General features: G+C 45.1%; 1 protein-coding gene across 1 annotated transcript; it reads left to right on the top strand.

The window, feature by feature from the left end:
• Positions 1–219,504: 219,504 nt before the first annotated feature.
• Positions 219,505–896,377, top strand: LOC144762633 (uncharacterized). The gene is made up of 7 exons (XM_078647868.1): positions 219,505–220,792; positions 277,500–277,667; positions 644,329–644,459; positions 699,564–699,700; positions 798,081–798,244; positions 887,749–887,861; positions 896,078–896,377. Exons 1-7 carry the CDS (start codon positions 219,850–219,852, stop codon positions 896,375–896,377), a joined length of 1,956 nt encoding a protein of 651 aa, XP_078503994.1. The 5' UTR covers positions 219,505–219,849.
• Positions 896,378–1,153,433: the final 257,056 nt, after the last annotated feature.

Here is a 1,153,433-nt window from a genome sequence, read left to right as displayed (position 1 = left end):
CTAGCACCGTTTTCGTAGGCACCGCCAAGTATGCGCTTGGAGACCGCCCCGCCCTAGGTTTCCACGCCAGGTCCCATATGGTGCGCCCAGTCACAGCTCTGTCCATGTGGAGCCATCCCTTCTCGCTCTCCGTCACACCCCATTCCACTACATACCTAAGGTGTGCCGCCCAATAGTAGTCTACCAGGTTGGGACAGCCCAGGCCCCCCCGATCCCGAGGCGCCATCAGGAGAGCCTGAGAGAAGCGGGGCCGCTTCCTCCCCCATATGAAGTTGGTGAGGTCGCGCTGTAGGCCACGTATGTTGTGCAGCGGTATAGAGGTAGGGAGGCACTGAAACAAGTACAGGATCTTAGGCAGGATGGACATCTTGACGGCATTGATTCTGCCCAACCAGGATGGCACAAGTGGTCTCCACCGCCGCAAGTCCTCGAGGACTGATCGCCGACACTCCCTCCAGTTGGCTTGTGTCCAACCATCTAACGAGGGGGTCAGTTGCAGGCCCAGGTAACGGATGTGTTGGGTCGACCATTTATAGGGGGCGAGCCGCTCCAGGTTGGGGATTTCAGTACGCGGGATAGTGAGGTTGAGTGCCCAGGACTTGTTGTGATTAATTTTCAGGCCAGAAGCACGCTCGAAAAGGCATAATGCTTTATGCACTGCCGGTAAGGACTCCTGGGGTTTTGCAAGCGCAAGGATGAGATCGTCTGCAAAGAGCGCTACTTTGTTGTCCTGGCCGCCTAGAATGATGCCATGAATATTGGGGTCCCTCCGTATCATATCCGCTAGGGGCTCCACTGCCAGCGCAAATAAAAGGGGCGAAAGCGGGCAGCCCTGCCTGGTTCCCCTCCCGATGGGAATCAGTTCCGTAAGCTGTCCATTGATACGTATCCTGGCTCGCGGCGCAAGGTACGGGGCCATGATCCTAGTGACCATCAGCGGGCCGAGTCCCACCCTGTGTAGCACCGCCCGCAGGAAGGACCAGTCCACCCGATCGAACGCCTTCTCTGCATCCAGCGAGAGAAGGCAGGCAGGGATCTTCCAGTGGTGGGCTTTCCCCACCAGGTGAGCAATCCTGCGGACGTGGATGAAACCCACCTGATCGGGGTCTATCAGACCCGGCATGTGAGGACCCGGTCGTTTCGCTAGCAGCTTGGTGTAGATTTTAAAATCTGTATTCAGAAGGGCGATCGGGCGATATGACGCGCACCGTGTCAGGTCCTTCCCGGGTTTCGGAATTAAGGCAATTTCGGCCAGCCCCATGTCAGGGGACGGTCCCACCTCCTCTGTAAAGGAGTTGAACAGGCGCAAGAGGTAAGGGCCGAGCTGCGTCTGAAACATGCGATAGAAGGATAGAGGGAGCCCGTCCGGCCCTGGCGTTTTCCCCAGGGGAAGTTCTCGGATCGCCGACGCTATCTCCTCCTGCACTATCGGTTCCTCCAGTTCCTTCACATAGTGAGGGTGCAATGTCGCTCCCCCGTAACGCCCCAGCACCTCCTCCACCAGCTCTGGAGTGGGTTTCTCCTCCGTGTACAGAGCCGTATAATAGTCCCGAAAGGCCCAACACTTATCCTTAGACGCCATGACCCTGGACCCATCCGGCAGTTGAACATTCGCTATATGTGCTTTCGCAGCACGGGCTCTCAGTCTCCTCGCCAGCATCTTTCCAACCTTGTCTCCCCCTTCAAAATACCGTTGCTTCAGAGCCAGGAGGGATTTCTCCGCCCTATTTGCGCGCAGCAGCCTGAGCTGTCCTCCAAGGTTCGCAAGTTGTCGCCGCGATCGTCGAGTAGAGCAACCCTGATCTTGCCTTTCTGCCGTCTTTAGGTCTTCCATAAGCCTGTCCTCCAGTGCTCGCGCCTCACGTGCCCGTGCAATTGAGAGGGAGGTGATATGCCTCCGTATGGTGGCTTTGAAGGCGTCCCAGACCACCGAAAAGGGTTTCAGGAAGATCATTATTCTCAAAATAAGAGACAATTACCCCCCTAATGTTCTCGACATCCGCCGCATCCCGAAGGATACTCGGCGGGAGGCACCATCTCCGTTCCCGGGCAGGGCATGCAGCCGGGTCCTGCAGCAGCAGCTCAACGTGGGCGTGGTCAGAGAGAGAGATGTCAGATAACCCCTAATGTGTCGCGAAGAAGGTCATGGGAGGCAAACAAATAATCTATGCGAGAGTAGGACCGGTGAACATGCGAGTAGTACGAATACTTCCTCTTGTCCGGAGAGAAGTACCTCCAGGCATCGAACAACCCAAGGTCAGCCAATTGCTTGCGTAAGGCCGCCGACATTGCCCCCGCACCGCTGGAGGAGTTCACACTTCGGTCCATCACCGGATCCCATACCAGATTAAAGTCCCCCCCCCCACGATGCGCGACGAGCCATCCTGCGGCACCCGCCCCCCTAGGAGGTCTCGAAGGTAGCGATCCTGCGCTTGGTTAGGGGCATAGACATTGCTCAGCGTGATACGACGACACCCAGATCTCCACACCCACTCGAAGGAAGCGTCCGTCACCGCTCCGAAAGGGCCTGTCGCTCCCCCGCCTGATGCCAGCTCTGCACAAGATCGCCACTCCTGCTGTCTTGGTGTCTGCTGCAGACCAAAATTGAAGCGGGTAGCTAGGATGTGCCATGCGCGCAGTGTCAGCCTGTAAGAGGTGTGTTTCTTGGAGAAATATGATGTCGGGGTGCTGCCGAAGAAGGTAGTGCCATACCTGCTTGCGTTTGTTGGGCGAATTAAGGCCCTTCACGTTAAGCGTCAGGATCTTCAAGGGACTAGGTGTGTTTACTGCCATATCAAGACCTTATCACTGACCAGCCATACTCTCGCCATACATACCTCGTACATCCCATGCGCACCCCATTCACTCAGTTCCTCAGTCGCACCCCAAGCCCCCAACCGGTGCCCCCGCCCCACACCCTCCGGGAAAGGGAGAAGAAGGAAAGCAGGGAGTAGCAAGAAACAAGAAAAGTAGGAAAAGGGAAAAAAAGGAGGAGCAGCCAGTGGGGCCACTCATCGGTAAACAACTGCGGCCAACAGGGCCTCGGTACACTGTCCCCGGTACAGAGCATCCTACACCCACATGTTTGGACGCGCTCTGGGATGTAACTCCCTGAGGGACAGACTAAGAGGGGTTGTGACGGTCTTAGGAAGTCAATACCCAAGGAGCTCCCGCAGCCACTCTACCCTGCGCATCAGGAGCCAGGGTAATGTGAAAGGAGCCGCTGGTCCTAGGTGTGGGGCTCCATATTGCATGAGGAGAAGGGGGAACAGGTAATGCCCCGTAGTTCAGGGTGTCGGGGAGCGTCCGTCGTGACCTTCTTTGTCTCCCTCGAGGGAGCGAATATGGGCAATGATGTCCTGTTTAGCCTGCGAGGGTGAACGTTCAGCATCGGACGATGCGCGGTGTTGCCGGCGCACTGTAGTCCAGGACGGCGCGGCTGCCTTCCTTTCCCCCTAATCGACGGGGTTGGACTCGCCGGCGGGGTCGTCTGCAGTCGGATGAGTTGCACCGCTTCCGTGTGCGTCCGTATGACTCTACGCTTGGATTCCCACTGGAATATGAGTGCAAACGGGTGACCCCATTGGTATGTGATTCCCATACTGCGCAGTTTTTCGGTTACCGGCCGGAACGCCCCTCTCCTCTTCAGGGTGTTTGCCGCTAAGTCTTGAAAGATCTGGATGCTGTGACCTTTGTAGCGGAGGTCCGGCTTGTCCCGCGCGGCTTTCCAGATTGCCTCCTTCTCGGTAAAGAAATGGACCCTCGTCAGGATGTCTGGCAGGAGTCCTGTGCGGCCCGTCGGGCCAGGCACGCGGTGCGCCCTATCCAAAGCCGGAGGCAAAGCGTTCTCGTCCCCCCAGACTTCATGGAGAAGCTTCGTCACATATCCATGTCTTCCCCCTCTTCTCCAAGAGGAATTTCCCGAATTCTGAGGTTGTTGCGACGACTTCTGTTCTCCAAATCTTCTTGCTTCACCTGGAGGTCAATGTTCTGTTCCTCCAGAGCCGCCAGGCGTTGCCATAGGTGTTCCTGGTCTTCCGTGTGCACATCCATCGTTTTCTCTAGCCCATCAACACGGTCCCCGAGCTCCGTGACCTCCCTCCGTAATTCCTTCACGCACCTGCGCACTTCAGTCCGTAGCGAACCGATCTCCGTTTTCAATTCGGACATGAAGGTGGACATGAATGCCTGAGTGACCGGCGGGGATTCCTCAGCAGTCCGCGAGGAGCCTTCCCCGTCAGCCGATGCCCCCATCTTCCCCCACATTGCCACGACAGTGTTATCCTTGGGGGCCGCAGACGACTCGGCTTTGTTCCCCTTGTTGGAGCGTGTCATTGCAAGATAAAGCTGCTCTCAGCGAAGAGACACAGGTGGTTCCCACTGCGTCACGGAGGTCAGGTGGGAGCACAGAAGGCCGTGGGGAGGTTGAAGCAAGGGTCCGCACCCGCTCCTGCTCCCTCTACTGTACACCAGTCCGCTAGATCCTCCCCACCATCCACAAGGCACAAACCCGCAACACACAGACACCAGTGCCGCACTCCGGGGTCTAGGGGGAACAGAGTCAAAGAAGGGTCCCGGTCAATCACCACCCCAGCAGGGAATGTCACGAGCAATACCCCCTATAAGGGCGTCCTGGCAGTGGTTATCGCCCGCCTTTGTCTGCCCCGGAGGCCCTGCCGCTACGCCTCCAGGCGCTCCAGTGTCCAACGCCCAGGCTCCCCACTGGCCAGCCACCCACCTATAGGGCCAGAATCCTGCGAGCAGAGGGCGAGGGACAGTCAAGCGCTGAGCACCTCCACTCACCCCCCGGGTCCACACTGCTCACCTCGCTGATCGGTGTCATCCAGGCCGTGCCCAGAGGCAATGACCAGGCCCCTCCGCAGTCGGCGCTCGCTGCTGCAGGCCTCACCACCGCCGTTTAGGGCCCCACGGAGCCGCACACTCTGCAGGCCCCACAGGAGTCCATTGGCTTGCTGAGCAACTGCCACTCCAGAGTCACCAGGCCCCACCAGCAGAGGCCCACCTCGCAGGGTATCGAAACTGCGCCCTCAACAGCTCCGCTGCGGCCAGCTCTCCATATCACGCATCAGAATCGCCTCCGGACTTCGCCACAGTACAGGGGGGAGCGCTTTGGGCACCACAAAGCCCCAGGTGTGCAGGCTCGCACCACACGGGTGCAGGGTCGCGAAATGGCGGGCCGCAACACCCGCTCCCGTTCATGCACCACAGCAAGAGCCACAGCAAGAGGCTCCAGACCTCAGATCCAGGATCGGGCCACCGCCAGCAAGGAGGTTCCGCAGGCAGTCCAGAGCCTCCGCTCCACTCCGCCGCTCAGAGGGAGAGCTCCACTCCCCTCAGGCTTCCACCAGTTCACAAAATGGCAGGTCGCGGCCCCGTCGTCCACCTCACCAGCCAGCCTCTCAGCTCCGGTCCGGAGGAACCGCCGCGCAGTCCCGCCACTCAGGGCTACCTCACAGTCACCACCTCCGCATCTCCACGACCTGCAGGACGGGGGGGGGGAGCCGGACGGGCAGGCTCTCCACTCCGGACCGACAGGGAAGGGTCTCAGGCCAGAGCTCCAGGTGCCGCTCCACTCCGTCTCACGGGGCAATCGTCAGCAGAGATCCCAGAGGCTCTTCAGCAGGAGTCACGCCTCTGCAAGGCGAGCGGCCCCTCGAGTCGTCTCCACAGACAGGGGCCGGCAGGGTCTGGAGGCGGGAGAAATGGCAGGCTCCGCTCCGAGCCACAGGACAGCCCCAGCCGAGCAGCTACCGCACCACGGGGGGGCCAGGTCCTCTCGCCTCTCCGCCGCAGTGCCTTCACTCCGGGCCCGCACCTCCGGGTCGCACACCAGTGTCCGGCGGGTTAGTCACTCGTCTCCTCAGCACTGGACAAGGCTCCGGGACATAGGGCTCAAAATGGCGGCCGCGTCGTCCGGATCTCCGTACCGTCTCCGCTCAGCGATAACAGGCGCTGCACAGGAGCCCGGCCACTCCGCCGATCACAGCCCAGGCATCCGCAAGACACCGTCACCTTCTGGATGACAGGTAAGAGCCCTGGCTCTGCTTTAATGGCCTATGTAAGCGGTGGGGCAGCGGGAGCTACTCCGGAGCACGCCTCACCACATCGCTGCTCAAGCCACGCCTCCAAGAATACTTATTTTTAATATACAACTGTGTGGTTTCCATCTGTAGTGTTGTCACTAAGTTACTGTATGTGGTCACAAATGCTTTACACACTGCCTCTGAGATAAGCCGGTCTCCTCGTGCCAAGCTAAGAAGGGGGTGAACAGGGGTTAATTTAGGAGTGTACCCCCTTACCCTGACTTGAGTCAAGGGTCCCTATTTGTCACAAGTACCTACTTGTGCCAACTAGAGACCCCAAATCTAACATGGACCATCTTTGGTGGCAGTCACATGCAACATACACTGTTTTTACTCTGACCATACACCAGTCCATATCCGCTTTCCAAGCCTCAAGTTTTTGCGACACAGCTGCCCCCCACAACTGCACTATATTTCTGTTGGCCACCATTAGACCCAGAGTGACCCATAATTTGTCTTTACTGTTGAGGTCCATGGGTTCCAACACATTTAAGAGGCATCTTTTTGCTTCGGGCCTAATTATGGTTTCTAACACCTCACCCATACAGTCATGTATCTTCTTCCAGTATTTCTGAACACACCCACATTCCCTTTTGCGCTAGTCTGGGTCCAGAGACGTATACTCTATGTGAAATTTTGATTTGGACGAAACATAACCTAGACAAGATCGCAACTTCCTGTGGGGAGGCCACCACCTCCTGCCACTCCTCATCATCCAGCTCCAGTCCATATCCCTTCCAGTGCTCTCGTATCGGTCCTAGGGGATCTGCAGTGTTATTATTTAACTTTTTGTAAGTCAGGGCTATTGCTTTTTCTGGAAGGTAGCCATCTAATAATCTGTCCTCCAATGGAGAGGATTACGGGGGGAGGTCACCTCTGGAAGATTTGACTGGAGGGCATGCCAGACCTGTAGGTATCTAAAATACTTGGTGTCGGCTAGCTCATGATCGTGCTGAGTGATGCGAATTACACCACCTCACCCTCATCCCTTAGGTCCCCAACCTTGGAAATCCCAATGATGTTCCATTTGTCAAACCCACTTGAGGTCCCCAGGGTGCCCAGCTGTTCTGAGTCCCATAGGGGAGTTGCTAGCGTGAGTTTCTGGTCCCACCACAGGCTTCAGTTCGCTGCATGCCAGACCTGAACTGAGTGCTTTGTTGGTCCTGTTAGGGGATACCGACGGGGTCTAGAATAAATCGCCCTGTAGTGGTTTCCGCCAGGGAGTAGCCATTTATCCATTCTGTGGGTCATCCCTGAGGCGATAGGTACAATGATTGATGGCGGCCAGGTGGGCGGCCCAATAGTACTTTTTGATGTCCAGGAGCCCAAGTCCCCCATCATACGACCCAAGTACAAGTTTGTGTTAAGCTATTGGGGGTCTACCGTCCCACATCAGTTCTCTCTGCTGGCTCTCTATCTCCTTGAAATATTTCGCTGGGACCAGATCTGGGGAGTTCTGCAAGACATAGAGGAAGCACGGTTAGAAACATCATTTAAAAAAGTGCTGCTCTTCCCAGCAATAAAAGTGGCAGTGCCTTCCAGTTCATGACATCTCGCTTCAGTCTCTGCAATGGGGCAAGTAGATTGCGCTCATATCGAAGTTTGGGGTCTGAGGTAATGAAGACTCCCAGATACTTGAAGCCCACTTTTGTTATTTGAATAGGACAACCCCTGGGTGGCGAGGGAGATTCCACATGAAGAACATACAGCAGGGACTTGCTCCAGTTAATCGTGTACCATAAGTTTTACCTAAGGTTTGTGAAGATATGGAGCAATATATGAAGCAATTTTTCTAGGGAGGCGAGGTACAGAAGAATGTTGTATAATGAGATGCGGTCTTCCCATCCCTCCGTCCACCTGAGTCCCCTAATCATTGGATCCCTACAGATCCATGCCGCTAAGGGCTCTAGGGAGGGAGTGAAGAGTAAGGGCGAAAGCAGACAGTCCTGGCGGGTCCCACGGCCCAGAGCAAATACCCTTGATTTCCTATTGTTGACCACAACCTGCTGCATATCATCTTTGAGGCTTTGTTGCACACCACACTATGCTCCCCTGATATACATAGCTTTTGCCCCTTGCTCTTGTGTGCACTCATGTTCTTCCATATCATTATGTGAGAAATTGCACCAGTCGGATCATTCTTGGATTTCTGGTGCTTGTTGCAGGGTCATTTTAAGGCATGGGCAAATTGGCTGATTGCACAAGACCTCTAGCATCCAGAGGGCCTTTGGTAAAGTGATCAAGATAGCCAGAAGGACAGATTTGTGTTTGTCTGATGGGCATGCACGCTTCAGAGAATCTTAAACCACATACCTAACTACCCAATCTAACCCTCATGCTCCCAGGTAATTTGTGGTAATTAAGTTACAGAATAAACTTTCTGTCCTATGTCTCTCTTTCGATCATCATATCACCTCTTCTATCTCATCACTCTCTCTTTACTCCTCTACCAAACCCTAAATTATGTACCTCTGTACAAAGTCACTGTCTCACTGAATCAAAGAGCACCCTTTGAAGTGTATAGGTTGGGCCTAGCTCTCCTCTCCCAAATGTGTCCCACCCAGCTCACATAAATGCAGCAATCCACAAATCTGTCTGTGAAGATTCCTCTACCACCTCATGTCTTTACCATACATGCCTGGGTCTTCCAAAAGGGAACCTAAGGTCCTCAATTACAGACAAACCTGTACTCACTGTCCAGCACTGTTACCTATATGTATCATTCCTCCACAGGGACCCATACACCCTGCACACACATTCACCATGTATACACTGCACAACACTATTTCCTTCATGTACTGTACTTCTTGTGGGTACACATACACCCAGTACATGCATTCACCATGCATGCACTGCACAGCACTCCATCCTCATGTACTGTTCTCCTCACAGGTACACACACACCCAGCACATACACTCACCATGCATGCATTTCTCAGGGCTGCCCAATCCCTGTATTGTACCCTTCCCAGGCACACATACACCCATAGCCGAGTGACAACTCTAGCTGTGTAGCACTTCCACATCTACCTGATATAGTGTAAGGGTGAGTTAAGCTCACAGCTGCTGAACTTTTAAAAAGGTGAGTGAACATGTAGGCCTCACTCCAGTGGCAGGGTAAAAGGTGCCTGTTCACTACTGCTGATCACTACACAGTATACCGCCACCATTGCATTGGGCTGCTTAACTCCTGGTGAAGGTGGTACCTTCCACCACTATGAGGGTAGCGCTGCGGGATGCCCAAGTCCAACAAGACCACCATCCGTGAGACAGGCTTATGTCATGGCATGCACGTGTGATCCGTGTTTGCCTATGACAGCAAACATCAGCAGATGGGATTCAGACAACAGTGCAGTTGGGCACTCAGAGTAAGGGTACAAGTCGATTACCATGCAGAGGACTTTTCTGTCCCAACCATTTGCTTTTCAGAAATGATGCAAAATGCTGATCCGGCATTTTGTGTTATTTTTAGCATGAAATGCTTCCTTACATTAATTTTTAGGGCCCATTTGACACTAAAAAAGGTAATAATTTCATGTCACATGAACAGCCACTGATGTTATATTATTTCTCATTGTTACCATGCTCCCACAATCACATTTTTGAATAAATGAAAACTGAATATGCAACATGGTGCAATACTGTCATCATGGCATTTTGTGCATAATAAATGCAGGAAAGTTTGTGAGATTATGCCACTGCAAACTAAATTTTACCCATGCCTACCTTTTACCCAAAATGATAAAATGAGGACCCCTTAGTTACTTAACAGCACACATTGCCATCAGTATCAAGAGATCACTCTGGGAGTCGTTGTGCACTTTACAAAGCATATATTTCCATACTGACCTTGTTGAGATACTCTAGCCACAAGCTCTGAAATAGAGATGGCTCACATCATAGGGGTTCATGAAGTGAATCATTTAGACGTGCTCCAATTTTACTATAATAGTACAAAGTTGTGCAGAACTGCTTTAGCACCACAGTACCAGATACACATAGTGACATGAAAAAAACAAACTGCCTGTTTGAATGATCGGCAGACTATGCTCAGCCTATCACACATGCACTATTTGTGTTGTATAGATTGCTGACACACTTGCAATCTGTTAGTGATCTATGGTCTGAAAACATAGCCTGCAGCTTTCTGTATGCCAGTGATTGAAAGCAAATTACAGGCCCTGCATCACACTTACAATGTGATTATACAATCAAGTACCATGCAGCTCAAGCCACAAGGTGGTTTAGTGTTTTATACACCTTGGCACTGTCAATCACTTTGCAAGGGATATAGGACCTCCCACATGGTGGCAAGAGAAACCCAGGGGCCTATTTACAACGGGATCATCACCAGAATGTCCCTATAAGCGACGTTCTATTGGCGATATGTCCTTCTCCATATTTATAACTCAGCGTTAAGCCACTTTTTTGTGACCTACAGATGATTTGATAATAAGGTCTGTTATAAATGGGGGTCTCTAGTTGGCAGAGATTTGCACCTTTGTCCAAGTAAACACCCTTCTTCCTAGTCAGGGTAAGGGGGATACACTTCTAAAATAACCCCTGTTCACGCCTTTGGTAGCTAGGCAGGAACAGACAGGCTTATCTCAGAGGCAGTGTGTAAAGCATGTGTCCATGCATACAGTAACAAAGTGAAAACACTAGAAATGGACACCACAACAGTTTGGAAAAATAAGCAAACTTTATCTAAACCAACAACACCAAAACTGACAAAAATACAATATACAATACTTTAAAAAAATAGTTACTGTGTAAAATAACCTTTAAATTGCAGGAAAAACGTGAAAATACAGTTCCTCTGACTCAGTAGCTCCGTCCGGGGCTACCACGTTACGGAATATAACAGAGTCTAACAATTCTGGCCAACGGCGTCGATACAGGTTACCTAAAGCGTTGACAGACTCGGGGATAGTACCTTTTGTTGTTGCAGCTGACACAATGGTACAAGCCGGTCTGGGGCAACTGTTGCGGGTGCGAGGTGAGATGGAAGCGTTGCAGTGTGCAGTGTCCTCACGGCTCGGTACAGGCAGCGGCTAGTTGACGGAGTCGGTGAGACCAAGGCTTGCGTTTCAGCATGAGATGGTGCTCGATGCGGTCCTGGCAGGTCATGATGCTGCGACGGAGCCGGTCGATGTTCGAGTAGGGCAGTGACAGAGTCGATGACATCAGTGCATCATGTAGCAAGGCGGTGTGAAGTGCGATGCCCACAGTACATGATGCAAGCAGTGTCTCATTGACGGAGTCGATGAGACCAGCGTTGCATTGCAAAACAAGGCGGTGCTCTCTACGGTGCCTTCAGGACACGGAATCCTGAGACGGACTCAATGACAGAGTTGGTTACCCTTTTCTTCTCCAGGCAACTGAAACCAGCGGTTCCAGAGACTGTGCCTAGAAGCTTGGTGAGATCTATGATATTCCTGAGACCTCATGAACAGGGGGCAAGCTCAACTTCAAGCCCTAGAAGATCTTCCTCAAACAGGGGACACAGCACACAGCAAAGTCCATCTCCTTTCCTTTGCAGAAGCAGCCACTGCAGGCCAATCCCAGACAGTACACATGAAATGGGCATTACTCCTCCTCTAGTTTCTCCAGCTCTTCTCCTTGGCAAAGGTTCTTCTTGATTTCCCAGAAGTGATCTAAATGCCTGGGATCTCGACCCCTCTTTTTATAAAGTAAAATCCTTTCTTCTCTGGTGGCAGAGAATCCCTGTGCTCAGTCAGAACCAGTTCTATCCTCCCTAGTGCAGCTTCCTGGCAGGAGATTGAGACAGCAGTGTGTCAGGCAGGCCAGGCCCATTCAGGTGAAAGAAAATCTCCTCCCCCTACTCTAAATGCAGCCCAGGTCTATTCAGCCCAGCCCTGACCCATCAGACTCTCTGGAGCCACAGCTCATCCCCAGCCTCTGTCACTCCAAAGCCAGCCAGTCAATACACATTCTAGGAGAGGCACACTGGATGGCTAAGCAAGAAAATACCTTCTTTCTAAAAGTGGTATTTTCAAACACGAATGTAAAAACCACCTTCACTAAAAGATGCATTTTAACATTCTGAGTTCAGGCATACTAAACTTAATTTTCCGACATTGTTCACAGCGGTAGTTATGTTTATTATATGTTATAAGCAAACTCCCAAATTCTATCCTATGGGAACAGGTAGCCTTGCAATAGTGAGAACGAAATTGTCAGTACTTCACTATCAGGACATGCCACACACACCAGGGCATGGCCTACCTTTTACATACACTGCACCCTGCCCACAGGGGTACTTTGAGCCTAACTAAGGGGTGACTGACAGGTAAGAAAAGGGAAGGATAGGGCCTGGCAAGTGAGCGTACTTGCCAAGTCGACATGGTAGCACTAGACTGCACACAGGCTCTGCAATGGCAGGCCTGAGTTACATTTACAGGCTGCTTCTCTGGCTGGCACAATCAGTGCTGAAGGTCCACTAGAAGCATTTGATTGACAGGCCCTGGGCACACATGGTGGACTGTACTAGCGACTGACTAGTAAATCAAATATGCCAAACAGGGAATCACTAATCCATAACAATACTTTACAAAGGGAGCACTTGGACTTTGGCACTGAAAAGCAGTGGCAAAGTGCCCAAATATCTAGACCAGCAAAAAACAAATTCCAACACAAAGCAAAAACACAGAAAGCAAAGGCAAAAATACAGGGGAAACCCACGCTAATGGTGCCAGGTCTAACAAAGCCCCTTTACACTCATCACTTAGTGTGAAAGTGGTGTGCAATGGGAGTTGCTGTGGGCGATCAACCGCAACACCCATTGCTTTCAAAGCTGTCCCAGATTTACAAGGAGATGTACATCTGAGGCAGCGGCAAAAACCAATGCCATCCAAGAGCAGGCATTTGAACGGCAATACAAGGAGACATACTTTTATTCCTTGCTTTTTTCTTTCTATGTGTGCTGCATTCTGTAGCACATGTACAGACGCGTACATCGGCTCCCATAGCAAAAAGGGGCGGGCGGGGAAAAGCCTACACCCTGTGGCGGGCACCATGGCCACTGTGCATGCCTGGATCAGGAGGGACCCATGGGCACATTCCCGTGACAGATTCGGAGGACCCAGGGTGAAGGGGGGCCTGCTACAGCTCCTGAAGTACGATTCCGACAGCCTTTTCATCTTGCTGAGACTGAGGCCAAGCAGCTGTCTGAATCGTGTATCGTGCTCACTCGGTCGGAATTCGTCTACATAGCGCTGCATGATTGGTCTTTCAGACCTGCGTATGATTCGGTCATAAACAAGGGCTACAAATCGGATATGGGAAAGCCAAATCAGACTCGGAAGCCTTCCAAATGACATAGGAATCGGGCCCTATATTTTGTACATCGATATTCTGTCAGTGAACCTTAAATATTATAGCCTGTATGGGCCATTGTTTTTGGTATCCCCGAAGGAACCTTATGTGAATGTTTGTGGAAGGAAATCAAACATTCGGAAAGATACAGTAATTGGCTATTAATTACAAGGCAATTTCAGTTGGTCAATAGCTAAAGGGTAACCCATTAAAAGTAGAGGATACAAGATATTATAGCCTTGCATAATCCGTAATATTTGGTATCCTCATAGTAAGAGATGTTAGAAAACTCAAGGAAGGATGCCAGTTGGCAGAAAAATACTGTGCTCACCCAGCCAAAATAAGAACATGTCAAATTGAATCCTGATAAGCTCTTTCCAGAGAAACATAGATGATACCAAATAATATAGGCGGTAGAGTCCATTATATATGGTATCCCCCAAAGTAAACAGATCTGAAGTATTGGGGAATTACATGAAAAATGTGAAAAGATACTGTAGTCTGCTATCAAATACATGGCAACTTCAACTGGGAAATAGCTAATGGGTAACTCAAGAAATGTAAGGTATACGAGATATTACAGCAATGCGTGAGCCATATTATTTGGTATCCCAAAGTAAACAATGTTGGAAAGCAAAAGGGAGGGTGCTATTTGGCACAAAAATACTGTGCTCACCCATCCGACATAAGGCCATGTCAAATTGAATCCTGGCCAGTTCTAACTTGAGAAAAATAGGGGATACCAAATATTACTGACGGTATAGGCCATTATGTTTGGTATCCATATGGGAACCGGATGTAAAATCTTGTGGAATGATATACAAAGTATGAAAAAATACTGTAGTTTGCAATCAAATAAAAGACAACTTCTAGTGGTCAATGGCTAAAGGGTAACCATGGAACGTAGGGGATACAAGATATTACAGAAGTGTGTGAGCCATAATATTGGTAACCCCATACTAAATGATGTAGGAAAGGAAAAGGAAGGGTGCTTTTTGGCATAGGAATACAGTGCTCACCCATCCAACATTATACCATGTCAAATTGAATCCTGGTAAATTCTTACCCAAGAAACACTGAGGATACCAAATATTATAGGCGGTAGAGTCCGTTATATATGGTATCCCCTAAGGGAAGCAGCTGTGAAATCTTGGAGAATTATATAAAAAATGTGAAAAGATACTGTAGTCTGCTATCAAATACATGGCAACTTCAACTGTTGAATGGTTAAAGTGTAACTCGAGAAACGTAAGGGATACGAGATATTAAAGCAATGCATGAGCCATAATATTTGGTATCCCCATAGTAAACGATTTGGAAAGCAAAAGGAAGGGTGCTATTTTGCATATCCAACATAAGCCGATGTAAAATTGAACCCCGGTAACTTCTAACCTGAGAAACGCTGAGGATATCAAATATTATAGGCTGTATCGGCTATTATATTTGGTATCCCCTCAGGGTACCGCAGGCAAAATCTTGTGGAACGATGTACAAAATGTAAAAAGATACTACAGTTTGCTATCAAATTATGGTCAATGGCTAAAGGGTGACCCATGAAACATAGGGAATACAACATATTACGACAATGCGTGAGCCACAATATTTGGTATCCCCAATGTAAATAACGTTGGAGAGCAAAAGGAATGGTGCTATTAGGGAATGAAATACTGTGCTCCCGCATCCATCATAAGGCAAAGTCAAATTGAATCCTGGTAACTTCCAACCGGAGAAACACTGGTGATACCGAATATTATAGGCCGTATACGCTATTATGGTTGATGATTTCTCCTAAGAGTACGGATGCAAACTCTTGTGGAATAATGTACAAAATATGAAAATATACTGTAGTCTGCTATCAAACAAAAGGCAATTTCAACTGCTCAATAGGTAAAGGGTAACAAATGAAACATAGGGGATACGAGATATTACAGCAATACATGAGCCATAATATTTGGTATCCCCATAGTAAATGATGTTGGAAAGCAAAAGGAAGTGTGCTAATTTGTAACTAAATACTGTGCTACTGCATATAACATAAGGCAAAGTCAAATTGAATCCTGGTAACTTCTAACCCGAGAATCACTGGGAATACAAAATATTATAGGCCGTATATGCTATTATAGTTGGTATCCCCTAGGGTACGGAAGCTAAATCTGGTGGAATGATGTACAAAATGTGAAAAGATACTGTAGTCTGCTATCAAACACAAGGCAATTTTATCTATTCAATGGCTCAAGGGTAACCCATGAAACATAGGGGATACGAGATCTTACAGCAATGTGTGAGCCATAATATTTGGTATCCCCGTAGTAAATGATATTGGAAAGAAAAAGGAACGGTGCTCATTGGTATAGGAATACTGTGCTCCCCCATCCAACAGAAGGTGAAGTAAAATTGATTCCTGATAACTTCTAAACCGAGAAACACTGGGGATACCAAATATTATAGGTTGTATAGGCTATTATAGTTGGTGTCCCCTAAGGGTATGGATGCAAAATCTTGTGGAATGCTGTACAAAAATGTGAAAATATATTGTAGTCTGCTATCAAACAAAAAGCAAGTTCAGCTAGTCAATAACTAACGGGTAACCCATGAAACATAGGGAAAGATATTACAGCAATGCGTGCGCCATAATATTTGATATTCCCATGGTAAATGATGTTGGAAAGCAAAAGGAAGGGTTCTATTTGGTATACAAATACTGTGCTTCTCCATCATACATAATGCGATGTCAAATTGAATCCTGGTAACTTCTAACCCGAGAAACACCGGGGATACCAAATATTACAGGCCATATATGGTATTATATTTGGTATCCCCTAAGGGTACCGGGTGCAAAAAGTTTGTAGAATGATGTACAAAATGTGAAAAGATACTGTAGTCTGCTATCAAATAAAAGGCTAATTCAATTGGTCAATGGCTTAAGAGTAACTCATGAAACATAGCCGTGTTCGAATGGCGTAAGAACTATTTGGAGCAGAGGCGGCAGGTTGTCATGCTAGGCAATTTCCTTTCTGAGGAAAAGTTCCTGACATCTGGGGTACCGCAGGGCTCAAGCCTGAGCCCAACCCTCTTCAACCTTTATATGGTACCCCTGCTGGAACTTATTTCCATCTTTGACATCAGTACAATTGCCTATGCCGATGACACCCAACTTGTGCTGACCCTTGACAAAAACCAAACTAATGCTGAACAAACTCTGAAAGAGTGTTTATCAGCAACATTTGAGTGGATGACCCAAAATCATCTAAAATGTAACTCAGCAAAAACAGAGATTGTCCCTTTCGGCCTTAATAACTGTTTTTCACCACAGGACTGGTGGCCGGAAATGGTGGAAGCCCCTCCCAAGACAATTAACGCTGTTCGTAACTTGGGTATCAAATTCAACAACACTTTGTCTTTCAATTTACAAGCCAAAGAAGTAGCAGGGTCCTGTTTTAGAACTATTAAAAGCCTCAGGAAATTCTTCGATTTTCTCCCTCTGAGCGCCAGGCGGACAGTGGCCGTAGCGCTCATAATTTCCAGACTGGACTATTGTAACAGTCTGTATGCAGGGCTGAATAAATCGGCCCTGCACAAACTGCAAATGGTCCAGCATGCAGCAGCCAGGCTTGTTCTGAAACTGCCCAGAAAGTCCTCGGCATCGGCAGCACTGGATGCACTGCATTGGCTTCCGGTGCATAAGCGCATTCTTTTTAAGGTACTTACCATCACCTACAGAGCCTACCACCAACTAGGCCCGCTGTACTTGAGGAAGTACTTTAAATCCTACCACCCGAAACGAACCCTTAGGTCATCCACTACTAATCTACTTCACGTCCCTAGATTTAGGCTAATGACCAAGGGAGGGAAATCTCTTGTAGTTATAGGGGCGAAGGCTTGGAACAACCTCCCTTTGTCTCTGCGTCAGAGTACAACTGAACTCAGCTTTAAGAAAGCCCTAAAAACCTGTATCTACCCTCTGTCGGAATCAGGTTATAAAGCGCTGCTATGACCCTCTCTATGTCTGATTACTCACCATCATTATCTCTCAGCACATATTTGACAACTAGGAGTCGAAGCGCCAAGATACTCCTTGGAGTGGTAGCGCGCTTTATAAGAACCCAATCACAATCACAATCACAATCACTTAGGGGAAACAAGATATTATGGCAATGCATGGGCCATAATATTTGGAATCCCCACAGAAAATGATATTGGAAAGCAAAATTAAGGGTTCTATTTGGTATAGAAATACCTTGTTCCTACATCCAACATAAGGCGAAGTCAAATTGAATACTGGTAACTTCTAACCCAAAAAACACTGGGGATAACAAATATTATAGGCCATATAAGCTATTATAGTTGGTATCCCCGAAGGGTACGGATGCAAAATCTTGTGAACTGGTGTACAAAATGTGAAAAGATACTGTAGTCTGCTATCAAACAAAAGGCACTTTCAAATTTTCAATGGCTCAAGGGTAACCCATGAAACATAGGGTATACAAGATTATACAGCAATGCATGAGCCATAATGTTTGGTATCCCCATAGTGTATGATGTTGGAAAGCAAAAGGAAGGGTGTTATTTTGTATAGAAATACTGTGCTCCTCCATCCAACATAAGGTGATGTCAAATTGAATCCTGGTAACTTCTAACCCAAGAAACGCTGGGGATACCAAATACTATTGGCCGTAAAGGCTGTTATAACTGCCATTCCCTTAGGGTACTGGAAGCAAAGTCTTGTGGAATGATGTACAAAATGTCAAAAGATACTGTAGTCTGCTATCAAATAAAAGGCAAACTCAATTAGTCAATGGCTAAAGGGTAACCCATGAGACAGAGGGGATACGAGATATTACGGCAATGCGTGAGCCATAATATTTGGTATCCCCATAGTAAATGATGTTGGAAAGTAAAAGGAAGGGTGCTATTTGGTATCGAAATACTTTGCTCCCGCATCCAACATAAGGCAAAGTCAAATTGATTCCTGGTAACTTCTAACCTGAGAAACACTGGGGATACCAACTATTATAGGCCTTATAAAACTATTATAGTTAGTATTCCCTAAGGGTACGGATGCAAAATCTTGTGGAATTATGTAAAAAATGTGAAAAGATACTGTAGTTTGCTATCAAACAAAAGGTCATTTCAACTAGTCAATGGCTAAAGGGTAACCCATGAAACATAGCTGGAAAAGGTGCCGCATTACCGCGCCGCGGTTTGTATGCGCTTAGTTTTAACTATACTTGCTTTTGAACTACTGGCTATTATTTTTCGTTTTGTTCAGTTTTAATTGTGAACTGGTTGGGCTCTCTCCCCCCCCCTCATACCTGCATATAATTGTGGAAATTACACCACCGTTTTGGTGGACCCGGGTTCTGTGGGTGGTCTGGGGATCGACGATCGGCGCCATTTTGGCTTGGGACGCTGGTCTTTCGGCGGGCGCCATCTTGGAGCGTCCCTGCGCTCCTCCCTCCATTTCTCCGCCTATTTAAGGCGATTTTAGGCAGCGGGCATCCTGGAAAAGGTGCCGCATTACCGCGCTGCGGTTTGTATGCGCTTAGTTTTAACTATACTTGCTTTTGAACTACTGCTATTATTTTTCGTTTTGTTCAGTTTTAATTGTGAACTGGTTGGGCTCTCTCCCCCCCCCCCTCATACCTGCATATAATTGTGGAAATTACACCACCGTTTTGGTGGACCCGGGTTCTGTGGGTGGTCTGGGGATCGACGATCGGCGCCATTTTGGCTTGGGACGCTGGTCTTTCGGCGGGCGCCATCTTGGAGCGTCCCTGCACTCCTCCCTCCATTTCTCCGCCTATTTAAGGCGATTTTAGGCAGCGGGCAGCATGGAAAAGGTGCCGCATTACCGCGCCGCGGTTTGTATGCGCTTAGTTTTAACTATACTTGCTTTTGAACTACTGGCTATTATTTTTCGTTTTGTTCAGTTTTAATTGTGAACTGGTTGGGCTCTCTCCCCCCCCTCATACCTGCATATAATTGTGGAAATTACACCACCGTTTTGGTGGACCCCGGTTCTGTGGGTGGTCTGGGGATCGACGATCGGCGCCATTTTGGCTTGGGACGCTGGTCTTTCGGCGGGCGCCATCTTGGAGCGTCCCTGCACTCCTCCCTCCATTTCTCCGCCTATTTAAAGTCGCTTTCTCCCGCGCAGCGGGAACGCGCAGTTGGACGCCGTCGCTTGCCGGAGTCTTGCCAGAGTCCTGCCTGTCTGCGCCCATCCGCGCTAAGAACGCGCTGGGCGCAGCGGGCCCCTCCCATTTAGCACCTTCTGGGAGGTAGAATGATTGTCTACACCAGTGCATTGCTTCGGGCGATTGGGCAGTCCATCCCACGATGCGTTTCTGCACCGAACCATCCCTTGTGTGGCCCCTATCAATGTGCCTGCAAAGGATGGTCGCTCGACCAGCCAGCGGGTATCCGGGACTATGACAACTCGGCAGCTCTATCGGAAGGCATAAGTGTGCCTCAGCTGAGCAAGTGTCGTGTTCATGGTCTGCGTATATTAAATCTTAATACCAGATCTCTGGTCAAACATCATCTGTCTATCATGGACCTTATCACCGACGAGGAGCCAGATCTGTTTATCATCACTGAGACCTGGCTCCAGGACACAGACGCAGCCATAATTAATCTGGCTTGCCCTCCAGGATATTCACTTTTTACGTGGAACCGCCTGTCAAGAGGTGGAGGTATTGCTTTAGCTATAAAATCCACCTTTGTGTGCACTTGGACGGGTCTACATATTGCTGGGTGCGAAAGCGCCCTGTTTAAGATCACCATCAGTCCTCAGTTCACGCTGTCTGGGATGGTCGTGTATCGCCCCCCAGGCAGTGATGTAGCATTCAGGGGAGCTTTCCCTGAGGCGGTTAGTACGCTAGCTAGTGACTGCGCCAATTTTTGCATCCTAGGTGACCTCAACCTCCATTTTGACAATCAACAGACCCCGGCTATCAGTGGTTTTCTGGCGGATCTGGAGGCCCTTCAGCTGACCCAACTTGTCACTCAATCTACACATGTGGCTGGTCACATTTTGGACCCGTTTTTTACTAACTTACCGGATGTCCAAGTTTTGGCTATTTCTCCATTGGGTTGGACTGATCATTTTTTGGTGTCCGTCTGGCTACCTCTCCCCGAAACCCCTATTATTCCATCTCCTAAGTGGATCCCTCGGCGGCACTGGAATAAGCTCAGGCTAGAGGACCTACATTACATCATGGCTGAAGAGCCACTAGGCCCCCTGCTTAATGTCACCTCGGGCTACGACCAATTCTGCAGCTGGATTACCAAGGCGCTTGACAAACTGGTGCCTATCATCTCAAGTAAATCCAGCTCCAGGCAGTCGAGTCCTTGGTATGACAGTGCCCTCCGTGCCCTGAAGGGTTCATGTAGAAGGGCAGAAAGGGAGTGGCGGAAGACGTATGATGTCGTAAAAAAAAACGTGTATTTGGCTTCCGTCAAGCTCTACCATCGAGCTATTTGTAGAGCCCGTGCGGCGTTCTATGCGACGGATTTCCGTAACAGCCACAATCCATCGAAGGCCATCTTCAAAGCCCTCAAAAATCTGATGGCTAAGAGAGCGGCTCCGCAAGTGGATGGTTCTATCTCCCATTGCGAGACCTTGGCCGCTTTCTTCTTGGAGAAAGTTAAGACCATTTATCAGTCGTTCCCCAGCACGACGCTGCCACTCATCCCTCTGAATGGCCCTCGCAGCTGCCCGGCATTATACTCTCTCCCTACTCTGTCCTGGGATGGGTTTGTCAAGTTGGCACAACGAGTCAAGTCTGGCTCTCCTGCGGACCCGCTTAGACCTGCCCTCTTTAGAGATTCCTCTTTTCAGGGGCGTACTGCGGTGTGTTCGCTGATCAACCTTTCCTTGACTTCAGGTACGGTTCCTGCCAAGTGGAAGCAGGCGGTGGTTTCCCCGATCCTGAAAAAACCATCATTGGATCCTTTAAAACCGGAAAACTACCGCCCGATTTCATTGCTTCCCTGGCCGGCCAAAGTCATGGAGGCTCACGTCAACCTGGCTCTAACTGAGCATATGGCCCAGGCCAATGTCCTCGATCCTACGCAGAATGGGTTCCGTGCTGGTCACAGCACGGAGACTGCCCTTCTGGCAATGGTAGAACATCTGCGGAGTGTGTTGGATGCAGGTCAAACGGCAGCGCTTATTCTATTAGACCTTAGCGTTGCCTTTGACACGGTGTCTCATCGCATCCTTCTGCACCGCCTGGAGGACATTGGCATCTGTGGCTCTGCTCTGCAATGGTTCCGCTCCTTCCATAGCGATCGCTCCTTCTGCGTTGCCACCCCTCCTTTTCAGTCCAAATTCCATCAGTTGGACCTGGGGGTCCCTCAGGGCTCCTCGCTGAGTCCCACGCTTTTTAACTTATACGTGCGGCCGCTGGCTGATGTCGCCAGGCAATGGGGCCTAACCATGGTCTCGTATGCCGACGACACGCAGCTAGCGGTCACGATCAGCGGGGATGCCGAACAGGATGCCCCCAGGTTTCGAGATGGGCTGAGAGAGGTGGCCAGCTGGATGAATAACAACTGTCTCCAGCTGAACGCGAAAAAAACTGAGGTGATGATCGTTGGGAGGGGAGCGGACCGCTGGGGAGGCGTCTGGTGGCCTCCGGAGTTAGGGCCGGCCCCTACACCAGTGATGGAACTTAGGAACCTGGGAGTGTGGCTAGATCACACCCTTTGCTTCACTACCCATACTAAGAGAGTGGCGGCATGCTGTTTCGGTGTCCTGCGTGGCCTAAGGCCGGTGCTCAAATTTTTTGATGCCCCGACGAGACAGCTGGTTATCCAAGCGACGATTATCTCCCGGCTGGACTATGCCAGCTCACTCCTGCTGGGAGTTAATCAATCTGAGATCGTTCGCTTGCAGCGAGTACAGAATGCTGCTGCGAGACCAGTGGTGGGTCTGCCGAGGTCCTGTCCCACTTCCAATACCCTGCGATCCCTACACTGGTTACCGATTAAAAGTCGAATCCACTTTAAGGCCCTTAGCCTTGCTTTTAAAATCTTAAAAGGATCGGCACCTGAGATCCTCAATAATTTTTTATCCGCCTATGTCCCAACTCGCTCTCTTAGATCTTTTGGGCAATCTCTTGCGGTTATCCCGCGTTTCAGGCTTAGCCGGATGGGCGGTCGTTCTTTTCGTGTGAGAGCTGCGGCTCTCTGGAACTCCCTCCCTTTGGAAATCCGCCTGCTAGAGGATCTATTAGCATTCCGTAGGGCCGTGAAAACTCACTTGTTTTAATTTCTTCACACGGAGTTCTGTATTTCTCTGTTTCCTTTTGCGTTGTGTTATGTTCACCTTTTCCCTGCGCCAGGACGCTCCTTAGCTGGAGCATCTGTGCGCAAAATAAATGATAATAACATAACATAACATAACATACGAGATATTACAGCAATGTGTGAGCCATAATATTTGGTATCCTCATTGTAAACGATGTTGGAAAGCAAAAGGAAGGGTGCCATTTGGTATAGAAATACTGTGCTCCTCCATCCAACATAAGGCGATGTCAAATTGAATCCTGGTAACTTCTAACCCAAGAAACGCTGGGGATACCAAATATTATAGGCTGTTTAGGCTATTATAATTGGTATCCCCTAAGGGCACCGGAGGAAAAATCTTGTGGAATGATATACAAAATGTGAAAAGATACTTTAGTCTGCTATCAAATAAAGGGCACAATCAATTGGTCAATGGCTAAAGGGTAACCCATGAAACATAGGGTGTACAAGATATTATGACAATGCATGAGCCATAATATTTGTTATCCCCTTAATAAATGATGTTGGAAAGCAAAAGGAAGGATGTAATTTGGTATAGAAATGCTGTGCTCTCCCAGCCAACATAAGGCGATGTCAAACGGAATCCTGGTAACTTCTAACCCGAGAAACACGGGGATACCAAATATTATAGGCCGTATAGACTAATATATTTGATATCCCCTAAGCGTACTGGATGTAAATTCCTATGGAATGATGTACAAAATGGGAAAAGATTCTGTAATCTGCTATCAAATAAAAGGCAACTTCAAGTGGTCAATGGCTAAAGGGTAACCCATGGAACGTAGGGGATGCGAGATATTACAGCATGGCTTGAGCCCAAATATTTGGTATCCCCATAGTAAATGATGTTGTAAAGAAAAAGGAAGGGTGCTTATTGGCAAACGAATACTGTGCTAAGCCAGCCAACATTAGACCATGTCAAATTGAATCTTTGTAAGTTCTTACCCGAGAAACACAAGGAATACCAAATTTTATAGGCGGTAGAGTCCATTATATATGGTACCAGATATTACAGCCATGCCAAAGCTGTAATATGTGGCATCCCCATAGTACAATTGTATGGAAAACTGAGGGAAGGATGCCATTTGGCAGGAAAATACTTTGTTCACCCAGACAACAGCATGTCATGTCCAATTGAATGCTGGTATCCTGAGAAAACATAGGGGATACCAAATATTAAAGCCCTTATGAGACATTATATTTGGTATCCTCCAAAGGAACCAGATGTGAAAGCTTGCACAATGAAATCAAAAATGTGAAAAGATATAGCAGTCTGCTAGCAAATAAAGTGCAACTTAAGTCAATATGTGGCTAAAAGGTAATGCTTGAAAAGTTGGGGATTCTAGATATTACAGCACTGCAGAAGGGTTATTTGTGGTATCCCCACAGTAAAATATTATGGAAAACACAGGGAAGAATGCTATTTGGCAGGAAAATACTTTGTCCACAGAATGCCATGTCAAATTGAATCCTGGTAAGCTCTACCCAAGAAATATAAGGGATACCAAATATTATAGCCCAAACAAGGCCTTACATTTGGTATTCCCGAAAGGAACCAAATGTGAAAGCTTGTAAATGTAAATGTAAATGTAAATGTCATGGTACTTATAGAGCGCACTGTCACCAGACGGTCACCTTGCGGTGTCGCCTATTCGGCTTCCTGGCGCTGATACTCATGCCGCTGTGGAACCCCTCCTGGCTTTCCCTGTGAAGTGTCCACTCCTGGGCACCCCCAGGGTGAAGCCAGGCATCCTTAGCGCTGTTGGGGCCGGTGTGGAGGCTAAGCAAGCTATTGCCCAGAGTTGCAGCGTGGGGCCCGTGATTAGAATAGGCACTGAGGCGAGAATTAACAGGTCCGAGGAAATTGAGCGCGAGACCCCGCCGAGGCGGGAATCAAACCCTGGTCCCTGGCCAGAACTCTGCATCAGGGTCTGCCACTCTAACCATTGAGCCGCACTCCTCCTCCAGCTTGTGGAATCAAATGAAAAATGCAAAAAATTAGTGTAATCTACTATCATATAAAAGGTAACTTGAATTGGTCAGTGGCTAAAAGCTAACCCGTTGAAAAAGTAGGGGATATCAGAAATTACAGTAATGCAGGAGCAGTAATATGTGATATCCACACAGTAAAAGATGTTGGAAAACACAGTAAAGGGTGCTATTTGGCAGGAATATACTGTGTTCTTCTAGCCCAAAGTATGCCATGTCAAATTGAGTCCTGGTAAGCTCTAACCCGAGAAACAGAGGGAACACCAAATATTACAGCCCTTGTAAAGCATTATATTTAATATCCCCAGAAGGACCCTGATGTGAAAGCTTGCAGAATGAAATCACAAATATGAAAAGGTACTACAGTCTGCTATCAAATAAAAGGCAACTTGAGTTGAAAAGTAGGGGAAATCAGATTTTACAGGAATGCATGAGCTGTAATATGTGGTATCACTTTCGGAAAAGATATTGGAAAACTCAAGCAAGGATTCTATCTGGTAGAAAAAGTAATGTGCTCGTGGAGCCAACATAAGGCCATGTCAAATTGTATACTGGCAAGTTAAATCTTCAAAAGAATCGGGGCTACCAAATATTTTAGGCTGTACAGGCCATTATATTTAGTATACTCCAAAGGAACCAGATGTGAAAGCTGTGAAATTATATCAAGACTGTAGGCATCTAACAAATAAAAGGTCACTGGTCAGTGGCTAAAAGGAAACCTTTGAAAAGTGGGGACAAAGATATACTAATGCATGAGCAATTTTGTTTGCTACCCCCATACAAAACGATATTAGAAAACACAAAGATTGGTACACATTGTTAGAAAAAAATATTGTGTTCACTTAACCAATATGGAAATGTCTAGTTACTTACCCATTTAAAATGTTTTCTAAAAGTGAAATACAAAATGCTATAGTGCAAACAGAGGACAACAACGTGCCCTTTTCTTACAGTGTGAGAAGGCACGATCACTCAACAAGCTGTACAGTGTGCATGGCATTTAAGTATTGTGTAGTGTGCATGGTATGGCATGTGTAAAAGTGGTTACCTGGTACACATATGTCTGATACCTCGCTAAGTATTTAACACAAGGTACTTACCGCCAGTACTGGCGATATTTATGGAATGTACGTTATGAGCACCATATATCAACCACCAGTACTAGCAATATCTGTGGAATGCTTTACCTAACTGTCACATTTTGTTATGCACCTTAGCATGAGTGTTAAAAATGCTTTTCACATGGTAAATCTTTTACCACTCACATTTTTCACATCCCCCACCTTAATTAGAGAGGTCCTGAAGAAAGCCTGAATATTTTTTGAAAAGGGCTGAAACATGTTGACCACCTGAGGATAATGAGGATAATAAACAGCTACACATAGTACTTGTAGTCCCTTTATCCACTCTCTTGTCTTTTTAACCATACCCCAGATCACCACAAATAAAGTATCGGGTAGAAATCTGGAGGTATTTTTAGATATTTCACTCACTTCATCACACTCACTTACACCTCAAACCTGCTCCACTGTAAACAGGTGTTGTAGCACAGCTGGGTAGCATTTGGCTACCCTGCTGGGACCCAATGATAAAGCATGACACCAACCAGGTTGGTGTGTGAGGGTTTGTTTTCTTAACATACCTTTGAGGTGCCAGACACTCTAATGTTAGACAGTCCTTTTTCTTGGCCGTCTTCTTTGGTTACATTATAAATTAGAGGGACAAGGACGGCCGTCCTAGTGTCTCCATTTTTGGTTTTGAACTATTCATCGCCACACAGCACTTTTAGTGTTCCCAAGCCAGTCAGTCTTCTCTTTTAAACTATAAGAGCGCTTTGCATGCTGCATTTTTCAGCCATACTGTCCATCTTTTTTTTAAATATTTCTTTTTATTAAACAGTTCGACCAAGACACATCAAGTAGTTACAAGCAGGTGTCTCCATCGTTCCTCAATAACATTTTACACATTTCAAGATAATCCACAGTTATTGTATTAGGTTGATCAAGGGGACTCAAGTGCTTCAACATCCCTCAAGCGGTCTGGTGGGGTACGTCTACATGAGCCCCCTCGCGGCCATCGCACGCCAACACAACCTCAACATCATCCCCTACGCCGACGACACCCAGCTGATTCTCTCCCTCACCAACGACCCCGCCACCGCCAGAGCCAACCTTCACGAAGGGATGAAAGACGTAGCCGAGTGGATGACAACCAGCCGCCTGAAACTGAACTCAGACAAGACGGAAGTCCTCATCCTGGGCTCCTCGCCCTCCGCCTGGGACGACTCCTGGTGGCCCCCCGCCCTGGGCACCGCACCCAAACCGACAGACCACGCACGCAACCTGGGCTTCATCCTGGACTCCTCCCTCTCCATGACCAGACAAGTCAACGCCGTCTCCTCGTCCTGTTTCAACACCCTGCGCATGCTACGTAAGATCTTCCGGTGGATCCCCACCGAAACCAGGAAGACGGTCACCCAGGCACTCGTCACCAGCCGTCTGGACTACGGCAACGCCCTCTACGCCGGAACCACCGCCTGACCCAGGACCACCTCTCCTTCAGGAAGAAGCTCAAGACCTGGCTGTTCGAGCAGTAGCAGCACCCCCCCCCCCCTAGCGCCTTGAGACCCTCTGGGTGAGTAGTGAGCTCTATAAATGTCCTTGATTGATTGATTGATTGATAGATGTCTCCCCTGTACCGGTTCCAAGCTTCCCATACCCTATTCCATTTCCCCGGGCATCCCCTAGCAATATAGACTGACTTCTCCCTAAACATGCACCAGTCCAGATCCTCCGTCCACTTCCCAATCCGAGGCGGTTGGCTGGTACCCCATAGTTGAGCAACGTGACGCTTCGCTATCATAAACGTCAATGTTGCCCACTGTGTTGTGTAAGTGTTTAGGTCCGCTGGTTCCCAGACATTTAAAATCCATCTACAAGCCTCTGGCTGCAAATCGAACACTAGCACCGCCCGCAGCGTGTGATGGACCTCCCTCCAATATAATTGTATGTGTTGGCAGTACCACAATATATGAATAAATGTCCCCAGTTCTCCACAGCCCCTTCTGCACTCTCCGTTTTCCGAATGACCCATACGAACTAGACAGGGACCTGTAACATATGTCCTGTGCAATATTTTAAGCTGCACTAGCCTCAGCCTCAGCCTTGTCTGTATTGCCACTACACACGGGGAAGAAACTGCCTCCTGCCAGTCTTCGTCGTCTAGTTCTAGGCCATCTTCATTCCAGTTTCTTTTGAGATTTAACAAGCACTACCCCTGGCGATGCTATTGAACTCGTCTTGCCGTAACCTCAAAAGGTGGAGGCCCTCAGGGGTTACCGACTTTAACACATCCTCTTCTGCTCTCTCAAGGTCAGCTTGTCGTTGACTCTGCAATCAAGGAGAGGGCCTCTCCCCGAATGACAGTTTTGTATGCCTCCCACAGGGTCTGTGCTGAATCTACCGTGCCCTGATTTTCCTGGAAGTACCTGTCGGTAGCTGTGGTAATGTTTTTCTTTGTAACGGGGTCTTTCAAATACCATGGGTTAATAGGGGCTACCCTGCCGACGTTTACCTGGTCAAACTCCATCCTAAGCAACACAGGGGAGTGATCTGAGACACCCCGACCCAGGTGGCATACTTCCCGGAGAGCATGGGTCTGCGCGGCCGGGACAAGTACATATTCTGTTCTTGAAAAACTTTGGAGCACGCATGACATGTGCGTGTACTGTATTCTACCTGGGTTGTGTGCTCGCCAGCTATCCACCAGCCCCATTGTGTTTAAATAGTCGAGAAGCCACCTTTGCGCGGGCCTAGGTGCGCGAGCAGGATGTCGGTCTATTTCCCCATCCATTATCGCGTTGAAAGCCCCACCCTTCACCAAGAGTCCCAGTGGTAGTGTCAAGAAGATCAAACTCAGGTCCTTAAATGTGTCTGTATGTAAGCCGGGTGGGACATATATTGAGACAAACGTGGCTGTTTTCCCTTCCCATTGGCCCGAAATCCCAACATATCTACCCCGCTTGTCTGACCACATGCCCTGTGTAGTAAGGAGGAATGATACCTACCCCCCTTGACCCAGAGGTGAAACCTGCGTGTGCCACCAGCTTATACCCTCCTCTATGTAAGGCCATGCACTTGTTTCCAATTAAGTGTGTTTCCTGTAAAAGAACCACGTCCAGGGTGTGCCTTCTGATTAACTGGTTTACCATCCCTCTCTTTATTTTGTCTCCCAGTCCGTTTACATTCCAACTCAGTACACTGATCCCCGATCGCTTGTCATTATTTCTGTGCTGAAGTATCCCCTGCTCTGCACTGTCGTTTGATGGTGTTGAAACAATTAAAATATGACATTGAAAAACATTACTTGCCCCTCCCAACTCCCCCCTCCCAGTACCCCTGCTTGCGGAGTCCGCCCATTACAAAACTGGCAAAGTGCCTGTCACCCCACACATTAAAGCTAACTAGTAACTAAAGGTAGTAACGAGGAGGAAGGCCGCCAATCCGTCCCCCCAACCCCAGGTCTGAGTTCTTATAAGCGAAGTGCTACCTGAAGATTACAAAACCGGTGTCCAATTTCAGGGCTCCCAACCCTTGTACCTGACCACCATCAGTCCTTTCCTTCGGCCGGTTCTCACTCTTGTTCCTGCATCACACGTTCCCCTCCATTTTCCCGTGCTCCCGTGTCACTGGAGGGACTACTGTCCAACCAGTCAGATGCCACCTCCGGATTGTCAAAGAAGCAAGTTTTGCCCTCCACCTCAACTCTGAGTCTCGCCGGGAACATCAAAGCATATTTAAGCCCTCTATCCCTAAGTTTCTGCTGGACGGCAAGAAAGTTTCTGCGTTGTTTCTGCACCAGCTGCGTGAAGTCGGGGAAGAAGGAAAGTGTGGCATTTTCATAGCGCAGTGGGGGCGCCGCTCGGGCCGCCTTTAGGATTGCATCTCTGTCTCTAAAATTGAGAACTCGTGCTATCATCGGTCGCGGGGGCACACCGGGCCTAAGTCGCCCACTCTGGACCCTTTGCTTTGCGCTTGTTCAATCGTGAAGAATTTGCCAAGCCCCTTGGGCTTAAGATGCGTTAAGATGAGCTCTTCTATGAACATATCTGGGGCTGGGCCTTCTGATTTTTCAGGCACCCCCACGATGCGGATATTATTGCATCTGGATCTCCCTTCGCAGTCGTCCAGTTTTTGTTCGGCCGCTGCACAGAAAGATTTCAGGTCTCTTACTTCCTGCTGGAGCTGCGACACATCCTCCTTCAAGCTTGATGTCTTTATATCCAATGATTTAACTTTTTCATTGACCTTAGTGAGGTCAGCCCGAATTAAATTTACCTCAATTGAGAAAGTGTTTAGTTTATGATCCAACAACTCCATTTTGTTCCCCAATGATGTTCTGACCCCATCGATGGCCGCCATCACGTCCTGCAGGGTCAACTCCGTTGCGTGACTCGCAGAGTCCCCCCCTGCAGGGGCCCGCCGAGAGTCAGTTGGCGAGTCCTTCTTTAAGCAGAGTGTAGCGGTCTAGTTTGTTCGATTGAACTTGCTGCATACCCTTAGTCACTCTAGATTGAGACCTTACAGCTTCTGGCATGGTCCACATTTTGACTTAGTCGCACCTCCCCACGTGGCTCCCGCACAGAGTTGTCTGTTTGTGCTGTCTATGCAGGGACCCAAGACGCAGTCCACGCTGGGCCAGATCCAGGGTGGGGCGCAGTCCAACAGCCCACCGACGTCACCACCAGGGCCTGGGGACCGCACCGGGAGAGGTGGCCCCCAATGACTAACAAGCTGCATGACTCCAGACACTATGAACCCTTCCACAGTTCAGGGGGATTGTCACATGTACCAAGTATGGAGAATATTCCAAATAACTTTAACATATGCAGGCACTTATCTCTGGGGAGGGGGGGATCTGCACCGACCGCTTCTGCACCTGCAGTGAAGATGCGCCTCAGGTCTCCTACAGCAGCTGTCCCCCTCTGGCACCAATTTCGCCTCAGTGCTGCTGATCTCAGGCTGGGTGACAAATTAGTCTCCAATTTGTCGCCTCCAGGCAGAAATAGGCTGCACCACAGCCTCCACCGACAAGGGGGGGCCCGCAGCGCGATCAGCACACCGTCGTCCCACCTCCAGGCCCTACGAGCCCTGAGGTCACTGTCGCACCGTGGCGGGCTCTGGTGGAGCCGCGGGAAAGGCCGTCACTCACTGCTGCCCAGGAGAGGGGGGGAAATCAGGCAGGTGCCCGCCAAGGGCCTCGGGGGGTGGGGGGGAAACGCCTCCTACCGAACCAGCAACAGTGTCCAGTCGGTTGCCAGATTCAAGCCTGCAGTAGATGGCGGCGTCCGTATGACCAGCGATTTCCGGCCCGCCCTTTGGCGGCTTGCTCTGCCTGCAGGTCCCCGGCTTCAGGACGTTAACCAGGCCCAATCTTGTGGGAGCCACAACATCGGCTCCCTGGCACGTCGGGACTCCAAAGTTACACACAAAGGTAATGCGAGTGTCCCTCACTCAGTATTCGATCCTCAGCGGCAGGATAGTATTCTGGATACCTGACCCCGGGGATGTTGTCGACGGAGCCAAGAGGTTAAGAGGCCATTACGGTCCAACGCTATGCTCCTCCTCCTCCCATACTGTTAATCTTAAAAGGGAAACTAAAAGTCCCAGAATGTCTATGTAGACTAAAAAGAGAAAATTTACATCTCTCATAATAAAGAGAGACTTGACACTGCGGCTGCACCTGAAACAAATATCATTTGGTTATGTTTACTATTCCGAAACAGTGTTTGCACATGAAAAGGTATTTGTGTAAAATGCCCTATATTCGTTTGTAACAATTATGCTTCCTTTTAATAATCATTGTAGAAAATGACCATATTTTTTGTGGCGTCCCTCCAGATTTTTCCTATATCTGCTTTGCAGGCTTTACAACTCTATGAAATGTACCCCTGCTAGTAGCAGTGCCTGTTCCCCCTCTTAGATATGGTTAATTTGGCTTATTCCTCAATGGCTGTCCCTACTATATGATGTAGAAAGTGAACACAGGATCCGGAAATGTAATGGCACTAGAGGACTGCAGTGCCTATAGTGCCATCAACTACAGCGGCAGGGCAAACATGGCTTCAGGCCTACCCTGTGTATTCCTGACTGCTTCACTGTAAAAATCAACTGTGCATTCATTCAACAAAACGTTTTTTGTTAAAATCATTTCTTTTAAATATCAAAAAGTCACTCCTGTGTAGGCCATATAGCCCACGAGGCAGTGTGCATGGTCTATGAAAGTAGAACAGTAGAAATATACTGTTAACATGCCCTCATAGTGACTAGTACCCAAAAGCTATTTTTACTGTGAGAAGACTCTTGTTCTCCCAAAGGCAAATACTGGGAAGCGATTGTAAAAATAAATGTTGGTATCTCCAGTGAGGGTCCAGCTACAAAAATGATGAAACAACTATTTTCTATTAGTTATTAAAATCCCAATTCAATGGTGCGAAGTCGTATTTTTAATGAATATTAGGGAAAGGTATATTTTAGAAAGTGTGGGCCTGATTCACAGAACTAACTTAAGACAAAATCCTAAACTTACTACCATTTTGGTATTCACAGAAGGCACTTACTAATGTTGGTATTCACAGAAGGCACTTACTCATTGATAAGTAAGTGCCTTCTGTGAATACCAAAGTTAGTAACTTACTCATTTTGAGTAACTTACTCATTTTGAAATTCACAGAAGGCACTTACTCATTGATGAATAAGTGCCTTCCGTGAATAGCAAAATGAGTAAGTGCCTTCTGTGAATAGCAAAACGAGTAAGAGCTTTCTGTGAATACCAAAATGGTAGTAAGTTTAGGATTTTGTCTTAAGTTACTTCTGTGAATCGGGCCCTAACAGTTTCCCTGTTTGAAGCTGCTCGGGCTAATTTGCATTCTCTCATAAGCATTGGCACAGCCAGGAATAAGCTGTGCTGAATGGTATGAAAAATGATCATAGGGCAGGTACAATGACTTGGGAATCAGGAGTTGTTTTTCTCTTTTCCTGGCAGAAAGACCAGTGGGGTTAGCCCAGGAACTTAATTTACTTCGAAGGGGTGTCCCCTGTAACAGGCAAATGTTTGGTAACACCTGGAGAGGTCCGGGATTATATCCTCCTTATTAGGCTGGCCCCAAATGCTACCTCCTGAACTGGTATAGGGTGACCTCAGAGAAGGAGTGTTGATTTCCCTGGTCATACATCTGGGAGGGCAGTGCACACAGGCTCTGCATAAAGAGAAGAGGATTCCTCCATCTTGGATTTTGAAAGTGAGGAGGCACTGTGGGATTGTTTACAGAAGGGCAAACAGGAACAGCTCCAAAAGCAGGTAGGGTTACCCTTAGGAACATTTACCCATTCGCTTTGGGTGCCATTAGGAGCAATGCCACCTTCCCCTGGGATTTTTCCTCTTGTTCCGTGCTCTCTGGGTGCCATCGGGTTTGACGGGCCGATGGGGAATGCCGTAATGATGACCCCTATGGCGTCCTGGTCGTGAGATCCGACGGCCTAATGGGGCAGAATTGGTCGTTCAAAAAAACAGAGGGATCTATTGGCTTGTCTGAGCCCCTGATTGTTCCGCCGAGCACTGGATTTGGGAGTTCATGGCTGGTCACACACTCGATGAGGTACTTTCATCATTTTCTTGTCTTTTTGGGGGCTTTGGTGGTGCGTGTTTGGAGAATGCTGCCTGATTGTAAAATGTATTGTCAACGCTCCGTCCATCACCACCTTTGGTTTTGATTGTAAAATGGCAGCCACACGCATTACGTGGAGCTTCTTTTACCGGCTTCGCGCTTCGATAGTATGCCAGCAAAGTGGTGACCAAGCGGAAAATTGTTGGTTGCGGTTGAGGATTAGTGATATCAACGGGGTTTGCTGCGGACTCATGACAACCCCCAACGGAGCTGTGCCTGACTCTAAAATGGCAGCCAATTTAGACGAAGCGATCAGGTTTATCTACTCGTCTTTGTAAAAGCATGAGGATTGAGGGGAGCATCGCCTGCATTTCCTGAAGAGCGCTCATTGGTTATACTGCATAGCTGATTTGGCTCCCACATCGGTTTATTGTCCTCAAGCTGAGCTTATATGGGGCCAGTTCAAGGGCCTCCCCCGCCAAGACTCGACCTCTCGTTCTGTACTCCACGGACTCTGCACGAATGACCCTCGACGCACTTCAGATTTGCAGCCCGACACCTACCATCTGGACTCAGCCAACAGAACTTGAATCATAGCTTCCATCTGGCCTACCCATCTAGTCATTCAACCTGCGAGCGACTGAGGACACCTTACTTTTTGGCCGCTGCCTGGTGGAGCTACATGATAGGTATAGAGGAGATGGGCCGCGGCCTTCCCCTCTGTCCCCACCTATCCAACCAGACATTGGGCAGACTCCCCGTCGTTCTCTCCCTCCTACCCCTTGACCCTGCCCTTTCCAATCTACTCTCCTCTTACCCTGTTTGCTTTGCTCTTTTAATAGATATGCCACAGAGACCTAGCGTTCTGGCCGTTGCTCAGTGGAGCTACCTGATAACTAAAGAGGTGTTGCAGGGATTCTGCTCAGCCACAGAACTGTGCACAGAGACTCAGGACCTCAGTGAGTTAGGGTGTGCCAAAAACTCACCTTAGTACCCAAAATCCCCTACCAGACTAGCACCAGTGTCTCATTAGCTCTTCGTCCTATAGCAAAGTAACCAATGATGAGACAACCCAGAACATGCGACTTAGGATACCTCAGGTAAGGTGGGAAACATGAGCACTCTTTCGTTATACTCTCATACCAGTCCAGAACAGGGAGTAAAGGGAGACACAAGCAAGTTTAAAATGTTTATTTTAATGCCGTGATCTCAGGTGCAGCATCTTAGCTAATATAAGCAGACATATGATAGGAAATAGGATTGTCAGCATAGTTACTATTCCATAAAATACAAAGGGAGAAAGCATGTTATAATGCTAAATGGAAGCAGGTTAAATATATACCTATATTTCACCCTCCCTTGCTAGTAGGTTATTTTATAACTAAAGAAGGTCTCTGTGGTGGGGTGGAGAAGCAGACCAGGACAATTAGGTACTGTACAGGGGTTTTAGGTGTATTGACAGTGTGCTAAAAAAAATAAGGGTTCTGGGATAAACAGTCCTCAGCGCAAAGAGTTCTGGGACTTGTGGTTTGGTCCCGCTTCTTCTTCTTCTTTGTATTTGGTGGTAGTCGGGAGTTTGGCTCTTATTTCGGTGACTGGAGGGCTTGCTGTCCAGGTACTCGTTGTTGGAGGGGACTATGAGGAAAAGGGGAAAGAAATGCAAAGAAAGAAAAAAACGTAAGGATGGTGTTTTCACCTTCTATTAAGTGTCACGGGAAGCCGGGGGGGTGTAGGGGGTTGCCACCTCTACAGTCACTAGTTTTGTTCCGTGCACTTAGTCTAAGTGGAGTAGGAGTCGGGGTCTCTACCTCCCTTTACACTCCTGCCCCTGGGTCCCTCGATTGTGTGGCCCCAGGCAAACCCGAAGCGTCCCCGTACCTTGTTTAGCCACGACCCTCCTGGCCGTGGCCGGAGTCTCCGCGTTGCCAGGTAGGGCCCGGCTGCTCGTCTGTTTCCTCGTCCGTCACTGCTACGTTGGGGTGCTCCTCTCAGGACAACGAGACTTCCTCCTCCTCTCGGCGGTTTCCTTCTCCGTCCAACGGTGGTACAACGAAGGTCCTCACCAGCGTCTCCTCACGACTTGCTCCGTGGATCGGTCCGATCGAATGCCGAACTCCTCTGGCGTATTCCGTCTTGAAGCCGTGGGGATCACGTGACTCCGTCACCTGACTTGGGAAGTCCAGTGCCTTAAAGGAACAGTACTCCTCTGGAAAGGTCTGCAAATATAGAATGGGAGATGGGGAGAGATAATGGGGAAAGTGTTCCGCGGAGGCGTCCCTGAAATGTGCGTCCTCACACACCCCTACCCCAGTCTGTTCACGATCGGGGAACAATGGAAGTCGTGAAAGGAAGTCAGCATTCCCATTGTCTGTACCTTTTCGATGGATTACCTCAAAAGAGTAAGGTTGGAGGCAAAGGAACCATCTGATCATTTTGGGATTGTTTTCCTTATTGCGGCTCATTCAAAGCAACGGGCATGATCGGTAAAAAGTATGAAGTGGGCACCCTCCAAATAGTACCTGAGTTTGTCCACTGCCCACTTAATGGCCAGACACTCTTTCTCAATTATAGGGTACCGTTGCTCCCGGGGAAAAAGCTTACGCCTAATAAAAAGGATAGGATGTTCTGTGCCTTCGGGTGAGGTTTGAGATAACACAGCCCCCAACCCATGTTCAGATGCATCTGTGTGTAACAGAAAGGGTTTTGAGAAATCGGGAGAGCGGAGAAAGGGGGCAGTGGTTATAGCCGTTTTTAAATCTAGAAAGGCCTTCCTTGCACTAGGATTGGGTTGTTGGAGATCCTTGATCTTAATACTTTTCTGAAGCAAGTCAGTCAGCGGTGCAGCTAGTTCTGAATATTGGGGTATGAACCGCCTATAATAGCCAAGAAGCACCAAGAATGCCCTGACTTCTTTTTTTGTAAATGGAAAAGGGGCTTCTACTATAGTCTTTATCTTCTCTGACTGAGGTTCAAGGACTCCATTGCCCAAGAGATATCCTAGGTATTTCACTTTTCTGAAACCTAATCTTGATTTTTTTTGCATTAATATGTAACCCTGCGTCTTGAAGGGATGTCAAGACCTGGGTACAATGCTGGAGATGAGTTTCCCAATCAGGGCTGAATATGACTATGTCATCAAGAAATGCTGATGAATAGTCTTGATGTTGTTGCAATACCTTGTTCATTAGTCTCTGGAACGTGGCAGGCGCCCCATGTAACCCGAAGGGTAAGACTGTGAATTTGTATAAGCCGGTGGGTGTAGCAAAGGCAGTCTTCTCCTGGTCTTCTGGCTTGAGGGGCACCTGCCAATAACCCTTGGTGAGGTCAAGGGTAGTGATGAACTGTGCCTTGCCTAGTTTTTCTATTAGTTCATCGACCCTGGGGATGAGATATGAGTCACACTTAGAGATGGAGTTAACGGCACGAAAGTCAATACAAAAGCAAACTGACCCATCCGGCTTTGGCACCAGTAATATAGGGGAGGACCAGTCGCTCTTTGATGGTTTTATAACACCAAAGTGTAGCATACTTTCTACTTCCTGTTCTATAGCTTGCTTCCTGGCTGCTGGTATTCGGTAGGGCTTTTGCTTTACTATCTTCCCTGGTTGAGTGTAGATAGCATGGGACAGGGCAAGGGTTTTTTTGAAGGTGGAGCACAGCTTAAAAGTATTGCTAGTAAATGAGTAAGGATTCCAGTTATGAGTGGTGCAAAAGGGACGAGGGGAAAAGCCCTATAACCCCCCAGAAGAGTACTACCAGAAGATAAACATAAAAATTGTAGTCTTAGTTAGCAATTTTTGTAGAGACAAAGGTTAATGAAAAAAACACATGTGAACAGTATATAACACGAGTGCTCCAGCGTAGATGTGGTGTCTTTATTGTTCAGACATGAAGAGAACCAGCCGACACGTGTTTCGTCGTATATGGCACAGTCAGCCTACGACTCTTCAGGGCTGTACTGAACAGGTACAAAAGGAAAAGGTCGCTCTATCTGTGATAATTCCGACCCAATAGGGCTCAGAACCGATGAAAATAGAAGTCACGTCTGTATGTAGAGGCTTCAGGTACCAAGTCCTTGGGCAAACTAATTGTAAGAATTCTGTGTTTTTCTACAGGACTCGAATTAGGAAAAACTGCTTCCAGCTGGTCAAATTTCTCGGCAAGTTAGAAAGGCATGTCATCCTTATCCTGGGGATGCTTGCCCATAAGCGCACTAACCATGACAGGACTAAGCTTCATCCTGCTCGGTCCAGCTGGGAGCACCGCAACACCAGGGGCCCCCGCCCTGGAAATTGCAGGTAATATATTGAACCAACGTCCTAATAACTCCATTTGTGGAGGTATTTAGGGGCCTCAACTCAGCAATGGGGACTGTTCCCGCACGAGGATGCAGGGTAAATCCAGCCAAAACAGGCCATGAAGCGCCTGGAATGGACAAAGGATCTAATCTAATCGCTGTTAAACTGTGGGGAAGGGTGCCATTAAACCAAACATGGTGCTGACATGCAGAAATCGGAATTTCCGGTGTCCTATAAGGAAGGGCACGGCTGTGTGAGTGTAAGTGTGAAACACCTGAGTAGCTGCCTCCACAGCAGGAAATGTCACCCATGTGTAGAAAATCTCAAACAGGTAAGCTATCTCAGCACTCACCACTAAAATAACCGCCATGCCCTCCAAGGTGACATTATAAGCCTGCAAATGATTGCGGACCGCAATGTGACTATGCTGCGGTATGTCAATGTCACCCATAACGACACAGACAGGAGAGGTACAATGCAAAACAATGTAGCACAACTGGGTAGTAATTCAAAAAGGAAACCGTTTTGAGAGATTCAAGCTTGAAAAGACCTATGTAACTATAGGTAGGTTTATACATCACCACTGTTAACTGGAAACAATAGTGAAGAGGTTTAGGACTGATATAAGCACAACTCAAGCATCATGAAATAAGACCACCAACGTTGGGCGCCATGTTGCAGGGATCCTGCTCAGTCACAGAACTGTGCACAGAGACTCAGGACCTCAGTGAATTAGGGTGTGCCAAAAACTCACCTTAGCACCCAAAATCCCCTACCAGACTAGCACCAGTGTCTCATTAGCTCTTCCTCCTATATCAAAGTAACCAATGATTAGACAACCCCGAACATGCGACTTAGGATACCTCAGGTAAGGTGGGAAACATGAGCACTCTTTCCTTATACTCTCATACCAGTCCAGAACAGGGAGGAAAGGGAGACACAAGCAAGTTTAAAATGTTTATTTTAACGCCGTGATCTCAAGTGCAGCATCTTAGCTAATACAAGCAGACATATGATAAGAAATAAGATTGTCAACATACTTACTATTCCATAAAATACAAAGGGAGAAAACATGTTATAATGCTCAAGTTGTGATTATTTCTTGAGATGTATAGATGTCCACCCCAAATATGAATCCAATTTCTTGCAATCTTAGAAGAAATGCATATTCTTAAAGGACTGCTTTGTGTGCTTCTTGTTTTAGGTGTAAATGTAAAAAGGAAAACAAAAACATAGTTGTATTACTATTTAGGTTGAGCCTAGGGAACGCACATGTGCTGTCTGGAAGACCAGTTATATTGATAAAGGAGTTTGCTCCTGCCTGCTGCTTACCATTAGTTCAGGCAAGTGTCGCTTTTCTTTGTTGTTTACTAAGTGGTTCATGCAGCGATACCTCACTTCAGTTTTTCGCAAAGGAGCACCTCCTAAATACAGTTTCTTTCCGCTTGCATTCTTCATCTGTTGTTGGGGATAACAATTTGTTCTCATTGTTGCAGCGCGGCACGCCATACTTTATCACTGTGCAACAAATGTAAAGCCCAGCTCGTATGTACAGCCGCCCACCCTTTCCTTTTTTCTCATTCCCAGCCCAAAACCCCCCATTTCTCTCATCAGTCAGTTGTGAGAATAAAATAGTGGAGGCTCACCTGGATGCTTTGAACTTAAATGCATGAAGTCTGCCCTCCGTGTGACAGTGCCTCTGCTAAGAGCTGTCTCGCTTCTTTCACTAGTACTTGTTTTGTGTAGCTGCCTTTGAATTAGGTTCGCGAACCCTCAACCATGAATACGCAGGCCCTCATCAAAATGGTGGTATTACCCCGATGTCTTTACACGATGCAGGGCTCGTTCTTTGAGCTCCCACACCAGGTCTTTCGGGGCCTAGATGCTATGATGATTCAATTATTGTGGAATCGCAAAAGGTGTCGGGTGAGCCTCGAGATAATAAAACGCACTTGGGGCAGGGGTGGATTAGAAATCCCTGATCTTGAGCTTTATTATTTTGCGTCCCAATTACAGCACGCTGTGGCATGGCTTGACACGGATCCGTCGTGGGAACGCTCACTCCTGGCTGATACGTGCGGAGATCGACCATCTGGGGCACTTCTGTGGCTTGGGAAAGGACAAGGGGGCCGGTGCCCCCCACTGGGGCGACTGCTGGCGGCTATATGGGACAGAGTGACTAAGTGGCTTCTTCGGGTACAGCCGTTTGCCCCAGAGGTAGATTTTTGGTTGATGCCACCATTCGCGCACATTGACCGGGTCATGTCTACTGACAAATGGAAAGAGGGAGGTTGTCTTACGCTAGTGGACCTATACCCCGACCAACGGTTTATTTCATACCAAGATGCAGTGGACACCTTCGGGCTAGGTCCAGGCCAATTTTTACAATATGCCAAAATAGCAGCGACAGCGCGACATCTATGGCCCACTTTCCCGGACGCCCCTGGCCACACACACACCTTAGTCACCCTGATAGCAATGGCGGGAGGGCAAAAACTGGTTACTCACCTGTACAGGGCACTTAGGGATGATAAACAATGCACACCACTTGTGGTAGAAAATAGGTGGCAGGCGGTGAGCCCCCAAGAGATCACGCCACGAGACCGGGAGAAGATCCATAAAGGGATCCGTAAAGTAGCGGTCTTTAATCGATTCAAACTGATTCAGTTTAATGTGATACACATGACCTACCTTTCTCCTAGGCGCCTCCATGTCATTGATAGCACAAGAGACCCACGGTGCCCGAGGTCCCAGTACGACCCGGCAGATTTCCCACATATGGTTTGGGCATGTCCCATTATACAGACGCACTGGACAACTGTCCTAAAAGACCTGCATAGAATAACGGGATGGGAGGTGGCCCTGGAATTGCATAAGTGTCTTCTGGGACTGCTCCCCCGGGCCCCGAAACGCAAAACTAGCCGAAAATTCCTGATATTGAGACTTGTTATAGCTCAAAGGCGGATAGCAATCCACTGGCTGTCACAGACTGGGCCCCTGGTGATGAACTGGAAAGCGGATCTGAGGGAGTGGGCACTGGCAGAGGAGGGACACATGCGCAACACAAGGAGGGATGCCAAACTCCCCGAGGTATTACAGGCCTGGGGGTTGACGATCCAGGAGATAGGGGGAGGGCCCCGGATTCAGTACAAACTGTGTCTGCTTCCGATAGCCCAGAGAGGACCGCATCCCCTAGACAGGAGGAGGAACGGGAGGTCATCCCTATATTAGATGATGTGAGGAGATCCTTTGACTGAATGGGTCTGTTAGGGGGGGAGGGTACTGGGAGGGTGGGGGGGGGGGTGTTCTGGTTACATTGTTCATGCGATTGGGATGGCCATTGACTGCACCGCTTGCTACTTTCCTGTGAGCCACCACTGGGGCTTGGCTCAGACTACCGGTTGCCGGGGAGATTGATGGCGGCTTGGTATGCACTTTTTATGATGACAGTAATTCTTTCTTTGAATTTGATACTTACGCTGCTGGCCTGTGAGAGGTTGTAGGCATCATGCTGTGTTCAAGAATGCATGCCTTTAATAAAGATTTTTGAAACTTAAAAAAAAAAAATACATGATTATGCAGTTTGCGATCCCTTAACCAAGATGCTGCATCCTAAGCTGATTACCTTCAGCTTTGATAGTACCTTAACTAATATGGCGCCCTTAGGGGGACAATGTACGGGTGCTGCGCTGGTCAAAATAAGCCATTTTTTGCCTTCCTTCTGCCTCCGGTGCTGGCTGAGCTGCTGAAGGCCCTGGAGGGCAGCAATGAGCCCATGGGGTCCACGCTGCTGCAGCAGCAGCAGGTGAAACTGGGCCTGGCGAAGCTGGAGCAGGCAACGCGCATGGCCTTGGAGCTCCATTTGATCAGGTAGGGCAGGGGTGGAGGGCTGTCCGGGCAGGTACAGCATCACAAGTTTGGCAGGAGTGTTTCTTAATACAATAAATGCTGAACATCGGAAACTGTTATCTGCATCTTTGCAAGGCATACAAAATGTTTCTGGAGCGTGCTTTGGGTATAATTATACTTCTGATTTGAGGCTAGATTATTGTTTTTTCAGAGCGCAGTGCAGCCTTATTTCTTATTCGTAGTGCTTCAGTGAATGTATGGGTCAGGTTTTTGGTGAGAGAATAAGGACTTTCACCTAGTCCATCAACTAAAGCAGTACATTAAGCATTCTGGGACTGTACTACAGATGAGTACGCCAGTGCTAATTGTCGCTGTGTGCCAGAGTATGTCAGTGCTTATGTGCAGTTGCGTCTGTGCACTAATACAATATGCGCACAGATGCAAAAGCTTATAAACACAGAGTTCAAAGTCTTCAACAACATCACGGTGCATTATAGACTGATCCCCTGTTTTTTTGTTTCTTAAACACACTTCATTGGCATTTATTATTAGTCTGTTCATCCACGCATCCTGATACAAAAATAGTATGCCTTAGTTGTTGGCAATATACCCCCCAACCCCTCCTGCATTCCTCTGCAGTTTGTAATGGATATGTCCTTGTCTACTCTCATTTTCTGAGGGAATAATGTTGCGGTGGCCTCGTGTACGTCCCCCCCCCCCACACCCAACCAATCAAAAACAGTTAACGAGATGCCCCATACTGCTGTCTCCCCATTGTACCCCTAGAGCTCTGAAGGTTACCTCTCTCGTGTACGACCGTCTGTGGAAGCCCTTTGCGGGTGCCCCCTGTTCTGTATGTACCCTCCCTTGTGAATGGTAAATTATATATCCCTCCCTGTCCGGGATCCCCCTGTGCCCTTTCGTCCTGCCTTGGTCGCTAGGGATACTCCTACTGTGGTGGTCTCTCAGGGGTAGAAGCGTCAGACTCCCGTCCGTCTCACTGCATGTCGCCCATCATCGTCTCCCAAGCACTGGTTCTCTCCTCCTTGCCTATCCCTTGCCTCGCATTCAAGAGGACCCTGCTCTCGCATCCTGCCCACGTTACTAGCTCCTGTTTCCACCCTTGCACACTGGGGCCTCTCGGGTCTTTCCAGTTACGAGTGATTTCCCCCTTCGCCAAAACAAAGGCGAGGTCTTGGAACCTGTTTGTGGTCCTAATTTTGGCAGTGTGTGGAAACAAACTCAACAGTATATGTGTAGGTGTGCAAGGGATTACCCTCTTCGTGATCCTAGCCGTATCCTGTGTCACTTCCTGCCAATAATGTGTTAAAGAAGTACAGCTCCACATCATGTGGATGTAGGTTGCTCCCACTGAAGAACATCTTGGGCATGGGGCGTCCTCCCTTGCAAAATATCTGTTAATACGCTCTGGGGTTAGATTTTTTTTTTTAATTTATTTATGAGACTTATAAAGCGCGCAAATACCCGTGGGTGTCTCAGCTCTGAGGACAGCAGCATCTACCAAAGAGGAGGGGATTATTGATTAAACTGCCAGGTTTTTGTCATTTTCCTGAATGCTAGTAAAGACTGGCAGGATCTGATCTTTAATGGAAGGGAGTTCCAGAGTTTTGCAGTGGTGATGATGAAGCGCATGTCGCTCCATGAGGCGGTTTTGGTACGTGGCACCCTAAGCAGAAATGCATTAGAGGAGCGAATGGCCCTAGTCCATACTAATATAATAAAGAGAGAGCCCAAACCTTTGAGGCGGGTAATCTCAGGGACCACAGCACCAATCACAACACCCAATACAGCATTGGAAAGGGCAGTTGCAACAGAAGGACAGAGGCTATGCAGATGCCCACCATATACATTTAAAAGGTAAAAGAACCGTGCCAGCAAAGTAGTCCCTTGTGGGCGTGTCTGCGTTGTGCTGTGGGCGTGTGCTGGGGGTGTGACAAACGCTGGGGGCGTGTGGTACGTTCCGCCCTTCATGCCATGTCTCATATTGTGTGCTAATCCCACCCTGCTCCCTTTAAATACCCCTGCACCCCATAATCATAACCCACCCTTACTCCTTAAAATACCCCAACACCCTTAAACATTAACCCATCTTAACCCTATAAATATACCCTATACCCCAAAACCCAAACCTATCCCTAAACCCTAAAAATACCCCTGTACCCCAAAACCCAAACCTAGCCCTGAACCCTAAAAATACCACTGTACCCCCAAACCTACCCCCTGAACCCTAAAATACCCCTGTACCCCAACACCCAAACCTAGCTCTGAACCCTTAAAATACCCCTGTACGCCAAAACCCAAACCTAGCCCTGAACCCTAAAAATAACCCTGTACCCCCAAACCCAAACCTACCCCTGAACCCTAAAAATACCCCTATACCCCAAAACCCAAACCTAGCCATGAACCCTTAAAATACCCCTGTACCCCAAAATCCAAACGTAGGCCTGAACCCTAAAAATACCCCTATACCCCCAAACCTAGCCCTGAACCCTAAAAATACCCCTGTACCCCAAAACACATACCTAGCCCTGAACCCTAAAAATACCCCTGTACCCCAAAAACCCATACCTATCCCTAAACCCTAAAACTACCCCTGTACCCCCAAAACTATATCTGAACCCTTAAAATACCCAAACACCCCAAAACATATACCTCAGTACCCCAAAACATATACCCCTATACCCATACTTACCTTATCCAAACATAAAAAAAACATGCTTTTACCATTCATGCATTTACAACGAATTTCGTATAAAATGTAATGCAATGCGTTATAATGGCATTGCGGAGTCATGGTACTTTCGTAATGAAAGTATGCGGAGTGATGGTATGCGAAAAGAAAGTTGCGGAATAATTGGTGTTTACCCTCACCCGGTAAGCACATTGGTGGCACGGCGGCCCACATCTCCAGCAAAATACTCATTTTTTTCACCACTCATTTGAAAAATGCACAGGTCTCTCTCATTGATGGCCAGCACCGACATACACTTTTAGACACACCTCCCGCCACAAGTTCTAGAATTGCGAACTTTAGAGCTGGGGAGCTCCGTTCGAATCTCGGCACCAGCTCAACATCCTGTGATTCAAGGCAAATCGCTTTGTCTCCCCGTGCCTACCACAAATGAATGTGTTCTTCTGTAATGTAAATTGTGCTCATGCCATGTTGTCGAGTTCGCGCTATATAATATTGCAAGGAAAAATAAAGTAGGGAAACTCGAGTTCACACACTACTGAACGCGCACGCTTAAGTGCATCAGGAGTGCACTGTGAATCAGAGCGTTTCACAGGTCTGTCACAGATAAGAAATGCTATCTAAACGAAATACTACAATATAATATACTACTGGCCGGCAGCAATTCATACCCGGACAACGTCAGGACGGGCTGCTAGTAGGAATATAAGTAGCTAGCTTCTCAATTAAAAACTGAGGTCCAATGTTACACGAAGCCTTGTAAGCAATGCACAAGGCCTTGAACTTTATGCAATTTTTCACACAGAGCCAATGATACTTCTGAATGACATGGGAGATGGGCTTATATTTCGAGGTTCCTGATAGCATTCTGGCCGCTGCGTTCTGGACTGATTAGAGTTTGTGAATGACCTTGTTTTGGGCATTCACAAGAAGCCCATTACAGTAATCGATGGTGGACATAATAAGTGTACTGACCAAAGTTTTACCCGCGGTCAAGGGAAGAAATGGTAGAATCTTTTTGATCATTAGCAGTATATGGAATGAGGCTGAGACCACCGAATTAGCATGAGGAGCAAAGGTCAGCCTGTCATCATTTATGATGCCCAGATTCCTGACCTTGGTGACTGGAAGAGGACGGTTCCGTGGCCCCTATGGAAACCGGATTGAGTGTCATCTAGCAGATGATGATCTTCAATGTACTTAGAGAGTTGAGTATTCATCACCTTTTCAAACATTTTGGCTGGGAAAGGCAGGCTGGCTATTGACCTGGAATTCTTAGTGTCAGTTGGATCTAGGTCTGGTTTTCTTCCAGGTTGCGGGGTATATACCTGAAATAAACATAGCATTACAGATCCTAGATAGAACCGGTGCACCCTGTTCAATGACTGGTAAAAGGACAGCCGGAGGACAAGGGTCGATGATGGAGCCCGATTTAACAGAGATAAGCATGGTGGATTCTATAAAAGCTAATCAGGTTAAAGCGGGCATTTCTGGAGACTTTGGCTGCATGTTCGAGTAATTTCTCCCAATCCTTATCCACCAGTGGACTGGCGATGTCCCCCTCCCATTGTTTTTTCAACTGAGCTAGCGGCTGTAAGGTATCCCGTCCTATAGCCCTATAAAGACATGCGACTGCCTTGATAGTTCCCCCAGCCAGGCGTATATATGCCTGTCGATTCGGCTCAGTCATGCCCGTTCCCCAGTGGTACATCATGGCCCCCGTTACTGCTCCATAGAGTAGGAAGTGCCCTTGTGGAATACCCCAGTCAGTACTAAAGTCCTCAAAGAATAGCAGTTTCCCATCTCAGAAAGGATTTCCTATCTTTGTGGCCCCCACCTGCACCCAATCATCTATACCCCGCCAGTGACCCCATGGGGTAGGGCTCCCAGTAGCGCCATCGCCATTCCTGGCAAGTATGGGCGTTTTGTCCTGGTTCTTTGTCGGCATCGACTCCAGCACTGTCTGATCACTCTGTGCTCATTACTACTAGCCTGTTGTGCTCAAGCGGTCCCTAATAGTGTACGGAACACCTCCATTTTGTCCGGAGTGAAGGGTAGTACTCCTTTGTCCAGGTTAATGCTTTCTGCCTCCCACTGTGTGAATCTCTGCAGTTGACCTGCCATGTAGTTCCTCTCCATATCTGGCAATGCGACGCCCCCCTCTGACCGGGGTCATTTTAGCGTGCTCAGGGATACTCGCCTCCTGCCTGCCCCCATATGAACGCCGACAGATAGGAGTCCAGCTCCTGGAACCAGGCCCCTGAGATCCACACTGGTAGTGTGGTGAAGAAGTACACCAGCCGCGGGAGTGCCACCATTTTGAAGAGGGAGACACGGCCCATCACGGAGAGAGGAAGCTTACCCCAGAAAGCCATGCTATCCTTAAGTGAGCGCCGCACCTGCTCTATATTCCCCTCTTTCACATCCGCCATGTTGTGGAATATGTGCACTCCCAGATAGCGGAAGCATCGGGGCTCCCATCGCAGATCACCAAGGTCCTCAGGTGGTGGCATATCTACTACAAGGGGGAAAAAACTAGACTCCTAGCAATTTATTTGGAGGCCTGAAAGGGAATCCAACTCGTCCATCATCCTTCGTGCCCTCGGCAGGACCTCTCCTGTACACTGTAGGAACAACAGGAGGTCATCTGCGTACAATGCTATATTATGCTTCTGGCCCCCCAGCTGTAGTCCACAGTATGCCCAACAGATAGCGCCACACATGCCAATGGCTCCACAGCCAGGGCGAGCAGCAAGGGGGAGAGAGGACACCCCTGACTCGTGCCCCTCTCCACCCTGTATTGCTCCGATATGGTGCACCCCGTGCGGACCCTCGCCACTTGATCCGCATACAGCAACTGCATCCAGCGCAGGAACCCTGGCCCAAGGCCCATCTTGATCAAAACTGCCTACAGGAACCCCCACTCAAGGCTATCAAAGGCCTTTTCTATGTTGATGGTAAACCCTGCTCCTGCCCGATCACCCAGTGCCCCAAGCTCAAGTACTGATAGCAGGCGGTGTATGTTCAGGGTCGTATTCCTGCGGGGAATAAAAAACACCTGATCCCGATGCACCATGGAGATCATATGCGGTAGTAACCGTGTTGCCAGTATCTTACTTAGAATCTTAAAATCCACAAGGGCCGATATGCTGCGCACTCCAGAGGGTACCTGTCGGGCTTCAGTAGCGGAATCACCACCGCCTCTCTAGTGGTGTCCGGCAAGTGCCACCTCTCTCCTGCCTCCGCATACATCTCCACCAGTTTGGGGGATAGTTCATCCACGTATGCCACGTAGAACTCTTTGGGGAGCCCATCTGTACCCGGAGTCTTCCCCCTGGCCACTGCCTTAATAGCCGCCACCCTACCTCGCGCTTATTGATCGCCACTCCCAAATAGCCTGCATCTTCCTCCGCTGGGGTAGGCAGAGAAAGGTCCACCAATTAGTCCTCTATTTCCCCTTCTTGAAAAGCTGATCATGATAGCCGCGGAACCTATTGTTAATGGCATCTTGCTGATATAGGGAGTGCCCCTCAGAGTCCACAAACCCTATGATGGTATTCCCCCTGCGGGTTGGGCTAGCCAGCCATGCCAGTAGTCTACCGGCCCTATCCCACTCTGCGTGTGTCCTTTCCATGTAAGTCTTATATTCTAAGAACCTCAACCTTTCCTCTTGCACAGCGACATCTTCTTTCTTCTCAAGCAACTCTTGGCGAAGTTCTGGGTGGTTCGGGCGGCTAAGTCCACCTCTCGCAGTACTCGTTTAGCCCGTTCTACGTCTGTGAGTAGCGTGCGCCTCACCCCAATGGATTGCGCCATGCATCATTCCCTTATTACAGCCTTGAAGGCCTCCCATTCTGTCACCCTAGATTCCGTGGTCTGGGCATTGTCAGCAAAATATGTGATGATACTATCCCTGATCTCCTTGTAGCGATCGCCACCGTCGACATATCCAGATACAAGAAACTTCGTACGAAGCGCCCCCTACGTAAACACTACAAGTCCCAGAAGGCCATACGGCGCTGGGGATTGGATCAATGGGAGGACCTTATTTAAACTCCGCCTACGGAAAGTAACGGGGCTTGTCAATCTTGTTCCGGATACTCTTGCTTGCAGTTTGGTTAGTTCTTTCTGGAGTTTGTGTACGTGTCTGACAACGCCGACGAAGAGCCAGCGTGGTCAGATTCCTGGTCAGCCGCCGCGCCGACGAAGAGCCAGCGTGGTCAGATTCCTGGTAAGCCGCCGCGCCGACGAAGAGCCAGCGTGGTCAGATTCCCGGTAAGCCGCCACGCCGACGAAGAGCCAGCGTGGTCAGATTCCCGGTAAGCCGCCGCGCCGACGAAGAGCCAGCGCAGTCAGATTTCATGTGGATCCATTGGTACAAACAGGATCTTGCCGCGCAAGTATATTCGAGGAGTGCGGGCTCGCCTCCCATGTTCTTTGCTTGCTGATTCTGTTATTCATACAGTACTAGAGCGGGTGCTCTTTCATTGGTGTATGTACCTTGGGATTAACCAAACACGTCTATCAGTATTCACGGCTAAGAATAGTATTCTGGGGCTATTCAGGCCACAAGGAGTATTGTGGTCCTTACTCGGTGTGTCTTATAACGCCAGTAATCAACAGCCATAACTGAACCTCTCCTAGGCACTTTGAGGTGGGAATAGTTTGAGAAGTGAGGTTAACTTCTCAGTACTTTTTGGCCGCATCTCCATAACTCGCAGAGCATACGGTCTGGAACCATACTCGGAGATACGGGTTGGAGAAGCTGGTGAGTTCGTCAACAGGAGGGGGCGGGGAAGAGTTCAGACAAGAGTAGCTTGTTATACTAATGTCTTGCTCTCTGTCTTCTCATCCGTTTACAGTGTCACAGTATTAGGATCTCGTGGGTATATCGACCAGACGGTATCAGAAGCACCAGATCCCCAGTTGTCAACCCACCTCCCGGCCCCTTTCTGTACATGCTTGAATAGTGGGTATATTCCACTGTTGGGTTGTGTACAGTACGGAGTTGGGGGAACTATCGTCCATCGCCTCTGCTGGTCATCAGAGTCAGGTTAGTGGCGCCTGCGTGTTCTTGCGCTGCTCTCAATCCTGACAGATTGACAAGCCTAAGAATACAGCCCAGCCTGGACGATGGACACGAATACCATACTTACTTCCTTGTTGGAGAGCTTTTCAGAACTCCAACAAGAGGTCCAAACCTCTCGCGCAGAGAATCAGGCCTTATCCAAAGAGGTCTCCGACTTGCGTAGAGAGATGTCAGATCTTGCGCAGAAGGAGCCGGTTGCGAAACCGTTGATTAGGCCGGCTACTTTGCCCCCGCCGTCTTCCTTCCAACCAGGGGGGTCGTTTGCAGCCCCTTCCTCTTCTTCCGAGACTAATCCTACGGTCCATATAATCCAAAATCATGGAATACCTCTAGCTCCTCCCGAAAGGTTTTATGGAGACCCTCGGAAATTTGAAACTTTCCTGAATCAATGTCGTCTTCATTTTTTATGTAAGCCTGTGGTTTTTCAAGATGAGGCTTCCAAAACAGCATTCATGATGTCCTACATGGGAGGTAATGCGCCCAGTTGGACCATCCCATTACTGGAAAGGAACGACCCTGTTTTGCATGATTTCTCCAATTTTTGCCTTGAATTACGTAAATTATTTGACAGGAAGTCCCATATGTTGTCTCTAGACCGCGAACTGATGTCCTTACGACAAGGATCTCAGGATCTGTTGTCGTATATAACTACGTTTAACCGCCTTATTGTGGAAACGGACTGGCCTGCTCAGAAGCGGATTTCTTTGTTTTATCAAGGTCTCCGGGGCGAATTAAAGGACGTGTTAGCACAAGTAGTGCAATTGCCTTCCACTTGTGAAGAACTGATAGAATTAACCGTCCAACTGGATCACCGGTTGTTGGAACGAAAAGGAGATAGAAACAGGGGAGACTATAGATACTCATATCCCATGGTTAAACCCCGGCAGGGGGGTGAAGAAAAAACCAAGACACCAGAAGGACCGGAACCCATGCAAATTGGAGGAATCCGTGGTCCTCTCACCAGAGAAGAAAGAGACAGGCGACGGAGACTCAAACTATGTCTATATTGTGGCAAAGGTGGGCATTTTATCAATGAATGTAGGGCCAGGAACTACGTTCCGGGAAAAAATCCCCTACCCCGAGTACAGGCCGTTCTGACCTCGGGTGAGCCGTCGGAAAACTGAAGGTCTCGGATCAGATTGAGACCTCTGATTTGAGACAGCCGCTTACCATGGTCTCCCTTTATGTGGCAAATACCCTTCATCCTGCAGTCGCTCATATGAACTTGAGCATTTCTTTATGGGTAGGAAATCAGGACTTATTAAGAGTCGATGCCCTGCTGGACTCGGGAGCTACAGGGAACTACATTGACCAAGACTATGCCTTCCGAATGGGTATCCCCTGCGAAACGAAACGTACACCTGAGACCGTTAAAGCAGTGGATGGCACTGTACTGTCATCGGGCCCTGTAGAGTACCATACTCATGCTTTATTAATGAGAATCGGAGAGGATCATTGTGAACACATCCAGTTCGACCTCATAGACGCCCCGCAGTTCTGTCTCATTCTGGGGATGCCCTGGCTCACGCTGCATGACCCTACAGTAAGCTGGTCCTCTCGGACAGTCAGTATGATCTCTGAGTATTGTAAAGAACATTGTCGGGACACACTATCCCATTACATCACACCTGATCCATCACCCGCTACTTACATAGCTGGTGCATGTTCCGTTGTCCCGTTCTGCTGTGCAACAATATTACCTGATGAGTACCGTGAATTTCATGCTTTGTTCGACAAACAAAAAGCCCCCCAATTGCCTCCCCATCGTACCTATGATTGCCGGGTAGATCTCGCTCCGGGTGCAGACATCCCATGCAGCAGGGTGTATGCCCTGACGGAAAAAGAGACGCAATATCTAAAAACTTACATAGATGAAAATCTGGCATCTGGGTTTATACGACACTCTACCTCTCCTGCTTCGTCGCCCATGTTCTTTATACCCAAGAAGGACTGTGATGAGTTGCGTACCTGTATCGATTATCGAGCTATAAACAGAGTAACGATCAAGAACCGGTATCCTCTGCCCTTAATCCCTGTTTTGATGGATCAGTTGAAGGGAGCTCGTTATTTCACAAAACTTGATCTTCGCGGGGCTTACCATCTTGTACGCGTGAAGAAGGGGGATGAGTGGAAGACTGCGTTTAGAACCAAATTCGGCCTCTACGAATACCGGGTGATGCCTTTTGGCCTATGCAACGCCCCAGCTGCCTTCCAGTTTTTCATGGATGAGGTGTTACGGGGGTGTTTGGAGTCGTTTTGTGTGGTTTACATAGACGATATTTTGATATATTCTGCATCTCTGGTGGATCACATCACACATGTGAAAACTGTGTTGGAACGGCTACAGCAAAACTCGCTGTATGCCAAATTGGAGAAATGCCTTTTCCATGTACAGCAAGTTGCCTTTTTGGGGTATGTGATAGATGCTCATGGATTTCGAATGGACATGAGTAAGGTCAATGCCATACTGACCTGGAAAACGCCACGAAACGTCAAGTCAGTGCAGAGCTTTCTTGGCTTTGCCAATTATTATCGGTGATTCATTCAGGATTTCTCTAAGGTCATACATCCCATCACTGCCCTCTTGAAGAAAAACGTTCCATTCAAATGGGGAGAGGAGGCTGAGAGCTCATTCAATCTTCTTAAAGAAAAGTTTACCCAAGCACCCATTCTTCGACATCCAGACCCTAAGATGCCATTTGTGTTGGAAACTGACGCATCACAGTATGCCCTCGGGGGAGTGCTATCTCAACGGCACCCTACCACAGGTCAGCTTCACCCCGTGGCATACTACTCTAAGAAGCTCACACCCTGTGAAGTCAATTATACCATCACTGACAAAGAGCTCCTAGCCATCAAGAGAGCGTGCGAAGAGTGGAGACACCACCTCCTAGGGGCATTACATACTGTGGAAATCATCACAGATCATCGCAATCTGTTGTTTCTGAAAACGGCAAAGGCCTTGACTCCTCGTCAACTCAGGTGGACCCTTTTCTTTTCTGATTTTGACTTTGTGATCAAGTATAGACCCGGGACCCGTAACAGGAAAGCGGATGCGCTCTCCAGAATGGATGATGATGAAGTACTAACCCCCACTGAACCCCCTTCCATTCTTAAGGGGGCCAAACAGTCAGAACTGTCTATTGCCTTGATCACCTCCGATGATTTCCTTGAAGACGTCAGAGTTGCTCTAACTGATCTGGATATACCATCCTGGGTGCAAGAAGAGCCCGCTCACCGATGTGAGAAAGATCAGTTAGCATATCATTACCATGCCTTATACATACCATGCACCGTGTTACAACGCCAGGTGTTAGAATGGGCACACGATTCTGCTTTAGGGGGGCACATGGGCATTCACAAGACCACCGCTACTGTGGAACGATCGTTTGGTGGCCTGATGTCCGTGACAGTGTAAAGGAGTATGTAAAAAACTGTGCGATCTGCGCCCAAGGAAAAGCCTGTCATACTAAACCATCAGGGCTGTTGCAACCATTACCGATTCCCCCCACACCTTGGCATACCTTGTCCATGGATTTTATTGTGGAGATGCCTCCTTGTGAGAAACAGACAGTCGTTTTGGTAGTGATCGACCATCTTACAAAAATGGGACATTTTATCGCTTTACCTGGTCTGCCTTCTGCCAGTGACTTAGCTAGAGTCTTCCTGCAACACATCGTACGACCACACGGATTACCGAGAGTGTTAATTACAGATTGAGGTACACAATTCACCTCTCGTTTTTGGAAGGCTCTATGTACTATTCTGAAGATAGATGCTCGTCTCTCATCCAGCTATCATCCACAAACGGATGGTAAAACGGAACGACTAAATCAGACTCTCGAACAATACCTGCGATGTTTTACATTGCAAAACACTTCTGATTGGACCATCCTTTTGTGGCTGGCGGAGTTCGCCTACAATAACGCTATACATACTGTAGTGTAGTTCCTATCATCCCAATAGGCTCTGCGCATTGGAATAATACCTACAATAGTAAAGGCCTAGATCAGACGTTAACTAGGTCTACTACTGTCGATATTAGACTTAAAGTTTTGGGTTTGCCAGCTTAGCTCAGAGTTCACTAGAAACTTTCTCGAATGTTCAGGTAGGACTTAACTTCCCTGATTAGACAAGAAGGGATTTAGTTTCTGACAACCATAGAAGTGGAGAAGCGTGGCTCAGTGGTTAGAGGCAGCAGACCCGGAAGCTGAGATCGGCAGTGGACCAGGGTTCAATTCCCCGCCTCGGCGGGTCTCAGGCTCAAAAAAAAAAAATTCCACGGACTCGACAATTCTCGCTCCGGTGCCTACTCGACTCACTGGGTCACACTCTGCGACTCTGGGCAATAGCTTGCTTAATCTCCACTACGGCCCCTCGCGGTGGGATGCCTGGCTTTCACCTTGTGGATACCCTGCCGGGGTATCTCACAGGGGAATACCAGGACGGGTTCCCTAAGCAAGCGCCTTGATGCCTTCGGGTGATACGTGCGCTATATAAGTCGCAATACATTTACATTTACATTTACATAGAACATGACAACTTTGCTCTCCCCTAATCAAGAGTATATCTCGAGAGTCGTGTGAACAAAAGGCAATTTATTTTACTCAGTCAGTACGTGCATTCTTAGTCTCATCAGATTGTAGAGAAAAGGAAGAGACGGGCGTGTTCAATAAAAAGGTGTTATTTATTGATCAGTCTCTTTTCTCATACAAGAGAAATGGATCGATATTATTGCAATACTTATAGTTAAGTAAAGTGCATACATTAAAAGCAATAGTATAAAATAATACTGTAAAAACATTGATATGGTTTCTAAGCCATATGATGTTTAAAATGAATAAAATATATTACATACACATATACATTTGACTAAACGTACTCAACTGGTGTTTCTAAATACGCCTACCCCGTGTACCTGACCTAAGCCTGATGCGTGGGCGGGAATAGAAAGTTACAGTTTAAGTTAAGTTTGTTTTTGCCAAGTGACTAACTTAAGAATTCTCTGTGAGGGGTTATTCAGTTCTGTACCTGGAAGTTAGGATGAATGAGGGATGGTATCTCTCTCTCTGGTCTCGATATTCCAGGCTGCCTGCGAGGGCTACCCGGAAGCGCCGGTGCTGGGTCTCTCGGCAGGAGAAAGCAGCGCGTCTCGTTCTCAGCGCGTCAGGAAGGCGGGGCTGTTGCCAGCGGGGTCTGCTCTGCTCTGGGCTTCGGCAAGTATGGCTGCTCCGTCTCGTCACCACCGCGTGTGTTTGCATAGGGCAAGATCGGTAATATTTATACCTTTAAGGTGCCGAGATTGACGTAAGGATGGACATAGATACGTCAATAAAGATGTCATACGACCAGGTCGTTAGCACATTCTTTTGCTGAAGTTCTCTGTGAAATCAAAACAATGGCCGCACGGATTTTCCAGGTTGTCATAGGTTTGATTTGTTATGAGAACTCCGTATGCCTTATCAGGGGCTGGAGGAATATCGCTTGTCTAATTAGATCGCAAGCGTTATGACCTAATCAGATAACACGTTCCTGTGCCGTAGTGTGACTGCGTCAGATAACGGTATCTGCATCATGGGGGTTTTCTGCCTCATGGGCTGACTGCTAGTTAACTTGTTAGTTTGTTTAACCAGAATAGGGTCAGGAATAGGGGGATCGATTCAGAACCTATAGGAATACATGACACCCACTCCACGCTAACTATGGACATATTTACTAATCTAGGCATAGTATAACATAGTACAACATACTATAGAGTAGTGTGTATACCTTACCACCCCAAAATACATAAATGCATTTTGAAACTTTCAAATATACGGAAAAATTGCAGTCATATGTATTGCATGCACTTAAGCTGTAGAATAATGCCAAAGTAAGTACGCATTTTCATACATTTATGCTATTTGGTATATGAGAAGTTACACATGAAATGGCTCTTAATACAGAAAAAAGGTTTGAGACCATTCCATCACATAATAAAATATTTATGAACATACCAGCGGGCAGCTAATGTCTATAAAGTATCGAAAAATAGAAATCTTAGTTCTCTAGGAATAGTTTCTTACTTTAAGCAGAAGATAAGTGTCCCGAAAAATTGTAAAAAATATTTTGGGGCTGCTGAAAAATTGCTGTCCGTGAACTGGAGTGAAAATAGTTCATGTGACTTTATTTTTAAAATTGAAGGCCGAATTCAGGGAACGCCGTGTGCGAGTTTGCTCAAAAGTCTCTATTTCTGCTCTGGTGAGAACATCATATCATTTAGGCTTTCGAAAAAACTGTCAACAGCTTCATGGGAAAGTTCCACTAACTCGGAAATAGGTGTAACCATGCATTCGTGCGCATGATTGTCTCCATTGACATTCTGATTTGCATTGCTGACAGAAGGTCGTACCTGATCGATGCTGCTTTCATCTTGAACTTCACTACCCATCAATCGTAGTGGTGAAGCTTCCACGAATGCCGTCATCAGGATTGGTAGCCTTTGAGGGCAGCACAAAGCATGAACCTTTATTGGGCTCAACAATGTTTCTGCATCCATTGGCGCATCCGATTGTAGCGTCAGACAGGTGTCTAACACGCATTCTTCTCCGCATAGCAGACACCTTAATACAGGTAAAACACATCTTTGCCACATTGGTCGAAATGATAGAAACCAAGTCATGTTCAGGTCTCTAAGCCGGGATAGTCCCAGGATTTTTGATATCCGGTCCCGGTATCCAATGGCTAGGATTGTTTCTTCCATTGTCGCGAGAGTTTGGTCTGTGACATGGGTTGCCATAACGAAAAATAAGGACTAAGAATAGGATTCCTGCAATTAGTCCCAGGATCAGGGGAAGTCCGCCAAAAATCGAATGGACGAAATCTGGAAAAATACCCAGTATGGCTTTGAATGGTGTTAATGCCATTAAAAATACTGTCTTAAATACCTTTGAGACCCCAGTGGTATCAGAAATATTTAAGATTTCATTAAGGATTTCCGCGAAATGTATGGGGGAATTAGTCGATAACAATGAATGTATCTCTGCAGTCGTCCTTGCGACTTGTAGATCATACGTTTCTTTTGATGACGTGAGCCTTGTAGGCGTCTGAAGAAGCACTGTTTTCATTCTGCTTAAAGTATCTATTCAAATAGAAGTAATTTTCAAATTGGGCCATGCCCTTGCCTCCCTGTCTGGAAAGGAGCTGGGGAACAATGAGCGTCCACAGCACTTGACCTTCGCAGTCGTAGTTACGAGATAAGGAGTCCCGGGCATAAGACCACAGCATCTGCGGTCTACAATTAGAATGTAACTCCCATTATAGAGTCTTTGAAAGAATGGTTCTATTTCTGTTGCAGGTGCGCCTTGCTGGTGACATGAAAGGTTGTATGAATTCCCTTCGCAGGCTCCATGCAAACTAATTCCGTTACACAGAAGCGTGCCGCTTAGTGACATCGCACAATTATTGCCACTAAGAAACACTTTCTGTCCTTTATTACTGACACATGCATGTGAATAGGGCAGGTTCCATGTTGTTTTAATGTACCCCTTTCCCAATTTCTCGTACATGCCAGCCTGTATATATTTTTGGCAGTATTGAAACCTGAAGGTTGAGATTGGAACATTAATTATCCCATGTATTATCCATTCACTGACAGGTCGTTCTGACATTGTCACTGGTAATCTCTCAAGTTTCTCAATGCTCAGGATTGTATAATCAGCACCCTTCTGGGTCATACTGATTTGTCTATCAGTAAGGTTAAAGATTTGGAATAGTGACGTTGTGTTGATTAAACGCCAAGGCACATAGCCTGAACGCAGATTTTGTAACGTCCAGCCAAGCTGTACAATAGAACGCAATTGTGACTGACCGTGTTGTAACAACAGCAAGTCTTGCGATAATATGTCGATTGCTGAAGACACAATGCTGTCCAAAGAAAAAATTCTGGAGGACAGAGTCATTAACCCATTGTCCACTACAGAAAGTGATTTTTCCAAATTAATACGGTCAATTTCCCGTATTCTCTCTGCTGTTTCAATTTGAGTAACCTTCCAGGTCTCATTGTATGCTGCATATACAGAGGCTGCTATGAAACGTTTTTGACGCTGTTTGCGTGGTCCCATAATGAAATCACGCAAGTCAGCACCATCAGTAAGTAAAGTTAGGTGTTGCTTAATTTCTGCCAGTGTGGAAGTTTGTAGCCATTGAAGGCATAATTTGCCCACACTGTAGGTTGTTATTATCCCTGGGTGATGTCTTTGGGGATATCTAGGGTCTGGCCTGGTCATTTTGAACCCCTGTGTTTTGTTCAGGAATCTGTCTTGACAGTTATTAGTATCTGTTGGCCAGATCAACCACTGTTTCCAATTTGGATGCGTTCTGTTTTGGTTTAATATATGGTTTACGTCTATCTCTTCATCTGTATCAGAGCTATTGCTGAACATTGTTGGCTTTGGAATAGACGGTTTATTTAAGTCTTTGATTTTGGCTAAGCCAAGACAGGTGGTTTGTTGGACAGTGTCATTTAAAAATATAATTTGTTCTGGGATCATGCAGGCTCTAAACAGTGATTCTATACCCTGTACTTGCCATTCTTTTGTACCCCAAACACTTTTCAATTCAACATTTTTGTCCCAATAATCAAAACCAAAAGTATTCATTTTTTCAAAGAACGAATCTGAATATATCAATTTTGTGTTGGTTATCATGGTCTTGGTCCCTGTCTTGTTTGACAATTTGAAATAAAATGTTTCAGCATTACTTGTGTTAAAACCTGAAAAGTATGAATATTTGTCATAGAAGGTTCTTGAGCTTCCTTTCGGAGGAGTTGCACAATGTTCCCATTGATTATAATTTAACACATTTCTAGGCTGTGCAGATCTTTGTAGAAAATGGTTACCATAGTGGTTATAACAGTACATACTATCATAATTTGTAGAACCCTGCAAATAATCATGTTTGGTAAATTTAGCAGACATTACTAAGTCAGACATCATATTATTAATGCTTTCGAAGTCCCAATCATCAGCAAATGAGTTTGGTTTTACAAAGTCACTCAAGGAGATCTTAATTTGGTGTGGATATTTCAGGATTTCGACCGGACCATAAATTTCATAGTCAGTGTTGTCCCAGGCTACCCCACCCGGTATCGGATTGGCTGTGAAGTTGACTGAAGAAAGTTCTCTTTTCTCGACGTGTGAAGATGTGTGTGGTTTGAGGATCAAGTTGATTTTCTGACTTGCTGTGTCCATTTTAGCATATTTTCCCTCAATGAAGCGTCCCAAAGTAAGTACCATGATGAGCCAAAGTATGAGGATAAATGCACCAAAACCCACCCAAAATTCGATCCATGGAGAAATCAGGTATGTTTCTTTCAGTTGTTTCAAAAGTTCTTTAGCTTTATCTTTAAATGTTTTTGATGATGGCTGTGTCTTTGATTCACTGAAGCCTTCAGAGGAATCATCGAAGTTTATGAAGTAGCCGGATGCAGTTCTGTCAATTGTTCCAATTGCTTCAGCATTACCGTTTCTTGCATTTTCACTAGGTACTTCATTATAGATTGGTGTGTCTCTGCTAAATGTTTTTATTTGGGTTTTCAGAGGTCTGAGTTCTATTGCATTGTTGCATAGTCCTTGTTGTTCTTCTGTAGGCGTTTCGAATGTGATGAGCCTCTTCGATAGGACCTCTGTACTGGTAGCAAACCTTGGTGTTCTGCTACTTATTGGGAGTCCACTTGGCCTACTGTTTGTTATCGGCCACATGATTGTGGTTTTACCAGGTCGATGGATACAACTCGGTTCTCCTTTTTACCAGCAAGTGGCGGTAGTACAACTGATCTTGTCCCGTTGACAGACAAGACAGGAACTGCTTTACTGTAAGAAGGCCCAAATTCCTTCTTTACCGCGATCTTTTCTCTGACTAGATCCCCGACTTTTGGAATCCAGACAGGTCTTGCTGGGACAGGTGGTGGTTCTTCAGTGGTTGTTGGCTGTTGTTTCAACTTTATGTTGCTCAGGTCTTTTCTTGTTTTGTTTAAGTCCTGTAAAACAGCCAAACGGTCTTTGATATCAAAGCTTTTTTCTTTCACCACTGAAGTCTGACTATCAATGTCAGAGATCATCATCCTAGTTCCAAATAATAATTCGTACGCACTGAATCCCTTCAGAGAATTTTTGGCAAGTTATTTAGACTACGTTGGACACTTATTAGATGTTTGACCCACCCAGCTCCCGAACCTAATATCCTTTCCGTTATAGATTGCTTTATGCCTTGGTTTTTTCTTTACACCATCCCGTATCCCTCAGGAAGGAAGTGAGAAGATTCCCGCTGTGCTATGCTCATTTGGCCATGTTTCCCCTCAGGCTGGAGGGCTAGAGTGAAAACAATGGTCAGACGTAGCATGCTCTTAGCGTATATGCCATTTAGACTCGCAAATCTTTGTATAACAGTCCAGACGTCAGCCGAGTGCTGGTGATCTACATTATAAGTGGAAACTAGCCTGTATATGTTAATCGCAAGCCTTGCTTTTTACTCTTGATTTTTCCTGGAGTGAAACAACGAGGTATTACACTGTTTCTCTCCCCACTGCGATTTCTGTTGCAGTTTGGGCAGTTTTTTACAAACATGGTGTGATGTAGGCTCATGCCTGGCCACCAGTACCTTGATTGTAATTCTTCCAGAGAATCTTTTAGTTTGAGGTGTCTAAGACCCTCGCCCATATGTGCGTCTGCGATTAACAAGTTTCTCCTGTCCATGTTTGGAATCACTCTATCCCCCACTCCAGGGATTCGAGCAAAAGGGACGGAGTTTGCATCGATTATGTATGTATAATTGAGTGGATAGTTGATCGGTAGCGCTGAGCAGTCGCCTTTTGATGACGTTTTCACCGCCAGCACCGTTTCACCGTCAATGTATTTTAATGTACGCTTTTTTCGAACTACGGAAGCCGATTTAGTGGCTGCCGCTGTGGCTGTTTCAGCCAATGAATTCCCTGCAACGTGAACGCCATCACGTTGATGACTCAGTGAGTGTGTCACGTGAGTCTTTGGTAGTTCTTTTTGTAAAAGAGCTATTTGTTCCCAGAGCAATTTCTGCTTTATTGGTGCATCTGTGTCATCTTTGTAACCGTTTTGAATCCATGTCTGTAAATCCTTGTTATATGATTTGACGCAGTAATATGAATCTGACACTATAAGTGTCGGGAATTCGCGATCCGCATTATCTAGCGCCATTTTCAATGCCATTATTTCAGTTTGTTGTTCTGAATTAGTTTCTACCGAGTGTGTTTTTGTTAATAGAGGTTTTAGTTTACCTCCGCGCCACACTTCTTTTGTAATCCCACATGTGGGATTGTATGCTTGTTCTCCCCAAACGGAGGGTTGGGCATGTCCGTCTGTATAAATTACACAGGCGTAATGTCGTAGAGGCAGAATGTCGATTGGCAGAGGGAATGTTTTTTCATATTCTAGATTTTTTAACTCTTCTAGTTCTGGATCAAAGTAATAGTATACTTTGTCCGTTGTGATTGAATTCACCCATTGTATCCACTTTGGATTCAATGGTGTTGTTGGCAAATTACCTGGTGTTGTTAATGCCTCAAATGCTGGTTCTGCTGTTCTGACTATGATATGTCTACCGTCAGCTTGATCTTTTTCTCTAGCTATTGCGGTTCGAACTGCATGAACAATTTTTTCTTTATTGCTGAATTTCTGTTCAGCTTCTGTGTACAAGTGTGATTTGAATGCAATGGGTACCTTTTCTCCCTCATTAGAGGTCAGGTATGTGAATCCGCATCTCCCTGGGATTACTCGAATCACAAGATTGCGTGTATTGTCACGTGTTTCTAATTTTGTTTTAATTAGCATGTCTGTTTGTAAGGATCTCAGAATTTCTGTGTGTATTTGAGTCCAATTGGATCTTTTAAAATCTGGTTTTATCAGATCATAAAGGGGTTTAACCCTTTCTGCGTAATTTGCAATGTATGTTCTTCCGAAATTTAGGAAGCCTAAAATTGACTGTAGGTTTTTTAGTGTTCTAGGTGCTTGGATTACGGCACATTTCTCTAGGAAATTGTCAGCCAGGCTTTTGCCTTCACTTGATAATTCATATCCTAAGAACAGGACTTTCAGATGGGCAATTCTGGATTTTTTAAAGTTGAATTTGTAACCCTCTGCTGCGAACCCAAGTATTATGGTGTTCACTCTCTTCAAGTGAGTATCCAAGTCATCATCTGTTAAGTATATGTCGTCGACATAAGATAATGCTTCATCATCATATATTTGTAGTAATTCTGTTACTCTCGCTGAGAATACTCCCGGGCTGTTCTTGTACCCCTGGGCTAACCGACAGAATTGTTTTTGAGTGCCATTTATTGAGAATGCAGTTAAATATCTGCTCTCTGGTGCTATGTTTTGACAAAAGAATCCATTAGAGATGTCTAAGGTTGTTTTGTATTTTTTGCGCACTATGTTAGTTTTGCAACATGTGTTAAGGTGTCGGTAATCCAAAACTAGACGGTATGAATTGTCTGGTTTGGAGACCGGAAACAAAGGGTTGTTCATTTGTGAGGTGCAAGTTTCAATCACCCCCTGGTATTCTAGCTGATCTAGTATTTCTTTTACCTGTTTTTTACCTTCTTGCTTAATTGGGTACTGCCTTTGTGCAGCAGGTTGTGATTTTAACTGGATTTTGTGAGGAGGAGAGTCCTCATCCCATCCTACATGATTTTTATATAAAGCAGGAGCTAGAGCCACTGCCCACTTTCTAGCAAGTGTGTATTTTTTATGAATTGGGATATGATTTGAGAAGGCAGGCATAATTATTTCTTCGCCATGAGGGCACTCCCTGACAAACTCTGGTGGCCAGTCTTTTTCAGCTAGAAGGATGTCATAGCCCTTGGAGAGATTATCCCAAAATAGTCCCCTTATTTTCCTAGTCTTATCCCCCTCTATACGCAATGTTATTTCGTATATTTTGTGAGGTTTGCTAACTCTGGTGTCTGCAGTTTCCACTTGAAGATATTCATTCGTGTCCACTGTCTCCAGATGATTCATAAGGACTTTGCGAGCTATGCTCACTTCTGCTGCGCTGTCTAGCATTGTCTGAGCCCATTCTCCGTTTTTCAGTTGTGTCCTCAGAATTCTCGGCATTGTTAACTATTTTAATGCTGGCTACCTTCTTTTTTGGAAATTGTAATTTCTTTTTTAGCTGAGCAGGTTCCTTGTCTTTGGACTTGGCGTGCTCTTCTCTTTGTTCTGATCGTCCTCTTCTTTCCGATTTCTGCGGGGAAGTCTGAAAAGATTGAGAGGGACGTGTATCAATGTCTTGATATCTATCAGGCTTTTTTATATTATCCCTATTTCTAAGGTTATATCTTTTCCCAGAGGGGTCACTCTGAGGTGACCTGTGTCTTTGGTTCGGAGATTTCTCCCTTCGCCTAGGAGACCTTCCCCTGGACTGGAATTTCTTTTCTTTAGGATTGGATTGTTTGTTTCCATCCCAGTTCTTTTTTGGTGAATTATTATTAAAAAATATTTTTTCAGGACTTTCAGTCAGTTGCGGTTTTACTGGTATTCCACCTAAACTATCTCTACCTAGTTCCTCATAGGATTTTTCTATGATTCTGGCAATTTCAGCTGGTTGGTCTGCTATATCTGTCTCTTTTAACCTCTGGCGGATCGCCACGTTTGCTGCTTCTCCCTTTATGTTGGCTAATAATATAGCAGAGACCTGCTTGAAGTCTTTTAGTAATTTCATACCAAGAGTTAAAGCGGGTTCTGGACCGTATTCGTCTTGAATTTGTTTTAGCACATCTGGTATTACCGAAATGGATGGAACACCGTGCGTTTTTGTGTAGATGGAAGCAAAGACTGTACCCCAAGTGTCACAGTCCTCTATGTGTGGTGCGATTCCCATTGGAAGACAGATAGTCAGAATCCTGTGTTTTTCTAACGGGGTGGTGTCAGGAAACACCGCCTCTATTTGGGTGATTTTTTGTGCCAACCAGAATGGTATTTGTTCCCGTTTAGCCGGTACTTTACCTAGGCAGGATTGGATGTTCTGTGGTGTAATTTTATTTGTGTTCCCCTGGTGAGGGGTCAGCTGTGGAAGTTTAATTGCTGGCTGAATTGTTGAAGTCCGCATCACATACTGGACTAATTGTCTATGAATTTTTATTAATTGTTTTAGCTGTGTTAAAAGCTGTGGTGCAGGCATCTCGTCGATGTCTGGATGTGGTGTGTATCCGGCTAGGACCGGCCACGTTGCTCCTGGTCTACCTAAAGGACCGAGCCTGGTGATGTGATTGTTATGTTTTAGGGCGCCATCAAATAAGAGCAAATGCTCTTGAAATTTGAGTGGTACTTCCACCTCCTCGAAAGGAGTGTACGTTTCAGGAGGTTCCTCTATTTTGTAATAGTGGAAGTACTTTGTTACAGGATTTGCTGCTGGAAAGTTTATCCATGAATAGTATACCTCTGTCTGCCGATATTCGTGTGCCTCAATTACGAATATGACTGTACCACCTCTAGGTGTCAGTCCATTTTCTATTTCTATTTCTATTTCTATTTCCTTTTGATGACTGGGATGAGTATTATATCCCGGTCCGCGTCTTGCAGTGCAGTATCAGCTGCTGCTATTTCAGCTGCTAATCTAACTGCCTCTCTGTCTCCTTCACTGTCTGACATTGTACTGTCCAGAAGGTTATTTTGTTTGTTTGCGGATCAGGTTTCTTATGGAAACAAAGATTAGATGCACAATATTTTGGAACAGTGTATCCTTCAACGTTGACTATACCAAGAACCATACATAGGAGTTCCCTCCTGCGAGGTCTGGCGGATATAACCTTTCACCCACTCCAGACGTCTTTGGAGTATTATGGGAAAAGGGGTCTGAGTGAGAAAGCACGACTGAGTTACTCTAAATGTCTTACGTTAGTTTTATCGCCCTTTCCAAACGCGTTGGGCGCCATGTAGTGTAGTTCCTATCATCCCAATAGGCTCTGCGCATTGGAATAATACCTACAATAGTAAAGGCCTAGATCAGACGTTAACTAGGTCTACTACTGTCGATATTAGACTTAAAGTTTTGGGTTTGCCAGCTTAGCTCAGAGTTCACTAGAAACTTTCTCGAATGTTCAGGTAGGACTTAACTTCCCTGATTAGACAAGAAGGGATTTAGTTTCTGACAACCATAGAACATGACAACTTTGCTCTCCCCTAATCAAGAGTATATCTCGAGAGTCGTGTGAACAAAAGGCAATTTATTTTACTCAGTCAGTACGTGCATTCTTAGTCTCATCAGATTGTAGAGAAAAGGAAGAGACGGGCGTGTTCAATAAAAAGGTGTTATTTATTGATCAGTCTCTTTTCTCATACAAGAGAAATGGATCGATATTATTGCAATACTTATAGTTAAGTAAAGTGCATACATTAAAAGCAATAGTATAAAATAATACTGTAAAAACATTGATATGGTTTCTAAGCCATATGATGTTTAAAATGAATAAAATATATTACATACACATATACATTTGACTAAACGTACTCAACTGGTGTTTCTAAATACGCCTACCCCGTGTACCTGACCTAAGCCTGATGCGTGGGCGGGAATAGAAAGTTACAGTTTAAGTTAAGTTTCTTTTTGCCAAGTGACTAACTTAAGAATTCTCTGTGAGGGGTTATTCAGTTCTGTACCTGGAAGTTAGGATGAATGAGGGATGGTATCTCTCTCTCTGGTCTCGATATTCCAGGCTGCCTGCGAGGGCTACCCGGAAGCGCCGGTGCTGGGTCTCTCGGCAGGAGAAAGCAGCGCGTCTCGTTCTCAGCGCGTCAGGAAGGCGGGGCTGTTGCCAGCGGGGCCTGCTCTGCTCTGGGCTTCGGCAAGTATGGCTGCTCCCTCTTTGCGATTGCTATCGAACCCCTAGCCGTCAAACTCCGACAACACCACAACCAGCGCTCTTTGATTTACCCTGAAAGGCAGATACTCGTCTCACTCTATGCTGACGACATGACCCTATATGTCCATAAGCCGAAAGACAATCTGAACCCTCTCCTGCGGGAGATCACTAAATACGGAGCTATCGCTGGGGTCCAAATCAACTGGTCAAAATCAGCCTTATTCCCCCTTACGGATAGAACCACGCAGTTCGCTCTCGATTACCCCCTGGTGTGGGAGGGAGACGAGATAAAGTACCTGGGCATAACAATCACCAGAAGCCGCGAAACCCTCATTAGGGCGAATTATGGCACCGTCCTGGACAAATTAACGGACACTATCACTAAGTGGATTCATCTCCCACTCTCCATGGCGGGGCGTATCTCCCTGATCAAAATTATCATACTCCCCAAACTATTGTACCTATTCACGAACATCCCTTACAGCCCTGGGTCACACTTCTTCCGCGCACTTGATTCCCAACTGTCCAGATTGATCTGGGGCGGTAAACAGGCCAGGTTAGCACTTTCAACGCTGAAACTGCCCTACCATCAGGGCGGGTTCGAAGTCCCCAACTTCAGCCTCTACTATGATTGTGCACAGGCTCACTTCGCGGCCTACTGGCTCCGACCTCCGCCCTTCATGGCACATCTAGCCGTGGAGGATGGGTATATGAGGCCTGCTATGCCTTCAGGTTATCTCTACACGGAACCCCGTGTGACCGAGCGTGATCCCACCACTGTGGATTGTACTGTTTTGGCCTGGCATAGGATTGCGACCCGGGCGGACATTGCCTTCCTCTACTCCCCGCTTATGCCTATCGCCCACCACCCCAGACTGAGCATCGCCTGCGAGGAACTAGGTCGCAAAATGCTTACCAGGCTAGCACTTCATAAGTGGGGCGATCTGTATGTGGCAGGGAAATTCCGTTCTGCTGCCCACCTATTCGGAGATCAGGCCCCCACGACCATGGACACTTTCCTTTATGCACGACTGCGGCACGGCGTTAAGGCAGTCACTCCCGACTTCCCGAACGAGCCCGAAATTATAGCGCCGTTGCATGCACTACTCCAGACTACTGCCCCGAAACATGTCGTCTCTATGTTATACAAGTATGCGTACTCGGCCGCAACGCCTCCTACCCTTCGAGCGCGCGCTGAATGGGATGGGGATCTCGACGTACCACTCACGGATGACCAGTGGGAATTGAGCTGCTCACATACCAACTCAGTGACAGGTAATGCCCGCCTCAGAATACTGCATTTTAAATTCCTTCACCGCCTCTATCACACTCCTGCTAAATTACACCGCTTTGGCTTACGCGAAGATGACAGGTGCCTCCGCTGCAACCACTCGGGTGCCCACTTCATGCACCTGGCGTGGACCTGCTCCCCAGTCGCTTCCTACTGGGTGGAGGTGTTTGAAGCCTTGTCGGACATTGTGGATACTACAATACCACCATGTCCGAGAATCGCCTTGCTGGGACTCACTCCCCCCGAGCTGAAGAACAACCGTAAATTGTTTGCTCTGGGGCTTCTCTTAGCGAAACGACAACTTGCCTGCAGATGGGGCCGCGGCCGCGCCCCCAAGTTTAAAGTCTGGCTAACCTCTATGTCCACCTGGCAGGATCAATTACATAATTATGCAGCAATGTTACCACACACATCACGTCCTAAGGACCTATGGGGCCCGTTCACAGCGTACCTACTCAAACACCAGACCGAGGCTGACCCAGATTCAGACCCACGCGTAATGCCTGAACACACGACAAACAATGCAACACAACACGAATAGCCTAATACGGGTTCATATACAAGGTGCGCCTCTATCTGTAACCCAACACTCTAGACGCGCCCTCATACATCCGCTTTGCCTTTACAAGCCTACTGTCCACAATGTAGGATAGCCACATTCTACTGACCAACGAGGACTCTAGTCTACGTGTTCCTTCGCTTTTCGCCTATCACTCCCCGCTCATTAACCACTTCCCGGTAGCCATCTAACTGATATGAGACACTACGTATTAGATGTTTTCCTACATCATAACGCAATCCACGTTAGAACCTCCCTCCTCCGTTATTCTCCATTCCTCGCCCACCACCAGCAGGCACTCACCCACGTAGGCTCGAACACATGCAAGCCTTGCAGCGTGGGGACACTAAGTGCTGATCGATACTCTTCACCTTATACTGCGTATGGTGGGAATGTTGATAAGTGGGGAGGCTACGCTGATCCCCAAGTTGTTGTTCAGATTTATGAGTTATTGTAAAATGAGACCTCATAGGTTACCTGTTTACTTTCTCTACACTATTGAAATGGCAGTGACCGATAGTCCTACCTGCTTGTGATACATTTCCACGCGGCCGGCCCTGTTGGGTTGTAGGCGACATGCTGTGTTCCCTGAGTTTTCCCCTGATAGAGTTGTATTGCTTGCCTTGACACTCTTTGAAAGCGCTGCCGGCCTGTATACTACAGGTTGTAGGCACACAAGCTGTGTACCACTCCTATTGACACAATAAAGGTCTTTAAAAAAAAAAAAAAAAAAAGTATGGCTGCTCCGTCTCGTCACCACCGTGTGTGTTTGCATAGGGCAAGATCGGTAATATTTATACCTTTAAGGTGCCGAGATTGACGTAAGGATGGACATAGATACGTCAATAAAGATGTCATACGACCAGGTCGTTAGCACATTCTTTTGCTGAAGTTCTCTGTGAAATCAAAACAATGGCCGCACGGATTTTCCAGGTTGTCATAGGTTTGATTTGTTATGAGAACTCCGTATGCCTTATCAGGGGCTGGAGGAATATCGCTTGTCTAATTAGATCGCAAGCGTTATGACCTAATCAGATAACACGTTCCTGTGCCGTAGTGTGACTGCGTCAGATAACGGTATCTGCATCATGGGGGTTTTCTGCCTCATGGGCTGACTGCTAGTTAACTTGTTAGTTTGTTTAACCAGAATAGGGTCAGGAATAGGGGGATCGATTCAGAACCTATAGGAATACATGACAATACCACTCTGGGATGTTCTCCGTTTTTTTGCCTTTATGGATTCCACCCAAACATGTTTCCGTTTGAATGGCCGGCTGAATCCCTAGTTCCTGCAATTCATGAACACCATGCGCATCTTAGGGCCATCCTGATCGAGGCTCGGAACAATCTGGTAAAAGGTCAAGCAGCTCAGAAGCTATTTGCTGATAAGAAACGATCCCCAGAGCCTGAGTATAAGGTGGGGGACAAGGTCTGGCTTTCCACACGCAACCTGCATCTGAAGGGGCTTACGAAGTTGAAACCCAAGTATGTTGGTCCCTATGGTGTGTGTGAAGTGATAAACGCTGTAGCCATGAAACTCTCATTGCCGGTGTCATGGACCATTCATCCTGTGTTTCACGTGTCACTCCTGCGTCCTTGTCTTCCGAGCGTGCGGTTGCCCGACCGTCCTCGTCCTGTGGAGGTCGAGGGGCAGGAGGAATACGAGGTCTTGTCTATCCTGGACTCGCGCATGGTGCGTGGCAGGATTCAGTACCTGGTCGATTGGAGGGGGTTTGGCCCCGAGGACAGGACCTGGGAGCCTGCAGACCATTTACATTGTCCTGATTTGGTGGCGCTATTCCATGATCAGTTTCCCGGTAAACCCAGACGACCGCCGGGACGGCGGTCCTCGAGAGGGGGTTCTGTAGCGATCGCCACCGTCGTCATATCCAGATACAAGAAACTTCATACGAAGCGCCCCCTACGTAAACACTACAAGTCCCAGAAGGCCATACGGCGCTGGGGATTGGATCAATGGGAGGACCTTATTTAAACTCCGCCTACGGAAAGTAACGGGGCTTGTCAATCTTGTTCCGGATACTCTCGCTTGCAGTTTGGTTAGTTCTTTCTGGAGTTTGTGTACGTGTCTGACAACGCCGACGAAGAGCCAGCGTGGTCAGATTCCTGGTCAGCCGCCGCGCCGACGAAGAGCCAGCGTGGTCAGATTCCTGGTAAGCCGCCGTGCCGACGAAGAGCCAGCGTGGTCAGATTCCCGGTAAGCCGCCGCGCCGACGAAGAGCCAGCGTGGTCAGATTCCCGGTAAGCCGCCGCGCCGACGAAGAGTCAGCGCGGTCAGATTTCATGTGGATCCATTGGTACAAACAGGATCTTGCTGCGCAAGTATATTCGAGGAGTGCGGGCTCGCCTCCCATGTTCTTTGCTTGCTGATTCTGTTATTCATACAGTACTAGAGCGGGTGCTCTTTCATTGGTGTATGTACCTTGGGATTAACCAAACACGTCTATCAGTATTCACGGCTAAGAATAGTATTCTGGGGCTATTCAGGCCACAAGGAGTATTGTGGTCTTTACTCGGTGTGTCTTATAACGCCAGTAATCAACAGCCATAACTGAACCTCTCCTAGGCACTTTGAGGTGGGAATAGTTTGAGAAGTGAGGTTAACTTCTCAGTACTTTTTGGCCGCATCTCCATAACTCGCAGAGCATACGGTCTGGAACCATACTCGGAGATACGGGTTGGAGAAGCTGGTGAGTTCGTCAACAGGAGGGGGCGGGGAAGAGTTCAGACAAGAGTAGCTTGTGATACTAATGTCTTGCTCTCTGTCTTCTCATCCGTTTACAGTGTCACAGTGTTAGGATCTCGTGGGTATATCGACCAGACGGTATCAGAAGCACCAGATCCCCAGTTGTCAACCCACCTCCCGGCTCCGTTCTGTACATGCTTGAATAGTGGGTATATTCCACTGTTGGGTTGTGTACAGTACGGAGTTGGGGGGACTATCGTCCATCGCCTCTGCTGGTCATCAGAGTCAGGTTAGTGGCGCCTGCGTGTTCTTGCGCTGCTCTCAATCCTGACACTCCTGTAGGAACACCTGGTCCTCCAGTGTCTCAGGTTTGAGGCACCAAGTGGGGATAGGCTGCTGCTGGGACCCCCTGTGTAATCTGGTGAGTATCAGGTTGTGGTCCGACACCGTGCAAGTGAGGTATTCTGTCCCGTGTAGTCGGGCATGTACATCCGGGTAGCTTAGCAAGGTGTCGAGTTGGACATATAAGTCATGTACATGTGAGAGGTGGGAGTATTCTCTGTCCACTGGGTGTGTATGTCTCCATATGTCCACCAACCCCCAGTGCGATTGCCAGGCCTTAAACGCCCTAGCTACCCTGTGAGCTGGGACATCTCTGAGTGGTGGGTGAGATCAGTCAAGGTCCGGGTCGGCTATACACAAAGAAACCCCCCGCCCCATGATAAACAACCCTGTCAAATATGGTGCCAGAGGCCAAGATAGTTGCTCCAGAAAGAGTCCCTGGTCCACATTCGGGCCGTAGATATTTATGAGCGCAATATCCTTTCCATCCAGGTGTCCTGTGACCACCACGTACCTCCCCTCTGGGTCTACCTTGTGGCCAGTATGCTGAAAGAGGACCCCTGCCCTGATCCAAATTAGGACCCCTCTGGCAAACGATGAATACAAAGTATGTATGCATGCCCTCTCTATCTTCAAGTAAGGCCGCTCCCTCTGAAGCTAATGTGTGCGTTTCCTGCAGCATCGCAATATGAATCACTCGCCTGTTCAAGTGGGAATTTTTTTTTATCATTTTGTGCATAGATTGCATCCCTCAGACATTCCAAGAGAGGAGGTCATATATCTTCTGTGTCGATATCTCGGAATAACCTCTCAATCTTTGTCTGGCCCCTGCGCCCAAACTTGGCGTACGGTTCTATATGATATGTGAGGGAACCTACGCTCTGTAACTCGTGCTCCCGTGGACTTATAGACAGCAGTGCCCCCAACTTAAAACAACTAAACTTCCCCAAATCACCCTCCCCAGGACACGTGAGAACATCTCCCCCATCCAAACTGCCCTTTGGGATGGTAACAGTCAAGTACCCAATGTTCAGGTAGTGGCTAGACAAATGCACGGCTGGAGGGAAACCCTCTCCTCCGCCCCACCCAGATCCCCATCCCACATTACGCTCTTGTGCCGCCCCTCCCGTGACCCCATGCCCTCAAAGCAGTTTAGAGCTATGATCCCTGACCCCCTAGCTGAAGTGTCCATCACAGGCTTGCGTGCCGTTTGGTGATACATATCAAGTCATCCGCCGATCTAGGAGTCACGTCTGACAGCACCTGACTGGCCTCCTCCACGGTGTTCAAGCTGGTGTCAGAGTCTGAGTCCCTCTGATCCTCCCCTGAGAGACAGGGGTTGCTCAATGGGCTCGTGGCACTCAGAGAGGCTATTGCAGCCACCACACTCTCCCTGTCTCGGCGGGCTTCCTCCATCGTCGGGTGGGCATTGACCCCAAAACATATACCTCAGTACCCCAAAACATATACCCCTATACCCATACTTCCCTTATCCAAACATTAAAAAAAACATGCTTTTACCATTCATGCATTTACAACGAATTTCGTTGTAAATGTATGCGTGGTAAAAGCATATAAAATGTAATGCAATGCGTTATAATGGCATTGCGGAGTCATGGTACTTTCGTAATGAAAGTATGCGGAGTGATGGTATGCGAAAAGAAAGTTGCGGAATAATTGGTGTTTACCCTCCCCCGGTAAGTACATTGGTGGCACGGCGGACGACATCTCCAGCAACATACTCATATTTTTTCACCACCCATTTGAAAAATGCACAGGTCTCTCTCATTGATGGCCAGCACCGACATACACTTTTAGACACACCTCCCGCCACAAGTTCTAGAATTGCGAACTTTAGAGCTGGGGAGCTCCGTTCGAATCTCGGCACCAGCTCACCATCCTGTGATTCCAGGCAAATCGCTTTGTCTCCCCCGTGCCTACCACAAATGAATGTGTTCTTCTGTAATGTAAATTGTGCTCATGCCATGTTGTCGAGTTTGCGCTATATAATATTGCAAGGAAAAATAAAGTAGGGAAACTCGAGTTCACACACTACTGAACGCGCACGCTTAAGTGCATCAGGAGTGCACTGTGAATAAGAGCGTTTCACAGGTCTGTCACAGATAAGAACTGCTATCTAAAAAAAATATTACAAAATAATATACTACTGGCCGGCAGCAATTCATACCCGGACAACGTTGGGACGGGCTGCTAGTAGGAATATAAGTAGCTAGCTTCTCAATTAAAAACTGAGGTCCAATGTTACACGAAGCCTTGTAAGCAATGCACAAGGCCTTGAACTTTATGCAATTTTTCACACGGAGCCAATGATACTTCTGAATGACATTGGAGATGGGCTTATATTTCGGGGTTCCGGATAGCATTCTGGCCGCTGCGTTCTGGACTGATTGAAGTTTGTGCATGACCTTGTTTTGGGCATTCACAAGAAGCCCATTACAGTAATCGATGGTGGACATAATACGTGTACTGACCAAAGTTTTACCCGTGGTCAAGGGAAGAAATGGTAGAATCTTTTTGATCATTCGCAGTATATGGAATGAGGCTGAGACCACCGAATTAGCATGAGGAGCAAAGGTCAGCCTGTCATCATTTATGATGCCCAGATTCCTGACCTTGGTGACTGGAAGAGGACGGTTCCGTGGCCCCTACGGAAACCGAATTGAGTGTCATCTAGCAGATGATGATCTTCAATGTACTTAGAGAGTTGAGTATTCATCACCTTTTCAAACATTTTGGCTGGGAAAGGCAGGCTGGCTATTGGCCTGTAATTCTTAGTGTCAGTTGGATCTAGGTCTGGTTTTCTTTCAGGTTGCGGGGTATATACCTGAAATAAACATAGCATTACAGATGCTAGATAGAACCGGTGCACCCTGTTCAATGACTGGTAAAAGGACATCCGGAGGACAAGGGTCGATGATGGAGCCCGATTTAACAGAGATAAGCATGGTAGAATCTATAAAAGCTAATCAGGTTAAAGCGGGCATTTCTGGAGACTTTGGCTGCATGTTCGAGTAATTTCTCCCAATCCTTATTCACCAGTGGACTGGCGATGTCCCCCTCCCATTGTTTTTTCAACTGATCTAGCGGCTGTAAGGTATCCTGTCCTATAGCCCCATAAAGACATGCGACTGCCTTGATAGTTCCCCCAGCCAGCCGTATATATGCCTGTCGATTTGGCTCAGTCATGCCCGTTCCCCAGTGGTACCTCATGGCCCCCGTTACTGCTCCATAGAGTAGGAAGTGCCCTTGTGGAATACCCCAGTCAGTACTAAAGTCCTCAAAGAATAGCAGTTTCCCATCTCAGAAAGGATTTCCTATCTTTGTGGCCCCCGCCTGCACCCAATCATCTATACCCGCCAGTGTCCCCATGGGGTAGGGCTCCCAGTAGCGCCATCGCCATTCCTGGCAAGTATGGGCGTTTTGTCCTGGTTCTTTGTCGGCATCGACTCCAGCACTGTCTGATCACTCTGTGCTCATTACTACTAGCCTGTTGTGCTCAAGCGGTCCCTAATAGTGTACGGAACACCTCCATTTTGTCCGGAGTGAAGGGTAGTACTCCTTTGTCCAGGTCAATGCTTTCTGCCTCCCACTGTGTGAATCTCTGCAGTTGACCTGCCATGTAGTTCCTCTCCATATCTGGCAATGCTAAGCCCCCCTCTGACCGGGGTCATTTTAGCGTGCTCAGGACTACTCGCCTCCTGCCCGCCCCCATATGAACGCCGACAGATAGGAGTCCAGCTCCCGGAACCAGGCCCTTGAGATCCACACTGGTAGTGTGGTGAAGAAGTACAGCAGCCACCATTTGAAGTGCCACCATTTTGAAGAGGAAGACCACCATTTTGAAGAGGAAGACACGGCCCATCACGGAGAGAGGAAGCTTACCCCAGAAAGCCATGCTATCCTTAAGTGAGCGCCGCGCCTGTTCTATATTCCCCTCTTTCACATCTGCCATGTTGTGGAATATGTGCACTCCCAGATAGCGGAAGCATCGGGGCTCCCATCGCAGATCACCAAGGTCCTCAGGTGGTGGCATATCCACTACAAGGGGGAACAAACTAGACTCCTAGCAATTTATTTGGAGGCCTAAAAGGGAATCCAACTCGTCCATCATCCTCCGTACCCCCTCTCCTGTGCACTGTAGGAACAACAGGAGGTCATCTGCGTACAATGCTATATTATGCTTCTGGCCCCCCAGCTGTAGTTGTCAGGGATTGGCCACAGCGCAAGTATAAAGTACGCCACTAACCTTTGCTCAATAAGTCCGGCAGAAACGACGTCTGAAGAGAAGTCTCCCAGTCCCACCCAGATACGGTTCCCACAGTGAAAATACAACACACTTTGTGAAGGCGTACCCAGTCGGGAAAGGGAAAAGTGGATAAAACAAAAAACAGGCGGTGATAGTCCTCTGAGAGCCACTCTTGGGTCTGGTCAGTGGATTGCGTAGAATCAGAAGGAGCGTCTACCCTGTGTAGAGGAAGGACAAAGAATCAGTCTACCACACCCCTTTTGTAATGATAGCCATAAGAATATCAAAAACCCTCCTCTACCACTCACCAGAGTTTCACACCACCCAAGCCGAGAAAGAACGGCTAAAGGAACCCTTGCAGACAAGGCCAGCGCTATGATGGAACACAGTCTTAGGGAGAATACTTCTGATTTAACCCCACAAGAAACAAGACTTCCAGGCCGCTGAAAACAGAGTTATGGGAGCAGAAGGTCCTTAGAAAACAGCTATGGTTGTTTGTTAGCACAAGCCAATCGCTGTCACAATTCGGGTGATCCTTGGTTTGAAGGCAAAAGCAAAAGAAAGTATAGGAGTCACTGTCTCCAATACATTCGCAATCCGGTCCGGGATCACACAGGAAAACTACTTGTCCCATAAAGCATATCTTCCTAGATGCGAAAGAAATGTCAGGGAGCACGTCTTTAAATGCAGATGCGTTCTTACACAAATGCTTTCGTTTTCTCAGGGATGTCCGCTAAACGCCGAACGCGCGTTTACCGAGACACCACAGTCCCTATCTAACTATGATACAAAAAGAGAACACGATTCATGCAATGGAGGCAAGCCCGCACTCCGACAGCCACAGTACTTATCAGAAGACGCGAGTCCCAGGATTCAGGAGACAACGTTCGTAACGGTTTCCACTCTCGGCAGACTTCTTTCTTCATGCTGAATTCCGTCGGGGATCACCATCCGCTAATTCCAAAACCATCCGGTTTGATTGACAAGCACCTTCCTCTTAGGAGGGAGGTGCTTATATGAGAAACGCCCTGTGACTCCGCTGGTCGGCCCCTTAGCATGCTGGTTATTGTAGTATCTCCGGCCAGCCATGCTCATACTACCTAGCACACGCAAACGACGGGGCTCCTTGAGATGACATGGCATCCGCCTCCTGAACCCTGCAATCGCTACAGTAGTCCACAGTATGCCCTGTCTGATAGCGCCACACATGACAATGGCTCCACAGCCAGGGCGAGCAGCAAGGGGGAGAGAGGACACCCCTGACTCGTGCCCCTCTCCACCCTGTATTGCTCCGATATGGTGCACCCCGTGCGGACCCTCGCCACTTGATCCGCATATAACAACTGCATCCAGCACAGGAACCCTGGCCCAAGGCCCATCTTGATCAAAACTGCCTACAGGAACCCCCACTCAAGGCTATCAAAGGCCTTTTCTATGTTGATGGTAAACACTGCTCCTGCCTGATCACCCAGTGCCCAAGCTCAAGTACTGATAGCAGGCGGCGTATGTTCAGGGTCGTATTCCTGCGGGGAATAAAAACCGCCTGATCCCGATGCACCATGAAGATCATATGCGGTAGTAACCGTGTTGCCAGTATCTTACTTAGAATCTTAAAATCCACAAGGGCCGATATGCTGCGCACTCCAGAGGGTACCTGTCGGGCTTCAGTAGCGGAATCACCACCGCCTCTCTAGTGGTGTCCGGCAAGTGCCACCTCTCTCCTGCCTCCGCATACATCTCCACCAGTTTGGGGGTTAGTTCATCCACGTATGCCACGTAGAACTCTTTGGGGAGCCCATCTGTACCCGGAGTCTTCCCCCTGGCCAGTGCCTTAATAGCCGCCACCCTACCTTGCGCTTATTGATCGCCACTCCCAAATAGCCTGCATCTTCCTCCGCTGGGGTAGGCAGAGAAAGGTCCACCAAGTAGTCCTCTATTTCCCCTTCTTGAAAAGCTGGTCATGATAGCCGCGGAACCTATTGTTAATGGCATCTTGCTGATATAGGGAGTGCCCCTCAGAGTCTACAAGCTCTATGATGGTATTCCCCCTGCGGATTGGGCTAGCCAGCCATGCCAGTAGTCTACCGGCCCTATCCCACTCTGCGTGTGTCCTTTCCATGTAAGTCTTATATTCTAAGAACCTCAACCTTTCCTCTTGCACAGTCACTTCTTCTTTCTTCTCAAGCAACTCTTGGCGAAGTTCTGGGTGGTTCGGGCGGCTAAGTCCACCTCTCGCAGTACTCGTTTAGCCCATTCTACGTCTGTGAGTAGCGTGCGCCTCACCCCAATGGATTGCGCCATGCATCATCCCCTTATTACAGCCTTGAAGGCCTCCCATTCTGTCACCCTAGATTCCGTGGTCTGGGCATTGTCAGCAAAATATGTGATGATACTATCCCTGATCTCCTGTAGGAACACTTGGTCCTCCAGTGTCTCAGGTTTGAGGCACCAATTGGGGATAGGCTGCTGCTGGGACCCCCTGTGTAATCTGGTGAGTATCAGGTTGTGGTCTGACACCGTGCGAGTGAGGTATTCTGTCCTGTGTAGTCAGGCATGTACATCCGGGTAGCTTAGGAAGGTGTCGAGTTGGACATATAGGTCATGTACATGTGAGAGGTGGGAGTATTCTCTGTCCACTGGGTGTGTATGTCTCTATGTGTCCACCAACCCCCAGTGTGCTTGCCAGGCCTTAAACGCCCTAGCTACCCTGTGAGCCAGGACATCTCTGAGTGGTGGGTGAGATCAGTCAAGGACCGGGTCGGCTATACACAAAGAAACCCCCCGCCCCATGATAAACGACAAACTGTCAAATATGGTGCCAGAGGCCAAGATAGTTGCTCCAGAAAGAGTCCCTGGTCCACATTCGGGCCGTAGATATTTATGAGCGCAATATCCTTTCCATCCAGGTGTCCTGTGAACACCGCGTACCTCCCCTCTGGGTCTACCTTGTGGCCAGTATGCTGAAAGGGGACCCCTGCCCTGATCCAAATTAGGACCCCTCTGGCAAACGATGAATACAAAGTATAGTACGCTTGCCCTCTCTATCTTCAAGTAAGGCCGCTCCCTCTGAAGCTAATGTGTGCGTTTCCAGCAGCATCGCGATATGAATCACTCGCCTGTTCAAGTGGGAATTTTTTTTATCGTTTTGTGCATAGATTGCATCCCTCGGACATTCCAAGAGAGGAGGTCATATATCTTCTGTGTCGATATCTCGGAATAACCTCTCAATCTTTGTCTGGCCCCTGCGCCCAAACTTGGCGTACGGTTCTATATGATAAGTGAGGGAACCTACGCTCTGTAACTCGTGCCCCCGTGAACTTATAGACAGCAGTGCCCCCTACTTAAAACAACTAAACTTCCCCAACTCCCCCTCCCCAGGACACGTGAGAACATCTCCCCCATACAAACTGCCCTTTGGGATGGTAACAGTCAAGTACCCAATGTTCAGGTAGTGGCTAGACAAATGCACGGCTGGAGGGAAACCCTCTCCTCCGCCCCCCCCCGGATCCCCATCCCACATTACGCTCTTGTGCCGCCCCTCCCGTGACCCCATGCCCTCAAAGCAGTTTCGAGCTATGATCCCTCACCCCCTAGCTGAAGTGTCCATCACAGGCTTGCGTGCCGTGGGTGATACATATCAAGTCATCCGCCAATCTAGGAGTCACGTCTGACAGCACCTGACTGGCCTCCCCCACGGTGTTCAAGCTGGTGTCAGAGTCCGAGTTCCTCTGATCCTCCCCTGAGAGACAGGGGTTGCTCAATGGGTTCGTGGCACTCAGAGAGGCTATTGCAGCCACCACACTCTCCCTGTCTCGGCGGGCTTCCTCCATCGTCGGGTGGCCATTGAGTTCCCCCCCCCTCCCAGGGGATCGTGCATGGTCCTTCTCGAGCTGTTCTCCGCCGCTGCGTCTCTGATCTTGTGATCCCCACTCCTCTTTCAAGACCCACACATCTTGAGGGGTAGTGAAGAACTTGGTCTCCCCTCCATGTACTATCCATAACATAGCGGGAACACCATGGAGTACGACACCTCCATTTGTCGCAGTTTTTTTTGCCATGACGAAGGAAGCTCACTGCCTCTGTACCTCCTAGGAAAAGTCCAGGAAGATCCAAACAACGCTGTTCTCTATTTTAATTTGGCCCTTGAGGCACGCCCGGCTCAGCACGTGGTCCCTGTCTTTGTAAAACAACAGGCGTGCCACAACAGGCCTCGGCAGTCTCCCAGGCTCGGGCAGGAACCCTTTGAGCCCGCTCAAATACGAAGAATGGTGATAGGCCCGCCTCTGCCACCTCAGTGCATAGCCAGTTCTCAAGCTAGGCCACCATATTGTTCCCCTCAACTTTTTTGGGCAGTCCAATGAACCTTATGTTATTTCGTCTTGCCCTGTTTTCTGCATCCTCAGCCTGCTGCTCCAACACCTGCACCCTTTTTTCAATGTCCGCAATTTTGCGTGTGAACATGGATACTTTTTTTTTAAATATATTTTTTATTTTAGAAATAAAGCAAGAGGAGGCATTACAGATATCGGGTGTCATACTACAAAATACAGAACAGGGACAGGCGGGGGAAATATACAGGCAAATAATCAACGCAACGAAAAACATATGACGTCATCTCGATTACGCATATTAGAGAAAGAGGATTAATCATTATATCAGACGATCTAAGACAATCCCAACCGCAAGACCCTGTCCTCAATGATACAGGATAATTAAAGCCAGTGTAGACACCCAGATGAATAAAGAACCAGTGAAGGATAAACAGCCCACCTCTCGTAAAAAGGAAAAAGGAAAGAAAAAAAGAGCCATAGAACAAAACAAAGGCAAAATAACCCTCCCCCCCCCTAACCCTCCACCCTGCACCCCTGCAATGGCTACGGCCTAACCCCATTAGCAGCGTGCCTGTCGCCCAAGAACTTGCCCTAAAAGAAGGAGAAAAGATAGAGTGGAGGAGGAAAGAACAAATACACCCCCGGTCTCCCATACCCCCCGCCAGAAGCGACCACCCCGAGACATAGTCAAACAATATTCAGCAAAATATACAGACCAATCGGGGGAGTTTCGCAAATAACCACCCGAGTCCCGTCACATTATAGGCACAATTCCGGCATGGAATAAAGTATTTTATCAAACCCAGGCAGTCAAGTTCAGCCCTGGCCAGTACGGTCTTTTGTAAGAGTCTTTTTCACTCGAACCGCCATCTTGCTGGAAAAGACAAAGCATTCATCAAAGTTCATGTCAGTGCTGCAGGATCGAGAACAGGATAAAAGTTCACGATGTCCACTAATCGGGCAAGGAAAGGTGTCCAAGAATTGCGAGTATCTCCAATAGTCACTGAGGAATTTGTACAGCACAGAAGACCGTCAACATATGTATTAGGCGGCAGCAGGATCGAGCAGGGGACGCTGGCGATAATCACGGGCTTGCTGATTGTTAATTGGGAACCGACAAAGCTCATGAAATCCGGGTTCCGCACGGGGTCCTCGATCTCAGGCGTACAGTGCACCATTGGTACCACAGCTAGCTGAAAACTTAACGAAGAATCGTCATCCGGTCTCAAGATACCGTCCACTTTCACAATCAGTGTCCGGAACACAGCGATGGTGTGCGAGTGGAGCGGCCATGACGGCCTGCAGCGATGGCGTGCCTTCCGTCCGCCCCATCCCCTCTCAGTAGGCAATAGAGCAGGACTTGAACCCCAGGGGCCGGCTACTCCGGGGTAACAGGTCACGCAAATCCGATGTAACAGTGGGCGCTCCTCGTCTTGCAAAATCGACACCCTCGCCGTTAGGGAGGGCCCCAGCCTGTCCACCCCGGGAAGGTAGCAGGGTCTCCGGGCGCCGGGCCCCCGACCACGGCAGCCGGTGCGGCACGCTGGTGTGTCCTCGGTGAAGACCGCACACTGTATCGTCCCCAAAAATCAACAATTTACGGCACCCTTCGGGAGACCGGGCTCAGTCCAGGTCCCGCGGCCGATGTTGATCAATTCCAACCCGGGTAGGCTAGAAATCAAGGCCCCGGCTCCACACGTTGTTAGGCCGAGAATGGAAACACGGCGTATAATCTCCATCCGATAAGATAAAAAACTCGGGATTGCACCTGTAGAAGCAGAAAAACATCACGAACACGGGGATCTGGTGTGAGTTCAGGATTAATGGCAGGATATTCGAGCTGCTGGCGGAGGTCGGAGGAGCCGGGAGCTTACGCGGCCATCTTGATTGCTAACGTAGCTCCTCCTCCTGAACATGGATACTTGAGGCTTCAGGCTGACAACATCTCCCTCCACTGTCATTACTCGGTCCACTCATTTCCTGTGTTCTGCCCTGAGGAGGCCCAGATCTTCTTGGAACGTGTCTATTTTGGTTTCCACAGCAGAGGTTTCTATGGGCGGTAGTATATCATGGAGCGATATGTCATCTTGGGGCGCAATCTTGTCACTGCGGGCCCCGGTAGATATGCACAACTCCCAATTGTCTTCGCCCGCCGATTCCCGCTGCTCCGCCTCCTGTCTTTTGTTGAGTCTCCCCATACCTGAAATGGTGTGGGAGCAGGCAGATCAGTAAAGACACCAGCGGGTACCCACTTCGGGTTTAAGTAGTCCTCTCCTGCGGCAAGGGCAGTGGAGTCCAAGCACGTGGGGTGTGGAGCCCAACTGCGATGCGCGGGGGCAGCGCAGAAGCGACGCTGCAAGGAGTGCCGAAAAGGGAGCAATCTTACCCGGCACCTGTTCCCCACTCTCCTCGCAAGCGGGATTTGATCAATGTGGAGGGAGGTCATGTGGCCAATCAGTACGTCGGTATGGGTCCCTGTCTCTCTTGGGCCTCCTCCCCTCTCTCAGCCCGCAACGGTGTGGGTGTCAGCTCTTGACCTGCTGCCACCGGAGAGCACCCCCGCCAGAAGTTCAAAGTCACAGTGTCCCGGCCCTCATTGCCGCTCCAATATCCTACAGACCTACCGCTGCCACCTCTCCTCACCGCTCCATGGGCAGCAGCCCCCTGCTCTCCATCTGTCAAGTTGCCTGAATGGTGGGGGTTGCGATCGCAGCTGGGGCGGTCCGACCTGCCTCTCAGTCCCAGGCTTAGGACGTGTGCCCCCTCCGCTAGCGACACTGCCGGCTCCTCCCGGAGCCTCCCAGATATGCAGCCAGTTCCAACGGCTCTACTGAGTGGCCCATGCACCGCGATCCTGGTAGGCGGGCTCCCGCTCTCAGTCGGCTGCCCCGCAGTACTCCACACACTGACCCTCAATGACTCAGGGCCCCTCTGCTTCCCCTCCTAGCTCCTTCACTGTCCGGAGGCCGCAGCTCGTACATTAGTCCTAGCGGCCCCCGCTCCAAACTGGGGCCGGTTACCCGTCCAGTACCTGGCTTCGCCCCCAGGTCCTTATGCCATTTTCTCCGGCCACGTCTCCCTCTCTACCTCAGCCCTGTCACAGGCAGGTCCGCCTCTTTGTTCCGAAGGCCAAGAAGTCCTGCTCATCCAGCGCTCCGCCGGCTCAGATCGCCCCTCGAATCCACCTTGTGCGGGAGATGGTCGCCAGTTGCTCCCTCAGAGTCGTAGCTCACAGTGCGAGGCCACATGACCTCCGGCCAGAGCGCCTCCTTTCAGCTCATTTCACAGTGAAGGTGAGCTGTAGCGCCCCGATTTTCGATTCCTGCCTGATCCCCCGATCTTCACCTATCCGGGGATGAGTTTGTTAGGTGGCGGGCCCCTCTATATTGGGCAGGATGGGCTGTGATGGGGGATCATCCGCAGGAGCTCCGGTTCAGGCTCCCTGCTCTATCGGCGTCTAGCCACTCCCCCCCACAGACTAATCCTCAGTAATGCCGTTGGGCGCATAATCTGGCGCACAGTGACAATTAGCGCTGGCGCAGTCATCTGTAATACAGCCCCAGAATATGATATCTTTTGTTTGGTCTTCCAATCGAGTAAGCAACAGAGATACTGGGAAGCTGCTGCAGTGAAGGCTCACTCAGAAATGTTGCAGTCCTCAGAACAAAAAGACTGTAATGATGCCCCTGCTGTGCCAGTCATGCCATCCCTTCTTTGCCATCACACGGGTACAAGTTGCAAGGATCCAGAAACAGGTAGCATGCCTTTTGTGTGCATGACATGCACCAGAGAGTTTACAAATAGGCCTACATTTGGCAGTCTCAATGCCACAGAGTGGCATAATTGTGTTCATCAACAGGGCATCGTTACGTGTCCTTGCAACTTGCTGAACACCACATGCAAGTGCTATCAATGGGACCAGTCATCAGACTTTTCTTCATCAGTCATAATTTGTAACTGTCTCTTGTAAGGTTTGATGGAACATAGCAATTAAGATTTGAATGGGTTAAACCAGCGTCCAAATGTAATACTGTGTTGGAAGACTGCAGATTAGGCTGACAACGAAGCATAGTTTTGGGGTTACGGCACCAAACCACCACCAACTTCTGAATTGCAAATGGGATTTTGTGTTTACTGAGATCTTGGCCACCATGTAGCCTGATATATCATACAGTCTTGACCAAAGGTCCAATAAAGTACAACACTTTCCTTTTTAAAAAAAAAGTTTTTTATTGGTATTTACAGATTACATATAATGACAGACATAGAGATTCAGCCTTTTTATAAATATTTTCCCTATGTATCCATCTTTTTCTTTCCATACCAACCATCTGTAACTTTTCTACCCATGCATCACCTACCATCTTTTCATTCAACTGATCACCCAGGCATCCATGCATGTACTCATACAGCTGTCCATCCATCCAAGCATTCATACAAATAGCCATCATTCCACCAACCCATCTATCCTAACTGCACCTCTGCTTCTTAAATGCTCACATTACCTGGATGGTAGCCACATAATTCCGATACAAACCACATACACCGACTCTACTATATAACACATAAATATTTACATTTACAATGCCAATAGCTCTAACTCTCTTTTTCTAAGTGATCACTCCACTGCAAACTAAAACAAGCATTTGCAATGCAATAGGTCTCGCATTTGCGAGAGTTTAAGCTATCGGCATTGTAAATGACAATGTTTTTTATTTATCTGTTCTATAATTAACACATAAATAAAAAACATTGTCATTTACAATGCTAATAGCTCAAACTCTTGTAAATACGAGATCTATTTCCTTGCAAAGAAGCAGCCGCCATTGTCCGGGGCTGCTTGGAAAGTGAAAGCACCCAAGGCGCGCTGAATGCTGCAGGAAAGCCTTTTCTGTCTGCAGTAGGAGAAACTCATTTAAAAACCAGCATTAGATTGTGCTGTGCAGCATGAGGCATACGCGCGCACCAGGTTCCGTGCGTGAAAAACAGCCATGTGGGAAACCAGCATAAAAGTGTGCTGTGCAGCGTGAGACACAAGTGTGCACAAGAACCTGTGCCTTAAAAACAGCGTTATGGAAAACCGGCATTAGAGTGTGCTGTGCCGCATGAGACACAAGTGTGCACCAGGGTCCATGTATGAAAACTATCATTAGTGTGTGCTTTGCAGCGTGAGGCATGAGTGCACCAGGATCCGTGTGCGAAAACCAGCCATGGGGGAAACTAGCATTAGAGTGTGCTGTGCAGCGTGAGGCATGAGCGTGCACCAGGATCTGTGCACGAAAACCAGCTGTGTGGGAAACCAGCATTAGAGTTTGCTGTGCAGCGTGAGGCATGAGCATGCACCAGTCTCTGTGTGTGAAACCCAGCCATGTGGGAACTAGTATTAGAGTTTTCTGTGCAGCACGAGACATGAGCGTTTACCAGGGCCCTTGTATTAAAACCGGCCCTGTGAAAAACCAGCATTAGTGGGTGCTGTGGAACGTGAGACACGAGCGCGCACCAGGATCTGTGCGCGAAAGCCAGCCATGTGAGAAACCTGCATTCGAATGTGCTGTGATGTGTGAGACACAAGCGTGCACCAGGATCCGTGTATAAAAACCAGCATCAAAACGTGTGCAGTGCTACATGAGACACGAGCGTGCACCAGGATAAGTGCATGAAAAATACCCCTGTGGAAAACCAGCATTAGTGTGTACTGTGCAACATGACCAACAACTCTTACTTTAAAGATATACCAGTGACAAGAAATAATTATCTCAGGTTTTTAATTTTTAGCATAGCATCTTTTTTTTTAATATAAAAATACTTTTTTTCATTTTATCGATTCATTTTATATACATTGCAAAACAGACTTCATCATAAGTGCATATAATCCTTGGTAAATTTCTTTTATAACCATGATTATTGCAAAAAATACACAACATATTAATTAAAGTCCTCCTGATTACATACCAGAAAACCATTCCATTCATATAAAAACAATCATTCCCATACAGCTACAAACATACAATATCTGTAAATGATAGAGGGTAAGGGACAGGAAAGAATTGTCTCTCCTGCCACAGCTCGGGTCTCAGAAAGAGAGGAAAATTTGAGACTCGGCACTGAGTCGACGTGCGTTTCGGTGGGGTGCGTGTAGTAGACACCACCTTCCTCAGGACCACTTCAGATACAACAAATATCAGGGGACCTAAAATTCAGAATCCGTTTAGTTAGACTCTAATCAGTCAAACAGTAAGCCACGGTGAAAGTCCTTTCAATATCCTAGCATGGATTTATCCAGTCTCCCAAAGTAGGATGAAGAGTGTACAGCTGGATATTTGATTAAATCAGCCGGCTTCTGCCAAATTGCTAAAGGACAGCACGGGGGACAATGCTTATTGTAGAAAATGTTTACATGTTTCTATTATATTCTCCTTCCTTTTGTCCAAGGAAATTAATCAGTTCCCAAGATCAGGGAACAGAAAGGTAATGATCCCTTCCACCTTGTCATAAACTATTGACCACACGATTCCCCCGATGCCGAAAATCGGCAAATGTTTCAGGTGATTTAACGCCAGAACCGAGTTTGTCATTCTGTTGAATCGTGTCTGCCCTCACTCAGTCTCAGCCCGATCAGTGATCAGCTGCTTTTGTCTGAACCTGCCGGGGCTGAGTTTCGTTGCCGAAAAGTGCCGAAGAGCAGGGGATACAGGATACTGTGGGAATACCACAAATTACACAACACCGGCATAAAATTATGTCTGGCATATGAGGGCTGTACTTGGGCAGGTGATGACTGAGGGCCCGATGTAGGTAGGAATCATTTACCGATTTTTAATTACCGAATTTTCCCGATTCGGTAATTAAGAATCGGTAAATATGAAGGGTGGACATGTAGGTCCATCCAGATGTTTTTTTTACCGAATCGGTAAAATTCTGTATTTACCGATTCGGTAAATACCGACCAGTAATGCTCCATTCATTCCTATGGGCTTTGAAGCCCATAGGAATGAATGGGGCATTACCGGTCGGTATTTACCGAATCGGTAAATACCGATTTTGACAAGGGTGCATGGGGTGTCACTTTGACACCCTCTAGCACCCCCAAAAAAGGTTCGGGGGCCATGTGGCAGGCATACCTGCCCTAAGGGCAGGTCTGCCTGTCATATGGCACAGGTGTGCATGCACACATGTGCATGCACACCTGAATCGGTATTTTAACAGCAAATTGAATTTGATGCTAAAATACCGAATCGGTAAGGCTTGTGGGACTCAGAAGAGTCCCACCTACATACCAAATTTACCTAATCGGTAGAAATACCGATTCGGTATTTTACAGAATCGGTAAATTTACCGATCGGTAAATTTACCGATTCTGTAAAATATGTGTCCCTACATACCAAAGCTCAAATACCGGTCGGTAACGGCCGAAAATACCGATTTGTACTTATTTTCTAAAAAGGATCGTAGTGTGAGATCCAAAAATCACCTTGCATAGTCGCCTTTGCAGTCCTATTAAGGTCTAACCATTGCTATTCACATTGTTTTTTACAAATTGCTTAACAATGGCACACAGTTGTTATTTATAACTATATGCTGTTGGTGAGAAATGTGGACGCCTTCGCTTTTAATGCATATCAGCCATGTCTAGTATAGTTGCTGGAAAGTACAGTATTCTTGATGAGAAGTCAAGTTCTATTATGGAGGTGATATGGATTTCCTGTGTGCTTTTAAATATGGAAGTCTGTTTAATCGTTTCATAACATGGAGTTGACCAGTCCAGCACTTACCTTGTCTAGCCCTGACTTGCTGCACCAGTTGGGACTTTGCCGCACCAGACCAACCAGGGCACTTGCCTGTTGCTGCCTTGTTGCCGTTTCCCCCCGCCACCGCCGCCATTGAACACCAGGTGCAGCCGCCTAGAGGGGGAAACAAAGCACTACATTTCCCAGGAGCCCTCAGCACGCCCACGCCCATATCGCGCCGGGAGGCGCTTAAAAAGCCGTGACATCTTCGGCTGAGTGGGTTGCTCTGTCCAGCACTTACCTTGTCTTGCCCTGACTTGCCGCACCAGTTGGGACTTTGCTGCACCAGACCAACCAGGGCACTTGCCTGTTGCTGCCTTGTTGCCGTTTCCCCCCGCCGCCGCCGCCATTGAACACCAGGCACAGCCGCCGAGAGGGGGAAACAAAGCACTACATTTCCCAGGAGCCCTCAGCCCTCAGCACGCCCACGCCCATATCGCGCCCGGAGGCGCTTAAAAAGCCGTGACATCTTCGGCTGAGTGGGTTGCTCAGTCCAGCACTTACCTTGTCTTGCCCTGACTTGCCGCACCAGTTTGGACTTTGCCGCACCAGACCAACCGGGGCACTTGCCTGTTGCTGCCTTGTTGCCGTTTCCCCCCGCCGCCGCCGCCATTGAACACCAGGCGCAGCCGCCGAGAGGGGGAAACAAAGCACTACATTTCCCAGGAGCCCTCAGCACGCCCACGCCCATATCGCGCCCGGAGGCGCTTAAAAAGCCGTGACATCTCCAGCCTCGCGGGACTAGCCGGGCTAAGCCCGGGCAAAGGGCGGGCCGTCTGTGGCCGTCCGGGGCCGAGGAGGCCGGGCTGGGCCATTCCTTTTACAACACCTAATCCGGGACATTGAAAGTAAGAACGTATCTTCCCATCAAGTGATAATATTTAAACTGTCTTTGTGAACATATTGCTTTTGTCATCAATTGTGATCCCCATATTATCCTTCCACAAGGTCTCTAGTTCTGTATATATGTCATATAGGAAGATGAATTCAAGGCCCAATAAAGGAAGGAAATCCTTGGTGGGAGGGTCTGTCAGAGGGACCTTAGACCAGTTCATAACTAGGGCTGCCTCAGTATTGGAACACGAGATTGCCATCACCGAGCGCCGTCTGTCCTCAGAACTCCTCCACAACAAACGTTCATCCCTGGGAGCCATACAGTTAGGGACCACTCCATTACAAGCATCGGAAAAATATCTAACTGATACTAGTATCCCGGCGCAGCCACAAGATGGTAATAATATCACCAGAGACAAGCATGCAGCCTAGTAATAAGGACTCAAGTATAGAACCCTTATTAGAAATTATTTCGGGGGAGTCGATATTATTATCATCTACTGAATTGATCCCTAAGAATAAAACACAACATATACCAATGGCAGCATGGGCTACATTAAAAAGAAAGCGCGGGAGGGACAGACAAAGGGGCAGGCGCGCCAAGACACCCAAAACTTCCTCTAGTCCCTTAAAATAACGAACTAAAGGACCTAGGAAGCACCTGCCCAAACATTTACCTACCCTATCTTTCCCCACCCAACGGTTAATGGAAAACATTGAACTTCTAGTTAAATCTCTCCTATTATCACTTGTGGAGAGAGTGAAAAGGATAGGCGAACAACTGGGGTCCATAGAGGCAGCAATATCTACAAACACTGTATTAATAAAAGAACTGGCACCCCACAAGCAGAGTCAGAACACACACGGGGGAAGCACAGGGCTGAAAACAACTAATGTAACAAATAAAGTGGACCCTTCACCATCAATACACGAGAATATTCCAGTCCCACTAAAAATAGATATTGGCCATTCAAAACACAGAGAAGAAGTATCTGTGGGACAGACTAATAACCCAGCCAACAAAGAGGGAAATAATGTTAGGGAGCATCAAATCGATAAGAACACAAAAGGCATCTTACAACAAATAGATCTGCCGCCAGAGGTGGCGCCCTACATCGTAGTAATGACTGGGGTCCCCGAACTGGCAGCCGTGAAAATCGAAGGTTATTCAGACCCTAAAAACAAAGTAGTCCATTGGCTGAGAAACAATAGGCCCCTACCCCCTAACATAGATGGTGTTATCCTGCACGTGAGAAGATTAAGCTGGGTAGGGCATAGACCAAAAGACATCCAGGGGGACGTCATCATCGTCAACTTCAGGGACCGTAGGGTAATCTCCCACATTAGAGACTGGTACGTAGAGAGAGGTGGGGGAGGGATATCGGCACGTGTTTTGAGCTACTTCTACCCCCGATCTCTCTTGCTTAAACTATCAAGACCACTGTACCCACATGAGAGCGATGCTGCGAAGTTTAGTTTCAACATCCACACCTTTAATCGATTTGCTACACTCTCGGGTATGGAAGGGGTAGATTGACTCGCAAATGAGAAGTCAATGTACCAGTATGCACCTGAGCATATTGATTTACTAGCTGCCCCTAAGGGAGAATACGATGACGAAATGACTATAATGACGGACTACAGTATCTCTTTGGCCGAAACTAATTCTATCCCACAGGGTATTTTAAGGAGAGGGAGCTGGGGAAGGAAAGAAGCTAGAAATTACGCAGATAAGGTTTCCCTGTTTAACCACAATTTGCTTGCCACTGAAGGAGGCATTGATGAACCTATGGCTATAACCAAACTCAGGGAGACGAGAAATAAGGAACATCATCTTAATTGTTTTAGTCCAACTTTGAATAAACCACATAAGGTTCAGGAGAAGGAACTTGCCAACTCTTCAGACATAAATATGGTCTCTAATATTCTCCCTATATCTGTTGACCATAGCAATTTGAGTGAGGTGCACTTAGCCAAAATACCCGTAATTAATAACTCAATACATTATAACGAGCATCCACTAATTGAGTCTGTTGTAAAAAATCTAATGGCAAATCTCATACATATAGAAGAGCAGATGAAGGGAGACATGGCCCTGTTGTGGGTAGGGGACTTCAATTGCCCTCTTTGCCCTCGGGGGAGGCGGGCGTCTGAGGCTTGGGTGACTCCAAGGAAGAGGCGCCAACTCATTTCTATCACTCCAAACTAGGGAACCTTTTAAACACTTTGACCTCCCATTTCATCTTGTCATTTGTCAATGAAGTATGCTCCCCTACTAAACCATTTAGACCCACCTTTAATGGGAGGGGATGTAATTCAACTATAGACTTTACGCTGCTATCATCTAGATACTCAGGGACTCTACTTAACTGGGATACATTAGACACTGTTCTTGGTGACCATTATCCCATCTCTATCACCATAAAATCTAAAGATCCTGTAGCACACTTAAAGAATAACATCATATATAACTTGACACCAAGGCTAGCTAGTAGTAACGGGTATTGCATTAAATGGGACAAGGTGATACCTGCAAATTTTCTCCAAACCTTAGTCAAGAATACCTATGAGGAAATTCAAACATGCCTCACTTATAACGGTGAGCATCAGATTTTCACTGATTCCTTTATTCAAATTTCAGTAGAAATTAAAAGACTTTTAACCAGGGTGCCCCGCCACGCCCCAAAAGAAAGTCAAGGCTGGTTTGATAAGAATTGTATCAGGGCACTTGTTGCCCTAAAGCAAGCTCTTCATTCCTCACCAAGATCCCAGGAAAACATCCAGACAGCCAGGCGCTTCTATCGAGCTGCTATAATCAGCAGGAAAAAACAACTAAAAAAGGAGGCCTGGCAGGCTCTCCACAAAGCTTCTGAGAGGAGGGACAATATAGCCTTTTGGAAGGCAGTAAATGCCCCTTTCCTGCAAAACAATAAGGGGGCACACATAGATCTAGTAATCCCGGGCGAAACCTGGGTCACACATTTTGAAAGCCTATATGACAAAGTAGAGCTTGCAGGACACCGATTTATACAGGGCAAAGCTGTTGGTGCTCCTGTGGAGCATACCTTATCTAGCTCCTTCCCCCTGGGTATCATATTTCAATGTGAGGAAGTCATCAGGGCGCTGAAAGAAAGTTCTTCAGGGAAGGCTCCTGGACCGGACTGTATCCCTATAGATGTATTTAAATCAGAGATCGATCTATGGGCACCTTTGCTCACCAACGTGCTCAATTCCACAAACATCACCGGATTCATTTCAACCTGGCCATAGGCCATTGTTGTACTGATCTTCAAAAAAGGGGACAGAAATGACCCCACTTGCTATCGTCCAAATTCGCTACTCGATGGCCTGATGAAGGTTGCCGGGAGGATCATTCTAAACAGAATCCAGGTTTGGACGGAAGAGCACGATGTCATATCAAACCTACCATATGGCTTTAGAGCAGGTAAAGGCACAATAGAACAGGGACTCAATCTGGCATTAATAATAGCTATATACACCCAGGCTAAAAAAGGAAATCTTTTCGTGACTTTCATGGATTTAAGTTCCACATTTGATTGCGTGGACCACGAAATGCTCTGGTTAACACTCTCTGAGATCGGTTTGGATAAACATATCATCCTGTTTATAAAAGAACTCTATAGGGGGGTAGGAGCACGAGTAAGATATGGCAGGAGGGGTGAGTGCTCCGATATTTTTAAGATCCACAGAGGAGTAAGACAGGGGTGCATTCTAGCTCCCCTGCTCTTTACCCTATACATTAATGCGGTTGGCCAACACCTTAATGAAGTATATGATGACTACCCTACAGTAAATGGGACGCCAATTCCTATACTCTTATATGCGGATGATGCCGCAATAATGTCCCAGACAAGGGTAGGTCTGCAAAGGGCGGTAGGTAAATTTTCAGATTTTATGAAACACAAAGGTCTACGCATAAATGTTTCAAAAACTTACACCATGTCCTGTGGAACAGGGAACAAAAGGACATCATGCCCAATTTTCCTGGAGGGGAGAAAGGTGGAGAATATAGATAGGTTTTCCTACATTGGCATTAATTTCGATAGAAGGGGTATATGGCAGGCGGCCGTACGTGCAAGGCATTTAGCGTTCTCGAGGGCTACGGGCGCCCTGACCAATTTCGCGAAAAGATTGGGAGGTAGACCCGTTGGAGAACTCATACAGATTTACAAAGCCAAATGTACATCGACTGGCACATATGGAGCTGGTGTTTGGGGGATTGAGCACGCGGATTCTATACAATGCTCCGAGAACTTTTTTCATCGCTACTTATTGGCAACCCCTAAGAGTACAGCCACATACGTTGTGCACAATGAATTAGGTCTCCCATACATTTAGGATACTATTAAATCTTCACCAGTTTTGCTGTGGCACAATGTTTGGGTAAATCCGGAGACAAGTTTGAATAGAGAAGTTATAAAGGACTGCCTGGCTTTAGACGGTGCTGATAATATTAAATGGCTCAAATATGTAAGAGAATTGTTTAAAGATATTGGGCACCCGGAATACTTCTCCAATCCTGTAAGTATGGAGACGGTGCCCAGATCTGGTATGAAAAAAGTGCTTTTACAACATTTAGATAGTAAAAGATGGCTGATAGAAAAGGGCAAAAGCACGGTGATAGAAAATCAATTAACCACTATTGTCGACGGGGTACAGCAGTATTTGCTTTTAGAACCATCCCCCTTCACACGCATGCTTTTGACCCGTTTTCGCACAGATATATTCTTCAGACTAATTACGTTCCCACAGTGTAATGATTGGACAAGGGATATAAAAATCTGCCCGTGCGACAACATCTCACACCAGTCCAACATTCATTGTATATTATTTTGTAGCCTTTATCGGCATCTAAGGGAGAGACTACTGAAGCCTCTACTAAAGACCTGGGGCCTGCAAACTTGCAGAGGGGCCTATAATAAACTGAAAACTTTAGATAACGCACATGCCATCAAAGTCGTATCTACCTATTTAAAGGAGATTGTTAGACTCAGGAACCTGATGTAATTCTAGAACAACTGTATTCATTAGGCCCAGCCATTGTGCCCAGTAGTTTTATAATGTAGTTTTATAATGAATGTACTAAGTCTTTAGGAGTAGAGAACCCTTATTGAAAAGGATTTTATTGCAAAAAATATTGTAATCACTTTTTAATTCATCTATCCCATGTGTACTGGAAGTTTTTAGCATGCCGTTTTTTAAATGTATGCTTTTATGACTTTGTTTTTTACAAATCGAATAAAGCTTTATTGAATTTGAATTTGAACATGAAGCTTGTCTTTCATATGCACCTGTAGAAATACAGAAACATCCCTCTGCAAGTAAATATTTTCAATTTCTAGTGTACATTGCAGCCTTCAAGCAACATCAAATGGAGCGTTCATCAAAAAGCAGGCTTTCAGGTGCAAACCGTGAAACCACCACTCAGAGCCTAAGACGCAGTGTAGCTGCCTGCCCATCTATGGCTCCTCTAATTGGAGATGGAACTTGTGTGTTCAGCAAGGCTCCATGCCTGAAATAGGCCCATTTCAGACTCACATAATCACCTACCCCTTACCATTACTACCTGCCTTGCTGGTGGATGTTTGAGGAACACTTCCTCTTGTACAGCATCTTTGGCACAACCTGCCTGTAACTATGATGGGTGTATGCCAATGTCGGGGTCTGCTTCAAGTCCATGCCATTTTGAATGGTGCTTTTGATATAACTTTATAGTGACCTTATATTGTGGGACCTTCTGAGTTTCCCCTAAAAACCTGCATGTAAATTCTATTTAGTTTCCAGTATTGGTGCAGCCCTTAAATGTTTAAAACATAAGGCTCAATAATAATTGCCTAAAACACCAGTGAAGGATATGCTCCAAGCTCTCTGTAAAGTATTTTAAATTTAGGGGCGAGTTAAATCAAAAGATTTTGCTTACGAAGTTGGACTGAATTAGGAAACTCCACCCTTTATGAAGCAGAGGAAGTTTCCTTACTTTACTTAAGGTAAGGTATATCCATTTGGGCCTTCCAAGAGTGTCCTGTTTTTTATGTCCTCATTTAGCAATAAATATTGTTCTTACATCGTACATCGAAATCTGACAGCTCTCTTAAGACTCACTGAGAAAACCAGACCCCAGTGCCTCCAGGTGTAAGTCGCCCGCCAATATGGCCTAATCATCGGACAGATTTGTTATTAGCCATATTTGAAATTTCAGCCTTTTATCTTGCACTTCGGATGTGAGGATAACACCTTGGGTGCTTCAGAAGATCCTCTGCTGTGCTGGGTCATAATGGAAATGGGTGTGGTTATGACGAGCTGAGCTCGTCATGAGCACACGAGAGGTATACCTCATGACGAGCTGAGCTCGTCATGAGCATCGGAGGGGTTAAGGAGGAGTTCTGGTCTGCTTATCTTATCTAAAGCTTTAAGCCATCTCATCTACAGCTTTACAGCGCAGGAGAAGTGGTTGCATCTACCGCCAACATTTTTCTCTTCTCATCAAAATAATCATAAAAAACATGACTTTTACCTCTGTCTTAGATAAAGACAATATTAATTTAAGGCCTGTACCAAAGAAAGCCAAATGCAGGTTTACATTTACTTCTTGACCCCGTATCTTGACAGAGTACTACTTACACTCTCCCAAAATGTTATAAGCATGTTGCAACACCTCTTGCAGCTTGGAACCAAGTTTCTTACTAACTTGCTCATTCTGCTGGGTGTAATGTAGATTCTGTGGATGATATAAAAGAGGTCATCTTTATGGTAGCAGACTTTACCATAGAATAAAGAAGCTTCAAAGATACTTGTAATAAGTCTGGTTGCACAGACAATGGGAGGTATCCTTCCCAGACTTGTGGCTGGTTCTTGAAGTTTTTATCATCCTCTTTCAACAGCTCCCAAAACCATAGTGACACCTCCTTTTTTAAAGGTTTTGGATCTTGTGCCCTTTCCTCAAACTCCCATTCTTCACATGGTGGTTCCTTTATTGAGTTCCACCAAGATTTTAATTGGTAGTTCTTAAACTTGAAGCGGTCCCCGTATTGGCGTCTGTCATAGTTTTCCCTGACAATATTTGTATCCCATTCTATGACTACTCCAACAACTGGCCCCCATATTCCAACCCTGCCTCTCTTAGGGGTCGGCTTAATTTATCTTCCAAGCAGGGAGGAGTACCTGGTGAGTTCCAGATCGGGCGAACTGAGCATAAAATGTAATCCCCAAACTTTTCCTCAGATTGTACCATACTTCTAATGCTGACACAAGAACTTTTAGGCACACCTTTTTTTTAAATAGGGGTTCCAAGAACTTGTGTGGGAATCCCTTATGGCCTGTTGTAGGAGGTGAACGAAAAACACTCTCCCCTACATGTGTTGTCTGGTCTAGAGAGCAACTTTCTGCAATTTTGAAATTGAAAGGCAACACAGTACTCCCAGAGATAAGAGCGAGCTAAACCCCCTTTATCCTAATTTTATCCTAAGATTTTTTCAACTGAGCCTGGTCCCTTTGCTTGCCCATATAAAGCTGCTAAACATACTGCACAGTCTTGGGGGTAGGGCAAAGGTATACTATTAAAAAGATATGCCAACTTTTGCAATATTACCATCTTGGCTCCCGGCTCCAGAGCTTAATTTGGTGGTTCCCCAGAGTCCCGGGGGCTGTTTCCAGCATGTCTCGGCAGCGGAAGGTGTAGCACACTGCTGGAGAGCGCTTACATGCTTCATGAGACGCAGGATCGCCCCTGGCGCGACCTCGGAGGGATCTCGTGCCTGTGAGGCAAAATGGCAGCTGCCGGGCGGCTTTGTTCACCTGGTCCTGTGGTGCCAGCTGAGGTTGCCACCTCAAGACCTTGGCCTCCCATTTTACACCAGCACTAGAGGTGAGCCGGGCCCCACTGCGACGAACGGGGCGCCCTCGCTGCTCTCCTCAGAGATGAGCTCCAGTCTGCTCTGCCCCGCAGCTCGCCTGACCCCAAAATGGCAGCGCCTTAGGGACATCGGTGCCAATGACTCCCCGGATGGACTGTCAAGCTCGCGATCGTCTGCTGCCAAAGCATCGCCTGAAGAGCTTGCCCTCCTCCTGTGCCCATCCAGCTTCGGCGTTGCTAGGGCTCCTCCATTTGGCCCCATATGATGTGGGACGGCTTTGTGGCATGTTCTCCCCTCCTCTTGGGACAGCGAGACGTCTTTGCTGATGTGCCCCCACTGGCTGCCCGCAGCCCGCTGCCTCCCCATGCAGTCTATCTTCCTGGATTTTGCCTTGCCCCGTCATCGACGTTGGGGACCCCAGTGAACTTTCCCCAGGTATGGGGGCGCGGGAGCCACGATCGGCGGATGGTCTTTCGGCATTGCTCCAGTGTACCCGAGCCCACATGCCTCCTCTCCCTTTCTGACTTTGATTTTTTTAACTTTGCACCCCCCCCCCCCCCCCCAGACTTCTCCTGGCACTTTGGGTCATACTCACTTCTTTTGGCCTGGCCGCCATTTTGCTGCTGCTCTCTGCCGTTTTTTACTCTTGACCTTGGCCCGCCATCTTGTCTGTTCCCTCGTCTTTTACCCTTTTCCCTCGTTTCCCCCTTGACGATCCTCAAATGTTTCTTCCCTTTTCTGCTTTGCCTTTTCTCCATACCCTTGTATCCCTCCCACCCTCCCTACTGCCTCCCAATCTACTGTTTGTATATTTATGTATATAGAGATAGCTGTAATCACTAGTATATGTAGTAGACGATTGTACTCTCTACCATTCCTATGTGACGCTTAGAGTTTATCCATTTGTATCGCCTCCTTGAGTGACTTCACTACTTGTACATTTGCAATTTTTTCTGTTCGTATCTCTTCCTTGTGTGACTTTACAATGTATACTTTTGCAATTTTTTTTCCTGTTTGTATCTTTTATGTAACACATGTAATCCTAAGTCCTTATGTATCGCAACTGGTTCTTATGTAGAGCGCTCTAACACCTTCGGGTAAAGTTCGCGCTATAGAAAATCGCATTAAATAAATAAAATAAATAAATAAAAAATCCATCTGTTAAACATTTCTATAACCTACCCATCATTTTTTAAAGTTATCTCTAGGCCGATCCTGTACATTTTTATTAATTTTAATACCCAAATATCTTATTGATAATTGTGTTTTGCCTACATAATGAGGTAAGCTCCAACTTATAACTTCCATCTTTCCTTTATTTATCGGGTATCATAAAAAGGCACCGAGATCCTCTGTTATCTCCTCCTTCTGAGGGATAGTCGCTGTCGGATTTTTGGTATTGAGTATGGTATGATGTCATCGGCATATAAACCTATCTTATTTATGTAGTTCAGGGACTGGAATGCCTTATGTAGTTCATCTCTCCTGAATGCCTGTGCCAAAGGTTCAATATATAAACAAAATCGAATTGAGGAAAGTGGACATCCCTGGCATGTCCCTCTATCGATTTTTAATCTCTCCATTAAAGAGTTGTTAACCAGTATCTGCGCTGAGGGGGCGGTATACAGTTTTTTTATACACTTGATCAAAGTTAAGGGAGGCCAAAATATCTCCAACATCTTCCATAGGCAAACCCAGAATACCCTGTCAAAAGCCTTAGCGGTGTCGATTGTCACTATACCTAGTGGCTCATTCCTTACTTTAGAAAAGTTTTATAGTGGAGACCTAAAGTGTGTGAGAATATGCAATTGTCTCCCCAGGAGGAAGCCCTTCTGTTCCAGATGAATAACCTTCCCCACTAATCTTGCCAGTCTCCTTGCTAGTTATCCTAAATAAATGTTATAATCACTGTTGAGCAACGATATAGGGTGGGAGGGCTCTGTCTGTTTAGGATCGTTGTTAGATTTCAAAATCAAATTTAATAGAGCTTCATTCCAACTAAGTGTTATTTCTGCTTTATTACTTAGCATTAAATTAAACATTTCCTCCCACTCCGGAATTATCATCTCTTTCAGCAGCTTATAAAATTCTACCGTGGAGCATCTGGCCCTGCAACTTTCTCATTTCTCAAGCTATTTATCTGTTCTAGATCCTCCTCTGGTGTTATTTCTCTACTCAGTAGTTTCTTCTGCCTCAGACTCAAAACCCGGAAGTTGTTGATTCCTCAGCAACTCTCTCATCAACCTCATATCAGTTTCACATGTTTCAGTATATAACAGTACAAATGCCTTTCTTAAACTTTCTTTAATCTCAACAGGGTTCTCGGAGACACTCCCGCTTTCATGGACCATCAGTTTACCAATATAGGGCTATATGTATTATGCCCAAATGCGTTCGCATTTTCGCAAAATGGTATGTATCATACAAATCTGCATGCAAAATAAGGAATCGCAAAATTTGCGATTCCTTATTTTGCGATTGCATTTAAGGAATCGCAAATTTTACGATTCCTTAAATGCAATGTAAGAAGCCAAAAAAAGTTGCCAAGCGGCCTTAAGGGATCGCAAATTACCACCAACTTCTAGTTGGTGGTAAGTTGCGAATTCCTTGAAAAATGCAAATTTTTGCATTTTTCAAAGTGCCATGTGATGCACATACGCCACATGTGCACCCATGCATATTTCAGGGGTGCAACAGGGTGTCCTTTGGACACCCCTGCACCCTTGAAATTATTCTCAATTTGCGATTCGCAAATTGCGAATCGCAAATTGAGAATAACTTGTCATTCATTCCTATGGGCCTCCTGGCCCATAGAAATGAATGGGAAAGTATTCCTTAATTGCGATTCGCAATTTGCTAATCGCAATTAAGGAATTTTAGGAAATCGCAAAAAAAAGCGATTTTGTACATACATACCTATTTGCGATTCTCAAATAGCGATTTCTTAAAAATCCCTATTTGAGAATCGCAAAACTGGATGATGATACATATGGCCCATAGTTCTTTGCTCTGTCTGCTCTTGCCTCCCAGGCAGGCATCCAGCGGCTCTTCTCCTCATATTCAAAACTAGCTACCTGAGAAGCCTGCCATCTAGATCCCATCCTATTCTGGATCAACTCCCCCAAGGACTCGTTTCCCTGACAGTACTTCAATAATGGCCTGAAATTCTGCAGAGGAGGTTTTTTTTAGGTCGAGCTTCGATCGACCTGTTGTATCTTCTTCTATGGGCTCTGGGTCACCTACCAGTTGCATTTGGTTGTTTCATATGGCCTTCAGAAATGCTGGCTTGTTATTGGTGCATTTCTGGAAATGTCCCTTTTTTGTGTGCTTAGCTCTCTTCCTGGTGATTTCATTCAGAGAACAATTATTTGCCCATCAAACTACAGCGTGCGATGGCACCTCCTTCTGTTTTGGAATTTCCTTCCCGTTTTTAGGTCTCGGTAATATCCGGTCTGCCAAAGGCAGAACCGGAAGTCCGAGTTTTTATGTTTCTTAGTGGGACTATTAGTCCCGCCTCTGCCTTTGGCTCTCTCCCATTGGCTGGCTTCCTAAATGGAGGCCAGCCATTAGAGGAGAGAGCCGTCCCTCCGAATAGGCTCTGTCTTTTTCGGATTTGGGGGCGTAAGTTTTGCTGTTCTTTAGACAGTGACGTAGTCTGTCACTCAGAACAACAAAACCACGCCCCCAATTCCGAAAAAATCGGAAGCTTACAGCCGCCATTTTGCTGGTCGAGCAGCGTCTACCAGGACAAGAGGTAAGCCTCTGTCCCCCGGTTTGTGCCGTTTTGTGCCGTTGTTTCTTGTTTTTCTCGTCTGCCGGTGAGGATCGTCTTGGTCTTGTTTTCCCTCTTGTTTCTCTCCATTCTTTTCTGGTTCCTGTCTCCTCAGCCTTCTTTCTTCGCCCGGAGCCTGCCTCTCGTCAATTTTAAAAACAAAATGGGCCTCGCGCCCCACCACTGCTGCAACAACCACCGCACATGCTCCGGAGTCCGCATGGCGCCCAGCGGGGCTCCGGAGCTTCATGCTTCCCACTGCAACAACCACCGCACATGCCCCGGAGTCCGCATGGCGCCCAGCGTGGCTCCGGAGCTTCATACTTCAAAACGGGACCTCGAGCCCTACCACCCGGCAACGGGGGCACAGGAGCCCCCAACGCCGCCTCAAACCCCGGAGCTCCTCGGGCTCCGGGTTTTCAATTTTTAAAAAAACGGGGCCTAGAGCCCAAGAGCACCACCACGGAGACCCCACAACCGATGTACATGCCACGGAGCCCGCATGGTGCCCAGCGGGGCTCCGGGGCTTTGTATTTAAAACGGGACCTCGAGCCCAACACGCCGCAACGGGTGCGCAGGAGCCCCAACACTGCCTCGACACCCCGGAGCTCCGCATGGAGGACCACGGGGCTCCGGGGGTTTCATTTTATCTATTATATTTTTAAAACAGGGCTCTGGGCCCGATATGGAAACCAAGGGTCCCGGAGCCACCACCACAACCGCCGCACATGCCCCGGAGCCCGTCATGGAGCACCTCGGGCTCCGGGGCTTAAAAAGAGAGGCTTGTGTCCAAGCTGATCTAAAACTGGAATAGTCTCTCTTGCAGCAACTCCCTCCATCCAAGAAATCTGTGCGTTTCGAATCCAGTCACCCTGACCGCACCTTTCATCCTTCCAAGGCAGATAAGAGTGTGAATGGGCTTGGCACTCGCAACAGTTTGTCAAGATCCAAACTAAGTTGAGTCTATTGTTGAACCTTATAAAAGCTGCTGTTAATATGTAACTAGAGTGCGATGGTGATGCAGGGACACCAGGCAGAGACAGGCAAAGGCCACCCTCGGAGCCCATAAAAATACCTGCTGCGCGTGAGCCTTTCTTTCGCGAGTCCAGACAGCAGACAGTTTGAGCGTGGAGAATGAAAAAGAAATGCCAACAGAAGCGCACACTGCTTTCGCAGAGGTAGCTGGATGACTGGGGTTAGATGTACTTCTCAGGTTCCTGCAGGACCGCACATACGCAAACACACACACATGTATGGGCGTTTACTATCCATAAGCGGGGCCTCAAGCGCTTCCATACAGTCTCGTGCATAGATCACTTCAGCTATAACAGGCCAGTGGCGCAGCCTTCCTGGGCCCAAACAGATGAATGAGCTGAGCCGGATTGGCCAAAAAGAAAAACAAAAAGATTTTCTAGACAGGTCAGAAATTCTGAAAGGCCAGAAGGGCTGAGGATAAGTCAGTCGAATGCGACTCGTTCCTCACTTGCAGAGACTCTAACGCAGCCACACAGAGGTTTCAAGGGGAGGGGCTTGTGCAGAAATAGCAATATGTCCAAACATGCCGGTCAGCCTTCCCTTAAGGGGGCCGCAGCCAAGATATCTACACATGAAGAAGTGCCAGGTGTTTCAGACCCTCGGCTAGAGGGTCTGGCTCTCAACTCTGCCATGTATGTTTATCAAACGCACTGCACTGTATACTGAAGGTTTGGCCGTTAATATACTAAGTAATTATCCTCCACACAACTTTGAACAGTCGGTCTCCCTGCAATGTTATATGTGGATTTATAACGCGCTCCGATAGTCAAGACTGTCCTGGCGCGGGGACGAAACTAAATCAGAGTGATAAGAGGAGTCAGCTATTCATGAGTTTGAAAGAGGTGAGTTTTAAGCAGTTTTTTAAAATTGGTCAAATTGGGAGCGTGTCTGATAGCGTCTGGTAGGGCGTTCCACATTTGAGCTCCCTTTACCTTCAGAGATTGTCCACCCAGGCGAACTCTTTTAAATCTGGGGACGACCACCTGCTTTCTGGAGGTAGATCGCAACTGACGGGTCGGGAGGTAGAGAGTGAATCTTTTGGCTAGATATGAAGGGCACGGTCCATTGAGGGCTTTATAGACGAGGACCAAGGTTTTAAAGCGCACTCTTTGGGCCACAGGAAGCCAGTGAAGCTCCTTCAACTGTTTGCGAAAGCTGAGTCTCCTAGGTATGTTAAAAATGAGTCTCACCGTAGCATTCTGGACTACCTATAGTTTTCTGATCAGATAGTCAGGTGCCCCTATATAAAGGACGTTTGAGTAGTCCAGATGAGAAAGCACCAGAGCTCTGGCTACCGTTTCTTTGGCCGTTTGTGGAAGAAGGGGAAAGAATTTGCGAAGAGTGGTCAAGGTTCCGAAACACGCCCCCGCCAGTCGCGAGATCTGGTCGCGAAAACATAAGTCGGCTCCGAACCAGATACCCAGGTTCTTGGCTATCCCACTCTCTCCCGAAGGGCATGTTGATTCACTGGGCCAGATAGACTCCTTAAAGTCAGTGGGAAATTGGCCGTAGAGCAGAATTTCAGTTTTATCCTCATTGCATTTGAGGCATGATCTAGCTAGCCAGGTAAATACAGAGGATAGGCATTGGCGTATGGGTGACCGGGCAGAGGTCAAAGGACACTATCGGGGGCAGCTGCAAGTCCGAGGCACGGCCCTCCACACTTCACACTCAAGCCCTGCTATCTATGGCCAGAGGCGCTTTGCACAAACTCACCGCCGATGGTGGCTCACGCAGCTCCCCATGAGCGCGAATTCAGTGCTGTGGTAGGCGTAGCGTTGATTTGGACAACTGGAAGTGGGAAATGGGGTGGGTTTTCAGAAGCTTGCGTTATTTTAACATGATATAAAGGTCCGTGAGCACTAAGGCAGCAATCCCATACTGAGCGCCAAAATTATCTTGGGCACTTGTTCAGTTTGAGTGGTTTGGACAGGTTTCAGGCTCGCGTTTTTTTGAAGCAGCAGGTATTTTGCACATTACCTCACAGCGTTCCTGTGTCACTTTGCATTGCACAGTTTCATCTAGGGTGGTGTTTTCGTGCTCTCATGTTGGAGCAGGGAATTCTCCAAGTTGATGTTGGGTATGAGCCAAGTGAACGCGGAAGGAGCCAGCTGCGTTAAAGCAGTTGCTGTTTTTGGCGAGAACTCCTATTTTGGCTTTGTAGTCAGGGCTTTAAGTGGGATGGAAAATCTGGGGGGGTCTCAAGTGGGAGTGACCAATGTAATTAAGGGCGTGGCTTAAAAACAGTATGGTAAAAATCTGTGCTTACCATAGTGTGCATCCTGACTTGTATTCTGCTGTCCCTGTCATTGTGTACAGATAAGATATAACAAGTAACATCATATCTACAAGTCAGGACGTTTGGCTTTGTCAATGGTTGTTAGTTGCATAAGATAAATAACCAGCAACTATGGCTAGTATATAATTTTGAAAAAGCTTCCACTTAAAGCCCCGATGACACCACGACAATGTTGCTGCTCCTCAGTTTCAAAAAGAGAAAGGAAATCCAGACAGAAAATGACTCTTTAAAGGTTTTCCCTTTCCCCTACAAGGTTTACCTGGCATGACGTCATACCGTAACTTCTCGACTTGTGAGCAGGGTACATCGATGTGTCTGCTGTCTCAAAACAGGTCTCTATCGTGCTCTGTTTTGTGCCCTGGCATTTTTTCTGGACTGCAGTGACAGCTGACTGCACTGCTGTCCCTGCAGTCTGGAAAAAATGGACCATCTGTTCCAGGTCACAAAACAGAGCCCAATATAGACCCGTTTCGAGGCTCCCTTAAAAAAAACTGCAGGTGCTCTGACCCGGTGCGACCCGCCTCAATTAAAGCCATGTTTGTTGTAGTATGTAAGCCTCTGCTGGGGCGATCCCTGTTTTGTACTCTGGCTCTGTGCACCAAAGAGGAAGGAGGTCTATGAACGAGGGAAGCAGTGGTGGGGTGTGCTATACAGTTCAAGCAGCTGCGGAGAGTGGTTCCAGAGGCTAAGGCCTTAGTTAGAGGCTGTGTACTGCTTTGATTTCTGAGAGACTGTTTCATAATCGGCTCAAAGCGAGAGTCGTCCTCTATGCCAGGCCATTTTTAGTCCGAAGTACTAAGTGGATTTGAAATGACCACCCAGCGGACATCACAGAAGAGGCCATGTAAATGGCGCTTCGTGTGTGTGTGGGTGGCTCTGTGTGTGTGTGGGTGGCTCTCTGTGTGTGTGGGTGTCTCTGAGTGTGTGTGTGTGTGGTTCTCTGTGTGTGTGTGTGTCGGGGGGGCTCTGTGTGTGTGTGTGGGGGGGCTCTGTGTGTGTGTGTGGGGGGCTCTGTGTGTGTGTGGGGGGGGCTCTGTGTGTGTGTGTGTGGGGGGCTCTGTGTGTGTGTTTGGGGCACGCTGTGTGTGGGGGGGCTCTGTGTGTGTGTGTGTGTGGCTCTGTGTATGCGAATACTCTCTACTACTCTCTAATGCTCACCTATTGTCATTGTAAATGACAATACCATTTATTTATGTTTTTAAAAAAAAATGAAAAAAAATGTCATGAGCAATGCCAATAGCTCTACCTTTAATAATGCCGAGACCATTGCATTGTAAATGCTTGTTTTCCTGGTCGTCCAGGTTCCCATGCATTCCTTTCCCTTTTCATTTCTGCCTTTCACAATACTTTGCATTAACCAGGATCAGCATGCCAAGCTTCCACCGGGGTGCAGTGCAGCTAAGCTTCCACCGGTGTGCAGTGCAGCCAAACTCTGCCAACTTTGCATGCAGTTGTTAATACAATTCAAAATATAAACTCTACTGTGTATTGCTGTGTTCCCGCGCTCATGCTTCGGTGGCCCCTGCAACAAACAGTAACAAACATACCCGAGGAAGCACAGCCTTCGAGGCGCTCGCTGCGACCTGACAGTGAATGGCAAATGTAATCCAAACACAGAAAAAAAAGCTTCTGAATATCAACTCGCATTAGTTAAAAAAAAAACTGCAGATTGATTGCGACATATCTATACCAGCTGGTTCAATAATGGTGCCTTTCATCAACTGGTCTTAAGCGCCCTCGTGTGGTTTTTCTAAGGACTTCTTCAATCTTAAAACTGCTAAAAATCCACTGATCGGATTATTACCATGCCTTGTCCACTCTCTACTTTCAAGCACCATTCGATTACTGTTAGTGTCACGTTTTACACTGCTTTTCTATTTCTTGTTTTAGGAGCATGTGAAAAATGGGAGTGCTTTACAGCAGAGTCCAGAAGCCCATCAGAAAAGGGGACGACTTGAACTTTCCGTTTATTTCTAAACTCTTTAAAGTTTCTGGTCAGGCCTTCATATTTCTCCTACAGCCTATATGAAGAGCAAGGTACTCTTCAGGGTGCAAACTCTCTACATATGAAGACCATGTTTTTTTTTTTAGAAAATCAGACTCAACAACTTCGACAAGATAAACCCTTAAACTGAAAAAAGATGGTACATGTAATTTTATTCTGAGATCACCACAAGTATTCAATTCAATTCTTCATCTTTATTCGGTGAAAAGGTATTAGACCATAAAGCACACTGAACATTGTCAACGTATAATATATACAAAATAAAACAGTACATTAACAGTCCCAGTTCATTCCCATATATTACCACAACAATGAGCGTGTACAATTATACAGGGTGCAGAAAAACTGTACAATGATACAGGATACTTAAAAACTGGCAGTCCTGATTAGATCATAAAAACAGTTCATTCCATGCAATCAAAAATTTCATCAATACTAAATGTTAATCTATGACCATTGGAAGGTATACCTGTGTAAACATAATACGGTGAGGTAAAAACCTCAACACTGGGTCCACCAGAACCCCTTTTCTTTGTTTACCTTGACATTTGTTATTACAATTGTATGTAAAACAACAGTAATACGTACATACGGTGTAAATATAATGCACATCTATTTTCTCGCATGGATCTTTTTTAGTTACTGTTGCCCTCTCCATTTAAAACATCTTGACCTTCCTTCAATATGGTCTTCCTTGCGTAAAAAACACTCCACAAAAAAGATGACATTTTACACATACATCAATCGTTTGTAAGGATTGTAAAATAAGGTATGCCGGATGACATTGGGTAAAATCTAGATGTTTTAAAAGGCTCAATTTATAAAATTTCCTCCACTCTTTATAAAGATTTGCTGAATAATACCACGTGCATTGTGGTCTGTATAGAAACATTGTCACAAGGACATTTTGGCAAGTGAGAGGACCAATTGTTGGGTTTAGGGAAGGTGACCATGCGGTGAAAAATGTCCATTCTAAAACGTGGTAATATGTATCTGTGCTTTTGATGGGGTACGAATCTAAGTTATAATAGCAAGTCGTGACCACAAGTATTGCTACTATTCCGTATGGATTTTATATTCCTCAGTACAAAATTCAACCCATACTTCACCTCCTCCTGATGGCGGTGTACCATCCTCTTACTGTACTACAGCACACTGCAGAAAACCATAGACAGCATAGTATGGCACTGCAAAAACAAGATACTGTATTGCACTATATTAGGTGCACAACATAAAACTCTATCATCTATCTACCTGTCTAGTCTGTTATCTATCTATCTATCTATCTATCTATCTATCTATCTATCTATCTATCTATCTATCTATCTATCTATCTATCTATCTATCTCTATCTATGTTATATCTGTCTGTTATCTATCTTCCAAAGGAAATCAAAAAGAGGGAGTGAAGAGGTGATGCCGATGGGCACCGAGGTGGGCACGTCCTCCTCTTATCAGGGATTCAGGTTAATCAAAAAGGGCCACCTCACAATGGGTGGGTGTATATCCGGATGTCATTGGAATACACCTTCTTTGTTAAAATACCCCTCACACACCAAAAGGGCCCTTGGTGTCATGCTTCATCATCGGGGTCTTCCCGTCCCGCTGCGGGGCGGGGCAGTGCTGCGACAAGCGGATACGCCGGAGCACCTTTAGGTGGAGGTGCTATGTGTTGGGAGTGAGTGTCAGTGGGGTCAGGAGTGATATAAGTGTGAGTCGTTAAAAAATACCTGGCCTAGTGGAAAAAAGAAATTTTATTAAACACTGGCTGGTATTATTAAAAGAAAAGTGAAGCGGAGAGATGGAGCAGATTAATGGGCTCTCTCTCCTATGTGGGTCAACATGTTTCGAGGCCCGGGGCCTCTTCGTCAGGACCTAGGGGAAGATCCCCCTGTTACTCACTAGTGTTTCTCCACAGAGGTAGAAAAAAGTGTATATACAAAAAAGTGAAAAAAAGGAATTGACTATGTGTGTAACTACAATTAATAATTACAACACATTTATGCTACCACACTAATAATGTAGTATGCTTATCAATGGAGGAGTCAATGCCTCATGAGCCAGCTTAAGACAGAAGGGTATGGTGGGGTCCCAATGAGCCCCTCGCACGCTCGTGCTTCCTCCTTCGTCTGCGGCTTCTATCTTCCATCTGTTATCTGTATAACAGCTATCTGTTATCTGGCTATCTATTAATCTGTTATCTATCTGTTTATCTAATAATCTGTTTGTCGACCTATCTTTCTGTTATCTATCATCTATCTATAATCTATCTATCTGTTATCTAGCCGCTTGTTATCTATCTATGCTCCTGCTCCTTCTAACAATTTTCTTTCCCTCGTTGTGCTTCTTGCTCTCTCTGTTCTATTTTCATTTATTCCCTCTTCTAACAAACTAGCATTTCCATAGGGTGCAGTTTCCTGTAATCACATATGGAAAGTTGGTATTCATCGTCCAACCAATCACAACCTACCCTGATTTTATTGCTGCAGTCTTTTGAGTCCCTACTGCTCTCGTACGCTTCTTTATATGATGGCTCCTATGTGTTTATTCTCCATCACTTGGCTTCTGTGTCGGTGCCTTTCCAGGCTGCTTACATGGATGTGTAACCCCACTGACACCGCTCGTTATCCATATTTCATATTTCATGTCTCGTCGTGTTGATCAGTGTCCATCACGGTGTACATGTTTTCTTCATCAATATGATATTGTTTAGCTTAATTTGCAGTTTCAGTGGCAGTGTAAGTTAGGAAGTTTACCATTCAATGCCTAAAGCAAGAGACACCACTAACACACCTAAAAAACATACCTGCTATGTTCTGGTTAACATGCTGCATGTCTAAACACTTATAAGGGCCAAAAGGTGAGGCCAATTGGCTATGCCAATGCTTGTTAGCATTGCCTTCCCTATTTTCCCAATATATTCTTCCATTCGCCTCGCCTCTTCCCGCAATGTTCTAGTCTTAGTAGACCCTATTTTACAAAGAATTCCCGCATATATGTCTTGAAGGCATTCTACATGATAACTGATGAGGCAGAATCCTCATTCTCTTTGAAGAAGATTCGAGTATGTTCTCTAAGATCTTGTATTACTCCTTGATCGACTAAAGGTGTACTGTCCACTGCACATCTCCCTTCCCCCAAACCTTCTGATAATTGATTAGTTAGTAGGACAGTCCAATGGTCCGAACAGTGGGCTGGAATATGGGCTTCATCTCTTATTTTACCTCTGAGGGCATTATCCATCAAAACAAACCTATTCTTGAATACTGTAGAAGGTATACCCTTCTCTGCTCCTAACTTTCGATGCCATGCATCAAACAAGCCATAACCACGATTCAAAGCTCTTAAAGCTTTGGTGAGCTTAATCATACCAACTCCCTTTCTAGCAGATGTAGTGTCCAACTCCCTGTCCAAAAGAACATTTAACTCCCCATCTATTACCACTGGACCAGAAAATTCCGCTATACTCAACCATAATGTTTCGAGTGGTCCAGGATCATCAGAGTTCGGGTCTATAAACACCCCAGAAGTAAATAGGGATTCTTCACATTTGAGTTTCCTGACTCCCCATTCGCCTGCTACATATGCCCTACAATCTAGACGGTCTACTCCAGAGTTCTTTCTCGCTAAAAGTATGACACCCCTAGAGGTAATTGCCTGATCAGTGCATAGCATATCCAATATCCACCTATGCCTCCCAAATAAGTTCTAACCGAAGGGCTGTCCGAGGCCTGTGCAACTCACCTGGTGTTTGCGCAAGTTGGCTGGGGTGGGACTCGGGCCCCCAGCTTCCTTCACTTCGGCGCGGGATGCGGAGCCAGCCCTCCCGGCACCACAAAAGCAGCGTAAAACTCCTGCAGCGTGGGACACGCACGGGCCAAGAGCGGGCCCATCTGCGCCCGTCAGAGCCCGGAGAAGCCTGTGCTGGGCCCCCCCTCTAACACCTGGATTCTTAGTGGAAAATATTGGAGGAAGATTAAAATCAGGTGAGTGACACACTACAAAGTTAAAAATGTGACGTGCCACACTAGTTTTGTTGAATGACACTTGATACTATTGTACAACCTGTTTATATTTGTTTCCATTGATATGTGTGGGTGTGGGCCAACTATGTTGCATCCCACTATATTTATTTAACCCCTTGCCTGCTAATGACGAGCCCAGCTCATCCGCGAGGCGAATTCCACGCCTGTGCGGATGTTCCACGGGAGTGGGCGGAGTCATGACAAGCTCAGCTCGTCATGAGCACAGCTCCACTGTGCCTCATGACGAGCTAGGCTCGTCATGAGCACTGCACCGCCGTGCGCTGCCCCTCCCCCCCCACACTGCGGGGGAATTACCTCCGCGGCTAAGGGGTTAACTGTGCAGCATGTTGTTTATGTTTTACCACAGGTCCTACCGATGAATCTGCTGAACTGCCGGATCACTGGTTTAGTATCATTCATATACACACCAGCGCTCTTTTCACTCCTTATAATGTTATTATTTTTCACTTACACCTAGCAGTAGCTATATCAAGAGATCCTGATGAAAGCCATGACACTTGTGTAGGTCAATAGGCTGAAACATGTTGATCGCTTTCTAGTGCAACTGCCTCTAATGTTGGCAGTCACACTAATTATTTGTTTTTAATCCCTATCACCAGGTAGCATCAATAAATTGTGTCTGGCTAACCTTGTAGCTAGTTTTAATCACTATTCAGTCAGCACTGCACCCCTTCCACTACACACCACGCTCACATTGGGTTTTATGAATAGCCCTCTTATCTGAAAACATCCCTGAGCGCCTCCCTCACAGCGAGGGGGTTGTAGCCCGCATCACGACCAGGTTCGTGCTGTGAGGAGGATTCCCTATGATGAAGCATGACACCTCAGGTGTGTGAGGGAAACCGTCCTTAAAAGGATCTCCCCCTCTTCAAGCATAGTTGTTTCCACCCATACACTCGCTCTGCGCAACCCCGGACCCAGGGCTCTTTGTGTGTTAGACAATCTAAAATACCCCTAAGCAAAAGCCTCCCTGAATGCCACCAGATTGCAGGTTTGCAAATAATGCAACAGTGAGCTCAAAGGAGGACAGACTCATCCTGCCCAATTAATACAACTCACAGACCATCTAATACTCAGAATATAGGTAGCAACAAGAGGGTTTTAACTGCGATCTAGTCATGGGAGAGTGGGTTGAGAGTAGAAATAATCTCCTTGAGAGTAGCTCACAAAGACCCAGGAACCGGAGTCAACATGCGGTTACCTTGGTGATAGAAAGCAAAACTCATCATTTAAACCTACACCTAGCTGTATGCCCATATGTTTCAATAATAATAAATGGCCCATATTACCCATATATTACTCCTTGATCGACTAAAGGTGTACTGTCCACTGAACATCTCCCTTCCCCCAAACCTTCTGATAATTGATTAGTTAGTAGGACAGTCCAATGGTCTGAACAGTGGGCTGGAATATGGGCTTCATCTCTTATTTTACCTCTGAGGGCATTATCCACCAAAACAAACCTATTCTTGAATACTGTAGAAGGTATACCCTTCTCTGCTCCTAACTTCCGATGCCATGCATCAAACAAGCCATAACCACGATTCAAAGCTCTTAAAGCTTTGGTGAGCTTAATCATACCAACTCCCTTTCTAGCAGATGTAGTGTCCAACTCCCTGTCCAAAAGAACATTTAACTCCCCATCTAGTACCACTGGACCAGAAAATTCCGCTATACTCAACCATAATGAAGCGGAAACACCCACGCTGATTTTTGACATTAATGAAATAGAACCCGCTCTTTCCCAGTCCTCGGCCATGAGGCGGCTCGGCCAGATGGAGTCTGGTAGATCTGTTTCTTGCTAATAGAATCATGTGGGCTCCCCTGCTGACCACTGTATTTAATGCAATTAGTATAACAGGTCCTCATGGAAGCAATCTGTGATCATTCTGGTATATAAGAAGGGGGATGGTTCGAACCCAGCTAAGTATCGCCCTATCTCTCCAATAGACAGCTCAGCAAAATTAATGGTCAGACTTTTGCTCAACCGATTGGAAGAGTGGGCAGAGGATAAAAACATCTTATCTGAAGTCCAATATGGCTTATGAAAGGGCAGGGGGACACTGGATTAGTGCCTGAATTTAACCCTAATAGCGTATAAATATGCAATAGCAAAAGAAGGCCACATCCACATGGCCTTCATGAATCTTTCAGCAGCTTTTGACTGCATGTCCCATGGCCCATTATGGAGGCCATGGGAGTTGATGTAAGGATAATTTTATTTATTAGACAACTGTATACCCAGGCAGTAGCGATGGTAAACTTTGGAAAGCAGGGGAAGTGCACTAAACCTTTTAAAAATGAGAAAGGAGTAAGGCAGGGGTATGTCCTTGCCGCATTTCTTTTCTCTCTATATACAAATAAATTAAATAAGGTTATGGTTAAAAAAAGTAAGGACGATCCTAATACCGCTTCTACACTCCTTCCAATTCTGATGACACGGTATTGATGGCCAGAACACCGATGGCCCTACAAAGTTGTATAATGACATATTTGGCCTTTATGTCAGATTTAGATTTACAGCTGAATAAAACAACGAAATTCGTTCTGACATAGGTGGGGATAAGAAAAGACTGAGGAAGCTCCACATATATGGCGAAACCATAGATTGTGTGGAAGAATTTGCTTATTTAGGTATTCTAGTTGATTCGAAACGAAAATGGAGTGAGATGGTGTCAAATAGGAAATTCTTATGAGAAAAAGCATAGGCGCCTTTTTCAAATTTGCAAAAAATGTGGACAGTAAACCAATCGAGGAATTGATTAAAGTTTATTTAAGCAAAAACTATCTCTATAGCCAATATGGGGAACCACACAAGTAGAAGAGTTACAAATTATTAAAGATAAGTTCATTGAAAGGCTATTGTCAATTCCAGGTCCTTGCTGCAACTTTATTGTTCATAAGGAATTAGGATTGCTTTATAGATTAGTGATACGATCAAAATGGCCCGACTACTGCCATGTCTATCAATTTAGAAAAGAAATACGGTCCAACTTAATCATCACATCAAAAGAGAGATCATGAAACTTGATCGTGCCACATCTATGCCCTGGTTAACTTATGTCCGACATACCCTTATCTCTATGGGCCTGGAGGATCTGTATGAAAATCCAAGCAGCTACAAAACCTCTCCTAAATCAAAACTGAAAGAGCTCTTTTTAGCAAAAAGTGAACAGGTAAGATGGTAAAGAAATAAAACAAAAAGCACAGGAATTACTTATCAGGCTCTATCACCTGTGTTACATAGTCAATGTTCTTATCTTTCTTTTGTTATGATTTCTAAGAACCGTTATTTACTCACAAGATGTAAATTAAATTACGTTCCCTTAATATTGGGCTTCCTGGAAAATCACCTAGGGCAATGAATGCCCTTTAACTGAGGAGCATAATATTTTATAAGCATGTGTATAATATTTTGAAGATTTTAATTAAAGGATGAATCACTTGATATAAACTGAATGCCTTTTTAAAAATGTTTTTTTAATGTTGTATCAACTTAATGAAATGAAATCCTATGTACTCGTATGCATTTTTTAAATGCAAAAACGGTAATGATTGAAGTTCTAACTCTCTCCAAAAGTAAGATGTGTCTCCTGTAAAATAAGGATCTGAGCCAGACTATCCTGAAGATATTGTATAATTAAAGTCTGCTTCAGCTTTGTCCTCAACCCATTAACATTCGAGGTAAAGATCTGGATCTGCTTCAGCCTATATCTAAGTATGTTCCTGTTATACTGCAGTCAGATGCTATGAGTATGGGTCTGAAACCTGATCTCAAGTGCAAAGGTTACATTTTAAGACTAGTCATGTTACTGACAATATTACTAATAACGAAGGCTATTTTTTTGTATTTTTTTCCCAACTGTACCCTATCATGTGCTCCCCACCGTGCCTCCATACTCTCTGAGGAACCCACCTAAAACTAATTGATATGATCTTAAATGCCCTGTGGATGTCTGCATACTGGTGAGACTCCCATCTCTCCCATTACAGGATTGTGAGGACACTCAACCATAGATATACCTTAAGTGTCTTTCTGCCTTAAAGTGTGCATCAGCCTGATCTACTTTCCATATGTTATGCGTCTCATTATTCCGCATTAATTTTAACATGGCTTGGAACCTCAACTGAACTTTGGTGCCAAATTTCACCATCTTGTACATTCTTTGGCTCAACTCCCACTGTCTCTGCTCCATTGCTCTACTAATATCTGTTCTGATACTGCACACATTCCCACCCACTGTCAGTGTTTTAGACTTAAGAGCAATTGCTAATATCTGCTCCTTAACAGAGTATGACAGAAAGTTCACCAGAATTCTCCAAGGTCTCTTCCGCCTTTTTTCAATGTAAATGGGTCTGTACTTAACCATTGAATCCCTTTATCCAATTCCAGATCTTGCTTATCACTCAGGATCTTCTCTCTGAGAATTTTTATAACAAGCCCTCTCAAATCATCCTCCTATGCACCTTAATTTAATATTCTCAGGTTGTTTCGATGTGAATTGTTTCCCAACCTCTCAAGGTCCTCCAACAGACTTTGAATTTGTTTTTTAGTGCAAATATACATCTCAATGGAGTTATCCCTAAGTTCCTTGCTGATCTCACCGACTTTCGGTTCCAAAGCAGCACTCTGCTGTGTAACATTGTCTAACTTCCCCTCTAAGGTCTGACACATAATCTGGATATTTTTTGATTACCTTGACAGATTTCAAATCTTTTTCGCATCTATACTTTTTTTAATTGTCCTCATTAGCCTAGGTCCACAAAAGGTATAAAAAACTAAAGTCCTGGGTCTCCCTGTAGATAGCACCGTCTGGATCCCTTTTGTACTCAGACCTAAGATGAGTCACTCTATACCTTGCTTCTTATACTCCAAGCATAGGAAGCCTTCCAATCAACCCAACACTCTCAAGGCCGCCACCGAGGTATTCAAGCAATGTATTATAAAGGCCTAATCATAGGACTATGATTATATATTTACATTTACAAAGGGTTATCCATTTCTCAAAGGGGAGCCAGAACTCATTACGCTTGAGAATTGAAGCTCTGTCGATCCTAACTGTATATTTTATAGAAGCTAACCATTCTGCCCTATTCAGGCATAGCTTTAATCCAATACTTGCAAATTTCTCTGCGGGCAAGCAATATTCAGTAGAAAATTAATTTTCTTGCGTTTTGCAATAGTGTTTCATAATTAACTGGAAGCCCAAAAAAGACAATGGATTTGCTTACCTGGATCAGTTCGCCAAGTATTTAAGATATCGTATTACATCCCGCAACAATCTCGTTGTACCGGGCAATCCAAGAACATATGTTCATCATTACTTTTTTCTTCCCCACACCTCGGCGTGACACCTTTCGCACATTTTGCCAGCTTATATGGCATCCAATAGACCCTGTGGAGACAAAAGAGGTGTTTCTGCCTAAGATTTGCGGCACGTAATGTGGAGTATAGCATGTTACAAGATACTTGCCATAAGTCTATGGACTGCTCTCCCGGCAAGCTCTTTTCCCACAGTGTTGCTGGCAAATTAAAGTCTCCATCCGAACTCTCCACTAGGCTCCAGTACCATCTTGCCACCTCTTTCCCACGGGATCCTTCATATTTTATTGAGGATTCTAGTACGTTAGATTGTCCTGCGTCTAGTCGATCCGTGAGGCTCTAACTTTTAATTAGAAGATATTTAAATTTTGACAGTTGCCCATCCGCTATGTCCTGGATCTCCTCCCAGGAAATCAGTACTCCATCAACCACCAGTTGACCCCAAGTTTGTATCCCTGATTCTTTCAGAGGACGAGCCAGGCAAATCTTTTGCCCATTCCGGCGAGCCCGGGGAGTCCCAAACAGGGGCCAGTTCACTATAGTAGTTTATACAAGAGTCTCTCTTGAATTTGTACCAAGTTATTGCAAAACTTTGCAAAGTCTTAAGCCTTACTTTTTTTAAATAGTGTGGATCCCCATATTTATGTATGAACTCATGCTCACCCCCTTGTACATCAGATAACATGACGTTGAACATTCCCCCAATATCAGAGCTATCTGGCTTGCTTAATAGACATTTTCCTCCTTTTCATAAAAACACCCAAGCATAATAAGACAGATTCCGGAGTCGTAGCCCCCCTTTATCATGTTGCCTTCTAAACCTTTTCCAGGCAAGTCTTGTGCCTTTCAATGTCCAGATGAAGCTTGTTACCTTGGATTAGCATTTTTTAAGCCAAACTTCCTTAAAGGCCATTGGAATATTTTGAAACAAAAAAGTAAACTTAGGAAGGATTGCCATTTTTACAAGGTTTACTTTGCCATAAATTGTTAGAGGAAGGTGAGACCAGTTAATAAGAGTTTCCCTACTGCCTTATTGACCTTTTAGAAATTAATTTCAGGAATTTGTTTTATTTTCTGCACGATTTGGATTCCTAAGTATCTCATTTCTTCCTTTACACAGCTCAATTGCGAGTTAATATTCCACTTCATCACAACTGTTTTGTTTTCATTAATCCCATAACCAGAGATCCACCCAAAATGTGCTGCCAGGTCATATATTATTGGCAGTGCTGTTTTAAGATCTGAGGTATACACTACTAGATGATCTGTATAGAGCCCTACTTTTTTCTCCCACTCCCGAAATCTAAAAGGTTGTATGCTCTCATAACACCTTAACTTTTCGGCTAGTGGCTCGAGGTACAAACTAAAAAGCACCCCTGCCTAACCTCCCTATAGATGTTAAAACTATTAGAAATGTTACCATTCACCAAAACCTTGGCAGTAGGATTCTTATATAAAAGAGCTATTGCCCTACAAAAGATTTCCCCCAAGTTAGAAAGCTGTAAAATTTCCTGCGGATAAGACCAATTGACCCGGTTGAATGCCTTGGTCGCATCTACGGTAATAACTGCCAATGGTATTTTGAACGTGGTTGCTATGTCAGCAGCACCAATTAAGTTGTAGGTTAGTTCCTTAATGCCTCTGCCACGCACAAAGCCCTTCTGATCCTCATGCAGCAACACGTCTAATACTCCACTCAGCCTATCTGCTAATAGCTTTGTAAAGATCTTGTAGTCTGAATTAAGCAGCGAGTTAGGCCTGTAAGAGTCACAATGGTTAGGTGGTTTATCTACCTTGAGGCTCAGAGTGACAATGGCGTCATTCAAAGACTGAGGGATCTCCTTACCCCCTTCAAAAATATCAGTAAACAATCTAACCATTACTGGGACCAAACAATTCTCCAATTTTTTATATACCTCTACCGGGATACCATCTGGTCCTGCAGCCTTATTTGCTTTCCCGGCTTTAATAACATTTCTAATTTCAGGAGTTAGAATTGACCTATTCATCTTTTCCCTTTGGGGTTCAGACAGCTTGTGGGGAACTTCTTCACCCGACCACTCTATCACTTCCTCTCCCTGAGTAACTAGATTTTCGGAGTATACCTCCCCGAAATTATTGATCAAAGCCTCTTCTATACCTTCCCTTGACCTAGCTAGGTCTTCTGACGCATCTAGCTTTAGTTCTTTTATGAAGTTTTTAACTTGATCGTTTTTTATCTTCCAAGCAAGTAGCTTGCCACAACCTTCTCCGTAGTTAAAATAGGCCAGTCTGCTCACTGCCATCTCTCATGCACTCTTCTTTCCAAGACGCCTACTAACTCTACTTTAAGAGCCTCAATAGCAGCAACCCTGAACTCCTGTACTACTTCTTTGTCCTGTATCTTTTGTTCAATCTGCTTGATCTGATCTTCAATGGTAGCAATTACACCCCTCCGTTGCTTGTTTTTATAGGACTGGTTAGATGTTACCCTCCCTCTTAAAAAGGCCTTGTAAGCATCCCATACTGTGCCTAATGGGGCACTATATTGGTTCTGCTCAAAGAACCATTGAGAGTCCACCCCCAGTTTTTCCATCGTCACCTCATCAGACAGTATGGTATGGTCAAAGGTCCATCTCCTTTGATGCCCCGTATTTGGGGGAGCCAGACGTATAGAGATGGCCGAGTGATCCGACAAATGAGACCCCACATGATTAGCATCCCTAACCTGGCCCTTTTGAGCATGGTCAAACAAAAAGTAATCTATTCATAATTGGTGACCATATTTTTTATTGTTAATCGTAAAGCTTTTTAAAGACCCCTGCCTGTCCTGCCAGATTCACACCAACCTAGATTCTTTATTGAATTTATAATTAGAGAGCATGATTTATTGTGAGTTGTCGCTCTACTTTTAGTAGAGCGATCTAACCTGTCATCTAACACCACATTAAAATCACCTGCCATTATAATAGGGCCCGGGAAGTCCAGCAGATCCAAGAGTACATTACGAAACAGGGTAGAATTATCTAAATTTGGTCCGTAATAGCCTACCAACGTGTAGCTCTGGTTATAGCCATCTCAATTTGGCTATTACCCATCTGCCTGACTTATTAAGTCTGCTATCTTCAATAACTATCTGAGGATTGGATTTTACAAGAATCGCCACTCCTCTTATAAAGAGTTGATGATCCGTGCATATTACTCTCTGTAGCCATCTTCTAGACTTAAGAATCTCCATTGTTTCCTTACTCGTTAAATAAGTCTCTTGAAGGAATATAATTTGGGCTGGGGAATCCCTTATATACTGCAAGAATTTTTCCCTTCTTTGCGTCACCCTAAGGCCATTAACGTTCCAAGATGGTAACTCTATCTGGGCCTCTCTACTAGTACTAATTTTTTATTCCTAGCTTTCACCCTACCCTTGCAACCGGAGTTCCTGGACATTAGAAGAGGACACACTTTTTTTTTTTTTCCATTGCTCCCCCACCCTTGCCTTCACACGTGCCCTCCCGTCCCTTGGAAAACCCTCCCCATTCTCCTTCATAGCCTAAGCCTAGCCTAAGCCTTAAGGAGACTTCCAGAGGTTGAGAGCTATTGCTAAACACTATACAAAAACCCAATGAAACAAGTGATTTTCTTAATCAGGACTAAGTGCAAAAAAAAAGAACAAAATACAACATCAAAAACAAAGCAAAAGGGGGTCTTGTCAATTGTTCCGTGGTACGTGTATGGCCCCTGGAGGGGCAAGCAATCCCGTGGAAATTTGGGGATTACCCAACCGGGTCCCCTGCTGGGCTCGGGCGGACTGAGAGCTCGGCAGGGGCAGAAAAGTTGTGGCTCGGCACTCCTTCCTGGGCGGCTTGGCCGGGATCGGCAGAGGCAGCACAAGCAAAGGGTTAGCGAGTGCCCATACTACTGCAAAACAGACAGTCGGCCAACGCTGGAGGTACGGAGGTCTCTGAAGACGGCGGAGCCTTCTAAGGCTGGAGGGACTGCTAGGTGCACGGCACAGGAGTTAGGGCAGTCATTTTTTGGGGCAAAAACAACAAAACCTGTAAAACCTGGAAAAACTCTTGAGGGGAGAAACGCCGTGGCGTTTTGGAAGGGAAGTCGTGTAACCTTACCATCGACAGAGAAGAGGCTCTTCTCCCGGTAAAACAGAAAAGCATCTCTTGAGCTCACAATCTAGGGGGGACGTAAGGGAGGCAGAACTAGGTGAGCCAAGGGAGAAAGTTGCTCTGACTGGTGGTTACAATTTAAGGAGTTTGGAGGCTCGGAAAAACAGAAAGAGCACTCTGCATAGAACCCACAAGAATATCTGCAGGTTAGAGCCTAATCTTTATCTTAAAGTTGATGAAGATGAATGGGTAACCCCAATAAAGAGAAGGTCAATAGGGAAAAACACATCACCAATTCCGATCTGAAGTTTTGGGAGACACCAAGTATTTTTCCTGAAGTAGGAGGTCGGAACATTTTAACCCACCGAAACGCGTCATGCTGGTTCTACAAAAGCACTAAATCAACCCTATATTGGCCAAACAAGAGACTGTGCAAAATAGTTGTTTGACCAATGAATTTCTTTGTGATTAGTGTGTAACAATGACAAAAAATTAATGTCTATGATGTTCTCCCATGTTCATTTATTGTGATTTTTGTAACAATGTGTATGATCTTTATGAAATGTTGATGTGGCTCTCTATTTAGAGAGTTATTTTATCTTGAAATATTCCATGTTTTTATTATTTGCACTCTTAATATGACTTTTTTAACTGATTTAACAGAATAAGCATTCATATTATTTGATTTTTGCAAACGGTCAGCACTCTTTGGTGATATTGGTATGCTTGGATGAATGGTGTATGATTTATTATAGGTTTGTCCAAATAACCACAAAGGGAATTTTTGTTTTTGATTATTTCGCAATTTGGCGTCCTGCCCCTTTGTGTAAGGTGGACCACTCTCTTGTTGTTTGAGACTCAGTGTTCTGAGGAGCGCCTGCAGCTCAGTCATATTTACCCTCACATTTTTGGCTGGCAAGAGAGGTGGACAAGTCAATCAATTGCGGTAAAGTTACCGGCCTCTGCTATGACCACTTCCTGCAAAGTGTGGCATATTTTTGACCCAGAATGCACAGTTCCCCAAAAATCAAAATGGAGAAATTCTCTCCTTAGAGGTCGTGTCTGTGTACCCCAATCCAGAGGTGTGGTTAACATCTGATCACACTCCCCTTCCAGCCCCTCTCCTAATCTAATTAGGGGGGGCACCTATCTGTCCGGGGATCAAGGAAGTGTGTGGGCTGGCCTCAGTCCTGTGATATCTGTTCTCCTACCTTTGAAGTCCAGCTTATCTCACCAGCCCCCTTCCTCTCACTGGCTTATTCAGGAAGCAAATCTCCTCCTACCAAATGTCAGTATTGTTTAGGCTTCAGGCCTCTTCACGCCTACTCAGGTAGCAGCTTGTCACAGGCTCTCAGACTGGCCAATCAGAAGAGACTGCTATATGGCTGCTTTAGGTATCTTCAGGATAATATGTTCTAAAACAACTCTCCTGTAATAGTTATAATAAATCTGACCTTGGCAATTTGTTGTATTTATTGTAACCATTGTTTTCATACTTTGAATCACATTGATGGTTAACTCCAATCAAAGGTTAGACTGTATTAAGTTTAATAAGGCCTTTCTATGTTAGCCCGTGGGGCTAGCAGCAGTGCAATAGGGAAAAACCACATTGGCTGTTTTTCCCTACCAGGGTAAACAAAACATATTTTATATTGTCCCTCCATTTTATAACTTATTCTTGAATCCTTCAGGGTCGCCTTTCAACCCAAGCCACCAGACAGTAATCTGGAAGTATCCGAATTGCTGGAAAGCTTCAACTCAGCCTTCACGATGGCGCTGGATGTAACGATTCCCTTAAAAAATCATGGCCCCACACAGCGGTGACCATCAGCCCCATGGTATATGCCAGACTTAAGAGTGGAAAATGTAAAACTCTTGAGAGACTCTGGCGTAGAAGGAAAGATCCCCAAGACAGGGAACATTATAAACAGGCTCTGTCCCAATACCACCAGAACATCAAAACAGCCAGGCAAATTTATATTATAAATCAAATAGAACAAGCCAGCAACTCCTCAAATGCCCTTTTTGCATAGTACAGGACTTCATCTCTCCGCAAGAATGCAGTCAATCTCCCGTAGAATCCCAGGAGTTTTGCAACTCATTGGCGGTTTAGTTTCAAGAAAAGATAGCCAATATCTACTCAAAATTCCTGGCTGCTCCTCTGCAGGACTCAGAGACCATCACTCGGATAGGAGAGCGAGGAAAAATAACCTGCAGTACCCTGGACTGCTTACAGCCTGCTACTCTAGAGGAAGTATATAATTACCTAGTGAAAGCTAAATCCGGTTCACCTCAAGATCCATGTTCTCCGAAGACGATGGCTCTTCTTGCCACTTTCTGTACCCCCTTGATCCTAACATTTTTTAACTGTTTAATCCAAACAGGAATTGTCCCTATAGCGTGGAAGGAAGCATATGTACAGCCCATATTGAAAAAAAAAACACTAGACCCTTAAGCACTCAGCAACTATCAGCCAATCTCCCTGTTACCCCTTTTGGGTAAGCTATTGGAAGGCCTAATAAATGGGCAGCTATGATCATACCTTTAACCTAATAATATCCTGGATCCTTCACAATCAGGGTTTTTGACAAGGGTTCAGCACAGAGACTGCATTCCTGGCCGTGACTGATTCACTCAGACAGAGGATGGATATAGGAAGTCCGGTAGTACTGATATTATTGGATTTGTCTGTAGCATTTGATACCATCTCGCACTCAAGGCTCATAAACAGCCTGCAGGCCAGCGGCATCCAGGGAACAGCATTAAAATGGCTGCAACATTTTCTGTCAGATAGACAGCAGACGATCATCTTAGGTCCATACCCCTAAGGCAAAATGCAGTTGGACAAGGGTGTACCTCAGGGACCATGCCTAAGCTCAACACTGTTTAATATATATATGGCCCCATTAGCAATGATCGCAGAGCAATTCGGCTTTGAGATCATTTCATATGCTGATGACACCCAGCTTATGTTCGCCATGGGCCTAGACCTCGAAATCAGAGAAAAAGCGCTTCCGGGCCGGAATGCTTGCTATCTCCAACTGGATGAATGAGAATTGTCTCCAGCTGAATCCATAAAAAACAGAGATTATGCTAGTTGGGAAAGCCCCAGCCATCTGGTTGGACGACTGGTGGCCCCACCAATTGGTTGCCACTCCTGTGCCTAAACAAAAGGTAAAAAACCTAGGGATAAAACTTGATCAAGCCCTAACAGTGAAAGACCATATTGCTGCCACCACAAGCTCCTGTTACTACAATATGCGTCTCCTGTGCTTAATCTTTCCCCTTCCTATTCCTATTAAAATTTCGATTTTTGTACTTTTTGTTGGCCAACCACATATATTTTGTAATTTTTTTGATATATACTTGTTTCTGTATTTCTGTGCTGTTTTGAGGTTTAAACTATACATTTTGCTTAGAAAGCGGTCGTCAGCTTTCAATAGTGATTCATTACGAATCCACAGAAGTACACGTCAACAAGTTAAGAAACGCTTATACATATGCTCTACAATGTTTTCAATAGGGTTTCTACTAGGATTTCTAAGATCATGGTTTTTACTCTTGAAACTGTGCTGGTATTTTTGGAACTGTATAAAATGTCCATTATGATGGAGAAACTTTCAAATATGCGAATTCTGTGCATTTTGCTAAAGTGAAATTTCACACACCTTTTTTGCAGAGGAGAGTGATTCAAGAACAATACTCCTGGGAGAAGAAAATGTTGCAGTACTGATATCTAGCTTTACATTTCATAGCTAGATATGCCATTGCATAAACTAAAGGCTACTGGAGATAAAGCAGAATATTGTTTTTTGTAATTTGCATAAGATTTCACATTTTGCAAAACTTAACTCTGCAGATTTATACAGGGTTGGTACTTTTGGCCATATGTGGACAGCATTATTATTGCGAAGCAGCGACAAAGTAAAAATGCTAACTCCAACTCTGTGGACAATCAAATGCTCTGATGTGCCTTTATTTGGTCTGTTCGGTATCACGTGGTAAATACCTGTTTTCGATGACAGGCATAGACACCATTGGAACACTGTCTGTGGTTAGTGTTTACAAATGTCTAGCCAGGAAATCAATCAGTGGTGTTTCCCCTTTCAATTCTTTTATTGGAATGATTTTCCCCTCGATTAACTCCTTTGATTGTTGTATGAGAATTCTTTTCATTTTGATCTGTTTTAGAATATTAGTGCTTGTAAATGAACTTTTTTCAATGAAATCTGTTGGTTTTTCCAGTCAAAACTAAATAACACAAAAACGCTCAAGGGTCAGAGCTATAATGGCCAGCACAAATTTTCATTATTAGTGATGCCTATCTAGCAAATGGTTCCTTGTGCGACACGGTCGAGGATGTGACCCATATACACCCCCTGATAGTGGCTAAACAGTCACTGAAACATATATCGCAAAAAATTGATCCGCACCAAGGTTTATGTACAAGTACTTAATTATCAGATTTCTATTTTTAACAAGTGTTATCGATGTTCAGAAGAAAACTTCCCACAAATAAGAATCTCAAAAGAAGTTGATTGAAGATTTTCCAATTTTCTTTATTCAATGTCTCAATTAAAAATAATAGAATTGCTTGTTGCCAACGCGTTTCGTCACATCCGTGACTTCTTCAGGGCTGTAAGCAATTATATAAAAACATACATATTACAATACAATACAAATACATCTCTCTACAATTAACAACTATTAAAAACAAGCACATAGCACCTGTCATTTCATATAGTGTTTTTAAGATCAGTAAAAAACCTTCTTATAATCATTTTTAAAATCTTTTGGATATCTTGTTCCGGTCAATATTCTGGGGAAGTTTAAACCACAATCATTATAATGATGTATTGACATGTGAACCAAGGTAGTTTAAAAGACAAATCGGGAGGAGACATGCTAAAAAGAACTACCTTCTTTTTTGTAGTTTGTGGTGAGGGCTACACAATAAACATATGTAGCATATATCTTTTGATAAAAATACCCATAGTATGGATAACTGTTCTATGTGTACAGAATGCCATTATATCTATATTTCATAATGCAGTCTCTTGGTTTCCATACCTCAATTAGTAATCTTCTAAAAAAAATAGCGACAGCCACCATATAGTTTCTATGTATTCACAGTCTGATATCTAAAGGTGAGATGACAAAAATTATTAAATCACAAAAAACAGCAAGTAAGCAGCATAACAATATTCCAAACTATTAGCATTTTTAGTATACATCATAGTTCCCTGCGTTGCATATTGTTGTGCATAGCACCGAGTATATATTATTGATATATTCAATTAAGAAGTGAAAACATTTACAACCAGTTGGACAACCATCACATAGAAATGTATCCCTCCTAAGTCTCGAATATGTGTCTATAATGTGTTTAAATTCAGGAGTCGAAACCATCATCAATAAATTAGATAGGTATCACTTTGAGATGTATCCCTCCTAAGCCTTAATACAGAACAATCTTAACCTTTGTATTCTATCACACAATTTAATACATGTAGAAAACAACCTTAGAATACATCTCGCTGTATTTCGCTAGAATTTCTGAATTATTTGATTTCCACATCTATTTTTAAGAGAGCCTACCTAATAAGATAGAGATTTACTGCAGAGATACTCATACTTCTATAACTATAATCTGCCCCTGCATTTAAAAACATCTTATCCATCTTGCGTGCAGTGAGATTAAATATTATACACTTACGCTCAAAATGATATATGCGGCGTGTCCCCCTCTAATCATTCAGTACAGTACAGGGACAGTATCTCCTGTTCTTTTGTAGAGCTTTAGTCAGTTAAGTTCTCGTGGCCAGCGCGTACACATAATATATATATAAAGGAAAATTGAAGAAAAGGTAACAGACCAATATATATAGTTCTTTGCAATGTCAGTGTTTTAATTTTATGTCTCTAAATAAAGCACAGCAAATAAAAACTAAATACATGTAGAAGCCTGACATACACATATTGTATGCGCTATCCTGATTTGTGCCTCCAATATGTAGCTAAAAAACGAAAGTGTATATGAATCGGACCCCATGTCCTAATGCCCAAAGGAGCTCACTCGTGTGTTTGCATTGCAAACCAGACAGACTAGCGTAGTTAGATGCCACTGTAGGTGCATCAGATATTTGGTTCGGGACTGGCATGGTAATGCATATCCTCCTAACGGTACAGAACATACGTGTTGTTTCACACTGTGGTAAATAAATAAATAATACCCTATTTTTGACTAGACATATATCATAACAGATAGCTCAATAAATAAGAGTCAAGATTCGAGGTAGTGGGAGTTTTGCAGGTTTATTACAGCATAAAGGACAGGAACAGGACAACCTGCATAGGAATAGGATGACAGGGCCCAGCAGCTGCTGGGGCTGGGTCTGGGATGAGCGCGCTGACTTTTAATAACAATACATGAGCATATATACATAACGCAAACACATAGCATTACATTGCAGTAGGCGTAGCAGTGGGTGGAGCAGAAGGCGTGACGCGTAGCAGTCGCGAAAGATAAGAGTAAAAAGAAGGTGTAACTCAGACATGTGATGCAAACGTAACAGAATATGTCATAAATGGGCGGAAACATAGGAGGGGGCTACCTAAGGAGCCGGGGCCTCTAACCTGGTGGTGCGCGCAAACTGGCAATGACGTGTTACGAGGAGAAGCTGGGGGCTATGAACTCTGTGCTAGGAGCAGAGACTAAAGTCTGGAGGGTCGGAGCGACATGTACCTAAACCCTATCTAGTATCTGATGTTTAGGGAACATGTTGATATAAACTAGAAGTCATGAGGGGAAAAGCTAACTGACTCTAGACTGGAGCATGCATTTATTCTACATATAGTGCGTGATGAAGAATATTAAATGACCATTAAATACAGTATTTCTCTTAACATGGAGCCGCATAGGCTAGACAATGACGGAAACTATTGATGTAGTTCAGTAGCTTAGGAATGCAGAGAAGGAGGACTAAACTGATAGCTGGAATCATAACATAGTCTTGGCAGACTCAGAGGCAGAGCCAAGCTGCACCGGGCACTGCGAGGCAGGAAGTAAGTGAAAGGTCGAGGATACAGGTGGGGGCTGGATCGCTCCTCAGCGAGGGTTCAGGAGACAGGAGCTGAATCTGATGTCCGGGCCCTGTTGAGGCCTGGAAACGGGGACTTTATAATGAAATAACGTGCACACTGAGAAACGTGGCAACATTACTTTACATAGGCCTGATATTCGTAGTATTCACGAGGACTGGAAACTGGCATACTAGAGGAGGACACAACTGTAATTGCGTCTTGAATCGGACATGGGGAATAACATACGCATATTGGTCATGCACACATAACATATGATGGATGACACGTAGGGACACAGAACATGGCAAAATTTACTTTTCCACATTCCCTCCTTGTCACTACGTTTCCATCAGGAAACATCAATATTCATGATACCATCTATCATTTCATACAGTACCATTTGGTCATCTCGAATTGTCTTGGAACGGGATTTAGAACGGGGCTTGGGACTAGGAATACAAGTGGTAGCACACATGTCGCAAATCGCAGGGCCACATTGTATACAGAGGCAGCAGCTGAATATGATCGCTACTGCGATACCTAGAAAGGACAGGACTTTCCATCCCCAGGCGGAAATTATATTCCAGAACCAACCGGACCATGTCCAAGTGCCTGGATCTTGGTGTAACAGATGGGCAATTTTATGAAGTCTGGTTATAGCTGAATAAACAGACGGCGCGTTATTTGGAATGAAAATGCAGCAACTGGATCCGATGACTCTACAGGCCCCGCCCCTATCGGCCAGTATGACGTCAAGGACGAGACGATTCTGGAGCACAACAATTCTCATAAAGGATTGCTCTTCGGTTAAGTTACCTAGAGCGGAGGCAGTCTCATCTACTACAACTTCAAGGGTTCTTGTTAACCTACGAATTAGCTTACTATTTACAACTGTACCTAAATAAGGGAACACACCTTTATCAATATCAATGAATTGCTCTGCAGCAGTTTCAGTATAATCGACAATCGGGAGGTTTCTCTTGTGTCTAGTATGTACTAGGAAGGAATTCCTATGGTAGTCAGGTGGGGCTAGGAAAACAGGTGGCAGTAGGAAGGCAATGTAACAGGTTCCCTCCCAATCGAGGGGCAGACGAACATATGCGGTTTGACCACAAACAAAATAAGAATGACGTGAAGCTTTAAAAATAGATTTCCCACTGTCACTATACTGGATAATAGTAGTACAATCACTATGTCCTACGTGTACAGAACCATAATTACGGACACATAATTCGCCTTTGACTGGTAATACTGAAATAGCAGGTGAGTCTGGAGTAGTATCAGACTGAACATTCAGGACCATAAAATTCGACGAATAATTACCTAAATTATACACTTCATTTTCTAGATCTAAACCCGTTCTGTGGGGGAAACCTTGCTTGTCTGGGAAACATGTGCTGTTAAGAAAAGACATATCTGTTAAGGATGACGTTAACGTGGACCATGCTCCACACGAACCATTATGTGAGAAAGGATAAGGAAAAAGTGGCAGAACTCCCTTTGACGTCTGGAAAGGGGGCAGTCGACCACACACCCAACAATTAGTGGCATTGCTGGTCTGGTGTGAGTAATGTAACATGCGGATAAATGTATTGTTACGCATAGCGAGGCGGTATGAATATTCGTGAGGAGGCAGATCACTAAACGTGTGCTCTACTGTAACATTAGAAGGCTTATTTACATGAGGAACTGGAAAACACAGGAAAAATGCGTAACTAGTGCAGGAAATCAAAAGGCTGAGAAATAATATGAAACTTAGAAAAACGATACATCGGATTGAGTTTTGACTGACTCTCTCACTATGGGGGTCTATTTTATACATGTCAGAAACAGTCTAACCGTTTCACCTAGGGGAGGACTTAGACAATCAAACTGGCTGACTTATTTTACTAGACCTTAATTTCTGTTTATACTCCTGTTGCAGAGTTTTCTCTAACAGGGGAGGGGTTGTGTCAATGTCATTTGCGGGACAGTCCTTAGGAACAATGTTTTGACAAGTCTTGATATCCTGGGAAATGTTCTTGGAGACCGGTTTCAATCCGTAGAATTTCTTGACGTGCGAAAGGTGCACCCAGCCGCGGCGTCCTTCCAATTTCACAGCTGTACGGGTGGTGAGGAGGACCTGACGGGGCTCCTTCCAACGTGGCTCCAGCGGACTTGATCTGTCGAAGTTACGTACGAGCACCATCGAACCTGGAACGATTTCATGCGGTGCCACCTCGGTATTGTCTGGAAATGTGGCGGCAACCTGTGAACGACATGAGTTGAGGGCAGACATCAAGGAAGCTAGGTAATCTGTCAGCATATTACATGAAACATCAGTAATACTTCGGGGTCTAGGAGTACCCCACATGTTAGGGGGGCGGCCGAATACGACCTCATACGGGGACAGACCTGATCTGGAATGTGCGACCATGCGCATATAAAACAAAGCGACTGGCAGAGCTACTAGCCAGTCCACACCCTTATCTTTACATATTTTGGCAATTCGAATTTTCAGAGTCTGATTATGTCTCTCGACTAGACCGGCTGCTTCAGGATGGCGTACACAATGAAACTTCCACTGGTACCCTAACAACAGGGAAACGTGCTTCATCAACTCAGATGAGAATGGCTGACCGTTATCAGAATATACGACTCTAGGGAGTCCATAACGAGGGAAGAATTCACGAACCAACTGCTTGGCAGTGGTCGCGGCTGTGTAATCTGGGACTGGATATGCTTCTGTCCACCTGGACAAAGCGCATACAACTACAAGGACATACTTGAAACCTCGACATCGCTCCATCTGAATATAATCCATCTGGAGGACTTCAAAAGGGTGGTCAGGGGGCTGGAAACCACCTTGTTCCACCGGGACACCTTTACCTGGATTAAACTGACAACATATCATACAGGTACGGACTTTCTGCTTAGCTGCAGCTCGTAAATGCTTGTTGAACCAAATGTTCTGGATACTGTCTAACATAGCTTTTTCTCCTAAATGTGCTGGACTATGTGCGGTATTAATAATGACTTGAACCATAGAGTCGGGGAGAAACCATGTGGCTCTACCCTTCGTTAACCATCCTTGATCTGTCTGGACCCCTCCTTGTTCGGACCATTTCTTGATTTCTTCGGGAGTAGCATGTAACTGGATATCTATGACATCTTGAGTAGGGTCCTTAACTGTCATACATGTAGTCGGATCTGGAGTGTGTGTCATGTTAACTGGACTGTCTGGAGTCTGTGCTGTAAGCTTGGCTGTGCGATCTGCTAGATCATTACCTTGAGAAATAATGTCAGTAACTTTCGTGTGTGCTTTGCATTTCATGATAGCAATAGATGTCGGCAAGTGTATGGCATCTAACAGAGCTTGGATAAGGAGACCATGCTGAATCTTGGTTCCATGAGAAGTCATGAAACCTCTCTCCTGCCAGAGCACTCCGAAGTCGTGTACGACTCCAAATGCGTAGCGTGAATCTGTGTAAACGTTAACTTTCAGGTTCTTGGCGTGTATACAGGCTTGTGTCAGAGCAACTAGCTCTGCTGCTTGAGCGGACAGAGTGTCAATACGGTGTGTTTCAATAACTTCGGTGTCAGTAGTCACTGCATACGCGGCGACTAGTTCTCCTGTACTTGTTCTCATACATGAACCATCCACATAAAGTGTCAGGTCGGGGTCTGGTAATGGAATATCTGTCAGATCTTGTCTTGGCTTTGTCATAATGTTGACTACTTCCACACACTCGTGTGCGGCAGGATTTGAACTAACTGATGGTAACAGTGTAGCAGGATTCAGGATGTTGCAGCGTCTAATATCTATGTGTGGCTGAAACAGGGTCAATTCATAACCTGTTAAACGTGCAATTGTCAAGTGCTGTGTTTGTGTTCGGTTTAAAAGAACTTCCACGGAGTGTGGGACTTGTACTGTCAAGGTATGTCCTAAGACTATGGAATCACTTTGTCTGATAGCTAGTGCTGTGGCTGCAACTGACTTGAGGCACGCAGGCAGAGCCTGGGCGACTGGATCTAGTGTGCTCGAAAAATAAGCACAAGGCTTGTATTGTCCTGCTTGATCTTGTGTAAGAACAGATAATGCTGTACCTTCGCGTTCAGTAACGAAAAGTGTAAAAGGCTTACTGTAGTTCGGTGTAGCTAGAACTGGAGCTTGGCATAAAGCTTTCTTTAACTCGTTGAAACTAAGTGTATGTTCAGATGTCCAAGGGAGGACAGTCGATGCGGCTGCCTCCTGTGTCGTTAACTGTATCAGTGGCTTGGCTAGAAATGCATACTGAGGAATCCATTGTCTGCAATAAGAAGTAAGGCCGATAAAAGCTCGTACCTCCTTCTGGGTCTTGGGCTGAGGAAGACTCGCTATTAACTGGATACGGTCTGGTGTCAACTGCCTACCCCTCTTGGACAGTAAGTGTCCTAAGTATACCACTTGCTGGACACAGAATTGAAGTTTAGAAGGGGACACCTTGTGCCCCATCTCGGCTAGGAAATACAGAACCGTCAGTGACGCTCGCTCGCAGTCACGTTCGGAACGGGCTGTGATCAGTAGATCATCGACATACTGGAGCAGGGCAGTGTCAGTTGGCATGTGGACATTATCAAGTTGTCTCTTAAGTGCTTGACTGTAAATACTAGGACTTTCTGTGAAACCTTGAGGAGCGCGTGTAAACATATAGCTCCTTCCATTTAAACAAAATCCGAAAAGAAACTGGCTGTCTGGATGGATGGGAACACTAAAAAATGCGTTCTTGAGGTCTATGACAGTGAAGAACGTGGCTTCGGAATCAATAGCAGTTAACAGGGAAGAGATATCTGGGACAACTGGGTACTGCGGAATAATACATTTATTAAGTTCCCGTAAATCAATCACTAATCGATATACTGGGGGTGCATTTGGATCAGTACGTTTCATGACTGGAATGATCGGAGAGTTACATACATTGGAGTCAGTTTCTACAACTACTCCTTGAGCCATGAGCTCGTCTATAATTTTGGATAAGGCTGCTACAGCCTCAGGTGGCAATCTATACTGCCTGATTCGTGGTAACACTACACCTGGTTTGAGAGTCACACGATGGGGTGTGATTTGCATGTAACCTACATCAGTTGGACCTTGCGCCCATAAATGCTGCGGAACTTTAGACAGTCTGGAATCAAAATCTCGTAATACATAGTGACCCTTAAAGTCACGTAGGAACAATCGTATTCCCTCTGGGGAACAACATATAACTGCACCTAACTCTTTCAGTGTTTTAATGCCTAATAGATTTTCTGGACATGACTTAGTAAGTAACAGATCAGTAGTGCGGGACAATGGACCTACTTCTAGAGTGACTGGCTTTGAAATCTCATTAACGATAGGCTTTCCTGAAAATCCAAGGGAAACATTTCTTGAGCCTGAGAGCGGAGCCCCTGGAACTTCGGCATGACTAATTGTGGTCCTACTTGCCCCTGTATCAATCAAAAACTTTCTGTCTTTCCCTAATACTTGACTGTGAACATAGGGACCTTCTTGATCTACAGGTATCTCGATGAGAGGCAAGCCTACCTCCCTCTCTAGGCTGTTTCATGAATATGGCTGGTACTCTGGATACTCAGACTGTGCATACTGGTACATCTGCGATGTAACATGCTGTGTTGCAGCAATAGGCTGCGGTGCTGTAACTGTCTGTGGTGCATTCTGTGGCTGAAGAGTCTGTGAAACTTGCTCTTGTCTAGGCGGACGTGGTCTTTCTTTAGTCTTACCAGTAGCTATGTTATGTTTCAGAACTGCACACTCATTTATAAAATGACCTGGCTGTTTACAATAATTGCAGTTCCCTTTAACGGGAGCTGCAGGATGACTGACTTGATTCGGACCCCTCTTCTGACTGTCTTGAGGAACAGATTGTGCAACTAGCACTTTCATTTTCGTGTCTTTCATACGTTTTCTCTCGTGTTCTTGCTCTTCCCTGATTCTATTCTGGTGGTACTGGAGCATCTGGAGCATCTGGGACGGAGTATTTGCTTGCCAGGTGCTTTCGACTTTCAAAACTCGATTTTTAACTTGTGGGCTTGAATTCTCGACTAATTTAGTAACGAAAAGGTGAGGGTATGACTCACTACTTGTCTTGAGGCCACTGTTGATACTAAAGCACTTTTCAAACCTAGAATAAAAATCACTAATATCTTCATCTTGTTTCTGTTTACAGGCTGAGATTGCATCCCAGTCTTCTTTTCTCGTTGTTAATAATCTGGGTAAAACTTGAATTAATAATTCTGGTAATTCTTTACATTTCTCTCCAAGACCAGTACCTGGTACACGTATCTTATCTTCTGCTTCTAGGACTGCCCAATCTATCTTTTTCTCTCCCACCTCCCATTCTTTTTCCTTTAGCTTTTCATACACCCCTGCGGGCAGCAGAACCTTTAACATTTTAATGATATCTGGGTAAGTGTATTCTCCCATACGGAGCATGTCTTTTAATTCTCTATGGAACCCTGCTGGATCTTTGTCATGACAGGGAATTAATTTCTTCATTTCGAGGAGTTCCATCTTTGTGATCGGAGTGTATACAAACACTCGCTGCATTTCGCCACCCGCTCCTCTGACTGGGTGGACTTCTCGTAACGGATTCTGTCTGTCTATGTAGAATGATTTACTTTCTGGGGGTGAGACATGAACAAAATGCGGGTTTAAGAATGTTCTATATTTGTGGCGCTGTTCTAGAATGACACTAATTAAATCGGTACCTAGACCTCTCCATTTGTACTGGAGTAACTCGTTCAGGATATCATGTAACGGACCTGGATCAGAGTGTTGACCCTCATACAAAGTAATGAGGTGCTGAATCATATACATACCCACCAGTCGCTGCTCGGCTGGGGGCATTTTCAGAAACATTTGTGCCACTATTTCGTCTGGAAAAGTGGTAGAATCAGTAATCCATCTGACTGCTGATCGCACTAGTTCCTGTTCATGCATAGTACTTAACTCACTATAACCGATTCGTGATTTCAGAATGTGATCGGTAGCTTGAAATACTTGTTCTAGGGAACCTTGTTCTGGTGCTGAATGATGGAAAATAGACTTGTGTTCTAGACGTAAATGGCGATCTGGAAATCTAGGTTTTCCTACATACGCTATTCTGGCAGTATTCTCGTCGTCTTCCTCTTCAGGATCAGAGGTACTTTCTTTCTCGCTTACTTGTGCTGCTTTACGCTGTTCGTGTATCTTTATTATCTCTCTACGGATTTTCTTGTACATACTTTCCATGGCACCAATGGTATTGTGCTTTCCTTCGGCTATATTATCACTCCATTTTGTTAGAGTTTTCATTTCTTCCGGGTCTTTAGACGGGTAATCTTGTTCTCTTATTAGACAGTTAATTAAGAACTTTAATATCATGCGCTGAATCTCGGCTTTCCTTTGAGACATGGCATCACTAATACTTTGTGGGTCATCCCCTGTACGGATGAAACGATATATCCTGTCTAGATCTTCTTTCATATTCGGCAGGGTGACTAGATACTCGGTCACTCTCCTTACGCGTACGGAATATAAAACCATATTAAACTCGCCTGGAACTGGGTCATAGACACATTCGCCAAGGGTTTGCCTGATCTCTGCAACAGACTTATTACTTTTAGGAGTACGCTGTGATGCTTGAGCATGTAATTCGAGTGCTGATAAACGCTTGTATGGCGGCGGGGTTTGAGGAAGACCTCCTCCTGCGGCCCCTAAACTAGAATCATCAACTGATGCTTTTCGTCCTGGCAGGGTCGGTAATTGTAACGTGGGCTGGACTTGTATGGCGGGCTGACCCGGGGGGGCTGTTAAGGGCACCCCGGTGTCTGGAGGAGCAGGAATTACCTGATTTACAGGGACTGGCGGAGCGCGAACAGGATTTGCATATTCGGGGACTGTGTCGTCCAGATAGGACGAAATAAAAATATCAGCTGCGGTCGGTTTGTGACGTAGCTTGGTCGGAACTAACGGTGGCGGGAAATTACTGGATGCCTCCGGGGTCGCTTTTGGCAAGCCCTCAGCAAGAAGAGGATACATACCCTTAATGAGGGCATTCCTCTGTATGTCTGATTGCTCAGTTCTAACTCGTTCACCTATCTCGATTAATTCTCTTTCTTGGGCTCGTTCTTGGGATTCTCTACTTAGTTCTGACTTTCTGATTTCTTTTTCGGTTCTTTTATGAGCTTCTTTACGCCATAACTCGATGGCATCTTTCTGTGACTGTCTGGCTTTCTTTTTCCATAATGCTTCTTCTACTCGCATGATGCATTCGGCATCCCATGTACCCGATACGGGCCATCTATACTTTTCTTCTAACTGTTTGGTATACTCTACCCATAAATCTAGATACAATATGGCGCTTATGCCATGCTTCTGATACATAAAGTGACCTGGACTGTCCCTGGGCGGGACGGGAACTGCTGCTTCCAGCAGACCCTTTCTAGTTTTTAACTGACGTAATTTTGAGAAGAGCGGCATGACTGGACTATAATCTGGACATAATACAATACACAATGAAAACACGAAATCACGTCGCACTCATACCACAACATTAAAATACATGAAGAACATTATGAATAACAGTTCGAACAGAATACCACCTGAAAATACTTGAAATTTCTTGAGAACAGAACTGACTAGAACAGAAACTAGATGCACTGCTGAAACAGTACGAAACTTACCGGTCTCTTAAAGAGACACGTCAGGACCCGCATCCACCGAAGTGGACACTTCGTTTGTGGGACTGTGTACCACCAACCCACAGACCAGAGTCAATTAAATTGACCCTGTCTAGATACCACCCCAGTAACGGTACTCACCGGGCAGCAAGAACGGAAGGCCTCGGACTGGACTGGACTGCTACGACGACAAACTTCGGACTTCGGACTTCAGTTACGGGTGGACCTCCGGATACCTCGGACCTTGGACTCTTGGCTTGGGCTCTGGTCGGGACTCGCCGCGTTCCTCCACCGTCTCGTCTGGATGCTGGACCGCCTCCTCCGTCTCCTCCGTGGGCCTGAGGGATACTTGAACAGAAATATCTGCCACTGCGCAGAAGAGTTCCGTCACGACTGCAGAGGGTCAGGGGGTCGGCGTGGCTTCACCGACGCGTGGGGAAAGGGCAAGTCCCTATTCGGGCGCCATTATGTGGTAAATAAATAAATAATACCCTATTTTTGACTAGACATATATCATAACAGATAGCTCAATAAATAAGAGTCAAGATTCGAGGTAGTGGGAGTTTTGCAGGTTTATTACAGCATAAAGGACAGGAACAGGACAACCTGCATAGGAATAGGATGACAGGGCCCAGCAGCTGCTGGGGCTGGGTCTGGGATGAGCGCGCTGACTTTTAATAACAATACATGAGCATATATACATAACGCAAACACATAGCATTACATTGCAGTAGGCGTAGCAGTGGGTGGAGCAGAAGGCGTGACGCGTAGCAGTCGCGAAAGATAAGAGTAAAAAGAAGGTGTAACTCAGACATGTGATGCAAACGTAACAGAATATGTCATGAATGGGCGGAAACATAGGAGGGGGCTACCTAAGGAGCCGGGGCCTCTAACCTGGTGGTGCGCGCAAACTGGCAATGACGTGTTACGAGGAGAAGCTGGGGGCTATGAACTCTGTGCTAGGAGCAGAGACTAAAGTCTGGAGGGTCGGAGCGACATGTACCTAAACCCTATCTAGTATCTGATGTTTAGGGAACATGTTGATATAAACTAGAAGTCATGAGGGGAAAAGCTAACTGACTCTAGACTGGAGCATGCATTTATTCTACATATAGTGCGTGATGAAGAATATTAAATGACCATTAAATACAGTATTTCTCTTAACATGGAGCCGCATAGGCTAGACAATGACGGAAACTATTGATGTAGTTCAGTAGCTTAGGAATGCAGAGAAGGAGGACTAAACTGATAGCTGGAATCATAACATAATCTTGGCAGACTCAGAGGCAGAGCCAAGCTGCACCGGGCACTGCGAGGCAGGAAGTAAGTGAAAGGTCGAGGATACAGGTGGGGGCTGGATCGCTCCTCAGCGAGGGTTCAGGAGACAGGAGCTGAATCTGATGTCCGGGCCCTGTTGAGGCCTGGAAACGGGGACTTTATAATGAAATAACGTGCACACTGAGAAACGTGGCAACATTACTTTACATAGGCCTGATATTCGTAGTATTCACGAGGACTGGAAACTGGCATACTAGAGGAGGACACAACTGTAATTGCGTCTTGAATCGGACATGGGGAATAACATACGCATATTGGTCATGCACACATAACATATGATGGATGACACGTAGGGACACAGAACATGGCAAAATTTACTTTTCCACAACACAAACAATAAAAATTGCACGTGAATCGAACCTTATATCCTAGGAGACAAAAGAATCTCTACTTTGTCTTTACCACCTCGACATCAGTAAGTCTAAGAGACACATACGTATTTAATACCCCTACGGTAGCATACGAAGTTAGAGCCAGACTACCGTGAATATGTTATATAAAGGGGTACAATGAGACTTATCCAAGTTGTCATCCATAATTTAATGCCCCTATCGTGAAGTAAGATGTTAATACAGGACTAGCGTTAACTATCTGCCCTATTACGGTACAACGCATACATCATATTTCACAGGCTCGAGTGAAACCACATGTAAATCAAACACCATATCTTAAATATCAAAAGGCACTGCCATGTGTTTAGAATGCCGGCACTGGCAAGTCTGAGATAACAGACAGGCTTTCATAATTAGATTCCCCTACGATTGCGAGTGTACGTCAAAGTAAAGGGTATATAACTCAAGGCTGTCACAGATTAAACAGCTTTTGAGAGCGTGTGGATATTTATCACGGCAGCTACAAAAAGAGTTTGCCAGTGCAACGACAATGCGAGCATAGAGAAGCCTGCTTTTAAGAGCGTATAGATATTTATCACGGCAGTTACACAAAGAATTTGCCAGTACAGCGAGCGTAGTGAAGCCTGCCATTACTTACTCAACTGTGTATAGATGATTCCCAAAGCGTCCTGGTCTGTGTGTAGGTCGACAGGTGAGCTGATACAGCCCCCTGTTTAAATACCTTGCTAATTCAAAAGACATGTGCATATCCGTTGCGGCGCCTAAAGATGACATCGTATGTGGCCCAACATTATTGGGAATTGTAGTTGGAATATGTTGTCATAGCACATAATGGCGCTTCAGAAATACTGGGTCATATCATAACGTCAGTGCGATCACTTCATCTCAACAGATGTAGCGTAGCTACATTGATAGCGCGGCATCAGCTAAAGACCGAATTTGGAACGGATCACGGTTCAAGACCCGCTCCATCTGGTAATATTTATAAAAAGCCCCGTTTTAGGATTGTAATTTTAACCATGCAGTCGGGCTAAAAATACTTAGTAAAACAATATCGTAAAAGCGATCATTGCAGCTTCACACATGTAGCACAGCTACACTGATAGTACATCGCCAGCTTCAGACTGGATTCGTACAGATCGAGGCTCAAGACCCGAGACTCACTTCATTCGGTAAAACCCATTGTGAGATTGTAATTTTAACCATTCATTCAGGCCATGGTTACATTCTATAGTATGATCTGAAGACAAGACATGTTTGTTCAAGGTCCAGAGAGTATGTCTTTTATTCCCAAACTATTTCCTATATCTGTTCCATGTAGTATCTTGCGAAGCATGCCCAGATCACATACAGATGTTGGTAGCATGAAAGTGTAAGAGTAATATAGCCCTTCTTATGAATTGTGTCTCGATAATGACAACAACCCCTTTACTATTACACTATAGTGTAGACAAACCACGAAAATTCTAGACACTATAGATGACACTAGTGTTCAATGAAAAAAGACATGGAAATGAGTATGTTTGTGATACATCACTAGAGTGTGCATAGAAATGTCTAAGCTTCATGATATTACTCGACATTTGTACAGAAATACTGAGCAGCTAGAGAAAATGATGAAATTCATAATTACAGTTAAGCCCTAAGGACACTGCTCTTAGACGACAAATCCATTTTGCCTCTGTTTGTCTTAATAGTGTAGTTCTATCTCCCCCTCTAACACTAGCATTTACATGATCTAATCCGTGGAACGTGATTTTTGACTGAGTGGGATGTGTCAAGGCTATATGTTGCGCAACCGGAGATCGATGATCCCTTTTTTTTATGTCTCTCACATGCTCCTGTATTTGAATTTTCAAACACCCAACACTGCTGCCCACATAAATGTTATCACACGTTCACTGCAGTACATAGATTGTAAAAGTGGTGTTACAGTTTATAAAGGGTAGAATTCGATATTTTTTTTATCTATTATACTGAAACTCAGTGCATCGGTTTATCCCAAATTGGCAGACATTGCAGTTTCCACATACATGGAAACCTGATGGCTTGACAGGCAGCCATGTTTGTGTATCTGTTTTTCGTTCCTCGATGTAACTTGGACATAACATATTTCGTATAGTTTTATCCTTAGGGTAAGTGACTCTGGGTTTGTCCGACACTATGGGGGTCATTAGGATCGCGGACGGACTTGAGTCCGTCCGCGACCCCTGAGGAGGAGGGAACGTCCGCAGGTGCTGCGGCGTTCCCTCCGTGCAGATTAGGATGTGACCGCCAGGGTGGCGGTCACATCCTCTATCTTTAACATTGCGGCGGGTGCAGCTTCAAGCTGCACCCGCCGCAATGTTAAAAATGCATGCATCGCATTTGCGTGCACAAAGCGGCAGGCACTGCGCGGTGCATGCTGCTTTGTGCACGCAAATGCAGGGGGGTACCATAGGTACCCCCCATGTGCACCCCCACCCCCCTTCACCCAGGGGGCCCGCAACGGGCCCCCAAAGTGAATGTCCGTATGCTTTTCCACGGCGGAAAAGCTGCCGCGAAAAGCATGACATTTACACCATCCTAATATGGCTGGCGGTGTCTGATAGACACCGCCAGCCATGATATAGCTTTTCCGCCGCGGTCGGAAGGCGGCCGCGGCGGAAAAGCTGCAGACGGAATCCCAGACCCACCGCCATCCTAATATGGCGGTGGGTCTTTTGAGGCTCCGCAGAGGATTCTCCGCATCCTCCGGGCCGGCGTGGCTTCCTCCGGCCCGGAGGATAAGGAGAATCCTCCATCGTAATCGGCCCCTAAGTTTGATAGTTCTGAATTACAATGTAACAGGTCCCAATGACGATGTAATATGTTAAAGATATGTCCACTGTACATGCCATATTCAGTGATAAAGGAGACCTGATCAGTATATTTTTCAGCCCTCTTAGATTTTTTTGTGACCAATGTTTCAGCTCTGCTTAGTTTTTTGGCTTTACTCTCAGCTTTTTTGAGGCATGTGTCAGAGTAACCCCTCATTTGGAAGTTGGTTTGAATTTCTTTGATAGATTTATCAAAGTTCTTATCTTGACTACAGTTTCTGTGTGCGCGAACCATCTCTCCATAGGGTCTTGCTCTGATGGTCGCACTTGAATGACAGCTATCAGCGTGCAATACACTGTTACAGGCTGTGGTTTTCTTATACATATCGCACTGCACTTTGTTGTCCTGGGCATATAGTTTGAGAACCAAATATACTATTTCTCTCTTGGAACTACTCATGCTCATTTTCACATTGAAGTTGTTATTGTTAAGATATCTGAAATATTGGTTCAGGGCCTCATCACTCCCCTTCCATATTAACAGAATATTGTCAATATATCTGACGTAGAATAGTATATTTTCAAACCATGATCCTGCTCCTGGGTCCCAGGCATGCTTCAACTCGTACAGACCCATGAAAAGGTTAGCGTAAGATGGGGCTAGCCTGGAACCCATCGCCGTGCCCTGTAATTGCAAGAACCATTTCTGGCCATGCATGAAAGCATTTTGGGTCAGAACTAGTGTGGCCATTTTCAACAGCATTTGTGTGTGTTCCAAATGACATACATCTCTCTTATTTAAAAAATGGGCAAGAGCTCGACAACCCTGCTCCATCTCTATACATGTGTAGAGACTCTCCACATCCATTGTTACGAATGTGAAGGTCTCAGGTTCCCATTGTATATCCTCCAGCTTGCACAAAAGTTCCCTACTGTCCTTAATGAAGGAGGGGAGATTTCTAACAAAGGGTTGGAGAAAGGTATCTACATACTCCGCCAGATGTTCGGTTGGTCCACCATTCCCAGATATAATAGGTCGTCCGGGGGGAAAAATACCCCCCTTGTGGACTTTGGGGAGTATGTAGATACATGGATATCTGGAATTATGTGCCTGTAGATATCCATGTTCAGTTTCAGAAATCAATCCTGATTCTTTCCAATCAATAAGATGTGCATTGATATTCCTTTCAATTAAAGGAGTGGGGTTGGCATCCAATGGTCTGTAACACTGATCCTAACTTAGTTGTCTATCGATTTCTCCTATATAGTCACAATAGTCCATCAGGACTATGTTCCACCCTTTGTCTGCTTCGCGAATAATCACATTGGGGTCATCCCTCAAAGATTTAAGTAGCATTTTCTCACGTATAGTGAAGTTATATCTATGCTTACACTTGGTGTGTTGCCCATGTGTTTCTTCTAATCAATATAGATCTTGTGTGACCTTGTTAGCAAACTCATCTATTGCTGAAGCAGTGCCTTGGGGTGGAACAAATTTCGAAGTACATCTCAGACCACTATCTATTGTGGTATCTTCTACAATGTCTAGATCACGTGCAGAGTCTAAAATATTTTCAAAACCATTTTCCTCATCTAGAGTTGGGACCGGTTTCGGATTCATAATCCTCATCAGCCAGGCTATCTTGAATCCAGTGGCCAAGTGAGCAAGGGACTCACGTCTGAGCATACCCTGCCACACTTAGGGCGAACAAAGCAATACAAAAGGGGATGATGGACGGAGCGTTTGAGCAAATCAAACACTCACCCCCAGTCAACTGATCTGGGTTTAATCCATCACCATTCTTTAGCCCACTCAGCCACCCCATTTCAGACATGGCTATATGCAAATCAGTCTGACCCTGTGCCTCATGGGAACAGTCCAGCCCGAACTGCCAAGAATTCTACCCTTTATAAACTGCAACACCACTTTTTCAATCTATGTACTGCAGTGTACGTGTGATAAAATTTATGTGGGCAGCAGTGTTAGGTGTTTGAAAATTCGAATACAGGAGCATGTGAGAGACATTAAAAAAATGGACCATCGATCTCCGGTTGCGCAACATATAGCCTTGACACATCCCACTCAGTCAAAAATCACGTTCCACGCAATAGATCATGTAAATGCTAGTGTTAGAGGGGGAGATAGAACTACACTATTAAGACAAACAGAGGCGAAATGGATTTGTCGTCTAAGAGCAGTGTCCTTAGGGCTTAACTATAATCATGAATTTCATCATTTTCTCTAGCTGCTCAGTATTTTTGTACAAATGTCGAGTAATATCATGAAGCTTAGACATTTCTATGCACACTCTAGTGATGTATCACAAACATACTCATTTCCATGTCTTTTATCATTGAACACTAGTGTCATCTATAGTGTCTAGAATTTTCGTGGTTTGTCTACACTATAGTGTAATAGTAAAGGGGTTGTTGTCATTATCGAGACATAATTCATAAGAAGGGCTATAATACTCTTACACTTTCATGCTACCAACATCTGTATGTGATCTGGGCATGCTTCGCAAGATACTACATGGAACAGATATAGGAAATAGTTTTGGAAGAAAAGACATACTCTCTGGACCTTGAACAAACATGTCTTGTCTTCAGATCATATTATAGAATGTAACCATGCCCTGAACGAATGGTTAAAATTACAATCTCACAATGGGTTTTAAGAATGAAGTGAGTATCGGGTCTTGTGCCGCGATCTGTACGAATCCAGTCTGAAGCTGGCGATGTACTATCAGTGTAGCTGTGCTACATGTGTGGAGCTGCAATGATCGCTTTTACGATATTGTATTACTAAGTCTTTTTAGCCCGACTGCATGGTTAAAATTACAATCCTAAAAGGGGGCTTTTTATAAATATTACCAGATGGAGCGGGTCCCGGGTCTTGAACCGTGATCCGTTCCAAATTCGGTCTTTAGCCGACGCCGCGCTATCAATGTAGCTACGCTACATCTGTTGAGATGAAGTGATCGCACTGACGTTATGATATGACCCAGTATTTCTGAAGCGCCATTATGTGCTATGACAACATATTCCAACTACAATTCCCAATAATGTTTGGCCACATACGATGTCATCTTTAGGCGCCGCAACGGATATGCACATGTGTTTTGAATTAGCAAGGTATTTAAACAGGGGGCTGTATCAGCTCACCTGTCGACCTACACACAGACCAGGACGCTTTGGGAATCATCTATACACAGATGAGTAAGTAATGGCAGGCTTCGCTACGCTCGCTGTACTGGCAAATTCTTTGTGTAACTGCCGTGATAAATATCTATACGCTCTTAAAAGCAGGCTTCTCTATGCTCGCATTGTCGTTGCACTGGCAAACTCTTTTTGTAGCTGCCGTGATAAATATCCACACGCTCTCAAAAGCTGTTTAATCTGTGACAGCCTTGAGTTATATAATCTTTACTTTGACGTACACTCGCAACCGTAGGGGATTCTAATTATGAAAGCCTGTCTGTTATCTCAGACTTGCCAATGCCGGCATTCTAAACACATGGCAGTGCCTTCTGATATTTAAGATATGGTGTTTGATTTACATGTGGTTTCACTCGAGCCTGTGAAACATGATGTATGCGTTGTACCGTAATAGGGCAGACAGTTAACGCTAGTCCTGTATTAAAATCTTACTTCACAATAGGGGCATTAAAATATGGATGACAACTTGGATAAGTCTCATTATACCCCTTTATATAACATTTTCACGGTAGTCTGGCTCTAACTTCGTATGCTACCGTAGGGGTATTAAATTACGAAATACGTATGTGTCTTTAGACTTACTGATGTCGAGGTGGTAAAGACAAAGTAGAGATTCTTTTGTCTCCTAGGATATAAGGTTTGATTCACATGCAAATTTTGTTGTTTGTGTGAAACAATACGTATGTTCTGTACAGTTAGGAGGATATGCACTACCATGCCAGTCCCGAACCAAATATCTGACAGTGGCATCTAACTACGCTAGTCTGACTGGTTTGCAATGCAAACACACGAGTGAGCTCCTTTGGGCATTAGGACATGGGGTCCGATTCATATACACTTTCGGTTTTTAGTTACATATTGGAGGCACGAATCAGGATAGCACATACAATATGTGTATGTCAGGCTTCTACATGTATTTAGTTTTTATTTGCTGTGCTTTATTTAGAGACACAAAATTAAAACACTGACATTGCAAATAACTATATATATTGGTCTGTTACTTTTTCTTCAATTTTCCTTTATATATATATTATGTGTAGGCGCTGGCCACGAGAAATTAACTGACTAAAGCTCTACAAAAGAACAGGAGGTACTTTCCCTGTACTGTACTGAATGATTAGAGGGGGACACGCCGAATATATAATTTTGAGCGTAAGTGTATAATATTTAATCTTACTGCACGCAAGATGGATAAGATGTTTTTAAATGCAGGGGAAGATTATGGTTATAAAAGTATAAGTATCTCTGCAGTAAATCTCTATCTTATTAGGTAGGCTCTCTTATGTCTTAGATGTGGAAATCAAATAATTCAAGAAATTCTAGCGAAATACAGCAAGATGTATTCTAAGGTTGTTTTCTACATGTATTAAATTGTGTGCTAGAATACAAAGGTTAAGATTGTTCTGTATTAAGGCTTAGGAGGGATACATCTCAAAGTGATACCTATCTAATTTATTGATGATGGTTTCGACTCCTGAATTTAAACACATTATAGACACATATTCGAGACTTAGGAGGGATACATTTCTATGTGATACTTGGCCAACTGGTTTTAAATGTTTTCACTTCTTAATTGAATATATCAATAATATATACTCGGTGCTATGCACAACAATATGCAACGCAGGGAACTATGATGTATACTAAAAATGCTAATAGTTTGGAATATTGTTATGCTGCTTACTTGCTGTTTTTTGTGATTTAGTAATTTTTGTCATCTCACCTTTAGATATCAGACTGTGAATACATAGAAACTATATGGTGGCTGTCGCTATTTATTTTAGAAGATTACTAATTGAGGTATGGAAACCAAGAGACTGCATTATGAAATATAGATATAATGGCATTCTGTACACATAGAACAGTTATCCATACTATGGTTATTTTTATCAAAATATATATGCTACATATGTTTATTGTGTAGCCCTCACCACAAACTACAAAAAAGAAGGTAGTTCTTTTTAGCATGTCTACTCCCGATTTGTCTTTTAAACTACCTTGGTTCACATGTCAAGACATTATTATAATAATTGTGGTTTAAACTTCCCCAGAATATTGACCGGAATAATATATCCAAAAGATTTGAAAAATGATTATAAGAGTTTTTTTTACTGATCTTAAAAACACTATATGAAATGACAGGTGCTATGTGCTTGTTTTTAATAGTTGTTAATTGTAGAGAGATGTATTTGTATTGTATTGTAATATGTATGTTTTTATATAATTGCTTACAGCCCTGAAGAAGTCACGGATCAGACGAAACGCGTTGCCAACAAGCAATTCTGTTATTTTTAATTGAGACATTGAATAAAGAAAATTGGAAAATCTTCAATCAACTTCTTTTGAGATTCTTATTTGTGGGAAGTTTTCTTCTGAACATCGATAACACTTGTTAAATATAGAAATCTGATAATTAAGTGCTTGTACATAAACCTTGGTGCGGGTCAATTTTTTGCGATATATGTTTCAGTGACTCTTTAGCCACTATCAGGGGGTGTATATGGGTCACATCCTCGACCGTGTCGCACAAGGAACCATTTGATAGATAAGCATCACTAATAGTGAAAATTTGTGCTGGCCATTATAGCTCTGACCCTTGAGCGTTTTTGTGTTATTTAGTTTGGAGCTGATCTAGCACTTTTCACGCACTAGCCAAGATATAATAATAACAAGATGGATTTTGATGATAACAGGGAGGAGTTACTAGGAGGACTATTTGGGAAAAAAGATGACAACGCCAAATCTCTGGCACCTAAGATACCACGAGCAGAAGGCTTAAAGAATAAGTTTGTTCGGTTAGAAAGACAAAAAAAATCCGAACTCGCCAAATGGTGGGACGGAGCAACACTCAAAAAACATCTAGAAAACAGAAGAATTCCAAGAGGTCTTCGAATTCTCATTTTTCCCAACTATGAAGACTTGGAGCCAGATCATCTAAGTGAATGGGAGGGAGGCCTCTATGAGGCATCATACAAAATGATGGATATTCTAATTAGAAATGCAGATCGTAAAGTAAAAAACATCAGAGAGGAAATAACATCTTTAGAGAAAGAAATTAGTGATACCAACCTAACTGAGGTTATCCAAAAAAACGATGCCATCCTCAAAACCGAGTAAGCAAAATATCAGATGTATCTTAAAGACAAAAAGCTACAGAAAATTGAACGTGATCAGAGAGATTACGATAGAGGACGCATCTTCACTTTCGCGAGAAAGTACGATGATTTGCCAATAAAACAGCTCAAATTCCAGATAAATTGACTAAAACACATAGCATCTCTTCTAGCGCAACCTCTATCTCATCAATAGAGAGTGTAGTGAGCGAGGAACCGAGTACTAGCACAGCCGCCCCAGATAATACCTCGCATTTTTTACGCGAAGTTGAGCACTTCAGATTGGGCAACAAAAAGAAAAATCTGGGAAGCGAACAAGGCGCGGTGGCAAGAAACACCAGGGCAGGGGTAAAAGCCAGGGCACCAAATGTTCAAAACAACTGACTAAAGAGAATGTGAACCATCAAGTGGGCAGTCAGGATGATATGATGAATGTAAATGTACTTAATGTGATCAATTTGTCATCTAGATCTTTGAACCCGGAAGAAAAAAACATTTTGAGTAAAGGTTTAAACTATTGTCTGACCGAAATACCAGCACTAGAAAATGTACATGTAGATCTTTACAAATGTGTTCGCAAATTGAAATTAAAACAATTTTTTGCAGATCATCCGACTACATCTAATTTGGTGGGGGGCAACATTTATAAGAATGACCTGACCATATCAGATGTTCAAGTGGCTCACACCATAGCAACTCTAGATGAGGAAAATGGTTTTGAAAATATTGTAGACTTTGCACGTGATCTAGACATTGTAGAAGATACCACAATAGATAGTGGTCTGAGATGTACTTCGAAATTTGTTCCACCCCATGGCACTGCTTCAGCAATAGATGAGTTTGCTAATAAGGTCACACAAGATCTATATCGATTAGAAGAAACACATGGGCAACCCACCAAGTGTAAGCATAGATATAACCTCACTATACGTGAGAAAATGCTACTTAAATCTTTGAGGGATGACCCCAATGTGATTATTCGCGAAGCAGACAAAGGGGGAAACATAGTCCTGATGGACTATTGTGACTATATAGGAGAAATCGATAGACAACTAAGTCAGGATCAGTGTTACAGACCATTGGATGCCAACCCCACTCCTTTAATTGAAAGGAATATCAATGCACATCTTATTGATTGGAAAGAATCAGGATTGATTTCTGAAACAGAACATGGATATCTACAGGCACATAATTCCAGATATCCATGTATCTACATACTCCCCAAAGTCCACAAGGGGGTATTTTTCCCGCCGGACGACCTATTATATCTGGGAATGGTGGACCAACCCAACATCTGGCAGGGTATGTAGATACCTTTCTCCAAACCTTTGTTAGAAATCTCCCCTCCTTCGTTAAGGACAGTACGGAACTTTTGAGCAAGTTGAAGGATTTACAATGGGAACCTGAGACCTTCACATTCGTAACAATGGATGTGGAGAGTCTCTACACATGAATAGAGATGGAGCAGGGTTGTCAAGCTCTTGCCCATTTTTTTAAATAAGAGAGATGTATGTCATTTGGAACACACACAAATGCTGTTGAAAATGGCCACACTAGTTCTGACCCAAAATGCTTTCATGCATGGCCAGAAATGGTTCTTGCAATTACAGGGCATGGCGATGGGTTCCAGGCTAGCCCCATCGTACGCTAACCTTTTCATGGGTCTGTACGAGTTGGAGCATGCCTGGGACCCAGGAGCAGGATCATGGCTTGAAAATATACTATTCTACGTCAGATATATTGACGATATTCTGTTAATATGGAAGGGGAGTGATGAGGCCCTGAACCAATATTTCAGATATCTTAACAATAACAACTTCAATGTGAAAATGACCATGAGTAGTTCCAAGAGAGAAATAGTATATTTGGATCTCAAACTATATGCCCAGGACAGCAAAGTGCAGTGCGATATGTATAAGAAAACCACAGCCTGTAACAGTGTATTGCACGCTGATAGCTGTCATTCAAGTGCGACCATCGGAGCAATACCCTATGGAGAGATGGTTCGCGCACGCAGAAACTGTAGTCAAGATGAGAACTTTGATAAATCTATCAAAGAAATTCAAACCAACTTCAAAATGAGTGGTTACTCTGACACATGCCTCAAAAAAGCTGAGAGTAGAGCCAAAAAACTAAGCAGAGCTGAAACATTGGTCACAAAAAAATCAAAGAGGGCTGAAAAATATACTGATCAGGTCTCCTTTATCACTGAATATGGCATGTACAGTGGACATATCTTTAACATATTACGTCGTCATTGGGACCAGTTACATTGTAATTCAGAACTATCAAACATAGTGTCGGACAAACCCAGAGTCACTTACCGTAAGGGTAAAACTATACGAAATATGTTATGTCCAAATTACATCGAGGAACGAAAAACAGATACACAAACATGGCTGCCTGTCAAGCCATCAGGTTTCCATGTATGTGGAAACTGCAATGTCTGCCAATTTGGGATAAACCGATGCACTGAGTTTCAGTATAATAGATCAAACAAATATCGAATTCTACCCTTTATAAACTGTAACACCACTTTTACAATCTATGTACTGCAGTGTACGTGTGATAAAATTTATGTGGGCAGCAGTGTTGGGTGTTTGAAAATTCGAATACAGGCGCATGTGAGAGACATTAAAAAAATGGACCATCGATCTCCGGTTGCGCAACATATAGCCTTGACACATCCCACTCAGTCAAAAATCACGTTCCACGCATTAGATCATGTAAATGCTAGTGTTAGAGGGGGGGATAGAACGACACTATTAAGACAAACAGAAGCGAAATGGATTTGTCGTCTAAGAGCAGTGTCCTTAGGGCTTAACTGTAATCATGAATTTCATCATTTTCTCTAGCTGCTCAGTATATTTGTACAAATGTCGAGTAATATCATGAAGCTTAGTGTTGTATTCTCTGCACTTATGTTTTGCTGTACCCCTTTAAATCTTACATTCCATTTTCCTGATGTCATCTTCCACTGTATTCTCTCCAGTCAGTTAGCTCCCTGCTTTCTGAAGGGACCACCAGTTATTCTCTGTAGTGCATAATAAATGCCTTATATCCTTTTATTGACCTCATTACTTCATTTACTACACATGGCGACGATAAGCAGAGTGAGCTAAACAACTACAGAGGGAGAAGAACTCCACTGGTGAGAGAAGAACCACGCAATAAAAAAAAAAAAGGAGTTTTAGACTGGTGAAGAACTTGACAAAATTGGAAATGACATATTGAAGACATATTGAAGAAAAAGAAAACACCAGAAGAAAATCTCAAAAGAATCATTTCAAGTTACTTTGTGGAAAAGTGCTTCAACCAGTACCAGTGAAGAAAGAGACATTTGTGAAGAACAAAAGAAATATAAGAGGGCAAAGGGAATCGACCTATGGCATTGACACCTCGTTCAAACTAGCGGTGAGTTTGAGAGACTTTTCCATTTAACCGGTGAGCCCAATCTTATCACTCAAGATCGTCACACTTTTTAAAGAACTGTGCTTTTATTAGAAATCAAAGCGGACCACTACTGTCCCATTGATCGACTACGGATTGACTGATTAACTATCTCCCAACAAAAGATACCAATTCAGCCCCAAGGTAATTTTGATCATCGAAATGTATTTGTTGTTAGAGTTGGAGAGAGAAGAATGTTAAAGCAGTCCGCTGCATCTTTTGAATACTTTGCATCTTTCAAAGTTCTGCGCGAGCAGAATAACATCAGCCTACCTGACCTCTTCTTGTGACACCGCTCGAACCAAGCCATTCGCGCTACAGACGTCACACAGCACGTCTAACAGGAAGCGCAACAGGGACCAGCGTCAAACAACGTCAGGCGGCAATGACGCATCGACGCAACGCAGACGCCATTTTGTGTACATGGTAACCAGGCAACGCGTTGTACGAGCGTCGTAGGAGAAGGATTACTTATTTTTAAAGATGAGCGCCAGCAAACCACAAGGAGAGGGACTCAAACGGTGAGCTATATTCGGAAAATACTAAAAAAAAAAAAAAAAAAAAAAGAAGAAAGTTTAAAAGTGTCTAGAATGTCAAGCAGTTTCTGGCGCAATCCACATTAGACCATATACATCGTAACATTAAATTGTATGGCCTATTTGAGGCATCTAATTGAGACAGTACTTTAGTATAGTGAACTTACAGCATTAAAGCGCATAGTTTTATTTTGTTTGTTGAGAAAGAGTGCCCGCTTCAAAGAACAATAACCACCTGTATGTAAAGAGGAGTAACACCTACACTGTTTTACAAGCGATATATTGGGAGTGTGTATTAAAGGAAAAAGAAATTTTTTTCGGAATGGAAAACCTCAATGTTATTGTACCTCCAATGTTCCTGCAAACTACTGGAGCTCCACCCATTGAGTGGGATGAATGGATAGACATCTTTGAGAATTATATAGAAGCGCTTGACGGGAAGGATTTCAGCGCAACAAAAAAAAAAAGCCCTTTTGTTAAGTGCTTTAGGCAAAGAAGGTCAACGTTCTTTTAAATATCTTCCATTAGGACTAAACCAAGATGGAAGGGCAATAACCAACGTGTACACGGAAGCAAAAGCTCGCATGAAGAAGCAATATGCAAAAGAAGTAAATATTGTCATGGCAAGACATAAATTTTACACTCAACCTCAAAGGAATGAGGAATCTGTGAACCAATTTGTGGCTAGGTTACGTGAGCTATCCATCAAATGTAATTTCGGAGAGATAAGAGACGAAATGATACGTGATCAGTTGATAGTACAATGCCGGAACAAAAAGATGCAGGAAAAACTGTGGGCGGCAAAAAATCCTACCTTACAAATGGCTATAGACATAGCGAAAGTAGTTGAAGAATCAAATGCATGCATGAGAGAGATGGAGAGGAAAGACAATGCAAGGGAAAATGTTCAAGGGAATGGAGTTTCTTGTGTTGAGCCTGTTGAAGTTGCTGCAGTGAACAAGAAAAGTGTAGACCTGGGTGACAGAGGTCCGAAGAGATATAATAATGGGTTTTCAAGCAATGACAAGAATAGATTCCAAGGGAAGATGTGTAGTAGGTGCGGGAGTACTTTCCATAGCTCAGATTTCAGGAAGTGCTTTGCCATCGACCAAGTGTGTAGAAAGTGTGGGAGGAAAGGACATTTTGCCAAGATGTGCATGAGTGCAAATGCTGATAAAGTGGCTGTTGTGGAAAACAAGGAGGTCGTGAGAGATATTATTGGTGTTGAGGGTGCCAACAAAATATTGTGTTTGGGCGAAGATGGTGTGAGAGAAGGTGAACCTGGTAGAAGAAACAGACCCAAGGCACAATTTCTTATTGATAAAATAGAAGTCCAGTTGATGGTTGATCCGGGGTCATTGTGGACTATTATCCCCAAAGATATGTACTTAGAAAATTGGAAGGACGTGCAACTATCAGCTAGTGATATTAGTCCCTGTGGGTATCAGGGTGAGAGTATAGAAGTGATCGGATTTATGGTATGTATAATATCATTTAAGGACCGTGCCGCTAAAGGAAAGGTATATGTAGCCAGATCGGGTCCTGCAATTTTAGGATGGGGGCAACAGTATGACCTCGGTATAATCATCAATCCCAGGGCAGCACAACAGGTGATGGTTGTAGATAATATAACTACAGATTCGATTGTTGATGGGATGAATGGTTTGTTTGATGAGCACATTGGAGAGTTGAGAGGTTACGTGCATAAAATTGTACTGCGTGATGATGCCGTACCTATGCAACACAGGGTGAGGAAGGTTCCATTTATTGCACGTGAGGAAGTGAAGAAGATGTTGAAGGAGATGCTAGATCAAGGGGTGATAGAACAGATCGAAACGTCACCCTGGATTTCTCCCGTAGTTATCACGACCAAATCTGACGGAAAATTCCGTTTTTGTGTGGACCTTCGCACCTTAAACCAGAACATTGTAGTAGACAATTTTCCATTACCGAACATCAACGAGTTGGTTTTGTCACTAAAAGGAGGAAAGTACTTTTCTAAGCTGGATCTCCGCAGCGCGTATCACCAAATAAAGCTACACCAAAACTCCAAGGCGTTGACAGCTTTTATAACAACTGAGGGGGTTTACCAATTCACACGTATGCCTTTCGGACTTGCTTCTGCAGCAGGAGTATTTCAAAGAATGATGGGAGCTGTACTGAAAGGTGTGAACAACGTGGTGTATTTCCAAGACGATGTTTTGATATTTGGAAAGACTGTTGAAGAACACAATTTAATTTTAAAAACTGTTTTAGAAAAGATGGAACAAGCCGGTTTAACTTTAAAGAAAGAGAAATGTAAATTTGCAGTGGAAGAAGTCGAATACCTTGGATATACTTTGTCTGTTGACGGGGTCAAACCCAAGAGAGACTTATTAGACTCTATCAGGAATGCACCAGCTCCGTGTGACAAAGATCAGTTGAGGTCATTTCTCGGTCTCATCGAGTACTATGCTGAATTTGTAAGAGATTTTGCAGAGAAAACCGAAAAGATTAAAGTGTTGTTGAGGAAAGGATGCAAGTTTGTGTGGGGTGTGGAACAGGAAGAGTGTTTTAAAAAGATCAAGGTTGAAATTTGTGAGGCAGGCATCTTAACACCGTTCGACACCAACCGTAAGTCAATCTTAACGGTAGATGCGAGTACTGTGGGGGTTGGTGCAGTTTTAGCTCAAGTACATGGTTCTGAACTCAAGACTGTAGCTTTTGCTTCAAGGACGCTCACAATGGCAGAGAGGAATTATTCTATAATTGAGCGGGAAGCTCTGGCTGCAGCGTGGGGTTGTGAGTATTACAGAATGTACTTGTGGGGGTTCAAGTTTACGTTGTTGACAGATCACAAACCCTTAGTTAAAATCCTTTCACCTGGTGGGGCTGGCAAAGGCTCCACGAGGTTAGCCAGACTCGCTGCTAGGATTCAAGAGTATTTGTACACTGTTGAGTATATTCCAGGTTGGAGGAACTGCCAAGCTGATGGGCTTTCTAGACTCCCACTGCCTTGGGAGACGGTAGACAAGTTAGGGGTAGAATCACTCAATTCAGAAGGGTCTGTAGCTGCTGTGGATGAGGTAGTGGATATGTGTGCCGGAGCAATTAGTAGGAGTAGGTGGAATACCTCCATGGCTAAGGATGTGGTGTTGAGTGAAGTGAAAGACCTGATTGTGAAGGGTGCAAGGAGAGAGAGTTGCTTATCCCCTGCACTTCGCCCATATTTGAAAGTGTTGGAACAATTGTCTGTCTTGGACAAAGATGGTTTCATGATTTTGATGGAAGATAAATTTATTCCCCCGCAGGAAGTGAGGTTTACTCTATTTAAGTTAGCCCACGAGGGTCACCTAGGACAGTCCCTCACTAAGAGGAGAGTTAGGGAGAATTATTGGTGGCCCGGAATGGACTTAGAAATCTCTCAGTGGGTGGAAAAATGTACAGACTGCTTAGAGACCGAGAAGAGGCTGAAAGTTGGCAGTCATGTTGGTTGTGGCTCAATAGTAGACCCAGGGTGTCCATGGCACACCATATGTCTGGATTTCATTGGCCCGTTTTATCAGTTGAGTCAAGATATGAGGTTTGGGTTAGTAGTAGTTGACGTTTCTTCAAAGTGGTTGGTAGTCAAATTCATGAAGGAGATCACTACGAGCAGCACTATTTCAATGTTGAGTGACATTTTTAGAGAGGAAGGTTTTCCGACAAGAATTATCACTGATAATGGGACGCAATTGACTTCTCTAGAGATGACTAATTTCTTAGGGAAGTGTGGCATTGCACATTCAAGGACCTCACTTTACAATCCCCAGGGGAATGGAATAGTTGAGAGGGCGAACAGGATGGTTAAGGGTGCGATTCAGATGGCGATCTCTTCTAGGACAGATGTGAGAAGATTGGTTAATGACCTCGTTTGGGCCTACAGAACTACCGAAAATGGTGTGACTGGTATGATTCCTTTTAGCGTCATGAGAGGGCGTTCAGCTGGTACCAAGCTGGTCGCTGCATGGATGAAGGAGTATCTGGACGCTGATGTTCCCGTTAGCCCTGACAATCCTGACAATGTGAGTGAACCAGAAAGTAGGTGTAAGTTGGCAGTGAATGATTGGATAAAAGTCAAACCTGGCCGAGTCGGCGTTGGGTTGACAAAGTTCAGGGGGCCATTTAAGGTCAAGTCTGTCCACAAAAGGTTTGTGACTTTATTTAACGGTGAAAGTTGGAATTTAAGGCGTGTAGCACTCTACAAGAAGGCTGAGTGTGGGGGTAATGTGCCTCCCAGTGAAATTGGTGCTAGTAGAACTCAAAGAGTAAGAAGACCTCCGGGTTACTTACATGATTATGTTTGCAAGTAAGGTCTCTCTCTGTAACGAAGAGCATGTGCTTGTATTTTGTTTTTTTTAACTTATGTTTTTCTATACGAAGGGAAGAGGATATGTTGTATTCTCTGCACTTATGTTTTGCTGTACCCCTTTAAATCTTACACTCCATTTTCCTGATGTCATCTTCCACTGTATTCTCTCCAGTCAGTTAGCTCCCTGCTTTCTGAAGGGACCACCAGTTATTCTCTGTAGTGCATAATAAATGCCTTATATCCTTTTATTGACCTCATTACTTCATTTACTACACTTAGACATTTCTATGCACACTCTAGTGATGTATCACAAACATACTCATTTCCATGTCTTTTATCATTGAACACTAGTGTCATCTATAGTGTCTAGAATTTTCGTGGTTTGTCTACACTATAGTGTAATAGTAAAGGGGTTGTCGTCATTATCGAGACACAATTCATAAGAAGGGCTATATTACTCTTACACTTTCATGCTACCAACAACTGTATGTGATCTCGGCATGCTTCGCAAGATACTACATGGAACAGATATAGGAAATAGTTTTGGAAGAAAAGACATACTCTCTGGACCGTGAACAAACATGTCTTGTCTTCAGATCATATTATAGAATGTAACCATGGCCTGAATGAATGGTTAAAATTACAATCTCACAATGGGTTTTACCGAATGAAGTGAGTCTCGGGTCTTGAGCCGCGATCTGTACGAAACCAGTCTGAAGCTGGCGATGTATTATCAGTGTAGCTGTGCTACATGTGTGGAGCTGCAATGATCGCTTTTACGATATTGTATTACTAAGTCTTTTTAGCCCGACTGCATGGTTAAAATTACAATCCTAAAATGGGGCTTTTTATAAATATTACCAGATGGAGCGGGTCCCGGGTCTTGAACCGTGATCCGTTCCAAATTCGGTCTTTAGCCGACGCCGCGCTATCAATGTAGCTACGCTACATCTGTTGAGATGAAGTGATCGCACTGACGTTATGATATGACCCAGTATTTCTGAAGCGCCATTATGTGCTATGACAACATATTCCAACTACAATTCCCAATAATGTTGGGCCACATACAATGTCATCTTTAGGCGCCGCAACAGATATGCACATGTGTTTTGAATTAGCAAGGTATTTAAACAGGGGGCTGTATCAGCTCACCTGTCGACCTACACACAGACCAGGAATCATCTATACACAGATGAGTAAGTAATGGCAGGCTTCGCTACGCTCGCTGTACTGGCAAATTCTTTGTGTAACTGCCGTGATAAATATCTATACGCTCTTAAAAGCAGGCTTCTCTATGCTCGCATTGTCGTTGCACTGGCAAACTCTTTTTGTAGCTGCCGTGATAAATATCCACACGCTCTCAAAAGCTGTTTAATCTGTGACAGCCTTGAGTTATATAATCTTTACTTTGACGTACACTCGCAACCGTAGGGGAATCTAATTATGAAAGCCTGTCTGTTATCTCAAACTTGCCAATGCCGGCATTCTAAACACATGGCAGTGCCTTCTGATATTTAAGATATGGTGTTTGATTTACATGTGGTTTCACTCGAGCCTGTGAAACATGATGTATGCGTTGTACCGTAATAGGGCAGACAGTTAACGCTAGTCCTGTATTAAAATCCTACTTCACAATAGGGGCATTAAAATATGGATGACAACTTGGATAAGTCTCATTATACCCCTTTATATAACATTTTCACGGTAGTCTGGCTCTAACTTCGTATGCTACCGTAGGGGTATTAAATTACGAAATACGTATGTGTCTCTTAGACTTACTGATGTCGAGGTGGTAAAGACAAAGTAGAGATTCTTTTGTCTCCTAGGATATAAGGTTTGATTCACATGCAATTTTTGTTGTTTGTGTGAAACAATACGTATGTTCTGTACAGTTAGGAGGATATGCACTACCATGCCAGTCCCGAACCAAATATCTGACAGTGGCATCTAACTACGCTAGTCTGACTGGTTTGCAATGCAAACACACGAGTGAGCTCCTTTGGGCATTAGGACATGGAGTCCGATTCATATACACTTTCGGTTTTTAGTTACATATTGGAGGCACGAATCAGGATAGCACATACAATATGTGTATGTCAGGCTTCTACATGTATTTAATTTTTATTTGCTGTGCTTTATTTAGAGACACAAAATTAAAACACTGACATTGCAAATAACTATATATATTGGTCTGTTACTTTTTCTTCAATTTTCCTTTATATATATATTATGTGTAGGCGCTGGCCACGAGAAATTAACTGACTAAAGCTCTACAAAAGAACAGGAGGTACTTTCCCTGTACTGTACTGAATGATTAGAGGGGGACACGCCGAATATATAATTTTGAGCGTAAGTGTATAATATTTAATCTTACTGCACGCAAGATGGATAAGATGTTTTTAAATGCAGGGGAAGATTATGGTTATAAAAGTATAAGTATCTCTGCAGTAAATCTCTATCTTATTAGGTAGGCTCTCTTATGTCTTAGATGTGGAAATCAAATAATTCAAGAAATTCTAGCGAAATACAGCAAGATGTATTCTAAGGTTGTTTTCTACATGTATTAAATTGTGTGCTAGAATACAAAGGTTAAGATTGTTCTGTATTAAGGCTTAGGAGGGATACATCTCAAAGTGATACCTATCTAATTTATTGATGATGGTTTCGACTCCTGAATTTAAACACATTATAGACACATATTCGAGACTTAGGAGGGATACATTTCTATGTGATACTTGGCCAACTGGTTTTAAATGTTTTCACTTCTTAATTGAATATATCAATAATATATACTCGGTGCTATGCACAACAATATGCAACGCAGGGAACTATGATGTATACTAAAAATGCTAATAGTTTGGAATATTGTTATGCTGCTTACTTGCTGTTTTTTGTGATTTAGTAATTTTTGTCATCTCATCTTTAGATATCAGACTGTGAATACATAGAAACTATATGGTGGCTGTCGCTATTTTTTTTAGAAGATTACTAATTGAGGTATGGAAACCAAGAGACTGCATTATGAAATATAGATATAATGGCATTCTGTACACATAGAACAGTTATCCATACTATGGTTATTTTTATCAAAAGATATATGCTACATATGTTTATTGTGTAGCCCTCACCACAAACTACAAAAAAAAAGGTAGTTCTTTTTAGCATGTCTCCTCCCGATTTGTCTTTTAAACTACCTTGGTTCACATGTCAAGACATTATTATAATAATTGTGGTTTAAACTTCCCCAGAATATTGACCAGAATAATATATCCAAAAGATTTGAAAAATGATTATAAGAGTTTTTTTTACTGATCTTAAAAACACTATATGAAATGACAGGTGCTATGTGCTTGTTTTTAATAGTTGTTAATTGTAGAGAGATGTATTTGTATTGTATTGTAATATGTATGTTTTTATATAATTGCTTACAGCCCTGAAGAAGTCACGGATCAGACGAAACGCGTTGCCAACAAGCAATTCTGTTATTTTTAATTGAGACATTGAATAAAGAAAATTGGAAAATCTTCAATCAACTTCTTTTGAGATTCTTATTTGTGGGAAGTTTTCTTCTGAACATCGATAACACTTGTTAAATATAGAAATCTGATAATTAAGTGCTTGTACATAAACCTTGGTGCGGGTCAATTTTTTGCGATATATGTTTCAGTGACTGTTTAGCCACTATCAGGGGGTGTATATGGGTCACATCCTCGACCGTGTCGCACAAGGAACCATTTGATAGATAGGCATCACTAATAGTGAAAATTTGTGCTGGCCATTATAGCTCTGACCCTTGAGCGTTTTTGTGTTATTTAGTTTGGAGCTGATCTAGCACTTTTCACGCACTAGCCAAGATATAATAATAACAAGATGGATTTTGATGATAACAGGGAGGAGTTACTAGGAGGACTATTTGGGAAAAAAGATGACAACGCCAAATCTCTGGCACCTAAGATACCACGAGCAGAAGGCTTAAAGAATAAGTTTGTTCGGTTAGAAAGACAAAAAAAATCCGAACTCGCCAAATGGTGGGACGGAGCAACACTCAAAAAACATCTAGAAAACAGAAGAATTCCAAGAGGTCTTCGAATTCTCATTTTTCCCAACTATGAAGACTTGGAGCCAGATCATCTAAGTGAATGGGAGGGAGGCCTCTATGAGGCATCATACAAAATGATGGATATTCTAATTAGAAATGCAGATCGTAAAGTAAAAAACATCAGAGAGGAAATAACATCTTTAGAGAAAGAAATTAGTGATACCAACCTAACTGAGGTTATCCAAAAAAACTATGCCATCCTCAAAACCGAGTAAGCAAAATATCAGATGTATCTTAAAGACAAAAAGCTACAGAAAATTGAACGTGATCAGAGAGATTACGATAGAGGACGCATCTTCACTTTCGCGAGAAAGTACGATGATTTGCCAATAAAACAGCTCAAATTCCAGATAAATTGACTAAAACACATAGCATCTCTTCTAGCGCAACCTCTATCTCATCAATAGAGAGTGTAGTGAGCGAGGAACCGAGTACTAGCACAGCCGCCCCAGATAATACCTCGCATTTTTTACGCGAAGTTGAGCACTTCAGATTGGGCAACAAAAAGAAAAATCTGGGAAGCGAACAAGGCGCGGTGGCAAGAAACACCAGGGCAGGGGTAAAAGCCAGGGCACCAAATGTTCAAAACAACTGACTAAAGAGAATGTGAACTAAGTGGGCAGTCAGGATGATATGATGAATGTAAATGTACTTAATATGATCAATTTGTCATCTAGATCTTTGAACCCGGAAGAATAAAACATTTTGAGTAAAGGTTTAAACTATTGTCTGACCGAAATACCAGCACTAGAAAATGTACATGTAGATCTTTACAAATGTGTTCGCAAATTGAAATTAAAACAATTTTTTGCAGATCATCCGACTACATCTAATTTGGTGGGGGGCAACATTTATAAGAATGACCTGACCATATCAGATGTTCAAGTGGCTCACACCATAGCAACTCTAGATGAGGAAAATGGTTTTGAAAATATTGTAGACTTTGCACGTGATCTAGACATTGTAGAAGATACCACAATAGATAGTGGTCTGAGATGTACTTCGAAATTTGTTCCACCCCATGGCACTGCTTCAGCAATAGATGAGTTTGCTAATAAGGTCACACAAGATCTATATCGATTAGAAGAAACACATGGGCAACCCACCAAGTGTAAGCATAGATATAACCTCACTATACGTGAGAAAATGCTACTTAAATCTTTGAGGGATGACCCCAATGTGATTATTCGCGAAGCAGACAAAGGGGGAAACATAGTCCTGATGGACTATTGTGACTATATAGGAGAAATCGATAGACAACTAAGTCAGGATCAGTGTTACAGACCATTGGATGCCAACCCCACTCCTTTAATTGAAAGGAATATCAATGCACATCTTATTGATTGGAAAGAATCAGGATTGATTTCTGAAACAGAACATGGATATCTACAGGCACATAATTCCAGATATCCATGTATCTACATACTCCCCAAAGTCCACAAGGGGGGTATTTTTCCCGCCGGACGACCTATTATATCTGGGAATGGTGGACCAACCCAACATCTGGCAGGGTATGTAGATACCTTTCTCCAAACCTTTGTTAGAAATCTACCCTCCTTCGTTAAGGACAGTATGGAACTTTTGAGCAAGTTGGAGGATTTACAATGGGAACCTGAGACCTTCACATTCGTAACAATGGATGTGGAGAGTCTCTACACATGAATAGAGATGGAGCAGGGTTATCAAGCTCTTGCCCATTTTTTTAAATAAGAGAGATGTATGTCATTTGGAACACACACAAATGCTGTTGAAAATGGCCACACTAGTTCTGACCCAAAATGCTTTCATGCATGGCCAGAAATGGTTCTTGCAATTACAGGGCATGGCGATGGGTTCCAGGCTAGCCCCATCGTACGCTAACCTTTTCATGGGTCTGTACGAGTTGGAGCATGCCTGGGACCCAGGAGCAGGATCATGGCTTGAAAATATACTATTCTACGTCAGATATATTGACGATATTCTGTTAATATGGAAGGGGAGTGATGAGGCCCTGAACCAATATTTCAGATATCTTAACAATAACAACTTCAATGTGAAAATGACCATGAGTAGTTCCAAGAGAGAAATAGTATATTTGGATCTCAAACTATATGCCCAGGACAACAAAGTGCAGTGCGATATGTATAAGAAAACCACAGCCTGTAACAGTGTATTGCACGCTGATAGCTGTCATTCAAGTGTGACCATCAGAGCAATACCCTATGGAGAGATGGTTCGCGCACGCAGAAACTGTAGTCAAGATGAGAACTTTGATAAATCTATCAAAGAAATTCAAACCAACTTCAAAATGAGTGGTTACTCTGACACATGCCTCAAAAAAGCTGAGAGTAGAGCCAAAAAACTAAGCAGAGCTGAAACATTGGTCACAAAAAAATCAAAGAGGGCTGAAAAATATACTGATCAGGTCTCCTTTATCACTGAATATGGCATGTACAGTGGACATATCTTTAACATATTACGTCGTCATTGGGACCTGTTACATTGTAATTCAGAACTATCAAACATAGTGTCGGACAAACCCAGAGTCACTTACCGTAAGGGTAAAACTATACGAAATATGTTATGTCCAAATTACATTGAGGAACGAAAAACAGATACACAAACATGGCTGCCTGTCAAGCCATCAGGTTTCCATGTATGTGGAAACTGCAATGTCTGCCAATTTGGGATAAACCGATGCACTGAGTTTCAGTATAATAGATCAAACAAATATCGAATTCTACCCTTTATAAACTGTAACACCACTTTTACAATCTATGTACTGCAGTGTACGTGTGATAAAATTTATGTGGGCAGCAGTGTTGGGTGTTTGAAAATTCGAATACAGGCGCATGTGAGAGACATTAAAAAAATGGACCATCGATCTCCGGTTGCGCAACATATAGCCTTGACACATCCCACTCAGTCAAAAATCACGTTCCACGCATTAGATCATGTAAATGCTAGTGTTAGAGGGGGGATAGAACTACACTATTAAGACAAACAGAAGCGAAATGGATTTGTCGTCTAAGAGCAGTGTCCTTAGGGCTTAACTGTAATCATGAATTTCATCATTTTCTCTAGCTGCTCAGTATATTTGTACAAATGTCGAGTAATATCATGAAGCTTAGTGTTGTATTCTCTGCACTTATGTTTTGCTGTACCCCTTTAAATCTTACATTCCATTTTCCTGATGTCATCTTCCACTGTATTCTCTCCAGTCAGTTAGCTCCCTGCTTTCTGAAGGGACCACCAGTTATTCTCTGTAGTGCATAATAAATGCCTTATATCCTTTTATTGACCTCATTACTTCATTTACTACACATGGCGACGATAAGCAGAGTGAGCTAAACAACTACAGAGGGAGAAGAACTCCACTGGTGAGAGAAGAACCACGCAATAAAAAAAAAAGAAAGGAGTTTTAGACTGGTGAAGAACTTGACAAAATTGGAAATGACATATTGAAGACATATTGAAGAAAAAGAAAACACCAGAAGAAAATCTCAAAAGAATCATTTCAAGTTACTTTGTGGAAAAGTGCTTCAACCAGTACCAGTGAAGAAAGAGACATCTGTGAAGAACAAAAGAAATATAAGAGGGCAAAGGGAATCGACCTATGGCATTGACACCTCGTTCAAACTAGCGGTGAGTTTGAGAGACTTTTCGATTTAACCGGTGAGCCCAATCTTATCACTCAAGATCGTCACCCTTTTTAAAGAACTGTGCTTTTATTAGAAATCAAAGCGGACCACTACTGTCCCATTGATCGACTACGGATTGACTGATTAACTATCTCCCAACAAAAGATACCAATTCAGCCCCAAGGTAATTTTGATCGTCGAAATTTATTTGTTGTTAGAGTTGGAGAGAGAAGAATGTTAAAGCAGTCCGCTGCATCTTTTGAATACTTTGCATCTTTCAAAGTTCTGCGCGAGCAGAATAACATCAGCCTACCTGACCTCTTCTTGTGACACCGCTCGAACCAAGTCATTCGCGCTACAGACGTCACACAGCACGTCTAACAGGAAGCGCACCAGGGACCAGCGTCAAACAACGTCAGGCGGCAATGACGCATCGACGCAACGCAGACGCCATTTTGTGTACATGGTAACCAGGCAACGCGTTGTACGAGCGTCGTAGGAGAAGGATTACTTATTTTTAAAGACGAGCGCCAGCAAACCACAAGGAGAGTGACTCAAACGGTGAGCTATATTCGGAAAATACTAAAAAAAAAAAAAAAAAAGAAGAAGAAAGTTTAAAAGTGTCTAGAATGTCAAGCAGTTTCTGGCGCAATCCACATTAGACCATATACATCGTAACATTAAATTGTATGGCCTATTTGAGGCATCTAATTGAGACAGTACTTTAGTATAGTGAACTTACAGCATTAAAGCGCATAGTTTTATTTTGTTTGTTGAGAAAGAGTGCCCGCTTCAAAGAACAATAACCACCTGTATGTAAAGAGGAGTAACACCTACACTGTTTTACAAGCGATATATTGGGAGTGTGTATTAAAGGAAAAAGAAATTTTTTTCGGAATGGAAAACCTCAATGTTATTGTACCTCCAATGTTCCTGCAAACTACTGGAGATCCACCCATTGAGTGGGATGAATGGATAGACATCTTTGAGAATTATATAGAAGCGCTTGACGGGAAGGATTTCAGCGCAACAAAAAAAAAATCCCTTTTGTATGTATGTATGTATGTATTGCGACTTATATAGCGCACATATCACCCGAAGGCATCAAGGCGCTTGCTTAGGGAACCCGTCCTGGTATTCCCCTGTGAGATACCCCGGCAGGGTATCCACAAGGTGAAAGCCAGGCATCCCGCCGCGAGGGGCCGTAGTGGAGATTAAGCAAGCTATTTCCCAGAGTCGCAGAGTGTGACCCCGTGAGTCGAGTAGGCACCGGTGCGAGAATTGTCGAGTCCGTGGAATTTTTTTGAGCCCGAGACCCGCCGAGGCGGGGAATCGAACCCTGGTCCACAGCCGATCTCAGCTTCCGGGTCTGCCGCCTCTAACCACTGAGCCACGCTTCTTGTTAAGTGCTTTAGGCAAAGAAGGTCAACGTTCTTTTAAATATCTTCCATTAGGACTAAACCAAGATGGAAGGGCAATAACCAACGTGTACACGGAAGCAAAAGCTCGCATGAAGAAGCAATATGCAAAAGAAGTAAATATTGTCATGGCAAGACATAAATTTTACACTCAACCTCAAAGGAATGAGGAATCTGTGAACCAATTTGTGGCTAGGTTACGTGAGCTATCCATCAAATGTAATTTCGGAGAGATAAGAGACGAAATGATACGTGATCAGTTGATAGTACAATGCCGGAACAAAAAGATGCAGGAAAAACTGTGGGCGGCAAAAAATCCTACCTTACAAATGGCTATAGACATAGCGAAAGTAGTTGAAGAATCGAATGCATGCATGAGAGAGATGGAGAGGAAAGACAATGCAAGGGAAAATGTTCAAGGGAATGGAGTTTCTTGTGTTGAGCCTGTTGAAGTTGCTGCAGTGAACAAGAAAAGTGTAGACCTGGGTGACAGAGGTCCGAAGAGATATAATAATGGGTTTTCAAGCAATGACAAGAATAGATTCCAAGGGAAGATGTGTAGTAGGTGCGGGAGTACTTTCCATAGCTCAGATTTCAGGAAGTGCTTTGCCATCGACCAAGTGTGTAGAAAGTGTGGGAGGAAAGGACATTTTGCCAAGATGTGCAGGAATGCAAATGTTGATAAAGTGGCTGTTGTGGAAAACAAGGAGGTCGTGAGAGATATTATTGGTGTTGAGGGTGCCAACAAAATATTGTGTTTGGGCGAAGATGGTGTGAGAGAAGGTGAACCTGGTAGAAGAAACAGACCCAAGGCACAATTTCTTATTGATAAAATAGAAGTCCAGTTGATGGTTGATCCGGGGTCATTGTGGACTATTATCCCCAAAGATATGTACTTAGAAAATTGGAAGGACGTGCAACTATCAGCTAGTGATATTAGTCCCTGTGGGTATCAGGGTGAGAGTATAGAAGTGATCGGATTTATGGTATGTATAATATCATTTAAGGACCGTTCCGCTAAAGGAAAGGTATATGTAGCCAGATCGGGTCCTGCAATTTTAGGATGGGGGCAACAGTATGACCTCGGTATAATCATCAATCCCAGGGCAGCACAACAGGTGATGGTTGTAGATAATATAACCACAGATTCGATTGTTGATGGGATGAATGGTTTGTTTGATGAGCACATTGGAGAGTTGAGAGGTTACGTGCATAAAATTGTACTGCGTGATGATGCCGTACCTATGCAACACAGGGTGAGGAAGGTTCCATTTATTGCACGTGAGGAAGTGAAGAAGATGTTGAAGGAGATGCTAGATCAAGGGGTGATAGAACAGATCGAAACGTCACCCTGGATTTCTCCCGTAGTTATCACGACCAAATCTGACGGAAAATTCCGTTTTTGTGTGGACCTTCGCACCTTAAACCAGAACATTGTAGTAGACAACTTTCCATTACCGAACATCAACGAGTTGGTTTTGTCACTAAAAGGAGGAAAGTACTTTTCTAAGCTGGATCTCCGCAGCGCGTGTCACCAAATAAAGCTACATCAAAACTCCAAGGCGTTGACAGCTTTTATAACAACTGAGGGGGTTTACCAATTCACACGTATGCCTTTTCGGACTTGCTTCTGCAGCAGGAGTATTTCAAAGAATGATGGGAGCTGTACTGAAAGGTGTGAACAACGTGGTGTATTTCCAAGACGATGTTTTGATATTTGGAAAGACTGTTGAAGAACACAATTTAATTTTAAAAACTGTTTTAGAAAAGATGGAACAAGCCGGTTTAACTTTAAAGAAAGAGAAATGTAAATTTGCAGTGGAAGAAGTTGAATACCTTGGATATACTTTGTCTGTTGACGGGGTCAAACCCAAGAGAGACTTATTAGACTCTATCAGGAATGCACCAGCTCCGTGTGACAAAGATCAGTTGAGGTCATTTCTCGGTCTCATCGAGTACTATGCTAAATTTGTAAGAGATTTTGCAGAGAAAACCGAAAAGATTAAAGTGTTGTTGAGGAAAGGATGCAAGTTTGTGTGGGGTGTGGAACAGGAAGAGTGTTTTAAAAAGATCAAGGTTGAAATTTGTGAGGCAGGCATCTTAACACCGTTCGACACCAACCGTAAGTCAATCTTAACGGTAGATGCGAGTGCTGTGGGGGTTGGTGCAGTTTTAGCTCAAGTACATGGTTCTGAACTCAAGACTGTAGCTTTTGCTTCAAGGACGCTCACAATGGCAGAGAGGAATTATTCTATAATTGAGCGGGAAGCTCTGGCTGCAGCGTGGGGTTGTGAGTATTACAGAATGTACTTGTGGGGGTTCAAGTTTACGTTGTTGACAGATCACAAACCCTTAGTTAAAATCCTTTCACCTGGTGGGGCTGGCAAAGGCTCCGCGAGGTTAGCCAGACTCGCTGCTAGGATTCAAGAGTATTTGTACACTGTTGAGTATATTCCAGGTTGGAGGAACTGCCAAGCTGATGGGCTTTCTAGACTCCCACTGCCTTGGGAGACGGTAGACAAGTTAGGGGTAGAATCACTCAATTCAGAAGGGTCTGTAGCTGCTGTGGATGAGGTAGTGGATATGTGTGCCGGAGCAATTAGTAGGAGTAGGTGGAATACCTCCATGGCTAAGGATGTGGTGTTGAGTGAAGTGAAAGACCTGATTGTGAAGGGTGCAAGGAGAGAGAGTTGCTTATCCCCTGCACTTCGCCGATATTTGAAAGTGTTGGAACAATTGTCTGTCTTGGACAAAGATGGTTTCATGATTTTGATGGAAGATAAATGTATTCCCCCGCAGGAAGTGAGGTTTATTCTATTTAAGTTAGCTCACAAGGGTCACCTAGGACAGTCCCTCACTAAGAGGAGAGTTAGGGAGAATTTTTGGTGGCCCGAAATGGACTTAGAAATCTCTCAGTGGGTGGAAAAATGTACAGACTGCTTAGAGAGCGAGAAGAGGCTGAAAGTTGGCAGTCATGTTGGTTGTGGCTCAATAGTAGACCCAGGGTGTCCATGGCACACCATATGTCTGGATTTCATTGGCCCGTTTTATCAGTTGAGTCAAGATATGAGGTTTGGGTTAGTAGTAGTTGACGTTTCTTCAAAGTGGTTGGTAGTCAAATTCATGAAGGAGATCACTACGAGCAGCACTATTTCAATGTTGAGTGACATTTTTAGAGAGGAAGGTTTTCCGACAAGAATTATCACTGATAATGGGACGCAATTGACTTCTCTAGAGATGGCTAATTTCTTAGGGAAGTGTGGAATTACACATTCAAGGACCTCACTTTACAATCCCCAGGGGAATGGAATAGTTGAGAGGGCGAACAGGATGGTTAAGGGTGCGATTCAGATGGCGATCTCTTCTAGGACAGATGTGAGAAGATTGGTTAATGACCTCGTTTGGGCCTACAGAACTACCGAAAATGGTGTGACTGGTATGATTCCTTTTAGCGTCATGAGAGGGCGTTCAGCTGGTACCAAGCTGGTCGCTGCATGGATGAAGGAGTATCTGGACGCTGATGTTCCCGTTAGCCCTGACAATCCTGACAATGTGAGTGAACCAGAAAGTAGGTGTAAGTTGGCAATGAATGATTGGGTAAAAGTCAAACCTGGCCGAGTCGGCGTTGGGTTGACAAAGTTCAGGGGGCCATTTAAGGTCAAGTCTGTCCACAAAAGGTTTGTGACTTTATTTAACGGTGAAAGTTGGAATTTAAGGCGTGTAGCACTCTACAAGAAGGCTGAGTGTGGGGGTAATGTGCCTCCCAGTGAAATTGGTGCTAGTAGAACTCAAAGAGTAAGAAGACCTCCGGGTTACTTACATGATTATGTTTGCAAGTAAGGTCTCTCTCTGTAACGAAGAGCATGTGCTTGTATTTTTTTTTTTTTTTACTTAGGTTTTTTTATACGAAGGGAAGAGGATATGTTGTATTCTCTGCACTTATGTTTTGCTGTACCCCTTTAAATCTTACATTCCATTTTTCTGATGTCATCTTCCACTGTATTCTCTCCAGTCAGTTAGCTCCCTGCTTTCTGAAGGGACCACCAGTTATTCTCTGTAGTGCATAATAAATGCCTTATATCCTTTTATTGACCTCATTACTTCATTTACTACACTTAGACATTTCTATGCACACTCTAGTGATGTATCACAAACATACTCATTTCCATGTCTTTTATCATTGAACACTAGTGTCATCTATAGTGTCTAGAATTTTCGTGGTTTGTCTACACTATAGTGTAATAGTAAAGGGGTTGTCGTCATTATCGAGACACAATTCATAAGAAGGGCTATATTACTCTTACACTTTCATGCTACCAACAACTGTATGTGATCTGGGCATGCTTCGCAAGATACTACATGGAACAGATATAGGAAATAGTTTTTGAAGAAAAGACATACTCTCTGGACCGTGAACAAACATGTCTTGTCTTCAGATCATATTATAGAATGTAACCATGGCCTGAATGAATGGTTAAAATTACAATCTCACAATGGGTTTTACCGAATGAAGTGAGTCTCGGGTCTTGAGCCGCGATCTGTACGAATCCAGTCTGAAGCTGGCGATGTACTATCAGTGTAGCTGTGCTACATGTGTGGAGCTGCAATGATCGCTTTTACGATATTGTATTACTAAGTCTTTTTAGCCCGACTGCATGGTTAAAATTACAATCCTAAAATGGGGCTTTTTATAAATATTACCAGATGGAGCGGGTCCCGGGTCTTGAACCGTGATCCGTTCCAAAGTCGGTCTTTAGCCGACGCCGCGCTATCAATGTAGCTACGCTACATCTGTTGAGATGAAGTGATCGCACTGACGTTATGATATGACCCAGTATTTCTGAAGCGCCATTATGTGCTATGACAACATATTCCAACTACAATTCCCAATAATGTTGGGCCACATACGATGTCATCTTTAGGCGCCGCAACAGATATGCACATGTGTTTTGAATTAGCAAGGTATTTAAACAGGGGGCTGTATCAGCTCACCTGTCGACCTACACACAGACCAGGAATCATCTATACACAGATGAGTAAGTAATGGCAGGCTTCGCTACGCTCGCTGTACTGGCAAATTCTTTGTGTAACTGCCGTGATTAATATCTATACGCTCTTAAAAGCAGGCTTCTCTATGCTCGCATTGTCGTTGCACTGGCAAACTCTTTTTGTAGCTGCCGTGATAAATATCCACACGCTCTCAAAAGCTGTTTAATCTGTGACAGCCTTGAGTTATATAATCTTTACTTTGACGTACACTCGCAACCGTAGGGGAATCTAATTATGAAAGCCTGTCTGTTATCTCAGACTTGCCAATGCCGGCATTCTAAACACATGGCAGTGCCTTCTGATATTTAAGATGTGGTGTTTGATTTACATGTGGTTTCACTCGAGCCTGTGAAACATGATGTATGCGTTGTACCGTAATAGGGCAGACAGTTAACGCTAGTCCTGTATTAACATCTTACTTCACGATAGGGGCATTAAATTATGGATGACAACTTGGATAAGTCTCATTATACCCCTTTATATAACATATTCACGGTAGTCTGGCTCTAACTTCGTATGCTACCGTAGGGGTATTAAATTACGAAATACGTATGTGTCTCTTAGACTTACTAATGTAGAGCTGATAAAGACAAAGTAGAGATTCTTTTGTCTCCTAGGATATAAGGTTCGATTCACATGCAATTTTTATTGTTTGTGTGAAACAACACGTATGTTCTGTACCGTTAGGAGGATATGCATTACCATGCCAGTCCCAAACCAAATATCTGATGCACCTACAGTGGCATCTAACTACGCTAGTCTGTCTGGTTTGCAATGCAAACACACGAGTGAGCTCCTTTGGGCATTAGGACATGGGGTCCGATTCATATACACTTTAGTTTTTTAGCTACATATTGGAGGCACAAATCAGGATAGCGCATACAATATGTGTATGTCAGGCTTCTACATGTATTTAGTTTTTATTTGCTGTGCTTTATTTAGAGACACAAAATTAAAACACTGACATTGCAAAGAACTATATATATATTGGTCTGTTACTTTTTCTTCAGTTTTCCTTTACATATATATTATGTGTAGGCGCTGGCCACGAGAAATTATCTGACTAAAGCTCTACAAAAGAACAGGAGGTACTTTCCCTGTACTGTACTGAATGATTAGAGGGGGACACGCCGAATATATCATTTTGAGCGTAAGTGTATAATATTTAATCTCACTGCACGCAAGATGGATAAGATGTTTTTAAATGCAGGGGCAGATTATAGTTATAGAAGTATGAGTATCTCTGCAGTAAATCTCTATCTTATTAGGTAGGCTCTCTTAAAAATAGATGTGGAAATCAAATAATTCAAGGAATTCTAGCGAAATACAGCGAGATGTATTCTAAGGTTGTTTTCTACATGTATTAAATTGTGTGATAGAATACAACGGTTAAGATTGTTCTGTATTAAGGCTTAGGAGGGCTACATCTCAAAGTGATACCTATCTAATTTATTGATGATGGTTTCGACTCCTGAATTTAAACACATTATAGACACATATTCGAGACTTAGGAGGGATACATTTCTATGTGATAGTTGTCCAACTGGTTGTAAATGTTTTCACTTCTTAATTGAATATATCAATAATATATATTCGGTGCTATGCACAACAATATGCAACGCAGGGAACTATGATGTATACTAAAAATGCTAATAGTTTGGAATATTGTTATGCTGCTTACTTGCTGTTTTTTGTGATTTAGTAATTTTTGTCATCTCACCTTTAGATATCAGACTGTGAATACATAGAAACTATATAGTGGCTGTCGCTATTTTTTTTTAGAAGATTACTAATTGAGGTATGGAAACCAAGAGACTGCATTATGAAATATAGATATAATGGCATTCTGTACACATAGAACAGTTATCCATACTATGGTTATTTTTATCAAAAGATATATGCTACATATGTTTATTGTGTAGCCCTCACCACAAACTACAAAAAAGAAGGTAGTTCTTTTTAGCATGTCTCCTCCCGATTTGTCTTTTAAACTACCTTGGTTCACGTCAAGACATTATTATAATAATTGTGGTTTAAACTTCCCCAGAATATTGACCGGAATAAGATATCCAAAAGATTTGAAAAATGATTATAAGAGGTTTTTTTACTGATCCTAAAAACACTATATGAAATGACAGGTGCTATGTGCTTGTTTTTAATAGTTGTTAATTGTAGAGAGATGTATTTGTATTGTATTGTAATATGTATGTTTTTATATAATTGCTTACAGCCCTGAAGAAGTCACGGATGTGACGAAACGCGCTGGCAACAAGCAATTCTGTTATTTTTAATTGAGACATTGAATAAAGAAAATTGAAAAATCTTCAATCAACTTCTTTTGAGATTCTTATTTGTGGGAAGTTTTCTCCTGAACATCGATAACACTTGTTAAATATAGAAATCTGATAATTAAGTACTTGTACATAAACCTTGGTGCGGGTCAATTTTTTGCGATATGGTTTTTCCAGTCACCAGTCCAGCAATGTTTAGTATCTTTCTGGGAACACATTCTTGAAAGAGTAGCTGCATTGCTCCATGCTATACTGATACTTGAAGGAGGGATCAAATTCCTTAGGCTTGTTTCAGCTGCACACCATGAAGGCTCAAGCCTCTCTGGCCTATTTAAGGTGCATAGCATTATTTCTTCATCCATAAGAGAATTGCAACAATCTCTTGATGTGTGAGAATGTTCACCTACAGCTACAAAAATCCCCCACTGGAGCATACCATGCATGTAGGTCTACATTAATCCCAGTGGCTCTGGGGAAAAATCTTAATTAAAGAGCTGTAGGGAAACACAGGAACATCTGGATCTCAGGCATCTACAGGAATATCTAGTAACCACCAAGGTCACCATACTTTCCTGTGATGTTTTATGCCAGTGCATCAGACAGAAAGTTTTGGATTGTATGTAGGAAAAATATCTAAAAACAGTAGATGGAGGGAACATATGCCTGCTGGTGCTTTTTGACCTCTCTGAGTCGTTTGAAATAATGGTCCAAGATGAAGTATTAGATATATAATTATGCTGCTGTAACGCAGATTCTTTGAAGTGATTTTTAGCAACTAGTGACAAATGATGCTACTGTGTGGGTACTCTCTCACAAGGTGAAAAGTGATAGAGGCCAGGGGGCGGATGCACCCTAGCTTCTTTTGTCTTTTTATTTCTCCCCAACACTTGTGGGTTATGTCCCTGGTGGGCTGCTTCCTGGCTTAGGTCTTTTTCCCCGAGTAATGCGTATAGGGTGCAGCTATGCTCAGTATGTAATCACACTGTGTGGTTGACAGCGTAGGGGAGGTGTGTCCTGCAGGCTCAGCGCCATCAATCACGTTGGTGAATGCAGGCTATCTTACCCTGGAAGTCATAGAAAGTGTAGTACAATGATGTGCAGCAAGCCGAGAGCATTAGAATTGGAGAGATAAGTAAACACGCATTGGAAATGCAATAGGTCTCACAATTGTTTGAGTTACAGCTATGGCGTTGTAGATGTTAAAGTATTTGGAATAAAATTGTTAAAGGAAAATGTACATCTGTTTACCATTAAAAAGATTTCCAAAACCAAATGAATAATATACCCAAAAAAAGCAAGTGGCAGACAACTTAATTTGTATCTTACAGTTGCTTTTATTGAGTATTGTTTAGGCGTAGTTGTTTTTATTAGCAAGTACATATGTTGTGCATTTTGTAGATTGTAGAACACACAGGAAAAGCGCTGTTGTGGCTGTAGGTGTTGGTGCGAGTGTTGTTAGGCAGGGTACCAGGACTTTATCTGTGTAGGGTAGTTGTGTACACGTTTCCAGTGAAGGGACTAGGGTGAAGGCCCTTGGGCAGCTTTGTCTTTAGAGCTGCGGGGGTGTTTGGAGGTGCGCTATATATACACTTATGTGCACTCTTACACGTTGTGCACTAGTATATGAATGTTTGTGTGAATAGGTTGGTGTGCCTCTGCTTGTGTGTGTGTACTAGTGGACATCTCATTTATATGACATGAGGTTTACATAAGATGTACAGTAGAAATGTTCTGTAAAGTTTTTCGTTTTTGTTTTTGTGTATGTGTTTCCATGTGCATCTGAGTGTGAAAATGTGTGTGCATTAGTATTACTGCATTTGTTTTTGTGTTAATATTGTTACGGGTATCAATCAATCAATCAATGCATTTGTAAAACGCGCTACATACCCGTGAGGGTCTCAAGGCGCTGAGGAGGATGGGGGGGATGCTACTGATCGAAGAGCCAGGTCTTGAGAAGTCTTCTGAAGGCCAACAGGTCCTGGGTCTGTCGTAGGCTGGTAGTGAGAGCGTTCCAGGTCTTGGCGGCGAGGTAGGAGAAGGATCTGCAGCCGGCGATGGTTTTCCGGATACGAGGAACTGTGGCGAGGGCGAGGGTGGCAGAGCGGAGGTTGCAGGTGGGGGTGTGGAAGCTGAGTCGTTGTTGAGGTATGTTGGTCTGGTGTTGTGTAGCGCTTTGTGTGCGTGGGTGAGGAGCTTGAAGGTGATTCTCTTGTTGACGGGGAGCCAGTGTAGGCCTCTCAGGTGGAGTGTGATGTGGCTGCATCGGGGGACGTCGAGGATTAGTCGTGCTGAGGCGTTCTGGATTCGTTGTAGTCGTCTCAGGAGCTTGGTTGTTGTTCCTGAGTAGGGGGCGTTCCCGTAGTCGAGTCTGCTGGTGATGAGGTCCTGGGTGACGGTTTTTCTCGTGTCGGGAGGGATCCATTTGAAGATCCTGCGGAGCATTCGGAGGGTGTTGAAGCAGGACGCGGAGACGGCGTTGACTTGCTTGGTCATGGAGAGGGTGGAGTCGAGGATAAACCCCAGGTTGCGTGCGTGGTCGGTGGGTTCCGGGGCTGTGCCTAGCGATGTGGGCCACCAGGAGTCTCCCCGGCTGATGGGGTGGGTCCGAGGATGAGGACCTCCGTCTTGTCTGAATTCAGCTTCAGTCTGCTGTCCTTCATCCAGTCGGCGACGGCCTTCATTCCTCTGTGGAGGTTGGCTTTGGCGGTGTGGGGGTCTTCGGTGAGGGATATCATCAGCTGGGTGTCGTCGGCATAGAAGATGATGTTGAGGTTGTGCTGTCGTGCAACGTGGGCGAGAGGTGCCATGTAGATGTTGAACAGCGTCGGGCTAAGGGAGGATCCCTGTGGGACGCCACAGATGATCTCAGTGGTTTTTGAGCAGAAGGGTGGGGGGCCGACGCTCTGGGTTCTGCCGGAGAGGAAGGATGTGGTCCAGGCCAGGGCCTTCTCTTGAATTCCGGCGTCATGGAGGCGCGCTGATAGGGTGCGGTGGCAGACCGTGTAGAAGGCAGCTGACAGGTCGAGGTGCATGAGGGCGGCTGTTTCTCCTTTGTCCATCAGGATCCTGATGTCGTCGGTGGCGGCAATGAGGGCGGTCTCGGTGCTGTGGTTGCTGCGGAAGCCGGATTGGGAAGGGTCCAGGATGCTGTTGTCTTCGAGGTATCAGGTTAGCTGTTTGTTGACAATTTTCTATGTCACTTTTGCCGGGAACGGGAGCAGGGAGATGGGCCGGAAGTTCTTGAGGTCCTTGGGGACCGCCTTGGGTTTCTTCAGAAGGGCGCTGATCTCGGCGTGCTTCCAACTTTCCGGGAAGGATGCTGTCTCGAAGGAGATGTTGATTGTTTTCCGGAGGTGGGGTGCGATGGTTGTGCTGGTTATGTTGAAAACGTGGTGAGGGCACGGGTCGGATGGGGATCAGGAGTGGATGGAGTTCATGGTTTTGATAGTGTCTTCGTTGCTGACGTTGGACCAGGCGGTCAGGCAACTGGTGTGGGTGGAGTTTGTGGGGATGGTGGTCTTGGTGGTGGGTGTGGGGGTGTCGTAGTTGAAGCTGTCATGGATGTCGGTGATCTTGCGGTGAAAGAAGGTGGCCAGGGAGTCGCACAGGTCTTGTGATGGTGGAATGTCGTTGGTGTTGGAGCTGAGGTTGGAGAGTTCTTTCACGATGCTGAAGAGCTCTTTGATGTTGTGTGGGTTGTTGTCTAGGCGGTCCTTGAAGGCGGTCCTTTTGGCGGTCCTGAGGAGTTGGTGGTGTCTGCGGGTGGCATTCTTGTGGGCTGTGAGGCTGTCTGGTGATCGGTCACGGAACCATTTCTTCTCTAGCTTCCGACAGGTGTGCTTGGAGGTCCGGAGATCTTCGGTGAACCAGGCGGCTTTCTTGTTGGTGTGGCTGGTTGTGGAGATCTTGAGAGAGGCGAGGGTGTTGGCGCAGTTGTTGATCCACTGTTTGAGGTTGGTAGCGGCGGTGTCGGGGTCGATGGGGTCGGCGGGTGGTCTCAGGGTGAGGGTGGTGGTCAGTTGGTCCTTGGTGACCTTCCCCCAGCTGCGGCGTGGCAATTGTTGGGTGCGGTGGTGTGTGGTGGGTTTCCTGAAGGTGAAGTGGACGCATCTGTGGTCGGTCCAGTGGGGTACGGTGGTGTGGTTGTGTACTTAGATTGGCTTGGCAGTTCGGGCTGGACTGTTCCCATGAGGCACAGGGTCAGATTGATTTGCATATGGCCATGTCTGAACTGGGGTGGCAGAGTGAGCTAAAGAATGATGATGGATTAAACCCAGATCAGTTGACTGGGGGTGAGTGCTTGCAATGTTCAACACTCCGTCCATCATCCCCTTTGGTTTTGCTTTGTTTGCCCTAAGTTGGCAGGGAATACCCAGACGTGGGTCCCGTGCTCACTACGCCACTGGAGTCAAGCTATCCTGGCTGATGAAGGCTGATAGCCAGAACCCGGTCCAAGGATGCTTGATTTCGGTCCAGGAAGACAAGGCTTGGCAGTTCGGTCTGGACTGTTCCCATGAGGCACAGGGTCAAGACTGATTTGCATATGGCCATGTCTGAATTGGGGTGGCTTGGTGAGCAAAATAACAATGGATTAAACCCATATCTGTGACTGGGGGTGAATGTTTTGCCATTGTGCAACATTCCGTCCATCAACTTGTGTGTTTTGCTTAGGTTTGTATTGCCCGGTTACTCACCGGTAATATCCATTACTCCGAGTCCTGGTCTCCCCGTCCCATTCCTTACACGTGAGCAGCTAGTCTGCTCCACAGAAACCCCTACCTAGCTGAGCTGTTTGCACTTCCCCCTATGATGACGTCACCATCACGTGACTACAAAGGGGGAAGTGCAGCAAACAATCATCCTGAAAATACCAAAGATACCCAGAATGAAAAACACAGACAACCACCAAAACAAAAACCCAGACCAGGGAGGGAGGGAAGGGCTCAGGAATGGGACGGGGAGACCAGGACTCGGAGTAATGGATATTACCGGTGAGTAACCGGGCATTACCTCCTCGTCCTGTCTCCCCGTCCCATTCCTTATACGTGAGTCCATACCCAAGCACACTGTGATTGACAGAAAATAACAGACCATACAGGTAATTGAGAAAACAAACAGGTCCATTTAATTCACAGAAAACAGTACATTTCAAACATCATGCACTGCAGAAAGGACAAGAGCCCCAAAGGCAGCAGAGGCCGCCATCCCCAACTGAAGCCGGTAATGGGTAACAAAAGTATGGGGAGGAGCCCAAGTGGCAGCATTGCAAATGTCCCTCAAGGAGGCCCCCTTGAACATGGCCCAGGAGGACGACACGCTCCGGGTCGACCGACCCTGAACAGAGGAAGGCAGAGGACAGCGGGCAGAGTCGTATGAGGCAACCACAGCACCCCGGACCCACCGAGACAAAGAGGACAAGGAAGGACGAAGCCCCAGCCCCGAGAGGCCATAGGTGACAAAGAGGGAATCAACCTTCCTGAACGCAGCCGTACGCTCCAAGTAGATGTGGAGAGCCCTCAGCACATCCAAAGAATGGAGGAGCACCTCCTCAGGAGAGGCAGGAGACGGAAAAAATACAGGGAGAACAATATCCTCCTGACAGTGAAAGGAAGACACCACCTTAGGGAGAAAAAACTGACTCGGGCGGAGAATCACCTTATCCTCGCAAAAGCGCAAGAAGGGCGGGGAAGCCATCAGTGCCCCAATCTCACCAACCCTCCGGCCAGAAGTAATGGCCACCAGGAAAACAACCTTCGCAGTAAGGAACTTCAGGGCTACGGAGTCTAAAGGCTCGAAAGGAGGACCCGTCAAAGCCCGCAGAACCAGGGGAAGATCCCAAGGAGGCACAGGAGAACGGGAGACAGGACGCTGAAGCAAGAAACTCCGCAGAAGTCGAGCCACCAACGGGGAGACAGAGGCAACGGATGAACCCCGAAAAGCAATAATGGCAGCCCATTGAGCCCGCAGGGACGAAACAGCAAGACCCAGGAGGAAACCATCCCGCAGGAAGTCCAAAACCCTCACAGCATCACAGGAGGCAGAAGAGAGACCCTTCCCAAGGCACCAAGAAGAGAAATTCTTCCAGTGACGGGCATACGATTTCAAAGTGGAAGGACGCCGAGAAAGCTGAAGACAATGGGCAACCTCCACCGAGCAACCCAGATCCAGCAAACTCAACCTCTCAAGTGCCAAACCCCCAGCCAGAGGCGCCGCAGGGAGGCAAGGCCCAGAAGAGGAACCCTCAGAGGGGAGGGACACAGGGGAAACCGCCAATGAGGGCGAACAGAAAAGGTCAGCAGAAGGGGGTACCAAGACCTCCGAGACCACTCCGGAACAACCAGGAGAACCTCCGCCCGATCCCAATGAATCTTCCGGAGGACCCTCGGAATTAAGGCAAACGGAGGGAAGGCAAACAGCAGACCCTCCGACCAAGGAATCGAGAAAGCATCGGTGGCCCACGCCAGCGGAGAGGGAACAATGCTGCAAAACCGAGGAAGAAGGGCAGACTCCTCCGAGGCAAAAAGATCCAGCCAAGGAAGGCCGAACCGGAGGACAATCAGATCGAAGAGATCCGGGGACAGACAGATGGACACCGAGGACGGGAACACCCGGCTCAAAGAGTCCGCAGGCCCATTCTCCTTCCCCGGAAGATAGACTGCCGTCAGAGACAAGAGATTCGACTCGGCCCACAGGCCGATCTTCCGGGAAAGGAGAAACAAGGCATGACACATGCCCCCCTGATGATTCACATAAGCACGAACCACCTGATTGTCGGTCTGCACAGAGACCCCGAAGGAGAGGAGCGAACCAAAGAAGAGCCAACCAAACCGCCCTCCACTCCTTCCAGTTCGACGACTGCAGGGACTCGAAGCCGGACCACCGACCCTGAGCCTTGGAGGCACCCAGAACGGCACCCCACCCCAGAGCACTGGCATCTGTGGACAAAACGACCACAGACTGAGGAGGAAGGAGATCGAACCCCCTGGAAAGAGAGAGAGGGGACAACCACCACTGGAGATCCGCCCGAATCCCCGGAGTGACAGGGACCAGAGTCTCGTAATCCAAGGAGGCAGGATCCCAGTGCGACAGTACATGATGCAACAGGGGGTACAGATGCAGTCTGGACCAAGGAAGGAGATGCAGAGTGGACGCCATCTCCCCCTGACTCCGCAACCAGAGACGGGCGGACACCCGGGACTGGGACAGAAGCCAGGAAAGGTGACGAAACAAAGTTAACTGGCGCTCCTGCGAGAGAAAAACCATGTCCAAGTCCATTCTGAAGAGAGCCCCCAGGAATTTCAGGGACTGGGAGGGCGCCAGGGAGGACTTCCTGTGGTTGATAAGTAACCCAAAGGACCCCAGCAGAAGACACACCCGGTCCACATCCAACAGAGCCTGCGAAAAAGAAGGAGAGACAATCAACCAGTCATCCAAGTAAGGAAAAACCAGCAGCCCCATGGAATGAAGAATACCCACCAGAGGGGCCAACAGCTTGGTGAACACCCTGGGTGCCGAGGAAAGGCCGAACGGGAGCACCCGGAACCGAAAATGCCGGCTCCCCACAGCAAACCGGAGGAAACCCTGGTCGTCCGGATGGACAGGAACATGAAGATAAGCATCCATCAGGTCCAGGGACGCCAGGAAGCCACCCGGAAGGACCAGAGGCAGGATGGACTGGAGAGTCACCATCTTGAAAGGACGATGGAGCACGAAGCGATTGACCCGCTTCAGATCCAAGACAGGCCGGAGATCCGAAGTGTCTTTCTTGGAAACGAGAAAGAGAATGGAGTAGCACCCCAAGCCCCTCTCCAGAGGAGGCACCCCCACAACAGCCCGCTTCTCCAACAGGAGCCGTACACCGGCCAACAGAGCCTCCCGCCGCAGAGGAAGCCAGGGCAGAGGGGTCCGAACAAAACCCGGAGGAGGAGGAGAGGAAAACTCGAGCCGGCAACCCTCCGAAACAGTCAGAACCGCCCAGGCATCCGGAACCGACAACCACTGGTCGTGGAAGCACTGAAGGCGACCACCAACGGGCAAAGTCAGAGAGTCATTGGGAGGAGGAGGAAGCGGCGGCGGGAACACCAGCAGCGGCCCGGGGCTTGGCACTTCCAGGGGCCCCCCGGCCACGACGCCTGCCATGAAAGGGCTGAGAAGCGACACGAGCAGGAGGCCCAAAGGCGCGACGGTAACCAAACCCACGACCCCGGGAAGGGGGGCGGCCAGGAGCCACCAGCTTGCGATTCTCCGCAGATTGCTTGACCAAATCCTCCAACCGAGGACCGAAAACCGTGGAACCATCAAAAGGCAACTTAAGGAGGACCGACTTCTGCGAAGAGTCCGCCTTCCAGGAACGCATCCAAATATGACGAAGCGCAGCGATGGAAGCACCAGAAGCAGCCGCCGCAGCCCCCAAATTGTCAAAGGAAATATCCGATAGGTACCGAACCTGCTGCTCCATCAAAGACAAAAGAGGAGTGGCGTCCTCGCCGTCCCGCAGCAAAACCGACAGGGATTGGAAATCCTTAAGGAGAGACTGAACCATATAGTTGGAATAGGCAGTCGCACGGACAGAAAAATTGGAAGCAGCATAAGAACGCTTCACAGCACCCTCAATCCGCTTATCCACAGCGTCCGCAGGCAGGGCGTCCTCAGAAACGACCAAACCCTGAGAAGAGAGGCCAGCCATCAGATTATCCACCTTCACAGCCTGGGGGAACTCAGCAGAAAAACCCTCCAGAGGGTAACGCCGAGACAGGAAACGAGGAAAAGCAGACTTATCCACCTCCTGCCACTCGTGGGACAACACCTTGCGAATAGCACTGTGCAAAGGCAAAGAATCCGGAGCAGGCTGGACATATTGCGTGAAGAAATCATCCTCCAAAACATCAGCGGCAGGAGAAGAGAACCCCAAATCGGACCGAACATGTGCGAATAGTTCCGCGAGCTCAGCACCCTGAACAAAACGTCCACGCACACCCTCATCCTCCTCAGGACCCAAGTCATCCTCAGGGTCAACCTGGGGATCCACAGAAACACGATGTCTCTTGGGAGGAGGAGCAGCCGCATCCCTAGCCAGGAAAGCAGCAGCCACGGCCCCACTAACAAGGAGGCGCAGGCCATCCAGAGGGGACGCAGAAGAAGAGGCCTCAGCATCCATCAAAGCACAAGTCCAACAAGCATTGAAAATGCAATAGGTCTCGCAATAGAAGAGTTTAACTTTTTTCGTTTTGCAAATGGATGAGTGGCGTTGCGTGGATGAGTGGCGTTGCGTGGATGAGTGGCGTTGCGTGGATGAGTGGCGTGTGAGAGTGGCGTTGCGTGTGAGAGTGGCGTTGCGTGTGAGAGTGGCGTTGCGTGTGAGAGTGGCGTTGCGTGTGAGAGTGACGTTGCGTGGGTGAGTGGGGTTGGAATGCAATAGGTTTCGCATTAGAAAAGTTGTAGTTATTGGTCTTGTAAATGACAATTTATTTATTTTTTCGTTGTTAAAATTGCTAAATTGATGGCTTTGTCATTTACAATGCCAATAGTTATAACTTTTGCGAATGTGACACCTATAGCATTTGGAATGCAACATGTTTTGTATTTATGTGACTTATATGGCAGCTCTGGTCGTTATGCTACATCTCTAGATAGTTTTATCTTTCGCAAATGTGACACCTATTGTAACACAATATGTGTTGTGAGTGAGGGTGAGGGGTTGAGGGTGAGTGAGGGTGAGGGGTTGAGGGTGAGTGAGGGTGAGGGTGAGTGAGGGTGAGGGTGAGTGAGGGTGGGTGAGGGTGAGTGAGGGTGAGTGAGGGTGAGTGAGGGTGAGGGGTTGAGGGTGAGGGGTTGAGGGTGAGGGGTTGAGGGTGAGGGGTTGAGGGTGAGTGAGGGTGAGTGAGGGTGAGGGTGAGTGTGGGTGAGGGTTTGAGGGTGAGTGAGGGTGAGTGAGGGTGAGTGAGGGTGAGTGAGGGTGAGTGAGGGTGAGTGAGGGTGAGTGAGGGTGAGGGTTTGAGGGTGAGTGATGGTGAGTGAGGGTGAGTGAGGGGGTGAGGGTGAGTGAGGGTGAGTGAGGGTGAGTGAGGGTGAGTGAGGGTGAGTGAGGGTGAGTGAGGGTGAGTGAGGGTGAGTGAGGGTGAGTGAGGGTGAGTGAGGGTGAGTGAGGGTGAGAGGGGGTGAGAGGGGGTGAGAGGGGGTGAGTGAGGCTGACTGATGAAACCCCTCTCTGATACTTGTTGATCTACTTCTGGGAAAGCTTACCTCCACCAGACAACCCAGTGTGTGCTGCACAAGAAGTGTCCTCACTCTCACACTTAATTTCCTTCCCTTGGGCCCACAACAGGGTCTTGACCTCCAAAGAAATCATCAAGTCTATTCCATTGTGTATTTGTTCCTACTGTAAAGCATAAGTATTACACACTGGTTCAGTGCTTAATTTCTATGCATTTAAATTGGGATTCCCCACTAGTGTCCATGCTCATAACGGTGGTAAAAAAATTAATTTAAAAAGAAAATAACGAGAATACAAAGTGAAAGCATCTCCAGCAGAAATTCTAGCAATGAGACTGTTGAGGGTAGCTCTCTTTTCACCTGTGAAGCCGAGATTTGTCGGTATTTGACAACTTTCCTTCACATAATTTTTCAATCACACACAAGTTCTTTCGGGAGTGATGTTGGAGAGCATTCTTTGTCCTGCTACAAATGTACCATTGGATTTAAGCCTTGGCTGGATTGGACCAGTTAAGAACATTACCTATTTCTCCCGTACCAATTTCAGTGTAGTTCTGGCAGTGTGCTTGCAATTTAGCACATATATGCAGGCCATTTAACTTGTCGGATGATTTTAAAGGTTTTGTACATCAGAGCTTTTATTTGTAATTTTATAGCACAGTCTAAAATAATTGTCACAAGTTGCGGGGTGGTAGTAGTATGTGTTAACTTAAATTATTTTGGTACATTTTAATTCTGGATCATAAGCAGCACCACTCTAATTATGCAGCAGTGAAAACATATGTTGCAATGAATGGCAAATTGCACTTCAATTCCTGCTGACTTTGTAATCGGAGCAGTGGTAGTTCAGAGAGGCACAGGCGCATGAACTGTGCAACGTAGGGGACAAAAATATCTTAACAGGCAGTTGCAATAGAAGTAGGACAACTGGCACGTACCCATTGTCAGTACAGTACATAGCGTTGCTAAGCAACGAACAGCACGAGACGGCTTGTACAAACCGCTCATCAGCTGTTTACAGTTGCAGCACAACGATCAAGCAGCCTCCCCTTTCTCTAAACGTGATCTGACATAGCAATAAATTAAACAAAGAGACAAAAAGGGGACAAAGTAAAGGACCGCAGGACAACTGTGAAAACTCCCCTAACTACACTGGTTACCTAATAAGGGTTTATTATACTGGGCAATTGGACTAGATATTAATCTAATCAGGTAAGAATGTCAGAGAATAACATGCAGGGCACAGTTGATGTCTCCCTTAGCCAAGATACCTTTTAAAAGTTACTTTGAAGGGCAGCTTAAATCTTCCCTAAAAGAGGCGGTTGAGTCTGTACTTGGTAACAAACCAAGAGATACAACAGCTGAAGAAGAACCCTCGATACCTTCACAAGAGGAAATCCCTCCGTCTAAAAGACGTGATAAGGCCTCAAGGTTCGGACACCACTCTGATGAGGCACACGGCGTTGGCCGCCTGAGCGCTGCAAGTGAACTAGAACAATCGGATAGCCGGAGCGCTACGAGTGACCATGGTGTCCGCAGCGGCACAATGAGAGAGCAGCCGTCTTGGTGCAACAAGCATGGGTGTCCCTCACAGCACAAAAGCAACGAGTAACTTTCATGGCACAAAGGACCAACGTTTTTTTTTTATTACTGATGAGGAATATCCATTTGATATGGGCATGGGTGAAGAGGCAGATAAATATATATGACCCTGTGGAAATGTTAGACAATGATTTCCAGGATGAGGACCTAGAACCACCTTCTACTTCAAAAGTTATAAGGGACCCCTCAGGTGTCTATGTTTCACACGGCGGGCAGGGGAGGGGGCGGAGCGGGGAGAGCGAGAGCGGCATGTGGGTGTAAAGAAGCCGGGCCGGGCAGGGGAGGGGGCGGAGCGGGGAGAGCGAGAGCGGCATGTGGGTGTGAAGAAGCCGGGCCGGGCAGGGGAGGGGGCGGAGCGGAGCGGGGAGAGCGAGAGCGGCATGTGGGTGTGAAGAAGCCGGGCCTTTGAAGTGAAGCTAAGCTTCACTTCAAAGGTGTCGGAGGAATGCGGGCGGCTGTGCACGCGCTTTTAAGCTCAATGCACATGCGCATTGAGCTTAAAAGTCACGGGCACTGCAAGGAATCGCCACGATTCCTTGCTTCGTAGTTAAACGTTGTTTGAGCCGCAATAGGCTCGCAAGCTCGATGCGCATGCGCATCGACAGGCGAGACCTAAAAACCACACCAACAGGCAAAAAGAAGGACAAAAAAACAGCCAAGAAGGACCCCATAAATACCGGACGAGGACCCGAACACCTGTGGCAGGTAAGGCAATGGTTCAGAAAAGGGGGTGGTGATGAACAGAGTGTCTGAATTAAGCAGACCGCTCTTACCCAGTCCAAAGATCAGGGCTTGATCCATCACCGTTATTTAGCTCACTGCCCCATCCCAGCTCAGAACCTGGCTATATGCAAATTAGTCTGTCCCTGGCCCAGTGCATCATGGGAACAGGGCAGACCAAACTACCAAGCCAATTCTTCACCAGAAAGGAGACAAGCTTCCGGGGACCGGTTTCTGCCATTCCAGGCGTCGTCGGCCCGGCTTGCTTGAATCCTGATGGAGCAGTGAGCAAGGGACTCATGTCTGAGTATACCCTTCCACGCTTATGGTGGACAAAATGATTCAGAAAAGGGGGTGGTGATGAACAGAGTGTCTGAATTAAGCAGACCACTCTTACCCAGTCCAAAGATCAGGGCTTGATCCATCACCGTTATTTAGCTCACTGCCCCATCCCAGCTCAGAACCTGGCTATATGCAAATTAGTCTGTCCCTGGCCCAGTGCATCATGGGAACAGGGCAGACCAAACTACCAAGCCAATTCTTCACCAGAAAGGAGACAAGCTTCCGGGGACCGGTTTCTGCCATTCCAGGCGTCGTCGGCCCGGCTTGCTTGAATCCTGATGGAGCAGTGAGCAAGGGACTCATGTCTGAGTATACCCTTCCACGCTTATGGCGGACAAAATGATTCAGAAAAGGGGGTGGTGATGAACAGAGTGTCTGAATTAAGCAGACCACTCTTACCCAGTCCAAAGATCAGGGCTTGATCCATCACCGTTATTTAGCTCACTTTCCCATCCCAGCTCAGAACCTGGCTATATGCAAATTAGTCTGTCCCTGGCCCAGTGCATCATGGGAACAGGGCAGACCAAACTACCAAGTCAATTCTTCACCAGAAAGGAGACAAGCTTCCGGGGACCGGTTTCTGCCATTCCAGGCGTCGTCGGCCCGGCTTGCTTGAATCCTGATGGGGCAGTGAGCAAGGGACTCATGTCTGAGTATACCCTTCCACGCTTATGGTGGACAAAATGATTCAGAAAAGGGGGTGGTGATGAACAGAGTGTCTGAATTAAGCAGACCACTCTTACCCAGTCCAAAGATCAGGGCTTGATCCATCACCGTTATTTAGCTCACTGCCCCATCCTAGCTCAGAACCTGGCTATATGCAAATTAGTCTGTCCCTGGCCCAGTGCATCATGGGAACAGGGCAGACCAAACTACCAAGCCAATTCTTCACCAGAAAGGAGACAAGCTTCCGGGGACCGGTTTCTGCCATTCCAGGCGTCGTCGGCCCGGCTTGCTTGAATCCTGATGGAGCAGTGAGCAAGGGACTCATGTCTGAGTATACCCTTCCACGCTTATGGTGGACAAAATGGAAATCCTTAAGGAGAGACTGAACCATATAGTTGGAATAGGCAGTCGCACTGACAGAAAAATTGGAAGCAGCATAAGAACGCTTCACAGCACCCTCAATCCGCTTATCCACAGCGTCCGCAGGCAGGGCGTCCTCAGAAACGACCAAACCCTGAGAAGAGAGGCCAGCCATCAGATTATCCACCTTCACAGCCTGAGGGAACTCAGCAGAAAAACCCTCCAGAGGGTAACGCCGAGACAGGAAACGAGGAAAAGCAGACTTATCCATCTACTGCCACTCGTGGGACAACACCTCGCGAATAGCACTGTGCAAAGGCAAAGAATCCGGAGCAGGCTGGACATATTGCGTGAAGAAATCATCCTCCAAAACATCAGCGGCAGGAGAAGAGAACCCCAAATTGGACCGAACATGTGCGAATAGTTCAGCGAGCTCAGCACCCTGAACAAAACGTCCACGCACACCCTCATCCTCCTCAGGACCCAAGTCATCCTCAGGGTCAACCTGGGGATCCACAGAAACACGATGTCTCTTGGGAGGAGGAGCAGCCACATCCCTAGCCAGGAAAGCAGCAGCCACGGCCTCACTAACAAGGAGGCGCAGGGCATCCAGAGGGGACGCAGAAGAAGAGGCCTCAGCATCCATCAAAGCACAAGTCCAAAAACCACACAAACAGGCAAAAAGAAGGACAAAAAAACAGCCAAGAAGGACCCCATAAATACCGGACGAGGACCCGAACACCTGTGGCAGGTAAGGCAATGGTTCAGAAAAGGGGGTGGTGATGAACAGAGTGTCTGAATTAAGCAGACCGCTCTTACCCAGTCCAAAGATCAGGGCTTGATCCATCACCGTTATTTAGCTCACTGCCTCATCCCAGCTCAGAACCTGGCTATATGCAAATTAGTCTGTCCCTGGCCCAGTGCATCATGGGAACAGGGCAGACCAAACTACCAAGCCAATTCTTCACCAGAAAGGAGACAAGCTTCCGGGGACCGGTTTCTGCCATTCCAGGCGTCGTCGGCCCGGCTTGCTTGAATCCTGATGGAGCAGTGAGCAAGGGACTCATGTCTGAGTATACCCTTCCACGCTTATGGTGGACAAAATGATTCAGAAAAGGGGGTGGTGATGAACAGAGTGTCTGAATTAAGCAGACCACTCTTACCCAGTCCAAAGATCAGGGCTTGATCCATCACCGTTATTTAGCTCACTGCCCCATCCCAGCTCAGAACCTGGCTATATGCAAATTAGTCTGTCCCTGGCCCAGTGCATCATGGGAACAGGGCAGACCAAACTACCAAGCCAATTCTTCACCAGAAAGGAGACAAGCTTCCGGGGACCGGTTTCTGCCATTCCAGGCGTCGTCGGCCCGGCTTGCTGGAATCCTGATGGAGCAGTGAGCAAGGGACTCATGTCTGAGTATACCCTTCCACGCTTATGGCGGACAAAATGATTCAGAAAAGGGGGTGGTGATGAACAGAGTGTCTGAATTAAGCAGACCACTCTTACCCAGTCCAAAGATCAGGGCTTGATCCATCACCGTTATTTAGCTCACTTTCCCATCCCAGCTCAGAACCTGGCTATATGCAAATTAGTCTGTCCCTGGCCCAGTGCATCATGGGAACAGGGCAGACCAAACTACCAAGTCAATTCTTCACCAGAAAGGAGACAAGCTTCCGGGGACCGGTTTCTGCCATTCCAGGCGTCGTCGGCCCGGCTTGCTTGAATCCTGATGGGGCAGTGAGCAAGGGACTCATGTCTGAGTATACCCTTCCACGCTTATGGTGGACAAAATGATTCAGAAAAGGGGGTGGTGATGAACAGAGTGTCTGAATTAAGCAGACCACTCTTACCCAGTCCAAAGATCAGGGCTTGATCCATCACCGTTATTTAGCTCACTGCCCCATCCCAGCTCAGAACCTGGTTATATGCAAATTAGTCTGTCCCTGGCCCAGTGCATCATGGGAACAGGGCAGACCAAACTACCAAGCCAATTCTTCACCAGAAAGGAGACAAGCTTCCGGGGACCGGTTTCTGCCATTCCAGGAGTCGTCGGCCCGGCTTGCTTGAATCCTGATGGAGCAGTGAGCAAGGGACTCATGTCTGAGTATACCCTTCCACGCTTATGGTGGACAAAATGGAAATCCTTAAGGAGAGACTGAACCATATAGTTGGAATAGGCAGTCGCACTGACAGAAAAATTGGAAGCAGCATAAGAACGCTTCACAGCACCCTCAATCCGCTTATCCACAGCGTCCGCAGGCAGGGCGTCCTCAGAAACGACCAAACCCTGAGAAGAGAGGCCAGCCATCAGATTATCCACCTTCACAGCCTGAGGGAACTCAGCAGAAAAACCCTCCAGAGGGTAACGCCGAGACAGGAAACGAGGAAAAGCAGACTTATCCATCTACTGCCACTCGTGGGACAACACCTCGCGAATAGCACTGTGCAAAGGCAAAGAATCCGGAGCAGGCTGGACATATTGCGTGAAGAAATCATCCTCCAAAACATCAGCGGCAGGAGAAGAGAACCCCAAATTGGACTGAACATGTGCGAATAGTTCAGCGAGCTCAGCACCCTGAACAAAACGTCCACGCACACCCTCATCCTCCTCAGGACCCAAGTCATCCTCAGGGTCAACCTGGGGATCCACAGAAACACGATGTCTCTTGGGAGGAGGAGCAGCCACATCCCTAGCCAGGAAAGCAGCAGCCACGGCCTCACTAACAAGGAGGCGCAGGGCATCCAGAGGGGACGCAGAAGAAGAGGCCTCAGCATCCATCAAAGCACAAGTCCAAAAACCACACAAACAGGCAAAAAGAAGGACAAAAAAACAGCCAAGAAGGACCCCATAAATACCGGACGAGGACCCGAACACCTGTGGCAGGTAAGGCAATGGGCCGGCATAAAACAGCCCAATCAGCAGCCCACACGCCCTAATGCACAAAAAAAGAGGAACGCCAAAACACCAGCACCTGTAAAGCCCCAGCCCGCTAAAGCAGGGCGAAAAAGGACCGGAGGAAACCCAGGGACGGCCGCTGGAGCAGGCCAACTAGAGCCCGGTGAGTAGAAGCACAAAAAACGGCCGCAAACGCGAGCCGCGTGTACAAACAGAGCCCCCAACACAGACGGCCGCCAACGCGAGCCGCGTGTACAAACAGTGCCCCCAGAACATAGACGGCCGCTAACGCGAGCCGCGTGCAAGGAGACAGCCCCAAGACATGAGGCAACGCGGGGAAAGCAAAGCGCGAGAAGAAAAGGCGGCCGCTAAGGCACGCCGCCGACCATAGCACAAAACAGCAGGGAACTCACCTCTAGTGAACACCGAACAGCACAGCCAGGAACGCGGTCACAGGATCGCAGGAAAAAAAGAACAGGATGATTGTTTGCTGCACTTCCCCCTTTGTAGTCACGAGATGGTGACGTCATCATAGGGGGAAGTGCAAACAGCTCAGCTAGGTAGGGGTTTCTGTGGAGCAGACTAGCTGCTCACGTATAAGGAATGGGACGGGGAGACAGGACGAGGAGGTAATGTATATATATGTGTATGTGTGTGTGGGGGGGTGCTGTTTGTGTGGGTGTATGTGTTGAACTTTGTGTTTAAATGGAGGACTTTGTAAGTGAATCTGAACTTTGGTGTGTTTTGCCCCTTAAGAGAGCATGTTAGATTTTTTTTACCAAAGAGGTGTCTGTTATTCTTAAAATGTCGTAGGCAGGCGCCCCTCAAAGATGAGCCGAACAGATATATACGTATCATATGTGCAGTGTGGACGTGCCACGCCGTGAGTTGGAGGCAGAGACCTCAAACCATAACAGCGCAAGCATGGTCAAGTGTACGAAATGCTAACAGTGTTACTGCCACCATGGGGGACAAACAGAAAGGAAAGAATGAGGACAGGTAACCGCTGTACAAGTCTATCCCCTCTGCCTTTAGCCACCCTCATCCTGACCACCACTTTCCGCTGCACCCATGCTCTGGGGGCAGTGGTAGCTGTCTTGTTCTTTCGTGCTGCGTTAGGGGTACCAACTGCATACTAGTAAACCACCTTTTCCTCATTATGCTGATATATAATCCCCCCCACCCTTTACAAGAAATATCGGCATGCAGTCTAAAAGGTTCCTATAAATGATTTTGTTTATCAACGCCCTCATAGACCACCTAAACACATATAATAGCATTAAATAAATACTAACCAAACGTTCCAAGCATGATTAAAGTAAAATCAAATCTCATACAGATTTACACAGGAGTGAACAAATGCATGTGAATTAAATATATTCCTGGAACGCATGCTTTATCTTTAGTTGCAGTTGTAAATACCAGACCATATTTTTTATTGGCTTAATATATAAACAGTTGCTCTGTACACAATTAATCTCTGGGATATTAAAATGCCACCAACGTCTATAGTGTGTTCGAGAAATAAATTGGCGGAGAGTGGTTTTGATGACCAACGTGCAGGTGATATTTGATTGTAGGTGTAATGGAAATACATTGGCTCAGAGTCACAGCCTTTTTTTTGCAACTGTCTTCATTCACGTACAATGCTCTTTTTTTAAGTCTGACAGTTTAAAGGTGACGTGTTCGGTTACCGAGTCAAATAAGCTTGCTTGTGTAACCTGGCTAATTAAACTGCTGCATTTTTTTAAGAAGCAGCATGGCCTTCTAAGTACAGGCAGGAACATCTGTTTAATATTGTATTATAAGGCCCGAAAGGCAAGACCAGTTAGCTGTGAGAATGCTTGTGCATGTGTGAAATATGATATGCTGCAGTTAAAGTTTGCAAAAGCATAATCATTTAAGTTATGTTTTGTAGTTGCCTGGTTATTTGTGATAGAAATAAATCCTTCTAGACCGAAATACATAGCTGACGCTAGTAAGGCCTTTGTTTTTGTTATCAAGAGCCAGCCTTCTAAAACAGCACATATATATTTTTGGGCATCAGAAAAAACAGGTAAATCTATTTACACAGAATGTGTTTTAGAAATAAAAATAAATCCTTTGAGATCAAATTAGGTCTTTGAATTAAACTGTGTTTTAGAAGGTATTAAAATGTTGTTTTAATTGCTATAGACATACATGGAAAAGGAAAAGAAAGGGAACGCTATTTCTCATATGGCAGTAAAACACTATATGACAGTAGTACGAGGGCAGGCAAGCAGATTGAATTCAATGCACACTTTTTTTATTTATATAAAGAAAATGGTGTGCCACAAAGTCTGGAGTGGCCTAACAGTTTTCAATGATTCACAATCTGCTGTGAAAGGAATCAGAAATCCTATAATAAACTGAAATGGAGCTTTGCAGTTAAGATCGTTATCAGTGTTGCTGAGGCAAATTTTGTATTTTTTATTTGTATTTGGATTTATAGAGCGCCTTATCACCCAGGGGTCTCTAAGCGCTTATCAGCGGGTGCACCTGGAATGCACAAGGGGGCCACTAGAGCATACCCCATGCTTCCTGAAACAAAACGGTGTTCAGCTTTTTTCTGAATGGTAGTAAACTCGTTTCCTTGCGCAAACTTGCTGGTAAGTTGTTCCAGACTATGGGAATTGTATTGGAAAACGCTCGCCCTCCAAGAGTAAATAGCTTGAACCTGGGACAAGTCAGAAATGCGGCATCTGCCGATCGTAGGGTCCTACTGGGAGCATAAGGAACTAAACGCTCCCTAATATATTTTGGGGCTTGCCCATACAGGGCCTTATGCGCAATGCAGAGGCCCTTGAACTGAGCCCATTGCCTGATTGGAAGCCAATGGAGCTCACGAAGGAGTGGGGTGGCATGTGTCCTTCTGGGTTTATTAAAAATTAATCTGGCTGCGTCGTTCATAACAGTTTGTAATCTAGCCAGAAGTTGTTGAGGAAGACTGGCATACAAAGAGTTTCCATAATCCAACCGCGCCAGAATCAAAGCTGACACCGACCGTCTGAGCGTGTCCAAGGTCAGGAGAGGGGATAATTTACGCAATTGTCTCAGTAAGCCCACACAAGTGCCAACAACCGCTGAGACCTGGGTAGACATAGTGAGTTTGGCATCTATGTATAGACCAAGACTTTTCATGGCCACTGCTGGTTCCGGGGAAGGCCCTAGTTCAGTGGGCCAAAGGAGGTCGTTCCACGGACTGGATGCCATTGTAATCGCCAGCACCTCAGTCTTGTTCGGATTAATTTTCAGCTCGTTGGCCGTCATCCAATTGACAGTAAATTTTTAAATATTTTGCATTCTCAGATGTGCTGTAGGTGAGTTGTCAATTTGAATAATAATCTGGGTGTCGTCGGCATAATTGTAAATCCGGCAATCCATCTGATTTAATGCCGAAATTAGGGGATGCAGGTAGGCGTTAAACAATAAGGGTGAGAGAGCCGAGCCCTGTGGGACTCCACATGTAAGGTCCGCTGGATCAGAGACCAGGTTCGCCAATTGTACTCTCTGAACCCGGCCGGCAAGGAAGGAGGTCAGCCAGGCGTGGGCAGTGCCCTGGATACCTAGGTCCCTCAACCGCGACAAAAGTTGATCGTGATTGACCGTATCAAATGCCCCGGAGAGGTCCAACAGCACCAGGGCACACGGGATTTTCTTATCTGCCCTGAGTCTCAGGTCATCCAGCACGGAAAGCATGACCAATTCCGTGCTGTGATGAGCTCTGAACCCATCCTGGTTGGGTTCTAAAAGATTGTTGTTTTCAAGATGACAAGAGAGCACTGGCAGAACATGTTGCTCAATTATTTTGGCTAAGAATGGTAGTTGTGAAATGGGCCTAAAATGTTTCAGGACCTTAGTGTCAGCCCCCGGCTTCTTTAATAATGGGATCAAACGGGCCTCCTTAAAGTTGGCAGGAACCTGTCCTGTTATCAAGGAGCTATTGAGGAGAGAGAGTACATCATCCTCAAGCACAGGCCAAGCTTGTTTAAAGATACTTGGAGGACAAGGGTCTGCTGGTGATCCAGACTTAACTCATCCCATCACAACTCCCAGCGTCTCCTTGGTGAATAATGGTAGTGTAGTTAACCGCTGCGTAACTACGGGGATGGTGGGCATAATATCTCTCGCACAGCTTAATCTAGGAGTACGCTGGATTTCGGTCAAAAGATCCGTTATTTTATTGGTGAAGAAGGACTGAAAGTTTTGACAGTCTTCCTGCGAAAAGGAGGGGGCCTGTTCTTTATTCTTCCTCAGCTCTGTCAGGACCTTAAAAATTTCTTTTTGCGGATTGATTGCCGCCAAAATTCTACCCTCATAGAACTCTGCTTTCCTAGCCCTGATTGCTTGTTTATAGATGGCAAACTCCTTTACATATATGGCCCGAGTGCTAGGATCATACCCCTTTCGCCAGGCTCTCTCACTCTGATGTAGGGAGTGTTTCAATATCCTCAGTGCCTCATTGAACCATGGGGCACTTTTGCCCTTATCCACAATTTTTACTCTCCGTGATGGTGCAACTACTTCAATGGCGTTTTTAAGTTTATGTGACAGCTTGAGGCTAGCAGCCTCAATGTCATCCTCCGGTTGTATCTTAATGTAAGAAGATTGTTTCCCCAAGGTGGATACTAGGGCGTCTGTACTGATTTTATTCCAGCTTCTTACAACCTGCCACCCTGCCGGGGCAGATGTGATTCGCCCTGGGAGTGAAAGTCTCCCCTGCAGTAGGTGATGATCTGAACAAACGCAGGGAGAGATAGTAATTAGGCTCTGTAACGGGACGGATGTCGGGATCAAATCAAGGGTGTGACCTTTTTGATGTGTCGACCCTACCACCCTCTGATGTAAATCTAACGAGGTCATAGCCTCTTCTAGCTGTTTTGACTGGGCATCTTTAGGGGATTGTTCCCAGTGGAGATTGAAATCTCCCATTACTACCAGGCCTTCATACCGAGAGCAGAGATCATGAACTAGTCCCAAGAAGAGTTCGATAAAGCCTGGTGGCGTCCGTGGGGGGCGGTAGACTAACAACATCACCACACATTTGGTGGCTGAGCAGAACTTGACCCCTAACACGTCCGGGCCCTACAGACTTTCTGCACAGATGGTTTTTGTCTTGAAGGAGCTGTTATAAAGGAAAGCAACCCCCCCTTCCTACTGCCTTTCCTGTTGTTACTAATGGCAGAAAAATTGGGTGGAAGTGAAGCCACCAAGTCCGGGGTGGAAGACTCTTCCAGCCATGTTTCTGTAACCCCCAGCACATCCAGGTGGCCTTCTTGAAGCAGAGAAAACACCTCCAAGTTATGTTTTTGGAGGGAACGGGTGTTGAGAAGGGCAAAGCTCTGTGAGATCACCGTTTCTTCCCTCGGTGCCACGAGCATGCCTTTTGATACCTTAGTAGTATATCTTAGCAACCCCTCCTGCCGGAGTCCCACCACCAACCGCGGATCCAACTGCATGGCGTCATGATTTAGAGAGAGGAAGGTGTCCCTAGAATACCAGGCCCCCTGGCCAGGGGTCATGGCCCCTGGTCCCGGCAGGGCGCGGACGGGCGCAGACGGGCTTGCCTCTGGCGCACCTCCTGGAACCTTTACACTTCAATCTGTTTGAAAAGTGTTCGCACCTTGTTGGGGGTGGGGGCAAGAAGTCTGGAGTGGTATGAATTCTTTCAATAGTTTCTAGATGTGTTTAAATTGGAGACTGTAGCGGTGTAATAAAGAGAAATGTAGCCTAGTTCTTAAGATTGGGTGTAATAAAGAGAAATGAAGCCTAGTTCTTAAGATTGTTATCGTTATTAGCTGTATAAGTGTCTTTTAACGCCATGTACACATTGATGGATCCTCTATAAACAACAGGATGGGAACTTTTCAACTGAGACGGCAATGTTGTTTTGAAGTTTAAATAAGTACAGTCAACAGTCCGGTCCAAGGTTTTTGCGATGGGGAGCTGTTTGCGAAGTTAGAAATAAAGGAACAAAGCATCATGCTTTTCCATTTGTATGCAGGTGCATGCGTAGTGTGGTACGGTATGCAGAGTTTCACGTTTTGCACTACTTTATGAATGTGGGTGTGTGTGCGTGGGATTGGGGGTGTGTGTGACTATGTCGGTGTGCCCGTGCTGGTGAGTGTGTGCTACTGGACATCTCTTCTACATGAAATATAGTTTAAATAAAGTGTAGACATTTATTCAAAAAGACCCGCAAAACAAACGGAAATAAAACACAACTGCACAACAAAAGGCAAGCAGCATATGAATGGTGTTTGAAGTAGAAAATATATAAAAGGTTCCCTTAAAAGAAACACATAAATGCTTTTTATAATAACCTTCGAAGCCCTGAAAAAATAGCGTGACCAGGAACGAACATTTAAAACTTCTTTTGAAGGTTATAAAAGCTTAATTCTGGTGACGTATTAGACTGGTACAGAACAGTACACTGGCATCTTCCCAACCTGGCTTTGCGAAAAGGACTTGTCTATGTGCCCCGCGCTGTACAGCGGGCTGCGCTGTGTGCAGGGGTAGTGGAAGCAAGTATTGCAAACATGCCCTTATCTGTACCTTCTGGTGCCCATGATGTATGCGTGGCTATTTAAAGCCTCCCAGGGGGAGGAAGGTGGGGGTGTTTTTAAAGGGTTACATAGGTGAACAGATCATTTAACGTGTAACAAAGGCAGTGCAGCCTCGTTGTGAATGTGGGCAGATGGTGAGAGAGAGGTGCGTTTTTTTTGGCACCCGGTGCTTCAGGTGACTACATTTTGTAAATGGAGTCAGTGTGGCTCAATGGTTAGAGCGGCAGACCCTGATGCAGAGTTCTGGCCAGGGACCAGGGTTCGATTCCTGCCTCGGCGGGGTCTCGGGCTCAATTTCCCCGGACCTGATAATTCTCGCCTCGGTGCCTATTCTAATCCCGGTCCCCACGCTGCAACTCTGGGCAATAGCTTGCTTAGCCTCCACACCGGCCCCAACAGCGCTAAGGATGCCTGGCTTCACCCTGGGGGTGCCCAGGAGTGGACACTTCACAGGGAAAGCCAGGAGGGGTTCCACAGCGGTATGAGTATCAGTGCCAGGAAGCCGAACAGGCGACACCGCAAGGTGACCGTCTGGTGACAGTGCGCTCTATAAGTACCATGACATTTACATTTACAATGGTGAAAAATATAAAGCATGCCCTTTAAGCAAACGTGACAGCTAGTACTGGGGCACATTATAGAAGCAGCAGTTATATTAAAGAAGGATTCTTTTTTGGGCTGTTAGCCAAGGGAAAATTAAATGAATCGATTGAATAATATTTATTTTTTGGCACTGACAGGAAGATTTAGTGTTTTATTGTGTGGTGTGATTGTACACTGCAAAACAACAGGAAACACAACATAACCGCAAAACAAAGTTTAAATACCTTTCCAAAGTTATTTATTTTACATGCCCTACAAATAAACACAAGCATTAAAGGCTAAAAAATAAACACGAACGCAAAACTATTTCAAACACCAATAAAACCACAGCGCCACCACAAGCACAAAGGATCGAATGCATGCTTTTTTAAACCAAAAAACTAAAAAGAAGTTTGAAAAACAGATACTATAAAACTAGCTGGTGGAATAAGATTGTACTTTGTCGTTGCACTCAGGGAGGGGAAACAGTGAAAGAGGCATGACAAATGCATGCCTTTAACAAATCACAATGGAGAATGAACAAGTGAAAGTGATGGCAGCCAATAGCAAAACAATTACCTGGCTGCAAGCCCATGAGTCATTACAGCAGGTCTTGAAGAGGCATCGACCTAAAAATATATGTTACTTCTGGGGACTGGTAAAAGTGGGTAGCAGGTACTCGGCAATGTGTGCTGCATGTTGCTGTGCACCTAAATCAGGAAAGACCTGCTGGCACCTCTATCAAGTCTGTGCCATTTAAGTTTCAACATCCACTCCCAAAAGAGACTTTCCCTCCTCCCAACACTCACCAGCAAGACTGAAGTCCTTTTCCACAGCCTTGTACCTATGCTTGCAGCCCAAACATTCAAATGAGGAAAATAGTTCGGGTGTGGGAGGGGCACTTTTTGTGTACGTGTAGTGGGTCTTAGCTGGAGCACATAAGTACCATTAACCATGTGGAAAAAACCCAGAAGAGTAAAAACCCTCCTAACAGTTTATGTATGAACTTGAGCTATGGAACTATCCTAACCACACACCATGCCAAGATGGCCCTACTCAAATAAGGAAGCTGTACCCAATATAGCCTCAGAATGACCTTGACAGACAGGTGGGATATTAGAACTAAACCATTCCACATATGTGATATGCCTTATGAGTATATTTTAGAAGTACCTGCTGCCACTCAACACCGGAGGACCCACATCTTGTCTAATAAAATGGAGGACTCTAATAATAGCCCTCAATTCACATATCATAGGCATAGAAAACAATGTATGTCTAGACTTCCTCTAATCACAAGATTAAGGTAAGTAGCTTGAGTCTTTTTGACAGTCTTCCCCATCTCAAACTCATATAAGCCATGTTACCATATATTATCATATACCAATTCACTACCTGATCCCTCAGTCCTCAGCATGGCAGGATTATAATATATAAAAGGAAGTCTTAACCCTACTGCCAAATGACAGGCTTTGATACAGGCTATATTAATCAACTTAACTAATTTGTCAATACTAAGCCGACAGGTCTGGTGAGATCAAAGAAATCTGTGATGTGGAGCTAGTCACTAGAGGACTCTCACATACCCACCTGAGCACCGGCATCCTAGAATAACGAAATGATTATAACGTGGACATCCTTGTCACTTTATGTCTCAGAATGGCAATCCTATAAAGGAGGACTGCAACACAGTCTGCCACTAAGATCTCTGGTTCTTGCTCACTCTCTATCTACATCTTTGGCCTCCCGCTGATCAATAAAGTCTTAGAACAGACGACCTTCTACTAAAGCCAACATAGGAAATTTAACTGAAAACATAAAAAAATAAAAACTGATATTGAAATGGGTCCCTTTCGGGACCTGTATTCATGTCCTTATCTTTACTGGCAAAAACCACTGATCGATTTCGGAAAATAAATATAAAAATCATTAACTTAATCCACATCAACTATTTCTTTCCCGTTTACATTTCACATTTCAACTAATTGTGCATTTCATAAGAGCATTAGCTATTTTCCAGGATGTTGTGGGTCTGTATATTTTTCGTGTACCATACTCAGGCCTCATAAACTTTTATCAGGTTGAGCTATGTTTAGCACCTACTTGTCCCATCTGGCCAGTAAACTTAGGCGGGAAAGGAACAGGTTTTCTGTTCATTCAGAAAGTGAATAAGCAATAAAGATGCCGTTAAATCTTGTATTTATCTTGACACATTTGCTGTCTGTTCAAAGAAAGAGGTCAAAGGTCAGTTTGTCTTTTACCTAATTGCTGCTTGGAAAATGTGGTTTATAGTTCTCTTTCTTACTAGTTAGAGGTTTTTGTCATGTGAGTTGTCTGAAGATGTCAGCTATTTTTCTCTAACATATAACATTTAAATAAATAGCCGGTAATTTAATATTACAAATATTTCAAAATATATCAGAAACGACAAAAGCACTTTTTTTGTAACTAAGAAGTGTGATGCAAACAAAGAGTTAAATACAAACAAAACAAACCAGAACAATTTACTTGGTGATTAACAAATGACACATATTTGCAGAAACTCTATTTCCAAACATTATTGTTTGCCCATTATATAGTTTTATCAGTAAAGGCGCATGTTGGACTTGTCCCTTTATGCTGGTTCACGCCTGTACTTTTTGCATTTCTCCCAGCCTTTTTCTCTGTGTAGTGTTAGTGGTTTTAGGCCGCTGGGCACTTTAGCCCTGTGGTCCAGTGTAAAGTGGGGCGCTCTCTGTTACATTTAGTGAGAGTGGCCTGCCCTCCCATAGGAATGCATGGGGGATTCCCTGTTCAGTGTGTCAGTGGAAATTCCTGTTATGAGAGTAGCAGTATGGTCAAGTCTGGTATGTATGAAATTGTGAGAATAAATGCTGCGCAATGGTGTGCACAGATTTATTATGACTATGTGAGAAATGCCACTTTTAGAAGTTGGAATGGTAACATGGGGAGACCCAATAAACCCTTGGAGGCTTGGGCAATATGAATAGTATCAGGTAAAGTGTGCCAACAAGGGATTTTATTTAAGCAGTGCAACTTGTAATAAATTATACTAAGAATATTTGGATAGTTCAGTTTTATCAAATCTTGAACCAGTAGTGAAATGAATTGAATAGCTTCTGCAATAAATGCGCAGAGAGACAAAAACTACAAAATCAGGACAAACACGGGAATATCATATAATCAAAATATAAATGTATTTTCATATATTAATTACATTAGGTAGGGTACAATCATAACTTAAATTAATCCAATGCAAACACATGAAAAAGGTCAATTGCAATTAAACCTATGATTCATGAGTCAAAAAATCCTTTCCAAATTTGATCAAAAAAGTGACATATCTCCTGGTAAACACAACAATCACTTAAAATATATCCAATATTGGGGAAATGGACGGTACAGTCGACGTTTCAGTCTTCTGTGGTATAAATCCCTCAGACCAACTTCAGGACAGTAAAAATTGCATCTAGCAAAGACCCCTATGAGAACAATGCATGCAGTTACAAATACGACATTTCAATTCAGTTCTAATCCATTATTCAAACAATAAAGCAAAGATAACCTGTGTGCAAACAAACTAGCATATATGTGGCATATATGTATAGTGATCATCATTTTCGACCCCCACATTATGCTGTATCTTCATCTAATTTCAAAATCTGACAAGTGTGCAAGTTATCCCAACCTCTCCATGTTAAAGGTAGAGATTTGATGTTTAACATTTATATGCTTACTTTTAGCTAAAAGTCCAATCTGAAGCAATTCGGCACAATTGCTTTAATTTCAAAGGAGCTCCTTGATGCTCAAAACCTTAAATGTCAGAATTGACACTCTGCAATTGAAATATACAAATTAAACTCAAATTGCTTGATGATATTCTAGTTGTGTTTCCCTTCTGTGAAATATATTTCTAATATACCTGATGTAGTGATTTTCAGAGCGGTGACGGCGATTTATATAGATGTTCCAATTGGTCTCACGATTCAATCTATTTGGCAATCAATCTGGAAACAAGTGACAGTGCACCAATTTCATTATATTATGAAGATACTCAATGTTTCCAATGTCAAAACAAAACGAGCTAAATATTAAATAGTCACCTAAGTTTATGCATCTTATGTAGATCTTCTGATTTTATAATCGTATATATACTTATTATTCATCTATTTGAGTTGTTCATATGGTCTCCTTAATGGAGGAACTGCACTTAGATCTTTCATTCAGTCCCGTCGGACAATAAAAGGGGATCCGACCTCACTTGGATGCTTTGTTGCTGGCACCTGTGGATCTCCAATACACTTATATTTCCTCACTGGCTGATTGTTAAAATTGGTTTTGTTTATACAAACGCTACTCCACAGTGACAAAAGAAACTGCTAAAGGTCATATAGTGGAGTCTCACTACAACCTATTCTCAGTGCCCGAGTGGCGATATAAAGTAGCGACAGCTGTTTGCTGTTCCCGTATAGACGCTATGTATTTCAAACAGCCCTTACGAGTTATACTTATTTCTGATGGACATCTGATTAAATCAACAGAGAATAAAGTTCTACCAGCAAATACAGTTGATTCACTCTTCGAGTGCAGATGAAAGTGTATCCTACTAAAGGTTGTATCGAAAAGTATTACTGCTGTCTGCTTTCGATGTCTCAAGGCCGATATAAAATGATGACAACGGCTAATTAATGTTGCCGCGTGTATACTATATAATACAGCCAGCCATTCAAAGTTATATTCATATCGCATGGTTATTTGGTTAAATCAACAGATTTCACTAAATGCAGTTGAATCACTCTGCAATGACAATCTGACAATCGTCTGAAGAAGCCACAGTTTTATGGTCAATTAAATAAAGTTCTGTGGCAGTCAACTGAATCTTTGCAATAGGAGTCGGCAAGCCTCATAATAGCATTAACTTACTTTTCCGCTCGATTTGAGCTTGCCTCCTGCCGAAGTCTCAGGGACATTAGACTTCACCCATCAGCCGTCCGGATTCTTATTTGAGGGGGATTCTACTCGCTGGTGAGGCCTTTGTTGAGAATTCCAGAGCCTCTGGTTCCTCTGCGGGGAACGCGGGCTGAAAGTCATCCTTATCGCTATTGTGGGCCACCGCAGCTGAGGAGCTGTTGCCGCTGAGAGCCCACATTTGCCTGTGTTACCAAAGTCATCATTATCACTATTGTGGGCCGCCGCAGCTGAGGAGCTGTTGCCGCTGAGAGTCCACATTTGCCTGTGTTAATAAAGTCATTGTTATCGCTATTGTGGGCCGTTGCAGCTGAGGAGCTGTTGCCGCTAAGAGCACGCATTTGCCTGTGTTGCCAAAGTCATCGTTATCGCTATTGTGGGCCGCTGCAGCTGGGGAGCTGTGGCCTCTGAGTGACCGCATTTGCCGTATTACGAGAATCATCGCTATCTCTATTGTGGGCCGCTGCAGCTGGGGAGCAGTGGCTGCTGAGTGCCCGCATTTTCCGTCCTACGAGAATCATTGCTATCACTATTGTGGGCTGCTGCAGCGGAGGAGCTGTGCCGTTGAGTGCCCGCATTTGCCGTACTAAGAAAATCATCGCTCTCGTTGTTGTGGGCCGCTGCGGTTGAGGAGCTGTGCTGCTGAGTGCCCTCCTTTAAGCCCTGTACTTTCACAGCTGTGCAACACTTAGTGCCAGTTGCAATGTTTAGGTCTGCGTAATTGCGCACATGGATTCTGCTGCATTGGCAGCCGCCCTGACACTTTGGACATAGGGCATTTTGATCCCCTTTGAGAAGCCCAATTGGCCAGGGTGACTGCTATGTTTGTAGGGCGCCAAGCCCTAATGTGATGGATGTGGTGCTAGGAAATGTGATTTAGTTAGTATGATTTACGCACCCTGTTTTATGCCTCTAAATGTGGTTTATGATTATGAGGTTTTGCATACTGTATTTATGTTTGAGTTATCCTCTACTGTGGTTTATGCTAGTGAGATTATTTCCTATGATGAGTTATGCTTAGGAGGTTATGGTCAAATATGTTTAGGCTTATGAGGTAGACGCAGGATATATTTCACGCCTAATGTGATAATGTGCATAATATGATTTATGTTACAGGATGATGCTGAGTCCAGTGTCTTTGGCATGTAACTCCCTTGCCCTGACTAGAGTGGTGGTTTCTGCCTGGCTTAGGCGCAAGCCCTAGCCAACCAGAAATCCCATTTCTAACAGTGCATGTCAGTGGGAAAGTTTGAGGCAATTTCATTGTAAAATCTGCTGATTACAAATGACAGTGCACTACCACTTAATGCTTTAGTTATATATTTATTAAAAGTGTTAGTTTTGGAGGCGTGGCTAATATGGCGGCCTGAACGGACGTGCCTCGTGTGGCTCTCTGGCCCTGAGCCCTGATGCACGGCATTACAAGCTGAATACCCCCTCCAAATTGCTCTAATTTCCCCCAGGTGCTCCTCGCCAACACCGAGCACTCCCCGCCGTGTTCCTACGGTGCGGCGACCGCCTGCAGCCCACAGCGCCCGTCGCCGACTGGAGAGGAGCAATGGCGGCTGCGGACTGACACCGCCTACCGAGGCCTCCTGACGGAGGGGCAGCCTGCGGGCCGGCGCGCGGTGCACAACCGGGGGTGAGACGCACCTGGCCCCCCTTCACCTTGTTCGAATTTCACCCTGAGGCCGGTGACCGGCGTGGAACACCCCCCGCCGGGTTCCCGCGGAGCAGCGACCACCTACGATCCGCCGTGCCTGCCGCCGGCGTGTGAGGAGTAATGGCGGCCGGGGACTGACACTGCCTGGCGGGGGTCCCTGACGGAGGAGCTGCCGGCGATCCTGCAGCGCTGAGCGCGACCAGAGGTGAGGCGCGCCTAGCTCCCGACGGAGGCCAGTCGGCGGATACTGGGTGGGCACACCCTTGAACCCAACGCGCACCGCCGGAGGGATCCCAGCTACTTTAGGCCCCGGCGTGGGCCTACACGGGAGGGGGAGGGTCCGCCCGCCGAAAACAGACCCGACCAGTACAACGATGCCCTGCACACCGGGCGCCAGCGACCCACACCCCGCCCCAGCTCCTCGCTGAAGGCAGCATAGCCAGTGCTATTTGTCCAGGAACCAGGGCGCTATCCGCAGCAACCTGCTCCCCCACCTTTGGACGCTATCCCTGAGGCCCCAGCGCAGGGCCTACTCTTAGCCCACTTCTGTATGCAACAACAAGGGAACCCAATTGGTTGTCCGGGGACCGTGGGTAGCTATAGTCTAGAAACAACAATGGTCCCCAAGAGTATATAAATTCAGAATCAGATAAATAATAGTCCACAATGGGAACTATATTGGCCACTGTCCAGCCGGACAGGGTAGTTTATCAAGCGTTCTGACCGTCTGGCCCCAGTGACTGCGACTCGGCAGAGCACCCAGGGACCTCAGACACTACGGAGGCACTGCCTCCCACTGGTAAGCAGATTGAGCGATTAGCGATTAACGCTATGCTGGCCCCCGCATTCATATACTGAAACAGAGTTTCTATTGCAGACTCGTTTTGATTTTTATCGGACCTATCAGGCCAATCTCCACCGCAAGGTAAGCTCGCCTTCCCTCTCTAAAACTATGGTCTAAGTTGCAAATCCCCTGACTGATAGCCGCCCTTGTAATTATTTATCCCATAGAAAATTCCGACCTAATGGAAATGAGGTGGACATAACGGAACTACCTGTATCAAACAGGTAATAGCCCTTGCTGCTGCACGTGATCTTTGAATTTAATGCAAATGAACCCGCAGCGCTCATATATTGCTTATATTTTGTCATCCCCCACTATTCAGGCAAATATCAAAACGAGGACCTATCTCAACTTATTAAAATTCCCTGAAAAACCCCCCGACCCATATGGGTAAGCGGTCACTCTTAGAGGTGTTGAATGTGTGAGCACGAATATGCATGATACAAAAGCGGACACGAGTGCCCTCAAATGCTGAATAAATGCGGATGCTGAGTGGAAGTGGCTTAGTAATATTTATGTATTTTTAAGGAATTTTGCTGATCCCAGTAATCAAAGTAAAGTGTTATTTTTCACATACACATGTCACTTACCTCACCACTTGTGTGACTCAAGGCTACAGACACGGACTGCAACAATCACGTGTTCCAAGACAAATTATACCACTTGCATGGATTTAACGAACACGATAAGTCGGTTCCGATTACAGTGCAGTGTCAGTTTTTTCAGAGTACAATTAAGTGGGTTCATGCATATTTCTTTCTTTTGTTTCCCTACCTTCCTCCCTATTCTTTGTTCTTAATAGGCGGTTGTGTGTTTTACTGTTTATACCAGGCAAGCAAATGTATGTATTGTTAGTCCTGATGATGGTCCCGCAACATTGAGCATATGGGATCGAAACGTCGACTTGTTTTAAGTGTTTTCACAGCCCTCTTATTATGTCTGATTTACGCTGTGTCTAGCACTTTTATTGGCACTACTTCCAATGTCTACTGAATTACAAGTGGCCAATCATGCTCCTTCTTGCCTAAAAAACTCTCCCTGTTTGTTCCTAAAAACGGTACAGGACTGTGCCCTTCCACACCCCAATATTTGTTTCATTGTTCAAAAATAAACTACCCTGTCCGGCTGGACAGTGGCCAATATAGTTCCCATTGTGGACTATTATTTATCTGATTCTGAATTTATATACTCTTGGGGACCATTGTTGTTTCTAGACTACTCTTAGCCCACAGCACAGCATCAGTCCAGAGGCTCCGGACGCTCCCGGCTCGCACTAGGGGCACACCCGGGCTGCTCCTGCAGCGGAATCTTTTTGAACCTCCCTCACCGCTGAAGCCAGTGACCCCGTCCTGCCGCCGCGGAGACCTACGGCCTGTGCCCGGCCCTCACGAAGCGCCGCTCCGTTGCGGAGGCCCCGCGGCCCACATCCACAGGGACAGCGCCTACACAGGCCCAGGAATGGACATACCAAACCGCGGTGAGCGGCGGTGACGGCACTTCGTAAGTGTGCTTGTCCTACGGCGCCTGACGAGTGATCGGCCTACTACACCAGCCCATGACCTGAGGCCTCTTTGGGAAGCTGGGGGTGCGCCACTGTTTCTGGCGCTCACGGTCCTTGCTGCGCCCTGAGGGCTCCGCCAAGTGGGATTCCCGGACCCCCTGACCGGCGACCTGAAGCCCTCCTTCTTGCCTTGCTGCACTGCAGAGGCCGGACCCTGACGCCCGGAGCGACCCGCCCTTACTTACAGAAGCGCCTGCACGGGGGACCCTGCACGGTTCCCCCCCCCCCGGCCTCTTCATCCGTCCACGACCCTACGCCTGGGGGACCTGGCTACCCCACTGCCCTTACGCTCCTCTCACCCCCAGCACCGACCCCATGACGATCTCGGAACGCCCGCGTGCAGTCAAGGAGTCTACACCTCCCCACCACCGAGAAGACATCCGCCGGACCTCTGCAGCTCTCCAGACCCGGCCCCGCGGCCCCCAGCCGAGGCATCATGGCTCATTCCAATCGCAAAGGGACCCGGAACATCGTGGACCTCCTGCACAAATCCGCACCGAAGGGGGACAAAGCGCAGACGGTACCATCCCCGAAGACCCCAGCGAGCCCCAAGGCGTCGGAGGACGACAACGCCCCTATCACCAAGGCCTTCTTGGCCTCCCTCTTCAACACCCTGAGGGAGGACTTTCAAACCCTGAAACAAGAACTGGCCGGGGAACAGCGGGAAATGCGCCGCGACATAGACGGCCTCATTAGAGGAAGCAGACCAGTCCCGCAGCATGGAGGTGGAGAGGCTGCAACAGGAGATCCTTAGGCTTCAAGATCAGCAAGTGGACCTACAATCGCACTCAGAGGACCTGGAGAACCGTTCCAGGCGGAACAACATACGGATCCGCGGAGTCCCACTGCAAACCGAGAAGGACAATTTGGTCGAATATCTACAGGACCTGTTCCGGGACATCCTGGGGGAACCCCGAGACTTTGTGATCCGGATTGATCGAGCTCACAGAGTTGGCATGGCGTGCCGAGCGCCGGCGCCCCCGCCGGACATCCTGGCCTTCCTCCCAGACTTTCCTCTGAAAGAACGCATTCTCCGGGAGGCCCGGAGAGCACAACCAATCCGCTTCCGAGACCAACCTGTGGCTCTTTTTCAAGACCTTTCCACTATCACATTGCAGAAACGCAAATCTTTCCGGATAGCCACGACTTATCTGAGAGACCATGGAATACCATACTCCTGGGGTCACCCATTCCGCCTGAACTTTAAATGGAAGGGCTCCCTTCATCAACTCAGGTCGCTCCGCGACACCTGCACTCTGCTGGACATCGATCTACCGGAGGATTCCGGCTCTAGAGACACCTCCCCACACAGGTCACAGAACTGTCCGTCCCAAAACACGGGGGAAGGTTGGCAAACAGTACGTCGGAGACGACCCCTGCGACATATCCCGAAACCGGACCCGGGGACGGTTGCCCAGGAACGCGAGGCGGCTGTGCAGGAAGTGGCGGACAACACGGCACCTGATCTGTAAGACAATGTCATCTTGGGGGTGATTTTTTCTCTCTGCTACATATGTCTCCTAGGGGTGACAGGCCGGGGGGGCGCTGATCGGCCACTGCCATGGTACCCTTTCCATTGACTCACTACGGACCTGTGTCTTACACGAGTAGGCCCGAGACTTTGAACTGTTCTAGTGGGGGGGAGTGTTCTGGGAGGAGGGAGGGGGACCACGAGAGGGTGGATGGGTATCTAGTTCGGGCGGAGAAAGACCAATCTGTTGGGGTTAGGGTGGCCCCCAGGGAATGGTTGGGGATGGGAGTTGAGGGGGGGGAACTGTGTTGTGAGTGGGAGGGGGTGGGGATTGCGGGTGGGGACCAGTATGCCAAGGGATATCTACAGTATTCGAATGCTACCTGTATTCTTCTACACGCAACAGCACCCGATGCTGTCATACTCAATTGCTTTCACATCATCGTATGATGGCTGACACGCTCAAAGTATTGTCTCTCAACGTAAAAGGCCTCAATAATCCGGTCAAGCGGAGGGCAGTCATCTCCTATCTAGAAAACTCTGACGCTGACATATGCTTGCTGCAAGAAACCCACCTTCTAGCTAAGGACCTACACAGGATACGCTCCCGAGCCTTTCCCCAACAATACTTTTCCTCTCTCCCGTCCAAGAAGGCTGGGGTGGCCATCCTTGTATTCCGACGTTTCCGGGCCGGGTGGGAGCCAAGACAGGGGAGATTAAGGGACGCCTTCTGGCCCACACATTCCTGATAGGGGCTACTGCGTTCACGATCGGCTCCATCTACACTCCCAACACGAACCAAGAGGCCTTCCTGAAAACTGCACTTTCCGAAACGCTGCAATCACCTCACTCTCAGCTACTTATTGGGGGGGACCTCAATCTTGTCATGGATACGAATAAGAATAGGTCTGGGCACCGTTATGGCGACACTGGCGCGCCCTCAGAGGCAGGTGGGGTCTAGTTGCAGGACAGGGACCTCTTAGATCTCTGGAGGACGATACACCCCCACGCAGCGCGCTACACATTCTATTCCCATGTACATCATACCTATGCACGTCTAGATCACTTCCTGGGTTCCTCGGCGCTAGCCCCTCATATCACTGAGATTTCCATTGTACCGGCGGCCCTTTCTGACCACGATGCGGTGGAGCTGACGCTTCAGGCCCTCAAATCACCACGCACCCCTAGATCGTGGAGGCTCAACGAACCGCTTTTACAGAGACCGGCCGTTGTCCAACAACTTCACAAATGCATTAAAGACTACCTCGCCACTAATGATACCCCTGCGGTTTCGATTTCGTCCCTTTGGGGGCCTTAAAAGCTGTGGTTAGAGGGGAACTGATAGCCATCGCGGCCGCTGATACCAAGGTTCGTAAAGAAAAGAGAGCTGACCTCACGGCTAAAGTGGCAGAGTTGGAGAAGGTTCATAGCCGCACATGTGCCCCGAGAATCTGGCGCCAGTTGAAGGCTGCCAGAGCTCAACTGGCCGGCCTTGACACGGACAGGAAGGAGTTTGCCGCTCTCCGTCTCAGCCACACATACTATGTGGGAGGCAACCGAACCGGCCGACTCTTGGCCAGCGCCCTAAAGGCCAAGATTCAGCGCTCTAGGATCACCACGCTCCTGGATGACTCCGGTAATGCTATTGCCGAAGACGCGCAGGTAGCCTCCGCTTTCCGTTCCTTTTACGCCTCCCTGTATGGCGCGGACAGAGTGTCGCCGACGGCGATTGACGCATATTTACAATCGGCTGACATTACACCATTGTGCTCAGCAAAAACGGAGGCCCTAGACACTCCAATTTGCGCTGACGAGATTCTCACTGCTATCGCCCGCCTCCGCCCGCTTAAATCTCCGGGCCCGGATGGCTTCTCATCGGGTTTTTATACTGGCCCCGGTACTCGCACGGTTGTTTAACTCCTTCGAGGGCCCAAGCTCCATACCGCCGGACATGCTGGCAGCTGACATAGTAGTGCTGCCCAAACCGGGCAAACCCCCGACTCACTGCTTGGCGTTCCGTCCCATTTCCCTACTTAACTTGGACCTGAAACTATTTACAGGGGTATTAGCGGCTCGTTTGGGCCCATGCCTCCCGGGCATCCTAGAGCCGGACCAATCGGGTTTTGTCCCGAACCGCCAATGCAGCGACAATACTAAGCGGTTGTTACACCTTGTGGACAAAACTCACTTTCAGGACTCGGACTCGGCGTTACTGGCCATCGACGCGGAGAAAGCCTTCGACCGCGTCGATTGGACCTACCTGCAAGCTGTCTTGCAGCGATACCGTCTGGGCAATCGGTTCCAAGCCTGGATAGCGAGCTGCTACCACCGCCCCATGGCTCGAGTTAGATTAGGTAGCCTCAAGTCGGACCCTTTTGAGATACAGAGGGGCACTCGCCAGGGATGCCCTCTCTCGCCCCTCTTATTCGCCTTATACGTGGAACCCTTGGCACAGAAGATTCGAGATAACCCCCGCATCACAGGCATATCTTTCGGCCGTGAACCCCACGTTGTGGGGCTTTACGCAGATGACATTATCGCTGCTTTAGACCGGCCGTCAAGCTCGATCCCTGCTTTCCTGGAAGAACTGGAGAGCTTTAGAGCGGTATCCAGCTTCAAAGTCAACCGGGGGAAATCCTTGATATTGCCTTTGGGCAGACACGCCCATCCCAATACCCCGCCGAATGACTTTGGTTGCGACCTACACACTTCTGCACAACTCCCATACCTAGGGATTACTCTTACCTCTTCCACGGACTCCACAGTGGCCCTTAACTATAAGACGCTGTCCTCCCAAATCCGAACCGACCTTACGCGTTGGTCGAAACAACCCCTCTCTTTGTTGGGCCGCATAGCAGCAGTTAAAATGTCCACTTTGCCTAAAATCCTGTACATATTCCAAACCATCCCGGTACTGCCGCCACCAGGCGCGCTTGCAGACCTACAACACGCTATCCACCAGTTCGTCTGGGACGAGAAACCAGCACGGCTACACAAACGAGCGGCATATAGGAGCGTCGACGAGGGTGGCCTCGGGATCCCCAACCTCCTGCAGTACTTTCAGGCCTCACAACTCCGCTACTTGGTGGAATGGTATAGACACGAATCCGAGAAAAGATGGCTATTTCAAGACAGGGCAATGGCCCAGATGTCTTTGTGGAAGATCCCGTTCCTTGCCCGCCGGCACAGGCCTCGATACCTTCTTCGCTCCCCTATTACACGCACCATCATGAGAACCTGGGACACGGTGGCGGTCAGGAGAGGCCTAACGACTTTCCCTTCCCCACTCACTCCTCTCTTCGATAACCCTGCGTTCCCGCCGGGCGCCGACCCTCGTGCTTTTCCACAATGGCGTGCCACGGCCTGCCGTTCAGCCGGTCACCTCTTCGATGTGGAGGGATTTCTCCAACTCGCCGATATCACGCGTGACTATGAAATAACTAAACCCCGCATGTTCCAATACTTCCAAATCCGTCACTGGCTCATGCACCCGGACAATGCCCCCCTGGTCGGCCGGCAAATGACGCCATTCGAACGCTGGCTGGTGTCTAAGGACTCGGATAAACACCTCATCTCGGACCTTTACAAGATGTTATCCCCTGAGACCGCACCGGTTAAGACGGCAGGACAAAGACGCTGGGAATCGGAATTCGGCAGAACACTCTCGCCCAAAGAATGGGGTTTCATACACTATAGAGCAGCACACACCACCCGCAACACTGGTGCCAGGGAATCTGCGGTGAAACTGGCTATATATTGGCATCTTACTCCGGCGCGGCTCAACCAGGGTAATCCACTTCGAAGTGCGCTATGTTGGAGGGGCTGTGGCGAAAAGGGCACCCTGACCCACCTCCTTTGGGACTGCCGAGCTCTGCAGGGGTATTGGAAAGCAGTTTTGGATGATATAGACTCCACATTTGACACCGAAATCCCGCGCTTCCCAGCATACACAATTCTAGGGCTGCCCAACGCGCTCACATTCCCCCTGAGGTCACCCCGTGGCAAACAGATGGGCATTGCCATGCAAGCAGCGTCACAACACCAGGGCTCCACAAATTCACTCGACCGCTCGCATTTGCGAGTGAGATTGATTAAGGACGAGCTATTTTTAGGTCCTACTCGCCCTTTCTGGCGAGTAGGAATACAAACTTGACACTTGACCTCTGAAAGCAGAGGAAATGTGACAAGATAGGAAGATTTAAAGGCATCTTTATTGCTCACAAAGTAAATGAACAATAAAAATGCTTTTAAATCTTGTTAACTTGTCACATTTGCTCAGTTTTCAGAGTTTGAGGTCAAGTTCATTTAAGTTAGGGCGAGGAGATTTTGTAGTTTACTAGACCTGCAGGTCTAGAGCATTTTTTATGATTTGTCGAGCCCTGAACACGTCTTGTCACTTTGGGGGTCGACCACCTTACCCACTCACACTGGATGGTTACACAAACTGTGGTTTACCTTAGGCATGGAACGTATACAGGCCACGCTCACACACACGACTGATTCACTCCAGAAGACCTGGCAACCACTTCTGTCACTCCTGTCTAGAGAATTCCACGAAATCACATGTCCGAAATACCTCCGCATTCTGCGACTTACAGACCACCCACGAGGCTAACTACGATTCTATGAACCTTGATGCACATCAACCTGTACAAGCTATAATGGAGAATCTGGACAACTGGCATACTGGTCGGGGAGGTGGGTGGGGATGGGGGATGGGCGTTGGGGGGGTGGTTGGGTTTTTCGTATTGTTGTATTTGATCACAGATCTTACATTGCACCTTCACCGATTTCTGGGCAACGCATTTCGATATAGGCATGACCCGTTTATACTCCTGTCGATTTGTAGAGAAGACATTTATGTCTGTCTCGCTCGCACTATATGCCGTTTGTATGTCTATCGCATTACCATGCCTGTTCTCTTTGCTCTTAAACTTAATAAAAAACTCTTTTGAAATTAAAAGTGTTAGTTTTTCAACATGATTGGAGAAACATTCCTGCCCCTGCTCTGATGAAATTGTTCTAACCACTTCCGCGCTCATGACGAGCTGAGCTCGTCATGAGTGACGACGCTCGTGACGAGCTGAGCTCGTCATGTAACGCGGCTTTTTAAAAAACGCAGCGCGCAGCGGGAAAACCGCTAGCGCGCATGCGGTTAATGAACTAAGAGGCAAGTCTGGGATCATGTGTATCCATAGGCTGCAAGATTTGTTTTATATATGGAAAAAAACTTTTGTCTTTTTAAATCAAACAAAAGAGTTTTTTGTACAGCAGACATGCTGAACTCGCACATTTGAAGGTGCTCTCATATGTGATAGTGAAGAAAATGGCGGCTCAATGAATTAAAGTATCATGATCACATCATTTAAAACCAGTTTATGGGTCAAGAGCATTACAAATAAGTTGAGTATATTATTTAAGTCACAAGACCTGCAGGTCTAGTAACATTTTTATCATTTTCAAGGCCTTTAACACTACTATTGTAAAGTGCATACTTTGACCAGAGACGACTTCAGGTGTAATGGGCCATGATTGAGAGCACTGGAGCTAGGCTACAGTGTAGGTTTTTCACAGCGACTATTGGCGGGTCATTGTGATTCTGTGAATGTGTGTGAAGAAGGTACATAGTTGACAAAATACTGACATGAAGAAAGTGAAAAAAAATGCAGTTCTTATAGGTGAGTGGGTGCGTTTTGTGTTTGGGGTGGTGAAATGAAGGTGATACAATTAAATGCATTCGGGAGAGTGAAAAGAAGGTGCTGAAGAGGAAAGAGATGATGTGTAAGATATGAGCGTGGACCAAATGTGGAGAGAAAAAGGGCGTACATGTTAGAGTGACCAGAGGTCCCTGATTTGCCGGGAAAGTCATGGTTTTTCACCAGGTATCCCGGCAGATTTTGGGAAACTTAGCTCATGTCCAGGTTTTTGGAAACGGTGAACTTAAAACAGTGGGGGGTGCCTTTTTATGTTTTCCAAGGAAGGAATAGTTAGCACCTGTTGTAAGAAAGCAGTTTAAATAATAGGCATGATATTGGCTTTAAAAATTGCATTATATTTATGCTTTATTGCTCCTTCTGTAATTCTATGCTGATGAGCGCTGTCATTCTGTGTGGTTGCTTGAAGTAAAATTGTAGTCCTTCTTCTAATTTTGTGAAATATCCCGTTTTTTTGCTTTAAAGTTCTGGTCACCGTGGTACGTCTAACATAAAGTGAACATCACTGGACTGAATAAACCACTCTGAGGGGCTCAACCACCTCTAGTTTACATGCTTAAGCCACACTCTTAATTACACATGCCAGGTTTCGCCTATATGTTTATTAATATTTTTTTTGTTTTAAGTTTTAGCTTGGTGAGCAGTATAAATTAGACAAATCATAAATGAGGATGTGGGGTTGCAGCTGTTTAGAAAAACTGGAGCAGGAAGGGGGTGGCAGGAGGGCGGGTGGGGCTATAAACAAATGACCTTTTGTTTTGTGCAAAAGGAGCGTGTTAACTTGTGATGTTTTCAGCGTTCCTGCTGTGTTTCTGATGCACTTTGCAAGTAGTGAGATTTTAGATACAGAAGGCTGTTCTTCAGCAAACATATTTAAAGTAGAAGATAAGATGGAGCTGGTTTTGAATACAATTAAAGAGCTCAAATGCAAGAGAAGGACCCTTTTGCTCCTGCTGTGCAATTTACAGCAGGAGCTTTTTCGCCCACTGCTCAATTGCGACGCTATTAAAATAAAAGTACCTTCACAAGTGCACTCTGGGGGGAACGGGACAGCAAATGAGCGGGATGGGGAAGCAGCGAGGTGTGAACCGGGAAGAAGCTGCAAGCCCATGAAAAAGGAAGAGAGAGGTCACTGCACTGGAGTGCTCTGCTCTTTGCTAAATTAAACAAGCGCTGGCCTCCACAACAAAAGGGAAACCTAGAGTGGTTGGCTGCTTCGGCCGCTGGTGCGTTAGAGTGTGGGGGCAGCGACTGGTGAGTGTGCGGCGCCGAGGTAGGGGTTAAGGCATTACACAATATGTTGCCTTAACCAAAAGAAACAAGAGTCACAGGATTGGAGAGGATGTGGCGCAGCGGCCAGACCTGTTGACTCGAGAGCTACGGATTCCAGTTTGAGTCTCAGCGGCGCAACATCTGGTGGTTCTCCGCAAATCAAATAATTTCTCCATTGTGCTGTATAAATCTGCTAATTTAATTCTAAGTATCACGCGAGCATAAAGAGACAAAACTTTACGGAAAAATAGTTTTACCAAAGTGGATGTTAACAGTATTTCGGCGGTGAGGCGTGGCTTGGGCGCTGATGGCGGAGGTCGCCTAGAGGCTCGGCTCCGCAGTCGAGTCAGCATTTATCCTGCTACCGAGGGCCTTTTGGGGAACCCCGACCCCACACAGGACTCCCCCGTGCCCTGTGAGCCTCCCGGTTGTGATTGCGGACTGCAGCGGCTTTTGGGGAGGCGATACGTCGGAGTGGAAGACCCGAGCGGCGTGGACTGGGATGGCGCCCGCTCGGCTCTGCTTCAATTGAGGGCGGCCAGGGGTCCAGAGGAGTCGGGGGTTCTTCAGCCCCGGAGGCGCAGCTGTTCCTCCCTCACCACGGGGACACTTTGTGCTTTACCCCTGTCGGCCCCGGTGGAGATTGCGGGAACCCGGCGACGGACGCGGTGAGCCCAGCGGCGCTGCCGTGCGACACCGCGGAGACGCTGCGTGGGGGGAAGGGCGGATCAGCCTACCCACGACCAAGCGGGGGCGGCGGTGGTGTCCTGCGGTGCGGGTCCTGGCGCCCGAACCGACCCTCACGGCGGACCGATCCGGCGGAGCGGAGGGGGCTGGAGACCGCCCTTGATGCTTCCCGCAGTGCGTGCTTTGACTGAGGAGCAGTGGCGCTGCGCTGAGGCGCTTTGATTGAGAGGCCGGGAGGCCTGGTGCTCGGCCGTGGAGGGGGCGGCCTCCGATCCTGGATCCCTGCCCTGGGTATTGACGGTACCACGGAGCGGCCGTGAATAGTGGAGGAGGAGGGGCAATCACTGCACACAGCGGAGGAGACCGGGGCAGCCTTTCATTCTCACTTTACCCCGCGCTGCGGGACTGGACACCGGCGTAGGGCTGCTGCTGCCGCCACATCTGACGTGCCGCTATACCTGCTGGTCGAGCGGCCATTTTACGGACTGGAGCACTGGAATAGCTTCTGGTCAAGTGGCTCCTCGAGATCTATCGACGGCTGTGAGGGGCCTCCCTTGCCCCCATTGCGGTTACAGCTGGGGGTGAGCAGCTGCTTTGGGGGCTGTCATTGTGGGGGAAAACTTGAGGGTCCCTGTTGCGTGCTGCCCTTGCACCCTGGGCGAGCTGACCAGCGGGCGCCAGCCTTGACCACCGCCTAGAGACCTACGCACCTGGAGGCCGGCTGATAGCTGCGGAAAGACGTTTTGAGGTTCCTGGCAGAGGAACTGGACCGGATTGCCTACCCCCCGTCTCTGCGACGATCCTCCAGTGAACTCCAAACAGCATGGGGAAGACGAGGGGTGCTAAAGGGGGTGCCCAGACCGCTTCTGATGTAGAGCCACCAGATAACGAAGAGCGCCAGCACCTGGAGGGAACAAGTAACCCACCGATTCAGGAGCAACTGGACAGAATACTGCTGGCAATCACTGAGACTAGGTCAGCCCTCCGTGAGGATATAGCTCAAGTTGCGACGGGCCTGGGCCTGCTCAGAGCCGACCACAGCAAGCTCTCGGACAAGGTGAAGGACGTGGAGAGTTCGGTGCGACGACTGGAACCGGCGCAGAAAACTTTGGACGCCACGTTGAAAGATGCCCTGTCCAGGATAGAAGCCCTAGAGAAGCGTGCGGAGGATGCGGAAGGACGCAACAGGAGAAATAACATTCGGATAGTGGGCCTTCCGGAGAAAATTGAGGGAGAGGACATGGTGGCGTTCTTAGAAGATTGGCTGCGGACGACGGTGACCCCGGAGGGGCTGTTGCCCTTTTACACCTTGGAACGAGCACACAGAGTGCCGGCCAAACCGCCGTTGCAAGGTCGCCCCCCTCGACCGGTGGTGGCGCGGTTGCTCCATTTCCGCGACAGAGACTTACTGCTGCAGGCGGCTAGGAGAGGGGGACCCTATCAGGTTGAAAATAGCCGTGTGAACATCTTTCCGGATTACACTTATGAGACGCAGAGACGACGGTCCACCTTCCTGGCGGTTAAACGAGAACTACGTGCTGAGGGTATCCAGTACTCTTTGCTCTTTCCGGCCCGCCTCCGCATTATAATAGACGATTCCACCAAGTTCTTTGACACCCAGGACGATGCGTGCAGTTGGCTTGAACTGTATAGAGCTGGCAAGGACGGTTTTGGGGCCTCTTCTCAATCGACAATGGAGGGCGTTCTGCAGCGGAGGCCTAAGAGATTCAGACACCGCAGAGGTAGGACTGCTCGGCCCTCTACAGTGGAAACTGCGGCGGAGAGGCGTGGAGCGCTGGAAATGGTCTCTTCCATGTCGGGCCCTCGGGAAGACCACGAGACGGCTCAGTCGAGCCTGGAGAAAGCGGAGGCCGCTCGGACTCGGAGGGCTCTGAGACTGATAGCATGAAGCTCCCAGTGGTCACTCCGGAAACTGCGGGAGACCTCCTTGATGAACAATGACACATTTGGGTGAGCCGGTTCTGGTTGTGGGGGCTGGATGGATGGGCGAATGCTTGCATGAGGGAGACATGACTTGTATGGTGGCCTGCTAATTTATTGCCTGTGGGGAGGGTAGTGGGGTTTCCCTACATGGCCTCTGATGGCTTCTGACTCGACTGCAAGGTGGCTTGTAGTGAGGTGGCCCCACATCGTCGCTCGGCCCCCCGCATTGCCCTTAAGGCACACCTGCGGTGGCTACCGCTAGGTTAGTTGGGGAGAGATTTTTTGGGGGTACAGTTTGGATGGGAACTAGATGGTGCTATTTGGAACCTGTTCTGGGGGGGAGGCTGGGGGTTTTCTGTTTGAAAGTTGATTTATTGTTGTTGGAGGGGGGAATCGTCATCGGTAAGCAGTTGGCTGGGTACTTGCCCATGCCTGTAATGTACTTAGAGGGACTGAAACACACGACTTGGGATAATGGCTGATCTCTCAACTCTAAAATGCATCACCTGGAATGTGCGGGGTCTGCACACCATGTCCAGGAGACATAAAGTTCACGCTTATCTAGTGCGTAGAGGAATACAGATTGCGCTGCTGCAGGAGACACATCTCACTAAATCAGAGGGGCTAGAGCTACAGCGTAGATGGCGCGGCCAGGTCTACAACACTACGTACTCGGCTTATGCACGGGGTGCGCTAATATGGATAAAGGCGGGGCTGCCCTTTCAGGTCCATACTCATACTGTAGATCCAGGGGGGAGATTTGTAGCTGTAACGAGGAGACTGGGGGGTCGAGATGTGAGCATTTGCTGCATTTATGCGCCTAACACGGACCAGCTCGCCTTTCTGACAGAGTTGTCGGGTTCCTTGGCCCGCTACCTTTCAGGGCCCGTCCTATTGGGGGGCGATTTCAACTCGGTGCTTGACGTTCACCTGGATAGGTCCCACCCTCCCCTCCCAGACTCCCCGACGCATAGGGTGGCCAGAGGCAGGATGGACTGGCAGACTAAATGGGGTCTGACGGACGTCTGGCGGGCGCAGCACCCGCGGGTCCGAGACTACTCCCATTTCTCCGGCATGCACGAGCTTCATATGCGACTGGATGGACTACTGGGGTCGAGGGAGGTGGCTTCATCGGTTATACGCTCCGAGTACCTGACGAGAACCATATCCGACCATAATCCATTACTGGTCGATCTCCGGTGGCTTCGGGGTGCCTCCTGTGTGCCGACCTGGAAGTTACGTCCAGAACTGCTGGACGACCAGGTGTTCCGTAGTGACCTGGAGGATAAGATTGCGCGATATTTTGAGACGAACCTGGGTACGACCGCTGAGAGAGCCACAGAGTGGGACGCCTTTAAAGTGGTCGTTCGGGGCTATTGTATAACGCAGAAGGTTGGAGTGCGCCGCATACTTCTGGAGGACCTGGCGAAAGCTGATCGAGTCCTCCGCGAACTGGAACTGGCCCGCCCGGGCCGCCCGGAGCTCCAACAACAGACTCTAGCGGCTAAGGAAGCTGTAGCCGTAGAAGTTGAACGACTGCGGAGCTATGACCATAAAACTTACCTGACTAGATCACTGGCTGAGGGCGACAAATCGAGTACGTTGCTAGCTTGGCTTGCCAACCCGACGAGACGCACCTCGCCGATTGTGGCCATGCGCACGGCGGAAGGCAATGAGGTCTATACTCAACCCGAAATCCTTCACTGCTTCTGGAATTACTATGAGCAGCTCTATCGTAGTCGTTTAACCCCGGATACTACCCCAACGGATACCTTCCTGAGCGATCTGCCGATCCCCGCTCTGGAACCGGAACGGGCGAGGGACCTGGGGCGAGACGTGGAGATTGGAGAGATCAAACACGCCATTAAAAACATGGCGCGAAACAAAACACCGGGCCTGGATGGGATCCCAGTGGAGTTTTATGCGGTATACGTGGAGCTCCTGGCCCCCAAACTCCTGCAGGTATATAAGGAAGCGAAGACTCTGGGGCGGTTACCGGGCTCGATGCGGGAAGCCCTGGTGATACCTCTACTCAAGCCTGACCGTGAAGGCGTAGAGCCGGCGTCTTATAGACCGCTCTCCATGCTCACGGTCGACTATAAGATCTTGAGCAGCATATTGGCCACACGACTGTTGGACCATATGAGCTCGCTAGTGCATGTGGACCAGGCGGGCTTCATCCCCGGACGTAATACTTCGATGAACATCCGGCGCTTGTTCCGACTGTTGGAGGGGGACCATGCCTATGCTCCTGATCCTATGATTCTCTCGATAGATTTGGAGAAAGCCTTCGACAGCTTGGAATGGGTGTATCTCCACAGAGTACTAGAGAGGTTTGGCCTAGGTGAGGGGTTCCTGAGGTGGACTGCGGTGTTATACTCGTCAGCGGTGGCTAGGGTGAAGGCGGGCCCACTGATTTCTCAACGTTACCCCGTTGAGCGAGGCACGAGACAAGGCTGCTCGCTCTCCCCATTGCTATTTGCCCTGGCGGTAGAGCCGCTGGCTATATCGATCCGTACTGGGGCCCACTACAGGGGATTACAATCTCCGACGGGCTACCAGTACATATCCCTCTACGCAGATGACGTGTTGCTTTTCCTAGAAGATGCTGGGACGGCCCTGACTGGCGCTGATTCAGTGCTCACGACTTTTGGATCAGTGTCGGGGCTTCGGGTGAACTGGGCTAAGACCTGCCTGTTCCCGATCCGCAGCGCTAGTCCTGAACCGGGCATTCATAGAGAGATCCGATGGGAGCCGGTTTGCTTTCAATACCTGGGGGTGCGAGTTTACCATCGCCCTGCTGACATACTTGAGGGTAACATATCCAGAGGCATCCGAGCGCTTAAGGGTAGCATGGCCTTTTGGTCCACCCTGCCCTTGTCAGTGGCGGGGAGAATTGCGCTACTGAAGATGGTGGCGCTCCCTCGCCTGCTATACTATTTCAGAACGCTGCCGGTCTGGATCCCGAGGTCTAGCTTCCAGGGTCTGGAGACCATGATAGTGGCGTTCTTGTGGGGCTCGGGCCGACGACAAGTGGCGCTCAGAACATTGCAGAGACCTAGGGCGGAGGGGGGGTTGGCGGCGCCCGACTTTGAGGGGTACTACTTGGCCGCTCAGTTGCAGGTCTTTACCCAGGAAGTGGCGCGTGAGTTTCGAGGACCGGAAGAGCTGCGGGGCACTGGCATACCCAGACATGTCCTATCGTATATTGCACTCCAGCAGTGGATCGATTTGCGAGACCTCACTCAGGAGGAACGCACCATACGCTCGTGTTGGACCAGGGCACATCGTAGACTGGGAAAACTGAGACCTTATGCCCCGGAGATCCCGATGGGAATGCTCACGGCGCTACCCCATGGTGGCGACTGGTCACGACTAGGAGAATGGGAGGAGCTAGGCATACAGACCGTGGGTGACCTCTACGAGGACGGGACGTTGTTGCCCTTCCAGGAGCTTCTGGACCGCTATGATGTCCCCAGAGGCGATTTTTTGCTACATGCGGCGGTCACGAGGGCGCTCCAGGCGCATTGGAGGATGGGCCAGGGGGAGCCGCAGATGTCGGCGGCGTGCCAGTACGTCATGATGTCTGCAGGGACGGTTAAAGCGGTCTCGTGCTTATATTCCAGAATGATAGGGGACAAACTGACCCCCTTGTCGGATCTTAGGGCCCGATGGGAATTGGACATAGGGAAAGACATCCCGGAGACCGCGTGGGCCCGGCTGTTACGGCAGGCCTGGAAGGGCACGCGTAATGCCCGGTTCCAACTGGTCCACTTCTACATTTTACACCGTGCCTATCTGACACCGGAGAAGTTGCAGAAATACTTCGACCTAGAAACCGCGGCATGCCCTAGATGCAGGGCGGACGGAGCGGACCTTTTGCACATGCTGTGGTCCTGCCCTATGCTGACTACCTACTGGTCGTTTATGGGAGAAACACTGACTGCAGTGACAGGTCGATCGTTACAGATAGATGCAGCTGTGGGGATCCTACACTGGTTTCCACATACCCCTAAACACAAGATCACTAATAAGTTTATAGATTTGGGATTGCTCCTTGCCAAACGGGAAATCACCAGACACTGGAAGGCGCGAGTTGGTCCAACAGGTGATAAATGGCGTAATGAACTTCTCAAGTGGGCGGGAAGTGAAAGTACGTTGAGATACCAACAGGTGCAGCGGCGAAGGGATGAGAGGGCTCTGGAAGCGGCGCAGGCATGGGAGACGTTGGTGCAGGCCCTGCGCGACCATGACACACATACTGACTCTGATAGTACAGAAGGAGAGAGATCCGGACCTCAATAACAGATCACGAGTGGGTAAGACCCCCGATCGGGATCTAAGTCTCTTCTCACGAACTGAGTGGCCACACAATGCGCTGCTGATGACGAGGGGGGTGGAGGGAGGGGGAAAGGGGAATGGGATAGCTCTCGGTTTCCGAGAGCACTAGACTAAGGTACAACTGCGTCTAGCAATTACCTCCTCTGGGGGGATGAAACTGATTGGGGAATGGGGAGGGGATGTTTTGTTTTGTTGGGTTGTTTAGAAAAAGCAGACGGGATATATTCATTTCACCTGTTGCACTTTACTGGACTGGAGAATTGTTCCCCTGTGGACTGATGGCACACGCCGCCCGACCCCCGGGTTGTGGGCTGAATGGCCGTGTATAGAGCTGATCCTATTGACGTCCTCATGCTTTTCCCTAGGTATAAGGTGCCAATAATGTGTCAACATTTATTACCTGCAATAAAAATTTAATTTTAAAAAAAAACAACAAAAAAAACAGTATTTCGGCGGTGGCGGCAAACTGAGGAGAAGCAAACGAGGAACAAGCATTTGTAAATACAGAAAAATTTGCTACAGCCAATAGAAACAGAGAAAAGGTAAGTGGCACACAAAGGACCCAATGAGAAGACAGTAAAGAGGGGAGGAGGAATATAAGCCCCTTTTCGTATACATTACAAACAATAGTTTTCTCAAGCACAGAGCAAGTGCTGTGCAGGCAAAACCTAAAAAGACATAATACTTTTAATTTGAGAGCAACGGCACTTCTCTGAAACAAGCAGGCACTCTGGTACAGGGTACCTGCACATCTATTTTTCCATTTCAAGCACTGTCTGTAACTATACCAGTACAACAAAGGGACCTGGAGAGGATGTGGCCTTCGGTACGAGGTTGCGCTAAATAAATCTCCCAAAAATAAAAATCAGATCTGTCAGCCACACTAAAAATGCACGTCTGTCTCTCAAACGTCCTCAACCATCGCACTGCCCAAGCTCTCGGTCCCTTAAAACAATAACCGCACGTCGGTGGTTATCACGCGGGCCAAGGAGATCTTGAAACATATAGGATCAAAGCAAATACAATACACATTTATGTATTGGACCCTGTGTGGTATTCGTGTTAACGTCAGCCCTGAAATAAATCCGGAAATGATATACCGGCTGGACACTGCTTGTTATTATACCACAGTTAACAGTTTTTTTGTTTGGTCAAAACAAGATTTGGAAAACTGAGTTTGCGGCTAATTGGAAAGTCTTCTCCACTCGCTCGTCCCACTTCTTTAAACTCCCCACAGATTGATATCTGAAAGACAGCGAATCCGAGGAGCCACCGCACATGTAAACGTGTCCTTTGCTAAACACACTCCTGTGACTGCCCTCTTCTTAGTTATTGACAACATACACGTAGTCGTGGGCATGCGCAGCTCTCATAGTTATTTGTGTACTTTTAGCCAATAAAAGGTTCAAAACTAGCCACCCAAGATATTCACAGAAAGAGGACTTGCTGAAGTCTCTTGTTGGGGCATTTAAATTGGCGGCCATTTTTCAATGTCCTTTTAGCCTTAGTTTATCCACCAAGACAATCGAGAGATGAATTAAGTGCACCACCATTTTTATCAATACTATGCTAAAGATACATTGATGTTTATCATATTGCCTCTTCTAAAATGTAAACAGACAATATTCCTGTATGTGAGGAAAATTATAATGAACAATTTAATGTTGGAAAAATATACGGGTTTAGTAAAAGGCTTCGTGTTTGAAACATAAACACCCAATGTTCTTTCCAAATGAAAACACATACATTATTTGGTGCTCCTGGTATCCCTTATACATGGTAAGACTTGCATTTCACCAAGATGGTCGCTAGTCTGAATGGGGTGATGCTGTGTTTGAATTGGTGTGGGTTGACGGTGTAGCAGCACACTGTAAACGGGACACATGCTGCGGTTTTGGCTGCGAGTGATACGTGCACTTTCTGGCTTTCAGTCGGTCCCGGAATAAACAAACCTGCCTGTCTGCCCTGACCCCTGCTGTGTTGACAGGGCATGTGACTCGAGCATCCTCTTCCGTCTTCTCAAAGCATGGGGAAATGTGGAAGGCTGGGGGGCCGCGCATAGTCTCCGATTTAGAATCTTCTCACCCTCCTCTCCGCAGTTTAAAGCTGGCTCCTGCAGCTGCCCAAACACGTATAGACAAGTGCACGCTTGTAGACTCGGGCAAACTACTGCCTGTTTTATTTGACGAAGGGCAATGACTTTTAAAGGGGCGTTTTAATGTAAAGCAAGAGCTGTCAATGTCTGTGGACGGAGTTCACGGGATAATTAAGGGCTCGCTGGAGGAAAGTCCTCAGTTCATACAGCAGGTTTCCCTGGAAGGAGACCTTATACACATGGAAGATCTGGATCCCTCTCGACAGAGAAGTTCTGACCTTGTACAGGAGAGTAAACAATGCCACGCCACTGAGGAATCGCACGGATCCCCGGGGACCGGACATGGCCTAATAGAAGACAGACCGGGGCTACGGGATAGTCCTAGACAAATGCGGTCTCAAGAATGGGTTACTGCGGTTGTGCATGGATCTGGGTCTCAGCACTTGAAGGAGGCTCTTGTTGGAACCACAGAGGCACTGGGAGAGCCCAGTCAAGCTTGTAAAAGTGTCCCTGTCGGACTGGCTGGGGTACTGGATAAACAGGAGAACTCCCAGTTGGAAAGATCAATTTCTGAAACGTTGGAAAATATGAGGAAAGAATATAGTCATTTTGAGACAGAGTTGTGCATGGAAGGAACCCAAATACAGATGCTGGGACGCTGTAACTATCTGAAGGAGCAAGATTGTGCAGTGGTGCTAGGCCATGGGAAGAGGGAGTTATATGACGTACCAAACCTGGAAAGCACTGAGCCTTTGAAAGAACTGCCGAGGAGCCTGGTGAAAGACCAAGGGTCTATACAGAATGTTAAGGGGGCAATAGTAGTCAGTGATAGACCTGTAGGTAAACTTGATATATCTTTGAAAAATACTAGTTTTGATCAAGAAGCATGTTGTACAGGAGGTAGACCCTTCCCTATGGAAGGGGCCCCCATGTCTCTGGAGTGGCACATGGATAGTGATCGTTCCACAGAGGATTCTCCGTTACTAACTGTTGCACTGCCTGAGTTGAAATACCAAGAGGCAGCAAGAACAGAAACTGACATTTTATATCTGGAACCATCTATTTCTGCAGTGCTGCAGGATACCGGTAAGAGTAGAGAAGGTGGACACATACCATTCTTGCTGCCTAAATTGATGTATTTATCAATGGGATCTGATTGGTCTGTTAAAGAGAAACCTTCCCTCTGAAATGTTGTTAAAGTTAATTATGTTCAATACAACACTTAGTAGAGAAACACCCACAGGTAGCACTGATACCAAAACGCATTTTCAGTTAGAGTGAACTGATCCAAACTTCCTCCCTAGGTATCTCTTTCCCAATGACTGATACCATATGCAGATACATCTCCTCTAGTGCCTTCACTCTACTCACCCTAGCCTTCTCACTGTGCCCAACTTTGTGCTCAAACTTACTTCTGCTCAATTTCATCTACTCTGCCCTCACCGCTAGATCTGTATCTCATGTTTACATCTTCCATTACTTCATCGTCCCTCCCTCACTTCTATTCATTACACACGAGGCATTCCTGCCTCATCAGACACCCATACCACATGATTTTAATTGCAGTTTATAATGCCCCCACCCTCCTGTTTTTTCAATGTCTCACCTAGATTTCGACGCGTGTGCCAGGCGCTGTCCATGTGCGGGGCTGCAGTAATTTTCTTCATCTTGGATTGCTTGTCAGTCACAGCGAGCCGGACCGATCTTCATACTGGCCATGAAGCGCTGTGTCTGGGAGTTGCAGTGCACTCCCTTGCAGTGTCTGCTCGTCCTGAGACCTGATGACATCGTTATCAGCTCACTGTTGCTGTGCTTCCGGTGTTGAAGACAACCTCGGAAGCTGCATCGAATGGGGGACAGCGCGGCTCCTCTGCTGTCGGTTTCTCGATAAAATTTACAGTAAGGGCGTCGGGGGAGGCAGTTTTTTATTGTCTTTTCCTCTTTTGGATTTGTTGTTACTATGCCCCTGTGAGAAGTTAGCCTGGCATATGATGTCCATTAGGTCTAGTGGGCACCTTGCACCAGTCTAATCGACCCTTATTGATGGTGGTTGTAAAGTCAACCTTATAGAAAGCTATCCTAGGGGTAGCAGTGGCGAGCAGTCTTCAGGCCAAGACTTCAGAGAGCGAATTAAGCCAGTTGTATTACCAATTCTAATCCCTTAAGTACCAAGTGAAAGCACATCACACAAGGTGTATATCAAATATATATATATGTATTTATTCTAAACACAACCCCTCTGCACTCTTTATGAGGTCAGAGGTAAAAGTACAATACAAGTTACTTAATTGGCATACGATAAGTTGGGCAGTATACGTTTTGCCCTAGGGGCCTCACAAACCATACACTAAAATAGTGGTATAAGAACCACGTGAGAATTAGAAAGCAGGCCTGGGGCCTGTGGAATCGCTGGGGCTACTCTAAACAACCAAAGGTTAGGATATAGGAGGCCCATGGGAGACGCGTGCAGTGACTAAACACATCCGCGGGTTACCGTTGACTTTCTATGGGAAACAAACAAGTTACAATTTAAGGACACTTCTAAATGAACTACGATGGAACCCTTTTACACTTAGACACTAGGAGGGCCAATACCCTTGAGACTGCCAGAGTACTCCTGTTACCTTACCCACGGAAGCCGGGTGCATGGGTCTCTTTTGGTGTCGGATTTCGTCGTCAATTTCAATGGAGATCTGCAAAGAAGTGATGCAGGCGACCAGAGGAAAAGTGTCCGGGAGGATCCAAGGGTGGATCGAAGATCTGTAGAACCTGAAAGCAGAAGGGACAGAGTCTGGGCCACTTGCCAGTGACTAGGGCGGCGATAGGAAGATGCCACCAGATGTCGGGTGATTTCAGGTGAAAAGGTGAAGCTTGTCTCTTCAGCCACGAGGACCAGGAGGCGTCGACGACAACCAGGAGCTGGATTCAAGCTGTCCCACGAAGGATCTAGTTGACTGCGGTGTCGGTATCCGGATTGGACCGAACAAGCCTTGGCAAACGCAACCCACGCAGGATGTCGAGATGGGCTTCGGTGCAGACCAGCAAGGTCTGTGGAACTTCTCCTTTGCAGGGAAGTTGGAGCAAGCCTGGAGCAACCAGGAAAGCAAGTTAAAGTAAAGGTTTGTCTTCTTGGGGGCTCACTAGCGAACGGACCAGGAACCACGAAGACGCGTCGAGCGGAAATGCACAAAGCGAACCCACGGGCCACTCGTGGAGTGTGGAGCTCTGTGCTTCGGGGCAAAAGGTGCTCAAGGCTGGGGCTTCAAGCACCCCAATGCACAACTTCTGGATACCTTGGGAAGTCGATGCAGGTAGCAAAATTCAGGATGTCCAGGAGTTCCGGTCCCACGTCTCTCGTGTCCGCCATGGGTCCCAGCTTTGCTCTGAGCGAAGGTTGGGGTAAGAGATGTCTGGAAGCCCATGTCCTGTGTTGCAGATTCTTCGGGATCCGGCGGGAGCCTCGAAAATGCAGACTGACAAAGATGCTTTTGGTGCCTGTTTCAACAGGGTGGTCACTCCTTGACCACAAGGGAGATATCTTCCGTCTTCCAGTCGAAATGGAATGTCAAAGGTCCAGGATATATGTTTCAGAGTTTCGTCCAGAGTAATCTAAAGTCCTAGGGACTGGGATCCTATACTTATACAAAGTTTAGGGGTTGGACTAACTTTAAGGTCCCTCCTATGGGTGGACCTGGGGTGGGGGTGGTTACACCCCTTCCCCTTTGTCCAGTTTCGCGCCAGAACTGGGGCTGAGTGCCCCAGCAACCGGTTTTAACTGGGAAATGCATTGAGCACCTAGTGTGCCCCAGGCAGTGTCTGTAAAACATTCACTGAATGCAGTCCTCCCTGCCCCAATACACTAAAGCCTGTCTGGGGAGGTGCCAGCACCTCCCTGGACAGGAAACCAATTGTCCTGGCCTCCCCTGCCGGAGTTTCGTCCAGCAGCAGGAGGGCAGACTCGTGTCTGTGGCAGCAGCATCCATTTTGTGATGCTGAGGCTCTGTTTAACTTTAACCAGGTAAACTAGTAACTACATGTCTTCTCCCTCTAGAAGGGTGGAATGCTACCCCCGCCGCCAGGACTGGTGGGGGGCGAGGGGGTAGTATTCCAAAGTGTTTAACACCATACACAACATGTTTTTATAAAGCCAAACCAAAGTTAGCATTAACCGCGAGGATTATAATGCACTTAAGAGTATATGGTATGGCTATATCATAGAACAGCTATAAGGAGATGGTTCCAAAAGCTGCAGAGGGGCTCAGCTCATGCTAGGGCACCCTCTCACATAAAACCAAGCACTCTGCCTCCAGGATTGTTAAGGCCTGCCATAGGAGGTACTAATAGGTGTATATGTGTCTATATGTATATATAGATATAGGTATACTATATCTAAGTAAGGGGTGATTACACCACCTTACCCAGGCTGTGTGAACAGACCTGTGGTGTCAGTTTGGAAGGCAAACCAGGGGTGGCACAATACATGCTGCAGCCCCCGGTAGGCCTAGGGTGCACCTATGCCCTGGGTACCTATGGTACACTATACAGGGGCTCACAAGGGTGACCCAGTAACCAATCTGGTATGTACCTAAAGTGCATGGTATCAATTTAGTGAGAGAGCAGCTGGGCTGTGGGCCTGATTAGCAGGTCCACAGCCACACTAAAGTCGAAAAGCCAGAGAATCACAGCAAAAAGTGGGGGTAACCATAGGAAGCAGACCCTATTCTCCTACAGCCCCTTCCTTATTGGTACTGGGAAAATGTATTTCCTATTGTGTCTCTCATTTACTGATTGGTCACGGGAGGGGGGCAGGTGGTTCTGCCATTATCTGGGTGACTCCCTGTTTGATATTTTTACTTGTCATCATGGGGGGGAAGCGTGCATCTAAACGCAAGCATGTACTGTCCTCTTCTGAAGAGGATGAGCCTTATCCTGCTCACCGGAGCAGTTCCAGGGGCCCTAGGGATCCTTCTGCTTTACTCTCTGCCTCTGAGGTTCAGGCGATGATTGAGGCTACTGTGGCCTGAGGTCTGGATGCCAGGGCTGAGCCCAAGCGCAGGGGTTCTCGATCGGCTGTGGGTCTGGCGGACACTCCCTCTGGGGGCACTTTGGCTTCTGAGGCTAGCCGTCCTTCTATCTCTACGGGAAAGTTTGTGCGTAGAAAGGAGGTTCCGGACATTCTATAGCTTTCCAGGAGAATTTGCGGTTGCTCCTTTCTCCTCCTCTGAGGCAGCGGCAGGCATGTTTCCAGAGTATGTTAAACCCCCTGTTTTTGCTATGCGATTTCATGACCAGAACAAGGACTTGATTACTGGTGAATGGCATGACCTGGAATGCTCTACAGTTCTGCACTTTCTGCAGAAGCTATCTGCTCCGGAGGAGGGGGTGGACTCTCTTCCACATTCAGTTAAAGTGGATGCCATGTTGGCCACTCTGATTGGTCCTACCATGATTAATCCTGAGGATTGTTCTCCTTCTGATGCTACAGACAAGAAAATTGAGAGGCGCAGGAACTTGACTTGAGGTCAGGTGTTCAATCTGCTTATGTGGCTCAGTCTCTGGTTTCTTTGAGAAGTTGGCCACTGCAATTCAGGAGGAGACAGATTATTTTGAATTGCTTGTTCATGTTGAACTGCAGGCCAAGTGTTGGCAAATATGTCGTTTGCTGTTCTGAGGTTATCTGCCATGGCGACTGGTTCCGTGGTGCTGGCTCCGAGGAATTTGTGGATGCGCAACTGGAAGGTGGACTTCTCCAAGAAGATTTCTCTCACGAAGAGCCCTTTTGAGGTTAAAATGCTGTTTAGGGGTCTGTTGGACAGCATGATTACCAAGTCTTTCAAGGATCGTAAGCATGCTCTTCCTCACCAGGGGAAGGTGTCTTCTTCTTACTCTCGTCACTTTTGGGACCCGCCTTCTTCCTTATGTTCCTCCCGAAAGACCTCAAAGCCTTTTTCGGACTGTCGAAGAAACTTCCAGCCAAAAAAGTTGTCCTCCTTGGCTGGTGCTAAGGATCAGCTTGATTCCTTCAGGTAGAAGTCCTGACAACGATTACAGGGCAGCATCAATGCCTGTGTCGGAAGGCTTTTGTGTTTTCTAGAGGCCTGCATTCGGGATGTGAGGGATCTCTGGGCCTTGACTATTGTCAGGACCGGCTATCGTATCGACTCTGTCACTCTGCCTCCCAGATGGGGCACCATCAGTACTCTTTTCCCCAGGGATCCTGAAAAGAAGCAGGCTCTTCTCCATGGGGTTCAGGCTCTTCTCGAAAAAGAAGGTGATTGTGCCAGTTCCCTTGGACTGGGTTGCTACTCAATTCTTTTTCTGCTTCAGAAGGTGTCCGGTGGTTTCAGACCGGTTCAGGACCTTAAGAGAGAGACTGGGTGGTTCAGGGCTATTCATTTCAAGATGGTGACTTTGCAGTCCATAAGTCCCTCGGGGACTTTATACCTCCATAGACCTCCAGGACGCTTACCTCAAAGTTCCTATGTCTCTGGATCATCAGATGTTTCTGAGGTTTTCGATAGGGTACTTCCATTTTCAGTTCGCTGTGTTGCCATTCTGAAGTCTGCCCCGCAGGTCTTCACGAAACTGTTGGCTCTATTGGTGTTTTTGCATTTGTCACCCCGAGTGGGACGGGAATGCTCAGACGTGAGTCCTGTGCTCTCCATGCCACTGGAATCAAGCTATCCTGGCTGATGAGGGCTGAAAGCCCGAAACTGGTCCTAGGATGCTTGTTTCCAGTCCAGGGAGGACCTGGCTTGGCAGTTCGGGCTGGACTGTTCCCATGGGGCACAGGGTCAAGACTGATTAGCATATGGCTGGGTTCAAACTGGAATGGCATGGTGAGCAAAAAAACGATGGATTTAGGCCCAGATCTCTGTACTGGGGTGAATGTATGACATTGTTCTGCATTCTGTCCATCAACTGTTGTTTTTGCAACATTACGACAATGGCTTATGTGAACAGGCAGGGAGGACCAGGTCCACATCTCTGGTGGCGAAGAGTTTGTTTTGTTGGGCAGAGTCTCATATGTTGGCCCTGTCTGCGATCCATATTCAGGGGGTCTCCAAAACTCTTGTGGACACACTTAGCAGAGCCATTCCGTCGTCGGTGGATTTTGCCTCCGTCAGGAGTTCTTTGTGGAGCTTACAATGTGCTGGGGTGTTCCTGTGATGGACCTTTTTACAAGTGTTCTCAATGCCAAGGTGCCTCTGTTTTGCTCTTGAAGATGGGAAGGTCGTGCTCTGGCAAGGACGCTCTTTTCTGCCAGTGGCCTCTTGGGCTTCTTTACGCGTTTCCTCCCTTTCTACTGCTTCTCCGGTTCCTTTTCAGGGTCTGGACGTTGTGGGCATCAGTCATTCTGTTTGCTCTGGCTTGGCCCTGGGCCTCTTGCTTTCCTCTTCTTGTGGAGATGAGGACGGAGTTGGAGTGGTTGTTGCCCCTGTATCTCTCTCCCTTGGTGTTCCAGGTATTGCAACAGTATGTTGTATCCAGGATGCGCTTGGCGGGCTGGAGGTTGAACTATTAAGTCTACTGCATAAGTGGGTTCCGGCTGGTTTGACCTCGGCTCTGCAGGCGGTTAGGAGCTCCTCTACCAATAAGTCTTATGTGCGTCACTGGCGTTCTTTCAGTAGGTGGTGTCGGTGTGAGGGTTTGGACCCTACGTCTTCTGCCTTATTTGATGTGATGCTGTTTCTGCAGGGGGGGCTTCTTTGTGGTTGATGGTTGCCTCCCCTAAACTTCAGTGGGCTTCAACTAAGGCTTTTCAGAGTTCTTGGGGCAATCTGTAGATCCCGTTGGCTTGGTGGGGCGGCTTTTCAAGGGGTTGCGTAATGTTCTTCCTTCTCCTCAGAAGAACTTCCCTTTGTGGGATCTGCCATTGGTTTTGGAGGACTTGATGGCTCCTCCTTTTCAGCCCCTGGATTCTGTGGATTTGCGTTTGTTGTCCATTAAAACTTTCTTTTTTTGTGGCTATTTTCTCTTCTCAGCATTTGTGTGAACCGGATACTTTGTCTTTCAAGCATCCTTTTTGTAGGGTTTTTGAGGACCAAACAATTTTGAGGCCTGTCCTCTCTTTTCGTCCTAAGGTTGATTCCCAATTCCATTAGGACAGGAGTTGATTCTGCTCTCCTATTTTGAGTCTCCATCTTCCGAGTTGGATGGGCAGCTGTATTCTTGGGATGTCAGGAGGGCTCTCCTGATTTATTTGGATAGGGTGGGTTTGGACTCTGATTTCTCTGGCCTATAAGGCTTCTGGTCCGGTTTCTCCCCTGGAGGTTCAGGGTCATTCCACAAGGTCTATGGCTACCTCTTGTGCTGAGGTCCAGGGCGCTTCCATTTCTGAGATCTGCCAGGCAGCCTCATGGGCTTCCCCATTGACTTTTGCCTCTCATTACCGGATTGTCTTGGAGGTTGACCGGTCTGAGGTTTTTGGGTCCAAGGTATTTTCCGCTATGGTCTATGAATAGTGGGCGTTCCCTTTTTGTCTGTGATGTTCAATAAACATGTATGTGTGCGTTACCAATTTGCTTGTCTTGTTTGGTTTTGTACATCTCATGTGTGTAATGAAGGGAAGCGAGGAAGTGACAATGAGGTAAAGATTCAATTACTTACCAGTATTTGCATTACTCTGAGTCCTCTTCCTTCTTTTCTATTAATTACATCCCTCCCTCCCTGGTAGTCTAGGCCATTGGTGAGGTGTTGGATTACGTGGTATTACAGGAGGATGGAGGGGTTTTTAAACTGTGATTGAGAATCATGTGGTATGGCTGTCTGGTGAGGTAGGAATGCCTTGTGTGCAATGAATAGAAGCGAGGTATGAGGGCTCAAGAGTAATTCAATTACTGGTAAGTAATTGCAGCAGTACAGCATCTAAATCAGATCAGTAGGTCCATCTCCTTGAACTGGTGTTCTGAGACTAACTCACAAGTCCATCTCCTATTCAACCTACTGTGCAGATTTCAAATGAATAGATAGCTTGTAATATACTCACAGTGGTATGATGCTGTTTTGTTTCTATTTTCTTGTCCTCTTCATATTTACTACAGATCATTAGAGCCCGAGTTATTATATGTCACCCGAAATGTCAAATTAACCAATGTACCATGCTCACACTCCTTGTGTTAGATTGTTTCTGCTCTAAATAAATACACAATTAAACATGCTGAGGAAAAGAAATGTTCCTTTTTGCTTAACTTAGTGGCAACCGTTTTATTAATACTCTAAGGACGAAAAGCTTAACCTGAGTCTTTTCTGGTAGATCTCAGAATGCCACCATATAAACATTCACAAAGTGAGCAGTCCTACTAGATACGTCTGCTGGCCACATGTATGAGCTGGCAAGATAACAGGGGGTGAAGTAGCCTGCTGAGCAGACTAGTGCATATCCATCAAGTTTTAGGTTGTAATAGCGGTACTATGGCTCAAATGGTTAATGCACTTGCTTCAGAAATCTTCAGATGCACAAGGTTTAATTTTGATAAAATAGTATGGAGGTTAAAGGTCTCTACCTATAAGCGGAAAGGTTATAGCCAACAATGGGAGGTGAGCCCAGTATTAACAAAAGCTTTTCATAATAGTTCGATCTTTACTTGCTTAAACTAAAGCGAAAATTGGAAGGAAAATGGCTGTGAGCAGCATATAAGAAACTGTAGTACTGAGGACCTGGAACCTGATGTTATTCTTATTACCTTCAACAATTACGCTAAAGTTGATATACAAATCTGCATAAACATAATAGCAACACATTATTTATGTAACGAAAAATGAGTTAGGGAGGTTAGAAAGTCTGTTACTTGTGGCACTAAAAATAATTCAATAGAAAGTCAAGAGTAACCTTAACAAGTCCCATTTTAACCATTTGCATTGACGTCAGAGTAGCTCTATAAAGTCTATGATTGCGACATACTACATTCCACCATCCTTTACAATTGACATTGTTATTTTTTTAGTTAGATTTAATAAAATGTAAAACAATAGAAACTAGTAACTCAGCAAACTTGCCAACCAAATGATTGAAGACCAATCTTTAACAACCTCACCAAGGAAAAGGTACCTTTTCCTAAAACCTAGCTTCACAGAGCAAATGTCCGTTATCCCAAATTTGAATCCAAAATGATCTAACCAAAGGACTTTCAAACATATGCATGATATCACTATTTCTCTTGCACATGTGCAACATTTATCATCACTTCAAAATTTCATTTTAAAAAGCATATCCAGTATCATGAATATTCTAGTTTAACAAAAGAATTGCAGCTTAAGAAGTGGAGTGGAAAAAAAGTGGAATGAATTGTAGACCACATCATTCCCAAGTAGAGATAGGAAAAGTGCAATTCAAATCTTCTTCCTATTCTGATTCAGCCGTGGTTTTAGGTTTGTTTGTAATAACTAATGTATACGACATCTAAATAAAAGTTGCCTTAATACTCGTAAAATTATGTGTGGGATTGAGTTGCTTCTAGGTATGCCGCTATCAGCGAGGGATCAGGAAAAACTGGTTCACAGATTTCAATAATTCATCATATTTGTGACAGAAAGGAAGTGGGACATTTTTGCTGCAACTTTTTAAACGAGAGAAGTGTATTCAGTGAAATCAACTGTTTGACAAAATATCTTTTTTTTATCTGTTCATGACTGTTAAGGATTTCATTGTTATTCTTAGTATTATCATTGTGCAAAGGGAGGGAAGATTCACATTTTAATAGAAATGGCTCAGTCAGCTTACATGAATAATTGTCGGGGAAGACAGCTTAGGCCTTTGTGCCATTCAAATCATGTATTGTTTAACACAGATCACACCAGTTTTTTCCATGAATTTATATCAGTAGTGGTAATTCCAATTAACAAGTTTCACCCTTGTTTAAGGGTGAAGACTGACTGATATTTAAATAAATCTGGAACATTTAGGCCAGCATTCCTGTAGCAGTGTTTGTGTTTCTGTAAATGAATTCACGCACATCTATTCCATTCAAAATGAAAAAATACCTTCAATTGATTAAGAATGTTACAGAAAGGCTCACAGGAAGTATAGATAATAAAATCAGTAATGGATAAACACATAATTGTCATGATGTCAAGTTTACCCCGCCATTAAAGGAAGAGGGGAAACCATTTTTCATGGTGTTGTAATACTGTCTTTGACCTCTTCTGTGTTCAGTTTGATCATATCATGAATTGAAATGCAATGTAAAACACTCAGATATTTAATTTGATTACTATTCCATGCTTATCCAGAATGTCAAACACACCTTTAAAATAGCATTTATTTAGTAGCATATTTTCAGATTCACCAATATTTAGTTTAAAACCAGATACTTTGGACAACAAGCACAATATATGAAAAAATGCATCCAAGAAAGTAAGGATTTGAAATGTATAACAACAAATCACCTGCATACACTGCAAATTGTATTTCTTCAAACATTTCTCCCGACAACATTTTCGGTTGTCGTACTTACGATAAGATAGCTGAGTTGGCAAATAGAACCAATCTGAGCATTCAACAAATATTTAGTGAGGCTTTCATTAACAAATATATACTTAGTCCTTGACCTAGATCGAGGAGCAGGTGACTAAAAGCTATATTCCATGAGATCTGGATTAAATATTCTGAAAGCATAACTCTTGGGCATATTTAGTTTCCAAGTTTCTGTCCAGGAAGGTATCCATCAACTGATTGCAATTCCCCCAACAATACATTTCTCACATCAGCAAACTTTGAGTTTAGTAGACGTTGAATCAAAGAAGTAAAACACTATTAATTGTAGCATATGGAAACAGCATTCTTTCTTTATCATCCATCTAATTTATAATAGTACTAGTAGTCAGAAATTTGTGAAACAAACTTACCACGCTATAGTGTTGATTGGAGGCAAGTAATATACACAACCCACTCAACCTTTCTTCAAAGAGCCAATATCCTTCACAATCAAGTGTGTTTCCTGAAATAATTAAATGTGATGTTTCCCTTTTGACACAAATGAGGAAACATATTTTTTTTGTTTTTTTTTAATTTTATTTTTGTGATTTTATATACATACAGCAAAAAAAATGTTATATGGGTTTTACACCCCTGGTAATACAAGGTATGACAGCAAAAGTATATTTTCGGCAGGGTCCCCCTGCGCTGGCTATATATTGATGGTAGGATTAAAGATAGAGGATTACAGAAAAGTAGGAATAGATGTAGCAGAATGATAGGAGAGGCTTAAGTCTAACAATACCATTATGACTGTCCGGGACAAGATCTATTCCCGCTACTGTCTCTTTGGCTTCATCAGGAGCCTTGCTTACTTCCAATTACGCTGTGGTGTTCCTTATGGAGGTTCAGATGTGATCAGGCCTTTGTCCATGGTTTCCCTCAGGCATCTGGAGGTCGATTTCCAGGGAGTGTATTGTAGCGCCAGACTGTCTGCTCCTCTAAGGTGGGTGACCCAATTGAGCCATCCATTGCACGTAGTTTTGGTGGAGTCCTTCCAGTTTGCTAACACTAGTTTGATTGCTGTGGTTAGAAGTAGGTCCATTAGCTCCCTATCTCCCTCGGAGGGTAGATCGGTTCGGATGAATGCCGTGGTGAGTGAGGCAAAGTCTCTTACAATTTTGCACTTGAACGTGTTGTCTATAAAGTCAAACACCCTGTCGCAGAACCCCTTGAGTGATGGGCATAGAAAGATGAGATGTTCTTGGTCCCCTTTGCCTATGTTGCAGTTCCAGCAGGTTGGGGTGTCCCTGAGGCCCAGTGCTTGTAGGCGGTGTGGGGTCCAAAATGTTTTGTGGCGCAGCCAGAGTTTAGTTTCAACCAAGACTGGGGTGATCTTATTACGAGTGGCGGATGACCATATGTTGGTCCACTCTCTGTTGTTTAAAGGGGGTTGTGTGCGTTTGTCCCAATATTCCTTTGTTTTGTTGTTGAGTTTGGAGTTTTCTGGTCGGAGTATCTTGTATAGGTGTGAGGCTTGGTGTCCTAATTTGTTTATGTTTGCTACGCACTGGAAGATCGAAGGTAAGGTATCTGCTAATTTTGACTTTGATAGGGCTGTTTTTATCTTTAGAAATCTGTAGAGGTCTAGTTCTTCTAGGTGGTGGGATGCTTTCAACTCTGCGAAAGTCAGCGGTGAAGCGTACTTTTCTAGTTGGTGCAAGTGTGAGATGCCCTTCTCTATCCACATGTCGGATTTGAGAGTTTTCCCCTTGTATTTTATATTGCTATTTGCCCACAGCACTTCTGATTTGGACCCTTTGATGCAGACCTCCATTTTTTTGTCTAATTTTAGGAGCGTGATCTTGGTGTTTTTCAGGATTGTGTTATTCGCGTGCGGGTATGCATTGACCGTAAGTAAGGCTAATGGGTTTAGATTGTTCAGTATGGCTTTTTCCACCTGCCGCCATATTGGTGTATACCCCGGTGTCTGTCCTATCCAGTGTGTTCCTTGCTTAGCTAGGAAGGCTAGCTGGAAGAGCCTAAAATCCGCTAGGTTCACCCCTCCTTGTGTCTTAGGGAGTCTTAGTTTCTTAATGCTAATCCTTGCCTTCTTGTCTCGCCACAGGAATTTGGTGCAGATTTTGTCTAATTTTTGGTGGACCTCATCTGTTAGGAGGATTGGGAGCATGCCTGTCAGGTAGTTTACCAGGGGCGTGATAATCCTTTTTAGTGTTTCAATTCGACCCCACCATGTCATGAATTTAAGTGACCAGGGTTCTAGTTGCTTCTTTACTTTCCCTAGTAGGAGTTTCTCGTGTGGCGTAGTGTAGTTATCAGGTCGCTGTCGAAGAGGATACCTAAGTACTTGATGTGCCTTGTTTGCCAGGCCAGCCCCGACTCTCCTAGTATTTCTCTGGTGCAGTGGACGTTTAATGGTTTACATTCTGACTTTTCACTGTTCAGTTTGTATCCTGATAGTCCAGCTAATTGTGGACATTAGTGCTCCTATCGAGGGCTTTGGTTGACTCGTCATTATCAGTATGTCATCTGTGTATGCAGCCACTTTTACTGTTGTTCCATTAATATCTACCCCTTGTATGTTGTCGTTGAGTTTTATGTCCTGAATTAGGGGTTCTAGGGCTAGGAGGAAGAGCGCGGGCACCCCTGTCTGGTTCCTTGCTGGAGCTTGAAGGGGTCTGAGGGTGAGCCATTTATGGTGATATGTGCCGAGGGGGACTGGTACAGGGCCATTATCATCCTAATATAATCTTCCCCTAGGTTAAATGTGTGCATACATTGTTCTAGGAAGGCCCATGATACACACATTGACCTATTAGGAAAAAGAGTTACATTACATAAAAGCACAGTAACTTACATATATTAGGAGTACCTAAATAAACTTCATAGGCTGTGGAATATTAATGTATAGAAGGTAACCAACTGTTCAAGAGAAAAAAAAGAGAAAAGGATTAGAAAAAAAACCAATTAGGAAAATAATCCCACTGAATAAAGAAAAAGATACAGTGAAAAGCCAAATGGACTTCCACAATATAAGTACGGCTTAAAAAAGAGAGCATTGAAAATGAGGAACAGAGGAATACCACAGGCAAGGATGAGCACACCTGCAAATTTATCGAAAAAACACAATTTAGATAAATCTAAAGCACAATGTGATATTGGACATACCCCAAAAGAAATGAGTAATGGAAGCAAAGTTCAATAAAGGTACTTTCAAAGACAAAGCAAACAGCAGACAATGTGATGAACATTTGTGACAGACCCATGAGGACAAACATACACTCAAAGAAAAAGATAAAGTAAAATACATAAAAAATAGGAGAAAGGAATTTCTTCCTAAAACTACCTGAAAGGAAATTGCTATGTATAAACAAAAAGTTCCTCAAGTGTTTCTGCCTTTCATTGATTCTCCTTTAAGCAGTTAAATAAATTTGTACATAGCTTGTCCGAATATTCTCAAGTCGTCGTCCTTTCTATATAGATCACTTTAAGAGAGACACAGATGTATCAAGCACCCAACCTTGCATTCATTGACTGCAGTGCTGTGTGTAAATGTAGAAACTCTTTCTTTTGGATTTGCTGCAACTCTAGGGACATCCTGGGAGAAAAAAGGTTTTTGGGACTCACCATGACATCTGTTTCCTTAGTTTTGCTGCAGAAAGGAATTTCATGAAATCAGTAAAGGGAAGAAATAAATCGACAATAACGTTGGTTTGAACTTTGGGTCAATTCAATGGTTTGTTTAGATGTTCAGTCCAGAAGAGTTCTAGAGACCCACTATCTTAGGGATAGTAATTCTCAAAAAGGCAGTCATATCTGAGCCCTCTGCACCCTCCGGAGTACCATATGCTGTTTTCCGGACTTAGTTTGTTTTTAATATCAATTTCTTTGGCCAATAAGAACTTTAATTACAATATCCTGCACATCACTAATCCTTTGTTCTACTCCGATACTCTTGACCCCAAACTCCTCTATTCTTTTAAGCCTGCTGTTTGTTTCAACCACAAATGGCTTTAGGTTTCAGATTTCATTCATCAAAGTGAGCATAGGTCCTCTAAAGTGAGCATAGGAGACGCCTTTGTAGGCAATGCAGTCTTTCTTCTGACTTTTAACAAAGGTATCCTGTACTTCATTTTGGAAAGAGTTAGCTGGTGATGGAAATCATTAGGTTTGCAAGATACCTGACCGTCTACTTTCAGGGGTGTGGAATTTTTTTAATAATCTACTTGTCCCAAACAAGTATATGTTTTGGCACAGAAACATGCTTACATATTAATTTTCTTTTATTAAAAGAAACACAGGGTTGCCAACAATATTAAAGTAAAACATTTTTTGTAATAAGCATTATTCTTGTCTGCTCAAATGTTCTGAGACACAAGATGGTGTTAAATAACTAATACCTTGCAACTTTGTCCTCAGTTTCCTCAAAGCGAGTTGCTGCCCATTTAATTGGACTGACTGCTCTATAAACGACATCCACTAGCATCAGTCTACCGTTATGAACAGTAAGGCTCTTTATCCTAGTGAAGGAGGAAGTTTTGGGTGCCTGGGTGGAGAGCGGTAGTAAAATGTTCCTTAGGAGGCACTGGTCCAATGTAATTGTGCTGGACTCTGTGAACGACTCTGTATGCATGTATAGGTGTGAATGGCAAAATTAAATAGCACTTATATTCACATCTGTTGTACTGCTACGACAGATGTGTACATAATGTTTTGAGACGTATGAAGTCAGGTCACATATATAGAAATAGCACTTCTGGTAGAGTCCTGATTGGGCATTGCTGTCACCATACTCTAAACATTTGAGAGCGTCTTTATGCAGTGTTTTGAAAGTGACGAATACCAAAGAAAGATATCCTTCGACCATCTGATGGCTGTAGTCCTGACAGTGTTCTGTTGCAACTGTGCTCACCTCTAGTGTTGTAAAATTAACAATAAATGGACAGAATGATGATCAATGTCAAATATTCACCCCAGTACAGCGATCTGGGCCTAAATTCATCGTTTTTTGCTCCCCATGCCATTCCAGTTTAAACGCAGCCATATGCAAATTAGTCTTGACCCTGTTTCCCGTGGGATCAAACTGCCAGGCCAGGTTATCCCTCGACTGGAAACAAGCATTCTAGGACCGGTTTCGGGGTTTCACCCCTCATCAGCCAGGCTAGCTTAAATCCAGTGGCGCAGTGAGCATGGGACCCATGTCTGGGAATTGGTGCTTGTATAGTGCTGTTTCACGGACAGAAATCAATGCTACAGCAGTCGGGCTTAGGTGAGACTGACCTGCTGGGATGAGAATGTTGCTGACGATCTGGTGAATATGGAGTGCCAGGTTCATAGGCTGTAGTTCAGAGATAGACTATAGTAATGTATTTACAGCATCTGAGGTCAAGGGAGCAAAAAACTGGGGTAGGACACTTGGGGGAGGGGGCAGATGAGCTGAGCACTGACAGACTAGAGCCACATGGAACCAGTGGGAGCAGCATTAAAAGTCTAGGTTGAGCACATACTTGTGGAGCAGATGTGAAGAGTTCCAGTGGGCTCAAATAGATACAGGAAGGACCCAATGGCCAATCATCAGAGGACAATAGGCAATCAAAATAGCTTAGGTCAAGGATGCGAGAGGCTGACATGAGAAGTCACATTTCAAACCCCAGTCTGCGGCCTCTTAAAATCATGTTGAGTGTGCTCTCTTCCCTCATGCTGCCACCCCTTCTGAGCTCTCAGAGATCCTGTATGCTTCAGTGTCCCAGGGAAACATTGCTAGTTAAGCATGCACACTACCACTGTCAATAGCTCCACAGTGCCTGCCCGAGCATATGCCCATGCTGGATTCTCCTAAAGGAAGAAAGCTTTACCTGGGGCAGGCTCAGCATCCCCCCTTACCAATCCTAGACTAGACTCCCGATAAGGCCTCTGGCCAGGCGGAGGCTTTCACATCTTTTTAAATGTGCAGAAATGTGTACCTGTCTTCCTGATTGGCTATGAGTATCAGCACGCCACAGCTTTGCCCTGCATACTGAATCTAATGTCTAGTTGTCAGTCGGACAAAATAAACATTAAAGCTTCTTGTCCTCTGTAGAAAACAACATGTCTCCGGCATCAGGCTATATTGCTAACTCCTGTGCTTTAGGTAATGGTGGTCATCCATTTTGATAGCTTAATGTTTCACCAATATGTCTGAAGCTATTCTTTGGCAGAAGGACGCTTACTTTTGTGTTTTAACACTTTGAGGCATCCCATAAAGTAGACTGTTAATGACCACCTTAAAACTTTCTTATTATGCTAAGGCTTTTGCTGTATGTACAATGATTTTATCCCAGTAAATCAGAAAAAGTGGCATACCACTGAACAAGAACCCACTATGCCAAAAGGAGATGTACATGCATCTATCACAACAAAAGAATGTGTGGGTCTGTCTGAACTCCACATAACTCATAAAGCACAAACAATACAGCCTTGTATTACCCACTTACAAGAAAGGGGAGTCCTTCAAAGAGGACGGAATCCTATCACCCACCGAGGTGGCATGCTTCATCATCTGGGATCTCCTCTTAGTTGCAACACCTAGTTCAACTAAGGGCTACAACCCCCTCTTCTGTGAGGGAGGAGCTCAGGGATGTTTTAGTTTGATCTAATTTGAGGATTAACTTAAATCCACGAGGAATGAAGCAAGCTCTACTTTAAGGGTGATCGTTGCAGTGCATGTGATGAAATGTGAAGTGATTTTAAAATGGACTACCAACAGAAACAGAATTATTAGATCTCTTGGTGCCAAAAACTAAAAACAGTGCAAGTGCAGTATGAAAAAATGGTAACTGCACTGATCCTATAAAACATGTCTACATGTTTCAGCCATTGCAATCAAATTATGATCAAGGCCTTCCTCAGGACCTAGGTGTAATTTTGGTACTGCAAGCCTAGCAAAGTAGTGCTAGTGTTTAGTGAAAAATATAAATATTATAAAAGAAGTGGTTGGAACGAATACAAACTACTACATACACCTGTGGTCTCGATTTGTAGAGATGTCACAAGGGTCACCTGTAAAGACAAACAGAGAGACACACACACACATATACTAACATAAGTATAATGTAAAAGTCCAAAAAGCGTGTGTAATTGATTGTGCTACATGTCTGGGTGATGACCCCACATCTGGTACTTTAATGTGTACCTTACACTTCTAAGGTGTGTACGAAAACAATTTAAGTAATTAAAAAATGTACATGCATCCCCAGGTCAAACAGGATTACTTTAAAAGCCATTCCAGAGTCATCGGATGATCATCTTAACTACCTTAGAAGTCATTTTCTCATCATCCGACATCATCAAGCTTTTGAAGTCATCAGCAAAGCTTAGCAATTTGTTCCTGATGACTTGAAGATGATTTCAAAATGAGTTCCTGGTGACTTCACACAATGAGATTATATCCAATGATTTGAGGATGGGTATCTGATTACCTCACAAGATGATGCTGTTCCTGATAACTACAGGATTATTTATAATCATTTGGGGATTAGCTCACAAGCACTGACACTGTTTTGCCACCCTGTGCGTCAAATACTAAAGGAATTGTGTTGGTATTCAGTTTAAGGTCTAACAGTAAATTGGCCCCAGAACACGGGGTAAAATATTCAATTTTCCACACTTTGAGCACACTAACCCCCTTCTGGCCCTTGGGCATCCGAACCATGCTTCACACCAACTTTCCTTTTAAGCAAAATTAAAAGCTCACTACTTAGTTTCTACAGTAATTACACTATTATTTTCAGTGTGCCTATCTTGCGAGCTCATTACTGTAGGTGCAATTAAACTAGATGTGTTACGATAAAATAGTCTTGCAGAATTATAGCACTATAATTCAAGGTGTGAATAGTACCCAAATAAAATATTGTTATTTCATTATTGACCTCAGAAGGATTAATGGATGAGACACTTTTTCCAGAAATGAAACCTGCAGTCTACCTGTTAGACACAGATCTCTTCAACATGCACATTAACCCACTGAACTATAATACATTTTTATACACACACACACACACTGACGATATGCAATTAATTTTCCAGAAAACAGCCTCATAGCCAGTCAACGACTCGAACCTCAAAAATAGTCTGAGTTTTATATTGCATCTCATAAAAATATCCAAGTCTGTTTGGCTGAGTAAAACAACTATTTAGAGGCTAAGGACTTTTAAACAGAGCTGTGTATGAAAGAAAAATACACCCTGAAAGTATGCACATAAATACATCTTTTGTGCTTCTATTTGAATCCCAAAACTACAGGGTGCTAAAAAACAAAATGGCGCCCATGGCGTACCTAGCTGTGGAACGGCATGATGGGGCGATGAAAGCTTCTTTAAGACCTAAGCTCACCTCGCCACTCCTCAACTGTTTCACCATCAGGAACTGCCGATAAACAACGCAAGAGGGTTCGTTCAGCCTCGTCAAGGAGCATGGAGAGACCCGCTCACCGCACCATCTTGTAGGCACTCAACCACCGGTCTCAAATAAATTAGCACTTTTCAATTACTACATTCCGGGACAAAGGAAACAATTTCCGGGGTGACGCTGGACCAATGGGATCTCCAAAAACGTGTAGTTGAGAATGGTTACATTTGCACTATTCTTTTTATCAGAGATTCCCTAGCTCTCCAAATGGTGTTGATTCCTCATTTGGAATGTTAACGGGCTCTGTCGAATTACTGTGGGCACTATAGTTATGAGAGTCCTTGGCAAGTTTAGAGATAAACTCCTGTGAAGGCATGGGGCGACTGCTGCCTGCTGACCAGGTCAGTCCCTAAGATGTGACTGTCTCATGGAAGGAGAATTTAAATCAGCAGCTGGCTGTTTAAAAAAAATATAGTTTCCTTTTCCTTCAAATTCAGTTGCTTTATTGACATCTATTCTTGGCCTCTTTGAATTCTCCTCTTTGGACTGTGATGTAGTATTTATTGCTGATGTCTTTATTGATATATTTTATGGTATTGCAAGAAAATAAATAAAATATGTGAATGAACATCAATAAACAGATGTAAAGATTAGGGGCAGCATACTGTAATAAGTTAGATGCCCCATATTTTCATAGTTACCGTTGATTTAAATGGGCATAACTTCACTGCAGCATTTGGTGGTTCTTCTAAAAATCCAAAGAAAATATGTAAGCATTGCAAAGGCCAATGTGTTTAGCCACAAACGTTTAACATTAAAGGTGCAGGCACGCAGGTCTGGGTGCGCAGTTCTAGATACAAGTCTAGCCGCTTCTTCGTTTCTCTAAGTGGCACCTGAATCTCCTGAATGACAAGTCTTTCAGGTGCGACATCAACGAGTAAACACCACCACTGCTGCGGACAGCACCAACCGCTGCCTTCTCACTGCACAGCAAGCAGCATATGATAGATTATATATGTATCAACTTTAAAAAAGCTACAAAACCATGATGGGTTGGATCAACACCCTGCCGCTGATTGGGACTTCTTCAACTTCTCAGAAGGCAGATGTGCACTCTGATCCCAATCTTTATCCCCTGGCGATAAGCAGTAAGCAGTAAAACAGCAATGATCCAGGAATGGAAATCTGAACTGCAACTGCAGCCTGAATCTTCACACACTGGAACGTGCAGATAGGGCATGAGCATGGCTAGCACAAGAAGGCCCAATCCGGTTGTCTTGACCAGGGATTGCCATGCTGCTTTCCATAAAGTGAAATACATCTTGACATTCGATCCTATGCTTATCGGTCTTGATATCTAAGCCCTTTTTAGTTTGCAAATCACTGCTTTTTAATTATGAAGGAGTTGGGGGTTCTCTGATATCTGAGGAACTCCATAACCAAAATGTCCCTGAGCTTTGTTTCAGTTTAAAAGTACTACTCCATGAACTTTGTTATTCAGTAACGAATAAAGAATACTTGACTGTCAAGTACATGTTTGATTCCCTCCAGTAGTAACTCCATGGCAGGTCCGCATTGTTCACCGTCCATGCTCTATTATTGTGGCTACCCACTCACAAGGATTCCAGTCATAGGATCCTCTTTTGGTTCTTCGCATTGCAGCTGTCCATCTTCTCCATCTGCCGTTATGCCATGCATCGTTAGGATATTATAGAATATTGATTTCCCTTTACTTCTTTGACCAATCCCCTACGCTTGAGTGCAGTCTTTGTAGGGGCATCAAAGATATCAAGGAACCCATATTTACCTGGTGGTATTTGGACTCCGATCATAGGCAGCTGCTGGTGTGAAGCTTGTCTGCAGAGGTATTGACAGTGTGGAATGACCGGTCTATTGGAGGGCCGCATTTTAATGCTCATGGGCGGATGGCAACTCTTTGGGTCAAGAAGGTAGTGTGGTCAGCCACAAAACCACAGAGTAGCACTGCTAACAAAAGCGTTCACAACATTAAACCATTGGGGGAATACAGAGGCTGCCAGAACAGCACAAGGAGTGAGACGTGAACTTAGTAGTAATATAAACGTTGTAGAGAAACCACAGGGTTAACAAGCAGAGGTACCATAAACCTGAAGAAAGAAAGCCCAGGAAAGAAGGCCACCAAAATAGACAGGCCATCCAGTCCAATACTGACAACAAAAGGGCATCACCTGATTCTACAGAATGTTTACCTTTCCTATGTAAATAACCAGCCTCATATTTCCAAAGAAAATGTTTTTTTCTGTGTTAGACCCTTACCCATCTAGTAGTGCCATATTTCATCATAGGTTCTTATCCTAGTACCTAAAATCAGAAACATCTCATCCGTATTTCAGGAAGCACTTTTAATATCATGTAGAGTGGATACAAATACCTCAAACCAACCTTTAATTTCCCTTTATTAGCTGTTGCTTGGGTATAGGTTAACATTTTCTTAATCAGGGATAAGGATATTATGGTCCTATGACTCTAATTAACTGTCAATATGTTTCAGTCCCTATGCTCAGGCCTCTTGGGTACAAGGTTTTCGTCAGGAAGTCAATAATTCACTGCCCCAGCCAACACAATCATACTATTAGAGAAAAGCATGCAGTGCTAACTCGCATGCAATGTGAGTAAATTACTTGCCTATTTGTAGGGACTTGGGGGCTCATTATGATGGCGGGCGGAGTCTGCCCGCCATCACAGTGGTGCCGGGACCGCCGGCCAGACGTGCGGCGGTCCCACCAGCCCAATTAGGATGGGGGAGCAACCTGGCATTTTAATATTTCGGATGGTGCTGCTTGTTGCAACACTGTTCGCAATGTTAAAATGCCACGATGTGCATTTTCATGCACAACGTGGCAGGTACTGCGTGGTGCACAACGCGCACCCCCGCCGCATAAGGAGCCCCTAACGCCCCCCCCCCCCAAGCCCCTAGTGTGATCCGGCGGGTGGTGGCTGCTAGGCTCCGCCACCATTTCCCCGGTCTGAACCTCCCCGCCAGGCAATCGCAACGATTACTTGTAGCAGAAGCGTGGCGGGCGCTCTTTGCGCTTGTCACGCCTGTTGAACCGATTCGGTCGCTCCTCCATCGTAAAGAGCTCCTTGGTTTCTAAGACGGAGTAAAGAATTAATTATCAGATCTCAAGGTAGCCATCAGGAAAGTAAACTAGCTGTTGTTACATACTTCACAGAACAATGGTGAAGGTACAAGTAGTCATCACCCACAATTTATAACACTGTGCAAAAAAGACTGTGGTGGAATCGGAAACCAAGTGGTAAAGTAAACTGAGCTGAAAAGTCACTCAGATCACTTGTGTTTGTGATGTCACACATATTTTGTGTTCGGTTATCATGCCTGGAACCAGCCTAACAAACTATGCATCATAGGCCAATTAAGCTGCACTATGCAATACTCCCACAATACCCCAACTAGTTCCTTTGGATTCACAATAATAAATCCCTGGTTCAGTCCTGGTAGAGTGGCACAGAGCAGTCAGGCTTTACTAGTACCAACATGGACAATAAGTAATTGACAAGACTCAAAAGAAATCAGACACCAATTTATAAAAATAGAGCGGATTTTATAAAAAAGTGGACACCAAACAAAACTTAGTTGGATAAGTTTAACCAGAGTTATGGATTTTAGAAGGGAAATAAAATGAGTGCAATGCACTACTGCAAATGGTAACATTGCGATCGATTGAGAAAATCACTAGTGACACTCTGTCACTTGCAGCTCGAGTCCAGTGGAAACCATTGAGGGGTATGGTGATTTGGATCCTAGGACTAGGGCATGGCAGTCAGTTGAATTTTACCTGACTCGTATGGCCTCGGTGAAGCGTTGTACTGGCTGTCACTTGTGCTGAAGCAGCACGTTTGCTGGTTTTACCGCTTAGTCGGTGCTGATGAAGAAGCGGATGCAAACATTCGACAACAGGGTCACTGAAGGGACGGGTTGAAGGTGCTGCAGGGTTCCCTCGAGGCACATTGTCGAACAAAGGTAGTGGTAGCCAGACTGGCCACCAAAAAGCCTTGGCAGCGGAAAGCTAAGCCTTGAGTTATTTCACCCCCTGGAGTCTGGGGGAAAACGGTAGCCGCCTGAAACTTGCTCGGAGGTCAGGACTACATTTCCCACAATGCACTAGACGATGCACTTTTGGTCGATCCCTCGGCAGGCCCAATGGCCAGTGATTTTTTTGGTTCTGGGAGCGTGCTTTACCTGCAGGCTGCAGGGGACTAGTACTTCTAGATCAAGGTGTTGGCTTTGGCACGGTCTTTTGAACCGGTCTCTGGTCTGGGATGAATCGCAGTCACTAAAGTCATGACCGTAAACTGCAAGGTAATCAAGCGCAGAGCATTTATTTATTTATTTATGAGGTTTTATATAGCGGTGCTGGGCCCAAGAGTATCAGAGCGCTTTACAAGATAGGTAGACATATTAAGAAATAATAAACAATTTACAATGTGCCGGAAGATTCACAGAAAGGTGAAAACATTGAATTGAATGCGTGAGGGGGCAGAGAAGCAACAGCATAAAAAGAGGGATACACAGGAGTTGAAATTAGGGAGAGAAGGGGTGTAGAGAAGGGGAGTGAGAGAATGGAAAGAAGGAGAGGGGATGGGTGAAATGTGAGTCACAGTAGAGCGGTAATGAGCGGGGTCAGAGTCAAAATAATTAGGAACCCCAGTGTTTGTTGAGGAGAAGTACTTTGAGTCTTTTTTTGAAGAGAGGGTAAGAGGGGTTGCAGCGAAGGTCTTTGGGGAGCGAATTCCAAATCGTCTGTGCCGTACCAGAGAATGCATGAGATTGGGTCTTTTTACGTTTTAGTTTAGGAGGGATCAGCGTAAGGGAGTTAGTGCTCCTCAGGGACCTGGAGCATCCTGCTTTTTGTAGCTTGATAGAAAGGTAAGAAGGGGTGTTTTGGTGAAGAGCTTTGTGCATGATACAAGCAATCTTATATGTGTATCGTCCTTCAACTGGAAGCCAGTTTAGGTTTTTGGGGACAGGGGAGATATGGTCAAACTTTTTACAATCAGAATCAGTCTGGCGGCTAGGTTGAGAACAGATTTGATCGGTGCAAGGTGGACTTTAGGGGTGCCAGCAAGCATGGCGTTGCCATAGTCGATATTGGAAAGGACAAGTGATTGTACCACGATTTTGAAATCATCAGCTGGAATAAAAGGTTTAATTTCTTTGAGGTGGTGAAGGTAAAAAGAGCACTTTTGGCTGCATTTTTAATATGGGGGATGAGGTTAAGATTTTGGTCGATGCTGATGCCTAGTGATTTGACAACATTAGCGGTGGAGAGGGTGCAATTTAGTGCTTTGATATCATTAATCCAGAGTTGAATGGGAAGGGGGTTGTTTTTGGGAGTGCACAGGATGATTTCTGTTTTTTTAGGATTAAGTTTGAGATGGTTGAGATGGAACCAGGTTTGGACTTTCATCAGAGTATCATTGAGGTGAAGGATGTCATTGTGGGATTTGATCTTGTAGTAAAGTTGAGTATCATCGGCATAGAGGTGATAACTGATTTTGGCTTGTTTGAGAATGAGGGTGAGTGGTTCCATGAAAAGATTGAAAAGGGTTGGGGAAAGGATAGATCCTTGGGGGACACCGAGTGAGATAGGCTGAGGTTTGGAGAGGCAGTGACCAAGCTTAATTTGTTGAGATCTATTTTGGAGGAACGAGGAGAACCATTTAAGTACAGTGCCTGTTCTGCTGAGGGAACAAAGTTGAGAACATCTCCTCATGCAAATACCTGGGTGTGTGGTTGGATAGACGGGGCACCACATAGCCCAGATTACTTCACAGCAGGCAAGTGCCAACTCTCTAACCTGGGCATTCTGCAAGTTGAAAAAATCCATCCAGAGTCCTCAGTCACTTGTGGTACAAAAGGTATTGACTAGTAAACTGCTACCCAACATCTCGTAAGGATCAGTTGTGTTTCATTGTATAATGACTCAACAGAGCAGAAGTTAGCACCTACGGGAAAATCTTCACCTTACCATACTGCACAACACATGCTCAAGAACGACTAGAATTTAATTTAACCTCGCTACAACTTGTATTAAATTCAACATATCTAGCCTACTTTTTGAAACTGGAGCAGGCACCTTCTGGCACATTAAAACACATGATGTGGCCAGTAATAAATGGAAGAGAATCAAACTGGCATCAATATCTGGTCTGCTCAATAAATGATCTAGAAGCGGTCTAGAAGCGGATGCCATCTGTGCCGTCGACCTTCCAGATAGACAGATGGCCAAACTCCACCTCCAGCAAGTAAAAATAATATCCCAGGACCAATACTGCAAATGTTGAAAGGAAAGGACCATGCTAACTGGGTTTCCAAATTATATGACCCCAGAGCACTACCAATCTACCTATCCCAAACTCTGTCCAGAGAAGTGTAAACAAGTTTAATGAAATTTAACCCCTTTGCCACTGGGATAATTTCCCCACGGCGGGGAAGAGGTGGGGGGGCTGCGGCGCCGCGTTGCTCGTGACAAGCCCAGCTCGTCATGAGACACAGTGGAGCGGTGCTCATGACGAGCTGGGCTCATCACGACTCCGCCCACTGATTGATTCTCCCACACAGGCTGGGAATCAATTACACGTGTGCGGACCGCGACCGTTATGACGAGCCCAGCTCGTCATGAGCACAGCTCCAGCTGGGCTCGTCGTAAGCATTGAAGGGGCTAAATTCGGCCTGATCATGCTCAAAATCTTTTGGTACAGAAGAAATCAAAGGGATGAAACCAGACTTTGTAGACTGTGCGCAATGGGCATTGAGCCACTAATCCATATATTATAATTTTGCAGACATGCAGATGGGAATGTGAAGCCACCATGGACACACAACCTTATTATCTACTTAACTCATGTTTGTCAGCTTTTGTACCCCGCAAGTGTTGCATTGAAATATTGTCTTTTTTACTGTTATTTGAATCTGGAAAGATAATTTTTGCTTTTACAACAAATATGAGTCCACACAGCTGCCAGCTAGCTTAATAACATTTCTCAGATTAACAGCCCACATTTTTGTAGGCCACAGAGGATCGAGCTCGCGACCCCCAAATAGGCAGCAAAGGACCTAAAAAGTCTTGCAGCTAAAAGACTGCTTTAAACACTTAATGACAAGGGGGGACATGAGCCCCTTCTAGGCACCAAAGATCTGCAAAAAACATTCCTCTATCGCACTGATGCAGTAGCACACATCACTTTACAAACCGGGGAGGCTTGATCCCTGGCGTGGCAGCAAAAGACCCCAAAAACCCTGCAGTGAAGTCAGGAGGAAAGTTTTAGGTTAAAGATCTGATCGGCAGGCAGAGAAGGACCAGGGTCACGAATGACAGCTCTGTAGTAGCAGCTCTGTAGACTCCAAGGAATATCACTGAATGGAAAAGCCAAGGAAGATAGTAGATGTCGGGATATTTTTAGGTTAGCGATTTGTATGTTGCAGACAAAGGAGAATCAGGGCATCTACCAGCTAGTAACGGACTTCAAAAGCCACTTAGAGAATAGCCTAATGCAACAGCTCCCTGAACCTCTAAAAGAAGCAGAGCCTGCACAAAGCACTTTGACAATAGACTATGTTAACGCCAGTGGAGGCAGCAGCACACAAAGGCCTATATAACAAGGTAGTACTATTGAAAATCTGCAGCTCCCCAGTATCAAAAACAGCAAGAAGCACCTGCACGAGAAGATAAGACCTGGAAGATGCAAGGATGTGATAAGGGGGGCTCTACAAGCACCCCAGGGACTATTTAATTGTTTCACACATTGCATTGCACAAAAAGAACTACAGCTGCTTCTGAGCCGAGTATTAACCCTTTGTTTATTTGTTTTTAAACAGAATTGTAATGATTTTAAATAATTGCAAAATAACTTTTTCTGATCTGATTTGTGCAGGTCCTGAAGTCGCAGACTTGGTTCTCTTCTTTGTCCTTCATTGCATGTCGATTCATATCTTATGTTCTGGTGCCAGGGGTGCCCGTTAAATCCTAGATTGAGGGGGGGGGGGTGCAAGTAGCCCATGGGCTACTAGCTCTAGCGTCTAATCCACCCATGAGGTGACCACATCTGTGGGTGGGTGCCACCATTCCTTCCCAGAAACCTCTATACTGCCACTTCTAACAATGGTAGAACCCTTCCTTGGCTGTACAGACCAGGTCACTCACTCTAGGCAGTGGTTAGCCTTCTGGGGGTGTACATCTCCTGACTACCTAATTTTCCTGGTTGCCCGGGTGCAAATGTGCCTGGGGCAGGGGGTTGACTGTTTCATCCTTGTAAAGGCAGCTTGGTTGCATATCAGAGACGGTGGGAGCTTTAAAGCTCACCACCTTGATGTGCCACTTCATAAGGCATCCGGTCAAGGAAGGAGGTGACAACCCCTTCCCAGGCAGGCCTTTGTTTCTGACTCCTGGAAGTGTTCCCACCTTCTGGCAGGGGGTCAGTTTCCTGTTTTGGCTGCAGCAGCTGCAGACTGTCAGCATTGGCACAGGAAAGGCTGCGGCAGCGAGGTGTGCAATCTCTAAGATTGCCACCTGGGTGCATGTCACATTAAATCTGACTTTGGGAAAAATTCATATTTGATAAGAGAAGGTGTTGGATACCAAACATGACATTTGTCAGTGGTCGCATAATGGAACTGGCAACCTTGGGGTGCCTGGGTGCCAGCCCATGTTATCCTTTGGCTCCTGAACATTTATGGTAGCCCTTAATGAAAAGAGGCTACTATAAGGGCATATAAGCTTGCACTTATATTTCCACACCTTTAATATAATGCACCCTGCCTCCTGTGCTCAGGAGGCCTACCTTAGGGGTGATTGGCATATATTAAAAATAGTGCTGCGGGGGCGTGGCCAAGATGGCGACGGAGTAGGACGTGCTTCTAGTCCCCTCCGGCGCCGGGCCCTACAAAGCTTTGTCCAGCGTTGGCCCCAGGCGTTCCGCTGGGCTGTAGGTCGCTCCGGAGCCTTCTATGAGCGGTGGCCGGCGGAGGTGTGAATTCCGGCGCTCCTTGTGCCCGTGGTCGTGAGACCGGAGCCGGCAGCGGTGCCCGAGGCCTGTGCGACGCTGCGAGCTGAGGCGCCGGACGGCGATACGGGGAGCTCTGGTGGTGTCTGGCGGACGGTAGGAGTCGGTGGCGCCTGGTCTTTGCTGCAGGGAGCTGCAGGGGCCAAGCGGCGGCGAGGACAGACCTGGTTGGCGCCGTGACCTTGAGCCCCAGGAGGGGGCGGAGCCTATCGCCGCGGACGGCGGGTCCTGCAGCGCGGCCGGCGGACTACTTGAGGCCGTGGATTGAGGCCTAGTCTGGGAGGCGGTCTGCGCTGCTTCCGGGACCCGCTCCTCTGCACAGCAGCCTGGACAGTGCATTGCAGCTGGGACGACCTCGGGGGGAAGACGGTCGGCCCCCACAGTGGTGTGCAGAGGCGGGCACGAGGAGGTGCGACCCGAGGCCTCCTGCTTGGTCCCGAGTGTGCCTGATCGGCTTGGCCCGGCTGGTGGTGGCTGGGCGGAGGCACAGGGCAGCGTGAGCGCTTGGCCCATCGGCGATAAGCACTGCTGCAGGACGGAGACGGTGCATGCTGCAGGTACGCCGATCGACCGGGGAACCAGTGAAGAGACGTTGTGGCTGCCCGGAGAGGCATTGGGGCCCTCTGATGGTCTACCTGGCGGTCGGGACCCCTAGAAAAGGGTTGTGGCCAGAGGGCGGCTTTCGGGACCTCGACCGGGCCTAGCGGCAGGCCTGCGTGACGTGGAGGGGGCACTTCGATCGGCTCTCAAGCCCAGTGGGCCTGGCTGGCGCTGAGGCCTCCGGCGGGACTGCTGTTAACACACCGCCACGCGCCTGACTACCTGGAGTGCATTTCCTGTGTGTTGGAGCATCGAGGAATATAGGTTAGAGACACCTGATTCATCTTGGACATTGAGGTACCGGGGGACGGCTGCTGCTCGTTGGGCGGTGTCTCCGCCTAGTTCTAGCGGCAGGCTCTGGCGAGCTCCGCTCCCCTGCGCGCCGCTCTTTCGACCTGCCGCCGGCGGTGGACTGCGACGGCGATGGCCACCTCCCTACGCAAGGGGAAGCCTGGCAAGGAGTGGTCAACTAAGAGCTCCCAGCCCCCGGCCTCCCCCGGCCCTAGTGCATCTCCGGGGAGGTCTGAGGATGAGGCCCCGGCCACTAAGGCCTTCATGAAGGAACTCTTCACCTCCATCAAAGATGATATCTCCGAGCTCCGAGCCCAGCTGGCCTCGGATCTCCGCGAGGTGCGGAGGGATGTCGACGGTCTTGGGGAAAGAGTGGCCACTCTGGAAGACCATGACCTCAGCATGGCCAATGATGTCCATCTACTGCAACAGGACGTGCTCCGTCTCATGGAACAGAACATAGACCTGCAGGCCCACGCTGAAGACCTGGAGAATCGTTCCCGCCGGAATAACATCCGCATTCGAGCCGTACCTTGGGATGGTGAAGCGGGAGACCTCCGAGGATATGTGCAGGCGCTCTTTCTTCAAATCCTAGACGAGGAGGACTTGCAGGAAATCAGAATGGATAGAGTCCATAGAGTGGGGCTACCCAGGCGGAATGGGGGCCCTCCCCCTGACATACTTGTATGGGTGCACGATTTCCAACTCAAGGAATGAATCCTTAGGAAGGCGCGGGACATTCCCTCCCTGCAATTCCGGGACCATCGTCCTCAGCTTTATCAGGACTTAGCCGCTTCGACGCTCCAGAAGAGGCGCGAGTTTCGCCCGGTCACTGCCTACTTGAGAGAGCATAACATCTCCTACTCGTGGGGCCACCCTTTCCGCATAGTCTTCCGTTGGCAGAATAGACTGGCACAGATTCGATCCCTCCGGGAAGCGAAGGAGCTCCTGGGGATTGAGGAAGAGACCCCTGCGCCGGAACATCACAGTCCTTCACCACGGAGAAGCCGCCGTTCCTCGTCTTGGCAAAGAGTGGGCCCGGAGACGAGCCGCAGGAGGCCTGATCACACGACTAGCCTACAGGAGCGTGGGAATGCAGTGGCGTCTGTGGCCTCTGCCACACTGACGTCGTCACAGCAGAGCTCTGGGGCGGCCTGATCTTCGGGCAGCTAGCCTTGGTGCCGGAGGGGCACGCACATTCAGGTACCGGGGTTATGTATGTACTTTTCGAGAAGACACCCCGCTTTTCGGCCTTGGGAGATCCGATGTTGGGTCCCCGTCCACACCCCCTGGGAGGTTTCCGTCAGGGTATGTTTCTTTCAGGACTCTGTTTGTTTTTGTCCTGGGTCTTTGGGGAGTTGGGGGGATGGGGGGGGCGGGGCGGGAGGGGGGGATGAAGGGATGGTTTGACTGGGGAGGGTGTTTGGGTGGGGCTGGTGGTGGGGACGACGATTGGATGTTTACTATTAGGAAGGATGGTTTGCGGTTTATGTACTACAGGTTTTGGACGGCCTCTGTCACTCCGTATTGTGCTCCGGGGAGCAGTTACCAATTAGACTTCCTCCTCTGTGTCCGGAGGAGTTGGCCGCTGGAATCTTGGAGCTGGGGCGGGCGGTGGTGTGGGAGGGACTTGCCCTGGGTTGAGCTGGGTGGAACGCCTGAGCGGCAAACTTGACTGGGACGCCAACGGGCGGTGCCGTGAGGTGAACGGCGGTACTTGTTTGGCAGACGGGGAGCGCCGGGAGACTCCCCGAACTACAGCCCCAAGCAGCCTCGGGGGCGGCGTGCCCGTGACACGCCCGGAGGCGCTAGAAAAAAGCTGACCTCCCTCTCGCCCCGCGAGTCGCGCGCGGGAGCGACCGGGAGAAGCCCAGGACAAGGGCGGGACAGTCGTTGGCAGGAGGAGGCAGGGCAGGGCCAGAGACTCTGTCCTACGTAATGGGAAAACGCAAGCTGATTGTGAATGGCGGAGAAGGCAAGAAGCCCAAAGTCCCCAGGAAATCAGAGACCATTATTTCATATCTGACATCCGCAGTAGGGGCTCTAAATGATGAAATTGCTAATGCGGAAAAAGAACTGGGTCTGGATCAGTCGGCCACAGAGCCGAGGGACTTAATAGACTTAACAGACGTAGCAGTTCCTGAGTCCGCCTCACATATCCCACTGGAACCTAAAATAGTTGTTATGGCTCCAACCGCCTACTCCGTGCCTAGGCCCATCACTCCACCGCACGACCTGGGTAGCGATACTGCACATCTTGATTCCTCTTTGAACATGCCACCCAAGACAAAAAACACACGAGGCGAGGAACCCCATAAGGATCACACTGAGAGAGCGGATAATGTGATACTTGAGGGCCTTCATGCCAACCTGGTCGACGTGGTGGAGGGACTTTTCGAATCACGGCTGGAACCATTATTGGTCAATATAGCTAAAGACATTGTGGACACTCTTAAACTATGTGTAGACAATATTATGAAACAAGCATTTGCAATGCAATAGGTCTCGCATTTGGGAGAGTTTAAGCTATTGGCATTGTAAATGACTATGCCTTTTATTTATATTTTAAAAACCAACACATAAATAAAAGGCACTGTTATTTACAATGCCAATAGTTCAAACTGCGTAAATGTGAGACCTTTCATTGCAAATGCGTGTTAGTAATTAGGATGAGTCATACAAATACGCAGTCATAGTCTAACAAGGGTATCACGGAGGAACTGCATGATGAACAAAAATAAGTTCCAAGCTGCACGCCGTAAGAAATGAAGTTGTGCCGCGAACCACAAATTCGAAAAAATAAGAGAGGGTGGTGGACGCCACACTAATAATGAGCTCAATATCACCAGGCATTTTTGAGCAAAAATAATCATTAAAGCTAATAAAAATACCTTATATGTCTACACAAATCTTCCACGTTTGTATATAGTTTAACCATGTTCTGGCCGGTGCCCCGGGGAGGCTCGCGGATGCTTGCTCATCCTCCTCCCCCCTTGTACCTGACCGGGCTGAATCCTGAAAGTGGCTAAGATGGGTCTTCGGCCGCTGCAGGAGCATGGATTGCAACTTGAGGAGAAGTAGCGCAGTGTGTGCGGATCAGGGGGACAGTTTAACAAAGGTTGCCCCGATATAAAAAAGGGCAGACACTATGGAGCGGACACTGCATTTGGTAAAAAAAAAAGAAATCAAGATACTTGAAGTGCATGGATGGGGGCGGGAACAATGCATCATGGAGGAAGCCTCCACGGAGTCTTTAGTGAGCAGCGCCCGCGTCCCAAACCGTGAGCGCAGGTCTGTGCAGTGGGGTGAGGGTGCAAGGAATGGAACATATTTAAAATAGGCGCTTTGCTGAGTTACTAAAAAACAGTTTTGGCAAGCTGCGCATACCCACGCAGCTACCATTGTTACTGCTCAAAAAGAAAGAAACAAATTGAAGAAAAAAACAAAGTCATGCTTCGAGCACAAATAAGTAAAAAAAAAAACAATGGAGGAAGCGTCCACAGATTTCTCAAATTAACACAGCGCCCGCTTGTGCAGCGTCCGTACAGGGGGAGCTGGGGTGGGGGGGCGTATTTAAAACTCACAGGCGACGCCCATTAAACACAAGGTACACAAAGCCTATAACATACATCATACTGCACCTGGGACACTGTGGAAGGCACATCACTACCCAAAACCTGTAACAACATACTGCACCTGGGACACTTGTGCTAGGCACATCACTACACAAAGCCTGTAACATCATACTGCACCAGGGACACTTGTGCAAGGCACATCACTACACAAAGCCTGTAACATCATACTGCACCAGGGACACTTGTGCAAAGCACATCACTACACAAAGCCTGTAACATCATACTGCACAGTACCCAGACAGTTTCCTGCACTAACCGCCCCCTCACAAAACGTGCTGATCACACACATCCACCATACAACCAAAGGCAAACCTGGATATTAATATGCCAACATTAATGTGACGTCAAACTAACAAATACACAATAATTTGTGATGTCACTGTCTAACATTGTGCCTCGAACTCCACAGTGCACAGCGCATTGCCGGGGACCTCACAGAGCAGTTACTTAGAAAACGACCTTACCCCACTCTGCTGTGACCTTAAAGTACATCTTCTATATGACGAACAGAATAAGTTAAAAAAAATATTTCTCAACTACAGTTAAACAAGTTCCCGCTTCCCGCCGGGCCGCCGCGCTGCCTGCGACGACCCGGAAGCGGTTGGGCAGCCGGCCAATCGCAGCGCGGCCCCAACCGGAAGTCCCGCCCCCATCGCGGCGCGAGAGAGAAGCCACTGTCCGAGGAGCCCCGAGGGCTCCTGATCGAGTCCCGGTCCCGAGATGGGGGACCGGGTGAAGAGCGGCCGGGCGCATGAAGAAGGCGGGGCTCTCATGTGGTGAGAGTGCCCCGCAAAGCGCAACCGCCGCCCGAGAGGCACGCCGAGCACCGCCAGAACAGGTGAGTGTGTTACGGAGGAGGAGGGGTGAGTGGGGGTGGGGTGTGCGCGTGTGTCTGTTGTAGTGTGTCTGTGCGTGCGTGTGTCTGTCTGCGCGTGTGTCTGTTAAAGGGGGGGTGCGTGTGTGTGTGTGTGTATGCATGCAGTGTGTGTATGTGCGCATGCGTGCGGGAGCCTTTCTGTGCATGGGAATAGCAGGGACGGCGACGCGACGTGCGCGCTCACGAGCTACAATCTCCAGGAGGACAAGCTCGTCACAGTCTGCTGTCTACATTCCCCGGAAAGCCCGGAAAGTGGCGACATAAGTTGTCTCCCTAGACAGCAAAAGCTTCGCTTTTGCTTTCGTCTAGGCGAGACCTAAAAATGTGAAAGACTTGATAAATACCTTAAGGAGTTTAATCCACACTGCCAGACACCAATTAGGAGTAAAATAGCATCTGAGCAACAGGGGAGGGTTAACACACCAACTGACGCACCACTTAGCTCACCAATGCAAGTGCCCAGCATTAATTATTTACCCGTGCTTACAACACTTGATGATAAGATTGCTTCTTTACGGGGGACACAAGAGGTTGGTGTTGAGGGGATAGGGCCCCCTAAAGTGTTACCCACCCCTAGACCCCAGGAGCATCACCCTAGCGAACCCAAAAAAAGACTGAGCCGACCAGTGGATCTCCCTCCGGACGCAGCAGGTCTAGTTGTTATTTTAACTGGGATTCCGTGTCTTAAACCACACCAGAGGGAATCGGAGTTATATCTACTTAATAGAACTAGGAGTTGGTGCACACAGTTCAGTAGTGGAAGCCTGGATGTGGGTAAACATATTATAGCTGCACGAAGGGTAGATTGGGTGGGAAGGAGGCCCAAAAGCATCACTGGAGATTGTGTGATTGTTAATTTTAATACATCTCATATAGCAGACACTCTACTCTGGGATGGATCTGATTTAGGTGGTGTAGGTATTAGACCACTCCCACTAGGGTACTTCTATCCTCCCCCCACCTACCCGACCTATGCTCAGCTCAAAACACATTACCCGTATATCCCATTTCCCCCAGGAAGAGTAGAGGGCACAAGAGCGAAGCCCCATGTATCTTATCAAACTCAGCAGGCTTTATTGCGGGCAAGACCAAATACCGTAGCAGCACCAGTCCTCCATGAACAGCATACTCACAGTCAGGGGCAAGGGATCGTACTTAGCAACAGGTTCCATCCTCTCTTGATTACCTCTACTTTAGATACTAACGATTGACAACGACCTACTGTTTCACCGAGTCGGGATGTCACTACCGTAGCTAGCTATCGCCATGTTAGAGTAGTAAGTTGGAACATTGCTGGGCTAAGGAAGAAAGTCACTGATTCTAGATGGTTAAATCTTGTAACGCAACACGATATCCTGGGCTTCCAGGAAACATGGGACACCAGTGATGATTTCTTCTTAGATGGGTACCGCAGCTTTTCAGTCAAAGCTACTCCGGGGGAGGGTGGCAGGAACAAGGGTGGTCTGTGTATACTCTTCTCTATAAACTTGGTGGGTACTACACGGAAAATTGTTCACACATCGGAAAACATCTTAGGTATAGAGTGGGCTAGGCCAAATTCCCCGCTAATTCTGATAATTAATTTCTATAATGCACCTGATAGGGATAGAAACTGTTCACACTTGAGTTCCCTATCTTCCTTTTTAATAACATACAAGTCACAGCAACCTGCTTTATTCGAAACCCTGTTATTGGGAGATTTTAATGTTCACCCATGTAGCTGGGGATGCCAGGACAATGAGCAATTGGGACCCCCGGGAGCAGTCAGCACTCACTTTGAGCATACTTCACAGGGGGCGGAATTGGAAAACCTACTTGCTAACCAAAATATGTACGAGGCACAAGGGTCTTGGGGGGATGTGAGAACGCCGACCTTTGTTGGTAGGGATGCTAACACTGTCATCGATTATATCTTTATTTCACCGGGGTTAATCGACACAGTGGTATCCTATGAAGTAAGTTCCTCCCCATTTAGTGATCACAACCCAGTGGTCTTGTTCCTGAACGTGGGTTGTAACATCGTTACCCAGGTTGAGGCCGTGGTGATACCCTTGTTCCCAAGGAGCAGGGTCGTAGACTGAATTGGGCAAAGGTTGTGCCAGATACCTTTATGGATAACCTCGTACTGAACTCACAAGATGATATGACAATCTGTATGGATAGCACATCCGGAGGTATTGCCATCATCAGCTCTTTTTCCACCATATGTTCTAAGATTAATAAGGATTTAACAAGCACTAAGAAACAAGTAGACTCCTCCACCCCAAGATGGTTTGATAGGGAGTGCTCAAAGGCACACAATGACTTACTTCATGCCCTGAAACAGCAGCCAAGAAACAGGGCTTTGGTGACAGGGCTTAGGAAAGAATATAGACAGGCCATCGAGACTCGCAAAAAGTCAATAAAAAGTGAGGCTTGGGACAGTTTAACAACGGCCAATGTTCTGAAGGACAGCTCTAAATTCTGGATGGTTATAAACCATTCTTATTTCGCTGCATCAACTAACACTGTTATGGACTGTGTGATTCCCGAAGACCTTTGGGTCGATCACTTTAGTAAAATTTATGACAGTGATATGATTCCAGCACCCGGTAGATCCCAACAGCCTCTGACAGAAGCATCCCCCCTTGTCTTTACCGAATTAGAGGTCAGTAGGGCTATTGACGAGATGACCAAACATAAGGCCCCGGGACCCGACGGTGTCCCGGCAGACCTATACAGCTCAAGATCACCCCTGTGGGCTAAAATACTCACCAATGTTTTTAATGCAACGGTCACAGCAGGGTTCCCTAAATCCTGGTCCACCTCAACCATTGTCCCAATATACAAGAAGGGCTCAAGAAGCGATCCGGCCTGTTATAGGCCGATTTCGCTAATTGACTCTGCCGTTAAGATTCTTGGCAGAGTCATTTTATGCAGACTGGGCAACATCACTAAAGAGAAGGGGGTCCTTTCCGACCTCCAGTATGGCTTCCGGGAGAAACGAGGTACAATTGACCAGTGTTTGAACCTCCATATGCTGGTCAGCAAGTACACCATGGCGAAGGAGGGCCACCTATATCTGGCCTTTATGGACCTCTCCTCGGCCTTTGACTTGGTCAATGGGGCCAAGTTATGGGCTATATTGAATGGCATTGGGTTCGATCCTCCCCTGGTAGACTTCTTGGCCGCACTCCACGAAGACCTATCAGCCTCCATTAGAATCACCCGAGAAGGAAACACCACCAGACCTTTTAACTCCAGAAGAGGTGTGAGGCAGGGCTGTATTTTAGCCCCGCTCTTGTTCACTCTCTATATCAACTCCCTGGATAAAGCCTTGGAGGGGTCCACACTTGATATCCCGTATGTGGGGGGTCGCACAGTGCCTGTTCTAATATATGCGGACGACGCGGTCCTCCTAGCCCGCACGGGCGTGGGGCTACAAAGGCTTCTGGACGCGTTTGGTGACTTTATGACAAAGTTAGATCTTTTGATCAATAACAAAAAATCACATGTTATGGTGGCTGGGAGGCGGCTAAGGCCGAAAAAGCTAAAAACCTTTACCTGCTGTGGAGAGAGGATTTCTAGGGTGCAAGTCTTCACATACCTGGGTGTGATTTTTGAGGATAAGGGTTTGTGGAAACCACAGGTGTCTGCGAAATCACTAGCTGTAACTAGATCAACCTCAGCTTTGATGAGTTTCGCAAAGCGACTTGGCTCACGACCAGTGGAGGCATTACTGAAAGTCTATAAAACTAAATGTCTATCCATAGCCACTTACGGTGCACTGCTGTGGGGCTACTCCTCAACTGGCGAATTGCAGATTGTGGAACACCAGTTTCTTAGATCTCTACTAAGTGTTCCACAATCGACACCAGTTTTTTCACTACACTCTGAGTTAGGTTTAGGCTACATTACTGACCTGCTTCTCTTGGCGCCATTGGTATGTTGGGCCAAAACCTGGCTGAACAAGGATATTACACTTAACCACACCATTCTCAGGGACTGCATGGCTCTGGATAACGCTTCAAGAATTTCGTGGCTGGCTTACGTAAAAGGCGCAATGGGAAGTCTTGGCAGGCCCAATCTCTTCAGCCACCCAAACACAATTTGTAGGGGGGACGTGAAATGGATTAAGGATAACTTCTTGAGGAGGGCATCGCAAATGTGGGAGAGCGAGGAACTGATTAAACCTAGAGCCAGAGCCAACTTCCTCCTCCTGACTACGCCCTCAATTGAACCTTATCTAAAAATTGTAAGCCGCCCATACCACCGACACTTGCTTATTAGATTTAGGTTCAACATTATACAGTATTCCTTAGGTGACTTCCCCGTATGGGGGGTCCCAGACGAGTCAATCCCATGCAGCTGCGATAACTTTTCAGAGCAGTCCCTTATGCATTTTGTAATGTTCTGTGATCATTTCAAGAAGTGTAGAATGCAGTTTTTGGCCCCTATCTTAAGGGAAGCAGGTTTTGTACAAGTACGCCCAGCCCTACTTTATTTACAGCTACTAGGTAGCCCTAGGACAGTCTTCGGTGTTGCTAGCTTTCTGGTCGCAGCCATGCGTACGAAGGCCAGGAAGCTATCCCCGAGGTACTTGGAAGGGTAACACCACTATACTGTAGATTCTGTGAACGTTTTTAAGTTTTTTTTTTCTCCTCTTTATTACATTGTGATTGAATTGTATCTGTACCAACTTTTAACTACTTCAATGCACTAGATACTGCTACCGGGCTTGACTTTTTAATGATCTTAACTATATAAATTTTGTGACATGTCAAACTTTTTAAATATGTATTGTCTTGTTGCTTTTATGATTTTAACTAATCGAATAAAGCTTGCTTTTGACTTTGACTTTGGAACGCCTGTCGTGGGAGAGAGTGGGAGATGCACGATCTGGGGAGTGAAGGGAATTGTGGATCTAGCTACTGCGAAGCGGGGGGGCCTGACATGTCCTTATGCCTCTTAGCATCGGCACTTGGAACGTAAAAGGCCTTAACTCCCTGCAGAAACGCCAAAAGCTGTGGAAATATCTGCTGGACCATCACTTATATGTCGTGGGCCTCCAGGAGACCCACCTAGCACGCAGGGACGAGCTCCGGCTCCGACATAAGCAGTATCCTCTCATCTATAGGTCCTCTGCCTCTACTAAGCACAGGGGGGTGGCTCTGCTATTTCGGGCTTCCATTCAATTCCAGCCTATGGGAGTGTGTGGTGACAAAGAAGGCAGGTGGTTGATGGTCAAAGGGCTGCTTTGTGGCCGTCTGTGTACATTTGTGGTTGTCTATGTGCCCAATGCCCAGCAAAATAGCTATGTCCAGGGCTTATTAGATAAGATGGGGAGCTTTGTTGAGGGCCATCTGGTTGCCATGGGGGACTTTAATATGGTGTGGGACCAAACTCTAGATAGTTCCCGGGCCCAGAGGACGGAATCTGGTGTTTTTTCCACCACGACTAAAGACAAGGTGGGGGAGTTGGGGCTCATAGATGCCTGGCGCGCTGTCCACACACAGACTAGGGACTATACCTTTTTCTCCCACGTACATCATACTTATTCCCGCTGATGGAGCGAGATAGAAAACAAAATTTTGTTTAAACTCGTGAAGTCACATTTCCATAACATGAATAATAATATTAATGATTTGTGATATGTCGTGCTAATACAACTTAGATTAAACTTTACACATGGGGGGACTAACATGTGTGCTCATAAACGTGCATAATTGTTGCATCTTTTTGTTCGTGCAAAATAATAAAATAATTTATTGTTTTCGTTTTTGTCATTACTAACTGCTGCAAACTTAAAAGAAGCATGTGCTTGTTTTGCTTTTCCTTGTCTGTGTGATGTCATTTCCACTATTTTAGGTGCATATAAGTCTCATGGATTATCGAAGACTGGTAGATATAAACGCTGCTTTAATTGTTTGCATTGGCTAGGTAACATTTGATTAATCGGGTGGGTTAATTAATTAGTAAATCTTGGGGTGGATACAGAATCTACTTTATTTCTTACATTAATACTTTTCTTGTGTTTGTTTTATACTAGAAAGCATAAGTTGCCTGCTTTTGGGCCTAGTCTGCTCGAGCTACAAAAAGCTGAATTTTATTTCTGCAAAAGTCACGAGACGCCCATTCTGAAATAAAATGTTCGTCAAAAGCTGCGTTCACAAAGCAAAAGCTGACGTGCTATCATCATTCTGTCGGACATGGCCAAGGTCGAAAAAGAACATTTTGTCAGTCCTTAACTTGGCATCCGCGGAAGTCAATTGGAAGCAATGAGACATTTGTAGCAAACCTAGGAAGCTCCTGGTTGCATACAGAAAAGACAATGGTCCTTAAGAAAAGTGACCTAATGGAACTTTTGAAATGTGGGTGACATGTCACTTGTCACTCTCAGCCAATGGGACGTCGAAGATTTCTGAAAACTTTCCTTTGCGTAGTTTAGTTAGCGTAGAAAGGTATAAAAAGTCATGCCCCTAGGGATGGGCTGGCTGCTGCTTTCTGACTTTCCGATGAGGGTGAAGTGCTGTCGGACATTGCGTGGAGCACGTAAGAATCCTCAAAGAACTTTACTTTAATTTCTATCTATTTAGTTCAGTTAGGGACTTAGGTTTTAAAAATGCTAAACTTTAAATATTCACTTTAAATTTGATTCACTTGCTTAAATTGTATTTTTCTCACGTTTCTTTACAATCATGCTTGCTTCAATGCTAATAAAATTCATTTATAAAACTATCAACTTATATACCATAATTTAGTAAATAAAATCTTACTTTTGACAAACAAGCTGGTCTTGGTTATTCAGGAGTGTAGGTTACTATTAGCTAGATCACGTCGCCAATGGTGGTCGTTTAAATGGTTAGGTTTTATTCTAATGACAATATTCTTTCCACAGATGTATAAATTTGTATATAGTTTGTAGATAATGTGTATATAGATTTAATCTGACCACCTGATTCAGTAGGCCCAAAATATGTCAGGTTTATAAATGGGTCCATATTTAGTATAGAATTTTGTTTATAGGTTATGAAGTTGGGTATCGTTGTTTATGATATATTTTCTATAGGCCGCTGGATCAATTCTCTGGTAGCAGAAATTGATGGTTGCTAAGAGTAACCAAGGTAATATGTTGGTTGCTAAGGGTTACTAAAGCGTTATGGTATGGAAATAGGATCGATGTTTAACACATGTTAAGTTAGTTTTTCGTGCTATCTGTAAGCTATACGGTATAGATTGTGTGGCGAGAAATTAGTCACGCAAGCCATCTGTTCTGTTTGTAGTGATATCGCCGAGTATCACAAGAGGTATCGCCGCGTACCATAGTGTTGTCGCCGAGCAGCACAGTTTTAGGGCTAGGTGTGAATCTTGTATAGTGAGGGTTTTCTAAGAAATTAAAGCAGCATGAGAATAGGGACAAAGCGCCTTCCATAAAACTCACTGTGATAAGAGTATTAGTTATATCCGAGCTTGAGTGAAGGGTAAATTAGCGTCGGTGCATGATTATCTATAAACAGGTTAGAGTCCTGTACGGGTACATGTTTCATATCTATAAACAGGTGAGAGCCCTGTACGGATAACGTCGTTATTTTGCTAACGGTGCATGATCTCTATAAACAGGTGAGAGTCCTGTACGGATTTCATGTGTGTTTGAAATTAGGGAATTTTCAGTGTGAAAGTGCGAGTTTGATTTGTATTTTATGTTCAAGTGGAACTCTTAGAACTGTCACTTCGCGGTGGGTTCAGAGCAAAGCGAGTTCATAATTATACGTGTTAGAAGGGTGGGGTAAGGGTTACTCTACTGACAATTGAATATTATCCTTAGTGTGAATAGCGCCGTCTATTCCGAAGTGTGGATACTTGAATGTATGTAAACTATCCTAAATAGTGAAAGAACAGATGTTGTCCTTATAGTCATTGTTAAGAATTAATTTACACTGAAAAGTGTTCTTAAAATGGCGCTGTGAAAAGATTTTGTGAAGGAGGGGTAAGCGCCAGGAGTGAGAAACGAGAAAACCGCAGCTGCTGTGTACGTCACAGAGCCGCGCTGGGATTGGGTGACCTACGTCACAAGCTATATTCTGATTGGCTCTTGAGTCTCTGACGACCTGTGAGCTGATTGGTCCTTCAGAAAAACTCCAAATTTATTAGTTGAGCAGAAAAGTGACGTAGCTCAACTGTCATTGGCTTGTTGGTGTGTTTCGCGCACGGATTGGTTGTTTTGCGGAACATCCCGGAAATATTTTACGAACGATTTTGTGAATTAGATTTAACTCTTAAAAATGAGTTATCATTTTAAACATGTTGAGAAAAAGCCAACTTTATTTCAGAAATTTAAGAATTTATTTTCACCTGATAAGAAAATCGAAACGCGAGGTGGTAAATTACTTCATAAGTATAAAACACCTGCAGCGTATATGGAAGGTGAATATGGATATCATACTGTCTTATGGTTCGATAGTTGGAAACGCTATACTAAGAACGACGGTGTTTTAACTTGGCCTGATGATGGTTCATTTAATGTAAAAGTCTTGAGAAATTTACGAGAGAAAATGAACGCTCTTGTTCCGAAACCGAGACCAACTCAATTTGAAGCTTTAGTTGAGTGGGAAGACGAGATGTATCAATTACAAAGAGAAGCTAGTGGAATTAAAAGACCTTCTAAAAATCCACCTTGGAGAAGAGAAACTCATGAAGATAGATTACGAATGTGGAGACAGGGAAATATGAGTGAAGGATTGTATTTAATTCAGGAAATGGTAATGGGTACTCCTACAGGGAAATCTATGGAAAGTGAATCTGAGGATGCAGTTATGGAAGAAATATATACAACTGCTAGAAAGAATCAGCCTTTGAGACCTCCTAGATCATGGTCTACTCCGGTGGTTTCTACTGAAACTTCACCGAGTGCACCTCCAATTAATGAAGCTCCTAAACTTTATCCAAATAATTGTGAAATCATTGAAACTCCTAGAAGACCAGAATTCGAAAATGCTCGAAATGAAGGTAGACATTTTACAATGGCTCCAAGAGCAAGAGAAGCTCCAAAAGATTATACAAGAGAGACAAGAAATGTTGAAGATGTTGATTATAATGAATATTTAAGATCTAAAGAAGAATTAATAAAAAGAATGACAAAAGGCATGGAAGCTGTGACAGTTCCAGTAACGATTGGTCCTGTTCAGCCTGTATTTGACCAAAAGGAAACAAACAAAACAGGATTAACTATTCCTTTAAATACAGAAATTCAAAAGGCTGCTGAAAAATTTTATTCAGACTTATCTGAAATAAACTCTTCTAAATCGAGAATGCCTGATTTAACCTTTAATGAGGATTTATCTCCAAAAACACCAATGGGTGCTATATCAGATATAGGGAGTCCTGAAGACAGGATAACCACACCAAAGCTTGATGTGGCCAAATTAAAAGCAAATATCGAAGAATTAATAATTGGAACAATTGGTCCAGATAGTTTAAATTACTATCGAGATGATGAACTACTGTTCATTTGTAAAAGCATTCAGTGGAAAACAAAAAATAAATATGATCAACTAGAGGATCTAGCAGCAGAACTTGAAATCGATGTGAGCAAACAAAAGAATTTTGCGAAACATTACAGATTAGACTTTTCAGAAAGTGACATTGAGAGTTTCAACTCAATGGGAAGAATAGTACATATAAAAGATTTGATTGTCTATATCAAAAAGCTAGGAGAACTGAATAAATGGAGAGTAAAATGGACGAAAAAGAAGGAAGATGAAAGATTGGAAAAATTGTCAAAACAATTTCCAATGAGAGAAATTGCAGGTGGAGGATATGTTCATGTCCCTTGGTCGAGACAGGACATTCTGTTATTTACAAATGACTTTCCGAAATTGAGGGAAAAACCAGTTGAGTGGTACAGGCAAGTCGATAGATTTATCAAAGTGTCAAAAGTTCTGTGGATTGATTTAGATGGATTTTTTGACATTGTCGTTCCATCAGATCTTTGGACAGAATGCAAGATATCGATTAGTTGGCCAAAAACAGAACCTGAACGAATCAAAGAAACAGGTGCTCCAAATCCACTTGTAATGGATTTTTATGAAAAAGTGATTGTTTGGATGAAAAATAAAATTCCACCCAAAGAAGTCGATTGGGTTAAAATAGAAAGGACAGAACAGGAAACAAAAGAATCAGTTCATTCTTTTTATGAAAGACTACTGTTAATCTTTAAACAATACAGTGGTTATGAAAAACTAGACGAAAAAGACATGAGCCATTTTGTCTATAGATTTGTTTATGGACTAAAACCTGAAATTGGAGAAATGATCAGAAATAGTATTGTCGGATGGCAATCACTATCTGTAGATGATATTCTAAGAAAAGCTAAGTATTGCAGTGATGAAATAGAAGTAAAACAGAAAAAGCTCAAGGAGAAAGCCATGTGGGCTCAGGTAAAAGTGGCTGAGCAACAAATTTCCAGCATGGGTAATAAGAACACTAATTTTGTTCAAACTGGAAATACAAATCAGATACAAGGAAAGTTTAAAAGTAATAATTTCCCAAAGAAATTTAGCCCAAAGATCGAAGAGTTGAAGCAAAGATTACCTTGTTTTAATTGTGGCGAAATTGGACATTGGAGAGACGAGTGTCCTCATCCTCCTAAAAACTTAAAGAATCCCTTATTGAATCCACAGATGCAGAATGGTGTTGACCTGCAGCGACAGCTACAGATGCAACAGGGGTTAAACGAATTAAATATTCAGCGACAGTTACAGCAACAGCAACAACAACAGGTGAATAATCGTCAAGACCAATTGCCACAACCACCTTTTCCGAATTGTGGGGGAGTTCAAAAATATAATCCAAACGTGGGATTTCAGGGAAGTGAACAGGTAATAAAACCACAAAAACAGCAAAAGCAGCAAAGAATTCAAATGCAAAATGCTTCACAACAGTTTTTATTAACAGAAAGTCAAGACAGCGATTCTGATGATTATTGCTGACGGTGCCCGAGAGAGGAGGAAGAGTGTGTTGTTGGAGCCACTCTTGAGGTTGACCAGTCTGGTCCTTTTGTAAACGGGAAAGTTAATGATGTAGACATCACTTTTCTAGTGGACACTGGTGCTACCCGTTCTACTGTTAGATCAGTGGAAATTGAAAACCTACCTCTCTCTGGGGATACCATCCAAGTTGTCGGAGTAAGTAATCAGCAAATTAAAACTGACTTAACTGATCCAGTACCAGTTGAAATTGGAAATTACAGAGACAAACACAGATTTGTGGTTTGTAATAGTAGTCCAGTGAATCTATTGGGCAGAGACATCCTATGTAAAATGAATTGTAGAATATATTGTTCTCCTGATGGAGTTGAGTTACAAACAATGGAGGAAGATGGTTTATACAGAATGACAATGATGATGATGGAAGCAGAAGAAACAAAATTGTTTCCTGCATTTGAAGAAAAGGATTTACCTGAAGAACTCAAGGAAACAGTGAAATCTGAAATATGGGATTTTACTGGAAATGAAATGGGTCTGATGAAAAACGTAGATCCAGTAAAGATTACATTGAAACAGGGAATAGAATTTCCAAACATTCCACAATATAAAATGAAAACAGAAACAATTGAAGGTATTACACCTATAATTGAAAAATTAATCAAGCAAGGTGTATTAAAAGAAATGAAGAGTAGTCCTTGTAATTCACCAATTATGGGAGTTAAAAAGTCTAATGGAACATTTAGAATCGTACAAGATTTGAGAAAGGTTAATCAAATTGTCGTTCCATGTTGTCCTGTGGTTCCAAATCCAGCAGTAATTCTATTCCAGATTCCACATGATGCTGAATGGTATACAGTCATTGACCTTTGCAATGCATTCTTTACTGTTCCCTTACATCCAGACAGTTATGAAATCTTTGCTTTCAGATTCCAAGGTAAGACCCTCGGATGGTCAAGAATCCCTCAGGGCTATACAGAAAGTCCTTCAATCTTTAATGAACTGTTAAAAAGATCATTAGAAGACCTAGACTTACCTGGTAGGTCTACGCTAGTGCAGTATATTGATGATTTGTTAATAGCTGCAAAGACAAGAGAAAATTGTGTGACAGACACAATAATTCTGTTAAATCGCCTTGCAGAAGAAGGACATAAAGTGTCCCCAGCAAAACTACAGTTTTGCAAACAAGAAGTAAAATATCTTGGTCACAGAATTGCAAAAGGAAAAAGACAAGTAACAATAGAGAGAATAAAAATGATTCAAGCAATGTTACCACCAAGAACACAGAGACAGGTCAGAATGTTCTTGGGAATGGTAGGTTACTGTCGTCAATGGATAAGTGGATTTTCAGTAATTGCAAAACCACCGCATAGATTATGTGTTTTTGAGCCAGGCCCTCAGGGGAGATGTCCGCGATTCTAAGATCTTCCCACTCTCTGTCTCGGATCATAGCCTGTTGGTACTTCTGCTGCAATAGTCACCGAGGGGGGATGGATATCGGAAGTGGTACTTCCCGGCGGCGCTTGTACGGGATGACACCTCCTGTAGGGAACTCAGGAAAGCCATTCGGGAGTTCTTGGCGCTTAACCCGAGCTCGGACACCTCTGTGTTCAACACCTGGGACGCCTGTAAGGCCTCCCTGAGGGGCACCTGCATAGGTCTTAATGCGGCCCTTAATCGCTTGCGGAGGGTTGAGCTGGAGAAATTGGAGGCGGAACTCGAGGGACTGGAACGGGCTCACAAATTGAACCCTTCTCGCGCGACACTTCGCCCGCTGTCGGCTGTCAGGGGTAAGCTGAAGGCGCATTACAACAATCGCTCTGAGCTTGCCCTCCTACGACTGCGTCGAGGATCGTACGCTCAGGGGAAAAAGTTGGCCGACACCTGGCACGCCAACTTCGAGAGAAGAGGGAGAGGGAATATGTAGGGGGGATTCAGGACTCGGGAGGCTCGGTGCATCACCGGGATGGGGATAAGGCGGATATCTTTGGCCGGTTCTATGCGGTACTCTATGATGGTGACTCGCTCGACCCGAGTGCGCAGGACGCATTTTTGTCGGGCCTCTCCTTCCCGCAGGTTTCTGTTAGTAGCAACGAACAACTGACGGCTCCCTTCACTAGGGAGGAGGTGCTCGAGGCGATCAAGGCCTTGAAGCCTAATAAGGCCCCCGGCCCGGATGGGTACACCGCCTATTTCTACAAGTCGTTTGCATCTGAACTAGTCGATTACCTGGTCTCTCTCTTCAACGAAATGGCGGCCACTGGGGAGACCTCTGGCACTATGGCCGAGGCTATGATCACCGTGATCCCCAAACAGGGGAAGGATCCCTCCAGATGTGCCTCATACCGCCCTATAGCCCTGTTGAATGTGGACGCTAAATTGTATTCCTCTATCATCGCCCGCCGGTTGCAGGATCTGATGCCGGCCATTATTCACCCGGACCAGTCCGGTTTCATTAAGGGTCGGCAAACCCATGACAACTTATGGAGGGTGTTGCATTTGATAGAGAAGGCTTCCAGATTCCGCATTCCGGCCGTGCTGGTGGGTCTAGATGCCGAAAAGGCTTTCGACCGGGTCGACTGGGGTTTCCTGTTTCGCACCCTATCCGCCTTTGGCTTTTCGCGCCACTTCCTCACGATGATTCGGGCGAACTATAATCGTCCTACCTCGAGAGTGCTGGTTAACGGTCATCGGTCTGCCAGCTTTCCTCATTCCAGAGGTACGAGACAGGGATGCCCCCTTTCCCCTCTCCTCTTTGCCTTAAGTATTGAACCCCTGGCCCTGGCAATACGGGAGAATGACCGCATCAAGGGCCTTCCCTTCACAGGGGAACAGCACAAAATATCCCTTTTTGCGGACGACGTCCTTCTGTCCCTAGGGGATCCAATCCAGTCTTTCCCGCCTATTCAATAGGAGCTCTCCCGGTTTGAAGCGGTGGCGGGTTTCAAAGTCAACTTTGACAAGTCACACATCCTGAACCTGACCCTGTCCTCTGCGGAGGTCGACCGGGTACGTTTATTGACGCCCCTGCCATGGGCTCCCACCTCCCTAATATATCTGGGAGTGCGCCTCACACCTACTATAGGATCCCTATTTGCGGCCAACTTTCACCCCCTGCTGGATTCGATACGATGTGACCTGGATCGATGGAAGCCAAAATTCCTTTCATGGCTCGGCAGGATACATGCTCTTAAAATGGTTCTCCTACCTAAATTTTTATACCTTTTTCAGGCCCTCCCTATACCTATTGATCTGGCCTTCTTCCGCAGATTAAGGACGCTGATGCTGAAATTTGTCTGGCAGGGTGGTCGGGCTCGTATTCCCTTTACGACGCTGCACCGGCCGAGGGGAGAGGGAGGCGTTGGGCTCCCTGACATGATTTGTTCTATACTATAAAGCTGCGCAGTTGCGGGTGATAGTGGAATGGTCCCAGCAGCTCTCAGAGAAACACTGGCTGCATATGGACAGGGCCGTGGCGGGGAGGTCAATCTGGGATTTGATCTGGAAGCCCAAAGTGGACCGCCCGAAGAATGCTTACATTCGCACTCCCACTAACACGGTTCTGAAGGTGTGGGACACGGTCACTGGCGACGACCGTTGGACCACATTTTCGTCTCCCTTCACCCCCATTCACTTTAATCCGGCTTTTCCACCGGCCTTACAGGAGGGACCCTTTCGGCAAGGGCGAGAGGGGGGATGTAGGGCGCTTACGCATTTGTTTCACGGGAGGGCTCCCCTCACATTCCACAACTGCATGCGCGACTATGGACTTCCGGTCACTGAGCGCTATCACCATGCCCAGCTTATCCATTGGGCGACATCGCCGGGAGTCGGCGAGGCCGCTACACGTCCTCCTTCCCCTTTCGAGTCCTTTCTGCTACGCACGTCTGCGATGCGGGGGACAATCTCCTTCCTGTATGGCCTGCTTCTGGCCACCACGGTCGTCCCGCGCCCTCGGTACATGGAACAGTGGGAGGTGCTCTTGGATCGTGACATCACTGATACAGAATGGAAGTACCTCTGGAGGGATATAGCCACGCACAACCACTCCGTGCGCCTTAGGGAAGCCCACTTGAAGACTATGTATGACTGGTATTTATATCCAGTCAAGTTCCACCGTATATTCCCTACTTCTTCGGATAGATGCTGGAGAGGTTGTGGCCTACTGGGAGATTTCCACCACATTTGGTAGGACTGCCCAATCATTCGCCCCTTCTGGACGGAGATACTTTCCCACATCAAGGAGATATTGGGATATCCGATCTCGGATTCGGTGGCCCATGTACTACTGGGTCTCCGTGATCCACTGCTGGAACATCAAACTAAGGCGGACAAGCGCATTTAATGGCTATGCTTAGGAGCAGCTAAGCTTACGTTGGCGGCGGCATGGAAGAAATCACATCAGGGCTCGACAAATCCGAAAAATGGTACTAGTCCTGCAGGTCTAGTACCATGGAAAATCCCCTCGACCTGACTCCAACCCACTTGACCTCCGTCTCTGAAAACGGAGCAAAAGTGACAAGATAACAAGATTTAAAGGCATGTTTATTGCTCATTTCCTTTGTGAGCAATAAAAATGCCTTTAAATCGTGTTATCTTGTCACTTTTGCTCTGTTTTTAAAGACAGAAGACAAAAGTTAGTATGATTTCCTACTCGCCAGAAAGGGCGAGTAGGACCTAAAAATAGCTCGTCCTCATCCATTCTCCCTCGCAAATGCGAGCGGGCGAGTGGATTTGTCGAGCCCTGCACATGCCCCGGCTATATCATTGTGGCACGCGAGACTGTGGGAGCTATTGAGCATGGAGAGAATGGCGGACATCTTCCTGGGCGATTTAAAAAACTTTTTATTCCGTTGGGGGCCTCTTGTCCGTTTCTTGTCCGTTTGGTGTTAATTGTTGCGACAATGATCAGCTCTTGGGGATTCAGGGCTTCTGATTCGCTCTGCACCCCTCTTCTACTGCCCACGGACTACTTATGAGCATGCCCTGCGAACTTTCGAGTGGGCTCTAGACTTACTGTTGGACTAGCTGTTGGGCCTTCCAACCTCCTTAGTTGCTCATTGCTTTATTCTCCAATACATATTACAGCTTCCCCTGTGCGGGATTTGTGGCGGAATTGTCGCCTATTTATTTCCTTTTTCTTGTCCCTTTTCTTTTCCTTCCCCTCTCCCCTTTCTGAAAAACTTTGAATAAAAACACGTTTTACAAAAAAAAATAAAAATAGTGCTGCGACCTTGCCACTCATGGTGAGGGCAATGTTGAGATGGAGCAGTATGCACAGCATGCAATGGCAGGACTGCTGTCATCTGTTTACTTGTGTCACTCAGGGTGGCACAATCAGGGCTTCAGTCTCTGGGTACCACCGGTACCAATTGCCAGGGCCTTTAAGGGAGTTAAAGTCCTTGACGATTGGGGCTGCCAAGTCACATACATCATATTTAGGGAGAGCGCACTGGCACTGAGACCTGCTTAGCAGGCTCCAGTGCAATTCAGAGTCGATAACTAGCAGCCAGCAGTCCAAAAGGGGGCAAAAATTAGGGGGGAAATCCACACTTCTCTGGGGCAATAAGCCAGCACGCATTGCGCAAGTCAAACTACACCGCGACTGGTATGACGGCGGCATAGCACTCCCTAACATGCGACTCTACTACTGGGCGGCGCACCTCAAAATCATAAACAAATGGGTACATACCCCACACACTGACCCCGCCTACAAGGCGTACAGGGCGCAGTAGGGAACAGACAGTATGTTAGCGGCCCTATATAATAAACAACGGGCGGCGAAGCTGGAAGGGCCCACAAAACACACAGTCATGATATGGCATACAGCGCAGGCACACTTGGGGTGGAAGGGGACCTTCACAAAACTCACACCCCTTTGGGACACAAAACAGCTAGGATCACTTAGGAACACCAGAGGTTTTGCACAATGGGACAACATAGGAATCTCCCTAGTTGGCGACTTATGGGATAAGGGCACGGTCATCCCTTTTGATCAGCTGCAAAGGCAATACAAGCTAGCACCTACGGAGACATTCCGTTACATACAAATTAGACATGCACTCCTCATGGCACTTCCACAGAATGCCAACATACCTGAATCCTCTCCCTTGGAGGATAGATTACTAACAGATTATATGCCAAAACGTGCCATTTCGTTCACGTACCGTAAGTTGATTAATAACCAGCCGGACCCCACAACAACACTGAAGGAATAATGGGCGGCTGAGGTTGGAGCTATGGACGAGACAGAATGGCAAGCGGCGCTGGCATCACCTAGAGAGGTGGGAATCCCGGCCCGATGGCGGCTTGTCCAGCTTAAAGTCCTACATCGCACATATCTCACTCGACACACGCTTCACAAAATAGGAAGAGCACAACATCCGTTTTGCCTAAGGGGATGTGGTAGTGAGGGCTCCTTTTTTCATACGATCTGGGATTGTCTGGTACTAACTGACTTCTGGCGCAAGATCCTCCGTACAGTGTCACAGACTCTAAACGTTTCCATGTTGCCTGAACCTCGAAGAGACCTCCTCAATGTTTGGGAACCCAATGGCCTACCGAGATATGGGCAAATATGGGTGACGCTCGGCATCATGGTGGCTAAACGCAATGTGGCGCAGAAATGGGGATCAGCGGATTTGCCCTCATTGGAGGCTTGGTGTAGGGACATGGACATTACCATGATCCCTGAAAGAACTGTGTATATTAATCGCAAATGCCCCCGAAAATGGACTAAAATATGGACTGCCTGGAATACTTACAGGGGAGATATCTGTGATCCTATACCTGAATCTGATGATGATAGCTCAGCTGGAGAATCTGATGATGAACGTTGAGACGGAATGGGTCATGTGTGAAGGGGTCTATTTTTTGTTAAAGGAGGGAGGGTAATGATGATCTGTTTTGCTCGGCTGACTTGCTACTCATTGTAACTCAAATATTCATAACTGCACAATGTCTTTCCGACGTCTGTTTTCATCTTCATAAACAGTTTAAAAAAAAAAAAATTGGGGGGGAACCTGCAAAATGCCTGTTTTCTTACAAAGCTCCCCCGCCCTCTAGTTAACACACCCTTCAGACTCAATCCCACTGTTGGTGAGTCTTCCTGCCAGCGAGGAAGGATTTAGGTAAAACTGGCTGACCTATTGCAGGGCCTATTCTGCCTCACATCTTTCTGTCAGGGTCACTCCTCTGGGCAGTTCACCCACCTCAACTATTACAGGACCTAATGTAAACTGGACCTTAGCTGAAGCTGTGTTTTTATCTTCATCCTCTTTTGCCATGGGTAGTGTGGTGGCCACTTCTTATATCCCTTCTTCAGCTAGTGCAACACCTAGCTTGGCCAGCAAACACTTGAGCAACCCCACCATGACCAGCAGGGTCAGGGGGCCTAATTGGCTTCTTTTCATGGAGTCTGCCTCCTGTGCAAAGTACAGTGCTTCCATGAACGCTAGCACCCAGCAGAGGCTCCTAACGGCTGTCATTGTCCAGAACCACATCCTGAGCTCTCCACTGAAAGGTGAATGGGGTATCTCAGAGGCTGTGGGTCCTTGGAGGCTCTTTAACTGTTCAGATGGGGGAAGCAACCACTTCATATGGCAGACATCCTTCCTCCACTCTTTCGTCTGTCAGTTCAGAGGTGACTCTCCTGACTCTCCAGGAAATCTTGGGGGTCAGGAGAGGCCTTGCCAGTGCCAACTTTGGGGTTCTCCCTTATTGGGATAGAATGCCCTTGGTCTCCTGCTAAGAGTGGCCTCCCTTTACCTTTCGCCCCTTTCTACTGGGGGCCTAAGTCTTTTAACCGTAGGAACAGGATCTCCAAGATACTTGGGTTGGGCAGCACTCTGGGCGACTGCCCCTTCTGGGTTCAGTACCTCTTCTGGGAGGTAATTGCCTAGTATGCAATCTAGGGTGAGGTCAGTACTGACCACCACCCTCTGCCAGCTAAGGGTACCCCCTCTCTCTAGGGACCCTAAGGCCACAGGTCTGGTTGTGACCTCCCCTTGGATTACTCTTATTCTCCTTACTTCTCCTGGCAAATACTGGTCTGGGGACCCTAACCTGTCAACCACTACGGTATGACTGGCACCGGTGTCTCTCAGGGCAGTGGTGGAGATACCATTCATCTGAATGGAGTGGAGGTGCTTGCTACCACCCTCAGGGATCACCAACTTACCACCTGGACCCCTTTCCCAGGTAAAGGTTATTAGGACTTCCTCATTTGAGGTGTCCTCTTCAGATGATACATTGGCCAGCCCAGTGGTAACCCTCTGTAGTGCCCTGCCTGCTGGAGGTCAATACACAGCCTGTTGTCTAAGAGTTTCTTTAGCCCTGGATCTTACTGGGCTTGCTAGAGGTGGGGTGGGTCTGGATCTTCTCCTTTCTAGCGTTTTGGGGTTCTGAGGGAGTCTCTCTGGAGGGCTTACCACCCTCCTCCTTTCCCTTTCATGGGCCTAACCCCTCCTGACAACTCCTCTTTCAGTATTCCTCCTATCAGGCCATTTCATTTGCCGCAAGTAGCATGAAGCATGCAAGAAACAGAGACAATACATTTTTGTCCTGGGATCAAATAAGTAGTTACATATCTTATTCTATAGTGTAACTTAAGCTCTTGTCCCTGGTACCCTTAAAAATTGTGATCCCTCCTCTAAGACGGGCAAGAGAGCCGTATGTAGTTGCCTAATCAAATCAAATTCAAATCAAAATAAGCTTTATTCGAAGTCACAAAGTGACTCATAAAAGCTACAGAAGTACATCCATGTCAATAATTTAAAATCGCTAAAGTACAACAATTCTTCTATATAAAAACAAGAATATTAAAAAGAATATTAAGAAACTATCATCACTGCACAATCACATAATTACTATTTACAACTGCTTCCTATAGTTAATAACGGCCAGCAACAAACGTGACATTACAGCACAAATAAAGATATTCAGTAGGATTTGCAGATAAATAAACGCCAGGCGGCATTGTCTAAAACACAACTGTAATAACAATGGTTTAATGTGTTTCCGTCTCAACCCTGAAAAATGTTTACAGAAAAGCACGGTATGCATGGTGTTCTGTGGTGAGGTATCATCACACGTGCAGTTCCCCAGGTCTGGTGACCAGTTGTTAGTAATAGGAAAGCTAATTAAGCGGTGGAAAATATCCAACCGAAACCTGTTTAACACAAACCTGTGACGTGGATTATACACATTGGCTAGATATGCTTGCATATAAGAACTAGTCAAAATCAATTGATTCCTCAGCACAGTTGGTTTACAGATTTCAGACGCTAGTCTGATTTCCTCCAGTAAGGAGATGCATTTCAGTTTCAAGGCTTTCCTTTGTACATTGACTAGGCTCTCAGGAAGATTCAAATATTCGGGATGGCCGAGGTCTGTCAGAAAGTTGTGCACATATTTGAGCCACGGGGTGATGAGGGCATATGATGATTTTTGGCAATCAACAATTATGGCTCGATTTAGAGTGGTGTGGTCTGATGACCATATTTTGTGCCATAATAGCACTGGCTGGATCCTGATCAAGTCTGCCATTTAGGGGGCACCTAGATCAGAGTGGGCTACTTTTCGGGAGAGCAAGGAGAGACCTAAAGAAAGCATTTTCTTCAAGCTGTAGTATATCAATCTTTCCATGCCCCCAAAGCTCATCCCCCTACATGGCAGAGGATCTACATTTGGCCTCATAAATTGTCATCATTTACTTCGGATGTTTAAAGCCAAGTTGTCTAGCAAAACTTAATAGAGCCATCGAGTTGCCTTGACTTAATTGCCCCTTGCCAATACGCCGATTGATTGAAGACAATGCCCAGATACGACAATGACTCTGTGTACTGAATTGTGGAGCCCTCAATAACAATGTCACAGCAACGAGTGGCCTTCTTCCCGACCTCCATCGCGAAGGTTTTGCCTATATTGATTTTTAGCCCAAGGTTTCGAATGAACTGAGCAAACTCGTCCACCAGACGCTGGAGGGCACTGGGAGTGCGGGCCATTAACACAGCATCATCGGCATAAAATAGCTCTGGTATAGGCCGGTGACCCACCTGAGGTAGGTCAGCACATTTGCTTGCCAGTGTGTCGCCTACGTTATTAATGGAGAGATTGAACAGTAAGGGGGCCATTACACATCCCTGGCGTACCCCTCTTCCTATTTTAACCCCTTGGCCACGGCGCTTCGGTGCTCGTGACGGAACCACGCCGTCATGAGCCACGGGCGGCCTGTGCTCATGACGGCGTGCTTCTGTCACGGCCCGCCCGCTCATTAATTCGCCTGCACAGGCGGGGAATTAATGCCACGTGGGCGGAGCGGCCGCAGCATGATGGAACCACGCGGTCATGAGCACACGCCGCCCGTGGCTCATGACGGCGTGGTTCTGTCATAAGCAGGCAAGGGGTTGAAAGGCTCAGTACAAGTGCCGTTAAGGCCATAGCGTTCTCAACCTCTGACTTGGGCGTACAAATCTCTAAGGAAGTTCACAATGGTGCAGTTCACGCCCATATTGGCCATGGTTACCCATAACTTATCATGAACTACCAAATCAAACACAGAAGATAAATCTATAAAAACTAAAAACAGATTGCCACCTTTCATATGCACATATTTGCCAATTACTAAATCTAGAATAATGGCCTGCTCTAAGATTTCCAGCCCAGCCCTAAACCCATACTGTAGGTCTGAGAGGATCTTATTTGTTTCAGCCCAGTCCTCAAGTCATCCTAAAAGCATGCCACCAGCCACCTTAACCAGGCAGCCCAAAAGAGAGATGGGCCTGTATTGCGCTGGGTTGTTACGATCACCCTTCTTGAATATGGGGACAATAAGCGACTCAGGCCAGGTGGATAAAAATCCCTGGTCTTGGCGGGCTTTAAAAAGCAAAGTAAGGATGTGGCCCCAGAGCTTAATATTACATTTAAACAGATCAATACATCTAGCCATAACTGTTTATACTTACCATGACAATATATTTATAGTTGATATTCTAGTAGGTCGGTATTCACAGCCTTGATATTTTGATACACAACCTCTTTGGATGATGTAGCAACCTACAATCAAAGGAGGATCATTGTTTCAGTTATCGTTTTGAGCTTTCAACGCTGTCTTATAGAATACTAATGCAAAAGGCCCACCTCTTTAGACGCTTTACCTCAAAATAAAATGCTGCTACCTATGCAGGTTGGTGTCACACCAATGTCATCTTGGGCCAAAACTAGGATCAGTAGGCTATGTGAAAGATATACATGTAAGACGTATGAGTGTCTTATTCATGAATCTCACATTTGCGTTTCTCTTCTCCTACATTGTTTTCATCTAACAAAAAACAAACCATAGCAGAGAACCTAATAACAAAATATTTAAAAAAACACCAATGTAGATTAAAATACAAAGGTGGGAGTACAGCATCAATGGAAGCTAACAATTAGCTGTCATTTCCATCAAGACAAGGAGCCACTGTGGTCCAACTATTCTGCTCAGTGACGTTTAGTTCACCGCATTGGAGCTCCAGAGAAAATATGAGTACCATCTGTCAAACTGTGCTGCAGCGCTCCTTATTTAGTCGCATGCCAGAATATTCTTAGTGATAATGATGCTAAATCTGTTCCTAACATAATGATCTCAGCAGACTTGCCAAAAGCGTATTTGTTAATCTTCCGGAAGAACTGACAAATTTGAGTCCAAAATGGTAGGAGTTCACTGCAGATTGCTAACTTGGGATATTCGTACCTTATGATTTTCATACCTATGGCAAGGCGAGATTTTTACCACTGGCTACATAACCACCTCGGTGTATGATCAAATCAAAATAACTCTTTTATAATGTTGCAACTTTGAGTGAGGTGTATGATTATTTTATGTCTCATGTATGTGTTGTTAGAGTTAATCTGCCAGTAACAACTCCTCTTTCAGTATTCCTCCTATTGGGCCATGCCATTTGCCGCAAGTAGCATGAGGCATGCATGAAACAGAGACAAGGGATTTTTGTCCTGGGATCAAATAAGCAGTTCCATATCTTATTCTATAGTGGAGCTTAACTTCTTGTCCCTGGTACTCTTGAAGATAGTGATTACTCCTCTAAGACGTGCAAGAGATCCATAATGGAGTTGCCTAATCACGAGTTACAGTGTCTTCTCTTTGGAAGGATCCTCATGAACTTATCTTCCTCTTACTGTTCCATGCATCGCAGTGACATCAATTGTCTACATAGGTCTTAAATTTACACCGGGAGGTGGCGTAGCGGAACGAGCAGGCTTCAAGCCTTAACTCCATACATGCTCTTTGCCACATTTCGCTTCATGTCTTGGGTGTTGTCTTGAAGAGCTGTATTTTTGAGAAAACGAGGTCCCATTTGGTAGTGCTACTGATACATGCAAACGTAACATTATGGTGAAATATTCCGCGAACTCTTAATCTGTTCCCGACTAAAAGCCCATGTATTCAGAGCACCTTGATACCTTTCATGGTCAAGAACACTTCACAAAACCTCCGGTATTCATTCATAAATCTGTCGTTCAATGTACAATATCTATTTTTTAGATGCATCTGAAGAACTAAAAAAGTCAACGGAGGAAAAGAAACGAAAGAAAACGAAGAAATGCAGACAAAGAAAGAAGAAACAGAAGTTGGGGGCACCTGCTTCTGCTGACATAAGTTGGTTGGCAGAGTTGCCATTCGTGAACACCGAAATTGGAACAATTTTTGAAAGTAAGTTAGACATTTTCTAAAATGTTTTTGCATTTCTGAAGCAAAAATAGTTGTCATTCGTATGTTTTTATAGTCTGGCATAGAGAAACACATTTTATTTGATTAGTTAAACGTGCCCAAAAAATAAATATCAAAACAAATACATAGCACTCCATTACAACAAAAGGGAATAATAGTAATTTGCTCTTAACACTTTTTTTGTTGGCAGTATCTCAAATTAGTCATTCTTTAATACACTAGCTGTTCATTTTTTACATTATGTCTTAATAATTTAGAGGGACAAAATAAAAGGTGTGGGTTTGTAAGCACAATACAAGATACAGTAAAAGGGATAGATGTACATGAGAAAGTCAACCTTTAAACACAAGTAATGACTTTGGGTAGCATTCAATTCCATCATTTTAGCTCTGCAGTGCCACTGTGTAAGGGGACCAACCATATCCGTATCAGACTTTGTTCACATCAGTTAGGAATGCAATGCTACCCAGAGGAATTTTCTGAGATTATCAAGAGGTTATAAATATTTGGTCTAAGCATTTCCATCTATAACTTTTTCTTTGTCTCTTTACCTTATATCCTATGAACATGTCTTCCTATCTGGCAGTCCTGCACAAACCATGTGAAGCTTCTTCTGCCATATTTTTATACTTATCGCTTTCTGTATCTTGTAAGCATCAAATAGTTCGGAACATTAGTGTCTGAAAAGTTTCAGATATCCGTCCATCATCTCCTTGTGTTTGCTTTGTTCGACCAAAGTTGGCAGGGTATGCCCAGACTTGGGTTACTTGCTCACTTTACCCATAGATTCAAACTAGCCTGGCTGATGAGGGTGTTACCCCGAAGCCTGTCCCAGAATGCTTGTTTTCGGTCCAGGGAAGACCAGACTTGGCAGTTCAGGCTAAACTGATCCCATGAGGTGCAGGATCATGACAGTTTTGCATATAGCTGGGTCTGAACTGGGGTGGTGAAGTGAGCTAAAGAATGATGATGGATTTAACCCAGATCTGTGACTGGGAGTGAGTGTTGGAAACGTTTCTGTGCTCCGGCCATCATCTCCTTGTTTTTGCTTCACCATTATTATGCCTGTACCATGCATGCCTTTACAACAAATTTTGTTCTAAAGACATGAATGATAATGGCATATGGGTGGTAAATGTTTTAAAAGTAAGTATTATTTATTTTAATTTTCTAAAGGCATATGCGTGGTAAACGTTTTCTGGGTAGGTACAGGCAATTACTACGTTATATATAGGTTTTTACAGGTTCGGGTGGGTATGGGTTTTTGGGTGGTAAGGGCATTTTAAGATTTTAGGTAGGGTATAGGATTTTGGGTGTTAAGGGCATTTTTAGGGTTTAGGGTGGGTATGGGTTTTTGGGTGGTAAGGGTATTTTTAGAGTTTAGGGTGGGTATGGGTTTTTGGGTGGCAAGGGGATTTTATATATGTATAGAGAGATATTCAAACATACATATACATGTATGCATCTGTGTGTGTGTGTATATTACCTACTGGCGGTCGCCAGTAGGTAGTTATAGTTAGGACCTAGTTTCCATAGGAAATCCGCAACATTCTATTTGGAATAACTTTGGCGCTGGTTCATGAATGTGCATGAAAGCCTCAAAGAAGATGGCCTGCTCAGCTCCGCTCCTTCCCTGAAAGTTTGGGGGTGATTTGTGAAGCGGGGGCCGAGAAAAAAGGGGGCCCCAAAATGTGTTTTCCCCATGCAATTTTCCATAGGGACCTTTCAGACGGGCTACAGCCTGAACTGCTGAACGGAATTACACAAAATTTGGCAAAAAGGTAGAGTTTGGTTTCGCAGATGACGCTTTTTGTTAAATGGTGCAAATCCGTGCAGTAGTTCCTGAGAAAATCAAAAGTAAAATCATAGATATATCTATGGACGAAGTACCGTCCGAGGATTACCCTTACGAGCACGAGCTGCATGCTAATTGGCTGTCAACTGTCTGTCAACACTCCAAACCAGGAAGTGTTGACAGCCATCTTGTGTCTCTGTAGAACCGAGGCACAAGAAAACTGAAAAACAAGTGCGCAAAAGACGCAAAGGGGGCAGGGTAGAAACACCCTGACCCCCTAGGCCTGCTCAGGGCGTCCCACAAGGACCCCCAAGGCCAAAACTTTAAAAAAAATATTTTTTAAATCGCAGGATGCACGTAGGATACGCGTATCGCGTGGGGAAAAAAACCCCGAAGCCCGCTTTAGTGCTAATTAGCCCCCGGGGGGGCCAAGTCCTGAGGGCAATGTAGTTTATTATAATGGGGGCCCAGAGGGGCCACCCCCTGGGGCGTTTTTTAAGATATATGTGCGGGGGGCTCACGGCTCCACCACAGTAAATGTATGTGTGGGGGGCTCTTAGGCCCCCCAAGCCCCGGGGACCACCACCCCCCGGGGCTTTAAAATATTAATTGAGGGGGGGCTCTGCGTCCCCCCAGCCCCGGGACTGCCACCCCCGGGGCTTCTTGAAAGTGTAGTTTTGTGTACCCTCTAAATCAGAAGGGAGCTTATACAGGCCTATTTTTAAAATTGTATTATTATATTTATATTTTATTTATTTGTGTACCCCCTTTGCAGCTCCTTAAACATTCTAACATATAATTTCTGCACGATCTTTTCTGTGTTGGACAACAGAGCGTTACCCCAGTGTGTTTGTCATCATATATGATATCTTTTTCCTCTTTTCTGTATTTGAACCTGGCATTTTTTTACAGTATTCTTCTACCTCTTATGCCAATCAGTTCTACAGTGTCGCGTCCGTTTGTTGCAGTGTTCTTAGCCTTGTTCTTTTGCTGACTTACCAGTTTGTGTACATGATCCGCCGTCCTATTTGTGCAGCCTTTTGTGTATCGTCTTTTATATCTGACCTTGGTTCTTTAGTGCTTGATCCAGTGTCCTGCACATACCAGTACATCTATAGACATGTACTTTACTCCTTTCTATTTCCCTCCACCCTAATTGACAACGTAATGGGGGGGACAAAGTAAGGGGCTGTGGTCGTCACTGTCTCAAGCTTGCAACACAGTAGGTAGGACACGGATTAAGAAACCCCGCCTCCACCACTCATGGACCCTCCTGCCCCTTGTTGCCACCTCCTTTGCTATGCCTTATCTATTAAATCTCTGCACTTGACCTGGTTCTCTTCCAGTGTCTTCTCCTCATAGTCCAAGCACATACAATCCATCATTTTATCTGTCCTTGCTCACTTTGTGTGTGTGGTGGTACCGCCACTAGATATTGCATATTATACACCACCTTGAGTGTACCCGCCCTCAAAACGCCTCCACTGGCCATTGTACATGCAGACTTTGGACCATCCTTTTCATCCATTTTTGCATCCTGAGATGTAACCTCCAACCTCTGTTCTTCACCTCCTACTTTTCCCTTTCAAATATTCAAATCCTCTTGGAAAGACCCTACCAACCCTTTAAGAGAAAAAGTAAGACGGTTCGGGAATCACTTTATATGTGATCTCTGTCTGCCATCCTAATACCCAATCATGAAATTAGATGCTTTGTACCATTCTATAATGCGCTTGAGTTGCACTGTTCATTCTTGTCTGGCTTTGTGTGTCATGACAATGAAAGGGACCATATTTCTGCAAATCCATACTAATATAATAAAGAGAGAGCCCAAACCTTTGAGGCGGGTAATCTCAGGAACCACAGCACCAATCACAACACCCAATACAGCGTTGGAAAGGGCAGTTGCAGCAGAAGGACATAGGCTATGCAGACGCCCACCATATACATTTAAAAGGTAAAAGAACCGTGCCAGCAAAGTAGTCCCTTGTGGGCGTGTCTGCGTTGTGCTGTGGGCGTGAAAAATGCTGGGGGCGTGTGGTACGTTCCGCCCTTCATGCCATGTCTCATATCGTGTGCTGTGGGCGTGTGCTGGGGGCGTGGGCGTGTGCGGGAAAAAAAAAGCGAGCATTGTGCCCAATATTTCATTGTTTTTTCTTCACAGGTTCTGTACATTCCAGCTCCGGGTGTCCACCCTGCTCCCTTTAAATACCCCATCACCACATAATCATAACCCACCCTTACTCCTTAAAATACCCCAACACCCTTAAACACTAACCCATCTTAACCCTATAAATATACCCTGTACCCCAAAACCCAAACCTATCCCTAAACCCTAAAAATACCCCTGTACCCCAAAACCCAAACCTAGCCCTGAACCCTTAAAATACCCCTGTACCCCAAAACCCAAACCTACCCCTGAACCCTACAAATACCCCTGTACCCCAAACCTAGCCCTGAACCATAAAAATAACCCTGTACCCCAAAACCCAAACCTACCCCAGAATCCTAAAATAACCCTGTACCCCAAAACCCAAACCTAGCCCTGAACCCTAAAAATACCCCTGTACCCCAAAATCCAAACCTAGCCCTGAACCCTTAAAATACCCCTGTACCCCAAAACCTAAACCTACCCCTGAACCCTAAAAATACCCCTGTACCCCAAAACCCAAACCTAGCCCTGAACCCTAAAAATACCCCTGTACACCTAGCCCTGAACCCTAAAAATACCCCTATACCCCAAAACCCAAACCTACCCCTGAACCCTAAAATACTCCTGTACCCCAAAACCCAAACCTAGCCCTGAACCCTTAAAATACCCCTGTACCCCAAAACCCAAACCTACCCCTGAACCCTACAAATACCCCTGTACCCCAAAACCCAAACCTAGCCCTGAACCATAAAAATAACCCTGTACCCCAAAACCCAAACCTACCCCTGAACCCTAAAATACCCCTGTACCCCAAAACCCTAACCTACCCCTGAACCCTAAAAATACCCCTATACCCCAAAACCAGCCCTGAACCCTAAAAATACCCCTGTACCCCAAAACCCATACCTATCCCTAAACCCTAAAACTACCCCTGTACCCCATAACCCAAAACCTAGCCCTGAACCATACAAATAACCCTGTACCCCAAAACCCAAACCTACTCCTGAACCCTAAAATACCCCTGTACCCCAAAACCTAGCCCTGAACCCTAAAAATACCCCTGTACTCCAAAATCCAAACCTAGCCCTGAACCCTTAAAATACCCCTGTACCCCAAAACCCAAACCTACCCCTGAACCCTAAAAATACCCCTATACCCCAAAACCCAAACCTAGCCCTGAACCCTAAAAATACCCCTGTACTCCAAAACCCATACCTATCCCTAAACCCTAAAACTACCCCTGTACCCCATAACCCAAAACTATATCTGAACCCTTAAAATACCCAAACACCCCAAAACATATACCTCAGTACCCCAAAACATATACCCCTATACCCATACTTACCTTATCCAAACATTAAAAAAAAAACATGCTTTTACCATTCATGCATTTACAACGAATTTCGTTGTAAATGTATGCGTGGTAAAAGCATACAAAATGTAATGCCATGCGTTATAATGGCATTGCGGAGTCATGGTACTTTCGTAATGAAAGTATGCGGAGTGATGGTATGCGGATAGAAAGTTGCAGAATAATGGGTGTTTACCCTCCCCCGGTAAGTACATTGGTGGCATGGCGGGCCACATCTCCAGCAACATACTCATATTTTTTCACCACCGATTTGAAAAATGCACAGGTCTCTCTCATTGATGGCCAGCACCGACATAAACTTTTAGACACACCTCCCGCCACAAGTTCTAGAATTGCGAACTTTAGAGCTGGGGAGCTATGTTTGAATCTCGGCATCAGCTCAACATCCTGTGATTCCAGGCAAATCGCTTTGTCTCCCCGTGCCTACCACAAATGAATGTGTTCTTCTGTAATGTAAATTGTGCTCATGCCATGTTGTCGAGTTCGCGCTATATAATATTGCTAGGAAAAATAAAGTAGGGAAACTCGAGTTCACACAGTACTGAACGCGCACTCTTAAGTGCATCAGCAGTGCACTGTGAATCGGAGCGTTTCACAGGCCTGTCACAGATAAGAAATGTTATCAAAACGAAATCCTACAAAACAATATACTACTGGCCGGCAGCAATTCACACCCGGACAACGTCAGGACGGGCTGCTAGTCTTAAATAAAGCACTTGACACAATGCATAGGGACACTGTATTTATTTATTGTATTTATTTATTGAATGTATTCATAATAATTTCCACTCAAGTTCACTTTGTACCTCTAAATTGTACCTCACTCTTGCAGATGTGTTGTGATGTAGGGATCTCAGTATATTAATCAGGTCATTATCTACCCCCGATTTTGACATTATGATCCATCGCTTCTCCCTATTCACACAATCGAAAGCGGCAGCTAGGTCCATAAATGCTAAATAGACCTTTGCCTTACTGGCCACTGTATATTTTGTTACCAGCAGATATAGATTCAGGCATTGGTCAGTGGTGGATCTACATGCCCGAAATCCATACTGCACATCCGAGAGAATATGATGTTCCTCTTCCCAACTCATCAGGCGGTTCAAGATGACTCTTCCCAAGACCTTCGCTGATACGTCTATCAGGGAGATGGGGCGGTAGCACTGGGGGTTATCCCTGCTCCCCTTTTTAACAATTGGCACTATTATGGCTGCCGACCAGGAGTGTGGTAATCCCGTAACTATAGCCTCGTTTATTACTCTTGTTAGGATAGGCCCCCACAGATCTACCTCACTTAAGAAGAGATCCGGCGGAATCCCATCCAGCCCTGGCGCCTTGTTACGAGTCAAACCCTTTATACCCTCCACTATCTCCTTCAGTGTGAATACTAGGGCCTCTCTGTCGCCCCCCCCATATACCATGTGTTCTTCGGCTCCGGTGGTTCCTCTGTTATACAAAACTCTAAAATGTTCCACCCACTGCTCCGGGAGTACATTAGACGTTATCTGTGGGCTATTACCATCCTGAAAGCAGGGGCTATTGACTATCTTCCAAAAGGCTGAAAGGTCTCTATTTTCAGCCGCTCCCCTGAGTTCTTCCCATGTCTCGGTCTGGATCGCATTCTTTCTCCGCCTTACTGCCTGTTTATAGGTTAGTCTACAGTGCATAACCTTTTTGGTGTCTCGTGGCTTCTGTTTGAGGTGAAGAAGGTGTAAATCAATGTGAATAAAGGTCTGCAATTTTGAATGTAAAATCCTCAAAAAATGTATAACTGAACTATCCGGACCTGGTCCCGCACTCATATTTTACGTCCATTGAGGCCACCCAGAGGGAGCTGTTGTGGCCTGGAGCACCTCGTATATCCCTCCAAAAATTGACCCTGGGGTGGTTTGACGGAGGCATAGCGCTCCCAGACATCCGTAAATACTACTGGGCTGCCCACCTCGCAGCCATCAATCAAGGCACATACTGTGACGGTAACTACCCAGGGTATGGCATGGATCGCTGGCTTTTGCCGGGGGGAAACTTCAAGGCGGCGCCCTATTCTAGGCCTGGTCGGTATCAACTCACTGGACCCACGCAACACTCGGTACAGCTGTGGCGCATTGTGCAGCGAAAGTTGGGATGGGCTGACAGCCTCACGATGGCTACCCCCCTGTGGGTCTCAGAGAAGTTAGGAACGCTGGGCCGCACCAAGGGGTTCCGAAACTGGGACCTCATCGGCATCTCCCGCATTCGGGACCTGTGGGGCCCGGAGGGCGTGGTGTCCTTCGCATCACTCCAACGCACGTACGAACTGGCCCACACAGAGTACTTCAGATACTTACAGGTTAGGCACTCCCTCCAGGCGAACATCCCTGCGGGAACACAGCCCCTTGCCTACTCCCCCTTGGAGGATAGACTCCTAGATGGCCACCTCCCCGAACACGCCATCTCACTCACATATAAAAAAAATCATTAACAACTCCCCAGACCTGCTGCTGCCCCTCAAAGGGAAATGGGAAGCGGATGGGCTGGAAATAGACTTGGAGGAATGGGGGAATGCACTTGCCTCCCTTAAGGAGGTAGCCATATCGGCCAGGCTGTGGCTAATTCAGCGGAAAAATCTGCACCGAGTATATCTCTCATGTACTAGACTGCAGCGAATGGGCCGGAGTGCGGATGGGCTTTGTAGGAGGGGATGTGGAGAGGTTGGGACATATTTCCGTATATTGTGGAAATGCCCACTGATTAGGAATTACTGGACCCGAGTGACCCGTTGTATGCAGGAGGTATGGGGGGTGGAACTACGAGTGGAAGCAAAGAGGTGCCTCCTAAACATCTGGGAACCCACAGATCTGCCACCACGGGGAAGGCTATGGGCGACACTGGGATTTACCATCGCTAAACGTAATTGCCAGGCATTGGGGGCCAACCGGACCTCCTAGATTGGGATCCTGGAAGACTGAGATTGACTGGTGTATGCTCCGGGAAGAAACGGTTTTTGTGGCACGTGGATGTCCGCGGAAATGGATAGAAGTGTGGTCCAACTGAAATGACTACAGAGGCAATATTTGCGAACCCCCCGAACTGTTCCAACTGACGAACCGCTCACATTGTAAAGGTATTGGGATGCACTATTCTGAACATCTTCTGCACTAAATGTATTATGTATGTAATGTGATTCCCCGAGATGCACATGTGAATGTTATTAGCCTGATAGTGATCACCGCCACCTACTGTATTTTTGTTAATAAAATAAAAAGAATAAAAAAACAAAATGTAGAACTTATTCAAATATCTGGGTCTGGATGTTGAGTTATGTAAGGATCTGCAAACTGGGGCATGAGGGCACGTCCTCCTGGAGACAACGATACGTTCAGATGTCTCCACTATCAACTTTCGATGCTACTTTCTGTGCCTACCATGGTGAAATATGAAAGAAGATTTGAGGAAGTTGACAACTTGGAACAAGATATAAAGTCTGTTTCCTGTAGGGTGTTTGGATTTGCAGGCTATTAAATAAGGTAAAAAGGAATTGTAAGTATGAGTTCGTAGAGGGAGCCTGAGAAACGTCAGCCACTGCAAGGAAGGCTGCAGAAGCGCAAACTACACACTCCCGACTCGGTGACGTGCTTACAAAAAATAACACGGGGCTCTTAAGAGGCCCTGTAATTGGAATAAGCAAGTTGCTATTTCATGTTGCTTAGCAACTTTGAAGAAGAATTAAAGTGGCTTTGTTAAGCTTTTTATTCTAAACGAATGCTAAATAAGGAAAAAAGGAATTGTAAAGTATGAGTCCGTAGAGGGAGTCTAAGAAACGTCAGCCACATGCAAGGAAGGCTGCAGAAGCGCAAACTACACACTCCCGACTTGGTGACGTACTTACAAAAAATAAGAACACAGGGCTCTTACGATGCCCTGTAATTGGAATGAGCAAGTTGACATTTCCTGTCGCTTAACTTGGAAGAAGAATTAAAGTGGCTCTGTATATGAAAGAAGATTTGAGCAAGTTGACAACTTGGTACAAGACGTAAAGTCTGTTTCCTGTAGGGTCTTTGGATTTCTAGCCCATTAGACAGAGTGGGAGTCCGAGTCCGGAGTGGGAGCCTGAGAAACGGCTACCACTTCCAAGGTAGGTAGCAAGTGCGCAAATTACCTACTCCTGACTCCGGGTGGTAGGGATGAAACGTATATGATATACGTATGTGGTCATTCAGGTTTACTGTACAACTTGATGCTGAAAATCAGTGTTCGAGTCTAGGAGTTGCATGCACATCCTGTTATTGTAGAATAATGATGTAATTTACGCGTGCCTGAAAATGTATTGTAAATATGGTGCTCATGTAAATAGCTGGTATAGTTTTGGGTTGATTTTGCGCTATATAAATATACTTTAAAAAAAAAAAAAAGAGGAATAGCCCACACTGACTGTCACAGGTAAGTTGGTTGCATACGCTATTTATAGCACAATGTAAAGTGGTAGGGTGGAGGAGCAGCATTTTACAAACATAATAAATACACAGACACAGATAGATAGTTGAAGTGGGTACCGGCACGTGTATTCAACTCCATTTTATTACGCTGTTGTTGGTAACAAGTAGAATAGCAATCATGATATCATATACAGATAAGTAATCATAACGGTTTATGACTTGTGTTGTACAAAGGTAGGAACATTGAATGTGAAATAATGTACAAAACATTCTATCGTAAAGGGTTTATGAGTTGTGGTGCACTGAAGTAGGTGCGGTTTGTGTGGAGCCTGTGATGATGCGTGGTTCAGGCAAAGCACACTGGTAAAAATTTAAGAAACCATCGCAATGGATCGCACACCGCTAGCCCCTCCTCCGGATCGCCCCTAGGCACTCTGGTACATGAAGTGCGTGAAGTTCGAAGAATGACTGTAAAGTTCGTGAGTGGTTCACCTGAGTAGGTGCAAGTATGTACTTGTTGTTCCCAAGAATCTCTAGACCCGAGACATGGCCCGGGTTTCGGGATATCTTCCCTCATCAGTAGAGAACGTATCTGGGGTGGAGAAGATGGGCGCCAAGTAACCTAGAGATCGGGGGAACAACAAGTATCTACTTGCACCTACATAGGTGAACCACTTACGAACTTTCAGTAACTCTTCGAACTTCAGGCACTGCACATACCAGAGTGCTTAGGGGCGACCCGGAGTAGGGGCTAGCGTGTGCGGTCCATTGCTGTTTTTTCTACATAAGGGCTCCCTTGAGCCTCCCAAGCTGACGAGCTTCTGGCTGGACGACGCACCTGCGTGCTGGGCAACGAGGCCCGTGACGGTTACGAGGCGGCCTTCTCTTCCACCCCTTTTGACTTTCTCTACTGATGAGGGAAGATATCCCGAAACCCGGGCCATGTCCCGGGTCTTGAGATCGGGGGAACAACAAGTATCTACTTGCACCTACATAGGTGAACCACTTACGAACTTTCAGTAACTCTTCGAACTTCAGGCACTACACATACCAGAGTGCTTAGGGGCGACCCGGAGGAGGGGCTGGAGGTGTGCGGTCCATTGCTGTTTTTTCTACATAAGGGCTCCCTTGAGCCTCCCAAGCTGGCGAGCTTCTGAACGACGCACCTGCGTGCTGGGCAACGAGGTCCGTGACGGTTACGAGGCGGCCTTCTCTTCCACCCCTATTGACTTTCTCTACTGATGAAGGAAGATATCCCGAAACCCGGGCCATGTCCCGGGTCTAGAGATCGGGGGAACAGCAAGTATCTACTTGCACCTACATAGGTGAACCACTTCCGAGCTTTCAGTAACTCTTCGAACTTCAGGTACTGCACATACCAGAGTGCTTAGGGGCGACCCGGAGGAGGGGCTAGCGGTGTGCGGTCAATTGCTGTTTTTTCTATATAAGGGCTCCCTTGAGCCTCCCAAGCTGACGAGCTTCTGGACGACGCACCTGCGTGCTGGGCAACGAGGCCCGTGACGGTTACGAGGCGGCCTTCTCTTCCACCCCTATTGACTTTCTCTACTGATGAGGGAAGATATCCCGAAACCCGGGCCATGTCCCGGGTCTAGAGATCGGGGGAACAGCAAGTATCTACTTGCACCTACATAGGTGAACCACTTACGAACTTTCAGTAACTCTTCGAACTTCAGGCACTGCACATACCAGAGTGCTTAGGGGCGACCCGGAGGAGGTACAAAACATTCTATCGTAAAGGGTTCATGAGTTGTGGTGCACTGAAGTAGGTGCGGTTTGTGTGGAGCCTGTGATGATGCGTGGTTCAGGCAAAGCACACTGGTAAAAATGTAAGAAACCATCGCAATGGATCGCACACCGCTAGCCCCTCCTCCGGATCGCCCCTAGGCACTCTGGTACATGAAGTGCGTGAAGTTCGAAGAATGACTGTAAAGTTCGTGAGTGGTTCACCTGAGTAGGTGCAAGTATGTACTTGTTGTTCCCAAGAATCTCTAGACCCGAGACATGGCCCGGGTTTCGGGATATCTTCCCTCATCAGTAGAGAACGTATCTGGGGTGTAGAAGATGGGCGCCAAGTAACCGTCACAGGCCTCGTTGCCTAACAGGCTTCGCAGGTGCGTCTCCAGCAGCTCGTCAGCTTAAAAGGCTCAAGGGAGCCCGAATAGAAGAAACCACCGCAGTGGATCGCACACCGCTAGCCCCTCCTCCGGATCGCCCCTAGGCACTCTGGTACATGAAGTGCGTGAAGTTCGAAGAATGACTGTAAAGTTCGTGAGTGGTTCACCTGAGTAGGTGCAAGTATGTACTTGTTGTTCCCAAGAATCTCTAGACCCGAGACATGGCCCGGGTTTCGGGATATCTTCCTCCATCAGTAGAGAACGTATCTGGGGTGGAGAAGATGGCCGCCAAGTAACCTAGAGATCGGGGGAATAACAAGTATCTACTTGCACCTACATAGGTGAACCACTTACGAACTTTCAGTAACTCTTTGAACTTCAGGCACTGCACATACCAGAGTGCTTAGGGGCGACCCGGAGTAGGGGCTAGCGTGTGCGGTCCATTGCTGTTTTTTCTACATAAGGGCTCCCTTGAACCTCCCAAGCTGACGAGCTTCTGGACGACGCACCTGCGTGCTGGGCAACGAGGCCCGTGACGGTTACGAGGCGGCCTTCTCTTCCACCCCTTTTGACTTTCTCTACTGATGAGGGAAGATATCCCGAAACCCGGGCCATGTCCCGGGTCTAGAGATCGGGGGAACAACAAGTATCTACTTGCACCTACATAGGTGAACCACTTACGAACTTTCAGTAACTCTTCGAACTTCAGGCACTACACATACCAGAGTGCTTAGGGGCGACCCGGAGGAGGGGCTGGCGGTGTGCGGTCCATTGCTGTTTTTTCTACATAAGGGCTCCCTTGAGCCTCCCAAGCTGGCGAGCTTCTGGACGACGCACCTGCGTGCTGGGCAACGAGGCCCGTGACGGTTACGAGGCGGCCTTCTCTTCCACCCCTATTGACTTTCTCTACTGATGAAGGAAGATATCCCGAAACCCGGGCCATGTCCCGGGTCTAGAGATCGGGGGAACAGCAAGTATCTACTTGCACCTACATAGGTGAACCACTTCCGAACTTTCAGTAACTCTTCGAACTTCAAGCACTGCACATACCAGAGTGCTTAGGGGCGACCCGGAGGAGGGGCTAGCGGTGTGCGGTCCATTGCTGTTTTTTCTATATAAGGGCTCCCTTGAGCCTCCTATGCTGACGAGCTTCTGGACGACGCACCTGCGTGCTGGGCAACGAGGCCCGTGACGGTTACGAGGCGGCCTTCTCTTCCACCCCTATTGACTTTCTCTACTGATGAGGGAAGATATCCCGAAACCCGGGCCATGTCCCGGGTCTAGAGATCGGGGCAACAACAAGTATCTACTTGCACCTACATAGGTGAACCACTTACGATCTTTCAGTAACTCTTCGAACTTCAGGCACTGCACATACCAGAGTGCTTAGGAGCGACCCGGAGGAGGGGCTAGCGGTGTGCGGTCCATTGCTGTTTTTTCTACATAAGGGCTCCCTTGAGCCTCCCAAGCTGACGAGCTTCTGGACGACGCACCTGCGTGCTGGGCAACGAGGCCCGTGACGGTTACGATGCGGCCTTCTCTTCGACCCCTATTGACTTTCTCTACTGATGAGGGAAGATATCCCGAAACCCGGGCCATGTCCGGGTCTAGAGATCGGGGGAACAACAAGTATCTACTTGCACCTACATAGGTGAACCACTTACGAACTTTCAGTAACTATTCGAACTTCTGGCACTGCACATACCAGAGTGCTTAGGGGCGACCCGGAGGAGGGGCTAGCGGTGTGCCGTCCATTGCTGTTTTTTCTACATAAGGGCTCCCTTGAGCCTCCCAAGCTGACGAGCTTCTGGACAACGCACCTGCGTGCTGGGCAACGAGGCCCGTGACGGTTACGAGGCGGCCTTCTCTTCCACCCCTATTGACTTTCTCTACTGATGAGGGAAGATATCCCGAAACCCGGGCCATGTCCCGGGTCTAGAGATCGGGGGAACAACAAGTATCTACTTGCACCTACATAGGTGAACCACTTACGAACTTTCAGTAACTCTTCAAACTTCAGGCACTGCACATACCAGAGTGCTTAGGGGCGACCCGGAGGAGGGGCTAGCGGTGTGCGGTCCATTGCTGTTTTTTCTACACTGGTAAAAATGTGTTTCGACTATTGAATTTTGCCTTAACAAGGGCACGTGGTGATTATTTACGGTGTACTAAGTTAGTGGTGTGTCTGGTGTTTATCATGTGCTCACCCTGCGATGATGCGTGGTCTGAGTGGGCTGCACTTAAACCATTTACTGTTGCATACTGGACTATATGAACTTTGAGGGGAGGGGGGAACTAGCATCAATGGTTATCAATTCCTCTGTAAATTAGGTCTACTGATTGCTCTCCATATCAAATTAAACGATTGCATTTCACATAGTGCATTCTAACTTTCTCAAAATGGGTACGTATGTCTGATGGCGATGTTGAAGGTGATGTCCCAGAATTACTTGGTATTGCTGTTGGTGGAGGTACATTTTGCCGCAATTTTCTACATTCTTTTTTATCATAGTTCACAGAATGCAATGATTGAAGGAGCTTGTGCGTACTAGCAGTGTAACAGCACTATTTTTTTCTCTGCTTTAAATGAATCGAGGCTGAATTTAATTCTGTCTGTAGTGTAGATTAAAAGGTAAATTGAAGTTGTGAGCCCTACTGTGCACAATGTATATGGAAGCTAGTAGTCAGAACAGTTATAGAACAATGCTTTTTTTCACTTTTTTTTAACAAAATCTGGAAACATATAGTATAATTGTCTCGGCATTGAATAAACCAAGGTTGAATTTCGTACTATCTATAGTGTAGATGTAAAGGTAAATTGAAGTTGCAAACCTTGCTGTCCATCTTAGGGTGGAGTGCATCATCAGCAATCATAGTAGAAGTGGAAGATCGAACAAGTATGCTACGTGCATTTGATTATTCAACTATAAGTGATATAAAAATATTTTTGAAGGAAGCATACTAAAGTGATTTTGTGTAGGTTTTATAGGTGTTATACTTAGTTTGGTTTCCACTGAGTTAGTGGTACCTGAAACAACAAGGTTCTGTGGACCTTGCGATGATGTGTGGTCCGGGCAGGACATACTGATAGAAATTATTTTTGTCTTGTGAATTCTGGCTTAGTAAGGGCAAGTGGCGATTTTGTGTAGGTTTGAGGGAGGTTACTTTATTTGGTACTGCACTTTATACGTAATGAATGAAGAATCAGTTCAATTCTGCCTGAATACGGCCATGTGGTGATGGCAGGAGGCAACGGTTAGCAAGAGCCCATGACTACGTGACATTGATTACAGCTGCACAATATTGGTAAGTTAGTGTGTGTGAACGCAGCAATGATAAGTGGTGGAAAGAGTTAGTGGCACCTGAAGCAACAAAGTTCTGTGGAGTCTGCGATGATGCGTGATCCAAGCAGGACGCACTGGTAGCAAAGTCTTTAAAATCAAGTTTTCTAATAAATATAGGTTGTCCATTCACAGAAGTAAGTTGAAGTATATCTTCAAAAAGTATGATATATTTTCTTCTAAATAAGTCATCTCATTCAATATGGTCACCTGGCGATGATTTCTGGTGCCCTGAGTTAGTAATACCTTTGGCGCTGAGCTTGAACATACCCTGTGATGATGCGTGGTCGGGGGAGAGGCACGGTAATTGAAGTAATGTCTTTTGTCGATTGAATTCTGCATCAATTCCATTTAAAAGGGACTGTATGTTTCACTGTGACATAAAAATGTTCACTCTTCTTTGCAATGATTTATGGTGCACTGAGTTAGTAGTATCTTTGGCGCTGAGCTTGTACGTTCCCTGCGATAATGAGTGGTAAAGGGGGGACCGCATTCTGACCAATGTCTTTTCTCTATTGAATTCTACTTGCATACGGCTATGTGGCAATGAATTATGTGGCAATGAATTATGGTGCACTGAGTTAGTAGTACTTTTGGGACTGAGCGTGTACGTAACCTGCGATGATGCGTAGTCCGGGCAGGCCGCACTGGCCACGTGGAGATGACTTGTGGTGCAGTGAGTTAGTGGTACCTGAAGAACTCAGCGTGTGCTCATCCTGCGATGATTTGTGGTTCGGGCGGGTCGCACTGTTAGAATGTCTCTTGGCTATTGGAATGAATCATGTACAATCGCCATTCCACCTGAATCTTGAGCCCTCACAATGTAGATCGAAGGCAGGTGGCAGCACAGATATTGACAAATGATTTTTTTGTTACAGTTAACAAAAGCTGAGGACACAGTACAATTGTCTCTGCCTTAAACAAATCGAGACTGAATTCAATGTTGTTTGTAGTGCTTCTCCGCTTCTGGTATCAAGTAGTGAACTCTGTTGATCGCAGTGTATATTTGAAGGCAGTACTTAGTACAGACATTGAGCAACGTTTTTTGTGGCATCCATTAACAAAATTGTCTCTGCCTTACATAAATCAAGGCTAACTTGAATGCTGTCCGTAGTGGAGATGGAAAGCTCAATTCAAGTTGTGAACCCTGCTGTCCGCAGTGTAGATTGAAGGCAGTTGTTGACACAGACATAGACGAATGCTTTTTGTCACTTATTTAAAGAAAATGTGAAGACATATAGTAGAATTGTCTCTGCATTACATAAATGAAGGCTGAATTTCGTACTGTTGAAACTTTAAGAAAATCTGAGGGCATAGTGCAATTGTCTCTGTTTTAAATAAATCAAGACTGAATTCCATGTTTTCTGTAGTGCTGGTGCTCGTGGTATCTAGTTGTCAACTCTACTGACCGCAGAATATATTGAAGGCAGTTCTCAGCACAGATACTGAAGACAAGTTTAGATCCAAAGCTGAATTCAAGTTGTGAACCCTGCTGTCCACAGTGGAGATGGAAGGCACTAGTCAATACAGACATAAGTCTGCGGTGGTGTGGCGGTGAGTTCGCAATCGGCCTGTTTTGAGGAAGCACGCAGTCATGGCGGCAGCCACGTGGCAGGGTGCGGACCTTCGCTGCGACGCAGTCTCTTCTTTTTGCAGAAGTGAACCACGCCCAAGGCGTAGACTAATTATTATACTGGGCTCTATTGAGGGCCTGTAATTGGAATTAGAATTAGAATAAGAATTGGCAAGCACATCTATCGAAGGCAGCAGACGCGCAAATTACCCACTGCCTTGTTGGGGAAGTAGTTACCAAAAAATGATTATTATTATCAAAGGAAAAAAAGGAAACTGCGCACACAAAACAGTCTGCAACTGGAACAAATAAACAACAAAAAAATTAACGGCGGGAGCAACGGTGCTCTTGTTTGCGCCTGCAAATCAAATCAATGGACTGTTCTCCATAACATAATGTTTCTTTGCAAAATTTGCAAAGAATAATAAGGTCTGCAAAATGGGGACGGATGTCCGGATGCGGAGCTGATGGTGCTGTGGAAGTGCTGGCTACAGCTGGAGGAGGGTCTTTCCGCAGCCTGTCTCATGCAACTCTCGCATAATTGTGTGGATGAAGAGTCTTCACATGTTTTACCATGCTGGCAGTTTCAAATAATTAGGAAAAACAGGACATTCTATAGTATCTTTAGTTGCGTTGAACGAATCTTCATAGCTCTGAAAATCTCCAAGTAATTCCTATTCTAAACGCCACGGCTTGAAGAGTTGCAAAAGAGCTAAATAGTAAAATTCCCTTTTGTCAGGAGTATCGCAACTCAGTTTTCGGTGATTAATCAAATGTCCTTTTCTTTGTTTCACCAAACATCCTTCAGAACCAATCACAGCATATATACCATTATTGATGTTTTCTGTAATATTCCGTTTAAAAGTATAGTTTTGCAGCACTTCATAGAGACAAATGTTCTCAAGATGATGACTTCTATTTCGATAATATGTATCCAACTTATTTGTTTTTACAATATCTGTACTTTCTGGCTCTTTTTCAGCTAAATATTCAATTTCTTGTACAGATTTAAGTACTCGATTTCGCGTGGCAGCAAGACCTAGACTCACCCAAATAATTGTTCTAGATTTGGAGATCTACTACAATTTACTCCTGTAAAAGGACAACCAGTATTTAAAACACTTGCGCATGAAGATACCAGAACGTCTTTGGGTAGCATTGGAAATGTTAACATTTGGTCATAGCTTGAATATAAGGAACTTATTACAAATATGCGACAAGCAAATGATGTTGATTATGGAACTATTCTACAAGATATAAGAATTGGACAAGTGACTGAACATGGCAAAGAAGCTTTACAGAGATGATTACTTTCCAATTTGTTTCCAAATGAAAATATCGTTCCTGAGAAAATATATATGAGATTCACAGAAAACAAATCTGTAATCTGGTTAATAGCAACATTGCATGAGTGTTCTATATTCAATGAAGAAATTTTAAAGTTGGAAAATTAAGAAATTATGAAATTGGAAGCTATTGATAAAATAGAGCATGAATGAATCACTACTATTTTGACAGAAAAGTTGAAGAGGAAATTGGATTCTTTAGAGAAATTGATATCTAAAACTGCTGGTTTTGAAAAGAATCTATATGCATGTATAAACTGTCGGGTAATTTTACGACGTAATTTGAATGTGGTAAAAGGTTTAGTAAATGGAGCAATGGGTAAAGTTGTTGATTTAGTTAATTATCTAAATAGAGATGGTATTGAATTTTTGAAAATCAAATTTGATCAAATTGAAGAAGTACAACAATTTAGTCGTTGTTCAGCTCGGTTTTTGCAAACGTCTTAAAATGTCTGCTTCGGGCTGTTGACTTATGTAAGAAACTGCAAACAGTGTCAATATCTGGGACATTATCAGTGTCAGCATCTATTCTTGGAATGTTGAGCTATTGATTAACATGTGTCCTCCTGCCTACCCCGCCAACACCTGTGGTTGTTTCATGTTATTATTTATTTCACATACGCATTGACAACTCTATCTTACACATACTTACTCCATTATCAAACTTGTGTGTGAATAGAAACAATGGAGTCGATGCCCACACAGAACAAAAAAAAAGAAGAGGATGAGTGACTTTACTTGAACTTGAAAGTCTTCTTCAAATAAACACTACTTATGATAATCCGGACAGAACACTAGATGGCAGGAGTATGCAGAACATGTAATTTTACAGCTGGCATGCGATCACATCTTTACTTTCTTAATACATACATTTGTTACATTTGTAACCTGAAAAGGGTAAGTAAGATCTTGCATTCGTTTTGATACATTCAAAGTGGACCCATCAGCAGCATTCTAAATATTGAGCCTGTTGGGAAGAAAGTGAAAATGTATTTGTTACTCTATTTGAATTGTATAAAGGTCAATAGATTTTTGTTATGCTAACTTAAATTTATTTACATAGTAAACATAGTGAACTGTCCTCAGTCAGTGGCAAAGTGGTGTTGAGTCCATTACTACGAAGGGTGCAGGGTGCATAGCCAGCGAACCAACATGGTGGACGCAACTCAGAAAAGATCTCTACCATAAAGTTTTCTGTAATAATTGCTGAAGCTTTTTGGTTGTAGACACCACAATACTTTTCAACAGACTCTAAATGTAAAAAAGATGTACATTAGTACATCATAATAGCAATGCTAACCATTTAAAACTTAATTTGCAACATATTGTACATGTTTCCAAGTGTTTTCAAATCAAGGAAATGAGACAGTCACAACTGTTCCAAAGAAATTGTAATGGCTAGACAACGAACATAATTGAAAATTCACAAACATAATGAAAATAATATTAACAATAACAATTGTTCGCAATAGGATTGGGGTTGAAAAGCAATCGTAGGTTTCAGAGCAACCGCGTTAGGACGATAGTATTGGTCAGACAAAATCATATACGAATAGCAATATGCTTCCGACGGGCACTATAGATTCGTTCGGTAGACGTTCACAAACGTCATCCCTAAAAACCCTCTTTGCTATTTACGAGTATTGTAAAGAAGTAAGCGATTAAGATAAAGTAATGTATCTTTAAGAAATTAAGATTTAAAAAAACATAAAGGAAGTATCATTACCAGCATGCAAAAAACACCACAATTGTAGCTGTCCTGTTGCTTTTGGTTACATTCTACGACTAACTGCCATTGGTCATAGTCGGGCGCTTCAATTGCTGTAGGAAAACCATTTGGAGACATACAAATGGTTATGTTAAATATTTTGCTGTAAAGGGGGCGTGGCTTGACGACCGCCGAGCATGGACGCCTGAGTCCCGAGCTCCGTGCTGACCTCGGCGTTTATCCTGGATAAAGCATTCCCCCGACGGCGCTGACGACCCTGCGTGGTACCTCGGTGCAGCGAAGCACCTGGGCAGTGATCGGGAGCGGAAAGAGGGTCCTGGTGGCGGCAGGCCCAGAGGACCGCGGGCTCCGCCCACGGCGGCCGGCCATCTTGCTCGCGGCCCGGAGAGGCCAACTGATCCCCGGCCTCGCGTGGTGAGGGGCCGCGGAGGTGACCGCGCTTCAGGGGTCGGGCGGAAGCCGATCCTTGCCCACGGACTGCACCCTGCCACACACTGGAACGGGCGCCCGGCTGAGTAGGCGCCCGTGGATAATTGCGGCAACCGGAGCTGAAGCTGGTGGGGACTTGGAGGTGGGGCCCGGTGAGCTGTGCCACGGCCCCATCGCCCCTGGCCCTCGACGGAGGTGCGGTAACCGGAGGAGGGCGGCGCTCTGATGCGGCCCTAACTTAGCGCCATTCTACCTGAGGAGCGGTATCGACTGGGGACCTGGCTGGCTGTTGTGTTTGCGGCTCGGCTGGTGGCCTTGGGGCAGTACCCGGCCTGGAGGGGGTGGCTGAAGCGCCTGAGACAGCGCGAGGTGCTCCGTGATCTGAGGGAGGCTGAACGGTGGACCACCATATGGGCGGTTGGTGCACTGTCAGGTTGCCCCACAAGTCTTACCTTTGCTTGTGACGCGATTCCGCAGAGACGACAAGAGCACCCGTCCCTGTACCCACCTGACCCTCGTGGAAGACAATACCCAGCAGGGATGAGATGGACGCAGGGATGGGAGCCAGGGTGTAGGGTTAAGGATGGCGTGGAGCTGGCGGGGCGTCCCGGTGTCAACTGGAAACCAAAGAAGATAGATCAGAAACTGAAGCAGACCCAAAAAGGAACCACCCCCACATACACACACAGGACTAGCTACCCCCTGAGGACTCACCAAAGCTCCCGGGAAGAAAGGTCCCCAGATGAGTACAGCTCCGGATGTGAATAGCGAGGTAAAGCGCTCCTGCGCGTTTCGCCAAGTTCAAACTAAAGAAAGCGCTCCTGCGCGTTTCACCCAAGCTAAAACAAAAAGAAAGCGCTCCTGCGCGATGGGAAACCGAAAGTATAAACCCCAAAACACAATCCAGGTTCAATAAACACCCTCAAGGCGCTCCTGCGCATCGAGGGTTAAGAAAACAAAAACGGGCACTTTCCTGGAACCCCCAGGAGAAGGAATAAACAAGCGCTCCTGAATGACGCAGTCTTGAGGCAAAGTAGCGCTCCAGCGCGGCTTGCCTCCTTGAAGTCAGCTGAGGCTAAGGAGAGCTCCGAAGGGCGGCTGACGTGACAGCCGAGCGGCGCTCCAGCGCGGTTCTTCTCCGGACAGGCAGGTCTCGGCAAGCGGGAATCCCAGAAGGAATCTGGAATCCGAAGCACTCAGCCGGTGGGAAACGCGAGGTTTAAGCGTTTTCCCCCGGAAGTGCTTCTGTGCTTTGCTGCCCGGTGACTAGACCGGGTACTCGACTTCCGCCAGAAGTGAGTATTCCGGCCTCCCGTGTGTGTTTACAGAACCCCCCCCAAACCTCCCCCGGAAGTCAGGAAAGAGAAACAGGGCGAGGACATAGGGGATGACTCAGATGGAAAGCACGTTCCAGAACAGAAGCATGGCGCACATGGGATAAGGGCTCCCATGATCATTCATCGGGACCGTACCCCTTCCAGTCCACAAGGTAGAACAGCTTGCCCCTGGTGCGACGGGACCCCAAGATAGCCCTGACCTCGTACTCAACATGGCCCTCCACCCCCACCGGAGAAGGGGGAGACGGAAGGGAGCCGCCAGACTGGACCGCCGCAGGAGGGAGACATGGAAGACCGGATGGATCTTCATGTGCGGAGGAAGCGACAGTTTCACGGCCACAGGGTTGATCACCTTCTCTATGACAAAGGGACCCACAAAACGAGGCAACAGCTTTTTGGGCCCATGTACATTCAGGTGCCGAATTGAAAGCCACACACTATCACCTGTGCGATACGCGGGCTCCTTTTGTCTGTGAGCATCAGCATGCTCTTTGTAGGTGTCCTTCGCCTTGGCCAGCTCGAACCGTGCCTGTTGCCAGAGTTCGCGTAGTGTCTCATGGTATGATCGCACGGTGGGCAGGTGGCTATCCTGAGGCTTCTCCCATGCCGAAGTGCGGGGATGACGTCCATGGAGGCAAAAGAAAGGGGACATGCCGATGGCCGTCCATTTCGAGTATCCTGCATACCTCTTTCCAGAAACGGGACACGAATTGCGATCCCCGATCCGTTATGACCACAGATGGGATGCCATGGAGGCGAACCACCTCCTGCACGAAGATCAAGGCCAGTTCGGCCGCCGTGGGCAGCTTCGTCAAGGGAACAAAATGTGCCATCTTGGTGAGATGGTCCACTATAGTGAGAACCGTGGTGTGACCTGTCTTGGTGAGCGGGAGCTAAACCACGAAATCCATGGAGACGGTATGCCATGGGAAAGGAGGCACAGGAATGGACTGCAAAAGGCCAACCGATGGTTCGGATCTGTTCTTGCCGAGCAGGCAAACAGCGCAGTTCGTCACGTGTGTTTTCGTATCGGTCACCATCGTTGGCCACCAAAACAGCCTTCGCACGAGATCGAGCGTTTTGTGGTAACCAGGATGGCCGGAGAGGACATGATCGTGACATGAGTAAAGGGCCTTCTTCTGTTCGGGTTCCCCGGGAAGATGTTTTTGGTCCCCTAAGCGGCCTGAACCGCTCCCACTTATCCCGCTTTCTACGTCCCCTGTCGGGACAACGGAATCGGACCGTTTTTTGTCTGGTTCCGCCTGGCCGACGGAATCCATAGAGGCAACTATGCCCTGGAAGTGTTTCTCCGGTAGGATGGAGACAGGCTCGTGATCTTCGGCGTCTTCTTCGGATTCAGCCAGCCGCGACAGCGCATCTGCTTTGGCGTTTTCTTTCCCTGGCCGGAACGTGATCATGAAGTCGTACTCATTGAAGAATAGGGTCCATCGGAGCTGTCGGGCTGTGAGGGCACGTGCTGATCGTAGGAACTGCAAGTTTCTGTGGTCGGTGTAGATGGTCACCTTGTGTTTTGAGTCCTTCAGGAAGTGACGCCATTCCTCAAACGCGGTCTTGATGGCTAAGAGTTCCTGATCAGACACGGTGTAGTTGCGCTCGGCGGGTTGGAGTTTCTTGGAATAAAAGGCCACAGGATGCAGTAGTCCCGTCTCGATGTTTCGTTGTGAGAGTACTCCGCCTATGGCGTCCCTAGAAGCGTCTGCCTCTACTATGAAGGGCTGCTCGGTGTCGGGGTGCACCAGAACTGGGACCACGGTAAACCGTCTCTTTAGTCCCTGGAAGGCGTCGTCTGCTTTTTGGTCCCAACCAAAACGAACCCCCTTGCGCAGCAAGCGCGTAATGGGAGCCACCATCTCGGAGAATCCGGTGATGAAACGACGGTAATAGTTGGAAAAACCGAGGAACCTTTGGACGCCTTTCACGGACTCCCATGTTGGCCACGACAGGATGGCTTCTACTTTTTTGTTGTCCATTTGGATGCCCGCCGGAGTGATGATGTGCCCCAGGAATTCAACAGATGTGACGTGAAACATGCTCTTCTCCAACTTCACGTACAGACGGTGTTTCTCCAATTGCTGCAGAACGGAACGCACGTGTTGTACGTGCTCTCCGGTGGTCTGAGAGTAAATCAGGATGTCGTCAATGTAGACGATACAAAAGACGTCGATGAAGTCTCTCAACACTTCATCAATGAAGAACTGGAATGCGGCGGGGGCGTTGCAGAGTCCGAAAGGCATGACCTGATATTCGAACAGGCCGAACTTCGTCCGGAAGGCGGTCTTCCATTCGTCACCCTTCCGGACTCTGACAAGGTGGTAAGCACCCCGTAGGTCCAGTTTAGTGTATATGTTGGCGTTCTTGACCTGGTCCAAGAGATTGGAGATTAACGGTAGCGGGTACCGGTTTTTTACAGTGATGGAGTTCATTGCGCGAAAGTCTATACAGGTCCTCAGATCCCCTTCCTTCTTCGACACAAAGAAAAGAGGAGATGAAACCGGAGATCTGGAGTGACGAATAAACCCGTTGTCCAGATATTCGTCCAGATAGGAGCAGAGGTGGATGTTCTCCTTTTCCGTGAGCGAGTAAATCCTGCTGCATGGCAACGTGGAGCCGGGAATCAGGTCGATGCGACAGTCGAATGACCGATGGGGTGGCAGAGTGTTGGCTCCCTTCTTATCGAACACTTCCGCTAGGTCCAGATAATCTTTCGGTATGGTTCCTTGGGAAATCATTCCCATGCCTCCTACCGGCAACGAATGAGCCTGTATGAAACGAGGGCCTGACAGGTCCACCTTTGCGTAACAAGTGCTGCTGCAGTGCTCCGATTCTAGGTGAATGGTTCTGGTCACCCAATCGATGCGGGGATTGTGCTTCACCAACCACGGCAGACCCAAGATTACCTTAAATTGAGGGGCGTCTATGACGTCAAAACTAATGGACTCGGTGTGGTGGTTTGAGAAGGACATCGTCATGGTCTCTGTTCGGTGTCGGATAGGGCGTGAGGTTAGGTCCGTTCCATCAACAGCCTTGACGGATTCGGGTTGGGCCTTCGTCACTGTGTCAATGCCCAAGGCGCGGGAAAACGCTGTATCAATGAAGCAGCCTGTCGCCCCGGAATCCAACATGGCGGTCACCTCCCAGGTTCTGCCCGCCAGATTCCGTAAGGACACGTCCATGCCGACGTGATGACTACCGTCGTATACCACAGGGATCACAGATGTACAAGACGAAGAACCCAGAGGACGGATCCCCATGTCTACTGGGTTGTCTCGTTTCCCGTCTTGTCGCCCTTGCTGATGGGCAACGCGTATGGCCTTCTGCCTCGCGGTCTGGAGGGCTTAGCAGGGCATTCCCTCACGAAGTGGCCGCTTTTTCCGCAATATAGGCACTGGTTCTGCTTCCTCCTTTTTTCCCTTTCTTGACTGGTCAAGGGTCCTCTTATGCCTCCGATCTGCATGGGTTCGGACGCTTCTTCCTGGGGAGCAGATTCCTCTTTGGCTTTCTCAACGCCCTTGTCCCCAATGGGCAAGAGACGGTTGTCGTTGCCTTTTCCCCTGTCGGTCTTTCTTTCCTGTAGTCGAAAGTTCATTTTCACCACCATGTCAATGAAAGGGCCTATAGCTTCGGGCGGATCGGGATACTGCGAGATGAGGTCCTTCAGGTCATCCCGTAACCCCCGATAGAACACGGATACTTTCTTGTCCTCTGGCCAGTGGGCCTCGATGACCAGCCGGTTGAACATGGTGATGTAATGGAGCAAGTCCTGGTTGCCTTGTTTGAGGCCGAGCAACTTGTTGTCTGCAGCCTGCACGAAGGTATGGCGAGCGAACATACGCCGCATGGTTTCCTTAAACGTAGGCAGGTGGTTAAGCATGGGATCGTCGTTCTCTACCAAGGAAATGGACCACTGAGCAGCATCCCCGCCCATGTAAGACAGTATGTAGGCGACCTTGGAAGCATCATCGGGAAAAGCCGCAATCCTAGCCATGAAATTTAGTTGACATTGATGTATGAATATTCCGTACTTAGTACTATCTCCGTAGAAACGTTCGGGTGGTGCCAACTGCACAGGATGGGGAGTGACAACCTGGATGGCTGTGTCTTGGTTTGTGGCGGCGGAAGGCCCCCCAAAGGTGAACGTTGGTTGTCTCAACAGGCCGTCTTGTCTGACTCTGGGGCTGGGAGTGGTACCCCAAGGATTAGTGACCCCGGCTGCCATTTGACCCTGTAGGGCCGTTATGTCCTGGCGTAGGGCGAGGTTCTCTGTTTGCATGGCAGCCAGCATGACTGCGATGTCTTGCAGAGTGACCTCCGGTTCGCCCATGTCGTCTGGGTGGAATAGTTACCGTGTGCTTCGGATTCTGTCGGGTTGCCCCACAAGTCTTACCTTTGCTTGTGACGTGATTCCGCAGAGACGACAAGAGCACCCGTTCCTGTACCCACCTGACCCTCGTGGAAGACAATACCCAGCAGGGATGAGATGGACGCAGGGATGGGAGCCAGGGTGTAGGGTTAAGGATGGCGTGGAGCTGGCGGGGCGTCCCGGTGTCAACTGGAAACCAAAGAAGATAGATCAGAAACTGAAGAAGACCCGAAAAGGAACCACCCCCACATACACACACAGGACTAGCTACCCCCTGAGGACTCACCAAAGCTCCCGGGAAGAAAGGTCCCCAGATGAGTACAGCTCCGGATGTGAATAGTGAGGTAAAGCGCTCCTGCGCGTTTCGCCAAGTTCAAACTAAAGAAAGCGCTCCTGCGCGTTTCACCCAAGCTAAAACAAAAAGAAAGCGCTCCTGCGCGGTGGGAAACCGAAAGTATAAAACCCAAAACACAATCCAGGTTCAATAAACACCCTCAAGGCGCTCCTGCGCATCAAGGGTTAAGAAAACAAAAACGGGCACTTTCCTGGAACCCCCAGGAGAAGGAATAAACAAGTGCTCCTGAATGACGCAGTCTTGAGGCAAAGTAGCGCTCCAGCGCGGCTTGCCTCCTTGAAGTCAGCTGAGGCTAAGGAGAGCTCCGAAGGGCGGCTGACGTGACAGCCGAGCAGCGCTCCAGCGCGGTTCTTCTCCGGACAGGCAGGTCTCGGCAAGCGGGAATCCCAGAAGGAATCTGGAATCCGAAGCACTCAGCCGGCGGAAAACGCGAGGTTTAAGCGTTTTCCCCCGGAAGTGCTTCTGTGCTTTGCTGCCCGGTGACTAGACCGGGTACTCGACTTCCGCCGGAAGTGAGTATTCCAGCCTCCCATGTGTGTCTGCGGGAACGGCCGGCCGCGGCAACGCCGCGAACCGTGACACACACATGAACTGGACAGATCTTTGAGGGGAGCACCCCGTCCAGGAACTGGCAGTGGCAGTGCTAATGGAGGTGATGCCTTGATCCCTGGGGGAAGTAGTCCTGGGCGCATTGCGGCCCCTCGGGGACCCTTGGTGGCGGAGCTGACCTGCGGGCGCCGTGCTGCCCCCGCGTCCTGCTGTTTGAAGAGCGGAGAGGCCTAGGGCAACGACGGGCCTCCACTGGATGCGGGGGTGCCCGGCCGGATTGCCCTTTTTACCACAAGGCCCTGCAGATGCTGTGCACCCTCGGTGGTTCTAGACGGAGAGTGCGGAGACTGGCGAGAGGTGCCCCCGCCGGATCGGTGGGTGCCTGGGGGCCGCGGCATCATCTGGAGAGGGGACTGGTGCCTGGGCATTCTCGCGTAGGTGGCTGACCTGGCTACAGTACTGGTAGATTGACCAGACTGAGCGGGGAGAGGCGCAATCCTTATTCCTTCCAGGGGCACCTGGAGCAGCTGGGACTTTGTGGTTGGCACGATTAAAGGGACCCAGAGGTACATTATGGGGAAGCCGCGAAAGGGAACGGGAGCAGTGCCGGCCGACCAGGCGGAGGACATGCCGGAGGCTCAAGGTCAGAGTTCGACTGAGGGCCAGAGTGCAGGACTACAACAGCAGCAGATGGACCAGATTCTCAAGGCCATAATGGACACGAGGGACGCGTTGCGGCAAGACATTGCTCAGGTATCGACAGGCCTAGGCTTGCTGCGGGCGGATCACGACAAGCTCGCTGATCGGGTCAAGTCTGCGGAGTTGGTGTTGGAAACGCTGGAGCCGGCCCAAAAAGCAACAGATGCCACGATGGAAGACTTATCGCGTACAGTGCGTCAATTAGAAAGGAGGGCGGAAGATGCAGAAGGACGCAATAGGCGCAACAACGTCCGAGTGGTGGGATTGCCGGAAAATATTGAAAGGAGTGACATGGTCTCCTTCCTGGAAAATTGGCTGCGAGATGTGGTGGTCCCTGAGGGCCTGACGCACTTCTACACGCTGGAAAGAGCTCACAGGGTCCCGGCCAGGCCCCCGGCACCGGGCCGTCCTCCCCGACCAGTGGTTGCGCGCCTGCTGCATTTTAGGGACTGGGACATCATTCTGCGACAGGCCAGGACGGCTGGCCCGTATAAGGTGGACAACACCTCGGTCTCTCTCTTCCCCGATTACTCTCAGGAGGTCCAACGTAGTCGCTTCTCCTTCCTGGCGGTCAAGAGGGCCCTTCGCGATGAGGGTGTGCAGTACTCCTTATTGTTTCCGGCGCGCTTGAAAGTGATGGTGGACGGAGTGTCGACCTTCTGCGATACACCGGAGGATGCCTGGCAGTGGCTGGAACGGTACCGAGCGTGCAAGGACGGCGCTGGCACTTGGGCTGAGGCAGCGGAGGGGCGGCCTAAGCAACGCAGGAGTAGGCGCAACCGGAAACGTACGCAGAACAGGAGTTCCCCATCCGCATCACAGACGGAGCTGGAGAGACAGGCTGCCCTGCAGGCGGTGTCAGTCATCTCTGGAGTGGTGACGGAGGCACCATTGGTGGACTCAGGCTCCCGGCAGGGGTCAGATGAAGCGGAATTTCGGGGCTCTGATGGGGGCTCCGAGAAGGGTCCTGGGGAGCTCCCTCAAGTTACCCCACAGACGGCCGATGGCCTGCTGGACGAATGATCCTCACTGATGCTGAGCGAAGTACAGTAAGAGGGCTTGATCGGCCTGTGACATTCACTTTGTGGGAGACACTGGGGGACCGCTTACTGGGGCGCTGGGAGGAACGCTCTCTTCAGTATTGAGGGGAGGCTGCTGGGTAATGAGAGGGCTCTAGAGGACTGGGGATGCGCATGGGGGGAGGCACTGCTGGGATGAGGAGATTAACGTGTTCGAGGTCAGCGTATCACGGTGTGATGGGTCGCTTGCTGTCCGGCTTGGCTGGTGTAGGGTCACCCCCTCTACCTCACATAATTGTGAGTCTCTGGTGGTTACCAGAGTTCCCCGTTAGCGGGGGTCGGGTTTGGATGGGTAACAACTGTTTGGCGCCTGTTCTGGGGGAGGGTGGGTTGGGGGTTGGTTGGGGTTGTTTCGGGTTACAGGGGTTTGCCGGTGTGCCATTAGGGTTGTGTGGGGCTGGATCCAGCTATATGCCTACCAATGGCGGCTAGACTTGCGTTAAAGTGTATTACTTGGAATGTGCGGGGGCTCAACTCTATGAGGAAGCGATATAAAGTACATGCATATTTGGTCCGCAGGGGGGTCCAGGTGGACTTTTTACAGGAAACACACATAACACAAGCAGAAGGGCAGGCGCTACAGCGGCGATGGAGGGGGCAGCTCTTTTATACCACTTACTCCGCTTATGCTAGGGGGACATTGATCTGGGTGCGCGCAGGGGTTCCCTTTCAACCTGTGCCAACGTTGGTAGAATCGGACGGGAGGTTCGTTGCTGTGTTCGGACGTCTAGATGGCCGGGATCTTACGCTTTGCAGTGTCTAAGTCCTGAACTCCGATCAGGCCGCGTTCTTCTCGACGCTTTCGAGGAGGCTGGCGTCCCTTTTGGTGGGCACTGTGTTTATGCGGGGCGACTTCAACTCGGTGGTGGATGTAGAGATGGATCGTTCCCATCCTCCACTGGCATAATCGGTAGTGCGCAGGGTGGCCAAGGCGCGGAGGAACTGGCAGGAGGAGTGGGGCCTTGTGAATACATGGCGAACACACCACCCCGCAGACAGGGATTATTCGTTTTACTCTGCGCCCCACGACCTTCATGTGCGCCTCGACACTGTTCTCTGCACACCTGGGGCCCAGGAACTCACGCATCGCAGCGAATACCTGGCGAGGACTATCTCAGATCATAACCCCTGTTTGCTCACGGTCCTCTGGTCGAGACAACGGCAGACGGTTCCTACATGGAGACTGAACCCGTTGGCGCTGGAGGACCCAGTGTTTACTGCGGAAGTGAGGGAGGGCATTGAGCATTACTTTCAGGAGAACGCGGGGTCAGCGACTACTAGGGCGCATGAGTGGGATGCCTTCAAAGTGGTAATGCGGGGTGTGTGCCTCTCCTCCACAGTGGGGGCGCGTCGGACATTGTTAGGCGACATAGAGCTGGAGGAGATCTGCCTGCGGCAGGCGGAGAAGGCTAGCCATGTTGCGGGGGGCAGTAAGGAAGAAGTTCTAGCGGCTCGGGAGCGAGTGGCTACTCAAGTTGAGAGGCTTCGCTGTTTCGATTATAGAGAATACATGGTTCGGGCGCATGCAGAGAGAGATCGGGTGGGAACGTTGTTGGCGTGGCTGGCCAGCCCGCACACCAGGGGCACTCCGATACTGTCACTGACCACACCAGCGGGGGACCTGGTTCACTCGCAGAAAGAAATTAACGACCAGTTTCTGGATTATTACACGGCACTATACCGGAGCAGGCTGACGGTGCCACCGACTGGCTTAGATACTTTTTTGGAAGAGGCGCAGTTGCCACAGTTAGATCCGGAACAGGGTGATGCGTTAGGTGCTGCTATATCACTAGGGGAGATTAGAGCGGCGGTTAAGCACATGGCTAGGAAAAAAACGCCGGGGGCAGACGGCTTGCCGGTGGAATATTACGCCTCATACATTGACCTCTTAGCACCACAATTACATCAGGTGTATGGTGAGGCCTGGGAATTGGGCAGGCTGCCGCCATCAGCTAGAGAGGTGATTATAGTACCGCTATTGAAGAAGGGCGGGCTACCTACCGCAAGGACGGCTTATCGTCCGCTCTCCATGCTTACTGTGGATTATAAGGTGCTGAGCTGGATCTTGGCCTCGCGGCTGTCAGTGCACATGCGTATGCTGGTACACCCGGACCAGTCGGGTTTCATTCCCACGCGGAACACCTCGACATGCATACGGAGACTGATACGGGTCATGGAAGTCGAAGGGGAAGGTCCGTCGGGCGCGGCGGTGCTATCGGTGGATATCGAAAAGGCATTCGATAGTGTGGAATGGTCGTACCTGTTTTGCGTGCTTCGTAGGTTCGGGCTGGGGGATGATTTCATCCGTTGGACGCAGCTGCTGTACAATTGCGCCACAGCCAGGGTTCGCACGGGCCGTTCGGTGTCAGCGGCGTGTCCGGTGGAGAGAGGCACCCGACAGGGCTGCTCCGTGTCTCCGCTTTTCTTCACATTAGCGATCGAGCCCTTGGCGGCACGGGCTCGGCAGGGTCGACACTATGAGGGGGTGCTGCTGCGCGGCAAACCACATTATATCTCCCTGTACGCTGATGACCTCTTACTCTATCTGGCCGATGTGGAGACTTCGGTGCGAGGGGCGCGGGCCCTCCTCCGGGAGTTCGGGGAGCTGTCAGGGCTGCGGGTTAACTGGTCCAAGACTTGCTTATTCCCACTGGCACAGAATTGCGCTCGACCCACGGCACTGGAGGGCCTGCGCTGGGAATCGGAGTGCTTGCCATATCTTGGTGTCTATATTTATCATACCCACTCGCTCCTTTATGAAGGAAATGTGGGCAGAGCGGTGAGGGGCATCAGAGGCAGTATGGGGTTTTGGCGCACCCTTCCGCTGTCAGTGGCCAGACGAATAGCGTTACTAAAGATGGTGGCCCTCCCACGGTTGCTTTACTTCTTTCGCACGTTACCGGTGTGGATTCCGGCTTCCTTCTTCAAGATGCTGCGGTCAATGGTAATAGGGTTCATCTGGGGCTCCGGCAGGAGACGTGTGGCATTGAACACCCTGCTCAGATCCAGGGAGGACGGAGGACTGGCAGTACCAGATTTTGAGTGGTACTACCTGGCAGCGCAGCTGCCGTGGCTCACGCAGATGGTGGCACGGGAATTTAGAGGTCCAGACGGTCCGCAGGGCAGAATTATTCAGCGCCATGTCCTGTCCTTTATAGTGCTCCAGCAGAAGCTTCGGCTGGACCAGCTCACCCTTGAGGAGCGTACCCTTCGTCAGTGCTGGCTACGTAGCCAGAAACGGGCGGGTATCGCCGTCCCGTATGCCCCGGAGATCCCTCTGGGCATGTGCACTGCCATCCCACATGGCGGGTATTGGTCGGCACTGGCCGGTTGGGAGGACCGTGGGGTCCACATGATAGGGGACCTGTATAGAGATGGTATATTGCTTCCATTTCACGAGCTGCAGAGCGCCTTCGATTTGCCGAGGGGTGATTTTTTATTACATACAGCCGTGGTGTCGGGAATCCAGAAACATTGGAAAATGGGTTTGGTGGAACCTCCCACGTCATTAGGCTGCCAATACGTCACGATGGCCGCCGGTACTTTCAAGGCTATCACCTGCTTATACAGGAGATTGGCGTTGGAGGGACGGCCGCCCCTGGACGGGCTGAGGGCGCGCTGGGAGGAGAACCTCGGCCAGTCGATACCGGAGACGACCTGGCCACAGCTCGTGCGGAGGGCCTGGAAGGGCACACTCAATGTCCGGTTTCAGTTGGTCCAATGTTTTACACTACACAGGACGCCAGTTAAAATCCAACGGGTCTTTGGGGGAGCCCATTCAATGTGCCCTCGGTGTAATACAGAAGGAGCTGACTTTGGTCATATGTTTTGGTCTTGCGCAGGGCTGGGTGCATATTGGAACGATGTTGTGACATGTTTCAATGGGATCACGGGGCGTCAGATTGAAGTAAGCATGGGGACTTGTCTTTTACTTTGGTTTCCGCATACACCTGCCACGAAAATTACAAGCAAATTCTTCGATCTGGGGCTGATTATGGCCAAAAGAGAGCTCACCATGCACTGGAAATCCAGGGGGGGACCTAGCTTTCTAAGATGGCGAGGGAGCTTACAACAATGGGTGAGTAGCGAAGGAACTCTTAGACTACAATTAGCCAGACGCACTTCTAATGACAAAGCGCTGGATGCGGCCAGGGCGTGGGGCGTGCTGGTGGCGGACCTTCAATTAACGGTGGAGGCTGATGAGGGAGATGGGGCGGAGGTGCCGACGAGTCAGACACCAGAGACAGGGGAGGAGACCACAGAGGTACACACGGGAGATGGGACCAACTAGACCCTAGTACTCCATCGCAAGTGCTGGTTTCAGTGAGGGATGCATGGACTGCTTTGCACATCTAACTGAGGTTTCCAGAGTCCTGAGGGATATAACTGTGAATGTCCACGGGAGGAGTTGGGTGCTGCAGCGCAAGGGTTTATGCCAATCCATAGGAGGGAGAGTAGAAGGCACACCGGCTTGGGGGGGGGTAGAGGGGGAGGCGGGAGGTGAACTTGAGTAGGGATGTGGGATGTGAAATAATGTTGATTTTCATCCTGACAATTGGACCCACGATGCTGATGGTCTTCTTATGCTGAATGTTTGTAAGATGATTGAAGAAAAGTTAATAAAAATCTGTTTAAAAAAAAAAAGTTAAATATTTTGCTTTTTTAAATTTCATAAAGAGAAATCATATTAACAATTTTATATTTATGCAATATAAGAAATAATAAAGAGATAATGGAGATTTTTTTAGGGAAAAGTTATCTTCAATTTAATAAAAAACTCTTGATAGGTCTGAATTTTGTTACTCAGTGAATCATGAACGATTATTGTCTTGGTTAAATGTTTCAAAATCTATAAAAGAAATTATAGAAATAAGATTTTTAGTATGAAGAGTTTACATTTCATGGTACAGATGTCTACTCTAGATACATAACAAAATTATTTAAAAATATTAGCCTTTAAATCATTTGAAAAAAAAATGTAGGCAGTTTAAACTATTACAACCAGTCATATTTTCCAACAATAACTTTCAAAACGGACTGATAAATGTTGGCAAACTTGCACTTACCAGAAGTATCCAATGACAGCCAGTATTTGTCGGGCAAAGAACAATGTCCATTTTCTCAAAAGGTACCTGTAGAGTTAAAAATGCAATCATGAATAACTTTTCATTACAACCCAAATACATATGTTTAGACTTACAACTAATCGAAAATGTGAATATCAATGCAATATATATTCAAAATCAACAAACTTCCCTTGAAAAACATCTTACATTTGTCATAGTCTTCTAAACGTTACTCGCTTCTACTCTTAAACATTAATTCAAAGAATCACTCACTTTCAATATTCCTTTGCACCTGTAACACTGAGAAGTCACATAACAGATATGAATATTTACCCGAAAAGCAGAAGAGCGATATTTGCCCAGGAATATACAGGACGACACTGTTGCTGAGATTGCTAAACACTAAGGTTAAAATAAAAGGTTTTCAGTACACACATTGATGAAGAATTATTATTTATGGCTAGGTAACTGGAACATCATTACACCACACATCTAAATTATGTCCCATCACTTAAAAAAAGGTACCCTTTAATAGATTACCTTTCACGCTCGATCCAATCTTCTTGACTTTAGTGAAACCATCAGGATACACATTATGGCTTACATAATCCAGAAGCTCTTGGTACTTAGTGGCATCCATTTCTATTTCAAATAAAGATAAATGGCAAAAAAAGTGAAGAGAATTCCATGATAGATGTAAAGAACAAATTTTACATGCTCATATTTAATTACAAAGACATAAATAACTATAAAGGTGTGTGAATACACAATCACTAAAACAACTGTTACTCCGTCTTCACAGCTCAATCCGCCCATGAACTTTAAGCGAGGGATAGGGAGTACCTACCATTACATGCAAGGAAGCAATTTCCTGAGCGGGAGAAAACTTACATTAACTTTGGGGTTATGGCACGCACTATTTATAAGAATAGAGGCCTGGGAGGACCACGCGATGCAGCTATAACTATTACAATCATGCACGCACGATTTAAAAGATTAGAGGACTGGGAGGACCATGTGACGCAGCAATAACTATTACAATCATGCACACACGATTTATAAGAATAGAGGCCTGGGAGGGCCACGTGACGTAGCAATATTTATTACAATCATGCACGCACGATTTATAAGAATAGAGGCCTGGGAGGGCCATGTGACGCAGCAATAACTAATACAATCATGCACGCACAATTTAAAAGAATAGAGCCCTGGGAGGGCCACGTGACGCAGCAATAACGATTACAATCATGCACGCACGATTTATAAGAATAGAGGCCTGGGAGGGCCACGTGACGCAGCAAAAACTATTACAATCATGCACGCACGATTTAAAAGAATAGAGGCCTGGGAGGGCCACGTGACTGAGCAATAACTATTACAATCATGCATTCACGATTTATAAGAATAGAGGCCTGGGAGAGCCACGTGACGCAACAATAACTAATAGAATCATACACACACGATTTATAAGAATAGAGGCCTGGTAGGGCCACGTGACGCAGCAATAACTATTACAATCATGCACGCACGATTTATAAGAATAGAGGCCTGGGAGGGCCATGTGACGCAGCAATAACTATCACAATCATGCACGCACAATTTAAAAGAATGGAGGCCTGGGAGGGCCACGTGCCGATGCAATAACTGTTACAATCATACACACACGATTTAAAAGAATAGAGATTCAAACAATATCTAGGAGCTAAGAGGGAATAAGGAAAGGGTCGCCCTCCACTCACAGTCTACAATGCAAAATAAGACCCAATCCAGTGGCGTACGCATATATCAGTGACTAAAGGGGGGTTCAGAAATCCTACTCCCCACTACTCTCTCATCCACATTATAAGGAGAAAATGCACTGTCCTCCGCCCACGTTAAAAAACCTGTTCTCCCGGGCAACACCAAAGAACACCCACTCAGAGTGCACCAAAATATAATTGGTCACACAAGTCCACACCCGACATTGGACCTTACTCTTAATAGAGGAAAAAATGTGAGAGAAGCAAATGACCCCTCACGGAAACACCACCATCGGGGTAACTGGTATGCAATTTCCAGACAGGCCCCTGTCACATCATCGGTGGTCACTTGTTTCTCAAAGAAAAATACGCGGAAAGGAAAGAAGTGTCCAAAACAAACAACACATAAAGTGACAAATAGTGAAGTGCAGAAAAATCTGCTGGTGACAAACACACACAAAGATAACTGAGTGCCTAAAAACACACACAGAGCACACCAGTCCCTTAACCAATTTTATTCATAGGGCGGTGATCGTGTGCTGTTGAATATTAAAAAGGCTGGTAGCTAATCGTGCATACCATTACCTACTGCCAGTGCCGACATGTTTCACTGCTATGTTGCGTTAAGCAGTTTCATCAGGGCTGCACTCAAATGCTGCCACTTCACTTTTTTTGGACACTAGTTCTGTAACGCGCTGCCAGGAGAGAACAGGTAAGGAAACATAATTAAAAACATGTAGTCCTACGGGAGGCAAAAAACGCACATCGGGGATAGTAAGTGTGGTAAGGTGTGAAATATTACCAGGAGACAGCCAAGCTACTCATACCAGCCGCTCCGGTTTCAACAAGGTCAACGGGTACTTCCAACGTGAGTATGTCCCTTGTTTCTTCGTTAAAAATCTTTATCTGCAGGAAGAGAAAACGTACATGGGCTTGTATAATGTATTATCTAGGGCGCTATTCTGCTGACTTTCAATATGCCCAGTCATACCTCGCTGTTTGATTCATAGGTGCCCATTATAGGGCAAACAGTGACAAGCTGCCTCAGCGCTACCATCGCGTAGACATATCCGGGAGAGATGCCCCCACGGAAGGTCAAACACCGTTGCGCTGTTGTTCAAGCCACAGATGTGCAAAACCTACATACTGTACCCAACGATTGCTTGAAAGTGAATCAAGGAGGTACTGACATTCTCGGATCGATCGTAACAAGCTCTTCCTTTGAAAACTGTAACTCTACGCAGCAATTACGCCCACGGCATCCAACACACTCCACTTATCACATGGAACCAAAGGTCCCTTTGGTACTTCCCTGCCGAGTGGCTCACGAACACCTCCTCACCGTGACGTGCCAGGAAGACGCCTTTCCTCAGCCGTGCCGGTGGCCCGTCCGTGGAGCCTACAAATGTAAGGAGTCAGCGGGGCCACGCCCATCACGTTGCAACACGTGATCACGGCCTCGGGCGCGGCGGCCATCTTTGCCTAGTCACCACAAACGGATTTTCATGCATAACTAAGGGCAATTTAACTTACTTGTCCCCCAAATTAGTCTCAAGGTGCCATATTATTGAGAGTCTACTATCCTAACAATAAGAGGTTGTAGGTGATTAGCGAAAATGTGCAGATACTGGAAAAACGGGCGCAAAACTGTAGGTAGCTGGTATGAAGATGGCACAAGAAAGACCACGCAACTATTGTGTGCCAAAAAGGCAGAAGACATTATGCCATGCCAGAACACAAGGGGGGGGGGCATATACTACTACCTCCACCAGGTCTGGATGCTTGTACTGCCCTCCCTGTCGCATAACTGTAACTAGAGGTATAGCAACCCTCACATGACCATGGTCATATTGGCCACTGTGGCTACACAGTGGCTAGTTCAGGGGTATAAAACAGACCCCTTGAGAACAGAGAATGTGTAGTCCACCCCCCCACCCAACCTACACCTGGGGGAAGCAAAATAAATATGTATATGTTTTGCAGATCGAAGGTCTCTAATGGAGCAGAGTGCCAATCACAGTTTAATCCTGTTCCATTCTATGATCTCGTTGAGCCCAATCCTGTCAGTTTTCTCGTTGTAAATCCAGCGTGCTTCTTTGGCTAATAGGATCTCATCAATATTCTGAGGGGAACCCCTGATCTTCTCAAGCACTGTCCTCTGAAAAGTATGTTTCTCAGTAGAGCAGTGTTGGACCAGCTTAGTTGTTAATTTGCCCGCTCTGATAGTGCTCAAATGTTCCTGTATACGCACTTTGATCTTGCGGGAAGTGAGACCTATATAGTGTAAACCACACTGGCACGTTAACCTGTATACAACTTGTGTGGAGTTACAGTTGCTAAACTGGTTGTGGAACACTCCTTACCCGATGTAAGTGTCACACTTTTGCTCTTCTTAGTAAGTGGACATACCGAGCATGTTCCACAAGGAAAATGGCCATTGGGTATGGTGGAGTTGTGATCGGTTTGTGCTAAGGGGACCTTTGAATGTACAAGTTTGTCTTTCAAGTTAGTCGCCCTCCTGAAAGCAAATCTCGGAGGTGGCATACGGAAGTTGCTGTTGGACAGAATTGACCAGTGCTTGCAGGTGGACTGACGGATTTTAGTGGCCATGGGATCGTACGTCATGACCACAGGTACACAATCGTCCCTCTGTTTGACTACCTTTTCTAAGAGGGCGCTCCTAGGTGTATTTAGCGCTCTCTTTTTTGCTTGTTTTACTGTCTTGTTAGGGTAGTTCCTACTGGTCAGCTTCGCCGCCAGTTCTTCAGATTGTTCTAGGATGGTATTGGTGCTGGAACAATTGCGTCTGTACCTCAGAAATTGCCCCACGGGCAGATTGTCCCTCAATGCCCTGGGGTGAAAGGAATCGTAAGAAAGCAAAGAATTCCTATCTGTGGGCTTTTGGTGTACACAGGTGTTAATGGTGCCCATGCTGTTCTCGATGTCCAGATCAAGGTATACTGCCTCGTGTCTATCATAAGTCCAAGTGAACTTGAGGTTACCATCTTGTACATTTAGCCAGTTGAGAAATTCCAGGAGAAGTTCCTCTGTTCCTGACCAGATGCAGAGCACGTCATCTATATATCTCTTCCAGAGCCGGAGCTGGCTCCGGAAAGGGTTGTTGTTATGATAGATGACGTGCTCCTCGAACTGTCCAACATAGATGCAAGCTATGCTGGGTGCCATTGTAGCCCCCATAGATGTCCCAGACACCTGGAGATAAAGCTGGTCTTTATAGCCGAAGTAGTTCCTTGTAAGGGCTAGCTCAATACATTGCAGTACGAATGACTGGGTTGTGTCATAGAACCATTCCTGATTGCCCAGGGCGCGGGCTGCTGCCATCAGCGCCGCGTCCTGGGGTATACAGGTGTACAATGATTCAATGTCGATAGTGACAAAAAATTCATTTGCAGGGTCATATTGGATGTCCTCGAGTACATTCAAGATGTCGGTAGTGTCTTTGACGAATGATTTTTGAGTAGCAACAGATTCTCTAAGAAAGTAATCCGCATATTGGGATAGTGGTTCAAGTATTGATTGAATACCCGCAACAATAGGGCGTCCAGGAGGTGGACGCTTGGATTTATGGATTTTTGGTAAAATATAAAAAGACGGAGTCCTGGGGTTGGTGTTTACAAGGAACTCCGCCTCTTTAACTGAAATCCATTTCCTTTCCTTGGCTACTCCGACCATATCGCGGATGATTTGCGACAGTTCTTCGACAGGGTCTCTATTGAGTGGTAAATAGTTAGTTCTGACACTCAGGAGGCGTAGTACTTCGGCCTCATAATCGGTTGTGTTGAGAAGGACAATGGCCCCGCCCTTGTCAGCCGATTTTATAGTCAGCGCATGGTTGTTTTGGAGACTTTTGACTGCTTCCCAGTCTTCCTTCGTCATATGTTTGTGGTTAAACTGTCTCTGGGTCTGTTCTATTTTGTCTATGTCCTGCAGGACAAGAGATTAAAAAACCACTACTTCTGGGCCAACCGCTGAAGTGGGTGGACAGAATGAGGAAGGTTTCCTCAGGTTGGAAGTATATGTAATGTTCTCTGATTGTTGATTGTCCTTGAAAAACTTTTTCAACTTAATTTTCCTCATTGTTTCGTGGAATTCAATCCTACATTTAAATGCGTCATGAGTAGGGGTAGGAATGAACCCCAAACCTTTATTGAGTACTCTTCTCTCGTTATCTGTCAGGGCATGATCAGAGAGATTAACTACAATATTCCCCCTCACTTCTGAGTCCTCCCTCTGCTGCGAGTCATCCTGGGTGAGAACGTCTGCCATTGCTGGCGCTGCTGGTTCGGCTGGTTGCTTTGGTTTCCTCTGCCTCTTCCACCGCCTTGACCGCCCCCGCGATTGGTGGTTCGCTGGCCTTGGGCTAAAAAAGACCTGAGAAGAGCACCCAGATCCTCACTGTTCTTATTTTGTTGCTGGAATCTCACTCGGTTACCTTGAGGTGTATCCTCTTCTTCCTCACTGGAAGTGTTGTCGAAGGTCCACTGATTAGGGGTCCGTCTTGATTGTTGTCTGCCCCCTCGACCTCTCTGTCTTCCTCCAAAGGCCTGTGGTGCTTGTGGTGTTGTATAGTACTCGTCCTTCACGTAGGGAAAAGCCCATTCATGCGAGTATCTCTCTAAGTTGCGAGTAAGGCCCTTCAGTTTTTGAGTAACCATGTAATTTCTGTATTCAGAAAGATCGTCCTGGATTCTTTGGAGTTGTTCCTTAGTATCCACTAAGGTGGTGTCTCTCTGTATGGATTCTTCCAATTCCAGGATCTCTTTTAACAGCTCCTCACTGAGCCGCTTGGCCGTGCTAATAATCAAAATCAGCCAATCTCTAGTACATTTATTAGCGATGAAACTCCAGTCTCGCCTGAATCTGCTGTCGTCAAGGAAGATGCGGGGTTCTATTCTTACAAGAAGACTGGCTGGTGCTGCGCCTGCAGTATAGTATTCAGTCATAAGCGCCCCGTGAAGCGCAATCCTAACCTGCCTCTTTTTAAGAGTACTGAGCTTCTCCCATTCTTCCCTAGCTGTGGTGGTACTAAGCAGTGTGTTGTCAGGTAGCAGTGAAGGTCCTGCTAGGATAGCAGCTATCTGTTCCTCCGTGAAAGCTAAACAATTCTTATCCATTGATAAATGGAAGCACACACTACTTGAAACGAAAAGGGGGAACCTAAGGCTCGGGTCACTAGTAGTCAAAGGCCCCTACACACTCCCCAAAAAAACTTGCCCCAATAATACAGCACCTTGCCAACCACAGGGTCCACATGTAAGGAATTTTTAAAATGCTGATCCTCCAAATCGGGGGATAACAAGCTCTCACGGCTGAGCCGCCGTACATAACATTCAAACAATATCTAGGAGCTAAGAGGGAATACGGAAAGGGTCGCCCTCCACTCACAGTCTACAATGCAAAATAAGACCCAATCCAGTGGCGTACGCATATATCAGTGACTAAAGGGGGGTTCAGAAATCCTACTCCCCACTACTCTCTCATCCACATTATAAGGAGAAAATGCACTGTCCTCCGCCCACGTTAAAAAACCTGTTCTCCCGGGCAACACCAAAGAACACCCACTCAGAGTGCACCAAAATATAATTGGTCACACAAGTCCACACCCGACATTGGACCTTACTCTTAATAGAGGAAAAAATGTGAGAGAAGCAAATGACCCCTCACGGAAACACCACCATCAGGGTAACTGGTATGCAATTTCCTGACAGGCCCCTGTCACATCATCGGTGGTCACTTGTTTCTCAAAGAAAAATAAGCGGAAAGGAAAGAAGTGTCCAAAACAAACAACACATAAAGTGACAAATAGTGAAGTGCAGAAAAATCTGCTGGTGACAAACACACACAAAGATAACTGAGTGCCTAAAAACACACACAGAGCACACCAGTCCCTTAACCAATTTTATTCATAGGGCGGTGATCGTGTGCTGTTGAATATTAAAAAGGCTGGTAGCTAATCATGCATACCATTACCTACTGCCAGTGCCGACATGTTTCACTGCTATGTTGCGTTAAGCAGTTTCATCAGGGCTGCACTCAAATGCTGCCACTTCACCTTTTTTGGACACTAGTTCTGTAACGCGCTGCCAGGAGAGAACAGGTAAGGAAACATAATTAAAAACATGTAGACCTACGGGAGGCAAAAAACGCACATCGGGGATAGTAAGTGTGGTAAGGTGTGAAATATTACCAGGAGACAGCCAAGCTACTCATACCAGCCGCTCCGGTTTCAACAAGGTCAACGGGTACTTCCAACGTGAGTATGTCCCTTGTTTCTTCGTTAAAAATCTTTATCTGCAGGAAGAGAAAACGTACATGGGCTTGTATAATGTATTATCTAGGGCGCTATTCTGCTGACTTTCAATATGCCCAGTCATACCTCGCTGTTTGATTCATAGGTGCCCATTATAGGGCAAACAGTGACAAGCTGCCTCAGCGCTACCATCGCGTAGACATATCCGGGAGAGATGCCCCCACGGAAGGTCAAACACCGTTGCGCTGTTGTTCAAGCCACAGATGTGCAAAACCTACATACTGTACCCAACGATTGCTTGAAAGTGAATCAAGGAGGTACTGACATTCTCGGATCGATCATAACAAGCTCTTCCTTTGAAAACTGTAACTCTACGCAGCAATTACGCCCACGGCATCCAACACACTCCACTTATCACATGGAACCAAAGGTCCCTTTGGTACTTCCCTGCCGAGTGGCTCACGAACACCTCCTCACCGTGACGTGCCAGGAAGACGCCTTTCCTCAGCCGTGCCGGTGGCCCGTCCGTGGAGCCTACAAATGTAAGGAGTCGGCGGGGCCACGCCCATCACGTTGCAACACGTGATCACGGCCTCGGGCGCGGCGGCCATCTTTGCCTAGTCACCACAAACGGATTTTCATGCATAACTAAGGGCAATTTAACTTACTTGTCCCCCAAATTAGTCTCAAGGTGCCATATTATTGAGAGTCTACTATCCTAACAATAAGAGGTTGTAGGTGATTAGCGAAAATGTGCAGATACTGGAAAAACGGGCGCAAAACTGTAGGTAGCTGGTATGAAGATGGCACAAGAAAGACCACGCAACTATTGTGTGCCAAAAAGGCAGAAGACATTATGCCATGCCAGAACACAAGGGGGGGGGCATATACTACTACCTCCACCAGGTCTGGATGCTTGTACTGCCCTCCCTGTCGCATAACTGTAACTAGAGGTATAGCAACCCTCACACGACCATGGTCATATTGGCCACTGTGGCTACACAGTGGCTAGTTCAGGGGTATAAAACAGACCCCTTGAGAACAGAGAATGTGTAGTCCACCCCCCCGCCCAACCTACACCTGGGGGAAGCAAAATAAATATGTATATGTTTTGCAGATCGAAGGTCTCTAATGGAGCAGAGTGCCAATCACAGTTTAATCCTGTTCCATTCTATGATCTCGTTGAGCCCAATCCTGTCAGTTTTCTCGTTGTAAATCCAGCGTGCTTCTTTGGCTAATAGGATCTCATCAATATTCTGAGGGGAACCCCTGATCTTCTCAAGCACTGTCCTCTGAAAAGTATGTTTCTCAGTAGAGCAGTGTTGGACCAGCTTAGTTGTTAATTTGCCCGCTCTGATAGTGCTCAAATGTTCCTGTATACGCACTTTGATCTTGCGGGAAGTGAGACCTATATAGTGTAAACCACACTGGCACGTTAACCTGTATACAACTTGTGTGGAGTTACAGTTGCTAAACTGGTTGTGGAACACTCCTTACCCGATGTAAGTGTCACACTTTTGCTCTTCTTAGTAAGTGGACATACCGAGCATGTTCCACAAGGAAAATGGCCATTGGGTATGGTGGAGTTGTGATCGGTTTGTGCTAAGGGGACCTTTGAATGTACAAGTTTGTCTTTCAAGTTAGTCGCCCTCCTGAAAGCAAATCTCGGAGGTGGCATACGGAAGTTGCTGTTGGACAGAATTGACCAGTGCTTGCAGGTGGACTGACGGATTTTAGTGGCCATGGGATCGTACGTCATGACCACAGGTACACAATCGTCCCTCTGTTTGACTACCTTTTCTAAGAGGGCGCTCCTAGGTGTATTTAGCGCTCTCTTTTTTGCTTGTTTTACTGTCTTGTTAGGGTAGTTCCTACTGGTCAGCTTCGCCGCCAGTTCTTCAGATTGTTCTAGGATGGTATTGGTGCTGGAACAATTGCGTCTGTACCTCAGAAATTGCCCCACGGGCAGATTGTCCCTCAATGCCCTGGGGTGAAAGGAATCGTAAGAAAGCAAAGAATTCCTATCTGTGGGCTTTTGGTGTACACAGGTGTTAATGGTGCCCATGCTGTACTCGATGTCCAGATCAAGGTAAACTGCCTTGTGGCTATCATAAGTCCAAGTGAACTTGAGGTTACCATCTTGTACATTTAGCCAGTTGAGAAATTCCAGGAGAAGTTCCTCTCTTCCTGACCAGATGCAGAGCACGTCATCTATATATCTCTTCCAGAGCCGAAGCTGGCTCCGGAAAGGGTTGTTGTTATGATAGATGACGTGCTCCTCGAACTGTCCAACATAGATGCAAGCTATGCTGGGTACCATTGTAGCCCCCATAGATGTCCCAGACACCTGGAGATAAAGCTGGTCTTTATAGCCGAAGTAGTTCCTTGTAAGGGCTAGCTCAATACATTGCAGTACGAATGACTGGGTTGTGTCATAGAACCATTCCTGATTGCCCAGGGCGCGGGCTGCTGCCACCAGCGCCGCGTCCTGGGGTATACAGGTGTACAATGATTCAATGTCGATAGTGACAAAAAATTCATTTGCAGGGTCATATTGGATGTCCTCGAGTACATTCAAGATGTCGGTAGTGTCTTTGACGAATGATTTTTGAGTAACAACAGATTCTCTAAGAAAGTAATCCGCATATTGGGATAGTGGTTCAAGTATTGATTGAATACCCGCAACAATAGGGCGTCCAGGAGGTGGAAGCTTGGATTTATGGATTTTTGGTAAAATATAAAAAGACAGAGTCCTGGGGTTGGTGTTTACAAGGAACTCCGCCTCTTTAACTGAAATCCATTTCCTTTCCTTGGCTACTCCGACCATATCGCGGATGATTTGCGACAGTTCTTCGACAGGGTCTCTATTGAGTGGTAAATAGTTAGTTCTGACACTCAGGAGGCGTAGTACTTCGGCCTCCTAATCGGTTGTGTTGAGAAGGACAATGGCCCCGCCCTTGTCAGCCGATTTTATAGTCAGCGCATGGTTGTTTTGGAGACTTTTGACTGCTTCCCAGTCTTCCTTCGTCATATTTTTGTGGTTAAACTGTCTCTGGGTCTGTTCTATTTTGTCTATGTCCTGCAGGACAAGAGATTCAAAAACCACTACTTCTGGGCCAACCGCTGAAGTGGGTGGACAGAATGAGGAAGGTTTCCTCAGGTTGGAAGTATATGTAATGTTCTCTGATTGTTGATTGTCCTTGAAAAACTTTTTCAACTTAATTTTCCTCATTGTTTCGTGGAATTCAATCCTACATTTAAATGCGTCATGAGTAGGGGTAGGAATGAACCCAAACCTTTATTGAGTACTCTTCTCTCGTTATCTGTCAGGGCATGATCAAAGAGATTAACTACAATATTCCCCCTCACTTCTGAGTCCTCCCTCTGCTGCGAGTCATCCTGGGTGAGAACGTCTGCCATTGCTGGCGCTGCTGGTTCGGCTGGTTGCTTTGGTTTCCTCTGCCTCTTCCACCGCCTTGACCGCCCCCGCGATTGGTGGTTCGCTGGTCTTGGGCTAAAAAAGACCTGAGAAGAGCACCCAGATCCTCACTGTTCTGATTTTGTTGCTGGAATCTCACTCGGTTACCTTGAGGTGTATCCTCTTCTTCCTCACTGGAAGTGTTGTCGAAGGTCCACTGATTAGGGGTCCGTCTTGATTGTTGTCTGCCCCCTCAACCTCTCTGTCTTCCTCCAAAGGCCTGTGGTGCTTGTGGTGTTGGATAGTACTCGTCCTTCACGTAGGGAAAAGCCCATTCATGCGAGTATCTCTCTAAGTTGCGAGTAAGGCCCTTCAGTTTTTGAGTAACCATGTAATTTCTGTATTCAGAAAGATCGTCCTGGATTCTTTGGAGTTGTTCCTTAGTATCCACTAAGGTGGTGTCTCTCTGTATGGATTCTTCCAATTCCAGGATCTCTTTTAACAGCTCCTCACTGAGCCGGTTGGCCGTGCTAATAATCAAAATCAGCCAATCTCTAGTACATTTATTAGCGATGAAACTCCAGTCTCGCCTGAATCTGCTGTCATCAAGGAAGATGCGGGGTTCTATTCTTACAAGAAGACTGGCTGGTGCTGCGCCTGCAGTATAGTATTCAGTCATAAGCGCCCCGTGAAGCGCAATCCTAACCTGCCTCTTTTTAAGAGTACTGAGCTTCTCCCATTCTTCCCTAGCTGTGGTGGTACTAAGCAGCGTGTTGTCAGGTAGCAGTGAAGGTCCTGCTAGGATAGCAGCTATCTGTTCCTCCGTGAAAGCTAAACAATTCTTATCCATTGATAAATGGAAGCACACACTACTTGAAACGAAAAGGGGGAACCTAAGGCTCGGGTCACTAGTAGTCAAAGGCCCCTACACACTCCCCCAAAAAACTTGCCCCAATAATACAGCACCTTGCCAACCACAGGGTCCACATGTAAGGAATTTTAAAAATGCTGATCCTCCAAATCGGGGGATAACAAGCTCTCACGGCTGAGCCGCCGTACATAACATTCAAACAATATCTAGGAGCTAAGAGGGAATACGGAAAGGGTCGCCCTCCACTCACAGTCTACAATGCAAAATAAGACCCAATCCAGTGGCGTACGCATATATCAGTGACTAAAGGGGGGTTCAGAAATCCTACTCCCCACTACTCTCTCATCCACATTATAAGGAGAAAATGCACTGTCCTCCGCCCACGTTAAAAAACCTGTTCTCCCGGGCAACACCAAAGAACACCCACTCAGAGTGCACCAAAATATAATTGGTCACACAAGTCCACACCCGACATTGGACCTTACTCTTAATAGAGGAAGAAATGTGAGAGAAGCAAATTACCCCTCACGGAAACACCACCATCGGGGTAACTGGTATGCAATTTCCAGACAGGCCCCTGTCACATCATCGGTGGTCACTTGTTTCTCAAAGAAAAATAAGCGGAAAGGAAAGAAGTGTCCAAAACAAACAACACATAAAGTGACAAATAGTGAAGTGCAGAAAAATCTGCTGGTGACAAACACACACAAAGATAACTGAGTGCCTAAAAACACACATAGAGCACACCAGTCCCTTAACCAATTTTATTCATAGGGCGGTGATCGTGTGCTGTTGAATATTAAAAAGGCTGGTAGCTAATCATGCATACCATTACCTACTGCCAGTGCCGACATGTTTCACTGCTATGTTGCGTTAAGCAGTTTCATCAGGGCTGCACTCAAATGCTGCCACTTCACTTTTTTGGGACACTAGTTCTGTAACGCGCTGCCAGGAGAGAACAGGTAAGGAAACATAATTAAAAACATGTAGACCTACGGGAGGCAAAAAACGCACATCGGGGATAGTAAGTGTGGTAAGGTGTGAAATATTACCAGGAGACAGCCAAGCTACTCATACCAGCCGCTCCGGTTTCAACAAGGTCAACGGGTACTTCCAACGTGAGTATGTCCCTTGTTTGTTCGTTAAAAATCTTTATCTGCACTTTATGTGTTGTTTGTTTTGGACACTTCTTTCCTTTCCGCGTATTTTTCTTTGAGAAACAAGTGACCACCGATGATGTGACAGGGGCCTGTCTGGAAATTGCATACCAGTTACCCCGATGGTGGTGTTTCCGTGAGGGGTCATTTGCTTCTCTCACATTTTTTCCTCTATTAAGAGTAAGGTCCAATGTCGGGTGTGGACTTGTGTGACCAATTATATTTTGGTGCACTCTGAGTGGGTGTTCTTTGGTGTTGCCCGGGAGAACAGGTTTTTTAACGTGGGCGGAGGACAGTGCATTTTCTCCTTATAATGTGGATGAGAGAGTAGTGGGGAGTAGGATTTCTGAACCCCCCTTTAGTCACTGATATATGCGTACGCCACTGGATTGGGTCTTTTTTTGCATTGTTAAAAGAATAGAGGCCTGGGAGGGCCATGTGACGCAGCAATAACTATTACAATCATGCACGCACAATTTAAAAGAATAGAGGCCTGGGAGGGCCACGTGACGCAGCAATACCTATTACAATCATGCACTCACGATTTATAAGAATAGAGGCCTTGGAGGGCCACCTGACGCAGTAATAACTATTCCAATCATGCATGCACGATTTATAAGAATAGAGGCCTAGGAGGGCCATGTGACGCAGCAACAACTATTACAATCACGGGAGGATTAAGAGAAAGCACATTACATTAAGTTCAGCGTCAGACATGCATGATATTTGAAAAAACAGGCCAGGAACGGCCACGTGGCGTAGATATAAATATAAAAGTCAAGGGAGGATTAAGTGATTGGCCCACCACAGAACTAGGATTAAACCTTACACTACCATTACATGCGAGGAAGCACAGGGCACGTGGCGCAGCACAAAAATGCGACACAGAAATTCACAAGAATCAATTTCCTGAGCGGGAGAAAACTTACATTAACTTCGGGGTATGGCACGCACGATTTATAAGAATAGAGGCCTGGGAGAGCCACGTGACTCAACAATAACTAATACAATCATGCACGCACGATTTATAAGAATAGAGACCTGGGAGGACCACGTGACGCAGCAATAGCTATTACAATCATGCAACCACGATTTAAAAGAATAGAGGCCTGGGAGGGCCACGTGACGCAGCAATAACTATTACAAACAGCCACGCACGATTTATAAGAATAGAGGCCTGGGAGGGCCACGTGACGCAGCAATAACTATTACAATCACGCACGCACGATTTATAAGAAAAGAGGCCTGAGAGGACCACGTGACGCAGCAATAACTATTACAATCATGCACGCACGATTTTTAAGAATAGAGGCCTGGGAGGACCACGTGACACAGCAATAACTATTAAAAACACGGGAGGAATAAGAGGGAACACATTACATTAAGTTCAGCGTTAGACGTGGCGCAGCACAGGTATGCGACACAATTACACAACGATGTACGGGAAGCAATACAGTACTCATAGTTTCAGTATAGACTATTACAAAAATAATGCAAATTTCTCACCTTGCAAGGACAGGAAAAAGATGAGGTATGCAGTCGATGAACTCGACGAATGAGGTATGCACTCACGCGATTTAATATCATCATTATCGCAGGTTCTTCACCCGCTCAGTCCTTGCGGTACCACTAACTCAGTGACCTAAGAGGCCATGCATGTGGTAGTGGGCCCCCTTGTTCGGTAGTTTGGGCATATATGAAGCTTTCGAAGCTCTAGGACGGACCATCACCGCGGTTGGGATGGGAGCAACTCTAAAATGGCATAGAACACATACGTATGTAATGTAATTTAAAAAATAAAATAGTTAAAAATAATTATTATAAAAAATGTAGTAAATTAGTATCAAAAAAATAAATATAACAATTAATACATTTAAAAATTGGCATTTACAAAACCTATAAAATTCACTGAAAAAAACATAGGTTTTAGGCACGTTATAGTTAGGAATTAGCATTTAAAAAACCTTTGAAATTCACTGAAAAAAACTATAGGTTTCAGCCACGTTATAGTTAGGAATTAGCATTTAAAAAACCTTAGAAATTCACTGAAAAAAACCATAGGTTTCACACATGTTATAGTTAGCTGGACATTTCACTCATACAAAACCATTGAAATTCCCCCGTTATAGTTAGTTCAGCTAACTATAACTCGCCCGCCCGCAATCCACTGCTGATGACATCACATATTACATCACTCATGACATGGTCAGTGACATCACTCATGACATCACTGATGACATCTCAAATGACATCACTGATGACATCAATGATGACATCATCATTGTGACAGAGTGGCAGACCTCCTCTCACCCTAATATAACCTTTGATACACACAAATTGAAAAATAGAAACAAAAATTTTCAAAACAATTGCGATACCAATACTAGTTAGAACAAACTATTCAGTAATTTCAAAATCTACATACGCATTCACTCATTCACCAACAGTTCTATATAGTCACTCATACAAGTACTCACTCATCATATGTACACATACACCTATACATCCTGTTACAGACCTACACTCATACATAGAGTTACTCACACATGCAAATAAACTTTCAAACATCCATTTACTTGCATATACAGCTATACACACACCACTACACTTATTTCTACAGAAATGTACACATGCTTACTCTCTTAAACAAACCCTTATAGAAACACATACTTATTTATACAGGAACTCTTACAATCGCTCACTCTCATATATACTCACTTATATACATCAATACTCACATATACTAGTTTAAAACATATGTACTTACTCATAAAGACACTATTGAGACAGTCATTCACTCACTAACACACATATACACAAACTCATCCCCCATACGGTCTTGCACACATGCTGTCTTCAAAACACATACCATCAGTGAGTCACTCATTCATGCATCTATATGCTAAGTAATATCCCCCACCGAACCATACATACACTCATACTGATACTCTAAAAATCAACTAATAACCCATATACACACTCATGTAGCTACTCACCAACCCATGCAGCCACTTATACACAAAGTGAGACACTGATACAGATATTTAAATATTTAAACATTACTCGCTAATACATGTATTCACTAAGATACACTTAATAAGTCAGTTATACAATCAATTTTACAAAAATAAAATCCATTTAGACACTTATGTACCCGTTTCGTTTTCAAAAACTTTATTCGATTCGGACAAGAATCATAAAAGTCAAAACAATACATTTTAAAAAACATTATTTAGATTTCATTTCGAAAACCATTTAATACTATACCACTGATTTAGTGGAGTGGAAACGTTGATTAATGTAATCACAGTTGAAGCCAATAATCTTTCAATCAAATTAGGTTCAGTCAATCATAGTTTCCTAATTCCTATAAGAAAATCTAAAACAGTAAAAAAGCATAAACAAAAAATACATGGCCTAGAAACAAATTTTTGGAAACAAATTTAACCATATCGTTTCCTAATCGTAAGTGACACCCGTATAAAATTTAGCATAGCACAGCAGATATCAGATGTGGACAAAGTTAACAAGTGGTCATAACCTTCTTTGTAGTAGCATGGTTGCTTTTCCTTAAGGATCGGCTTAATGAACCTAATTCTCGGATCCTTATATATGGGGCAGAAGAGAACAAAATGCATAGTGCTTTGGCTAACTCTGTTGTTACAAGGACACGGGGGCAGTCTCTCACACCAACTCCCTTGTTTAGGAAACGCAAAAAGAAAATGCAGAATGTGTAACCTAAACCGTGTCAAATAGAATCGCCATTGCACATGATTTGTGAAGGTTAAATAAAACTGATGCTGCAAAGTAACCTTAAAAGCGTTAGGGCTAACCAAGAAATGCACAAGTGAGGATTTCCAATAGCTTGTTTTGATAACAGATTTAATATCTCCCCGAATACTTTCGGGGTTATCAAAAATGTCACCCAGGCCTATTTTATGAAGTTTTATATTAACATAGCGTAACCACGGGATCTTATTCATATTTGTCAATTTTAAACAATCCCGGAGGATATCTCTAGACAGCTGAAGGTCCTCTGACAGCCATATTTTACCCCATAATAATAAGGGGGAAAGGTGAATAATGTCACTCACATAGTTCAGACCTATTTCCTCATGTGCAAATTTATTTGGAGTACTTGAAGGAATAGCCAATACACGCTTTAGAAATTTGTTCTCCATGATTTGTATTATATCGGGGCTTTCAATTCCCCAAACCCCTGCCCCATAGGTGGCTACCGACAAACATTTTGCTTTGTACAAAGTTTTTAAATGTTCAACAGGTTTTTGACCCAACTTCCCACAAAAACGAAACAGACCTTCAATGGCACGACTAGCACCCTGAACCCGAGTCTTCATTAACGGGGCCCAACTTAGTTTGTTATTGAAGAGGTTTCCCAAGTAAGTAAAATTTTCCACCTTTTCAATAATGGCATTATTTACTACAAACTTTCTCGTTTTTGTGCCCTTCGGGCCACAGACCATGGCAAAAGATTTAGTAAAATTTACCTTCAGGTCTAGGTCCAACATAAAATTATGAAAGGCGTCAAGGCAGTGCTGCATACTATTACCTGTTAGTGTCATTAGTACCGTGTCATCGGCATATGAAAGCATCGGTATACTCCTACCATTGACCTTGGGAAAATCATGGCAGTGATCCAACAGATATTTTTCCAGCCCATTAGTATAGACTAAAAACAAAAAGGGAGCTAAAATACATCCCTGACGGACGCCCTCAGTCGAGGGAATGGATTTAGTTTTTTCTCCCCCTGGCCCAAATCTAATTGCTACGGTGGTTGCTTCATGAAGTCTACGGAGCAAGTGAACCAGAGGTTCTTCAAAACCCATAGCCTCCATCATTTCCCACAGCTTGCTTCGACACACAGTGTCGAATGCACTTGAGAGATCCATGAAGGCAAGATGGATGGAGGAATTCATTGCCTTCATGTATTTCCCTATAATCAAAGCCAGGTTTAGGCACTGTTCTACGGTGCCTTTGCCTTTTCTGAACCCATACTGGGAATCCACAATAAGGCCCACCGAGTCTGCCCATGTTTCTAGTCTGGCTAATATTACCCTGCCCAATATTTTGCATGACGCATCAATAAGTGAGATTGGGCGATAGCACCGGGGGTCCGATCTGTTGCCCTTCTTAAAAATCGGCACCACTACTGCCTCCTTCCATGATGTTGGAATACGCCAAATGACAACAGCTCTAAAAACATTTAACAAAAGTGGAGCCCAAATCTTAATGTTGTGTTTAAAAAAGTCCAATGGGACTAAATCAGGACCGGGGGCTTTTAGTGATATACCTTTCGACAGAGCAACTTCCACTTCTTGCAGGGAAAGTGATAAACTCAGGGACATGGAGGATTCAGAGGCCACAAAATCCCCGGGGTCTCCTATTAAGGGTTCATTAAATAAAATCCCATGAGGATTAAATATATCCCCAAAATGTGATTCCCATGTTTCACATGCAATCTGCATCACAATATCGTCCTTACTATTATTTTTAAAAAGGGGACGATTAATTACTTCCCAGAAAAGCCTATTATCCTTTAATTCTGAGGCCTTTTCTAAATCTTCCCAAGCTCTATTTTTTAATTCCATCTTCCTTGTTCTAAGGGCTTCTTTATAGGCCAGTCTAGATGCCCTGACCAAATCTATATCCCTGGGTTTTTGTTTTAATGCCACTTTCAGGGATCTGTTTGTTGCCGAGCATGCAGCATCAAACCATCTGGGCCCTAACTTTCCATTTTTCCCCGTTGGTTTTGTGAGCCGTTCGGCTACATGCCCACATAGTAACTCAAAGTTCCCTATAACTTTTTCTGGGTTGGCTGTTGATGATAAACAAGCATCATATTCTGTGGCATATCCATTTATTATTTCGTGCTCAAGACCTGCTGCGTCTATTTTGCCCCACTTGAGAGTGATACCTTGATTTCTGTTATACTTTATGGGTTGTTCCCAGACAGAATGTTTGGGTTTAACAGGACACAGGAGGGACAGGATCAAAGGGTTATGGTCACTGGCGGCATTTGCAATCACTTCCAGTTTGTCCACATAATGAGCGTACTCACTGGAAATAATTGCAAAATCAATGAAACTCGTTGTACCTCTACTTCCCTGAAACGTTGGTATTGGAGCCAAATCTGGGCCAACCCAGGGTTCTATTATAGATAAATCATTTAAAATAATGATATTATTTAAGGCGTCCCCCTGGGGTGTATGTTTAAAATGAGCCAAAGGAAAATCATGAGAGTCTCTCAAACCACACACCTTCGAGTCCCCATGGGTGCATAACGAACAGTTAAAATCACCCACCCAGATGACAAAGAGTAGGGGTTGCTCGAGGCGTGCCCTGGCTATGGCTTCCTCCAGCTTCAACATAACAGTTGTCTCAGTGCTATCAAAGATGTTATAATACCAGTTAATTAATAACAATGGTTCAGGGAACAAGTTCACCAACATCGACACTTGGAACCATACTGTGTCTACTACCTTAGTGATTACAAGTTTACACAGTTTCAGTGAAGTTGCAGTCAATAGACCACCCTTAGCCCTACCCGCCTGTGAAGGTACCGCTAGTGTGTTAAGGGCACAAAAGCCCTCAATGTTCTGAGTAGAACGGCTCCATGTTTCCTGGAGACACAAAATGTCACAGACACCCACAAAATCTAACCATACCTCATCCTCCAGTTTTGAGGCAAGCCCAGCAACGTTCCATGAAATTAGGCTAATCCTTGATTCACTTTGATCCTTTCTGACTGACACAGGTAATATTTCCGAGTTTTGTACTAGGATAGTTGGACTTAGTAAACTTTCAGTGTTAGTACCAACCTGAGGGGCTTGAGGGTCAGAAGCACGACCGTCACCCATGGGAACATTCTCCCATAAGTTATCGTTGCGACTTTCGCCCGTCTCCCTCTGGCTGGGCTCTTCTACTATCAAGGCATTACCATTAGAATTTTGTGATGGTCAGTCTTGCTCATCCATGCCCACTAGTGGATCAAAACGGTTTCTCAAAGGAATATTATTCGGGAACCACCCCACCACTTCCTGTGGGCAACCAAACATGTTGGTGTTAGGTGCCCCTTGCCACCAATTATGCTGATTATACCTATCGGACCTGTATGTTGTCCGTCTGGTATTATGGACAGTAGCCCATGGACCTTCCTTAGCATAATGATTTCTTGGAGGATAAAAGAAAGTAAGGGGTCTCAGGACTATTGTGGGATTGGCTTCATACGAAGGGAGTGCACATAAGTGCTGTGCTGTGTGAGGTTCAGCAAAGGTAACCACTATACAGTCACCTACTAGTGACTTAGGTGTAGGACCTATCCAAGGCACTCTTCTAACCATTAATACACTGCTTCTTTGCTGAGCAGGAAGCTGTGTATTAGAATTGAGCCAGTAAATGACTTTATTTTTCAAAGAATGGTGGTTCTCCTGAGAGTGCTGATCCAGCTCCGGAACTCCAGCTAATATGATGACATAAGGCCCAGCCTCAGGTGGAAGATCAATGAAGCCTCCACGGAAGTTAGGGCGATTAAATGGCCGCTGAAAATTATGGGTTTGCCTTATGGTATTTTGCCTTATAGGATTTTGTGTCGCAGCTCGTGGATTTGAATTCTGTCTAGGGGCCGGATTTTGTAAAGGACATATTTTTGATGCAACGGAAATAGGGGATGAAACAGTCTGATTTACAATAGTAGTAGTACGTGGCTTTGGTATAGGTTTAACTATTGGTACGGGCATAGGAATATTTTGTGGTATTTGTAGGGGTGATGGTGAAGGTGTTAGTTCTTTTACCTGAAGAGGTGATTCAGTTTCACGGGAAATTTTTGCGTCCATGTCCTTCAGGCTCAAAGTGGCCAGGGTTACTATTGTCCTGTCCATTTCTAACAGGTTGTTCTCAATACGAGAAAGCCTCAGTTCTAAAGGGGTTAGTAGTTGTTTTAACGTGGCCCAGACCATTTTCAGAAAATCTTCATCTTCCCCTCTATCAGTCGATGTTCCACATACCTGCCCCACATGATCATCTGTTCTATTCAACTCTGGGGAGGCAGCCAAAATACCCACATCCACTGAGACGTTTAAATCCGCAGTGGCTGTCCCACCCAGAATACCTGGGTTAGTTGTCATGCTAGCATCCTTTGGCCCCAAAGATCCTAATGCCCTTCTACTATTGAAAAATTGTGATCTAGCAATTTTTGCTTTTTTCCGTGCATGTATGGCCCTAGCGATACATTTCTTTTTGAAGATTGCTGCTTTTCTAGCCCTACCAGACTTTGTAGGTTGATTAATTTTAGGGGAATACAGAGTACCTGGCGTGCCAGTTAATGTAACAAAATCCTTAGTCGGTTCCGACAAAGTGGGTATAGGGATCAAAGGGGATGTTGAAGAGGTGATGGAAGGAAGTGGGTGGATGGCAGCCGTGACCAACAAAGGCTGAGGACCTGCTATATGCTCCGGGGTGCGTGCAGAAGCAATTTTCCCCAGAGAGCATTTTCTGGTGCTAGCTAGGTGCTCAGATAGCCTTCGTGCGGCTTCAAGATCCAATGAGACCCTGTGCTGCATTTTATTAATTTCCTCGTCTATGGCTAAATTAGTTTTAACTAAGAAATCATCCAGTGTTCGGTTGGAATTACTGGCAGCCATAAGAGTTTTACTCCGACTGCCCCGTGAGCACATTGTACAGATTAGTTAAAAACCCAATAAATAATTAATTAAATATGTGAATATAAAACTAGTAAAACTGTACAAAGCACCAACCAAGGGGCGTGGCCCAGTCCAGTCCTCTTAGTCCTCGAACGGCCTCAAACGGCCCAGTCTTTGCCCTGTCTTCGCCCGGGCTGCGTCCCGCGCTGCGGGAGGGACAAGCGAAATTATAGGGCGGACTTAGAGCGGGGGGAGGGCCAGCAGGGAGAGCGGACCGGAAGCTGGAGAACGGTCTCGCAGGGACTCCTGGTTCCTGGAGTCCCTGCACGCTCGCAGCCCCGCTAGCGCCTCTTACCCGCGGTGTCCTGAGTCTGTGCACACGCTGCGGCACCCGCGGAGCGGGTGCGGCGAGGTTTGGGCTTCTGGGCTTCTGGGAAAAGTATGCGCCGGTGATGAAGGCTAGATGAGCCTGAGGTCTGCCACAAGTAAAAATGGTCTCCCAAGAGCAGGCGGCGAGGGTTGCTTTTCACTCCTCGATGGACGGGGGAGGGCCAGCAGGGAGAGCGGACCGGAAGCTGGAGAACGGTCTCGCAGGGACTCCTGGTTCCTGGAGTCCCTGCACGCTCGCAGCCCCGCTAGCGCCTCTTACCCGCGGTGTCCTGAGTCTGTGCACACGCTGCGGCACCCGCGGAGCGGGTGCGGCGAGGTTTGGGCTTCTGGGCTTCTGGGAAAAGTATGCGCCGGTGATGAAGGCTAGATGAGCCTGAGGTCTGCCACAAGTAAAAATGGTCTCCCAAGAGCAGGCGGCGAGGGTTGCTTTTCACTCCTCGATGGACGGGGGAGGGCCAGCAGGGAGAGCGGACCGGAAGCTGGAGAACGGTCTCGCAGGGACTCCTGGTTCCTGGAGTCCCTGCACGCTCGCAGCCCCGCTAGCGCCTCTTACCCGCGGTGTCCTGAGTCTGTGCACACGCTGGTGCGGCGAGGTTTGGGCTTCTGGGCTTCTGGGAAAAGTATGCGCCGGTGATGAAGGCTAGATGAGCCTGAGGTCTGCCACAAGTAAAAATGGTACCCATTTATTCTTCCATCGAGCTTTAGATATACATATATAAAAAATATTTATTTTTCTGAAAGACACACATTCACTGGATGATGTCATCAGTGATGTCATGAGTGATGTAATATGTGACGTCATCAGCAGTGGATTGTGGGCGCGCGAGTTACAGTTAGCTGAACTAACTATAACGGGGGAATTTCAAGGGTTTTGTATGAGTGAAATGTCCAGCTAACTATAACATGTGTGAAATCTATCGTTTTTTCAGTGAATTTATATATATATATATATATATATATATATATATATATATATATATATATATATGTCTCCAGTAGGTAGTTATAGTTAGGACCTCATTTCTAGTTAAAAAGCTTTTTTTCTTTTGCCAATATGTTTGACAACATTTGACGAATCTTCGCAAAATTTTCCAAACTAATGGTTCAATCAGGCCAGCTGCTGTCTTGAAAGTTTCGGGGTGATTTGTCAAACGGGGACTGAGAAAAAAGCGGGGTCCCAAAACGCACTTTCCCCATGCTAATTTCCATAAGAAACTTTAGACACGTCTGCAGCCCGTACTGCTGAACGGAATTACATCAAAGTTTGCAAAAAGGTAGCTCTTGGTCCAGAAAGTGACCTTTTTTTAACATGATGTAAATCTGCTCAGTAGTTACTGAGAAATTAAAAAAATTAAAATGTGTAAATCTGAGCACCGAGAAGGATTCACGAATCCGCACAAGCTTAATTCTGATTGGCTGCCAACACTCCAAACCAGAATGTCTTGGCAGCCATCTTTTGCCGAATCACAAGAAAACAGTAGAAAAAAAGTAAAAAACAAGAAAAGGGGTCAGGGTAGAAACACCCTGATTCCCCCAGGCCTGCTTAGGGGGTCTGACCCCCAGGGCCAAGAAAAGCATTACAACAAAAAAACATCAGCCGAATTCATGCTGGGTGCGCGAATCCGTCCAGAAAAAAAAAACGATGGCTCCTGAAACCACTCTAGGGCCGTAATGTTCTATAAAACTCTGAAATGTCTTTTACGTGACCCTCATCGCCCCATTCACAGCTCAAATCCTTGTGCGCCCGCAGGCCGCTGCGCCGTATCCCCGGGCGACAGTGGTGTTACACATATCAGTCTAACAGAAGAGATGCCCTGGTCCGCCCTCGTTCTCGGATCGCAGTCACTGTCACAAGGTGACGAGGCCGGGGGTTGTGTCGCGTGCTCACCAGTGATTAAACAACAGCGTCCAGCCAGATCGATAAACAGATGCTGGGGTTCATTAAAGAGGATCGGATTAATGGATGCTGAAACGCACCTCTGGCTTGGAGATCCAGCTGTTGACTCCTGGAAGGCTAATTCAGCAATCCAGATGTTCAGATGTCAGTGCTATAGGACAGGTGTTTAGGCGACCATATGTAGGAGAGTGGTATATGCTGGTTAAAGTACTCCCATCAACAAATGAAGGGCTCTGAGATTATAGCGCTCTCTAATAATATGGCTATGGCAGCATCACGTCACGATGCAAGCACTGCCTGTGCTCTTTCTATTCCTTTAAATGTAAACACACCTGTGTGTGACACCAGTGTTGTATGAGTTTTACTTGCCAAGGGCATTTAGTAGAGGTCACATTATCAAAATAAGAAGGTAACCTTTCAACCTTGCCGCACTAAAATGTGACATATTCTTCAGTGTCACTTTATTCTCATGATAGTACTTTTTTGCATGTATCAGAAAACGTGTTAATTTGGTCAAAATTCAACATTTGTAAATAATATGTGTCTCTATGTGTGTGCGCGTCTGTGTGAATGTGTATGAGTGTCTCTGTGTGCTTGAGTGCGTGTCTATAAAGTATAGTTGCGGTGATTAACCCATCCAGCAACTATCAATGTCTTCTGTAGTCCAATTTTGGGATTGATGTCTATTTTCCATTGTAACCGTGGCTTTATTTTTTCCTTACATCAGAATTATTAGGAGCTTATTTTTTTAAATTTTATTAGATAGTTGTGGAAGTATCAAAAGTTGTGGAATAGTTGTTCTCACATCAGGACAGCTCTTTTTAAATTACTGCCAGAAGATTGTAGTGTTGTTTTCTTATTTCAAGCAATTGTGGTTTTAGTTTCTTATACTAGTTATTTATTTATTTATTTGTAAGTATTTTCATAGCGCACATCTACCCGGAGGCGTCAAGGCGCTTAAAGAATCTACACCTAGTGAACGTTGACTGTTATCATCCCAGACCTTACACGAGGATACAGAGTAAAGAGCCATGTCTTTGGCCGATCCTAAACAATAGCAGATCAGATGCATTTCTCATCTTCCCCCAAGCGCCTTGAGACCCTCCCGGGTGAGTAGCGCGCTATACAAGTGTTATGATTGATTGATTGATTGATTGAGATCGAATGGTAGCTTATTCCACCATCTAGTGGAAATGCTAAAAAAGCTTTTTCCACCCCATCTCTGAAGACAGAACGTGGGCTCATCCATTAGCTTCAATGAAGTCGAACGCAATGTTCGACGGGGGGTATACCATTTAAAGTACTTCCTAAGATAGCTAGGTCCAGAGCTTTGTAATGCCTTAAAGGCAATACACATGGCCTTAAACATTATGCGCTTTTCCATGGGTAGCCAATGTAGGGTGTTGAGAGCATGTTTTAGTGATGTAAATTTGGCTAATCGGAATAACAGTCTTGCAGCGGAGTTCTGAAGTACCTGTAGCTTAGCTGAAATGGATTTCTTTACCCCCTCCAAAAGCCCATTGCAATAGTCGAGTTTTGATAGCACTAAGGCTGACACCACAGTTTTTGTAGGTTTACTGGAATGAAAGGGAGCACTTTCCGTTGGATTTTCAGGGTGAAATAAATAGATGACGTAAGCATTTTTATGTGCAGGGAGAAGGAGAGAGTGGGATCCATTATAAATCCAAGGTTTTTAGCTTTAGCCGCTGGAGTGGGGACCGCTCCTAATTCTGACGGCCACCAGTCAGCGGACCAAAATGTTGTGTCTTTTCCAAAAAGTAACACCTCCGTTTTATGGTGCCTAGGTGCTGCATTAGTATAGGTGTTTTTGTTATTATATTAGTGCAAGAATATTGTGATGTGTTCTTTAATGTCAGGCAGTTGAGGTCTTATTTTCCCTTTCACATGTAGTTGAAGTTCCTGTTTCTCATACCCAGAATGCCATTTTCTTATTTCAGTGTAGCTGTAGTTTTATTTTCTTATACCAATCCGTTACGGCGTTTGTTTCTCGCACCGGGACTTTACTTGAATTTGGTGGTAGTGAATTATTTGTTTCTTTTTTATCAGGGCAGTTGTGGTTGCTTTGCCCTTTACAAAGCCAGTTATAGTGTCTGTTTCTTATTCAATAAAATATATAAGTTGTTTTCACAGTTCAATCAACTTTGTAGAAATTGTTGTGTCTTTTTATTTTTGAGGCTGCCGTAGTTATATTTTTGCATCAAACTGTTTTGATTAAATGTTCTTACATCCAGCCATTATGTTTGTTTTCCTTGTATCAGAACAGCTGAGTTTATGTCAGTACAGGATCATTTCGGTGTTATTTTCTTAAATCCGTTCAATTGTGGTTTTCACTTCTTATAAAAGGCAGGTGTGGTGTTTGTTTAATGAATCATGGTAGATGTGTTTTGATTATTTCAGTACAAAAACGTTGTTGTATTGATTAAAAAAAATATTAGGCAGTTGTGTTTGTTCCTATAGTAGGGCTGTGTAGGTCCGACTGTTGTGCTATTTACTGTTACAGGCCAATTGCGATTTACATTTATTTTTGTTTTGCTTTCAAGTTTTATAGTGACTGTGGTGTCATTTTTTTATTTCACCTGTGAATTAATTTTCTTATCGGACCTGTTTGTTACTTCATCACAGCGGTGTCTGTCTGTATCATTTCAACAATGATGGGGTTTTATTTGTTTACATCTCAGCAGCAAGGGGTGCTATTTTCCTGTGGCAAATCTATTGTTCCGTCTTTTCTCCACGGCTGGACACTGGAGGTGTAATTTCTTATTTCTCTATTTTGTGTTAGATTTTCTGAGTGCAACACTGATGTTGTGTCGCATTCTTATTTCAGAACTTTGCAGAGCACCTACAGTAGGGCTCTTATGTGGTTTTCGTATTCCATGACTTTTGTTGTGTGAATTTCGTGCAGCAGGACTGATGTCTCTTCATCTTGCTAACTGAGGGCTATTGAGGGTGAACTTTCTGGGTTTGTGATTTTTGTGGTGTTAGTATGTTACTGTACGACTGACCTGGTGCTGAGTTCTGCTTGCAGGACGGATAAGTTGCTATTTTATTACTTTCGAATTCTGCTAATGTCATTTCTTATTTCGAGAATTGTGTATGATGAATGTAGTAATTTTCATATTTTAGGACTTTGCCTATATTATCTACTTATTTAAGAGCTTTGTGGCGCCCTTTTCTTACAGCAGGCCTCTTGTTGTATCATGGTCATATTCCAGGAATTTTGTAGTGTCCTTTTCTTTTTTAGGTCTCGGCAACGAGAACTATTGTCGCCGAGTAAGCTCGCAAGGGAAGACAGAGCGGTGCACGAGCCGACCAGGGTCTGTGGACGCGCACACACAAAGGCAGGCAGGCAGGCAGGCACACACCAGACAGACACACACACACACACACACACACACAGACAGACACACACACGCACACACACCCTCCCTCTCTGCCCACTCCCTCTCTGCCGCCCCCCCTCTACCCCTACTCACCGGGCTCTTTCCCTCCGCAGCGGGTCAGTCACGGCAGCAGGCAGGCTCAGTGTCTTCTCCGGCGATCTTCAGCTGATGTGCACGCTCACGCTGCGTCTCGTGCGCGCCCACCACGCTGTTTCGCGCCCGTTGATCCTCAGCTTGTGATTACTACTCCTTCTAACCCGGATTCTAAATTACTATTTCTTGGTTCTCTAACTCCACTCTGTTGATTCGTAACAAACTGATATTCAGCACATTTCACAGTCTCGCTTTTGCTTCTCATAAATACAATAAGATTGTTTTAAGCAAATGTCTACCCTTCTATGCGTTCTGTGCCTATTATGCTTCGGACTATAGAGTTTTAGAAAGTGTGGTGGAAGATTCCATGATATCAGCGGCGCGCACAGTGCAGAGTGAGTGTGCAGAGTGCAGAGTAGTGAGTGCAGAGTGTGAGTGCAGAGTGAGTGTGCAGAGTAGTGAGTGTGCAGAGAGAGTGTGCAGAGAGAGTGTGCAGAGAGAGTGTGCAGAGTAGTGAGTGCAGAGTAGTGAGTGCAGAGTAGTGAGTGCAGAGTGAGTGTGCAGAGTAGTGAGTGCAGAGTAGTGAGTGCAGAGTGCAGAGTAGTGAGTGTGCAGAGTAGTGAGTGTGCAGAGTAGTGAGTGTGCAGAGTGTGAGTGTGCAGAGTGTGAGTGCAGAGTGTGAGTGCAGAGTGTGAGTGCAGAGTGTGAGTGCAGAGTGTGAGTGCAGAGTAGTGAGTGTGCAGAGTGAGTGTGCAGAGTAGTGAGTGCAGAGTGGTGAGTGCAGAGTAGTGAGTGCAAAGTAGTGAGTGCAGAGTAGTGAGTGCAGAGTAGTGAGTGCAGAGTAGTGAGTGCAGAGTAGTGAGTAGTGAGTAGTGAGTGCAGAGTAGTGAGTGCAGAGTAGTGAGTGCAGAGTGCAGAGTAGTGAGTGCAGAGTGCAGAGTAGTGAGTGCAGAGTGCAGAGTGCAGAGTAGTGAGTGCAGAGTAGTGAGTGCAGAGTGCAGAGTAGTGAGTGCAGAGTGCAGAGTAGTGAGTGCAGAGTGCAGAGTAGTGAGTGCAGAGTGCAGAGTAGTGAGTGCAGAGTGCAGAGTAGTGAGTGCAGAGTGCAGAGTAGTGAGTGCAGAGTAGTGAGTGCAGAGTAGTGAGTGCAGAGTAGTGAGTGCAGAGTAGTGAGTGCAGAGTGAGTGTGCAGAGTGAGTGTGCAGAGTGAGTGTGCAGAGTGAGTGTGCAGAGTGAGTGTGCAGAGTGAGTGTGCAGAGTGAGTGTGCAGAGTAGTGAGTGTGCAGAGTAGTGAGTGCAGAGCGAGTGTGCAGAGCGAGTGTGCAGAGCGAGTGTGCAGAGCGAGTGTGCAGAGCGAGTGTGCAGAGCGAGTGTGCAGAGCGAGTGTGCAGAGCGAGTATGCAGAGTGAGTGTGCAGAGTAGTGAGTGTGCAGAGTAGTGAGTGTGCAGAGTAGTGAGTGTGCAGAGTAGTGAGTGCAGAGTAGTGAGTGCAGAGTAGTGAGTGCAGAGTAGTGAGTGCAGAGCGAGTGAGTGTGCAGAGCGAGTGTGCAGAGCGAGTGTGCAGAGTGAGTGTGCAGAGTAGTGAGTGTGCAGAGTAGTGAGTGTGCAGAGTAGTGAGTGCAGAGTAGTGAGTGCAGAGTAGTGAGTGCAGAGTAGTGAGTGCAGAGTGAGTGTGCAGAGTAGTGAGTGCAGAGTAGTGAGTGCAGAGTAGTGAGTGTGCAGAGTAGTGAGTGTGCAGAGTAGTGAGTGTGCAGAGTAGTGAGTGTGCAGAGTGTGAGTGTGCAGAGTGTGAGTGCAGAGTGTGAGTGCAGAGTAGTGAGTGTGCAGAGTGAGTGTGCAGAGTAGTGAGTGCAGAGTGGTGAGTGCAGAGTAGTGAGTGCAGAGTAGTGAGTGCAGAGTAGTGAGTGCAGAGTAGTGAGTGCAGAGTAGTGAGTGCAGAGTAGTGAGTAGTGAGTGCAGAGTAGTGAGTGCAGAGTAGTGAGTGCAGAGTGCAGAGTAGTGAGTGCAGAGTGCAGAGTAGTGAGTGCAGAGTGCAGAGTAGTGAGTGCAGAGTAGTGAGTGCAGAGTGCAGAGTAGTGAGTGCAGAGTGCAGAGTAGTGAGTGCAGAGTGCAGAGTAGTGAGTGCAGAGTGCAGAGTAGTGAGTGCAGAGTAGTGAGTGCAGAGTAGTGAGTGCAGAGTAGTGAGTGCAGAGTGAGTGTGCAGAGTGAGTGTGCAGAGTGAGTGTGCAGAGTGAGTGTGCAGAGTGAGTGTGCAGAGTGAGTGTGCAGAGTAGTGAGTGTGCAGAGTAGTGAGTGCAGAGCGAGTGTGCAGAGCGAGTGTGCAGAGCGAGTGTGCAGAGCGAGTATGCAGAGTGAGTGTGCAGAGTAGTGAGTGTGCAGAGTAGTGAGTGTGCAGAGTAGTGAGTGCAGAGTAGTGAGTGCAGAGTAGTGAGTGCAGAGTAGTGAGTGCAGAGCGAGTGAGTGTGCAGAGCGAGTGTGCAGAGCGAGTGTGCAGAGTGAGTGTGCAGAGTAGTGAGTGTGCAGAGTAGTGAGTGTGCAGAGTAGTGAGTGTGCAGAGTAGTGAGTGTGCAGAGTAGTGAGTGTGCAGAGTAGTGAGTGCAGAGTAGTGAGTGCAGAGTAGTGAGTGCAGAGTAGTGACTGCAGAGCGAGTGTGCAGAGCGAGTGTGCAGAGCGAGTGTGCAGAGCGAGTGTGCAGAGTAATGAGTGCAGAGTGAGTGTGCAGAGTAGTGAGTGCAGAGTAGTGAGTGTGCAGAGTAGTGAGTGTGCAGAGTAGTGAGTGTGCAGAGTAGTGAGTGCAGAGTAGTGAGTGCAGAGTGAGTGTGCAGAGTAGTGAGTGCAGAGTAGTGAGTGCAGAGTGCAGAGTAGTGAGTGTGCAGAGTAGTGAGTGTGCAGAGTAGTGAGTGTGCAGAGTGTGAGTGTGCAGAGTGTGAGTGCAGAGTGTGAGTGCAGAGTAGTGAGTGTGCAGAGTGAGTGTGCAGAGTAGTGAGTGCAGAGTGGTGAGTGCAGAGTAGTGAGTGCAGAGTAGTGAGTGCAGAGTAGTGAGTGCAGAGTAGTGAGTGCAGAGTAGTGAGTAGTGAGTAGTGAGTGCAGAGTAGTGAGTGCAGAGTAGTGAGTGCAGAGTGCAGAGTAGTGAGTGCAGAGTGCAGAGTAGTGAGTGCAGAGTGCAGAGTAGTGAGTGCAGAGTAGTGAGTGCAGAGTGCAGAGTAGTGAGTGCAGAGTGCAGAGTAGTGAGTGCAGAGTGCAGAGTAGTGAGTGCAGAGTAGTGAGTGCAGAGTAGTGAGTGCAGAGTGCAGAGTAGTGAGTGCAGAGTAGTGAGTGCAGAGTAGTGAGTGCAGAGTAGTGAGTGCAGAGTAGTGAGTGCAGAGTAGTGAGTGCAGAGTGAGTGTGCAGAGTGAGTGTGCAGAGTGAGTGTGCAGAGTGAGTGTGCAGAGTGAGTGTGCAGAGTGAGTGTGCAGAGTAGTGAGTGTGCAGAGTAGTGAGTGCAGAGCGAGTGTGCAGAGCGAGTGTGCAGAGCGAGTGTGCAGAGCGAGTGTGCAGAGCGAGTGTGCAGAGCGAGTATGCAGAGTGAGTGTGCAGAGTAGTGAGTGTGCAGAGTAGTGAGTGTGCAGAGTAGTGAGTGCAGAGTAGTGAGTGCAGAGTAGTGAGTGCAGAGTAGTGAGTGCAGAGCGAGTGAGTGTGCAGAGCGAGTGTGCAGAGCGAGTGTGCAGAGCGAGTGTGCAGAGTAGTGAGTGTGCAGAGTAGTGAGTGTGCAGAGTAGTGAGTGTGCAGAGTAGTGAGTGCAGAGTAGTGAGTGCAGAGTAGTGAGTGCAGAGTAGTGACTGCAGAGTAGTGAGTAGTGAGTGCAGAGTAGTGAGTAGTGAGTGCAGAGTAGTGAGCGCAGAGTGCAGAGTAGTGAGCGCAGAGTGCAGAGTAGTGAGCGCAGAGTGCAGAGTAGTGAGCGCAGAGTGCAGAGTAGTGAGTTCAGAGTGCAGAGTGCAGAGTAGTGAGTGCAGGGTAGTGAGTGCAGAGTGCAGAGTAGTGAGTGCAGAGTGCAGAGTAGTGAGTGCAGAGTGCAGAGTAGTGAGTGCAGAGTAGTGAGTGCAGAGTAGTGAATGCAGAGTAGTGAGTGCAGAGTAGTGAGTGCAGAGTAGTGAGTGTGCAGAGTGAGTGTGCAGAGTGAGTGTGCAGAGTGAGTGTGCAGAGTGAGTGTGCAGAGTGAGTGTGCAGAGTGAGTGTGCAGAGTGAGTGTGCAGAGTAGTGAGTGCAGAGCGAGTGTGCAGAGCGAGTGTGCAGAGCGAGTGTGCAGAGTGAGTGTGCAGAGCGAGTGTGCAGAGTAGTGAGTGTGCAGAGTAGTGAGTGTGCAGAGTAGTGAGTGTGCAGAGTAGTGAGTGTGCAGAGTAGTGAGTGTGCAGAGTAGTGAGTGTGCAGAGCGAGTGTGCAGAGCGAGTGTGCAGAGCGAGTGTGCAGAGTGAGTGTGCAGAGCGAGTGTGCAGAGTGAGTGTGCAGAGTAATGAGTGCAGAGTGAGTGTGCAGAGTAGTGAGTGCAGAGTAGTGAGTGCAGAGTAGTGAGTGCAGAGTAGTGAGTAGTGAGTGCAGAGTAGTGAGTGCAGAGTAGTGAGTGCAGAGTAGTGAGTGCAGAGTAGTGAGTAGTGAGTGCAGAGTAGTGAGTAGTGAGTAGTGAGTGCAGAGTAGTGAATGCAGAGTAGTGAATGCAGAGTAGTGAGTGCAGAGTAGTGAGTAGTGAGTAGTGAGTAGTGAGAGCAGAGTAGTGAGGAGTGAGTGCAGAGTAGTGAGTGCAGAGTGCAGAGTAGTGAGTAGTGAGTAGTGAGTAGTGAGTAGTGAGGGCAGAGTAGTGAGTAGTGAGGGCAGAGTAGTGAGTGCAGAGTAGTGAGTGCAGAGTAGTGAGTGCAGAGTAGTGAGTGCAGAGTAGTGAGTAGTGAGTAGTGAGGGCAGAGTAGTGAGTAGTGAGTGCAGAGTAGTGAGTGCAGAGTGCAGAGTAGTGAGGGCAGAGTGCAGAGTAGTGAGTAGTGAGTAGTGAGTGCAGAGTAGTGAGTCGTGAGTGCAGAGTAGTGAGTCGTGAGTGCAGAGTAGGGAGTGCAGAGTGCAGAGTAGTGAGTGCAGAGTTCAGAGTAGTGAGTGCAGAGTTCAGAGTAGTGAGTGCAGAGTGCAGAGTAGTGAGTGCAGAGTGCAGAGTAGTGAGTGCAGAGTAGTGAGTGCAGAGTAGTGAGTGCAGAGTAGTGAGTGCAGAGTAGTGCGTGTGCAGAGTAGTGCGTGTGCAGAGTAGTGCGTGTGCAGAGTGAGTGTGCAGAGTGAGTGTGCAGAGTGACTGTGCATAGTGAGTGCAGAGTAGTGAGTAGTGAGTAGTGAGTAGTGAGTGCAGAGTAGTGAGTAGTGAGTGCAGAGTAGTGAGTAGTGAGTAGTGAGTGCAGAGTAGTGAGTGCAGAGTAGTGAGTGCAGAGTGCAGAGTAGTGAGTGCAGAGTAGTGAGTGCAGAGTAGTGAGTGCAGAGTGCAGAGTAGTGAGTGCAGAGTGAGTGTGCAGAGTGAGTTTGCAGAGTGAGTGTGCAGAGTGAGTGTGCAGAGTGAGTGTGCAGAGTAGTGAGTGTGCAGAGTAGTGAGTGTGCAGAGTAGTGAGTGTGCAGAGTAGTGAGTGTGCAGAGTAGTGAGTGCAGAGTAGTGAGTGCAGAGTAGTGAGTGCAGAGTAGTGAGTGCAGAGCGAGTGTGCAGAGCGAGTGTGCAGAGCGAGTGTGCAGAGCGAGAGTGCAGAGTGAGTGTGCAGAGTAGTGAGTGCAGAGTAGTGAGTGCAGAGTAGTGAGTGCAGAGTAGTGAGTGCAGAGTGCAGAGTAGTGAGTAGTGAGGGAAGAGTAGTGAGTAGTGAGGGCAGAGTAGTGAGTGCAGAGTAGTGAGTTGTGAGTGCAGAGTAGTGAGTAGTGAGTGCAGAGTAGTGAGTAGTGAGGGCAGAGTAGTGAGTAGTGAGTAGTGAGGGCAGAGTAGTGAGTAGTGAGTGCAGAGTAGTGAGTAGTGAGGGGTGAGTAGTGAGGGCAGAGTAGTGAGTAGTGAGTAGTGAGGGCAGAGTAGTGAGTAGTGAGTGCAGAGTAGTGAGTAGTGAGGGCAGAGTAGTGAGGGCAGAGTAGTGAGTAGTGAGGGCAGAGTAGTGAGTAGTGAGTAGTGAGGGCAGAGTAGTGAGTAGTGAGTGCAGAGTAGTGAGTAGTGAGTGCAGAGTAGTGAGTAGTGAGGGCAGAGTAGTGAGTAGTGAGTAGTGAGGGCAGAGTAGTGAGGGCAGAGTAGTGAGTAGTGAGGGCAGAGTAGTGAGTAGTGAGGGCAGAGTAGTGAGTAGTGAGTGCAGAGTAGTGAGTAGTGAGTAGTGAGTGCAGAGTAGTGAGTAGTGAGGGCAGAGTAGTGAGGGCAGAGTAGTGAGTAGTGAGGGCAGAGTAGTGAGGGCAGAGTAGTGAGTAGTGAGTGCAGAGTAGTGAGTAGTGAGTAGTGAGGGCAGAGTGCAGAGTAGTGAGTAGTGAGGGCAGAGTAGTGAGGGCAGAGTGCAGAGTAGTGAGTAGTGAGGGCAGAGTAGTGAGTAGTGAGTAGTGAGGGCAGAGTAGTGAGGGCAGAGTAGTGAGTAGTGAGGGCAGAATAGTGAGGGCAGAGTGCAGAGTAGTGAGTAGTGAGGGCAGAGTAGTGAGGGCAGAGTTCAGAGTAGTGAGTAGTGAGGGCAGAGTAGTGAGGGCAGAGTGCAGAGTAGTGAGTAGTGAGGGCAGAGTAGTGAGGGCAGAGTGCAGAGTAGTGAGTAGTGAGGGCAGAGTAGTGAGGGAAGAGTAGTGAGGGCAGAGTGCAGAGTAGTGAGTAGTGAGGGCAGAGTAGTGAGGGCAGAGTGCAGAGTAGTGAGTAGTGAGGGCAGAATAGTGAGGGCAGAGTAGTGAGTAGTGAGGGCAGAGTAGTGAGGGCAGAGTGCAGAGTAGTGAGTAGTGAGTGCAGAGTAGTGAGTGCAGAGTAGTGAGTGCAGAGTAGTGAGGGCAGAGTGCAGAGTAGTGAGTGCAGAGTAGTGAGTGCAGAGTAGTGAGGGCAGAGTAGTGAGGGCAGAGTGCAGAGTAGTGAGGGCAGAGTAGTGAGGGCAGAGTAGTGAGGGCAGAGTAGTGAGGGCAGAGTGCAGAGTAGTGAGTAGTGAGTAGTGAGGGCAGAGTAGTGAGGGCAGAGTAGTGAGGGCAGAGTAGTGAGTGCAGAGTAGTGAGTGCAGAGTAGTGAGGGCAGAGCAGTGAGGGCAGAGCAGTGAGGGCAGAGCAGTGAGGGCAGAGCAGTGAGGGCAGAGCAGTGAGGGCAGAGTAGTGAGGGCAGAGTAGTGAGGGCAGAGTAGTGAGGGCAGAGTAGTGAGGGCAGAGTAGTGAGTGCAGAGTAGTGAGTGCAGAGTGCAGAGTAGGGAGTGCAGAGTAGGGAGTGCAGAGTAGGGAGTGCAGAATGCAGAGTGAGTGTGCAGAGCAGTGAGTGCAGGTGCAGAGTGGTGTGTGCTGTTGAGTGCAGAGTGGTGTGTGCTGTTGAGTGCAGAGTGGTGTGTGCTGTTGAGTGCAGAGTGGTGTGTGCTGTTGAGTGCAGAGTGCTGTGTATTGACAATGCCATTTATTTATGATTTAAAGAAAAAAAAAGAAATGTCATGAGCAATGCCAATAGCTCTACCTTTAATGATGCCGAGACCATTGCATTGTAAATGCTTGTGCATTCCTTCTGTGAGCTTGTTCAAAGCTTCGGAACTGTTGTGGTGCCGCTTCTGTTGTTTTAGGACTGTGGTATTGTCGTTTTTAGTTCTCAATCGAGTACGTTTCACTAGTGAGGTTAAGCCCCGCCCCTCTTTTCCATTGGCTGGCGTCACCGTTCATGCTAAACGGTGGCCAGTCATTGGAAAAGAGGACCTAGTGACCTACTCTTTTCTCTTTTTGAGCTGTCCCACTTGGACTGGCTCGCTTGCTTTACTGCTGAAGTAAAACATTTCTTATCTTTATTATCTTTATTATGGGGGCATGTGTTTAAACACATGGCCCCATAGAGACAAGCTCCGCTCGTCTCTCTGTGGCGTGAGTGCGCGTGGATGCTGCCCACAGGGAGTAGATCAATTCACCCCAGTCACAATGCGCGAAAGTGCGCCAATCACCGCCAGGACTCAGTCCTTAACTATTGCCCCCACTGTATTGTTAAGTCACCACCAATCACCACGAGGACTCCGTAACCGCGGTTGAATGGCGAGCGATCGTTTCCTTATCTGGGGAGGTGATACGATTGCACAGTCTCTTTCGGTGGCGACATACCATCACGTAGGTGCCATTTTGTTCATTACTAAGACAATGTCGTGCTGTTTCTAGCAGAAAGTAAAGGCATTGTGCGCCTGCACTTCCGGTAACCTGCCCCGCCCCGTGCTTCTGCTGCCGCTGCTCTCATCCCTGTGTGCGCGTGAGGCTGCCAGGCAGATTGTGCAAGAGGCACGTGAGGCCCTCCGCGTTATGTAATCTTTCATAATCGGGGCTTCCAGGAATGGTGCAGGTTCTCCGCACGCACTTCCTACAGTAGCTCAAGGCCTCGGTACTTCCATGGCTCGTCAGAAGTTCAGTCTACAGAAAGAACAAACACAAGCATGAAGCCTTTTATTGTTTTTTTTGTTTGCCATGCCAATGAAATAACATGAGATGATAACTCTCCTTCGGCGGAGCGGGGTTAATCACCGGGCCGCAGGAGCATTTGTCATTGAAAATTTGTGTTTGCGCGAGCCCAGTGCGAGTCATGCGAACTGAAAAACCTGGTGTGGCACCAGCAAAGCATTTTCCGTAACAAAGGAGTGACCTAATGAACCTGCTTAACCCTTCGCTGCCCCCCACCTCCCCCTCCCAGGCGGCTATCAGGGTGATACACTCCACCAATCAGAACGTGGCTTGTTTGGTGCCGGCCTTGAAGGTGGTCTGTGCAATAGCTGGCTGACACTGGTGTTCCCTCACAGCCACAGTCATACCCCCCTCCCCCCTATACCCTTAGAGTGATCACAGAGGACAGTGGAGGTGTCTAGGAAGTCTAGGGGACGCAGCTGTTGACTGACGGGGAGTAGATATCTGGTGTGCGGGTGGGCACCCTGCAGACATGCAGCAACGGACAGGGGCTTAGCTGGGGCACTACGGGGCATTTAATGATTGGACACCAACACAGTACTGCAGCTAGTTGGACCGGAAGTCCCGAGCGACTCCCGTCCATTTATTTATAGCCTTCTGGCCACACCTGGCCAGAAGGTGATACATTGTGTGCGTGTAGTTCCGGGGCTCAGCCGAGACCCTCGGAACACTAGAGCGCTACATCCCTTCCCAAGTTAGTCTTTTTACCATAACCAGATTGATGACCATTAACAGGCAAAGTCTGCAAGCTTCTGGTTGGGTCTTGGATTAGGTCTGAGGTCATATCGCTGTCTTCCTCTTGCAGGTGTGCGTGAAGTATTTGTTCTGGGGGAAGATTGTGACAGTGGCCCAGGTGCTTCAGTGAGTGATTCTGTGCGGGCGTGTTCTGCTCCATCTTCAGTGGACTCGCCTGTCGGTGGTTCATTAACTCGCTCTTCACAACTAGGGTCAGATGGTATTCGTTTAAACCATGACACATTTCGTGTCACCTCCTCCCCGTCTCTCTGCACTGTTATTGCCGTGCCACTTGTGTTCTTGATTTTTATCAGGGTTCAGCCTCATAGGGAGTACAGAACTTTCCGCCTGGCCTCCTGCCTCGGATTAGCACGGCGTCTCCTGGCGCAAGCGCCCGTTCATGAGCTCTTCGCTTCTTACTTGCTTTGTAAATATTTCGTCTCCTTCTTTCTTGGGTGTCCTCCGGGGAGTATGGTTCCGGTCTCCAGTCTTCTGCCATTGGAAGTAGATCCTTCCGTGGTCCCGCCAGCATGAGCGACCAGGGCGACCTTTGGGTCGTGCTGTGGGGGGTACTTCGATATTCTCCAAGAAAACGCTGGAGCGCACTTTCGGGGTCCGTACCCTCCACTGTGGCTATCCTCGGGGTTTTGTTAAATGTCTGCATGAATCTTTCGACCTCGCCGTTAGCCTGTGGCCATTGCGGTGTGATACGATGATGCTTCACTCCTAATCCCCGCAGGAACTCCTTGAAGTCACTTCCTTGGAATGGGGGTCCGTTGTCAGTCTTGAGTATTTGTGGAATTCCAAACATAGCAAAAGCTTTGCCAAGGATCGGTTGGACGTTCACAAAGCTAGTGGACGCAGCCACTTCTACAATGGGATACTTCGTGTAATTGTCTATGAGTACAACTGTGACCCTCCCGTCGGGGAAACTGCCAAAGTCTAGGCTGACCCACGACCATGGGGTCGGCGCGGGGTCTTCTGTGATGACAGGTGCTGGCGCTTCAGGGGCACTTGTCAGCTGACATGCCCGGCAGTTTTGCACCACCTTATCGACGTCACGCGCATCCTGGCTTTCATTCGTCGGGTGCCTTGATGCCCTGAATGTGCCAGCATCGTTGCTTGCTCTTGTAATGTCAGAGGTATTACGACTCGACGTCCTCTCAGTATCAGCCCATTCTCTGCCATGCTGAGCTCATTGTGTACCTTCCAAAATTTTCCCAGACGTGAACGGTCTGACTCACTCCAATTCTGAGTGTTTCGTAGGAATCCTTCCCAGGATCCTGCTTGAATTGCTTCAATCACTCTTTGAACGATTATGTCATTGGGGTATTGATTCACTATCGTGGGTGTTGACAATGCCTGGGGGCACGATCCTTGGGCTATCATGTTCACAAATTCTTCTATTTGGTTATCTTGTTCGCTTTCTGTCACTGCTCCTGTAGCCGGGTGGCGAGACAGAAAATCGGCGGGGTTCTTGGACCCGGGTCTGTACACGAGATCCATCTGATACTGCTGTATTTGAATTGCCCATCGTTCAATTCGAGGCGGTGGGTGAGGCGCAGTGCCCTTGAACAGAGGTATTAGCGGTTGGTGATCTGTGACCATCCGAAACGGGTATCTTGTGATATATAAGTGGAAATGGTTGCAAGCCCCTTTAACAGCTAGAGCTTCCCTTTCTATTTGGGAGTATCTCGCTTCAGTTGCTGTGAGTGCCTTGCTGGCAAAGGCTAGAGGGGTCCACACTCCTGGTTCTGTTTCCTGTGTAAGCAATGCTCCCAGACTGACCGGGCTGGCATCTACTAGTATCTCCATCCGTTTTGAAGTATCAAAGTATGCCATGGTTGTTCCGTCTAGTAGGGCCTCCTTGAGATTTTATTGAAAGCTTCTTCTTCTTCTCGGGTCCACCTCCAAGGGCTCTCTTTCTTTGTCAGGTTGCGGAGTGGTTCTGCAATGGTAGCTAAGTTAGGAATGAACCTTGCGCAGTATTGGGCCATGCCCAGGAAGCTTCTCACTTCAGATGCTGTCATCGGAGCGGGTGCATGCTTGATGGCATGAGATTTTCGGGGGTCCACCTTGACTCCCTCGGCGTCGAACATATACCCAAAGAACTCTATGGACTTCTGGAAGAACTTGCACTTGTCTTTGTGTAGGGTCACTCCCTGTTCTGCTAACCTTTTGAGTGTTGCTCTCAGCCTGCGATGGTGTTCCTCGCTTGTTTTAGAGTGTATTAGGATATCATCGCTGACATTCAGCACTCCTTGTAGGCCTGACAGTATCTCTTTGATGGTGTTCTGGAATATCTCGGCGGCTGAAGATATCCCGAAGTTTAACCTCTTGTATCGTATGAGACCCAGGTGAGTTGAGAACGTGGTGATGTATCTGCTCTCTTCTGCCAACCTCAATTGGTGGGAACCAGCGTTCAGGTCTAGCTTTGAAAACCATTGGGCTCCGTTGAGGTCAGCTAGAATGTCATCTACTGTCGGCGTGATGTGTCTTTCCCTTTTGATTGCTTTGTTAGGCATTCGCATGTCAATGCAGATCCTTATTTTCCCAGGTTGTCGAGGCTTTTCCGCTATCACCATCGGTGACACCCGTGGTGTCGGACCTGTCACTTTTTCAATGACTCCTTGTTTTTCTAGTTGGGCGAGCTCTTGTTCAACGGCTGCTCGCAGGTGGAACAGGATTCTCCTGTGTCTCAGCGCAATTGGCTGGATGGCCTTGTCGATATGGAGTTTCACGGGTGGCTCTTGATTGTCCCTAGGCCTTCAAAGAGAGATGGGAATAGTTGCAGGATGTCTTCAGTTTGCAAACTCTTCACGGCGTTGGCAAATGCGATTAGGTTCAAATCTTCCGCTGTGTGACTACCGACCAGGAGATCAGCTTCCTTGTCTACGTGGTGACTTACTTCCCGTTCTTCAGATTTGACCTGTATCATCATCTTCCCTCGCAGAGGAAGTGGCTCTTGGCTTCCATACGTCAATATCTGGACTTTTGATGGTGTTAGCTTGGGCTTCGGGTTAAGTGCTTTATAGTGCTGTATCCCCATCACATTGACGTTGGTGCCTGTGTCTATCACTCAGGTCACTGACGACCCATCGATTTGGATTTGGCATTTGGGTTGCGGCCTCCGCTGTCTCTTCAAGTCGCATGTGAATGATACAAAATAACACTCATCATCTTCTTCTGTAGAAGAGTCGTCTAGGCGCTCGTAAAACCGATGCTGAGGCTTCGCAGATCGTGATGATTGGGTGTCGTCTAGGGCCAATTGCCTCACTGCCCCCGACAGCGTCCTCTTCCCGGACTGGTTTCCTTGGCGGAATCCACCTCTGCAGACGCTGGCAAAATGATTCTGCACTCCACATTTCGAGCATGTCTTCCCTCGAGCGGGACAACTCTCTGGGCCGTGTTCTTCGCGTCCTCAATATCCGCATGATGATCGTCGACGCAAACTGGCCTTTCCCTAGAAAACCTTCCCATTACCATAACTGGAACCCTGTTGAATTGCTGCACTGTCTTGCATCTTTACTCGAGTTATCGACCTTGGAAGGATGGAGGGCTGAGCGGGCCCCTCTGGCACGGAGCCCTTCACCTGCGCAGAGCACTCGGCCTCCCAAGAAGTATCTCGACCCACCGAGCTATCGGCCCCTGAGAACTGTGTGCCAGTCGGTGCCCCCTGACGCCCCCCAGGCCCCACGTCCAGTGAGGCCTCCGTGTTTGTGCTTCTTGTGCTGTGCCCGGTCTGTGTGCATCGTGCAGCGGCGCCCGGGCAGGGCGGCTGCACTCACACACTGCCAGTGTCAGACGTGCTACTGCAGTCCATGGTGCTTTGTGTGTGTAGGGGTGGCAGACAAAGGGGCTTGAAAGGACGCGGTTGAAACAACACACCTATAGGTGTGTTTATTAAAAGAAGAAGGTGTTTGCTAGAGGGAATGGTGTTCTTGGAAACTCAGACACGGAGGCGCTTTCTTTTACTGAACAACGGTGTGAGGTTTGTTTAATCCACGTGGATTTACTGGTACCGCCAAGGCCGCGACGAATCCCATGTTGTTTCTTTAGCGGTAGGAACGAAAGTGTTCTCTTGCGTATCCCGCTGAACATTACACACGGCGACATTTTACACAGAGAAAAACACGTGAAATGCTTTGTATACGTGTTTCCATATGCAAGTGTATACTGAAAATTGTGCTTCCCCTCATTTTAATGAGTCACCGGGAGCACCTTGGACCCTCTTGTCTGTGAGCCACACTCAGGCAGTGACGAACCTGATCAGAGGCAGAGCGCGGTGGAGGGGCGGAGAGGGAGAGCGCACTATAAATATGGCCTGGTACTCCCCCAAGTCCCCCAAGTCCCCTCTTTCTACTTGTTTTACCTACGGCCATCCCATGCCCGGATGAAGTCTCCCTCCCTCCTTCAAGTCAAGTATTGAGACCACACCAATTTGGGAATTTTTGAAGTAGGGGGGAGTAACCCCCCCCCCCCCGGCCGTATTTATTACAAAATTAAAAAACATTATTTATTAACATTATTTACAATTACGTGGAAAGGCCAGATACATTGTTAGGCCGATGATGTCACATGGCTAACCTTAACTCTAATACACATGACACTCCTACTGTAAATCTAACAATGCATATATACACGTTCTGCGTGTCCCCTCTAGAGCCTACGGCAAGGTCAATGACTGGCAGCCTCCTGATCCCCGCAAACTACGAGAAATTACTATGCCGGAGTCGGCTTGCGCAGGGGGTACAGCTTATCGGACAGATATTTTCCACCAGGCCCCCCCTACGCCCTGTGCCTTAACTCCATAACGGGGGCTGCAGAAACTCTGCATGGCTTGCGCAGGGGGTACAGCTTATCGGACAGATATTTTCCACCGGGCCCCCCCCTGCGCCCAGTGCCTTAAACTCCATAACGGGGGCTGCAGAAACTCTGCATACTTGCGCCCTGATGCGCATGCGGGGGTGGCCACAGGCCCACTGGGAATAAAGACCCCCCGACCCCCGCACCCCGACAGCCTACCTACTGGCTGTCACTGCCCCTGGAGTTACATGTTTGACCGCTAAGGACCGAAGACTATGCTTACCAATCATGACCTTACCGCCTGACTGGTGGCCCGGGTGCTGCGTCTGTGGGGAGCGTAGGAACAAGAGAACGTTCCGCTCCCCACACCCCCTTTTAACAGGGGGGGCACTGGCCAGTCTAAACTGGTCTGTCCCTGCTGTTGTGTGCCCGTGTGAACCGCCGTAGCCGCCCACTGTAGGCAAATGGGGGAGGTGGGGGTGCTCCCCCCTCCTCCTTTCTCCCGGGGACGGGCTCGACTGCCATAAGGGCGGCGCACACTATTCTAGTGCTGGGCCTGTTCATATGGCCTGGTCCTCCCCCAAGTCCCCTCTTTCTACTTGTTTTACCTACGGCCTTCCCTTGCCCGGATGAAGTCTCCCTCCCTCCTTCAAGTCAAGTATTGAGACCACACCAATTTGGGAATTTTTGGAGTAGGGGGGAGTAACCCCCCCCGGCCGTATTTATTACAAAATTAAAAAACATTATGTATTAACATTATTTACAATTACGCAGAAAGGCCAGATACATTGTTAGGCCGATGATGTCACATGGCTAACCTTAACTCTAATACACATGACACTCCTACTGTAAATCTAACAATGCATATATACACGTTCTGCGTGTCCCCTCTAGAGCCTACGGCAAGGTCAATGACTGGCAGCCTCCTGATCCCCGCAAACTACGAGAAATTACTATGCCGGAGTCGGCTTGCGCAGGGGGTACAGCTTATCGGACAGATATTTTCCACCGGGCCCCCCCTACGCCCTGTGCCTTAACTCCATAACGGGGGCTGCAGAAACTCTGCATGGCTTGCGCAGGGGGTACAGCTTATCGGACAGATATTTTCCACCGGGCCCCCCCCTGCGCCCAGTGCCTTAAACTCCATAACGGGGGCTGCAGAAACTCTGCATACTTGCGCCCTGATGCGCATGCGGGGGTGGCCACATGCCCACTGGGAATAAAGACCCCCCGACCCCCGCACCCCGACAGCCTACCTACTGGCTGTCACTGCCCCTGGAGTTACATGTTTGACCGCTAAGGACCGAAGACTATGCTTACCAATCATGACCTTACCGCCTGACTGGTGGCCCGGGTGCTGCGTCTGTGGGGAGCGTAGGAACAAGAGAACGTTCCGCTCCCCACACCCCCTTTTAACAGGGGGGGCACTGGCCAGTCTAAACTGGTCTGTCCCTGCTGTTGTGTGCCCGTGTGAACCGGAAGCACTAACGTGCTTCCGGTTCACCCCGCCGTAGCCGCCCACTGTAGGCAAATGGGGGAGGTGGGGGTGCTCCCCCCTCCTCCTTTCTCCCGGGGACGGGCTCGACTGCCATAAGGGCGGCGCACACTATTCTAGTGCTGGGCCTGTTCATATGGCCTGGTCCTCCCCCAAGTCCCCTCTTTCTACTTGTTTTACCTACGGCCATCCATTGCCCGGATGAAGTCTCCCTCCCTCCTTCAAGTCAAGTATTGAGACCACGCCAATTTGGGAATTTTTGGAGTAGGGGGGAGTAACCCCCCCCCGGCCGTATTTATTACAAAATTAAAAAACATTATGTATTAACATTATTTACAATTACGCAGAAAGGCCAGATACATTGTTAGGCCGATGATGTCACATGGCTAACCTTAACTCTAATACACATGACACTCCTACTGTAAATCTAACAATGCATATATACACTTTCTGCGTGTCCCCTCTAGAGCCTACGGCAAGGTCAATGACTGGCAGCCTCTTGATCCCCGCAAACTACGAGAAATTACTATGCCGGAGTCGGCTTGCGCAGGGGGTACAGCTTATCGGACAGATATTTTCCACCGGGCCCCCCCTACGCCCTGTGCCTTAACTCCATAACGGGGCTGCAGAAACTCTGCATGGGTTGCGCAGGGGGTACAGCTTATCAGACAGATATTTTCCACCGGGCCCCCCCTGCGCCCAGTGCCTTAAACTCCATAACGGGGGCTGCAGAAACTCTGCATACTTGCGCCCTGATGCGCATGTGCGTGCGGGGGTGGCCACAGGCCCACTGGGAAGAAAGACCCCCCGACCCCCGCACCCCGACAGCCTACCTACCGGCTGTCACTGCCCCTGGAGTTACATGTTTGACCACTAAGGACCGAAGCCTATGCTTACCAATCATGACCTTACCGCCACAGGGCAGCATAGTTGCCCGACTATCTGTCCTACCCTCAGCCCACTAGGCAGGTCATGCCCTATAAAATTGCCTGCCCCCGAACTCAACTAAAAAAACCCTCGTCCCCCCGCGAGCCGGGTCGCAACACCCTAGGAGCAAGGTCCGGATTTCTGGTGTTCCCCTACTTCCTATTCAGAGAATGGCTCCTCAAACCCATGCATCGCCCCAGTCTGCCCTATCCCTGAAAAGCTCTTCTGGTTCCCTAAAATTAAGCTACCTGGCCTCGTGAAACCGCAGGCAAACCTGAAAATGAGAACATCTGCCAATGTATTGGCCCAGCCTATAACCTACATTACTGTACCTGATACTATGTACCAGTGTACTGATGCCAAAAACTGCTCCCTGAGTCACAGGGTAAAGCGTCTTTGTCAGGCATATGAAACCACACCAGTGGGCTCCTGCAAGTCAGTCGAATCCAAACCGGCGTCTTGGATGGTGAAAACCCATGACTCTTGAACTGAAAGATAGAGACGCCTGCCTCTTTGCCACATAGCAGGTGTTACCTTCATGGATCCACCATACATAAAGGAACATAAAGCACACATGATTAGTGCTCCTGGCCTTTGGATAAGAGATACAGTTTCCCTGCCAGGCCCGTCAATTACCTCGTGAGACTGTACCTGTTTGGTCCCTTACGCCTTTTCCCACCCTCAGACCATGTTGCAGAGGTACGGTGTGAGAATGCGGACACTGAATGCGCAACTAAAATGGCTGTATAGGTGCTGTGTGCCACCACCCACGTATTTAGTGCGAAAGTTTAAAACACAGGGTGCATAGGTATTGTATGATACTACCTAGGCATCTAATGCCGGAATGCGCCCAAGCGCGGCCCCAGGCATTTAAAGCTTGATTGCACGAGCACAATATGTGAATAGGTACCGTGTGACACGATACGGCCATACCAATGCCTAAGCGTTCAGGCACAATGGTGCCGAGATACTGTGTAATCCACTACATAAGCCATCATCAGTGTATGAGCGCAAGGGTGCATAGGTACTGTGTGCCAACCCCCGACATATGTTGCTCAAGTGTACCCTCACACAGGTGCAGAGCCATAGCATGACATAACCAGCTCTCGATGCATACGTGTACTTGCGATGGGTGCATAGATGCTACTTAACAACAGACTCCGATTTCACCTTTACATTTGTAAGAGCCCACGCGGGCCTCTCAAAGCCCTAGGATGTAATGACATTACAATTACCGAAATTGTATGCAAGTGACCAAAAGTGAGGCAAAGTTTCGGCAATGAAATTAGCGCGAGCTGACCGGGCTCCGTGCTGCCGGGGTTTTCAAAACTTTACATTGAAATCAAACGTTCACTTCCGGCCGCTTAGCATAGTCTCAATCCCATTACATAAGAAACGTCGCATGTGACTGTAACCGGGTCGTACCGCGCCCATCTCCACCACCCCTCCCACGCCCACAGTGACTTGCACCAGTTACATTTGCCTACGGAACATTGAAATCAGACTTTCAATTCTGACCATTAAGCCTATCTTTACATATCTACCCCTTGCTGGCTGATCCGAAACTGGGCTTTTAAGAACTTCACATTGGCATCAGACTGTGGAAAAGTAAATTTTGCCATGTTCTGTGTCCCTACGTGTTCCCCATCCTATGTTGTATGTGCATGATTAATATGCATATGTATTCCCTTATGATTGATTAAAGACGCAATTACAGTTGTGTCCAACTCTAGTATGCCAGTTTCCAGTTCTCGTGAAAGCTACGAGTATTAGGCCTATGTAAAGTTATGTTGCCACGTTTCACAGTGTGCACGTTATTTCATTGTAAAGTCCCCGTTTCTAGGCCTCAAAAGGGCCCGGACTCAGATTCAGCTCCTGTCTCCTGAACCCTCTCCGAGGAGCGATACAGCCCCCACCTGTATCCCTGACCCTTCACTTACTTCCTGCCTCACAATGCCCGGCTCGGCCTGGCTCTGCCTGCCAGTCTGCCAAGAGTATGTTATGATTCTAGTTATCAGTCCAGCTCTCCTTCCCTGCATTCCTAAGCTACTGAATCGCATCAATAGTTTCCGTCATGGTCTAGCCTTTACGTCTCCATGTAAGAGAAATACTGTATTAATGATCATTTAATATTCCTCAACACGCACTACATGTAGAATAATGCATGCACCAGTCTTAGAGTCTGTTAGCCTTTACCCTGATAACTTTTGGATTCTATCAACATGTTCTCTAAACATCAGATACTAGATAGTGTTTAGGTACATGTCACTCTGACTCTCCAGACTTTAGTCTCTCCTTCTAGCGCAGAAGTCATAGCCCCCAGCTTCTCCCTAGTAACACGTCATTGCCAGCTTGCGCGCACCACTAGGTTAGAGGTCCCGGCTCCTTAGGTAGCCCCCTCCATGCTTCCGCCCCATTTATGACATATTCCGTTACGTTTACATCACATGTCCATGTATACGCCCTGTTCACGCCTCTTGTTACACCTACTTTCTGCCTTATCTTTCGCGACTGCTACAGGCCCTGCCCACTGCTACGCCTATTGTATTGAACATCATGTATTTTGTTTAAGTATATATATGCTTGTACACTGTTATTAAAGATTCATCCCACTTCTTCCCCCTTACCCCGTTGTGCAGCGCTGCCATCCTATCCCCGTGCAGGTTGTCCTGTTCCTGTCCTTTATGCTGTATTAAACCTGCAAACTCCAGTTACCTCGAATCTTGGCTCTTATTTATTGAGCTATCTGTTATTGTATATCTAGTCAAAAATAGAGGTATTATTTATTTATTTACCACATAATGGCGCCCGAACAGGGACTTGCCCTTTCCCCACGCGCCGGAGAAGCCACGCGAGCCCCCTGATCCTCTGCAGCCGTGACGGAACCATACCGTGCACGTGCAGATATTTCTGCTTCAAGTATCCCTCAGGCCCACGGAGGAGACGGAGGTTGCGGTCCAGCATCCAGACGAGGCGGTGGAGGAACGCGGCGAGTCCCGACCAGAGCCCAAGCCGAGAGTCCAAGGTCCGAGGTACCCGGAGGCCCACCCGTAACAGAAGTCCGAAGTTCATCCGTCCGGCGTCGTAGCAGTCCAGTCCAGTCCGAGGCCTTCCGTTCTTGCTGCCCGGTGAGTACCGTTGCTGGGGTAGTATCTAGACAGGGTCAATTGTATTGTCTCTGGTCCGTGGGTTTGGGTACACAGATCCAACACGAAGTGTCCACTTAGGTGGATGCGGGTCCTGACGTGTCTCTTTATGAGACCGGTAAGTTTCGTACTGTTTTAGCAGTGCATCTAGTTTCTGTTCTAGTCCGTTCTGTTCTCGAGAAATTCATGTATTCTGTTTTTCAGTATTCCAGGTAGTATTTTGTCCGAACTGTTATTTTAAATGTCATTCATGTATTTCAATGTCGTGGTATGAAAGTGGTGTTCTTCGGTAATTATCGTGTTCATTGTATATTGTATTGTGTCTAGACTACAGTTCAGCCATGCCTCTGTTCTCAAAATTACGTCAGTTAAAAACTAGAAAAGGTCTGTTAGAAGAAGCAGTTCCTGTCCCGCCTAGGGACAGTCCAGGTCATTTCATGTATCAAAAGCATGGCATAAGTGCCATATTGTATCTAGATTTATGGGTGGAGTACACCAAACAGTTAGAAGAAAAGTATAGATGGCCCGTATCGGGTACATGGGATGCCGAGTGCATCATGCGAGTAGAAAAAGTATTATGGAAAAAGAAAGCCAGACAGTCCCAGAAAGATGCCATCGAGTTATGGCGCAAAGAATCTCATAGAAGAACAGAAAAAGAAATTAGAAAGTCAGAATTAAGTAGAGAATCCTCAGAAAGAGCCCAAGAAAGGGAATTAATCGAAATAGGTGAACGAGTTAAAACCGAACAGTCAGACAGACAGAGAAATGCCCTCATTAAGGGTATGTATCCTCTTCTTGCTGAGGGCTTGCCAAAAGCAACCCCGGAAGCACCATGTAATTTTCCGCCGCCATTAGTTCCGATTAAGCTACGTCACAAACCGACCGCAGCTGATATTTTTCTCTCGTCCTATTTGGACGACACAGTCCCAGAATATGCAAATCCTGTTCCACCAGCTCCTGTAAATAATGTAATTCATGGTCCCCCAGTCACCGGGGCACCTGTTGCAGTACCTGTTACGGTGTCCCCGGTCCAGCCCACATTACAAGTACCCACTACATCAGTCACTCTGCCAGCACGAAGAGTATCAGTCGACGATTCCAGTTTAGGGGCCGCGGGAGGAGGTCCTCCTGGTACCCCGCCGCCAAATAGACGTCTAGGGCCAGTCGAGTTACATGAACGTGCGTTACAGCGTACGCCCAAATATAAGTCCATTGCAGAAATCAGGCGACTTCTTACTGAATGCTGTTATGATCCAGTCCCAGGCGAGGATAGTATGGTTATATATTCCGTACGTATAAGGCAGGTGTCCGAGTATTTGGTCACCCTACCGAATATGAAAGAAGATCTAGACAGAATGTATCGCTTCATTCGTACAGGACAAGATCCAGAAAGTATTGGTGAAGTCATGTCTCTCAGGAAATCTGAGATCCAGTTTATGCTATTAAAGTTTCTGATCAATTGTTTAATACGGGAACAAGATTCCCCGACTAAAGATCCGAACGAAATGAAAATTCTGACAAGGTGGAGTGATAATATAGCCGAGGGTAAGCACAAAACACTCAATAGTATAGAAAGTATGTACAAGAAAATTCGTAAAGAAATAATAAGGTTACACGAACAACGCAAAGAAGCTCTAGGAAGCGAGAAAGAAAATGACTCTTCTAGTGAAGAGGTAAACGACGAGAATCCCGCCAGAATAGCGTATGTAGGTAAATCTAGATTTCCAGACCGACATTTACGCCTAGAACACAAGAAAGTCTTTCATCTTCCAGCACCAGAACAAGGTTCTCTAGAACAAGTATTTCAGGCTACCGATCAAATTCTGAAATCACGAATCGGTTATAGTGAATTAAGTACCATGCATGAACAAGAACTAGCCCGATCAGCAGTCCGATGGATTACTGATTCTACCACTTTTCCAGACGAAATAGTGGCACAAATGTTTCTGAAACTGCCCCCAGCCGAGCAGCGACTGGTGGGTATGTATATGATCCAGCACCTCATTACTCTGTATGAGGGTCAACATTCTGATCCAGGTCCGTTACATGATGTCCTGAACGAGTTACTCCAGTATAGATGGAAAGGTTTAGGTACCGATTTAATTAGTGTCATTCTAGAACAGCGCCACAAATATAGAACGTTTCTGAACCCGCATTTTGTTCATGTCTCACCCCCGGAAAGTAAACCGTTTTACATAGACAGACAGCATCCGTTACGAGAAGTACACCCAGTTAGGACAGCGGGTGGTGAAATGCAACGAGTATTTGTTTACACCCCAGTTACCAAGATGGAACTCTTAGAGATGAAGAAATTAATTCCCTGTCACGACAAAGATCCAGCAGGGTTCCACCGAGAATTAAAAGACATGCTCCGTATGGGAGAATACACGTATCCAGATATTATTAAAATGCTAAAAGTCCTGTTGCCTGCGGGCATATATGAAAAACTCAAGGAAAAGGATTGGGAGGTGGGAGAGAAAAAGATCGATTGGACAGCTCTAGAAGCTGAAGATAAGATACGAGTACCAGGTACCGGTCTTGGAGATAAATGTAAAGAATTACCAGAATTATTAATACAAGTTTTGCCTAGATTATTAGCCACTAAAAAGGAAGACTGGGATGCAATCTCAGCCTGTAAACAGAAACAAGACGAAGACACTAGTGATTTTTATTCTAGATTTGAGAAATGTTTTATAATTAACAGTGGTTTGAAGACGAGTAGCGAGTCATACCCTCATCTTTTTGTTACTAAATTAGTAGAGAATTCAAGTCCACAAGTTAAAAATCGAGTTTTGAAAGTCGAAAGTACATGGCAAGCTAGTACCCCGTCCCAGATGCTCCAGATGCTCCAGTATCACCAGAATAGAATCAGAGAAGAGCAAGAACACGAGAGAAGACGTATGAAAGACACGAAAATGAAAGTACTAGTTGCACAATCTGTTCCTCAAGACAGTCAGAAGAGGGGTCCGAATCAAGCCAGTCATCCTGCAGCTCCCGTTAAAGGGACATGCAATTATTGTAAACAGCCAGGTCATTTTATAAACGAGTGTGCAGTTCTGAAACACAATATAGCCACTGGTAAAACTAAAGAAAGACCACGTCCGCCTAGACAAGAACAAGTTTCACAGACTTCTCAGCCACAGAATGCACAACAGACAGTTCCAGCACCGCAGCCTATTGCTGCAACACAGCATGTTACACAGCAGATGTACCAGTATGCACAGTCCGAGTATCCAGAGTATCAAGCGTATTCATGAAACAGCCTAGAGAGGGAGGTAGGTTTGCCTCTCATCGAGATTCCTGTAGATCAAGAAGGTCCCTATGTTCACAGTCAAGTATTAGGGAAAGACAGAAAGTTTCTGATTGATACAGGGGCAAGTAGGACTACTATCAGTCATGACGAGGTTCCAGGGGCTCCGCTCTCAGGCTCTAGAAATGTTTCCCTTGGATTTTCAGGAAAGCCTATTGTAAACGAGATTTCCAAACCAGTTACTCTAGAAGTAGGTCCATTGTCCCGAACTACTGATCTATTGCTTACGAAGTCATGTCCAGAAAATTTGTTAGGTATTAAGACATTGAAAGAATTAGGTGCAGTCATATGTTGTTCCCCAGAGGGAATACGTTTGTTTTTGCGTGACTTCAAGGGTCACTATGTTTTACGAGATTTTGATCCAAGATTGTCTAATGTTCCGCAGCATCTATGGGCACAAGGTCCAACTGATGTTGGTTTTATGCAAATCACACCCCATCGTGTGACTCTCAAACCAGGTGTAGTGTTACCACGAATCCGACAGTACAGATTGCCACCTGAGGCTGTAGCAGCCTTATCCAAAATTATTGACGAGCTCATTGCTCAAGGAGTAGTTGTAGAAACTGACTCCAATGTATGTAATTCTCCTATCATTCCAGTCATGAAACGTACTGATCCAAATGCACCTCCAGTATATCGATTAGTGATTGACTTTCGAGAACTCAATAAATGTATCATTCCCCAGTATCCAGTAGTTCCAGATATCTCATCTCTATTGACAGCCATTGATTCTGAGGCAATCTTTTTTACTGTAATCGACCTCAAGAACGCATTTTTCAGTGTTCCAATTCATCCAGATAGCCAGTACCTTTTCGGTTTTTGTTTAAATGGAAGGAGCTATAAATTCACACGAGCTCCTCAAGGTTTCACAGAAAGTCCTAGTATTTACAGTCAAGCACTTAAAAGACAACTAGACAATATTCACATGCCAGCTGACACTGCCCTGCTCCAGTATGTCGATGATCTACTGATCACAGCCCGTTCTGAGCGTGACTGCGAGCGAGCATCACTTACAGTTCTGTATTTCCTAGCCGAGATGGGGCACAAGGTGTCCCCTTCGAAGCTTCAATTCTGTGTCCAGCAAGTGATCTACTTAGGCCACTTACTGTCCAAGTGGGGTAGGCAGTTGACACCCGATCGTATCCAGTTAATAGCGAGTCTTCCACAGCCCAAGACACAGAAGGAGGTACGAGCTTTTATCGGCCTTACTTCTTATTGCAGACAATGGATTCCTCAGTATGCATTTCTAGCCAAGCCACTGATACAGTTAATGACACAGGAGGCAGCCGTATCGACTGTCCTCCCTTGGACATCTGAACATACACTTAGTTTCAATGAGCTGAAGAAAGCTTTATGCCAAGCACCTGTTCTAGCTACACCGAACTACAGTAAGCCTTTTACACTTTTTGTCACAGAACGTGATGGTACAGCATTATCTGTTCTTACACAAGATCAAGCCGGACAATACAAGCCCTGTGCTTATTTTTCGAGCACACTAGATCCAGTAGCTCAGGCTCTGCCTGCGTGCCTCAAGTAAGTTGCAGCCACAGCACTAGCTATCAGACAAAGTGATTCCATAGTATTAGGACACTCCTTGACAGTACAAGTTCCACACTCCGTGGAAGTTCTTTTAAACCGAACACAGACTCAGCACTTGACAATTGCACGTTTGACAGGTTATGAACTGACACTGTTCCAGCCACACATAGAAATCAGATGCTGCAACGTTCTAAATCCTGCTACACTTTTACCGTCAGTTACTTCGAATCCTGCCACACATGACTGTGTGGAAGTAGTTAACACCAAGACAAAGCCAAGACAAGATCTGACAGATATTCCATTACCAGTTCCCGACCTGACACTTTATGTGGATGGTTCATGTAAGAGAACAAGTACAGGAGAATTAGTAGCCGCGTATGCAGTGACTACTGACACTGAAGTTATTGAAACACACCGTATTGACACCCTGTCTGCTCAAGCAGCAGAGCTAGTCGCTCTGACCCAAGCCTGCATACACGCCAAGAACCTGAAAGTTAATATTTACACAGATTCACGCTACGCATTCGGAGTTGTACACGACTTTGGAGTGCTCTGGCAGGAGAGAGGTTTCATGACTTCTCATGGAACCAAGATTCAGCATGGTCTCCTTATTCAAGCTCTGTTAGATGCAATACATTTACCGACAGCTATCGCTATCATGAAGTGCAAAGCACACACGAAAGTTACTGACATTATTTCCCAAGGTAATGATCTAGCAGATCGAACAGCCAAGCTTACAGCACAGACACCAGACATACCAGTTAACAAGACACCGACATCCACTCTAGAACAGACTACTTGTATGACAGTTAAGGACCCTACACAAGATGTCATAGATATCCAGTCACATGCTACTCCCGAAGAAATCAAGAAATGGTCCGAACAAGGAGGGGTCCAGACAGATCAGGGATGGTTGACGAAGGGAAAAGCCACATGGTTTCTCCCTGACTCAATGGTTCAAGTCATTATCAATACCGCACATAGTCCAGCACACTTAGGAGAAAAAGCCATGTTAGACAGTATCCAGAACCTTTGGTTCAACAAGCATTTACGAGCTGCAGCCAAGCAGAAAGTCCATACCTGTATGATATGTTGCCAGTTCAATCCAGGTAAAAGTGTCCCGGTGGAACAAGGTGGATTCCAGCGCCCTGACCACCCTTTTGAAGTCCTCCAGATGGATTATATTCAGATGGAGCGATGTCGAGGTTTCAAGTATGTCCTTGTAGTTGTATGCGCTTTGTCCAGGTGGACAGAAGCATATCCAGTCCCAGATTATACAGCCGCGACCACTGCCAAGCAGTTGGTTCGTGAATTTTTCCCCCGCTATGGACTCCCTAGGGTCGTGTATTCTGATAACGGCCAGCCATTCTCATCTGAACTAATGAAGCACGTTTCCCTGTTGTTAGGGTACCAGTGGAAGTTCCATTGTGTACGCCATCCAGAAGCAGCCGGTCTCGTAGAGAGACATAACCAGACCTTGAAAACCCGTATTGCCAAAGTCTGTCAAGAGAAAGGTGTAGACTGGTTAGTTGCCCTGCCAGTTGCTTTGTTCTATATGCGCATGGTCGCACATTCCAGATCAGGTCTGTCCCCTTATGAGGTCGTATTCGGCCGCCCCCCGAACATGTGGGGTACACCCAGACCCCGAAGTATTACAGATGTTTCCAGTAATATGCTGACAGATTACCTAGCTTCCTTGATGTCTGCCCTACACTCTTGTCGTTCACAGGTTGCCGCTGCATTTCCCGACAATACTGAAGTCAAGCCACACGAGGTCCTTCCCGGCACCCTGGTTTTAATCCGGAATTTTGATCGTTCAAGTCCGCTGGAGCCTCGCTGGAAGGAGCCGAAGTTAGTCCTTCTGACCACCCGCACGTCCGTGAAGTTGGAAGGCAGAAAAGGATGGGTGCATCTGTCTCATGTTAAGAAATTTCACGGACTAAGCCCTAAACAGCTCAATGACACTTCTATAGACACTTCCAAATCTGAACATTGCCCTATTATCAAGGACTGTCCCGCTAATGACTTTGCCTCAAATCCTCCCCTGTTAGAGAAAACTCCGCAACAGGAGTATAAACAGAAGCTACGGTCTAGTAAAATAAGTCAGCCAGTTTAATTGTCTAAGTCCCCCTGGGTGAAACGGTTAGACAGGTATCTGACATGTATGAGATAGACCCCCATAGTGAGAGAGTTAGTCAAAGCTCTATCCGATGTATCGTTTTTCTAAGTTTTATATTGTTTTTGAGTTTAATTATTACCTGCACAAGTTATGCATTTTATTTATGTTTTCCAATTTCTCATGTAAATAAGTTTTCTAATGCTACAGTAGAGCACACGTTTAGTGATCTGCCTCCTCATGAACTGTCCTATCGTCTTGCTATGCGCAACAATTCCTTTATCCGTATGTTACATTATTCACACCAGACCAGCAATGCCACTAATTGTTGGGTGTGTGGTCGACTCCCCCCTTTCCAGACACCGAAGGGAGTTCTGCCACTGTTTCCTTATCCATTTTCACATAATGGTTCATGTGGAGCCTGGTCCATGTTAACGTCATCTTCAAATGATATGTCCCTTCTGAACAGTACATGTTTTCCAGACAAGCAAGGTCTTCCCCACAGAACAGGGTTAGATCTAGAAAATGAAGTTTATAATTTGGGTAATTATTCTTCGAATTTCATGGTTTTGAATGTCCAGTCTGATCCTACTCCAGACTTACCTGCCATTTCAGTACTACCAGTCAAAGGCGAATTATGTGTCCGAAATAATGGTTCCGCACATATAGGACATAGTGATTGTACTACTACTGTCGAGTATAGTGACAGTGGGAAATCTATTTTCAAAGCTTCACGTCATTCTTATTTTGTTTGTGGTCAGACCGCATATGTTCGTCTGCCCCTCGATTGGGATGGAACCTGTTACATTGCCTTCCTACTGCCACCAGTTTTTCTAGCCCCATCCGATTATCACAGAAACACACATCTAGTACACATTAGACATAGAAGGGAGATCGAGTCCCCGATTGTCGATCAAACTGAGACTACTCTAGAACAGTATACAGATTTCAATAAAGGATTCTTTTTCTTTATAGGACCTATCCAGAATAGTAAGTTAATACGTAGATTGACCAGAACCCTTGAAGCAGTAGTGAATGAGACTACTTCTGCTCTAGGTAACTTAACCGAAGAGCAATCAGCTATGAGATTTGTCGTGCTCCAAAATCGTCTCGTTCTTGACGTCATACTGGCCGATAGAGGAGGAGCATGTAGAGTCATCGGATCTAGTTGCTGCATTTTCATTCCTAATAACGCGCCGTCTGTTTATTCAGCTATAACCAGACTACATAAAATTGCCCATCAGTTACACCAGAATCCAGGCACCTGGACATGGTCCGGTTGGTTTTGGAGTATAATTTCTGCCTGGGGATGGAAAGTATTGTCCTTTCTAGGTATTGCAGTAGCGATCATATTCAGTTGCTGCCTCTGTATACAATGTGGCCCTGCGATTTGCGGCATTTGTGCTACCTCTTGTATTCCTAGTCCCAAGGCCCGTCCTAAATCCCGTTCCAAGACAATTCGAGACGAGCAAATGATACTGTATGAAATGATAGATGGTATCATGAATATTGATGTTTCCTGATGGAAAATGTAGTGACAAGGAGGGAATGTGGAAAAGTAAATTTTGCCATGTTCTGTGTCCCTACGTGTTCCCCATCCTATGTTGTATGTGCATGATTAATATGCATATGTATTCCCTTATGATTGATTAAAGACGCAATTACAGTTGTGTCCAACTCTAGTATGCCAGTTTCCAGTTCTCGTGAAAGCTACGAGTATTAGGCCTATGTAAAGTTATGTTGCCACGTTTCACAGTGTGCACGTTATTTCATTGTAAAGTCCCCGTTTCTAGGCCTCAAAAGGGCCCGGACTCAGATTCAGCTCCTGTCTCCTGAACCCTCTCCGAGGAGCGATACAGCCCCCACCTGTATCCCTGACCCTTCACTTACTTCCTGCCTCACAATGCCCGGCTCGGCCTGGCTCTGCCTGCCAGTCTGCCAAGAGTATGTTATGATTCTAGTTATCAGTCCAGCTCTCCTGCCCTGCATTCCTAAGCTACTGAATCGCATCAATAGTTTCCGTCATGGTCTAGCCTTTACGTCTCCATGTAAGAGAAATACTGTATTAATGATCATTTAATATTCCTCAACACGCACTACATGTAGAATAATGCATGCACCAGTCTTAGAGTCTGTTAGCCTTTACCCTGATAACTTTTGGATTCTATCAACATGTTCTCTAAACATCAGATACTAGATAGTGTTTAGGTACATGTCACTCTGACTCTCCAGACTTTAGTCTCTCCTTCTAGCGCAGAAGTCATAGCCCCCAGCTTCTCCCTAGTAACACGTCATTGCCAGCTTGCGCGCACCACTAGGTTAGAGGTCCCGGCTCCTTAGGTAGCCCCCTCCATGCTTCCGCCCCATTTATGACATATTCCGTTACGTTTACATCACATGTCCATGTATACGCCCTGTTCACGCCTCTTGTTACACCTACTTTCTGCCTTATCTTTCGCGACTGCTACAGGCCCTGCCCACTGCTACGCCTATTGTATTGAACATCATGTATTTTGTTTAAGTATATATATGCTTGTACACTGTTATTAAAGATTCATCCCACTTCTTCCCCCTTACCCCGTTGTGCAGCGCTGCCATCCTATCCCCGTGCAGGTTGTCCTGTTCCTGTCCTTTATGCTGTATTAAACCTGCAAACTCCAGCTACCTCGAATCTTGACTCTTATTTATTGAGCTATCTGTTATTGTATATCTTGTCAAAAATAGAGGTATTATTTATTTATTTACCACAAGACTTCCAATTCTGACGCCTTAGCATAGCCTCGGTTCCATTCCATCAGGAACATTGCTTGTGACCTTCAATGAGAGCGCCTAGCATAGCGCCACTTGCATTAAGTGAGGAGCATTGAAAATCATATTACCAATTAAGAGCGCCTAGCAGAGCACCAGTTGTGTTTACCTGAGACCCCCGAAATCCGACCCTCCATGGGAGCGCCTAGCATAGAACCAGCTCCAGTAAGTGAGGAACGTTGAAATCAAACATTTAGGAGCGCCTAGCATATCGAGGTGCATTACATGAAGTAAATTGGAATCAGATTTTCAGAGAGACTTTGAGCGCTAAGCATAGTACCCGTTTCATTACATGAGGAACATTGACAATGTATTTCCAAATGAGAGCAATTAGCGTATTACCTGTTACCTCACCTGCGGGAAATTGAAATCAGACTTTCAAATGTGAGTGCTTAGCGTAGCACCGTTTGCGTTAGCTGCTGACCTTTGGAATCTGGCCAAAACAGGCTGAAAACCACTTGCACCCCATGCAAACTTGAGCCAGATCACAAGATCTGTGCCGCATTTCCCAGTGTGCCTCCTGACTGCTACCGTGTACCTTATTATTTGATCAGTAAACATATCCTCATTAAAGTCACAAGTCAGACAGGTTGGTTATGGAATGACATCCCATATATTGGAACCTCGGATACTATGCCTTATCACCAGTGATTTATGACCACCATCTAGCCGGGAGAAATTCTAATTCCCTTATTATGTTATTATTATTATTATTACATTTATAGAGCGCCTGGTTACACTAACTAGTGTGTCCCCGCGCTATGTCTGGCCCAAATTAACTCGTACCGAAGATCTTCAACGGCTGGTCCGGTGTCATCTCTGTCCTAATCTTTTGGGAACAGGAAGGTTTTTAACTCTTTGCGGAATATCTGCTCTGATGTTTCTAGGCGAAGCTTCTGTGGGAGCTTGTTCCATTGTTGAGCTGCCATGACTCTATAGGAGTGTCCACCCATTCTCATTCTGCTAAACTTAGGGACTGATACCTGTCCAGTCCCGCTAGATCTCAACTGCCGGGTTGGATGGTAAGGGCTTAGCAGATTACGAAGATAAGTGGGTCCTTTCCCCTGTAGAATGCGATGTCCTACACAGAGGGCTTTGAATGTCACTCGCTCCCTAATAGATAGCCCATGCAGAGATTTGAGTGCTTTCTTAGAAGAGGCCTTCCTGGGCAGCAGGAGAATCAGGCGAGCCGCCGCATTCTGCAGGCGCTGCAGCCTTAGAATGCATTTAGTACTGGCCCCTAAATACAGGACATTTCAATAGTCCAATCTGGACGCAGTTAAGGCTTGGACCATGGTTTTTCTGGCAGGTAGAGGGAGTATGTCCAGCGTCTTCCTCAAGACCCTCAAGATGCCAAAGCAAGTCCCTGCCAGTTGTTTAGTCTGATGCTCGAATGATATTTTATTGTCGAGCCATACCCCCAGATTTCTCACTGGGTTGCTGGGGGTAGGTGGGGGACCCAAGGCAGGGGGCCACCATGCCAAGGTCCATACTGATGGAGCCTTCCCCACTATCAGAACCTCCGTCTTATTGCCATTGAACTTAAGGCAGTTACTTGCCATCCATGCAGCAAGCTGCTGCAGACAGGAGATAAAGTTAGTGGCAGCCAGTTCTTTAGATTGTGTCAGGGTCACGAACAGTTGCGTGTCGTCAGCGTAGGACACGGCTTTTACTCCAAAGGAGTCGGTGATTTTTGCTACGGGAGCCACGTACAAATTAAAAAGGGTCGGGCTCAAACTAGACCCTTGTGGCACTCCCTGCTTTAGGCTAATGCTCTTAGAGCGACATGACCCCTGTGCTACTTGGAAACTCCGGTCAGACAAAAAGGACTTCATCCAATCCCATGCTTTACCCACCACTCCATTCTTCAGACACTGTAGCAATGTGCGGTGGGCTACAGTGTCGAAGGCGGCACTGAGGTCGAGCAAAATCAGTGCCGCCGTTTGACCCTCGTCAGCATATTTCCGTAAAATCTCTGTAGATAACAGAAGTGCATTCGCTGTCGAGTGGAGGGCGCGAAAACCCGATTGTGTGGGGTGGAGCAATCCGTTTGCCTCAATATGGGCTGACAATTGGTTATTCACAACCTTTTCTGCAATCTTAGCGAAATACGGCAGGAGTGAGATAGGTCGTAGGTTTTCGAGATGTTCCATGCTCAAATTGGGCTTTTTCCTCAGAGGGAGAACCACTGCCTCCTTCCATGTTTTTGGCACCTGCCCTTAGTCAAAAGAGAGCTCCAATAAGTCTCTGATAGGGGGCTCAAGGATATCCAGACTGCCTCTCAGTACCTTAGGGTATATGAACAGGGTTAACCCAAAAACTAGTCACTGAGACCTGGGTAATCTAAGTACTGAAAAGAAGGGGTCTCAGTGTGAGAGCAATAATTATACTAATAAATTTTGAGAAAAATTAAACGACAATGAATGAATCCAACATTGTTTTAATTCACAATGAGGAACAATATAGGGAATATATTAACATTTTCTCAATGCATAAAGTAGGTTGAACAGTGCCCAGGGGGGGAGGGGGGAGGGTGATAATGTGAGGATGGTGTGGTAAAGGTATTGTGACAATAAAACCAAGAAAATATCAAAAAATTACATTTGTGTTTTCATTACACTACACAAAGGATGGTTCACTATGCCAATGTATACAATTGTCATACTCCAATAGTGCAATCAATATCGAATGTAGGTAAGGAGTTGACTTAAAAGGAGACGTTGTCGACGTTTCGACCCTCTGGTTAACGCAGGGTTAGTTGAGCCCTTGCAGTGGGGTCTTCTTCAGGACAGAGAAGTGGGCAAGCAACCGTTAGACTTGGCACTCTGTCTTATCACTGCTTGTGTCGTCAGGATTAATTTGTCATAACGAATAGTGAGTCAGTCCTTACTTCGATGGAGATAAATAAGGGAGAGGCGGAGAAAGAGGCCAGCCGTGGGGCGGCGGGACAGTCAATTTCAGCGTCGTCCGAATGGATCAGCGATGGTTGATAAATGCGTCGCGTTGTGCCAGTAATTATCGGGTTAGTCCTGCGGGATCAGTGATAATTGAAGTTTGGGGTTCAACCTCATTTGGTTAGTTGACCGGTTGCCGATTAGATCGGGTAACACAAAGCACTCGCGTCTGACGTCAGACGCGGTTGCTTGCCCAATTCCCTGTCCTGAAGAAGACCCCACTGCAAGGGCTCAACTAACCCTGCGTTAACCAGAGGGTCGAAACGTCGACAACGTCTCCTTTTAAGTCAACTCCTTACCTACATTCGATATTGATTGCACTATTGGAGTATGACAATTGTATACATTGGCATAGTGAACCATCCTTTGTGTAGTGTAATGAAAACACAAATGTAATTTTTTGATATTTTCTTGGTTTTATTGTCACAATACCTTTACCACACCATCCTCACATTATCACCCTCCCCCTTCCCCTCCTGGGCACTGTTCAACCTACTTTATGCATTGAGAAAATGTTAATATATTCCCTATATTGTTCCTCATTGTGAATTAAAACAATGTTGGATTCATTCATTGTCGTTTAATTTTTCTCAAAATGTATTAGTATAATTATTGCTCTCACACTGAGACCCCTTCTTTTCAGTTCTCAGTACCTTAGGCATAGCCGGGTCCTTTGGAAAGCCTGATTTGATGTTATTTGCAATACCACACAGGACTTCCCTAGAAGGAACTGTGAAACTCTCGAGGCACTCTACCACAAGGTCGGTAGAGATTGCCTCACTGGGGCGTTCTTCCCTGGCTGTCTCCGGGAAGGAGGAGTATATTTTTTCTACCTTTTGAGCAAAGAACTCTGCCACCTGATTACAGGACTCCTCTGACCCGCTCATAGGGGCCGCCACACTTGAGAGATCAGATATCTCTTTATAAACTGAAAACAGTTCCTTCATTGAGTTATCCGCTCCCTCAATTCTGCTACAGTAGTGTACTTTCCGGGCTTTCCTAATTAGGGCATGGTAGTCCTTGAGTCCGGTTTTATATTCAATCTTTCTTTCCTCAGTGTAACTTTTCCTCCAGTACCTCTCTAGCCGCATACATTCAGATTTCTTGCCACGCAGTTCAGCTTTGAACCAAGGGGCGGATTTAGTTTGTCTCAGAGGCGCATTATGCGACCAAGGCGCCGTACTATCTAGTGCCTCCGAGATTCGCCTGTCTAATGCCTCACAGGCTGATTCTATTTCTGTTCCCATACCCACCAGGGTCCCACCCTGGGCGAGGGCGTTGTTAAACGCTTATGTAGAGAAGCTTGCCCATTTCCTGCGTTTGGTTTAATCTTCTGACCTGCCCTGTGTGGCCGTCTCCGGTACCACCGCCTTAAACGAGACCAAATAGTGATCTGACCAGATCACTGGTATCGGGGGTTCAACTGACAGCATATCCCAGTTTGCAAAAATAGGGTCTAGCAGGTGCCCGTGGCAGTGGGTTGGGGCTTTCGATTTCAGCGTTAGTTGTATAGCTTCTAATTCCTGGCATAGTTCCTGCGCTACCCCACTGATGGACTCCTCAAAATGGAGGTTCAAGTCTCCCAGGAGCAGAAATCTCTCGTACCTTAGAGCAGGCCGCATAAGATGGTCCATCAGGCTTGCAGCAAATCGTGTCCCAGGCCCAGGTGGTCTATATACCAAGAATCCTTTCAGGATATGGTTATGGGCTGCAGAGATGGAGAAGAATCCTGATTCACTATCCACAATGTCCACGTTCTCCAGACTGCATTGAAACTCGTGTTTATGGATTATAGCAATCCCCCCCCCCCCTCCCCCCCTCTCCAGCTGGCCTATCAATCCTATTTATACCATATCCTGAGGGAAGAGCTTCAAGCACTTCTGGTGTCGAGGTAATGTTTAGCCACGTCTCGGTGAGAAAAAGCACGTCCACTTGTCCATCAGCCAGATGGTCATCAATCTCCACCCTATGCGTTCCCAATGAGCGACAATTAATGAGGGCAAGGGTAAGTGTCTGGCCCGACTCTGTTCTTCAACTGGCGAGTCAAGGAAAAGGGACCGAACGTACATTGCTTTCCACGATTCTCTACATTTATATTGTGCTTACAGTTTTCCCTGAGGGTAGGGCGCAGTGCATACAGCTCCTGTGAGCTAAAACACCTTCTCGAATCTGAACTGACATAGGTCATGGCCCCTGGTCCCGGCCGCTATGCGGCCGGTTGGAGGCAGTCATTTATCCCCTGGCGCGCAACCACTAGCCCGCTACCTGTTCACTACCCCCAAAATGGCGGCAGTCTTTGGTTGCTTGCTTGCCTCCAGGCGCCCCCGTTCAGCTCCTATCTCGGCTGAGCGGTGGGTGAGGCTGCGTGCAATTTATTAAAGAAAAAGTGAGTGCAATTATTAAAAGAGAATCTTCCATGCAATTTTTAAAAAGAGTCTTAGGTCCACAGATCATCAAATAGCGTGTTAAACACACACAAACAAACAACCGCCCGGCTTCCGCCTCAGGAGTCAATCGGGCATCCACAAGAGTGCAGCGCAGGGCGGTATTTATCCCCTGGCGCGCAACAACTAGCCCGCTACCTGTTCACTACCCCCAAAATGGCCGCAGTCTTTGTTTGCTTGCTTGCTTGCCTCCAGGCGCCCCCGTTCAGCTCCTATCTCGGCTGAGCGGTGGGTGAGGCTGCGTGCAATTTATTAAAGAAAAGGTGAGTGCAATTATTAAAAGAGAATCTTCCGTGCAATTTTTTAAAAGAATCTTAGGTCCACAGATCATCAAATAGCGCGTTAAACACAAACAAACAAACAACCTCCCGGCTTCCGCCTCAGGAGTCAATCGGGCATCCCATGTTATTGGTTACCCTCAGCGTTACGGATAGTATAAGATTGCAACAGCTCATGTCAAGGGCTGGCTGACCCGAAGCTGAGGGGCCCGGAGCGTTTTGGAAAAAATAGCACAGTTGAAAGAAAACATTATGTTTGAAGCACTTAACATAGCCCTATCCCATTGTATGAGGACATATTCATATTTGTTAGGCACAGGGGGATTAAGTGATCAGGAAAATAAAGTGATCTCCTACGTATCATGCGTTGAAGTTGTGCTACAATAGACATGATAATATGAAGTAACCAAGCTGGAATACTCGTGTGAGTTAAAAAGAAACCGATACATAATGTATTGCTTAGCAGCTTAGGGGCAGGTTTGCATTTAGATTGCCTACAGACAATGAGGCTGAAAATAGGGCCGCCTGAGTTTCTTGCTGGTGTGTATTTCCTCTAAATACAAATTCCACAGGCAGTGTGCCTCGTAACAAACTACAGACAATGCACTACATAAGTGCATGCCTAGCCATTAAAAATACATCGGCATACATACCCATATACATATATTGCTGAGATAAACAGAGTGTATTCAACAAGTGGGATTCCAAGGCCATTAATCAATGTAATGGATAGAGTTGTATTGTCTCCCCAGGGTAAGGAATGTTCAATTAGTAAACACTTGGGTGATATATTTATTACCTTGCTAAAATGTAACATGGAGGCGATGGGGATGCTTTATTAAAAACCCATCCACTATCAATCAACTTGGACTGTGTTTTACTTAGGATGATCCTTCTGCTTTGCAAGTTTACTCGCTGTTTGGGATGCCTTTGAACGTTTTATGTGGCATGATCTATATACATGGAGGACAACAGCAATGCATCCCTGTGCGTCTAACATAGCACCGGGCAGATTACCATTAATCACTTAACCCACGGAGGTGTATGGCGCAAAACGTGCTTGTGGTGCGCTCCACCATCATCTTTCCAGTAAGTGCTTGGCGTCATGCAGCCTTGAAATACTTGGCATGGACAGTGTCCTTCACCTGTGGGCGTTGTCCTGCAGGAGAGTATCTGTCTCCTATGGCCTCCCTTTTCTGCACACGCTGGGTGCATTGTCTTACACCCAAGTCCTTCCCAAACCGACACCTGCAAACAAGGCTTGTTTCCCTTATTATTTTCGGCTCTGCATCCCCTGACAGGAGTAGACCCTTCTACCCAGCCTGGTGAGTAAACTGAGTAGTCGAGAAAAATGAAGTAAACAAAATATACATCTATATTTTAAGGCAGTCTGACATGCACATGCTTCCAATAATACTACACCTAGAAACGTACATACGCACAGAAAGATGTGCATGTTATGTCATTCTAGCCCCAAGAAGCAATGTATTCCTATTTCTTGTGTACGTTCGCCTCGGTTTACTTTTATTGAGACTTGAACCACAAACCACAGTGCTTCGGTGCCTGTGGGATTACCGAGACACAATCCGAGCAATGTTTTGTTAATAAACATTGCTTCCGCTGCCATCTAGTGGACAGCCCATAGACTCTTTATAATCTACATTTCTCTATACAATATACGGACTAGTGTAAAATTGAAGAGTTCCAGTTCTACCAAGACACGGCGCACTTACATCCCGAAACAAGCATTTACAATGCAACGGTTTCGCCTTTGGAAAAGTTTGAGCTATTGGCATTGTAAATGACAACATTTGTATTTATGTGTTGGTTTTGAAAACAGATAAATAAATGGCATTGTCATTTACATTGCAAATAGCTTTAACATTTCCAAAGGCGAAACCGTTGCATTGTAAATGCTTGTTGTTGGTTTTGCATTCCAGCTCGAAATGATTTAATCGCTTCCATGCTTACAATTATGAAAATGTCATTCCAGTTTGCAGCTGCATCGTCCATTTTACATCAGTGTAATACATATACATGTTACGCTCACATCACACAACTATTTGTGATCTCTCTACCTACCACATTCCAGGCACTATGAAACAGGACATGTCTGAAATTACACAGTGTGATTCAGAGGATAACAAAAACGGCATGAGACACTTGATTTACATGCAGCAACATTTTGCTTTTGCTGTCTGTTTGCTTTCTGTTCTCCACTGTGGCCATGCATGCATGCATCCGCTTCTTTTACCCGGTCTACTGTCAGCTGTACTGTGCTACCAAAACACATTTGCCCTGGTTAAGTTGGCCCCAAAAAAACACTCTTCTACCTGCTGCATCAAATGTGCCACATCTTGCTGCATAGGCGTCTTTTCCTGCGAGACCACTGCCGATCTCTGAAGACATACAGCTCCAAGCAGCCTCCAGGGGGTTTGATGGCATCCTGCCGATACAGTTAGCCATCTGAAAAACGAAGTACGCATAACGGTTAAAGCCCGACGAAAAACCATATCTGTAAGCAATGGCCGAAGGGGCGCAGCCATTTTTGTGAAGATACAGGTGGAGCAGGACATAGAAGAAGGACTATGATTAGGAAAGCGCTGCATGTCAAAGAACGATTTGTCGTGTTGTAGAGGTCCTACGTGCTTAAACAGGAATAGGTGCCCACCACAAGGGCATATTTTTGTATAAAACTGTTATTCCGTTATAAACCAATGTTCAGTTTATTGAGACATTCAAAGTTCTATTTAATATTTAAATTCAATATTTTAATGTACTTAGTTAAAATGTGTTGTTTTAGAATCATTATATTGAATTGCTAAAATAATGCGTGGACTAACATGGAACACATATATTAACACACTACCCAGATCCGTTGCAATTCACTTGGAACACGTCAGGTCCCGGGCCGGCCAGCCAATCACAGCGCGGCCCGGGGAATGACGTCACGGGGGTGTACCGGGCCGGCAGCCAATGACAGCGCGGCCCGGGACAAAAGGGGCGGGGCTTAAAAAAAGTCAGAGAAACGCCCCTGAATCGCGTTTTCTTGAGAAAGCGTGATTGACAGCCTCTGTCTCCCAATGGCTAGCCTCCATTTATGGAGCTAGCCAATGAGTGACAGAGGCTGAACGAAGCCCCATATGTAGGAACATGAGATTTCTCCTGGGCGGAGCTAGTGCTCCGGCCCAGGCGAAACCTAAAAAGGTAGGCTTAGGCATGGCAAAAGATTTATTTAGCCAGGCCGAATTAGCAGTTTAAAACTGTACACAGGCGGTAACCGCAGGCCTGAGAGGTGTTGCAAAGGGCTACTTAATTCGGTGACACAGAAAGTGCTGCCGGCCCACTAGCTGCAGTTCATTTACATGCCGGGGGTAAATGTACTACTTAACTAGGGACTTATTAGAAAGTAAATTCAATGTGCCAATCATGGGTAGGTAAATGTTACAATGTGCACAAGCACTTGAGCACTGGTTAGCAGTGGCAAAGTGCACAATCCTAAGGCCAACAGAAAATAATTTTAGCATACAGGAGGGAAGACAGGAAAACGTTTTGGGGAAGACCACTCCAAAAGGTGTCAGGTATAACAATCAGTCTTTCAAAACATATAACCAGCTAAAAGGAACATTTAGAAAATGTGCAGAAAAATATGTCAACCAAAAAACGTACAAAAGTAAATCCGATACAAGGTACACCTGATTGGTCATGTACTATATTTGTAATTGTTGTTGCTGTGAGGAGCACCCACTAGTATCATCTAAGAGTAAACTTAGATGTGTGCAATTTATGCACATGTAAGTTGCACACTCCTAACTCACTCACGAGTGGAGGAACTTTGCAAATACAGTGTAAGCCACACAAGAGAAAACTGCTCCCAAATGTACGCATAAGTTAGCCTTAAGTCTGACCATTTTTCAAGACAACATATTGAATGTGTAGGATAGTCGGAGACACCTCTGTGCTGCAAATCAGGCCAGGAGAAAGTGCGAGTCCTGATGTGAAGATGAACACTGCCGAGGTGGGCCACGAGGAAGGACAACTCCATTTCCTCTGCACTCGGACCTGCCCTGCTACCTCAGCTGAGGATGCTTTTACCTGTGGGGCCACTGGAGCCTCTGAGGCACCCGCTCCGTGTTTTCATCCGATCATCTCGTATGAATGACGGCAGGCGGTCCTGCTCAGAAGGGCGCCGTGATTTATTGAAGCGCTGCTGTGTTCAGGTTTCTCAATCCCCTGTAGGAGATGCATGATGTAAGGGCTCAGCTTTCTTCCTCGCTGCACGGGCTGCTGGTGAATCGTACTCCGAGCACCGCGCAAGCCCTGGACCATGTGGTTGCTGTACACAAGGTACGTCTTTCGAGTTTTGTGGCGATATTGATGCAATTGGCATGCTTTTCGTGTCCATGCTGCTGTAGGCGGAGCGGGGTGCTGGTGCAAACCGCCTGATTACTTTGGAAAGAGTGGGCAGGGCTGAGAGAAACCTTTTACGGAGTGGTGCTTATAATGTGAGGGAATTGTAACAGTGAACTGCTTCCCACAGAGCGCACTGGACCTATGGAAATCGGTCACTGCCGTCCAAACACTAATCTTCATCACGTGTCTTTATGTTTGTTTTACAAAGCAATGTTATACGTTTATGAAATAGAAATTGCTTCCAGAGGCAGAAATATAATAATGTGGTAAAATAGTTTTAATCAGGGGTGCCCACGATTATAACTTAGGCAATAACATTTTGTGAAAATTCAGGCCCGGGGAATGACGTCACGGGGGTGTTCCGGGCCGGCAGCCAATGACAGCGCGGCCCGGGACAAAGGGGCGGTGCGGGGCTTAAAAAAAGTCCGAGAAACGCCCCCGAATAGCGTTTTCTCGAGAAAACGTGATTGACAGCCTCTGTCTCCCAATGGCTAGCCTCCATTTATGGAGCTAGCCAATGAGTGACAGAGGCTGAACGAAGCCCCATATGTAGGAACATGAGATTTCTCCTGGGCGGAGCTAGTGCTCCGGCCCAGGCGAAACCTAAAAAGGGGGGTTTACCAGCTGAACTAGTGTGCATAAGATTACACGGCTATGGTGAACAATGTGAGGACCGCTTTTTCACAACCACTTTCCACACATTAACCAGTTTTCCCCGTGCAACTCCCTTCAGCTCAAACATAGAACAAATAGTAGTAGGCGACCAGGGCCGGACTGTCTTTTCCAGGGCTACTAACCATGGCACGTATCTGTGCCCGGATTCCTTTTAAAATCCTTCGCCCCACGAAGTATTTCCTAAAACAGCACAGCACACCAGAAAAAACGTGTCCGTGGCCGGAAAACGATAACAATTCACAACCCCAAGTGTGCTTCCAGGTTATACTGTGCCTATGAAGGCAGGAGCATTTATCCTTCGCCCCACTAAGTATTTCCTAAAAAACAGCACAGCACCCCAGAAAGGACGTGTCCATGGCAGGGACATGACAATAAATTATAACACCTGGTGTGCTTGCCAGGTTAAAAGGTGTCTATGAAGGCAGGACTGAACCCCCACACTCCGCACTTGACTCCCAACCGCCGAAGCGTGTCTGCCCGTGAGTCTGCTACGCCGCAGGAGCATCTATTACATAGCTGCCAAGGTTTCAAATCGCTGTGTGCGACATTTTCATAATTTCAGTGTCATTATGAGTGACATTTCAACGACTATGAGTGACATTTTGTCACAACCAAAATTAAGCAATGAAGACCAAGGAAACACATAAATATTAGACATTACACCCATTTTAGCAACAACAAACACTAAGAAGATCTTAGAACTTCAGCAAAGCACCAGAAATCGAAGGGCAGGAGAGGCACACTCACAGCCTAGGGGTCACAGCCCAGCCGCAGGCTGTAATTTCTTTTAAAAAAAGACACACACTGAGTAACTGAATTGTATAATAAAAGAGTAAGTTGCACAGTCTACTAGCCTTATAAGCAATTAACACATGTTTTGTGGCACAAATAATATTTACTTAGTTTAATTAAGATAAATACACTTTACCTGCGCTCACTCTCTCAGGCACTTGTCATGCAGCCTGCGGACTCTTCCTCACAGTAGCTGCTGAGGCGGCAGGTAACGTTGGCTTCCTCATGCTCTAATGTGCAGTTACACTGATGCGACCTATATTTGCTGCACTAACTTCACTGGGGAATAACCTGGTACCAGACACAATATAATAGAGGAAATAATGGAGCATCAGGACCAGAAATAACATGGTCTAATAAACTACAGCCCCAGGTGAAGAACAGGGCAACTCTCGTCTGACATGGGGCAAGCATCTGTGTAATAGAGGCCTTCTGAACGCCGGACAGAAGTTCCACGTTGATCATAATTGCTGTGTTCTCCTGCTAGTGGAATGGGATACACCCAGGTGATAGTTACCGACCTTGGAGGGGAGGGTGCAGAGCTTCTCTCTGCTGTCTGTCAGGTCACCTGATGGACGTGGCTGCTTGATACACGTATAATCGCTGACATAGATTCATAAAAATGCCTAGGGTTGAAGAATAATGTCACACACCCATTGACCCCGATGACATCGAAGGGTTGATGATCCTAAAGCTGAGGGGCCCCAGAGAGATTTTCAAGGCGAAGATGAAATGTGGCTGAGGAGGCCCCAGAGCCAGGACTCCCTGGCACTGTGTAGATGTCAAATAAGAAGGGCTTCACACCCCGTCAATTAATGATTATTGCTGTAACCGTCTCTATTGTCGGCCCACGGTGCGCGTATTTCTATTTCTAAGAAACGCTTGTTACACTTCCTTTTGGTTCTGCACTCCTGCGCGCTCGCCCTTAGCACTAATCTTTTTATTTGAAAAAAATATTTTTAAGGAATTCATTAGAACAATGTCTCGTTAATGGTTCAACATTGCCATGTTTCCGCGCTGTTGGTCAACGGCAGTAATAAAAGACAAAAGGGCACGTGTGCCCCTTGCCCCATGAACACATCTCCTCCGAAAAGCTGCATCGTTGTTGAAAGTCAACCCCAATTTAATTATCGTTCTCTTCTTATTATCTCTTGCCCTTGTTGCTGCAGGAAAACTACGCTGTCCACGAATCCTCTGCTAGCCCCCTGCCCTCAGCGAGGACCCGCCCGCCTGTCTCCCGCTGCCCGGCTGCTCTTTTTCGATCCAGAGCGGGGCCGCCGAGAGGAGACCGGCGAGGGGCGGACTTCATTGCCCAGAGGCCCTTGCGGTGTTCCGCGTCACCTGGGAGCGCCAGGAGGCGCTTAAAAACGACACCAGACCCATTGAGTGGGGGAATCTCTCTTGCCCTTGTTGCTGCAGGAAAACTACGCTGTCCACGAATCCTCTGCTAGCCCCCTGCCCTCAGCGCGGACCCGCCCGCCTGTCTCCCGCTGCCCGGCTGCTCTTTTTCGATCCAGAGTGGGGCCGCCGAGAGGAGACCGGCGAGGGGCGGACTACATTTCCCAGAGGCCCTTGCGGTGTTCCGCGTCACCTGGGAGCGCTTAAAAACGACATCAGACCCATTGAGTGGGGGAATCTCTCTTGCCCTTGTTGCTGCAGGAAAACTACGCTGTCCACGAATCCTCTGCTAGCCCCCTGCCCTCAGCGTGGACCCGCCCGCCTGTCTCCCGCTGCCCGGCTGCTCTTTTTCGATCCAGAGCGGGGCTGCCGAGAGGAGACCGGCGAGGGGCGGACTACATTGCCCAGAGGCCCTTGCGGTGTTCCGCGTCACCTGGGAGCGCCAGGAGGCGCTTAAAAATGACATCAGACCCGTTTCGCGGGACGCCGGGCGAAGCCCGGGCCAAGGGCGGGCCCGTTTAAGCCCGTTCAAGACCGGGTAAGACTGGACTGGGCCACCCCACTAACTTTACACCTTTATTGTACATCTTGTTGTACATAATCATTCTAGGTATTTATTTTGCGTCCGCCTATAGAGTGTATCTTTTCTTGTCTGTTTTTTAATTCTCAGGTACACGTATTGTATTATTTATTCATACTTCTGTATTTACGTTATAATTCATTATGAGCCCAAGGGGAACTAGGAGTAAAACAGCCCAGGGGTTAGCCCAGGTTACAGGACCCATTGACCAATTTATTACGAGGGCTAATGAGCCGATTGATCAGGGTATTATTCTTCTAGAAAGAAGAGTTTCACAAGACCTTGCCATAGCGCGTAGGTCCTCAATGGGCCTATTGGCGCTAGCTAAAACTCCACCACAGCCAGGAGCAATGAGTCCACTTCTGCTGGAGGTTCCTGCAGATATTCACACCATCCCTAATAACGTGGATTTATCTGCAACACAACGTTCAATAGAATCAGAAATAAGGGATGATTTAGAGAAAACCCCCGTTTTGATAATGAGTCCAACCCAAATTGTACCCCCAACCCAAATTGTATCCCCAACCCAATTAGAACCCTTGAAAAACCAGGAAATGGGGAGGAGGGAGGGAGCCATCCCAAAACAAAATATTGTTAAGAAGAGGAGCGAACAAAAACAACAGCCCGACAAAGCTCCTGTAAAGAATCAAAGATCTCATAAACCCCCCCCCCCAAACAAAATGTTTCAAAGCCTACAAATACACCTATTGTTAACGTTTCTTTAACATCACTTAACTTAGATGCTACACACAGGGGGAGGGCGTGAGTAACATAAGTGAACCAAATAAGCAGCTGCTAGCCAGCATTGGGGAGCTTATTAAGACCCACTTACTTCCAATGGAGCGAACATTAATGAATATCGAAAGACAAATAGCAAAGCTGTCCACTCACTTAAACAATTCGACCAACCAAAATACACTAGGGGTTACCAACTTAGTTGGCAATAAAGGCACTACTGCACAGAAACAGCTAGGGTTACCACAATCTAAAAACCCTAAAACCATCCCTAACCCTCAAGAAAAACCAAAAGTAGCTCAGGTTCCTACACAGTTAAATCCTGACACACCTAGAGGTCCCACTCAAGCAGATAAACAAAAGTTAATACCACCTAAAACTCCAGCACTACAACTGGAGGGAGATAAAAAAAGGGAGGGAATTTCAGGCGTCCTATCAACCTCCCCCCAGAGGCAAGCCCCTTCACTGTGATCCTAACAGGAGTCCCAGAACTATCCGAAAACATGAGAGAATCTACATGGTCATTAACAAATAAAGTCCAGCAATGGCTTAGTATAAATAGACCCCTCCCTCCCAACTGTAACACTAGATTCTCAACGGTCCGTAGGGTTCCCTGGATTGGTGAAACAAAGAAAAAAATACAGGGAGATTGCATCATCATAAACTTTGACGACCCTGGCACTGTCAAATATATCTGCTCGTGGTCACTATTGGAGAAAAAGGGAGGTATTGACGCTAATCGTCTATCCTTCTTTTATCCTCCAATATATGCCTACGACCAAGAACCCCCGTATCACTGGAATCAATGCTCTGAATGGAACTGGAGCCAAGTAGAACCCCGGAACAGGAGAAGGGATTGGGAGGCCTGGTCTTGGAACCCAAGAAGAGAGCAACCCTATATGGAAGGATGGAGGGGCATACCAACTAGTAATCGATTTTCATCCCTAGAAATGGTAGATTGACCATCATCAGCCCAAAAATCGAGCGAGATAGAAGCCCTGAATTTCAGGACTTCTATAGCCCATAGGGAATCCCACACCCAACCATGTGAAAATATCAGCCACATATCCAACAACAATTTAGGGATAAATAACAACGAACTGCATATTGACCTAGCATCTCCTAGCCCACTCTTATTAACACCATATGAAATACCTGGGGGACCAGATAAGCAATCTAGTAATAAGGGAGACGAGGAACCCCCACTGGAAGGTACTCAAGACAAGCCATTAGCGCTGAGAGACATAGTAGGAAAATACAGGAGTTTAACTGAGCCAAGAGTGGGCCCAAGTCAAAAGGATAGAAGCCAAATGGGGCAAAACAAAAACTACAGGGAAAATCTATCCCTCGTTACATGGAACATTGCGGGTCTTTCCAAAAAAGCCTCAGATACAACCTTCTTGAATTTCGTAAACAATTTTGATTTAATATCCCTTCAGGAATGTTGGGATCTGGAGCCTACTAATTTAGATGGCTTCAGTACCAATTTTACTCCGGCGATTCAGACCAGCATGGGTAGGAACTCAGGCGGTCTTTGCCTGTATGCCTCAAACAGGGCAAACATAACCCTAGAGAGCCTAGATTCACTCCAAGATAACTACAAGAATAAAGATAAAAGCAAAATAAATTGGACACTCAATGCAGGCATTTTTAGTGAAGGGGAAAGGGGCCCCCAGCCTTTTCCTGACCAATCTATATAACAACATAGCGAGGGAAGACCATATAGCATTTGTAGATGAATTATCAAATGCCTTGAAGCGGGGTATGGGAAGTGATGAATCGGAAAGATGCGCCATAGTGATGGGCGACTTTAATTGTCACCTATGCCCTCATAGTGGATCGAGCGTCTGTGATATAAGAAGCCTTAATGGTGAATTCACTACCCACTTTGAACATACACATTTCGGTAACCTAATGAACAAATTAATACATGAATGGGACTTAGGCTTTTTTAACGAGCTAACTGAGCCAATGATTGATTTTCAGCCCACCTTCCACGGAAGGGGGTCACACTCTATAATAGATTTTGTGCTGATGTCAAATAGTCACTATCGGAGTGCGGTGGACTTTAAAAATGAGGACATCGCCATGAGTGACCATTACCCAATTAGTGCGAAACTCGCCATCGGCCCCAGTACTAGCCAGTCACCGGATGTAACGGAAACCTTACATTGTCATTCAATCTCCCTGGCACGGACTAATGGCTACACTATAAAATGGTCCAAGGTAAACACAAATACATTTCTGCAAGACCTGATTACGGAGGATTTTGAACAATTTGTGATATGCCTTGAAGACCCTTTAAATCCATGTGCAGTAAAAGCCGCTTTTGGCAAAATAGCAAATACAATTAAGAAAAATCTAACTAGGAAACAAAAAGAAGTTGCCAGGGATAAGTGTATAGGCTGGTTTAACTCTGAATGTTCTAAAATACATAATATCCTCAAGGATACTTTAAAAAGAGTACCAAAAAACCAAGCAGAAATCAGAACAGCACGCCTGGCGTATAAACAGTCAATCAAGAAAAGAAAAAGGGAACTCAAAGACGCCGCTTGGGAGGCGTTATTAAAAGCCAGTATTTTAAAGGATAATCCGGCTTTCTGGAGGGAAGTGAACGCACCTTTCTTTAAGGAGAGGTCGACAGACCTCCTAGAAATTGCTATCACAGAGGATGTTTGGATCAACCATTTTACAGAGCTATATAAAAGAGATGAGACGGTTGAACCACATAACCTCGATCCCTGGACGTTACAAGAGAAAGACTAACAGAGACTAATGGTAGATACACTCCCGCTACATTTTTATTTTACACTCCCAGAAATAGAACAGGCCATAGCGGAAAGCGCAAATTCTAAAGCTCCTGGGCCTGATGGAATCCCAATCGACATATTCAAAGATAATATGTCTTTATGGGCCCCCCTTCTTACAAATGTTCTCAATTCTTACACTGTAGCAGGTTTCCCTACAACATGGCAAGAAGCCATTATAATTCCAATTTTTAAAAAAGGAGATAGAATGGACCCAAAATGTTACAGGCCAATTTCTTTGCTTGATTCAATGATGAAGGTGGCAGGAAGAGTATTGCTGAATCAATTACAAGCCTGGGCCATAGAAAAAGGAATCCTCTCAAAATTTCAATATGGTTTTGTTTCTGGCCTAGGCACGCTAGAACAATGTCTCAACCTGGCCCTGATTACAAATAAATACGTTGTGGTAAAGAAGACTAATCTATACATGACTTTTGTTGACTTAAGCTCAGCATTCGATTGCCTTAACCACAGCGTACTCTGGAGCACCCTCATAGAGCTAGGAATTGATGTAAACATTCTCGCATTCATAAAGGAATTATATCGAGGGGCGGGGGCAATGGTCCGTTATGAAAAAAACGGAAAATGCACCAAAAATTTCCCCATAAAAAAAGGTGTGCGCCAGGGGTGCATCCTTGCCCCGTTCCTTTTTAATTTATATATAAATAGTGTGGCAGACTACCTGGCAGAGTTGGATGTAGATTACCCTAAAATCAATGGCATGGCAGTTCCATTATTATTATATGCAGACGATGCTGTCATAATGTCTAGAACACAACTAGGTCTGCAGAAAGCACTCACTGGTTTTTCCTCATACATGAGCTCGAGAGGACTCACGATAAACGTGGGGAAAACCTTCACAATGTGTTGCAGTTTAAAAAACAAGGTAGATTGCAAAACTTTTTTAAATTCTACAAAGATAAGCTTAACTAAATTTTTTACTTACTTGGGTATCGTTTTTAATAGCAGGGGATCTTGAAACACAGCCATTAATACACGCAACCTGGCCTTTTGTAGAGAAATAGGTACTTTAAAGAAGTTCGCCAAAAAACTGGGTGGGAAGCCTGTCCAGATTCTGCTCAACATCTACGCAGCAAAATGTATTTCTACTGCGACCTATGGCGCAGGAATCTGGGGCATGGCGGACAGCCGCGAGATCCAAATTACTGAGAATGCCTTCTTCAGATATCTGTTAGCAGTCCCTGGATCTACTTCTACCACCATATGCCACAACGAACTTGCCCGGGTCCATATCACTGACATAATTAAGATAAGTCCAATATTGTTGTGGCACAAGATATGGACCTCGAATAAAACAGCTTTTAGCAAGGACGTGATCAGAGACTGTATGGGTCTAGCTGCTTCGCGGAACATACCATGGCTCTTATATGTCAGTAAATTTTTAAACTCCCATGTGGTGCACCTCAATCACAAAAAAGGCCCTTAAGAATGTTGCTTAGGCTTACTTGAAGATAGGCGCGCTTACCTAGAAGGAAACAAGCCAACCATTGCGCATCATCATCTTTTGTTGCACGGAGCTGGTATCCCACTTTATCTATTTCCTCCATAATCCGTCTATACGAGACTATTGCTGACAAGAATGAGGACTGACTGTTTTTACAGATTGATAACATTTCCTACTGTAAACCATTGGTCCGCTAACCTGTTAAGCTGTCCCTGTGATAATACTTCAAAGCAATCAAATATCCATTGTATATTATTTTGTAGATATTATGAATGGGGAAGAAAGAGGTATTTGGTCCCGTTGTTAAAAATATGGGGCCTCAGGCAATGTAGACCAGCACTGATTAAACTATATATGCTCCAGGATGAAATTACCATAGCTGCGGTGGCTAAGTTTCTGAAATATGTAGTAAAATGTAGAGTATCAATGAATTGAAAACATTTTATAAGCTTTTATATAATATCTCCTGAAAAATATGTTTTTTATCTTTATATTTTTTAGCCTATGTATAATGTAATAAATGATTGGAATTTGTTTTTTATAAGGAAAAATTTGTACCCAAATGTGCTTTTATGGTTTTTTTATCTACAAAAATCGAATAAAGCTATCTTTGAATTGAATTGAATTGAATTATCGTTTGTTTATACTTTTAAAGATGATGGGCATATAGTGCATTCTTTTTAGACACAGACTCGACCATTAAGAAGAAAATGTAAATATGGCCATTGTATTGGAAATAACGATTTTCATCCTGCTAATCAAAAGTTTACCACCATCCTAGAAAATGATTTATTAATTAAGGCCATGGAGATGTGCACTTGGCTTTAATTGCCCTCGGCCCTGGCCTACACAGGCTCTGGCTGGTACGTACTTGGTCCCGTCTGCAGATGATTCGAGTGTGTGTGCCTGTCCTGGAGGAATAGGACTGTGGTGTTGCAGGCGGGTGGCGCCGGTAGGCGCCGTGGGGACTCTCTCTGGCCTGCAACAAGAGAGCTGGCTGCGCCACTGCAGACCGTCTTCTGCCCTGCCTACGGCCTCTTCACAGTGATCGGGGTCGGGCTGCTTGTAATATTGTTCTAGCGGCCGCTCTGCGCTGCAATCCCGCCAGGTCATCTGTTTCGGAATCCGCTGCATTTTTAGGGAAAAATGAACAAGTTGTGACCTAGCACGGCGGGGACGGACCCGGTCCAGTGCGAACTGCCTGAGGAGAGCTGCGGGTGGCAGCGCCATCACTGAAATTACAGCGCTGCCAGCAAACCATACAGCCCGGGGCAGCCTTGCTCAAATCTCAGGGCACCAGGATGTGACGTACGTGGCGCTGCGGCCGGCAGATAAGCAAGGAACATGACCTGACTGGTAGTTCCGGTGATCAGAATACATTGTAGCACAGCAGACTGTGAGCCTGCCAGCACTGTAGCCTTAGCTAACAGTGGAAGGCGAAGCTCCGACGCCTGTGGGGGACCCAGAGCAGTCATAGTGATGAACTATTTACGAACTAGAGCCCAGCAGCTGCTGTCACTGGCAGCACGTCTCTCGGAGCAGCAGAGCCCTACACAGGCGCCGCCGGTGGCACCAGCTGGCAAGTCGGCAAAATGCGTGACAATGCATTTCAGTGCAGTGATGCGGAACACCGCACTGAAATGCCTGAGTGTCACACCTGATGCGTGATGCTTGACAGGACTGCTATTACTCGCCCCCCGAGCGCCACCAGAAAATAGCGCAAATTGTCCGCTCCTCCCCGAAACCACGATCCTCCGCGACTATGCTCGCTACCCAGGTACGAGACCGCAGACCTGCAGAGGGAACCAAGGAAAGAGAAATTACGGGCCGCTGGTGGCCCGGGTGCTGCGTCCGTGGGGAGCGTAGGAACAAGAGAACGTTCCGCTCCCCACACCCCCTTTTAACAGTGCTTCTGGTTCACCCCGCAGTAGCCGCCCACTGTAGGCAAATGGGGGAGGTGGGGGTGCTCCCCCCTCCTCCTTTCTCCCAGGGACGGGCTCGACCGCCATAAGGGCGGCGCGCACTATTCTAGTGCTGGGCCTGTTCAGGGGCGCTTGGAGCGCTGTAGACGCCGCGGAGAAGCTGTAGAGGGCAGGGCAGCAGTATTGGCGAAACACTTGGAGTAAACACAGTCGCCTCCTCAAGATGGGTAGCATGGTTTGGGAGCCCCTGCCGGGGTCCGATAACGGAAGCCTGCGTGACATGGGGGTGAAGGAGCTGAGCCAGGACTAGCACCGCGCCGTGAAGAGGGACTATCACCATCGGTAAGGAAGACATCACGCCACACTGCACATCGCCTGTCCACATCACTTGCCAAAATCCTTCAGATTGTGCTGTAAATTTCTGTTGCTCCGAGTGACTTCTTTCCTCTCACACGTAACACTGTGATCTTGGGCACATTTATCTCACCCGCCTATAGATTTCAGATGCATAAGAAGCTTAAACAGGAACAGCCCCACCTTCTCCACAAAGCTTTCAACCCTCGACTGCAGGGCTCTCAAGTTATCCCACACCCCTGCCCCACTCACAGTCCTTCCATTGTGTCTATGAATACACCCTGCTCTGGGCTCGTAAGCCCCACAATGCTGGGCACCTCACGGCCTCCGTAGCCAGGCCTCCGTAGCCAGGCCTGATCTTGCTGCAAGCAAGAGTGGTGCAAATATTTGCAGTGTGTTGGATTAGCGTGGCCCTGTGGGGGTGTTATCTGCTCCTAACTTTACAGCACTTTCTTAAACCTGGCTGTAGAGGGGCTCCTTAGGCGCCGGTCCTTAAATAAACACGAATTACCTAACTTTTGCGAGTAGTTTACAAGACATCAAAGGCGAGGCCAGAGCAGTCCAAATGGTGACGTATAACGTGCAGTAAGCCCTACATCTAAAGGCCCGGACTTTAAACCCTTACCTCAGCATGTCTCCGAGAGAGCAATCTCAAATATTTTTACACATTTTTTACACCCACCTCCCTACATCGACGCCGTGTGTGTTATAAGCAAAGTTCTCGATTTCGCAACTTTTACCTTTTTAAACATTCCCTCCTATTTAAAAGATACCAAAGATGCAACATGTGTAGGACAAGAAGGCCCTTCACAAGGTTCTAACTGCTAAAATGTCAGTTTCTTAGTGTTCTATTTGGGTGTTACACTGATACTAATGAAGTTAAACCTTTCTCCAGACACTTTTACCCCAGTACCAACCACAGTCAGCAAACTGAAGTCCATTTGTGCCACGCCATGAACTTAAACAGCCAATATAAACCTAGGACTGCACATAACACAATGTCAAACAAGCATTGGCATAGCCAATAGGTCTCGCATTTGGGACCTTATAAGTGTTTAGCCAGGCAACAGTTGGTATTGTTGCACCAAGGATATTCTGCTGCATAACTAAATACTTATAGGGTCCATGTTGCATATTGATAGAGACCAGCATTGACAAAGCTAACCCCTGACTGTCACTGTACTTTAAAGGATGTTTGTACACACTGAACAAACTGCTGCAGCACTGCAGAAGGTTGATTGAGCCAGAAAACGGGTGTAGCTGTAACACAGTATACGTGTGCACTTCTACTAAATACCAAAGCAGTTGTAAATATTGAAAAATAAATCAATAAATAAAAATTGTAAGTGCAGGAGCAGATAAAATCCCGCTGCTGGCGCTGCCAAATGCTAGGGGTTAGTGAATACCAATACTGCATTATCTTGATTTCCACCACCTCCTGCATCTTTCTTTAATTTCACCACATTAACTTTTACTGTCACTCATCGCTGTAGGTTCTTTTTTTCATAGGCACACACATAATTAACCATAGTCTGCTGTAACAACATGATAATCACGTTTGCATGTGACGCATGTTTTTGTACGTCGTAACTTTTTTGCCGATGGATTTTTTTTTAAAGAACATTATGGGAGTGATGGATGAGCAACAGAGGATCACTTATGGGAAAAATCAATGAGGGGACATGATAGAGAGCTTGTTCATTTAAGAAATAATGGAGCATTTTGAACAGGATCTACGGAGGAGGCGGAGGTGGAGGGGCCTTTACAATGATCACAGGAAGGTGGGGGTGCAGGGCATAGCAATATCGGTGGCATGGGGTGAATGTGCAAGCTTCACCCACGGACCAGTATTCAGCCCATCATCCATGGACGATCACTCAGTCCTTCCTTCTGGGGTGAGTATTCAACCCTTCATCCGTGGCCGAGAATGCAATAGGTCTCTTATTTGCGAGAGATTAAGCTATTGACAAGGTAAATGACAATGCCATTTATTTATCTGTTTTCAAAATCAACACATAAATAAAAAGTTTGTCATTTACAATGCCAATAGCTCTAACTTTTACGAAGGCGAGACCTATTGCATTGTAAATGCTTGTTATATTTCGGGACTTCTGTGTTGCAACTTTCTTACAGCAGTATTGGTGTATACATGCTTTGTTGCTTTATATGTGCTAGTGTGTCTTGATTGCAGCACTGATGAGATGTCTTTTTTTTATTTCTTTTGAACAGCGGTGGTGCTGTTTTCCGTATTCGGTGGAGCTGTCACGCCATTGTACTCCTGGGTAGTGCTTAATTTGAGTTGGTGTTTTCGGTGCTCGGCACCAGCACTTAATTGTCAACACCAGTACGCATGAAAGTCTGGCACATGGTGAGGCTGTTTGTCGAGCACAACAAAAGTTGTTAGTTAATTTAATGTGCCTTAAAATAATAGTAAGTAATACCAGCCCCGAGCAATTCAAACTCTGAGGGCTTGGACTAGTGTGAATTGTCACACTTGGAGGAGTGTGATGCTTTCGTAGTTGTGTAGTGTCACGGGGTCACTCGATTGTATGAAATAGCCCCCGAGAGTGACTGTTCAATTTCTTTCACAGGATTGGAGCAGGCCCTTTAAAGAAGACCCGGACTTTACAGAGGCGGAGGTTGCCCCCTTGACGACAGCGCTCGTTGGCCTATCACGACCGACTACGTTACTGAAAAGGGCGGATATGGAAGAGTCTGGCGCGGAAGTCAAGACTGAAGACGGAGAGAGTTGGAGAGTAAGGAGACCAGATTGCGGACTCAACAATCGGCCGGAGGGACTGTCGTGCAGCGGAGACGAACCAGAGGAACCAGCGGGAGGAGAGCCAGGAGGCCAACGGCAAAACGCTTCGCCCAACCACGCTCACGGAGAAGCGTGGCTAAATCAGGTACGGAGAAAACTCCGGGGCCTCTTGTACCCTAAGGGTGGGAATGGGTAACTGCTAGTGGGCGGTCAAAGGTGTTGCGCTATCTTCTGCCGTGTTTCTTTTTCTTTACGAGCACCTCATGGGTTATGGTTTGTGGATACTGCCTCTCACGGTTTTCCGTTGTTTACACTAGTGGTGACTGATTCATGAAGTGATATCCTCACTCCCTTCCCTGAATCGTTGGAAGTGTTCAGAACGGTTGCCTAAACACTCCGTATTGTTTTCTTTCTGGGGTACGTCCGGTGATGTGAGACGAGGAAGCAAGAGATCCGAGGGAGAAGGACGGCAAGAACCATTCAGCCCAACTCCTCGACCACGACGGACTCTGGTTTTAATCACGTCGCCCCCTCTTGTACTCGCAAATAAAACTACATTATTTACAGTCCTTATGCTTGTTGGCTCCTTCCCTCCTTGCTAGCCCAGTCGGGTTACATGTAGATACTGTCATTGGCTGCCCAGTGAGGGGGATTGGGTCGTGCAAGCTTCAGCAGCCTCCTGACAAGGGCCAAGCCTTGGCACTTTCACAAATTAAGCACTGGCTGTCAGGCGGCAGTGGTGTATTAGCCAGTCTGCAATGGCGGCATTATTTGCCATTCCAAGCAAGCTGTGTGCATTGTTGTCTTTTGTGGTGTGTTTGTTTTCCAAGCAGAGGCGTATCTAGAGCTTGTGGCGCCCAGGACTATTCCTCAGATTGCCGCCCCTGGTGTGGGGGGGGGGGGAGCAGACAACGAGCACTTGAAAGAGGTCCAAGAGACACGTAGTTTCGCCTCTAATAGTTACCTCGATCATGCAAGTTACATGCACATACATGACACAGTCCAAGGCTGCACAGTTGAATACACCGGTGACTGGCAGTACAAAAGAGAACACACAGACTGCATGATCTATCTGGGCACTCAGAAAAACCACATGTGACATCCATCAGAGAGCTGCTTGAATAATTACCTGGTAATCCCCTCAGCACAATGCAAACATGCACATACATGACACTGTTCAGGGATCCATCATCTACGGCTGACATTAAATGACCATTCATCATGGTCCCCCCATTAAAGCAGTGTACTTTGTGATCTGCATGGTACATGTTCTTTGCAGCAGGCATATTAACCCTCTGTCTACCTTTCCAAGAGTCAACCCTTACACTAGACAAAACTCCGATCTCTCTCTAGGAAGAACAATAATAACCGAAGTTATCATGACATTTTTATTGTTCCTGAAAATTGCTGAAGGCCAGGAAGGAGGCAGCAAGTTTTTTTTAAACCATAATATACTTGCAAACACTACGCACCCACCCGAAATAGTTACCCAGTGCGGTCACACCGTTCGCACCGCCCTAACCTGCTCATGGTTCATGTGACCTCAGTGACAGAGTCACAGTGACTGGATCACTGTTGCTCTAGGGTGTGCTGCTTTGTAAGCCTGCCCGCAAGACTGGAGATGAACTTCAGTATGGATTGTGGTGGACAGGCCTTCAAGCTTAACCCACAATTGTCACCACTAGGGTACACCTGCTTGTGCTAAGACATTCAGCCTTCTAAAGTCTAGTGGGGTCTTCTAAGGTCTAGCATGGGAATATACTCCCTCAGTAGAGTGGTCTGGTGGACTGGTCATGAAGGCTGAGCCCGGTTCCCCAGTTCCAAATTCGACAGCTCTGGCCATAGTGCCACATCCTCTCCCCCACTGAACACCATACTGCCCCACTGAGAGAAACTCGCACTGCCTTCAGCTACAACCTAATTGTGCCCACTATAAACACTTGGAGTGGCTCAATTCAAATTATGCACTTGGTAAGAGTAATATGCTGCCTAAAAAAAAAGTAAAAGCAAACACTCCTAGGGAATGCAAGATTAAGTAAAGCATGTGAAATGTAAGCAGAAACAACATGGTTACTGTCAAGCTTGTAAATATGGTTGCCTCGGAAACACCATGCAACTCCCCCTCACAGGTCCACTCTGCACCAAGATGTATTATTACTGGTAACAGAAAGTGATGCCAGTGTGGGGAAAGCAGGGAAACAAAACAAGGAAAGGCAGGGAAACCCAGGGTCTTGTACACAGGTAAGGTGGTCTGTTCAGGGGACAGGGAGCCATCCGTTAACCATCTCCTAGAAGACAAGAATAAAGGTTAATACCAATCCCTATGATTCTAATGAGGTATGATAGAGAATAGTATAGGAGACTACCTGTTTGTTATGCTATATGAATATTCGTAGATTTCACCATTGTCCTGTTCACTTCACAGAATAGAGGCAGATAGGGAAAAGAATGCTGGGGACCTCCTGTAAGGTAAGTGTATAGTATAACCCTTCGTGACAATACTCTAAGTAAGGATCTATTAGAGCTAGTGGAACCTATGGTTACCTGCGTGATGAATGCCTTTGTATGTATTCTCCTGTTATCTCCACACAAGAACATAGAAGACAATGATGCTGTGTAAACCCTAAAATATATAGAGCAATCACCGTTGTAAAACCACTCGAACCAAAGATCTCTATAAGCAGATATCCAGCTTTAATTTACCTGTGTGAGGTTTTATGTCTGCTTTCATGAAATGCGGGACTCCAAAATATCATGAGCCCATGAACATAAACCAAGAGCTAGATGCTCTAAACTATAAACGTTTCAGTTAGAAAGAACAACCAAAAACGGCACAAACTCTAGATCCTAATGAACACATCCAAAAGATGTATAAACATAACTGAAGGCAAATAATGATCGCCTCTACCTTGAAACATAAACGATACTGACTCTCCGAATATGGATACCTGTATCCGCTTGAGACACCAGAACTGAGAGGGAAATGGGACGCCGATAGACGAATCCCGACGAGACCCGAACGACGCCACCACCGTGACCCGGAAGCACTGTAGCTTACAACAAACCCGGAAGGAACGCGAAGCGTTCTCTGAACTTCGAGGAAGGACTATATACTGATTACACGCATGTGCTAACCTCCGCACATGCGTGTTGGTGGCTCTCGGTGTTTTGCCAACCCTTCTCGGTACTAGAAGTGCCAACCACGTTTCCGCGATCAGTACAGGCACGACAGTTACCTTAATGATCTCTCACTCACTATTCAGAAATCAGCAAGTGGTTTTACCTGAACAGTTAAGGACATGACTACATTCCGGCCCGCGCCATGTGCCATAACCCCTGGTCCAGTCACCCTGAACATAGTAAGTCGCCACACCTATAGCCGAGGGATCCTGTGGGCTTTAGGGGGAGAAGACAGATCATTGGGCTGTGTAGGCTTGGAAATGTGTAAGAACATGCAGACTACACCGCATCAATGCCCGAGTTGCAAAAAGGTCCTCCCTAAGGTACTTTGGCAGAACATCATGACCATCTCCAATATAGACAGAGAGATGGAGAAGGGGGAACATGCTGTGGTGAAATGTCTGCTGCTAAACGCTAGATCTTTAGTGAAACACAGCACTGAATTAGCGGATCTGATACAGGACACAAAAGTAAAGATAGCGTTTATAACTGAATCATGGACCGATGCATCATCAGGCCCAGACATTGTTAAAGCTACCCCCCTGACTACGGGTGCTTTGTTCAGAACAGAGATGGGAAGAGAGGTGGTGGATTGGCTATCATCTATCACAACTCAGTCCGAGGGAGCTTCCAGCCGGCTGCAACTGATCTGGGAGAAGCACTGGCTTTTAATTTTATCTTGTCAGATCACCAAACCCTCAGAGACTGTCTACTCTACAGGCCCCCTGGGGCCAAGGCCCCATTCCTAGCTGCACTAGGCAATCTGTTAGAAAAAGCAGTATGTGCCAAGACATTTACTGTTCTTGGCGATTTTAACTTTTATTTGGAGTGCACATCCGATACGGATACTCGGGAACTCATGGAATTGCTGGAAGGGGTCGAGCTAAGGCAAAGGGTGATGGGCCAAACACACGAGGCAGGGCACACCCTAGATGGTGTTTTTTCTAACCATCCTAACTTGGCCGTTACGGCAATAAGCCCAGTTTCCTGGTCTGATCACGCTACAGTGTATTTCAATATTACCTTGGTGCCTCCCCCTAGGCCAAGTAAGGTGAGGAATCCAGCCAGGGCAGTTAGGAAGTGGAAAAGCATAGAAGGTGAGGCCCTCTATGACCTACTTAGATCCTCGATGCTGCCCCTCCCAGTTAACGTGGAGGAAGCGGCAACAGCCTATACCAACTGGGTGGACAATGCATGTCTGCGTTTAGTACCACCAAAAACCTACCATTTCACTCGTTCAAGCCCTTCGGCCCCGTGGTTTTCAGAAGAGATTAGAGATCATAAAGTGATTTGCAAAAAACTGTAAAGAAACTGGCGAACAAATTACTGCGAGGCTGATAAAAAGATACTCAAACTAGAGCTGGCAGTGTATAAAGAAATGATTGTAAAGGCTAAACGCTCCTTTTTTCACGAAGCGCATTAATGAGGCAAGCAATTCCCTAAAAGAACTTTTCCTAACTGTGTCATCGCTGGCAGCCCCCAAACCAGTGGAGGTGCCCCCCAGTCAGGAATTATGTGAGAATCTGGCCAAATTTTTCAAAAACAAGGTGGAGATGATCTTCAACTCCCTGGATGACCAAGTAAAGATTAGCTCCCCAGAAAACAACCCAGGCAATTTAGAGACCAATGAGCAAGTAAATAGGCTAACAAATTTCTCCCCGATTAACGAGGAGGAGGTTAGGAAATGGCTACGGAGGCTAAAATCAGGCTCCCCTCGTGACCCCTGCCCAGCTATTATAGCAAAAGCGGCCCCGTCTACGATAGCGTCTGGGCTCACCCCACTATTTAATAACATGTTGGAAAGTGGGGAGTTCCCCCTCCGTTGGAAACAGGCATACATCCTGCCCCTCCTAAAAAAAAACAATTTAGATTCGGCCGATTTGAACAACTAGCGGCCCATTGCCAGGCTTCCACTGCCGGCTAAGATCATAGAGGGAATAATGAATACTCAGCTGAGTGTTTTTCTGGAGGCGGGACAACATCTGAATCCATCACAGCATGGATTCCGGGCGGGACACAGCACAGAATTGGCCCTGATCAAATCAGCAGAAGATATAAGATCAGTGATGGATGCAGGAGGCAGAGCCCCCTTGATCCTGCTGGATTTGTCCGCGGCCTTTGATATGGTCGCCCACAGGTTATTGGTGGACCGCTTGGAGGCCTGTGGGATTCAGGGGAAAGCGCTTAAGATCTTGCAAGCTTTCCTTTCCAACAGGAGCCAGGTGGTGGCCCTAGGAGATTTTGAATTGGACCCGTTTGTGCTCCCCTGTGGAGTCCCTCAGGGTTCATCCCTGAGTCCGACTCTTTTTAACGTATATGTCTCCACGCTAGCCCTAGTTATCAGATCCTTCGGCTTTAATTTAACATCATATGCAGACGACACGCAGATTGTGGTGTCACTGCTACCGGGGGGAGCTGAAGGCACGGCAGACAGGTTTAAAGACTGCATGCGTGCTGTCAGCAACTGGATGGCAGGGAACTGTCTCAGGCTGAACTCATCTAAGACCAAGGTTCTCCTGTTTGGGGCTAAAGACAACTTCTGGTCCCCAAGATGGTGGCCGGAGGAAATGGGCACCCCTCCCTCCCCAGTTGCTAAGGTCAAAAACCTGGGGATACTGATGGACGACACACTGTCCTTCGGGCCTCAAGCAAATGCGCTATCCTCAGCAATCCATTATGTCTTGAAAACAGTACGCAAAGTCTTGCCCTTTCTCCCAGATGAGCACAGGAAGACAGTGGTGACGGGACTAGTAATGTCCCGGTTGGACTACTGCAACGGCCTGCTGCTTAATGCGCAACAAGGGCTGCTCAATAAACTGCAAATTCTGCAGAATGCAGCGGCCCGCCTGATCACGGGTACACCTAAATTTGCCCCGGTTGCCCAGGATTTGGTGAAACTACACTGGTTACCGGTGCGCAAGAGAATTGCATTTAAAGCTCTTTGTGTAGTTTTTAAGGCGCTCAAAGGAATAGGCCCTCACTGCATGACACAGCACTTCCAGTGGTACAAACCAGCGAAGTCACTTAGGTCAGCCAATCAGGGGCTGATTGTGGTTCCAAGAGTTAAGAAGGCTCGCTGGGGGGGAAGGAGTTTTTCCCTGGGAGCAGCAAAATCCTGGAACGCCCTGCCAGTGGTCCTCAGACAGGCTTCGGATCTGATGTCCTTCAGGAGGGCCCTGAAAACATGGCTTTTTAAACACTAACTTTCAGGTTAAGCTCAAGGAGTGGTCAGTTAGCGCCAGGACACCGGCTGGTAACAGTGCGCTTTAAAAATGTGAAAAATAAATAAATAAATACATTCCCTGAAGGGAACCGTTTCAATGTCCATTGCTTATATCCTAACAAAACGTAAGCAGTATGGTTTAAAAAGACCACATCCATAAACACAGAGCTATGGTACACATTTAGCTTTCCAATCTACCCATCAACCTGATATTGCAGTACCTCCAGGAATGATACACTTCCTTACCTGGGGACAACAATGCTGCTCAAAGAAAGACGAGAAAACAAAAGTAGCTCTTTACTGGCAAACTCTGTAAAGTGCGGCTGATGTATTTGGATGTGAATAAAACCAATCTGGCCACTTTGCAACTTGCTTTATTTATTTATGTATTTATTGTTCATATTTAAAACCTTTTATGCAAAGTCAAGCGCACACAACCATTGTTTAAATGATTATATTAATCATAGTATTCTAGAGAAAGGATGAGATCGCACACAAGTCTTCTTTCGATGTGTTTTTTATTGACTTGGTCTGGGTTCCTCTTAACCATAAGGGAACCAGTTTGAACAAGAACCAGCCGACACGTGTTTCGTCAATTCGGGGTGAACCCGTGACTCTTCAGGGCTGAATGTAGAGGTGCTTCCTCGGTGTTGTGAGACCGGTGATAATTCCAACCCGTTCCTGGTCGTGTGAGTATGCGAAATAATGAGTCTGCGAATAGTATCGGCACCAGCCGGTGCTGTGTCAGGGGCTTGAATTCCGTGTACAGGAATGTTGGTGAGGAGGCGTGTAGTGCCTGTGCTCACAAGGGAATAGGCTTGTTGCCGGGGTCGAGGAAGAGAATATCAGGACGTCCAGGTTTTACCTGGCCTTAGTTTTTGGTGCTGCCCCATCCTTGTAAATATGGGGCAGTGTTAAAAAGCAATGGGTGACATTCACACAGTTTAGTCTCTAGCCCATGCATTCAGTCACGCTCCTATTAAATCCTCCATTCAGACACTTATACACCCACTCATTCTCCAATACACCTTGGTGTATATATATATATATATATATATATATATATATATATATATATATACATGTGACCAAAGCCTCTGAGCAGGCCGAAACGTTATGCTGGTGGCGATGCAACGGAACTGAATAAATATTTCTTCACCTTAAGACTGGGTCAGCTTTCGTTCTTTTGGATTGGCGGTGCCCCGGGACATTGGGGAGTGTTGGTTCATGCTGGACGAGTGCAGTGACATATACATATATACATACATATATATATATATATATATATATATATATATATATATATATATAAACACAGTCTCACCAACGTGATCCCTACTTCGATAAATGGAAAGAAACAACACTGGAGCCGTAGCCTCGGTTTTCGGTGCAGTTTAATCAGAACACAACGTCCTACGCGTTTCGGAGTAAATTACTCCTTCTTCACAGGCAAGAATGTGCATGTCAATACAGGCAATAAAGTAAAGTAACATCACGTGATGATCAACATAAACAACATACTTCGACTTTTGCATCTCCAACTGATTTTAACATTTTAAATTTTTAATGTCATTATTATATGAACTCCTGTTGGCTTGGTTCTGCCGATATCATAATTCTAATTCGACAAGTGTCACCAGATTAAATGAAATTCAAAAAAGACTCGTAATGTTCCATCTACACCCATCAACATGAAAAAAGCATCCGCTACAATTGTGATGAATACAGAATAATGTAGAATACATTTGTAAATATTTATCATGTTTTCAAAAATTAATTAAATAATTTTGAAACAGTGGGTCTGGGGCGCGAACCCTCAATCTTAAAAGCAGAGGATCTCCATAGCTATTAGTACCGTGTGCTATGTCATTCGTGATCTACATTTGGTCAGAATTTTTAAATACCTTTATACTGGTTGGTTTTAAAATAACATGTAGTCCAGTACAATGACCATTAGTTGTTGTGTTATGTCCAAAACAAGCTGCTTGTGTGGACACATTGACATCAAAGCAATCAACATAAGTGATGCCCAAGTGGGCCCAATAACACACACATTCATAGCAGAGTCCATAACTATGAAGTAAAGCCGAGTCTTAAAACAAATCTTGCCCCAGTGGGCTAGTTCTTAATATTACTGGTCTTGATCAAAACCGGAGTCCAATATCAATCTTTCTTGTATTTATATCTGTAACAAAATAGGAGATGAGAAAGACAAAGCCATATTAAAATCTATACAACCTAAATGAAAATAGTTGTAAAGTTCAAACACACAAATTCTAAAAACAGCATTCAGAAAGTTAGCAGAGAAAATGCAGTTGATTAGCTACACATTAATCACCCTGCAAATGCACAGACAATTCTTCGTCCATATTCAACCCATGAGGTACTGTGGTATTGAATCTGATGATAAATTTGGACTCTAATTTTCTAAGTTCCAACAATCTGTTTCCTCCTCGTATATTAGGGGTGATGCAGTCTATAACTGCAAATTTAACTAGATTGGCATTGCTTTTGTGGTATTCTTGAAAATGGCGAGCTACCGGATAGGTTTTATCATTTTTGTTTATGGCCCTGAGATGTTCTAACACACGTTTTTTGCCTTTATGAATAGTGCTTACAATGTAGTATTTCAAGCATGGACACTTCAGGGTGTAGATAGCATATTCAGTATTACAGTTAAGGTGTTTTTGGATGACCCATGGTGCTTCATTATTGTTGAATTTCAACGATTTGACATTGCAACTGTATTTGCAGGCTTTACACTGATTACAGGTAAAAAAGCCTTTTATGTCAATACCTTTCTTGGGGTTTTGAGTCATATTACTACACAAATGATCCCGTAAGGATTTAGGTTTTCGAAAAGTGAGTGAAGGGTGTTCTCCTATATATTCATTCAAATCATCGTCAGTTTTTAGCACTTCCCAAAACTTTTTTAAGCTTCTTTTCACTTCCCAAGCTTGTGTATTATATGTCGTTATGAATCTTATCAATTCTTTAGATTCACTCTGGGGTTGTTCGACCTTGGCGAAGATGAGATCCTGACGATTCAGAGTATCGACTTTAGTGATGGCCTCTTTGATACTCTTGGGGCTGTAGCCCCGTGTCAGAAATCTTTCAGTCATGGTTTCTTTCTCTCTCTCGAATTTCTCAGTAGTACTACAATTTCTACGAGCACGTAGTAATTCCCCAAATGGTATACTGTGTATCAGATTCCGCGGATGGCAACTGCCCGCATGAAGTAGGCTGTTGCCAGCCGTAGTTTTTCTATACAAAGAACTCTCAATTCTGTTGTTTCGGATCTCAAGTTTGAGATCCAGGAATTCCATAGTATCAGTACTTATATGATGTGTAAATTGGAGATTAAGTTGGTTTTCATTGAGAACCTCCACAAATTTGTTTGACTGTATTTCTGTGCCACTCCATACACAGAAAATGTCATCTATATAACGCAACCAGAGGACGGCGTGGTCTTTGAATAGTTCGATCTTCCGGACAACCTGCTCCTCCCACCAGCCGAGGTACAGACCTGCAAAGCTGGGGGCGAAGCAGGTTCCCATCGCCGTCCCCTGGATTTGTTTGCAGATGTTGTTGTCAAAAAGGAAAAAATTATTGCATAAACACAACTCATTCATTTTAAGTAGCATTTCAGTGTGATGAAAGAAACACAAAGGTCTGTTCTGAAAGAAATGTTTGCAAGCTTGTAAACACAACTGCTGAGGGATGCTTGTATAGAGACTACAAACATCTAAACCTAACATAAGATAATTGGGAGACCACTCAATGTCATTGATATGTCTGAGGAAATCACTAGTATCTCGGACAAAAGATGGTAAGGATTGAACCATCGGTTGCAGAAAATAAACTACATATTTCGAAGTTTTTTCTAAAGCACTACCACAGGAAGAGACAATCGGCCTACCGGGTGGTTTCTGTGCATTTTTGTGCAATTTGAGAAGCAAATATAAAACTGGAAGTTTTGGATATTTGTTGGCCAAATACAAGAATTCATCATTGGTTATTATACAATCATCTTTCCACTTTGTGATTTGGTTCGATACATTTAACATCGCTTGATCATACAGTGTTCTAGTGGACAGGCAATATCTACTAGCATCTGATAATTGTTGATTTCCTTCTTCCCTATACATATCAAGGGGCCAGATAACCACATTACCGCCTTTGTCACTCTGTTTAATGACAAAGGTTTTGTTGGATTCTAGTTCTTTGAGTGCTTTTATGTGGTTCTTCTTCAAGTTGTTTCTTGTGTGTACTTTACGAGATTTTACTCTTTTTAGTTCATTAACAACTCCTTTTTCAAAACAATTAATTGCTTCACAATTAATTTGTGGTAGAAACACCGACTTGGGTTTGAAGGGGGTTGCTGCCATCAAGTCCAAAGTTAAATCACTATTGGCTGCATTTGATAGGGGATCAGCGACCCACCCTTCAACTTCAGCCAACTCATGTACAGTGTTTAATGCCTCAATGTCCCCTATTTGGAGAGCAGGTTGATTGCTCGACCTCGTGATCAGGGGTTTGGTTGGTTTGTTCGTAAACCACTTTTTAAGTTTCAATTTACGTATATAATGGAATAAGTCAATTCTTGTTTCCGTATAATTAAAATTAGACGTTGGACAAAAGGAGAGACCTAACATTAAAACCTCTAATTGGTCTTCACTCAATTTATAATTCGAAAGATTTACCACAGTCTTGGTCTTCATGTTTTCTTGGCGAATCTGCCCCTCGTTCTCGTTCCCACTGGGCTGTCTATTTGTGTGGAATAATTTGGTCTATTGCCTCCTCTTCCTCCTCTTCCACGCCCTCTTGCCGGGCTGTCGCTGTGGGCCACTGTACTTGACCTTTCTCTGCTCTTTTGAAAAAGTAAATATAGCAAACAATCAATTAATAGATGCCATCTCTCTCAAGAAAACAGGTATAAAATAGACTAAATAAAAACTCTTGCGACCTTAAACGTACTGTTTTCAATGTAACGACACATTTTTGGATGTACAAAAAATTATTTTTTTATTATATTTATCAATTTGTTTAGTTCAATGGTTACATCGAATATTCTTATTTCATTGGGTAGATTCATTTACAATTTTAGTAACAATTCAAGTGAAAATAAATTCATAATAAACAATTCACAAAACAGAACATAAAAACCATAAACATAATTACAACAAGTCACACTGGACCGGTCAATATTCTATAGTAGTAGGCAAAGCGGTTGGTTTTGACTACGCGCGTTTCGGCAGGTTGCCTTCATCAGGTGACCGTCATTCGCACAACAGACTGGACAGAACAAAAACTAGGAAAAAGGGGGATACAAAAGTATATATATATATATGTACATATTATTTAAAAGCAGAGGAAATAAAGGTCGCAAATTGATACGTTACATTCTTATATACAACTATCAATGAGAGAGATCAGGTCGTTCTTTATAGACAGTATATACAAAATTTAACACTATATACACACAAATGCAGCTCATTTATAATATCTTTTGTTATATCTCCATAGGTAATTTAAACAGATATCTAGATCTAGTACATATCAAGTCATATATCTATGCATGTTCTAACACTCTACTACCTGACCTATGTATCTCATATAGACAAACAGATCTTGATCGTTTTATTAAGTTAAATAAAACAAAAATGACATAAGATGGAACATCTCAGGTTATATCGTCAGAACTATTCTACCCTGTATCTTAAGATGGAATCAGGGGACTGTATAACAACATTATTGATATTGTCTAGTATTAGATCTAATTTATGTCAGCAATATCTATTTAGCTCGAAAACGAGGATAATCACACACTGAGTATACTTACATAGACAAAATATCAGACTGATAGGGATCAATAGTTATTCGTTTGTGTTTCTGCGGTATAGATGATTGGCTTCTGTTTATATTGATAAACCATTAAAACGATCCTAAATGTAACCAAGATAGACAAAGGCAAAGCTCATTAAGTATTTATTGTTGACCTATTTTAAGTCTACCAACTACTTCATGTATGGGGTCACATATGAAGAGCTCCCTTCTTTTATATATAGGGGAGTTGTCTTAGAATACATTAAGATAATGCTAGATTCAGATTAGAGTTTCCTATCAACGAATCTATTATTATATTATATTATTTTTTTCCCCCCCGGAGCATGAATATTTACCATATTAGGATTAGAGGCCAGATTATACAGGTTAAAGTCACTGATAGCGGTACTCAATCGATCGACCTCATCACAGGTCCTGAATTGTGAATAGTTGTCTTTTGCCTACATAAATAAAAGCAGACGCGAGTCTAAATATTGGTACTGAATTGCCTTAGTGTTTAGTCCATGCAAACAAACTTTCTTTCGCAATATTTTACCTTAGAGAAAGTGAAACTGGGTCGTGTAGATTCTATGATCAAAGGCAGGAAAGTTTATATATTTCTTACACGGCAGAACTCCTGTCAGAGTATAAAAATTATACAGACAAATTATAATAGAGTATTAACTACCATGTGTAAAAGGCACCCTAGCGATAGATGAAATTTACGCTACCTTAGGAGGCAAAGGGTTGTTTGTGATAAACACAACCGGGTCACGTTCTAGAGCCTTAATGATACACGTATATATGGTAGTTCTAGAATGAAAAAACATAAAAAATCAAACTAGTGACGGCCATTATGTTCTAGGGTCAATGATAAATGGTACGCCATGTAGGTTAGTGAGGTACCTTACCTTTGTAAAATCCTAAACGGGTAGAAATCAAATCTTGTAAAGAAGCAGCGTGCGGCATGTGCACGACGATACGCGTTATATAGCAATCCTAAACATAAAAAGGAACGATTCAACTAGTGACGGCCATTATGTCTCTGAGTGCATTAATGCCTAGCACTCGAGGCTTGATACGGAAGTGCCTTAGATATTAGTCTATTTTATACCTGTTTTCTTGAGAGAGATGGCATCTATTAATTGATTGTTTGCTATATTTACTTTTTCAAAAGTGTTGTTTCCCTACATATAGCAAGCCTATTACTGTAGGGGTCCCCTGTTTTCCAAAATATACTTGACCTTTCCCTGGCCAGTAGCTCGTACTCCTTTAAAAAACGTGCTTTTACTATTTCAGCCTGGTCGCTATACAAATCCGATGTCACCTCAGTATCACATTGCATAATTTGTGCCGTTATTTGTGAGACTCCACTGGTTGATGCCGAAGCCTCCTCTCCACCAGTTGCCCCTTGTACTGCTCCTTCATTAGATTTCATTTGGGTACTGTTCTCACTCCTTATTTTATCAAACTTTTTCCCAAAGGTTAAGATTTGACCCTTTTTATAATCGATTTCGTCCCGCTCGAATTTCGATAGTTTCTTCCTTTTGATTTCTTCTTCAATTTTTTCTAGACGTTTGTTCATTTTCTCCATCTCCGTGTTAAATTCATCTTCTCCATAGAGTTCCTTCAGGTTTTCAATTATTACTTTGCTTTGTTGTGTTATTTTTATGCTTTCCTTTTCCTTTTCCCGCCCCCAGCTTTGCAGGTCTGTACCTCGGCTGGTGGGAGGAGCAGGTTTTCCGGAAGACCGAACTATTCAAAGACCACGCTGTTCTCTGGTTGCGTTATATAATGACATTTTCTGTGTATGGAGTGGCACAGAAATACAAGCAAACAAATTTGTGGAGGTTCTCAATGAAAACCAACTTAAGATCCGAAACAACAGAATTGAGAGTTCTTTGTATAGAAAAACTATGGCTGGCAACATCCTACTTCATGCGGGCAGTTGCCATCCGCGGAATCTGATACACAGTATATCATATGGGGAATTACTACGTGCCCGTAGAAATTGTAGTACTACTGAGAAATTCGAGAGAGAGAAAGAAACCATGACTGAAAGATTTCTGACACGGGGCTACAGCCCCAAGACTATCAAAGAGGCAATCACTAAAGTCGATACTCTGAATCGTCAGGATCTTATCTTCCTCAAGGTCGAACTACCCCAGAGTGAATCTAAAGAATTGATAAGATTCATAACAACATATAATACACAAGCTTGGGAAGTGAAAAGAAGCTTTAAAAAGTTTTGGGAAGTGCTAAAAACTGACGATGATTTGAATGAATATATAGGAGAACACCCTTCACTCACTTTTCGAAAACCTAAATCCTTACGGGATCATTTGTGTAGTAATATGACTCAAAACCCCAAGAAAGGTATTGACATAAAAGGCTTTTTTACCTGTAATCAGTGTAAAGCCTGCAAATACAGTTGCAATGTCAAATCGTTGAAATTCAACAATAATGAAGCACCATGGGTCATCCAAAAATACCTTAACTGTAATACTGAATATGCTATCTACACCCTGAAGTGTCCATGCTTGAAATACTACATTGAAAGCACTATTCATAAAGGCAAAAAACGTGTGTTAGAACATCTCAGGGCCATAAACAAAAATGATAAAACCTATCCGGTAGCTCGCCATTTTCAAGAATACCACAAAAGCAATGCCAATCTAGTTAAATTTGCAGTTATAGACTGCATCACCCCTAATATACGAGGAGGAAACAGATTGTTGGAACTTAGAAAATTAGAGTCCAAATTTATCATCAGATTCAATACCACAGTACCTCATGGGTTGAATATGGACGAAGAATTGTCTGTGCACTTGCAGGGTGATTAATGTGTAGCTAATCAACTGCATTTTCTCTGCTAACTTTCTGAACGCTTTTCCAGGCAACAGAGGCTTATTGGAGGCATTTTAGGGACTGACCTCGCTACCCAGCGGCTAACTGAGGACAAGAAGCCACATCTCGCCGCACCCGCTCCGCGGGTGCCGCTTCGCCTACCTGCACACCGGGACTTTGCTGAGGGGCTGCAGGCTTCCGGGTGAGTGCGGTCAGCGGGGCTGCGAGCGTGCAGGGGACTCCATTGCCCAGGAGCCCCTGCGAGACCATTTTACAGCTTCCGGTCCGCTCTCCCTGCTGCCGCCCCCCGCCCCCTGCACTTTAAAACCTCTCTCACCCTTTCCTTTGGCGGGACGCTTTTCCAGGCAACAGAGGCTTATTGGAGGCATTTTAGGGACTGACCTCGCTACCCAGCGGCTAACTGAGGACAAGAAGCCACATCTCGCCGCACCCGCTCCGCGGGTGCCGCTTCGCCTACCTGCACACCGGGACTTTGCTGAGGGGCTGCAGGCTTCCGGGTGAGTGCGGTCAGCGGGGCTGCGAGCGTGCAGGGGACTCCATTGCCCAGGAGCCCCTGCGAGACCATTTTACAGCTTCCGGTCCGCTCTCCCTGCTGCCGCCCCCCGCCCCCTGCACTTTAAAACCTCTCTCACCCTTTCCTTTGGCGGGACGCTTTTCCAGGCAACAGAGGCTTATTGGAGGCATTTTAGGGACTGACCTCGCTACCCAGCGGCTAACTGAGGACAAGAAGCCACATCTCGCCTACCTGCACACCGGGACTTTGCTGAGGGGCTGCAGGCTTCCGGGTGAGTGCGGTCAGCGGGGCTGCGAGCGTGCAGGGGACTCCATTGCCCAGGAGCCCCTGCGAGACCATTTTACAGCTTCCGGTCCGCTCTCCCTGCTGCCACGCCCCCCCTATTTATTGCTTTAGCACTCCCGCAGCGCGGGACGCAGCCCGGGCGAAGACAGGGCAAAGACTGGGCCGTTTGAGGCCGTCCGAGGTCTAAGAGGGCTGGGCTGGGCCACCCCCCCCTTAATTTTATTTGTTTTTGGGTTTACTCCTGTGTGGCACATCTTACAGTTTTATTGTTGTGTGTATATTAATTTATTGACCTGTACTCTGTAATATGTGTTCACGGGGTAGTCGGAGCAAGACCCTTATGGCAGCTAGCAATTCCAACAGGTCCATAGACGATTTCCTAGTCAAAACCAATTTGGCTATTGATGAGGAAATCAGTAAAATGCAGCACAAGGTCTCTTTAGAACTTGACGCTGCACGAAGGCTGTCAGCGCATATTGCTAGCTCCAAAAAATCATCCCTGGGAAATATTGCATCTGCCCGTACCCCTGACCGTTCAATCGCTCCGCGGCCGTTATTAACAACGGTAGTGATGCATCCTGCTCCCCCCATCATTCCGCTACATTCCCCTCCAATCTCCCAACCCAACCCAGTTCATTTAAATACTGGCCCTGCTCCCCTTTTTAGCATCGCAACCTCCTTTCCCCTTCCCAAAGCAACCCAAGCAGCAAGTCTTTGTAGTGCTAAGAAAGCGGCAGCACACAAAAAGAAATGCCTTGCGAGAACCTTGCACGCAAGGAAAAAAGCCAGAATAGCAAGATTAAAATTCTTTAATAACAGGCGGGCTATGGGGTCTCTTGGGGCGAAGGATGTTAACCCCCAACCGTTTCCAAGTGCTCTCAATGGGGAAGCTACTATGGAAACACATAGTTCGGTGGTAGATGATGTTCTTATCATCTCTCCTAGTCAGAATAGTACAAATATCCCGGAGGGTCGGGTGACTGGCCCGGTGTCTGACAGGGAGGGTGATAGTGAATTCCTGCAACTAGTATGGGACACGCTTAAGCAGTTACTCTCCCCCCTAGAACTAAGGCTTTCTCGTATAGAGAATAACCTCCTTGAAATGGATAGGACCATAGTCACCCTGGCTAGCCTGAGCCTCAAGGAAATGGACGCTAAGCTTTTATGTGCAACCGAACCCACTCCCCAGCCCTTAGTTACAGAACCCGCTCAATCTCCTTTACAACCAGCACCAATCGTTCCCGAGACTTTGTCAATATCCAAACCCATCCCAAAACCTCGTACCACCATTGCTAAAACTATTGTACCTACCCCTAGCCTTGTAGTACCCAAACCCTTCCTTCCGTACAAACCAGCACACAGGTCGAACACTGACTCCAGGGTGCCAGTCAACCACCCCCTCAGGCCGCCCTCAGTGCGCAATCCATCACGCCAGGCCAGTCGCAACAACTTTCGAGGAGGGTTTATTGACCTCCCGCCTGAAGCAGGGCCGTACGTTGTTATATTAGCCGGTGTCCCAGAGTTGGATCAACAATCCCAGGAGAACGATCTTTCGTTAAAAAATAAAGTTATTCACTGGCTGAATTCCAACAAACAGCTCCCCGACCATCAAAGAAGCAGTGTACTTATGGTTCGGAGAGTTCCTTGGATCGGCCGCACTCACAAGTCTATAGCCGGAGACTGTGTGGTGGTTTCTTTTTCTGATCCCCACACAGCCCAGCACTTATGTGCATGGCCATCCTTTGAGGCCAATTCCGCAATAGTGGTGAGGCCCCTCACTTTTTTCTACCCTCCCAGACAACAACCAGTGAGTGAGGGATCATGGACCACCGTTAGGAATGTTAGTCGCCCAACTTATAGTTTTGTTGGTCATAACCAACCAAACTGGTGGCAAGGGTTTTCAACCTCTAATAGGTTTGGCTGCTTGGAGGAGGTGGACTGACTTGGGTGGTCTGGAGACATATCTCCCTCTAAGATTTCGCCCCACCTACGGAGCCCTCCATCCCCAAGTCCATCTCTCGTCGGCCTACCGTTGCCTAACAATCCGGGCACAGCTTTAGATCCAGCACACACTCCTGTCTTGGCAATGAATGAAGTACAGAGCGTGGTACAGTTACCATGTGTACTAACTACGGATTGCCCTTTAAGAGTCATCTCTTGGAATATTGCTGGGCTACGGGGACGTCTGGAGAATGACGACTGGGCCAACTTCATTGATTCATATGATATCGTCATCTTCCAGGAAACCTGGTCAACCGTCCCATTGTATAAGTTGGGTTACTTTAATTTTTCAAAACCCGCAATTAAGAGCCCCAAGGGTAGGGCCTCTGGTGGTCTTACTATCTGGATAAAAAATAATTTGGGTTTCCATGGTAGGGTAACACCGGTGGCGTGTGCAGATCTCCTATGTATCAGCCTGTGTAAACCCAACACCCCAGATATCATTTTAGTTGATGTCTATGCCCGTGGCTGTCAGGGTGGGAAAAAACAAGACGTCCTGGACGATCTTGACCTTTTATTTAAGAACTTCGGGTCTGACCAGATCGTAATTGTAGCGGGAGACTTAAATACCTCCATTGAGCCCATCTCCTCCTTGGCAGAGGATGTGGGTTCTGAGGAGGACACTGCTTGGGCAATCCCCCCGCTTACTATTGCAAAGGGTGTTAAGGGTACTGAGGCAGCTATTCATTGGCTGGGTTTTTGTTTAGAATGGGGCCTACGGGCCGCCAATGGGCGTACACGATCCGATTGCCTTGGGTCCAACACCTTCGATAACGGCTTGTGCTCAAGCCGTATCGACTATATTTTGATTAAAATTGAGTGCTGGTCCATTGTACAAGACATGGCGATAGAGCCCCGCCCGGAGAGCGACCATAATCCCCTTTCACTTGGGATATTGGTCCCAGGCATGGGGGCACCTGCCAGGAGGACTAATATCCTAACATCTGATGTTATTCTGTGCCATAACAGGCGCCGTGTAAAATGGCCTAGAGTTCTGGAGGACCCCGTACTTATTTCAAAAATAGAGGAAGAGGTAAGGGACGTGTGGAGTAGGATGTCTTTGTTATCTTCTGCTGGTATTGCAGACCCCATAATCACCAACCTTCATGAGGAGTGCTTTTCGACCCTTAAAAACCTTCTCACGAAACCATCCAGGCCTGCTAAAACCAGAGTTTACAAAAAATGGTACAATAAGAAGTGTAGAGATGCCCACAGCAGCTTATTAGCTGCTGTGAAGGCCCGGAACTCCGATGCCATAAGGATGACAAGGCAATGCTATAAGCGTACCATTCAGGCTGCTAAGCGTGAATGGGATGACTCTTATTGGCTTGATCTCCTAGGTGCATGCGACTCCCCCAGCCTAACGGATTTTTGGTTGATTATAAGGAGGAGAAAGGACCCTGCCGCCCAGGTTCCAGTAAATCATGTCTCCGCCCAACTGTGGGTGGAATTCTACTCCGCACAGTTTAATGACCCAAATATAGCGGCAGTTCCTTCGATGGAAACTACACTGATGTGCCAACCCCCACACACAGGAGACAGACTTTTATTTTTGGAATCTGACACTGCACTCGCTCTCGAGTCAGTTCAGCCGGGTAAAGCTCCTGGCATCGATGCTATTCCCGCTGACGTTTTTAAACTCAAACCTGACCTTTGGATCCCATATATAACCCTACTGGCAAATAACATAGCTGCAGGGGCCGAGATTCCTCCCTCATGGAAGGGTGCAGAAATTCTGCCAGTTTATAAGAAGGGTGACCGCTCCCTCCCCAACAACTATCGGCCCATTAGTTTGATCGATTCAATCCAGAAAATTGTGTCGAGAATGATCCTAGCAAGAATTCTGGATTGGATCGATTCAAATAACATACTTTCCCCTATGCAGGCGGGTTTCAGGTTTGGGACGAGTACAGTCGACCAAGTCTTCCGGTTCACATTACTCTTTTGGAAAGTGGTCCTGTTGGGTGGCGGTACGTTATATGCTGCTTTCGTTGACCTCAAGTCGGCCTTCGACTTGGTGCCAAGGAAGAAGTTGTGGGAGGCCCTTAGCCGCATGGGATTTCCGCCTGAGCTCTTGATCCTAGTCCAGCGACTACATGAGGACAATTATGCCCAGGTTAGGTGGGGTAGCCAGGGGCAGGTGACCAAGCAATTCCCTGTACAACGTGGGGTGCGTCAAGGCTGTGTCCTGGCCCCCACGTTGTTTCTCTTATTTATTAATCAGGTTACACAACACTTTATCAACACACAGTCGGATGCTCCCATGCTGGGTGGTCGAAAGTACCCCATGTTGATCTTTGCAGACGACACCCTCCTGCTTTCTAAAACTAGAGCCGGGCTTCAGGTAGCCCTGAATAGATTTTCCGAGTTTTGTAGCAAGAATGACTTGCAAATAAATGTGGACAAAACCAAATTTATGGTTTTTTGCAAGAAAACTCCCCCTAAGTGTACCGTTTCTTTAAACGGAGTCCATATCGAGCAGGTTAGGGTCATGACATATCTTGGTGTGACCCTAGATCACCAACTCAGCTGGAACCCTCAAGTGGAAACGTCCAAACTTAAATTTAATAGGTTGGCTGGCTGCTTGCTCCATGAACAGAAGAACTCCCTTACTAGGTGTGTTAGCCCTGTGTTAAAAATTTTTGAGGCGAAGGTCATCCCCGCAACCCTTTATGGAGCAGAAGTTTGGGGTCATAAGAATCTCTCCAGTTTGTCAACTGCGCAGAACAGGTTCCTACGGAATCTGGTTAGTCTCCCTCAGTCCACTCCAACTAAACCCCTATTATTGGATCTTGGCTGCAGACCAATCGACGAGATGGCCCAGTATCGGGTGGTGGCCTTTTGGCGCCGCATCTGGACCACTCCTGAGCTTGGCCTGTTTACCCAAGAGTTGGAGGAGGTAAAACTCATGTGGGGGGCACACAAAATACAATGGTTTTGGGTAGTTAAAAATGTATTGAATTTGATGGGTCTCCCGGAGCTTTGGTCCAACCCGGGGGGGGCAACTTTTCCCTCTAAACTTGAGTTTAAGGCACTCTTTTGGGCCTGGAGAAAATCTATCCTTGTAAACCAATCCCTGGACGCTAACATAACTGGCTCCTTTTTAGTGTTTAAGGCTGTTCCCTCATTAGAACAGTATTGGGACCTAATCACAAGCGTATCAGATCGTAAACTATACCACCAGTTCCGAATTGGCACCTTGCCCATCAACTCTTTTACAGCAAAATGGGACATGTCTACAGGAAATAAATGCCACTGGTGTGCAGACCAGGAGGAAAGTGTTGGCCACTTCTTCTTTGGCTGCCCTGCTTACCGTGCACCAAGAAGTAAGTGGTTAAGGCCGATCTGCTTGACTCTGAACAGTGGTGGCTTCCGAGACGCACTCCACAAACTTCGTGTTATTAGATCAGAAACCGTAGTGGTAGGTGTTGCAAAATTTTTAAGATGGGCCTGGCTGATCCGATCCAAGAAATTGGGTATCCCTGTATGTTGAATGTCCTTTTTTTAGCTGTATATAGCACCCTGTATGGTTCTTAGTGGTATTAACTTTTGTGCAAATTATCTTTGTCCCATCTGTTTTTATATACATATGTCTAAAGTATCTTTTCGTTCTTAGGAATATTTTGTGTATAATATTATATTGCTGGAGTGTCTTTTTATACATTGTGTATGATTGTATTTTTGTCTTTTATGAATTTTTAATTCGAAATAAAGACTTATCGAATCGAATCGAATGCTGTTTTTAGAATTTGTGTGTTTAAACTTTACAACTATTTTCATTTAGGTTGTATAGATTTTAATATGGCTTTGTCTTTCTCATCTCCTATTTTGTTACAGATATAAATACAAGAAAGATTGATATTGGATTCCGGTTTTGATCAATACCAGTAATATTAAGAACTAGCCCACTGGGGCAAGATTTGTTTTAAGACTCGGCTTTACTTCATAGTTATGGACTCTGCTATGAATGTGTGTGTTATTGGGCCCACTTGGGCATCACTTATGTTGATTGCTTTGATGTCAATGTGTCCACACAAGCAGCTTGTTTTGGACATAACACAACAACTAATGGTCATTGTACTGGACTACATGTTATTTTATAACCAACCAGTATAAAGGTATTAAAAAATTCTGACCAAATGTAGATCACGAATGACATAGCACACGGTACTAATAGCTATGAAGATCCTCTGCTTTTAAGATTGAGGGTTCGCGCCCCGGACCCACAGTTTCAAAATTAATTAATTAATTTTTGAAAACATAATAAATATTTACAAATGTATTCTACATTATTCTGTATTCATCACAATTGTAGTGGATGCTCTTTTGATGTTGATGGGTGTAGATGGAACATTACGAGTCTTTTTTGAATTTCATTTAATCTGGTGACACTTGTCGAATTAGAATTATGATATCGGCAGAACCAAGCCAACAGGAGTTCATATAATAACGACATTAAAAATGTAAAATGTTAAAATCAGTTGGAGATGCAAAAGTCGAAGTATGTTGTTTATGTTGATCATCACGTGATGGTTTACTTTACTTTATTCTTGCCCGTGAATAATTTACTCCGAAACGCGTAGGACGTTGTGTTCTGATTAAACTGCACCGAAAACCGAGGCCACGGCTCCAGTGTTGTTTCTTTCCACTTATCGAAGGAGGGATCACGTTGGTGAGACTGTGTTTATGTACGGGGGTGGCTACCCCTGCCGTGTGCCCGCCGAGAATAGAGGCTTGGGAAATAGTTACAAACTTTGTGTTTATATATATAAACATTTTTTTTCCTCGAACTGTTGAATGGAATTACGCCAAATTTGGCAAAAAGGTAGTGCTTGGTTTAGAAAGCGTCCTTTTTAGGTTTCGACCTGGCGAGGGGCACGAAGTGCCACTCCCAGATCGAAAACTATTGTCTACAGTAGGGATGTCGGCACCGCCTCTGCCTCTCATTGGCTAGCTCCATAAATGGAGGCTAGCCATTGGGAGACAGAGGCTGTCAATCGCGCTTTCTCTTGAAAACGCGATTCGGGGGCGTTTCTGGTGCTTTTTTTAAGCCCCGCCCCTTTGTCCCGGGCCGCGCTGCGATTGGCTGCCGGCCCGGGACACCCCCGTGACGTCATTCCCAGGCCGCGCTGTGATTGGCTGCCGGCCGGGACACCCCCGTGACGTCAGCCAATCACAGCGCGGCCCGGGACCTGACTTGTTCCTGGTTGTTTCCTACATACGAATCGCCTTTGAAGAGTTTCATAACAAAACAGGATTTATTAGGACCCTTGGAAGCTGCCATTCAATGAGCTACTGACGGGGTATAGACATTCGTTGAAAAATCATGTTTGCATGGGAAAGGCTGCTTGTCCGTGTACGCCATGCCTTCGTTTAGAAAAGAGAAAAAACGTGAAAACAATTAGAGGGGAATGTTATAGTGGTAGAAGAATTAGAACGAAAGTACTTCGCTTTTACTTATTCTACGCATTTTCGGGTGCGGTGGGGGATTTTTGGTGGGCGTGTGCTTGCTTCTCACTTCTTTTCAATGGCGGTGGGGCTTGTTTTTCAATGTAATCCCCTTCCGTCTCACTAGTAAAGTTCCGTTTGCACTGGGGGTATGCACAGTCCATACTGAGAGGACCCAAAGTGGTCGAACTGCTGTTGAGTCAAGGTCTCCCTGTCGCTTCACGCACTGAGTGCCAGAGGAGGCCGGACACACGCTTGCAAAATTAGGAACAGACTACACATGGCAGGCAACGTGTTGCAATACACACCTCAGATTTGTTTGTGTGTCTTTTAAATTGTCCACAGGTGCCTTCTTTGTCTAGTGCACGCACGATCACCGTAAATGTCTACAACGCGATTGTGAAAAAGGTCAACGTTGTGAAATGTTTATATTTTGTTGATCGGCAGTTGAGCTGCACGTCTATGAACGACTATTTGATCTGTCAGTGGCGAGGAAACCCGGCGATTAGAGAAACCCGCGGTTCACCTTTGGTCGCAGGGCAAGATTGAAACCGCCGTGTGACCTTAGTTGTAAGAAAACAGCGGCACTCGACCCACTAGGCGATGATAAGCCGCTTACCGGGTACACAAACGCAGAGGGTATTCAATGCAGGTGTACCGATCACAATGTGGTCTTTGTCTGCTACAACCGACATTATCTTTCCGTTGCACAGAGCATCTGAAAGTAGATTTCAAATGCCAACGCCTGGGTAGTAGGGTGTGGCTATTTGTAATTGCATCTATATAACGCGAATATGACACTCCCCTCTTCCTACACACCGCACGTGCCTCCTGCTTGAGGAGGATGTAAACATCCCCGTGTTGGAAGCGACATCCAGCTCTGCGTTGGCGTCAACAATTTGATCAGTGCCCCATAATTCCTGAACTAATAGTGTACGAGGCGCTGGCTCAACATGCTTCTATGGTTTACTATTGTGACTGACTGGAAACAAAACCGCCTGCGTTACAGAGAGGGGTATGACTCAAAACACTGCGCTCTCACTATTGTGAACCTTCGGCAAATGTTGTCTGCATACCAGTGTATACTGTCTGATTGTGTGGTCATGTTGATGGTGCATACATGATTATGGACAGTGTGTGGCGTCATACACCTGTACCCTGATTACCTGTATGTGTTTAATTACCTATGGGGGCACATATGTCGTGAGTGCCTAGACGTGTGCACCACTATTATGTGTGCCTGCTTATGTTTTAGCTGCATCAAGTCCTCCTCCCTTCTTGTTCTTGTGTATGTATATGTTGTGGACGCATATAGGTTTAGGCTGATTGTGTGTACACGCGTTGATCTTGTATGATGTTTTGCTTGTGTCAGTGGTGCCTAGTTAGTGGCTGCAGGCACGTGTACTCCACTGGCTTTTGCGTTGTGGTATTTATGTATGTTTGTTGTGGGCTGGATGCATGCACGTGTGGCTGTTTGTTTCTGTGTGCTCGTGCATAGCCTGTACCAGCGCTTTAAGTGGGCCGGGTCCTGTCTGTGCTCAGCACCTACTGTTCTGAAAAGCAGGTGCTGAGCCGGCTCCCTATCAGGCTCTACATTTTTGCCCTCACCCTCTGGATGAATTAATTTTTTTACTCTGCAGAAGTACCAAAAGCGTTGATGCAACTTCAAAGATACTCGTTATAGTTCTTTAACACTCATCAATTCAGAATTGAAGCATTTTTTGATATTCTATACAACGAATCCATAGTTGTTGCTTATTTATCTTATGCAGCTAACAACCACTGGCAAAGCCAATACTCCTGGCTTGTTGTAGGTGTAATGTTACTTGTTGTATTATAGATCTGGATGCAATGACAGAAGCAGCACATTACTAGTCAGGTGGCATACTATGCTAAGCACAGATTTTTACCTTAGCTGTTTTAAGCCACGCCCTAATTACACCAGCCACACTCATTTGAGAGCCACCCCGCCCCCAGTTTTTACCTCCCACTTAAAGCTCTGGCCTGTACGCATTATGCATTTTTGTTAGTTATGTGTAGATCTGTATGAGTGAATGCGCGAGTGAAAGGTATCCTATCTGCACATGTGTATGAATAGTGTGTACACAAGCACGTGCGTGTTGAATGAGCAGTGGTAGGCGCGGGTGTGTGTGCGTGAGAGAGAAACAGATAATGCAAATATTTGCACTAGTCTAAACTCGATAGCACAATAGATGAATCTTTAGAGTTCAATACAGAATTCCTCATTATATGTCGCATGCGTGAATTGATTGATACTTCACACTGCTTGACAGGGTGGCTGGATGAGTGACTGTTCTCCGTGTGCGCAACGTGTCTGTGAAAGAGACTTTGTGCCACCCTTCCTGCCACTGTGTGTGTAAAGCAGTGTGCATGGGAAACGTAAGATGGGTGCTATGTTGTGATATTCATTCATATCCGTCCGCAATGGAGCAATGGCGGGGGGGAGGGGCGGGGGGCATCTCCCACTGGTGCGTTTTGACGAAGATGGTGCTCTGCCACCTCTCTTTATAAGGTTTGGGTTGTCCTCCGAGGAGGTCTGTCTACTTTAGAGCAGTTTTCGTAGCTTCGATGCCGGTTCCATGAGTCAAACTCTCCTCTTGAAATGAAAAACGTGTACCCAGGAGATCTGTGGTAAGTGCACCGACTAGCGTAATGGCATCTGAATGGAAGACAAAAGCTGACGTTTACCGTGCGGGGTTATATACAGGGTCTGTGTTTTATGGCTTTTATACTAACAGATTCGGACTGTGCACGCTCTGGCTATTTATGACACGCTGGCATCAGCTAACGATTAATCAGCAGATACAAGTCCTCAAGAGGTGTTATGAAAAGTCCGCCAGGGTTTAGTTCAGGAGCATTACTGCCGTAACTCGTACTATCACAAAAGATTGGAGAGTGCTGACGATTAGCGTGCGTCACGACCCCTCCTCGAAGGCGGCCCCGATCCCTTCTTGATTTGTTTCCTTCAACCAGGAGGACGCATTTGTTATAATCAGTGCAGTCACTCCTGTAATCTTTGATCTCCCCCAGCGCGGAGACCTGTCAGGGCCGTGGCCAGGCAGAGCCCAGGCAGTTCCCGTGCTCCTGACAGCAGGGCCAAGTCAATTCACATTTCAGAGGCAATCTGTTCCACCTGGCTGGAGAGAGTCAACTGTGTGCAGGGGAATTTGACACTAAACCCCGACCAGAGGCGGCGCCGTCAATAGAAGTAGGAACTTGGCAGCAACAGAAACGTGGCTCTGCAATGTGAAAAACAAGCATTTACAATGCAACGGTTTCGCCTTAGGAAAAGTTTGAGCTATTGGCATTGTAAATGACAAAATTTGTATTTATGTGTTGGTTTTGAAAACAGATAAATAAATGGCATTGTCCTTTACATTGCCAATAGCTCTAACTTTTCCAAAGGCGAAACCGTTGCATTGTAAATGCTTGTTTTAAATGGTGTAAATCCCTTCAGTAGTTACTGAGAAAATCAAAAAATAAAAGTTTAGATATCTAGAGGTGCGGTGGAAACGCGGACCCTTCCTACCACAAGCTTCATTCTAATTGGCTGTCAACACTCAAAACCAGGAAGTGTTGGCTGCCATCTTGTGACTCGATCGAACCGAGTCACAAGAAAAGAGAAAAACAAACTCGAAAAAACAAACTCGAAAAACAGAAGCGCCGGCCTCCGTACTTCATTGTATTGAAGCCCCCGGGTGACCCAGGTCCTGGGGGCACTGAAAAAATGTGTGAGGAGGCCCCAATCCCCCCCAACACTGGGGCACTAAGATGCAAATGTGGGGGTCCGTTACAGACCCCCAAGCCCCGGGGACCACAACCACCCCAGGGCTTAGCAAATGTTGGAAGGGGGGCCGCGCTGCCCCCCTCCTGGAGTCCTTCATGGCCCTGGGGACCGCCACCCCCAGGGCCGGCTCCTGCAGTGTCCGGCGGTGTCCACCCCGTTACACTGCTGTTTGCTATGGCAGTGCGTGAGCCGTGCGGCTCCTGCCCTGTCATAGCAAACTGTGGTTTGGATTTTGTAAGCAAGAGCAGGTTTCCTGCTCTCGCTATACAAAATCCAAACCACATTGCTTTTCCACAAGGGGAGCTGCATGTCAGCAGCTCCCAGTGTGGAAAAGCAATGCTGGCTCCCGCAGGAGGCGAGGAGCCGGCGGGACTGTGGGGGAATTGGGGTCCCCAATGGAAAGGCCAGACCCCGGGGGATGGGTACCCGGGCCGTGAGTGGCCTGAGAGGCGTGCCTCGCAGCCCCCATCCTACATTTTTCATTCTATTAAATAACTAAATTTATAGCCATGCCCCGGGGGATGGGGTCCCCAGGGCCGAAATTGGCCCTGGCACATACTGGAGGTACTTGGTGGGCTAGTTGGCCCCCAGGGACCCGCAGGATTCAAGGGGACTTAATCCCCTAACTTAAAATGCGCCACACCAGGCGCATCCCTGCACCAGGGTGTGCGTTTACACAGCGGTGCAGGGAGGGGACGTGGTCTGATGTGGCAAGTGTGCAAATGCGCCATGTGGCTCGTTTTATGTTGGGGCATTAAGTCCCCTTGAATCCTGAGGGTCCCTGGGGCCAACTAGCCCACCATGCACTGCACTGCACATGCACTGAGTTGCGTTGCAGAATGGTGTAAAAAGGGACATGGCCTCAGACCACCTCTCTGCAACGCAGCTCTGTGGCGCTTACTGGAGGTACATGGTGGGCTAGTTGGGCCCCAGGGACCCTCAGGATTCAAGGGGAATTAATCCCCCAAATTAAAACCCGCGTATTTGCACAGTGGTGAAGGGAGGGGGCGGGGCCTGATTGGACATGTGTGTACTTATGCAATCACCCCACCAAAACACAAGCACTTATAAATTCACCATGCACTCTTCTTGCAGCACTCTAATCATCCAGTCACTACCCATGCACTCATGCAGTGACCCATGCACTAACTCATGCACTGCTACAAAACCCTGAGTAGTACCCATGTAGTCCAGCCATTGCCATGTCACTACCCATGCACTCCTCCAATCACCCAGCGGACACCATGTACTTATCCAATCACTCCGCCAAAACCCAGGCACTCATAAATTCACCACGCACTCTCCTTGCAGTACTCTAATCTTCCAGTCAGTACCCATGTATTCATGGAGTGACCCAGGCACTAACACATGCAATGGTACAATACCCTGTGTACTACCCATGCAGACCTCTAACCATCTACACAGTACTGATTCACATCTCCAATTACCCAGGTTGTACCCATGCACTCCAAAAATCCCTCTGTCACTACCCATGCACTCCTCCAATTCAGCATCATGTACTTATCCAATCACTCCGCCAAAACCCAAGCAGTTATAAAATCACCTTGCACTGTCCTTGCAGCACTCTAATCATCCAGTCACTACCCATGTATTCATGCACTGACCTAGGCACTAACTCATGACAAATACAGAGGAGGTCATGATCATTACAGGGTTACCCCAACGCATAGTGTTCCCTAGTGTATGTAGGTTTTTTCACTGTATTCTAAGTGTCTTTTATCATAGCACTTGCTCTGGTCCTTGTTAGTCAGAGTCAGTTACCACCAGTACCAGTCACTAAAATGTTGGGGGCATAGGAGGACTTTCTGCTCCTCTGTTGGTTCTTTCTGCACATCTCTTGCTCCTTGCTGCACTTTTTTCGTCTTTCTGGACTTTAATGCCTCATTCTGCATTTGTCTTGCTTCTTGCTGCGCTTTTCTTTCTCTTCCTTCACATTTCCTAATTTTGTAGGCATAGTTAGAAATTAGTATTTAAAAAACCATTGAAATTCACTGAAAAAACCATAGGTTTCAGGCACGTTATAGTTAGAAATTAGCATTTAAAAACCATTGAAATTCACTGAAAAAACCATAGGTTTCAGGCACGTTATAGTTAGAAATTAGCATTTAAAAAACCTTAGAAATTCACTGAAAAAACCATAGGTTTCAGGGATGTTATAGTTAGTTGGACATTTCACTTGTACAAAACCATAGAATTTCCCCCGTTATAGTTAGTTCAGCTAACTATAACTCGTGCCCCCTCAAGGCACTGCTGATGATGTCACATATTACATCATTCATGACATGGTCTCTCTTGTCTCATGGGTTGAGGGTGACATGTGAGAATAAAAAATTGCTTTATCCCGACAGCCTAATGTCCGTACCTTCTTTCATGGATGCTTCTGTTAGAGCTGGATTTTGTTTTCATAGATATGTATATAAATATATATATATAGAAGGCATTTGCATTGTAAAGATCTTTGTTGTAAATGCATACATGATAATAATGCATGTGTTGTATTGATGGTGCTGTAAAGGCATGAGTGGTAATTGTATATGCTGTTCTGTCATACAGCCATTCTCTCTCTCTCTCCCTATCTTTTCGCCTCCTGCCCCTTTCCCAGTCACAGAAATTGTGTTTGTGATTGGAGTCTGGTATCTGTTCTATCCCTTCTTGTTCTACTGCAGTAAAAGGCTACAATTAAAGGTTTGAGTCATGTGTTGTTTAAGACTGGCTTCACCCAGTTCTTTCAAAAGCAAAGGTGGTGGGCAATAACGGAGTATTTGTGAGGATCCAGGACATAAGCCCCTTAGGTGGTATTCACTGTCCTTTGGAGAATCCTGTTTCTAAATAAAGTACTGCTTTCGCTCTGTGCTAACCTATACTTCTAGCTTACTCCATATCCAATTGTTGATCTAGCCTGAATAAGCTCCCCATTAACTTTGTTCAATTGAAGAAAGATCACTTTTTGTCATTGTTTCTGTGTAAAGCCAGAGTTGTGTGGAATCTCAAGTAGATTAAGCATGTGCAAACCAAGGCAAATCGTGCAAACTTGAAGATCTAATCCTTCAGGGCATCTCTGCACGGCTCCAACATCATCTGTGACCTTAGTCTTGACCAACGTAGTTTGGTTTCCAACATGCTATTGTACGGCAGAGGATAATTACTAAAGGTATACATTTTTTTCTCAGCTCAATTCACAAACTTTGAAAAACTTCAATCTTTTAAGGCAAATTGCACCACCTACACTGTATAGGATTTATAGGTTGGCTTAAACTCTCTGCCTCCCAAATTTGTGTTAAAGTTAAGAAGCACTCCTCTATATACTGGTATCATCTCTGCCTTTCTCAGTTGATTCTTCCATCAACTGTACTATTAAGATTTGTGTAACTGATAACTTTGCGCAAATTCCTATTACCAATATATATCTGGTTTTGCTGACGTTTTGGCATTTTCCAAAATGCACTACTAATTACTTAAATGTGACTGTTCCTTGCATGCTGTGCAGGCATAATACCCTGATCTGAATACTTTACTGCGTGTATCTTTTATCCTGAGTCTTGATTTTTAGCCCTACTGTCAAGCTAATCTAGCTTGTTCGCAGAGGCCTAGGTCTGTCTTTCACATGAGATGGGGCTGGCCTTGTCCTGTGACCTGGAGGGGGCATCACACATGCCCTCATTGACTGTAAACTACTATCTGAGTCTTGGGGGTTGGCAGCATATTTTATGTGATGCACTGCTTATGACTTTACATATTACATCACTTGCAACATCTGAAAGGAAATAATTGAGGACAACAGTGTGCATTGAAAGGACGCAAGTTACAGTTACTTAAGAAACTGTAGTTACTGAATTTCAGTGCTTTTTAGTTTAAAATGTTACATTTAAACTGGCAATGTCACCTAACTATAAGACAACTTTAACCTTTGTTTTTGTCAGTGAATATATGGGTGGGTAGTGGTAAAAGGTGGTAAGGTTAATTTTAGGGTTTGGGATGAGTAGTGGTAAGGGCAATGTTAGGGTTTAGGATGGGGAGTAGTAAAGGGCTGTAAGGATAATTTTAGGGTTATGTGGTGGGTACTGGCAAGGGTACTTTTAAGGATTAAGAGAAAAATAAATTATGTCTCCCTCCCAGTGGGGGTCACCACTGGGTAATTATAGTTCCCGTGGGAAAAGTGTTTTTTATGTGTTGTCACCTTTTGATGAATCTCCACAAAACTTTACAAAAAGGTGCTACTCTTTGACTAGTTTGTGCATGGAGAGTTTCAGGTTGATCCATCAATTGGGGCCGAGATAAAGGGGTTTCCAAAACACTCATTTTTTTATAGACTTTTTTTTTAAACAGGGCTACAAGAGAGAAGCCATGCCCACTCCCTCGGCCATATTTACCATTGGCTTGTCTTTGTCGTTTGTAAATGCTGGCTTTTGATTGGTTTATAGGCTTGTTAGTCCCTCCTTAGTCCGGCCATGTCTTCATTTGTACCCTCCTATGGCTACTGGCCCCTTTAATTGGCTTGTACTTTTTAGGTCTCGGCCTTCGCAACGTGCATGCGTTGCAAAGGAAAAATACCTTTTCCGAACGCAAAGGCTTTTCAGCTAAGCACGTGCACGCGTTCCATTGCCTTCAATGGCAATGCGTGCACGTCGCGGGAGAGCGCGCCACCATCTGGCAGCAATTAGCGCTCCCGCGAGTGGGGGTTGCATGGGTTTAAAAGGATGCTCTGCAGAGCTCTTTGTGCTTTGTGTAAAGCAGCACAGGATGTAAATCAAACCAATACCTTCAACAATGCCTCGAGGCACTGTGGTAGACAAGAATCCTTGGATTTGTCATTTGTGTGTATATCTTCACTTAAGCAGTAAGATAATGACTTATTTTCAAAAGAGATACTCTCTTTTCATGTAAAGAGTACAATACCACTTTCACTGAGGCAATTAACTGAAATCACAAATTTACACTTTCCTTTCAACCCATCAGCTGCGCCCCTTCCCCTGCCAGTTGGGACCCCAAGGACTGTCTTTGCGACCTCTGTCCTCTGAAGCGGCAAGGACAGTGCCAGAAGCAAAATGTAGTTCTGATGAGCACTTTTGACTTTCTGCAGCTGCTGCTGGGAGCTCCAAAAACACCCTTTCTTTTCTGTAAAATGTATACATTCAGGAACGTCAACCACACTCATAAACAAAACAAGCATTGGCAAAGCCAATAGGTCTTGCATTCGGGACCTTATAAATGTTTAGCCATGCAACAGTTGATGTTGTTGCACCAAGGATATTGTGCTGGATAACTAAACACTTATAACATCTCAAAGGCAAGACCTATTGGCTATGCCAATGCTTGTTTTTTTAGACAAGAAGCACTATTTTCTTTAAAGATTTTCTCTCACTGCAGGCACAACGTGCCCTGCTTCAGCTGGTAACTATGTGTCACATGTAAGATTTATTGATTTGTCTGCCGGTGGGTGGAGGCGGGGGGCGCAGGCGGCCTGGCATCCATAGGACATCGGCGACGTTTTGTTTGGGCAAGGACTGGGCTGTTTCAAATGCTCACTGTTGCACCTTGTGGTCATTTTTAAACGGGATGTAGTTGTTTTATTATTTTTAAAAGTGTGCTGTTTTCAGTTGTCATGTGTTTTTCAATATATCGAGCCAATAGAGGCATTCATTTTTAGGGCTGCATTGTTTCTAAGCAGTCCCTTTTTTGTGAAAGAATTATGGAAAGGGAAGACAGTGGTTTGCCCAGGATCACATATCTGGGATTAGTGCGAAGTCTTGTAGTGCGTCAGTCCCGAAGAGCGAAACATTATGGACTCGGTTCTTCAAACCATTTGCGGACTTAAGCAAATGGTACGTAGGTGCACACCTGGCTCTTTTATGGAGGTTAATCCAGACGTAGGAATTAGAGTGTAGATTTACAACACTAATGAAGAGATTTACTTCCATGTATTGTACGACCAAGGGGCGGGGTGCGGACGGTACATGGTGGGAATGCTCTGGGGCTGGAAGTTTGTTCTCGCCAAGCTTGTCCGGGCAGGAGTATGTCTTTAAGGAGGGAGGAAATGGAGAACCGGCTCACCCAAAACAGTTTCTGATGCAGGGGAGTGGTTTTCTGCAATTGAAAGGGATTCGCCCAAAATAACCAGACCCAGACACATGTTTATTAAATAGCAAAAAAGGCCACCTTTATTTTAGATCAGGTAACTCAAAATTCAGGCAATTGAGTTTATAGGATCAACAATTTAGTAAAACATGCCAAAACCTTTAATATTTTCCCTTGTATAAAATATTAGCATTTTCAGACCGAAACCATCAATAATATGTTATAACATTCCTTCCAAACCTTGTGTTTCATTTCTCTTCATTTGATACCTTTACTCCTTTCACCTTTCTTTTCCCCAAAATCCAAGCTGGGTAAGCCCGCTCCAGACTTACCCACCCAAAACAAACCCCACCCAGGAAAACCGAAGAGTTTTCCTGGACCCCACATATTTCATAAATCAAGATTTTAGTAACCCCTTCCTGTGCACCATAAATTTACCTGAAGCTCTTTTGCCTAAAAAGCTTGCAGCTCAAGCAAATAATATGCCAAACCCAATTCCGTCAAGTGCACCCCATCATCCCGAAACAGGTCGCCTTCTCTGCTATTAATGTTCTCATGGCAAATGTACTGTATATCCATTCCAGCACAAAAAACCCTCATAGCCCTGTTCAACTTTCTTCGAGCCTTGTCCATTGCCGAATGGTCCCTAGCGTTCCTCCAGTGTTGTCTGTAGATGAATTCAGTCCACACAATACAAGTGCCCAACCAATTGTCTTTCAGAACTGCTAAATCTAGTTGCATACGTTTTATTAATGTTAAACCTGACAAGGGCACCAAGTCATTTTCGCCAAGATGGATTGCTAAAACCGCTGGCAAACCTCTGTCATACCTCATTGGCGAGAGTAGGGAATAGCTCGTCCCACCTCATACCGCCTTTCCCACGCCACTGCAGTTCATGTCCTTCGCTGGGAATGCCGAGGCTCCGTCCATAAATTTGCCGCTCAGCAAAGATGGCAGCCCATTTGACAAATGAATGCCCGACAATCCAGATTTGCTTTTTCCCAGCTACACCACGAATATCACCTATATAGAAAAAACAATTAGCAAAACAAGCAAAACAGTGATCAAGCCATCATTTGTGCACATAACGGGCACAGCAACCTAAGTTCCATCTCCCTATCTTTTTGATGGCCTCCCATCCCAAGCCCAACCTTGCCGCCTCTGTGGCTGCTCCGATCCTAAATGAGTGAGTCCCGTATGCGGCAGGGTTTTCCCCAATGAGGAGCAAGGCCTTCCTTAAGACCGCCAACAAATGTGAGCTTGATATGTGAACACCAAACTTATGGACAAAAATATCCCCTCCCTTAAAGTTCATGAGCAACTGAAATTCTTCCCACTCTAAAACTGGGCAACAACTTATAAAACCACTATTACTCAGAAAAACCCAAACACCCCTGCCCAACTGGCCCGTCTTGGAGCGTTTCAACCATATACGAATCCTATTGCCCTCTGATACCACGTCCTCAGAACTCAGACCCTTCTTACCCCTCACTCCCAACCGTTCCGAAACTCGAAACGCTCCAAAAAATAACCATATCATGCAAAGTCGGAATGAAGCCACTTCTTGTGCATTGTAACAACAATCAGGTAGGGTAGATCAAATATTTTGTAACAAGTGAAAAGTAATGGGAACACGGGGCCTGGGGACTATTCTTGTCTCTTTACTCAAACCCTTTAACATCCTTGTGACCAGGAAGCTATCAACTGGGTCAATACCCCAATGCAAACGGCTATAAAACGAAACCCCAGCCAATTTTCCTCTTATGGTGTTAGGCAATAAACTCTTGGTAGACAAAAACAAAATGAAATCCCAAAAAATTGGAATCAATACTTGTGTGTTGCTGCTGGGATGAAAGTACTGCACATAACTGATGAACTCCGCCCATGCTTGTCTGTAATTCCTCTTAGTAGTCTCAGCCAAAGAGTTCTCTATCAGTTGAGTAACTCTCATTCCCCTAGGGCCCACATTTTTTCTGGAATGGGAGTTTTGCTGGCCTCTGCCCCTGGCGCCAAAGCCTGAAAACGTTGCCAATTGAAACGAGATAGGGCATCAGCAATGCAGTTATTAACTCCAGGGATGTATTTTGCTTTAAAGACAATGTTCAATCTCAAACTTATCAGCATAAATTTCCTTAGCTTTTTGATGGTTGATTAGATTCACTACTGCCATGTTATCTACGTGAAAAAGGACCGACCTGTTCTTAAATTCTATGCCCCATACCATGAGTGCAGCAATAAGGGGAAAAAGTTCTAAAAAGGCTATACTCCTCCCTTGAGTCTTCCAATTCTCTGGCCAATGCTCAGCGCACCATCTTCCGTCCCAAAAAATGCCAAAACCTTTGGAGCCCGCTGCATCAGAATACAGTTGCACCTGCCACACCAATTGGTCCTCTATGAAATGCAACGAGACTCCGTTAAACTCTTGCAAAAAGGTCAACCAAACCTTCAAATCTTCTTTCACCTGCCTAGAAATGCGCACCCTATGATGAGGAAGCCAAGCACCTGATATAGCCATGCCTAAAGATCTGCAAAAGGTACGACCTGCTCTGATGACTCTGCATGCAAATTCAGATAACCTAGTAAACGCTGTACCTGTCTAAGCTCCAGCTTTGCTTGTCCCAATGCATTTGTCACACACGCCGTAATCTCCTGCAATTTGTCTTGCGGCAACCTTGCTAGCATTTCCACTGTGTCGATCTCAATGCCAAGAAAAGTTAACCTTGTAGTAGGACCTACCATCTTTTCCGGCACTAATGGCACACCCAAGTCCTCCGCCAATTTCTGAAATTTATCCAATGCCACCTGACAGTCCTATGTTCACCGTTTGCCCATGAAAAGAAAATTGTCCAGATAATGACATGCGTCACCCTGCTGACAATTCTGAGCAAACACCCAATGTAAAAAGGTGCTAAAGATCTCGAATAGCGCACATGACACCGCACAACCCATGGGAAGCACTTTGTCTACGTAGTAAACTCCATCAAAAAACATGCCCACCAACTCAAAGTCTGATGGGTGTATCGGTAATAACCTAAAGGCAGATTGAATATCGCACTTGGCCAACTCCGTGCCTTTTCCCAAATTATTGACCATTTTCAGGGCCTCATCAACTGACGTGTACGAAACCGTTGTATCCATGGGAGAAATGAAATCGTTGACTGATTGGCCCTCCGGCCATGACAAATGCTGGATCAATCTAAACTCACCAGCTGTCTTCTTAGGAATAACTCCCAATGGTGACACAATCACATTAGGTAAGGGACATGTCGCGAAGGGGCCTGCTACTCAGCCTAAGTACACTTCCTCGGCTAATTTCTTTCACACTATTTCAGCAAATTCTTTAGCTGACTTTAGATTTTCTGCCCAGCGCCGTACTCTAGGGCCCTGATAACTGATCTTAAAACCTTCAAGAAATGCCCAATACAATTTGTTCGCTGCTTGCCAGTCCGGGTAAATTTCCAACCATGCTAGCATAGCTTCTAACTTAATTGGTGTTACCGCCTTTATGAGCAATTGGGAATGGAGCCCCCTTCCTCTCGCCCCAAAACCTGTTTCTGGTATTCTTTGTCCTCCCGCACCTGATAACACTGCAACACACTGGGTAATAGCGTGACGGCCTCCACAATGGGAACATTCCTGCCTGAAACGGCAGACTGGCCGGCTGCAATAACCTCTGTTAAAATTCCAGCATGTTCCAAACACTGCCATCTGACCTCTCCCTGTGGAACCTGCCTCTGGCTGAGCGGGACGCGGCAGAAAGGGCCGATAAACGACTGGTAGACCGCTGGCAGTATGCGTTGTCGCTGGCGGATGTGCCGATGACATCCATTGCAGCCACAATTCTGCATCTACGTCCCCGCAAGGTTTCTCCGGGCATATACTCATTCTGGCTCTAAATTCCTCTTCATAATTAAGCCAGGAATAGCCCCCAAAATGCATCTGAGCTTTCTGCACCACATCCATGTATTTAAAAAGGGAAGCCGCCCTCTCTGGGTATATTTCAGTGTATATGCTGGCAAAGATGAGAAATGCCGATGTCCAATTCTCAATATTGCGGGGGACCCTAGGACGCTGCGCTAACTCCCACTCCTCCTCCTTCGACCCTTCCTTGGCCTGCACCTCTCTATGCAGCAACTTAAAAACGTCGACATAATCATGGTCCCAAATTCTTTTTTTAGTTTTCAAGGATAAATGCGTACCCAATGGCATCGCCAAACCCATGTATGGAAGCCGTTTTCTTATGTTTACCTCAGCAGCTTGCGTCTTTTTAACTAACTGGGGCTTATCCTGCTGCTGAGCCTCATTACGCCCCCCCCTATAGCAACGGGGGCTTCCTCCAAGGCATCAGGCAAATTACACGTCTTCAGAACACCTGACCTTACCTGCACGTCCTGTCCCCCTAAACCCTCCCCCACCCGCTTGCCCAAATTATGAAAAGTGTAATCCCATGCAGACCACCATTGTTGCCTACCTTTAGGAATTTGCTCCGCTCTGTCTTGAAATTACTGCAGGACATTCTGCTGTTTACGCCGTTGTAGCTTCTCTGTAGTTGTCAGGTCCACTCTTGACTTCTGCAACGATTGAGAACAAAAAGTTGCCCCCCTCCCCGACCCGCACAAGTCCCTCCCTTCCCCAACCCACACATCAGTATCCTGCACATCACATAATTCACCTTCCTCCAAAGTACTATTGTCCACATCAAAATTAAAATCTGGATTTCCCTCACCAGACCGCTTAGTACAACTGCTAGGGCATTCACCATCACCTATACCTCCGTCAGACTGAGTCCAGTCTCTGACAGACCTCCGCTCGTTAGGTTTGCCCGCTTGAAGGGAATCCGCACGTGACCCGTCAACCACCGCAGTACTTTTGGCAACCGCAAAATGCGCCGCTGGCCGGGGCTTTCCAACTACTTGGCCTCCGTGTGTAGCTGCGACAAATGTATTCTTCCTCACCCTTTTACCCGACGAAGACTGAGGGGAATGGGGCCTGCCTGGCTCTTGACCTAAAACTTGCACAGTATTCTCCTTATCACAACCGTGGTTCTTGCCATGGGAAACCCACACCCACTGGCCTTCCACCTCCCACATAACCTGAGCGTGCCTGCGAGACCTCTGGCCGGGAGGAGACCTGGCACGAGGGAAAATGTACTCGGTGTTATAATGGATCAGTGGCTCCCTAACATGACCCACCTGTCCTTCAAAACCTGGGGGAAATTAGTGCTTTCGGGCCATCACTTCCACTGCATCAAGATCACAATCCATTGCCTGAGATAGTCAATCGCCATCAAACACATTCCGCAGTTCGGGCTCTACACTGGTATGCAAATTGCCAGCACCACCTGCAAATTGCTCTGGGAACCAACATTACTATGGTGCTGCAACATGTCACTGACAGGTTCATTCACAAATGAAAATCTCTCTGTGTTTACCGACAGCTCCTGAACCTCATGTTCGTCCTCCTAATCACTGGAATAAAGGACCAGAGATGGGGTCTGCTGTGAGGTTGCCGCCTTAGAAAATACAAGGGCAACAGTTCCGGGCATTCCTGCACTCTCCGGCAATGCCTGCTGTTCTGCGGCATGCCGCATAACTACTGCAGGCCGCGCATCACCACTAACCTGCCCACCACGCCTCCCTCCACGCATGCTGTGTCCTTTGAAAGGCGCCTTGCGCATACATAAAACGCCCTCAACCTCACCCAGATTACCACTACCTTCTGCCTGCGCCAACAACTCACCAGAATCTTCCCTTAATGAAGAGCGGTCCTCCGGTGCCCCAACTGGAGACAAAGAGTGGGCCTGCCGCTTCTTCAATGGGCGTGCTGTGCGCCTGGCTCCACAAACACTGGCTGGTCTTCTCCTGGTCAAGCGCGAAGCTCCCCGCCCTCTCACGGAGCTCTGGGGCAAACAGGCTGTCACCGCGCGCTGTACCCCTGTCGCCGCCTGTCTTCGCGGCCTGCCAAGGGAATTCTGAGTCGCTCTACGTGCCTCAGCCGATAATAAATCGGCCCGACCCGCCTCCTGGATAACGCGGAGAGCCTCGAGCAGCTCCGTTTTTACTGACATGCTGGCGAACAATTGGTGCCTGAATACACAAGGCACACCATGGGAACCACTCGATAAAAACAACGTCGCACTTAATAAACAAAACACCTCCCGCCACCCAGCTGCTACCTCATGACTTCCCTCAGCGCACACTGCAACGTTCTACAGCGCGCGCCCCTGCCTAATACTCACCTGGCCTATCACTGCTCTCGGTCTGGTTCACCGGGCGAAAGATCCCAGGGGGAGACCGCTCGCGCTCTGCTCCCCCTGGGGCCTCCATTGCGCTTGCATAAATGTACGTTACGTTATATTTGTTTCCAAAAAATACCCTGCATGTGAGAATGTTGGAATTTACAAATAGTTCAACAACTGCCATCATGAAAGAGTGATTAGCCTCATGGTAGTCTTGCAATCCTCTGTCAATTCCAAAATGTCGTAAATGTACTCCTGTGTGACTTTTCTTCAGAATCGACCCCATATCTGTCGCATCATAAGATGGTCCCTGGAAGGGGAGCAGTAAACATTGATATCCGTTGATTATAAGTCCGCCGTCGCGCGGTTTCAATTTCTCGATCAAGATAATTTTCGAGGTGTTTTTGATGGGGCTAAAATGGTCGTTTGGAAGCAGTGAATGGTTTTACACCTCGGCCGAAATTTCAAATACCAGGGACCTGATGCCCAGGGCCGAGTAAAAAGGACCTGAAAACACAGCTCAGGGAATCACCCATATTGCTGGATTTGATTTTATCCCGGGTGTTAACACGTTATTCTACATTCTGCAGGTTAGAATGAGGAATAACTTCGTAATATCTGACATTCCCTGCTGCAAAAATCAGAATATTTTACCCCACCCCTACAAAAATCTCAGCGTGTTTTTACCTGGCTTGAAGCGAACACCTGGTTTTAAGAATCTGTAAAACACCCTAATAGAATTTTTTTTTTTTAGTTGTTGAATAGCTTTATTTCGAAATATTTATCATTTCTTAAAAGCATTACAGTACAAAAACAATTTTAAAATATAGGACAGTTGTGCAGTTCGACCATCTAATACAGAAAGGCAATACAGTACAAGACAGTTTAAAATGTACAACAATTGTGCAATTCAACCATCTAAAATACATTTATACAATAAACAGCATATACCATCATTAGGAGGAGTAGAAAAAAACACAACATCAAAATAGCTAAAACCAGAAAAGTCAGGATAGATGACCTTTTACTGGAGGAGCAATTTCCTCACAGATCTTATCCTCCAAACCCATCCCAGAAATTTTGCCAGGCAGCAAGCAAACAAGGGGTGAGTATCTGATCTTAGAATCTGTAAGGCCTCCAAGTGTGACCGGGTGCCCAGCCTCAAGCAAAGGGGTTTCAGCCATCTGCGGCGAGGTGCAACATACGCTGAACACTCGAACATTAGATGGGTGATGGACTCATCCCTGTTGGCACAGAAAGGACAAGTCGCAATGGTTTGCCAGGGTGGTTTCCAGCTCACTGTCCATATACCTAGGGGCAGGACTCCAACCCTAAATTTAAAATACAGTGCCCTATCTCTCGGGTTGGAGATCAGGTCCAGGTAGGGTTCTCTAAGGGGGAGATCTTTAATAAGCAAAAACTCAGCAGCAGATCTACATAGGTTGGATTGGCTCACTCTCTCGTTTCCCACCCACGACCAGAATATTTTCTTTAACAGCTGTTTAGGTGGTGAAGATCTATTGGCCCAAGCGTCTCCCAGGCCCAGTTCGCAAAGGAGGCGCTTTACTTCCATGAGCCAACCGATCCTATACCAGCCCGGGGTTGAGAGGAGTTCACGCAGGGCATCTGCGTAGCTTGAGAGTTCAGGAACATTCCATATGCGGGCCCATAGTAGAAGGGGGCGTAGCTTTGCCTGCTCGGATATGGAGCGTGTGCCTGTATCAAGTAGGAGAGGAAGAGTGGGACAGCTGTGAGGTAGCCTCATTAGATCTTTATGAAATTTGTTCTCAAGATGGGTCAGAGTGTCAATTTTCTGCGTACCCCAAAGCTCTGCCCCATACAACGCTGCACTCACTGCTTTTGCCCTATAAATATCTAATATCGCCCCGATGGGTTTAAGGGGTGAGGCACGATGTTCTTTTAACAATGCACCTGTGACCCTCCTATGAGTCAGAATGATTTTTTGATGGTGCGCCTTCCAACTCATAGAGTCACAGAGTCGGATGCCTAAATAATCGAATTCCCTTACCCTTTCGAGTGGGACTGAGTCAAGGGTTGGAGGATGTACTGTCTTCCTAGGGGGGTTCAAAACCAGGAACTTGGTTTTACTGATGTTAATGGCCAAGCCCCTGGAGTCGCAAAACTCCTGAAACCTTGAGAGCAACGTTTGGAGGCCTATCGGGGTTTTCGAAATCAACAGGGTATCATCTGCAAACAGGAGAGTTGGTATCTTCCTGCCCGCCAGGGAGGGTGCGTCTGCTGGTAGTTTAAGAAGATGCTCCGCCACTCCGTTTAGGTATAATGAAAACAGAGTGGGGGCTAGCACACACCCCTGGCGGACGCCCCTGTCTACAGAGATACGAGATGTTTTTTGACCCTGTGCGCCCCATCTAATTTGAGCAAAGTTGCTTTCGTGGAATTTGATGATCAATGCCAGCAGGTACGGGGGGATGCCCAAGCCCTCAAGAACAGCCCACAATTGGTTACGTGGAACTAGGTCAAAGGCAGTCCTTAGATCTATAAAGGCGAGATACAGACTGCCTTTGCCCAGCTTAACCACTTTCCAATAAAGCATTAGGAATCGGAATGTCTGCTCAATCATGCCAGTTCCAGATCTAAAACCGGCCTGGAAGTCAGACAAGACCTGCTTTTCTTCGGCCCACTGTAAAATCCTCCCTAAAACAACTTTCCCTGGTACCTTCTGGGTAGAATCAAGCGGACTTATGGGACGGTAGTTGGCAGGGTCGTCCCTACAACCTTTTTTAAAAATAGGGACGACTTCCGCGCCCCTCCACGAGTCCGGGAGGCATCCACCAGACATGGCCTCATTCAAAAGCAGGGCAATGAGTGAGCTCCACACCTCCGTGTTTGTCCGGAGCAAGTCGCCAGGGACACCATCTGGGCCTGCCGCCTTATTAGGCACAAGACACCTGATCGCGTCTTCAACCTCCTTGGCTGCAAAAGTGTGGTCTAAATCTGTGTTAGCTACCGGCACGCTATGTCTGGGACCCCTATTCTGTCCAGGAGCCTCTAATGGATTAGAGTAGAGCTTGGAAAAATGGGCCAACCAGACCTCCCCTGTAATATTGCATGTCAGCAATGAGTCGACCGGCCTATCCCTGCCTCTGAGCAGGGCCCAGAAACCCCTTGAATCCTTTTTGGAGCTGGCGTCCATAAGATCTCTCCAAAAATTTGTTTCATGGGTATCCTTTGCCACTGCTTGGGCTTTTTTTTATAATTTTTCCTAGCGAGTGTAATCTGAGCAGAGTCTTTCTTTCCAACCGCCCTGATAAGATCGCTTTTGGCTGCACGACAGGCAGAGGAGTACCATTGGTCTCTACCCCTAGTTGCCGATCTCTGAGTGTCCCTGGCCCTTCCCTGAGGAACTATAAACAGGTTACTAATAGATGCGATGGTCTCTGTGAATGTCGTAAGAACGTCATTATCAGAATCCAACGCACCTAAATGGAGCTTTGCTTTTAGCATTATGCTCCCAGCTTGAGCCATTCTCACTTCGTCCGCGGCGACTTTCGCCCATTTTAATCGCCTACCACAATTGGATGGTACAACTTCGTGGGATGATTTCCAATTGGATCGAGGCGATGGAGGATTCCCTTCTTCCCACGGGAGGGCAAGGGTTAGGACCAAGGGATTATGATCGCTATCGGTTGTTTGTTGGACTTCCATGTCTTGGAAATACTGCCATAAGTTATGATTTAGCAGTATGTAGTCTATTCTTGAGGTGTAGCCCACCCTATTAAAGGTGTGCGCACCCCTAGAATTTGATTTAGATCGGCCATTAGTGGCCCTAAGATCGTGTTCTAAACAGAGAGAATTAATATCAATGACATTCTGAGTCCATTTTTTAATTGGATCAAGAGCGAGCAAAGGGATGCCTCTCTTAGCATCGTCTTCCCAGGTGTCCAAGATGTCTTCACTGGCTAACGGTTCAAAACAGCAGTTGAGATCTCCAGCCAGGACAATAAGGGAGTCAATATTGCAACCACTGAGCTCCTCTTCGACTCCAGTTGAAGATAGCAATGAGTTCCCCCCCCTGGCCCCCCTGAGATACAGATTGAACACCTCTAACTTCCTGCCCCCCGGGCACTGTATAGTGAGTCTCATAAGGTCTGGAGATTGAATATTTATGTGTCTTATGGAGAGCCCCAGTGTGATACTGACCCAGATAAGAAGGCCACCAGAAGGGCGGCCTTTACTGCTCTGAGGTTTGGATGCTGGTACATAGTAGGTCGTGAAACCTACCCTGTGAAAGGGTTCCAAGCACCAGGTTTCTTGAAGGAGGCAGATCCCAAAGGGGTCCACAAAAGAATTCCAATCTGGCTTATCGAAATTTCGAGCAAGCCCTGCCACATTCCAACTTAAGATCTTAAGCTGGGAATTATCTATAGATCTATTACAGATCGAGGGGACAAGGGCAGGGGAGACAGTGTTACAGCCGAGAGGCCGGGAGGACTGGAGAAGAATTGTAGGTGACAACGGAGCAAAAACAATCTCACTCACAATTGCAGTAGCACTGGTGGTACAATTGGTGTTGAGAGAATGCAGCGAGCCCTGAACAGGCAAAGCCTGAGTCCTGGTTTGGATAAGAGAGACAGGGCTAGTCCCAACAAGGGTAGTTGACAAAGGACAAAGACCAACTTCCACCGAAGGTGCATGAGGCTGAGTTGGTGGTGCCAAGTCAGGGAGCATTGGTAGTCAGTCAACATCCTCGAGACAGTCGTACCTGTTTGATGTTGTTAACCCGAGCCAGCCTCTAGTTGGATTATGCTCTTTGGAGGAATACCCCCAACTGGGCTGATAGGGAACCATGGACCAATTGCCCCCGTGTGAGTATGCAACTCGAGGTGGGTAAAAGAAAGACAATGGCCTCGGGGCAATAGAGGAGCCCCCATCTACAACAGCCCAGGAACAAATATGACTAGCCGTGTAGGGGTCTTCAAACGTCACGACTATACAATCGCCGGGAATGGATTTCCTTGTGGAACCCACCCACGGTACTCTACGTACCATTTTGACTCTACTCGTCCTGCCATTAGGGATCGGTCTGTACGTATTAAGCCAGTGCATGACCTTGTTCTGTAAGGACCGGTGATATTCGTGGTGGCCATTCGCTGCCTCCGGCACGCCAGTCAGAACCACCACATAATCATTGGCTTCTGGAGGGAGATCAATGTACCCCCCTCGGAAATTGCTCTTGATGTGAGGGCCCCCAGTAGGACGGAGGGAAGTTTTATTCTGGGAGACCTGAGTAGGGCGGAGGGTGGAACTATTAGGATTCTGCCTCCTGGGAGCAGCCCTGATAGTGCGGGTGTGTGTTTGTAAGGTAGAAGCATTTGGGGTGTTAACCCCGGGCGGGGGTGCGAGATTTGTAGTGGCGACTCTCTTGGTGCGTGGTTTAGGGATAGGCTGAGTGGGACAAGGCGCAATAGGGTTAGAAGTCAGGCCAAGCGGGACTGTGGGGGAAGGGATTAAAGCCTGAGGAGCAGTGTTATTCTCTATCAAACCTTGGTGTTCAAGACCTCTCAAGCCAAGTGTAGCCAAGGCTATAATGCTTTTCTCCATCTCTAGGAGATGGTTCTCGATTCGAGAGAGTCTTAAATCCAGGAGAGATAAGAGACTTTTTAGTGTATCCCAAACTACTCCTATAAATTCCCCTTCCCTCCCCTCCTGGTCGTTTAAGTTGAGGTCTGCTCTCTCGGTAGGTGTATTGCTTTCGATGGCAGCAGGAGCTACCCCAACATTATCAGTGCACCAAGGGGCCTGTGGAAAAGTGTGGAGCCTTCCCAACCTACCGTCAGCTGGGATGTTGACTGTGTTAGGTACGTGTGCCCCCAAGGTTTTGGCCTTCTTATGTGACGAAGTCGATCTAGGGGTGCGTTTTCTTTTGTGCGGATTGTCCGGAATGCTGTCAAGTCTACCGTAACAAGTGGACGCATCAGAAATATCTGGGGAATAAGAAGTGGGGGTAAGAAGATGATGAGGGCTAACCACAGGGTTGGACAAGCTTTCGGGCAAAGGTAGTGGACACAGGGGTGGCGAAGGGATAGGCAAAACTGAAGTGTCGTGAACATCAGCCATCGTTGTTACACACTGTTGGTTGTGCAAACGCTTCGGTGTGATGGCTGATGCTATGTGCCCTAGGGAAGATTTCTTGGAGTTAGCAAACTCTAGAGACAGCTTCCTAGCAGCCGCCAAGTCAAGGGACACTCTAGTTTGAAGTTTGGTAATCTCCTGGTCTATGGCGATATTTGTGCGTGTGATAAAATCATCCATAGGACCATTAAGAACCAACCCCCCCTTGGCAGCCCTATTACGAGTAACACGAGTACACATGATTACAGAAGTAAACTACCGGCCTAGGCAAAAAAATTGGCCAAAGTCAGTTAGGGGGAAGGCAAGGCTAGGGCATAAGAGAGGGGGCCCAGACCAGACCTCTCAGACCTCGAACGGCCTCAAACGGCCCGCTCTTAGCCCGGTCTTCGCCCCGAGCTGCGTCCCGCGCTGCGGGAGTGATGTTCCTAGATATAGAGACCGTAATGAGCAGTGGGCGGGCCAACGGGGAGAGCGGACCGGAAGGTCTGAAAGGGTCACGCAGGGACTCCTGGGCAATGGAGTCCCTGTCCACGCTCGCAGCCCCGCTGTGCCACTCACCCAGCCCGGGTCCTCACAAGCGCCAGGAGCAGCAAACAAAGTCTAGCCCCCAGCAAGGGACGACGAAGCGGCACCCGCGGAGCGGGTGCGGCGAGCTTCTACAGGCGGCAAGCAGCCAGCAACAGAATCCCAACAGCAAACGCCAGGTATGAGCGCTGAGCAAAGTTTGTAGTGTCCCACAGCAAAGACAGGAACAGGAGAAAAAATACCCTCCAATGGGCAGTGGGCGGGCCAACGGGGAGAGCGGACCGGAAGGTCTGAAAGGGTCACGCAGGGACTCCTGGGCAATGGAGTCCCTGTCCACGCTCGCAGCCCCGCTGTGCCACTCACCCAGCCCGGGTCCTCACAAGCGCCAGGAGCAGCAAACAAAGTCTAGCCCCCAGCAAGGGACGACGAAGCGGCACCCGCGGAGCGGGTGCGGCGAGCTTCTACAGGCGGCAAGCAGCCAGCAACAGAATCCCAACAGCAAACGCCAGGTATGAGCGCTGAGCAAAGTTTGTAGTGTCCCCAATAGAAATTAAAACGAAGGGAAGCTAGACCCATCATCCCCCACACAAAAACCAGAAAGAAACCAATCCTTTTCAACAGAACGAACCACAAGAAACAGCTGGTTATTTATAAACCTGGAGCCAGTACCCCTTAATATTATACATTCTAGTTTCTTCATCCACACCCACCCTTATTTTCTCTCTACAGCATTTGCACCCCTCAGCTTGATGGGTCGCCCCCCATGTGTCCCTCCTCTGTGTCTACTGCCCACACCTCTCCTTGCCTCTGCTACTCAGTTGCTCCGTTCCTGCGTGCCAGAGCCCTATTTCCTCACTACCAGACTCTATCCTAATATCTCGCACAAAACCTTCTTCCCACATTCCAAACTGTCCACCTCTAAGCTATGGTCTGCTCCATTGCACATTTGCAGCTGCCAGCATCCCTGCTACCATCTTGTACCATGACCTTGAGATTCTCCTGACTACAGACTTTGCTTAACCACTCTTCTTAACCCTCGTAGACAGTCTTGTTCCCTTAAATAAAGCCATTATCAGACAGATTTCACCTTGGGGCAGGAGTGGGAAGGGTCGTTATGACCCATAGATCAAACTTATCCTGTTTGCTTGTTTTAGCTCTCTCTTTGTCTTCCTTTGAACTCTTAAATGTTCATCTTTACCTTACCACCATAAGCAGATCGAGATTGGTAACTTCTGTCACTGTCCTGGGAACAACTCCACTTTCTTAAATAGGCTTGTTAAAGTCATTACCTCTTATTTCCTTCTCCTCTTTGTCACCATCCTTCTGGGACATTTCAGAGTCTGTTGGAACAAATCCTCCAAATAGACCACTTCTGAACAGGCATCCTTTCGCTCAGCTAATGACGTCCTTTAGCTTTGTGACAAACCTCTCCTCCCCCACCCCCCAAACCTCATCGCCAAACAAGTGCATACTAAACTTCGGACCAATTGTCTTAAACTGGTCTGACCGTTTACTTATTCCTTGTTCTTTTGTTGATCATGTCACTAACCATTGCAATGCTGTCTCAAGTTCAATAAGAGAACTCGTGGAACCACAAGCATCCGCTTTATTTCATAGAGAATCTGAGGACTTCCAGCTTCGTCTTTCCACTTGTAGTTTCAGTTATATGATGGAGAGAATCTGAGGGCTTCTACCTCCTCTAGCTTCGTCCCTCCACTCGTCTCCCGCAGTGATGATCTTCTAATATCAGCTCCATGACAGAGGGAATCTGAGGACTTCCACCTCCTCCTGCTTCGTCCATCCACTCATCTCCTACAGTTACAGTGCTGATCTTCTAGTATCAGCTTCATGACAGAGAGAATCTTAGGGCTTCCATCTCCTTCAGCTTTATCCACCCACTCGTCTCCTACAGTGTTGATCTTCTAGTATCAGCTCCATGACTGAGAGAATCTGAGGGCTTCCATCTCCTCGAGGTTCGTCCATCCACTGATCTTCTACAGTGCTGATCTTTTAGTACCAGCTCCATGACTGGGAGAATCTGAGGGCTTCCATCTCCACAAGCTTTTTCCATCCACTCGTCTCCTACAATGCTGATCTACTCTTCTAAATATTCCATTAAAGCCGCCGTGGATGATCCCACACTCTCCGGCACCACAGCATTTAAGTAGTTCCTATCCAGCTGCAGACATAAAAAGATGCTGTATTGTAAGAGCTAAAAAGTGGTAAACCGCCCCAGTTGCTAATGCAGCTCGTCTGAATTCCCAAATATGCCTAAGAGCAGATCAATTAAAACGGAATTGCTGTTTGTTGTTGTGATAACATGCTTGTTTATTCTTCACACAGTACAGATGTACATGCGCACAGGCTTTCCTAAAGATATAACAAAATACTATGAAAACTTTACAAAGATCTTACCATTACTGATTGAAGACAATTAGCAAATCCTGCTGCCTAATAGTTAACGTTTTCTAATTTATAATCAGATCTATGTGACCATGAGTTTTTTCTGCAACTGCTTTGCATATCAGCATCCTGTGTCAATTATCTTTTTTGCATCCCTTTCTCAGTGGCACCTGTGGGTCCCTTTTGGGCATTCAATCTAACCCAAATATTTGCTCTTCCTTTTTTATTTACTCGTCTCTTATGTTTTGGCTTCCAAGATTTCTCTCGGGGCTTTAAGCACTCTTGTTTCTGACCTTGCTTGTGGGGTGCATTGGTTCTTAATGAGCCTCTCTGACGTTGGCATGTGACCACCTGTTAGCAGACCTCATGATAACCAGATTAGGGACCCACATTATTTAGTTAACCAGGCTGTGATTATAGTCAGTGCAAGTGAAGTGTTTTCTTTAGACCGGAGTATGTGCTTTGAGCAGAAAAGGAATGTTCTTGTTGAGTACTACTGCAACTTCTCTTTTTTTTTCAAGTGGGGAAACTTATCACACCCCCATCTTCATCCGTTTTGCAAGGTGTCTACTTCATTTTTATGGAGTGGGCATGCATTTATGTGATGAGGCCTGCTGGTAATCATAGTGCTGCCTGTCTGAAGACATGTGGGGGGGCTAGGGATTAGGTTGTCTTTAAAAACATGTTTTTTTATAAATAATACAATTGCAACCGCTGTTACAGGGTTAGCATAGAATGAGTAGTAGTCATTTATGCATTGTTGTTTATATAGCTAGCCCCTCCTGTCTGTATTTTGAGAGTGAAAGAAAGGCAAGAAGGAAAGGACAGAAAAAATAGTGGTGAAAACAAAAGAAGTATAGGACAGGCACGGAGGGAGAAACATTCGCTGTACATTACATTTGGCATCAGCTATACATTACATCTGACACACTTTGAAGATGTTTGAGTCCTCATGCAAGCCCAACCGGGCTATAGTAGGGAACAACTCTTTGGGTCGAGGATCGATACATTGTTTTGGCATCCTAGATGAATAATGGGGGTTTATAAGAATCTAGGTAAGTGTCCAGAGCTTCCCACATCCCTCTGGAGGACGATTTCCTGGGTGAGTACTGTAGCGGGATATTGTCCGCTCCTCTGAGATGCGTAATCCAGTTGATCCAGCCTTTGTAGCTAGTCTTGCTCATGTCTTTCCAGTTGGTTAAGACCATTTTCACAGCTGCTGCCAGTAAAAGGTCCAGTAGGTTCCTATCTTGTTCAGTTCTCAATTTCGTGCGCATAAATGCAGAGGGGATGGTGGAGAATTCCATTGCTAGTGTGCACTCAAACATATCGTTTATGAAACCAAAGATTTTCCCCAAAAATACTTGAGTGTTGGGTATTGGAAGATAAGGTGTGCTAGGTCCCCCTTCCCCTTGTTACAGTTCCAGCAGAGTGCATCCTCCCTGAGTCCTAATGAGTATAGTCGTGCCGGGGGTCCAAAATGCCTTGTGAAGCAGCCAAAATTTAGTTTGTGCTAGTACTGGGGTAATCTTATTACGCGAGGCCGAGGACCATAGTGTTGCCCATTCCTGTTCGTTGAGTGGAGTTTTAGATTGTTTATCCCAGTAGGCAACTGTCTTTTCATTAAGTTTGGGCGTTTTGGGGTGCAGGAGTTTATAAAGCTGCAAGACTTGGTGCCCTAGTTTGTTAATGTTTGACACATATCGGAAGATTGAGGGTTGGTGGGTAGATAGTTTAGTTTTTGATATGGCTGCTCTTATTTTCAGAAAGTTATAGAGTTCAATGTTGTTTATGGGATGTCTTGATTTGAGGTCTGAGAATGTAATGGTGTACTCTCCATTCTCTAGTTGGTATGGGTAGTAAATACCTTTCTCCTGCCAGGTAGCAAAGGTAAGGCTTTTCCCCTTGTTCTTAACCTTGCTATTAGCCCAAAGTGATTCCATCCTAGACCCTTTGATGCTAACCTCCAACTTCTTGTCTACTTTGAGTAGTGCGATTTTTGTGTTTTTAAACATAAGTTTGGATGAGTGGGGATATCTGTTAGCTGTTAGAAGGGCCAGTGGGCTCAGATTGTTCAAGATGGTGTTCTCTACCTGAAGCCTGTAATGTAGCCGGCCTGCGGGAAAATCGAGTATGAGCCCTGTTTTGTTAGAAAAGCTAACTGGAACAATCTAACGTCTGCTAGGTTTACCCCTCCTTGAGTTTTATCCAATCTTAGTTTCCTAATGCTTATCCTTGCCTTCTTTCCGCGCCAGAGGAATTTAGTGAACATGATATCGACTTTCCGGTGGAAATTGTCTGTGAGTAGGAGTGGGAGCATACTAATCGGATAGTTAATCATTGGGGTGATAATCATTTTGATGATTTTGATTCTTCCCACCACGTTCCAAATTTTGAGGACCAAGAGTCCAGAAGCGTCTTCATTTATTCTAGTAGTATCTTCTCATTGTAGTGTAGTGTGTGTATTAGGTCGCTACCAAAATATATGCCTAGGTATTTAATATGTATAAACAATGAGATTCTATCAATGTGTGGTGGTTTTTAGTATTTAATTTTTATTTTTACATGTGGGTGGTGAAAAAGATAAACTCTCTCTTTGGATGGTAAAGATGAGAGCACAATGTGCTTGTTAAAATACCCCTCACACACTAAAAAAATCCTTTAGTGTCATGCTTCATCATGGGGGTCTTCCCGTCCCTCTACGGGGCGGGGCGTGCTACGACCTGACTAACTACGCGGGAGCACTTTGAAAGTGACAGAGGCTATGTGACAGTGCAAAGTGAGTGATGTCAGTGAAGTGTAGGGACCTATTTATGTGTGGGTGTTAAAAACTAAAAATTCCCTGGCTAGTGGAAAAAACAATTTATTCACTTCCCTAGCTGGGAACGTTAAGAAGGGGGTTTTGAGGTAGAGCAATTAGCTAGCTACCTGGTCTACATGTTTCGTAAGCAGTCCCCTACTGCTTACTCATCAGGACCTTCTAATGGCCCCTACTAGAAGATGCTCGGTTGGTGAATATAGTATGCCTGCCGTCCTAAAAACTAGCAGTAAAAATCAACTGGTAGTTTTTGTTTCAGGGCATGAGCTGGCCCAAGGGAAGCGAGATAAAAATTTATCACAAAAGTTGACCTAAATGCGGTCTCTGTAAAGAAAATGGGAAAAAAGGGAAGAGAGAAAAGCACCAGATTTATACAATTGTATATATGATCCGTCATTCAGCACAAATCATTATCAGTGCCACTGGTCTCACTATATGTCCATATTAGCCCAGCTGATAAAGAATATACTTAAGACTTTATGAACAGAGAAAAGGTACAATCTACCATCCCCTGGTTGTTCGTTTTCACTCGCTGGCCGAACATTGTATAGCCCCATGTAATTACGGCTGGTTTGTATCAACACGCGCACAATCATAACTCAATGCACACATCAGCACCACACAGGGTTAAAAAACGAGGGACCCGATTTTTGTTCGAGAAATTCAATTCGAGAAGTGTTATTTAGAACAGTCATTAAAATCCCCATAGGACACACAAAAGTTTTAGATAGGTTTAGATACATACTACTTTGGCACACGTTGTATGCCCCATGAGCTGACAGATGGTAGGTGTTCCCCGCGGTAATCTGCAAGAGAAAGCCGCGCCCTTAACATAAAAGTACACAAACATCTTTTGCTTTTGTCTCGTGAGCCAAGTGTTTAAAGACTTTGGTCGAAGTCTATTACTCACAATGTCCGCATAAGTTCAATGCCTTACTTCTACCCGTTCTGCCGCTCTGAAGGATGATAGCGTCTGGTGTTCGGCAATCATATAGACTCTGCTCAGCGCCGTGGTCGAGTTAGGTGTGTGCTGACAAGACTAGCACGCTAACCCAAGATGGCCGCCGTGAGTGGAACGACGGACGGTACACTACCGGAAGTCTTTCTTCCGTGTTTACTTCGTTGAAGAAAGCCATATGTCGTAAATTATTTATTCTTACTCGCTATTATTCCATGGTTATTGTAGCAAATGCTAGACATTTAATTATATCTGGGTAATGATTCTAACGGTGTCAGGAGTTATTGACACTCGTATGAAGTCAATACATGCAGCGGACTATTTCAGGGACTGAGTTGACAATGTAGGGAGATCGAGAAGCTTTAACCAAATTATATGTTGGAATCATTAATTGAAATAATGATTCCAACGGTGTCTGAGGTTACTGACACTCGTGTAAAATCATGCATATAGCGGACTATTTCAGGGGCTGAGTAAAAATGTAGAAAAGATGGAGAGGCTTATACCCAAGTACTACAGATTTATATATTGGGATCATTGACTATATAGACTAGCAACAGTATTTCGATATTACCAAGGAAAGGTGACATTTCCCTTGCTGTATGGGGAGCGATGCTCCCTAAGCGAGACAGCGGAGCTCTCTTTAGTATATGTCTGTAATCTGTGCGGTCAATCAAAGACAGGTGTTGTCCATATAGGGGTTCTCATGAGGTGGCCAAAGTTAGTAGTGAAACCTAAGTAGTAGGGAGTACCTGTCAGTGGGGAATAGGTATACACGATCTACAACTGGCCCCAAGGTATTTCATCGTTCAGCCCATGCTTATTGGATTGGACACGAAAAACCCACCTTTGTTCTTTTTCCAGTAGGTGTTTCTCATTATCAATCTGCTCTATCACAGTCCAGGCAATGTCCTCAGGTTTATGCCCACTTTCTAGGAAGTGGTTGGTTAATTTTGTACTTGACTTCCTGCATTTGATTGTGCTCTTGTGCTCACCTATTCTTGTCTTTACAGCCCTGCTCGTCATGCCGATGTATTCAAGATTGCAGGGGCAGGTGATTAGATATACAACATTAGAGCTGTTGCAGTTACTGAAGCTTCTCTGCTCCCATTTTGTCCCATTGTTAAAAGTTAGTGTCTTGCTCTTTTTGGTGAGGCAACATACCTTGCATCCACCACATGGGTAGTGTCCTTGTACAAAATTGGGGTTACCTTGGGTGTTGACCCTACTTTCCTTAGGTCTAGTATGTACCAGTATATCTTTCACACTCTGTGCTCTTTTGTGCGAGAACATGGGTTTCGGAATCTGAAGACCTCCGCTGTTGAGAATCTTCCAATTCTTGTTAATGATCTTGGTTACTTGATCAGAACTTGTGTTATACGTGGTAACACATATGGGTCTCTGCACTTCCACTTTTTTTGCTTTATCTTCAAGGAGACTCTCTCGGCAGTTGTTCCTGGCTCTTTTATATGCTTTATCAATGATCCTCTGAGGGTAGTTCCTGGTTTGTAGTTTCTTCCGTAAATCGTTGGACTGTGATTTAAAATTTGCAATTTCGGTACAATTCCTGCGGAGTCGCAGGAACTGTCCGTAGGGTAGATTGTCCCTCAGATGTCTAGGATGAAAGCTTTGGTACATCAACAGACAGTTCTTGGAAGTGCTCTTAAAGTGTGTTGTTGTCATCAATCTGCCATTTTTAGGGAAAATGTTCAGATCAAGAAATACCAGATTGTTATTGGTGGTGACACTGGTGAATTTCAGGAACTCGTCTTGATAGTTGAGCCACGTGAGGAACTGTTGAGCAGTCTTTTCATCTCCATCCCAGATGATGAGGATATCATCGATGTACCTTTTCCAGGTCATGATGTTATTTCTGAATGGGTTACTGGAATTCAGTATCCTAGTTTCCTCAAGGTGATGCACATAGAGACAAGCTATGCTTGGAGCAAATGTGCTCCCCATGCTGGTCCCATGTTTTTGGAGGTATAGGGTACCGTTGTGTTCAAAAAAGTTCTCTTTTAGTGCCAAAGAGCAGCACTCCATAACCACATTTCGTGGGGTTTGATACTCCCAATCGTCTGCGAAGAGAACATCTTCGATTATTGCCAGGGTTTCATTGTGTGGCAGGCTGGTGTAAAGACTCTTTACATCACAGCTGATTAACAACTGTGTGTTCGGATCAAACGACACTTCTTCGAGTAGATTCAGCACATCCTTGGTGTCTCTAAGATAGGTCGATGTCCGTTGTATCATAGGTCTTAGAAATGCATCCGCAAATCTAGAAACTGGTTCAAGGACCGACCCGATACGATTGGTCTTCCCGGGGGGTTCTCTAAGTCCTTATGGATCTTCGGTAAGATGTACAGGTAAGGGGTTCTTGGGTTCTTCTGGCATAGAAACTCCCCTTCTTTTGTGGTGATCCAATTATGGGACAATGCCTCTTCTACCATTGTTTTGATTTTGATTGTTATTCTCTCCGTAGGGTTAGTCTGTAGGATCTCATAGTTTCTTTTATCTTGTGCACTCCTTGTCGTATTGTTCTTTATTTGTTGTTGTAAAAGCTTTTATTCGACACTTAGTCATAAAGCCAACACAGACATATAATACAAACAAGCAAACATATTCACAGTTTAAAATTTGTTTTACAAATAACAAAACATTCATATATACAGAAGTGCAATAAGTGCGAACCCCGATCCATATTTACAATTTGTTTGTAATTTTAGGGAGATACATTAATCGTATAAAGATGTAGAACCTACAATCAGCAATATTACATGACCCAGTATTAAAAACTATTTTTATACAATTATAAATAATTAAAAAGCCAGCAATAAAAACATTTAATATTCTTACAATATCATTCCAAGTTTCTTCCTGGTTAAACAAACACCATGAAGGTACCTGCTCACACCAAATGTTATCAATCTAGCAGTTGAGGATCTAAGTAACCGCTCTGCCTCTTTATAAGAGCGTGTGCCCAGGTTTTTACAAAGTGGTATGATCCATTTCTTACGTTGTAAGCTGTATGACGGGCAAAAAAAGAGAATATGAGTCTCGTCTTCTCTTTGTTTTAAATCACACAGTTTACAAATTGGATCATTTTTAGCTCCTCCCCACCGGCAAGTATTCGCATTAATCTGTAAAACCCCGTATCTATAGAGGAGGTAAACAGTTTTTGCCAAGGGTGGCTCAATTTCATCCATAAAATATTCAAATGAGGGGTAGTCCTTGAATTGTAAAAACTTATGCGTTAGTGAGCCAGTAGCGCGTTCATATACATTAGTGTTCACAAAGTTCCAATAGGCAGATTTTACTTGTTCTTTACAAATGGTTAGCGAAATAATTGATTGCGCAGGTGTTTCCCAAAAGTGTGAGAGGCCTATTTTTATGAGCCAATGGGATACATGTCTCAACCACTTGATTGAATTAAAAGAATCTAACTCCTTAACTTCCAATAGTCCTGCTTTGTAATCAGCGAGTTCCGGGGTGGACCATAATCTTACCCAGTAGAGCAATGGCCTCAGCCAACTCAAATGACCAGTGCGTTTTAAGCTAATATCTAGGTATACTGGTACTAGGGGCGTTCTTCCTGGTAGTCTTAATAGACGTCTAAAGAAAACATTTTCATCAGTATCAAATGTTTTCTTTATATAAGGCCCCCAGATCTCAGCCCCATAAAGGGCGGCAGATTGAGCTTTGGCTTTAAACACCTCAATCGCAGGAGTTATAGCTTTTGAGCTACTCCCACCATGGATTTTTAAAATTGGGAGGGAGTTTTGCTTAAGTATTAGCCTACTTTTTTCTAGTTGGTTTATCCAAGACATTCTGCTATCCAGCCTAATACCTAAATAATCAAAGAAGTCCACATAGTCAAGTTTGGAGTTGTTCAGGGCCAAGTTCTTCTTAAAAGTTTTAGGGGGATTAATGGCCATGTACTTTGTTTTAGAAGAATTAATTTCTAGCCCCTTTATCTCACAATAACTATTAAATTTATTGATTAAGTTTTGCAGGCCTTTTGGCGTTTGGGATATTAAAATGGTGTCATCAGCAAATAACAGTGCTGTGACTGCCTCATTACACAACTTAGGGGAATCATGATTACATTGTGCCAAATAGAGGGGAATGTCATTAACAAATAAAGAAAAAAGGGTTGGGGCCAGCACGCACCCTTGCCTGACCCCCCTTTTTACCGGTATGGCTTGGGTAAGTTCGCCATTTCTTCCCCATCTAACTTTGGCAAAGTTGTCAGTATGAAGCTTTATAAGGTTAGTCAACAAGTCATCTGGAACCCCCATCTTCCTTAGTGTTTCCCATAAAAGGTGACGAGGAACAAGATCGAACGCTGAGCGTAGGTCCACAAATGCCACATATATACTACACTTCTTTATATTGATGTATTTCCAGCAGATACACATGAACCTATACACTTGATCCACGGTGCTTGTTTTAGTTCTGAATCCTGCTTGGTATTTTGAAAGGATTTCAGATTCCTCTACCCAATTTAAAAGTTTGTTTAAAATGTGTCTGGCAAAGATTTTCTGTAAAATATCAATTAAACTTATTGGTCTGTAATTACCCGGATTGTAGCGGTCCCCTTTTTTGTAAATAGTGACTATTTCAGCCCCTTTCCAAGTTTCTGGGATCGGGGTTCCCAGCAAGATAGAGTTACACAAGAAGTTTATGTAGGGACACCATACTTCAATATTGTGGGTGAATAAATCACCAGGTAGTTTATCAGGCCCCGGAGCCTTTCCTGCCTTAATAGCTTTTATTGCGCACAGTGTTTCATTAATGCTGAATTTCTCTATGTTAGAACACAAAGGGAGAGATCCGAAATAATTGGGCTCAGGAAATGGCCCAACCTGATCATAGAGATTTTCAAAGTGATCAAACCAGATTTTTTGATCCAAAAAGAAGTCTCTGTTTGAACTGCCTGTTTTATTATTTTTAGCTATTAAGTTCCAGAAGGTGCATTGGTCGTGCTTCCTAGCGGCATTTAGGAGATCTTCCCAGATTAAATCATCCCATTCCTTTTTTGCATTATGCAAAAGTCTTTTGTATTCTTGTCTGCATTCTCTAACCCTCATCTGAACTTTGGATTTTACGGCATTAATTAAATTAGTTTTTGCTAGATGACACTGTCTATTATACCAAGGTGTCTCTAGTTCCAATTGCCTTCTTGTATTACCATGTTTGTTATTACATGGTTTGCTCAGAAGGGGAGTTAAAGAATCTATTAAATGATTATGCATTATCAAGACATCATGAGAACCCAACTTTAGGTTTTCATATAAGGGGATGATATCTGAGAAAGTATTATAAATGCCCACAAGCATATCTTCTTTTGCCAAAATGTTAGGCCATTTTACTGCTTTTCTATTATTGGAAACTACAACCTCAGCCACCTCTCTTTCTTGTTCGATCTCACTGGCAGTTATCAAAAAAGGACCTGATTGCAGCCCCAATTGTAAGGGGAAGTGATCACTTTCTGATCTGTTCACGACCTTAAAGTCCAACAATAGGTACCAGAGGTTGGTTGAAATCAGCATAAAGTCAATCAGTGATTTTGACTGTCCCTTGCTAAATGTGTCATTAGCTGGCTTATCTGGATCCAATCGTCCATTGCAAGCCCTCAAGTTATAGGATACAGTCATTTCATAGATTTGTATAGCTGCCACTGTACTTTTTACTAACTTAACACTATCTAGGGGCGGGATGTTATGAGCTCTGTCCTCATCTTCCAATAGGTTTTCAAGCCCCAATATGGGCTCGAATCGGCAATTGAAATCCCCACCTATGATTATTTTCGAGTCTGTCTCTAGATTACACAAATAGGAGCTAAGTTGATCTATAACTACTGATTCCTTTTTTTTTGTGGATTTGGTCTATTATAAACATTTATCATGTATATGTCGCCCAGATCTTTCGTAGCTATCTTTACCCCGAGCAAATCTTTAGAGGCAAGGTACAAGGGTGATACAACAACATCCAGAGAAATACTAATCCAGATTATTAAACCTCCTGATGGTCTCCCTCTTACTGATGCAATAGCACCACAAAAAAAAGCTTTGTAACCCAATCTATGTACAATATCGGTTGCCCAGGTTTCTTGTAGGAATATAACATCATGTTCCTCCAAAAAGGTGCTCCAATTCCTATCACAAAGGTTTCTTACCAACCCCGCAATGTTCCATGACATAATTTTCAGATCACGTTTTGGTTTACTTGGTACTATGTTGATTTGGTGCCTAACCCCTGTGATCAATGAGGTCCCCTCAATAGATTCCACCAATAACTCATTTCCACATATCTGGGCCCCAGATTCATCATTTAAGAAATTTCCATCCCTAGTGGATTTGGTTAACTCTATTGCAGAAGGCAGAGCACCAATATCTGCATTTAGTGATGTGCTTGGTTCTCACAGGTCCACACTAGCCATAGGGGAAGGCAATCCATTGGATTTGTAGTTTTTTTCTGTTTGTCAATGGCCCCACCAAGACCAGTTTTTATCCGTTTAGTTGGTTAATGGGTTTGTTATACCAACGGGAGTCGGGGGGTCAAAGAATGAGAATCTACTATCCATCAAACCTGGCTGACGGCGGGCCCTACTGTCTTGATTCCATTGCTTTGGGTAAAAATAACTGAGGTCGCAAGTCCCAATTCCTCGGTTATTTCTTCGTGGCTGTTGGTTATACACGAGTTGTGCTACAGAGGGATCTTTAAAATTAACCAAAATACAGTCCCCTTCAATGTCTTTCTGCCTAAAACCCAACCAGTTAACTCTTCGGACTTGAATGACCTCACAGTTAACATTGTACGGTAGAGGTCTGTTTTCCCTTAACCAATATAAGGTCTTGTTTTTCAGTTCGTCGTAAGACTCCCTTTTGTTAGGTTTCAAAGAGGGAACGCCAGTAAGCACTACCACATATGGTTGGCACCCAGGTGGAAGTTGTGCATTTGGAACCTTCTTTGACACTTGCCTTCCTAAATTGCCATCTGATGTTTGCGCATTATTACTCTTGTCACACACTGGTGTGGGGGCTATAAGTCCCGTCCCATTTGTAGGTTGTGTATGCACCGAAGTTGAAGAAGTGGTAGTGTTGATAATTTGTTTGGATCTACGCGGAGCAGGCTTTGGAGGAGCAGCCAATGGTGGTCCACCAGTCATTGATTGTACTTCGGTGGGCTCCATTCTCGGACCCCTCAATACAGCATTTGTCCCACCTAGGTCTACCACCTTATCAATCCCAGGCGGACAAGCTGGTTGAGCTGGGTTAGAGGTCATTGAACTCCCATCCATCCTTATAGACTCCTGTCCAATCTTAGAGTGAAGTTTAATCAATGATTTTATAGCAAAGAAATTATCCAAGGACTTTTGCTCAAAATTGTCCAGGCGCTCCGTTAATCCATTCAATCTTTCCGTTACAGGTAGCAATAAGCTTGTCATAAGGGATTGCATCCGTTCTATCAGTAAATCCGGTGCTAATGGGGCTTCAGAGTTGTTAGCAAGATCAATAACCGGGGTTGTACCAGCAGAAATGTTCAGTAAGTCAGACTCATGAGGGGTACTTCGATCTATCCCATTTATCATAGAATCAGTGGCTAGTGGTTTATAATGAACTCCCCCAATCATATAGTTTCTACGGATTCGTTTTAGAGCCTTTAATCTATATGCTTTGCGTGGGGTGAGTAGTCTTTTCCGTTTAGCAGTAGCCCTACTTGTTTGCTGAGGTGGTGATTGTAGAGCTTGTTCTTTAGGAGTATCATGTATCATTATTGGGGGTAAGACAGGTGGGGCAAGCGCTGTAGTATTAGACTCAATTCTTACTACATTATTAGCTGGTATATTGTTTGACAGTGCTGGATCTGGCATTATTAGAAAAAGGTCACTGTCCGGCCTCGGGTCAACAACACAGGGTTGCTGGTCGCTAAGAAGTAAGGGGGTATTGGGTTCCGATGAAATGATGTTTGGCGGAGATTTGGCTTCCGCAAGTGACCCCATAGAGGATCGTTTATTCGCCAAGTATTCACGTGATAGTCTACGTTCTGCTAGGATGATTTCCTTCTCCACAACAGAGACAGCGCGTGTGATAAAATTATCCATGGTCCCCAGCGTGGAATTTCCCCCTCTGCGCGAGCATCTGCCAGAGCGGGTAGCCATTGGGGAATATGCAGACATAAGAGTCAAATATCGCCGTGGGCAATGATGATATAAACCCCCACGCAATGCGCTTCTAGTTTACCTTAGGTGTTGGGGGGGTGGCCCGTCCCGGCCCCTGCTGGCCCCGGACGGCCACAGACGGCCCGCCCTTTGCCCGGGCTTCGCCTGGCGTCCCGCCTGCGTCCCGCAGAGCGTGCTCTCTCCCGATGTTGTAGGAAGGGCGGCGAGGGGCGGGGCACGCAGGGGGGCGCTGACCGGATGTAACGTGGTCAAGCAGGGACTCCTGGGATAGTGAGTCCCTGCCGCGCTACCCCTGCAGCCTCCGCCGATGGTGTGTTCAGCCAGCCAGCAAGCGAGGGAGGGCAACAGCGTTGGTGGGTTAGTTGGTCCCACGTATCGAAGCGGCTCCCGCGCAGCGGGAGCGGCGAGCCGTGAACGGACAACAGCACACAGCAAACAGCCAAAGCAGGCAAATGTACGGGCTCCCAAGTCGTCCCGAATGCTCCTCACAGGGTCTTTATTTAGTAATACAGTTGCTCCCCCTTATCCGCTGGTTTTATTACCACTTCTGTGTTGTTGCTCAATTCTCGAAGTGCTTGTCGCTCTTCGTTGGAGATGTTTTGGAAGACTCGTTTCTGCATTGGGTTGAGGACTTCAAGATCCTTCATAACTGCTTTTTCGAAGGTCAGGAGTTCAATAGGGAGTGTGTTGTTCATAGGGGTGAAGGTAGATCTTGGCTTAAGTCCCGTGTCTCCTTGTTCGTTATTATCCTTCTTATCTTTGAAGAAGATCTGGAGTTTCAGCCTCCTTATAAATTCCTGAATTTCTTTGCAGAGGTGGAATTTATCCATATTGGCAGTGGGGACATATCCTAAGCCTTTCTCTAGTACTCTTTTTTGCGATTCAGATAGCTCCGTGCCCGTAAGATTTACCACTAGACTCATTTCTGATTCTTGGACGCACCTGTCATACTCCTGGTTGACATTCTCGGGGTTCCCTCCTCCTCGATGTTCCAGTGTACGGAGGTGCCTCTCCGGTTTCTCCCCTTGTTTTGTCCTTGGCGTGCGCCTAAAAAAGGAGCCGATTGATCAAAATAGCCATAGTCTTGTTGGTATCCCCATTGTGGGAAGGGGCCATTTGGGTGTTGAAAAGGCGGTGGGCCATACTGTTGTGGGGGGTACATCATCGGCTGCGGGTAGCTGTTCCATCCCCGCATGCCACGGTGGTTGGGTCGTCGGAAATTTCTCCGTGTGCCCTGGTATCTTGGGCTTTTGTTGCCACTCGAATTGGAGCTATTGGATCCAGCATCTGATGAGTCATCATTAGAAATATTGTCACTCGATGGTTTATAATTGTCCTTTATGTAAGGGTAGATCTTTTCTTTTGTCCACCTACTGGTGTCTTTTTTAAGTTTCTCATATTTACTTTCTTTGAGAGTTACTTCAAAATCATTTAATGTCTTATTTAGTTCGTCAAGATATTTCTTAAGATTTGCCGGAGATTCATAGCTCTTGAGACGTATCTCTATTGCTTGTATCTCCCCTTTTAAATCAGTTGCCAATCTGCTTGCCGTCTTGATGATAAGAACGATCCAATCTCGTGTGCATCTCCACGAAATTTGGGACCAATCAATTTTAAAAGTTTTGTCTTCAAGAAATATAAATGGTTCATTCCGAACTACAAGGCCTGATGGAGCAGTATTGACCTTCAAGTACTCAGACATTAGTAACCCATGGATAGCAGTTTTTATTTGAGTTCTCCTCAGTTCCTCCAGTTCATCCCAGTCACTGTTTTTTGTGGAGGGGCACCCGGAGTTTAGTCCTTCAAAGGTCCCTAGAGTGGCCATTAGATTAGAAATTTCGTCCTCAGTGAATGCGAGGCCTAGATCGGCCATTATTTTCCAAGAAATCGGGGTTCCCTCTATCTTCCCTGCGTTAGTTACCGTGGAGTGCAGAATCACAAAAAGTGGTGTGGAGAAATGAATCCTAGTCGACTTCCGCAGCTGCACGCTGCCAATAATTCCAAAACAATAGAGGAAGTATAGAGGTGTTGACAGAATCACCCTCCAATTCGATATGTATAAACAATGAGATTCTATCAATGTGTGGTGGTTTTTAGTATTTAATTTTTATTTTTACATGTGGGTGGTGAAAAAGATAAACTCTCTCTTTGGATGGTAAAGATGAGAGCACAATGTGCTTGTTAAAATACCCCTCACACACTAAAAAAATCCTTTAGTGTCATGCTTCATCATGGGGGTCTTCCCGTCCCTCTACGGGGCGGGGCGTGCTACGACCTGACGAACTACGCGGGAGCACTTTGAAAGTGACAGAGGCTATGTGACAGTGCAAAGTGAGTGATGTCAGTGAAGTGTAGGGACCTATTTATGTGTGGGTGTTAAAAACTAAAAATTCCCTGGCTAGTGGAAAAAAACAATTTATTCACTTCCCTAGCTGGGAACGTTAAGAAGGGGGTTTTGAGGTAGAGCAATTAGCTAGCTACCTGGTCTACATGTTTCGTAAGCAGTCCCCTACTGCTTACTCATCAGGACCTTCTAATGGCCCCTACTAGAAGATGCTCGGTTGGTGAATATAGTATGCCTGCCGTCCTAAAAACTAGCAGTAAAAATCAACTGGTAGTTTTTGCTTCAGGACATGAGCTGGCCCAAGGGAAGCGAGATAAAAATTTATCACAAAAGTTGACCTAAATGCGGTCTCTGTAAAGAAAATGGGAAAAAAGGGAAGAGAGAAAAGCACCAGATTTATACAATTGTATATATGATCCGTCATTCAGCACAAATCATTATCAGTGCCACTGGTCTCACTATATGTCCATATTAGCCCAGCTGATAAAGAATATACTTAAGACTTTATGAACAGAGAAAAGGTACAATCTACCATCCCCTGGTTGTTCGTTTTCACTCGCTGGCCGAACATTGTATAGCCCCATGTAATTACGGCTGGTTTGTATCAACACACGCACAATCATAACTCAATGCACACATCAGCACCACACAGGGTTAAAAAACGAGGGACCCGATTTTTGTTCGAGAAATTCAATTCGAGAAGTGTTATTTAGAACAGTCATTAAAATCCCCATAGGACACACAAAAGTTTTAGATAGGTTTAGATACATACTACTTTGGCACACGTTGTATGCCCCATGAGCTGACAGATGGTAGGTGTTCCCCGCGGTAATCTGCAAGAGAAAGCCGCGCCCTTAACATAAAAGTACACAAACATCTTTTGCTTTTGTCTCGTGAGCCAAGTGTTTAAAGACTTTGGTCGAAGTCTATTACTCACAATGTCCGCATAAGTTCAATGCCTTACTTCTACCCGTTCTGCCGCTCTGAAGGATGATAGCGTCTGGTGTTCGGCAATCATATAGACTCTGCTCAGCGCCGTGGTCGAGTTAGGTGTGTGCTGACAAGACTAGGACGCTAACCCAAGATGGCCGCCGTGAGTGGAACGACGGATGGTACACTACCGGAAGTCTTTCTTCCATGTTTACTTCGTTGAAGAAAGCCATATGTCGTAAATTATTTATTCTTACTCGCTATTATTCCATGGTTATTGTAGCAAATGCTAGACATTTAATTATATCTGGGTAATGATTCTAACGGTGTCAGGAGTTATTGACACTCGTATGAAGTCAATACATGCAGCGGACTATTTCAGGGGCTGAGTTGACAATGTAGGGAGATCGAGAAGCTTTAACCAAATTATATGTTGGAATCATTAATTGAAATAATGATTCCAACGGTGTCTGAGGTTACTGACACTCGTGTAAAATCATGCATATAGCGGACTATTTCAGGGGCTGAGTAAAAATGTAGAAAAAATGGAGAGGCTTATACCCAAGTACTACAGATTTATATATTGGGATCATTGACTATATAGACTAGCAACAGTATTTCGATATTACCAAGGAAAGGTGACATTTCCCTTGCTGTATGGGGAGCGATGCTCCCTAAGCGAGACAGCGGAGCTCTCTTTAGTATATGTCTGTAATCTGTGCAGTCAATCAAAGACAGGTGTTGTCCATATAGGGGTTCTCATGAGGTGGCCAAAGTTAGTAGTGAAACCTAAGTAGTAGGGAGTACCTGTCAGTGGGGAATAGGTATACACGATCTACAACTGGCCCCAAGGTATTTCATCGTTCAGCCCATGCTTATTGGATTGGACACGAAAAACCCACCTTTGTTCTTTTTCCAGTAGGTGTTTCTCATTGTCAATCTGCTCTATCACAGTCCAGGCAATGTCCTCAGGTTTATGCCCACTTTCTAGGAAGTGGTTGGTTAATTTTGTACTTGACTTCCTGCATTTGATTGTGCTCTTGTGCTCACCTATTCTTGTCTTTACAGCCCTGCTCGTCATGCCGATGTATTCAAGATTGCAGGGGCAGGTGATTAGATATACAACATTAGAGCTGTTGCAGTTACTGAAGCTTCTCTGCTCCCATTTTGTCCCATTGTTAAAAGTTAGTGTCTTGCTCTTTTTGGTGAGGCAACATACCTTGCATCCACCACATGGGTAGTGTCCTTGTACAAAATTGGGGTTACCTTGGGTGTTGACCCTACTTTCCATAGGTCTAGTATGTACCAGTATATCTTTCACACTCTGTGCTCTTTTGTGCGAGAACATGGGTTTCGGAATCTGAAGACCTCCGCTGTTGAGAATCTTCCAATTCTTGTTAATGATCTTGGTTACTTGATCAGAACTTGTGTTATACGTGGTAACACATATGGGTCTCTGCACTTCCACTTTTTTTGCTTTATCTTCAAGGAGACTCTCTCGGCAGTTGTTCCTGGCTCTTTTATATGCTTTATCAATGATCCTCTGAGGGTAGTTCCTGGTTTGTAGTTTCTTCCGTAAATCGTTGGACTGTGATTTAAAATTTGCAATTTCGGTACAATTCCTGCGGAGTCGCAGGAACTGTCCGTAGGGTAGATTGTCCCTCAGATGTCTAGGATGAAAGCTTTGGTACATCAACAGACAGTTCTTGGAAGTGCTCTTAAAGTGTGTTGTTGTCATCAATCTGCCATTTTTAGGGAAAATGTTCAGATCAATAAATACCAGATTGTTATTGGTGGTGACACTGGTGAATTTCAGGAACTCGTCTTGATAGTTGAGCCACGTGAGGAACTGTTGAGCAGTCTTTTCATCTCCATCCCAGATGATGAGGATATCATCGATGTACCTTTTCCAGGTCATGATGTTATTTCTGAATGGGTTACTGGAATTCAGTATCCTAGTTTCCTCAAGGTGATGCACATAGAGACCAGCTATGCTTGGAGCAAATGTGCTCCCCATGCTGGTCCCATGTTTTTGCAGGTATAGGGTACCGTTGTGTTAAAAAAAGTTCTCTTTTAGTGCCAAAGAGCAGCACTCCATAACCACATTTCGTGGGGTTTGATACTCCCAATCGTCTGCGAAGAGAACATCTTCGATTATTGCCAGGGTTTCATTGTGTGGCAGGCTGGTGTAAAGACTCTCTACATCACAGCTGATTAACAACTGTGTGTTCGGATCAAACAACACTTCTTCGAGTAGATTCAGCACATCCTTGGTGTCTCTAAGATAGGTCGATGTCCGTTGTATCATAGGTCTTAGAAATGCATCCGCAAATCTAGAAACTGGTTCAAGGACCTAGCATTTGCTACAATAACCATGGAATAATAGCGAGTAAGAATAAATAATTTACGACATATGGCTTTCTTCAACGAAGTAAACATGGAAGAAAGACTTCCGGTAGTGTACCATCCGTCGTTCCACTCACGGCGGCCATCTTGGGTTAGCGTCCTAGTCTTGTCAGCACACACCTAACTCGACCACGGCGCTGAGCAGAGTCTATATGATTGCCGAACACCAGACGCTATCATCCTTCAGAGCGGCAGAACGGGTAGAAGTAGGGCATTGAACTTATGCGGACATTGTGAGTAATAGACTTCGACCAAAGTCTTTAAACACTTGGCTCACGAGACAAAAGCAAAAGATGTTTGTGTACTTTTATGTTAAGGGCGCGGCTTTCTCTTGCAGATTACCGCGGGGAACACCTACCATCTGTCAGCTCATGGGGCATACAACGTGTGCCAAAGTAGTATGTATCTAAACCTATCTAAAACTTTTGTGTGTCCTATGGGGATTTTAATGACTGTTCTAAATAACACTTCTCGAATTGAATTTCTCGAACAAAAATCGGGTCCCTCGTTTTTTAACCCTGTGTGGTGCTGATGTGTGCATTGAGTTATGATTGTGCGTGTGTTGATACAAACCAGCCGTAATTACATGGGGCTATACAATGTTCGGCCAGCGAGTGAAAACGAACAACCAGGGGATGGTAGATTGTACCTTTTCTCTGTTCATAAAGTCTTAAGTATATTCTTTATCAGCTGGGCTAATATGGACATATAGTGAGACCAGTGGCACTGATAATGATTTGTGCTGAATGACGGATCATATATACAATTGTATAAATCTGGTGCTTTTCTCTCTTCCCTTTTTTCCCATTTTCTTTACAGAGACCGCATTTAGGTCAACTTTTGTGATAAATTTTTATCTCGCTTCCCTTGGGCCAGCTCATGCCCTGAAGCAAAAACTACCAGTTGATTTTTACTGCTAGTTTTTAGGACGGCAGGCATACTATATTCACCAACCGAGCATCTTCTAGTAGGGGCCATTAGAAGGTCCTGATGAGTAAGCAGTAGGGGACTGCTTACGAAACATGTAGACCAGGTAGCTAGCTAATTGCTCTACCTCAAAACCCCCTTCTTAACGTTCCCAGCTAGGGAAGTGAATAAATTGTTTTTTTCCACTAGCCAGGGAATTTTTTGTTTTTAACACCCACACATAAATAGGTCCCTACACTTCACTGACATCACTCACTTTGCACTGTCACATAGCCTCTGTCACTTTCAAAGTGCTCCCGCGTAGTTCGTCAGGTCGTAGCACGCCCCGCCCCGTAGAGGGACGGGAAGACCCCCATGATGAAGCATGACACTAAAGGATTTTTTTAGTGTGTGAGGGGTATTTTAACAAGCACATTGTGCTCTCATCTTTACCATCCAAAGAGAGAGTTTATCTTTTTCACCACCCACATGTAAAAATAAAAATTAAATACTAAAAACCACCACACATTGATAGAATCTTATTGTTTATACATATCGAATTGGAGGGTGATTCTGTCAACACCTCTATACTTCCTCTATTGTTTTGGAATTATTGGCAGCGTGCAGCTGCGGAAGTCGACTAGGATTCATTTCTCCACACCACTTTTTGTGATTCTGCACTCCACGGTAACTAACGCAGGGAAGATAGAGGGAACCCCGATTTCTTGGAAAATAATGGCCGATCTAGGCCTCGTATTCACTGAGGACGAAATTTCTAATCTAATGCCCACTCTAGGGACCTTTGAAGGACTAAACTCCGGGTGCCCCTCCACAAAAAACAGTGACTGGGATGAACTGGAGGAACTGAGGAGAACTCAAATAAAAACTGCTATCCATGGGTTACTAATGTCTGAGTACTTGAAGGTCAATACTGCTCCATCAGGCCTTGTAGTTCGGAATGAACCATTTATATTTCTTGAAGACAAAACTTTTAAAATTGATTGGTCCCAAATTTCGTGGAGATGCACACGAGATTGGATCGTTCTTATCATCAAGACGGCAAGCAGATTGGCAACTGATTTAAAAGGGGAGATACAAGCAATAGAGATACGTCTCAAGAGCTATGAATCTCCGGCAAATCTTAAGAAATATCTTGACGAACTAAATAAGACATTAAATGATTTTGAAGTAACTCTCAAAGAAAGTAAATATGAGAAACTTAAAAAAGACACCAGTAGGTGGACAAAAGAAAAGATCTACCCTTACATAAAGGACAAATATAAACCATCGAGTGACAATATTTCTAATGATGACTCATCAGATGCTGGATCCAATAGCTCCAATTCGAGTGGCAACAAAAGCCCAAGATACCAGGGCACACGGAGAAATTTCCGACGACCCAACCACCGTGGCATGCGGGGATGGAACAGCTACCCGCAGCCGATGATGTACCCCCCACAACAGTATGGCCCACTGCCTTTTCAACACCCAAATGGCCCCTTCCCACAATGGGGATACCAACAAGACTATGGCTATTTTGATCAATCGGCTCCTTTTTTAGGCGCACGCCAAGGACAAAACAAGGGGAGAAACCGGAGAGGCACCTCCGTACACTGGAACATCGAGGAGGAGGGAACCCCGAGAATGTCAACCAGGAGTATGACAGGTGCGTCCAAGAATCAGAAATGAGTCTAGTGGTAAATCTTACGGGCACGGAGCTATCTGAATCGCAAAAAAGAGTACTAGAGAAAGGCTTAGGATATGTCCCCACTGCCAATATGGATAAATTCCACCTCTGCAAAGAAATTCAGGAATTTATAAGGAGGCTGAAACTCCAGATCTTCTTCAAAGATAAGAAGGATAATAACGAACAAGGAGACACGGGACTTAAGCCAAGATCTACCTTCACCCCTATGAACAACACACTCCCTATTGAACTCCTGACCTTCGAAAAAGCAGTTATGAAGGATCTTGAAGTCCTCAACCCAATGCAGAAACGAGTCTTCCAAAACATCTCCAACGAAGAGCGACAAGCACTTCGAGAATTGAGCAACAACACAGAAGTGGTAATAAAACCAGCGGATAAGGGGGGAGCAACTGTATTACTAAATAAAGAACAATACGACAAGGAGTGCACAAGATTACTACAAGATAAAAGAAACTATGAGATCCTACAGACTAACCCTACAGAGAGAATAACAATCAAAATCAAAACAATGGTAGAAGAGGCATTGTCCCATAATTGGATCACCACAAAAGAAGGGGAGTTTCTATGCCAGAAGAACCCAAGAACCCCTTACCTGTACATCTTACCGAAGATCCATAAGGACTTAGAGAACCCCCCGGGAAGACCAATCGTATCGGGTCGGTCCTTGAACCAGTTTCTAGATTTGCGGATGCATTTCTAAGACCTATGATACAACGGACATCGACCTATCTTAGAGACACCAAGGATGTGCTGAATCTACTCGAAGAAGTGTCGTTTGATCCGAACACACAGTTGTTAATCAGCTGTGATGTAGAGAGTCTTTACACCAGCCTGCCACACAATGAAACCCTGGCAATAATCGAAGATGTTCTCTTCGCAGACGATTGGGAGTATCAAACCCCATGAAATGTGGTTATGGAGTGCTGCTCTTTGGCACTAAAAGAGAACTTTTTTGAACACAACGGTACCCTATACCTCCAAAAACATGGGACCAGCATGGGGAGCACATTTGCTCCAAGCATAGCTTGTCTCTATGTGCATCACCTTGAGGAAACTAGGATACTGAATTCCAGTAACCCATTCAGAAATAACATCATGACCTGGAAAAGGTACATCGATGATATCCTCATCATCTGGGATGGAGATGAAAAGACTGCTCAACAGTTCCTCACGTGGCTCAACTATCAAGACGAGTTCCTGAAATTCACCAGTGTCACCACCAATAACAATCTGGTATTTTTTGATCTGAACATTTTCCCTAAAAATGGCAGATTGATGACAACAACACACTTTAAGAGCACTTCCAAGAACTGTCTGTTGATGTACCAAAGCTTTCATCCTAGACATCTGAGGGACAATCTACCCTACGGACAGTTCCTGCGACTCCGCAGGAATTGTACCGAAATTGCAAATTTTAAATCACAGTCCAACGATTTACGGAAGAAACTACAAACCAGGAACTACCCTCAGAGGATCATTGATAAAGCATATAAAAGAGCCAGGAACAACTGCCGAGAGAGTCTCCTTGAAGATAAAGCAAAAAAAGTGGAAGTGCAGAGACCCATATGTGTTACCACGTATAACACAAGTTCTGATCAAGTAACCAAGATCATTAACAAGAATTGGAAGATTCTCAACAGCGGAGGTCTTCAGATTCCGAAACCCATGTTCTCGCACAAAAGAGCACAGAGTGTGAAAGATATACTGGTACATACTAGACCTAAGGAAAGTAGGGTCAACACCCAAGGTAACCCCAATTTTGTACAAGGACACTACCCATGTGGTGGATGCAAGGTATGTTGCCTCACCAAAAAGAGCAAGACACTAACTTTTAACAATGGGACAAAATGGGAGCAGAGAAGCTTCAGTAACTGCAACAGCTCTAATGTTGTATATCTAATCACCTGCCCCTGCAATCTTGAATACATCGGCATGACGAGCAGGGCTGTAAAGACAAGAATAGGTGAGCACAAGAGCACAATCAAATGCAGGAAGTCAAGTACAAAATTAACCAACCACTTCCTAGAAAGTGGGCATAAACCTGAGGACATTGCCTGGACTGTGATAGAGCAGATTGATAATGAGAAACACCTACTGGAAAAAGAACAAAGGTGGGTTTTTCGTGTCCAATCCAATAAGCATGGGCTGAACGATGAAATACCTTGGGGCCAGTTGTAGATCGTGTATACCTATTCCCCACTGACAGGTACTCCCTACTACTTAGGTTTCACTACTAACTTTGGCCACCTCATGAGAACCCCTATATGGACAACACCTGTCTTTGATTGACCGCACAGATTACAGACATATACTAAAGAGAGCTCCGCTGTCTCGCTTAGGGAGCATCGCTCCCCATACAGCAAGGGAAATGTCACCTTTCCTTGGTAATATCGAAATACTGTTGCTAGTCTATATAGTCAATGATCCCAATATATAAATCTGTAGTACTTGGGTATAAGCCTCTCCATCTTTTCTACATTTTTACTCAGCCCCTGAAATAGTCCGCTATATGCATGATTTTACACGAGTGTCAGTAACCTCAGACACTGTTGGAATCATTATTTCAATTAATGATTCCAACATATAATTTGGTTAAAGCTTCTCGATCTCCCTACATTGTCAACTCAGCCCCTGAAATAGTCCGCTGCATGTATTGACTTCATACGAGTGTCAATAACTCCTGACACCGTTAGAATCATTACCCAGATATAATTAAATGTCTAGCATTTGCTACAATAACCATGGAATAATAGCGAGTAAGAATAAATAATTTACGACATATGGCTTTCTTCAACGAAGTAAACACGGAAGAAAGACTTCCGGTAGTGTACCATCCGTCGTTCCACTCACGGCGGCCATCTTGGGTTAGCGTGCTAGCCTTGTCAGCACACACCTAACTCGACCACGGCGCTGAGCAGAGTCTATATGATTGCCGAACACCAGACGCTATCATCCTTCAGAGCGGCAGAACGGGTAGAAGTAAGGCATTGAACTTATGCGGACATTGTGAGTAATAGACTTCGACCAAAGTCTTTAAACACTTGGCTCACGAGACAAAAGCAAAAGATGTTTGTGTACTTTTATGTTAAGGGCGCGGCTTTCTCTTGCAGATTACCGCGGGGAACACCTACCATCTGTCAGCTCATGGGGCATACAACGTGTGCCAAAGTAGTATGTATCTAAACCTATCTAAAACTTTTGTGTGTCCTATGGGGATTTTAATGACTGTTCTAAATAACACTTCTCGAATTGAATTTCTCGAACAAAAATCGGGTCCCTCGTTTTTTAACCCTGTGTGGTGCTGATGTGTGCATTGAGTTATGATTGTGCGTGTGTTGATACAAACCAGCCGTAATTACATGGGGCTATACAATGTTCGGCCAGCGAGTGAAAACGAACAACCAGGGGATGGTAGATTGTACCTTTTCTCTGTTCATAAAGTCTTAAGTATATTCTTTATCAGCTGGGCTAATATGGACATATAGTGAGACCAGTGGCACTGATAATGATTTGTGCTGAATGACGGATCATATATACAATTGTATAAATCTGGTGCTTTTCTCTCTTCCCTTTTTTCCCATTTTCTTTACAGAGACCGCATTTAGGTCAACTTTTGTGATAAATTTTTATCTCGCTTCCCTTGGGCCAGCTCATGCCCTGAAGCAAAAACTACCAGTTGATTTTTACTGCTAGTTTTTAGGACGGCAGGCATACTATATTCACCAACCGAGCATCTTCTAGTAGGGGCCATTAGAAAGTCCTGATGAGTAAGCAGTAGGGGACTGCTTACGAAACATGTAGACCAGGTAGCTAGCTAATTGCTCTACCTCAAAACCCCCTTCTTAACGTTCCCAGCTAGGGAAGTGAATAAATTGTTTTTTTCCACTAGCCAGGGAATTTTTAGTTTTTAACACCCACACATAAATAGGTCCCTACACTTCACTGACATCACTCACTTTGCACTGTCACATAGCCTCTGTCACTTTCAAAGTGCTCCCGCGTAGTTCGTCAGGTCGTAGCACGCCCCGCCCCGTAGAGGGACGGGAAGACCCCCATGATGAAGCATGACACTAAAGGATTTTTTTAGTGTGTGAGGGGTATTTTAACAAGCACATTGTGCTCTCATCTTTACCATCCAAAGAGAGAGTTTATCTTTTTCACCACCCACATGTAAAAATAAAAATTAAATACTAAAAACCACCACACATTGATAGAATCTCATTGTTTATACATATCGAATTGGAGGGTGATTCTGTCAACACCTCTATACTTCCTCTTGGTTTAGGTATTTAATATGCCACGTCTGCCAGGCCAACCCCAGGTCCCCTAGAATGTCGTGCAGGGAATGTTTAGTGGCTTACATTCAGATTTGTCCTTGGTTAGCTTATACCCTGAAAGCCTGGAGTATTCTGCTATCGTCGTCATCAGCAGTGGCGGCTGGTGACATTTGAAAGTGGTGTGTCGTAAAACAAGTGTTGTACTTCACTGCGGCGAGCGAGCGTAGCTTGGGGAGAGAACCCCCTATAGGGGGTCCTCTCCACGAGAAAATTTTGAAAAAAGAGTTCGCAAATGGTACATTTTCAAGCAAATTTGACAAAGCAGGAAGGTGTCAACCACTTTGAGGTCTGATGACCCCGTCCAGTCCGTTTCTGCTCGCCCGCCTCCACTAACTACAAAGGGAACCCCACATAATCTCAATAATAGACGAGGCCACTGAAAATCGAAGATCTTTTCATTATCACCACCATTAGCAAATTGTAATAATGAGAAGAACAGATGGAATTGGTAATGAAAATAACAGAAACAAAAAAAGAAATTCAGAGAAGGGATCAGGAGCCTGCAAGCGATGGACAGGTAATGTGTCAGGTCAGAGATCTACAATGGGGACTGTAGAAACAGTGTGATGGACGCAGGCAGACGCAGGGGTGATGGACCAACATTGTGACCAGGCAGGTAGGTAAGTGATGAACAGATCTTGTGTCATGTATTAGAACAGGAAGAGACAGATGGGTGATGGAGGTACAGTGTTTGTCGGAATAGACAGTGTATCAGGCACGTAGACTGTGGGTTGTAGATAGAGGGACTGACCGAATAGGCATGAGGTAAGTGATGGACAGAACACGCGCCAAAGTGTTTGTTTGCATAGCACCGGTGTCAGGATAGGCAGATGCTTTATACAGGGGATGTTGGTGATGGGCAGAGGGGGTCAGGACAAACAGGATGCAGGTGACAGGCGAGCACTATGACTCGGTTGACAGAGATAGACGAGTAATGAACAGACTATGTGAGTGGACGGACAGATAGTGTGTGAGGAGTGGGACAGATGGGTGCATGATGGGTAGGCAGTCATCAGGGCATACACAGAAGGACAGAGGTCGCCAATCTAATGTCTTTTCGACAGACCATGTCAGGGCATTAGGCGCTCTGAACAGGCAGAGAGTCACCCCGGCCTTACGGAGTCCGCATTAACCCCTGCTCCCACCTCTGCAACCGCCAGTCAAACCTAAAAACTGACCTTGCTGAATAATGGAAACAGATCCTTACTTTACCCATGTGCTATGAAAGTGTTGTGCGCTCGAGAAGTGGTCACCAGCAGACAAGGCAGTTCCATGTGCTCTACAACATAGAGCAGTGGCTGGGTATTTCTTGTCCTATGACAGCTCAGAAGACTAATGCACCTGCTGTAAACCCATGCATTCACGTGAATTTAACACATTCCCCTCTTCATAGTCTATCAACTGAGTAAACCTTCTGAAGTCCCTATACTGCCTGCCAACGAGCTCCGGGATAACTATCACTGAGCTTCAAATACCATGATTCTTGGAGAAGGAACTATACATATAAAGAAGTGATGAACAATCGCTTCCTCGCGCACATGTTCCTTTAACTCATGTCTGCCCTGCCAGACACATAAATCACAAGGCGTGGCTCCATGAAAAGCATGCCATGCGCTACTGGTCTGACCCAAACTGCGGAGAGAGGGTGGCATGTCGCTGTGTCATGACACCTGCTTAGGGCTGTCTAAAACTGGCAAAAATGAAAACACAAAAAAAAAACTGTGTTAGCTACACTTGGTTTGAGGTCGTCTTATTGTACTGACTCACAACACTTGTTAACTTGCATAAACAATTTCAAATAAGGAAGGACGAGCTACTCATAACATCTTTGTAAATCAGGCCCCATAAGGGGCGGGGGGGGGAGGGAGAGGTGTGTTGGAGAAATGACCTGTCCCGGAGATATGTGACGGAGACGTGTGCATGATACCTGGTGGCCTGAAAATCTTTACACACACCAACGAAGTAAGAGCTTACGCTTCTGGTGCAGGCCACAAACGTTCATCAACGAAGTTATTGCAACAAACTACTTTTTTTTGCCAATGAAGTCTAGTATAAACAACGGACGCGCTTGCCTTTTTGCTGCCACTCACCAGATTCCGCAGTGCTGCCCTGCTGGACCGCGCAGCTCGGGAGGGTTCTCTAGTTGTCTCTTGCGGCTGCTGCCGCCTACTCTACTGCCATCGCCATTGCCGCACAACGAGGGAGAGGACTACAGCCCCCAGAAGCCTCCAGTGGCGCAGTTCCAACGCGTCACTGAGAGCGCCAGGAGCTGTTTAAAATTGTTGGGGGACTCACGCAGCGCGGGACGTGTGCGGGCAAAGCCCGGGCCCGCGCCTGTCGTAGCCAGGAGGAGGCAGGGCAGGGCCACCCCCTTTTCAACGTCGAACTGATTAGTGATATTGGAATCTTATTTGGTGACTCTATAACGCTTGGACATATATATTCCTTCACATCCCTATTGGGTAGTTCTTTATGTTCATCTTTTCTTCAGGGGATCTCAGATATTAAGATATTTAGTGTGGTTTCACTGTTCTTAAGCCAAAATTGTGATATCATTTGAGCGTTCTAATTATGGGAAGGCGTAAGATACAGGCAAAGCAGTATGGGGCTTTTGGTAATGCAAAAGCAACTGTAGCTACCATGGATGCCTTCCTGTCTAGAGCTGCGACACTGATAGACAGGGAGGTTGACATGGTAAATAGACGCCTGTCTAGATCACCGACTAGTGGCCATTTACCTCTTTTGGATGGGGCCAATATTTAAGTAAATAACTGTCCTGTTGAGGTTGGAGGCACTATACATACACAGGAGGTGGTTAGTGACACTCAAGATGTGGTTGTGCTTTCCCCTGTTGTGGAGTTACAGCAGGTTGCCCCAGTTATGCCCTTGTCTCCTGTTGTTACTGTGGCAAATAGGCAGGAGACTGTCCCTACACCTCATCTCCTAGCAGAAAGGACGGGGGAGGAAGGATAACCTCCTCTACACACATAGAGGTTACCAGCAACCATAATCCACCACTGGGGGGTGTACGCCCATCAAATGGGAGTGTAAAGAGAAAAGGCAAAACAATGGGCAGCCAAGCGAAGAAGAGCAAAACTAATGCTTCGTCATTTCCACCTGCGGACATTAGGGTCTCATCGATACCAGTTACTGCTGCGCCTGATCTCCCACTGATAGACTTGTTTAAATCTGTACTATGTAGTATATTGGAAGATAAACTTCGCCCAATTAAACTACATAATATTGAGCAAAGTTTAGCAGACCAGCACAATATTATACAATCTGTTCAGAATCGAAGCAGTGCTGTGTCAGCACCTTCTGTTTTAAATAAAGAACGCCGGAAGGTTCTCACAGATGGGTTGTCTGAAACCACTCATCCATCAATTAACTGAGTACCGGCTGTTTCAGACGTGAGTCTCAGCTGCCCAGGAGGGTTGTATGATAAGGCTCCCGATTTTCAGACAACTGTTGAAGCTCAGGCAACAAAGCAACATGGTGCAGCTCTTAGTGACATGGAAAGGAATGGGGGCCTGTTGCAGGGGTACACCAGTGATGCACAGCTGAAATTACCTGTAATTGATTTACCGCCGCAATCAACACCTCTGGTGGCTATCTTGGGGAATGTGCCGTCTCTCCCAATGGGCACAAAGGAGGATTTTTTCCAGCTTAAAAATAAGGTTACTCACTGGTTGTCCTGCGATACTGACACTGGCCCTGCGATTGCACGCAATATTATTATGGTCCGGTGAGTTGCTTGGCTTGGAAGCTCTAGGAAAACAAGGGAGGGGGATTGTATTGTTGTGAATTTTAATAACCCGTTGTCTGCAAAGAGAATCCTTTGGGAGGCAAATGCTAGCCCAGCAAAAAGGGGCCAAGGTATTGAGATACTTCCATTGGGGTATTTTTTATAAGGTGCAGAACCCTAGACAGATTAATTTCACACCAGCACACCATACCTGGCCTCAAGAGTGGATGAAGATGTCTAGGACTGGGCCACTTAACCCTTGGGTAGAAAGGCATAATTTAAGGAGGGATTGTTATCGCTCCTCTGTCGTACAGGGGAGAAATAGACTTGCACCTCAGTCAGGGTGGAATGACTGCGATTGACTGAGTAATAGCCCAGAGCTTTTAGAATCAACAATCCAGATACTGGCATCTATTGTGTCATGTTCCGGGGTGCAGGACGATGTTCCGAGGCGCAGTACGATACCAACCCGCCACAAACTACACTTCCCGGCATGCAGTGCGTACGCCACGCATGAACGTGAGCGGCGCGCGCATACCGGGAAATAAAGGGCAGAGTCGGACGGCGGTTAGACGCCGATAATTCCGTCTATGCGGTGGCGTTTTCCTGGATTCCGAGGCTGAGCGGTATGAGCGGCTGTGGTTCCTTAGAGCAACAGAACCGTGAGTAATCAGGTGCTGTGCGGTGTGGGGCGTTGGTAGTCTCGATCCCAACGACACACCCACAGCCTGTTTTGTTCCTGGAGTTTCACTCGGAGGAGTGACACTCGGAAGTCCACGGACTTCAAAGACATTGTTTTCGTCTAGGGGATTGATGTGTGGTCGTTTTGGAAATAAGGCCATCAGCTTGTTTGAGCCATACTGAGACCCCCTAATAACTTTGTACATATATTGTAAATACGTGCATTCAGGCACAGTAACGATAGGACTCACCGGAACTCCATTGAGCCTCGTTATTGTAAGTCCTCACATGGCATTATCACTTCTACATGTGGGGAGCGCTAACTAAAGAAGAGAGAGAGTTACAGAGTGAGTTAACTCTGTGAAGCAGCTGCAAAGATTGTCCTGTTATTGGGCAGTGTTCATACTTGTTTTCTTTATCCCATTCTACACAGGAGGCAGGAGGGGTAGTGAACGCCACAGAGGGGAACTGTGATAACACCCATGTAATGTTTTTACAAGCATTGTTCAGGGTAGGTGTGTAACCACTATAGAGCACAACGCAAGGTTGTTCATACACTCTGAACCGGAGAGAATTGAATCTTGTTTATATTTGTTTTCACAGTTGGGCACAGTTCTGCACACCCTACCCTACCCCTGTCTCCATTGGATTAAGGCATTGTGTATTTTCCTTTACAGGTAAAGAGTGGGGGAGAGCAGTAGAAGGGTTGTGGGTTGAGAAAAATAGAACACTGTTGTAGGTCAGGGAGGTAGGGTGTTCTAATAGCGTGTTCTTTGTCGTTACAGATCTCCCTCCCTGCTGTTCCCTTCCTTTCCCGCGCCCCGCTGTATCACCTTAGTTGTTCGTGTTTTATCTCGGAGCGCTGAGGTTGTTCAGTGGGGCCGGGAATAGGACTCTCATCACAGCCCCGAGGAAGAGAAGAGCCGAGCTTGATAGAATTATCGGCCCACGGATTTTGTCTCCTCTTGGCTGTGTTGGGAGTCAACCATGACTACCTTAGAGGACGTCATGGCTGCTTTGGCCTTAGTGCAGGTAGAGCTGGCAGCATCCAATAGAGAGGTGGCGGCGGCAAGGGCTGAAAACGCCCAGCTGCGAGCCAGGTTTGACAGATTGCCCTCTACTACCACCACAACAGGGGCTTCTAGTAGCACTTCCCCTACCACGTCTGTGGTGGTAGAGATGCCCGCACAGATCCCTCTTGCACCACCAGAACGATATTACGGGGACATAAAAAAGATTCAAGTGTTTATGACACAGGTACAGATGCACTTTATGTGCAAACCCAAGATGTTTTCTACACACCAAGCGAGGGTAGCTTTCCTTATCTCGTATCTAGGGGGGGAAGCTGCTCAGTGGGCGGTGCCCATAGTAAAAAGGGATGACCCTCTTCTGTACCACTGGGACAATTTTAAAGAGGAGTTTGAAAAAACCTTCGACAGGAGGGCAGAGACCCTCACGGCAGACAGAGAGTTGTTGAAGCTAAGACAGGGAGATGCAGATCTGGTCACATATCTCAACAACTTCTGGAGACTCGTGGCCGAAACTGATTGGCCAGAAGCAAAAAGAACAGCCTTGTTCTATCAAGGACTGAACGAAGACATGAAGGACGTTTTAGCCCAAATAGATCCCCAGCCTCGCACATGTTCTGCTTTAATTGACCTTACCTTACGCTTAGACCATCGCATGAAGGAAAGAAAAGGAGAGTCTAAGAAAAAGGATAAAGCAGTGATGCCGTATGAGCAAGCAAGTAGCAGTGACAAGCCGGCTCCTGCTTCTGATGCAATGGAAATAGGAGAAGTGAGAGCCTCCCTCACCACCAGCGAAAGAGAATACAGACGCAAACAAGGACTTTGTCTCTATTGTGGGAAAAAAGGCCATTTCCTACGCGAGTGCCCGGTTAAGCCAAAACTCAATCGAAATCGAGGAGGACAGAGTCTTGCAGGAGCAGCCGCAAAGGAGTCGGAAAACTACACGGCTTGAAGGTGAACGAAGGGAAACCCTCAAGCGTCCACATCATCCCTTCACTTACCCCGGGTACGATGGACGAGCAGAACCACCTTTTTATTAAAATGTCCTTGCGCATAAACAACAACCCCCAAGAAGTGCAAGTGATGATTGATTCTGGGGCTACAGGCTGTTTTATGGACTGTTCTATGGCCCGTCGTTTGGGAGTGAAACTGGTCTCTAAGGACAGACCCGAAACGGTCTACGCTGTGGATGGCAACGAACTGCAAGCAGGCCCAATCACCTACCAAACGAGGGAATATGAAGCCGTTTGTTCTCCGTCCCATCATGAACGTCTGGTCTTCAACATCATTGAAGCCCCACAATATGGAATCATCCTAGGTCTCCCATGGCTGCAAAAACATGACCCTGACATAAGGTGGAAAACCAAATCGATCCAGTTCCTTTCCAGTTATTGCCAAGACCACTGTTTCTCAAGGAGAAGGAATCCGGCTAATGCTGCAGAGCCTACGTACGCTATAGCCACCGCAGCAGAAAAAGATGTCACGCTGCCTTCATGTTACGATGAGTATAGGGCGGTATTCAGTGATAAAGAGGCGGAGGTGCTGCCACCACACCGAACTTATGACTGCCGCATTGACCTCATCCCCGGTTCTTAAATCCCAAACGGGAGGATTTATGCCCTGACGCTTCCTGAAACAGACACGTTGCGTGAATACTTGGACAAATACTTGGCCTTAGGCTACATCCGACCATCCAGATCCCCTGCAGCATCTCCTCTATTCTTCATTCCCAAGGCAAACGGTGAAAAAAGGTGCTGCATAGACTACAGGGCGTTAAACGCCATTACCGTGAAGAACCAGTATCCGTTGCCTTTGATCCCGGTGTTGCTGGAACAGGTACGGGAGGCACGAATCTACACAAAGCTGGATTTACGCGGAGCCTATCACCTCGTTCGCATCAGACGGGGTGATGAGTGGAAAACAGCATTCAAAACGCGGTACGGACTTTATGAGTACTTGGTGATGCCCTTTGGGCTCTGTAATGCCCCGGCAGCTTTTCAGTTTTTTTTGAATGAGGTTCTTCGTGAATACCTAGACCGCCATGTGGTCGTCTATATAGATGACATCCTCATTTATTCAAATTCAACCGAAGAACACATCACGCACGTCAAAACAGTGTTGCGAGCGCTACAAGAGCATCACCTCTTTTGCAAGATCACCAAATGTGAATTCCACGTCACCACGGTGGAGTTTCTAGGTGTTATGCTTACTCCTTCAGGACAGGTGATGGCAGAGAGGAAGGTCCAAGCGATTGTGGAGTGGCCCCGCCCCTCCAATGTCAAAGACATTCAGAGTCTGTTGGGGTTCGCCAACTTCTACAGGCGATTCATATCGGGCTTCTCTGGAATGGTGTCACCACTCACAAAGCTAACGAGAAAGAACATCCCATTCAAGTGGGATGAAGAAGCCCAACAAGCCTTTGACGCTCTCAAAACAGCCTTCTCCACCGCTCCTGTATTGACGCATGCCGATCCGGACATCCCGTTCATTGTTGAGGCGGATGCCTCTGAAATAGCACTGGGGGCAGTGCTATCCCAAAAAGACAAAACAACCAGCACCCTGCATCCGATTGCATTCATGTCAAGGAAGCTCAGCTCTGCGGAAATCAATTATACCATCGCGGAGAAGGAGCTGCTTGCCATTCGAGACGCCTTTATGGAATGGCGTCACTGGTTAATGGGGGCTCGTCACCAGATCACGGTTTATACGGACCATCGAAACCTTCAGTTTCTACGGGCCGCCAGACATCTTTCTCCCAGACAATTAAGATGGATGATGTTTTTTGAGGAGTTTCGTTTTGTGGTTACGTTCAGGCCTGGTACCAACAACAGGAAGGCGGATGCTCTAACACGGAGAGAGAATCTCCTGATGCCGTCAGAAAAACCCGTGCGGTCCATCATTGAACCTGCAAACGTCATAGGAGTAACCCATACTGATGACTTTTTGTCTCGTGTTAGGAGGGGAGTGCAAACTTGTGTGTGGCGCACTTGGCTCAGGCATCACCCGGAATGGAAACCAAGACACGGCGTGCCGATGAGAGGAAAACAGGTTCTGGTACCCACGATCGTTCTACGAAAAACAGTGTTCTCTTGGTGTCATGAGGTACCGTGTGCCGGTCACATGGGGTTCGTCAAGACGTTGGAAAAGACCCAGAGGCAATTCTGGTGGCCTTCCATAAGGTTGGATTTGCGCAGATGGGTGGCGGAATGTGCCACTTGTAGTCAAATGAAATCAGACAGACAGAAGCCTCAAGGATTGTTACAACCTCTGCCCACTCCAGAGAATCCGTGGGAGAGGTTCTCAGTCGACTTCATTGTGGGGCTTCCGAAAGACCAGGGCAAGACGGCCATTATAGTGGTAGTGGATTATTTGACAAAAATGGGCCACTTCATTGCTTGTGCCCAAGTACCCACAGCTGGACAATTGGCACATCTACTTTTGGTGAACATCGTTCGGCTGCATGGCCTTCCCCGAGACATCGTGTCTGATCGCGGGGCACAGTTCACTGCGAGATTTTGGAAGACTTGGTGTTCAGCTTTACACATAACCTCGTCTGTGTCCACCAGTTTCCATCCGCAAACGGACGGACAGACGGAGAGACTGAACCAATCCTTAAAGCAGTACCTCAGATGTTATGTGCAAGAAAGCAGCGACTCCTGGGTTGATTGGTTGTGGGTGGCGGAAATCGCCTATAACAACACTCAACATGCATCCACTCAACACACACCCTTCTTTTGTTCATATGGGCACTATCCCAGGTTCACCCCCATGTTGTTGCCTTCGAACACAGGGAAGCTGCCTGAGGTGAGGGATCGGATGTTGCGGGTGCGCAAAATCCTTTTGAACGCACGCAAGAACCTTGTTAAGGCCAAAGCCAGTTACAAACGCCATGCAGACAAGCACCGTAGACCAAATCCGGTGTATCGGAAGGGAGATCTAGTCTGGTTGTCCACCAAGCACATTAGATTTAAGAAACACAGCGTGTTTAACCCACGATTTATTGGACCTTATCGGGTGGTGGAACATGTGAATCCGGTGGCTGTGCGCCTGCGATTGCCTGCACAGCTGCGCATTCATCCCGTGTTCCACGTTTCCCTCCTAAAACCCTCCAGGTGTCCGGTTCGTAGGTCCCCTTTGCCTCTCGGGGTGCATAAGGATCAGGAGTATGAGGTGAGGTGCATCCGGGATTCTAGAAGGGTAAGGGGTCGATTGCAGTACCTTCTCTCCTGGAAGGGGTTTGGTCCAGAGGAGGATTCTTGGGAACCGGCGACGGCTGTTCGGGCCCCCCGGTTGGTGGCCCGGTTTCACGGCTTGTTTCCTGGAAAAGCCGGGGGGGGGGGGTTGGCCCCTTTGTAAGGGGGGGTGTACTGTCATGTTCCGGGGTGCAGGACGATGTTCCGAGGCGCAGTACGATACCAACCCGCCACAAACTACACTTCCCGGCATGCAGTGCGTACGCCACGCATGAACGTGAGCGGCGCGCGCATACCGGGAAATAAAGGGCAGAGTCGGACGGCGGTTAGACGCCGATAATTCCGTCTATGCGGTGGCGTTTTCCTGGATTCCGAGGCTGAGCGGTATGAGCGGCTGTGGTTCCTTAGAGCAACAGAACCGTGAGTAATCAGGTGCTGTGCGGTGTGGGGCGTTGGTAGTCTCGATCCCAACGACACACCCACAGCCTGTTTTGTTCCTGGAGTTTCACTCGGAGGAGTGACACTCGGAAGTCCACGGACTTCAAAGACATTGTTTTCGTCTAGGGGATTGATGTGTGGTCGTTTTGGAAATAAGGCCATCAGCTTGTTTGAGCCATACTGAGACCCCCTAATAACTTTGTACATATATTGTAAATACGTGCATTCAGGCACAGTAACGATAGGACTCACCGGAACTCCATTGAGCCTCGTTATTGTAAGTCCTCACATGGCATTATCACTTCTACATGTGGGGAGCGCTAACTAAAGAAGAGAGAGAGTTACAGAGTGAGTTAACTCTGTGAAGCAGCTGCAAAGATTGTCCTGTTATTGGGCAGTGTTCATGCTTGTTTTCTTTATCCCATTCTACACAGGAGGCAGGAGGGGTAGTGAACGCCACAGAGGGGAACTGTGATAACACCCATGTAATGTTTTTACAAGCATTGTTCAGGGTAGGTGTGTAACCACTATAGAGCACAACGCAAGGTTGTTCATACACTCTGAACCGGAGAGAATTGAATCTTGTTTATATTTGTTTTCACAGTTGGGCACAGTTCTGCACACCCTACCCTACCCCTGTCTCCATTGGATTAAGGCATTGTGTATTTTCCTTTACAGGTAAAGAGTGGGGGAGAGCAGTAGAAGGGTTGTGGGTTGAGAAAAATAGAACACTGTTGTAGGTCAGGGAGGTAGGGTGTTCTAATAGCGTGTTCTTTGTCGTTACAGATCTCCCTCCCTGCTGTTCCCTTCCTTTCCCGCGCCCCGCTGTATCACCTTAGTTGTTCGTGTTTTATCTCGGAGCGCTGGGGTTGTTCAGTGGGGCCGGGAATAGGACTCTCATCACAGCCCCGAGGAAGAGAAGAGCCGAGCTTGATATATTGACTCTATTCCTCCTGATGCAGGCTTCCTGGACAAAAAATGACCAGTGACTCCATCTGCTACGTTTTTAGAGGCCATAAGTGGTGTAGGGCCAACAGCTCAGGAGCAGCAAGTAATATCAATCCCCGTGCTATTGGAAGTTCTGCCTATTGTACATCCAAGGGACCGATCCAAGATAGAAAATTACAATGTCCTATCTTGGAATATCGCTGGGCTGGCAGAGAAGATTGCAGACCCACTATGGGTGCAGTTCATCAGGCATTTTTTCGTGATTTGTCTTCAGGAGACTTGGTGGGTGAGCGGCAACCTATTTTTGGAGGGGTATAAAGCTTTTTTTTGTCCCAGCATTTCCAGCAAGTAGTGGTGGTCTAGTTATTTTTACTTCTCTGTCCCTGAAATGTAGGATTAAGGATATTTCCTTTGCCTATAGTGATTTCCAAGTGATTGTTTTAAGGCAAGCAAACGCTAGTCTCTGTGTGATTAATTTCTACAATGCAGTATACAGACAGGGGGTTTGTAAGATAATCCAGCTGAATAGCTTTGTCAAACAGTATTGTGCCCCTTTTAGAAACAACCTAATGATAGCAGGAGATTTTAATGTTCACCCATGTGGGGACCCTGAATCCATTAGTATGGGTGATATGGGCTGTGCAAGGATCCGGGGTCTTCACTTCGAGCATTCACCACGGGGAGAGACACTTAATGATCTGCTTGACGAATATGATCTGTTTTCCTCCATGTGCTTTGCAGCTCCATCCAGTAAACAGATGGTTCCGTCTTTTAAAGGCTGCAATGGTGGATCTTTTATAGATCATATTCTGATATCTACAAGTACTCAGCCCCTTTTATTAGGATTTATAATATTAGAGAGTGCCTTCAGTGACCATAATCCTGTGTGTGTGCATATGGGAGGCAGTATATTGATAAGGCAGGACAGGTTAGTAGAACCAGGCACCTTGAAGCTTATTGATGGTAGGCGCCGCCTTAAGTGGGCACAAGTAACTACATCCCTTTTTCACGAAAAGGTTCACGAATCTTGCGTGGCAGAACCTATATACTGTGTAGAACCTGATTCTACTGCTAAGGGTATTTTAAATGCTTTCCAAGGGATTGTTTCTAAGGTGGGGGCTTTGTTATCAGTCCCTGTACAAAGAAGGCTGGATGACGACCCTAAGTGGTTTGATCCATTGTGCTCCAAAGCTGCCAGAGAATTAAAGGTTGCTTTGAAAGCGACTCCCAGGAATCAACTCCAGATTCGTTCCCTTCAGAGTAATTATAAAAAGATACTGGCTAAGCGCTGAGGACTTGGGTACTGATATAACAGAAGAGGAATGGGTGTCTCACTTCAGCTGTATTTTTAAAAGTGCCACAACCTTACCCCGGCTGCAACCGAGAAATCAGGATAATGACGCAGTTGTTTTCACTCGAAAAGAAGTGGAGGAAGGTATAGTTAGTCTCACGTGCAATAAGGCACCTGGCCCGGACGGTATACCACCGGACCTTTTTAAATCTAATCCCTCTCTCTGGGCATCGATTCTGGTGGCAGTGCTTAACCCTGCAGCGAAGGAAGGGTGCCCAGAGCCAAGGGGTATCTCCACAATCGTACCCTTTTTTAAAAAGGGTGATCGCAATAGCACTATGAACTATAGACCGATTTCCCTTATCAACTCCGTGTTTAAGCTTGTCGGTGGAGTTGTTTTAAATAGGTTGGTGGCCTGGACGGAAGAAAAAAAGAGTCTTTCTGATATCCAGTATGGGTTCCGCCCAGGTCACTCCACCATGGCGCAATGCCTTAACCTCTATCTGATCCTCGAAAAGTACACTGTTGCCCGCCAGGGGGCAATCTACATGGCCTTCATGGATCTTTCCTCCGCATTTGACTGTGTCATTCGGGGGAGGATGTGGCAGTCCATGAGGGCCATGGGGGTGGAGGCAAACCTGGTGGACTTTCTGTTGGATCTGCATAGAGACACCAAGGCAAACATCAGATTCGCCCAGGACCTGAGGGTCTCTAGGGACTTTAGTACAGAAAGGGGTGTACCCCCGCAGGGGTGCATCCTAGCCCCATTTCTTTTCAACCTTTATATCAATGACTTAGATAAGATCTTGCGAGAAACGGGGGCTGACTTCCCATTTGTGGGACGCAGGGGACTGCCCGTCTTGCTTTATGCAGACGATGCAGTTCTCCTGGCCTGCACCCCAAAAAGCTTACAGACTTTGCTCGACACTTTTCGTAGGTTTATGGCCGAACGAGATCTGGCCATAAATAATTCTAAATCCTACGTAATGCAAGTCGGGTTGCGCTTCAAGAAGCAGTACTCTTTTACGGTGAATGGAGAAAAAGTACCTATAACATCAACTTTCTCCTACCTTGGTGTCTTACTGGATGACCGCTTGAACTGAGGTCCTTTACTTAGGAAGAAAAGGGGGTAGGTATCTAGGACTAACGCAGCAATCTTTAACTTCGCTACAAAAATGGGCAAGCGCCCAATAGCGGCGATGATAAAAATATATCAAGCTAAGAGTGTAGCGATTGCTAGTTATGGTAGCGAACTGTGGGGATACTCAGGCCTGGAAGGTATTCAGGTGGCAGAAAATAATTTTTTTAAACCGTTGCTGGGGGTTCCTAAAGAGACCTCGAACTTAATAGTTCACGAAGAGACTGGACTAACATTTATTGGTGATATTCTATGCCTCCGTTGCTTTTTTGGCTCAATTCCTGGCTGAACGAGGATATCGGCCTTACTCAAGAGTTAATGAAGGAAATTTTGAGCTTGGATTACATGATTAAAATACCTTGGTTAAAATACCTAAAGGGCTGCTTTGGAGAGTTGGGACGACCAGACTTTTTTTTAAGACCTGATTGTATCACCAGATCAGATGTGGCCTTTTTGAAGCAATCTTTTATTTTGCAGAAAAAATTACATAGAGATGGGATGGAACTGCCTAAAAACAGCGTCCGTAAGTACGTGATGCTCAAGCCCACCCCAGACATGGAACCATACCTGTCGTGGCCTTTGTCAGCTCACAAGCGGTTTTTACTAACTAGGTTCCGACTGGATTATTTCATCTTTTACTTGCCATACCGAAGGGGTGTCACAAAGGACAAGTGTTAGCACCCTGTGGCGGCGTCAGTTTGTCTCCTCAATATCTGCTGCACTTTGTGTTTTTCTCTAGTTTTTATGATGCCCCTCGGAGGCACTTTTTAAAATCGCTTTCAAAAAAGCTAAATTTTAGTCAGGTTCGCCCCGCCCTCTATTTTTTGCAACTATTAAAGCCAGACTTTTGTGGCCGGTTTTCTGAAATCCTCCTTAAGGTATAGGAACTATGTAGATCCCTAAAAAATGGTTGATGTATTTTATGAAGTGACTTTTTAATCCTTGATGAAGTTGTGTTTATAATGTTTTTCCTTCTAAATTTACTGTATGTACTGGGATACTTGTATAATATGTCTGGATATGTATATCTGTGCTTTTTTATTATTTTTAAAATGAATTGCAAACTTTTATGGTTTTCTAACATGTAAACCGAATAAAGTATTTTGAAATTGAAATAGTATAAACAATAGCAGGACTATGTTAAATCACAGACTATAATACCAGTATTAATGTCATATTAACTAATATGAAAAAGATGAAGGCCTGCTGATGAACTAACACAAAAGACGAGTATTTTAGGGTTGAGAATGACGAATAGCGTGTCCGCTTCACGTATTTCTCCCCTTAGCCTTTCACGTTTGCATTTTTAGTTGATTATTAGTTTAAGTATTAACTCTTTTAAATACCCCACCCCTCTTCAAACATTCTTATTCACTGCTCAGATTGCGTGACTCATGACCAGGCTTTAAAAACATGCCCATTCCCGTTCTGAGCAATTAAAAAGCGATGTGCTAATCACCTACAAACCCAAGAGGCGAAATGTCTGTTGACCATTTATCAAGCCGCTTCAAAACTATAATCATTTCAGCGCACGTTTCTTCACCAGCATTTTGCCAGCTGCAGAAAGAAGGTTGTTAAAGCCTGGTTGTGTCCCTTCGTCTCTCTCTATTGTGTCTATCAGGAGCCTCTCAGTCGGACAGGCAGCTGCTGGCAGAAGATACATTGAGCACGCCGCGATCTCGGTTAACTGTTTAGGCACTTGGGCGGCTGGCAGCACCTCTCAGAACACAGAGAGAGCCCGGGCACAGGAGCGCCGCTGGCGCGCCTGGCAGCACAGGTCGAAAATGCGTGACAATGCATTTCAGTGCGGTGATGCGGATCACCGCACTGAAATGCGTGAGTGTCACACCTGTTGCGTGACGCTTGACAGGACTGATCACTGCTTTTCTTATTCAGTCACTACATATTCATATTCTAATACCTTCGCTGACTGAACATTAGCAAAACATGAGCTAAATGAATAAATGCAAACACATTTACCTGCAGTTTACAGCGCTCAAAAACAAGAGAAGTGCGTTCTGAAGCGCTATATCAGTAACTATTGTTATTGACAACAAAGAAGCTTTGGTGACCAATTTGGAGTGCAGTTTTCTTTCGAAGAAAATGTGTGTTAGCAGTCTGGAATGAGCAATAACGCATAAACTGCGCAGACGGAGCACATCAGATTGTGACAGCCCGGAGGAGCAGTCACCCTAAAAACACAAAACACTTTCAGCTGTCCTGCTAGGTAGCCCCTCTTCCTACTATGGAAAAACAGTTGCTTTTAAAAAACTGACTATCTTTTAAACATTAGCCTCAAACGTGGCCCTACAATAAAACCCCTTATCTGCCGATAGTTTTAAACATGAATATGGAAAGCTTTTATTTCAATCTTACTATATTGCTAGCCAAAAATGAAAAGACTTCTTTAAAAGTGTAATTTGATTGTTTTACAACTGCGCAATATGCTTATGCTACCCTTTGCATTTTAAGCAAACAAAAACAATATATGTAGATTAGATTAATTAATTACCTGGGCCGTGAGTCTTACTGCTGAAAGCAGACTGCTTGCTCCAAAGGGCTTGCGCTGAATTTTAGTGTTGTCGTGCTAATATGGCCCTGCAGAAAAAGGCTGCGCATCTCACATATTTTTAACTGTACATTGCAGGTGGCAACCCAAACAATTTCGACTCTGCCGGGACTCCGCTGTTGACGTTCGTTTGTATAATTAAGAAGGTGCAGCAGTGACACCCGGCTTGCAGGCCACGGCACATCGGTAGGACACGCAGGCTGGACACATACTACAGGACATGCAGGCAGACACGCAGGCCTATCCACACACCACAGGACACGCAGGCAGACACGTACTACAGGACACACAGGCAGACACGCAGGCTGATCCACATACCACAGGACACGCAGGCCGATCCACACACGTCGATCCACACACCACAGGACAGGCAGGCAGTTGTGGCCGGCAAAACGGGCGAGTTGGTTGGGGGGATGACCAAGGGAAGTTAGACGCAGGGACAGTAATAATCTGTATGCAATAAAAAACGTACCTTCCTCCACGACGCATCACGCATCACTGCCTCCGCTCCTGATGCTTCTGGCTCCTTTTAGGCAGCCTCCCTCCTCCTGCTCCCCTAAGCGAATCACAATGCTGCAATGGCAGCGTTGTGATTGGTAAGGACAGCGCCCCAGCCAGGCCATTTTCTCTATGTAGGCTGCATGCAGCCAGCATAGAGGAAAAGGGGGGAGTGCGCACGACTGCTTTGTTCGGCCCTGGAACCGACCAAACACTCAGTACCCACAACAGTGGGCAAAGCCACTCCCCACTGCCCTCGCGCACGCCTGCCCCCGACCCCCCGCCCACCCCCAACCAGGCACGGAGACACTTCTGCTCAAAAACGAGTGGGACACAGGACATAAAGGCACAACAAAGAGTGGGACAGAGGACAGAAGGGCACCAAAAACGAGTGGGGCAGAGGGCAGGAGGGCACCAAAAACAAGTGGGGCAGAGGGCAGGAGGGCACCAAAAACGATGGTACAGAAGGGCACCAAAAACGAGTGGGACAGAGGGCAGAAAGGCACAAAAAACGAGTGGGACAGAGGGCAGAAAGGCACAAAAAATGAGTAGGACAGAGGGCAGGAGGGCACCAAAAATGAGTGGGACAGAGGGCAGAAGGGCAACAAAAACGAGTGGGGCAGAGAGCAGGAGGTCACCAAAAACGATGGGACAGAAGGGCACCAAAAACGAGTGGGGCAGAGGGCAGGAGGGCACCAAAAACGAGTGGGGCAGAGGGCAGGAGGGCACCAAAAATGATGGGACAGAGGGCAGAAGGGCAACAAAAACGAGTGGGGCAGAGGGCAGAAGGGCACCAAAACGATGGGACAGAGGGCAGAAGGGCACCAAAAACGAGTGGAGCAGAGGGCAGAAGGGCACCAAAAACTAGTGGGGCAGAAGGGCACCAAAAACGAGTGGGGTAGAGGACAGGAGGGCACCAAAAACGAGTGGGGCAGAGGGCAGGAGGGCACCAAAAACGATGGGACAGAAGGGCACCAAAAACGAGTGGGGCAGAGGGCAGGAGGGCACCAAAAACGATGGGACAGAGGGCAGAAGGGCACCAAAAACGAGTGGGGCAGAGGGCAAAAGGGCACCAAAAACAATGGGACAGAGGGCAGAAGGGCACCAAAAATGAGTGGGACAGAGGGCAGAAAGGCACAAAAAACGAGTGGGACAGGAGGTGGAACTGATGGAGTACACCGAGCAGGAAGTGATAGATTTCCTCAAGGAGAGAGGGATACCCCCAGTAGGAAAAATTAGAAGAAAGTTGTTTCTCTATGATGCCCTCAAGAGGGGGGAGCCCTTAAAGATCGGTGGGGACCTGTCTGATTACCCCCCCCCCCCCGAGTATTTGAAGGGTGGATTCGGTAGAAGCCAGTGGGAGGGCTCCCAATCTATAACCCTGGATGGAGAAGAGGAAGAGTTTGATAGGGCGGAGATGCCAGGAGCTGATGAGGACACCATAGAGAGGGAGTCCCGCCCTGGGTCCAGTCCCGGGGGCATTGCCCCATCCCTTTCCCTGTCCCCAAAAGAGTGGGTAGATAGGAGGGAAGAAAGGGAGCTTCAGCTAACGCTGGAGAAGCTCAGGTTGGAGCAGGCCAAGGAGTTAGTGCAGCTGAGGGTGCAAGAGAAGAGCCTAGAGACGGAGATGGTCCTAGCGCAAGAGAGGATGGCGGAGGCAGAGAGGGCCTTTGCCAGGGAGAGAGTAGCTCAGGTGGGCAGGTTGTCCCCTGAGAGTGGTTTTAGGAGTCTGGATACACCGGTGAGGCTAAAGAGTTGCGCCGCACGCCGCTTTTAAAAAGCGAGCGGCGCGAACATGAGGCACTTTTCTATGTGGTGGCTGCGGGCGTGAGGAGTGCGGAGTGCGGACTGCAGGTAAGGAGGCGGGGGGGCTGGTGGCGATTATGGTGTTTGCAGACTGTGGCCTTTTGTTTAAATATTGCTGACAATCAGAGCCCCTTCACGGGCTCCGATTAACAGCAATACTTAAACAAAATGCCACAACCTGCCAAGCGCTTTACTAACAAAAGCGTAGACACTTTCCAAACACAGCGTGTACTTTAGCACACGCTGTGTTTGGAAAGTGTCTACGCTTTTGTTAGTAAAGCACGGGGCAGACTGTGGCATTTTGTTTAAGTATTGCTGTTAATCGGAGCCCGTGAAGGGGCTCTGATTGTCAGCAATATTTAAACAAAAGGCCACAGCTGTTGGGGAAACGAGCGGAACAGAAGGGACACAGGACAGAAAGGCACAAAAACGAGACAGAAAGGCACAAAAACGAGTGGGACACTGGACAGAAAGGCACAAAAACGAGACAGGAATGCACAAAAACGAGTGGGACACAGGACATAAAGGCACAACAAAGAGTGAGACAGAGGACAGAAGGGCACCAAAAACGAGTGGGGCAGAGGGCAGGAGGGCACCAAAAACAAGTGGGGCAGAGGGCAGGAGGGGACCAAAAACGATGGTACAGAAGGGCACCAAAAACGAGTGGGACAGAGGGCAGAAAGGCACAACAACGAGTGGGACAAAGGGCATAAAGGCACAACAAAGAGTGGGACAGAGGACAGAAGGGCACCAAAAACGAGTGGGGCAGAGGGCAGGAGGGCACCAAAAACGAGTGGGGCAGAGGGCAGGAGGGCACCAAAAAGTATGGGACAGAAGGGCACCAAAAACGATGGGACAGAAGGGCACCAAAAACGAGTGGGGCAGAGGGCAGGAGGGCACCAAAAACGAGTGGGGCAGAGGGCAGGAGGGCACCAAAAACGATGGGACAGAGGGCAGAAGGGCACCAAAAACGAGTGGGGCAGAGGGCAGGAGGGCACAAAAAACGATGGGACAGAGGGCAGAAGGGCACCAAAAACGATGGGACAGGGGACAGAAGGGCACCAAAAACAAGTGGGGCAGAGGGGCACCAAAAACTAGTGGGGCAGAAGGGCACCAAAAACGAGTGGGGCAGAGGACAGAAGGGCACCAAAAACGAGTGGGGCAGAGGGCAGGAGGGCACCAAAACGATGGGACAGAAGGGCACCAAAAACGAGTGGGGCAGAGGGCATAAGGGCACCAAAAACAATGGGACAGAGGGCAGAAGGGCACCAAAAATGAGTGGGACAGAGGGCAGAAAGGCACAAAAAACGAGTGGGACAGAGGGCAGAAAGGCACAAAAAACGAGTGGGACAGAGGGCAGGAGGGCACCAAAAACGAGTGGGACAGATAGCAGAATGGCACCAAAAACGAGTGGGGCAGAGGGCAGAAGGGCATCAAAAACAAGTGGGACAGAGGGCAGAAGGGCATCAAAAACGAGTGGGGCAGAGGGCAGAAGGGCACCAAAAACGATGGGACAGAGGGCAGAAGGGCACCAAAAACGAGTGGGGCAGAAGGGCACCAAAAACGAGTGGGGCAGAGGGCAGAAGGGCACCAAAAATGAGTGGGGCAGAGGGCAGGAGGGCACCAAAAACAAGTGGGGCAGAGGGCAGGAGGGCACCAAAAACGATGGTACAGAAGGGCACCAAAAACGAGTGGGACAGAGGGCAGAAAGGCACAAAAAACGAGTGGGACAGAGGGCAGAAAGGCACAAAAAATGAGTAGGACAGAGGGCAGGAGGGCACCAAAAATGAGTGGGACAGAGGGCAGAAGGGCAACAAAAACGAGTGGGGCAGAGAGCAGGAGGTCACCAAAAACGATGGGACAGAAGGGCACCAAAAACGAGTGGGGCAGAGGGCAGGAGGGCACCAAAAACGAGTGGGGCAGAGGGCAGGAGGGCACCAAAAATGATGGGACAGAGGGCAGAAGGGCAACAAAAACGAGTGGGGCAGAGGGCAGAAGGGCACCAAAACGATGGGACAGAGGGCAGAAGGGCACCAAAAACGAGTGGAGCAGAGGGCAGAAGGGCACCAAAAACTAGTGGGGCAGAAGGGCACCAAAAACGAGTGGGGTAGAGGACAGGAGGGCACCAAAAACGAGTGGGGCAGAGGGCAGGACGGCACCAAAAACGATGGGACAGAAGGGCACCAAAAACGAGTGGGGCAGAGGGCAGGAGGGCACCAAAAACGATGGGACAGAGGGCAGAAGGGCACCAAAAACGAGTGGGGCAGAGGGCAGAAGGGCACCAAAAACAATGGGACAGAGGGCAGAAGGGCACCAAAAATGAGTGGGACAGAGGGCAGAAAGGCACAAAAAACGAGTGGGACAGGAGGTGGAACTGATGGAGTACACCGAGCAGGAAGTGATAGATTTCCTCAAGGAGAGAGGGATACCCCCAGTAGGAAAAATTAGAAGAAAGTTGTTTCTCTATGATGCCCTCAAGAGGGGGGAGCCCTTAAAGATCGGTGGGGACCTGTCTGATTACCCCCCCCCCCCGAGTATTTGAAGGGTGGATTCGGTAGAAGCCAGTGGGAGGGCTCCCAATCTATAACCCTGGATGGAGAAGAGGAAGAGTTTGATAGGGCGGAGATGCCAGGAGCTGATGAGGACACCATAGAGAGGGAGTCCCGCCCTGGGTCCAGTCCCGGGGGCATTGCCCCATCCCTTTCCCTGTCCCCAAAAGAGTGGGTAGATAGGAGGGAAGAAAGGGAGCTTCAGCTAACGCTGGAGAAGCTCAGGTTGGAGCAGGCCAAGGAGTTAGTGCAGCTGAGGGTGCAAGAGAAGAGCCTAGAGACGGAGATGGTCCTAGCGCAAGAGAGGATGGCGGAGGCAGAGAGGGCCTTTGCCAGGGAGAGAGTAGCTCAGGTGGGCAGGTTGTCCCCTGAGAGTGGTTTTAGGAGTCTGGATACACCGGTGAGGCTAAAGAGTTGCGCCGCACGCCGCTTTTAAAAAGCGAGCGGCGCGAACATGAGGCACTTTTCTATGTGGTGGCTGCGGGCGTGAGGAGTGCGGAGTGCGGACTGCAGGTAAGGAGGCGGGGGGGCTGGTGGCGATTATGGTGTTTGCAGACTGTGGCCTTTTGTTTAAATATTGCTGACAATCAGAGCCCCTTCACGGGCTCCGATTAACAGCAATACTTAAACAAAATGCCACAACCTGCCAAGCGCTTTACTAACAAAAGCGTAGACACTTTCCAAACACAGCGTGTACTTTAGCACACGCTGTGTTTGGAAAGTGTCTACGCTTTTGTTAGTAAAGCACGGGGCAGACTGTGGCATTTTGTTTAAGTATTGCTGTTAATCGGAGCCCGTGAAGGGGCTCTGATTGTCAGCAATATTTAAACAAAAGGCCACAGCTGTTGGGGAAACGAGCGGAACAGAAGGGACACAGGACAGAAAGGCACAAAAACGAGACAGAAAGGCACAAAAACGAGTGGGACACTGGACAGAAAGGCACAAAAACGAGACAGGAATGCACAAAAACGAGTGGGACACAGGACATAAAGGCACAACAAAGAGTGAGACAGAGGACAGAAGGGCACCAAAAACGAGTGGGGCAGAGGGCAGGAGGGCACCAAAAACAAGTGGGGCAGAGGGCAGGAGGGGACCAAAAACGATGGTACAGAAGGGCACCAAAAACGAGTGGGACAGAGGGCAGAAAGGCACAACAACGAGTGGGACAAAGGGCATAAAGGCACAACAAAGAGTGGGACAGAGGACAGAAGGGCACCAAAAACGAGTGGGGCAGAGGGCAGGAGGGCACCAAAAACGAGTGGGGCAGAGGGCAGGAGGGCACCAAAAAGTATGGGACAGAAGGGCACCAAAAACGATGGGACAGAAGGGCACCAAAAACGAGTGGGGCAGAGGGCAGGAGGGCACCAAAAACGAGTGGGGCAGAGGGCAGGAGGGCACCAAAAACGATGGGACAGAGGGCAGAAGGGCACCAAAAACGAGTGGGGCAGAGGGCAGGAGGGCACAAAAAACGATGGGACAGAGGGCAGAAGGGCACCAAAAACGATGGGACAGGGGACAGAAGGGCACCAAAAACAAGTGGGGCAGAGGGGCACCAAAAACTAGTGGGGCAGAAGGGCACCAAAAACGAGTGGGGCAGAGGACAGAAGGGCACCAAAAACGAGTGGGGCAGAGGGCAGGAGGGCACCAAAACGATGGGACAGAAGGGCACCAAAAACGAGTGGGGCAGAGGGCATAAGGGCACCAAAAACAATGGGACAGAGGGCAGAAGGGCACCAAAAATGAGTGGGACAGAGGGCAGAAAGGCACAAAAAACGAGTGGGACAGAGGGCAGAAAGGCACAAAAAACGAGTGGGACAGAGGGCAGGAGGGCACCAAAAACGAGTGGGACAGATAGCAGAATGGCACCAAAAACGAGTGGGGCAGAGGGCAGAAGGGCATCAAAAACAAGTGGGACAGAGGGCAGAAGGGCATCAAAAACGAGTGGGGCAGAGGGCAGAAGGGCACCAAAAACGATGGGACAGAGGGCAGAAGGGCACCAAAAACGAGTGGGGCAGAAGGGCACCAAAAACGAGTGGGGCAGAGGGCAGAAGGGCACCAAAAATGAGTGGGGCAGAGGGCAGAAGGGCACCAAAAACGATGGGACAGAGGGCAGAAGGGCACCAAAAACGAGTGGGACAGAGGGCAGAAAGGCACAAAAAACGATGGGACAGAGGACAGAAGGGCACCAAAAACGAGTGGGGCAGAAGGGCACCAAAAACGAGTGGGGCAGAGGGCAGGAGGGCACCAAAAACGAGTGGGGCAGAGGGCAGGAGGGCACCAAAAACGATGGGACAGAAGGGCACCAAAAACGAGTGGGGCAGAGGGCAGAAGGGCACCAAAAACGAGTGGGGCAGAGGGCAGGAGGGCACCAAAAATGAGTGGAGCAGAGGGCAGGAGGGCACCAAAAATGATGGGACAGAGGGCAGAAGGGCACCAAAAACGAGTGGGGCAGAGGGCAGAAGGGCACCAAAAACAATGGGACAGAGGGCAGAAGGGCACCAAAAATGAGTGGGACAGAGGGCAGAAAGGCACAAAAAACGAGTGGGACAGAGGGCAGGAGGGCACCAAAAACGAGTGGGACAAAGGCAGAAGGGCACCAAAAACGAGTTGGGCAGAGGGCAGAAGGGCATCAAAAACGAGTGGGGCAGAGGGCAGAAGGGCACCAAAAACAATGGGACAGAGGGCAGAAGGGCACCAAAAATGAGTGGGACAGAGGGCAGAAAGGCACAAAAAACGAGTGGGACAGAGGGCAGAAAGGCACAAAAAACGAGTGGGACAGAGGGCAGGAGGGCACCAAAAACGAGTGGGACAGATAGCAGAATGGCACCAAAAACGAGTGGGGCAGAGGGCAGAAGGGCATCAAAAACAAGTGGGACAGAGGGCAGAAGGGCATCAAAAACGAGTGGGGCAGAGGGCAGAAGGGCACCAAAAACGATGGGACAGAGGGCAGAAGGGCACCAAAAACGAGTGGGGCAGAAGGGCACCAAAAACGAGTGGGGCAGAGGGCAGAAGGGCACCAAAAATGAGTGGGGCAGAGGGCAGAAGGGCACCAAAAACGATGGGACAGAGGGCAGAAGGGCACCAAAAACGAGTGGGACAGAGGGCAGAAAGGCACAAAAAACGATGGGACAGAGGACAGAAGGGCACCAAAAACGAGTGGGGCAGAAGGGCACCAAAAACGAGTGGGGCAGAGGGCAGGAGGGCACCAAAAACGAGTGGGGCAGAGGGCAGGAGGGCACCAAAAACGATGGGACAGAAGGGCACCAAAAACGAGTGGGGCAGAGGGCAGAAGGGCACCAAAAACGAGTGGGGCAGAGGGCAGGAGGGCACCAAAAATGAGTGGGGCAGAGGGCAGGAGGGCACCAAAAATGATGGGACAGAGGGCAGAAGGGCACCAAAAACGAGTTGGGCAGAGGGCAGAAGGGCACCAAAAACAATGGGACAGAGGGCAGAAGGGCACCAAAAATGAGTGGGACAGAGGGCAGAAAGGCACAAAAAACGAGTGGGACAAAGGGCAGGAGGGCACCAAAAACGAGTGGGACAAAGGGCAGAAGGGCACCAAAAACGAGTGGGGCAGAGGGCAGAAGGGCATCAAAAACGAGTGGGGCAGAGGGCAGAAAGGCACAAAAAACGAGTGGGACAGAGGGCAGAAGGGCACCAAAAATGAGTGGGACAGAGGGCAGAAAGGCACAAAAAACGAGTGGGACAGAGAGCAGAAGGGCACCAAAAATGAGTGGGACAGAGGGCAGAAAGGCACCAAAAACAAGTGGGCAGAGGGCAGAAGGGCACCAAAAATGAGTGGGGCAGAGGGCAGAAGGGCACCAAAAACAATGGGACAGAGGGCAGAAAGACACAAAAAACGAGTGGGACAGAGGGCAGGAGGGCACCAAAAACGAGTGGCATTTGGCGCCGCAGACAGGCGAGGTTCAATTTCTGGCGCAAATAGCCATGGTTGTAGCGCACAGAGACCCTCCACTGCCGCACACAGAGGAAAAAAATTAGAGGGAACATTGCTCCAGGCCCCTTGTTATGCCCCATGCTGATGAGCACACCGTGCTGTTCTATTACAGGTGTTCCTGCTTGATGTTAATGCTGGGGGATTCCTATTCTTTTTGCAGGAGACGCCAATGCCGGCTATTTTGGGTTATTACCCCTAATGTTTGATTTTATGTATAATGGGCTTCCACGCCTAGTGTGTTCTTCCCCCATATGGATGTCGCTGACGTCACATGCCAAGTGCTAACCTTTTTATATTTCAGCTGAACAATTTGGACTTATTTACCGTTTCAGCCTTGTTCCCAATTACCTTGTAAATAATCCCCCCTGGGTATATACTGCCCTGGCGCTCGCTAGCGCCCTGTTGTGATTACGGCCTATGTTATGTTTACCCTTGCAGGTTGGAGTCAATAGAGAACTTATTAATTTTCCAACTCAAGCTGGTGTCGTGACTCTTTTGTGGTGTGCCTGGTGAGTCGTATGTGGGTACTGCATGGATGCTTCACATGTCCTCCGTAGTTTGGCCTGCCCGCTTGGTTCCGTGCTACCCCCTGGAGAAGTGGCAACCCCCATTTCTTACATTGGTGGCGAGCGGTGGGATAGGACTTGTGTTTGCGCAGTACCACAGCGGCCACAGGTTACACCGCAAATAGAGCAGTTAATGTAATCACAGCCTTTTTGTGGGGATTATTGTTGGCTGAATATTGTGTTTTCTGTATTGCTTCCTCCTGAAAAGTGTTTTCAATTGTGTCCCCTTGTTCCACTGTGGGTGTGTCCCGGGTGTACCTCGCCACAATGGGGTTGGTTTATGAGGAGGTGGAACTGATGGAGTACACCGAGCAGGAAGTGATAGATTTCCTCAAGGAGAGAGGGATACCCCCAGTAGGAAACATTAGAAGAAAGTTGTTTCTCTATGAGGCCCTCAAGAGGGGGGAGCCCTTAAAGATCGGTGGGGACCTGTCTGATTACCCCCCCGAGTATTTGAAGGGCGGATTCGGTAGAAGCCAGTGGGAGGGCTCCCAATCTATAACCCTGGATGGAGAGGAGGAAGAGTTTTATAGGGCGGAGATGCCAGGAGCTGATGAGGACACCATAGAGAGGGAGTCCCGCCCTGGGTCCAGTCCCGGGGGCATTGCCCCATCCCTTTCCCTGTCCCCAGAAGAGTGGGTAGATAGAAGGGAAGAAAGGGAGCATCAGCTAGCGCTGGAGAAGCTCAGGTTGGAGCAGGCCAAGGAGTTAGTGCAGCTTGGGTGCAAGAGAAGAGGCTAGAGACGGAGATGGTCCTAGCGCAAGAGAGGATGGCGGAGGCAGAGAGGGCCTTTGCCAGGGAGAGAGTAGCTCAGGTGGGCAGGTTGTCCCATGAGAGTGGTTTTAGGAGTCTGGATACACCGGTGAGGGTGGGATCCAGTGAGGGCAGCGAGTGTAGGTCCAGTGCAAGGAGTCCCACTCCCGAAGCCCAGGAGACGGTGCCTAATTCCCAGGAAGAGGGGGACGGGTTAGTGTTCAGGGGCAGGGGAAAACTGTCCCACCAGTCCTGGGGAGAGTTTGAGGAGGAGTGTTGGACTGCATTGGAGGATTGGGTGGTGAGGAGAGGAGTGGAGGATTGGGAAGGGTTGTGCCATGCAGTCATCAGAGAGCACATGCTGAGGAGTTGTTTCCCAAGTCTGCGTCACCATCCGTTGCAGCGTGGGTTCTAAGACCCCAGGGAACTTGCACGGGAGGCAGACCTTTGGGTACGTGCCAGAGAGTCTGAGAGGGCATTGGGGAGTCACCCAGAAGGGAGTGGTGCAGGGATCTTCCGACCCAGCGAGGCAGGAGAGGTGAGAAAAGCCCAGCTAGATCCCAGGATAATGAGAGGGTTGTAGGGCCTCACATCCCATCTACAGGAGGGAGTGAGACGGGGAGGTGTCCCGAGGTGCCCCAACCACAGTCACAGAGTCTGGAGAGTTTGATAAGTGAACCCCAGGTTGGGAGTCTAGGCTGTCCTGATGTGCCTTCCCGTGAAGGGAATCCCCTTGTGTCAGGAGAACCCGGAGCATCAGTAATTCGGGGGTCTGACCAGTTACAGGGTTTAGATCCTGGACTGGGGTTCCAGGTTCAGGGGTTGCCTGACCTGGAGGGTGGGGTACCTGTAATTAAGGTCCCTACCAGTTTGACTCCCAGGGGTACTTCTCCCGGTGGGAGGGTGCGGAACTCTGGGAGGGGATGCAGAGGGAGGAAGGTCTCTCCTCTGTCACCGGCTCAGCCACAGGGCGCAGATCCCGTGTTGGGTGGCCAGGTTGAGGGTTTGCCGGACCTGGCGGGTGGGACATCTGTAATCAGAGTCCCCCCGGATTTGACTGTCAGGGGTACTTCTCGAGTTAGGAGGGTGCGGAACTCTGGGAGGGGGTGCAGGGGGAGGGGGTGCAGGGGGAGGGAGGACTCGCCCCTGTCACCGGTTCAACCTGAGGGTTTCGACTCCAGGTTGGGGAGAGAGTGGTTGTCTGAGGGTGTCCCCGAGGGAAGGAGATTGGGGAACCCTAGGAGGAGAGATAGGGGGAGGAGAGCCTCGCCCCTGAGTGCTGGTCAGCCTGAGGGTGTAGACCCTTGGTGGGTGGACCAGTGGCAAATTGGAAGGAGGAGAGTGGTCCAAGGGTACTACAAGCCTGAGGCTAGAGCCTCCCACTCTATGAAGGAATAAGGGCCAGAGACTTCTGGATGGCCTAGAGGCCAGTCCTGGCCACATCCCACTAAAGAACACGAATGGGGTGGTTTGGTTGTTGAAGGGAGGGTTGCGAGAGTGAACCATTGGGTTCCAGAGTGGAGAAGAGACTGCAGGTGCTCCTGTAGTTGCAGGCCTGCGTCTACCTTTTTCCGCCCCAAGCAGGGAAGCCCATCAAGGCATTGATTGGTCTACCCTGGCTTTTGGCTGGGGGGGAGTTGTGTTGGACTTGGCCCTCTTCCCCCAAACGTTTTCGCTTTTTCCCCCCCTAATTTGAAATGTCTCCCCATGGTAATAAACCTGTATAGGCCATGTGTGGTGTGAGACACCTTTTTAATATGTAATGTCATGTAATGGTGTGAGCACTTGTAAATTTCCCCCATTGTAAAATGTACCCTGGTGAAATGCTGTGTTTTTAAAATGGATCCCCAGGCTATGTGTGTGCCACCTGACTGCAGGAGGTTAGCAGTCTAGATGTTAGGTACCCAGTCACCCCTAGCTTTTGGAGGGAAAGCCTGGCACCCAGGGTGCTCTACTCCTCCCCCTGAGCCAGTTTAGGCCAGTTTTGCCAACCTTCTAGAAGGTTCTGGCACTGACTGGGAGGAGGATATAAGAAAGGGGGATGTGCCACCATGCAGAGAGACAGAGCTGGGACAGGAACGTGAGGGGACCTGCTGCGAGGTGTTACCGCCACATGGGCCTGTGAGCTGGGCCCTGCACCCCTCCATCCCCCCTCTACTGTCCCCGGGGCCTCTGATGAAGGAGGGCCCCCCACCCCCAGGTCCCTGACGCTGTTGGGACCTTGAACCACGCCAGCGCTGTGCGAAAGAAGCGCCCAGAAGGGGAGGAGTGCTGTGGACTGGAACCCCCCCCCCAGGAGGTGAGGAGTGTGCCCCTGGGGCTGGCTGTGGAACTGTTCACCCCCTTGGGATGTGGGCCTATCAAGCGCTACCCTTGTGAAGGGCTGGGCTGTGAAGAGCTGCCTGTGAAGCGCTGTATAGGGAAGATTGTGCCCCCGAGGACTTGGTACTTGTTGGAGCGCTGTGGCCTGTGACTGTGGTGGCCCCGAGGTGCTGCTGGCCCTTTGAGCCCCAGGGCCCTGGAAGTTGTGTGGCCCGAGGAGAGGAGCTGGGCGCCGTGATTAGCACTGTGGGTGCCTATCCCACGTGGTTGCGCCCTTTCTGGCTGAGGAGATAGCGCCGCGTGTTGGCGCGCTGATGTGATGTTTCAAATAATTAAATAAAAGGGAGCCTACCCCTTGCTGCCGCCGAAAATCACCGTCGCGGCCCGGGCGTCGTGCAGACTGTGGCTCTGGCGAGGAGACACCCCCCGCTGTTGTGTGCCTCGGTGCGGCAGCCCCCGGTGCGAGGAGAGGGCCGCCGAAGTGAAGTGAGGTGAGGTGAGGGCCGCGATAGGCCCCGAAGCCAACGCGGCCAGCATCACGTGGCTGGGGCGCCGGTGACGTCACCCACCACGCCCCCAGCCCGCCGCGCACGGATTGGCTCGCGCTGCCGTGCCCCCGGAAGGCCGCGCAGCGATTGGCTGCCGCCTGGAGAGGTGGAGAAAGCCCCGGGTCCCAGGAGGGAACCCGGGTGAAGCGACGTTGCGGGGCCCCGTAGTCGGGAGGGAGCCCCGGAGGTAGCGACCGGAGCGGGAGCCGACCCCGCCCGTCTGCGCCCCGGGAACAGGGGCTGGCGGAAGAGGTGGGGCCGGGGCACACTGTCGGTGCCAGCCCCGCCGCTACAGGAGAAGCGCTGCCGCCGGACCTGGGGAACCCCGCGAGTCCAGAGCTGCGCGGCGGGTGCTTCGAGGCACATTGTCGGTGCCTGCCCCCACTGCCCAGGAGACCCCAGAGGAGCCGGAGCCCCCTACTTTGCCGCAGGACTACCGGTGAGTGGGGCATCCATCAGACTGTGTGGGGGAGTGGAGAAGGCAGCGGTGCACAGGGTCGGTGCACGCACCCCCCCCAACTGACCGGAACTCAGTGGGCCCTTAATTCTTGAAGGTAGAGTCCCAGGATACAGGGACTCCGAAGGTGGAACTGCGATGGTGGGGCATTAAGGGTGCCTGTTAGGTACTGTAGATCTTGCCCTTCATGCCAGTGTGGAGTTGCCCTAGGGTGTCCATTAGAGGCCTGTATGTACTCCTAGTGCAGGGTGTGGATGCCTATGCCCCCCCTGGTTTTGCACCTAATGTAGGGGCCGGATGGTGCCCATGGAAAATGTGATACAGGCCTGGTATATTTTAGGAGTTCCACCTGTAGCTAAAGCTGATGATGCCACCGGTATGTGCAGCGGCCCCCTGCCTCATGATTGAGGCTTATACCTAATGTCGATGCCCTCATGCTTTCATGCTTCAGTCCCATACCAATACGTTGGGGCCTTTTGCGAATGTGACTGCTACCTGCATGATCTACTTGGTTAGGCCTGGCCCATATGTTACGGCTTTTACGCTTATGGTGAGGCCAATTTACTGCCTGATGTATTTGTTGCAGGTTGGGGGCTAATGAATTCCGCCCCCCAGGTCTTTTCCCTAAGGCTACAGCGCTGGGGTTCTGCATGACCTGTGGCTCTTGCGAAGGCGACCGAATGGTCCTGAGGTTATACCCGCCTGTTATTAGATGCTGGGATGCCATGATGTTTTTTTCTTACAGGGGTTATGCTGAGGTTATAATGCCTGATGGGGGTTTATGCTTGATGTTGTATTTTGCAATTACAGCCTACTACCAAGGATTAAGGCCTGCGCCCCCTGCCCATGATTTGGTGTCCTGTGACTAATGTTACTGAAGCCTCGGGTATACTGTTGTCTTACACCTGATGGTTGATTGTATGCTTTCGTGCCCACCGTGCAGGTGATTGTGCCTTTTCTTACAGGTTTGGGCCTGGTGGGCCCCTATGCTGGCCTGACTTGTTACTCCAGGCCCCTTGTTATGCCCCATGCTGATGAGCACGCCGTGCTGTTCTATTACAGATGTTCCTGCTTGATGTTAATGCTGGGGGATTCCTATTCTTTTTGCAGGAGACGCCAATGCTGGCTATTGTGGGTTATTACCCCTAATGTTTGATTTTATCTATAATGGGCTTTCACGCCTAGTGTGTTCTTCCCCCATATGGATGTCGCTGACGTCACATGCCAAGTGCTAACCTTTTTATATTTCAGCTGGACAATTTGGACTTATTTACCGTTTCAGCCTTGTTCCCAATTACCTTGTAAATAATCCCCCCCTGGGTATATACTGCCCTGGCGCTCGCTAGCGCCATGTTGTGATTACGGCCTATGTTATGTTTACCCTTGCAGGTTGGAGTCAATAGAGAACTTATTGTTTTCCAACTCAAGCTGGTGTCGTGCCTCTTTTGTGGTGTGCCTGGTGAGTCGTATGTGGGTACTGCGTGGATGCTTCACATGTCCTCCGTAGTTCGGCCTGCCCGCTTGGTTCCGTGCTACCCCCTGGAGAAGAGGCAACCCCCATTTCTTACATAGGGCCATAACCATCCGTATGAAGCCCTCCCCCAAGTTGAAGGATTGCATGCAGCGCTCTAGGAAGGCCCAGGTGACTTTATCAAAGGCCCCTTTCATGCCTGTTGCCCTCATTCCCATACATTTGGTTGCTTGGCTCTGGGCAATGAAGGTTTTGTTCCTTAAAGTTTGGAGTCAAGATGCAACACACGCATGATGTTGGTTGAATGCTGCCAGTAACTGGATGAAATGCCTCAAGACGGAGGACATGTCATCAGGAGTCTTCTATAGACCATGGACCACCTGACAACTCAGAGACGGTTGTCCTTGGCTCGAAGGTGGTGGTGGAGAGTACATGTTGAATCCCTGGTTCGTTTATCATCGACTCCTCCTACAAATAAACTTCTAATCAGAATAAGAAAAATTAAGGAAAAATATAAGCTTTTCCTATGGTAGATGAAAAGAGAGAGTGTAGAAATGTAGTAAAGATAATGGCTATCAGTGAAAGGAAGGATCGGGCGTTTCTGGTCCTTTCTTAAAGGGTTGAATAGATCTTCTAAAGAGTAAATAGCAAATGATGTCAGCCGAGCAAATTGAATCTGTCTCACTGAATGGCCTGGTGTGGTTTGCGATGATGCAACATCGTCTTGGGTTGCGTTAAGTCAATCACACATAGCAACAGATTGAATCCATCCCACTGACTGGCTCGGCGTGGATTGCGATGATGCAACATCGTCTTGGGCTGATTTAAGTCAATCATACATAGCAACAGTTTGAATCTTTCCCACTGAATGGCTTGGTGTGGATGGCCATGAATGATAATACATTGTCTTGGGCTGCTGAAAGTCTGTGCGTCTTTCAATGATCTAAAGATACCATGCATTATAAAAAATATTTTGAGACATTCATCAGGGGGAAGAAAGAAATAAAATATTACTGATTGATGTCTCGGATGGGACAAGATTACCACGGACAACTTCCAGTCTGTCTGCAGAAGGTCTGAAGAAAGACTTCAGCTTCTCCTACAATCTCAGATATTGAAATCTGCTCTAAGGAGGAGAGGGGCTGGTCATTTGCTGTCCCCACAAGGAGAGGGTGGATTCGGGGCTGTCCAGGAGGAGGCTCCCTGCTGTGAACTTTTTTCCCCTGTGAATGAGAGAGAGAGGGAGCCCACCTCACTCATAGGGAAATGCAGCAAGACCCCCGGAGACTGGAAGTTTCCTTGTGGTCCTAAGTGGAATTGTGAAGATGCTTTTTTTCTTACTTGAACTTGGGGTCCAAAGAGTGGTCCATGAAGACACAGGACCTCTTGAAAAACAGAGCAGAAGGCCAGAACTTAGGCACGCTTTGAAAATTTGGACATTTGTTTTTGCTGCTTGTTTTCTTAACGTGGTACAAAAGGGGGTGGTGATGGACGGAGCATCTGAATCAATCAAACACTCACACCCAGTCAAAAGATCTGGGTTTAATCCATCACCGTTCTTTAGCCCACTCTGCCACCCCAGTTCAGACATGGCATGGTATGCTCAGACGTGAGTCCCTTGCTCACTTTGCCACTGGAGTCAAGTAAGCCCGGCTGAAGACGGCTGTAATGCCAGAAACCGGTCCTGGGAAGCTTGATTCCGGTCCAGGGAAGACATGGCTTGGCAGTTCGGGCTGGACTGTTCCCATGAGGCACAGGGTCAGACTGATTTGCATATGGCCATGTCTAAACTGGGGTGGCGGAGTGAGCTAAAGAACGGTGATGGATTAAACCCAGATCAGTTGACTGGGGGTGAATGTTTGCATTGTCAACGCTCTGTCCATCTTCACCTTTAGTTTTTTTCGTTGTTTTCTCAACGTGGGCCTTTGCTGGATGTGTGAAAATCAATTTTGAAGGACATTTGTGAAATAAACATTTATTTTTTGACTTGGGCCATTGTTTTAATACCAGTGCTAAAAAACAAATGAACTGCTGCCCTCAATAATGTTTAGGAGAAGCACAATCGCAGCACTGATGTATTTAATTTGTCACATCCATGTCTGCTCGAATTGCAAACTGCATCCTAATTTTTTAGGTCGAGCCTGGGCAGCGCATGAGCTACGAGCCATGCTGTGTTGGAGTATGTACTTGAAGTCTCGCCCACTCTCCACCCATATTTGTCATTGGCTTGTGTCATTGTCCTTCTTAAATGGTGGCTTCTGATTTGTTAATAAGGATTGTTCGTCTCTCATTAGTACCGCCTTGTCTTCATTTGTAACCTTCCATGAGGACTGGCCCTTTTACTTCGGTTGTTACACAGTTTGTCTTCTTTAGTCTGTAAGTTTCTGTTACTGCAGGAGGGTCTCTTGTGCCCAGTTGTGACCACCGGCTTGTTTATTTAACTCTTAGCAACCGGGGAGCTCTTCAGGGGCCATGGGAGACAGAAGGGAGCAACTCAGTGATGCCTTCAAGCATTTGGTATGCAATAGGTTTAAGCTATTGACATTGTTATTGACAATGCCTTTGATTAGAGTTTTAAAAACCAAGACATAAATAAAAAGCATTGTCATTTACAATGCCAATAGCTCAAACTCAAGTAAATGGGAGACCTATTGCATTAATGATGCTTGTTGAATCTCTTAACTATAAGTAAGGGGGGTTGGAAGCGCACTCCCTATTCTAATGAATCTCAAACTAGTCAAACAAATTTGAACAATTTTAAGGCATTGGTGCTGCAGCGTAACACTTGCTGTCTGTCAGGTGTTGAATTACATGAATGGCAGAACACGCTGCGCACTGTGAAAATATAGTCCGGAGGGACTCTCTATTTAAATCATCAAGATAATACAAAAAACATATATCACTGGTTCATTGAAGTCATGAAAACCAATAATTTGCGTTATCGAACCAAGAGAATAACAGAGGAAGGTGGTGAGTTCAATTCCCTCAATACTGAAATCGATAGGGATTTCGAACTGGTAAGTACAGCGTGTGGGCACTGTTTGGAGGATTGCGCTGACATACGCCTGGCGTTTTCGGCGCCGCATTCCACGAGTTTCTTGGTTTTTATCGTGTTCTGACGCAATGTTGCACTGAACGATCATTGAATAATATTCCATTGGTTTTACATCTCCAGTTGGTGAGCAGAAGCATTCAGCCAGATTGCCCCTGAGGAAGGGACACCACAGTCCCGAAATGCATCGGGCACTACACAAAATGTTTCAAAATGTTTCTTAATTAATTTCTGTAATGGAAGATTGCATTTCAATGTTTAGTAGAACGTATTGGTTTTCATGGGATGTATGACGTTACAACACATGCTTTTACCACGCATGCTGTTACAACGCAGTTTTTACACCGCAAACCTTTACAACGCATAGCGCTTTGGGGTGCTGGATAGTGAATAGTTTAATTTACTATTCCAACTCCATTCCCTATCCTAGAGCGCCCCCCAGCGCAATGCGTTGTAATGGTTTTCGTTGTAAAACCTGCGTTGTAAAAGCACTGCGTTGTAAAAGTTTCGTTGTAAAGGATGTTTCCCGTTTTCATGACTTCAATGAACCAGTGATATATGTTTCGTTGTTGTTTTTGTACAATGAAATCTTAACATACATTTAGCATATGTATGAAACATTAGCATGAATTGCTGAACAACAATTTGTTTGAAATATTGTTTGATCATTTAACATTTTTTGTATTATCTTGATGATGATAGAGAGTCCCTCCGGACTATATTTGCACAGTGCGCAGCGCGTTCTGCCATTCGTGGCGGTTTTCGTAATTGTTGAATCTCTTGCCATGTGAGTGCAAACACAACGTCTTCTCCCAATGGACGGGAGCTTCGAAAATGCCCCGGCAGGAGGGGGAGGTCCCCGGGGCATAATAAAGCTTGGAGGGTTGGGGTAGCGCGGCCTCCCTCCCCTTTTCTGTAAGTTGTGTGCCCAGGGTGTGTGTTTCCCTTTAAGTAAAAACGGCCCTGGGAGATGGGGTCCCCAGGTCTTAATAAGGCTTAGGGGGGGCTATGTATCCCATTTTTTATTGGTATTGCCCCCGGGGATGGTATTGCCCCTGGGGATGGTATTGCCCCCGGGGATGGTATTGCCCCTGGGGATGGTATTGCCCCTGGGGATGGTATTGCCCCTGGGGATGGTATTGCCCCTGGGGATGGTATTGCCGGGGCCTAAAAAGGCTCAGGCAGGTGGCATTTAAAAAAAAAAGATTTGGCCCCAAGTTGTATCCCAGGGACCAAAGGCCAACCCTATGCTGCGCAAGACAAAGGCAAAGCGCAGCATGAGGTTAGCTACCTGCTGGGGATTTGGCCACAGGGGGGCTACCTTTATGTATGGTAATAAAATATTATTATTATTTTTTTTAAACTAGAAATTCACTGAAAGAAACTAAGGTTAAAGGAATGTTCTAGTTCGATGTGATAATAGATCTGTTTTTGTTGGGAAAAAAAACATAGAAATTAATTCACTGGAAAAAGCAAAGGCTGCATGGAAGATGCATTACTTTTTATTATCATACAACCAGGCCCAATAGCTCTGTGCCCTCACACCCCCATAGGGTCTAACAGGTATCCAATAATAATTGAAATTGTCCAAATTTAGAATTGTGTTCTACACAATGAAATCACTTGTGCATCCTTGTCTTATCCTGTGGCCTGCAGTAAAAGATTACTTTGAAATTGTCTATGTGAACGGTTTTAATTGGCTTGATAAGTTATATCGTCCTGTGTTCTACATGCAGCTCAGAAAAGTTCCCCTATTTACTCCAATAAACGTCCTTTGGAGGTCCACAAACACCACAAATAAGTTACCTTTATTTAGGTAAATGCTTTTAATTAAGCTAAATTGTAAATGAAATAACTGCAGTATTTCCAATAAAGTGCTTTTAAATCCTGCTTGTAAATGTGAAAAAGATGATTATCCTATCCAAAAATCTCCAAACATCAGCAGCAATTTGTCGCAAATATGTACTGTGGTGCATACAGGATTAAGGCTGTCAGCCAAAGAGATAGGGAGGCCTATTATCCTTTCTTGCATTGGCATCCATGGCAACCAGCAAGCAGCCCTTGATCTTTCTGCAACATATCGCATGCTGGGGGGTGGAAATGCTAAAAGCACAGACAGTGAGGGCAGGAGCAGCTTTAGAAGAAAATATTCTTCCTTTTTCAAATAAAGACAACAGATATTAGTTGAGACCCATGCAGAGTGCTACATGCATCCTTCATCACTTGCCAGTACCCACTGGTTCAGGTATCATAGGAGCCCCAATTATGTATGATACCCAAATTTACATCTGACTAACTGATTAGAGAATGATCTTGGGAGCCATGTCATATTCATATACTACATATATATTTCTTTATTTCACGTAGACATCATTACATAAAATGTGTTCACATCAGTGGGATCTATTATCTTGACCAGAATCCATTTCAAGACGTTTTGGCCTATGCCAAGGTCTTTTTCACAGTATGTTGTGTGGCAACTTTTGGTCTATTTGAATGTTCCCCATTCAAACAGTAAGTACATAATACTAGACTTGCATACATATTAGGGTGACGTTTCCAAAACAAGAAAATGCATCCAGGGAGAGACCTATTGGAAATATAAAGTTACTTCAGTATTGGAACTTTCATAGATTCCCATAGCTTGTATCATTCCCCGTCGTCGGAATGGGAGTCTCGGTAAACAAAATAACATAGCAGTAGGTACAAAAGAGAAAGAAAAAGGCCTAGGCCTCATTCCCTTTTGTAGCATGTCCACCTCTTTTTGCAAAAGAGACTAAAGTAAAGCAACAGCCAATCAGATTAGCCTCACCCCATAGAACCCTCCTGAGAGAACCTCAGATTTTCTACCGAACATTGTGCTAAGAGAGTCTCCTTTGAGCTCTGCTCACTTCAACTCTAGTTGACTATTTTTTAAGCATTTTTTCTTCAGAATTGTTTGTTATTTCATCTGGAAATGTCTGACAAGGAGAAGAAAGCCCTTTTCAAGCCTTGTTCCACCTGTGGCAAGAAGAGGCTGTATGTGGAGGACAGGCATAAGGACTACATTTATTGCCTGTACCCTGACCACAAGAAGGGGAACTGCAAGATCTGCCACACCTTCTCTACAAAGACTCTCCGGGACCGTGAGGGTCGCCTCCTCACTTGGCTCCAGAAGCTGAAGTCGAGACTCTGTCAAGTGACAGTGAGGATTCATCATCTGCCACCTCATCTAGAAGGTCAGTGAAAAGGGTTAGGGCTTCCGCTTCACCATCCTCAGAACGTCCTGTTAAGGCCTCGAAAAAGTCTCCCGTGAGTCTGAGAGCCGGAGTCCTAGTAAATCTCCTCACCATGGTGCAAAGGAGAGGGAAGGACTATCTTCAGCTACAGCAGCGGTGGAGTCTGCTAAAGCTGTTAAAAAACCCTCTTCTCTAACATCTGAGAAGTGAGAGAAAGATTCTAGACTGTCAACGATGCTGCAGAAGACTCTGTCGACGAAGACTTTCAAATCCCAGGTGAAAAAAGTTGCACCGTCGACGGGCTCGTCGATAGTACCTTCTAGTCTCCACATATCAATGTCAGCGTCAACGGGAGCGCCGACGACGGTTACGGCTATGACGACGAGAGTGTCGACGACGGTAGCGATGACGACGGTGTCGTCAACAAGAGCGACTACGATGACGGCAGGAGTGTCGACGGTCTCGTCGACGGCAGTGTCGACGCCGCCCATCTCATTGTCGACGATTCAACCGTCGACTGTGGATCTTCCGTCGACGACCTCATCGACGATGGTTTCTCTTGCAACCCCTTCGCCGACGGTACCGTCGACGACATCTTCGTCGACGGAGAGGATCACTATTTCCTTGAAGAGGATAACGCCGAACATGACGTCTCCAAGGCGGGTTACCCCCTTGCCTCCCGCACTGTTACTGGAAGAAGGAGAGGATTCTGACGGGGATGATTAGGATTCTTTTGGCTATGCCCATAGCCCCTCACAATTGTTGGTAAAATGTCAAGACACTGATTCTGAGGGCGAATTCCTTCATGAGTGCTCATACCAGAAATCCTAACGTCTACAGGAAGGCGCAGGCCAGGAGATGGTTTCAGTTCCTTCTTCCCTCCTGGCAGATCTTCAGGGCATGTTGCAGGCTAATAAGAAGAGGTTTTCTCAAGCTACTCCTCCTCCTGCTTCGTCTTTCTCTGTAGTACATGCTGTGCCTGAACCATCAGCTTCTGCAGTGGTTTCTCCGGGAGAACCATCCCAGATGGTTTCACAGCCGCAAGTACCCAGGCCAGGTATACCTCCAATGGTCCAAGATGTACAATGATTCCTCGGATGAGGATCAGGACGATGGCAACAGGTCTAACCAGGGTATAGAGTGGGATGATTATGTGATCCCGGACCCAGCTTCACCTACTCTGGATCCAGTGGACTCTCCCCTGGCAGACATTGGGGGATTTCACAAACTGATGGAAAGAGCCTCCAATAGATTTAAACTTCCTTTTCCTGCTGTTCAAACGGAGTGCTTCCTTTATGATTTTAAGGAGCCCTACAGGAAAGTGGTCCGGTCCATTCCCATTGTCAGCCATGTCTGGGACGAGGGTTTAAAGGCAATGAAAAACCCAGCTACAGTCATTCCAGTTTTGCCACGCCTGGAGAAGAAGTAAAAGGCCCCTGAGGATAGTCCAGCGTCCTTGATTGGTCAGCCGAAGCCGGATTTGGTAATATCGCAGGCGCGCAGAGAAAGTCATGCAATCCTTCTGCACCCCTGACAACTCCTCCTGATAAAGAGGGTAGGTGCCTTGATAATGCGGGGAAAGGTTTTCCTCTATGGCAAGTCTTTTGGTACGGGCAGCGAATGCGTTGGCGATCCTTGGCAGATACGATCGCCAATTGTGGTGCGATCTCTCACCATATTTGGATCAGCTCCCTCAGGAGGCCAAGGTGGAGGCCAAGAAGATCCTACAGGAGGGAGAGGCTACATCAGCGGAAGTGATTGATTGCGCCATGGATATTGCCACGACTGCTTTCCTTCTCTGGCAGGTGCAGCTGTTCTTCGTCGCCAAGGCTGGCCGGTTCCGTCCGAAGGTCCTGAACAAAATCCTGGACCTTCCGTTTGATGGTGAGGCATTATTTGGCAAACATATCAACGATGCCCTCCAGTATATAAAAAAGGATATGGTGACGGCAAGATCTCTTGGTACTCTTCAGTATCGGAAGGTTCCTTTCCGAGGGGCCAGAGGGAAGAGTACCACATCCTACAGATGTTCGTACAACCAACGGTACTCTTCTTATGGTTCAATGCCTCAATCTTATCGACCATTATACCAACAAAGACAAGGCCAGGCGTCTTCTTTCTCTAGGTCCAACACTAGAGGAAAACAAAACCGCCAGGGACGTGACACTTCCAACGGCAATATCGGCGTACTGCCTCTGCCTGCTGTACCTACCTCCCCATCAACATCTGTGGGTGGCAGGGTGTCTCAATACCTCCACAACTGGAAATGGATAACATCAGACCGTTGGGTGCTCAACATCATTCAAGATGGCCATACGCTGGAGTTTATTCATATGCCACCTTCCAAGCCCCCTGCCGCCATGCCTTCAAAACATCTGCATCTCTTGCTGCTCGAAGTTCATCAGATGTTCCTCAAGGGAGCTGTAGAGCTCATCCCCCTTTCTCAAAAAGGGGAAGGTTTCTATTCCAGGTTTTTCCTGGTCAAGAAGACGCTGGAGAAATGGCGCCCCATTTTAGATCTCAGGGAGCTAAACACCTATCTCATAAGTCAATCCTTTCGGATGGTCTCTCTCCAGGATATCTTGCGTCTCCTCAACCCTGGAGATTTCATGGCCACTCTCGATCTCGAAGATGCGTATTTTCACATACCCATTCATCCAGCCCACAGGAGGTTTCTTCGATTCACAGTAGCCAAGAGCCACTTCCAATTCAAAGTTTTCCCCCTTGGACTTCGCTCTGCCCCGAGGACCTTTACCAAGGTGCTGGCACCGGTGGCAGCTTTCCTAAGGAAACAGCATTTTCAAGTCTTTCCATACCTGGACGACTGGTTGCTGAAGGCCCCGTCCAGGCGGGCAGCAGAGGAGCCAGTCGAGGCATGCACGAATCTGTTCAGCAATCTGGGCCTGACTCTCAACAAGGAGAAGTTCTACCTCTACCCTTCCAAGAAAGCACGATTCCTGGGGGCTATCCTGGACACGTCTCTCAGCAAGGCTTTTCCATCCTTCGAAAGGCAAGAAAAACTGAGGTTCATGGCTCATTTGTTGAGAAAAAGAAAGTGTCTTTCAGTACGCTGTTACAAATCTCTTCTAGGAGGGATTTCTTCATGCATCCCTCTGATACCCCACTGCAGGTTGCGGATGCAATCACTTCAGGAGCAACTGGACATGCAATGGCAGCAAGTTCACGGCTCCTTCGACGACAAGGTGGTGATTACTGCGGCAATGAGAAAAGCAGCCTTGTGGTGGACGAAGGAAGAGAATTTATCCCAAGGTCTATCCTTCGTAAGCAATCCAGCTCCTCAAATTGTAACGACAGATGCCTCGCTGGAGGGCTGGGGTGCAGTGCTTCAAGACTTACATGTAAGCGGGCATTGGTTGCCCCAGCACCGCCTTCTTCACATCAACCTCCTGGAGCTCAGAGTGATCCGTCTGGCACTGCAAGCATTTCCCCACGATTGCAGGGTTCAGCGGTTCTCGTCCACACGGACAACATCACGGCCATGCACTACATAAACAAAGAAGGGGGTACCAGATCTTTTCCGTTGTCGCAGGAGGCCCAAGAAATTTGGGAGTGGGCGATCCTACACGGAATATTGCTACAAGCAGAACACCTACCAGGAGTGCTAAACAAAAAGGCTGACAGGCTCAGCAGGCTTTCGTCAGTCAGCCACGAATGGGAACTAAACCAGATGGTTGTGGAGGAGACCCTCCATTGGGGCACACTCTCAAGATCTCTTTGCCGCCCCTGTGGACAGAAAATGGCAGTTTTACGCAAGCAAACTACACCATCGAGGATCGCGTGGGGGAATGCGCTTTCGATAGCCTGGTCAAAAGCATTTGTATATGCCTTTTTCCCCATTCCATTAATTCCGAGACTACTCAGGAAGATCAAGACGGAACCGTGCAGGATGATCCTAATAGCTCCAGCTTGTCCGAGGCAGTTTTGGTTCACGGAGCTTCACCTCCTTTATCTGGCCCCTCCGCGTCCTTTATGGACAATCCCGGATCTTCTCACGATGTCCCAGGACCAGATCTGGCATCCAAATCCTTGTTTCTGACACCTGTCCGCATGGCTCCTGAGCAGCAAGAGTTCCTAGACCTTCATCTCTCGGAAGAAATAAGAGATATTCTCTCTCAGGCTAGAGCTCCTTCCATTAACAAGACTTACCGTTTGAAATGGAAACGATTTTGCATCTTGTGCCAGCAGAAAGGTGTTGACCCTTTCTCACCTCAACCTCATCAGGTTCTTCCTTATTTCCTGTCCTTGGCTAAGGCAGGGCTGGCTCATTCATCCATAAATGTTCACTTAGCGGCAGTTTGTCGCTACAGACGCACTACATCTGGAACTTCTCTCTGGTCATCCAGAACTGTCAAACAATTTCTCAAAGGTCTATTTCGAGTTTTTCCTCCAGTGAGGCCTCCGCCCCCCACATGGCATTTGAACTTGGTTCTCACCCAGCTGATGAAGCATCCCTTTGAACCGATTCACAGAGAAATGAAATTCCTCTTGTGGAAACTGGCGCTCCTTCTTGCTCTCATTTCAGCAAGACGTATTGGAGAATTGCAAGCTCTCACAATACAGGAACCTGTTCTCCAATTCAAAAGAAATACAGTAATTCTAAGGACTAATCCAAGGTTCATACCAAAGGTGCCTTCGGACTTTCATTTAAACAAGCCAGTGATTCTCAAGGCTTTCTTTCCCCAGCCTTCTACGCCGACGGAAAGGACACTTCATTCACTGGATGTGCAGCGGTGCTTGAAATTTTATCTGGACCGCTCTAAAGAATTTAAAAAATCTTCTCAATTGTTCATCGCATTTAGTGCTCCCCGCAAAGGCTTACCCCTGTCTAAGCAGGGTGTCGCTCGATGGATCTCCAGTGCCACACAGTACTGTCATTCTGCAGCGGGCAAGCCTCTAGAAGACAGAGTTAGAGCACACTCGGCAAGGTCCATGGCTTCCTCTACAGCTCTCTTTGCGGGAGTTCAGATTAAAGACATTTGCAGGGCTGCAACTTGGAGCAGCACACACACTTTAACAAGACATTACTGCCTGGAGACCTCGGCACAAGAAGACACTGTAGGCCAGGCAGTCCTGAGCAACCTCTTCCATTGAGTGGTGAGCTTTCCTTTCTTCCCTCCTTCCTTTTCTTACTGTTACTTGCACATTTTGCTATGTGTTCTTTATGTGATTGCACTGTTGATTAAGATTTGCTTTAAAAAATATATATATATATATTTAATGGAGGAAGGGATGTCAATGAGGAAGCAAAATGTGCTTTCTGACTGCTAGCTACTCTGATACAAGCTATGGGAATCTTTGAAAGTTCCAATACTGGAGTAAGAAAACAAGTTACTTATCTGTAACCTTGGTTCTCCAGTATTGGTAACTTTCATAGATTCCTATGCGCCCACCCTTCTCCCCTGGGAAAGCTCAGCCCTCAGCAAGTTTTGGTTATACTGTTACACAACGGCTACGAAAATCTGAGGCTCTGAGGTTCTCTCAGGAGGGTTCTATGGGGTGAGGCTAATCTGATTGGCTGTTGCTTTACTTTGGTCTCTTTTGCAAAAAGAGGTGGATATGTTACAAAAGGGAATGAGGCCTAGGCCTTTTTCTTTCTCTTTTGTACCTACTGCTATGTTATTTTGTTTACCGAAACTCCCATTCCGACGACAGGGAATGATACAAGCTGTGGGAATCTATGAAAGTTACCAATACTGGAGAACCAAAGTTACAGGTAAGTAACTTGTTTTCTTCATTCAGAGTTGAAAGATTTCCCCTCCAATAAAACCCAAGTGGGTTAAACCATATAGACAAAATAACATATTTTGGATAGCTCTCCTTTTCAAATTTATCATTAAATCACAGGGATGAAAAATCGTATATGCATATACTATCCAAGCTATCACAGATTTTGACTAATCGAGCTGGGGTGGGCTAATATATGGAATAAAATCTAAACTGATCTACTCTTCCAATTGGCCATGACTCTGTCATCTATGAGCAGTTCCGAAATCCTGTAAGAGAAGAAGCTGTATATACAGATGTATATAGAAAATACTAAAACATATATGAAAGGCAACACCTGAAGAAAGAAAAAGTAGTGACATTTAAATATCATTAGCATTACACGTATGAGGTTTCCAACCCCCCCCCCCCATTGGTAATGTAATAATTATAACAGCTCCAGAGAAAGTGTTACGCTGTTATAAGTAGGTAGAGCGTTCCTTAACAAGATTGAAACCCCAACGACCATTTTGGTCTTAAATCAATGATTTATCTAGACTCCAGCCTTCTCAAATGTAGCTCTCTGTCACCTCCTCTTATCTCTAGGTATCGTTTGAATACTCAAACAATCTTAAAAGTTCCTTGTTGCTGTTGTGAAAATCCTTAAAGTTCCTCGCAACTTGGCATGTTTTATCTGCTTTGGGAATACCACATTGGTGCTCTATGGTCCTTTCTTGAATGGGTGTATAATACTCTCTACATAGCATTATTTGCAAATACAGACTAGGTCATTTGCAATGTAGTCTGACCTACATAAGATTTATTTATTCATTTTGTAGCGTCTCATACTGTGTGGTGCTTTGTTTTCATTGTTATTGTAGCTAGACTTACAGTCTTTGCATTGGTTGAAGTTATAAAAACCTTTCACTGTGGGTTGTTCATTAGGCTTATCTTGACAGAACACACTGTTTACAAGGGTGTTCCTGAGTACGAGTACTGCTATCGGTTATCAGTGGATCGGAAATAATCTTATTTTTATTCACATTATCACTCTTAAGAATGCTCCAATGTTTAATAGGTCTCTCACTTTTTTGAAGATACATTGAAAGTTATTACAAACTTTGTGGACCTAGATTCTGTCCTTACTCTTTGGGTTAAATAGAAGGGATTCTTTATTCATAGTAGCTACCCAAGTAGTCGTTAAATCATAACATATTTCTCATAGTAAAAATCCTCCTGATTTTCTACACCTTTTTTTGCTTTTAGGGATTCTCCAGAGGAGATACCGCTTTTTGAGCTTTTCAAGACGTCCACTTTAGGCTTGTAAGCACCTATTGCCTGCTGTGGGTTTTCTGAAATAACTACTCAGGAATTTTTGTTCCTTGACTCTTACCCTCACTCCCAATAATTCAGTCATGGTATTTACTGCACATGCCTGACAGCTTTTTATTCATACTGTTTTCATTCAAGAGTTCCACAAACTCCTTGGCCACATTTTAACTTCCCTTTCAGATAATGAGTAAATCATCAATGTATCTAAGCCACATCATGATAAATTGGTTAAACCTATCTACTGGACCACACTACCTGACCAGACTACCTGCTCCTCCCATCAGCACATGAACAGGATCCTGAAGCTGGGGGCAATGTAGGTATCCATTGCAGGGCCCCTCATTTGTTTGTATTTCTTATTATTGACACAGACAATCACATTCTTAAGACAGTGCTCCATCATATTCATTATCATGTCAGTGTGACAATGGTAACATATAATTCAAGCTCTCTGGAAGTCTACATGCTTTTAAAGCATCATGGTGTTGGATGCTAGTATACAGTTAAGCTGCATAGACAGTCATGAGGAGCAAACCTTCCTCCCAGTTTGCATATTGGGCCTTTAATTATCCCAGCTTGTCCCCATAGACACAGAATGAGAAACCCCCTTTAATTTACCAGGCCCTTAGAGAGAAACTCCCCACTTGCCCTTACTGTCCCAAGGGATGGAAATGATCAGCGGTAATAAAAGTAGTCAATGTAATGAATCAGATGTGTCCAGCATACTTTTCCGGGAGGGGACATTGGGTCTCCCTGGTTGATTGGACATACGTTTATGAACTTCGGGAAGGAAGGAAGTACAGGACAGGGAGCTTAGGAAAATCACACTTTAGGAACCAGTACTCAACTGTCTCAATTATTCTCCCTGTCTTTGTACTCTAGTAATATATCAAAATATTGACTGTCTGTCGTCCAATATTTCTGTTTTTTTTATCTCTACATAGCAGCTTGTGTTTCCCAGCTGCCTTACAGCCTGGGTGACTAAGTCCCAGCTGTTATCAGCAGACATAATTACTAAGTCAGGATCCTGCATCAAAGTCTTGAGTGCTCAACATTGACACCATGTAAGGTTTCTTAAGGTAAAAGGTCTTACATCTGAGCTTTGTAAACTCCTTAATCACAATGTTCTGAAACATATCTAGGGCCTCCTACGGTAATGATGGAATATATTTCAATCTCAGATTGAACCTGCTCCCACTGCTACTAGTGTATATTATTCCAGTTTCTTCCAAAAATGTAATTATTTCCATATTCTATTTTTCCTGCTGATCCCCACATATATAAACAGCTCTCTGCAATAGGAGGGGGGTGGGCGCACACTGCCTCACACTCCAGCACTCAGTTTGCCCCAATGCATCATAATAAATTTAGTGCATGATAAAACTTTCTTCGGTGTCCGGCTTTAGTTTTTCACCCTTGTTGGTGCAGCCAGTGCTGTGTATCTCTAGACACGTGTTTCAGGATAACTGTCCTTCTTCAGTAGAGAGCAACACTTTTTTGGGGGGTGCTGGAGATGCTGCCCAAAGTCTTCTCAGGTCTCAGTATCACTCACTGGGCGCAGGTGTATCAACCAGAGCTCGTCAGCTCTCGGTAATAACCAGTCTCAGTATACTTGTAGTGTTGTGTGAGTTTGAAATGACAGAACCCTTGTGGCTCCTGATGGACTCCGTAGAACTGTGAAGTAACTGTTAGAGAGTAGTGAAGTGAATGCAGGTTTAGAATGTTGAGTTCCTTGTTACGCGCAGAAGACTAGAGATGTGTTTTACTAAGCTCTGCGTGTGGCGTAGTGATTGTCGAGGACGCTACAACTAGCAATGCGATAGGGGACAAGTAACCTGAAGATCGACAGTACTCTCCCAGAGAGTTTGCCGTGGTCCGGAAAACTGCTTGTACGTGCCACATATGCCTCCGTCAAAGTGAAGTATCAACATTTGGTGTATGTGAAATCAAAGTGCAGCCCCAAACCGAGTACTCTCAACATAAGTAAGTCCCAACAATGGTCACAATGCAGCTGCCTTCTTCAAACCACCACCGCCATTTGATATAGACAAAAGCTGAGTATTGGTGACAGATATACTGCCTGGATAGAGTCATTTGATGTTTTCATTGATGCGATAGAAGAAGCGCTTAACAAGAAGATTATCAAGTACCTTAAGAACTTTGATGTTGAAGGTATAAAATAAGTCATAAAGATAATGCTATGAGCTGACGAAATTACATTCAATCAAATCAAAGCAGCCTTGACTCTCAAGTTCAATCCAATGCCAAATGTAGATTCCAAAAAGTACATCTTCAGCCAAGAACAACAAAAGGTTAGTGAGACCATTGCCTAATTTGTTGAGAGTCTAGATACACTCATCAAATACTGTAAGTTCAATTAATTTAACGATAAGGAAGCTATACGCCTTAGTGATTGAAGGATGTTTGTCAGATTTGTTCGGACGACGAAAGCTGAGAGAAATTCTGAGTCTGAAGTGAGTACTCATGGCTGCCAGAGCCGAAGAGCGTGCTGATCGAATAAGCTGCTAACATGGAAGCAAGAGGTGCCCATAGTGAGTTAGTAATGAATGTAAAAAGTAAGCCAAAGCACAAGGCCGAGTTACACCGAGGGATTTCTCTACAGAAAAAGAGTTGTGTTTCAGGTGTAGATTTAATTTCCACATGAAGGAAAATGTCCCGCCATTGGACAGATCTGCAAAGGCTGAGGAAAGGAAAACTATTTTGTAATGGTTTACAAGGCAAAGAAAAACGGAAGTGCATCACGGCGCAATGACAAATTGGCCGCCTAAAGGTGCTAGAAGTGAAGTTCGGCGCCCTGCCATGAGGCCAAGAAACCACATCAGCGGAGACAAATCAATAACAAACGAAATCGATTGACATCTTAATCTTCGTCAAATTGTTTTAGAGTATCAATGTAAAGGGAAGAAGATAGGTGTGCCATGTCTATGTTTCCCTCAGAGAAACGTGCGAATGTTGAACTGGTCGAATGTGAGGAAAGTCATACAAACATTGTCCGAAAATCACTCTAACAGTCAATGGTTGTTCAATACCTTTCATTATCGATTATGGTGTGTCAATAAATATTATGTCTAAGGAGAAATATAATGAACTGTCTCTCTTGACCCGATTACGCATTGGAAACTAAAGTGTATACGTGTGCTGCATGAACGGCACTAAAAAGCCAAGGTTCATTTGTAGCAACGATGAAACACAAGAAGAAAAAAAGTTACAAGCACCCATTCATGTTTTTCAAGGTGCGACGTCAAACGCCTGTTTACTCAGCTTCAGTACAGCTGCTGATATGGGACAGATATCTGTGAACTATAACAATTATGCTCCTCACGAAATAGTAAGTCAATTTCCTTTGTTGTTTCGTGGGTTGGGAAAACTCAAGACTATGAAAGTCCAATTACACATCAAAGAGGTCGTCCGTCTTAGTGCTCAAAGACACAGACAAATTGAATTTCTCTTATAGGAAGCTGTTGAAAAAGAACGGCAATTCTTTTTTTTTTTTTTTTTTTTTTTATTCCTCATTTGTGTGCATAGCTCCAATCTATCAAAACCGAGAAAAAGAAACCACCACAGAGCAAAAGAGCCAACTGGTCATGTACTGTGCCAACTCAGCTTATAGCTGGTAAGGGGATGTGTCTAACGAGAGTCAAGGCCGGTTCCCTACAGCACAAAATACAGTGACCAATCTTGAACTCGCTTAGGATGGTACCTCAGTTGATAGTGCCCGAATCATCGAGACCCCGTTGGAATCTAGACTATTAGTCTTGATAGCCAGAGTAGGCAATGCTCACATTAATCATAGGACCTGGGGGGAAAAAAAAAAAAAAAAAAAAAAAAAAAAACCCCAGGTGAGATCACAACTAACCAAGCATTGCCCAGAAAGCTCTAGTATTCGGATTTCCTACCCTGGCAAGATCAAGTTTGGAAATTTGGAGGAGTGATGTTCGCCATTCGTACACCGTAGGTGGTAGAGCATCCTTCCAGTGTCTACATATCTCCCTACGTGCCGCAAGGATGGAATAGAATATCAGTCTAGTTGCTGCGTTGTGGGTATTATTTCTCAGACCAAAAATCACAAGAGCGAGGTCTATGGTAATGTGTTCACCCACAAAATGCGACAGCTTATTTTTAATAGCTTCCCAATATTCTGATAAATTCGGACAATCTAAAAACATGTGTGTATCCGTGGCTGCGGTTAACCCGCATCTAGGACATGAAACTGGACCTGTTAATGAGAATTTTGTTAGCCTGTGAGGAGAATAGTATGCCCTATGCAAGGTAAAGAGGTGGTTCCGACGGAGCCACGATGGTTTAACTAAATCCCAAAGCAATGAACAGGAAGTAGTCCAGAGCTTTTCCACATCAAGAGCTGGCATTAATTCTGACCACAAATTGGTTGGTAACTGAAAACTGACATCTATTTCGTCTAGTATTTTGTTATACCATCGCGAGGTTTCTTTTTTTACCACTGGGCTGTCTAATAAAGAGGTTACCAAGTCACTAAGGCCGCCTATTGGTTGTTTGTTGCGTCGCATTGGTTGACTGTTATATGACTGGGCCCAACTGAAAATCTGAATATATTTAAATCTTGACAGTTCTGGGCCTACTTTGTTGATAAGATAGTCCCATGGAAGTAAAGCCCCATCCATGAACAAATCATCCCAACAATGAATACCAGCTTCTATTAAGGGGTTATTAAGGGCATCTGTTGTCCATAAAGGAGGGGCAGGTAAGTTCCATATCGGAGCCCTTGCTGAATAATAACCAATCTTTATAGCTTGTCTAACTTTGTACCAGGTAGATACACAGCTTTTTAGAACTTTCAGTTTGATTTTTTTAAAGAATTTTGGGTCACTGAATTTAAACAAGAAGCCGGCATGATTAACTCCTTCACATTCCAATAAGGTAGAAAAAAGAGGTCCCATCCCAATAGATAACGGAGTTTTAAGCAACATACGCATGTGCGATAACTGGAAAGCCCATGCGTATATTTGAAGATCTGGACCAGCCAGCCCTCCCTTCTCCCTCCGCCGTCTAATTTTTTTCCACGAGATTCTGGCACTTTTATTATTCCAAATAAAGCTGGTAATAGCACTCTGTAGTTTAGAAATTAGTTTTGGGTCAAAATGAAGTGGAATTGAATTAAATAAAAAAGAAATTTTTGGTAAAATACTCATCTTCACCAAATTAAGCTTACCCAGAACAGAGAGCGGGAGATGAGACCAGTCTCTCATGAGTTTCCTACACTCTGCAGCTACTTTGTTAAAGTTAAGAGAAGCAATTTCATTGATATCTTCAACTATATTCACACCTAAATAACGAATTTGGCTTTTTAATGTCACATTATTGTTAACACTGTTACAGTTCCAAAACATTGCCTCTGTCTTGAGAGCATTGATCTCATACCCTGAGACTTTCCCAAATATATGTGCCTGTTCAACTATTTCTGGGTATGCCTCTTCGTAATCTGTGGAAAAAATCATAATATCGTCTGCATACAATGCCACCTTCTTATCCCAGCCACCATAAATAAAAGGTTTAATTCGTGTGTTGTCCCTAAGAGTCTGAGCAAATGGCTCTATATATATGTCAAAAAGAAGGGGGGACAGGGGGCAACCCTGTCTAGTTCCTCTCGTAACTTTGAAAGGTTCTGTCAAACCTCCATTAATTAGCAGTGAAGCAGAAGGATTGCGATATAAAAGTTCTATCGTCCTCCGAAATCCATCCCCAATGCCAAACCTCTTCAAGGCCTCCGATAGGTACAACCAGTTTACCCTATCGAAGGCCTTGGTGGCGTCTAAAGTGAGAACAACTAGAGGAATTTCTTCCTTTATAGCAATATCGATTGAACCAATCAATTCGTATGTGAGTTCACAGAGCTGTCTCCCTTTTATAAAACCCTTTTGATTCGGAGCTATAATATCCGGAGCCACCCGACCCAGCCGATTAGCTAGAATAGATGTAAAAATTTTATAATCGGCATTTAAGATAGAAATGGGCCTGTATGAGCCACAATCAGAGGCGGGCTTACCGGGTTTCAGAATTAGGGTTATAGAAGCGTTATTCCATGACTCCGGTGGTGTTTTGCCCTCTCTAAGAATTTGATTAAAAAGTGTAGTCAGCACTGGTGAGACCTCCGAGATAAGATTTTTATAAATCTCACTAGGCATCCCATCTGTTCCAACCGCCTTACCATTTTTTGATTTCTTTATAGCCTCCTCGACCTCCACTATAGTTATTTCCCCGTCCAAGTAGCGAGATTGTTCTGTTGTTAAGGAAGGAAGTGATATACCCTCCAACCAATTAGTTACGTCACAATGATTTGGCCTAAGATCGTCTCGATATATTGTTTCAAAGAATTTTCTAAAGACTGCTCTGATTTCCTCATCTCTGAAACAAGTACCTGCCGTAGATGTAACTGAGCAGATGTTATTACGTGCCCGGTCAGATTTTATTTTCCAGGCAAGTAGCTTACCTGCCCCCTCCCCGTATTGAAAATGCGAAAGTTTGCTTGCCTCCCACCTCTGCATAACCCGCTTCTCCAAAACTGCTGACAGTGAAAGTTTCAACCTATTCAATTCTGCTTGTTTAACAGGAAGGGTTGGATTTCCTATGGAATTGATGGAATCGATAGTGTCTATGTCGTTTTGTACTATCGAAATGTTTCTTTCAATGGAGGTGACTTCATCTATGTAATGTCTGCTACGATAGGCTACTTTATTTTTAATAAGGCCTCTAAGTGTACACTTAAACGCGTCCCAAATTATCCCTATAGGAGCAGTATCCTTATTGGTATTAAAAAAATGACTTGTCTCTGATTGTAAAAAAGCAATATCCTCTAATGAAGAGAGAAGGGATCTATCAAAGGACCATATTCTAGTGAGAGGAGTCGTAGCCAATTTTAATAGCAGTTCGATTGCAGAGTGATCGGAGAGATGCATCGGGGTGTATTGTATTGAGATAGTGTTTTCGACTAAAGCTCTACTTGTGAGAATGAAATCAATTCTAGACCTGTGTCTATATTTCTGATTTCTAAATGAAAATTCTTGCCTTTGGCCCTCTTTAGACCGCCAGATATCTACATAGTCATATTGGTGCATCAGACCTAACAGGCAGTTCCTAGATTTAGAAGTACATTTCTGCCTACTGTTAGGGGTTTTATCTAAGAGTGGATTCAATGTTATATTAAAATCCCCTGCTATGATCACCGGGTCTGGGAAGCTAAGTAAGTGACTAAATAAAGTTTCCAGTGTTGAGGGGTCATCGATGTTAGGACCATAATATCCCACAAGTGTTAACTTGGTGTCTCCTAATTCTATTGCCGCGATAACCCATCTACCTCCGGTATCTACTTTCTGCTGTTTAATTTTAAATGTGACAGATTTTTTGAAAAAGATTGAAACCCCCCGAGTGTTAGAACTTTGTGTTGTGGAAATTGATGACTCTATCCATCTGTTCCTACGGACCAAGTCAAGTATCTCACTCTCGATTAAGTGAGTCTCCTGGAGGATAATGATTCCCGCATCGGTATCTCGAAGATACTGCATAATTTTATTAGCTCGTGGTTTGGTGCGGAGACCATTAACGTTCCAGGACAATATTTTTAGTTTACTCATTAGATGGTAAGGTTGAGACATTTATTAAGGCTGGCTGTGACAGACAGAAAATAAACAATTCGAGCAACTTATTGCTTTGTATCTTAAGATGAGAAAAAGACATTATGCTGCAAAAGGAGCTGTTTATATACAGAGATTGGAGCTCTTTACTAGGAATGTGATTTTGCCCCCTTACCCCCCCAAACCCACCCCGACTCCCTCCCTGGGAAAACCCCGTACTCACCAACCGGAAACCTTCCGGAAGTAAGTGCCCCTAGCTCTTCCCCGTCTCGACACCTCGTGCCCCCGATATCTACAAAATGACTCGCCGTGACATGACTATGTAAGCCGTGTGTTTGTGTGTTTGTGTTTGTGGTTAGATTATATATATATTTTTTTTTTTTCCATTTACACACCTATTTTTTTTTTTTTTTTCTTCCATTTATTCCCTTTAGTTTATTCCCTTTGGCTTATTTCCCTTTTTTTTTTTTTTTTTTCTTTCTTCTCGGCCTTATAGCCATATTCCGTTACAATCCCTCATTCATCTAATTATGATTGTACTAGTGATAATTTCAACAAAACTTGATATTACTCCCTTTGTTTCCTATTGCCAAAGGCTAACAGAAGTTCATCTGCTGCTTGTACTGATCTGATATTGTGCATTTTATTGTCTAGCATGACTTTAAGGGATGCAGGGAACCCCATTTGTACCGTAGCGCCAAGCTTGCGAAAAGCGTCCATCCTTTTCCCGAGTTCCCATTGTTTATCCAATGTGAAGTGGGACAAATCTGAGCGGATCTGGAAATTGTAACCTTTATATGTTTGCGTTTTAAGCTTAAGAGCTTGGTTCAAAATATACTCTTTTAATGAATAGGTGTGAAAATTAACGAGGATTTTCCTAGGCTTGGTCCGCTGGATGTTCCGCCTGAACGGATCCCGGTGTATACGCTGAATATCTACTGCTAGCTCCTCAATAGATTGAGGGAGATTTAGAGTTTCTTTCAGAAGAGTGGTTATGTAGCTCTTAACGTCAGCACCTTCAGACCCTTCAGGAATATTCAAAATGCGTATGTTATTCCGCCTCGCATTGTTTTCTAAAATCTCCATTCTTTCTGAGAGGGCTTGATCTTCTTTCCTTAATTTAACGATATCATCCGTGGTGCCCTCGGCTCTCATTGATATCTGGCCCACTGTCTCCTCTAAAGCTTGAGTCCTTAATGTCAAGTTGCCTAATCTCTCATCCAAAGACTCGCAAAAGCTCCTTATCTCTCTATGATTAGAGGCTGACTCAGCAAAGCCTTGCTTAATCTCAGCAGATAATGCTGCAAACATTTTATGTACCGAGTCTACAGATATTGTTTCAACACATGAAACAACCGCATCACTTAATTCTTGCGGAGTTACAGATATCCCAGCCTCAAAATTATCTTCAATGTTGGAATTGGTGTTAGGAGTCACAACCGGATCATTCCTTCCGACTGCTGAAGGAAGAGGTAGTATTAATTCATCCACTACCTTTAATATATCAGCGTCTACTGTGACACAGTCCGCTATATTTTTAGGCACTAAACTCTCTTCCTCAAGCTCGAGCTCTTCCAATGGACTCTCCTCTAGTTGCGTTGAATGAGACTGATCAATATTAACAGCTTGATTCTCAGCTAGAATGGTCGAAGTCTCGGGTGGCAAAGCTGATTCTTTGTTTTCCATGGTCTCAAACCCGAGTTTGGAAATGTTGTTGCTAGACTGAGCTTGATCTTTCCCAAGGTTCAAGATTTGAGGAATTGCCTTGAAATAAGAGCGCAAAGAGGGGGTTACTCTGGGAATGGGAGCTGTGGAGGGTTTTGCTTTAACACGTTTCCTCCCCCTTTTTGCTTTAACCTCAGTATAGAGATATGAGGAAGTTTCCTGATCTGATTGTGGGCTTTTTCCTATTTCAGAGGCTTTCTTATCTGACTCTTCTTCAATGTCCTTCAATGTGCTCTTTACTTTCTTTTTGCGTGATAAGCTGGCCCCCACTTTGTCCTTTGCTGCACTCTTGCTTCTTAGCTTCCTAACGGACTCTGGAGCATTCATGTGTGCCAAGGTTTGGCTAGGAGATGTGTAGTAAGCACTGCTATTAATCACCTCATTCACACAGTTTTTACTTACTACATGAGTTGGTGAAGACTCAGAGGACTCGGAGGAACCGCCTTTTGTAGTAGCGCTGATGTAAAGAGAAGCGTGTATTTTGATACCTAGTGTAGTGCTAGGTGCGATTATCTGTTTGTTAAGGGCTCCGTATACTCCGTTACCGCTCTTAGCTCTGACAACGCCGAGGAGACTCTGAACCTGTCTCGCTCTGCGCAGCCCCAGAGCGGCTTCTCTCCACAGATGCAGCGCAGGTGGCCTGCCACACGAAGGGCGTTCACTTCTTCGTCTGTCTCCGCGGCTGCCGAGACTGCCGCGCCCTTCCGCCCGGTCACAGCTCCAAACACCAAAGACTCGGCACATCGAACCAGGTATTGTTTACACGCTAATGCAGAGAAGTATAAAACCATGCAAGCGTAGAAATTAGGAAGAAAAACCCGCAAATTTGCAAGTTGCTGACGCTAGCGAGTCAGGTTCCTAAACCATTAGCTAGGCATCCGAGGGACGGGACGGAGCGGAGCACTGCTGCAGTCAGCCGACTGCCGCCATGTTTTCCGGCAATTCTTACACAAACACAATATCATTGAGAGTTCCACTGGACCATCTCCATGGTTTTCTCTTATAGTGGTAGTACCCAAAAAAACTGTGAAGGAGCTGTATGCATCTGCATGGATATGCTTCAAGCCAACAAGGCAATTGAAAGAGAACAACATCCAGATCCGCACATTGCCTACATAACACAATTGAATAGTGCACAGGTATTTTCTCGCTTTGATCTGAATAAAGGATATCATCAGGTGGGACTCTAGGAGAATTGCAGGCACATCACAACCTTTTTTACTCATGCTAGTTTGTTCCATCTCAAAAGACTAAGTTTTGGTGTGTCATCAGCTGCAGAGCTATTTCAATCTGTCATTCAACATATCATACAGCCTGTCATGAATGCTTTTAATTATAGTGATGACATATTGTTTTTCAAAGCTACACAGAAGGAGTACGGCAAAGCTCTAATGCAAGTGTGTCATTTGTTAGCTGATGTCAGTTTAGTTTGAATGGCGATAAATGTGAATTTCATAAGACAAAGTTAAAATTCTTTGGCCATATCTTTTCTGAGGGGATAATGACACCTGACTCAGCTAAAGTGCAAGCACTTTCAACTGCCAGTCCCCCTCAAGATGTTTCCATGTTACGTTCATAACTTGCAATGGCAAGCTATTGCTCTAGATACATACAAGACTTTGCCACTGTTGGTGCGCCCTTAAGAGGCTTGACGAAAATAAAGTTTATTTCCTTTGGCCACATAAATGCGAGCAAAGGTTCCAGAAAATCAAAAAAGCTATTGAGGACGTTACTGAAATTGCATACATTGATCCAAAGCTTTAGACTGAGGTTTTTGTTGACGCTAGCCCTGTCTGGTTAGACACCATCCTTGCACAGCACAGCGGACATCCAAATGCTCGAATACATATTATGGCATATGGAAGTCGAAGTTTGTCCCAAACTGAATGTGCTTATTCACAGCCTGAAAAAGAAAGCTTAGCAGTGGTGTGGGCTTGTGAACATTTCTACGTATTCTTGTAAGGGAAGCCCTCAGGCGTGTGACAAATCATCAAGCATTGTTGACTATCTTTGGTAATCCAAAGTCAAATATGCCTCCTCGCATTGAACGCTGGGGTCTACAATTGCAAAGGTGCAATTACACTATTGCGCATTGTCCAGGAAAAGATCAGAATCCTGACGAATACTTCTTTCAAATGCATCTACAATGCCCTAGCACCCCTTCAAGCCAGATGAAGCCTACATACGTTTTATTGTGAAATCAAGCACCCCTGCTTCCATTTCGCTGGAACAAATTGCCACTGTCCCAAGTAAAGATAGTGACATGCTAAAACTGAAGGATATAATTACACTTCACTCTTGGCACCACCACTCTTGACTGCTTACCAGTGACAGCAGAAACTAGAAGTTTAAAAATGTCAAAGATGAACTGTCCATTACTCAGTGTTGTTGAAAATATGAAATATTAAAACATAGCTCAACAACAGACACCAGCAGAAAGCGCTGCACAACTGTACATAGTGAAACAACAATGTAGGCCAGGATCTTGTGCTGACAAGAAAGAGGTGAAGAGTTTTAATAATAGTAATTCTTTATTCGGTTAATCAACATCAACCATAAAAGTACACAACATAAAAATTATTACAATAGGATCTCTTACATGATACATCATAAAAAGAAAGACAGTTTTACTCTTAGCAGGCTATTAGAGTTCGTCCATACAGATAGATTTTATTAATTTAAAAACCTTTTTAAGAAATTCAGAAACAGTTGCAACAGTTAAAACAGTGTCCAATCTCTGCATTTCTAAGAAAGCTGGGTGACATCGATTGTAGTTCATTTCCTTTAAGAGTGGGACAATCAGGTTTCTGCGAGGCAACGTATAGAATTTACAAAAAAATAAAATATGGATATCCGATTGGGACGATGAGTCATCGCATGGGCAGGCAGCTAAGTCACAAGACCAATTGTTCATAACAGGGAAACTCAAAAGCCTAAAAAGAATGTTTAACCTAAAACGAGTCAGGACAAATCTTTCATGATTCGACATATACAAAGTTAAATATGGCTGTAGTTTGTCCTGAGTTAATATCAGTTGATGCATAGATACAGTTTTTTTCTTTACCTCCTCCTTAGCTCTTTTCTCTTCAAGAAACTCCATGCATTGTTTTTTCAATATCTTTCTCGGGATATTAGACATTGTGAGGGGATCATCAAAATAATTTTGGCAACCAATTTCAACAAGGAAGCATTTCACGTAATTAAGCCATTTGATCCTTCTTACATGTTCCTATTTTAAAACATCCGTCAAAAGTGCACGGTTTAATACGCACTCATTGGTTGTCCAGACTCCGTGCCAGAGTAGTATAGGCTGGATTTTAATTGTATCTCCAATGTGTGGCTGGCCCAATTCCTTATGGCAGATGTAAATCGAGACACCCTCAGGTACAGCTAAGATCTGTCTCAGAAACACACTTTCCACTGATTGGATTAAATTTGTATTAACGTATCCCCAGAGTCCTGACACATAGAGAGCAACTGATATACAGATCGCATTACAAATTGTTAAAATTTCCCTGATTAGTTTTTTGCAAATTTTTTTAATAACGTTTTTTAGGGCCATTATTGATTTCGAAAACAGGAGGCTTCTTGCTTTTACAGCACTCGCCCATGTGCCAGACTCATGGAACAGGATACCTAAATAGGGAAAAGTTGTGGTCGAATCTAAGGGACTAATATTTATATACATCGTTTTTCTCCGATTGTTACTCCTTGTGCCACAATTCATTGAAAAAGTTTTAGTACAGTTTATTTTTAGGTCCAGGTTTAACATAAAGTTGTTAAAAGTTGTTAACAGACCCTGTAGGGCGAGGGGTGTCCGTGCCATGATGACCGCATCATCTGCATACAAGAGTGCTGGGATTGGTCTTTTACATATCATAGGCATGTCCCTGCACTCTTGTAGCAGGACTTTTTCGAAGTCATTAATGTATACTAGAAATAAAAACGGGGCAAGGACGCATGCCTGGCGTACCCCACGACCTATCCCAAAAGATCTGGTGCATTCTCCATCCTTTCCATATCGGACGACAGCAGTAGCACCCGAATATAGTTCCCTTAAGAAACAAATAATATTTTCTTCCACCCCCAATTTTTCTTAAATATCCCAGAGTTTACTGTGGGAAACGCAGTCAAATGCTGACATTAAGTCAACAAATGCAAAGTATATGCGTTCCCCCCTTACCCTAGTATATTTCTGGTGGATGATAAATAGGTTTAGGCCCTGCTCAATTGTTCCCACTCCCTTCTGGAAACCATATTGCAGGTCACCAATTATCCCATTTTCCTCTGCCCAGGCTTGGAGTCTCCCTAAAATAACTCTCCCAAGGATCTTTATGGATGCGTCAAGAAGGGAAATTGGGCGATAGCATGTACAATTTTGCCTATTTCCCTTCTTAAATATTGGGACAATTACTGAGGTAAACCAGGAGGCATTTAAACCCCTCACAAAAGCAGCATTAAAGAGTTGTACGAGCATAGGGCCCCATGGTTCAGTGTTGTGTTTAAATAAATCCGCTGGGTTTCCGTCCGGGCCTGCCGCTTTTCCACTCTTAGTTGCTTTGAGGCTCGCGATGACTTCTTTCAGGGTTACAGCCAATTTTATAACCTTAGCCCTTTCTTCTCCAGATGTATCAAGTGTCACATTTTTGTCCCCTCCACAGGACTGTACAATTTGGAGAAATGGGAAACCCATTCATCCTCAGTAATCGCTATTTCTATGCGTGCCTTTGTAGTATCACACAGAAATGGCGCGTTTACTGCTTTCCAAAAAGCGGATGGATCTCTGGTTAGCGAAGCTTCACACAGGGATTCCCATGCCTCCCTTTTTATAACAAGTTTCCGATTTTTAAGCGCCTCGTTATTGGTCTTCCTCAACTCTCTAACCAGTAAGGGGTCACGGGGATTTCCATGCAAGGCATCTTTAAGATTAGAAAGTGCCTTTGTGCATGCTGAGTCAAACCATCTTCTATTCATTTTCCCCCGGTTCTTTGCCTCTATCCACAAAGTATCCTTGATTGACGATGCAATGTAGTTAAAATCTTTAATTATGGACAGGCTATCTGCTTGCTCATCTAAGCAAGTCAAAAAACTTTCCTTACAATTACTCACTAAATTTATCAGAAATTTTTCAGGGACCAATTTGCTCCATTTAAGCGAGTAACCATTTTGTCTTCCAAGTATCACGTCTGCGGCTAGGTGCCTGTCTGACCGTTCCCTAGTTAGATCCCGAAAGGGATTTTCAATCTCCAAAGTTAGCGGTCGATGATCACTTAATACCACATCAAGGGTCTTAGATTCTTGAATCTGACTTCCATAATTAATGGGGCATAATATGAAATCAATTGTGGTGGCCGCTCCCCTACCAATAAAAGTAGGAATAAAAGGGGATCCTATTTGGCCAATTTAATTTGCGTACCCCAGATCACATGAGAAAAGAATTTCATTTAACACATCCCCACATGTGGTATGCTCAAAGTGAGTCAAACTAATGTCCTGGTCCAACATAAGACCACAAATACCTTGTCGACCCCGTTTGCAAAGAGCACAATTAAAATCCTCCCCCCCCCAAATAAGCATTGAATCATTTGAGCTATAATCCATTTCGTGTTTTAATGCAGCACCCAACATTTTTAAGGTCTGGACAATGTCTGTCGTTACAATGTTATTATAGAAATGTATAATTATTATGCTCGCCGCCTTGGTAATACCTATCTTCACCAGCTGATAATACCCATTATGGGATAATAATTTAACTTTCTCGTATTTAAGCTGGTTAGATAGGTACATACACAAGCCACCCTTAGCCCTGCCATGTAGTCCCCGCACAGCTGGTGTAAACACAGTTTTTTATCCAGGGATATGCACAGGCTCGGTCAACCATGTTTCCTGTAGACACATAATTTCATACCCATTTACAATCCTTCCCCATGCAGTATTATTTATTTTGGTTTTTAAACCTGCCACATTCCAAAAAATAAGGCGCCGTGTTTAATTTGTTTCAATAGTGATATTAATGTTCCCAAGAAAAGCGCTCGCCACTGGAGTTTCAACCCTCGCAATTTCACCCAATTCATGCGAGTCACCAAGTGCTGTGCAAACTCCTACCTTAGCTGTTTCAATTTCAGAGATGTACTTTAACAATTCACATTCCTGGGGGGTGGCTCTTTTTGATGGGGCAGGATCTACCCAATTTAAATCATCCATTCCATCACAAGGCGTAGGTGCTTCTATATTCACCTTATCTATCGCACTACCTATCGTGATGGATTTTGCATGGGAGCTGGGGGTATCAATAATAAGTCAGTCAACCGCTTCTAGGCCTGAGAGTAAGTCAAACCGATTGAAAGTAGGGATGTTATAACCATTTAAAGCAGGACCCAAGGTACTCCCCACAAGTGTATTTCCTATTTGACATCTTTCATAGGTCCCGTACGGTGGTCTGGGGTAAAAATCACCTAATTCCCACGTAACTATCCCTCCATCGCCAGTCTGGGTCTGCCAGCTCTGGAGGTAGGGAATCACCCGTTTGTCCCTAAAGTTCACTATGATTAGGTCTCCCTCTAGGTCCTTTGTCATACGTCCCAACCACCCAACCCTTCTGACATTTAGAATTCTTCCATCTATGTTGGGTGGAAGCGGTTTATTTTTACTTAACCAGAAGGCTACCTTGTTTTTTAATTCAAGGTACCCTTCAGTTTTCCCAACAGGAAGTTCGGGGACTGCCGACAGGACACTCACAAAGGGAGCCGCCTCAGGTGGCAAGTCAATATGGGTAGTCGTTCTCTTTAATCTACCCTGGTCAGTGCCTTGTCTATCTATTGTTCTCTGCTTACTGGTCTGCCCTTTTAAAGTACGTAATATGGGCTGCGTTCTCAAATCCGTATGTACCCCAGTGCCCTCATCCCTGATGGTACCTAAGGGGTTTTTAGGTATAGGGCACTTCACTCTATCTTTTTGCCCAGATTGTACGATAGTCTTATCTATACTGATTTGTTGGGCCACACTGGTGTCCTTTCCGGGCCCCGCACCTTGTTGCTGTATGGCCAGGGTCTTCGGGTTATCCACACCTTTTGCAAAATTGTCTAATGTACTTGCATTCTCTTTAACTAGCTTCTCTATCTGGTCCAATTTTGAATTTATCATCCTAGTTCTCTCCAATAAGGGTAACATCAAGGACTTAACTAAAAATTCTATTTTTCCCAACAGCCCCGCATCGTCTAAACCACAATTTGGAAAATGTAGAGTGGGCTCCAAGGTAGCCCTGTGGGGTTGCACAGTAGCCTCACAGGGAGGGATGTTACTATTTTTCTTTTGGATTTTAGACGGGCCCCCCTTCTGAGGACTACCCCCTCTTTTCTGCTTACTTTTTATGCTTTTTGCAGGGGATCCCCGATTCTTAACTGTTAATGGCGAACTAAGCGCCAAAGGGGAGTTTCGGACTTTATAATTAGAACTACTAGATGCCGTGCTAGTTATAGATATATTCAATGAACAGGACCCTTCTATGTTATCATTGTCTTCCAAAATCGGACTTGAACTAGAGCCTGGAGCAGTTAAATAATCTAATGGTCGTGATGGTTTGGGCGAGACCACCAAGGCAATTGGGCCTAAAGACGAGCGTTTTCCCGTTATGAGATCCAGGGACAAGCGCTGCTCAGTGAGGGCTATTTCTTTTTCTAGAATTACAGTTGCCCTTTTGAAAAATTGATCCAAGGTTCCCGTGGCCGTCCCACCCGTAGATGTAAGTGTCACTTTTCTTTCCTTACCGGACCGTAGCGGCATAATGGGTGCTAGTCCAATATGTCAGCACAAAACGCCGGGACACAAGGATGATATAAAACTTGCCAGGTAATTTAACAGTTCTGCAACAATTATAACCATACCACAGTCTTTAGGGGGGTGGCCCTGCCCGGCCTAGTGCGACCTTGGACGGCCTCAGACGGCCTCAGACGGCCCGCCCTTTGCCCGGGCTTAGTCCGGCGCCCGCCCGCGCGCGTCCCGCGTGCGCGGGCGAAGTGATGGTTAAGTAAGAGGAGGTAGGGGCGGGAAGAGGACCAGCTGCGGCAAATCAGCGCTGCTGTGCACGCTGGTCCTCGCAGTCCCGCGGACGATCTGGGGGGTCAGCCTCTCACTTTAATGCCAGGTACCTTCCTCACGCTCCACAATGCGAGCGGCTCCCACGCAGCAGGGGCCGCAAGAAGTTGTTTTTCTCTCAAGGAAGGTCCGCGATGTCCAGGAGTCCCCAGCAGCAACACCAGCTCTCCCTCCACAAAACAAAAGACAGGCAGCACCAGGTAGGCGCTCTCCAGAACAGGTTTTAACCAGACAGGAGGTAGGGGCGGGAAGACGACCAGCTGCGGCAAATCAGCGCCGCTGTGCACGCTGGTCCTCGCAGTCCCGCGGAAGATCTGGGGGTCAGTCTCTTACTTTGATGCCAGGTACCTTCCTCACGCTCCACAATGCGAGCGGCACCCGCGCAGCGGGGTCTGCAAGAAGTTGTTTTTCTCCCAAGGAAGGTCCGCGATGTCCAGGAGTCCCCAGCAGCAACACCAGCTCTCCCTCCACAAAACAAAAGACAGGCAGCACCAGGTAGGCGCTCTCCAGAACAAGTTTTAACCGGACAGGAGGTTGGGACGGGAAGAGGACCAGCTGCGGCAAATCAGCGCCGCTGTGCACGCTGGTCCTCGCAGTCCCGCGGACGATCTGGGGGTCAGTCTCTCACTTTAATGCCAGGTACCTTCCTCACGCTCCACAATGCGTGCGGCTCCCGCGCAGCGGGGGCCGCGAGAAGTTGTCCAGGAGGTGATGTCCAAGAGTCCCCAGCAGCAACACCAGCTCTCCTTTCCCGCTGAGGTGAAGAGTTCACTTGAGGACATATTAGAATATATAACTTGAAAGGGTTGGAGTTTGTGTTTCCAAATAGATTGAAACTTGATTAGACAATAGGAGCAGGAGAATCATTTAGTCAAGAACACACAGAGGTGTTGATGCACATGAAACTAGAATTGTATTTACCACAAATATATATGCTTTCAAGAACGAAGAATTTCTAGTTTGTTAAGCATTGTTGGAAACTGCAATAAATGATATTTAGTGAATTAGGCTAAAGTCAAGTGTCACAGGTGACCTCATGTTTCTTACAATCAGCATGCATTAATATATAACTGTTCGGATGATTTACTTTTGAGCTTTTGTAACCTCTTTGTTTAACTCTGTATAAAAATAGCTTTCTGTGATGCAGCAAATTGAGACCAGTTGTCTGCCTGTGTGAGGAGGATCGATCTCCCTGTCGAGACAATAAAGAGCTGTCTTTATATTGTCAAAGAAGAGTCTGTCTTTTTCCATTTTTTTACTTTAAGTTAGTGAGCCAGTCTTGGAGTCCCTCCTGCCCCCACCTGACTGCTGACACCGAAGGACCACCTACCCCCATACCCCCCACCCCCGCCCACTGCATAGATTATTACACACTTTTTGGTGAGGTAAGCAGCCACCATGTTCTCTGAAGTTCTGCCTGTGTACAGGGACTGGTAGAATCCGGGGATTGCCATCTTTTAAAGGTGAGGACAAGGCGGACTACAGTCAATGTTTTTGTATAAACTGTATGACTTGTTTCCCTTGGCAATGGTAAATACAGATGTAGATAAAAGAGATAAAGAGGTATAAGGTTATAAGAGACATAAGGGTATGGCATTCAAGATTGTGTAAATGTGTTACACAATATAAGGAAAGGCGCTACATAATTGGTTGACTTGTTATTCCCAATATAAGGTTGGAAGTGGTCAATGTGGGTAATTTGAAATTGGAAGGTCCCAATAGGTGTTCCAAATGTTTGACATAGAGGGACAGCTGAAAGGCTGATGTTGCTAAACTTTACCTCCAGGTACGATCTGAACACTCAAATTACTATCCTGGACCTAAAGTCCAGAAGTCATTCCAGGGTATAAAAGATGCATGGTTTGGAACTGTATTCCTTTCCGAGCGAGCAGGGAAGAGACCAGGAGTTACCAGTTGCATTTACGGCTTAGAGTAGAATAATGCTTATCAACATTTAGAAATAGTTGAAGTGTTCATATTTCTTATGCTGATGGTGAGTGCATGTGTGTGTATGAATAAAATGTGGCCACAGTATAATGTTGTTGTGTAATGTTGCATAAGGTTATTTTAATGTGGAGTGCATAATTAAGGCTCCCTGTTTTCCATTTTTACTGATTATTACAGATAAATTCAGACAGAAAACATGTATTTTTGTGTCTTTATTTATTTTTAAATGTGGATAAACGGTTGCTTTTTGAGTAATTCTAAATACTGACTGCCAAGCCAATAGCTGTGTGGATTGATAGTTCAGGGGATCAAAAAAAAAAGGGATTTTAGTAAAGAGGCTTTAACAGTAGTAGATAAATATATACAAGGTTGATACTAAAAAGTGCATTGATTTATCTTCAGCTGGTGTTCACAGCATTGAAACCTGTCAGGCATTCAAGCATGAGTGCATATTTATCGGTTAAATAAAAGTGGAAATATACTAATTTCAGCTTCATTTTTTTCACAAAACTCAAAATAAATCTGGATAAATACAGATAAAATTAGCAAAAAATAAATATGGCTAAATTCAGGTGAAAAAATAAATACCATAAAACCGGGAGCCCTATGCATAATTGATAAAAACTAATCTGATGTATTTTCGTGTTTTTAAAGACTTGTGTACATTTTAAAGGAGAAGTAATATTTGACCAGATAGATAAAAAAAAGGTTACATTGTAGAAGTATTGGAAATACAAGTGATCATGGTGACTCCCTTTGCATATATGCAAAAGATTTTTGCAAAATGATCAGAGAAGATTGCCTAAATTATGTTTAGAATGGTTTAAAGCCACTCAGAAACATACGTGTCCCTAGCCAAAAGAAGGAACATTTGATGATAAATTATTGGGTCAAATTATTACTCATCTAAGGAGTTAATATGCAGGAGCCAAATTATAGAAGCGAGAAGCCACTTTAGCTTCATGGTGAGTTTTTTGTGATAAACCTAATGACTACTTAGTACCTGATATGATCCTATGAGTACTTATCCCAAGGTACCTAGTATTTATCCACTGGTGCAGCTACGGGAAGCCGCAGTGGGATTTGAGAACCCCCAAATTGAAACCACTTCACAATCTCCACAAGTTACCACTCATATTGCCCCACAAATACCAAAGCCAAAACATGTGAGTACAGCTAGGCAGCAAATAAGGGTAGGTGACTCCCTATTTTCAGAACAACTAGAAGTGCAGTTTACAGTACACTACATTCAGACCCCGCCTTTCCCCAGGAGGATAGAAGCGTAAAGCAAAGTCCAGGAGATAGTGATGACCAGTCACATGTTTCATCAGCAACATCACATTTGTTGCTGATAAGAGACACAGCAGCAAGGGTAGTTAGGAATCAAATGTCTACCCCACAGTGAAGAGATGCAGATGATGCTAGATGGAGTGACTATATGAATAGGATTGCTAGTTTGGCGCAACAGCCAGTATCCCAACAAAGAGACAGGACTGAAGGTAGTTTACCATCTTGGCAGCAGGAAAAGGGGAACATAATAGTTTCACTAGAAAGTGTCAAGAATGGATATCACAAAGTGAGAGTAGGAGAGTTGTAAGGGAAGGGAGAAGAGAGGGAAATCAAGATGACTTTTCAGGATAGGTTCAGGGAAGTTTTGGGAGAATATCAAATAGTATAGAGTCTATACATGAACATGTGAATAGTATGAATACAGTGCTTTATCTACCAAAAGCTAGGCACTCTACCTATGATGTAGATATTCAAGAAAGACCCCTTATTGATTTGGATCACACAAGGAGTGCAGGGGATTGCCTAATCGCATTGATACTAGAGGAGAAGATCAGGATTTGCTTTCTAGAGCTAGGAAAACTTTAGCGACAGAGCTTGAGTGGTTTCAGGGAACACATGACTAGACAGACTCCAGAATAGGATCTTGTGAGGCTATGGGAGGTTTAGTGTAAATGTTAATGGCACTTATAGAGCGCTGTTACCCGAAGGTGTCCTGGCACTATGTGAAGTCCTACTGATGATTAAAGCGATGCGGGTATTAATTTGTAAAAAGCCATGTTTTTAGTGACTTCCTGAAGGCCAGAAGGTTGGTCATGCATCTCAAGTGTAGTGGGAGGGCGTTCCATGCTTTGGCTGCATTGTCTACAAAGCTTCTGCCACCCCAGTTGCCTTTTTTCACCAAGGGCACCACCACAAATTTTGCATCTGATGACCGCAGTGCTCTTTTTGGTGTGTACCAGTGGAATCGCTGTTTTAAAAAGTCTGGCCCTGTTCCCTGAAGGGCTTTAAAGATCACACATAAAGCCTTGAACTGAGTGCGCTTCTTGACCAGCAGCCAATGAAGTTTTTTAATTTTGGCTGAGATTGATTCAAACTTTGGTGTGCCTGTGAGGAGTCTGGCCGCAGAATTTTGCAGGATCTGTAGTTTGTATATCGATCCTTCATGGATCTTGAGATATAGACTGTTGCAGTAGTCCAGTCTGGACATTATTAACATGATAACAACTGTTTGTTGCGCGTTTTTGGGTAGTGGTGGCATTATTTGTTTGTAAGATCTGAGGATATAGGATGTCAATGAAGCCACAGTGTTCACCTGGTCCCTGAAACTAAGTTTATCATCAATCCACACTCCCAGGTTCTTCACCTTCCTAATAGGAGTGGGGAGCGAACCTGATGCCTCCGGCCAACAGTCAGGGGTCCAGAAGTTAGGATCTTTACCGAACAACACAACCTCCATTTTACCGGTGTTGAGTTTTAAGCAATTTTGGGCCATCCATACACCCATGGCATTCTTGCAGTCCTGCAACCTGGATGCAGTTTCCTGAGTCACTTCTGGCTGTATAGCCTCCATAATTTGGGTGTCATCCACATAGGAAGTCAAAGTGAAGTCAAAGGATTCAATTAGGGGAGTCAATGAGGACACATAAATATTAAAAAGTGTTGGGCTTAATGACGACCCCTGCGGCACTCCACAGGGTAGAGAGAATGATGCTGCTTCGAATTTGTCCAGGGCCACTGTTTTGCGTTCTGTCAGAGAGAAAGGATTTGAGTAGTTTCCAGTGAGTGCCCTTGACTCCTATCTGATCCAATCGGTCCATCAGCAAAGCATGATGGACCGTATCAAATGCTGCAGAAAGATCCAACATGATCAATACTGCCTTCCCTTCCTGGTCAAGAATGGTCCTAATCTCTTCTGTGGACTTGAGGAGTACAGTTTCCATGCTGTGACCCTCTCTGAAACCATACTGGGTTGGGTTCAGCTCCTGAGATTCTTGCAGAAACTGATTGAGTTGAGCGTTCATGTGTCTCTCTATAATTTGCAGGGAAATGGATTAGAGCGTTCGAAAAACGAACTACAGCATTACGTTGGCAGTAGGAGGTATAAACGTCTTCTTAGGTCCTTCATTGGAGATGAAACAGATACTGTCTTTTAAAAAGCTGGAGATATGACGGGTCTCCATTTAATTTGGCTAGAACAGTGGTGTGGGATCAGCTGAGGGAATTGTAACCTGATAGGTCAGATATTAGATCTCTCATGCCTCAATCAATGCAGCCAAATAAGGATCCCGCTCAGTTCCTTAATAGGATGAAAGAAAAATGGAAACAAGAAGTAGGTCTGGGTTGGGAAGTAACAGGTGGAAATGCTGTGTTATTTTACAATGTAGTAAAGAAAGGGTTACCCTCTGATGTGCAGGATAACCTACATAAAATAATGGCATTCGAAACCAAGCCCTGGACAGAGATACAAGTGCACTTAATCCATTTTTGCAAGAAGCAGCAGCAGAAAAAACGGAACAAACTGGAGGTGACAGAGAAAGCTGCTACCAAATCAGTGCAGCAAAAGTTGGCAAAGAAAGGATCAGTGAAAGAGCTGTAGTAGCAGCCACTACTCCGATGACTTCAATGTTTGTGGGATCGGTCCCAGAGACCACTCAACATCAGTACCCATACAAACAGGATAATATAAGGATACAGGGAACTAGTAGAGGAAGACGAGGTAGGATAGTCCTTCAAAGGATGGATCACTTATGTCATTATTACAGAGGTATGGACATGTTATTAGCGACTGCAGAACGAAGAGATGGAATGAGCAAAATGGAAGGATATAACTTTACAATTAGCCAGGAAACACAGCAGTACAGCCCCAGTCAAATCTGCAAATCCTATATGTGCCTTAGAGGCCATCACCAAATATGCAGCCAGCAATAATGCCTCAAGCACAAACGGTGCTACCTCAGAAAAAGCTACCAAACATCCCCAATGGCAACTCCACCTCAAGGTGGACAGGGAGGTGTAATTGTGAGTGGAGGGAATCCTTTCCAAATGAATTCTCTGGGAGGATATACACAATTAAGGTGCCCACAAAGTATTTCTATGTGTCCAGTATTGCCAGTGATGCACTGGCCAGATGAGGAACCTACTGTGATGGTAACAATCAATGACAAAAGGTATGCATTTCTCATAGATACAGGAGAAACTTCATCCTGTATTGCAGAGGGAGAACTTCCGATTTCTTAACAGATCAACGGACACACAAGGATTCTCTGAAGAAATGATAAAAGTTCCCTCTACTGCACCAGTGAAGATGAAAGTAAGAGGGAGGCTCATTTATGGCTGTTTACTGTTTTCTCTAGCTGTCCCAGCTAATTTGTTAAGGAGAGATCGTATAGCCAAGTTGAATATGATTATTCATGTTGAATCTGATGGTATCATGATTTGTTCTACCCCTGGAGTTCCACCTTCCAGAATCAATGTAGTAACTGTAGACTCCTCGACTGGACATCAAATCAGAACATGTCCTGCTGATATGTAAGCATTTACTGCAGCAGTGTATACAAATATAGCAGAGACACCAGAGTTACTGGGAAAGGAAGTTCAGTTACCTAAATAATTCCTTTTTTGGCAACAAGGGCAAGACTCTTGGGGTTTTAATGCTGAATTAAGATTGCAAATAGAGGCTTTAGAGTGACACCAACCTATGGTGTTCTGTTAACTAGTGACCATTATCATGTCTTATGAGCATGTGTTATCGTCATTGAGCCAGGAAAAATTGTTGGGGAGATATTGGATGACCAACTGTTTTGTGATGATTCCAAGAAAACAGTTGTAGCATTTCAAAATGACATACCCTTGAGGACAGAGTTGATCGAGACCTTTCAGAATTTGAAAACTGAAATAACAAATGCTCCAGTTTTGCAAACTAAAGAGTTTTATCTCTTTTGTAATTGCAATGGTCAAATGATGATAGCTGTCCTTACACTGAAATATCCTTTAGGAGATCAGCCCATTGCATGTTTTAGTGCACAGTTGGATTCAGTGATGAGAGGACATTATCCCTGTGAGCAGCCTCCCACCGCTGCAGCCTCCCACCGCTGCAGCCTTTGCAGTACAGAAAAGCACCCCCATTGTTATGGGGCATTTTTGACGCTCTATGCTAAGCATGCAATATTTGCTGTTATTCAGAAGGATAAGACTACTCTAACTACACAAAGAGCATCAGGATAGGAAATACTCTCACTACCATCGTTGAAGGTTGTGAATTTTCATACAGTGAATCCTGCGACATTCTTTGCCCATCGAATGTGAGACTCCGAGGATGATGCGCATGGCTGTGCAACTTACATTCCTAATGAATCTAGTCAAACTACAGAGGCTCCCATACCAGGAAGTATTGTCTATTTTGTTGATGGTTCTTCTACTATTGACCAGGGTACAGGAATAAGACACACAGGTGTAGCAGTAGTCCGAGCACAACAGCATTGTTCCTCTAATACTCTCCATATTGTAGAGCAGTTGACATTATCAGTGCACTATTCTGCACAAGGAGCATACTTAATAGCATTAATAGGGGCTCTTCAACATGGAGCAGGAAAAGTCACTACAATCTATTCAGATTCAGCCTAAGTGACATCTACTGTACATTCCAGCAGGAAAGAATTCTGTAAGTCAGACGGAAGCCCTTTTATGTATAGAAACCTCATAGACATTGTAATTGAGGCACTTGTGTAACTACAGGCAGTAGCAGTTGCGAAATGTGCACATACAAGTGAACACGATTTTGTGTCTTGGGTTAATTCACTACCACATTGGGCAGTGTAAGAGGCTCTGTCTGTACCATTAGGTTCACAACATGTTCCTGTTCCGGTGGCTCAGATTGCCTCACCACCTGAGTCCGAATCTAATCCTACCACAGGCAATTACGTGCCTCATTATGCTGAGAAAGCGCGCTTACATCTGCTAGAATTGCAGGAATCTGCTCCTCTACATGAATAACAGTTATGGGAGGATAGAGGATGCGCCCAGTAGGGTAAACCAGTGATGCCCCAGGCTTTACATGATATCTCTCGATTAGATGCATTTACCAGCTCATACTTCAAGAGTTCACTTGTCTGTGCAAATACAAGAAGACTAGTTTGTTCCCAGTTTGCACAACATACTTACCATAATTGCATTGTCTGCCAGTAATTTTTAATACATTCTACCATTTCACTTCACAAGGTCCTTTTAAAGCCGTCCATATGGACTTTGTGAATATGATTGATAGGTGCAGCAACTACAGGTACCTCATAGTTGTGGTTTGCCCTTTCTCTCGATGGAATAAAGCAGGACCATGCGTCCATTGTGATGCTACATTTCTGATTTGTGAAGTAATACCATGATGGGGAATTTTAGGAGAGATAAGATCTGACAATGGCACCCAGTTCGTCAATGCAATCTTCACGCATAATATGACACTGTTCGGGATAAAACATAAATTATCCTCTGCGTACCATCCCCAAAGTAATGGTATTGTTGAACGCCTGAATGGCCTCTTACAGAGCACGATCAGTAAGCTGTGTGCTACATTGCACAAGAAGTGGTTGTATTGTCTACCGTTAGCAATCCTTTCCCCTAGGAATACACCTAGTTCTGACCATCACTTGACACCCCATCTGATAGTAACAGGGAGATCATGATCACACAAGTCCCAGCCACTAGTAGTAATGTGCAGGGAGAAAGCACAGGGGAAATCCTGAATGATGACCTGCACACATACCTTTTTGAATTAATCTAAGCTGCAAAGTTTATTTCAAAACATGTAACCAAAGAGAAGGAGAAGCGCACCAATACTGAGGTTGACCTCCCAGTTGTGCATGTAGGAGATAACATCTTTATACAGAACCTCTTCCGAAAATGGAAAGAGAAACGATTCGACAGACCGTACATGGTGACCCCCACCACCCTCAACGTGGCTGGCAGGAAGCATTGGTTTCACCTTATAGATGTTCGTCTGAACCCAGCATCTCGCTAGCCTAATTACCAAAGTCAGTGAAACAAGAGGGGGAAGAAGATTGTCATTGTAAAATTACCCCCCTCCACCTCTGCTTTTGGACAGTTGTTTTAAAAGGCAGCATAAAAGATAAATATTTTTGTTTTCTTGTTTCTTTTATGCCTCTTAATCAATCCTTTCTGCTCTTCTAGAGCAAAGTACCCTTTAGTTCTAACATTTTGCATCTATGAAGAGAACTCCTTAATCTTGTCAATAGGTCCTATAATAATCATACCAGACTGTTCTATAATATGTGGAATCAAAATATGTCAGACATAGGTTCAAAAAGTACCAACAAATCATGTTTTGTGTGTTCCCTAATTCCTTATGCCACAGGATACATTCAGCAAAAAAAGTACTCCCAAGTACAACTTTATGTCTATTACATCTCAACTTGTGTAGGCTTAAGACCCAAATGCAATTAAAAGATGTAATCTACAATCAAGCCGAAAAAACTATTTACAGGGAAATGATTAGGGAGTACAAAATGGTCATAAAAAATGCGCAAGCAGCCTACTACACCCATAAAATAACAGTGGCAAAATCAAAACCGAAAGAAATATACCACATAGTAAACTTTCTGACAAAACCACCCCCGCCTGCCTCAGATAATAACAATTCATTGTCCAAATGCAATGACTTGGTTGAATTCTTTTTCCAAAAAGTAAATAAAATATACTCTTCTTTCATTAACTCACCTACCGATCCACCCCCTCAATGCCTGTACTCTGCCCTGGACAGGGACATTGGGCTGAAATCGTTTCCCTTGATAACAATGGAAACTTTAAAGAAACTAGCCCTACAAATAAAAACCGGTTCTCCTTGTGATCCGGCCCCTCCAGGCCCACTGGGTCTAGCCAGTGACATTATCTTCCCCACCCTGCTAGAACTGCTGAACTCTTCTATACTGAGTAAGACAGTACCCGTAACCTGGAAACATGCAATGGTGCGGGCCCTCCTAAAGAAACCCTCCCTGGACCCAGCTAATGCGGGTAACTACCGTCCAATCTCTTTGCTCCCATGGGCGTCAAAAATCCTGGAGAAGCACGTCAATACCATTCTGACGACATTTCTCGAGGACAACCACCTCCTTGATGCTTCCCAGACGGGTTTCCGCCCCAAACATGGGACAGAGACTGCCCTACTAGCTGTAACCGAGGAGGCAAGACGGATCTTGGATCGAGGGGGATCAGTGGCAGTGATCCTCCTCGATCTAAGCGCCGCGTTTGACACGGTACACCACAAGATCTTGCTGAACCGTCTTGCCGACCTGGGAGTATCCGGAGATGCCCTGTCGTGGCTGGAATCCTTCCTGTCAGACAGAACCTTCCAGGTCTTCGACGGCACATCTGTATCCTCCAGTAGGCCACTGGGCTGTGGAGTGCCGCAGGGTTCTTCCCTAAGCCCTACGCTCTTCAATGTGTACATGAGGCCGCTGGCTGGGATTGTTCGTCCGCATGGTGTTAATATCATCTCCTATGCGGACGACACCCAGCTGGTGGTCTCCCTTGCACAGAAGAGCGGTCTCCAGACTCCTCCTGACCTGGCGGCCTGCCTGGAGGACGTAAAAAGGTGGATGTTGAGCTCATGCTTGAAGCTCAACGATGATAAAACGGAGCTTATGCTCCTTGGCCCAGCAACTCCTTCCACTCTAGAGCTAATATGGCCCTCAAGTATGGGCACTCCCCCTCTCCCCAAAGACAATATCAAAAGCCTGGGAGTATGGCTCGACAAATCGCTGAGCCTAAATACTCAGGCCACTAAGGTGTCAGCCACTTGTATTGGCCTTCTCAGGGTAATCAAAAAAATCCTTCCCCTCCTTCCATTCGAGGCCAGACAAATTGTCATACAGGGCCTGATCCAATCACGGCTGGATTTCAACAATGCCCTTTATCTTGGAGCCCCGGACTATACTCTACAAAAACTTCAGCGCACTCAAAACTGTGCTGCCCGGGCGCTCCTGGGAATCCCTCGGAGGACCTCGATAAAATCCGGCCTAAAAACTCTACACTGGCTGCCTGTCAGGGACAGAGTAAAATTCAAGGCTCTCTGCATCGCCCACCAGACTTTCTGGAGAACGAGCCCAGAAATCAACTCTTCCCTGATCTCCCCATACCAACCCAATAAAACTCTACGCTCCTCAACTGCTATACTTGCCAAAATCCCTCGAATATTTAGAACTAGAGCAGGAGGACGCTCGTTCTCATACAACGTTGCCAAACTGTGGAACACCCTCCCTCTGCAGATGCGAAACAATACAAATCTCACCAGTTTCAGGAAACAGCTTAAAACCCTCCTGTTTAACAACTAGTAACCTCAGTGGTCAGGTTTGTCTGGTTTAGCTCCAGCGCCTGGATGCCTCAGGGCAACTGCAGCGCTTTATAAATCTAATTTTCATTTCATTTCATTTCAAAGGTAGCACGTTTTTAGGTCGAGCCTGGAATTCGCATCCAAAGGATGCGTCCAGGTGGAGACTTATAGCTAGCTGACTCGGGGGAATGAAGGACAAGGAACTGCCACGCGCTTCTCTTCGGCTGGATTACACTGCGTGCACGCGCACACACACTCACGCATGCGCACATCACAGCCACACGCATACACAGCCACACGCATACACAGGCACACACACACACACACACACCCCCGTCGCTGCCGCACCTACACACACACCAGCGCACCTACACACACGCACGCACACATACAGACTCCCCTCCCCCCGCCGCCGCCATCGCACACATACACACACACACACACACACACACACACAAGCGCACTCCCCTCCCCCCTAGAACTAAGCCCCACTTACCGCCATTCGGGACTTCGGTAGCCGGGGCTCTCCCTCGGGCATGGGAGCCCCGCTCTCAGGTACTCCGTGGGCGCGTGCGCGGGACTTCCGAAGACGGAAGTCCCGCCCAAAGGAAGTGGCTCCACGTCTCCTCCGTGTTTGCCTGTCTTCCTGCCATTTTTAAAAGTACGGCACGCCGTGCCCTTCTGATCCTACCCATTTCTAACGCTGCACAGCACCGATGCCCGTGACGCACTGTACAGCCCGAGTGGCACTCGTTGGCATATGTCCTCTCACTAGCAATGCTCCTGATCACAGGGGTCTTCCAGTTGGCACGGGCCCGTGGCCGGTTTACGGGTAGGGGGAGGCAAACCACAGAAGAATAGGGAAGCCTGTCTGCGGACGGAAAACGGTATATCCAGCAGGTAAGTTCTGTGTCAGAGATGAGGTACCGGCAGCACCTCTTAACATGAAGGGTGGAACCCAGTGTCCTCAGTGGGCCACACTGTATCCTCCAGGTTGGGTGATCTCCCCAGCGTGGCTGAGCAGCAGTGCTGATATACTCGTTTAAGTTGCCGCACACAGCAGTTACCGATGTGCCCATGACTATGGTTGGAAACGAGGGATCTGGCGGGACCAGCACGCACCGGGCATCGGGAAGCTACGTCCTCTGTCTCGTTACCTCCGATTGTGGCCGACCCTGTCCTTATAATAACTTGATGTGTACAGTTGTTTGTATTATTGTTACTTGGGACGCATGAGATGTGACGTCTCTACTAGACATGACACCTTATCAGTACTTAGCTGACCCGACGTGTAAGTACAAGAGTTGACGTGTTTATTTAGTTATGAAATTGAAAACGATGCTGCCAAAACAGTGTTCAGTAAAGATTTCTGAAACCGGATCTACCTTCAGTTTAAAGAAGTAACAGATTGACCCTCCCCTCCCATCTCCGTTTTGCAGTAAAAGACCAGCGTCCATGCGTTGATTGAGTTTGCTTAACCCTGTGGAGGGGAGGGCGAGGATGGTTGTACCTTCACCTCAGTACAAAGGGGCCTGTTAGTCAATTTTCCGCTTCACTACTCTGTAAGCGCCATGTAGGCCACCGCTGACCCATCCCTGCTCTTGCTGCTGGTAGCGGAGAGCGAGCTTGCTTGGGAAGGCTCTGCACCCCTACCCCCAAACCCCGCGTCCCCAGAAAGCACGCATCCCAATCCCATCACAGGCGGTAACTTATTGTGTAAAAAATACCGCTGGTATCGGGAGGGGTCTCCTATTAACAGCCGGATGAGGAAGGGAGTTAGGTGCGGGGCGCCACTACCGAGTAATTTCGTGATTACATAGGCTATATTGGCGCTAGTGCATTTTCACACTGACACTTCAGGACCACATCCGTTTCACCAGTGCAATAGTGAACCAATGTTTCCGGAGTAGATAAAGTGCACAGGGGAAATTTAGCACAACTGTTTCTGGGTTGCAATGATTGCATAGGCGCAATTTTGCACGTATACTTGTGCATCACACAGATTAATGTTTGGACGGATATTTCGAAATTCCCCTGACCGCACTCATGTTAATACAGTTTTGTACTGACTTTTGCGCTAGCAACGGCAGAGACCAGCCAGGGAAACATTTTATGTTGCCCCAGCCCAGTTCTTAAGCTTGTCAGGCCCTGAAGATGTTCGCTCGGACTGCATCAGCCAAGAGCAGCCGCATCTAAGGATGCTATTTTGCTCAGCAGATCACACTGCAAATCTGATTAGCGACCCGGGAACCCCACCACCCACTCCCGTTTACTGGGCGCTCCAGAGGTGAATTTACCTCTTTGGTGGAACTGAATTCGCAGAATTTGGAAAGCACCTGTTCAGGTCAGGGTCATATTGCACTGCACACCGGTTAACACTCGGTAAATATACCGCCGGCCCCTGCTTCCCGGGCTCTAGCTGGTTAATTCAGATCTTAGCAGGCTCTGTTACAGGAATCCCTGGTGGTATCCCGCGTCCTGCAGTGGTCATTAGCGCCCGGTAAATGCACGCTTGTTCCTCATCAGCAAGCCGGAACTTCAGGTGGAGCAAGGTTTAACTGTGTGACAAATTGAAGAAAAAAAAAACTGCTCACGTTTTTTCCTTTCCCCGCCCATGTGTATACTTTTAGTTCCCTCCTGGGGCGGAAATTATGGGTTTGAAATCAGTGAATATTGCAGTAATAACACAGGGAACACAACGTATTAAAAAATAACCGAACATTCACTTCTGCGCCTCAGACAACTCTGAGTGTGCACGTGACATTATCAGGATATAAAATATTAAATCGATGTTTGCTCCAATTTCAGAGCAGCACATTCCCTAATACACGGTTATTTCTAAACAACGTGCGTATTATGGCTCTGTTTATCCGAAAGCACCTGGATTCCATGTCATCCTTTAACTCAAAGCCCGAAAGATGCTCTGATGTGAGCTCTTTTGGGAACTGGGGCCTTGCATGGCTCCAGCATACCTACCATATGTCGTTTCCATTTTTCGTATCTATTTATCTCTTCAATTTAGCTTTTTTTATTTATTTGAATGATATGTGTGTGTTTTTTTTGTACATAGGCAACACCCAGTCTGATGGCGCCTTCCAGGCGCTTTTTAAAAATCGTTATCAGCCTACCTCTATCGAAATGGCAAATTTCAGGGCGCGCACTTGGTCCCTACATATGACTTATACCATATTTTATTTTAAAAAAAATAGATGTTAATATGTCTCGTAGAAGAACAACCAATCATGTAATGCAGTGAAAAAACGAAGTACAGATACATAAGGACACAATATATAAGTTTTCTACCTTTTTAATTCCTTTTGCTGCACGAGCCGTCTGGTAAAGTAATATAATAAATTACTGTAAATTGTAATATACATTAATCAGACAAAACATACAAAAATACAATATCTAATCATACAAAACGTTTCCAATCGCAGTCCATAGATCGTGTACTCATGATTAAAACGGAATAAAAATTATACATTTCATATTTGTGTAGCCGATAAACAGCATCTTTCACATATTGTCTTGAGGAACGGCCTGGTAGCAAGTTTTTAGTTAAACTCTGTTTTAACAAGCATATGCAATGCAATAGGTCTCGCATTTACGCAAGTTTAAGCTATTAACATTGTAAATGACAATGCCTTTTATTTGTGTTTTAAAAACGAAAACCAAAAAAAAGGCATTGTTATTTGCAATGTCAATAGCTCAAACTTGCGTAAATGCGAGACCTATTGCATTGCAAATGCTTGTTTAGTTAATGGTACAAATATGACTCTTTAGCGGAAGTTGTTATACATATTTATAGATAAACAGGACATCAAGGATGAGATATCATTTATGAAAAAGACCGGTCATCCTACCATTGTAGATTGGCTCTAGATATTCTTAGAAAGTGCTGTACAGCTGTCCGTTGTGAAAAAACAATGTAGGACAAAATCTCGTGCTGACAAGAGATAGGTGAATAGTTTACCGGAGGACATAATAGAATAAATAACTTTAAAGGGTGCAGGTAAAGGCCACTTTGTGTTTAGCATGCTTGAAGGAATTTATGGCTTTAGTACACAAGCTCACTGGCAGCATTTTGTGTTTCCAAATAGATTGAAACTTGAAAGGCAAAATCCCCAGCACACGATATTATCGTCTCTGTTTTTTGTGGTGAAAATTCTCGAGCTCCATACTCAGAGAGACACGAGGGAAGACGACCGCGGACCGGTTCCTACTAATTTCGATTCTTGTGACGCACCAGAACTCGGTTGGATATATATACTGCTATATCGGACGTCTAAGAAAACAGAACCCCACTGTGGGTTGGAATTATCACCACAAAAAACGGAGAAACATACAAAGAAGATAGCCTTGATAAAGTCGCACAACGATTTCCCATGTAAGCGACGAAACACGTGTCGGCTGTTGGAAGACCCAAGGAATTAAGGAAAAGAACACAAACTCACTTCTCTGCGTTACATTTGTGCTCACACTTCGCACTCGGATAATTTTGTGACAATACTATCGTGTGCTGGGGATTTTTCTTTTGAATGTTGAAGTGGTGCTGACCATTTCTTTGGGGAGATCAGTGGTTCTCCTTAACTTACAGCACCAAGATCAAGATAACATTCTAATACCGATACTAGTGCTACTCTCCTGAGTGGCGCCGTTTGCCCTAAAAACAATACCACTGTCCTTTAGCATTAGATTGCAACTTGATTAGACAATAGGAGCAGGAGATTCAATTAACCAAGAGGACATGGAGGTCTTAGGTGAACAATGATCAAGCACACATGCCACTAGAATTGTATGTACCCCAAATATACATGCATTCAGGAACGAAGAATGGTTAGTTCAGGCATTGTTAGAAACTGCAATAAAGAAGATGTAGTGAATTATGCTAAAGGGTCACAGGTGACCTCATGTTTCTTACGATCAACATTATATATAACTGTTTGGATGAATTACTTTTGAACTTTTGTAACTCCCATTGTTTAGCTCTGTATAAAAAAAAGCTGTCTGTGATGCAGCAAATTGAGACCGACTGCATGTCTGTGTGAGGAGGGTCGTTCTCCCTGTCGTGACAGGAAAGAACTATCTTCACATTGCCAAAGAGGAGCCTGTTTTTTTGCTCCATTTTTTAATTTTTTAAGTTATCTTGCAAAATCTGGAAGGTATTATTCTTAGAGGTTCGGGAATTGTCATTCCGGAGAGTCTACGGCAACGGGTATGTGGCCCATGAAGGACATCCTGGAATAGCTGCCACCAAACGAGCTCCCTGAGACCGAGTCTAGTTTTCACATCTCAACAAGGGAGTTGAAAGACAATTGAAGTCCTGTCATCTATGCAACTGCCTGTCATCGAAAACCTGTCAACCCACCTTAAACTGTAGTGTAGTTCCTATTATCCCAATAGGCTCTGCGCATTGGAATAATATCTTCAATAGTATAGATGTAGGACAGAGGTTAACTAGGTCTTCTACTGATGATATTAGACTTAAGTTTTGTGTGCCAGCTAGCTCAGAGTTCACTAGAAACTTTCTCGAATAGGCGAGGAGGAGTTTAACCTCCCTGGATAGACAAGAAGGGATTTAGTTTCTGACAACCATAGAACATGACAACTTTGCTCTCCCTAATCAAGAGTATATCTCCAGAGTCGTGTGAAAACAAAAGACAACTATTTTACTCAGTCAGTACGTGCATACTTAGTTCCACCAGATTGTAGAGAAAGAAGAGATGAGCGTGTTCAATAAAAGGTGTTATTTATTGATCAGTCTCTTTTTCTCATACAAGAGAAATGAATTGCTACAGTAGCAATACTTAAGGTTAAGTATAGTGCATACAGTAAAAGCAGGATTATAAAATAATACTGTAAAAGCATTGATATGGTTTCTTAGCCATATGATACTTTAAAATGGATAAAAGATATACATACATATATACATTGACTAATCGTACTCAACTGGTGCTTCAACTACGCCTACCCCGGTGTACCTGACCTACGCCTAATACGTGGGAGGGAGTAAGTAAGTAGCAGTTTAAGTTAAGTTTGTTTTGCCAAGAATCTGACTCAAGAATTCTCTGTAAGGGGTTAGTCAGTTCAGTACCTGGGATTTAGAAGGTAGGAGGGCTGGTATCTCTGTCTCAGGACTCGGTATCCCAATCACCCGCAAGGGCAAGTTGGAAACGCTGGAAGCTGGATTTCTCGGCAGGAGAAAAGGCAGCGTCTCTCTCAGCGCGTCAGGAGGGAGGGGCAGCGTCCGTGGGCTTCCTGCATCAGCTGGGCTCTCCGGCAAGTAGTCACTGCTCCAAGCTCATCACCACCGCGCCTTTACTTAGGGCAGTGTCGGAATATTTATACCTGAGAGGTGCCGGGTTTGACGTAAGGATGGACATAAGACGTCAATTAAGAACTGGTCGTTCTTACATTCTTTACAGGAGTTCTCGAACGAAATCAAAACAATAGCAGCGGGGATTTCCCAGGTTTGCTGGAGGCTTGGTTTGTTTAGAGAACTCGGTGTGCTTTCTAGGGGGCTGGAGGAATAGTGCTTGCTCAATGTGACAGCATGCGCTATGACTTAATCTGAGAACGGGTTTCTGTGCCGTTGTATGGACATTAGTGAATAATAACCGGACAAGGGTCAGAAATAGGAGTATCGATACAGGTCCCTAGATAAACATACTACACCTTCTCCACGAATTCATGTCCATATTTACTAACCTAATCAATAGTAAACATAACTAAAAGTGCATGTGTATACCGAACCACCCCAAAATACATCGTTTGCATTTAAAAAATAGGCATATTCGAAATACACGAAAAATGAGTACAGGTACTGTATGCATTCAAGCAGTGTAATCATTCAAAAAAGGATGCACAATTTATCTCCGCATGAATGATTTGCGAAAATTACACATGAAATGGCTCTTAATACAGAAGAAAAAGTGCGAGACCATCTCATCCCATATAAATACAATTATTATAAATACGCTAGAGGCTGAGGTAATGTAATGTCTCTAGAGTTCCTAAAAATATAAGTTATGTTCTCTAGGAATAGTTTTACTTTAAGCAGAAGATAAGTGCCAAAAGGTAAATATTTTGGGTTTGGGAAAAAAGTTTTCGTTTTCAGTGAAGAAAGAAAAAAATTGTCAGTAGCTTTGTTTTTAAAACCGAAGGCCAAATTCAGAGTTCAGGGAACGCTGTGTGCAATCTTGCTTAAAGTCATTCTCTCTGTTCTGGTGAAAACATCATTTCAGACAGACTCTCGAAAAAACAGTCTACCGCTTCTGGTGAAAGTTCGACCAAGTTGGAAAATGTCGCTATCATGCAGTCATGCGCATGTTCGCTTTCAGTGATGTTTAGACCAGTACTGCTTACAGAAGGTCGTACCTGGTTGATGCTGCTCTCATCCTGTACTTCACTACCCTTCAATCGTTGTGGTGAAGTCTCCACGAATGCCGTCATCAGGATAGGTAGCCGCTGGGGACAGCACAATGCATGAGCCTTTACTGGACCCAACAAAGTATCTGCATCCAATGGTACTTCTGATTGTAGTGTAAGACAGGTGTCCAAAACGCATTCTTCGCCGCATAGCATGCATCTTAATACAGGTAAGACTCTTAGCCGGGCTAATCCAAGGACTTTAGTTATGCGGTCCCGGTAGCGTATAGCTAGGATAGTTTCTTCCATTGTTGCTGGAGTCTTGTCTGTGACATGGCTTGCCATAACGAAGCAAGAGAAGCAGAAATAGGATGCCTGCTACGAGTCCCAACAGGAGAGGAAGTCCGCCAAAGATGGAATGGACGAAATTTGGAAAAATACCCAGGACTGCTTTGAATGGGGTTAACAGTCCCGAAAAAACGGTCTTAAATACACTCACGATACCATTTGTATCAGAAATATTTAAGATTTCGTTTAGCATTTCTGCGAAGTGTAGGGGGCAATTTGTTGATAACAATGCATGTATCTCTCCCGTTGTCATTGCAACTTGGAGATCATACGTTTCTTTTGATGACGTCAAGTGAACTGGCGTCTGTAGGAGCACAGTCTTCATTCTGCTTAAAGTATCAATTCGAATAGAAGAGATATTCAAACTGGGCCAAATTTTTCCCTCCCTGTCTGGAGCGTCATTCGGGAACAATACTCGCTCACAGCAAATGACCATGGAAGTCACGCTTACTAGATAAGGTTTTCCTGGCAGTAACAGGGAAATCAAAAGGGGGGAGTGAAGAGGTGGTGCCGATGGGCACCGAGGTGGGCACGTCCTCCTCTTAATAGGGATAAAGGTCAATCAAACAAGGGCCACCTCACAATGGGTGGGTGTATAACCGGATGTTATTGGAATACACCTTCTTTGTTAAAATACCCCTCACACACCAAAAGGGCCCTTGGTGTCATGCTTCATCATCGGGGTCTTCCCGTCCCACTGCGGGGCGGGGCAGTGCTGCGACAAGCGGATACGCCGGAGCACCTTTAGATGGAAGTGCTATGTGTATGGAGTGAGTGTCAGTGGGGTCAGGAGTGAGATATTGGCGAAATGTTAAAAAATACCTGGCCTGGTGGAAAAAAGATATTTATTAAACACTGGCTGGTATTGTTAAAAGAAAAGTGAAGCGGAGAGACGGAGCTGATTAATGGGCTCTCTCTCCTGTGTGGGTCAACATGTTTCGAGGCGCACGGCCTCTTCGTCAGGACCTTAGGGGAGATCCCCCTGTCACTCACTAGTGTTTCCTCCACAAGGGTAGAAATGGTGTATTTACAAAAAAGTGAAAAAAAACTATGTGTGTAAATACAATTAATAATTACAACACTATTATGCTACCACACTGATAATGTAGTATGCTTTTCAATGGAGGAATTAATGCCTCATGAGTCAGCTATAGACAGAAGGGTATAATGGGGTCCCAATGAGCCCCTTGCACGCTTGTGCTTCCTCCTTCGTCTGCTGCTTCCGTGGTTATTTTAACAAAGAAGGTGTATTCCAATAACATCCGGTTATACACCCACCCATTGTGAGGTGGCCCTTGTTTGATTGACCTTTCCTGGCAGTAAGCCACAACCTCTGTGATCTACAATTAGAATGTAACTCCCGTTAGAAAGTCTTCTAAAGAATGGTTCTATTTTTGTTGTAGGTGTGCCGAGCTGGTGACATGAAAGGTTATTTGAAGTCCCCTCACAGGCCCCATGTAAACTTATGCCCTGACACAGAAGTATACCACTTAGTGATTTTTCACAATTGTTACCACTAAGAAATACACTCTGTCCTGTATTACTATAACATGTGTGTGTATAAGGCAAGTTCCATGTTGACTTAATGTATCCTTTACCCAACCTTTCATACTGGCCTGCCTGTATATATTTTTGGCAGTATCGAAATTGGAACGTCGTTATCGGAATAGTTATGATTCCATGTATTATCCATTCAATGACAGGTCGTTCTGACATTGTCAATGGTAATCTCTCAAGTTTTTCAATGCTCAGAATTGTATACTCTGCACCCTTTTGTGCCAAGCTGATTTGTGTATCAGTAAGGTTAAAGATAGTGAATAGTGACGTTGTGTTGATTAAACGCCAAGGCACGTAGCCTGAACGCAGATTTTGTAACGTCCAGCCAAGCTGTACAATAGAACGCAATTGGGACTGACCGTGTTGTAACATCAGTAAGTCTTGTTCTATTATATCGATTGCAGATGATACAATACTGTCCAGTGAATATATTCTGGAAGACAGAGTCATTAATCCATTGTCCACAACAGAAAACGATGTTTCCAAATTAACACGGTCAATTTCCCGTATTTTCTCTGCTGTTTCAATTTGAGTTACTTTCCAAGCTTCGTTGTAAGCTGCATATATAGAGGCCGCTATGAAACGTTTTTGACGCTGTTTGCGTGGTCCCATAATGAAATCACGCAAGTCTGCACCTTCTTTAAGTAAAGTCAAGTGTTGCTTAATTTCTGCCAGTGTGGATGTTCGTAGCCATTCGAGGCAGAGTTTCCCTACACTGTATATAGTTATAATCCCTGGATGTTGTCTCTGGGAGTATCTAGGGTCTGGCCTGGTTATTGTGAACCCCTGTTTTTTGTTCAGGAATCTATCTTGACAGTTATTTGTGTCTGTGGGCCAGATCAACCATTTTTTCCAATCAGGATGTGTTCTGTTTTGGTTTAAAATATGGGATACGTCTATCTCAACATCTGTAGTGCTATTACTGTCGGGTGTTGGTTTTGGAATAGACGGTTTGTTTAAGTCTTTAATTTTGGCTAGGCCAATACAGGTTGTCTGTTGAATTGTATCATTCAAAAATATAATTTGTTCTGGGATCATGCAGGCTCTAAATAATGATTCTATACCTTGCACTTGCCAATCTTTTGTACCCCAGATCGTTTTTGTTTCAATATTATTGTTCCAGAAATCAAAACCAAATGTTTTAATTTTTTCAAAAAATGCCTCTGAATAGATTAATTTTGTGTTTGTAAGCATGTTTTTCATTCCTGTCTTATTTAACAGTCTAAAATAAAACGTTTCTGCATCACTTGTGTTAAACCCTGAGAAGTATGAAAATTTATCATAAAATGTTTTTGAACTTCCTTTTGGTGGAGTTGCACAATGTTCCCATTGGTTATAATTTAAAACATTTCTAGGTTGAGCTGATTTATGCAGATAATGGTTACCATAGTGGTTATAACAATACATCTGGTCATAATTAGATGAACCTTGTAAATAATCATGTTCTGTAAATTTAGCTGACATCACTAGATCTGACATCATATCATTAATACTGTCAAAGTCCCAATCATCAGCGAATGTGCTTGGTTTTACAAAGTCACTCAATGAAATCTTGAATTGATGAGGATACTTCAGGAGCTCGACCGGACCATAGATTTCGTAATCAGTTTTGTCCCATGCTACCCCACCGGGTATAGGATTGGCTGTGAAGTTTACTGAAGAAAGTTCTCTTTTCTCGATGTGTGAAGACTTGTGTGGTTTTCTTGTTTTTCGTATGGATCAATCTTGGTCCATCCCTGAGCGGTTGTGAGGATTTACCGTTCGCCCTATTGCCTATATTGACTATTCAATCTTCTCACCTTTACCTTACGGGTACTCTGGCTGTGCGCCTAGAAATTCTGGAATACCTAAAAAACCTCCCAGTTGTTTTCTGATATTCTGACTTGCTGTGTCCAATGTAACATATTTTCCCTCAATGAAATGTCCCAAGCATAGTACCATGATGAGCCAAAGTATGAGGATGAATACTCCTAGTGCCACCCAAAGCTCAATCCATGGAGAAATCAGATAGGTTTCTTTTAGTTGATGAAAGAGTTCCTTTGATTTGTTTTTAAAGGTTTTTGTTGTTGGTTCTTCCTCAGGTTCACGCGGATCTTCAGAAAAATCATCGAAGTTGATGAAGTAGCCTGATGCTGTTCTGTCAATTGTTTCAATTGCTTCTGGATTCCTTTTTGCTTTTTGAATTTTCTTTGTTCCATTAGCATAGTCTGTGGTTACATCATTGTAGACTGGTGTTTCTTGATGTAAGTTTTTGATTTGGGTTTCAAGAGGTTTAAGTTCCATGGCTTTGTTGCATAGTCCTTGTTGATTCACTGTAGGTTTATCAATTGTGATTAGTCTCTCAGTTTGAACCTCTGTATTTGTAGCAAACTTTGGTGTTCTACTACTTCTTGGGAGTCCACTTGGCCTACTACTTATTATCGGCCACATGATTGTGGTTTAACCAGGTCGATGGATACAACTCGGTTCTCCTTTTTACCAGCAAGGGGCGGTAATAACACTGATCTTGTCCCGTTGACAGACAAGACAGGTACTGCTTTTCTGTAAGAAGGCCCAAATTCCTTCTTTACCGCAATCTTCTCTCTGACCAGATCCCCGATTTTTGGAATCCAGACAGGCCTTGCTGGGACAGGTGGTTTCTCTTCAGTGGCTGTTGGCTGTTGCTTCAACTTTATGTTGCTCAGGTCTTTTCTTTTTTCGTTTAAGTCCTGTAAAATAGCCAAACGATCTTTGATATCAAAGCATTTTTCTTTAACCACTGAAGTTTGACTATCGAGGTCCTGGATTAACATTCTAGTCCCAAACAATAGTTCGTACGGACTGAGACCTCTCAGAGAATTTCTTGGCAGATTATTAAGACTACGTTGGACACTTATTAAATGTTTGACCCACCCAGCTCCCGAACCTAATACCTTTGCCGTTATAGATTGCTTTATGTCACGGTTTTTTCTTTCCACAATTCCGTTTCCCTCAGGATGAAAGGGACAAGAGTACCGCAATGCAATGCCCATGCTGTTCATGGCCTCTTTGTAAGCTCGAGAGCTAAACGCAGGACCCTGGTCAGAATGTAGCATGCCAATTGCGTATGTGCCGATAAAGACTCGCAAATCTTTTATAACAGTTCTGGCGTCAGGCGAGCACTGGGGCCACATCCAAATGAATCTCGTGCATGAATCCACTGCGACCATGATATATTTATAGTTACCGTCCCTTTGTAAGGGCAGTGGTCGAGGTAAACACAGGCTAATGGTTTATCTGAGATTAGAAGGGGCATCTGTGCTGGTCGTTTCACTGTTGATACCTTCATTCTTTGACATATTTCACATTCTAGAACATAGTTCCTAGTTTGTCTTCCCATTTGTGGCCACCAGTATCTCTGTTTTAATAATGATACTGTGGCTGAAACGCCAGCAGGTACAGAAGCAAGCCCTTCGTGTGCCGCTATAATGAGTCCTAACCTATATTCCATGTTTGGAATTGCCCTATCCCCCACTCCAGGGATTCGAGCAAATGGAACGTTATTCGCATCAGTTATGTATGAGTACTTTACTGGAAAGCCTTTCGGGAGTGTTTTTATTGCATTTTTTTCTGTAGCGCTGACAGCCTGCAATATTTCGCTGTCTATTTTTGTTTTTGACCGGGTGATGGCAGCTACGGAAGCCGTTAGGACAGCTGACTTTGTTGCCTCATCAGCCAATGAATTCCCTGCAACGTGAACGCCATCACGTTGATGACTCAGTGTATGTATCACGTGAGTCTTTTGTAGTTCCTTTTGTAAAAGAACTACTTGTTCCCAAAGCGTTTTATGCTTGATTGTGTCACCTTTTGCATCTTTAAAACCATTCTGAACCCAGATCTGCAAGTATTCATTGTAAGACTGAACGCAATAATATGAATCGCACACTATGAGTGTGGGGAATTCGCAATCCGTATTTTCAAGCGCCATCTTAAATGCTAGTAGTTCAGCTCGCTGAGCTGTACAGTCTCCTAGGGATTGTGTTTTAGTGACCAGTGGTTTAAATTCTCCTTTGTGCCAGCGACCTTTAACAATCGCGCACGCAGCACTGTAAGCTTGTTTACCCCCAACTGCGGGTTGTGCTGATCCGTCCGTATATATTATACAGCCGTAATGTTCTAGAGGCAGGATTTCGGTCGGCAGAGTACATTCAAATTCATATTGGAGAAATTCTTGTGTTTTTAAATTAGGATCAAATTCGTATACCACGTCTGCTGCAGCAAGAGAATTAACCCACTGTATCCATCTCGGATGTAATGCTCTAGCATTTGGAATGCTTGCTTTTGTTACCGCCTCTAGGGCTGGTATTGGTGTTACGATGATTATTAGTTTACCTTGTGCTAGCGATCTTTCTTTCGCTACAGCAGTCTGTACCGCGGTTAGAATTTTTTCCGTTGGGCTAAATTTTATTTAAGCTTTTGTGTACAAATGTGATTTGTAAGCTATTGGTACCGTTTCTCCCTCATTAGAGGTTAGGTATGTGAATCCGCATCTTCCTGGGATGACCCGAATTACAAGGTTGCGTGTGTTATCGCGTGTTTGAAGTTTTGTTTTAACTAACATGTCTGTTTGTAAAGATCTCAAAATTTCTGTGTGTTTTTGAGTCCAATTGATTCTTTTAAAATCTGGTCTTATTAAGTCATAGAGAGGTTTAACCCTCTCCGCGTAATTTATAATGTAAGTTCTTCCGAAATTCAGGAAACCTAGAATTGATTGTAAGTTTTTCAGCGTTCTTGGTGCTTGGATTACAGCACATTTCTCCAGGAAATTGTCAGCCAGGCTTTTGCCTTCACTTGATAATTCATATCCTAAAAATAGGACAGTCAGATGGGCAAGTCTTGACTTTTTGAAGTTGAATTTGTAACCCTCTGCTGCGAACCCAAGTATTATGGTGTTCACTCTTTTCAAGTGAGTATCCAAGTCATCATCTGTTAGATAGATGTCATCGACATAAGATAATGCCTCATCATCATACATTTGTAGTAACTCTGTTACTCTCGCTGAGAATAATCCTGGGCTGTTCTTGAACCCCTGTGGCAAACGACAGAAATTTTCCTGCGAGCCATTTATTGAGAAAGCGGTCAAATATCTGCTTTCAGGTGCTATATTTTGACAAAATAATCCATTTGAGATTTCTAATGTTGTTTTGTATTTTTTGCGCACTATGCTATTCATTAGTGCTGCACTGTGTGAGTTTTGTACTGCAAAAGTTTTGCAACATGAGTTAAGGTGTCTGTAGTCCAAAACTAGATGATATGAATCATCAGGCTTGGAGACAGGAAACAAAGGATTGTTCATTTGTGAGGTGCAAGTTTCAATCACCCCCTGGTATTCAAGTTGATCTAAGATCTCCCTGACCTGTTTTTTAGCTTCTTGCTTAATTGGGTACTGTCTTTGTGCAGTTGGTTGAGATTTTAACTGGATTTTGTGAGGGGGTGAGTTCTCATCCCATCCTACGTGATTTTTATATAATGTAGGAGCTTGGGCTACTGCCCACTTTCTTGCAAGTGTATATTTTTTATGTATTGGAATGTGATTTGAGAAGGCAGGCATAATCATTTCTTCGCCTTGAGGGCACTCCCTGACAAACTCTGGTGGCCAGTCTTTTTCAGCTAAAAGGATGTCATAGCCTTTGGAGAGGTGATCCCAAAATAGACCCCTTATTTTCCTAGTCTTATCTCCCTCTATACGTAAAGTTATTTCATATATTTTATGAGGTTTGCTAACTCTGGTATCTGCAGTTTCCACCTGAATGTATTCATTCGTGTCCACTGTCTCCAGATGATTCATCAGGATCTTGCGAGCTATGCTCACTTCTGCTGCGCTGTCTAGCATTGTCTGAGCCCATTCTCCGTTTTTCAGCTGTGTCCTCAGTATCCTCGGCATGTTTGATTACTTTAATACTGGCTACCTTCTTCTTTGGAAATTGTAACTTTTTATTTTGATGAGCAGGTTCCTTGTCTTTGGACTTGACGTGCTCTTCCCTGTGTTCTGACGTCCTCTTCTTTCTGATTTCTGCGAGGAAGTCTGAAAAGATCGAGATGGACGTGTATCAATATCTTGATATCTATCAGGTTTCTTCAAATTATCCCTATTTCTAAGGTTGTATTTTTTCTCAGAGGGCTCCCTCTGGGGAGACTTGTTTCCTTGGTCCGGAGATCTTTCTCTCCGCCGAGGAGACCTTCCTCTGGACTGGAATCTTTTTTCTTTGGGAGTGGATTGTTTATTTCCATCCCAGCTCTTTTTTGGAGTGTTTAGATTATTTTTAATAAATACCTTTTCAGGATTTTCAGTTAGTTGGGGTTTCACTGGTTTTCCACCCAAGCTATCTCTTCCTAGTTCTTCATAGGATTTTTCTATGATTCTGGCAAGTTCAAATGATTGTTCTGCTATATCTGTTTCTTTCAGTCTTTGGCGGATCGCCACAGTTGCTGCTTCCCCCTTTATGTTGGCTAGTAATATTGCCGAGACCTGCTTGAAATCTTTCAGTAATTTCATACCCAGAGTTAAAGCAGGTTCTGGACCGTAGTCATTTTGAATCTGTTTTAGCACCTCTGGTATTACCGCCATGGACGGAACACCATGTGTTTTTGTGTAAATGGAAGCAAAGACCGTACCCCAAGTGTCACAGTCCTCCACATGTGGTGCGATCCCCATTGGAAGACAGATAGTCAGAATTCTGTGTTTCTCAGTAGGGGTAGTATCCGGAAATACTGCCTCTATTTGAGTGATTTTTTGTGCTAACCAGAATGGAATTTGTTCCCTTTTAATGGGTACTTTACCTAGACAGGACTGTATGTTCTGTGGTGTGATCTTATTTGTGTTCCCCTGATGAGGGGTCAGCTGTGGAATTTTAATAGCTGGTTGGACTGTTGAAGTCCGCATTATATACTGGACTAATTGTCTATGTATTTTAATCAGTTGTTTTAGCTGTACTAAAAGTTCTGGTATTGACATGTTTTCAATGTCTGGATGTGGTGTGTAGCTGGCTAGAACCAGCCACGTTGCTCCTGGTCTACCTAGTGGACCGAGCCTGGTGATGTGATCATTATGTTTTAGGGCGCCTTTAAACCAGAGCAGGTGCTCTTGGTATTTTAATGGGATTTCCACCTCCTCGAAAGGAGTGTACTCATCCGGTGGTTCCTCTGTTTTGTAATAGTGGAACTCCTTTGTTACAGCGTTTGCTGCTGGAAAGTTTATCCATGAATAGAATACCTCTGTCTGCCGATATTCATGTGCCTCAATTACGAATATGACTGTACCACCTCTCGATGTCAGCCCATTTTCTATAAGTTTTAAAGTTATCGTTTTTCTTATGCTGACCGGGATGAGTATTGCATCTGGGTCTTGCTGTAGGAGACTTGTGTCATCCGCTAGGAGTTGAGCTGCTATTCTAGCTGTCTCCCTATCTTCTTCATTGTCTGACATTTTACTGACAAGAAGATTTTTGTTGCATATCAGGTTTTCACGGAAACAAAGATTAGGTGCACAATATTTTGGAACACTGTATCCTTCAAAGTTGAATAAACCAAAAAACCATACATAGGAGTCTCCTCCTACTAAGTTTGGCGGATTTTTAACCTTTGACCCACTCCAGACGTCTTTGGAGTATTTATGGGAGAAAGGGTCTGTGTGAAAAAGCACGACTGAGTTACTCTAATGTCTTGCGTTAGTTTTATCGCCTTACCAAACCGTTGGGCGCCATGTAGTGTAGTTCCTATTATCCCAATAGGCTCTGCGCATTGGAATAATATCTTCAATAGTATAGACGTAGGACAGAGGTTAACTAGGTCTTCTACTGACGATATTAGACTTAAGTTTTATGTTCCAGCTAGCTCAGAGTTCACTAGAAACTTTCTCGAATAGGCGAGGAGGAGTTTAACCTCCCTGGATAGACAAGAAGGGATTTAGTTTCTGACAACCATAGAACATGACAACTTTGCTCTCCCTAATCAAGAGTATATCTCCAGAGTCGTGTGAAAACAAAAGACAACTATTTTACTCAGTCAGTACGTGCATACTTAGTTCCACCAGATTGTAGAGAAAGAAGAGATGGGCGTGTTCAATAAAAGGTGTTATTTATTGATCAGTCTCTTTTTCTCATACAAGAGAAATGAATCGCTACAGTAGCAATACTTAAGGTTAAGTATAGTGCATACAGTAAAAGCAGGATTATAAAATAATAATGTAAAAGCATTGATATGGTTTCTTAGCCATATGATACTTTAAAATGGATAAAAGATATACATACATATATACATTGACTAATCGTACTCAACTGGTGCTTCTAACTACGCCTACCCTGGTGTACCTGACCTACGCCTAATACGTGGGAGGGAGTAAGTAAGTAGCAGTTTAAGTTAAGTTTGTTTTGCCAAGAATCTGATTCAAGAATTCTCTGTAAGGGGTTAGTCAGTTCAGTACCTGGGATTTAGAAGGTAGGAGGGCTGGTATCTCTGTCTCAGGACTCGGTATCCCAGTCACCCGCAAGGGCAAGTTGGAAACGCTGGAAGCTGGATTTCTCGGCAGGAGAAAAGGCAGCGTCTCTCTCAGCGCGTCAGGAGGGAGGGGCAGCGTCCGTGGGCTTCCTGCATCAGCTGGGCACTCCGGCAAGTAGTCACTGCTCCAAGCTCATCACCACCGCGCCTTTACTTAGGGCAGTGTCGGTATATTTATACCTGAGAGGTGCCGGGTTTGACGTAAGGATGGACATAAGACGTCAATTAAGAACTGGTCGTTCTTACATTCTTCACAGGAGTTCTCGAACGAAATCAAAACAATAGCAGCGGGGATTTACCAGGTTTGCTGGAGGCTTGGTTTGTTTAGAGAACTCGGTGTGCTTTCTAGGGGGCTGGAGGAATAGTGCTTGCTCAATGTGACAGCATGCGCTATGACTTAATCTGAGAACGGGTTTCTGTGCCGTTGTATGGACATTAGTGAATAATAACCGGACAAGGGTCAGAAATAGGAGTATCGATACAGGTCCCTAGATAAACATACTACAAAACATGTCAGAGTTGCCAATGCATGCATGGGAAAGAATTGGTGTTGACCTCTTCGGTCCCTTGACAATGAACATCACCAGATGGTGATCGTTGATGAATTCTCCCATTTTCCATTGATTGAAGATCTCTCATCTATCACTCAAGAAAGAGAGAGATTAGACTGCTTCTTTGTAATATGAGGTGTTCCTACGATATTAAAGTCTGACAATGGCCCACCTTTCAACAGTCGAGAACTCAGAGACTTTCTCAGTCATCTTAACGTGAGGCATCAGAAGTGCACACTTCTTTGGCCACAGGTCAATGGCCTTGTCGAACGATTTAAGAAAGCTGTTCAGTGTGCTGTACTAGAAAGGCTGAACCTTAAAAATTTCTTAAATTAGACTCTTCAAGCTTACCTTTCGATCCCACTGGACCACAGGTTAAAGCCCTACAACCTTGATGTATGGGAGAGCCATGACGACCAAATTACGTCAATGGACCAACAGATGATCAAATACTGAGGAAGAGACCCGCATGAAATACTTGGATCTTAAGAGGAAAATAAAGACCTATGCGGACAAGTGTCGACATGCAAATGCTGTTACGTTCACTAGAGGAGATAGAGTGCTTGTTCTCCAGCATAGAAAACGAACGTCTGATGCTCCTTTTGATGCTGAACCATTTCTTGTTCTGACCAGCAAAGGACACCTGGTGACTGCCCAATGTCATTGGAAGTCCATTACGCGAGATTCCTTGCATTTCCGACATGTGGCTCATCGCTTGTCAGGCACTGATGTCAATCTAGAGACTGGGTCTGAAAGGACAAGTGAAGACACCCTGACTGCTGCTGTTTCTACATCACCAACACCGGTCATGAACACTTCTACTGCCTGTCCCCAGTTTTTCGAAGACACGGTTGGGACATGTGATCAAAGTGCCACGAAGACTCATTGAAGAGCTATGATTGTGTATATATTTGTAAAAAATATTTTTTTATTCAACAGAGGGGATATGTTGTGTTGTGTGAGTTTGTAATGGCAGAACCCTTGTGGCTCCTGATGGACTCAGTAGAACTGTGACGTAAGTATTAGAGCGTAGTGAAGTAAATTCAGGTTTAGAATGTTGAGTTTGCGGTTACACGGAGAAGAACAAAGACGTGTTCTACAAAGCCTTGTGCATGAAGTAGTCATCAGCAAGTACCCAGGCTGGGGAGTAAGCTACAATACTCACAATGCTTAAAGGAGGTTTTGCTGAAGGGATACTTCCCAGATCTCTACCACGCCATTATAGTCGAAATTCCAGAGCCTGGCAAACCGAAACACCTGTGTAGTACTTATCGACCCATCTCGCTTCTCAATATAGAAGTGAAGTTACTTGCCAGAATACTGGCAAACTGCTTGTTAGGTATAATCTCCAAATCACTGCACTCTGGCAAATCGGGTTCCATGCTTGGGAGGGCACAACTGCTAAACATATTGTCTCTAGATGTGGAAAAAACATTTGACTCAGTGGACTGGGTGTACCTCCACCAGATGATGTGGGCCTTTGGATTTGGCCCCTATTTCTGTGAATGGGTTGCGCTCCTCTATAAAGTGCCTATCGCAGCAGTTAGAGTCAGTTCTGTGTTGTTGTCCTCCTTCCCCTTTAGCCACGGCACGAGAGAGGGGTGCCCGTTCTCACCCCTTCTCTTTGCGCAGTGCTTAGAGCCCTTAGCTTGATGGGTGTTGCCAGTTGTGTTGGGGTCCCAGAGGTAATGGGTCAAAAGAAAAATGTTCACTTTACGCAGACAACACCTTGTTGTATGTTCTGCAGATGCCCATTTCTACAGCAATTGCAGTATTCCAAGCCTTAGAATGGTACTCGAGTGCAAGATAAACTGGGGAAAACCTACACTATATGCTGTCGATCCCTTGCAGTTGCTGAGAGACTCCTACTGTAATTTTCTGGTGTGGTGGGACTGGTTACTATACTTCGGCATCAAGATAATGAAGGATAAAATGCAATTCCTAGACATAAACCTAGAGGTATCCCTCCAGTAATACTAGATGGATGCAGAGTGCTGGAGATGATTGCCAGTGTCATTGCTGAAAAAGGCTGTCATCTTTAAGGTGGTCACACCTCCTAAGCTGCCTTATGTCTTGTAGAACACCCCTTTCTTCCTTCCTGACTTCTGTTTTGGTAGGATAGACACAACTAGAAAAACGTGTCTATGGGACAGAGGCACTCCCAAAATAGCCTTAACATTCCTTACTCTGTCACTGTACAATGGTGGCATTGCATTATCGGATGTCAGAGTGAACTGGTGTGTGACACAGATCCAAAACATCAATGAATGGGGGATTGCCCTAAGACTGGATCAGGTGTGTAGACTAAAGAGGTCAGTTATGAAAGTCCACTTATAACTGCATTACCTGTGCACCAAAAAGAGTGTGCGACTTCTGTCGCATCCCTCCCAGGCCACACTGGAGGTATGGGACAGGGCTAGTAGAAGTCTGGGTTGGCATAGCTTGGTCACTTGGCATACACCACTATGGAAGGCGTGCATGTCACAAGATGTGGCAAGGCTTGAGGGGTTGTACCGATGGACCTTACTGGTATATCCACAATGGGTGACGTTCTAGCTACGAAGGGGGTTGTTAAATCATTTGAAGTCCTACAATGTAAGTACGAATTGCATCCTACCCAACATTACACATACTTGCAACTAAGACACACCCTGCAGGCAGAACTGCTGGATTGGTCCTTAATCCCAGAGGCTAGCCCTGTGAAGAGCCGGGTCCTCAAGAGACACCAGGTATATTGTACCATACTGAACAACAAGCCGGACACTCTGAGGAACCTCCAGACAGCTTGGGAGAAAGATTTGGGGCCTAAGGAGGATGTGGACTAGGAGGCAGCCTTGATAGCCCTGATAATTGCCCCAAGAATTGGCTATTCAGTCCATACTGAGATTGGTTCAATTGAAAATCCTCCACAGAATTTATTGTAATAGAAACCAATTGCATAAAATAGGTAGGGCAGCAAACCCACAGTGTTTACGATGAGCGGTGGACTGAGACACTTTCTTACATACCCTGTGGAAATGCCCTGGAGTTGCCAAGTAGGCACCAGTCCATACAGGTATTGTTCTCCTCTGGTGGAACCCCACCTCGTTACATCCCCACCCCCTCCTAGGACTCTCCCGATTGGGGAGAGGGAATACCTGAGATAGATAGTCTGCATTTCCATTGTCTTTTCCCCTTCGGTGACATACTTCAAAGGCAAAGGGTTGAAGAGCCAAGAACCAACGAAGAACTCTGGGGTTTTGATACTTGTTCCTATGCATCCACTGTAATGAGGCATGGTCAGTGTACAGTGAATGGCCTCCCTTCTAAGTAATATCTTAGCTTTTCTATTGCCCATTTTATCGCTAAGCATTCTTTCTCAATGGTAGGGTACTTCACCTCCCTTGGGAAAAAGCTTCCGGCTTATGTATAGAATGGGGTGGTCGACTCCTTCATCCGGTCTCTGGGATAACACTGCCCCTAACCCATAATTGGAGGCATCAGTGTATAGAATGAAAGGCTTATTAAAGTCGGGTGATGCCAATATCGGACTTGTGGTGATGGTGGTTTTAAGAGTTTGGAAAGCCTATAACATTTTTGGGTTGGCTGCACTAGTCTTTGAGGTCTGACATCTTTGCGGAGTATGTCAGTTAAAGGGGCAGCAATTTCGGAAAACTGTGGTATAAATCGTCGGTAATATCCTAGCAGTCCCAAAAAGGCACGGAGTTCTTTTTTGTTGGTAGGAAACAGGGTCTCTGCTATTGCTCGTACTTTTTCCGTTTGGGGTGTTATCATGCCGTGTCCTAGAACATACCCCAGGTACTTCACTTTTTGGAATGCTGCTCGTGATTTTGGGGAGTTGATGTGTAAGCCAGCTTGTTTAAGGGCTTGTAGGACCGTCTGGAGGTGTGACAGATGTTCTTCCCACCTCCTGCTGAAGATTACTATGTCATCTAAGTATGCTGAACAAAAGGGATGAAAGTCTTGGAGTACTGTATTCATCAAACGTTGGAATGCAGCAGGAACTTCGTGCAGCCCAAACAGCAGGACGTTAAATTCGGAAAGTCCTTCGGCTGTGGCAAATGCCGTTTTCCTGAGATCTTCTTCTCTCAAGGGCACCTGCCAATACCCCTTAGTCAGGCCCAGCGTGGTAATATATTTACTAACTTTTCGATGAGTTCGTCGACTCGTGGGATGGGATATGCGTCGAAAGTAGAGATGGCATTCAAAGCACGGCAGTCCATACAGAACCTTGTTGACCCATCCGGCTTCGGCACCATTACTATGGGAGACGACCAATCGCTTACTGAAGAACGTATCACTCACAGCCTTAACATGTCCTGTAGCTCCTTTTTTACCACGACCCTCTTTGCTGCCGGTATTCGATAGGGCCTTCCCGAGAGGGGTTGCTATACAATGTTCAACAAGATGGGTTTTCCCCGGGATGTCCGAAAACAGGGTTAAAAACGGCCGTAATGCTTCATATAATTCGGCTTTGGCTTCTTTTGAGAGATCCTCATTGATCACAAGTTGGTCAAGCATGGTTCCTTTTGTGTTAGTAGTGGGTAGAGTCAAATTGGCTGATTTTGCTAGGGGCCCTAGCCATTTTTTAACATGTTTATAAGAAAAGTTTGTGTCTTTCTCTGGGTCATCTGTATTTGATATGAGGTTTTTCCAATGATTCCCTCAACTTTATAGGGGCCTAACCACTCCGATTGAAATTTCTTTGAGGAGGAAGGGAGAAGTACTAGGGCCCAATCTCCAATGGACAAATGTCTCCACCTCTTTCCTCGATTATATTAGGTCTTTTGCTTTTCTTGGCTTTTTTCTAGATGGGAGTATGCCAGGTCTCTCAGTTTCCAAATCTTGGACTTCAATTGCTGTGTATATTCCAACACACCTTTGTTTTTTTCTTCTTCCTCCCTTTCCCAGGCCTCTTTTGGCATTTCCAACAATGATCTGGGATGTCTGCCATATAGCAGCTCGAATGATGAGCAGCCCAAACTGCTTTGTGCTTGGGAGCGGAGTACATGGAGGGCCAGAGGTGGTAATCGGTCCCATTCTTTTCCCTCAACAGCTACCATCTTTTTCAGAGTGGTATTTAATGTTCTATTATACCTTTCCACAAGTCCATCCGTTTGAGGGTGGTAGACGGCGGTTCTTATGCGACTCAGGTAGTCCCTCTACCACCCCCACCCAAACAGTACATGGATTCCCAGTCGGCGGAGTGAGTGTAATGGAGCCTAAGGGATAAGGACATACATCCCCATGTACGCATCGAATATGTACTAAATTGTCAGGCAGGAACTGGGAGGGGTCTACCAGGTTTTTCTGCACTACTGATTGCCTACAACCAGAATCTAGCAATACTTTTACATTCTTGCCATTCACCTGTACACTCACATGAAAAGAAGTCCCCAACTCGGCCGTATATAAGATGGACTTTGGGAGGTCCCCCACTTCCATGAGTTCTTCTGGGGGTTTGCGTTTGGGGCAGAGACGCGCTATATGGCCCCAGTCGCCACACTCGAAGCATTGTGGTCCGGCTAGACTTGGTTCTTGTTGGTTCCAAGGTCGCCCGCCCCTTTTTTTCCGTCTTCATGGGTATGAGTTTGATGATTTTTTACTATCCCATACAAGATTACGTGGTTGCGCCCGCGAAAAGCTTGTAGCCATCTCTATGGCCAACTCTGTTGTAAGCTGGTTGTGTTGTTTTAACTATCTTTGGGTTCCATATGGTAATGCCTCCAGGAATTGTTCCAAATATATTCGATCCATTATTTCCTCTTTGGAACTTGAGGCAGGTTTTAACCATTTATCAGCTGCCATTTTGAGACGGAAAAAGAGGGTCTTAGGGTTCTCTCCTGGTCGGCATCTCTCCTTCCTGAACTTCACCCTGTATGCCTCAGCGTCTAGTCCAAGGTGATCTAGTATGACATCTTTTATTACATGGTATGAGATGTCTCCATGTGCGTTCGCTATTTGGTATGCTGACTGGGCTTCCCCGGTCAACAAAGGTGCCAGGTAGAAGGGCCATTTTTGTGTTCTGGCCAACCACAGGCTCTTGTGGCTCGCTTAAAATTCAATGAAAAAGCATCTGGGTCCTCCTCAGCTATGTATTTTTGAAGAGAAATGTCCGAGGGTCCATGGGTCCTGCCCCTAACGTCTCTTTGAGGAGTTATGGTGGGTTCCTTTAGGGCTTTTTGTAGCCCTTCAATTTGAGTAGTAGTAGAATCTTTAAAGACATCTCGGTCTGCTTGGGCTGATGTCACCTGTCTTTCAACGGTCTATTCAAGACTCTCCTGTCCTTTTACCAGGTGTTGTATGAGAGCGTCCATCGTGGGAGTACTGATGGACTGTGTCGGTGATCCCACTTCTGACACCACCCGCCTCCTGATTCAACCCGATACCCGCTCCCGTACCTTGGTGAGCCATTCTCCTCCTGAAGCATGGCAGGGCTGTTCGCGTTGTCAAGGGCCTCCTGGCAGCTTTGGACCTTCTTCCGTGGACGTCGCTCCAACGGGTCGCTCTTCCGCAGCTCCGTAGAGGATCACGCACCAGCTCCCGACATCTTCTTCCTCTTTGGTGAACGTGCACACTTTCCTCCTGTTGCCGTCTCTCCTTATTGGGCGGCCAGTCGTAACGTCATCTGGGAGCGGGGTTTCGACGGTCGAGAAACCTCAGTTATAGGAGCCTTCTTCTATGTCGTCCGAGGCCTGTAAAAGCGGCAGCAATGCGGAACTCCAGTCGTCCTGTGGAGGGGAGAGAAGAGGGGAAGAGGGGGAGGTTGTAGACCACCAGTCCATACAGGTATTGTTCTCCTCTGGTGTTAACCCCAGCTCGTTACACGTGGCCTCATTGGACAACTCACCAAAGCAAATAAATACTCCTCCTGGTCTGGATGGAGTACGCAAACAGTTATTCAGTTAGGTCCTTAGTTGGGTTCGAGTTCTCCGAGGTTTGGAGGGTCATACACGATTAAATGTGCTCTGTGTTCAAATCTAAACACAGCACTTCATCCTCCACGTGCTTTGCGATGCAACTGCAGGCAACGGTACAGGCCAGAGCACAACAGTAATTACTCTGACCCAGCTGTTAGAAAATCAGTATAAGCATCTGGATGGTTCGGAACCCCTCCAAATAAAAAGGAATCCATGTGGCAAAACAGCAGAGAGAACCAGCCTGCTTCCGAAGTAGGCGTCAATAAGAGAGACTGTCGGTGGGCTCAGAGATTAAACAAATCCGTCCTCGTTGCCAATATGTTGAGGGTGCATATTCGGGTATAACACAGGCAAAGACATTAAAGAGTTTTGAAATGAACAAGACTTTATTATGTCTCATAATAGAGCCCACTACCGACCTCCAACACTACTTTGTTTGACTGCAGACTTAAGTCTTTCTGACAACGAACCAAGCGGGCAGGAACCCAGATCGCATACCAAACATAAAAACATTTCATAGCTTACAATTTGGCGTTTACGTCTCGTGACACAGCACAAGACGCGCTGGCACATTGGCAGCACATGTCCATGCAACTGTACACTACTCCGCGTCATATGGTAGGTATGTCTTGTGGCATACGTTGTTTCTGTGTCATTTTTGGGCTAAACTGTATGTGTGATGCTGTTCGCAGGGCAGCTTACAAGTGGAGATGTCTCACACCATGAAGAGCTTCATTATGTAATCCAGCTAGCACGTGCTAATTGCTGGGAACACTTGTTATTGCAGTTAAGGCAACAATGTAGACATAATGTGAAAGACTTGCTATTGGGATAGATATCAATTAGTCCTGTAAATTTGGACAAGGGGCCAGGTGCAGGTCGCAGGCACCGGAGACAGGTGCGGGCCGGATTGGACCGGTCGAGGGCAGTGGCCAGCGGTGGCCACTCTTTGAAATTTCGCGGTACCACACTCGGAACAACCATTGGTTGCCACAAGATTGGCGGGGTCACCTGGGCAGTAGCCAGGGTCAGCAAGACAGGTTAAATATTGGGCTAGCTACTGGAGTGTCCATCGCTGCCTGATTATTCCTGGCGACTGCCAATGCGACCCTTGGCCTCACAGCACCAGGGAACCACCCAGGCCTGTGGCAGGGAAGGAGTCATGGTTGACCACAAAACAGGTAGACAACCTTGGCATCAAGAACATAAGTGTAGGCGAATTCAAGATTGAATTGGATTTTAAGCCAAGCCTTTAGCTCAAGCCAGGCCAGGGGTACAACGGTCTCTAGTGGAAGGCTGAGGATGCCCGCTACAGCGTTTGTCCATAGCTGGCCAGGGTACTCCATTACACGGCCCTAGGGATACTGGGGGATGGTGGCTACGCCAGAGGACCACGGTAGGGCCCAGTTGCCAAGGACCATCTCCCAACGGGTGCCAGGGGGATCCCGTTATTGGGTTGGATCTGGCACAGTAGTTTGGGGGACCAGCTGTTATGCTGGCCCAAGCTCCCTCTGTCTTGAGGGGGCAGGTGTTGTTTGGGGGACCAGCTGTTATGCTGGCCCAAGCCCCCTCTGTCATGAGGAGGCAGGTGTTGTTTGGGGGACCAGCTGGTATGCTGTCCCAGGCTCCCTCTGTCTTGAGGGAGCAGGTGTTGTTTGGGGGACCAGCTGTTATGCGGGCCCAAGCCCCCTCTGTCTTGAAGGGGCAGGTAAGTTCGCTTTGCACAGGACAACTTATGGTAGGACCAGCAGGTTTTGTCTGTTCTGGGTCCAAGTCAATTGAATCAGTCGATGCCACAAGGGCCTGGGGGGTCGTCAACCATGCCTCCTTTGGAGTATGTGCTAGTAAATTTCAGGTATTATTTATGGAGTATTGGCTCGCAAATTTAATGTATTAGGTAAGTCCATGTCATAATCACAATGTAATCACAATGCTGTTTTATACATATTGTAACTTTATATGGAAATTAAAAATGTTTTTGTGTTTATGAGATGTAATTAATACGGCCAGAGAATGGTATATTCTCTAACGCAAGAATGGTGGCTTGCATTGGGTTCTTTCTCAGAATTAGATATGAGTGTATTGGTGTGTAATGTCGGTCTCTAATTGATCTGTCATGGCTATTAAAGTCTCCAAACAGTTCATAAGACTTTGCGAGGTGACTTGCATGTTGGTATTCTCTGTGTGTCATTTATTATAAATAGGGTAGTGCCCTAATCATCCTTGTCTTAATACTAATAATGATAAACAGGGTCACTGAAGGGGTGTCATTAAATTACTCTGCTACAGTGTATCAGAGCCATTCTGTGAGTTCTCGGGGACAAACCATTCCACACGAGGCCATGTGGGCGAGAATCCTTGTAAATGAAGAGTAATATTTCCTGATGCAAAATGGTAATAAGGATACACGTTTAACGCTAAATTAGGTCAGGGCTCTCTTAGTGTAATGAGGTGCTAAAGGAAACAACAAGAACAGCAAAAGGAAACCAAGACGCAGCCACATAATGTCCTCATCTTCTCTGCATATTTCCGTGTTCATCAACCTTTCCATGTTGATGGAATGACCTCCTCTAATACAACTAGAATTTGACATCTCCGCTCATTGCCTGGTTCGTTGAGATTGATACTAGAAGGAATCAAAAATGCTCATCTCCAACCGTCCATATGGTGTGAGAACTTCAGTGGTGGGATAATACTCGCTTTCCTTGTCTTTAATAAAATCACAACTCTTCTTCTGCAACTGGCTGAGAGAATATGCAATATTATTACAAGACAGGAGGCTCATATTATGCATTTTCAAAGCATATTCACAATTTTGATTGCAGCATGTTCACAATAAATGGTTTTAAATGTAGAAACTGAAGATCATTCTACTGACTTCAAATTTCCCTCCAAGCTAGCGCCAGCCAACAAAGCTTTAGAAACAATAGCACCCCTGGCTGAAGGTGCCCTAAAGTACCTTGTATCCACTCCTGCCCTGTCAAAGCCATCACCCCCTTAACCCATCTACTTAATATAGTAGAAGTTACTGTCTGTGAATGGCTTATGAAATGCTATCAATAACTGCTGAGCAGATATCCTTGGGTTTTTGGTTACTTGTGTGCACTGTTTGAGACACAACACCACACACAATTGGGTGTGAAGGGAGAGCTGGGCATTCCACATGAGATGAAGCATTTTTAGTTTGTCTTGTGCTATTAAAATAAAAACCACTGACAGTAAAAATGCATCAGAGAAATGTCAACTCCCCAACATCTGAAAGCCTCCTAAGGGACACCAAACATAGGAACGCCACCAACATAGCTGAATACTTTAAGGATAAAGCGGTACAAAAGGGGGTGGTGATGGACGGAGCATCTGAACCAATCAAACACTCACACCCAGTCAACAGATCTGGGTTTAATCCATCACCGTTCTTTAGCCCACTCTGCCACCCCAGTTCAGACATGGCTATATGCAAATCAGTCTGACCCTGTGCCTCATGGGAACAGTCCAGCCCGAACTGCCTAGCCATGCCTTCCCTGGACCGGAAACAAGCTTCCTAGGACCGGTTTCTGGCATTTCAGCCGTCTTCAGCCAGGCTTGCTTGAATCCAGTGGCAAAGTTAGCAAGGGACTCACGTCTGAGCATACCCTACCAACTTATGGCGAACAAAGAGGTACAAAAGGGGGTGGTGATAGACGGAGCATCTGAACCAATCAAACACTCGCACCCAGTCAACAGCGAGCATGGAAAATACAATGCTAGAGCACCTCCCAGCAAGATTTCTCAACGCAGGTGGTCGTGGATGGTCACGACCTCTTGCATTAGATCGCATCCGTTCACATTAAGGAAGCTGCAGCTCAAGTAGAACATCTGCTTGAGTGCCAGAAAGAAGCAGCTCTTTCTCGTGCTGCACAAGTTGCAGTTCGTGCTGATTTTCCATCGTGGGACAAACACCAAGAAGCGGATCCAGCAGATCTAGCTGAAGCCATAGGCGTCACCTCTCCTGGACTCCTTCCACCCACACATGGTCCCCCTGCTGTCACCCTCCCAGCTCTTGCTGCGGGTTAGTTGTTCCCCCTCATAGCAACTTTTCTTTTCCTTATTTTCCCCTCTTAGCTTTCAAAGGTTCACTCACTTCATTGCCTAGCCTGGGGGCTCCGTTCCATAACAGACACAGCCTCGATCTGCAGGAACAACAACACCACACATTGTCTCACTACAGGATTTGCCTCATTGTCTCGATATGTATCCTCGAATGTTGGCCAAGTTATAAATTGTAAAATGGGACCTCAGTCCCAATGACTTGTACCTACTGCATGTTAACTGTTTTCTCTCTATACATGTGTCCACTGCTCAAACTTAACGAAAACCTCAATAAAAAAAATTACAAAATAAAAAAAACTGAGAATAAGGAACAACAGGGTACAAAAGTGTGAGGGAACGGGGAAGGGAGCGGGTAAGAGAGTAGTAGTAGGTGGTTGATGCCTAAATGCATGGACATAACATGGAATGGGTCTTTATCTCCTCCCCACACCCCTTCCCCGTGGTGCATCCAGAAGGGTCAGGTGTATCCACAATAAGGTCAGGAATTGACTAACAACACACTGTGATGAAAAGGGAAAGGGAGGTATCATAAGGGGTTAGTCTTCTCATCCTCCAAGAAGGTTCCAAAACCGCATCAAAGGCAGCCAATTTATCATTCCATTTGTAAGTGTTATAGTCATGGCTGGTCACTGACTAAAGTTCAAGCAGCCATTCATTCTGTGGAGGGGTGGTGGTCTGTTGCCAGTGGCGGAGAATGCACAGTTTCGACCCCGCCAATGAAGATGCCATCTTGTGGTGGTCATGTGTTGTCATATCTGGGAGGTCAATTATATCATGGAGGATGGAAAGATGAGAAGAGGGAACTATCTGGAAAGGACTTGGACTTCGGATGAGGGTCTGAACGTTTGTCCAGGAGACAGCTACAGCTGCCCAGGACCACAGAATGTCATATAGTTCACGGCAATCTGAATTACATTTCCAGCAGCAGCCATAGAGCAGGAGTTTGGCTCTCCTAAGCTTCTATGGAGACCAGTACCAGTCGTTCAATATTTTGAAGCCTGTCACGGTCTGACAACACTGTCACCCTCTCCTCCAGTGTGTAAGTACAGCGTGGCAGCAGCTGCCATAATTGTTCTAGTCGTACTAAGGGAGTGACCAGAATGTAGGGATTTGCTAATTACCCATTACAGCCCAGAAAAAACACTGGTATTGACCCAGGGCAAGCAAGTATTGGAGAATTGGCAAAACGAGGAGATCCATTGGCTGTGTTCTGTGTGTGAACCTCAAGCAGTGGTCTATTCGGTGATACTGCAGATGGTCTGCAGACCTGAGTCCAAATTCCTTCTGTAATGTCAAGAACTGTTTGAGCTACCTACCATCATAAATTTTCTCCACTCATTTAAGACCCTTCTCATACTAGGGCGCCCAACAAATTAGCTTTCCATCATTGCGGAGGGCCACGTTGTGCCATAGCATTGCCCTGTGGTACAGCAATGAGAGGATGTCATAAGTTTGTCTTTCTATGCCACTGCTGTTATAATTGGGTTCAATATCATTGTGGAGATAGTCAGATGCGGCAGGAGGAATACGTTTGGATGGGTGAGAAGGTGTCATGCTTCCTTGGTTGCCCATTGGAAAGCCTTGAAACATTCTGTGGAGGACCTCAAATGCCTCATACTCGAACACATTCATTGCCCGAAAGATGGGAACATGGACGCCCTCAGAGGCAAAAGGGAAGTGTTCTGGATCTTTACCCTTGAAACGGCTGTCTCGGGACTTAATGAGCAGGTCCCTTGGGAAAATGCCATTTTGTAAATGGCCCTATTCTCTGATTTTATTGATGATGTTTGGTTATGATCTGCACCATTGGAACTATTCTGGACCCTGCATTGTTTGGCTATCTCCGAGTTTTTTTCCCCCTTTGGGAAGATTGTACCCAGATCCCCTTATGGCTTTGGCCTGAGACCTATCGTTTATACAAGGCTTTTTTCTATGTTCTTTATATTCCGGACACTTGTCCCCTTTTCTCTTTTTCCTCCTATGTTTATAATACCCTTTCTCTACTTTATTTGGTCAATTATGTTTGGGCACCCAGATTTAATAAGGCTTCGGCCAGAGACTTGTCGTCTATGCGAGTCTTCTTCTTTCTTTTTTCTATGTCTTTTACATTCCTGACATCTGCCCTTTTTTCTCCTATGTTAGTAACATCCTTATTTTATTTTTTATTTTGATCGGTCAGTTTTGGATCTCCTTCTACCCAGGCCCCCCCTTTCTACATAATTATTCTGTGAGGATCGGGTGTCTTATTGGTTCGTCATTCACATGCCTACCTGTCGAACATTTTAACGGACGACCGCCATCTTTCCACTTGACGTACTCTGAGTTAGCGGTCTAGTGGTTCCCAGGCTCACATTCACACAGGTGTTTGTTATTTGATGCCGAGCGAACCATACTTAAATCACCATCCCGTCCCTGGGCTCATTATATTTGTTCCATCGTAGCGCGAAGGAGTGGTTCCGGTATCTTTTTCTGCAGAGACGCTCGTTTATCCATTTGGAGGTAAGAAGTCGCTGGACCCTGCCCTATGTCACGACACTCCACCTTTAGAACCGATGTCCCCTAAATTTAGCTTTGTTTTATTTTCTAGGATATTATAAAGTCTAAAGTGTACCATTCTCTTGGACGTCTCTGTTTTGTGTTTTCCCCATACGTGTTGCCTACTCCCCTGCAAATTTGTCAGGTACTCCATCTTCTTACAGTTTGGTGCATCCTTGTTATTTTTGCTTATTCTCTGGTTATGAGTAGTCTTGTGCCCTTGCACTGGATAGTCAGGGTTTCCTGTATTGAAGGATCCTGTTCTTCCATTTTGCACCAGCAGCCCTTCCTCTACATTGTTTCACGTGCTCCCTGTATTACTGACAGGACCCGGGTGTACAGTCGGGTTTCCCCTGTCTGTAGGGTCCCGTCTATTTTCTTCAGCATTACTTGTTCCCATTTTCTCAGATCGTTTGACTCGGTCCATGTATAACTTTCGTTGCTGGGTCTTTTGAGAGTTAGCCCCCGACTTGGATACGCTGTTTTTTTGACTGAGTACCCGAGCACCTGAACGGCTATTGCTGTTACAGGCTTGCTTACGGATTACTGTTTAGCCTCTCTTATGCATTTTCGAAGTTTATTTTTTAGGCTCCATCTTGCAATGTCTCATTACTTGCCTCCCTTTAACATCTTTTAGCGCGTACCTTATTCAGTTGACTGAATCGGACCTCATTATACTGTGTTCTCCATCTAGACACGCTGCTCCCTTATTGAGCTCTCGAGCCTTCCTCCTGTGCATCATGAAGTTTGGACCTAGCCTGAGCTGTTTATATCTACGATTATAGTTTCAGGTGAGTGCCATCTGACCTTCCTTCTATTTTTGAATTTAGGTCGACTAGAGGACGCGTGAGACCCATTGCACTTTTGTAGGTCGAACAGTTTTTCTTTCTTTTTTAGACTTAGCTTTATAAAGAGCCTCCATTCCCCCTTTTTTTGTTTTTACCCTCCCTTAGATTTAATCTATTCTGAGGACGTTCTGATATCTGTTTCCCCTTTATTTCTCTTTTTCCAGCTGTGGGGATTGATGATAACGATTTCTACTATCCTTATTTCCTACTTTGTGAACCTGGAGGGCCTCCCCTGCTTCTTGCTTCCTCCTTGAAGCCTCATAGGAAACATCATCTGTCCATGACTTATGGTATGATATTAGGAGGATTCATCTCTGTCTTACCGCTCACTAGTCTTATTCTACTCTTTGAACTATTTTTTTTGTGAACTCTGTATGCCTCATTTGTCGTGGTTATTATTCTATATGTAGTTGTATTGTCCTTCTGGTCTATAAGGTATTATGCTGAGTCACCACCTATTTTTTTCTTCTCTTTACAGCACAAAGGGAATGTTCATAAGCTGCTTCACTGTGTGAATGTACACTGCCTTGCTCATGGTTGTGACCGTTTTTATTCTTCGTTTGTAATTTTGCAAATGTTGTCATATTTTTACATATCCTTTTTCGCCCACAGATATGCTGTGCCAGCCCTGATTATCACTAGGACATTTTTATAGTGGGTCATCGGATCTTGAGAGACCGTGCTGATCACTGTATTGATGATATGCGCCCTGATGAAGGAAGCTCCTATTGGCACTGTTCCGAAACGCGCGTCGGCGCTTTTTTCTATATGATTGATGAAATGTTGGTTCGGTCTGAGTCTGGTTGTGTGTAGTGGGTTGAGAATGAGTATGTGGTTGATAGAATGAGTGACTGATCTGTGCGCCATTACTTAGTATTTTTTGTGTTCCTGGGCTGTGGCTATGTTTCTCACATGTACTTTTTTCAGATAATATGATAGACTGTACATATAAATGAGATAGGTAAATGTATTATGATTGAATTTTACTATTTATATTGGATACACATTTCTCTATAAGAGTAAAAATAAAAATAAAAAAATTGAAAAATATTCAGCTGTTCTGTGGGCGTATTTTGCTGAGTATTGGAACTTTTGTTCTCTTTACCCTGGGAACTCCCTTTTCATGTTGTCTGCTGTCATGCTAGACCCACCTAGGAGGGTGCCTCTGCTGAGAACTCAGATATCCATCCAACTGTGATAACCAAATGTCTAGGCTGTATGATAAACGCGAGGAAGCTGCAGACCTCCAGCCTCCGGGGCAGCCCAAAGACAGAATGTTCAAGTTCTGGGGTTTATGCCCACTTCAGATATAAAGCCAAATGGCTGAGTCTATGCCATCTCTGAGTTTTCAGGAAACCTTGAGGGGGATCATGCCAAAAAGATAATGTAGTCGAGGTGCCACCTTGATTTTTTTTTCTGAACTTTTCCCACGGGGAGATTCAGGTGTGGCCATTTCAAGAAACCCTGCTTTGTGAGCTCCATCAGAGGAAGGAATTTATCTTACACCATATGAGAAACTTTATTCATGCATTTGCCAAAGTAGTGCAACACTTCTGAGACCTATCTCATGTTGTAGCTGTGGATAAAGGCATAGGTGGTGGCTCAGGACATGAGAAGTGCTTCACCCTTTGCCTAGTTGATTTTATAACCTGACAGTCGGGAATAATCCTCTTCAGTGATTATACCCTCCACGTCTCTTACAAGGCGAGTCGCCACTGCAAGGGGTTCCAGGACCAACAGGCAGAGAAGGGAATACAAGGAGCATCCCTGTCGGGTACCATGTCCGAGCTTGAAGATTTCCGAACAGAAACTGCCACTTGTCACCTTCGCTGTGGGCACATCATATAGAAGGCAAACTTCATGGATAAACTCGTCACCTAGGCCCTTGTGAGATCTAACATGAAAGAGGTATTCACATTTCACTCAGTCAAACCTTGTCTTAGTGTCTAATGAAGGCATAAGCATTTCCGTTGGGTCATCTTTGTCCACCATAAATGGACTTGGAGTTGTGGATATATTGGGGAATTTCCTTACTTAGGCACTTCACCAATATCTTGGCCATGCTTTTTAGGTCCACATTAAATAAAGAGATCAGCCATTAACTTGCACAGTCTAAACGGTCTTTATTTTCCTTGAGGATGAGGGTAATTGTAGACTTGTTTGAAACGGCCCCAAAAGAGCCCCATTCCTCTGGCTCCTGGAACACCCATGTTAAATAAGGTAATAGGAGACTCTTCCCTGTTTTATAGAGCTCCCCAGGGAATCATTTCCCATGGGATCTTGCGTGTTGGGAGTGCTGACATAGCATCAGCCACTTCTTCCTCCGTGAAAGCACCTGTTAGCAAAGTACTTTCAACGCCCGTCAAAGCGGCCAGGTGTAGAGAGGACAAGAAATTGTCTACCTGTGCAGGGGTGGCAGCTAATCCGCCAGCCTGTCCTGTGATGTGGAGGAGGGGCATTCGCGTTCCCTATATGGCCGTCGGCAACGGCTACGATGGAGAGAAGTTCCAGGACGGCGCCCGCGAGGGTGAGTGATGTCACAGATGATCTGCCTAATTTTCTCGTGAAGTGGAGGAAGGGTGCACGTATTCCCAGCACGGCCGTCTGAAACGGCAAAGACGAGCGATGTCCTAGGGCAGCACCCACAAGTGGGAGTGATCTCCGGGAAGCCCGAGTGTGCAGCGGACCGGTGGGGGGCCCATTTTTAAACTCTGGCACAGTGCTGCATCTGTCTGGGGCGAGAAGAGCGCTACGCTGCTATCCTGATGCACGGGCGTGCCCGAGTCAAAAGGGGACGGTTGTCCATAACTAAACTGGGGGTTGTTGTAATGTACAAGTAAGTGTGTTTATTTTAATTTGCTTATGGCACGCTCAGGCGCGCTCAATGTTTTACCTTATTACGTTGTGCTGTTCCATGGCGTGCACTTTTGAAGGGAATGTTTCTCTTCAAAAGTGCATCGCTCGTGAAACAACCTCTTTCTCCACGTTAAACTGTTTTCTTGCCATTCGGCTGTTGGACTTCTTCATGTTTAGATGTGCTCCTGTGATTTGCTGCCTATACTTGGAATAAACTATTTTTATAGTTTACAACCTCTCATTTCCTCATTTCCATCTTTACAGTTGTGCCCCGTGCCCCTTTCGCAAATGTCTCAGCTCTGGGCCTAGCGGGAAGCTTTACAATGTATAGAGTCTTGCAGTGGCTTCTACTAGAACCCGCAAATTAGTTTTTGCCGGCCACCCAAAGCAAAAACAATGGACATTGTTGGTGACTCTTCTGGGGCCCCGCTCCCACCGGTGATTCTCGTGAAGCAGTCCTGCCACGCCAACCGTAACACAGCCTATCAGCAAGCTCTTTGCCCACCTGGAAATTGGAACAAAGATTACTTTGGAGATACCCAGGGGTCCCTGGGACGACAGAAGGGGGCACCCTACGTACTCAGACAAGGCGGCTTTAAGGGGTCCATGGCCAAAACTGTGAATGATCAACAGATATCGTTTTGCCCAAGCTGGCCTGGCCTGATGGGGTAGCCCACGTACCTGCCACGCACAGCAGATAGGCGGCAAGTGGAGACCTTCATTGGTTACCTTCTAGACTCGAGTGGATGCAAAATGGCTGGCGGAAAAAATAGTACGGCCTTAACACAAGCCAAGCTGGAAAAGTTCACCTGGAATAGGAGAGCGGACCCATGAGACAAGGATGCGGATGACCTTTCTGAACAACAGGAGGAGAGGGACGGGTCAACAGAACTCACTCTCCAAGATATAATGACAGCCATCACAATGGTGGAGACGTCACTGGAGACCAGAATTGATTCTGTCTCTGCCGAAGGCTCCCTTATTTGTGCGGACATGCGCAATATGAACTCTCGAATCAAAGAAGTCGAATCTACTATAACTCATTGTTTTGAGGAAACCGCCACTCTGCAGAAGAAGGTGACTGAGCTACAGACCCGAAGTGACAGAATGGAAGATCTCCTGGATGAATACGAAGGGCTCTCACAGCGCAACAGGGTGAGAATTCTTGTGGTTCCAGAACGCGCCGAGGGGAAGCGACTGACCTATTTGTAGAGGACCTGGTCACAAAGCATCTGCATTCCGTGAGACTGTCAAAATTCTTCAACTGAGCGGGCTCACAGAGTGCCCGGTGGCCCACGACCCTTAGTGACAAGGGTCTTCAACTACCGGGATAGAGATATTATATAATGCAAACGGCTCGCACGGCATCACCAATAGAATTTGAGAACAGTAGCGTGACTTTCTTCCCAGACTTCACGATCAGGGTCTAGAGGCAAAGGCGTAGCTTCCTCAATGTCAAAAGAGCCCTGCGCAAGAAGAATATCAAATACCCCATGCTCTTCCCTGCCAAACTGCGAGTGGAGGCGGAGGGCAAGGCATGGTTCTTCACTACTCCCGAGGGGGCGTGGGACTGGCTCGACGGATGGTGTGTTGCAGGGAAGAAGAACTACCAGAACTCACAGGAGGGACATGGGCAGAACTGAATAGAACAGCGTGTGGGATCGCCACTAGGGGAAACTCTAACGACCATCAACAACAGAAAATAATTGGTCTGTTTTCTTTTTTGTGACAATCCTTGACTTACCATCACCTTTCTTTGGGGTACTTGGGACTTAACCTTCATAAGGCTCGTAGGTCTCCTGTAAGGCGGTATTCGATTGATCCTCACATTAGACCTTTGCCACTTAGGCATGGCTAAACGATCTAGGCTTCCGGACACTTGATCTGTTGCTATAGTAACTCACGACAAATATGATGGAACGGGTGTGGAGTTGGCACACGTCCTACAAGTTTTAGGGGTGGGCGATAGGCACTCTGCAATGTCGGTGAGGCCGGAGGTTACGAATCTGCCATGCAGGGAAGGGGGACACTTACTGTTTGTAGGGTGGGAGGGAATTCAGCCAGTAAAGGAAAATGTTAACTTCACTTACGACTACATTATATTTACTTATTTATAAAGTGCATCATTTATCCCAAAGGATGTCACGGCGCTGAGGACTCTAGTAACAGATGAAAGCTGGATTAGCCAATTGTCGTGGGTCAGTCTTTAGGGAAAAGGTGTGCCTTAAGTTTTTTCCGGAAGATGTTATAATTGGTAATTAACCTAAGTTCCACTGGAAGTTCATTCCAATATCGTGCAACCAGGTACGAGAAGGTGCGTCCTCCTGCTTTATTCTTTTTTATTTTCTTTGTTATGGCACGAGCAAGATGTTGTGATCTTAAAGGTCTGGCAGGAAGGTAGAAGTGTAACTTATTCTGAAGGATAGTGGGTCCTTTATTATTGAGTGTCTTATGGGCATGACCCAAAAGCTTGAAGCAGGCTCTTTGGCGCATGGGCAGCCAGTGAAGTTGTTTTAAGCATTCTTTGGTGGAGCTGTATTTGCCTTTTCTGCATACTAGTTTAGCTGCAGCATTCTGCACTACCTGCAGTCACTGAAATAGTTAGTCTGGCATGCCTACAAAAAGTGCGTTCCCATAGTCCAGCCTGCTGACTAATAAGGCCTGTGTGACTGACTTCTTACTTTCCAAGGGGATCCATGCAAAGAGTCTTCTTAGGAGTTTTAGAGTGGCAAAACTTTTCCCACACAGGGCTCGAATATGGGCCTGCATGGATAGTGTGTCCTCAATAGTGATGCCTACATTTTTGGCTGAATGCTTAGGTGACGGGGCATCTCCCAGCGTGGCAGGCCACCAAGAGTTGTCCCATATGTGTTTTGCCTCACCGAACAATAAAATCTCGGTTTTGTCCGCATTTAATTTGAGGCAATGCTCTGCCATCCATGTGGCCATTTCCGTTAGACAATTATTGAGCCTCAGTTTGCTGTCAGCTTGCCCCTTCCCCAGCCTAATTATAAGTTGCGTATCATCCGCATAGGAGCATACCCCCAGACCCCACCGTGCTCCAATTTGTGCCAAAGGTGATACATAGGCATTGAACAATGTGGCGCTGAGGGATGCTCCTGCGGAACGCCGCATTTGAGTTGCTTGGGTTTAGATAGGAAGGCTCCTAATTGTACCATTTGCGTTCTGTTCTGCAAAAATGAGCCAATCCATTCAAGCGCTTTCCCATTTATCCCTTTTTCTAGCAAGTTCTCTAGTAGAAGATGATGGGAGACCGTGTCGAACGCCGCCGACAGGTCTAACAGAATCAGGGCCATAGCTTTGCCCTGGTCCAGAGAATTTCCAATACTGTCGGTAACAGCCAGTAGAGTGGCTTCTGTGCTGTTAATAGCTCGGAACCTTGTTTGAGTTGGGTCCAGTAGGTTGTTATCCTCTAAGTATTTAGACAATTGTCTATTTATCAGTTTCTCCAGCACTTTCGAGAGATAGGGGAGTTGGGATATAGGTCTATAGTTAGCTGGGTTTGTTACATTCGAACCCGCTTTTTTTAGCAGTGGAATAACTATAGCTTGTTTCTATATCTCCGGAAACACAGCTGTTTCCAAAGATTTGTTAACAAGTTGTGTGATGGCAGGAGTTAGAATCGATATAAGCTGTCTAAAAATAAAGTGAGGACAGGGATCAAGGGGTGAGCCAGATTTAATTTCTAACATTGTACTGGCCACTTCATCTTCTGTTATTGGTGTGAAGCAGTTTAAGTTAATAGGATTTTCAGGGGAGCAAGTGGATACTTTCATGCTGTCACTAGTATTAAATGTAGCATATATTTCCTCTATTTTATCAGTAAAATAATTACTAATCATTTCACAGTTCCCGATTGAAGGATATAATGCTTGGGACAGACAGCTGGGTTTGCATAATTCATTTATGATTTTATATAATTCTTTAGCAGAATTACCATTTTCATGTATTCTTTGTGTGTAATGTTGTTTTTTTTCACTTTTTATGGCTAAGTAGTACGCTCTGAGCTCATTCTTATAGATAAGTTTGTCAATGTCTAAGCGAGACATGCACCATATGTGCTCCTTATTTTGGCAGTTTCTTTTTAGCATTTTAATTTCTGTAGTATACCATTTTTGGGAAGTAACTCTTTTCGATGTTTTAGATTTAATTTTGGGGGTACATAGGTCCAGCGTGTTGCTAATCCCAGTTTCCAAGTTCTGGGCAATAGTGTTCGTGCATGGAGTACCAAGAGGGTCCAGAATGATGTTAGCAGGCCAGTGAGATTTAAAACCTTCGGGGGTGATACGTTTCCAAGGTCTGTAGAATTCAGGCATTGATAAAGATGGCCTAGCGGCTGACATAGCATGATCAAACGAAAAGAAAATTAAAGAATGATATGTCCATGTTACTGGTTTGATCTCCTCGATCAGGGTGGTGTCTATGTTAGCAAACAGCTGGTCCAATGTGTGGACTGTGCTGTGTGTAGGTCCTTGAATCCACTGTTTAAGTTGGAGTATAGACATGTCATTGCTTAGGTGTGTGGCGGCATGACTGTCAGTTTTTTCAAAATGAATATTAAAATCCCCAATTATCATGAAGTTTTTATATTTGAGACAAGCGGAGAAGATTTGTGAGAGTAGCCTTGCACTGAAGTCTGCATAGTGTCCCAGAGGGTTATAGACTACAGCTCCTCCTAGTAGGATATGATTGTCTTTAGATATCTGAAAAGCTAGTAGTTCATGTTCATCATACAAAGCAGTTGTTAGAGGGAGACATTGGGATACAGTTTGTCCCAAATAACGACGTCAAGGGGGGAAGGGCTGTTTTGACTAAGTTTGTTCAAAGTTTTGACAAGGTGGATACAACAGGTTGTTATAATGCCGCTGAGCTGCTTGTACCCACAGATACTACATACGCACTAGACACAATAGCTGATATTGGAGAAGCTTGCCTAAAACGTGATGCATCCGAGTGGTCTCCCCTGAGACACCTAATTAACACACTACACACCTATGGGGCTACCACTACCAATCTGATTTAAATTACTGTCCTGGAATGTGAACGGGCTTTGAGATAAATTGAAACATGGAATTGTGCTTCAGTATATTAAAAGGCACTTGCAGGATGTGATTTTGCTCCAAGAAACGCACTTGCTGGGTAACACATGCCAGGCTCTTACACGCTGGGGGTGCAAACTGGTGGCGCACTCTGCGTTTGGTTCTGGATCTCGGGGTAGGGATAATTCCCAGGAAAAATTTTCAGATGACGACGGATCGTACATGGATAGATAATCTAGGCAGGTTCGTGGCCGTCTCAGGGTGGTGGGAGGGGCGGACGTTAAATTTAGTCTCTGTGTACATTACACCCGACCTCCAAGCCCCAGCCTTCAAAGAGCTGGGTGACCTCTTACTCTCCCTGCCTGAGTGGAGCCTTATGACTGGGGGCAATTTCAACTCCATTGTCTCTGACAGGTTCGATCGTTGACCCCCTAGGGACCTGCGGCTAGCCCGTTCTCAGATCCATAACTTCTTGTACTCAATGGGACGCATTGACACCTGGAGGGCGCTCCACCCCACAGAGCAACAATATACGTTTTATTCCGGGGCCCACCGCAGCATGTCCAGCATAGACTTTATTTTTACACCGGTGGGCCAACAGGGATATGTCAAAGAGGTTAACCACCTTGCAATGGGAATATCAGATCATTCGCCCCTTTGGGCCCGGGTGGAGGTGGGGGAGCCACAAAGAGGAAGGACAGCCCCTATCAACCTGTGGTACCTTAAGATCCCAAAGATACGTGACACGATTGTAAGCGACACAGAACACTACTTTAATGAAAATTAAAACTTGGTAGACTCGGCACGGGTGCTGTGGGAGGCCTACAAGGCAGTAATAAGAGGGACAGCTGTCTCCCTGATGGCCGACACTAAGAGAGAGAAGCAGAGGGTACTAGTGCGACTAGAAACTGAAATTTTGGATCTGGAAAGGAAATTTCACAAGGCTAACTCTGAAAAGGCACGACATGCATTGATACTCAAAATAAAAGCTTACTTAACGGTGGCCACCGACGCGGCCAGGGCTCAACATAGAGCTACACTCAGTAAAATTTATGAAGTGGGCGCCAAGGCTGGGAAGCTGTTTGCATGGCTTGATCATAGAGAACAGGCCAACAGGATAGTAGTGGAACTCATGGCAGAGACTGGTCGCACGATCATGGACCCGCAAGAAATTGTGAATGCGTTCGGAGATCACTACCACGGTGTATACACGTCACAGACATACACAGAAGCAGAAGCACTTTCATTATTGCAAGACATTCCCTTACCGACACTCACAGATGATGAACGACTTGAATTGGAAAAAGACTTAAAAAATCTCGGAGGTCTGCCTGTTGAATTGTATAAGCTCGCCTCAAGTAAAATCGCCCCACTTCTGTCCAATATGTTCCACGAAAGCTGCGAGGTAGGATCGCTCCCAAAGACCAGAGGTTGGCAACTATAGTGGCCATCCATAAGAGTGGCAAACCCAAACATCTATCCTCCTCTTACATGCCAATTTCATTGCTAAATGCAGAGGCCAAGGTACTGGCCAACCTACCTGCGACCCGTTTGTTTACTGTTATCGCTAGACTCGTACACCCTGACCAATCTGGCTTTATGCCAGCCAGAAATACCTCGCTGACCCTGCGGAGACTACATGGGGTGCTCGATCGGGCCAATATGGTACAAGAAGATCTAGTGGTGATATCGCTTGATGCCGCTACGGCGTTTGACACGATCGAATTGCCATATATGTTCACAGTATTGAGAAAGATAGGGTTCGGCCCGGGCTTCCTGCATTGGATAAACCTCCTATATGCGAAGCCGTTGGCTCAAATAGTGGTCAATAACCGAGTATCCCCAACATTCATGCTTGGCAGAGGCACCCGACAGGGCTGCCCTCTCTCCCCACTACTTTTTGCCCTCATGTTGGAACCTTTGGCGATGTGGATACGGAAGGACCCGAATATTAGAGGGTTAAGATGGGCTGAGGATTGGGTAGGCCGCATTTCGCTGTATGCCGACGATATCTAACTATACCTGGCATCGCCTGTGGCTGCCCTGAACAGAGTACTCCATATTTTTATAGTCTTTGGGAACTTCTCAGGTTATACAATTAACTGGTTTAAGTCTGTCCTATATGTCCTCAGTGGTAACTTGTCAATCTTACCCAGGGGGTTCACTATTGCTGAAGTCACATCATGATTTAAGTACCTGGGAATTCACGTGTCTAAAGACCCGACACTTTTTCACGACCGAAATCTCCTCCCACCGTTGCATAGACTCAGGAGTGATGTCGTGCATTGGAAGACGCTGCCACTGTCCCTGTTGGGGCATGCAGCCCTATTGAAAATTATGTCCCTTCCACATTTCCTCTATGCCTTGCAGAACACCCCACACTCAGTGAGACCAGAATATTTTAAATCCATCGACTGTGCTCTGAGAGAACTCCTATGGGAGGGGAAACCACCTCGGATATCAATTCAAAGGTTAATGAGAGGCTGGTACGATGGGGGAATCGCCCTCCCAGATATAAAAAGATATTACTGGGCGGCACAACTCGCTGCAGTAAACTAATGTAAGTAGGGGCCGCAGGGTGATCCAGAATTTAATATGGACAGGTGGTTACTCCCTGGGGGAGGTTTTATGGGCGCATTTTATGCCAACCCCTGCAAATTGAAACTGACCGGCCCACTGGACACGCAGTCCAAGTGTGGCGGACTGCCACAACGAGTTTGGGCTGGAAAGATATGGTTACACTGGCCACCCCTCTTTGGGATGCTGCACAACTAGGCAACCTAAAGGCTTTGACAGGTGGGACTTGATAGGTATTTCCACGGTCAGAGACCTATGGTGGGCGGGGGCGGTAATTTCCTTTACCCAACTGAAGAAAGATTACAATTTAGCTGCTACAGAATGCTTCAGGTACCTGCAGAATACACATGCCTTTCAGGTGGCAATACCAAAGGGAGAGACTCCACCAGTGTCATCCCTGCTAGTGGACAGGATACTAGATGGACACCTTACCAAAAAGGCAATTTCACTAATCTACAGAAAGCTTGTTAACAACATGCCTGACCCCCTACCCGACTTAGACGCAAATGGGATCATGACATAGCGGGACTGGATGACGGGGAATGGCTTGAGGCTCTTGCCTCTCCAAGGGAAACAGCTATCTCTTCCACGCTCAGACTCGTACAACTTAAGATACTTCACAGAATCTGTCTTTCAGGGCTGACACTTGTGAATATGGGGTACAGGACTGATGCAGCCTGCACAAAGAGATGTGGACAGGACGGCATGTTCATACACATGCTCTGGGACTGTCAAGCTATCCAGGAATATTGGGCGGGGGTGGGGAGTTGTATGGAAGTTAATGGGCGTCACGATTGACTGCAATATAAAACTGTGCCTTCTAAATATCAGGTAACAGACAACAGTGTCTCAAGCAAGGGTGCTAATTGGCGAACAGTTATACACAGAACAGTTAATTTACATGGGAATAGATCCAGGGGGAAGGAAGCCAAGGAGACAACAAATCAACAAGAATGCAGTGTATTTCAAATGTTACTTGTGTTAGACATATTGTAATTTATATGTAAAATCACACGAAGAGGAAGCACTGTGTTACATTAAATGGCATGTAACCAAAAATATGCAGTGTGTCAGTGCTCGTGAAATTCTGGTGACGACGCAGGTGACACGTGAGTGGGTATATACAGCGATCATGGTGGGCTCAAAGCAAACAATAAGTGAACTTTAAAAAGGTCTTTACACAGTTTGAGATACCCCAACAATTAATGCTTTATGAATCCAAGAAATAGGACAGGGTATCCACAATAGAGAAGCACCAGGAATTCCGCTGTGGAAGTCGACGGCGTTTCTGGCCAGTAGAAAAGTTAGGCCATCATCAGGACTTGGTTACATAATTACGGAAACAGTGTCATGGATCAGAACCTGGCTGTATCCGAAGGGGCAAGAAATGTCCAAGGTAAGTATGGGAAGGGGGTAACTGGCAGTTCGAGGATACCAGCAATGGATTTGAATTCTGGAGCTTGACTGCAACGGAGGCGGAATCAATCTCGCGCCAGGATTAGTCAGCCTGATGGACTCTTTATAGTTCTAGGGGTTCAGATAGTTAAAGGTTGAGGAATTCTGCAATCATTGATCGCAAGTAGCCCCTCTTGCAATTTTTCTCAACCCCCTCGCGGACCCATAGAACCATAAATTGTCTCTCTGTGCTCTATGCTCGAAATTCGTCATCTTATGAAGCAGGAATGCAACATCTCGTACCCAGTCTGGGAGATGGTCATATTGCATCCAGTCTGTGGTCCACCTTATTCAGTTGTATGTGTATGGGTAACATCTCTTGTTTTATGGATTTCACTTAGGTGAACAGGTCCTTATTTTAGCATCCATCGTAGTGAATGTGGTTCCTATGGCCTAGATCTCTTTGAGTAGCACCTCCATATTTTTATCCAGCGTGGGAATGGGATTTTGCTTCAGGAATTCTTACGCATGACTCACCACCTTTGAGACTAGAACTGATAGAACGGCTGCTTCTGAGGCGGCATGAAGGCTACTGTAATTGTCCTGTCACAAGTAGCAGCAGGGGAGGTCTTGTATCAAGAAGAAAAGGAGAATGCCTCTGTGGATGTAATTGAGCAGCAGCAAAATTCCAGGTTTGCTACTGAATTCGAACTTCTTGACACTGAGTGGACAGTAGTGTCTATGTTATGTTTATTTGACTATCCCCCATTTGAGAATTATTTCACCAAAACTCCATGCATGCTCGAGGGGACTCTTATTGGAGGATACCCAAGGGAAGCAGTAGCCCAGTAGCAGTAGCCCAGTCAGCATCAAATTTGGATGGGGTTACCCACGCTGCTGTGGTACCTTGGTACCTTGCTGTCCCATGTTAGGAGACCTGGAATCTGTTCCTGGTTTAAGGTTGCAGCTCCTGCAACACGAGCTGGGGCCTGCCTGTATTTGCAGTGACACGTTGTGCCTTACCTTGGCAGCCCCCTTTGTACCGCGTTGTTCGCCATAAGTTGGCAGGGTATGCTCAGACCTGAGTCCCTTGCTCACTTTGCCACTGGATTCAAGCAAGCCGGGCTGAAGACGGCTGAAATGCCAGAAACCGGTCCTCGGAAGCTTGTTTCCGATCCAGGGAAGGCATGGCTTGGCAGTTCGGGCTGGACTGTTCCCATGAGGCACAGGGTCAGACTGATTTGCATATTTCCATGTCTGAACTGGGGTGGCAGGGTGGGCTAAAGAACGGTGATGGATTAAACCCAGATCTGTTGACTGGGTGTGAGTGTTTGATTGGTTCAGATGCTCCGTCCATCACCACCTCATTTTGTACCGCTTTGTTCGCCATAAGTTGGCAGGGAATGCTCAGATCTGAGTCCCTTGATCACTTTGCCACTGGATTCAAGCAAGCCGGGCTGAAGACGGCTGAAATGCCAGAAACTGGTCCTCGGAAGCTTGTTTCCGGTCCAGGGAAGGCATGGCTTGGCAGTTCGGGCTGGACTGTTCCCATGAGGCACAGGGTCAGACTGATTTGCATATGGACATGTCTGAACTGGGGTGGCAGGGTGGGCTAAAGAACGGTGATGGATTAAACCCAGATCTGTTGACTGGGTGTGAGTGTTTGATTGGTTCAGATGCTCCGTCCATCACCACCCCCTTTTGAGATCCTCACTCAGAGCCCGCTCTTCCCTGTATTGTTCCTGTTAAAAACGGGGACACAGCATTCGGCGTGGCAGCTAGGAGGGCCAAGTAATGACAGTCTGCATCCTCTGGGCCTCTGAGCACTGTGGAGGAGTTGTGCCCCTCCTCCGAGCACATTGCACTGCAGGTAGAGGTCGTTACATTGGAAGCTTAGAGGGAAGGCCACGGTTACATTGACATGGAAAGGGATCGCATTCCGAGTCATAGATTAACCCTCCAGGGTGGTGAGTGAGTCGGCACCCTCCTACCAGGTAGCATTAGGATATGCGACCATGTAGTGAAAGAGCCACGCTCGTAATTTTGGCACCCTACGATGACCCTCGACCACCACCATTTTAACTGACTTTAGTGTGTTATTTTATCCTAGCCTTAATGTAGGACGGTCCTGCAAATACCTGCTTCTCTTCTGTCCTGTAATCTTGCTTTCTTTCCGTGGGAGCTGTCACGGAGTGAAACAGTCATGCCAAGAGAAGAGCGTGTGGGATGTGCATTTGAAAGCGTGAGAGGGAGAGAGAGGTATGGAATGTACTTTTTGGTCTCGAAGTGCAGTGTTGTGGGCGGTGGTGCACACATGTGCTCAGTGTTGTACATTGAGGGATGAAGTATGTGATGCTATAAGCAGTTGTGCAGAAATGTGTATTGTATTGTGCATTGGTGAGATTTATGAGTTCTTACTATTAGCTTTGACATTGCCTCACTACTAATGAATTGGAGTTGTCTCATGCTGCTAGTGAACAAGGACGTTCCAGCCCGAAACGCGTATGGCGAAAGTAAATTTTATGTACTCTGACGAACTGTGCTGCCTACTTGCTGGCCTCTGAAGGAGAGGTGGTCCACGATATCTCCATCCATCCTTCCTACCTTCCTTCCCCAGTAGGTATTTATAGTTAGGACTTATTATCCATAGGAAAACTGCAACATTCTATTGGCAATAACTTTGGCGTCGATTGATGAATCTTCTTGACATTTTCCAAACTTTTGGCCAGCTCAGTTCCGCTCTTTCTCTGAAAGTTTGGGGGTGATTGGTCCAGCGGGGGCCGAGAAAAAAAGGGGGTCCCAAAACGTGTTTTCCCCATGCAATTTCTCAGAGGACCTTTAGACACAGCTACAGCCCGAACGGCTGAACGGAATTACACCAAATTTGGACGAGAGGTAGTCCTCAGTTCCGACTTGTGCCTTTTGCTTATATGGTGTCAATCTATTCCGTAGTTTCTGAGAAAATTAGGGTTAAAGTCATTTATATATCTATGGGCACGGTGGATCCACGGATTGTGCGAGGATTGGCATCGTATTATAAGCGCACCGTCTCGATCACGCGCTCAATGCTAATTGGCTGTCAAGCGGTTGTAAACATTCAAAACGAGGAACTGTTGGCAGCCATTTTGTGCCTCAGTAGAAGCGAGGCTGAGTAAGTCAGTGGCATATGTGTGCAAAATGTGAACAGGGGCAGGTTAGACACACCCTGACCCCCTAGGCCTGCTCAGGGGGTCCCATAAGGACCCGTAGGGCAAAAAAAGTAAGAAAATAGTTTGGGTTTTTTAAGTCGCGGGATGCGTGTAGGATCCGCAAATTTCGCCGCCGAAAAAAAACAAAGCATGTATTTTGGAGATACACATCAAGCTTATGTGTTTAAATCTTGGGTGGCTCTAAAAAGAGCCCTTGTGTTTATTGAGAGATTTTAGTACCTACAATTAAGTACCGATGCAGAGTCTAAGTTCATGAGGAAGACTCAGTTCCCTTCATCTGTAAAATGTACAGCATCTCTGCTATAGATGCCATGCATTTTGTAACGCAGATTGTTGTGGTAAATGGACCCCATTCTATAGTCTCTTTGGCTCAAGAAAATATAGTTGTGTCCCACAATTCACACTCTAAGCATCTTGAAAGGAGGTCTCGATGCACTGAGATGGTCTCGGTAAATGAAATGACAGTGTGAAAACTAAGATTTTTCTAAAATGGTGGATAAGATGCAGTGTTGAAAAACAGAAAAGAAATGATTGGTTGTTTGACAACATTTTACACTGAAAACTAGGGTGCATGTTTCTGTTTTTTAAAAGCATGATTATTATTGGTTATCAGAACGTGATTAAAAATAACATTACGTAGGATAAGCTGGTATATTGAGAAGTCAAGCACACTTGCTGTTTTATTTAGCAACATTGTGTGATGAACTTTTGCGTTCTTCGGGAGCCGGCATTGCTTTTTCGCATGGAGAGATGCTTATTTGTATGTGGAAATGCAATCTGCTTTGGATTTTGAAAGTGAGAACAAATTTCACTGCTCTGTCTTTCAAAATGCATACTAAGTTTGCTATGGGATGGCGGGAGTCGTGAGAGCCCCGCCCTGTCAAAGCAAACAGCAGTGTCCCGGGGGTAGGCACCCCGGGACACTGCAGGAGACGGCCGTCGGGCATGGCGGTATCCAGGGCCCTCGAGGACACCAGGCGGAGGGCCACGCAGTGTGCCTCCCGTAATACACAAATTACCGGGGGTGGTGGTTCCCGGGGCTTGAGGGGGGTCGTTGAGGCCCACACACTTCTAATTTTGTAGGGGGTTTGGATGCGAAAGTGGTGCAAGGGGGTTGTAAATCTGGTACACAGTGTTCTGTTTTACTTTGCCTTCCTTTCTGTTATGTAGAGGATCCTGGGTAGATATAACTGTTTCTGTACAGCCAGTACCTTTCAACCCTACTCCCAAACTGCTTACTGCCTGTTACCATAGTAACAGTTCATGGAACACTTAAGTGAGCACAGAGGTTAGAAGTTCACCACACTATGTTGCTAATGGTGTTGTAGTTTTAAAACTTTTCCATAGGAACCGTTAGTTGTAGCAATAGACTCTGGTAAAGATCTGGTAAAGAGTTAGCCTCAGAATTATACTTTAAATTATAAATATCATTTCTATTGATGACTGCTACCCTCACAAAAAAAAGACGTATATACTTTTTTTTTTTATTAACTTTTATTAAAACAATAAATAACTGGAAACATAACTTTAAGATAACAATACAATAAATAACTACAACCATAACTTTAACAAAACAATATAATATACAACATGTGATATGGACTCCAATAGAAGTGCGGTAGGTAATCTGCAAAACAAAAAAGAAAATTAGTGTTTAAAATTAGATCGATGTGACTAAATGAGGTGAAACATTACACATCAAAGTAACACTTGACGATATTTACTTTTTTTTTGTACAAGTGCTGTGTGCCTGATACATTTCACTTGTCTTATAGGCTTGCGTTCAAGGGGTGTCTGTATAGAAGTGCCTACTGCGTCATATTTACATTACAGATCAACAGGTCTTTAAAATGATTCAGAGATGAGACAGAATTAGGTGAGAGATCAAGTCATTATGCAGAACAATATTCTTTAGGGCTTATTTACAAGACTCTTGCGCCACTTTTGTGTTGCTTTTCTCATGTTGAAAGTGACGCAAAAGTGGCGCAAGGGGTTTGTAAATAAGCTCTTTTATTTCTAATACATTTAATCGGAAGGTATTGTATATCTAGGCCGCTCTGCTTACTTTGTGTAAACACTGTGACCAACAGAGTTCACAACTTCAACTCAGCTTTGGTTCTACACGTCAGAGTGGATGACAGCATCAATAACTTTAAAAGAGAAAGAGAAACGATGTGAGAGAGAGAGAGAGAGAAAAAGATAGAGAAAACAACATTAGAACTGTGAGAGAGAGAAAGTTCTAGATGGAGCAGATTTACAAACCCAGCCTCCACCATCCATGGACCTTCCTCCCCGTTGTTGCCACCTCCTTTGCTATGCCTTATCAATCAAATCTCTTCACTTGACCTTGGGTGTACCTGCTCTCAAAACGCTTCCACTGGACATTGTACATGCAGACTTTGCTCCACCCTTTTTATACATTTTTGCACTTTGAGATATAACGTCCTACCTCTGTTCTTCATCTCCTACTTTCTCCTTTCAAATTCTCTTTGAAAGACCTTATCAAGCCTTCAGGAGAAAAAGTAAGAAGGCTGGGAAACCACTTTATAAGTGAGTTCTGTATGCCATCCTAACACCCAATCATTTAATTTCATGCTTACTACCTTTCTGTAATGCACTTAAGTTGCAGTGTTCATTCTTGTCTGGCTGTGTGCGTTACGACAATATTGAATGTTTTGAAATTAATTTCCACAAGTCTTAAAAAAGGTGAATGCAAGAAAAGTTACTTGCCGCATATGCAAGACTGCTTTCAAGAGGAGACCCCAATAAAAAGTACTGGTGGGGAACCGCAAGTGTGCGGAACCACTTGCAGATCAAGCATCTGGTCAACTTTGCAAGGGAAGAGTTAAGGAGATTGAGAGAGGCTCCTCCTGCTTAATGAGAAGGCCCAAGTACCAGTGGAGCAACACCGTCAACCTCTACTGCACAGCCTAATATTCTTCCCCAATTTGGAACCCTTTAAGAGAAAAAGTAAGAAGGTTGGGAGCTCTTTATGCCATCCTAATACCTAATCATCCATTAGTTTTAAAGAGATCCCCTCTGTATCAGACCCATCCATACAAGTGTGAATTGGAGATTATCTGCCAGCAAAACCCCTCAAGTACTTATATCCGTTACTTTTTAACTTCGTCGACTAGTCATATTGAGAGTATTTACCTTAACGTTATCCGGTAAAAATTTGTGAATCTTTTTGGTTCCATATAGTAGAGAAAGACTCTAAATGTAAAAAAGAAGTACATTAGCGCATCATAACAGCAATGATAAAAATTGTAGTACCTAATTTGCAATATTTTCTACATGTTTTCAGGGGTTTACCGATCGAGTACATAGGACAGTCACAACTGTTCAAAACAAGTTGTAATGGCAGGATAAGAAACATAATTTTAAATTTACAAACATAATGGAAATATCTTACTATACTATGTTCAAATTTTAAGCTGTGCCTTTTTATTAAAAAAATTCAAAGACAAAACAAAGTACCAAGTAATCCGAAGTTCATGACACCACTAGGGTATTATACATTTTCTATCATAAAATGTTAAAGACAAATCTGATGACTTCATTAGGTTCATTGCAATTTTCATTGAGCTTCTCACAACTAGTACGTTCCATATTTGAGACATCGGTGTAATGAGCTAGAACAGGAGGATATACTTTCTTCAATCTTGGTAATTGGCTGCTGACTTATGTAACATTCTGCAAACTGAAAAAAGAGTTAAAAATGTATATGTTGTACAAATGTCCAAGCTTAATTTTAATGTACATAAAAACAATTGTTCTCAATAGGATTGGGGTTGAAAAGCAATCATCAGAGGTTTCAAACCAACCGCGTTAGGACCATACTAATGGTTAGACAAAATCATATGCGAATACCAATATAATTCCGATGGGCACTATGGACGTGCTTGGTAGGCGTTCATAAGTGTCATCCCTAAAAGCCCTCTTTCCTATTTACAACTATTCTAACGAAAACAGTTATTAACATAAAATAACATAAAGTAATGTATCTTCAACAAATTAATGTTTTTGGAAGTATCATTACCAGCATGCAAAAAAAAAACACAATTATAGCTGTCCTGTTATCTTTGGTTAGATTCTATCACTAACTGCCATTGGTCATATTCGGGACGCTTCAATATATGTAGGAATACCTTTTAGAGTCATACAAATGGTTATGTTAAATATTTTGCTTGATTCAACATGTCGAGATTATAAGTTGTACGTAAAGGCATTTTGCTAGCATTATTGACAAGGTCCAGTAAAGTTATGCTCCAAAGTACCTCCTTTTCTTGTTGTTCGCTTGCAATTTGACAGAAATACTAACTCTCCTTCTCTGGAGGTGTACCGCTTATATATTAGTATGCTCATCTAAATAATTTGTCTGTGGGTGATAGGTTGCACTTACAGAACATTCTATTTGTAAAAGCTTAGATAACTCTTAATTAACCTAAAAAAATAGGTATAATTATATTTGGCAAGCAAAATAGGAAATAGCATTGCATTATACAAATGTTAGGCCGAGATCGGTCACTCACTTCATTCACAAACTCCTGGCCTTGATCTGATAGAACCCTTTTTGGACTTCCATGATCTAGAAATTGAGAAATAAACATCAAGGAAAATTGAAAGACATGTATTCAAATAAAAAAATTCAAAACAACATTTTCACTTTGTATCTAAAGTGCAGGCCGAAAATGTGTAACGAGCATTTAAATGAGAAACATATGGGTTTCAGAAAGAAACGTCTATAAGACTATCACAATGGAGATTTACATTTTATAAAAATATTTATAGAAGCAAGAAAAATTATAACTCACATTTTTCAATTTTAAATGACATATTTGGCCAATAAAATCGGGAGGACATGCTTTTTTTTTTTTTAAACAAACTTTATCAAAAGATTGCACATATTCCGCAGAGCTCTGCACACCAGAGATATCTGCAGGACAAATATACCACATCAGTTGAGATGCAAGCAACTTTTTTCTTTTTGGTTTTTATAAACACACATAAGCAAAGCAATACTAAACACCCCCCCCATACCCGCCCCCTCCAACTCCCCCCTCCCGGATCCCACCCACCCAAGTCGCACCAGATCCGTCACTCGTCTCTTTCATCTCAAACCTCAACCTGACTACATGCATGCCGCCTCTACCATTGCCCCCTCATGTCACTTCTGGGAGATCTTCCCGGTCCACCAGCGGCTCAAGCCACAGATCTCTAAAGTCAACCCATCGTTACCAAATTTGATAGTGTTTTCTTGGGCATCCCCGGGCTACAAAGATCGGCCGTTCCATCCCCATGCAGAAGTCCAGCCCTCTCTTCCACCCCACCACTGAGGGGGCTCGCGGATCCTTCCACACTCGGGCCACGTCTCTTTTGGGCAGAGTGAGGCCCAGCAGCAGTAGGTGTCTCTTATAGACATTACCACCCACCCCATCCATCACATGCAGTAAACTTAACTGCGGTGTACAGGGGAGTACCCACCCCAGAACCTTCGACAGGCAATCTAGCACCCCCTTCCAGAACCGATCTAGTGAGCCGCACCCCCACACTGTGTGCATAAACGTCCCCACTTCCTGGCCACATCCGAGACAGTCCGGGGAGGCAATTAGCCCAGCCTGCCACGACCGCTCCCTGGTGAAGTACACTCTATGTAAATACTTAGATTGGATGTGCCGTAGGCGCATCGCTATGGCGGCCCCCCTGTGGGCTGCAAGTACCTCCCTCCAATCCTCCTCTTCCAATTTTCCCACATCCCTTTCCCAGGTCTCCCGGAGCTGCTGCAATGTAGAGGCCGAGTGTGTGACTGGTGACTGGTATATGCGAGAGATCTTTTTCGTCTCTAGGTCTCCCATAAACACCTTTGCTTCCAGAGGGCTAAACTCAGGGAGGGATTCTAGTCCTGCTAGGCTCAGGGCTAGGGAATGGCGGAACTGAAGATACCTAAAAAACTGAGAGCGAGGCATACTAAATTTCCCGACGTAGATCCTGAAAGGACTTAAGCGTCATACCTGATAGCACATCTCCCAGTGTCGAGATTCCAATGCTGTCCCATCCTCGGAATCCCTGCAGGTTCGCAAGCCCAGGGAGCCGCCCATTATGCCACAGGGGGGTTTTGCCCGTCAGGGTGTTCCACCACCCCATGCGACGCAGAGCCTGCCTACAAATCTGGAACACTACCTGCGTGACCGGTGGCAGTGTCTTCCGTAGGCGTGCTGCATAGAGAATGGTGTGTAGCGTGTGAGACCCCATAAGGCTGCGCTCTAATGCATATGCTGGGTCCCCCCGGTCGCCATACCACCACTCATTTAATACTAGGAGATGGGAGGCTTGATAGTAAGAAAGAATATCAAAGGTCGCCAATCCCCCACAATAGGTGGATGGAAAACAGGTGCGCAATGCTAGCCGTTTCGTACCTCCCACCCAGAGGAACTGGCCCTGAACGGAATTCACCAGTCGGAACCATTGGGGCGGAACAGGGTAGGGGTGGTTCTGCAGTTGGTATAGTAGTCTGGGGAGGGCCACCATCTTAAAAATAGCCGACCTACCATATATGGTCAATGGCATGCGGGACCACGTCTTAATATCCGCCCGGACCCGTTCCCAGACTGGCGCAACATTCCGCTCCCAGGAGACCGCGGGCACCTCAGATATAAACACCCCTAAGTACTTAATGCCGCCCACTGCTACCTGAAGCGTCGATGCCCAGTCCCCCACTCCTGAACGCCTCCCCAGCACCCATAAAGTTGACTTTCGAGGATTCATGTATAACCCCGATGATTCTCCGAAAATGTGCATGATTTCTAGGAGGCGTGGCCCGACCTATTAAAGTCTGTAAGGAAAAAGAGGACATCGTCCGCGTAAAGCGTGATTCTGTCAGATAGTCCCCGCTCCCACTTGAACCCTCGCAGTTGCGCATCGATGCGCACCCATGCCGCCAATGGCTCCATGGCTAGGGCAAATAGGTACGGCGAAAGAGGGCAGCCCTGCCGGGTACCGCGCCCGATGGAGAATCTGGATGATATGGCTCTCGCCACTCGAACCGAGGCTGTCAAATCCGTATATAGAAGTCGCAAATATGATAGGAATCGGGGCTCCAAGTTGAGTCGGGGCAAGAGCGCAAACAGATAAACCCAACTCAGCGAGTCAAATGCCCTGTCCATATCCTCTAATAAGAGTGCCGCTTGCTCCCCGTGCGCTGGATCGCCGCCACCGCTACGTGCGCTCTGTGCGTGTGTCTGGTCGCCCTCTGGGGCATGAAACCCGCTTGGTCCGGGTGGACTAGCGCTGTGATATGGGGCAAGAGCTGGTTGGCCAATGCTTTGGCCAAGATTTTGGTCTCTAAATTGAGCAGGGAGATCGGGCGGTAGGGAGCGTGATGCTCCGGGGGCCGGCCCGGCTTATGGAACACCACCACTTCAGCATGTCTCCAGTCTGGTGGGAGGCTACCCCGTTCTCTGGCCTCCTCCAGGGCTGCTCTATATCGCCCACCCAGCTGCAGGCGATACTTCCTAAAGAATTCACTAGGAAACCCGTTGGGTCCGGGGGCTTTTCCTGTGCTAAGTTCGCCTAAAGCCGTGCCTAGCTCCTCCTCCGTCAGCGGGTGCTCAAGACGCTCTCGCACCTCATCCGATACTGCACGGGGTGGCAAATCGGCAATAAACTTATCTACCACCTCCTCATTGAGACATTCGTGCGGGGCATACAGATCTGCGTAGTATGCAGAGAAGCCCTCTGCTATCTCTTTCGGATCATGACCAAGGCACCCACTCCGTCCAGTATCCCTGGTAGGGCCTGTGCCTGGAATGTACCCTGGCACAACCGGTGCAGCATTGTTCCCGATTTGTCCCCCCACTGATAAATCCTGCTGCGTGTCGCAAGCCATTTCTGCCGCGCCTCATCTATCACTAGAGAGGCATATGACTGCTGCGCCAGTAGTAATTGCTCCACCGCTTGGCCCTCACCCTCAACACCGCCCCGACGCTCCAACGCCTCAATCTCAGCTTCAGCCCGTACCAACTCCGCCTTACGCCTCCTCCGGGCAGCTGCACACCAAGCAATGTCCACTCCCCTTAGCGCGGGCTTCATGGCCTACCACACCGTCCTGGCACTGGCAACGGACCCCACGTTCTCAACCAAATATGCAGCTATGGCCTCGCCCATGTGTTTCTGGTTGTCTTCGTGTTGCAGATGCCACACGGATAAGCGCCATCTAAATGGCTGCCGCCCCCTGTCTAGGGAAATGTCCACTGCAATGGGGGAGTGGTCCGAGAGCCCACGCGGTATTATATCCGCTGACTCCACCCTACCAACTACTACTCTGGGAACAAAGAAATCCAGTCTGGAAAAGGATTTATGAACAGCTGAAAGATATGTGTACTCCGGCCTGTCGCCATGTAAGTGCCTCCATGTGTCCACCCAGTCCAAGCCTCAACCATATCCCTTAGTTTGGTGGAGTGGCCCAAGATCTGACCCCCCCCTCCCCCCGGGCCTATGTCTATCTTTGAGTCCATCCATGACATCATTCCAGTCCCCTCCCACTACCGCTAACGCATCTGGGATGTCGTCCCACACCGCAAACAGCTTTTCCACCATTGCAGAGGGGGCGGGGCATACACGCACCCCAGCACCAGAGGCTCCTCCCCAACCATACCCTTAACAAATACATAACGTCCCTGGGTGTCAATCCATTGAGCAGAGTGAACATATGGAATTCTGTGATGCACTAAAATAGCCACTCCCCTGGACCCCCTAGCAAAGCCTGCATGAAAAACCTGCTGGTAGCCATAGCGCTGTAAGCACAGTGTCTTAGTACCTAATAGTTGGGTTTCTTGCAGCATTAACACATCAGCCCCAGCCCTCTTTGCCTGCCGTAACACCGCCCTCCTCTTGATCTTGTCTAGGACTCCCCTCACATTCCAGCTCAGGACCAGAAGAGAGCCCCTGGGCCCCAACGCCCTACCCATAGGATTCGTCATCCGGGAGCATTCAGTGTAGAGGCCCGGGCGCTGCACCATGCATATTCACACACAACAACCAGTGAGACATTTATGTGACTGTGCGACTCATACCCAACCAGAACAAGTCCCCACCCAAAAACCAACAAGCTCCAAGTCCCCCACCCCCAACCCCCCACCCCATACCTCAAGAACATTGAAGTACCTGTTGCGGTATAAATGACTCTCGGTCCCCAACGCAGGACCTGAGGCAGTCCACACCAATGGATCCCCACCCAAAAACCCATGACTCTAAGCCACCCCCACTAAGCCCTAATCCAAAAAAAGGGGGAGAAGGCAGATCCGCCCACCCAGCCGCTCCCACTGCCCCACCCCCGCCCCTGTTCACTCACAGCCATGCAAATATCCACACACCAGCTCCCTCCTGTCCGCACATAACAACCCCTACAGTACCCATCACTACAAGTCGCTCATGCCCGCCAGTTTGAAAAGTCAAGGGTCTATTGTCTGACGTTCAGGGGGCTCCGTCCCCTTGTCTGAGGCACCGCCGGATGCTGACCGTCGCCTGGACCTGGATCTCCAGTTTCCCCTCCTGCGCGGAGGTCTGCGCTGTGCCTCGCTCAGGGATGAATCCGACTCCAGACCTGGCTGTGCATGTACCCTCACCTTCACCGTTTCATCAGTCCATTTAAACACCTCCTCAGGGGTATCAAAGAAGTGGGCGCGGGACTGAAACACCACCCTCAGACGGGTCGGGAAAAGCAAGGCGTATGGGAGTTTAAGGTCTCTGAGGCGAGCCTTGGCGGCCATAAATGATTGCCGCTGTTGTTGCACCAAGCGTGTGTAGTCTGGAAAAATCAGGATGTGTTGGTTCTCATAGAGGAGGGGTTCCTTGGCCCTGGCCTGCTGCAGGATAGTGTTGCGGTCATGATAGTTCAGCAGTTTGGCTATTACAGGCCGCGGGCGTGCCCCCACCGGTGGCTTCTGCATGAGAGCCCTGTGCGCCCGCTCCATCACAAAACACCTTGAGAGGGAATCCGGGGAGCCAACTTTCCAGCCACTGCGTCAGGAATCCCTCCATGTTGCCTTTCTTGCAGCCCTCCGGAAGTTCAACGAAACGCAAATTGTTCCGCCGGGCCCACCCTTCCGCATCCTCCGCCCGTAGCACCAGTCCCTTCTGGATGCCCTCCATAATGACCACCTTACGCTTCAGGGCCGCAACGTCGTCCTCCAACCCTGAGATCCGGGTTTCCGCCTCTGGGATGTGGGACACAGCATTTCGCAAGTCCTGGCGCAATAGCGTAACCTCCAACCCAACTGCGCCAATCTTCCCGTCCAGCATATCCCTGGACTGGGTTATGGCTGCCATCAAAGCCGCATTGTCAGGGCCCGAGTCCTGTGAACCACCCGCAGCTCCTACATTCCCCCCGGGTCCCGTAAACTTGTCAATGGGCCCGTGCTTCGTGGTTCCGCCTCCACCCTTGTCTCTCGTCATGGCCGCCTGTTGTGAAAGTCTGTCCAAGAGGACCCCAGTCGGCGCAGCCACTGGCAACCCTACACAAGTATCTCCAAGGTCGCAGATGTACTTCCGGGTCACTCCCAGCCAGATCAGGAGCATACTCGGGCCAGGACCCGCCTGCAAGTCCTGTGTCCCCCGTTTGTCGCACCCAGCCCAAAAAGTGAGGATAAATCGCCCCCACTCTGGACCACAGGAGGCTGTCCAGGCTAATGCCACCACGGCCACCAGTTCGCACCCAGGCCTCTCCTGGCCAGATCCGGGATACCTTCGGATCAGGACCTGCCGCCCAGTCTTGTGCCCTCTGTTAAGTCTCTAGGCCCCAGGATTAGGGAAGGCCAGCTCCCACGCCTGGCCACCGGACACTGCCCCGGCCTCCTCACCACTTCCTCCACCACCGCGGCCCGGTCTGACCGCCGAAGGATAAAATGCAGGCCCCTTCCAGCCTCACACCCTCGCAATGGCCCAGGCCCATGCCTCACCTCTGGCTCCACTCTCCACCCTCCTGTCTCAGGCTCACGGCAGCGAGGGTCCATCCGCTAGTCAGGGCACACCTATGGGCACCCAGCCCCACAGGAAGGATAGGCCCAAGGACGAGGTGCTCAACCCCGAGCCAGCCGCACCTCAGCCGCAGTCTGAAAGCTTTGTGTGGAGTGAGGGCCGATATGCCCCCCGAACGCCCCCCGTAGGCTCCACCGCCTGTTCCCGCTTTCCGGGCACTGTCAAACTGGAATTCCCGGCTCTACCGCGCGGCCTCAGGCCACACCACACGGCAGCCTCGTTGAAAATGGGGAGGGAACCTCCCTCCTCCGAGCTCGCTATCCAGCGGGAACTCCGGGGGGCCGGCACCTACTGCAGGATATAATCGCGGGACCCTCCGAGGAAAGTACCTGCTCCACTCTTCGGCAAGCCGCAGCGCGTCCACCGCACCAGCCGCTGGGGCCAGTGAAAATCGAGGCCCGCGCCTGCGTTACGTGGGTAGTACCAGGTTGCAGGTCCACAAGCGGATACTCCAGCACATACGTGCAATCAACAACGGGGATGAGTCATGCCCTGTTGCCCGTCACTTTGACGAAGTACATGCTAAAAAATCTAATGACCTGCGCTACTTTGTAGTGGACTGTATCCCCCCCATGAGAAGAGGTGGTGACCGTGACATGAAACTGAGAAAGTTGGAAACTAAATATATTTTAGAAATGGGTACTAAGACTCCAAATGGATTGAATTCCAGCAAAGATTTTTATACATACTTATGAGAGTATAAGGAGACTGTTTTTTAGATATTTATCTTTGCGAGTATCTGTTTACTTGAATTTTGTCGCTGCTGAAAACAATTATGAATTTTAGATTTTAATTATTTAGTCACTATTTTGCACAGTTAGTGTTTATGTTAGTAAGACACTATTTAGCACATATGCACTTTAATCATGGACTTATTGCAATATAATTCATTGCCCACTCAAGCTTTATTGCTGCGTGCAGCAATTGATGCCATTGTTTACATATATTTGGAGAATGTGCAATGAAAAGGAATTATATGCTGTTACATCTAATGAAATAAGAATGGGAAATGATTTTAATCCTATTTTTACTTTTTTAGCAAATAATTCTTATGTTGCGCAATTTTACACTCAACAATTGTATTTATATTTTATCTTCATATGACTATTTATGTTGATGCACAATTGTTTTTATCCCCTGGTGTTAAACATAGATTTTATTAGATCGTGTGCAACCATAGGATTAGACCTAAAGTTATGAGTCTACCATGTGGGGGGTATATATTTAATATTTATTATTATTTATTGTTGTAAATTGCACTGAATTATCGGCATCATTTGCACAGCCTCAGTATGTATTCATACAGCTATAAGAGAAAAGCAATGTAATTCAACTCACACAGTCTGTCTTCCATGATTATGGTTAAGAAAGTAAAAAAAAGTTTGCACTGTCACTTTAAATAGGTGGTCTGTACCAAGTAGCGTGTTATGTGATCAAGGTCCCACGAGGACCCAAACGCGTAATGGCGGCGGTTCTGGACAGAAAATAAACATTGAATAAGCACTATTCTGGGTTCGCTTCGTCTCTTCCTAAACGTATGGAGTTGTGGGACGAGTACAAGGAATATATATATATATATATATATATATATATATATATATATATATTCACTGAAAAAACCATAGGTTATACACCATATATAGTTAGGAATTAGCATTTAAAAAACCTTATTTTACTCACACAAAACCAATGAAATTCCATATATAGTTAGTTGTACTAACTATATATCGCGCACCCGCAATCCACTGCTGATCATGTCACATATTACATCATTCATGACATGGTCAGTGACATCACTGATGACATCACTGATGACATCTCAAATGACATCACTGATGACATCACTGATGACATCTCAAATGACATCACTGATGACATCACTGATGACAACATCCAGTGACTGTATTTTTTCTGTAAAGTTAAAATATGTCTTACATATTTAAGAATGAGTGGATGTATAAGTGTCTGGATGAAGGATTTAGTAGGTGCATGACTGACTGTATGAGTGAGTGGTTAAATGTGTCTCACTGAGTGCATGGGTTAGTGACTAAACTGTCTTAATTTGTGCATCATTATGTCTGTTCTTCTGTAAACTGCTGCATGTGTTGATCAGTAGCTATATGAGTAACTATATGTGTTATTGATTGGTTGCCCAAGCATTTGTATGGGACACTGAGTGTGTGTGTGGGTGGCTGGGAGGTGTATGACTCTGTGCATAGATGTATGGGTTCAAAAGTGCATGTGGAAACAGCTGTATGGGCGGTTGACTGTGTGCATGACTGTATTGGTGAGTGAATAGATATCTCAGTGCTACATGTCAAAGTAAGTACATATGTAAAATACAGTACATGTGAGAGTTGACATATATAAATAACTGTGCATAAGAGCCAGTGAATGTGTGAGTGGCTGTATGGATCATTGTGAACTTGTATCCAGGATTGTATAAGTGAGTAAATATGTTTTAGTATATGTTTGAATAAGTAAGGTGTGTATAACTGTATAGTTGTGAAAATGGAGGTGTGATTGATTCTTTGCATGACTGACTAGGTGTGTAAGTAACTCCATGGATGAGTGACAGTCTGTGAGTGTCTGTTTACACTGAGTGTATCTAAGGTTATATTAGAGTCTGAAGAGGTTCATCGTATTATCACATGAATGATGTCATCAGTGATGTGATCAGTAATGTCAAATGAGATGTCATCAGTGATGTCATTTGAGATGTCATCAGTGATGTCATCAGTGATGTCATTTGAGATGTCATCAGTGATGTCATCAGTGATGTCACTGACCATGTCATGAATGATGTAATATGTGACATGATCAGCAGTGGATTGCGGGTGCGCGATATATAGTTAGTACAACTAACTATATATGGAATTTCATTGGTTTTGTGTGAGTAAAATAAGGTTTTTTAAATGCTAATTCCTAACTATATATGGTGTATAACCTATGGTTTTTTCAGTGAATTTTCAAGGTTTTGTAAATGCTAATTCCTAACTATATATGGTCTATAACCTATGGTTTTTTCAGTGAATTTCATTGGTTTTTTAAAAGCTAATATCTATAGCTGTAAAATGTATTCTTCTTTAAATCCAAAAATATATTTTATATGTTTATTAATAATTTTTTTTAAATATTTTTTTTTGTTTCGCTCCCGGTCCGCGAACCGGAAAGCTTTCCGTTAGCTCAAATTGATGCCGCGACCCGGTCCGCGAACCGGTAAGAAATCAACATCGTGACGGTATCGCGTTGCCGCGTAATGCGTCTTATGACGTACCGCGTTAGCGCACCCGGAAGTGCTCCGGGGCGCGGACCGAGGCGCGAAACGAAGCTCCCCGGAAGCGATCCGCGACGCGAAAGCGCGACGTATCGCGTTGCCGCGTAATGCGTCTTGTGACGTACCGCGTTAGCGCACCCGGAAGTGCCCCGGGGCGCGGACCGAGGCGCGAAGCGCAGCGACCCGGAAGCTAACCGGGGCGCGTTCCGCAGCGCGTAACATGAGCGTGAGAGGTCATGTGACTTGTTAATAAAACTTTTCATTGGTTCATTTCACTTTTGGTTTCATAATGATGTAAGGCTAGTTCAGGTGACCTAAAAATAACACTTTTCATTGGTTGAGAACTATTGTTTTTCCCAAATGATGAAAACCCCTCCTTCTTTCCTCACTCTGACTTTCATCATTGTGAGAGGAAGACCTTTATTACTACTTCAGAAATGGCTTCAGTAGTTGCTTCAGCTGGTGCACCCCCACCACCACCTCCACCTCCTCATGGGAAGAGAGGACCACCTCCCCAGGTCATGACCAACACAGAAGAGGAAGAGGAAGAAATGGAGGAAGAGGAGGGAGAAGAACCACAGTTCTTGGAAGAGGTGCCCCGGGTTTCCCATAAGAAAGCCAGTTTCATCTGGCAGTTTTATTCAATCCCTCCTGGCCAAAAAAAAGTGAATGCGAGGTATGTCACCTGCCTCATCTGCAAAGAAAAATTATCCAGAGGGACGGATAAGAAATATAGTTATGGGAACTATACTATGCATAGGCATATGACCAGGAAGCATCCACTCAATTACAGCCGGGCGGAAATACGGGATTTGCAGGAAAATCCAACATCAACTCCTGTGGCCAGATCAAGATCAACAATTTCATTGACACCAGCAGAGGCACGGGAAACTGTGCCAAACATACAAGAGAATTTTGGCCACATGAAACACACTTGTATGCACTGTGGTGCGTTGATAGCATGTGGCAATATGAGTATAAATGCTATCAACCTGGCTTATGAACATCATAATTGCCCTAACCGCCCCCAGTAATTTTTTTTTTGCTCCTGTTGAGCCCTTTTCAATGCCTGTCTTTTGTTGTTTCCCCCCCCCAAAAAAACCAAAAAAAATATAAAATCGTTCAAAAAATACAAAAAAAACAAAAAATGTTCAAAAAATAAAAAAAATATATAAAACAACAAAAATATTTTTAAAAAAAGTTCTTTTCAGAACTACCTTCCCTTTAAAAAAAAATTGCTAGAATGTTTAGCACTCTGGCAAGCTCTATTTCTTTTGGTTCGCTTCCCGGTTAGCTTCCCGGTACGCGGACCGGGAGCTAACCAAAAAAAAAAAAAGAGTAAGTATAAGGAAAGTAAACAGAGAGTGATGTTAAAAGAAAGACAGCTATAGGGAGTAAAGAAGAGATACTGTTTAATAGATCTATTTACCGAAGAAAAGACGGAAGAGGGTATAATTGTGAAAAACAAAATAGATAACGAAGTGAAAGAAAAAAAAAGAGAGTATAACATTAACAAAGAAGAGTTTCTTGGAGAATGTGAGTGAATGTTCAAAATAAGATTAAAACATGAGGAATAACAGAGAGAAAAAATAGAAAACAGAAAACAAAAAATAACAGAAAAAGATTAATTGAAACAGCAAAGAAATGTAAGTAACATAGAGCCATATCATCAACATAGGCAATAAAAGTTTTGCAGCTTTTATTGGCGCAAATGTGTCGCTAAAGCTGCTTTTGCAGCAGAAAACTGCCGCTAAAACCACTTTTGCACCAGTTTTCTGCCAATAAAAAGAGCAATAATTTTATTGGCTGTGTTCATAATATGCCCCTTAGTGTGCTTCAACTACACAGAGAAAGCATTATGAACAAATAGTGATACAGTGATCAGTCAAAGACACTAAGAGTAATAGAGACGGAGTGAGTGAACAAGAGTGAGGAACTATGAGAAGAGAGGGACTGAGAAAAAGAGTGGAAGGAGTTGAGTAAGTAGGTAATAGAGAAAGGAATGAGGGAAGTAGCAAAGGCAGGAAACTGAGGGTTAAAGAAATGAAGCAGTGGAACTAATAGAAGTTAAATGTGATAGAAATGTAACGAAAAGAGTACAAAACATTTACCTTATAATTGTCGTTAAATTACTCACTTTTTGTTTTTATACTTTCAATCTGTGAAAGAGAGAACAAACATTTGAAAAATATTAAAACATGTATTTAAAAATTACAAAAGACAAGAGAAAAAATTGAAGGACAAACAGTTTTTCAACAACTTTGACACTTACAGAAGCTTCTGCTTCTCCAGGCCCCCTACACAGTCCTAAAGATATACATTTTAAACTAACAGTATCTTGATGCAGATGAAGTGAGGCCTATCTTAAAACATGGTGCATCTTTTGCATTGCTGTTGTCTCAGAAAAGTGTCGCAAGAAACTAAAATTTTAAATGATTGCTTTAGGATGCCAATAAGATGTGTCCTATCCAGAGGTTTGTTTGAGGTGAGGCCTACTCAGGGTTGCAGATGAAATTTCGAGTTGTTGAAGAGAATAGAGGACATAATACATGTGAAGGTCTACCAATGAAGTGAGTCATGTCCACTGCACTCTTGAACAAAGTCCAAACCTCCTATGTTTCCCTGGACAGACCTAAACTTGATCTGCACAATCTGATTCGTAATGATAGGAAACACAGGTGATGTAAATGAAATACGTGCAATTTATTTTGCTCATTTCACAATCACATCACTTGTGTTTCCTTTGCTTACGTATCTCATTGTGCAGATGTAGTCCAGCATATGAAAGAATACGCAGAAGTGCAGCACTGCATGCAACAACTTTGACACTTACAGAAGCCTCACCTTCTCCATGCCTCCTACACAGTTCTACATATACATCATAAATGCAAACAGTACAGAATTAATTATACATGTTAAATGGTTTATTTTTGCTGTTCTCGGAATGTATCAAAATTCACTAAAAACAGTGACTTGAAGGTATTCATCATATAACAGCGGGGAAAAAAAACCACAATCAAAATGATTGTGTTTAAAAAACCCATACAACATAACAAATCAGAATTCAGAACTCCTTAAAGTTAACTTACTTTCCATGACGTCAAAGGATGTCCTATGAACAGCTTACACTCTGTTGTGCTGTTATTACTTTCAGCCCGCCACTTTCTGAAAGAAAATCTCCATCGTTTTTAAAAACATGTTACATGCAATAAATGTTTTCTAGCTCTCTACCACAAGTTTCCACAAGGCCAAATCTTGTCAGAGCCATTTATAACTCTTGGATTTCTTGTAAGCCAATCCCGTCATTTGGCATTTCTGCAACTTTCAGAATTAAAATGTTGAAGATCATTTTCACAATCCTGGAATAGTAATATCTTCCCCTTCTTGCTCAGTCATGTTCTACATTTCCTATGACACTGATACTGCTTACTATGAAGCAGACTTACACTACCTCTATGAGTACTACAATTATTTAATTCTCTACATCACTTTTAATCACAAAGCAATGTAAAACAGTAGACAGCATTGCAGACTTACATTCCCTCTACTCTATGTTTTGATTGGCTGCTTCAATTAGCTTATAAAAAGAAATAGTTTTTCTGAACTCATTCAAAGTGCACTTATTTCTCCATGACGTCCAGTCTTATGGTTAGAAGTTATGTCTCTGAACTACACTTATCCTCAAGGCCAAATTGTGTAGGAGCCATTAGAACTTCTTGAAATTCCACAGAGCACATCCCGAGATTATTTCCCTAAAATTTTGGTTTTAAAAACACCAGGTAAGAGTTTTTAAGGTCATACGGCAATTTTTTTTTGAAAATTAAAACAGAATCATTGCAGAATGACCAGCCATTTCTAGACTTTAAATAAGCTGTGTAATGTCCTGATGTTATTGAAGGGCCGTCATGATATATAATTGCTGCAGTTACAAAAGTCCTTCCTGATATTGACAACTGCGAAGCTACAAAATTTTTAATTAAAGTTGTCAATTTTGTTCCATCAGGCCTACATCGTTGGAACATTAAAATGACATACTGGCCATATGTTCGTATAAATAATGTGGAAATCATTTCAGATTTACATTGGCTACACTCCATGGTGTGATCAGCTGCTTTTACTAGCTTATTAAAGGAGACTGATTTACTGTCTGGCAAAGTTAAATATATAAATCTTTCTGAGTCTACACTAGTAGTACTTGATACCATACAGTTCTCGCAGTCATGCTGCCATTGATAAGAAAGCCCAAACAGCTGATCTACATCTACACCTTCAGCATGCAATACATCAAGCATATACATTAAAAACTCCTGACAATCTTGCTGAATATTTTGAGAGAATTGTGTTTGGCCTGAACATCTGTCTAACAGATTTCGAATTTCAGACACACTTTCTATGTTTGTTCTATCAGTGCTACATTTCTCTAACACAGAATTTAACAAACTGCAAAATCTTTGATCAGAATTGACCACAATCTCTTCTTTTACATTTTCTAGAGAAAACAAAACATTAACCACTACATTAGCATAGCAGTTGACACCAGAACTGTTTTCAAATTGAAAACCAACAACATCTTCAACAGAATCCTTTTTGTTTCTGCTTGTAATTTTAGGTTCATCGACTTTTCGTCTTTTTGCTACAACCTCCCCAGTATTGGTCACATTTCTTCGTTTCCGGCCTACCACACGTTTCTCAAACAAAGGATACTGAGGCAAATGTGGCGCATACTCTCTTCTTAACCTATTGTATTCCTTAACACAATCTAGATCCGCACAAATGTTTGTGACATCACACTCAATCAAGTACAATCCCGATAAAGTTCTAACTCGTGACAATGCCACATATGCCATACCCTCCTTGAACACAGAACTGCCAATATTCACCAATGCACAGTCTACACTTAAACCTTGAGATTTATGGATTGTCACCGAATATGCCAAGCAAACAGGAAACTGCTTACGGCGAACATATAAGTCTTTTACAAGCAAAAATCTAGCAGAGCAACGACCAATTAGCTGTACTTCCTCAATGCCATCAAATTGAATTTTTAAAAATTCAATTCCATCTCTATTTCTGTATTTTACAAAATCAACAACATTACCCATTGATCCATTTACCAGACCTCTTTCAACATGTAAATTCCTTCTTAAAATTATACGGCAGTTCAAGCACACATTCAGAGTCTTTTCAAAACCTGCAGTTTTAGATATACTCTTCTCTAATGAATCCAATTTTGTTTTCAGATTATCAGACAAAATAATTGTTGATCCCATATGCTCTACTCTGTCAATAGCTTCCAGTTTCACAATCTCTTGCTTTTCTAAATGCAACATTTTGTTGTTGAATTTGGCACATTCTGCAAGAGTTGGCATCAAACATATTCCAGATTTCTAATCAGTAATTTTCTGAAAAATATTCTCAGGCACAACATCTTGTTCTGGATATAAATTTGACAGTAATCGTGCATGTAAAGCTTCTTTCCCATGCTCGGTCACTTTTCCAATTCTAACATCTTGTAGAATAGTCTTGTAAACTTCATCCTTCGCCTGACGCATATTTTCATGCAGTTCAGCATAATTGAAGTTTAACCATATATTGACGTTGCCAATGCTGCCTAGGCACTTCCTGGTATCTTCATGCGTGAGCATTTTGAACACAGGTTGCCCTTTCACTGGTGTCAGCTGCAAAAGATCTCCGAAAACAATGATGTGTTTGCCACCAAATAACACATCATACTCTGTTTTGAGAACTTCTTGCATTCTCAAATGCACAAAGGCAAGCATGACATTGGAAACCATGCTTACTTCGTCAATGATAAGAAGTTTCATTTTCCTCAAGATTCTTGAAACTTCAAAACAAGCATCTCCAGATAGCTTGTGATATTGTAATTTGTTGTCATGCTCCACTGGCAGCATCAGTAAACGATGTAAAGTAATCCCTTTAATGTTATGTGCTGCCAGTCCAGTTGGAGCGGTGACAACACAAGACAGCGATGACTCTGTCCTTTCCTGCAAATAGCATGAAATTGCTTTAATGAGGAAACTTTTTCCAGTTCCCGCTTCTCCACTCACGTACAGTCGGACAGGCTTCAACGACGTACATGAGCACTCTTTCTTGTCATGACTTAATCCATGATCAATTTGCATGGTAACTTCGTCATATATTTTCCTCTGCTCAACGTTGAGTTGTCTTTCCAACTCTTCTAAGTTAACCGCATCCTCCTGAGCATGTGCCATGGCTCTTACCACTTCATTCATAGCAGTGGCAGCTTCATTTTCGATAACAGGTCCTCCTAGTGGATCCTGACTCAATGAAGCAGAACTCTGACTGTCCTGAGAACTGTCTCTGGCAATCTCGGCTGCAATCGTTGCTTCCTGCTCAATTTCCGCATTCAACATTTCTACATATTTGGGAAAAGCAGGACATTCTATGGTCTCCTTGGCAGCATTGAAAGAGTCTTCGTAACAGAGGAAATCTCCAAGCAGTTCCTCTTCTGCACGCCAAGGCTTGAAAAGTTGCAAAAGTGCTAAATAGAAAAACTCCCTTTTTTCAGGAGATTCGCCACTCAATTTTCGATGGTTTACCAAGTGGCATTTTCTTTGCTTGACCAGACATCCCTCACTTCCTATTACAGCATACACTCCTTTCTCAGTATCTTCTTTGATGTTCCTCTTGAATATGTAATTTTGAAGAACCTCATACAGACAAACATTGTCGAGGTGACTGCTTCTATTTGGATAATATGTATCCAACATGTTGGTCTTCAAAATGTCGGTACTGTTTGGCTCCTTTTCCGCCAAATACTCAATTTCCCGCACAGGTTTCAGAACTCGATTACGCGTTGCAGCAAGACCAAGACTCGCCCAAACGATACTCCTGGACTTGGCATAGAGACTTGCTGAAGACAACCGGTCAGAGCATTCGTAAGCTCCAATTTCTCGATGCGACAACATCTTCAGACTGAAACTGTACAACTTCTTGCTGAGGCTCTTTTCATGGGAAATGTCCTCCCACATATCCTTCAATTCTGTCTTCTCTTTTTTGGTGATGTAAGATGTCACATACCGAGCCACAGCCATACAGTTATCAGCCACAAACTGTATATCCATGTTAGCATTCCACATGGACAAAATCACCGGGTTGTAGTCGTTGATGTACTTGGACTCTTCGTTCCTCTTCAAATTGTATGTGTTTTTAGGTGATTTCTTCATCACATTATGTCGCAGCGAAGACATCAAACTGTTTACTCTTCCTTTAGAAATCACCGGTCGTGGAAAGCCGAAACGACATTTGGTGTAGAACTAGTCCTTGTTTCGGAATTTACGACGGCAGTACTTTCCACATCGATGGCTTTTGAAACGCAGAACTTTTTCTCATAGGCTTTTCTTCTCCTTTGCGTTTGGAACAGCACACGTAGAATACTGTTGGATGAAACTCATCACTAAGTCTTCTGGATCCGTTCCAAATTTAGGTGCATCCTTGATCCACAGCAACATATGTATATGAGGAGCACCTCTTGCTTGGTACTCCTTTCTCCAGAAGAAATCCAACACCTCTCCAAGAGGTGGATTCTTCTTATTCATGATGAAAGACATCATAGCTTCAAATCTATGATTGAAGTACCTACATACATTGACTGGATCCAAAGAGCACAGTTCTCCGGGTGTCTTGAATTCGATGTTATCTACGTTAGCATTTGCCTCTCGTAGAAATTCAAGTAAGTCTTCCCAGCCATACTCGGCACAGCTCAGAGTGAGGAACCATGTGGGAGTACCTAAGTTCCTCAGCATACATTTTAAATCACCATGACGACGGTACCAGTACTCATTAGTACCACGCTGACACGCCATGAGATTAATCAGGTGAGAATCCAAAATACTGTCTTGGACATTGACTTTATCCATAAAGTCACTTGCCGAGATGTTTTGCATGTGTATACCACTTTTCAAGATGTGGTTCACTGCATATGACAGTCCAGACAGATCGCTTTCAAACAGGAGATGAAACAAATAAGGAATGCATTGTCGAAACCTAGCATCTCCTGCATACAATCGCAAAGTCCGGTATTCAGAAGCAGGAATTTGATGAGGTCGCTCATCATATCTTCCTCCCTGACCTGTTGGAAAAAGCTGTGGGAAACACCGAGCTTCCAAACTTTCCTCCCAAACACTAATGGGACTCCCTTTGGCTTGTTTCATTTGAAACAACTCAATAGCATTCCCCATGACTTCCTTGGAATGCAAAGGATGAACACTATAATGTTCATATATTTCTTCACTAGTAGAGGGTTCTACTTTCTCAATTTGACCAGCACACTAATCGCTATCCTCTTCCTCACTTACTTCCTCTTCTGCAAAATATACATTCTTATAGTATTTATTATTTTTTTTCAAATACAATGTTGCCTTTTTAACTTTCCTAACATCTACTAAATCTTGCCATATTTTCTTATTCTTTGTCGGAACCCCATTAACTAAGATAACCAGAGGTTCCTCTTCCACTTTTTCTACTCCAATTGTGTTAATGTTTTTCTTCAAATCTAGAGGCAAATAAACAACTCTTCCCTTTAATCCTCTCTGTAAATCTGATGGAGGCAATTTCCCTGTCTTTGGCTCCATTCTTACAATAGCCTGAAAGGGATGGATACTTTGAATCAAAATAGATTCATAAGTATTTAAATCCTTCAATTCAGAAGGAATCTCAACCAATTCCAGATTATTATGAACTGCTCTAGCAGGCATCTGGTTTTGATTTAATTTGCAACAACAATAAGTACACACACGTTGATCCAATCCCAAATCAAAACAATTTTCTACCATCAAGTATATTGCGAAATCCTTCCATTCACTATTATTTTCCCTTTCACTTTTTGCATATAAATCCACTAACTTAGTCTGATTCTTATAATAAGTGCGTCGACAACACACACAAGTGAAATTTGGCCTCTCACTTGATTTGACCTGAAATGTGACAATTTCCCTCTGGAAATTATCTGTACTGGAAACCTGTACACTATCTTCCACATTACCCGCTTCTTCTTCGTCAATTTCAACATTCTCCTCTTTACTTCCAAAGTAAGAAAACTCAATTTCTTCACATATATTCTTCACATCTATTTCAGAACCATGCAAAAGAGCAGCACATAATTGTTTAAGCATAATTGCTGGACTCTTAGCATAATACAACATTCTAACTAATTTCCTCACTTTATTATGATGCACTGCTAGCATCCTGAAATGATGAAAAACACTCTGGCATACTCTCCTGGAAAGACAAGCCAGTGAATGACCATGCAAACCTGTCACTTCTCTCACTCTGCAAGGATCTAATTCTTGCAACAACCTTATTTTCTGCTTCAAACTTTTCTTATTAAATGACCGTACAAAATCACAAAGCAAATTGATGGAATCCTGTCGCACACTACAAATACTACTACACTTCCAGGTGTACACAGGACCCTTAGCACGTCTTCCTAAAACCTCATTACCTAACACCTCTTCTGCCTCTGTTGTCACAAGTTTTTCTTTTTCAACTGGACAACCATCTTTCACTTCATAAGCACGACCACTGGTGTCAACTGCATGCACCAAATCATTATCCTGGAAATAACTCTCCTCATTAAAAAATGCCTCACAGCTTGAACTATGCATCCATTCTCCAGAAAAAACTTCACAAAAATTACTACGATTAACTATTCTCTTCCATCTACTATTTCTTTTGAAATCATAAATTGCCTTGTTTAGCTTCCTAATTCTATTGATTATCAAAATAAATAACTTACGTTTAATTTCAAATGCCTGATCAATAACTTTCTCAACTTTTTTTTTTCTCTTATAAAAAACCACTTTCTGTTGACCTTTCTTAATATTTTTTAACAAATTGCCAATTATCCTGTTGCGGAACATTCGTTTACGAATATCCCTAAACTGTTGTTTCCTTCTACTATCATGCACAGAGTTATCTCTTGCTCTAGCAGTAACATTTTTGATTGGCCTTTCCTTTCCATTTGATTTGCTTCTCTTTTTATGGACTGAAACATTTTCTGTAGTAATATTTTTTTTACTACACATATTTCTTATGAATGTTTTTGTACTCTTACCCGGTGCTTTCTTCGTGACTTGGCAAATCTTTTTGTTAGAGGACTGCTGCTTCTTTTGATTGGCCTGCTGTCTTTGACGTTTTGCAGCCTTTCTCTCTCTTTCTTTCGTTGGCATGTTGAAATGTTGAAATGATCTGCAGTTGAATCTGTGGTAAAATATATTAAAAAAGGTTATTAACCACTATTACCAAACAGTAAATCAATAACAGTGATCAAAAACTTAACACACTACTTGACATTTTAAATAGAAGATTTTTTAGTCCTTGGCAAATTTACAATACAGAAATAGCAGAAAAGAAATGGAATTTATATTCATGTTACCTGTGCTATTTTATATGTGAATCTGATCTAATTTTATGAGCATATTTTAATATTTTATTGAAGACACTACACATAACCTGTTTTTGAAGGTGTCTTTATTTTTAAATTAAACGGTTTACACTTTTACTTTTTATTTATTATAAATTTTAAAAATAAATGTTTATAGTTCCATAGTCTCAAGCAGGTCAGCTTCCCACCCTATGTCATATAATTCGGACAAATCTGCATCCCCATCACGCTCTTCTGCATCCCCAGGATTTAAATCATCCAAGGGATCAACATCCACTGATGTTTCAATTACAAGTTCAATGATGAGGTCAAAATCAACTGATTGCAGATTGTCGCTCATGTTGATGTTGTCTTTATCTTTAAACAAAGATAACAACAATGAGATGTTGCAGAGTAAGAGACAAATCTCAGAGATTATAATAGTAAAATTGTTTAACAAGAGTAACATTTTGCAGCTATTATTTAGCCATGTCCAGCGATGCTGAGCAGGTGAAGCCTATGTCTAATTTTTCAGTGAACAGGACTCATCTCTTCTTAACCTTGGATAAGCCTCACCAACTCTGTGTCCCCTGCACATACTTAAATGTAAAGGGGCAGATTTATGTTAAATGGCACATCCCCAGGCATGCACCAGTTAACGTGCACCGCTGCTCTGCCACCCATGGTGTGCCGTATTTACAATCAGATAGGAGAAAGCTGCGTCAAAACCCTGCGCCTGCTTTAAGCAGGCATAGGTCTTGACGCAACATTGTGGAGATGGGGCACCCCTGAGCCTTGCTTGAGCTGCATCGCACTTGCGATACAACTCCAGCAATGCGCCACCTTTACAGCACAGATACGTCACGCATCTGTGCCATTTTTGCCCCATGCTGCGCCGCATTGTAAATGCAGCACACCATGGGTGGCGGAACAGCGGCGCAGGATGACTGGCACATCCCTGGTGATGCGCCAGTCATCATAAATCTATCCCTAAGCTTCTTATCTTGTTACAGATGAACCGCCATATGTACCATCAAACTATTTTGCATTTCCTAAATAGCGAATTTTAAGGAATAAATAGCAATTCTTTACCATTCCTAATTTGCAATGAGCAAATTGCTAATTGCAACTTACCCATTCATTTCCATGGGCTAGGAGGCTCATAGGAATGAAGGTGCAATTTGCGATTAGCAATTAGCTCATCGCAAATTAGGAATTTTTCCAAGGGTGCATGGGTGTCTCAAGAACACCCTGCTGCACCCCTGAAAAAGACATTTGGGGGCATATGGCGCACATACATGCCCTAAGGGCATGTGGCACCTTTTGTTTTTTAAAAAAAAAATGCTTTTTGAAAAGAATTCGCAAATTACCACGAACTAGAAGTTGGTGGTAGTTTCCAAATCCTTAATGTCATTTTTTACATATTTTTAGTTTGATACATTGCATTTAAGGAATCGCAAAATTTGCAAATCCTTCAGTGCAATCGCAAAATAAGGAATAGCAAATTTTGCTATTCCTTATTTTGCATCAAACTTGTTTGATACATACCATTTGTCTAATTAGCATTCGCAAAGGCTGAAATTTGCAGAATTTTGATCTTTTCGAATGGTAATTAGCTTGATACATATGACCCCAAGTGAGGCCTGTCTTGCAACATGGTGCATCTTTTGCATCACTGCTGCATCGGTTTCATGTGGCACGTTTTTTTTACACCATGACACATCTGCCTAAATGTATCAATTTGTAATTTTCTCGCCTCATAGCAAATCTTTTGCACCGCCACTGCATCATAAAAGTGACGCACAGTGGCGCAAAAGAGACATACACCTATCATAAATCTGTCTCTACCATTTTAAATGATTAATCCAGGATGACGATAAGGTGTGGCCTATCCAGAGGTTTGTTTATGGTGAGGCCTACTCAGGATTGCAGATTAAAGTTACGCTTGATAAAGAATACAGAGGAGATAATACATGTAAAGGCCTACCACTGAAGTAAGTAATGTGCACTTTATTTCGCCAGTCATCATAAATGTATCCCTAAGCTTCTTATCTTGTTACAGATGAACCGCCATATGTACCATCAAACTATTTTGCATTTCCTAAATAGCGAATTTTAAGGAATAAATAGCAATTCTTTACCATTCCTAATTTGCAATGAGCAAATTGCTAATTGCAAATTACCCATTCATTTCCATGGGCTAGGAGGCTCATAGGAATGAAGGTGCAATTTGCGATTAGCAATTAGCTCATCGCAAATTAGGAATTTTTCCAAGGGTGCATGGGTGTCTCAAGAACACCCTGCTGCACCCCTGAAAAAGAAATTTGGGGGCATATGGCGCACATACATGCCCTAAGGGCATGTATTGGCGACATGTGGCACCTTTTGTTTTTTGGAAAAAAAGCTTTTTGAAAAGAATTCACAAATTACCACCAACTAGAAGTTGGTGGTAGTTTCCAAATCCTTAATGTCATTTTTTACATATTTTTTGTTTGATACATTGCATTTAAGTAATCGCAAATTTTGCAAATCCTTCAGTGCAATCACAAAATAAGGAATAGCAAATTTTGAATTAAGGACATTTTAAGTCATTTCCACATGTGCAGTGTTTTCAAATTATGATTTGAAAATCGTTTTTGCAGAAAAGGAATGGTTTGCAAATTTTTGACAAGGACATAATGGTGTATGCTTCTCTATAAGGCATTTCACTGTCTCTGATGTCATTTTTCCCATATTACATTATAAGACCTTTCCCCATGGAGCACATTCCTTGTAAATATGCTCCCACCTGTGCATGGTGAATTTAGATTTTGACTGTTTGAGTCACATAGCCATGTTAAAAGTGACCCAAAAAAATTGCAAACGCTTTAAAAAAACACATTCATGTGTCTTAAGCACATTTTAAGTCATTTCCTCGTGGACAGTGTTTTGTAAGTGGCGCAAAAGAGGCATACACCTATCATAAATCTGTCCCTAGCATTTTAAATGATTAATTCATGATGACGATAAGGTGTGGCCTATCCAGAGGTTTGTTTAAGGTGAGGCCTACTCAGGATTGCAGATTAAAGTTACGCTTGATGAAGAATACAGAGGACATAATACATGTAAAGCTCTACCAATGAAGTAAGTAATGTCCACTTCATTGCGCCAGTCATCATAAATGTATCCCTAAGCTTCTTATCTTGTTAGACATCAACCGGCATATGTATCATATAACTATTTTGCATTTCCAAAATAGCAAATTTTAAGGAATAAATAGCGATTCTTTACCATTCAAAATTTGCGATGAGCAAATTGCTAATTGCAAATTACCCATTCATTTCCATGGGCCAGGATGCCCATATGAATGAAGGTGCAATTTGCGATTAGCAATTAGCTCATCGCAAATTAGGAATTTTTCCAAAGGTGCAGGGGTGTCTCAAGAACACCCTGCTGCACCCCTGAAAAAGAAATTTGGGGGCATATGGCGCACATAAATTTTAACAACATTCCATTACCTCAAAAACGATTTTCAATTCATAATTTGAAAACACTGCCCACAGGGAAATTACTTAAAATGTCCTTAAGACACATGAAAGTGTTTTTTGAAAGCCTTTGCAATTTTTTTGGGTCACTTTTAACATGGTTATGTAACTCAAACAGTAAAAACCAAAATTAACATGCACAAGTGTGACCATATTTACAATGAATGTGCCCCACGGAGAAAGGTCTTTTAATATAATATGGGAAAAATGACATCAGAGACACAGAAATGCCTTATAAAGAAGCATACACCATTATATCCTTGTCATAAATTTACAAACCATTCCTTTTCCCCAAAAACGATTTTCAAATCATAATTTGAAAACACTGCACATGAGGAAATGACTTAAAATGTCCTTAAGACACATGAAAGTGTTTTTTGATTGCCTTTCCAGCATGGTTGGGTCACTTTTAACATGGCTATTTAACACAAACATTCAAAATCTAAATTTGCCATGCACAGGTGGGAGCATATTTACAAGCAATTTGCGCCACAGAGAAAGGTCTTACATTAAAATGGGAAAAATAACATCAGAGACAGTCAATTGCCTTATAAAAAAGCATACACCATTATGTCCTTGTCATAAATTTAAAAACAATTCCTTTTCCCCAAAAACGATTTTCAAATCATAATTTCAAAACACTGCACATGGGAAAATTACTTAAAATGTCCTTAAGACACATAAAAGCGTTTTTTGATTGCCTTTGCAGCATGTTTGTATCACTTTTAACATGGCTATGTAACACAAACATTCAAAATCTAAATTTACCATGCACAGGTGGGAGCATATTTACAAGCAATTTGCGCCACAGAGAAAGGTCTTACATTAAAATGGGAAAAATAACATCAGAGACATTCAATTGCATTATAAAGAAGCATACACCATTATGTCCTTGTCAGAAATATTATAACCATTCATTTTCCTCAAAAACGATTCTCAAGTCATAATTTGAAAAGACTCCACAGCTCCTATGCAGAAAAACACCCTGTCAGTACTAATACTTCACATTTTCTCCAATTACATTTTCTCAAAGAAACAAAATCTATTTGTAAAACACTTGAGACAAAGCAACATTTGAAAAACACAACTTTCTTCATAATTTTCTCCTTAAAGCACACTATTCTCTATCTAAATTAAAGAAATATTTTCTCACCTTAGCAAATACTTTGAGTTTGAAAACAGTCTCAGAAACACACCAATTTGTCTTCAGCAGAGCAAAAGGTATGCACTCCAGAGTCTGCAGCTATCAAAAGCACAGAAATGCTGTAATTCTTCACACATATCTCTCATGTCACCCAATCAAAACTCTTCCCTCACTTTTTTTCAAATGAAAACCCTTCCCCCCTCTGCCATTTCATGCCTTTTCTGCATGGCAACCACCTCTTGGAAGACCTCTGGTGTTTGCAAGTTCACACAACAATGTTGCAATTATACTCTGAACTCTCAGTGCACCTGCGTATCCACTGCAATCTTTCATTTAATGATTTTTTATTGACCATTCAAAATACATCTTTCAAAGAACTCATCCATGCACCCTAACTTTCTGTTTTCAGCAATCAAAATCCACCAATCACTGTTACTGCTTCATTAACACAGAAACTCCACAGTTTTTTTCATTTTAAACTCTCATTTTTTCAACTGCCATTTCATTGCCACACTTCATCTGACTGCAGCAGAACCTTCTCTCACCATGTTTTCTGTCTGGATTGTTGGACATAGTTATATCCACTGGGCTCACAGGTATGCTGAGAACAGAAAATTACCTAACCTCAATTTACAAGATGTGGAAATTAAGTGGTTTGGCCACAGAGGATTAAAATGTCACCAATTGATACCATTGGTGAAAACCTTTATGCATTTGCCCAAACCTGACCTGTTAATAGTGCACTGTGGAGGTAATGATTTGGGCACTTTGACTGGGGTAGGTCTGGAAATGCTTTTAAAGGACACCTTTGAGCAATTGATGGCACTTTTTCCTCAGACTGCCTTGGTATATTCAAATATATGCCAAAGACAGAAATGGAGGTGGTCAAACCAATTTTGTCCACAAATTGAGAAGTCGAGGAAGCATGTAAACAAATCTGTTTCAGCTTACATGAGAGACCATGGAATGGGCTCCATGTACAACAATAACTTGCGTTACTACATGCAAGATATCTACAGAGGAGATGGAGTTCACTTCTCAGATGAGGGCAACAGAATTTTCACTCTGAATTTAAGACTGTGCATTGGTACCTACTTAAGTACCTAAATGTACCATAAACCCAAAAGCTCTTCTCAGAGCTACCCTACATCTGAACACTCACAATTATTATTTTACTCTAACTTTTTTCACAAATTTTCAACAAAGTACGCTTCCCGGGGCGCTACCCGGTACGCGAACCGGGAGCTAACCTCGCGAAATTTAAAAAAAAAAAGTTTTTTTTTCGCACATATAAGCCTCCTCAGCCACCCTCACAAAACCTAGGGGGTCAAGATAAGTCTACCGTGCCCCCTTCTACCCATTCTGAACATTATTTGCCCTCCATTTTGTATCTTAATTCGACCGAAACACAAAATGGTGGACTCCCGTAACGCTTAAGGTTCGCGAACCGGGGCGCTCAACAGTTCGCGTACCGGGTCGCTCCCTGGGAAGCGCACCATCAAAAAAGGTGGGAAAGTAGTTTACAGAAAAGCCACTGGAGACAATTTCACCAAATATAGATTAGCTCATACTACATACCAATTCCTACCATTTTCACAAATTTGATTGGAATTCCATTTAGCCATTTAGCCTGTAGACCTCTCTAAATACCCTGAGGTAAATTACTTCTCAAAACACATCTGAAGTGTTGGAATTGACAACCAATTAAAATGTTACTTTCATTTTCTACTTTTTTTACCTGACATTTGATTGGTTATGTACCTGAATATATATAAAAGAAGAGAATGAAACACAGCCATTTTGACTACTACTTCCTGGTGTACATTTCAATTGGATTTTCACTAATCACTTCAACTTCTTTCTAAAGGTAAGTTGTTATTTTAAAAACTGAACTATATTGTGCACTATCAGTTAATATGGTAAACTTTTTCTGATAGTTATATACTATCCCTCTGTAGTAGTTATAGATTTAGATAGACTTCTCTGTTATAGTTATGGATGGAGTTAGGCTTCTCTTTTATAATTATGAATTTACTTACGTTAAATCACATACACTTTTTTATATTCCTACTTCCACTCTGATACTATACACTGCCCAAAGATAAATTCACTGATAAAAAATGCCTATCTAAAATTAATCCCAACAGTGCCCTATCTCTACTAATATATTTTTTTAATCCAAATTTCAGGCAACATGGAAGGCGAACAGAAAGTTTCATTTCAAATTGTCCTGCAAGAGAGCAGCCAAGAATTAATTGATCCAAATTATATAGAATTTATGGATGAAACTTGGGACCAAGAACTACTGCAATGTGTGCAAGCAGTGGATGACCTCCTTCAAAATGAGGACATTTTACACCCTCATAGATTACAAGCTATGTTCAATGAAAATGACGACATTTCAGACAGTGAAATGTTAGAAATGTTATTACATTTTGAAACACAATCACAATAATAAATAATTGCTTAAAAAAGAAAAAAATTAAAAAATAATCAACAAAACCAACAATCAATTAACATACAGTATTTGAAAAGTCTATCATTCATTTTTCATTGCAGTACGCTGCCCAGAACGCTTCCCGGTTCGTGGACCGGGCGCTACCCACGCAAAAAAACAAAAAATAAAATTTTTTTTTTTGCCCCGCGGGGCCCTTTTAAAACCTCCACATTAAACCTAGGGGGTCAGGGAGGATCTAGTATGCCCCCTTATGGTTATTTCCCCCTTTGTTTTGGCCTCCTCTTGTCTCTCAATCCTACCGAGAGACAAGATGGCGGCCGCTCCGGACTGTTTAGAATGTTGACAGACACCGGAGAACCAATCAGCTTCGCTACGCGAAGTTCCGGTACGCGTAAGGTCCGCGAACCGGGGCGCTGCCCGGTCCGCTGTTACAGATATATATCTTTTTTTAAACGTTAATTTCTCAAAATCCACTGGAGCACATATATTGAGATCTACAAAAGGCACATCGGGCTACCAGTCCCTACAATTTTGCCAAGTTTCGTGCAAATCCATTCAGCCGTTCGGGCTAAAATTGAGGCCAACCGCCCTATGGAAAACTCAATGTTAAAAACACGTTTTGGGACCCCCCTTTTTTCTCGACCCCCCCTGGACGAACCCCCCCAAATTTCCAGGGGCTGCTCAGAAACAAAATGTTCCATTTTCCAGAAAATTTCTGCCAATTCCGTCCACAAACGCCAAAGTTATTAGACATAGAATTTTCAAAAATCCCATAGAGAAAAAATCCTAACTATATATACCTACTGGCGACCGCCAGTAGGTAATATATAGATATATTCACTGAAGAAAACAACATAGGTTATAGACCATATATAGTTAGGAATTAGCATTTACAAAACCTTATTTTACTCACACAAAACCATTGAAATTCCATATATGGTTAGTTGCACTAACTATATATCGCGCACCCGCAATCCACTGCTGATCATGTCACATATTACATCATTCATGACATGGTCAGTGACATCACTGATGACATCACTGATGACATCTCAAATGACATCACTGATGACATCTCATTTGACATTACTGATCACATCACTGATGACATCATTCATGTGATAATACGATGAACCTCTTCAGACTCTAATATAACCTTAGATACACTCAGTGTAAACAGACACTCACAGACTGTCACTCATCCATGGAGTTACTTACACACCTAGTCAGTCATGCAAAGAATCAATCACACCTCCATTTCCTCAACTATACAGTTATACACACCTTACTTATTCAATCATATCCTAACACATATTTACTCTCTTATACAGAACAACAGGCATAGTGATGCACAAATTAAGACAGTTTAGTCACTAACCCATGCACTCAGTGAGACACATTTAATCACTCACTCATACAGTCAGTCATGCACCTACTAAATCCTTCATCCAGACACTTATACATCCACTCATTCTTCAATATGTAAGACATATTTTAACTTTACAGAAACATACAGTCATTGGATGTTGTCATCAGTGATGTCATCAGTGATGTCATTTGAGATGTCATCAGTGATGTCATCAGTGATGTCACTGACCATGTCATGAATGATGTAATATGTGACATGATCAGCAGTGGATTGCGGGTGCGCGATATATAGTTAGTGCAACTAACTATATATGGAATTTCAATGGTTTTGTGTGAGTAAAATAAGGTTTTGTAAATGCTAATTCCTAACTATATATGGTCTATAACCTATGGTTTTTTCAGTGAATTTCATTGGTTTTTTAAAAGCTAATATCTATAGCTGTAAAATGTATTCTTCTTTAAATCAAAAAATATATTTTATATGTTTATTAATAATTTTTTTAATTATTTTTTTTTGTTTCGCTCCCGGTCCGCGAACCGGGTCGCTTCCCGTTAGCTCAAAATGGTGCCGCGACCCGGTCCGCGAACCGGTAAACGTTCCGTTTGCGCAACTGCCGCGTTAGAAAACAACATCGTGACGCGTCGCGTCAGCGTGACGTATCGCGTTGTCGCGTGAAACGTCATATGACGCGCCGTGTTAGCGTACCCGGAAGTGAACCGGTACGCGAACGAGGCGCGAAGCGCAGCTTCCCGGAAGCGATCCGGGACGCGGCGCAAAGCACGTAACGTAAACACAATAGGTCATGTGACTTGTTAATAACACTTTTCATTGGTTCATTTCACTTTTGGTTTCCTAATGATGTAAGACTAGGTAATGTGACCTAAAAGTAACACTTTTCATTGGTTTAGAAGTATTGTTTTCCCAAATGATGAAAACCCCTCCTTCTTTCCTCACTCTGACTTTCATCTTTGTGAGAGGAAGACCCTTTGTGATCACTGAGCAATGGCTTCATTAGTAGCTTCAGCTGGTGCACCCCCACCACCTCCACCACCTTCAAGGAAGAGAGGACCACCTGCTGAAGTTATCATTCAGCAAGAGGAGGAAGAAGAAGAAGAAGAGGAACAGCAGGAAGAGAGGCATTTTTTGCCTGAGGAGCCCAGGAGGTCTCATCTGAAAGAAAACTTTATTTGGCAATTTTTTAAATATCCTCGGGGCCAAAAAAAAGTCAATGCACGGTACGTAACTTGCCTGATCTGTAAGAAGGATTTGTCCAGAGGGACAGATAAAAAGTACAGTTACGGGAATTATACTATGCATCGCCATATGGAGAGGTGGCATCCTATCAACTACAGTGCTGCACAGTTACGTGACCAGCAAGATAATCCCCCTTCTATGGCCAGAAGAACAGTTGTACAGGAAGTGACGGGACCAGAGGCGAGGGAGACGGTCCCAAATATACAGATGAGGTTCGGGGAAGTGAAACAAGTGTGCGTGCGTTGTAACCAATTAATTTGCTACAGAGAAAGTAGCATCACTCTGATCAACAGAGCTATCGACAATCATGATTGTCCAAAACGCCCCAGAGAATAAATTCTTTTTTTTTTTGTTGCTCCTGTTGAGCCCTTTACAATGAATCGTTTTCGTTTCCCCCCCCCCAAAAAACCCAAAAAATATAAAACCGTTCAAAAAATACAAAAAAAGTAAAAAAATGTTCAGAAAAATAATAAAAAAAATATAAAACAACAAAAACAATAAAAAAAAGTTCTTATCAGAACTACCTCCCCTTTATAAAAAAATTGGTAGAATATTTAGCAATCTGCCAACATCTATTTCTTTTGGTTCGCTTCCCGGTTCGCTCCCCGGTACGCGAACCGGGAGCGAACCCAAAAAATTTTTTTTTTAAAAAAAAGAAGAGTAAGTATAAGGGAAGTAAACAGAGAGTAATGTTAAAAGAAAGACAGCTATAGGGACTAAACCAGAGATACTGTTTAATAGATTTATTTACCGAAGAAAAGATGGAAGAGGATATAATTGTGAAAAACAAAATAGATAAGGAAGTGAAAGAAAAAAAGGAGAGTAGAAGAATAACAAAGAAGAGTTTCTTAGAGAATGTGAGTGAATGTTCAAAATAAGATTAAAACATGTGGAATAACAGAGAGAAAAAACAGAAAGCAGAAAAGAAGAAGTAACATAAAAAGAATAATTGAAACAGCAAAGAAATCTAAATAACATAGGGGCATATTATCAACATAGGCAATAAAAGTTTTGAAGCTTTTATCGGCAGAAATGTGTCGCTAAAGCCGCTTTTGCGGCAGAAAACTGCCGCTAAAACCGCTTTTGCAGCAGTTTTCTGCCGATAAAAACAGCAATAATTTTATTGGCTGTGTTCATAATATGCCCCTTATTGTTCTTCAACTACACAGAGAAAGCATAATGAACAAGTAGTGAAAGAGTGATCAGTCAGAGACACTAAGAGTAATAGAGACGGAGTGAGTGAACAAGAGTGAGGAACTATGAGAAGAGAGGGACTGAGAAAAGGAGTGGAAGTAGTAGAGTAAGTAAGTAATAGAGAAAGGAATGAGGGAAGTAGCAAAGGCAGGAAAGTGATGGTTAAAGAAATGAAGCAGTGGAACTAATAGTAGTTAAATGTGATAGAAATGTAACGAAAAGAGTACAAAACATTTACCTTATAATTGTCGTTAACTTAGTCACTTGTTATTTTTATACTTTCAATCTGTGAAAGAGAGAACAAACATTTGAAAAATATTAAAACATGTATTTAAAAATTAGAAAAGACAAGGGAAAAGATTGAAGGACAAACAGTTTTTCAACAACTTTGACACTTACAGAAGCTTCTGCTTCTCCAGGCCCCCTACACAGTCCTAAAGATATACATTTTAAACTAACAGTATCTTGATGCAGATGAAGTGAGGCCTATCTTGGAACATGGTGCATCTTTTGCACTGCTGTTGTCTCACAAAAGTGACGCAATGGCAGCGCAAAAGAGGTGCACAATCATCATAAAACTGTTCCTAACATTTTAAATGATTGTTTCAGGATGCCAATAAGGTGTGTCCTATCCAGACGTTGGTTTCAGGTGAGGCCTACTCAGGGTTGCTGATGAAATTTAGGCTTGTTGAATTTATAGAGGAGATAATACATGTGCAGGCCTAATAACGAAGTGAGTCATGTCCACTGCACTCTTGAACAAATGTCAGACCTCCTCTGTCTCCTGGAACAGGCCTAAACCTCATCTACACAATGTGATGTGTAATGTTAGGAAACACAGGTAATATAATTGAAAAACGTGCAATTTTTTTTGCTCATTCCACAATCACATCACCTGTGTTTCCTTAGCTTAGGGATCTCATTGTGGAAATGTAGTCTATCATATGAAAGACTATGTAGAATGTGAGCACTGTATGCAACAACTTTGACACTTACAGAAGCCTCAGCTTCCTAATGTCTACTACACATTTCTAAATGTAGATCATAAGTACAAAAAGTACAGAATTAATTATACATGTTAAATGGTTTATTTTTGCTGTTCTCAGAATTTATCAAATTTCACTAAAAACAGTGACTTGAAGGTATTCATCATATAACAGCGGGGAAAAAAAACCACAATCAAAATGATTGTGTTTAAAAAACCCATATAACATAACCAATCAGAAATCAGAACTCCTCAAAAGTAACTTACTTTCCATGACGTCGAAGGATGTCCTAAGAACAGCTTACACTCGGTTGTGCTGTTTTTATTTTCAGCCCGCCACTTTCTGAAAGAAAAGCTCCATCGTTTTGAAAAATATGTTACATACAATAAATGACTTCTCGCTCTCTACCGCACGTTTCCACAAGGCCAAATCGTGTAAGAGCCATTTATAGCTCTTGGAATTCTTCTAAGCAAATCCCGTCATTTTGTATTTCCGCAACTTTCAGAAAGAAAACGTTCAAGATCACTTTCACAATCCTGGACTAGTAATATCTTACCCTTCTTGCTCACTCATGTTCTACATTTCCTATGACACTGATACTGCTTACTATGAAGCAGACTTACACAACCTCTATGAGTACTACAATTATTTAATTCTCTACATCACTTTTAATCACAAAGCAATATAAAACAGTAGATAAAATTATATCAACCCCTAGAATCATTATACGCCAGTTACCTACCCTAAATTCTCTTTTCTGAAAACAGAAAGTAAGAATATTTTTAAATAAAAAGGCAACATTGTATCGTAGTCAAATGGGAATAATTTCCGAAACAGCAAATTTTTTTACATTTTCAATAAGCTGTGTAATAAGCGGATCTGTCAAATGACCATCATGCCATATAATAGCTGCAGTTACAAATGTTCTTCCTAAAATCAACGACTGTGTAGCCACAACATTTGTAATTAAAGTTGAAGACTTACTTTCATCAGGTTTATATAGTTGCATTTTCAAAATGACATTATAATCAAAAGTTTGGACCAATAATCTAGACAGCATTGCAGACTTACATTCCCTCTACTCCATATTTTGATTGGCTGCTTGAATTAGCTTATAAAAAGAAACAGTTTTTCTGAACTCATACAAAGTGCAGTTATTTTTCCATGACGTCAAGTGTTATGGTAAGAACACCGTTTGCTTTGGGAAATACTCTGTTGTCCTTCAACTAATCTCTGCCCACCACTTTCTGTAAGAAAATCTTCTTTTTTTCCAGGAACTATTTAAAACTCAAAAATAACTTTTGACTCTGTACTACACCTATCCTCAAGGCCAAATCGTGTAGGAGCCATTAGAACCTCTTGAAATTCCTCAGAGTAAATCCTGAGATTCCTTCCCTAAAATTTTGGTTTTAAAAACACCAGGTAAGAATTTTTAAGGTCAAAAGGCAATTTTTTTTTTTAAGTTGAAACAGAATCATTGCAGAATGACCAGCCATTTCTAGACTTTAAATAAGCTGTGTAATGTCCTGATGTTATTGAAGGACCGTCATGATATATAATTGCTGCAGTTACAAAAGTCCTTCCTGATATTGACAACTGTGAAGCCACAACATTTTTTATTAAAGTTGTCAATTTTGTTCCATCAGGCCTACATCGTTGGAACATTAAAATGACATACTGGCCATATGTTCGTATAAATAATGTTGACAACATTTCAGACTTACATTGGCTACACTCCATGTTGTGATCAGCTGCTTTTACTAGCTTATTAAAGGACACTGATTTACTGTCTGGCAAAGTTAAATGTATAAATCTTTCTGAGTCTACACTAGTAGTACTTGATACCCTACAGTTCTCGCAGTCATGCTGCCATTGATAAGAAAGCCCAAACAGGTGATCTACATCTACACCTTCAGCATGCAATACATCAAGCATATACATTAAAAACTCCTGACAATCTTGCTGAATATTTTGAGAGAATTGTGTTTGACCTGAACATCTGTCTAACAGATTTCGAATTTCAGACACACTTTCTATTTTTGTTCTATCAGTGCTACATTTCTCTAACACAGAATTCAACAAACTGCAAAATCTCTGATCCGAATTGACCACAATCTCTTCTTTTACATTTTCTAGAGAAAACAAAACATTAACCACTACATTAGCATAGCAGTTGACACCAGAACTGTTTTCAAATTGAAAAACCAACAACATCTTCAACAGAATCCTTTTTCTTTCTGCTTATAATTTCAGGTTCATCGACTTTTCGTCTTTTTGCTGCAACCTCCCTAGTATTGGTCACATTTCTTCGTTTCCGGCCTACCACACGTTTCTCAAACAAAGGATATTGAGGCAAATGTGGCGCATACTCTCTTCTTAACCTATTGTATTCCTTAACACAATCTAGATCCGCACAAATGTTTGTGACATCACACTCAATCAAGTACAATCCCGATAAAGTTCTAACTCGTGACAATGCCACATATGCCATACCCTCCTTGAACACAGAACTGCCAATATTCACCAAGGCACTGTCTACACTTAAACCTTGCGATTTATGGATTGTTACCGCATATGCCAAGCAAACAGGAAACTGCTTACGGCGAACATATAAGTCTTTTACAAGCAAAAATCTAGCAGAACAACGACCAATTAGCTGTACTTCCTCAATGCCATCAAATTTAATTTTAAAAAATTCAATTCCATCTCTATTTCTGTATTTCACAAAATCAACAACATTACCCATTGATCCATTTACCAGACCTCTTTCAACATGTAAATTCCTTCTTAAAATTATACGGCAGTTTAAGCACACATTCAGAGTCTTTTCAAAACCCGCTGTTTTAGATATAGTCTTCTCTAATGAATCCAATTTTGTTTTCAAATTCTCAGACAACATAATTGTTGATCCCATATGCTCTACTCTGTCAATAGCTTCCAGTTTCACAATCTCTTGGTTTTCTAAATGCAACATTTTGTTGTTGAAGATGGCACATTCTGCAAGAGTTGGCATCAAACATATTCCAGATTTCTTCTCAGTAATTTTCTGAAAAATATTCTCAGGCACAACGTCTTGTTCTGGATATAAATTTGACAGTAATCGTGCTTGTAAAGCTTCTTTCCCATGCTCGGTCACTTTTCCAATTCTAACATCTTGTAGAATATTCTTGTAATCTTCATCCTTCGCCTGACGCATATTTTCATGCAGTTCAGCATAATTGAAGTTTAACCATATATTGACGTTGCCAATGCTCCCTAGGCACTTCCTGGTATCTTCATGCGTGAGCATTTTGACACAGGTTGTCCTTTCACTGGTGTCAGCTGCAGAAGATCTCCGAAAACAATAATGTGTTTGCCACCAAATAACACATCATACTCTGTTTTAAGAACTTCTTGCATTCTCAAATGCACAAAGGCAAGCATGACATTGGAAACCATGCTTACTTCGTCAATGATAAGAAGTTTCATTTTCCTCAAGACTCTTGAAACTTCACAACAAGCATCTCCAGATAACTTGTGGTATTGTAATTTGTTATCATGCTTCACTGGCAGCATCAGTAGACGATGCAAAGTAATACCTTTAATGTTATGTGCTGCCAGTCCAGTTGGAGCGGTGACAACACAAGATAGCGATGACTCAGTCCTTTCCTGCAAATAACATGAAATTGCTTTAATGAGGAAACTTTTTCCAGTTCCCGCTTCTCCACTCACGTACAGTCGGACAGGCTTCAACGACGTACATGAGCACTCTTTCTTCTCATGACTTAATCCATGATCAATTTGCTTGGTAACTTCGTCATATATTTTCCTCTACTCAACGTTGAGTTGTCTTTCCAAGTCTTCTAAGTTAACCACATCCTCCTGAGCATGTGCCATGGCTCTTTCCACTTCATTCATGGCAGTGGCAGCTTCATTTTCGATAACAGGTCCTCCTAGTGGATCCTGACTCAAGGAAACAGAACTCTGACTGTCCTGAGAACTGTCTCTGGCAATCTCGGCTGCAATCGTTGCTTCCTGCTCGATTTCCGCATTCAACATTTCTAGATATTTGGGAAAAGCAGGACATTCTATGGTCTCCTTGGCGGCAGTGAAAGAGTCTTCGTAACAGAGGAAATCTCCAAGCAGTTCCTCTTCTGCACGCCAAGGCTTGAATAGTTGCAAAAGTGCTAAATAAAAAAAACTCCTTTTTTTTAGGAGATTCGCCACTCAATTTTCGATGGGTTTACCAAGTGGCATTTTCTTTGCTTGACCAGACATACACTCCTTTATCAATATCTTCTTTGATGTTCTTTGATGTTCCTCTTGAATATGCAATTTTGTAGAACCTCATACAGACAAACATTCTCGAGGTGACTGCTTCGATTTGGATAATATGTATCCAACATGTTGGGCTTCAAAATATCGGTACTGTTTGGCTCCTTTTCCGCCAAATACTCAATTTCCCGCACAGGTTTCAGAACTCGATTACGTGTTGCAGCAAGACCAAGACTCGCCCAAACGATACTCCTAGATTTGGCATAGAGACTTGCTGAAGACAACCAGTCAGAACATTCGTAAGCTCCGATTTCTCGATGCGACAACATCTTCAGACTGAAACTGTACAACTTCTTAGTGAGGCTCTTTTCATGGGAAATGTCCTCCCACATATCCTTCAATTCTGTCTTTTCTTTTTTGGTGATGTAAGATGTCACATACCGAGCCACAGCCATACAGTTATCAGCCACAAATTGTATATCCATGTTAGCATTCCACATGGACAAAATCACTGGGTTGTAGTCGTTGATGTACTTGGACTCTTCGTTCCTTTTCAAATTGTATGTGTTTTTAGGTGATTTCTTCATCACATTATGTCGCAGCGAAGACATCAAACTGTTCACTCTTCCTTTAGAAATCACCGGTCTTGGAAAGGCGAAACGACATTTGGTGTAGAACTTGTCCTTGTTTCTGAATTTACGACGACAGTACTTTCCGCAACGATGGCTTTGGTAGCGTAGAACTTGTTTTCTTAGGCTTTTGTCCTCCTTTGCATTTGGAACAGCACATGTAGAATACTGTTCTATGAAACTCATCACTAAGTCTTCTGGATCCGTTCCAAATTTAGGTGCATCCTTGATCCACAGCAGCATATGTATATGAGGAGCACCTCTTGCTTGGTACTCCTTTCTCCAGAAGAAATCCAACACCTCTCCAAGAGGTGGATTTCTCTTGTTCATGATGAAAGACATCATAGCTTCAAATCTATGATTGAAGCACCTGCATACATTCACTGGATCCAAAGAGCACAGTTCTCCGGGTGTCTTGAATTCGATATTTTCAATGTTTCCATTTGCCTCTCGTAGAAATTCAAGTAAGTCTTTCCAGCCATACTCGGCACAGCTCAGAGTGAGGAACCATGTGGGAGTTCCTAAGTTCCTCAGCATACATTTTAAATCACCGTGACGACGGTACCAGTACTCATTAGTACCACGCTGACACGCCATGAGATTAATCAGGTGACAATCCAAAATACTGTCTTGCACATTGACTTTATCCATAAAGTCACTTGCAGAGATGTTTTGCATCTGTATACCACTTTTCAAGATGTGGTTCACTGCATATGACAGTCCAGACAGATCGCTTTCAAACAGGAGATGAAACAAATAGGGAATGCATTGTCGAAACCTAGCATCTTCTGCATACAATCGTAAAGTCCGGTATTCAGAAGCAGGAATTTGATGAGGTCGCTCATCATATCTTCCTCCTTGACCTGTTGGAAATAGCTGTGGGAAACACCGAGCTTCCAAACTTTCCTCCCAAACACTAATGGGACTCCCTTTGGCTTGTTTCATTTGAAACAACTCAATAGAATTCCCCATGACTTCCTTGGAATGCAAAGGATGAACACTATAATGTTCATATATTTCTTCACTTTTAGAGGGTTCTACTTTCTCAATTTGACCAGCACACAAATCGCTATCCTCTTCCTCTTTTACTTCCTCTTCTGCAACATATACATTCTTATAGTACTTATTATTTTTTTTCAAATACAATGTTGCCTTTTTGACTTTCCTAACATCCACTAAATCTTGCAATATTTTTTTATTCTTTGTCGGAACCCCATTAACTAAGATAACCAGAGGTTCCTCTTCCACTTTTTCTACTCCAATTGTGTTAGTTTTTCTTCAAATCTAGAGGCAAATAAACAACTCTTCCCTTTAATCCTCTCTGTAAATCTGATGGAGGCAATTTCCCTGTCTTTGGCTCCATTCTTACAATAGCCTGAAAGGGATGGATACTTTGAATCAAAATAGATTCATAAGTATTTAAATCCTTCAATTCAGAAGGAATCTCAACCAATTCCAGATTATTATGAACCGCTCTAGCAGGCATCTGGTTTTGATTTAATTTATTACAACAATAAGTACACACACGTTGATCCGATCCCAAATCAAAACAATTTTCTACCATCAAGTATGTAGCAAAATCCTTCCATTCACTATTATTTTCCCTTTCACTTTTTGCATATAAATCCACTAACTTAGTCTGATTCTTATAATAAGTGCGTCGACAACACACACAAGTGAAATTAGGCCTCTCACTTGATTTCACCTGAAACGTGGCAATTTCCTTCTGAAAATTATCTGTACTGGAAACCTGTACACTATCTTCCACATTACCCTCTTCTTCTGGGTCAATTTCAACATTCTCCTCTTTACTTCCAAAGTAACAAAACTCAATTTCTTCACACATATTCTTCACATCTATTTCAGAACCATGCAAAAGAGCAGCGCATAATTGTTTAAGCATAACTGCTGGACTCTTAGCGTAATACAACATTCTAACTAATTTCCTCACTTTATTATGATGCACTGCTAGCATCCTGAAATGATGAAAAACACTCTGGCATACTCTCCTGGAAAGACAAGCCAGTGAATGACCATGCAAACCTGTCACTTCTCTCACTCTGCAAGGATCTAATTCTTGCAACAACTTCATTTTCTGCTTCAAACTTTTCTTATTAAATGTCCGTACAAAATCACAAAGCAAATTGATGGAATCCTGTCGCACACTGCAAATACTACTACACTTCCAGGTGTACACAGGACCCTTAGGACATCTTCCTAAAACCTCATTACCTAACATCTCTTCTGCCTCTGTTGTCACAAGTTTCTCTTTTTCAACTGGACAACCATCTTTCACCTCATAAGCTCGACCGCTGGTGTCAACTGCATGCACCAAATCATTATCCTGGAAATAACTCTCCTCATTGAAAAATGCCTCACAACTTGAACTATGCATCCATTCTCCGGAAAAAACTTCACAAAAATTACTACGATTAACTATTCTCTTCCATCTACTATTTCTTTTGAAATCATAAATTGCCTTGTTTAGCTTCCTAATTCTATTGATTATCAAAATAAATAACTTTCGTTTAATTTCAAATGCCTGATCAATAACTTTCTCAACTTTTTTTTTTCTCTTATAAAAAACCACTTTCTGTTGACCTTTCTTAATATTTTTTAACAAATTGCCAATTATCCTGTTGCGGAACATTCGTTTACGAATGTCCCTAAACTGTTGTTTCCTTCTACTATCATGCACAGAGTTATCTCTTGCTCTAGCAGTAACATTTTTGATTGGCCTTTCCTTTCCGTTTAAATTCCTTCTCTTTTTCTGGACAAAAACATTTTCTGTAGTACTACTTTTTTTTCTAGAAATGTTTCTTATGAATGTTTTCGTGCTCTTACCCGGTGCTTTCTTGGTGACTTGACGATTTTTTATTGTAGAGGACTGCTGCAGTAAATGATGGACCTGCTGTCTTTGACGTTTTGTAGCCTTTCTCATTCTATCCTTAGTTGGCATTCTCAAATTTTGAAATGATCTGCAGTTGAATCTGTGGTAAAATATAATAAAAATTTTTATTAACCACTATTACCAAACAGAAAATCAATAACAGTCATCAAAAACTTAACACACTACTTGACATTTTTAAATAGAATATTTTTTAGTGCTTTGGCAAATTTAGAATACAAAAATAGCAGAAAAGAAATGGAATTCTTCTTCATTTTACCTGTCCTGTTTTATATGTGAATCTGATCTAATTTTATGAGCATATTTTAATATTTTATTGAGGACACTACACATAACCTGTTTTTGAAGGTATGTTTAATTTTAAATGAAACGGTTTACATTTTTAGTTTTCATTTATTGTAAATTTTAAAAATAAATGTTTATAGTTCCATAGGCTCAAGCAGGTCAGCTTCCCACCCTATGTCATACAATTCTGACAAATCGGCATCCTCATCATGTTCTTCATCATCCTCAGGATTTAAATCATCCAAGGGATCTACTTCCACTGACGTTTCAATTACAAGTTCAATGATGAGGTCGAGATCAACTGATTGCTGATTGTCACTCATGGTTGATGTTGTCGTTATCTTTAAAGAAAGAGAACAACAATGAGATGTTGCAGAGTAAGAGACAAATCTCAGAGATTATAATAGTAAAATTGTTTAACAAGAGTAACATTTTGCAGCTATTATTTAGCCATGTCCAGCGATGCTGAGGAGGTGAGGCCTATGTCCAAGTTTTCAGTGAACAGGACTCATCTCTTCTTAACCTTGGATAAGCCTCACCGACTCTGTGTCCCCTGCTCATACTTAAATGTACAGGGGCAGATTTATGCTAAGTGGCGCATCCCCACGGATGCACCAGTTAATGTGTACCGCTGCTCTGCCACCCATAGTGTGCCGCATTTACAATGTGGAGCACCATTGAGCAAAAACAGCACAGATGCGTCACGCATCTGTGCCGCAAAAGCAGCACATTGCAGGAATCACGTCATAAGCGCGACATGTCTACTGCAATGCACAGGAGGAAGCCTCACATTGCATGGTGCATCACTTCTTATGCCTGTTTCAAACAGGCGTAAGGATTTGATTCAGCAATGCTATAAAGCTGACTCAGTGAAATCTTCTAAATTTCACTGTGTTACTTTTACAGGGCTTTCATGCAAATTAATGCATACCTTGCAACAAAACACCTATATGAAAACTGATGCAAGTTTCATGTGGCACAGGACTTTACAGCATGACACATTTGCCTAGATGCATCAAGTTGTAAATATGTCGCCACATAGCAAATCTTTTGCACCGCCGCTGCGTCACAAAAGTGACGCACAGTGACGCAAAAGAGACATACACCTATCATAAATCTGTCCCTAACATTTTAAATGATTGATTCAAGATTACGATAAAGTGTGGCCTATCCAGAGGTTTGTTTGAGGTGAGGCCTACTCAGGGTTGCAGATGAAATTTACGCTTGTTGAAGAGTACAGAGGAGATAATACATGTGAAAGCCTACCAATGAAGTAAGTCATGTCCACTTCACTCTTGAACAAAGGCCAGACCTCTTCTGTGTCCGTGGACAGACCTAAACCTCATCTGCACAATGTCATTCGTAAACTTAGAAAACACAGGTGATGTAATTGAAAAATGTGGAGTTTCTTTTCCTCATTTCACAATCACATCACCTGTGTTTCCTTTGCTTAGGTATCTCATAGTGCAGATGGACTCTAGCATATCAAAGAGTACACATAAGTTGAGCAGTGTTTACAACAATTTTGACATTTACAGAAGATTCAGCTTCTTATCTTGTTGGAGATGAAATGAGGCCTGTCTTGCAACATGATGCATCTTTTGTATCACTGCTGCATCGGTTTCATGTGGCACGGGACTTTACAGCATGACACATCTGCCTAGATGCATCAAGTTGTCAATATGTCACCACATAGCAAATCTTTTGCACCGCCGCTGCGTCACAAAAGTGACGCACAGTGACGCAAAAGAGACATACACCTATCATAAATCTGTCCCTAACATTTTAAATGATTGATTCAAGATTACGATAAAGTGTGGCCTATCCAGAGGTTTGTTTGAGGTAAGGCCTACTCAGGGTTGCAGATGAAATTTACGCTTGTTGAAGAGTACAGAGGAGATAATACATGTGAAAGCCTACCAATGAAGTAAGTCATGTCCACTTCACTCTTGAACAAAGGCCAGACCTCTTCTGTGTCCGTGGACAGGCCTAAACCTCATCTGCACAATGTCATTCGTAAACTTAGGAAACACAGGTGATGTAATTGAAAAATGTGGAGTTTCTTTTCCTCATTTCACAATCACATCACCTGTGTTTCCTTTGCTTAGGTATCTCATAGTGCAGATGGACTCTAGCATATCAAAGAGTACACATAAGTTGAGCAGTGTATACAACAATTTTGACATTTACAGAAGATTCAGCTTCTTATCTTGTTGGAGATGAAATGAGGCCTGTCTTGCAACATGGTGCATCTTTTGCATCACTGCTGCATCGGTTTCATGTGGCACGGGACTTTACAGCATGACACATCTGCCTAGATGCATCAAGTTGTAAATATGTCGCCACATAGCAAATCTTTTGCACCGCCGCTGCGTCACAAAAGTGACGCACAGTGACGCAAAAGAGGCATACACCTATCATAAATCTGTCCCTAACATTTTAAATGATTGATCCAGGATGACGATAAGGTGTGGCCTATCCAGAGGTTTGTTTGAGGTGAGGCCTACTCAGGGTTGCAGATGAAATTTACGCTTGTTGAAGAGTACAGAGGAGATAATACATGTGAAAGCCTACCAATGAAGTAAGTCATGTCCACTTCACTCTTGAACAAAGGCCAGACCTTTTCTGTGTCTGTGGACAGACCTAAACCTCTTCTGCACAATGTCATTCGTAAACTTAGGAAACACATGTGATGTAATTGAAAAATGTGGAGTTTCTTTTCCTCATTTCACAATCACATCACCTGTGTTTCCTTTGCTTAGGTATCTCATAGTGCAGATGGAGTCTAGCATATCAAAGACTACGCAGAAGGTTAGAACTGTATGGAACATTGCTATGTAAGTCAAATAATCAAAATCTTAATTTGCCAAGCACAGATGGGGGCGTATTTACAAGGACCTTGCACCACAGGGAAAGGTCTTAAATTAAAATGGGAAAAATAACATCAGAGAGACTCAAAGGCCTTATAAATATGCCCCAAGCAACCTATGAACCTCTAGCATTACATATCAAGAAACCTAATTGATTTCAAAAAACGTTTTTAAACACAACTTGTAAAGCAATTATATTCATACATTCATGGGGAAGTTACTTAAAATACCCTAAGACACATGAAAGCGTTTTTTTTAAGCCCTTGCTCCATTTTTAGATCACTTTTAACATGGCTATGTAAGTCAAATAATGTAGATCTAATTTTGCCAAGCACAGATGGGGGCGTATTTACAAGGACCTTGCACCACAGGGAAAGGTCTTAAATTAAAATGGGAAAAATAACATCAGAGAGACACAAAGGCCTTATAAATATGCCCCAAGCAACCTATGAAGCTCTAGCAGTACATATCAAGAAACCTAATTGATTTCAAAAATCGTTTTTAAACACATCATCTAAATAAATTATATACCTACATTCAAGGGGAAGTGACTTAAAATGCCCTAAGACACATGAAATCGTTTTTTTTTAAGCCCTTGCTCCATTTTTAGATCACTTTTAACATGGCTATGTAAGTCAAATAATCAAGATCTAAATTTGCCAAGCACAGAAGGGAGCGTATTTACAAGGACCTTGCACCACAGGGAAAGGTCTTAAATTAAAATGGGAAAAATAACATCAGAGAGACACAAAGGCCTTATAAGTATGCCCCAAGCAACCTATGAAGCTCTAGCAGTACATATCAAGAAACCTAAATGATTTCAAAAAAACGTTTTTAAACACAACTTGTAATGCAATTATATTCATACATTTATGGGGAAGTGAGTTAAAATACCCTAAGACACATGAAAGCATTTTTGTAAGACCCTTGCAGTTTTTTTGCGTCACTTTTAACATGGCTATGTAACACAAAGCAACAAAATCTATTTGTAAAACACTTGACACAAATCAAAATTTTAAATACACAACTTTCTTCATAATGTTCTCCCTAAACCATACTATTCTCTATCTAAATTAAATGAATCTTTTCTCACCTTAGCAAATACTTTATGAGTTTTAAAACAGTCTCAGAAACACACCAAATTGTCTTTAGCAGAGCAAAAGGTATGCACTCCAGAGTCTGCAGCCATAAAAAGCACAGAAAACCTGTAATTCATCACACATATCTCTCATGTCACCCAATCAAAACTCTTCCCTCACTTTTTTCAAATCAACACCCTTCCCCCCTCTGCCCTTTCTGCCTTTTTTGCATAGCAACCACCTCCTGAAAGACCTCTGATGTTTGCAAGTTCACACAACAATGTTTCAGTTGAACTCTGAACTCTCAGTGCACCTGCGTATCCAGTGCAATCTTTCATTAAATGATTTCTTTCATTAAATGATTTTTTCTTGACCATTCAAATTACATCTTTCAAAGAACTCATCCATGCACCCTAACTTTCTGTTTTCAGCAATCAAAATCCACCAATCACTGCTACTGCTTCATTAACACAGAAACTCCACAGTTTTTTTCATTTTAAACTCTTATTTTTCCAACTGCCATTTCATTGCCACACTTCATCTGACTGCAGCAGAACCTTCTCTCACCATGTTTTCTGTCTGGATTGTTGGACATAGTTACATCTACTGGGCTCAAAGGTATGCTGAGAATAGAAATTTACCTAACCTCAATTTACAAGATGTGGAAATTAAGTGGTTTGGCCACAGAGGATTAAAATGTCACCAATTGATACCATTGGTGAAAACCTTTATGCATTTGCCTAAACCTGACCTGTTAATTTTGCACTGTGGAGGTAATGACTTGGGCACTTTGACTGGTGTAGGTCTGGAAATGCTTTTAAAGGACACCTTTGAGCAATTGATGGCACTTTTTCCTCAAACTGCCTTGGTATATTCAAATATATGCCAAAGACAGAAATGGAGGTGGTCGAACCAATTTTGTCCACAAATTGAGAAGTCGAGGAAGCATGTAAACAAATCTGTTTCAGCTTACATGAGAGACCATAGAATGGGCTCCATGTACAACAATAACTTGCGTTATTACATGCAAGATATCTACAGAGGAGATGGAGTTCACTTCTCAGATGAGGGCAACAGAGTTTTCATTTTGAATTTAAGACTGTGCATTGGTACCTACTTATAAGTACCTAAATGTACCATAAACCCAAAAGCTCTTCTCAGAGCTACCCTACATCTTATCACTCACAATTATTATTTTACTCTAACATTTTTCACTAATTTTCAACAAAGTACGCTCCCCGGAGCGCTACCCGGTACGCGAACCGGAAGCTAACCGCGCGAAATTTTTTAAAAAAATGTTTTTTTTCCGCACATATGGGCCTCCTCAGCCACCCTCAGAAAACCTAGGGGGTCAAGATACGTCTACCGTGCCCCCTTCTACCCATTCTGAACATTATTTGCCCTCCATCTTGTATTTTAATTCGACCGAAACACAAAATGGTGGACTCCCGTAACGCTGCAGGTTCGCGTACCGGGGCGCTCACCGGGAAGCGCTCCATTAAAAAAGGTGGGAAAGTAATTTACAGAAGAAACTCTGTAGACACTTTCACCAAATATAGATTTGCTCATACTACATACCAATCCCTACCATTTTCACAAATTTGGTTGGAATTCCATTTAGCCATTTAGCCTGTAGACCTCTCTAAATACCCTGAGGTAAATTACTTCACAAAACACATCTGAAGTGTTGGAATTGACAACCAATTAAAATGTTATTTTCATTTTCTATTTTTTTTTACCTGACATTTGATTGGTTATGTACCTGAATATATATAAAGGAAGAGAAGGAAACATAGCCATTTTGACTACTACTTCCTGGTGTACATTTCAATAGGATTTTCACTAATAACTTCAACTTCTTTTTAAAGGTAAGTTGTTATTTTAAAAATTGAAGTATATTGTGCACTTTAAGTTAATATAGTAAACTTTTTCTGATAGTTATATACTATCCCTCTGTAGTAGTTATAGATTTAGATAGACTTCTCTATTATAGTTATGGATGGATTTAGACTTGTCTTGTATAATTAAGAATTTACTTAGGTTAAATCACATACACTTTTTTATATTCCTACTTCCACTCTGATACTATACACTGCCCAAAGATAAATTCACTGTTAAAAACTGCCTATCTAAAATTAATCCCAACAGTGCCCTATCTCTACTAATATATTTTTTTTCTTATGCAAATTTCAGGCAAAATGGAAGGCGAACAGAAAGTGTAATTTGAAATTGTCCTTGCAGAGACCAACCAAGAAAACATTGACCCAAATGACATTGAATTTATGGATGATTCTTGGGACCAAGAACTACTGCAATGTGTACAATCAGTAGATTTCCTCCTTGAAAATGAGGATATTTTACACACTCAAACGTTACAAGTTATGTTCAATGAAAATAACGACATTTCAGACAGTGAAATGTTAAACATTTTATTAAATTTTGAAAAACAATCACAATAATAAAAAATTGCTTAAAAAATAAATAAAAAAAATAAAAAAACAACAAAACGAACAATCAATAAACATACAATATTTGAAAAGTCTATCATTCTTTTTTCCTTATAGTACGCTCCCCAGACCGCTTCCCGGTGCGCGTACCGTTTGCGCAACAATCGCTTTAGAAAGCAACATCGTGACGCGTCGCGTAACGCGTTGTCGCGTAATGCGTCATATGACGCGCCGCGTTAGCGCACCCGGAAGCGCTTTAGTCCGCAAAGCAAAGCGCGAAGCGCAGCTTCCCGGAAGCGATCCGGGGCGCGGCGCGGAGCGCGTAACGTAAGCATAGCAGGTCATGTGACTTGTCATGTGACTTGTTAATAACACTTTTCATTGGTTCATTTCACTTTTGGTTTCCTAATGTTGTTAGGCTAGGTCATGTGACCTAAAAATAACACTTTTCATTGGTTTAGAACTATTTTTTTTCCCAAATGATGAAAACCCCTCCTTCTTTTTACCTCATTCTTACTTTCTACTTCCAGAGAGCAAGACCTATTTTTCACAATGGCTTCTGTAATAGCTGCAGCTGGTGCTTCTCAGCAACCACCACCACCACCAAAAGGACCACCACCAACACTGGACTTTGGTAGAGAGGAAGATAATGAGGACGAAGAGGAGGAGGAGGAGGAAGAGCAAGTAAGGCAGTTCCTGCCAGAAACACCAAGGCAGAGCCATATTAAAGAGCACTACATATGGCAATTTTTTTTAATTCCACCTGGACAAAAGAAGGTCAATGCACCCCAGGTGTCTTGTTTGATATGTAAAAATATACTTTCTCGTGGCAACCCCAACAAGAAATACAGCTTTGGAAATCATACAATGATTCGCCACATGGAGCGATGGCATCCTAATAATCTTTCCCAAGCACAAGTAAGGGATCTTGCTGCCAACCCCCCAGATGTCATCCCCAGCACCTCCAGTGGACAAAGCTCATTCGCCGGACCAGAAGGCTGAGAAATAATCCACAATATTCAAGCTCCTTTTGAACACTACAAAAAAGTTTGTATATATTGTGGAGGAATTATTTGTTATGAAGAGAAGAGTATTACTTTGATTAACCGAGCTGGAGAAAATCATAAATGCAACAAGATGAGAAAACAATGAATCCTTTTTATTTTTTTTTGCTCCTGTTGAGACATGTTCAAACCCTGCTTTTTTGTTATTTCCCCTAAAAAAAACCAAAAAAACCACAAAATAGTTTTCAAAAATCAAAAAAAAATCAAAAAATTGTTTAGAAAATTCATAAAAAAAGAAAAAAAAGAAAAAGAATAAAAAAACAGTTCTTTTCAGAACTGCCTTCCATTTATAACAAAATTGCCAATATGTTTATACCCTGTCTTTCTTTTTTCCTCACAGTACGCTCCTCGGACCGCTTCCCGGTGCGCGTACCGGGCGCTCCCCACGCAAAAACAAAGAAAAAAAATATTATTTTTTTTTGCCCCGCGAGGCCCTTTTAAAGCCTCCACATCAAACCTAGGGGGTCAGGGAGGATCTACTAGGCCCCCTTATGGTCATTTCCACCTTTGTTTTGGCCTCCTCTTGTCTCTCGATCCTACCGAGAGACAAGATGGCGGCCGCTCCGGACTGTTTAGAATGTTGACAGACACCGGAGAGCCAATCAGCTTCGCTTCGCGAAGTTCCGTTACGCGTCAGGTACGCGAACCGGAGCGCTACCCGGAGCGCTGTCACAGATATATATATTTTTTTGAACGTTAATTTATCAAAATCCACTGGAGCACATATATTGAGACCTAGCAAAGGCACATCAGGGTAACAGTCCCTACAATTTTGCCAAGTTTCGTGCAAATCCATTCAGCCATTCGGGCTAAAAGTGAGGCCAACCGCTCTATGGAAATTAACATGGGAAAAACGCGTTTTGGGACCCCCTTTTTTCTCGGCCCCCCTTGACGAACCCCCCCCAAATTTTCAGTGGCTGCTCAGAAACAAAATGTTCAATTTTCCTGAAAATGTTAGCCAATTCCGTCCACAAACGCCAAAGTTATTAGACATAGAATTTTCAGGATTTTTTCTCTATGGGATTTCTGAAAATTCTATGTCTAATAACTTTGGCGTTTGTGGACGGAATTGGCTGAAATTTTCAGGAAAATGGCACATTTTGCTTCCGAGCAGCCCCTGGAAATTTGGGGGGGTTTCGTTAAGGGGGTGCCAAGAAAAAAGGGGGGTCCCAAAACGCGTTTTTCCCATTCATTTTTCCATAGGGCGGTTGGACTCACTTTTAGCTCGAACGGCTGAATGGATTTACATGAAACTTGGCAAAATTGTAGATATGGTTTGCCCGACGTGCCTTTGCTATGTCTCAATATATGTGCTCCAGTGGATTTTGAGAAATTAACGTTTTAAAAAATATATATATCTGTGACAGCGCTCCGGTTAGCGCCCCGGTTCGCGTACCGGACGCGTCACGGAACTTCGCGAAGCGAAGCTGATTGGCTCTCCGGTGTCTGTCAACATTCTAAACAGTCCGGAGCGGCCGCCATCTTGTCTCTCGGTAGGATCGAGAGACAAGATGTGGTGAAAAACGAAGGGGGAAATGAAGGAAAGGGGGCAAGGTAGACCCCTCTTGACCCCCTAGGATTGATGAGGGGGATATTAAAGTGCCCCACGGGGCAAAAAAAAAAAAAAACATTGCGGTAGAGGCGCTTCCCGGTACACGAACCGGGCAGCTAACCGGCAGCGTAACGGGAGTCCGCCATCTTGTGTTTTTGGAGCGTCCGGTTCACGTACCGGGTAGCGTCCCGGTAAGAGTAACAAGGGGAAAACCAAGAGAAACAGTAAAAAAAAAATGAAGGGAATAGATTTCCAGCAAACTTGGCAAAATTGTAGGGACTGTTTGTTTGATGTGCCTTTGCAAGGCCTCAAGATATGTGCACGTGTGGATTTTGTCTTATTAAGGTTAAAAAATATATATATATCTGTAAGCGCGCTTACGTTACGGGTATTTTCAAGAAAATGGCACATTTTGTTTCTGAGCAGCCCCTGAAAATTTGGGGGGGTTTCGTTAAGGGGGGGCCGAGAAAAAAGGGGGGGTCCCAAAACGCGTTTTTCCCATTCATTTTTCCTTAGGGCGGTTGGACTCACTTTTAGCTCGAACGGCTGAATGGATTTACATGAAACTTGGCAAAATTGTAGATATGGTTTGCCCGACGTGCCTTTGCTATGTCTCAATATATGTGCTCCAGTGCATTTTGAGAAATTAACGTTTAAAAAAATATATATATCTGTGACAGCGCTCCGGTTAGCGCCCCGGTTCGCGTACCGGACGCGTCACGGAACTTCGCGAAGCGAAGCTGATTGGCTCTCCGGTGTCTGTCAACATTCTAAACAGTCCGGAGCGGCCGCCATCTTGTCTCTCGGTAGGATCGAGAGACAAGATGTGGTGAAAAACGAAGGGGGAAATGAAGGAAAGGGGCAAGGTAGACCCCTCTTGACCCCCTAGGATTGATGAGGGGGATATTAAAGTCCCCCGCGGGGCAAAAAATAAAAAAAAAATTTCGCGGTAGAGGCGCTTCCCGGTACGCGAACCGGGCAGCTAACCGGCAGCGTAACGGGAGTCCGCCATCTTGTGTTTTTGGAGCGTCCGGTTTGCGTACCGGGTAGCGTCCTGGTAAGCGTAACAAGGGGAAAACCAAGAGAAACAGTAAAAAAAATTAAGGGAATAGATTTCCAGCAAACTTGGCAAAATTGTAGGGACTGTTTGTTTGATGTGCCTTTGCAAGGCCTCAAGATATGTGCACGTGTGGATTTTGTCTAATTAAGGTTAAAAAAAATATATATATCTGTAAGCGCGCTTACGTTACGGGTTTTGTTTGCGCTGCAGAGCCGATACGTCACGGTTATGCGACGCGTCATGAGGCGTCTCACGTGGCTACGTGATACGTCACGTAATAAAGAATATATTTTACAGCTATAGATATTAGCTTTTAAAAAACCAATGAAATTCACTGAAAAAACCATAGGTTATAGACCATATATAGTTAGGAATTTGCATTTACAAAACCTTAAAAATTCACTGAAAAAACCATAGGTTAGAGACCATATATAGTTAGCTGGACATTTTATTGACATAAAACCAATGAAATTCCATATATAGTTAGTTGCACTAACTATATATCGCGCACCCGCAATCCACTGCTGATCATGTCACATATTACATCATTCATGACATGGTCAGTGACATCACTGATGACATCTCAAATTACATCACTGATGACATCACTGATGACATCTCAAATGACATCACTGATGACATCATCCAGTGACTGTATGTTTCTGTAAAGTTAAAATATGTCTTACATATTGAAGAATGAGTGGATTTATAAGTGTCTGGATGAAGGATTTAGTAGGTGCATGACTGACTGTATGAGTGAGTGATTAAATGTGTCTCACTGAGTGCATGGGTTAGTGACTAAACTGTCTTAATTTGTGCATCATTATATCTGTTGTTCTGTAAACTGCTGCATGTGTTGATCAGTAGCTATATGAGTAACTATATGGGTTATTGATTGGTTGCCCAAGTATTTGTATGGGAGACTGAGTGTGTGTGTGTGGGTGGCTGGGAGGTGTATGACTCTGTGCATAGATGTGTGAGCAGTTGATTCACTAGATGTATGGGTTCAAAACTGCATGTGGAAACAGCTGTATGGGCGGTTGACTGTGTGCATGAGTGTATTGGTGAGTGAATGGATATCTCAGTGCTACATGTCAAAGTAAGTACATATGTAAAACACAGTACATTTGAGAGTTGACATATATAAATAACTGTGCATAAGAGCCAGTGAATGTGTGAGTGGCTGTATGGATCATTGTGAACTTGTATCCGGGATTGTATAAGAGAGTAAATATGTGTTAGTATATGTTTGAATAAGTAAGGTGTGTATAACTGTATAGTTGAGAAAATGGAGGTGTGATTGATTCTTTGCATGACTGACTAGGTGTGTGTGTAACTCTATGGATGAGTGACAGTCTGTGAGGGTCTGTTTACACTGAGTGTATCTAAGGTTATATTAGAGTCTGAAGAGGTTCATCGTATTATCACATGAATGATGTCATCAGTGATGTGATCAGTCATGTCAAATGAGATATCATCAGTGATGTCATCAGTGATGTCATTTGAGATGTCATCAGTGATGTCATCAGTGATGTCATTTGAGATGTCATCAGTGATGTCATCAGTGATGTCACTGACCATGTCATGAATGATGTAATATGTGACATGATCAGCAGTGGATTGCGGGTGCGCGATATATAGTTAGTGCAACTAACTATATATGGAATTTCATTGGTTTTATGTCAATAAAATGTCCAGCTAACTATATATGGTCTCTAACCTATGGTTTTTCAGTGAATATATATATATATCTTCCTGATCTCTTGCATGTATCTTATATCAGTTGCTGCTTGTTTATTAATCAGTATTATTCATAAATGTATTGAGTATTAATCAGTATTATTTATGCATTTAGATTATAGTTTGTCACATATATTTGAATCTTATGCATTTGTCATCTGAGACAGTCTTTGTTTAGAGAGTATTATGTAATAAACCCAAAGCTTTAGTCTAAAAAAAATTGTCTTTGCACTCTGTTAAATAAAACCCCTTTTCAAAAGGTGCTGTTTGTTTTGTGTTGAAGTCTTGCTGTGCAAGGGGTTGTAAGACATTCATTACATGCTCAAAAGTGTATAATATTTAAGGGTGTAGTGGTAAAAGTACCCTGCCTTGGGTGAGTGCTGGGTCTTACCTCATCCTAAGGGGTATGTTGCAGTTAGGATCTGTCCTTTTTGTGAAAACCAGATTCACTACAGACCCCCAGAGCAGTAGGGCAAAGAAGCAGGGCTGGTGCCACTTCATAGCTTTAGCAGGGGCCGGCAATCTTGGTCAGCTCCAGGCTCCGCCTAAATCCCCATTCCTAATAGGCAATTTCCTTATGGGTCTGTAATGAAGATTTCAGCGCCTCTCTGTCTCGGAATTTCCAGGTACGATATTATTGCATCAGAAGTCCAGTCCCAGGTACCTTATATTTAGGGCTTAATTCCTGCAGCTTAGGACACAGGTAAGTATTTACATCATTTGACCGTCCTTCACCTCTCCCACGAGCAACCACTAACACACCACCAACCATATTCAACTAGTTCAGAAGTACCTACCCCTCCTCCCGTCGCACATGGCCTATAAGAAATCTAGATCGCGTAAATACGAGACCCATGTGATAAGAGTATTGCATAAATAGGAATGAAGACGATAAATAAATACATTTTTCTTTTTTTCTCAGTCAGCTTATGTATAGTGTTGCAGAATTCGAGGTCGCTTTAGCACAAATGTTAACCACACAACTGTTTTGGTTTATTATCCTTTCCAGTTATACAGAATAAAAATACATCAGTACTTTTATATAAAAGAGTATATACATCTGTTGTTTACATTTATATAGACTGATTCTTCAAAGAGTACTATTTTTTGTTCCTTGCATGTTTTTAGTTCCTAACAAATCCGGCAAAACAGCAAATCAGAAGAGAAAACAAAAAGATAAAAAGAAGAGTAAAGAGGATCTCAAAGAAAAGAAATCCCGACCGAACTATTTTATATCCCTCCCAATTACAAACCCTAAGGTAAGTCAACATGAGTCTGAAACGTTCAATGCAAGAGAAGCGTGGCACTTTGCTCATTCCCTACTGGGTACTTAATTATCTGATCATTCTAATCACTCAACAGTTTTCAGGTTAAATGCATTTATTACACAATGTCGGTTAAATATTTTGGCTATTAATACAAGCATTGTTCAGCAAGGAACCTTCCTTCTTTATGTTCAAGGCCAAACTGAGAACCAAAAGCGCTCTGGCAAAAATGTTCAAACCAGCCCCACCTAAAATTTTGAAACTAGCACGGATCCTCTCCTGCCATTCTTCCATTGTCATCATCATCATCATCATCAAAAAGACTTTATTTCGGTTAACATAACCTCAAAAAGTACAATCACACAACATAGCATTACATTTGAAAATTACAACAATAAAAATAAGAGAAAATGCCCGTCAAGTTAATTTATCATAGGAAGGTGCAACAAGTGAGGGTTTGTTTGTGGCAGTCTATGGTGCTCCATACTCTGGGAGTGCAAATATGCTAAATAAATAAATACATTACCTAAAAACATTTACTTTACAGACATACTAAAAAGGGATGACCTATACTCTATCGTTCTTCAGATGTGGTACCTAGGAATCAAGGTTTCCTACACTGGGGTCTGGGGCCAGCGACAATCATAAGTTATTCTACTATGAACGAGGCCTAAATTAAACTAACAGACTAAAATATTATAATTGTTATCCTACTCCTGATGGAATGATTCACATACAACATGGAAGACGGCCCATTGACTCCTCACTTACGCTTTCAGATGTTTTCGGCGCGTGCACCACATAGAATGTAGGAACCCTGCAACTGAGTACACTATCGAGATACTGGTATCGTACTTCAGTATCCTGAGAGCCTCAGAACAACATCTAGTGCCTATGTTCCTACAAATCTGGACCAACCATCGTTTCCTTGCCTTTTGATAGGCAGGACAGATGAATAAAACATGCGGAATAGTCTCCTCAGTACAATCACACACAGGGCAATTTGCGCTTTGCACATTCCCCCAATTATAAGTAAAACATCGAAGAGGAAAAGTCCTGTATCTGAACTGGAGGTATAGCTTCTTGGCCGCTTCCGGTTTGATTTCATCTCAAATCGGTTCAAAGCTTAGCCTATCTTTGATTTCAAGGAAAGCTGTAGTTAATCTACCAGTTCGGGGGCAACTATGAAGTTGAGATAATTTATACTCGTCGTAGTATGCCTTCAATAATTTCCTGGGGAGGCTGGGACAGACGGTATCTGGATGGTCCCACAAATCATCCAATCCAAGACGAACCAGCCACTGTTTGATATAAGCAAACCACGGGAGTCTAGCAGCCCCTGGCAGGTTAATTTCTCTCTATATGATGAAAGTTCGTGGGTGACCCAGAGTCTACGCCAGTAAAGTAAAGGTTTCAGAGCTATTATGTCCGCAATTGCCGAAAGGCCCAGATCTAAACGTAAAGGAATAAGGGGGGTGCTCCTTGGGAGATTTACTAGCTGTCTCAGGAAACTGTTCTCTACCTGGGTGAGATTCTCATGATTTACATGCCCCCAGAGTTCTGCGCCATATAGTGCCCCACCCCGTGCTTGTACTTTATAGATTTCGATGGGCGGGCTCAATAATTTCTGGCTAGATTTGCAAAAGACCTTCATGATGCCTCCTGAAGATTGCGTTAATTTAAGAGCTGATTTTTTTATTTGGACCCCCACTCCATTGTTTCTGATATTGTTACCCCAAGGTAGTCGAATGAAATAACTCTTTCTAGGGGTTTCCCTGTTAGTATAGGGTTAGATCTTGTACTTTTAGGGCAGGTAAACGCCATAAATTTGGTTTTCGGCAGATTGATTTCCAAGCCCCTTTGCCTACAGAAAAATTCAAATTTATCGAGAACCCTCTGAATCCCCATAGGGGATTTTGACACCAACAGGGTGTCATCCACAAACATCATTGCAGATATTGGGTGGGAGGCTAGTTTAGGGGCATCGAGATCTTTTACTGTTGCTAAATACTCTATTAAACCATTGCTATAAAGACTAAACAAGGTGGGGGCTAGCACGCAGCCTTGGCGTACTCCACGCTTGATTGGAATTGATGCAGTAAGGTTCCCATCCTTGCCATACCTAATTTGCGCAAAGTTTTCCTCATGTAGTAACTTAATAGGATGGATAATATGTGAAGTGGCCTCCATTTCATAGAGGACTGACCAGAGTTTGTCCCTAGGGACCAAATCGAAGGCTGACCGGAGGTCAACGAATATTAAATAGAGGCTGCCACCCTCCAAGGACACGGTCTTCCAATGTAGCATCTGGAGCCTAAGAATTTGGTCAATAGTGGACATTTTTCCCCTAAACCCAGCCTGAAGGGAGGTAAGTATATTCTGTTCCTCCATCCAGGATTGGAGTCTGATAAGCACTACACGCGCGAAAACCTTTTGTGAGATGTCAATCAAGCTGATTGGTCTGTAATTATTTGGCAAAAGTGTGGAGCCTTCTTTATAAATCGCAATTATTTCGGCTCCAGATCAACTCCGGGGAATCTTCATACCCTGAATTATCGCATTAAAAAGAACCCAAAAATAAGGCGCCCATACAGAGGGTTAATTGCGAAAGAGGTCCCCTGGAATTTTGTCTAAGCCCGGAGCTTTCCCGGGTGCGATTTTTGATAGAGCTCCCTTGAGTTCTTTTAGGCTTATGGTTGCATTGCATCGGACATCAGTGTCTACTTTGGCATCCCTTGGGACAACGCAAGGATCAACCCCTATTGGGCAGCCATCGTCTGTGCCATCGACCACTATATCTTCTGTAGAATAGAGGGAGTATTCCCTCCAAACTTCCTCTCCCAGATTAGGGTCTACCGGCATCCTAGGACCAGAGCTATCCAGATTAACAACCCTCCAAAATGACCTCCTGTCCCTTGCTCCCAAAACACATTTCAGATCCTCCCATCTTTCAGTTTCCCAATTTTTCTTTGCTTCTACAATTGCCTTTTTATATATCGTCCTTGCTAGTTTAATTGAGGGACGGTCATTGGCCTTGATGGATGATACCAGAGCTTTTTTCATTTTACGGCAATGATCATTATACCACTGATGGGGGGGCTTCTTTCTTGTTCTATTTGTTTTTTTGGGATAGAAGAAATCTAATGTGACCTCTTCTAGTTTGGCGTGGTTCTTCTTCACCCTCTCCAGATCTACGCCGTCCCCTGTTTGGTTTAATGAGAGGGAAGCTATTTGGAGCACTGGGACCAAAACTTCGTAGAGGGAGCTCATTTTGGCTTGGGATTGACTAAGGTCCGTCCATCTTGCTTGTCGCCTGCAATTAGATAAGGTCAACCTATGATCTATGGGGTTTTCCATTACGTTATCGCTCCTTCGATTAAAGCCCTTTAATTCCAACGCCAGCGCATGGTGATCACTATCATGTCGTTGGATGACCCTAAAATCTAAGACCCTCTCCCAGGATTTAGAATCAATTAAAATGTAATCAAGTAGTGATCCCCGTTCATTTCGAAAAAAAAGTATAACTGTTGGAGGTTTCAGAAGTGGTTCTTCCATTACAGGCTCTGAGGGAATGTTTTAATGTAAGGCTGTTCATTTGGCTCACCAAGGATGACCATTTTTTTACTGGTGGACAACTAGTCTCAGGAATTATCCAGTAATTTTCCTCCTCAAATAATCCCTCCTTATATAAACCCGCAAGTGGCTCAAACTGACAATTGAAATCCCTACCCAAGATCAGCATATGTTTATCAGTGATGGTGCCTCGAAAGTTAGATAATGCCTCCAGCGTTTGTGACTCGTTGGCTAAAACTGTGGGTCTTGAGTTTAAATTAATGAGGGCTACAGACATCCTTAGGGGTAAATGTAATAAAACACATACGGCCACATGCATCATTGTAGGATTTTGCATTTCCTAAATTGCGAAAATTAAGGAATCGCAATTTAGGAATTGCAAAATCCTATGCATCAAGAAATCCTAAAAGTTTTTAGGATTTCTTAATTTTCGGTATTTGCGATTCCTTAATTGCGAATCGCAATTAAGGAATGGCATTACATTGATTCCTATGGGCCTAGAGGCCCATAGGAATCAATGCCTTTTTGCACTTTTTTATTTTGCGAATCCCATTTTTTTGATGCATTGCAAGGGTGCTGAGGGGGGTCCAAAGGACCCCCCCTGCACCCTTGAAATGTATTTTTTAGTGCAAGTTTCACACACACATGTCCAAAGGACATTTGTGTGTGTAACCTGTCACTTTCAAAAATGCATTTTTGAGCTTTTTTCAAAAATTTCGCAAATTAACACGAGGGTCAACCTCGTGGTAATTTGCACTTCCTATTTCCTAATTCGCATTTTTTTTTAATTCGTGCATTGCATTTAAGGAATCGCACAAATGCGATTCCTTAAATGCAATCACATTTTTAAGAAATGCAAAAAATAGCGAGTTTTCATAAATGATTTCATGCATCCCAAAAAGTGATTTTGGAATCGCAAACGGCCGATTTTTCCGAATCGCACCATTTGCGACTCCAAAACCACTTGATGCATGTGGGTGATTGTATGTCCTTTGACCCTGTGTTTATCTGCTCGGCCCGGCATCCTAAATGAACACCCACCCACATAGTAAGGCCACCAGATGGTCTCCCCCTACCTTCAGGGGTTGCAGGGATTCTAAAGGTGGCAAAGCCCAACCTAGAGATCACCACTCTAGCCCAAGTGTCTTGGAACATGCAGATATCAAATTCATTGGTGAAGGAACCCCAAGTGGGATCCTCCACCTTGTTGTTCAACTCTGCCACATTCCAAGATATAGTTCTTATTATTGTGGGATTAGTAGATTTCAGTGGTAGGGACTCTAGAACGGGTGAAAGTGTTTTTTGCTTTTGTTATCCCGCAGTCAGCCTTGGGACTAGGTCCCTGTGATAGTTTAGGTGTAATGTTAGCTTGCCTTGCTGGATCGCCCTCATTATGGGAGCAAGCAGGGGAGCCGCTCATGCTGCATCTGCTTTGATACCCTCTGGGTATAAGACATGGCCCTACTGTTCCCTCCACATCATCAATTTCTAGTTGTGCTGGGTCAATTCGTGTTATGGTGGTAGGTGACTTTTCCCTCAGTCAGTCTACTCCCTCTAGTCAGCTATATCTGTTTACAATGGGTATGGAATAGGTGGACTTTCCCTGCCAATAATGATCTGGGTATGGTGATGCAAAAGACTTGTAATCATTTCTCCTTCGCTGTTCCCCTTGACAAAGATCATAAAAGTGGGTATTGGGGGGGGGGGGGGGGGGTAAAAATACCGTAGTGGAATGGCCTGGATACCACTTGAAGATTTTCCTTTTTTTTTTTTTTTTTTCATCATCATTAGACATAAGACATTTCATTATTCAATTGTTTCCGCCAATTTATAGATCACAATCTTGTATAAATAGAAAAAAGAATATATATGAGAAAATTATACAATATATCTCTACATGATAAAACAACATACTAAGCATATTGTCCATTTGCATTTAAGCTACAGAAAAGAAGAGAGAGAGAAGAGAATGAGAGGGAGACAAGAGGGAAGAAGAGCAGGGGAAAATTATAGACTTCTAGCCATTTTCTAGCCTTTGTTTCCAATCAGTTATAGGGGCCCATATCCTTTTCCCCAGTTGTTTTATCTTCCTGCCTTTTTTATCGTACATTGCTTTTTCTAATACGTATATCGCTAGCAACCGTGATAACCATTGTTGGAATGTTGGCGGATTTAGATCTTTCCACATTATTGCGACACATAACCGACTTAGAGTCATTGCTAAGTATACAAATTCATGATGAGGTATTTCTACGTCGTCCCTGGTCACCCCTAAAACCATAACTTCATTCGTTATACTAATATTGATCCCTAATTCTCTATCAAGGAATTTCTCTATTGAGCTTTTAAATGAGTCCAGGGCTGGACAGGCCGCAAACATGTGTATAGTGTCTGCCTGCGTTGCTTGGCATCTAGGGCAGACAACCCCGGTTGTTCTGCCCCATTGAGCAATTCTGTGTGGTGTATAATAGAGCTCAAATAGGGTCTTGTATTGCTGAGCTTGTAAATTGGTTACTCTTAACACTGAATTTAACAGCTGGAACAATTTTTCGACCTCATTACCAGATAAATTTAACTTAGTATTCCATTTTTGTACGGCCCTTCCACAATCATCCTCCTTAAACTGACTCAATTCCCCATAAATCTGGGATATCGAACAGCCCTTCTTATCTCTTAGAAATTCCATAATTTCCTCTCTCTTATAATTGATATCCCCTCCCTGTTTTTTTGCCAATGCAGATCTTATTTGTAGATACTTAAAAAAGTCTCTACGATCTAAGTTATGTAGCTGCTGTAGATGCTCAAATGTCATAAGGCCTGTCGTATCTGTGAGGTCCCCAATGATTTTTCCTCCCAATGTATCCCATCTCTTCATTACTTGTCGTGAAATATCACCGGTAGAAGTTGATTCTTATATAGAGGCGTATAATGATTCATTCTCCCCATTTTTATTTTCTTCCTGAGGGCGGACCAGATTTATATTGCTGGTCCGAGAGTCTTGAACTTGACTTTTTTGTAATAACTGGCTTCATTAAATGTAAGAAGCCACTTGTTAGAGCCCTTAATTAATAACTCATATGTGTCAGGGACACTTTCCCCCCCTCTCCACTGGTCATCCATACTCCCGCCCACTAGCCCTCTGATACACTGCAGGACAGTCGCCCAATAATAGGCCTTGAAGTCAGGAACCGCAAGGCCTCCTCATTCCCTTGGTAGTGATGATTTTCCTAAGTCTCTAAATAAGATACTTTGGTCATCTTAGGATTTCTAAAATTAATTATTATGCAATCCCCGACTATGTCCTTCTGACATCTGCCAAGCCAACCCACCCTGCGTGTTGTTAAAATTTCCTCCACGTTCTCGTATCTAAAATGGCTATTATTTACCAACCAGTGGACACATTTATTCTTTAGGTCCTGATGGGACTCAAATTGCTCCTTCCTGAATTCGGTAACACCTGCAAGAATAAGGACATATGGGGTAGATGCAGGGGGGAGGTTGATAACTCTTGGGGGGTATGGGCGATTGGTATCATCTATTGTTTTAGGAGCACAACCCCCGCCTGTCTAGAGTTTACTACTGAGTGCTCTACAGGCAAGATCAGCCGGGGTAAACTTATAGATTGATTTGAGGTGACCTCAAGGGGCTTATCCATGCAGTACCTGTTAGCCTCCTTTGCATGTGATACCCCCCTTGTATTTAAGGGTACTGTTTGGACACTAGATTTAAAGTTAACACTATCTGGTGCAAGGCTTAAAGTGGTTCGGGATTGTAACCCATTCTCAACATTGACGGAGCCCTGAGTTGTACCTCTCTGTATCCAATCATTAAATAGCGTAGTTAACCCCTCGACCTTCTCTTGAAGGAACTTGAGTTCATCCTTTACAATATCCCTCATTTGGCACTGTAGGTCCACTATCAGTTTAGTGACCCAGACTGGCTGTTCACTTGCAGTTTCCACGTTTGCCCCTTGCTGATTCCCCACCCCTGTTTTCCCCTTGTCTACCAAATGACCCTGGACCTTCTTCCTCCTTACAACTGGATTCGCCTTTGTTTTTGATTTACTATTTCCACCAGGTTGATCTTGGGGGGTGACCCTGGATTCGCTTTGGGTGATAACTTCGTTTGATAATAATTGGTCACTGGAAGGTTCAGACAATGAGGCCCCTAAAATTTGTGATGTTACATGATCCGGTGAGAGAACTTCCAAGTTAGGGGTCAGGGACAAACGTCTCTCAGTCCGTTCAATTTCAGATGTCATGGCACCCAGTGCCTTTTCTAGCATCCTATCAATGGGAGTAGGTTTTAATGTTGGTTTAAGCAGAGCCTGTTTCTTCTCTACACAAGCTCTTCTCCCCATTCTGGCTTGTACTGCATCAAAATTCCCCGTTGACTCTAAAATTTGAGAAATATACAAAAACACACCACTCAGCTAGCAGGGAGTGCACAACTCAATCAGTGCTTTAGGACAGAGCCTGGATAAAAAATGTGGTTATAAAAGTCCAGAAAGGCAAACAATTCTTGGTGCGCTTAAGTCCTTCAGTTGTGACCGTAGAGTTCTTGCTATTCACTAGGCTTAACTGTAATCCAATGAGAGTCCGGTTATAACCACACTAACTAAACGAACCAATGTTGGTGGTAACAGTACCTTAATTTCAGCACCCCGAAGTTGAAAGTAAGAGAGATGCCCCCAGCCCGCCTCTTCCGGCCTCTGATGGGCCCGCCCTTGGCCCGGGCTTGGCCCGTGCACGCCCGCGCGCGTCCTGCGCTGCGAGAGGGCTGGAGCAGCTTTAAGCGCCTGCTGGCGCTGAAACGATGAGGCAGGTAGCTCGCGCCCCCGGGGACTCTGAGAAATGGAGTCCCGGCGCAAGGAGAGCCGAGGTTGCAGTCCCCCCAGGACTGGTAGCTAGAGCCTGGTAGCTGGACGGAGCAGCTAACTTGCGGCAAAGAAACAGCAGGTGAAATTGGTGTCCCGTGCTGCGGGAGGGCTGGAGCAGCTTTAAGCGCCTCCTGCCGCTAAAACGATGATGCAGGTAGCTGGCGCCCCTGGGGACTCTGGGAAATGGAGTCCTGGCGCAAGGAGAGCCGAGGTTGCAGTCCCCCCAGGACTGGTAGCTAGAGCCTGGTAGCTGGACGGAGCAGCGAACTTGCGGCAAGGAAACAGCAGGTGAAATTGGTGTCCCCCGTTCTTTCCAATTTCTCTTTCTCCCTCCTTTGCCTGCCGGCTGACATATACCTTGGGGAATTGGAGCTAGAGGCAGCAGCCACCGACTTCCGAAAAACAAGCATTTGCTATGCAATAGGTATCGTATTTACGAGAGTTTGAGCTATAGGCATTGTAAATGACAATGCCTTTCATTTATGTGTTGTTTTTAAAACAGATAAATAAAAGGCATTGTCACTTACAATGCTAATAGCTTAAACTCTCGCAAACGCGAGACCTATTGCATTGCAAATGAGTGATATAATAGTTTTTTTTAAACGCTAGGAGAGAGCGTGTCCTGCCTGCAACAGCAGGCAAGACAAAGCTATTTGAGAAAATAATGCTTCGAGGCTTTAGAAAGTAACAACACACCTACCAGGTGGTGTCGTCATGGGAGGTTACAAAATCAGACAAGGTGGTACTATGGAGGGACTACTAAGTTTTTTGACCGATGAACAGCCACAGTTTACAGTGGACAATGACACAAGCCAATGAAAAAGATGGGCAGAGAGTGGGCGGAGTGTCAAGTCCCTACCTCAATACAGCATGCCTCGTAGAGCAGCACATGCGCTGCCCAGGCTCGACCTAAAAATGACTATTATCTGCACCCACACCATTCTTATACCTTTGGGTAGCTGGAGTTGTATGAACTGTCACACTTCTCACTATGCAATTGTTAGTAGTTGTGTTGGATCTGTAATTGGCAGCACTGACAGGTGCAATGGGTGTGCAAGAGGCTTTGGCCTTTGGAGAAGGGTCCTGGCACTTACACTTTTACAAATGAAGCACTGGTGGCAAGGCGACTAAATTTGCACAGATATGTAGATATACGGATACAACTATACAGACACATCGACACAGGCTGTGGACACCAGGATTGCAGGGCATCTCCTTTGGCGGTAAGGCGGCTGTGGGCGCGAGGCGTCAGCGGGGCTGCGAGCGTGCAGGGACTTCATTTCCCAGAAGTCCCTGCTAGACCGACGGAGAGCTTCCGGTCCGCTCTCCCTGCTGGCCTGCCCCCCGCCCCCCCACGAGGTGCTTAAGAGGCGTTTCTGACCTCCAACGTGCGGGACACCTATTCCAGGACCAGCGGCAGTTTCCAGATTGAAAGGCACAGCGGCACTTTGCTCACCTTTTAAACAGCGTTCCAAGCCCACCCCTCGCCAGGCTGTGGACACCAGGATTGCAGGGCATCTCCTTTGGCGGTAAGGCGGCTGTGGGCGCGAGGCGTCAGCGGGGCTGCGAGCGTGCAGGGACTTCATTTCCCAGAAGTCCCTGCTAGACCGACGGAGAGCTTCCGGTCCGCTCTCCCTGCTGGCCCGCCCCACGCCCCCTATATTACAACTTCCGCCTCCCGCAGCGCGGGACGCAGCCCGGGCGAAGACAGGGCAAAGACTGGGCCGTTTGAGGCCGTTCGAGGACTAAGAGGACTGGGCTGGGCCACGCCCCTTGGTTGGTGCATTATACAGTTCTTATTGGTGTTATTTCTTAAATATTTAATTATTTATTGGGTTTTTATTAATCTGTATAATGTGCTCACGGGGCAGTCGGAGCAAAACCCTTATGGCCGCCAGTAATTCCAACCGGACATTGGACGATTTCCTTGTCAAAACCAATTTAGCCATAGATGAGGAAATTAACAAAATGCAGCATAGGGTTTCATTAGATCTTGAAGCTGCACGAAGGCTATCTGAGCACCTAGCTAGTACCAGAAAATCTTCCATGGGGAATATTGCCTCTGCACGTACCCCTGAGCATACAGCAGGTCCTCAGCCTTTGTTGATTACGGCTGCCATCCACCCAGCCCCTTCCACCACTTCTCTAACTTCCCCCTCGATCCCTTTACCCATCCTACCAGAACCATTTAAGGATCTTGTCACATCAACTTGCATGTCTGGCACTTTGTATCCCCCTAAAACCGATCAACCCACGAATTTAGGTAGGGCCAGGAAAGCAGCAATTTATAAAAAGAAATGTATTGCTAGGGCCATACATGCAAGGAAAAAAGCGAAAATTGCTAGATCACAATTCTTCAATAGTAGAAGGGCACTAGGATCTTTGGGGTCAAAAGATGCCAGTATGAAAATAAACGCATGTATCCTGGGTGGGACAGCCGCTCTGGATTTAAATACCTCAGCGGATGTTAGTATCCTGGTTGCCTCCCCTGAGTCGAATAGAACGGATGATCAGGTGGGGGCAGGTGTGTGGATCTTCAAATGATAGAGGGGGAGATGAAGAATTCCTAAAAATGGTCTGGGCGACGTTAAAACAATTATTAACCCCTTTGGAACTGAGGCTTTCTCGTATAGAGAACAATCTGTTAGAAATGGACAGGACGATAGTTACCCTGGCCACCTTGAGCCTGAAGGATATGGAAGCTAAAAATCCCCGCGAAATTAAATTATCCCCTCAGGTAAAAGAACCTGTATCTTTAACATTACCCTTACCATTACCCTTATCAATACCCCAAAATATTCCTATGCCCCCACCAATAGTTAAACCCATACCGAAGCCCCGCACGACTACCATTGTAAACCAGACTGTCTCAACTCCTAGTTCTGCTGCACCAAAACTATGTCCTTTGCCTAATCCGGCCCATAGGCAGAATCCAAACGTACGACCTGTCGCACAAAATCCCTCAAAGCAAAATTATAATTCTCAGCGACCACTTAACCGTCCCAACTTTCGTGGAGGTTTCATTGACCTTCCACCAGAAGCGGGGCCTTATGTCATTATATTAGCCGGAGTTCCCGAGTTGGACCAGCACTCCCAGGAGAATCATCATTCATTGAGAAATAAAGTCATTTATTGGCTTAATTCTAATACTCAGCTTTCTATCCAACATAGAAGCAGTGTATTAATGGTTAGAAGAGTGCCTTGGATAGGTCCTACACCTAAGTCCCTGGCAGGTGACTGTATAGTGGTTACTTTTGCCGATCCTCACACAGCACAGCACCTTTGTGCACGGTTTTCGTATGAAGCTAATCACACAATAGTCTTGAGACCCCTCACCTTTTTCTACCCCCCAAGAAATCACTATGTTAAAGAAAATCCATGGACTATTGTCCATAATATTAGACGGACAACAAATAGGCCTGATGGGTATAGCCAGCCTAACTGGTGGCAAGGGGCACCTAGTACTAACATGCTTGGTTGCCCACAGGATGTGGCAGGGTGGTTTCCAAATAATATTCCTTTGAGAAACCGCTTTGATCCACTTGTGGGCATGGATGAGCAAGACTGACCATCACAAAATGCCCTGATAGTAGGAGAGCCCAGCCAGAGGGAGGAGGGGGAAAGTCGTAACGATAACTTATGGGAGAATGTTCCCATGGGTGACGATCGCACTTCTAACCCCCAAGCCCCTGAGGGTGGTATTAATATAGAAAGTGCACCAAGCCCAACTATCTTAGTGCAAAACCCGGAAACTTTATATGAGTCAGTCAGAAAGAACCAAAGCGAATCAAGGATGTGCCTAATTTCATGGAACATTGCTGGGCTTGCCTCAAGAATGGAGGATGAGGCATGGTTAGATTTTGTGGGTGTCTGCGACATTTTGTGCCTCCAGGAAACATGGAGCCATTCCACTCAGAATATTGACGGCTTTTGTGCCCTTAACACATTAGCAGTACCTTCACAGGCGGGTAGGGCCAAGGGTGGTTTAATGACAGCAATTTCGTTAAAACTGTGTAAACTTGTAGTCACTAAGATAGTTGACACCTCATGGTTTCAAGTTTTGATGTTGGTGAATTTGTTCCCTGAACCATTGTTACTAATTAACTGGTATTATAATATCTTTGATAACAATGATATAACAGTTATGTTGAAGTTGGAGGAAGCCATAGCCAGGGCACGCCACGAGCAACCACTACTCTTTGTCATCTGGGTGGGTGATTTCAACTGCTCGCTATGTACCCATGGGGACTCGAAGGTGTGTGGTTTGAGAGATTCTTATGATTTTCCCTTGACTCACTTTAAACATACACCCCAGGGAGACGCCTTAAATAATATCATTATTTTAAATGATTTATTCATAGTAGAACCCTGGGTCGGTCCAGATTTGGCTCGGATACCAACTTTCCAGGGAAGTAGAGGTACAATGAGTTTCATCGATTTCGCAATTATCTCCAGTGGGTATTCTCACTATGTTGACAAACTGGAAGTAATTGTTAATGCTGCCAGTGACCATAACCCTTTGATTTTATCCCTCCTGTGTCCTGTTAAACCCAAACATTCTGTCTGGGAACAACCAATAAAGTATAACAGAAATCAAGGTATCACTCTTAAGTGGGGCAAAATAGACGCAGCAGGTCTTGAGGATGAAATAATACATGGATACAGCACAGAATATGATGCATGCTTATCATCGATAGCTAACCCCGAAAAGGTTATAGGGAATTTTGAGTTACTATGTGGGCATGTAGCTGAACGGCTTACAAAACCAATTGGGAAAAATAAAAGGTTAGGGCCCAGGTGGTTTGATGCTGCATGCTCGGCAGCACACAGATCCCTGAAAGTGGCATTAAAACAAAAACCAAGGAATATAGATTTGGTTAGGGCATCTAGACTGGCCTATAAAGAAGCCACTAGAATAAGGAAGCTGGACCTTAAAAATAGAGCTTGGGAAGATCTAGAAAAGGCCTCAGAACTGAAAGACAATAGGCTTTTTTGGGAAGTAATTAATCGTCCCCTTTTTATAAGTAATGGCAAGGACAACATGGTGATGCAGATTGCATGTGAAACATGGGAATCACACTTTGGGGATATTTTTAATCCACATGGAATTTTACTTAATGAACCCTCAATAGGAGACCCTAGGGATTTGGTGGTTTCAGAATCCTCTTTGTCCTTAAGTGTATCACTTTCCCTGCAAGAAGTGGAAGATGCTTTACTGAAAGGCATATCACTAAAAGCTCCTGGTCCTGACTTAGTCCCATTGGACTTTTTTAAGTATAACATTAAGATTTGGGCTCCTCTTTTGTTAAATGTATTTAGAGCAGTTGTCATTTCCCGTATTCCAACCTCATGGAAGGAGGCAGTAGTGGTGCCGATTTTTAAGAAGGGCAACAGATCTGATCCTCGGTGCTATCGCCCAATTTCACTTATTGATGCATCATGTAAAATATTGGGCATGGTCATATTAGCCAGATTAGAAACATGGGCAGACTCGGTGGGCCTTATTGTTGATTCCCAATATGGGTTCAGAAAAGCCAAAGGCACCGTTGAACAGTGCCTGAACCTGGCTCTGATTATAGGGAAATACATGAAGGCAATGAACTCATCCATCCATCTTGCCTTCATGGATCTCTCTAGTGCATTCGACACTGTGTGTCGAAGCAAGCTGTGGAAAATGATGGAGGCCATGGGTTTCGAGGAACCCTTGGTTCATTTGCTTCGTAGACTCCATGAAGCAACCACTGTAGCCATAAGGTTCGGGCCAGGGGGAGAGAAAACCAAATCTATTCCCTCGACTGAGGGCGTCCGTCAAGGATGTATTTTAGCCCCCTTTTTGTTTCTAGTTTATACTAATGGGCTGGAAAAATATCTGTTGGACCACTGCCATGATTTTCCTAAGGTTAATGGTAGGAGCATACCGATGCTCTCCTATGCCGATGATACGGTATTAATGACACTTACAGGTAACAGTATGCAGCATTGTCTTGATGCCTTCCATAATTTCATGTTGGACCTAGACCTGAAGGTAAATTTCACCAAATCTTTTGCCATGGTCTGTGGCCCAAAGGGCACAAAAACCAGAAAGTTTGTAGTAAATAATGCCATCATTGAAAAGGTGGAAAACTTTAATTATCTGGGAAACCTTTTCAACAACAAACTAAGTTGGGCCCCTTTAATGAAAACTCGAGTTCAGAGTGCTAGTCGCTCAATAGAAGGTTTGTTTCGTTTTTGTGGGAAGTTGGGTCAAAAACCTGTTAAGCATCTAAAAACTTTGTATAAAGCAAAATGTTTGTCGGTAGCTACCTATGGAGCAGGGGTTTGGGGAATTGAAAGCCCTGACATAATACAAACCACGGAGAACAAATTTTTAAAGTGTGTATTGGCTATTCCATTAAGTTCCTCAAATAAATTTGCCCATGAGGAGATAGGTCTGAGTTATGTGAGTGATACTATTCATCTTTCCCCCTTATTATTATGGGGTAAAATATGGCTATCAGAGGACCTACAGCTGTCTAGAGACATCCTCCGGGATTGTTTAAAATTGACGAACACGAATAAGATCCCGTGGCTACGCTATGTTAATGTAACACTCCATAAAATAGGCCTGGGTGACATTTTTGATAACCCCGAAAATATCCAGGGTGATATTAAATCTGTTATCAAAACAAGCTACTGGAAATCCTCACTTGTGCATTCCTTGGCTAGCCCTCACGCTTTTAAGGTTACTTTACAGCATCAGTTTTATTTAACCTTCACAAATCATGTACAATGGCGATTCTACTTGACAAGGTTTAGGTTACACATTCTGCATTTTCTTTTTGCGTTCCCTAAACAGGGGAGTTGGTGTGAGAGACTGCCCCCCTGTCCCTGTAACAACAGAGTCAGCCAAAGTACTATGCATCTTGTTCTTTTTTGCCCCTTATATAAGGATCCGAGAATTAGGTTTATTAAGCCGATACTTAAGGAAAAGCAACCATGCCACTATAAAGAGGGTTATGACCATTTGCTAACCTTGTCCACATCTGATGTTTGCTGTGCAATGCTAAATTTTATACGTGTGTATTTTTTGATTAGGAAACGGTACGGTTAAATTTGTTCCCATAAATTTGTTTGTAGCCCATGTATATTGTTGTTTTTGACCTTGCTGTCCTAGATCTCAATGTAATATGGGTATTAGGAAATTATGATTAATTTAGCCTAATATGATTTAAAAGTTATGGGCTACAATTGTGATTATATTATCCATGTTTCTACCACTAAAATAGTGGTATACTTTTTAAATTGTTTTTCAAATGAAATTTAACTCATGTATTTAAAATGTATATTCTGACTTTTATGATTCTCGTCTGAATCGAATAAAGTTTTTTTGAATTGAATTGAATTGAGTGAAAATTAGGTTTCTGTGAATATTTTCATGTGTGTATCACCAAGTAAAGTGACGGGATTTCTATTGACCCTATTCAAAGATTTGATTCCCTCCAACTTTAACATTACAAAAGAAAGAACTTAGGGGCACATGCATCATTGGTTTTTGCATTCGCAAACGGTGCGAATCGGAAAAATCGTCCGTTTGCGAATGCAAAAACCATTTTTGGGATGCATCAAACTTTTGTGCACAATTCGCATTTTTTAGCATTTCTAAAAAATGCGAATGCATTTAAGGAATCGCATTTGTGCGATTCCTTAAATGCAATGCATCATTTTTTTAAAAATAGCGAATTTGGTAATTGGAAGTGCAAATTAACACGAGGTTGACCCTCGCGTTAATTTGCGAAAATGTTTAAAAAAGCAAAAAAATGAATTTTTTAAACTTGCATGTTACAGACACACATGTCCTTAGGACATGTGTGTGTGAAACATCCACTTAAAAATACATTTCAGGGGTGCAGGGGGGGTCCTTTGGACCCCCCCCCTGCACCCATGGAATGCATGAACAAATTGCGAATTTTGAAATGCCTTCCCATTGACTCCTATGGGCCTTTTGGCCCATAGGAATCAATGGGAATAGCGAAAATGCAGTTAGGAATTCGCTATTTATTTGGAATTCGGTAAAAATTGCGATTTTTACAGAATCCCAAAAAAATAGCCAAAAAAATGATGCATACCATTTTGCAATTCTTAATTTGCGATTCGGTAATTTTCGCAAATTAAGAATCGCAAAATCGTACATTGATGCATGTGCCCCTTGATTTTTGCTTCCCTAGCTGCTGAAGTATTTTGCAATATTTGTACAGTTCAAGTTTTTTCCTGTGTTAGAAAAAATATATATCCTAGGTCCTTTCCTTTCACACTCCGCAAGATTGTGACACAGTTCACATTACAAAATGCTCTAAGTTTGCAGTTAAAGACAGAAAAGCAAACATCAGTTTCCATTTTAAAAGAATATGCAGCAATTTGTCAGAAGACGGAGCCTAAAATGTGACCTTTGTGACAAGATTAAAACAAAATCCCAGGGCGTCTTTACTTCTCATTCACCTTCTGAACTCCAGCTTGGTTATTGGGATGCTATAAAATCAGTCGCACCCCTGCTTCTAGCGCCTATGTATTATGGATGCAGTCTGCTGATGCTGAAATATATGCGCGCAGATTGACGTACAGCACCCTTGAAAGTTGCTCTGCAAAAGTAACTTAGCAGAGCTGATTGGATCATGAACTGAATGTCATGTTTCGATCTCCTCTGAAATCGTATTCTGTGATTCGGTTTAGAATGCGCGGTTCCTACTATACTGGTAAAACGCAATTAATCAGGATATACAGCCTGATTCATCAAGCCGAAATCGGCTCGCAAAGGGCCAGATTCTGAGAATCTGGCCCTTTGCGAGCGCTATTTTTGCATTTGGGATTCATCATCCCAAATGCAAAAATCGGTAATAGCGATTTCGCTATTTTGCGAGGAATTACATTTAAGGAATCTCTATTTGAGATTCCTTAAATGCAATTCATCATCCATTTAAAAATTGCGAATTTGCAATTTCGGCCCGCTATTTACCGCGAGGTCAAACCTCGTGGTAAATAGCGAAAAGTTAGAAAAATGCTTTTAAAAGCTTTTTTCTAAGTTGCATGTTGCACACACACATGTCCTTTGGACATGTGTGTGCGCAACACCTGTTTCAATTTGCATTTAAGGGGTGCTACAGGGTGTCCTGTGGACACCCCTGGCACCCTTTAAATCGCTATCTTATTTGCGAATAGCTAATTGCTAATCGCAAATAAGGAATACTCCCCATTCATTCCTATGGGCCTTTTGGCCCATAGGACTGAATGGGGAGTTATTCCTTATTTGCGATTAGCAATTTGCTACTCGCAAATAAGGAATGTGTAGGAATCGCTATTTATTTATCAATTCCTACATGAATCCCGTTTTGCAAGTCCTTAATAGCGATTCCTTATGAATCGCTATTAGGGGCTCGCAAAACGGGAGAATGATGAATCAGGCTGTTAGACTCCTTAGATTGGACTGTATTCTACCTTACATCCCAATCAATCACAAAATGGGTAAAGCAGGATTAAACCCGCTTTAGTCGGACTTGAAATAAAAACAAGCCCTGGCAGAAAAGGACAAATCAACTCCATCCTGCAGGAGCCGCAATTAAAGTGGACCATCAGGGCATGGGGCGTCCGAGGTCGTGTCAGGTCATCCTGCTCTGAGCTCAGCCAAGAAAGCAGCTGCCGACCGGGAAAGAGCGGAGGTATTGTTAGTGCAGGCCTAATTTCTGTGGAAAGTGTATTACTGTGGTCTCATTATTTCATACTGCACAAGAGCTGGAAGTACCTCGAAAAAATGGCACAGCCTCTAGCTACCATCTCGGAACCCCACGCATTTAAATCATATGAGCAATAGCAGAAAATATGATAGAAATAAAAAACAAATGTGCTAATGATTAGTCCTGACTTTTGTAGGTCGGTATATTTATCAACTGTTAAGATATTCGAATTTATACTTTTACAGAATAATTTGATAAAATAGAAGTATCTGTGTGAATAGCTGGGCGCCCTGAAATGTAATATCCACTAGAAAACGTTAGGCCAAAAAATGATATCATCCACGAGACCGCGTTCGCATTTTCTTTTTTTTAAAAAAGGTATTTCGAAATACATGTGCATGCCAGCAAGGTGGTTTGGCGGGCTGAAACACTCTCGGTCGCGGCAGCCATTTATAAGGCACAGATACATAAAAGCAGAGCAAGCATAGACTTTTCGCCAAATCAAGCGCCGTTAAAATGGGTCATAGACACATGTTATTGTTGACAGCGCTTAAAAAGGCAGGGGTGCTGGAGCGCTATATACACATGCATCCTGCTTTGTTTGGTCCAGATGCAAATGGAAGACAGTCCCAATATAGGGGTAATAGCTTGGGGGAAGCATTTAATTAAAAAAAAAAAAACGATATAATTTTACAAGCACCACCCTTTAATACTAACTAGTTTTTGAAACCGAAAAGCATACCCTCGTGAAAAAGCCGCTCTTGTCTGACAAACGATACAATTACACGTTGCATTACAGCGCCTAGAAGTAAGCATGCCACACCTTGTCTAGCAGCCCTACACTTAGTTTGTATCGTGCTCGTCAATTCGAGCAACAAATCAATACTATTTGTAAATTTGTTAGGTACAGTTTATTTATACCATTTACTTTTTTTGTTTGTTCTTTTAGAAATTATTTTGCATGAGAAAAACTCTTCACATAACACATTCCATATATACATAACTCATAAATTTACATATAGACACAACATTTCATTCAATAAACATTACATTTACATTGCACATCTATTGTCCAGCAAATATTCAATCTTTGCGTAGTATTATACATATATCATTTAAAGGATAAAGTCACGTTCAAAAGGAGATAAAGAGAGGTGAAAAAGATTTAGCTAGACGTATTAATCATTGAGTCCAACAGTACATTTCTCCTTTTTTGCCGACGCGTTTCGAACCCGATAATTCAATCTACGAGTTCTCATCAGGGCTTTATCACTTTTATCTACAAATTGTGTGCAAGAGAAAAAACACATTAACACTCAGTTATTTTCTGTGTCATTATCATCCCTGTCATATTACATTATGTTATTTTATTGTAAGCGATGTACCTTCAACCTATTTTGCAGCAGGTTGCCAGGGTTCACTTCTGCATTTCTGTCTTGTTTCTACTTTCTGAAAGATAGCAGTGTTCTATATTTAGTTGTTATTTGGTTATAAGGACGGTGGTCTGACTATCTAAGCACTCGTCTATCTTACCCTTTGTTTACATTTATGGAGCTTGGTCCTGCTCCGAGTGAACGCACCGCCTGTCAGAGAGCGCCGGATGCTGCCCGATTTTGGACCTCCTTTGTGCAAATATATATATATATATATATATATTACAAAGAACAGCTCCATTTTGCTGGGGGCCCCCGACCCTGCAGGGCGGACTCAGACCGGAATGGAGAATCCGGTTACAAGGCTTCAACCAAGGAACAAGAACTGAGCCCAACACCGACTTATGCACAGGCTGGATATATTTATTTCATCCTCGTTGCAGCAACCACCCATTTCCTAACGCGTTTCAACAAAAATGTCTTGATCACAGGTGAGTGGTATATATGTGTTCCAAATGGTCACATGACCTGTCTCTCGAACTGCAGGTCCCAGAATGCACCCATGTATGTGGCAAAATGCAGGGTTTCAGTAATGGCAAATAGCGTGTTTCAAAGCAAATTGTCACGAAAAGTTTAGGTGCAAACAAAGTAAATGCACAATGCCTGATGATGCTGCTCACGCTCGTACTTGCCATAGGTTTTACACACGTTATAGTTAGGAAGTAGCATTTACAAAACCTATGAAATTCACTGAAAAAACCATAGGTTTGACACCAGTTATAGTTAGCTGGAAATTTTACTGATATAAAACCAATGAAATTCCACGTTATAGTTAGTTGGACTCACTATAACTTGCGCGTGTAATGCACTGCTGATGACGTCACATATTACATCACTCATGACATCACTGATGACACCATCCAGTGAATGTGTGTCTTTCTGAAAAATAAATGTGTTATATATGTATATATTATTGAATATCTTAGTGAATACATATATTACTGAGTAATGCTTAAATATTTAAATATATGTATTAGTGTTTCACTTTGTGTATAAGTGGCTGCATGGGTTGATGAGTAGGTACATGTGTATGTATATAGGTTATTAGATGTTTTTCTTAGTATCAGTATGAGTGTTTGCATGGTTTGGTGGGGGTATTACTTACTACATAGATGCAAGAATGACCGAGTCTCTGTTTGTATGTGTTTTGAAGACAGCATATGTGCAGGACTGTATGGGTGGATTAGTGTGCATATGTCTGTGTTAGTGAGTGAATGACTGTCTTATTAGTGTCTTTATCAGTAACTACATATGTTTTAATGTAGTATATGTGAATATTGATGTATATAAGTGACTATATGTGAGAGTGAGGGATTGTAAGAGTTCCTGTTTAAATTAGTATGTGTTTCTATAAGGGATTTTTTAAGAGAGTAAGTATGTGTAAGTTTCCTTAGAAGTAAAGTGGTAGTGTGTGTATAGCTGTTTATGCAAATAAATGGATGTTCAATAGTTTATTTGCATGTGTGAGTATGTGTGTGAATAACTTTTGGATGACTGTCGGTGTGTAACAGGATGTGTAGGTGTATCACTACATATGATTAGTGAATATATGTATGAGTGACTATGTAGAACTGTTGGTGAATTAGTGCATGCGTATATAGATGGTGGAATTATTGAATTGGTTGTTGTAACTGGTATGGGTATCTCAATTTTTTTGAAAATTTTAGTTTCTATTTTTGAATATGCGTTTCAAGGGTTAGATTACAGTGAAAGGAGGTCTGTCACTGTGTCACAAGGATGGTGTCATCAGTGATGTCATGAGTGATGTAATATGTGACGTCATCAGCAGTGCATTACACGCGCAAGTTATAGTGAGTCCAACTAACTATAACGTGGAATTTCATTGGTTTTATATCAGTAAAATTTCCAGCTAACTATAACTGGTGTCAAACCTATGGTTTTTTCAGTGAATTTCATTGGTTTTTAAAATGCTAATTCAGAAATATCTCGTGTATACAACCTATACTTTTGTCAATAAAGTTCTGGCAATATATTTTTCGGAAACAAGCCGTTTTCTTCACTGTTCAAGTTGCATAGAGACTCCTTGTAAAGCGATACAGAATTAGAAAGTCTGTACCTTGCCTTTTTTTCAACGCATTAAAATTTGTCTGTAAATAAAAATAGCCTTTCTAAACTTTCGTGCACGACCCGGTGTGCGCACTCTCGGCAACAGTTCTCAATAAAATGGATAGCGCATTTCCAGGCTTTCGTGCGCGACCGACTGCGCGCACCCGCCTATATATTTCGTGAAAACTTTGCAATCTGAACTTATTAAATTTCTTCATAGACCCATCAAAGAACTTATACTACGTCAAAGACACTAAACCTAGGCTTCTTTTTTATTATTATGAAAATTTTCATTAAATGGAGCCGAATGTCTTTTTAAACTTTCGTGCGTGACCGAATGTACACACCTTGGTATTTTAAAAAAAAAATATAGAAGGTTTTATACTTTAACAATTGTATGCTTGAATCGAGCTCAGAAGATATATTAAATCCGGATGTGTTTGGATTTACTCCTTTTCACGTTTTGAAACTTCGCTGAATTAGACCGCTACTTCCAAATGGCATACGTGACCAGATACTATCACCGCGTACACGTCCTGAGACGCGCATGTGAAGTCATGTGACTTGAAAACAACACTTCCAATTGGTTCTTAGTAGTTTCTATTCTGCAATTTACACGGAGCACTCCACCCACTTCTCTCACTATCTTTTCTACTCTCAAAAGAGAACAACGTTCAACATCTTTCGAAAGACTTTCTTTTCACGCGATAATGTGAAATACTGAGATTGTTACAGGATTTTCTATCAGATATGTGTTCCCATTTCTGTTGAAGCACTAACATCGTGGAAAATTCCACCGATAGCAGTGATATTTTTAACGCCGAGCACCGGCGATTTTTATCACTTAGAAGCCTTCCTATTATGAAGGTTTATCTCCTAAGTCTCTGATTCTCAAACTGTGCAACGCGGCTCCCCTGTGTGCCGTAATAAGGTGCTAGGGGCGCCGCGCACACTCTAGTGTGACTAACCATCCATAAATTCCACGGACATCTCTACCCTGTTATCTGCAATTGTGAACATCAAAAGGAGCTGCACTACGCCCCTGTAAGAGGCCTCACTCCCACTGCTGCAACGGCTTGGCAGTCCTCCAGATGCACAGGAACAGCCCCTCCGATCCATTGAAGTTCTGTGTCGGTCTCAATACCACTTACGAAATGAAAATAAGCACTGAAGAATATTTATGCTGTAGCAGGAGGAGTACTACATGCTTGCAGAATGCATTCTATTACCTATAAAAAAGTGAAACACCCACGCTACAATCATATCCGCCGCACGACAAACCCTATGCAAATATTATAAATAAATACAACACACCAGCAAAGTAACAGGGTAAAACGTTTTATTAAATAACTATTTACATGGCAGCCTGCTGCAACATGAAAACAACACTTCCAATTGGTTCTTACTAGTTTCTATTCTGGAATTTACACGCAGCACTCCACCCACTTCTCTCACTATCTTTTCTACTCTCAAGAGAGAACAACGTCCTACATTTTTCGGAAGACTTTGGTGAAATGGCTACCGTATCTCATTCATCTTCCGAATCTGAACAAAATGATCGACTACCTTTAAGAAGAAAAAAAGAATCTTTCATCTGGCAATTTTTCACTTATCCTGAAGATCAAAAGAAAGTAAATGCACCAAAAGTAACCTGCACGATATGTGACTCGTTTCTCTCAAGAGGAAATCCAACAAAAAAATATTCCTTTTCCATACATACCATGGTGCGACATGTCAAACAAGTGCACCCTGTGCAATTTGCAGAGGCATCGACAAAAGCCCTGGCCACGCTATTACCATTAGAGGTGGCCAGCACATTTTCTGATCGACGACCTGTATCTCCATCGAGTGCAGAGATGGACTTGAGATATTTAACTATATATGGTCTATAACCTATGGTTTTTTCAGTGAATTTTCAAGGTTTTGTAAATGCTAATTCCTAACTATATATGGTCTATAACCTATGGTTTTTTCAGTGAATTTGCTCCGCCGCCCACCCTGCCCAAAATAACGACAAACCCTATGCAAATATTATAAATATATACAACACACCAACAAAGTAACAGGGTAAAACGTTTCATTAAATAACTATTTACATGGCAGCCTGCTGCAACATCGATCCAAATGCATGACACTGTTCCTGTCAAGGTAGCATAGCTGGCGGCCTAGGGGTGGAGGACCGTTGTGCAAATACCCCGGGGAGGACTCTGGATATGCTTGGTCCCTGAGATTCTTCGATGTCACTGCCTTCCACAAATGGCATAAGTCCTGGATGTTCGGTGCCATACTTGAGGGTTTGACCTAAAGACACGTCCTGCGGTGCCCTGGTCCAACCATCACATATACCTCCGCCAGGAGACGGCGTGGGGTGCACTGGAAGGGAGAGGCGGCGCGAACGAGCCTCCCCCACCTCCCCAGGTGGAGGTTTCTCAGCTACACCCCTAAAGACACGTCCTGCGGTGCCCTGGTCCAACCATCACATATACCTGCGCCAGGAGACGGCGTGGGGTGCACTGGAAGGGAGAGGCGGCGCGAACGAGCCTCCCCCACCTCCCCAGGTGGAGGTTTCTCAGCTACACCCCAGCGCTTCACTGATCTCCTTGTCCTCAGTCAAGCATCAATAGTAAGATTTTCATAGGTGAGTGTAGGTTCATAGTTTGCCATCCACAGACTAAAAGCCTGGAGTGGGAGTAAAAAAACCATAACTAGGTAAGAAGGAACGCAGAGGCTGTAGGAAGGACTCTGGATATGCTTGGTCCCTGAGATGCTTCGATGTCACTGCCTTCCACAAATGGCATAAGTCCTGGATGTTGGGTGCCATAGTTGAGGGTTTGACCTAAAGACACGTCCTGCGGTGCCCTGGTCCAACCATCACATATACCTGCGCCAGGAGACGGCGTGGGGTGCACTGGAAGGGAGAGGCGGCGCGAACGAGCCTCCCCCACCTCCCCAGGTGGAGGTTTCTCAGCTACACCCCTAAAGACACGTCCTGCGGTGCCCTGGTCCAACCATCACATATACCTGCGCCAGGAGACGGCGTGGGGTGCACTGGAACGGAGAGGCGGCGCGAACGAGCCTCCCCCACCTCCCCAGGTGGAGGTTTCTCAGCTGCACCCCAGCACTTCACTCGACATAGGCGGCCGGCTCCCGGGGTCCGGCGGAACTTTTAGCCTTTTGGTGACTCTTCCATTCTGGACCTTGTCCCACAATCCGTTTGACCTGAAGACACGTCCTGCGGTGCCCTGGTCCGACCATCACATATACCTGCGCCAGGAGACGGCGTGGGGTGCACTGGAAGGGAGAGGCGGCGCGAACGAGCCTCCCCCACCTCCCCAGGTGGAGGTTTCTCAGCTGCACCCCAGCGCTTCACTCGACAAGATGAGTTGCGCCCGCTCCTGCGGCACATTGCCTCGCTCGGCCAGCTGAATTACGCCTGCTCTTGCTATTACAGCGTCTCACCCGCCATCCGGCTGAATTGCACCCACTCTTGCGGTACAGCAACAGGCGGCTGCCACGGAGCTCAGGAAATGGCGGTCGGCTCCACAGACTTGGGCCTGACCTGCAAGGATGGCTCTGGACAACCCTGGAACTCGGACGCTTGACTGCTACGGCATGGGCCCCATTCCCAAAAGCGTCCCGTCAGCCTTAAAGATTCTACAAGAGTCACCGGGGCCCCCGACTACCGCAGAGTTCCGGTGGGGAGCTTCTGCCATGATTGCTCGCAGAATGGCCACGACGTAGCCACGGGGTGCTCTCCCAGTAACACTGTAGACTACCAATTCAATCAGTTCCGGTGGAGCCCCAACGACGTATCGCGTTGTTGCATAATGCGTCATATGACACGCCGCGTTAGCGCACCCGGAAGTGCTCCGGTGCGCGAGGCGCGAAGCGCAGCTTCCCGGAAGCAATCCGGGGCGCGGCGCGGAGCGCGTAACGTAAGCATAACAGGTCATGTGACTTGTTAATAAAACTTTTCATTGGTTTAGAAATATTTTTTGTCCCAAATGATGAAAACCCCTCCTTGTTTCCTCTTGGCTCCTGCCCCCTCCCCAAGTCTTGCTCGGCCAGCTGAGTTTCGCCCACTCTTGCGGCCTACGACATGTATACGCCGGGGCGTTATGGATCAGTATGAGCAAATATACACTTGGGGATTCACAAGCAACAACAAGCCTTTGTATTTGGGGCTCTAAATCAACAACAGTGACAGAGAACAGAACCGAACTAAGCACTCAGGGGCTACGTTTAAACGTAACATCATCTCCCCAGAGGTACATCACCTTACACACACATGCACTCTGATCTCCTTGGCCTCAGTCAAGCATCAATAGTATGATTTTCATAGGTGAGTCTAGGTTCATGGATTTCCATCCACAGACTAAAAGCCTGGAGTGGGAGTGAAAAAACCATAACTAAGTAAGAAGGAAGGCAGAAACAGAATCTTCCTCTGCAACATCCGGCTCTGCATCGCTACTTACTTATAAATGCAGAAAAAACTCAATTAACACAAGGGCTCTTTTCAGAGCCACCTTATATCAAAGCACTCAAACTTCTGATTTATCTCCATTTTCACACTCTTGTAAATAGGTGTGCGCGCCCGAGTGCGCGCACCCCGCAACTTTTTTCAACAAAAAAATATATATATTTTCGCCTTTAAGGACCTTACTGCACACCCTGAGAAAACCTACGCAGCAAAACAATCTCTACCTTCTCCCCTTTCCATGTTCCAACGCTTTGAAATGAACAATATATTTACTCGCAGTGACAAAATGGCGGTCAACACTTCCTGATTTCCTTCGAATCGAACGGTAACAGACGTCACGCAGCAAAAAAAAAATTCCGCTCGCGCGCAGCCGCTTGAGTGCGCGCACCTGTGCGCGCGTATAGATATATAATTGACTTTAACTTTAATTTTCTCAGCAACTACTGAACGGATTTACACCATTCCAAAAAAAGCGTAATCTGCGAGCCGGACTCTACAGTTTTGCCAAATTTCTTATAAATCCATTCAGCCGTTCGACCTGTAGCCGTGTCTAAACGTCCTATGGAAAATAACATGGAGAAAACACGTTTTGGGACCCCCCCTTTTATCTCAGCCCCCACTTCACCAATCCCACGAGTTGCCCTGTTAGCAGAAGGAGCGCTTTTTCAGTCTGTGCCGTCACCGGGACCAAGGCAATGTCCCGTTGAAATTTTTCCACAAAAACAAAGTGAAGGCACTCCAGTGTTGACTGGAGTGCCTTCACTTTGTTTTTGTGGAAATATATATATATCCAGGATTCCAGTGAACAACCACAGCGGGCCAAACAAGGGCACAGACTCCAGTTGAAAATACAATGAATCATTTTATTGCTTTAGCATGTCAAGATGACGCGTTTCGACCACAAGCCTGTGGTCTTGATCACATAGCGTGCTTTGAAAATGGACATTGTTTTTTAGTATCTATTAGTGACTTTTCTATGTTTATTGTGACATGGCATAAACTTGGCAATTTTGCAGCATGCAGTAAAAACATCATGTCATCAGCTGATGACTAGGCGCAGAAATGACCAGCAAACTTCAATGAAATGGCAAAAACGTAGCAATTTTGCAGCATGTAGTAAAAACATCTTGTCATTAGCCGATGACTAGCCGCAAAGATGACAAGCAAACTTCAGTGACAGAGACAAAAGACTTCTTAAGGTAACTCAAATTGAAATGTATGATGTAAAGTTTCAAAAATTCAAATAATCGAAAAAAATGCGCAGCATACTCACTAGTTGAAAATGAGACATCAGTGAATGAAGAGAATAATCTCAACGGAAGGCTGAAACAAGTTTAATTTGAATTCTCCATAGGTTTTAGTTTATTTCAATGCAAATGTCATGTTGGAAGAGATGATAAGAATGTCTGACACAAAATGAATTCCACTTTGGAGGCTACATATTCAATCAAACAAAAGGCACTGCAATGGGCTTTTCTTTCAGCCCAAGCTTCGCCTGTCTCACAATGGGCTGGTGGGAGCAAAAATGGGGTTGGCAATCTAACAATGACGTATTTTTTAATAAATTAGTTCTATGGTTACGTTTCATCAATGACCTCCTTATTATCTGGGATGGGTCAGAGCTGGACTTGAAGGAATACTTTGAGATCTTGAATAGGACACCTGCAAATTTCAAATTCACATATGAATTAAGTGAAACAAGAGTTACTTATCTCGATACGGAAATCTACATTGAGGCAAATCAAATGCAAACAATGTTGAACAGAAAATTGACAGCTACTAATGCAACCTTGCACGCAAGTAGTTTCCATCAGCAATGCTTATTCCAAAGTATTCCATATGGCGAATTCTTAAGAGTTCGCAGAATTTGCTCAGAGAAAACAGAGTGGTTAAAACAGAGTGTATCAACTTTCAAAAGATTTGAAAAGAGAGGATACCCAAAATCTCAAATCAATAATGGTTAGGTGCGAGCTAATCAAAAAGACAGAAAGGTTTTATTACAACAATCTCAGAAAGTGCAACTAAAAAAAGGTGAATCCGAACCAATAAGATTCATAACCACTTTTTCAAAAGAATCAACACAGATCAAGCAAATACTAAAAAGAAATTGGAAAATCTTGAAACTGGACACCATTGTTGGACCAATTATGGGCAATGCACCAAGCATAACATATCAACGAGCAACCAATTTGAAGGATCAAATAACCGTCATTTTCAAAAAGAAAAGAATAAATCTTGGTTACAAAGTAAAGGGTTCAAGAAATGTTATAATTGTAAAGTGTGCCAGATCGCAAGAAACACTCAAGATATCATGATGGGTGATGGAAAAATTTGGAATATACAGGAGTTGATCACATGTAAGAGTCAGTACGTTGTTCACGTAATAGAATGCCCATGCCAACTCAAATACGTGGGTAGCACCATATGTGAACTGAAAAAACTATACATAAAGACAGGAGCAACGCAGTTGCTAAGCACATGGAAACAAACCATGATAGTAATTGGAAAGCCCTAATCTTCTATGGCATTGATACGATTAAGAAGCAGGTGAGAGGTGGTGACAGAGAAAGAAAACTCAGACAAAAAGAATCAAGACACATTCTGAATTCACGCTCTCTAACACTGCATGGACTCAATCAGAGTGAGGAACTATAAATACATTTGTAAATAATATGATGCAAGGTAACCGGTGAAGAAGTCTTTATATATATTTGTAAATAGTATGATGCAAGAGAATTGGAATGAAGAGAATGAACAATCTTTAAACCCTCGTAGACATGGTGACACTCAAATCACAGAATTTGTTAATTTTGTTTATTTTCACATTGAATCACTTTTTTGTTTTTGGAGTAATGAAAATTTGTTAAGTTCAGCCACAGAAAGGCTAATGAGAAGAAAGAAATGGGTAACCGGCCTGAATAGTTCTACCTAACCAATATACAATTTCAAATTAAGGTGCAATAAGGTAGAAAACTGAAAATTAGGTTGATTAATAATGGCCACTGGAGGCATTAATAGGTTAAACTGATATTAAATGTGTTGCTTTGTATATAAGAATATACAAATTCTTAAGGTAACCCAAATTGAAATGTATGATGTAAAGTTTCAAAAATTCAAATAATTGAAAAAATGCGCAGCATATTCACTTGTTAAAAATGAGACATCAGTGAATGAAAAGAATAATCTCAACGGAAGGCTGAAACAAGTTTAATTTGACTTCTCCATAGGTTTTAGATTACTTCAATGCAAATGTACAGCAATTGGTGTGTTAATGTTAAAATGTCACTACAAATCCCATAATGCCCCACAATGTGAGCACAGGAAATGATGATAGCACTAATGCGCTTTAAATATGTGTAGTAGTGAAGGGGGCTTTACCATGAACAAGATCTCAGGAGAGATCGAAATGCATCGGGTTGTTTTTTCCACCTTGGGAGTGTTGTGAAATAAATATGCTGAAGCTTTGAAAACGGAGACCGGAGTGCAACCTGTTTTCTTTCTAAAGGGAAGTGCTGAACAATAAATAGCGGCCCGGCTCAACCGCGAGGTTACGCATAGCTGAAGAGAGCGCCTTGCCAGCGAAATGAGCTAGAGGATTTCAAATATATATATATATATATATATGAAACAAAAGCCCTGACCCTCCAAGTCCGAGGAGGGAGGTCGCAGGCACAGGCCACAACAGGATTTACTTCAAAGAGGTACGTAGGCTGGTTTTAAAGTTTCATCGTGCAGTTTATTCTTCACCAAATTGAACAGACAAGTGTCCGCCTCAGACGCATTTCGCTCGCCTCTGCGATCTTGATCATATATATATATAATTTCCCCAGGAAAAAAACAATGGTTACAGTTACGTTATAGTTAGGTGAATATGTTCATGACAACACTAACGTTTTGAACTCAAACACCACACAAATTCACCAGTTATAATTAGCAGAGCTGACTAGGGTAATATATATATAATCACAACATATTTATTACCTCATAAAGGTGTGGTAAAGGTCCACAATGTAATGTAGCACGTTGTAAATGTCAACACATTGTAATACATGGGTGGTAAAGGCATGCATGGTAATGGCATGCATTGTAATGTTTGGTATTCCCTAAATCTCTTCCAAGTTTGGAGATAATAATAATAATAATAAGGCATTTATTAAGCGCCTGGCTGCACAATACTGTGTGTCCCCGCGCTAACTGCAAATACAAACTAAACCAAAAGGGGTAATGATATGGAGCTCAGCAGAGGAAATACAAGCTAGGGAACCAAATGAGTTTTTAATTTTGCCCTGAATCTCATTCTCATGAAGGTTCCATCCGCAGGTGGAGTGGAAGTGCGTTCCAGTACTTTGTGGCCAGATGTCGGAAGGATTTACCTCCTATTTTAGCTCTTGTAATTCGGGGAAGATGGGAGGTGTTTGGGGTTTACTATGTTTAATTATACAACCTTCGTTTGGAGTCTTGTTGTTGGGATTCACCTAGTGGATCATTCACCAAATTTCATGTTTAAAAGAAAAAATAATAGAAACACAGAACTGTTAATGACCTAGGAAAGGTTGAAAGCACATGTTTTTGGAGCATCTAAAGGTGCACAGAATCTGTTATACTGGCAGACATTTATTACAACAGTGTAAAATTACTATTACTTCCAAAGACTGTTTCACTGTTATTTAACACGCATCTTGGAAATTTCACGTGTATTCTTTTACATAACACATACACCACTGCAACAGTCATTTTTACTTGTTCTAGTTATTCAATCCTTTGATTGCATTTGTGGGGCAGCAACTCACCCACACACAGTCAACAAATGGATCACGTAATTGCACCACCCCCCTTTTTACAGTCACCCGGTACTCCTCCAGTTATGTGGCAACAGTGGAAGGAGACATTTGAAGCCTACATTGAGGCAATTGATGGAGACACTTTCACCTCAAAAAAGACAAAAGCTTTGCTGGTTTATAATTTGGGTGCGGAGGGGAGGAATATCCTAAAGACCCTATACCCTTGAACTTGTGAACATGTATTAGTGGTGGTGACAATGGTGATTCCCAAATTGTCGATGACTATGCCTCGCTAATTAAAACCTTGGACAAACGATTTAATCCCAAACGAAACATAGTATTGGAGCATCATAAATTCTTGCAACATGCGCAAATTCCTGGTGAATCCATAGATGATTTTGTTGCTGCCCTTAGACTATTAGCAGTCACATGCAATTATAGGGAATTTAGAGATGAAATAATTTGTGACCAGCTAATTGAACACACATGCAATAAGAAGAGCCAAGAGAAACTATTAGCTTCTGAAGATCCTGATTTGGAGACTGCTCTCATCTTGGCGAGCAGCATTGAGCATTCTCAACTTTTCATGAAAGAGATAAGTGTGTCTACATCACCATCATAATCTACATCTTCCAGCGAAATTAAGTTAGTCAGTACCAAAACCACCCCCAAACCCATCAAGGCAACCAGTGTGAATGCGTCTTGCACTTCTCCATCTGCTGTTAGTTTGCCCAAAACAAAATCTGAAGGACATGATCTCGCTTGTTATCGTTGTGGGAGCAGATCCCATTTGGGCAATTTTAAATTTTGTTTCGCCATAAATCAAACTTGCTTCAAGTGTGGGAAGAAAGGACATTTGTCACGCATGTGTAAGGCCGCAGTGCATCATAAGAGACCATCACAAACTGTTAAAACAATTGAAGAGGACTGTGTTAACTACTGTGAAGAACATGAGTCTTATGAATCACTAATATTGTCCTCTTCTTCTATTCAATCTGATGGAGTGGTAGAAATTGCTTCTATTGGTGATCTGCATCGAAGGAAATCACCTGCGTGTGCCACACGTTTGAATGGGAAAGACATAAAGTTTCTTCCTGATTCTGGTTCTCCCTTTACCCTCATTAATACCAAAGATTTTGTAAGCTTGTGTGACATTCCTGTTGACCAGTCCAACATCAAGATTTTTACTTATGGTGGAAAAAGGGTTGAAGTTCTTGACAAATTCAGGGGCAGTTTGGGATTTAAAGGTGATGTGATACATGGGACTGTATTTATAGTCAAGGAAGGTGCAAACTTGTTGGGTTGGCAGGAACAGGGTGAGCTTGGAATCATTCTGGATACAAACCATCCAGATATGGTTCTATCTAAACATGAGGCTAAAGAATATTATACTAATTCACCTGCTACTACTCCTGTGCACTCAGTTACCGCTGAATCATCACTTAGAAGTAATTGGATTCTTAACTATCCTGAGATTTTTTGTGATAAGTTAGGTAAGCTTTAGGGTTTCCAGCACCGCATCATTCTCAAGGAGGGCACCGTAGCTGTTGCCCACAAAGTGCGCAAAGTACCACTCAGTATGCGGAGCGAGCTTAGATAGGAACTTGACCGGTTGTGTGCGATGGGTGTAATTGAGCCCATTGAAGGGTCTGAATGGTTGTCCCCCATCGATTTGGCGCGCAAGGCGGACAAATCACTCAGAATGTGTGTGGACTTGCGCGACCTTAATACATGTATATGGGTGGATCGCCAACCCTTGCCAAACATTAATGATATGTTGTCAACTTTGGAGGGTGCGAAGTATTTCTCCTCACTTGACATCTCCTCTGCTTACCACCAGGTAGAGTTATGCAAGGATTCAAGACACCTCACGTCCTTTGTTACACCTGAAGGAGCATTCCATTATGTGCCTATGCCATTTCATTTAGCCTCGGCTTCTGCAGTGTTCCAGCGTCTTATGGGGAATCTGTTTAAGAACACTGCAGGAGTCGTTTTTTTTCCAAGACGACATTCTTATTCATGGGAAAACTGTGGGTGAGCATAATGCCAGAGTCAAGCAGGTACTGGAGATCATTAAGTCTAGTGGTTTAACATTAAGGAAAGATAAATGCAAATTCCTTCAAGAGGGTGTGGACTATTTGGGACACCACATTTCGGGAAACGGGGTGGAACCGAAAGTTAAGCTGCTTGATGCCATTCAAAATGCACCTGAGCCGCATAACAAGGACCAGCTTCGCTCTTTCCTAGGGCTGGTTGTATACTACGCAAAATTTGTAGCCAATTTCTCTGATAGGACAGTGTGTTTGTGTGAGCTTTTGAAAAAGAATGCAAGGTATACATGGTCGGATCAGTGTGCTAGGGATTTCAAGCTGCTGAAAGAAGCTATTGTTCAAGCACGCCCACTCAAACTATTCAATATTAATGATCGTTGCATTGTTACCACTGATGCGAGTAATGTGAGTTTAGGGGCTGTTCTCATACAGAAACGATCTGACAACAATGAGGAGACCATTGCTTTTGCCTCTAGGTCACTTTGTGGAGCGGAGAGTACATATACCACGATCGTGAAGGAGGCCCTGGCTTTATGGTGGGGCGTACAATATTTTCGTAATTATTTTTCGGGTAATGAATTTGTTCTTAGGACGGGCCACAAACCATTGGTTGATCTTTTTACTAGTATTGCTAAATGGCAGTACAGACTGAATGAATTTAATTATTGTTTGGAATATGTGGCCGGTGTGAAGAATCATGTGGCTGATTGTCTGTCCAGGTTACCCCTCACCGAATTGGTCCCCGAATTTGAAGATGAACATTTGGAATTGGTATGTGCAGTCGGCACTTTAGCGAATGCTGGTGTCCCCTTGTCTGAAGCGGACTGGAAGTTTGTCTTGTCTGTGGATGTGGACATTAAGAAAGTTATGTTATGTTATGTTATGTTATGTGGTTTTTATTTGGCGCGCAAATGCTCCAGCTAAGGAGCGTCTTGGCGCCCGACAAGGCAGCTACACAACACAACTAAATAAAACAGCACAAAACACACTAACTAAGGGAATAAAAATGTTTTCAAGGCACGACGAAAAGAGAGCAAATCGCTCAAAGCGCGAATTGCCGGGGGTAAGGAGTTCCACAGAGCGGCGGCCCGCACTCGAAATGAGCGCCCACCGGCCCTGCTTCGCTTAAAGCGCGGTACCACGGCCAATTCGAGATCTGACGATCTTAAGGGTCGTGCCGGAATATAGTTGGCCATGAGGGTCGTGAGGATCATTGCCGGGGACCCCTTCAAGATCTTATGGGCGACGCAGAGTACCTTAAACTGAATCCGCTGCGCCACCGGGAGCCAGTGCAGTGCTCGAATAGTGCTGGAGGTGGGACAGAATCTTGGAAGACCCACCACCGCTCTTGCTGCTGCATTCTGGATCCGCTGCAGGCGCCCTATCTCAGCTACATTCAGACCGGCCAGCAAAGAACTAGCATAATCCAATCTGGAGATGACGGTCGCTTGGATCATGAGTTGCCGGGTGGGGGCATCGAAGAACTTTAGCACAGGACGAAGCCCACGCAAGATGCCGAAGCAGCAAGCAGCCGTGCGTTTAGTGTGGCATGCAAACGTAAGGGAAGGGTCCAGCCAGACCCCGAGGTTTTTAAGCTCGGTGACTGGGATGGGAGCGGGACCCAGCTCCTCCGGCCACCATCTCTCTCCCCACAGTTCCGGTCGCCTACCAAATACCATCACCTCGGTCTTACTAGCGTTTAGCTGGAGACAATTAAGCGTCATCCATCTAGCGACCGCCCTCAGTCCTTGTTGAAACCTAGGAGCGTCGACCTCCGCATCCCCGCTGATCGTGACCGCTAGCTGGGTGTCATCGGCATATGACACCATGGTCATACCCCATAGTTTGACAACCTCAGCTAGCGGCCTTACGTACAGATTGAACAGCGTAGGACTCAGCGAGGAGCCTTGGGGGACGCCCAGGTTCAACGGGTGGAATTTTGACTGAAAGGGTGGGACGGTCACGCTAAAGGCCCGGTTTGATAAGAACGACCGGAACCAGTCGAGCGCAATGCCGGAGACACCAGCATCCTCTAAACGCTGCAGAAGGATAGGGTGCGAGACGGTGTCAAAGGCAGCGCTTAGATCTAATAGCACCAGCGCTGCCGTTTGTCCCGCGTCAAGCACGGAGCGGAGGTGCTCCACCATATAAAGCAGAGCCGTCTCCGTGCTGTGACCTGCCCTAAACCCATTCTGCGTAGCGTCGAGTATATCAGCTCGACGGAGATGTTCCGAGAGAGCGGCATTTACGTGTGCCTCCATCACCTTAGCCGGCCACGGCAAGAGTGAAATAGGCCGATAGCTCTCCGGCTTGCTTCCATCCAGGCTAGGTTTCTTCAGGATCGGACGTACCATGGCTCGCTTCCACTTAAGTGGAACAACGCCAGATGTCAGAGACGCATTGACCAAGGAACAGAGCGGAGAGATGTCATGTGCCGCCAGGTCCTTGAACACCTCAGGGCAAAGTGGATCCTCAGGGGACCCAGATTTCACTTTGCGAGCCAAAATGCCTAGGCTATCTAGATTTAACAAAGGTAGAGAACACAGCCCCTCAGATGGTGGAGGCTTAGATGATGTCATCACTGAGGGAACGACCACGGGGAAGGCTCGATAAATAGCATTCACCTTCTCCAGAAAAAACTCTGCCAACTTTTCACAGTGCTCCAGAGAGCTCTGGTGTGATGTTATAACTTTTTTGGCAGTGAGGTCTTTCAATACCTTAAAGATAGCCTTTGCAGGGTTCGAACTATTCCTGAATTGTGTCGCATAAAAAGCGGCACGGGTTCTACACACCACCCGATGGTACACCTTCACTGTAGCCTGATATAAGACTTTCTTAGAGCTGGAGTAGGCTTTGCGCCATGCCCGCTCTGCGCGCCTGCAAGACACCTTCAGGGCTCGTAGAGAGTCATCGTACCAGGGGCTGGCCTTGCCAGGACCAGTTTTACGGGTCACCAAAGGGATGAGGGTGTCCAAGGCCCTGGAGACCCAATCGGTGAACCTGTCGTACATCTGATCCGGAGGGCCTGAGACGTCAAGCGGGTCAGCTGATAAGAGATGAAAGAACTCATCTAGCTTAAGTTTGTTCCAGCGTCTTCTTGGAACAGAACACACCATTGGCTTAGATGGACTAGCCACGATAGGGCAGTGGAACTGTATCAAATAATGATCAGTCCACGCCAAAGGTGTGTAGCTGGTGACACAGACTTCCGTCAGATTGGTAAAAAACGGGTCAAGGGTGTGACCCCCTGAGTGTGTGGGCTGCGTCACCAACTGAGTAAGCTGTAACGCCTCAAGGTCGGCCAGGAAACTGGCGACTGAGGGGCTGCTGGAGTTGTTAAAGTGCAGATTTAGATCTCCAATGATGGTGAAATTGGAGCACCCCGTAGCCAGATTACTAACAGCCTCGGGTAACGCTGCTCTGAAGGTTACTTCACTCCCCGGGGGCCGATAAATTACCAGTCCCGACAGGGTGAAGTTAGATGAGATAGCAACCTTAAACAAAGCGCTTTCGCACCCCGAGATCTTTTGCCCATGCCATGTGGTAGGGTAACAGGACTTGACGGCAAGCGCAATACCCCCGCCTCTTGAGGTCCTATTCAAGGTGAATACCGAGTATTCCGGCGGGAAGGCCAGATTGACAATGGCCGTGTCAGCATCCTGCAGCCAGGTCTCTGTTACACAAAATAGGTCAGGCAACTCCCTGCCTAATAGGTCATTGATGTCAAGATGGTGCTTGACAAGCGACCTAGCATTAAGATTCCAAATGCTAATACCTGGCACCGGGCTTAGAGGCACGCGCCGTATTTCCCTGCAGCTCATGCTTACAGGGGCAGCCAGCGTAAAGCATCCGCAGCCACACGATAAGGGGCCGCTTAAGGGATCCACCCTTGGTGTCAGGCAGGGTGGTCGAGACCTCTCAATGGCAACCAGACTTTCTCTGGTATAGCACCGCATGATGTAGAATAGACCGACCAGGAGGGGGGCCAGGGTCCAGCCACGTCCAGCGCGTCCTGTCGCGGACGGGCGCAGACGGGCAGGACTCTGGCACGACTCCGGCATGCGACGGCGTCCCAGCTGCGCGTTCCCGCTGCGCGGGAGAGAGCGACTTTAAGTAGGCGCCGGAAATGGAGGGAGGAGCGCGTGGACGCTCCAAGATGGCGCCCGCCGAAAAAAGCCTGGTCCCAAACAAAGATGGCGCTGGTCGCCGATCAGGAAACAACCCACCCACAGAACCCGGACCCACCGAAAACGGTGGTGGAGATTCCAATTAAGTGCAAGTAAGAGGGGGGGGGAGAGCCCAAGCAGCGCACAGTTAAAAATGCTACCAAAAAAAACGAAGCAAAAACGAAGCAAAGACGCGCTAAATGCGTCAGCAAACAACAATTAAAATTTCAAGCGCTCACAAACCGCAGCGCGGTGATGTGCCACCTTGTCAGGCCGGCAGATACCTAAAAGTGCCTTAAGTAGGCGCCGGAAATGGAGGGAGGAGCGCGTGGACGCTCCAAGATGGCGCCCGCCGAAAAAAGCCTGGTCCCAAACAAAGATGGCGCTGGTCGCCGATCAGGAAACAACCCACCCACAGAACCCGGACCCACCGAAAACGGTGGTGGAGATTCCAATTAAGTGCAAGTAAGAGGGGGGGGGAGAGCCCAAGCAGCGCACAGTTAAAAATGCTACCAAAAAAAACGAAGCAAAAACGAAGCAAAGACGCGCTAAATGCGTCAGCAAACAACAATTAAAATTTCAAGCGCTCACAAACCGCAGCGCGGTGATGTGCCACCTTGTCAGGCCGGCAGATACCTAAAAGTGCCTTAAGTAGGCGCCGGAAATGGAGGGAGGAGCGCGTGGACGCTCCAAGATGGCGCCCGCCGAAAAAAGCCTGGTCCCAAACAAAGATGGCGCTGGTCGCCGATCAGGAAACAACCCACCCACAGAACCCGGACCCACCGAAAACGGTGGTGGAGATTCCAATTAAGTGCAAGTAAGAGGGGGGGGGAGAGCCCAAGCAGCGCACAGTTAAAAATGCTACCAAAAAAAACGAAGCAAAAACGAAGCAAAGACGCGCTAAATGCGTCAGCAAACAACAATTAAAATTTCAAGCGCTCACAAACCGCAGCGCGGTGATGTGCCACCTTGTCAGGCCGGCAGATCCCTAAAAGTGCCTTAAGTAGGCGCCGGAAATGGAGGGAGGAGCGCGTGGACGCTCCAAGATGGCGCCCGCCGAAAAAAGCCTGGTCCCAAACAAAGATGGCGCTGGTCGCCGATCAGGAAACAACCCACCCACAGAACACGGACCCACCGAAAACGGTGGTGGAGATTCCAATTAAGTGCAAGTAAGAGGGGGGGGGAGAGCCCAAGCAGCGCACAGTTAAAAATGCTACCAAAAAAAACGAAGCAAAAACGAAGCAAAGACGCGCTAAATGCGTCAGCAAACAACAATTAAAATTTCAAGCGCTCACAAACCGCAGCGCGGTGATGTGCCACCTTGTCAGGCCGGCAGATACCTAAAAGTGCCTTAAGTAGGCGCCGGAAATGGAGGGAGGAGCGCGTGGACGCTCCAAGATGGCGCCCGCCGAAAAAAGCCTGGTCCCAAACAAAGATGGCGCTGGTCGCCGATCAGGAAACAACCCACCCACAGAACCCGGACCCACCGAAAACGGTGGTGGAGATTCCAATTAAGTGCAAGTAAGAGGGGGGGGGAGAGCCCAAGCAGCGCACAGTTAAAAATGCTACCAAAAAAAACGAAGCAAAAACGAAGCAAAGACGCGCTAAATGCGTCAGCAAACAACAATTAAAATTTCAAGCGCTCACAAACCGCAGCGCGGTGATGTGCCACCTTGTCAGGCCGGCAGATACCTAAAAGTGCCTTAAGTAGGCGCCGGAAATGGAGGGAGGAGCGCGTGGACGCTCCAAGATGGCGCCCGCCGAAAAAAGCCTGGTCCCAAACAAAGATGGCGCTGGTCGCCGATCAGGAAACAACCCACCCACAGAACCCGGACCCACCGAAAACGGTGGTGGAGATTCCAATTAAGTGCAAGTAAGAGGGGGGGGGAGAGCCCAAGCAGCGCACAGTTAAAAATGCTACCAAAAAAAACGAAGCAAAAACGAAGCAAAGACGCGCTAAATGCGTCAGCAAACAACAATTAAAATTTCAAGCGCTCACAAACCGCAGCGCGGTGGTGTGCCACCTTGTCAGGCCGGCAGATACCTAAAAGTGCCTTAAGTAGGCGCCGGAAATGGAGGGAGGAGCGCGTGGACGCTCCAAGATGGCGCCCGCCGAAAAAAGCCTGGTCCCAAACAAAGATGGCGCTGGTCGCCGATCAGGAAACAACCCACCCACAGAACCCGGACCCACCGAAAACGGTGGTGGAGATTCCAATTAAGTGCAAGTAAGAGGGGGGGGGAGAGCCCAAGCAGCGCACAGTTAAAAATGCTACCAAAAAAAACGAAGCAAAAACGAAGCAAAGACGCGCTAAATGCGTCAGCAAACAACAATTAAAATTTCAAGCGCTCACAAACCGCAGCGCGGTGATGTGCCACCTTGTCATGGATGCCTTGTGATGGATTTTGTGGTTCATGGTTGGCCTAACAGAACCAGAAACTCCTGAAATTATTCCCTTCGAAAGGGTATGTGATGAGTTGTCCTTGGTTGATGGGATTCTGCGTAGAGGTGGTTTACTGGTTGTCCCCATGACCATGTGTAAGAATTCCTGGATCTGGCCCATGAAGGTCATCTGGGCATCCGTGCTATGAAGCGAAGAGTCAGGGAGGATTTCTGGTGGGCGGGGGTGGATAAGTCCATTGAGCACTGTGTTCGTGAGTGTGGAGCATACATTTTGAGTGATAAAACCCAGGTGACTTATCCCTCTTCCATTAGTCCTGTTGTTGTGAAGAACTCACCTTGGTCCAAATTGGCTTTTGATGTAGCTGGTCCGTTGGCAATTTGGGAAGTTCTCCAAAATATGCTTTGGTATTAATAGATTACATGTTCAAATGGCCCGAAATCAGGTTTGTGGAAGGGATCAATTCTGCTAGTCATCAATTTCTTTAAGGATGTTTAGTTAGGAGTTAGTGACGGATAATGGCACCCAGTTGGTATCTGCGGAGATGCAGGAGTTTCTAAAGGTGCATGGCATTAAACATATTCTCTCCTCCCTTTATCATCCCCGCAGCAATGGTTTGGTTGAGCGCCCGAATCGTGTGATTAAAGATCGATTACAATTGGCTTCAATCAATGGCTTACACTGGAAGGTGGCGATTTCTGACATGTTATGGGCAATGAGGTCTACTCACCCTAGTACTGGCATGTCTCCCTTCACCTTGTTAAGAGGTAAAGTAGCTGGTTCTAAGCTTAATAAAGACTGGATGTCGAGAAAAGATGTGGATCTAGAGAGGTTAGGTAGTGTGGCTGACGTCAGGGCTGCTGCTCAAGCTAAGTATGCATCTAATTGTGTCCGAGTATCTCCTGTACGTCAAGGAGATTGGGTGAGAATTAAAAAACCTGTTCGCGTGAGCAAGGGATTCTCCCGGTTTTCTGCTCCTGTTAGAGGGAGTGAGATGAGAGACCAGGTTGTTGTACTGGAGAATGGGAAAATCTGGAACAGGTGTGCTGTTTCGGTCATTCCTGAGTCAATGGCGGAGTTTGTGAGAAGTAAATTTGTCATGAATACTCCTTGTGCGGTTGTACCTCCAGTGGTTGCGAGCTCAAGGTTTCCCAGAACTAGGGCTCCTCCCACAAAATTTCAGGATTATGTCAGGTTTTAGTTGTATTTATTTATTATTATTTTTTTTTCTCTTTCTCTTCTTTTTACATGCTTGGCTAATGTTGTCCTTTGTTTATATTAAGGAAGGGGGGTGTGTTGGGATTCCTTGTTGTTTCTCGAGCGCATTCTTGTCTGCTGTTCCTTGCATGGAACACGGAATGTGTAGCCTTGGCAGTTGCTGCCGGGGAAGCGGAGCTACTGGACGGAAATGAAGAAGCTTGTAATCACTTACCTGCAGTGGTCTTCTTTTCACTTGAACAGTAGTAAAACAATTTACTACTGTTAAGAACCCTTCTGCGAGTTCCTGCCAGGCATAAATGAAGCCATTTTAGTCCCAAAAATGTATATGTGTATTATCTTCTCTTATTAACTCCAACTCTAGTCTCGTTCTCTCTGTAGGCCTCACATGAGATGAAAATAACTTTACAGTGTGTTTCGACTCTGAGACGACCATTTTTAGTAAAAAAAAAACTTATATTCTGAGTATGAGAAAATATGAAATTCAGCTTCTAGTTGTTTCAGGTTATCTGTCATTTGAGACCTCCATAGCTGCCAAATGTACAGACTGCTTATGTCTGTGATTACCATCTTTCAGTGTACACATGCGTGACACTTTGGATAACACTTTCTGAGGGAAACTAAGCAATAAAGTCCATTTAAAAAGATACATTTCAGAAATTACATTGTCTGAGCAATGAGAAGTTAGAAAAAGGTCTTGATACTGATTTAAAATCTCTGATTGAAAGGTCACTAACTGTTATACCTGCTTCTCAGCCAGTGTGTCTGTGGTGGTGGAATGTTGGTGTTTGAGGATGCTGTGGAATGTTGGTGAGTGAGAGAGTTAGTTGGAGGATAGGCTGAGCAGCAGGAAGGCTGCTCCTGGTGGGGCTCTTGTTAACATCTTGCTTAAATAAACCTACTCAGCTAATTTAACATGTAACCAGCGTGCTTTCTTTTACAAAACTAACCTGATTTATTATTACGTTTGCGCCAAATTCTCTGAAATACCACAAGGATCTAGGTTCAGTGGGCACCTGCTTATCAAACTGTTTTCCAAGATAACTCACAAGGGCAAGGGTTTTGAATTTGAAACCCCAGCACATTGTTTGGCACGGAGGCCCATCACCACTGTGCAGCTAGAGAAGATAGTTCATTGGGTGGACAATAGACTTCAGAGATCTGTGCATGTCTTTCTGTCAATGTCGATTGCTGGCAGAGCCTTGAATTACATTTGCAAAATATGTTCACCTACTTCGTTAATAGCTAAAGCTTCCTTTTGAAGTTGTGGTGAACAACATTTAATCAAACTGCAAGTTTTCAGTAAGCTGGAGATCAGTGCATACCCATAGCATAGGTTTGGAATTGAAACAATTTAGTAACATGTCACAGTTACAGTGCTTCACCTAAGTATACTCTTAACTCCCAAACATCATCAGCTTGCCAATCGATTCGTTCTAAGGTTATTTTAGGCTAATATAATGTGAAATGTGCAGAAGAGTGTTGTTATACTTACATAAAACTACAGAATGAAGCCTTTCATGTTGATCTCATGGCTGCAGGATATCCAGATCGCATTGTTTTAAACGTGTAGCCAGCATGCACAAATGACGTCTAATTTCAGCGAGAACAGTAGTCTACAAGCGGGCTACAATCAAAGTATTTTAAATTAACAGTGACAATGTGCTGATAAGCTCTAAAAATGACATTTCAGGCAGCTTTAGGGGTACCACCAGATCAGTAGTGAAACTACAAAGACACTAGGCCACCTTCCCAACATGGGACGTTCATAGACCATTAGAGGTGGGAGCGCGAACAAATTAACGATGGGAGCGCGAGCAAATTATTATTATTATTTTTTTTAATTATTTTTATTGAGATTAAACACAATCACAGATCTCCATTGTTTGTCAGTACAGCAATATCAATATCAAATGACGGAAGATCTCACGTGCATACAGTCCACATGTCTTTGTCAAGTCTATACATAAACAGTTGAACATCAAAACAAAGAATCCGCCGCCACCCATCAAAACGTATCGACATTCACCTGTATGCATCCGCAGTTCACCTTGCATTTCCCCTTTACCCTTCACAATCAGCGGTCACCTCTGCCCGAACACTCCACCACCCGTTTGGTTGGGGAGCGGTACAGCCCTATGGAATGGGCAACGCCGTGCAACAGCCTTGTACTTCTAGTTATTGTGGTTACCTGACTTGCCTTAATCCCTCAGAAGATCCGCCCCCCCTGCCTGTCAACCAGGTCACAAAGGGTTCCCATATGTCTTTCGGTCCGGATCTAGTTGGCATTAGCTCCCAGTAATGGGACAGTTGATCTTTACAGTAGGTGGCTGCTCCTACCCATTCAGCTATAGTTGGAGGGGTCTGTTTTTTCCAATGGATTGCCACCTGTCTCTTCACTAAAAGCAGCAGCATTGCCGTGCGTTTATGCTGACCCTTCGGCACTTCTAGCACATATCCTAGTAATGCAACCAAAGGTGTCAGCTTAACAGATTGTTGATTATATGACCAAGGTGTGAAAACACCTCTAGCCAAAACTGTGCTATTGGTCTGCAGTCCCAGGCTAAATTAATGAATGTGGCACTTTGTGCTCCACCCCTCCAGCAGCATGTGTCTGTGTGTAACCCCATGCGGTGTAGTTCAGGTGGCGTGCAGGATAGTCTGTGTAGGTAATTAAAATGAATTAACCTCAGCCGATAATTCGGTGAGAGGTGTTCGAGCTGGGCACAGCAGAATAGCCATTGTTCGTCAGTAATGCTGATAGCTGCGTCTTCCACTCTATTTTGGATGTGGCAGTATTGTATGTCAATTTAGATTCTGTATGAATTTTCCCGATTCATGCCCTTATATAGGTACATTTCACATTGCCCTTATATAGGCATAGAAATCGAGTCTTAATTTAGGCATAGTCCATGCTACCCAAATACAGGCATGGCTACTTCCATCCATTCATCTACGTCACAAGGATTTCTTGGAAAACCAGACTTTAAGTCGTTAGGGACTTCCCCTTGCTTGGATATTGATTTCTCCAAGAACTCATTTATTATGCATGAACATCTATTCCTTAGGGGTTCATTCATGACATTCATATGCCCGACTTTACGTCAATGCTGGCATTTCTAAACACCTTCAAGGTATAAATATACCTTCACTTGCTATGGCAAAGCATGGTGTGGTTTGGTGCAGTTCGACTACCTACTTGCACGACGCAGCTCGCCAAAGCAAGTCCCGAAGGAAGCCAACTCTCCAGCTGACACACTGAAGAGAAGCTGTCATCCTCCTGCCGAGAAATCCAGCTCCAGTGTTTCCCACTCCCCTTGCGGGGTGTTGGGAAATTGAGTCCTGACAAAGAGATACCAACCTCTCTAATTCTAAGATATGGAGCTGATTAGAACCTAGAGAAACCTTTGGCAGATTCTTGGCAAAACTAAACTTAAGCTAAATAGCACCTACTACTTCCCTCATACTAGACCTTGGTTAGGTACACACTCGGGTAGGCGTATTTTAGAAGCACCAGTTGAGTATTTTAGCCTATGTTATTTATGTATGTATTTTTATATATGTCATAGCAACAGACAATGCTATTACAGTATTATTTTATATTACTGTTTACGCTGTACGCATTATACTTCGCATTCTGTCTAACGATTGTAACAGTTCATATCTCTTGCATGAGAAATAAGACTGTTCAATAAACCCTTTTTATTGAAACGCCCGTCTCTCAGTGAAATAGTTATCTATTGTTTCCACGACTCTGAAGATATCGTTTCAATTCTAGGGTAAACAAAGTTGTCATATTTATGCGCTTGTCAGAGACTAATCCCTTATTGTGTATTCAAGTAAGTTTCGAGTGACCTCTGAGTTAGATGGCACACACGCAATTAAGTTTAATATACTCGATAGAGACATACTCACCTCAGTCCTATGTCAAATCTATAGTGTATGTTATTCCAATGCGCAGAGCCTATTGGGAATATAGGAACTACAGTACATGGCGCCCAACAGTTTGGTACGGCACTAATTTAACGCTAGATACTGAAGTAACTCAGTCATGCTTTTCTCAGAGACCCCTTTTTCCCGTAATACTCCAATAGACGTCTGGAGTGGGTAATGGATAAATATCTGCTATAGCTTAGTAGGACGAAAAATCCTATGTATTAGCTTTTTGGTTTGTGCAACGTTGAAGGATACTGTGTTCCAAAATATTGTGCCCCTTATCTTTGTTCCCTTGAAACTTGCTCTGCAGTTTTCATTAAACAAAAAATGTCCCTAAACGGGGATAACAACACCGGAACCGGTGGAGCTGCGGCTGATCCAGCCGATGCAGCTTCTAACTTCACAGGTTTCCAAGAAACCGATGAGAATGCTTTAATAATTCGTCCAAATTTAAGGAAAGCCATTACTATAAAATTTATAAAACATGGCCTAACATCAAGAGGTAGTAGGGTAGTTTTTGTGATAGAGGCACATGAATATCACCAGACAGAGGTATTCTATTCATGTATAGTCTTCCCAGAAGCAAATCCAATAACACGTCTGTTTCACTTCTACAAAGATGGTGATCCACCGGATGAATATATTAATTTCAAGGATTTTGAAATTCCACTTACTTACTAGGAGCATGAGCTCTAGTTTAACGGCTCCCTAAAACATTTAAATCACATTACCAGGCTCGGTCCACTAGGTAGACCAGGAGCAATATGGCCGGTTTTAGCCGGATATACACCACATTCTGACATCAATGACATGACAGATGTAAACTTACTAGCTCAACTCAAGTAGTTAATCAAAATCTACTGAAAATTGGCCCAATATGTCATGCGGACTCTCACAGTCCAACCTACCATAGTTATTCCACAACAAACCTCTCACCAGGGGAATACACTAAAGATTACACCACAGACTTTACATACAGTCATGGTAAAATTACCCACAAAACGTGAACAAATTCCATTCTGAATAGCTAAAAAAATTACTCAATCAAAGCAGTATTTCTGAATTCTAGCTCTCATGAAAAACACAGAATTTTAACAATCTGTCTACCGATGGGATCACACCACATCTGGAGGACTGCACCACTTGGGGTACAGTCTTTGCTGCAATCTACACTAAAACACATGGTGTTCCGTGGCGGTAATACCTGATGTACTGAAACCGATTCAAAACGGATACGGGTCAGAGCCTGCGTTAAATTTATGTATGAAACTACTGAAAGATTTCGAACAGGTGTCTACAATAATATTATCTAATGTTAAAGGAGAAGCAGCCTCAGTAGAGATCTGCCAGAAATTAGGGGAATTTGATGTAACAGAGCAACCACAAGAACTGGCCATAATAATTGAGAAATCCTATGAAGAATTAGGCAGAGATAGTTTGGGTGGTAAACCAGTGAAACCCCAACTGTCTGAAAGTCCTTTAATAAAACCACTCCTACTCCTTCTAAAAAGAAGTGGGAAAATAGCAAACAAACCTCTAAAGAGAAGCGTTCTCATTCCAGAGGTAGGTCTCCTCAAAAGCAGTCCTGTAAAAGGAGGTACAACCTCAGGAATAGGGATAATTTAAGAAAACCTGGTAGATATCAAGATACTGATACACGTTCCTCTCCTACCTTTCAGACTTCATCACAGAAATCCGAAAGAAGAGGATGGTCAGAAAACAAGGAAGAACGCGTTAAGTCCAAAGACGATCAACACGTTCAGAAAAACAAGAAACTCCAATTTACCAAATAGAAGGAAGCAGGTCTAAAAATCAGACATGCCGAGGATCTTGAGAATACAACTCAAGAACGGAGAATGGGCTCAGACAATATTGGACAACGCAGCAGAAGTCACAATAGCTCGCCAGACCCTGAAGGGTCTTGTGGAGACAGTGGACTTGAATGAATTCATTCAAGTTGAAACTGCAGATACCAGTGTTAGTTCTCCTCATACATTCTATGAAATAACACTCTGGATGGAGGGAGACATACCAAGAAAAGTGAAAGCACTCTTTTGGGAGCGACTTTCTAAGGGTTATGACATTCTCCTAGCTGAACAAGACTGGCCACTAGAATTTGTCAGGGAGTGCCCACATGGCGAAGACATCATTATGCCAGCCTTCTCTAATCATATTCCAATTCATTTAAAATATACTTATGCCAGGAAATGGGCAGTCGCCCAAGCTCCTGCATTATAAAAAAATCATGTAGAATGGGATGAGGATTCCCCTCACCATAAAATCCAATTAAAAAATCAACCAACTGCACAAAGGCAGTACCCAGTTCAACTTGAATACCAGGGGGTGATTGAAACATGCTCCTCATCAATGGACAATCCTTCATTTCCTGTCTCCAAACCAGACAATACATATCGTCTAGTATTGGATTACAGACATCTAAACTCTTGTTGCAAAACATTTGCAGTGCAAAATGCACACAGTATGTCATTAATGAATAACATTGTGCGTAAAAAAATATAAAACCACATTAGAATGGTTTCTTCTGTCAAAACATTGCACCAGAAAGTAGGTATTTGACCACTTTCTCAATCATGGGGACACAGGGTCATTTCTGTCGTCTCCCTCAAGGATTCAAGAATAGTCCTGGGTCATTCTCATCAAGGGTAACAGAGTTACTACAAACTTATGATGACGAAGCATTGTCATATGTTGATGACATCTATCTGACAGACGATGACTTGGATGGGCACTTGAACAGGGTGAACACCATTATACTGGGCTTTGCCTCTGAAGGGTACAAATTAAATTTTAAGAAATCAAGAATTGCCCACCTCAACGTCCTTTTCCTAGGATATGAGTTATCAAGTGAAGGCAAAAACCTAGCAGCCAACTTCTTAGAAAAATGTGTGCTGCTCCAACCTCCAAAAACGCAGAATTTACATTCTAAATTACGCAGAAAGGGTAACACCTCTCTACAAATTAATCAAACCTGATTTTAAAACAGTAAATTGGACACACAAACACACAGAAATGTTGCGTTCACTCCAAACAGACATGTTAGCAACAAAACATTTGAAAACACGTGTAAACATACCCAACTTAGTGATCCGAATCATTCCAGGACAATGCGGATTCTCCTACTTAACTTTTAACGAAGGTGAAAAAATACCAATAGCTTACAAATCACACTTGTACACACAAGCAGAAATAAAATTCACTTCTACAGAAAAAATTCTGACAGCTGTTCAAACCACTGTAGCAAAAGAAAGAGTCCTCGCACAGGGAAAACACATTACTGTTGTAACACCGGTACCAACCTTAGAGGCAGTGACAAAAGCGAGCATTCCAAATGCTAAAGCTTTACATGCGAGATGGATACAATGGGTTAATTCTCTTACTGCAACTGATGTTGAATACGTTTTTGATCCTTATTTGAAAACACAAGCATTTCTACAATACGAACAAGCATGTCCTCTGCCTATTGAAATTCTCCCTCTTCATCAGTATGAGTGTATAATTTATAATTTAATACTGACGAATCAACACAACCCGCTACGTGGGGGTAAACAAGCTTACAGTGCTGCATGCGCGATCGTTAAAGGTAGTATGCGCAATGGCAAATTCAGACCCATGGTCACAAAAACGCAATCTCTAGGAGATTGTACAGCTCAGCGAGCTGAACTACAAGCATTCATCATTGCACTTGAAAATACGGATCGCGAATTCCCCACACTCATAGTGTGCAATTCTTTCTACTGTGTCCAATCCTACAATGAATATTTATAGAATTGGCTTCAAAACGGTTTCAAATATGCAAAAGGTGGCACAATCAAGCCTAAAACGCTTCGGGAACAAGTAGTTCAGTTACGAGAAGGACTACAAAACACTCACGTGATACACACGCTGAGTCATCAACGTGATGCCGTTTACGTTGAAGGGAATTCATTGGCTTATGAAGCTGCGAAGGAAGCTGTGCAAATGGCTTCCGTAGCTGCAATCACTCGTTCAAAAACGAAAATAGACAGTGAAATAATGCTGGCTGTCAATGCTTCAAGCAAAGACAGTGGTAAAACATTACCTAAAGGGTTTCCACTCAAATACTCGTATACAACTGATGCAAACAATGTTCTGTTTGCTCGAATCCCTGGAGTGGGGGATAGACTAATTCCAAACATAGAACATAGATTAGGACTAATCCTAGCAGCACATGAAGGGCTCGCCTCTGCTCATGCAGGTGTTTCCGCCACAGTATCATGATTAAACAGAGATACTGGTGGCCAAGCATGAGGAAACAAACCAGAAACTATGTTTTGGAATGTGAAATATGCCAGAAGATGAAGTCTCTACTGTGAAACGTCCGGGACAGACGCCCCTGTTAATCTCGGATAAACCATTGGCTTGCGTTTACCTGGACCACTGCGATTCCTTACAAAGGGATGTTAACTATACATATATCATGGTCGCACTGGATTTGTGTTCTAGGTTCATTTGGATGTGGCCTCAGCGCTCAGCTGACGCTCGAACTGTTATAAAAGATTTGCGAGTCTTTATCGGCACATACGCAATCGTCACGCTACATTCTGACCAGGGTCCTGCATTTAGCTCTCGAGCTTCGGAAAGATCGTCCCCCAGCGCATAAGCGTTTTACCCGCGGGACAAGAGCAAGGCATGACCCCATAGAGTACAGGTGGCACGTAGGTGTATATGGTAACAATACATTGGTTAGGATACACTGGGAGGAAAGTTTCAGGATTTTATAGGCCAGGCAAAGAGCTTTAAATTATATGCGCTTGGCCACAGGCAGCCAGTGTAGATGCCGGATTGCACCCGAGATGGGGCATCTTCTTGGAAGTCCCAAAAGAGCTCTGGCTGCTGCATTTTAGACCCTTTGTAAGCACATAACCTCAGCTTTATTCGCCCCCAAGAAAAGCGAGTTAGCATAGTCAAGACTAGACAATATGGCCGCCTGGACAATCAGTTGTCTAGTGGACTGGTCAAACTAACCCAGATGGGGTTTCAGTCCTTGTAGTAGACCAAAGCAAGTGCCTGCTAATTTCTTGGTATGGTCCTGAAAACTGAGGGTTGAATCCATCCATACCCCTAGGTTTTTCACCGCTGCCTTGGGGGAAGGAGTGCTCCCAAGGGTGTTGGGCCACCAGCTCTCAATCCAGAGTTTGATGTTTTTCCCCACCAACAACACCTCCAATTTATTAGCATTAAGCTGGAGGCAGTTGGCTCTCATCCACTCCTCAACCCCCGCCATCCCACAGCCAAAATTAGGGGCATCCTGTGTAGAATCGTCGGAGAGAACCACCACCAACTGCGTGTCATTGGCGTAAGAGACAATGGAGAGACCCCTGTCCCTTGCAATCACTGCCAGAGGTTGAATGTACAGGTTAAAGAGTGTGAAGCTCAGGGCAGAGCCCTGTGGCACTCCCTGGCCGACAGACTGGATACGGGAGAGAAAAGGCGGAGCAGACACCTGGAAAGTTCTTTCAGAAAGGAAATATCTAAACCAATTCAAGGCAGAGTCACCAATTCTGGCCTCCTCCAGATGATTTAAGAGGATCTGGCGGGATACCGTGTCAAACGTGGCACTAAGATCTAACAGGATTAATGCCGCGATGTTGCCCGCATCAAGAACTGTCCGCAGATGTTCAGTCACAGCAAGAAACGCTGTCTCTGCACTTTGCCCTGGGCGGAAACCGTTCTGCGTAGGATCCAGAATGCCGTTGGTGTTTAAAAATGCTGTAAGGCAGGTGTTAATGTGTGCCTCAGCGATTTTAGCTGCACAAGGTAGAAGAGAAATGGGGTGAAAGTTTTCCAATTTTGCTGGATCCAATTATGGCTTTTTGAGAAGGGGAACTACCATAGCCTGTTTCCACTGCCTTGGAACCGTTGCTGCGGAGAGAGAGGTGTTGATCAACAGGCACAGAAGTGCCAAGACCACAGGCAAAGATTTTAAAAACAGGTCCGGTTTAAGAGGGTCTGCAGGAGTGCCAGATTTAATTTTGCTGCAGATCCGCCGAAGCTCATCCTGATCTACATGATGGAAAGTCTGTAAGGGTATGGACGGTAGGGGGTCTAGATACAGGATTGGGACCGAGAGGGACCAAAGGGAAGGACTTATATAGTCTCCATTTTTTTTACAAAGAAAGTGGCGAGGTCCTCACAGTGCTGGTTAGACGTAATCACAGAAACTGCCGGAGATTTCCCACGTTTAACATCATTAAGTATTTTAAAACTGTATTTAGTAGGATTACTACTAGTCTGGATCTCTTTAGCAAAGTAGGCCACCCGTACAGCCTGTATAGCCCAATGGTACCTTTTGATGGCCGTCTGATAGTGGCAGTTTGAATGATCTTGGTGAAGGGTCCCTTAGGGTGGTATAATTCATGCTGCTGTCCTTGGGGACCTCTACCTCAGACCCTAGGTACACCATTTATTAGGGACTTTTAAAGGATACCAAAGGCATTGTCAATTTGGTAAGCAATTGCACAGTTTTGGGAGAGATATGGCACTGGGGGCCTGGTTCGCAGGAACCCAGTGCACTTTCAGTCAAAATCACATCAGAAACTAGGCAAAAAGTGGAGATTACCATATAGAAAATGGGACTTTCCAAAATAAGTACATGCACAGTCTATTTGTGGCTCTAGGAGACGAGATTATCACAGAGGGCATACCCACCAGCAGGGGCAGCCATCCTCCTCTTCATCACCTGCTCTGGCAGCTGGCAGGCCAGTATGATTCCCCTTTTAATGGTCATCTGCTCCAAGTAGGGTGACATGATTAGGTTTTGACAGCCTGGCTGGTGTGCTATTACTTGAGAACAGAGGGTCTTGGAGATTGTTCAAAATGGTTACGTCCTCTATTTTCTAGTTTCCCCCCTCAAGTTTCCCATGTTTTTTTGTCAGGCTTCGGTAAAGCATGCCATCATCCTTTCCAAGGAAGTACAGACATTGTTAGCCATAAGAGCAATATAAAGAGTCCAAAAGGCAGAGAGGGGTACACAGTGATATTCCAGGTACTTATTAGTGCCCAGGAAAGATTGCAGGCTTAGACAGGTCCTATTGCTTCAGTTCCCGAACACCTTCCTTTGAAAGGCCAAATTCAGAATGCTTACTACAGCCCAGGTCCTCTACCCTTCAGATACTGGGGAGTGTATAATGCCCTTGGACTTCCAATATGCATATTTCCACATACCCATCCTGTAGTTCCAGAGCTGTTTCCTCCGCTTAGTGCTGGGTCAGAACACTTGCAGTACACAGTTTTGCCCTTCAACCTCAAGTTGGCCCATGGGATGTTCTCAAAGGTAATGCCAGTGGTCACGGACCATCTTTGTGCTTCCTGGACTACATTTATTCTTGTACCTCAATGACTTTTAAAGGCAGGTTCTCCACAGTTAGTTGCGGACAACCTACAGACAACAATCTCATTGCTATCCTTCCTGGAGTTCTCTGTCGGTGAACCAAAATCCCATTTTCAAGCAGTGTGGGGTGTTACTTTTATGAAGAGTCCTGGACAAAATGACGTTCCAAGTTTTGCTGCCCTTACAGAAAACCCGGTACATTCAGCATATGATCAGGATATATGGGGCTTGGCCCTGTGTTTCTGACTGATAGTTCTGAGGTGTCTTGGTCTCCTGTAATAGTGCACCCTACTGGTGCCTCATGCCATTTCCTACAGGCAAGCTCTACAGTGAAAAGTTTGCATTCAATGGGCTCCATGCTGGAATAAGCTTAGCAGATGTCAATTTAGTGGCTTCTGTATCTGGAGATGGTTTGAAGCTTATACACTCATGGAAGTTTGTTGAGTTGATCTGTTTGCTACCACCGAGACTGCTCAGTGTCCAGCCTTTCTGCCTCTGGGGTCCTTGGGAGACGTGTTCCGCCTTCCATGGAGTTCCAATGTCCGTTATGTGTTTCTGCCTCTGCTGCTGCTTCCCTAAGTTATGAAGAAGGTCAAATGGGACAAGATTCAGCTCATCCTGATATCCCCGGACTAGGCTTAGAGAATCTGGCAGTCAAAGTCTGTGCATCTGCCCTCTGCACTGGATACCTTGGAAGGAACTGGTGTTCCAGCTACAGGGCAGGGTTCTTATTCTGAAGCTCCTCCATGTATGAAGATTGAGGGGAACCGGCTGAGCAGTTTTGACCTTCCTGCGGAAGTGGTGGATGTGATTTTGGCTGTCCTTCACTTGTCACTAATTCGGCGCGTTCTGGACGCTGTACAAAGTGTGTGGCCTATTGCAAGGATGACAGATCGATCCACTTCAAGCTCAGCTTTCTAATGTACTTCTGTTTGTTCCATCTTTCGCCTGACAAGGCTTTGCTGGGGCTGCCTGTGAAGGTTAGTATTTGGCTCTTTGGATCTTTTTGCATTCACTTAATCTGCCTTCCTTGCGTTAGTTACTGTTTGTAATGTGAATTTTGGAAGGGGTTACGTATACATTTCCACCAGCCCTGTATCTGATGTCGAAATGCCCTCATAATTTAGTCTCTACATTCTTCATATGCACACCCTTTAAAAGCATGCACATTTGTTTTTTGAGGTTGCTTACCCCTTAAGATCCTTTTCCTCATAGCCATCTCTTCTGCACACATCATCAGTGAGCAGCAGGTCCTGTCAGAGCATCTTCTGCATGCCACGTTCTTCCATGACATGTTGGTACTCTGGTCTTGGGATTCCTTTATTCCGAAAGGGGTAATGCTCTTTCATGTAGGGCAGTCCATCAAGCTTCCTATTTTCTACTCTCCACCCCACCCTGGAAAAATGGGGAGAGGCTTCATCTGTTGGATCCAAAGGCAGCTCTTAGTTTTTATACGCTTTGGACTAAGAAGCACATGGGTAGGTGACCATGGGAAGACAACCAACTTTTTGTTGAATTTGCTGGGTGAAAGAAGGAAGGGAAGTTCAGAAATACCCTTATTGAGATGGATTGTTCTCTGTGTCAAAATGTGCTATGCCTTGAACAAGAAAAAGTCTCTTGAGGGCCTTTGGATTCATTCCACCAGTGCCAAAGCAGCTGCTGAGGCAATGCATAGTGATGTTCCAAGGCCTGACATCTGCCAGACCTCTACAGAAATGTCAGTCCACACCATCACCAGGCACTATTGTACTGTCAGTCAGGTCCACAAGGATGGCCATTTTGTTTGTTTAGTCTTGTAGGACTTTCTGGTGCCAAGTCCACTCCTCAGACACACAACATTTTGGAAGGTACTGCTTTATTATCTTAAGAGGAATCTGCAATTTCAAGAATTCATCAGAAGAACAAGGTATTTTCCTTTGGTAATGCTCTTACTGCTGGATACTCTATCTCATTGCAGACTCCTCACTAACCCCCCTACTCACCATTCAGACCATTGTTTTCAGATATGTCTGTTTCTCTGTGTAAGGGCATCATTTCTGGTGGCAGGACGAAACCTCTGCGAAGTTCAGTGGGGGGGGTGGCGGGGGGGGGGGGGGTTGTCTACCCGTGAGCAGGCTCTATTGAATAAAAATTTCCGGATCCAGTCTGGTGCCAGGAGAACCTCAAAAGTAGAGGAGGCCATAGCTAGAGTATCAACCTAAGAGAGTGTAAGTGAAGGCGTGTAACTTGCTCTTTTTGGGCACAGCCAGGAGACTACTAGTCCACTATCCTTAACTGTGACAGCAAAGCACTTGATCGTTAAAAACAAAAGTAAATAGGGTTAATATATAATAGGAACCATAGGAATTATATGTGTTTGTATGTATGTATGGGAAGCAACGGAGTGCTAAACGAGATAAGAGCCGTATGCACAGTTTTAGAACATTGACAGTGAGGCATAGTGAGAGGTGCCTAACACATGATTGGATGGTGTTCTGTGAAAGTTGTGTCTTTAACCCCTTGGCCGCGGCGGTAATTCCGCCAATGCGCTAGGGGGGAGGGGGGCCGCGCGGTGCCACCATGCTCTTGACGAAACCACTCCGTCATGAGCCGCAGTGGCGCTGTGCTTGTGACGGAATGGTTCCGTCACGGCCCTGCCCGCTCAATAGAACGCGCAGGCGCGGCCGGGCCGGAACCATTCCGTCACCAGCACAGCCCCACCGTGGCTCGTGACGAATGGTTCCGTCACGAGCGCACAAGGGATTAATTGCTGAACTGAAGGAGGGTGGTGCTATTTGATGTCCGTGGGTATAATGCCCTAGATCCTTGTGTAGACTGAGAAGGCTCCCTTCTGGCCTTTTCTTTCCAAACAGTTCGAACTCTGACCAAGGGAATTGGTAACAGAAGACATAAATGAATGACCAAACATTGATTATTTAAGCTGTAAATATCGCTGTTGTAAAAATAGTGCTTACCCTTCTTATCCATTGGCTTCTGGTTGCTTTTCTGACTCTAGGTGCAGATGTTTTTTGCAAGTGCTCACACTTTAATTTTTAACTACAGATCATTCAAGACATTGAAATGATCCAGGACGCGTTGGTAAAGAAGGAAGATCGACTTTCTAAGGCAATGGTCCCTCGTGGCACTCTTCATATCACACTTTTTGTGATGCAAATAGCCAGTGAAGACGACATTTGCAGGTGAGTGTTCCCATAATGTGTCACATTTGTGGTTGTAACAAAAAGTTTGTGATAAACTACGAACCTTATTGCCTGGCAAAGCCACTCGACACTAATGATGATGACAGGTAACTGTTGTGGTGGACGATTTGATACACAAATCTAACAACTAGCAACAGGAATAGCAAGCAAACTCGAAGAGGGAGTATAGTTGTACTTTAACCAGATCGTTTAATGCAATAACTGAGACAACAAAGTCACTCTTAACTAAACACCAGTTGAATAGCTCACAGAAAAATAAAAGGTGGTTTGACAGAGAATGCTCCCAAGTACATAATAAAGTAATCAAGATCCTAAAAATCAAACCACGAGTTTTGGTGGGAGTGAGACAGGCGCGCACGGATTATAAATGCGCACTGGAGAAACGCAAGAAGGAAATTAGGCAAGAGGCAAACTACATTTGGCATCACAGAGTAAAGATTCCAAACGTTTTTAGAAAACTGTTAATGAGGAGTACTTTGTTGACACAAAAAATTGCCATATTGATGCAACAAATATGCCCGAATTGTGGGTAAAACACTTTACTGGCCTGTTTAGTAACAGCACTGAGAAACATTGTGCTGCCCACCTCCAACATGTGGTATGCCCTTTGAAACCCCCAAATCTAGATGAGGTAAATAGGACACTCTCCAAGACTGTAAAGAACAAGGCCCCTGGGCCGGATAACATATCCGCTGACGTATTTTTAGCAAATACCCCCTTGTGGCACCCGTTATTAACAAATATATTAATTTGTTATGCAGCTCATGGCCCACCAGAGTCATGGAGATCAGTTACAATAGTTCCCATATTCAAAAAGGGTGATCTGATCCAAAATGCTATCGACCAATTTCTGTAATCGACAGCACTTGCAAGATTATGGGACAAGTAATACTGGAGAGATTGGAGACTTGGGTTACAGAAAATGGGAAATTCTCCACTGTCCAGTATGGCTTTAGGAAGGGCTTGGGCACTGTAGAACAGTGCCTGAACCTGCACCTGGTCATCGGCAAATATACCATGGCTTAATCAGGGTCCCTATACCTGTTATTTATGAACCTGACATCCGCCTTTGACTGGGTGCAGAGGGGGAAATTGTGGGAAAAAATGCTCCTTATGGGCATTAATCCTTCAATCGTCAACTTTTTAGCCGCAATGCATCAGGGTGTCACAGGTAGAATACGCTACAGAGCTACTGGCGAGCTTACTCGACCCATAAAGGTGGACTGTGGGGTCCGACAGGGATGTGTACTCGCCCCTTTCCTATTCTGTTTATATATAAATGATTTAGAAAGCCACATCAGAATTGGAAATGTTGATGCCCCCACAATAGGTTGCAGGACCTTACCAGCCCTGCTATATGCAGATGATTGTGTCCTAATGTCGAGAACTGGAGTGGGTTTACAAAGGCTTATAACTAGTTTTAATGAAGCACACAGCCCTCATCAAACGACATGGCTAGTAGTTTATGTGGTGAGCTTAACTTGCCCAAGTCAAGTTACCAACCAAAAATATACACCAAATTCTCATTTATAAAGGACGCTGGGCTGGTACTGTGCTTAAATAGTAGCAAAGTTACTAATCTCCCCGATCCACTCCAACCTCTCAAGACTCACCAAACGGAACATCAGATGGCACAACAGCAGCACCAGGGAACGGACTGCAGGGGCTTATCAGTCTCCAGAAAAAGCCAGAGTAGCGGCGATGAAAGCCCCGTAGAGGGAACAGACGTGATAGAAGCAAACAAAGAGGCAAAGGCCCAAGAATCAAGATAAACAAACATCTAAGACAAGATGACTTGAGCCAATGGGAGGTAGATCAGCACATAAACACTGCCACAGATAATGAAAGTAGGCATGGCACGCTCTGACTGGCAGTGAGCCACGGAGCAACAACTAGACAGGAAGGAACAGAAGGAACGAAGAAATAAAAAAGGGAAAGCTACTACAATTGCACCCCCCACATGCATGGATCCTTGGATAAAATGCCAACACATCAATTGGGAGAAGAGGAGGAAGAGGAGGAAGAACATAAGTATAGCACAGCTCTCCCTGGATCCTCACAGTGTCCTAATACTTTGCCAAAGGCCAAAATAAAAGACATCCATAAGGAAAATCCCTTCTCTGCGGGCACCATCGGCCAGGAGTCATCCGAGTCACTTAAAAGACTTGAGACTGGTGAGCACAAAGAGGCGAGCACTGCCAATGCGGGCAAAGTAGACAGCAAAGACATCCACAATATGACAACAAACGCTGAAGCCGGGAAAGTTCCACCTACACTCCACCTACCAGCACAAATTGAGCCCGCTCAACTAATAGCAGGTCAACTAAAAACCCAATACGTTCTCGGTATCACCCTAGTTCAACCCAATAGTAATATACAACAGGCTCCAACACGATCTCTAACATCTCAATTACACAAGCCAGAGTCATCATACCTCACACCGGAAGAATGGGAGGAACTGGTCACGTCATATTCCACTGCCCCCGGAGGTGAGCCAGAAGGAAGGAATAACAGCTCCCCGAAACCCAACATCGAAAAAGACAAACCGCAAGACAAAGAAGACATCTGGTCCACCCTGCTGCACACAATGCAAATGTCAGTGAATGAAATGCAATACCAATCAGACAAGATGGACCTGCAGTTGTCAGTACTCAATTCGCTTTCCATTTTCGTTGCTAATATAGACGATAAGCTGGCAGACCTTAACAATCTGATCAAGAGGGCTCAGTCAGAGACACAAATTACCCAGGCTAGCTTCACCTGAATAACAATTGTGGACAAGCTAGCCACATTACCATCAGCAATGGATAGCCTCCTCTCTGACATAAGGAAGGCAGTGCCAGTTAAACCAGCTTTGGGCTCGGCTCACACCAGCAACGGCGAGCAAGTAACAATAAATCTAAGCAAAAATCCAGGACCCCAGGCACAGGCCCAGCAAATTGCAACAGGGACAAACATCAGCTCACTGAGCCAAGGAGCCACAGTAGCCCCAAGAAGCAACACCTCTCAATCCAGAAAACTCCCGGAAAAACAGGCTCTGACCGATGGCCTACAGTTAGCCTCCAAACAGCGGAGAAAACAAAGGAGGAAGGGGCGAAATCAAAAACCAACGCAGGCTCTGTCACACAGCAGGGATGGAATTCATAGCCCCCTGAATGCACCATTGGACAACCAACAAGATTCCTCTAGTAGGGAGGAAGAGGCGACAGACCCAGGCCGGGAAAAAATAAGAGGCCAATCAAGGAAAAAGCACTAGACAAGATAGAGCGAATATCTCTCAATAAATCCATAACTGTCAGTCCGGACCAGAAACCGGAGAACAGAAGATGGCGCTCGATAGGGGAACCATCAATTACAACAATAATGGATTGTGCACTCGATAAGGCAACACAAGGTATAGCAACTTCATCTACAAGAGATTCTATGGACGCAGCAGGTAACCAAATAGTCCCGCAGAGAAGCATATGCACAGGTGCGGTGATAATCACAACAACAGCCTCAAGCATAGAGAAACTCTCATAAAGCGACAATCAGCCATTCGGCCTGACAAAATCATCAAGGGGCTATCATTGTTAACAGAGGTCCCAAAAGCCACAAAGAATACCTTGGACCAACAAACAGTGCTCTCAAGCGCAACAACAACAATCTTGTTTCGCCCGGAGTATATATCAAAGGGACGGGTCGATACACTTAACAGGGACAACATACTGCGACTACTAAGGTCCATCGACAGCCTAAAAAATATAAAAAACCCCGACCTGGAGTCAGTTGAGTTTAAAGAATCACCTGATCGACCTGGAACAGAGTCAACAAAAACAGTCTTGGCTACACCAGACCTAGCCGAGAGAGTCCTAAAGGAACAAACTAGATTCAACGCATGGGGCATCAACCTTCGACCACTAGCAAAACCAAGGTATCCTGACCCCTTATTGGCAATTCAAAGAGCCAAGAAGAACACCCTAGCTCTGGACAACCTAGCCCAAGATTCTTCCCAGTACTGTGAGGGGAACACGGCAATAGCACTGAGTACACGGAAACTGGAGAACGTAATGACCAAAGGGCTCACTCTGCTAGAAGCAAGGCCACATTAGAGTGGAGCAGGGTTTCGAGGACAATATATAACAAACCTGAAAGACCTTGACACTCCAAGCTCAATGCATCCTCAAGTAAGAACTCCTTGAAAATCTGTTCCTGGAACATCAATGGCCTGGGAGATAAGACCTCGGATCCGGAACTACAAATTTATCTGCAGAAATTCTACATCATTTCGGTCCAAGAAACACAGAGAGGAGTACCAACTGCCCTGCACGGTTTCAACTTGCTCTATCTACCGGCAGTACTGTTAGACCTGGCACCTTGGCGTGAGTCTCCTTTCCGCTTTTTGCTGATGTGCCTCAGATGTTTTGCTGGTATTCGATGCTCAGGGCACTGCGCCTTGGCCAATCCGTGCCGCAGTGCAAGTGCTCCCTAGGTAAAGTGTATATGTAATTGATTGTCACGATTGGCTTATTTGGTTTACTGTCAGTCCCCCGTAACGGGCACGAGGAGTGCCGGGGCTTGTAGATACAAATGCTGCTAGTGGGCCTGCAGCGCTGGTTGCGCCACCCACAGAAGCAGCCTCGTAAGATGTGTCTCGGATCCGCCATTGCAGACCCTGCGTACAGTCTCGTACTGTCACGCTGACTGCGCAAGTGCCCACACTTGCCAGCCCCTAAACCTTCCCTAAACCTTCATATCAGTCACCCCTGTGGTAGGCCCACGGGCAGGGTGCATTGTAAGACTAAGGTAGGACAAACCTAGTGCGTGGCCTGTCCTAGTAGTGAATTACCGCCCTTATCGTTCTTCACTATTGAAGGGCTACCTGTTCTCTTAGGCCAAGGTGAGCTGCCGGACTTATTACATGCTATAAGTCCCGGTAGGCTCAGGGAACACGGTGGCACGTCGAGTTTAGTATGCCTGAACTCAGAATAATAAAATACTTCCTTTAGCAAGGTTTATTTTAATATCATGTGTTTGCAAATGCTACTTTTAGAAAGTTAGCATTTGCTCGCCTAACTATTTCAGCCCGCCTCTGCCAGGATGTGTATCTGCTGTCTGGGTTTGTGTGAGTGAAAGGGCTGGGGAATTCCTGGGGACAGTCAGGGTTACCAGGTGGTGAATAGGGTGCTTACCCCAGGATGGGTGGGCGGAGTAGTCCTTGACTCTGAATAGGGTTGTGCTCCACCACCACAATGCTGGCTCCACCTCCTGCGGAGCGTCTGATGTCCCTGCCCTGCACCCTGAAAGAAGATGGCAGCTTCCTGTCAACAGAGTGCTCCAAAACTGGGTTGAACCAGGCTCAGGCCCCCTGGCCTGCCAAGACAAAAGAAACCCAGTATAAATATAGGAGCTCCGCTCCTTACAAATCAGATCCCGTTTTGACCACGACGAACCTCTGCCTGACTAGAAGGACCAAGAGAAGCTGAAGGACGGAAACCAGTCTGTATCCTGTAAGACTGGCCTGTAGTGGTGCGTTGCTGAGAAAGGAGAAGAAAAGACCAGAGAGGACTTTGTAGACTTGTGCCTAAGACGATCTCCAAGGGCTTGATTGCGAGCTTGCCCCCTGAACGGAACCCCAGGACCATTGGGTTTTATTCTGCTTGTGCCCGTCTGCTGTTGGGCCTTAGTTCTTATTCCCTCGCCGGAGTTGTGACTCGGGTGCCTTCGTCCCTCCCAAGGTCGTGACAGCTCGGAGCCTGGTCGCCCCGCCGCAGAGAGCCCCGCTCATCCCTGAGTCGCTCTTCGCTTCAGTGCCGGGCCGCCCGCTCTCCTGTCACCTCGCCTGTTAACGGAGCGCCTTGTGCGCCTCTCATCTTCTCCAGCCGGAATCTGCATGGAACGCATTCCATAGCCTCGGATGGTCCGTACGTCGTAACGTACCCGACTGTCTCTCTTTGCCATCCTGCATACCAAGGCTCGTGCCGCACCTCAAGAAAGGCCTCCCCGTACAGTGGTACCGGAAGCCTGGTGCTGCACCCGTCTGCCCGAGAACGCGACGCCCCTCACAGATCCACGAGTACGACCTGGCGTGCTAAGAAGTAGTACGCCCCGCAGGCCTGAACAAGTACAAAGATCGGGTGGTCCGAGTTGAGTAGGTATTTTTTGCAATTATTTTATACTGGTATATAATTGAATCTTACACACCACAATTATTTTTCCATACATATGTTTAGCGCAATGAAGGTGAAGTATGCAGTATTCAAAAAATAAATTGTATTTATTCCATATTGCTGCATGTCATTAATGTAATTTGTACAATCATTACACAAATGGTGCTCTCAGTGAGGATGGGAAAGGGAAGTGAAAGGTGTGTGCGGGACGTGGTAAAGGTGGTGTGACAGTATTGCATCACATTCAAATATTAACACCTTTACAGTTAAGGTACTGACAGTGTTCCCAAAATACATCACACATAGGTAAGAGTGAATCGTTCATTTATTCCTATGGCGTGTAGGGTTCGGCGTAGTCTACGTTTCGACCCCGAGTATGTGAAAGGGTTATTCTTCCCTCATGTTGGGGTCTTCATCAGGACAAGGCGGAGAGCATGGTGAAAGGCGGACGGCGAGTCTTACGTCGCGTCTTGGGCTTGGGTGTGCTCCTGTTTGTTTCAAGATTGTAATCCGGCGTCTTTTAGTATAGTGAGGGGTATCTTCATGTAGTGGGCTTCAATATGTGCTGCACATCTTTCTTCTATCTTGCGAGACTGCAGCCGTCAGCACACATCGGCTTCACCGTGAGCTGCATCGACCCCGGATCTCCACAACCCTCCACAGTCCTGCTCACCCACCTCGCACCTCGAGGGGGGGCCGAGCCGGAGAGATCCTCTGGAGAACCGTCGGCCTCGTCCCGGGTCCACCCTCACCAGTAGCCGCGCCTGAAACGCCTCGGACTTCCACAAGCAAGGTACACTTGAACTCTGTCTCGAGTTCATATCGGATCCAGGGTCCGCAACGTTCTGTTTTCCCTGTCATCGTACATTGCTGAACAACGAACATTTAAAGACTCAATTGCCTATTTAAATCTAGTTGCCTCAAATCGCTAAACGTTATATGGTCTTGTGTTAACCCTGCATATGAGTATACCTTTTATATAAAGTCTACGTATTTTTGATACCACCTTACGACTGGTGTCCATTTGTGGTGGGTCAGTGGGTTTACTGTGCATGATCGCAAATGCTTAACTAACTATCGCCCTGAGGATTAGCCTTGTCTGCTCGCGCCACATTACCTAGAGGGTGAGCAGGGGTTATTCGAAGGAGTAGTTCCCTTGCCCTGACTGGAAGAGAGGGTCCCTGTTTGTCACAAGTGCATGCCTGTGCCAACCAAAGACCTCCGATTCTAACAAATACGAACCTCCAAATTTGACCACAACAAGGGAGGCCTTGCGACATACAGCTCCTTAAGTAGCATCTAAGCAGCAGAATTGCTGCCATATAACTTATCCCCACCCAACGGCAAGCAATTTGAATCACCTTACAGGGGAAAACAAACAAAGAGTTCATAATACTCGTAAATCTTTATCTGCACCCACGTGATAAAACCCGAAGGAGTCAACAATTGAAGGAAGAACTAGTGAAAATAATAACGGAAGAGAAAGCAAATAGTTGGATAATCGCAGGGGATTTTAATCTAAACATGCTTAGTAAACGAGCAGATGACATTTATCCAGAAGAGTTTCCATTCGCTTGGGAGGAAATGACTCAAGACAACAACACTGAGGGAATATCAACAAAAACCTCGAAAAATCTACTGCCATTCCTTCAACAACTGGCTCTTGTGCATTAAATTGTAGATTTCCCAGAGATCGCCCACAGACAGCAACATTTAACAACGCAATAACAAGGACCACAACTGATTATACCATCTGCTCTCGCTGCATGTTCTCAAAAGTAAAAGACTACTCTATTGGGAGCGTGGATTTTAGCGATCATCTACCCCAGGAAATCATGGTAGAAGAGCCATTCACATGCAAATTGCCCCCAGCAAATACATTCTGCTTAGAATACACCAATAACGAGAAAATAGTCAAATGTAGTACCAAAGACCCCAAAGACCTACTTTCCTTTGCAAAACAACTCTTGGAAGATGTGGAAGTGGCCAACCTCGATACAATAGGAGACTGGGAGGCATTTTCAAAAGCCCTACGGAAAACCCACGGGGATACAAAGGGACGCTCTCGAAATAGAACAACTCACCCCTGAAACCAACGGTCAAGCTCCAACTGATGGAATAATGCGGAACAAAAAAAGTTAAATGCACATATAAACTACACACTACGGAGGCTGAAGAAGGAACCAACGGCATTGCAAGAACTGAGGTAGCTAAAAGCCACCTGGAAAAAAGTAATCTGGCAAAATAAAAAGGATGCCGAAGAATCTCATTGGGCCAGACTTCAGCAAGATATCAAAAAACAACAATACCGCACAATTTTGGAAAAATATTAACACTCTGTCTAACCCGCAAGGCCAGTGTATTAATTCCAATGTCACAGAAGAATCTTGGATAACTTACTTAGAATCACACTTTAACAACGCCCAGACTCCCCAAATTGGCTTAATTAACCCTGCGACCACTCTGGAATCTCAATCATCACAGTTAAACTTCAAAGCAGAACTGGGACAGGACTTCACCATCATGAACACACCAGTTCGTAAAAGAATCTTGAAAGGCAGACGTGAGAGAGATCCTGGCCCAAACGGGATCCAGCCCATACTTTTCAAACAAGATCGAGAATTTTTGGCTTCAGTTCTAACGCCGATCTTCGAGACAATTCTGCAAACGTCAACAGTACCATTATCATGGAGGGGCTCAATAATCTCTCCCATCTACAAAAAAGGCAACAGGAGCGACCCAAAGATAATGAAGCCAAATACTATGCCGGTGTACTCCTCCAAGAATTAACTACATGGGCCACAGAAATCAAAGCAATACCTTACAACCAAACCGGATTCTGTAGAGACATGGGCACTGCCACTAGCATCTCCGCCCTCTCATTATTGATAGATGCTGCATTTTTAATCAAACATCCCCTGTTCTTCTGCTTCATTGATTATAGCTCGATGTTTGACCACATAAACAGAAATATTCTGTGGCAAAAACTAAAAAGGCTATGTATTTCACCATTGCTCCTAAAACAACTAATCCTTTTGCATAGTAACACCTCGGTTAAGTAAAGTTGGGGGCAGGAGACCATCTAACAAAGAAGATAAACACAACCTCAGGATTAGAACAATGCTGTGTACTTGCCCCTATACTTTTTAATCTTTTCATGGCCGAGCTTTCAGTCCAACTCAATTAAAGCAACTCGCATGCCCCGAAGCTAGGAGGCCGTCAGCTATCTAATCTCCTAAACGCAGATGACCTGGTACCCATCAGCCGGACACCTATAGGACTACAACGCTTGCTTGACATCACATCTTAATATTTGGAGACCAACAGACTAAGCATTAATCAAGATAAAACTAAAGTCATGTGCGTAAATTACTGGAAAATAAAAACAAAGCGCAACTGGTACGTGGCAAAAGTCAAGCTGGAAGTTGTACAAGATTACAAATACCTGGGTGTTATGATTGACAACAAAGGCAAGTATAAAGCACAATGCGAGGCAATAAAAAAAGGAGGGACTAACTACAGCGGTGGCATTAAGAAACCTGAAAAATATGACCGCGGGACCAAGCCTTCTCCTTCTGATCAGCGTGATGCAGGCAAAACTTATTCCATCAATCAACTATGGAAGTGAAGCCCTGAGAGGGAGAGATGCGGAAACATTGAAAAATACCATTGCAAGAGCAATGAGAATAATATACGGGTTGCCTGGATATACATCGCCAGCGCAAATGAGGCTTGAATTCGGGATGCAAAGACAAGAGCTGCCCCGAAAAGAAGCTTTCGTAAAAACCTGGTACAAAATCAAAAAAGGGCAGCCAGAAACCTTAAACTCCTACCTGTGGAGGGAACTAGAAGCCTCTGAAACATGCCCAGCTAGGCATTTCTTGGATACTGCATTAGACCAGCTGGGGTTACGGCAACACTGGGCATCGTCAGGGACCATGGCAAGCTTAAAAAAAATTGTAAATAACATTGTCAAAAAAGAATCTATCTAACAAGACAAAGCGGTCTTGACAGAACAGACACTTGGCTGGCTCACTGTACAATCCTACAGTAAAGGGATGTATGACATTACAACGCATGCTTTTACATCGCATGCTTTTACAATGCTGTTTTTACAACGCATACCATTACAACGCATAGTGCTTTTAGGCGCTGGATAGTGAATTGTTTAATTTACTATTCCAACTCCAGTCCCCGTGGATAGTAGGGAAGGTGTTGGATAGTACATTAAACACATTCCCTATCCTAGAGCGCCCCCCAGCGCAATTCGTTGTAATGGTTTGCGTTGTAAAAGTTGCGTCATAAAGGCACCGCGTTGTAAAAGTTGCGTTGTAAAGGATGTTTCCCGTTTAGGCCTATTACCATCTGCATACCATCTGCCCCCAAGGCTGTAGTGACCTGACAGATGGGCGACTGGACATGAGGGGACACTAGGACCCTGTGGGTCATGAGGGAGGTGACCAGGTCACCGGACACCACATCCTGTTAGGGAACAGGAAGAGGACGGACACAAAGAGGACGGACCAAGGGGACAGGACGTGCTGAGGCAGGCTGCTGCAAATACAATAAAGAAGATTACACATACTCACCTGTGTCCTGTGCGTGTTATGTTGGCAGTCCAGCTACAAGGACACGACAACTGGCGACGAAGGGAAACGAGCCGACGCGCAGATCGACGCGTGGATCGACATCTGCATGCTGACCTTGCCATCAGGAGTAACCAGGTGCCCACCCTGAATAAGCTGTTCAAAAAGAAGAAAGGAGGAGAGGAGCGATATCGGAGCCCACCCGACCGCCTCTGAAGCAAGTGAAGGAACATCTGCGGTAAGCGCGAAGCTTCGAAATTAGACGCGCGAGCTCTCGCGAGAGGCTGAGAGTCTCGGCGGCCATTTTAGATCCAGGCGGCTGGACCAATAGGAAGCGAGAGTGTGGTGGGCGGCCATCTTAAGGTCAGGCGAGAGCGAGATTTCAAGCGCGAAATCTCGCGAGAAGAGCGGCGGCAATTTTAAAGAGGACATCAGAAGAGAAGGGCATTGGAAACAACAGGGCAGCCATAACAGAGTCAGGCAAAAGAAGAAAAAGAAGGAAAAGACTGAAATAAGAGCAAGAGAAGCGAAAAGACTGAAACAAGAGCAAGAGAAGCGAAAGAAAGGGTCATAGAAAAGCCAAAAAGTGCCGACGTAAGCACCAATGGAGCAATAAAGCACAGGCAAATACAAAAAAAAAAAAAAAAGGGAAGGAGAAACAACAAAGAGTAAAAGTCAGAAGAGTGCCAGGAAGAGCACAGGAAGCAACGAAAGAGTGCCAGAAAGAGCACCAGAGTAGAAGAGTGCCGGGAAGAGCACAAGAAACAATAAAAGAGTGCCTGGAAGAGCACGGAGAACAGAAGAGTGCCAGGAAGAGCACAAGAAAGAACAAAAGAGTGCCTGGAAGAGCACGGAGAACAGAAGAGTGCCAGGCAGAGCACGGGAAACAACAAAAGAGTGCCAGGAAGAGCACACAAAAGAGTGCCAGGAAGAGCACAGAAAAGAAGAGATAGCGCGGGAAACAAACAAAGAGTGCCAAGAAGAGCACAGAAAACAGAAGAGTGCCAGGAAGAGCACCTCAAACAAAGAGTGCCAAGAAGAGCACAGAAAACAGAAGAGTGCCAGGAAGAGCACCAAGAATAAAAGAGTGCCAGGAAGAGCACATACAATATAAGAGATAGCAGAAAGTAAACAAGAAAGACAAAGTGCACAATACAAAAGACCGCCACCATTGAAGTTGTCTGAGCCACAACTAGGAATAAAAGAACCAACGTCACTAGAGAATATCCCGTCGCTAGCAAGAGCGGAGGCAAGAGCGACAGCACACGCTAAGGAAATGGAGCGAGGAAAAGACAAAGGAATGGAACAAGATCGCGCGGGCAGCTGGAAAAAAGACAGGAATAAAAAGGCCACGAGGAAAGACCATGAAGGAAGACGCTACAGAGGTGGATTTGAATTTCCACATCGAGGCCCATGCCTAACATTTGGCCAGACACGCAAGAAATGGAACGGGAGAACTGAATATGCCAGCGCACGCCAAGGAGTGCAGCTCAGGAACGACAGAGGAAGACTATGGCGACTGCAAGTGTCAACAAATAGACATGTTGAAACGGGAACAAGGAACTCATCACCAGAATCGGAAGAAGAAGAAGAAAAGACTGAACGACTCTATCTTATGACGGATGTTACCACAGAATCAACGGATGAAGGTAAAAAAGGAAAAAGAGGGTGCCTGGTGGACAAAAAAATGAAAAAGACAGAGCATGTGACTAGAGGAGGAGGATCACACAAAACAAAGTTTGTGTGGGACAGCGGTGCAACATCAGGTGTATATCGGAATACGGAAATATGAAGAGAAAGCAGACGTTGAGACTGTCCCGAGTTGAGGGTCTCACTTGGGGGTCACGGAAACAAGTGACAAACATTGGGAAATTAACAGAAGAACAGACACATGAAGACCAAAAGATCAAAGAGGACATTCATGTGCTGAAGGGCTACATCCCGGCGCCATGCTTGCTGAGCATCATCACAGCTCAGACAATGGGTCTCATGGCCATGCCAGAGAAAAGAAAGATCCTAAAAGAATACCCCAAGCAGCACACTGAACTGACTGTAAATGCTGGCCCAGTGGGACAGGGAGCAATATTGGCACAACACAAAGCAGGAAAAGATTCCCCAAGACACATGGTGGCATATGGGAGCAAAAGTCTATCAAATGTAGAAGAAGGATACTCCCAGCCGAGATACTCCCAGCCAAAAAAAGAGAGCTTGGCGGCAAGATGGGCGTGTGAACGCTACCACATGGTCATCCACAGAAAGCTGTTCACAATCATAACAGATCACCAAGCACTGATGATAACATACGGACACCCAAACGGAAAGAGACTGCCCAGGATAGAGAAGTGGGGGACAAGGCCGATGGATTATAACGTCAAAATGATACACAAGCCAGGGAAGGAACACCACACAGCAGACGATATGTCAAAGAAAACCCTACCACAAGTGTCCCAAGCGACAACCATGGCGGAGGAACATCTAAAGTTTGCACGAAAGAATAACACACCGGCAACGATAACAGTAAAGGAACTAGAACAAGAGACAAAACAAGACATCACCATGCAGACCATAATGAAGGTGACCAAACAACAAAGGTGGAGGCACAACAACAACAGCAGCTGGAAAAAAAAGTATTGAAGGAAGAGCTGTTGGCGTTCAAAAAGATTAGCGAAGAACAATCAGAAAACGAGAACAGAATAGTGATGAGAGGCACCAGGATAGTAATACCACGGACGCTGAGAAGAAGGAAAATGGTGCGGGAAAAAGTATGGGTCCCGGGACGTGACAACATGGGAGAAGAAAGTGTGATGTACTGTCACATCTGCCAAATAAGGGGGCCCACATCAAAGCAGAAGCCACTGCAAATGTCCGCACTTCCAAAAGCAGCATGGACAGAGATGGCAGCTGAGCTCTACGGGCAGTTGGAAACAGGAAATTACATACTGGTAGTAACAGATGAATTCTCCAGATTCCCCATAGTGAGACAAGTGGCTTCCATATTAGCCAACGCAACTTTGCCAGCTCTGGATGACATATTGGCAGCATGGGTGTCACCGCAGACACAACAAACAGACAATGGACCACCATTCTCAAGTGACGAATGCAAAAGGCTCATGGAGTACCTTGGGATCAACGATCAACGAATAGCGTCTCTGTGGCCGCAAGCAAAGAGAATGGCCGAACGACCTATGGGAACGATCAAAAAGGCAATACAGAGCAACAAGATAACACAGATCTCAATTGGACAAGCACTATGTCAGGTGCTGAGAGACTGTCGAAACACCACTCACAGCCCCACAAGAAGATGCCCTGCAGAGCTGGTGTTGGGGCGATCAAGTGGGGCGAGGTTGCCTCAAGTGAAAGAAGTGGAAAGGGTGGAACAAAAAGACATAGCTGAAAGAGACAAAGAAGCGACAACAAGAATGAAGGCGTATGCTGATCGGAAGAAACATACAACAGATGCGACAGCGAAAGAAGGAGACACTGCGCTAGTCCGACAAAGACAACAACGGAAGTCAGAGAGCACTTTCGCAAAAGACCCACTGACGGTAACGGAAGTGAAAGGGCAAATGATAATGGCGTCAGCAGGACAATACCACATCACCAGGAATGGGTCGTACTCTAGAGAATTGAAGACAAAAGAAGAGGAGCGGCCGAAAGATGGGCTGAAGAAAGACGCCAAAGAGGAAACAGCACAAGAGGATTTAATAGAACAAAGACCAAAGAGAGAAGGCAAGAAGCCCAAGAGACTGATTTAGGAGATGCAAAGAAACGGAGACCGGTGGACACATTTTCCGTATATCAATGTCTATCTCTCTCTCTCTCTCTCTCTCTCTCTCTCTCTCTCTCTCTCTCTCTCTCTCTCTCTCTCTCTCTCTCTCTCTCTCTCTCTCTCTCTCTCTCTCTCTCTCTCTCTCTCTCTCGATACCTCTCCAGTATCATCAGCAAATACTGTCACCATAAAAGGGGGTGACAATGTCTGGTGAAATGTACCAAAGATTTGTTGTATGTACCAAAGATTTGTTTGCGACAAGGGGGGAGGTGTAGTGACCTGACAGATGGGCGACTGGACATGAGGGGACACTAGGACCCTGTGGGTCATGAGGGAGGTGACCAGGTCACCGGACACCACATCCTGTTAGGGAACAGGAAGAGGACGGACACAAAGAGGACAGGACGTGCTGAGGCAGGCTGCTGCAAATACAATAAAGAAGATTACACATACTCACCTGTGTCCTGTGCGTGTTATGTTGGCAGTCCAGCTACAAGGACAAGGACCCTCCGAAGCCTGCAATCTGCCATCTTTGCGGGGATGGAGAGGAGGACATAGTCCACATTATAACCATATGCCGGGAACTGATGCAGGAGCGCCGGTCACTTCTTAGACCTATCTTTAACAAAAAACAAATACGGTCGTGCAGACAAGCAGTGCTTGCAAGCTTCTCTGGTGAAGATATTCAACTAAGCTGCTGCCTGGTAAAAATTTTAACTGCTGCTGATCTCCGATTGAAACAGATACCGCCAGATCATCAGAGAAGTTGCACTGGAACTGGGATGGAGCTGGCCTGTTAACCCTTTGCGTAACAACCGTAACAGCGCTTTGCGCACAAAGCATTAAGCATTTTTGCACACTCAAGCCTCAAGGAAAATCATCAACAGGCTAACCTTCGGACATTTTTGTACAAATCAATTAGTGTTGATGCGGCACTATGCACTTTAAACTTGCACCTATTTGCCTGCCCTCATTCTGTAGCCAAGACTCTGACAAGGGGGTAACTCTATCTCATGAACTGCTGCTATTCTCCGCAAACAAAAATGAAGAAACAGGACTATGGGTCACCAAGGCCGGGGGAGTGGATTTCTTCTGTAATTTTAATGTGTGTTCTTAACTGTGGCTATCAGCCTTTTAAATTGATGTTTTACTGTTTATAAGAGAGGGACAACTTTTGTAAAGGTTTTAATTAACTGTACAATAAACATATTACTTACTTACTTTCATATTCTAATCCTAAACGCATCTTTTTAAAACCATTATTAAGATTTTTAAACATTAGAAAGTGTCATTCTGCATTATGTCATTTACTTCTTTTAAACAATGAATTTACTTGTCTTATGGTCTATAAGGATATCTCCGCTGCAGTTCAAACTCGTAATGTTGTTGGTAAATGAATTCCTGGGTATTATTTGAGTCGGTTGAAATCCTATTATGTGTATTACTGCTAAAATATTGTTTTATCTGCTCTTTTATGGCTGTCATCAAGCCGAATAAAGATTTTTGACTGACTAACTGACTGTACTTTAACCAGTAGATCATAAGATAAAGTGGAAGAGAGCTCCAAAGTCTACCTTTTTAATTCAGCCTGTTCCAGAGTATAACCTCCATACAAAGGTTGAGGTTGGGCAATTTCATTTGCCTTTATAAAATGCAATTTTTCATAAGGCATGTGCCTATCCCTGCTTGTGCTTTATGGGCTGCTGTAAAAGCTTAAGCTTATGGATGATGTGTTTCCCCATTTAATAACGTTAACTCTGAGAGAAAATTACTATCTTTTATGGGCAGTTCATTACAAAACAGCCAGATCAAAATGCAGAATGTACTTCCATTCTAAAAATAGTGCATATACCGGAGCAGAAAAATCTTAGAAGAGTATTTGACGGTCTTCCCATTTTTTCGTCTTCACTTGCTCCATATTTTAATTGCCAGAAATGTTTCCTCTGCATTAATCCCCATCCAATAGGGTGCTCGAAATCAGAGGAATTATTTTGATAGGAGGAAAGTGGTGATTTCTGTAGAGTGAACTTAAGGAATACAAGTTGGTAGCAAGGGTTACAAATTTTAAACAGTTCTGGCCCCCTCACCAGCGTTACACTTCGGCATAAGATTAGAAAGATGGTTATGAACCCTTAAGACTAGACGCCTTAACAAAAGACTCCAATGGACAGAGCTACAAGGCAGATAAAATGTTTAGCTCGAAGGAATGAGGTAGATAAACAAGAAGCCTGCCCAAAGGAACAGCACATCTCTCATTTGGATGGCAAATTCATTTAGTTAGTTAGCTAATAAGTGTGTTAGTTAGTGCAGTTTCTGCCCTGGTGTAATGGTTTCCTACGGCTAGCTGTAAGCAGATTTTAGCAGAGATGAGAGTAATGCTACCGAGTCCTACACAGAGGAGAAGAAAAAAAAAGACCATAAACTTCTGCCAAAAAACAAACAAGCATTGGCCGAGCCAATAGGTCTCGCCTTTGGGATCTTATAAGTATTTAATTATGCTGCACAATATGCTTGGTGCAACATCAACTGTTGCATGGCTAAACACTTATAATGTCCCAAAGGCGAGACCTAATGGCATAGCCAATAGGTCTCGCCTTCGGGACCTTATAAGTGTTTAGCCATGCAGCTGTGTTGCATCCTACACTCATTTTATATAAATATCACTATAACAAATGTCTGTTCATGTTTTGCCTTGCATGGCATGCGCTCTGTTTATTTTCACTATGTGTTCCATGTTCTGTATAGAGGTTTTGTGGGAGATTCCAGTTGGGCTTCAGTTGCATCTGGAGCCACAGCTGGAGAGATGTACATTGCTGTGATGAACCAAATAAATAATCTGTTAAGTAAATAAGTGCTTCTTTATCTCGTCTTATAATGGCGATGAGATAAAGAAGCACTTTACTCATCACTACAGCACGGGCACAGAGTGTTTCCAGAACCCAAGAAAGGATTTTTTTATTTTATTTTAAAAGAAGCATTGTTGGATTTAAAAAGGAGAAAGTGTTACTATGAGAGAAGCGAGCTGGATTGAAAGGAACACCACCCCGTCGCATTGAAGTAAAGAAAAGCAGTTGGAAATTAAATGAAAAGGATCCATGAAGAAAGTTTGAAAATAAACAATTACCGGTATGTGCTGATCAGCGTGGAATGCTGCAACGCAGAAGAATGCCAGTATCCAAGGTGCAACGCGTGACCACGCATCGACGCGTTGGGAAGAAGAGGCGTCTTCCACATTCGGAAGAGAATCAACAAACGCGTAACAGTCGCGTCATCCCTGACATCAAGACGCAAGCCTGAATACGTGCAAAACGACGTGGCTGCCATTTTGTAGTTACCAGAGCAACAAAAATTCGCATAGGAAACGGTAACAAGTGCGGAAAAGTTTTAAAAAATCTATGTTGGTGAGTATTTCTACAGTTTAACAGTTAAGCGCTTATATTGACAAGTACTTCTAATTTGGGTGAGTGTTTTATTTATCATTTAGGAAAGGATTTTAAGCATATTGGATATTTTTAAAGGGTGACAATAACTGAATCCATATATTAAAGGTGAAAAGCAAGAGAAGCCCCTATGACAGATTGATATACATTTTTTTTTTAAATTGCACAAAAGAAAAAAAGAAGCTTGGTATTGTGTTTAAAAAAAAGTTATCAGTAATTCACAATGCAATTTTACCCGTAAGCAAAATTTTTGCAAAATAAAGGTGATCCACCCATACCTTGGATAAGGTGGAAGGAAGAATTCATAACATACATAAAGGCAATCGATGGTGAACGTATGGGAGCAGAGAGGAAGAAGAGCAGATTCTTACACTGTTTAGGGTCAGAAGGACAGGTAGTGTTTGGAGCATTACCACAAGTGATACCACAAATTGGTGAAGAAAATATAAACGTTTATACTGAAGCGATGTTAAGAATGAAGAAGAGGTTCAAACCTACGACTAGCATTGCACTGAACAGATTTAAATTTTATTCAAGGGCACAAAAAGAAGAGTTGTTTGATGAATTTTTAACAGCTTTGAGATAATTATGTATGCATTGTAGTTTTGGTGTAATGGCAGATGACATTATTGGAAATCAGATTATTGTGCATATAAGGAAAAAAAAATACAAGAAAAAGTTTGGATAATGGGTGATCCAAAACTATCTGAAGCTGTAACTACAGACAAAGGGTTAGAGCAATCAGAAAAATGGATGGAAACAGTAAGACAGAATGTGGTTAAGACAGAAGGGGTAGAAGAAGTTTGTGCTGTAAAAAACAAAGTTGAACACAAGAGTGAAGCTACACAATCCAAATCTGTTGCAAGTAGATATTATAATAGCAATTCTTTCAGACGCAACAATACTTATGGAAGTCAAAATTCATGCTATAAGTGTGGTAGCAGAACTCATTTAGCATCGTTCATGGGTTGTCCTGCCATTAACAGAGAGTGCAGGAAATGTGGAAGACTTGGTCATTTTAGTAATGTGTGTAGGGACAATAGAAGACATTTTACACACACAAGGGGTTCGGTTTCAAGCATATCTGTATCCAAGAAAGAGGACAATTGTTGTGTGAACCAACAATTTCCTGAATGTGAGAAGGGTGTTCTTGTATCCATTGTCAATAAAAGTGTAGATGCCAATCAAGGGTCACCAAAATGTGTGGTACATGTGCTAGGAGCAGAATTAGAACTCATGGCTGATTCTGGTTCTCCATGGACCATAATTACTCAACAGTACTTTGAAGAAAAAACTATTGAGATATGCAGAGGACGACAATTACAAGCAAGTGACATCATAGCTGAAAGTTTATTTTTTTGTAAAACATTTTTCATTAGAAAAAACAAACATCAGCGATAGCATGGCAGCACAGAAGGAGCAGATCGGTAGGCATCAGTGGTACAGTAGGCAATATCACAAGATACAATCACACATTGTGGAAGGTCTAGGACGACGGGGGATCATCGCTTGCAGGTGTTAGCGGGTGTTGACAAATATCTCCACGATAAGAGTTCCACAAGCCCCACACAGGAGACCATTTTTGGGACATCCACGTGACACATATACAGTTTTTTCTCTAAACATCGCCCAATCCATGTATTTTCCCCACTCCTGTGCCGTGGGTGGAACCGACGCCCCCCATCGCTGGGCAATATTCCTCTTGGCCAGCATTAGCCCCAAAGTCCCCCACTGCGTCAAGCATACCTTCAAGTCAGTCAGTTCCCAGATGTTTAGGAGACACCTACGGGCCTCCACCCGGAGCTGCGCAGACAGAACAGTATTGATAATGTCGTGAATATTACGCAAGTAGGGTTGAATCTGTGGACATTCCCAAAGTATATGAAAAAAAGTTCCCAGCTGGCCACAGCCCCGCCGGCAGGCCCCCTCTTCTACCCTTCCCATTCGTACCCATTGGGGCCCGGTTACATATATACGGTGGATGAGTTTTAACTGGACGAGGCGGAGAAGAGCGGGTATTGCTACAACTCTGGGAGAAGAGACTGCCTCCTGCCATTCCTCGTCATCCATTTCTATGCCATCCCTGGTCCACTTCTCTCGGAGAGCCAGGAGAGGATCCGAGATGTTGTTGACCAGTTTTTTATATATCAAAGAAATTGTACTGTCCGGGATATGACCATCCAGCACCCTATCTTCCAGTGGGGATGATTCCGGCAGCGTTCTGAATCAGCCAAGCTATATTGTTGCTGCAACGCTGCAAAAGACTTTATATCAGATTTGTCCCTTATGTACGCAATACCAATGAGATCCCATTTGTCAAATCCCTTACTCTTCCTTAGGTCACCCAGTTGCTCGGAGTCCCATAGCGGTGTCACTAATGTCAGCTTCCCTCTCCAGCCTAGGCGATTGGTAGCCGCATGCCATACGTGTACTGAATGTTTAGTGAGGCCTGTGAGTGGATGGCGCCAGGGCCTAGAATAAAGGGCTCTACTATAGGTCCCCCCAGAGAGGAGCCACCTATCCATGTTATATCCAGGGTCACAAGGCTGGGCATAGGTGCAGTGGTTGATGGAGGACAGATGGGACTTCCAATAATACAATCCTATGTGTGGGAGGCTGATGCCTCCATCATACCAATTGAGGGAAAGCTTGCTGAAAGCAATGCGAGGTTTACGGTTCCACAGCAGATCCCGTTGGAGGCTCTCGACCTCTCGGAAATAGAACGTGGGTACCAGATCCATTGAATTCTGAAGGGCATACAGGAATCGGGGTAGGGAGATCATCCTAAAAAGGGCACCCTTACCTAGCAGAGAGAGGAGCAGCGCCTTCCACCTGGCAATATCTTTGCGCAGCTGAAGCAGCGGAAGCTGGAGGTTGCGGGAATATCGAAGAGAGGGATCTAAACAAAGGAAGATACCCAGGTATGTAAAGCCTTTGATACAAATTTGTAGTGGACACCCACACGGCGGAATCGGGGGCTCACCTGCCACCACGAACAGGAGGGATTTGCTTCAGTTTATGGAGTAGCCGGAGTACCGTCCAAAGATCGTGAAGATATCCAATACCACTTTCAGAGTTCTCCTTGGGGAGGACAAGTGTAAAAGGTTGTCATCCGCATAGCGAGAAATCCGGTCTTCCCAATCTGAAGACCAAAGCATACCCCTTATCATCAGGTTCTGACGTATCCATGCTACCAACGTCTCCAATGCCAGGGCAAACAGCAACGGGGACAGAGGGCAGCCCTGACGGGTCCCTCTGCCCAGTTCGAAGGCAGCCGACTTCTTGTTATTAACCACCACCTGGGCCATAGGTTGGGCATACAGTAACTGCACCCATTGTATGTATTTGGGGCCAAATACAAATTTCTCCAACACCGCCCAAATATAGGGCCATTCAATGGTGTCAAAGGCCATGGCCGCGTCTAAAGAAACTATAACCACCAGCTCCTATATAGTAGCTGCCTTGCCCAGAACCCCATGAACTCTGCGCAAGTTCAGCGCCCTGTTACGCTGCGGTATGAAGCCAGATTGATCCGGGTGGACCAAAGACCCAATCACCGTCTAGAGTCGGGTAGCAAGAAGCTTAGCCAGGCTCGGCGTTCAACAGGGATATGGGTCGGTAGGAACCACATTCCGTCTTGGGTTTCCCTTCTTTGTGAATAGTAACGATTGTGGCAGTACGTTGGTCTATGGGCAAGATTCCCGCTTACCTTGCGTCCTCATACATGGCCCTCAGATATGGGGCTAACTTGTCTGGTTTGAGACTGTACAACTCAATCGGTAGCCCATTACGGCCAGTGGCTTTACCAGGTGTGAGCGACCGTATAGCTGCCGCTATTTCGTCGTCGGACATGTCACTGTCCATGAAGTCATGATCGACCTCCGACAGCTTGGGCAAAGTTATATCCATGAGCACCTGGCGGGAGTCCTCTATGGAGTAGGGGGCTGCAGAAGTATAGACCGCCTGGTAATGGTCCACGAAACAGTCCGCAATTGCTTGCGGATCCGACAGGGGAGTACCCTCTTGCCCTCGAAGTTCAGGTACTAGCCTGCTCGCCCACTCTTTATTGTCCAACCAGGCCAAGAGTTTCCCAGCCTTGTCGCCCACCTCGTACAGTCGTCCCTGAACCGCTCTCCCTGTGGCTTTTGCCTGGTCAGTCGCTAGCGCCCTGTAGTCCTGCTGTTTGAGTTTGAGAATGTGGAGCTTGTCAGGTGTGACTGCTATTTTTAGGTCTGCTTCCAGTTTCCCCACCTACACCTGCAGCGCTGTCAACTCTTTGCGTTGTTCCTTCTTTTTCCCAGAAATTAAGGAAAGGGCCTGGCCCCGTATCGCTGTCTTAAATGCCTCCCAAAGAACCTGCGAGGAATCCACCGAGCCTTCATTCTCATGGAAATAGTTGTCAATGGCTTTAAGGAGCTCTAGGCGAATAGGAGGATCACGAAGATACCATGGATTGATGGGGCAACTCTCCCCACTTGTTGGTAACCGAGCGTCACCTGGAGCCACACCGGCGAGTGATCTGAGATGCCCCTAGCCTGATGGTGTATCTCCCAGACGTGGGCAATTTGGGATGCCGGTACCAGAAAGTAATCGATTCTGGATAGACTCCTGTGTGCCCCGGATTGGAAGGTTTATTGGGAAGCGTCGGGGTGAAAGACCCTCCATACATCCACCAACCCCAGGGATTCCAGAAAGTCTGGCAGCCAGCTTTGCAAGCGAGTGAGAGCCCGCGGAGGGTGCTGGTCCAGGTCCCCCGAAACCACCAAATTCAAATCCCCACCCAACACCAAGAGACCCTCTGGGATCTCCGACAGCAGCGTACCCAAGTCCCTGAACGAGGTTGCCTGAAGGCCCGGGGGTGCATAAACCGAAAGGAAGGTAATAGAATGGCCCTCCCACATGCCTGAGATTTCAACATATCGCCCTCTAGCATCCGACCAAGTACTCTGCACTAGAAGGAGAACGGCCTTTTTCATCAGTATGCCAACCCCCGGGAACCCGAGGTGAAGCCTGCATGAGTCAGTAAGAAATAACCCCCTCTGTGCAGTGCCCTGCAAGCATTCCCATCTAAATGGGTTTCTTGCAGTAGAACGATATCAGGGGCGTGACACTTAATACATTGAAGAACAACACTACGCTTGATTTTGTCCCCCAGGCCATTAACATTCCAACTCAACAATCTAACCCCACCCTCCCCCACTGGTGCCATACTCAGATATATCGTAATTCACTGCGTTTACTACCACTCCCCCAATCATTGTATTGATAGCAGTTGCTGATGCAATTAAAACGGCAAACCAAAAATAAAACACTCCCGCCCAACAACCCCCAACCCGCTGCCCTGCCCTCTGGGCTCAGAACTGCCCATGAAAAACGTACAGAATGCCTGTCGCCCTGGAAAAATGTTCAAAAGAGAAAGAAAAATCCTCGAGGGGGGGGAGATTTAGTCCGCCCCCACCCAGCCCAGCACACCTACTGTAAACCCATCTTAATCACGTAACACAAGTTCATGTATGTCCACTTACCAAACGGCAAACATACCCAAAGCCCCCCATCCCCCCACACATCCCCAAAAGTACGAGCCCAGCCCCTGGACAGGCTTATTATCAGGCCAGTTGAATATTGTCAGTTCCACCCCCACCTCGGTCGGCCTGACTCCTCGCACTCCTGCTCTCAATCCAGTCAGCAGCTGCCTCGGGATGGTCGAAAAACCACACTCGCCCCTCTCCCTCAACCCGGAGACGGGCTTGGAATAGCATAGAGTACTTCATTCCCTGATCTCTGAGGACACGTTTGATCGACATGAAGGATCATCTTTGTCGCTGCACCCGTAGGGTAAAGTCCAGAAAAAAGGATATGTCCGAGTTCTCATATCGCAGGGGGACTCCAGCTCTGAAGTTCTGAAGGATAACATAGCTGAACGTTTTGATGATTCTAGAATCATTATGGAAGGTTATTTTGATGTGCCACTAATTTTCAAAGGAAGGTGTGAAGAAGTTAAACTGAATATTGCTGTGAAGGTAGTGAATGTACCAGGCTGGCATGACCAGTGGAAATTGGACATCATTTTAAATCCACGATCAAATGAACCAGTAATGTTAAGTGATGATTTTAGCACAGGAAAAGTTGCTATTACAGATTGTGGTGGAAAAGAAGCACAACTTATAAACAATTGTAAAAATGTTTTTGTGACAAATTGGGAAAACTAAAAAAAAATTCACATGGGATTGTTTTACAAGAAAATGTATGTCCTGTTAAACAAAAGCTGTGGGGGGTACCACTCAATGTGAGAGAAGAATTAAGAGATATGCTCAAGGAACTAGAAAGTGAAGGAATAATTGAGGAAATTGAATCCTCCAAATGGGTTTCCCCCATTGTTTTAGTGCGCAAGACAGATCAAAAATTGAGAGTATGTGTTCACTTAAGAGCGTTAAATTTTAATATTATCATAGATTGTCACCCTCATCCAAATATAAATGAGGTGGTATCTATGCTGGAAGGTGCAAAGATCTTTTCCACATTAGACTTAAGATCTGCATATCATCAGATCAAAGTTACGGAAGATTAAAAAGATCTGACGGCATTCACACCCCCCCCAAGGTTTGTATCAATATACTAGAATGCTTTTTGGTTTGGCGTCAGCCGCATCAGTATTTCACAGAGTAATGTTTCAAATTTTCAGAGACATTGACCAATACGTTAAATGTTTCCAACATGACATTTTAATTTTCTCGAAGGATGAAAAAGAACATGCTAAACATATGAATAAAGTTTGTATGAGTTTAGAAAAACATGGGCTCACACTTAAGGCACACAAATGCAAATTATACAAGAAATCTGTCAAATATTTAGGACATACTTTGTCAGGGGGTAGAGTAGTTCCTAAAAATATTGAAAGCTCCTGTAGATAACTACAGGAGTATGACCCATAACCATGTTGGGATCAGGGTAGGTAATTAGAGTAAACAAACAATATCCCAACTGGTCTTATTGTATAGATAATTACATATGCATGCAAAAAGCATTACGTGGACAGAAACAAGGAGACTCGATACATTTTGGAATGTGCTCATGGCATCATATAATTAGAAAACCAGGGAAGAAACGCAGTTGTAGCAGCATTGAACAAAAATAAATAACAGAACAACCCGAATTGGACTTGGTGCATGGTATGTGACAGTGACATACGGGTGGCGACGCAAGTGGCAATGAACGGCGCATGGTGTGCAAGTGTGAGAATATATACAGTGAATCAAAGCAAAGGCATGGCTCAAATACCAATGCAAAAGTTTGTCTGTTTAGAATGAATGATTCAGTTGAGCCAAATTGGGGGATGCGCCATTTAATGAGCTGAGGAGTCGACGACCTTTTGATCCTTGTTAGTCAGGATCGTCTTCAGGACCGGGTTGCCTTTAGAAAACAGAGCTGGATAGGCAAGTTGGACGGGGTACCTGGTAGACCGGCTCCGGCGTGGAGAACCAGGAGGGGAAAGAGACAGAATCTGTTGAGGAAGGAGTACAACCTCTGCGGGAGCATCAAGTGTGGCCGGGAGGCTTGATGTCCCGGTGGGAGGTCGATGCCTCGGAGGAATCTAACCTAGTGCTGAGTGAAGCAGCTGGGAATGGCTAGTACTCGTCACCAACGTGTGAAGAGTGCCGGAAATTGTTTAAATATTGAACGCTCCAGGACCCATCAACAAAAGAACAATTATTACGTTTTGCTGGCATGTGCGAGTATTATAGCAAATTTGTAGAGAATTTTGCTACAAATATGGAGCCTTTAAGGAAATTATTAAGGAAAAATACATTGTATGTGTGGAATAGTGAACAACAGAAAGTGTTAGAGGATATCAAAGTAGAAATAGTGAGTGCTCCAACATTGAAGCCATTTTGTATGTGGCATCACGGTAGATGCCAGTTTATTACGGGATAGGAGGAGTGTTATCACAAAAAAGTGGAAAAGAGGAGTGAAATGTGGCGTTTGCATCAAGGAAACTCAATGATACTGAGCGAAAGTATGCAGCAATTGAGAGATAATTACTGGCGTGTGCCTGGGCTATTGAACATTACTGGTTGTATGTGTGGGGCAGCAAATTCACCTTAAGAACTGACAATGAACCATTAGTTAACATTCTCTCTTTTGGTGGAGGATGGAATTCCATAGCAAGGATTGCCAGGATGGCATCTAGGCTCCAAGAGTACAATTTTAAAACAGAATATGTACTCGGGAAGAAAAATGTACCAGCAGATTTTTTTTTACCATGGTTCTGTGTGTTAACAATAGAGTGAGCGTGGTCAAGGAGTCCGATTTTGTGGTTAACATTAATGACATTGTCCCAGTGCAGTTCAATGATATCACTGAGAGTATGTGGGAAGAGTGTCTGCGCAACTATAATGATTGGGAAGACATACAAAAAATTGTAACTGAAGGATGGCCAAAGAAACATGAGGTCATACCTGAGTTGTTACCATTATGCAACTTAGCAGACAAATTGGAGTTTGAAGGTGACTTACTTTTTAAAGGTAGCAAATATGTACCTTCAAAAGGAATGCAAAATGTTATTCTTAAAGTTGCACACAAGACACATCCAGGAATTTTTTCCATGAAACTGTTAATTAGGAACTTTTCTGGTGGTCTGGTATGGACAAGTTTATTGATCACACTGTAAGAGAATGTGAAATATGTGTTTCAGGCAAAAAAATGTTAAAGGTTAATATTCCTCCATTGAAGATGGTTGAATGGCCAAAAGAACCTTGGCAAAAAATTGCATTTGACATATCTAGCCCTTTTAACATCCTACCTGAAAATTCACGTTTTGCATTGGTGTTAGTTGATTATCACTCTAAGTGGCCTGAGGTGAAGTTTGTCTCACAAGCCACCACTTGTGTTGTTATAAAGTTTTTTTAAAGACGTTTTTGCACGTGAAGGCTGTCCTTCTATTTTATTTAAAGAGAACAAGGGGACCCCAATAGTTAGACCTGGGGTAATATATATAGTAGGAGCGAACAATGGTACTAGAAAGGACAACAAGGTCCTGTGGTAGCCTTAGGCTTTACTTAACTAAGATATTCATAAATCAGATGGGCAACAAAAATAATTTATAAGTACTTTGCTGCGCAATATATGAAGGGACACAAGGTTGAAGTGATCTCACATTTATTAATGACATAAATGGAGAATCACGTAATTCCAAGGGGTAGTCCAGGTGCTCACACGAATAGTAAAGGTGCCTGACGTGGGTGGATGGTGTCATTAAAAATACATCACATTGACAACATAGAGCAAAACTCCAAATAATTCAATATAAAGAGGGAGTTTTGGTTGTGGAAAGAAGTCGACGGCGTTTTATCTAATTTGTTGGAGATCATCATCAGGACAAGAAGTGTGAGCAAGGAGAATTCCGAACAACGGGGAGCAATAGTCTTGAGGCAACGAGAACGAAGCGTCACAAGGGAGCAAGTGCGTGAGGGCGGTGAATTACCGTCAGGTCAAGAGCCAAGTCCTACCTTGGTTGATAGGGGAGCTGTGGGGACTGCCGCGAAGGCCTGTGGATGAATTAGGACAAGAGGATTCCCCAGAGCGGGGAACAGCCTTTACAACGCGGGTATTACCACGCGCTACCATTACAACGCTGCTATTACAACACAGGTAGTTACAACAACTTGCGCTGTTGGATAGGGAATAGTTAAATTTTCTATTCCAACACCTTCCCTACTGTAACGTGGGCTGGAGTTGGAATAGAAAATTAAACTATTCCACTATCCAGCGCTTACAGCGCAAGTCGTTGTAACGACTTGCGTTGTAAAGACAGCGTTGTAATGGCACGCGTGGTAAAAGCCCGCGTTGTAATGCCATACAACCCTCAGAGCGGTTCGTAGTGGATACATTGGGAACCTCAAGGAGCAATGAAGGTGTTGCGTGGCGTGAATCCTTGCTTGTGGTCTTCTAATTGAGGCCTGGGATAAATCAGCGTACTTCCCCAGCTCTGAGGAACTCCCTCGTCCTGATTCATCCACACGTCTTCCTGGCAGTCCCCACAGCTGAGCTCGTGTTGTGCCTTTCCGCAGTAAAGCTGTTTGCTGCAGGGGCCTATGAGCTCAGTGGTTCCAGTGAAGAGACAAGGGAGCAGGGCACTGTAATGACCTGGTAATTCTGTTATTTCTGCCAATCACCAGGGCACTACGTACCACACCTCTTTCTCAGGACCCAGAAAGACACCACTCTCCACAATACCTACCTAAGATAGGGATAACACTGACAACAAACTAAAGATAAATGGCAATTGCTGAGGAGCTCATAAGTAATCACAACGCACACCTCTCCACCTCCGAGAGGATTCGGAAATCAAAATACCTGTCACAGCAGTTCTTCGCACACCTCCCCATACGAGAGGATTCGGAAATCACAATACCTGTCACAGCAGGGCTTCGCACACCTCACCATACGAGAGGATTCGGAAATCACAATACCTGTCACAGCAGGGCTTCGCACACCTCCCCATACGAGAGGATTCGGAATAGCAGGAACGCACACTCCTCCTAACAATGCCTGGGGTAGAAAATTCGAATTTATACTTCCCAGGATGAGAGCGGAATAACTCTCCTTCTACAATTACCTGCAGGAAGGGAAACTTACCATCCTTCTGGTGCGACAGCACTTGGATCAGAAAGGTCCTGACCTCCCATCCCAAGGAACACAGACAAATAATAATATGCTCTGGGGTTTCTTTATTACACATTGATAGAATGACAAAAGAAAGAAATAACTAAAATGTCAGGATAGACCTTCATCACACCAATACCTAAGCAATTGCTAAAATGCAATTAGTAAAACACATATAAAACTCATATGTATATAAAAATATGAAACCTAAAAATAAAAGGAATAGTTAGGAAGGGTCAGTTAGAATATAAAGATTAGCGAAACACCTCACCAGATTCTTACACATCTTGTTTTCCAGAAGGGGCCCGTCTCTCCGGTCAAACCAGGATTCTCTGCTCCACAATCACAGCTGCACGTCTGCAATGTGATGTATCATGGAACCTGCCAGAAAATCAGCATACCAGACTACCAGTGATGGACAACCAGACTACCACTTATCAGAGCTCAAACCCCTCCTTTAGTACAAGATGGAAGCGTTAGTCGAAGCTTTTAGCAAGCCTCGCCTCCTTTCCCATCAGATTCCTGTACCACTTAGTACCAAGGTCACAGCTTCGGCTGGCCAGGCGTCTGTTATGACTTTAGAATAGAGTGAGCACATTCCTCCGACAAGAACTGGTCCTCTCTGGTTTAGGAAGAGTGAACAACAACTGGAAAGTAAAACATAGCCTCTCACCTAATAAGGCTCAGAAGATGGCGACAGCTCAGAAGTTGGAGTTGCTTAATCATAGGCCTCAGTTCCAGCAAAAGAGCTAAATTAGTATGCAAGAAGGCAGAAGATCATGCCAAAGCCAATAGGCAAGCCCTGCCATTAAGCAAGATATAGTTGGAAGCAGAAAGTACATCGTCAAGCCCAACTTTAGAACTAATTCGTGTTACACAGGCCTACATAGCACTATATTATCACAAAATATACTGAGGTGGTAGTGGGCAACGGTCATAATCGACCCGATTATCCATAAAAATATATCGGTCACTACATTCCACCCTCGACCGTTGTCCAATACCACCGAACGCATATAAACATCAAACAGAATGTACATCAGTAGCAGAGTAATGGAAAACATCACTAACAGATCTGGACATAACATTTGGCCAAAACATACATGTTATACATGGTATACATTGAACACAACAGCAAATGGTGATCAAAAAACAAAAAACTAGAAGTACACCACCCAAGATAGAACGAAGCAAATGGAAGTCGGGCAGCCACCCAAAAAGCCAATCAAACCACCCTTGATCCAAATGTTGTCTAATCTCCAAAGATAGGTTGTGCAAAGCATCAATATGGATTGAATAGATCTAGAGATCAGACAAATTAAAACAACAAAGACCCTTAAAGTCCGAGCACCCATGATCATGCTTCAGCAGCAAATAGTCAATAGCTGCTCTATTTTACAAAATAGCTCGGCGTTCACCTTGTGCATCTAACAAAAATTCAGATAAAGCAGTAGAAGTGTGATTGATAGATTTGACCATAAGACAAGCTAGTCTGCCAATGGCTCTGGAATTGTAAATTGATAATCCAGGAATACCGACAATCGAAGCAGCTAGACTGACATATTCCGTATTAGAAAGTAAATGCAAATCAGATTCACAATGTTCATTCAATGGGGGCGCCTCACGTACAGTTCGAGTATGCATGGATGGAAATAAAGAAAACATCATTAAACTAAGTCGCGTCAAACCACATGTTCCATCAGAAATGTTTGCTGGAATAAAGGACCATGAAATATTACCACATGAAAAGAGCCATCCAGTTGGTAGCAGGACTTTATAATAATAACTAAAGTAAAGGGTAACCTGTCTACAAGTCATAGAGTTACGAACTGAAGAGCACACGTTGGGTGTACGATTGTGGCATAACATCCGCACATGCTGGGAGAGTGCGGAAATATTTTCCAATTTGGTCTGCACACATTTACCAATTAGTCGTGGGCCACACGTGAAATTATAGCAAACATCACCCTCCGTGATGTTGTAAGTAGTGACGGTGAAAGTCTGAGGTGCGTTTAAAATAGGTAACACTGTGCATGATGCACAATAATCATGAACCGATAAGTCACTTCTCACAGCCTCACTGTTGACACCGTTATTGAGATCTGTAACGTTGAATTAATTAATTAGAACAGCAGTCGGGGTTGGAATTGAAACCAAACACGTCGACAAAATGTCGGGAACACTACTCATGTTTGTCATAAAGAAATGGGAATTGTTCAGCACTTTACGTGCAAGAGTCTCCCAAACATTCAGCTCACTGGTCAGAATCGAGTTCATTCTGCGTTCTCGGACGATTGTTCCGTCTCGGAATCTCCCTTGCCCATTTCGGCCCCATGCGTACCATGCCGAAAGGAGTCCATCGACGACACATCCCGCAGCGACAATCCATACAGTAATCTAATGAAAAGGAGTAAAAAACAAGTAGTATTCATTTTCGAAGATAACATTTATCAGCCGGGACACAGTCCCACTTTTCCTGTCCAGGTTTCATGACCAATACTGTATTGTCATTGCCCGTGGCTATTATTTCAGCCGGTTCAGGGGGGTGATTGGGCGACTGAACCCACACTCTGGCTCCTGGATTTTTATCAGTTGAGCCAAAACCTCCTTCTCCACGTACAGTTAGGAGGGTTGGGGCAGTCCCCTTTGTCACCACATCACCGAAAACTGGCATTATAATCAATTGGGCAACTCGATCTCCAGACTGGACTATTAAGTCCAGCTCACCACTGTTCAACAAGATGACCTTAAGTTCTCCTTGATAGTCAGAATCAATCACACCACCCATCACTTGGATGCCTTTTAGCGCTAGTCCAGATCGTGGGGCAATGAGACCAAAGTGCCCTACTGGTATTTGGACACCAATTCCAGTGTCAATGAGGGCAATGTCTCTTTGTTTTAACACATGTTGTTTTAATGTATGCAAGTCTAAACCAGCAGCTTTAGGGGTTGCTCTGTGTGGAGCCAGGGCTCCAGGAGTAATTTCCCAATCGACAATGGTAGCCACTGCTGTATGGGGTTGCACGTTTACAGAAGGGGACAACATTCGCATAATGGAAGTCTCAGCATTATTTAAAGGACAATTATTCAAAATCTGTAAAGCATCCATCAAATGATCTTTCCAGTTACGTAATGAACCATCTGACAATTTTCTCAGCTGGTCTTTCAAAAGGCCATTCATTCGCTCAATTAAACCTGCAGCCTGTGGGTAATAAGGAATATGTAAAATCCACTCAATATTATGTTGAGCACAGTATTCTTGTACCATTCTCCCTTTAAAATGTGAGGTATTATCCGACTGAATTTGTAATAGACGGCCATAGTAAAGCGTGAGCAAATCTAGAGTTTTAATTGTATTCATCTGAGTAGCACGTTTATAAGGGGATGCAATCAAATATCCTGAATACGTATCTATAACTGTGCATACATATTTGCAACCTTTGCACAATGGTAAGGGACCTATGTAATCTATCTGCCAAATTTGTGCTGGTGACTTACCTCGATGTAACTGACCTCTGACTATTTGCGGTACCTCTTGTTGTCGGCAATGCTGACAAATGGGGCATTGTAAAATTACTGTTTTAAGAATATCATGTGGAAAATATATCCCTCTATCTGCTGCCCACCTGCTAGTGATCTTTTCTCCAAAATGTCCACATTTTTGATGTGCCCACCTCGCCCATCCAACCAGGTCAGAATCCTGCTTTTCCACCTCTGCCTCAGAGATTTTTGCATTTTCGTCTGTCTGCAATAAGGTTAAACAATCTATCAAGTGAGTTAACAGTAGCATGAGCATCAATATGAAAAACAGTTACAGTACTTTGAGGAAGCATATCCTACATTTCTTTTCCCCATAGTTCTTTTGTGTTTATGTGCCAATTATGCTCATACCATGTGGGAAGCCAAGTTGTCAAACCAATTACAGTTGACCAAGAATCAGTATAAATATGGCAAGTTCCTGGCAATTCCTGTTTCAAAACTTGATAGAAAGCATAAAGTTCAGCAAATTGGCTGCTCTTTCCTTCACCAGTTGTATTTATTAATTTCTGAGTAGTGGGGTTATAGGACACCGCCTTCCATTGTCTCTTTGTTCCAACATACCTGGCTGAACCATCCGTAAACCATGCATGCTTCCTCTCCTCCACGGAGAGATCGCTAAACGGCTTACCCCACTTAACAGGGGATTCCTGTACTATAGGTACGTTGTGTTCCACATCAGTCTCCTCTGCTGGCGCCTGCGCCACCTGCTCATGCAACATCGCGATGCCCTTAGGACCCACTCGAGCTCTGTCCTGTATATACCACTTCCACTTGACCACACTAGCCTCTTGTGCATGTCCAATTCTATGGGTTGTAGGGGAGCTCATAACCCATTGCATAATCGGAATTTCAGGTCTCAAGTTAACATCATGTCCCAAAGTTAATTGTTCGGTGTCTACTAAAGCCCAATAACATGCAAGTAGCTGTTTCTCAAAAGGTGTATAACGCTCACCAGCGTCAGGCAACTTCTTAGTCCAAAATCCATGGGGTACTTTTTTCACACCTTGTTTTTGCCCTAAACTCCAATTTGCATATGGACCCTGAACAGTCACATTTAATTCAACATCACCATCTCGCACCGGCCAAAAATCCAAAGCATGATGGATAGCCTCTTTGGCCAACTCAAGCGCAGTCTGTTGCGGCTCACTCCACTCAAACGTATTTTTCTTTCACGTGACTTTGTACAAAGGAGCCAGAATCTGACTTAGATGGGGAATGTGCTGGCTACAAAATCCGAACAAACCAATGAAACATTGAGTCTCCTTCCTATTTCGGGGTACTGCGAATTTTTGAATTTTCTGGCCTTCTTGTGGGACCACCTCTCGATTACCTTGATGCCACTGAATACTTAAAAAATTCACACTCTGTGCTGGACCCTGTAATTTATCTGGAGTAATCTCCCTTCCTTTACTTTGTAAATGAGATACAATTTGGTCTAACAGTGTCTGAACTTGCTCCTGTGTTTCTCCTTGTATCAATATATCATCAATATAATGACAAGGTTGCACACCAGAAATTGTCGATACCTCATCTAAATGTTCTGCCACCAGCCGGTGACATATTGTCGGACTATGTAAATAGCCTTGGGGCAGACTTCGAAATGTCATTTGTCTGCTACCCCATGAAAAACTAAATTGTTCCTGACATTCGGGGGAAATAGGAATGGAAAAAAAGCATTAGCAATATCAATAGTCACGTACCAAGTCCCTGGATGTTTCTGAACTTTTTCAATTAAAGTAACAATGTCAGGGACAGCAACAGTCAAAGACGGTGTATGCTTGTTCAATTCGCGATAATCAACTGTCATGCGCCATGAGTTATCACTTTTGCGCACCGGCCATATGGGATTGTTCCATGCAGAAGTAATCGGAATCACAACGCCTGCATCCATCAAGTCTTGAATAGTAGCACTGATCTCATCATGCCCACCAGGAATTCTGTATTGTTTCCTAAAATCACTTTAGTCGCCTGAGGCACCGTTACAGGGGGAATTTTCAGACGACCCACTCTCACTACGTTAGCTGAAATATAACGTTTTGTTCCAAACTGATAATACCCGTCATCCAAACACAACGTCATCTCTTTTAAAATGTCAATTCCAATAATATATTCAGAAAGGGGCACCACTAGCACACTGTATTCTCTTTTTGGCAATCTTCCTATTTTTAATTCAAGGTTTGTTTATACTGCTGGGGTCTCCTTACTGCCTAGCCCTGTAATTGTAAAATACTGTCCTCTGAATTTCTTGGGATTTCCATACATCAAAGTGGCCTCCGCTCCTGTATCTACTAGGGCTCAGGCCCGTTGTATATTACGATGTTTCCAGAAAATCTCTATATCTACATATGGTCTATAATCTTTGCGAGCCCAATTCTGTACTGGAGCTTGACCTATTTCCTAGTCATTTTTGTTTCTGTCTTGTGCCCAAGACAAATCAGGGTAAAGACTTTCGTATCGTTTAGGGAGTGCATCTTCCTCATACACTCTTTCTTCATAAAATGAGTTTCTCATATTCCTATCACTTTGAAATCTCCAATCAGGGGATCTCTCTCGCTCATTTCTCATTCTCAGTTCTGGAGATCTATCTCTTTCATTTCTAATTCTGCGATCTACAGACTCTTCCCTCTCATGTCGTATTCTGTATTTTTGAGATTCTTCCATCTCATGACGTGTTCTACTTTTTGGAGACTCTTCTCTCTCATGTCGTGCTCTGTATTTTGGAGATTCCTGCCGTCTTCCTATATATGGTTCATCACCGCTTTCATCTGAATATCTCCACTCATGATCTTGTTTACTGACCCTTCTGCTCCCCTCTTTCCTATCTAACCCCCTTCTTCGAAACATATTCCATAACTTCTGAGTTGGTTCCCCATCTATTTCCTCTTTGTTCAACTCATCTTTTACTAGAGCCCAAAACATGTCCCGTCTAGTCAATTTGTTATTATCTGTACGGGCCTCAGGTCTGGATGGTCTCTCCGTTCTCATCCATTCTCCCAGTTCACCCAGTTCGCGAACCGCTTCAATTACTTGAGCCAATGTGTTTCCTGTCTGATTTATTAACAGTGTCCTCATTACCTGCTTATAAGCAGGAGGAGCTGTACAAATGATTTTATTTCTTACAGAAGTATTAAGTAATCCTTCCATTAATCTATGTGCAGAGTCTAGGAAAATAGCAGTTTTCATCACCTCTTCCTTCAATCTCTGTGACGCGTCTTTAACATATACCAAGGTTTCTCATTCATTGGCCAGTCTGATTCAGTCGGATATTTATGACTGCATCCAGCCGCAGCCAGTTTTAACAGGCTAATTTGGTCATTAAGCCCATAGTTTCTAAAATGTTCCTGAATTGTCGGGTCTGTGCTTATCGTACAAAATTTCACTGCATCTCCCTGGACTAACATCACACCTGCAGCACCCAAATCATAGATGCAGACCATCCATGTAAGCAAGTTCTCGCCAGGTTTCTGCCGAAACCTGTCCAAAATATCTTTAATTTCTTGTTGTGTAAAATCTTCCAAGCTATCCAAAGCTATTCCTTGGGGATGCTGTGGACCACCCTGCAATTTTCCCCGATGTATCGGCTGCGCATGCACCTCTCTACGCTCTTCTGATTTATTTTCGTTCTTGGTCTTAATAGGCTCTGCTTTCCTGTCCTCCTCCTCACCTGAGCCTGAAAACTCTGAAGAATCCCAAATATTTCCATCCCACTTTTCGGGGTCCCAATCAAGCCCTGCCTCTGCAATGACTAAATGCACCTTTCTTTTATTAATTCTCCCTCGTCTATTTCGGTAGTTATACTTCGTAATGCGCACTGCAACCCTTTCCGCTACAGTCTGATAAGTCTCTATCTTGTCTGACAATAATTTATTCTGACATCATAACAGCGTAGCAGCATTCTTTACTTAAACAAACTGCTCTTCCAGCTCTTTACACTCATGCTGCAATTTCAAATATTTCTCATGTATTATTCTGTAAGCATTTAACAAAACCCATCCTCTCAGTCCTAATATATTTGGCTCTTCTCCTTTTTTTACCGCCACTTTTTACAAACATGAAACCACCTGAGCCGGTTCGGCTTCAAACAGACACGCATTCCAGTTTTCATTCAAACCAGCAGCATTAGTCCATTCATGGGCCAGCACTCCATACAGAGTCGATTCCCAGCCGGGATTTTCCATTGACACTTTAGAGTCAACCTTTGTTTTCTTAGAAAACATAATCCACCTTTTCCCCTATAATCCACCTCTTCGATCCTGCGAGTCACAACGCCAAGATGTAAGGCAATCCCCTTACACTCCACCCGTTCGATCCTGTGAGTCAGACGCCAAGATGTAATGACCTGATAATTCTGTTATTTCTGCCAATCACCAGGGCACAACGTACCACAACTCTTTCTCAGGACCCAGAAAGACACCACACTCCACAATACCTACCTAAGAAAGTGATAACACTGACAACAAACTAAAGATATATGGCAATTGCTGAGGAGCTCCTAAGTAATCACAACGCACACCTCTCCAACTCCGAGAGGGTTCGGAAATTACAATACCTGTCACAGCAGGGCTTCACACACCTCCCCATACAAGAGGATTCGGAAATCACAATACCTGTCACAGCAGGGCTTCATACACCTCCCCATACAAGAGGATTCGGAAATCACAATACCTGTCACAGCAGAGCTTCGCACACCTCCCCATACGAGAGGATTCGGAAATCACAACGCACACCTCTCCACCTCCGAGAGGATTCGGGAATCACAATACCTGTCACAGCAGGGCTTCGCACACCTCCCCATATGTGAGGATTCGGAATAGCAGCAACGCACGCTCCTCCTAACAATGCCTGGGGTAGAATAATTAGAATTTATACTTCCCTGAATGAGAGTGGAATAACTCACCTTCTACAATTACCTGCAGGAAGGGAAACTTACCATCCTTCTGGTGCGACAGCTCTTGGATTAGAAAGGCCCTGACCTCCCATCCCAAGGAACACAGACAAATAATAATATGCTCTGGGGTTTCTTTATTACACATTGATAGAATGACAAAAGAAAGAAATAACTAATATGTCATGATAGACCTTCATCACACCAATACCTAACCAATTGCTAAAATGCAATTAGTAAAACACATAAAAAACTCATATGTATATAAATATATGAAACCTAAAAATAAAAAGAATAGTTAGGCAGGGTCAGTTAGAATATAAAGATTAGTGGAACACCTCACCAGATTCTTACACATCTTGTTTTCCAGAGGGGGCCCGGCTCTCTGGTCTAACCAGGATTGTCTGCTCCACAATCACAGCTGCAGGTCTGCAGTGTGATGTATCACGGAACCTGCCAGAAAATCTGCATACCAGACTACCAGTGATGGACTACCGGACCCCTCCTTTAGTACAAGATGGAAGCATTAGTTCAAGCTTCTAGCATGCCTCGCCTCCTTTCCCATCAGATTTCTGTACCACTTCGTACCAAGGTCACACCTTCGGCTGGCCAGGCGTTTGTTATGACTTCGGCATAGAGTGAGCACATTCCTCCTACAAGAACCGGTCCTCGGTGGTTTAGGAAGGGTGAACAACAACTGGAAAGTAAAACATAGCCTCTCACCTAATAATGCTCAGAAGATGGCGACAGCTCAGAAGATGGAGTTGCTTAAGCATAGGCCTCAGTTCCCGCAAAAGAGCAACATTAGTATGCAAGAAGGCATAGGATCATGCCAAAGCCAATAGGCAAGCCCTGCCATTAAGCAAGATAAAGTTGGAAGCAGAAAGGACATCGTCAAGCCCTACTTTATAACTAATTTGTGTTACACAGACCTACATAGCACTATGTTATCACAAAATATACTGAGGTGGTAGTGGGCAACTGTCATAATCGACCCGATTATCCATAAAAATATATCGGTAACTACAGGCACGCACAGCTAGGTGAATGCAAACCTCGCAGCCTGCGAGTTACTCCTTGTACAAGCCGCATTACAAGCCTGCATGATGCGCAACCTCCCTGCCTGCCACATCTGCGTCAGTGGAGAGGAGCACTTTCCTTGACTGGCCTCCAACAGCTCATCCTGCAGAAGAGGGCTCCATGTTTTTCTTTATAGTGCCCGCGGGACAGCATGGCCACTACTAGCAGGAAGAAGACTGCCATGGGAGAAAGGACCTGCGGGACAGAGAGAAACAGTGGTTGCAGCACTGTCTGGCCATAGCTTGTGGCATTGCCCCCACAGTGCCTTTTCTATACAACACCTGCAGCTAGGAACCGGAACTTCCTGTATGCCACGATCTTAGAAAGTGCTCAGCACCACCTAGCTGCAACCGAGCATACAGCACCCTGCCGAGTGACCTTCTTGGGAATGATGCAGCATATACGACGCTCATGAAAGAAAAGCCACCTAGCCGAAAAGCGTGCATGACAAGAGCCGCCTTACGGCACCGTCATGTTGTGCCCCTGCATCTGTGTCTCCAGCATCTTGCTGCACCGCAATTGGCTCTAAATGTGAAGGAAAGTAAGGAGACTGGTGTAATTCACCACCTCTACAAAGTCTGGCCCACACACCAAGAATCAGCTTGCAGTGCCCCCAGCATATGGTATCCTGCTGCCCAATGGCCGGTCGTGATGCACGCTGTCGTGTACACCAACACCCAAACCGGCTGCCAGATGCCATGTGCACCCAGGTGGTGAGGTGCCATCGCCACTAGTCCAGAAGAAAGGAGAATGGGTGCCACATCCTGGGAGGAAAAGGACTGCATCTGCCCAGATCAGCCTGCATCTCCAGCCTCAGCACCTTCCTGCTCAGTGCCCTCACACACTACTAGGCCCGCAGTGCCAGGAAAGCTGCCGGGGCCTATGAATAGGGTCGCACTGATACCTAATGACCACTGGTGGTTACTGCACCAGCTTAAAGGGAACACCCTAGAAGGAAACTGCCAGCAGCACTGTGAAGGCTACCCTATCACAAGGAAAAGCGAGAGACTGGCTAATAGAGTACCACCCCCCCCTGTTGTCCATCTGTTTGCTCGAGGGGAGAAGGACCAGGTACACTTCAGAGAGCCACAAGAGACCTAATGCTGCCCAGCCAGGGAAAGGACTGCCAGGTTCGGAGAATAAAAAAATAAAAAAACTTTTCCTTAGTAAGACGTGGGGACAGATGGGCAGTGCGCAAGTGCGGTACGAGAGAAATGAAGCACTAAGGCTTAAGAGCTGCCAAGATAAACCCAAGCATGAAAAGCTCAAAGTAGCCAGCCCACAAAGGGTAAAATGGAAAACTTGTGCTTTGCGCCCGCAAGTACCTCTGGTTGTTGACAGCACCACAAGTGAGGAAACTACACCACATGCCCCTGGTTATAAACAGCCTCCGCCGCAAGAAAGAAGAGCAAATACGCCAAGTGCCAGAAGAGGATGCCCTGAAGAAGAACCAAGAACCTGAAATCTGAGGTACGCCGATGCATGCAATCAGAAGTTTGACCACATGGTCAAGCGCCCAGAAGAGTGAGACCTCTCCCAGAAAGGAAGCAATGCTGGATAAGCCCCGCATCGGGCCAAAGAAAGCAGTGTCTTCCCCCACACTGCCTCTAGACGGAGTTGCCAGTGACCCAAGACAGGCAAGAGGAGGGTTGAATACTCCTCGTGGCCAACCACCAGATCAACATGTGCTCCAGCAACAGGCGACACGTGGCCGGATGCCACATTCACACAGCAAGCAAGGAGCACGTCACTCGAAGTGGCTGACCCCGTCAAGCATGCCTGAATAGAGACAGGATCAAGTGTCACAACGGCGCATCCTCGTGGCGCAAGCACCACACTCTTTAGCAAAGACGCAATCTGACATCCTGGTAGAGGAGCACTGCGAAAACCTCTAAGGAGGGGAAGGGGCCTGCAAGAGGTCCTTAAGGAGAAGAAGCATGTGCTAGCTACTGGACAGGCCTACCACAGGTCCACAGCAAGTGAAGCCAGTCCTAAGAACTGGATACGACCAGCGAGATGTCCATGTTCTGCAAACTTTAGACAGGTGGCAGGATGCCACATCCGAGTGAGGAACCTGGTTGGAAGGAGGAGAAAAGTGTGGCAGGACGCCACTCCGCAAAGGAGGAAAGGAGAGTGGCACGATGCCACAGGGCAAACACCCACCACAGGTGCACAAGAGGTTAAAAAGGAGAAGAGCGGCATGACAGAGAACTCATGCCAGCACTGGAGAAGGTGTTCATCAGCACAAGCCAACCACCGGGCTGCGGGGACGTCTCTGGAAACAGCTTCTCGGGAGGACCAACTGTAAGCTGCCAGCAAGCGCGATCTGTGTCCAGGCCCCAAGCTTCACAGTGCGCCTGTCTACTCACCTGTCACCAGTTGCTTGGCATCAACGACACCATATCTAGCAAGTACACCTGCCAGAAGACAACCCTAAGTGGCCACGAAGTCCCTCCAGTCCTCTTCACTCCATGAGGTTACCTAATGCAAGAGATCACCGCCTGTTGCTCAAGTGAAAGAAAATTATTGTGTACATCATCCAGGTGCATCATCATCACCCAAGAACATCTAAGGAACATCACATCACCATAGTCGATCCAAATGATCAAAACATCGGGGGATCAACAAGTTAGACACCCAGTAACCGTCTGTGTGCCCCCATACACCTGAAGCCTGCCGAAGAAGAGCATACCGACCATTGGACTATCCACCCTTGGGGTTACACGAGGCTTGGCTGTGGTCCGGTTAGCAGTTCTGCTGCGACCCCTCCGCGCGGCCTATGAAAGGCCAGCACAGCCCACACCGTTATGTGGCAATCCAGGGGCAAGGGCCTCACGGATTTCCTGTGAGAGGGGAATCCGAATCAGAGAGATGCTTTGGCAGAAGCTCCATGACAGGCACCGGGAAGCACGTAGGTCGCAGATGGAGACTGGTCACCCAATGACCATCTGTGGAAGACATAGAACATGAGTCCTGACGGCGAGAGCTCACAGACTGAGACACCACCCTTTGTGGCTACATGAGTGATTTGGCTGTGGTCCTGTTGGCAGTTCCTCAGCGACACCTTTGCGTTGCCTACATGATACCGCACAGTCCACACGGTCCCATGGCAGCCCGGAAGGAGAGGGAAGTCTGAAGCTGCTCGGATATTGGGAACTGGAAAGCATGATCGCCTCCAAGGAATGCCCTCATCCACCAAGGTCGTCTTCCGTATCTGCAGGTTGACAGTCCACCTGAACTTGAGCAACTGCAAGAACATCTCCAAAGTGGACTCCACCACCACTCTAGATGCACCGCTATTTGAACTTTGTAAATAGACTCCAACACCGCAAGACCAGGTCGATCTGAACTTCATCGCCAAGGCGGACCATAGCTTCCTAACCGGGTGGTACAGAGCTCCAGCACCACCCAGCAGATGGCTTGAAGAGACTCATTGGTGCTGTGTATTGTTGTTTATTTTTCTTCATAGGTTGGACTTTTGTTTGTTTATTTTCATAAAAGTTTGGGAGAGATGTAGTGTCCTGCTGGACACATTCCAGTGTTCAGCTTCCTATTGTATCCACTGAGAACAACCACCCATCACAGCCATCACCAGTCAGGTGACCCTGCAAATAAAAGATTCCGGAAGGCACGGGCCCTAGGCCAGTGTCAGTATCATAGTACTGTGTCTGTGTGGTCCTTTACCCAGCATGTGGGCCTAGGGCCCAAGACGCCACAGCTGGGTCTCGGTGTGCATGTTGTACTACATTTTTTATTTCTAAAACCAAATTGCTTTCAGTATTAAAATGAAAGACTTGCAGTGAATTTCTCACCATTGCTTATAACTTCTGCCTGTGTTGTACCTGGCGCTGCATATATTAGATTTTTTTGAAGCAGTTTTATATACCACACTTTCGCACACAAAATATTTAACTGCTTTAGGTATTCTGCACGGGGTCCGGTTACTGAGGGTCCGACCAGGTACCGAGCGGGTGCTTGGCTTTGCTGGCGGTGTGCCTATTACCCATCAACCCCTCCCAAGACCCCTGGTGTGATTAGTGATCACGCTATATGTAACTCCTGGGTCCCGAAAAGATTCAGGTACCCCACCCACAGCAGGTTTTAATTGCTGAATTGTTTCCTGTTTTTTCATACTTAACCTCCAAGTTAGAGTGAGCTTTTGCGCGCTCATACCACCGGGGTCTTTACATTGGTCCTGATTGAATGCCTAGCTATTTGCATCCAGATAGGTAGAAACATGTTGACCGCGCACAGTGAGACATAGCTGGACCATCTATCCAACTTACATATTGCTCACTTCGACTTTTAACGGTGCTGGGTTGGCCGACGAATAAATTTTTTTTCGGACACAACCATGACACTTTGAACACACTTCACATTTCACTTGCACAAAAAATAACCAGTTCCGCAGTAATTCTGGTGCCGAAGCACACCGGGGGGGGGGGTGGTATTAGAACTTCCTGATGGGGCCCGATGATGAAGCACGTCACCAACTAGGTTGGTGAGTGAGGGCTTTCTAAAGAATCTATTGTGAATTCTTCCAGCTTGCTCTTCTCGCAAGAAAAGTGCACTCTTCTGTTGTTTTGACTATATTTTGTAGGGGGACCAAGAGTGCTCCTTCATATATTTCAAACACCCTCTCTCTCTTGTTGTTTAAGGACATTACACAATCACACACACATTTATGATTAGCAAGAGATTATCAGGCAGATGCATCAAAGAAAATACCGGGAGCAAACAGGCAGATTCTCAGAATCTGGCCGTTTGCTCCCGGTATTTTTGCATTTGGGATGCATCAAACCAAATGCAGAAATCGCAATTTAAGGAATCTCTAAATAGCGATTCCTTAAATTGCTCTTGCATTTAAGGAATCCCAAAATGAGATTCCTTAAATGCAAATTTAGGATCTAAATATAGCTCAAATAGTTTCATCCTCAACCCTAATTAGAAGCTGCAGATATTTATATGTAACAGCTTTGAAAATTACTATTTTTTACCTAGCTCAACCATCCAGCTAAAGGCACAGTTTTTACTCTTATGTAAGTGGTGGCTTTGTTTCTTGCTTATCCGGCTTATGCATCAGCATGCCTCACCTTCTATTGTTGTTGTCATGTTGACAGCTGGGACTCCGTGCGCGTGTCGTGCTGCGTTTTTTATTCCTAAGCCCACATTGCTTTTAATATTACAGACACACACTGGCACCTATATCATTGTGTTTACATGGGTTTTATATATTTTATGTGCTGGTTTATTGGTGTCCCGCACACTATGTTCCTTTTTCTCTGCCCTTCAGAAGAAACATTCCACTTACAAAAACCAGTGAGTGTGTTTCGCACGCTTTACCAGAACTTGAAAAACCATGCTTTTTTCACTTCCCCAGCCCCACTGTCCAGTACGTAGTAGCGAATTCATATTTATAATGGACAGAAGCACTATTCCGCTTACAGTTTACTAATTTTTACTCGCTTGACTGGCCCTTGCTAGTCGCAGTATGATTTAATACCCCAGCCCTAGTAGCCTTTCAGAACAAGACGCTTTATGTTTTACTTCCCCAGCCCTATTGGCCGTTCAATCAATCAATCAATCAAGACATTTATAGAGCGCACTACTCACCCGTAGGGTCTCAAGGCGCTAGGAGGGGGGGGGGGTGCCGTTACTGCTCGAACAGCCAGGTCTTGAGCTTCTTCCTGAAGGCGAGGTGGTCTTGGGTCAGGCGCAGGTCGGTCGGGAGGGAGTTCCAGGTCTTGGCGGCCAGGTAGGAGAAGGACCTTCCTCCTGTTGTCGCTCTTCGGACGCGGGGGACGGCGGCGAGGGCGTGGCTGGTTGATCTGAGGTGGCGCTTGGGAGTGTAGAAGTTGATTCGATTGTTGAGGTAGCTCGGGCCTTGGTCGTGTAGGGCTTTGTGTGCGTGGGTGAGGAGACGGAAGGTGATTCTTTTGTTGACGGGGAGCCAGTGCAGGTCTCTCAGATGTCCGGAGATGTGGCTGTTTCGTGGGATGTCGAGGATGAGTCTGGCTGAGGCGTTCTGGATCCGCTGGAGTCTCTTCTGGAGCTTGGCGGTGGTTCCAGCGTAGAGGGCGTTGCCGTAGTCCAGTCGGCTAGTGACGAGGGCCTGGGTGACAGTCTTCCTGGTCTCGGTGGGGATCCACCAGAAGATCTTCCGTAGCATGCGTAGGATGTTGAAGCATGACGAGGAGACGGCGTTGACTTGTCTGGTCATGGAGAGGGAGGAGTCCAGGATGAAGCCCAGGTTGCGTGCGTGGTCCGTCGGTTTGGGTGCGGTGCCCAGGGCGGGGTGCCACCAGGAGTCGTCCCAGGCGGAGGGCGAGGAGCCCAGGATGAGGACCTCCGTCTTGTCTGAGTTCAGTTTCAGGCGGCTGGTCGTCATCCACTCGGCTACATCTCTCATCCCTTCGTGCAGGTTGGCTCTGGCGGCGGCGGGGTCGTTGGTCAGGGAGAGGATCAGCTGGGTGTCGTCGGCGTAGGAGATTATGTTGAGGTTGTGTTGGCGTGCGATGGCCGCGAGGGGGCTCATGTAGACGTTGAAGAGGGTGGGACTCAACGAGGATCCTTGAGGGACGCTGCAGATGACTTCGGTGGCCTCTGACTTGTACGGTGGTAGGCGGACTCTCTGTGTTCTTCCGTCGAGGAAGGAGGTGATCCATTCCAGTGCCTTCTCCTGGATTCCGATGTTGCCGAGGCGCTGCACTAGGGTGCGGTGGCAGACAGTGTCGAAAGCCGCGGAGAGGTCCAGGAGGATGAGGGCCGCTGTTTCTCCGTTGTCCATCAGGGTTCGGATGTCATCGGTGGCCGCGATGAGGGCTGTCTCGGTGCTGTGGTTGGCTCGGAAGCCAGACTGTGAGGGGTCGAGGGATCCATTCGTCTCGAGGAAGGCGGCCAGCTGTTTGTTGACAGTCTTTTCGATGACTTTGGCCGGGAACGGGAGGAGCGAGATGGGACGGTAATTCTTGAGTTCGGTGGGGTCCGCTGTAGGTTTCTTGAGAAGAGCGCTGAGTTCTGCGTGCTTCCAGCTCTCCGGGAAGGTGGCGGTGTCGAAGGAGGTGTTGATAATGTCCCGCAGGTGGGGTGCGATGACAGCGTCGGCCTTGTTGAAGATGTGGTGAGGGCAGGGGTCAGTCTGAGATCCGGAGTGGACGGAGTTCATTGTGCGGATGGTGTCTTCGGTGCTGATCGGAGTCCAGGCGCGGAGGGTGGTGGTGGGTGGAGTTGCTGCGGTTGTGGCGTGCGTTGGTTGGGTGCTGAAGCTGTTGTGTATGTCCGTGATCTTGTTGTGGAAGTAGGACGCGAGGGAGTTGCAGAGGTCTTGCGACGGGGTGATGTCGTTGTTTCCGGCGTTGGGGTTGGAGAGCTCTTTCACGATGTTGAAGAGTTCCTTGCAGTTGTGTGCGTTGTTGTCCAGCCGGTCCTTGTATGTGTTTTTCTTGGTGGCGCGGATCAGTTGGTGGTGTTTCCGGGTGGCGAGCTTGAGGGTGGTCATGTTGTCCGTTGTTGGTTCCCTTCTCCATACTTTCTCGAGGGCTCGGCAGTTCTTCTTGGAGCTCTTGAGTTCGTCGGTGAACCATGGGGTTTTTCTGCTGCCAGGTCTGCTGGGCGGGGTCCTCAGAGGGGCGAGTTCGTCCGCGCAGTTGCTGATCCACTTCGTGAGGTTGTCGGCGGCCTGGCTGGGGTTCGCTGAGCCGGCCGGAGGGTGCTGGCTCAGGGAGGCGGTGAGCTGGTCGGCTGTGATCTTGTTCCAGCTTCTTCGGGCAACCTGTTGCTGGTGGTGGTGGATCGTCGTTCTTTTGAAGGTGAAGTGGACGCAGCTGTGGTCCGTCCAGTGGAGTCCTGTTGCGTGGCTGAAGGCGATGTCTTTGCTGGATGAGAAGACGGCGCCGAGTGTGTGTCCGGCGAGGTGGGTGGGGTGGACACCAGCTGCTTGAGTCCGAGGTTGGCGAGGTTGTCGAGCAGGGTGATGGTGTTGCGGTCGCTGTTGTTCTCCCGGTGGAAGTTGAGGTCCCCCAGGAGGATGTAGTCGGCGGAGGGGAGGGCATGCGGGCTGATGAAGTCGGCGATGTCCTCGCTGAATCGTGTGCGTGGTCCCGGGGGTCGGTAGATCAGGGTGCCTCTGAGGGTGGTCTTCGGGTCGGTGTGGATCTGGAAGTGCAGGTGTTCGGCGGTGGTTAGGGTGTCGTCGGTGTTGGTCGTGATGCGGATGGTGTCTCTGTGGATGATGGCGATGCCTCCTCCCGTCTGGTTGGCGGTGCGGTCCCTCCGGGTGATCTTGTAGCCCTCTGGGATGGCGATGGCGATGTCGGGCGCTGAGGAGGCGTTCATCCAGGTCTCCGTGAGGAAGGCGATGTCAGGGGCTGTGGTGTCGAGGAGGTTCCAGAGTTCGATGGCGTGTCTGTGGACGGAGCGGGTGTTGAGCAGGATGCACTTGAGGTGGTTGCTGCTGGTGTTAGGCTTGGCGGGTGTTGGTGCGGGGTTGGTCCGGATGCAGGTGAACTTGCAGGCGTGGCAGCTGAAGGGTCCGTGGGTGTGCTTCGGGGTGGCACGGTGACATCCCGGGATGGCGCCGGTGTTGAGTGCGATGAGTTCGGCGGCGTTGTAGGTTCGTCGGGTCGGCTTCCGTCGGTGGGGGCCAGGGGTCCTGGCACTGGGCGCGGTCCAGGCGCGGTCCAGGCGCCGTTCAAAAGCAGTGTTTATTTTTTACATACCACTGCTTAATGAATGCTTGCTTCATCCTCAGGCCTACTGAGAGCTTAGAAACAATTACATTTTAATACAATTATTATTACCAAACTCATGGCTTCATCCCCAACACTACAAGCCTTTTAGAGGCAACAGCATATTACATATCACTGTTTTATAAGTGCCTGTTTCCTAGCCCTCCATGATATATTTTTTCGGGAATCAGTTTTATATACCACCGTACTTGCACACAACATATTGCAGCGCTTTACAGATTCAGCAGTTACATTACACAAAGAGAAATTTAGTTATGGTTGGCACAGGGAAATTAAGTGATTTCCCCGAATTAAGACGAACTACCTATCCCTCTCTAGCTTCCTATCTATTCTGTGCGGCTCTCACCATCCCTATCTATACACCATGCCACATAATTCCACTACACAAATACACTCCATGCCACACACTTCCACCACACACAATTCCACGGCTATAATTCCAATACAACCCACATAATTCCACTCCATATACATCCACTCCACTCCAAACCAAGGCATGTGGGTAAAATATATTGTCATTCGCAAAGCCAATAGTTCAAACTCTCTGAAATGCAAGACTGATTGCAAATGCTTTTGAAGATAGCGTTTAGTAAAGTGGAAGCCTCGACGGCCTCACGGGCTTGTTTAACACATTTAGTCGTCCAAATAAAGGCAAATAACCATATTTCATTGTAATTGCTCACTTTACTTTTCATGCTACACTGCAAACACATCTGACTCTTCTGTTTCTTGCTGTTGGTAAAGTACTACTGCGTGGAACAGTGACGCACTTGTGCAATCTTGGCACAAGCATACCGCTGTTTGAAGAACCGGGTCTTTCAGAACCGGCGGCGTCAGGGACACGCCCGATGTCTTCGAGTTCTCCTGTCCTGGCAAACAGAGACACGGAATACTTCTAGGTGGCGTCAGAGATCAAATTTATTAACTGCAGCTAGTAACAGTGAACCAAGCAATACAACACGGTGTACAACTCAGGAGACTGCTCAATTTTCGTAGAGCAAGACATCTTCTTTTATGCTCAATTTCAGCCCATTACAAATGCACACCCATTGCGGCAAATTCTGACCAATCAAGTACATTTTACATACATTATTACATTCCAAGGAGCTCACTTTACATCGTACCAACCCACAAGTTAATTATTAGGATTGTCCCAAATTCGATTAGCAAAAGCCGGACAAACCCATAATTGAAAGCACTACCCATGTAATGGAAAGACATAAAGAAAAGAGCAATTCAGATATAGAGTAGGATAAGATATGTGCAAGAAACTAAAAGCTAACGATATCCTGAACAATGATTGGCAATTCCAGACAAGATCTGCTAAAGAAACTAGCTTCGTGGAAGGGTCAGTTTCAGGTGAAGGGGTCAGCATCTTGCAGTTCACTCGCAAGTCGAAAAGGCCCACGTTAAATCTTACATGGACAACGAGGCCCATGCAACTTCGTTCGCTCATTTATCCCTATGGCATACGGGAGGGCAACACAAAATGGAGTCGCAAACAACGCAAAACAAAATGGAGTCCAGTTCCAAAAACCACGGAACCTCAGGCCCTCCTTTTGCCATTACGGAGGCAATGACCTAAACTCACGTCAATCTGAATCCAGGTCTATATCTATTCTCATCAGATCATCAAGGTGCTGCTGTAACATCATCTTATTATCCTTCGCTTCTCTCGAGATGGGTCTTCTCACACAGATCGTAGCACAAAGGCCACAAATGGCGGGACCACACTGGATGCATAAGCAACACGAGAAAAGGATTGCTAAAGCCATACCAAAAAACATCAGAACCTTCCATCCCCATTTGGACAGCAATTCCCAAAACCATCCTATCAACGACCAGTTCCCTTCGTCTACATGTATAGACTCAGCAGACTTATGCAACTTCTGGATGGCTTGGTAGACCGTCTGGGCATTATCTGGTATGAAAACGCAGCAACTAGATCCGATCAATTTACATACTCCACCACTATCTGCCAGTATAATATCTAAAACAAAGCGGTTCTGTAATGTCATAAGGCGATCCGCTTGAAGCTCAGCAGTAATATTACTAAGGGCACCTGCAGTTTCATTTATAGTGGCCTCAACCACTCTCGTAAGCTGACGAATATTCCTACTATTAGCCATAGGACCCCAAAAGGGCAGGAAACCCTTAAAGAAGTCTCCAACTTCTTGTGCGACAGTATCTTTCGCATCCATAATACCTCTACCATATCTTGTCTTATGGTAGTCGGAAGCAGCTGTGTATGTAGGGGGAAGCAAAAACGCTACATAACATGTGCCCGAAAAATCAGACGGCAACCATGTATATGCTCTGTCATAACAAACAAAATGCGTGCCTTTATCTGGCACGAACTGAGGAGATTTCTGGGAAGTATAAACGTATGTGTGAACACACACACTCTTACCAAGCTGAGCTCTCGGATTCTGACCATTACCTTGTAAACAAAGATGACCTTGGTGGGGTACAATCCAAACCGGAGGAGACCTTCACTGTCTCTCTTTCTCCATCAGACTAACACTATATGTCTTCTTATTCCAACCAACATATGCTCGTACCTCATCTTTGGGAATAGCATTATACGCGTCGATATCTCTAATCATATCAACTATTCCCCGTATCAAAGCATTGTTACTCACATTATCTTTGACAGAACGTACTGGAGAGGCTTCATTCGCATAGATAAACATTGATTGGAGTGCCCAAACTGACCCATTAGGTGAAAAAGGCAAAACCAAATATGGCATTCCCTTATCTGTCGTATGTGGCATAAGAACACACACCCAACAATTCGTAGTATTTATGACTAGCTGATGCTGATGCAACATCTGTATAAACAAATTGTTCACAAATTATGATCTTCTTGTCTGTTCATGTTCAGGCAACGTATGAAACTCATGTGGAGAAACAGTAGAAAAAGAAAGAGTAGGTTGGGAGGTAGATGTAAGCGGCTGTTGTGTGACATAGAAAATCCAACCCACACAAGCTAACGTAATATTCAAAAGCATTAGAAAACACATTATTAAAAAACATTTGCTACGAACCAATATACATATTTGCACTTTAGAGTCAACTTTTCTAACACTCTTATCAGACTCAAAAAACTCCATCCTCTAACGTGCTGCTCACGGTTATTACCTTCTTCACTTAAGTGTGCGCCAAGATCGCACTAACGACCCTGGGCCACGGACCTTGTGTCAATACGTGGCTCACCCCTTAAGGCTGTACCGCGACCCTGCAGCTGAGTCCGGATGGTGACTCGAAAAAGGAAAAAGCTAAAAAGTTTCTTGATCTGACAAGGTGTAAATTCACTATATGTATAAAAAAGAAATCTTTATTTGACCATATGTACAAGCTTTCTTGATCTCAGATCGTAGCGTTCTTTCTCAGGCACAGTCGGATCCTTAAATAAAAGTTCCGGATTGGTGGTGTCAATCTTTAGATGAGGAGGCACAGCAGCTTGCAGAACATCATCATCCTCGCGTTCTGACCGAGTCCATGTCAAATGAGCATCACTAAAAGGCACGAATCTAAGAACTCGCTCACATTCAGAGTCAGCTATACCATCCCTCACCCACTGATCATACGGTAAAGGCAAAGGAACTTTTTTACAATGGGTGGCATGCACCCAATTCTTTTTGCCAGCTACTCTAACAGCAGTTCTAGTAACCAAAAGCACTAAATAAGGACCAGTCCATCTCGGTTCCAAATTCTTGGTGCGCTGAAAATTCTTGGTGAGAATGTATTGACCAGGCTGGATTGTATGTCCTGGATCTGCAGTAGCTGTCGGCAAACTGTCATAGACCTGTTGGTGGAGAACACGTAATTTAGCAGTCAAGTCATGTAAGTAATCCACCAACATAGGGTACTCAATACTGCTGTATTCTTTCGGACGAGGCACACCCCAAACATTCGCTGGATGACCAAAAACTATTTCGTATGGGCTAAATCCCACACAAGAATGCACTGTCGTCCTTGTTGATAAAAGAGCCAACGGCAAGGCATCCGGCCATGTAAGACCAGTGCTCGCTTGAACCTTAGCTAATTTCAGCTTCAAGGTACCATTGTAACATTCAACAAGTCCAGCAGACTGGGGGTGATTCGCTGCATGGAACTTCTGATTTATTCCCAAACCAGCACACACTTTCTTCATGATTTGACCCACAAATTCACTCCCATTGTCCGACCATACAATTCTCGACAATCCATACCTAGGGAAATACTCTTTCAGCAAAACCTTGGCTGTAGACAAGGCAGTATTATCCTTTAGGGGGTAGGCCTCTATCCATATGGAAAAGGCGCAAACAACCACAAGGACATACTTCAGATTGTTACATCTCTCCATGTGAATATAATCTAGCTGTATCACCTCAAACGGATACGTCGGAGGAGCAAAATGACCAGCTGGAGTTGGAGTTCCCTTACCAGGATTATACTTCAGACAAATCATGCAATGTTTCACCACATTCTCTGCACATTTCGGAATTCCAGCATTCTGCCAAACTGGAGCCAACAACTTACATATTCCCTTTGAACTGATATGAGCCATTCCATGAGCCATCGTAACCACAGGGAGCACATACGCATCTGGCAACAACCATCGCTGGTGTTCTGACAACTCAACCCAACAACCTGTAGAATCCAACATACCCGTAGTCTCTCTCCAAACACTCACTTCCTTCTCTGTAGCTTCAGCCTGAATCATTTTCACACTTTCTATTGTGTCTTCACACATTCCACCAGCCATAACCCAATTAGCAGGGCCTGCAACATACATACGGCTCATCATGTCTGTCGCCGTTTCCTTCGCAACTTCATCCGCAAACGCATTACCTCGACCAACATCGTCCACAACTTTCTTATGCGCACTACACTTCACAATTGCAATCTGCTTTGGGAGAGTGAGAGATTCCAAAAGTTCATTCACTAACTGCCCATGCTGAATTTTAGTGCCATGGGAAGTAAGGAACCCTCGTTCTCTCCACAAACGCCCAAAACTATGAGCAACACCTAACGCATACTGGCTATCGGTATAAACATTCACTCGCTTTCCTTCTGACAATATACACGCTCTAGTCAGTGCAAACAACTCTGCTGCTTGCGCAGAATTCTGTGGTATGCGTGCTGTCTCAACAACTGTATGTAAAGTTGTGATAGCATACGCTGCAGTCGTCTCACCATTCGGAAGCTTAAAACACGAACCATCTACCCATAGCGTACCATCAACATCCGTAAGGGGAGTATCCCTTAAGTCAACTCTAGCTTTCGTTTCTTCCTCTGTACGAAGAAAACAATCATGCTGTTCTTGAGCATCCGTCTCAGTAGAGATCAGCAACAACGTAGCTGGATTCAACACATTACATCTTTTAATGTGAACATGGCTAGCCAACAGTGTCAGCTCATAACCTGACAGACGTGCACTAGTAAGGTGCTGTGTCTTGGTCCTGTTTAATAAGGTATCCACTGCGTGTGGGACCATCACAATCAACATATTATCCAATACCAAACCAGCAGACTGTCGGATAGAAACAGCAGCTGCCGCTGTAGCTCTCAGACAACTCGGCAACGCTTTAGCAACTGGATCTAACGTCGCTAAAAAATACGCACATGGGCGTTGCTTGTCCCCAAAACACTGTGTCAACACTGACAACGCACAACCTTCTCTCTCGTGCACATACAACGTGAAAGGCTTACTATAGTCTGGAGTACCCAACACAGGAGCCAAACACAATGCATCACGTAATTCCGAAAAACTTTTCTGACATTCGTCAGAACAAGGAAGAGGATACGGAGTATCTTTCACAGTCAATGCTAACAGAGGTTTCGCCAACATTGAAAAATTGGGGATCCACTGTCTACAATACGACTTAATACCCAAAAAAAGCACGAACTTCTCTCTGTGTGGATGGCACACTCATTTGCGCAATCGCTTGAATTCTTTCTGGAGTCAATCGCCTTCCCTCCTTCGACAAGAGATGACCTAAGTAGGTTACTTCTTGGCGGCAATATTGCAGCTTCGAAGGTGACACTTTATGATGAAGGTCAGACAAATACCGTAACAACGAAAGAGTAGCCTCTTTACAAATCTTCACGTCATCAGCAGTAATCAACAAATCATCGACGTACTGAATAAGAGTAGCACCAACAGGCAACACAAAACCATCAAGCTGAGTTTTCAACGCCTGACTATAAATGGAGGGACTTTCACAATAACCTTGGGGAGCTCTCTTAAACCGGAAGCTTCGTCCTCCTAAAGAGAATCCAAAAATATCTCTACTCTCCTCGGCAATCGGAATGCTGAAGAAAGCATTCTTCAGGTCAATAACAGAAAACCAAGCTGCCGAAGCAGGAATCAACGTCAACAAAGCAGTAATATCAGGGACCACAGGAAACTGTGGCACAACAATCTTGTTGACCTCTCGAAGGTCGATCACAAACCGATACACAGGCGGCTGGGAAGCATCATTACGCTTAAGGACAGGCAAAACCGGGCTGTTACACACATTACCTCTCGTTTCCTCAACTACACCCTTCTCAACCAGATCATAGACAATCGCTAAAAGAGCTCTCTCACCATCACTCGATATCTTATATTGTGGGATACGAGACAGTCTAGCATTCGACTTGAGTGTAACAACATACGGTGGAATTTGCAAAAGGCCAACATCATTTGGACCTGTAGCCCAAAGCGTATCAGGAAGCGAACGCAATTCCAGTGGCAAACAATCCTTAAACAAATACATTGGAGAAATCACTTTCTTACCAAGGGTAAGTTGTACTCCCGAAGGAGAACAATGCAATATCGCATACAATCTTTTCAGCAAGTCCAAACCCAACAGATTCTCACCACAACCAGTCGTTAGAACAAGTAGAGCTTCCAATTCACAAGGGCCAATGGAAAGGGACAAAGGACTAGAAACCGAATTACGAACTGGGGCGCCTGAAATCCTACTGAAACATTGGTCAAGCCAGACAAAGGTGCGCCAGGAAGTTTAGAGTGCATAATAGAACTCTTTGTCGACCAGTATCCAAAAGAAAAGGTTCTACCACACCTGATGCAATCACTTCAACATAAGGTCCACTCTGATCTACAGGAACTGACACAACTCCCTTACTTTGTCCATGGCTGTCCTAGTTACCATTATAACCAGAACTCTCACCTTCGACATAGTAATCCTCAACATAGTACTGGGCAGACTGACCACTCGGATCATTCTGTCTGTCAAAATAATTCGCAGAATTCTGAAGAGAAGGAGAACACTCATTCTGGGGAAACACACCTCGTCCCCTACCCCTAGGGGCTTGCTGGAAACCACCACGACCTCTCTGACCAGACACACCATTCGCACGTTGCAACAAAACCGGGCAACTATTCTTAAAATGACCTTCCTCTCTACAATAAGCACACTGATTAGGGCCAGGAAAGAATCACTGAACATAAGGCTCAGGCTTCTGTAACAATCTCTGAAATTGCGGAGGTTGCTGGAACTGAGGCTGATTCTGACAAGGCGGATAAGCTTGGTGCAAAAGAACTTTCGTCTTTAAATCGTTAGTTTTCTTCTCTGCTTTATCCTTCTCATCTTTATCCCTATTCTTGTAACATTGGGCAGTAGCCAATATCTGGGCCGACGAAGAAACAGCCCATGAACTCTCAGAGTCCTTCAACTTATTCGATAGTTCGGGAAGCAAATTAAAGACAAATTTGTCCACAAATAATCTTTGCCCACCTTCCGTACTCGTGTCCTGACCACTATGATCGATAAACGTCTCTTCAAACCTAGTGAAGAAATCAGATACACTCTTGTCTTTCTTCTGCTTACATGCTGCTAACTTATCCCAATTCACTCATAAAGCATGCATCATCGTCTTCATCAAATTAATAATTCTACCTGGCAATTCTGAAACTAAAGGTTCAGGTTTAGCACCTCCCTCTTGTCTACCATCTGCAGCAACAATATTCGCCCACGTATCTCCTAACTCTTGCGCATGATTCTCATGACGAATCTTCGCCCACAAAGGTTGAGGGACTACATTACCCATCAACATGTCGATATCAGCTAAATTCATAATACACGCTTCAACTGTCTGGGACAATTCCTTGTACTAACCAGCAGGATTCTTACGAGGGTCAGGTAAGGTCTGCTTAAGAGCCAAGACCTCTGCTCTCTTCTAAGGGACATGTACCCATATTCGCTGAAAATGAGCCGGTGCGGCAACAATACCCTGATTTACATTAGCCTGAACTGCTTCCTTCCATACAGGAGGAACTTCTCTCATAGGATACTGCTTGACTTTCCTCCTAACAAAGGAATCAGGTTCATACAATGTCTGAGGCGAAAGTCTAGATCTAAAAACAAGTATCGTCTCCACAGCATCTATAACATCAGATTCCACTATCGTCCCTCTAGCAAATTCAGACTGAACATCAAGTAGTTCCTGCCGAATCAAACCCAATTCATTATTTTCCCCTTCCTGACGCAGAAACATACACATTACATCAAAAACATACCTTTGCTTAGGCGGTTCCCATTGAAAGAAAACAACCATAATCGCTTGCAAATTATACCTAGAAGCATTTGAAATCCATCTACGAGCCAACAAATCCAATACAGCCCGTTCCTCGGGACCGGGAAGCTGACTACGACTCTGCTTACGTTCCGAAACAGGGGTCATATTCAATGACCCAAACAATGGAGTCAACAAATTAGAAACAGTCTCTGTCATTCGTTTTCGAACAGAAGGAGAAGAAGCAGACATAAGAACAGGAGAATAAGTATTTTGAGGCAAAGAAGGTGTAGGAATAAGAACAGTAGGAGTCCCAGATGCAGAAGTAGAAGGCAAAGGAGTTTGAGGCAAAGCTGGTAGCAATGCTGGCGACCCTAGAGCGGGTTGCGCAGGAGGAGGTAAAACCATCTGTAGAGTACCGGGTGGCTGAACAACAGCAGGAGGTTGAGCAACAAAGGGTGGAACAACCGGGGGTAATGGAGGTGCAGTAGCACCCTGCACATAAAGAGGTGGCAATCTCAACAAGTGAGAGATCAAAGGATCTTTTTCAAGATCTTCAATCACTTTCGGAGGAGGAGACGGCAAGGCCGGATAACATTTATCTATGGCCATACAACGCTGCCTATCTAAAACTTCACTCGCTCGCTCCTCTCCATCATCCCTATACTGCCTAGCAGCTTGTAGTACTGACATATTCTTATCTTTCCTATCTCTCTTAGCTTGTTTAATTTCTCTCTGTTTGGCTTACTTTCGCCAGAGATGGAAAGAGTCAAACATTGCCGGCCGGGCTTTCTTCTTAAATAACGCAACTTCCAGATTATCTAAAATATTTGATTCGAAACTACCATGTTGGGGCCATCGTAAGACACCATCTTTCCTAGTATAGCGGACCCACACTTCATTATAAGTAATAGAACCCACTCCGTGTTTTGAATAGAGCTCATAAGTCGGAGTTCCAACCGGAGGTATCGGACACGAGTCCTCCAATCGGGAATCCCTGTTGCAACCGCAACTAAACCATTTCCTAAGTTTGCTAAGACCAGGCATCTTATAGCTCACTAATCTAGCTTCAAACTTCAAGGGGTTATCAACTATCGATACTCTCGCAAATATACGAGCCCCTCGGCTTCAATTGCTGCAGTAACCGAATCAAACCAATACCTAGAACCAAACAAAGTTGTGGGAGCGACCCACTTATACTTAACCAAAATATCTGTCACGCCACCAGAAGACCGTCTATCGTCTCGCTCTACAAATGATCTATCAAGGGTCCAAGACAGGGTGACAGTCAGGGCTGCAGTCCTTCGTAGCCGTCGGAAAGCGGGAAGCCTCGCAGAAAACATCTTCGGTCCACGTCGACATGCAGGGGTCGATGAATAGGCGGCCTTCCTCCAGAATTTTCTCACGTGGCTCCTCACGATCCTCGGGCTTGGACCGGTACCGCTTGATGTCGCCCCACGTTGGGTGCCAACTGAAGAACCGGGTCTTTCAGAACCGGCGGCGTCAGGGACACGCCCGATGTCTTCGATTTCTCCTGTCCTGGCAAACAGAGACACGGAATACTTCTAGGTGGCGTCAGAGATCAAATTTATTAGCTGCAGCTAGTAACAGTGAACCAAGCAATACAACACGGTGTACAACTCATGAGACTGCTCAATTTTCGTAGAGCAAGACATCTTCTTTTATGCTCAATTTCAGCCCATTACAAATGCACACCCATTGCGGCAAATTCTGCCCAATCAAGTTCATTTTACATACATTATTATATTCCAAGGAGCTCACTTTACATCGTACCAACCCACAAGTTAATTATTAGGATTGTCCCAAATTCGATTAGCAAAAGCCGGACAAACCCATAATTGAAAGCACTACCCATGTAATGGAAAGACATAAAGAAAAGAGCAATTCAGATAGGATAAGATATGTGCAAGAAACTAAAAGCTAACGATATCCTGAACAATGATTGGCAATTCCAGACAAGATCTGCTAAAGAAACTAGCTTCGTGGAAGGGTCAGTTTCAGGTGAAGGGGTCAGCATCTTGCAGTTCTCTTGCAAGTCGAAAAGGCCCAAGTTAAATCTTACATGGACAACGAGGCCCATGCAAGTTCGTTCGTTTATTTATCCCTATGGCCTACGTGAGGGCAACACAAAATGGAGTCGCAAACAACGCAAAACAAAATGGAGTCCAGTTCCAAAAACCACAGAACCTCATGTTGAGTGCCTGCTTCGGTTTAGGTCAGGCGTCCTGTAAGTACTGCTTAATCATTCAAGGGCAGTTTGAAAGTGCATGCTGCATTTCACCAAGTGTTTCACTGAAAGCTTTGCATTGGACCACATCTACTCCTGAGCACAACTGTAATTATAGCTGAAAATTGTTCCCCATGGCCCATAGTGTATTACCAGGGCACGAGTCGGGAGTACACGCTGTACACAGCATCCACCCACTATTTTCACAGGGTGGACGCTGTCCCCCTGCTAAGAAGTTGGGCCCCACAGAAATATCTTGAACTTGTCCCAGTGTAATTTTGAGACACCGTTTAGCAGCGACTGCACGTTGTCTGCTCTCCATTCCCAGCAGCAACGTGCAGGCGGCGAGGGGGTTCTTTTTTCACCTACAGCTGGGCAACGATAAAGACAGTAGTTAAGGGGCCATCAGGCCTCCTTTTGATTGAGTATGGGACTGGAGCCGTCATGGAACCTCGCAAATGCACAGGCGAGGAAACAAAAGCACACAGCTTGTTATCTCGTCACAGGTACTTAAGAGATGCATGCTTTTTACTTTGTTGTATCTAAGTGCATGAACTGTAAGAATGTTGATCCAACGACGAACCAGCAAAGATATTCCACTCCTATATACTAACCTGGACCCATAAAACACACTTACACACACAAGCCAGTAAAACCGCTAGGGTCAAAGGTTTATGTTATTTCTCACTCCAAGGTTAGTTACCTGTCATTCCTAACTAATCTTTCACTGATCAAAAAGTTCTTTCCTCTGGTCAATGGACAATTAATTGAACTAGTTGATGGTGAAATGACATGAATCAATCTTCTCGCATTAGTTGAAATGACCACAGACTCGGGAGAAGTTTTAAATCTTTATCTAAATCAATTTCATGTGAACGATTATCAAACACTATACAGTCTCCGTTTCTCATAGGAAGGAAATTCAGTTAATCAATCGAAAACCACACATTCTATAATTTGCTATGACTGGTGCACAGAAAGGAGAGGATATAGAGAAAAGTACAATTGCACCTTCATGATATTATAGTTACCTAGGATGGAGTGAAAACCAACCCCCTGGCCAAGCAGCTGGGAAGGGTCCCCTGAGAAAGATGAGGCGACAAAGGCTTCAGGACAGGACAGATGACCTTTCTAGCACCGACACTTGCATAGCACCCCTCTCTGACACTCTCTTCCTCCTCTAGATTCTTCCGCGATCTTCTTCTAAATTAATTAATTAGTTGATGGTCCTGCATTCGATTCTTCAAGCACTCTGACAGCATCCCGAGCTCTGCAGCATTCAGCAATCTCCGTTGCTCTAACTAACTGAAACTACCTCAATTATACCTTTCTATAACCATGTACCACCCATTAATGTTTCAAATTCGGGAGAAATACTAACTCTGATTGGACAGGCAAGAGGGATGATCATCACACCATGCTTATTTTCCCATTAAGTCTTTCAGTTCATTGTTTAAAGATCCCACCCCTTAATTTTTAATCATAAACTTTTATTCCCACCCACAAGCACATTTTATTTGCCACAAAAGTAAAACTTTATTGCGTTCCCAATCGTCTTCAGTGGAGGTTGGTTTTGGTTCTTCTTTTCTTCAGGCTCATTCATACCGCGAATGCGCAAAGATCCGGTGGGTTACAGACTCCTGACTCTCCTGAAAGGCCCAAATGTATACCAATAGGAAAGACAAATTTTAATTTCAAATAAAATTTGTTAGACTGTGACCACCTATCTCTACCCTAACCCCATTTACTTAAACCACAGATAGCACAAATAACACCCATCTCTTCGCCCATGCAAAATATAGTCGAAGGCAATAAGATCATTATAGCCTCTTGGAATGTGGCAGGAATTGCCTCAAAGGTAGGAAATGAGGAATGGCTGAATCTTTGGAATTCCCTGGAAATTATTTGTTTCCAGGAAACATGGGCCAAAGAGCCGGTGTTTTTCCCTGGATTCCGTACATTCCATACTCCAGCAGTATCATCTAAATCGGGCAGAGCAAAGGGGGGACTATTAACTTTGATCTCTAATACCGTCCCCCTGTTAGTAAAACAGGCTGACTCACCGAATACACATTTCCAACTTTTATATATTGAACACAGAAATGCAGGGCCCTGGATTCTAATTAATTTCTATAACAATGAATTCGGGAGAAAAATGAAGAAAGTGGCAGAGGACCTAAATAGGGAGCTAGTTAAAATGCAGAAAACTAATAGCAAATGTTCACCAAACATTTTCTTGGTTGGGGATTTTAACACGCATCTCCGCAAACAGAAAGAGTCTAAGGTCTGCGGCCTAGGTGATCCTCAGGGTAATCCCCTAACTCATTTCTCGCATAATGAGTACGGTGACAGCCTAAATAACCTCTTATTTGGGTGTAATTTAGGAATAATAAATAACATCACTGCAGGTCAAGCAGGGAAAACATTTAGGCGTGGTAGCCAGGAGTCAACGATTGATTTCATTTTAGTCTCGTCTGCGTTAAACGGAAAAGTGGTCCATTTAAATAACCTGTGTAGGAAGGTGGATTTCTGACTATATGGTTACCCCAACTTTTTGCCTAGTGTTTAGCTGGTTTTTGACTTAGTTGGCCTGGGACCCTGCTATTCAGGGCCCCAGGCTATCTGCTCTCTCTGTAAAATGGACTCCATGTACTTTAGGTACATATCCAATTGGGTATTGGGTCACCTTTGTGAGCCCCTGTATAGTGTACCATAGGTACCCAGGGCATAGGTGCATCCAAGGCCTAACAGGGGCTGCAGCATGTATTATGCCACCCCTGGCTGGCCATCCAAACTGACATAACTGGCTGATCAATCAGCTGGGGCAAGGTCGTGTAATCACTCCTTGCTTAGGTATAGTATTCCTATACCTACCATTATATATAGACACATATATACCTATAAGTCACTCCTATGGCAGGCCTTAACAATCCTGGAGGCAGAGTGCTTGGTTTTATGTGAGATGTATGTATCTAGCATGAGCTGAGCTTGTCTGCAGCTTTCGGAACCATGTCCTGTAGCTATTCTATGATATAGCCATACCATATACTCTTAAGTGCATTATAATCATCTCGGTTATTGCTAACTTTGGTTTGGCTTTATCAAAACATGTCGTGTAAGGTCTCATACGCTTTGGAATACTACCCCCCTAGCCAGTTCTGGTGGCGGGGGTAGCATTCCACCCTTCTAGAGGGAGAAGACATGTAGTTGTGGCTTTACCCGGTTAAAGTTAAACAGAGCCTCAGCATCACAAAATGGATGCTGCTGCCACAGACACAAGTCTGACCTCCTGCTGCTGGACGAAACCCCGGCAGGGGAGGCCCGGACAATAGGTTTCCTGTCTTGGGAAGTGCTAGCACCTCCCTCCCCAGACAGCCTGTAGTGTATCGGGGCAGGGTGGGTTGAATGAAATGAGACACTGCCTGGGGCACACAAGGTGCCCCATGCATAGCCCGGTTCAAACCGGTTGCTGGGGTACTCCAGCCCCAGCTCTGGCGCGAAACTGGACAAAGGGAAAGGGGTGTAACCATCCCCTTCCCAGGTTCCACCCATAGGAGGGACCAACAGGTAATCCAGCCCCTTAGATTAGTATAAAGCTAGGAGCTGAGTCTACAGACTTTAGATTATCCTGAACTGAAACTCTGAATCGAAACTCTGGACCTTCGACATTTTACTGCAACTAGAAGACTGAAGAATCTCCCTCTTGGTCAAGGAGTGACCAACCTGTGCAAACAGGCACCACCAGTAACTTGCCGGTTTGCTTTGTCGACGCTCTAGCCGGATCCCGAAGACTTAGCGACGCGGCCTCTGGACTTTCAGACTTCTCTGACTCCGGCCCACATCCACAGCAAAGCTGAGACCCGTGGCGGACACGAGAGACGTGGGACCAGACATCCTGCAGTACCTGCTTTTTGCTAATTGTGCAGCTTCTGAGGCGTCCTCGAAGTTGTGCATTGGGGTTTGAGAAGCCCCAACCCCGAGCAGTGAGTGCTCCGAAGCTCAGACCTCCACACTCCATGAGTGCCGCATGGGGCCTAACCCTGCATTGACAGTGGTGATCAGATCGGTCCGGAGAGAGACCTATATTGAGAATTGACGCCGCCCTGCCTCCGGGATATGGCCTGAATGGCTGTGTCCAACACATCTGGAAAGCACTCAGAGAACAGCAACTCTGTACTTTATGATACTGTATGTGGCACTGTATATTGTATATAACCCTGCAATAAAAATTGTTTTACAAAAAAAAAAATGGGGCCTAACCCTGCATTTCTCCTCAATGCATTTCGTGGTTGCTAGCCCATTGGCTAGTGGCCCTCCTTGAATCAACACCGCTTGCCTGGTTGCTCTGGGCTTGCTCCTGCTTTCCTGAAAAGGGGAAGCTCCACAGACCTTGCTGGTCTGAACAGAAGCCGATCTTCCTTTCCTGCGTGGGTTGCCTTTGCCAAGGCTTGTTGACTTCAATTCGGAAGCCGACACCGCTAACAGCGAGAGCCTTCGTGGGACAGTCCGTATCCAGCTCCTGGTCATCGTAAACGTCTCCTGGTCCACGTGGCTGCAGAGACAAGATTCACATCCTCACCTGATTGCATCTCAACATTGCCTGGTTCCTTCCTGGTCACTGGCTAGAGACCCAGACTCTGTCCCCTCTGCTTTCAGGTTCTTCTCGACTCGAAATCACCCTTGGATCCACCCGGACATCTTCCTCCTGGTCGCCTGCAGCATCTTCTTGCAGCTCTCCATAGGATTCGACGACGAAACCCGACACAAAAGAAAACCTATGCACCCGGCTTCCCTGGGTGAGGTAACTCGAGTACTCCGATGCTCCTGAGGGTAACAACTATCCAAGTGTCCTAGTTTAACTGGGTTTTCCCGTAGTCCATCCGGAAGTGTCTGAAATCAACTACTTTGTAAACTTTACGTTCCCATTGAAAGTCTATGGTAACTCGCATGTGTGTTTAGACACTGCACACGCATCCTGTGGGTCTCCTACTTCCAGTCCTTTGGTTGATCAGTGTAGCCCCAGCGATTTCCTAAGCCCTAGGCCTACTCACCTTTCCTGAAGTGGTTCTTATACCACTTCTTTAGTATATGGTTCGTGAGGCCCCTAGGGCAGAATTGTATTTGTGCAACTTATAGTATGATTATTGAGTAACTTGTGTTGTATCTCGAACTCTGACCTCATAAAGAGTGCAGAGGGGTTGTGTTAGTAATAAATACATATATATTTGATATATACCTTCTGTGGTGTCCTTTCATTTGGTATTCAAGGGATTGTTATTGGTAAAACAATTGGCTTCACATGCTCTCTGAAGTGTTAGCCTAAGACTGCTTTGTCCATGCTACCACTAGGATAGCTGGTCTATAAGGTTGACTTTACAACCATCACCATTAGGGTTGTTTGGACTGGTGCAAGGTACTCACTAGAATAGTGAACATCATATACCAGGCCAACTTCTCACAACCCGTTTACAAGTTATACCGATCATGCCATTTTATTTATGTCTCTTAATTTTCCATCTAAGGTGAAAACACATCAACAGTAGTAGACAACATATCAGTAAGTAGGAAAAATGGTTATCAGCTAAAGTGGACACAGGTCGGGAAGTTGAATTTGGGAAATGAAATTTTAGCTCACGTAAAGGAGGACATTACAAAATGCCTGACTGAGGGATGTTCACCTGCACACATAGTCTCCCAGTTTATAGCCCTCTTATCAAAATTAAAATTGGCACTTACTCGCCCTAAGCCTGCCAATCTTAATCGTACCAGAGGATGGTTTGACCATGAATGTTCTATTACGAGGAAGGAACTTATTACAGCCATAAAAGCCCCTCATAGAGATGCAATAGTAATAAAATCACTACGAACCAAATACAAGCAGTCGAGAAACGAAGAGAGAAGGACATTAGGGAGCAGACCTGGAAAGATCTTAAGCAAGCTGCTGCCATGGGCAGCAGCAGGGATTTTTGGAGAGTTATAAATGCCCCTTACTTCAAAGATTTTATGGACCCTTGTTTGGACTCGCATGTTGATGAGGACACATGGGTCGGTCACTTTGAAAGTATTTTTGGTTCCAATGCTGCTTTGGTCCCACTAACCATGGACCAACCCCAATCGCCACAGGGCACACTGACATTCTCGCCAGAGGAAGTCAGAAGAGAGCTTGAGTCTTGTGCACCTGGGAAGGCCCCTGGCCCTGACGGGATCCCAATTGATCTTTTCCAGCAGAATTATGATATGTGGGGCCCCTTATTAACGAATGTTTTAAATAGTATAGCGATAGTGGGTCCTCCCCCCTCTCGGAACCAAAGCGTAATTGTCCCTATCTATAAGAAAGGGGATAGGGGCATCCCTAAGAACTATCGACCTATTTCCCTTCTGGATACCACTGCAAAGCTGATGAGCAGGCTCTTATTATCTAGATTGGAGGAGTGGGCTGAAGAGAATAACATACTGATGCCCGCCCATTATGGGTTCCAGAGGGGAAAGGGGATGGTGGACCAATACCTCAATTTATCACTGTACATCGACAAATATACCAACGTGAAAGGGGGTAAGATATATATGGCCTTTATGGACCTCTCGGCGACCTTCGACTGTGTGTCCCACCAGAAATTATGGCCCATTCTGGATGGGATGGGGGTTGACCCCTTGATTATTCACTTCATTCGCCAGTTGTACGCCAATTCCACCGCTTGTGTTCTGTATGGTGCTAATGGGGAATGAATGCGTTCATTTAAGATCGAGAGGGGAGTCAGGCAGGGATGTGTCCTTGCCCCATTTCTTTTTTTCCATCTATACAAACGGGGTAGAGGCTGCCCTGACTGGCTCACAGCTGGACGTGCCTGCATTTGATAACATCCCCCTTCCGATATTGGTGTACGCTGACGATGCAGTTCTAATTGCTAGGACATGGGGTGCCCTGCAGTCTCTCCTCACCTCATATGCTGCTTTTATGGCTTCGCTGGATCTTAGGGTCAACGGGACAGAATCCTTTGTCATCATAGCAGGAGCCAAAAGAGGTGCAAAACCCACCCATTTCCATGGCCTAAAAAAAAATTGAAGTGGGGGACTCCTTTCCATATCTGGGGGTCTTATTTGATAAGAACCACTCCTGGAAATATCTGTTAGCAGCAAGGGCTCTAGATATGGAATGGAGTCTACAAGCTATTAAGGGAATTGCAAGAAAGCTGGGAACCAGTCCTCTGGAATTAATACAAAATATCTATTGCGCCAAGACGAAGGCAATGGTAACATATGGAGCAGGAGTGTGGGGGATTGCTCCTTCGGACCATCTACAATGTATGGAAGACACCTTTTTTAAAAACCGGGTGTCACTACCCCTCTCACACTCGAACTATATTTTACATCTTGAATTGGGTTTACCATACCTGCTAGATTATATTAGATTGGCTCCAATTTTATTGTGGCTTTCCATTTGGCGTAGGTCCACCGTCAACTTAACTCAACGCCTAATTGGTAGCTGTCTGAAGTTGGACCATTACAAGAGGATCGGATGGCTCAGATATGTGGAAGCTGAGCTGACCACACTTGGGGAAGGAGAGCTGTACAGGGACCCCTCACTTTGTAGGAAGATCTCCAAACAGAAAATTACTGATCTGTTCTTACCACGGGCCAACTTTCTTCGAAGGGAAAAGAATCAGCATCAAAAGGTGTTACGTGCATATGAACTTATTCCATCTAGACCTGGGGAGGTATTTTCATACCTCTCGTGAATCACCTATTCACACCATAGATTCATACTGTTCAGCTTTTGCCTGAACTATAACCCACTGATCTTGGCCTTACCAGTGAGGAAGTTCAAATATTCTGATTTGCCCGTTTGCCCCTGGGATAACCACTCACCCCAAACTGACCTACACATAGTTTTATTTTGTACATTTTATCAAACTGAGAGGAAAGCATTTATTTTCCCAATCTTAAGGCGCCATAATTTTTTCCAATGCAGGGTGGCACTGTATTTTTTAAGGCGCTTTCTGAACCTGTTGTCTGCTTTTCAGTAGCATGTTTTTTATAGGCATGTGTGAGAAAGAGGAAGAACTGGGGTAACCTGATTTAAATAACCGCAATAATTGGATTCCCAACAGAGAGGTGAACTTAAAAAGTTAAATATCCTATGAAGATTGTGTTAGTCTTTTATATGGTTCTAAACATTCTCACCTTGTGCAGACCTCAAGGGTTGAAACGCGCAATAATTTAAAAAGATTTTAAATGTATTTGCTGTCCTTTTTTTTATAGTAAAATGTATTAGATGAAATTCAGCTTTTATGATCTGTTATAACAAGAGATCGAATAAAGATTATGACAATCAATCAATCAATCAATCATTTGTAAAGCGCACTACATACCCGCGAGGGTCTCAAGGCGATGGGGAGGGGGGGCGCTACTGATCAAACAACCAGGTCTTGAATATCCTCCTGAAGGTCAGCAGGTCTTGGGTCTGTCGTAGGCTCAGTGGGAGGGTGTTCCATGTCTTGGCGGAGAGATGGAAGAAGGATCTCCTGCCGGTGGTTGTTCTTCGGATGCGCGGGACGGTAGCAAGTGAGAGGTCGGCGGAGCGTAGATGGCGGTTAGGGATGTAAAAGGAGGGCCGTCTGTTGAGGTAGGTTGTGCCGGTCTTGTGGAGTGCTTTGTGTAAGTGGATGAGAAGCTTGAAGGATATCCTCTTGTTGACGGGGAGCCAGTGCAGGGTTCTCAAGTGGGGGGTGATGTGGCCGAGTCGTGGTACGTCGAGGATCAATCAATCAATCATTTGTAAAGCGCACTACATACCCACGAGGGTCTCAAGGCGCTGGGGGGACGCTACTGATCAAATAGCCAGGTCTTGAGTATCAGTCATACTGATGCGTTTTGGATGCGTTGTAGTCGTTTGATGAGCTTGGTCGGAGCTCCCGCGTAGAGGGTGTTTCCGTAGTCGAGTCTGCTGCTGACGAGGGCCTGGGTGACTGTCTTTCTTGTATCTGTCAGGCTCCATCTGTAGATCTTGTAGAGCATGCGAAGGGTTTTGAAGCAGGAGGAGGAGACAACGTTGACTTGCTTGGTCATTGAGAGCGTTGAGTCGAGGATGATTTCCAGGTTGCATGTGTGGTCGGTGGGTGTCGGGGCTATCCCCAGTGCCGTCGACAACCAGGAGTCGTCCCAGGCTGAAGGGTTGGAGCCGAGGATGAGGACCGTCGTCTTGTCCGAGTTCAGCTTCAGACGGCTGATCTTCATGCAGTCGGCGACGGCCTTCGTAGAGGTTGGCTTTGGCGGTGATGGGTCCCTGGTAAGGGAGAGGATCAGTTGAGTGTTGTCGGCTTAGATTATGTTGAGGTTGTGCTGTCGGGCGACGTGTGCGAGCGGGGCTATGTAAATGTTGAACAGTGTTGAGCTGAGGGAGGATCCCTGGGGTATGTCTCAGATGATCTCGGAGGCTTTGGAACAGAATGGGGGGAGGCGGACACTCTGGGTTCTGCCGGAGAGGAAGGAGGTGGTCCATTCCAGAGCCTTGTCTCGGATCCCTGCAGCGTGGAGGCGTGCGCTTAGAGTGCGATGGCAGACGGTGTTGAAGGCGGCAGAGAGGTCTAGAAGGATGACTGCTGCGGTCTCCCTGCTGTCCAGCAGGGTCCTGATGTCGTCTGTGGCGGCGATGAGGGCAGTCTCGGTGCTGTGGTTGCTGCGGAACCCTGACTGGGAAAGGTCCAGGATTCTGTTTTCTTCGAGGTATCGGGTTAGCTGTCTGATGACGGTTCTCTCAATGACCTTGGCTGGGAAGGGGAGCAGAGAGATGGGCCGGAAGTTCTTGGGATCTCTTGGGTCTGCCTTAGGTTTCCAGCTCTCGGGGAAGGTCACGGTCTTGAGGGAGAGATTGATGACGTTGTCCAGGTGGGGTGCAATGGAGCTCCATGCTTTGTTGAAAATGTGGTGCAGGAATGGGTCTGACGGAGAGCCGGAGTGGATTGTGCTCATGGTCTTGATGGTGTCATCGACGCTCACGCTGGCCAAGGCTAGTAGGGGGTTGTGGTCGATGGTGTGCGGAAGGTCTGTTGTGTACTTGCCTGTTGGGGCTGTCTGGTTGTTGAAGCTGTTGTGGATGTCTGCTATCTTGCGGTGGAAGAAGGTGGCGAGGGAGTCGCACAGGGCTTGCGGCTGCGGGATGTCGTTGGTGTTGGAGCTGGGGTTGGAGAGTTCCTTCACAATGTTGAAGAGCTACTTGCTATTGTGTGCATTGTTGTTGATGCAGTCTTTGAAGGAGGTCCTCTTGGTCGCCCTGATCAGGTGGTGTTGGTTGCGGATGGTGTCCTTGTGGGCTGCATGGCTGTCCGGAGTTTGTTCACTGTGCCATTCCTTCTCTAGTTTCTGTCAGACTTGCTTGGAGGATAGGAGTTCTGGGGTGAACCAGCTGTCCCTCTTGCTGGTGTCTCTGTGGGGGGGTTTCTTCAGCGAGGCGAGGGTGTTGGCGCAGTCCTCGATCCAGCATCTGAGGCTGTGGGCAGCGTCGTTGGTGTTGGAGGGTTCGGTGGGTGGGCTGAGAGCAAGTTTGCATGTAGTTGGTATTTGGTGATTTTGCTCCAGCAGCGGCGGGGGATCTTTGGGTGCGGTGGTGTGTGGTGGGTTTCTGGAAGGCGAAGAGGATGCAGCGGTGGTCGGTCCAGAGGAGTTCGGTTGTGTGGCTGACGGAGACGTGCGGGTTTGAGGAGAAGACAGGTTCGAGCGTCTGGCCGGTGGAGTGGGTAGGCGGTGTGACAAGTTGCTTTAGTCCGAGGTTGGTGAGGTTATCGATCATGGTTGTGGAGTTATTGTCATTGTTGTTCTCAAGGTAAAAGTTCAGGTCTCCGAGGAGGATGTAGTCGGTGGAGGTCAGGGCGTGTGTGCTGATGGAGTCGCAGAATTGGGGCCAGGGTCTGGGGGGTGGGTAGACGAGGGTGCCTCTGTGGGTGGAGTTAGGGTCTGTGTGGATCTGGAAGTGCATGTATTCGGCGGTGCTGAGTGCGTCGTTGGTGCTGGTGGAGACCCTGATGCTGTTCTTGTGGACAATGACGATTCCTCCTCCGACTGCGTTGGTGCGGCCTCTGCGGGTGATCTTGTAGCCGTCTGGGATGGCTATTGCAATGTCGGGTGCGGAGGAGTCGTTCAACCAGGTCTCTTTTAGGAAGGCGACGTCCGGGAATGTAGTGTTGAGCAGATCCCAGAGCTCATCGGCGAGTTTGCGTGCGGAGCGGGTGTTCACTAGTATGCATCGGAGGTGGTTGGGGTCTTTCATGGCGGGTGGTTCGTCAGCTCTGAGGCTGGTGTAGCTGCAGTTCCAGTAGGAGAAGGGACCGTGTGTGCGTTTCGGGGCGGCCTTGAAGCAGGTTTGGGTCCGTCCGGAGTTGAGAGCGTGTAGAGTGCTGGCGTCGTAGTGGCGGCGGTCGTCGTGGCGGGTGTGGGGGCCAGGGGTTCTGTCGCTGGGCGCGGTCCAGGCGCAGACGGGCTTGCCTTAGGAGCGCTTTGGCGAGCCAGCGGAATGCCCGCTGCGTGGCTGTGCAGCGGCCGGCATATATGGAGAGGTGGGAGGGAGGAGAAGCTGGGAGGCGGGGCAGTGAGTGGGCAGTCAGGGGGCGGGCCGCAGGGAACAGAAGGCAAAAGGACACAAAAAACGAGGGAAAACGAATGTCACAGAAGGCAAGAGGGCACAGAAATACTGGGAAAAAACGAGTAGCACAGAAGGCAAAAAGGGCACAGAAATACAGTAAAAACGAGTGTCACAAAAGGCAAGAGGGCACAGAAATACAGGGAAAAAAAACGAGTGGCACAGAAGGCAAAAAGGGCACAAGAATACGGTGGCAGCTGAGAAACAGAAGGCAAAAACGGGCAGAGAGGCACGAGGGCAGCGAGGGGAACAGAAGGGAAAACCAGGCTGAGACACGGAGGCAGCGAGGGGTACAGAGGAACAACCGGGTAGAGACACGGGGGCAGCGAGGGGTAGAGAAGGAAAAACCAGGCTAAGAGACACGGGGACAGCGAGGGGAACAGAGGGAGGAAAACGGCCACGGACCACGAACAGGCAGCGGGGGAAGACAGAACAGCAGCAGTCACAGACACAACAATGAAATACAGTTGAGACTAGACACTTACATAAAATGTATATGAATTTCTGTTAGTGTGACTGGAGAATGAGTTCATGTGTGTTTATTTTAACATGATGTGTCCATAATGTGCACAGATGGATCACACAGGGAACATGACACTTTACAGTTAAAAGACGTCTAATGTTTGTCATTAATTGCACATACCAAGGGGACATGTGGCTTTCATACTTCTTTGTGTTTGCAATTTAGAGGTCAGATTGTTTGTACATTCTAAGTACACCCACTTGTAGCATTTTGCAGTGCAATTGCTATATTATCATGGATTTGAGTAGTTCCTAGTGGGTATACTGTTTATGTCAATGATCTGGTAGTTCAGAGAAGATTCTTGCACACACCTGTATGGACACATTCCTATTTGTGATTGCTGTGACTTTGTGGTGTAGTTGCCCACTGCCATGATGGCAGTTAGTACCAGATTGGTGGATGTTACTAATATCTTGAGGTGTGTTTTTACACATCTTTCTAAGTACATTATATGCATTGCACATCATTGTAGTATTGCTTGTAAGTTTTTCTTAAACATCCTCGAGTCCAGTGCTAATGTGCAGCTACCATTCTGAGGCTGACACGTTAAACAGTGACTTACCTTCTGGGCCGGTGACAACTGGGTTGATTTCCCTCTTGGTCCAGGAGCAGTATCAGCAGCAGGACTTGTACAATCGGATTAATGACTGCAGGAAATGGAAAAATTAGTGAAAAAATAAGTTTTGTCCTTATATCCCTCCCTATTCCCCAACTTCGGTCTGGTGGTTTCGCCTCCACAGTAACAATGGTGGGAATGCACATTGTGATTGGCTCAGTGGTAAAAGGGGCTGGAATCCTGCTACCAGATGCTTTTGCCTAGGGCGCCGTTGACGCGGGCGGTGATTCATGGCAGTGACTGCGGTTTGTCAGCGGTCTTTCGTCTATGGGATTGTAAACATCTAAATCTGGAGGGTGGTTCGCTAAGTCGATGGACAGGAATTCCGACGGTAAATCTATGGCAAGACCGTTACCGCCAAGATATAAATCAGGCCCTTAGTTTATTATGCTTGGACGGGTCCTGTTGAACTTTTTTTCTTGTGAATGTAACATTTAGCATACTTATCACAGCCATATCATTCAGTTTATCCTCCGGCCTAGGACTCTCATGGATACTTCTTTTAGTGTTATTAATGAGCTGCCTTAAATCTACTGGGGCATCCAATTTCCTCTTCAAAACATTTGATTGGTCTATGATATCTTCCAAAACTAGCACTAGCTAGGGCAAGGGTTTTGGATTTTTAATGATTGTGGTTCAGACAAGCTTTGCTATCCTGTGAAACCTGTGAGTGGTGACGAGTGGCAGGTCCTAAATCCACTGCAAATTCTAAAATGTGCATGTAAGTGCGACAGCATCAGTTTCTTAAGTATATGCTCAGTTTTGATGTGACTGACTAAGCCTGAACAGCCACAATCAGCCTAAAAGGCTGGTCTCTTCTGTGCTGGTGGGATCATGTAAGAGATGATGTGATCCACGGCGACACGAGATCCGATGGGTAGCATAGCCGAAGGGCAATCGAGGAAGCTTCTTTGCCTCCCAATACTTTAAAGTCCCCTGTGGGGCCTGTGGATGATGTCACTATCTGTAGATGGGGCTTTGCGAGAACTGACTCGGAGGAAGACGGGTAATTTCCCCTCTTGTTCCTCAAGATTGCTTGCGGCATGCTTGGAAATGTGTTCCTGCCTGTGGAGTAACTAAAGGAAATTCTTCGCTTCTTGCTAAGGTCACCATTTCATTCTGTACAGTTATCACCATTTCCTCAGCTCTGAGGAAATATCTATTTATTCATTTTATTGATTTATTTTAAAGGTTGTATATAGCGCCAGCTAGGCCTGAAGGTATCAGAGCGCTTTACATGAGTATCAGACCATAATTGCAGGTTACATCGTTACAAAGGTTACACAGGTATTAGAGCCTGGCAACATAATCAATCAATCAATTGTAAAGCGCACTACTTACCCGCGATGGTCTCAAGGCATTTGGGGGGGGCGCTACTGGTCGAACAGCCAGGTCTTGAGTAGCTTCCTGAAGGTCAGCAGGTCTTGGGTCTGTCGTAGGCTCAGTGGGAGGGTGTTCCTTGTCTTGGCGGCGAGGTGGGAGAAGGATCTCCCACCGGTGGTTGTTCTTCGGATGCGCGGGACGGTGGTGAGTGAGAGGTCGGCGGAGAGCGTAGCTGGCGGTTGGGGATGTTGAAGGAGAGCCGTCTGTTGAGGTAGGCTGGACCGGTCTTGTGGAGTGCCTTGTGTGCGTGGGTGAGAAGCTTGAAGGATATCCTCTTGTTGAAGGGGAGCCAGTGCAGGTTTCTCAGGTGGGGGGTGATGCGGCCGTGGCGTGGCGAAGTACGTCGAGGATCAGTCGTGCCGAGGCGTTTTGGATGCGTTGTTATCATTTGATGAGCTTGGTTGGGGCTCCCGCGTAGAGGGCATTTCCGTAGTCGAGTCTGCTGCTGAAGAGGGCTTGGGTGACTGTCTTTCTCGTATCTGTCGGGATCCATCTGTAGATCTTGCAGAGCATGCAGAGGGTGTTGACGACGGAGGAGGAGACGGCATTGACTTGCTTGGTCATTGAGAGCGTTGAGTCGAGGATGATTCCCAGGTTGCGTGCGTGGTCGGTGGGTGTCGGGACTGCCCCCAGTGCCGTCGGCCACCAGGAGTCGTCACAGGCTGAAGGGTTGGAGCGGACGATGAGGACCTCCGTCTTGTCCAAGTTCAGCTTCAGACGGCTGGTCTTCATCCTGTCGGCGACGGCCTTCATTCCTTCGTGGAAGTTGGCTTTGGCGGTGATGGGGTCCTTGGTGAGGGAGAGGATCAGCTGCGTGCCGTTGGCATAGGAGATTATGTTGAAGTTGTGCTGTCGGGCTACGTGTGTGAGCGGGGCCCTGTAAATGTTGATCAGCGTCGGGTTGAGGGAGGATCCCTGGGCACGCCGCAGATGATCTCGGAGACTTTGGAACAGAATGGGGGGGGGGGGCGGATGCTCTGGGTTCGCCTGGGAGGAAGGAGGTGGTCCAATCCAGAGCCTTGTCTCAGATCCCTGCGGCGTGGAGGCATGCGCGTAGTGTGCTGGTGGCAGACGGTGTCGAAGGCGGCAGAGAGGTCTAGGAGGATGAGTGCTGCGGTCTCGCCGTTGTCCAGCAGGGTCCTGATGTCATCAGTGGCGCCGATGAGGGCAGTCTCGGTGCTGCGGCTGCTGCGGAACCCTGACTGGTAAAGGTCCAGGATTCTCTTTTCTTCGAGGTATCGGGTTAGCTGTCTGTTGACGGTTTTCTCGATGACCTTGGCCGGGAAGGGGAGCAGAGAGATGGGCCGGAAGTTCTTGGGTCTGGAGTAGGGCGTTAATCTCGGCATGTTTCCAGATCTCTGGGAAGGTCGTGGTCGTGAGAGAGAGATTGATGACATTGCACAGGTGGGGTGCGATGGAGCTGCTTGCTCTGTTGAAGACGTGGTGCGGGAATGGGTCTGACGGAGAGCCGGAGTGGATTGTGCGCCTGGTCTTGATGGTGTCATCGACGCTCACGCTGGCCTAGGCTAGCAGGGGGTTGTGGTCGATGGTGCGCGGAGGGTCTGTTGTGTGCTTGTCTGTTGGGGCTGTCTGGGTGTTGAAGCTGTCGTGGATGTCTGCTATCTTGCGGTGAAAGAAGGTGGTGAGGGAGTCGCACAGGGCTTGTGGCTGCGGGATGTCGTTGGTGTTGGTGTTGGAGCTGGGGTTGGAGAGTTCCTTCACAATGTTGAAGAGCTCCTTGCTATTGTGTGCGTTGTTGTTGAGGCGGTCTTTGAAGGAGGTCCTCTTGGCCGCCCGGATCAGGTGGTGGTGGTTGCGGATGGTGTCCTTGTGGGCTGCGTGGCTGTCCGGAGTTTGTTCATTGTGCCATTCCTTCTCTAGTTTCCGTCAGGCTTGCTTGGAGGCTAGGAGTTCTGGGGTGAACCAGCTGTCCCTCTTGCTGGTGTCTCTGTGGGGGGTTTCTTCAGCGGGGCGAGGGTGTTGGCGCAGTCCTCGATCCAGCATCTGAGGCTGTGGGCAGCGTCGTTGGTGTTGGAGGGTTCAGTGGGTGGGCTGAGAGCAAGTTTGCATGTAGTTGGTCTTCGTGATTTTGGTCCAGCAGCGGCGGGGGATCTTTGGGTGCGGTGGTGTGTGGTGGGTTTCTGGAAGGCAAAGTGGATGCACCGGTGGTCGGTCCAGAGGAGTTCGGTTGTGTGGCTGACGGAGATGTGCGGGCTTGAGGAGAAGACAGGATCGAGCGTGGGGCCGGCGGAGTGGGTGGGCAGTGTGACGAGTTGCTTTAGTCCGAGGTTGGTGAGGTTATCAATCAGGGTTGTGGAGTTATTGTCATTGTTCTTATCAAGGTGAAAGTTCAGGTCTCCGAGGAGGATGTAGTCGGTGGAGGTCAGGGCGTGCGTGCTGATGAAGTCGGCGATGGAGTCGCTGAATTGGGGCCAGGGTCCGGGGGGTGGGTAGATGAGGGTGCCTCTGTGGGTGGAGTTAGGGTCTGCGTGGATCTGGAAGTGCATGTGTTCGGCGGTGCTGAGCGCGTCGTTGGTGCTGGTGGAGACCCTGATGCTGTTCTTGTGGACAATGACGATTTCTCCTCCGACTGCGTTGGTGCGGCCTCTGCGGGTGATCTTGTAGCCGTCTGGGATGGCTATGGCAATGTCGGGTGTGGAGGAGTCGTTCAACCAGGTCTCCGTTAGGAAGGCGACGTCCAGGGATGTTGTGTTGAGCAGGTCCCAGAGCTCATCGGCGAGTTTGCGAGTTTGCGTGCGGAGCGGGTGTTGAGTAGTATGCATGGGAGGTGGTTGGGGTCTTTCATCCCGGGTGGTTCGTCAGCTCTGAGGCTGGTGTAGCTGCTGTTCCAGCAGGAGAAGGGACCGTGTGTGCGTTTCGGGGCGGCCTTGAAGCAGGTGTGGGTCCGTCCGGAGTTGAGAGCATGTAGAGTGCTGGCGTCATAGTGGCGGCGGTCGTCGTGGCGGGTGTGGGGGCCAGGGGTTCTGTCTCTGGGCGCGGTCCAGGCGCAGACGGGCTTGCCTTAGGAGCGCTTCGGCGAGCTGCAGCGGCCGGCATATATGGAGAGGTGGGAGGGAGGAGGAGCTGGGAGGCGGGGCAGTGAGTGGGCATGTCAGGGGGGCGGGCCGCAGGGAACAGAAGGCAAAAGGGCACACAAAAAACGAGGGAAAACGAATGTCACAGAAGGCAAGAGGGCACAGAAATACAGGGAAAAAACGAGTGGCACAGAAGGCAAAAAGGGCACAGAAATACAGGAAAAACAAGTGTCACAAAAGGCAAGAGGGCACAGAAATACAGGGAAAAAAACGAGTAGCACAGAAGGCAAAAAGGGCACAAGAATACGGTGGCAGCTGAGAAACAGAAGGCAAAAACGGGCAGAGAGGCACGAGGGCAGCGAGGGGAACAGAAGGGAAAACCAGGCTGAGAGACACAGGGGCTGCGAGGGGTACAGAAAGAAAAACCGGGCAGAGACACGGGGGCAGCGAGGGATACAATAGGAAAAACCGGGCTAAGAGGCAGGGGCACAGCGAGAGAAACAGAGGGAGGAAAACAGGCAGCGGGGGAAGACAGAACAACAGAAGTCACAGACACAACAATGAAATACAGGCAATACAATACATACAACAATAAAGTGGAAGATGAAAAACCCTAGGGCCTTTATCACTTTGATTTATAGGAGGTGCACAACACTAGTTGATTGTGAGAAGTTTTTAATTAATGAGAGTATTGGCGTGTAATTTTTGATTGACTTGACGTTTTAGTAGGTAGAGAAGTTGTTTGATGCATTGCTCTTTTGTACGTGCCGTTGATCCATGGGCTATATCTTCATCGATTAATGCGTAGATGCGTTCTGTTTCTGCTTCATTGTATGCGAGAACATGCGCTCTGGCGTCAGTGGTTTTTGTTATTTCCTCATATTGCATTTTTGTTTGCGTGTGTGCTACCTGCCGTTATGGGCGGTAAGGTACTTTATCACTTTGATTTATAGGAGGTGCACAACACTAGTTGATTGTGAGAAAACTTTTTTGTAAAGGTATTTAGAGTTTGAGGTGCTCCAACAGGTAACGTATCCGACCTGTACGTTCATCAATATCCTTTAGTTAGTGCAAACATACAACATGCATGCATCCCTGATTTGGGCACACTTTAGGTTCTAGGTGAAAGACTCCACACCATCTTTTTTCATTCTTTCAATCTTTTTCCATATTTATTTCATGTTACAGGTTCAACATCATAATTTCATCTTTATATCCAACATTTTGTTGCCGAGCTCCGATGCATTTCGGGCTGTCATGCCCTTTCTCAAGGAGCTTTTGTCTTATCTAATCAAAAACAAATGTAGCCATCATATATCTCTAATATACAACTTATCAGAACATGTATAAGACAATTCATATAAATGTGACCGTTTATAAACATTAAATTCACGTAGAGGTTTTAGGTAACGAGTGCCCGTTTCGTGGAGTGAGCCGATAAAAATGAAAACATGTGTGAAATGGTGTAAAATGCATGCGCTGCACTTACGTGTCTGGCTGCCCCAAAACGTGTGGGATAAAGCTCTGAAAAAACGGTAACGAAAATATCTTTAGAAAACTGCGCGAGGCCTCGCGACTGTAAGACTTTATGAAATAGCGGTCCAAGACCGACTTACTGAGTTATCGTGAATCTTCCTGTGTGCCCGGTTCGGTTAATTTCAATTCCGCCGAGGATTTGTTTGGGTAGACACCCTGTGTAATAACGCGTTCAGCGATTGGGTGACGTGATGACGCTTAGTTGTTTGTGGACCGGTAAACATAGAAAACGGACCTATTTGTGGCGGCACTGTTGAAGTAGGAAAAGTCTTAACGTGATTTAGTGTATGGATACACAATGTATTCATTAAATGTATCAGCAAAAATGGATATATCATTACATGCATGGGTACAAAAGAGTCAAAATAGCATCAAGAGATACCACCGAGGTGGCAGTTATAGAAAACCACTTAATTCCACTCTGTCATTAAGCCCAAATGGCTTCATTGATTGAAGACGGTAAATCCAGGTTGTTTCACGTCTAAGTAAGGTTTTGTTATTGTCCATACCCTCTTTTTTTTCAATAATTTCCAAAACAAAAAATTTCAATTGTGCAATGTTGTGTTTCTTTTCCATGAAATGAGTAGCAATGTTTGACTTTTCATTTTTAGTCCTAATGTTCGATTTGTGCTCGTTCAGACGCACTTTTATTTTTCTTTCCGTTTTACTCACATATGTCTTACCACATGGGCATTTTAGCATGTAGATGGGGTTGGATGAGTCACATGTGGCGTTTACATTAAGCTTAATATTTTAGCCTTTCATAGGGTGTAATATCGTGTTTCCTCTTATTACATTGTTGCAGCTGTTGCAGTTCAGGCAAGGTCTAGTGCCTTTAGATATGGTGGGTACGGTCGTCTCTTTCATAAGAATTTCTTTGATATTACTGTTACGTGTATATGCAAAAATCGGTGGAGTAGTAAACAAATTGTTGAATTCTGGTTCAGCTGTAAGAATCGGCCAGTGTTTCAAAATGATTTTTTTGTGAGTGGTGCTTAAAGTTGAAAATTTCGAAACCAACACCATCCTGGTGTCTTTGGGGTTTTCTGTTTTTTTCAGTGCCTGTTCACGAGTGATTTATGATGCTCTGTTAGCTGCTTCTTCAATTAAGTTTATGGGATATCCTCTCTCACGAAATCTTTCACCCATTTCAATTATGCGTTGTTGTCGGGTATCTTCCCTTGAGGTGATACGTATAGCCCTTAGCATTTGTGAATATGGTAAGTGTCTTTTTAGCGCACCCTGATCAAAACTAGAAAAAGGTAAAGCATTGTTGCGGTCTGTGCTCTTCCGAAATAGGTCTGTCTCAAATCCTTGAGGTGTTCTAGAGATTAAGGCATCTAGGAACGTTATTGATTTTTCGCTCATCTGCCACGTTAATTCAATCCTGTCATCTTTTTTCTTCAAATCCAGAAGTGAATCTTCTAGGTTATTTTGGGTGTCCTTTCAAATGAAAAAAAGATCATCAATATATCTGACGAATAGTTTCAGGTTATTTGACCAGGTTGGATTGCCATAAATTTGTGTATTCTCGAATTCCATCATATATATGTTGGCATATGTCGGCGCAGCGCAATTGCCCATGGACATCCCGGACAGCTGTAGGTACCATGTTTTGTTATATTCGAAGTAGCTGTGATAAAGAGTAAACATCATTAGCTCCATCAAAAATTGTTGCATTTCTGGTTCTATGTCACTGTTCAAAAGTGCCTTTTCTACGGCCTCTATTCCCCCCCCATGGGGGATAGACGTGTACAAAGATTTTACGTCCGCTGTGCATAAAATAAGCTGTTCATTACGTTCCACTGACACTTCTGTAAGTTTTAATAGAAATTCTGTGGTGTCTTTCACGTAGCTCTGCATGCGTTTTACCTTAGGTTGAAGGTATCTATCCAAGAATTTACCTACAGGTTCATGTAGGGAACCCCTGGTTGATACTATAGGTCTAAACGGTGGGTCGTCTATGCTTTTGTGAATTTTTGGTGACATATGTATGCTTGGACTTTTTGGATGTTCTTCAAGAAGATATTTTTTGGTACTTTCATTTATTGACCCCAGTTCTTGTGCTTTTTTGACTAAATCACCAAGTCTAGTACTGTATTGTGTGGTGGGATTCCCTTCCAATCTCATATATGTTGTGCCATCTGAAATGTGTTCTTGGATTTTTGATTCATACATCTTAGTGTTTAGCAACACCAATGCTCCTCCCTTATCGGCTTTAATGCATTTGATTTGTTTGTTGTTGGCTAATTTCTTTAGAGTATCCCGGTCTTTTTGGGTAGTGTTATTAGTGACCTTTTTTCTGTAGTTTATGACTTACTGGCGCTTGGTAGGAGCTTCATGGGCGTAAGCCCATTAATAAGTCTGGTTTTACCTGAGTGGAGGAAGGTGATACATTTTCAAAGAAATGGCGTAGTCGGAGCTTCCGAGTAAATTCAAATGTGCTTGTTTCCAATTCCAATAAGTTTGTTTGGGTTGTAGGTATAAAGGAAGTCCCTTTTTCTAGTAATTTCATTTTGTATGTGTCCAGTGGAGTATCCGAAATGTTGATGACTAAGTGTTCCTCTTTTTTAAATCCTTCTTTAGGATTGTACTTCTCGTGTTGGGAGGACCCTTCTCTTTTTCTTTTTCCCCTCCTGGGTCTCCTCTGTCGTTTGGGCCTACCTCTAAAAAAGGTTCTGATGTAGAAGGACTACTTTCATGTGTTGTTGGTTTAGATTTAGTTTCATCCGGTTTTCTGAGCGTTGTAGTGGGTATGTTCGGTCGTCCTCGTTGTGATTGTTTTGATGACTCACTGCCAGAAGATGAAGTATCCGTTTGTTGACTATACGGTTTATTTCTCCGTTTTTGGGCATAGACCTCTGCCCAGGTGTACACTTCACCTAGTTTGTAGTCCAAGGTGTCTCTTTTAAATTTGCGTAGTTTTCTTTCATTAATATCTCTAGTGTGTCTATCCAGCTGTGTTTTAATGTCATCCAAGGTCTTAGACCATTCTTCTGCCGGAATTGTATCCTCCAATTCTTTTTCGATTTCCTTTATTTCAGTGTTGAGTTCTATTAAAATACTCGATAATTCTTCTATAATGAGAAGTATTAGATCTAGACTGCATTTATTAAGGATAGCATTCCACTTTTCCTGAAAATCCTTAGAGTTTTTGCATAAGGAGGGTTTTAATGCAATCCTGATTCCACGGGGAATTCTTGATGCTTTATGATACTTAATGAGAGTATTGGCGTGTCATTTTTGATTGACTTGACGTTTTAGTAGGTAGAGAAGTTGTTTGATGCATTGCTCTTTTGTACGTGCCGTTGATCCATGGGCTATATCTTCATCGATTAATGCGTAGATGCGTTCTGTTTCTGCTTCATTGTATGCGAGAACATTCGCTAAGGTGTCAGTGGTTTTTGTTATTTCCTCATAATGCATTTTTGCTTGCGTGTGTGCTACCTGCCGTTATGGACGGTAAGGTACTTTATCACTTTGATTTATAGGAGGTGCACAACACTAGTTGATTGTGAGAAAAGTTTTTTGTAAAGGTATTTAGAGTTTGAGGTGCTCCAACAGGTAACGTATCCGACCTGTACGTTCATCAATATCCTTTAGTTAGTGCAAACATACAACATGCATGCATCCCTGATTTGGGCACACTTTAGGTTCTAGGTGAAAGACTCCACACCATCTTTTTTCATTCTTTCAATCTTTTTCCATATTTATTTCATGTTACAGGTTCAACATCATAATTTCATCTTTATATCCAACATTTTGTTGCCGAGCTCCGATGCATTTCGGGCTGTCATGCCCTTTCTCAAGGAGCTTTTGTCTTATCTAATCAAAAACAAATGTAGCCATCATATATCTCTAATATACAACTTATCAGAACATGTATAAGACAATTCATATAAATGTGACCGTTTATAAACATTAAATTCACGTAGAGGTTTTAGGTAACGAGTGCCCGTTTCGTGGAGTGAGCCGATAAAAATGAAAACATGTGTGAAATGGTGTAAAATGCATGCGCTGCACTTACGTGTCTGGCTGCCCCAAAACGTGTGGGATAAAGCTCTGAAAAAACGGTAACGAAAATATCTTTAGAAAACTGCGCGAGGCCTCGCGACTGTAAGACTTTATGAAATAGCGGTCCAAGACCGACTTACTGAGTTATCGTGAATCTTCCTGTGTGCCCGGTTCGGTTAATTTCAATTCCGCCGAGGATTTGTTTGGGTAGACACCCTGTGTAATAACGGGTTCAGCGATTGGGTGACGTGATGACGCTTAGTTGTGTGTGGACCGGTAAACATAGAAAACGGACCTATTTGTGGCGGCACTGTTGAAGTAGGAAAAGTCTTAACGTGATTTAGTGTATGGATACACAATGTATTCATTAAATGTATCAGCAAAAATGGATATATCATTACATGTATGGGTACAAAAGAGTCAAAATAGCATCAAGAGATACCACCGAGGTGGCAGTTATAGAAAACCACTTAATTCCACTCTGTCATTAAGCCCAAATGGCTTCATTGATTGAAGACGGTAAATCCAGGTTGTTTCACGTCTAAGTAAGGTTTTGTTATTGTCCATACCCTCTTTTTTTTCAATAATTTCCAAAACCAAAAATTTTAATTGCGCAATGTTGTGTTTCTTTTCCATGAAATGAGTAGCAATGTTTGACTTTTCATTTTTAGTCCTAATGTTCGATTTGTGCTCGTTCAGACGCACTTTTATTTTTCTTTCCGTTTTACCCACATGTGTCTTACCACATGGGCATTTTAGCATTTAGATGAGGTTGGATGAGTCACATGTGACGTTTCCATTAAGCCTTTCATAGGGTGTGATATCGTGTTTCGTGTTTCCTCTTATTACATTGTTGCAGCTGTTGCAGTTCAGGCAAGGTCTAGTGCCTTTAGATAGGGTGTGTACGGTCGTCTCTTTCATAAGAATTTCTTTGATATTACTGTTACGTGTATATGCAAAAATCGGTGAAGTAGTAAACAAATTGTTGAATTCTGGTTCAGCTGTAAGGATCGGCCAGTGTTTCAAAATGATTTTTTTGTAAGTGGTGTTTAAGTTGAAAATTTCGACACCAACACCATCCTGGTGTCTTTGGGTTTTTCTGTTTTTTTCAGTGCCTATTCACGAGTGATTTTTGATGCCCTGTTAGCTGCTTCTTCAATTAAGTTTATGGGATATCCACTCTCACGAAATCTTTCACCCATTTCAATTATGCGTTGTTGTCAGGTATCTTCCCTTGAGGTAATACGTATAGCCCTTAGCATTTGTGAATATGATAAGTGTCTTTTTAGCGCACCCTGATGAAAACTAGAAAAATGTAAAGCATTGTTGCGGTCTGTGCTCTTCCGAAATAGGTCTGTCTCAAATCCTTGAGGTGTTCTAGAGATTAAGACATCTAGGAACGTTATTGATTTTTCGCTCATCTGCCACGTTAATTCAATCCTGTCATATTTTTTGTTCAAATCCAGAAGTGCATCTTCTAGGTTATTTTGGGTGTCCTTCCAAATGAAAAAAAGATCATCAATATATCTGACGAATAGTTTCAGGTTATTTGACCAGGTTGGATTGCCATGAATGTGTTTATTCTCGAATTCAATCATATATATGTTGGCATATGTCGGCGCAGCGCAATTGCCCATGGACATACCGGACAGCTGTAGGTACCATGTTTTGTTATATTCGAAGTAGCTGTGATAAAGAGTGAACATCATTAGCTCCATCAAAAATTGTTGCATTTCTGGTTCTATGTCACTGTTCAAAAGTGCCTTTTCTACGGCCTCTATTCCCCCCCCATGGGGGATAGATGTGTACAAAGATTTTACGTCCGCTGTGCATAAAATAAGCTGGTCATTAGGTTCCACTGACACTTCTGTAAGTTTTAATAGAAATTCTGTGGTGTCTTTTTTACGTAGCTCTGCATGCGTTTTACCATAGGTTGAAGGTATCTATCCAAGAATTTACCTACAGGTTCATGTAGGGAACCCCTGGTTGATACTATAGGTCTAAACGGTGGGTCGTCTATGCTTTTGTGAATTTTTGGTGACATATGTATGCTTGGACTTTTTGGATGTTCTGCAAGAAGATATTTTTTGGTCCTTTCATTTATTGACCCCCGTTCTTGTGCTTTTTTGACTAAATCACCAAGTCTAGTACTGTATTGTGTGGTGGGATTCCCTTCCAATCTCATATATGTTGTGCCGTCTGAAATGTGTTCTTGGATTTTTGATTCACACATCTTAGTGTTTAGCACGACCAATGCTCCTCCCTTATCGGCTTTAATGCATTTGATTTGTTTGTTGTTGCCTAATTTCTTTAGAGTATCCCGATCTTTTTGGGTAGTGTTATTAGTGACCTTTTTTCTGTAGTTGATTTTGAGTAGATCTTGTTTAACTAGTGTTTCAAATAAGTCGATGCATTTATGACTTACTGGCGCTTGGTAGAAGCTTGATGGGCGTAAGCCCATTAATAAGTCTGTTTTTTCCTGAGTGGTGGAAGGTGATACATTTTCAAAGAAATGGCGTAGTCGGAGCTTCCGAGTAAATTTAAATGTGCTTGTTTCCAATTCCAATAAGTTTGTTTGGGTTGTAGGTATAAAGGAAGTCCCTTTTTCTAGTAATTTCATTTCGTATGTGATTTTGGCATGTACACGTAACAGTAATATCAAAGAAATTCTTATGAAAGAGACGACCGTACCCACCATATCTAAAGGCACTAGACCTTGCCTGAACTGCAACAGCTGCAACAATGTAATAAGAGGAAACACGATATCACACCCTATGAAAGGCTACAATATTAAGCTTAATGTAAACGCCACATGTGACTCATCCAACCTCATCTACATGCTAAAATGCCCATGTGGTAAGACATATGTGGGTAAAACGGAAAGAAAAATAAAAGTGCGTCTGAACGAGCACAAATCGAACATTAGGACTAAAAATGAAAAGTCAAACATTGCTACTCATTTCATGGAAAAGAAACACAACATTGCGCAATTAAAAATTTTGGTTTTGGAAATTATTGAAAAAAATGAGTGTATGGACAATAACAAAACCTCACTTAGACGTGAAACAACCTTGATTTACCGTCTTTAATCAATGAAGCCATTTGGGCTTAATGACAGAGTGGAATTAAGTTGTTTTCTATAACTGCCACCTCGGTGGTATCTCTTGATGCTATTTTGACTCTTTTGTACCCATACATGTAATGATATATTCATATTTGCTGATACATTTAATGTATACATCGTGTATCCATACACTAAATCACGTTAAAACTTTTCCTCCTTCAACAGGGCCGCCACAAATAGGTCCGTTTTCTATGTTTACCGGTCCACACACAACTATGCGTCATCACGTCACCCAATCGCTGAACCCGTTATTACACAGGGTGTCTTCCCAAACAAATCCTCGGCGGAATTGAAGTTAACCGAACCGGGCGCACAGGAAGATTCACGATAACTCAGTAAGTCGGTCTTGGACCGCTATTTCATAAAGTCTTACTGTTGCGAGGCCTCGCACAGTTTTCTAAAGATATTTTCGTTATCGTTTTTTCAGAGCTTTATCCCACACGTTTTGGGGCAGCCAGACACGTAAGTGCAGCGCATGCATTTTACACCATTTCACACATGTTTTAATTTTTATCGGCTCACTCCACGAAACGGGCACTCGTTACCTAAAACCACTACGTGAATTTAATGTTTATAAACGGTCACATTTATATGAATTGTCTTATACATGTTCTGATAAGTTGTATATTAGAGATATATGATGGCTATATTTCATTTGTTTTTGATTAGATAAGACAAAAGCTCCTTGAGAAAGGGCATGACAGCCCGAAATGCATCGGAGCTCGGCAACAAAATGTTGGATATAAAGATGAAATTATGATGTTGAACCTGTAACATGAAATAAATATGGAAAAAGATTGAAAGAATGAAAAAAATGGTGTGGAGTCTTTCACCTAGAACCTAAAGTGTGCCCAAATCAGGGATGCATGCATGTTGTATGTTTGCACTAACTAAAGGATATTGATGAACGTACAGGTCGGATACGTTACCTGTTGGAGCACCTCAAACTCTAAATACCTTTACAAAAAACTTTTCTCACAATCAACTAGTGTTGTGCACCTCCTATAAATCAAAGTGATAAAGTACCTTACCGCCCATAACGGCAGGTAGCACACACGCAAACAAAAATGCAATATGAGGAAATAACAAAAACCACTGACGCCAGAGCGAATGTTCTCGCATACAATGAAGCAGAAACAGAACGCATCTACGCATTAATCGATGAAGATATAGCCCATGGATCAACGGCACGTACAAAAGAGCAACGCATCAAACAACTTCTCAACCTGCTAAAACATCAAGTCAATCAAAAATTACACGCCAATACTCTCATTTATTATCATAAAGCATCAAGAATTCTCCGTGGACTCAGGATTGCATTAAAACCCTCCTTATGCAAAAACTCTAAGGATTTTCAGGAAAAGTGGAATGCTATCCTTAATAAATGCAGTCTAGATCTAATACTTCTCATTATAGAAGAATTATCGAGCATTTTAATAGCACTCAACACTGAAATAAAGGAAATCGAAAAAGAATTGGAGGATACAATTCCGGCAGAAGAATGGTCTAAGACCTTGGATGACATTAAAACACAGCTGGATAGACACACTAGAGATATTAATGAAAGAAAACTACGCAAATTTAAAAGAGACACCTTGGACTACAAACTAGGTGAAGTGTACACCTGGGCAGAGGTCTATGCCCAAAGACGTAGAAATAAACCGTATAGTCAACAAACGGATACTTCATCTTCTGGCAGTGAGTCATCAAATCAATCACAACGAAGACGACCGAACATACCCACTACAACGCTCAGAAAACCGGACGAAACTAAATCTAAACAAACAACACATGAAAGTAGTCCTTCTACATCAGACCCTTTTTTAGAGGTAGGCCCAAACGACAGAGGAGACCCAGGAGGGGAAAAAGAAAAAGAGAAGGGTCCTCCCAACACGAGAAGTACAATCCTAAAGAAGGATTTAAAAAAGAGGAACACTTAGTCATCAACATTTCGGATACTCCACTGGACACATACGAAATGAAATTACTAGAAAAAGGGACTTCCTTTATACCTACAACCCAAACAAACTTATTGGAATTGGAAACAAGCACATTTAAATTTACTCAGAAGCTCCGACTACGCCATTTCTTTGAAAATGTATCACCTTCCACCACTCAGGGAAAACCAGACTTATTAATGGGCTTACGCCCATCAAGCTCCTACCAAGCGCCAGTAAGTCATAAATGCATCGACTTATTTGAAACACTAGTTAAACAAGATCTACTCAAAATCAACTACAGAAAAAAGGTCACTAATAACACTACCCAAAAAGATCGGGATACTCTAAAGAAATTAGCCAACAACAAACAAATCAAATGCATTAAAGCCGATAAGGGAGGAGCATTGGTGTTGCTAAACACTAAGATGTATGAATCAAAAATCCAAGAACACATTTCAGACGGCACAACATATATGAGATTGGAAGGGAATCCCACCACACAATACAGTACTAGACTTGGTGATTTAGTCAAAAAAGCACAAGAACTGGGGTCAATAAATGAAAGTACCAAAAAATATCTTCTTGCAGAACATCCAAAAAGTCCAAGCATACATATGTCACCAAAAATTGACAAAAGCATAGACGACCCACCGTTTAGACCTATAGTATCAACGAGGGGTTCCCTACATGAACCTGTAGGTAAATTCTTGGATAGATACCTTCAACCTATGGTAAAACGCATGCAGAGCTACGTGAAAGACACCACAGAATTTCTAATAAAACTTACAGAAGTGTCAGTGGAACCTAATGAACAGCTTATTTTATGCACAGCGGATGTAAAATCTTTGTACATGTCTATCCCCCATGGGGGGGAATAGAGGCCGTAGAAAAGGCACTTTTGAACAGTGACATAGAACCAGAAATGCAACAATTTTTGATGGAGCTAATGCAGTTTACTCTTTATCACAGCTACTTCGAATATAACAAAACATGGTACCTACAGCTGTCCGGGATGTCCATGGGCAATTGCGCTGCGCCGACATATGCCAACATATATATGATGGAATTCAAGAATACATACATTTATGGCAATCCAACCTGGTCAAATAACCTGAAACTATTCGTCAGATATATTGATGATCTTTTTTTCATTTGAAAGGATACCCAAAATAACCTAGAAGATGCACTTCTGGATTTGAACAAAAAATATGACAGGATTGAATTAACGTGGCAGATGAGCGAAAAATCAATAACGTTCCTAGATGTCTTAATCTCTAGAACACCTCAAGGATTTGAGACAGACCTATTTCGGAAGAGCACAGACCGCAACAATGCTTTACATTATTCTAGTTTTCATCAGGGTGCGCTAAAAAGACACTTACCATATTCACAAATGCTAAGGGCTACACGTATCACCTCAAGGGAAGATACCCGACAACAACGCATAATTGAAATGGGTGAAAGATTTCGTGAGAGAGGATATCCCATAAACTTAATTGAAGAAGCAGCTAACAGGGCATCAAAAATCACTCGTGAACAGGCACTGAAAAAAACAGAAAAACCCAAAGACACCAGGATGGTGTTGGTTTAGAAATTTTCAACTTTAAGCACCACTTACAAAAAAATCATTTTGAAACACTGGCCGATCCTTACAGCTGAACCAGAATTCAACAATTTGTTTACTACTCCACCGATTTTTGCATATACACGTAACAGTAATATCAAAGAAATTCTTATGAAAGAGACGACCGTACCCACCATATCTAAAGGCACTAGACCTTGCCTGAACTGCAACAGCTGCAACAATGTAATAAGAGGAAACACAATATCACACCCTATGAAAGGCTACAATATTAAGCTTAATGTAAACGCCACATGTGTCTCATCCAACCTCATCTAGATGCTAAAATGCCCATGTGGTAAGACATATGTGGGTAAAACGGAAAGAAAAATAAAAGTGCGTCTGAACGAGCACAAATCGAACATTAGGACTAAAAATGAAAAGTGAAACATTGCTACTCATTTCATGGAAAAGAAACACAACATTGCACAATTGAAATTTTTGGTTTTGGAAATTATTGAAAAAAAGGGTGTGGACAATAACAAAACCTTACTTAGACGTGAAACAACCTGGATTTACCGTCTTCAATCAATGAAGCCATTTGGGCTTAATGACAGAGTGGAATTAAGTTGTTTTCTATAACTGCCACCTCGGTGGTATCTCGTGATGCTATTTTGACTCTTTTGTACCCATGCATGTAATGATATATTCATATTTGCTGATACATTTAATGTATACATCGTGCATCCATACACTAAATCATGTTAAGACTTTTCCTCCTTCAACAGGGCCGCCACAAATAGGTCCGTTTTCTATGTTTACCGGTCCACACACAACTAAGCGTCATCACGTCACCCAATCGCTGAACCCGTTATTACACAGGGTGTCTTCCCAAACAAATCCTCGGCGGAATTGAAGTTAACCGAACCGGGCGCCCAGGAAGATTCACGATAACTCAGTAAGTCGGTCTTGAACCGCTATTTCATAAAGTCTTACAGTCGCGAGGCCTCGCGCAGTTTTCTAAAGATATTTTCGTTACCGTTTTTTCAGAGCTTTATCCCACACGTTTTGGGGCAGCCAGACACGTAAGTGCAGCGCATGCATTTTACACCATTTCACACATGTTTTAATTTTTATCGGCTCACTCCACGAAACGGGCACTCGTTACCTAAAACCACTACGTGAATTTAATGTTTATAAACGGTCACATTTATATGAATTGTCTTATACATGTTCTGATAAGTTGTATATTAGAGATATATGATGGCTATATTTCATTTGTTTTTGATTAGATAAGACAAAAGCTCCTTGAGAAAGGGCATGACAGCCCGAAATGCATCGGAGCTCGGCAACAAAATGTTGGATATAAAGATGAAATTATGATGTTGAACCTGTAACATGAAATAAATATGGAAAAAGATTGAAAGAATGAAAAAAGATGGTGTGGAGTCTTTCACCTAGAACCTAAAGTGTGCCCAAATCAGGGATGCATGCATGTTGTATGTTTGCACTAACTAAAGGACAACCCTAGGGCCTACCACTGGCCACTAGGGATGAGGCGCAGGTGGTAGCCTGCGGGTTGTGGAGGGCCTCAAAGTTCCTCAGCAGCGGCAGCTGGGGCAGGGACACACAGGCGGTGCTGTGCGGAGGGGGAGCAACCTACCTGGTGGGGTCAAGGGTCGCTCCCCTCACCATGCAGCGGCCGGCCTATATGGGGAGGTGGGAGGTAGGAGCAGCTGAGAGGCGGGAGGTGGGGGCAGCGAATGGGCAGTGGGCAGTCAGGGGGGCGGGGCAGCAGGAGACGCAGCGGCGGGGGCGGTGAGGGATGATGAAGGGGACAGAAGGCAAAAGGGCACAGAAAACGAGGGAAAGCGAGTGGCACAGAGGCAGAAAGGGCACAAGATTGAGGGAAAACGAGTGTCACAGAGACAAGAGGGCACCGAAATACAGGGAAAAAACGAGTGGCACAGAAGGCAAGAAGGGCACAGAAATACAGGAAAAACAAGTGAAACAGAAGGCAAAAAGGGCACAGAAATACAGGAAAAATGAGTGTCACAGAGGGCAAGAGGGCACAGAAATACAGGGAAAAACAAGTGGCACAGAAGGCAAAAATGGGCACAGAAATACAGGAAAAACTAGTGTCACAGAGGCCAAGAAGGCACAGAAATACAGGAAAAAAACGAGTGGCACAGAAGGCAAAAAGGGCACAAGAATACAGGGGCAGCTGAGAAACTGAAGGCAAAAATGAGACACGGGGGCAGCAAGGGGTACAGAAGGAAAAACCGGGCAGAGACTCAGAGGCAGCGAGGGGTACAGAAGGAACAACCGGCAGAGACACGGGGGCAGCGAGGGGTAGAGAAGGAAAAACCAGGCTAAGAGACACGGGAACAGCGAGGGGAACAGAGGGAGGAAAACAGGCACGGACCACGAACAGGCAGGGGGGGAAGACAGAACAGCAGCAGTCACAGACACAACAATGAAATACAGTTGAGACTAGACACTTACATAAAATGTATATGAATTTCTGTTAGTGTGACTGGAGAATTAGTTCATGGGTGTTTATTTTAACGTGATGTGTCCATAATGTGCACAGATGGATCACACAGGGAACATGACACTTTACAGTTAAAAGACGTCTAATGTTTGTCATTAATTGCACATACCAAGGGGACATGTGGCTTTCATACTTCTTTGTGTTTGCAATTTAGAGGTCAGATTGTTTGTACATTCTAAGTACACCCACTTGTAGCATTTTTCAGTGCAATTACTATATTATCATGGATTTGAGTAGTTCCTAGTGGGTATACTGTTTATGTCTGGTAGTTTAGAGAAGATTTTTGCACACACCTGTATGGACACATTCCTATTTGTGATTGCTGTGACTTTGTGTGTAGTTGCCCACTGCCATGATGGCAGTTAGTACCAGATTGGTGGGTGTTACTAATATCTTGAGGTGTGTTTTTACACATCTTTTTGAGTACATTATATGCATTGCACATCATTGTAGTATTGCTTGTAAGTTTTTCTTAAACATCCTCGAGTCCAGTGCTAATGTGCAGCTACCATTCTGAGGCTGACAGGTTAAACAGTGACTTACCTTCTGGGCCGGTGACAACTGGGTTGATTTTCCTCTTGGTCCAGGAGCAGTATCAACGGCAGGACTTGTACAATCGGATTAATGACAGCAGGAAATGGAAAAATTAGTGAAAAAGTAAGTTTGGTCCTTATATCCCTCCCAATTCCCCAACTTCAGTTTGGTGGTTTAGCCTCCACAGTAACGATGGTGGGAATGCACATTGTGATTGGCTCAGTGGTAAAAGGGGCTGGAATCCTGCCACCAGCTGCTTTTGCCTATGGCGCCGTCGACGCGGGCTGTGATTCGTGGCAGTGACTGCGGTTTGTCAGCGGTCTTTCGTCTATGGGATCGTCAACATCTAAATCTGGAGGGTGGTTCGCTAAGTCGATGGACGGGAATTCCGGCGGTAAATCAATGGCAAGACCGTTCCCGCCAAGATATAAATCAGGCCCTTAGTTTATTATGCTTTGACGGGTCCTGTTCGACATTTTTTCTTGTGAATGTAACATTTAGCGTACTTATCACAGCCATATCATTCAGTTTGTCCTCCGGCCTTGGACTCTCATTGATACTTCTTTTAGTGTTATTAATAAGCTGCCTTAAATCTACTGGGGCATCCAATTTCCTCTTCAAAACATTTGTTTGGTCTATGATATCTTCCAAACCTAGCACTAGCTAGGGCAAGGGTTCGGATTTTTAATCATTGTGGTTCAGACAAGCTTTGCTATCCTGTGAAACCTGTGAGTGGTGACGAGTGGCAGGCCCTAAATCCACTGCAAATTCCAAAATTTGCATGTAAGTGCGACAGCATCTGTTTCTTAAGTATATGCTCAGTTTTGATGTGACTGACTAAGCCTGAACAGCCACAATCAGCCTAAAAGGCTGGTCTCTTCTGTGCTGGTGGGTTCCTGTAAGAGATGATGTGATCCACGGCGACAGGAGATCCGATGGGTAGCATAGTAGAAGAGCAATCGAGGAAGCTTCTTTGCCTCCCAATGTTTTAAAGTCCCCCGTTGGGGCCTGTGGATGATGTCACTATCTGTAGATGGGGCTTTGCGAGAACTGACTCGGATGAAGACGGGTAATTTCCCCTCTCGCTCTTCAAGATTGTTTGCGGCATGCTTGGAAATGTGCTCCTGCCTGTGGAGTAACTAAAGGAAATTCTTCGCTTCTTGCTAAGGTCACCATTTCATTCTGTACAGATATCCCCATTTCCTCAGCTCTGAGGAAATATCTATTTATTCATTTTATTTATATATTTTAAAGGTTTTATATAGCGCCGGCTAGACCTGAAGGTATCAGAGCGCTTTACATGAGTATCAGACCATAATTGCAGGTTACATTGTTACAAAGGTTACACAGGTATTAGAGCCTGGCAACATAATTAATCAATCATTTGTAAAGCACACTACTTATCCGCGAGGGTCTCAAGGCGTTTGGGGAGGCGCTACTGGTCGAGCAGCCAGGTCTTGAGTAGCTTCCTGAAGGTCAGCAGGTCTTGGGTCTGTCGTAGGCTCAGTGGGAGGGTGTTCCATGTCTTGGCGGCGAGGTGGGAGAAGGATCTCCACCGGTGGTTGTTCTTCGGATGCGCGGGACGGTGGTGAGTGAGAGGTCGGCGGAGCATAGCTGGCGGTTGGGGATGTAGAAGGAGAGCCGTCTGTTGAGGTAGGCTGGTCCGGTCTTGTGGAGTGCCTTGTGTACGTGGGTGAGGAGCTTGAAGGATATCCTCTTGTTGACGGGGAGCCAGTGCAGGTTTCTCAGGTGGGGGGTGATGTGGCAGTGGTGTGGCGAGGTACGTCGAGGATCAGTCGTGCCGAGGCGTTTTGGATGCGTTGTAGTCGTTTGATGAGCTTGGTTGGGGCTCCCGCGTAGAGGGCATTTCCGTAGTCACGTCTGCTGCTGACGAGGGCTTGGGTGACTGTCTTTCTCGTGTCTGTCGGGATCCATCTGTAGATCTTGCGGAGCATGCAGAGGGTGTTGAAGCCGGAGGAGGAGACGTCATTGACTTGCTTGGTCATTGAGAGCGTTGAGTCGAGGATGATTCCCAGGTTGCGTGCGTGGCCGGTGGGTGTCGGAACTGCCCCCAGTGCCGTCGGCCACCAGGAGTCGTCACAGGCTGAAGGGTTGGAGCGGAGGATGAGGACCTCCGTCTTGTCCAAGTTCAGCTTCTGACGGCTGGTCTTCATCCAGTCGGCGACGGCCTTCATTCCTTCGTGGAAGTTGGCTTTAGCGGTGATGGGGTCCTTGGTGAGGGAGAGGATCAGCTGACTGTCATTGGCATAGGAGATTATGTTGAGGTTGTGCTGACGGGCTACGTGTGAGCGGGGCCATGTAAATGTTGATCAGCGTTGGCTTGAGGGAGGATCCCTGGGGCACGCCGCAGATGATCTCGGAGACTTTGGAACAGAATGGGGGGGGGGGATGCTCTGGGTTCTGCCTGGGAGGAAGGAGGTGGTCCAATCCAGAACCTTGTCTCGGATCCCTGCGGCGTGGAGGCGTGCGCGTAGTGTGCTGGTGGCAGACGGTGTCGAAGGCGGCAGAGAGGTCTAGGAGGATGAGTGCTGCAGTCTCGCCGTTGTCCAGCAGGGTCCTGATGTCATCAGTGGCGCCAATGAGGGCAGTCTCGGTGCTGCGGTTGCTGCGGAACCCTGACTGGGAAGGGTCCAGGATTCTCTTTTCTTCGAGGTATCGGGTTAGCTGTCTGTTGACGGTTTTCTCGATGACCTTGGCCGGGAAGGGGAGCAGAGAGATGGGCCGGAAGTTCTTGGGTCTGCGTTAGATTTTTTGAGTAGGGCGTTGATCTCGGCGTGTTTCCAGATCTCTGGGAAGGTCGTGGTCGTGAGAGAGAGATTGATGACATTGCGCAGGTGGGGTGCGATGGTGCTGCTTGCTCTGTTGAAGACGTGGTGCGCGAATGGGTCTGACGGAGAGCCGGAATGGATTGTGCGCCTGGTCTTGATGGTGTCATTGATGCTCACGCTGGCCCAGGCTAGCAGGGGGTCGTGGTCGATGGTGTGTGGAGGGTCTGTTGGTTTGCTGTCTGTTGGGGCTATCTGGGTGTTGAAGCTGTCGTGGATGTCTGCTATCTTGCGGTGGAAGAAGGTGGCGAGGGAGTCGCACAGGGCTTGCGACGGCGGGATGTCAGTGTTGGAGCTGGGGTTGGAGAGTTCCTTCACGATGTTGAAGAGCTCCTTGCTATTGTATGCATTGTTGTCGAGGCGGTCTTTGAAGGAGGTCCTCTTAGCCGCCCTGTTGAGGTGGTGGTGGTTGCGGATAGCGTCCTTGTGTGCTGCGTGGCTGTCCTGAGTTTGTTCACTATGTGGGGTCTTTCTTGGCGGGTGGTTCGTCGGCTCTGAGGCTGGTGTAGCTGCAGTTCCTTGACTTGAAGCAGGTGTAGCTCCGTCCGGAGTTGAGAGCGTGCAGAGTGCTGGCGTCGTAGTGGCGACGGTCATCGTGGCGGGTGCGGGAGCCAGTGGTTCTGGCGCTGGGAGCTGTCCGGGGGCAGACGGGCTTGCCTTAGGCGTGCCTGTGGCACGCATCTGGCACGGCCGCACAGCGGCCAGCATATAAGGGGAGGTGGGAGGGAGGAGCAGCTGGGAGGAGGGGGCAGGAAATGAACAGTGGGCCGTCAGGGGGGGCGGGGCTGCAGGGGACGCAGCGGCGAGGGCGGTGAGGGACAACAAAGGTAACAGAAGGAAAAAGGGGCACAAAATCGAGGGAAAAACGAGTGGCACAGAAGGCAAAAGGGCACAAAAGACGAGTGGAAGAGAAGGCAAAAGGGGCACAGAAATGTGGGAAAAACAAGTGGCACAGAGGGCAGAAGGGCACAAAAAAACGAGTGGAATAGAGGGCAGAAGGGCACAAAAAACAAGTGGAACAGAAGGCAAAAGGGGCACAAAAACAAGAGAAAAACGAGTGGCACAGAGGGCAGAAGGGCACACAAAACGAGTGGAACAGAAGGTAAAAGGGGCACAAAAACGAGGGAAAAAACGAGCGGCACAGAAGGCAGACGGGCACAAAAAACGAGTGGAACAGAAGGCAAAAGGGGCACAAAAATGAGGGGAAAACAAGTGGCACAGAAGGCAAAAGGGCACAGAAATACCAGAAAAACAAGTGGCACAGAGGCAAAATACAGAACACAGAAATACAGGGGCAGCTAAGAACAGACGGCAGAACGGGCAGAGAGGCAAGGGGGCAGCGAGGGGAACAGAAGGGAAAATCGGGCGGAGACACGGGGCAGCGAGGGGTACAGAAGGGAAAACCGGACAGAGACACGGGGGCAGCGAGGGGAACAGAAGCGAAAACTGGGCAGAGACATGGGGCAGCGAGGGGTACAGAAGGAAAGACCGGGCAGAGAAAGCACAGAGACAGCGAGGGGAACAGAGGGAAGAAAAAGGGGCACAGACCACGTACAGGCAGCGGGGGAAGACAGACAACAGCAGTCACAGACACAACAATGAAAATACAGGCAATACAATAAAAGCAATAAAGCTGAGGATGAACAAACCTACCTACGGCCTACCACTGGCCACCAGGGATGAGGCGCAGGTGGTAGCCTGCAGGTGGTGGAGGGCCTCGAACTTCCTCAGCAGCGGCAGCTGGGGCAGGTACACACAGGCGGTGCTGTGCGGAGGGGGAGCGACCTACCTGGTACGGTCAAGGGTTGCTAGTGACAAGTAAGGTTGAGACAAACATAAAGGGCATATACATAAGGGAAAATGCAGTCAAGGGGAGAGATTCAGGGGAGGGGGTAAGCGCAGGGGAAGTAGTCAGAGAATGGAAGAGGGAAAGAGGAGGGGAGGGTGAGAGACACAGCTTGGAAAGAGTAGGGGGAGGGTGATGGGAACACAAAGTTCAGTAAGCTGTGATCCCAGGGGAAGTGGTATCATTTCCCCATCTCTGTTGCGAGAGGCTCCCTATACGCAGTGGACTCTTTCAGAGGGGTCTCTGAGACTCCAAGGCCTACACTGGATCCTTCCCCATAAAGGGGAGAGGGAGTGCTTTGGGAAGGGGTGCCATACCATACCTCAACTGTGAGTAGCTCCCTAGGCGCTGTGGACTCTCTCATCGGCTTTGGTGAGACTGCAGAGTATAAATATTGGATCTTTCCCCAACAAGGGGAGAAGGAGTGCTTAGTCAAAGGGCACAAAAGGGCACAAAAGTACAGGGGCTAGGCGGTGTAGGGGACAAGGGGAAATATTCAGGTGAGAGGGGATAGGAGCAAAGGAAGTAAGACAAAGAAAGAAAGAGTGCTAAATTGGAACAGATAGATAGATAGGAGACAAGGAAAAAGCAGTGTTACAGAAATACGATGAGAGGGGGTGGGCGAGACAGTGAGACAGGGAGAAAAACTGTGCCCAAAGTCCAGCTGGGTAGGTGACGGACAGGGGATAATCCAAGGCCGATTTCCTCAATAGCTTAACAGAGCAGCTCAACCAGGCGTCGGACATAGTGCTCGGACTCTGCTGTCAGGATGGAGATCAGGAGTACTCAAAGATTCAGATTTTGGGGGCGGGGGGAAACAAACCATGGTCCGAATGAATTCCAGACGCCATCTTGAGGTCAGGCACAGTCCTGGTAGGATTATGTAAGGAAGATTTCAGCTGGGGGGGGAAAAGTCACAACTGGCGGCCATGTTAGGGTCAGGCACCCATCAGCCGCGATCCTGTTGGATTGTGAACTAGTAACACTTACTTAGGGCTCTTGGAAGGCAAGACACTTGATAGGGGATCACACGTCAGGCTTCCTACCGAGAGCATCTCCACAGTGGAGCCACCATCTCACGTATCAGTGAACAGGTCAGTCCAGGCAGATCAGACTCATGCACATCCAAAGGAGATTGTTCAAATGTTTAAATGTCGCTGGCATACAATGTGGATTCTGCACACAACCACATGCATCCGCTTTATATTAGGGTACTGGCCATGCACCTGACTGTAATGGAAGCCGCCATTTTAGGTCCTGGCATTGGGGTCAGACAATTCATGTGGGAAGGATCTGTAGCCTAACCGTGAACAGAGCACAATGAAAGAGGTATAACTTTGTAATAGGTTATAGCCTGATCAAGGGTTACTCCTTCCCCGAGGATATGCTCCCCTCCACTGCGCTGTCTGTGTTAGTTGGTGCCTTTTTGGGTCTACTGGCCATCTGCTGCTTTTCAGAAATCCCTCTCCCAGCTGCTTCTCACTGTGTAATGACTGCAAAATTCTCTTCACCTATGATCTGTGTCGCAGGTTCCCATGTACGAACTCAGCGCCCCCGGGCCTTCTCCTCGATCTTCAGGCTCTCTCCATCTCTCGGGTCCGGATGGGTCCTCTACCTCAGGGGCTCACTTCATTTCTACACGTCCCTCGTCGCTCTGCTTGCCGACCGGGTCACCTCCCCTTGCAGCGGCCCACACTGCACCGGTTTGTCACCCCTCCTTCTTTTAACTCACTCGACCGGTCGTTGCTGCTTCTCTCTAGGATACAGGTAAAGAATTTGACACTGTTTAGGGAGATAAATTGTGCATCTCCTAGAAGCTGAATTGCAGTTGTGTTTGTGGCTATTCAACGTCACCTGAGACTGTCCACCAATGGAACAAAATACTCATAGGTTTTCGAAATAATAGTGTATTAACTGCTGCCAGAACCGAGTGCAAATATGGAAATTCAGAAAACGATGACAACTAGCAGCTGTAATACTAAAATATATAAAGTTGTCATATTTCAGCAGCTGCATCGCCAATGCCAAAAGCAGATTATTTTAGAAATTAAAATTTGATTGAGAAAAAGCATAATCGAAGAATAAGCCAAATAAAATACTCTGATTACTATCTGGAGACTAACCCCCAGATTCATCAATGTCCCGATTTGCGAGTCCTTAATAGCGATTGTTAAGGAATCGCTATTAAGGACTTGCAAATCGGGATTCATGTAGAAATCGCAAAATAAATTGCGATTCCTACAGCCTCCTTATTTGCGATTAGCAAATTGCTAATCGCAAATAAGGAATAACTCCCCATTCATTCCTATGGGCCTAAAGGACCTAGGAATGAATGGGGAGTCAATCCTTATTTGCGATGAGCAATTTGCTAATCGCAAATAAGGATGCGATTTCAAGGCTGCAGGGGTGTCCAAAGGACACCCTGTTGCACCCCTGAAATGACATTGGACGCTGGTGTTACGCACACACATGTCCCAAGGACATGTGTGTGTGTAACATACAACTTAGAAAAATGCACTTAAGTGCATTTTTCTAAGTTTCCGCTATTTACCACGAGGTTTGACTTTGGGTAAATAGCGGCCCAAAATTGCGAATTCGCTATTTTTAAATGTTTCATGAATTGCATTTAAGGAATCTCAAATAGAGATTCCTTAAATGCAATTCCTCGCACAATTGCGAATTCTATAATGGCGATTTTTGCATTTGGGATGATGAATCCCAAATGCAAAAAATGCGCTCGCAAAGGGCCAGATTCTCAGAATCTGGCCCTTTACGAGCCGATTTTCGTTTCATGAATCTGGCCGTAAGGGCCATAAGTATCATGCAAATTCGCAATCGCAAAGGCCGAAATTCGCAGAATTTCGGCCTTTGCGAATGAGAATTTGCTAAATGGAATGTATGAAGCAAAATCGCAAAATTTGCGATTCCTTATTTTGCAATTGCATTTAAGGAATCGCAAATTTTGCGATTCCTCAAATGCAATGTATGTAGCAATAAAAATTAGCAAAATGCCCTTAAGGAATCGCAAATTACCACCAACTTCTAGTTGGTGGTAAGTTGCGAATTCTTTGAAAAATGCACATTTTTGCATTTTTCAAAGTGCCATGTGACGCACATACATGCCCTTAGGGCATGTATGTGCGCCACATGTGCACCCATGCATATTTCAGTTGTGCAACAGGGTGTCCTTTGGACACTCCTGCACCCTTGAAATTATTCTCAATTTGTGATTAGCAAATTGCGAATCGCAAATTGAGAATAGCTTCCATTCATTCTTATGGGCCTCCTGGCCCATAGAAATGAATGGGAAAGTATTCCTTAATTGCGATTCGCAATTTGCTAATCGCAATTAAGGAATTCTAAGGAATCGCAAAAAAATGCGATTTTGTACATACATACCCATTTGCGATTCTCAAATAGCGATTTCTTAAAAATCGCTATTTGAGAATCGCAAATGGGTATCTTGATACATATGGCCCTAAAGGGCATGTTTCTAAAGTGAGCGAATGTGTAATTCCTAATTGTTATGCTTCTTATTTGTTTGCTAATGATTTCTATGCAGTGCATCTTGAGGTCACAAAGTATTTCCTACTCTCAACAGAGCCATCGATGCTCTTTCAGAAAGCAAGGATGCCATTCAAGAAACCCTGCAAGGAAAACGTTTAGTGTTGCCATTTGAAGGAGTTGCTGATTTTAGGAATGAAGTTATTTTCGCAAAATTGGCCGGAGAGGAATCAACAGCAAATAAACTGATTCTCGTCAAAGGTAAACATGCATTTATGGGTTTGGAGTTCCATCTGGAGGTGTTATTCACACTATGCTTTAGCTTAAGGAGAAGAATTGTAGGTGTTGGATAAAGTTTAAAAAAGGGAATGTTTATTCGAAAACAGAACATCTTTCAGTGCTCATGGAGCCGAAAAGCTTTTTAGCTCGCCTCTATGCTAGTATGAAATTGCACTGCACCCTTTAAGAAGTCTTCCTATTGGTTGTAACATTTCTAAATTAGATATGCCTTTTTGTGTTGGTGTATGATTGTGGCCACATTTCAAACTTCAAAATCACATACAATGTGACTTGAGGCCCCATCAAGAGTGGGGCAGAAAACTTCTGGGTACTGTGGATATTGAGGGCATCAGCAGTACTTAATCTGTGTAGGTGGTTGCATGAGGTTTTACTGCTACCAAGTGACTCCATGTCATATGTGAAGCCATCAGCCAGTATTAGTTTCATTGCTGCCGAGTGACTCCGTGTCATATGTGAAGCCATCAGCCAGTATTAGTTTCACTTCTGCCGACGACTCCGTGTCATATGTGAAGCCATCAGCCAGTATTAGTTTCACTGCTGCTGGGTGACTCCATGTCATCTGTGAAGCCGTCAGCCAGTATTAGTTTCACTGCTGCCGAGTGACTCTGTGTCCAGCCGCGGTGCGTCCATTGGGGCGTAGGGGCGTAGCCCCACTAGCCCACATGGACCCGCGCCGCGGCTGGATTAGAAGGCAATTGTTTTATTTAAAAAGAAATCGCCACCAGCAGAAATGTATTAATGCGCCGCCGAGCCGCTTGGAATACGGGCAGCGCAGGGGGGCGGGCACACACAGGGGGCGGGCACAGCTTGAGTCAGTGACACCAGCAGAGAAACAGTACCCCCCTAGTGCGCATGTGGAGCATGGGGCTGAAACTAGCCCAAGCATGCGCAGTCAGCTCCCCTCCCATAGTGAATGACCAGGGGGGTGCAGGTTTAGACGGGCAGCAGCCCCCAGCGTTAGGAAGGGCGAGAGGGCAAGCAGACAGTGTGCCCCCCTAGCCAATCCTGGCGCTGCATACAGCGCCAGGATTGGCCGGTCACCGCGCAGCAATCCATTATTGGATGCCGCGCGTGGGTGGTGCACTGCTGCTCAGCAGCACTGCATAATGGCCAATCACTGTGTTTGACTTGAATATAGTCATGCAGTGATTGGCCATTTCGCAGCGCTGCTCAGGTTGGTGACGTTGGAGGATCCAGTTCCAGTCGCCTCGTCGTGGTCGTGGACTCGTCGTGGTGTCTCCGGTCTCGTGTCTGTTTGCCCTGTGGTGCGCGACAGCCAGCCTTACCTGCCTGTGTCTGTGTTCCCCCTGTGCTGTGTGGCACTGGTTACCGTTTAAAACCAACGTGGGTTCATCAGAGACAGTGTCGCAGTTGACCCGTCGTCGTTGATGATAGTAGTGAGTAGTAGCAATTTAATTATAATATTAGTAAAGGCTGAGAAGGTGTTAAAAAAGCTCGCGTAGTACTTTTTGTACGTTACTTAACTCTTCTATATTCCTTGTGTATAAATAAAAAAGAATTCTTCTAAAATGTGCACACCTACGGCCACCTCTTAGTAAGCGTCCTTGACTGCTTCACCTAAATACTACTGGGGACTCACAGATCCTCTGCGTCTGCCACTCTACTGTTTTATACCCGACGTGGCTCTCCACTCTGCGGCGTGTGCAATTCAGTCCAGGGCACCAATGACTTAATGAATAGTGCTATCAGGGATTTTGTAGGAAGAAAATGCTACCACTGCAAGTTGGGTCCAGGGTCTAAGGTAAGGAACGGCAGAAGACAGCTGCCTCACCTGACCCTATGACGTTCAGGCTCGGTTTGCTTCTGTTCTCCAGTATGAGTATGTGTCTGCATGACCGGCTTTAAACCTCACCTGTGATTCTGGCTCCGCCCCCTGCCTAGCCTTTCACCTTCTCCTCCAGCCTCCTGAACTCTGACATTTGCTATTTATCTACTTTCCCGATTCAGTGGTCGTTGCCAAGGGATCTGGAAGCTGATAGGCCTAAATCACTTCCGCTTCTTGACTTGCCGGTGTATGTGTTTATTTAACCCAAGAAAGTGAAACCTCGATGCCTGACGGTACCGGCTGATGGACTGCATGGGTGGCGAACACCTGGCCCTGTTCCCAGGAGCAATGAAAATGAACACTGTGTGTATAAGCCCTGAGACACGTGCGTCTGAGGTGTTGATGCGAAGACAGCGGGTAACAGAGAGTCTCTAAGCAAGGGAGGCGCTTAGGAGAGTAGTGACGAAAATCATGACATGGTAAACAGTGTGACTGGCTGCCCTCGAGCCTGCAACTGGCCTTCATCTGGCACCTGAAAATGGGCTACCAGACCAGAGAGACCTTTGTCAGTGAACAGCCTCTGCAAGGGGCTTTTTTTTTCTTCTTCAAGGTCCAGGAAAGACCTAGGATTCTGATTTAAGGTCAGCTTTTGCCTTTCAGAAGAGAAACGTGTGACCCTGTGTGTGGCGAGAGGCTCAACCTTGACTTGAAGGACAAAGAGCAAGGCCCAGCAGTGTCATCTTACAGTCTTTGGGGCCCCTGGCAAGACATATTTTGGAGGGCCCGCCTCTTTATGGAACACATTTGAATTATATTACCCATTTCCTGAATAATCATGCCCTAGTTATGGCAAACAATACAAAATTATATTAATAGGGTCACACAACAATTGAAATATATCTTGCCTGGAACCCCAAAAATCCTCAAGATGACAATAGCTAGAGAGACTGCGTCAGGGGTAGAGAGGTAGGTACAGAGGAAGAGAGGTTTAGAGAGAGAGTTAAAGAATAGACAGAGGTCAAATAGAGTGAAAATTCACTTCCGCAGGTTGCCCACTTTTCCCTTACCTTCAAACATTTCAGATTTGGCCCAGCAGACTGAGCTTTTCATGAAGGTCACCTCGACCAAATGAGTCTCTCGAAGCCAAGTAGAACTTGCAGCTCAGTCAGGCATTTAAAACACATCATCTGTGACCAGAGGGTCTGTATTACAGAAAGTGTTAATTTCAGTTTTTTTTTTTAGCTTTTGCCTTTTCTACCCTGCTCTAATGGCATTCCAGTATGTCCTTCAGCAGGCGTGTCCCATCTATGCCAAGGATGACCTTCAAGATGTCTACATATAACGTGTTTACATAGTGAATCCAAGTGAAGCAGCATGCTAACAGATGTGCTGTGATGCAACAGAAAAAAATGCTGTAATAAAAAACAAAAACACTTTGTAAAAACCATTAGTCATTTGAAGGCCGCATGTCATTAAGTTCCCTTTTCATGGAAATGGTCGGTAGAGCATGTACTTGAAGGCCGCATGTTAAGTTCCCTTTTCCTGTAAATGGTCGGTAGAGCATGTACTTGTCACCACAAATATCCTGATTTCAATTTTGTGTTAAATGAGTGCAATTTTCATCAATGGTGATGCATACATATTCGGACTTACATTCTTCACGGAAACTTTGTTTTTTAAATCTATTCCTCCTTCAAGTGCAATTTTATTATACTTTTTAGGTCTGACCTATTATACAGCTTTAACTAGCTCGTTTAGAATATCCCAAAAACTTACAGTCGGTTCAGTGATCGCCCATTGCCTCAGTTGTTTGCTTTTATTGGCAGCCTTACTTCCTTGTTTCTCATTCAATGGTTTTACCTCCTCCTCCTCCTCTTCCTCTTAAGTGTGGCCCTTCCCTGGAACATAGCCTATTTACCATGCTATTGACTGGCTGACCAGTATTCTTCCACTGCTCACTTACTTTTCTTTTTCGCTACGCACTCCATGGGAGTGCATGTGTTTTCCAACTCTCTCTTTCGTGTGCTTGCCCCCTGCCAAATACCCATCCCTGTGCTCTGTGTTGCCATATCCCCTGTATGTTCTGTGTTGACTCTCCCTTCTATGCTGCGTTTCCCCTCCTTCTTTATCAATTCTCCCATCACTCCTATGTATTTATATGTTTGCTTCCCCTACCCACTCCTCCATTGCTCGACCACCCCTTACATCCATTTTAATATTTGTTTAAAAAAAATCTAGATATTTTGGAGGGTTTGATAGCCCCCTTTGGCTCCTGTGCTGCACTACTGGCAGAAATGCACTTTAGCGCAAATGGAAAAAAAAAAAATTCATTTACCCTAGCATCTAGTGCCCACCATATTGGATCAAAAAATGTTTTTAAAAAAACTGTGCCTGTATTATTCCGTAGGTGTAGCATGCAGTGTGCTGCAAGTTGGGTCCAGGGTCTAAGGTAAGGAACGGCAGAAGACAGCTGCCTCACCTGACCCTATGACGTTCAGGCTCGGTTTGCTTCTGTTCTCCAGTATGAGTATGTGTCTGCATGACCGGCTTTAAACCTCACCTGTGATTCTGGCTCCGCCCCCTGCCTAGCCTTTCACCTTCTCCTCCAGCCTCCTGAACTCTGACATTTGCTATTTATCTACTTTCCCGATTCAGTGGTCGTTGCCAAGGGATCTGGAAGCTGATAGGCCTAAATCACTTCCGCTTCTTGACTTGCCGGTGTATGTGTTTATTTAACCCAAGAAAGTGAAACCTCGATGCCTGACGGTACCGGCTGATGGACTGCATGGGTGGCGAACACCTGGCCCTGTTCCCAAGAGCAATGAAAATGAACACTGTGTGTATAAGCCCTGAGACACGTGCGTCTGAGGTGTTGATGCGAAGACAGCGGGTAACAGAGAGTCTCTAAGCAAGGGAGGCGCTTAGGAGAGTGGTGACGAAAATCATGACATGGTAAACAGTGTGACTGGCTGCCCTCGAGCCTGCAACTGGCCTTCATCTGGCACCTGAAAATGGGCTACCAGACCAGAGAGACCTTTGTCAGTGAACAGCCTCTGCAAGGGGCTTTTTTTTTCTTCTTCAAGGTCCAGGAAAGACCTAGGATTCTGATTTAAGGTCAGCTTTTGCCTTTCAGAAGAGAAACGTGTGACCCTGTGTGTGGCGAGAGGCTCAACCTTGACTTGAAGGACAAAGAGCAAGGCCCAGCAGTGTCATCTTACAGTCTTTGGGGCCCCTGGCAAGACATATTTTGGAGGGCCCGCCTCTTTATGGAACACATTTGAATTATATGACCCATTTCCTGAATAATCATGCCCTAGTTATGGCAAACAATACAAAATTATATTAATAGGGTCACACAACAATTGAAATATATCTTGCCTGGAACCCCAAAAATCCTCAAGATGACAATAGCTAGAGAGACTGCGTCAGGGGTAGAGAGGTAGGTACAGAGGAGGAGAGGTTTAGAGAGAGAGTTAAAGAATAGACAGAGGTCAAATAGAGTGAAAATTCACTTCCGCAGGTTGCCCACTTTTCCCTTACCTTCAAACATTTCAGATTTGGCCCAGCAGACTGAGCTTTTCATGAAGGTCACCTCGACCAAATGAGTCTCTCGAAGCCAAGTAGAACTTGCAGCTCAGTCAGGCATTTAAAACACATCATCTGTGACCAGAGTGTCTGTATTACAGAAAGTGTTAATTTCAGTTTTTTTTTTAGCTTTTGCCTTTTCTACCCTGCTCTAATGGCATTCCAGTATGTCCTTCAGCAGGCGTGTCCCATCTATGCCAAGGATGACCTTCAAGATGTCTACATATAACGTGTTTACATAGTGAATCCAAGTGAAGCAGCATGCTAACAGATGTGCTGTGATGCAACAGAAAAAAATGCTGTAATAAAAAACAAAAACACTTTGTAAAAACCATTAGACATTTGAAGGCCGCATGTCATTAAGTTCCCTTTTCATGGAAATGGTCGGTAGAGCATGTACTTGAAGGCCGCATGTTAAGTTCCCTTTTCCTGGAAATGGTCGGTAGAGCATGTACTTGTCACCACAAATATCCTGATTTCAATTTTGTGTTAAATGAGTGCAATTTTCATCAATGCTGATGCATACATATTCGGACTTACATTCTTCACGGAAACTTTGTTTTTTAAATCTATTCCTCCTTCAAGTGCAATTTTATTATACTTTTTAGGTCTGACCTATTATACAGCTTTAACTAGCTCGTTTAGAATATCCCAAAAACTTACAGTCGGTTCAGTGATCGCCCATTGCCTCAGTTGTTTGCTTTTATTGGCAGCCTTACTTCCTTGTTTCTCATTCAATGGTTTTACCTCCTCCTCCTCCTCTTCCTCTTAAGTGTGGCCCTTCCCTGGAACGTAGCCTATTTACCATGCTATTGACTGGCTGACCAGTATTCTTCCACTGCTCACTTACTTTTCTTTTTCGCTACGCACTCCATGGGAGTGCATGTGTTTTCCAACTCTCTCTTTCGTGTGCTTGCCCCCTGCCAAATACCCATCCCTGTGCTCTGTGTTGCCATATCCCCTGTATGTTCTGTGTTGACTCTCCCTTCTATGCTGCGTTTCCCCTCCTTCTTTATCAATTCTCCCATCACTCCTATGTATTTATATGTTTGCTTCCCCTACCCACTCCTCCAATGCTCGACCACCCCTTACATTCATTTTAATATTTGTTTAAAAAAAATCTAGATATTTTGGAGGGTTTGATAGCCCCTTTTGGCTCCTGTGCTGCACTACTGGCAGAAATGCACTTTAGCGCAAATGGAAAAAAAAAAATTCATTTACCCTAGCATCTAGCGCCCACCATATTGGATCAAAAAATGTTTTTAAAAAAACTGTGCCTGTATTATTCAGTAGGTGTAGCATGCAGTGTGCTGCAAGTTGGGTCCAGGGTATAAGGTAAGGAACGGCAGAAGACAGCTGCCTCACCTGACCCTATGACGTTCAGGCTCGGTTTGCTTCTGTTCTCCAGTATGAGTATGTGTCTGCATGACCGGCTTTAAACCTCACCTGTGATTCTGGCTCCGCCCCCTGCCTAGCCTTTCACCTTCTCCTCCAGCCTCCTGAACTCTGACATTTGCTATTTATCTACTTTCCCGATTCAGTGGTCGTTGCCAAGGGATCTGGAAGCTGATAGGCCTAAATCACTTCCGCTTCTTGACTTGCCGGTGTATGTGTTTATTTAACCCAAGAAAGTGAAACCTCGATGCCTGACGGTACCGGCTGATGGACTGCATGGGTGGCGAACACCTGGCCCTGTTCCCAGGAGCAATGAAAATGAACACTGTGTGTATAAGCCCTGAGACACGTGCGTTTGAGGTGTTGATGCGAAGACAGCGGGTAACAGAGAGTCTCTAAGCAAGGGAGGCGCTTAGGAGAGTAGTGACGAAAATCATGACATGGTAAACAGTGTGACTGGCTGCCCTCGAGCCTGCAACTGGCCTTCATCTGGCACCTGAAAATGGGCTACCAGACCAGAGAGACCTTTGTCAGTGAACAGCCTCTGCAAGGGGCTTTTTTTTTCTTCTTCAAGGTCCAGGAAAGACCTAGGATTCTGATTTAAGGTCAGCTTTTGCCTTTCAGAAGAGAAACGTGTGACCCTGTGTGTGGCGAGAGGCTCAACCTTGACTTGAAGGACAAAGAGCAAGGCCCAGCAGTGTCATCTTACAGTCTTTGGGGCCCCTGGCAAGACATATTTTGGAGGGCCCGCCTCTTTATGGAACACATTTGAATTATATGACCCATTTCCTGAATAATCATGCCCTAGTTATGGCAAACAATACAAAATTATATTAATAGGGTCACACAACAATTGAAATATATCTTGCCTGGAACCCCAAAAATCCTCAAGATGACAATAGCTAGAGAGACTGCGTCAGGGGTAGAGAGGTAGGTACAGAGGAAGAGAGGTTTAGAGAGAGAGTTAAAGAATAGACAAAGGTCAAATAGAGTGAAAATTCACTTCCGCAGGTTGCCCACTTTTCCCTCACCTTCAAACATTTCAGATTTGGCCCAGCAGACTGAGCTTTTCATGAAGGTCACCTCGACCAAATGAGTCTCTCGAAGCCAAGTAGAACTTGCAGCTCAGTCAGGCATTTAAAACACATCATCTGTGACCAGAGGGTCTGTATTACAGAAAGTGTTAATTTCAGTTTTGTTTTTTAGCTTTTACCTTTTCTACCCTGCTCCAATGGCATTCCAGTATGTCCTTCAGCAGGCGTGTCCCATCTATGCCAAGGATGACCTTCAAGATGTCTACATATAACGTGTTTACATAGTGAATCCAAGTGAAGCAGCATGCTAACAGATGTGCTGTGATGCAACAGAAAAAAATGCTGTAATAAAAAACAAAAACACTTTGTAAAAACCATTAGACATTTGAAGGCCGCATGTCATTAAGTTCCCTTTTCATGGAAATGGTCGGTAGAGCATGTACTTGAAGGCCGCATGTTAAGTTCCCTTTTCCTGGAACTGGTCGGTAGAGCATGTACTTGTCACCACAAATATCCTGATTTCAATTTTGTGTTAAATGAGTGCAATTTTCATCAATGCTGATGCATACATATTCGGACTTACATTCTTCACGGAAACTTTGTTTTTTAAATCTATTCCTCCTTCAAGTGCAATTTTATTATACTTTTTAGGTCTGACCTATTATACAGCTTTAACTAGCTCGTTTAGAATATCCCAAAAACTTACAGTCGGTTCAGTGATCGCCCATTGCCTCAGTTGTTTGCTTTTATTGGCAGCCTTACTTCCTTGTTTCTCATTCAATGGTTTTTACCTCCTCCTCCTCCTCTTCCTCTTAAGTGTGGCCCTTCCCTGGAACATAGCCTATTTACCATGCTATTGACTGGCTGACCAGTATTCTTCCACTGCTCACTTACTTTTCTTTTTCGCTACGCACTCCATGGGAGTGCATGTGTTTTCCAACTCTCTCTTTCGTGTGCTTGCCCCCTGCCAAATACCCATCCCTGTGCTCTGTGTTGCCATATCCCCTGTATGTTCTGTGTTGACTCTCCCTTCTATGCTGCGTTTCCCCTCCTTCTTTATCAATTCTCCCATCACTCCTATGTATTTATATGTTTGCTTCCCCTACCCACTCCTCCATTGCTCGACCACCCCTTACATTCATTTTAATATTTGTTTAAAAAAAATCTAGATATTTTGGAGGGTTTGATAGCCCCCTTTGGCTCCTGTGCTGCACTACTGGCAGAAATGCACTTTAGCGCAAATGGAAAAAAAAAAATTCATTTACCCTAGCATCTAGCGCCCACCATATTGGATCAAAAAATGTTTTAAAAAAAACTGTGCCTGTATTATTCAGTAGGTGTAGCATGCAGTGTGCTGCAAGTTGGGTCCAGGGTCTAAGGTAAGGAACGGCAGAAGACAGCTGCCTCACCTGACCCTATGACGTTCAGGCTCGGTTTGCTTCTGTTCTCCAGTATGAGTATGTGTCTGCATGACCGGCTTTAAACCTCACCTGTGATTCTGGCTCCGCCCCCTGCCTAGCCTTTCACCTTCTCCTCCAGCCTCCTGAACTCTGACATTTGCTATTTATCTACTTTCCCGATTCAGTAGTCGTTGCCAAGGGATCTGGAAGCTGATAGGCCTAAATCACTTCCGCTTCTTGACTTGCCGGTGTATGTGTTTATTTAACCCAAGAAAGTGAAACCTCGATGCCTGACGGTACCGGCTGATGGACTGCATGGGTGGCGAACACCTGGCCCTGTTCCCAGGAGCAATGAAAATGAACACTGTGTGTATAAGCCCTGAGACACGTGCGTCTGAGGTGTTGATGCGAAGACAGCGGGTAACAGAGAGTCTCTAAGCAAGGGAGGCGCTTAGGAGAGTAGTGACGAAAATCATGACATGGTAAACAGTGTGACTGGCTGCCCTCGAGCCTGCAACTGGCCTTCATCTGGCACCTGAAAATGGGCTACCAGACCAGAGAGACCTTTGTCAGTGAACAGCCTCTGCAAGGGGCTTTTTTTTTCTTCTTCAAGGTCCAGGAAAGACCTAGGATTCTGATTTAAGGTCAGCTTTTGCCTTTCAGAAGAGAAACGTGTGACCCTGTGTGTGGCGAGAGGCTCAACCTTGACTTGAAGGACAAAGAGCAAGGCCCAGCAGTGTCATCTTACAGTCTTTGGGGCCCCTGGCAAGACATATTTTGGAGGGCCCGCCTCTTTATGGAACACATTTGAATTATATTACCCATTTCCTGAATAATCATGCCCTAGTTATGGCAAACAATACAAAATTATATTAATAGGGTCACACAACAATTGAAATATATCTTGCCTGGAACCCCAAAAATCCTCAAGATGACAATAGCTAGAGAGACTGCGTCAGGGGTAGAGAGGTAGGTACAAAGGAAGAGAGGTTTAGAGAGAGAGTTAAAGAATAGACAGAGGTCAAATAGAGTGAAAATTCACTTCCGCAGGTTGCCCACTTTTCCCTTACCTTCAAACATTTCAGATTTGGCCCAGCAGACTGAGCTTTTCATGAAGGTCACCTCGACCAAATGAGTCTCTCGAAGCCAAGTAGAACTTGCAGCTCAGTCAGGCATTTAAAACACATCATCTGTGACCAGAGGGTCTGTATTACAGAAAGTGTTAATTTCAGTTTTTTTTTTAGCTTTTGCCTTTTCTACCCTGCTCTAATGGCATTCCAGTATGTCCTTCAGCAGGCGTATCCCATCTATGCCAAGGATGACCTTCAAGATGTCTACATATAACGTGTTTACATAGTGAATCCAAGTGAAGCAGCATGCTAACAGATGTGCTGTGATGCAACAGAAAAAAATGCTGTAATAAAAAACAAAAACACTTTGTAAAAACCATTAGACATTTGAAGGCCGCATGTCATTAAGTTCCCTTTTCATGGAAATGGTCGGTAGAGCATGTACTTGAAGGCCGCATGTTAAGTTCCCTTTTCCTGGAAATGGTCGGTAGAGCATGTACTTGTCACCACAAATATCCTGATTTCAATTTTGTGTTAAATGAGTGCAATTTTCATCAATGCTGATGCATACATATTCGGACTTACATTCTTCACGGAAACTTTGTTTTTTAAATCTATTCCTCCTTCAAGTGCAATTTTATTATACTTTTTAGGTCTGACCTATTATACAGCTTTAACTAGCTCGTTTAGAATATCCCAAAAACTTACAGTCGGTTCAGTGATCGCCCATTGCCTCAGTTGTTTGCTTTTATTGGCAGCCTTACTTCCTTGTTTCTCATTCAATGGTTTTACCTCCTCCTCCTCCTCTTCCTCTTAAGTGTGGCCCTTCCCTGGAACATAGCCTATTTACCATGCTATTGACTGGCTGACCAGTATTCTTCCACTGCTCACTTACTTTTCTTTTTCGCTACGCACTCCATGGGAGTGCATGTGTTTTCCAACTCTCTCTTTCGTGTGCTTGCCCCCTGCCAAATACCCATCCCTGTGCTCTGTGTTGCCATATCCCCTGTATGTTCTGTGTTGACTCTCCCTTCTATGCTGCGTTTCCCCTCCTTCTTTATCAATTCTCCCATCACTCCTATGTATTTATATGTTTGCTTCCCCTACCCACTCCTCCATTGCTCGACCACCCCTTACATTCATTTTAATATTTGTTTAAAAAAAATCTAGATATTTTGGAGGGTTTGATAGCCTCTTTGGCTCCTGTGCTGCACTACTGGCAGAAATGCACTTTAGCGCAAATGGAAAAAAAAAATTCATTTACCCTAGCATCTAGCGCCCACCATATTGGATCAAAAAATGTTTTTAAAAAAACTGTGCCTGTATTATTCAGTAGGTGTAGCATGCAGTGTACTGCAAGTTGGGTCCAGGGTCTAAGGTAAGGAACGGCAGAAGACAGCTGCCTCACCTGACCCTATGACGTTCAGGCTCGGTTTGCTTCTGTTCTCCAGTATGAGTATGTGTCTGCATGACCGGCTTTAAACCTCACCTGTGATTCTGGCTCCGCCCCCTGCCTAGCCTTTCACCTTCTCCTCCAGCCTCCTGAACTCTGACATTTGCTATTTATCTACTTTCCCGATTCAGTGGTCGTTGCCAAGGGATCTGGAAGCTGATAGGCCTAAATCACTTCCGCTTCTTGACTTGCCGGTGTATGTGTTTATTTAACCCAAGAAAGTGAAACCTCGATGCCTGACGGTACCGGCTGATGGACTGCATGGGTGGCGAACACCTGGCCCTGTTCCCAGGAGCAATGAAAATGAACACTGTGTGTATAAGCCCTGAGACACGTGCGTCTGAGGTGTTGATGCGAAGACAGCGGGTAACAGAGAGTCTCTAAGCAAGGGAGGCGCTTAGGAGAGTAGTGACGAAAATCATGACATGGTAAACAGTGTGACTGGCTGCCCTCGAGCCTGCAACTGGCCTTCATCTGGCACCTGAAAATGGGCTACCAGACCAGAGAGACCTTTGTCAGTGAACAGCCTCTGCAAGGGGCTTTTTTTTTTCTTCTTCAAGGTCCAGGAAAGACCTAGGATTCTGATTTAAGGTCAGCTTTTGCCTTTCAGAAGAGAAACGTGTGACCCTGTGTGTGGCGAGAGGCTCAACCTTGACTTGAAGGACAAAGAGCAAGGCCCAGCAGTGTCATCTTACAGTCTTTGGGGCCCCTGGCAAGACATATTTTGGAGGGCCCGCCTCTTTATGGAACACATTTGAATTATATGACCCATTTCCTGAATAATCATGCCCTAGTTATGGCAAACAATACAAAATTATATTAATAGGGTCACACAACAATTGAAATATATCTTTCCTGGAACCCCAAAAATCCTCAAGATGACAATAGCTAGAGAGACTGCGTCAGGGGTAGAGAGGTAGGTACAGAGGAAGAGAGGTTTAGAGAGAGAGTTAAAGAATAGACAAAGGTCAAATAGAGTGAAAATTCACTTCCGCAGGTTGCCCACTTTTCCCTTACCTTCAAACATTTCAGATTTGGCCCAGCAGACTGAGCTTTTCATGAAGGTCACCTCGACCAAATGAGTCTCTCGAAGGCAAGTAGAACTTGCAGCTCAGTCAGGCATTTAAAACACATCATCTGTGACCAGAGGGTCTGTATTACAGAAAGTGTTAATTTCAGGTTTTTTTTTAGCTTTTGCCTTTTCTACCCTGCTCTAATGGCATTCCAGTATGTCCTTCAGCAGGCGTGTCCCATCTATGCCAAGGATGACCTTCAAGATGTCTACATATAACGTGTTTACATAGTGAATCCAAGTGAAGCAGCATGCTAACAGATGTGCTGTGATGCAACAGAAAAAAATGCTGTAATAAAAAACAAAAACACTTTGTAAAAACTATTAGACATTTGAAGGCCGCATGTCATTAAGTTCCCTTTTCATGGAAATGGTCGGTAGAGCATGTACTTGAAGGCCGCATGTTAAGTTCCCTTTTCCTGGAAATGGTCGGTAGAGCATGTACTTGTCACCACAAATATCCTGATTTCAATTTTGTGTTAAATGAGTGCAATTTTCATCAATGCTGATGCATACATATTCGGACTTACATTCTTCACGGAAACATTGTTTTTTAAATCTATTCCTCCTTCAAGTGCAATTTATTATACTTTTTAGGTCTGACCTATTATACAGCTTTAACTAGCTCGTTTAGAATATCCCAAAAACTTACAGTCGGTTCAGTGATCGCCCATTGCCTCAGTTGTTTGCTTTTATTGGCAGCCTTACTTCCTTGTTTCTCATTCAATGGTTTTACCTCCTCCTCCTCCTCTTCCTCTTAAGTGTGGCCCTTCCCTGGAACATAGCCTATTTACCATGCTATTGACTGGCTGACCAGTATTCTTCCACTGCTCACTTACTTTTCTTTTTCGCTACGCACTCCATGGGAGGGCATGTGTTTTCCAACTCTCTCTTTCGTGTGCTTGCCCCCTGCCAAATACCCATCCCTGTGCTCTGTGTTGCCATATCCCCTGTATGTTCTGTGTTGACTCTCCCTTCTATGCTGCGTTTCCCCTCCTTCTTTATCAATTCTCCCATCACTCCTATGTATTTATATGTTTGCTTCCCCTACCCACTCCTCCATTGCTCGACCACCCCTTACATTCATTTTAATATTTGTTAAAAAAAAATCTAGATATTTTGGAGGGTTTGATAGCCCCCTTTGGCTCCTGTGCTGCACTACTGGCAGAAATGCACTTTAGCGCAAATGGAAAAAAAAAATTCATTTACCCTAGCATCTAGCGCCCACCATATTGGATCAAAAAATGTTTTAAAAAAAACTGTGCCTGTATTATTCAGTAGGTGTAGCATGCAGTGTGCTGCAAGTTGGGTCCAGGGTCTAAGGTAAGGAACGGCAGAAGACAGCTGCCTCACCTGACCCTATGACGTTCAGGCTCGGTTTGCTTCTGTTCTCCAGTATGAGTATGTGTCTGCATGACCGGCTTTAAACCTCACCTGTGATTCTGGCTCCGCCCCCTGCCTAGCCTTTCACCTTCTCCTCCAGCCTCCTGAACTCTGACATTTGCTATTTATCTACTTTCCCGATTCAGTGGTCGTTGCCAAGGGATCTGGAAGCTGATAGGCCTAAATCACTTCCGCTTCTTGACTTGCCGGTGTATGTGTTTATTTAACCCAAGAAAGTGAAACCTCGATGCCTGACGGTACCGGCTGATGGACTGCATGGGTGGCGAACACCTGGCCCTGTTCCCAGGAGCAATGAAAATGAACACTGTGTGTATAAGCCCTGAGACACGTGCGTCTGAGGTGGTGATGCGAAGACAGCGGGTAACAGAGAGTCTCTAAGCAAGGGAGGCGCTTAGGAGAGTAGTGACGAAAATCATGACATGTAAACAGTGTGATTGGCTGCCCTCGAGCCTGCAACTGGCCTTCATCTGGCACCTGAAAATGGGCTACCAGACCAGAGAGACCTTTGTCAGTGAACAGCCTCTGCAAGGGGCTTTTTTTTTCTTCTTCAAGGTCCAGGAAAGACCTAGGATTCTGATTTAAGGTCAGCTTTTGCCTTTCAGAAGAGAAACGTGTGACCCTGTGTGTGGCGAGAGGCTCAACCTTGACTTGAAGGACAAAGAGCAAGGCCCAGCAGTGTCATCTTACAGTCTTTGGGGCCCCTGGCAAGACATATTTTGGAGGGCCCGCCTCTTTATGGAACACATTTGAATTATATTACCCATTTCCTGAATAATCATGCCCTAGTTATGGCAAACAATACAAAATTATATTAATAGGGTCACACAACAATTGAAATATATCTTGCCTGGAACCCCAAAAATCCTCAAGATGACAATAGCTAGAGAGACTGCGTCAGGGGTAGAGAGGTAGGTACAGAGGAAGAGAGGTTTAGAGAGAGAGTTAAAGAATAGACAGAGGTCAAATAGAGTGAAAATTCACTTCCGCAGGTTGCCCACTTTTCCCTTACCTTCAAACATTTCAGATTTGGCCCAGCAGACTGAGCTTTTCATGAAGGTCACCTCGACCAAATGAGTCTCTCGAAGCCAAGTAGAACTTGCAGCTCAGTCAGGCATTTAAAACACATCATCTGTGACCAGAGGGTCTGTATTACAGAAAGTGTTAATTTCAGTTTTTTTTTTAGCTTTTGCCTTTTCTACCCTGCTCTAATGGCATTCCAGTATGTCCTTCAGCAGGCGTGTCCCATCTATGCCAAGGATGACCTTCAAGATGTCTACATATAACGTGTTTACATAGTGAATCCAAGTGAAGCAGCATGCTAACAGATGTGCTGTGATGCAACAGAAAAAAATGCTGTAATAAAAAACAAAAACACTTTGTAAAAACCATTAGTCATTTGAAGGCCGCATGTCATTAAGTTCCCTTTTCATGGAAATGGTCGGTAGAGCATGTACTTGAAGGCCGCATGTTAAGTTCCCTTTTCCTGGAAATGGTCGGTAGAGCATGTACTTGTCACCACAAATATCCTGATTTCAATTTTGTGTTAAATGAGTGCAATTTTCATCAATGCTGATGCATACATATTCGGACTTACATTCTTCACGGAAACTTTGTTTTTTAAATCTATTCCTCCTTCAAGTGCAATTTTATTATACTTTTTAGGTCTGACCTATTATACAGCTTTAACAAGCTCGTTTAGAATATCCCAAAAACTTACAGTCGGTTCAGTGATCGCCCATTGCCTCAGTTGTTTGCTTTTATTGGCAGCCTTACTTCCTTGTTTCTCATTCAATGGTTTTACCTCCTCCTCCTCCTCTTCCTCTTAAGTGTGGCCCTTCCCTGGAACATAGCCTATTTACCATGCTATTGACTGGCTGACCAGTATTCTTCCACTGCTCACTTACTTTTCTTTTTCGCTACGCACTCCATGGGAGTGCATGTGTTTTCCAACTCTCTCTTTCGTGTGCTTGCCCCCTGCCAAATACCCATCCCTGTGCTCTGTGTTGCCATATCCCCTGTATGTTCTGTGTTGACTCTCCCTTCTATGCTGCGTTTCCCCTCCTTCTTTATCAATTCTCCCATCACTCCTATGTATTTATATGTTTGCTTCCCCTACCCACTCCTCCATTGCTCGACCACCCCTTACATTCATTTTAATATTTGTTTTAAAAAAATCTAGATATTTTGGAGGGTTTGATAGCCCCCTTTGGCTCCTGTGCTGCACTACTGGCAGAAATGCACTTTAGCGCAAATGGAAAAAAAAAATTCATTTACCCTAGCATCTAGCGCCCACCATATTGGATCAAAAAATGTTTTTTAAAAAACTGTGCCTGTATTATTCAGTAGGTGTAGCATGCAGTGTGCTGCAAGTTGGGTCCAGGGTCTAAGGTAAGGAACGGCAGAAGACAGCTGCCTCACCTGACCCTATGACGTTCAGGCTCGGTTTGCTTCTGTTCTCCAGTATGAGTATGTGTCTGCATGACCGGCTTTAAACCTCACCTGTGATTCTGGCTCCGCCCCCTGCCTAGCCTTTCACCTTCTCCTCCAGCCTCCTGAACTCTGACATTTGCTATTTATCTACTTTCCCGATTCAGTGGTCGTTGCCAAGGGATCTGGAAGCTGATAGGCCTAAATCACTTCCGCTTCTTGACTTGCCGGTGTATGTGTTTATTTAACCCAAGAAAGTGAAACCTCGATGCCTGACGGTACCGGCTGATGGACTGCATGGGTGGCGAACACCTGGCCCTGTTCCCAGGAGCAATGAAAATGAACACTGTGTGTATAAGCCCTGAGACATGTGCGTCTGAGGTGTTGATGCGAAGACAGCGGGTAACAGAGAGTCTCTAAGCAAGGGAGGCGCTTAGGAGAGTAGTGACGAAAATCATGACATGGTAAACAGTGTGACTGGCTGCCCTCGAGCCTGCAACTGGCCTTCATCTGGCACCTGAAAATGGGCTACCAGACCAGAGAGACCTTTGTCAGTGAACAGCCTCTGCAAGGGGCTTTTTTTTTTCTTCTTCAAGGTCCAGGAAAGACCTAGGATTCTGATTTAAGGTCAGCTTTTGCCTTTCAGAAGAGAAACGTGTGACCCTGTGTGTGGCGAGAGGCTCAACCTTGACTTGAAGGACAAAGAGCAAGGCCCAGCAGTGTCATCTTACAGTCTTTGGGGCCCCTGGCAAGACATATTTTGGAGGGCCCGCCTCTTTATGGAACACATTTGAATTATATGACCCATTTCCTGAATAATCATGCCCTAGTTATGGCAAACAATACAAAATTATATTAATAGGGTCACACAACAATTGAAATATATCTTGCCTGGAACCCCAAAAATCCTCAAGATGATAATAGCTAGAGAGACTGCGTCAGGGGTAGAGAGGTAGGTACAGAGGAAGAGAGGTTTAGAGAGAGAGTTAAAGAATAGACAGAGGTCAAATAGAGTGAAAATTCACTTCCGCAGGTTGCCCACTTTTCCCTTACCTTCAAACATTTCAGATTTGGCCCAGCAGACTGAGCTTTTCATGAAGGTCACCTCGACCAAATGAGTCTCTCGAAGGCAAGTAGAACTTGCAGCTCAGTCAGGCATTTAAAACACATCATCTGTGACCAGAGGGTCTGTATTACAGAAAGTGTTAATTTCAGGTTTTTTTTTAGCTTTTGCCTTTTCTACCCTGCTCTAATGGCATTCCAGTATGTCCTTCAGCAGGCGTGTCCCATCTATGCCAAGGATGACCTTCAAGATGTCTACATATAACGTGTTTACATAGTGAATCCAAGTGAAGCAGCATGCTAACAGATGTGCTGTGATGCAACAGAAAAAAATGCTGTAATAAAAAACAAAAACACTTTGTAAAAACTATTAGACATTTGAAGGCCGCATGTCATTAAGTTCCCTTTTCATGGAAATGGTCGGTAGAGCATGTACTTGAAGGCCGCATGTTAAGTTCCCTTTTCCTGGAAATGGTCGGTAGAGCATGTACTTGTCACCACAAATATCCTGATTTCAATTTTGTGTTAAATGAGTGCAATTTTCATCAATGCTGATGCATACATATTCGGACTTACATTCTTCACGGAAACATTGTTTTTTAAATCTATTCCTCCTTCAAGTGCAATTTATTATACTTTTTAGGTCTGACCTATTATACAGCTTTAACTAGCTCGTTTAGAATATCCCAAAAACTTACAGTCGGTTCAGTGATCGCCCATTGCCTCAGTTGTTTGCTTTTATTGGCAGCCTTACTTCCTTGTTTCTCATTCAATGGTTTTACCTCCTCCTCCTCCTCTTCCTCTTAAGTGTGGCCCTTCCCTGGAACATAGCCTATTTACCATGCTATTGACTGGCTGACCAGTATTCTTCCACTGCTCACTTACTTTTCTTTTTCGCTACGCACTCCATGGGAGGGCATGTGTTTTCCAACTCTCTCTTTCGTGTGCTTGCCCCCTGCCAAATACCCATCCCTGTGCTCTGTGTTGCCATATCCCCTGTATGTTCTGTGTTGACTCTCCCTTCTATGCTGCGTTTCCCCTCCTTCTTTATCAATTCTCCCATCACTCCTATGTATTTATATGTTTGCTTCCCCTACCCACTCCTCCATTGCTCGACCACCCCTTACATTCATTTTAATATTTGTTTAAAAAAAATCTAGATATTTTGGAGGGTTTAATAGCCCCCTTTGGCTCCTGTGCTGCACTACTGGCAGAAATGCACTTTAGCGCAAATGGAAAAAAAAAATTCATTTACCCTAGCATCTAGCGCCCACCATATTGGATCAAAAAATGTTTTAAAAAAAACTGTGCCTGTATTATTCAGTAGGTGTAGCATGCAGTGTGCTGCAAGTTGGGTCCAGGGTCTAAGGTAAGGAACGGCAGAAGACAGCTGCCTCACCTGACCCTATGACGTTCAGGCTCGGTTTGCTTCTGTTCTCCAGTATGAGTATGTGTCTGCATGACCGGCTTTAAACCTCACCTGTGATTCTGGCTCCGCCCCCTGCCTAGCCTTTCACCTTCTCCTCCAGCCTCCTGAACTCTGACATTTGCTATTTATCTACTTTCCCGATTCAGTGGTCGTTGCCAAGGGATCTGGAAGCTGATAGGCCTAAATCACTTCTGCTTCTTGACTTGCCGGTGTATGTGTTTATTTAACCCAAGAAAGTGAAACCTCGATGCCTGACGGTACCGGCTGATGGACTGCATGGGTGGCGAACACCTGGCCCTGTTCCCAGGAGCAATGAAAATGAACACTGTGTGTATAAGCCCTGAGACACGTGCGTCTGAGGTGTTGATGCGAAGACAGCGGGTAACAGAGAGTCTCTAAGCAAGGGAGGCGCTTAGGAGAGTAGTGACGAAAATCATGACATGTAAACAGTGTGATTGGCTGCCCTCGAGCCTGCAACTGGCCTTCATCTGGCACCTGAAAATGGGCTACCAGACCAGAGAGACCTTTGTCAGTGAACAGCCTCTGCAAGGGGCTTTTTTTTTCTTCTTCAAGGTCCAGGAAAGACCTAGGATTCTGATTTAAGGTCAGCTTTTGCCTTTCAGAAGAGAAACGTGTGACCCTGTGTGTGGCGAGAGGCTCAACCTTGACTTGAAGGACAAAGAGCAAGGCCCAGCAGTGTCATCTTACAGTCTTTGGGGCCCCTGGCAAGACATATTTTGGAGGGCCCGCCTCTTTATGGAACACATTTGAATTATATTACCCATTTCCTGAATAATCATGCCCTAGTTATGGCAAACAATACAAAATTATATTAATAGGGTCACACAACAATTGAAATATATCTTGCCTGGAACCCCAAAAATCCTCAAGATGACAATAGCTAGAGAGACTGCGTCAGGGGTAGAGAGGTAGGTACAGAGGAAGAGAGGTTTAGAGAGAGAGTTAAAGAATAGACAGAGGTCAAATAGAGTGAAAATTCACTTCCGCAGGTTGCCCACTTTTCCCTTACCTTCAAACATTTCAGATTTGGCCCAGCAGACTGAGCTTTTCATGAAGGTCACCTCGACCAAATGAGTCTCTCGAAGCCAAGTAGAACTTGCAGCTCAGTCAGGCATTTAAAACACATCATCTGTGACCAGAGGGTCTGTATTACAGAAAGTGTTAATTTCAGTTTTTTTTTTAGCTTTTGCCTTTTCTACCCTGCTCTAATGGCATTCCAGTATGTCCTTCAGCAGGCGTGTCCCATCTATGCCAAGGATGACCTTCAAGATGTCTACATATAACGTGTTTACATAGTGAATCCAAGTGAAGCAGCATGCTAACAGATGTGCTGTGATGCAACAGAAAAAAATGCTGTAATAAAAAACAAAAACACTTTGTAAAAACCATTAGTCATTTGAAGGCCGCATGTCATTAAGTTCCCTTTTCATGGAAATGGTCGGTAGAGCATGTACTTGAAGGCCGCATGTTAAGTTCCCTTTTCCTGGAAATGGTCGGTAGAGCATGTACTTGTCACCACAAATATCCTGATTTCAATTTTGTGTTAAATGAGTGCAATTTTCATCAATGCTGATGCATACATATTCGGACTTACATTCTTCACGGAAACTTTGTTTTTTAAATCTATTCCTCCTTCAAGTGCAATTTTATTATACTTTTTAGGTCTGACCTATTATACAGCTTTAACAAGCTCGTTTAGAATATCCCAAAAACTTACAGTCGGTTCAGTGATCGCCCATTGCCTCAGTTGTTTGCTTTTATTGGCAGCCTTACTTCCTTGTTTCTCATTCAATGGTTTTACCTCCTCCTCCTCCTCTTCCTCTTAAGTGTGGCCCTTCCCTGGAACATAGCCTATTTACCATGCTATTGACTGGCTGACCAGTATTCTTCCACTGCTCACTTACTTTTCTTTTTCGCTACGCACTCCATGGGAGTGCATGTGTTTTCCAACTCTCTCTTTCGTGTGCTTGCCCCCTGCCAAATACCCATCCCTGTGCTCTGTGTTGCCATATCCCCTGTATGTTCTGTGTTGACTCTCCCTTCTATGCTGCGTTTCCCCTCCTTCTTTATCAATTCTCCCATCACTCCTATGTATTTATATGTTTGCTTCCCCTACCCACTCCTCCATTGCTCGACCACCCCTTACATTCATTTTAATATTTGTTTTAAAAAAATCTAGATATTTTGGAGGGTTTGATAGCCCCCTTTGGCTCCTGTGCTGCACTACTGGCAGAAATGCACTTTAGCGCAAATGGAAAAAAAAAATTCATTTACCCTAGCATCTAGCGCCCACCATATTGGATCAAAAAATGTTTTTTAAAAAACTGTGCCTGTATTATTCAGTAGGTGTAGCATGCAGTGTGCTGCAAGTTGGGTCCAGGGTCTAAGGTAAGGAACGGCAGAAGACAGCTGCCTCACCTGACCCTATGACGTTCAGGCTCGGTTTGCTTCTGTTCTCCAGTATGAGTATGTGTCTGCATGACCGGCTTTAAACCTCACCTGTGATTCTGGCTCCGCCCCCTGCCTAGCCTTTCACCTTCTCCTCCAGCCTCCTGAACTCTGACATTTGCTATTTATCTACTTTCCCGATTCAGTGGTCGTTGCCAAGGGATCTGGAAGCTGATAGGCCTAAATCACTTCCGCTTCTTGACTTGCCGGTGTATGTGTTTATTTAACCCAAGAAAGTGAAACCTCGATGCCTGACGGTACCGGCTGATGGACTGCATGGGTGGCGAACACCTGGCCCTGTTCCCAGGAGCAATGAAAATGAACACTGTGTGTATAAGCCCTGAGACATGTGCGTCTGAGGTGTTGATGCGAAGACAGCGGGTAACAGAGAGTCTCTAAGCAAGGGAGGCGCTTAGGAGAGTAGTGACGAAAATCATGACATGGTAAACAGTGTGACTGGCTGCCCTCGAGCCTGCAACTGGCCTTCATCTGGCACCTGAAAATGGGCTACCAGACCAGAGAGACCTTTGTCAGTGAACAGCCTCTGCAAGGGGCTTTTTTTTTTCTTCTTCAAGGTCCAGGAAAGACCTAGGATTCTGATTTAAGGTCAGCTTTTGCCTTTCAGAAGAGAAACGTGTGACCCTGTGTGTGGCGAGAGGCTCAACCTTGACTTGAAGGACAAAGAGCAAGGCCCAGCAGTGTCATCTTACAGTCTTTGGGGCCCCTGGCAAGACATATTTTGGAGGGCCCGCCTCTTTATGGAACACATTTGAATTATATGACCCATTTCCTGAATAATCATGCCCTAGTTATGGCAAACAATACAAAATTATATTAATAGGGTCACACAACAATTGAAATATATCTTGCCTGGAACCCCAAAAATCCTCAAGATGATAATAGCTAGAGAGACTGCGTCAGGGGTAGAGAGGTAGGTACAGAGGAAGAGAGGTTTAGAGAGAGAGTTAAAGAATAGACAGAGGTCAAATAGAGTGAAAATTCACTTCCGCAGGTTGCCCACTTTTCCCTTACCTTCAAACATTTCAGATTTGGCCCAGCAGACTGAGCTTTTCATGAAGGTCACCTCGACCAAATGAGTCTCTCGAAGCCAAGTAGAACTTGCAGCTCAGTCAGGCATTTAAAACACATCATCTGTGACCAGAGGGTCTGTATTACAGAAAGTGTTAATTTCAGTTTTGTTTTTAGCTTTTGCCTTTTCTACCCTGCTCTAATGGCATTCCAGTATGTCCTTCAGCAGGCGTGTCCCATCTATGCCAAGGATGACCTTCAAGATGTCTACATATAACGTGTTTACATAGTGAATCCAAGTGAAGCAGCATGCTAACAGATGTGCTGTGATGCAACAGAAAAAAATGCTGTAATAAAAAACAAAAACACTTTGTAAAAACCATTAGACATTTGAAGGCCGCATGTCATTAAGTTCCCTTTTCATGGAAATGGTCGGTAGAGCATGTACTTGAAGGCCGCATGTTAAGTTCCCTTTTCCTGGAAATGGTCGGTAGAGCATGTACTTGTCACCACAAATATCCTGATTTCAATTTTGTGTTAAATGAGTGCAATTTTCATCAATGCTGATGCATACATATTCGGACTTACATTCTTCACGGAAACTTTGTTTTTTAAATCTATTCCTCCTTCAAGTGCAATTTTATTATACTTTTTAGGTCTGACCTATTATACAGCTTTAACTAGCTCGTTTAGAATATCCCAAAAACTTACAGTCGGTTCAGTGATCGCCCATTGCCTCAGTTGTTTGCTTTTATTGGCAGCCTTACTTCCTTGTTTATCATTCAATGGTTTTACCTCCTCCTCCTCCTCTTCCTCTTAAGTGTGGCCCTTCCCTGGAACATAGCCTATTTACCATGCTATTGACTGGCTGACCAGTATTCTTCCACTGCTCACTTACTTTTCTTTTTCGCTACGCACTCCATGGGAGTGCATGTGTTTTCCAACTCTCTCTTTCGTGTGCTTGCCCCCTGCCAAATACCCATCCCTGTGCTCTGTGTTGCCATATCCCCTGTATGTTCTGTGTTGACTCTCCCTTCTATGCTGCGTTTCCCCTCCTTCTTTATCAATTCTCCCATCACTCCTATGTATTTATATGTTTGCTTCCCCTACCCACTCCTCCATTGCTCGACCACCCCTTACATTCATTTTAATATTTGTTTTAAAAAAATCTAGATATTTTGGAGGGTTTGATAGCCCCCTTTGGCTCCTGTGCTGCACTACTGGCAGAAATGCACTTTAGCGCAAATGGAAAAAAAAAATTCATTTACCCTAGCATCTAGCGCCCACCATATTGGATCAAAAAATGTTTTTAAAAAAACTGTGCCTGTATTATTCAGTAGGTGTAGCATGCAGTGTGCTGCAAGTTGGGTCCAGGGTCTAAGGTAAGGAACGGCAGAAGACAGCTGCCTCACCTGACCCTATGACGTTCTGGCTCGGTTTGCTTCTGTTCTCCAGTATGAGTATGTGTCTGCATGACCGGCTTTAAACCTCACCTGTGATTCTGGCTCCGCCCCCTGCCTAGCCTTTCCCCTTCTCCTCCAGCCTCCTGAACTCTGACATTTGCTATTTATCTACTTTCCCGATTCAGTGGTCGTTGCCAAGGGATCTGGAAGCTGATAGGCCTAAATCACTTCCGCTTCTTGACTTGCCGGTGTATGTGTTTATTTAACCCAAGAAAGTGAAACCTCGATGCCTAACGGTACCGGCTGATGGACTGCATGGGTGGCGAACACCTGGCCCTGTTCCCAGGAGCAATGAAAATGAACACTGTGTGTATAAGCCCTGAGACACGTGCGTCTGAGGTGTTGATGCGAAGACAGCGGGTAACAGAGAGTCTCTAAGCAAGGGAGGCGCTTAGGAGAGTAGTGACGAAAATCATGACATGGTAAACAGTGTGACTGGCTGCCCTCGAGCCTGCAACTGGCCTTCATCTGGCACCTGAAAATGGGCTACCAGACCAGAGAGACCTTTGTCAGTGAACAGCCTCTGCAAGGGGCTTTTTTTTCTTCTTCAAGGTCCAGGAAAGACCTAGGATTCTGATTTAAGGTCAGCTTTTGCCTTTCAGAAGAGAAACGTGTGACCCTGTGTGTGGCGAGAGGCTCAACCTTGACTTGAAGGACAAAGAGCAAGGCCCAGCAGTGTCATCTTACAGTCTTTGGGGCCCCTGGCAAGACATATTTTGGAGGGCCCGCCTCTTTATGGAACACATTTGAATTATATTACCCATTTCCTGAATAATCATGCCCTAGTTATGGCAAACAATACAAAATTATATTAATAGGGTCACACAACAATTGAAATATATCTTGCCTGGAACCCCAAAAATCCTCAAGATGACAATAGCTAGAGAGACTGCGTCAGGGGTAGAGAGGTAGGTACAGAGGAAGAGAGGTTTAGAGAGAGAGTTAAAGAATAGACAGAGGTCAAATAGAGTGAAAATTCACTTCCGCAGGTTGCCCACTTTTCCCTTACCTTCAAACATTTCAGATTTGGCCCAGCAGACTGAGCTTTTCATGAAGGTCACCTCGACCAAATGAGTCTCTCGAAGCCAAGTAGAACTTGCAGCTCAGTCAGGCATTTAAAACACATCATCTGTGACCAGAGGGTCTGTATTACAGAAAGTGTTAATTTCAGTTTTTTTTTTAGCTTGTGCCTTTTCTACCCTGCTCTAATGGCATTCCAGTATGTCCTTCAGCAGGCGTGTCCCATCTATGCCAAGGATGACCTTCAAGATGTCTACATATAACGTGTTTACATAGTGAATCCAAGTGAAGCAGCATGCTAACAGATGTGCTGTGATGCAACAGAAAAAAATGCTGTAATAAAAAACAAAAACACTTTGTAAAAACCATTAGACATTTCAAGGCCGCATGTCATTAAGTTCCCTTTTCATGGAAATGGTCGGTAGAGCATGTACTTGAAGGCCGCATGTTAAGTTCCCTTTTCCTGGAAATGGTCGGTAGAGCATGTACTTGTCACCACAAATATCCTGATTTCAATTTTGTGTTAAATGAGTGCAATTTTCATCAATGCTGATGCATACATATTCGGACTTACATTCTTCACGGAAACTTTGTTTTTTAAATCTATTCCTCCTTCAAGTGCAATTTTATTATACTTTTTAGGTCTGACCTATTATACAGCTTTAACTAGCTCGTTTAGAATATCCCAAAAACTTACAGTCGGTTCAGTGATCGCCCATTGCCTCAGTTGTTTGCTTTTATTGGCAGCCTTACTTCCTTGTTTCTCATTCAATGGTTTTACCTCCTCCTCCTCCTCTTCCTCTTAAGTGTGGCCCTTCCCTGGAACATAGCCTATTTACCATGCTATTGACTGGCTGACCAGTATTCTTCCACTGCTCACTTACTTTTCTTTTTCGCTACGCACTCCATGGGAGTGCATGTGTTTTCCAACTCTCTCTTTCGTGTGCTTGCCCCCTGCCAAATACCCATCCCTGTGCTCTGTGTTGCCATATCCCCTGTATGTTCTGTGTTGACTCTCCCTTCTATGCTGCGTTTCCCCTCCTTCTTTATCAATTCTCCCATCACTCCTATGTATTTATATGTTTGCTTCCCCTACCCACTCCTCCATTGCTCGACCACCCCTTACATTCATTTTAATATTTGTTTAAAAAAAATCTAGATATTTTGGAGGGTTTGATAGCCCCCTTTGGCTCCTGTGCTGCACTACTGGCAGAAATGCACTTTAGCGCAAATGGAAAAAAAAAAATTCATTTACCCTAGCATCTAGCGCCCACCATATTGGATCAAAAAATGTTTTTAAAAAAACTGTGCCTGTATTATTCAGTAGGTGTAGCATGCAGTGTGCTGCAAGTTGGGTCCAGGGTCTAAGGTAAGGAACGGCAGAAGACAGCTGCCTCACCTGACCCTATGACGTTCAGGCTCGGTTTGCTTCTGTTCTCCAGTATGAGTATGTGTCTGCATGACCGGCTTTAAACCTCACCTGTGATTCTGGCTCCGCCCCCTGCCTAGCCTTTCCCCTTCTCCTCCAGCCTCCTGAACTCTGACATTTGCTATTTATCTACTTTCCCGATTCAGTGGTCGTTGCCAAGGGATCTGGAAGCTGATAGGCCTAAATCACTTCCGCTTCTTGACTTGCCGGTGTATGTGTTTATTTAACCCAAGAAAGTGAAACCTCGATGCCTGACGGTACCGGCTGATGGACTGCATGGGTGGCGAACACCTGGCCCTGTTCCCAGGAGCAATGAAAATGAACACTGTGTGTATAAGCCCTGAGACACGTGCGTCTGAGGTGTTGATGCGAAGACAGCGGGTAACAGAGAGTCTCTAAGCAAGGGAGGCGCTTAGGAGAGTAGTGACGAAAATCATGACATGGTAAACAGTGTGACTGGCTGCCCTCGAGCCTGCAACTGGCCTTCATCTGGCACCTGAAAATGGGCTACCAGACCAGAGAGACCTTTGTCAGTGAACAGCCTCTGCAAGGGGCTTTTTTTTTCTTCTTCAAGGTCCAGGAAAGTCCTAGGATTCTGATTTAAGGTCAGCTTTTGCCTTTCAGAAGAGAAACGTGTGACCCTGTGTGTGGCGAGAGGCTCAACCTTGACTTGAAGGACAAAGAGCAAGGCCCAGCAGTGTCATCTTACAGTCTTTGGGGCCCCTGGCAAGACATATTTTGGAGGGCCCGCCTCTTTATGGAACACATTTGAATTATATTACCCATTTCCTGAATAATCATGCCCTAGTTATGGCAAACAATACAAAATTATATTAATAGGGTCACACAACAATTGAAATATATCTTGCCTGGAACCCCAAAAATCCTCAAGATGACAATAGCTAGAGAGACTGCGTCAGGGGTAGAGAGGTAGGTACAGAGGAAGAGAGGTTTAGAGAGAGAGTTAAAGAATAGACAGAGGTCAAATAGAGTGAAAATTCACTTCCGCAGGTTGCCCACTTTTCCCTTACCTTCAAACATTTCAGATTTGGCCCAGCAGACTGAGCTTTTCATGAAGGTCACCTCGACCAAATGAGTCTCTCGAAGCCAAGTAGAACTTGCAGCTCAGTCAGGCATGTAAAACACATCATCTGTGACCAGAGGGTCTGTATTACAGAAAGTGTTAATTTCAGTTTTTTTTTTTAGCTTTTGCCTTTTCTACCCTGCTCTAATGGCATTCCAGTATGTCCTTCAGCAGGCGTGTCCCATCTATGCCAAGGATGACCTTCAAGATGTCTACATATAACGTGTTTACATAGTGAATCCAAGTGAAGCAGCATGCTAACAGATGTGCTGTGATGCAACAGAAAAAAATGCTGTAATAAAAAACAAAAACACTTTGTAAAAACCATTAGTCATTTGAAGGCCGCATGTCATTAAGTTCCCTTTTCATGGAAATGGTCGGTAGAGCATGTACTTGAAGGCCGCATGTTAAGTTCCCTTTTCCTGGAAATGGTCGGTAGAGCATGTACTTGTCACCACAAATATCCTGATTTCAATTTTGTGTTAAATGAGTGCAATTTTCATCAATGCTGATGCATACATATTCGGACTTACATTCTTCACGGAAACTTTGTTTTTTAAATCTATTCCTCCTTCAAGTGCAATTTTATTATACTTTTTAGGTCTGACCTATTATACAGCTTTAACTAGCTCGTTTAGAATATCCCAAAAACTTACAGTCGGTTCAGTGATCGCCCATTGCCTCAGTTGTTTGCTTTTATTGGCAGCCTTACTTCCTTGTTTCTCATTCAATGGTTTTACCTCCTCCTCCTCCTCTTCCTCTTAAGTGTGGCCCTTCCCTGGAACATAGCCTATTTACCATGCTATTGACTGGCTGACCAGTATTCTTCCACTGCTCACTTACTTTTCTTTTTCGCTACGCACTCCATGGGAGTGCATGTGTTTTCCAACTCTCTCTTTCGTGTGCTTGCCCCCTGCCAAATACCCATCCCTGTGCTCTGTGTTGCCATATCCCCTGTATGTTCTGTGTTGACTCTCCCTTCTATGCTGCGTTTCCCCTCCTTCTTTATCAATTCTCCCATCACTCCTATGTATTTATATGTTTGCTTCCCCTACCCACTCCTCCATTGCTCGACCACCCCTTACATTCATTTTAATATTTGTTTAAAAAAAATCTAGATATTTTGGAGGGTTTGATAGCCCCCTTTGGCTCCTGTGCTGCACTACTGGCAGAAATGCACTTTAGCGCAAATGGAAAAAAAAAATTTCATTTACCCTAGCATCTAGCGCCCACCATATTGGATCAAAAAATGTTTTAAAAAAAACTGTGCCTGTATTATTCAGTAGGTGTAGCATGCAGTGTGCTGCAAGTTGGGTCCAGGGTCTAAGGTATGGAACGGCAGAAGACAGCTGCCTCACCTGACCCTATGACGTTCAGGCTCGGTTTGCTTCTGTTCTCCAGTATGAGTATGTGTCTGCATGACCGGCTTTAAACCTCACCTGTGATTCTGGCTCCGCCCCCTGCCTAGCCTTTCACCTTCTCCTCCAGCCTCCTGAACTCTGACATTTGCTATTTATCTACTTTCCCGATTCAGTGGTCGTTGCCAAGGGATCTGGAAGCTGATAGGCCTAAATCACTTCCGCTTCTTGACTTGCCGGTGTATGTGTTTATTTAACCCAAGAAAGTGAAACCTCGATGCCTGACGGTACCGGCTGATGGACTGCATGGGTGGCGAACACCTGGCCCTGTTCCCAGGAGCAATGAAAATGAACACTGTGTGTATAAGCCCTGAGACACAAGCGTCTGAGGTGTTGATGCGAAGACAGCGGGTAACAGAGAGTCTCTAAGCAAGGGAGGCGCTTAGGAGAGTAGTGACGAAAATCATGACATGGTAAACAGTGTGACTGGCTGCCCTCGAGCCTGCAACTGGCCTTCATCTGGCACCTGAAAATGGGCTACCAGACCAGAGAGACCTTTGTCAGTGAACAGCCTCTGCAAGGGGCTTTTTTTTTCTTCTTCAAGGTCCAGGAAAGACCTAGGATTCTGATTTAAGGTCAGCTTTTGCCTTTCAAAAGAGAAACGTGTGACCCTGTGTGTGGCGAGAGGCTCAACCTTGACTTGAAGGACAAAGAGCAAGGCCCAGCAGTGTCATCTTACAGTCTTTGGGGCCCCTGGCAAGACATATTTTGGAGGGCCCGCCTCTTTATGGAACACATTTGAATTATATTACCCATTTCCTGAATAATCATGCCCTAGTTATGGCAAACAATACAAAATTATATTAATAGGGTCACACAACAATTGAAATATATCTTGCCTGGAACCCCAAAAATCCTCAAGATGACAATAGCTAGAGAGACTGCGTCAGGGGTAGAGAGGTAGGTACAGAGGAAGAGAGGTTTAGAGAGAGAGTTAAAGAATAGACAGAGGTCAAATAGAGTGAAAATTCACTTCCGCAGGTTGCCCACTTTTCCCTTACCTTCAAACATTTCAGATTTGGCCCAGCAGACTGAGCTTTTCATGAAGGTCACCTCGACCAAATGAGTCTCTCGAAGCCAAGTAGAACTTGCAGCTCAGTCAGGCATTTAAAACACATCATCTGTGACCAGAGGGTCTGTATTACAGAAAGTGTTAATTTCAGTTTTTTTTTTTAGCTTTTGCCTTTTCTACCCTGCTCTAATGGCATTCCAGTATGTCCTTCAGCAGGCGTGTCCCATCTATGCCAAGGATGACCTTCAAGATGTCTACATATAACGTGTTTACATAGTGAATCCAAGTGAAGCAGCATGCTAACAGATGTGCTGTGATGCAACAGAAAAAAATGCTGTAATAAAAAACAAAAACACTTTGTTAAAACCATTAGACATTTGAAGGCCGCATGTCATTAAGTTCCCTTTTCATGGAAATGGTCGGTAGAGCATGTACTTGAAGGCCGCATGTTAAGTTCCCTTTTCCTGGAAATGGTCGGTAGAGCATGTACTTGTCACCACAAATATCCTGATTTCAATTTTGTGTTAAATGAGTGCAATTTTCATCAATGCTGATGCATACATATTCGGACTTACATTCTTCACGGAAACTTTGTTTTTTAAATCTATTCCTCCTTCAAGTGCAATTTTATTATACTTTTTAGGTCTGACCTATTATACAGCTTTAACTAGCTCGTTTAGAATATCCCAAAAACTTACAGTCGGTTCAGTGATCGCCCATTGCCTCAGTTGTTTGCTTTTATTGGCAGCCTTACTTCCTTGTTTCTCATTCAATGGTTTTACCTCCTCCTCCTCCTCTTCCTCTTAAGTGTGGCCCTTCCCTGGAACATAGCCTATTTACCATGCTATTGACTGGCTGACCAGTATTCTTCCACTGCTCACTTACTTTTCTTTTTCGCTACGCACTCCATGGGAGTGCATGTGTTTTCCAACTCTCTCTTTCGTGTGCTTGCCCCCTGCCAAATACCCATCCCTGTGCTCTGTGTTGCCATATCCCCTGTATGTTCTGTGTTGACTCTCCCTTCTATGCTGCGTTTCCCCTCCTTCTTTATCAATTCTCCCATCACTCCTATGTATTTATATGTTTGCTTCCCCTACCCACTCCTCCATTGCTCGACCACCCCTTACATTCATTTTAATATTTGTTTAAAAAAAATCTAGATATTTTGGAGGGTTTGATAGCCCCCTTTGGCTCCTGTGCTGCACTACTGGCAGAAATGCACTTTAGCGCAAATGGAAAAAAAAAAATTCATTTACCCTAGCATCTAGCGCCCACCATATTGGATCAAAAAATGTTTTAAAAAAAACTGTGCCTGTATTATTCAGTAGGTGTAGCATGCAGTGTGCTGCAAGTTGGGTCCAGGGTCTAAGGTAAGGAACGGCAGAAGACAGCTGCCTCACCTGACCCTATGACGTTCAGGCTCGGTTTGCTTCTGTTCTCCAGTATGAGTATGTGTCTGCATGACCGGCTTTAAACCTCACCTGTGATTCTGGCTCCGCCCCCTGCCTAGCCTTTCCCCTTCTCCTCCAGCCTCCTGAACTCTGACATTTGCTATTTATCTACTTTCCCGATTCAGTGGTCGTTGCCAAGGGATCTGGAAGCTGATAGGCCTAAATCACTTCCGCTTCTTGACTTGCCGGTGTATGTGTTTATTTAACCCAAGAAAGTGAAACCTCGATGCCTGACGGTACCGGCTGATGGACTGCATGGGTGGCGAACACCTGGCCCTGTTCCCAGGAGCAATGAAAATGAACACTGTGTGTATAAGCCCTGAGACACGTGCGTCTGAGGTGTTGATGCGAAGACAGCGGGTAACAGAGAGTCTCTAAGCAAGGGAGGCGCTTAGGAGAGTAGTGACGAAAATCATGACATGGTAAACAGTGTGACTGGCTGCCCTCGAGCCTGCAACTGGCCTTCATCTGGCACCTGAAAATGGGCTACCAGACCAGAGAGACCTTTGTCAGTGAACAGCCTCTGCAAGGGGCTTTTTTTTTCTTCTTCAAGGTCCAGGAAAGACCTAGGATTCTGATTTAAGGTCAGCTTTTGCCTTTCAGAAGAGAAACGTGTGACCCTGTGTGTGGCGAGAGGCTCAACCTTGACTTGAAGGACAAAGAGCAAGGCCCAGCAGTGTCATCTTACAGTCTTTGGGGCCCCTGGCAAGACATATTTTGGAGGGCCCGCCTCTTTATGGAACACATTTGAATTATATTACCCATTTCCTGAATAATCATGCCCTAGTTATGGCAAACAATACAAAATTATATTAATAGGGTCACACAACAATTGAAATATATCTTGCCTGGAACCCCAAAAATCCTCAAGATGACAATAGCTAGAGAGACTGCGTCAGGGGTAGAGAGGTAGGTACAGAGGAAGAGAGGTTTAGAGAGAGAGTTAAAGAATAGACAGAGGTCAAATAGAGTGAAAATTCACTTCCGCAGGTTGCCCACTTTTCCCTTACCTTCAAACATTTCAGATTTGGCCCAGCAGACTGAGCTTTTCATGAAGGTCACCTCGACCAAATGAGTCTCTCGAAGCCAAGTAGAACTTGCAGCTCAGTCAGGCATTTAAAACACATCATCTGTGACCAGAGGGTCTGTATTACAGAAAGTGTTAATTTCAGTTTTTTTTTTTAGCTTTTGCCTTTTCTACCCTGCTCTAATGGCATTCCAGTATGTCCTTCAGCAGGCGTGTCCCATCTATGCCAAGGATGACCTTCAAGATGTCTACATATAACGTGTTTACATAGTGAATCCAAGTGAAGCAGCATGCTAACAGATGTGCTGTGATGCAACAGAAAAAAATGCTGTAATAAAAAACAAAAACACTTTGTAAAAACCATTAGTCATTTGAAGGCCGCATGTCATTAAGTTCCCTTTTCATGGAAATGGTCGGTAGAGCATGTACTTGAAGGCCGCATGTTAAGTTCCCTTTTCCTGGAAATGGTCGGTAGAGCATGTACTTGTCACCACAAATATCCTGATTTCAATTTTGTGTTAAATGAGTGCAATTTTCATCAATGCTGATGCATACATATTCGGACTTACATTCTTCACGGAAACTTTGTTTTTTAAATCTATTCCTCCTTCAAGTGCAATTTTATTATACTTTTTAGGTCTGACCTATTATACAGCTTTAACTAGCTCGTTTAGAATATCCCAAAAACTTACAGTCGGTTCAGTGATCGCCCATTGCCTCAGTTGTTTGCTTTTATTGGCAGCCTTACTTCCTTGTTTCTCATTCAATGGTTTTACCTCCTCCTCCTCCTCTTCCTCTTAAGTGTGGCCCTTCCCTGGAACATAGCCTATTTACCATGCTATTGACTGGCTGACCAGTATTCTTCCACTGCTCACTTACTTTTCTTTTTCGCTACGCACTCCATGGGAGTGCATGTGTTTTCCAACTCTCTCTTTCGTGTGCTTGCCCCCTGCCAAATACCCATCCCTGTGCTCTGTGTTGCCATATCCCCTGTATGTTCTGTGTTGACTCTCCCTTCTATGCTGCGTTTCCCCTCCTTCTTTATCAATTCTCCCATCACTCCTATGTATTTATATGTTTGCTTCCCCTACCCACTCCTCCATTGCTCGACCACCCCTTACATTCATTTTAATATTTGTTTAAAAAAAATCTAGATATTTTGGAGGGTTTGATAGCCCCCTTTGGCTCCTGTGCTGCACTACTGGCAGAAATGCACTTTAGCGCAAATGGAAAAAAAAAATTTCATTTACCCTAGCATCTAGCGCCCACCATATTGGATCAAAAAATGTTTTAAAAAAAACTGTGCCTGTATTATTCAGTAGGTGTAGCATGCAGTGTGCTGCAAGTTGGGTCCAGGGTCTAAGGTATGGAACGGCAGAAGACAGCTGCCTCACCTGACCCTATGACGTTCAGGCTCGGTTTGCTTCTGTTCTCCAGTATGAGTATGTGTCTGCATGACCGGCTTTAAACCTCACCTGTGATTCTGGCTCCGCCCCCTGCCTAGCCTTTCACCTTCTCCTCCAGCCTCCTGAACTCTGACATTTGCTATTTATCTACTTTCCCGATTCAGTGGTCGTTGCCAAGGGATCTGGAAGCTGATAGGCCTAAATCACTTCCGCTTCTTGACTTGCCGGTGTATGTGTTTATTTAACCCAAGAAAGTGAAACCTCGATGCCTGACGGTACCGGCTGATGGACTGCATGGGTGGCGAACACCTGGCCCTGTTCCCAGGAGCAATGAAAATGAACACTGTGTGTATAAGCCCTGAGACACAAGCGTCTGAGGTGTTGATGCGAAGACAGCGGGTAACAGAGAGTCTCTAAGCAAGGGAGGCGCTTAGGAGAGTAGTGACGAAAATCATGACATGGTAAACAGTGTGACTGGCTGCCCTCGAGCCTGCAACTGGCCTTCATCTGGCACCTGAAAATGGGCTACCAGACCAGAGAGACCTTTGTCAGTGAACAGCCTCTGCAAGGGGCTTTTTTTTTCTTCTTCAAGGTCCAGGAAAGACCTAGGATTCTGATTTAAGGTCAGCTTTTGCCTTTCAAAAGAGAAACGTGTGACCCTGTGTGTGGCGAGAGGCTCAACCTTGACTTGAAGGACAAAGAGCAAGGCCCAGCAGTGTCATCTTACAGTCTTTGGGGCCCCTGGCAAGACATATTTTGGAGGGCCCGCCTCTTTATGGAACACATTTGAATTATATTACCCATTTCCTGAATAATCATGCCCTAGTTATGGCAAACAATACAAAATTATATTAATAGGGTCACACAACAATTGAAATATATCTTGCCTGGAACCCCAAAAATCCTCAAGATGACAATAGCTAGAGAGACTGCGTCAGGGGTAGAGAGGTAGGTACAGAGGAAGAGAGGTTTAGAGAGAGAGTTAAAGAATAGACAGAGGTCAAATAGAGTGAAAATTCACTTCCGCAGGTTGCCCACTTTTCCCTTACCTTCAAACATTTCAGATTTGGCCCAGCAGACTGAGCTTTTCATGAAGGTCACCTCGACCAAATGAGTCTCTCGAAGCCAAGTAGAACTTGCAGCTCAGTCAGGCATTTAAAACACATCATCTGTGACCAGAGGGTCTGTATTACAGAAAGTGTTAATTTCAGTTTTTTTTTTTAGCTTTTGCCTTTTCTAACCTGCTCTAATGGCATTCCAGTATGTCCTTCAGCAGGCGTGTCCCATCTATGCCAAGGATGACCTTCAAGATGTCTACATATAACGTGTTTACATAGTGAATCCAAGTGAAGCAGCATGCTAACAGATGTGCTGTGATGCAACAGAAAAAAATGCTGTAATAAAAAACAAAAACACTTTGTTAAAACCATTAGACATTTGAAGGCCGCATGTCATTAAGTTCCCTTTTCATGGAAATGGTCGGTAGAGCATGTACTTGAAGGCCGCATGTTAAGTTCCCTTTTCCTGGAAATGGTCGGTAGAGCATGTACTTGTCACCACAAATATCCTGATTTCAATTTTGTGTTAAATGAGTGCAATTTTCATCAATGCTGATGCATACATATTCGGACTTACATTCTTCACGGAAACTTTGTTTTTTAAATCTATTCCTCCTTCAAGTGCAATTTTATTATACTTTTTAGGTCTGACCTATTATACAGCTTTAACTAGCTCGTTTAGAATATCCCAAAAACTTACAGTCGGTTCAGTGATCGCCCATTGCCTCAGTTGTTTGCTTTTATTGGCAGCCTTACTTCCTTGTTTATCATTCAATGGTTTTACCTCCTCCTCCTCCTCTTCCTCTTAAGTGTGGCCCTTCCCTGGAACATAGCCTATTTACCATGCTATTGACTGGCTGACCAGTATTCTTCCACTGCTCACTTACTTTTCTTTTTCGCTACGCACTCCATGGGAGTGCATGTGTTTTCCAACTCTCTCTTTCGTGTGCTTGCCCCCTGCCAAATACCCATCCCTGTGCTCTGTGTTGCCATATCCCCTGTATGTTCTGTGTTGACTCTCCCTTCTATGCTGCGTTTCCCCTCCTTCTTTATCAATTCTCCCATCACTCCTATGTATTTATATGTTTGCTTCCCCTACCCACTCCTCCATTGCTCGACCACCCCTTACATTCATTTTAATATTTGTTTTAAAAAAATCTAGATATTTTGGAGGGTTTGATAGCCCCCTTTGGCTCCTGTGCTGCACTACTGGCAGAAATGCACTTTAGCGCTAATGGAAAAAAAAAATTCATTTACCCTAGCATCTAGCGCCCACCATATTGGATCAAAAAATGTTTTTAAAAAAACTGTGCCTGTATTATTCAGTAGGTGTAGCATGCAGTGTGCTGCAAGTTGGGTCCAGGGTCTAAGGTAAGGAACGGCAGAAGACAGCTGCCTCACCTGACCCTATGACGTTCAGGCTCGGTTTGCTTCTGTTCTCCAGTATGAGTATGTGTCTGCATGACCGGCTTTAAACCTCACCTGTGATTCTGGCTCCGCCCCCTGCCTAGCCTTTCCCCTTCTCCTCCAGCCTCCTGAACTCTGACATTTGCTATTTATCTACTTTCCCGATTCAGTGGTCGTTGCCAAGGGATCTGGAAGCTGATAGGCCTAAATCACTTCCGCTTCTTGACTTGCCGGTGTATGTGTTTATTTAACCCAAGAAAGTGAAACCTCGATGCCTGACGGTACCGGCTGATGGACTGCATGGGTGGCGAACACCTGGCCCTGTTCCCAGGAGCAATGAAAATAAACACTGTGTGTATAAGCCCTGAGACACGTGCGTCTGAGGTGTTGATGCGAAGACAGCGGGTAACAGAGAGTCTCTAAGCAAGGGAGGCGCTTAGGAGAGTAGTGACGAAAATCATGACATGGTAAACAGTGTGACTGGCTGCCCTCGAGCCTGCAACTGGCCTTCATCTGGCACCTGAAAATGGGCTACCAGACCAGAGAGACCTTTGTCAGTGAACAGCCTCTGCAAGGGGCTTTTTTTTTCTTCTTCAAGGTCCAGGAAAGACCTAGGATTCTGATTTAAGGTCAGCTTTTGCCTTTCAGAAGAGAAACGTGTGACCCTGTGTGTGGCGAGAGGCTCAACCTTGACTTGAAGGACAAAGAGCAAGGCCCAGCAGTGTCATCTTACAGTCTTTGGGGCCCCTGGCAAGACATATTTTGGAGGGCCCGCCTCTTTATGGAACACATTTGAATTATATTACCCATTTCCTGAATAATCATGCCCTAGTTATGGCAAACAATACAAAATTATATTAATAGGGTCACACAACAATTGAAATATATCTTGCCTGGAACCCCAAAAATCCTCAAGATGACAATAGCTAGAGAGACTGCGTCAGGGGTAGAGAGGTAGGTACAGAGGAAGAGAGGTTTAGAGAGAGAGTTAAAGAATAGACAGAGGTCAAATAGAGTGAAAATTCACTTCCGCAGGTTGCCCACTTTTCCCTTACCTTCAAACATTTCAGATTTGGCCCAGCAGACTGAGCTTTTCATGAAGGTCACCTCGACCAAATGAGTCTCTCGAAGCCAAGTAGAACTTGCAGCTCAGTCAGGCATTTAAAACACATCATCTGTGACCAGAGAGTCTGTATTACAGAAAGTGTTAATTTCAGTTTTTTTTTTAGCTTTTGCCTTTTCTACCCTGCTCTAATGGCATTCCAGTATGTCCTTCAGCAGGCGTGTCCCATCTATGCCAAGGATGACCTTCAAGATGTCTACATATAACGTGTTTACATAGTGAATCCAAGTGAAGCAGCATGCTAACAGATGTGCTGTGATGCAACAGAAAAAAATGCTGTAATAAAAAACAAAAACACTTTGTAAAAACCATTAGACATTTCAAGGCCGCATGTCATTAAGTTCCCTTTTCATGGAAATGGTTAGTAGAGCATGTACTTGAAGGCCGCATGTTAAGTTCCCTTTTCCTGGAAATGGTCGGTAGAGCATGTACTTGTCACCACAAATATCCTGATTTCAATTTTGTGTTAAATGAGTGCAATTTTCATCAATGCTGATGCATACATATTCGGACTTACATTCTTCACGGAAACTTTGTTTTTTAAATCTATTCCTCCTTCAAGTGCAATTTTATTATACTTTTTAGGTCTGACCTATTATACAGCTTTAACTAGCTCGTTTAGAATATCCCAAAAACTTACAGTCGGTTCAGTGATCGCCCATTGCCTCAGTTGTTTGCTTTTATTGGCAGCCTTACTTCCTTGTTTATCATTCAATGGTTTTACCTCCTCCTCCTCCTCTTCCTCTTAAGTGTGGCCCTTCCCTGGAACATAGCCTATTTACCATGCTATTGACTGGCTGACCAGTATTCTTCCACTGCTCACTTACTTTTCTTTTTCGCTACGCACTCCATGGGAGTGCATGTGTTTTCCAACTCTCTCTTTCGTGTGCTTGCCCCCTGCCAAATACCCATCCCTGTGCTCTGTGTTGCCATATCCCCTGTATGTTCTGTGTTGACTCTCCCTTCTATGCTGCGTTTCCCCTCCTTCTTTATCAATTCTCCCATCACTCCTATGTATTTATATGTTTGCTTCCCCTACCCACTCCTCCATTGCTCGACCACCCCTTACATTCATTTTAATATTTGTTTTAAAAAAATCTAGATATTTTGGAGGGTTTGATAGCCCCCTTTGGCTCCTGTGCTGCACTACTGGCAGAAATGCACTTTAGCGCAAATGGAAAAAAAAAATTTCATTTACCCTAGCATCTAGCGCCCACCATATTGGATCAAAAAATGTTTTAAAAAAAACTGTGCCTGTATTATTCAGTAGGTGTAGCATGCAGTGTGCTGCAAGTTGGGTCCAGGGTCTAAGGTAAGGAACGGCAGAAGACAGCTGCCTCACCTGACCCTATGACGTTCAGGCTCGGTTTGCTTCTGTTCTCCAGTATGAGTATGTGTCTGCATGACCGGCTTTAAACCTCACCTGTGATTCTGGCTCCGCCCCCTGCCTAGCCTTTCACCTTCTCCTCCAGCCTCCTGAACTCTGACATTTGCTATTTATCTACTTTCCCGATTCAGTGGTCGTTGCCAAGGGATCTGGAAGCTGATAGGCCTAAATCACTTCCGCTTCTTGACTTGCCGGTGTATGTGTTTATTTAACCCAAGAAAGTGAAACCTCGATGCCTGACGGTACCGGCTGATGGACTGCATGGGTGGCGAACACCTGGCCCTGTTCCCAGGAGCAATGAAAATGAACACTGTGTGTATAAGCCCTGAGACACGTGCGTCTGAGGTGTTGATGCGAAGACAGCGGGTAACAGAGAGTCTCTAAGCAAGGGAGGCGCTTAGGAGAGTAGTGACGAAAATCATGACATGGTAAACAGTGTGACTGGCTGCCCTCGAGCCTGCAACTGGCCTTCATCTGGCACCTGAAAATGGGCTACCAGACCAGAGAGACCTTTGTCAGTGAACAGCCTCTGCAAGGGGCTTTTTTTTTCTTCTTCAAGGTCCAGGAAAGACCTAGGATTCTGATTTAAGGTCAGCTTTTGCCTTTCAAAAGAGAAACGTGTGACCCTGTGTGTGGCGAGAGGCTCAACCTTGACTTGAAGGACAAAGAGCAAGGCCCAGCAGTGTCATCTTACAGTCTTTGGGGCCCCTGGCAAGACATATTTTGGAGGGCCCGCCTCTTTATGGAACACATTTGAATTATATTACCCATTTCCTGAATAATCATGCCCTAGTTATGGCAAACGATACAAAATTATATTAATAGGGTCACACAACAATTGAAATATATCTTGCCTGGAACCCCAAAAATCCTCAAGATGACAATAGCTAGAGAGACTGCGTCAGGGGTAGAGAGGTAGGTACAGAGGAAGAGAGGTTTAGAGAGAGAGTTAAAGAATAGACAGAGGTCAAATAGAGTGAAAATTCACTTCCGCAGGTTGCCCACTTTTCCCTTACCTTCAAACATTTCAGATTTGGCCCAGCAGACTGAGCTTTTCATGAAGGTCACCTCGACCAAATGAGTCTCTCGAAGCCAAGTAGAACTTGCAGCTCAGTCAGGCATTTAAAACACATCATCTGTGACCAGAGAGTCTGTATTACAGAAAGTGTTAATTTCAGTTTTTTTTTTAGCTTTTGCCTTTTCTACCCTGCTCTAATGGCATTCCAGTATGTCCTTCAGCAGGCGTGTCCCATCTATGCCAAGGATGACCTTCAAGATGTCTACATATAACGTGTTTACATAGTGAATCCAAGTGAAGCAGCATGCTAACAGATGTGCTGTGATGCAACAGAAAAAAATGCTGTAATAAAAAACAAAAACACTTTGTAAAAACCATTAGACATTTCAAGGCCGCATGTCATTAAGTTCCCTTTTCATGGAAATGGTTAGTAGAGCATGTACTTGAAGGCCGCATGTTAAGTTCCCTTTTCCTGGAAATGGTCGGTAGAGCATGTACTTGTCACCACAAATATCCTGATTTCAATTTTGTGTTAAATGAGTGCAATTTTCATCAATGCTGATGCATACATATTCGGACTTACATTCTTCACGGAAACTTTGTTTTTTAAATCTATTCCTCCTTCAAGTGCAATTTTATTATACTTTTTAGGTCTGACCTATTATACAGCTTTAACTAGCTCGTTTAGAATATCCCAAAAACTTACAGTCGGTTCAGTGATCGCCCATTGCCTCAGTTGTTTGCTTTTATTGGCAGCCTTACTTCCTTGTTTCTCATTCAATGGTTTTACCTCCTCCTCCTCCTCTTCCTCTTAAGTGTGGCCCTTCCCTGGAACATAGCCTATTTACCATGCTATTGACTGGCTGACCAGTATTCTTCCACTGCTCACTTACTTTTCTTTTTTGCTACGCACTCCATGGGAGTGCATGTGTTTTCCAACTCTCTCTTTCGTGTGCTTGCCCCCTGCCAAATACCCATCCCTGTGCTCTGTGTTGCCATATCCCCTGTATGTTCTGTGTTGACTCTCCCTTCTATGCTGCGTTTCCCCTCCTTCTTTATCAATTCTCCCATCACTCCTATGTATTTATATGTTTGCTTCCCCTACCCACTCCTCCATTGCTCGACCACCCCTTACATTCATTTTAATATTTGTTTAAAAAAAATCTAGATATTTTGGAGGGTTTGATAGCCCCCTTTGGCTCCTGTGCTGCACTACTGGCAGAAATGCACTTTAGCGCAAATGGAAAAAAAAAATTTCATTTACCCTAGCATCTAGCGCCCACCATATTGGATCAAAAAATGTTTTAAAAAAAACTGTGCCTGTATTATTCAGTAGGTGTAGCATGCAGTGTGCTGCAAGTTGGGTCCAGGGTCTAAGGTAAGGAACGGCAGAAGACAGCTGCCTCACCTGACCCTATGACGTTCAGGCTCGGTTTGCTTCTGTTCTCCAGTATGAGTATGTGTCTGCATGACCGGCTTTAAACCTCACCTGTGATTCTGGCTCCGCCCCCTGCCTAGCCTTTCACCTTCTCCTCCAGCCTCCTGAACTCTGACATTTGCTATTTATCTACTTTCCCGATTCAGTGGTCGTTGCCAAGGGATCTGGAAGCTGATAGGCCTAAATCACTTCCGCTTCTTGACTTGCCGGTGTATGTGTTTATTTAACCCAAGAAAGTGAAACCTCGATGCCTGACGGTACCGGCTGATGGACTGCATGGGTGGCGAACACCTGGCCCTGTTCCCAGGAGCAATGAAAATGAACACTGTGTGTATAAGCCCTGAGACACGTGCGTCTGAGGTGTTGATGCAAAGACAGCGGGTAACAGAGAGTCTCTAAGCAAGGGAGGCGCTTAGGAGAGTAGTGACGAAAATCATGACATGGTAAACAGTGTGACTGGCTGCCCTCGAGCCTGCAACTGGCCTTCATCTGGCACCTGAAAATGGGCTACCAGACCAGAGAGACCTTTGTCAGTGAACAGCCTCTGCAAGGGGCTTTTTTTTTCTTCTTCAAGGTCCAGGAAAGACCTAGGATTCTGATTTAAGGTCAGCTTTTGCCTTTCAAAAGAGAAACGTGTGACCCTGTGTGTGGCGAGAGGCTCAACCTTGACTTGAAGGACAAAGAGCAAGGCCCAGCAGTGTCATCTTACAGTCTTTGGGGCCCCTGGCAAGACATATTTTGGAGGGCCCGCCTCTTTATGGAACACATTTGAATTATATTACCCATTTCCTGAATAATCATGCCCTAGTTATGGCAAACAATACAAAATTATATTAATAGGGTCACACAACAATTGAAATATATCTTGCCTGGAACCCCAAAAATCCTCAAGATGACAATAGCTAGAGAGACTGCGTCAGGGGTAGAGAGGTAGGTACAGAGGAAGAGAGGTTTAGAGAGAGAGTTAAAGAATAGACAGAGGTCAAATAGAGTGAAAATTCACTTCCGCAGGTTGCCCACTTTTCCCTTACCTTCAAACATTTCAGATTTGGCCCAGCAGACTTAGCTTTTCATGAAGGTCACCTCGACCAAATGAGTCTCTCGAAGCCAAGTAGAACTTGCAGCTCAGTCAGGCATTTAAAACACATCATCTGTGACCAGAGGGTCTGTATTACAGAAAGTGTTAATTTCAGTTTTTTTTTTTAGCTTTTGCCTTTTCTACCCTGCTCTAATGGCATTCCAGTATGTCCTTCAGCAGGCGTGTCCCATCTATGCCAAGGATGACCTTCAAGATGTCTACATATAACGTGTTTACATAGTGAATCCAAGTGAAGCAGCATGCTAACAGATGTGCTGTGATGCAACAGAAAAAAATGCTGTAATAAAAAACAAAAACACTTTGTAAAAACCATTAGACATTTGAAGGCCGCATGTCATTAAGTTCCCTTTTCATGGAAATGGTCGGTAGAGCATGTACTTGAAGGCCGCATGTTAAGTTCCCTTTTCCTGGAAATGGTCGGTAGAGCATGTACTTGTCACCACAAATATCCTGATTTCAATTTTGTGTTAAATGAGTGCAATTTTCATCAATGCTGATGCATACATATTCGGACTTACATTCTTCACGGAAACTTTGTTTTTTAAATCTATTCCTCCTTCAAGTGCAATTTTATTATACTTTTTAGGTCTGACCTATTATACAGCTTTAACTAGCTCGTTTAGAATATCCCAAAAACTTACAGTCGGTTCAGTGATCGCCCATTGCCTCAGTTGTTTGCTTTTATTGGCAGCCTTACTTCCTTGTTTATCATTCAATGGTTTTACCTCCTCCTCCTCCTCTTCCTCTTAAGTGTGGCCCTTCCCTGGAACATAGCCTATTTACCATGCTATTGACTGGCTGACCAGTATTCTTCCACTGCTCACTTACTTTTCTTTTTCGCTACGCACTCCATGGGAGTGCATGTGTTTTCCAACTCTCTCTTTCGTGTGCTTGCCCCCTGCCAAATACCCATCCCTGTGCTCTGTGTTGCCATATCCCCTGTATGTTCTGTGTTGACTCTCCCTTCTATGCTGCGTTTCCCCTCCTTCTTTATCAATTCTCCCATCACTCCTATGTATTTATATGTTTGCTTCCCCTACCCACTCCTCCATTGCTCGACCACCCCTTACATTCATTTTAATATTTGTTTTAAAAAAATCTAGATATTTTGGAGGGTTTGATAGCCCCCTTTGGCTCCTGTGCTGCACTACTGGCAGAAATGCACTTTAGCGCTAATGGAAAAAAAAAATTCATTTACCCTAGCATCTAGCGCCCACCATATTGGATCAAAAAATGTTTTTAAAAAAACTGTGCCTGTATTATTCAGTAGGTGTAGCATGCAGTGTGCTGCAAGTTGGGTCCAGGGTCTAAGGTAAGGAACGGCAGAAGACAGCTGCCTCACCTGACCCTATGACGTTCAGGCTCGGTTTGCTTCTGTTCTCCAGTATGAGTATGTGTCTGCATGACCGGCTTTAAACCTCACCTGTGATTCTGGCTCCGCCCCCTGCCTAGCCTTTCCCCTTCTCCTCCAGCCTCCTGAACTCTGACATTTGCTATTTATCTACTTTCCCGATTCAGTGGTCGTTGCCAAGGGATCTGGAAGCTGATAGGCCTAAATCACTTCCGCTTCTTGACTTGCCGGTGTATGTGTTTATTTAACCCAAGAAAGTGAAACCTCGATGCCTGACGGTACCGGCTGATGGACTGCATGGGTGGCGAACACCTGGCCCTGTTCCCAGGAGCAATGAAAATGAACACTGTGTGTATAAGCCCTGAGACACGTGCGTCTGAGGTGTTGATGCGAAGACAGCGGGTAACAGAGAGTCTCTAAGCAAGGGAGGCGCTTAGGAGAGTAGTGACGAAAATCATGACATGGTAAACAGTGTGACTGGCTGCCCTCGAGCCTGCAACTGGCCTTCATCTGGCACCTGAAAATGGGCTACCAGACCAGAGAGACCTTTGTCAGTGAACAGCCTCTGCAAGGGGCTTTTTTTTTCTTCTTCAAGGTCCAGGAAAGACCTAGGATTCTGATTTAAGGTCAGCTTTTGCCTTTCAGAAGAGAAACGTGTGACCCTGTGTGTGGCGAGAGGCTCAACCTTGACTTGAAGGACAAAGAGCAAGGCCCAGCAGTGTCATCTTACAGTCTTTGGGGCCCCTGGCAAGACATATTTTGGAGGGCCCGCCTCTTTATGGAACACATTTGAATTATATTACCCATTTCCTGAATAATCATGCCCTAGTTATGGCAAACAATACAAAATTATATTAATAGGGTCACACAACAATTGAAATATATCTTGCCTGGAACCCCAAAAATCCTCAAGATGACAATAGCTAGAGAGACTGCGTCAGGGGTAGAGAGGTAGGTACAGAGGAAGAGAGGTTTAGAGAGAGAGTTAAAGAATAGACAGAGGTCAAATAGAGTGAAAATTCACTTCCGCAGGTTGCCCACTTTTCCCTTACCTTCAAACATTTCAGATTTGGCCCAGCAGACTGAGCTTTTCATGAAGGTCACCTCGACCAAATGAGTCTCTCGAAGCCAAGTAGAACTTGCAGCTCAGTCAGGCATTTAAAACACATCATCTGTGACCAGAGAGTCTGTATTACAGAAAGTGTTAATTTCAGGTTTTTTTTTAGCTTTTGCCTTTTCTACCCTGCTCTAATGGCATTCCAGTATGTCCTTCAGCAGGCGTGTCCCATCTATGCCAAGGATGACCTTCAAGATGTCTACAAATAACGTGTTTACATAGTGAATCCAAGTGAAGCAGCATGCTAACAGATGTGCTGTGATGCAACAGAAAAAAATGCTGTAATAAAAAACAAAAACACTTTGTAAAAACCATTAGACATTTCAAGGCCGCATGTCATTAAGTTCCCTTTTCATGGAAATGGTTAGTAGAGCATGTACTTGAAGGCCGCATGTTAAGTTCCCTTTTCTTGGAAATGGTCGGTAGAGCATGTACTTGTCACCACAAATATCCTGATTTAAATTTTGTGTTAAATGAGTGCAATTTTCATCAATGCTGATGCATACATATTCGGACTTACATTCTTCACGGAAACTTTGTTTTTTAAATCTATTCCTCCTTCAAGTGCAATTTTATTATACTTTTTAGGTCTGACCTATTATACAGCTTTAACTAGCTCGTTTAGAATATCCCAAAAACTTACAGTCGGTTCAGTGATCGCCCATTGCCTCAGTTGTTTGCTTTTATTGGCAGCCTTACTTCCTTGTTTCTCATTCAATGGTTTTACCTCCTCCTCCTCCTCTTCCTCTTAAGTGTGGCCCTTCCCTGGAACATAGCCTATTTACCATGCTATTGACTGGCTGACCAGTATTCTTCCACTGCTCACTTACTTTTCTTTTTCGCTACGCACTCCATGGGAGTGCATGTGTTTTCCAACTCTCTCTTTCGTGTGCTTGCCCCCTGCCAAATACCCATCCCTGTGCTCTGTGTTGCCATATCCCCTGTATGTTCTGTGTTGACTCTCCCTTCTATGCTGCGTTTCCCCTCCTTCTTTATCAATTCTCCCATCACTCCTATGTATTTATATGTTTGCTTCCCCTACCCACTCCTCCATTGCTCGACCACCCCTTACATTCATTTTAATATTTGTTTAAAAAAAATCTAGATATTTTGGAGGGTTTGATAGCCCCCTTTGGCTCCTGTGCTGCACTACTGGCAGAAATGCACTTTAGCGCAAATGGAAAAAAAAAATTTCATTTACCCTAGCATCTAGCGCCCACCATATTGGATCAAAAAATGTTTTAAAAAAAACTGTGCCTGTATTATTCAGTAGGTGTAGCATGCAGTGTGCTGCAAGTTGGGTCCAGGGTCTAAGGTAAGGAACGGCAGAAGACAGCTGCCTCACCTGACCCTATGACGTTCAGGCTCGGTTTGCTTCTGTTCTCCAGTATGAGTATGTGTCTGCATGACCGGCTTTAAACCTCACCTGTGATTCTGGCTCCGCCCCCTGCCTAGCCTTTCACCTTCTCCTCCAGCCTCCTGAACTCTGACATTTGCTATTTATCTACTTTCCCGATTCAGTGGTCGTTGCCAAGGGATCTGGAAGCTGATAGGCCTAAATCACTTCCGCTTCTTGACTTGCCGGTGTATGTGTTTATTTAACCCAAGAAAGTGAAACCTCGATGCCTGACGGTACCGGCTGATGGACTGCATGGGTGGCGAACACCTGGCCCTGTTCCCAGGAGCAATGAAAATGAACACTGTGTGTATAAGCCCTGAGACACGTGCGTCTGAGGTGTTGATGCGAAGACAGCGGGTAACAGAGAGTCTCTAAGCAAGGGAGGCGCTTAGGAGAGTAGTGACGAAAATCATGACATGGTAAACAGTGTGACTGGCTGCCCTCGAGCCTGCAACTGGCCTTCATCTGGCACCTGAAAATGGGCTACCAGACCAGAGAGACCTTTGTCAGTGAACAGCCTCTGCAAGGGGCTTTTTTTTTCTTCTTCAAGGTCCAGGAAAGACCTAGGATTCTGATTTAAGGTCAGCTTTTGCCTTTCAAAAGAGAAACGTGTGACCCTGTGTGTGGCGAGAGGCTCAACCTTGACTTGAAGGACAAAGAGCAAGGCCCAGCAGTGTCATCTTACAGTCTTTGGGGCCCCTGGCAAGACATATTTTGGAGGGCCCGCCTCTTTATGGAACACATTTGAATTATATTACCCATTTCCTGAATAATCATGCCCTAGTTATGGCAAACAATACAAAATTATATTAATAGGGTCACACAACAATTGAAATATATCTTGCCTGGAACCCCAAAAAGCCTCAAGATGACAATAGCTAGAGAGACTGCGTCAGGGGTAGAGAGGTAGGTACAGAGGAAGAGAGGTTTAGAGAGAGAGTTAAAGAATAGACAGAGGTCAAATAGAGTGAAAATTCACTTCCGCAGGTTGCCCACTTTTCCCTTACCTTCAAACATTTCAGATTTGGCCCAGCAGACTGAGCTTTTCATGAAGGTCACCTCGACCAAATGAGTCTCTCGAAGCCAAGTAGAACTTGCAGCTCAGTCAGGCATTTAAAACACATCATCTGTGACCAGAGAGTCTGTATTACAGAAAGTGTTAATTTCAGGTTTTTTTTTAGCTTTTGCCTTTTCTACCCTGCTCTAATGGCATTCCAGTATGTCCTTCAGCAGGCGTGTCCCATCTATGCCAAGGATGACCTTCAAGATGTCTACATATAACGTGTTTACATAGTGAATCCAAGTGAAGCAGCATGCTAACAGATGTGCTGTGATGCAACAGAAAAAAATGCTGTAATAAAAAACAAAAACACTTTGTAAAAACCATTAGACATTTCAAGGCCGCATGTCATTAAGTTCCCTTTTCATGGAAATGGTTAGTAGAGCATGTACTTGAAGGCCGCATGTTAAGTTCCCTTTTCCTGGAAATGGTCGGTAGAGCATGTACTTGTCACCACAAATATCCTGATTTCAATTTTGTGTTAAATGAGTGCAATTTTCATCAATGCTGATGCATACATATTCGGACTTACATTCTTCACGGAAACTTTGTTTTTTAAATCTATTCCTCCTTCAAGTGCAATTTTATTATACTTTTTAGGTCTGACCTATTATACAGCTTTAACTAGCTCGTTTAGAATATCCCAAAAACTTACAGTCGGTTCAGTGATCGCCCATTGCCTCAGTTGTTTGCTTTTATTGGCAGCCTTACTTCCTTGTTTCTCATTCAATGGTTTTACCTCCTCCTCCTCCTCTTCCTCTTAAGTGTGGCCCTTCCCTGGAACATAGCCTATTTACCATGCTATTGACTGGCTGACCAGTATTCTTCCACTGCTCACTTACTTTTCTTTTTCGCTACGCACTCCATGGGAGTGCATGTGTTTTCCAACTCTCTCTTTCGTGTGCTTGCCCCCTGCCAAATACCCATCCCTGTGCTCTGTGTTGCCATATCCCCTGTATGTTCTGTGTTGACTCTCCCTTCTATGCTGCGTTTCCCCTCCTTCTTTATCAATTCTCCCATCACTCCTATGTATTTATATGTTTGCTTCCCCTACCCACTCCTCCATTGCTCGACCACCCCTTACATTCATTTTAATATTTGTTTAAAAAAAATCTAGATATTTTGGAGGGTTTGATAGCCCCCTTTGGCTCCTGTGCTGCACTACTGGCAGAAATGCACTTTAGCGCAAATGGAAAAAAAAAAATCATTTACCCTAGCATCTAGCGCCCACCATATTGGATCAAAAAATGTTTTTAAAAAAACTGTGCCTGTATTATTCAGTAGGTGTAGCATGCAGTGTGCTTTTTACCAATGCTGTACAGCATTGCCAAAACGCATTGGCAATGCCAGGAGTTCGCATTGGCAAGACCTATTGGATTTTCCAAGGCTTGTGTATTTTGTCAGTCATAGTTCTTTGCAGGGACTATGTCTTTCGACTGTAAGCAGACTGCCTTTGCATATTGATGAAGAGAAATTACTTTGATTTACTATAAGGAAGCAAACTCAAAAGCAAACACACTGGAACACTCTAAGACTGACAAGAAATAGTTTCAGAGTATGGCACAAATGGAAACCCAAATGATTGTGCCTGGCCTCCTTTATTATGTTAATGTAAATGCACAACTATTTTATAAGCACTGCTTAAATCTAATTTAGCTTGTTTCTAAATGCTGCCAACTTTGGAAAACCACCGGAGCTTGGACACAGACACATAAATGGATTCTGAAAGATCACACACAGTTACAATAGAGAAGACAAGAAACGCACTTTTGATTTTGTGGAAATACAGGCGATGTCTTAGTTTTCTACCTTTCTTCTCGTTTCTATTGGCTTGATTTGCCATTTTTCCCCCTTGTCCTATTCCTGCATTATTCCTGCTTTTCTATGGAGATGACATATCTAATCAAGGAAAAAACATTTTTGGATTGGGCCCTATACTCTGATTATAAGACCGTCTTTACCACTCAGAAAATATTAATTCCAAAGTTAGTGTTCATGTACATTTTGAAAATATGCAGTTTGTAATATCTATATCGAAAAAGGTTAAATAGTAAAACAGCAGGGTTGTAAATAAGTGTTATGTTATCAGCATTAGAATTGGCCATTTCTGCCTCACAGATGTTTCAGTAGTACATGCTTGGCTTTCTTCACAGTTTGGGCTTTCCACAGACAAAAGCCACAGTAGTCAATTGTTTTTTGATGGGTCTATGGACCTATAGATTTGTTCTGTGTTGTCCTTAGTGACTGTACCTGTTGGATTAAAGGACCATTACAGTATTGCAGTTGAGTTTCCACCGACTCTTTGCAGTTTATATTTTGGGTGGTTGAGGGTGTGAGTGAGCTATAGAACTTTTTCATTTATGTCATTCACTGAGGTTGAGCAATTGTCTACTGTTCAGTCAGTTGTGTGTGGGATGCTGAATTCAGCACCAGAGCATAATAGGACGGATTGTATGAAGCTCTGTGGTTATACTGAATAAGCAGCTACCTATGTTATGCCATCTATTAATGTAATAACTGCACTTTCACAATTGCTTTATTAACCTTCCTGCTTTCTCAAATTTGCTTAAAAATGCACGATTTTTCTTCTTTTTTTTCAAAATTTTCTTGGGGGTGTAACCTCCCCAAACCCCCCTTTTGGGGTTCGGAGTCGCTCGCTGCGCTCGCTCGCTACGGTGCTGTATGCAAATCACTTTGCGCCTCACCACTTTCAAATGTCACCCACCGCCCCTGTCCGTGTCGTATGTGAAGCCATCAGCCAGTATTAGTTTCACTGCTGCTGAGTGACTCCATGTCATTTATGAAGCCATCAGCCAGAATTAGTTTCACTGCTGCCGAGTGACTCTGTGTCATATGTGAAGCCATCAACCAGTATTAGTTTCACTGCTGCCTAGTGATTCTGTGCCCTATGTGAAACCATCAGCCAGTATAAATGTCACTGCTGGCGAGTGACTCTGTGTCACATGTGAAGCCATCAGCCAGTATTAGTTTCACTACTGCCGAGTGACTCCGTGTCATATGTGAAGCCATCAGCCAGTATAAGTTTCACTTCTGCCGAGTGACTCTGTGTCATATGTGAAGCCATCAGCCAATATTAGTTTCATTTCTGCTGATTGACTCCGTGTCCTATGTGAAGCCATCAGCTAGTATTAGTTTCACTGCTGCCGAGTGACTCTGTGTCATATGTGAATCCTTCAGACAGATTTGGTTTCACTACTCCTGAGTGACTCCATGTCATATGTGAAGCCATCAGCCAGTATTAGTTTCACTGCTGCTGAGTGACTCCGTGTCATATGTGAAGCCATCAGCCAGTATTAGAGTCACTGCTGCCGAGTAACTCCATGTCCTATGTGAAGCCATCAGCCAGTATTAGTTTCACTGCTGCCGAGTGACTCCGTGTCATATGTGAAGCCATCAGCCAGTATTAGTTTCACTGCTGCCGAGTGACTCCGTGTCATATGTGAGGCCATCAGCTAGTATTAGTTTCACTACTGCCGAGTGACTCCGTGTCAGATGTGAAGCCATCATCCAGTATTAGTTTCACTGCCGCAGAGTGACTCTGTATCATATGTGAAGCCTTCAGCCAGTATTAGTTTCACTGCTGCAGTGACTCAGTGTCATATGTGAAGCCAGCCACATGCATCAATACCAGAGGTAGTGCCTCAGGCCATTTCAGGGATGTAGATGCACACACTTTTGCCAATCAGGACTTAATAGTGCCATTAACCTGTTCAATAACACCAGATGCCTCTGGCCGATAGGCACAGTGTAGCCTTTGTTAAATTCGCAATGCAGCACAAAGCATTCATACCACTTCATTGTTGAAGTGGGTACCTCTATACAACTCCAACAGGTCTGGAAATCCACATCTAGGGATCAACTCTCTAAGAAGTAGTTTAGCTACTGTTAGGTTATAATTTCATCTTGTGCGGTAAGCCTCTACCCAACGAGAAAACAGACACACACTCATCACAAGGACATATTTCAATCCATTTCAAAGGGGCATTTCAATAAAGTCAAACTACATTCGGGTAACTGTACCTCCCGATTTTCTAATATGACTCTTATTGACCGATGTTTTTCTTCTCGCTTTTTGTTGTTGACATATCGCACATCTTTGACACAGACTCTCTAAAATGGCTCTCAATCACGGATTGTACCAGGTATTGCAAAAGAGACGTAACGTACCTCTTCCAACATGTACAGGTCCATGGCAATTTCTTGCCATCGGACACAAGTGGCTATCTGGCAACACAAGTCTCACATTCAGGTATACCCACACCTCATCTTCCTGGCTACATTTACTTTCTGCTTTAATCCACCCATCTCTCTCTGCTTGTGGGACTGCATCTTGTCATTCTTGGATCTCTTCCCAAATTTCCACAACTGAAAACATAATTCTGCATTCTGTGTCATCAGACTGCTCCTTTAATGACTCCCCATTAAATGCGTAAGAATTTAGGGCACAATAACGCCAAGTCTCATCAGAATAACGATTGCCAACTGTCACATAATCGTGGCCTGTCTAGTGAGCGGAACAGTTCTCCACCACAATCTTAGCCGGCAGCTGTAGTGCCATCAGTAGCTTTTTCATGCACTCTCTGTTTTGTATTGGTGAACCCAAGAGATCATGAATCCACATTGTGACCACAACTGCCCAAAATCATGTACCACCCCAAAACCATATAGACTGCCTGTGAATATGGCTACTCAATTATTCGGTAATGCTGCAAGCTCTGGTAAGAGCAACCAATTCAGCCTCCTGGGCTGAATACACTCCTTTCAACCACAATGCTTCAGCTACACCCACCACAGTACAGATTTCATACGCAGCTCGCACGTTACCTCCTGAATCTCTCAAATACGATCTGTCCACAAACAAAACATGATCTGACTCAGGCAACGGGTCATCTTGAATGTCCAGTCGTGGTTTGGTACACAATTCGGTCACATCAAGACAATCATAATCAGCTTCATCCATTACAACTTCATGTCCTGGCAACGGCATCAAGGTAGCTGGATTCAAACTTGTGCATCTTGTCACAGTTACATTTTCTGCACCTAGAATCACTTGTTCCTATTTTATTAACCTACTACTCGTGAGATGCTGTGTTCAAGTTTGAGTCAACACAATCTCAAAGGATGACCCATCACAATATTTTCACACTGCTCCAAACTCATACATGTCGCAGTGACAGCTTTCAAACATCCAGGTGGAGCAGCAGCTACAGGATCTAATGTAGCTGAAAAGTATGCAACAGGTCTGCGAGCAGTTCCATGCATTTGCGTTAGAACTGATAGTGCTCAACGGACTTCCCTCTCACTGCAAAACAGAGTAAAACTCTGGTTAAAGTCAGGCATTCCCAATGCTGGAGTGCAACACAAACTGTCTCGCAGTTCAAGAAAAGAGGGCATACATTCATCATCCCATGGTACAGGATCGGACACATCTTTGCGTGTCAGTCTCTGAAGTGGCTTGGCTATCAGAGAAACATTTGGTTTCCCATTCCCAAAAACATACAAACTTCCTTTTGTGTATTAGGTGGATTCATCTACAAAACAGAAGTGATTCAAACCTGTGACACTTTCCAGACTCCTTTTTCAATGTGGTGTCCCAAATAAAGAACTTCTCCTTAACAAAACTCGAGTTTTGATGGTGACACCTTATGTCCACTCATTGCCAAATGATTCAGTCAGGCAACAGTGTTGGAAATACAAGCTTCTTTAGTTCCTGATGCAACTAACAAATCATCAAGGACCTGTACTAGCACAGAGTTATTCGGCCTTTCCAATGATTACAGATTTCTCTTTAATATTTGATTGAAGATTGAGGGACTTTCCGTATACCCTTGTGGAATGCTGCACCATACCAAAACAATTTTTCCGAACCGGAACGCAAATAAATATTGGCTGTCCGGATGCAAGGTAATAGAGAAAAAAGCTTTTTTTTGTTTGTCCTCATACATGCCATCAAAAAAACGCTTTAGATGGGATTCCTTCACCCCTTTCACACAGACCCTTTTGATGACCACCCCTGTGAAGTGCCTGAAGGGAAGGCGGAGTTCACCCAGAGGTGCGGCTGTATCCTGGTCCCACTCCTGTTCACAACACCTGGGAGACCGTATGTTACTAAGGAGGACCGGACTCACAGACCTCTGGCATAATCATAGGACTGATCTTACTTCTCTCTCCAAACCTCTAGAGCTGCCCAGATCTTGTTGGGACTAGAGTTATCACAGGCCATATCAGACTGGCTAATCATGATGACATTCTTTAGGCAGTCCGCAAAGGAAGGAGGAGTTTCCGATTTCCAGGCTCTGCAAATTTCCCTCCTAGCAATGATTATTACATAAAATACAAACTTCGAGGCTGGAGCGTTCATACAATAATCCGGCAGAAGACCAAAAAAGATTAACTTGCACTTACTTCAATCTGCTTAAGCAGCACGTCCTCCAGGAAACTACATACCTGAGTCCAAAAGGAGCCGATCTTCGAGCAATCCATAAATATATGCATGTCATCCATGGCTGGGTACTTACATCTGGGACAGTGGTAAATCGTCGCAGTCACCTTAGACAGTTTCCCAGGAGTCCAGTACACTCAATAGGCAGTGTATAGGTGGTTCCTCCTGAGGGTAGCTGGTCTAACCACAGCCTGTAACATAGTAAAAGAATCACACCAGAGGTTCCGCAGACCATCCCAGTCTTCTAAGAAAACACTGCCCCAATGTTTCCCCAGCTCCAAGTCTAGACGATCCCCTGTATCTATGAAGGCCCCATACCAGAACGATACTTCGTGTTTCCATGTTCCGTTCTAGAGATGGAATCAATGATCATACTCAGATCTTCGTTGCTCCACAACTGCTTTGCCCACCATGCAGACAACTGGTAGAACTTAAATTCCGTCAATGTCCCACTAGTTAAGTTTGAAATTGACTCCCAGCTGATAAGTTGTGAGTCTTTCTGGAGATCTCCCCACAAACTGATACCTGCTAGTCTGAGTGGTTGTGACAATTGGTCCTGAAGGCATTCGGGGGTACCTGGGGAATCCCAGATTGGGGCCTGTGCCATATAATACGGTATTCTCAAAACTTTCCTAATGAACCCCCAGTTATTTAGTGCTGCCAATATGGTCTTAAGTCAGACTTTTTTGTAAAACTTGGGGTCGCCTAATTTGTAAAGAAAAAACACCTGTCCTTGCGGAACATCATGTAGCATTGCCTGAAACAAGAGGCCCAGAGAGGAAGAGTCCGCCTTATTGGCCAAAATTCTAGTAGGTCAGGTAAGGCCAATCCTCCTATCTTTAACTTTAACCCTCTCCTTAGCTTTTTCCATGCTATTCTCGGGGTTTTAGTGGCCCATATAAACGAACCGATTTTACCTTGAAGGGTAGCAAGATCTCTGATATTGAAGGAAAGTGGAATTGAATTAAACAAAAAAGTTAACTTAGGCAAAATTATCATTTTTAGGAGGTTGACCCTCCCATATATATTTAATGGCAAGTTCGCCCAGCATGACAGTAGGCTACCAACCTCCTTAGAAACCTTCTTCCAGCTGATTTTTGATGTATCAATCAGCTTCTGCACTAGATAGATCCCCAAATATCTCATCTGGCCCTTTGCCCCTGTTATTGTGTTAGCGCAATTCCAACTTATTATTTCGTTTTTTTCTCTATTAATTTTGTAGCCCAAGATCTTACCGAATTCCTCAGCTGGTTCAAACAACCTAGGTATGGCTTCTACGTGGTCGGAGGTGTACATGAGAGGGTCATCAGCATAAAGAGCGACCTTAAGTTCCAGATCAGTGATCTTAAAAGGCCTGATAAGGGGATCTTCTCTGAGGGAGCACACAAAGGGTTCAATATATAAATTAAACAATAAGGGTGACAGGGGACAACCCTGCCTGGTACCTCTTGAAATACTAAACCATTCAGTTAAAATACCGTTGACTAAAACTTTTGCTCGTGGGTTCAAATAAAGAGATTTGACAGCCTCAACAAAATTTGTGGGGAAACCAAATCTTCGCATGGTCTCCCAAAGATAGTGCCAGTTATCCTGATCAAACGCCTTAGCGGCATCGATTGCACCAATAGTGAGTGGCAGCTTTTTTCTGTTGCAACATCTGTTGCCCCAATAGCTTGAAAGGTGAGCTCGTTGAGCTGTCTTCGGGTATGAACCCCCTCTGATCAGAATGTATAATAGTTTTAATGATTTTTGCTATCCTGGTAGCCAGTATCCCGGACAAAATCTTGAGATCTGAGTTTAATCATGAAAACGGCTGGAATGCCATAAACCGGTCCTCGGAAGCTTGTTTCCGGTCCAGGGAAGGCATGGCTTGGCAGTTCGGGCTGGACTGTTCCCATGAGGCACAGGGTAAGATTGATTTGCATATAGCCATGTCTGAACTGGGGTGGCAGAGTGGGCTAAAGAACGGTGATGGATCAAACCCAGATCTTTTGACTGGATGTGAGTGTTTGATTGGTTCTGATGCTCCGTCCATCATCACGCCCCTTTGTACCGCTTTTGGCCACCATAAGTGTGGCAGGATATGTTCAGACGTGAGTCCCTTGCTCACTTTGCCACTGGTTTCAAGCAAGCGGGCTGAAGACGGCTGGAATGCCAGAAACCGGTCCTCGGAAGCTTGTTTCCGGTCCAGGGAAGGCATGAATTGGCAGTTCGGGCTGGACTGTTCCCATGAGGCACAGGGTCAGACTGATTTGCATATAGCCATGTCTGAACTGGGGTGGCAGAGTGGGCTAAAGAACGGTGATGGATCAAACCCAGATCTTTTGACTGGGTGTGAGTGTTTGATTGGTTCTGATGCTCCGTCCATCACCAACCCCTTTTGTACCGCTTTTGGCCGCCATAAGTGTGGCAGGGTATGCTCAGACGTGAGTCCCTTGCTCACTTTGCCACTGGATTCAAGCAAGCCGGGCTGAAAACGGCTGGAATGCCAGAAACCGGTCCTCGGAAGCTTGTTTTCGGTCCAGGGAAGGCATGGCTTGGCAGTTCAGGCTGGACTGTTCCCATGAGGCACAGGGTCAGACTGATTTGCATATAGCCATGTCTGAACTGGGGTGGCAGAGTGGGCTAAAGAATGGTGATGGATCAAACCCAGATCTTTTGACTGGGTGTGAGTGTTTGATTGGTTCTGATGCTCCGTCCATCACCACCCCCTTTTTTACCGCTTTTGGCTGCGAAAAGTGTGGCAGGGTATGCTCAGACGTGAGTCCCTTGCTCACTTTGCCACTGGATTCAAGCAAGCCGGGCTGAAGACGGCTGGAATGCCAGAAACCGGTCCTCGGAACCTTGTTTCCGGTCCAGGGAAGGCATGGCTTGGCAGTTCGGGCTGGACTGTTCCCATGAGGCACAGGCTCAGACTGATTTGCATCTAGCCATGTCTGAACTGGGGTGGCAGAGTGGGCTAAAGAACGGTGATGGATCAAACCCAGATCTTTTGACTGGGTGTGAGTGTTTGATTGGTTCTGATGCTCCGTCCATCACCACCCCCTTCTGTACCGCTTTTGGCTGCCATAAGTGTGGCAGGGTATGCTCAGACGTGAGTCCCTTGCTCACTTTGCCACTGGATTCAAGCAAGCCGGGCTGAAGACGGCTGGAATGCCAGAAACCGGTCCTCGGAAGCTTGTTTCCGGTCCAGGGAAGGCATTGCTTGGCAGTTCGGGCTGGACTGTTCCCATGAGGCACAGGGTCAGACTGATTTGCATATAGCCACGTCTGAACTGGGGTGGCAGAATGGGCTAAAGAACGGTGATGGATCAAACCCAGATCTTTTGACTGGGTGTGAGTGTTTGGTTGGTTCTGATGCTCCGTCCATCACCACCCCCTTTTGTACCGCTAATAATGAAATAGGCCTGTATGCCTCAATTTTTTGAGGATCCTTATCTTGCTTAAGAATCAAGGACACCGTCGCTTCGGACCATGAGGGGGGTACCTTCTCCGTGTTGGTATATTTTACTGAAGAGGGTTTTTAGAACCGGCACTACCCTGTCTGATAAACCCAAATAAACAGGGAGCCCATCGGGACCAGCAGCTTTGCCCCTACTAATTTTTTGTGTTGTTCTCTAATCTCACCCTCCGAGATACTGGTGGATAAATACAGCCTGTCTGCTTTGGACAGGTGAGGAAGATCCCTCAGATTTAACCATGCCTTAACTACGTCCGGTCTATAGTTAATATCCTCCTGATATAGATTAAGCATGAAAGATCTTGCCCCCTCCCTGATCTTGTCATCTTCCTGCAGCAGAACACCTGACCCTCTTTAAACCAGGCTCTTAATATGGTTTCTTACCCTATCCACTCTGGATTTCCAAGCCAGCAGGGAGCCACATTTCTCGCCATAGGCAAAATGTTGAAATTTGCTGGCGTCCCATCTATCCTTCAGAATTTTATCGATCCTGGCCTGGAAATCTGCTTATAGGGTCACCAACTCCCTCTCCAGCTGTGGCATAAGGCTTCGGGAGGTCAGGGCTGCCTGTTGCAGCTCTGTCTCCTTTTCCTTAATTTTCTTAAGGCTGTCTCTGTCTGCTTCTTTAACAGATTTTCTTTTATTGATCATTGAGGAACTCAAAAGTCCCCTCAAGTATGCTTTAAGGGGCTCCCAAACTATCTGATCGCTAGTGGAGGCTGCATTAAACCTAAAAAACTCTTCTGTTTTTACATCGAGCTCAGCCCTCACACTCCCATCAAGTAGCAGGGTCCTGTCCAGAGTCCATCTCCTCTGGCGCTCTTTAAGCTTAAAGTTGAGTGCCAGCTCAACAGCAGAGTGATCCGATATTATCGCCGGAATGTTGGCTATAGACTTAAGATCTGAAAGCAAACTCTGATGTACTAGGAAGAAGTCTATTCTTGAGTATTGTTTATATTTTTTACTGTAGAAGGAGTACTCTCTGGCATTACCTTTGTTCACTCTCCAGATATCCAACAAGCTAAACTCCTTAATAACATTCTTAAGTGTGGAGAATGTTCTAGGCAGGAAATTATATTTTACTTTAGTTGTTCGATCCAATAATTTATCAAATACTAAATTGAAGTCCCCACCAAGTATAACTGGAGGCGATGTATTTAACAGGCTGGCTTGGAGATTCAAAAGAGGGCCCGGATTGTCCTCATTAGGCCCATATAGAGCACAGGCTATCGATAAGCCACAAATTGACAAAGTTGCCACTATCCACCTCCCAGATTGATCAGTATCCCATTTCTCCACCTTAATCCCCTTATTGCATCTTATAATCAGAGCTACCCCTCTTGTGCAACCTCTTTGATTGGAACATATCACCTCCTGAACCCAGCCAAGCTTGCTAAAACCTTGTTTACATTCCTGGGCTTCTAAGTGAGTTTACTGCAACCAATACATTTGAGCCTCATTATTCTTTAGAAACTCACACACCCGAGATAGCTTCCTGCAGCTCCTGAGGCCATTTACATTCCAGGAACGGAGTTTAATCTCACATTACCTACTCATACTCTATCCAGAGAAAAATTGCCCAGCCTGAGCTGATAGAATCTACTATTACTCGTATGAGGACAATTTTTCCTATTCTCCCTCCCCTCCCTCCCACCCACCCAATCCCCCCTTGCCCACCCCTGAGGAACCCACCTTCCATCCCTTGGCACCAAAGACTGCCTGGTGGGACCCTCCATGGAGCAACAGGGCATCTTGCTTTTATTCCAACAAGTAGAAAAAAAACATAATTGAATATCAGGTAATACCCGATAAGCGTGGCACTCAAACAAAATTCATATGTAACCCTCCCTTTCCCCCCTTTTTTTATTATCTTTTTTTTTCCCTTTCTTTTTTTTTTTTTTTTTCTCCTTCCTTTCCCCCCCCCCCTTTTTTTTAGGCAAAAGTGCATCTCGATATACATCTGGATAACACCTCAACCCATAGCCTATACCTGATCCTAAATCCATTTTAAGGCATGCTGAAGAGACCAGCTATATATAACTACCCCCTCATCTGAAGCAAAAGAGCTTCTACATCCTCGGGGGAGCTGAAGTTGTGCATCTTATTTTTCCACATTACCCTCAGCAATGCGGGAAACTTCATTTGGACCTGTGCCCTCAGGCTCCTCAGTTCTGGCATTCTAGAGCCCAACTCCCACTGCCTTTGCGCTGTTCTCCCCCTATATCAGAGCGAATTTGATAAGCCCCAGACTCATGATGCAATGTCGACCCATGCAAAGACCTCCCCAGGATCAGCTCTTTCACTGCGTAGGTCTGAAAGTTAACTACAATTTTTCTAGGGGCTTTCCTAACGGGATGCAGCTTAAAGGGGTCTCTATGGACTCTCACGATCTCAGACTCAAGGTCTATGTCCTCTCGATCTTTCAGAACTCCCTCCCTTAACAGTTTACATATGAAGGCCTTGATGTCGCCCTTCTCCATTCCCTCTGGAACCTTAAGGATCCTCAAGTTGTTTCTCCGGGCCTGCATTTCTAGCCTCTCCATGTCCATCTGTAGTGATCTGTTCTGTGTCTTTAAGGCCCTATATCTTTTATATTCCCCTGGACAGATTCTTACAGGGTTTTGACCTCGAGTTCAAGGGACCCCGTGCATGTACAAATATTTTCCAGCTTTGACTCTAGAGCTTTGCATTTTTCGTGGATCCCCTTCTGATTTGCCTCAGATATCGCGAATTTAGAGAGCAAGTCTCCCCATAGAGCCCGAAGCAAAGACCCAAGCTGCGACTCATCTCTGTCTATTTTTTCTCCCCCGGAAGCCTGCACTACAGGACCCTCATGCACTAACTCTAAGCACGATGGATCGGAGAGGCTGCCTTCGATGGATTCTAATTCTTGTGGGTTTAATAGAGCGTGTCCTGGAAGAGTAGAAATAGCAATGGTATCAGTGATATCCGATGTAGTGATATCCGAGGTAGGGGCATTAGTAATATTAGTAGATGAGTCACCATGGTGACTTGGCGTGGGGGTAGTGTCACAAAAAGGAACATCTAGCTGACTCGCAGGGCTCTCTGTACCATTCTCAGATTCCTGGATCCTCATAAGGGGGGAGAAACGATTCTCGAGAGAAAAAAGATTGACACAAATCAATCACCGAAAACCATTTAGCTTCACATGGAACATGATATAGAATCACAGCAGGATTTGGTACTATTGGACAACAAGATACCACAACCTGGTTAGTTTTCCGCAAATCCTGAACAATTCTATATTTCTCGTTTGGTTTTCGTATGCCAGGTGATTACAGAGACTGCCCAAAATCTCTCTCAGAATTCCTTGTTCGATCAGAGTCTCAATCACTAGTGTTATTCCAGCAATAGTTTTGGGACTCAAATTATATGCTGGAGTTCTTGGGTATTCTGCATTTGGTTTTACTGTGATTCGATTTGGGGCTACTCTTTTCATCAACCCGATGTCCTTTCCTGTTAAACCCCACACTTCAGGTAAGACTGTTTTTTGCGGTCGGCCTGTTTGCGACCGCAAAAAAAGGTCCTGGCATGTACAAACGTTATTTTGCGAGTCACAATGTAATGTACCATTGTTTTGCGGCCGCAAAACACTCCCAGTTTACCACCTAATTCAAGTAGGTAGAAAGCTTCTCGCAAATGGGAAGGGGTCTCCAGGGGACCCCATCCCCTTTTGTGAATGGATGCGAAAATATTTTTTAAGAGCATGCAGTGGTCTCAGGGATCACTGCCTGCCCTTAACAAAAATGAAACTGAAACATTTAATTTTTCTTATTTAAATGCATCCCGTTTACATTTAAGTAACACCGGCTGCCAAAAAAAAAATGCTTTAATAAAAAAGCATATTACAAAGAACAGTGGTCCCTATATGAAAATGATATACACTGAAAAAAATGATCATACACTTGATAAGTAGTATGTCTTCTGTCCATCCGGACAGGATTTATTTTACAATAAGTGCAGGAATAAAGTGTTTCTTAGAAAGAATGTCAAGCGGGCACAGCCGTGACCCTCAACATACAAGACAAAACAACAAAGAAGCAGTGTAAACAAGGCAAGGAAATAAGTCTGCGTACTTGTACTTCAGTAAGGCAGACATAAAATGTAGAAAAAACACTCCATTGCAATTGTAAGTTTTACATAAATAGTTCGCATATGGGGTTTAAAAGTCGACGACGTTTCGATGCCTATAAAGATGAAGGCATCATCATCAGGACAAGGATTGACATTATTGTTGTCTTGAACAAGAGCCATATTTAAAGCCTTTTCATTACATTTACTTTACATACATATTTACAGTCGGAAGAAAAGGGGGGAAAAAAGAAACCAAAAAATAAGGTGAGTAATAGGCATGTATCAAGGATCCTTTTGTTGTAATTTGTGAAGTGCTTTTCAGTGAAGCATTTGATCCATGACACATGAAGTAAAAACATTGTGAGGTTATCGACGCAGTGACTATGATGAAGTTGTCGGCGCAGTGACTATGAAGATTTGGAGGAATAGGCGTGCAGTGAGGCTGACTTCGACCTATTCATGGTGTTCCTTAAGTACAGGCAATTTCGACATCGTGATCATAAAATTGTAACCGCAGCAGCTAGCAAGGCACCATTCTACGTGAGGCAGGGCGGTAGAAGTGCACGGTGACAGTGGAAAGCACAATTCTAACCAAGGCTACATGCATGACAACATTCTCCGGGATTCAAGGGCGGCAGAAGTGCACGATTTCGCGAAGGTGGAGAGTGCATAATATCGTGCTAGTCGAAGTGATCACTATATCGAAGAGTGAACAGATGTGAGTTGCACATACTTCGTAACATGATGTGGCTAGCCGTGGGAAGTTCATTTCCGAGACTGCTTGATCGGGTTATCTGTGAAATACAAGTGGGACGTTAAAACCTTAGAGATGCGCGTGCTGTGCATCTACTAAATAAAGTGAGGTAGCTTTTTACTTGATTGGTCGAGTGATTCCTTCGGTATATTAATTTACCGGGATCATGACTCGGATGCTACAATGGCGAAGGAGCACAATGGCTACCTAACAGGGGCAAAATGAAGGTCTTAATTACACGAATGCATATCTTGGCATGATAGTGGCAGTAGCGTGTAACGGCGGCTTACTTACTGCATAAGTGCAACGGCACTGCTGCGGGTATGGCAATCCGGTATTCAGTGAACCCGGGTTCCCGGGTTTTGACTGAAAGTAAGGTAAACAGCGTGGATGGACTTTCTAATATCGCTATGGTGAAAGGGAGTGTTTTCGGCGGCCATCTTAGAGTGGTGATGTTAAGTTACAGTGAGCATGCAGATTTTAAAACCAAGGCAGAAAATTAGCATCTATATATTTCAGAATTACAAAAACATGAAAGAGAATTTACAACAAGGACGTCCAGTCCTCAATCCGATTTAACCCATTTCGGATGCTGTTGGAGCGCAAAATCCAGTGTAGTTCTTCTTTGTTTAGCAATTGGGCCATGTCTGCTCCCCTGGGGGGCGGTTTGATAACTGTAATCACTGTCCATTGAAGATCCTTTTCGCTGTGTCCATTGGCAGAAAAATGTTCCACGAGGGGTGCATTTGCTGTCTTGCATTTGATCCTGCTCCGGTGTTGGCCAATACGGAGTTTGATTTTTTGGCTGGTTTGTCCAATGTAAATAAGCCTACACGGACAAAAGATGGCATACACTAGATTTGCAGAATTAAAATTAGAGAAAGACTTACGCTCAAATTTGATGTTACCATATGTAAACGTTTTTCCTTCAATCGTAGTATCACAGCAAATACAACCTCCACATTTATTGTGACCTGTAACTGGTGGGAGCCCCCAAGCATCATTTATGGTAGTTTTCAGTGTTGGTGGTGGAAGTGCTGCCCTCACTAGATGATCTTTGATATTTTTTGCACGCTTAAAGGCAAACATAGGCTTATCTAAAGTTAATTGTCCAGCATTAAGTACTGGCCAATGCTTCAAAACACTTTTTCTTATAGCATTGGAAACTGGTGAGAACGTTGTGACACATATAAGTCTGTCCTGTTCACTCTTTTGCTTGGGCTCTAGAAGGGTTTCTCTTGGACAGTACCAAGCCCTTTTGAGGGATTTGCGCACCAGTTTTCGTGGGTAACCTCTGCTTCTAAGCTTTTTGCTAAGGGTCTTTGCCTCAGAGAAATAGTCATCCCTAAAATAACAGTTACGCCTAATGCGGAGGAACTGGGAGAAGGGTAAGGAATCGCGTAGTGCCCAGGGGGCGATGGCTGGTATATTCGAGCAAGGTGTTCCGCTCAGTGGGCTTGCGATGTAATGTGGTAGTTAAACGGCCTTCAGTATGTTTTATTTGTAAGTCCAGGAAAGGGATTGAATCTTTACTGGTGGCTATGGTGTATCGGAGGCCTCCACTGTTATTGTTAAGCCAATGTTGGAATGCTAAAAGGTTTTCAGGGGACTCATTCCATAATACAAAGATATCGTCAATATATCTTTTCCACAAGGAAATTCCTTCGTGGAAAGGATTAGACGTGTGAAGGATAGTACTAGTCTCCAGATGGTCCATGTACAGAATAGCCAGGTTGGGAGCAAAAATTGCTCCCATGGAAGTTCCTTTGACTTGACCATAAAATTGTCCCTCAAACAGGAAAAAGTTTCTGGTGAGGCAGATTTCGAGTAACTCAAGGATAAATAACGAGGGTACATTGTGTGGGCGTGCTCTTGATTCGAGAACCTTCTCAATCACCCGGAGGGATTCAAATTGTGGAATATTGGTGTACAATGATTCCACATCCAGCGTGCACATAGTGCTGGATGTGGGATCAAAGGGGTAATCTTCAATGAAGTTTATCATGGCCATGCTGTCCCTGATGTAACAGATGGTTTCAGGGACGAAGGGCTTGATGAAATAGTCTATGTAATGACCTAGAGGCTCGAGGATCGATACACAGCCCGAAACTATCGGGTGGCCAGGTGGTGATTGAGGGTTTTTGTGAATCTTGGGCAAGCAATATATCACAGGAGTCCGTGGGGATTTGGTATTCAGAAAGTCATATTCTTTTTTAGACAGGAATCCTGAGTCAAGTGCCCTTGTGGTGACAGTTATAATAAGGTCTTGAATTTCACTGGTAGGGTTCCGGGGGAGTTTGCAATAGTGCTCGGTGTTGTTAAGTTGCTGAAGCACTTCATTTTTGTAAGATTCAATGTCCTGGATAACTATCCCTCCCCCTTTATCTGCAGGTTTTATTATCAAGGACTGATTATTTTTTAGGGATGAAATTGCTTTTTTCTCATCAAGAGTAATGTTATATGGGATGAAAGACCTTTTGTTTTCAAGGTCTGATAGGTCCTTAAGTACCAACTTCTCAAATGTTGGGATCTCGGCTGGGATCATACCGGCTGTGGGGGAGAATTTAGAGGGAGGTCTAAACGGGGTATTAGAGTGTTTGGGAATGGATGGGTTGAGACTGAAGAAACTTTGCAGACGGACTTTTCTGAAGAACCTTAACAGTTCTGTTTGTGCTTCCTGAAAATTGGGACGTACCGTAGGTACGAAAGACAAGCCTCTACTGAGGAGTGATATTTCGTTGCTGGATAGCATGTGATCTGTAAGGTTAAAGATAGGCAGGAGACCAGTTTCTGAGGTGTTAGTAGGGGAATCGTTGGCAGTTTGGTTTGGTATATCTACCACCTGTAGTGTTGGCGGCGTGTGAATCGTTCCCCGGGGGGGTTCGGTGGTTTGGACCATGTTTTGCCTCTGCCCCTTGGTTGGCCCCGGCCCCCTTCTAAAAAATTCCTATTGGGGGGTCCCGGGCTGTCGCTCTGATCAGAGTGACCAGATGAGTCGGCTGAACTGTCAGTGAATCCTACGTATTGTTGTCTCCTATTAAATCTGCCCCAGGGTCTCTGTTGCTGTGGACCGTTATAAGGGCGATTGGTATAATAGTCTTTGTTAAGGTAGGGATATGTTCTTTCCTGGTTATAGTTTTTGATATCTTTTTTTACCTTAGTTTGTTTTTTTATTCAGTTCGAATTTATGAAACTCTTCTACAGTTTTGTTTATTTTTTCTAAGAGTTTACTTGTTTCTGAACTGGTGTTACTGTCTCTAATATGTTTTTCTAGATCTGCTATTTCGGTACTCAATTTTTGAAGCTCTTCTGTCGCTATTTCGATTCCTAGCACCATCCAATGCCGTGAACAGGTCGTACTGATGTAACTGAACCCCTTTAAATATTTTGGATTGGTGGTAAAGACCCCTGGTACGTTGCGTACTTGTAGGCCAAGTGGAATAATGTTAGATTTTAAATAATCAGTCAGAAGTCTAATCATTAAGAGTAGACAAACCTCTTTTTTCTTTAGTTTCTCTAAATCATCAGATAGAGAAGTACTGGATGTAGATGGGCTTTCGGTTGGGTCAGAAAGGAGAGACGGACCCCCTAAGATTTTGTTAATGTATTCCAAATCGTACATAGGCGGGTGGGGATCAGACATGCCTAGAAGGGACAGAGTTTGGGTAGGGGGAGAAAGATAAGAAGTCTGACACAGGACAGGGTGAGCCCACTTGAGAGAGAAAGGGGCTGGGATTACCTGAATCCCTTGCAATCCAGCGATTGCGCTAATTACGTTTCAACAGAACAAGGGAACCCTTAAGGTATAATATAGGGACCTTGGGCATTACATATTACAAAGAACAGTGGTCCCTATATGAAAATGATATACACTGAAAAAAATGATCATATACTTGATAAGTAGTATGTCTTCTGTCCGTCCGGACAGGATTTATTTTACAATAAGTGCAGGAATAAAGTGTTTCTTAGAAAGAATGTCAAGCGGGCACAGCCGTGACCCTCAACATACAAGACAAAACAACAAAGAAGCAGTGTAAACAAGGCAAGGAAATAAGTCTGCGTACTTGTACTTCAGTAAGGCAGACATAAAATGTAGAAAAAACACTCGATTGCAATTGTAAGTTTTACATAAATAGTTCGCATATGGGGTTTAAAAGTCGACGACGTTTCGATGCCTATAAAGATGAAGAAATCATCATCAGGACAAGGGTTGACATTATTGTTGTCTTGAACAAGAGCAATATTTAAAGCCTTTTCATTACATTTACTTTACATACATATTTACAGTCGGAAGAAAAGGGGGGGAAAAAGAAACCAAAAAATAAGGTGAGTAATAGGCATGTATCAAGGATCCTTTTGTTGTAATTTGTGAAGTTCTTTTCAGTGAAGCATTTGATCCGTGACACGTGAAGTAAAAACATTGTGAGGTTATCGACGCAGTGACTATGATGAAGTTGTCGGCGCAGTGACTATGAAGATTTGGAGGAATAGGCGTGCAGTGAGGCTGACTTCGACCTATTCATGGTGTTCCTTAAGTACAGGCAATTTCGACATCGTGATCATAAAATTGTAACCGCAGCAGCTAGCAAGGCACCATTCTACGTAAGGCAGGGCGGTAGAAGTGCACGGTGACAGTGGAAAGCACAATTCTAACCAAGGCTACATGCATGACAACATTCTCCGGGATTCAAGGGTGGCAGAAGTGCACGATTTCGCGAAGGTGGAGAGTGCATAATATCGTGCTAGTCGAAGTGATCACTATATCGAAGAGTGAACAGATGTGAGTTGCACATACTTCGTAACATGATGTGAGGTGAGGTAGCTTTTTACCTGATTGGTCGAGTGGTTCCTTCGGTATATTAATATACCGAAGGAACCACTCGACCAATCAGGTAAAAAGCTACCTCACTTTATTTAGTAGATGCACAGCACGCGCATCTCTAAGGTTTTAACGTCCCACTTGTATTTCACAGATAACCCGATCTAGCAGTCTCGGAAATGAACTTCCCACGGCTAGCCACATCATGTTACGAAGTATGTGCAACTCACATCTGTTCACTCTTCGATATAGTGATCACTTCGACTAGCACGATATTATGCACTCTCCACCTTCGCGAAATCGTGCACTTCTGCCGCCCTTGAATCCCGGAGAATGTTGTCATGCATGTAGCCTTGGTTAGAATTGTGCTTTCCACTGTCACTGTGCACTTCTACCGCCCTGCCTCACGTAGAATGGTGCCTTGCTAGCTGCTGCGGTTACAATTTTATGATCACGATGTCGAAATTGCCTGTACTTAAGGAACACCATGAATAGGTCGAAGTCAGCCTCACTGCACGCCTATTCCTCCAAATCTTCATAGTCACTGCGCCGACAACTTCATCATAGTCACTGCGTCGATAACCTCACAATGTTTTTACTTCACGTGTCACGGATCAAATGCTTCACTGAAAAGCACTTCACAAATTACAACAAAAGGATCCTTGATACATGCCTATTACTCACCTTATTTTTTGGTTTCTTTTTTTCCCCCCTTTTCTTCCGACTGTAAAATATGTATGTAAAGTAAATGTAATGAAAAGGCTTTAAATATTGCTCTTGTTCAAGACAACAATAATGTCAACCCTTGTCCTGATGATGATGCCTTCATCTTTATAGGCATCGGAACGTCGTCGACTTTTAAACCCCATATGCAAACTATTTATGTAAAACTTACAATTGCAATGGAGTGTTTTTTCTACATTTTATGTCTGCCTTACTGAAGTAAAAGTACGCAGACTTATTTCCTTGCCTTGTTTACACTGCTTCTTTGTTGTTTTGTCTTGTATGTTGAGGGTCACGGCTGTGCCCGCTTGACATTCTTTCTAAGAAACACTTTATTCCTGCACTTATTGTAAAATAAATCCTGTCCGGACGGACAGAAGACATACTACTTATCAAGTATATGATCATTTTTTTCAGTGTATATCATTTTCATATAGGGACCACTGTTCATTGTAATATGTAATGCCCAAGGTCCCTATTTTATACCTTAAGGGTTCCCTTGTTCTGTTGAAACGTAATTAGCGCAATCGCTGGATTGCAAGGGATTCAGGTAATCCCAGCCCCTTTCTCTCTCAAGTGGGCTCACCCTGTCCTGTGTCAGACTTCTTATCTTTCTCCCCCTACCCAAACTCTGTCCCTTCTAGGCATGTCTGATCCCCACCCGCCTATGTACGATTTGGAATACATTAACAAAATCTTAGGGGGTCCGTCTCTCCTTTCTGACCCAACCGAAAGCCCATCTACATCCAGTACTTCTCTATCTGATGATTTAGAGAAACTAAAGAAAAAAGAGGTTCGTCTACTCTTAATGATTAGACTTCTGACTGATTATTTAAAATCTAACATTATTCCACTTGGCCTACAAGTACGCAACGTACCAGGGGTCTTTACCACCAATCCAAAATATTTAAAGGGGTTCAGTTACATCAGTACGACCTGTTCACGGCATTGGATGGTGCTAGGAATCGAAATAGCGACAGAAGAGCTTCAAAAATTGAGTACCGAAATAGCAGATCTAGAAAAACAAATTAGAGACAGTAACACCAGTTCAGAAACAAGTAAACTCTTAGAAAAAATAATCAAAACTGTAGAAGAGTTTCATAAATTCGAACTGAATAAAAAACAAACTAAGGTAAAAAAAGATATCAAAAACTATAACCAGGAAAGAACATATCCCTACCTTAACAAAGACTATTATACCAATCGCCCTTATAACGGTCCACAGCAACAGAGACCCTGGGGCAGATTTAATAGGAGACAACAATACGTAGGATTCACTGACAGTTCAGCCGACTCATCTGGTCACCCTGATCAGAGCGACAGCCGGGGACCCCCCCAATAGGATTTTGTTAGAAGGGGGCCGGGGCCAACCAAGGGGCAGAGGCAAAACATGGTCCAAACCACCGAACCCCCCCGGGGAACGATTCACACGCCGCCAACACTACAGGTGGTAGATATACCAAACCAAACTGCCAACGATTCCCCTACTAACACCTCAGAAACTGGTCTCCTGCCTATCTTTAACCTTACAGATCACATGCTATCCAGCAACGAAATATCACTCCTCAGTAGAGGCTTGTCTTTCGTACCTACAGTACGTCCCAATTTTCAGGAAGCACAAACAGAACTGTTAAGGTTCTTCAGAAAAGTCCGTCTGCAAAGTTTCTTCAGTCTCAACCCATCCATTCCCAAACACTCTAATACCCCGTTTAGACCTCCCTCTAAATTCTCCCCCACAGCCGGTATGATCCCAGCCGAGATCCCAACATTTGAGAAGTTGGTACTTAAGGACCTATCAGACCTTGAAAACAAAAGGTCTTTCATCCCATATAACATTACTCTTGATGAGAAAAAAGCAATTTCATCCCTAAAAAATAATCAGTCCTTGATAATAAAACCTGCAGATAAAGGGGGAGGGATAGTTATCCAGGACATTGAATCTTACAAAAATGAAGTGCTTCGGCAACTTAACAACACCGAGCACTATTGCAAACTCCCCCGGAACCCTACCAGTGAAATTCAAGACCTTATTATAACTGTCACCACAAGGGCACTTGACTCAGGATTCCTGTCTAAAAAAGAATATGACTTTCTGAATACCAAATCCCCACGGACTCCTGTGATATATTGCTTGCCCAAGTTTCACAAAAACCCTCAATCACCACCTGGCCGCCCGATAGTTTCGGGCTGTGGATTGATCCTCGAGCCTCTAGGTCATTACATAGACTATTTCATCAAGCCCTTCGTCCCTGAAACCATCTGTTACATCAGGGACACCATGGCCATGATAAACTTCATTGAAGATTACCCCTTTGATCCCACATCCAGCACTATGTGCACGCTGGATGTGGAATCATTGTACACCAATATTCCACAATTTGAATCCCTCCGGGTGATTGAGAAGGTTCTCGAATCAAGATCACGCCCACACAATGTACCCTCGTTATTTATCCTTGAGTTACTCAAAATCTGCCTCACCAGAAACTTTTTCCTGTTTGAGGGACAATTTTATGGTCAAGTCAAAGGAACTTCCATGGGAGCAATTTTTGCTCCCAACCTGGCTATTCTGTACATGGACCATCTGGAGACTAGTATTATCCTTCACACGTCTAATCCTTTCCACAAAGGAATTTCCTTGTGGAAAAGATATATTGACGATATCTTTGTATTATGGAATGAGTCCCCTGAAAACCTTTTAGCATTCCAACATTGGCTTAACAATAACAGTGGAGGCCTCCGCTACACCATAGCCACCAGTAAAGATTCAATCCCTTTCCTGGACTTACAAATAAAACATACTGAAGGCCGTTTAACTACCACATTACATCGCAAGCCCACTGAGCGGAACACCTTGCTCGAATATACCAGCCATCACCCCCGGGCACTACGCGATTCCTTACCCTTCTCCCAGTTCCTCCGCATTAGGCGTAACTGTTATTTTAGGGATGACTATTTCTCTGAGGCAAAGACCCTTAGCAAAAAGCTTAGAAGCAGAGGTTACCCACGAAAACTGGTGCGCAAATCCCTCAAAAGGGCTTGGTACTGTCCAAGAGAAACCCTTCTAGAGCCCAAGCAAAAGAGTGAACAGGACAGACTTATATGTGTCACAACGTTCTCACCAGTTTCCAATGCTATAAGAAAAAGTGTTTTGAAGCATTGGCCAGTACTTAATGCTGGACAATTAACTTTAGATAAGCCTATGTTTGCCTTTAAGCGTGCAAAAAATATCAAAGATCATCTAGTGAGGGCAGCACTTCCACCACCAACACTGAAAACTACCATAAATGATGCTTGGGGGCTCCCACCAGTTACAGGTCACAATAAATGTGGAGGTTGTATTTGCTGTGATACTACGATTGAAGGAAAAACGTTTACATATGGTAACATCAAATTTGAGCGTAAGTCTTTCTCTAATTGTAATTCTGCAAATCTAGTGTATGCCATCTTTTGTCCGTGTAGGCTTATTTACATTGGACAAACCAGCCAAAAAATCAAACTCCGTATTGGCCAACACCGGAGCAGGATCAAATGCAAGACAGCAAATGCACCCCTCGTGGAACATTTTTCTGCCAATGGACACAGCGAAAAGGATCTTCAATGGACAGTGATTACAGTTATCAAACCGCCCCCCAGGGGAGCAGACATGGCCCAATTGCTAAACAAAGAAGAACTACACTGGATTTTGCGCTCCAACAGCATCCGAAATGGGTTAAATCGGATTGAGGACTGGACGTCCTTGTTGTAAATTCTCTTTCATGTTTTTGTAATTCTGAAATATATAGATGCTAATTTTCTGCCTTGGTTTTAAAATCTGCATGCTCACTGTAACTTAACATCACCACTCTAAGATGGCCGCCGAAAACACTCCCTTTTACCATAGCGATATTAGAAAGTCCATCCACCCTGTTTACTTTACTTTCAGTCAAAACCCTTGAACCCGGGTTCACTGAATACCGGATTGCCATACCCGCAGCAGTGCCGATGCACTTATGCAGTAAGTAAGCCGCCGTTACACGCTACTGCCACTATCATGCCAATATATGCATTTGTGTAATTCAGACCTTCGTTTTGCCCCTGTTAGGTAGCCATTGTGCTCCTTCGCCATTGTAGCATCCGAGTCATGATCCCGGTAAATTAATATACCGAAGGAACCACTCGACCAATCAGGTAAAAAGCTACCTCACTTTATTTAGTAGATGCACAGCACGCGCATCTCTAAGGTTTTAACGTCCCACTTGTATTTCACAGATAACCCGATCTAGCAGTCTCGGAAATGAACTTCCCACGGCTAGCCACATCATGTTACGAAGTATGTGCAACTCACATCTGTTCACTCTTCGATATAGTGATCACTTCGACTAGCACGATATTATGCACTCTCCACCTTCGCGAAATCGTGCACTTCTGCCGCCCTTGAATCCCGGAGAATGTTGTCATGCATGTAGCCTTGGTTAGAATTGTGCTTTCCACTGTCACCGTGCACTTCTACCGCCCTGCCTCACGTAGAATGGTGCCTTGCTAGCTGCTGCGGTTACAATTTTATGATCACAATGTCGAAATTGCCTGTACTTAAGGAACACCATGAATAGGTCGAAGTCAGCCTCACTGCACGCCTATTCCTCCAAATCTTCATAGTCACTGCGCCGACAACTTCATCATAGTCACTGCGTCGATAACCTCACAATGTTTTTACTTCACGTGTCACAGATCAAATGCTTCACTGAAAAGCACTTCACAAATTACAACAAAAGGATCCTTGATACATGCCTATTACTCACCTTATTTTTTGGTTTCTTTTTTCCCCCCTTTTCATCCGACTGTAAATATGTATGTAAAGTAAATGTAATGAAAAGGCTTTAAATATTGCTCTTGTTCAAGACAACAATAATGTCAACCCTTGTCCTGATGATGATGCCTTCATCTTTATAGGCATCGAAACGTCGTCGACTTTTAAACCCCATATGCGAACTTTTTATGTAAAACTTACAATTGCAATGGAGTGTTTTTTCTACATTTTATGTCTGCCTTACTGAAGTACAAGTATGCAGACTTATTTCCTTGCCTTGTTTACACTGCTTCTTTGTTGTTTTGTCTTGTATGTTGAGGGTCACGGCTGTGCCCGCTTGACATTCTTTCTAAGAAACACTTTATTCCTGCACTTATTGTAAAATAAATCCTGTCCGGACGGACAGAAGACATACTCGTTATCAAGTATATGATCATTTTTTTCAGTGTATATCATTTTCATATAGGGACCACTGTTCTTTGTAATATGTAATGCCCAAGGTCCCTATATTATACCTTAAGGGTTCCCTTGTTCTGTTGAAACATTATTAAAAAAGCAGTCACAGACATGGTGATCTACTGACCCCAGCAGGCCACCATCCTTGTGAGTGCTGGCCATTCCTAATGGGGTCGCAAATAGCTCCTGCCTTATGAATATTAATGAGGCAGGCAATTTGCGACTCCATTAGAAACCGTTAACGGTGTCTGAGACACTGTTGTGAATAGCGTTATGCGAGTCGCAAATTGCAAGTTGCAAAGCAATTCAATTTGCTAGTCGCAAAATGTAAGGGTAGTACTTCTGGCCCTATATCTCTTAACGCAGGAGGCAAGTCACTCTCAGTAAGTAAGGGATACAAACCCTTTACTTCTGTCTTTTGTCTAGACATTTTATACCAATCAAGAAGAACAGGCTCATACAGATAATTAAACTATTCCTTCACGCTCTGGTCCAGACGAAAGCCAGCATATGGAAATGTCTGGCTGAAACATGTTGATCGATCTGACCTATCACAGGATACATGAGCCGAATTTAAGCCTCTAGTAGTATGCGTCCTCTTTCTTTCAACCCTGTTATAGGGCCCCGATAATAAAATAATTTTCCTTATTGAGGGGGATCCTATAGATAGTTTTAATTCACAAATCACTTTACATCACTTGGCACAAAAAAAAATCAGTTGTCGCAGCACACCCAGGGTGCACTCGGCACCTTGGGTGGGAACCCAATGATGAAGCCTGCCACCAACTAGGTTGGTAGGTGAGGGTTCTTTTAAAAAAACAGTTTTTCCCACACAAACTAGTAATCGAATGGTTTAATTATCTGTATGAGCCTGTTCTTCTTGATTGATATAGATTTGCTACAGGGGAAAGGAACAAGCTGCTCTTATTTCCTCGCTCTCTTCTTGATACTTAATAGACATTTTAAACACCACATCCTCATCTTTAGTATGAAATGCTATTCCTTCTGGAGTACAATAAATGGGACAATTCATTTTACACAATAAGTCTCGCCCTAACAAATTTACTGGACTAGAATCACGCACCACAATTGTATGTAAATCTTCTAAAGTTCCAATCTGTTCTTGGAGAGGCTCTGTCACTGGGGTTGAAATCTCTTTCCCCCGAGAGGGGTGGGTTGGGAATTTCCACAGTTCTCATAGTGGATCGGGTACCACCAGTATCAACAAAGAATGAAATAGGTGTTCCATTTACCTTGTTGTCCACATAAGGACCATTTTGATCTACCTCTAAGGATGCACAAAGCACACATTCCTCCTCCTCTCTCATGCACTGTCATTGGAATGTATCTGAGTCACTGTCATCCATCTGCAACAGATATTGTGATGGCACTTGCACATTCGAATTCACTTGATCATTTGTATGTAAACCCATATTTACATTGCATTTCCGTACCTGTCCATTGAAATTTTGCATAGGCGATTAATGCATATTTTGATTCTGACCCCTTACTCTCGGCATCGGCTGATTCATCATACCATTATTTTCTGTGACTGTACCATTCCATCTGCACCTGCCGCAACTGTCTGTCCATTTACCTGATTAGCCAAATTAGACTTACACTTGTGCTTCCAATGCCCGATCTTGCCGCAACTGTGACACGGATACGTAGTTTTCAATGTCTCTATATTTGATCCTCGTCCCCTTCCTTGAGGCATCGAATTCAGCATGGGATTTGCCATCATACCTTTCATTCCAGTAGTAGTCTGGCCATTTCTGTGTATCATGACTGAAAAATCAGAATTCAAACCCACATATCCTTTCTTAACTGCTTTCATTTGTGCCAACATCAATTCCTCCTTTAACTTCTTGTGACGTGAGTCAATATTGTCTCCATAATATTTAGCACAACAAAGTATCTCATCTATAGACTTGCTTTGCCAACAAATTAGATGTTGCTGAATCATGGCACTCATCTCAGGCCTCAAACCATACACAAAACGATACACAAAATGTCCTATATCTTTTTCTGACACATTCTCAATCCCACTATACTGCTTGAACACTTGTAAAGGTCTCTTGTTGCATGCACTGACTCTTTCAATTCATGAATAGTCCTGTCTATTTTTACCTTATCAGTTTCTTTCGGCCCAGTCTTCCCTTTCAAATACGTAATGACCTACCTGATTGTACCTTTTCATCACTTTAGCTGATAGTGCACCAGTTTTGGGATCTCTACCAGGCTCTGTCTCTGGCCAATCAACAGCAATCATAAATCCCACCATAAATCTGTTGAAACCATAATATCAAACAAGGCATCCAAATCTTTTAGCAAGACCTTTGAAACATTCACAAAACGTTCCACCTTTTTATACCACTCAACAGGCTTCTCTCTCAACCTTGGGAAATCATTGGTAAAATACAATATATCCTGTCTATGTGACATGGACAGGACATGGACATACCCTCCTCCTGGTACTTCTCTCATGGGATATGCCATTGCGCCTGCCTCACCCTTTTCCGTTTCTATCATTGGGTATAAGGGCAGAACCATTGCCGCATCTTCCTTCTTTTTACCCCACCCCCCTTCCCATCGCTCTACTTCTCCCCAATGCTTCAAAGTAGTTAAGAACTCTTTAATCTACAGTCTTTTTCCAAAAGAATTCAAACTCTCCAAATCTCTTATCAGTGATATTCAATCCAAGTTTTCTGGAAGGCTTTGGATTTTTCTACATCCACCCCATATTTCTATGCTACCTCAGCACACTTCTCATCTGTATTTCTTGCCTTTCGTCTTACATCTTTGCACATAAATAGTAATTCCTCGTCACAGTATTTCAATAGTCTCTCTGGACTAATTGTTCCCAATATCATTTCTTGTAATTCATACTTTTATTTACTTACATCTATGCTCCTGTCTCAATTTGGATTACTTTGTACACTACTAGTAGGAGATATGTCTCTAATACAATCATCAAGTTCTTCCGGTGAAGGCCCTATCGATGAACTGATCTCTGAGATTCTCCAGTAGCTTCTCCTCCTCTTTGCAGTACCTGTGGAGTTGTTTTATGATTTCCCGTTTGCAAAAGCCTTCCCGTAATTATTCGCTGTCCCCTAATTGGTGTTTCAAGGCCTTTTTCCATGGTGGAATTCATTCTAGTATTAATTTCCACACGACTCTCATGGGTTTCAGTTCTTTCCGGTGTAGATAACGCTCCCTGATCTCTCACCTTTCCGCTCGTCTCATGCAAGGAATGGATATCACCTATAGTTCCAGCTGGAACTGTTATTGCATGAACTTGTCAACCTCCTCGTCCTGTTTGATATAGAGGAACAACTGGACCGATAGTTACTGGAACTGATAATGTATATCGACTATTTGTAATCGTTTTCAGAAATTCTACTCTCTCTGGAATCTGATCTCCGTTCCCAAAAATATTTTTGTAGGCTGGTTCTAAATCTGGTGTTAAATCCACAAACGGATCCTTAACTGTTATGTTCTGCATGATAAAGTGGAGGTCTATTTATTATTAGTTTGTTCGTTCATTCATCATCTATTTAATCTAGATTCTCGTCCGTCAATGTAAGTACTTGAGCTTTTGGCTCTTCAGTATGCTTCTTTTTCTCCTTATTTATTCTCAGCTACCGTTAAGGGATACATTTGCGCACCCAAGGCAACATCTTTTCTCCACATCCTTTTCTGGGAATCCCATTTTGCCTCATCATATCGATTTAGGGTATTTCAATATCTCCCCTGTTCTTTCTCTTTTTCTCTTCGATGGGCTTCGTGTTCCCATTCTTCAAGAGCTTCATATTGCATGGGTCTAGAACTAGGTTTCATATCATTCATCTGTCTCCTCAAATTTTCTAAAATCCTTGCATTAAATGTCCCATACTGTAGAGCCCTAAGGGACCATCCTTCTCAGTATATTTTACCCAATTCTCCAACCAGGTACAAGTGTGATATCCTCTCTCTAATGACATCTGCAAAGCAGGTGTACCTTCCCTAATAGGAATAGGCTCCTCTTTGTGTATTAAAGTCTTTCATAGCCTAAATAATATCATGATTTCTTTATTTGAGTGCAGCATGTTTTTATTCCGTCAAACTCTCATCCGTATTATTATTTTTACTTCTAATCGTTGCTCGTTCTCAACTACCAACCCCAGCCCGGCTTCACACCAACCACCTATACCAGCACGTAACTTGTATGACGTCAGTCTAGCTCCTCACTGTAACTGACCCTTCCTTCACAAACTGATTTGTCCTCTTCTTCTCTTTTGTCCTGTTAAAACAAATTTCACGCAAAACAAATAGAAACAAAAAACAACTTTGTGTGCGACACTAAAAGAATTATAGATACCCACTCATTCATAAAATGTTCATTTGCTTCCAGTGAAACCTCGGCCAGCGCGATTTCACTATCTTTAAGTAAAAACATTTAAGATCTCTCCTGGTGCACTTCCTGAAGAAACCTCAAAAATTCTAACTTGTCACACTTCAAAGTTCTCTTTTTCAGTACTGGCAATGATGTCTCATGCACAGTACTCACATAACAGCAGACAAACACACTTAGTGTATGACACACTAAGACCCACCCGTAGCTGGATATCCTGGGATTTTAGGCATCGATGGACCCGTACTCACTTAGGCCTCGACGGACCTAAACTCAATACCACATAGACATACAATTTTCACAATATGACATAATACTTCCGTGATTACAAGTCTATTTCAGTCTTTGTCAAGCTAAAATTTCACCATCAGTCAGAACCCTACCCTACAAATTCTTCTAAGCTACTAGAAACACCTTTTTTTAACCACATCTCCTCATAATTAGTCAACCTAACCATCTGACAAGCTACCTGAAAACTGATGCAGCGGAAACTTACCAAATGTCATTTCTCTACAACACAACAATTCATCATCATCAGCTGGGCACATAAACATACAATTTTCTTACCAACTTACTAACCATCCTAATTATCAATGGTCCTCCAGTTGATCTTTTTGTTGAGCTAAAAGTGACTTGGATATTTGAAGAACGTGAGGCAATTTCCTTATAAGGACCTGGAATAAAGAAATGCCGAATACAAGCCTATTTCATCCACTTTCTCTGACACTAAACCACATACCTTGAGACAAGATAATATTGACCTAAAGAAATGAGACGGATACGATAATAATTACTCATGAAAAACATTTATCTAAAGCCTCAATTTCAATAGAAAGAACATGAAATCGCATTTCAAATTAGATTTAATACTAGATAATTAGTGCAAACAGTCACAACATGTGCAGATCAACAATGAACATTTGCTGGTTGCCTAGAGAGAAACAAAGGAAATTCGAGATTCAGTTGTCAGATCATATAAACCAAAATATGGTTTCATCTAGCCAAGTCAGAACTGCAGCACAGCGTGCCACAGAAGTAGTTTGTTAACCCTTCAGCTGAAAGATTATATCCTGCTCAACTTTATCAGCCTAAAACACACAATTGATGACGGAATGCAGATCAAATCAAAACAGTCACCCCCAGTCAAGAGATCTGGGTTAAATCCATCATTTTTTTGCTCACAACGACACCCCAGTTTAGACCTGGCCATATGCAAATCAGTCTTGACCCTGTGCCTCATGGGAACAGTTCAGCCCGAACTGCCAAGCCAGGTCCTCCCTGGACCGGAAACAAGCATCCTGGGACCGGTTTCGGGGTTTCACCCCTCTTCAGCCAGGATAGCTTGATTCCAGTGGCACAGTGAGCCCAGGACTCACGTCTGGGAATACCTTGCGCACTTAGGGCGAGAAAGCAAAAGACACACAAGTCATCAAGATGCGGCGAAGGGGCCCGCCCCACCACCGAGATGACCCTGCCATTCTTGCGGGGGGGGGGGCGAGCGCCCCCCCCTTTCCTAAAGTATTGCGCTCGGCCGAGAAGATAATATGGGTATACACCAGATCCCACTTTCTGCAAGCAGGAATGTGATGCTAACTGCACTGCTACACATTCGTGATACCAATATGGAAACCATATCCTCAGCAAACCCCACAGCATAGGGAAACACACTCGCAGACGGAAAAGGTATGAAATAGGACATGGAGTGAACAGACTTGATAAAGAATAGGAACATGCATATCTCAAGGTTACCTCTTAGGCATATACCAAAATACTCACTGCGTAAAGCAATACACTAAATACGCCAGGTGGGGGAATCAGAGGAAAGTTCCAACATAGTCACGCACTCTCCTGTTATATTTTGAGTTCCCCCGTTACATTATCATCCGCCTCCATTATACATTCGACAATACTTACCAAAGACATATGGCGCCGTACACATTGTGTAAATGAGCACTATAGACAGCAAGTGGACACTAATAACCATTGTCAAGGACCTCTTTATAAATATTTTTTTTCTATATATGTTGCAATTTACAGTTTAGGTTGCACTTGTAAGTATTTTTGATTTGGAATGCTTGCTTCCACATTCTCCACTGCATGCCTATTACTCAATGATCTGTATATAATGTATGTGTGTACGGTCGCCGAAATGTTGAAAATGTTAAACTCAATAAAAACAGATTGCAAAAAAGAATTTACTAAATTAAGCATTCTAGTCATTTCGGGAGCTTTACTAGGCAGATATTATTTCTTTTTGATATGTTTTGAAAGTTATCTTCACCACACTATCTATGTTAAGTAAGGTTTGTTTTTCAAAACACGTGATCTGAAAGAAACAGGTTAGTATTAGATTCCTTACCTTAGAATATCCCCAGGCGTCAGTCTGGATCCGGAAACTTTTGCGTAGCAGTACCCCTGCGCGTCGGTAGGCGTCGTCTGCAGGCGTCCCCTGCGGCTCCGCGTCGGCGGCGTCGTGCGCCGTGATGACGTCGCTGGAGTATATAGACGCCGCCTCCGCGCGCTGACGTCAGTTCTTCTTTTTTCCGCGCCAGTTAGCGCAGATCCGAAGAGCAGTACTCCGGTCTTTTGACCTAGTTTTGTTAACTTTAACTCTTTCTTCAAGGTGCCGGTAGGATGCCCGGGTTTAAGAGTTGCGACGGGTGCGACCGAATGATGTCGGTCACCGACCACCATCGACTCTGCCTCCGGTGTCTGGGCGCGGACCACGACGTCGAGTCTTGCGTCGACTGCCGGGCCTTGACAGGTAAAGCTAGACGGGAGCGGTCCCGCAAGCTACTCGAACTCCGAGTGTCGGCCCCGCGTCGAGAGCGGTCCCGGTCCGGTCGGAGGTCGAGGGAGCGGTCGAGGGAGCGATCGCGGAGCCGCCATGAGCGCTCCGGGAGTCGCCACCATTCCTCCGGTTCATCAGGTAAGCGTCACAAGAGGTCGGGGCGTCATCATCGTACCCCCGACTTCCCCCGACGCCCGCGTGATGCGGCCGGGGGTTCGGGTGGCCCCACCCCCGCGGCCCCGCGTGGGTCGCCGACGCCGTCTGCCCCATACCCGTCGGTCCCTGGGGAAGGCGCGTCGCGCGAGGAGATTGAGGAGTTCCTCATGGCTATGAGGGCGATGTCTCCTCCGGCGGGGCCTACGGCGCCTGCGGGCCCGTCGGTCCCGTCTGGGAGCCCGAGCGGTTCGGGTGCACCTGCCCCGACGCCGCCGGGTGCTCCGGCCCCGGCGCCGCTGGGCCCTTCAGGGTCTTCGCCGGCTGGTCCTCCGGCCTCCCCGGCGCCGATTCCATTGGGGCAACCCGTGGTGCCGCCTCCGCGCGGCGCCGTGACTTCGCCGTCGGTTCCGTCCGGCGTCGGGTCCCCGGCGCCGCGCGGCGCCACCCCGATCCCTCTCTGACTCCTGACGCGGAGTCGGACCGGCGTCGTCCGACGCCGAGTCCGGCGCCGTTGGGGCCCATTGGCTCCGAGGAGCCGGTTTATATCGTCGACTCGTCCTATGGCGATGAGGACGAATATGGAGAGGGTTGGGAGGGGTCTGAGGACCCTTTGTCACGAGCCTGCCAGTATGACGTGGACTGGGTAGGTGACTTAGGTGAGGCCAGTGGTCTGGACGAGTCGCCCAACCCTGGGTTTGTCTCGCCTTCCCCTGTGGCGTCGGAGGCGGGGGCTGCCTATTCGGTGGTCCTGATGAGGGCTGCCAAGGCTTTGCGCCTTGAGCTCCCCGTCGCTAAGGTGAAACCTAACATCCTCACCGAAGTATTTAAACCGCAGTCGTGCCCACAGGAGCCTCTGCTGCCATTTAATGAGGCCCTGACGGATGTCCTTTTGGGCACCTGGTCCAGGCCCGCTTCCGGTGCACCGGTTGACCGGAACGTTGCCAGGCGTCACCGTCCGTGTTCGGACGACCCTGCCTTCCTTTCCACCCATCCCTCCCCGGAGAGTCTGGTGATCCAGGCCTCCACTTCCCAGTCCGCATTCCCGTCGGCTCCGCCCGATCGGGAATCGAAGCGATATGACCAATTTGGCAAGAAGGTCTTTTCGTCTTTGAGTGCTGGACTGCGGTCTTGTAATACCGCATGCCTCTTGGGCCGCTACACCCACTCTCTGTGGGACACGGTCGCGGAGTGTCTGCCGCAGTGCCCGCAGGAGGTGCGGGACAAGCTCAACCAGGCCTTGGTTGAAGGCCGGGACGCGGCGAGGTATTCGATTAGGTGTGGTCTTGACACGACCGACTCGCTGGGACGGGCTATGTCCACGACGGTGGCGATTCGTCGCCATGCTTGGCTGAGATCCGCCAACTTCTCGCCGGATGTCCAGACTGCCCTCATGGACATGCCTTTCGATGGCAGTCGCCTGTTCGGTGACAAGGCGGACAACGCGCTTGAGCGCTTCAAGGACTCCAAGGTCACGGTCAAGTCCTTGGGTCTTTCGACCCAGCGCCAGCAGCAGGGTTCGTTTCGCCCCTTTCGTGGCCAAGGAAGGGGCGGTCCCACGCGTGCTGCCAGCCACGCGCCGCAGAACGCTCCCCAGCGCGGTGGCGGCCGTGGATTCCGCCGTGGTGGCGGTAGAGGGCAGCGGCGAGGTCAGTCCACACCTCCCCCCGCTGCAGCCTCCAAATCTTCCTAGTCCGAGCTTTCGGGCCCATGTGACGCCAGTGGGTGGCAGGGTTCGTCATCACCACTCCCACTGGCGCACGATTACATCGGACAGGTGGGTGCTGCAGCTCGTCCGAAGGGGCTACTCCCTCCCCTTCGAGTCCACTCCTCCAGCCATGCCACCGCAGAACCACCGTGTGTCGGGGGACCACTTGACACTTCTGCAGGAGGAAGTTACAGCCCTCTTGGCCAAGGGGGCCATCGAGCGCGTTCCTGGGCCAGAAGTAGGGTGTGGTTGCTACTCCCACTACTTTCTGGTGCCCAAGAAGGACAAAGGGGGCCTTCGTCCTATCTTGGACCTACGGAACGTCAACGGCTTCCTCCGGAAGGAGAAGTTCAAGATGTTGACTTTGGCTCAGGTCTTGGCTGCTCTAGACCCACAAGACTGGATGGTAGCGTTGGACTTGCAGGATGCGTATTTTCACATCCCCGTCCTGCCGGCCCACCGGCGTTACCTGCGGTTCACGGTAGGCCACGAGCACTTTCAGTTTATCGTGCTCCCATTCGGCCTTACCAGCGCCCCACGGGTGTTCACGAAAGTGATGGCGGTGGTCGCAGCTCATCTGCGCCGGTTAGGGGTTTCAGTCTTCCCCTACCTCGACGACTGGTTGTTGAAGGCGGGCTCGCCCCAAACAGTCGTCCACCACCTTCAGATGACGGCAGACCTCCTGCACGAGCTGGGGTTTTCCATCAATGTGCCGAAATCACACCTGTGTCCCTCTCAAAAGCTCCTTTTCATCGGAGCGGTTCTCGACTCGGCGCAGTTTCGGGTTTATCCTCCGGAACGGCGGGTCCGGGATATTCAGGCTCTGATTCCCATCTTTCAGCCGTTGTCCCGGATTTCGGTCAGGTTGACGCTGCGGCTTCTGGGGCTGATGGCCTCCTGCATCCTTCTGGTGCATCAAGCCAGGTGGCGGATGCGGGCTCTGCAGTGGGACCTGAAGTTTCAGTGGGCCCAACATCAGGGCAACCTGTCCGACCATGTCCTGATCTCGGAGGGCACTGCGAGACAGTTGCAGTGGTGGCTTACGGACCGCGATTGGGTCAGAGGCAGATCCCTCTCCCTTCCCCAACCGGAGCACGTGGTTGTGACGGACGCGTCCCTCCAGGGCTGGGGTGGCCACTTGGGAGAGGCGGAGATCAGAGGCATCTGGTCTCCGGCGGAGTCCCGGCTCCATATCAACATGTTGGAGCTGCGGGCGATTCGCCTAGCACTGAAGGCATTCCTCCCCTTTGTCAACGGGAGTGTAGTGCAGGTGTTCACGGACAACACCACCGCCATGTGGTACTGCAACAAACAGGGCGGTGTGGGGTCGTGGACCCTTTGCCAGGAGGCTCTGCGCCTCTGGCAATGGCTGGAACGTCAGGGCGTGACTCTGACGGTTCAACACCTGGCAGGTTCTCTGAACGCCAGGGCGGACGAACTCAGCCGTCGGTGCTCGGTGGATCACGAATGGCGTCTGAACTCGGACGTGGCGAACGGCCTCTTTCAGCAATGGGGAGAGCCTTGGTTAGATCTATTCGCCACAGAAGAGAACGCGCAATGTCATCAGTTCTGCGCGTTGGAGTTTCCAAGACGGCACTCGCTCAGCGACGCCTTTCGGCGCGAGTGGAGCTGCGGTCTGTTGTACGCCTTTCCGCCTATACCACTTCTGCCCAGAGTGCTGAAGAAGATCAGGCGCGACCGGGCCCAAGTTATCCTTGTGGCTCCGGACTGGGCTCGAAGATACTGGTATCCCGAGCTACTCAGCATGTCAGTCGGTCCCTCGATCCGCCTGCCCCTTCAGGAGGACCTTCTGTCGCAGCAGCAGGGGACGGTCCTCCACCCGAACCTGTCCAGCCTCCACCTCCATGCGTGGAGATTGAGCGGCGACAGTTGAGGCAATTCGACTTGCCTCCTGAAGTCTGTGATGTGATTCTGGCAGCCAGGCGTCCCTCCACAAAGTCGGTATACGCCTGCCGGTGGAAAAGATTTGTGGCATGGTGCACAGCAAAGGCTGTGGATCCCCTTTCTGCCCCTCTTTCCGAGGTTCTCCTCTTCCTTCTTTCTCTTGCCCAGCAGGGCTCTGCTCTGGGCACTATCAAGGGCTACCTTTCTGCCCTTTCCGCCTTCTTAAGGCTACCTGATCAGCCATCTTTATTCAAGTCCCCTATTGTACTGAGATTCTTGAAAGGCATCACGCACATGTATCCTCCTGTTCCGTTCGTGATGCCTCAGTGGGACTTGAACCTGGTTCTGACATTCTTGATGTGCGCTCCCTTTGAGCCGCTTCATTCCTGTCCTCTCCGTCTTCTCACTTTAAAGACGGCCTTCCTGGTTGCCATCACCTCTGCCAGGAGAGTGAGTGAACTCCAGGCTCTTTCTGTTAAACCTCCTTTCTTGTCCGTCCATCCTGACAAGGTGGTTCTTAGGACTAGGCCTTCTTTCCTGCCCAAAGTAGTTTCTGCTTTTCACATCGGGCAGTCCATCACCTTACCCTCCTTCTTCCCGCCTCCGCATCCTTCAAAGGATGAAGAGCGGCTCCATCGTCTGGACCCAAAACGTGCGCTTTCATTTTACATGGATCGCACATGCCAGTTCCGGGTGGATGACCAACTGTTTGTTGGCTACGTGGGTGAGAAGAAGGGAAGGGCGGTACAGAAACGAACCATCTCTCGGTGGGTCGTCCTGTGCATCAAAGCATGCTACTCTTTGGCTCGGAAGGAGCCTCCTGTTGGGCTGAGGGCCCATTCCACTCGGGCCATGGCGGCTACTACTGCCCTGGGCCGGGGAGTCCCTTTGCAGGACATTTGCCAGGCGGCTACGTGGGCCTCGCTGCACACCTTTGCGAGGCACTACTGCCTGGACAGTCAAGTCCGGAGGGATGGCTTCTTTGGCCGTTCGGTCCTCTAGGACTTTCTGGTGTAGGTTTGTATTGGTTCGCAGACCCACCACCGGGGTTGGTATTGCTGGGGTATCTATTCTAAGGTAAGGAATCTAATACTAACCTGTTTCTTTCAGATGAACAAGTTACTTACCTTCGGTAACGATATATCTGTAAGAAACAGTAGTTAGTATTAGATTCCTTACCGCCCCACCCGTCCTCCCCGTTCTGCGAACTGATACCTAGGGTTAAGGTCATCCCTTTCAGAGCTCTAGTTTCAAATGGCACCAGTGTTAGTTCTCACATAGCTCTGCGTGTTCTGGCGCGGAAAAGCTGTGTGCAAAGAACTGACGTCAGCGCGTGGAGGCGGCGTCTATATACTCCAGCGACGTCATCACGGCGCACGACGCCGACGACGCGGAGCCGCAGGGGACGCCTGCAGACGACGCCTACCGACGCGCAGGGGTACTGCTACGCAAAAGTTTCCGGATCCAGACTGACGCCTGGGGATATTCTAAGGTAAGGAATCTAATACTAACTACTGTTTCTTACAGATATATCGTTACCGAAGGTAAGTAACTTGTTCGTTACGTACATGTGTAAATATCATTGTTTCTCTCTGTTTGATTACGTGTTCATGTTTCAAACACTTCTGCATGCTTTTACAATGCAATATGAAATCTCATGTTTTTCGACTTAGCCACTTTACATGTTTTCATCAAGAAATAATTGTCGGAAATCTCTTTTGATAGGGAGAATTGATAAAGGCAAGCGTTATTTAGCATTTATCCTCCATCAACTGCAATGTTTGTTTATTTAAATCAAAAACTGAAACTGCCTATACATAATAAGGGGAACTAACCCTCAGATTCATCATTGTAATGTTTGGCGAGTCCTTAATAGCGATTATTAAGGAATCGCTATTAAAGACTCGCAAAACGGCATTCATGTAGAAATCGCAATATTTATTGCGATTTCTACTGCCTCCCTATTTGCGATTCGCTAATTGCTAATCGCAAATAAGGAATGGTTTTCCCATTCATTCCTATGGGCCTAAAGGCCCATAAGAATGAATGGGGAGTCATTCCTTATTTGCGATTAACAATTAGCGAATCGCAAATAAGGAAGCGATTTCAAGGGTGCCAGGGTGTCCAAAGGACACCCTGTAGCACCCCTGAAATGCTAATGTACACTGGTGTTGCTCACACACATGTCCAAAGGACATGTGTGTGTGTAACATACAACTAAGAAAAATGCACTAAAGTGCATTTTTTTAAGTTTTCGCTATTTACCACGAAGTCAGACTTCGCGGTAAATAGCGGCCCCAGATAGCGATTTCGCTAATTTTAAATGGTTCATGAATTGCATTTAAGGAATCTCAAATTAAGATAACTTAAATGCAATTCATCGCAATTTAGCGATTTAATAATTTGCGATTTTTGCATTTGGGATGATGAATCCCAAACGCAAAAAAAGCGCTCGCAAAGGGCCAGATTCGCAGAATCTGGCCTTTTGCGAGCCGATTTTCCTTTGATGAATCTGGCTGTAACCTGCACTATCAACTAGCAAATGATTGTTACATCATTCAAGGGTGTTAGCCTGCTTGGCTCCTTGATGTTAATATGATTCTTGTGATCTGTAGTGTTTACAAGACTCCATTAATTAATGTTTCTAAAAACAGCATGGGCAGGGGCTTAGGGACCTTTTTTAGTTGCAGGGCCCTTTAAATGTTTTCCCCTAACTTGCAAGTCAAAAGTTCATGGGTAAACCCGCCGTCAGTCTCATTAAAAAAGAGGTCCATGACAAGGTAGAAAATGTGGTTAACCAGAAGGTGGGGCCACAGGCATTGTATCTAACAACCAGCTTATCTGACGAAGGACCTTCGAGTCTGCTTCAGACCTCAAAATAATTTTCAAATCCGAAACAATATTCCTACGATTTTGGATGTGATCAGTATCTAAAAGTACACAATTTGTGATAGGTCGTAGCAAGTTGTGCTTGCTTGTCCTGCCTACCGCTGACCAGGCGTGAATTAGTCATAATAATACTGATTGCATCAGAGTTCATTTTCGTACAGTTCTGACACAATGGTGAACATCATCCAGTGATTGTGTTAAATTATTTGCATTCCTTAAAAGTCCATTTTTTTATTGAATAATTATGCAAAAATGTTGAAGTTCAGAACCCAAATATTTTATTTAAAGGTAAGTATACAGACTATTAGTTACGATTTTTATGAATTATAAGTCTTCAGCAATTGCTTTTATGACCGACAAAGTATACAATAAACTCCTTCGAGGCTATGCTTGTGCTAATCAGAACAATGCAAGGCCACTTCTGGGCTAGTGCAGGGACAGACTGAGCTACAGAGGGGTGTCAAATTATGCCAATAATGCAGCAAGAATAAGCCCCGAGACTGAGGAGGCACATGGAATGGCCATCAGGCACTGCTTGACTCTGGGCAGTGTGTGTCCTGATTTAAGTGGAGGCGGACCCCAGATGCTCGACTGGGTGTCACACTTGGGAGGCCCTTGTGCTGATGTGTGTGAGGAACAAAAGGTAGGCCACTGATACCTCCTCATGGTAAGTACAAAGACATGAATCACTGCACCTTTACTTTGACATGCCCAGTGCTGCATCAAAATTGTCACATAATTCGCTTTAAAAATCCCTTTCACTTTTCGGTCAGAGAAAGAAAAGTGAACAACAATCCTGAAGCAATTTGTCAGAAGACATAGGCTGACATTTGATTTCTGTCTTTGTAGCACCAGTACATGTGACAAGTGAAACACAGAAGGTAAAAGCATCTTAATTTATTGCTCAGACTTTTTTCCAACTCACCAAAAATCGGCTTGTGACCCACTGTTTGGAATACGCTGGTCTACTCTGTATTTCTGCGCCCCTGCCATGTGGTATTATCGCTCTCTTTCGTGTGTCTGTTTTATTTTTTTTATATATACTGTACAATAACAGGTCATATCATACCATACTGTACGAAGATTGGCTATACCATGCCGTACTATACAATGACAGACCATATCAAACCACACATTGACAGGCCATACCATACTGTGTTATACAATGACAGGCGATACCATATTATAAAATAACATACTATACCATACTATAGAATTACATGCTATACCATACTACAAAATGACAGGCCATACCATTACAAACTATACAATGACAGGCTATAACATACTATACAATTACAGGCTGTATCATACTGTACAATGACAGACCATACCATACTATACAGTGGCATGCTTTCCCATACCATACTATACATTAGCAAACCATACCAAATTATAAAATGACAGGCCTTGTTATACCATACTATACAGTTACAGGCCATGCCATACCATGCTGTAGAATAACAGGCCATACCATACCTTACTATACATTGACAGGCCAAATCATTTGATCATGCCATAGCATACAATTTCAGGCCATATCATACCATGCCATACAATGACAGGTCATAAAGTACCGTAGCAAATCATACCATACCCTACAATGTCGTACCATACTAATCAATGGCAGGCTGGACCATACCATACTATGCAATGACAAGCTATACCATACGCTGCTCTACAATGAGAGCCCATACCATACTATTCTATACAATGACAGGCCATACTGTACCTTACCATACTATACATTGACAAACCCTACCGTTTTATAGGATAACAGGCTATATTATTACTTACCATTCTATACAATGACAGGTCCATACTATACCATACCATGAAAGACCATACCATATCATCATATATACAATGACAAGCCACATCATGCTAAATCCTACTATGCAATGACTGACCAGACCATATCCTACAATTCCATACTAGACTATACAATGACATGCCATAACATACTGTACAATGACGGACCTTACCATACCATACTATACAATGAAAGGCCTTACCATACTATATAATGATAGACCACACGATATCATACCATAATATAGAATGACATGCCTTACTATACCACACCATGCTATACAATGATAGGCCACACCATGCCACACTATAATATACAATGACTGGTTATTCCATACCATACCATACTATACAATTACAGACTTTACCAAACGATACAATGACAGGCCATACCATTCCATACTGTAACATACCACACCATACCATACAGTGAAAGGCCATACCATTCCATACTATAGGATACCACCCCACACAATGACAGATCATACCATACCATACCATACCATACTAACAAAGACATGCCATACTATATACTGACAGGCATACTATATCATACTATACAATGACAAGCCTTACCATACCATACCATGCCACAAAACTTTAAAAGAAAATTACAATGAATAAATCTAGCATTAGTTTAGTTTAGTTTAGTTTAAAGGAGTTTGTAGAGCGCATGGTAACACCTCCCGGCGAGACTGATTGGCTTTGATAATGCTTTTTTTTTAGCATGGATGATCATAGAAGACTTCCCTTTTTTTGTTGTTGATAGTTTCTCTAACTATGGCGCACACACACACATTTTATACGACCAACAGCATATTGTTAAGCATACATCAGCATGTGGCATCTTACTACCAATGCATTTGTATCCTACAGAAACCCTAGAAAAGATATTTAAGGAAAAAGGCATACCTGTGAAGGACAACAAAGCTTTTACTCCCCATTTGACCATTATGAAGCTGTCAAGATCACCAAATATACGAAAACAGGTGAGCACAAATTAAATGCAACACAGTAGCAACCGAAATGTGTGTGCTTGTGTGTGTCAACGCCAAAAATGTTTGCAACTCATTATGTTTTGACACAGTTATCAGTTTGTAACGAGCAAAGAACGCTGGTCAGGCACAATAGGTTAACTCACCCAACCACTTTTGTCCACAGTATATCATGCGACACCTTCTTGAATGCTCCGGAGAGGTCAGTAAACGCCAATGCTGAAGCCTCCATCAATGGAAGAAAGTATGTCCTGCAAGTCTTACAAGGACCACTGCTTTTCAGACCCAGTCTCGAAATACATTTTGAAATTCTGGTAACATAATAGTGAAGCTTGACACAGAGACTTATGAAGGACAGCAAATGATAGTTTGAAGGAGCATTCTTTGCCCCTATTTTGGGTCAGAATGAGAAATGCTTACTCCAAGCTACCCAGTCAGCACCAGTTACCATAGTGACTGATACAACATTGGCCAACAACCCCCTATCATGATTCCTAAAATCCATGTTGGACACCTTTCTACCCCCACCTAGGCCCAAGGTATGGGATTCTTTCACCGTAGTTACCATGTTTATCTAACCTTCATATCTACACATTCGTGCCAATGCTGTCAGTGATGTGTATTTCTCTTTTCCACAATTAATAATAGACTGTATCTTAAGCCCAGTGCACATTTCTTCAAATGCTTGATAAAGCCTCTTAAGGTGAAGTCACAACTGTTCTTCTGGGATGGAGCTCTCAGAAGATTCTCATGTTCACTCGTTTCTAGTGCTACTACCTTCTCATATAACCATCACCTCAAATATTAGTGACTTATTTTTCTTTTGCAAACGATTATTTTATATTTTATAATTAAACCTTATGAATGTTTGTTGTGGACGGAGCTATTTTGCTTTCCACTTTAACTTCCCAATCAAACTAAACCTTGCAGGAGCTTCTGACCACCTAATAGAGTCCTGGCTTTAATATGATTGTTCATGCTTGCTATAGCTGACAACAGGAAGCAAACTAAAAATTTAAATATTAGCCCTGTATTACGCTTCCTTATTGATAATGGACTCCCATTGCAACTTGTTTGTGACCCATTTCAGTAAATCAGCAGGGAGTAGGAACATCTAAATGAATTATGCCTAAAACATTGCTGTGTTGCTCAGCTTCGCAAACAACTTTTATAACACTATTTCGTTCACTGAAAGGTATTATTACATGAAGCTTTGTTGACTATGCACATTGGTCATTCACAAAGTGATCCGTCCCTCCTTTCTGATTTACACTCAAACTGCTTACCAGCCATATAGGGATATTAAACGGGGGTACCAGAAACTGTAGTTAGTCTAGACAGCTTTCCTGATAGAAACTCGCCCATTAAACTGCCGACAATGTTCGACACAAAGTAAATTAGGTATTACCCTTCACATGTCTGCATGCTTACCATTATTGAATGATCATACCAAAAGCACCAGACTCACCGTTGCATTGTCATGGTGCTCTGTATTTAGTGCCAAATAAGAAAATAGGTTGGTGAGCTCAAATATAAGGGAGCATAAAGACTATACTATTATGAAGAGGATTCTATGATCACACAAGCGCACATGATCAAGTAATTGCAGTTACTTTCAACTCTGCGTACTTCACATTTACATTTCCACACAATTCTAGTCTGCCCTTAGGTCTGTCTTAGCTCAAGGTTGCAAATATATATTGTCCATGTAACTTGGAATATAATAATTTCAGACATGTTTAAAAAAAACTAGAATATCGGTATTGTGTAAGTTCTTTACCATTCCAGTCAAGTACCATGACCATGTTTTTACATAACTGACTAGAATCAATAACCTTTTTTCGGTTGTGTCGTAACCATAAAAGCAACAATGCTTGGGACACATTTTGCTCTTTCCATTCCTTTTATTATCGATCCGACTTCAATCGAGTCTTTGCATTCATTATCTTATAGCCTTGACTACCATAGCAGAGTTCTGTAAAAAGTTTTTTGAATGACCCCTATTCTACTTCTGTTTGGTGCTAACTTACCTAGGAGAAGGGAATCATTTTCGGTGTACGAAGCATATTTAATGGATTCATTCCCTTTGTAAAAAAATAAATGGACATGTAATGCCTCCACCCTGATTGCAAGTCAGCACTGCCTTCTTGCATCACTCTAATATGAGTCACTCATACAAGGATAGCCTGGTGCCATACTCTGGGAATTTAATTACACATTTGCCTATATCTCAGCACAACAAGTTAAATAATAAATATCTATGCCCCATGGCAGGCCGGTGGTTTTCTTATGACATATATATAAACATTCATACCGTAACTTATTCTCTTGCCCTAGTAGCGCACACCCATAGTGAGGTTATAGTTCTTCTCTCTAACATTCTGGGGAGAGGTAACTTCCCCAGTCCTGAAGTTGTTACCCATATGGGGCATACACACCCTCTGGGATAGTAGCTAGGATAACGATGAGGTCGAGACTTGCATTGTCCGAGCAAGTGTGAGTCTAACTTCCATTATGCCTCCGTGAGAGTTGCCTAATTTAGAAGTGGTGCCTGAAATCCCTGTTGGAAGATGTGAGATACATCTGGCAATGTCTGTGGAATAAAGGCCTGCTCCGCCTTTGTTAAAATTAAGAGGTCTTCATTACGCCTAATTCCCACGCGAGTTGGTAGCTCTTAGCAGTGACTCACATGGACCAGTTACCACTTACTGCTGAAACTATTGGATCTGGGTTCTGTGCCTTAGTGCACCTTGTGAGCAGACGCGGTCCGTGAAGGTAACAGCGCTGGGGCCGCGTTGGGGGGAATTTTGAGGGACAATGCCAAGGGAAAATTAAACCATTAATTTTCCCTGAGCATCGTCCCTTGAAATCCCCCCACCGCGGCATCACCGCTGTTACCTGCAGGGACCTCAGCTGCTTGTGAGACCAATGGTGCAACACACAGAGCCACTGACACCAGTAGCTGAGTGAGGCATTGTGCCTGGCAATCAGATCATGAGTTTTCTCACTTCTTGTAGATTTTTGGTGGAAGTCTTAAATCCACATGGTTCCATCCCACAAGGGATAGTTTATGTTGCCTCATGCCCGTGCCTAGCTTGGCATGGACAGCGCATTTATGATTGTCAATGCTTTCATTTTGAATGCACGCTCATGACTCCTCATCCACTAGAAAACTCCTCTCACGTATACATTTGGGCACACACATGGACAATACAACAATAGCAGATCTGATTCACAATTCCGTTACCTCAATATTGATTGCATCCATCCTTTTTCCTTTAATGAAAACACCTGCCTCGCCATAAGCCTCCAAACACTTGTTGTCACATGCTTAAGTGCAAAGTGTTCATATTGTATTCACATATCTCCTTGCATGCATATTGACATATCCCAAAAGGGAATGTGGTACTATAAAGCCATTCAGTCATAACTCTATCTATATCTGTCTGTACATACAAATCTTCAGCATCTTCACCGCAGAATTTAGAATTTCGTGTCTCATCCCTTACAAATTGGGAAAGCTTTCATTTTTTTACTTAACTTCTTGCTTAAGACATCCTCAAAGTACCCTGCTGGAGGGTCAACCATTTTCGAAGTTTTTGCTACACACCAATGAAGAGTACTTTTGGATAACAGTAGTCTCCCTTAATCTTGTTTACCCTGTTTCATCTCTTCAACAAAATGTGCATACATATTATTAATCTTAACTTTTTTTCTTTTCTCTTTTTTAACTGTTAAATCTTTGAAGCCCATGCCACAGATGCCATCCAAATATCTTGGTTGGTGGGTGTCAAATTATGTGCTGCTGTGACCTTAACATTTTGACATATGTACCCAGTAATCCCTTGGCCATGCTGCCACCAACGATGACTCCCAGAGATTTGATGTAAATGCTCTGGGCAGCTTTAATAGACAAAGAGAATGGAGCTATATAGCAGTATTGCTAAATTGGTTCTGGTGTAGACAATGATTCAGGATTTAGTCTGATGTGTGTGCTTATGAAAAAGGAAACCAGCAAAGACTCACTGCATTGGATACCAATGTGCACTACAAGTGCTGGAACAGAATAATGTAATAAAGGCACCGTGGTCTCCTAGCTCCACCATCCTAACAAATCCTAAATGATATGAAACCACACAACTAATTACATCACCAACGAATATTCTGACTAAAGTGTAGCAAAAAGTTCAGACCCAGCTTGGTTATAGTAATGAAAAAATCTAATGAGTCCAGGATTCAATGAAAAAAACAGAAAACTGTAGCCAATCAAATGTCCCTAGCTAACCACTCACTTATTTATCTTTATGTGGCGGTTCAGTTTAATATTCAAGATACAATACTACACTTAATTGCAGGGATTAAATAACAAAGAATCCCAATGATCTGTAGTGAAGATTAGCAAGCTATATAACACTGCGAAGGGATGTGTAACCGCTGATGCTGAAACAGAGCAACTGGCAGCACACAGCTGTTCTAAAGATTTCTGAATTCCTGGTTCTGACCTTCTTGCCAGTGGCACCTTCCGAGCTGCTGTTCATGTGATGTCATGTTCTTCACAACAGAGATATGCAGGGAATGGATCTCCTACAACAATGCAGAAACAAATGCAGACCAGAGCTTGCGTATACCAGAACATATCAAGCTATTGACTAAACACACGGGTGGTTTCTTTGAGGACTTCATATTGTAGGTGCTTGCTCGATCCTGACTGACAGTGGGAACAACATTTCTCCATCGGTTTACTTGACTTGTGGATGGATGTAGTAATTGCTTATCTTAGATCCGTAGGAAACCCATTTACTGCCTTAGCATCTAAAAAAAGTCTGAAAAGTGCTAGCTCAGCTCCAGTGGGAGACCACAGGGACCTGGCATCTTTCCGTTCTGTATCCCCTCTACTGTAAGATCCTATTCTCAGTCCTTCAGATTCCAACAGTAATTGAGGGAAATCAAGTTTCCCCCAAACCTGACCTGTAATCAATAATCTGAGAGCAATGCAAGACGTACTGATCCTCAATAAGTGTCCGAGCCACTCCATTAATTATCAACCTAACCTCAGGATCCCTTGGAATCTGTACCATCTTGGCTGAGAAGATGTGATGACTCAGCCAAGCACTCAGTTTATCAACTTTGTTTCTGACCTTGCGCAGTAATTTCTGTAGTATAGTGCACCTTAGTTGCGTATGAGACCATCTCCCTGTATTCCTAAATTAGCTTCTTGTCCTAAGTCTCTTGCATTCTGAGTTGGTAGCCAATTCCCTTTCTGGGAGAAGTATCTTGGCCTCCAGATCTCTGATTCTGTTTGACTGTTGGCTCTTTAGTATTGTTTGGCCCTGAAGGACCATCTCAGTGGCTGTTGCAGGTCCTCGTACCACCTCCCCTTATGACAGCTGTCCTATCCAGCTTGCTCGCATTCTGCTACCCTCTGCTGCCTGTCTACCTGCTGCCCTCTGTTTGTGCCTCCTCTGTTCGTTTCTTTCTCTGTTTGCCTTTATCTGTTTGTTTTTCTGCCCTCTATTTTGTCCTTTTCTGCCCTCTGTTTTGCCTTTTCTGCTTGTTTTTCTGCTCCCTGTTTTTCCTTTCTGCTCGTTTTTATGCCCTCTATGTTGCCCTCTTCTGCTCTGTTTTGCCTTTTCGCCTTGTTCTTCTACCCTCTTTTTTGCCTTTTTTCTGCTTGTTTTTCTACCCTCTGTTTTGCCGTTTCTGCTAGTTTTCCTGCTCTTAGTTTGGACTTTTCTGCTCGTTTTTCTGCCCTCTGTTTTGCCTTTTCTGCTCATTTTCTGCTCTCTGCTCATCTGCTGTTTTTGTCCTTTCTGTTTGCTTTTTTGCCTTTTCGGCTTGTTTTTCTGCCCTCTGTTTGGCCTTTCGACCTTGTTTTTCTGCCCTCTGTTTTGCCTTTTCTGGTCGTTTTTCTGCCCTCGGTTTTGCCCTCTTCTGCTCTTTCTTGCGGTTTCTGCTTGTTTTTCTGCCCTCTGTTTTGCCCTTTCTGCTTGCTAGTGTTTTCTGTTTTGCCTTTTTCTGCTTGTTTCTTCCCTCTTCCCGTCATTTTCTCAAGACCAGACTTTTCAATGGAGACGTTGCACCCCAGTGCAGTCGCGGCCAGCATGACTCGCGGGTGGGGGTGTGGGTGGTGTGGGGCGGACGCCAGGTCGGTGTGGTCGCATGGGGGGGAATTAAATGAAAAAAAAAAATAAACGTACCTTCCCTGGTGCATGCAGCCTACATGGAGAAAAGGGAGAGTGCGCATGACTGGTTTGGTTGGCCCCAGACGGCCCACAGCATTGGGCTAGCCACTCCTCCCCTGCCCTCCAGCAGATCTTACCACCCGCCTGCCCCCAACCAAACTCTTGTGCTTTCTCACAGTGCAACAAGCTGAAACATAAAATTCAAGTTTTACCATTTTATATTTCTGCTTCCCACACTGTGAGAAAGCAGTGGGGCGACGCTTCTCCGCCCTAATGAAGGAGCCCCCCCTGCCCCAGTGCCCAGATACCCCCGGGGTGACAGTGCTGCGCTCTACAAATGCTGATCAATTGTTTGAGTGGTCTTTCATAACATTCACCTAATAAAGATAGTTAGACAACTCCTGGTCCTGGGCGACCAGTACTTTTAACACTCGCACTTCACAGCTGTCAATAATCTGCCATCCAACATTCAGCGTAGATAGGAAGTGATCAGAATCCCTCTGGCCAGAAACTCTACCCTTCTAATAGATAGAAAAACAATCTTGGGAACTAGCAACAGTCTAATTTTGCAAGCGAGCAGTGTGTCCTGGAATAGAAAGAATGTTTTCCATCCGGTCCACGTTTTAACAGTCATGCATCTGACAGACCCATGGCATAAACAAAAGTTGCAAGCTCCATGGGAAGAAGATCATAAACACTGTTCACAGTGGTAGTCATTCTTTCCCATTTGCCTTTGGCTTTAGTATCACCACCATTAGATTCAAACCATTCTTTCAGTCTGACAAATGCCAAGGTTTTCCATACACATATTGCCACTCCTCGTGATCCTCTTTTGAAACCAGCATACACCAGGGATGATTATTTATCAATGTCCACAAACTGGGTTGGGATTGCTGATGAGGTGGATTTTCTGAAACAACACAATATCTCTATTAAACAATTGAGTCCCAATATCCCACTTGATCTTGTCTCTCAATTCATGAGCATTTCACTTCTGATGAATATTTCTAACTGCAAATTCCTCATCTTGTAAATACTGCTATACTGGAACTAGAGAATTTTCTCTGGCGTTTCCTTGTGTGCCAGTGGTAGTGTTGAGCGACTCTGCGTCAAGCCTGTCCCACCCCTGTAGTGACTTTGGGCCACCATAAAACCACCACTCAAGGTCAGTTCCTCTCTCAGGATCGGGAACTTTCTTCCTTGCTTCTGTCAACTGACAGAAAACTTCTATAATTCTTTCCAGCGTGCAAGGGACAGGCCCCCCTAAAACATGAGGGTTCAAACCCTGGGAGGACTGCTACAAGCAGATGTTGTCAGTGACAGACCCACATAAGGTTTGTCTCTGGTATCTCGCCTTGTCGCATGACTCAATGTTGTAGGAAGGATCGGAAGGTCCGATCCCAGTCTAAGTCGAGGATGCGCATGTGTTCTCCTGAAGCCAGACCTGGAATAGATTGTTGTCACATTCAAAGTCATCTGGTTAATCCAAGAAAAAGAAGTTGAAACACAGGTCCCCTTCTTCCTACCACTCTCAGCAAGAGAGGTAATGCAGATATCTGGGTACCTTGAAGTCTAGGTCTCCAACTGCAGAACCAATTTACACTTTAATGCAGATCCAACCCGTCTTTTCGGGTATAACAGGGATATTGCAGCAGATACAGGCCTTCAAGGAAGCCATGCTTCATCATGTTTATGTCTTCTCCAGATCCCACTGATGCCTTCGGGCCCCATGAATCCAAGGAGGCCTCCAGCTGGGTTGCAGCTAACGGATCCATCCCAAATGCTCACTGTGCCCTTCGACCCTGCTTAAGGGTCAGCCCTGAATCCTATGCCGATGACTGTGCCAACTCCGCATACGGCAACAAGATCAGTGCTGATCCTCCTTGCGTCAACCCCACGGATGCCGGAAGAGGAGCCAATAGTCATTTTAGGCTCGGTGCAAATCCATTGTGACCTTGTTCAAATTCGTAATGCCCTCAACATCCAGTCCAACCTCAATTAGATTCTGATAAACTTCCCTTACACTAGAGGTATACAGACGAACAGCAAAATGACAATGCTGATGACATTTCCCAGGTTTATGATGATGGGAACTTGTTTCTGGATTTACAAAAAGCCAGTGGCCTAGACAGATCCCCAGACACTGATTTAAACTCCACTCCTGGTCCTTCGACTGAAGACTCAGCCTCCTTTGTGATGGTTATGAGGAGAGCAGCAGAAGAACTGGACTTCCATCTTCCATCATTAGAAGTCAAAACAAATTCAACGAGGCTTAGACTGATACACTCCTGGGTACAAGGAAGAATTCAGGATCTTACCTTTCAGTAAAGGGCAGATAGCTAGTAGACATCGATTGGCCGCAGTAGAACCATATTTCCTGCTGCTTCACCCAACATGTGAGAGCCTGATAGTTCAAGCCTCTAGCAGTAGACTCTATACCAAAAAGTTTCTGACCACCCCACCATACTGGAAGTCAAATCTCATTAAATCTTTTGGGAAGTGTATGTTTTCATCTGCTAGCCTAGCCCTCAGGTCAGTAAACACAAGTTGCCTCTTGGGGTGTGTAACGGGCGCTGGTATTAAAGTCTAGACAAGAATTAAGGTCCACACCACGTTGTGTTAAACCCGGATTTATTGTGCTGTACACCCTTTTTTTCTGTAGCCAGAGTTCATGAAGGAGGGAACGGATAATGCTTCTTATCAAGTCGTGGTTCCAATCACAGTCAGCTAACGTCTTCTTCTTTTCTTCCCTTCAAGGTCAGGTGTGCTCGAGCAAAGGAGAGAAGAGAGGCAAGTGTCAGGATAGTTGTCCGGTCACAATATTATTGGGGGAAAAGGAGTGAGGGATCACCCGTGCTCAATCTAACATCTACAGACGTGTATGTGTGCAGGGAAGTACCGGGAGGTTTGAAAGGAGTCAGGCACTCTACTCATCGGCTTTCTCCCTCCTCCCGACCCAACCTGCAAACCGTTCCCGTACCTGGGAGAGCCACGCTCCTCCAGGAACGTGGCTGGGCGCAGCGCCGTGTCGTTGGCCTCCTGCCACACCAGTCTTCCTTCATTCCCCAGGGTACTGCTGTTGTAGCAGGGATTCCTCTCCTGGTGTCTCTGTCATCTTCTCCGTGGCGTTCCAGAACGAGTCTTTGTCTCCCCTTTCGGGTTTTTGGCGATCACTCCCTCATCCTCATTGTTCAGGGATTGGCCCCAGGAGAGTGACGTCAAGCTCCTGGACGGAGTCGTCGTCAGAAGGGTTTCCCTTAAAGGAGCCGTGATCAACAAAGGGGATATCGGTGTCGCGTGTAGTGCTCGGAGCAAAAGTCCAGTCGTCTTGCTGAAAAGAGATGAGGGTTGGGATCAGAAGGAACAGTCCACCAGCCCTTGGAAGGTGCAATCCCTACGTTTCCCTCCTGGCCCTCCTGTGGGATGTCGGGGTTGCGACATGGTGTTATTTGCATGTGTTGTGGGAAATGGTGGCTACTAGCTTGCCTGCACTATCTGAGGATCTTCGGGCCAACCTTCAGCGGGTAATTCAGGATGGCCAGGATGCAGCGAAATGCATGATCTTGTAAGGTCTTGACACTGCCGACTGCCACACAGTACACCCAAAATTGTGGCTCTTTTTGTGGTTTTGGAAGGGGATTTCAGTACAGGCCACACCAAATCCTGCTTCAGCAACAACAGACTGACCAGGCTATTCAAAGTAGAGGTTGGTGATCCAGCTACCAGCATCCAGGCTCCCAGAGGCAATGAAGTACCCAATTTCCCACACCCATGCTTCCACAGAGGCTAAAGAACCACTTTAATTTGCCATAAGTAGCGCACTCTCACCCGGTTGGAGGCAAGATAGGTGTTTACCATCACGTTTCCACCTATCTGTCAGGCACCTGCCACACATTCACGAAGCGCTACTACCTGGATAGCCAGGTCTGGGAGAGGGACATTTCGTTGGTTCCGTCCTGCAGGACTTTCTATTCTAAGCCATTCTACAGATTCACCACTTAGGGGGTTACAGCTTTATTATCTATTCTCAAGGTGAGGAATCTTCTGCTAGAAGAATCCATCAGAAGAACATGTTACTTACCTTCAGTAAAGCTCTTTCTGGTGGCTACTTAATCTAACTGCAGATTCCTCACCGACCCACCTTCTCTTCTTTCTTTGAAATAGGCTCCGCTTGCTCTTACTAAAAACATTCCAAAACAGAGATCTGCACACCGGCATAATCTGATTTCCAAGGCCTCTGCAAACTGATATCAGAAAGAAACTGACGAGGATGTAAGGAGGTGGCTCTTATAAGGTAGCCCTAATATCAAGTCCAGAACGGGACGGACCCTATGTGAAGCCACATGACGCCACCTACTTGCACGGACGAAACTGCTGTGAAAAATCACCAGATCCAGTTTGGCAGAGCTGTATTTATAAGGTGAGGACTTGCTGTTAGATAGAGTATCCACCATAAAGAGCATTACCGAAGGTAAATCACATGTTCATTTACACACTTGAAGGTGCCTAAAACTATGCTGTTCATTAGACTCTATTATCCGATTGCAGCATAACACTGTCCATTAACACCACCACAGTCTTAGCTACGTCCATAAATCCTACGTTCACAGTACTGAGATCTTCTGTGATCCCAAACATCCAATGCGTCAAACTGCCCTTTTCCCACAGATTTGTATGAAGCGGATGGAATTATCTATAACAAAACTACACAAAAGCGACCTGAGAGTTTATCAGATTGTCCGGTCTTTCAGAAGGGATCACAGCTATTGATTTAAGGGGACCTACACTGTCCAAATTCGACCATCCTTAGGGACTTCCAATTGCCTTGAACTCGCACCTCACCTCTAAATGTAGAACCTATTGGTACACCTGCCTCATTCTTCAAGTAACAGTTCCCCTAAAGTAGTTGTCAAGACATTTGCTGTCTGCCTATTCCATAAGCCAGAAATTGTCTTCATCTAGAGTGTTCACACAGGCTTTAACCTCCACAGCCTCCAGCCCAAGTTCACTCCTGCCAAACTTTTTAGACATTTTATCAGCATATAGTACATGTAGTCCAGTGTTCAAGAAATCTGTCTTATATATGAGCACTGTTTTGGAAGGAACGTTCAGAGTCGCCGGCAACTGTGGAAACACTAGGAACATCTAGAGCGTTAATCCTGCCTTTAGGATTGATACTTCTTCACTTGTCATATTCTTAGGTCGGGGAAGTGAGTATCCTATGGACATGTTTTTGTATTGCCCTTGCCTGGTTTCCCCATCCAGTGACTGTCTCAAAAGGAAGGATTAAGCCTCTACCTTTGCCCAGCAGGCCCGTCAAGTTCACTAAGCAGTACAATGCTCCCACTTGTGTCAGTGGAAGTGTAGAGTGGCAAGTTGCGGGTGGCCGGCAGACACACATCCTGTGACTTGATATCTTTGTGGCATTAGTGGCTGTCACATTGTAGAACTGTAGGGGATGGGTGTGCATGCTAGAAGGCTGTTAGGTTACTCATTCCAGTTGTGCAACTCCTAAGAAGAGTACTTCATTTGAACAGAATACCTCCACCACCACTTTACTACTTCCAGGCGTCAGATAACTCGATGGGTGCCAGCCTTTTCGACCTATGGCCTGCCTTGGTATCATATACAAAGTTGGACCTCTGACCGTGGAGGGGGCAGGGGAAGACCATAGGTCACTAATCTTCTAAGCACCCAAAGTGGCCTACAAACACCAGGACTCCCGCATCAAGTCTGTCTCCCCTCACAATGCAGTGGTCATTTTTAGTATCCTCTGTCCTCTCTTTGTTCTCCCACAATAGAACCAGCATGCCCCAGGTCCTTTGGATGGATCCAGCACTGTCACCCTCATCCACGGGAACCAATACTGGAGTATTCAATGATCATAACTACAGATCACCACTGTGACATCTTTGCTTTGTGCCTGCCAGCAAAAATGCATACACCCCCCCCATGGTGTTGGCAATACATGTAAAAAAAAAGTTACTCTGGTACCACCAATACTCTATGCAGTCTTTGGAGTTCTAGGTAAGATCTAGGAGCTCCGTGTCCACTGCAATACATACACTCTGTAAAGAACTTAACACAGAATGTATAAGTGACTTTTATGGCACCCAGACCCTGAGCCCAAAGAAGGCTTGTTGGCCCAGTTCATCCACCACAGCAATCTTCTGGCCACACATCCTCCAAAAGCAGGTCAGTCCACTTCTGTGCACTATCACACATCCAAGATGAGCTGGAAAGTCTACCACTTGGCTGCTAGGTCTTCATGCTGCACCTCTACCCTACACATTGAGATCTCCAAGGAGAATGGAATGGCTTTGCTTCTCGAGATAATATAAAGCAGAGGTTTGAGAGCCTTCCACATATTACAGAATAAAAGGAAGCCAAGACTAGCTGCCTCAGGGAAGGCTCTCTGCTCCCATCGTTTCAACATGGGAATAACCCCTTACTTACTCTTATGAATATATAAAACTTATGTCATATTTGAGACTAGGGACCTGGTGCCCTTTTTAGGTCTCTCCTATGCAGCGCTCATGCACTGCATAGGAGACCTTTAGTAATCGATTCAGGTTTGGCCCCAAAAACGTGCACGCGTTGAATTGCTTTCGATGGCAACGCGTGCACGTTTGGCGATTCCCTTGCAGGAGCGGACTTTAAAACCATCTGTTTGTAATTAACAGATGGTTTCAAAGCACGCTGCAGCAAGGGAAACAGGCGCAGGCCCCCTCCTCTCTCCCCTCCCCCTGCTGCCTCCTCCTCTCCTCGTCAGCATGAGGCACGCACCCTTGTTTTGTGTTAATGGTTACCTGTTAAGAATCTGGTGATGGATTGGTGACATGGTCAGTTTCTTAGATACATTCAGTATCCCTTTTGCTGCAGACCGTGGCTCAATATAAACTGTCCTGCAGCCGCAATAATTTATAAAACAGCCGTGAGGTGTTTCAAGGTGGACTACTGTAAGAGAACTGTGAAATAGTATGTGAAATATTAAGGAAAAATGAATACACAAATAAAGAAAAAGTAAAATCACAGGTTAGAAATAATAATAATATTATACTGCAATGCTTGCATTTTAACCAGGGATTGAACATTCCTTTTGTGCCCTGGAACACGCACGCTATAAATAGGTGGGTTTTACTTACGTCAATAAGATAAAATACAGTTTTAAAGTGGTACCGCCCTCTTACTCCCCACACCGTGTGAGAGGATGCAGAAAGACTTTCACACATGCGATGGTTTATGTGCTATGGGGCACTGATGGAGCGTGAGCTGCCTGTTCCGTTCACTAAGTGCTACGCTTCTGCTATGTACGCACGCACGCTTTCCATTAGTGTTCCGCACAGAGCGTCTCGGGCTTGGAAGGAGACCGGAAGTACCGCGTGTGAAACTGACCTCCGGGCTGCCTCCACCTCGGATTCTTTTTTGGGGGGAATATTTGTATTTGCTTTTTACAGTGCATAAACACAACATGCATGTCACAGAAGACCATCAGCCACCACCCTTCACCCCCCGCCCTCCTCCTCCCTCCCACAAAACAATACACCCGTCTTCCTCTCGACTGGGCTTTACATTGCTTTTCCAAGAGCCCCAAAATACTAATACACAGCCCCAGTTAAACCCGCCTCCCAACCAAAGCAGCCGAGTACCCCTCCCTCCCTGGTTCACAATCCTCCGTCCAAGCCATGGTATCGGCGCCATTTCCCCCATACTCTATTGAACTTCTTAGGGTACCCCCTTGCCTTGTACGTGACCCTCTCTGCAGCCATGTATAGGTTCATGCCCCTCCTCCACTCATCCAGTCTTGGAGGGGTAGAGGCCCCCACGCCCGCGCCACGTCCCTCTTAGCTACCACCATAGCCAGAACTATAAAGATTAGGAGTGGGCGGCTCAGGTCAATATCATTCGTTATGCCTAGCAGCACCAATTTGGGATCTAGCAGTAGGGTGACTTCTAGGAACTCCCCCAACTCCCTCAGGACCTCCACCCAATACGTCTGTATGACGGGGCACAACCAAACAATGTGGTAAAAATATCCCCCTCTCCTGACCACATCTGAGGCACTGTGTGTCGCTAGCCCTCCCCATGCGGTGTAGACCTACCCTATCGTAATATACCCTGTGCAAGATTTTATACTGGATAAGCCGCAGGCAGGACTTGATGGCTACTTCCCTCGGGTGCATCAGGGCTGTTTCCCAATCCACCGTATCCATCTCCCACACATCTTGCTCCCATGATTTTCTGAGTTTTACCAGCCCATCCGGTATATTATTGATCAATGTTTTATATGTCAGGGAAACTGCCTTGCACGGGATGTGTTCCTGCAACAGTCGCCCCTCCAGCGGTGCATACTCTGGTAAGGGCCCCACCAGCGCCTCATCCGCCCGCCACGCGTGTCGCAGCTGCGCATATCTAAAATACTGTGTGTGGTGCAGCCCAAATTCCGCCCTCAGGACTTGGAAGGACTTTAGTTCCCCTCTCTTCATCAGGTCCCCCAGTACGGAGATACCAATGTCGTCCCATCTCTTGAACCCACGCAGCTTGTGCACCTCCTTCAGCCAAGTGCAGTGCCATATTGGGGTCTGTTTCGTCGGTGCCTGCGCCCAGCCTATTGCCTCAGTCGCCCTCTCCCATATCCCTAGCGTAACCCCAGTAGCTGAGTGCAGTTGTTCCTTCCCCTTGCCTCCATATATAGTGTAGGCAGGTGCGCCGCACCATAGTTCTCCTCTTTAGGCAGTATGTGGGATGCATTGCCGGGGCATGCAACCATTCATTTATGGGGGTGAGGTGTTCCGCCCAGTAATAGGCTTCGATGTTTGTCAGGGAAATTCCACCGTTATACTGGTTCCTTTGCAGAGTTCCCAGTGCTACCCTGGACTGTTTCCCCAGCCACAGCAGGGATCTCAACTCTGCGTTTATATCGGTGAAAACCTGACGAGGAAGCGGGAAGTATTCATTTTGTAAGACGTACAAAAACCTTGGTAGCGTAATCATTTTAAACATGGCAGCGCCTCCCAAGATCGTGAGGGTTAGCGCCTTCCACCTAGCAGCATCCTCGGCAAAATTATCCACACTCGCTTGACGTTCCTCTGATATGAGAGACTTCTATCCAAGGTCATGTACACCCCCAGGTACACAAATCCCTCGTCAGTAGTTCTCAGCGCCTCAGGCAAATAGGACCAGTCCTCTCCCCCCCGGGGGTCGTATAGAATTGACTTATGCCAATTTATCTGATAGCCCGCATAGGCGCCATAATGGCCCAGTGCAGTGAACAACGCCGGAATTGTGGTAACAGGATGAGAGATATACAAGAGAACATCGTCCGCATATAACAATATTTTTTCTTCGTGCGGGTCAGTCCGGTCTATTCTAAAGCCCCTAATATCCTCGTTCTGTCTGATTTCGCATGCCACTACTTCTATGGTTAAGGCACAGAGCAACGGGGACAAGGGACACCCCTGTCGGGTCCCCCTTCTTATGGGGAAATCCTCCGATAGCACCCCGTTGACTTTAACTCTGGCTCTTGGGTCCATATACAATAACCGCACCCACTGCCTGAACTTAGGTCCGAAGCCAAACCTGGACAACACTCCTTCGAGGAAGGGCCAATGTACCGCGTCTAACACCTTTTCAGCGTCCAAGGATAAAAACAAATGAGGGTCCTGCCGACTATGTACCTCCATCAACCAGTTATGGGTCCTTCTGAGATTCAGTCTAGTTGCCCTATCCGGCAGAAAACCTGTCTGGTCCAAATGGACCAGGTCGGGAATCACCCGCCGTAATCGAAGAGCTAAGATTGTTGCCAGGAGTTTAACCTCCACATTCAGAAGCGATATGGGGCAGTATGACGCACAGTCCTCGGGGGGTTTACCCGCTTTATAAATCGGGACAATTGTGGCCATGCGTAAGTCTGGCGGCAGCATGCCCTCCTGGGCCGCTCCCTCAAACAGTGCTAAGAGGTGGCAAGAAAGGAGATCCGCTGTTTTTTTAAAGAATCCAGCGGGAAACCCGTTAGGGCCAGGGGACTTCCCTGGACGGAGTTTGGTCAAGGCCTCCTTAATCTCATCTACAGTTATATCCCCCTCTAAGTCCCGCTGGTCATCATCAGACAGAACGGGAATGTCAATTTGGGCCATATATCCCAACGCGTCATCAAGTGTACCCAGGTTCCTAGCCCCCTAAAAGGCCCCATAGTAGGCGGCAAAGGTTTGAGCTATCTGCGTGTCCATCCGCCGCAATTGCCCCTGCTCGTCCCTCACCTGCTCCACCCATCGGGCGTCTCTCTCTTTCCTACTTAACCACGGCAGGAGTCTCCCCGACTTATCCCCTACATCGTACAGCCTATGTAAAGTCGCAAGCGCCTGCATTTTTGCCTCACCCATCGCCAAATCCCTATATTGTCGCTGTGTATCCAAAAGCCGTCTAAGAGTCTGAGGATCTTTATCGGCCACATGGTCTCGTTCCAAGTCCAAGATCTGAGCTTCCAGAGTCCGTACCCCTTCCTGCACTTTTCTCTTTTCCCATGTTAGTCTGTTCTGGACCCTGTCCCGTAGAACCGCCTTAAGGGCTTCCCAGAGGACTACACCTGACGAGACAGAACCATCGTTTTCCGCTAGGTAGACCTTCACATCCGCTCTGAGGCCCTTCACTAGATCCTTATTCTGCAGATCCCATGCAGTCAGCCGCCAACTCCTTACCCCCACCGCACGCCGTCCCCCCACCCGCACCAGTAGAGGCGAGTGGTCCGAGATACCTCTCGCTTGATACTCTGCCACATCCGGTGTGGCGCCGCGGCCAGGGCGACTGACGCTGGAATCTGGGGACCACGGTTCGATCCCCGGCTCCGGCGGCAGGTTAGCCCAGCACCATGTGACTCTGGGCAATAGCTCGCTTAATCTTTCCGACGGCCCCCCAGCGCCTAGAGACCCTTACGGGTGATTGTGCGCTTTACAAATGTGGACTTACTTTACACTTAGTGCCTGTCTTGACATAAAAATGTAGTCTAGTCTGGAGTACACCTTATGGCCCCCTGAGAAATATGAATAGATGCTAGCATCTGAGTGCAGCCACCTCCAGACGTCCACTAGTCCCAGGGTGGAGATAGTTCTGGCCAGAAGAGTTGGGGTCGAGTCCCCAGGTCTACACCCTGACCTATCCTGTGCTGAAGACATGACATCATTAAAACCCCCCCCACCACCTGCAAGATATCCGATGTGTTCAGTAGGATGTCTGTGATGCCCGACTGGGTCCTGGCCTGTAGTTTTGGCGGGGCATAAACGGAAATGATCGTCAGCTCCTATCATCCCCAAGTTCCCCGCACCCCCACATATGTCCCCAGTGGGTCCGTCCAAGTCTGCGTGACCAGGAAGGGAGGAGTCTTCATAATCAGGATGGCAACCCCCCTGGAGCCCATTGTGTACCCCGCATGCGCTAGCACTCTGTAGGAACCCCTTGCCAGGAAGCCACACTGGGTGCCCTGAAAGTGCGTCTCCTGCATCAGGACAATATCAGGCCCCAACCGTTTCACATACTAATCCCCTCTTAACTTTCTTGCCCAGGCCATTCACGTTCCAAGTGAGGATTTTAGCCCCACCTCGAGTCTGGACCTCCGTCCCATGACTATCCACCTCGGATTCTTGACCCGAGGGGCTGCCAGCTGAGCGTGTTGCACCCTGCTCGGACGGGGACCGGCTGTGACATGTTAGGTGGGTGCGGTAGTTCTGTGGCTAATACCAGTCAGGAGGGGTAATAAATACCCCCTTGTCTCTTAGCACCCTGGTTGGAGGCACAGAGGGTGGCAGGGGAATCACCGCGGCTGGTACTGCACCCCTCTTATCCCAGGTTTCATGGCGTTTCCCCCAGAGACCCCCAGTACAAGTTCCTGCCTCTGCCTGATGTTTGTGCAACATATGCAGTCTGAGGGTTAAGAGGAAGTGTCTATGAATGTTGTTAGGGCTGCAACAGGGCGAGTCACGTCTCAGCATCTGGTGAGGATCCGGCTCTTCCTCTGTTACCCCGATATTAAACTGTCCTATTGACACATCCTCTCGTGTCTTTGCAGTTCACCCCTCCTTGTTCTGAGCATGCCCCCACAATGGGATCAAAGCTGACCCCCTTTACATCTGCTTTCCCCCCTACTGGCCTCTCAGAGGGACCAGCCTGTTGAAGAATCCACAGACCCCCCACCCTCCTGTCCCTGTAGGCCTGTCGATTTGTGTTGTGTAGCTGTGTCCAGGATCAGAACTGAGGTCTCTTTTCCCTAATGCCTGTCTTCCACCCCATCTACCTACAACACTTATTGATCACTTATAGAATCTCCTCCACATTATATGGCATTGGAGATGCTCCTGAACTAGAGAAGGAGTTGCCAGCCTTATGTCTCTCTTCCACTCCTACCTCCTCTAAGGCTAAAAGGCTGCTACAGACCCCCCCCCACACACACACGCACACACACACAGGTCATCCCCTCTAGGCCAGTCCTCCTCTACTGAGGAGATGTTCCCAGGATCAGATAATTTGCTGTATCTCCTCTCTGACTTCCACCACACCTGCCTTTCACACTCGCATCTAAGGAGTGAGCGAGGGGAGGCAATGAGTCTGATGGTGCAAGCCACCTTTCGTGACGTCACTTCCTGTCCTGACGTCAGCATCCCCCCACTTCTTTTTTTAGGACTTGTGCCCTGCTTATAAGTATTTAGTTATACAGCACATTATCCTAGGTGCAACAACATCAACTGTTGCATAACTAAATACTTATAGGGTCCTAAAAGCGAGACCTATTGGCTTTGTCAATGCTTGTTATTTAATTCCCCTTATGGGGGACAATCTCCTCTTGCTGTGGATGTCCTGGGAAAGACGAGTATCTGTTTTTTTCTTGGCACGGGCCCATTTCAGAATGAAGTGCTCCAGTGTTCAATTCTAGGCCACCTAACTGGTACATGTTTGATGTCATGTTTGATCTTGCACACCTACCCGAAGGACCTGGGAGAGGTTACCTAGTATCTTCTAGGTCTTTTCTTGGATTTGCCTTGTGGGTGACTCTATGGGACGGGCTAATGACGGCTTTACCTGCTCCCAACTCCCCCTTCGTCATGCCCACCAGCCTGCTCTACTTTTTCTAGACGTGCAGAGGGGGTTGAAAAGTCTTGTGGATTAGTATTCTAACTTTTCCTCCTAGCCCTTCCACCCCTCCAACAGATTAAATGACCCAGGAGATGGGGATTGGAAGAATATGTTGTGGTCTACGGCCTAACTGATATATGTAGTGCAATGAACACACACTGCTTGACGTTTACTTTTCATCAATGTATTATAACAGTAGCTGTGAAAGAAGTTTAGTCACACATCCATGTCAAGTAATGTAATCTGCCAAACATTAATAGTGCAAATAGAAGAAGGGGGAGCTCTCCCTATACAACGCCTTGCTATCAGTGATGATACGTAAAATAGTTGAATATCATTTAACCTAGATACCTGAATCAGGTTACTCAGTGAAAGCAGACCAATATGTTTGCATATTAACAGTTCATAAAAGATCAGTATATTGCTATATATTTTGTATTGGTATAAAGAACTATCAGTTTTCATCATGTTGTTACAACTTCTTCTGTTAAAGCGAAACACCACTACAGTGTTGTTAACAAATGTTTGTGAGTTTCTTATAACTTGCTCTGTTACAGCAAGATATAAGAAAAATGTTTTGTCCTTCAAGGTACCTTCTCGTGGCTGTAGAGTGGTGTTATATCATTTGGACCTATGATATCCAAATTATGTCCATTGTGTACAGTACCCAACACCATTTTGTGGTCAGAGAGGGGAACAGATCAGAAGAGAGGAATAATACATTGATTATAAAATGTGTTGTGATAGCTGGAATTTAATTTGATGGAAAATACATGTATATCTGAAAGAAACAGGTTAGTATTAGATTCCTTACCTTAGAATATCCCCAGGCATAAGACTTGATCCGGAAAATTTTGCGTAGCGGTACCCCTGCGCGTCGGTAGGCGTCGTCTGCGGCTCCGCGTCCGTCGTCGGCGTCGTTGGCGCCGGGATGACGCCGTCGGAGTACTTAGACGCCGCCCTCACGCGCTGATGTCAGTTCTTCTTTTTTCCGCACCAGGTCCGAAGAAAGTGGTACCCTTTAGTCACTTTCTGACTAAGCTTTTTGGATCCTTTTTGGATCCGTTTCGAGTCTACGACTCCATCGGTGCCCGTAGGGATGCCCGGGTTCAAGCCCTGTGCCGACTGCAACCGACTGATGTCCGTTACCAACCCCCACCGCCGGTGCCTACACCGACTGCCGGGCCTTGATGTCGAAGGCTAGGCGGGAGCGGTCCCGCAAGCAACTCGAGCTCCGGCAGTCGGCCCGGCGCCGCTTGAGGTCCCGGTCCGGAAGGAGGTTGAGGGACCGGGGCCGGAGTCATCACAGCTCGGCGAGTCGACACCACTCGTCGGACTCCAAGTCCTCAGGTAAGAGGCACGAGAAGTCGAAGAGGCGACAACGCTCTTCTGACTCCCCCCGACGCTGGTGTCGCGGCCTGCTCCATACCCGCCGGTCCCTGGGAAGAACGCGACACCGGAGGAGATCGATGCCTTCCTGATAGCCATGAGGTCGCTCTCTCCTCCGTCGGGTTCCACAGCGCCTTCGGGCCCAGCTGACCCGACTGGGAGCCCAAGCGAGCCGGGTGCTTCGGCCCCGGCGCGGTCAGGTGCTTCGGCGCCATCGGCGACTTCGGTCCCGACGCCGCAAGGCCCCACTGGATCCTGTTCCGGATCCGAGTGGCCGCTGGTCGACCTTACGACCCCGCCGGCGTCGACCCCTAGGGTGCCACCCCCTAGCGCCGTCCTCGGACGACGCCGTCCCTGGTCCAACCCTCGGCAGCATTCGGCGCCGGCCGAAGAGCAATTCTTCGAGGATCTGGGTCCATCCTTTATCCCTGAATTTCAGGACATGGACGATGAGGGAGACTGGGAGGGTCTGAGGATCCCCTGGCATGTGAGTGCCAGTCATATGAGGACTGGACACAGGAACTAGGGGAAGCCAGTGGCCTGGATACCTCCCCAGACACTGGTTTTGTCTCCCCTCCTACCGTGGCTACGGAGGAGGGGGCAGCTTATAGTGTGGTGCTGATGAGGGCAGCCAAGGCCTTGGCTCTTGAGCTCCCCGTCGCGACAGTGAGGTCCAACATCCTCACAGAGGTCCTTAAACCACAGGTAAGCTCCCCATAGCCTCTACTGTTGTTTAATGAGGCTCTCACAGACGTCCTGTTGGGCACTTGGTCCAGGCCCACTACAGGCCCTCCTGTGGATAGGAACGTCGCTAGGCGCCACCGCCCAGCTCCGGGCGACCCTAGTTTCTTGTCCACCCACCCCACCCCCGAGAGTCTGGTTATCCAGGCCTCTACCTCCCAATCCGCATTCCAGATGGCACCACCAGATCTGGAATCCAAGAGGTATGAACAGTTCGGAAAGATGTTCTCCTCCCTTAGTTTGGGGTTGCGGTCAGTCAACACCGCGTGCCTCTTGGGCCGTTACACCCACTCTCTGTGGGATACAGTTGCGACCGTGCTCATGTGAGTGCCCTGAGGGAGCATGGGCAAAACTCGCTCAAGCCCATGCGGAGGAAGGGACGCAGCGCGGTACTCTATCAGATGTGGACTGGATACCATGGACTCTCTAGGAAGAGCGAATTCCACGTCTGTGGCAGTTCACTGCCACGCCTGACTGAGGTCCGCCAACTTTTTGGCCGATGGCCAAAACACCCTTATGGACATGCCGTTCGATGGCAGCCACCTCTTCTGTGGCAAGGCAGATCTTACGCTGGAACGCTTTAATGACTCCAGGGCTACGGCCAAGTCCTTGGGCCTGTCGGCCCCGCGCCAGCAATCTTCTGCCCAGTGCTCCTTTCGTGGCCACGGAAGGGGTGCTCCCACACGTCCTGCCAGCCACGGGCCGCAGACTAACATTCAGCGCGGTGGCGGACGTGGTTACCGTCGCGGCGATAACAGGGGACAACGGTACGGCCAGTCCACATCCACCCCCGCAGCATCCGCCTCAAAGCCTTCCTAGTCTGAGCTTTAAGGCCCATTTGACGCCAGTGGGGGGCAGGGTTCGCCATCACCTCCTCCACTGGCGCTCCATCACATCGGACACGTGGGTGCTGCAAATCGTCCAAAGGGGCTACTCCCTCCCCTTCGAGGCGACCCCTCCAGCCATGCCACCGCAGTACCACCGCGTGTCGGGGGATCACTTGTAACTTCTGCAAGAGGAAGTTACGGCCCTCTTGGCCAAGGGGGCCATCGAGCGCGTTCCTGGGCCAGAAGTAGGGTGTGGTTGTTACTCCGACTACTTTCTGGTTCCCAAGAAGGGCAAAGGGGGTCTACGCCCTATCGTGGACCTCCGGAACGTCAACGGCTTCCTCCAGAAGGAGAAGTTCAAGATCCTGACTTTGGCTCAGGTCTTAGCTGCCCTGGACCCAGGAGACTGGATGGTAGCGTTGGACTTGCAGGACGCCTATTTCCACATCCCCGTCCTGCCGGCCCACCGGCGTTACCTGCGGTTCACGGTAGGCAACAAGCACTTTCAGTTTACCGTGCTCCCCTTCGGCTTAGCCAGCGCCCCACGGGTGTTCACGAAAGTGATGGCGATGCTGGCAGCTCATCTGCGCAGGTTGGCGGTTTCAGTCTTCCCCTACCTCGATGACTGGTTGTTGAAGGCGGGCTTTCCCCAGACAGTCGTCAGACAACTCCAGACTACGGCCGACCTCCTGCACCTGCTAGGGTTCTCCATCAATGTGCCGAAGTTGCACCTGTGTCCCTCTCAGAAGCTCCTCTTCATCGGAGCGGTTCTAGAGTCGGTGCAGTTTCGGGTTTATCCTCCCGAACAGCGGGTTCGGGATATTCAGGCTCTGATTCCGATCTTTCAGCCTTTATCTCGAGTCTCGGTCAGGTTGACGTTGCGGCTTCTTGGGCGGATGGCCTCCTGCATCCTTCTGGTGCATCACGCCAGGTGGCAGATGCGGGCTCTGCAGTGGGACCTGAAGTTTCAGTGGGCCCAGCATCAGGGCAACTTGTCTGACCATGTCTTGATCTCGGAGGGCACTGCAAGACAGTTGCAGTGATGGCTCACGGACCGCGATTGGGTCAGTGGCAGATCTCTCTCCCTACCCCAACCGGAGCACATAGTTGTGACGGACGCGTCCCTCCAGGGCTGAGGGGCCACATGGGAGAGACGGAGATCAGAGGCCTCTGGTCTCCGGCGGAGTCCCGGCTCCACATCAACATTCTGGAGCTGCGGGCGATCCGGCTTGCACTGAAGGCATTCCTCCCCTCTGTCCGGGGGAGTGTAGTGCAGGTGTTCACCGACAACACCACCGCCATGTGGTACTGCAACAAACAGGGCGGGGTGGGGTCGTGGACCCTTTGCCAGTAGGCTCTGCGCCTCTGGCAGTGGCTGGAACATCAGGGCGTGACCCTGGTGGTTCAACACCTGGCAGGTTCCCTGAACGCCAGGGCGGACAAACTCAGCCATCGGTGCATGATGGATTACGAATGGCGTCTGAACTCAGACGTGGCGCAAGGCCTCTTTCAGTAGTGGGGAAAGCCTTGGTTATATCTATTCGCCACAGAAGAGAACCCGCAATGTCATCAGTTCTGCGCGTTGGAATTTCCAAGGCGGCACTCGCTCGGAGACGCTTTTCGTCGCGAGTGGAGTTGCGGTCTGTTGTACGCCTTTCCGCCTATACCACTTCTGCCCAGAGTGCTGAAGAAGATCAGGCGCGACCGGGCCCAAGTCATCCTTGTGGCTCCAGACTGGGCACGAAGATACTGGTATCCCGAGCTACTCAGCATGTCAGTCGATCGCCCGATTCGTCTGCCTATTCAGGAGGACCTTCTGTCGCAGCAGCAGGGGACGGTCCTCCACCCGAACCTGTCCAGTCTCCACTTACATGCGTGGAGATTGAGCGGCAGCAGTTGAGGTCATTTGACTAGCCTCCTGAAGTCTGTAATGTGATTCTGGCAGCCAGGCGTCCCTCCACAAAATCGGTATACGCCTGCAGGTGGAACAAATCTGTGGCATGGTGCACAGCAAAGGCTGTGGATCCCCTTTCTGCCCCTCTTTCAGAGGTTCTCCTCTTTCTTCTTTCTCTTGCCCAGCAGGGCTCTGCTCTGGGCACTCTAAAGGGCTACCTCTCTGCCATTTCCGCCTTCTTAAGGCTCCCTGATCAGCCCTCTTTGTTCAAGTCCCCGGTTGTAAATAGGTTTTTGAAGGGCATCACTCATATGTTTCCTCCTGTTCCTTTTGTGATGCCTCAGTGGGACTTGAACCTTGTTCTGACTTATCTGATGTGAGCTCCCTTCGAGCCACTTCCTAACTGTCCTCTTCGTCTCCTTACTCTTAAGACTGCATTCCTGGTTGCCATCACCTCTGCCAGGAGAGTGAGTGAGCTCCAGGCTCTTTCTTCTCAACCTCCCTTCCTTTCTGTCCATCCGGACAAAGTTGTGTTGCGGACGCGACCCTCTTTCCTGCTCAAGGTAGTCACAGCCTTCCACATCGGGCAGTCAATCACCTTGCCCACCTTCTGTCCGCCTCCGCATCCCTCGAAAGAGGAAGAGAAGCTCCACGGTCTGGACCCAAAACGTGCACTCTCATATTATCTGGATCGCACACGCCAGTTCCGGGTGGATGACTAATTCTTTGTTGGTTACTTGGGCGCTAAGAAGGGACGGGCGGTGCACAAACTGACCTTTTCTCGATGGGTCGTCTTGTGCATCAAGGCTTGTTACTCCCTGGCTAAAAAGGAGTCTCCTGTGGGGCTACGTGCCCATTCCACTCGGGCCACGGCGGCAAATACTGCCCTGGGCCGGGGAGTCCCCTTGCAGGACATCTGTCAGGCAGCTACATGGGCCTCGCTGCACACGTTCGCAAGACACTACTGCCTGGACAGCCAAGTCCGGAGAGATGGCTTTTTCGGCCGTTCCGTTCTCCAGGACTTTCTGGTGTGATCATTGGTTCGCAGACCCACCACCGGGGTTGGTATTGCTGGGGTATCTATTCTAAGGTAAGGAATCTAATACTAACCTGTTTCTTTCAGATGCACAAGTTACTTACCTTCGGTAACAATATAGCTGTAAGAAACAGTAGTTAGTATTTGATTCCTTACCGCCCCACCCATCCTCCCCGTTCTGCGAACCGATATCTAGGGTTAAGGTCATCCCCTTTCAGGGCCCTAGTTTTTATGGCACCAGTGTTGGTTTTTATCATGGCTCTGCGTTTCTGGCGCAGAAAAGCTGTGTATAAGAACTGACGTCAGCGCGCGAGGGCGGCGTCTAAGTACTTCGACGACGTCATCCCGGCGCCAACGACGCCGGACGCGGAGCTGCAGACGATGCCTACCGACGCGCAGGGATACTGCTACGCAAATTTTCCGGATCCAGTCTGACGCCTGGGGATATTCTAAAGTAAGGAATCTAATACTAACTACTGTTTCTTACAGATATATCGTTACCGATGGTAAGTAACTTGTGCTTTAGGCCAATAACCTACACTACACAGTAATCAACTGTATGATTCCAAAATGGAGTGTGCATTTGTGGTATGATTTGTATTGTTGTAGGTAAGGTTACAAGAGAATTGCTTAGTAACCAGATTTTGTGTCACAGAAAGGAGTATCTCACTGTGACGTTCCAAATGTAAATTTAAAAGGAGGTCCCTACTTGTGGGTTTACATGCGAAAAAAGTCCAAGAGTTTATAGTAAGGAAATAAAGGGCTTTTTTGGAAAGGAGGTTATGCTGAAAAAAAGTTCCAAATAGAAGTCAAAACAAGATTTGTAATTTGAAAGGGTATGTAGTTATTAGGTAATGTATTTTAAGTGCTTAGGCTATTGTCTATAAGTCAAAATTTGTAATTTCTAATCTTCGAGATGATATAAAGATATGTACGAAGTACTAAAGAATCGTGTTAACAGATTGAAGAAGCCCTACAGAGAGCGGTCTCTAATAATTGTTTGTCACTGGTTGTCAACCTGTGTACTGGAAGAACAGAGCCTGTAAAGAAGTTTGAGATAGGATGGTGAAATTATGTATTTAAATGATATCGGAAATGTGTATAAACAAGGTATCAACAGTAAGGCCGCAACATTTTAATACAGAAGGAGGAAGAAAAACAAAGTAAAAATGATGCATGGTACAGACCTGCTCAGCTAGAGTGCGTGGTAGAATGTTGTGGTCATCCATGGTTGCTGAATGCTAAAGTTCTGTAAATGTAAGTGACATATGGTGTGTGCGTACGTCATATGCATGTTGACCATTGTGAGAGTACAAGAGATTTGAGTTTTGTAGCAGAAAGCGAATTGTGCATTAAAATAGAGCTCCCTGTTGTGTCAGAATAGTAAAACTTAATAAAGTAAATTAATTTAATATTGCATATGAGAAGGATCTGAAAGTAAGCCATAGTTACTGGATGATAATTTTGGAATATTTGACAAGAATAGGGTCTATAATAGATTTGATGAGTGATACTGATACAATTTAGTGACCAATGATGTAATGCAAATCTGTATCTTGATTGATGCCCAAGTGAACTGTTAAAGCAAAATATTTTGGTCTACTGTCACTCAAGGTTGAATTCTTTTTTGTTCCATGGCCAGAAGTCAGCAGATTTAGTGATGCCAGTTACGTTGCAGATTGTATATCAGTTCACTGTGTGTAAGAGATGTCATTGCATTCAAATGGGTGTCAGTGATCAGCTGGTTGGAAGCTGGATGCTTTGGAGTTTCAAACTCATAAATGGTAGCTTAACTCGCTGAGCTGACGAATCAGTACTTCCAAAAGAATAAATGGACAATCCAGTTTAAGTCTTTACATTGGGAAGCCAATGAAACAGTACCCAACCAGGCAATCTCCAGGACCTTGCAAAGAAGAAAGAGTAGAATATAGGAAGTTGCGACTTGGAAAGTGAGTTGATTGACTTGGAGATTGGCTGGAATAAAGGGAAAGTTCCTGAATATGCCTTTAAGAGAGAGAGTGTGAGGCCTTGAAGAGGGACGGTCATCAGTGCCTGGTTAAGGACACCAATGCTCAATTCCTCAGCGGGAAAGCGCTCCCAGGGGTAAAAGTCTAAAGTCCAGGGGGCAAAGGCTGGGCCCAGGCAGACCAGCACACAGGGCCCTCCAGCAGGGAGGAAGTCCCTTGTGCGGTTCCTCCTTGAGCCCAGCAGCATCAGCAGGCCCCACTTAAGTCAGGAACAGCACACCTTCCATGGGGTCACAGCTCCTATATTTATACTAGCATTTCCCTTTGTGTCACAGCACAGGGCTTGGGGATACCAGTCAGAACTGGTTTAGGAGGTATGTGGAGCACTTTGTTTTGGAAGCTCCTCTTCCCCTTTGTCAGGTGGGGGCTCGCCATGAGACACACCACAGGGGGGTGGAGCCAGCATTCACTAGGGAAGCACCCTCCTATTCAGAGTCAGGGGATTACCCCTCCCACCACTCTTATTCCAGGTGTCCCATTCAGCCTAGCTGACTCACCCTACCCCTCCTGCAGTCACCCACACCCCTCAGCTCAATCACAAGTCAGACATACAATTCACATCAGGCAGGCAGACACATACCACACAAAAATGCCAACTTCTAAAAGTGGCATTTCTCCACCAGTCACCATACATCTGTGCACACCATTGCGCAGAATTTATCCTCACAAGTTCATACATACTAAACTCGACCGGCACTCCTCTCATACCCGGAATTACCATGGACCCACCTATTCCCCATGCATTCCCCATGCATTCCTATGGGAGGGCAGGCCAATCTCACCACACGTACACAGAGAGCGCACACACTTTACACTGGGCCACAGTGCTAAAGTGCCCAGAGGCCTAAAACCACTACCACCATGTCAGAGCTAAAGGCAAAAAGTTCAGGGGTGAACCTGCCAAGAGGGGCAAATCCAACACAACCTCCTTCCAGCCAAAACGCAGGGCAGACCAATCACCACCGTGATGGGCTTCCCTGCTTGGGGCGCTAGGACACGGACGCGGGCCCACAACTGCAGGCACACCCTCCTGTTCTACGCCACTGTGAACCCATGTGGTTCCCTTTGTAAAAGCTCTCAGGACCAACTAGGCTACCCCACTGGTACTCCCTAGCTGTCCGCGGCCAGGACCAGGCCCTAGGCCACCCGAATGTCACTGGTCCTTGCCCATCCACAGAGTGGGGGCCGGTAACTCCTGGATCATAGTGACCATTCTCCACTCTACCCCTTATAAGGGCAGTTCTAGACTGCTACTGATTATCCAGCCTGGGGTCTGCACCCTCAGGCTGACCAGAAGTCACGGGCGAGGCTCTCCTCCCCCTACCTCTCCTTCTAGGGTTCCGCACTCTCCTCCTTGGAGAGGCACCCTCAGAACACCACTCTCCCACCAGTTCAGGACCTCTCTCCAGCAACAGGTCTCCCAACCTAGGGTCTAAACTCTAGGATTGCACAGGGGTCAGAGGCGAGGGCTCCCTCCCTCTGCACCCCTTCCAGAATTCTGCACCCTCCCTATTGGAGGGGTACCCCTGGAAGCCAAACCAGTCAGGACACTGGTTACAGATGTCCCTCCCTCCAGGTCAGGCAGATCCTGAACCTGTCCTCCCAACCCAGGAACCAATCCCTGCGGTTGAACACTTGCCTGGCACGCCAGGACTTCTGGGGATTCATACAGTAGCCCCGAGGGTAAAACATGACTCATGGGTCATCTGACAGTGCGCGAAGATCCCCCGGACAGAAGTTGTGTCACCATGGTCACTTCTAGGAGACTCAGCCCTTCTGGCTGGACCCTGACCCACTAGTTCTTCCACTGGGTAACACATCCCCCTCTCACCCCTCACTCTGGACTTCTGTACCCTCCCAACTGGAGCGGCACCGCCAGGCACCAGAACCACTGGAGCTCTATTTACAGATGCTCCAGGTTTTCCAGACACCAGGAGCTCCCCCTCAAACAGCAGCAGGAGGTCAGACTCGTGTCTGTGGCAGCAGCATCCATTTTGTGATGCTGAGGCTCTTTAAAACTATTACCAGGTATAGCATTGTTTACATGTCTTCTCCTTCCAGAAGGGTGGAATGCTACCGCCGCCGCCGGAACTGGCGGCCGGGGTGGGGTAGTATTCCAAAGTGTTTGACACCAAACACTACATGTTTTGATAAAGCCAAACCAAAGTATGGCCATATCACAGAACAGCTATGAGGAAGGGATTCCAAAAGCTGCAGAGAGGCACCCTCTCACACAAACCCAAGCACTCTGCCTTCAGGATTGTCAAGGCCTGCCATAGGAGTGACTTATAGGTTAATATGTGTCTGTTTTAAATGGTGGATATAGGTATACTATATCCCAGTAAGGGGTTCTTACACCACCGTACCCAGGCTGCAAGTGCAGTTCTGTGGTGCCATTTTGGAAGGCTTCCCAGGGGTGGCATAATACATGCTTCAGCCCCTGGTGGGCCTCTGGGGTACCTATGCCCTTGGTCCCTAAGGTACCATATACTAGGGGCTTACAAGGTAACTCAGTAACCAATCTGGTATGTACCTAAAGTACATGCAATCAATTTAGAGAGAGGACAGCTAGGCTGTGGTCCTGATTAGCGGGTCCACAGCCAGGCTAAAGTCGAAAAACCAGTGAAGCACAGCAAAAAGTGGGGGTAACCATAGGAATAAGACCCTACTCTCCTACAAATATCACCACACGTACACAGAAAGCGCACACACTTTACACTGGGCCACTGTGCTAAAGTGCCCAGAGGCCTAAAACTATTACCACCATGTGAGCAAAGACTGCAGTGAGATTATCGTTATTAGTGGTGCTCAAAAAGTTTAAGGGGAGGACAAAAAAACTTGGGACGTAACTCTGCCCACCTCGGGTCTTTCCGTTTCACCCCGCTTCCTCCAACTCTCAGAAAGGATGTAGCAGTATGCACATCACCCTACGGTTAACCCAATAGGACCGGGACTGCTTGAGGGGCAAGAGTGACGCCAGTGTCCCCTGCGCGTGTTTACTATGTGTCAGTTTAAGGAGGTGTGTCTGGTGTTTCTGCCCCGTCTGTGATGGTTGAGCGGTCAGAGTGTGGAAAAGTAAATTTTGCCATGTTCTGTGTCCCTACGTGTTCCCCATCTTATGTTATATGTGCATGATTAATATGCATATGTATTCCCTTATGATCGATTAAAGACGCAATTTTAGTTGTGTCCATCTCTAGTATGCCAGTTTTCAGTTCTCGTTAAAGCTACGAGTATTAGGCCTATGTAAAGTTATGTTGCCACGTTTTACAGTGTGCACGTTAATTCATTGAAAAGTCTCAGTTTCTAGGCCTCAAAAGGGCCCGGACACCAGATTCAGCTCCTGTCTCCTGAACCCTCGCTGAGGAGCGATACAGCCCCCACCTGTATCCCTGACCCTTCACTTACTTCCTGCCTCCCAGTGCCCGGCTCGGCCTGGCTCTGCCTGCCAGTCTGCCAAGAGTATGTTATGATTCTAGTTATCAGTCCAGCCCTCCTTCTCTGCATTCCTAAAGCTACTGAATCGCATCAATAGTTTCAGTCATCGTCTAGCCTTTACGTCTCCATGTAAGAGAAATACTGTATTAATGGTCATTTAATATTCCTCAACACGCACTACATATAGAATGATGCATGCACCAGTCTTAGAGTCTGTTAGCCTTTACCCTGATAACTTTTGGATTCTATCAAGATGTTCTCTAAACATCAGATACCAGATAGTGTTTAGGTACATGTCGCTCTGACACTCCAGACTTTCGTCTCCTCTTCTAGCGCAGAAGTCATAGCCCCCAGTCCCTCCTAGTAACACGTCATTGCCAGCTTGCGCGCACCACTAGGTCAGAGGTCCCGGCTCCTTAGGTAGCCCCCTCCATGTTTCCGCCCCGTTTATGACATATTCTGTTACGTTTACATCACATGTCTATGTATACGCCTCTTGTTCCACCCACTTTATGCCTTATCTTTCGCGACTGCTATGAACTCCACCCACTGCTACGCCTACTATACTGAATGTAATGCAATTGTTTAACTATAAATATTGTGCACTGTTATTAAAAGTTACCCTTATGCTCCCAGATCCTGCCCCCCGGCAGCTGCCATCCTATTCCCGTGCAGGTTGTCCTGTTCCTGTCCTTTATGCTGTATTAAAACCTGCAAACTCCAGCTACCTCGAATCTTGACTCTTATTTATTGAGCTATCTGTTAATTAATTATTCCGAAAAATAGATCAGGTATTTAATTATTTATTTACCACAAGAGTTTGAGTGTTGTTCGTCCCGGAAATCATGTTGTATGGAGTCCCAGTTGGCAGCAATTGGGATCTTGCACAGTCCCAAGGTGTCTTCCTTATGCAGCATATTTCTTTCAGCTTGAGCCTATACCAAATACGGTCTCTTCCAGGCTAATGTGGGGGATGTTCAGGCGACTTCTAACGCCTGGTGATTAAACACTTGGCTGTCAATAGCTCTAAGTCAATAAATTGAGAAGTAACCCTCTGCCCTTTACTCCTGTGGAATAGCTCTAGCATGCACATCTCCCATGTGTGCATTACCATTCACTCGGTATACACAGATAATTGGGTTGTTCTCTTCTGCTAATAGGTAATGAGGGATGGGCTAACCCACGGTATGTGAAGATCAGCGTCTAGTAAATGACATCTGGAACAGTGGCCATAAGCGTGGTTGAAATAACTATTTATTTGTGCTGGGGTTAAATAGACTCTATGAGTTATGTAATATTGTATGGGACAAAAGTAAGTGTTTCTGGGGATGTGAATGGTGCTTTCCAATATGGCAGCTCACTCTTTATCCATGCAAGGGTGGTTCATGTCGGCGTCCCAGTGACGCTTCAAGGGCGTGAGGGGTAGCACCTTGTGGTGGTGCAGGGAGTCTGCAAACCATTTCGTGAGATGCCTCTCCATCCGCATGCCATGCAGGTATTGAACTATGAGGTGTATTGGGGGTTCTCTAGACATGTCTCCCCATGTAGTTCACAGCGCTGCTATCAATGAATTGTGTAAAAGGAAATGGCCCAGTGGTAGTCCATCCTCCTCTGCTAATGTGTCATAGGGTGTTAAGGCTCCATCATGGTAAAGGCCCCCTAAAGTGTGTGTACCTGTCTCTAGCCAAGCGGAAAGTGCTGCATGCGAGGTGGTTCCTCCACCCCTAAGCTTGCCCAGATGGGGCAGTGCAGGTGCGTAAGGGACGATGGATCGTGTGAGGTGTAGACTATGATGAAAATGTTTATGTGCAACCCCCAGTAACATAGATTCTGGCGGCTTCCTGCGTGTGTACGGTTGGAAAAAAATCAGAGGATTGATATAAAGAACCAGGCCGGCGAAAGCGCAGCAGAGTCCTGAAGTTGTAACCACGCCTCCCATTTGGCCACCAATTGGAGCTGTGAGGCAAAGTAATACTGCTTCGTGTTCAGTACAGCAAGTCTGCCTCAGTCAGTAGGTAAGTACATTTAAGAAAGTGCCACCCTGCAGCAGGAACCGTTTCAAGTGAATTCCCTCATGGTGTCCTTGAAAGAGCGAAAGAAGGGGTATAGCAGGTTAGCAGGAAAAATAGAGTCGTTGTGGTAGGAACACCATCTTAAGCACGGCTATACGAGCCAAGACAGAAAACAGGACTGCACGCCAAAACAACATCTGTGATCAAAGAGATTTATTGCTTTCACTAGACTGCCCTCCAACAGGTCTGTTGGCTGATGGTACACACTGATTCCCAAGTATCGTAAAGCAGCGGGTTGCCACACCACCTCAACACCATTAAGGACAAAGATGGGATTGGGGTATGAAAGGGTAAACGGGAACAAGCAGGACTGGGCCAGTTGACCTTCAGGCCGGAAAGGGCAGCTAAATCATTGGAAGTCCGGGCCAGTGTGTCAGGTGCCACCTGCATACCTCGAATGTACAGGAGTAGGTTTTCAGCATATAGTGAGGTCATGTGAACACGGCTCGCCCGGATAGCCATGGCAGTCGGCTCAGTGGCTAGGGAAAACAGCAAGGGGGACAGCGGCCAGCCCTGACGTGTGCCCCTGCTTATCGAGATAGGTTCTGAAATATAAGAGGGGAATTGTAACAAGTGGTCAGTCTCAAAGAACCACTCAGCAAGTTCTGCGATTTCTACCTACATCCCCTGGTAAGCTAAACCCTGTCCTTCCTGAGGGACACCACGGAAGTACTCAATCTGATAGAAAATATTCCCAAACCAGGAACCATTGACCTACTGGTCACTCTAGACGTGGAGATTCTTTATACGAACATTCCCCAGGATGCCACCTAGGAGGTGCTAGAGTCTACCCTACGGAACATCAAACCATGGCCTTATGAGACACCGATATCCCTCATTTGTGAATGTGCTTCAATAGCCTTTAAAGAAAATGTATTTGCCTTTAAGTCACAACTATACCATCAAGTACAGGGCACCAGTATGGGTAGCAGCTTCGCTCCCAGTCTGGCCTGCCTCTACATACCAGATTTTGAGGAAAAGTACATCCTAGGGGAGTCCAATCCCTACCAACAGAATACTTTGATGTGGCGTTGTTACATCGACAACATCATCCTCTACTGGAAAGGGGAGAAAGAACTATGTACCATGTTCTGCGGATGGATCAACACTCGGAGCCCCTTTTGAAATTCACGAGTACAAAATCACGGGACAACATCCCGTTCCTAGATTTTCTCATCTTTCTGGACAACGGTTCCTTACACACAACTAACTACAGAAGCCCACAGGCAGAAACAGTCTCCTCATGTACAACAGCCATCACCCTAAAGCACTGAGGAACAACTTACCAGTCGGACAATTCCTACGCTTGCGTAGGAACTGTTATACTGTCACTGAGTTCGAAAGGCAATCGGAGACTCTATCAGATAATCTGAGAAGGCGTAATTACCCCAGCAACATCATATGCCAAGCACATAAAAGAGCAAGAAACAACCTGAGAGCAGCCCTCCTTGAGGGACAGGCCAAAATCTGAAGCCATTACATGTGTCACTACATTCACGCCTAGTTCCAACAAGGTTCAGAAAGTTATAAGGAAACACTGGGACATTCCAAGAACAGGTACATTCACACCGCCCCCCCCCCACACTTTTTGCATTCAAACGCACGCAGAATCTGAGGGACCACCTAGACCACACCCGCCCTAAGACACCACTCACGAGGCAACCAATTCTTTGGGCCTTACCACCTGTGGTGGGTCATTTTCCTTGCGGCTCCTGCTCTGTCTGCACTCATACCACAGCATCAAAACAGATTGACCTCGGTCTAGCCACACCCTGGTGACAAACAAAACACACCAATTGCAATACCAAAAACTGTGTCTATGCCCCTGTGGCAAGCGATACATAGGCATGACCACCATGCAGGTCAAGATAAGGATTGGTGAGCACAAAAGCACAAAACGACGTGGTAAAACCAACACCAAGTTGCTCTCCCACTTCAAGGAGCAGAAACATACCGCAGACAGTATAAGATGAGCCATTATCGAATCCAATCCCAACTGGACCAACAGAACCCTCTTTAGGCAGGAACCGCGCTGGGTCCATAGGCTAAGAAGTGACACTGAGGGACTCAAGGATGAAATCCCGGGGGCAGAATTAATGTCTTGGAGTAGCAACTCCTCCTCTATTTCTATAATGACTGGTTTTGGGGGAAGAGTATTCGTTCACTGAACCGGAGCGCCTTCCAACACCAGTTATATACACATTACGCGGGCCTGATCACTTATGGACCTTGGGATATCACCATATACCAACCTTGATCATTTCTTCCTTCTTTTTAAGAAAAAGCACTGCCTCACGGCTTTATTTATGACTATGGGACTTATCCTGTGATGAGTACACTACCCTATATCAAATGAAAGCGCTCCCTTAATCTAGGGAACGACCCTCTGAGCACTGCTGTATGGATCAACTGATCTCTAGTTATACATCCTTATTTCATCATTAAATAGTCCAAAACATTCTCAATAAAGATATTTGAATTCGAATTTTAATGAATCATGTTCATATTCATAAATTCTCGATGTTGCACTTCACATCAAAATACTAATATCATTTTTACATCCATAGAAATTCTTGAAAGGGCATACTCCCAATGCATTTCGTGCCCATAACAGGCACTTCGTCAGGGGAATCTGTTACACATAAAACACCACTATGAGGGTCCACAGCATAAGATTATCGTTTCCACAAAACATAATTACATCAATAAGTCACACTCTAAATTGTAACGTTACTAATTTAAAAATGGTGATACTAAATAAGCCAGTCGCGTAGCGAAGTTTCATAAGCTAATTTCATGCCGATAACTAAATAAACACAACGATAAAAAAAGAGCATCATTTCAGCGTTTAAACCTCAATGCTTGAAACGCTGTTCGAAACCTTACACCCATTATTTTACGAAGTGGTATACTTGCCTCACACTCGTGTCTAAAAATAAACAACCAAACACCATTCGTATATGAACATAGCTTGACCCTCTTCCCACATTAAATCACAAACATCTCTTACCGCTCTTCAAGGTGTAATCTCTACGTATAACTGCAAGTCCGATTTACATGTGACAAACGCGATACCGCTGTAAAGTATATAAACGCCACTAGCGTGATGTCAGTGCAGTGTTAACAAGAGGGATGACGGACTAATGGACGATCGTGAGGTTGGGTTCGGCCATTTTGAAAGAGGAAAACATTAATGAAAATACAACTGAAAATGAATGTCAGCCACAGTGAAAAATAAGTGATGAATAATCAAAGATGTTAAACAATGAAATAATGCATACAATATTGAAAAACTTAAGTTATAATGTGTCAGTATCAATTTTAAGCATGAAAAGTGATTGGAGTTTTATAATAAGTCACTGTATATAACATGGTTCACAGGTAACATGAGAGCTCCAGGCGGTCATTGAGCCCATGTGGCTTCAAAGAGTCTAGTTTATAATTCCATTGAATCTCTTTCTGCAATAATCTTCTGTTCGTGTCTTGATTCTCACTGGTTGTAATGGTTTCAAGTACCATAAACTGTAGTTGGGAAATATTGTGTCTTTGGTCATTGAAATGTACCGCAATGGATGATTTCTCATTCCGAGTTCTTATATTACTCTTATGTTCAGTTAATCGTGTTTTGATCTTCCTTGTAGTTTTGCCCACGTAGACCAGGCCACATGGGCATTTGAGGAGATAAATTAGATTCATAGAATCACAGGTTGCTGTTACTTTTAGTTTTATTGGATTGCCACGTCGAGGATGGATGATCATGGCTCCTTTGATGATAGCGTGACAATTGCTGCAGTTATAGCATGGTATAGTGCCCTTGAATGCAACTTGATTCGTCATCTGCGTCTGTTTTTTGAGTAGGTCTTGAATATTCTTGCTGCGAGTGTATGCAAATCTGGGTTGAGTTTAAAAGATTCCTTTAAAATATGGTTAGTTGGACAAGATTAGCCAATGTTTAAGGATAGATTGCTTAAATGCATAGCTCTTGGTAGAATACGTCGATGCAATAACAGAACGTTTTTCAGTACTTTTTGGTGTACTTCTCAACAGCTCCAAACGTGTTTTGGAATTGCATTTATTCCTTGCTGCTTCCAAGATCTTGGGTGGATACCCTCTCTCCTTGAAACATTGTATCATATCTTGTACTTGTCTTTCGGATACCTCAGGTTCTGATACTATCCTTTTGACTCTGTATAACTGTGATAGTGGTAAATTGTTCTTCAAGGAGTTTTGATGAAAGCTTCCCTAATGTAGCAGATTGCTGCGATCTGTAGACTTCTTAAATAGTGTAGTTTTGATTGTATTGCGATCTATTTGAACAAGTACATCCAGATACGCTATGGCTTTCTGATCAATCTGAGAGGTAAATTGAATCCAGTCATTGATTTTGTTCAACTTATCCAATTGCTTTTGTAATAGTTCTTTAGGGCCTTGCCACAAAACAAAAATGTCATCTATGAATCTGTAAAACACACTTGCGTGTTTCTTCCACTGCTCATCATTCAAAGTGAAGTTGGTCTCGAAATTGATCATGAAGATGTTGGCGTAGCAAGGTGCTGCGCAATTTCCCATACTTGTACCAGTTAGTTGTAAATAATGTTTTTTCTGCCATTTGAAATAACTTCGGTACAGTGTAAAATTCAATAGTTCCAATAGAAAGACTTGGAATTCCTGATCAAGAGAAGATTGGAGTAGCATCATTTCTGCTGCTTCAATTCCAAGATTGTGAGGGATAGAAGTGTATAACGCCTGAACGTCGATGGTGCATAGCCATACTTCTTGATCCTCTGGGATGTTGATATCTTTCAATTTAATAAAAAAATCTGTTGTGTCCTTAATATAGGTTTCAGCTCTGGTCACAAAATCTTTTAGGTGTAGATCTAGAAATTTACCCACCGGTTCATGTATACTTCCTCTCGTATTGACAATTGGACGTAATTTATAAACTAGACTCTTTGAAGCCACATGGGCTCAATGACCGCCTGGAGCTCTCATGTTACCTGTGAACCATGTTATATACAGTGACTTATTATGAAACTCCAATCACTTTTCATGCTTAAAATTGATACTGACACATTATAACTTAAGTTTTTCAATATTGTATGCATTATTTCATTGTTTAACATCTTTGATTATTCATCACTTATTTTTCACTGTGGCTGACATTCATTTTCAGTTGAATTTTCATTAATGTTTTCCACTTTCATAATGGCCGAACCCAACCTCACGATCGTCCAGTAGTCCGTCATCCCTCTTGTTAACACTGCACTGACATCACGCTAGTGGCGTTTATATACTTTACAGCGGTATTGCGTTTGTCACATGTAAATCGGACTTGCAGTTATACGTAGAGATTACACCTTGAAGAGCGGTAAGAGATGTTTGTGATTTAATGTGGGAAGAGGGTCAAGCTATGTTCGTATACGAATGGTGTTTGGTTGTTTATTTGTAGACACAAGTGTGAGGCAAGTATACCACTTCGTAAAATAATGGGTGTAAGGTTTCGAACAGCGTTTCAGGCATTGAGGTTTAAACGCTGAAATGATGCTCTTTTTTTATCGTTGTGTTTATTTAGTTATCGGCATGAAATTAGCTTATGAAACTTCGCTACGTTGCTGGCTTATTTAGTATCACCATTTTTAAATTAGTAACGTTACAATTTAGAGTGTGACTTAATGATGTAATTATGTTTTGTGGAAACGATAATCTTATGCTGTGTACCCAGCATTGATTGTTTATGCATTATGTCTGATGTTTTTCACTGCACTATTGTCCGTGGCCTCATATTGCTATCATAACAGCTCTTCACCTGTTTACCTATCCCCCTTTTATCTTTTTTTCTCCTTTTTTTAACCCCTATGCTAACAATTGGACTGTCTATGGCAGGCCATACAAAAACTGTATGAAGAATTTAACGCACTACTAATCTCATACACATACTTCATGTCCTGTTAAATCTTCGATCTGCCCCTCATATGCTTTTTATGTTTTTCACTTTTGATGTTTCGAACTAGCGGCAGTTATTATATGTCTTATATGTTTCTTACCCCTATAGTTATCTTCCACTGCCAATCTTCCTATGAGCTCCTTTTGTGTATCTGTGCTATGATTGTCTGATTCGCTGGACTGTTTTTAACAATGCATCCAACTTGAGAATATGTGCAGCTTGATGACCCAATACTTTTGGTCCTGAACCTAGCGATCCTCACCTTACGTAGCTTTGCGGGGATTGATTTTTGCTTTGCTGGGGATATTTCAACATAGCTTTAATACTGCTCCCCCCATATGTAGCTGTGATGTGATTTGTTTGTTTCGCTGGACTTTAATCTGCTCACTTCCTTCATACTTTACCTAACTCATATTCTCTTGACTCTGGCCCCTTTCTCTCATATCATCTCACATTCCCTTTCATTGTTCTTTTCCTCTGCCGAATCCTCCCCTTACCCTTTCCCAACATCGCATCCTTCCTCTCCTCCCTTTCCAAGTTCTCTTCCCTCCATAGCCTCTACCCACGGCCCTCCCTTGACTACTCACGTGACTATCTGACTCTCCTCTCTCCTACATTCTCCTTTGCCTAACATGCCTCCTCTCAATATCCCTCCCCCTCCCAGGACCTTTCTCTATCTAAACATGGTCCCAACTCCTGGTGCATTCCGTACCCCCCAATCTTTCTAAACACGCTAGAAAAAAACCTCAAACACAACTTCCTCACTCGAAATCCTGAAACACTTATTGTTGACAACTACTACAGCCCTACCGACAAAAGCTGAGAGTTGTGCTCCTGAGGCGGAAGCCGGGAGCGAGGCACTATTTTTTAAAATTGTTATCACAGATTACTTGTGTTTTTAAGAATTTGACTGTCACAGAATACTTGTGTTTTTAAATTCACTTACTTGGGGAAACTAGTTGTCAGACGCAGCGGAGCCAGCGTTGACGCAGCACGCTGGTCGCCAACACCCCTTCGCGCCCTCTCACCACGAGCAGAGGCCACGCCCCTTTCTAGGCCACGCCCCCTCGACCCACAACCCCGGAGCAGTATAAATCATGTGCATATTTCGATCGCGCAGCGGACGAGCGCAGCGGGCGCGACGTTTGCGCGCCGAAGGCGCGCCTAAGGCAAGCCCGTCTGCGCCCGTCCGTGACCGACCAGGGCCAGGGGCCACCCCCCCTGCTCATCCAACATGCCAGCCCATCACCTACCACCCACAGCTCCTACACCAATTAAACCAGACAGTTAGTTCACCCTGCCTACACACGTGGGACCCGGCTATCCAGCACCCCGCTCGTAATCAGTGTGGATTTCATTTTACCCACAGTACAAACAAACCCACATCAATTCTGATGTTACTGCTCAACTGCCGCTCACTCCCCAAACACTCCACGGAAATCGCTTTATTGTTGGAGGAGAAGAGCCCAGATGTTCTTTTCGCCACAGAAACGTGGCTTCAGGAACACTCTGAACCTGATCTGGTTCAAGCGCTCCCACCCGGTTATCAACTACTTCGCCTAGACCGTAAAAAGGGTATTGGCGGTGGCCTGGCAGTAATCCATAAATCAGATTACGTTGTTACTAGCACCCCTATAAACTTTCCGGACTGTGAATGCCTTCCGTTTTTTATAAAATTCAGCGCCACACATACCTTCTCGGGTATACTTATATATCGTCCGCCAGGACCACAAGGACAGTTTCTTTCGGATCTCGCCTCAATAGCGGCAAATCTTGCAGTCAGCTCTGCCAACTTTACTATCTTAGGCGATCTCAACATCCACCTAGACGACCCAAATGACTCTATAGCCAGAGAACTTTCCTCTAGCCTAATCGCCCTCGAATTACACCAACGCGTTACTGGGCCCACCCACCAAAAAGGACACCTTTTAGACCCGGTCTTTAGCAACTGCAAAAACCTCCATGTTGGAATTCCCTCCCCCCTTCCTTGGTCTGACCACTTCCTCATCCCACTCACCTGGACCCTGCCCCTTCACCTCCTCCCCAAACCCCCGACAACTCAACGCTCCCGCAACTGGTCCAAACTCCCTTTAACTGAGTGGCAGGATCTCCTTCAAGGCACTAAACCCATTAACACCTCCGCTCCCACTCTAGACAATGAGAACTACAACAACTGGATCAGCAGTGCCCTAGACACAGTACTACCACTAAAAAACTCCCATCCTAAAAGGGGCAATCCTACAGCCCCGTGGTATACGAGTGATCTACGTGAGGCCAAACGTGTCTGTAAACGACTCGAGAGGAAGTGGCGCCTCAGTTACCTTCCAGCAGACAAAGCAAGCTATCGAACGGCAATCAAAAACTACAAAGCAAATATCCATCTAGCTCAGGCTAAATACTTTGAACTCAAGATCGAGAAGGCAGCCTCCAAACCTAGGGAGATTTATCAGATAGCAAAATCCCTTTTGCAACTTCCTGAGGCCCCAAAACATCACAATAACACTCAGACCCACTGCGAGGAAATAGCTGAGTATTTCCACCAAAAGATAGAAACCATCAACTCCTCTTTTCCCCCCACCGTTACCCTGATCTCAGACTCCGTCAACATAGACCACATGACGGCTCCCTCCTGCGTTCTCAATAGCTTTCCCCCACTAGAACTTACCAAACTGGAAAAACTCATGAGCCAGATTAAATCTGGATCACCCATCGACCCAGCTCCTCCCAGCGCTCTCACCCAGATAACCCATCTGATCTCGCCCACCATACAAGACCTGCTCAACTCATCCCTCCAGACTGGTACTGTTCCACCTCCATGGAAAAGGGCAATGGTTAGAGCTCTATTAAAAAAGCCCAATCTGGATCAATCCAACCCCACTAACTATAGACCTATATCCCTTCTGCCATGGCTTAGCAAACTTCTCGAGAAGCATGTAAACATCATTCTCACTGACTTCCTGGAAGCCAACAACATACTAGACCTCTCTCAGACCGGCTTCAGGCCCCGTCATGGTACGGAGACTGCACTTATTGCAGTGACGGAGGAGGCACGGAGGATCTTGGACGATGGCGGGTCCACAGCCATCGTCCTACTCGCCCTAAGTGCCGCCTTCGACACTGTCAATCATAACATCCTACTTCACCAGCTTAACAAAATAGGAGTGTCAGGCACAGCACTCATTTGGCTGAGGTCTTTCCTTACGGATAGATCCTTCCAGCTCTTTGAAAGGGACTTCACCTCAGCCAGTAAACCCCTCACTTGTGGAGTGCCTCAGGGCTCCTCCCTGAGCCCTACCCTTTTTAATGTCTACCTACGCCGCCTAGCTGATGTCGTCCGCCCATTCGGGGTGAAAATTGTCACCTACGCGGACGACACGCAGCTAGTGGTAGCACTGGACCCCCCCCTGAACTCTCATCACAGATTACATATCTGCCTTGAAGCCGTCGCTGCTTGGATGTCTAGCTCTTGTCTCAAACTTAACGGGGACAAAACAGAGATAATGCTCCTTGGAAATAACATCTCGAAATCCATCAATCCCATCTGGCCTCTCTGCTTAGGAAGCCCCCCGCAACCCAAGGAGCAAATCAAGAGCTTAGGCATCTGGCTCGACCACACTCTAACCTTCAACTACCAAGCCACCAAGCTTGCTGCCACCTGCTTCGGGCTGATGAGACTTCTCCGCAAAATTCTCCCCCTCCTTCCGTTCCATTCAAGACGGATTATGGTTCAAGGCCTGATCCTCTCCCGTCTCGATTGTGGAAACGCCCTATATCTGGGGGCCCCACAATCTACACTTAACAGACTCCAGGTCATTCAAAACTGTGCGGCAAGAATCCTCCTGGATATCCCCCGCCGAACTTCAGTCAGAGCCAGTCTGAAGGATCTTCACTGGCTCCCGGTGAGATCCAGAATTGAATTTAAGAGCATGTGCATCGCACACCGATCCTACTGGGGTACAGGTCCCTCTATTAACTCCCCCCTGATGAAAGCCTATCTACCCTCCCGCCCACTCAGGTCTACAACCTCCCACCTCGCCTCAGTACCACGCATTAGGAAGGCCAGATGTGGAGGCCGCTCGCTTTCTTACAACCTGGCTAGGATCTGGAACTCCCTTCCCCTCCCTATCAGATCAGAACCTAACCTTCTCACCTTCCGTAAACTATTAAAAACTTGGCTCTTCAGCAAAATTCCAATCTAACTTTTCACTCAGCTTCTCTTACTCCAGCCTCTCCAGCCCAACTCACTCTTTTCTATAGCGCTGGGACGCCCCTGGGTAGCCAACGCGCTTTACAAATCATCAATACAATACAATACAATACAATACAATACAATACCCTCATAGTGGTGTTTTATGTTTAACAGATTCCCCTGACGAAGTGCCTGTTATGGGCACGAAATGCATTGGGAGTATGCCCTTTCAAGAATTTCTATGAATGTAAAAATGATATTAGTATTTTGATGTGAAGTGCAACATCGAGAATTTATGAATATGAACATGATTCATTAAAATTCGAATTCAAATATCTTTATTGAGAATGTTTTGGACTATTTAATGATGAAATAAGGATGTATAACTAGAGATCAGTTGATCCATACAGCAGTGCTCAGAGGTTTGTTCCCTAGATTAAGGGAGCACTTTCATTTGTTCTAGTTCACACACCTAAAGACCGACTAGGTGATACCTCCGAGGCACGCAACAACGTTCACCCTTCATTTTTCAAAGTTTAGCCTGTGCCCAGTCTACCCATATGTAAATAGTTACACTACCCTATATGACACACATTAGTGGTGCACACCAACCACACACTCACCACAGTCGCTATATTCATAAACACTGCCTACCAGCTTAGTTGATGTTCACGGAAGAGATCCCGTGAATTATGCGCCACCCTAGATGACATACGTTAGCTGTGCACTCTAACCTCTAACCATACTGAGGGGCGCAATGCTTACATGTTAATTTACCAGCACCCGTTTGGAATTTTTTAGCTCGTATATCGAACGACATTGGTACTAACTTACTCCAAGGTTGATTACAGTAGAATTAATGTGCTGTGATCAGGCAGATTAACCAGTCTGGTTCCTCCTCTTTAAGATGGCCACCTCTATCACACATTCTATAGGGAGCCTCACAGAACACCGTGGCCACACCCTCCACATTGCGGATCATCGCGCATATCTGTACCCGCCCACCTAATCTTGCCAGCGTTGCAAGGATGGAGGATATAAGCGGGTGATCTATGCTTACTCCCCTTCGATTCCGGCACACTGCTATGCAGGGATAGGTCATTTACCTGGGAGAGGCGAGCTAATTAATGTAAGTAGCCATTCCCGCATACGCATGGATCAAGGTAACAAAAACGATCGAGGCCGAGGGCTCCGCTCTCGCACATACTCTCACACCATTTTAACTATCATATTTCTATCACCTAACAGAAACTCAGCCACTCACCTAGAGAGCGCTGACAAAGCCCGATTTCCTTAATGAGGGGTATGAGTACTGGAGTGCATGTGTGTAGTTATTGTATGCAACACTTTATGTACGGGGAGCGATGGGATTGTGTGTGTCTGTATAGTTTACCCACGGGTCCTCATACCATCCCGACCATAGCCATGATTAAGATCACTTTCACACAGTGTACCGCAGAGGTGACTCACAGGCCGACATGATCTTTTGTTTGGATTTCGAAGTCCACACCGCCATCATATGTATGATCGATGTTTTTAGGATACATACCAAACCTCACTCTGGGTTCTATTACGCCTGAGCAGTACCCAGCCAGTTGGCACTGTGCATGTGGGAACTACAGGGCATTCAAATACAGATACTGCCTATAAGCTCCACCCTTCTGCACATCTGTCAGCTGCACCATGAGATATGTTTTTTACTTGTCTTTGTTATTGGTTCACCCTGGCATAACATACCAGCATGCCTACCTCTTGTGCATGCTAGAGCGGCACAGTGCATCGCATTGAAATGATGTCTGTCCAATATGTGTTGTGCATTTTTATACCTTTATATTTGTGTGTCTCTCTCTATTTTTGTTTCATCAGGTTGGGGGTAGGAACCCATATTGAGAGTTCCTATCTGCGCAAGAACGCTTACACACCTTAAGACCGAAGTATTACAGGACCTTCTTTTCCTGAGACCTGTCCCTTTCATTTCACCTACTTTCGAGTCCTGACGAAGCGCCTATGGATCCCTTATGGACCAACAAAGAGCGCGAAACATGTTGACCTATTTTTGTGTGGTTAATTCACTCTTGCACTGATTCTGAGAGCAGCGGCTAGTTACACATCCGCCCTCTTTATTTGTTTCTAAGAGGAGCTCCAGGATGCACATCTATTTTTAACTTTACCACTCGGACCCCCGAATAAACATTGGTTCTAATTACGGTTTGATAATTTTAATTCACCCACTCACTTACCTCCCTAGGCCCACACACCCACATGCACAACTGCGGCGACTCCTTAAAAGATCTCTGCTAAAGAGCCCTCTTGCAGGGCCCGTGGGGGACTGCAGCGCCACCCCCACGAGGAGCAACGCCCGATGATGAACCTTGACACTCGCAAGGGTGTGTGAGGGCACTATATACAAAAGGAGGGATTCCCCTTCACTATTTATAACCCAAACCTCTTTGACACTGACCACTTGTTAATATCCTCTCTACCAACCAAGGTTTGGTTGCTACTTTCCTGAGACCTTAGGAATAGCTACCCCCGAGTGTATACAACGTTGTTCTTTGGGAGCACGGGTACTGGACTTTCTTCTTTTCCAAATAGCTCCAGGTCCCCAATTCTTTTAGCGTGATGATGTCTGAGATATAAGAGCCTGTCTTCACTCTGGCCAATGACATGGTATAAAGCAGCTTAACCAAGTGCAGAAAGCACTCCCCGATACTGTATTGTGGCAGAGTGTCAAACAGGCTTGTAGGAAACAAGGGTTCCCTGGGAGGAAGATAAATATAACCCCTAGGTCAGGGAAAAACAGTGTGAGAGTAACAACCCAGGCGATTAATGGGAACTTGTCCACATAATAGTGATAAGACACGGTGCCGTGTCTTATCACTATTATGTGGACAAGTTCCCATTAGTCGCCTGGGTTGTTACTCTCACACAGAGTGTCAAACAGGAACACCCATTCAAGTGTAGCAAAGGCCTTCTTGAGGTCAAGCACCAAGCACCCCTGACTGAGGCCACAACTACTGCTCATATATATACAATCTCGAATGAAGCCCTGTAGATTAAGTGATGTGTTGCGGTCTGGCACAAACCTGTTCTGATCGACATGAACCAAGACGGGACTTAGGGCGCCAGCCGGTTTGCTAGCATTCTGGCCAAGATCTTGTAATCAGTATTGAGCAGCACCAATGGTCAATAAGAACCCAGGGTGGTGGGGTCTCTGTCCGGTTTGGGTAGGGAGATGAACAGGGCCTTGCTTAGGGACCTCAGAAGGGTGGAGGCCAATAGGGACACCTTATAAAGGGTAAGTAGTTGGGGGACAGGTAAAGTGGCATAAGCTTTATAATATTCAGCGGGTGAGCCAGCCGGTCCAGGGGACTTGCCCATGGCTAAGGCCCTAGTAGCCTAATGGATTTCGAGAACGTGATGGGCTCATCCAATTCCGTGCACTGCTCAGGGGTGATGGTGGGCAGGATATGCCGGTTGAGAAGTGTAGAAAAAAGATAGGGTGTTGAGGCTAATCCTGGCAAATCAGCCACACAACTAGATAGCGACCTCACGCGTATTGAGCACACGCTCCTGAGACTGGAGACGTGTTCAGTGACTGACTTTCCGTACTTACGTCACTTGGCAGAGGCGCACTGTTAAAACTCCTCACTGCTAGAACGACTACTGTGCGTGAATTACACTGTGCACTTATCCTGTACTCACTTGACGGCGGATCAGGCAATCACCTACTGGCATGGCTAATTTGCCAGGATCAGCCTTGACACCCTATCTTTTTTCTACACTCCTCAATGGGCATCTTCCTCATAGACAACATGAAATACACTTGGAACCAAAGAAATATTACATCTTGCTCTATAAGTCGGTCAGTGACACCGACCGAATCATCTTGAGGCCTTTTTCTGCACGCTTAGCCTGCTCACCATCACACCTGAGCAGTGCATGGAACTGGATGAGCTCTTCACACTCTTTGAAATCCGTGAGGCTATTAGGGCCCTCAGTAACGCCGACAGGGAAACACGCTTATTCCCACCTGACAGGAGCTCACACTGGTTAGGAGCAGACAAATGTTCAGCTACTGCGTCCCAGGGGATGGGGTCTCCAGGTAATTTTCAGACTCCGAGAGGGGGGTTGTGCACCCCTTTCTTAAAATGCTGGCCATGTAGGATGGGGTCCTTGAGGCCCCTCAGAGGCTCGCGTAGCCATGAGCCCCCCTACCCTAAATATTTAAATGTGCCACTCCCACCACCGGGCGCAGGCCCTCCCTGGGGATGTGTATTTTTTAGCACACAAATTTGAGGCAACATTTAAAAATAAACTGGGTCCTGGGAGTGGGGAGGATTCTTTGGGGGAGGGGCGGTGGCAGGAACCCTACCCTGTACCCTTATATTTGTTTTTCACTTTTTTTTCAAAACTCAGGACTAAGTCCTAAGATGGCTGCCGCCACATTGTTGTTGAGATGGTGGTAGCCAATCAGATCTCATTTGACCCAGGATACGAGCATAGAGGTAGCTTCTAATGACATGGGGTAGAAAGGAACTAATACAAGATAATGCCCTGGTCCGTAGATGAAGTTTGGAAACTGGTCTGTGATCTGAAGTGGTCTAGGGAATTGGGCCTTTTAGGTTTCGAGCAACCAGGGCATAGGGGATTCTAATTCAGTGTTATTGTTTACCCAGTGACGAATATGAGACGCTCAGATCTGAGATGTTTAAGTATCTTCAATTAAGACATGCACTTGGTGGACGTGTAAAAACTGTTGCGATGTTGCCAGAATATATACACAGAAGACAAATTACATGCATGTATGTTATATTTATATAGCGCAGATGTAGCTGAAAGGAATCTAACACGGTTTTGCTGACATACAAGACACTGACATAAAATGTGCAGAATACACTCACCAAAGGAAACATGAGTAAAAGGCAAATGGAGGTTACCAGAGGTTGAATGACCGAGACACTTTTGTACACGAGGGAGTTCGCTATGATGGCCGGATTTCAGCTAGTTCAATTTAAAATACTGTGTAATAGTGTTATTCTAGGACACAGATGCAGGTGTTTGGATAATTCCACACAACGGCATGCTTGATGGTCTGCGGTCGTTTTATCATACCCTATGGGAGTGCCAGAAACTGCAGCATGTCTTGATAGGTGGCATGTGTTAACTGCATGATGCTATGCGTACTCCTCAAACCCTATTCCCATATATGGTTCTGCTTGGAATCTGGGCTGACTGAAACATTTCTAAATAACACAAGCTGCATGTATGCCTAGGGCAATAGCTCGCATGCAGAGCCATCACTCAATGACCACTGTCGAGTTCTATTGACCTTAGTTATAAAGAGCAGAGATATTGCGTATGCTAATGCTTTGTTAATTGGCGCATGGGACCACATGCAAATGACGCAATTTTGCAATGTTTTTTACTAAGAAAAATCCATGTCAATTGGTCAAAGATGCCTGTGTATGTATTATGAAGTATGCCCACATGTGTGTGTTGTGGCGCCTGCACATGTCAACTTTGTGACGTGTGTGCATGTTTCTTTAGGTAGGGTGGTCATTTTTAGTTTACCAATCTAACATGGCAGATGACCAAGTTGGACTGATAAATTAAAAGTAAAAAACAAAAAAAAGTAAAAGAAAGAGCGTATGAAAGCAAAAAAAGGAAGCAACTCACCTATTGACAGCAGGGTTGGGGCCCTCATAAAAATAAGACAATAGACCTTTGCAGTGTAATAAGTCTTGCATGTGTTTTAGTTAGTGCATTAGGCATTGTAAATAGCAATGTTTTTTTTTTTAACCTTTAGTTATTTGTGGGATTGCGTGTTGTGTAGTGGATTTGTGTAGTAGAATTATGTGGTATGATGTGATGTGGAATTATGTGGTTAGTAAATATGTGGTATTGAGTGTACTGGAATTATGTGGAGTAGAATTGTGTGTTATGGAGTGAAATTATGTGGAATGTTTTTGTGTTGTGGTATGTAGTGGAGTTCAATTATGTGGTGTATTTTGTGGCATGATGTGGAATTAGGTGTTGTGGATTGGATGTATGTGGTGTGTTGTGTAATTGTGAGGTTGAGTTGAATTATGTGGGTTAGTGTTGAATTGTGTGGTGTGGATTGGAAATGTGTGGTGTTGAAGGGTGCGGTGTGGAACTGGGTGGAAAACTTTGCCTTTTTGGTGATTGCAAAACGAAATAGGTAGCAGCTAAGCTCCAGATGTGTGTTTGGGGGGGTTTGTAAAAATATGAAAATGAGCAATACGTGTGGATTTGGGGTGTTTGAAGGATCTGCAAGTAATTACACACAATTTATATAGTCCACATTTACTGCAAAAATTGTGATGGGGAAATTCTCCATATTAAAAACCCAGCTTTGGAAAATAGCCTAGTTTATTATTGAAAATGTTGATGAGGCTCCTAAGTGCGTTTAATATTCCATATGACATGCTCAGAACAGGGAACCAGACCTGGGGAGATTTCACCCAGTTTGTGTTTAGAAATAAAAACATTGTTTGTGTGTCCCCTAGGTACTTAAATGTCCAAGTTGCCAATGCTCTTCACATAATAGCAACTGTTGTACACAGATGTGCTGTACAGTTGCCACAAGATTGTGTTCTAGTGGACAAATACATTTAAAATACAACAATAACATCCTCAAAGAGTGTGTGCACGCACGTATACGAGGGGACAAGATAGCGAGTTTTCAGAGTTGGGATTACAATCAATGCGGAATAAAACACAGTAAAAACAAAGAAGGTCTTAATTAAGAGATTGGAATGGAAGTTAGTTAAGTTTTTTTTTAAGTTTAAAATGCTTTATTAAGAATAGTAAATCCATGTAAAAAATCAGTACAGAATATTAGCAAAAATAGGAAAAATTGACTACTAGGAAGAAAAGAAACATAAGCAAAATAACATAATGTCCAATAAGAGAGACTGTACCTAGTGAAAAAAAAGCATTTTGGTGAATTTTAACGTAGAAGAAAAGAAAAGAAGAAAAAGAGAAAAAAAAGAGAAGGAAAAAGAAAGAAGAGTGCAAAGGAGAGAGAAAATAGGAAAGAAAGAACATCATAAAACCAATGAATATATGAAAGTATAGCAGTTTAGAAGAATATTAACAAAATGAATTATGTTAACTTCCTAGACAAAAAGGTAGTTAGAGGTAACCACAATAAGTCTCTCTTAATTAGCAATGAGGTGGAAGTCGCATAAGCTCTGTCCATTCTATGATGATGACATAGTAAATTCCACCAGGCTTGGAAAGAGATTTTAGAAGAATCCTTCCAGTTAACCGTAATAATCTGAAAGGAAATTGCTAAGAAAAGATTAATAAAAGGGCCAGCATCCTTATGATTGGCAAAAACTGAAGAGAGATTGCCCAAGAATACATGGTTAATGTGGAAAGGAACATTCAATTGGAGGATATCGTTAAGCTTATTCCAAATAGTAGTCCAAAAGGATTTGGTCGAGGGACAGTAGAAGAACATGTGTAGAAAGCCTGCCTTAGCATGAGGACATGACCAACATTTAGGGGAATCTAACAAATGAAAACGGTGAAGATCACAAGGGGTCAAAAAAAGTCTGTTATGAAAGTAATATAAAGTTTGCGTTGTACTAGCTGAACGGGAAGTAGTGTGAATTCTGGACCAAAGCAATTCCCAAAGGTGGATAGGAAGATCGGTACTCAAGTCATTTTCCCATTGTAGTTCCAAGGGAGATTTCACTCTGGGGGTGAGGGAATGGGATAATAATTTATATATGGTAGCAGCCTTGAATTGAGTTGAAAAGTCAATAGGGATCGGGGAAGGTGCTAAAAGGTCAGAAGAGGTCTTGGGGTTGGAGTGCGCAGGGGTGTAATAACTAGTGAGGGCATCTTTAAGTGTATTATATTGAGAGGCATGTTTTGAGGAGATATGATAAAGGGATTGGAGTACTGAGAAAGGCATAAAAGTGCCATCTTTCATCAAGTGTTGAGGTGTATGGATACCCTTATCAATCCACTCCTTCCAAAACAATGCGCGATTATTAATCTTAAAGTGTTTATTATACCAGAGAGGAGTATTTGTGGAGCATGAGTTGAAAGAAGGATGGGCGCATAACGAAGAAAGAGCTAATTTCTTAGAATGAGCAAGAGTGGTGAACGAAATACGTTTTCGAGGCAAAGTAAACAAAATGGTAGAAAGAAGAGAAAAAGGAGAATACTGGGCCTGTTCCAAAGAGCTCCATGCGGTGCAAGAAGAAGAGGTTGAATCAGAAAGGAAAGTCCAAATTTGCTTCAAAGTAAAAGCTGAATGGTACCGTTTAAGATTGGGGAAATTGACTCCCCCAGAATCTTTAGGGAGTTGAAGACGGTCTAATGACATTCTAGATTTACGGTTGTGCCACAAAAACTTAATGAGGATAGTATTGATGGTGCGAAAGAAGGTGTTGGGGAGAGAGATAGGGAGCATGGAGAGATAAAAATTAATATTTGGGAGAAGCATCATTTTGATTGTGGCCATTCTACCCCACCATGAAAGGAAAAGAGGAGACCAACTATCAATAAGGGCCGAGGTTTTTTTACAAATTTCCGCAAGGTTAATTTTAACCAGATCCCTAAGGTTATTACAGTAGAGAATACCGAGACACTTGATGCGAGAGGGGGACCATTCAAAACCAGAGTTAGTAAACATGGAGGGGAAGAAAATTTGTTGAGGGGTAGAATTTCAGATTTGTCAACATTCAACTTGTAGCCTGATACAGTAGAATTCAATAGGGAAAAAATTCAGGTAAGATAACAGATGGATTAGAAATAAAAAGAAGAATATCATCAGCATAAGCGGTGAATTTAATCTCAACATTATGAAACTGAAAACCGCTATAGCATTTGGAACGTCTAATGGTTTCCAGAAAAGTCTCAAGGGCAAGAATAAAGAGGAGGGGGGAAAGGGGACAACCCTGTCTAGTGCCGCAAAGAAGAGGGAAATAACTGGATTGGCAACTATTAACCCAAACAGAAGTGGTCGGAGCTGAATATAATAGTTTAATTAGATTGATAATAGTGGGGCTAAAGACGTGCCACCTCAAAGAGCCAAAAATGAAGTCCAAGCTTACCCTGTCAAAAGCTTTTTCAGCATCAAGAGTGACTGCTGCGAGAGGAGAGTCAGATTTTGAGGCAAGATGTATGATATTAAGAAGGGTACACGAGTTGTCTGTGATTGAACGACCTTTCACTAAGCCAGATTGGTATATGTTAACTAAATCAGGTATGACCTTATTACTGCGAAGGGCGAGAAGCTTGGCATAAATTTTACAATCGGTATTAATAAGGGAAATTGGTCTGTAATTCTTACATTGGGTGGGATCTTTATCCTTTTTTGGGATAAGGCAAAGCATTGCTTGCGTAAAGGTACCTTGTGAAGAACCGGCGGTCAAAAAAGAGTCGATTAATGACAGTAATAGAGGGATCAGAAGAGTTTTAAAATGTTGGAAGAAACGAACCGTGGTGTTTTGTCCTTGGGCAATAAGGACATCGCCTCAATAAGTTCCACGGTAGAGATGGGTGCATCTAAGGAGGTAAGATCAGGAACAGTATCGGGGTATTTGGGAATGGATTGAAAAAAGGAATCAAGTTCATCAGAAGAGGGATAAGTCTCCGGTGTGTATAAAGAGGAGTAATATTTTGAAAATATTGAGGAGTCAGAAAAGTGTAAAGTGCCCGAGGCGTCATTAATAGCTACAATTTTAGACTTCTGTTTCTTAATCTTAAGATAGTTCGCTAGAGATCTGCCGGCTTTGTTACGACTGCCATACATCTTAGCATTAAATTTGAGGAGGGTATTGCTGGCCGAATCCCAAGAAAGCTTATTGTATTGCATCTTAGTTTGAATTAGAAGAGGTAAATTATCAGGAGAAGAAGTGGTAAAATATTTGTGTTCAAGAGCTTTAATTTGCTTAAGAAGCGATAGGGAATGAGAAAGAGCTTTCTTTTTCTTTCGAGAGACATAATCAATAATAAAGCCCCTAGCAGAGGCTTTAAAGGCATCCCATAGAACATGAAAGTGAGAAACGGAGGAAAGATTAAGTTGAACAAATTCTCGGGCAAATGCAAGGAATTGTTCTGAGAAATGGGTATCTAAAAGAAGAGAGTTGTTGAAGCGCCATCTCTTGGAAGTAGAGGAGGGAGAAGGATAATCCATGTCTAAGATGACAGGGGCATGATCAGATATAAGTATGGAGCCAATTTCAACCTTATTCACATATTGAAAGGCGGACTGTGTGAGGAAAAAGTAGTCAATCTGTGAGTGCAATTTGTGAACAGGGGAGAAAAAAGAAAACTCAAGGGTATCGGGTGAGAAGTGCGCCATGTATCTATAAGTCCCCTATTGGTAATAGTCTTGTAAAAACCCTTCTGCATTCTATTAGGGACATATCTAGTCTGGGATTTACGACCAAGGAAAGGGTCCATTAGTTGGTTAAGATCTCCACTTAAGATTAAGTGTTCAGCAGAGTGTGAGGAGAGGAAGGTGGAAAAATCATTCCAAAAGGATGTATCAACACCATTTGGACCATATACATTACATAAAGAGAAAGAGTGATTATTAACTGTAACATCTAAATATAACCATCTACCATTAGTATCAGCAAATTAATTATGCAAAACAACATTTAAAGATTTATGAAATAAAATAATAACACCATTCTTATTATTAACAGCCGATGAACAGAAAATCTCACCAACCCAATACTTGCGTAACATCTATAAATCTTGGGTGGCATGATGGGATTCTTGCAACATTGTAATTTGACAGTTTAATCTGGCGAGGTGCGAAAGCACTCGATGTCTCTTAATGGGATTACGTAATCCTTTAACGTTCCAAGTTATAATGCGTAGACCTTTCATGGGGGGGGGAATATAGAAAAATAGAGGATTAAGAAAGGAAATATTTGAAAAATAAGAAGAAAAATAGATGAATTCCAGTAGATGGGAAAAAAGTTGAAGGATAAAGATAAATGAATAAGAAGGGATAAAGAGGCTGGAATGAAAAGGGATGAGATAAACATATAAAGAGGAAAAGGGAGATAAATGGGGAGAGAGTACCAATATTTGCGAAATTAACCAGATATGAAAAAGTAGAAGGATCCTTGAAGAGAGAATAAAAAGAGAGAGAAGCAAGAAGCTAAGAAAAGAAAAAGAAAAAGCCAGTGGAGGATAGGACTCCACCAGAAAGGGTATCAAGGAGAAGATGGCCAAGAGTCCGCAGACTCGAGTCAAGGAGCGATGCAAAGGGAGAGGCATAAGAGAGGGAGGGGGTGATGAAAGGCAAGACAGCCACACAGGAGTAGGACACCGAGAGAGGAAAATGATAAAATGGGACGGAATGAAGAAAAAGTACATGATAGAAATTTAAATAAATAGGGTGAATAGGTAGTTACCGTGGTATGAAAAAAAAAATACGTACAAAGAGGAGTACAGGGGGCTTACCATACAACAGGAAGGAGCGGGGTCGTGAGGTAATACAACACACGTAGGACGCATAGGAAGACAACAATGGAGGGGTAACCAGCAACAGGACGAGGAAAAAATTACCTGAAAAACATGAGGGTAATGATGAGGAAAAAAGGAACAGGTAACAAGAAAACAGCATACAACGAACATTAAACAACAGCAGGAAGCATACTAAACAACAATGAAGACAAACTACGGAGATATCAAGAAGTCATCATGGCTTGCTGAGTTCCATCTGCTCCCCTCTGTGTGAATGGATAAACTTGCGAAGGTCAGCTGGGTCCTCAAAGCAAAAAGTTCTTTCTTTGTATGTAACCTTGAAGAAACCGGGGTGAATCAGTCCGTAGCGAGCATTCATAGAGCGAAGTGCAGGTCTCAGATCAAGAAATTCCATCTGACGACTGGCAATAGATTTGGAGACATCTTGGCTCAAGAAGATTCTGTGACCAGACCAGACGAGCTGTTTATGCTGTTTCGCTGCATTGAGAATAGCCATGAGGTCTGAATAGAGGAGAAAATAAGCAATGATGCCACGTGGTTTGGAAGAAGTAGAGGCAGTCCGAGGCCCAAGCCTATGCGCCCTCTGGATGTTGAAATCCATAGTTTTAGGAAGACCAACAAGCTGTAGGACTTGAGATTTCAAGAACGTTATTAAGTCATTACCTTCTGAATTTTCTGGAATACCATAAATGCGCAGAGTATTGCGCCTGTTTCGATTTTCCAAATCCTCCGAGGTCTTCTTCAACTGACTGACTTCTTTTTGAAGAGTTTCTACTGTAGTCACCACATCTTGAACATCACTGACCTTCTGCTCAACCTCTGATAATCTGGAGTCAGGGTCCATTTGTCCTCAATGCACTGAAAGGCAGTAGCAGTATCAGACATAAAGGGCTTGAGAAGACGCAATTTTTCCATAATGTCTTCCAACGTGAGTGGAAGAGGCGACTTGGAGGGAGATGGCGGTCATGTTTAAGGCATTTACTAGTGCTAGCCTTAGTGTCCTTACGACCCCCAGATGAGGACCCCTGGGATTTCTGTGAGTGTTCCATGTTAACAGCCAATGTAGAACAACAAGCGAAGCAGTGCTGCGTCAGAGTATGATAAAAAGGCGACAATGAAGCTCCACAGGAAAATGGGAACATTCCAAAACATTTGAGGAAAAACAAGCTTATCCAGAGGAGCAGGCGTACAGGAAAACGCTAAATTAAGGCAGGAGCAAAAGAAATGACTGCGCCATGTTAAAGTACAGAGGTTCCTCCATTTACAGCATTGTAAACCAGAAATTGGAAACTGGGGATAGAGAAGAAAACATTTTGCCCTTCAAAAAGTATTATTATTGAGCATTAAGAGGCATAGGATGGGGCCAAAGAGGAAAAAAGCAGCACCACAACATCGCGCTGAAAAGAATGAAAATGCGCAGGTTGAAATACCTAAGATGGCGGCCGCAAAAGCTTCGCGAAAAACGGGACCAAGAAAAGGTACAAAAAGACCACCTTGTGGTCTGTTATTTGATGAAAGCAGTCTCCATATGTTCCGACGTCCGGAATCGTCGTCGGAGAGGTATGAGGGGGCGCGGAAGAGGTCCCTGTTGGCCGAGCACTGCTTGATGCGGCGGAGACTCCCTAGGTGGCGGCCATCTTGTTTCGCCGCGCGCCGCGTCCTCCCGAAGTTAGTTAAGTTAAGTAGGAAAATAGTGGGCACAAGGCAAAGTTAAAACTCTATGAAGCATACTCACATACACTATTAAGTGAGATTGTGTTATATCCATGCTTCGGCGAACATTATCATTCGCATTGATGCGGACTAAATACACACTGGTTCTAAATTTAGGCTAATTAATGCATTAAGGTGTAAGGATGGCAGGCCAATATGGTCTCCAGTTGACAAAGTAACACCTTTTAAAACATCTACGTACATGCCGAAATATTGATGTAACTCCCCCTGCTGAAGATATTTCACCCAAGCTTGCTTATCACAGAGACCTCAATGTCCAATATGGCTGCACTGTGTTTCTGCTGTGTTAGTACTTACAAATTCTATGGTAATGTCTTGCACGTCCCTTGAGATTCCTTTGGAGTGGACAACGTGAGAGGTATTGGCTCTAGGTCTGGCTGTCGGCATGGTTGAAGAGTTTTTGCTGCCCGGCTGCGTTGGCTTCTAAGACATTGAATCAGGACTGAATATCAAGCATATGAATTTCTGACTATTAAAAGTGCACTCAGAGCTCTCATGTGATATCCTGACATGGGTGACGCAAAAACATTTTTATATATATGTGATAAAATCATTCCTTCTGCTTCGTATTTCCTTTTGAAATCGCCATGGAGCTTAATTTTTAAATCATTTGAAATTCTGATGTATTTGCAAATTATAATATCCTAACAATGTTTTCATTATCGTAGTGAAAATCAACGACTTAAATATGTCCGCCACCGAAAGGTACAGTGCTGCATTTACCTGCATAGAGGTGCATTTGTAGGAGGCGCTGGTACTGTCCTAACCTGCAGTGCTCGGGACATATGCTAAGCAGCTTACCAGGCGGTGGCAGTCTACTTCCACCAGTTCAAAAACTTCTCGTAAATAACATCTCGTCCGACTAAAGAGAGAGGTTTTACATAGGGGGCGTGTGTCGAGAGTGGGCAGAAATGAGGAGGGCAAGCACCACGCAGCCATCGGCCTTACCTGTAGTGCCAATGCACACACCAGGCCGCCCAGGGAAAGCAAGGGATTCTGCTACAGGTGCTGAAGAGTCCTAAACTTTGCCAGGTAGCGCTACTTATTTAAAGAATGCCACTATAGAGACTGCATGGACATGTTTAAATTTTGTGCATAGTCTAGTGAGATTCAAGAGCTCTGTAGGGCAATCTCCTGGTTATACAACATGGACGAGGGGAGCAGCAAGGAGAGTATGCCACTGTGTCGCTTCTGTAGTTCTGCTTGCTTGAGGTACGGTAGGGGAGCAGGGAATTTACAACTTGGACAGCATTAGGGTGGAGAGGCTAAAGACAACGTGGACAAACTGGTAAAAAAAAGCGGGATGGGGCCGCGCTTGGAACTACGACCACAAGCAGGAAATGAACAATATAAGCCCAGGGAAAAGACAAAGTAGCGTGGGACACTGACGTATATGTCCAATGGTGAAATAAGCCATGTAAGAGGGGTAGTCTCCAGGGCGTGACCAAAACAGCAAAAGGAGGGGCAAATGTAAGCTATTCACCAATGAAAACAAAGGAATTTGGAAAAGCACATGAAGGAACCAATCATAAGCGATGGGCGTGGTAAATGCCCATACAGTGGATACAGCATGTGTCGAGACCCACTGTATGCGCTGCCTAAGCTAGACCTAAAAAATCTGTACAAGGGGAAGTGGGGCTGGGTGAGACAGGAAGAATAAGGAAACCGATATGGGGAGCGGAGTGAAATGAGAGCACGCAGGCTGAGATGCACGGCAGCAAGTGTCAGGGAACAAGAAAATACATTCACAGGAATGCTAAATACACTATTAAAAAGAGTCCCATCAAGTGAGCAATGAAATGATAAAACACATCAGTCACAAAAGTGCTAGAAAAAAATGCTCCTGAATGGGGCAAACACAAGAGTAAAGACCAAAGTCATCAAATCAAAAGCCGACACCAAAGACAGGCAGCAATGCTATACATCCTTGACTAAGAGCCTGATCCAAAACCTACAAAGATATGTTATGTATTGGAAACAGTAGGTCAGCCGATAGGCACCTGAAGTTGTCTGTAGACAAGACCTAAAATGGAGTTGCCAAGTGTCCTCCTCAGGTGAGTGGGTGTGTAAAAATGTAGCCTATGGTGTGTCGACAGAAAATGTGATATACAGTAGTTGTGGGTGCAGCGGAAAAATTCTGGAATTATTTGAGACAGTATTATGGTTTAAATGATGTGTTGTGTGTATATGGTGTTGTAATATCGAGAATTTGTGCATGGATGATGTTACCCGGGAAAATAGTAATATCTTCAGCATATGGAGAATCTTGGCAGTAACAAAGCCATATTATTCTATGGTCTTGTGGTTTAATTTGTTAAAAAAATAATCTCAATAAATTGTTTAAAAAAAGACTTTGTCTGAGCTTGCAGAGTCAGATTTTGCAATTTCAGGGCATGCAGTCTCAGGAAGTGTGTTGTCAGAATAGGGAGGGTTACAGAACAGTGTCACAAAGGATACTGTTAAAGTGGATGGTGTCAGTCTTGAATACCTAAGTGAGCTGTAGTACAATGAGCAGTGTCAGGACAGCAAGTGTTAACCCCTGTTGTGCCAATGTGGCCATGGACAGTCTTCTGTGCATGCCCCTTCGGATGTGTGTGTGTGCGCATGTGTGCCAGTGAGTGTCTGTATATCAGTGCATCATTTTGTAGGTCATCCTTAGTGGGTGTGTGTGACATGGTCTATTATTACTACTCAACACAGTCACCAAAATCCAGGCTTGTTGGATTTTTTAGTGTTTATAGTCTAGCATTAAAAGCATTATTGTGGTATCAAAACACTGAATCTACCATGAGATACATGCATAAATTAAATATGTGGTAAGGCAACAAATGCTTCTAATGGATATTATTTTGTAAATTTCGCATTTTCAAAAGTATCTGATTACACATATTAATCTATGAAGCAAAAAAGTGAAACTATCTTTTTAAAATAAAAATCCTAAAGTTAAAACAAGAGAAAAAAACTAAACTTTATTTCTGAGCATTTCATAACGTTTGTGGGTTTTTGTTTTTAGGCGTGGCCTTGGGTTTTCTCTTTCTTGTGTGTTGTGGCATCAGGTCTGATAATTATGCTGTCAGTGTCTTGCATAGGTCTTCTGTGATCTTGTTTTGATGGCAGGGTGCCACTGTGTACTTGCTCGTTGCGTATGCAGGGCCTGGAGATAGTGCAGGTGGGAAGGGGAGGCCAGTGAAGTCTCTGAGAGAAGGTATTACTCTGTTGAATTACTGGAGAACTTTGACGAGGCGTGCTGCTGCATGAAAAGCACCTTTTTTGTGGACTTAGATGAGTTTCTTGGGTGCATTTCAGAAGGGTGTTTCCTCTGTCTGGTATAGTATCAGCAAGTGACCAGATATTCTGAATGTGTCCTCTGGAAATAATGTCTTATCTCAGCAGAGCATAGACAATTGCTGCTAGGGAGGCATTGTTTGTGTGCGATGTGAATATATGATTATACAACGCTTACCTGTACCACGCATGGCTTTACCACGCGAATTTTACTTCGCATGTGTCTTTACCACGCAGCAATTGATAACGCAGGATTCTACTCCGCAAATTTTACGTTAACTAACCTCTTACGTCCCTTCTAAATTTACATAATGATGCTGATAGGCTACAAAAACATTTTCAAAACTGCTGAACAAAGTAAAATATTGTTGTTTATATCAAACCAATACTACATATTACCTTACATTTTAAATTTGTTTTAATTTACATTGCGCTTAATTTATTTTTTAAGTTTTAACTTTTGATCCTTATCTCACCTCTCCACGCCATTCACCAGCAGCCCTTCACGGAAACGAGCGTCAAAAGTAACACGTCTTTAAAAATAGAGATAGGACTTCTATAATGACGTACACGCCACGTCGCTGGGTCGGCTCTTTCCTTGATCGTCAGAGACACTTATTATCGTTTTTTTCTAAGTTTTCTTCTTTTTTTTTTTTACATTCCGCTTGTTCATTTTGGGGGGGAGACCCCCCGAGCCCCCCCAAGCCTCCTTTTTTTATTTTTCCTTTTTCTAAATGATGAACACGCAGGACGAAGGAAGACTGGAAGGATTGATCGTTGCGTGGTAAAGACGGTCGTGGAATGCACCCGCGTTGAAAAGACGTTTGCGTGGTAAGTTACCCGTAGTAAACGTAACGCGTGGTAATGACTTCGTAGTAAATGATGTTTCCCGTCCGATGTGTGAATCCAAAGTCAAGCGCACACAACCTGCATTGGTATATCAATTAGGTTTGGTGATCATTCAATGAAAAGGATAAGATTCAACTCCAATGTTTTTGACTTGTAAGATGTTTATTCATCCAATATGAGTATTAGTTTCACAAGAAAAACCAGCCGACACGTGTTTTGTCAAAAACGGGGTAAACCCGTGACTGTTCAGGGCTGTGGAGTGAAAAGAAGAGAGCTGTATCGTCGGACCGGTGATATTTCCAACCCAGTCCTAATCGGGTGTCTAAAAAGGAAGACGCGTTGAGGAAATGCTTCTAGCGCCTCATAGTTATGTGATGCGGTGCAAACAAACCGACGCCGGATGAACGGTCGGTGGGAGCAGGGCAGCAAATCCGCTCGCTGAGGTCTCAGTAACCGGAACACTTACGGACTTCCTTCTACCTCGACATATCGAGCACAAGCTCCCAGCGAGGGCGAGCGGATTTGCTGCCCTGCTCCCACCGACCGTTCATCCGGCGTCGGTTTGTTTGCACCGCATCACATAACTATGACGCGCTAGAAGCATTTCCTCAACGCGTCTTCCTTTTTAGACACCCGATTAGGACCGGGTTGGAAATATCACCGGTTCGGACGATACAGCTCTCTTCTTTTCACTCCACAGCCCTGAAGAGTCACGGGTTTACCCCGTTTTTGACGAAACACGTTTCGGCTGGTTTTTCTTGTGAAACTAATACTCATATTGGATGAATAAACATCTTACAAGTCAAAAACATTGGAGTTGAATCTTATCCTTTTCATTGAATGATCACCAAACTTAATTGATATACCAATGCAGGTTGTGTGCGCTTGACTTTGCATTCATGTACACAGAAGGTTGAGATCCTCTCCCCTTCTTTTCTCTGAGACAAGGGTTATCTCAGATCAAGAAGCACCAACCACCTAACTTTACAAACTACAGACTGACCACTACCTGTTGAGCGCCTCCACATTTCTGAACACTCTCATAACCCTTCGCTGAACTTTGCTCCCGTCCGATGTGTGTTTTGAAGGAGAGATTACAGTCGATATGGAAGCCTGATGATTTTGAGCAGGTGATATGCTGCGAAATAAAGTTCTCTAGACACAAAATCGAATAATCTCTATACCTGGAATAACATGCTGGCGCTACCCATAAGAACAGACTCCATCTTGTTAGTATTCCACTTGAGTTATGCCTTAGACCAGATTTTCTCATCCTTTGTTCCGGAGACCTCTTAGGGTCTGCAACACTTACTCAGGGGATCTGCGACTGCTTAGAAAATGAAATAATATTAACATATTAATAAAATGTATATAAATGAAGAAGAGTAACAATTTAAAAACATTCCTTAAATGTAAAGGAATTTGAAATTGGAGGTTAAATATTAAGTAGGTGTCCTCAGATTGATTTATTCGAGCAGTGCAAATGCCCCAAACAGAATAAAGTATGGACAGGGGTTGGCCTTAGCGGAATTTACAAAAGCCCCAAGGTTCCTATTCAAATAAAAATTCTAATTTTTTTATCTTTGTTTTTGAATAAAATAAAATATTTAATCATTTGTGTTTTGTTTGATGAATGCTTGTTTCTGTGTTGTGCATTGTTTTGAGGTTTGAGTCATCGAAATTGCTTAAGCCGGCATCTCCACCTTCTAGTAATGACTCTGTTGGGGTCCCTGGATACCAATAGTGATTCAGGTGGGTTCCCTGGATTTCAGTAACATGGAGTCGACAGAATTAACAAGGTTGAGACCATTACCGTAGACATACAGGCTTGGACTGTTGCAAGACACTTCTTCAGCTGGGTGATCTTTTGGCCAGAAGTGTAAAACTAGGTTTCATGTGTGTATTGATGGATGGGGATATTCATTTGGTTAATAAGGCCAATTCCTAAACACTGGAATATATAAAAAAGAGAAAACTGCTTAATAATGGCCTGAGTGTTTCAGTACAATTAATTAACTATAGATGCGCGGTGATCTTTTTTAGGTCGAGCATCAGCGTGCATGCGCTGTCTGCAAGACCAGCTTTAATCACTCTACTGAGTGTAATTACACCTGGTAATTGCGATTGGTTCACAATGCCATCCCTCCTACTTCTTCGCTCCTTATTGGCCTGTGCTCCCGATACATCACTTCCGTTTTAAGACAGGAGCACTGGCAATCTACAGTTTCCTTACACTGTAAGCCTTTATCATTTTTTTGGGGGGGCCTACTTTTTTTTTTTTTACAGGCGCCCCATTCCCGCTTTCATGTAATGTCGGGTGTGTCACCTTCTTTAGATGCGGGTCGTCTAAAGAAAGGTGTCTGGCTGCTATTAAAATGGAATCACGGAATGGGAATTTCTTTTTATTCTGTCGAAACTTACTTCAGTCTATGTGATGCCACTCTTTAAAAGACGTAATTGGCAAAACAGACTTGTGCCAAAAACCACCAAAACCACTACCACTCCCAACATCAGAGTGTGAGGGTGGAACCCAGTGGGGCCAGTCATTTACAGGTTACGTTGGAGCTTTTCCCCAGTGACTCTCTGAAGGGCGACTAGGTCGATTCAGCATGATTTCTAGTTACTTGGGCCGGCAGCAGATAGGAAGGAACCACAGAGGATCATGATGCAGAGGCTTGCTGCTCCAGGGATAGTCTGTGCTCTCCCTGGCAGTCTGTGGAGCTGCCTCTGCTGGTCTGACTACTACAAGTAAGTGTCTGAAGACTCGCTAGGGCAGGAACACAATCCGATCTTGGCTTATACTGTAATTTAGTTAACCTGGCACTCAGGATAGTCTGTGCTCTCCCTGGAAGTCTATAGAGCTGCCTCTGCTGGTCTGACTGCTACAAGTAAGTATCCGATGACTCACTAGCACGGGAATACATCCCTGTTTTGGCTTGTACTGTAATTTAGTTACCCAGTGGATGTTATAAACACCAGCGTATAGGGGTTCCTTCCTGACCCAGTGCGGTAAACTATGGCTCCGAACTCAGGAGTTATTGTCCAAGGTCGCCTTCATTTGGTAACGAAACTCCTATGTTTTATTGTATTTTCCCCCACAGAACATTCATTGTAGTCCACTTGCATTACGTTTGTAGCAGTGACCTACTTGTGAAAACGTGATGTATATATTTTTATGAGATAGTTTCAGAATTTGTGTGTGACAAGGGTAGAGGAGTGCACAGTCTCGTTTTAACCACTTGGATCCATTTAGGTGCATTTGGTGAGTGTCATCTTTTTTTCGGTACTTGAGGTGATCATAGATGTAAACATTAGGGGTCACCTTTGGAGGAGTGTTTGAAAACAATGAGAAATATTGTATTTCCCAGTAATGTAATGCCTGCAGGTGACTTTCGTTCCTTTGTCAATCAAAGTCTTACCCATCAACTACTCTTGTGATAGTGGTCCCTCCCCAGCACTGCTCAAGTTTGAGAATAGAAAATGTCCAGGCTTAAATACAAAATAAAAAAATGGAGGCTCACAACCAAATTATTCGGCAAGGTTCCTATTGAGCACGTGTCTTACAAAGCGACAATTGTGGGAAGGAGTAGCTGGTTTTGTTGTTATAACTCTTTTCCTTTCACTCTAGTTACTTACAGCTATGTCAAATTACATATTTTTTTCAATTGATTAATTTATTGTAGAGAACCCATCCTTTTTAACTGTAGTTTTTTCTTTTAGAATGATCACCAGTCAGTCAGATAGACACTGAAGCAAGACAGTGCACCAGAGCTCCCTTGTCAGTTACTTATTTACCTATATTTTGTACATTTATACTTTCAGTTTGCATTTGAGCCGATGTGCCTCTTGCTTAAAGCATTTTGTGGTGGTCATACTGACCTTAACATTTTGTATGGCGTAACGTCCACCATTTGTAGTGTCCCTTTGTGCTTTTAGTGTGCCCATGATGAAAGGCCCAGAGGCAGCATGTTCCCATGGAAATAAGTCTTTGTGACCTCAAGCATCAACCTATGTCTGGGTGAATGAATGAATATTTTTTTATTGTTTCAATTAATAAAAATTGTTTAAAAAAGGCCAGGTGTGGTGTGTCCATTCACTCACCTTCTTCGATCATTGGTAAAAACGACATTGTATCAGTTACTTTGACAAATATCGAACAATTACCCAAAGCGTAAAATTAAGAGACCATAAAATTTGATATATATTCACTAGTATAAAACTGTGATCAGCCTTTAGTCCATGGCTCGATCTTTACTTATAAATTCTTTAAGCTGGCGTGCTAATTTCGCTAGTCTGGCCAGTTGCATAGGGATCTCCAAATTAAAACGAAGTTCCATTGCATCTGAGCAGGTACGAGTGCCATATTTTAAGAACAAAGGTTTTAATAAAGTGCAGTGTGCGTGTTTCAATCGGGGGCAGATGTAAACTATGTGAGCCAAAGACTCCTCGTGCTGATGGCACAGTCTGCAAATGGTAACCGTCTCTAGAGATTTCTAGCAGATATTTATGTCTTTTATTGGCAATACCATGAGTCTAACTGACAGAAGTTGCTTTAACATTGATTTGTTCAGAGCTGAGTCAAGGTATGTCTGTCTCAATTTATCTGATATTGCTGCTGGAGGACTCTATTAGCCTCCTATCTTCTAGCTAGGATAGTAGTCTTACTTTTTTCTTTAACATGGTTTTTAAAAATTCCTGGTTGGTGAATAAAGTCCCGCCAGTTGGACAAGTCAAGGTGCAGTTCAGTGCAGGCAGTGAGTAGGGCGCCGGCCCAAGAATTTTTACCTTTCGTAAAGATTTCCTTTAGGGTTGCTTTCAATGTTTTTGGGGGGCTGCACATACCCCTCAATAGTATCGAATGATCGATGCGCCGTGTTCGTAGGATTGTTTATTTAACCGGAATTCCAGCCATACTAAGGCATTCCGGGCATGGACGAGTTATCTAAAAAATATGTTTAAATGCCCGGCAATTGGCAGACTCCATGATGTTAATTAGTGCCACATGAAAGACTAGGTGGCCATAGGAAATTGAGGGTAATAATTTGGTTCTTATAACCTTTCGGATTGGCTCAGTTGTTGGGCTGCACAGTTTGGAATTGAGTTTGCAGAGGGCGTATGTCACCGGCTTAGCTTTTAACCCCATGGATGCTCAGCATATTCCCCTGCTGTGCTGAGAAATCGGAAATCCCACACAACATGACGAGCTGGGCTCGTCATGAGCGTGCGAGGAGGCTACTTCATGACGAGCCCAGCTCGTCATGAGCGTGGAAGGGGTTAATTCTATGGATCCAGTGTGTGCAGTGGACTTGTCGTTGCTCATGATCCAAACACCCAGATAGTTATATTTAGATGTTGTTGTTATTTGCAGTTGGGCCAATCTCCATTGATGTTTAAGTTTGTTAGCATATTTTCAGAAGATCACTACCTTTGTTTTACTTGCGTTAAATCATTTTTGTTGTTATAAATGCTTAATGCATCCAATGCTCTTTGCATACCCGTCATAGTGTGGCCCATTAAGACCATGTCGTCAGCATACTACATTAAGAACAATCTATTCGGTTCAATTTTAGGAGCTAACAGATTGGCTTTTGATATTGATTTACCCAGGTCTGCAGTATATAAGTTCAAGAGCAGAGGCCCAATCCACAGACTTGTTTCAGCCCTCGGTCTGTGTGCACCTCTTTTGTTGCTGTGTTCCGGGTTAGTTTCAACCGTACCCAGCTTCTGGTATAGAGGGCTATGATGGCATTCAGCAGCATGGTTGGGATGCCCCAGTTTTGTAGTTTTTGCCAGAGCAGATTACTGTTGACACAATCAAATGCCGCGGAGTAGTCTATGGAGCATGCAAAGAGAGGGCACTGTTGTTTCTGGCTGGACCGTTCGACCAGGTACGCTATGGTTAGAATGTTATGTGTGTTCGGTTTCTAATTAAATAGTGCTTCCGAATTTAGCGAAAAACCATTTCCACACCTAAGTCGGATCGTTTTACTGCTTTTATATGAGCCTGGTTTATTCACACATAATAATATACTAGCATGCTCTAATACTGGGACCCTCATTCCAGTTCTAGTACACATCCAGAGTCTGTCTCGCACTAATGTTTGCACCCGTTTTGTACTGATTACCGCAACTTTCCCTTTCTGAATGCTGGTTTTGCGCTGGTCAAACCAGGGCAAATGGTTTGCGTACATTACAGGTTTCCGCTCCTCTGAGCACGAGAATACCTTCTTGTGCGCGTTACTGACTGCTTCTCGGGCAGAAAATTGAAATGGTGCACACACCCCCTGCACACCTCACTCACTTGTTTTTTTTACTAGAGGTAGTCGAGCCAGAAATTTAAAAGGGAGAGCCGATCCAAGGGTTGGCTTCGGCTCGAAGAGCCCGTTCACGAGCCGAGCCTTGTAAATATTTGGCTTGTAAATCATGCAACTAGCATGTTAGAATATGAAAAGGTGTCTATCGGCGTTGTAAATGACAATGCCTTTTATTTATCTGTTTTCAAGAAAACAACACATTCATGAAAGGCGCTGTCATTTACAATGCCAATAGCTCAAACTCTTGTAAATGCGACACCGATTGCATTGCTAATGCTTGTTGAATTCTGTTTTGCAATGTCAAATTCAGGGAATTTATGCTGTAAGTGGTAATGTCTGGTGATTGCAAAACATTCTGGCTATAAAATGGGCTAAATGCATACTTAGTGGTTCTAAATAGGTGACGAACTGGCCCAAGAAACATTGCTCTTCATTTGTTAAACAACACACAGAAACTATAAATTAATGGATGTACGACGGTACAATGCGTGGTATTACCACGCGTACCGTTACAACGAGTTTTTTACAACGCAAGTCGTTACCACGACTGGCACATTGCCCACTAACTCGTAAATGCCATTAAAAAACATAGCATAAAAATTACGTTTTTAAGGAGAGACAGTTAATACTTAATATACTAACTATTGCTGAGCTGCCTCAAAGGCCAAACAGTGTTATTCGTAGAAATAAACAATTTTCAATGAACTTAACCAATGCTAGTTTAGCACAGAGAGCAATGCCAATCTGACAATAAATTGTGCAGGCTAGATAAACACGAAAGACAACATGAAATGTAACAAAAATGTACAAATTAAAATTATCAAACCAAATTAGTTGCGAGGAAAGGAATTCCATGATTACAGTGACACAGAAGTAACTCTGATGTAGGTTTCAAGAGATATTCATGAAAGCAATTCAATAGCTTTTTGTTTCTTAAGGAGTCTTTGGCAATACAAACGGAAAGGTACTAAGGAGCTGTGCATTTCTTGTTGGCATTGGAATAGAGCAATGCCCTAAAGAAAATTGTTTTTAAAAAGGAAATGGTGTTCTTTAAAATCTTTAAAAACACGTTTCACTGGCTTCCATCAAATGTCCATGTATAGAAAGTTGCTAGTGACTCAAATGCCCAGATCTGGCTCGTTCTAGAAACAGAACGGCTTGTTTCTCAGGTGCAGGGACTTACCATGGCTTTACCCCAGTTCTCCAAAAGTCTCCAAGCTGCCAGAACGCTTCTTGTATACCATGGCGCCGCTTCAAGTGGAAAAAAGGCTTTTCCTTACAGCTAATGAGAAACGCAGCAAATCCACTCCAATGCCCAAAGTTCTAAAGTTCAATTACAACGGTCTTGCATTTTTTCCCGGGCAGATACAGCAGCCTCAGTTTCTTGAGTCTTCTATACTTTTCTGTCCATAAAAGACGTTCCACATCAGGCAGGCTTCTCTCAGAGAGGACATGGACACACTAGGCCTTTAGGGTCGACAAAAGGCTAGGTTTTCTGACCCTCAGCAAAACATTACAGGTTTAATGATATAACCGTCTGCTGAGCTGCCACGAAGGTCTGCCCTGCCGCCTGTGAATTTGGAACTGTGGTTGGATGCTGGTTTGGGTTGGTCTTCCTGCCTCCCGCTGCCTCACTGTCTGTTTCCATCGTGCTGCGAGGCCGCCGTGCGGAGAGCAGGACCACAACTCCCATCATCCCATGCGCCCCGCGCCTCACCAAACCACGCCAGGAGGCGCATCAAATCACCGTAAGCCCCTGCTGAGTGGGGAACCGTCTGCTGAGCTGCCACGAAGGTCTGCCCTGCCGCCTGTGAATTTGGAACTGTGGTTGGATGCTGGTTTGGGTTGGTCTTCCTGCCTCCCGCTGCCTCACTGTCTGTTTCCATCGTGCTGCGAGGCCGCCGTGCGGAGAGCAGGACCACAACTCCCATCATCCCATGCGCCCCGCGCCTCACCAAACCACGCCAGGAGGCGCATCAAATCACCGTAAGCCCCTGCTGAGTGGGGAACCGTCTGCTGAGCTGCCACAAAGGTCTGCCCTGCCGCCTGTGAATTTGGAACTGTGGTTGGACGCTGGTTTGGGTTGGTCTTCCTGCCTCCCGCTGCCTCACTGTCTGTTTCCATCGTGCTGCGAGGCCGCCGAGCGGAGAGCAGGACCACCACTCCCATCATCCCATGCGCCCCGCGCCTCATCAGACCGCGCCAGGAGGCGCATAAAATCACCGTAAGCCCCTGCTGAGTGGGGAACCGTTTGCTGAGCTGCCACGAAGGTCTGCCCTGCCGCCTGTGATTTTGGAACTGTGGTTGGACGCTGGTTTGGGTTGGTCTTCCTGCCTCCCGCTGCCTCACTGTCTTTTTCCATCGTGCTGCGAGGCCGCAGAGCGGAGAGCAGGACCACAACTCCCATCATCCCATGCGCCCCGCGCCTCATCAAACCGCGCCAGGAGGCGCAAAAAATCACCGTAAGTCCCTGCTGAGTGGGGAACCGTTTGCTGAGCTGCCACGAAGGTCTGCCCTGCCGCCTGTGATTTCGGAACTCTGGTTGGACGCTGGTTTGGGTTGGTCTTCCTGCCTCCCGCTGCCTCACTGTCTTTTTTCATCGGGCTGCGAGGCCGCCGAGCGGAGAGCAGGACCACAACTCATATCATCCAATGCGCCCCACGCCTCATCAAACCGCGCCAGGAGGCGCATAAAATCACCGTAAGCCCCTGCTGAGTGTGGAACCGTTTGCTGAGCTGCCACGAAGGTCGGCCCTGCCGCCTGTGATTTTGGAACTGTGGTTGGACGCTGGTTTGGGTTGGTCTTCCTGCCTCCCGCTGCCTCACTGTCTTTTTCCATCGTGCTGCGAGGCCGCTGAGCGGAGAGCAGGAGCACAACTCCCATCATCCCATGCACACCGCGCCTCATCAAACCGCGCCAGGAGGCGCATAAAATCACCGTAAGCCCCTGCTGAGGGAACCGTTTGCTGAGCTGCCACGAAGGTCTGCCCTGCCGCCTGTGATTTTGGAACTGTGGTTGGACGCTGGTTTGGGTTGGTCTTCCTGCCTCCCGCTGCCTCACTGTCTTTTTTCATCGGGCTGCGAGGCCGCCGAGCGGAGAGCAGGACCACAACTCATATCATCCAATGCGCCCCACGCCTCATCAAACCGCGCCAGGAGGCGCATAAAATCACCGTAAGCCCCTGCTGAGTGTGGAACCGTTTGCTGAGCTGCCACGAAGGTCGGCCCTGCCGCCTGTGATTTTGGAACTGTGGTTGGACGCTGGTTTGGGTTGGTCTTCCTGCCTCCCGCTGCCTCACTGTCTTTTTCCATCGTGCTGCGAGGCCGCTGAGCGGAGAGCAGGAGCACAACTCCCATCATCCCATGCACACCGCGCCTCATCAAACCGCGCCAGGAGGCGCATAAAATCACCGTAAGCCCCTGCTGAGGGAACCGTTTGCTGAGCTGCCACGAAGGTCTGCCCTGCCGCCTGTGATTTTGGAACTGTGGTTGGACGCTGGTTTGGGTTGGTCTTCCTGCCTCCCGCTGCCTCACTGTCTTTTTCCATCCTGCCGCGAGGCCGCCGAGCGGGGAGCAGGACCACAACTCCCATCATCCCATGCGCCTCGCGCCTCATCAAACCGCGCCAGGAGGCACATAAAATCACCGTAAGCCCCGCCTCGTGGGACGCCGGGCGAAGCCCGGGCAAAGGGCGGGCCGTCTGTGGCCGTCCGGGGACAACCAGGGACGGGATGGGCCACCCCCCTTGATTGCTGATTAACACAAAAAGGTACTTTCTATTTGGACTGGCATTTGTTGACGTTGACTGGGGCACTTAACTTGTTGAAATTGAATTGCCTAAGAAGGAGAAGTGGGAGAAAGGCATACATAGCCTGGTTTAGACTCACGGAGTTATTAAACTAGAAGGAAGTCACGATCGTAAGATCGATAGGGTGGGGAAATAGCTAAACAAATCTTTTACTATGTGCAACCCCCCAAAAACACGCTCGTCTACGAGCAAAGCATATCTAGCGGGTACCCCAAAACAAACTACGGCTGAAACAAATATCGCACCACCTATCAAAGTAAAAAAAACAACGGCAATTGATCTGATGCTGAGGAAGGTATCAGGGGAAATTGAGCGTATGGAAAGTAGTTTGTCCTCTTCACCAATTCCCATATTAGTTACCCCCACACAATCCAGGGATCAAACATTATCCGAGAGCCCCAACATGACTGGTAACATAGAGTTAGCAAGTAACTCAACTGAGGGCATTCCCTGTGCACAACAGGTACCACAATCTGGGGCAGAAAATCTAGGGCACAATAACCTTACCACTCCAAGTAAACCCAAACAACGGGGGGGGGGATGAAAAGGGTCAGCAAAAGAAAAACAAATCAAACATAGGAGCGGGTCGATCAAAAAACAGACAAGAGGTCACCCCGGCAGAAGATAGTGGGTTAACCAACGTAAGTCCACCAGGGTGGATAGAAGAGGTAATTGGAGAATTCAAAAAACATCTAGAAGCTTTTATTGTTATCCAGCTAAAACCGATTATAAGCAGGATGGACAAAATAGCCAATGAACTGACCAAACAGGGTAAGGCGATAGGCCCGACAAGTAAAAACTCTACCATAAGCCCAAACCAACCCACAAATGCGGCCATTGATAATATAGCGACCAATAACAACTGTGTCAGTAACATCCAACACACGATCGCCCAGGAACATGTTCCCCCCCAAAGCCCCGCAACACCCTGAGAGGGGACCAAACCATAAGATGGGCACTAAAAATACAGATAAAGCCCAACAGCAACTAACTACACAAATGGGGCAGGAAGATCACTACTCAAGCCAGAGTCCAGCTAGCTCATCCCAAAATGATTATGACTCATTCCATAGTCCAGAAAGTCCCCCACCACATATAAATTTACCCCCAGAAGCAAGCCCCTATGTTATAGTATTTGCAGGGGCACCGGAACTCAGGGCCGCAGAAAAAGAATCTCACACACAACTACACTCAAAAATTGCAAAGTGGTTGAATATCCACAGACCCTTAAATACCGGGGAAAGGGGGGGGATATTACATGTAAGAAGAGCAAATTGGCTAGGAGGCAGGAAAAAAGACATAAGAGGGGATTGCATTGTGGCAAATTTCAGAGATACCAATCTGGTGGAATATATACTGAGAAATTCAAATAGAAATCACACCAGTACAATTTGCACCCTACCCCTGGGGTATTTTTACCCAAGGAGACGGAGCGTGAATAACCTAAACTACCCATTGTGGAGCTCAGGGAGGTTACCAACCAATCAAAGGAACCGAACCCTGAACCACCCCGACCAGTTCCTAACATCCCGAGATTATCCACAGTGGAGAAATAGATTTGCCCCTCTGCAGTCGCTCGAAGAAAACGACTGACTACCCCCTATAGACAGCGAGCAAGTAAAAATTGTAATAGGGGATGGACCTGTTCGAACCATGAAAGGGGCACAAGGAAGTGGGGAAGCTATGAGGACAGAAGACCCCCCAATACAGAGGGATGAGGCTGTTAGTGTCTTAGAGACCCATAAAAAAGTAGTGTGCAGATTAAATGACCAGACTCCAGAGGGAAGAAAAGTATCTAGGGCAAGGTTAGTCTTCCTGTCCTGGAACATAGCGGGCCTGGGGGGCAAACTCGAAAATAAGTAGTGGAGGGAGTACATTATGGGCTCTCACATTATAGCCTTACAAGAGACATGGGCTCGAGAGCCCGATTCCTGTCAAATGGAGGGCTATAAATGTTTTTTTAGGCCAACGCCGGAAGGTAGATCAGGGAGGGCGAATGGAGGGTTAGTCATATATGTTCACCTAGATCTAAAAGGCACATGGTCACAACCCCCATGGGTATCAGACACCATACAAGCAGTGGCATTTCAGGGACAGGGACAGAGGTTCCTAATATTACATTTTTATAACTCAGGATCAGTTGAGGGAAATTACCCTGTGTTACAAGAATTGGAGAGCAGACTAAGCGGTGAAGCTGACCGAAGGCAGGGGGGCCCTGAACCAACTATCCTGTTGATGGGTGACTTTAATTGTCACATGTGCCCAAAACTACTCCCCATGAGCCCTGATTGGTCCTCCTGCCCTGACGAAAGTGGACCACACTATGAACATAACAAAGAGGGAACCCTGCTTACGATGATACTTGATAGGTTCGCCCTTACCCACACAATGGACCTGTTGACACTGGAAACAGGGGAAACGCTTACACCAACGTTTAAGGGGAGAGGTTGCTCCTCCATCATAGATTTTATTCTAATATCTGCCTTTGCTAAAGAGCAAATTAAAGAGGTAAGAACGGAGTGGAGTCCCTTTAGTGATCATAACCCCCTAACCCTTGAAATACAATATAAAGGCCTGCCAGTAGGACAGGCCAATGTAAGACACTGTAATCCGCCCAACTGACCAGGGGAGGCACCTAGGATGGGCAAAGATTAATGCTCAAGAATTCTATAGCTCCCTAGTGAAAAGTGGAAAAGAACAAATAGAGGCCTGTCTCGAACTTACAATAGAGGGCAGAGAGGTGGTCCTGACATTCGAGGCCTTAACCAGGGTAGTCAATGGATTATTAAAAACCAAGCGGCCTATAAAGGACTTGCCAACCCCAAGATGGTTTGACTCCAACTGCTCGCGGGCTCTGAGGGAGCTACAATTGAGCCTTAAGAAGTCCCCGAGAGACAAGAATGAAATTGCTCTATGTAGATGTAACTATAAAATGCATGTCAAGCAAAGAAAGAGCACAATACAAAAGGAAGTGTGGGCAGACTTGAGGGAAGCAGGAGAAAATAGGGATTATACCCAATTTTGGAGAATTATTAATAGACCCTGCTATCAAGATTCCAGCTCCCCTGTCATTAGTACCAACATACTTCCTGAGCAATGGATTAACCACTTCAAGAGTCTATACAACCAACAGGGGGAGATAGTTAGGGTTGGAGCGTGGAAGGGGGTGAGACCCACTGCATTAGAATTCTCTTTACCAGAAATTTCAAAGGCAATCCAAGGCCTGACGCGTAATAAGGCACCAGGCCCGGATGGCACCCCCCCAGACCTCTATTTGAGCAAATCGATCTATGGGCACCGATTATGACCAGAGTACTAAACGCAGCAATAAAAACTGGGCTCCCGCGATCTTGGTCAACAGCGATGATTGTCCCTATTTACAAGAAAGGGTCCAGGGACAACCCGCAATGTTACAGACCAATCTCGCTGATAGATGTCTCAGCTAAACTACTAGGCAGGGCAATTTTAAATCGCCTTATTGAGTGGACTGAAACACACCACACACTAGTAGATACCCAGTACGGTTTCAGAGCAGGCAAATCAACTAGTGATCAATGTCTTAATCTTTACCTACTAGTTGCTAAATACACGAAAACGGGCAATGGAACAATGTATATGGGGTTTATGGACCTGGCAGCTGCGTTCGATAACGTAAATAGAAGTAAACTCTGGGCCCTTATGTTCAAATTCGGAATTGACCCAGACCTTATCAACATCTTAAAGGAACTACATTGGAACACCACTGCCAAAGTCCGCTATAGCGCGGGGGGTGAGTACCGATCCCTTCCCGTGCACTGGCGGGGTGAGGCAGGGGTGTATCCTGGCCCCCTTTCTCTTCTCCCTTTACATAAATGACCTGGAGAGTTCACTGACGGCTCTGGAGACTGACTGCCCTAGAGTAGGATCGCGTCATATACCAGTACTGCTGTACGCGGATGACGTGGTCCTGCTTGCACGAACAGCACTGAGCCTGCAACATCTGGTCAATGGATTCATAAGATTCATGGAGAATATGGATCTCTCGTTGAACCTTACCAAGTCATTTGTTATGGTGGCAGGAAAAAAAAAAACAAGAAATTTGTTTTTTAAATAGGCACACATCCCTTAGAAACTGTGAACACCTTCTCGTAACTGGGTCTCATGTTTGATGGAGAGATTAGGTTTGCCCCTCTGCTAGAGGAAAGGTGCAGGAAACTGGTTTCAGCAAACGGTGCCATTTTAAACTTTGCACGTAGGATGGGTCGTTGGTCACCAGAACAACTAATGACGCTGTACCGAGCTGTTAGCACTGCCAAAGCCACATACGGGGCAGAGGTGATCGGGATTTAGGGATGTACATCAGATACAACTAGAGGAAGATAAATTCCTAAGAAAATTGTTGAAATCACCACAGAACATCCCAGCAGCAATTGTACACAAGGAGTTGGGAATTCCGTATATCTCTGACCTAATTAAAGTGAGACCCATCCTGACCTGGCTCCGAATCTGGTTAAACCCAGAAGCTGAACTCAGTAGACAAATAATTAAAGATTGTCTCCAGAGAGATAGGTACCTACGCATCCCCTGGCTTAAATATGTCAAAGAAACTCTAGAGTGCATTGATCATCAAGCATTATTCACTGACCCGGAAACGATTAATACTTCCTGAAGACATCGGATTCACAAGCAGCTACTTGATAAATATGACTGTAGCAGGAAACAATTTGACTCTACCAAAATATCTGTAGCTGCGCATTCATTAGTATGCAACGGAGATGGTATGGAACCTTATTTATTTTTAATGCACAATCAACAAGAGAGATTCATTTTTTATTTTTTTTTATAAACCTTTATTTGTACAGAAAGGATATACAAATCTGGGCCTACAACCAGTCCGGCCGGCCACGACACGATATAGCAATTAAGAAATCCAGAAGGAAAATATACAGAATCAATCATAATGGAGCGCAATCAATACAGCCTAAAAAGGGGGAGGATCTGGACGGCCCGCAAACAGGAACAAGGAAGGTTAATTTTTATAATATTACAATAAGGAGTATAACAGGCTCAGTTACAGCATAAATGAATCCGGGTTCCCAAAGCAAATCAGTGGCTACAAAAAAGCTAAAGGGCAGCAACGCGGAGGAGTGGCACTACAGTATACGTCAGTATGAAAACAGATGCGGTTAACACAAATCAATATTCAATTAGACTCATCGTATATACATCCACCACCCAGTAGCACATCGGAAACAGAACAAAGGAACCGGAATATCGACATCAGTAGAACTAACCCGTCATACTAACCTTTGGGAGAGAAAAAAGGTAGAGGGGAGGGGAAGGAAGAGGGGAAAAAGAAAAATACAGACTGAAAAAGAAGAACGCCACGCCGATACAAGCACCCCGTATCAAGGACACATAAAAGAGCAGGATTATTAGCAACAAGGAGGGGATGGGAGTCGCAATTGAAATGCGACATAATCACAAGAAGGAGAGCAGTGATGATACTGACCCCATCCCAATCACACCAAGGGAGGCAGGGACAGACGCGGCACTCCTATAAGAGACACAAAAGGGCCATAGAACTAAGAAAAATAAAACCGCAGATAAGACCCATCCCACCCATCCCACCCAGCACCCCTGCAGAAGGCTACGGCCTACCCCCCCAGCAGCGTGCCTGTCGCCCTAAATCAGAACCCGAAATGTAGCAGAGACAAGAGAGAGAAGAGGAATAAAGAGACAAAAAGAAGGACATGAAGACAGAAAGAAATAGGAGGGAGGAGTAAAGGAGCAGAGACAAAACGGTCGGCCTCAGCCCTCCGCCCAACCATACAATCGTAATACGTTTAAATGAAAACGACACAATCTCGAGCGTCAGAGAACTTACAAGGGGGTCACCCACAGCACTATGTATACGGGCAACTGCGCCACGGATCTGTACACCAGCAATCCACCAGGAGCATAGTATCTCACCCTAGGCCTTTCTTAGCCACAATTACCACCCACCACATGACAGCGGGAAGTGAGCAACACGGTGCGGGGCAATCATACGAATGAGAAAAATTCCGATAAAAACGAAGGCCAGGGAGGTCAATCCATAGGCAAGAGAACAAAAGTCCGGGCATGCAGTTCAAGTGTCCCAACAATGTTAACAAGGGCAAGAAAAGACAGAAGTTCAGTCTCGCCGTCCGGGAAAGCGGGGGTTCTCTTGCAGTACAGAAACACGACCTCATCAAGGCAAAGATACGCAGCAGTCCACCATGCTTCTCGGGCACTCGGGTAGGACAGGGCCCCAGCACCATATCCAAGTCCCCGAACTCCAAACATTGAAGCGCATGAGGTTCCAAAACCACTTGCTTGCATACCTGTTGACGGACAGCGGCATGAACCCTCGTCATGACCGAGGGGGGGCGAGGAAGTGGCATCATTGAGACGAGAAGGGACCATGAAGAACCGTCCATCTAAGATGGCGGCGGACCACACCGATCCCCCAGGGGCACCAGGGGCCAAGGCCGCAAGCAAGGATCGTAGTGCCCCAAGAACATCGCCAATTGTAGGCTCACGTACACATTTCCAGGCCCCCATGCAGTCCAGCAACCCAAGTCCACCGTCTTGAGGATATCCGTGGCCTAGCTCGACGGCCGCCATTTTGTAGGTTCAGCCTCGTCACCACCCTCCGTGACTCTCGGATCAGTCCCGCAGATGCGGACCCCCGCAGGTATTAAGGGGGTCCCAGCAATGGCAGCCTTGGTGCAGAAAGGAGAGCCGCCAAAGTCGGGGGTCCGCCTGTACTATCGCTGGCGTGTCTGACGAACAGAGTCCGGGCGCGAGGCTCCAGGGTGGATGGACGGAGCAGCGGCGGGGGGACCCCTTCACACGATCAGTCCTCGGAGCACCGCGCCCCGCACCAGCCTCACGGTCGCAAAGGCAAGCCCGGATCAGGACCACCAGGATGTTCGCACAATGGCCTTTCGCCAGTGGCTCACGCTCTCGGCCGGGGCCGACGTTTACATCAACGCCGGGCTGGGTCCAATAGGTGAGGTGGGGCATAACTTTGGAACCGCGGCACGCAGGAGTCTCCAGGTCAGACGGTGAGTAGGAGCAACACTTTACGTTTCTATTTCTGCTCGAGTGTGTCGTTTCGGGGCAGGATATGCAGCAGGATATGCGAGTCAGGCCGGAAGGCTGACGGAGCCGAGCTAGAGAGCGACCATTACGATCGCGAGCTTGGCTCCTCCCCCAACAAGAGAGATTCTTAATGTGTCGTTTTAGGCTCAATTTGTTACCTAACATTTTAGCTTACCCGTCTGGTTTTACCCTAACAATTGAGCAGAAGGGTGCCTGCGGCTGCGACAATAGGTCTCCGCAGGACACCCTTCATTTTGTATTATTATGTTCTTTTTATCGAATCCCTCACCGTAGATTTCTTGTAGTTATTTTAAAGGACTCAAAAATTAGTCATGCTAAATCTGCCTTAACATTTTTGCAAAGAGTAACCGACATGCGCACTCTGTGCTCTATTATGAGTTTTTTAAAAGTTGCTGTTAAATTAAGAAACACTAGGGACTGATCTGGGATGAACTAAATGCTTTTTTAATCTACAATAATCTCATTTTTAATATTGTATAGTTCAGAAATGTAATCTATTTATCTTTGCTGATTTGTACTATGTATTTTTATGATGTATTTTTATGATGGTTTTTAATCATCGAAATAAAGATTCACTGAACTGAACTGAACTGATTCAAGATGATACACGAGTCCACCTCCGCATTCCTTCCCCCAACCGTCTGGAATCCTTTCAAGCAGGTTGAATCTTCATGAGTTCCACGTAGCTGTTGGTTTTGAGAGTGGTGTTAGCAGTTTTTGGAAGGTTAACCAGACTTTGATTGGTAAATTTCTCTGAGAAAATCACAAACATATCATACACCTTCCCTCCTTTCTCAGCACAGTGATCCAGTTTCTCTTTGTCTCTTCCTCAAACAACCCCTCCCAAAACTGACTTCCTTCGGTCCATGAAACATCAAAGCAAAAAACAGCCATTTGAGGCACATGTGCCCCTTCCTGTCTATGATGCTTCCTGTTGGTGAGACCACTGCCCTACAAATGAGCCCAGAGTTTTGGCTTCCCTTTGACCAAAAGCTTTTGTGAGTTCAGTTCAATTAAAATTCTCTTTATTCGGTTTATGTTTTAAAACCATAAAAGCATATATACAAGAATGCATAAAAACAGTGATAAACATTACATTCAGTTAAAATTCAAAACCTCAGAGACTATAAAACATAATTATTCATCCTGTAAACTCCGTATATACAAACTGTAACTCTTAAAAAACATACAGCATTTGTAAGAATGAACTCATCTGCTAACATCTGTAAATATTAAATATTAAAGAGCTGGCCAAACTTGTAAAAAAAACTCCCCTTAACTAATGGAACAATAAAATTTCTCCTGGGTACATTATAACATTTTCGAAACATTATAAAATGGGGAGACCATTTGTCGCAGCCACAGGGACCCAGGGATTGGAGATCATAATCACTTTTAGGGAAGGCTAAAATCAGGTGTAATAGATTGAGTCTAAATCTTGTGAGGAAGAATATGACCCTGTTATTTTTCACAAGGGTTAGGTAATCCAATGGGGTAGATACCTTGACTTATTTCCTGACCAAAGATTTCATCAGGTCTGTCTCTTCCCTGAGCATCATCTCCCTATCCATAAAAAATCCTTTACTCATTTATGGTTCCATCTACAAATGCTCTCTGTGTTACGACTTCCACGTGGCAAGGATGGAAGAAAGGACTCCTCGGGATCCGACCGATGCTCAATTTGGTCCACCTCTTGATACCCCCAATTCAGATATGAAACACAGAATGTTAGGGTGATCACGCGAGGGGCGGCATAGAAAGAGAACAGCTGGGAAGAAGGAATGAGACCTGAAAGAAGAGAAAGATACGGTTAACCACATGGAATAAGACTACTCTCCATAAGTCTCACTAATAAGAGAAAACCACATACCTCCAACAAGAATACTGTATTCTCTCACTTCTTCCATACAGTTAGTGCCTGTTCCCCAAAAGCTATGTTCTCTATCCTTCAAACTAGAAAGCAGAAAAATCATTAACCTCCTCACATTTTATAACCACAGACAATTGAGTTCTTTGCTCAGGCCTCTTTTATCATACTTACCCCAAAATAAAATGGTGAAATTGAAACCAAACATATGCAGCAGCCTTCAAGGTCAAAAAAATGAATAAACAACAAAAAAGGCGTAGTCTTTAGATAGGAGTTGCAACGGTTGTGAATCTGACTTCTTGAACACAACCAGATCAGTGCTTTCAATGGAAAAAAATAAGTGCAGGTACTCACCAAACGACGCAGTGGGCGGAGTATTGGGAGGGCTAAGGTGGAACAAGGGGCGGGGTTAGCTTTTTGACTTTGCCAAGGTTGTATGCACGAAATCTGCATGCATTGTCAGAATATCGGCTATATCTGTCCATTAGTTATCTCACTAATAACTATATATATGGCACTTACTAATAAGTGTTTATTACTACCCATAGTAGCCTTTTTTAGCATCCTTAAAATAAGAAAAGATTGAGGAAAAACAGCAAGGTTCTAAATATATGCCTTCTTGTTTGCAGGCAGGGCCTTGCTGCAGGGTCATAACTCACTGAGCTACGTTACAAGGATGTTAACTTTTGACCTGCAGGTAACACAAGGCTCTATGGAACTAAAACAGTAATCAACTAAGCTATCTACATAAAAAAACGAATCTGTGACTTACATGTTGCATGCTGTGCTTCCCAGCAGACACATTGATCCTCTATGTACTTTTATGGTAAGTTAAACCCTTGGTTAGAATGTACACAGATCTTTCTAGCAAGTGCATTAACCTCCAGAGTTATCCACTCTATTGTTACTTATGATGCCTCAGCTTTCTGGTTCTCACGAATGGTGAATAAGCACCTGCAAAAAGCTTGGAATTCATCTGGAACTATTTTCATTCTCGCTACTAGTGGGTGTTTCTTTCAAACCTGGAAACCAGAGCTGCTTTCAAAAAGACATACTGTGTATAACTTTAGTGAGCAGCATATTCTCTCTCTCTCTCTCTCTCCCCTTGCTACTGGATGAGAAATGCTGACACACAGACAGTAGCGATATTGCTGCTGGTGGCTCACCCTTTCAACATTCCATTTTACGTGGTTGAAAAGGAGTGGTGGAAGGAGTAAACATGCTACAGATAGGATATCAGAAAGAATTAAGTGTCTACTGGGCTGATCTGGCTGCACTGTTTGTAATAAAAATACACACCATGATCCCAGCTGTGTTAATTCAGCTAATAATTGATTTTATATGCCTCATATACTTACTATACTAAATGCCAAATACATTCTTGCATTTGTGGATGAAATACATATTAAAAAGAAAAGAAACAGGCTTTCAAATCACATTATAAATGGCAAGATGGTCTTTCTGAATCAAAACTTGGCCAATGACGTGAAGTCCTGGTTAGGAGATGGGGCTTATTTCAAATTAAATATGTTTTCTGTGCTTGTACCACCTAACTTGTACAAAAATGTATGTGTTCCTGCTATTGGCATTCGATTACAGTGTGCAATAAATTGCAGCCATGAGTGTGAAGAACACGCACATACCTGGCCATGCAACACATTTACTGGTTTCTGATAAAAATGCAGCCATGTACATCCATGTGGCATGTAGGCCCAGGTGGTTTAACACTGGCGGCAAACATCCCTATTTAAAGAGCATTTCACATTTTTCACTGGACTGACAAGGTCGATAAAATAAGGATCAGCGAGTTTGGTAACAAGATCCTTTTTATTTACACATGCAAGTATTGCATTGCATTGTATTGTAATTGCATTTATATTGCGCATTCTACCCCTGATGAGGCGTCAAATCACTTTTTCAGTGAGTAGCACGCTACTCCGTAACCCATAAAGGATTAGTGTTAAATTAGTATATTGAAATATGAAAATAATTTGAGTGGTAGATATATGTTAGTCAGTTATTTGGATTGAGAAGGATAGCGGAGGGATAGACGAGGGAAAAAGGTTTGTATTTATATAGCACTTGTTACCCCTGATGGGGTGTTGAAGCGCTTTCTTGGCGAGTAGCACGCTACTCTGGAACCTATAATGGATTCATTTAGTGAAATATGAGTGGACATGTTAGTCTATTATTTGGATCGAAAAGTATAGTGGAGGGATAGAAGAGGGAAGGATTTAGACTTTTTTTTTGGAGGTCATAGCAGTAGGAGGAAGCTTGGGATGAGCAAAAGGGATGTGGAGGGGAAGAGTCAGAGGGACGGGTTTATAAAGGCTTGTGAACCACAACGTCCTTAAAAGTGAGGCTCGGGCACCGCGTTATTTTCACACTGTGCTTGTGATGAGAGGGGAGAAGCAGCAGCTGTGGCATCAGAAATTGCTGATCAAGGGCCACTGGTCAAGTTAAGCCAACAGACTGGCTGCACTGCGACGTGACTCTGGGCTTTTAAAATGCCCTAGACATTGCCGTAAGGGCCGAGCTGCTGGAATTACTGCTGCAATCGAGGACCAAAATACAAAACCACGGGGCTACTAAAACAAGTTCTTTTTGATGATACGATTAAAGTGAATATTGGGTCTGTCTGTGGCATCGTTTTTCACATTTTACCTTCAAAAAGGGAATACACACTTTTTTTTTTAATGTCATGGTACGCAGGACAGGACCTTTGTGAGGGACAGATAAAAGAGGGGATACTGTTCAAGCATTTGAGGGTTTGGCTTTATATTGATGCGCAGAAGACCCATTAATGTACCCTTCCTAAGCTATCTCCTCGAGTCAAATAGTTTGTTGAAAGGACACACTCTGCAGAAAACATGCCCACATGAACACAGTGCTCCAAATAGCATTCATTCTGCACCCCTCAAATATGCTTTAAACCCACACTATATCGACTTTGAGTGCAACTCTCTCCATTTAGTAACCACCCCGCAGGACAACAGAATTAATTTCATTTTTTTAGTTTATTACTGCAAGGACAACACGGGAAAAATTATGCAACATATTCGGGAATCTTTAAAAACTGCCTGCTTCTTTAAATGCCCGGTTACTCACCGGTAATACTCATTACTCCGAGTCCTGGTCTCCCTGTTCCATTCCTTCACAGTGAGCAGCTAGTCTGCTCCACAGAAACCTATAACCTAGCTGAGCTTTTGCACTTCCTCCAATATGGCGTCACTATCACGTGACAATAAAGGGGGAAGTGCCTGAAAGAAACATCCTGAGAATACCAAAGAAAATAAACCCACAAAGCGAAACAATCACCCCAAAGCCACAAAGCAACCCAGGGAGGGAGGGAAGGGCTCTGGAATGGGACGGGGAGACCAGGACTCGGAGTAATGAGCATTACCGGTGAGTAACCAGGCATTACCTCCTCGTCCAGTCTCCCCGTCCCATTCCATCACAGTGAGCCCATACCCAAGCACACAGTGATTGTAAGAAAAAAACAGACCAAAAAGTGCAAGAAAACAGGTCCATTTTAATCAACAAAAAACAGTACAGGTTACAAACCCTGAACCGCAGACAGGACATGAGCACCAAAAGCAGCAGAGGCCGCCATCCCCAACAGAAGACGGTAATGCGAAACAAAAGTATGGGGAGAGGCCCAAGTGGCAGCATTACAAATGTCCCGCAATGAGGCCCCTTTGAACATGGCCCAGCAGGAGGAAACGCCCCTGGTGGACCTACCCTGAACAGAAGAAGGGAGAGGACAGTGGGCAGACTCGTAAGCAGAAGCCACGGCACCCTTGACCCAACGGGACAAGGTGGACAAAGAAGGACGAAGACCCATCCCAGAGAGGCCAAAGGTGACAAACAAGGAATCCACCTTACGGAAACCAAAGGTCCGATCCAAGTAGATGCGGGGAGCCCTCAGCACATCCAACGAATGGAGGACCACCTCCTCAGGAGAGGCAGGTTCCGGAAAAAAGACCGGAAGAACAATATCCTCCTGACAGTGAAAGGAAGACAACACTTTAGGTAGAAAAAACGGACTGGGACGGAAAATGACCTTGTCATCACAAAAGCGTAAAAAGGGGGGAGAAGCCATCAAAGCCCCAAGCTCACCAACAGGACTTTAGCAGAGAGGAACTTCAGGGCCACGGAGTCCAAAGGCTCGAAAGGAGGGCCCGTCAAAGCTCGGAGAACCAAGGGAAGATCCCAGGGAGGCACAGGAGAGCGAGAATCAGGACGCTGAAGCAAAAAACTCCTCAGAAGGCGAGCCACCAACAGGGAAACAGAGGACACAGAGGAACCCCAAAAGGCAAGAATGGCAGCCCACTGTGCCCGCAGGGTAGAAACCGCAAGACCCAAGACGAAACCATCCCGCAAGAAGTCCAACACCCGGACAGCCTCACAGGAGTCAGAAGAGAGACCCTTCCCAAGACACCAGGAGGAGAAGTTCTTCCAATGACGGGCATAGGACCGCAAGGTGGAAGGGCGCCGAGACAGCTGAAGGCAATGTGCAACCTCCACATTGCAACCCTGACCCAGCAAACCCAACCTTTCAAGTGCCAAACCCCCAGCCGGAGGCGGCGCAGGGAAGGCAATCCCGAGAAGAGGAGCCCGCAGAGGGGAGGGACACAGGGGAAACCTCCAATGAGGGCAAACAGAAAAGGTCAGGAGAAGGAGAAACCAAGACCGAAGAGACCACTCCGGTACCACCAGGAGAACCTCCGCCCGATCCAACCGAATCTTCCGGAGGACCCGCGGAATTAGGGCAAACAGTGGGAAGGCAAACAGCAAGCCCGACGACCATGGAATCGAGAAGGCATCGGTGGCCCACACCAATCGTGAGGGAACTATGCTGCAAAACAGAGGCAGGAGGGCAGAAGCCTCCGATGCAAAAAGATCCAGCCAAGGATGTCGGAACCAGAGGACAATCTGATCGAACAGAACTGGGGACAGACACAGGGACACCGATGAGGGGAACACCCTGCTCAAAGAATCCGCAGGCCAATTCTCCGTCCCTGGAAGATAGACCGCCGTCAGAAACAGGAGATTCAACTCAGCCCAAAGCCCGATCTTCCGGGAGAGAAGAAACAGAGATCGACACCTGGTTGTCGGTCTGCACCGATACCGCCCGACCCCGAAGAAGATGATCGAACCACTGAAGAGCCAACCAAACCGCCCTCAACTCTTTCCAGTTCGAGGACTGGAGGGACTCGAAACGGGACCACCGACCCTGAGCCTTGGAGGCACCCAGCACAGTACCCCAACTCAAGGCACTGGCATCCGTGGACATCACAACCACAGACCGAGGGGGCAGGAGATCGAACCCCTGGGAAAGAGACTGAGGGGACAACCACCACTGGAGATCCACCCGAATCTCCGCCCAGACAGGAATCAGAGCCTCGTAATCCAAGGAGGCAGGATCCCAGTGTGACAGGACATGATGCAACAGGGGATATAGATGCAGCGGGGCCCAAGGAAGGAGATGTAAAGTGGACGCCATTTCCCCCTGACTTTGCAACCAGAGTCGGGCAGACACTTGGGACTGGGTCAGAAGCCAAGAAAGGTGACGAAACAAAGTCAACTGGCGCTCCTGAGAGAGGAACACCAAGCCCAGGTCCATGCGGAAGTGAGCCCCCAGGAACTTCAGGGACTGGGAGGGCACCAGGGAGGACTTCCGGTAGTTGATGAGGAACCCAAAAGAACCCAGGAGAAGACACACCTGGTCCACATCCGACAGAGCCTGAGAAAAAAAAGGAGAGACAATCAACCAGTCATCCAGATAGGGAAATACCAGAAGCCCCCTGGAATGAAGAATACCCACCAGCGGGGCCAAGAGTTTGGTGAAAATCCTTGGCCCCGAGGAAAGGCCGAACGGGAGCACCTGGAACTGGTAGTGCAGGGAACCCACAGCAAACCGGAGAAACTGCTGGTCCGCCGGATGGACAGGAACGTGCAGATATGCATCCATCAGATCCAGGGACGCCAGGAAGCCCCCAGGAAGCACCAGAGGCAGGATGGCCTGCAGAGTCACCATCTTGAATGGGCGATGGACAACAAAGCGATTGACCTGCTTTAGATCCAAAACAGGACGAAGATCCGAAGTATCCTTCTTGGAGACCAGAAAGAGGATCGAATAGCATCTCCTGCCCCTTTCCAGAGGAGGAACCTCCACAATAGCCTTCTTCACCAATAGGAGCCGCACACCGGCCAGCAACGCCTCCCTTCGCAGAGGAAGACGGGGCAGGGGAGTCAGAACGAAAACCGGAGGAGGAGGAGAGGAAAACTCTATCCGGCAACCTCCCGATACAGTCTGAACTGCCCATGCATTGTTGTGAATCTATCTAGGACCCTAATTAGATATCCCCGATTCATGCCCTTATGTGGTTATAATAACACATATCCTTATAAAGGCATAGGAATCATGTCCATATTTAGTAATAGCCAATGCAGTCCAAATACGGCAAGGCTAGACCCATAGACTCCTAGAAAGTACAACGCGTTCTTTAAACAAACCAAGCCTCCAGCAGCCCGGGAAATCCCCCTGCTTTTGTTTTAAATTGAACAAGAACTCCTGGAGTCCAGAAAGAACTGTTAGGTCTTAGTGACGTCTTATGTCCAACCTTACGTCAAACTCGGCACCTTTCTGGTATAAATATACCAACGTTGCCTTAAGCAAACACACGGTGGTTTGGAGCAGAACGGCTATCTACTTGCCCGACGCCCAGCTGATGCGAGTGCCGAAGGAAGCCGACCCTCCCATTTGACGCACTGAGAGAGACACTGTCTTTTCTGCAGCCGAGAAATTCCAGCTCCGGTGTTTCCAGTCACCCTTGCGGGTTACTGGGAGATCGAGTCCCGAGAGAGAGATACAAGACCTCCTTCATTCTAGAACCAAGGTACGGAGCTGATTAAAACCTTGAGAGAATTCTTGATTCAGATTCTTGGCAAAAACCAACTTAACTTAAACTGCAACTTACTTACTCCTTCCCACGTATTAGGCTTAGGTCAGGTACACCGGGGTAGGCGTATCTTAGAAGCACCAGTTGAGTACGTTTAGTAAATGATTTTATGTATGTATATATTTTATCTGTTTTAAAGTATCATATGGCTCAGAAACCATATAAATGCTTTTACAGTATTATTTCATAATACTCCTTTTACTGTACGCACTTTACTTCATGATAAGTATTGCAACTGTGGCAATTCATTTCTCTTGCATGAGAAAGAAGACTGCTCAATAAATAACACCTTTTATTGAAAACGCCCGTCTCTCTATTTCTCTGCACTCCTGGTGAAATTAAGAATGCACGATTGACTGAGTGAAATATCTGTCTATTGTTTTCACACGACTCTAGAGATATACTCTTTATTCTGAGGGAGCAAAGTTGTCATGTTTATGCGGTTGTCAGAAACTAATCCCTTCTTGTCTAATCAGGAAAGTTAACTCCTTCCTGAACATTCGAGAACGTTTCTAGTGACCTCTGAGCTAGTTGGCAAAACTAATTAAGTCTAACATAGTCAGTAGAGACCTAGATGACCTCAGTACTACGTCTAAACTGCTGTTTATGTTATTCCAATGCGCAGAGCCTATTGGGAATATAGGAACTACACTACATGGCGCCCAACGTTTGGTAAGGCGATAATCAAACGCAAGACATTAGAGTAACTCAGTCGTGCTTTTCACACAGACCCCTTTTTCCCGTAAAAACTCCAAAAGACGTCTGGAGTGGGTAAAAGGTTAATATCCGCCGGAACTTAGTAGGAAGAGATTCCTATGTATTAGGTTTTGGTTTAGTCAACGTTGAAGGATACATTGTTCCAAAATATTGTGCACCTAATCTTTGTTTCCTTGAAACTTGCTCTGCAACAAAAACTTTCTGTCAGTAAAATGCCGGAAGGTGACGAAGAAAGAGATGCTTTGGCAACTCAACTTTTAACGGAAGACACAAGTCTCCAAAATGATGACCCGAATGCTATAATCATTCCAGTAAATGTAAGAAAAACTATAACTAGTAAACTTATAGGAAATGGACTATCATCGAGAGGTGGTACAGTCATATTTGTGGTAGAGGCCCATGAATATCGGCAGACAGAGGTATTCTATTCCTGGATACATTTTCCAGCAGCACATGCTGTGACACACAAATTCCACTATTACAAAATAGAGGAACCAACGGATGAATACGCTCCTTTCGAGGACGTTGAAATTCCACTAACATACCAAGAGCACCTGCTCTGGTTTAATGGCTCCCTAAAACCTCAAAATCACATCACCAGGCTTGGTCCACTAGGTAGACCAGGAGCCACATGGCCGGTTCTAGCCAGCTACACACCACATCCCGACATTGAAAAAATGTCAGACCGGGAACTTTTAGCTCAGCTAAAACTACTAATTAAAATACATAGACTATTGGTCCAATATGTCATGAGGACTTCAACAGTCCAACCAGCAATAAAAATTCCACAACACACCCCTCACCAGGGGGCCACAAATAAAATCACACCACAGCATATACAATCAGCTATTGGCAAAATACCCGCAATACGGGAACAAATTCCATTCTGGTTAGCTCAAAAAATCACTCAAATAGAGGCAGTATTTCCTGATACTACACCAAATGAGAAATACAGAATTCTGACTGTCTGCCTTCCAATGGGGATCGCACCACATGTGGAGGACTGTGACACTTGGGGCACAGTCTTTGCTTCGATTTACACAAAAACACATGGTGTTCCGTCCATGGCGGTTATACCAGACGTACTAAGACAGATTCAAAATGAATACGGTCCAGAACCTGCTTTAACTCTGGGTATGAAATTACTGAAAGACTTTAAGCAGGTCTCGGCTATATTATTAGCCAACATAAAAGGAGAAGCAGCATCTGTGGCGATCCGCCAGAAATTGAAAGAAAAAGATATAACAGAACAACCTTTTGAACTTGCCAGAATCATAGAAAAATCCTATGAAGAACTAGGTGGAGATAGTTTGGGTGGGAAACCACTAAACTACAACTAATTGAAAGTCCTGAAAATTTTTTTATTAAAAATAATCTGAATACTCCAAAAAAAGAGTTGGGAGGGTAATAAACAATCCACTCCCAGAGAAAAACGTTTTCAGTCCAGAGGAAGGTCTCCTCAGCGGAGAGATAGATCTCCAGAACGAGGAAGCAAGTCTCCCCAAAGGGAGCCCTCTGAGAAAAGATACAACCTTAGAGATAGGGTTAAATTGAGAAAACCTGACAGATATCAAGATATTGATACACGTCCCTCTCGATCTTTTCAGAATTCCTCACAGAAATCGGAAAGAAGAGGACGGTCAGAACACAAGGAAGAGCACGTCAAGTCCAAAGACAAGGAACCTGCTCATCAAAGTAAAAAATTACAATTTCCAAAAAAGAAGGTAGCCAGTATTAAAATAAAACATGCCGAGGATTCTGAGGACACAACTGAAAAACGGAGAGTTGGCCCAGACAATGCTAGACAGCGCAGCAGAAGTAACCATAGCTCGCAAGATCCTGATGAGTCTTCTGGAGACAGTGGACATGAATGAATACATTCAGATGGAAACTGCAGACACCAGAGTTAGCAAACCCCATAAATTATATGAAATACCATTACGTATAGAGGGGGACAAAACTAGGAAAATAAAGGGTCTCTTTTGTGATAACCTTTCGAAAGGCTATGATATCCTGTTAGCTGAGAAAGACTGGCCACCAGAGTCTGTCAGGGAGTGCCGTCATGGCGAAGAAATGATTATGCCTGCCTTCTCAAATCATATTCCAATTCATAAAAAATACACATTTGCTTGAAAATGGGCAGTGGCCCAAGCTCCTGCATTTTATTAAAATCATGTGGGATGGGATAAGGATTCTCCTCGCAAAATCCAGTTAAAAAATCAACCGACTGCACAAAGGCAGTGTCCTGTTAAGCAAGATGCTAAAAAACAAGTCAGGGAGATCTTAGATCAACTTGAATATCAGGGGGTCATTGAAACATACACCTCACAAATGAACAATCCTTTGTTTCCTGTCTCCAAGCCAGACTATTCATATCGTCTAGTTTTGGACCATAGACACTTAAACTCCTGTTGCAAAACATTTGCAGTACGAAACTCACACAGTGCAGCACTAATGAATAACATCGTGCGCAAAAAATATAAAACGACATTAGATATATCAAATGGCTTCTTTTGTCAAAACATAGCACCTGATAGCAGGTACTTGACCGCTTTCTCAACAATGGGGTCGCAAAAACAATTCTGTCGACTCCCATAGGGATTCAAGAACAGCCAAGGATTATTCTCAGCGAGGGTAACAGAGTTACTACAAATATATGATGATGAGGCATTATCTTATGTCGGTGAAATCTATCTCACAGATGATGACCTGGAGACACACTTGAAAAGCGTGAACACCATAAAACTTGGGTTCGCAGCTGAAGGGTACAAATTCAACTTTAAAAAGTCACGAATTGCTCATCTAATTGTCCTGTTTTTACGATATGAATTATCAAGTGAAGGCAAAAGCCTAGCAGACAACTTCTTAGAGAAGTGTGCTGTACTCCAAGCACCAAAAACGCTGAAGAATTTACAATCAATACTAGGTTTCCTGAATTTCGGAAGAACTTACATTCCAAATTATGCAGAGAGGGTTAAACCTCTCTACGAATTAATAAAACCTGATTTCAAACCAATTAATTTGACACAGAAACACACAGAAATTTTAAGATCATTACAAACAGACATGTTAACTAAAACAAAGCTGCAAACACGCGCAAACGAACGCAACCTTGTAATCGGAGTCATCCCAGGAAGATGCGGATTCACGTACCTGACCTCTAATGAGGGAGAAACGGTACCAATAGCTTACAAATCACACTTGTATACACAAGCTGAAATGAAATTCAGTTCTACTGAAAAAATTCTAACAGCGGTTCAAACTGCTGTAGCAAAAGAAAGAGCCCTCGCACAAGGTAAACGAATAATAATCGTTACACCAGTACCTGCCCTAGAAGCATTACCAAGAGCAAGCATTCCAAATACTAAAGCTCTACATCTGAGATGGATATAATGGGTTAATTCTCTTGCTGCATCAGACGTAGTATACGAATTTGATCCTAATTTAAAAACACAAGAATTTCTCCAATATGACTATGAATGTCCTCTGCCGACCGAAATCCTGCCTCTCGAACATTACGGCTGTATAATATATACAGACGGTTCAGCACAACCCGCAGTTGGGGGTAAACAAGCATACAGTGCTGCGTGCGCGATTGTTAAAGGTCGTTGGCACGAAGGAAAATTTAGACCACTGGTCACTAAAACTCAATCTCTAGGAGATTGTACAGCTCAGCGAGCTGAACTACTGGCTTTTAAAATGGCGCTTGAAACTACCGATCGCGAATTCCCCACACTAATAGTGTGCGATTCATATTACTGCGTTCAGTCTTACAATGAATACTTGCAGAACTGGGTTCAAAACGGCTTCAAAGATGCAAAAGGTGGCACAATCAAGCATAAAACGCTTTGGGAACAAGTAGTTCTTTTACAGAAAGAACTACAAAAGACTCACGTGATACATACACTGAGTAATGAACGTGATGGCGTTCACGTTGCTTTCATTGGCTGATGAAGCCGCGAAGGCAGCTGTGCAAACGGCTTCCGTAGCTGCTATCACCCGGTCAAAAACAAAAATAGACAACGATATAATGCAAGCTGTCAGTGCTTCAATAAAAAATGATAGAAAAACACTCCAGAAAGGCTTTCCAGTAAAGTACTCATACATACCTGATGCGAATAATGTTCCTTTTGCTCCAATCCCTGGAGTGGGGGATAGGGCAATTCCAAACATGGAACACAGGTTAGGACTAATTTTAGCGGCACGCGAAGGGCTCGCTTCTGCACATGCTGGTGTTTCCGCCACAGTATCATTATTAAAACAGAGATATTGGTGGCCACGGATGAGAAAACAAACTAGGAACTATGTTCTAGAATGTGAAATATACCAAAGAATGAAAGTATCAACAGTGAAACGACCAGCACCGACGCCCCTTCTAATCTCAGATAAACCATTAGCATGTGTTTACCTGGACCGCTGTGGTCCCTTACAAAGGGACGGCAACTATAAATATATCATGGTCGGAGTGGATTCCTGCAGGAGATTCATTTGGATGTGGCCCCAGCGCTCGGCTGATGCCAGAACTGTTAAAAAAGATGTGCGAGTCTTTATCAGCACATACGCAATTGGCATGCTACATTCTGACCAGGGTCCTGCGTTTAGCTCTCGAGCTTACAAAGAGGCCATGGCCAGCATGGGCATTGCATTGCGGTACTCTTATCCCTTCCATCCTGAGGGAAATGCGGTAGTGGAAAGAAAAAAACGTGACATAAAGCAATCTATACCAGCAATCTATAGGTTCGGGTGATGGGTGGGTCAAACATTTAACAAGTGTCCAACGCAGTCTTAACAATCTGCCAAGAAATTCTCTAAAAGGTATCACTCCATACGAACTATTGTTCGGCAATAGAATGAAAATCCAGGACTTAGAGTGTCAGACTTCAGTGGTGAAAGAAAAAGCCTTTGATATCAAAGATCGTTTGGCTGTTTTACAGGACTTAAATGAAACAAGAAGAAGTCTAAGTAACATAAAGTTAAAGCCAACGGCCACTGAAGAAAAACCACCTGTCCCAGCAAGACCTGTCTGGATTCCAAAGATTGGGGATCTAGTCAGAGAGAAGATCGCGGTGAAGAAGGAATTTGGGCCTTCTTACAGAAAAGCAGTACCTGTCTTAGCTGTCAGCGGAACAAGATCAGTAGTACTACCGCCCCTTGCTGGTAAAAAGGAGAACAGAGTTGTATCAATCGACCTGGTAAAACCACAATCATGTGGCCAATAATAAGTAGTAGGCCCAGTGGACTCCCAAGAAGTAGCAGAAGACCAAACCTTGCTACAATCCAAGAGGTTCAAACTGAAAGACTAATCACTTTTGATAAATCTGCAGTGAATAAAAAAGGACTATGCAACAAAGCCATGGAACTTGTGTCTCTTAAAACCCAAATTGCAACAGTTCGTCAAGAAACACCTGTCTACAATGATGTAGCTTCAGACTATACTAATGTGACAAAAGAAGATTCAAAGACTAAAGAAAATCCGGAAGCAATTCCAACAATTGACAGAACTGCATCTGGCTACTTCATCAATTTCGATGACTTTTCTGATGATCCAAGTGAACATGAAGAAACGCCAGCAACAAAGACTTTTAAACAAAAAATGACTGAACTCTTTCATCAGCTCAAAGAAACATATCTGATTTCACCATGGATTGAATTTTGGATTGTGTTAGGTGTACTTTTCCTCCTGCTTTGGGTCATCATGGTCTTATGTTTGGGAAAATTCATTGATGGAAAATATAGTACAATGGACACAGCAAGTCAGAACATCAACTTGGTCCTAAAGCCTCACAAATCCTCACACATCGAGAAAAGAGAACTGTCATCAGTGAACATCACAGCCAATCCAATACCCGGTGGGGTAGCATGGGACAAAACGGATTATGAAATCTATGGCCCGATTGAGCTCTTGAAATATCCACATCAGTTCAAGGTTTCATTAAGTGACTTTGTAAAACCAAGTACTTTCTCTGATGATTGGGACTTTCAAAATATTAATAATATGATGTCAGATTTAGTAATGTCAGCAAAATTTACAGAACAAGATTATTTGCAGGGTTCAACAAAATATGAAGAAATGTACTGTTGTAATCATTATGGTCATCACTATTTGCATACATCTGCTAATCCTAGAAATGTTTTCACTTATAACCAATGGGAACATTGTCCAACACCGCCAAAAGGCAGCTCAAAAACATTTTATGAGAAATTCCCATACTTCTCAGGGTTTAACAACACTGATCCAGAAACGTTTTATTTTAAAATGTTAAATAAGACAGGAATTAAAAAAAAATTGACAAATACTAAATTGATTTACTCTGAAGAATTTTATGATAAAATGTCTACATTTGGTTTTGAATTTTGGAAAAACAACATTGAAACAAAAACCATCTGGGGTACAAAAGACTGGCAGGTACAAGGTCTAGAAGCATTATTTAGAGCCTGCATGATCCCAGAACTGATAATATTCTTGAATGACACCATTCAGCAAACAACCTGTCTTGGTTTAGCCAAGATAAAAGACTTGAACAAACCATCTATTCCAAAGCCCATACCTGATAGTAATAGCACTACAGATGTGGAAATAGACGTATCCCATATTTTACACCAAAACAGAACAAATCCTGATTGGAAAAAAGGGTTGATCTGGCCCACAGACACAAATAACTGTCAAGATAGATTCCTGAACAAAATACAGGGGTTCAAACAGACCAGGCCAGACCCAAGATATTCCCAGAGACAACATCCAGGGATAGTTACAACATACAGTGTAGGGAAACTATGCCTCGAATGGCTACAGAAATCCACACTGGCTGAAATTAAGCAACACTTGACTTTACTTAAAGAAGGTGCTGACTTGCGAGATTTCATAATGGGACCTCGCAAACAGCGTCAAAAGCGTTTCATATACGCCGGTATATACGCAGCTTACAACGAAGCTTGGAAAGTGACGCAAATTGAAACTGCAGATAAAATACGAGAAATTGATCGTATTAATTTGGAAAAATCACTTTCTGTAGTGGACAATGGGTTAACGACTCTGTCCTCCAGAATTTATTCACTAGACAGCATTGTATCATCTGCTATTGATATAATAGAGCAGGACTTACTAATGTTACAACATGGTCAGTCCCAATTGCGTTCTATTGTACAGCTAGGCTGGACGTTACAAAATCTGCGTTCAGGCTACGTGCCATGGCGTCTAATCAACATAACGTCATTATTTTCTATCTTTAACCTTACTGATAAACAAATCAGTTTGGCACAAAAAGGAGCAGACTATACGATTCTGAGCATTGAAAAACTTGAGAGATTATCATTGATAATGTCAGAGAGACCTGTCATTGAATGGATAATACTCGGAACAATTACAATTCCGATAACAACTTTCCAGTTTAAGTATTGCCAAAAATATATACCAGCAGGCCTGTATGAAAGGTTGGGTAAAGGATACATCAAGTCAACTTGGAATTTACCTTATACACACAAATGTTATAGTGAAGGGAAAAAGGAGGTATTTCTTAGTGGTAACAATGGTAAAAAATCACTAAGCGGTACACTTCTGTGTCAAAGTATTAACTTGCCATGGAGCCTGCGAAGGTTCATCAAATAACCTTTCATGTCACCTGCATGGCACTCCTGCAACACAGATAGAGCCATTTTTCAGACAGCTTACCAACGGCAGCTACGTTCTAATAAGTGACCACAGCTGTTGTGGCATGGTGCCAGGAAAAGCCTATCTCGTGAGCGTTACTTCCATGGTCACTTGCTGTATGCAAGTATTGTATCCAAACAGCAATCCAGACATGGAGGCAGCAATATGGCCTTCTTTGAATATCTCTTCTATTCGAATTGATACTTTAAGCAGTATGAAGTCTATTCTTTTACAGACAACTGTGCCTTTAACCTCGACCAAAGAGACGTATGATCTGCAAGTTGCAAGGACAGCGGCAGAGATACATACCCTATTATCAACAAATGGCCCATGCATTTCGTAGCAATGTTAGGTCAAATTTTAAACATGTCTGATACCAGTGGCATCGCACATGTATTTAAGACAATTTTTTCGGGACTGTTAGCACCCTTTGAAACAGTTCTGGGCATTTTCCCGAATTTTGTGCATTCTTTATTCGGCGGCCTGCCTCTTCTTTTGGGACTCGTAGCAGGAATTTTATTTTTGATCCTTCTGCTCCGATATGGCAAGCCAAGCCACAGACAAAACTCCAGCTACGATGGAAGAAACGACCCTAGCAATACGCTACCGAGACCGAATCACTAAAGTCCTCGGATTAGCCGGCTAAGAGATCTGAATACAACCTGGTTTCTTTCATTCCGACCAATCTGGCAATATTGCATTTTACCTGTGCTTGGATGTCTGCTATGCGGAGAAGAATGCGTGTTGGACATCTGTCTTACACTACCATCAGCAGTACCTATGGATAACGATACTTTGCTTGGTTCGGTAACGGCTCATGCAACGTGTTGTCCCCAGCGGCTACCTATTCTGATGAAGGCATTCGTTGAGACTTCACCATTACGAGTAGGTGGCGGTGAAGTACGAGATGAAAGCAGCACCACACAGGTACAACCTTCTGTGAGCATTGCTGATCCAGACATCGATGATAGCAATCATTCTCACATATGCACAATTTCAGCTTTTTCGAACTTGGTCGAACTTTCACATGATATTGTAGACCAATTTTTTGCAACCCTGTCTGATATGATGTTCTCTCCTAACAACGAGAATAACTTTTAAAACAACAAGCACACAGCGTTCCCTGAACTCTGAATTCGGCCTTCAGTCGTGATAAACAAAACTACTGAAAACATTTGGAACTATTTTTTCCCCTGAAAGCGAAATTATTTTTTCCACTTCCAAAATATTTACCTTTTTCTGGCACATGGTACTCTGCTTAAAGTAGAACTATTCTTAGAGAACAGAGCTTCTATTTTTAGAGACACTAGAGACAATATTTTACCTCAGCCTCTAGCACATATACAGTATTGTATAAATATGTGATGAAATGGTCTCGACCTTTTTTTCTGTATTAAGAGCCATTTCACAAATGTAATTTTCGCAATTCATTCAGCCAATATTTATATATGCATTTCATGAATGATAACACTGCTTAAAAAACGTACAGTATAAATACTCATTTTCGTGTATATACCATACACCATTTCAAATGCAATTTATGTATTTTGGGGTGGGTTGGAAAACACATGCATCGTTATATGTTTAGTATTGCTTAGTATTTAGTAATGATGGACATTAATACGTGGAGTGGGTGTTGTGAATCTATCTAGGACCCTAATTAGATATCCCCGATTCATGCCCTTATGTGGTTATAATAAAACATATCCTTATAAAGGCATAGGAATCATGTCCATATTTAGTAATAGCCAATGCAGTCCAAATACGGCAAGGCAACTCCCATAGACTCCTAGAAAGTACAACACGTTCTTGAAACAAACCCAGCCTCCAGCAGCCCGGGAAATCCCCCTGCTTTTGTTTTGATTTGAACAAGAACTCCTGGAGTCCAGAAAGAACTGTTAGTTCTTAGTGACGTCTTATGTCCAACCTTACGTCAAACTCGGCACCTTTCAGGTATAAATATACCAACGTTGCCTTAAGCAAACACACGGTGGTTTGGAGCAGAGGGACTATCTACTTGCCCGACGCCCAGCTGATGCGAGTGCCGAAGGAAGCCGACCCTCCCATTTGATGCACTGAGAGAGACGCTGTCTTTTCTCCAGCCGAGAAATTCCAACTCCGGTGTTTCCAGTCACCCTTGCGGGTTGCTGGGAGATCGAGTCCCGAGAGAGAGATACAAGACCTCCTTCATTCTAGAACCAAGGTACGGAGCTGATTAAAACCTTGAGAGAATTCTTGATTCAGATTCTTGGCAAAAACCAACTTAACTTAAACTGCAACTTACTTACTCCTTCCCACGTATTAGGCTTAGGTCAGGTACACCGGGGTAGGCGTATCTTAGAAGCACCAGTTGAGTACGTTTAGTCAATGATTTTATGTATGTATATATTTTATCCGTTTAAAGTATCATATGGCTCAGAAACCATATAAATGCTTTTACTGTATTATTTCATAATACTCCTTTTACTGTACTCACTTTACTTCATGATAAGTATTGCATTTGTGGCAATTCATTTCTCTTGCATGAGAAAGAAGATTGCTCAATAAATAACACCTTTTATTGAAAACGCCCGTCTCTCTAATTCTCTGCACTCCTGGTGAAATTAAGCATGCACGATTGACTGAATGAAATATCTGTCTATTGTTTTCACACGACACTAGAGATATACTCTTTATTCTGAGGGAGCAAAGTTGTCATGTTTATGCGGTTGTCAGAAACTAATCCCTTCTTGTCTAATCAGGAAAGTTAACTCCTTCCTGAACATTCGAGAAAGTTTCTAGTGACCTCAGAGCTAGCTGGCAAAACTAATTAAGTCTAACATAGTCAGTAGAGACCTAGATGACCTCAGTCCTACGTCTAAACTGCTGTTTATGTTATTCCAATGCGCAGAGCCTATTGGGAATATAGGAACTACACTACAGCATTCGGAACCGACAACCACTGGGAAAGGAAGGATTGGAGACGACCACCAACTGGCAAAGGCAGACAGTCATTGGGAAGAGGAGGAAGCGGCGGCAGCAACACTGGCAGGGGCCCGGGACTTGGCAAAACCAGGGGCCACCCGGTCACGACCCCTGCCACGAAAGGGCTGCGAAGTGCCACGAGCAGGAGGCCCAAAAGCGCGACGGTAGCCAAAACCTCGCCCCCTAGAAGGAGGGCGGACCGGAGCCACAAGCTTGCGGTTCTCCGCCGACTGCTTGGCCATCCCCTCCAGCATATGATCAAACACCTTGGAACCCCCAAAGGGGAGCTTAAGGAGGACCAACTTCTGGGAAGAATCAGCCTTCCAGGAACGCATCCAGATATGACGTCGTGCAGTGATGGAAGCACCAGAAGCAGCTGCCGCCCCCAAATTGTCTAAGGAAATATCCGACAAGTACCGCACCTGCAACTCCATCATAGACAAAAGAGGTGTGGCATCCTCACCGTCCTGCAACAGAAGGGACAGGGACTGAAAATCCTTGAGGAGGGACTGGACCATGTAGTAAGAATAGGCAGTCGCCCGGACAGAAAAATTAGAAGCAGCATAAGAACACTTCACTGCCCCCTCAACACGCTTATCCACAGCGTCCGCAGGAAGGGCGTCATCCAAGAGGACCAAACCCTGAGATGAAAGACCAGCCATCAAATTGTCGATCTTCACAGCCTGAGGAAACTCATCAGAAAAACACTCCAGAGGGTAACACCTGGACAAAAAACGAGGGAAGGCGGACTTATCCACCTCCTGCCACTCGTGAGCCAGCACATTGCCACAGCCCCGTGCAAAGGAAAAGAGTCAGCAGCAGGCTGGACATACTGCGTAAAGAAATCATCCTCCAGAACATCAGCAACGGGAGGAGAAAATCCCAAATTGTCCCGGACATGGGAGAACAGTTCAGCGAGCTCAGCACCCTGAACAAAGCGCCCAAGAACACCCTCATCAGGACCCTTCTCCTCATCAGGAACAGCCTGTGGATCCACCGAACCACGAGGCACCTTGGGAGGAGGGCCAGCTGTGTCCCTAGCCAGGAAAACAGCAGCCACCGCCTCATTAATCATCAGGCGCAGGGCATCAAGAGGAGCAGCAGAGGAAGAGGACTCAGAATCTATGTCCAGAAAACCAGCAATGTCCCAAGTACCAAACACAAGCAAAAACCAAGGACAAAAACCAGAACACAAGGACCCCATTTAAAGCAGCCACGAAGTCCCGAGGACCCGAGCTCCCGTGGGACCAGGGAAAGGGGGCCGGCATAAAAGCACAGCCGGCCGCCAGAAATCGCCCCCAGGAAGCGCGCTGCAGCACCAACCCAGCAGTCCCCGATCGCTAAAGCAGGGCGCCGCGGGACCGTTAATATACATGAAAAACGGCCGCTTAAGCAGGCCGTGTATCACAGGTGAGAGCGCGAGGCAGAGACGGCCGCTGACGCGATCCGCCGACAAACCCAGCGAGGCAGCGCGGGGGCAAGAAACACAAAGAACAAAGGCGGCCGCTAAGGCAGGCCGCCCAACAACACAGTAAAACAAATGACAAAAACAGGGAACTTACCCCGAGCTCAGCTAGGCAGCAAGGCGACGGCCTTCAGAAAAAAAAGAACAGGATGTTTCTTTCAGGCACTTCCCCCTTTATTGTCACGTGATAGTGACGCCATATTGGGGGAAGTGCAAAAGCTCAGCTAGGTTTTCGGTTTCTGTGGTGCAGACTAGCTGCTCACTGTGAAGGAATGGGACGGGGAGACTGGACGAGGAGGTAATGGCTGCTGCTGAAAACAAACTCGAGATGAAAGCCTATTTAATACTCTTCTATGCTGCTCTTCCATCAGTGCTCTCACCTCACCCAATCCATTCATGTGTTTGTGAAGAGCGTCACTTTGTTTGTCCACATAGAAAGCGACAGTTACCTCTTTTAACGTGAGCACCAGGTAGTGAGCTCGGTGTGCGGTGCTTTAACATGTGGGTCCGTTGGAGCATAAACCCACTTTTAAATGAGACACTGCTGGTCAGTGATAACTAACATTTTCAACAACAGAAAAACAAAGACAGTGGCAGCAGGCAAGTAGGCAATTCACATGCGTGGTAGGCAATTCAGATGTGTGGCAATAGTGAAAGCATTAGCAAATGCTCTTTTGGTTCTGTCCTGTCCACGGAATATTCTATCCAGAACAGTGCGTCCCACCGCCACCCATTTGATTGTACAGCCCCCTCTTAGTTCCACTGTGAAAGATCAATGGATAAGATAACCACTCTGCAGACACAAACCCGCTCTGATGAATTCCAAAGCAGCTCACGCTGGGTGACTAGTGCTCCCCTGATTAATTCCCTGCAGTGCTCGTTAAAGGTTGAGGGATAAAAGGAGCGCTGCCTATGTAGAAGTCAGGTCCCATGAGTACAGGTACTCTCTTTGTTTTAGGAAAAGTGCCGGTACTCAAGCGGTGAAAATGAAAAAGTGCTGGTACTCAGTACCGGTGAGTACCGGCCCATTTAAAGCACTGAACCAGATCCAATGTCACTTCCTTTTCCTTATAAGCACAAACAAGCAATGAGTAAAGTACTGAAATGTCAAGTTCGTTAATGAGCCAAAACGAAAAGAAAAGTGTTTCCTCAATACAAGTTATTACCACATAACCTAGCTCGCAGATATGGAAGCCTCTTAACAATACTCCTTTGCCTCCTGAATACTTGACACGGACAAAGAAAACGGATGTGGTTACCTCACAGCATCCAACTTGGATAATCCAGCCTTTGGCTCAGTTAAAGTACGGCTGCACTCTGAAGCCGCCGCTCGTAACTTCGAGCTCACCTCCGGTGTTGCGATGCGCTGTGATTTTCTCCGAGCCTCCTCCAGAACACAGACGGAGCCATCCGCAGGAGAAATTAAACAAACCCCTCTACTCAGCCCTCCGCAACCTGCCAACAAAGCAAGCTGACAGCGAAATCTCCTATGGGTAGGGAACCATTACCGGAGACCTCGAGGAAAACAAACTAGCAATACAGAATTACGCACGCCCACCAACGTGCTTCGTCCATATTTAAGGGTCTCGGATAGGCCGTGTCAAAACCTACAGAAACTTCCATTGCCTCATGGGAGATATAGTATTTCCAGCGACAACACGAAATAGACCAGAACTGCGCAAGTGTGTATGGCCCTTGTAGTATCCGGCTGGATAGGTTCTAGTGGTTCAGCATGTTGTAACACACACTGAACACCCACCCACTACAGATGTCATCAGTCAGATGACCCTGACAATAAAAAGGGCCGAGCGCACGTGCTCTGGGCCAGTTATCCAACCATACCAACTGTGTCTGCGTGGTTCTTATACGAGTATATGGGCCTAGCGCCCTCCAAACACCACAGCCCTGTTGAGCGTCCTCACTCGGTTAATTGAGGCGCAATGCTTCTGCTTCCTGACACTCTGGGATAGTGAATAACTCTGCCCTCCCCAACTTAGAGAATGCTCCCCATATGTACCTGAGTCAGGGTATTTTTGTGGCACCATCAGGTGTCATGCAATCCCTCATTAATAGGCGATTAAGATTAAGCTCCTCCTTGGACCAAATCCTGATCCAACTCAATAATGGACAGAGGACTATCTGGTCACTAAGATACTAAACACCTGGCTCCTGATGCACACAGAAGGCCAACATACTTTGGGAGACACACAGAATGCGCCTGAGGAAATCATTTTCCTCAGTCTGGAGCTCATTAGAGGCCTGGATACCTGAGATATCACTATACAAGGCTATTGAGACACACTTGGCCTGGTGGATCTTATCTAAGGCCTTTAGTGGTCTGCTACCTAGCCTGGATATGAAGCTAAAGACAGCTCCAATGGTCTTCCTATTCCTAAGCTCCTGTTTCTTGGCAGCGACATTGGTTTCCAGTTCAATTTGGTATCAAATAACACCCCCAGGGGCCGGATTACAGATGGTGCCCCGTGGCCGCAACGGGTGTTTGTGCCTGCTTTGCATGGGGACGCAGACGCTTCTGCATCCCCTTCTACAATATCCATAGCGCTGGCGAACTTAAAGCGCCAGCGCTATCAACAAAGGGCGATCCCTCATTTGCATAGGGACGTGCCTTATGCAAATGACGGAATTCCTTTGACTATGCGCCAGCGCCATATCACTGATGTGGGCGCAGAGTCAAAGAAGCCCTCAGGAGGCGCACTGAGAGTGCGCCATTTAAAAGGTGGCGCACTGTCAGTGTGCCTCCTGACAGCAGCCCTCTGCAAGGGGTATAGGGGATCCCATGGACCCCCCCACAGACATCCCCTCGCAGGCGGTTGCAGTCACTGACTGCGACCGCCTGCAAAAGTATCTCTAAACCCCTTTGAAAGTGCAGGTGGTTGTCGCCTGCACTGTGAAAACATGGAGCGGCTGCTCTGTGTTTTCACATGAATGCGCGCGAGTTCGCAGCTGGCCTGGGGGTAACGCATACACCATAATGGGGCCCGTTATCACTATTTGCTCCCGGTGCACCTTTTGAAAGGTGAGCCGGGCGCAAACAGTGATAATGTGTAATATGTGTAGGGAAAATTCCTGACTTTTGCTAATATGTGATGATTGATGGTGAAGGTCTCAGTTCTAGTTGACTGAACCCCACCACCATAATCTATGATTTGGGAAAGTTGACAGACAGATCTAATTCCCCTATGAAAGAGTCAAATTAGCCCTCCTCGCCATTAAAACAGCCTCGCCCATATTGAGGAGTACAGGAAGGGAGCGTGAGCCTATAAGGGAACAGTCTGCTTGTTCCAACCCATTTATATAAAGGGAGAGTACAAATTGGGCACAGATACACCCTTGTCGAACAATACGGCTTGTTTTAGAGCTGTTAGTGCAGGCAGAGCTGTTTGAATACCTAACTGTTGCGGTGGTATATGCATGAAGGTCTTGCAAAAAATAAATTATATTAGGGTCCATCTCCACCCCAAAAAGAATTTTCCACAGCTTATCATGGTTAACCCAATCAAATGCTGCTGTGAGGTCCATGAAGGCTGGGTGAAATTATTCAGAATGGGCAATAGTGTATTTATTAATCACCATATAAAGGTTCCTATATTGATCAATAGTAGATTTACTCGACTGGAAACCATATTGGGAGTCTGGGATGATGTTATTTTCCTCTACCCAACTTTTAAGTCTATCTAATATCACCCGCCACAAAACCTGAACGATCGAATCTAAAAGCAAAATGGGCCTAGCACTGCAGATTGTCTTTATTACTCTTTTTAAGAATGAAAACCACGAAGGCTGATGACCAAGAAGGGGGCGGTCCCTCCCTTACCATGGCATTCAAGATCATGCTCTGCATCAGGGCCCACAAATCTATGATTGCTAACATATTGATCGGGTGGGCTATCGTTGGGTCCAGGGGCATTTTGCCTTGTAAGACCCTTAATGCCCTGTATTGTTTCTTCCAGGGTGAAGACAAAGTTTAATCTCCCCGGCACAATACCACCCTGCACCATCGTAAATAAGAAATTTGTGCTGTTATAAATGCCCTGAAAGTGAGTAACCCAGTCACACACTGCTATATGATGACACAAAGTAGGGGCTTTCTCCTGGAAAAAACTGGTCCGATTAATAATGCGGCAAAAGGCTGAGCTATTTTTCTTTGAGTACTCCTGAACCAGGTCCTTCTGCGCCATAGCCCTCAGGGTGCCTTTCCTTCTCTTCAGTTCCTCCTTATGATTGTGCCGGCAGATTGCTACTTGCGCGCTATCTCTAGGGGATGCTTTAAGGGAGCTTTTTAAATTATGTAAAGCCCTTGAGCATCTAGAATCAAACCATTTTGCGACACTTGACCCTGTTTTCAGGCAGGTCGCTCCCCCACGCCACGCAGCTCCACCTATGTGCCCATGTCCCTGCTGCTGACCACTGCTGCCGTGAGTTCGAGGCCCTCCTCCACCCATAGGCTGCCACCTGCGCCTCATCCCTGGTGGCCCAGTGGTTAGCGGTAAGTATCTGTCTGCTCGCTCTGCCCCTTTTGCCTTCTGTGTTATTTATCCCTGCTCAGCGGTTTAAATTGTTTTTTTTCCTTTTTCTGTACTGTATTCTTGCCCTTAGTTCATTTCAGCCCGCTTTCTGTTCTGTATTCTGTGCCCTTGTTCTATTTCCCGCCCGTACTTCTCGCTGTCTTCTGTGCCCTGAGTTGTATTCCGCCCGTTTTCCTGCTAGACTTTATGCCCTTTTACTGTACTATTCTGTGCCCTGTGTTGTATTCCGCCCGTTTCCTGCTAGATTCTATGCCCTTTTACTTATTTTACTGTATCTCCGCTGGTGTCTCCCCTGCTGTACTGTACCCTGTGCCCTTCTCTCCCCTTCCCGCCCCCCGCTCGCCCGTTCATCTGCTCCCGCCTCTCAGCTGCTCCTCCCTCCCGCCTCCCCTTCTTATGGCGGCTGCTGCGCGCCTAAGGGAAGCCCGTCTTCTCCCGACCGCGCCTTGACCGCGTCCAGCGCCAGACCCCTTGGCCCCTGTGAATGCCTCAACGACCTCTGCCACTACAACGCCAGCACCCTCCATGTGCTCAACGCCGGACCATCACACTCCTGCTTCCAATTCAGCTGGACTGTTCCCATGAGGCACAGGGTCAGACTGATTTGCATATGGCCATGTCTGAACTGGGGTGGCAGAGTGGGCTAAAGAACGGTGATGGATTAAACCCAGATCTGTTGACTGGGTGTGAGTGTTTGATTGGTTCAGATGCTCCGTCCATCACCACCCCCTTTTGTACCGCTTTGTTCGCCATACGTTGGCAGGGTATGCTCAGACGTGAGTCCCTTGCTCACTTTGCCACTGGATTCAAGCAAGCCTGGCTGAAGACGGCTGAAATGCCAGAAACCGGTCCTAGGAAGCTGGATTCCGGTCCAGGGAAGGCATGGCTTGGCAGTTCGGGCTGGACTGTTCCCATGAGGCACAGGGTCAGACTGATTTGCATATGGCCATGTCTGAACTGGTGTGGCAGATTGGGCTAAAGAACGGTGATGGATCTGTTGACTGGGTGTGAGTGTTTGATTGGTTCAGATGCTCCGTCCATCACCACCCCCTTTTGTATAGCTGTGGAATAAAGCATCATTGAAGTGCTCAGGTTTTACCATACCATCGTAATCATCTCCCCTGGCAGTGTGGCTGAGGTGCAGCAAGGGTCCTTGCAGATCTCCCAGGATGTGTACATAGCCCACTCAGAGTTAAAATTAACAGGTTCAGGGCGCTAAATAGCACTGTTGTTAACAAACACCTCTGGGAATTATTCAAAACTTCATTGGGGCTTTTACATCCATGAATGTTAAAATCCCCAGCATTGATTAAATTATCCTGCCCTTACCAGTGCTTAGCTAGCAGTTGAATATATGAGCCCAGAGTATAAATACTATATGTGACCTATGGCCATGTTTTTGCATGATAAAAGTTTAACAAGTAAAAAGAAAATGACCTACAGAGTGTTATCTGGGGGCTTGTACTGTGGGGGCCCGCATGTATTTCAGTATTTTGCCCGTGATCTCCAACAACATAAAAATGATCATGCAACCTTTTTCCCTACCTGAGGATGAACGGATAGCTGAGATAAGAAATGTTTTGAAACCCTCTAAAAAAAGAGTGTTAGTGATCTCCCAAGTTTCTTGTAAACATATCAACTGGAAACCCTTAATATATATTAACTAATTTGGATCAGATTTTTTAGAGGTAAGCCCTGCAATATTCCAGCTTCTCACCTGAAAGTCATCACTAACGCTCACTTGGCATGCGGGTATGGCCACTTTCTGAACTAAGAGGAACTAATGCTGGGATGGGTAAAGCAGCTGAAGATTCCCGTCAATCGCATGAGTCCTGATGACTCAAGGGGACAAATCTCTTGGTGGTCACCACTTGAGGAGAAGACATTTGCTTAAAGAGACAACCAAGCCTTTGGGGACCAACCAAGGTCCAGAGTGTAAAACAAACTGTTTCGGGTTTATAGAAAAACCTCAAAGGGAGTACCTGGATGAAGGATGACCCTGCAGGCCTAAGCGAACGTGCTACAGCTAGTACGTGCTCCGCCAGTTTTTCCACACTACTCTTAGGAGGAGATCTCAGTGCTGTTTCCGGTGAGCGGGTACTGGCTGTATTTTATTGCTGAATATGTTTTGTCTATCGGATCCTATGATTCTCTCTGTAGTGCAGTGCCATAATCATTGGACTATTATGTCTCTATTTTACCGTGCAGAATGTCGGACACACTAATATACCTAGCTGCGTTATCCCAATCTCGACTCACAGGTGGTTTAGGCAAGATCAATTTATTACAGATTTCTCTTCTCGCTATTAATATACGGAGAAAAAGTAGGCCCTTTTGCCATTTATTCCATGTGTTTCGTGCTGAGTCTATTCCTTGTAAAATTAAGGAGTGACTTGCGTTCACTTCTGCATCCAGAATTTCCCTAAGTACCCCACTGTCCTCATAATAAAAGAGTGCTAGTTCTTTGCACATCACAAACGTATGTTTGTCATCTGCTTCCAGCGTGTTGCATCTCTTACACCTTGAGGATCATCTTGTAATTCTAGCCATCATTAGAGGGGTCTGGTAGGCCCTGTGGAGCATGAAGAGATGATTTCAGTTTAAAGATGCCAGCTTCACTGTCTTCTAAAAAGACGGTTAAAAGAGACTTGCCATAAGTCTTGAATGTGAGCTCCGGCAAGTCTTTCTTTGAGATCTGGTGTGGCTCCATTTTTTGTTTTGTCATCTGCTGTGAACATATCCCAATACCATAGGGATACTTTTTGTTATCTCTTTGTTGTTCACAAAAAGGGCTCAGTGCGCCCAGTTTCCCCCATTGGTCATGCCCTTTGCTGACCACTCTGAGCACAGCTGGAAGAACTTAAACTTTGCCACATCCCCACCTGCTCTCGCAGAGAGCTCTAGCCAGGAAATTGGGGCTTCACCACCTATGAATTCCCTCCAGGTTTTAAAATCTGCCCTCCTCCATGGACGACAACTTTGTTTACCCATTCTGGGGTCCCTGGTCAATGCCAAATTGGGGCCAGGTCTGAATAGTATTGTAGCCCCATTAACTTCCTGGCAGAGACCCAGATTGTGAGTGCAATTTGAAGGACCTTCAGGTGAACTTGCTTGATGAATTTGGGGGTCACCGTATTTCTATAGATACGTTTCTAATCTTAGATCCATAAGCATGGCAGTGTACAACAATCCCTATTGGGTAGCATCTGGGGAGTTTGCCAAGGCTCAAAAACTTTTAACTTGAAAGGCATAACAGTATTTTTTTTAAGTTTGGTAGGCCAGACCCCCATTTCAACTGTCTCCTTGGCTTTTTCCAGGTGATCCTAGTGCCCTTAGATGGCCATATAATCTCAGATATCTAGCCCTGTAAGCTTCCAATCTGCTTAGTCAAGAACATGAAATGAATTGTATTAAACTAGGTCACTTTCTGCAGTACCATCATCTTGAAGATATTGACCCTTCCATAACTATCTCCTTACAGACTTTAGCTTTTTTTTACCAGAGTGATCTTCTAAGCTATGTGTGATTTGCACCCCTAGATATCTAATCTGAGCTTTAAAATGGAAACTGGGGCTCACATTTGGCCAGGGCATCACCTCTGATTTATCCTTATTTATTAGATAGCCGGATAACTCCCCAAATATTGCTGCATGTTGTTCAAATTTATGGATTGGATGGAATAGGTTGGTCGTATATATGATTAAATTGTCTGCATACAGGCCAACCTTGATGTAAAGCTTTGATGTTTAAAAGGAAGCATGGATTATGTAGGAAGGTGGAAATCTGACTATATGGTTACCCCCACTTTTTGCCTGGTGTTTTGCTGGTTTTTGACTTAGTTGGACTGGGATCCTGCTATTCAGGGGCCCAGTCTATCTGCTTTCTCTATAAAAATGGACTCCATGTACTTTAAGTACATACCAGATTGGTTACTGGGTCACCTTTGTGAGCCCCTCTATATGGTATCTTAGGTACCCAGGGCATAGGTGCACCCTAGGCCTACCAGGGGCTGCAGCATGTATTGTGCCACCCCTGGTTAGCCTTCCAAATGGACACCACAGGTCTGTACTTACAGCCTGGGTAAGGTGGTGTATTCACCCCTTACTTAGATATAGTATATCTATATCTGCCTTATATATGGACACATAGTAATCTATAAGTCACTCCTATGGCAGGCCTTGACAATCTTGGAGGCAGAGTGCTTGGTCTTGTGTGAGAGGGTGCCCTAGCATGAGCTGAGCCCCTCTGCAGCTTTCGGAACCATCTCCTTACAGCTGTTCTATGATATTGCCATACCATATACTCTTAAGTGCATGCATTACAATCCTCGCGGTTAATGCTAACTTTGGCTTGGCGTTATCAAAACATGTCGTGCAAGGTGTCAAACACTTTGGAATACTACCCCCCCCCCCCCGCCAGTTCTGGGGGCGGGGGTAGCATTCCACCCTTCTAGAGGGAAAAGACAGTTACTGTTACTGTTAAACCCGGTTAAAGTTAAACAGAGCCCCAACATCACAAAATGGATGCTGCTGCCACAGACACGAGTCTGCCCTCCTGCTGCTGGACGAAACTCTGGCAGGGGAGGCCTGGACAATAGGTTTCCTGTCCAGGGAGGTGCTAGCACCTCCCCAGACAGGCTTTAGTGTATTGGGGCAGGGAGGGTTGCATTCAGTGAATGCTTTTCAGACACTGCCTTGGGCACACAAGGTGCTCCATGCATTTCCCAGTTCAAACCGGTTGCTGGGGCACTCAGCTCCAGCTCTGGCGCAAAGCTGGACAAAGGGGAAGGGATGTAACCATCCCCTCCCCAGGCCCACCTATAGGAGGGACCTTAGAGTTATTCCAACCCCTAAACTTATTATAAGTGTAGAACCCCAGTCCCTAGGACTTTAGATTACCCTGGACGAAACTCTGCAACATATATCTTGGTCCTTCGACATTCCATATCGACTGGAAGACAGAAGAAATCTCCCTTGTGGTCAAGCAGTGACCACCCTGTTCAAACAGGCAACAACTGCATCTTTGCCAGTCTGCATTTTCGAGGCTCCTGCCAGATCCCGAAGAATCTGCGACACATGACATGGGCTTCCAGACATCTCTGACACTGACCAGCGCTCCCAGCAAAGCTGAGACCTGTAGAGAACACGAGAGACATGGAACTGGAACTCCTGGACATCTTGCATTTTGCAACCTGCACCTACTTCCCGAGGTATCTCGAAGTTGTGCATTGGGGTGCTTGAAGCCCCAGCCCCGAGCACCTTTTGCACCGAAGCTCAGAGGCCCACACTCCACGAGTGTCCTGTGGGCCCGATTTGTGCATTTCAGCTCGACGCGTCTTCACGGTTCCTAGTCCGGTGGCTAGTGAGCCCCCACGAAGACCAATCTTCACTTTCTTCAGCTTTCCTGGGTGCTCCAGGCTTGCTCCAACTCCTCTCCAAAGAGGGAGTTCCTCAGACCTTGCTGGTCTGCACCGAGGCCCATCTCGACATCCTGCGTGGATTGCGTTTTCCAAGGCTGGTTGGGTCCAATCCGGATACCGACACCACAGTCTACTAGATCCTTCGTGGGACAGCTCAAATCCAGCTCCTGGTCGTCGGCGACGCCTCCTGGTCCTCATGGCTGAAGACAACATACAAAAACAAGACCTAGACTTGTTGGGCACTTATAGACCTATCCTTCTATTGTGGGCATACCAATTTTCGCAATAATATTGCAAGAAGCCACTCCCCTATCATTAGTTTGTTGGGGTAGTAGGTATAGCCCTGGATGGTGCCTTATTTAACAATCGCCCGTTCCAAGAGAATCAGTTCAGTTGTGAGACGACATACACTTACACACCTTAGTGTCAACCAATGATACATAAATGACAAAAAAATGTGAGTGAGAGCGAGAAAGCACCTCACGGGCGCACCACCAACGGGAACCTGGCAGGTACTCACCAGGATTGCCCTGTTGTCATCATTGATGCTTTCAAGCTCAGAAAAGAATAAAGTAAAGTGTCCAGAACACACAAAGAAATTGTGTCAAGAAATATGCAGTGAAAAAAGAAAAGATCAACAGTGATCTACAAAGAGTCCAACAACATGTAAAAACACATCACACAGCAACACAGATATGTAACTTTATTCTCTCTCTTGTGTTGGGTGTGGGAATCTAAAAATACTCAGCCCATCACGGGCTGAGTACATGCCAGAGGCTTTCCACCTATGCGTAAATTGATGGGGAAGGTCCTTTTATGAGTGCTGCAGTTACAGTTCCATGAGAAATATATCCCCCGGCCGGTACGAGTGGAAATGGCCGCGAGAGGTTGTGCAGACTAAATTGTCCATATGCAGTGGCTTTAATATATATAATGCCCTGAAGAAATTGCCCAAATCTTTGTATGGCAATGAAACATGTCGGCAAGTATAGTAGTGGTGGTTGGATAGTTAGTGACCTCACTTACTATTTTTAGATTCCCACACCCATAGGTCTATAAGTGCCCAACAAGTCTAGGTCTTGTTTTTGTATGTTGTACCATGAGTGGCGGGCGACCTATGAGTAGCTTTACCCTCTAAGCTCCTGTGTGTTTGAAAAACCTCATGGCTGAAGAGACAAGCGTCACCATCTCTCCTGAAATCACCCGACATCGGCTGGCATCTTCCTATGGCCATCCTGGTCACTGGCTAGTGACCCAGACTCTGTCTCCTCTGCTTTCAGGTTCTTTACATCTCCGATCCACCCTTGGATCCACCCGGACACTTTTCCTCTGGTCGTCTGCAGCACTTCTTCACAGCTCTCCATTGGAATCGACGACGAAACCCGACACCAAAAGGCACCTATGCACCCGGCTTCCCTGGGTGAGGTAACACGAGTACTCCCGTGCTCCGTGGCTCTTGACTCTCGAAGTGTCCTAGTCTAAAAGGGTTCCATCATAGTTCATTCAGAAGTACCCTTAAACTGTACCTTTGTAACTTGTCTGCTCTCCATAGAAAGTCAATGGTAACCCGCGACTGTGTTTAGACACTGCACGCGTCTCCCGTGGGCCTCCTACATCCTAACCTTTGGTGGTTCTAGGCAGCCCCAGCGATTCCACAGGCCCTAGGCCTGCTTTCTAACTCTCACGTGGTTCTTATACCACTATTTTAGTATATGGTTTGTGAGGCCCCTAGGGCATAACGTATACTGTGCAACTTATCGTATGCTAATTAAGTTCCTTGTATTGTACTTTTACCTCTGACCTCATAAAGAGTGCAGCGGGGTTGTGTTTAGAATAAATACATATATATTTGATATATACCTTGTGTGGTGTGCTTTCATTTGATCATTCAAGAGATTATAATTGGTAAAACAACTTGCTTAACTCGTCTCCAAGTCTGAGCCTCAAGGCTGCTCTCCACAGCTACCATTAGGATAGCTTTCTATAAGGTTGACTTTATAACCTACCATCAATAAGGGTAGTTTGGACTGGTGCAAGGTGCCCACTAGAATAGTGGACATCATATACCAGGCCAACATCTCACAGATTGATCCTGCCTTGTTGCCTGAACCAGGGGCTCTATTTACAGATTGAAAAGTAGTGGTGAGAGCTTGCACCCTTGTCTAGTACCACGCAACTGTGGGAACGGTGACATAGCTCCCAATTTACCATGATCCTAGCTGTGGGGGGCTTATATAGCAACTCTATAGCCTTCACTAAGGTACAGGGTGCCCCAAATGTATCTAGAACTTCCCAAATGTAAGCCCAGTTAACTCAATCGAAAGCTTTTGCCATGTACACTGTAGCTATTGTCAAAGGGAAATTAAATGTTTCAGCTATATCAATGGCACCTATAAGCAAGTGTGTTATCTCATGCAGGTGTCTGCCGGGGATAAAGCCTTTCTGGTCCGTGCTGACCAATGTTCTTACGGCCTTCGATAGCTTCTGTGCAACAATGCCTGCAAAGATTTTATAGTTGCAGTTTAGTTGCAAAATCGGTCTATATGACGCTGCCTTACTAGGGTCTTTAACCGGTTTTAATATCAAGTCCACCATTGCCTCATACCAGGAAAATGGGACCTCCTTGTTCTCTAAATAGATTTTATTGAATCGAGATTTTGTGCGATATTGACTTGGTAAAATGGGCCAATGATCTATCAAGAAGAAAGTAGTCTATATGGGAACAATACCCATGCTTCTTGCTATAAAAGGTGTAACCCCTCTGTTTCCCTGCCTGTTCCAGTCAAATGCCTACCAACCACAAATCACAGCTCACAACTTTAATCCTGGTTCTCATTTACACCATACTGGTATCATTGGCCTTGGATGTCCTATCCAATTAGTTATCCAAAGCCACATTGAAGTCAATACCCACCACGCATAGGGAGGCCGACAATACCAAAAGTTGTTCTAAAATATTCAACTGGCTGGGACCATCATAATTAGGCCCATAATACCCTGTGCATGTCTACACAAACCCTCCTTTCATAGCGTGTCCAGTACCCACCTTCCTGAACATTCACCCTTATCGGTTATTATTGTGATTCTTAGTTAATATAGCCCCCCTTTTACTGTTACAAGATTGTTCTAAACACACTATATCCTCAACCCAAGAACATCTCTGGAAGACACGCAAACACTCTGATTTCCTCAAGTGCTTTTCTTGTAATAGGCCTTTACTTCCTTTAAGACTTCTTGCACAAACCATAGTTTCTTTCTGGCCCGTAGGCCATTCACATAATATCGACATCTACCCCCTGCCTTAGTACAGTATCGCCATTGTCCTAAAATCACTTATTGACTCACAAAAACTTCTCTAGGAATTCTTTTGGTGTACTAAGGACAGGTGGTATTATTTTATCCCACATGCTCCCCACCCTTGTGATCCTTCCCGTAGGAACCCTCCCTTATATCTCTGGCATTGACATTAGGTCTTTAGGGCCTTGACCCCAGGGCCCCACTCTTGCCAGCCCTTGCTCAGAAAATATGAAAAAACAAACAAAACAAAAAAAAAAGATGGTGCCTAACACCCCATTTCATGACTATTTAGTGCTTCTCTCTCTTTTAGTAACTAATTCCTAGCCTCAACTGATTTTATAATCCCACTATATCCCCCATTCTACTTCTAGTTCAATACATACTGCTCATTCCTGCATATAAATCCTACATATATGTTGCTTATATTGACAGGCTATTTGCAAGGCTATAGGCTTGCAGGGCTGTCAGTCCTCACTGCTTGGATTTGATGATGCTCTGAATATTCTGATTAGTCTACCCACCTCCTCGCTTTCCCCTACTTTGAACACTTCATTCCTCCACAAAATGTTTAGTGATGCTGGGAACTTCAACTGGGATGTGGCACCTAGGTCTCTTAGCTCTTTCGCCTCCTCGCTAGTTCCCACTGCTGTTGCACTGTGAGACGACCCACATCAGATCTGATCAGGTGTGTAATAGAACCAGAAACCACAGATTTGTGTTTCAAGGCACCTGAGAGGATAGATTCCTTAAGGGCCTACGTTTGGAAGTTAGCCAGAATGTTTCAGGGTGTGCGCTTTAAATTTCGCCTAAATTGATCGCAGTGTACCCTTTGAGTATCCTGCTCTAAGTTGACATCTTCCCTTTCTTTAACGAAACCTTCTTGTAACAAGTTCACCACAAATGACTAGATGTGCGCACCTTTCACCTCCGCCAGGATGCTCAGCAGTCTAGATGGTTCCTTATGGAGTGAATTTCAAGCCTCTACGTATCTTCTCTTAACTGTTTATATTTCTGGTGTAAGGTTTCGATTTCGTTCCGATTTTTTTTGAATAGGTGGATTTTAATTTGGGTTATCAGATTTTCTAACTTGTCAGTGCGATGGGACAGGGCATCTAACTTAACATCCAACGCCTGACCGACCCGGCGTATTTCTTTTTAGTTTTTGCTCTGATGTCTCAAATGTATTTGTTATCTCTGCTTTCAAAGACAAAAGCAACACAGCCAATGACGGATCCTCGGTCTGCTCGACTTGAGCTTCCCTGCTTACCTCTAAGGTACATCCAGGAGAGGCTCAGTCTCCAGTAGCCCAGACTGGTGGCTTAGCCCCCTGTTCTTAAGATACCCTTGCAGCTACAGCCTGCCTCTTAAATAGCCAGGGTGGGATGCAGTGAAAGGAGCAAGTCTTGTGCTCCACCGTGCGTGTCCCCAGCCACCAGACCCAGGCGCATCCAGTGCCCAGTGAAAATATGCCAGCACAAGATGAGAAGATGCTCGTTCATAAAAGAGGTGTAATGTGCAGGGGAAAGTCACTGAACTAATTCAGCATAGCTCTCTGCATGCTCAGGCTAAACGGGTGGGGCCTCCTAGAGTGCTCCTACGGCCCTGAGGCAGGTGCCTCCACCTGCTTTTCCGCCATGCAGGAAGAGAATTGGTTTCTAGCAGCTTGGTTGGCAAGGCGTGTGCAAGACCCAGCGGTCCGTTCAATGCGCTATATAGCACTGTTGGTACTCCCACAGGTGCAAAAGGTTGTTGGACAGTGCGACTGGTGCGGCCGCACTGGGCACTGACCTGTGGGGAAGAGGCAGTTGTGAGGTGTGGGGGTGCCAGAAATGGTTGTTGCACAGGGTGCCACCAGCGCTAAAGCCGGCCCTGGCTGGGGCTGCCTCCAGGCCCAAGGGAGTCCTGGGACTTGTAGTCCTGTGTGCGGCAAGGCATGTGCAGGACCCCTTGGCAAATTAGTAATCTAGTATCTCACTTCACAAATGTGCAGTTTCAGAAAGGAAATCTGGGATTAATTAACTCCTGATAGGTACAGCTAGGGGTGGCTTCTCCATTAAGGAGGAGGAGCATCACCCTACTGATTGAAATGCGACCCATGCACCAGAGATGAAAAATAACATGGTAATTCAGCTAATGTATTACCATTATATTTTTCAATAATCTCTTCCTGGGCCAAGTGTCAGGACGGGGTGGGGACAGCTGCTGGCTGGCAGCCACAGAAAGAAGTTATGGCAGGGCACTTATGTATACAGTGTGCACATGTCCCTTTGGCTGGCCGTCTTGTGACGGCCAGTCAGACATGCGCACTTCCAGCCTCTAAACCCAGCTGTCTTGGACAGCTGGGTCGAGACTGAGCAAAGGCCTCCAATGCTCTTTGGAGCAGAGAGAGCTTGCTCCATCCAATCCTGGCGCTGCTCTCGTGCTGAAGCAGCGCCAGGATTGGTTCGCAGAATTTCCTGGGGCCCACGCTAGAGAAGTGAAGGACATCATAAGGGAGTGCGGACGTGCCACAAGGTAAGTGAGTTTTCTTTTTTTAATGTTTTAAATGTATATATTGTATGTGCACCAAATCATCCAAATTGCATTACATTACCATAATAAAGCTACGATAATGTAGTGCATGTCGGCAATTTTGTTGATGTAATGTTGCACCGCATACACCGGCACCCACCTCCCATTTGCCCGCCCCACTGCTCCCGTAGGTGGCAGCTGCCACTGGGTATGGCACACGGCTGCAAGCGTTTCCCCAGTGTAATGCTTTTCAAATATTTACGCAAAAACAAACATTATTAACGTCAAGAAACAAACCCCAAAAAACCCGAAACCAATTCAGCAAAGGGGAGAGCATCTCAATAAACAAAATGACACAAATAGTCACAATCAGATTAAGCGAAATAGAGATTTTAATTTTAAAAGATGTTAAATTAAAAAGCACAAACAAAATAACAAGTGCCGTCAGTGGGGGTGTCCTGAGAGACAGGTGCGAGTTCTACCATGGGATTTATTTTCTTTTTTAATGGAGGCCCAGGGACTAGACATGATACTGTAACTGTCGAAGTCACTGGAAAGAGATACTTTTTCTTCAGGGTCCGGTGAAGCATTTTGGCATCTAAACTTCAAAGGAGGACACGTTTGAAACGCACAGAGGGTGGATGCTTGATGTCAGCGGTCCCATAGTATACTTATAACATCCTGTCAGAGTATCAGAAAGGAAAAACACAAGGTTTGTTAAAAGTTGCCCTCGCCCACTAATAGTGGCTTGCTTCATCATAGCCCTTTGTGGTTTTCTTTGTGATACTCCGACCAGATATTTTCGTTTCCGTTTTTTCCTTTCAGTGTGTGTGTTCAGCGATTTTGGGAGGATGGATTAGGAGAGGTACCTATATCCCCTTTGTGTTGTGTGAGATACTTGAACATTCTGCCAAAACCTCAGAGTGAAACTAACTAGTAGTTCTTAATCCCTTACGTCACAATTCTTCTGGGGAGCCTTGGTTCATTGTCCTTATTTTTATGGAGATCAAAAATATGACTTGATTCCAACTTTTGAATATTCTGGAAAACTCCTTCATTGTGGCTCCTGCAGCTCCCATACAGCAACGCAGGCTTTCTGCTAGAGACAAAGATCAGAAAATCGAGGGAAGCTCAGCCACTCGCTTCAACTAGAACCCCAGCAAACTCGGATCTGGTCCACCAGATATCCACCATGGACCCGGCCATACATAAATGGAAACAAACACAAACACAAACGATTAGTGTTTCTGGCTACCTGAAAGATCCAGTACAAATGCCTGTATTACATTGCTGTCACTTGCTAAGCCTTTAGCTAAGATTAGCGCTAGACGCATTTCCATCACAATTGCAACTGCAAGTGTTTTAGCATAGCACCAGTTTGCTTACATGCGGAACGTTTAAATTAGTGTTAGAGTGAGAGTGGCTGGTAATATGACCTTCATAAAAGAATAGACACGGAATCTGTAGTGAATGCAATAGCCCCTCCATGCATACTTCAGGACAGTACACAGTGTGAAGTGCAGTGAAATCGCGCATTCATGGTTACTAAAAGAAGATTTGGGCCACATTTGGCAATCCACTAACTACGTGAGCTGACCCTACAGTGATAGGTCTAAAAACACATTTCACAGGTACACCCGTGCAGGTGGCCCCTACCGGTGGTGCCAACCCAGTTGCAGTTTTTGCAGTGTGGAGCACTTCCGATATCCGCCATGGACCCGGCCATACATAAATGGAAAAGACAACACAAACGATTAGTGTTTCTGGCTTCCTGACGATAACTGCAATACACGTCAATTAATTAGCAATCTACTGGTGAACCTATGTCCCTATTTCTCCTCCCAACATCGTCCCAGAGATTAGAAATCCAAACATCACAGTGAGGGAACTAATCCTATCATTGCTAAAAAAAACCTGACATGATCAAAAGCAACCCCTGACATGTGTTCCTCTCTCATTAAAGCCCTCAGAGAGGTATAGCTCTGCCATTACCCAAGGGAGCACCCAGTTAAACTCTAATCTAAACCCCTTCAGAAATAAAGTGCATGAATTATTCAATAACGAAGCAGGGAACCCTGGGTAGTTCTCAAATTTAGGTGAAAAAAACAGCTCCCGTATAGAGCACTGTGTGCCGCACAACCTAGGAAACTGGCTTTCACACCATTGTCAAGCCCTACACTTAAACACACGTTACTCGCAAGGAGGAACCCAAGAAAGAGGGCATCAGCATGGAGAACTTACGTGGGCCCGCCACAATCCGAAAAGACCCACTCATTGAATAGTCTATAGAATAAAGAGGTAGCTAGCTACGTCTGGTATTCCACTAATACCACACAGTGGAAACATAGAATGAGGTAACTCACAAGCCCACAAAAGGAAACCTTTCACTTTAGTTTGTGCAAGCAGCATCATTAAACATTCAGTTTTCCCAAATCAGTGCTGCTCGTAATTCCCTGCAATGATTGTGAAGACAGGCTTCTGGGAGCATCAATGGTCGATGCCACCAGTACATCCAGGATAAGGACAACGCTGACCTATTCTTACTGTTACAGGTGAAAAGACTGGCAAATTTCACCTAGCCCAACATTGGTTTCATCTTGCAGAAAGCATCAATGTAAATGTAAATGTGGGTGCAAGACACAAATTGGTAGCTAGAGGAGGTTGGAGCACTACTACCTCCCCTATTTGTCCCCTAAGTGACATCTGGCGCTGCAATACATCTAGCCACATAGTACAGGCCCTTCTCCCAAGCTTGGCTGGTTATTGTTGCTTAATGCTATATTTGATCGTAACTAGCAGACAAGAGAAGCGACCAATGGCCCCTTGTAGCAATATCAACTATGACAATAAGTAAACAATGCCATCATAACATTTGCCCCATTAAGTAGCACCATTTGCTACTGTGTCAGTGAATCAGGACAGAGCATATTTGTCACGCAGACCCAATAGTTCAAAATGAAACGAACAGCCAAATGTGATTCTAGTATTTCCCTGCTGCGACCTTGTGGTTGAATTACCAACTGCGGGGATTAAAAGCATACACCGTTACTTGTGGTTGCAACGTTAAATAAGTTGACTTATCCTTTCCCTGCAATTTTTTGGCCCGTATTTACATTACAAATTCAGGCACCGAGAGATTAAGTGAATTGCCCTAGAATCACAGGATGTATACGCGACCCCGAGGATCGTACCCTGGTCTCCAGCACCAGCGTCGGGCGTTTATGCCGACGGACCACATCCCCTCCCTCTGCATTAATGCATGCATTCGATATTTCACTTTTAAAACTTTGGCAGCTATGAGGACACCTTTTGAGCAAGAGAGCAACAGGCGCCTCTTAGTTGGTTATTTTGGTATGGCAGCACCACGGTCCCACTCGGTCACCTACATCTCAGAGATGATTTTTTATTTTTTTATTTTAATTCATTTATTTATTTATTTTTTGCATCTTTATATCGCGCAGAATCGACCAGAAGGTGTTGGAGCGCTTCACACGGGCACCATATTTACATTACACCTTCAGGCACGGGAGATTAAGTGATTTGCCCAGAATCCAACAAGGCAGTCCTATTGCTTTTTAAATTAACAGCTTGGAAAACGAAGTGCATGTTCATCATAAGTTCTTGTCCTCTAACCTGAGCGAGGCTTGAACCCCGGACCCCATACTTACGAACCTGACCGCATTGGCCATGGGAACCCAAACAGAAACCTCTTGTAACTAACATAGAATGCATCGGTATTACTTCGAATTCATAATCTGATTTATCACCCAGCACGTACTGGTAGTGGTAAGATACGGTTGGTGTTCATAAAACTTAGCTATCTCGACCAGAGGTTGTCGAATGTTACAAACTTGCCACAAAATCTCCTCACGGGATGCAAGTTTTCATGGCATTACCGCTAACTGCCATTGGTGAAACCGAAGAAAACAGGTTTTACAAATTAATGCATGAGCACTTCAGTCACATAAAAGCAAGGAAGGAGAACACAATTAGGAGATGCTTCTCCAATCCCAATTCCCCCTCACGAAAACCCAATGATTATTTCACAAGACCTCGTGAGTTGAGGGCTAGCGCAGGCTTTAGGTCACCACTTCCAAGTTTTTTCCAACCTGTCTACACCTAAACATCCAATATCTGATATCAGCTCCGTGCTGATCACTGTAATCCCTAACCTATGAGAAAACAGTTCCCAAAGACACATTTCCCGGTCAGTGAGGAAAGCCAGTTATGGCGGACAGCAGTATACCACCAAAATTACCGACCCTTCTCGGTTGGAGTGTTGGAAAACACCACCACCCTCCTACTGCCCTTAACAGGGAAACATATACACACCGAGTGATACTCCTTTACCCTTTCCCCCATCTGGTCTCATGTGCACTCCTCATAGCCCCCACAAATGCCGGGCACAAGGCAGACGCAGCACCACATTGCTAGCGCTTTACATCTCATTCCCTTTGGTCGGCTCGGGAGGTGTAGTGATTTGCCCAGAATGACACGATGTTTAAGCGACATTACCGAGACTCGAACCCGGCTCCTCCTGGTCCGAGGTCGAGCACCCTAGCCGTTAGGCCACCTCCTCTCCACTTAGTTGATAACGCCAGAGTACAACAAAGAAGGCATGCCTGGCCTGCTGCTCAGCTTCGACCAAACCACTGCATCAACCCATCCTCACCCCGTCTCTCGCTGCTTTGGGAAACAAAGCATCAAAGGCAGCGCCCTACCACTGAGCTACATCCTCCCCTCACAAGACTCACCACGCCAAACTTCGATACCTCAACATGTCAGAGCCAATCCCCTGCCCAAACAACACAAGCGCGCGTGTACCCACCGCTGATCAACTCTCCGTGCTCTCCACTGCCCAGCACCCTCGAGGCATCCGAGCGCCCACGGGCATCCGCAACGTACATCATGGCGCCGCACACAGACAGCTCCTTAAAGCTCCTCGAAGCGCGCCGCCTCAGTCCATGGAGAGACTGGCAGCGGCGAAGTACTTCAGGAAGATCCACGATCCGCCGGACATCCCAGTGTTCCAACGTCGCCCTTAAGTTCCCCGATCCGCCAGATAACCTGCAAAATAAACAAAAGCAAAATTAAAGGCCCCACAGCGGGGCGAGGAGCGAGCCTGGGGAGCGCGGGCACAAAGAGGCCGCTTCCCGCGCTCCCCAGGCTCTTAAACCCCCCCTACACCGCGATCCCGCCCCCTCGACCCGGAAGCGCAAAACTGCTTCCGGGTCAACTGGCGGGACGCGCGGTCCAACCAGGACTGGGAAGGGGGGGGGGGGGCGGGCCCAGCCATGTGTGTGTGGGGCCCGAGCGGCCCCCCCTTTCCTCTCTGGGGCATTTCAAGGCATGGACAAAGTGAGCAACTGCCTAGGACCCCACATGACATAGGGCGGGCCCCTGTTTCAATGGGTGGGGCTGTTTTGACTCCCGCCGTAAATAACCATGTCATGCAATACCAGAAAGTGTTTTATTTTAATCTGTTTTATGCAGGCAAAGGAGATCGTTGCAAGGGTTATTCAGTTTGGTCGGATCCAACTGGGCCCAGGTCATCATGCGTCGGGCGCTCAGCCTCCAGCACACCTCCCACATGGTTGTATGGCATTACAACGCGGGGTTTTACCCCGCGTGCCATTACAGCGCAAGTCGTTACAACGACTTGCGCTGTAAGCGCTGGATAGTGGAATAGTTTAATTTTCTATTCCAACTCCAGCCCACGTTACAGTAGGGAAGGTGTTGGAATAGAAAATTAAACTATTCCCTATCCAACAGCGCCCTCCAGCGCAAGTCGTTGTAACGACTTGCGTTGTAAAAGCAGCGTTGTAATAGCAGCGCGGGGTAATGCCCGCGTTGTTATGGCTGTTTACCCTCCCACATGGCCACAGGGTTTCATTTCTTAAAGCCTCCCCACGACTCACTTCTAAGCGGAATTTTGGGGAACAAGCTGGAGATGCTTAATTAGTTGCAGGACGCCGTGGCCGCTCCTCCCGAGCACATAGATGTGCTTTGCTTATGAAGGGCCTTACACCAGTTACTTTTGTGTGTGATCTCTGGCGCTTCATTGTGTGGCGATTTGCACACCGTCATATTGGAGGTGGGTGTGAGTACAACATAACACAGGGACTTACTGAGCTACCAAGATTTCAAGCTCAGCATTAAAAGCGGGGTGACAACTATGCTCTCTTATTGAGGCAGCACCACTTCATGTGGGGAAACATCCTTTACAACGAAACTTTTACAACGCAGCGCTTTTAAAACGCAGGTTTTACAACGAAAACCATTACAACGCATTGCGCTGGGGGGCGCTCTAGGATAGGGAATAGATTTAATTTACTATCCAACACCTTCCCTAGTGTCCACGGGGACTGGAGTTGGAATAGTAAATGAAACTATTCACTATCCAGCGCCCCAAAGCGCTATGCGTTGTAAAGGTTTGCGTTGTTAAAACTGCGTCGTAACAGCATGCGTGGTAAAAGCATGCGTTGTAACGTCATACATCCCTTCATGTGTGGTTGGTGCTAGATAAACATAAGCCCTAATTCATGCAGTCGCTCAGTCAGTCACTTACTCACTGGCGAAAGTAGAAGATACTGACCTAAAATGCAGGAGAGTGGCATACCAGGCAGGAGCTGTAGGATCCATGGAGCAGAAGCAACGGCAAGTCCATTTTATGCATTATTTCATTCATTTTATTAACTACTATTTCATCTGTAAAGAAACCCACCGGGCAATGTCTAGTGAAGAGGATTGCTGAATCACTCTTCACTCAGAGCAGCTGCAGAAATTCTTAAAAAGGTGCGAATGAGCACATCTCAGACGTTTCACCAAATGCTCCTGCCAAGCTATAGGGACACAAGGAGAGGGTTAATGAGCTCTCGCTGTGAGACATGGGGAGCATATGACCAGGAAGAATACTGCTCTTGGTTCAAGGGAAATACTGAGCTGGTGTAAATGCGCGAGAACTCAGCATGTTCTATGATATCCACCTTATCCGTGTGATAATCATAAAAGAAGCCAATGTAACAACCTGGGGCAGTTCTAAACCAGCAGTTGCAAAGCCAATAGGCCTGGCTTTGGCGTCCAGCTCTCTGGCAATTCTTGTTTTTGTTTTATCATGGTTTTTGGTAAATTGTATTGTTTGAGAATATGCCCGGCATTCACCAATCTAAAATCAAAAAAATAATTTGCTACAGGCAAAAAGGTTTTTTAGTTCTAAAAAAAAACACATTTCTTTAGTACTCCCGGGCGCTGAAGGGAACTACTTAAAAAATCATCCAGGCTGGCATTGGCAGTAACCCTCTCGCCTTTGAGAAAGAGAGAAAGAAGGAAGGCAAAAGGAAAGAGAAAGAGATAAATGGAAGGACTGTAAGAAAGAAAGAAATATAGAAGGAAAGCAAGGGAAGGAAAATGGAAAAAGAGAAGGCAAGATAAAGAAAGCAAGAGAAGGAATGATAAAGAAAGAAGGAATGAAAGACGGTAAGAATGAAAGAAGGAATTTACAACAGCATTGGCAGTAGATGAGATCTGATAGAGATGGAATGTGCATCAGAAGCGTCCTGCACATCAGGCTGGTAACACAAAGGCAACACTAAAGTAATTCTAAAGTAAAGACGAAAACACTGGCACTGAGGGGAACTAGCTTGTGAGAGAGCAAAACACTGTCACTCAAAGTAAAGTTAATTAGTGGCTTAAGTAGGCTGACTCACCGCCTCATGCTCTATGCTGTATTGGGCGGAAGCAAAATATAAATGACACAACAACAGACCTATGGATGTAGAGAGGTGGCTGAAAGCCTAGATATGTAAGTATATAATACTTATTTTAATAAAATCGTCATCATATCTTTATTCGGCTACAAGCTATAAAAGCCCATAAAAGCCATTGCAGTTTGAATTACATAAAATCAATAAGTACAGTACATGAATAGGATAAAAAGGGTATTAAGTCCCACTTCAACAGTACGATGTACAACATTTAATTAATAGGATTAAATGAGTAATAGAAAGTGCAATTCTGGCAGGCTACAAAGAATGGCTCACTATACTGCTAGCTTTTTGATCCTAAGTCTCCACATACGTGAGGTTGTCTTAAATCGATTCTTAGGATCCTGATAGCTACTCTGTAATCACGTATGCCCAAAAGCCGGCAAACCGGGAGGATTCATTTCCTTCTGTAACCCATATATACAGAACTGAAGAATAAAACATGTTCAATTGATTCAATGCACTGAGTGCAAAAGGGACAAACCCATCGGACTCCCTGGATGCCCGCTGCCATTTGGTAGTATAAGGATAGAGTTGCAGGGACCCAAGGCAACATTTTAGATAAAAGTGTCTTTGCTTGAGGAGGCTCTATCTCGTCAAGGAAGTGATTTCAATTTGTAACCATCTTTAAAATCAAGCAACACTGTTACAAGGGAGCCTGCTCGTTATTGCTTTGTAGTGAGATCAATCTTGTGCTGCCAAAATTGGACCTTTAAAACCGCCTTGGAAACCCCAGTGAGGTCTGTGGCAGTAGACCAAAAATGTGCACACCGTATATGGGTGACTGAGTGCTTGATGAACCTGACCCAAGGAACTAAAGGACGTCCTCCAAGTCCTTCCCAAAAAGCGAGAAGCTAAGGGGTTGCTCAGAGTCTGCACCAGTACAAGAAGAGTCTCGGGCCTGTTTTGTCAACAATCAGTGTCAGACCCATGTCTAGGCGAAGGGGAATGAGTGGGGTGCTGACAGGGTGGTTGGTCAGTGAATGCATGAAGTGATTTCATAGTTTATCTAGTTAACTAATGTCTTTATAGCCCCATAGTTCTGTGCCATACATTGCTGCCCCCCGGCTTGTATATTCTACATTTGGAGAGCTGGGGAAATGGGGCAAAATAGGTAACCCCTCTGAGACTTTGTGATTCCCTCAGAATATTGTTTGAGCTTTAGCCTGCACTTCCGGATGTCAAAGTATTCAGTCATTCTAACCCTCAGGTAGTCGAAAACATGAACTTGCTCCAATGACACTCCGCAGAGTGTGGGATTAGGCCCTGTTTGCAGAAGAGCCCAAACTGATCCAAGAGCTTTTGTAGCCCCATAGGGGTTTTAAAGATCAGGAGGGTATAATCCGCAAACTGGAGGTCCGGGACCCTAACATCAGCAAGACATAGGGCATCATTCTCACAGTTTTCGAGATAGGTTACCAAATCATCGATAAATAAGAGGAATAAGGTTGGATGAGGACACAGCCTTGCCAAACTTTCCGGTTAACAGGTATTGGGTCTGTCAGTTCGCCATGGGTCCCTTAACGAACCTGGGCAAAATTGCTGGTATGTAATCTAATAAGGACATCCAGCAGATACTTCGGGACCCCCAGGTCCACCATCACCCTCCACAGAATTTCCCTGGAGACTAGGGTGAAGTTGAACTGCAGGTCAAGAAAGATCCCATGTAAGCTGCTACCCCCAGGTGTGACGTATTTCCAGTACACTAGTTGGAGAAGAAACACATAGTCGATTGTGCTTATGCCATTCCTTAAACCAGCTTTCAGAGATGTCAAAATTGCAGTGTCAAGAAGCCATTCTCACAGCATGCCCAAAATAATCCTACTGAAGATTTTCTGTGTGCTATCTGGAAGGCAAATGGGCCTGTAGTTGGAAGTAAGGGACCTAAAGCCCTTCTTAAAAATCACTATAATCTCAGCCCCTGCCCAAATGAGTGGCATAGGTGCAACTTTTTATGATACCATTAAATAACAACATTAAATATGGGCACCAGATGTCCTTTTCAGCCCTGAAAAGATCATGTGGGATCTCATCCAACTCTAGGGTTTTATTTGGAATGATCCAATCCAGAGCAGTCATGACCTCAGAGCTGACTATAAGGTCAATGGTGGAAAGAATTAACCCGGGGACTGACCTGGCCTGCTCTTCATCACTTGCAAAGTCCTCAATATGAGTACTCAACTGCTCGAATCTACTGTTAAGATCACCAGCAACAATTTTGTAAGTGTCAGCCGGAAGGACTGCCATATGAGTGTCCATAATGTCAATAGTAGATGACTCCGAGCTTCTACTCCCAGACCTGCAATACATATTATAAGCATGATAGAGCACATTAGCAGTAAACCGCAGGCTAACACATAGAATATCGGGAGATCCCACCTAAATCTAAATGACAAAGCAAGGCATTGTATTTTTCACCCATGCTGTCAACTCGCCTGATGGGTGCCCTTCCCCGTTCAAATGGCAGCCTGGGCAAAATCAACTTTTGAAATCACATATCCTTTCGGCTGAAGGGCCGTAAGCGAATGGGCCAGTAGAGCTATTACTCAATGATTCAACGCTGGTTGATGTAACAGTCACTGAAGCAGGTACATGATGAGCCAACATGTTAGACTAGTGGTCACATAAAACAGGGCAGCCCTCACAACCCACTGCTGAGTATTGGTTCAATTGTGGCAAAGGTGGTGCGGGGGAGAACTAAGGCCTTCTCCCAAGTTGAGAGATAGATGTCTCTCTGCTAAGTCGATTTCTTTTACGAGGATGCCCGCTGCCTGCACAAGTAAGGCATCAATGGTGGTGACAGTACCTCTGACTTGTTTGGCAGTGGCGGTGGCATCTGCCCTCTCTCTGACCCTGGGGAGCTTGCGCTTAACCATGACTCTGCTGGGTTTGCACAATAGTGAGCACAAGAAAAATGTCTAGAACCCTCAGCACAGCACAAACAGACTCACCACCCACAGCATAAAAGGACCAAGAGGGTGGCCCAGCCTCCTCCAGGCACTGGCGAGTGCAGGATGGGCGCATCCTCGGTGCCGCGCTGGTTCACAATGCACTTTGTAGCACCCTGGCGTCACAGGGCTTCTCCTCCCGCCCCTACAGATATTCAGCAAGCTTCTTGGGACATATAGTCCCTTGTACGCAGCACTCGGCGGAATGCGTTGCTGGGTCTCACAATGCGCTTTCCAATGCTCTAGCACCCGGGGCTTCTCTTCCTGCCCCTGTCCGGCCAGAACCAATAGTGCCCACACTCCCAGCGCTTACACCACTCTGCGCCCCATAACACTCACATACCAAGGAAACTCATGAGACAAATTAGTGGGAAAGCAGTGGTGCAGGTTTATTTTGCACAACAAGTGGAAATAAGGTGGGTCATCTTACGGGCGATCCAATGCGGCAGCCCCTCGCTGTCCCGCATGCCTAATGAGCCATTCTTGCACGGCGAGTCGATGCTCTGACGGTGCAGTCCCTTATCACTTTCTTTCGTTCACTCCCGCCCCCCCTGTCAGGGCGGAGCGATGAGGCACACCCCCGGTCGGTTCAGGCCCCCCGACCGCCCGAAGGACTAACGGGGCGCCGACGCTGTTCGCTGGAACCCCCTCGGCTCCAGGTTCTTGGCTCAGGCACCCCTACTGTGCCAGGCAGAGGTATTGACTGTGTCCTTCTGCCGCAGAGGTACCCCTACTGTCCATCTGCTTCCAGATCGCCCTGTACTCCGCCACAGCTCTGGAGGAGGCCCCCGTCGATGACAGAGCCCCCCCCCACCACCTCTTACTTTCCGTTACTGTTTTCATCACTTGTATCTTCCCGTCTCCGCCGCATTGGTACCTGTCAGGCAGGTCACTGGCACCCTGCTGCTGTTAGGTACTCTTCCAAGTCTAAGAGAAAGACATCCATACCCAGCCCAGACAAGTGCACCCCGTCCTTTCCTGAATCAATGCATGCCTGATGAACCCCAGGCCTTTCCTTTCCATGAATTTCTGCATGGCCCTACCAAACATGCTACTTACAACCTGCCGCTGACAAAGCTTCTTGTACGTCTAGGAGGAAAAAAAATCCATACCCAACCCAGACCAGGCACCCCGTCACTCTCGTAATAACCATCAGTTCTTTCTTGCATGAGTGCGTGCCTAATAAGTCCCCTTTTCTCCATGAACTTCTGCATGGACCTGTTGACCCTCCTGCGGGACTGTTCTAATAGCTCAGTAGCTCCTAACCTTTTCGTTATGCGGCCACGCCCTTCTGCATGGCCCGAATCAGGGACCAGGTCGTTCCCTCCTAAGTGTATAATGAGAATATTGGAAGGACCGGCCTGTACTATCAAACGTTGTTCAAGCTTATTTTCCAGCTGGCCCCATCTGCTGGGTCTCACAATGCGCTTTCCAATGCTCTAGCACTCGGGGCTTCTCTTCCTGCCCCTGTCCGGCCAGAACCAAGAGACCATGCACTCCATAGTGTGCGGTATGTAAACTTAGCATCTAGCTCAGTGCCCGCAAGGAACTGTGCAGCGCACTTCACTTGTCACATTACCATGTTTTCCCCAATAATTTCTTGCATTAAATGAATGAATCAAAATGTTATTCCAACCCATTTAAGGGGGAAGGGGGTTGGAAGTTACTGTATGTTCCTGTACTTGGACAGCAGCACAGGATGGTGCTCTGTATCAACCAGTCTGCCCTTTGCATTTGCTCCACCACAGTTCTGTACAACTCGGCCACCGCCTCTTTGGCTGAATGCTCATGAAACTAATGTTATAGCTGGAGTCATTCTCCTCTAGTTTTGTATTTTTTTTTTTTACTCACTGAATGACCTCGTCTTTATTGACCTTTCAAGCCAAATTCGGTAAACTTTGGATTGCTAAATGTTTAGTTGGTTGAAAAAGTGCCACTTGTTCAACTCCCTGAAGTATTGCAAATGTGCTTATACGATACCAAAATAGCAACATAACCTGCTTTGAGTTATTGCTTGCTCTTATTTAAGATGCTATTGGGATGTCTTGCATGGTGGGGTTCAGGATGCTACATGTAATGTAACTTAAGACGTGATTTATGATGTTGCAAGTACTCATAAGCAGTATGGTGTGGGTCTAATATATAACAATACAGAAATAATAGCACGACCATCATATGTTCAATCACTGCACGGTGAAAACTGTCAGAAAAAAGACACCCGTAGTAAATAGAAGTGTGAAGTAAAAATATTATTGAGGGTCTCTTCGATCTCTCTCCATAAGGTTCTAACAAGTTTACAGTAAAAGAGTAGCTGATCAATGCCAACAGGCCTCTGATAGGCCATGTTTATATAGTCGTGCAGGGGACCAGCACGATCTGTGTGCTGCCCCTTTAAATCGTATTCCTATAAGACCGTCGCTGTGTTTAATGATCTGTAGCATTTCATCTTGTTTTGGTATTAATTTCTACAGGGACACTGTCTATCAGCTGAGCGTATTTGTGCCAGATGAGATGTTCAGACACATTATTAGGCTTTTACACTACTGTTGTGCTTTTGTCATTTTAAAGAGCTTGTTCCTACATTGAATTTGGGGAATCCTGAAATTACTGTATAATTCTTTTTACTTTTCACACTAAGCGAATTCGTCCTAGTTGTGATTGGTACACTGCGAGCTTCTCTGTGGACTTTAAGATTCTTCACAAAATAGGAGCTGCATCTTTTCTGTTGTCATGATGAGTTAAGAATATCCTGGATGAGACTATGCCGATAGACTAGAAATTACTATACAATAGAATTGACCTAATGATGTAGTCAGATAGTGTTAACAGTAGGTTAATTAATAGGTTCGTAAAGCGCAGGTTATTTTTGTTGTTTTTAGTTGTAAGAAATATTTGATCGTCACAGAAACTGCTTGTTTTGAGAGATTTTTCAATTTCATAAAATGTTTTCAGGTAGTGTATTTCTCTTTATTAGTACATTAAATCTCCAGAGTGTATTCTGACATTGTGTTATTTTCTGTTTTCAGGCTGTCTGTGGTTTGGTTCGTGAGCCCTCTTAGATTTTTGTTTACAACTTTGTATGCTCAATCGAGTCAGAGTTAAAACAATTTTGTTTATGGGGATTGTCCTTTGTCATTCACTTTATTTTGAACATATTTCTGTTTTGTCTTTAACAGATTGTTTCGTGCCTTCTTTGTTGTGGATGTGATGTAACTCAGAGGCATTTATTTCAGTTGTTACAAATGCAAGAAGATCAGATCGTGGATGGAATGCTGAACAAATCAAACATTCACCGCCAGTGAGAGATCAGGGTTGAATACTTTGATTTTTGTGATTGCCATGCCATTCCAGTTTAGACCTAGCCATATGTAAATCAGTCTTGATCCTGCTCCACATGGAAACAGTCCAGCCCAAACTGCCAGGCCAGGTCCTCCTGGACCAAAAACGAGCATCCTGGGAATGGTTTCAAGGTATCACTCCTCATCAGCCAGGCTAGCTTGAATCTGGTGCCGTAGCGATTACGGGGCCCATGTCTGGGCATACCCTTCCATGTTTAGAAAACTGGGGTGGCATTGTGAGCAAAGAACAATGGACTTCACCCAGATCTCCTGACTGGTGGTGAATGTTTGATTTGTTCCTCATTCTGTCGATCATTTGTTTGTCTTTTGTTCACTGTGCCACTGGATTCAAGTGCTAGCCTGCCTGATGAGGGTCAATAACCTGAAACCGGTCCCAGGATGCTTGTTTCTGGTCCAGGGAGGACCTTGCTTGGCAGTTTTGGCTGGACTGTTCCCATGAGGAGCAAGGGCAAGACAGATTTGCATATGGCTGTGTCTAAACGGGGGTTGCATGGTGAGCAAAAGAACGATAAAATGTAACCCAGATCTCTTGACTGGGGGTGAATTTTTGATTTCCGTTCATCATTTGTGTGTCCTTTTATTTCAATTGGTATATCACTTCTGTTTAGGGTGTTGTATCCCAGTTTGTTGTGCTAAGGCGCACGACCTCGGACCTGGGGATCTCTGGTTCGAGTCTCGGTAACGACGCCAAAAACCCCCTGTGATTCTGGTCAAATCACTTAATCTCCCTGTGCCTAAAATGAAAGTGTGTCCTCATATAACGTAACTGGTGCTATGTAAAGCGCTCTGATAACTGATTCGGTTCGGTTCTAGTTCGCGCTATATAAAAAAAAAAAAAAAAAAAACTCTGCGTCCTGCACCGCAGGAGCTTGCAATGTGCTTTGTAGCATTCTGGTGACAAATGGCTTCTCCTCCCACCCCTACAAAAGGTCAGCAAGCTTCTTGGGACATGAAGTCCCTTGCACACAGCACTTGGCATCCCATGCCGCAGGGGCTCACAATGCACATTAAAGCACTCCAGCTTCACGGCTTCTCCTTCCGCCCCCTACAGGTGATCAGCAGCTTCCTGGGACTCGTAGTCCTTTGCACACAGCACTCGGTGACCCCTTGGTACTCCCTTGCACTGAAGGGAACTACCTAAAAATTCAACCAGGCTGCCATTGGCTGTAAGGCTCTTACCTTTGAGGAAGAAATAAGGATAGAAAGAAAGAAGGAAGGCAAGGTAGAAGTGAAGAGAACAAAAAAAAAGAAAGAAAGTAAGAAATACGGAAATAAGAAAGGAAAGCAAGAGAAGGAAAGAAGGTAAAAGAGAAAGAAAAAAAGGAAAGGGGAAAGGCAAGATAATTAAAGCAAGAGAAGGAACAATAAAGAAAAAAGGAATAAAAGGAGGGAAGAATGAAAGAACGGAAGTGAAAGAGAGCAGGAAAGAAAGAAAGAAAAAAGAAATAAAGAGGGTAAGAAAAATAGAGAAAGAGAGAAAAAAGAGAAGGAAAGGGTTGTACCCTGTACATAGAGACACTGGTAGCCATGTAATATATTTCAAGTCTTCTTTATTGCTCCCATGTCAAGGTAGCATCAATCATAGTCCAGCCAGCTCTGGTCAGGTACTAGCCATGTACCAGTCCCACCAGGAGCAGCCTGCCTAGCTGCTCAGCCCATCTCTAACTGTCACCACTCATCCACTCAGACACCCAGGCATTCAATTCTTCACAGTCACACCAACATTCCGTAACCATCTCTCACTCTGGCTGAGCAGCTAGGATGACCTAGGCTGATTACATGTAAATGTAGTACTGAGGATATAACATTATCCCTTTCCTTTAAATAAAAACAAAAAAAATAACAATACTAAAAAAGAAAACTATGCACAAGAAAGTGGTAATGTTCGGAACTCAGGGATGCAACTTAAAGCAAAACATCACAAGAGAGTGAACAGTACAAATAAAGAAAAGATGGGCAAAATACAACATCAAAAATATGAGCATCAATATCCCCCATCCTCCCCCATGAAAATTATCAATACATTTTGAAGCGTAAGCTTGCAAAGATACAAGTTCAAATTGTAATACTTTGCAATGTAAACTGTAAAATTATGTACTGTAAGGCAAAGAGTAAAGCACCCCACAACAAAAATTTCAATAAACATAGAATAGAATGGAGCAAAGGGTAATACACCCCGCATCCAATCTCAATAAAGATATGTGGAGTGACGCAAAGGGTAAAACACCCCGCAACACCAATCCCAACTACAAGGGAACTAACAAAAATATATGGGACAGCGACCCATGGTAACTGTGCAAGCGACAAGCACCCATAACACACACCCTATGAAGGGTTGTACCTTAGTACAGCGTGCAACATGTAAATGGGGTCTAAACCCATAACCTAACCCTGTGTAAGGGTTATACTATATACTATATAACAAATATGTATGGGAACTAACCAATGACCCAAACCTCATGTAGAGGTCATGTGATAGGAGCACGGCCCCGTCAACACGGATATCACGTCTCCCCTCCCGATCACCACCACAATCCCTTGTCACCCGGACTACCAAAACAACCCGGACTCCACCCCTTTCTCTTTCCCTACAGGAACCAGTACCAACGCGGGACGCAGCGGAAGTACAACCCCGCGACCCCGGAAGTCCCTCCCCCTTTCCGGAGGCGGACCAAAGAAAAGCCGGAAGAACCCACAACACAGCGTTCAAGCAGGAAGACTCGTGGCAGGAGACGGCGTGCGAAGAACCCCCGGAGAAGAGAGACGAACCGGAACCAGGAGACGAGGTCTGGACGGAGGACTGGTGGAGTCCAGAGGAGGACGCTGGAGAGCGGCCGCAACTCATGGACGGAGTTGCGGCGGGCCAAGTGAGTACCAGTTCCGAGTGCGTGTAGAATTTAGGCGTTCCGTGTGTCTGTACATAAGTAACTTATAAATACCTCCGTGTAAGATATAGTCCCCTCCTCACGAATCACCGTGCACTGTGAGTAGACTGTAGATACGTGTGAGAGCGGCACTATCACGAATGTAGATAAATACCCCCTCACGTCCTGACACCAACGTCACCCTATTCCCTGTCCACGCTATATCTTTACCTCTCTTCCCTTCCCTTCCCCTCCCTTTTCTCACAGTCGTTCTAAACCCCAACACACGGGTGAAGGACAAGGACCTTATCTTGGGTTCCGCCGACAGAGCTAACGGCCCTGTTTTCTCTCTCCTTTTCCCCCCCTCCGAGGATCCACCGTCCGGGAGACGAGCCTGTTGAACCCCAAGGACCGGCCCGCCTACAGTCAAGACCGACAGCTGTCCCTGGAAGACCAACCCCGGAGGGCTCCTTACCTCGGTGCCGGAACCCTCAATCCTTTGGAACTCTCTATTGTCCTGTGCCATACCATTGCACCCTTGTACATTAATAAAAACCGGCTACGAAATAGCCCACTACATTCGGCCTCCACGCTTGTCATTCCGGTTTGCTTCCCCCACCAGCCCACAGGTCACTACCTGGGAATAAAAACCCAACCCAATCCCTGAAACAAAAAAGGTATCAACTGTGAAGGAACTAATACCCAAACACATCCCACACATAAGGATGTACTGTGGCCAAAACCTATCCCTCACATAAGGGATCAACTGTGATGTCCACAAGGAGACTACTCCATACATAAATAAACCAAGACTGTGCCATCACTACAAACAAAACTGTTGCATAGATAATACTAACACGATTACATTAACTGTAGAACACTAGAAAACTGTGCCCCACGCCAGTGAGCGTTCTCTCACCCGAGTTTTGCTAGGAAACAATACTCTTGCATAGCATAAGGGACCCAAAAAGTCAACATGCCTAAAAGTAATGATACTTTCACGAGTGAGAGAGAGTTACCGATGATGATAAGTGGGTAAAACTGGTAATCATCAGCCAGTAACCCCTTGTGGCGGATCTTCCGTGAGGTGCTCTCTCTCTCTCCTCACATTTTTTCACTGTATGGAATGTGGGGTTTGAAGGTGGTAGCTGATGTGTGGTTTTTCTATGAATTTGACACAGTGACATATATGAATAAATGAAATTCCTATAAAAAGGGAAATAAGAAAAATTGGTTTTCCGATAGTCACGTTCATAACAAAAGATGTGTCCGTTAGGAGGAGTCTCTTTTTGTATGCATATGAGAAAATGGTGTAACATGTTTTGGTGTAGGCATCTACATCTAGAGCACCTACCTCATCAGTTTTCATTTTTCTCAGATTACCAACTTCAAGGGTAGCCCAGTCACCAGAGACCTTTATGATCTCTACAAACTGCGAACTGCTTCACTGGCAAATGCCTGACTCCATGAGACACTTGCAAACTAACAGCTCAATGATCCGAAAACTGGGCTTGAAAGCAATGTGTAACTTGATAGTTATTTTTAAGGTCTTAGATAAGTACCACGCCTCCTGAAAGCATTTTAGTGCTGGTGTCCTCCCCACTGTATCGTCCTCCCCAGCCTGGATACCAGTAAATAAATACGCAACACGGAGCTTAGTAATACACGTCTTTTTCTTCTGCGTGTAACTGCAAACTTCACATTCGAAACAAGCCTTCCATGTATTCCACTCTAACAATTATGTCACCGTTCTAGGGAGTGCATCTGGAGCCAAAAGGTTCCATCATTTCTAATTCACAAGACACTGCATCTACCCCTCTGTTAAGCAGAAAATTGCAATCGTATACAAAATATTTATATATATAGACATATACATTCATACCTCTACAATCAGTCTTCTTAACAGTTTAATTTATTGACCTGATCTTGTTTTGGGAAACTGGGAGGTGTCATTACCGATGTCTAGGATCTCCTTCAACGGTGTAGAAGCAACTGATTTTTCATATTCAGTCTCTCTACTATTAGATCTAAGGAACTAATGGTCAAATGCATAAAATGAGAAGGGTCTTGAGTAATAGACTTCCCAGGGGGGTGGGCAGTCACCATGTGTCCCTTAGTACACACCACTTGGAAAGGTTCTCCTTCAAAAGGAGTAACAAATGTTATTTTCTGCATTTGTCGTACGAGCACTGGATCTCCTCTTGAAGACAATGTTCTTTGCATGACTTCTTTTCTCAGCATACACTTTCATCTTTTGTTTTTTAACCAAGTCCTTCTCATGAGTTGTCGCAACATCTTTCTTTCTCTGATTGGTCCATTGAGGAAACATGGTATTCATTGCTTTCCCGAACATCAAAGTCACAGGACTTTCACTAGTGGTCGAGTAGGGTGTTGAACAATAAGCTCTCAAGGTAGAATTCAATACCGTTTTAGAATTGAGCTTCACAAGAGTGGCACGCTGCACTGCTTTTTTTTAGCATTCTCATAAAACGCTCGAGTCAGTTGGCTGGTGGCCACAGAAGTATGCTCTTTTGATTCTTTATTTTCAAATGCCCAAAGAAATCTCTGAACCCTCGACTATGGAAAGGTGGACCATTGTCAGACTTCACTATGGCTGGAACACTCCATGTCGCAAAGATGCCATCTAGTTTTTCAATGATTCGTTCTTGAATTGTTGATGAAAGATCTTCAATGAGTGGAAATTATGGATATTTATCCATAATCAACAATAGATGATGTCCATTGTCAAGTGACCAGAAAAAGTCAATTATTATTCTCCACCATTCATGCTTAAGGAATTCTTACAGTTTCAAGGGCGGTGAATATTTTTTGTAGAGAGGCAATTGCATAAATGACAGGCCTTTAATTCCTTTTTAATTTTGTCATCAAGGTACAGAAACCAAACTCAGTCTAGAGAGTTCATTTTGTGGCAACAATTCCACAATGGCCTCCATAGGCTACTGTGGTATCTTCCGCCCGTGGGAGAACCTTTACCCTCTTCCCCACCCCCTGTTAGGCTGACACCTTGGTTGACACCACTGTGACATCATTTAGAATGCCACAGTGGTGAATGTTCGAAGAAGAACGCCCTTTGAGAAAAACGATACCGACTGCGGCCAGCTGTGGCTGGGGTCTTGTTCCTGGTGACCTTAAGAGATTAAAAAAGACTCTTGTTCAAGCTATACCTGTCTCCTGTGTCCTGATTTATGACCGACTTTTCACTGGCGACGAGGATGGGATGTATAGCGGAATTAGGACCCCAACGCGCTGAATTTGTGAAAGAAAACCCTGTTGTCAAACTGCGAGCTGAAGGAATTGCAGGAAGATAAATGAAGCTTTGCAGTGGGTGAGAGTGCTACGGAGACCTTGAGAGGCACACTCGTCACAGCGCGCTGAGAGAAGATCTCGGGTAGGAACTACCGGGACCCACCTGCCACTGGGTGATTGATCGCTGTCGCAGTGCACTGAACAGAACAGCCACCGCCAATTCAGGGAGCGCCATCGATAACAGTGAGAGGTGTGAGGAGCATTTTCACGTGGAAGAGACACACTGAGGTACGACGCTGTGCAGTGCGGAGTGGAACGGCGGAGGGAACGCGGTTCCACTTCGGAAGTTCGTGCGGAGATAAAACTAAGTGACAGACTGCCATGGTGAGGAGCGGTGGGGCTGAGAGGCTTATCGGAGGTTGGGGCGCATGTTTATCGGCGGTGCTAACAGCGGTGTGAGGAACCTCTGAGCATTTCCGTACGAGGACTGACAGTGCGAGCGGAGGAGAAGCGCCGCACTAATCCAAGCATTGGCGGTCCAGTCAGGATATTGTCGACAGCGCAGCAGGGAGAGCGCGGAGGAGGCACGGAGAAGAAAATACTGGCCAGACCAACAGGGTTACAGAGTCTGTTGGTGTCCTCACAGGTTGTGAATTTTACTCTTCGGCGATCGGAAGACGGGCTGTATTGGGACAGAGCAAGTTATGACATGTATAAGCCCTGTGGCCTCTGAGCACGTCGCAGTGTTGGCCATTTTAGACTCGAAGGCCAGGGCCTCCCCTACAGGCGCGAGTGAACTCACCTGAGGAAAAGAGAAAGAGGAAGGGGAACTCACACACACAGAACGTTATAGAGATTTTGCCTTTCCTGAGTAGATACCAAAGTGCTGCAGCGCCACCTACTGGGGACGAGAGAGAAGCTGCTTTTGAAACATTGAATACTGTTGTTTGCCACCATCCCTCATCTCAACGTATGTCTAGGAAGGTGGAAATGCTATAAGAGAAAAAACTGTGGTGAGTTTTGGTGTATGTGCCATTCACTAGCAGTTGACCTATAGCCTTCACACCCTTCCCACCTGGAATTTTGAATAGCCATGTTGAATGTAACCCCTCCCCCGTTCTTTTTGCCAACCCCTGGGGAACCCACCCTCAAATGGAACAAATGAAAGAAAGTCTTCCAAAACTATGCGGTGGTGTGTAGACCAAACTTAGGGCTTGAAAGGAAAGTTGCCCTTTTAATGCATTACCTAGGCGCAGAAAGACAAGAGGTGTTGGAGTATCTTCCAGATTTGAATGTGAATGATGCGAGGGGGTTGAATCAATTTGAGATAAGCCTGAAAAAACTAGATATACATTACCTCCCGAAGATAAGCACCATTATGGAGCGTTATCATTTTGGGAAGAGAGGGCAGAAAGAAGGTGAGACGATTGAAGAGTTTGTCTCTGATTTGCGTAAACTAGCAGCTACATGCAAGTTTGGGGGAGCTTGTGAAGAGAGAATCCGTGACCAGTTTGTTTTAACGTGTAAGATTGAATGCATAAGGGAGGAGCTATGGTTAAAAGACGACCCATCCTTGGGGGAGGTGCTCATAGTAGCAAAACAGGTGGAACACATGATGCAGTGTGTAAATGAAATAAAGCAAGATGGTGAGAGTAAAGTCAAAGTGAATGAAGTGTCAGTAGAAGGGGAGAAGATACTCACAGTAAAGGAACAAAAGAAAGAGCAGATGGAGGCGAGAGGGAGTTGGAGTTTTAAAGGAAACTTTTACTGGTGTGGCAAGCAAGGGCACATGGCGAGTGACAGGGATTGTCCTGCCCTGAAGTCATTGTGCAATAAGTGTGGTAAGAGAGGACATTTCAGACAATGCTGCAGAAGAATTAGTAATTATAAAAAACAGGGTAAGGAAAGCTCCACGTGGGCTTGTGATGAAATTGTGTTGCAAGTACAGGGAGAATCAGTTTGCAGTCCCAAGGATGAGATAACCGTGGAAGGAACTGGAATGTAAGCAATGTTTGATTCTTGTTCAAAGATCACACTCATATCTGCAGTGGAATTTGAGAGAGTGTCTAAGAACAAAATTAGTCTAAAGAAAACGGATGTAAGACCAGGAGGGTATGGGGGCAGCCCATAGGCATGAAAGGTTACTTTTGGGGTACTGTATGCTACAAAGACAGGGTAACGGCTACACAGGTCTACGTGTCTAGAAAAGGGGATAACATTCTGGTGTGGCAAGCACAAAAGGAGTTGTGCATATATCTTAATCCCAACAAGGATCCCCAGATACTAGTACAGGAAGTGGGGAGAGCAAGAGTGGGGATAGAGGAGGAGTTCAAAGAGGTCTTTGCTGAGGACCTGAGTTGCCTAAGAAACTATTACCATAAAATAAAGCTCAAAGAGAATGCCAAGACCGTTGCAGCCAAGGTCAGAAACCTCCCCATTGCCATACAGGAAGCGGTGAAGGAAGAATTGGAGAGACTATGCAGATTGAAGGTGATAGAACCAATTGAAGCCACAGAGTGGTTGGAACCAATAGTCGCAGCCAAGAAGACAGATGGGTCTGTTCGGCTATGCATTGATCTCAGAGCGCTGAGCAAAAAGGTCATTTGTCCCACTTCCAAATATCTCACAAATTATGTGCACGCTGGAGGGAGCAAAGATGTTTACCACACTAAACCTGGCCTCAGCCTATCACCAGGTTAGACTTCACCCTGACTCCCAAGAAATCACGGCTTTCATCACACGTTCAAATTTAAGAGGATGCCGTTGGTTCCAAAGGATAATAAGTAACTTGCTCAGAGGCATTCCTGGGGTCATGTGCTACCAGGATGACGTGCTGATTTTCGCGGAGAATGAGGCACAACATGTTTGTAGGTTAAGAAAAGTACTGGAGAGATTCAAAGAACAGGGGCTCACCGTAAAGAAAGAGAAATGCAGGATTGGCTGTGCCGAAATAGATTTCCTGGGTCATAAAGTAACGGCAGAGGGAATTCGTCCGAAGACAGAGCTAGAAAACACTATCATCAACCTCTCTCCACCTAAGAACAAGGAGGAGATAAAATCATTCATGGGGATGTTAGAGTTTTATAGCAAGTTCGTACAAAACTTTGCTAGACGCACATTTGCCATACGCAACCTACTTAAGAAAGGAGCAGTCTTCGATTGGAGCGAGGAGTGTCAGAAGGAATTTGAAGACACAAAAAGGGCACTGACAGAAGCTCCGAGTCTCAAATCTTTTATACCAAGGAGGAAGACTGTGGTGACCACCGACGCAAGTTCGAAAGGACTGGGAGCAGTCCTCACGCAGATGGGTGAAAAAGGTGGGGAGACTATAGCTTTTGCGTCGAGATCGCTCCGCAAGGCCGAGGTAAACTATTCGGTGATCGAGAAGGAAGCACTGGCGGCACATTGGGCCATGGGCAAATTCAGAGACTTTGTGTGGGGAATGAGGTTTCACTTGAGGACAGATCACAAGCCACTGGTCGAAGTATTCAGTAGGAAAGGGCTGGACTCGATTTCAAGCAGGATAAGACATTGGGTGGTGAACCTCCAAGAATACACGTTCGATGTTGAATACGTGCCGGGGGCGAGAAACCTAGCAGCCGACTGTCTTTCAAGCCTGGTGAAGGAGTCAAACGAAGATCTAATCCGCACAGAGAAGGAAAATGAGGATGAGAGGGAGATGCAGTCAGAAAATGTGTGTATTGTTACACATGGAGCCATTGAAGAAGAAAGCTGGAAAGAGACTCTAAGAAACGATGTACTACTAAGTGTGTGTATGAAAACTAAGGGAGGTTGGAAAGACAGAGACAAACAAGATGAGGCACTAAGACTGTTTTGGATGGTCAGGAATAAATTAACAGTCACCGACGACTGTCTGTTCAGGGGCACGAGCTTGGTTCCACCTGAGACCTTAAGAAACCGCCTAGTCAACCTGGCACACGAAGGTCACTTGGGGATAACCAAAACAAAGCAACGGTTGCGTGCAGACTACTGGTGGCCCAGCATGGACATTGAGATTAAAAGGGAAGTGAGAGACTGCATACCGTGCTCCACCAGTGACAAGATTCTAAAACACCACACACCTCCAATGCAGTGCAGGGAACTCCCTGTAGGTCCATGGGTGGATGTGGCGTTAGACATAGTGGGCCCACTAACAGGTGAACATCGGACACCTTACATCCTGGTGCTCGTAGAATTGTACTCAAGGTGGCCGGAGATAAAATTTGTGTCAGAAATCAAAACTAGGATGGTAATTGATTTCTTACAAGAAGTGTTCCTCAGGGAAGGGTTACCCAGTACCTTATTAACTGACAATGGTGTGCAACTCTGCTCCAAAGAAATGCAAGAGTTCCTAAAAAGCAGTGGGATAACACACAAGAAGTGTGCGCTATATCACCCTGAGACCAATGGGATGGTTTAACGATTTAATAAAACCATCAAGGAAGGGATCCAACTAGCAAGGGCTAGTGGGTTGGGGTGGAAAGATGAGGTAGTGAAACGTCTGGAGGCCTACAGACTTACCCCTCACCAAACCACAGGGGTCACCCCTTTCGAACTATTGAGAGCGAGAAGACCGAACTCAAGGCTGGTACCAGGGTGGATGGGGTGGCACAAAGGTTGGACGGGTCACTGTAGGGAGTCCAAGGGGCATGACAGAGAATGCAAAGCTGTGAGGGACAGGAAAACCAGGTTTGATAAACTGCACTCAGTTAAAGAAGTTAAGTTTAAAGTGGTCAAGATTAAAGCGCCCACAGGCAGAGCTAATTGGTCAGAGTTTTCTAGACCCACAAAGATTGTGAAAATATTTAATAATGCTGTGAAGACACAAGAAGGAAAGATTTGGAATTTGGGGAGGGTGGTGAGATACATCACTCCCACAACACATGATGACGACAGACCAAGGAGTGAGCGGGAATCATACTCAAAGGGAGACCCATCCAAGCCAAGCAGTTTGGGACGGGCCAACCTTACTCGTAGGTCGAACTGCAGGAAGGTTATCCGCCCTAAGTATTTGGAGCAATATGTCACCAAGTGAAGCTCTCTTTGTTGTTTATGTTTTGTGTAACTTTATCCTGTCACCAAGTGCATTACACTTTGTTGGTTATGCTCTGTATGACTTAGTTCTCAATTTTTGAAGGGAGGGGGATGTGTAGTATCTTCCGCCCGCGGGAGAACCTTTACCCTCTTCCCCACCCCCTGTTAGGCTGACACCTTGGTTGACACCACTGTGACATCATTTAGAATGCCACAGTGGTGAAGGTTCGAAGCAGAGCGCCCTTTGAGAAAAACGATACTGACTGCGGCCAGCTGTGGCTGGGGTCTTGTTCCTGGTGACCTTAAGAGATTAAAAAAGGCTCTTATTCAAGCTATACCTGTCTCCCGTGTCCTGATTTATGACCAACTTTTCAGCTACCTCAATTATTTTCTGTCTCAGACGCCCCAGAATCAGGATTCTCAACCCTTGATATATAACTTATTTCCAAATTATGTATAGTTCATCCTTAACATTCTTGTACTTTTGATATTCAGCATCACTGGTGAGTGATCGAGTGTGTTGGTTCCATGACTGATGGGTAATTATATCCTCCAGCTTTCAAATGTCACTATCATGGCTCGTGACAGTGATAATCTGAGCTAATGAAATGGTAGCCGGTGGGTTTGATTATACAGTCAAGTTGATATAAGCCTCGTCCGTCTTGGATGGACACTCTGGCAAAGTAGTCTGCAGGGTTCTGATCCTTACCTGGATGATACGCAATGGTATAATCATATTCTTATAACCACAGTACCCATCGTTCAATGTGAGGAGGCATTTTGGCAATTCGATTCTCAAAATATAGTCGCTAGAGCTTGATGATCAGGTACCATTGTGAAATGTTTACCGTACAGGAATACATGTAGATTTTCACAAGCCTATACCCCAGCTAAGCTTTCTTTATCAGGTTATGAGTAAGCACTCTCTGTTTTGGACAAACTTCTACTTGCATAGGCCACAATATGCCTTTGAGCATTCGGGTGTCCACTCTGCTGTTAAAGGACCGACTGGGCTAGCGTCAACAACAACCTCTGTATGAAGCTTCAGATTGAAATATCTCATTTCAGTACCATTCTCAAGGGCTTATTTAATTTTCTTGAAGCTTCTCTCACATTCATGTGACCAATGAAACGGAGCTTTCTTTCTCATCAAGTCTCGTAACAGAGCACTTATAGTGGCAAAGTCTCATATGTCTTTGGAATAGTTACTAGTTATGCCAAGGAATGAACACACCGTGGAAACATCTTGCGGGGACCAGAATTTGACAGAGCTAGTGCTTAAGCAGGATATGGTTTTTTTTAAACAATGGAGTTAGGTCCTGGGACATACAGTGGGTTGGACCTTTAGAATAATGGGAAATAGTGAAATACCCCCTGTATTGTTTCTTTTTAACTCGACGCTTAAGAAGCACAAACTAGTTTAATGTAGTTTATGCGGTATTATTTATTTATACCTTTTTTTTAAATTTGCTTTGTCAAATTTTTTTTAAAGTTCATTAATATCTGAGAACACATACTATCACAAACAATTACATCACAATTAACATCACAATTCAACATACATATTTACAATTACAAATTACATTTATATACAATCAATAAATCGAATCAAATTGTCTTTTCAACAGACATTCATTAAGGTTAGAGTTATTTGATAACACTAGTGACAATGCCATGCAGCATTAACCTGAACAGTCCATTACTTGTGAACCAATATCAGTAAATCAAAAATACATGAAAACAAAATCTATTTAAATTTTCAGAAAAAAATGCAATAACAAGAATTGTTTGCTGAAGACCACAAGTTAATTTCTTGGTCAACTGGACACTCAAGGTATATTTTTCGAAATGCCGACGCGTTTCAAACCCTGTCACTTCAGTTATTGGGTTCTCATCAGGGCTCTTTCCTTTTTAGTTGTCTGTGGGATATATGGAAAAGAGCTTCGTTTTAATGTTTAGTTATCCCAATAGGTTCCTCATTTGCTTTTACCTTTAAACTACTGAAATTTACCTGACTTCCAGCTTTTGCCGGTCCGAGGGCTCTCTCAGTTAAAAAATCGTTCAGCTTTCGTGCTTCCTAGAATACAAGTGTTTAGGGTAAGCCTTCACTATTAGGGCGAATAGGTCGATCATCCAAATGTTACGTCCATTGTTACCATAAGTTCAGAATCAGGGTCAAAATCGGTTTTCTCGACTTTCAACAGAAAGTCCGTGGTATCTCTTAAGTACGATTTAACTGTACCAATAAATGGTTTTAAAAAGAAGTCCACATACTTCGCAATGGGCTCCAAGCATGAATCAGTCTAAAAATTCAAAGACGATAAACGAGGTGTTCACTCTTCTAGAAAGAAGGTATGTCTTTCCGCCCGCGAGCGCGGCAAGTTTATAAATACGATAAAGTGACTGAAAATATTTTTCGTATTGTGAATTGCAGGTGGTTGCATAAAATCGCTATAAACCGCCGATAAGCAAGAAAAGTAAAAGACAAGTACCCAAAAGTGTGCATACTAATTAGAAGACACAGGCAGGTACGTTTTTTCTAAAAATAAAAGAGCTTAAAACATTTGGATGATCGACCTATTCGCCCTAATAGTGAAGGCTTACCCTAAACACTTGTATTCTAGGAAGCACGAAAGCTGAACGATTTTTTAACTGAGAGAGCCCTCGGACCGGCAAAAGCTGGAAGTCAGGTAAATTTCAGTAGTTTAAAGGTAAAAGCAAATGAGGAACCTATTGGGATAACTAAACATTAAAACGAAGCTCTTTTCCATATATCCCACAGACAACTAAAAAGGAAAGAGCCCTGATGAGAACCCAATAACTGAAGTGACAGGGTTTGAAACGCGTCGGCATTTCGAAAAATATACCTTGAGTGTCCAGTTGACCAAGAAATTAACTTGTGGTCTTCAGCAAACAATTCTTGTTATTGCATTTTTTTCTGAAAATTTAAATAGATTTTGTTTTCATGTATTTTTGATTTACTGATATTGGTTCACAAGTAATGGACTGTTCAGGTTAATGCTGCATGGCATTGTCACTAGTGTTATCAAATAACTCTAACCTTAATGAATGTCTGTTGAAAAGACAATTTGATTCGATTTATTGATTGTATATAAATGTAATTTGTAATTGTAAATATGTACGTTGAATTGTGATGTTAATTGTGATGTAATTGTTTGTGATAGTATGTGTTCTCAGATATTAATGAACTTTAAAAAAATTTTGACAAAGCAAATTAAAAAAAAAGGTATAAATAAATAATACCGCATAAACTACATTAAACTAGTTTGTGCTTCTTAAGCGTCGAGTTAAAAAGAAACAATACAGGGGGTATTTCACTATTTCCCATTAAGCAGGATATGGTGTCATAACCCATCAGAAAAGATATGGGCAGCACATTTTAGCTTTATCCTTTGGAACTCATACTTGTTTGCATTCAACGTCAAACCTACTATGGCAAGTAAACTACATACTTGTGTATCGTGTTCTTTTTGTGCAGCTCCAAAAACCAATGTTGCTTCTGGAAAATGTTGGCGGCCGCCTTGTTTCCATGCCGTGATGCACTTTCATTTTTCTTGGCTTTGCAAACTGCCAAAAATGGTTTCTCCTTCCCACAGTCTTCAAAAATCTTTCAGAGAGCAGGACATTTACCTTCGTGTGGTAATGGAAATCTTCATCTAAAACACTTCTTTTTACAGGTAAACATCACCTTGTGTCCTTCAGTCCTTGGCTACAGCTTAGTTTTCATACTATGACTGATTCATTCTGGGCACCTCCATGTCGGGAGTTTGTCTATCGGCATGCTCTTCAGCTCTAGCAGCCATTAACACTCGCTCTAGACTAAGAGTTTCTCTCAGCATTTGTCGTCTGAATGAATCTCACAAACATCCATCAATAACTCAGATGCATAGATCCTTCAGCATTTTCTATATGACTTCTTTTACACCATCACCAGTAGGATTTTTGAGATACTTGATAATTTTTTGGTTTTTGGTTATCAGTCTCTTCAAGTGTGCTAATGAAATCATCAAAGGTCTCTATCCAAGCAGTCCATCTATCACCAAGAATATTTTTTTGGGGCGGTATTTATTGGTGGTGGTGGTTTCAGGAATGCGGCAGTAGATAGTGTGGTACTTATTGACACTGTATGTGAATCTCTGTGGCTTGGTTTATGTGACTCAGCAGCGAGGCCTTGCGACGTGCTTGCCACGGTTACATCCTTAATGATAGCTGGAAATGCGACTTTCTTCTCTGCCAGCTGAAACATTTCACTATTCTTATGATATTCAGAGGCTGTGGTGATGGTAGCACCCCTGTCAAACACAACGCCTATGCTTGACCTCTGTTGTGGAGCCTGGCGCTGAGGTCCTACTGGATCACTTTACTCAGGTTCTGCTGAGTAAATAATTGCTTGGTCCTTAGGCGTCTCTCTGTGTGCTCTTTGTCTTCACCACTTTTTAATTGTAACGTTATCTTGCACTTTGTGATTATTAATAACTGCTCTTTGAAAACCTGGTTGTATGTTTCTTTAGCATTAATGCTCCGGATTACTTATGACTGTACATTTACGTAGCAGAGTAGTACCTTTACGTATGATATGACCAACAGGTTCTCTGTGATCGTTCCGAAGGTTTATTTCCAATGCTTTCATAATTTTTAACTTCTTTACAGCGGCTGGAGTTGCGCTTTGACTCCACATGCGTTAAGCATCAGTTCCTTACTTCCACCCCAACACACATGGCACACACAAGCAGTTTGTTTCGACCAAGGCAAACTCTCTGGGAGATCACTGTTGATATTCGGGTTACTTATGCCCTAACTCTTTGCCTGTTGTAACGTCCTTCCCAGCCCGGGTAACCACATAGGACTAAGCCACACATGGACCTTAATAATCACGTCTTTATTCTTCTGCTTGTAACCGCAAACTCCACATTCTAAACCAGCCTTCAGTGCATTCTGCTCTAACAATTACGTTACAGTTCTACAGGATACATCTGGAGCCAAAAGGGTTCAATCATTTCTAATTCACACGATACAACACTCACCCAAATTAAAATGCTGAAGTCAAGCATACACTGACACACTGTGGAAATGATCATGAGTCACTAAGCAGCCTGCACACAGTGTTTATAGTGCACTATTGGTCTGCCTTAGCCTGCAAAGATGCCTGCTGGCCCAGGAACTCGTAGTTATTGTGACCCACCGTTGCTGCCTTAGTTGAATACATTGTTTCTATTCCCACTTTGCTGAGCAGCAAAAACAAATTGTGCTCTCTGTCTCCCTCTGGCAGCCCCACTCGACCTCTTAAACGTGTGACTGCTTGTTGTACTGTATGTTGATATTTGATTGTAGTGTCACAAGCTTATTTTATGCATGTGCCCTGCTGCAGGATGAATTGCTTATCTTCATACTTACATGTTATTGTTATAATAGTGTTCCATGTTCTCGGCCTGCTACATTGGTGTTCTGGTGAACTGTTTCAGTCGATCAGAGGCATTGGAGAAGTTGGAATTGCAATTGGAGAGGCATAGTTTTGGCTCCATCCGTTTACATTTGGTTAGGCTACATATATTTTTACATTTGGTCTCGTGTACTCATGTGATGCAGTAATACTAAGGAGAAATGATGCACCAGAGGTATCTAAATTGCATTTATTGTGTGTTTTTATGTGTGTGCATTTTAATGTTTTCCTTTTCAGAAACATCTGGATTGCTGATACTAATCTTTTATAGGTTTAGATTGTAAGGTGGTGCGCTAAAATGCATTTAATGCAGTGCATTCACCAGAGATTAGTGGGGATGAATCATATTTGTGTAATGCTTTCTTGATAAATTTGTGACCATACAGTACAAAAAAAAGAGCTTGATTCCTTTATTACATATTTAATTTATTGAATTATATGTAGCTTGTAGAATTAATATTCATGTAAAGAAAAGTGTTAAGTAGAGAGAGATGTGGTGCAGCAGCAACAGCAGCTGACTCTAGAGCAGGGGGTACACGGTTCGAACCCCGGTGGAAGCTCCCCTCAGCATCAAGTGACTCTGGGCAATACCTCACCTAATCTTACAGACGGCCCCCAGTGTCTTGAAAGCTTAAGGGGTGATATGTTCACGCTTTACAAATATGGATAACTTGCTTACTTAATACTAATGTAAAATTTGTTTTTCTTAATGTTTCTCCTCTGTTGGTGCAGACCAAAGCCATTCATTAGTTAGTGAAAAGCACATTGTAATTTGAGATAGTGAGGCGAGAAAGAGCTGGCAAGGTCAAATAATTTTAATGAAGAACAAAGGGAGGGTTACCAGTTGCTACTATCAGATGAAGGGAGGAATACAAGGACGCTTTGAAAGTAGAGGCTGGGAAATAGGAGACACCAAATTCATTCTTGGGAACTGGAAAAGTATTATGATACATATGAGGTCATATTTCTTGAATGTTCTTTGTGTATTTTAATTACCTTAGGTTTGGTTAGATTCCATTTAGACTGGGAGAGGTACAGTCCTCTCCTGACATCTCTGATTGTATAGATTATGCTATATATGACTCCTTACCTATAGAACTTCTACGAAGGTTCTGATGCTGACATCTTTCCTGCTTCCTTAATTTAATAGGGTTTAATAGGGTTTTCCCTATCCTTAGTTTAGTGTAGGGTTCATTAGAATCTTTTTCCATGTATGGGGAGAAGGATCAAAATTATTCGCCTAGTCATCAAATCCTTTTCCTTTTGCATAGCTTTAACAGAAATTCTTATTTGCTCTTTGCTGTTGAGGACCAATATTGTACGCCGCCTTGTTTTCTATTGATAATCTTTTATATTTACAGTATGTTTTTTAGATTGATTTTTATTATTCTGGCTTTGAGTTTGTAATAAACCTTCTAACTTCAAGTTACTGACTCATACTTGTATTGTGTGGTCCTAATGATCACACTATACGGTAAGATTTAAATCCCTTTTCCTCTCAGGCTACTAAAAAGGTCTATTGATCAGAATTGAATTGGAAGAAACGGCCCAGAGCAATCTGAGATGGTAGCATACCGAGAATGGTTAGTACCTGAAGTAGAGGGGTTACTTTAGATTAGTACAGATCAAATCTCGGTCCCTAGTGCCCACATTTTGACTTGGAGAATCACTGTCAGTGATTGAGTTGTAACAGTGGAAGGGTGAGTATCAATAGGGAAGTGTATAAACGGTTTATGCTTAGTTTGCAGTGTTTGTGGCAATTGTGTGGTGTCTCCCGGAGATTGCGTGATATCTGGTCTGACATGGCCTAAGATCCCGAGATGATATTAGAAAGTGTAGAAGACACTTTATTGTAATTGTTTGCTGAAGCTTTGTGAGGGTTATGGTGAGACGTTGTCAACAGTCTAATTGAGATAGGGACGTTTATCTTTTGTGTAAAAATGAGGTATGATTAGTGTGGCAGACCTTTTGCACAGAAGTAAGCAGCACTGAACAGAGTGATTTCCCACATGACGAGGTTTCATTTGAGTGTGTGTTTGTGTTATTTTTGTATGATTGATTTCTGGTGATTATTTAGTAAAGCAGACAATTGTTATTTGTTGCTATTGCATTGTATTTAGTTGCAAGTATATTGCTGAAAAGAGTGTGTTAGTGAAAGTTGTAAAAGAGGGTGAGCTGCTGCGAGGAGTGAGACTGTCACAGCTTTTTCCACTGGGATAGGTCAGTTGGTGTGAAGCCACGCTGTCATTAGCTGTCCACGTCACGATGTGCCGCGCTGTTATTGGTTGGTGATTTGGAATGAGATTTTTAAGTAAAATATAGATTTTTTGTGTGGAAACAAACTAATTTTGACTGAAAATGAAATGTTTTAAAGTTTGACAAGATTTTTTTAGAGAGATGTTCAGATACCTCTTAGAGGGGGGGAAAGAAGCTGTGCCCAAAAAAGACTCTTTTTCATTACGTGGCGATAAAAGTAGAGTTACACTCAAGCATTTTGCTTGAACAATGGCATAGGATCACTGAGAAAGAAGGTGCACTAACCAACGCAATTTGAAGCGCTTAACGCCTGGTAGCGTGCGACTCACGCCAGAGAAAAAGAGAGCTATTAGGGACGAGTGAAAAAGGCAGCGCATACTTATGCAAGGTGGGATGTAGATCAGAAAAGGTGGAGAACTGACACGATTGAAGGAACTCTTTCTTACTACCATAAGGAAGCTATTTTAGCAACCTTAGAATAGTGAAAAACAGTAATGTTCTATACCTATGCTTTGTGCTCTCCTTTGCGCTCTCCTTTATGATGGTTCCTAGCTGACTGAGCAATTTTACAAGGATTATAACTGTGACCTGCAGATAACAAAATGATCTCTGCAGCTGACGCAGTAACCCCACTCGAGTCTGTGACTCGAGTGTCACACTTTGTGCCTTGACTCCGCACAGATTTCTCCAGCAAATGCATTAACTACCAAATAGGTTAGCGACCTTCTGTTTTCAGGGTTTTGCAGCAGTATCCAGACCCTTTTGGAACTTCTCGTTATATATTCAGTAGTAATGTCTGATATTTATTTATTTATTTAAATGGACGCCATTGCTTGGTTTTACTCTGACGAAAGTATCACTCTAAGGGCCACGCATTTGGCGGTAGAATGTCACTCATAGGTGCACCAAAACCATTGAAATGTCATGCACACGTAATCTAAAAACTTGGCAGCTATGCTGTAAGGACATCTACTTCTATTGGCAGAAACCAAAGAAACCTATTATGCTGTTTGTAAGCTCTTGAGTTGCATTACAGTGTACACAAGACACTTATTCCGAATAAATGATTGTAATGTTTGATTAATTTAAATTTTTGTTATTTTAAAGTTAATACTGTAATGTGCTTTTGTTGATATTCGCGAGATTTTTAGTTTCCTAGGAAAACCTCTATCAATTGGTTAGTAAACATTTGTTGTATTCTGTAAGTTATCTATATTTACACATAGCTCTGTTATCCTTATGCTTTGCTGATGAAATCAGTGTAACCCTTTGGATTACTTTCCTGTCATTTTGTTGAGTTTGCAAAAGCTCTGTAACCAGAAGGACTGTGCGCAGTTGTAGACTTAATTCTGTACAATCTGTGTAACGTATGGCAGGATTGTTGTGAGATGTTTGAGCCTGGACGAGCTGTGTAACATTGATGATACCTTTACTGCCGTATGGTGGAACCTTTATAAAAACACATTATGAGAGGTAGCTTTGTTTTTAGAACCTGGCCTCCTAAGACGTGTGTAACGTAATACCTCTGTTATAAAAGGGTTGGGCGTTTAAGCATTTAACCAAAGCTCCACAAACAACAACTGCTTGTGTACATTTTGTTCCTGTTTGTTTGTGGTAAATGTTTACCCAAAATCGCATATTTCCCTCTAACTTTTTACTGCAAATGGCACTTCATCACTCGAAGTGGCAAAATTGCGTAGTTTTTGGAATTTCAGCAGGAAGAAAGCTCTGTGGTGAGAGGCCTCGGGTGCAAGCCTAAACCCCTGCTAGAAACATCTTAGGAGGAAGAAAATATGTTTGGAAACGCTTATTTAATTCTGAATGTAATTTATTTACCTTCTCGAATCCGCCATGCTGCCATTCCTGCACTATAGTTCTTAAATGGAAAACGGAGCTGGACTAGATCATCATTCCCAACACAAGATGGTGAGTGTGCTACAGCGGAACTCCAAAAATCATTTCTAATCAGCACTTACCATTTCCCTGAAACCTCAGAACACACATTCATTCGTCAGTGGGGCCCATAACACTGCACATTTACTCTGTTCACTAAACTCGGCTTCAAGGTTCGGTGAAACGCAAAGGAGTAATGCTGTAACATTTGGCGGAGTGTCTAACCTATTTAACCAGCTATTATTTACACCTATAGTTTTATACAATTTACCATGGTTTTAACAAACATGAATTTTATTCAGACACACCACCATAGTGGCAATGGGTCTGCTAGAAAGAAAATCAGGCGTAGGAAAGATTACAAGACCAGCTTTTAATATTCCATTTTCCTAATTTTATTAAAAGCAAAACTTTAATATGTCTGACACATAGGCTTTAATTAATTCTTTATTCAGTAAAATGTTAAACTTTAATTGAAAATGATCATTTTATACAGAGCTCAGAAAACAGTCATTTATTTAAAGATCAGATAAAAGTTTAGCAAAGAATAGATAATTCCAAATTCATTCTCTCCTAACATCCCTAACTAACGCCCTCATCGCAGCAGGCCTACACAGGTGCCCACCACCCCAGACACTTGTTTTTGCAGCGACAAACTGCCGTCGAGGGAGATACCCAGACTTTTTACAACTACTGCGGGTTCTGGAGGTGTACCAAGATCTTCTGGCCAGAACCGGTCGCTCCATGGGTTGCCAGCAGTTGTAATTGGCAACACCTCTGTCTTGTCCGGATTAATTTTTAAAGAATTCTGAGACATCCAATTCGTGGTGTATCTTAGGATGTTCTGCATTCTTGCATGTGCGTCTGGACAGTCCTCCATTTGTATAATGATCTGGGTATCGTCGGCATAGTTATAGACTTGGCAGTCCATCTGATTGAGGGCCGATATCAAAGGTTGCAAATAAACATTAAATATAATGGGGGAAAGGGCTGAGCCCTGTGGAACACCACAGGTAATTGGCAATATGGTAGAAGACAAGTCTGCCAATTGAACTCTCTGAGTTCTCCCCTCGAGAAAGGAGGATAGCCAGACAAGTACTGAGCCCTGGATACCAGAGTCCCTCAACCGCAACAGCAGTTGGCTGTGGCATACGGTATCAAAAGCCGCGGAGAGGTCCAACAGCACCAGGGCCCCAGGGAGTTTCTTGTCAGCTCTGTTCCGTAGCTCGTCTAAGATGGATAACATCACTAACTCTGTGCTGTGATGTGCACGGAACCCAGCCTGATTTTGCTCAAGAAGGCCGTTTTTCTCCATATGGTCAGTAAGAGTCGTAAGGACGTGCTGCTCCAAGACCTTGGCCAAGAATGGAAGCTGAGAAATCGGCCTAAAATTCTTTAGGTTCTTTACGTCTGCCCCTGGCTTCTTCAGCAGGGGGATCAACCGGGCCTCCTTAAAGGAGGGGGGGACCTGACCTGATTGCAGGGAGCTATTAATTACTATTATTGTACTTAGATGCAACGCGGACAAGGACATCCATCAAGCACTAGTACTTCTGGACCTATCGGCCGCGTTCGACACGGTCGACCACACCATCTTGGTCGACCGTGTCGAACAGGCGGGCCTTAGAGGCTCGGCCTTGAGATGGTTGAAGTCATTTATCTCGGATCGCACCCAGGCAGTGAGATTAGGAACCTTTACAGCCCCTAAAATTAAAAATGAATGTGGAGTCCCTCAGGGATCGTCCCTGTCCCCACTTTTATTTAATTTGTATTTACGCCCTTTGTTGTTTTCATTAAGAAAGTTTAGAGCTTAAATTTTCAACTATGCAGATGATCTGCAATTGATCTTCCGTCTGGACTCCCCTGGTGCTGCCACCGAATTTCGGGAGGCCATGGTCCACATCCAGAGATGGATGAGCCTAAATCACCTGAAACTCAACCCAGGCAAAACTGAATTGATTTTGCCTGGGAAGAGTGAACTGTACTGGGGGCCACATTTTTGGCCTCCAGAAATGGGAAATCCTCCAACCAAGTCTCAAACAGTAAAAAGCCTAGGGGTTACTTTTAACGAAGATCTTTCGCTTAAAAGTCAGGTAGGGACTGTGGTATCTTCAAGTTTCTTCCAACTCCGTAAGATCAAGAAGATTGCCCACCTACTAACTCACCCTGCTCTGATCCAAGTTATCATCGCTCTCGTGCTGTCCCGTCTGGACTATTCCAACAGTTTGTATCTGGGTCTTCCAGTTGGGCAGCTCAAAAGACTTCAACTGGTTCAGAACCAAGCGGTCAGGCTGATCTGTAAGAGTCCCAAATGGCAGTCCATCAGGCCGGGTCTGGCCAGTCTCCACTGGTTGCCAGTAGCGCAGAGAGCAACTTTTAAAGCTGGATGCATTATCTTTAGGGCTCTACAAGGTAAGGGCGCTGGATTTATTAGCTGCCTGCTTGTGAGTTACACCCCCTCTCGTACTCTACGCTCAGGTCAAAAGAACTTGTTGGTGGTGCCTCGCATTAGGAAACAACGCCAGGGAGGCGGTTCTTTTCACTTCTTGGCCTCCTCCCTTTGGAACTCTCTGCCTCTGTCATTGAGACTTCATGAAGACTTGTTGGCTTTCAGACAGGCTTTCAAAACTTGGCTTTTTAGGCAAGCCTACCCATAGTTAATTTGAGCTCTCTCTGTTATATGTTATGTCTTTGCAAATCCTCCAACAGCGCCATGAAGCCTATGGGCGTACGTGCGCTTAATAAATTTAATTTAACATAACATAACATATTAAGAAGAGTTAGGACCTCTTCCTCAATGCCTGGCATGGCTAATTTGAAGACCTCCGGGGGACAAGGGTCGGCCCGAGAGCCAGATTTAACCCGCCCCGCCAGATTAGTCAGTCTGTCCTTTGTAATCAAGGGCAGGATAACCAAAGGGTCATCAACCCGATGGATGACTGGGACTGTCTGTAAGGGGCAGTCTAAAATCGGCGTGATGGCAATTTCCGATAGGAGATCTTCAATCTTTTTGGAGAAATAGTCCTGGAATTTTTGGCAATCTTCTTGCTTAAAATCCGGACTCTGCTCCTTGTTTTTCCTAAGTTCGTTAAGGACCTTAAAAATTTCTCTCTGTGGGTCTGAGGCCGTAGAGATCCTATCCTCGTAAAACTCAGCTTTTCTTATCAGGATCGCCTGCTTGTACGAGGCAAGCTCCTGCACGTACATGCTCCGTGCGTTGAGGCTGTGGCCCTTCCGCCATGCTCTCTCCGCTTTACGCAGTGCCCTCTTTTTTCCCCTAAGGGATTCAGTGTACCACGGGGCCCCTGCTCCTCTATCTACCAGCTTCATACGTCGAGCCGGTGCCACAAGGTCCACAACCCTGTTTAGTTTGTCTGTTAGATCTTTATAGATAGTATCTGGATTCTGATCCGTCTTGTTAGATAGAGGACAGGCAAGGAGATGAGCTACCATATCATCCCCATCTATCTGCTTCCATTTCCTCACGACCTTCCATCCTACTCCGGGCTTCCCCTTCTGTTCAACAACCGATATCCTGCCTTTTACCAAATAATGGTCTGACCAGGCACAAGGTTGTGCCTCCGCTAGTCCATGATCCCGACCATGTTCTGGGATTGTAATCCAGACAAGATCCAAGGTGTGGCCCTTCTCGTGCGTAGGGCCCATTACCTTCTGGGCCAATCCAAAGGACCTGAGCGCTACATCTATCTGGGTCGCTTGTCCTTCCATTGGGGACTTATCCCAATGAAAGTTTAGATCGCCCATAATGATTATGTTGTTATATCGGGATCAAACATCCTGGGCCAGTTCCAGGAAAAGATCTGGGAAAACCGGCGACGCCCAGGGGGGTCGGTAAACTAGTATGACTATCCAGCAGATCATCCCTAGCCTGAGCTTTACGCCCAAGACCTCTGCCCCTCCCATGTTCTCTGCAAACAGTCTTTCGCCCCTCAGACGTGTACTGTAGAGCAGGGCTACTCCGCCCCCTCTCTTAGTGTCTGCTCGGTTAAGGCAGAATGATGCAAAATTCGACGGCATGGAGGCTACCAAATCGGGCCCTGACGAGTCCTCTAGCCACGTTTCCGTGATACCTAGGAAGTCTAACTCTCCCTCCTGTAGTAGGGAGAACACTTCCAGATTATGCTTCTGTAGAGAACGCGTATTTAGGAGCCCATAACGTAAGTCTTGTGCCGGGCAATCTGTGTTAGGATCTATGTTAACACCATGCCGTTTCAACAGACCTTCCTGGCTAAGTACGTCTATACATATCTGGCTAGGATATAAATACCCCTGATTTATGTCCAGCAGCTCACCTCTAGTGTACAGCTTGCGGGATCCAGGGGTCCTGGCCCCAGGCCCCGGCTGGTCGCGGATGGGCGCAGATGGGCTCGCCTCCGGCGCACCTATGGCGCGCACGCTGCGCGCAAACACTGCGCGTAAGCATTGGCAGCTTTATGTAGCGGTGAAGCGTCCGGCAAGACCCGCTAGAGCTAGAGTGCTGACCAAGATGGCGGCCAAACACGACCCTTCCTCCCCCAAGATGTCACCCACCCAGATTTGTCTCCCAGGACCCGGGACCCGCCAAACAGCGGTGAAATTCCTTTTTAAATGCAGGTAAGTGGTCTCACTAAAAAACAAACCCAAAACTACGGCGCAAATAAAATATTAAATACTGCACAGAGAATCAAATGCGCTACCGCGCAGCGCGCTCTTACTCAGGCAGGCAAAAGTTAAAATTAGCTGTGAAAGATGGCAAAGTTACCTTGGAGGGAAGAGCCCTCTTCTAATCCATCTTATGTAGCGGTGAAGCGTCCGGCGAGACCCGCTAGAGCTAGAGTGCTGACCAAGATGGCGGCCAAACACGACCCTTCCTCCCCCAAGATGTCACCCACCCAGATTTGTCTCCCAGGACCCGGGACCCGCCAAACAGCGGTGAAATTCCTTTTTAAATGCAGGTAAGTGGTCTCACTAAAAAACAAACCCAAAACTACGGCGCAAATAAAATATTAAATACTGCACAGAGAATCAAATGCGCTACCGCGCAGCGCGCTCTTACTCAGGCAGGCAAAAGTTAAAATTAGCTGTGAAAGATGGCAAAGTTACCTTGGAGGGAAGAGCCCTCTTCTAATCCATCTTATGTAGCGGTGAAGCGTCCGGCGAGACCCGCTAGAGCTAGAGTGCTGACCAAGATGGCGGCCAAACACGACCCTTCCTCCCCCAAGATGTCACCCACCCAGATTTGTCTCCCAGGACCCGGGACCCGCCAAACAGCGGTGAAATTCCTTTTTAAATGCAGGTAAGTGGTCTCACTAAAAAACAAACCCAAAACTACGGCGCAAATAAAATATTAAATACTGCACAGAGAATCAAATGCGCTACCGCGCAGCGCGCTCTTACTCAGGCAGGCAAAAGTTAAAATTAGCTGTGAAAGATGGCAAAGTTACCTTGGAGGGAAGAGCCCTCTTCTAATCCATCTTATGTAGCGGTGAAGCGTCCGGCGAGACCCGCTAGAGCTAGAGTGCTGACCAAGATGGTGGCCAAACACGACCCTTCCTCCCCCAAGATGTCACCCACCCAGATTTGTCTCCCAGGACCCGGGACCCGCCAAACAGCGGTGAAATTCCTTTTTAAATGCAGGTAAGTGGTCTCACTAAAAAACAAACCCAAAACTACGGCGCAAATAAAATATTAAATACTGCACCGAGAATCAAATGCGCTACCGCGCAGCGCGCTCTTACTCAGGCAGGCAAAAGTTAAAATTAGCTGTGAAAGATGGCAAAGTTACCTTGGAGGGAAGAGCCCTCTTCTAATCCATCTTATGTAGCGGTGAAGCGTCCGGCGAGACCCGCTAGAGCTAGAGTGCTGACCAAGATGGCGGCCAAACACGACCCTTCCTCCCCCAAGATGTCACCCACCCAGATTTGTCTCCCAGGACCCGGGACCCGCCAAACAGCGGTGAAATTCCTTTTTAAATGCAGGTAAGTGGTCTCACTAAAAAACAAACCCAAAACTACGGCGCAAATAAAATATTAAATACTGCACAGAGAATCAAATGCGCTACCGCGCAGCGCGCTCTTACTCAGGCAGGCAAAAGTTAAAATTAGCTGTGAAAGATGGCAAAGTTACCTTGGAGGGAAGAGCCCTCTTCTAATCCATCTTATGTAGCGGTGAAGCGTCCGGCGAGACCCGCTAGAGCTAGAGTGCTGACCAAGATGGCGGCCAAACACGACCCTTCCTCCCCCAAGATGTCACCCACCCAGATTTGCCTCCCAGGACCCGGGACCCGCCAAACAGCGGTGAAATTCCTTTTTAAATGCAGGTAAGTGGTCTCACTAAAAAACAAACCCAAAACTACGGCGCAAATAAAATATTAAATACTGCACAGAGAATCAAATGCGCTACCGCGCAGCGCGCTCTTACTCAGGCAGGCAAAAGTTAAAATTAGCTGTGAAAGATGCCAAAGTTACCTTGGAGGGAAGAGCCCTCTTCTAATCCATCTTATGTAGCGGTGAAGCGTCCGGCGAGACCCGCTAGAGCTAGAGTGCTGACCAAGATGGCGGCCAAACACGACCCTTCCTCCCCCAAGATGTCACCCACCCAGATTTGTCTCCCAGGACCCGGGACCCGCCAAACAGCGGTGAAATTCCTTTTTAAATGCAGGTAAGTGGTCTCACTAAAAAACAAACCCAAAACTACGGCGCAAATAAAATATTAAATACTGCACAGAGTTTTAAGCTTTAAGTTTTAATATTTAAGCTGTGCATTAGTTCACATCACAATAACAATACAAATTAGTTAAATTATATTGCTTCATGCAAGCAAAAATTAGTATTCCCACGTGTTCATGTATGTGCATCTTATACTATTGTTGTTTAATTCGCAACACACACACCAACACACCATTAGTAAATGTTAACGTTATGGAACATTGATTTCACAAGGGGTACACAAAATTTTGTTTTGCCAACTTGCTCCATCAAGTGCATATGGCTCGTTCCAAATCTAAGATGCCTCCTGCACTTCCGGCCAGTTGGTCCCTATTCGTAGACCAGCCCCTTCTTGTTCTACTAGTATATAAATAGTTTCCGATCAGTGCACCAATGTGTTACAACGCTTCAGGATTACTCCTGTTGAATTTGTTATGCCTACTCCATTTTCTTTCCGAGCTCTGATTTATTCCTGGTCTTACTCCAGCTCAGCTCCAGGCCTCCCAGCTCTGCTCCAGTCTTGATCTTACTCTAACTCTGCTCCAGGCCTGCCAGCTTCAGTCCTACTCCAGTTCTGCTTCAAGCCTGCCAAATCTTCTTCAGTTTTCTCCAATACTTCCATCTCAGCTCTACCCCTGGTGAGGTCTTATTCCAACTGTGCCCCCCTTATTTCCAGAGGGCATCCTTTCTGTAACCCATGTTACATCCAGGTCAGATTTTGTGGTTTGTGGCATACCTCATCCTTTGAGATACATGAGATACTAGTCAAAGGTTTGATGTCAAAAGAATGTGTGCAAGATCTTTATGACTTTCTGAATAGGCCTTCTGTCGGAGACATTATCCTGTTGGATCTACTTATCAGATGCCTGAGTATGTACAAGCGCTCTCTGTTGTGAGAAGCTTGAGCCTGTAAGAGCTATGTTTCCTGAATAATAGCTCTGCTGGCATAGAGACCTCTCCAACCTGAGGGACAGCTTTACTGACAGATGCTTGAACGCATAAGATCTTTGCAACCTTAGTGATAGACCTGATATAATAGGCTGGAATCTTTCAAATCTGTGCGGTCTTTTTGTTGTAAGATTCCAGAAGCTGAAGTATCCTCTGACTTGGGTGATATGCTTGTTGCCATATGCTGGTGTTTACCACAACTATCTAACATTAAATTCCTCTGTTAGGGGGAGAATGGTTCGGGAGGACGCCATGATATATTTTTGACTCCCTTAGGGGCCATAAGTATCTGTCACATATCAAACATGATCACATTTATCTATGGACAATAATTAGGAGACTGTAAACTACAGACACATTAAAAAATGGTGCAGTGATTGGAATGTATGTCGTTGTCTCAGGGGAGTTAGAAAAGCATGAATGGTAGCAGCACCTCTTGTGTTTCTCAAGATGACTGCAACCGCCTTCGCAGAGTTTGTAAGATACAGACCGGTGATTCTTAGAAAGCAAATGCATCTACAGTGAGTTCGGTGGAGTGACTAACGGTGATTAGTACCAAGCAGTGCCCTCCATGCATCGACTAATGAAGAACTCTACTAAACGAGGCCCTAAAGATGACTGTGGTGCAGGTACTGTGCTGTGAATTTGCATGTGTGGAGTATGAAGGTGTGTGAGTGTGACACCTTCTTTGGCAGTAGCAAAAATAAATACCAGAGATATTCGACAGCAATGAAAAGCAAACTTCAAGCAGCTATCAGTCCTTGCAGATTATATGTCGATATAAGAGACCCAGCTGACCCAATAAGAATAACTAGAAATAGGTGACAATGTTTTGATTTGTAAAGTTTTGTCCTGATAGGCATTCTACAGAAGTAATATCCCGTTATGTCTGTCGGACTCTTCTGGCCGCAGAGATTTATGCTGTTTGTAGGTTGCCCAAAATTACATGATGCACAGGTCCATCAGCAGAGCTGCTAATTATAATGATCCTTCATTGTGTACCAACCATACATCAATTCATATAGTAAAGTCCAACGTGTGAAAAACGGGTATGCAGGAAGTGAATTGGCCTAGGATAACGGGTTTTAGCAGTAGCAGTGAAATTGCATTCCCACCCTTGCAGCTCCACCATTGAATGAGGCCTCCTCCAGCCCCTTCACTCTCTAGTGTGAGTGTTTGAGGCCTTCCTCCACCCGCAGGTTCACCTGCGCCTCATCCCTGGTGGTCCAGGGGATCTCTGTCTCCCGCTTTCCGCTCTGGTTTTCCACTAGATTTCACTTGTTTTTCACCCTCTTTTCTAAATCTATATTTACTTAATGTGCGGCCGCGCGCAGCGGGCGTGCCGCTGGTACGCCTATGGTGCACTAAAGGCAAGCCCGTCTGCACCCGTCCGCGGCCCGACCGCGACTAGCACCAGGAACCCTGTACCTCCGACCCACCAACGCTACGACTCAGCAGCACTCCACGCATTCAACCCAGGCCGCAACAACACCTGCAGGCTAGCATCATCAGCCGACACCAATGGACCCTTCAGCTGTCACCACTACAGGCACACCTGCAGCACCGCCAAGAACATGGATCCAGCACAACCCGCCCACAAGAACACAACCGAGCCGAAGACCCTGCACTGCATCCTCCCCAATGTCCGATCACTCCACAAACACGCCACCGAAATCTGGAACCTCCTCGACAGCACCATCCCGGACATAGCATTCTTCACCGAAACCTGGACCAACACCACATCGGTACCGGACATCGCCATCGCCAACCCCCAAGGATATAAGATCTCCAGGAAGGACGACCCCACCCGCCCGGGAGGAGGAATCGCCATCCTCCACAAATCCACCCTCCACCTGAGCACACTCCCAGACGAGCATACAGACCTGATGAAACATCTTCACTTCAAGATACTGGCCCACTGCCACCCTCTGAGGAACCCTCATCTACCAACCCCCTGGACCCCATGGACCCTTCGCCAACTCCATCACGGACATCATCTCCCCGCAGGCCATTGTATCCACCAACTACACCCTGCTGGAAGACCTCAACTTCCACCTTGACAGCCAACTGGACCCCAACACTGCATCCCTCCTGGACAACCTCCACAGCATTAGACTCCACCAGATTGTGACAGAGCCCATGCACTCAACAGGGCACACACTCGACCGCCTCTTCACTACAGGAAACCCCATCACCTTCAGCCACACCACCGAACTTGCATGGACCGACCATTGTTGTGTCCACTTCACCTTCAGAACATCCACCATCCACAGACACCAGCACCTGCTCTCACAAAGAAACTGGACCAAAATCACGACAACTAGCTCACCTCCTCACTCAACAACTCCACCCCAACCATCGCCGAAAACGACAACCCCACCGCCTTAGCCTGAACCCTGCATAGATGGATCTTGGACAGCGCCAACACCATAGCCCTCCTCAAGAAAAACAATTATACCTGCACCAAGAAAGCCAGATGGTTTACCCCTGAACTTCGAGAGTCCAGAGGCACTTTCCGCTGCCTCGAAAAGGCCTGGAGGAACACCAAATCCACAGAAGCCCATAACAACTTCAGAGCAGCCATCAACGCCCACCACTAACTCATCAGAGAAATTAGGAAAAAAGCAATTGAAGACAGAATCTCCACCCACGCGTACAACAGCAAGGAACTCTTCAACATCATCAAGAAGTTCGCCCAACCCACCAGCGAGTCTACTGACATTCCTCCCTCACAAGACCTCTGCGACAAACTCAGCACCTTTTCCACCACAAAATCAAGAGCATCTACGAGAACTTCGACGAAGACGACCAACACACTGAATCCTCACCAACCACCCCCCACACCCAGAAACCAGCGATTGACAACTGGACAGCCCTCACCACCGAAGACACAATAAAGACAATGCAGTCAATCCACTCAGGGGCCTCCCCACGGACCCCTGCCCAACTACATTGCACCCATGCTCCGCCACACCATCAACCGCTCCCTGGCAACTGCCTTGTTCCTTGATGACTGGATACAGGCCGAGGTCAACCCCCTCCTGAAGAATCCCTCAGCGACCCCACTGACCTCAAAAACTACGGACCCATCTCCCTGCTCCCGTTCCCAGCCGAAGTAATTGAGAAAGCCATCAACAGCCAACTCACCACATTCATTGATTAACACAACATTCTCGACTCCTCCCAATCCGTCTTCAGAAAAAAACACAGTACGGAAACTGCCCTCTTCGCCGCAACAGACGACATCTGCACCATACTGGACAAAGGAGAAACAGTAGCCCTCCTCCTCCTCGACCTCTCAGCGGCATTCAAGACAGTCTCTCACTGCACCCTTATACGCAGACTCCAGGACGCAGGAATCCAGGACAAGGCCCTCAACTGGATCTGCTCCTTCCTCTCCGGCAGAACGCAGCGGGTCAGTCTCCCCCCTGTCCTCTCAGACCCTACACCTACCACCTGTGGACTCCCCCAGGTCTCCTCCCTCAGCTCGACGCACTTCAACATCTACATGGCTCCGCTCGCCCCATCGTCAGAACCTATGGACTCAACATTGTATCGTATGCAGACAACACCAACTCATCCTCTCCCTATCCAACGAACCCAACACCGCCAGACACAACTTTCAAGAAGGCATGGAAGACGTCGCAAATGGATGAAATACAGCTGCCTACAGCTAAACACCAACAACACAGAAGTACTCATCATGAGCCCAAACCCCGATGCCTGGAGCGACACCTGGTGGCCCCCCGCCCTCAGAAACCCGCCAAATCTCCACAGACCACACACGCAACCTGGGAATCATCCTTGACTCCGAGCTCAAAATGGACGCCAGATCAACTCGGTCTCGTCCTCCTGCTTCCACACCCTCCGCCTCCTTCGTAAGACCTTCAAATGGATCCCCCTTGAACACAGAAAGACTGTCACTCATGCCCTGGTCACCAGCAGACTCGACTACGGCAACCCACTCTATGCCGGAATAAACAAAAACCTCACCCGCAAGCTACAGAACATCGAGAACACCGCTGCAAGACTGATCCTCAACCTGCCAAATCACTGCCACATCTCCCAGCACCTGCGCACACTCCACTGGTTACCTGTCAAGGCAAGAATCACCTACAAGATGCTCACCCATGCACACAAGGCGCTCCACGGCACTGGACCAGCATTCCTAAACAGCCGACTCAAATTCCTTGCACCCCAAAGGACCCTACGATCAGCCCATCTCTCCTACGCCATGGTCTCCCGCACCAGAAAGACCAGATTGGGAGGACGCTCCTTCTCCTTCCTTGCGGCCAAAGCCTGGAACGCCCTTCCGCTCCACCTCAGACAGACATCGCTCCCCATCTTCGCAAGAAACGTCAAAACCTGGATCTTCGACAGACTCCTTCCTTGAGGGAATGGATCCTGCCCCCCCATTGAGTGAGTGAGTAGTCACACTTAAAAAAACTCTTGATTGATTGATTGATTGATCGAAAGCGGCTTGTTTCATCATCGGATTCTCTCATCTAGAATTGAGGAACTTCTTTTTGTATTGTCTGTCATTGTCATTACAAGGTCCACAAGCATGACCTCTATCTGTGGTTGGAGAGGTGTGTATTTGTAGTTTGACCTGCGTGAGTAGCAGTGGGTGTAGTGAGCTTTATGTCACCCCTACCTTAATATCTGCCTTCTATCTACATGAAATCCATATGAAAACAAGTGTACACTAAACTAAGTATAGCGCACCTTGTCCTGTGAACCTTCACTGCCACCCCCTCATTGAATCTTTCTTAGTGTTAGAAAGACATGTTTTTAGTGCTTTTATGAGGAGCCGTCAACTGGGCGGAATATGGCTTGTGACGTGCAAGGTGACAGTCAAAAATACAGTTGACAACCTCCAAATCCAACTACTTCCACTGCATGGTGGCTGGTTGGGGGGTGTCTGAGGATATCTTGTGCCAATTCATCAGAAAGTGGAAGTATATCTACATTTGAAAACTGATGTACACATCCTAGGGCATATTCTCCTAAGTTCCCTAAAAGGTATTTCCCTTCCCTACAAAACATGAACGATTTCCAGTCTGCCATTATAGGCAGTGTCATTGACTATAATGCACCGGTATTATGGCGTTTAGAACATCTGCCACGTTTTGATAGAGAATGAAGGTAGCAAGCATGCAACAAGTAGGACCAATGTGTACCTATTTACGAAATTCAGTGAAGACAGAGTGGCTCAAATGTAATTTAGGAAGAAAAACAGGAATGGATTGTTGTAATTCTTTAGGTGGGAAGTACTAGATTTTATAATTCAGGTGCAACAATTTTAAAAAGGTTCTTAGGGAATCAGGTAATGGGCCATGGAAGGTATGTATGACTGAAAGTCAAGGAAGAACATGTGAGTATCATGGACCCCCTGTAAAATTGATAATACAATTCACAGGACAGGGTAATATGCAGTCGAAAATAAATTCCTAGGCAAATTGCAACCGATCAAACATAACAATCTAACATAAGATTGTAAAAAACTCAGTGGAAAGACCATTAGGAGAGATATGTTTCAATATACATTTTAAATCTCAAATCAATTAATTCAATGTTAATATAAAAACAATTCTTAATTAAATAGACATAGAATGAGTGACATATAAAATACAATAATTGAATCATTTAATCTTTTAATTATTCAATACATAATTGACATTTATAAAATATATCAAAGCGGAGATATCTGCCTGTAGCCAGTAGGAATTTAAACACTTAGGTGGTATATAGGTGTAAGTGGGACTATCTGACTCCATCTCTTTTACACCCTATCTTACATCCAACGTATTGATTTTCTCTATCTATTCTGTTTCCTAAAATTGTTTTATCACAGTGAAGGCATAAAATGTATCGCTGTATTTTTATTAGGAAGTAAGTTTATCTCAGTGTAAATTCCAAATAGTGAAGAGAAAAAAGTTATTGATTGTATTTTTTAATAAGAAATGTTTTTCTCAGTGTATTTTTCAATTATTACTTTCAGGTAATTTTGTGGTATTTCCTGACGAAGGCGCACATTGCACTGAAATGCGCGTTGAAGATATATTTTTCTGCCACCTGTGGTTTTAACTGTAATTTTTATAAATTTCAATTATGTATTGAATAATTAAAAGATTGAATGATTCAATAATTGTATTTTATATGTCACTAATTCCATGTCTTTTTAATTAAGAATTGTTTTTATATTAACATTAAATTCATTAATTTGAGATTAAAAATTTATATTGAAATATATCTCTCCTTTTGGTCTTTACACAGAGTTTTTTTTTACAATCGTTAGATTGTTATGTTTGATCGGTAGAAATTTGCCTTGGAATTTATTTTCGACTGTGAAAGTCAAGGAAGGACATCAGTCTTACCATGGTAGTTTGTTGATAGACAACATATAACTATCTTCTTGTGCCATGTGCAAGTTTTACGTGTTGCATCATGTGGTTGACGTAGCTGCTCAATTTTATCATTTCCACCTATCTACATTTTATAATAAACTGTACAGTTGGGCTTATCAGCTTCTGTCACCTGACCCCAAACCATTAATTGCGAAAAAATGTCATCATGAATTGTAGTTAGCACATGTACTTCTCATCTGCCTGAGAACGTTTACAGCTAGCAGTTAATTGTAATTCACTGCACTCTATTGAGTTTAAACTCGTGAGGGACTACTTTGCTGTAACTTTGAATTGTCCAACAAGTTACAGTGCCACTGTTGTACAGCGTGCTGAACAGTGGTACTCTTGCATAGAGGTTTTCTACATACAAGTCATAACCTTTTAAGAAAGAGTGATTGAGCAAGATCCCATATAGACTTTTCACTAATTACTAATGTAGAAAAGTAACCAGAAGGGTGTCTACTCATGTCCTTCATAAGTATACATAAGTATACATGCACTGTATGCCAGACCATTAGATATCTTGCACAACATATGAAACTGGATGCCATACTAAACTCTCTTGCTTGATGTATATACTGCCTAAACAGCAGCTTTGCTTTATAAAATCAGTGGCGGCTCGTAATGTCGACGAGTAGTGGGGCGGACATTACGAGCCGCCACTGCCCACTCCTGTGATCTTTTGACTCTTGGCGACCTGATCTGTTTTTGAAAGCCTGCAGCCTTCCGTGAACCAATATGTCTGTTGGGTGGAAAGGCTGAAATGGACTGGGGCACGGATAAAGGTCATGATTTAAGGGGCGTCATGAGTCAGGAATGTGATTACCGAGCCTCTGATTAAGGACCCCCCACTATTGATTTCAGGGGCAAATAACCAGCACTTTTCAGGTCAAAGGTCTCCTCAGTCCACCACAAGAGAGCATGGGTGCTGCATGTCGCTGTCAAGATATGTTGTACTCTCTTTGTAATACCTTCTGTGTGCCACAAGGCTAAGTGAATTATTTTGAGATGAGAGGTATGCGGCGAATCAGACCTTGGCACTGCCTGTCATATTTCCTAGCTGATCGATTACCTGCCAGACTCTGAAGCCCTGTAGACTACAGAAAGAGATCAGAAGTCAAGCAATAGATGAACGCTATTCCAAACAAATACCCAGCAAGAGAACATAACACCGGGGACAGCATTCTCACGGGAGCTTACAAGGGCGCAGCTATCATCGGTGTAAAAGACGCAGGGGTGAGAGCTTCGCTCTGCACCACAATTATTGCGGCTGGCATTGCGTGGGGGGGTGAAAATGGGGTCACCGCGGAGGGGTGGGGGGGAGGTGGGAGTGGTTGAAGGGAAAAATTTATATAAAATAGTTAAACTTACCGTCCCACTTTTCCCGAAACACCCGACTCCCGCCGATCTGCTTTTTTGAATTCTGCAGCTCGTCACCAGGAAGGCTGCAGGCAGCCTCCCTCCCATCCACCAATCACAACGCTGCAATGACAGTGTTGTGATTGGTGAGGCCGCTGCCCCACACGCGTCATTTTCTCTCTGTATGCTGCAGCATACAGAGAGAACAGGGAGAGTGGGCGGTGTTTCAGGCTGCCCAAACAGGCAGTATGAACAACAGTGGCCAAGCCACTTCCCCCTGCCCTTGAGAAACACCGCCCACACCCAACCAGGAACTTCAGCTTTCTCGCCATGCGAGAAGGTAGAAACAAATGGTAGTTATTACCATTTATGTTTCTGCCTTCTCGCCCGGCGAGAAAGCAGGGGGGCGGCGCCCAAACGCCCGTATAGAGGAGCCGCCACTGTATAAAATATCAAAGACTTGTCAACTGCTTTATTCTTCCTTGAAGTGTAAATCTCAGAAAACTTGGAAGATAAATACTCAATGACAGGCTGGATTTTAAACAGTTTGATACAGTCTGGATGTTTCCCAACCCTAAAGAGAAGACCATTACGCCTATACTGATGGGTTGCACAATATCTCTTTGAGCAATGCAAGGCCCCAACAAGTTTTCAACTGCCAAGTGAAGTGGGAGTCCACAGTTGTGCCCTAGAATGAGGCCTCCGTGTGCCTCTATGTTATATCAAAAGCTGTTCGATACGCATGTTTGTGTGCTGCACAATTGCCGCAAGGAACACATTATCCACAAATAGTTGTGAGAAGTAACTTTACATTCAGCATCTCTCATGAGAGGAGGAATGAGAGGCTTAAATCCATTATTCTAACTTAAAACAGTAGTTCGTCCAGGCAGACAGTGATGATAAGCATTGCACCCTCTGCCAATGCTGAGCTCTCCGTTTTTGCCACGTCACGGGATGTCAAGTTGTTTCCACAGATCTAGTTGGTGTGAATCAGCCATCTCAAAGCAATTGGGTTGCACTCAACTCTGGCCTTCCCTGTTTCTGACTGATATCTGAAAAATTGTGAATTTTCCTTATAAAATACTACTATTTGCTTTGATTGCACCTCTGCCTTGTTTTCTATTATAGAGAGGTGTCCCCAATCATTCTTATCCTGATGAAGCCACGTTAAGTAATTCTAGAGATCTTAACGTCATTAACACTGCAACACTCAGGCTTCGTTTGCATTTGCCATTTATTGATACTGGTGTTGAATTGTTACCTTCGATGTCATCCAGCTCTAGTGTTCAGGCCACATACAGTGAGCACGTTCTCGTTGTCGATATTGCTCTCTTTGATGATTTGTACAATTGTATATGTCTTTAATGTAATTGCTCTTTGCATATTCAGTAGCTAGGCCAACAATTTGTTTATGTATCCTCTAACGTTGTTTGCCGAAAGCAGGGGTCTGCAACAGCTCGATCACAAGCTACCAATAGCTCTCAGGCTACTTCTGAGTAGCTTGCACATGATAATTACCTGTCAATTGGTTTGACATTATGCAGCTGCCAAAATGTACTGCAGCAGTGTGAAATAGTGCACCACATTCTGTGGGGGCTGGGAAGCTGAAAATGCAGGACCATGTAGCCCATGCTGTTCTGAAAAACTATTTATTTGTTTCTTTCTTTCACTAACCTCTTTGTTTTCTGCGTTTTCTACTTTTCTTCTGTCAATCTTTTTATGTTTTGTTAGTTACTACTTTTTTCTTCTGCTTTCTTTCACTCTTTTCTCACATTTTTTTCACCCCACTTTCTCTCCTTTTTATTTTCTTTCATTCTCAACTTCCTTTTCCTTTCTTTTTTCTTCCTGCCTTTCCTTTTCAATTTCTTGTTATCTTTGCTTCATATTTTCTTTCATTTTCTCCTTCCTTCTATTTATTTTCCTTTTCTCTCACTGTACTTTCTTTTTTCATCTCGTCTATCAATTCCTACTGCAGTAATGCTTTAAACTCAATTTCTGATTTTCTCTTTCACTTTGTTTTTTTCTTTCTCGCACTGCTTTTACTACCTTTCTTTCTCGACGTGGACTCTATTTGCTCCCCTTTCCTCTGCCATTCGATCTTTTTTCTTTCTGACTTGTTCTTTAATGGTTTCAGTGTTACTTTTTGCAACGTCTTTCTTTCTTCCTCTCCTTTCACTTTGTTTCTTTATTTTATTCCTTTTTGCTTTTCTCCTTTATTGGTGCTCTATTTACCTTCTGTTTTTTCTTCCTTTCCTCTTTTCCCTTTTTTCTTCTCGTTCTTTCTTTTTGTTTTTCTGCCATCTTTCGTGTTTTTCTCTCCTCTCCTTTTTATTTGTTTCATTTCTTTCTTCCTCTCCTTTTCTCTTTTATGCTCTTTTTTCTCCTTCCCTCTCTCGATTATGCTTTCACCCCACCTCTTTTTCTTTCTCATTAAATGCTCTATTTTGCTACTTTTCTCCTTTTGTATCTTTTCTCTCTCTGTTTTGCTGGTTTTGTCACTTCCTTTCCTTGTATTTCTCTTTCCTCTTGTCTCTTGCTTCTTTACACTCCATTTCTCTTGCTCATATTTACTTTATCTCTCACTACTTCCTTTTTATTTTTTCGTCTCCGTCCTTTCTCTTCCACTCTAAATTGCTTAATTTCAGTCTATGTTCTGTTCTTTCGTCCTTTGTTTAAAGACTGCCTAGCTTCTTAAAGCAATCTCTTCGTACATTTTTTTTTATTTCATTATTATCTGACTACTGTACAGTGTGCCGGTGTGTGCCAAGACATGCTTACTCGTAGATAGCTATGAGGTTTGTATAGACTTCAAAAAATATTATTGATAATGGTTGTTTGTGCCCTGACTCTCAAAATGAGTAGTGTCAACTTAAGTATTGCATGATACTGAGAACACAAGTCTCAATTAGATTCTCACTTCTCAGTGTGATTCGTAAACAAGGGATAAAACTGATCCTTGGGGACCCCCACAAGTTAACATTTGCTATATAGCTCATGTGGCACTAATGCTGTATTAGCTGGAGTAGGTCCGGGGTACCCTAGGATCAGTGTTTAAGGTATGTGGACGTTATGTACTCTTATTTACATCTATACATTAGGTGGTAGCTCATTAGGGTTTCATTGACGAAGTAGCTCTCACTACAGGAAAGGTTGGAGACACCTGGTCTAAAGTAATTGGTTTACTATTCACTCAGAACTTCTTTATTGAATGAACTATCAGTGAACTATTGTTTTACACTATAGTATTTGCCCAGGTTCCGTTTGCATAATGGGTTGCTCTTGTTTTTATGGAACTCTGTTATGGAGCTTCCAGATGAGCTCTCTTGCTATGCCCTTTGCAGTTGCTGCTTGTGCTCCGAATTCTGATATATATGCTAACTGTCTTTCTGTGGCTCATGATTAATTTGTGAAGGGACATCGTATGTGCCTTGCTGTGCTGCATGACCAAGTTCTTCAGAATCACTGGAAGCGGTCTCATCATATTATAGAACGCCACCAGCTAAATATTACTTCCAGATTCTCATCCAAAGATTCTATGCCTCTTGTACAGTTCTCAGTATATCTTCAAAGTTGTTGATTATTTTACTTATGGCCTGTGCAACCTTTAAGTCAAAGAGATACTATGTCAGTTTCTTCTCTCAAACGTTTTCCTTCAAATACTGTGTGCTAGGTAGGATACAGAAGTACATGTAGAAATATTTATGAACTGATAATGCCGATAAGTGTATGTCATATGAGCAGAAAATGAGGATGCAATGCAGTGCACGGGAGGTTCGGAAGTGCAGGTGAAGCAGGCAGCCTTTGCAGACAGAGGAAAAAGCTGAAGATAAAGAAAACAAACTCTTGCAACACATACATTAATAAGATAAACTGAAATACAGTCACAATAACAATACTCAAAGCAGCACCAAAGCAGAACCTTACAGATGATGATTGTGATTGGATGAGAAAAAAACAATTAGGACACTAACTCCCTTGTGATTTCATAATTGGATTACAATTCATAAACAAGTTTCACTTGACAGAGGAGTTGGTTTATACTTTATACTAGCAGCCCGTCCCGACATTGTCCGGGTATGAAATAGAATGTGTGTAATGTGTGTATTTGGCAAGGGCAATTTATTTTAAAATCTCGCGGTACACAACATTGTTTGTTTCATTATAATAGGGACAGAGACGGGTCTGCTGCAGCCCTGATTGATGTTAGCAGGCGCGTGTAATTGGTGTAGTTATCTGGCGCCGGAGCCCGGCTACAGCCCTGGTTGATGTTAGCAGGCGCGTGTAATGTCGTTGAATGAGAGAGTTATCAGCCGCGGGTAAATCCGTTTAATGAGAGAGTTCAGTGATAGCGAGTAGGAGAGGCTGCAGTAATTGTCCCCGCAGACACGCTCATTTGCGTGTTCCCCCACTTGAGGCCCAGCTGCAGGCCTGTTTGATGTTAGCAGGCACGTGTTCCCCCGCTTGAGGCCCAGCTGCAGCCCAGGTTGATGTTATCAGGCGTGTGTAATTAGTGTACTGATCCGCCGCCTGAGCCCGGCTAGAGCCCTGGTTGATGGTAGCAGACGCGTCTAATTTCGTTGAATGAGAGAGTTCAGTAACAGCGCGCAGGAGAGGCTGCTGTAATGTTACTTACCAGGCCTCCAGCTGAACGAGTTTGTCATGCCCCCAGCACACGGCCACAGCAGACGATCTTCTGATTATTGTACGACCCACATGGCATGAAGGGCGGAGCGTAGCACCCGCTCCCAGCGTTTCTCACGCCCCCAGCGTGCCCCTTGATGCGGCGCAATTGTGTTCACATGGCATGAAGGCCAGACACACACCCCCAGCGTTTCTCACGCCCCCAGCGTGTCACGCCCCCAGCGTGTCACGCCCCCAGCGTGCCCCTTGATGCTGTGCAGCAACGTAATTGGCGCTTGTATGTACGACTCACATGGCATGAAGGGCGGACACACGCCCCCAGCGTTTGTCACGCCCCCAGCGTTTGTTACGCCTCCAGCACACGCCCACAGCCCACGATGTGATGGCCGTACCACACGCCCCCAGCTTTAGTCACGCCCCCAGCCCACACCCACAGCACAACGCAGACACGCCCACAAGGGACTACTTTGCTGGCACGGTTCTTTTACCTTTTAAATGTATATGGTGTCCTATGGTACAATTGTATGTCTTGCACTGTATGATTGTGATGAATACCACTGTTTCTTGAAAAGTTAATAAAAACAATAAAAAAATGTATAAGGTTGGCCGTCTGCATAGCCTATGTCCTTCTGCTGCAACTGCCCTTTCCAACGCTGTATTGGGTGTTGTGATTGGTGCTGTGGTTACTGAGATTACCCGCCTCAAAGGTTTGGGCTCTCTCTTTATAATATTAGTATGGATTTACCCTTGCTGCAAGTCCCATGGGTGCAAACAAAGCAAATTAAAATGGCTGCTGTTGTGTGCCTTTCCCTGGGGAAGGGAGCAATAGGGTAGGACCTTGATCTGATTGCCCACCTGATGGGAAGGAAAAATGGCGAAAGTTAATTTGGCCAGAAAGGGGGCAGCACCTGAGCTGATATTGATTAGTGTAAATGTTCAAATAGGGAATCATAAAATGTGTCTATGCCCAGGGCAATACAAACCTTAAGATGGCAAATAAATCCATTCCCCTCTGGTCCGCTGGTTCTTCCACAGAGGATTCTTTGGCCTTTTCGGTACCTCAGGCTATAGGTGGCCAGCCAGTCATATCCTTGAAGTATTTCTAAAAAGAACAAGGAGAAGCAAGCTTCCCACAATCCTAACCCAGGCAGACAAGAAATTAATATCTTCTTCTTCTATACTTCCCAAGTAAAATTGTGTTTTGATGGGGCCGCGGGACTAGAGAAGGTAGAGAACGGTTTCATAAAACAGCTACTTGCTGTACCCAAGTCCACTAGCAATTACACATGTCACACGGAAATTAGGCTAGGGTATATAAGTGGTGCTGTGAGGCTGCCACCTTTTCCGGTTGAAAATATGGACCAAAAAGAACCACACTTTACCGTAAAATTCTAGCAGATTGCTTGAACCTGAGAGAGAGCTAAAACATTCTCTGGGTTGCATCCATATCCATGGTCAAATTTGTAACCATCTTGGTATTGAAGCTTACCTTTTATCGGTCAACAATCTCCGCTACAGATTTTTGTTATTCAGACTAAGCTTAAACACTGTTCATTTTCTTGTTGCCTATCCCAGATAAGGTATGTTTGTTGTATAACACAGAAAACACAGAGGGTCTATCAGCTTAATTATATATCCCAGATAAGGTATGTTTGTTGTATAACACAGAAAACACAGAGGGTCTATCAGCTTAATTATATAGCTGGACTGTCAGTCCGAGTCACCAGGATCTCGGGGTGTATAAATCACATGAAGACAGCATAATTCAATATACAGTGAACACCATGTGTATAGGAAAAGCCAACACAGCGCAGATCATTCATACATGGCTGACAAATCCAGAAAAATTAGTGAAGGGTTTCCATCAAATAGACTCAGTGATCAGTCCTATCATTTGGCCAAACCCAAGTGCATGTCAGTCTGGTCCCTTGATCATTGGGACAGCAAACACCGCACCATCTATTGCTGGTTAAGGATTTGGTCCACCAACATACGCGGACCGTCAGTGATGGCTGATCCTTGATGGTCAAGTGAATAGCAGTGCAACACAGAAATAGTGACTTTAAAATAGGATGGAGTGTCCTCCTACTAGTAACTTTATTCTGCGGACGAACCACACCTCCTAGTTAAAAACCAAGAACAGTGAAAGAGAGACAGTCAAACAAATATTTGTCTGATAACGAGCCAACATGTTTCTGCCTATCGGGTATAAAATCCCATGGCATTCGTCAGGGCCTCTGTTCTTTCAATAGTTGCACAAGTAGTAGTGAAACAAAAGACACACCACCACCACCAAAGTGAGAGAAATAAAAAATTAGAAAGGTTGAATACGGTACAACCTGTAACAACCACAGACATTCGCCCTCCATGTCAATAAGGAAATACAAATTCTATGGAGGAAAATGTATAGTCGTTAATTATGGACTGACTGTGTCAGTTACCCACACACCTGGTATCACCAAAAATAAATGAAAAAACTATATAATATATTCATGCTCACCCTCGATGGTAGGGAGAAGGACCTCACCTCACCTGGACCTTACTCAGGTTGTACGAGGCCCCGTGCTACATAGATACAAGAAGGGAAACAGAAATGGAGCACCCTAAAGCGTGGATTACACAGCCTATTGATATGCCCAATGTGATTCCTGTATAAAAAATCCCCTTATATCTAGGGACCAACATGTAATGAGACTCTAGCACTCAAACTTAGTGCGCCATGCCTCAAAGCCTCCCAGGTCTATCATCTAACACAAAATTGTACTCATACAGATATATTACGTGTTGCTAGTGTCACTAGTCAAAAGCTACAAACTAAATCAACAACATTCTCTATTACTGTATTTACATACTGGGATTAAAAAGACTCCTTATTAGTCTGATCTGTTGTGGACCCACCTATCCGTCGGTACCTCAAGCTTCCATCTGAGTCTTGGGGGAGGCACCGACTTGTAGATGGTCTCTTCTTTAATAGTGTCTCCGGGGGTTGATTGTATGGTAACCCTCCCCCTCAGTTATTAATGAAGGTCTTGAATTGTATATGTTATGTGATCCCAGAGTGGTTTGATTAGTCCCCAGTGGCATCTCCCTGCTTCTTCAGTAACTTGAAAACAGGAGCATTGTTTATTCACCCTGTTTTTGATGGATTTAGGGGCGTACTACTTTGTGCTCGAAATCGCGCGAGAACTCGCGCTTAGAACTACTGGATGACATCATGAACTACATCTTTGTAGTTCGTTACAATGCAGTTGCTATGGGTAATCGCCTCGGGCCCAGAACTACTAAATGAGGTCATCTCCTCCATCTTTGTAGTTCGTTTAGTATCGGTTTTTATGGGTGATAGAAAGCACAAGGACGCTTCCGATCAGAACCCTATCATGCTCAGTGTTATTATGCTCAGTGTTATTAATTGTGCCAATGATCAAAGGCACAAAAGTAGAGCGCTCGACATTGCGCTAAATACAAACGCATTAGAAATACGGCGCTCTACATTACAGGACATTCTATGTTATATTGCAAGTCTCACAGGACCTTGAAAGATATGAACTGAACGATGATATCGACTTGCCCGTTTGTGGTAGTATGTTTACTATACCAATGACCGCAGCAATACTGGATATTATCCAGTCAATTATCTAAAAATGCTCTAACTTTGTTTTGAAGGATAGAGTTATATAATCAATACTCTAAGACGTGTCAGCCAGACTATAAGTATGGCTATATAGAAACATTGTGTCTACAGTAAAGGTTCTCGACAACAGTGTATTTCCAAGAACCACCGGCTAACAGTAAATGAAGAAATATTAGTGGTACATAGTCTGCTCCACCTACGAGACACAGACACTTCTTCTGGAGGTCATATTTAAGGTGTGTGTTAGTTGTAATAATGCAAGCTGCAGCAATACTAAGCCTCGGCCCTCTTTGTGTTAATGAAACTTATGCCGCCGCCGCTTATATAGTTGTATTTGTTAAAGTATAACACCTCTATACAACCCAAAAGTGTATATCTCAGTTCATATTGAAATATCTACGTTCATACAAAACGGGGGGCCTCTGCTGAGGTAAGCTAAACCCGTGGTTGGAACCCTATAATAGGGTCCATGGAATATCATCGTTTAATCCACATTTATCTGTCTGGAGCTTGTAAATCCATTTTTGTTCCTTAGAGAAAAGGTAACTCGACACATCACTTATGTGTCCAGGTATGTAGGGCTTCTCATGGACAGTCCATTGGAAATCAGTTTCATTGTGCTGTTTTTCCAAGAAATGTCGTGTGAGTTTTGTGTGGGACTTCTTGCAGCGAAAAGAGCTCTTATGCTCTAACATTCTTGTGCGGACTTTTCGAGTTGTCATGCCCACATATCGAATGGAACATATACATGTCAGCATGTAGATTAAATTATTGCTGTTGCAATTGCTGAAATTGCACTGCACCCAAGGTCTATTCGTACCTATGTCTATCTCTCTGGTATGATTCGTCTGGGGACAGACAGAGCAAATGCCACACGGGTGGTGACCCACCACAGGAGGGAGATTCCATAGGGTTTCGCCAATTTTCTTTCTGGTTTCTTTGGGGCGTGTGTGTACAAGCCGGTCCCGAATGTTACTGGGCCGTTTAAACGCAAATAGGGGCTGCGCTAACTTTTCTTTGCTATGATTGAGAAGGCGCCAATGTCTTCTCCCAATTTTCTGGATACTGTTACTCCTAGTATTGAAAGTACTCACAAATGTGAGTCTTTCAAGTTGTGGTTTAGCAATGGGAGGTTCAAGAAGGGCATCTCTATTGTTATTCATTGCTCTTTTCCTTGACCACTTGATCAGCGAGCTAGGATAATGTCTCTCTTTCAATTGTGTGCAAAGGTTCCGTGCATGTGCATCAAAGTCCTCCTTACTCGAGCAGTTTCTGCGTACTCGAAGGAACTGCCCGTAAGGTAAGTTTTGGCGTAGGGACTTAGGGTGGTAGCTCTCATACAGGAGCAAGGAGTTACGCGCCATAGGTTTCCTGTAAAGCTCACTCTGCAGGCCTGCAGGTGTAGCATAGATGGACAAATCCAAGAAAGCAATCCTTTCTTTATGTGCCTCCATCGTAAATTTAAGGTACTGGTTTCTGCTGTTCAACCACAGATGGAATTCTTTGACAGAATCCAAAGAGCCTCTCCACACCTCCAACACGTCGTCGATATAACGCTTCCACCACCTAATCTGAGGCAAGTGATTTGAGTGTTGCCAGTTCCAATTTGGCCTCGAAGGCCAAAACCTGTAACACACCACAGGTTTTGGCCTTCGAGAAAGCGGTTGTGGACGATGTTGCTACGCTTTGGAGCACAAAAGTGAGGTCGTTAAACAATTTGACCTAATTGGAACAGGCAACACCCAAATCACTTTCGGAGGAACAGTCAATAACTATAAAGCCCTCGGACAAGGGCGGCTCTATAGTTATTCTCAATACTACTGATTATCAGGCAGAGTGCCTCAGACAGCTGAACAATAGACAGGCATACTCTCCTCTGCCCAAAGACCCCACTGAGGAAGTTATTAAACAACTAAGGGACATTGTTGAAGAGGCCCTCTCGGAGGGGTGGATCACCCAGAATGAAGCTACCTTCCTAGTTGCTAAACATCCTGTAACACCGTATTTTTACCTTTTACCTAAGGTGCACAAACCACAGAGGCCGCCGCCTGGCAGGCCCATTATTTCAGGAATAGGGTCTGCACTGGAGCCGCTTTCCACCTTCGTAGATGTTTTCCTGCGGCCCATTGTACAACAAATGCCCACCTACTTGCAGGACACCAAAGACGTGTTACGTATCCTGCCTGAAATAGACTTTGATACGGAAAGAGACCTCTTGGTCTCTTTCGATGTAGAATCATTGTACACCTCTATCCCTCAGGATGAGACTTTAGAAGTTGTAACATCCATCCTGAGGGAGAACATCAGTGGGACAATCACACCAGTACCGTTCATTATGGCTCTAGCTACCTTGGCCATGAAAATGAACTATTTTAAATATGAGGACAAAGTTTTTCTCCAGGTATCTGGCACTAGCATGGGCAGCGTTTTTGCGCCAAGCCTGGCGAATTTATATGTACATCAGTTCGAGCAACAACACGTACTGACTCCCACCAACCCCTTCCACACCTCGATTAGGTGGTGGAAGCGTTATATCGACGACGTGTTGGTGGTGTGGAGAGGCTCTTTGGATTCTGTCAAAGAATTCCATCTGTGGTTGAACAGCAGAAACCAGTACCTTAAATTTACGATGGAGGCACATAAAGAAAGGATTGCTTTCTTGTATTTGTCCACCTATGCTACACCTGCAGGCCTGCAGAGTGAGCTTTACAGGAAACCTATGGCGCGTAACTCCTTGCTCCTGTATGAGAGCTACCACCCTAAGTCCCTACGCCAAAACTTACCTTACGGGCAGTTCCTTCGAGTACGCAGAAACTGCTCGAGTAAGGAGGACTTTGATGCACATGCACGGAACCTTTGCACACAATTGAAAGAGAGACATTATCCTAGCTCGCTGATCAAGAGGTCAAGGAAAAGAGCAATGAATAACAATAGAGATGCCCTTCTTGAACCTCCCATTGCTAAACCACCACTTGAAAGACTCACATTTGTGAGTACTTTCAATACTAGGAGTAACAGTATCCAGAAAATTGTGAGAAGACATTGGCGCCTTCTCAATCATAGCAAAGAAAAGATAGCGCAGCCCCTATTTGCGTTTAAACGGGCCAGTAACTTTCGGGACCGGCTTTACACACACGCCCCAAAGAAACCAGAAAGAAAATTGGCGAAACCCAATGGAATCTCCCTCCTGTGATGGGTCACCACCCGTGTGGCATTTGCTCTGTCTGTCCCCAGACGAATCATACCAGAGAGATAGACATAGGTACGAATAGACCTTGGGTGCAGTGCAATTTCAGCAATTGCAACAGCAATAATTTAATCTACATGCTGACATGTATATGTTCCATTCGATATGTGGGCATGACAACTCGAAAAGTCCGCAGAAGAATGTTAGAGCATAAGAGCTCTTTGCGCTGCAAGTAGTCCCACACGAAACTCACACGACATTTCTTGGAGAAACAGCTCAATGAAACTGATTTCCAATGGACTGTCCTTGAGAAGCCCTACATACCTGGGCACATAAGTGATGTGTCGAGTTACCTTTTCTCAAAGGAACAAAAATGGATTTACAAGCTCCAGACAGATAAATGTGGATTAAACGATGATATTCCATGGCCCCTGTTATAGGGTTCCAACCACGGGTTTAGCTTACCTCAGCAGAGCCCCCCGTTTTGTATGAACGTAGATATTTCAATATGAACTGAGATATACACTTTTGGGTTGTATAGAGGTGTTATACTTTAACAAATACAACTATATAAGCGGCGGCGGCATAAGTTTCATTAACACAAAGAGGGCCGAGGCTTAGTATTGCTGCAGCTTGCATTAATACAACTAACACACACCTTAAATATGACCTCCAGAAGAAGTGTCTGTGTCTCGTAGGTGGAGCAGACTATGTACCACAAATATTTCTTCAATTACTGTTAGCCGGTGGTTCTTGGAAATACACTGCTGGCGAGAACCTTTACTGTAGACACAATGATTCTATGTAGCCATACTTATAGTCTGGCTGACACGTCTTAGAGTATTGATTATATAACTCTATCCTTCAAAACAAAGTTAGAGCATTTTTAGATAATTGACTGGATAATATCCAGTATTGCTGCGGTCATCGGTATAGTAAACATACTACCACAAACGGCAAGTCGATATCATCGTTCAATTCATATCTTTCAAGGTCCTGTGAGACTTGCAATATAACATAGAATGTCCTGTAATGTAGAGCGCCGTATTTCTAATGCGTTTGTATTTAGCGCAATGTCGAGCGCTCTACTTTTGTGCCTTTGATCATTGGCACAATTAATAACACTGAGCATAATAACACTGAGCATGATAGGGTTCTGATCGGAAGCGTCCTTGTGCTTTCTATCACCCATAAAAACCGATACTAAACGAACTACAAAGATGGAGGAGATTACCTCATTTAGTAGTTCTGGGCCCGAGGTGATTACCCATAGCAACTGCATTGTAACGAACTACAAAGATGGAGTTCATGATGTCATCCAGTAGTTCTAAGCGCGAGTTCTCGCGCGATTTCGAGCACAAAGTAGTGCGCCCCTAAATCCATCAAAAACAGGGTGAATAAACAATGCTCCTTTTTTCAAGTTACTGAAGAAGCAGGGAGATGCCAATGGGGACTAATCAAACCACTCTGGGATCACATAACATATACAATTCAAGACCTTCATTAATAACTGAGGCTGAGTGTTACCATACAATCAACCCCCGGAGACACTATTAAAGAAGAGACCATCTACAAGTCGGTGCCTCCCCCAAGTCTCAGATGGAAGCTTGAGGTACCGACGGATAGGTGAGTCCACAACAGATCAGACTAATAAGGAGTCTTTTTAATCCCAGTATGTAAATACAGTTATAGAGAATGTTGTTGATTTAGTTTGTAGCTTTTGACTAGTGACACTAGCAACACGTAATATATCTGTATGAGTACAATTTTGTGTTAGATGATAGACCTGGGAGGCTTTGAGGCAGGGCGCACTAAGTTTGAGTGCTAGAGTCTCATTACATGTTGGTCCCTAGATATAAGGGGATTTTTTATACAGGAATCACATTGGGCATATCAATAGGCTGTGTAATCCACGCTTTATGGTGCTCCATTTCTGTTTCCCTTCTTGTATCTATGTAGCGCGGGGCCTCGTACAACCTGAGCAAGGTCCAGGTGAGGTGAGGTCCTTCTCCCTACCATGGAGGGTGAGCATGAATATATTATATAGTTTTTTCATTTATTTTTGGTGATACCAGGTGTGTGGGTAACTGACACAGTCAGTCCATAATTAACGACTATACATTTTCCTCCATAGAATTTGTATTTCCTTATTGACATGGAGGGCGAATGTCTGCGGTTGTTACAGGTTGTACCGTATTCAACCTTTCTAATTTTTTATTTCTCTCTCTTTGGTGGTGGTGGTGTTTCTTTTGTTTCACTACTACTTGTGCAACTATTGAAAGAACAGAGGCCCTGGCGAATGCCATGGGATTTTATACACGATAGGCAGAAACATGTTGGCCCGTTATCAGACAGATATTTGTTTGACTGTCTCTCTTGTACTGTTCTTGGTTTTTAACTAGGAGGTGTGGTTTGTCCGCAGAATAAAGTTACTAGTAGGAGGACACTCCATCCTATTTTAAAGTCACTATTTCTTTGTTGCACTGCTATTCACTTGACCATCAAGGATCAGCCATCACTGACGGTCCGCGTATGTTGGTGGACCAAATCCTTAACCAGCAATAGATGGTGCGGTGTTTGCTGTCCCAATGATCAGGGGACCAGACTGACATGCACTTGGGTTTGGCCAAATGATAGGACTGATCACTGAGTCTAATTGATGGAAACCCTTCACTAATTGTTCTGGATTTGTCAGCCATGTATGAATGATCTGCGCTGTGTTGGCTTTTCCTATACACATGGTGTTCACCGTATATTGAATTATGCTGTCTTCATGTGATTTATACACCCCGAGATCCTGGTGACTCGGACTGACAGTCCAGCTATATAATTAAGCTGATAGACCCTCTGTGTTTTCTGTGTTATACATATAGAAGTTGCTGGGGATAATAACCAGGTACGGGTCTTTAAAACCTTATATCCCTTGGACCCTCCCTGAATCCGTTTTGTTGTTGATTAAGGTATGTTTGTTGCCAACCTGCCTGCCTGTCCCTGTGATGGACGGTCTACACAGAGAACCCTGTACTTTATTCTTTTCTGCAAATACTATTGTTTGCTAAGGACTGTGTTCACCTTACCACTTCTGAAGCAGGCAAATTTTATACAGTGCAGAGCTGCCATGGAGGTTTTGCAAACGTTATCAACTGTGAGAATATGCTTCTATATTGCAGTTTTTATACAGAGGGCTATACGTTTATGCCGTATGGTTGTCCCATGAAATTTGTTTTTATGTCTGTGTGTCACGACCCTGCTATACAGTTTTATAATTTTGTACGATAATGTATCTGAATTATTATTTTTATACATTTCTGTGTGATTTAGTGGTATCCTGTTCTTCATGGTAGCTGATTGTCCGGATTTAGAATAATATGTGAAACATAAGCAAGATCAACCTAACAATAGTACTCACTATTCTTGTTTCTAAATCCGTTTCTACCTTTTTTTCTTGGCACATCAGTAGCAGATTTCCCTTGCATGAAGGCATATATACCCATGCTTGCTTTTGTAAACATTTCCCCCGCATAGGATCACTATCAAATTCTGTAGCATAGCTGGCCCATAGAGGTTTTTCTCAACAGAATTGTCTCAAAGTTGGTGGGATATCCTGCCTTATCATACTTTCTTGCCGCTATTTTTTTCTATGTATCTAGCACTTTAGGATTTGTCGAAAGGAATTCTTCTATGGCATATTTTGTATAAATGTTACTATTACTGCAGAAACGCTTTTATGTATGATGTTGTTAGGCCCGTCACCCTTAGGGTGGTCTTTCCCCTAAACTTTTTGTATACTAATCTCCTCTTTTTGCTGTATATGTTTATTGGCCTAAGGACTCTGAGTACTTTACCACTGCTGACTAGCGCTAAAGTGCACGTGCTTCTCCCCTAAAAATGGTGACATTGCTGTATACATGATTGATATATTTGGTTTACTTTTAAGTCCCTTTTAAAATGATATACCATATACCCAGGGCCTGTAAGCTAAATGCTAGTAGTGGACCTGCGCACTGGTTGTGCCATCCACATAGTAGCCCTAAAGGCCAGGTGCTGTGTAAGTAAAAGGTAGGACAAGTACTTGGTCGTTTTACATGTCCTACTGTGAGGCCTACTCCTCTCATAGACTAGCATTGAAAATTCCTTTAAAAGCTTTTAAGTTGTAATTCCTGATTGAAAAAGTGTAGCTACATCATATTTCATATCTTTGGAATGGTAATGATAAACCCTCTTTAATGGTAAAGTGGTATTTGACAATACTGTTTTAGAAATGCCTGGATATATCTTTGCTCTTACTGCTCTGTGGGCATTGCAGCCTGTCTCCAGTATACATCTGGGATAGGTGGCAGCAACACTTTGTGCATTCCCTCTAGACAATCACAAACACAGGAAGTGTGGGTGTGACCTAGAACTCATCTTCATGTATCTACATTCTGATAGCTCTTCCTGGCAGGAAGCAGGAGGGGGAGCTGACTCTTACACCATCGTGTTTACCACACAAAGGGCTGATTATCCCTCACAGGGTTGGGATAAAAGGGGACCTGTACATTTCAAGGGCTTGCATTGAAGTCACCTCCACTTCAAAGGCACAGTTGGGTATAAGTACTGGGGCTCTGACCCCACCAAGACAGCAACTACTGGACCTGTGAAAGGAATAAGGACTGCTGTGCTACAAGGATTGCCACTTTGCCTGACTTCTGCTTTGAAGGTCTGCTTTCTGCTTTGCTCAGCTGCCCTGCTGAGGACAAGGACTGGACCATCTCACTTGAACCCTGAGAAACTCCAAGGGCTTGATGGCTTGCTTGCTGTTCTAAAGTGTCTGAGCCATCACAGACGTCATGCAACTCTGCAACATCACCTGGGCTCTGCAGTCTGTGAATCCTGCCCTGCCAAGTGGTGCCCAACCAGTCCTGGGCCATTGAAAGGTGATTGGTGGTGTCCCAAACCATAAAAATCTATGCAGTGAGGACTTTGCAATGATCGGAACTGACGACTGCCCTTTGATGCCGACTCAGGAGCCAATCTACGTACCGCGCAGCTCGCCGACTGCGCCTGCATCATAAAGGGGTTTGACACCGAAGCCTTCATCGACAGCGCAGATCGGTGCCAACGATTAATCTCCATCTACGGAATCGACATGGTGCCTCCTTGACTCCTCACATCTAGTACTTCCTCAGCCGGACCTTCATGAGTCCTTTAGCCAGCCTGCTCTCCATTGCGGTTGGCCTGAACTTTGGGTTTGCCCCGATTCAGCACGACATCAAGTAACCCCTAAACATTATTGACTCCTAAGCACTACTTTTTGTTTTTTTCTTTAAAAATGTAAAACTCTGGTTCTACCTATTGGATTTTTGTTGTTTTGGTCTTGTTTTATTCATAAAATTATTCTTTAGTGTTCTAAACGTGTGTGGAGTATTTTTCTGGTATTTTCATTGTGTTACTGTGTGTGTGTGTGTGTTGCATAAATACTTTACACATTGCCTCTTTAGATAGGACTGACTGCTCTGTGCCACGCTACCAGAGAATGAGCAAAGGTTATCTTTTAGTGTGTATCTAGCTTATCCTGACTAGGATTATGGTCCCTACTTGTACAAACCGCATACCTCTGCCCAATTTCTAACAGATGTATTTTTGCAATTGCACTTTGTTTGATTTGATTTAAAATTGAATAAAGGTTTTTTGATGGTGATAGTGTTTAGATGAACTTGTGTTGGGGACTCATTTCTTACAGGTCATCCTAGTGAGTAATTGGTGACCACTCTGTGTCTAGTCCTAAGAAAAACCCCAGACTGAAACTAGTCTACATTTTTCAAGGTTTTCCTTCTGTTGTCTGGTAAACTATCACATAAATCCCTGTTTTGTTGATCTTTCAGAATGGTACATCCCCAGATCCATTATAAAGAGCTTCCCCCCCCCAGCAGCTGTCTTATTTAGATGAGCAAGCTCTTCCTGAAAACAACATAGGATGTTTGTGAACCCTGCCTTCTGTTTTGGCAGCTATACATCAAAGACACTTGAAATCTGATCATCTTATACAGCAGGGCAAGTAGTTCTTTATAAGACCCAATGTGAAAAAGCATGTTTTGAGTTGTCTCCACAAAAGGCTAAAACTGGCATGTTTAAAAAGAAACTAATGTTGGTATGTCTAAAAGTCTACTTTTTGTCATTTGCTATTTCACATTTAGGTAGCGCATTTAAGCTTGCACGGCCAGGCTCCACTATATCTATAACAAAAGACATGACTAATATTTAGACTGGTGTACCCTTTTAGACATACCAACATTAGTTTCTTTTTAAACATGCCAGTTTTAGCCTTCTGTGGAGACAACTCAAAACATGCTGTTTCACATTGGTTCTATAAAGACCTACTTGCCCTGCTGTATAAGATGATCAGATTTAAACTGCCTTTGATGTATAGCTGCCAAAACAGAAGGCAGTAACAGAAAGGCAGCCTTTTGTATAAGTAAAGCCATGGTCAGTGGGAATTGGGTATTTCTCGAAATGATGACCTATGAATGAAACACATAAAATTTGATCTACATGTCTCGTCCTTTACAGGAATGGGATTAATGTCACCAGGCCAAAATTGTTTCTTAAGGACTTAAAGATTGCCTTACAAAAGTCACCGTAGCAATGCATAACATAAAAATCCATGTTGTCTAATGATTTTGTATATGAATTACTTGATTATATGAGTGAGAAGGACTTTCCCATCCATTTTTAATATTGGGTTATACAGAAATAAGAGAGCAAATGTGTGGTGCCTCATTTGTAGCATAGCACTGAGGGTATGTGACAGTCTTTAAAGTTGCGTGACTCAGTGTTTGCAACAACTTAAGTTTTAGATATAATCAATATATAGCTGTACCTACCTTCTACCACTCGCAGTGACAGCTAATAATGATTATAATAACATTTATAAAGTGCGATAGCTACCTCACACAGAGGTGTCTTTGCGCTTAGTGATTATTGCAAGCGATGATCTAGCCCAACAATAGAGCTAACTTTGACTAAAGAGCCAGGTCTTTAAGGTCTTCCTGAACAAATGTTCTGACTCAATCGGGCGCATGTGGAGTGCAGCAAGTTCCAAAGCCTGGCAGTCCTGACCGTGAATGACCTCCTTCCCATTCTGATCTTTGCATAGCAAGGAACACAAAGCAGGTGCTGGAAGTTGGATCTCAAGGTGTGTTTTTGTTGAGATGGACAGAGCGTGCGTCTGAGGTAGCCAGGGCTCCTGTCGTGGATGGCCTAAAAGGCCATGGTCAGAGCCTTGAACTCTATCCTTTTAGCTACCGGGAGTCAGTGAAGTTGTCTGATGTGAGGAGAAATATGATGGCGGAAAGGAATCCATCGTATTATTCTTGCTGCTGCATTTGGTACCATCTGTAGTGTATTAATCAGGTAAGAAGGTAGCCCTAGGTACAGGCATAGTCCAGTTGAGATGTCACCGTAGCATGGACTATAAATCCACGGCTTTCCTCCGGCAGCATGTACAAGAATTTCCTTATGCTTCTCAGCTTTCCGGAACACAGTGAGAACATTTTGTGAACTTGGGCTGCAAAGGATAGACCAGGTTCCCGTTTGATGCCCAAATTGCTTGCAGCATTTGCCGGTATCAGCGATGAGCCCATTTCTACAGGTCACCATAGCCTTGTGGAGGGGGGAGAAGCCTGACCGAAGAACAGAACCTCTGTCTTATCAGTATTCAATTTTAGACATTTGCTATTCATCCAGCTCGAGATGTCCTTCAGACAGTCCTTGAATCTAGCAAAGGTATTAACAGAATGGTCCTTAAATGAGAACACTTAACTGGGTGTCATCTGCATAAGAGATTGCCATCACTTCCCAAGATGCAATGAGACTGAAGAGTGGCACAAAATAGGTATTAAATAGCAGTGGACTCAAGGCAGATCCCTGAGGCACTCCTCACCTAAGTGGCTTGGGTTCAGATTGAAAAGGTTGAAGAAAGACCCTTTGGCAGCGGTCTTTAAGATAGGATGGGAACCAGGAGAGTGCCACCCCCGCAAACCCAACTGTTTGGGTGCACAACCATGTTGAATGGTGCAGATCAATCCAAAAGGACCAGCATCTCTGAATATTTAGTATAATACTTACAGAAAAATGAAAAGTGTAGGAGTGTTTGTCCACTCTGGCCATCACATGGACATGATAGGGAATCAAGTTTAGCATTGTACCCAAGGGAAAAGCAGAGCAAATATTTTACAGTCCCAGCCCCTAAGTGAAAAAGAAGTCCTCTCTCCCAATGTGACATTGGTAGTTTGATAAGGCTGGGCAGGGAGTGCTCAGTTCGTTCTATGAGTATAAAGTTAGCAATAGTTTTTTTTATTCCCTCTCAGATCTTTCCACGCTGTAAAGTGCATATAATGCTGACCCGAGGACTTTATTATCTACAGTCTCTGCAGTAGCCGGGTTTGAAAACAGTCCTCCAAAGTTAACACTTTCCAGGCTCCTACTAACTCCTGCGACCCTTGGGATATCCATCCCTTTCTCACAGCCAAGACAATCATCTATTATCTCCCTAGTAAGTAATGCTGCTGGGTTTTTCATAACAGCTAGCCAAAACAATGCGGGCGTGTCCTTATAAAATCTTCAATATAACTTAATTTTAATTTACTGTGGCATATATACTGAGCAGTGAAAATTGGTGCTCATAGAAGCTTCCTGCAAAATCTATTTTCTTCCAATTGGATACTGGTGCTTTTAGCGATACCCCAAACCTATGCCCCATAGGTTGCTATAGGTACGCACTGTGATTTAAAAATCTTCAGGATTGCCGGGATTGCCCCATATCTTTTTGCGTGGAGGAGGTTGAGAATAGAATTGGTGGTCTTTACAAACTTGTTCTTGCAAAACCCCATATGTTCAGACCAAGTGCTGTTTGTAGCAAAGATCATCCCCAAATAAGGGAAAGTGGAAGTGCAAACTAGTTTTTGATCACCAACGGAAATGGAACTAAGGCGGTATTTCTTTGGCCCACAGGACATTATAAAAGATTTCCTGAAATGTGTGCATAGGTCAATGCCAGTCATAAAATCCGTAAAACTCTTTACTAAAGTGCGTAGTGCATTTGGGGTGCGTCCAATTAAAACCTCATCGTCAGCGTATAAAAGCACCAGAAGGGTTTTGCCTTTAATTCTGGGAACATCATCGGTAAGTGCAATCAATGATTTAAACAGATCGGTAATGTAAATGATAAAGAGAAGAGGGGCTAAACCGCTCCCTTGCCTGACCCCTCGACCAACATTGATGTCATTGGACTCACCCCGCCGCCAATACCGACCCTTGCCTGTAAGTCCGTGTGCCAATAGGCCAAAAAGTCTACAAAGGCCTCATCCAAACCGTATGCTAGGAGGATGGACCATAGGCGGAATCTATTAACAAAATCGAAGGCAGAGGTCAGGTACATGAAAGCTAGATAAAGTGGCGTGTATTGTGCTTTATTATATTTACCGATGATCAGATTAAGATTCAAACACTGCTCATTTGTGCCTAATTTACTTCTATAACCTAATTGACAGTACTCTAAAATTAAATTGTCCTTAGCCCACGTTATAATGTTATTATATAACACTCTTCCTAAAGTTTTACGAGTGTTGTCCATTAGGGAGATCGGCCTATAGCAGCAAGGTTGTGTACGGTCTCCCTTTTTAAAAATTGGGACAATAATACTAGTGGACCATGATTTTGGCAATAGAGCATTGGTTATGTTATTAAAAATGTTTAACAACAAAGGGGCCCAAAAATCTGGTTTGAATTTAATGAGGTCGATGGGTAACCCATCGGGTCAGGGGCTTTATTGCCCAAACTCGGAGATATGGCCTCCTCAACCTCTGTTATCGATATTGGAACCCTGGATGGAATATTGTTCTTAAAGGGATAAAGCTCCTGAACAGGAGCTGAATAGATTGTGGAAAAGTGGCTTTCCCAAGTTGCACTGCTTATGTTGCAGCTTATGGGAGTTAATGGCTGCCCCATTGTTCTTAGATTTTTAACAGCAGACCAAAATATATTCCCATTTTTTAAACTAGCAGCATTAATAAGCGTACCCCAATGCTCATTTAATAATGCTTCCTTCCTTTTTTCAATGGCAGACTTATACTTCTACCTTGACAACTTAATCAAAGAATGACTCCTTGGACTCTGTAGCAGGGCCTTACGTAGTTGCGTATTTGCCTCTGAGCACTCGTGATTGAACCATCTAGGTTCACGGTGCACCGTAGTAATAGGTATAGACAACAGGGCAGCCGCGGCCGGTAGTGGGAGTACCTGCTGGGTGGTGACGTGGGGAGGGGGAGGGGCAGGGTGGGGGGTAGCAATGTATGGATTATGGAGCTTTACAGGTAAGTAAACATATAAATAAATAAAATGAATTTCATTGCGCACACTGCCTCGCATTTGGGGATGCAGTGCACGCAACGAAATTCGTTTTATTTATAAATTCCCATTAAGTACAGAATGAAAATCCTTGTTGTAAAAATGAATTAAGAAAAAAGAACCCTTTTAAACAATATATCTTGGAAGTTATTGTTGTTAGTTCATATAGTTTTAATGCAGCCACTTGCGGCAATCTTAATCCAAATTGATAATCCCCCAGAGGGTTGACCATGTTTAGATGATGTAGCTAAAATGTTATGACATTCAAACCCATCAACGAATACATTTTGAGTAACCCAAGTTTCTTGAAACAGAAGAATATCCTGCTCTCTTATACATTTTAACCAATCCGGTTGGTGCAACTTTGAATGCAGTCCCGCAACATTCCTACTTAAGATACAAAGATCTGAGTTGGCTACAAACTTATGTAATAAAACTGGGCTAGTGGGCTCAGCTACTGATAAAATAGATGTTTGACCGGTATCTAGGCTGGGAGGTTTCGCAGGTGGCGGTAGTCAATCCTGGGCATCCAACCCGGACAAAGCCAAGAACCTATTTGCAGTGGTGAGTGGGGGGATCTCGTTGGGGGGGGGCGTGATTTGGCTTGTAGAAATAGCCTAAAGGTAATAAACAAATATTAGTGATGTGAAAAGTTGTAGACTCACATGCTCGTAATAAATGACTCACCAAAGAAGGTCTACGTAGTTAATCACGATACAGTCCTCTTCAATATTCTTTGGGGAAGAATCAACCCACCCAACTCTGCGTGCCATAATGATGTCATTCATATCGCACCACTTATTCCTTGATAGCCAATCCACACATTTATTGCGTGATTGGTCCCATGACTCATTTTGATATCTTTATAGGATTGGTACACCGGCTAAGATCAACACATAGAGACAGGCAGCAGGTGGCAAGCTCAGGACATCCCTATTTTCTTTCCGGGGACTTCTACTCTGAGTGGCTAAAGCAGTGCAGCTCAAATTACCAGGCAATAAGTTCTGGTCTGAGCCATTGGGTCTGTTAGCACTGCCCGTGATAGAAATGGGCTGTGAGGTGGTGACCAGGCCTGCATTAGATATATTACCAGGACCGTTGAGGGGCAGTTGGGAAGATCTCCTGGTTTGCACACAGTTGGTGCTCAAATTACTTACAGGAACTCTAGGGGTAGGGGACCTGGTGTCACTAGTTGAAATACTTATGGTGGCAAGAGACCTCGCCCTTCTCCCACCCCCTTCATCTACAACAATCTTCCCTGTTGATTGACAAGATTGACCAGAACCCCCTATAAGTGCAACCAAATTCTCTAAGCGGTCCTGTAGTAAGGCAAATGTTATGTCTAAGAGTTCATTAATTTGTTTAGTCACCCTCTCAACAGTAGCATTAATAATAGCGTCGCCAAGGTTCTCAAGATTCAATGTCAAATCAGTCTGTGTGCTGATTGAGCAGCTCAAATTTGCATTAAGAGCTGTCACAAGGGGTTCAGGGATTCCAGAGGTGCCAGTATTAGGGGGTGGCTGTATCCAGACAGAAAGGCAGGTTTGAGAGGGACCAGTGCGAGGGGGCTGTTTCCTTTTAGTGCAGATGGGCTCTTCCTCTTTCTTTTAACAGCTGGGATTAACACAGGTGTAACAATATCTAAGTCAGACTGTGCACATGCCAAGTCTCGGGCCCACTTACACTCCCGTTTGCGGAAGGAGATTTATAACATTTGCGGGAGCCAGATCCCTGAGGTTGTGACGATGGTAAGTCTTGCTCATAAATATTAGATGTGCCTCTAAATTCGACAATGTCTGCTCCCCCCGCAATGCCTAAGGACATGTTTTGTTCCGAAATTTCAATTTCACCCGAGACAATATTAACCACCCTCTCGAGCATGCTATTGATACTGTTAGTTACCGGGCGAGTAGGTGGCATCGTAGTATGCTTTCCCATTCAGGCAATTAAAAAATCAATTTCAAAGAATGAGGGGATACCGAGCTAGCCTGTGGGCTTTCCAAAAGGTGAATACAGCAACACTCACCCCATATTCTTGCTGAATCCCAGGTTCTGCTTAGAACTTCACAGGGGGGTAGCCCAGCCCAGCCTCCTCCTTGCATTGATGGGCTTTCCCTTTGCCCGGGCTCTGCCCGGACACGGCCTCGCGGGTCCCGCGCTGTGGAAGCCCAAGCCCCATTTTCAGTGCCTCCTGGTGCAAAAGAAACACTTGGGCACATCCCCCAGTGCTTGGGACTATGTGGGATGAAGTCCCCAGTTGGCCATGGCAAGCTCGAGGCCGCTGGCAGCAAGAAACAAACAAACACGGGCTCCCGCGCTGTGGGAGCCAAAGCACCCTTTTCAGCGCCTCCTGGCGTGAAAGAAACGCGTAGGCACCTCCCCCAGCACTTGGGACTATGGGGGATAAAGTCCCCTGATGGCGGTGGCAAGCTGGAGGCTGCTGGCAGCAAGAAACAAACAAACACGGGCCCTCTGCGCTGCGGGTGCCCAAGTCCCCTTTTCACCGCATCCTGGCATGAAAGATTCCGTAGGCGCCTCCCCTGGCGCTAGGGACTATGGGGGATGAAGTCCCCAGATGGCGGTGGCAAGCTGGAGGCTGCTGGCAGCAAGGAACAAACAAATATGGGCTCCCCACAACCATTCACACAACCACTCACATACCCATTCACAGACCCATACCAGTACTCACATACCAACTCACTTCTCCATAAAGGTACTCACGCACCCACTGACTTACTTGTACAGCCAATCACACAAAAATTCACTCATCCATACAGCCACTCATACAACCAGTCACTCATCCATACAGCCACTCACATAGTCACACACTCACCCATACAGCTACTCACACTCCTAATTATTTACCTATACAGTCGTCCACTTACTCACCCATACAGCCTCTGAACACAGAACTCACACTCACTCACATTCTTTTAGGCACTCACACATCCGCTCACTCAACCAAATCGCCATTCACACAGAGAGTTACTCTCCAATACAGCACTCACACAGCAACTCACTCACCCACACATTCACTTATGCAGCGAGTCACTCACTCATACAGCCATTCAAACAACCACTCACTCACCCATAGTCACTACACACCCATGTATCTACCCATTGAGCCACTCATACTGCCACTCACTCACCCATGCAGCCACTGACTCACCCACTCACTCACCAATACAGCCACCCACACAACATCTCACTCACCCACACGGCTACTCACACAGCCACTTACACACCAGGATACAGGCACAAAGCCACTCACATATATGTCAGAAGTAGTTTCTCTCAGCAGTAATGCACCTAGTGTACTAGTTTTTCTTTTGTAGGAGGTTATTATACATGTTTAACAACCATAAACTCTTAAAAGCACTTACACTTATGTGATGATATCATCTGTGATGCCATTTGAGATGTCATCAGTAATGCTACTGACCATATCATGTGTGATGTAATATGTTAGGTCATAAGCAGTGCATTGCGGGGAGTTAGTTATAGTCCACTCAGGCAACTATAACTGCTGAATTTCACTGGTGGTTTTGTACGAGTAAAATCTGAGCCTAACTGAAACATCCCTGTAACCTTTGTTTTTTCAGTGACAATAAATAAATATATATATTATTTTTTTCACTGAAAAAACTAAGATTACAGGGACCGAGAGGGCGGTCACAAAGCCAGCACCCTCTAGCTGACATAACAACGCTACCAGTCTCTCTCCCACCTCCTGGAAAAGAGTGTGACACTGCTCAGGGGGACTTAAAAGCGGCTTTATTTGTTGACATTGTACAAGCATAAAAAGGGTCCCTGAAACGGTCAGCAGACGCGTTTCTTCCTTCAAATGGATTCCTCAGTGCCCGTTTCAGTTGTATCCTTGTGAGGGGTCCGCTGCTGTGGTGTTATAACAGCTGTGACCACTCCCAGTCACGTGATCACGCCCCTCCTCTGCCTCACAGGTGCAAAGCTCCTTGTGCTGTGCATGTTCCTCCACTACATGCTGGACATCGTAGTTCGCCACAGGGACCCATGCAGTGAAAGGACCCACTGAACACCCAGTGATGCTTCCAACTTGTCGGTGGTCGGCGTTCCACACCGCTGCAGTGTGGAATCAGGTAACAAAGTCCTCTTAGGTCCCCTTTGTCAGGCAGACAAATACTGCCTCCTCTCTCCCCATGCACAGAATCAAGCACAGGGGGGGCGACGCGAATGCCGTTTGCAGCAAATTACCAAAGAGTTAGCAGGAAGGTCGCATAGTACCAGACCGAGAGGGCGGTCACAAAGCCAGCACCCGCTAGCTGGCATAACATCTCTGTCAGTCTCTCTCCCACCTCCTGGAAAAGAGTGTGATACTGCTCCGGGGGTCTTAAAAGTGGCTTTATTTGTTGTCAGTGCACAAGCATACAAAGGGTCCCTGAAACGCTCTGCAGACGCATTTCTTCCTTCAAATAGATTCCTCAGTGCCCTTTTCAGTTGTATCCTTGTGAGGGGTCCGTTGCTGTGGTGTTATAACAGCTGTGATCACTCCCAGTCACTTGATCATGCCCCTCCTCTGCCTCACAGGTGCGAAGCTCCATGTGCTGTGCCTGCTCCTCCACTGTATGCTGGACATCGTAGTTTGCCGCAGGGACCCATGCAGTGAATGGACCCACTGAACACTGAACACCCAGTGTCCAACTTATATATATTTTTTTTTTTTGGGGGGGTGATATTGACGAAGGCGTGTAGCCGAAACGCATCTGTCGGTGTTATTTTGTTTGTGGCTACAATAAATTAACATAATATAAATCCTCGGTGTGCGCCTCATATGCGGCCCGTGGAGAAGGGCCATCGAAGGGGAATATATATATATATATATATATATATATATATATATATATATATACATACATATATATATATACACATGTATATATATATATATATACATGTATATATATATATATTCACTGAAAAAACCATAGGTTATAGACCATATATAGTTAGGAATTAGCATTTAAAAAACCTTATTTTACTCACACAAAACCATTGAAATTCCATATATAGTTAGTTGCACTAACTATATATCGCGCACCTGCAATCCACTGCTGATGATGTCACATATTACATCATTCATGACATGGTCAGTGACATCACTGATGACATCACTGATGACATCTCAAATGACATCACTGATGACATCACTGATGACATCTCATTTGACATCAATGACCACATCACTGATGATATCATTCATGTGACAATACAATGCATCTCCTCACATTTTAATATAACCTCTGTTTCACCCAGTGTTAAATACAGAATATAATTTTTGAAACCATTGACACACCAATACTAGTTACTACATACGCACTCACTGATTCCTACGTCTACACACACCTTCACTCATTCACCCATACTATCATTCATACATACAATCACTCATCTTTACAACACTATCATATGCACTCATACACCTATACAGACACTCACAGTCTGCCACTCATCCATGGAGTTACTCACACACCTAGTCAGTCCTGTAAAGAATCAATGACACTTCCATTTTCTTGTCTATACAGTTAAACATAGAGCACCTTACATTTTCAAACATATACTAACACATACTTACCTTGTTATACAATCATTGATACAAGTACACATTGATCTGCACAGAGTCACACACCTCCCAGCCAGCCACACACACACTCAGTCTCCCATACAAATACTTGGACAATCAATCAGTAACCCATATAGTTAATTATATAGCTACTGATCAAAACATGCAGCAGTTTACAGAACAACAGACATAATGATGCACAAATTAAGACACTTTAGTCACTAACCCATGCACTCAGTGAGACACATTTAATCACTCACTCATGCATTCAGTCATGCACCTACTAAATCCTTTGTCCAGACACTTATACTTCCACTCATTCTTCAATATGTAAGACACATTTTAACTTTACAGAAACATACAGTCACTGGATGTTGTCATCAGTGATGTCATCAGTGATGTCATTTGAGATGTCATCAGTGATGTCATCAGTGATGTCACTGACCATGTCATGAATGATGTAATATGTGACATCATCAGCAGTGGATTGCAGGTGCGCGATATATAGTTAGTGCAACTAACTATATATGGAATTTCAATGGTTTTGTGTGAGTAAAATAAGGTTTTTTAAATGCTAATTCCTAACTATATATGGTCTATAACCTATGGTTTTTTCAGTGAATTTTCAAGGTTTTGTAAATGCTAATTCCTAACTATATATGGTCTATAACCTATGGTTTTTTCAGTGAATTTCAATGGTTTTTTAATAGCAAATATCATAAGCTGTCGAATGTCAAGTACGTGGTAAGTGAAAACATTTTCGTGTTTATGCACACTGATCTGCTTTGAATGGTGCCCCCCCCCCCTCATTTCTATTAGGAGTACTCTCTCTTTGCAGATAGTGAAAGGTAGTTAACGCAGGTCTTTGCCCCCATTGTAATCCGTCGTGCCTGCTTCTCTCTCCATTTGATTCATTGTTATCCAAGTATTTACTGTTTTAGAATTAGTTCTCTTTGGTTCATTCTCTATTTACAAACAAACACAGAGTCGCAATACTCTGTTTAGTCTTTGCAGATAACGAAAAATCGTGTAAAAAAAAAGAAAAGGAATCGAGCAAAATCAGTAGGCCACTAATAGGATCTCTTTTTGACCTCGCTAAAATAGAAACATTAGGAACAACCCCTCATGACAAATACAAAACTAGTGAGATGAACTGAACTCCACACAATGATGGCTGCAAAACAGCTCGGCTCCGCCACCCACCCCGCCCAAAATAACGATAAAGAACGGCTGCCATGATTGGTTGCGGAATGACCACGACGGAGCTACGAAATGGTGCTGCTCTCATGCTAACCCCAGCTTCAGTCTGAAACATCCAGAAACACTGTAGACTACCAATTCGATCAGTTCCGGTAGCGCCCCAATGTAACCCGGTAGAGAAGAACTAGCCCTCCCCTCTTTGACTGATGGTTCTTGTTGCCTGTCCCTTCTGTTGTCATTTAACAGAACTATTTAGCCTGCTGAAAGGGGTTGTGTTCCGACCGCTGGTTGGTGGAGACATTTTGACTATATTCTGTACCTGCGTTGTCGCGTAATGCGTCATATGACGCGCCGCGTTAGCGCATCCGGAAGTCATCCGGGGCGCGCAGCGCGTAACGTAAGCATAACAAGTCATGTGACTTGTTAATAAAACTTTTCATTGGTTCATTTTACTTTTCTTATTGTAATGATGAAAGGCTTGGTCATATGACCTAAAAATTACGCTTTTCATTACTTCCGAACATTATTTTTTCTTAAATATATGTTATAATGTTCCAGGCTAATGTACTTTCCCGGAAATTTTACAACTGTCCTGCAAGTAAAATATATTCTTTTTTCGAGAAAAAGAGCGTTTCTTCGTCCCATGACGGAGCCGTTGAGCAAAAGAGGGTCGACCTGCTGTCTTAGTCGCCGATACGCCTGAATATGAGATTCTTATCGATCACTTTATGTTGCAGGAATAGAAAACACAACAGCCCTTGACCATTTATCTTTACTGCGTTCCTTCGTATTATACCTTTTACCCTTCATGTAATTGGTCTGCTTTATTTCACTTGCCTTTTAATGATTCTAAAACAGTGACTATTATTAACAACTTTACCAATGTATATACTACTACCATGTTTTCTTTTAAAAACCTTTATTGTGAAAATTTCATTATACAAATACGAGCCTATAACCACGTGGGCCGGCCACGGAGCAAACTGTAATCGTATATGATGAATAGACATTTACACTGTAGAGGAACGTAACGGGCGGGCCATTAGGTTGCAAGAACTAAGGTGTCTAACAGTTACGGAATCGGTGGACGTACATTTTATAATTAAAATACGACAGGGCCAGTTACAATAAAATTATCTAGATATACATTTGCGGGCAAGTACCATGGGTGACGTTAATTCGAACTTTCAACAGTACAGTAATCAATAACACATCAGAACTTAATATCAATAGGGATGTCGAAATATTCAATCAATTCTCGTCCCCGCCCGCCATGTGCTTCAAAACTGCATACGTATCTCGTGATTTCAAGGTTCTGCAACCAGTACACAACAAGGAGTTACGAGTCCCATTTATTCTGGCGCCATTTTGGGCGAGGACGGGCAGGTCCAGGATATAGTCAAAATGTCTCTACCAACCATCGACTATGATGATGTTCATATGCTGTATTTATTAGAGTAACACTCATCTGTCCACATGAAATTAATTTGCCACAATCTAAACATGTCATTTTAATCTTTCCAAAGTTCTTCTAAATATTTGGGACCGTTTCCCTTGCCTCTGAAGCTCTCAGTGCCACTTCTTTGATGAATGTACTAGCAGGTCACGGGTTCTCCTCCAAATCTCTCTTTTATGCAGCACTATAATTAATTGGTGCCACCTCTCCATATGACGATGCATGGTATAGTTACCACAACTATATTTTTTTTCGGTTCCTCTGGAGAGTTCATCGTGGCAGATGAAGCGTGTAACGTACCGGGCATTTACCTTTTTTTGCATGTACAGGAAAGGAAAAAAAAATCGAGCGTCCGAGTTCTAAGGTGTCCCAGGGCCATTTTAGTGGACCAGGCCCAAATCCAAAGAACAGGCCGCCATTTTGAGAGTCCTGTTGCAGCCGCCTGTCGCTGTAGCATCAAGAGCAGCCGAAACTCAGCTGAATGGCAACTGAAACGGTAAAGGGGCGCCCCACTACAGCAGACGAGCCAGGCCCAAATCCAAAGAACAGCTATCTCACAGGCTAATGGGGCGACCCACGCCGAGTTTCAGCATTGTAGGATGACCACACAAGTACAGCAACTTGCTAGACATCACCTCGGTGCCATCCGGATCTCGGCGCCCCACTGCAGATGAAGTGCCTCTCAACTATGAAACCACCACGGTGACATCCAGATCTTGGCGCGTTGTGCTGCCTTCGGCCTATTCGCACATCGGTCCGCTACTGACGCCATCTCACAGGCTAATGGGGCGACCCACGCCGAGTTTCAGCATTGTAGGATGACCACACCAGTACAGCAACTTGCTAGACATCACCTCGGTGCCATCCGGATCTCGGCGCCCCACTGCAGATGAAGTGCCTCTCAACTATGAAACCACCACGGTGACATCCGGATCTTGGCGCGTTGTGCTGCCTTCGGCCTATTCGCACATCGGTCCGCTACTGACGCCATCTCACAGGCTAATGGGGCGACCCACGCCGAGTTTCAGCATTGTAGGATGACCACACCAGTACAGCAACTTGCTAGACATCACCTCGGTGCCATCCGGATCTCGGCGCCCCACTGCAGATGAAGTGCCTCTCAACTATGAAACCACCACGGTGACATCCGGATCTTGGCGCGTTGTGCTGCCTTCGGCCTATTCGCACATCGGTCCGCTACTGACGCCATCTCACAGGCTAATGGGGTGACCCACGCCGAGTTTCAGCATTGTAGGATGACCACACCAACTTGCTAGACATCACCTCAGTGCCATCCGAATCTTGGCATCTCAACGCCTAGTGGTATCTTCCATACAAAAAATATTGTTACGCTGCCTTTGGCCCCATTCGCACATCAGTCCGCAACTTAGACATCACCTCGGTGCCATCCGGATCTTGGCATCTCAGCGCCTTGTGGTGTCAGTCAGAAAATATTGTTGTGCTGCCTTCGGCCTATTCGCACATCGGTCCGCTACTGACGCCATGTCACAGGCCAACGGGGCGCCCCACGCCGACTTTCAGCATTGTAGGATGGCCACACCAGTGCGGCAACTTGCTACACACCACCTCGGTGCCATCCGGATCTTGGCATCTCAGCGCCTTGTGGTGTCTTCTACACCGGAAATATAGTAGAAAATATTGTTGCGCTGCCTTTGGCCCCATTCACACATCAGTCCGCTACTGACACCATCTCACAGGCCAACGGGGCGCCCCACGCCGACTTTCAACATTGTAGGATGGCCACAGAAGTGCGACAACTTACTAGACACCACCTCGGTGCCATCCGGATCTTGGCGCGTTGTGCTGCCTTCGGCCTATTCGCACATCGGTCCGCTACTGACGCAAACTCACAGGCCAACGGGGCGCCCCACGCCGACTTTCAGCATTGTAGGATGGCCACACCAGTGCGGCAACTTCCTACACACCACCTCGGTGCCATCCGGATCTTGGCGCGTAGTGAAGCTGCAGCAGCTGCAAATAAGCTTCAGACAGTGTTACAACCGCTGCTCAGAACTCTCAACTATGACACCACCTCGGTGCCATCCGGATCTTGGCGCGTTGTATTGCCTTCGGCCTATTCGCACATCGGTCCGCTACTGACGCCGCCTCACGTGCCAACGTATTTTCTCCGCATTTTATACCCTATGCCGCATAACAGGTCATGTGACTTGTTTATAAAACTTTTCATTGGTTCATTTTACTTTTGGTTTCCTAATGATGAGAGGCTTGATCATATGACCTAAAAACAACACTTTTCATTGGATGAAAACTTTTTTTTCCCCCAAACGATGAAAGCCCCACCTTGTTTCTGGATGTTTCAGACTGAAGCTGGCGTCAGCATGAAAGCACCACCATCTCGTAGCTCAGTCGTGGTCATTCCGCGAGCAATCATGGCAGCCGCTCCCCACCAGAAGCCTGCAGGAGTCGGAGCCCCCAAAACTTTTGATGAATTCTCAAGGCGGAGGGGACGCTTTCGAGAATGGGGTCCAAGACCTAGCAGACAAGCGTCCGATTTCCAAGGTGTCCCAGGGCCATTTCAGTGGACCAGGCCCAAAAAGGAAACAGCCTGCCGCCATTTTGAGAGTCCTGTGACAGCCGCCTATCGCTGCACCGCAAGAGTGGGCGCAACTCAGCTGAATGGCGGATTTTGACACAGTGGACCAAAAGCGGACGGAATGGCAACTGAAACGGTAAAGGGGCGCCCCACTAAAACAGATGAGACTCCACCTGGAGAGGCCCGTTCACGCCGCCTCCCCCGGGGCGCTCCACGCCGTTATTCGGAGCAGCATTGTAGGATACCAAAACCAGTGCGGCAACTTACTGGACATCACCTTGGTGCCATCGTTCTGCTGCCTTGGAACTATTCGCACAACAGTTTGCTACTGATGACCCCCCCCCCGCGACGCCCCACGCCGTTATTTGCTGGGTGGCAACTTACTAGACATCACTTTCGTGTCATCTAGATTTCGGCGCGTTCTGCTGCCTTGGAACTATTCGCACAACAGTTTGCTACTGATCACCCACCCCCCGCGACGCCCCACGCCGGAAATCTGGACGTTGTGCTGCGTTGGGACTATTCGCACAGCCGACCGCTACTTCGTTGTTTTTCTCTAAAAATGTTTATATGTTATTACTATTTTTGTTTTCTTGTATATATTTATAAATTATTAAAGTTTTATAATCTTACTACTTTGTCGGAGTGCTATATATTTTTAATGTGACACATAATTGTAAAAACTTTGATGTACAAAGAGTCATCCCTGGAATCTTCCGCTTCACGCTCGGTCCCCTCCCCAATCACAATACAGGATGGTTTTCAGATAATAGCAACGCTTCTGCTGTGACGGATCTCATCGAGTGTGGGCCTTGATCTACTATAACTCCTTTGAAGACGGGTGATTCTTTACAGCTGTGGCCATAAACTACATCTGCAGGGCTAGCTGATAGCCTAGGACCGGCCTGGACAATCGGACACAGAGGAAAAGGAGTGTCAGAGGGTGCGGTAGTGAATAGGGCGAAAGGGAGGTGTCGGGCGGGCACAGGGTGTGATTCTCAGGGAAGAACAGCGCAGATGGGGGGAGGTTTATTACCCATGCATAAAACAGAGAGCGGGGGTGACCACTGCCTGGGGGAGATGCTTGCGAGGGTGGGGAGCCATGCTAAGGATCGACAGCGTGCACAGAGTGGATCTGGTCAAGGCATCTAAAATGGCTGCCGTGCACGACAAAAGTGTGGCATTTGAAAAAAGACAAGATGGCGCACACAATGTTTTTCAACAATTCCTGATTTCCTTCGAATCGAACGTTAACAGACGTTGGGGCATATTACCAAAGTTAAGCGATATTTATCCCTAACGATGCATTGCAAAGATTTTTTTACCGTCAGAAATTATCGCAGATAAACCTTGCTATTATCAAGGTTTATCGCAAATACGATAAAAAACGAGCGCAATGCATTAATATCGCTGAAAACTCCGCGATATTCATGCATTACCGAGCTAATGCTCTTAGCCATGTTATCCACCTCCCATTGGATAACATGGCTAAGAACTGCTCAGGGCAGCTGTTACTTTTTGGAGATATTCGCGCTTATCTCGAATATTTCCAAAAGTTGATAATAGGAGATAGCGATGTTAGCGACTGTTTCCAGTCGCTAACATCTTGGCATGCCCACTTTGCATGTCATTAGTGATAAATATCACTCACATGCAAAGTGGGACCCAAGATGGTCGCTATCTCCTACTAGCCGTCGCTAACTGGTGTTAGCAACAGCTAGGTAATACACATATAATTTTATCTCCGCGAAGCGGAGCGCTGTTACAGATATATATCTTGTTTTTGAACGTTAATTTCTCAAAATGCACTGAAGCACATATATTGAGACATAGCAAAGGCACATCGGGCTACCAGTCCCTAATATTTTACCAAGTTTCGTGCAAATCCATTCAGCCGTTCGATTATTATTATTATTTTTTTTTTTTGCCCCGCGGGGCCCTTTTAAAACCTCCACATCAAACCTAGGGGGTCAGCGAGGATCTACTATGCCCCCTTATGGTCATCAGCCGTTCGATTATTATTATTATTTTTTTTTTTTGCCCCGCGGGGCCCTTTTAAAACCTCCACATCAAACCTAGGGGGTCAGCGAGGATCTACTATGCCCCCTTATGGTCATTTGCCCCTTCGCTTTGGCCTCCTCTTGTCTCTCGATCCTACCGAGAGACAAGATGGCGGCCGCTACGTACTGTTTGGAATGTTTACAGACACCGGAGAGCCAATCAGCTTCGCTTCGCAAAGCTCCGTAACGCGAAAAGTACGCGAAGCGGTGCGCTGTTACAGATATATATCTTTTTTTGAACGTTAATTTCTCAAAATCCACTGAAGCACATATATTGAGACCTAGCAAAGGCACATCGGGCTACCAGTCCCTACAATTTTGCCAAGTTTCGTGCAAATCCATTCAGCCGTTCGATTATTATTATTATTTTTTTTTTTTGCCCCGCGGGGCCCTTTTAAAACCTCCACATCAAACCTAGGGGGTCAGCGAGGATCTACTATGCCCCCTTATAGTTATTTCCCCCTTTGTTTTGACCTCCTCTTGTCTCTCGATCCTACCGAGAGACAAGATGGCGGCCGCTACGGACTGTTTGGAATGTTGACAGACGCCGGAGAACCAATCAGCTTCGCTTCACAAAGCTCCGTTGCGCGAAAAGTCCGCGAACCAGAGCGCTAACCGGTCCGCTGTTACAGATATATATCTTTTTTTAAACGTTAATTTCTCAAAATCCACTGGAGCACATATATTGAGACCTACAAAAGGCACATCGGGCTACCAGTCCCTACAATTTTGCCAAGTTTCGTGCAAATCCATTCAGCCGTTCGGGCTAAAAGTGAGGCCAACCGCCCTATGGAAAACTCAATGTTAAAAACACGTTTTGGGACCCCCCTTTTTTCTCGGCCCCCACTGGACGAACCCCCCCCAAATTTTCAAGGGCTGCTCAGAAACAAAATGTGCCATTTTCCTGAAAATTTCAGCCGATTCCGTCCACAAACGCCAAAGTTATTAGACATAGAATTTTCAAAAAACCCATAGAGAAAAAATCCTAACTATATATACCTACTGGCGACCGCCAGTAGGTAATACAAGTATATATATATACATATATATATATATATATATATATATATATATATATATATATATATATATATATATATATATATATATATATATATATATATATATATATATATATATATATATATATCCCCTCTCACTCCCTTCTGTTACAAAGGATATGGGCGCACTCCTTTTCATTTTCCACAAGCTTTTTATTATTTTAAGGCACAAGAAAGCACTCGATCTACGCGTTTCGATGCACCTGGCATCTTGCTCACGATCGTGAGCAAGATGCCAGGTGCATCGAAACGCGTAGATCGAGTGCTTTCTTGTGCCTTAAAATAATAAAAAGCTTGTGGAAAATGAAAAGGAGTGCGCCCATATCCTTTGTAACAGAAGGGAGTGAGAGGGGATATATATATATATATATATATATATATATATATATATATATATATGTATATATATATACATGTATATATATATATACATGTATATATATATATATATACATGTGTATATATATATATGTATGTATATATATATATATATATATATATATATATATTCCCCTTCGATGGCCCTTCTCCACGGGCCGCATATGAGGCGCACACCGAGGATTTATATTATGTTAATTTATTGTAGCCACAAACAAAATAACACCGACAGATGCGTTTCGGCTACACGATCGTCGCGAGCAAGATGCCAGGTGCATCGAAACGCGTAGATCGAGTGCTTTCTTGTGCCTTAAAATAATAAAAAGCTTGTGGAAAATGAAAAGGAGTGCGCCCATATCCTTTGTAACAGAAGGGAGTGAGAGGAGTTGAAACGGCGTGGTTCCGCCGTAGGTGAACGCACCCACGAAGAGCGCTCCTGAATCGGGAAAAGGGAACCAGTGTGTGGAGATATATATATATATATATATATTACCTACTGGCGGTCGCCAGTAGGTATATATAGTTAGGATTTTTTCTCTATGGGTTTTTTGAAAATTCTATGTCTAATAACTTTGGCGTTTGTGGACGGAATCGGCTGAAATTTTCAGGAAAATGGCACATTTTGTTTCTGAGCAGCCCTTGAAAATTTGGGGGGGGTTCGTCCAGTGGGGGCCGAGAAAAAAGGGGGGTCCCAAAACGTGTTTTTAACATTGAGTTTTCCATAGGGCGGTTGGCCTCACTTTTAGCCCGAACGGCTGAATGGATTTGCACGAAACTTGGCAAAATTGTAGGGACTGGTAGCCCGATGTGCCTTTTGTAGGTCTCAATATATGTGCTCCAGTGGATTTTGAGAAATTAACGTTTAAAAAAAGATATATATCTGTAACAGCGGACCGGTTAGCGCTCTGGTTCGCGGACTTTTCGCGCAACGGAGCTTTGTGAAGCGAAGCTGATTGGTTCTCCGGCGTCTGTCAACATTCCAAACAGTCCGTAGCGGCCGCCATCTTGTCTCTCGGTAGGATCGAGAGACAAGAGGAGGTCAAAACAAAGGGGGAAATAACTATAAGGGGGCATAGTAGATCCTCGCTGACCCCCTAGGTTTGATGTGGAGGTTTTAAAAGGGCCCCGCGGGGCAAAAAAAAAACAAAATAATAATAATCGAACGGCTGAATGGATTTGCACGAAACTTGGCAAAATATTAGGGACTGGTAGCCCGATGTGCCTTTGCTAGGTCTCAATATATGTGCTCCAGTGGATTTTGAGAAATTAACGTTGAAAAAAAGATATATATCTGTAACAGCGCTCCGCTTCGCGTACTTTTCGCGTTACGGAGCTTTGCGAAGCTGATTGGTTCTCCGGCGTCTGTCAACATTCCAAACAGTCCGTAGCGGCCGCCATCTTGTCCCTCGGTAGGATTGAGAGACAAGAGGAGGCCAAAGCGAAGGGGGAAATGACCATAAGGGGGCATAGTAGATCATTCCTGACCTCTTAGGTTTGATGTACCATTTTGCCAAGTTTGGTGTAATTCCGTTCAGCCATTCAGGCTGTAGACGTATGTAAATGTCCTATGGAAAATTGCATGGGGAAAACACATTTGAAAGTGTTGAAATTTAGAACCAATTAAAATGTTACTTTGGTTTTGTATTTGTGTGTGATGAAAGTTAATTGGTTATGTATATATGTCAAATGAGAGGAAACCACAGCCATTTTGTGATACTACTGTCTGAGGTACATTTGTGAGGAATTTTTGGTGGTGAATTTCTGGTGTTTGATTTACACAGTACTAACACTTCTGCTACTTTTAAAAAGGTGAGTTGTTAATTTGTAAGGGGAACTATGTTGTACACTTGAAGATAATTTGAAAAATGTTTTCTGTTATTTATTTGCAGTCCTTCTGTTATACTAAATACTTGATGAAGTTAGTTTTATATTATGTATTACTAAAAACGATAAATGAAAGTGATTATTTTTTTCTGCAATTTACAGCAAGCAATTTCAAAATAAAATGGCTCACAATGAAGAGACCGTGGCAATTTCTTTTGAATTGTCCACTACATTGATTGAAATTGAGAGCACCAATAATGAAATATTGTCACAAGGAGGACATGACTTGTATGATTCCATTAGATTGATTGAAATGGACAGCACCAAGAATGAAATATTGTCACAAGGAGATGACTTGAATGATTCCACTACATTGATTGAAATTGAGAGCACCAATAATGAAATATTGTCACAAGGAGGAGATGGCTTGTATGATTCCATTAGATTGATTGAAATGGACAGCACCAATAATGAAATATTGTCACAAGGAGGAGATGACTTGAATGATTCCACTACATTGATTGAAATTGAGAGCACCAATAATGAAATATTGTCACGAGGAGATGACTTGAATGATTCCACTACATTGATTGAAATGGACAGCACCAATAATGAAATATTGTCAGAAGGAGGAGATGACTTGAATGATTTTTTTGATCAATCTCTTGATGGCGAATTTATCGAGTGTTTGGAGACCATAGAGTTACAAGAATCATCATTGCAGACTTTTAATGAGGAGATTCCAGATGAGATGATTGAAGAGGAAATTACTGATGAGGACATGTTACTTGTTGTTTCAAATTTAGAAAATTCTGAAGAATAAATTTATATTTAGAAATCAAAAATTGTTTGAGACATTATTTATTTTTATTTTTAATTTATGAGGTTGTAGCGAAGTGATTGTAGTATAAAATGAGACTTATAGTATAGAGTGCAACATTTTTATGTTACATGGTAAGTTTACTCATATTTACTTCCCTTCTGCCACTATATTATCTCCAATGTGTATTTGACATGTCTTCTTCATCTCCGGCCTCCTTTCTCTCACTGTGTGTCTCCGATGCATCTTATCGCTGGTATTTTGTGTAATTACAGAAGAGAGTAAAATAAAATAGTTCGGAACGTGAAAAGGGGGCAAAGTAGAGTACTCCTCACCCCCTAGGCCTTTTTAGGCGGTCCCAAAAGGATCAGTTTCTGCTTTCCTGAGAGATTATGGTATGAGTTCCATATACCACAATAACTTGCATTACAACATGCAAGATATCTATCTCCTATTACCAACTTTTGGAGATATTCGCGCTAAGCGCGAATATCTCCAAAAAGTAACACCTGCCCTGAGCAGTTCTTAGCCATGTTATCCAATGGGAGGTGGATAACATGGCTAAGAGTATTAGCTCGGTAATGCATGAATATCGCTGACTTTTTAGCGATATTCATGCATTGCGGCCGTTTATTATCGCATTTGCGATAAACCTTGATAATAGTAAGGTTTATCTTCGATAATTTCTGACGATGCTTAGTGGTAAAAAATTGGTTGGTAAGCATCGTTAGCGATAAATATCGCTTAACTTTGGTAATATGCCCCAACGTCTGTTAACGTTCGATTCGAAGGAAATGAGGAAGTGTTGAAAAACATTGTCTGCGCCATCTTGCCTTTTTTGAAATGCCACACTTTTGTCGTGCACGGCAGCCATTTTAGATGTCTTGACCAGACCCACTCTCTGCACGCTGTCGATTCGTAGCATGGCTCCTCACCCTCGTAAGCATCTCCCCCAGGCACTGGTCACCACCGCTCTCTGTCTTATGCATGGGCAATAAACCTTCCCCCATCTGCGCTGCTCTTCCCTGAGAATCACACTCTGTGCCCGCCCGACACCTCCCTTTCGCCCTATTCACTACCGCACCCTCTGACACTCCTCTTCCTCTGTGTCCGAATGTCCAGGCCGGTCCTAGGCTATCAGCTAGCCCTGCAGATGTAGTTTATGGCCCCAGCTGTAAAGAATCACCCCTCTTCAAAGGAGTTATAGTAGATCAAGGCCCACACCCGATGTGATCCGTCACAGCACACGCGTTCCTACTATCTGAAAACCATCCTGTATTGTGATTGGGGAGGGGACCGAGCCTGAAGCGGAAGATTCCAGGAATGACTCTTTGTACATCAAAGTTTTTACAATTATGTGTCACATTAAAAATATATAGCACTCCAACAAAGTAGTAGGAATATAAAACTTTAATAACATATAAATATATACAACAAAACAAAAACAGTAAAAACATTTAAACAACGAAGAGACCGTGGCAATTTCTTTTTAATTATCCAATAGATTTATTGAAATTGACAGCACTAATAATGAAATATTCTTGTCAGTAGCGGTCTGTTGTGCGAATAGTTCCAAGGCAGCAGAACGCGCTGAAATCTAGATGGCACGAAAGTGATGTCTAGTAAGTTGCCGCCCAGCAAAAAACGGCGTGGGGCGCCGCGGGGGTGAGTGAGTCCAGTAGGCACCACAGCTATTCTTACCGGCATTGCAGAATTACTGCTGGGGACAATGCCTGTGCTGTAGCAGGGTCACAGCAGAAACAAAAAGGATTCTGTTGAAGATGTTGTTGGTTTTCAATTTGAAAACAGTTCTGGTGTCAACTGCTATGCTAATGTAGTGGTTAATGTTTTGTTTTCTCTAGAAAATGTAAAAGAGGGGGAGGCAGTCCAAAGTTCCGTTAAAAGGGCAAAGGAAAGGATCGGTGGTTTGAACTATCAGTCAAAAAGGGGAGGGGGTGCAATAATTTTTCCTACCGGGTCACACTGTGCTTTCACCGGAAGTAAGGTCTGCAGGATTGTAGTAATTCAAAGTGAGGCTGGCGCCAGCATGGGAGCGCCGACGTCCCGCGGATACAGTTTCGTCACTCCACGGGCGATCATGGCAGTCATTCCCCATCGGGGGTCGGAGACTCCCGCGGCTCCTCTAGAATCTTCAAGGTCGTGGAGGACTACGGTGGTGGAGTCAACCAGTGACCGGGCCATTTCTTTATGTTGGGCCCGCTCTTGCCAGGTCGACCGCCATTTTGAGAGTTCGGCAGCTACCGGCGATCGCGGGGTCACATGAGCGGACGGGCTCCACCCTGCCGGGCGAGACGTTGCAGCATGGCCACAGTGGAAGAACCGTTATCTAGGTCGTTCCGAAACTGTGCAGCACTGTAGTTGTTAGGATGCCACCGCCTGGAGCGCTGAGGGTGCAGCTGGGAAGCCTCCACCTGGGGAGGCGGGAGAGGCCTGTTCGCACCGTCTCTCCCTCCCAGTGCACCCCACGGCGTCTCGCTTGAGATTTGTTATGGCCGGACCAGGCGATGAGGACGAGGGGGGGGTCGGAGGCATGTGCAAGACATCCCCCTCCAGTGTTGTCGCAGCCATTATAAAAGAAAGAAGTGTCCCGTCCGTCTTCGGGCCGGGCTTCCGGTGGATGTCGGCCGGACGCCCCTGGCTCTGGCCCCATGAACGGGTTTCTTGGTTTATCGGCTGCAGCCGGATCCCGTCGGCCTCGGCCCCCCGACCGTTGGTGGTCGGACCGGAAGAGCATGTGGCGGGACTACCTGCAACTCTCAAGGGCCACCGCGGCCGGACTGGGAGAGAGAGGGGAGGGTCGAGGAGACATTCCCCCCCCCTGCAACTGTTCAGCGTTGTAAAGGCAATCCCCTGGCCGGGTCCCGCTGGTCTCGGCCTCTCCTCCGGCTACACCCTACGTTAGGATCTCCTGGCCGAGGCGTGGCAGCAGGACCTGCCTTATATGGGCTGCTCCCGGCTGGGCGTAGCCGGAACCCTGCCCCACCTTGGAAGTTTCCAGAGTGGGGGTGGATGTTCTACTGACTTGCATTTTCCCTAGTCTATCGATTTTTTTGGCGTGGCAGGCGGTGGGACAGCGAGGGGTGATTTGGTTTCTCTTACTGTTTTTCTGGTCTCTCACCACTGGCATATTTTAACGTTTTCTTGTTTCTAGGACATTAATAGGTTTTATCATTACGTTATGTTATCGTTTCTTTGTTCGTTGTTTAATAAAAGTTCATGTTCATCAGTGGCCTACTGATTTTCGTTTTCCTATTTTTTTCTTTCCAGGTTGTTTCATGGTAAAGTTTCTGTTAACAGGATACAGTGATCACTTCGTTATTATTGCATATGTCCTTTTCACTAGGGGTGCTCTCTGGTCGGGCCAGATGACGTATCTCTAGTAAATGGTCCGGGTGAAAAAGGTGCATCAATCAGTGGGGAGTAGATAGGCATGACAGATTACAACGGGGGAGAACGGTCCGCATTACGTACCCTTTCACTACTTGCAAAGATTTTCCTACGTTTATTTGCAAACAGGGAATACCTCCAAAAAGAACTAATTCCCAAACAGTCAATGTTCGGACAATCAATCAATCAATGAGGAATGAAATAGGTACGACGTGTTAAAGGCTTGCGTTACCTACCCTTCACTATCTGCAAAGGGAGATAGAATATTCCTATTCTTCCTCGTTTGCAGGTAGAGAAGATCGTTAAGAGAATTAACTTCGAACAATTCAATGCTCGATTGAAACAATCAACAAGGGGTACTGTGAACACAAATGAACGCCGCTTATATACATACGCATTGCTATTTTCAACAGGTTGTTCCTAATGTTTCTATTTTAGCGAGGTCAAAAGAGATCCCATTAGTGGCCTACTGATTTTGCTCGATTCCTTTTGTTTTTTTACACGATTTTTCGCTATCTGCAAAGACTAAACAGAGTATTGCGACTCTGTGCTTGTTTGTAAATAGAGAATGAACCAAAGAGAACAATCAATCAAATGGAGAGAGAAGCAGGCACGACGGATTACAAAGGGGGAAAGGGCTGCGTTAACTACCCTTCACTATCTGCAAAGAGAGAGTACTCCTAATAGAAATGAGGGGTGGGGGGCAGCAATCAAAGCAGATCAGTGTGCATAAACACGAAAAAAAAAATTCTTACCACGTACTTGACATTCGACAGCTTATGATATTTGCTATTAAAAAACCATTGAAATTCACTGAAAAAACCATAGGTTATAGACCATATATAGTTAGGAATTAGCATTTACAAAACCTTGAAAATTCACTGAAAAAACCATAGGTTATAGACCATATATAGTTAGGAATTAGCATTTAAAAAACCTTATTTTACTCACACAAAACCATTGAAATTCCATATATAGTTAGTTGCACTAACTATATATTGCGCACCCGCAATCCACTGCTGATGATGTCACATATTACATCATTCATGACATGGTCAGTGACATCACTGATGACATCACTGATGACATCTCAAATGACATCACTGATGACATCACTGATGACAACATCCAGTGACTATGTTTCTGTAAAGTTAAAATATGTCTTACATATTGAAGAATGAGTGGATGTATAAGTGTCTGGACGAAGGATTTAGTAGGTGCATGACTGAATGTATGAGTGAGTGATTAAATGTGTCTCACTGAGTGCATGGGTTAGTGACTAAACTGTCTTAATTTGTGCATCATTATGTCTGTTGTTCTGTAAACTGCTGCATGTGTTGATCAGTAGCTATATGAGTAACTATATGGGTTATTGATTGATTGCCCAAGTATTTGCATGGGAGACTGAGTGTGTGTGTGGCTGGATGGGAGGTGTGTGACTCTGTACAGATCAATGTGTACTTGTATCAATGATTGTATAAGAGAGTAAGTATGTGTTAGTATATGGTTGAAAACGTAAGGTGCTCTATGTTTAACTGTATAGAGTAGAAAATGGAAGTGTGATTGATTCTTTACAGGACTGACTAGGTGTGTGAGTAACTCCATGGATGAGTGGCAGAGTGTGAGTGTCTGTATAGGTGTATGAGTGCATATGATAGTGTTGTAAAGATGAGTGATTGTATGTATGAATGATTGTATGGGTGAATGAGTGAATGTGTGTGTAGACGTAGGAATCAGTGAGTACGTATGTAGTAACTAGTATTGGTGTGTCAATGGTTTCAAAAATTATACTCTGTTTTTAACACTGGGTGAAACAGAGGTTATATTAAAATGTGAGGAGATGCATTGTATTGTCACATGAATGATATCATCAGTGATGTGATCATTGATGTCAAGTGAGATGTCATCAGTGATGTCATTTGAGATGTCATCAGTGATGTCATCAGTGATGTCACTGACCATGTCATGAATGATGTAATATGTGACATCATCAGCAGTGGATTGCGGGTGCGCAATATATAGTTAGTGCAACTAACTATATATGGAATTTCAATGGTTTTGTGTGAGTAAAATAAGGTTTTTTAAATGCTAATTCCTAACTATATATGGTCTATAACCTATGGTTTTTTCAGTGAATTTTCAAGGTTTTGTAAATGCTAATTCCTAACTATATATGGTCTATAACCTATGGTTTTTTCAGTGAATATATATATATATATTACCTACTGGCGGTCGCCAGTAGGTATATATAGTTAGGATTTTTTCTCTATGGGATTTTTGAAAATTCTATGTCTAATAACTTTGGCGTTTGTGGACGGAATTGGCTGAAATTTTCAGGAAAATGGAACATTTTGTTTCTGAGCAGCCCCTAAAAATTGGGGGGTTTCATCAAGGGGGGGCCGAGAAAAAAGGGGGGTCCCAAAACGTGTTTTTAACATTGAGTTTTCCATAGGGCGGTTGGCCTCACTTTTAGCCCGAACGGCTGAATGGATTTGCACGAAACTTGGCAAAATTGTAGGGACTGGTAGCCCGATGTGCCTTTGCTAGGTCTCAATATATGTGCTTCAGTGGATTTTGAGAAATTAATGTTAAAAAAAAGATATATATCTGTAACAGCGGACCGGGCAGCGCTCCGGTTCGCGGACTTTACGCGTACCGGAACTTCGCGTAGCGAAGCTGATTGGCTCTCCGGTGTCTGTCAACATTCTAAACAGTCCGGAGCGGCCGCCATCTTGTCTCTCGGTAGGATTGAGAGACAAGAGGAGGCCAAAACAAAGGGGGAAATGACCATAAGGGGGCATAGTATATCCTCCCTGACCCCCTAGGTTTAATGTGGAGGCTTTAAAAGGGCCCCGCGGGGCAAAAAAAATAAAAAAAAATGTTTGTTTTTTTGCGTGGGTAGCGCCCGGTCCGCGAACCGGGAAGCGTTCTGGGCAGCGTACTATAATGAAAAATGAATGATAGACTTTTCAAATACTGTATGTTAATTGATTGTTGGTTTTGTTGATTATTTTTAAATTTTTTTATTTTTTAAGCAATTATTTATTATTGTGATTGTGTTTCAAAATTTAATAACATTTCTAACATTTAACTAGTTTATGAATTACATATAAAAATGATTAAAGACTCAAATTTTTTTTTATTTTACATACAATTTTATTTTTCAGATTGTTTTTCAAAATTTAATAGAACGTCTAGCATTTGACTGTCCGATATGTCCTCTTGTTGAGTGAACATAAGTTCCCACATTTGACCGTCATCATAATGGAGTAAATGATCGACAGATTCTACACATTGAAGTAATTCATAGTCCCGTGACTCATCCATGAATTCTAAGTCATCAATGGGTTCCATAACTTGTTCATTGTTGCTGTCCAGAACAATTTCGAAGGAAACATTCTGCTCACCTTCCATTTTATTGCTGTAATTTGCATAAAAAATAAATATATCAGTAGTGATAGGACACTGTTGGGTTTAAGTTCAGACAGGTACTTGTGAGTTTATAACAGAGAAGTAATCTATGGGCACTGTATGGTTTCAGGCGTGAAGTAGTACTATTAAAAAGTGCCTGTGAAGAAGCCTAAGTAAATTCATAATTATACCACAGAAACCTAAATCAATCCATAATTATAATAAAGAAGCCTTTCTCAATGTCTAACTCTTACATAGGGATAGTATATAACTATCTGAAAATGTTTTCAAATTTATAAAATAATATCTCACCTTCTAAAAACAAGTTTAAGTTGTGAGTGAAAATGATCTTGCAATGTAATTCAGGAAGTAGTAGTCAAAATGGCTGTGTTTCTCTTTCTTTCTTTATATATATTCAGGTACATAACCAATCAAATGTCAGGTAAAAAAAGTAGAAAATGAAAGTAACATTTTCATTGGTTGTCAATTCCAACACTTCAGATGTGTTTTGAGAAGTAATTTACCTCAGGGTATTTAGAGAGGTCTACAGGCTAAATGGTTAAATGGAATTCCAATCAAATTTGTGAAAATGGTAAGGATTGGTATGTAGTATGAGCTAATCTATATTTGGTGAAATTGTCTCCAGTGGCTTTTCTGTAAACTACTTTCCCACCTTTTTTGATGGTGCGCTTCCCAGGGAGCGACCCGGTACGCGAACTGTTGAGCGCCCCGGTTCGCGAACCTTAAGCGTTACGGGAGTCCACCATTTTGTGTTTCGGTCGAATTAAGATACAAGATGGAGGGCAAATAATGTTCAGAATGGGTAGAAGGGGGCACGGTAGACTTATCTTGACCCCCTAGGTTTTCTGAGGGTGGCTGAGGAGGCCCATATGTGCGAAAAAAAAACATTTTTTTAAAAATTTAGCGAGGTTAGCTCCCGGTTCGCGTACCGGGTAGCGCCCCAGGGAGCGTACTTTTTTGAAAATTAGTGAAAAATGTTAGAGTAAAATAATAATTGTGAGTGATCAGATGTAGGGTAGCTCTGAGAAGAGCTTTTGGGTTTATGGTACATTTAGGTACTTATAAGTAGGTACCAATGCACAGTCTTAAATTCAGAATGAAAATTCTGTTGCCCTCATCTGAGAAGTGAACTCCAGCTCCTCTGTAGATATCTTGCATGTAGTAACGCAAGTTATTGTTGTACATGGAGCCCATTCCATGGTCTCTCATGTAAGCTGAAACAGATTTGTTTACATGCTTCCTCGACTTCTCAATTTGTGGACAAAATTGGTTTGACCACCTCCATTTCTGTCTTTGGCATATATTTGAATATACCAAGGCAGTTTGAGGAAAAAGTGCCATCAATTGCTCAAAGGTGTCCTTTAAAAGCATTTCCAGACCTACCCCAGTCAAAGTGCCCAAATCATTACCTCCACAGTGCACAATTAACAGGTCAGGTTTTGGCAAATGCATAAAGGTTTTCACCAATGGTATCAATTGGTGACATTTTAATCCTCTGTGGCCAAACCACTTAATTTCCACATCTTGTAAATTGAGGTTAGGTAAATTTCTGTTCTTAGCATACCTGTGAGCCCAGTGGATATAACTATGTCCAACAATCCAGACAGAAAACATGGTGAGAGAAGGTTCTGCTGCAGTCAGATGAAGTGTGGCAATGAAATGGCAGTTGAAAAAATGAGAGTTTAAAATGAAAAAAACTGTGGAGTTTCTGTGTTAATGAAGCAGTAACAGTGATTGGTGGATTTTGATTGCTGAAAACAGAAAGTTAGGGTGCATGGATGAGTTCTTTGAAAGATGTATTTTGAATGGTCAATAAAAATCATTAAATGAAAGATTGCAGTGGATACGCAGGTGCACTGAGAGTTCAGAGTTCAATTGCAACATTGTTGTGTGAACTTGCAAACACCAGAGGTCTTCCAAGAGGTGGTTGCCATGCAGAAAAGGCATGAAATGGCAGAGGGGGGAAGGGTTTTCATTTGAAAAAAAGTGAGGGAAGAGTTTTGATTGGGTGACATGAGAGATATGTGTGAAGAATTACAGCATTTCTGTGCTTTTGATAGCTGCAGACTCTGGAGTGCATACCTTTTGCTCTGCTGAAGACAAATTGGTGTGTTTCTGAGACTGTTTTCAAACTCAAAGTATTTGCTAAGGTGAGAAAATATTTCTTTAATTTAGATAGAGAATAGTGTGCTTTAAGGAGAAAATTATGAAGAAAGTTGTGTTTTTCAAATGTTGCTTTGTCTCAAGTGTTTTACAAATAGATTTTGTTTCTTTGAGAAAATGTAATTGGAGAAAATGTGAAGTATTAGTACTGACAGGGTGTTTTTCTGCATAGGAGCTGTGGAGTCTTTTCAAATTATGACTAGAAAATCGTTTTTGAGGAAAATTAATGGTTATAATATTTCTGACAAGGACATAATGGTGTATGCTTCTTTATAATGCAATTGACTGTCTCTGATGTTATTTTTCCCATTTTAATGTAAGACCTTTCTCTGTGGCGCAAATTGCTTGTAAATATGCTCCCAACTGTGCATGGCAAATTTAGATTTTGAATGTTTGTGTTACATAGCCATGTTAAAAGTGATACAAACATGCTGCAAAGGCAATCAAAAAACGCTTTTATGTGTCTTAAGGACATTTTAAGTAATTTTCCCATGTGCAGTGTTTTGAAATTATGATTTGAAAATCGTTTTTGGGGAAAAGGAATTGTTTTTAAATTTATGACAAGGACATAATGGTGTATGCTTCTTTATAAGGCAATTGACTGTCTCTGATGTTATTTTTCCCATTTCAATGTAAGACCTTTCTCTGTGGCGCAAATTGCTTGTAAATATGCTCCCACCTGTGCATGGCAAATTTAGATTTTGAATGTTTGTGTTACATAGCCATGTTAAAAGTGATACAAACATGCTGCAAAGGCAATCAAAAAACGCTTTTATGTGTCTTAAGGACATTTGATGTCATTTTTCCCATATTACATTAAAAGACCTTTCTCCGTGGGGCACATTCCTTGTAAATATGGTTACACGTGTGCATGGTAAATTTAGATTTTGACTGTTTGAGTTACATAACCATGTTAAAAGTGACCCAAAAAAATTGCAAAGGCTTTCAAAAAACACTTTCATGTGTCTTAAGGACATTTTAAGTCATTTCCCTGTGGGCAGTGTTTTCAAATTATGACTTGAAAATCGTTTTTGAGGTAAAGGAATATTGTTAATTTTTATGTGCGCCATATGCCCCCAAATTTCTTTTTCAGGGGTGCAGCAGGGTGTTCTTGAGACACCCCTGCACCTTTGGAAAAATTCCTAATTTGCGATGAGCTAATTGCTAATCGCAAATTGCACCTTCATTCCTATGGGCATCCTGGCCCATGGAAATGAATGGGTAATTTGCAATTAGCAATTTGCTCATCGCAAATTAGGAATGGTAAAGAATCGCTATTTATTCTTTAAAATTCGCTATTTTGGAAATGCAAAATAGTTTGATGATACATATGGCGGTTGATCTCTAACAAGATAAGAAGCTTAGGGAAACATTTATGATGACTGGCGCAATGAAGTGGACATCACTTACTTCATTGGTAGAGCTTTACATGTATTATCTCCTCTGTATTCTTCATCAAGCGTAACTTTAATCTGCAATCCTGAGTAGGCCTCACCTTAAACAAACCTCTGGATAGGCCACACCTTATCGTCATCATTAATTAATCATTTAAAATGCTAGGGACAGATTTATGATAGGTGTATGCCTCTTTTGCGCCACTTACAAAACACTGCCCATGGGGAAATGACTTAAAATGTCCTTAAGACACATGAAAGTGTTTTTTTAAAGCCTTTGCAATTTTTTTGGGTCACTTTTAACATGGCTATGTGACTCAAACAGTCAAAATCTAAATTCACCATGCGCAGGTGGGAGCATATTTACAAGGAATGTGCTCCATGGGGAAAGGTCTTATAATGTAATATGGGAAAAATGACATCAGAGACAGTGAAATGCCTTATAAAGAAGCATACACCATTATGTCCTTGTCATAAATTTACAAACCATTCTTTTTCCCTAAAAACGATTTTCAAATCAAAATTTGAAAACACTGCACATGTGGAAATGACTTAAAATGTCCTTAATTCAAAATTTGCTATTCCTTATTTTGCGATTGCACTGAAGGATTTGCAAATTTTGCGATTCCTTAAATGCAATGTATCAAACAAAAAATATGTAAAAAATGACATTAAGGATTTGGAAACTACCACCAACTTCTAGTTTGTGGTAATTTGCGAATTCTTTTCAAAAAGCTTTTTTTCCAAAAAACAAAAGGTGCCATATGACGCCAATACATGCCCTTAGGGCATGTATGTGCGCCATATGCCCCCAAATTTCTTTTTCAGGGGTGCAGCAGGGTGTTCTTGAGACACCCCTGCACCCTTGAAAAAATTCCTAATTTGCGATGAGCTAATTGCTAATCACAAATTGCACCTTCATTCCTATGAGCCTCCTAGCCCATGGAAATGAATGGGTAATTTGCAATTAGCAATTTGCTCATTGCAAATTAGGAATGGTAAAGAATTGCTATTTATTCCTTAAAATTCGCTATTTAGGAAATGCAAAATAGTTTGATGATACATATGGCGGTTCATCTGTAACAAGATAAGAAGCTTAGGGATACATTTATGATGACTGGCGCAAGAAAGTGGACATTACTTACTTCATTGGTAGGCCTTTACATGTATTATCTCCTCTGTATTCTTCATCAAGCGTAACTTTAATCTGCAATCCTGAGTAGGCCTCACCTTAAACAAACCTCTGGATAGGCCACACCTTATCGTCATCCTGGATTAATCATTTAAAATGCTAGGGACAGATTTATGATAGGTGTATGCCTCTTTTGCGCCACTGTGCGTCACTTTTTTGATTCAGCGGCGGTGCAAAAGATTTGCTATGAGGCGACAAAATTACAAATTGATGCATTTAGGCAGATGTGTCATGGTGTAAAAAAAACGTGCCACATGAAACCGATGCAGCAGTGATGCAAAAGATGCACCATGTTGCAAGACAGGCCTCACTTGGGACATATGTATCAAGCTAATTAGCATTCGCAAAGATCAAAATTCTGCAAATTTCGGCCTTTGCGAATGCTAATTAGACAAATGGTATGTATCAAACAAGTTTGATGCAAAATAAGGAATAGCAATATTTGCTATTCCTTATTTTGCGATTGCACTGAAGGATTTGCAAATTTTGCGATTCCTTAAATGCAATGTATCAAACAAAAAATATGTAAAAAATGACATTAAGGATTTGGAAACTACCACCAACTTCTAGTTTGTGGTAATTTGCGAATTCTTTTCAAAAAGCTTTTTTTCCAAAAAACAAAAGGTGCCATATGACGCCAATACATGCCCTTAGGGCATGTATGTGCGCCATATGCCCCCAAATTTCTTTTTCAGGGGTGCAGCAGGGTGTTCTTGAGACACCCCTGCACCCTTGAAAAAATTCCTAATTTGCTATGAGCTAATTGCTAATCGCAAATTGCACCTTCATTCCTATGAGCCTCCTAGCCCATGGAAATGAATGGGTAATTTGCAATTAGCAATTTGCTCATTGCAAATTAGGAATGGTAAAGAATTGCTATTTATTCCTTAAAATTCGCTATTTAGGAAATGCAAAATAGTTTGATGATACATATGGCGGTTCATCTGTAACAAGATAAGAAGCTTAGGGATACATTTATGATGACTGGCGCAATAAAGTGCACATTACTTACTTCATTGGTAGGCCTTTACATGTATTATCTCCTCTGTATTCTTCATCAAGTGTAACTTTAATCTGCAATCCTGAGTAGGCCTCACCTTAAACAAACCTCTGGATAGGCCACACCTTATCGTCATCCTGGATTAATCATTTAAAATGCTAGGGACAGATTTATGATAGGTGTATGCCTCTTTTGCGCCACTGTGCGTCACTTTTATGATGCAGCGGCGGTGCAAAAGATTTGCTATGAGGCGACAAAATTACAAATTGATGCATTTAGGCAGATGTGTCATGGTGTAAAAAAAACGTGCCACATGAAACCGATGCAGCAGTGATGCAAAAGATGCACCATGTTGCAAGACAGGCCTCACTTGGGGCCATATGTATCAAGCTAATTAGCATTCGCAAAGATCAAAATTCTGCAAATTTCGGCCTTTGCGAATGCTAATTAGACAAATGGTATGTATCAAACAAGTTTGATGCAAAATAAGGAATAGCAATATTTGCTATTCCTTATTTTGCGATTGCACTGAAGGATTTGCAAATTTTGCGATTCCTTAAATGCAATGTATCAAACAAAAAATATGTAAAAAATGACATTAAGGATTTGGAAACTACCACCAACTTCTAGTTTGTGGTAATTTGCGAATTCTTTTCAAAAAGCTTTTTTTCCAAAAAACAAAAGGTGCCATATGACGCCAATACATGCCCTTAGGGCATGTATGTGCGCCATATGCCCCCAAATTTCTTTTTCAGGGGTGCAGCAGGGTGTTCTTGAGACACCCCTGCACCCTTGAAAAAATTCCTAATTTGCGATGAGCTAATTGCTAATCACAAATTGCACCTTCATTCCTATGAGCCTCCTAGCCCATGGAAATGAATGGGTAATTTGCAATTAGCAATTTGCTCATTGCAAATTAGGAATGGTAAAGAATTGCTATTTATTCCTTAAAATTTGCTATTTAGGAAATGCAAAATAGTTTGATGATACATATGGCGGTTCATCTGTAACAAGATAAGAAGCTTAGGGATAGATTTATGATGACTGGCGCATCACCAGGGATGTGCCAGTCATCCTGCGCCGCTGTTCCGCCACCCATGGTGTGCTGCATTTACAATGCGGCGCAGCATGGGGCAACAATGGCACAGATGCGTGACGTATCTGTGCTGTAAAGGTGGCGCATTGCTGGAGTTGTATTGCAAGTGTGATGCAGCTCCAGCAAGGCTCAGAGGTGCCCCATCTCCACAATGTTGCGTCAAGACCTATGCCTGCTTAAAGCAGGCGCAGGGTTTTGACGCAGCTCTCTCCTATCTGATTGTAAATGCGGCACACCATGGGTGGCAGAGCAGCGGTGCACGTTAACTGGTGCATGCCTGGGGATGTGCCATTTAACATAAATCTGCCCCTTTACATTTAAGTATGTGCAGGGGACACAGAGTCGGTGAGGCTTATCCAAGGTTAAGAAGAGATGAGTCCTGTTCACTGAAAAATTAGACATAGGCTTCACCTGCTCAGCATCGCTGGACATGGCTAAATAATAGCTGCAAAATGTTACTCTTGTTAAACAATTTTACTATTATAATCTCTGAGATTTGTCTCTTACTCTGCAACATCTCATTGTTGTTATCTTTCTTTAAAGATAAAGACAACATCAACATGAGCGATAATCTGCAATCAGTTGATTTTGACCTCATCATTGAACTTGTAATTGAAACATCAGTGGATGTTGATCCCTTGGATGATTTAAATCCTGAGGATGAAGAAGAACGTGATGAGGATGCAGATTTGTCCGAATTATATGACATAGGGTGGGAAGCTGACCTGCTTGAGCCTATGGAACTATAAACATTTATTTTAAAAATTTATAATAAAAAAAAAGTAAAAATGTAAACCGTTTAATTTAAAAATAAAGACACCTTCAAAATCAGGTTATGTGTAGTGTCTTCAATAAAATATTAAAATATGCTCATAAAATTAGATCAGATTCACATATAAGATAGCACAGGTAACATGATTATAAATTCCATTTCTTTTCTGCTATTTCTGTATTCTAAAATTGCCATGCACTAAAAAATCTTATATGTAAAAATGTAAAGTAGTGTTTTAAGTTTTTGATTACTGTTATTGATGTACTGTTGGGTAATAGTGGTTAATAACATTTTTTAATATATTTTACCACAGATTCAACTGCAGATCATTTCAACATTTCACCATGCCAACGAAAGAAAGACTGAGAAAGGCTGCAAAACGTCAAAGACAGCAGGTGATTGAAAAAAAGCAGCAGTCCTCTAACAAAAAGATTTGTCAAGTCAACAAGAAAGCACCGGGTAAGAGTACAAAAACATTCATAAGAAATATTTGCAGTAAAAAAAATATTACTACAGAAAATGTTTCAGTCCAGAAAAAGAAAAGCAATTCAAATGGAAAGGAAAGGCCAATCAAAAATGTTACTGCTAGAGCAAGAGATAACTCTGTGCATGATAGTAGAAGGAAACAACAGTTTAGGGACATTCGTAAACGAATGTTCCGCAACAGGATAATTGGCAATTTGTTAAAAAATATTAAGAAAGGTCAACAGAAAGTGGTTTTTTATAAGAGAAAAAAAAAAGTTGAGAAAGTTATTGATCAGGCATTTGAAATTAAACGTAAGTTATTTATTTTGATAATCAATAGAATTAGGAAGCTAAACAAGGCAATTTATGATTTCAAAAGAAATAGTAGATGGAAGAGAATAGTTAATCGTAGTAATTTTTGTGAAGTTTTTTCTGGAGAATGGATGCATAGTTCAAGCTGTGAGGCATTTTTTAATGAGGAGAGTTATTTCCAGGATAATGATTTGGTGCATGCAGTTGACACCAGTGGTCGTGCTTATGAAGTGAAAGATGGTTGTCCAGTTGAAAAAGAAAAACTTGTGACAACAGAGGCAGAAGAGGTGTTAGGTAATGAGGTTTTAGGAAGACGTGCTAAGGGTCCTGTGTACACCTGGAAGTGTAGTAGTATTTGCAGTGTGCGACAGGATTCCATCAATTTGCTTTGTGATTTTGTACGGTCATTTAATAAGAAAAGTTTGAAGCAGAAAATAAGGTTGTTGCAAGAATTAGATCCTTGCAGAGTGAGAGAAGTGACAGGTTTGCATGGTCATTCACTGGCTTGTCTTTCCAGGAGAGTATGCCAGAGTGTTTTTCATCATTTCAGGATGCTAGCAGTGCATCATAATAAAGTGAGGAAATTAGTTAGAATGTTGTATTATGCTAAGAGTCCAGCAATTATGCTTAAAAAAGTATGTGCTGCTCTTTTGCATGGTTCTGAAATAGATGTGAAGAATATATGTGAAGAAATTGAGTTTTGTTACTTTGGAAGTAAAGAGGAGAATGTTGAAATTGACCAAGAAGAAGCGGGTAATGTGGAAGATAGTGTACAGGTTTCCAGTACAGATAATTTCCAGAGGGAAATTGCCACGTTTCAGGTCAAATCAAGTGAGAGGCCCAATTTCCCTTGTGTGTGTTGTCGACGCACTTATTATAAGAATCAGACTAAGTTAGTGGATTTATATGCAAAAAGTGAAAGGGAAAATAATAGTGAATGGAAGGATTTCGCAACATACTTGATGGTAGAAAATTGTTTTGATTTGGGATTGGATCAACGTGTGTGTACTTATTGTTGTTGCAAATTAAATCAAAACCAGATGCCTGCTAGAGCAGTTCATAATAATCTGGAATTGGTTGAGATTCCTTCTGAATTGAAGGATTTAAATACTTATGAATCTATTTTGATTCAAAGTATCCATCCCTTTCAGGCTATTGTAAGAATGGAGCCAAAGACAGGGAAATTGCCTCCATCAGATTTACAGAGAGGATTAAAGGGAAGAGTTGTTAACACAATTGGAGTAGAAAAAGTGGACGAGGAACCTCTGGTTATCTTAGTTAATGGGGTTCCGACAAAGAATAAGAAAATATGGCAAGATTTAGTAGATGTTAGGAAAGTTAAAAAGGCAACATTGTATTTGAAAAAAAATAATAAATACTATAAGAATGTATATGTTGCAGAAGAGGAAGTAAGTGAGGAAGAGGATAGCGATTTGTGTGCTGGTCAAATTGAGAAAGTAGAAACTTCTACTAGTGAAGAAATATATGAACATTATAGTGTTCATCCTTTGCATTCCAAGGAAGTCATGGGGAATGCTATTGAGTTGTTTCAAATGAAACAAGCCAAAGGGAGTCCCATTAGTGTTTGGGAGGAAAGTTTGGAAGCTCGGTGTTTCCCACAGCTTTTTCCAACAGGTCAGGGAGGAAGATATGATGAGCGACCTCATCAAATTCCTGCTTCTGAATACCGGACTTTGCGATTGTATGCAGGAGATGCTAGGTTTCGACAATGCATTCCTTATTTGTTTCATCTCCTGTTTGAAAGCGATCTGTCTGGACTGTCATATGCAGTGAACCACATCTTGAAAAGTGGTATACACATGCAAAACATCTCGGCAAGTGACTTTATGGATAAAGTCAATGTCCAAGACAGTATTTTGGATTCTCACCTGATTAATCTCATGGCGTGTCAGCGTGGTACTAATGAGTACTGGTACCGTCGTCATGGTGATTTAAAATGTATGCTGAGGAACTTAGGTACTCCCACATGGTTCCTCACTCTGAGCTGTGCCGAGTATGGCTGGGAAGACTTACTTGAATTTCTACGAGAGGCAAATGCTAACGTAGAAAACATCGAATTCAAGACACCCGGAGAACTGTGCTCTTTGGATCCAGTCAATGTATGTAGGTACTTCAATCATAGATTTGAAGCTATGATGTCTTTCATCATGAATAAGAAGAATCCACCTCTTGGAGAGGTGTTGGATTTCTTCTGGAGAAAGGAGTACCAAGCAAGAGGTGCTCCTCATATACATATGTTGCTGTGGATCAAGGATGCACCTAAATTTGGAACGGATCCAGAAGACTCAGTGATGAGTTTTATACAACAGTATTCTACGTGTGCTGTTCCAAACGCAAAGGAGAAGAAAAGCCTAAGAGAAAAAGTTCTGCGTTTCCAAAGCCATCGATGTGGAAAGTACTGTTGTCGTAAATTCCGAAACAAGGACAAGTTCTACACCAAATGTCGTTTCGGTTTTCCACGACCGGTGATTTCTAAAGGAAGAGTAAACAGTTTGATGTCTTCGCTGCGACATAATGTGATGAAGAAATCACCTAAAAACACATACAATTTGAAGACGAACGAAGAGTCCAAGTACATCAACGACTACAACCCGGTGATTTTGTCCATGTGGAATGCTAACATGGATATACAGTTTGTGGCTGATAACTGTATGGCTGTGGCTCGGTATGTGACGTCTTACATCACCAAAAAAGAGAAGACAGAATTGAAGGATATGTGGGAGGACATTTCCCATGAAAAGAGCCTCAGCAAGAAGTTGTACAGTTTCAGTCTGAAGATGTTGTCGCATCGAGAAATCGGAGCGTACGAATGTTCTGACCGGTTGTCTTCAGCAAGTCTCTATGCCAAGTCCAGGAGTATCATTTGGGCGAGTCTTGGTCTTGCTGCAACGCGTAATCGAGTTCTCAAACCTGTGCGGGAAATTGAGTATTTGGCGGAAAAGGAGCCAAACAGTACAGACATTTTGAAGACCAACATGTTGGATACATATTATCCAAATCGAAGCAGTCACCTTGAGAATGTCTGTATGAGGTTCTGCAAAATTACATATTCAAGAGAAACATCAAAGAAGATACTGAGAAAGGAGTGTATGCTGTAATAGGAAGTGAGGGATGTCTGGTCAAGCAAAGAAAATGCCACTTGGTAAACCATCGAAAATTGAGTGGCGAATCTCCTGAAAAAAAGGAGTTTTTCTATTTAGCACTTTTGCAACTTTTCAAGCCTTGGCGTGCAGAAGAGGAACTGCTTGGAGATTTTCTCTGTTACGAAGACTCTTTCAATGCCGCCAAGGAGACCATAGAATGTCCTGCTTTTCCCAAATATGTAGAAATGTTGAATGCGGAAATTGAGCAGGAAGCAATGATTGCAGCCGAGATTGCCAGAGACAGTTCTCAGGACAGTCAGAGTTCTGCTTCATTGAGTCAGGATCCACTAGGAGGACCTGTTATCGAAAATGAAGCTGCCACTGCTATGAATGAAGTGGAAAGAGCCATGGCACATGCTCAGGAGGATGCGGTTAACTTAGAAGAGTTGGAAAGACAACTCAACGTTGAGCAGAGGAAAATATATGACGAAGTTACCATGCAAATTGATCATGGATTAAGTCATGACAAGAAAGAGTGCTCATGTACGTCGTTGAAGCCTGTCCGACTGTACGTGAGTGGAGAAGCGGAACTGGAAAAAGTTTCCTCATTAAAGCAATTTCATGCTATTTGCAGGAAAGGACAGAGTCATCGCTGTCTTGTGTTGTCACCGCTCCAACTGGACTGGCAGCACATAACATTAAAGGGATTACTTTACATCGTTTACTGATGCTGCCAGTGGAGCATGACAACAAATTACAATATCACAAGCTATCTGGAGATGCTTGTTTTGAAGTTTCAAGAATCTTGAGGAAAATGAAACTTCTTATCATTGACGAAGTAAGCATGGTTTCCAATGTCATGCTTGCCTTTGTGCATTTGAGAATGCAAGAAGTTCTCAAAACAGAGTATGATGTGTTATTTGGTGGCAAACACATCATTGTTTTCGGAGATCTTCTGCAGCTGACACCAGTGAAAGGGCAACCTGTGTTCAAAATGCTCACGCATGAAGATACCAGGAAGTGCCTAGGCAGCATTGGCAACGTCAATATATGGTTAAACTTCAATTATGCTGAACTGCATGAAAATATGCGTCAGGCGAAGGATGAAGTTTACAAGACTATTCTACAAGATGTTAGAATTGGAAAAGTGACCGAGCATGGGAAAGAAGCTTTACATGCACGATTACTGTCAAATTTATATCCAGAACAAGATGTTGTGCCTGAGAATATTTTTCAGAAAATTACTGAGAAGAAATCTGGAATATGTTTGATGCCAACTCTTGCAGAATGTGCCAAATTCAACAACAAAATGTTGCATTTAGAAAAGCAAGAGATTGTGAAACTGGAAGCTATTGACAGAGTAGAGCATATGGGATCAACAATTATTTTGTCTGAGAATCTGAAAACAAAATTGGATTAATTAGAGAAGAGTATATCTAAAACTGCAGGTTTTGAAAAGACTCTGAATGTGTGCTTGAACTGCCGTATAATTTTAAGAAGGAATTTACATGTTGAAAGAGGTCTGGTAAATGGATCAATGGGTAATGTTGTTGATTTTGTAAAATACAGAAATAGAGATTGAATTGAATTTTTAAAAATTAAATTTGATGGCATTGAGGAAGTACAGCTAATTGGTCGTTGCTCTGCTAGATTTTTGCTTGTAAAAGACTTATATGTTCGCCGTAAGCAGTTTCCTGTTTGCTTGGCATATGCGGTGACAAACCATAAATCGCAAGGTTTAAGTGTAGACAGTGCATTGGTGAATATTGGCAGTTCTGTGTTCAAGGAGGGTATGGCATATGTGGCATTGTCACGAGTTAGAACTTTATCGGGATTGTACTTGATTGAGTGTGATGTCACAAGCATTTGTGCGGATCTAGATTGTGTTAAGGAATACAATAGGTTAAGAAGAGAGTATGCGCCACATTTGCCTCAATATCCTTTGTTTGAGAAACGTGTGGTAGGCCGGAAACGAAGAAATGTAACCAATACTGGGGAGGTTGTAGCAAAAAGACGAAAAGTCGATGAACCTGAAATTATAAGCAGAAACAAAAAGAATTCTGTTGAAGATGTTGTTGGTTTTCAATTTGAAAACAGTTCTGGTGTCAACTGCTATGCTAATGTAGTGGTTAATGTTTTGTTTTCTCTAGAAAATGTAAAAGAAGAGATTGTGGTCAATTCTGATCAAAGATTTTGCAGTTTGTTAAATTCTGTGTTAGAGAAATGTAGCACTGATAGAACAAACATAGAAAGTGTGTCTGAAATTCGAAATCTGTTAGACAGATGTTCAGGCCAAACACAATTCTCTCAAAATATTCAGCAAGATTGTCAGGAGTTTTTAATGTATATGCTTGATGTATTGCATGCTGAAGGTGTAGATGTAGATCAGCTGTTTGGGCTTTCTTATCAATGGCAGCATGACTGCGAGAACTGTATGGTATCAAGTACTACTAGTGTAGACTCAGAAAGATTTATATATTTAACTTTGCCAGACAGTAAATCAGTCTCCTTTAATAAGCTAGTAAAAGCAGCTGATCACAACACGGAGTGTAGCCAATGTAAATCTGAAATGATGTCCACATTATTTATACGAACATATGGCCAGTATGTCATTTTAATGTTCCAACGATGTAGGCCTGATGGAACAAAATTGACAACTTTAATTAAAAGTTTTGTGGCTTCGCAGTTGTCAATATCAGGAAGGACTTTTGTAACTGCAGCAATTATATATCATGACGGTCCTTCAATAACATCAGGACATTACACAGCTTATTTAAAGTCTAGAAATGGCTGGTCATTTTGCAATGATTCTGTTTTAATTTTCAAAAAAAAATTGCCGTATGAGCTTAAAAACTCTTACCTGGTGTTTTTAAAACCAAAATTTTAGGGAAAGAATCTCGGGATGTGCTCTGTGGAATTTCAAGAAGTTCTAATGGCTCCTACACGATTTGGCCTTGAGGATAAGTGTAGTTCAGAGACATAACTTCTAACCATAAGACTGGACGTCATGGAGAAATAAGTGCACTTTGAATGAGTTCAGCAAAACTATTTCTTTTTATAAGCTAATTGAAGCAGCCAATCAAAACATAGAGTAGAGGGAATGTAAGTATGCAATGCTGTCTACTGTTTTACATTGCTTTGTGATTAAAAGTGATGTAGAGAATTAAATAATTGTAGTAGTCATAGAGGTAGTGTAAGTCTGCTTCATAGTAAGCAGTATCAGTGTCATAGGAAATGTAGAACATGACTGAGCAAGAAGGGGAAGATATTACTATTCCAGGATTGTGAAAATGATCTTCAACATTTTAATTCTGAAAGTTGCAGAAATGCCAAATGACGGGATTGGCTTACAAGAAATCCAAGAGTTATAAATGGCTCTGACAAGATTTGGCTTTGTGGAAACTTGTGGTAGAGAGCAAGAAGTCATTTATTGCATGTAACATGTTTTTAAAAACGATGGAGGTTTTCTTTCAGAAAGTGGCGGGCTGAAAGTAATAACAGCACAACAGAGTGTAAGCTGTTCATAGGACATCCTTTGACGTCATGGAAAGTAAGTTAACTTTAAGGAGTTCTGAATTCTGATTTGTTATGTTGTATGGGTTTTTTAAACACAATCATTTTGATTGTGGTTTTTTCCCCGCTGTTATATGATGAATACCTTCAAGTCACTGTTTTTAGTGAATTTTGATACATTCTGAGAACAGCAAAAATAAACCATTTAACATGTATAATTAATTCTGTACTGTTTGCATTTATGATGTATATGTAGAACTGTGTAGGAGGCATGGAGAAGGTGAGGCTTCTGTAAGTGTCAAAGTTGTTGCATGCAGTGCTGCACTTCTGCGTACTCTTTCATATGCTGGACTACATCTGCACAATGAGATACCTAAGCAAAGGAAACACAAGTGATGTGATTGTGAAATGAGCAAAAGAAATTGCACGTATTTCAATTACATCACCTGTGTTTCCTATCATTACGAATCACATTGTGCAGATCAAGTTTAGGTCTGTCCAGGGAAACATAGGAGGTTTGGACTTTGTTCAAGAGTGCAGTGGACATGACTCACTTCATTGGTAGACCTTCACATGTATTATGTCCTCTATTCTCTTCAACAACTCGAAATTTCATCTGCAACCCTGAGTAGGCCTCACCTCAAACAAACCTCTGGATAGGACACATCTTATTGGCATCCTGAAGCAATCATTTAAAATTTTAGTGTCTTGCGACACTTTTCTGAGACAACAGCAATGCAAAAGATGCACCATGTTTTAAGATAGGCCTCACTTCATCTGCATCAAGATACTGTTAGTTTAAAATGTATATCTTTAGGACTGTGTAGGGGGCCTGGAAAAGCAGAAGCTTCTGTAAGTGTCAAAGTTGTTGAAAAACTGTTTGTCCTTCAATCTTTTCCCTTGTCTTTTGTAATTGTTAAATACATGTTTTAATATTTTTCAAATGTTTGTTCTCTCTTTCACAGATTGAAAGTATAAAAACAAAAAGTGAGTAATTTAACGACAATTATAAGGTAAATGTTTTGTACTCTTTTCGTTACATTTCTATCACATTTAACTTCTATTAGTTCCACTGCTTCATTTCTTTAACCCTCAGTTTCCTGCCTTTGCTACTTCCCTCATTCCTTTCTCTATTACCTACTTACTCAACTCCTTCCACTCTTTTTCTCAGTCCCTCTCTTCTCATAGTTCCTCACTCTTGTTCACTCACTCCGTCTGTATTACTCTTAGTGTCTTTGACTGATCACTCTATCACTATTTGTTCATAATGCTTTCTCTGTGTAGTTGAAGCACACTAAGGGGCATATTATGAACACAGCCAATAAAATTATTGCTGTTTTTATTGGCAGAAAACTGGTGCAAAAGTGGTTTTAGCGGCAGTTTTCTGCCGCAAAAGCGGCTTTAGCGACACATTTCTGCCAATAAAAGCTGCAAAACTTTTATTGCCTATGTTGATGATATGGCTCTATGGGCCAGATGTAGGTAAATCTATTTTACCGACACTTAAATACCGAATTTTACCGATTCGGTATTTAAGAGTCGGTAAAATAGATGTACCGAGATGTAGGTAAATCCAGATGTGGATTTACCGATTCTTTAAAAGTCGGTATTTACCGATTCGGTAAATACCGACCTGTAATGCTCCATTCATTCCTATGGGCTTTGAAGCCCATAGGAATGAATGGGGCATTACAGGTCGGTATTTACCGATCGGTAAATACAGATTTTTGGCAAGGGTGCAGGGAGTGTCACTTTGACACCCTCTAGCACCCCCAAAAAAGGTTCGGGGGCCATATGGCAGGCATACCTGCCCTAAGGGCAGGTCTGCCTGTCATATGGCACAGGTGTGCATGCACACATTTGCATGCTCACCTGAATCGGTATTTCACCATCAAATTGAATTTGATGGTAAAATACCGATTTCTTAGGCCTTGTGGGACTCATCAGAGTCCCACCTACATATCGATTTTACAGAATCTGTAAATATACCGTTCTGTAAATTTACCGACCGGTATATTTACAGAATCTGTAAAATTACAGATCGGTAAATTTACAGAACGGTAAATTTACCGATTCTGCCCCCTACATCTCAAATTCCTTTTACCGGTCGGTAACGGCCGAATTCGGCCGTTACCGACCGGTAAAACCCTACCTACATCTGGCCCTATGTTACTTACATTTCTTTGCTGTTTCAATTAATCTTTTTCTGTTATTTTTTGTTTTCTGTTTTCTATTTTTTCTCTCTGTTGTTCCCCATGTTTTAATCTTATTTTGAACATTCACTCACATTCTCCAAGAAACTCTTCTTTGTTAATGTTATACTCTCTTATTTTTTCTTTCACTTCCTTATCTATTTTGTTTTTCACAATTATACCCTCTTCCGTCTTTTCTTCGGTAAATAGATCTATTAAACAGTATCTCTTCTTTACTCCCTATAGCTGTCTTTCTTTTAACATCACTCTCTGTTTACTTTCCTTATACTTACTCTTTTTTTTTTTTTTTGGTTAGCTCCCGGTCCGCGTACCGGGAAGCTAACCGGGAAGCGAACCAAAAGAAATAGAGCTTGCCAGAGTGCTAAACATTCTAGCAATTTTTTTTGAAAGGGGAGGTAGTTCTGAAAAGAACTTTTTTTAAAAATATTTTTGTTGTTTTATATTTTTTTGAATTTTTTTTGTTTTTTTGTATTTTTTGAACGATTTTATATTTTTTTTGGTTTTTTTGGGGGGGGAAACAACAAAAAACAGGCATTGAAAAGGGCTCAACAGGAGCAAAAAAAAAAATTACTGGGGGCGGTTAGGGCAATTATGATGTTCATAAGCCAGGTTGATAGCATTTATACTCATATTGCCACATGCTATCAACGCACCACAGTGCATACAAGTATGTTTCATGTGGCCAAAATTCTCTTGTATGTTTGGCACAGTTTCCCGTGCCTCTGCTGGTGTCAATGAAATTGACGATCTTGATCTGGCCACAGGAGTTGATGTTGGATTTTCCTCCAAATCCCGTATTTCCGCCCGGCTGTAATTAAGTGGATGCTTCCTGGTCATGTGCCTGTGCATAGTATAGTTCCCATAACTATACTTCTTATCCGTCCCCCTTGATAATTTATCTTTGCAGATGAGGCAGGTGACATACCTCGCATTCACTTTTTTTTGGCCAGGAGGGATTGAATAAAACTGCCAGATGAAACTGGCTTTCTTATGGGAAACCCGGGGCAGCTCTTCCAAGAACTGTGGTTCTTCTCCCTCCTCTTCCTCCATTTCTTCCTCTTCCTCCTCTGTGTTGGTCATGACCTGGGGAGGTGGTCCTCTCTTCCCATGAGGAGGTGGAGGTGGTGGTGGGGGTGCACCAGCTGAAGCAACTACTGAAGCCATTTCTGAAGTATTAATAAAGGTCTTCCTCTCACAATGATGAAAGTCAGAGTGAGGAAAGAAGGAGGGGTTTTCATCATTTGGGAAAAACAATAGTTCTCAACCAATGAAAAGTGTTATTTTTAGGTCACCTGACCTAGCCTTACATGATTATGAAACCAAAAGTGAAATGAACCAATGAAAAGTTTTATTAACAAGTCACATGACCTCTCACGCTCATGTTACGCGCTGTGGAACGCGCCCCGGTTAGCTTCCGGGTCGCTGCGCTTCGCGCCTCGGTCCGCGCCCCGGAGCACTTCCGGGTGCGCTAACGCGGTACGTCACAAGATGCATTACGCGGCAACGCGATACGTCGTGCTTTCGCGACGCGCCGCGGATCGCTTCCGGGGAGCTGCGTTTCGCGCCTCGGTCCGCGCCCCGGGGCACTTCCGGGTGCGCTAACGCGGTACGTCATAAGACGCATTACGCGGCAACGCGATACGTCGCGCTTTCGCGACGCGTCACGATGTTGATTTCTTACCGGTTCGCGGACCGGGTCGCGGCATCAATTTGAGCTAACGGAAAGCTTTCCGGTTCGCGGACCGGGAGCGAAACAAAAAAAATATTTAAAAAAAATTATTAATAAACATATAAAATATATTTTTGGATTTAAAGAAGAATACATTTTACAGCTATAGATATTAGCTTTTAAAAAACCAATGAAATTCACTGAAAAAACCATAGGTTATAGACCATATATAGTTAGGAATTAGCATTTACAAAACCTTGAAAATTCACTGAAAAAACCATAGGTTATACACCATATATAGTTAGGAATTAGCATTTAAAAAACCTTATTTTACTCACACAAAACCATTGAAATTCCATATATAGTTAGTTGTACTAACTATATATCGCGCACCCGCAATCCACTGCTGATCATGTCACATATTACATCATTCATGACATGGTCAGTGACATCACTGATGACATCACTGATGACATCTCAAATGACATCACTGATGACATCACTGATGACATCTCAAATGACATCACTGATGACATCACTGATGACATCTCATTTGACATTACTGATCACATCACTGATGACATCATTCATGTGATAATACGATGAAGCTCTTCAGACTCTAATATAACCTTAGATACACTCAGTGTAAACAGACACTCACAGACTGTCACTCATCCATGGAGTTACTCACACACCTAGTCAGTCATGCAAAGAATCAATCACACCTCCATTTCCTCAACTATACAGTTATACACACCTTACTTATTCAAACATATACTAACACATATTTACTCTCTTATACAATCCCTGATACAAGTTCACAATGATCCATACAGCCACTCACACATTCACTGGCTATTTTGCACAGTTATTTATATATGTCAACTCTCACATGTACTGTGTTTTACATATGTACTTACTTTGACATGTAGCACTGAGATATCCATTCACTCACCAATACACTCATGCACACAGTCAACCGCCCATACAGCTGTTTCCACATGCACTTTTGAACCCATACATCTAGTGAATCAACTGCTCACACATCTATGCACAGAGTCATACACCTCCCAGCCACCCATACACACTCTCAGTCTCCCATACAAATACTTGGGCAACCAATCAATAACCCATATAGTTAATCATATAGCTAATGATCAACACATGCAGCATTTTATAGAACAACAGACATAATGATGCACAAATTGAGACAGTTTAGTCACTAACCCATGCACTCAGTGAGACACATTTAATCACTCACTCATACAGTCAGTCATGCACCTACTAAATCCTTCATCCAGACATTTATACATCCACTCATTCTTAAATATGTAAGACATATTTTAACTTTATAGAAAAATACAGTCACTGGATGTTGTCATCAGTGATGTCATCAGTGATGTCATTTGAGATGTCATCAGTGATGTCATCAGTGATGTCATTTGAGATGTCATCAGTGATGTCATCAGTGATGTCACTGACCATGTCATGAATGATGTAATATGTGACATGATCAGCAGTGGATTGCGGGTGCGCGATATATAGTTAGTACAACTAACTATATATGGAATTTCAATGGTTTTGTGTGAGTAAAATAAGGTTTTTTAAATGCTAATTCCTAACTATATATGGTGTATAACCTATGGTTTTTTCAGTGAATTTTCAAGGTTTTGTAAATGCTAATTCCTAACTATATATGGTCTATAACCTATGGTTTTTTCAGTGAATATATATATATATATATATATATATATATATATATATATATACATATATATATATATATATAAACCTCAACCCAAAAGCAATACTTTAAAAACTATGGGCGGGTTTTACCCATGTGGCAAGTGCAAGGCCTGTGCAGGCAGCAAAAGGGTGCTGTCCGTTGTGGTTCCTGACACAGGCAAAAGAATGCAGATTAAGAAATTCATCACATGTAGCACGCCCCTAGCGGTCTATTGTCTGACCTGCCCATGTGGTCTCCGCTATATAGGGAGTACCATTAACATGCTGAAACTACGGATCCTGGAACATCTTAGAGCGATTGATAAGGCTGATCCATCTTACCCAGTCGCCCGGCATTTTGCCGAGAAGCATAATAAAGACCGTAGCCAGCTACAGTACATTGGCCTAGATACCATCAAAAACAGTGCCAGAGGGGGAGATCGTCTACGACGATTACGTAGACTCGAGTCACGATATATTATTGATCTGTCCACCAAATGGCCTAGGGGAATGAATAGTGGGGAAGAAATGGTTTTCCATCTAGGTAAATGAGGTATTAGGTTATCTGTAGATCCCATCTTGTGTGATTAACTTCCTGGAATTTGAAGTCTGCACCTGCATGTAATGAGATTCAGCACCTTGTGGCTGAAGTATAGACACAATGCTCTTGAATGGTTGGGGCAGGTTGTATCATCATTATGTATCATCTGTATAATTTTGTGTGCTATGACTAACTATTGGGACACATTGTCTGATGGTATTCGATTTTGTTTTTGAAGCCCCACAGGACACTGTGTACATTAGTGATCATTGATTGTCTAGTGTATCTCTCCATGATGAATTTTAGGCTCAAAGGGCTCTTTGTTTCCTAATAGGAGAATACTATGAATTATAGCACATGTGACTCTGTTCAAATACCAAAAAGATATGCACTGATTTTCTGTTGGTTCTCTTCTTAGTTTGTCTATGCTTATACAGATATTCTTTTCTTTAAACTTCGGGCATATATCCCGTTTCGTGTATGGGTTGGATCCACTAATTATTAATCTTTAAAAATGTGTAGTCATATTTGACTCTTGTGGGCTGTAAAATATTAGAGGAGAAACGCCGATCCACGGCTGTATGTTATGTGCATTTCTTGCACGGTGATTAATTATACCTTCCACTATAGCGTCTGTACCCATCTTTGGGTTGTATAATGTTAACACTGTATAGTGTTGTAAGCTTGGTACATATGGTTTATACTACCACTACAAAATAGAGCACGCAGTTGATGGGAGGGATTGAGTCCTCTTTCTACGCTCATGAATAGGATGTCTCCCTTATACGAATCAGATGTTTATATAAATGTACCTGGGTTGTGCGTGTGAACACACACACTGAAGAAGGCAGATCGCCGAAACGCGTCTGTGGTGAAGCTTTTCATAAATAAACTAACTCTGTGACGAGGAACCTCCCGAGTGCTGTTTTTCATTCCTGGGGACCAGCTGGGAATCGACGAGCGCAATATATATATATATACATATATATATATATATATTCACTGAAAAAACCATAGGTTATAGACCATATATAGTTAGGAATTAGCATTTACAAAACCTTGAAAATTCACTGAAAAAACGATAGGTTATAGACCATATATAGTTAGGAATTAGCATTTAAAAAACCTTTTTTAACTCACACAAAACCATTGAAATTCCATATATAGTTAGTTGTACTAACTATATATCGCGCACCCGCAATCCACTGCTGATCATGTCACATATTACATCATTCATGACATGGTCAGTGACATCACTGATGACATCACTGATGACATCTCAAATGACATCACTGATGACATCACTGATGACATCTCAAATGACATCACTGATGACATCACTGATGACATCACTGATGACATCTCAAATGACATCACTGATGACATCACTGATGACATCTCAAATGACATCGCTGATGACATCACTGATGACATCTCATTTGACATTACTGATCACATCACTGATGACATCATTCATGTGATAATACGATGAACCTCTTCAGACTCTGATATAACCTTAGATACACTCAGTGTAAACAGACACTCACAGACTGTCACTCATCCATGGAGTTACTCAGACACTTAGTCAGTCATGCAAAGAATCAATCACACCTCCATTTCCTCAACTATACAGTTATACACACCTTACTTATTCAAACATATACTAACACATATTTACTCTCTTTTACAATGCCTGATACAAGTACACAATGATCCATACAGCCACTCACACATTCACTGGCTCTTATGCACAGTTATTTATATATGTCAACTGTCACATGTACTGTGTTTTACATATGTACTTACTTTGACATGTAGCACTGAGATATCCATTCACTCACCAATGCACTCAGTCAACCGCCCATACAGGTGTTTCCACATGCACTTTTGAACCCATACATCTAGTGAATCAACTGCTCACACATCTATGCACAGAGCCATACACCTCCCAGCCACCCACACACACACACACTCAGTCTCCCATACAAATACTTGGGCAACCAATCAATAACCCATATACTTACTCATATAGCTACTGATCAACACATGCAGCAGTTTACAGAACAACCGACATAATGATGCACAAATTAAGACAGTTTAGTCACTAACTCATGCACTCAGTGACACACATTTATTCACTCACTCATACAGTCAATCATGCACCTAATAAATCCTTCATCCAGACACTTATACATCCACTCATTCTTCAATATGTAAGACATATTTTAACTTTACAGAAACATACAGTCACTGGATGTTGTCATCAGTGATGTCATCAGTGATGTCATTTGAGATGTCATCAGTGATCAGGGGCGGTGGGTGACATTTGAAAGTGGTGGGGCGCAAGTGATTTGCATACAGCACCGTAGCGAGCGTGCGCAGCGAGCGAGCCCGAACCCCAAAAGGGGGGTTTGGGGGGATAACCCCCCCCAAGAAAATTTTGAAAAAAAAGAAGAAAAATCGTGCATTTTCAAGCAAATTTGAGAAAGCAGGAAGGTTAATAAAGGAATTGTGAAAGTGCAGTTATTACATTAATAGATGGCATAACATAGGTAGCTGCTTATTCAGTATAACCACAGAGCTTCATACATTCCGACATTCAGACTATAAGACTTTCATGGAAATCTCAGCTCTAAGAGTAGAAGAAGTTGCACAGCAGTTGGGAAACAGCCTTCACAAAGCATTGGGAACCACAGCCCACACAGCTCTCACAGCCCACACAGCTCTCTCAGCCCACACAGCTCTCTCAGCCCACACAGCTCTCTCAGCCCACACAGCTCTCTCAGCCCACACAGCTCTCTCAGCCCACACTGCTCTCTCAGCCCACACTGCTCTCTCAGCCCACACTGCTCTCTCAGCCCGCACTGCTCTCTCAGCCCGCACTGCTCTCTCAGCCCGCACAGCTCTCACAGCCCGCACAGCTCTCACAGCCCGCACAGCTCTCACAGCCCGCACAGCACTCACAGCCCGCACAGCTCTCACAGCCCACAGCTCTCACAGCCCACACAGCCCACATAGCCCACAGCCCACACAGCCCTCACAGCCCTCACAGCCCACACTGCCCTCACAGCCCACACTGCCCTCACAGCCCACACTGCTCTCACAGCCCACACAGCCCTCACAGCCCACACAGCCCTCACAGCCCACACTGCCCTCACAGCTCTCACAGCTCTCACAGCCCTCACAGCCCACACAGCCCACACAGCCCACACAGCTCTCTCAGCCCACACAGCTCTCTCAGCCCACACAGCTCTCTCAGCCCACACAGCCCACACAGCTCTCACAGCTCTCACAGCTCTCACAGCCCACACAGCTCTCACAGCCCACACAGCTCTCACAGCCCACACAGCTCTCAGCCCACACTGCTCTCACAGCCCACACTGCTCTCACAGCCCACACTGCTCTCACAGCCCACACTGCTCTCACAGCCCACAGCTCTCACAGCCCACACAGCTCTCACAGCCCACACAGCCCACACAGCCCTCACAGCTCTCACAGCCCTCACAGCCCACACAGCCCACACAGCCCACACAGCTCTCTCAGCCCACACAGCTCTCTCAGCCCACACAGCTCTCTCAGCCCACACAGCCCACACAGCTCTCACAGCTCTCACAGCTCTCACAGCCCACACAGCTCTCACAGCCCACACAGCTCTCACAGCCCTCACAGCTCTCACAGCCCACACTGCTCTCACAGCCCACACTGCTCTCACAGCCCACACTGCTCTCACAGCCCACACTGCTCTCACAGCCCACACAGCCCTCTCAGCCCACACAGCTCTCTCAGCCCACACAGCTCTCTCAGCCCACACAGCTCTCTCAGCCCACACAGCTCTCTCAGCCCACACAGCTCTCTCAGCCCACACATCTCTCTCAGCCCACACAGCTCTCTCAGCCCACACTGCTCTCACAGCCCACACTGCTCTCACAGCCCACACTGCTCTCACAGCCCACACTGCTCTCACAGCCCACACAGCTCTCTCAGCCCACACAGCTCTCTCAGCCCACACAGCTCTCTCAGCCCACACAGCTCTCAGCCCACACAGCTCTCACAGCCCACACAGCTCTCACAGCCCACTGCTCTCACAGCCCACACTGCTCTCACAGCCCACAGCTCTCACAGCCCACACAGCTCTCACAGCCCACACAGCCCACATAGCCCACACAGCCCACACAGCCCACACAGCCCACACAGCCCACACAGCTCACACAGCCCACACAGCTCTCACAGCCCACCCAGCTCTCACAGCCTACTGCTCTCACAGCCCACACTGCTCTCACAGCCCACACAGCTCTCACAGCCTACACAGCTCTCTCAGCCCACACAGCTCTCTCAGCCCACACAGCTCTCTCAGCCCACAGAGCTCTCTCAGCCCACACAGCTCTCAGCCCACACAGCCCACACAGCCCACTGCTCTCACAGCCCACACTGCTCTCACAGCCCACACTGCTCTCACAGCCCACACTGCTCTCACAGCCCACACTGCTCTCACAGCCCACACAGCTCTCACAGCCCACACAGCCCACACAGCTCTCACAGCCCACACAGCTCTCACAGCCCACACAGCTCTCACAGCCCACACAGCCCTCACAGCCCACACAGCCCTCACAGCTCTCACAGCTCTCACAGCTCTCACAGCCCACACTGCTCTCACAGCCCACACTGCTCTCTCAGCCCACACAGCTCTCTCAGCCCACACAGCTCTCTCAGCCCACACAGCTCTCTCAGCCCACACAGCTGTCTCGATTTTGAATAGAAGTGATTACAGATTACACAGAAAATCACGATGGGGTGCGTTTAAGAGGCGTCTTTTCTCTCATGCCTTTTATGACACCTAACTAAATTAAGGTATTTTAACTGCATTATATCTGATTTGTGATTTACAATCTGGAGGATAATAAAAATAAGTTAACTATAAAGCCTGAGCCCCTTGTAAAGTAAAGGGATGTTTTGTCACACTCAAATGTGTGTATTTTAATACAGAAAGGTATTCATGTATCTATAGTTTTAAATAGCGCGCAACCAGCATATCGACGTGGTTATAAAACAGTTGCAAAATAGAAATTATGCATAGATAAAATACTATATAAATATATCAAAATGACATTGACTCCACATTATCAGGCTAGAACACGTTGAATCATTAATTGCCCATGATATACTTTTATGTTTCGTGGCGGAATTTGGCGAAAGCAATGACAATTTTTTCAAAAAACGAGAAACATGACAAAAGTATCGCTAACGCCCCACAAGCTCAATCAACTACACACCTGAAAAACACAGAAACTAAATAATGGGTTCATCTACATAGCGCGTTCCAAAAATTCTAAATACTTCTGCGTGCAACAATTACATTGGCCTAAAACATTAATTAAAATGCACGGACCTAGCGAAATTCCCACGTAGTACCTAGCCGTACTATTAATGTAACATTCACTGCTTGAACTTCACAAACCTTACAATTAATTACATAAAAGTGACATCGTATCCGTTTGACAGATTCTGCCGGGATTTACCGAGTGAATCTGACCCGGAAGGAAACACGTCCCCGCCGCCGTTGAAACTCACCGAGCAGAGCGGCTTTTTTTTTTACAAAACACACAAACAACACGGTAAAATAAAGTTAAGTAGGCAGAAAGTGAGTACTTCCCGGAGTGTCTGCACTTACCCTGGGATGTAGTGCGGGTCTGGGGTCATCAGCGTGGGGCTGATCTTGGGGGCAAACTCGGTGGCCATGCTGCTGGATGTGGAACACACATCCACCCCCCCACCCAAACACACATCAACCCCCCCACCCAAACACACATCCACCCCTCCACCCCCATCCAAACATACATCCACCCCCCAAACACACATCCACCCCCCACATACATCCACCCCCCCTCCCAAACACACATCCACCCCCACCCCCCACATTGCATTTTATTTTCCTTAGGCATGGCAGAGTCAATATATTTCGACACTGGAGTACCTCCTTCACACACTTTCCAGTTATAGTTGACACATATCTGTAAATCAGCAGCGACTAAGAGAAGCAGCCCTTGGTGTCAGCTGGAGATTTCAAAGCTGACTTGTCCAAAACTATTCTGAACTAACCCTTACTAACTTGCACCCCAAGGGGAGTGTCAGTGGGCTGAAAATACCGCTTTCATTTGACCTTAAAATGATTTAGGAGTTTGACTTCTAAGGAGTGAAAGCCAGAATTGTGTAGAATATTAGAGCATGCCTGCGCCTTACACAAAAGTGTCTTTAAGACCGGGTTCTCGCCTTGCACGCCTGTTAAACCACAGTTCCTCGAGGATGCGGCCACAGCTTCAGTGTACCCCCTGATGTCGAGGCATGCCCTGGACCAACAGATGGCCATATCAAACACGGCAGATGAGGACATCCGACTGCCTGAGCGAACCTGTGAGGCTAGTACAGGCTGTGAAGACAGCTCAGACTTTTTAACAGCGTTTCAAAAACCCATCGGCTCCAGACATTAATCACACCTCCGGGCTGTGAAGCGCCAGCGTTGAGGCTGCGCTGAAACCCACCAACCCTAAACAGCAGCCACCACTTAAAGGCACCTATTTGCAGCGTTTAACACACTAATGCTCTCCATGGCCCTCCTTGGCCCTGGCTCCTGCTCTGCGGCAGCTGCTGCAAGCTTCTCGCCCAACCCTCTCAGATTCCGCTTCATGTGTCAGAGTTCAGCATGTCATTCACATGGATTTTCCATTTTTTTTATTATTCTTTGATGCCAGGGTTTTTCTCTTGTTTTTAATTGCTCAATTCTACATCAGCCTTGACTTCTACTCGATATACAGGAAGAGTAGAAGGATGAAGATCACAAGATAAGTATTTTGTTCAATAATGAAAACTGATGTGGCACCTGATTTGTGTGCAAGTCGTGAATTAACGTTTACTTAAATACATCGATAAGTTTGACTAGAAATAGTTAACTGGGCCTACTAAAACTTTGGCTTTGGCTGGTTGTTATAGCACTAAAAGGTATGACTGATGGGTGCACACAACATGTCACGAAACAAGATAAATGGAGTTTCTCGGTTTCCACATCCTGGTTTGAACACATAGCTGAAGCTCTCTGTGTTCTCATTTTTGCTTAGGCAGCAAACCCATCGCTGGCAGAATGGCTCTGTGAGTTAAATGCTTGTCACTGAGATATGCTGCGTTCCGCATGTAACTGGTTTTAAATCCTGGTAAGCTGACTCTCTTCCATCATTCTGAGATAAACAAACTACATACTGTTAAACTGGGTAATGGTAGCACGGAGTCATATTCCCTTTTATTTATAGCAGAGGCCGCCTAATGTCCATCTCTGTGGTGTGCTGTCACGCCACCCTGTCGCTGCCTTGTTTACGCTGCTGCACTCATTCAAGCTAATTTATGCCGGTAGGACAGCGCCATGATTTGCACGATCGCCGCCGAGACGTGCCGTGGTCTGCATGTCACAAGTTCCAGTACCGTCATAGACGGCCCAGTCTTTCTACACTCAGAGGTGGCTAAATCGTGTACCTTTACATTGACTAATAGTAGCGCCTGTCTTTTACAATGCTTAGAAACAGCAGGAATGCGATATAAAGTGCTACATAAAAACCAAGATATTAATGCGCGAATCATATCTAAAAATCATTGCACTGACTCCGTCTACCATGGTATGTATTATTATTCTCTGCTACACACAGAACGCAAAGGGCTACTTGCAAAGGAAGCTGTGGGTGTAAATATCGGTTTATACCGCATTCTTCCAGACGGTGTCACCCTGGGGATACTTCAAGAGTACCTGTAATAAAGGCAGGAACGGGAAGCGTAATAGGAAAAAAAACAGTCAAGCTTGTTGCCTCAGCCTTTATATATGACATTTAAATACAAGCACCGCGCGCCAGCCACTGCTTATTAATTATTATTAACTTACCACCAGCTCGAGTGACGGTCTGTCTGACAACGCCAAACTCAGTGTCAGACTCTTGTGCGCAACTACTGGAAACGTCACGGCGCGCACGTCCCCGACGGAGGGGGGCACAAAGACTACTCGCCCTGGCGCCATTTCAAAGGACGGGGCCTGGCAGACACACCCCCTGGTCCCTCTCAGTCAACTTGACTAAGTTGACGCTAAGGCGCATGCGCGGGCAAGTTTCCGCCCGTAATTAAATTGCGCAGCAGTCAGTCGACTTGTAACCTAACCCAGCCCCACCCCCTGCGCACTCCCTATTCCATCGGGGCTGTCCCGGTCGGAACCCCCGAAGCGCTGCATTTTATTTAGGTGCTCCGTGCTCTCTCTGTTGCAGCCGCAGGTGCGTCCACCAGGCTTAGTGGGGCTACGCCCCTACGCCCCAATGGACGCACCGCGGCTGTCAGTGATGTCACTGACCATGTCATGAATGATGTAATATGTGACATGATCAGCAGTGGATTGCGGGTGCGCGATATATAGTTAGTACAACTAACTGTATATGGAATTTCAATTGTTTTGTGTGAGTAAAAAAAGTTTTTTTAAATGCTAATTCCTAACTATATATGGTCTATAACCTATGGTTTTTTCAGTGAATTTTCAAGGTTTTGTAAATGCTAATTCCTAACTATATATGGTCTATAACCTATGGTTTTTTCAGTGAATTTCAATGGGTTTTTAATAGCAAATATCAAAAGCTGTAAAATGTATTCTTCTTTAAATCAAAAAATATATTTTATATGTTTATTAATAATTTTTTTTATTATTATTTTTTTTTGTTCGCTCCCGGTTCGCGAACCGGGAAGCTTCCCGTTAGCTCAATTTGGTGCCGCGACCCGGTCCGCGAACCGGTAAACGTTCCGTTTGCGCAACTGCCGCGTTAAAAATCAACATCGTGATGCGTCGCGGAAGCGCGACATATCACGTTGTCGCGTAATGCGTCTTATGACGCGCCGCGTTAGCGCACCCGGAAGTGCTCCGGTACGCGAACTGAGACGCGAAGCGCAGCTCCCCGGAAGCGATCCGGGGCGCGTTGCGAAAGCGCGACGTATCGCGTTGCCGCGTAATGTGTCTTATGACGCGCCGCGTTAGCGCACCCGGAAGTGCTCCGGAGCGCGAACCGGAAGCGATCCGGGGCGCGTTCCGCAGCGCGTAACATAAGCGTAACAGGTCATGTGACTTGTTAATAAAACTTTTCATTGGTTCATTTCACTTTTGGTTTCCTAATGATGTAAGGCTAGGTCAGGTGACCTAAAAATAACACTTTTCATTGGTTTAGAACTATTTTTTTTCTAAAATGATGAAAGCCCCCACCTTTTTTCTCACTCTGACTTTCAACTTTGTGAAAGGAAGACCTATTTTGCTGAGTGGAAAATGGCTTCACTAGTAGCTGCAGCTGGTGCACCCCCCCCACCACCACCACCACCTCCTCATAGGAAGAGAGGACCACCTCCACAGTTCCTTCCCAACACAGAGGAGGAAGAGGATCAAGAAGAGGAAGAGGAAATACAGGCAACACATTTTTTACAAGAGGAGCCCCGGGTATCTCATCATAAAAATAGTTTCATTTGGCAGTTTTTTTCTTTTCCGTAAGGACAGAAAAAAGTTAATGCTCGGTATGTGACGTGCCTCATATGCAAAGAGGACTTATCTAGAGGCACAGATAAGAAGTATAGTTACGGCAACTATACTATGCACCGTCACATGCAGAGGTGGCATCTACTAAATTACAGCCGGGCAGAGATGCGTGACCTCCAGGACAACCCACCAACTCCTGTGGCCAGGACATTGGCACAGGTATCTCTGTTGGGGCCAGAGGCACGGGAAACAGTGCCAAACATTCAGGAAAACTTTGTCCACATGAAGATAGTCTGTATATATTGCGGTACCTTACTCTCATGTGGCAATATGAGTGTTAATTTAATAAACAGAGCATATGAAAACCACAAGTGCTCTAAACGCCCCAAAAAATAAAAAAAAAATGTCCTCCTGTTGAGCCCTTTCCAATGCCTGTTTTTTGTTGTTTCCCCCCCCCAAAAAAACAAAAAAAACATAAAATTGTTCAAAAAATACAAAAAACCCAAAAAATGTTCAGAAAAATAAAAAAATATATAAAACAACAAAAACATTAAAAAAAAGTTCTTTTCAGAACTACCTCCCCTTTATAAAAAAATTGCTAGAATGTTTAGCACTCTGGCAAGCTCTATTTCTTTTGGTTCGTTTCCCGGTTCGCTCGCCGGTACGCGAACCAAAAAAAAAAAAAAAAAAAAAAAAAGAAGAGTAAGTATAAGGGAAGTAAACAGAGAGTAATGTTAAAAGAAAGACAGCTATAGGGACTAAACCAGAGATACTGTTTAATAGATTTATTTACCGAAGAAAAGATGGAAGAGGATATAATTGTGAAAAACAAAATAGATAAGGAAGTGAAAGAAAAAAAGGACAGTAGAAGAATAACAAAGAAGAGTTTCTTAGAGAATGTGAGTGAATGTTCAAAATAAGATTAAAACATGTGGAATAACAGAGAGAAAAAACAGAAAGCAGAAAAGAAGAAGTAACAGAAAAAGAATAATTGAAACAGCAAAGAAATCTAAATAACATAGGGGCATATTATCAACATAGGCAATAAAAGTTTTGCAGCTTTTATCGGCAGAAATGTGTCGCTAAAGCTGCTTTTGCGGCAGAAAACTGCCGCTAAAACCGCTTTTGCAGCAGTTTTCTGCCGATAAAAACAGCAATAATTTTATTGGCTGTGTTCGTAATATGCCCCTTAGTGTGCTTCAACTACACAGAGAAAGCATAATGAACAAGTAGTGAAACAGTGATCAGTCAGAGACACTAAGAGTAATAGAGACGGAGTGAGTGAACAAGAGTGAGGAACTATGAGAAGAGAAAGACTGAGAAAAGGAGTGGAAGGAGTAGAGTAAGTAAGTAATAGAGAAAGGAATGAGGGAGGTAGCAAAGGCAGGAAAGTGAGGGTTAAAGAAACGAAGCAGTGGAACTAATAGTAGTTAAATGTGATAGAAATGAAACGAAAAGAGTACAAAACATTTAACTTATAATTGTCGTTAACTTAGTCACTTGTTATTTTTATACTTTCAATCTGTGAAAGAGATAACAAACATTTGAAAAATATTAAAACATGTATTTAAAAATTAGAAAAGACAAGGGAAAAGATTGAAGGACAAACAGTTTTTCAACAACTTTGACACTTACAGAAGCTTCTGCTTCTCCAGGCCCCCTACACAGTCCTAAAGATATACATTTTAAACTAACAGTATCTTGATGCAGATGAAGTAAGGCCTATCTTGGAACATGGTGCATCTTTTGCACTGCTGTTGTCTCACAAAAGTGACGCAATGGCAGCGCAAAAGAGGTGCACAATCATCATAAAACTGTTCCTAACATTTTAAATGATTGTTTCAGGATGGCAATAAGGTGAGTCCTATCCAGACGTTTGTTTCAAGTGAGGCCTACTCAGGGTTGCAGATCAAATTTAGGCTTGTTGAAGAGTACAGAGGAGATAATACATGTGCAGGCCAACCAATAAAGTTCAGACTTCCTCTGTTTCCCTGGACAGGCCTAAACTTCATCTGCACAATGTGTTTCGTAATGTTTGGAAACACAGGTAATGTATTTGAAAAACGTGCAATTTCTTTTGCTCATTTCACAATCACATCACTTGTGTTTCCTTTGGTTAGGTAACTCATTGTGCAGATGTAGTCCAGCATATGAAAGAGTACGCACTGCATGCAACAACTTTGACACTTACTGAAGCCTCAGCTTCTCCATACCCCCTACACAGTCCTAATTATATACATTTTAAACTGACGGTATCTTGCTGGAAATGAACTGAGGCCTATCTTGCAACATGGTGCATCTTTTACACAAAAGTGACGGAACAGCGGCGTAAAAGAGGCACACAGCCTTCATAAAACTGCCCTTAACATTTTAAATAATTGTTTCTAAATGCTGATAAGGTGTAACCTATCCACAGATTTGTTTCAGGTAAGTCCTACTCAGGGTTGCAGATGAAATTTAGGCTTGTTGAAGAGTATAGAGGAGATAATACATGTGCAGGCCTACTAACGAAGTGAGTCATGTCCACTGCACTCTTGAACAAATGTCAGACCTCCTCTGTCTCCTGGAACAGGCCTAAACCTCATCTACACAATGTGATGTGTAATGTTAGGAAACCCAGGTAATATAATTGAAAAACGTGCAATTTTTTTCGCTCATTCCACAATCACATCATCTGTGTTTCCTTTGCTTAGGTATCTCATTGTGGAAATGTAGTCTATCATATGAAAGACTACGTAGAATGTGAGCACTGTATGCAACAACTTTGACACTTACAGAAGCCTCACCTTCTCCATGCCTCCTACACAGTTCTAAATGTACATCATAAATACAAACAGTACAGAATTAATTATACATGTTAAATGGTTTATTTTTGCTGTTCTCAGAATGTATCAAATTTCACTAAAAACAGTGACTTGAAGGTATTCATCATATAACAGCGGGGAAAAAAAAACACAATCAAAATGATTGTGTTTAAAAAACCCATATAACATAACCAATCAGAAATCAGAACTCCTCAAAAGTAACTTACTTTCCATGACATCGAAGGATGTCCTATGAACAGCTTACACTCGGTTGTGCTGTTTTTATTTTCAGCCCGCCACTTTCTGAAAGAAAACCTCCATCGTTTTGAAAAATATGTTACATACAATAAATGACTTCTCGCTCTCTACCACACGTTTCCACAAGGCCAAATCATGTAAGAGCCATTTATAACTCTTGGAATTCTTGTAAGCAAATCCCGTCATTTTCTATTTCCGCAACTTTCAGAAAGAAAACGTTCAAGATCACTTTCACAATCCTGGACTAGTAATATCTTACCCTTCTTGCTCACTCATGTTCTACATTTCCTATGACACTGATACTGCTTACTATGAAGCAGACTTACACTACCTCTATGACTACTACAATTATTTAATTCTCTACATCACTTTTATTCACAAAGCAATATAAAACAGTAGATAAAATTATATCAACCCCTAGAATCATTATACGCCAGTTACCTACCCTAAATTCTCTTTTCTGAAAACAGAAAATAAGAATATTTTTAAGTAAAAAGGCAACATTGTATCGTAGTCAAATGGGAATAATTTCCGAAACAGCAAATTTTTTTACATTTTCAATAAGCTGTGTAATAAGCGGATCTTGTCAAATGACCATCATGCCATATAATACCTGCAGTTACAAATGTTCTTCCTAAAATCAACGACTGTGTAGCCACAACATTTGTAATTAAAGTTGAAGACTTACTTTCATCAGGTTTATATAGTTGGATTTTTAAAATGATATTATAATCAAAAGTTTGGACAAATAATCTAGACAGCATTGCAGACTTACATTCCCTCAACTCCATGTTTTGATTGGCTGCTTGAATTAGCTTATAAAAAGAAACAGTTTTTCTGAACTCATTCAAAGTGCAGTTATTTTTCCATGACGTCAAGTGTTATGGTAAGAACACCGTTTGCTTTGGGAAATACTCTGTTGTCCTTCAACTAATCTCTGCCCACCACTTTCTATAAGAAAATCCTCTTTTTTTTCCAGGAACTATTTAAAACTCAAAAATAACTTTTGACTCTGTACTACACTTATCCTCAAGGCCAAATCGTGTAGGAGCCATTAGAACCTCTTGAAATTCCTCAGAGCAAATCCCGAGATTCCTTCTCTAAAATGTTGGTTTTAAAAACACCAGGTAAGAATTTTTAAGGTCAAAAGGTAATTTCTTTTTGAAAATTAAAACAGAATCGTTGCAGAATGACCAGCCATTTCTAGACTTCAAATAAGCTGTGTAATGTCCTGATGTTATTGAAGGACCATCATGTTATATAATTGCTGCAGTTACAAAAGTCCTTCCTGATATTGACAACTGCGAAGCAACAACATTTTTAATTAAAGTTGTCAATTTTGTTCCATCAGGCCTACATCGTTGGAACATTAAAATGACATACTGGCCATATGTTCGTATAAATAATGTTGACATCATTTCAGATTTACATTGGCTACACTCCATGTTGTGATCAGCTGCTTTTACTAGCTTATTAAAGGAGACTGATTTACTGTCTGGCAAAGTTAAATATATAAATCTTTCTGAGTCTACACTAGTAGTACTTGATACCCTACAGTTCTCGCAGTCATGCTGCCATTGATAAGAAAGCCCAAACAGGTGATCTACATCTACACCTTCAGCATGCAATACATCAAGCATATACATTAAAAACTCCTGACAATCTTGCTGAATATTTTGAGAGAATTGTGTTTGACCTGAACATCTGTCTAACAGATTTCGAATTTCAGACACACTTTCAATTTTTGTTCTATCAGTGCTACATTTCTCGAACACAGAATTTAACAAACTGCAAAATCTTTGATCAGAATTGACCACAATCTCTTCTTTTACATTTTCTAGAGAAAACAAAACATTAACCACTACATTAGCATAGCAGTTGACACCAGAACTGTTTTCAAATTGAAAACCAACAACATCTTCAACAGAATCCTTTTTGTTTCTGCTTATAATTTCAGGTTCATCGACTTTTCGTCTTTTTGCTACAACCTCCCTAGTATTGGTCACATTTCTTCGTTTCCGGCCTACCACACGTTTCTCAAACAAAGGATATTGAGGCAAATGTGGCGCATACTCTCTTCTTAACCTATTGTATTCCTTAACACAATCTAGATCCGCACAAATGTTTGTGACATCACACTCAATCAAGTACAATCCCGATAAAGTTCTAACTCGTGACAATGCCACATATGCCATACCCTCCTTGAACACAGAACTGCCAATATTCACCAATGCACTGTCTACACTGAAACCTTGCGATTTATGGATTGTCACCGCATATGCCAAGCAAACAGGAAACTGCTTACGGCGAACATATAAGTCTTTTACAAGCAAAAATCTAGCAGAACAACGACCAATTAGCTGTACTTCCTCAATGCCATCAAATTTAATTTTTAAAAATTCAATTCCATCTCTATTTCTGTATTTCACAAAATCAACAACATTACCCATTGATCCATTTACCAGACCTCTTTCAACATGTAAATTCCTTCTTAAAATTATACGGCAGTTTAAGCACACATTCAGAGTCTTTTCAAAACCTGCAGTTTTAGATATAGTCTTCTCTAATGAATCCAATTTTGTTTTCAAATTCTCAGACAAAATAATTGTTGATCCCATATGCTCTACTCTGTCAATAGCTTCCAGTTTCACAATCTCTTGGTTTTCTAATTGCAACATTTTGTTGTTGAAGATGGCACATTCTGCAAGAGTTGGCATCAAACATATTCCAGATTTCTTCTCAGTAATTTTCTGAAAAATATTCTCAGGCACAACGTCTTGTTCTGGATATAAATTTGACAGTAATCGTGCATGTAAAACTTCTTTCCCATGCTCGGTCACTTTTCCAATTCTAACATCTTGTAGAATATTCTTGTAATCTTCATCCTTCGCCTGACGCATATTTTCATGCAGTTCAGCATAATTGAAGTTTAACCATATATTGACGTTGCCAATGCTCCCTAGGCACTTCCTGGTATCTTCATGCGTGAGCATTTTGAACACAGGTTGTCCTTTCACTGGTGTCAGCTGCAGAAGATCTCCGAAAACAAAGATGTGTTTGCCACCAAATAACACATCATATTCTGTTTTAAGAACTTCTTGCATTCTCAAATGCACAAAGGCAAGCATGACATTAGAAACCATGCTTACTTCGTCAATGATAAGAAGTTTCATTTTCCTCAAGACTCTTGAAACTTCACAACAAGCATCTCCAGATAACTTGTGGTATTGTAATTTGTTATCATGCTCCACTGGCAGCATCAGTAGACGATGCAAAGTAATACCTTTAATATTATGTGCTGCCAGTCCAGTTGGAGCGGTGACAACACAAGACAGCGATGACTCAGTCCTTTCCTGCAAATAACATGAAATTGCTTTAATGAGGAAACTTTTTCCAGTTCCCGCTTCTCCACTCACGTACAGTCGGACAGGCTTCAACGACGTACATGAGCACTCTTTCTTCTCATGACTTAATCCATGTTCAATTTGCTTGGTAACTTCGTCATATATTTTCCTCTGCTCAACGTTGAGTTGTCTTTCCAAGTCTTCTAAGTTAACCGCATCCTCCTGAGCATGTGCCATGGCTCTTTCCACTTCATTCATGGCAGTGGCAGCTTCATTTTCGATAACAGGTCCTCCTAGTGGATCCTGACTCAATGAAACAGAACTCTGACTGTCCTGAGAACTGTCTCTGGCAATCTCGGCTGCAATCGTTGCTTCCTGCTCGATTTCCGCATTCAACATTTCTAGATATTTGGGAAAAGCAGGACATTCTATGGTCTCCTTGGCGGCACTGAAAGAGTCTTCGTAACAGAGGAAATCTCCAAGCAGTTCCTCTTCTGCACGCCAAGGCTTGAAAAGTTGCAAAAGTGCTAAATAGAAAAACTCCTTTTTTTCAGGAGATTCGCCACTCAATTTTCGATGGTTTACCAAGTGGCATTTTCTTTGCTTGACCAGACATCCCTCACTTCCAATTACAGCATACACTCCTTTCTCAATATCTTCTTTGATGTTCCTCTTGAATATGTAATTTTGTAGAACCTCATACAGACAAACATTCTCGAGGTGACTGCTTCGATTTGGATAATATGTATCCAACATGTTGGTCTTCAAAATATCGGTACTGTTTGGCTCCTTTTCCGCCAAATACTCAATTTCCCGCACAGGTTTCAGAACTCGATTACACGTTGCAGCAAGACCAAGACTCGCCCAAATGATACTCCTGGATTTGGCATAGAGACTTGCTGAAGACAACCGGTCAGAACATTCGTAAGCTCCGATTTCTCGATGTGACAACATCTTCAGACTGAAACTGTACAACTTCTTACTGAGGCTCTTTTCATGGGAAATGTCCTCCCACATATCCTTCAATTCTGTCTTTTCTTTTTTGGTGATGTAAGATGTCACATACCGAGCCACAGCCATACAGTTATCAGCCACAAACTGTATATCCATGTTAGCATTCCACATGGACAAAATCACTGGGTTGTAGTCGTTGATGTACTTGGACTCTTCGTTCCTCTTCAAATTGTATGTGTTTTTAGGTGATTTCTTCATCACATTATGTCGCAGCGAAGACATCAAACTGTTTACTCTTCCTTTAGAAATCACCGGTCGTGGAAAGCCGAAACGACATTTGGTGTAGAACTTGTCCTTGTTTCTGAATTTACGACGACAGTACTTTCCACAACGATGGCTTTGGAAACGTAGAACTTGTTCTCTTAGGCTTTTCTTCTCCTTTGCGTTTGGAACAGCACACGTAGAATACTGTTGTATGAAACTCATCACTAAGTCTTCTGGATCTGTTCCAAATTTAGGTGCATCCTTGATCCACAGCAGCATATGTATATGAGGAGCACCTCTTGCTTGGTACTCCTTTCTCCAGAAGAAATCCAACACCTCTCCAAGAGGTGGATTCTTCTTATTCATGATGAAAGACACCATAGCTTCAAATCTATGATTGAAGTACCTGCATACATTGACTGGATCCAAAGAGCACAGTTCTCCGGGTGTCTTGAATTCGATGTTTTCAATGTTTCCATTTGCCTCTCGTAGAAATTCAAGTAAGTCTTCCCAGCCATACTCGGCACAGCTCAGAGTGAGGAACCATGTGGGAGTTCCTAAGTTCCTCAGCATACATTTTAAATCACCATGACGACGGTACCAGTACTCATTAGTACCACGCTGACACGCCATGAGATTAATCAGGTGACAATCCAAAATACTGTCTTGGACATTGACTTTATCCATAAAGTCACTTGCCGAGATGTTTTGCATCTGTATACCACTTTTCAAGATGTGGTTCACTGCATATGACAGTCCAGACAGATCGCTTTCAAACAGGAGATGAAACAAATAGGGAATGCATTGTCGAAACCTAGCATCTTCTGCATACAATCGTAAAGTCCGGTATTCAGAAGCAGGAATTTGATGAGGTCGCTCATCATATCTTCCTCCTTGACCTGTTGGAAATAGCTGTGGGAAACACCGAGCTTCCAAACTTTCCTCCCAAACACTAATGGGACTCCCTTTGGCTTGTTTCATCTGAAACAACTCAATAGCATTCCCCATGACTTCCTTGGAATGCAAAGGATGAACACTATAATGTTCATATATTTCTTCACTTTTAGAGAGTTCTACTTTCTCAATTTGACCAGCACACAAATCGCTATCCTCTTCCTCACTTACTTCCTCTTCTGCAACATATACATTCTTATAGTACTTATTATTTTTTTTCAAATACAATGTTGCCTTTTTGACTTTCCTAACATCCACTAAATCTTGCCATATTTTCTTATTCTTTGTCGGAACCCCATTAACTAAGATAACCAGAGGTTCCTCTTCCACTTTTTCTACTCCAATTGTGTTAATATTTTTCTTCAAATCTAGAGGCAAATAAACAACTCTTCCCTTTAATCCTCTCTGTAAATCTGATGGAGGCAATTTCCCTGTCTTTGGCTCCATTCTTACAATAGCCTGAAAGGGATGGATACTTTGAATCAAAATAGATTCATAAGTATTTAAATCCTTCAATTCAGAAGGAATCTCAACCAATTCCAGATTATTATGAACCGCTCTAGCAGGCATCTGGTTTTGATTTAATTTGTTACAACAATAAGTACACACACGTTGATCCGATCCCAAATCAAAACAATTTTCTACCATCAAGTATGTTGCGAAATCCTTCCATTCACTATTATTTTCCCTTTCACTTTTTCCATATAAATCCACTAACTTAGTCTGATTCTTATAATAAGTGCGTCGACAACACACACAAGTGAAATTAGGCCTCTCACTTGATCTAACCTGAAACGTGGCAATTTCCTTCTGAAAATTATCTGTACTGGAAACCTGTACACTGTCTTCCACATTACCCTCTTCTTCTGGGTCAATTTCAACATTCTCCTCTTTACTTCCAAAGTAACAAAACTCAATTTCTTCACAAATATTCTTCACATCTATTTCAGAACCATGCAAAAGAGCAGCGCATAATTGTTTAAGCATAATTGCTGGACTCTTAGCATAATACAACATTCTAACTAATTTCCTCACTTTATTATGATGCACTGCTAGCATCCTGAAATGATGAAAAACACTCTGGCATACTCTCCTGGAAAGACAAGCCAGTGAATGACCATGCAAACCTGTCACTTCTCTCACTCTGCAAGGATCTAATTCTTGCAACAACATCATTTTCTGCTTCAAACTTTTCTTATTAAATGTCCGTACAAAATCACAAAGCAAATTGATGGAATCCTGTCGTACACTGCAAATACTACTACACTTCCAGGTATACACAGGACCCTTTGGACGTCTTCCTAAAACCTCATTACCTAACACCTCTTCTGTCTCTGTTGTCAGAAGTTTTTTTTTTCAACTGGACAACCATCTTTCACCTCATAAGCTCGACCACTGGTGTCAACTGCATGCACCAAATCATTATCCTGGAAATAACTCTCCTCATTAAAAAATGCCTCACAACTTGAACTATGCATCCATTCTCCGGAAAAAACTTCACAAAAATTACTACGATTAACTATTCTCTTCCATCTACTATTTCTTTTGAAATCATAAATTGCCTTGTTTAGCTTTCTAATTCTATTGATTATCAAAATAAATATTTTAGTTTAATTTCAAATGCCTGATCAATAACTTTCTCAACTTTTTTTTTCTCTTATAAAAAACCACTTTCTGTTGACCTTTCTTAATATTTTTTAACAAATTGCCAATTATCCTGTTGCGGAACATTCGTTTACGAATGTCCCTAAACTGTTGTTTCCTTCTACTATCATGCACAGAGTTATCTCTTGCTCTAGCAGTAACATTTTTGATTGGCCTTTCCTTTCCGTTTAAAATGCTTCTCTTTTTCTGGACTGAAACATTTTCTGTAGTAATACTTTTTGTTCTACAAATGTTTCTTATGAATGATTTAGTTGTCTTACCCGGTGCTTTCTTGGTGACTTGACGATTTTTTTTTGTAGAGGACTGCTGCAAACATCTGTGAACCTGCTGTCTTTGACGTTTTGTAGCCTTTCTGATTCTATCCTTACTTGGCATTCTCTACTTTTGAAATGATCTGCAGTTGAATCTGTGGTAAAATATAATAAAAAATGTTATTAACCACTATTACCAAACAGTAAATCAATAACAGTCGTCAAAAACTTAACACACTACTTGTCATTTTCACTTAGAATAATTTTTAGTGCATAGGCAAATTCAGTATTCATAAATAGTACCAAAGAAATGGAATGCTTCTACATTTTACCTGTGCTGTTTTATATGTGAATCTGATCTAATTTTATGAGCATATTATACTATTTTATTAAAGACACTACACATAACCTGTTTTTGAAGTTGTGTTTAATTTTAAATGAAACGGTTTACATTTTTACTTTTTATTTCCGTTAAATTTTATAAATAAATGTTTATAGTTCCATAGGCTCAAGCAGGTCAGCTTCCCACCCTATGTCATACAATTCTGACAAATCGGCATCCTCATCATGTTCTTCATCATCCTCAGGATTTAAATCATCAAAGGGATCTACTTCCACTGATGTTTCAATCACAAGTTCAACGATAAGATCGAGATCAACTGATTGCTCATTATCACTCATGCTTGATGTTGTTGTTATCTTTAAAAAAAGAGAACAACAATGAGATGTTGCAGAGTAAGACAAAAATCTCAGAGACTATAATAGTAAATTTGTTTAACAAGAGTAACATTTTGCAGCTATTATTTAGCCATGTCCAGCGATGCTGAGGAGGTGAGGCCTATGTCCAAGTTTTCAGTGAACAGGACTCATCTCTTCTTAACCTTGGATAAGCCTCACCGACTCTGTGTCCCCTGCACATACTTAAATGTAAAGGGGCAGATTTATGTTAACTGGCACATCCCCAGGGATGCACCAGTTAACGTGCACCGCTGCTCTGCCACCCATGGTGTGCCGCATTTACAATGTGGAGCACCATTGAGTAAAAACAGCACAGAAGCGTCACGCATCTGTGCCGCAAAAGCAGCACATTGCAGGAATCACGTCATAAGCACGACATGTCTACTGCAATGCACAGGAGGAAGCCACACATTGCATGGTGCATCACTCCTTATGCTATTTCAAACAGGCATAAGGATTTGATTCAGCAATGCTATAAAGCTGACTCAGTGAAATCTTCTAAATTTCACTGTGTTAGTTTTACAGGGCTTTCATGCAAATGAATGCCCACCCTGCCACAAAACACCTATATGAAACCTGACGCAGGTTTCATGTGGCACAGGACTTTACAGCATAACACATCTGCCTAGATGCATTAAGTTGTAAATATGTCAGAACATAGCAAATGTTTTGTACCGCCGCTGCATCACAAAAGTGACGCACAGCGGCACAAAAGAGGCACACACCTATCATAAATCTGTCCCTAACATTTTAAATGATTGATTCAGGATGACGTTAAGGTGTAGCCTATCCAGAGGTTTGTTTGAGGTGAGGCCTACTCAGGGTTGCAGATGAAATTTAGGGTTGTTGAAGAATACAGAAGAGATAATACATGTGCAGGCCTACCAATGAAGTGAGTCATATCCACTTCACTCTTGAACAAAGGCCAGACCTCTTCTGTGTCCGTGGACAGACCTAACCTCATCTGCACAATGTCATTCGTAAACTTAGGAAACACAGGTGATGTAATTGAAAAATGTGGAGTTTCTTTTCCTCATTTCACAATCACATCACCTGTGTTACCTTTGCTTAGGTATCTCATAGTGCAGATGGAGTCTAGCATATCAAAGAGTACACAGAAGTTCAGCAGTGTATACAACAATTTTGACATTTACAGAAGATTCAGCTTCTTATCTTGTTGGAGATGAAGTGAGGCCTGTCTTCAACATGGTGCATCTTTTCCATCACTGCTGCATCGGTTTCATGTGGCACAGGACTTTACAGCATGACACATCTACCTAGTTGCATCAAGTTGTAAATATGTCGCCACATAGCAAATCTTTTGCACCGCCGCTGCGTCACAAAAATGACGCACATCGGCACAAAAGAGGCACACACCTATCATAAATCTGTCCCTAACATTTTAAATGATTGATTCAGGATGACGATAAGGTGTAGCCTATCCAGAGGTTTGTTTGAGGTGAGGCCTACTCAGGGTTGCAGATGAAATTTAGGGTTGTTGAAGAATACAGAGGAGATAATACATGTGCAGGCCTACCAATGAAGTGAGTCATATCCACTTCACTCTTGAACAAAGGCCAGACCTCTCCTGTGTCCGTGGACAGACCTAAACCTCATCTGCACAATGTCATTCGTAAACTTAGGAAACACAGGTGATGTAATTGAAAAATGTGGAGTTTCTTTTCCTCATTTCACAATCACATCACCTGTGTTTCCTTTGCTTAGGTATCTCGTAGTGCAGATGAAGTCTAGCATATCAAAGAGTACACAGAAGTTCAGCAGTGTATACAACAATTTTGACATTTACAGAAGATTCAGCTTCTTATCTTGTTGGAGATAAAGTGAGGCCTGTCTTGCAACATGGTGCATCTTTTGCATCACTGCTGCATCGGTTTCATGTGGCACGGGACTTTACAGCATGACACATCTGCTTAGATGCATCAAGTTGTAAATATGTCGCCACATAGCAAATCTTTTCCACCGCCGCTGCGTCACAAAAGTGACGCACAGAGACGCAAAAGAGGCACACACCTATCATAAATCTGTCCCTAACATTTTAAATGATTGATTCAGGATGACGATAAGGTGTAGCCTATCCAGAGGTTTGTTTGAGGTGAGGCCTACTCAGGGTTGCAGATGAAATTTAGGGTTGTTGAAGAATACAGAGGAGATAATACATGTGCAGGCCTACCAATGAAGTGAGTCATATCCACTTCACTCTTGAACAAAGGCCAGACCTCTTCTGTGTCCGTGGACAGACCTAAACCTCATCTGCACAATGTCATTCATAAACTTAGGAAACACAGGTGATGTAATTGAAAAATGTGGAGTTTCTTTTCCTCATTTCACAATCACATCACCTGTGTTTCCTTTGCTTAGGTATCTCGTAGTGCAGATGGAGTCTAGCATATCAAAGAGTACACAGAAGTTCAGCAGTGTATACAACAATTTTGACATTTACAGAAAATTCAGCTTCTTATCTTGTTGGAGATGAAGTGAGGCCTGTCTTGCAACATGGTGCATCTTTTGCATCACTGCTGCATCGGTTTCATGTGGCACGGGACTTTACAGCATGACACATCTGCTTAGATGCATCAAGTTGTAAATATGTCGCCACATAGCAAATCTTTTCCACCGCCGCTGCGTCACAAAAGTGACGCACAGAGACGCAAAAGAGGCACACACCTATCATAAATCTTTCCCTAACATTTTAAATGATTGATTCAGGATGACGATAAGGTGTAGCCTATCCAGAGGTTTGTTTGAGATGAGGCCTACTCAGGGTTGCAGATGAAATTTAGGGTTTCTTTTCCTCATTTCACAATCACATCACCTGTGTTTCCTTTGCTTAGGTATCTCATAGTGCAGATGGAGTCTAGCATATCAAAGACTACGCAGAAGGTGAGAACTGTATGGAACATGTCTATGTAAGTCAAATAATCAAAATCTAAATTTGCCAAGCACACATGGGGGTGTATTTACAAGGACATTCCACCACGAGGAAATGTCTTTAACTAAAATGAGAAAAATAACATCAAAGGGACTCAAATGTCTTTTAAATATACCCCAAGCAACCTATGAAACTGTAGCACTACATATCAAGAAACCTAATTGATGTCCAAAAACGTTTTAAAACACATCATCTAAATCAATTATATACCTACATTCAAGGGGAAATGACTTAAAATGGCCTAAGATACATGAAAGCGTTTTTTTAAGGCCCTTGCACCATTTTTGGGTCGTTTTTAACATGGCTATGTTAGTCAAAGAATTAAAATCTAAATTTGCCAAGCACAGATGGGGGCATATTTACAAGGACCTTGCACCACGGGGAAAGGTCTTAAAGTAAAATGGGAAAAATAACTTCAGAGAGACTCAAATGCCTTATAAATATGCCCCAAGCAACCTATGAAACTCTAGCACTACATATCCAGAAACCTAATTGATGTCCAAAAACGTTTTAAAACACATCATCTAAATCAATTATATACCTACATTCATCAGGAAGTGACTTAAAATGCCCTAAGTCACATGAAATCGTTTTTTTTAAACCCTTGCTCCATTTTTAGATCACTTTTAACATGGCTATGTAAGTCAAATAATCAAGATCTAAATTTGCCAAGCACAGATGGGGGCGTATTTACAAGGACCTTGCACCACAGGGAAAGGTCTTAAATTAAAATGGTAAAAATAACATCAGAGAAACTCAAAGGCCTTATAAATATGCCCCAAGCAACCTATGAAGCTCTAGCAGTACATATCAAGAAACCTAATTGTTTTCATAAATCGTTTTTAAACACATCATCTTATTCAATTATATACCTACATTCAAGGGGAAATGACTTAAAATGGCCTAAGACACATGAAAGCGTTTTTTTTAAGGCCCTTGCAACATTTTTGGGTCACTTTTAACATGGCTATGTTAGTCAAATAATCAAGATCTAAATTTGCCAAGCACAGATTGGGGCGTATTTACAAGGACCTTGCACCATAGGGAAAGGTCTTAAATTAAAATGGTAAAAATAACATCAGAGAGACTCAAAGGCCTTATAAATATGCCCCAATCAACCTATGAAACTCTAGCAGTACATATCAAGAAACCTAATTGATTTCAAAAAACGTTTTTAAACACATCTTGTAAACAAATTATAATCATACATTCATGGGGAAGTGAGTTAAAATACCCTAAGACACATGAAAGCATTTTTGTAAGACCCTTGCACTATTTTTGCGTCACTTTTAACATGGCTATGTAACAGAAAGAAACAAAATCTATTTGTAAAACACTTGACACAAAGCAACATTTTAAATACACAACTTTCTTCATAATTTTCTCCCTAAAGCATACTATTCTCTATCTAAATTAAATGAATCTTTTCTCACCTTACCAAATACGTTATGAGTTTCAAAACAGTCTCAGAAACACACCAATTTGTCTTTAGCAGAGCAAAAGGTATGCACTCCAGAGTCTGCAGCCATGAAAAGCACAGAAATGCTGTAATTCATCACACATATCTCTCATGTCACCCAATCAAAACTCTTCCCTCACTTTTTTCAAATCAACACCCTTCCCCCCTCTGCCCTTTCTGCCTTTTTTGCATAGCAACCACCTCCTGAAAGACCTCTGATTTTTTTTTTTTTTTAAATATATTTTTATTGCAGGAATTAGTAAATCGGTACAAAATCGACCAGCATAATAACACAAGCAATATCAGCGAAATACAACCCTCTGTCCCCGCACCGTAAGTTCCGTACACAGCCTTCCGGCCCACAACCCTGGGGTCGGGCGGCGAAATTCAATGGGGGCTCAGAAGGATGTCAGAGCTGGTCCGGATGATCCACTGTCCGTCATCTGCTTTTCCAAACAAGCCTATAAACCCAAAAGAAAAACCCCCCACCCTCAAAATACTACTAACCAAAGTAAATCCCACCCAACCCCGCCATCAGCGCCTGAGAACAACCGCAACAGGATCTACTATGGGACCCACGGGGAAAGCAACAGGAATAATAGTGCAAACGTTTTAATGGGACTCAGGGCGAGTCGCTTCTTCACCTTCAGAGTCGCTGGGGGCGCAATAATCCCTGAGGGCCTGCACTAACATTTCCCACTCCAACGCTGCCTCCTGCGCCTTCTCATTACGCTGCCTCCCAGCCAGTTGGTATCTCAGGGTGCTCTCCCCCGCCGCCCACTTCAAGAGCTCGCTGTGCCATCGACTTCCTGTCGGACCCACTCGTGCCTTCCAGTTCCTGGTCACCTCTCGCTTAGCAAGAAGGAGCCCGAGGTCGATAAATTTGCTGGAGATTTTATTCTTAGGGGTATGAGGGAACCAGTGTAGGAGTCCCACCGCCGCATCAAATGATAAGGATCTCCCCGTCACCTCCTCCAGGGTCTTCCCCACTTCCACCCAGTAGGATGATAATCCCGGGCAGGCCCATAACATGTGGAGGAGGTCCGCCTCCTGAGCCGGGCACCTAGGGCAATCCGCCGAATTCGTGGCAAAATATCGTTTAATTTTCACTGGGGTCAGATATGCTCTATGGAGAACGTAATAGTGGACCAGCTGAAAACGGGCGTGGCGTGTGCCCTTCCAGGCTCGCCGCACCAACTGGGACCAGGTCGTCTCCGGGATCTCCCTGCCAATGTCCTCCTCCCAGCGGTTTCTCAAAGTAGTGAGAGGAGCCAACCCCTCGTTGATCAATCTGCCGTAAAGGCAAGTGACCGCCTTCACCGTGCCCGCAGACATCATCACGTATTGGCACACCGGAGATAAGGTGGGTTCCTCCTGCCCGCTCTTCCAGTGCGCCTGGATCGCTCGAACAATGGCCGAGTGCAACAGAAAGTCACCACGGGGGATCTCGAAGCGGTCGATAAGATCCTGGAAGTGCAAGAGCGCCCCGTCCTCATACAGATCCCCAACCAGCTGTAAGCCAGCGTCCTCCCAGGCCGCCAATCACGACCAATCGCCTCCATGGGGGAGGGCCGTCAGCATCCCCAAAGGTATTTCGGGCGCATATGGTGTTCTCAGATGGCCTCGGGCGTGAGCCCGATTCCAACATAGGCGGACGGTCCGCTCCTCCAACGACAAATCCCGCAGGGCCAAACGTTGCCGCAGCACTATGAAGGAGAGAACATGCCTGGCCATGCCCGTCCCCCGTCTGTCTTCCGGGCCTCGAAATTCCCGGGCGATCGCCTGGGTGAAGGTCTGGAGCTGCGCCGCCAGATAATACTTTTCGAAGTCCGGCACCGCAAGCCCCCCCTCATCCTTCGGCCTCATCAGGGTCTTGAGGGCCACCCGACGGCGGCCCGAGGTGAAAGACCTCTGATGTTTGCAAGTTCACACAACAATGTTTCAACTGAACTCTGAACTCTCAGTGCACCTGCATATCCAGTGCAATCTTTCATAAAATGATTTTTTCTTGACCATTCAAATTACATCTTTCAAAGAACTCATCCATGCACCCTAACTTTCTGTTTTCAGCAATCAAAATCCACCAATCACTGCTACTGCTTCCTTAACATAGAAACTCCACAGTTTTTTTCATTTTAAACTCTTATTTTTTCAACTGCCATTTCATTGCCACACTTCATCTGACTGCAGCAGAACCTTCTCTCACCATGTTTTCTGTCTGGATTGTTGGACATAGTTATATCCACTGGGCTCACAGGTATGCTAAGAACAGAAATTTACCTAACCTCAATTTACAAGATGTGGAAATTAAGTGGTTTGGCCACAGAGGATTAAAATGTCACCAATTGATACCATTGGTGAAAACCTTTATGCATTTGCCAAAACCTGACCTGTTAATTGTGCACTGTGGAGGTAATGATTTGGGCACTTTGACTGGGGTAGGTCTGGAAATGCTTTTAAAGGACACCTTTGAGCAATTGATGGCACTTTTTCCTCAAACTGCCTTGGTATATTCAAATATATGCCAAAGACAGAAATGGAGGTGGTCAAACCAATTTTGTCCACAAATTGAGAAGTCGAGGAAGCATGTAAACAAATCTGTTTCAGCTTACATGAGAGACCATGGAATGGGCTCCATGTACAACAATAACTTGCGTTACTACATGCAAGATATCTACAGAGGAGCTGGAGTTCACTTCTCAGATGAGGGCAACAGAATTTTCATTCTGAATTTAAGACTGTGCATTGGTACCTACTTATAAGTACCTAAATGTACCATAAACCCAAAAGCTCTTCTCAGAGCTACCCTACATCTGATCACTCACAATTATTATTTTACTCTAACATTTTTCACTAATTTTCAAAAAAGTACGCTCCCTGGGGCGCTACCCGGTACGCGAACCGGGAGCTAACCTCGCTAAATTTTTAAAAAAATGTTTTTTTTTCCGCACATATGGGCCTCCTCAGCCACCCTCAGAAAACCTAGGGGGTCAAGATAAGTCTACCGTGCCCCCTTCTACCCATTCTGAACATTATTTGCCCTCCATCTTGTATCTTAATTCGACCGAAACACAAAATGGTGGACTCCCGTAATGCTTAAGGTTCGCGAACCGGGGCGCTCAACAGTTCGCGTACCGGGTCGCTCCCTGGGAAGCGCACCATCAAAAAAGGTGGGAAAGTAGTTTACAGAAAAGCCACTGGAGACAATTTCACCAAATATAGATTAGCTCATACTACATACCAATCCTTACCATTTTCACAAATTTGATTGGAATTCCATTTAACCATTTAGCCTGTAGACCTCTCTAAATACCCTGAGGTAAATTACTTCTCAAAACACATCTGAAGTGTTGGAATTGACAACCAATGAAAATGTTACTTTCATTTTCTACTTTTTTTACCTGACATTTGATTGGTTATGTACCTGAATATATATAAAGAAAGAGAGAAACACAGCCATTTTGACTACTACTTCCTGAATTACATTGCAAGATCATTTTCACTCACAACTTAAACTTGTTTTTAGAAGGTGAGATATTATTTTATAAATTTGAAAACATTTTCAGATAGTTATATACTATCCCTATGTAAGAGTTAGACATTGAGAAAGGCTTCTTTATTATAATTATGGATTGATTTAGGTTTCTGTGGTATAATTATGAATTTACTTAGGCTTCTTCACAGGCACTTTTTAATAGTACTACTTCACGCCTGAAACCATACAGTGCCCATAGATTACTTCTCTGTTATAAACTCACAAGTACCTGTCTGAACTTAAACCCAACAGTGTCCTATCACTACTGATATATTTATTTTTTATGCAAATTACAGCAATAAAATGGAAGGTGAGCAGAATGTTTCCTTCGAAATTGTTCTGGACAGCAACAATGAACAAGTTATGGAACCCATTGATGACTTAGAATTCATGGATGAGTCACGGGACTATGAATTACTTCAATGTGTAGAATCTGTCGATCATTTACTCCATTATGATGACGGTCAAATGTGGGAACTTATGTTCACTCAACAAGAGGACATATCGGACAGTCAAATGCTAGACGTTCTATTAAATTTTGAAAAACAATCTGAAAAATAAAATTGTATGTAAAATAAAAAAAAATTTGAGTCTTTAATCATTTTTATATGTAATTCATAAACTAGTTAAATGTTAGAAATGTTATTAAATTTTGAAACACAATCACAATAATAAATAATTGCTTAAAAAATAAAAAAAATTAAAAATAATCAACAAAACCAACAATCAATTAACATACAGTATTTGAAAAGTCTATCATTCATTTTTCATTATAGTACGCTGCCCAGAACGCTTCACGGTTTCAAACAGCATCCTTTATTTTCATTTATTTTCGGACTTCTCAGCGCTTGTGCATAATCCAGCCCTACGCGTTTCAGAGCTCCTGCTCCTTGTTCACGGGCACTGGGCGATGTCAGCTGATGTGGGAAGGAGGTGCAAACCGGGTCTCTCCGCTTTTTCAAACTTGACAACCACAGGTGGGACACGCAGGAGCTCTGAAACGCGTAGGGCTGGATTATGCACAAGCGCTGAGAAGTCCGAAAATAAATGAAAATAAAGGATGCTGTTTGAAATTGCAGCCTCCGCCTGTTGTCTCATGTGCGTCCTTACCTGGGGACACCCTTCTGTTGAACTTATTTTCGGCCCGTCCCGGCCGAGAGGACTGCACTCCCACTTAATTACATGGTGGGCTGCGCGCACAGACTATCTGAAGCGCACTGCAGGCTGCCAACAGTCTCAAAGAAATAAGGAAAATCGGCACTTGTCCCTCACCAGAGAGTTATTAATGGGGCATCACAGATGTCAAAACTGATGGGAAATCCACCAAAGGATATTAAATGCAAGCAGCATGAGAGGCGAACTACAGGTCCCAGAAACCTGTCGACGTGAACAAGCCCACCGGAGGGCGTGTCCCACCTGTGGTTGTCAAGTTTGAAAAAGCGGAGAGACCCGGTTTGCACCTCCTTCCCACATCAGCTGACATCGCCCAGTGCCCGTGAACAAGGAGCAGGAGCTCTGAAACGCGTAGGGCTGGATTATGCACAAGCGCTGAGAAGTCCGAAAATAAATGAAAATAAAGGATGCTGTTTGAAATTGCAGCCTCCGCCTGTTGTCTCATGTGCGTCCTTACCTGGGGACACCCTCTGTTGAACTTATTTTCGGCCCGTCCCGGCCGAGAGGACTGCACTCCCACTTAATTACTTGGTGGGCTGCGCGCACAGACTATCTGAAGCGCACTGCAGGCTGCCAACAGTCTCAAAGAAATAAGGAAAATCGGCACTTGTCCCTCACCAGAGAGTTATTAATGGGGCATCACAGATGTCAAAACTGACGGGAAATCCACCAAAGGATATTAAATGCAAGCAGCATGAGAGGCGAACTACAGGTCCCAGAAACCTGTCGACGTGAACAAGCCCACCGGAGGGCGTGTCCCACCTGTGGTTGTCAAGTTTGAAAAAGCGGAGAGACCCGGTTTGCACCTCCTTCCCACATCAGCTGACATCGCCCAGTGCCCGTGAACAAGGAGCAGGAGCTCTGAAACGCGTAGGGCTGGATTATGCACAAGCGCTGAGAAGTCCGAAAATAAATGAAAATAAAGGATGCTGTTTGAAATTGCAGCCTCCGCCTGTTGTCTCATGTGCGTCCTTACCTGGGGACACCCTTCTGTTGAACTTATTTTCGGCCCGTCCCGGCCGAGAGGACTGCACTCCCACTTAATTACATGGTGGGCTGCGCGCACAGACTATCTGAAGCGCACTGCAGGCTGCCAACAGTCTCAAAGAAATAAGGAAAATCGGCACTTGTCCCTCACCAGAGAGTTATTAATGGGGCATCACAGATGTCAAAACTGACGGGAAATCCACCAAAGGATATTAAATGCAAGCAGCATGAGAGGCGAACTACAGGTCCCAGAAACCTGTCGACGTGAACAAGCCCACCGGAGGGCGTGTCCCACCTGTGGTTGTCAAGTTTGAAAAAGCGGAGAGACCCGGTTTGCACCTCCTTCCCACATCAGCTGACATCGCCCAGTGCCCGTGAACAAGGAGCAGGAGCTCTGAAACGCGTAGGGCTGGATTATGCACAAGCGCTGAGAAGTCCGAAAATAAATGAAAATAAAGGATGCTGTTTGAAATTGCAGCCTCCGCCTGTTGTCTCATGTGCGTCCTTACCTGGGGACACCCTTCTGTTGAACTTATTTTCGGCCCGTCCCGGCCGAGAGGACTGCACTCCCACTTAATTACATGGTGGGCTGCGCGCACAGACTATCTGAAGCGCACTGCAGGCTGCCAACAGTCTCAAAGAAATAAAGAAAATCGGCACTTGTCCCTCACCAGAGAGTTATTAATGGGGCATCACAGATGTCAAAACTGACGGGAAATCCACCAAAGGATATTAAATGTAAGCAGCATGAGAGGCGAACTACAGGTCCCAGAAACCTGTCGACGTGAACAAGCCCACCGGAGGGCGTGTCCCACCTGTGGTTGTCAAGTTTGAAAAAGCGGAGAGACCCGGTTTGCACCTCCTTCCCACATCAGCTGACATCGCCCAGTGCCCGTGAACAAGGAGCAGGAGCTCTGAAACGCGTAGGGCTGGATTATGCACAAGCGCTGAGAAGTCCGAAAATAAATGAAAGTAAAGGATGCTGTTTGAAATTGCAGCCTCCGCCTGTTGTCTCATGTGCGTCCTTACCTGGGGACACCCTTCTGTTGAACTTATTTTCGGCCCGTCCCGGCCGAGAGGACTGCACTCCCACTTAATTACATGGTGGGCTGCGCGCACAGACTATCTGAAGCGCACTGCAGGCTGCCAACAGTCTCAAAGAAATAAGGAAAATCGGCACTTGTCCCTCACCAGAGAGTTATTAATGGGGCATCACAGATGTCAAAACTGACGGGAAATCCACCAAAGGATATTAAATGCAAGCAGCATGAGAGGCGAACTACAGGTCCCAGAAACCTGTCGACGTGAACAAGCCCACCGGAGGGCGTGTCCCACCTGTGGTTGTCAAGTTTGAAAAAGCGGAGAGACCCGGTTTGCACCTCCTTCCCACATCAGCTGACATCGCCCAGTGCCCGTGAACAAGGAGCAGGAGCTCTGAAACGCGTAGGGCTGGATTATGCACAAGCGCTGAGAAGTCCGAAAATAAATGAAAATAAAGGATGCTGTTTGAAATTGCAGCCTCCGCCTGTTGTCTCATGTGCGTCCTTACCTGGGGACACCCTTCTGTTGAACTTATTTTCGGCCCGTCCCGGCCGAGAGGACTGCACTCCCACTTAATTACATGGTGGGCTGCGCGCACAGACTATCTGAAGCGCACTGCAGGCTGCCAACAGTCTCAAAGAAATAAGGAAAATCGGCACTTGTCCCTCACCAGAGAGTTATTAATGGGGCATCACAGATGTCAAAACTGACGGGAAATCCACCAAAGGATATTAAATGCAAGCAGCATGAGAGGCGAACTACAGGTCCCAGAAACCTGTCGACGTGAACAAGCCCACCGGAGGGCGTGTCCCACCTGTGGTTGTCAAGTTTGAAAAAGCGGAGAGACCCGGTTTGCACCTCCTTCCCACATCAGCTGACATCGCCCAGTGCCCGTGAACAAGGAGCAGGAGCTCTGAAACGCGTAGGGCTGGATTATGCACAAGCGCTGAGAAGTCCGAAAATACATAAAAATAAAGGATGCTGTTTGAAATTGCAGCCTCCGCCTGTTGTCTCATGTGCGTCCTTACCTGGGGACACCCTTCTGTTGAATATATATATATATATATATATATATATATATATATATGTATATATATATATATATATATATACATACATACATACACAAAATAGCCAGACTGCAACTCCAGTTCCCAAGAGCGGAACAGACGACCAAATGAATCCAATATAAGGCAAAGAAGATTTTATTGAGGCAAACTTAGCAGCAAAGCGAACTGACGCATTTCGGGCAGATGCCCTTGACCACAGTCAAAATATATATATATATATTTGAGCTGCAGTTACGCAAATGTGCATTTGCAAAGACAGGAACTATGGCCTTGGTAAGTATGCAGCGTTTGTATGTATATGTTTGTCATTTATTTGAAAAGATATGTGCCAGAAACTACACGAGGTGAGGAAAGCTGTCAATAGGGTGTATCCCAAGTCATAAGAAATCTATATATGTACAATCTGTAAAACATAGCCAAAACTCCATATTACCTCATAGGTGTAGTGAGAGAAATGCCCTAATCCTCTTATGATAGAGTACCTCAGTATTTGTGTACGGGATATTCTCCTTAGATATTAAGAGAAGGCATCACTCATCTGATTTGTAGGTTCTTGGTGCCTGGTTTTAACTAGTATTACTTCACACACTGGTGGACTGTGCGGAAATTGGAGCAGAATAAGACTGCCATTCTGAATAC

This window comes from Lissotriton helveticus, chromosome 6 (genome assembly GCF_964261635.1).
Source record: "Lissotriton helveticus chromosome 6, aLisHel1.1, whole genome shotgun sequence".
In the NCBI taxonomy this organism is placed as follows: domain Eukaryota; kingdom Metazoa; phylum Chordata; class Amphibia; order Caudata; family Salamandridae; genus Lissotriton; species Lissotriton helveticus.
The sequence above is the reverse complement of the archived record's forward strand: the minus strand, read 5'-3'. Positions and strand labels throughout refer to the sequence as shown.

Bases quoted from the DNA above. Each gene is read 5' to 3' on its own strand.
- LOC144762633 (XM_078647868.1), top strand. From the start codon at position 219,850: ATGTCTGTGGACGGAGTTCACGGGATAATTAAGGGCTCGCTGGAGGAA. The intron at 277,668-644,328 runs GTAAGTTAGACA...GCATGTTTTTAG, and splicing joins AATTGGAACAATTTTTGAAA to TTCCTAACAAATCCGGCAAA. The intron at 887,862-896,077 runs GTGAGCACAAAT...CCCTTACACTAG, and splicing joins CACCAAATATACGAAAACAG to AGGTATACAGACGAACAGCA.